General features: G+C 39.2%; 11 protein-coding genes, 1 long non-coding RNA gene and 4 pseudogenes across 45 annotated transcripts; 10 read left to right on the top strand and 6 right to left on the bottom strand.

Annotated features, from left to right (window-relative positions):
* Positions 1–104,104: 104,104 nt before the first annotated feature.
* On the top strand, positions 104,105–133,369 carry CPSF6 (cleavage and polyadenylation specific factor 6). Of its 4 annotated transcripts, none has more exons than XM_081249563.1 (11): positions 104,105–104,264; positions 112,082–112,291; positions 113,955–114,058; positions 118,390–118,535; positions 119,421–119,594; positions 119,724–119,834; positions 120,299–120,803; positions 122,883–122,998; positions 123,494–123,647; positions 126,133–126,325; positions 132,947–133,369. In XM_081249563.1, the coding sequence occupies exons 1-10, from the start codon at positions 104,205–104,207 to the stop codon at positions 126,320–126,322; spliced, it is 1,770 nt and encodes a 589-aa protein (XP_081105689.1). In that variant the 5' UTR covers positions 104,105–104,204; the 3' UTR covers positions 126,323–126,325; positions 132,947–133,369. The 4 variants fall into 4 exon arrangements, with proteins under 4 accessions (XP_081105689.1, XP_081105690.1, XP_081105691.1 ...); XM_081249564.1 differs by having other exon boundaries at positions 104,107–104,264; positions 126,136–126,325; XM_081249565.1 differs by lacking the exon at positions 119,724–119,834 and having other exon boundaries at positions 104,111–104,264.
* Positions 133,370–170,870: 37,501 nt separating this feature from the next.
* On the bottom strand, positions 170,871–171,908 carry LOC308625393 (cytochrome b-c1 complex subunit Rieske, mitochondrial-like; annotated as a pseudogene). The gene has a single exon. The product of its transcript is annotated as a cytochrome b-c1 complex subunit Rieske, mitochondrial-like (transcript).
* Positions 171,909–183,758: 11,850 nt separating this feature from the next.
* LYZ (lysozyme) lies at positions 183,759–189,650 on the top strand. Its single transcript, XM_081248951.1, has 4 exons — positions 183,759–183,932; positions 185,167–185,331; positions 187,330–187,408; positions 188,722–189,650. Exons 1-4 carry the CDS (start codon positions 183,797–183,799, stop codon positions 188,786–188,788), a joined length of 447 nt encoding a protein of 148 aa, XP_081105077.1. The 5' UTR covers positions 183,759–183,796; the 3' UTR covers positions 188,789–189,650.
* Positions 189,651–199,320: 9,670 nt separating this feature from the next.
* YEATS4 (YEATS domain containing 4) lies at positions 199,321–220,935 on the top strand. The gene is made up of 7 exons (XM_081249507.1): positions 199,321–199,586; positions 202,705–202,824; positions 205,910–205,976; positions 206,082–206,176; positions 210,527–210,619; positions 210,708–210,795; positions 220,281–220,935. Exons 1-7 carry the CDS (start codon positions 199,536–199,538, stop codon positions 220,448–220,450), a joined length of 684 nt encoding a protein of 227 aa, XP_081105633.1. The 5' UTR covers positions 199,321–199,535; the 3' UTR covers positions 220,451–220,935.
* A 39,324-nt stretch (positions 220,936–260,259) lies between these two features.
* Positions 260,260–260,739, top strand: LOC308625137 (large ribosomal subunit protein uL23-like; annotated as a pseudogene). Its single transcript has one exon. The product of its transcript is annotated as a large ribosomal subunit protein uL23-like (transcript).
* A 56,980-nt stretch (positions 260,740–317,719) lies between these two features.
* On the bottom strand, positions 317,720–320,218 carry LOC308625531 (E3 ubiquitin-protein ligase MARCHF6-like; annotated as a pseudogene). The gene has a single exon. The product of its transcript is annotated as an E3 ubiquitin-protein ligase MARCHF6-like (transcript).
* A 19,312-nt stretch (positions 320,219–339,530) lies between these two features.
* FRS2 (fibroblast growth factor receptor substrate 2) lies at positions 339,531–409,608 on the top strand. 2 transcript variants are annotated; one of them, XM_081249810.1, is made up of 7 exons: positions 339,531–339,606; positions 393,284–393,378; positions 399,324–399,415; positions 400,935–401,121; positions 401,914–402,072; positions 402,435–402,598; positions 404,450–409,608. In XM_081249810.1, the coding sequence occupies exons 3-7, from the start codon at positions 399,350–399,352 to the stop codon at positions 405,398–405,400; spliced, it is 1,527 nt and encodes a 508-aa protein (XP_081105936.1). In that variant the 5' UTR covers positions 339,531–339,606; positions 393,284–393,378; positions 399,324–399,349; the 3' UTR covers positions 405,401–409,608. The 2 variants fall into 2 exon arrangements, with proteins under 2 accessions (XP_081105936.1, XP_081105935.1); XM_081249809.1 differs by lacking the exon at positions 339,531–339,606 and adding an exon at positions 378,507–378,973.
* A 4,458-nt stretch (positions 409,609–414,066) lies between these two features.
* Positions 414,067–432,723, top strand: CCT2 (chaperonin containing TCP1 subunit 2). Its single transcript, XM_081250111.1, has 16 exons — positions 414,067–414,169; positions 414,912–414,986; positions 415,091–415,156; positions 415,922–416,033; positions 417,070–417,146; positions 417,279–417,391; positions 418,250–418,452; positions 420,241–420,341; positions 420,636–420,763; positions 422,928–423,031; positions 425,989–426,108; positions 426,480–426,608; positions 426,806–426,909; positions 427,194–427,293; positions 428,752–428,893; positions 432,443–432,723. The coding sequence occupies exons 1-16, from the start codon at positions 414,167–414,169 to the stop codon at positions 432,471–432,473; spliced, it is 1,608 nt and encodes a 535-aa protein (XP_081106237.1). The 5' UTR covers positions 414,067–414,166; the 3' UTR covers positions 432,474–432,723.
* Positions 432,724–438,302: 5,579 nt separating this feature from the next.
* On the bottom strand, positions 438,303–440,808 carry LRRC10 (leucine rich repeat containing 10). The gene has a single exon (XM_081249147.1). The coding sequence runs from the start codon at positions 440,192–440,194 to the stop codon at positions 439,355–439,357; it is 840 nt and encodes a 279-aa protein (XP_081105273.1). The 5' UTR covers positions 440,195–440,808; the 3' UTR covers positions 438,303–439,354.
* Positions 440,809–468,707: 27,899 nt separating this feature from the next.
* BEST3 (bestrophin 3) lies at positions 468,708–514,185 on the bottom strand (the record flags this gene model as incomplete). 3 transcript variants are annotated; one of them, XM_081250106.1, is made up of 9 exons in its annotated part: positions 468,708–474,417; positions 491,860–492,011; positions 493,687–493,767; positions 496,937–497,089; positions 497,198–497,275; positions 498,467–498,621; positions 509,781–510,014; positions 510,477–510,571; positions 514,034–514,185. In XM_081250106.1, the coding sequence occupies 9 exons, from the start codon at positions 514,183–514,185 to the stop codon at positions 473,487–473,489; spliced, it is 2,031 nt and encodes a 676-aa protein (XP_081106232.1). The 3 variants fall into 3 exon arrangements, with proteins under 3 accessions (XP_081106232.1, XP_081106233.1, XP_081106234.1); XM_081250107.1 differs by lacking the exons at positions 496,937–497,089; positions 509,781–510,014; positions 510,477–510,571; positions 514,034–514,185 and having other exon boundaries at positions 498,467–498,712; XM_081250108.1 differs by lacking the exons at positions 468,708–474,417; positions 491,860–492,011; positions 493,687–493,767; ... (3 more) ...; positions 510,477–510,571; positions 514,034–514,185 and adding an exon at positions 503,041–503,096 and having other exon boundaries at positions 509,781–509,978.
* A 47,875-nt stretch (positions 514,186–562,060) lies between these two features.
* On the top strand, positions 562,061–611,049 carry RAB3IP (RAB3A interacting protein). Of its 6 annotated transcripts, none has more exons than XM_081250112.1 (11): positions 562,061–562,179; positions 574,776–575,051; positions 575,758–576,016; positions 589,855–589,950; positions 595,779–595,856; positions 596,519–596,722; positions 600,881–601,009; positions 602,259–602,371; positions 605,818–605,917; positions 606,275–606,344; positions 610,810–611,049. In XM_081250112.1, the coding sequence occupies exons 2-11, from the start codon at positions 574,801–574,803 to the stop codon at positions 610,890–610,892; spliced, it is 1,383 nt and encodes a 460-aa protein (XP_081106238.1). In that variant the 5' UTR covers positions 562,061–562,179; positions 574,776–574,800; the 3' UTR covers positions 610,893–611,049. The 6 variants fall into 6 exon arrangements, with proteins under 6 accessions (XP_081106238.1, XP_081106240.1, XP_081106239.1 ...); XM_081250113.1 differs by lacking the exon at positions 562,061–562,179 and adding an exon at positions 562,623–562,923; XM_081250114.1 differs by lacking the exon at positions 589,855–589,950.
* A 12,321-nt stretch (positions 611,050–623,370) lies between these two features.
* Positions 623,371–739,089, top strand: MYRFL (myelin regulatory factor like; the record flags this gene model as incomplete). 2 transcript variants are annotated; one of them, XM_081250098.1, is made up of 25 exons in its annotated part: positions 623,371–623,416; positions 652,718–652,808; positions 666,387–666,454; positions 666,560–666,818; positions 667,626–667,717; positions 674,351–674,501; positions 678,000–678,195; positions 680,206–680,282; positions 681,430–681,540; positions 683,456–683,546; positions 689,542–689,742; positions 695,962–696,070; positions 696,856–696,965; positions 715,641–715,804; positions 716,431–716,494; positions 721,118–721,203; positions 723,736–723,810; positions 723,894–723,946; positions 724,068–724,247; positions 732,159–732,218; positions 732,859–732,946; positions 735,163–735,237; positions 738,050–738,170; positions 738,496–738,570; positions 738,709–739,089. In XM_081250098.1, the coding sequence occupies 25 exons, from the start codon at positions 623,371–623,373 to the stop codon at positions 738,793–738,795; spliced, it is 2,730 nt and encodes a 909-aa protein (XP_081106224.1). In that variant the 3' UTR covers positions 738,796–739,089. The 2 variants fall into 2 exon arrangements, with proteins under 2 accessions (XP_081106224.1, XP_081106223.1); XM_081250097.1 differs by having other exon boundaries at positions 732,156–732,218.
* Positions 689,653–949,482, bottom strand: LOC308625645. 12 transcript variants are annotated; one of them, XR_014017130.1, is made up of 13 exons: positions 949,417–949,482; positions 948,907–948,977; positions 857,612–858,074; positions 843,864–843,996; positions 768,767–768,920; positions 764,644–764,762; positions 762,951–763,191; positions 756,445–756,561; positions 741,386–741,480; positions 707,417–707,560; positions 702,117–703,282; positions 689,954–696,919; positions 689,653–689,847 (listed from the first exon to the last, which is right to left on the bottom strand). It is a non-coding gene; the product is annotated as an uncharacterized lncRNA (long non-coding RNA). The 12 variants fall into 12 exon arrangements; XR_014017131.1 differs by lacking the exon at positions 949,417–949,482 and adding an exon at positions 757,419–757,534 and having other exon boundaries at positions 948,907–948,987; XR_014017133.1 differs by lacking the exon at positions 949,417–949,482 and having other exon boundaries at positions 689,954–692,104; positions 692,202–696,919; positions 948,907–948,987.
* Positions 948,920–1,062,966, top strand: CNOT2 (CCR4-NOT transcription complex subunit 2; the record flags this gene model as incomplete). 7 transcript variants are annotated; one of them, XM_081250099.1, is made up of 17 exons in its annotated part: positions 948,920–949,282; positions 949,400–949,551; positions 991,001–991,073; positions 1,018,130–1,018,252; positions 1,028,256–1,028,322; positions 1,038,964–1,039,111; positions 1,039,861–1,040,043; positions 1,042,278–1,042,357; positions 1,045,326–1,045,451; positions 1,047,223–1,047,347; positions 1,048,347–1,048,467; positions 1,048,561–1,048,717; positions 1,051,288–1,051,349; positions 1,051,439–1,051,488; positions 1,053,561–1,053,661; positions 1,055,482–1,055,626; positions 1,061,823–1,062,966. In XM_081250099.1, the coding sequence occupies 17 exons, from the start codon at positions 948,920–948,922 to the stop codon at positions 1,061,907–1,061,909; spliced, it is 2,163 nt and encodes a 720-aa protein (XP_081106225.1). In that variant the 3' UTR covers positions 1,061,910–1,062,966. The 7 variants fall into 7 exon arrangements, with proteins under 7 accessions (XP_081106225.1, XP_081106226.1, XP_081106227.1 ...); XM_081250102.1 differs by having other exon boundaries at positions 949,182–949,286; XM_081250104.1 differs by lacking the exon at positions 948,920–949,282 and adding an exon at positions 1,008,025–1,008,082 and having other exon boundaries at positions 949,465–949,551; positions 990,931–991,073.
* A 12,160-nt stretch (positions 1,062,967–1,075,126) lies between these two features.
* Positions 1,075,127–1,147,977, top strand: KCNMB4 (potassium calcium-activated channel subfamily M regulatory beta subunit 4). The gene is made up of 3 exons (XM_081249808.1): positions 1,075,127–1,075,739; positions 1,104,910–1,105,037; positions 1,144,630–1,147,977. Exons 1-3 carry the CDS (start codon positions 1,075,404–1,075,406, stop codon positions 1,144,796–1,144,798), a joined length of 633 nt encoding a protein of 210 aa, XP_081105934.1. The 5' UTR covers positions 1,075,127–1,075,403; the 3' UTR covers positions 1,144,799–1,147,977.
* Positions 1,086,477–1,087,342, bottom strand: LOC308624953 (hypoxanthine-guanine phosphoribosyltransferase-like; annotated as a pseudogene). The gene has a single exon. The product of its transcript is annotated as a hypoxanthine-guanine phosphoribosyltransferase-like (transcript).
* Positions 1,147,978–1,153,433: the final 5,456 nt, after the last annotated feature.

Below are 1,153,433 nucleotides of genomic sequence, written 5' to 3'. Positions count from 1 at the left end.
TGAAGACCCATATTGAAGGAAGAGAAGGCAGAATGTCTGAGTTTTTCCTAAATTCCACCTAGAAACCTTGATAACATAGAGCAAAACCTAACCTTTTGGTGGGATGGAATCATTTGAGGGTCTAATGAAAAAAAAAGTGACGGGCTTCCCTGGTGGCGCGGTGGTTGAGAGTCTGCCTGCCGATGCAGGGGACACGGGTTCGTGCCCTGGTCCGGGAAGGTCCCACATGCCGCGGAGCGGCTGGGTCCGTGAGCCATGGCTGCTGAGCCTGCGCGTCCGGAGCCTGTGCTCCGCAACGGGAGAGGCCACAACAGTGAGAGGCCCACGTACCGCAAAAAAAAAAAAAAAAAAAAAAGTGAATTCTCCTGAAATACTCCTTACCCAATAAATTCTGCCTGCAATTTCAGGAGATCCACAGACCCTCCTGATGCCCATTCTCAGGATAAAAACCTCTGCTTTCAGATGATGACCTTCCTGGTAGAGAATCTAGATAGACCCTTCTGATCCTTCAAAGAACCCTAAATCAAAGAAAGTACATCTTGTGAGTGCTGAGTGATCCTGAATTAGCTCTATCAATGACACCTATGCACACAGATTACAATTCAATGTCCAGAGCATCAGCTGAGGACAACTGGATATTCTGGGCTGCCTCAAACTATTGGAAATAAGCAGTATACATGTAAATTAAAAATAATAGTAATAGTGGTCATGCCTCTCTGTGGCTTCACTCATAGGCAAAACTCATCTAAAACTTCTGGGAGATAACAGCTGGGAGAAAGTTTGCTTTAGAAACCCGGGTAGAGAGAAGAGATGATGGGATTTCCCTCACATGTAGACAGGAAGCAGGAAGCCTTCAAGCTCTCCACTGCCCCCCAGAAATCTATCGGTGCCCCAGTCTCTGATATGAACAGCTGACACTTCCAACACTTTACATAAAGTACTAGACAAACACAATTTTGAGACAAACCCTCAGATGACTGGCTTTGAAGCCCCTCCCATATATGCATATTGGGACTGCCATTGTTACATATTGTAAGCCAAATCCACAACCCTCCACCATTGGCCTGAGACTTCTTATGAATAAGGGTCATTCTCTACTACCCCTGCCCTCAAAGGAAGAGCTGTAATGAGGCAAGCCAGTGCCCAACTCCCAGCTTCCAGCTAACAAATTCATTCCACGAGGAAAGAATTCACACAGAGGAAAACATTTTTTCCAGTAGAAACCATTGAGACCTCTCTGGCTCTCTTCACAGAACTCAGAAGAATCTAAGCTAGCAAGGCTTTCATTCTGGGACCCCAGACCTGCTTAATAAACAAGTCATCTCAATTGGAAAAGGAAGCACAGAAGAGCTGAGAAATGAGAAAATACCCTACAGAAAAGCTACCATCATTATTCTTTGTTTCTGACCTACTGATGCATGGTGCCTCCCATTGTCTCTGGTTTGTTTGAATGCTGTAACATGAAATAACCATTTGGCACTGGGTGAGCTTGACGTTTCAAAAACGAAGATATTTTAGACTTCTAAATAAGTTGCCCTACTGGTTGTAAACCACAGACTACAGTGTGTGATGGCCATCTTCCCTCTCACTTATTATTTGAAGTGTCAATTTTTGCTTCCCGTCCATGGGCCTCAAGAAAGGTAGGAACATGTGGTAAGTGGATATATCTGGGAAACACTAAGAATAAATGCTAGTTGAAAAATAGATGCCTTTTATCATGAATTCCTATCTCTGAGGCTCTGCAAGAATATGAAACTCAATGAAACTTTGTTACCCTTTAAATAAATCAGCTCTTTACATTTCCAAACAAATTTACCAATAAAAATGGACAGTTTTATGAACATTTTTAATGGTTTTCTTATACCTTCTATCTTTGGGTTTCATTGTAAATGTTAAAGTTCAGTGAATACATTGAAATATGGACAAGGAAATGGAATGGTGTCTGGGATTTGCTTTAAAATGCTGCAGAAAAGGAAAATGTGGATAAATAAAACAAGATTGACAAATTATAGATAATTGTTAAAGTTGGATGATGGGTCCATGGGAGTTCATCATACTGTTGTATTTGTTTGAAATTTCCAAATTAAAAAAAAAGTCAATGACATGGAAATTTTCCAGTGATAAAGAACTGACATAAAAACACTCCTTAGAGAGTGTGGAGAGAAGGGAACCCTCCTACATTGTTGGTGGGAATCTAAATTAGTGCTGCCACTGTGGAAAACAGTATGGAGGTTCCTTAACAAACTAAAAATAGAACTATTATATAATCCAACAATCCCACTCCTCGGCATATATCTGGAAAAGACAAAAAATTCTAATTCAAAAACATACATGCACCCCAATGGTCATAGCAGCACTAGTTACAACAGCCAAGATATGGAAGCAATTGAAGTGCCCATCAATGGACAATTGGCTTAAGGAGATGTGGCATATATATATAGACAGAGAGAATGGAATATTACTTGGCCATAAAAAAAGAATGAAATATTGCCATTTGTAGCAATATGGATGGACCTAGAGAATATTATACTTAGTGAAGTAAGTCAAAGACAAATATTATATGATATCACATATATTATGACTAAAAAGTAATACAAATGAATCTATATACAAAACAGAAACAGACTCACAGATATAGAAAATAAACTTATGATTACCGAAGGAGGAAGGGAGAGGGGAGAGATAAATTAACGGAATGGGATTAACAGATACAAAGTACTATATGTAAAATAGATAAGCAACAAGGATTTACTATATAGCACAGGAATATATACAAGATATTCAATATCTTGTAACAACCTACAATGGAAAATAATCTGAAATATATATATGTGTATATATATATAAAACTGAATCACTTTGCCATCCACCTGAAACGAACACAATATTGTAAATCAACTATACTTCAATATAAGTAATTAAACAAACAAACAAACAAACAATCCTTAAACTGGAGGGCACACAAAGGTCATCTAACAAATCTTCCTGGTGAATTTTGGTTAAAATGAAAAACAGATTGTGTGTTTCTCACAAAACATATCTTGATTTAAGTAAATGAAGGTGTCAATGTAAATGGCTCTCAAAACTCTCTGTAGTCAAACTGTGAAAGGACGCAGAGTAAAGGAGGGGAAATAAAAGAGGTGTGCAGAGTATGGGGTGGTCTGGTCTAGCTCTCCTACGAGAAAAGTGATGCCACAGGAAAGGGTGTTAGGAGATACAACTGATGGGAGAGAATCATTAGCAAGGTTCAGCTTAAAAGTAGGAAGGGTGCCTCAGAGAAAGGACACAGAGGAAATGAGCGAGAAGGCAGAGAGGGTGCAGGGAGTGGCAAACACAAGGCTGTCAAAAACAGAGAGGCGAAAACCTTCAACTTCCTCTCAAAGAGATTTCACACAAGCTTCTGCTTGATCCCATTTCAGAAATTAAAACAATCCCCCACTCTGTGGTGACTTCCAGTCCTGGGAATGGAACCCAGCACCTTGTCAACTCATATAAGGAAGATATTATGGAGTTGAGACAAATCCCTCAGAAAGCAGTTCACTCTTTCATTCTCATGGAGCTTAGATAGAGGGGCTCAAGAAGCTTAGCTATTTAACCTGTGTTGAGAAACAGGATCCAGATGCTTTGGAGATTAATTAAGAGGGCCCACCCTAAGGTTCACAAAGAAAAGCTAAATCTTGCCAGGGCCTGGAAACTCATAACAAGCGCCTGTCCAGGACATGACATGGCACGGAGGAAGGACCAAGCAGAGATGGAATGTGAGGGGAGATTATGTACCTCTGGGTGCACTTAGCTATTGCACAAACTTAGCTCCTTAGGGAAAGGCACTGAAGATGAAGAAGAGTCCTACTGGCCTCCAGGACCCCTTGATTACCTCCTTGCACAAAGCATTCTCCTGTCAAAAACCGGAGGAAGAGAAATGTAGAGATGCCAGTATAGTTCTAGCCAAGACAGGCTCTGAGCTAACTAACATGCCAACTAACTAACGCACCTGCATGCCATGTTGCCAAACACCAAAATACTACTCCCTGCCCAGTCCACCGCTCCAGACAAGACTCAAGGGACAGTCCTACTATTATCTGTTCATTTGATTTCATCAAGCCAAAATGTTTAGAAGCAGTATTTAGAAGAGAGTTATGGTATCAGATTGGTATATTTGAGTACTGCAAGGGAAAGGACCAAAATGGTTCTGGGAGCATTCTCTATGGCCCTGGAGAAATCCTACCAAGGTCTTTCTGTATGAAGAGAACAAAATGGATACTTTTAAAAATTTAAGTATACATACAGTAAAAAACAAAAAACATTTTTAAGGTGTTCAGTCCAATTAATTTTTAAAGAAGTCTACACTCAGATCGAGATATAAAATATTTCCGTCATCCCATGAGGTTCCCTCATGCCCTCATCAGTCAACAATCCCTCAAAAGTTACTATTAATCTGACATCTATAATCAATTCTTGAACCTCATATAAATAGAATCATGCACTATGTACTTATAGCATGTACTCTTTTGTCTTAGGCTTCTTTTAATCAAAGCTATAACTATGGGCTTCATCCATGTAGCAGAAGTTCATTCCTTTTCATTGCTGTGTAGTATTCCATTATATAAAATCTGCAGTTTATTTATCCACTGTACTGTGGTTAACAGTTGGATTGTTTTATAGTTTGGGGTTATTAAAAATAAAGCTTCTATGGGGAAGCGACTCTCCAGGGTCACAGCTGGAAAGTGGGTCACTGTGTGAGACACTTCTGCACTTCCCTAGTTCCCTTGCTGGTCCTTGAGCCCACAGGTCACCTGCCCCAGCCAACAACAAACTCTCCCGAGCTTGCAGTGGGAGAAATTTCATCAAATTCTTAGTTGAGTCAGTGGGTGAGTAGAAGTGCCATCAGTTAGCTTATGTGGGGTCTGAGGCTTATACAATTGGGGGAGTCTTCTTTAATAAAAAGAATATAAAATTTTGAATATATAATTAGGTATAAAAAAGAATATATATTTGAGAGAAAGAATGAGAAGGGAAATTATAATAACAAATATTATAAAGACAAGTAACAAACATAACAAAATCCAGAATAATAGTGTTAACATTTTAATTAATTAATTGTCTGACACACCTCTATAATATTTTTGATTGTCTCTTTGTGGGAGACAGAATAATGGCCCCCAAAGATATTCACATCCTAATCCCTGGAATATGTGAATATGTTTCCTTAAATGGCAAAAGGGTCTTTGTAGATATGATTAAGGGTACAAGATGGGGAGATTACCCAGAATTACCCAGGTGAACTCAATCTAATCACAGGAATCCTTAAAAATCAGAGAAACTTTCCTGGGTTTGGTCAGAGAAACAGATGTGATGATGGAAAGAAGTCAGATGCTACATTGTTGGCTTTGAAGCTGGAAGAAGTTGGTCCCATGAGCCAAAGAATGCAAGTGGCAGCTAGAAGCTGGAAAAAGTAAGGAAGCTGAATTTCCCCTAGAGCTTACTGGAGGAACTAGCCTGCCAACACTTTGATTTTAATGCAGTGATACTGATTTTGGACTCTGGACATCCAAAGCTGTAAGACAATAAATTTTGTATTGCTTAAGCCACCAAGTGTATGGTATTATTACTGCAGCAATAGAAAATGTACTATACTCCTCATATAACAATGATTTCGTAATGTCATTTTTCATATAAAGAACAGATAGAAGGAGAAGGAGAGGGAGGGGGTGGGGAGGGGTGGGGGAAGGGAAATGAAAATTTTTTTCCATTGGTTGTCAAATAACCCTTTATTAAAAATAATTTTTTGGTAGTTCTTAACTAGCTGGGCATTCCACCACACCACTGTTGATGTCATCTATTGATATGATGTCATAAGAGTGCTGGCCATCAACATTTCAGCCCACAGACTGGGCAGTCCCCAAGAGGAGGAGGAGGATGGAAAGGAGGGGGACGGGGGTAGGGAGAGGAGGGGGTAGGGAGAAGAGGAGGAGAAGGGGTAGGAGGAGAAGAAAGCTTCTATAAACATTCTTGCACGTGTCTTTCAGCAGATATAGACACCCACTTTTCTTGGGTATATACCTAGGAATGAAATTGCTATGTAACCAAAGAGTTTCTCAAGGTTGTACCATTCTACACTCCCACCAGCAACGTATGAGGGTTCCCATTTTCTCCACACTCTCACCCTCACTTAGAATTGTCCATCCTTTTCATTTTAGCCATTCTACTGGGTGTGAAATTATATTCAAGGTGGCTTTAATATGCATTTCCCTGAAGTCTAATGATGTTGAGTATGTATACATTTGTGTATGGGTACAGCAGTCACTTTGGAGTCATTTCCTAATGAGAATAATGTTAAAAGACCATTGCAAGAAAATGACTATGAAATTAAATACTATCATCCATGCTTACCACCCTTCTGCTTTTCCTCTCCTACATTACATTGTCACCTTTCTATTTTGTTCAATAAATATTTGCCAGTGTCTGGATACTTTGTGTCAGAATTTCAGTGGACAAGCCAGGACTTTCTCACTTCCTCTCTCCCCTCTAGAGTTCTCCTCAGAGCTGAAACCGTAAGTGAAAATTAAGGCATGAGAGTGTAATGGATAGCTTTTGGAAATTCTGCCGCACCAAATCCCTCTTCTCTGAGAAAGATTCCCAATGGTAAAGTCAAGTTTGTATAATGTAACCCTGCCCCTGCCACTGGCTTCAGTTGATTGGATAAGAGGGGACACCTGATCCAGAGGGAGGCCATTCACTGGTTGGCATGAGCCTAAAAGCTTTTCTATCCCCAGCATTTTTAGTCTGGGTATTGTGTTGCTAATCAGTTTACCAGGGACCTTGGAACTGAGAGAACAGGCAAAGAAAGAGAGAGGCCCAGTGCACAGAGAAGCAGAGAAAGCTAGTCTACAGAGAGAGTGAGAGGAATAAAACTGAGATGTGCAGAAACTAGAAAAAACCCACGCAGATCCCAATATACAGTAGCTGCTGTGGTCCTTGATTTCTGGTTCCATCCCTGTGAACCCTCATCAGACTTCCTGCCTTGGGTGCTGGGAGATACCTTAATCGCTATTCAAGTGAATTTCCCATTTTTGGTGAAGCTAGTTTGAATGTATTTTTGTTACGTGTCCACAGAAGTCATGGTATAAAGGAATTCATGTCCAGCTCCTGAAAGGAGGCTAACCCCATGTGGCCTGTACCTGCTCTATCCAAGCACTCTCCATCCAGGCTGTTTCTTCAAATGCTAAAAATTTTTATACCAAATCCAGCAAATATTGGGAAGAGAATCAAATTGGGGAAGTTCTAAAAATAAGAGACCATGGGATCTCCTGTTTAATTTTAGTCTCAGTTGCCTTTTTCCTTTTCCTGCTTTCTTCTCTGATCATGGCCAATGTTATCTTCTTTTGACTTTACTTTGTGCCTTCTTTTATTCCCTTGCTTCAACCTCATGCCTTTTGAAAACATGCTGTTTTTAGAACAAGAAGAGTCATAAAGTAAAAGCATTTTGGTTTGGGGATGATGTTCTCTAAACCCTGAGGTGCTGTACTTTTGTATGAGATTTAGGGACACGCACACACGCACACACACAAACTACTGACTAAAGAAAAACAGTGCCTGGGATGAGGTTTATAAATTGTGGTGATCAAGGACAAAGCAGGCCCTATGTGGGTCCAGACCAGTTTTCAGAGCTGTGTGCATTCCAACTTGATAGAGATTCCATAGACTTGCAAACTCAAAAAGACTGGAGGATCAAATCTCTTTGCTAAATAAAAGGAAGAATCTATTGATTAAAAGAGCAGGAAATGAAAGCAAAAAAAAAAAAAAGAATAATAACTTCAAATGTTAAGAAAAGTGCCCTTTCAGACTATGTAACTAGTTTTGCAATCTAGCTGTGATGCAGGTATTTATTTAGAAGACATCATAGTACTGTATTATATGAAGTCATTAATATTTTCTTCAATGGTTCCCCCTCAACATTTCTAAAATGTAAAAATATCAAATACAAAATTGCTCTGAGAAACAGCATGAAAAATTAATGAAGAGACAGCTTCCCAAAAGGTATGTGATGTGCTCAAAGACAGATGAGTAGAAAACACGAAGAAAAAAGAAAAAGCATGATGAAAATATAGCTGATAAACAGAAGCAGCATGGTCCGTTTTTCTCACATGTGTCGTATTTGCTTCCATAATTCATTTTTAATCCCTGCATGTACATACTGCTTTATGATTAGAACATTCTTTTATGCAAGGTGTAAAAAGGAGGAGAGTAAAAAGATAGCTAGAGGGCATAAGCTCATGGTTAGCCTGAGGAAAGTCTTGGAAAGTTCTAGCAACCACTAGAAGCAACCTTTTAATGGTTGAACTCAGTGAGCTCCTACTAAGGCACATTGTTTACCATGACAATTACATTGCAACCTGATCCTGTGGTTTCTACTGGGAAATTCCATCCTGTCTTTCTAAACTTTATTTTCTTTTAAAATTACAAAAGTGAAACAAGAAAAATTGCTTTTCTCACATACTCCTTTTAATCCTTAACCTACTTAGCTTTGTGTCCTTCAAATGGCAAAGAGAGTTAATAATATTGTAGGGTGTAAAAACCCAGGGCTGGGTTTTATATAAAGGGGAGGTATTAGCTCCAGGCTGAAGTCTCTTGCCTGATGCCAAAAGTGTGCGCTATTCTCCCCAGACAGGATGGCGCTGGATGCTGTGTTAGCCAGGTTATAAACACAGGGGTCTCCACTGAGATTATCCCAAAGACATGCCCAAGTATGTGACTGAGGAGGACAACTTTGTAATTGTGTAAAAGGGCCTTAAACTTTGTATGTGCCTTTGCAATATTTTTCGAAGTAATTTTCAAACTCAGGTTTTTAATATTATTACCCTTCTTAAGTAAGGCAACTTTATGTACCCAGGGGGGAACAACCTCCACAGAGTGATTTGAAATACCCTACCAGGCTTCACTTGCAGAAAAGGACGTGGTTGCCTAGCATCCTGCATCTGGCACAGCTCTTGTTTCCTCTTTCCCAGAAATTCCATACCAGAGTCTCTTCACTGGGTCAGCTAGCAGAGGACATCAGTCACTGCTGATAAGAATTTACTGAACATCCCACGACTTGGCCAGTCTTTAGATCTTAACTTAAATATCACTTTCTTAGAAACACATTCCCTGACACTCTAGATTAGTTTATGCATTATCATGTTGGTGATTGTACTGTTAGGACTATTTGATTAAGGTCAGTTTCCAACCTCCATCCCCCCAGCTTTAAGCCCCCGGAACAGTGTTTATTTTGATTATCAAAGTATTCTCAATAACCAGCACATAACCCAATCCTTTCTAGGTATTTAATAAATACCTATTGAGTGGCTGGATCAATGAATGAATGAAATACATACGTACTATTTAATGGTCTGCAACTAAAATTTTTTTTCTGTTGGCATGGCTCCAGGCCCAATCCCTGAACACTCTGCCTTTGGAATCTCATCCATAAATCATAATTTTGAATACCATCTTCTGTATATAGGTGTTGACTCCAAAGTTCACATCTTTCGCTCCAATTTCTCCCCCAACTCTAAATTCATATCATCACCTCCTTAGTAGACAACATATCTTTTTAGTTTTCCAATAAGCATCTAAAAATATGCCTAAATCAAAACTTTTGATTCCCATGAATTATCAAAACTACTTTTCTGAATTTCAACATTAAATGAATATGTGATAATATTAGGAAATTATTGTTCACTTCTTATGGATGATAACAGCATTATGGTTGTTAAAAAATGATGTGAAGTAGGGACTTCCCTGGTGGTGCAGTGGTTAAGAATACGCCTGCCAATGCAGGGGACACAGGTTCGAGCCCTGGTCCGGGAAGATCCCACATGCTGCGGAGTAACTAAGCCCGTGCGCCACAACTACTGAGCCTGTGCTCTAAAGCCTGCGAGCCACTACTGAAGCCTGCTCACCTAAAGCCAGTGCTCTGCAACAAGAGAAGTCACTTCAATAAGAAGCCAGTGCACCACAACTAAGAGTAGCCCCCGCTCGCTGCAACTAGAGAAAGCGCATGTGCAGCAACAAAGACCTAACGCAGCCAAAAATAAATAAAAATTTTAAAAAATGATGTGAAGTAAATAAGAGGAATTTTTAAAAATGTTTATCAAGTACTTACTACACTGTAGGCATTGAGCTAGGCTCTAGGAAATCTCATAAATGATTCGCCTGGGCTGGTGTTGCCCTAGGCTCTGCCTTCTGTCCTCTTCTCATCGCCTCACTCTCTCTGGGCACTTTACAGAGGCTTTAATTACCACCTTTGAATGCGAGGATCACAAAAATCCTATTTCTGATCCCAAAGACACCTCTTCTCAGATTATAGCCAGTTTATTAACCTAGAATAAGACCAATAGGGAATGTCACAATTTAGTAAACTCAATATCTGGAGGCAATCCAATGGACTCCAGCTATGTCCTGGGAGCGTCTGCCTTGGGAATTTCAAGACCAGGATTTAAGGGAAATCTTCCAGCTGCCTGGGGACCAGTTTATGGGGAATCTTATAGCCTAGAAAAAAGAGTATGTTAACACCCCAATTATATCTCATATTTATATAGGAGCTTATAGTTTTTTTTTTAAGTGCTTTTACATTATCACCATGGTACAGATAAGAAAACTAGGGTTCAAGGAAGCTAGCTAACTTACCCAACTTCTAGGGCTAATATTAATATATGGTAGAATTCTAACGATATCCCAACTCAGTATCATCCCTCCTCTGCAACAGGGCATCAAGTAGAGACATGATGCTCTAGGAAACAATGAGTCCTGAAGTTTTTAGAGTAAGTGGATAGCAGGATGGAAGAGGTATTTAAGAAAGATTAATATGGCTGTGATATGCAGGATGGATGGAGGAAGAACTGAGGTTGGGAGACCGTGTAGAAACCACTGTGTGAGTGGTGATGAGGCCCTGGTTTAGAGAGATGAAGTAGAAATACAGAGGCATCAGGGTTTGATGCTAAATGAAATTAGAGCATGAAAGAAAAGGCTGATTTTAAAATGCCTTTAAAGCTTCAAACCATGGAGGTTAGAAGCAGAGAACTGGGAATGGGAGGAGTACTGGAAGAAGCTGACGACTTTGATTTTGACATTGGGAAATGAGAGTGTGAGACCTATGAGTATATCTGAACTTCTTACCTTTGTGGGGGGGCTGGGTCAGAAATAACCCCAACTAGAGAGGTGGTCCAGGGAGAAAGATGAGAATGTCTTTTATGGAGGCTGTGGTGATGGGGCCAGGAGGGCAGGAACCATAATTTAACCCATGGGGTGTATATCTAAAATTTGAGTTGTGGTTAAAAAGTAAGAAGAAGCAGGAGCAGAGGAGGATATGGAAGAGTGGAGCAAAATAGGGGTCAGTGAAGGTAGACAGCGGTGGTTTGGAGGCAGGAAACAGAAGGTGATTTATGCAATCTTTGAAAGCAGGTCCAACAGCTGGCATTTTGCATCCATTTGGAGTGAGACAAGCTAGGACCATAGAAAGGGGTCAGTTTGGAATGGACCAAGGGTGGATGCCCTTTAGGGAGCAGGGGCAAGGGGACTAGAACTAGAGTGAGAAGTGGAGCTGGGATTTCGCTGATGGTCCAGTGGCTAAGACTCCATGCTCCCAATGCAGGGGGGCCAGGTTTGGTCCCTGGTCAGGGCACTAGATCCTGCATGCTGCACCTAAAGATACTGCATGCCACAACTAAAGATTCCTCAAGCTGCAACAAAGATCCCACATGCCGCAACTAAGACCCGGAGCAGCCAAATAAATAGATTAAAAAAATAATAAAGTGTATTTAAATTTTTTTATTAATTTATTTTTAATAAATTTATTTATTTATTTATTTTTGGCTGCATTGGGTCTCCATTGCTGCATGCAGGCTTTCTCTAGTTGCGTCAAGCTAGGGCTACTCTTCATTGTGGTGAACAGCTTCTCATTGCAGTGGCATCCCTTGTTGAGGAGCACAGGCTCTGGGTGCACGGGCTTCAGTAGTTCTGGTGCGCAGGCTCAATAGTTGTGGTACACGGGCTTAGTTGCTCCATGGCTTGTGGGATCTTCCCGGATCAGGGCTTGAACCCATGTCCCCTGCATTGGCAGGCAGATTCTTAACCACTGCACCACCAGGGAAGTCCTGAAAACTACTTTTAATTTTGATTTCTTCGTAGTACGGTCTGGGCCCGGTAACAGTCTGTGGCCCAGGGGTTGGGGACACCTGCCTCAGGAGACATTTTCAGTGTTTTTCTTTCCTTTCTTTCCTTCCTTCGACTCCTTCTCAGGAAGAGCCGTATATCATATCGTGGGCCCTAGTCAGGACAAAAGTGACTTCTACAAGTTACATTAGGATCCCTGCTGTTCTCCAGCTCAATCCTCATTCTGGGTTCTTGCACACATATGGGATGAGAGAGGGCTTGAGAAATGGGATCTTTTTGAGAAGATATTCCAAACTTCCGGATGCACATTTTCCCAGAGTCCTGTCCTCAGAATATGGGGTAGGGAAGGGGCCATTATGGTTCACTTCTTTAAAAAGCTTTGTGGCTTATCTCTCTCCTTGGGCAGTATCTGGTGTGTGTACAGACACAGCTTACATCCAGTCCCAGACTGACATGGTGATAGGAATGTTAAAAGAATCCTATGGGAAGGAACTGGCTTGCTCTTTGGTGTACTAGTTAGTGTTCACCAGAGAAATGAAACCAATGGGATCAATAGCTAGATAGATACACAGGAAAATAGGGAGATTGAGAGAGATTTATTTTAAAGAATCCGTTCATGCGGTTGTGAGGCTGACAAGTCCAAAGTGTGTCAGGCAGACGAGCAGGTTGGGAACTCAGGCAAGGTGTCTATGCTGCCTGAGGCACAATTTCTTCTTCAGTAAACCTCAGCCTTTGCTCTTAAGGTGTTCGATGGATCACATGAGGCCCATCCACATTATGGAGGGTAATCCGCTTTACTTAAAGACTACTGATTGTTAAATGTTAATCACATCTACAAAAATACCTTCACAGCAACACATAGACTAATATTTGACTAAACAACTAGGTATCATAGCCTAATGAAATCAACACATGTAATTATCCATCACACTGCATTCTCAGTAATGATCCCTCCAGAAGCTGTGACTTCCCTTCCTGAGTCAAGGAGAATGAGATATTGCCCTTTCCAGAATGCACAGAGGAAAAAACTAGCTGTGACAACCTCTAGCTAACAAAGAGGCATAGAAGGAGACAGTAGAAGATCTCAAGAAAGATTTCGTTTGGGCTAGGCCTGGAGCTTACCCATCACTTCCTACCACATTCTATTGGCCATACCTCATAGCATTGAACCTGGGGAATGTAGTTTAGCAGTGCTATGGAAAAATGAGAAATAAGTTTGTGGCCAGTGTCTGCCACAGAGTCAAAATTTCTAGCTTCAGGGACTCATTGGATGGTAGTTCTGTTAACCAAGATAAGCACACAGAAGAGAAGATGTGATGGAAAGATACTAAACCCAGTTTTCAGCATGTAGAGTCTTCAATGCCTGTGGAACATTCAGGTGAAGATGTTCTGTTGGCAGCCTGAAATGAAGGTCTGGAGATCAGGGAAGAGGTTGGCACTGGAGATCAAGATTTGGAGAGTCTTTGGCTTGTGGGTATTATAACAAGAAAGCGAGAGAGAAGAAAGAGGATGAATCTTTAAAGAGACAAGTAAAGAAAAAGGGGCTGGTGAAAGAGTGTTTTAGGTTGAGAAGAAAGCAAAAAGGACAGGATCTCAAACGTTAAGGAAGGAGAGGGTTTCAAAAAAGGGAGTGGTCAAGTGTCATATGCATAGCAAAATGAAGAGAATTTGGAAAACATTATTTGCACTTAGTTATTATTTTTTGTCTGCTACATTCAAAAATCCTCTCTCAGATTGTTCTCCTTTTGGAAAAGCAGATCAAACAGTTTACTGTAAGATATGAACATCTGGGTTCAAGATGGTAGATTAAGCACAAGTATTTATCTTCTTTCTCACCTAAGATACCATTAAAATGGCAGCAAAGGAATAAACAAAAGCATATAAATCCACAACAGAGAGAATAGGAGAGTCTTCAAATCTATTTCTAGAAAACAGAGAGTGGAGAGAGGACTGTTGATACAGAGCAAAGGAAGCCAAAACTAATACAGCCTACCTGAATCCAGAAGAGGCTCCCAGCTGGGTGAAGGAAAGGAAAGGAAGAGTGGGAGAGAGGACAGGGGCCTCAAACAGGAAGTGTGAATAAAAGACAGACAGTGGAAGAGGAAAATGTGAGTATAAAAGGTGAGTCTAAAGGAGGAGGCAGAGAATACATTTCTATTTCTTTTTATTTATCTATTTATTTATTCATTCATTTTTGGCTGCATTGGGTGTTTGCTGCTGCACACAGGCTTTCTCTAGTTGCAGCGAGTAGGGACTTCTCCTTGCAGTGGCTTCTCTTGTTGTAGAGCAAGGGCTCTAGACGCTCAGGCTTCAGTAGTTGTGGCATGCGGGCTCAGTAGTTGTGGCTCACGTGCTCTAGAGTGCAGGCTCAGTAGTTGTAGCGCACGGGCCTAGTTGCTCCGCAAAATGTGGGATCCTCCCAGACCAGGGCTTGAACCCATGTCCCCTGCGTTGGCAGGCGGATTCTTAACCACTGTGTCACCAGGGAAGCCCCAAGAGAATTCATTTCTAATTGAAGCTCCTGAGTGTCTCCTGAATGTACAGGAGCTCTGACCACAGATCTCAAGAACAGAAGTACAATGGGCAGCACTGCTGAGCTGGGCCAGGAGCCCTACTTCCCTGGGTTTTATAATACACATGCTGTTTGTTTTTTTTCAGCTTAAAACCAACCCATAGATCAATCATGGAAAATTGATTATGGTGACACAATAAAATGTAACGATATCAGTCTCAGCAAGAAAAAATTTGATGGAGGTCTGCTGTGGAAGAGGCGACAAGCTCAATTACCTTATCACTGTCCTTCAAAAGAGAAATTTGAGAGGCACAGTCTACATTGACGGAAAAAAGAGTGTAGGTTGAGTTGGTGGTTTGAAGGTACAGGTGTGAGCGGTGGAGGTAGTGGTACTATAGCTGTGTCTGGAGGGGAAGCAGGTACGTAGGGTAGTGAGAGGAAGTTAAATCCTCACCCATCATAACAGGAAGTTAACGCACAATGTTACAAGTTGTTAAATCAAGGAATATTTTTTACAGAAATAAAAGTAACTGTTAGGAGAATTTAAAGCACAAGTTTTCCAAGTGGTTTTCAAGACATGGGACCAAGAGAAAGGAGCATTAAGAAGGACGAAAGCTGCTTTTATGTCTTCTGTGTTATTTGATCTTTTCAACCACGTGTGAAATTGGTTGAATGTTTTCATATATAAAAATATCTACATTGATATAGGAAGATCTCCAAGTAAAGTTTTAAAAAGTACGTCTCCGAATGATATATTCATTACGTTATCATTTAAATAACAAGGAACACAACACAAAATAGTTCCTTGTGTTCTGTGGGTACATATCCTTGTACGCAAATGCACAGAAAAAGGTCTAGAGGATTTCTACTGAACTAATAGAAATGTTTCCCTCTAGAAGGAGGATAGAGTTGGGATAAGGGAGAGGGTGGTCCCAGAGGGGCAGGATCTCAGGGGCTGCCCTGCATAACTGGGTCTTCCCTGGTGGCGCAGTGATTAAGAATCCGCCTGCCAATGCAGGGGACATGGGTTTGAGCCCTGGTCCGGGAAGATTCCACATCCTGCGGAGCAACTAAGCCCATGCACCACAACTACTGAACCTGTGCTCTAGAGCTCGCACACCACAACTACTGAGCCCGTTGCCGCAACTACTGAAGCCCTCGTGCCTAGAGCCCGTGCTCCACAAGAAGAGAAGCCACTGCAATGAGAAGCCCGTGCACTGCAACAAAGAGTAGCCCCTGCTCGCCACAACTAAAGAAAGCCCCCGCACAGCAAGGAAGACCCAACACAGCCAAAAATAAATAAATAAATAAATAAATAAATAACGCTGCATAACCCACGTGTGAAAAGTCAGCGTGTATATCATTGTATAGCACAGGGAACGTTACTCAATACTCTGTAATGGCCTATATGGGAAAAGAATCTAAAAAAGAGTGGTTATATGTATATGTATAACAGATTCACTTTGCTGTACACCTGCAACTAACACACCATTGTAAATCAACTATACCCCAATAAAATTTTTTTTAAAAGTCAGTGTAAATTTGTGCAACACTGTGGTCCTGGTCAAGGGGTGCTTAGCCTTCTCTGCACTGTTTTTTTGTTTTGTTTTGTTTTTTAACAACAAAGCATATTGCTTTTGCAATAAAACTAAACTTAAAAAAATGATGGCTGACTGTCATTCAATGTGTTCTCTCTCCCATGAGCACTTTATTTTCATTAGGGGACAAGACCTTAACTCCAAAAAATGAATCTCTAATGAAGCTGTTTAGAGATCAGAGTAGGTTAAAGCAGAAACCATGTGGATCAGGAGGGATTCCCAGGATTCTGGAAGCTTCCCCATAAGGGCAGTTGTCAGTTCCACATGTGAATGACTGTGTGGTCAATAAGCTTTCCTGGGGCTTCCCTGGTGGCGTAGTGGTTGAAAGTCTGCCTGCCAATGCAGGGGACACGGGTTCAAGCCCTGGTCTGGGAGGATCCCACATGCCACAGAACAACTAGGCCCGTGAGTCACAACTGCTGAGCCTGCGCATCTGGAGCCTGTGCTCCGCAACAAGAGAGGCCGCGATAGTGAGAGGCCCGCGCACCGCGATGAAGAGTGGCCCCTGCTCGCCGCAACTAGAGAAAGCCCTCACACAGAAACGAAGACCCAACACAGCCAAAAAATTAATTAATTAATTAATTAATTAAAATAATAATAATAATAAGCTTTCCTGATGTCTGATGCTTTTCATAAATTAAGTTAGACAATTCCTCTGATGCAGGAGGACCAGCTCCATAATAGAATCCTTGCGACTTCCTGATTCCTTGATGATTCAAAATAAACAAACAAAATGATGGCAAATCCATCATATCCCAGTTCCCCCCAGATACTCTCTCTGGTTATCTGACTTTGTGTGTCATCTTCTAAAGAAGTTCCCTGGGTAGCCTCTTTTTGAAGTTAGGAGGGAGCATATTGTTTGGATATGAGTTGAGGGGAGGTGCTGGGAAGACGAAAGAAAAATGTAGTAAGCAATTAATTATATTCTTGGTTCAGCCCCCTCTATAGAAGCCATAGTCAAAAGCAAATGTCTCTGTTTCCAGTTTTTACCGTGAAGAGTACCAAATCTCTGGAGAGGACATACATCTCTTAGATTTACAACACACTAAAGAAACAAGGTTGTGAGTTTGGGTCGTAAGTCACAGTGGTCACTTCAAGATGTAATTCTTAAAATCCCCATCTCTCAGCATTAGCCACAGTCGAGACTTGCTACAATCCAGATTCAAAAGAAATGTATTCTGACAATTCTATGACAAATATACTATATATTTTGCTGCACTGGAAATTAAGGCAGAAAAATATTGTGATTATATTTTTAAAAAGGAATCCTTATCTTTTGAAGCATTATACTGAAATTTGAATGTATTAAATGACCTGCTATCTAGAGTTTGCTTTTAAGCAATCCAGTTTGTGGGAGAGGGTGGCAATGGAAGTAAAAATGAAACAAGCAGGTAACTGTTGAAGTTGAAAGATGGGTACATGGAGGTTAATTATTCTATTCTTTTTACTTGTGTATGCATATATATATATATTTATATACACATGTACATATATACATATATATGTATATATATATGAAATTTTCTATAATAAATGTTTTTTTAAAAAAAAAACTAAAAAAAGAAAAGAAAGAAAGAAAAAAGAAATTAAGACAGGCTCCCACAGCAGGGCTTTAAAGAAATAGGAGCCTTAAGCATACACAGACAAAATGGAGTTGGAGGGGGATATTGTTTAACACAAGCTGTCTTCATTTTACAAAGAGATTGGTATGATCACAGGCTATTACAGAATAATAGGACTAGAAGATATTTCAAGTCTTTTTCACAGCTAAGTAAACTGAAGCTCAGGCTGAAGAACTCGTTAAAATTACGTAGTTATTTCCAAGGACAGACTCGTAGCACTGACAGTATAAAGGGAGGAAAAACGTCCTTTTACCCTCTTAGGTTTTGTAGCAGGGACTAAGAATTACACCAACATAAGAGAGATTAACAGGAGGAAAGCATACAAATTTTGTTGAACATTTTTACGTGTATGCAGTCGTCTTCAGAACAAAAATAAAGACACGAAGAAGGCCAAAAACTTGTTAGGCCAAAAAGCTTATATACCATTTTATGTGAAGAACTATAAATTTTGAGAATTTGACAAGACAAAGGGGCTTGAGCTGGGAGGCAGTAAATCGTGAGACAGTGACTAGGAAACATATGGGGGAACTAATGGAAGATCAGGGTTATTTTAGTAGGTTTGTTTGTACAGGTCCTTTTAGGCACTGACTCCCAGTCTCTGGTGATAAGAATGTTCTTCTCTTCCTGGTGCATGGAGGGCATCTTTCTCATGGGAAATTTTATGACTGGCTTTTAGGTAGAAAGGGGGAGGTCATAGAGGCCTTCCTGCATCTGCCGTTTCTCAGATGCCTTCGGCTCAGAATAGTAATCAATACGCCAACGGGCATATTTTGGGTGACATGTTCTGAAGCGCCCTTTCAATGGCAAATCTTCATCGATTTATTTATTCAGTCAATAAATGCACGTAGAGCATTTACCGTGTATCCAGTACTGTGCTAGACTCTCAATAAATGCAAGCGTTAAGTGTCCATGCAGGCATTCCTAATTCATCCCCACACTTTTTTCTGTCTTAAAACTCTATTTAACACAGAGTTCCAGGCTGTCTTTGGAAATGAATCCTATTTGTGGTCCCCAGACATAGGTGTTTGCTTTAAATTGTTCTCCTCTAGGACTTCCCTGGTGGTGCAGTGGTTAAGAATCCACTTGCCAATGCAGGGGACACGGGTTTGAGCCCTGGTCTGGGAAGATCCCACATGCTGCGGAGCAACTAAGCCTGTGCACCACAGCTACTGAGCCTGTGCTCTAGAGCCCGTGAGCCACAGCTACTGAGCCCACGTGCCACAACTACTGAAGCCCGTGAGCCTAGAGCCCCTGCTCTGCAACAAGGGAAGCCACCGCAATGAGAAGCCCACACACCGCAACAAAGAGTAGCCCTCACTCACCGCAACTAAAGAAAGCCCACGCACAGCAATGAAGACCCAACACAGCTAAAAATAAAATAAATTAATTAATTTAAAAAATTGTTCTCCTCTGATTTGTTTAAAATGAAGTAAAAATTGTTGGGCCGGGCACCTTAAATATTCCAAGGGAAGTACCTCCACAATGACTCACAGCACAGATGTAGCTCTTATGGGGCTGCTGGTGCTCACATTCATGGTCCAACTGCCATGAGTGGGCAGGATGGCACCTCTTTATATAACCATCTTAGAAGTCACAATGTTTGCTCTCACATTTACTTCTCTAAGACCCCACAGCTCAGTGGGCCAGGGTGAAGGTGTGCCCACACCCCAGGTCAAAACTCTGTCCCCCTGAACCCAGACAACGGCAACTCAGCTTGCCCATTGACATGATTGTCTGGGTCATTACAAGGTTCCCTGCTCAGCTTATGGAATCAGAAATCAGGTGAACAAAGAATCAGTGTGGGCAATCAAGCATTAAAGCAGCTTACAACTCAGACAGAGAAAAGTGGCTCAGGAGGAGGTAGGGAAGGAGTGTCCAGAATTAATGACCATTTTATGGTGAACTTGCTACCAAATGTGACACTATCCTAATAGTCTGCTTGTTACCTTGGCTATGGAAATATCCCTGAGGGCTCTTTCAAGCACTCAGTCATTCAACAAACACTATCTGACTACTTATGATACGTCAGGCCTTCTTCTAAGCCCTGGAGAAAAAGATATAAGAAAGTCCATGCCCTTGGGAAACCTGCAGTCTGAAATCTGGATAGAGACACAATAAATAAAAGCACACAGAATAGGGTTTCAGACTATTAGAGAAGTAAGCCTGAAACTAGAAATTTTCAACCAAAGAAACCATATTGGAGACCAGGATAGGCTACATAATTTGCAGAGCTCAGTGCAAGATAAAAATGCTGAGTTCCTTATTTAAAAGTTGTTAAGAATTTCAAGACAGCAGCAACAGAGCATTAAACCAAGCATGGGGCCTTTCTAAGTGAAGGATCCTGTGTAACTATACAGATTGCATGCTCATCCGATTGGCCCTGTTGCAGATTCTGGTCTCAGAAAGATAAGGACCAGCCCTGAGAATACCCAGCTCAATACTTATGAAAGGATAAGTGGTCAGATAATTCAGAATAATCCTTTTGCTTTTCCTGCACTGAGGATAACTATTACTATGAGAATGAGCATCATGGTGATCTGGCAGGCAGACTGCAGAGATTCTGTGTGTCTCAATCCTATTTCTATAGCACATTTCTATAGCACATCTATAGATGTGGTGGGTCCTCACCCACATCTGCCTGCACAGCTCCTCAGGATGCACAGACAAGCATTTCCAAGACAGCTGATTCTGTGTCTGGCTTTGGAGGCTTGTTAGCTAGCTGAGATCAGTCTTTAGTGATAATTGAGTGCAGACACCCAGGGTTCCGATGCAGGTGCACCCATTTGCAGGGGAAGAAATAGGTATTTGAGAGGCAGTAAATTATCCTTCTCGCACCTGATACACACTGTACAAATAAACAATACCAGCTGGTTCCTGAAAATGCATGACTTGGTCCACTGGGAAGCCAAGAGCAGAAAATGTTCTTGAATATGCTAACACCTCTAATAAGAGTGAAGAGTGCTTAATTAAAGAAGTAATTAGCTTTGTACACAGGAAGGAACAAACGGATGAAAGTATACACAACACACATAGATATAAATAACTTTTAATTTAAGAGCTTGGAGTTTGAAAGGGAATGGTACTTGCTGGTTTGTAGGGAGAAACTCAATGTTCCCCACCTTCTTACCCACCCCAAGGGGTGTGGAGAGTTTGCTCTGGGTGAAAGTCAAGGACATAATTGGGCCATGGTGCGAAGGGGTGGAACTTTTGATATAATCAACAAAGGTTAAAAACTCTGCCTTGCCCCATCATTTAAAAGTCTAGGGATGGGACTTCCCTGGTAGTCCAGTGGTTAAGACTCTGCGCTCCCAATGCAGGGGGCCCAGGTTCGATCCCTGGTCAGGGAATTAGATCCCGCATGCCGCAACTAAAGATCCTGCATGGCACAACTAAAAATCCCGCATGCCGCAACAAAGATCTCGCACACAGCAACGAAGATCCTGCATGCCACAACTGAGACCCGGCACAGCCAAACAAACAAACAAACAAATAAATAAATTTTAAAGTCTACAAATAATAAATGCTACAGAGAGTGTGAAGAAAAGGGAACCCTCCTACACTGTTGGTGGGAATGTAATTTGGTACAGCCACTGTGGAAAACAGTATGGAGGTTCCTTTAAAAACTAAAAATAGAGCTACCATATGATCCAGCAATCCCTGGGCATACATGCAGGGAAAATTCTAATTAGAAAAAATACATGCACTGCAATGGTCATAGCAGCACTATTTACATTTGGGAAGCAACCCAAATGTCCATCAACAGATGAACAGATCAAGAAGATGCAATATAGGGACTTCCCTCGTGGTCCAGTGGTTGAGAATCCACCTTCCAATGCAGAGAACGTGAGTTCAATCCCTGGTCAGGGAACTAAGATCACACATGTTGTGGGGCAACTAAGCCCGCGCGCTGCAACTAGAGAGGAGCCCGCACACCACAACTAAGACCCAACACAGCCAAATAAATAAATATTTTGCAGCAACATGGATGAACCTAAAGATTATCAAACTAAGTGAAGTAAGTCAAACAAACACAAATATCATATGATATCACTTATATGTGAAATCTAAAATATGATATAGGGCCTCCCTGGTGGCGCAGTGGTTGAGAGTCCGCCTGCCGATGCAGGGGATACGGGTTCGTGCCCCGGTCTGGGAGGATCCCATATGCCGCGGAGCGGCTGGGCCCGTGAGCCATGGCCGCTGGGCCTGCGCATCCGGAGCCTGTGCTCCGCAACGGGAGAGGCCACAAGAGTAAGAGGCCCGCATACCGCAAAAAGAAAAAGAAAAAAAAAATAAAATAAAATAAAATAAAATATGATATAAATGAACTTATTTACAAAAACAGAAACAGACTCATAGAAAACAAACTTATGGTTACAAAAGGGAAAAGGGGGTGTGGGAGAGATACATTAGGAGTTTGGGATCAGCAGAGACAAACTACTATATATATAAACAACAAGGTTCTACTGTGTAGCACAGGGAACTATATTCAATATCTTGCAATAAACCATAATGGAAAAGGATATGGAAAACAAAACAAAAAACTCTGCCTTGCCAATGGCTGGTCTCTTGGATTTCTATCTCTTTTTATTGTTGTCTCTCTTGGATTCTTCTTCTTATCTTTGCTGCCGGTGTGGTAAAAGAGACTTGGGAGCGACCATTTGCTTGGGAGGGATGCCCACCCTGGTGAGGACCAGAGGGTGGGTGCCAAGGCCAGCTCTGCTTCAGTTCCCCTAGAGAAATGCTCTCTTTCCTTTGTTCTTTCCTTTGGGGGTGCCCTTCCGGCCTCCCCTCCTGATGGATGTGGTAATATCTAAAAGCCAGGATGCAGGGGGTAGGCCTCGTGGAAAGAAACTAAACCTGCTTTTGTTCTAGGTCTTTGCCAGAGGTATAGAAGGACAGCCTTGACCCACATGCGGTTGAGCCCAGCTAACAGGGCTAAAGGATCTGAGGTCATAAATCTGACATTTGCCTAGAAGGTCCCTTCCACATAGCTGCTTCATGATTCTCTGATTTAGCTCTCACATGGAGCAAATCCAAGATTTCTAGCACTTTCTGACTTATCTTAATTCAATTAAATCCAATGAGCACTTACGAGCCTAATATGGGCAAGACTCTCTCAAAATCAGAAACAAATTTTTTATTTTAGCTTGTGAAGAAACGAGTTTATTTTGACATGTTTATGACAGTTATTGATGACTTGGCATTGCACGTGATGTGGTCCGCACAAAGTTGGTCCCAGTCCTTTAAAAAGCAAATGTTTAGGGCTTCCCTGGTGGTGCAGTGGTTAAGAATATGCCTGCCAATGCTGGGGACACGGCTTCAAGCCCTGGTCCGGGGAGATCCCACATGCCGCGGAGCAACTAAGCCCGTGTGCCACAACTACTGAGCCTGTGCTCTAGGGCCCACAAGCCACAACTACTGAGCCCACGTGCCACAGCTACTGAAGCCCATGTGCCTAGAGCCCGTGCTCCGCAACAAGAGAAGCCACCGCAATGAGATGCCTTTGCATCGCAGTGAAGAGTAGCCCCCGCTCGCCGCAACTAGAGAAAGCCCATGCGCAGCAACAAAGACCCAATGCAGCCAAAATAAATAAATTTTTAAAAAGCAAACGTTTAATTTTGGAATGACTGAGACCACCAGAGGCAGGCAGTCTGCATGAAAACTGGCCAGCTAAGTTGAAGGGGGAGTCAAAAAGCTTTTGATTAAAACTGCTGAACAAAGTTCCCTCTCTGGCCTTCCTAGCCCTCACTCAAGGCCCTGCCTTCCTCTTCCCTGTGATTCTCAGCAACGGCCCGTGGTATGTGCACAGCATGCTACCCATGGAGGCCACAGATCCTGTAAAGCATTTTTATTCCTATTCAGTTCAGTCTTCTCCCAGGACCTGACCTCTAACTATTTACATTGTACACTTTGAAAGTCTTGATCTATTGCCAAAACTTAAAATAATCCTCTACACTCTTAACCTTTCACTCACTACCTCCTCTCCTTCCTGGCTGCAACTGAAAACTTGGATTTCCCTGGAGGACTCTTGTGTGTTGCAGCCCTCGCAAGTGGAGACAGCTCATCTGTGCACACATGCTCTATCTGATGGCCAGAGGTAGTTTCTCCTGGCTTTAGGCTTCTGCCACATTGCTCTTGCACATTTTTCAAAAGCCCTCCCTTTGAAAAATTCATATCAATCAGCTTCCCAGCTCTATTGGTTTCCTATGACTGCTGTAACAAACTACCACAAACTAAGGGGCATAAAACATCACAAATTTATTGCCTTAGCATAAACAGAACTCCAAAATGGATATCAACGGGCTGAATCAAGGTGTCAGCAGGTCTGCATTCCCTCTGGAGGCTCCAGGAGAGAATCTATTCCCTTGCCTTTTCCACCTTCTATTGGCTGCTTGCATTTCTTGGTTTGTGACCCCCTTCCTCCATCTTCAAAGCTGGCAATCGCATCACTCAAACCTCTGCTTCCACAGTCTTCACATCTCTTCTGCTGACCCCAGCCTCCTTTTTCTCTTTTAAGGACACTTGCAATTACACTGATCCTATCTGAATAATTCACGATGCTCTCCCCATCTCAAAATCCTTAACTTAATCACATCTGCAAAATCCCTTTTGCTATGTAAGGTAACAGATTGATAGGTTCTGAGGATGAGGACATGGACATGTTATTCCCCTTCTCTGCATCCCTATACTTCCCATCCCCAGAAAGCCCAGGCATTCCCCTATTCCCCTTATATCAACTCCTCTAATGCAGAGATCTCTGTCTTCAACCCTCCCATCGTCCTCAATGATGTCTAGCCTGGATCTCTTGGTTCCTCGATCTCTTTGTGCCCTTCACCTTATCCCTCTAGGTCTCCTTTTTTTGGCAACCCTGGGCCTTGTCATCACTCATATTTTTACCTCCTCAAGCGCTTCAGAAATCCTACTCAGAGGCTTCCCTGGTGGCGCAGTGGTTGAGAATCTGCCTGCCAATGCAGGGGACATGGGTTCGATCCCTGGTCCGGGAAGATCCCATATGCCGTGGAGCAACTAAGCCCGTGCACCACAACTACTGAAGCCCACATGCCTAGAGCCCATGCTCCGCAACAAGAGAAGCCACCGCAATGAGAAGCCCGCACACCGCAACGAAGAGTAGCCCCCGCTCGCCACAACTAGAGAAAGCCCACAAGCAGCAACAAAGACCCAACACAGCCAAAAATAAATAAATAAAATAAACTTTTTTTTTAAAAAGAAAGAAAACCTACTAAGACCAAGGTCTCCACTTCTTCCCTCTAAACGTGCTCTTTGACTTCACTAAGACCTGAGTCCCCAAATTCTGATCTGTAAACAACCCACTCTCTAGTTAATCCCTTCCGTGACATGTTTATCAACAACTCCATTTCCTGTGCCTCTTTGGCATCCTTTCCATCCTTCCTTAGTGACCCAGGCCCTGGCAGAATCCGACCACGAGGGTTTCAGAGTCATGTGGGAAAGAATCCTATCACTGCACTGCCTGGTGTCCCTACAAGCTGGTCCATCCAAGATGCTCCACAGGGCTTTCTCTTGCCTCTGGTGAGCTCCCTCTCACAGGCTCCATGTTGAAAATTCCAAACACAGACTTCTCCTCAAACCTCCCACACAACCTCCACATCCCTCACCCTTGGCATGGGATGTGTTCTCAGAATCCAAAGAGAAAATAGAGGCCACACAAGTCAGAGCCTCCTGCCTTTGTTGATCCACCGAAAATGCATCTCTTCTCACCTCTTTCGGTTAGAGGGAAAGAGGTCCTTCTTCCTTCAAAGTCCAAGCCCTCTCCTGTGTGCTAAATCCCCTCTCCATCAATTTCCTCCTCTGTTAGACAAACTTAGTCTTCCTCCAATCACTCTTCTTCTTCATAAACACATCCACATTTTTCTAGTCTAAACATCATCCTTCCCTTCACACTCGCCTACCCTCAAGCGACTCATCAAATCTCTCTTTCCCTACAAAGTTGGTACAGGGATAAACTGCAGGACATCACCGAGCCTGAAAAAAGCTTACTCCTTCAGTGTGAAATGAGGTGAACTCAGCCACCTCTAGAATGATCCAAAAGTAGGAGAGGATATAGGTTTGGGACCTAAACCTTATACAGGATAGTAGTGGGGTTGTCCTTGCAAAAAGAACATAAAATTCGGTACAAACAGACAAGGCCTTGGAAGGGCCAGGTAAAAGCAATGGGTCTTGAAGCTCAAATCTTATAAGTTTCACAGCAGATCTGCCCCTTCCCAGGGGACAGTGTGGAGCCACTCCGGTAATTGAGAATGTCGCTGAGAAAGCACACATCTAGCAACTGCATTATGCTCTCTGAGAAAAGGGCTTCCCAGAGGTTAGTAAGCATATCATTGCTAGTATTCAAGATCTGGGGGGATAACAGATAATCAATTTTTTTTTCAAAGCTATTATCTTTAGCTTTACAGTTGCCTTCTATTTGTGGCAAGGGATACCGGCTTTCCATTTATGCTCATAACATAACATTTTCTTTTAAAATAAATTTTTATTCTTAATTTTTAAGTAAGTTAATTTTTTGAAATTAAGCTAAAGATAGTACATACCGGAGGCACATGGATATGGCAAATATTATGAAAACAGTATGAGAATGATCATGTTTGGGAAACACTGAAGCAAAAGAAATGGGATGGTTTCTCTAAAAGTAAATTCCAGAGAAATAACATCTGTCAGTATGATTCTACTGCTGCTCAAAGGAGACAGAACCACAACCGGTAAACACGAGCACCTGTTGGCACATGTCTGGTGGAGATGGATGCACTAGGTGTGACAGATTGAGGACTCCAGTCATATTATCTAGATGAGTCCTCTCACTCTGAGTTCACCCTTCCTGGTAACATTTTGATTATAATTAGGCTTTGCCAGCAAGCTATAGCGCTCTCATCTGTAGACTATGAACATCTGGATTTCTCAGTAGTCTATTACTCAGTACCAATTAATCAATCAACATTCGGTTTTCAAACATAAGCTCTCATGGACTTGGAGCCCTGTGTTGGCAAACTCTGCTTCTGAGCCTGCCAGACTGAGGACTGGAGAGAAGTTGGTCAAGGTGATGTCACCTGTATACTTGTCTAGGTGGCCAGCCCCCACAGCTCCTTCCTCCGGTGGCAACTGACCTGCTGCATGGCTTTTACATCAAACCGCTGCCTCATTTGCTCCTCAGCATTTACAGTCAGCCTCTGGCCCTGCTGTTCACCTAGTCTGCCCTCAGGATGTACATCCATGGACTTCTTATCTGATCTGGGCTTCAATTTAGAGCGCATCTTCATTGGCCTCCTTTTGAATGCTTTTGAGTCTTCGATGTCCATCATCTACTTTCATGGTTCACTGTCAAATTTTTTAAAAACTATTTCCTTAGAGTCACAGATGTAGAAAACAAACTTATGGTCACCAGGGGGGAAAAGGGGGGGAGGGATAAATTGGGAGACTGGGATTGACATATACACACTACTATATATAAAAGAGATAACTAATAAGGCCCTACTGTATAGCACAAGGAACTCTACTCAATACTCTGTAATGACCTATATGGGAAAAGAATCTAAACGGAGTGGATATATGTATACGTATAACATTAATTTTGCTATACACCTGAAACTAACAGAATATTATAAATCAACTATACTCCAATAAAAATTTTTATTTTAAAAAATAAATTAAAAAAATAAAGACTATTTCCCACCCAGACCCCACTTTTGCTTGCCCCTTAAACATGGATATCTCCAAGGCAAAGAGCAGGGGACTGGGGTCAGACCACTTGAGCCACTTGAGTTCTAATCTACTTATCAATTATGTGAATTTAAGCAAATCACTCTAAATCTCTCTAAACTCAGATTATTCATCTGAAAAACAATAATAACAATAGTATCTTCTAAATAAAATTTGCTGTCAGCTTTTTTTTGGGGGATGCACCAGGTGGCTGGTGGAATCTTAGTTCCCCGACCAGGGATTGAACCCAGGCCCACAGCAGTGAAAGCACCAAGTCCTAATACTGGACCACCAGGGAACTCCCTGCTGTCAGCTTCAAATGAGATAATCCATGTACAGTGTAGTGCTTGGTGTGTGATGAACACTCAGGAAGTGATAGACACATTTTCTCAGCCACAACCATGGCTTCCAGCCTTGAGCTTTCTCCCAAGCACCAAATTGATATTTTAACTACCTGCTAAGTTCTTTTCCATTCTAATTTATCTTCCACAATACTATAGAGTTGTATCATTCTTTTAAAAATAATCTATGTCATCACTTGTCCAGTTACCATGTGATCACCCCCAGGCCCTTCACATCCTGGCTGCAGCTCACCTCCTCACTCCCCTGCCACCACACGGAGGGACATCGTACCTCCTGCACCGAGGCTGCGACAAATGCTTTGCTCTCTCTCAAGTGTCCTGCGCTCATCTGAGCCTTCTGTTCCCTCAGCCTACACACTCTCCTGGCAAACTCCTACCCAGCTTCAGGGCTCAGCTCAAACCTCCCTTCTGCTGTGACATCTCCTCTGGATGAGAACACTATCAATTTCCTATGACAGTGCTGATCATGTTGCACTGACACTATCTGGGTCTGTCTCCTTCACTTGAGTGTGAGCCCCCTGAGGGCGAGCATCTTACTGCTTGCATATTGTTTTCCTAGCTCCATACCTGTCATCGTAGAAACAGGAGGTAGGCAGGCACTGAGAAGGCGGCCAGCAGCAGCTACCCCTGGTGGAGGAATTGCCAAGCTCCACACACCAGGCTTAGCATCCTACAGCTATTGCTTCATTCAGTCCACCTTTATAATCATTCCTTGTTCCATCTTCTGTAACATTTGCCTGAGAAATCTCCATCTCTGGTAGTATTAGCTTGCTGGGGCTGCCGCAACAAAATTCCACAGACTTGGGGGCTTGAGCACCAGAAATTTTATTTTCCTCAGAGTTCTGAAGACCAGAAGTCCATGATCAAAGTGCCGTCAGGGCTTCCCTGGTGGCGCAGTGGTTGAGAGTCTGCCTGCCGGTGCAGGGGGCGTGGGTTCGTGCCCCGGTCCGGGAGGATCCCACGTGCCGCGGGGTGGCTGGGCCCGTGAGCCGTGGCCACTGGGCCTGCAGGTCCGGAGCCTGTGCTCCGCGGCGGGAGGGGCCGCAGCGGTGGGAGGCCCACGTACCACAAAAAAAAAAAAAAAAAAGTGCCGTCAGGGTTAGTGTCTGGTGAGAGGAGCGCTCCCTTTCTGGTTTGCAGACAGCCACCTTCTCTCTGTATCCTCACACGGCCTTTCTTCTGTGCACACGTGGAAACTGAGAGCTTTCTGGTCTCTCTTCCTCCTCTTATGAGGACATCAGCTCTATGGGATTAAGGCCCCACCCTCATGACCTTATTTAATGTGTATTACCTCCTTATAGGTTCTGTCTCCAAATACGGTTACCTTGGGGGTAAGGGCTTCAACATATAAACTTGGGAAGGACACAGTTCAGTCCATAACACTGGTTAAATCAAACTTACTCCCTATTCATGCTTACAGCCAAGCAGTCACACAGGTGAAGAAAAACCATACAACAATGCCAGTTAGGGACTTCCCTGGTGGCACAGTGGTTAAGAATCCACCTGCCAATGCAGGGGACACGGGCTTGAGCCGTGGTCTTGGAAGATCCCACATGCCACGGAGCAACTAAGCCCGTGCACCACAACTACCAAGCCTGCGCTCTAGAGCCCGTGAGCCACAACTACTGAATCCACTTGCCACAACTACTGAAGCCCGCGTGCCTAGAGCCCATGCTCCGCAACAAGAGAAGCCACCACAATGAGAAGCCCACGCACTGCAACGAAGAGTAGCCCCTGCTCACCACAGCTAGAGAAAGCCCGCAAGCAGCAACGAAGACCCAACACAGCCAAAAATAAATAAATTCAATTAATTTTAAAAAAATGCCAATTAGTCTCACTTTAAATTCAGAATCTCATACCTAGAGTGAGTCCATCTGACAAGTCTACACACATTGCTTGTCCATCCACTCACCCACTCCCTAAGAGGACTATTTCATACCTTCTCCTCTGTCTTCAAATCCAACATGTCCTCCTGTCTCCTCACCCTCCTAACCCTGCTTCCCATTTCACTGAGCAAATCAAGCATTCATCTCCCCACCTTTCTGCATTTGTTCCTGTAGGCCTGCCTTTCCTCCTACAACACTGGGTGAATCATCCTGAATGTGAAGGCCCAGGATGCCACACCGAGACCAACCTCTCAGTTGTGCATGGATTTCCTCTCCCTCAGGACCTCTGCAAGAATCCTGTTTCCTACCACATCAATGTCTCCCTTTCTATTTGATAACTTCCTTCAGCAGAAAAGTTGAAGCATATGACATAGACACAATATCTCCCAGCTGAAGACAACAGTACGAACAACGACAGAAACCTTCCTAGAGCCCTCCTTTTCTGGCTGCTGCTTCATTTTGCTTTGTAGAGAAACCCCTTGAAAGAATGATGATGGGACTTTCTGTCTCCCCTTCTTCACCACCCATTCTCTCTGGAACCCACACCAATGAGGTGGCCATCTCCCCACTTTCCCAGAAACATTCTCCTTGAGGTCCCCAATGGCCTCCCAGTTGCTAAACCAAAGAGCAGTTCTCAGTCCTCATCTTACTCAACCCATGAGCAGCCATTGACAGGGTTTATCACTCCCTCTTTCTGGAAATGCTGTCACCCTTGATTTCCAGAACAACTTGATCCTCTGCTCTTAGCGGGCCCCATTCTCAGACTCATTTGCTGGATCTCCCCTCTTTCATTCCTCTACTGTGTGAAGCCTCAGGGCTCTGGCGTCAGACCTCTTTCTTCTCTACAGTCACTCTCTAGATGCCAGGATCTTCGCATTAACTATCATCTTTATCCTAAAGACTCACCAGTTTACAGCTCTAGCCCAGACATCTCTCTCCTAACTCCTCTTGTATGTTCAACAGACCCCTCCACATCAACATATCCAGAACAGAACTCTTAGTTTTCTTTCCCAAAATTGTCCTTCCTTTAGTGCTCCCCATCGTAATAAACTGCACCATGATTCACACAGTTTTTCAGGCCCCAAAACTTGACATCATTCTTGACTCCTTAACATCTCATATCCAATCTACCAGCAAGTCATGTAGAATCGAACTAGGAAACAGATCAAAGATTTACCGGTTCCTATCCTCTCTTCTGCTGCCAACTGGGTCCTTGCCATGAGGACTTCTCTCTTGAATTATTGCAACAGACTCTTACTATACAACTTGTCTCCCTACTTCCATTCTTGCATCATTACCTTCTATTCTTCACACAGCAGCCAGGGTGAGCCTTTAAAAAGTAATCAGATCTTATCATTCCCCTGCTTAACACAGTCTGATGACTCTCATCACACAGAATAAGACCTAAAGCCCTTACAAGGCCTGGTTCCTTAGCATCTGACAGTGCCCTTCTTCTCTGACCCTATTGTCTGTCACTCCTCCTCCTCTCTTGCTGTGCTCCAAAACACTGACATGTTCAAGGAAGAGCAAAAAGGTCAAATACATGTTTGCCTCAGGGACTTTGCACTTGCTGTTTCTGCTGCCAGGAACCCTCTTTCCCCAGATAACCACATAGTTTTTCCCTTACTTCATCAGGTCTCTGCTCACATATCACCTCCTTAGAGAAATTTTCTTTGAACAGCCTCCATCCAGTCTAAATAACATACTCCATCACCCTCTGTCTCTTTAACTTGCTTTATATTTTCTCACAGCACAGATCTTGATTTGACATGTTATTTTATACCTATTTATGTTCTTGATTATTCTTTCTCATGTCAGAATGTGAGTTCCCGAAAGGCAGACACTGTCGGTTTTGTTCACTGCTATATTCCTGGCACCTAGGACAGCCTGGCACGTAGTGAGTGCTTATATTAGTTTACAAGGGCTGCCTTAACAAAGGTCCACACACTGGTGGTTTAAACAAGAGAAAATGATTTTTCTCCCAGTTCTGGAGAACAGGAGTCCAAAATTAAGGTATCTACAGGGTTGGTTCCTCCTGAAGGCCATATGGGAGGAATCTGTTCCAGGCTCTCTCCTTGGCTTGTAGATGGCCATCTTCCCCCTATGTCTCTTCACATTGTCTTCCCTCAATATGTATCTCTGTGTCCAAATTTCCCCTTTTTATAAGGACATCAGTTGTATTAGGTTAGTTCCCACCCTAATGACTTCACTTTAACTTGATTACCTCTCTAAAGATCCTATCTCAAAATAAGGTCACATTCTGAGATATTGAGGAATGTATTTCATAGCATTTCAACATATGAATTTGGGAAGGACATAATTCAATACATAAAGTGCTTAATACATTTTTGTTGAATTAATGAATGCATGAAGACTGACTGGATAAATGAATCCTCAAAAACAGTTCTTTATATACTAAGGATATTAATCCTTGCCACTCAGTACAACATTTAATTCTTTTCCCCAATTTATTGTTCATCTTTTAACTTTTGATGTCCCACTAGAACATGGTTTATTATACAAATCCAATCACATTCTCAAAAGCATACTAACTCCACATATTCCAAGGGTGATATAACTCATTCATCCTAAGAGATGGCTACTGTCAGCTTTATCAAGAGGTTCCATGCTGCATATTGTTGACAAGAGCCCTTGGACCCCTGTGTGAATTAATCAGAAGTGAGTTTTTATCCTGCAGCAACACGAATATACACTAGGGGATAAAGCATAGAGAGAAAAGATAAAGAAGCAAGGTAAAAGATGCAGATCAGTCTTTTGTTTATTAATCCTTGGATATAATGTTAAAAAGGCTACTAGATGTGTGAACTAAATTAGTTAGAAAATAATCAAATACCATCAACTTTCTCCTGCTGAACATTCCTCCTCCCTTTATTAGATTCTAAAGCATATGCAGGGCTTCCCTGGTGGTCCAGTGGTTAAGACCCTGCACTTCCACTGCAGGGGGCGTGGGTTCGATCCCTGGCCAGGGAATTAAGATCCTGCATGCCACAGGACAGTGGCAAGCAAGCAAATAAATAAATAAATAAATAAATAAATAAGTAAACAAATAAATATGTAAATAAATAAATAAAGCATAAGAAAAACAAGGTGAAAGTAAATCATTTAAGATGCTCCTGGGGAAAAAGGCAAATAACAAGCATATGGATGAGATACGGATTAAAGAAACATCAATCTGCATTTTAGGGAACTTTTGATTACATAAAGAATTACTTAAACTTGTAAGTAGACAAGACAATGAGTAGCTGAATACAGGACTCATGATGTTTAACCAATGCTCTCAACGTAGCAAAACATCACCTTGCTATGCGAACAACCCACTGGAAAGAAGAACTTACATAAATGGAGTTCAGTGCCACAGTAAATTAAACTTTAGAGTCAAGCTAATCTGACACATTTAATAATGTGCATCACTATGGTGGTGCTTGAAAATTAAGAGTAAATGGGAAATGGTTTGCTTAGTGATTTTAATTAGCACCTTCCAATCTAATCAAAATGTCTAGGTTTGGCTGGGAAGGAGGTGAGATGAAACATGGGTGACCAGTATCCTGAGCTGGGATCCTTCTGAGGAGACTTTGAATTTCAGGACCCTGATATCCACAGCGACAGACATCTTCCTTTGTCCAGTGGGGCACCCAGTGGCCTCCTGGCAGTGTGGACACTGGTGTCTGGGCTTTACTTGGCTGTTCCCTCAGTCGGAATGTCTCCAATTCCTCCTCTACATCTAGGTAAGCCCTCAGATTTCATAGGTAATGCTTCAGATTTCATCTAAGTTGTCATCTAGAGGCATATATTCATTTAATCCTCATGACACTCTCATGAGAAAGATGTACTGACACTCTGGATCAGGATTGAACTTCTAACACATATAGTCAGGATGGGAACCTGGTGACAGTGGAATCAGCCAGAGCAGGAGAAGCTGAGACACAGGTGTAATAGAGGAAGTCCAGACAGAGTGTTATCTGGAGATTTAGGTAGCAGGAGGTGGTCTAAGATGGCAGAGTGTTGGCTGGAGAGGTCCAGGATAAGAAGTTCTGACAGGTGGACAGAAGAGTGATGGAGATCTGCATCGTATGTAGATCTAGGCAGCCTGAGTCCCAAAGGCCTCCCCCCAAGACTGTTAGGACACCAGCCTCTGGAAGGATATGGGAGGACCTGGGGTCTCAAGTTAGAAACCAAGGTAGAGATCCAGTTATTGGAAAAAGAAGTACAAGCTCAGTGAAGCCTCAAGCAAGACTGACCAGATGCTATACAGCCTGGTCTGAAAACTTGGAGCTCCTTAATTCTCCCTTGACAAAGAGGACTTCCTGCACTTGAGACAAGGTTAAGGTAGCACCTGTGTGAGTACTGGGGGGCTACAAAAGTACTAGAGGGCTACATTTCATTTGTCCAACTCCTTGTTCTTGTCATTTTGATAAAGGATAGAATAGATTTCCATATCATGGAGATGCATTATATGTGTTTGACCTTCCACTTTAAATAACATTCTTTTTCTTTTATCCCAATCTTAGACCTTTCACTAAGCTTAATAATTTACTGTGAGAGAGACCTTGAGAGTCAATGCTCAGGAAATAAGTTATCGCAGGGAAGTCGCCTAGATATATTGAGTTTGTTTGGCAGTATTTGCACTAATTCTCCAGCCAACCCTTTGAATTTTGCCTTCAGTGCATTGCCTTCTCTGTTTTAGAGGAGACTAGAGTTGTAGAAATCCCAAAGAATAAGCGAAAGTGTGTTTTCTCCAGCCTAAAATGGTTTGGCCTGTTTCATCCCTCTTCAATTTTTAAGTTTCGCTACTTGTTTTATTTTATGAAAGTAGGGTATGTGGTGTGGTTGTTAAAGTAACAAAGTACAGGCCAAACAACATCAGAATACGATGGCCTAAAAAAAGACCAAAGCGATGAGTGTTTCAGGCAGCTATACCACAAAGTAAAAGCCTAATTTTTGGTGTGATTAAACTTAAGTTAAAGTGAAAGAATAGGGACTTCCCTGGTGGTCCAGTGGTTAAGACTCCGCTATCCCAATGCTGGGAGCCCAGGTTCAACCCCTGGTCAGGGAACTAGCTCCCACATACATGGCACAACTAAGAGTCTGCATGCCGCAACGAAGACCCGGCGCAGCCAAATAAATATTTTTTAAATGGAAGAATAACTTGAAAATTAAAAAAAAAAATACAAAAAAACTATCAGAAAAGAAAAGTGTTTCTTGGGAATGAAACAAGGGATATGGGAGGAGCCATCCTTACTCATTTTTGAAGCAGCCTCTGGCCTTGAAGGTGATATTAACAGTCTTAAAGTTGTTGAATGCACAAGGCGGAAGAGACCAAGTTCATACTTTGGGTTCCTGAAGGAGGGAGCCCCACGTAGCTGGGTTGACAGGTATTTAGGGATAGCAATGGATCTTGCACTTCATACGACCTATCATTTTCCGAGTAGCAGAGACTCTCCTACTCATGACCCTCCCCTACTCCACAACACACAGACACCACTTTTTAAGCCAACATTTGAGTGCTTACTCTGTGCCAGACACTGCTCTAAGCACCTTACAGTAACGCATGTAACCCTCTACAACCCTGTGAGGTAGATACATTTTGAAGATGGGGAATTCAAAACAGAGAGAAGTTAATTTGCCTAAGGTCCCAGAGAGAAGCATGCCACTGAGTTGGGAATCAACTCCAGACACTCTGGCTCCAGAGCAGAGAGCTTAACTGCATTTAAGTCTCTTTCCATTAAAAAAAAAAGAGAGAGGTATAGAAAAGGGTCAGAGACTGCTAGACCAAACTTAGAGCAGAGTTTGGGGAAAGAGGGAAAGACGGGAGTGCTTTTCCCCTAATGCAGCCCCCCGTTGCCAAATGGGGAGAATTGAAAACCTATCCCTCCAAGCCCCCCACTCCCAATTCCCCTCTTCTCATTCTTTTTTCCAATCGCACTTCTTACCTTCTAACCATACAATATATTTGTTTACCTTGCTTATGAGTGCTGTCTGTCTCCACCCCACCCACTAAGATGTAAGCACATAAAGAGTGTGTATCTTGGTCTGCTTTGTATCTTAGGTATCCAGAGTGTCTAGAACAGTGCCTGACCCATGGTAAGCACTCGGTATTTGTTAAGTAAATGAATATAATACCTGCTACCCACCCACCTAATGAGATATCTGGGAAGATTAAAATCTTCAGATTTATAACACTTCAAAATTATGTTTCATGATTGGTTAAAAGTATTAAGAGGTAAAGAAGACTCCGTCGGATGTAACCCAGTGCAGTGTGATTGTTATTGCTGTTTTTAACATCCAACGAACAGCTCAGTGTTAGAGCTGCACTGAAGCTGAGGTGATACACTTCTTGCCCAAGGGGATTATCATGTAAGACAAATAAGACTAGACAAAAAGGCACCACAGGAATGAGAGAACAGGAAGTGGGAAAAGGGAGGTTATTGGTTTCAATTTTCTTTTTCTTCCCAGGCTTATTGTTTCACTCTTTCCCCCTACTTTCTTTCTTTCTTTCATTTTTAATATCCCTTTTGATCCACTTTGTTAAATCATACACTCAGACACTTCATTCTAGTGAAGTCTTTACTTGTATAATTTTAGAAGATTGCTCCAGGATTAGCTAAAGCACCCTGTGGTGTAACTGAGTCATCCTCTGTGTGTGTGGAATAAGGGATCCCTCTATGAAATCCGACCTTAATGATAACAGAGGATGTGAGGTAACGCCATGGAGCCCAGGCTCCCAGTCCTGCAGCAGGAGGCCCTGCGCTTCACCGCTGCCCACCACCCCACCAGGCCCCTGTTGTTCACCTGATTCGGGACCCATCCTGCAAGGTGAGGTCTCCACCTTTTCACCTGGTCCTACCTGTGGATGGGGCTGACAGGGAAACAGAGCATTCTGCAGGGAGGATGTGAGGGCTGCTACCAAAAAATGTTTCTTGTGATTCTGCAACCTGCCCAAGGACCTGTGCTCGCTCCCAATGACACTTGGGATCGGGCACTCTCAGGGCACATGGTGTCACACACAGGCTTAGCCACCGTAGATAAATGGCTCCATGAAGATTCAGAATTACCCCAAAGGTGAACGAGAGAGAGAGGGCCTCACACTATTTTTATAAATAATACTAAGAGCAAAAAGTCAAGGGAGCTCATGAGGTGACCAGAATGTAATAACCACTTTACATCTATAAACTCACATGTATATCAATTCAATCCTCACAACAAGCCTACGAGGAAAGTGCTATTATCCTTACTTATAGGCGAGGAAAACTGATAAAAAGACAGTAATGACTTTGTATCAAAGAAAGTAATGTGAATGAGTCATTCAAGCAGGGAATTTAAAGAGCTATGTTCAGCTGTGCACATAATGTCTGATTGATAAAGGTCAAGGTTCCCTCTTGGCCAGTTTCCTTGAGTTAGTTAATCAAATACCAGTCTCTTAAGAAGTTGCACTGCAAAATGCATCAAAATGCACCTCTAAGTCTTGAGATTAAAACTAGTCTTTTATCATCACTGCTGTGGCACTGTTGCTTTGCATATTAAAGAACTCATACAGTTTTGATACTGCAACTTTTTGATAGCAGGTTTTCAGTGTTCTAAATTTGGGTTCATGGTGAAACTAAAGGGGAACTTTTCTATCCAAAGTAATAAAATCTAACGGAAAAAAAAACCAAAAACGTGTCCAGGGTCGCAGAACCAGAGAGCAGCAGCAGCAGGATCTGGACCCAGGCTGCAGGCTGCAGAGTCTCCTTTCTTGACCACAACCCAACTTTGCATTAAAAAATGCACATTGATAATGAAAAATACCTGCCAAATAGCGTATTTACAGATTCTATTGTTAAATCCCCACAAAAACCCTATGAGGTAATCCCAGTCCAACCCTGAAAGAAACCTAGACTGGGGAACATTCTACAGTATACCCTAGTCCTCAAGACTGTCAAGGTCATGGAAAATAAGGGAAGATCGAGAAACTGTCACAGACCAGAGGAGACTGGGGGCAAGACAACAAAATGCAACATGGCTTCCTGGATTGGATCCTGGAACATGATGAGGCCATTAATGGAAAAACTGGGCAAATCAAAATAAAGCCTGGAGTTTAATTAATAGTAATTTACCAACATCCATTTGTTAGTTTTGACAGATGTTCCATGGTAATGTAAGAAGTAAAACGGAGAAAACTGGGTGAGAAGTCTAAGGGAAAACTCCATACTGTCTTTGCAACTTTTCTGTAAATCTAAAATTCCTCTAAAATAAAAAGTTTATTAAGGAAAAATCCCTATGGGGTAGATTCTATGACTCTATTTTATAGAGAACTTCAACTTAGAGAAGATACCTTGCCCATAGTAACACAGCTGTGGGAGGATTCACATCCCAATAGGCCCCTAGAATGATTTAAACAGGATTCCATGTGATTCACTTAATCTCTTAGAAATTTTTTGTGGTATCCTAGGGGCACCGTAGTCTGATGATCCCTGAGAGGGCCTGGTCTGGCTGTGTCCCTTTTCTCTTCCCCTTAACCCAGTAGTTGTGAAATCGTACATTTATCGAATGCTTACGCACTTTATTTTCTTTAATCCTCAAAACAACCCTATGAAGTATTACTACATTTTATAGACAAGGAAAATAAAGCTTAGGGAGGTTCAGGAACTTGCCCAAGGTTACACAGCAACTAATCAGAACTGCTTGAACCCAAGTCTGTCTAAAACCAAAGTGTTGGCATAATCACTAACTACTCACTCCACCCTGCCTCTCCATGTGGTTTTTTTTTTTTTTGGCCTTAACTAGAGCAATAATTAATATGAAATACAGATAAGAAATGTCTGTTACACTGATAGAAACTTTCTTAAGCCACTTCACATAAGCTATGGCTGTCATCAGGAAACCAGTAACATTATACTCAAAGAAATTGTTCCTAGCATGTCTACAAGTTATATTTGCCACTTTACTAACAGAGCTTAGGTTTTGTTTCATTATCTTACTGTAAGAGTCAATATAGCTCTGGTGCAATGAGCTGGAGGCTCTTCTACCCTGTGCATCATAAACACCAATCGTCAAAGAAATCAAAGAAAATATATTGTTTTCATTTGTTACTGAAAGAAGCAGAAAGTATATAACTTTGTTTCCAAGTTCCAGGATGATTTTATAAAATATACAGTTGAAATACAATCTTGTAACTTTATTAGCCCTGTGTTTTGAGAAGGAAAATTCTTCGTTGTTCCACACCACTTTTTAAAGTCATGGTGCTCAGGCCCCATATAAACCTAGGCTTTTTTTCCTTTCCTTAAACACATTTGTGCTCTCTATTAAATTATTTCTAGGCAAAGTGAGCCTTCTAGAAAGTAACTTCTTTTGCTTTTCAAATTCTAATTTCTAAGGAAACTACTGAGAGAACTGTGTTTGCTTCCACATAACAGGAAATTGCAAGGTTGCAGCCATGTCATTTCTTTGCCCTTGAAGTGAAGGAAGACCTAGTGTTTCTTTCTCCAGCCACCAGGGGAGACAAACCAGTTATGTTCTTGGTCAAGAAGCAGTAAAGAGAACAAAGCAGTAACCTTCGACCTTCTCTCCCTCAGGTCTGATAGCTTGTCCCAGTACTGGGCCCACAAAGACATCTTCCATTTGGGAGCTCAGCTGGGGCTGAGGATAAGGGAGCTGTTTCACTTGACCACCAGGTGAGCAGCAAAAGGAAAGAGGCAGAAATATGCCCTGAGTTCACTGTCAAACACCAGGCCTTATACCAAAATATTTCAAGTTCTCCTTTCTTTGCAAGAAAGGTTATTTTTCAGTTGTTCTTATTGATAATAATACTAGAAGTTGCTAACAGGTATAAAATTCCCACAAATGTGCCAGACGTTGCACTACATGGTTTTTCTCAGGTGACCTAATTTAATCCCGAGTCAAGTACTACTATCTTCATTTTACAGGTGAAGAAATATAAGGCAATGATTTTGAAACTATGTCCCTTAAAGCTCCCTCAGGGGAGGAGGCAGGAACTGGGAAGGGATAGGAGCCTGATGAGTGAGAGGCCAGCCTCCAGATTCCCATTCCTAATTGAACCAAGCAGTTCTGCTTTATCTATTTTGCCTATTAGGCATAAATGGAAACTCTCCTTTAAAGAGTTTCAAGGTATGACAGGTTTTTTTTGTTTGTTTTTTTTGCAGTACTCGGGCCTCTCACTGTTGTGACCTCTCCCGTTGCGGAGCACAAGCTCCGGACGCACAGGCTCCGGACGCACAGGCTCAGCGGCCATGGCTCACGGGCCCAGCTGCTCCGTGGCATGTGGGATCTTCCCGGACCGGGGCACGAGCCCATGTCCCCTGCTTCAGCAGGCGGACTCTCAACCATTGTGCCACCAGGGAAGCCCAAGGTATGTCAGTTTTATGGGCCAACTTGGCTAGGCTGTAGTTAATCAAATACTAATCTAGGTGTGGCTGTGAAGGTATTTTGTAGATGTGATTAACATCTATAATTGGGTGGCCTTAAGTGGATTACCTTCAGTAATGTGGGTGGGCCTCATGCAACCAGCTGAAAGGCCTTAAGAGCAAAAACTGAGATTTCCTGGAGAAGAAATTCTTCCTCAAGGCTGCAGCATTAATTCCTGACTGAGTTCCCAGGCTGTCTGTCCTACAGACTTTGCGGTTGCCGGCCCCCGCAATCGCATGGGCCAATTCCTTAAAATAAATATCACTCTCTCAATACACGTGTATACAAGCACACCTCAGGGGTACCGCGGTTTCCGTTCCAGACCGCTGCAGTCAAGTGAATAACACCAGAAAGCAAGTCACGCAATTTTTTTGGTTTCCCAGTGCGTATAAAAGTTATGTTTACATTATACTGTAGTCTACTAAGTGTGCAATAGCATTATGTCTAAGAATATGTACATACCTAATCTAAAAATACTTTATTGCTGAAAAATGCTAACCATCATCTGAGCCTTCAATGAGTTTTAATCCTTTTGCGGGTGGAGGGCTTAAAATATTGTGAGAAATACCAGAATGCAACAGAGACACGAAGTGAGCAAATTCTGTAGGAAAAATGGTGCCAACAGACTTGCTCAATGCAGGGGTGCCACAAACCGTCAATTTGTAAAAAAGGCAGTATCTGTGAAGCGCAATAAAACAAACTGTAATAAAACAAGGTATGACTGGATATGTGTGTATATCTCAATCTTGTTGGTTCTGAAACCGAGTAAGGCCCTGTGGGGCTGCCGGGCACAGAGGCCCTTCTGTCATCGTTCCCCCGGCCCCAGTTCTTGTAAGGCAAGACTCCAGCCTCCCTGACCTTCCCTGAGTTCCAAAGGGCAGATTAGAACAGTTGCTAAACAAGGGAGGAGCGGTCAAGAAACCACCTGAGTCAAGATTAAAGGGACCAGAGAAACTCATCAAGATTAGGAGACCAACCACCTGAGATGTGATTAAGGTAGTGCGAGCCCTGCTCACAAGGCCCTAAACTCCTCAGAGACCTCACTTTGAACCATTGTTATAAAAACCCTCATCAGATCCTCCCAGGTTGGGACACAGTTTTTTGGAGGCAGGAGCCTGCCGTGTCCCCCTTTGCCTGGCAAAGTAATAAAGCTCTCCTTTTCTACTTCACTCAAAACTCCGTCTCCGAGATTTGATTCGGCACCAGTGTACAGAGAGGCCAAGCTTTCAGCACCAGTTCTGTCTGGAAAACCCTGACACACATGGCTTAAACAGAAGTTCTCTAGCCTTGCTACTCACAGGGTGGTCCGCAGGCCCCAGCATCAACCTCAGCTGGGAGCTTGTTAGAAATACACACTCTCAGGCCACACACCAGATCTACTCAGTCAGAAACTGCATTTTAGTAACATCCCCAGATGATCCCTAAGCACCTTAAAACCAGAGGGTTTAGTAGAATGCAAAGATAGTGAAAACCACAGTGCACTTTACCTGAATAAAATTCTCCAACATTTCAGCCTTGAGGGAGATCCACTCTGGAACTTCTGAAAAAGAATAAAAACATCAGCTTGCCTCCTTTGAACCAGATGCCCACTTGCTGCCTTGTGTCAATGTCATCAACCCAATGAACTTGCCTTTAAGCCTCCAGGCCATCAAAGTGGTCATAAGCCCAGAAGTAGGCCCATTTATTTCTATCAGATACCTTCTCAGCTCTTACTGCATTTACACCCCATTTCTCAACCTTCTTCAGGAAAAATCAAGCATTTCTTTATTTTTAACCAGTAGGAAAATAAATCCAAGGCTGAGAAAAATGTTAATTGATATTCAATTTCTTCTAAAAGAAGCTGCAAAATAACCATCTAAAAGACAAAGATCTCTTGCAGGCTCAACTTCAAAGGAAATGCATAAGATTCAATAAGATTTGGAGATTTCTTTTCTTTGACTAAATTTCTGCCTGCCTCTTATCAAGCTTTGCACTCATTTACCATGTGCTGCTGAAGAGAGAGAAGACTGTGATTTCGTTAACTGTTCTTACCTAGCCTATTTGTCAACCCAGGGATCCAACACACCCGACAATCACTTTGTCATTCTGTGTAGCTGTGTTTTACATTATCTGCAGGCAAACAAATCACTGCCTGCCCTGGATAGTATAACTCAGAATTATTTAAATCATCCCCCACTTCTGCTAGAACCATTTTCATACTTCGTTTAGTATTGTAAACAGACTTACGGGATGCCATGTCACATACCAAGAGTCAAAATGAATGACAATCTGTCAGGAGACGGTGAACACCTTCATCTTCAGGCATCACAGCAATTCTTCGTAGAAATTAGCACACCCACGATACTCCCTCTGGTGGGCAAAGGCCATCCTGCCTTGTCTTTTGTGTCCTCCCACTTGCGGTTCTGTGGGTTCCAGGAGAATAGGAGAAAATCCAAACCTAACAAGTTGAATGCTGAGTTCCCGTGGTTGGACCATCTTCCCTCAGTATCCTAGTGGCCAGATAGCAGCCCTATAACTCCATTTTAGGGTGCCCTAAACATTAATGGTGCTGAACTGCAGAGAGAGTATACAGCAACATTGCACCAGATGCTTTTTTTTTTTTTTTTTTTTGCGGTACGCGGGCCTCTCACTGTTGTGGCCTCTCCCGCTGCGGAGCACAGGTTCCGGATGCACAGGCTCAGCAGCCACGGCTCGCAGGCCCAGCCGCTCCGCAGCATGTGGGATCTTCCTGGACCGGGGCACAAACCCCTGTCCCCTGCATCGGCAGGCGGACTCTCAACCACTGCGCCATCAGGGAAGCCCCCAGATGCTTTTTGAAATTGCAGCCACACCTGGAGATTTTGGTTCAGTTGACCTGGGCTGAGCACAGAAATGGTGGGAAACTCTCCACAGGTGGTTCTGATAAAGCCCTCACCTTGGCTGGGTCCCCAACTTTATATAAAGGTGCTGTCTTGACTACTAAAGTTTCCACACCTAATGCCCATGGAGGGGGCGGGAAGACTCCTCACGCAATGAGTAATTCTTCAATGCCAGTTGGGGGTGTCCTACAATTCAACTCAATTCTGACACTATCTACCTGGAGAGAGCGTCAGGTCCCACAGGGTAAGGGCTCCGCCCTACAAGACTGCACTCCACCCCCAAGGCCAGATGCCAGTCAAAAGTCCTGATTGTTACCTGCATTACTGACTCACTAGCTATAAATTACAGTCCTACAACCCCCTTCCCATGTTCAATTAATTTGCTAGAGCAGCTCACAGAACTCAGAGAAACGTTTTACTTACCGTGTTACTAGTTTATTATAAAAGAATATAATTCAGGAACAGCCAGATGGAAGAGAAGCACAGGGCAAAGTATGTGGGAAGGGGCTCAAAGCTCACACTCCAAGCAATGCCACTCTCCCCACATCTCCACACATTCACCAACCCAGCAGCTCTCCAAACCTTCTCTTTTTGGGTTTTCATGGAGGCTTCATTACATAGGCATAATTGATTAAATCTTTGACCGCTGGAGATTGATTCAACCTCCAGCGCCTCTCCCCTTCCTTTGGAAGTCAGGGAGGTCAGAGGAGGGACTGAAATTTCCAACCCTCTAATCAAATGGTTGGTTCTCCTGGCAAAGAGCCCCCATCCTCAGATGGGTTCCAAAAGTCACCACATTAACATAAGCCCAATTGTGGTGGAATGGGGCTTGTGACAAATAACACCCAAGCCACCTTTATGGCTCTGAAGCAATTTCAGGAACTGAGGCCAGGAGGCCAAATAGTAAAACAAAAGATGCTCCCATTGCTCAGGAAATTCTAGGAGTTTTGGGAGCTGTGAGCCAGGAACCATGGACAAGGACCAAATATATATTTCTTATAAATCACAGTATTGCAGCTACACATTAGAATCATTTGAGGTGGAGGTAAGGGGATGTTAAAAAATATTAATGTCTGTAGAAAACAAACTTATGGTAACCAAAGGGGAAACGGGGTGGGGGAGGGATAAATTAGGAGTTTGGGATTAGCAGAGACAAACTACCATATATAAAATAGATAAACAACAAGGTCCTACTGTATAGCACAGAGAACTATATTCAACACCCTGTGATAAACCATAATGCAAAAGAATATAAAAAAGAATACATTTATAACTGAATCACTTTGTAGTACACCAGAAACTAACACAACATTGTAAATCAAGTATACTTCAATAAAATATTAATGTCTGGATTGTGCCTCAGATCAACTAAATCGATGCTCTGGGAGTGAGCCCTGGCAGACATATTTTTTAAAGCTTCCAAGTGATTCCAATGTGCAACCACAGTTGAAAACCATCAAGTCAGGAATTCTTTATATCAGGACTTCTCAAATGTTAACATGTGAACACTTCACCTGGAGATCTTGATACAAGGCAGACTGACTCAGCAGGTCTGCAGGTAGAACCTGAGATTCTGCACTTCTAGTAAACTTCCAGGTAATGGTAATGGTTCATGGGTCACACTTTGAGTAGAAAGGCATTTCTCATAGTGTGTTCCACAGCCCCAGTGTTAATAAATTTTAGTTAACTAAGGCTGCGAGATAAAATACAGGATGCTCAGTTTATTTTAATTTCAGATAAGCAACAAATAACTTTAGCATTAGGATGTCCCAGATACTGCATCCTTATACTAAAAAACTGTCCACTGTTGATCTGAAATTACTAAAATTTAACTGGACATCCTATTTGCTTTGTTTTTGCTAAATATGGCAACAGATTTCTTGCTCTTTCTGCTTTGTTTTGATGGCAAAGTGTGGCTTAGGCAAAAGTGATGGATGTTGAGAAGCTGATTTTACTTTATGTCTGTGGTCCTTTATCTTTTCAGGATGTGGATGCCTGAGAATATAATGAGTATGGACCCTCTCTCCAGGAAGAAAGTACAAATATGTATGTACATACATAAGTATGTACATACTCAATATTGTGCATATAGTTTCCAGGGTTTGTGGCCCATAGTTTCCAGGGTTTGTGGCCCCTGCCTGAAGCCCATCCTTGGACCCTCAAGTGATCCATGGACCCTGGGTGAGAAAGCCATGTCTTCCTCTTGCTCAGCAAAAGAAAATCTTTCCCTATCACCTATGTTTCCCAGAAAGATATTCTGTGGGTCACTAGCTTCACAAAATATTTATAGATTTTGCATGAAAAACATGATTTATGGGAAAATATGGAAAAATGCTGGATTAAACAAAGTTAAGCAGGTTTCTCTGTTGCAGGATCTTGCAAGCGTTCAATATACTATATGTTTGGGACTCTCCCCAAAAGAGATAGTGTCTAGTATTTCCCAAATGTATTTGGTCAGGTACCTTATTTCTTGCAGGATATCTCCTAGGATTAGTATTATCTAAAATAAAATATTCTTGGGACTTCCCTCATGGCACAGTGGTTAAGAATTCGCCTGCCAATGAGGGGACACGGGTTCAAGCCCTGGTCCAGGAAGATCCCACATGCCGCGGAGCAACTAAGCCTGTGTGCCACAACTACTGAGCCAATGCTCTAGAGCCCACAAGCCACAACTACAGAGCCCACATGCCGCAACTACTAAAGCCAGCACACCACAACTACTGAGCCCGTGTGCTGCAACTACTGAAGCCCGCGAGCCTAGAGCCCGTGCCCCGCAACGAGAAGCCACTGCAGTGAGAAGCCCCTGCTCGCCGCAACTAGAGAAAGACCACACACAGCAACGAAGACCCAACGCAGCCAAAAAAAAATTAAATGAAATAAAATACTCTTTGAGTAATGCTGCCTAAATCAATCTGCTTCCTTGTTTTTCTTCTTAATATGAAAAAAATAAATGCTCATTATGGATAATTTGGTAGGTACAGAAAAATATAATGAGAAAATGTTACAATCTTATGCTCTAGAGATAACCACTGTTAACATTTTAGCCTATTTCCTTCTAAACCATGAAGCTGATGGCTCAAGAAATAAGTTTTCATGAGGAAAATAGGATTTTTGAATGTGAGAAGGAAGTCTTAACGGGCTGGAAGAGAAAGAGTGGAGTAGGAAAAGATTTAACTATTTGAATGGTAATGGAATAAGTAGGAAGGATCAGGAGATAATTTTCCAATTTAGCTCTCTTACTGTAGCTAAGAGACCTTATAATTAATTTCTAGGTATCTATCCCAGTTGCTCCATTTCTGATAAACACACTGCTGAGATCTGGCCCAGTGAGCACAGCAATGACTCCATAACTTCAGCTTCTACTCTGTCATTATTTCTTGCATTTACCACTTCATTTGCTCTTGAAGGCAAACAGTATTGCTAGTTCTGGCAGTTGAATGTTTCGCTATAACCACTGAAAAAGAATTATATTCTCCACCAGTCACAAAGTCATAATATCACATCTGTGAAAGGATCTCAATCTAAAATGGAACTGGAGGATATGAAATGGAGACTCTCATGCATTCGCCCTCAGAAGAACTGAACTTAAGAATCGAAAGCCTGATCTACAGAAGGCTGAGACTCACCTCCTGACCAATGAATACCTGCCAAGAATCTATCCCCATCCTCAAGCCAGTCAACTTACGGCTGTAGCTGGACCTCCCCTCTTTGTATGCCTTTCCCTTAAGTACAACCCACCCCAAACTCTCAACAGATTCACCTGAGCTTCCTACAACATGCATTTCCCATTGCCATTTTTTCTGCTATTCCCGAATAAACACAATTTCTGGTCATTTGAGCTTGCCTCAGTTTACCTCTTTATTTAGGTTGACACATCCTTTCATCATCAATGTAAAAAAATAGTTACTATCCTTACAACCCTTAATATTTAGCACTAAAACTCAGCCCTTTCACATAGCTTATATCCCTGGAATGTAACAGCCACCCTGGGAAGGGCAAGAATGTTGGTGGGTGTTATTGCCTTTTGAATTTTTGAACAGATATAAAGTGACTTACTCAAGCTAGTGAGTGGCAGAGTTTGAATCAGAACTAACATCTTTGATTTCACCTTCTGTGCTGTTGCATAAAGCAGCCAAGAGGACAAATTATGTGCAATGTTTGATTTTAAAGACTTTTTAATAGCTTTATGTTTTCATGGGAGACAGAAGAAAATATTTTTTGAGGTTAGTAAGTATAGGCATTCTTTAAGCATGGAATTTATTTTTTTTAAATCTCACCTCTCATTCTTCTGCTGCATTCTGGGCCCCACTGCCTGAGTGTTTCAAAATAAATAGTGTGTTCTTAATGTTGTGAGCACAAACTTGAACTAAATCCTGAAACATTCACTCCATAGATCTTTAGTGGGTGCTTTTCCGGCTTCTACAAGAGACAGATCCAGGTATGCTGACTGTTCTGTGCCGTTAACCCCTCTGCTATGGAGACTCTCCAGTCATTCTTTTGAGGCAAATCCTGAACAGAGTGAATTTTTTTTCTGACAGTTTTTCCATCTTGAAAAATGGTTTTAATCTCCAATGAGCCATGCAAAATATTCATCCCGTTAGTCAATAAATATTTACTGAACATCTCCTGCTGCCAAGGAGCTGGGGCACAGTGGGAAATAAGACAAAGAGAATGCCCATACTTAAGGACATGCTACAGAAAACAAATAAATAAACAAGATAATTTCAGATGATATGTGCTGTGAAAAAAATTAAACAGGGCAATATGATGAGATAGAGTGACTGAGAACCAGGAGGCTGCTTTATTTCAGGTGATCAGAGAAAGCCCTCGGAGGAGTGGTCTTTGAGCTGAGGATCTTAAACTTCCATAAAGCTCATGGATGCCCCGGCTTGTTTCCAATTAACACTCAAGCCAAATGTTTCTACTTCATGCAGTTTCATTGCTTTGGTTGAATATTTCCAAAGATTTGATATTTCCTCCCTTTGGCAAAGTTGCTTTATGAACAGTTCCATACTAATCTGATGCCTGAAAGACAGGTTGCTAAGATTTATTTTGATGTGCATCAACAAGTTGGCCTTAAAAACATGCTTATTCTTAGTGCATGAGACTTTGGGTGTGTATGGTTTTCTTGCCTGGTGAGAAGGAGAGCAGGCATTCAGAGAAGGGCATGTTTTTCTTCCTCTCTCTGCCCCTTTGCAGGCTTGCACAGTGGGAAAAAAAAAAATCTGTCTTCGGACTTCCCTGGTGGCACAGTGGTTAAGAATCCGCCTGCCAATTCAGGGCACACGGGTTCAAGCCCTGGTCCGGGAAGATACCACATGCCGCAGAGCAACTAAGCCCGTGCGCCACAACTACTGAGCTTGCACTCTGGAGCCCGCAAGCCACAACTACTGAAGCCCACGCACCTAGAGCCTGTGTTCCACAACAAGAGAAGCCACCATTGCCACAACTAGAGAAAGCCCACACACAGCAACAAAGACCCAACACAGCCAAAAATAAATAAATACAATAAAATAAAATAATCTGTCTCCACTCCAACCCAACTCATTTGTGCTGCCTTGAGTGTCCCCTCCAGCAGCCTAGGAAATACACAGCCCAGAGCCCGCCGTAGGAGGCTGGGAAATGTGCAACTTTTTTTTTTTTTTTTTTTTTGCGGTACGCGGGCCTCTCAGTGTTGTGGCCTCTCCCGTTGCGGAGCACAGGCTCCGGACGCACACGCTCAGCGGCCACAGCTCACGGGTCCAGTCGCTCCGCGGCGTGTGGGATCTTCCCAGACCGAGACACGAACCCGTGTCCCCCGCATCGGCAGGCGGACTCTCAACCACTGCGCCACCAGGGAAGCCCGGAAATGTGCAACTTTTGAGTGTGTTTTTCTTCCCTCCGGAAGATAGGGAACATGTATATTATAATCATCTGGGAAGCCTTTTCGAACTACATCCCTTCCATCACCACTAGGCGTGTGAACCGGGAGGGAGGAGGACATGGAGAAGACTTCCAGGTGAACCTCATGAATCCCAGACGACTGTGCTCTTCTTAACACAATGCACGAAGAAGGTATGAATCAAGTCTGAAGTGTAACTATGGATGGACGGTGACGAGTTAATTATCTTTTATTCAAAATACAACTATTGAGTCAGAATACTATACTCAGCAGTAGGGAATAGAAAGATAAATAAAATATGGTTTCTACCTACAAGGGGCTCACAATTTAGTAGGCAGGGCAGATTTTAAAACAGAGAAGTTATAATGAAGTGAACTAGGTGATTATGTAACGACTTAGGTTCCACTGAGTATCATATTTCCTTAAAATGCAGTAAGATCTAAATGATTATCTAAGGTTATGAGACTATTTAATAAATGTTTTATTTAAAGTTATAATGAATAACTTTAAGGATCCTCCAAAAATGTTTCAAATCCTCAGGAGTTCTCCACAAATGTTTCTTTTAAGGAGCTAGGTATATATTTGTCAAGGCTCAGTTTAGCAAATGTAGAAACATCTTCATTGCTAGACAAGGCGAAATGACGTGGGGAAATCTTCCAAACAGAAATCATCCATTGTAGACACGTTTGCCACCATAACTGAATTTCCATCCTTTACCAAGTTTCATGAATGGCCATTGAAATACGACACATGGACAGGCACAGAAAACCCCAAATGAATTTTATAGGAAAGTCAGCCCTGTAAATTTCAGCATTGACAAGGACCTTAGAAATCATCCTTTGATCAATCCGCTCCTTTTACCGACAACACATCTGAAGCCCAGAGAGTTTAAATGACTTACTCAGGGTCACACAGCTAGTTAGTGGCAGAGGCAGAAAGTCTGCTGTCTCCTGATTTCTCTAGTGCTATTTTGCAGCTGCATCTCTGAAATAGCTGGAGATATTTCTGTAGGAGGAAATAGATATCAAAAAATCCTTCTCAGCCCACCCATAGAATAAGATCTAATCAAGAACAACAGGCTGTTTAAAAAGAGAAAAGTGACAGGTTAAAAGAGATGTAATAGAAGTCTTTGGCACCATGTCCTATTTTCCCTGCATCACCCCTCACCCCGCCAACACACACATTCCATGACCCTTGGCTTCAAGGGTACCCTTACAGGCTGGGTATGCTTCCTCAGGATAGATGTGCTATTAGTGACCCTCTGAGACCAGCCTGGACTGATACTGAGTCCTTATTCATGGTTGCTTTTTCTATGTGGGAAGTTGTAACTTGAACTTGATAGATGTCACTACAAAAAAACCTCCTTCCAACTTGTTTAAGGCTTAACACACCAACACACACACACACACACACACTCTCTCTCTCTCTCTCTCTCTCTCTCTCTCCCCTGTGTGGTCCAGTTTCTCATGAATCCCCCTCCCCTAACTGGTATTGGCTCAACAGTCCATGTGGCCAGGTCTTGCTCACAAATGCCAAATTATCCCCGATTGATCCCCCATTCCAAACTAAACATTAAGTATCTCTTTTCCTTCTTCTTCTACTCAGGATAACATAATCATAAACAATTCTCTGTAAAATACCCCACAGGCTGACATCTGCTTTCCTTTCCTCACCTCCCAAAAGGAGGTGATCATAAACAGAGCTTCAAGAAATTTCTTCTACAGCTGTTTCCATTACACCACTACTTCTCCAGTTTCAGTCCTTCAGGTGTTTCCTACCATCTGTTTATATTTGTGTTACCCAAGAAATAAATCCTCTTAATTGAAAAACAAACAATGTGTGATGGCAAAGTCCTAGGCATGACAAAAAATCTCACCAAATTAATCCTGTTCACAAAGATCTTCGAAAAATGGCTTCAACCTCGACCATTCTGCTTATATTATAGAGCCATCTGGAAACAGCCACTAACATTAAAGGATTTGCATTCCCTTTTTTCAAGCGTCCATGTTGAAAACAGAATTCTCTGCATTGGCTCAACAAAAGGGGTCTTTCTAAGGAAAGCTTCTTTAAAAATCCAGACAAAAGAAATCCTTTCTACTCATGAAAGGGATTTGTGATTCTGGAGATGTGCCTGATAGTTCCACAAACCATAGCTCAGTTACTGAGAAAGAAAAAAGAAAGTCAACCTGTCACATGCAACTCAAGCCGCTGGGAAATGCTGACCAATGGGAGCCAATAATGCAAGCTGTTCAGAAAGCAATGCATCAACATCATAACATCATGACTGCATTGCTGCCTATGGGGCAAGCTCATAAACTGGTGAAAACACTGGTTCTGGATTCACACAGATCTGGATCTCAATCTAGGTGCACCAAATATAGTCTTGTGAGCAAGAAATTTTTTTTCTAACGATAAAATAGGGTTAATTATATTTCCTTCTTCATAGGGTCACAGTTAGGATTAACTGAGATGATTCAGGTAAAATGCCTAGCCCTGACCCTGACAAACAGCCGGTGTGCAATAAACATTGGTTAATAAGTAAATGAGTTGACCTGGCAGCAGAAGTAGTGGTGAAGCAGGCCAGTGGGCTACTTTTGGAGATGAATGAAAGTAATCCTTCTGCTAGGGGAACCTAAGCCAGAATTCATGCCCCAGACATGTAAAAAAGCAGGACATGCCTCACTCATCCAATACGGCCAAAAAGGTTCGTGACTAATTTTGAGTTGCTCAATCAATTACAGACTTAAGGGATAGTTGAGCATCCTTTGTTTCTCTTGGCAAAATCATGATTTGCAAAATCCTATTTGGTAAGAGAAATGTTCCAAAACTCTTTATTTTTAAAGAAAATCATTTTAATAGCAAAAAGTGGATTACATGGATAACTTCCAAGGTGTGTTTCAGGTCAAAGCCTTCCATGTCTCTAACAGTCTAGAGTACGTGGTAAAAGGAACGTGCTTGGGCTTTGGTGCCACGTAGACCTGAGGGTAAGCCTGGGCTCCACCTCCTACTGTATGTAACCTGGTCAAGGTCCATCATCTCTCTTTCATCTGTGCACAGAGGGATAGTGAAACCTACTTTACAGTGTGGTTGTGAGAACTAAATGAGAGTATTATATGTGAAAGTGTTACATGGTAGATAATGAATAAATGGGAGTACCTCTACCTTTCTTTTCCAAATCACCCAGAGAGCGACCTGAGTCTCTCTGAATCCCTCCAGGAGAGCTCTTTCTTAGGGAATTGTAGCTGTGGATGAGGTTTTGCCATGTATGTATGTTCTCTATGAGACCTAGTACTTAAACAGCCCCTTGAGAATTTTGTTTTAGGAGGAAGGGGGACGAGAGAAGGAGTCAATGGCAGAAACCTATAGGTTGGAATTTTGGCACTGCTTAACTGGCTGCTCAGAGGACATCATCCTACCCTACATCCATCCAGCCACCTGCTGATTCCACAAATTTACTGAGCACCATTTCTGTGTGAGCCCTGCACTTAGGGTTAGGGAGACAACAGTGAGGAATCAATTACCCCTGTCCTTAAGAGTTCACAGTCCAGGGAATTTCCCAGTGGTCCAGTGGTTAGGACTCCACACTTTCACTCCCCAGGGCTCGGGTTCAATCCCTGGTTGGGGAACCAAGATCCCACAAGACGTGTGCCATGGCCCAAAATAAAACAAACAAGCAAAGAGTTTACAGTCCACTGGGAGAGATAGAGAAAGAGAAGCACACTTCTCAATCAAAACACAGTCTAATGTGATCAGCATCAAGCGGGGGAAGTACAAAATGCCGTGGGCATGGCAACAGCAAGACACATGCTTCCTGGGGAGGCTATTAACTGGAGACTACTTTCAAGTTATTCAGTGAGGAGTAGGGAAAAATGGATTTTAAATCCATTTTTTTAAAGAATAATACAATAAACACTGGTTTGTCCATTACACCACCTAAGACATAAAACACTACAGAGAAATAGAGAAATGGGTGAAGGTGGTCAAAAGGTACAAACTTCCAGTTACAAGATGAGTAAGTCCTAGGGATGTAATGTACAGCATGGTGACAATAGTTAACAATACTATCTTGAAAATTGCTGAGAGTAGAACTTAAAAGTTCTCTCATTATAAGAAAAGAAAATGTAACTCTGTGAGGTGATAGATGTTAACTAAACTTACTGTGGTGATCATTGCACAATATATACATAGAGCAAATCGTTATGCTGTACACCTTAAACTATACAATGTAATGCATCAACCATACCTCAATAAAACTAGGAAAAAACCCACTACAAATACGGTTGAAACCTCCTATGTTTTCCTTCCTCTCCCATACATACCTTTACACTTTTACCACATAGGTGTGTATGTATGTCATGTAATTTATAGAATTTTTTAGAGAAATAAATATTCTACTAAAAAAACATTGTTTAAGGACATTTAATTCACTTCTACTAGCTGAACATCAAAGCAAATCAAAGTTCTGAAAATTTTTGCAAAGACTTTAATTTTTCATTTTTTTATAATTATTCCCCAAGTTTGCCTTTGGGTTTCTGAACCCCACACATTCTTGGGAGCAATATTAACATTTTTACAAATTTAGACACTAGAAAAAAAAAGTCACCCATTCACTGTAAATATCACTGTACTCTATTCAGTTTCAGAATTTCTGCTGCCTTAACAGCACATGCATACCGTAAAAATACTCAACAACGATAGGTCTGCACTAAAGAAGACAGTTACTTAACTTTTTCAAAATGTTCCACTCAAGAGTACTGGTTGCTACAGTAAGCATGGGACCAATCTCCTCAGGTATGTAAGACGTTGGGTTTGCAGTGGCATTTGAGTACACTCAGGGGTGGGCACCCTCGGAAGCTTGACAAGCAGAGCACATAAGGAGGGCACCCTACCTGGACGTAGGTTTAGGGATATTTTCCCATACTGTTGGATAAAAATGTAATGGATTGGTAGAAATTACTCCTCCTCACTTCTGTTGGTCTGGTAAAGACACTGTTTCAGGCATAATGAGAGGAGAATCAGAGTGAAAAAGAACATGGCATATTTGAGACAATAAATGGCATTTACTGTTGTTGGGACATAGAATTTGAGGTGGGAAGTGACAATATATATGCTAGAGAAGCCAAGAAACACAGAAGAACCTCTATCAGAATGTCCTACACTACAGAATGCATTTATGGAAAATAAATTAAATGGAGCATGCAAAAGTGCTCAGTGGATAGAAGTAATAAATTAATGTAGAATTTAAATGTATTAAAACTCTGAGCATAATTTTCCTCTACAATGCCAAAAATGCATCATATTCTTCATTTACCCTGTTCACTTATCTTGTTCATCATTTATTCAGTAATGGAGCAAAATTATTAAACTAAAGAATAAATTGAGTGCATTATATTACATCTAATGACTCATGCAAGAATGGCACTCTCGTGTCCCATTTTATTGTGACAGGAAAATGCATGTGACCTTCTCCGTGACACTGGAGAACCATCCATGCTGTGAGATGAGGCTGCATCTGTACAGGGGTCCTAGGTCAGACTGGCTTAAAGGACAATTTGTTTTTTCTGGGACTGTACAGAGTTTGCCCCAGCAAGCGTTTGGAGTGCTCCACTTGGAATATCAGCCCAATAGCATGTCTGGAGAAGTGGGGAAAGGGAATTGGAGAGGAATAAGAAGGGACAGGGCGAGCAGGTCAGAGCCGGGCACTCTTCCCAGGACAGATGATCAAAGGCCAGACAGGGGCCAAGAGGTTCTGTCCAGTTTTCAACCTGCCACCCAAGGTGTGAACAGAAACTGGATCCCCAAGGGCAGGGCATGTGGACATGCAGCAGATAGCTAAGCACCTGTTGAGAAATCATGATGGGGATGAGCCAGGTAATTCAACTATTCCATATGAAGCAAGGAAAACAAGAACTGGAGACATCCTCTAGAGAGAAGCAGGTCTCTGGCAACCCCTGGGGTAGTTGGGTGTGGGGCTGGAAGATGACAGAGCAGAACCACATGGATGATTCAAGAGATTCAGGAAGAAGCAGGCCTGGCATGGTACAGTCTCCAATAGCCTCACAAGAGTGCTGGCCTAGCCCTACTTCCTGGACTCTTGTAACATCAGGAAGCCACATGACCTGTACGCAAGAGACATGGTAAATTGTCCCCCGAGCATTTGGGAATAAATGTTCACCTGGAGAGGTAAACACATTACATTAACTGCTCAGAGGTATGCAGTCAGCTCAGAGAGACAAAATGCTTCTGAGGCCAGCAAGACTTGACCCTAGGGAGAACATTAAGAGATCTAAACTGTGAACACAATGCAAAAAGTAGAGGCGGTCCTTGACTTTCCTGTGTCTGTTAAACAAACGACACTTTTATGTTTCACAAAGACACTCAAGCCACCATTTCACCCACCGCGTGTGCCCTTCCCCACCTCTGCTGACCAGTGGACACTTGGAACTGCCACAAGGTGGCACTGCCTGCCAGCCAATAGTTCAGTTCATCAATGTCACCCTTGCTCTACCCATTACAGAAAATCATTTATGTGTTTTATAGCTTTTGTCCTTAATACCTTATAAAATGAGAAAAAGTTGGAAGTCGCCATAAAGGAGAGAATATGCTGACAAGAAGGATCAAGTATCTAGTCCCTCTCACAGTTCCATTTCCTCTGTAAAATAATAGATTGTCATTCTTCTGTATAATTTTCAATCTCTTGCAGAGTTTCAGGAGGATCAGTCAACATCCCTAGCTACAACCAACTGACAAGATCACATGTGGTTGCCTGCAAGGTCAGACTCTGGACCGTGGGAAGCCCATCAGGCAGCTACTACTTTGTGAGTCTCTTGGCAGATTTCTGGTTTCTCCTATTTGCATGACTCTCATTTTTATTCACTGTATGCTTTTCCATTTGAATTTCTTCCAAAGAATCGAAACCACATGGATGTACAGAGTACAGCATTTTGAGGTCCTTTGTGCCTCACTCACGGGGGGTCAAGCAGGAGAGTGGCTGTCAAGTTAGTGAGGACCCCAGGGTTGACTAGGACAGGTGTGGGCAATGAATCCAAGAGAGGGCTGGGCTGTTGGCTAGGAGCCAAAAGTCAGGATCAGAAAGATTCAAAGCAAGCAGCAAGGTCAAGGAACTGGAGGATCTCAAATGAAAGATGAAGGCAAAACTGGGGAGTGGAACAGAGACAAGCATGGAGAGGAAGCAGAGGATAATATTCCACTAATGCAGTGGGATTTTGCACCTTACCTGGGTGAGTTGGCAGGTGTTTGGAGTATGTATCAAGAGGGGTTGAAGCTCTAGGATCAAGACAGACTGTTAAATTCCTGACTCATCAAGTTCTCTTGGTTGATTGGGGAGGGGGGCACATTATGCAAAAGCTGGGAACTAATGTAGAGCCTCTATCATGAGGCTAGGTTGAGGTCAGAAATTGATGGATGTCACTGCTCCTTTATTCTTGCAGGCTTGGAAAGGCCGGCTGACTTTTATTCTCCCCAAGTATATAGCCATGTGCCCTTCTCAGGTTTCCAGCCATGCAAAGGGTACAGCTGCCAGTATCATGGAGGAGGTCAAATTTGAAAGGCTGACTGAGAAACAATGAAAGGAAAACTGTTGTGAGAGTTATTGTTTTAGTCGGAATGAGACACTCCCTCCCTCTTCCTGGGATTACAGCACCACCCTCCGTTTCATTGGGGAAATGCTCTTCCCAGACTCTATGGGGTTTTGTGGGGCTGCCAACCCCAGTCCTCTGCGGAACACCCAGCTGCTTACAAGGGTGGGCATGACCAAGAATGCACCTATCATAGTTCTCACCCCCTGGCTAAGTCACTGGCCCAAGGAATGAGCATGTGATTCAAGACAGACCAGAGTCCTTCCCTGGAATTTGTTGGAGTTCAAGGAAGATCTTTCTTTTTCCTTAGATGGAAAACTATAAAAATGTGACCCTAGAATGGCTGGCAGTCACATCCCCTACGGGATGCAGGGCCAAGATCCCGCTTCAGTCAAGGACTTGGGCCAGCTGCTGGGAGTATTGTTGGCCCACAGCTTTTGGCTGTCAGCCTTCAAGGACTGCCTCAGCTACAGAGAGCTTCCTCACCCAAAGTCACCCCAGCCCTGAGCCACACACATGCAAAGACTGATTGATGCAGCAGCCAGGCCATCTCCATCCAACTTGGGACAGCTCTGAAGAGCTATTCTAACTCCACAGTTCCTGATGGGGTCAGCCTAGGCCAGCGTTGGGCCTGCATCACAGCTCAGCTTTTCCCTCTGCCCAGTCCTGCAACCAGCTTTTCCCTTCCACAGGTGTTAATCCTGAGGGTACTCCTTAATAAACATCCTGAGGGGCTTCCCTGGGGGCAGAGTGGTTGAGAATCTGCCTGCTAATGCAGGGGACAGGGGTTTGAGTCCTGGTCTGGGAAGATCCCACACGCCACGGAGCAACTAGGCCCGTGAGCCACAACTACTGAACCTGCGCGTCTGGAGCCTGTGCTCCGCAACAAGAGAGGCCGCGATAGTGAGAGGCCTGCGCACCGCGATGAAGAGTGGTCCCCACTTGCCACAACTAGAGAAAGCCCTCGCACAGAAACGAAGACCCAACACAGGCATAAGTAAGTAAATAAATAAATAAATAAATAAATTAATTTAAAAAAAGAATCCGCCTGCCAATGCAGAGGACATGGGTTTGAGCCCCGGTCCGGGAAGATCCCACATGCCACAGAGCAACTAAGCCCACGTACACCACAACTACTGAGCCTGCACTCTAGAGCCCGCAAGCCACAACTACTGAGCCTGCGTGCCACAACTACTGAAGCCAGCACGCCTAGAGCCCATGCTCCACAACGAGAAGCCACCGCAGTGAGAAGTCTGTGCACCGCAGCAAAGAGTAGTCCCCGCTTGCCGCAACTAGAGAGAGCCCGTGTGCAGCAATGAAGACCCAACACAGCCAAAAAAAATTTTTTTTAATTAATTAAATAAATAAAAACATCCTGAGCGTTAAATTCTATGTCGGGATCTTCTTTCCAGGCTGCAACACCGACCAAAAAGAGGAACTTGAAAGAATTAAGTCAACACACAAAGAGAATATGAATTAGAGAGGGAGAGACAGAGAACAAGAGAACCGGCTGTGTGCAATCACCCAGGAGCCCGCTCCAGTCTTGGCATCCTGTGGTTTGATTGTATGAGCCAATTAATCCACATTTGAGATGTTTTGTTTTAGAGCTGGTTTGAGCTGGCTTTCTGATATTTGTGTCCTAGTGAATACAGAAACCACCTGAACCAACTGCATGGAATGTTTGTTTTTTTTTAATATTTGTTAAACATAGATGATGTGTGGAGGGTACTTGTGTGATATTGTGTCATTTATTAACCTCTCTGTGCCTTGATTTTTTGCATCTGTAAAATGGATACCATGACTTATTTCATTGTACTGTTGTGAGGATTAACTGAATTAATTCAGTTAGAACAGTACTGTACCGGGCATATAACTTATCCCAAGTTGGTGCAAGAGGAGCCATTCTCTTCCTTCATTTAAAAATCAGTGGGGTACTTCCCCAGTGGTCCAGTGGTTAAGACTCCAGCAATTCCAATGCAGGGGGCCCAGGTTCGAACCCTGGTTGGGGAACTAAGATCCTGCATGCTGCAGCACAGCCAAAAAAAAAAAAAAAAAATCAATGTTACCAGGCTTGTGCCAATCTTGATCCGTGACTCTTATGTAAATTCCTTTTGTTGCTTTGTATGTTGATGGCACCATGGTATAAGACACTAAAGATTATTTAATCTGGCTTGCAAACTCCAATACATATGGGAGCAAACCAGTAGCCCAAATGAAGGAAGCAGGGAGTGGTGAGGACCGTGGCAAAATGGAAAGCATATACTTTGTCGAAAGTGGGCAGTGGCTCAAGCACAGCTGATGTTTACCATATGCAAATAAAGTCTTGTCACTGCCAAATTTTTAATTTTGGGGGGAAATTTTTTAAAACTGCACTTTTATGTAAGTTCTTATATTTTTGCAATATTGGCCATTTAAACAATACAGTGAAGGCCAAACAAAACGTATCTGTCAGCCACTGGCTTGAGGCTTCCGTTGTATAATATTTATTGAGTGGTACATATGTAGTGGATTTCTTTTCTTTTTAAAAAAATTTTATTATCTTTGGCTGTGTTGGGTCTTCCTTGCTGCGTGCGGGCTTTCTCTAGTTGCAGCGAGCAGGGGCTACTCTTCGTTGCAGTGTGTGCACTTTTCATTTGCGGTGGCTTCTCTTGTTGCGGAGCATGGGCTCTAGGCATGTGGGCTTCAGTAATTGTGGCACGTGGGCTCAGTAGTTGTGGCTCACGGGCTCGAGTGCAGGCTCAGTAGTTGTGGTGCACGGGCTTAGTTGCTCCACGGCATGTGGGATCTTCCCACACCAGGGATCAAACCTGTGTCCCCTGCATTGGCAGGCAGATTCTTAACCACTGCGCCACCAGGGAAGTCCCTTAAAATACTTTAATCAAAATAATACCTGAGCATAGGTTTTACAAAATAGTATAGAAGCGCTTAAAATTAAAATCAGCAATCCTCTGCCCCCGTTCTCTCAGGCCCCACTCCAAGAGGAAAGTTATATTTTCCTAAATAATATCACTGCCTCTTGATTTATAATCCCTTTTAGACATTATATTTTTAATTCATATCATGATACACGAAGAATGAACTCATTTACAATTAATTATATTTTTTAGATTCAAACATGGGTATCTTGAGCTTTCCCCTAGTCATGCAATTTCTTTTAACACTATTGAGAGCTGAATCAGTCAGGATTCAGCCAAAAACCATGACAATTATTTGATCAGAAGGAATTCAATATAAAGGATTGTTTATGTATAAAATTAACTGAAAAAGGCAAAAAGAAAACTCTAACAGAGTTTCTGAAGCACGACACCGTTGACATTTTGGACCGAATAAGTTTTTGCAGAGGGAGCTGTCGGTGAATTGCAGGATGTTTAGCAGCATCCCTGGCCTCTCTTCATTAGATGCCAATAGCACCCCCCCGACATACATCCTCTGAACTGTGACAATCAAAAATCTCCCCAGACCTCTGCTGGCGCTGCTCTCTGAGGGAGCACTATGAACCTGGGGCTGCAGGTGCTTGTTAGAAAAACTGCAAACTGGATTCCACTGCTTCCAGAAAAGGACCTGCAGCTGCGGCGGTGAAGCTTTGTGGGAATGAGGTTCTCTGGAACAGGAGGGACCCTGGGAGGAGTGAGTCACTTTTCCTCCTCCAGCCTTTCAGCCTCCCTCTAGTGCCCCCTAAAGGCAGAGCCTAGCAGCGAGCCAGCCGGCAAAGCAGAAATGTGGTTTGTAGAGTCCCAGCCCCAGGGTCACAGAAGGTCTATCACCTTCTGATAGAGAAGGTGGTTTGGAGCTGAAAGAGCTGGCACAAGCACCAAGCTCTGTACTAAATCTCTCATGTATTATCCTGTGTGATTCTCAAATTTCTTGTGCTTACTAACCACTGGGGATCTGAGATGAAATTGGAAAAGCAAAGACTAAAGAAACGTCATGGTAAGTGGTTTGAATTTATTCCTAAGGAAAATAGAGAGCCATTGAAGGGTTTAAGCAAAGGAGGTACACATTTATAGACAATATATTGGAAAATTTTTCCTGATGGCTAATCTTATCCATTATGAATTGATTCTTCCGGTTTTGCTCTCAGTATAACCTGATTTCCAATCCAGAGGACATTTCCCTTAAACCCCCCCAGGACTATTATCCCAATCGGAGTTAGTGGCTCCCTCCAGTTGGCGCTCAGAGCTTCCTTATGGGCCTTTTTGCCTTTGTCGTTGTTTGAATGTCTGTTTCTCCCACTAGACTGTTAATGCCTCGACAGGAATTGTGTTTTATTGATTTTTGACTGCCCGGAGTCTAATGTAATATGATCCTTAAAGGCTTAATGGAAGGGTAAACGAGCAGGAAGGCAAGAAGAAATCAACATATAAATGTACTTGCTAACCTACACCTCCTAGATGCACAATAATTTCTCAGGTGACAAATATACATAAATGACAAATGTACATAAAAATTATGGGATGTGGCCAATGTTACACTTAATTTAGCTCCTTGAAAGATGTGTCCACCCACTGACACACTCCAGGACCCACACAGAAGTAATTCTGGGTTACAGAGTAAGACTCTGAATTGCTCTACTTGTTCAATTCCTGAACTCATTCCTCCTCTCCTTTATTTCTGACTCTTCCCACCTGCAGAGTCTCAATCTAGGGCTCCCTAGTTGGGCGGAAGAGTTGATTTCTCCAGCCTCCCACCTTGACTTCCTTTCATTTCTTCCTCACAGCTCAGCAATTTTTAACACCCTCAGGACCTGAACCCTGGCACCTCCCTTTCCCCTGTTTCCACCAGAAACGGCCAGTAGGTTGAGGTGTCACAGTGAAAAGAGTATAGCTCTGAAATTAAACAGACTAGAGTCAATCACACCTTACCTCTGTGACTTTGGGAAAGTTATTCAACTTTACTAGTTTTCAGTATCCTCTTCTCTAAAGTGGTTAATAATGTCTACCTTATGGGGTTGTTAAGAAAATTAGATTACATTACATGTAAACTTCCAAGCATCATGTCTGATGTCTTAGGTAGGTTCCTAGCAACTAACTCAGAGAGGGAGATTTGCGTGCAGAGGTTTTATTAGGGAATGCCCTTAGGGTCAACATCATGGGGAAGGAAGAAATGGGAATGGGCAGAGAGGAAAGGACTGTAAAGCAGTCACAGTAGGACCTAAGGCTAGGAAGGTCCTTCAGACTAGCTCTGCCCTGCCCCCATCCCCCCCTGTAAGCCAAGGCATTGAATGCTGACTTTCCCCAGGGAGAGAACCTTCTGTAACCTTGGATGAGCTGAGGGTCCTCAACTGAGGGCAATTCCCAGAGAGCAACTCAACTGAGAGCTGTCAGCTGCCGACACTTCCCAGCAGTTGCGAGAACGAGGCTCAGATCCGCGGCGGGCGTCTCGGCAGTACATCAGAGACACTGACAAATGGTGTGGTAGGATACAAAACTATATTTCGTTCTTCGTCCCTGGTTTGGGGCACAGTGCTCCTTTAGGAACTTTTAAGCCTTGGAATTTCCTGAGTGATAGGAGTATCTTTTATTATTCCTAACAAGCCCCTTTGATCACACCTGAGTTTATGCTAATCTGGTGACTAAGGGCGGGGCCCCTAGATGACTTAGATGGAACTGGTTCCTGGAAGACCAAATAGAGCTGGAACTTTGAGCCCCACCCACCAACTCTGGGAAGGAAGAGCAAGGTGAGGGGCTGGGGGAAGGTGAGGGAGATTGAGCTCTGTAGAAACTCTTGCATGAAATTCAGAGAGCTTCTGGGTTTGGAACAACATTGATGTGCCGGGAGGCTGGCGTGCCTGGAGAGGGCATAGAAGCTCCATGTCCTCACACACACCCCGGCCACCCCCACCCCCATAAGCATCTCTTGCACTTGGCTGTTCCTGAGCTGTATCCTTCATAATAAGTGGTAAACGTAAACAAAGCATGTTCCTGAGTTCTGCAAGCCATCCAGCAAATTATGGAATCTAGGAAGAAGGTTCTGAGAACCTCTGATTTACAGCCAGTTGGTCAGATGTACAGATGGCTCAGGACTTACACCTGGTGTTTGAAGTGGGTGTTGTCTTGTGCGACTGAGCCCTTAACCTGTGGGGTCTGCACTAACTCTGAGTAGCTAGTATCAGTATTGAACTGAATTGTAGGACCCCCCATTGGGGTAGGAGAATTCACTGTGTCAAAATCACCCCAGGTGGGTACTTGATATATGTAGTAGTTCTATAAATTGAAAGAAAAATAACAATACTAACACGTAGTGGACATTTGGTAAGTATTTACTGAATAATATAATAAATGCTCACTCTGGGCACAAAAATCTTGACTACACTTGTTCGTTGCCTCTACCCAGCTGGGATTTTGTTTGTTTGTTTTTGTTTTTGCCACACCACGCAGCATGCAGGATCTTAGTTCTGGGACCAGGGATTGAACACCTTGCCCCCTACAGTGGAAGCACGGAGTCTTAACCACTGGAGTGCCAGGGAAGTCCAATTCTACCCACTTTTGATATACCTTTAACTGTACCTGAGTGGGATTAACTCACGACCTGATGAAAATATCAAAATGATGTGAAAGCCGCTGGGCCTGCGTGTCCGGAGCCTGTGCTCCGCGAGCGCGAGGTCGCGGCAGTGGGAGGCCCGCTTATCGCAGGAAAAAAAAAACAATGTGAAAGCATTCCAATCTAAAATGGAACCAGAGGCTACAGAATGGAGAACCTCACACACACGCCCTTAGAGGAACCAAACTTAAAGAACTTAGTGACTGACTTCCCCATACATGCCTGATTCACAGAAGACCAAGACTTACCTCTTGACCAATGAACACCTTCCAAGAGTCTCTCCCCTTCTTCAAGCCAGTCAACGTATTACTTGGACTCTGGCTGGACCTCCACTCTGCAGTCCTTGCCCTTAAATACAGCCCACTCCAAACTATCATCAGACTCACCTGCAGCTTATTACAGTGAGCGTTTCCTGAATTGCAATTCCTCTGCTATTGCAGAATAAATGTAATTTCTGGTAAGTTGAACTTGTCCCTTTATGTAGGTAGACAAGATTAAAGACTGAACCCTCACAATGGAATAAGAGCTATAATCTGGGAGTTTTATAAATATGAGCTAGCTTTAAAATGTTTGTGTGTGTTTTGTTGCAACTGTAAATAACCTGACTCAGGAGGCATTGGGGAGATGGTTCCGTGGGGCTGGGAAGGGAGATAGCAAGCAAACCAAGGAGCATGATTAACTCAGCTCTACACCTGAGGCCTATAAGCAGCAAACGGAAAATTTCTCAGTCCCTGTGTAGTGTGGATCCTCTTCTCTGTTCAGCTCAGCTGGGTGCCATATATTCACGCCCCGGGCCTCACTCTCTCCTTGTTGGCTTCTGGACAGCCATCTCCAGCAACAGGGATTTTATACACACAGAAGGGGATTCTCAGTGTCTGCCTGTGATTTCTCAGAGCTCACCCCTCAAGGGCATTGTCCCACTATATTTCTAAAGAGATTTGCATTACTCTCCTGGGTCTTCCTGCAAAAGCCAGCTGCTGCTGCTGTTATACAAAAGGCACAACCCCTCTTGCTTGCCTGTGAGCTCTGCCTGTGCTGGGTTGCAGAGATGCTGCAGGGCTTTACATCCATCTGGACCTTTGGCCATCAGGGTAGACCTTACCGGCGGCACATGACCTGCAAATGCTCCTGTTTAACCTAGACTCAGTCAGTGGGATCAATACAATAGGTAGGGAACAAGAGATACAGGAAATACAGCACAGTGCCAAGGGCCTGGATCGGGCAGGATATTATGGGTGAGTGGCAGATTAGATCTGCATGTTCTTCGTGTTTCTCCAGCATCACTGTGGAACCTGAGACTAGGAACAGAGACCAAGAATGTTATGGATGGACTAGTGTTGGTGTGGCTCATTGGGCATGTCAAAAGGGCAAGGGACATTCAGAATTCACATGAGTGAGAAATTCCAAATTGAAAGACTGACCATGTTATCCAACTGAATAAAGACATTAATGTAGCCAGGAAAATGTCAACATCCCAGGTGAAAGATGAAGGTTTGACTAATTGGAGGTCCTAGGGAATAGGGGATATAGTATCTGGAAGATAAATTTCAATATAAAATAATCAAATATAAAATAGTAATAATTCCATATATATATAGCATAAAAACATGCTATTAAATCTCCTCTCTAAAGAAAAACCTTCTCTACCCCATTTTCCCTCTAGCTGACACCCCAAAAGAACAGTCTTCAAAAGATCTGTCTACAGGCTGTCTCCAACTCCTCACCTGATATTTTCTGGCAACCACTCCCATCAGCCTCCCCTCTCATCACTCTGATGAGTGTCAAGGGCACCAATGACCTTCACATGGCTTAAATCAATGGCAGTTACCCTATCAGCAGCCTTTAACATCTTTGATCATTCCCTCCTCCTGGAAATGCTTTCCTCATTTGGTTTCGAAGACTCCATACTTACTTGGTTTTGCTTTTATCTCTCTGGCTCCTCCTTAGTCTTTTGCTTTTGCTGGTCCCATTTTTCTTCTCAACATCTTACTATTACAGTGTCCTAGAGCTCAGTCTGGCCTCTTCTCAGTCCCCTGGTTGTCTCACCTATTCTTGTGGCTCTAAATACCATCCATTTGACCCCCGACTTTATACCTCCAGCCTAAACTCCCCGCAAGCTCTGGACTTGTATTTCCAACTGTCTTCTCTTTCCCTATGTATTTCTTTTTTCTCCTTTTTTCTCTTTTTGGCCACACCACCCGGTATGCGGGATCTTAGTTCCCCGACCAGGGATCGAAACCGTGCCCCCTGCAGTGGAAGCTCGGAGTTTTAACCACTGAACCACCAGGGAATTCCCCTATGTATTTCTTCCTTTTTTTTTTTCATTAACTAAAAAAGTTTAATTTCAAACATATGCCCTTCTTAAACAGTTCATCTTCAAATATTTTACCACATATATATGAAACACACACACATATATTTTTCTTCTACACTGATTTTTTTTAACATCTTTATTGGAGTATAATTGCTTTACAATGTTGTGTTAGTTTCTGCTGTATAACAAAGTGAATCAGCTATGTGTATACCTATATCCCCATATCCCCATATCCCCATATCCCCATATCCCCTCCCTCTTGCATCTCCCTCCCAGCCTCCCTATCTCACCCCTCTAGGTGGTCACAAAGCACGGAGCTATTCTCCCCGTGTGATGCTTTTTTTTAAATTAATGAATTTATTTATTATTTTTGGCTGCGTTGGGTTTTCGCTGCTGCACGCGGGCTTTCTCTAGTTGCAGTGAGCAGTGGCTTTTCTTGTTGCGGAGCACGGAATCTAGGTGCTTGGGCTTCAGTAGTTGTGGCACGCGGGCTCAGTAGTTGTGGCTCGGGGGCTCAGTAGTTGTGGCTCGGGGGCTCCAGAGTGCAGGCTCAGTAGTTGTGGCACACGGGCTTAGTTGCTCTGCGGCATGTGGGATCTTCCCAGACCAGGGCTTGAACCCGTGTCCCCTGCATTGGCAGGCGGATTCTTAACCACTGCACCACCAGGGAAGTCCCCCCACCCCCCCCGTCATGTGTTTCTTATAGATAGCTCAAACTTTATTCTGCTCTCTCATTCCATGCCATCTCCACCACCAAACCCCCTCCATCCAGTTTTCCCCTTCCCAAATGATGGCAATTACATTATTCCAGTTGCTTAGTCTCCAAACCTTGTAGTCATCTTTAACCCCTCTCTTTCTTTCATACCCCATATCCAATCCATCAGGAAATCCCATTGTATCTATGTACTTTCAGAATATATCCAGAATCCAAACACTTCTCCCCACTTCCATTACTAACCCGCAGTGACCATAATTTTCCCCCTTAGTAACAATTAAGGAGGCTATTGCCTCCTAACTGGTCATGTCACCCTTCTGCTCAAAATCTTTTAGTAGCTGCCTATTTCTCCCAGAATAAAGGCCAAAAATACTTTCAGTGACCTACAAAGCCCTATACAGTCCTGCCTTCTGTTTCTACTCTGATCTCTTCTGTTACTATTCTCCCCTTTACTCCAGTTCTCTTGCTGTTCCTTGAACATGACAAGCATGCCTCTACCTCAGGGCCTTTTCACTGGCATTTCCTCTGCCTGGAATGTTCTTCCCCAAATGCCTGCATGGCTCACCCCTCAACTTTTCTGAGTCTGTTCAAATGTCATCTTCTCTATGAGACCTTCTCTGACAACCCAGTTTAAAACTGCCATACCACACTCTCACTGTCCCACACACCCCCAATCCCCCTGCCCTACTTTATTTTGTCTTTATAGTCCTTATCATATTTGAACACATCAGATACCATAAGTTATTTATATTGTTTGTCTACCCTATTTTGTTCACTGAATCCCAGTACCTACAGCAAGGTCTGGCACATACTAGGGTTTAATCAGTATTGTTGAATGAATGAAAACTAATTATAAAATTATACTTAACTATTAAATTTTAATGCAATTATTTTTACAGAGCCCATAATTCTAATATGTTTATGACATAGCTTAAAATTAATCATCGTTATTAGCTACAAATAATTATTTCCATTAACTGATCATCACTTCACTGAAGATTATATAATGCTCTTCAGCAGACTCCAAAGTACCTGTCCTTTCTAAACTTGCACAGAGGAAACTCGCTATCTGTACCCAAACATTGCCTGGATTTTATTTTATTTTTATTTATTTATTTTGTTTGTTTGTTTGTGGTTTATTTTTTGCGGTACGCGGGCCTCTCACTGCTGCGGCTTCTCCCGTTGCGGAGCACAGGCTCCAGACGCGCAGGCTCAGCGGCCATGGCTCACGGGCCCAGCCGCTCCGCGGCATGTGGGATCATCCCAGACCGGGGCACGAACCCGCGCCCCCTGCATCGGCAGGCGGACTTTCAACCACTGCGCCACCAGGGAAGCCCCATTGCCTGGATTTTAAATCACAATAACCAGCCTCTGTGACTCAAACACTGAAACAATATGGTCGCACACAGGGTCCTGGGATCAGGTTGCCATGGTAACCTCTGCTCTCATCTTCTCTGAGTTTACTTGTTCAATTCTAAAATTGCATGCTCTTGAGTTCAGCATGCTTCAACTCTGCCAGGCCTCAGCCAGCAGGAAATTAAGTGACATTGTTATTATTCATCATAATTATTTGCTAATGATAATTTATATTTAGATTTTAAGAGAATATAGAAAAAGTAAGGTATTTAAAAGGGCTTTTCAATCCACCTAATGCTGTTTTAAGTATTGGTACTGGCTTTGCATGTTGTGAGAACACTATCTTTACTTTCTCAGCCCCCCAAATGCACTCTCCTGCCCCACAATATACCTCTACCTTTCAGTCATGTTCGTGTTCCAATGTAAGATAACTGAACTTGCTTCCTTGGTCTCAAGTCCCTCAGGAGATTCAACCAAAGAAAAAAGGTGTTGGAGAATATACGATTGATATAGTTTAAGTTGTGGGGAAAAAAGGCCTAGTCATTAAAAAGAAAATGAGCTAACAAAACATTCTCCGATTTCTTGATTATTTGAGAAAAGTAAGATAATCACCACTTAAAAAATAATAAATCTGTAGTAGCTCAGGTAATTAAAATAAATGGTGACTCTCTTTGTATAACCCTTTCTATTTTCAGAAACATAATTACCTTTATAACTAGGTTAATTTTCTTAATAATGGAATAAATTTATCTCATTTTCTGGTTGTATCTGTATTTTTCAGAACAAAGAGGGCTACTGGCTCCACACTTAAGCCTTAACTCTAAGGCTTAACAGATCCTGGAAGCCTGGATCAAGCCAGTGGTAGTGGACATCAGCAGGGAAGAAGTGCAGACTTGAAAGGTATTGATGAGATGGAATCCATTCATGACTGAATACAAGGGTGGAGAGGAAAGAAAAATTAGGTTGATTCTCAGATTTCCGACATGAGTGAGTGGGCAGAGTAGTGGCTTGGAGCGGCCAACCATTGAGTTAGGGATCTAACCCAGGAAGGATGGTGCAACAAGATGGAGATCTCCCTTGGGGCATGTGGCCAGTTGGGCAGAGGTCAGTATGGTATGAGCAGGTCAGATGAGAGGCTTGAATTGCAACTGGAGATTTGGCAGTGAGCTAGGCCCACCACAGAGGCTGGTCCAGGTTCAAGGATTGGTGAGAATGACGACTGGTGACTCAGCAAAGGCTACTTTTTCTGTTTTACTTCCCAACAAACCCTGCAAAAGATATACACCAACTGAGGTTACCTGGACGTGTGAATGGACATAGGCCCCTAGGTCCAAGTTCTGGTCACAACAGTCCCTAGATAATAAGGAATCTGTAGATCAGGAGAAGCAGAATAGTGGGGCTCAGTCTGCTGTCTTTTATTCCATTTTAGGCAGGGCTTGGGGTTGGGGATGGTGAAGAGAGGGGAAAACAGGTCAGCATTCAAATGTCCAACTTGTCCCCATACAAGGAATCTCCCGCTGCACTCTAGCAACAGACTTTTGCATTTTATTTCTTGCCATACCATTGGCCTATTGGAGGTTTCAGTATATCGGGCTTCCCCCAGGGAGTTATTAGCATACAGATAGTAATTCAAGCTTTGGGCTTGGATGAAACCCCATAGGAAGAGTAGGTAGAGTGAGCAAAGAAAGGGCCAGAGGTGGAACCCTGGGCAGCCCCACCATCTAAGACCAGAAAGAGGAAATGCAAAGGGAACTAGGAAGAGTTTTCAGAGAAATAAGAAGAAAACTATGGGGAAGAAATGGTGTTCTAGAAGTCGAGGAACAAAGGTTTCAAGTAGGGAAGAGTGGTCCACTGGGCCAAAAGCTACAGAGAGCAGCTAAATAGGGGCTGAGGAGTCTGGTGAGCCTGGCAGTTAGAAGGTGACCTTGGCCAAGCCAAGTATTATTCCTTTAAGCCAGAGAGCAATGCTTGACTGAGAGGTGAGGATAGGAATCTGTGTTGAGCTGCCTGGGGGTGGATAGGGGATTGCGGGTTGTGGGGCCGTGGTCACAGAATTCAAGAATTTTTCTCAGTTCAAAAATACAATTTAGGGGCTTCCCTGGTGGCACAGTGGTTAAGAATCCGCCTGCCAATGCAGGGGACACAGGTTCGAGCCCTGGTCCGGGAAGATCCCACATCACACGGAGCAAGTAAGCCCGTGCACCACAACTACTGAGCCTGCACGTGCAGAGCCCGTGCTCCGCAACAAGAGAAGCCACCACAATGAGAAACCTGCGCGCCGCAACAAAGAGTACCCCCCACTCACTGCAACTAGAGAAAGCCTGCGTGCAGCAACGAAGACCCAACGCAGCCAAATAAACAATTTTTTTTAAAGTAAAAAAAAAAGGAACTCACTAAAGAATGCCAAGGACACCTGAATCACATTCCACAGCCTGTAAATTAAGGGACAGTTTGTCTTTATCTTCCTATAGCCACTTACTTTTTTCATTTAAGGCATTTGTCTGAGTTGCATCATTTGGTACTTATAAATTTAAAAAAAAATTAGCAAAGACATTTGAAATAAAGCTTTTAGAATTGTTCAAGAAGGGACAAAAGTATAAAAATTCATTTTTTGCATGCACATGTAGACATGAGAATTCTAAAGTACATTTTTTTTTTTTTTTTGCAGTACGCGGGCCTCTCACCGTTGTGGCCTCTCCCGTTGTGGAGCACAGGCTCCAGACGCGCAGGCTCAGTGGCCATGGCTCACGGGCCCAGCCGCTCCACGGCATGTGGGATTTTCCCGGACCGGGGCGCAAACCCGTGTCCCCTGCATTGGCAGGCGGACTCTCAACCACTGCGCCACCAGGGAAGCCCTAAAGTATATTTTTAAAAGGCAAAAAGTATTTTCTGAGACCCTAATTGCATAGAGTGTATTTTTAATGTGGAATTGAAGCAGAAACAGGATTTCATAATTTCTAACTGGCTCAAGAGAAATTACTTCCAAAATGAAAGGTTTTCTCATTAGGTGCAAATTCTGGTTTCTTGACTTAAAATCAAGGATGTGGATCAATGAAGCAAACCAAATAGGATACCAGGGCAATTCCTTTAATCAACAGTACACAATAATAGAACAAAGAGTGGGTAGGCACTAAGTTACCAATTCCTTAAAACACTGTTAGTAGGATACAGTACACACAGGAAAGCGTTCCCCCAATACCACAGATGTCCTCACTCACAAAAGGCTTTCATACTGACTGAAGCAAGTGACAAAATGGAGTGCCTTTCTTCTGCTACAGTCCACAGTCTGGGTGAGAACGTGGCTGATATTTTGCACCTGGCACACGGGATGTCATTTGACCTGTAGTTGCACATCCCGCCACTGGCGCTTCCTTCTGAGACTGCTTCTTTGCTCTGTCCAAAGCCTTTCCCAAGACAGGAACCTCCAGATTGCTTGTTTGCTGCCTGCTCTGCCACTGTGTCTGCCACCAGCCTCTCTGCAATGTGCCTGAGCTCCCACCTGGCTTCCCGAGCAGCTCCATCAGCATGCTGGCCGTGACAAGAGCCCACAGAGACCGGCAGAAGACAATCACAACAGCAAAGCTTGGAATGCAGATGTTCGGCATGCACCTCTAGGTGACATCCATCATAATCCAGTCCCCAAGCTGGATACAATTGAAGAATGCATGAGTAACAGAAATGCTGCTGTTACTTAGAGTGAGCCAGGCAGAAACAGGACAGGAGAAGTCCCAGGCAAACACCTCAGTAATTATTCATCTGTTACCTGATTGTTCTTACAAAGAAGAAAAGTAGCTCCTTGGTGTGAAAGGGGACACCTGGACGTAATGCTAGTTTGAATCTTGGGTCTTCCATTGACCAACTGTGTGATCTTGGACAAGGTATAATTTCTGCATTTGTACCTAATTTCAGGGTTGCTGGGAGAGTTTGATGAGGCCCCTCCAGAGCTGAGACAAGAGATGCTTACGCCCTCCCAGACCACCTTTCAGGAGCTATGGGTCAAACTGCTCTAATCCCACCCTTGCCCAGTTCTCATAACTAGCCTCTTGACCGGTTCATAAGCCTCAAGTCTCCAATTCTCACAACTGAACCTAGTACCTGGAGTAGTCCTGAGCTAACTCAACACATATTTAGGCTCCTATTATGTTGCAGGCACTGAGCAAAATGGGTACATTTCCTGCATATATAGAATTTACAAGTCAGATTAGAGAAACAAACATTAATCAAATAATGATACTAATGAAGGAACAACAAGATGGGGAAAGTGTTGTGAAAAAGCAGCACAGGGTTCTCAGAGTCAATATCAGGGAGACCAGGGTTTCAGGGAAGGATTTCCCACGGAAATGACCCATAAGCAGAGAGCTGAAGGATAAGAAGGAATTAGCTGGATGAAGGGTAGGCTGGGGAGGAAGCAGCAAAGAGTGTGGCATGAGGAACTGAAAGAAGCCCAAGTAGCTGGCTTGGCTTGAAGTCCATGTTTGGAAATTGGGCTATTTCCTAAGAACAATGGGAAATGACTGAAGGGCTATAAGCAGGGTGAGATTTGCATTTTAAAAACTCCACTGGATACTATGTGAATAATATATTGGACAGATGAAAGGGTAGAAGTGGGGAGACTAGTCTGGAGGCTCTCACCATGATCTAGGTAAGAGCTGCTAATGGCCCGGCCTAGAGTGTGACAGTGCACAGCACAGGGCTGAACAAGGCAGGCTGGGCCTCTGCCTTCATGGAGCTTCTGGAGAAGATGTTAAACTAGTGTTCACAGCTGAGCACTGAGTCCTATGAGTGCACGGAGCAGAGGTTCTAGAATACCCTGATGCTACTCTCTCCCTTCCTGAGCCTGGAGCCTGGCCTTGAGACAGTCCTTCCAAGAGTAAGCCCTGCTCCTTGAACCCCAAGTTGATGGCTCATGTATAAGTCAACTAGATGGTGACTTCTTGCCTGGATTTCTAACTCTTTTAAAATTTTATCTATTTGAAAAAGTGGGTACCTGCTAAGCATCAACCAGGTTCCAATCTCTGTATCTTTTTTTTGTGTGTGTGTGGTACGCGGGCCTCTCACTGTTGTGGCCTCTCCCATCGTGGAGCACAGGCTCCAGACACTCAGGCTCAGTGGCCATGGCTCACGGGCCCAGCCGCTCCGTGGCATGTGGGATCTTCCTGGACCGGGGCACAAACCCGTGTCCCCTGCATCGGCAGGCGGACTCTCAACCACTGCGCCACCAGGGAAGCCCCAATCTCTGTATCTTAGTTCTCTCTTTTCCAACCCCAAGCCCAGACTAGAGCCCTATGAACACCCAAGCTTGTCAATCAGGACATCAACCATCAGTAAGTTCATCCCCAGCACCTGACCCACCCCAGTGAGGGTTTCTGTGCCAAATGCTAGACTTTCTCCAGGTTAGACCCTTACTGAGTCCCACTGGTTCCCAAGATACAGGAGCAACTCTCCTCTAGCTATTATTGAAGAGACACTTTCATTGAAAGCCCTTAGTTCCAGTACTAGAAACTTCTGGAAAATAGGGGAATTATACATCCTCATCTTGATATATTAATGACCAGTTTTGCTGAATTATTTTTATCATGGTGAAACTGTTATAAGAGCTTTGTTAATGTACATAAAGGCAGAGAAGAGATATTGCTTTTGAAAAGCACTCATGCAAAATATTTGATATTCTTTTTAAAATAGGTCACTTTCTGAAAAGACAAACCATTGTGGCTTTCATTTTAGGTTTCAGAATGTGAAAAGAGGACTTCCCTGGTGGCACAATGGTTAAGAATCCACCTGCCATAGTAGGAGACACAGGTTTGAGCCCTGGCCCAAACGATCCCACATGCCAAGGAACAACTGAGCCCGTGCACCACAACTACTGAGCCTGCACTCTAGAGCCCGCAAGCCACAACTACTGAGCCCGAGTGCCAAAACTACTAAAGCCCATGCTCCTAGAGCCCGTGCTCCCCAACAAGAGAAGCTACCACAATGAGAAGCCCACGCACCGCAATGAAGAGTAGCCCCCCCACCTCAACTAGAGAAAGCCCGCATGCCACAAAGACCCAACGCAGCCAAAAATAAATTAATTAATTTAACAAAATAGAAAAAATATTTTTAAAAAAAGAATGTGAAAAGAAAAGGAGATCCTGACAAAAACCCTGAACTCATAAAAATTAACTATCAAGGAATGAAAACAGAATTTTAGAATAAGTGGTTAATTATGACTTTTCCACACATACCATTCCATGCAGTAGAGCACATAATGAAAACAACTGTGCATGTTTAGTAGTGTATTGCTGAATGATAATTTGCATTGACGGTGTCCTCAAATCAACCAATTCAAGCAAACTTAATAATGAGAAGCTTCAAGAGGAAAATAAGAGTCTGGCTCAGTTAGAATAATGATTAATTCACAACTGCAATACACACCTTGGAAGGTTTCAGTAGAGAAGCTGGCTGGATGTGCAGCATGATGTAATCAGCCTGTTTATGTCTGAGTTGAACTGCATCAGTGATGTGGGGCGTGGGGTACCGCCTCTATTCTTTTTTTTTTTTAACATCTTTATTGGAGTATAATTGCTTTACAATGGTGTGTTAGTTTCTGCTTTATAACAAAGTGAATCAGATATACATATATCCCCATATCTCCTCCCTCTTGTGTCTCCCTCCCACCCTCCCTATCCCACCCCTCTGCGTGGACCCAAAGCACCAAGCTGATCTCCCTGTGCTATGCGGCTGCTTCCCACTAGCTATTGGTTGAGTGGCATGGACATATATACAGTACCGCCTCTATTCTTAAAGAAAGAAAAGACTTAGGTCTTCCAGAACTGAGGTTTATAATAATTGGCTTTTATAACAGAATTTAAAAGAAATTCTTTTCCAGAAATAGGATCCCTTCCTCCCCCCTCAGATACACACTTGACCATCCCTCTTTTGATTTCTTTAGGAAACTGACACAAGATACATGGGAATTAAAAACCATAACTTCTGTTGTACTTCTGGCTCTCCTTCTGATCTTTGGTATGATTGCAGAGCAGCTCAACATCTGAATTAAAATTTGGCTTTTATTTGGTGTTCAAAAGCCATGAACGTGCAGATGTTACTGAAATGACTGGTGTGTGACCCACAGTTTTTCCACATTAGGCACGAATACAGGACTGTCCTTTGGTTTGTGATTACAGCAGCTATTCATAGGACTCCCCTGCAGTTTGCCTCTAGGAGTCAATAAGGAGAGCAGCTACCAGTCTGATCGCCTTCTCTGTCCTCACTCACATTGCCTGCCACACACTGGATTGGAATCTGTCCTCAAGACAGACATCAAAGTGGCTGACAGTTACTTAGACATTCACAGCAACTAAATTAAATCACTGTCAGGCAAGGTAATCAACTTCTCAGTAACCAACTGCCGCAGTAGCAAAATCCAGCAAATGATCAGTTTAGGGTTGATTTGGGGGAATGGCATTGGCAGCAGCCTCCTGGTTCTGGGAGGGACACTGTGTGCTGGTGGAATAAAGAGTTACTATGGAATCAGACCAAACTGGGTTGCAATTTTTACTGAGCCTCCTATCAGCTGGATGGTCTTGGACTCTTTCTTAATCTTCTTGAGCTTGAATTTCCTTATCTGCAAAATGGAGAGAGAGTTAAACCTACTTTGTAGATTGTTGCAATAATCTGAGATAATATGTATAAAATCCTATCCTAGAGCCTGGCACTTAGCAGGCACTTGGTAAAAGGTAGCTAGTTTCTGAGACTCCCCCTCCAATCCATCCTCCTGTTGCTGTCAGATGGTTCCTTCTTCAAATACCATTTTTACTTTGTCTTCTTTTGGTAGTCCAAACATATCTGCCTGGTCCAGTCACTGTCATGCAAATGATTCTTGCTTATCCTAGCTTGGGTTTCCTCCCTGGCCTGGAAAGTCCTCCTTTTTTACCTCTGTCCATCCAAATTCTTCCCATGTTTGCATTTGGTTGGTTGGTTTGTTGGTTGGTTGGGTTTTTTAAACCCAGCCCAAGCCCACTTCCTTCTTTAGAGGAAGACTTACTCACTGATCTCCCTCTCTGATTGTAAGGGCACCTACAGGTAGTTGGCACCTCACATGCCATACCAGAATTTCTTTTTTTTTTTTTTTTTCCTGCGGTATGCGGACCTCTCACTGTTGTGGCCTCTCCTGTTGCAGAGCACAGGCTCCGGACGCACAGGCTCAACGGCCATGGCTCACGGGCCCAGCCACTCCGCGGCATGTGGGATCTTCCTGGACCGGGGCACGAACCCGTGTCCCCTGCATCAGCAGGCGGACTCTCAACCACTGCGCCACCAGGGAAGCCCACGGAATTTCTTATGTGCTAATCTCCTCACCAACAGATGGTAAGTTCCCTGATGCAAGGAGAGTATCACAAACTATATCTGCGTCTACCATGGTTCTCAGTAAAATTTTGACCATGTAATAGACTCTCATATTTCTCTTTATGGACTCACAATTATAGCATTCTTTTTTTTTTAATTTAATTAATTAATTTATTTATTTTTGGCTGCGTTGGGTCTTCATTGCTGTGCGCAGGCTTTCTCTAGTTGTGGAGATCGGGGGCTACTCTTCTTTGCAGTGTGCGGCCTTCCCCTTGTGGTGGCTTCTCTTGTTGCAGAGCACGGGCTCTAGGCACACGGGCTTCAGTAGTTGTGGCATGCAGGCTCAGTAGTTGCGGCGCACGGGCTCAGTTGCTCCACCGCCTGTGGGATCTTCCCAGACCAGGGCTCGAATCTGTGTCCCCTGCATTGTCAGGCGGATCCTTAACCACTGCACCACCAGGGAAGCCCCCTCATATAGCATTCTTATCTTCATGTTGATTTTACTTAATTAGTAAGTACCTGTAATAGTCATGCTTTCGTTGGAGCCAAAATACAGCTTTCAATGAAACAGAAGTAGAATCACTTTTAAAATCAACTGCAACTGCAGTTTCTATCTGTTCCTGATAAAAATTAGATTTGTGAGGCTAAAAGTATTCCAATAGCTTTTTTGTTCCCTCTTTTTTCCTCCAGCAGAAGCACCATAAAGCCATCCAAGGCCTAAAATAAATGAATGAATGGATGTACGTATGAATGAAAGAAGTGGAGGGAATTCCAAGAAAGAATTCAGAGCTTCTTGCATACAAATGCTTGGGACATTTGCTTAACCGCACACATAAGCTTTTAGAAAGGGCTGGCAGTAAATCTTCTGCTAGGGTTCCCTTACTGTTTTAAAGGGATAAGATATTTCTATAGCAATTATTTTCAATCTAGTTTATGGCATTCTAAAGCATCTCCAAAATCTCCAAAGCAAATTAATTCTCATTTACTTTATGAGAGGGCCCCGAGCAAGAGAGAGCGCCAGACTGAAGTCAGAGTTTTAAGAGGGGTGAGCTAAGAGCTACAACATCTGTGGCTGACCGAAGTAAAGAGTAGGTGAGGGTTCCTCAGTTGTAGAGAAGAGATTTGGCTGGAGAGCACAGTTATCTGCAGTCAATAATTATCAAGTGGAATCCCAGGAATCCAAGAGTGCAAGAAAGAGTGCCATCACTGGAGAAGTGGATGGGACTCTGTGGTGAGGGACCTAGAGCAGTGACTCTCAGTTCTGGCTGTACTTCGAACCACGTGGGGAGAGTTGAAAAAAATCATATCAGGCCATCACCCCCATAGATTCTGATTTAATTGGTCTGCAGTGGAGCCTGAGCACTGTATGCATGTGTGTGTGTGTGTGTGTGTGTGTGTGTGTGTATGTTTCGCTCTGTCTTAAAGTTTCTCAGGGGAACAGACTTGAGGACACAGGAGGGGAAGGGGAAGCTGGGATGAAGTGAGCGAGTAGCACTGACGTATATACACTACCAAATGTAAAATGGATGGCTAGTGGGAAGCTGCTGCATAGCACAGGGAGATCAACTCAATGCTATGTGACCACCTAGAGGGGTGGGATAGGGAGGGTGGGAGGGAGGCTCAAGAGGGAGGGGCTACGGGGATATATGTATACGTATAGCTGATTCACTTTGTTGTATAGCAGAAACTAACACAACATTGTAAAGCAATTATACTCCAATAAAGATATTAAAAAACAAACAAACATAAAGTTTCTCAGTGGATTTTACTTGGTAACCAACACTGAGAACCACTGGTCTAGGTTAGTTGCAACGTGCTTAGTTTTCATGGCTAGGTGCATTTAACTGCCATAAGTAGGGTCATCCCTTCTCTGGACCAATCCCATTCCCATAGAGTTACTTTAGCTAAATAAGTTAATATGTAAGTGCTGTTGATTCCACTCTGACCTAAGCTAAGTACCACCCGTGGACCTGGGCAAGCAGGGCTCTGAAGCTGGGTCTGACATTTCCTCTTTCTCTGAAGCACCTTCCTCAAAATTTTCTAGTCCCCTTCTGGTGTTTGGGATCCACATCTGGACCAGTACCTGCATGGGTCCTGATCCCCATTTCTCTTCTTTGGGGCACTTTCCCACACTGTAGCCCCCAATACTCCCTACTCAAGTGGAGGGGTCAACCAGATCCCCAAAGACCTCTGGGCTCTGTGCCTTTAGAAGAGTTATCCCAGGAGCCTATGGATAGCTCCAGTCCCAGGAGGATGGACTGGTGAACAGATTTGCTCCACTGGCCATCAGGCACCTTTCTTCCCTTGCAATCACGTGAAATTGAGCCACTGGATGACACTGACACACTGATTTGGGGTGACCCAAATTGTTTATATAGACAGGAACCATATACCCAGGGCTAGTCCTGCCCAAAAGAATCTTAACTCATTCCCTTGAAATAAATCCTTGCATCTGCCCAGGTTCCCTATACTTTCTCCTTTCCCCAATTTCCCCCAAACCAAATCTCTTCCAGTACCTCATTCTCCACAGAGTCTGGATTTCTTGCCTCTAAATCCCAGTGTTCTCATGATTGAGGTGCTAATATCAGCTGATGACTCTCTTGAATGCCTCCGATATATAAAGATCGTCCAGGTACTGGTGATTTAAGTCCCATTGATTACCTGTGTCGAGTCCAGGGTACCCAAGATCCTAGATTCAGTATAAATAATTGTTTAATGATATCTCCATACTTCTTTCTCCCCTCACTCCTTCCACCTCCATCTCCCATGTAAGCTGATGTCCCAAATTCAGTCTTAAATACATGTTCCCCTGCTGTTGTTCCAATGCTCAGACTTGCAGGCTTAACCGTGAATCTGACATTCCAGTCCCGGGATCTGCTTACATTCTTCAGTCTGCACTGATTGTCCCTATCAAGGACCAGTAATCATGATAGGTGCTGTAAAATTCTTGTTACAGTAGAAACACACATCAGAGTGTAGACTGTCCTAAGTTTACAGATGTAGATAGTCGAGGAACTAAGGCTGGTTTAAAAATTAAATAACTGATATTTACTGAAGTTATGGCTCAATATAATGACAATTGCAGCTAACATTTATCAGGCATTTACTCAAAAATTATTTCCAGCACTAAAACACATAGTATTTACTGAATGTTTACCATATTCCAAATACAGCAACCGTATGAGTTGAACATTTTATCATTATCCGTATTTTTCAGATAGGAAACTAAGACACAGAGAGGCTAAGTAACTTGCCCATGGTCACATAACTAGTCAATAGTAGAGCTGACAAAAGAAATCAGGTCTGTCTGAATCAAACCCTGTCTGTTAGCCATCTCACAATACTGCCTCCCAATGAGTTTTATCTAAAAAGGCAACTTTCTTTTCTAACGTTCATGCCAAATAAATTCTGAGTATTTGATGGATGGTGTTATCCTTTTGTATTTAAATTTGCAAACCCATAAGGTCAGCAAGGATTCTCAATCAAAAGTCTAGCAATACATGCAGAAAAAGTGAGAATGAATGGTACATTGAACTAAGAAATTTCTGATGGACACTATTCCTTTTATTATTACAGAGAGACATTTAAAATATATATTAATCATCTATTATTTATTTTAAATATTAAATTCATTGTGTGTCAGATGTTTTATTCCTCTAAACTAATACCTTTTCAGAATGAGGCTCCCAGCTTCTATCCAAGCAGGCTTAGTTCTGGTAAAGAAGTTCAAGAATGATGTTCAAGGGCTTCCCTGGTGGCGCAGTGGTTGAGAGTCTGCCTGCCGATGAAGGGGACACGGGTTCGTGCCCGGTCCGGGAAGATCCCACATGCCGCGGAGCAGCTGGGCCCGTGAGCCATGGCCACGGAGCCTGCGCGTCCGGAGCCTGTGCTCCGCAACGGGAGAGGCCACAACAATGAGAGGCCCGCGTACCGCAAAAAAAAAAAAGATGTTCAAGAGGCATATTCCCACCTTCCTGCTCCCCTTACACCCACTCCCCCACATTACCCTCCCACCTCAACTTGGAATTAATCAAAATGTATCTAAATTCTAAGATCAAGTAGCAGTGGAAAAAGTGACTTACTTTCCACGTCTGAAAGCCTGACATCTACTTTTTAATCCATGTTAGGCCTTGTGGTCTAAGGCCGACTCCCTCCATGATTTATTTATGTAATTTAAGAATTCATGAGAATTCCCATTACTGAGTAGTCAATTAGGAGTTTGTTTGTTTGCTTCAATCTAAAAAATTCCATAGTGGAACCCTTAATCAGACCGAAGGAGAAGAGTTTCACTAAAGAAGAACACTCTGCGGTAGATGATATCACTTGTTTAGTAACATGAATCAGCACAAGAATTGCTTTGGGCATAATTCAGATAACAAGCAAATGAGCAGTTTTCCTCATATGGGAGCTGAATATCCACAAAACCATAATCTTATGGCTGATACCTGATGGTTAAGCAAAGTGTTTACTATGTAGCTTGATTATTTCTAAATAAGAAATATGCTGGGGGGTTTTTTCAAGTCATTTTTTGATTGATCTATCATTTGAGAAGTACGATTTTATATACTTCTGGGCTTCTGGCCAGCACTTTGATAGGCTGACAATAATTCAAATGTGACTTTGGTATGGTTTCTAAGCAAGACTTTCCGTGCTCTAAAAGCCAATGCACTGTGTATGTTACTGCCCTCTATTGGCTGGAGCAAGAAGTGCTGGAATTGGGCAGAATTGCTCATGTGCAAGGCACTTCATACAGGTTACCTTCCAGAGCAGTCTAAGATTGGACAATAGGATTAATTGACACCAGCCACACAGTCTGGAGATGTGTGAAGACCCCGAAAATATTTCGAGGAATGAACCCATAGCAAAATACCTGCAGATGCATTTTTTCATCTCACAAAAACCTCCTAACCGTGCAAATAAGTAGTAGAAGCTAAACTCCACAGATCACCACATAGCTTCTCCTTCATATAATTAAAGCAGGTGTGAGGTTTTTCTACCACCGTATTATTTCACCTGCCTACTACTCTTCCTCACTTTCCGAGGTTAAAAGAAATGTTTGGTAACGATTCATCTTTCATAGTGGAATGCCACTAAATATTTTTTAATGATGATATAAACAGAAACAGAGGAGATAATATAGAGGTAACAATCAGTAAAATACAGGCAGAAATAGTTTAAAGTGGCTACCCAATAGGAGTGGGGCTGGAAATGGGGTGAGAAGGGAGACAGGAGACTTTTACTTTGATTTTATTTTTATTTACATTTTTTAGTGATTTAATTTCTTTATTTATTTTTACTTTGATTTTAGACTCTTGTATTGTTTAATTTTTTTTACCTGTGTATGTATTAATTTTATCATTATCTTTCTAAACTTTCAAGTCTTTCATAAATAGTATAGTTCAGAGACATCGGAAGAGTCATTCTGTGCCTAGGGAGTGATAAAATGTCGTGGTGGGTAAATTAGTTAGGGTAGAATACCTGCGATAAAAAATTAATCCCCAAGTGTATAATGACCCAAACACCATAGAAGTTTACTTCTGTCTTTCAGAGCAAGGTAGTTCCACGTGGCTGAGGTGGGGCTGCAGTAATGGGAGGAGGGGGAGGAAGAGAGGCTGGGTTACACGCAGTCATTCGAGGACCCAGGTTGGCAGAGGCTCCCTGTCTTCAGCATGTGGTTTCCAAGGTCACCTGAGAATCAACATGGAGCCAGCAGAAGGGAAAAGGACATGGAGAAGTATGCATGTGAAGATTTTTAGCGGCCATTACTTCTGCTCACATTCCATTGGTTAGAACTCTGTCAGTTGGCCATCCCCAGCTGCAAGGGAGGCTGGGAAATATGGACCAGCAGAATACCCAGGAAGAAGAGGACCACGTGGAGTTCTGGTTAGCTGATAGCAGTCTGTCACAAAGGATTACCATACATACTTCTAGGGTCCCTGTTTTGGGGACTCGTAATCAGGTCTAAGGATACTAGGATAAAACCCAAAGACAGGATGTAGAAGGTGGTTTGTGGCACATCCCCTCAGCCCACCTCTGAATTCAGCTCAAGCTGAATGGTTCCCATGCTCACTACCTATGTCCCACATAGAGTGCCCCTGTAACTCTCAGCTGTTCTGCCTCTGGGGTTTTTCTGAAACCACAAGAGTTCCCTCAGCCTGTGCAGGACAGTCCAAAAGGATAGGGGAATTAATACCCTGGGGACAAACCTTACCAATGGTGGACAGAGCAGGTGGATTCTAAGGCACCTCCTACTCGGGTTTTCATAACATTTCCAGTGGAGCTGAGCCCTAGCCACCTGCAGTGGTAACCAGCCCAATAATGTACCACTTACTGACTTTTTCCTCCTGCCCTGTGTCACCCTCTGCTTGTCCTCTCCTGCTTCCTCAGGTCACCTTCCAAATGAACCACCTGAACTCAAGTCAACTCAGAGTCCCAGGCTCTGCTCTGGGGAAGAATGACCCAAATTAAGACAGGAGAGCAGTTAAATGCTTGCCCTCAGCTTCTCAAGAAAGCGAACTGCAGGAATTTAGGAACCCACTCTGAGGAAGGATTTGTTCCCTATTTTGGAATCCTAGGCTAGAATCTGCAGAAGTTATTGCTGGTGCAACTTGGAAGTGTACTAAACAGATACCTGGCTTAACTCCCAAATAGTCGATAACATTCTCTAACAGAGGGGGTTGTACACTTGAAAGAATAGGGCCCGTTGGGGACTACAAGAGCCACATAGTCAAGGTGATTTGTTTGCAAGGAACAGAAAGCCTTTCAGGGTGGCTTAAGGAAAGAGTTTTAGCATGAGAATACAGGGGATTTCCAAGGCACTCAAGTGCAATAAGCATAGTCAGGCCATATGGTAACTGGGAATCATTGGACAGCTATTCTTTGTCTTTCTCTGTCTATCTAGGACAACGTGTTCTCTCAACTCTGCTCTAGGTCCACTTTGGTCTTTGAAGTCTGGCTTCTGGGCAAGGCTCTTTGTTTCTGCTCCTCCTTAGAATTATACTTCATGTGGCTTTCCATCAAAAAATGCACTAACTGTGGCTCATACACTATGTAACCATAATTTAGTACCTACCTCTTCAACTGGAGCTTAGTGTATGTGGGGTTTGGGGAGATGGAAGACAAACTAGAAAGGGAAGATGGATGTGGCAGGAAAATTGAGGTGGATATTTTTTTGATGTGGACACTTCGGGGTAGAGTGACCTCAGCAGAAGAGATCACTTTAGTTTATTAAAGGACAAAGCAAGTTAGAATGGTAGCTGAAGAAGGCCTAAGTGTCTAAGACTTAAGGATTAAGGCAGAATTAAGGCTGGAGCTGGATGATGAAAGGAACAGAGGTGAGTTATGGCCCATGTGCTAGAGAGCAGTGGTGCCATGCTACAAAATCTATGTATCTGTGGCTACAACTAATAGAAAGCCCAAGTCTGGCTTAAACAATAAGAATATCTTATTACATCACATAAGAGACCTGGAGACAGGCTGTTCCAGAATTGGTTAATAAAAGAGCTCAAAGATGTCAAGACTCTGGGTTGGCTTCTCTGTCATTCTGTGGGTTTTACCCTAAGGGTCATAACATGACTGCTGCAACACCAAATATCACATGCTCCTATATGCAAGGCAGGGAGTTTTTCTTCATAACTGTCCCTTTCATCAAGAATCAACATCTTCCCCAGATGTTCACAGCATACTTCCCTTCAGGTTCCATTGCTCAGAACAGGGTCACATACCTAATCTTTAATCAATTACTTGCAAAGGGAAATTGCACTATAGCAGGCACTTTATCTGTCTTATTCATTGTTGTATTCTCAGAACTGAGAATATGTTTGGTACATAGTAAGCACTTAATAGATATTTGCTGAATGATTGAAAAGGACATAGAATTACCATGATTGGCTTGGATCAATCTGTGACTCATCCCCTGAGGCAGGGGCCAGAGCTCATCTTGCCTAAGCATATTGCTTCCCCATAACCATACCCCATTCAGCATTGACCATGCATACCATGCATGAAAATTATTCCAAGGGGGGTTATCAAACTAAATGAAAAAGGTAAAACAATAAAACTTTTAGAAGAAAACAAGGAAAATATGTTAATGGCTATGATTATGTTTTTTAATTGAGGTATAGTTGATGTACAATATTATATAAGTTTCAGGTGTACAGCATAGTGATTCACAATTTTTAAAGTTTATACTCCATTTACAGTTATTATAAAATATTGACTATGTTCCCTGTGTTATATAATATATCCTTGTAGCTTATTTATTTTATACATAGTAGCTTGTATCTCTCATTTTTTTTTTTTTTTTTTTTTTTTTGCGGTACGCGGGCCTCTCACTGTTGTGGCTTCTCCCGTTGTGGAGCACAGTCTCCGGACGCATAGGCTCAACGGCCGTGGCTCACGGGCCCAGCCGCTCCGCGGCATGTTGGATCCTCCCGGACTGGGGCACGAACCCGTGTCCCCTGCATCGGCAGGCAGACTCTCAACTACTGCACCACCAGGGAAGCCCCAGTAGCTTGTCTCTCTTAATCCTCTATCACTATCTTGTCCCTCCCTTCTTTCCTCTACCCACTGTTATCCACTAGTTTGTTCTCTATGTCCGTGAGTCTGTGTCTTTTTTGCTATATTTACAAGTTTCTTTTATATTTTAGATTACACATATAAGTAATATCATACTGTATTTGTCTTTCTCTGTCTGACTTATTTTGCATAGCATAATACCCTCCAAGTTTATCCATGTTGTTGCAAATGGCAAAATTTCATTCCTTTTTATGGCTGAGTATTATTCCATTGTAAATATATATATACATACCACATCTTCTTTATCCATTCTTCTATTGATGGAAACATGCTTCCATATTTTGGCAGCTGTAAATAGTGCTGCTATGAACATTGGTGTGCATGCATCTTTTTGAATTAGTGTTTTTGTTGTTTTAGGATATAACCCAGGAGAGGAATTGCTAGATCATATGGTAGTTCTATTTTTAGTTTTCTGAGAAATCTCCATGCTGTTTTGCAAGTGATGATCTTTTAATGTCTCATCTCGACTAGACTACAGTCCCCAGTCATTCAATCAGATACTAACCTAGGTGTTACAGTAAAGGCACTTTGTAGATGTGATTACAGTTCATAATCAGTTGATTTTAAGTAAGAGAGATGTCCTAGATGATCTGGGTGGACCTGATTCAATCAGTGGAAAGCCTTAAGAGCAGAGCTGAGGCTTCCCAGTTGAAGAAGAAATTCTGCCTGTGGACGTCAGCTCCAGTCCATGCCAGGAGTTCCATCCTATGCTTCCTGATAGCCTGCCCTATGGAATTTGAATTTGCCTAGTAGGCTCCCATTTCACATACGAAAATTTCTTGCAATAAATCTCTTAATATATAAATCTACTGGTTCTACTTCTCTGGTTGAAACTTAACTGATACCATTGCATTGGGGTAAACAAAGATTTTTTAACCAAGACTCAAAAAGCACTACTATAAAAGAAAAAACTTGATAATTTGGACTTCATTAAAATTCTCTCAGGAATTCCCAAAAAAGATACCATTAACATAATAAAAAGACAAATCACACTGGGAAAAGATATTTACAATACAGATTTCTGTCAAAATATTCATGTTCAGAATATGTAAATAACTCCTACAAACCAATGAAGAAAAAATAAACAACCCAACTAAAAGTGGACATGAGATTTGAACAGGCTTTTGCAAAGTAAGATATCCAAACATCCAATAAGTGTATGAAAAGATGCTCAGCATCATTACTCGTTAGGGAAATGCAATTTAAAACCACAGTGAAATACCACTAGACGCCAACCATAATGGCTAAAATTAAACGGATCAATAGTGCTAAATGACGGCAGGGTTGTGGAAGAACTGGGATTCTTAAACATTGCTGATGTAAAACAGTATAACCACTTTGTAAACCAGAAATCTGGCAGTTTCTGCTAAAACTAAATATATCTAACCACTTGACAGCAATTCCAGCTCTAGGAATTTACTGAAGAGAAGTGAGTATATATGTCCACAAAGGACATGCATAAGGAAGTTCATCCCAGCTTTATTCGTATTAGCCAAAGCAGAAACAACTCAATGCCCATCAGCAGAAGAATAGGTAAATAAATTGAGGTATATTCATAAAATAGAATATATTTTACTTAGCAATAAAAAGGAACAAACCATTGGTACATGCAAGAACATGATGAGTTGCATAGATACTGAGTGAGAGAAGCCAAGTTTAAAAGGTACATATGAGTCCACTTATACAAAGTTCAAGAATTGGCAAAACTAATCAATGATGATAGAAGTTAGATAGTGACTACCCACACTTCCTCTCCATGGAATTGGGATGCAGACTTGGAAGAAGCAAGAGGGAATCTTTTGAGGTGCTGGAAATTTTCTAGATCTCGATCTGTGTGGTAATGATACAAGTATATACAGATACAACAATTCATTGAGCTATACTCTTAGAATTGGTGCCTTTGGTGTTTAGGTATTATCCCTCTATGAAAGTAAAAAAAAAACAAAAAAACAAAAACACTGGGAGGTTCTATTCCTAAGGACTGTTGGGTACAATGAACAGTATCTGTCACAGCCACTCTAGGGGGTCTGAGAACAGAGGTTCCTGCTCTCCCTACACTACCTGACTGCATTTCCCACTGGGTCTCTGAAGGAGGAGAACCTGAGGAGCACCTTCTCAGGACATCCATCTGAGAGGCTGGTGGAAGTTGGAGTCCTGGGAGTTAAGAATTCTAGTTAATACTCCTCTAAACATTACTTGGGTTGGTGCAATGGTGTATAAAAGGAACATGAAGGATCAGACAGGATCTCCTTCAATTTAAACCTTTTGCCTAAAATTTGATTTAGTGAATGTTGTAGGGAGGCCTGGGTTTTTACTGCCTGAACCAATAATAAAGATAGATCTGGAGATGTAATAATTTACAGTAAGCATAAATAAGCACAAATCTCAGTTGACAACTGGGAGGTCACCCTTTCTTCCTGTTAGTATCATTTTAAAACTACATTGAAATTTGCTGTTCCTGAAGTCTTCACTGGTACCTAGGAATATCACCTCATGTATTTCATTTGGTTAGAAGGCTTACGTTAAATACAGCAGCAGGTGAAGACCTTCTGCTATCAAAGTTATTCAAAGCCTGTTCAAATGACATCCTCTAAAATATAGACCCATCTGTTTATAAAATGGTCCATTTAAACCTGATGCTTATTTCTTCCTTAAGATACTGAGGATTTCTGGATCAGTATTTTATACAAGTTTCAAGCATAGATACTCCACTATTACCTAACAGAAAAAATTACCAAGAATAATATAATAGACTGTTAGTAGCCTCACATTCTTGGAATTAAATGGGCACAACTTAAAATCTTAAATACAGTAAATGAATTATAGAGTTGGTTTTTCCTGTTTGCCTTTTGACTAACCTTTCCTCTGCCTTTAATCCTGAACTAGAATGATTCTACTACGTTAAGCTTCCTGAGCACAATACTAACTCCCAGCTCTTGGTTCTTATACAAAAGCTGCATTTTAACATCTTAGTAAGAGTCAGTATCTGTTTTCTGACAGATCTGTCTCCTGGCAAACCAGATAACTACATTGAAGGGTCTAAAGCAGGACTGTGTTCTTCTACCTCCCACACCTTCTTATCAGCTGCTCTTTGAATGACAGAAAACCCTTGGATGACCTGGGTACATCTCCCTCTGCTGGAGACATGAATTAGAAACGGCTTCAAAATTGCTCAGAACTGGACTTTTCATGCGCGCGTTACGCCCTTTTTTCCTATGTCTGTGGTGAGTGATTAGTAAATGCCTCTTTGAAAATCTTCCATGCTAAGTCACCTCGTCCATACTCCATGATGAAAAAAAGAAAAGAAAAGAAACTTCAGGGACTTGAATTTGTTCATTTATTGAAGGGTCAGAATAGGCTCTTAAGAATGTTCTTGTCATAGATACTCCTTTGGTGGACCTTTGAAATGAAGAGGGTGTGACAGATTGTACTTTACAAAAATGGCTACAACAATATTTTAGGTCCCACATGCTCTTCTAAACTCTACCACTTCCCCATTAATACCTCCTGGAGTCTATATCCTTTCCTCCTGAAACTGGGCAGACCTTTGTGCATGTCTCAATGGATGGAAAGTGGTAGAAGTGACAGTATATGACTTCCAAGGCTAGGTCAAGAAAGGTAACTTGACTTCTACCTGACTTTCTCTCTCTCTCTCTCCCTCTCATTCTGAGCCACCATGTAAGAAGTCCAGTTATCCTAAAGCCTTGCGCTGGACAGACTACACGCAGAGACTACATAGAGACAGACTTGCCCAAGGAGCCCAGCTGTTCCAGCTCCCAGCTGACTGAGTCTTCTCAACCTGGTACCGGACGTGTGAGTGAGCAGACCTTCAGGTGATTCCAGCCCCAGTCACTGTCTGCAACTGCATGAGAAAAGCAGAGCAAGAACTGCCTAGTTAAACCCATTCAACCCCTATAACTATGACAGATACTAATAATAACCATTGTTGTTTTAAGCCACTAAGTTTTGGGGTAGTTTGCTAGGCAGTGATAGATAACAAAAAAAGAGAACTAGACATCTATTCTGAAGAATGGTTTGGTTAGGTGTCTCAATTTTCATAAAAGCTGGTAAAAATCTCTTTGGGTAACTATAGTATGTGTTGCCATCCTAAATGAACAACATAGAACAATCACCCTTAAGGCTCTGAGAGAAGATATAAACTCCAATGATCTGCTCCCAACCCTTGTAAGAGATCTAGTTCAGAGAGGTGATCTTAATGGAGAATTGTTTGAAGGACTTGTACTCCTCTGGATTTTCTAGATATATTCTTTGATTTAGCTAAAATTTTAGAAAGTTTTGATCTCAAACCATATTTCCCTGGTCTTCCATAAAACTGCTTTCAATGAGTTACACTACGGATCATGCACCAGGTTTAGAAGCACCCTATTAAGACACAGCTTTAGAAACACCTTATCAAGGGAATTCCCTGACAGTGGTTAGGATGCTGCGCTTCCAATGCAGGGGGCATGGGTTTGATCCCTGGTGGAACTAGATTCCCCCATGCCACGTGGCACGGCCAAAAAAAACACTTGTTGAATTTCTTGTAAGAATATCATTAAGGACACTGTTTACCACATTACTCAATGTCCCAGATATAAATCTCCATACCAGAAATTTATTTTAGAGCTAAGTTCCAATAAAAGCTTGAACAACTAGAACATTTTTGCCTTTGTAGTCAAGAAAAATCACAACTGGCCTTCATTTTTCAGCAGAAAACTCAAATCCTTATCTGTGGCTCAGCTTAGATAATTATATGAAATCCTATTGCTTATATAACTCATTCCACTCCACTGACTTGTTTTTGCTTAATATATGTTTTTAATGATCCTGACTTTATTTATTATTTATATTTTCTAATGGATCATATATATTCTTGTAAGCTTTTGGAATCCCTTGTGGAAGAGGACAGAACAGAAATAAAGTGAGAGGAAAATGAATATATAAGTAAATTATTCTTCTGAGACCTCACCAAATTATAGGCCTCCCACAGGTCTGGTTTAATGATTTATTCATTTACCTCACAAATATGGATTAAACATCTACTATGAGCCAGGCATTGTATTAGGGAGGGTAGGGGCTGAAAACAGTAAAACACACCACACACACACACACACCACACACACACACACACACACACACACACACACACACACACACAGTCCTTGCCTTCAGGGGAATAGAATGCCTGAGGGTGGCCCAGAAGTTTGGGGCCTAAGAGCAGTAGGCAGCAAATTCAAATAGTGACCTCTTTGAGGTCCTGTAGTCAACATAAAGGCAGATCTCCTAATCTTTTCCACAAATAGGCCCAGGGGTGGGGGTGGGAGTGGGGGGTGAAGGTAGATCTTAGATGAATATGCACTTTAGGTTCCTGGCCAGGAGCATCCAGAGGCTACCATCTCAAAAACTCTTTCTAGTTCTGGAGAAGTTTTCTGCTAAACTTGCCCTCAGACCTGGATTGCCACGTCTGTGCTGACCAATTCCTTTGTCCCCTGCAAGACTAACACTTGTAACTCTGGTTTGTCACACCACTGCCACTTCTACTTCTTTACTGATTTTTTTTTTTTTTTTTTTTTTTTTTGTGGTACGCAGGCCTCTCACTGTTGTGGCCTCTCCCGTTGCGGAGCACAGGCTCCGGACGTGCAGGCTCAGCGGCCATGGCTCATGGGCCCAGCCGCTCCGCGGCATGTGGGATCTTCCTGGACTGGGGCATGAACCCGTGTCCCCTGCATCGGCAGGCGGACTCTCAACCACTGCGCCACCAGGGAAGCCCTCTTTACTGATTTTTTGACTCCCACTCTGGTCCTCTGCCATGTTCATTTGTACTGGTTGGGTCAACTTTTACACCTGTCTCTCAGGATACACTTGTAAACTCTCAGCTTCTCCTGCCAAGGGTGACAACAATCTTAATCTTCCTTATCAACCTTAAAACCTCATGTTCTGATCCACTTCATTATCTCTTTTTTCTTTCTCTTTTTTCTTTTGCTTATGAGTAGAAGCCCCTTTCTTTCCTTCCTCCCTCCCTCCTTCCTTTCTTTCTTTCTCTCTCTCTTCCTTCCTTCCTTCCTTCCTTCCTTTCTTTCTTTCTTTCTTCCTTTTCTCCATTATGGTTTATCCCAGAATATTGAATATTGTTCCCTGTGCTATACAGTAAGACCTTGTTGTTTATCCATTCTATGTATAATAGTTTGCCTCTGCTAATCCCAAACTCCCAATCCTTCCCTCCCCCACCCACCTCTCCCTTGGCAACCACAAGTCTGTTCTCTATGTCTCCCACTTCATTATTTCTGACAGCATTTCCAATGAATATTTCTACTCTGTTTTCTGGTCTCTGTTTTTCTTTGGTCTTTGTCTTTGCCAGCAGGGGGCTCTGTACTCTTGTCTCCAAGAGTTCCTTCTACCACTTGAGATATTTTGCTCTCTTCTAAGAGCTGACTCTCCCTACTCTAGTATTGTCAAATGTGATTACTAATCCAGTTATCCTAGTATCTACATTCCAAAGAAGATGCTTGATTGGCTAATGCAAATGTTCATAAATACTTTATAATTAAATTTTAAAGCCCTTTTGGCTTCTCCAAATGCTGGGTTCTAGGTACTTAAAACAAAAATGAAAATAAGCCTGTCCTCTGTAGGCCCTTGTCTATGGAGTTTTAAGAAACTTTAGTACTCTGAGCTAAATTTAAATAGATATGAATTGCTTTTTTGAAATATTCATATGCTGTCTTCCATTTACATAATAAGAGCTATGTGACCTCAGCTAATTTCCCTGACAAATCACTGTCAAAAAGTGTGAGTACTCTTCCTGGAAAATAGTCCTCATGGCTACCATTTTTTTCTCAATGGTGCATAAAAAGGAATAGAAATTCCCCTTTCTGCATATAGGAAAATCATTGAGGGGGTGACTTTAGTAATTGTCCACATCACTGAGCACTCTTTCCTTAATGATTACTTGAAGTGTCAGTGCTGCAGAATGAAACCACATTCAGGTAATGATGGCCCCATGAATTCAATGCAGCCTTGAAGGTTGAGGTCATCCTGCATCAATATGGTACATTTCATCTCCTGTTCTAGCCCTCCATCAATACCATCCATCCTCCTTCCCCCCAACATTTTGTCAAAGAAATATCCGCCTCTAAGAACTGCTGTGTTGGCTGCTGTTTTGAAGGATATGGTTCAAAAAGATATAGTTTTGTATCCTCCTGTCCACTTGGTTGGGTGTATTAGGTAAGTCTTAGAGCAATACTCCATGTGTGCTTCTACAAGAAGAACTAGGTCTATCCCATAACCAAAGCAGATTCTATACACAACTCACTGCATTTCACTACCCAGAACACTTTCTTTCACAACAGCTGGTTCCACATTTGCTATTTACCCATACCTTTAAGTACCACCATTACCCCCATCAACTGGCCAGTACCTGCAGAAGGTATAAGCCACTAGAGAAAGCCTGCAGGAAATCCTCCTATCTGCCAGAAAGCAATCCATGTTTATTGATACTGAACATCAAGGAAATATATTGAGTGGAGGCCATCGAATAGTTATTTTTCTTATGCAAACATATTACCGACCCATGCTAAAACTGAGATGACCAGCACTGATGTCCCTCCAGGTCTTGAAAAACATTAACCTCATGGCCTATTCTATCAGTCAGAACACTTTGCATTACAAGTGACAGAAAATCCAATTTAAAATGATTTAAACAACAAAGCAAATTGGTAAATCATAACTCAAAAGATCCAGAGGAGGGCTGGCTTTAAGAAGCTTAAACCTGCAGCACAAATTGTATCATTAAGGACTGGGTTTCTCTCTCTCTCTGCACTCAGTGTTGACTTCATCCTCAGTCTCTACAACAAGGCCCTCAGTAGTTCTAGAATCTTCTCGAGATAACAAAATGGCTGCAGCACATTCCATCACACCACACCATCCAGGCAGATGCAAGTAGTTCTTCAAGAACTGAGAGGGTTTCTTAGAAGTCTCAGCAAACATTCCTTGGGTCTCATCAGCTGTGACTAAGATATATGACCATCCCTGAACAATTAACTAGTACCTAGGAAATAAGATTGGAACTTTCTACCCTGAAGAAAATCAGGATATGGAATGGATTTGAGGTAGTGAAAATAATGTCTGTGCAAGTTTCCTACCCATGTGCATTTATCTTTCACAACTCCCCATGCTACCTGACAGCAGGTAAAGAAACCTTTGCTCATCTAAACTGGTATAATTTTTCTCTTTTCAAATCAGTGGGCCACCTTCCCTGGGTTATCTCATCTACTGCCAAGGCTTTAAATACCATCCATGAGGATACCTCTCAAAGCAGTACCTTCAGGCCAGACCTTTCTCCTGAATGTTAAAGAGATATGCCCAACTGCCTACTAGATAACTGCATTTTTTTTAACTCAAAAGCATTTGAAACTCTCCTTTAAAAAAAAAATCCTTGTCTTTTAGAGATACATGCTAAAATATCTACAGAAGAAATGATATGATATTTGGAATTTGCTTCAAAATATGTCAGTGGAAAGAGGGGGAGGTGTGGGTTTAGCTTAAATCAGATAGATGAAGTGGTAGCTGTTGAAGTTAAAGTTGAGTATGCATGAAATTATCATACTATCCTTTCTACTTTGTGTATGTTTGACACTTGTCATAAGAAATTTTAAAGGCACCTCAAACTCAACATGTATATGAAAGTCAAGATATGGTTTCAGGGCTTCCCTTGTGGCGCAGTGGTTGAGAATCCGCTTGCCAATGCAGGGGACGTGGGTTCGGGCCCTCCGGAGGATCCCACACGCCGCGGAGCTGTTGGGCTCGTGCGCCACAGCTACTAAGCCTGTGCTCTAGAGCCCACGAGCCACAACTGCTGAAGCCCGCGCGCCTAGAGCCCGTGCTCTGCAACGGGAAAGGCCGCCGCAATGAGAAGCCCGCGCACCGCAGCGAACAGCGGCCCCCCGCTCGCCCGCAGCTAGAGAGAGCCTGTGAGCAGCAACGAAGACCCAACGCAGCCAAAAATAAATAAATAAAAATAATAAATAATAAATTGTTAAAAAAAAAGATATGGTTTCAGCCACACACATAAAGACTTAAAATAATAGTGTCTTTACAGGAGAAAAGGTATTTCTCTCTCATGTAAGTCTGGTAAATCACTCCACAGCATCAGGGGCCCAAGTTCCTTCTGTGTTATTGCATCCCTATCCCTATGGTGTTCTCTTGGCCTTCATGGTCCCAGATGTGATATCGTATCACATTTCAACCAACAAGAAAGAAAAGATGAAGGGAATATGCCACTCCTTTTAAGAGTGCAACCCAGAAGTCACAAACATCACTCCCACTCAGATTCCATTTCCCTGGACTTAATTATGTGAATAATTTAGCTGTAAGCACGGCAAGGAAATATACTGTCTTCTGCAGTAGCCATGTGCCAAACTCAAGACTTCTGATACTAAGAAAGAAGAGAAGACATGTGGGAGGACAACTAACAGCCTCCCGCCCATTCTGCCCCTCTAGTCACCCAAATATCCATGTGCACCCTTCTTTCTACACATTTATTTCCTCCCTGGGGGAAGAAACCACCAAAGTCCCATCCAGTTTCTGCATCCAGCTCAAAGTTCACAATCTCTGTTTAATTCTCAGTCCTATCTAGAGCACCCATGTATAATTCCTCATGGTCTGGTAGCCTATAAACTAAAAGAAAGTCACCTGCCTCCAATCATCCTGTTATAAATTGTAGAGCACGAATAAGATTGCTCCATATATATATTTTTCCCTCCCTTTTAAACCATCTATTTGAAAAGAGGTGAATGGGAAAGACACAGCAGCCTCTGGTTCATTGCAATCATCAAATCCTGCAGATCAGTAATTGCAAAGACTCCCTTCACTGGTATTGGAGTGAGTCCCTAGGTTATCCCATATGGCAGTTGCTATTATTGCTGCTTGGGGGTGGACAGGTGGGGTAAGTGGGAACTTCTCTCCTGAATCATTGCCCTTTTCTCTCCATGACCCCAAATTTTGTCCTATGGAAGGTTCTTCCTGTCCATTCTTCTCGGTGGCCACATCTGAAATAGGCTTTGTAGAGTGTGCTCTACTTGGGGCTGGCTGCTTAGTTTTCAAAAGGGATTTCTGTGCTGCAGGCTTGGGAGATGTTGTGCAAGTAACCACACAGCAAATGTTTCCGCTAGATATTTTTTAAGGCTGAAGACTGATCTTTTATCAAAAAGGCATGGAAACATTATCTCCTAAAGCCTCCAAAAAGGAACACGGTCCTGCCAACACTTTGATTTTAGCCCAGTAAGACCCATTTCAGTCTTCTGACCTCCAGAACTCTAATTTTGGAGGTTACCTTTAATTTTTTGAGTAACATATTTAACATATATAACAATATAACGATTTAACATATATTTTTTTTCAACCTATGTCTGAAGTTATTCGATAGTTCTATCATAGTCCAGAACAGAACCTTAGCACAAGCTATTTCTATCTATTCTAGCATCATTATCACGTTGGCTTTTACATACATGTTTACTGCCTCATGGTTGCCATACCGTTGCCATAACTCCATTTGGTACCAAGTTTATGTTCAAGGAAGAAAAAAGGGGGGGGGGAGGTGAAGAGAAAGTTTATATCTATCCTATTTATTAAGAAAGCAAAACTTTTCTCATAAGCTGCTAGCAGAATTCCAACTAGCTTGCATTGGCCAGAACCAAGTCCCTAGTTGCAAAGGAAGCTAGGAAAACGAAGGCAACACAGTATTTGCTAGTAGATCAGGATTCCATTCCCACTTTACAAAACGTGATAATGGTTTATAAGAGGGAACCAAATGCATCCCTTCTAATTATGATCTGGAACAAGTCACTTTCCTCTGTTGTAACACTAGCACATTATATTAGATCATCTTTGTTGGTGATGAAGGCCTGGGGCAAAATAATAATAGCAGAATGGAAAGTATCTGAGAACTAGTTAAAGAAAATTTTAACAGGTTTGAGACTGAATGAGCTGAGGCTTTTCAACAGTTTGCTTTTTTTTTTTTCATTTCTTTCAACATTACTTGGTAAACACCTATATCTCAGTTCTAATTTCTTTTACTTGGTTATTCAAAGATTCATGTGAGATCATCACTGCTCTACCACCAACCTGTTTAGAATTAGGTTTTCTCTTCTATTAAAAAAAGGGGGGGGCTTCCCTGGTGGCGCAGTGGTTGAGAGTCCGCCTGCCGATGCAGGGGACATGGGTTCATGCCCCGGTCTGGGAAGATCCCACATGCTGCGGAGCGGCTGGGCCCGTGAGCCATGGCCACTGAGCCTGCACATGCGGAGCCTGTGCTCCACAACGGGAGAGGCCACAAGAGTGAGAGGCCCGCGTACCACAAAAAAAAAAAAAAAAAAGGGGGAACTTGGATTCATAGGTCCTTCTTAGCTCTGAAATTTCTTGATTCTTTTTTAACAAGTCAATTCAGCCATCATTCATTTAATGCCTTTTATAACTAAGGCATTCTTCAAGATGCTGTGGGAATATAGAGATGAGTAAAATGTGTTCCTTGACCCCAGGGAATTCACAGTATAATAAGTGTGACATTAGGGTTTATCATCATCATCATCATTATCATCACCATCAGGCCTGCTTTTCTTCAGGCCTGCTTGCTTCCAAACATTGTTGTTGCCTAGTACAGAGACAGTTTGTAACTTTACCCTAGGTATTTCCTTTCCTGGCTCCATGTAATTGGGATTGTTTCTTTTCTTTTATTTATTTTACTTTTGGCTGCGTTGGGTTTTCATTGCTGCACACGGGCTTTTCTCTGGTTGCAGCGAGCGGGGGCTACTCTTCGTTGTGGTGCGCAGGCTTCTCATTGTGGTGGCTTCTCTTGCTGTGGAGCACGGGCTCTAGGCGCATGGGCTTCTGTAGTTGTGGCGCACGGCATGTGGGATCTTCCCAGACCAGGGCTCGAACCCATGTCCCCTGCATTGGAAGGAGGATTCTTAACCACTGCGCCACCAGGGAAGTCCTGGGATTGTTTCTTGAAGAAGGGAGAGAGAATACAGAAAAAAAGAGTGAATGGCAGGATTAGCTTCCTTTTGGAAGGATCCATGAAAATGAGGTGGAGCTGGAGATACACTAGCTTGCTAGTCAGAACTCCATTATAGCTTCCCTAGCTCCTGAGATAAAACATTTCTTCTTGACTTGAGTGAAGAAGAGGCATTAAAAAAAAAAAAAAAAAAACTAGTACAAGTGCTCACTATTGAAGAATTAAATCACTGAACTGGCCATGTGGAAGGCTTAACCAGATTTGACTAATATACTTTAATCTCATTACTCTTGGGCTAGAATTTAGAACAATGCAGGTTGTAAAGTAAGCTTGGCCTAGAAAGATCCCTTCTAGCTTTTTGATCCCACAAGTGAATGTACATGGTAGGTAACATTTACTCATTTCTATACTTTCTATTCTACATATTCTTCTTTGCCCCTCCAGATCCACTTTCTACCCTTTTCCACCCTGCTCTCTACCTCAGTGGGTGAACTTTATGGACCATATCAGTGGTACCTCTTCCACCTTTCCAGTTGGGTTCATCCAACAGGAGGCCCTACCAGGAGATCTAAGGTCAAGAGCGGAGAAATATCAGGTATTTACTTTCCAGGTTCTCTCCACTGTGTGCCTCTACTGAAGGTTACAGCCTAGGCAAGGGGTCTTCTCTTACAGTTACAGATTTCTCTGAGTTTTAGTAACTGATTGCTCTCTTTGTCCCTTCAACCTTGCCCTACAGTGCTTCATCACCCTTTATTAGTTTCTCTTAACCCTGCCCACACGCTCGTAAATCATTGCTCTATTAAATTCTCTCTTTTCATATACAAATCAATGATCACTGCAAAGTAAAGAACTGTTACAGTGGAGGATTACTGGACTGAATGTCAATATTATGACACAGTATGAGTGTGTTTCGTGTTTGGTAATTACAATCATTGTTGCTTTTGTTGTGGTCATCCATTTACAATGCTTGGTGTCAGTTTATTTATCTCTTGTAAAAATAAAATACAGTGTGTGTGTGTGAAAAAAAAATCTCTCTTTTCCACATTGAGCGTGGCATCTCTTTCTTGCTGCGTTCTGACTGGCACGTCTTCCCAGAGAATTCCAAAAGAGTATCACTGCTTCTAAGGACTACTAGCTCCCTCACATCCCACACACCATACTGTACATATACTATATTTTTTGTTATAAATTTATTTATTTTATTTACTTTTGGCTGCATTGGGTCTTTGTTGCCACGCGGGCTTTCTCTAGTTGCAGTGCGCGGGGGCTACTCTTCGTTGCAGTGCACGGGCTTCTCATTGTGGTGGCTTCTCTTGTTGCAGAGCACGGGCTCTAGGCACGTGGGCTCAGTAGTTGTGGCTCGCAGGCTCTAGGGCGCAGACCCAGTAGTTGTGGCGCACAGGCTTAGTTGCTCCGCGGCATGTGGGATCTTCCCGGACCAGGGCTTGAACCCATGTCCCCTGCATTGGCAGGCAGATTCTTAACCACTGCGCCACCAGGGAAGCCCATACTTTCTAATTGGAGCTGATGCTTATAAAACATTCGTCTCAGGGGCTGGCACATATTACTATATGCCCAATAATTATTGGTTCTTTCCCATTTCTCTTGTCCTCATCCTAACACTCTATTTGAGGTAGATAGTATTATCCCTATTTTTTTCAACAGGTCCTATTGAGTTTAAGTAACTGTTGCCCAAAATGTCACACTTGGGTCTCAAATGACAGTGTTGAGTCTCAAACCTAGATCTGTCACATTGCATGTTACCATGCCACTTCTTACTACATCATGATGGAGTTTTATTTACATTTGTAACACTCATTACTACCTACTACAGTGGCCCCCACATAGTAGTTGCATTAAAAATATGTGTTAGGGCTTCCCTGTTGGTGCAGTGGTTGAGAGTCTGCCTGCCAATGCAGGGGACACAGGTTCGTGCCCTGGTCCGGGAAGATCCCACATGCCGCGGAGCGGCTGGGCCCATGAGCCATGGCCGCTGAGCCTGCGCGTCCGGAGCCTGTGCTCTGCAACGGGAGAGGCCACAACAGTGAGAGGCCTGCGTATCGCAAAAAAAAAAAAAAAGAAAAAAAAAATGTGTTAAAGGAATTCCCTGGCAGTCCAGTGGTTAGGACTCTGTGCTTTCACTGCTGAGGGCCCAGGTTCAATCCCTGGTCAGACCCCGCAAGCCGCGCAGTTAAAAAAATTATATATATGCGTGTTGATTAATGGAATGAATAAATTATATCATCACTTATACATTTATTTAGTTGCTGTATAAGTTGTAGGAAAAAATAAACAGTATGATTATTAATTTTGAGCCCCATTAGCTCCATAAAAATTGATTTTTGATACTAAAAAAAATACTTCCACTCATATTAATGTTATTGTGTTTTGCTGAAGTCCAGTCCTTCACATGGACTTTATATTTCCATTTCACCTCCAGTAATTTCCAGAAACAAATCGCAAAGATTTGTTTGCAAAGACAAATACATTTTACAAAGCACAAAATAAGGCCACTTGTAACAAACAACACACTTTAAAGTCATGGCAAGAACTGTTTATTTTTTTTTTTTGGTGTTTTTTTTTTGCCTTTTTTTCTTTTCTTTTCTTTTTAATATGTTGTCTTTTGCCTTTTAAAAAAATTTATTTATTTATGGCTGTGTTGGGTCTTCATTTCTGTGTGTGGGCTCTCTCTAGTTGTGGCAAGCGGGGGCCCTCTTCATCGCGGTGCGCGGGCCTCTCACTATCGCGGCCTCTCTTGTTGTGGAGCACAGGCTCCAGACGCACAGGCTCAGTAATTGTGACTCACGGGCCCAGCTGCTCCGCGGCATGTAGGATCCTCCCAGCCCAGGGCTCGAACCCGTGTCCCCGGCATTGGCAGGCAGATTCTCGACCACTGCGCCACCAGGGAAGCCCTGTTTATTTTTTAAAATATATTTTCACACAAATGTTGAAAAACAGTCTATGGCAAACTACAGTGTAGCCTTCAGATGGTTTTATTTTTTAATCAGGTGTGTCTCATTAGGATTATAATTTTCTAAATTCCAAGCTCCATCCTGAGTCCAAATGAATAGCTATACTGCACAATAAAGTCTTAATTCTATGGTTTTTTATTTTTAAAACTAAAGTTTACATTTTTCTTGATTATACAGTTAATAAATATATATCATAGCAACAATGAAAACAGAAGTGTGTAAATAAATAAGAAACTAAAAATACTCAGATCTCCACTGCCCAAAAATGATATTAACATTTGGATGTGTTTGTAGCCAGTATTTTGCCTATACATACTTGAGATGAACTTTTTATTTTGGCCAGTATCTGATCATCCTGGCACTGTGTACATGAGCCTTTGCTTAATGTTCCAGCCCTGGACTTTGAATCTTGAGGGAATGTACAAAAAAACAACACAGAGTAGGTACGAGGTGGCTTCAGCTCAGTAAAAAGTGTGTCAGTCTAGCAAGGATCAACCGTTAAGGGTGGAGTTCAGCCCAGTGATATCTAGTGGCAACAATGCTGGTGAAAGCTTCCTAGGCAGTTTCTCTCTGCAACATGATCCTGACTCTACTTTGCCTCCTCTGGTTTTTCTGCCTGTTTTCCAAACTCAGTTCTCAAGGCTTTTAGTCAATTTTGTGCGTTGACTGATACCTCACAATATATTTTCTTACTTTTAGTGTCAACTTGAGTCCTCTTTCTTTTACTCGCAGCTGAGTACATCCTAAATGATATATTAGGGCGAATTCACCAATGTTAGACCACTGTTGACCTATAAAAACTGCAATTTTAGGTGGTTCAGTCTAACAGAATTTGGTTAACAGGAAGTGCAGTGCTTGAAATATGAAACTGACTGATTCAAGGAGGGAATGCCCCACTCTTCTGGCCTTTAACAGGTCTTTCTTATTTAGCCATCACAAAATAGTTGGTTTAACCATTGTCTCTGAAATGGAGTATACAAATCTGTTCATTGGGATATAGAAAGATATTAGATCATGTACTGTTATAATTTTTATTTAAAAAATTGAAAACTTCAGCTCAACTAATATGTAATATGTGAATTGACACTAGTGTCCTCAACCAATTCATATGTCAAATGGTTTTATGTCACTAAGGTATGTAGAAGGTATGAATCGAGGTTTCCTGGGGCCCAATATGTCTATATTTGGGGAGCTTTCTTAAAGAAAAAGAACAAAAAGATTATGAATACAAAATAAGTTATGAAAGCAAATTGTTATTTAGAAGAAGAAAAGAAAAAGGAATTTCAGGTTCATGTGATTTTCTCAAAAAGAGAAAAGAATGTATGGTGAGTTGATAATTTTATATGCCTCATTATTTAGTGTATTCCTGTCAGTAGAGACTTTCATTTTGACTAGCCATTCATTAGAACCAAATCTTCCACTTATAATTTTGCATGTCTCTTTAGATTAATTTTCTAAAGAATAGTATATAATCCATACCTTTCAAACTTTGTTTCTCCTCCACTACCCACATACCTCCAGAGCCTAGCACGGTTGCACACTCCCAGATCACAGTATGACATCTGGCCTTGTGTCTTCGTACCACAGAAGTTGGGTGAGTCGGCACAGTAGCAATAAAAATATTTCTAGAGGGCTTCCCTGGTGGTGCAGTGGTTGGGGGTCCGCTTGCCGATGCAGGGGACGCGGGTTCGTTCCCCGGTCCGGGAGCATCCCACATGCCACGGAGCGGCTGGGCCCGTGAGCCATGGCCGCTGGGCCTGCGCGTCCGGAGCCTGTGCTCCTCAACGGGAGAGGCCACAACAGTGAGAAGCCCACGTACCGCAAAAAAAAAAAAAAAACAGTCATGCTAACAGCTGACTTTTCACAGGTAGCAATAGAAGTCAGAATCTTGGAGTGATTTTTAAGCGTACTGAAAGAACAAAAACTGCTTTTACCCCACTTCTCCTCTGACTCTCGTCTTGCTCTTTCACTTACAGGATTCTTGTGATTCCTTTGGACCCACCAGGAAATCCAGGATAATCTCCCTATCTCAAGATCCCTAACTTAATCATATCTGCAAAGTCTGTTTTAGAATGTAAGGTAACATATTCACAGATTCCCGGGATTGGGATGTAGAACTCTATGATGGGCCATTATTGTACCTACCACATTACCAATCTAAAAAATGCTCTTGCCCTTTATCATGAGTGGCTCTTTTTTTCTATGAAGCCCCATAGAAAAAAGGAAATCAGTGTTTCCAAGAAGCAGAAGCAGATAGGCATTTTTCATACTATGTCATTTAAACCACTATCAACCTTCAACCTTGGTGAGGTAAATATTATTACCCCAATTTTAAAGATTCTGAAACTGAACATGAGAGAGGATAGGTAACTTGAAGGAGGTCATCTAGCTGGTAAAGTGTCTGACTAGAAATTTGTATCCAGATCACCAGACTGGTCTCTAAGACTCCAACCAAGCTTTTCTACCATATCAAGTACAGTTATCACTTGGCTTATCATTGTATGAATAATTTCTGGGCAGTATGTATCTTATGAAACACACTCTAACTTGGTGGGTTTTAAAAAGGGTGAAAAAGAAATAAAGAATGGGAGAGGGTTTCAAACTGGAGAGACACCTTTGAATAAAGTGTGGTAGTCCCCACTTACCTGAGGGGATATGTGCCAAGACCCCAGTGGATGCCTGAAACTGCAGATAGTACTGAACCCTACGTATACAATGTTTTTTCCTGGACTAATAGGTATTAACGCACATATGTGGAATTTAGAGAAATGGTATAGATAAACCTATTTGCAAAGCGGAATAAGACACAGACACAGAAAACAAACGTACAGACACCAAGGGGGGAGGGGTGGTTGGATGGATTGGGAGATTGGGATTGACGTATGTACACTACTATGTGTGAAGTAGATGGCTGGTGAGTGCCTACTGTACAGCACGGGGGAAAAAAAGGTACAATCTGTTTGCAGGACATATATTAAGTTAACCTTAAAAATGCATTCCAATATACTTTAGATGCAGACAAATATTGTTTGATCCCACTTATACGAGGTACCTAGACTAGTCAAATTCATAGAGTCAGAAAGTGCATTGGTAGATGCCAGGGGGTAGGGGCGTGGGGAGGGGGAATGGGGAGTTAGTGTTTAAAGCGGACAGAGTTTCAGTTTAGGAAGGTGAAAAATTCGGGAAATGGATGATGGTGAGAATTGCACAACAATTTGAATGTACTTAGTGCCACTGAACTGTACAGTTAAATATGGTTAAAATGGTATGTTTTATATTATGTGACTTTTACCACAATATAAAAACATTTAAAAAAAGTGCTAGACAAAAAGATGATTCATTTCCAGGGCTGGTTGGAGTGGGATGGCTAAAGATTACTTGACACTACTCAGAACAGTAGCAACTTGAAACTTAGAAATTGTCTATTTCCAGAATTTTCCATTTAACATTTTTGGACTGCAGTTGACCCCAGGTAACTGAAAACCTCTTTAAGGGAGGACTGCTATACTGGTGGCAAAAGCTTTCTTTATTAACCACGTGACTCCGGTTAAACCACTTTGGTTCTTTTTTTAAAAAATAAATTTATTTATTTTATTTATTTATTTTTGGCTGCGTTGGGTCTTCGTTGCTGTGCACGGGCTTTCTCTAGTTGCGGAGAGCAGGGTCTACTGTTTGTCCCGGTACTCAGGCTTCTTGCGGTGGCGGAGCACAGACTCTAGGCACACAGGCCTCAGTAGTTGTGGCACACGGGCTCAGTAGTTGCGGCTCACAGGCTCTAGAGCGGAGGCTCAGTAGTTGTGGCGCACGGGCGTAATTGCTCCTCAGCATGTAGGATCTTCCCGGACCAGGGCTCCAACCCAGCTCCCCTGCATTGGCAGGCGGACTCCCAACCACCGTGCCACCAGGAAAATCCGATTCTTTAGGCCTCAGTTCCCTTCCTCAACTGTAAAATGTTTGGATTTAATGACACCTTTTTCAGTTCTCTGACATTCTATGAGTCTAAGAGCGAAGCCCTTGCCTGAAGATACCTCCACCTTATAGGGTGGGTCCGAGGGGCACCGCATTCAAGTTAGAGGCATTTAAACTATCCCAGAGAAAACCAACTGCAGCTCAAAGGTGGAAACAAATGAAGAGAGATGAAAGGTTTGGGGGGGGGGAGGTGGGACGCGGAGGAGATGAAAGCAGACGATGCCGAGGATACAGATGGAAAGATAAACAGCATGCAAATGACACAAGTAGCATGCAAATAACTCAAGATAATCATCAACGGGTAACTAGCATTTACAAGGCAAACGAAATTCTGCTGGTCTCTGAGGTTTTAGGGGTGAGACATCCTCTCTGGGCGCTCACAGAAAGCGGAGCTACACTTTGTATTTCATCGTGACATAAAACTTCCACCTCTCTAAAAGCCCTGGCTGTGAGAAATGTAAGGAAAACCGAGAAATGAAAATATCACAAAACGCTTGAGTCTGCCAGGGACAACGTGAAACCACAGTCTCTGGAAATGACTGGGACCACCCCCGCCCCGCCCCGCCCCGCCCCCCAAGCCTAATCCAGACACACAAAAGAAACCGATTGTGCCCTCCGAGGTGCAGTTTTGATTCTCCGCCTGCGGAACTGGCGGCAGCGGAGTAGACGCACGCCCCCTGCCGCCCCAGCCTCAGCCCTCGGAAGTGACGCAGCGCGCTCCGCCCCCGCCCCTAGATCCGCTGCTGCTGCCGCGGCGGGCGCTCCTGCAGGAGGTAGCGGCGGCGGCGGCCGAGGCCGAGGGAAGATGGCGGACGGTGTGGACCACATAGACATTTACGCGGATGTGGGCGAAGAGTTCAACCAGGTACGTGAGGGCCCTGGGCCCACGCCGCCGAAGTAGGCGGCGCTGCGGCTGGGATGCGGACCCGGGGCCCACCGTGGGCCGCGAGCCGCCGCGGCTGCAGCCCGTGCGCCCTTGGCGCCTGTGGGCCGCGCCGCCCGACCCAGGCGCGGCGCCCCCCTCACCCCTCGTTCTAGCGCGTCATTTTGCGGGCGGCGGGCGCCGCCACTCGCCGCGGGTTCCCGAGCGCGGACGCGGGCCGCCGTGCAGCTGCCGCCGACCCCTCCCTCTCCGCTGCCTCGCTCCCCATTGTTGGCGGCGGCCGGCGGGCGCTTCCCGCCGTGTTAGGCCTGAGCGGAGGGGTGGCTTGTGCGCGGGGGGAGAACGGGACACCTCTGCGCCCCCTCCCCGGCCGCCGGGGCGAGGAGGAAGCCTGGCGGGGCGCGCGCAGGCCGCCGTCTCGCCCCCGGCCCTGCCGCTCGGGCTCCGATTCTTCCGGTCGCTCCATTTTGTCTCTGTCGGCGCACGGTCGCCTCATGGAAGGCCGTATTCACGGCCCTTTGTATCCCGCGCGCTCTGCTTCCTGCGCTCCCTTGCTCGTGTTTGCGACAGGTTTCGGCGTGGCGCCTTCTTCCTCCTCCCCTCACACTCCGGGAAGGCGGCTTCGTGGCGGGCACGTTTGCAACAAGTCCTTTGACTTTCGGACCCATGGATCGTGTTTAAAAAGTGGATTCGCTGCCTCCCTGCCTCGGTGGCCCAGGGCTTGTAGTGCCTTTGAGGCCCAGTGGTTCGTGCTTGGCCTTTGTGATGAAAATACCTGTAAAGATAGGTGGCCCGAGCGAAAAGGAAGACTTGGACGCCCGAGGGTTGGATGGAACAAAAAAGGCGGTAGCTCACCAAGAGATAAGAAGTGTGATGAAAGAATCTCACCCGAAATTCACATGGTGTTAGTTTTAAAATAAAGGATTGTAGCTATGACCTGATTTCCGAAAGCAAAATGTTTACTGTCCTCCGAGGGGTTTTGAAAGGCTGGAGAAAGTGAGAGTGCAAGGTTTTTCCGGTATCTCACTGGCCACAGTAGAAGGACTAGCTGTGGAGCTGTGATGTCTGATGTTGGGCATCCTTGCGAAAGGTTGTTACTAGAGTAGTGACGTTTAAGCTGTAAGCCTACTGCTCACATCTCTACTCCCTTTTATGTAGTAACACATTTAAAAAATCAAATTGTGCCTAATTGCAGTGCACCTAATCGCTTTATCTCTTATATTTTCCAGGTCCATATGAGAAGCTTAGTAAAATTCTGGTTAATGTGTTTTTGTGGGTTTTTCCCCCTTCCATTAAGGATCTTATTTGTGACTAGGGGCTAAAGATTTTCTTATAAATAGGGAAAGCTAGAAATCCTTGCTGTTTTTTTTGAGGGATGATTGTGCCCCTGGTTTAAATATTAGGGGAAAAATGCAATTAGCTTTAAATGTTTCCTACTCCGTTAAAGACTGAATGAATATTTAAACGTAACCCACTGTAATCAAACATTAAGTTTAAAAATTTTTCTTTTTTGTTGTGCTTATATTTTGGTTATATGATGCCTGAGTTGTGTCAATGACAGTTTAGAAAATTACTTTGAGTGCTAACACAGATTCTAATCCTTTTTTAAGGTCAGTAGACAAAGACTTCTCGGAAATTTCTTTTCCTTTTATTTATCAAATGAATGTAACATTCCATCGAAAAGGGGTCCGTATCTGGAAGTAAAGGAAGAGTTAAATGTTCAAGACAGTCTTCATTAGCTTTCTTACAAGAAAATATATTTGCTTTGTCTTTCTACCCACAATAAAGGAAGAATTGGGCTACAATTTTAGAAGTTGAGCTTTCTTCAGAACCTTCTAATGAAATATTTTTTAGGCTTTTGCCTGTTTAATTTGGGATGGGCATTTCTTTAACCTGTATAGCTGGATGTAGTGATACTTGCTTATCCCTGTGCAGTAACTAGTGCTGACTGAGCAGGAGGTAAGAAGAGGTTAAAATTCTGTGGCCCTGATGAGGAACTGCTTTATAGGGTTCTTTTAAAAATGTAACTTTTTGTTGATTTGTACATACAGTATTATATTTCACACATAGTTGCATGATTTTTACTAGAAAGGTATTTATACTTTTCAATCGGTTAATGGGATTAAGTAGAGACTTTGTTTTTATTATTATTTTGCATATCACTGGCCTTTGTAATCTTCTGCTTGCTGTGGTAATTCCTGTTCAAAATATGGCCACATAAGGATAGTTGGTGGTTTTTAAGGTTCATCCTTCATTTTTAATAATGTTACTATCATTGAAATATTTATCTGAAATTTTATCAGAATTAGAGGCAACTACAAAATTATTGTTGATTGTTTTATTTTGCACTCTTATTAGCTGGTGACATTACTTCTGCTGGTTGCTGTAGTAAACTATGACTTTTTTTTGGCTGTGTTGGGTCTTCGTTGCTGCACACAGGCTTTCTCTAGTTGCAGGGAGTGTGGCTTCTCGTTGCGGAGCACAGGCTCTAGAGCGCAGGCTCAGTAGTTGTGGCACTCTAGAGCGCAGGCTCAGTAGTTGTGGCGCACGGGCTTAGTTGCTCCGCGGCATGTGGGATCTTCCTGGACCAGGGCTCTATCCCGTGTCCCCTGCACTGGCAGGCGGATTCTAAACCACTGCGCCACCAGGGAAGTCCCAACTATGACTCTTTATTTTGTTGTAGTTGAGTAAAATGTTTTGCTAAGTATAACGGGTCTTGACTTTGGCTTCTAAACTGCTGTAAACATTTGAAAAAAATCTTTGTTCTTCAATGTGAGCTGTAGTTTTAATTGCACAGTATGCTTTGAAATTCTTTGTAATTCATGTATTTTTCATTTTTTACAATTTTAAAGGGTCATACTTCTATGATACATTTTTTTCATGTGTGTTTTGGTAAAGAACAGTAAAAAACCTATTTGAAAATATGAGATATTCAGCTGTCTTAGAAGAAACTTTAATTTGGATATGGTGTGAGAAAAAGTTAGTGAAACTATAGAATAGTTCCTTTCTTCACCAGATGAATTAAGAATGGAGAATGAAATTGGAGAAAGGGAGAAGGCACAAGGGACTCAGCTATTCTTTATAGCTGCTCTTTTAGTTCTTAAGTTTAAGGTCTTTGCATGTAACCAACCAAATTGAGAACAGTTGCTCCAGTGGAAGAATTTGAACTTACAAACCTCTACCTTGGATTTGGAGTTGAGAAGAAAGTGGTTGGTTTCAGTCTCTATAGTGTGTATCAATTCAGTTTGAACTGGGATTTGTACTTGAAGGTAGTAGTTACTAGCCTAATATTTAATAATTATAGATATTTATTTTGACCAAAACTAAATTAAATTTTTTAACTCAACTGTTTAATATATATTTCTTGAGTATTTGTTATATGCCAACAAGGAAGGATACAAAGTTTAGATAGTCTGTCCTTAGAGTGCACTGTAGTGGGATTGGGAGACACATAAATATAACACTCTGACAGGTCATGTGTTATAGAAACGACTCCTTTATGTGTATCTTTATCTGTAGAATTTTTGTTGGCAGAGGAGAGGAAAGTCAGATTCTGTGAACTTCAGGAAAGCTTATGCTGGGTGCGTTGAAATAGTGTGTATTTTGCTTGTTTGGGGAGCAAAAGCTCGTAATGTGGAATTTAGTTATTGATGTACCTGGTGGTAGGTCACTGATAGCAGTGCTCACTTAGTAATCTGACCATCCAACTTTAAAATGAAAATGTATATAGGTAGTGGGAAAAAATTCATTTGGAAGCTAGAGACCTAGACATGCTTAAGTCTACTTGCCTTTATATCATGAGTCGTTATAGCTTATATTTAGTTATTGTGTATCTGCTCTAGCCAATGTCTAGCTAATTTTGGAAAATAAGTTTATTAGGCAAATATCAGTGAAATCTTATTTCTAATAAATTTATGTTGAATAGAGAACCCTCTAAGATAAGGCTTGTAAGGTGGAAACTGAGGTAGGTAGAGATTGATTCAGAAACTTGGATAGAAATGTTTAGGGGAGCTGGAACTCTTCTTACTCAGTTTTATTATTTATGAGTAGTTCATTCAGTTGCCCACTTTGTGGTTTATGTGGCATATTTTTAGTACCAAGTTGGCTTCCTTACCATTAGTTGAGCTTTTTACAGGGATTACAAACTAATTTTAATATCTACTTGAAACATAGACAAAATCAGAAAGTGAAGTATTTTAAAAAGATAAATATGTATTAGATTATCTGCTGTTGGATTTTATGTGCTGGTATATTATATTCTCTTCCATGGTATAGAATACATTTTGTAAATGCAAAATAAAACCTTTCCCCCTGCTATATTTCTCTAAATGGAAATGACTATTAAATTTCCTTTTTTTTTTTTTTTTACTATGGGGACTTTGAACAAGTGGCCTTTGCTGTGCCATTAGTGGTAGTATCATATAATGCAGGAGTGGTATTAATACAATTTTAGGACCACCAAAAGCTGTCTTGGGCCTATCAGGGAGAGTGAAAATATAGTACAACTATACCACAGTCATCCCAATAATGGTATACACTATATCTGTGACATTAAAATTTTATGGGAGGTGATTAGGGAAAGTATGTCTAAAAAATAATTCTTTGGAGGAAGGGGTTAATGATAATGAAAAAAAGGTTGAGAAACACAGCTTTTAAAAGGAGCTAATTGAATTTTGGTTATTTTACTATCCATCTTAATTTAAGCGTTTTCTCTGACTGGGCAACAGCTACTCATATATCATGAAGAACATAATCTTGAAGTGTACAATCTTGAAAGGATACCTTGCCTTTAAAATGATTATAGTAATTAGAATGTAGGGAATGAAATAACTTAGTGGATTTTTTAACAAACCTTAAGAGCTGTTGCCTACTGGAATTTATATATAATGTACAGCTCTGTTGGTGATAAGCTGCTATGAAAAGTAGGTAGTTAGAATTGGGCAGTATTTGGTATCTAAAATAATTAGAGGGGTAATGTTGATTTTTTGTTGTTGTTGTTTTTGTTGGTTTTGAATGCCAATAAAATTTCCTAATGGTAATAATAAGAAAGGCTACATAGTAGAACTTGACACTGTGGACTATCTCTCTTTGACAAAGTTTGTCCAATAGACTTTCAGAGCTCACCTTCTTTATATGTGACCTGTGATATACATTTTCCATAATTTCAGAATGTGCATGTTTTCCCCCTTTTAGAGTGGGAACAGAAAGTAGGATGTGTTCTGTGTGTGTGTATATATATATATTTTTTCCCTTAATCTGGAGGATAGGTGTGATATGCTAAAGCTGAAAAGGAAGATTGAGTATGTGTTTTGAGTTGCATTTTAGTAATGGTGGCAAATGTATTCAGATTCATTAATAATTTTTTCACCAAGTCCAAATGCATACCATTGGGGCTAGAAGTACAGGCTGTGGCCTTGGAACTGAGCGAAGCTAACTAGTCCACATGGAGATCAAACCCCAGGACCATGGTCTCAATTAGCATCATACTTCAACCAATTGGAAGCAGTCCAGCTACCAGACAAAATGGCTGATCCTAAATATTGGTAGAATCATATCAGTATGGAAAATTGGTTGGTGTCAACATAGGAATTCGTGGATGGACAAAAATAGTAAGTCATGGTGATTCACCAGGTTAGTGTAGCTGCAATTATGCTTGTAAATGATGTCTACTTATGTGAACATTTTCCTAGATGTACAACTAATGAAAAATCATAATGTGTTAACCTGTTTCATGAAAGTGTAAATCTAAATCCTTTTATTTTAGCGCTGCTATTAATAACCCTTGCATTCTCTTTTACTCTCCCTCAGACCATATAGTGTGATTATAGTCTCTGCTGAGGAGGATGGAAACACAACTCCTTTTGAATAATAGTAATAATAATTCTACTTGATGTACAGAACTGGATTGCCAAAGAGTCTAAAGTGCCCACTACCCCTTGCGGGAAGGTTTTTAGTATCTTAAGTGTGTGGAATCACTGCTGCAGCCATGCCACCTGAAGCTTCAGCTACACTGAAACTTCATAACAAAACTCACCCTTCTTTTTTCTAATTTTTGCTATCACTGCGATTTGATCATGTTGCTTGGTTTTTAAAAACTCAGTTCTCAAAGGTTATTTTGGTATTGTTGTACGAACAAAATTATGGCATTATTCAGTGACTTGTGGTCTTAGTTTCTGCCCATTGCTAATGATGGTTTTGTTCTCTGACTTACCTTGAGATTTTTGTTCCTTATTAAATGTTACAGACATTCAACCTGGTTAACAATGTTATGTAGAGATTCTGTTACATAATCAGTAAATTGGATAACTTCGTTATGCTGAAGGTTACCTGAAATGACTTTACAAATTTCAGGTCCCTTTGGCTATGTGTTATAAGTGGTGTTTCCCCTTCTAGATTTTTTTCTTCTTTTTCTGTTTCTTTTTTAAAAAATCTTTTTCTGGCTCCCTTCTGAATAACAAAACAACAGCCATGTTCCCTTGGGGCCTATAATAAAAATATTTTGTTGATATGTTCACAGTCATCACAGATATCTTCTCTGTGTCATTCTTTATCCATACAATAATCCCTAAAACTATTAGTTTTTCCTTATGTGCCATTTGTATTCATCCTTAGTGAATTGTATTAATGGAGAGGATATGAGTTATATCTGAACTCTTTAAGTTTATTGTTTTCTAAGTGTAATTGCCTCTCTTCCCTTACTATCTCAAATATTCTACCTCATAAGAATAAAATAGTTCACATCCATCTAGGTACTTAGCAGTGGAAAGGGAGGAAGATAAAAATAGAACTTTTCCTCTGATACTGGCTAGTCAAGGCTGTGGCCCAGTAACTGTTACCAAAGGCAATTTAAATGGAGTTCAGTGTTCTGCCAGTACCTGCATTTCATTTTTCTTGTGCTTATTTACAGATTGAACCCTATTTTTCCATTTTTCTCCTGTTCACGTATTTGCTTCATTTTCGTTTACCTCTTACTTGCATATCACTTGGGCATGTAAGTGGCATCTACTAGCATTGCTTTAATTCGGCTGCTGACAATGGCAAAGCTTTACTAGATCCTTGTTTGTATCCCTTTTCTCTTGGCTATGTAGATATCTTTTGCCAATTGACTAAGAAGTCAGGTAAGCATTAACTCTTTGTTGACTGAGAATAATGATACTATGAATAGATACTAATTTGGATAGTTTAACCTGTGTTTTATTTATTGTTTCTCTTTCCCCTGTTGATTTGTTGTGATGTACGGAATCATTTACATACCCACATTTCTTTATCCCTTTCTTATGGCTTAGCTCACTATGCTTTTTCTAAAACTAATAGCTTTCACAGAGTTGGAAAGCAAGATACTGAATACCAAAGAAAACAATAGTTGTATTTTTCTGTTAAATATTAAAAGATTTGTGATGGCTCTGATTTTTGTGATATTTGTGTGTCAAAAAAAATTTAAGCCCATCTGTTTGTATTCGTGTGTTGTTACTTTTAGAGTATTATTATTTCCATGGAAAGTTTTTTATTATTACTTTATTTTGTCTACATGTTATTCTATTCCTAGAGGAATGTTATTTCCTGTATTATACTAAATATCGGTGGGAAAATAGTATTGATTGTATAGAAATTCGCTTTATAGGCACTGTTCAAGAAGAATACGTCTGTGGCATAAAGTGAAAAGATTTGTACTGAGATCTTTGGCTGTTTCTATCTTCTACCAAATGTTTAAAACAAAATAGTTGAATGAATTTGCATTCAAATCTGTTTAGTAGTAGTCTGACTATTGTATAATCTAGAGCATTATTTCTGTATCTCAGGAAGCTGAATATGGTGGGCATGATCAGATAGATTTGTATGATGATGTCATCTCTCCATCTGCAAATAATGGAGATGCCCCAGAAGATCGGGATTACATGGATACTCTGCCACCAACTGTTGGTGATGATGTGGGTAAAGGAGCAGCACCAAATGTTGTCTATACATATACTGGAAAGAGAATTGCATTATATATTGGAAATCTAACATGGGTAAGTGACTTAACATATGAATTAAATCATAGGTGATTGATTTCAAACTGTTCCAGTAGTTGGTTTTCTCCAGTTTTATAAAGTAAGAATTTGAAGTTACTAGATTTGTTCTACATGCTTGCTTAATGCAACGAGGAGGGAGATACAAGTACCTTTAAAATATCGTAAATTCCAAATCTTCTAGTTCTGAATTTTGTAGACATTCAACTTGTTTTGGTAGAGATTACAGTTAAATATAGTTTGATTTTATCTTCAAATCAATTCTTTTTATTTTACTACTCCTACACTTCAGCTATCCCAGTTTTACAAAGAAAAATGCTCACATAAAGTCTCAAACCGGGATTCAGAAGTGCAGGAGAGAAACACAGTACAACTTCCGGTTTTAAGAGTTTTCATTATCTAAATCATACTACAGACATGTTGAATTTCATTTTCGCTCATAAATTTGAAATCTGATTTATGGAAATGCTGCTATATACATTGTATTTTAATTTGGGTTATTTATGAGACTGTAGGATTATTATTGGTTGGGAGTTTCATTAGCTGGATGTTCAGTGTTATCTATATTTTATTAGTATTAAATCTTAAATATTTACTAAAACAGTCCTATAGAATTTTTGCATCTCTACTTAGAAACATTTGTTACACATACTTTAAAATTTTTAAATTGTCTAGAAATCAAAACTTGTTACTGTTCCATTTCCTTAATATCATTTTATTTTTAAATGTTTATGTTTTAAAAAAACTAATTGATCTATCTCCCACTACCCAGTCTGAGGAAAATTTTTTTTTTGAAGTTTTTTGGGTTTTTTTTTTTTTTTTTTTTTTTGATGTGGACCATTTTTAAAGTCTTTATTGAATTTGTTACAATATTGCTTCTGTTTTATGTTTTGGTTTTTTGGCTCCGAGGCATATGGAATCTTAGCTCCCCAGCCAGGGATCGAACCCACACCCCCTGCATTGGAAGGCAAAGTCTTAACCACTGGACCGCCAGGGAAGTCCCTGAGCAATTTTTATAATATTGGAGACAGTAGCAATGTAGTTATGAAGAGTATGGTTGCTAAGTAAGCCTCTGAATCTTAGTTTTTACATATGTTAGTTTTATAACCTTGGAAAAGCTCTTTAACCTCTCTATAACCTCTCTATCCCATGTGTAAAATGGGAGTGATATAGGACTTTTATGTTTTAAGAATTAAATATTTGATATAAAGTACATGGTAGGTACTCAATACATGTTAGGTGTTTTGTTTTGTTTTGTTTTTTTCCATCTTACATTGAAACATAAGATGGAGTTTATTTCCCCAAATAATTTCCTTTAAGGAAAGGAAGTGACAAGTGAGATTGGTTTTATTGAAAATTTAAAGTTGTAGCAGTTGAAAGCTGGAAGAGACCAAAAACTCATTAACAGTTAAAAAAAAAAAAATCTATGTTCTCTCTAAGGGTATGTAGCTTCTGATTTCCAAAACTCTTATCAAGGGATAAAATTATGTCCTCAGGTGCTTTTGTGCTATTTAAAAATTGAAGGCTGACTGGCAGTAATTGTACTTAATTTGCACTGAGCATTTTCTCTTGTTTATCCTGAGTTTACCCTTAAAAAAATAAATGGAAACAATAAAAATCTTGGATATGTTCTGATGGTTAATGAGGGGGAAATATCTTGCAGTGGACAACAGATGAAGACTTAACTGAAGCAGTTCATTCTTTGGGAGTAAATGATATTTTGGAGATAAAATTTTTTGAAAATCGGGCAAATGGCCAGTCAAAGGGGTAAGAATTTTGTTTTAATTCTTTTTTTTCCCTAATGGAAGTTAGTAGCTAGTGATTACAATTTGGGGGGCAACCTTCCTTGAAGTTAATGCTAGCTACACATGTGTAGGATGTTTTATTTCTGCATTGTCAGGAGGTTCTTGGATAAAGATTCATACTCATTTCATGTATCCTGTGATCTACCTCACTAAAACTAGTGGAGCTGGGAGTGTGGATAGATTGGGTCTCTTTTCTAGTTTTCCTGAATTTTCTCCATCTATGGTTGAAATGATTTTTGAAATGACAGTTTGAAGAAGCATTGCTATCCCTGTAATTAAGGGATAGTGGAAGATGGGCAACTGAAGAATAATGTAACATGGATGTTTTGCTTTATTTTTTTAAACTATTAAACTACACAAATGAGGTAGGATCATTACGGGATCATTATAAAATACAGATGTCCGAACGTAAGAAAATAAAAAGCCACAATCTCACCATCCATAGATGATCGCTCTTGACATTTTAGTGAATATACTTTCAGGTTTTTAAATTTTTACTGCAAAAACAATAGGATTACAACTCACGTTTTATAATGTATTTGATACACGGAGTAAAACAAATACTTAACAATAAACATACATCTTCCCTAATGTATTAGTTCTTTCCATCGTACCTTGTATGCTACTGTAATTTATTTTACCATTCTAATTTTTGGTTATTTGGGTTTCCAGTTTTTGCCTATTATAAATAATGTTGTGGCAGGCTTCATTTTATATAAATCTTTAGGTGCAGATTTTGGACTTTTTAAAAGGTAATTTGCTAGATGCAGAATGATAAAGTAAAAAATATGCTTAATGTACTTATTTTATATTGTTTAATATGCCAGTTTTCAGTAACTAGGAATATTTTCAAAATACGTACAGAGTCTGAGTGCTTTTCATGAACTTCACTTCTACTACCTGATCCGAGCCACTGTTCTCTCTTACTTGAACTTCTGTAATAGCCTCCTACGTGGTGTTCCTGCCTTCACTCTGATTCTCTACAGTCTATATACATGACACATAGCAGAAGCTGAAAAAAAGTGACATCAATATTTGCCTGCTCAGAATCTTCTAATGGTTATCTATTTTATTCAGAGTAAAACCCAGAATCTTCCCTGTGGCCTACAAGGCACTAAGACCGGTTTCCCCACTACCTCTCTGACCTCATCTCCTACTACCCTTTGCCTTCCCTATGCTGCTTCAGCCACATTAGTCTCTGATGTTCCTCAAACACATTGCTACTTAAGACCTTTACACTGTTTCTTCTTTTTGGTTTATTTTTTCCCAAAATGTCCACATTTGGGATCTTTCACTTCATTCAGGATTTTGCTTGAGTTCCCTTCCCTGGCCACCCTGTGCAAGACCTTCTGCTCCCATCACTGTTTCCTTTTTTTAGCTTTTCTTATGGTGTATTTTACTCATTTATTGTCTTGTCTCCTACTAGGTTTAGATTGTAAGCTCCGTAAGAGCTTGGCTCACTGTTGTATCCCTAACCCTAGAATGGTGCCTGGGATATAGGAGGTGGTGCTCAATAAATGTTTGTTAAGTTAGTGAATTAATTAAATTATTTCTAAATGTTGTGACCCAGGATAATCTTGAATCAGACAGCAGGCTTTGTTGACCAAGGATCTCGTTTTTTTAAAAATATTTATTTATTAGTTTTGGCTGTGCTGGGTCTTAGTTGTGGCCTGCGGGATCTTCGTTGCAGTATGCAGACTCAGTTGCGGTAGGCAGGCTTCTTAGTTGCGGCATGGAGGCTTCTTAGTTGCGGGGTGCATGTGGGATCTAGTTCACCCACTAGGGATCGAACCCGGGCCCCCTGCATTGGGAGCACGGAGTCTTACTACTGGGCCACCAGGGGAGTCCCAAAGGACCATTTTGAATACCAGGGAGAAAAGGCTCCTAAGAGTCCTTCTGAGAATAATTTAGAATATTATATAACTGTGAATTGTTGCTCTTTCATTTTTTTTTTCTATTTTAAATTTATTTTTCCTAGTGAGTTATAATTCACATACTGTAAAATTTATCATTATAAAGTCTTCAAATCAGTGGTTTTTAGTTTCTTTATAAAGTTATACAACCATTACCACTGTCTAATTCCAGAATATTTAATCACCCCCAAAAGAAATCCCATATGCATTAGCAATCTGTCTCTGTGGATTTGCCTATTCTGAAATGGTATCATAAAGAATAGTCCCATGTGACTAACGTCTTACACTTAGCATAATATTTTCAGGGTTCATCATGTTGTAGCATGTGTCAGTACTTAATTTCTTTTTATAGCTAAATAGTATTCCAGCATGTGGATACACCACATTTTTAAAATCCCATCCATCATTTGGTGGACATTTGGGTTGTTTCCTTTTTGCTATTATGAATAAGACCCCTATGAATATTCATATACCAGTTTTTGCATGAGCATATATTTTCTTTTTTTTTTTAAGGAAATTGTTTCTTTCATCTAAATAGGTTACACTGTTGTTATATCTTCTGCCACTGCTACTACTCGATTAAATAGCTTGAATTTGGGGCTGGTTTTTGGGGGGGTTTTTTTGTTTGTTTGTTTGTTTTTTGCGGTACGCGGGCCTCTCACTGTTGTGGCCTCTCCCATTGCGGAGCACAGGCTCCGGACGCGCAGGCTAAGCGGCCATGGCTCACGGGCCCAGCCGCTCCAGGGCATGTGGGATCTTCCCAGACCGGGGCATGAACCCGTGTCCCCTGCATCGGCAGGCGGACTCTCAACCACTGTGCCACCAGGGAAACCCTGGGGCTGTTTTATAAAATGTTAATTTTGAAAAATAATTTTGTATTTTTAAACACTAGATAGATTCTCATAAGCAAAATGAGGTACTCATACTGTGAGAAGCACATGGAGATGAGATCTGACTGTGGAAACTGTGTACTAAGCATCCCATTTCTTCTTCATTCTAAGGTGCAAATTCTCTGAGAGCCAACAATAGGTTAAATTGCACTATTAACTTTTTCTGTCTTGTTTGGGGGGAAGTTTATTATTGGTCCAACACATTATACCTGATTTATGTATGTTAATTGTGTAAACAGGGAACTCTGTAATAATACTGATTAAAAAATAAACAACATCAGCATAGCATATGAAAAAAAAAGATAGGTTACACTATAGTCCCCATATGATTTTGGCACTGTTCCAGAACCACCCTTTCATATAGACAAATATTTAGTGAAAGAAATTAAATTTATAAATGTTTATAAAAATTGCCATTTTTGTTCTTATAAATAATGCCCCTGTGAATATTCATGTACCAATTTGTGTGAACATATATTTTCAATTCTGTTAGGTACACGTATACACCAGGAGATTTATTTTTCTGCCATGAGGCTTGCAGGACCTCAGTTCTCCAACCAGGGATTGAACCTGGGCCACGGCAATGAAAGCGCCAAGTCCTAACCACTAGACAGACCACCAGGGAACTCCCAAGAGAGAAGATTTATTGGATTGTATTTTTAACTCTGTATTTAACCTTTTAAGGAGCTGCTGGCATATTTGTCAAAGTGGCTGCACCACTTTACATTTCCCATCAAACAGTGTATGTGGGTTCTAGTTTTCTCCACATCCTCACCAGCACTTCTTAATTGTCTTTTTGGTTAGTGAATGTGAAATGGTATCATTGTGGTTTTAATTTACATTTCCCTGTTGGCTAATGATATTGAGCATCTTTTCATGGTGACATTATTCATAATAATGAAAAAAGTGCAAACAGCCCAAATGTCTGTCGATTTTTGGAAAATGTGGTATATCCATATAATGAAATATTATTCAGCCATGAAAAGGAATTAAGCACTGACACATGCTACAACATGCATAAACCTTGAAAACATTATGCTAAGTGGAAAAAGCCAATCACAAAGGACCACATACTGTATAATTCCATTTATATGAAGTGTTCAGAATAGGCAAATCTGTAGGGACTGAATGTGGATTAGTGATTCATTAGGGTTGGAGAGTGGGAAGAAATGGAGTGACAGCTAACAGTTATGGAGGGTTTTTTGAGTGATGAAAATTGTTCTTAAAATTGATTGTGGTGATGTTTGTAAAATTCTGAATATGCTAAAAAAAAAAGAAACCGTGAATTCTATACACTTTAAGTGAGTAGGTAGTATGATGTGTTGTTATAAAAAAAAAGTTAAAGATCAAAGTGTGAGCTTTGTATATTTCTAAGAAATATTTTCCGTTTTCTTAGGTAAAATGAAAGTCAGACCATTTCCTTTTTAATAAGAGTAATAAAAGTTAATCCCTCCTCACTTTCTACCCACACCCCTTTAAACATCTTTTAGGTTTGCCCTTGTTGGTGTTGGATCTGAAGCATCCTCAAAAAAGTTAATGGATCTTTTGCCTAAAAGAGAGCTTCATGGTCAGAATCCTGTTGTAACTCCATGCAATAAACAGTTCCTGAGTCAATTTGAAATGCAGTCCAGGAAAAGTAAGCAACCCCTCAAAGACTTTTATTAAAAGTTGTACATTTTAACTAATGTTGCTAGCATTTGTTAGATGTTATATTGGAGAAGTCATCTTAATATTTATATTTAGTATTTAGTTCATTGGCGAATCCATTTTAGAAAGTCCATGCTTTGAATTTGATTTAAATTACCGATTATGACTGGTCCCGTATACTGGGAACCTACTCCCGTTTTTCTCTAGATGTCACAGACCCAGCATTATACAACAGTGTGCAAGTTCTATAGCCCTGTCATTCCCATCATAAAGAAAGGAAGAAACTACATTCTAATCCTTAGATTGAAGGAAAGTTATGTGGGTGTCTATTGTGGTGGAGGAGGAACCATTGATAATCAAAGTATTTGTTGATTTTCCGCTTAGCACCAAGACCTTTCACCACTTGGTAAAGTGGCTATAGAGAAGATTTGCCATTATACACTTACAAATGTTATCACTTAAAGAGATAAATGGATGATCAGGCAATTAACAGAAATTCAAGTGGTTGTTTTAATGTTCTAGCACTTAACACTCAACTGACGAATGTTACAAAATTTAAATGATTTATACTTATATTTAGATTTCTGTTGGAGAATTTTGGTCTTGGCGGCCAAGTTACTTTTTGAAAGTAACTCATGTTTGCTTATTGGAAATACATTTAAGCCTGGATCTTTTGAGGCTTCAAAAGAACTTAAATAGATGTGAATGTTTTCCTAAACCAGTACTTCTCATGTAGTTTGGACAGGCCCAAGGCATCTGCAAGTTAGTATATAGTGTAAATGAACTTTGAAATAGAGTTGTTTCTAATATCTAACAGTGGTTATGTATCAGCTATTTTAATAAATGCTATTTATGAGTATTTGGATATTTGCAGCTACACAGTCAGGACAAATGTCTGGGGAAGGTAAAGCTGGTCCTCCGGGAGGCAGTTCACGTGCAGCCTTTCCACAAGGTGGTAGAGGACGGGCCCGTTTTCCAGGGGCTGTTCCTGGTGGGGACAGATTTCCTGGGCCAGCAGGACCAGGAGGGCCACCTCCACCTTTTCCAGGTAAAATTTTTCTTAAATTACCATGGATAAAATGTGTCTACCTAATACCTCTTTTCCTTTTCTCTCTTTTTCAAGTAATGCATTATTAATGTGACTTACTCTCCTTGTTATGCTATTTTTGGAATCCAGGAAATTTGATCAAGCATCTTGTTAAAGGAACTCGGCCTTTGTTCCTGGAAACTAGGATTCCATGGCATATGGGGCACAGCATAGAGGAAATACCCATTTTTGGCCTAAAAGGTCTTTATTTTTCTCCAAACTTGCTTGACTTATGTATAGAATATTTACATCCGTCTTATTTTCTTACCTCTTAAAAAATCCTTTCAAGACCATTTTTCCTTGTTTCACTTTCTAGCTTGGCATCAGAGTAGACTATAAGGTGGGTGATTTCACTGTAAGAAGTGTGTGTACGCTGAAAGATGGAAACTATCTCTAAGCAATGTAATCTATTAAAGTTTTTGTTTCAGTAGTTTTTCTTAAGCATAAATTGAGCTAGTTAAATGTGTAAGGATAAACTTCACCTTTGTAATTGTTAGTGTAGCATTTACCATATGGGTTTCATTTAAAGAGAAAGAGTCTTGGTCTATGAGTTACGCTTTAAAAGTATAATTTTGGTATGAAGATTAAACTGCCTTATTGAAGTGGGTTTTTTTTTTTTTTTTCTCTCTCTCTCTCTCTCTCTCTCCCTCCCCTTTATTCTATAGCTGGACAGACTCCACCACGTCCACCCTTAGGTCCTCCAGGCCCACCCGGTCCACCAGGTCCTCCACCTCCTGGTCAGGTTCTGCCTCCTCCTCTAGCTGGGCCTCCTAATCGAGGAGATCGCCCTCCACCACCAGTTCTTTTTCCTGGACAACCTTTTGGGCAGCCTCCGTTGGGTCCGCTTCCTCCTGGTCCTCCACCTCCAGTTCCAGGCTACGGCCCCCCTCCTGGTCCACCACCTCCACAACAGGGACCACCTCCACCTCCAGGCCCCTTTCCACCTCGCCCACCTGGCCCTCTTGGGCCACCCCTTACACTCGCTCCTCCTCCGCATCTTCCTGGACCACCTCCAGGTGCCCCACCACCAGCTCCTCATGTGAACCCCGCTTTCTTTCCTCCACCAACTAACAGCGGCATGCCTACATCAGATAGCCGGGGTCCACCACCAACGGATCCATATGGCCGGCCTCCACCATATGATAGGGGTGACTATGGGCCTCCTGGAAGGTAAGTTAGTATGTATCTATAAAAGTAGACTTGGTGTATTTGACCTGCAAAAGGTATTTTTCTCTGTCAGTGAAGTTTTAAAAAAATCATGACCTTTTCCCAAGGTACATAATTTTTTGTATTGTTTTCTCTTAGAAGAAGCAGTGTGATATGGTGAAAAACATACTGAACGGGGTTGGGAATAATCCAGCTCTGCCACTTATACAGCCATGTGATTTTAGGGCAAGTCACTTTGTTTTCATCATTTTTAAGTTAAAAGAGGTTAATCCTTAAGCTATTTTTAAGGTTTTAAAGTCAATCTCATTTACCATTGATGACATTACATAGAATGCTAAAGTTTCTTCATTGGTTTAGGAATTAGGTCAATTTATTAGATAGGTACTATTGATTATCTCATGCTTATCAGGAGTCCTGAGTAGCAGAATTACTTTTAATTAAAATGGGAACATTAGATAATTTACAAGCATATTTGGGTAGACAAAGACTTGTAAAACAGAGACGTTATGGAAATTAAAATGGTTAATGGCAATCCTTAGAAAAAAGCTACATGGAAATCACGGTGGAACTAAGTGATCCCTAAGCCCCCTTTCAAAGTACTTTTAAAGCTTTCCATACTCAAATCATAATCTAGAGATTAATCTCTAAGAACTACTTGAATTTGCCCCGTTCAGTTTCTTTTGAGTTTATCATTTGATTTTATATTCTTTAACTATTACTGTTGAATGACTTTGTATTTCGGTTTGTCTGACAGTGTTCTGCAGGGATGGATTTGAGCATCCGCCTAATTCCATACAGTTGCACAGGGCCAGGAAAATAAATTTGATGTTGTAAACAAAGTCTCCTGACAGTTATTTATCCATAGAGCTTGTGTCTTTATGTGACTGCCAAAATTGCTTCGTTTTCTTTTGAAAAACGTTATAACTAGGAAGCTAGCACAACTTTTCTCCTGTTCAGCTTAATTTCAGTGAGCAACTACCTATTAAGTGTCCACTCAGTGTATAGGGGTGGGTTCGGTGGCTTGGTTTGACAGTTTAAAATTTGAATCTCATGTCTTTTTTCTAACATAATAGAATTTCTACAGTGTCAGTTTTCCTTAATATACATTTGTGTATATATTTTTTGTTATTACTGAGTAATTTTTGATTGAAAATTGGAGAAAACTGATTCTCTTGTGTGGGGTTTTTTTTGTTTTTTTTAGGGCATCAGATGGGTATGAGTCACAGAAATTAATTGAAGTCATATATGGATTTTGAACAACTTGTGATTTGGTTGGGCTGTTTATAAAGTTTTGGGAATAACAATAATACCTTATAAACATGAAGAAGGTTATATTAGCTGTTTCCTCATTTCATTGGAATGAACTGCTACTGCTTGCCTCAATTCAACATCCTACCTAGTAACTAATAACTAAGATGACAAAAAGTTTACCTTTTCCTATACTACACATGCAGTCACAATTTTTAAAGTTGTCCAGCAGCTTTAGAAAATCTTGGGATTTTACTGTTTTTTTCCAACAAATATTTACAGGTACTGAGCGCCTTTTATTTGCCAGTTATCCTTCTAGGGATTCAGTGGCAAACAAGATAAGTCTAAAATCTTCTCCCTCCTGAAATTTTATTAGTCCAACAGACATTTTTTATCCTTCTCTTATGAATTGGGCCTTGCGCCTAGAGGATCCAAATATAAATGAAACCAAATTCTGTCCCTTGATTGTGTAGGGTTGTATTTTTTGCAGTCAGGATTTTTTGTTTAGATATACGTATGTGTCGGGGACATCAGAACAATTTATTATATCTGTTTTTGTATGACTCTGAAAAATAGTATATTATAGTTATGTAAATACATAATTTCTGGCCTCCAGAAAGATGAGGTTTCTAAGTTGCTACTTTATTTCAGCTGAAAGATAAGGGAATTTTGCTTAGACCTCTCTTTGTAGGAAAAAGATCACATTTCAATTTGAAAAAGTAACTATTAGCTCTAAGGCACTTGTCAAAAGCAATTATTTGAATTGCTTTACACTATTGTGACTAATTTAGAAAATCTTTTGACTATGATTTAAGGTTTATTTCGATTTTACAGGGAAATGGATACTGCAAGAACACCATTGAGTGAAGCTGAGTTTGAAGAAATCATGAATAGAAATAGGGCAATCTCAAGCAGTGCTATTTCAAGAGCTGTGTCTGATGCCAGTGCTGGTTTGTATATTTCTTTCTGTATTAACATTTCTTATTTATGTTATTAGGAATGACCTAAAAAGTACAGTCTTGAAGATGGGTCATCTACATGTAGTAGTTATTTTTATATTTATAAATCATTACCTATACTTTATTTAAAAGGCATTGAAGGGAACTGTGTGTCACAGTGTAGTGGAAAAACCCCTAATTTTAAAATTTTAGGTGTAAATTTAAATATTAGCTCTGACATTTAATGGCTCGGGGACCTTAAGGCAGCTCATTTATTCTCATATTTACTAAATGATTATGTGTTTCACACAGCTATAATAGTAACAAATGGTGTTAACTTCATGTACATTGAAGCCTTTCAGAATGGTGAAACTCTGAAAAAAATTAAGACATCTTCTGTAGTGATTTTAAAGTGCATTCCTTTTGTAAAATGGTTGCCCCAAATGGTTTGGTGGTATTTTGAAAACAAAATTTATTTGACTTCGGCCCCTCTCCTTCCACTCACAGGTGATTATGGGAGTGCTATTGAGACATTGGTAACTGCAATTTCTTTAATTAAACAATCCAAAGTATCTGCTGATGATCGTTGCAAAGTTCTTATTAGCTCTTTGCAAGATTGCCTTCATGGAATTGAATCCAAGTCTTATGGTTCTGGATCAAGGTAAAACTTTCCTGTCTCATGTCTATGTAAAACTGCTGCTTTGCAAATAGAAAAAATACTGTGTTTGGGACTTTATAGGACTTTGATTTTACTTATTACTGTTTACTTAGCAGCTAGTGTGATCTTGTTGTTTTTGTTTAAACCCTAAATCAAATGTTAGGTGTTTGCTTGCTTAAAACCCTTCAGTGGCTTCCAGTTATTCTTAGAATAAGACTGTAAATATTGAAGTGCTGTGTGATACAGTTCTACCTATCTTTTCAGCCTCACTGTGTACCTCTCCTCTGGCTCACTGTTCTCTAGCCACATTGGTCTCCCTTCTCTTCTTGACACATCAAGCACTTGCCCACCTCACTGTTTTGTTTTTGTTTTTTGGGTTTTTTTGCGGTACGCGGGCCTCTCCTGTTGCAGAGCACAGGCTCCGGACGCGCAGGCTCAGCGGCCATGGCTCACGGGCCCAGCCGCTCCGCGGCACGTGGGATCTTCCCAGACCGGGGCTCGAACCCGTGTCCCCTGCATCGTCAGGTGGACTCTCAACCACTGGGCCACCAGGGAAGCCCCACCTCACTGTTTTTGTACTTGGTATTTCTGCCCACCTTGCTGTTTTTGTACTTGGTATTTCTTCTGCTGAGAGTCCTTTTCCCTGGCTCTAATAGCTGGCTCTTATCCTTCATGACTCAACTCAATCTAACTTGCTAAGAGGGGTCTTCTCCCAGGTTATTCTGTCATGTTCATTCTGTTTATTTCTTTCATAATACTTACTACGGTCTATTCTTATTTGTTACTAATGCACATTTTTTTCCACTAGAACACATCGAAAGATGGAAAGGACCTTACCTGTCTTGTTCGCTACAGTATTTGTAATGATGAAACAGTGCTTGGTACAGATTGGGTGCTAAATAAATATTTCTTGAACAAAGGAGTTAATGAATAATCTATTTCTTAGTATTTTTATTTTAATTAGGCAGTTCCTTTTTTTGGCATTACCGCTAACCTTGAAATTTTACATATTTTCAAAAGGTAGATCTTTAACCTTGACATGATACTTGCAGGTCTTTAGTGTACTTTATCTAGTGGTAGAGTTGTCTTCATTAAGTTAGGAAAAGAGAGCTTGTCTTTGTCATAGTCCCCAACTTTATAATTAGTACCTTTTTGACCCAGTATAAAGATGTTTGGATCTGAACACATTTGTCATAACTAAAGATTGTATCTTATATAGTCTTCTTTTAACCATTTAAGTCCAGAATAATAACTTCTACTTTCATCACAGGCTTAGCACTTTGTAATGTTTGCTAAGTTGAGCTGTCTGGTGCAGAAATACAAAATAGAGATTAAACTAATAGCCAGTTGTTATTTCCTTGTTGTGAATTTCAGAATGTAGAATAGTAGGATTTCTAAGATACATACTTTGGTTAAAGTACCTGTTTTTGTTTGTTTGTTTGTTTGTTTTGGGGGGTATGCGGGCCTCTCACTGTTGTGGCCTCTCCCATTGCGGAGCACAGGCTCCGGACGCGCAGGCTCAGCGGCCATGGCTCACAGGCCCAGCTGCTTCGTGGCATGTGGGATCTTCCCAGACCGGGGCACGAACCCGTGTCCCCTGCATCGGCAGGCGGACTCTCAACCACTGCGCCACCAGGGAAGCCCTGTTGTTGTTTTTAAAGGCAGTTCATGAAACATTTCTCTTTATTAAATAAAAATGAGAATAGTATCTCTGTCTTTTCTAGTGGTCATAAGTTTCTTCTCTGCTTCCCACCATGCCCCTCAGCACCACTACCCCGCAAGCACACCTATATATATGTTTCATTAGAAAGTTTCTTAGTGGTAACACTCATGATGAACCATATTTTGGCTAGTTTTAAATGTAAAATTGATATTTACATATAGGTTTAGGTAACCTTTATTAATAGGTGGTAGTTTTATGTATTTAAGTCTCATTATATATTGAGCGATTTCATGAATTTTGTGTCTAAAAACTACCTTCTCTGTGTTCTTTAGCTTGAAACAAGTCCTTTGAAATTTTCTCTCCTTTACCTTTCTGCTTTTCATTCAGTAAATACTGCATGTCTGTTTTAGGCTGCTAGTTATAATATATGTAATAGATGATATGGTGTATTGCCATGGTGTGTCTGGTCCCCAATTTTTATTTATTTATTTGGCTGCGCCGGGTCTTAGTTGCAGCACATGCGATTTTTAGTTGTGGCATTCGGGATCTAGTTCCCTGACCAGGAATTGAACCCAGGACTCCCCTGCACTGGGAGCGAGGAGTCTTAACCGCTGGACCACCAGGGAAGTCCCGGGTGAATGTTTTTGAAAATGGGATTTCTAGTTCATGCTTGTATGTGAGTAAATCATTATTGGCAGTTCAGGATATTTTAGTTTAAATTAGATTTATAAGTTATTTTTTGCCTTAGGTATTTTTAAACACCAAAATATTGAATATTTTAAGCTATCTAATTATGGAGAGCATTAATCCAGTAATTTCTTTTAGAAGACGTGAACGATCAAGAGAAAGGGATCATAGTAGATCACGAGAAAAGAGTCGGCGTCATAAATCCCGCAGTAGAGATCGTCATGATGATTATTACAGAGAGAGAAGCAGAGAACGAGAGAGACACCGGGACCGGGACCGGGACCGCGATCGAGAGCGCGACCGAGAGCGCGAGTATCGTCATCGTTAGAAGGTGGGTATTCCTTGTTCCTGTTGTATTTAACATATGTATTATTAATAGTAATTATAACTCCGAGGCTATTGTTTATACAGTATATACCCACATTTTACATGGTTCAACTACTTGTTCTGAATTTAATCTTCTGGAAACATCTGAGATAAATGACAGGTGAGTAATAACAGGTAAACATTTTGACCTCTTATCCTTGAATATTGTGTTGCTTGCTTGAGTTACAGCTTTTAGGTTTCAGGTTGTTAATGGTCCTAAGAAATAATCAAGAGGACTCATTGTCTACTTCTAAAAATCTAAAAATTGGAATTCTCTTAATCACATACATAGTTTGCATATGATTTAAAATATAAAATATAGGGAGTTAATTCATACTATATATAATATGCTTGGACTTCAAAAAATAAAGTTTCTTTCCTTGAACTAACTTTATTTATCCCTAAAAATTTTAAAGAAAATCTGACAGTATAATAGTTTATAATACAGGAAGAATATAGGAGGGTGGTCTCTCAGCATTGAGAAAAACTTTTTTTTTTTTTTTTAGAAAAGACACTTTTCCTGCCATCTGGGTTTTGTTTTTAAAAGAAAAGAAACAGTATTCTTTAATTTGCAAAGAAGATAAGAAAGTTACTCAATTAAAATGGATTCAGGGTATTCCATGTAGAGAATTTTAAATTGTATCAAATCATACATCCCAGGTTAGAATAACCTTGAAATAATTTTCTTTGATGTTTCATTCATAAACCATAATCATTGTGTCTTTTTTTTCTGTATTTTAAAACTATTGTGTACATTTTTCATAAAGCGGGCAGAGTTGTCTGTTTATACTTCATTTTCACGTGTAATTTTATTTTTATATTTGTGAACAGCGTTTATTCATGTGAAAAGTGGGGAGAGGGCACTATAAGGCTTGTGCATGTGACACAAAGGTTATTCTGTAAACAGATTTTTTTTCTTCGTATGTTGGTGGCATATCCAAAATAAACTAGGCTAAAACAAACCCCTTATTGGTAATTACTCTTTACGTGATTATTTTCCGTAAAATAAAATTGGGAAATATTGAAAATTCAATTATGGTAATTGTTAGTATTTAAATTGTTATGGGCAAAATCAAAGGACTGTATGTAATTCTGTGACAAAATAAGTTTCTTTAAAGTAGCAAACGAGATCCTTTTTAAGTAATATTACTTAGAAAATAAGCATGTAAGTCTTATTTTTATGGTACACAAATAACCTATTATATTATTTACCGTTTTAAGGGCTTTTTGAAGTAAAAAGGCAAGTTTTAATACTTCTTGCATTTTGAATATGCATCTTGAATATATATCAAAACCTTAATTTTAAAATAGTTCTCCATGTACTGTATTATAGAACTTAATATAAATAATTCTCAAAACATTATTTTAATACGAGGCAAAACTTTTTATTTTTAAAACTAAGTTTATTGAAATTGATACTGTTTTTGGATGTAAGAACTGAATGTTGTATCATGTAAGACTAAATACTAAATTTTAAAGATGTAGCCCTCCGCCTCTCCCACTCCCGCCCACCCCACCCCCCAGTTGAGTAGATCTGATCCCATCTTACGAAAAAATTCTCAGTGTCCATCAGTGCTTAAGGTGAATTGTGGCCAACTTAGGGAAATGCTTAACGTATATCAGCCATTTCATTTAAAGTAAGGTACAGGTCCTTCAAGTTATATTTTTATTTAGACTGTGTCAGTTATCAACAAGCTTCTAGTTACTGAAGTCATGATAATGGAACTTGCATACATTTTCAGTCATCTCCAAGATTGGATATGCCCATCAAGGGCATTCTGAACCAGTTTATACCCAAAGTTAATTAACAAGTCTTCTTAATGGTTTTAGCATAGTTAAGTAAACTCCTTCTAGAAGGTCCATTGTTAATTTTAAATACTTTGAATTAACATTACATTCCGGTAATGGGTACACCTAACTATATCATGGTTTGAGTTTCATTACCTTCAGACATTAACTATGAATTCCTAACTTGCAAACTATTGTTGACATTTTTTCTTAATCACTGATGTGTACCATACCAAAATTCCCATGTTTTGTTTGTGCATTAATCAGAATTGAGTTGTAATATTGTTATGTGCCTTCATCCAAGCAAAATTTTACATAAGCATTTCCAGTGCAAAAAATTCTGTTATCCTGGAATATTGTACCTTTGCTATACCAAACAGTATTTATTGTGAACATAGATGTGAATAAATGGGTAGGGACTGGGATTAAATATATCTGAGTGAAATCTTTTTTGAGCAAATAAAAAATATCTGCACATTTAATCACCATCATAGTGAGGTCTATTGACCTTTTTTAGAAGTTTTAAAATATGAGTCCTTTTGAACTTTCATGTAAATCTTAAATGGACTGAATGGAATAAGAGTAACTTGGAAGCTAAAGTGAATGTCAGTAGTAAGTCTGTATGCAAATAAAACAATAATGTAATCTATTATTAAAGTGATGATGAATGGCTAAAAGGGCAAGTTCTTAATTTAACTGGAAACTTAAATGATGTTGGCAAGCTGTTAATGTCTGTCCCATCTTAATTTTTTTGTGTGTTTGAACTGTTGGTAATGTTAATTGCATTCTCTCATTTAAAAATGTATTAGTTTTTCTAAAAGCATTTAATATCTGAGTTCAAATATATAATATTTTAATGGGAATATCGGTATTGTAAATTTCAGCATGTAAATATATTGTGTTTCATATTCTGTAATTTCTGCCTCTATTCTCAGACCACTCTGAGCAAAACAAAAGTAGTTCAGTGTTTTAAGATTTTATGCTTTTTACAGAAATAATTTTGTTTTCATAGTTGTTTTCTTTTGTGTTCCTCTTATTACTTGCTGGGAACAACCCTACTCAGCAGATTTCTGTTAACAGTTCCACTTTCCTTTGTATACTGAAGAGTAATGAAACGAAATTATTTTTTTAAATACTCTTTTTTATTCATGCTTTTCCTCTCTCTGACACATGATGTTTTTACACATTCTCAAATCATTATCCATTCCTTTGATTAGATTTTAAGCATCATATACAGGGTATAAGTTAAGTAACTATAATTTCCTTTGCTGTATGATTACTTTTCTCCTATCACAAATACCATGATCTTAGATTTTGTTGTCATTGCACAGGATTTAGGGTGTTTTGCATTCCTTATTCAATTTATAGCTTTGCATTAATTTGGGGGGGGAAGCCAAAAGAATCAAAAGTTCTTGCATAAATGTTAAGATGTTTTTATCTCCTCAAGAGTTAGTGTTACTTTGAGTCTTATGTGAAAATTAAATTCTTCTAATTATCTGATGAATGATACTGGTGGTAATGAGATTTAAAAATTATTTCTGCAACTCTTAAGTCATCTGAGATCTGACTAATACTGTCCAGCCCTGTGTTTATGGTTTCCCCATATATCCTAACTGCTTCATCTGGATATGCCAGCTCTCATTTTCTTCCCTCTAATTTTCCTTGCTTTTAGTATTATTTGTAAAACCTGCCTGACTACACAGTTATGTTCATTAAAGTGAGAAGAGGGTAAGAATTGATCCTAGAATGGATGTATAGTGTGTGTTTTGCTCACTGTGGTTTAAGAATATGGTTTTGTTTACAAATGATTAATGTTCCCTGTTTAAAAAAAAAAAATCAGTGCCAATGTGAGTCACCTTGATCTCTCACCTTCATCTCAGTGTGAAATTTACTACCATTGTTTTAGTTTGTAAATTAGATTGTTTTGAATAAATAATGATTTGAATGAATAGTTAGCATTGTTTAAAGGAAATCTAATAACGAAAAAAGGAGTAAGGGTGTCATATGCTGTCCAGTTTACCTTGGTAGCATGTTTTAACTCTCATCTCACAGTGAAATCTAAATCACACAGCAGCTTATTTTGAAATGTCCATTCTGTCAAATTTTTTGGGCAAAGCTGGGTATTCTTTAACTGTGAAGTTTATTTCTACTATTTAGTGAACTGCCTAGAGCAACAATCCTGTATATGTTTTATAGTGTAATGAAATGCGTTAGTTAAAATGAGGTAAGTACTATCTGCAGAGATGCAAAGATGAAAGTACGAAATGTTTTGGTAGTAAAGGAGTTTTTTGTAAACATCTACAACCAACAGGATTTTGTGTAATATATTCTAGTCAATGCAAGAAGGGATTTTGATTTTAAAGAGTTCACTTGTATTTAGATACTTGTAGTTCTTTTGCCCACTTCATCTCCTTTCCTCTCATTAAGAAAAAAGTGAATTTTATTATACTGCATTAATAAAAGTGTATCTCTAAAATTATATTAGAATCCTTCTAATTCAGTGTATTAATGTGAAAACCTGTAAAAGATCCGTATCTAATATATATTTGAATCTTTTACTTGAAAGGTGAATTGACTGATACCAGTAAATTTGCTTGGATAAGTTTTCTAACAGAAACACTAGTAATTTGAGTTGTTAGTATTGACTTGATCTTGCATTATCTCAAAATGCAGGTGCTTCTCTGTATTGAAATTTTAACTTAGTGCTCACTTTATATACTTCATTAAAGAGCCATAGATTCCATCTCTCAGTTTTTTTAACAACTGCTTACATAGATCTTCCTTCTATAACTGATAGCTAAAGCAAGAAATTGTGTGGCTTTGACATTACAGATTTGACCACATGGTATTCTGAAAACATGACCGTTGAATGTATTTGTCACTTTAAGCTTCTTTTTGATATCTGTGTTTATGTAGATTTCTACTTAGAAACTTGAGACTATAATATGGAATTGGGTTATTGGAAATGGGTTGTATTGCCTTCAGATTTGCTTTTTCTTTCTTTTTTTTTGAGATTGTAAAATTTTGTATTTCCAAATGGATAAATGTAAAGTGTTTAGAAATAGAAATAAAAGCTGTCAGATTATCCCCCAGATTTTGTCTGTATGGTGAAAATTAGAGACTTATTAATAGTAAAGATCTATCTATAAGGCAAAAGATAAGTGCATTCATCCTAAAGATATGTGTTGTAATTTCACAAATAGGTTTCTGTACCTAAAAAGTAGTAAAAATTCTCCATTGGAGTGATATAAAATTGCAGTGTATGCCATGTTTTTTGGAAGGGTTGGGTATTTTTGTTTTGCTCACTGTGACTTAATTTTTCCCCCTTATTTAAATCCCTTCCAGCATGATAAAATAATTAGGGAGATAACATCCTTTTGCAATAAGATTTATGAATTACCCATTAATCTGTTTTTTCAGATTAGAACATATGCCTTGTCTCTCTTTAATACTTCAATACCAGTTTTTTTAAGTATATTGCAAAGTAGTAAAGATAAAATGTGTGAAAGCTACCTTTCTAGATTTTTTTCCATGAAATAATTCCACCAAAAGCTTTATCAGCATAAGATAAAATACAGTGAAAGGTAACATTAGAAATGGCTTAAGTATCTATTTGAAAAATATGGGCAAATTAAAAACTATTTAAAAGTCCAGGATTATAACATCTGCTTTTTCCTTTTGTAGTTGTAAAATTTAAGTTTTTACTGCTGGGCAATGTGAATGCGTATGTGTAGTGATGCTCTTAAGATGCTTACACCCTAATTGAGGAGGAAAGGACATAGAAGAAAATTCATAGTTGTGACAGAATATTAATTACTCTTAACTGTAGAGCAAAAAGTATTTTTCAGTTACTTTTATGGAAGACTATCACTAAGCATTGTGCCCTTTTGCCTCTTACATCATATTATTGAAACACTCTTGGAATTTATATTTTAAATATCTGGTGTTTCAAGTGATCACTTATATCCACGTTAATTGAATGTTTCTTTTGTGAACCTCTACCTGAAGTTTGCATATTTATGTATTCCTGAAATTTTAGGTTATCTCATTTATTGGGGCTTTTTTTCTTTATGTGAGTTTTCAATGAAATTTATCATTGTAGATTCGCATTTAGCTTGTTTTGGCTTAGTTTTATACTTACATTAGATATTTCAGTGTAGGTGGAATAGAGGGACAGTAATGTTATAAATTTGTATATGTCTAAAGATTTGTATGTGGATGTCATTATATTTATTTAAATGTGCATACTGAGCTTATATTTATAAATTTTGTAACGTGGAGGACCGTTTGATTTATAACATTTGCAGAAGTTCCTGTATGTCAAATAAATACAACTAATTTGTAAAATAATTTATTGCATTTATATTCAGTTCTCATTTAATTGTTTATGAGTTATATAGAATTTATGTGGGTGAATGAAAATATTTACATTAAAATCATCCAAGCGTTTTTCCATTTATTTTTGTAGTATGCATACTTTAGAAAATGACTTATAAATGTTTCCATCTTCACAGAAACAGTAGCTGCTACATTTTCATTTCTGTTTCAGTCATTAAATTTATAAGGCAATAATATTTAATAAGAATGAAATCAGAATGTCTCAGTTTTAATCATCACATAAATTTGGGAGCATTTCTCCATCACAAAGGCAGCTACTGTTTCAGTTAATTCTTATTTTGTGTTAGAATACATAACAGTGAAGTAGATGCACGACTTGTGTATGTATAGTTAAGCCAGCATTTTTCTGTGTATTATGGGGAATAGCAAAATCTACATCATAAATTTTGACACATTACAGCTGAAGGAAGAGGAACACCTTCCAAGACAAAACAGTCTTCATGGGGGAAAAATGACGCTTGTCCAGCAGTTTGCTTCTTGTGATTGAACTGAACCTGTAAGGATTCATGGATAAAATGAACAGGAATAGATCTGAATAAAGCAAATCTGCATAAATGGTAACCAGTAGTTCTACTTTTATTTTTTATGTTGCTTACCTGTTTTATTTGAAGGAAACCTGTGTGATTTAAAAAGTTATAGCTTTTGCAACTTTATTACTGGTTATATACATTTGGCCATTATAATGTGCAAGCAATTGGAAAAAAAGTCAAGTAAATGCTTGTTTTATAGTAGTTCTTGTTAAAAATGTTCATATGATAATGTCTGTAAACAGCACCACTTTGATTACAATAGATGTAGTGTTGTAATAAACTGTTTAATGGGGCTGATGTGTAAAGCTGTTCAAGTTATTTGATGTTTACACCTCAGGGAAAGTCTTGTGTTCAGCAATATCTAAAGATAATGTTACTATGACATTTATACTGTCCTTTAAAAAAACATTGCAATAGCATTTTTGGATATGCATCAATCTAATCTTGCGTTCAGTGAATTAAACATACTAATTGTCTCTTGCCCTTGATTTTGATATTAGAATAGATGATTACATGGGTATTTAATATTTCTATATTCTGCTTTTCTAGCTGTTTTTACCTAGTTAAAGCTTGTGACTTTGCTGAATGGTATGTAAACTTGTAAAAACTGAAATTTCACAACATAACAATCTAGTCATTGTGTTAGGGGTCAACAAAGATTTTGTGGTTTTATTAACATTTTAGTAAAAACCCACACATGATTTGCTACAGTAATGCAGCTTAATTACAACACAGATGTACTGAAACGCTTAATTGTAAACTGCTAGCATTGAAGATTTGATGCGGCAGTTATTTGCTATTTTATATTGATAGTGCTTATGGTTTATTTTTGAAGCCATGGGCAACGTAAATATAGGCAGCCATGCAGCAGCTAAATGTGAGTAGAGAAAGCCTTAGTTTTATTTTCCAGTTACAGGAAATAGATTTCTGAAGGGTGTGGTGTTTATTAACGTTGGGTTGTATTCTCCTATATGTGTAATAGGAGATTATAGGTGTACCGATCTCCACAGTTTAAGGAGTTCTATGTATTCATGCAACCTATTAATTCATGCTAAAGTTACCTAATCAAAGATTTTTTTCAAACCTGCCTTGCATATAAGCCCACATTAAAAGCACCTGGCTAGCATGTGTTCTTAATTGTGAAATTAGCATAGGCAGAGTGTCAATTTGATGAGACGTTTTTATAGAAAGTCCATTCTGAATCATTACTTCAGAAATCTGAGTTAAAATCCTTAAGCAAGTTAATTTGTTTTTAATGTTTTTAAAATCTGATTATCTTTGAGAGATCTTCTGATAATACACGTTCTTTTTTTTTTTTTAAACGTGTAGCCAAATTTTAGGACGTTGCTTGTTAAGGCACCCTAAATATTATGTAAGTGCAACCTTAGAAGCCCTCCAGAGAACTGCAGTTCTTTGCTTTCATGTGGTCCACCATCATACCAGTTCTTGCAGAATTAGCTGTTTTAAATTATCCATATTATTGCCAGCTTTATTTTAAAACATTTTGTGGTTAGAGTATTTGTGCATGGATCATTGGTGTTTATCAGAACTGTTTGCTCTCAGAAATGATTTTTTAAGTATTCTATCTTGTTGAAAATGCAGTTGCCTTTTTAACATTTGAGAGTTGTATCAAAATCAGTTTTCTTGCTTTGTGTATAGATGTTGTTAGTTTTTGTTATTTCTTAGATTTTTTTATATTACAATGCTGTAATGCGAAGAAGTATGGACATAAATATATTACAAGGGAATTAGTTAATAGTAAGCTTAAAAGGTAAGTAAATGTCCATGAGGATACAATTTTCTCTGAACAATTTAAAAATGGAATCATAAAAATCTTAACTGTGCTTGAACTTGAAGTGAAAACTGGAAATTTTGTACTAATTAAATCCTTCATTTACCTTTTCATTTTTTTTTTTTTTTTTTAATCAGTGGAACCCTTTAATTGCTCATACTATATCACTCTTCTCCCTGCTTGGCTGATCTCATTACATGACTTTTGTTGCAGACGTTGTGAGTGTACTAGAATTGTTTGCTGTTAGTCTATTATAAGTGTTATCAGAAGGGAATAACTTTTTGATTTGACCAATTTTTGCCAAGTCTTTCTCTATCTGATACATGAATATATAGCAGTGAAGGTGAAAATGCAAGCTATGTTTTATTCTTCATATCCCTTTTTTTTTAATGGGCTGATGTTATTTGAAAAAAATTTTTTTAATGTTTAAAAACAATCCAAAGAGATAAATCTCTACATAGACACCAAAAAAAAAAAGAGTCCCAGAGATCTTTTCATTTCTTCATAATAATAATTATAGTGGATATGAAAACAAAACTGAATTTAATTTTAAACCATAGCACTTGTTAGTGCTATGCCATCACATTCCTTTCAGCCGGTAAAGTTATGAATGAGTGATGCAGCACCTGAATGGTATTGCTTTTGAAGCAGTACTTTGAATTGAATGTGCTTCTTTTGGTTAATAGACATAGGTTTTGGAAAGGATATTCCAGTATAAATTTATAAGTGTTTATTTTGTCAATTTTTATAAGCAAGATTCGGAGTAAGTTACAGTGGCTAATGATCATAGTTTAGCCCATTTACCTAGAATATTCTTAAGCAGTTAACTACAATTTGGAGTTCACAAAAAAACTTATGGATTGTAGCTTAAGGTATTACTTTCAGTTAATTCTCCTGTGGAGAATATTGCTTTGTTTTCTACTAGTTTAAGGACAGTTCTTAAAATAAACATGGAGATTTTAATGAATGTTATATAACATTTTATAGTGAGGGGGAAAAATTGTTGGAAGGGTAAAGACTTTCTTTCCCTTATGTATTTAAATGTGCCAATAACCTAAATACATACTGTTTTATACAATGAGATGCTACTACAAGACTTTCTGTTGGCGTGCTCTGACATTTTGGTTTTCATACCTGAATGATCATTGCATTTTCTGTATCTTGTAAGATGGCTTCACTTTTGTGTTTTAAGCTTCGGCTTGTTATTTTAAGAGGAAGTTTATGTTCTATTTCTTTACTGAGAATACAGTATTGAGATCCTAGCTGTTTTACAGATAACTGCCTTTTAAATTTTATTCATTAAGTTCATTTGCATCCCATAGCCATCTGTAATATTTCCCATAGTTGTATGTACTTTAAGTGCACGCTTACTACCCATTGTACACATTAGACATTTTTGTGCTAAAATATATTAAGTGAGATTTTTGTAGCAAAGCATTTTTCTGTTTTTACAGTGTGTGTGTGTTGTTTTTTACGTTAACCTTCAGTTTAAACACTGGTGTATTTTATTTTTTAGCAACTTGACTCTTAGAAGCCTTAGACTAATTTTTAAATAAACATTCAACCAAAAATTATAAATTTATTAAGATGTGGCCTTACATATAGCATTCCTTGTGTTTGTAATGTGAGATTTTTGATTTAGAGAACTCAGAGATTCAGGATTAAAGTATCTTATTGTAAGTTGAAATAGAAAATGTGTTAAAATGTCTAAAATGTCTAGGCTTCTGGGAGGAAGTTCTTATACTCTTCTTTCTTGGTATTAGAAAGAAGCAATATGAATTTCTGTGAATATTCAAAATATTCAGGCAGTTGTATCTTGTTCAGATTGATTTAGGTTTGTCTTAACCAGTTTCTTTAAAATTTCAGGTTGTTGGCCTTCACTCTTGAGTATGCAGTTACTATGGTTTTTGTACGCGACATATAAACACTTGGTTAGGTATAGACAGATGTTAATGTTTTAAAGACTTCCTGCTATATTAATTAGCATATTGTAATGGGAGTTTTTTTAAATATTAGGTGGAGTTTAATTGAAGTCACACAAATCTTGAAATGGTATCTGCAGATAATAAATACTACGGAGAGTTTTTCCTGTGGGAGTATCCTAAAACTCTGCCATGGGTGTAAATGTTTTACATTAATTTCATAATTGGACAGACCCTGCATTTAGTGAAAACATTTCATTTTGAAGATGTGTTCTTTTTGTCTCATTGTTACTGCGTAACACTTCTCAGCATTCTGTAAGTTAAATTATTTTAAAATGGTGAATTCATGTTTATTTTTTTACTTTGAAAATTGTAGTACTCAGGTGGTATTTAATGGGAAAGGATCCTTTGGGGTAAATCATAATGTATTCTAAGGAATGCATCTATAACATTGACTTTAGCCTTAAAGAAAGGTCTATTATTCCTTCTTCCTCTTCATTCCATGGTATATTAGCAAAGTAGTTTACAGCCTTGTACAGCCTTACAAAGTTGTTTTACAATTTTTAATCGAAAGCTCTTAACAAAAAACTGTATCATATTACCAGTATACATGCATTACTGAACCATGGTTTGTAAATAATTTGACTAATACCAGAAGGCCAAAGAAAGTCTTAAAATTTTAGCTATTGACTCTATGGTGACTTCACAATAAGATTTCTGTGCAAAAGGTAAGGTGATATTCGATCAAATAAACATCTTTTTGGTGTCCCTGAGAACTAGACTTCCATATTCGCTTCTATTAAAAAGCTCATCCCATTTTATTAAAATGTTTGTAATTGCGATTTTGTGTTTAATGTTTACTTTCTGTCTTTTCTTTCTTTAGCATTTAGGTGACTGTTCAGCAGTTTGCTATATGGCCATTGTTGGCCTTTAAACTGCACTAGTAACGAGCATGGTATTTATCTTGTATTGAAAATAAAACACAGTTTTTATAATACTTTGCAGTTTGTCTTGTTTGTTTGATTTATAATTTGTTAACCATTGTGTATGGTGTGAATAATTCATATCTAATTGCAATATGCAGTATAACAGAAATTGTACTGTTTGTATTTTATCTTGAAGCCAGCCTCCTAGATACCGGTCATTTTCTTTTCTATTGGCATTTTGATGGTCTTTAAAGCAGATGATATCTGACTAAAATTAAGATTTAGAAACCTATGGGCTTCCCTGGTGGCGTAGTGGTTGAGAGTCCGCCTGCCGATGCAGGGGATGGGTTCGTGCCCCGGTCTGGGGGGATCCCATATGCCGCGGAGCGGCTGGGCCCGTGAGCCATGGCCGCTGGGCCTGCGCGTCCGGAGCCTGTGCTCCGCAACGGGAGAGGCCACAGGAGTGAGAGGCCCGCATACCGCAAAAAGAAAAAAAAAAAAAAAAAGATTTAGAAACCTAAAAGATTTCTAGGCTGCTTTATTTTTAAGTCTAAGATTCAGAAAACGTTTGTCTAATTTTAGAGGATTATTAACCTTACTAGACTTGAATCAAGTAAAAATGTTTCTAGGTTGCAGCAAAAATATTTCATACTAGCTTTGAAGTAATACAGAGTACTTTTTAAACAGTAACAAATTATGATTTCAATAAAGATTTGTGTGCCAGGTGTTAATTAAATCAGGCCCCAGATTTCTTATCTGTATGATTCAGTGTATGTTGAAGGTAGCAATTCTGAACAGTTGAAATAACGATATAAGAAATAAATGACCATTACTAGGATCTCTTTCCGCGACCCCATTAAAATTGTGCTTGAGGTTTTATTAGTTTCCCTAATACTCTTTGTTATATGTTTACATTTTAAAGAGGATTGTGTTCATTGATCCTCACTTGCATTGAGTTAATTGAGTCTCTTGAAGAGTATTTGAAAGAAAAGATTATTGGGAACATCTTTTAATCAGGTGCTACACAAAACTTAATAGGAGTCAGTTAAGGCCTGGTTTGGTGAAAGAGGGAGCTTTTAAATAAAGGATTTGTAAGGGAATTCCCTGGCGGTCCAATGCTTAAGACTCCGCACTTCCACCAGGGGTACAGGTTTAGTTCCCTGGTCAGGGAACTAAGATCCCTGCAAGCCATGTGGCGCGACCAAATAATAATAATAATAAAGGATTCGTAGACAGAATTTTCCCAGTCTTCTAGTTTTAATTCCCAAAGTAAATGATATTAGAAATAGTTTCCAATGCTGTCTTGTCTTGTATCTTTGTTTCTCTTTTATATTTCACTAACAGGAGTTCTTGAATTTTCATGTTATATCAATTCCAGTCAGTTGCTATTTTCAGTGTTAGATAAGGAATACATGTATATTTTTTAAAAACCTTTCAGAAAACCTATAGCTTACAGGAAAACTTGAGAAAATAGTTTACTTCCTTAAGTTACACTGAGTCCTGAAGAAGGAATAAGATTTAACTTGGGGGAAAGGGAAGGGGAGTACCTTCTAGGCAAAGGGAGGTTTGCACAAAAGGCCTTTTGGTATGAGGGAACATATTAGGAAGAATACTGGTTTGACTGAAGTAGGGAGTGAAGAACATGGCCTATGTGTGGGGCTCAAGAAACAGACAAGGACCAAGGCTCTGCAGGGCTTATAAATCACGCTAAAGATTGTCCTAGGAATGATGTGGCATCACTGAAGTGTGTGTAGTGTCAAAGCATCTCTGAAAGCTTCTTGGCTGCACATTAAATCAGGTAAAGAATAGATGAGGTAAACCAGTGAAACTATTGCAAGAGTCTTTGACCTGAGAGATAGTGGGAATAATAGTGGTAGAGAAAAGTTGATTTAGTGAAAGACTTGAGACAAAACTGGTAATAACTGTAAGTTTGGAAGGATGATGTTTAGAGCCTAGTGGTATGTCATTGCCTGCGATGGGAAACACTGGAAAAAGATGGAGAGACACTGAATTTAATGCCTTTGAGATCCAAGAAATAGCAAGTAGTCATGTATTCAATAGTTATATGGTTTTGGAGTTTAGGAGACGTGGATTAAAGCCATAACTTTGTAGTAACAATTAAAATAGAGAAGAAACTAAATAATGAGGAGAGTCTTCATCATTTTTCAATTTAATGGCTGTCAACCCAGCTGCAGAATAGAATCACCCGTGCTCATTGTTTTTTTTTGGGGGGGGGAGTTCCATCAGGATTCATTACATGTTTGATTTTTTATATTTGCATATAAATGATATCATAGGGTACTTGCCTGGCTTATTTTACTTAGCATATGCTCAAGGTCCATCCATGAGCATTTTTTAAAAATTGCTGTTGTACCTGTTATCTTGATAGAGTTTCTTACCCTGTTGAATACGCAAGGTGGGTTTCTCCTTTTACAAGTGAGCCAACAGTCTCTGAGGGGTTATAGCTAGCAGAATGGTGAGTTGAAGTTAGAGTAGGTTTATGACTGCAAATCCACACAGCTTGTGTGCTGAATGGTTTTCAAACTAAGCCCCCACTGCTGTTAAGTGCTAAATTAAAAAGCTTTATTGATAGCTGTAAGCATTTAGGAGTATATTACTTTAAAATGTTCATTTCTGGGACTTCCCTGGCTGTCCAGTGCTTGGGCCCGCGCTGTTCCAATGCCTGGGGAAGGAGCGGGGAGGTGCAGGGTTTAGATCCCTGGTCAGGGAGTTAAGATCCCACATGCTGTGCAGTGCGGCCAAACAAAACAAAACAAAACAAAAATGTTCATTTCCACAAATACTGAACATACCTGTTCTGCAAAATATACTGTGCTGTATAGGATGGACCATAGCAACTCAGTTGTATCTTGTTATTTTTATTTTAAAAAATATTTCATATTAATAGTTGCACAGTTTCTACTGACATAATTCCTGTAGCTGTCCTATTAGATATAAGATCAATGAGTAACATTTGTGGAAATGTTAATTTAACATTGTGGGAAATTTTGGCATTGACTCAGGAATTGGGCCGCACCCCCAGTGCAGTATAGAAACTCGAGTATCAGTGTGTACCACTTTAATTCTTTTTCCCCTGAAACTGGTAAGTCATTTTACATTACTCTTTCTTCAGCTTTTCCCAAGTAAGGGAGAAAATGAAAACAAAATGCTGGAATCTAACTAAGCATCTAACTTGACCTAAGAACATGCTCACTTTATTAGAAAGTGATTTGCAGACTGAAGACTGGAGCTAATGGTTATTTGCTGAATTTAGTGATGGCTGGCTTTTCACAGTTAATAGTATATCCATTGTAAACATTTGTTGAAATCATTTTTATGCATCTCAGAAATTGTTTCAGGATGGCTGGCAACCAACATGCTGTGTATATCTACACACCGGGAAACTGCCTACCTATAAACTTCTGTGGTAATCGGTTTTATGTTGTCCTTGGCTTTCTAAATGATCTGAGTATGTAGATGAACACTAAAGGGAGGAGGGAGATAAATGGCACAACTCCTCACCCGTGGGTGAGATAACCTGAAGGTACCTTTTAGCAGTTGTTTGGCATGCTTACGTGAATGTTGAGGATGGAACATGCCTTCTTATTAGAAGTTGATCAGTTCAACATAAATAGGCAGATAAAATGGGGTCATAAATGAAGTTTTTTTGGTTTTGTTTTGTTTTGCGGTACGCGGGCCTCTCACTGCTGTGGCGTCTCCCGTTGCGGAGCACAGGCTCCGGACGCGCAGGCTCAGCGGCCATGGCTCACGGGCCCAGCCGCTCCGCGGCATGTGGGATCTTCCCGGACCAAGGCACGAACCCGTGTCCCCTGCATCGGCAGGCGGACTCTCAACCACTGCGCCACCAGGGAAGCCACGTAAATGAAGATTTTTAATTTAAAATTTTATTATTCCTTACATCCTTCTTAGTCTTCTGTTTCTCTTCCCTAACCTTTGAATTGTGGGGTACTCCCAGGAGGCTTAGCCTCCCTGCATTCCTTGATGCTCTTTTCCTGTCTCATGGCTCTAAGTATTAATATGCTGTCAGTTTCTAAATTTATATTTCCGATTCAGACCTTTTTCTCAAACTGGAGACTTAAGTGTCTACCGACATCTCTACTTGAATATCAAACAGGCATCCCAAACAACATGCCAAGGTTGAATTCTTTCATCCTCACCCGTTCCCCACCACCTGCTCAGCCCACAGTCGTCCCTAACAGCTAACATCAACCTCATTTCAAATGCTTAGGGTCAAAACTTTGAATTATTGACTCTTCTCACACCCCATATCCAGTACATCAGGAAATCTTTTTGTCCACCACAGAAAATACCTAGAATCTGACAGCCCATTACTGCTTGCACTGCGCTCATTCTTTGCCTGTATTACTGCAATGATTCCTATCAGCTCTCTGTGCTTTCCGCTCCTGCCTCCCTGCAGTCTGTTCTTAGCACAGCTGTTAGAGCTTCTGTCGTTTCTGTTCAAAATCCTGCTATGCCTCCCCATCTGTACTAGAGTAAAACTCCAGTCCTTAAAAGGTTCCTCCATGATTTGGCTCCTATTACCTGTCTAACCAGACCTCCCAGTACCTTTCCCCATGCTCGCTGCATTCCAGCCATTCTCACCTCCTTTTTTGGCCATGCCACGTGGCTTGTGGGATCTTAGTCCCCCCACCAGGGGTTGAACCTGGGCCCTCGGCAGTGAGAACTCAAGAGTCCTAACCACCGAACTGCCGGGGAATTCCCCTGGCCTCCTTTTTCATACAGTCCAGGCATATTCCTCTCTCTTAGCCTTTGTATGGGCCGATTTCCTTGCTTGGAATGCTTTGGGTATCTGCATGACAATGTCATTTTAATGAGATTTATTTTCACCTTTCTATTGAAGAATGGAACCCAATGTCTCCCTTAGTTCTGCTTTATTTTTCTATGTGTTACCTAACATAATATATGTTGTTACCTAGCACAATATGTTATCTTTGTTGTCTGTGTGACTATAAGGCACATGAAAGCGTGGATCTTGTAAGTCCCAAGTGCCTACATAAGGGTATGGCACATAGATGTTCAGTAAATAATGAATGAATGTCCTTAAGGTTTAGGTCTACCACATTATCCTGTTAGCTTATGCTTATGGTAGTACAGTTGTCAGAGCTAATTCAGCATCTTTCAAATTGTATATAACAAAAATTGCCATTTAAACCATTTTAAATATACATTTTAGTGGCATTAAGTACATTCACAATGTGCAGCCATTACCACTATACATTTCTAGAACATCCTAAACAAATTCTGTACCCACTAAACAGTAACTCCCCATCCCTGTCCCACTTCTAGCCCCTCCCTGGCAACCTCTACTGTACTTTCTATGAATTTGTGTGTCCTAGGTACATTATATAAGTAAAATTACACAATATGTGGTCCTATGTGCTGGCTTATTTCACTTAGCATAATGTTTTCAAAATGCACATTGTAGCATGTGTTAGAATTTCATTACTTTTAAGACTGAATATTCCATTGTATGTATATACCACATTTTGTTTATCAGTTCGTCAGTGGACATTTGGGTTGTTTCCACCTTTTGGCTGTGGTGAATAATGCTGCTGTGAACATTGGTGTACAAGTATCTGTTTGAGTCTCTTCCTGAAATTCTTTTGGATATATACCTAGGAGTGGAATTGTTGGATCATATGGTAATTCTATATTTAGCTTTTTGAGGAACCCTGAAGCTTTTCCACAACAGCTGTACCATTTTATATTTCCACAAGCCATGCGTGAGAATTTCAGTTTCTCCACATTTTTACTAAACCTATTTTCCATTTTTCTTCTAATAGCCATCTTGTTGGGTGCGAAGTATGACATTGTGAACTGTGATTTTTATTTAATTAATTTTTTTCCTGGAGTTCCATCAGTTTTTGCCTCATGTAGTTTGATACTCTGTTGTTAGGCACATACACATTAAGAATTATGTCTTCTTGGAGAATGGACCCCTTTCTCATTGTGTAATGTCCCTCTTTATCAACTGTGATTTTTAAAGTGGCTCATCTTTAGCCAGTCTTTCCAAAGCATTTAACGTAGTTTTCATTGAACCAGTTGTGTTTGCACTCACATTTTATTGGTTTACATAATGTTAAGTCATGAAATCACAGGAAAAAATACTATCGATATAGTTTAGGAATACACGCACTGAATCTTAGGTATTGTAATTAGTAAGCAGAAGTTCTTGGACATGAATGTTGTGTTAAGTCAGTTTTATAGAGGGACTGTACAGATAGGTTATGTGGAGGGCATTTTAATTCTTAACATTGTGTATTCAGGTTATCTCACTAGGTTTTTGACTTGTATAAAGGATATTATAATGAGAGTCCTTACAAGTAAATCTGAATGCACATCTTTTCCAAGAAATTTCTTTTGGTTCTTGATTCAACAAGTACGAAAAATTAAGGGTTTTGACACATGAAGTTGCCCTCTGATTGAGCTTCACCACAGCTGTATGTGAAAATGCGTATTTCTCCACATCCTTTTCAATAATGGGTGCTTTAAAAAATACCGATTTTAGAGGTGAAAATTGGTATCTTAAAATATTTTGTGATTTTTTTACAGAGGCTTAATATTTTAAAATATTAGTGTGCTGCCATCTAGTGATAACTATGTAAGAAAAAGAGAGTAAGTTGTAATTTAGTAAGTTCATTTTATAATTGAGGAAACAGATAAGTGTATGCATCCAGACCCAAAGTAATAACTAATTAAGGACAAACTCAAGAACTGAAAAATCCAAGCCAGGCTCTCATCCAAGAAAGATCTGAAGGATTTTTTTCTAATCCGTTGTCCCTGTTAAGTCAGCAATGTAGTCAAACCAAAAGATCAAAGTAATGATAATATTCTGATGAAATCAGTTAATAAAACCTTTTTATTTTCATCTTTATACTGAAAATATTTGTAAATTTGCTCAGTGCACATAATAAGGGTCATTTGAAGGGAAGGAATTTTGTACCTACATATTTTGTATTTATATATAGATTATTTATATGGAGAATATATTTAACATTTCTTTGAAAAGTGTAGTATTCTAATGTCATTCTGAATAGAATTCTTGTGGTAGGCATAAGAGTGTGGGCTTACTTTTACTTGGCTATATAATACTTTTTTTGTTTTTAACCCTAGGTGAAAAAGCCTATCTTTTTTTAGCGTTTGAGTGCCCACTCTGTGCTATACATGGCATTCAGGAAGGGGACATAAGCCAAGGAATATTCTTTCTGCCCTTTGAGAGTCAGGAAATAAAGTAATATATACTCAGTGAATACTCAAAATGACTGCCACGTGCAAAATACCATGAATACACAAAGAAAGAAAACCATGTGCTGTCTGGAAGAAAGCCATTGAAGAGAGTAATATATGCTGGCCACTTTCCCAGGTGGTATTTTTAATGTAAACATCAAATCAATTCCATTGGAGTTCCTCATTTTACAGGTGAGGAAACAAATTTAGGAAGATTAAATAGCAGAGCAGTAATCCACTTTAGGGTCAGAAGAGCAAATCTAGAGAATGTGACAGTGGGATTTACTGGTCATTACTTACAGAAAATAGGAGATGGTATGAAAGATTCTACAGATAAATTATTAGAATCAAAAGGATAGAAAGCTTTGTGGACACAACATCAATGTAGAAACTAGATATAAAGCTAGTTTTAAATCTAATAAAAGATGTGCATGCCCTTTTGGAGAAAGTTTTAAACCTCTAATGGAAGGCGTTCATACAGACCCAAATCAATGGACATACCATGTTCATGAGTAGGAAGATTTAATGTAAATATGGCCATTCCCTCCAAATTAACATCAGTGCAAATCCAATTAAAATTCCAAGAGGTTTGTCAGGTCTTACTGGATATGACAATCTTGTTCTAAACTTTATGCGGAATTAAAAGCAAATGATAACCAAGAGAGAGAAGAGTTGCTTTGTCACATACCAAGGCCTGTAGTAAGATAGTGCAGGCTTTGTACAAGAATAAATAAGTAGGCCATGGAACAATATAGAGGGACCAGAAACCACATATATATGAAAGCTAGATTTTATGCTAAGATGGAAATGCTATGGATTATACTGAAATAGAAAAATGGGATCCACCTAATGTTATACGTAAATATCAATTCTAGGTGTATTAAATGTGGACTTAATGGGAGAGGCAAAGCTAGTCTATTAAGAAGAAAATATAGGAAATAATTTTATGACCTTGGATTAGAGAAGGATTTCTTAAGATACAAGTACAAATCATAAAAGGAAAGATTGATAAATGTGAATAAATTAAGAACTTCTGTTCATTAAAAGACACCACAAAGAGTGAAAAGAGAAGCCCCAAACTGGGGAAAGACACTTGAAACACATAAATCTGACAAAGGATTAATATCAAGAATATATAATAAACTACAGACCTATAAGAGAAGGACAGAAACCCAGTAGAAAAATGGGCAACAAACATGAACTGATATTTCACACAAAAACAGATTCCATAAATATATGAAATGATACCCAACTTCATTAGTAATCTAGGAAATGCATATTGAAATCACAGGTACCATTTCACACCTACTAGATTGCCCCCCCAAAAAAAAAGTTTAATCAGTTCTACATATTGGCTAGGAGATGGTGCAATGAAGGATACTGCTGGAAAGGGTGTGAATTGTTAAAACCACTTTGGAAAACAGTTTAGCATTACTTTGTAAAGTAAATGTGCATGTATACACCAGGGAAACTTGTATCTTTGTACTTGGAGGCATTTACAAGAGTGTATATAGCAACATTATTTCCAATAGCAAAAAAACTGGAAGTGGCTCAGATACCCACCAACAATAGAGTAGATAAATAGCAGGGCATCCATAACAATGAAATACTACATAGGCTGGAAAGACAAGAACTCTAGCTGCACACAACACCATAAATGAGTCTTAAAATTATATTGACTGGAAGAAGCAAGTCACAGAATTCACACAGTAGTATTCTATTTGTATAAAGTTCCAAGACAGGCAAAATTTTGAGTGTGTATTAGAGATTCCTATGTAAGGAAAACAATAGAAAAGTTCAAGGAAGTCATGAACAACATTTAGCATAATAGTTCCGGAGGCGGGGAGGTAGAGGAATACAGTCAAGGGAGCATGCCACAGGAGGCTCCTAAGGTGGCATAATGTATTTGTTAATCGGAATGGTTGGTACTCATGTGTTTTTACTCTTCGAACTGTAAATATACATTTTAGATATATTTAATACACAATAAAATTGCAGTGATAGAAATAGCCTTTTGTTGTGTTAAGTGCAACTGAATTCTAGATCAAGCTATCATCATACCTAGATAATGCTACTAACGAGTATTTAAGATAATACTTAAAGTATTTTTCCAAAAACATTACAAATGCTGCTCTAAAACAGTTGATTTCCTATTTATATCTAAAGATTTATTTGAGCACGAGTTGACTTTAAGTGGGAGATAGCACAATCCATTGAGTTCATGGTGATAGCAGATAATGTTATAACTAGCCTCCTGCTCTGTTCTCAACATGAAAGGAAGATGTGTAGTTTGGAAAAATTACCATTGCTTTGATGTGTTTTATTTCAAAATTTCAAATAGCGTCAATGTAAAGCATAAGGTTTATATTAGAAGTGAGCTTATGACACTACTTGCTCTCAGAACAGCCTTAAAATTAGTCTTAACACTGTACTGGTTAAAGGAAGCTACGTGCCTGGTCACCAGTGTCCCAGCGTACTAGAGTGGGTGTTGGGATAAGTGCAGTTGCCAACAATGGTCAGTAACAAGATAAACATTCTGAAAATTTGAGTTGCATGTCAGGCTGCACCCAAGTATATTTTGTGTATTCATTGTCTTAGATGGGATGCAGTGGTCAGTACAATCAGTGTACTTGGATGTAGACTGAACAGTCTTCCTCCCTCATCAAGCAGACTGTTCTGGAGTTCTATGCCTCCTAGAGCCACTCTGGGTGAGCCTTTGCTCTTAGTAGTATACATGTGCCAAACCATCTCTGTCCTCCTTACGGTGATGTGGTGCCTCCTTTTTTTTCAAAAACTATTTTGAAAAACAGCTGCTTGTGCTAACGGCTCCCAGATCTTGGAATGATGACCTCAGTTGGAGCCTGCTTCTTGAAGAAATTAGCTAAGATGGAGATTACCAGAACGAGTCTTCTTGGGACAGAATGGGCCCTAGCATAGTGTTGGAAGCAACTACCACTAGGTGGCAGGCCAAGATGGGTTAGGGAAGCTATCGATATTATGTGGGTGGCAGTGAAGAGTGTCTTCCAATACTTGGAAGCCTTAATTACCAATGGGTTCTGTGTATTCATTCTTTCAGGAATTACTGAGTTGCTTACTAGATGCCAGGCACTGTTCTGAGGGCCAGATTGGAAAAAAAAATTCCTTCATCTCAAGATTAGTGAAGAAATGAAAAGGTAATTTTTCTCTGAAGCAGTGGATATATTTTCATCAATGTGGGGGGCTCCCAATCTTCTATGACTGAGTTCTTTTTGGATATTATGGAGCTAACTTGGCTGAAGAAGATATAGCTCATGAACTTCAGTTTTTGAGTGCTTTTATGTGCATGCTTTTAAGGGTTAGCCCCAAAAGAGGTGGTGCTGCAGTATTCAGGATGTCTTGGAAGAGGGGTTTATGTGAAGTCATATATGATGTTCAGATCAGGACATTGTGTAGTTAGCATCTCTCTCCAGGTAGGAGAGATTCATTCATTTAACAAATGTGCTGACCACAGATCTAAGAGCTAGAAATGCAGCACTGAGTGGAACAGACAACATCCCTCTTCTCTTGGAGCTTATTTTTAATGAGGAAAGATAGACAATGGTCAAATATACCAATTGGTGTTAGTTATTAAGTGAAATAAGGCAGGATATTTTTATACAGGTTCATCAGGGAAGGCCCTTTTTTATAAGGTGCAGTTTTGAACAGAGATCCAAAGATAGTGAGGGAGTCAGCTATGTAGATATCAAGGAGAAGACCATTCTAGCAGAGGGAATGGTAAGTGGAGATGCCCTAAAGGGTAAGTGAAGCAGCAAAGGATGGTAGGATGAGGGAAGAGGAGAATGGTCAGAAATGGGTTTAGGGAAGTGTTTGGGGGCATGATTGTGGAGGGCTTTATAGGGAATGGTAAAGATTTTAGCTTTTACTCATGGTGTGACAGGAAACTTGGAAAGATATGAGTAGAGGAGTGATATAACCCTAAGTTTTATCACAGGTTGCTATCTGAAGAAGAGGCTGTTAGGGAGCAGTTGTGGTAGCAGGTAGACCAATTGGAATGATTTTGCATTAGTGTAGGTTTGAAATTAAAGTGGTTTTTTTTTAAGATTTTTCTTTTTTTTGATGTGGACCATTTTTTTTAAGTCTTTATTGAGTTTGTTACAATATTGCTTCTGTTTTATGTTTTGGTTTTTTGGCTGCGAGGCATGTGGGAATCTTAGCTCCCCGACCAGGGATCAGACCTGCACCCCCTGCAATTGAAGGTGAAGTCTTAACCACTGGACCACCAGGGAAGTCCCTAAAGTGGTTTTGATTAAGGTAATAGCAGTGGAGAAGCAGTGAGACTGAGTATATTTTAAAGGTAAAGCCAGCTACATTTGTTGATGGACAGAAGGTGAATGTGAGAGAAAGAAATCAAGGCTATCTCTATAGTTTTTGACCTAAGAAATTAAAAAATGAGATAAAGAAGACTGGAGGGTGGGGTAGAAACATTTTGTGGTGGGAGCAGGAATAAAAAGTTTCATGTTGGGTATGTTGAGTTTGAGAGAACGATTAGACTACCAAGTGGAGATATCAAGTAGTCATTTGGATGTACATATCTGGAATTCAGGGACAATTTCATGGCTAAAGATATGACTGTGCAAGGTATCAGTGTCTAAATACTATTTAAAGCAGTGGGACCAGGTGAGGTCACTGAGAGAATGATGATAGATAAAGAAAAAAAATGTCAGCAGCCTGAACCATAGAGGACTCCTATGCCTAGAAATAGGGAAAATAGAATGATGCAACCAAAAAGACAGAGGCGGCAGCCCATAAGTAGGAGAACCAAGGAAGAGGGGAAGAGAGAGAGAGGAGAGAAAGAAGGGGGTGGTGGGGGTGTGGGGGAGACAGGGAAGGAGGGTGGGAGAAAGAGAGGAAGGAAGGAAGAAAGGGAGAGAGGGAGAGAAAAGGAGGGTGTCTCAGAAGACAAGTTTCACAGAAGAGGGAGTGAGGTGTGTCACGTGCTACTGAGGGTTTCAATAAAATGAAGACTGAATTGACCTTTTGGTTTGGTATCTGGAATTCATTGGTGACTTTGAGTGGAATGATTTTAATGGAGTGGTGAGGATAAAAGGATGATTGGAGTGAATTCAGGAGAGAATGGGAGGAGAGAAAGGTGATAGTTTTTAAAAGTATTGTTGTAAAGAGCAAAGAAATGGGAAAGTAGCTGGAAGGAGGTGTTATTATTAATCAGTGGATGTCGGGGGTCTCACACAAACAGTGTCACGATGAATATTCAGGAATGGCCAAGTCACATTTGAAAGGCCATCTTCCACTTGTTGCCTTATATAAAGTTGAAGCTCCCAGGGAGCACACATTTTTACAAAATACCCACCCTCCAGTAAGCTACTAACTGGTCAGGGAAAAGTGAGAGTATATCAAAGTCTGGAACAGTGACCTCATTAAGGCCTCCACAGTCCTAACAATGGAGCTTCCCTTTTTTTCTAACAATGCAAGTACTTGACAAGGACACAAACTCACAGTAACTCAATAGCTTTATTGCAGTCACACTTCTACTATGGAGAAGTTCATTTGCCTTCATGTACGAATATATTCATTATATATATATATATTTATTTATTCAGGATAATTTGTGAGTTAGCATATGGAATTAGGACCCAGTCCTTTTTTGGGAAATCATGTAAGCAATTCTAGTAACAGAATTCTTTTGTAAAAGTAGAGAATAATAGTGGGCAGTGAACTTGATGACAGTTTAGATCCAAAGTTCTTCTACCTTCTAGAAACCAGCCAGAGCAACAAGGGGGCAGGGGAGACACCCTCTGTATTTGTTTCCTAGCGCTGCTGTAACAATGCACCAGAAAAACAATAAATGTATTGACTCACAGTTCTGAGGCCTAGAATTTGGAAATTTAGATGTAGGTAGGGCCATGTTCCCTCTGAAAACTGTATTCAATCCTTGTCTCCTCCTAAAACTATAAAACTCCTAGATGAAAACATAGGAGAAAAACTTGATGACATTGGATTTGGCAATGATTTCTTGGATATGACACCAAAAGCACAGGCAACAAAAGCAAACAGATTAGTGAGATCACATCAAACCTAAAAACTTCTACACGTTAAAGAAAATAAACAACAGAGTGAAAAGGTAACTATGGAATGGGAGAAAATTGTAAATCATATTTCTGATAAAGGGTTAATATGATATACAAAGAACTCTTTAACAGCTCAACAACAAAACAACCCAATTAAAGAATGGGCAAAGGACCTGAATAGACATTTCTTCAAAGAATGGCCAACAAGCATATGAAAAGATGCTCAACATCAGTAATCACTAGAGAAATTCAGATTAAGCTGACAATGAGATACCACCTCATACCCACTAAGATGGCCACTATCAAAGAAAAAACCCCAAAACAAAAAATGAAATAAGTGTTGGTGAGGACGTGGAGAAATTGGAATCCTTGTGTACCTTCAGCAGGAATGTAAAATGGTTCACCCACTGTGGAAATCAGCATGAAAGTTCCTTAAAAAACTGAAAATAGAACTACCAATGTGATCTGGCAACCCCTCTTCTAAGTATATATCCAAAAATATTGAAAGGCAGGATTTTAAAGAAATATTCACACACCCATGTTCATTGCGGCATTATTCACAATATCCAAGAGTGGAAGCAGCCCAAATGTCTATCAACAGATGAGTGAAGTGTGTTTCATTCATGCAATGGAATACTATTCAGTCTTAAAAAAAGAAGGAAATCCTGTCACATGCTACAACATGGATGAACCTTAAGGACATTATGCTGAGTTAAATAAGCCAGTCACAAAAGGACAAATACTGTATTATTCCACTATCACGAAACATCTAGTTTAGTCCCCAGTCAAAATTATGATTCCAAATTTCCTATTAAAATCATGGAAACAAATTTGAAGGGTGGCTGCCAGGGGCTTGGGGGAGAGAAAAATGGAGAGTTGTTTTTTGGTGGATATAGAGTTTTACTTTTTCATGAAAAAGTTCTAGAGACTTATTACACAACAATGAATGTTGTGAATACAGTTAACTCTACTGAACTGTACACTTAAAAATGGTTAAGAGGTTAGGGGCTTCCCTGGGGGCGCAGTGGTTGAGAGTCCGCCTGCCGATGCAGGGGACACGGGTTCGTGCCCTGGTCCGGGAAGATCCCACATGCCGCGGAGCGGCTGGGCCCGTGAGCCATGGCCGCTGAGCCTGCGTCTCTGGAGCCTGTGCTTCGCAACGGGACAGGCTGCAACAGTGAGAGACCCATGTACTGCAAAAAAAAAAAAAGGTTAAGAGGTTAAATTTTATATTATGTATTTTACCACCATTTTTTTAATTGCAAAAAGTGATAATAAAAGATTTTAACATATTGTAAAAATAAGTGTGAGCTTATACAGATATAAGCAAATAAATTGAAGTTATGGGTGAATTGATAAGGAATGGGATATTTGCACAGTTTCAAATATCTCCACACAAAGTACTTACTAATTATAAAGGGGAAAGCATTAATTTTACAGTGGAGGTACCTTGTAGAAACACCTTAATTGAAGTGATCAAAGTGATTATTATCAGTAATGGGACAAATGGAAACCATGTGCTATCTAATAGGATGCATTGAAAAGAACACAGCCTAGTATCTGCAATATTCCTGGCAAAGATACACAATCTGAATCTAGTCGTGAGGAAAAATCAGACAAACCAAAATTGAGGGACATTTCTACAAAGTAAATTACTATGATTTCAAAATGGTCAAGGTCATAAAAGTCAAGAAAAGACTATAAGGAACTGTTCTAGCCTAAAAGGACCATAGAGACATGACAAAGTCAATGTGTGATGGTAAACTGGATTATTTTGCTCTAAAACACATTATTGGGATAATTATCAACACTTGAATAGGGTCTGAGTTGGTAGTAAAGTATAAGTGTTAATTCTCTGATTTTGATTGTGGTTATGTAGGAGAATGTCCTTGGTTGTAAGAATACACCTAACATGATGGGTAACATGTTTTTCAGGGAAAACAGTTCTTTATAATATTATTTCAACTTTCCTATAGTCTTATGATTGTTTAAAAATTTTAATGGTTTATTTGAGCTTTATCAACTTTTAGGAAAAAACATGTTGCACCTTCTTTATTGTGAGTTTTCTCTCCAGATCTTTAAAAATTTGTTTTAGAGTCCTTAGTATGTTTTTGAACCCGTGTTGCAAAGTTTGAACAGCTTTATTATGGGCAGATCTTCTAAGTTGGCATGTATGTTTAAAAATACTTCATCTGCCAGATGAACCTGAAAAGAACACAAATAATAGTTGCAAAATGTTGAATCCAAGTCAACACAGCCTGGTAGTGAGGAAGCGACATTTTCTCCAATGAATTTAAAGAAACTAGACAGAGCACATATTGTGTACTTGTTCATGTTTTAAAAGAATGCTTTGTTCACATCTTTCATTACAGCTTTGTTATCATACAGCTGACCAGAAATGTCATTCACAAACAAATTCAAATCATCCAAAACTTGCTTCACTTTCTTGAATAAAGTCATAGCTAGTTTATAGTTGACAAGAAAGTTAAAAATCATTCATAAGGTTTTCTATAATAACCATATTACACAAAAATCAGTAATTGGTCAGGGCTGTCATATCTGAAATAAAATCTCCAATAATGGACTATTACTTGCTGTTTGACTTATTTACCAGCTAATTTTATACATATTTTCCCATTTAAAAATTTTTATTTTTTTATTTTTATTATTATTTTTTTATTTTTTTGCGGTATGTGGGCCTCTCACTGTCGTGGCCTCTCCCGCTGCGGAGCACAGGCTCCGGACGCGCAGGCTTAGCGGCCATGGCCCACGGGCCTAGCCGTTCCGCGGCATGTGGGATCCTCCCAGACCGGGGCACGAACCCATGTCCCCTGCATCGGCAGGCGGACGGACTCGCAACCACTGCGCCACCAGGGAAGCCCCTAAAATTAATTTCTAATAAAGTGTTTTGGATAAATGTTAAATGAGCTTTTCTCATTTTAGTATTTTCCCAAATGCTCATGGATTAAAAGCAGCAATTATTTTGATGATTCCTATGAAATATTTGTTTTTTAAGAATGCCACTGTTCATCCTGACCTCTGAAAAGAAATTCTCTGTTTTGCTTTAAAATTTTAAGATCCACAACTATTAGCACTTCAGAATAACACTTAACGTTCTTTCTTGTCTGCGTTTAAGACTTTGGTCTAGTGCATTTTTATTTGATTTATGTGAAAGAAGAAGAAAACATAAGACATGAAAACAAATGTAATGTGGTATCCTGTGTTGGGTCGTGGCACAGAAAAAGGACATTAGTGGAAAAACTAGAGGGATCTAAATAAAGCCTAGAATTTAGTTAATAGTAATCTACTAATGTCAACATCTTAACGTAACTCTAGTTCATTTGTCAAATCTAAGAAATTAACATTGGGGAAACTCAGTGACCGAATTGTCTGTACTACCTCTGCAACTTTTCTGTAAATATAAAAAATGTTTTAAAGTTACAAAGGCAATGTAGTGGAGAAAGGATAGCCTTTTAACAAGTGGTGCTGGGACAATTAGACATCCATATGCAAAAAAATGAACTTGAATCCATACCTCACACTACATATGGAAAATAACTTGAGGTGGATTGTAGACCTAAATGAAAAACCTGTAGAACTTCTAGAAGAAAAATAAGAGAAAATCTTGTGACTTGTATGTTAGGCAAAGATTGCTTAGGTACAACACCAAAAGCACAATCAAGAAAAGAACAAATAAATAAATTGAACTTCAACATAATTTATAAAACTTGTGCTTTTAAAAAGACTGCTGAGATAATGAAAAGACTGGGAGAAAATCTTTGTAAAGCACATATTTGATGAAGGAACAAGAGGAATCTTTTGGAGGTGAAGAATATGATCATTCTCTTGACTGTGGTGATGGCCTCACGGGTATATGCATATATAAAAACTTATCAAATTATACTTTTAAAATGTGCAGTTTATTTTATGTTACTTATACCTCAATAAAGTTGGTTTTTTTCTTAAAGAAAAGGAACCAAGGAGAAATTCAGATAAAAACTAATAGAATATGAAACAAAAATTATTTTTTGTTTTGTTTTGTTTTGTTTTGTTTTTGGGTGGTTCGCGGGACTCTCACTGTTGCAGCCTCTCCGGTTCCGGAGCACGGGCTCCGGACGTGCAGGCTCAGTGGCCATGGCTCACAGGCCCAGCCGCTCCGCGGCATGTGGGATCTTCCCGGACCGGGGCATGAACCTGTGTCCCCTGCATCGGCAGGTGGACTCTCAACCACTGTGCCACCAGGGAAGCCCCAAAAAATATTTTTTAAAAGAGCATATAAACGAATAAAAATCCTGACATTGAGTAGAAAGTTGGGTTTTTTTGTTTTTTGTTTTTTGTTTTTTGCAGTACGCGGGCCTGTCACTGTTGTGGCCTCTCCCGTTGCGGAGCACAGGCTCCGGACGCGCAGGCCCAGTGGCCATGGCTCACGGGCCCAGCCGCTCCGCGGCATGCGGGATCTTCCCGGACCCGGGCGTGAACCCGTGTCTCCTGCATCGACAGGCGGACTCTCAACCACTGCGCCACCAGGGGAGCCCTTGAGTAGCAAATTTTAACATATTTTCAGATCATACAAAAGCAGTAATTCATAAGAGAAAATTTTAATAAAAGTAGTAGACTTATGGACTGTCTGATAATACAATTAAAGAAGAGTGAATTATAAGAACACAATAGGAAATTTTAAAATTTCTTGCTGATTTGACACAAAATAGTGACATCTACAAAGATAACACAAAATTCATGTCACTATGACAAGGATATTGGTGAAAAACTGGTTACTGAGTATTTAAAATAGTCATTGCACAAGAAAATTTTGAAATGCCCTGAAATCTGACAGCTCATTTATGAAAAAAAACTTCATAGAAGTTGTGTCAAATTTGATTGCCACCCTAAACATTTACTTGAAAATATCTTTACTTTGTGATGCCAGAACTTTTAAAAATATCTTCAATAGCAAAAAATAAATTTTCATCAACCACTCTAGAACAAAGACTGAATTCTCTTTCCATTTCCCGTAGGATATATTACAAAATCGCTGTCATATAAAAAGGTAGTCACGGGCTTCCCTGGTGGCGCAGTGGTTGAGAGTCCGCCTGCCGATGCAGAGGACGTGGGTTTGTGCCCCAGTCTGGGAGGATCCCGCATGCAGCGGAGTGGCTGGGCCCGTGAGCCATGGCCGCTGAGCTTGCACGTCCGGGGCCTGTGCTCCGTGGCGGGAGAGGCCACAACAGTGAGAGGCCCGCGTAATGGGAAAAAAAAAAAAAGTAGTCACATAATATACACTATGAAATTCTAAGGAAGGAAGTATTATGAAAATTTTCAGTCAACATGTACCTATCCCCAAGTATTACCTATTCAAAAATAAAGTGAAATGCATCAATCATGTTTGCATAAGCCTTAAGGATTTTGAGTGGCTTTCTCTCCCAGTTTAATTGTGAAATAATTCACTAGTACAGCATTTTTCTTTGCCTCATTTATTATACAACTGTTCCTTTTAATGAGGATGCAGTATTTACCAGAAGCTGAAACAACCACCCTTATCCCCCTTTTATATAGTGAAAATAACCACTTGGTCGTATGATTCCTTCCTTCAAGGGCCAGTCAATTAGGATAGGTTAGGTTATGCCACAGTAACAACAACAACAACAAAATCCTGAAATCTCAGTGGCTTAAAAACAAAGATTTTTTTCCTTATTCATATTACATGTCCATGCTGGATCACTCATCCTCATTCAGGAACTCAAGTTGAATGAGACTCCATCTTTATCATCTACAAAAATTTACAATGGTGGCAAGTCAAAGGGAGTGTGGTGGTGTCTCACACTGGCAATTAAATGTCACTCTCATGTTTTATTAAAGTAAATTACATTGTATATTAGTTTCCTATTGCTGCTGTAACAAGTTACCACAAATTTACCCACCCCGGCCCAGAACAACACACTTCTATTATCTCCAGTTCTAGAGGTCAGAAGTACAAGATGGGTCTCACTTAGCTAAAATCAAGGTGTCAATAGGGCTGCATCTCTTCTGGAAGTTCCAGGGGAGAGTTTGCTTTTGGTTGGTTGTTGTTGTTTTTCCTTTTCCAGCTTCCACAGACTCCACCTTATTCCTTGGCTCATGGTCCCTTTTTATCTTCAAAGGCAGTAATGGCCAGTTGAGTCTTTCTGACGTTGCATCACTCTGACACTGACTCTTTTGCCTCCCTCTTCCATATTTAGGGACCCTTTAAACTTACATTAGGCCCATCCAGATCATCCACAATAATCTCCTTATTTTAAGATCATCTTATTAGCAACTTTAATTCCCTGTGCAACCTTAATTCTCCCTTACCATGTATCATAACATATTTACATGTTCTTGGAATTAAGACATGGGACATCTTTGGGGACCCATCATTCTGCCTACCTATGTCTAAATTCAAGGTCCATCCCTCCACCTTCTTATTGCAATGCCAGATGAGTTGGCATAGTGGATAATAAGATAATATTTCTGGAAGTTATTTCTACACCAGGTCAACTAGCAATAATTTTGCTGTATATGAAAGTGACTGCCATCCACATAACCCAAACTAAAAGTGTCTCTTTAGTCTACTTTCCCTTAACCATTTCCCCAAAATGTTTACAGCCAGATTCCCTCTTTTCCCTTCCCACACATCACACAAAAGGAGAAGTAAAGGAGGGGAATTTGGAGTGGAAAGAAACAGCAAGGTTAGCTATTGAAGTTAACACATCTCATTTTGGGGATTTTTACAAACACATATGACCACGTAAATATGTTATTAGGGCCCCTCTTGGGGCCTTATGAAGAGCCCATGCAAGTGAGGGGCCCCAAAACTTAAGCTTCATTAGCTTCATGGTAAATCTGCCTAATAATATAGCACAAGGTATAAATTCAAAAAGTACAAAAAGATAATGTAAGGTGAAGTTTCCTCCAAATATGTCCTTCAGCCACCAGTTCTCTTCCTTGGAGACAATAAATATATTGTCTCCTATGTCCTGCCTGAAATATTATGCATAGATAAGCATTTTGTGCTGAAATATTTGGTAACCTCCCTCCCTCTTTTCTGATACAATTAGCCTGTTATATACAATGTTCTGTACCCTGCTTTTTCTCTTAGACACCTTTATTGAGATATAGTTCACATACCATACAATTCACCCATTTAAAGTGTACAATTCAATGGTTTTTAATATATTCACAGAAATGTATATCATCACCAATGTTGATTTCAGAACACTTTCATCACCTCAAAAAGAAACCAGGTACCCTTGAGCTATCACCCATCTGACCCTTAACCCCAGCATAAGGCAACCACTAATCTACCTTCTGTCTCTATTTTCCTGGTCTGGGCATTTTATATGAATGGAATCACATAATATGTGGTCCTTTGTGACTGGCTTCTTTCACTTCGCGTAATTTTTCAAAGTTAGTCCTGTATCAGTACTTGTACTAATCAGCACATGTATCAGAATTTAGTAATTTGTGTCTTCTCTCTCTTATTTGCTAAGCCTAGTAGAGGTTTATCAATTTAATCATTTTTTCAAAGAACTAGATTTTGGCTTTGTTGATTTTCTCTATGTTCCTGTTTTCAATTTCATTGATTTCTGCTCTAATTTATATTATTTTCCTCTGCTTTAGGCTTGAATTGTTCTTTTTTTTGTTCCTAAGGTAGAAGCTTAGGGTTTTTTATTTTACATCTTCTTCTCTACCAATATATGTATTTAATGCTATAAATTCCTCTGTAAGCACTGTTTTCACTGCATCCCATACACTTTGATAAGCTGTATTTTTATTTTCATTTAGTTTAAACAATTTTTTCATTTCTCTTGAGACTTCTTTGATCCAAGTATTATTTAGAAGTGTGATGCTTCAACTTTATTTTTGAAAGATATTTTTCTGTGTATAGAATACTAGGTTGACAGTTTTTGCTTTTCAGTGCTTTAAAGATGTTACTCCAGTGACTTCATTGTATTATTTCTGACAATAATTCTGATGTCACCCTTTGTTTCTCCATATGTAACAAGTCTTTGTTCTTTGGCTCTTTAAAAAAAAAAACAGCTCTATTGAGATAAAATTATTTTCATCACCCATTAATAGTCACTTCTCATTTCTTCCCAATGCTCTAGGCAGTCACTAATCTACTTTCTGTCTCTATAGGATTGCCTGTCTGGACAACTCTGTACAACATACAAATAGAAGCATATAATGTGTGGCTTTCTATGATTGTCATTTTTCACTTAGCATAATGTTATCAAAATTCATCACATTGTAGCATATATCAGTACTTCATTTCTTTTTATGGCCAAATAATATTCCATTATATGCATTCTGTTAAATATATGTACCACATTTTATTTATCTGTTTATCAGTTGATGGGCATTTGAGTTGTTTCCATTTTTTGGCTGTTATGAATAATGCTGCTATGAACATTTGTTTACAAGTTTTACATGAACGTGTGTTTTCATTTCTTTTGAAATGAAACCTAGAAGTTGAATTTCTGGGTCATAAGGTAACTCTGTGTTTAAACTTTTAAGAAACTGCTAGACTATTTTCCAAAATGATTGCCCCATTTTACATTCCTGCCAGGAGTGTATGAGGGTTCCAGTTTCTTCACATCCTAACAAATGCTGGTTATTATCTGCCTTTTTGAATCTAGCCCTCCTAACCAGTACCACACTGTCTTGATTACCACTGTTTTGTAGTAAGTTCTGAAACTGGGGAGAGTGAGTCCTCCTACTTTGTTCTTCTTTTTCAAGATTGTTTTGTCTATTCTGGGTTCCTTGAATTTCATACGAATTTTAGAATCAGCTTGTCAGTTTCTACAAAGAAGTTACTGGAATTCTGATAGGTAGATCACTTTGGAGATTTTTTTGGGGGGGCGAATGTACCACTGGTTTTTTTTTTTTGTTTTTTTTAACATCTTTGTTGGAGTATAATTGCTTTACAATGGTGTGTTAGTTTCTGCTTTATAACAAAGTGAATCAGCTATACATATACATATATCCCCATATCTCCTCCCTCTTGCACCTCCCTCCTGCCCTCCCTATCCCACCCCTCTAGGTGGTCACAAAGCACCGAGCTGATCTCCCTGGGCTATGCAGCAGCTGCTTCCCACTAACTATCTATTTTACATCTGGTAGTATATATAAGTCCATGCCACTCTCTCACTGCGTCCCAGTTTACCCTTCCCCTGCCCTGTGTCCTCAAGTCCATTCTCTACATCTGTGTTTTTATTCCTGTCCTGCCCCTAGGCTCTTCAGAACCTTTTTTTTTTTTTTTAGGTTCCATATATATGTGTTAGCATATGGTATTTGTTTTTCTCTTTCTGAATAACTTCACTCTGTATGACAGACTCTAGGTCCATCCACCTCACTACAGACCACTCAATTTCATCTCTTGATGGCTGAGTAATATTCCGTTGTATATATGTGCCACATCTTTATCTATTCATCTGTCGATGGACACTTAGGTTGCTTCCATATCCTGACTATTGTACAGTTTGGAGACTATTGCTGTCCTAACAATGGTAAGTCTTCTGGTCCACGAACTTGTGGTATTTTTCAATTATTTAGATCTTCTTTAACTTCTTTCAACAATGGTTTGTTGTTTTCAGTGTATACGTTTTGCACTTTTTTTTTTTTTTGCTAAAGTTATTCCTAAGTATCTTATTCTTTTTTATGCTTTTGTAAAAGGAATTCTTTTCTTAATTTCATCTTTGGATTGTTCATTGCAAGTGTATAGAAATGAAGTTGATTTTGTATACTGATCTTGTATCCTGTAACCTTGTTGAACTTGTTTATTAGTTCTAATAGGTTTTTTTTTAAAAAAATGGATTCCTTAGGATATTCTATTGGGTTGGCCAAAAAGTTTGTTCAGGTTTTTCAGTAAACTATAACAGAAAAACCCGAACAAACGTTTTGGCCAACCCAATATATACAAGATCATGTCATCTGTGACTAGAGGTAGTTTTACTTCTTCCTTTCTAATCTGGATGCCTTTTATTTATTTGTCATAAGTAATTGGCCTGGCTAGGGCCTTCAGTATAGTGTTGAATAGAAGTGGTGAGAGTGGTCTTCTTTGTTTTGTTCCTGATCTTAAGGGGAAAGTGTCCAGTCTTTCATCATTAAGTATAACGTTATCTGTGGGTTTTTTTTTTTTTTTTTTGCTGTACACGGGCCTCTCACTGTTGTGGCCTCTCCCGTTGCGGAGCACAGGCTCCGGACGCGCAGGCTCAGCGGCCATGGCTCACGGGCCCAGCCACTCTGCGGCATGTGGGATCCTCCCGGACCGAGCACGAACCCTTGTCCCCTGCATCAGCAGGCAGACTCTCAACCACTGCGCCACCAGGGAAGCCCCCTGTGGGTTTTTTATAGATGTCCTTTATCAGATTGAATATATTCCCTTCTATTCCTAGTTTGTTGAGTAGTTTCATCATGAAAGAGTGTGGGATTTTTTCAATGCTTTTTTTCTGTGTAGTGAGATGATCATGCGATTTTTGTTTTTTATCCTGTTGATGTGATGTGTTACACTGATTTTCAGATGTTAAACCAACTAGTATTCCTGGGATAAAATCCATTAGGTCATGGTGTATAATTCTTTTTATGTGTTGCTGCATTCAGTTTGCTAGTATTTTGTCGAGGATTTTTACATCCATATTCATAAGAAATATTGGTCTGTAGTTTTCTGTTCTTGTGATGTCTTTCTCTAGTTTTGGTATCAGGGTAATATTTGCCTCATAAAATGGGTCAGGTACTGTTTCTTCCTCTTCTATTTTTTGGTAGAGTTTGTGAAGACTTGGTATTGATTCTCTTATCCATTCACATTTAACGTTATTATTGGTATCGTTGGATTTACATCTGCCATTTTACTTTTTGTTTTTTATGTCTCATGTCTTTTTTGTCCCACTATTTGTCCTTTACTGCATTTTTTTGCATTAAACGAATTTTTCTAATATAGCATTTTAATGTGTTTAATGATTTTTCACTATTTTTAGGGGTTTTGTTTGGTAGTTGCTCTAGTTTTTACCGTCTTTATCTTAAGTTATCAAAATAAGCTTCAGATTTATACCACCAAAAAATAAAACTATTCCTCTTGGTCTCTTTATTAGGATCTATTTTGATTTGTAGGCAGGGGAATTCACTTTCTTTTTAAAAACAATTCTATATTGTATATAATTTTGTAACATCTGTGTTCTTTTTACAGTCATAAAACAAAATAAAAATAAAATAAATAAAACAAAAATAAAAACAATGTTGAGGTTCAAGCAACCTGCAACAGATACAGGAAAAAATTTAAAGATAAAGGGTACACTTTCACGCCCAGCTTATTTTCTCTTTCCTAAAATGACAGAATGTCCAGATCATTTATGGACACCCAGCAGTTACACATTTCTCACTGGCCTGTTTTGTCCATACCAGCTTCTAAGTATCAAAATAATTCTGTTGAAAGGTTTTCAATAAAAGGTAAGAGACGAAAGTAGGTTTTAGATTCAGTAAAGTTGAACAAATATGAAAGTCTTTTCGGTGTATCTGACAAAATTATTTATCATAAATTATATTTTTCAAATGTTCATAGCAGCTTTAAAAAATTCTTTATTTTGAAATAATTATAAATTCATAGAAGTTTGCAAAGAAATGTACAAAAGAATCCTGTTCACTCTCCCTCCAGCCTCCTCCAATGTTAACATTTTGCACAACTATAGAACAGCATCCAAGTCAGAAAACTGACATTGATACAATCTAGAGAGCTTATTTAAATTTCACCAGTTATACATGTATGTATTTATGAGTATGTTATGTGTGGCCTTATGCTGTTTTATCACATGTGGAGCCTTAGATAATTATTGCCACAATCAATATATTCAACTGTACCCATTACCACAAGACTCCTTTCTTTCACTACTTTATAGCCGTACCCATCTCCTTCCTCCCATCCATAACCCTTGGTAACTGCTATTCTATTCTCCATCTCTTTTATTATGTTATTTCATGAATGTTAAATAAGTGGAATCTTCCAGTATGTATCCTTTCGACATTGGCTTTTTTCATTAAATATAATTTCCTTGAGGTTTCTCCAAGATGTTGTGTGTATCAATAGTTTGTTCCTTTTTTTTTTTTTATCACTGAGTAGTATTCCATGGTGTGGACACAACAGATTGTTCAACCATTCACCCATTCAAGGGAATTTGGATAGTTTACAGTTTTGGGCTATTAAGAATAAAGTTGCTTTGAACATTCATATACAAGTTCTTATGTGGGAAGAAGACATTTCTCTGGAATAAATACCCAAGAGTGGGTTGCTGGTTTGTATAATAAGTCCATTTTTAATTTTGACAGGGATTGCCAGGCTATTTTCTAGAGAGGCTGTAATATTTTACATTACCACGAGCAATGTATGAGTGATCCAGTTTCTCTGCATCCTTGCCAGCTTTTGGTGCTCTTGCTATTTTTAATTTTTTCATTCTCATGTGTATAATGATATCTTATTGTAGTTTTAATTTGCATTTCTCTAATGGATAATAATGTTAAAAATATTTTCATTTGTTTATTTGCCACCTGTGTATCTATCCTTTTTGGAGAAATGTCTGTGAATGTCTTTTCTGTGTCAATGCCCAGTTTTCTAATTAGATTATTATTTTTTTAATGTTGAAATTTGAAGGTCCTTTATGTATTCTAGATAAAGGGATTTTGTCTGATAAGTGATTTGCAAATTTTTCCCCTGATCTCTAATTTGTCTTTTCATCCTTTGAATATGGTCTTTTGCAGAGCAAAAGTTTATTTTGATGAGGTCCAATTTATCTATTTTTCCTCTTATGAATTGTGCTTTTGGTGTCAAGTCTAAGAATTCTTTACCTTGTTCTAGGTCTCAAGATTTTCTCCTATGTTCTTTTGTGTAAGTTTTATAATTTTACATTTAAGTTCAAAATTTGTTTTGAACATAACTTTGCATAAAGTGTGAGGTTTAGGTCAAGGTTCTTTTTTTTTTCTTTTTGCCAATGGATATTCAATTATTCCAGCACCATTTATTGAAAAGGCTATCCCTCCTCCATTAAGTTGCTTTTGCTCTTTTGTCAAAAATTAGCTGGGCATATTTGTATAAGTCTGTTTCTGGGCTTTCTATTCTGTTCCATTGACCTATGTGTCTATCTTTCCTTCCACATCATACTTTCTTGATTACTATGATCAATTTTTAATAGCTGTCTTTCTAGGTGGTATCTTTTTATTGTTTATTTTTCCTCAAAAATTTCTAAAATTAACTAATAAATAGATGGCATGAAGGTAATATATTTTCTCTGTTTTCTCTCATTCTTATTCCAGTATCAACTATGCTCTTATATTGTATCAGCTATGATGAAATCTTCTCATTTTATTCTTGTCTCTCTGGATTTGTGGTTTATTCAGACAGTCAGAAGAGTATTATATGTAAATGCTATGGCATGTGTTGTATTAAAATAATAAGTTGTTTTTATTGTTTAGAGAGAAAGAACTGAGGGGGGAAGAAGAGGAGCTGTCATTTCTTGATTGTTTAAAATTTGCCATAATCTTCATGGTATGATTTCAACTAAGTTACAGAGTAAACATTAGTACTCATTTTATAGAGGAAGAAATTGAGCTTCATAGAGTATGAATAATGACTATGAGCATATACTTCATAGAGTATGATTTCATGAGGATGATCCTGGTTAGGATCATAGAGATGAGTGCAGCTTTTTAATTTTTTTTTTTTTTTTTTTTTTTTTGAAGAGAGAGCAGTTACTTGGGCAAATATGTATGAGGCACCTGGAGCCAAGTTTATATCACTTACAGGAAATGTAGATTCTGATGGTGCTAATTCAGCCATGGGTAACCTCTTCATGGTAGGATGGTTGGAAAGAAAGGATATTTATCTAGTACCTGAGTTGCATAATTCTATATCCTACAAGGTGCCCTGCCTTAGTGTCCTACTTCACCATTCAGAGATGTTTTCCCAATTAAGATCCCACTTGGCCACATTAACAGAAAAGTGTGTCCTATCTTCTTTAAACACCTCTTCCTTTGAAGTTCAAAGAATCCAAGGATACTTACTCAGTCCAGAGTATCTATCCTATTTACTCTCACTTCATCTTGAAACTGGACAGCCCAGACAACTCAAGAAAATGACCTGTTCATCATAGCTGTTACCACTATTGCTAAGCCTCAGTCCTTCTCAGAGAGAGGCCAATATACTGTACCTTTCACCAGCCTGGAGACAGTTGTTGCTGAAGCATGTGGGAAGCCCTGTCAGGGAGAATAGATTTTATTCTCTGTTGCAGGATGCTGATTGCTTGGTGACCCATGATTGACCTCTCATTGGGTTTTATACTGGGACTCCCTCTCTTCCAGCCCCAGAACATGGATGTCAGTCTTCCAACGAAGAAAGCTCCTTCCAAAGTGCTCTTATTCCCTAGTCTTGCCCACCCCTGACCTCCAACAGTCCAGAAGGTCTTCCTCTTAGTGGAGCTCTCAGCCTTATCCAGGCAGGCTGCATTAAAATGTGACTATGATAGAGAGAAGGCAAGGCCTGGATCACCCAGAGAGAAAAAAAACCTGAATCATCTTTCAGAAGCTGCTGAGGTGAGAATGGGGTTGACAAAGACAAGAGGGACTACGAAAGAAACACTCATAAAGCCTGTATTAATATGCCAAAAATAATATGTATTATTCTGTTTTATCATATCAATCATGTTTTTATTCTTTGTATTTTATGACAGCATCTTGGGGACCTTGTTGGCTGGGGAGAGACTGCCCCTCGCAGGACTAGCTAATTCCTAGAGATAGTAAATAATTTGCCTGAACATACCTTTCATATGCAAACCGACCAGTTGAGAGCCCATACTTCTGACTACCTCTTTTATCTAACTCTCACACATTGAGCCAATACTTCTCCTGCCCTAAATCACCCCAGGTCCAGGGACCAAACAGCTAGAGACAACTCCTGTAGCCCAGAGCCCACTGAAATTATTCAAACTAACATAGGCAAAACATTCTCAGACATACATCATACCAGTGTTTTCTTAGGTCAGTCTCCCAAGGCAATAGAAATAAAAGCAAAAATAAACAAATGGGACCTAATCAAACTTACAAGCTTTAGCACAGCAAAGGAAACCATAAACAAAACGAAATGACAACCTACGGACTGGGAGAAAATATTTGCAAATGACGGAACCAACAAGGGCTTAATTTCCAAAATATACAAACAGCTTAGTTACAATTCAGTAACAAAAAAACAAACAACCCAGTCGAAAAATGGACAGAAGACCTAAACAGACATTTCTCCAAAGAAGACATACAGATGGCTGATGGGCACATGAAAAGATGCTCATCATCACTAACTATTAGAGAAATGCAAATCAGAACTACAGTGAAATACCACCTCACACCTGTCAGAATGCCCATCATTAAAATGTCTACAAATAATAAATGCTGGAGAGGGCGTGGAGAAAAGGGAACCCTCTTGCACTCTTGGTGGGAATGTAAATTGGTGCAGCCACTATGGAAAACAGTGTGGAGGTTCCTCAAAAAACTAAAAATAGAGTTGCCATATGATCCAGCAATCCCACTCCTGGGGATATACCAAGACAAAACTATAATTCAAAAAGATACATGCACCCCTATGTAAATAGCAGCACTATTTAAAATAGCCAAGACATGGAAAGAACCTAAATGTCCGTTGACAGATGAATGGATAAAGAACATGTGATATATATATATATCACACACACACACACAATGGAATATTAGCCCTTAAAAAGAATGAAATAATGCCATTTGCAGCAACATGGATGGACCTAGAGATTATCATACTAAGCCAAGTAAGTCAGAGAAACACAAATATATGATTCACTTATATATGGAATCTAAAAAATGATACAAATGAACTTATCTAGGAAACAGAAACGGACTCACAGACACAGGAAACAAACTTATGGTTACCAAAGGGAAAAGGTGGGAGGGGGAGGAATATATTAGGAGGTTGGGATTAACATGTACACACTACTATATATAAAAGAGATAATCAACAAGGACCTACTATATAGCACAGGAAACTCAATATTCTGTAATAACCTAAATGGGAAAAAAATAGATATATGTAGAACTGAATCAATTTGCTGTACACCTGAAACTAACACATTATAAATCAACCATACTCCACTATAAAATTTAAAATAATAAAAATTTTTTTAAAAAGAAGGAAAAACAGCAACAACAGCAACAACTAAATGGACACCTGAATTCCATGATTTAAAGAAGAAACAAAGATGAGTGGAACATAATTTCAAGAAATGAGGCAATGGAAACTTCATTCACCAAGAATTTCTTTTTTTTTTTTGGCTGCACCATGCGTCTTGCAGGATCATAGTTCCCCGACCAGGGATCAAACCTGGCCCCCTGGCAGTGGAAGGGCAGAGTCCTAACAACTGGTCCACCAGGGAATTCCCCCACCAAGAATTTCTAATCATAAAAAGTAGTTACTCTTGCTGTATCTCAGGAATTCTTAATTGCTGACTTCCCCCCTCCCTATATTTATTTCTAGATATATAATGGAATTCTTTTTAAAAATTGGAACTCCTATTTATTGTTGTAAATGTTAGAGAAGTCACACTATGATATGAATGCTTCACTTTTTTAAGTTAAGAATTTACAGCTCCAGGGCTTCCCTGGTGGCGCAGTGGTTAAGAATCCTTCTGCCAATGCAGGGCGCATGGGTTCGAGCCCTGGTCCGGGAAGATCCCACGTGCCGCGGAGGAACTAAGCCTGCGTGCCACAGCTACAGAAGCCTGCACGCCACAACTACTGAAGCCCGCGCGTCTCGAGTCCGTGCTCTGCAATGAAGAGTAGCCCCCTTTCGCCACCACTAGAGAAAGCCCACATGCAGCAATGAAGACCCAACACAGCCAAAAATAAAATAAATAAATTTATTAAAAAAAAAATTTACAGCTCCAGCCCAGACCCTTTTTTCTAAAGCTGAAAGATCACAGGACCCAGCATATTATATAACACATAATATAACACAACATATTAAAAATTGGACTTATCTCCTACCCACCCTGTCCTCCTCTAAGTTTATTCACTGTCCTGTATTCCCCATAATTGGCCTGCCAGAAACCAAAAAATCAAGGTAGCTTTCCCCCTCTACCTTGCATCTCCCCATCCAAGCAATCCAAAAATTCCCCTGGTTCTGATCCTTTGATATCTGTCTTATCTGTCTCCTGTTCTCTGTACCTCCTGACTGCTTCTATCTTGGTCTTTCATTATTTCTCTTGTAGATTGTAACAGCAATTTCTCAAAGAATTATTTGCAGTCCACGGTCCTCCTAAGAGACCATGAATTGAAAAAAAAAAAAATTAAAACTTTGCCCCCATTTTTATGGGCTAATGATGCATAACTGTATTTTCATTTGTATATACAACAAAGGATTAATTGTGAATAACCACCTACATGAGTTACTAAGGATTACTGAAATTTTGTATTAATAAACTAAAATTAGCACATGAATAGGATTTACCGATTAAACCATACCCTATAAAGTAGTCTGGCAGAATGCAATGTTATTGTACATCAGTAGTTGGAATTTGGCTTCTCTGGTGGCGCAGTGGTTGAGAGTCTGCCTGCTGGTGCAGGGGACACAGGTTTGTGCCCCGGTCCGGGAAGATCCCACATGCTGCGGAGTGGCTGGGCCCGTGAGCCATGGCCGATGGGCCTGTGCGTCCGGAGCCTGTGCTCCGCAACGGGAGAGGCCACAACAGTGAGAGGCCCACGTACCACAAAAAAAAAAAAAAAAAAAAAAAGTTGGAATTACCCTAATTTTCAGAAAGGATGCCTTGTTATCATTGTCATGGTTTTCAGTTCCTGCTTTTTGGCTTTTTAGCTATAATTTCCCATAAATGTAGATTTATATCATAGTGCTTTAGGTTTATAGCTACCCTTAAAGACATATATTTATTTTGATTCAAATATTAATCATTCACAACCCTAATGATAAAGTAGATGTATATATAATCCCATCAAACTTTGGTTTTAAAAAAATGATACTTCATCCTAAAGACTCGGTACTTGTTTCTCTGGAAAGTGGCAACAGTAGGGTAAGGTATCTTATGGGATCATTTCTTCCCCCTGCAAAGTAGACCACAATCAAAAGAGTTTGAAGAGGGCTTCCCTGGTGGCGCAGTGGTTGAGAGTCCGCCTGCCGATGCAGGGGACACGGGTTCGTGCCCCTATCCCGGAAGATCCCACATGCCGCAGAGCGGCTGGGCCCGCGAGCCATGGCCGCGGAGCCTGTGTGTCCGGAGCCTGTGCTCCACAACGGGAGAGGCCACAGCAGTGAGAGGCCCGCGTACAGCAAAAAAAAAAAAAAAAAAAAAAAAAAAGAGTTTGAAGATCATGGTCTTTATTACTATCTTGGCTTTTAACTCCTGCCTTCCTCCTCCAAACACACACACATTATCACTTTAGTCTGTACTACCAAGAAGGGATCTCTTTTGCACACAAAGTATAATTGTTTTGGACTTCCCTGGTGGTCCAGTGGTTAAGACTCCATGTTCCCAATGCAGGGGGCATGGGTTCAAATCCTGGTCAGGGAACTAAGATCCCGCATGCCACATGGCACTGTCAAAACAAACAAACAAGCAAACAAAAAAAATATAATTGTTTCATATCTCTTGCTCAGAATATTTCAGTTTCAACATTACCTTCATCAATGATTATTAACACATTCAGGTGTTTTTCCCTTTAAGAATAAGTAAATAATAATTAAAGCTTTTTGACATTCTTCTGAGAAAAATGTACATATACACGTACACACAGTAAAATCTTATACAACGTCAGAGGTTTTGCAACACCCCTGAAGCCCATCCACAGATCTTCTAGGAATTCCTCACCCAGCCTATACAATTCACAAATTGAATCTCCTTTGAATAGCATAAAAGGTCTTTTGCCTACCTAGCGAAACTCTTTACTTCCACTCCCCACTTCAAAAGGAATTTCCAGAACATACTATGTTCTCTCTTATACCTTTTTTTAAAATAATCTTTTAATTTTAGAATAGTTTGAGATTTACATAAAAATTGCTAAGATAGTACATACAGTTTTTGTATTCCCCAAACCCACTTTCCCCTATTTTTAACATCTTACCTCAGTGTAGTACATTGGTTAAAATTAATGAACCAATATCGAAAAGTTATTAGTAAATAAAGTTTATACTTTATTCAGATTTCCTTAGTTTTTACCAAATGTCCTTTTTCTGTTCTAGGATCCTATCTAGAGTACCACATTACATTTAGTTGCTAGGTTCTTTTGGCTCCTTTTAACTCTAATAGTTTCTCAGACTTCGCTTGTTTTTGATGACCTTGACAGTTTTGAGGGGCACTGATGGGGTATTTTGTAGAACGATGCTTAACTGGGATTTGTCTGATGTTTTTCTCATGACTAGACAAGGATTATGTGTTTTGGGGAGGGAGACCACAGATACCATTTTCATCACATGGTATCTAGGATACATACTATCAACATAACTTATTACTGTTGATATTAACCTTGATCCACTGGCTGAAGTAGCATTTGTCAGGTTTCTCTGCAGTAAAATTACTCTTTTTGCTCCTTTCCATGCTATATTCTTGGTAAGAAAGTCACTATGCACAGCCCACACTTAAGGAGTGGTTAGTTACACTCCACTTCCTTGAGGGCAGAGTATCTACATAAATTTTTTGGAATACTTTGGCATGGGAGATTTGTCTATTCTCCCTTTCCTTTGTTTTTTTCTTTTTTTTCTCTCCATACATCAGTCTATAATTTTTAATTAGAATTAACTATCGAAGACACTGCACCTTTGAAGTCTTTGAGCATAACAGTGTTTAACAGTGGCTTTATTAGGTGAATGCTTGAAAGTATTCAACGTGAAATTCAATTTACTTCACATGTTTGCAAACACATGATTAGCAATTCTTAAATATTTCAAATCAACTAATTTGAAGTACAGAAGGCTTGTTCTCAAATAACTCTTCTGAGGTGACACGAAGACTGAAAGAAGCCTATGACTTGAGTCCAGGTCTCTAACGAACAATCACTATATCATCACTGGTGAACTCATATGAGGGACCTTCAAGGTTGAGAGGTGCAGACCCCTTCCTGATCCTGCCAGATGCATCATAGTGTGACCCACGGCAAGGGCAATAATAACCACCAAAATCTCCTGCATTTGCAATGGGTACACAACCAAGATGAGTGCAAGCACCTATCAAGACAAACCATTCAGGTTTCTTTACTCATTCTAAATCATGCTGTGAGTCCCTCAACTGGAGTCCTTCAACAGCAGCTTTCTGGTCAATTTCCTTCTTGGTTCTGTGGTGCACAAACAGTGGTTGGCCTCTTCATTTGAAAGCCATGTTCTTGCCCTCTGGAATATCGGATAACTTGATTCCAGTTTTGGACATGGCCAACACATCAGCAGAAGCACTCATGCTGGAAACTAACTGAGAAACGACATTCTTGGCAGCATATGCGACACCCACAGTAGTTGTTGCAGTTACCAAATAGGAGGAACCTTTTGTAGCCTCACTGCTCTCTTTTGAAGACTTTTTACTATCTAACACTTGAGCGCGACGATAGTCAGAGAAGTCAGGCACTCTGATGTTCGTATGGGAATAACGAACAGAAGCAGGTACGTTGAGGCCCACGGAGGCGACAAAAAGCCGGCCTGCCCGGCCTAGCCACTCGGCGACTCCCAGCACAGGAAGGACTGCTTCACGTGCAGCACTGGCGACTCCGAGGTGGCGGGCACCGCGGCCTGCGCTAGTGGCCGACAGGACGGGCGTGAAAGGGCCCGAGCGGGCAGCGACCAACAACATGGTGACAGCAGCTCCCTCCCTTTCCTTTGTTTTTAAACTTGTTTTACCTCCATCTGAAATGATGAAATAACAAAACACTCCCGGAATTTCCATGGCTAATCACACAATTTATTTCTTGTTCATGCCACAATGTCTATCACAGTTCAGCAAGTGGTTCTGTTCCACACAGTCACTCAGGCACCTGGGCTGACAGAGGTTTTACCAACACCTTCTGACACATACAACTTCACCAGCTGCCAAGGCAGATAGAAAAGTACTGGAGTGTTTTGCACTAGCACTTAAATGTTTCAGTTTAGAAGTGACTCATCGTTTCTACCCATAGCTTATTGGCCAGAATTAGTTACATAGCTCTCCCTAAATTCAAGGGAGTAGGGAAGTATAAGTATAATCCTCCCCTGTGCCTGGAAGGAAGAGAACCAGACATGGGAATTTCCTATCACAAGTCTCCTACCCCAGTTGCCCACCAAACAAAATCCTGTTCTCCCTCCAGTTTTCATCCATCTGAAATGCTGTGAAGCCTTCACTGTCTCTTCCCCACTGACTTCAGGTCCCCTCTGTGCTCCATCAGCCCTCTGTGCAGACCAACAATAAAGCAACTATATATTGGATTGTAATTGTTGGTTTGCATGTCCTGTAGAGGAAAACAGTCATGCCTTTTCACCTTGGTATCCTCAGCATTAACATGGTGCCTCTAACATAGAAAGTATTCAATCAATCAACTTTTATTATTTATTGAATTAGTTAATGGACAAATTCCTAAACTTACAACCAAATGTACACAGAACCTTCTTCCATAATACAATTATTCATGTATAATTTCTTGACAATTGAAGTAGAAGTTTTTTTCCCTTACTATAGTGAAGCGTTGAATAATACCTTCAAAAATTTTTACATATATTGGCATGAGGAATCCTGTGTCTCAAACAGATTGTCTTATTTCTAATTTATTCCAGAGGCCTGAGTTAACTCTTTATAAAAAACAGATTCTTTCTTTAAAATTCTAGGTTACCTTTTTGTAATTGTTTTCTCATGTTGGAGAAGCACATCCTTGTGTAGTTTGTGGTTGTTTTTTATTTGTAAGTTTGTATTATTTCCTTGCACCATTTGTAATATCAAAACACTGTTTTAACACAGGTAGTCCAGAGAGAAGAATAACACCTTAATTGTAGGTGGAATGCATTTTTTATACAGGGCATTTACCAAGTTTGTTGATTGTCTGCACTGTACACATGAGTGTGCTTCTTTCTGAGACGGCAGAGGAGAAACCTTAAAGGAGCATAAGTCCTCAAAGAGCTCATCATGATGAATATGAGGACAATATGACAGCAAACCACAGAATAGACAATAAAGTCATAGATTACATGTGATTGGCATATGTGTGTTATAAACTCTGAGTCCTCTGAGTTCAGGGTTGGCATGCTCTGGATGCAAAGTAGGTTGGAAGGGAGAGAAACTGGACATAAGGAGACTACTTAGAAAGCCATGTCAGTAGTCCTGTCACAAAATTCAGATCTAAACTAGATTTCACATACCAGAGTACATTGAGGATATTTGACTTGCAGTGAATTGAATTTCTTACATGAGGAAGATATTTTAAGTGTAGTTTTTCTGAATTTAGGTTTATTTTATTCCCATTATTTTTCACAAAAATTAGTAGTCATGTGTGTATGTATATGTGTGTGTGTAAACTTTTCCATTTTAGAAGATAGTATTCTTATGAGGAAACTAAAAATTATCTTAAGTTCCTAGATGTTAAAACATCCATTCATTTTTTTTAGCAGGTTAGAGTTTACCATTCTATATTTGTATAGTATTTCTAATTTACTAAGTTACTCTTTAATTGAAAATCATTTTGAATCGGCCGTCAGAGAAACTATCTTCCAAAATAAACGTGTAAGGCACTGATAACTAGCCCTCATCATCTTTGGGTCAGGTCATTGTGAGACCTGTGTGTAAATGGTGCTATGTTTGTGAGTTCAGTTCCTTTCTGACTGAGCTGGAAATAGACCACTCCCATGCCAGCAAACCAGCCACCTCACAGAGGTATGATATTGACCTGAGATGGGGGATTGGGGTGAGAAAATGTGTGGCTGCATCTTAAACAATTTAGAGTGATGTCAAAGGGAGAACCGCACCATCTTCAGTTAAATGTGTACATATAAATTGTTGTTAATAAGAAGTTAAGCATACTATCTTATTTGCTTGCTAAGGGTAGCAATAAAATGTTTGTTTGTCGAGAGGGGGGGGAAAATACAACCCAAATACATGACCTTATTCCCCCACTTGCAAGAATTTCTTCTCTCCTCTCCCAACATTTTGTGATGTTACCAGAGCTAATGTACGGATTGAAATCATTGTTTTCTAGTTCAATGAAAGAAGTTTAATGATTATGCAGTTGCACTGGCACAAATAAAAAAATCAAACAAACCTGAAACCCAAAAGTCATACTTAATAGAGAAATGAAATCAGAATACTCTTCTGGAAAGAGGAAACTAAAGTTGGAGCGTTTCCATCTCTTTCTAAACAAGACTGTTTTAACACATGTTTGAAAAGTCAGTTACCTATTTCATTATAATTTCTCAATGATGAATGCCCAATTGTTGTGTAAACTGAGAAAGGATTTTGTAACCTGACCGATTGTGGGAAGGGAAATATTTGTTCATAACGTGAAAAGGGGCAGAAAAAAAAAAAAAGGGGGAAGTTGGGCTTCCCTGGTGGCGCAGTGGTTGAGAGTCCATCTGCCGATGCAGGGGACGCGCAGTCCGGGAAGATCCCACAGGCCGCGGAGTGGCTGGGCCCGTGAGCCATGGCCGCTGAGCCTGCGCGTCCGGAGCCTGTGCTTCGCAACGGGAGAGGCCACAACAGTGAGGAGCCCGCGTACTGCAAAAAAAAAAAAAAGGGGGGGGGGGCGGGAAGTGAAGTGAGATCCAGCCTAAGTTCTGATTGCATAATGATAACAGAAGTAATAGTACAAAGGAAGTATTCACAAAGAGATCAAAGGCTTGCCACAATTATCAGTTGTTCACATATCAAGAATATTGATTTTTAAATTGTCTGTTAACTGTTCCATGGCATTGCCTGGTGTTAGATCAACCTCTTAGAGAAAAATCACACTTTTAAAATAAATACATAAAATGGGTTTGCACAACTATATTGGGAGCTAAAATCAGACAAGAGGTAGACAAAAGAGTTATAGTGTGTCAAAGGGTGAGAACTGGGTCGCAGTAGAACTTCTTCCCATTCACTTCAACTTTTACAAGGTAATGTGGTAAACGGAAAAGACCATGGAACTGACCTGAATCCAAATCCCAGCTCTTCCACTCACTAGCTGTATGTCTTTGGGCAAGAGACTTTTCTTCTCTGGGACATATATTTTTTCATCTGTAAAATAGATATAATACCTACCTTTAAGACCCCTGTAAGAATTATAAGTAATGTTTGTTAAGTGGTTAACACTTCATAAGCATTCGATAAACAAAAGCTAGTATTATTTACCTTTCCTTTTCCCCTGTATCTCAAACTGGTCTGGATAATCTCTAATCCTGATTATTCAAACCTCCTAAATATCTCTGAAACCCTCCCAGTTCTCTCTGTTACCCACCCCCACCTTTGTCTGCCATCTGGATTCCTTGCCAGTTTTCTAGCAGCGGTCCCTGAATCCAATCTAGAGTGTTTTGTTTTGTTTTGTTTTGTTAAGATTTTGATCCAGTTACTCTCCAGTTTAATACTCATGAATAGTTTCCCATTGTCTTTGGGATTAAGTGCTGAATCTCACAGTTTGGGGGACTAAGCTTCCAGGTCTGGTCCTGCTCACCCCTCCGACTTTCTCTTTGCCACCAGATATCCTAACATTTCTTTCGTTGTCTACATAGTACACAGAGGAAACAGCAGGAATGAAGACAGAAGAGTGAGTACGTGGCAAGTATCAGGAATGGTAAAATCTCATCTATGACTAGCAGTAAAGTACATGGCAGATTACTAGGCTAGTACTACTTTTTAGGCTTAATGATCAATTGATGGGTCCGTAACTTGTGGCTCTGTGCTAGAGCACAGTAACTAGAGACTCTTACAGCACAGTATTGCTACCATAGTAGAAATAATTTCTCTTGTGTATGTTAAATAGTATTACTTTTTCTTGGTATGAACCAATTACCTCACTCAAAACACAAAAACAGCAAGACCATAGAGAAAATTAAGTACAAAAGTTAGATGATTTCTGGAGTTTGGATGGTGTCAGGGAACACAGGAAATTATCTTGTTTGATCTATTTTGCAAAGAGTGGGAACTTAAATTACAGGGATATCGAGAGCTAAAAGAAGGGAAAGTGGTCTGGATTAAGCAAACCCAAACCATTTACCATTTTTCAATGACCCATATACCTGAGGGGCCAACAAAATGCCACCTTTGGATTGGGGTCAAGCACTGCTCCTAAGTCAGGGAATGTCACCACAGGGAGCCACTCTGACCTGTGGCCAGGCTGCTGGACTTGCTGGGAGCAGCTGTGTGCTGGTCCTGTTTCACAAGGCTGTTACACACTACATTCGTTGAAGAAGAATTTACTCCACCTTAACCTTTCAACATGTGGGCTCCCCCAGAGAGCCCAGCGGTGTTCCCCACCACCGCCCTCCCAACTGCCCCACCCCTCCAGATTCTCCTAGCAGCCATGCTGCCACAGCAGAGATGAGACTAGGTCCTCTGTACCCCTGAGCCAAACTACACAAGGACGGCATCAGCTGGAGAATGCAGTGAGTGCGGCTGCCCTGACCGTGGTCTCCCAAGGTCCATAATGGCTTCAAGAAAATGGCACTGCTTCACTAACAAGTGAATATTTATACCTTTTGACAAAACTCATGCCAATGCCTCTTTTCATTAATACAGACAATTTTGATTTACCAGTGTCAGTTACTTTCTGAGGTTATCCTATTTTCATACAGTTTTTCCTGTCCCTCATATACTGACACAAATAGATTTTAATTTTGTGCTAATAGAGAAAAACAGGATTGTAGGAACCACAACAAAAAAAGTAATGGGATAGATGATAGCAAAACAAGGTTATCAAGACAAAGTGGTCTGTCCATATGGTCTGAGTCACTGAAAACTGAAACACCTAGGCTTACCTCCAGAGTTAATGGTGACCTGAATCATGGAACCAAAGACCCATTTTCAGGAAAATAGTTTCATCTCTAGGGCTCCCAAGAGCCATCTCACTTCCCACTCTCCAATCCCATTCAGAGCAGGTAAGTGTAGATCAAATGGTGCAGTGGGTATAAATTTGCTATACCATAAATGGGTGCAAGAAACACCACTTTGCTTTATTTTTCTAGATCAAACAAAATTTGTCTCTAAGCCCCACTTCCCCAAATGGTGAGTCAGTGATAGTCTTTTTAAACTTCTTTAGCTAATCCCCTGCCCAGGAGCTTCCAAGCATCTCAAGAAACTACAAAATCCAGAAAACTTGAGGAAGACCTTAGAGTTTCAGTCCATCACTGAGATGTTCATACGGTGGTTATTACCCAAGCTGATGTGGTTCATTTGCAGGCAGAAGCTCCTTTTCAAAGCTTCATCGATTCCCAAGGCAGGGCAATTTGTGTTCAATTTCCCCAGCAACTACATGCCATCCAAGAGACCTCTTGCCATTGCTCTGGGCCCCCCATGGGAGTAGGATGCAGGGCCCTGCCGCTTTTTAAGCCTGCTACCACTATCATCTTAGATCTGGCCAAACTGGCCTCCTCAATAGCCCTGGCCTCAGGGAGTCTCCTCCCCAGTTTATCCTCCTTCAATGATATAGTCTCCCAAAGAAAAAACCTGGATGGGACACAGTGTTCCAGGAGCTTGGCAACTTGTGCTTTATTCCAAGGAATATAAATTCTATTCTTGTAAGAGTATTTTTTAGCCTTTTTAAAAAATTAACTAACTATACGATAAAAATGATCCTACCAAAACAACATTGTTCCAAAATACTCTCTCACGTTTCTTTTTATATAGCTTATATGCCATTTTAATGCAGCTCATGAAGCTCAGTGAAAATTAATATTTAACTCCTTTCCATTGAAACTTAAGAGACCACTGATCTGGGTACAGAAGAGCTGTATAGGAGAAAGATAATTTTAAAGTTAAATGGCAGAATATTTCTACAAAAATGGCTGAGTTCATATACACAGAGGGATGTCGAGGACTTCAAAATAATCATCCTTTTTTTTTTTTAGTGATTCTGCACATTCCTCTGTGTGTGTAATTATTTATTATTTTGCTAATTGCAAAAGTAATATATGCTGAAAGAAGAAAACTTGGAAAATGCCAAAATATACAAATTGAGTAAAAATTCTGAAGAGTATTCATAAATAACCACTGTAAACATTCTGGTGTATGTCTTTTAGTTATTTTTCTTACATAATACATTTTTAAACTTTTTTTGTCATAAAATACATGTATATATTTTTAAAGTCAAATAAAGTGTTATAAGTTTAATGATGAAAAATAGCCCTGGGCTTCCCTGGTGGCGCAGTGGTTGAGAGTCCGCCTGCCGATGCAGGGGACGCGGGTTCGTGCCCCAGTCCAGGAGGATCACACGTGCCGCGGAGCGGCTGGGCCCGTGAGCCATGGCCGCTGAGCCTGCGCGTCCGGAGCCTGTGCTCCGCAACGGGAGAGGCCACAGCAGTGAGAAGCCCGCGTACAGCAAAAAAAAAAAAAAAAAATAGCCCTAACCTTTCTCATCCAATTCCCAACACGAGAGGTAATAATCCCTTTCAACTTATTTAGCTATTTTTATCTTCTTTAGCTATATTCTAGTATTACAGCCATATATCTCACGAGCATGATTATTCTACTCAGTTTTGATTTTCAGTCATAGACATTTTCTATTTATTTCCACCAAGGAAGATGAAGATTTAGCTCTCTCTCAGCTCCCCTTGCCTTGTTGTTCCCCTTTACAAGCATGCACAAACACTCACAGATGAGTATAATTTTATGGTATAATTTGGTTGTATTTCTATTCTTAAGTTTTTTGGTTTCCTTGGAGTTGATAATTGCCTTACTTTTCTGTTTGCTTAGTTTTCCATGTACTTATTCATGTATTAATTCATTACCCAAAATCTCAGCCAGAGTTGTCAAACTCCCTTCAATAGGTTCAGACATTCTAGGCCATCTCTTCTACTTTTCCCCAGGGAGTCCACAGGGACACTTCTCCCTTCATCTCTATAATTTCCCTTCTCCTCTTTCCTGTATTAGAACCCTGTTTCCTAGAACCCACATCTTCTATCTTATTTGCTCCTTTTACTTTTTATTTATTTATTTATATTTTGGCAGCACTGCACAGCTTGTGGGATCTTAGTTCCCCAACCAGGGATTGAACCCAGGCCCCGGCAATGAATGCACCAAGTCCTAAGCACTGGATTGCCAGGGTATTCCCAAGAATACATCATTTTGTAATTTCTAGAGACATATGCCTTTTTATAGTACAATTTTTTTAAAGTGGCAAAAAGAACATGTTATTAACAGACCCAAATATCTTTAGTTTCTCAGTAATAAGAAGTCAAAAGCAGATTACCTTAACCTATGTTTGGCAATTAATGTTTCAGTATTTTCTCTTATTTGGAAATTATCTAGATATTCAATGAATGTCCATCATTTACAGTTAAGGTTATGAAAAGATTTTGGAAACTATTTTTAAGCAGACATATTTTATAGAACATAATGATTGTTGCAAAATTCATTTACAAACTTTTCTCCCACTTACATCCATTTAATTCATGTGTTCTTAACAATTATTCTTGAGTTGCCATGAAAATTTCATGAGATATGAAAAGTTAACCATCATTTTAAGTTATTTTTGTTGTTGACAAACTAGGCAAGTAGCAAAAATCACAGAAGCAAAGAACCCAAACATTTAAACATGGCTTTTTTCCCCTACCATGTTGACATACATTAAGAAAATCGTTTTTATTGTAACTTTATTTCCTTAGGTTAAATTTATAATTTTATAATCTCAAGCATCTAGTAGAGATAACATAAACTTATTTGACTAGTCTTAATTTATATAAGTACTTGTATTTTCTTTAAGCCAATTAAATAGAGCTCTTTCACAAGTTTTTAGGAATACTATCCAGAGGGAGAAAAATATCACATATACATAACATACATATATAGATATACATAGACACATAGACAGATGCAATCAGAGATCTTATAGATTTCATTTAAAAATCTTAGCCACATATCAGGTACAGTAGTACAAAACTCACTAGCTTATAAAAGAATAGTTGGATCTAAATGGTGTTTCTGACAGATTGAACAAGTTAAGTTTACCTGCTCAGATAGCTGAAGCTTTTACCAATATTTGTGGAAAAGACTTTTAAGAATTTTACTAGTCTTTAATACATGATCTTATGGAGGCTGTGGACAAAATTTGGGGCAAGGGAGCTTATGGAAATATAAAATAGCAGTTTGTTTTTAAAACTCTCTCTCTCTCTCTCTCTCTCTCTCTCTCTCTCTCTCTCATTTTTCCAGTCCCATGGTTGCTTTAGCCAACAATTATATTTGTTATTTTTTTAATTTTTATTTTTAATCTATTTATTTATTTATTTATTTTTGGCTGCATTGGGTTTTTGTTGCTGCTAGTTGCAGCTAGCAGGGGCTACTCTTTGTTGAGGCGCGTGGGCTGCTCATTGTGGTGGCTTCTCTTGTTGCGGAGCATGGACTCTAGGCACGCAGGCTTTCGTAGTTGTGGCTCGTGGGCTCTAGACCGCAGGCTCAGTAGTTGTGGCGCACAGGCTTAGTTGCTCGTGGCATGTGGGATCTTCCCGGACCAGGGCTAGAACCTTTGTCCCCTGCATTGGCAGGTGGATTCTTAACCATTGCACCACCAGGGAAGTCCCAACAATTGTCTCTTTGGATGCTTACATTTCAAAGATATAGTAAGATCAATATTTCCAAGGGACTGAGAAAGGATTGTAGGTTTTATCTAAGAAGGAACTCGGGCATATTTGCCTATTATCAGAAATCTAGGATAATTACTGTAATGTTTCTCTTTTCTTTAACAGTAAGATAGGATAGTTCCGTGATTTTTTTTTTTTTTTTTTTTGTAGCGCCGGCCCAAAATACAGTGAACATCTGGACCTGGTGGGCGTCTGCTTACAGAGTAAGGGACAATAAATCAACTCTTCCTGTGCATTTTCTGAACCTTTATCAAAGCTATTTCCTGGCTATCAATATTTACGTAAGTTGTACACCTGCTTGAGTGCCACCTGCACTTCTTGATGTTTGTTCTCTGATCTTCCCCTCCTAATCTTGTTAAGGAAGTGGGGTTTTTTTTGTTTGTTTGTTTTTTTGTGGTACGCAGGCCTCTCACTGCCGTGGCCTCTCCCGTAGCGGAGCACAGGCTCCAGACGCACAGGCTCAGCGGCCATGGCTCACGGGCCCAGCCGCTCCGCGGCATGTGGGATCTTCCCGGACCGGGGCACGAACCTGTGTCCCCTGCATCGGCAGGCAGACTCTCAACCACTGCACCACCAGGGAAGCCCAAGGAAGTGTTTTGTTTTTTCTCACACTAGCCAAGGTATTCCTCTGTATCTCTCTTCTTTCTTCCTTCCTTTCTTCCTTCCTTTCTTTCTTTTTTTCTTTCTTTCTTCCTTGCTTCTTTTCCTTCCTTCCCTCCTTCCTTCCTTTCTTCCTTTCTTCAATCTGATCTTCCCATAGGTACCAGTAGGACATCTGTTTAAAATGAGGGCTCTCTTAAAAATCCTTTCAGATGTAAAAGTCCAAATCTTTAATATACCTATTTCAGTTGTGACTCCAAACCAGTAAGTCTTTTTATGTCTTAAAACCAATTTCAAGGCTTAACCATGGACACAAAAGGTGTCCCCTAAGAAATGTAGCCCTCTCAAGATGCAGAGCCACTCCAGAGCTAGCCTAAGAAAGCAAAGACCTTCATTGTCACAGGTGTCAAAGAAACCTCTATCTCCCACAAAGTGAGACACCTGAAGTCACTGACATACTTATCTGTGTTACCAGAAAGGGGATACTGGGATGAGAATTTTTCCCTCACAAACAAGGCAATGAAGGTAGAGGCGATAAAGGCCCCTCATGGACTGAGACCCTTTATTAAGACAAACTCCCCTGAGAGCCAGCATGGTTGGACAAAGAATGTTGCCTGTCACTTCATGTCTTAGGCTCTTAGCTGGCTGACTAGCTGCTGATGCAAGCCTGACAGACAGTCTGCAACCCCCAAGTGGCAGAAGCCAGAGGGAATATTCTCACTGGTTACAAAGCCAAGTTCTCAGTACATAAAATGAGACAAAAGGAGATTCTCATCTTACGGTTTTTCATCCTTATGACAAATGACACAAAAGACAGAGACAAAGGAAAACATGACTCACTCTGGGAGGCTAAGAATCAATACCCATAGGTGTTGATTACCAACAACAAAATCACAAAAGTCATGGTTCAAGATCTATCTTCACAAATGTTTTTCTCCTGCCACTGTGCATTTGGAAAGGAAGGGACAAGGAGAAATGTTTATCCTCCTCTCTTGACTGTGCACTACAGAGATCTGGTAGACTGACATGGTAAGAATTCTTACCTTCTGCTGGTCTGTTTTCAGTTATCCCATATCTAAACTATAGTCTCTAGGGAGAGTGGAGTGTTCCAGCCTTTTACTGTCCCATCACCAGAAACTGTACAGGAGGAAAAATTTGTTTCCTTTTACCCTTTTAGGTTTTTGGCTGGGGCTCTGGAACAAAAGACAGATTAACAAGAGAACAAGTTTATTAATATGTATATCTCATATATACTTATGAGAAATGCAGGGATGAGTAACTCAAAGAGGTGGCTAGAACTTGGACTTACATATCGTCTTAACCAAAGAACAATATATTTTTAGAGGAGCAACAAGCACTAGGCTTCCAAGGGTGGCAAATTGTGGGACGATCAATATATAAGAAACCAATGGAAGATAATAGCTAGTCAGTAAATGTTGTTTTGTAGAGTCCTCTGGTGCTGTCTTGGGGCTAAGTGTCTAGGGTTGTAGGTGATTAATTTCTGCAGAAATTTATGTTCTGCTTTCAAGAAAATAGGGGGAGGGCAGAGAACTTTTCTTGGATCTGCTTCTTTTCAATTGCCTTCAGCTCAAAATCATTCTCATGCCAAAGGGCAAGATTTTTTGGTGACATATTCTGGTATTCTTCTGTAGGTTTTGCTATAAAGTTCCTTTGCTTTATAATGACCCTTTATGTTCTAACATGGAAATGTGAAGTAAGGCATTGTCAGAAAGGAGTTAGGAATGTTGTTCACATGAGACTTATTTATAATAGTAAACATTGATTTATAAATTAAGAGTTTACAATAGTAACCAAAAAAGTTAGTATAGGAGTCTGTCTGAGCAACATGGTGTTGTGCTATATAACTATCAAAACAACAGAGTGTCGTGTTCTTTTGTGGAAATTATATAAAGTAATTTTAAGTGAAAAAGATGAAGACAGCATAGTGAAGGCACATAAAACAATTTAATGAAAATGAATATTAATCAAAGATTGGAGCTCATTTGCAGTTACGTAAAATGTTCAGTTTTTTTCCTTTATAGTTGCTGAAATTCATGATAAAATAGGAGGAAGTTCCTCTTTTGGCAATAGTGCTAATCCCAATTCTTCCTGAGCAATGTCTTTAAGCAATGTCATTTCATCATTTTCTTGCAGGTCATCCTTAGGACCTCAGAATATCCCTCTTCAAACCTAAGGAAGAAAACTTTTAAAGTCAGTGGACCAATAAATGGTTCCTGTTTTCCACCTGTCTCAAAGGGTGGAGCTGCCAGACCACTCGGAGAAGGAAGTGAAAAGATGCTAAATACCAGGGCCAGCTCGCCCTGGCCAGCCTGGAGGTCTGGCTTCTCAGTCAGCATGAAGGCTGTCCTTATTCTGGGGCTTCTCCTCCTTTCTGTCGCTGTCCAGGGCAAGATCTTTGAGAGGTGTGAGCTTGCCAGAACTTTGAAAAGACTTGGATTGGATGGCTACAGGGGAGTCAGCCTGGCAAACTGTAAGTTAACTCTTCATCTGTCCAAAAAGTTAGTCAGATATGGAACAGATACTCATAGGGGATGAAGAATAAGAAAGGGACTTTGAGTGAATGGACTTTTTTATTCCTTTGATGGTTTGTACACTTACAATGGTTAAAAACATCAACTTGTTCCTTTAGAATCAGATGTACCAGGTGAAGGACTGAGGCATGGGAGGACCAAATTCTATACCGTTTTAAGCATGCCAGGACCCGTTGTACGCTTCTAGTGCCACTAAATTTACCAGCTGGCACATGTAAGCTGACTCAAAGATTCATTTGTGCACCGAGGATATGTCTATCAAGCCCTTGGTGTTGGACTCCAGCCATTTCCAGTTTGGAACTTGGGTTCTGCAAGCCTGAGTAATGTAGTATTTTTTTCATTTTTAATCCCCCTACCATGATGTTGGGTTTTTAACAGCAAAGTTTTTTTTTAAATTACATTGAATTCTTAAAACAGGGACAGTAGGAACCTATTTCCCCTCAATCAATATCTATATAAGGATTCCTGAAATGCAGCATGAAATGACATTTTATTATTCTTACTCTAGTTGATTATTTTTCATTTTCTTCCACAGAATTCAAGATGTGCCCTAAGTAAAAGTTACTTTATATTTTAGTCCGTATCTGTCAATGTAATCACTGAATGTTTCAGATTGAATTAGACATTTCCCCTCCATAACTATTTTTGAACGAATGAGCAAATGGCTAGATGGATGGATGGATGACACAGTCTTTCCTATTCTATGACTCCTGTTGTCTGGATTCTAATTTGATATCCAAATTCACCTTTAGGTATCATAAGAAATTCTCTTTCTCCCAGAAAATCCTTATTTTTCCTAATAAAAAGCATTAGCCTATACATCTGCTGCTAATTACCAAACCCACTCAACATCTCTGTTGATTTTCCTATTCTAGGCTGAATCTTACCTGAGGGATGGGAGCAGGGGAAGGGTAATAGCAATGGAAGAAACAGCTATTTTAATATTTTTAAAAATATGTTACCTTGTTTCATTAGTATTACCAAATGATTTGCTAACAAAATAATTCTCTTAAGGGCCCTTTAACACCAAAGTGTTAAAATATTTTACAAGTAAAATACATCTTTATAAAGTCGTTAGTAAAATAGAATTAGTTAAGTAGAACTATATAATTATGCTATGAACTATAAATCATATGGTGTTGCTGTTTATTACTTAAAATACGTTTTTTTCAGGGATGTGTTTGGCCAGTTGGGAAAGCAATTATAACACACAAGCTACAAACTACAATCCTGGAAGCCGAAGCACTGATTATGGGATATTTCAAATCAATAGCCTCTACTGGTGTAATGATGGCAAAACCCCAAGAGCATTTAACTCCTGTAACATGCCCTGCAGTGGTAAGACAAGATAATGTTGAGTAATGGCACAGGATCCATCTAGTTATACTTACAAGAATAGAGATTCAATACAAATGAAAAGGTCTTGAAGGGTTCATCAGGGACCTAGAAAAACTTCATCTTAACTTCTAGAAACTCTTTATTATTCTCATAATTCCTTAAGGAAGAAATTAAAGAGCTGGTATCATAAAAGGTTGCTGTTTTCTAATATACAAAAGCTTCTGGAATGACATCACTTTATTATAACTGGACTTGTTGATGCTTTGTAAAGAGCAGTGCCAATTGGACATATGTACACTACCAAATGTAAAATAGATAGCTAGTGGGAAGCAGCCACATAGCACAGGGAGATCAACTTGGTGCTTTGTGACCACCTAGAGGGTTGGGATAGGGAGGGTGGCAGGGAGATGCAAGAGGGAGGGGATATGGGGATATATGTATATGTATAGCTGATTCACTTTTTATACAGCAGAAACTAACACACCATTGTAAAGCAATTATACTCCAGTAAAGATGTTAAAAAAATAAATAAATAAAATAAAATTTTAAAAAAAGGAAAAAAAGAACATTGCCATTCCTCCTACTTACCTTGTTTGGGGAGGTTTAGGGATAATTTGGTGTGTGGTCTTTTTTTTTTTTTTAATCTACGCTCCTTTATTGGAAAATGAAAGGATTAGTAGTTAACCAAAGAGGAGGAATATGTGTGGTCCTTTTTGAAAAATTGTTTTTACTTTTTATTTATTATGAAATGTTTTAAATATATGGAAAATTAGAAACATTAGTATATTAGTATAATAAACATCAATATGCTCATCATGTACTTTAACAGTAAGCATTTTGTCATATTTACTTTTATGTATATATTATATATATATATATTTTTTTTTTTTTGCTGAGTGACTTTAAAGTGAATTAGAAACATTATGACATTTCATTTCTAAATTCTTTAGTTTGCATCTCCGAAAAATATAGTTCTTATATAAACATTGTTATTCTAACAAGTTAATTTACAGATTTATTTAATTGGGGTGAAACAAATATTCTATTTAGTTCCTTTTAAAAGAGAGATAACGTGGAATCTTTAGTACATAAAATATTGGAGAAGTATTACAAAATTGATATTGTTAAATTTTTAAATATTAAAAGAGAAGATTCGTCTTAGAATATTCTTTTGTATCCAGTTAATTTATTTTTAAAAATATTCTGTATTATATAATAATCTGTGTTCATTGAATAAAAATTCTTACTACCCAGAGATGTATGACTACTGGAAACTTTTGGTATACATATATTCTCTGAGGATATGTATCACTTACATATATGAATGTAAAGCTATGTTATACACATATGTACACACATACAAACATGTAAGCAATGTGTGTTTCAACAAAAATGAAATTGTACTATATTTACTGCTTTACAATTTGCTCTTTATTACACAAAATTATTTTTGTCAAATACCAATCTTTATTATTTTTTAAAGATGAATAGAATTCCACTTTATAAATATTCTATAATTTATCAATCCAACTCTTAGCTGTTAAGCACTTAGGCTGTTTCCATTTTCCCCTATTATTAATTGCTATGAAACACCTTGTACATACATTTCTGGGTACATCTCTTATTATTTCTTTAGGGTGAATTTCCAGTAGTAGAATTGCTGAGCAAAAAAGTGCTAGACCGGTTTCTGCTTGTGGGTTTGTTTCTGTTTTGTTTTGTTTTTTACAGTGCCTAGTAAAAAGAGAACCTTCTATCACATTAGTGAATAATTCCAGAGCTTCCAATGACTTTGGTAAATGAGAAACAGAATGGTTTATTTCATGCCAAATGGGATGGAATGAAGAATGAGTTTTCCCCCAACATTCACAGATACATGGACTCTTAAAAAATAATTTTAGTTGTTCTTTTCTCAGCCTAAGAGAATGAAGCTGGCTGAACCTAAACTTAAAATGAAATTTCTATGAGCGTTGTTTCCATTTCTCACCACTTCTTTTTCAGCGTTGCTGAAAGATGACATCACTGAAGCTGTAACATGTGCAAAGAGGGTTGTCCGTGATCCACAAGGCATTAGAGCATGGTATGCTTTTTTTTTTCCCTTCCAGTTTTATTGAGATGTAATTGACATACAGCACTGTATAAGTTTAAGGTGTACAGCGTAATGATTTGACTTACATACATCATGAAATGATTATCACAATAAGTTTAGTGAACATCCATTATCTCATATGGATACAAAATTAAAGAAATAGAAGAAAAAATTTGTGTGTATGATGCAAAGTCTCAGGATTTATTCTCTCAACAACTTTCGTATATAACATACAGCAGTGTTAATTATATATATCATGTTGTACATTATATCTTTAGTACTTATCACTGGAAGTTTGTAGTACCTTTGACTGCCTTCATCCAATCCCCTCCCCTCACACCACCCACAACCTCCACCTCTGGTAACCACAAATCCAACCTGTTTTTCTATGAGTTTGTTTGTATGTTCGTTTCTCGGTGTTTGCAGTAAAATGGACCTACAACACTATGTTAGTTCCTGTTACAGAGCATGCAATGTGTTAATCATTAAAGGGGAGAGCTGTTTTACCCTACTGTTATGAGAGAAGTGAGGGAATATTTCCAAAGACCAACATATGCTACTGAGAACTGAAAATTGCAGCTTTAGGTATATATGCTAAACAACGTATCACATAGAAACCATCTACGTTAACTGATTCAGAATCTTATTCTTTTACTCCTCAATTTTTTTTAGGAGATTTCTAGAGTTTTTTTCTTTTTAAAAAATATTTATTTATTTATTATTTTGGGCTGCGTTGGGTCCTCGTGGCAGCTCGTGGGCTCTTCGTTGCCGTGCGCGGACTTCTCTCTAGTTTTGGCGCACAGGCTTCAGAGCACATGGGCTCTCTAGCTGTGGTGCTCGGGGTCAGTAGTTGTGCCACATGGGCTTAGTTGCCCTGCAGCATGCGGGATCTTACTTCCCTGACCAGGGTTCGAACCCACGTCCCCTGCATTAGAAGGCGGATTCTCAACCACTGTACCACCAGGGAAGTCCCAATTTCTAGAGTTTTTAAGATTTTCCACACTCTATGAACTCCTTGTCATATCTTGAAATTATTTTTGTAATTAAGTAAATGTGGAATGTAATTTGCAGTTGTGGACTACACGGGACTCAACATTCTTCTTCAGCATTCTGTGCTCTAGTGAAGGCTTGGGGGGAGACAGGAAGTACTTGGTATACATATCTCCATTTAATACTTGGATTGATCTGTAGCTTGTATTTCAGTATTGATAAACTATTTTGTTCTCCCAAAGGATTTGAAGTATGTGTATTACAATGAAGGTATGTTTTAACCTTCTTACCATGTGTTTCATCTTTCTCTGCAGGGTGGCATGGAGAAATCACTGTCAAAACCGAGATCTCAGGAAATATGTTCAGGGTTGCAGAGTGTAACTGTGGAGTTTTCTTTCTTCAGCTCATTGTCTCTTTTTCACATTAAGGAAGTAATAGTTGAGCGAAAGGTCATACTACCATTCTTTCAAACAAATAATGTTTTTACAGAAGCAGGAGCATATGGTCTTTCTTCTAAGAGGCTTAATGTTTACCTCATGTGTTTGTTGTATTATATTAGGCCTACAATATTTTTCGGTTTGCTAATAGAACTAATGCTGGTGAATATTTGTCTAAAATCTTAATTATCAAATATATGTCCAGTACATTCAGTTCTTAATCAAAGAAATAACCCAGACTTAATCTTGAATGATATAAGTACTCCCCAATATGCAATAAAAATATAACCAAAGAATATGTTTAAACAAATGGAGCTTAGGCAAAATCCCACTTGTGTAGGCATGTGACACCTTCATCTGTTCTGTCATCTCCCAAAACAGTAAACGATAACCACTCGTTGTTGGGCAATATAAAATTTTAAGGAGAGCAGAATGCCAAGTGGCTAAAACTAAAAAAAGCCTGAATTAAGAATTTTGTTTCCATAAAGTGTGACCTTTGATTTAAATGTTTTCTTAGAAATGTTGCATTTACACAGCTTTAAAAATAAACTCACAGTTTATATATCAATCTATCTTATCACTTTTAAAGAACTCATTTATGCATCTTGCTGGTCATGAAGGAATATAAAGAGGGATTAGATGACCTGTTGCTTTTCCTTAATTTTATTAAGTTAGATTCATGCATTATGACAAATTCAGAGGCAGATGAGTTTTCAAGTATTGAAGTAATTGCTAATTAACCACAGGTGTGAAATTCTGCATGCTGTAAAAACTACAAACATTTTCATTAAAAGCTTTGCAATTCATACCTTGTCTCTTTGTTTAGAGCCGTTTAGTATCTCTGAAGAAATACATATGTATATACTCGGAAAAAAATGATCTGACACTTAGTATTTCCTACATCCTCACCTGTACCGAAACAGCTGGATATTGCTGGAAAAATCCAAAAATATGCTGACAGATGTCACTTTATTTTTTTTATTTTTTATTTTTTTGGCCGTGCCGCGCGGCTTGTGGGATCTTAGTTCCCCGACCAGGGATTGAACCCGCGCACTCAGCAGTGAAAGTGCGGAGTCTTAACCACTGGACTGTCAGGGAATTCTCCTCACTTTTTCACTGTTGTGGCCTCTCCCGTTGCGGAGCACAGGCTCCGGATGCGCAGGCTCAGCGGCCATGGCTCATGGGCCCAGCCGCTCCGCGGCATGCGGGATCCTCCCGGATTGGGGCACAAACCCATGTCCCCTGCATCGGCAGGTGGACTCTCAACCACTGCGCCACCAGGGAAGCCCTTCCCTCACTTTAAATTCATAAACACAAATCTCAAATGGGCTTTCAAGTCTGCCTGGTCATCTTACTCACTTCTCTGCAATCCTTCTGTGTCGGTGTCCCCACTCTCCAAAATGACTATCACTATTTACTTCTCTCATTTCAAAGTCCCAGCACACACGCCCAACCACTGGCCTTCCACACTCTCTGCTGTCAGTAGATGACCTGGCCTCATATTACACTGAAAGAATAGACACAACCTTAGACAAAATTCTCCCCCTCCTCACCACCATTAACAGAGGTCACGTCTTTCCCTGGGCCCATCGTCTCTTCCTTCCCCTTTATTACTAGGATGAAGGGCCTCTGCTCCTGCCAGTGGCAGTGTCTCCACATGCAATCGTCATCGAAGCCCTCTCACTACTCCAATTTAGGCTGTTTCATGCATCCTGAATTTCTCCCTCTTTGCTGGATCACCCCCGTCACTGTACAAACTGCCCTGGTAACCTTCCATCTTACAGAGAACTCTCTGTATTCTTTACATAATCCTCCAACTACAGCATCATTCTCTGCTTCCTTTTACAACAACACTTGTGGGATGAGATATCTATATTTACCAACTCCACATCCTCACTTCCCTTTCTCTTTTCAACTCGTCTTCATCTGACTGCTATCCTCACTCAGCTGAAAACTGCTCCAACATGACTCATTCCATGATGCCTTGGGGCCAGTTCTAGTGATCACTTGTTTTCTGTTCATCTTACTTGATCTCTCAGCAGCATTTGTCATACTTCTAGTTTTTTTCTCAGCTTCTCCTCATTTACATCCTGCCTCATTGATGGCTCCTTCTCAGTCCTTCTTGGCTGACTGTTTCTCTGCTGTTTGATTTTTAACTGTGGGAGTACCCCGGGCTCAAGCCTATAACCATTTGAGAGACATGTTTTACTTCTTCATTTATTTGTCTCTTCTTGCTGAATTATAACTTTCAAAAGAATAAGAGTTTTTCCCACTTTTTAAAGACACTGACATCATCTCAATCTTCCCCAAAATTTGCAAGTAAAGTACAGCCTTTTATGTTTTCTGAACAGTTTGGGAATACACTGCCAACATGCTGCCCTGTGGCTCTGAATCATTCTGTGTGTAATTCCTACATAACCTCAAAACATCATCCAAATCAGGAGGTTAACACGGACAAATTAGGACCACCTAATCATCAGATCCTATTCAATTTCATCAACTGTCCCCAAAGGTCCTTCTTAATTAAAAGGTATAATTCAGAATCATGTGTTATATTTGGTTGTTATGTTTTTCAGTTTCCTTCAATCTGGATCACTTCACGTTTTTTCTTGACTTTGCTGACTTTAACCCTTTTGAAGACCACAAACCAGCTATGTTGTAAAATGACCTAAGATTTTTCTGATATTCTCTTGATTAGATTAGGTTATGCATCTTTGGCAGGGATACCACAGAAGTGATTGTGCTCTTCTCGTTGGATCCTTTCAGGTGACATGCAGTTTTTAAATATTCTGTTACTGATGGTGTTCACATTCATCATTTGAATAAGGTGATGTCTGCAAGTCACCTCCACTGTGAAGTATTTGGGAGAGGGTAAGATACTTTGAGAAATTTTGTTCCTCATCAAAATGTCCATGTATGCATTTACTTATTATATCAGTACGGACCCCTGGCTTCCTACTTTATTCAAATTATAGTGAGTCATAATCCATTACTATCACTTATTTTGATGTTCACATTGTCCCTGATTTGGCCACTAGAGCCTCTGCAAGCTAGTTCTGTGTCATTTTGACATGTCCCCATCATTCTTTGTGCACTTTTTTGTTTTCTGGCATAAGATATTCTAAGGCTCACCTTGTTCTTTTCCTGCTTCAGCCTGGAATCAGCCATTTCTCCAAAGAGCCCTTATTCCTCATAGTGGATAATGGTATTTAAAAAACAAGCTCTGGGGGCTTCCCTGGTGGCGCAGTGGTTGAGAGTCCGCCTGCCGATGCAGGGGACACGGGTTCGTGCCCCAGTCCGGGAAGATCCCACATGCCGCGGAGTGGCTGGGCCCGTGAGCCATGGCCGCTGAGCCTGCGCGTCCGGAGCCCGTGCTCCACAACGGGAGAGGCCACAGCAGTGAGAGGCCCGCGTACCGCAAAAAAAAAAAAAAAAAAAAAAAAAAAACAAGCTCTGGGCACTAGAGTGTCATTGTTCCCAGGCCCCATCAATGGCCAGGGCTAGAGGATATGTATTGACATAATATTTATCTATTTAAATTGAATTCGTATAATACCTCCAATTCCAATCCCACACCACAAGGTTAATTCTAGTTTTTTCCTTTTTCATTTGGTAACTCCCTTCTATGACAGTGAGAAACCTGGCACCCATTGTCCTTCATATCCTGAAAACGTATCCTTAGCACATGCATATATTTGATCAATTTGCCTATATGTAACCAATCTCCCAATACTGCCACACCATGGAATAGATGCTCTCCACTCAGGCTTTGATACCCCTCATTGGGCCACCCCTACTTCCACATCTGGACACCTTCTTTACTGTGTTACATGTGTTACTCTGACACACCATGCTGGGCCACTGTCCTTACAGGAGGAAGGGCAGAAATGTTTTACTCTTGTTTACACCCATATTCCAAACACCTAGAACAGTGCCTATAACATGATACATGCTCAATAAATATCCACTGATTGAATCTCTCCGATTATTTAGTATATTCCCCCATGCTGGGCATTCTGAGATTTTTCTTTTCTTTTTTAAAAATTAATTTATTTTATTTTATTTATTTTTGGCTATGTTGGGTCTTCGTTGCTGTGTGCGGGCTTTCTCTGGTTGTGGCGAGCGGGGGCTACTCTTCGTTGAGGAGCACGGGCTTCTCATTGCGGTGGCTTCTCTTGTTGCGGAGCACAGACTCTAGGCATGTGGGCTTCAGTAGTTGTGGTGCACGGGCTCAGTAGTTGTGGCTCCTGGGCTCTAGAGTGCAGGCTCAGTAGTTGTGGTGCACGGGCTTGGTTGCTCCGTGGCCTGTGGGATCTTCCCAGACCAGGGCTCGAACCCGTATCCACTGCATTGGCAGGTGGATGCTTAACCACTGCGCCACCAGGGAAGTCCCTCTGAGATTTTTCTTACTCTCTGATCCCACATGATTCCAGTACAGCAGCTTCTGGGGTTCCAAGGGTCAGGTCTCAAATCTATGTGACCAGCCATGGGAGGACAGCAGAGGGCCCCAATACAGGTTCAGCCTCAGGCTTCAAGATTCTGGGACCATTTTCATATGAATAAACAAAAAAGAATATGGGTTTATTCATATCAGGATTTCCAGAGGTGTACGAAGAATGAGTCAAGGTAGGGGAAAGAGGCTTGAAGAGTGACAGCTCAGATGCAGAGATAGGATATATCCAAGAAGCACCAGGACAGACCCATAACAATGGCTGACTGAAGAAATAATCAGAGATTAGCAAAAGTTGGCTTAAGAGGGAAAGCAATATTTTTTGGAGATTCTGCTTAGTGTTTTTGATAAATATGTCTTACTTATACCTGTTATATTAATACAATCAAGTTCACAAACCAAATTTCAACACTTATTCTGAGAATGAAGTAAAAAATCAATATCAAAGTTTGATCATTTTAAAAAGAAATTCAATTCCTATGTTGCTTAGTTTCACCTCAGGATATTATTTGAAATGCAGAGTGATATTCCAGATGATAACGGGACTCTTCATGTAGCACTAATTGTAACTAAGCCCTGAGCACATTTCTTGCACTTGTATTTAGCGGACTTATTTAAAAAATATTTTCTTAGAAGTTGCTAAAGGGAATTACTAAAAGTTACAATCATGAGTGACTAATGTCATTCATAGACATAGTGTTTTTCGATTAAATGCACGTCTTTTATGCACATTATATTTTGAATCATTTTAAATTTTAACAAGGTTATAAATTCTCAATGTTTACAGAGTCAGATAGTTCTACAAGGTTTGTTTTGAAAGATGTAACTCCCCATTTCTCCCCCTTCACATGCGCAATTTTCTACTCTTTTAGCTTAATGTTAAGAATTTTAGGGAGTTCCCTGGTGGCCTAATGGTTAGGATTTGGCACTTTCACTGCTGTGGCCCGGGTTCAAGCCCTGACTGGGGAGCTGAGATCCCACAAGCTGTGTGGCACGACCCAAAAAAAAAAAAAACAATTTTATATTTACTCCCATGCTTTTAAGTATTAGGCTTGTATTGCTCCTTCTGGATTTTTTCATTTTAAGATATTGATTCCCACTATGCAAGTTAAGGATTAAGTTCTATTTTCTCCTCCATCTCTATCACACATGGCATCTTTCCCTAAAACCCATCCTTCCAGTGTAATTACATATATGTTTTTAGATCAATACTCAGTATTTACATAGCCATAAATACAATTACTTTCTTCTCTTAAGCAAGAGTTTATTTTCCCTAGAGCTAATACCTGCATGATTTTTAAATTGGCTTAGCTTTCTTTGTATCTATTATTAGTTCAATTCCCAAACTCTAGGTCTTTTTTTTCTTTATTGAGGTATAGTTGAAGTACAATATTATATGTTTCATGTGTACACCATAGTGATTCACAATTTTTAAAGGTTATATTTCATTTATAGTTATTATAAAATATTAACTATGTTCCCTGTATTGTACAATATATCCTTGTAGCTTATTTATTTAGGCCACACGGCACGGCTTGCAGGACCTTAGTTCCCCTACCAGGGATGGAACTCGTGCCCCCTGCAGTGGAAGCACAGAGTTGGAACCACTGGACTGCCAGGGAATTCCCAGCTTATTTATTTTATACATGGTAGTTTGTACCTCTAAATCCCCACTGCTATCTAGGTCTTCTATTTAAATCTCCTCTCAGGTCTTCAGACACAGCTAGAATTTCATCAGTCTCATCTTTCTCCCAGTTTTTTCATTTCTGCTATCACAGTTTTAATTTCCAACAGCTGTTTTTCGTTCTCTGAATATATATTCTTTTTTTTCCTTGTTTTGTGTCACGTTTGCTATTTCTTATTTTATCTGGATATAGTAATAATAATAGTTTGGGTTTGTTTTGGTTTTAGTTGACTTCTCCATGTTTCCTTTAATCTGCCATTTTGCTTGTTTACTTTGGATTATATCTTTCATACTAGAGGCATTTCTCTGTTATTTGGTAATTCTTGGTTATCTACTTATATTTAGGATTGGGAAACTAAAAAAGTACTTTGAAGTTCCAAGGGCCTATGTGGATTTGACCACGTGTACTTCACTGAAGGATGACCAAGTTGGTTGAATCAGTGTCATTGGGGCTCCTTAGATCTCTCCTCTTAGACTGGTCACATTCCTCAGAGAAGCCTATCCCTATTCTCTACTAGGAAAAAAAAAAAAAAAAAGGTCTGGTTACCAGTATTTTAAGAGTTAAGTGCGGGCTTCCCTGGTGGCGCAGTGGTTGAGAATCTGCCTGCTAATGCAGGGAACACGGGTTCGAGCCCTGGTCTGGGAGGATTCCCACATGCCGCAGAGCAACTGGGCCCGTGAGCCACAACTACTGAGCCTGCGCGTCTGGAGCCTGTGCTCCGCAACAAGAGAGGCCGCGACAGTGAGAGGCCCGCGCACCGCGATGAAGAGTGGCCCCCGCTTGCCACAACTAGAGAAAGCCCTCGCACAGAAACGAAGACCCGGCACAGCCAAAAATAAATAAATTAATTAATAAACTCCTACCCCCAGCATCTAAAAAAAAAGAGTTAAGTGCGATGAAGGTCTTAGTACCCTGCACGTGTTTGGCTAATCTACCTATTTTCTGTAGGGTATTCCTCCCTCAATTCTGGCTGGTGATCCTCAATGCAGAGACCCTGCTTTACCACTGTTCTATCCCTTGGGGATAAGTAAGGGGTAATTGCTGGGCTGTAAGGACCTGAATATTTCTTAAACAGAATCTCAACCAGTCTTTTTTTGCTAGCTCTTCTCCTCCTCCTCCCTTCCCTTATTTCCAGAGATCCCTACAACCACAGATTCTTGAGATTCGGGGGGTTTCTGCAGTGTGAACTGAATAGCTTATTGTCTCTGACTACTCAGCTCTTAGGACTGCTGTATACCACTTGCCTTTTGTAATCCAAGTTTCAAGATTTTGTTTCTGCCTTCTCTCCCATTCTCCCCACCCTTTCTAAAAGGTTTATGCCTTTTTGAAAATCTACTTATTTCAAAGGAGTTTTGAAAGGAAGCAAAAGATGTGTATTCAATCCACTATCTTTCCCTCAAAGTTCCCAATGTGTTTTAATGTATTAATTTCATTTTATTAAATGTTAAAATGTTATTTTGCTTTAAAAATACTTAGGGTTGGGCTTCCCTGGTGGCGCAGTGGTTGAGAGTCCGCCTGCCGATGCAGGGGACAGGGGTTCGTGCCCCGGTCCGGGAAGATCCCACGTGCCGCGGAGCGGCTGGACCCGTCAGCCATGGCCGCTGGGCCTGCATGTCCGGAGCCTGTGCTCCGCAACGGGAGAGGCCACAACAGTGAGAGGCCCGCGTACCGCAAAAAAAAAAAAAAAAAAAAAAAAAAAAAACTTAGGGTTGGGTTTCCCTGGTGGCGCAGTGGTTAAGAATCCGCCTGCCAACGTAGGAGACACGGGTTCGAGCCCTGGTCCGGGAAGATCCCACATGCTGCGGAGCAACTAAGCCCATGTACCACAACTAGTGAACATGCGTGCCACAACTACTGAAGCCTGCACGCCTAGAGCCTATGCTCCACAACAAGAGAAGCCACGGCAATGAGAAGCCCACGCAAGAGAGAGTAGCCCCCACTCCCCACAGCTAGAGAAAGCCTGCGCACAGCAACAAAGACCTAACGCAGCCAAAAATAAACAAATAAAATGAATAAATTCATTAAAAAAATACTTAGGGTAACACTTTGAGCAAAGGATAAAAAAATTCGTTGAGAAACAGGGGAAAGCAGAAATACGAAAGCTGGAGAAATAATCACAAAGGGCAAATTTGTGCTCCAGAGATCATGTTCTGAAAGGGGAAATGGAGGAGAGGGTACAGGTGAAACGGCACCTCAGATTGGGACTTGAACCCAGCCTAAACCCAGATTAGGACTTGAACCCACGCGGCCGGGACTCAAAGTCAGCCAAAACCCTGATTGGGACTTGAACCCACACAGCCAGGACTCAAACCCGGCCAAAACACACGGTCTTCCAACTGAGATCACACACCTGGTTCTTGAGGTCTCATGGCAGAAAGAATTCAGTGAAAGACAATGCGATAGGTAAATAGGGGATTTATTTAGAGAGAAACACACTCCACAGACAGAGTGTGGGCCGTCTCAGAAGGCAAGAGTGGCACCAGGGTTTGGGCTTGTCAGTTTTTATAGGCGTGGGTAATTTCAAAGGCTAATGAGTGGGAGTAGTGTTCCAGCTCTTTTGGGAAAGGGCAGGGATTTCCAGGAATTGGGCCACTGCCCACTTTTTGATCCTTATGGTCGGCCTTGGAACAGTCATGGCGCCTGTGGGTGTGCCATTTAGCTTGCTGATGAGTTACAGTGAGTGTATACTGAGGCTCAAGGTCTAGTGGAAGTCGACTTGTCTGCCATCTTGGACCCATTTGGTTCTAATCAGTTTATGTCATGTTCTTGGTCTATGTCATTCTTTCAAAGGTTGTGCCCTGCCCCCTGCACTCCTGTTTCACAGGGGACAAACAATCCTATACTGTGGTATGAAGGATGTTATATGAGAGCGGACTTTTAACAGATCTCACTGATTTCAACCACCTTTGGAAAAAGAGCCTCAAGTCTTCTTAACTTCTCCATTTTTCATTTATTCAGTAGTCAATAAACATTGCTGACTAGAAATATTTACTAGGGCCTAAGAACGTTAAGGGGTATAAGATACGATTACTACCCTCGTGGAGTTCACAAATAACTCATATATAAACTTGTTAAGTGTTTCAATCCCTTAGGCACCATGGAAACAGAGAGGACAGTGTGACTATAAACCACCCGGAAATCAGCTGCCAGAGAGATAGGAGAAAAACCAAGAGAATGTATTTTATAAAAGAAGGCAGTAGATAGCAGCGTCACATCCTGCCAAGAAGCTAAGGGAGTTAAAAGTGGACGTTGGATTTACTGATAAAGTCAGTAACTGGTCAGAGAGGTTTCTGTGAAGGTGAAATTCAGGTTCAAATTTGACTTTGAAAGATAAAACAGAGAGTTTTGCAGGATTAGAGATGTGTTTGGTTGGTTTTTAACAGGAAAGATGAAAGTTTGTTTAACTCTTCTTAAGGGAAAAAGCCTAAGAAGAAAAGTTGGAGGTACAGGGCAGAATGGAGATGGCTGATGGGGCAAAATCCTCAAGAAAGTGAAAAAGAATGAGATCAAGAACACTGACTGAAGGACTGATTTTAAAGTGGAAGACAGACACAGTTTTGAGGGCACGAGCCCGCTGTGTCCATTTGCCTAGCAAAGCAATAAAGCTATTCTTTCCTACTTCACCCAAATAAATAAATAAATAAACTGGGAGACGATTCTCTCTTGAACAGAAGAGAAGAAAGGAAGGGAGGGTGGATATTGGGCAAACCAAAGCTTGTGTTTAGGTCTGGTGGCATGGAGGTCCGTTTTCTCTGTTGAAATAAGATGCAAAGTCACCTGATCAGAATGAGAGGGTTGGTGTCAAGGTTGGAGGTTTGAGGAGATTAGGGAAATAAAATAGCTTCCAGTTTAACACAGAAGAAAAGGAAGAGCGAACCTATTTCAATTAAATTGGAGGTCATTCATTTAGCACTGCACTAACCTGCAAAGTAGTTAGTACCACAGAAGGGCAAGGGAGGGGAGGTTTGCGTCACGTTATGGACCTGAGAATACAAAATGAGTAGAAAGGAAGGAAGGAGAGGAAGAAGGGAGTAAATAAAAAAACGAAATTAGCGGTTCAAGCCTGAAAGTCTGAGGACATCTGGATGAACAAAAAGAAAAGCTGTCGGTGGGAGAGATTTCATGAACTTAATTTCAGAACTGTCATGCTTTGGCGATGGCAAGGTATTACCTCCAAAAGACAGTTTCTCGGTCATTACGAAGCCAGGCGGTCTGGCTTGTCGACAGGCACTGGCAACCAAGACCGCTCTTCCGTTCGCCTAAAAGCAGCGGCTCGGCGCGTGCGCAGTGTGCGCGAGCTCGTCGCGCCTGCGCACAAGACGTCGCCGCTGCCATCCTTCCCATCCCGCTCTCCAACCGCGCGGGGGTGAGTGGGCTTCCGCGACGCCCTCCGCTGTGAGGCGTTGGCGATCCCTCAGCACCCCGAGCTCAGCTGACTCGTCCTCCTTCGGCCGGAAATCCTCGTCCTGGGCCCGCGCGGGGCCTCTGAGCGGAGCGGCGAGTCCGCCGGCCCCGGTCTCTTTCCCTGGCGGCGGCGGCTTCTTCCGTAGGACAATATGTTCAAGAGAATGGCCGAATTTGGGCCTGACTCCGGCGGGAGAGTGAAGGTCAGTGCCCGGCCCGCGCCTCCCCTCCGGGAGTGGCTCTCTCGCCCCGGCTACTCCTGGCGCGGCCTGGAGAGGGCCTGCCTGTTTCCTCTCGCGCCTTCTCGCCTCGGGCTGGAGCCGCGGTTTCCAGGCGGACGGCGAGTCAAAGCCCCAGAGGGAAAAATCATGATTTCATTTGGCCCCAACTTCATGTGTCACCGCCTCCCTTCCATCCCAGACAAAAAACAAACATAGTCGGTGGTGCCTGGGGGAGAGCTGGACATTGTTGCTGAGGAAAAAGCCACTTGCGGGGCTGGGAGATCCTGGCTTGCTGCTCGTCCTCAGCCAACCCAGGTCACCTGTAAAAAGGCGGTGGGGAGGGCGGTACCCACCTATTGTGAGGATAATAACAGTAGCAGATACCGTACGAAGTAAGCACAGTGGGTGGACGCTTTACCCGATTCTCTGATTCAGTCCCTACAAAGGCAGTATCACCCCCAGTATTTACAACTAGAAAAGTTCAGAAGACTTCCCCAAGTTCATGGTGTTCCTAAAGTCCCAAGGCTACAGCCAAGATACTAATCAAGGCATGCAAAGAACATAACACTGCCTGGCACATAGGGAACATTCAGTACACGATAGCTTCTTAGTTTTTAATTAAAGTGATCATAGAGCCTAACGTAATGTATGACACTGTGACACATTTCCCTCCCACTTTACTACATCCCCTGGCACATTAATTTTTTATGAGACGACCAACTGGTTCCTGATATAACACCTATTTTTACCCCTTCTGATTTTTATTTACCGCAGAAAGGAAAATTTTTTATGAAAGAAATCACCCACTTCTGCACCAATCTAGTTGATCTAGGTTTTTTTTTTTTTTGAGTCCTTCTCTATGTCATATTGTTTTCACATTTTATACTGAATATACAATTGTCATACACAGTGCTTTGAAAGTTTCAAAAGCTACTGAAATTTAATGGAAGGGGAAACAGATGCCAGGTAAAATTCATAGTACCATAAGGTTCATAAACATGTTTTCCCCCACTTTTGGGCGAGGTTTTGGAATGATAAGAAAGTACTACTGAACAAAGGATTAGAACACTAGCTTTTGGAGAAGAACTTATAGAACTCTCTCTACTTGTAATCATGTTAGGTTCTAAAAGTCTTTTAAGTCCAAAATCACTTGAGATTAGGCCTGTAGTCCTCAAATGCTTTTCCACCGAAAATGGGTCCGAGTTAGTCATGTAAAACTTTAAAATTAGGGACTTATTTCTTCTCCGTGCTGATTGTTACGTGGTCTTGTAAGCATCTTTTCCCAATTTAGATAAATTTGATCCAGGTAGAAAGTCTTTTGGCAGATGAGCCCGCTTTTCAACATTGAGGAACTCCCCAAGTTCCTAGCAACACTGTAGCATTTCAGGATCTATTATCCCTCACCATGTCAGTGCTCCTTGTACTTACTCACTCGGACCTTGAATGTGAGGCCCCATCTTTGGGTGCCACAAAAGGGCACTTGCTGTGATTTTTTTTTTTTTTTTTAAGTTTGTGTACAAACCACTTGCCTTCCTCTGAACTAACTTTAGGCTAATAGGTATTGGTTTTATTTGTGAATTATCTAGTCACAATGAAAAGTTTTTCCATTTGTTCACTGCTTTTCCTCATTTCTTATTAATTGTTGATTACATTGGCACAGCACTTCACATGTGATGATATATCTTGCTCTTTGACCTTCAGATACAGTCTTACTATTGAACAATTGGTCTCAAATTCATGTGCAACATTCAGCAATTTTCTTCACTTGGAATTTTTTCTATCTCCTTTCCATCATAATCTGCCTTTACACTTAACCGGATGTGATGAGAAACATGTATGTACATCTCAGACTGAACACAAATATAGCACACATGCCATCAGTCCAGGGTTTACTGAGCTTGAGTCATCCAAGTGCCTCTTTGCCATTATCTGAATCAAAATGTAGTATTTAACATTTTTGTTTAAATCAATTTTTTTTTTTTTTTTTTTTTTTTTTGCGGTACGCGGGCCTTTCACTGTTGTGGCCTCTCCCACTGTGGAGCACAGGCTCCAGACACACAGGCTCAGCGGCCATGGCTCACGGGCCCAGCCACTCCGCGGCATGTGGGATCTTCCCGGACCGGAGCACGAACCCATGTCCCCTGCATCGGCAGGCGGACTCTCAACCACTGCGCCACCAGGGAAGCCCTAAATCAATTTTTTAAAGTCCCTTCTTAAGCATTACTATTTTTGAAATTGTGGGTTTGAATTGCTAGTTATAGTTACGGATTAAACACAAGTAATAAAATGAAAATGTTTGCCCTTATTCTACCTAAAATCCCCTTCCAAACTGTCTTTAATTTTTGTACTGTGCTTTGGAGAACCCTGGTGTAAGCTGATAAGGACATTACCATCAGGTGATGGTAAAGTTGGTGAGCGTTATTCCAGACTGCTCTTTAAAGTTTGTAAATAGAGCTTTTTCTGTTTCTTTAAAAAAAAAAGAGAGAGAAAGAAAAAAGGAACTCTCAAAGTACTCCACATGATTTAAATACACGTTTTCAAAGTGGGAACATTGTAATTAATGTGGTGTTTAGTTATTTGTGGTATTATGAAATGAGGCTAATTGTCTGGAAACGATTTGTTGAGGGAAATCCATGTTATAAGTAAACTCTAGGTTGTTAGACTGCCTGCCATTTCTTAAAACAAGCTTTCAGAGTTCTAATTCTGTTTATTTGGGTAATAATACAATGTGGGTGTTTTTTTTTTTTTTTTAATTTATTTTCGGCTGCGTTGGGTCTTCATTGCTGCACACGGGCTTTCTCTAGTTGCGGCGAGCGGGGGCTACTCTTCGTCGTCGTGCGCAGGCTTCTCATTGCGGTGGCTTCTCTTGTTGAAGAGCACGGGCTCTAGGTGCGCGGGCTTCAGTAGTTGTGGCTCGCGGGCTCTAGAGTGCAGGCCCAGTAGTTGTGGCGCACGGGCTTAGTTGCTCCACGGCCTATGGGATCTTCCCGGACCAGGGCTCGAACCTGTGTCCCCCGCATTGGTGGGTGGATTTTTAACCACTGAGCCACCAGGGAAGCCCAATACAATGTTAACTGGTGTTGAAATTGTTTTCTTGTAGGGGGTTACAATCGTTAAACCAATAGTTTATGGTAATGTTGCTCGATATTTTGGAAAGAAAAGAGAAGAGGATGGGCACACCCATCAGTGGACAGTATATGTAAAACCATATAGAAATGAGGTAGGTAATTGTTTTTCCTAAAACTTTTTTGAAACTGTAGTTTCTTTTGCTCAGAGTTAAATTGTAATATTGTATAGTAACTGATAATAAAATTGGCCCATTGTAGAAATGTTACCAAAAAAGTTGAAAGAATAAAGTAAGAGCTGTCATCTTTCTACAATTGTTAGTAGAATCAACTTTCCAAAAATGTTTTCTAATTAAAATTATGTTACGGTAAAAAGAACTAAGCTGTGTGCACAGTACGTCTTCCAATCACCACACCTTAAGGTAGCCTAGTATATAATCAGATATTTCAGAAATAGTAAATTTAAGTGATAATTTGGTAATCAGACCATCAGAAAAGATGAAAGACAAACTGCTACATAATCTAGCTGCTGGTAATTTGGTTTTGCTACTGAATCTCTAATGCCTGGAATGCAGTAAGTACATAGTGGGTATTCAACAGATACTTACTGAATGAATAAACTATTCCTCTATTTAAAACCCTTCATTCTGTATTTCAAATATCATTGTTCCAATATAGTGGAAGCAAGAAGGCAGGTGAGAATTTATGTTATCATTGTAATCATTCGTCACCTTTTAGAAACATCTGAAAAAGCAGTTAGAGATGTCACAGAAGAGTTGTTACTTCTGAAAAGATGAAAATGGTGCCAAATAACCCAAGGGTAGATTCACAGCTTGATGGTGATAAAGGTAGTCTGCTTCAAACACTTTGAATTATATTTTACCACATGTAAGAGACTAGAATTTTGGACATACTTTTACTTTATCAAGGGGTCACATTTTTAAAATAAATTTAATAATTATTCAAAATAACTTTATAGTGTCAATTTTAAGGGTAGAAATGCTGACTTATCATTCAAAATTACTTCCAATGCTGAATACTCTTTCTTTCCATGTACCCCACAGTATGTTCAGTCACATTTAATAAATTAAGAGATGATAAATTTAGAGGTAAATCGAAAGAAGGGCAATATGCCACACATTAAACTGTCATGTAGGACAGTTTACAGTAACTGAACTCAGTGGAGCTGTAGCCTCAATTTAAAGGTGACCACTTGAATGTAGAGCTCTTGAGCTGAAGTCAAACATCTACAGGACATCAAGTAGGGATGCAACCCAAAGTTATCTTAATTTCAAGGACAAAGAATAAGGCAGTTGACTTTTGAGTTCTATTTATCTTTTCTTCATATATTCCACCAAAAGACTGAGTTAATACATGTTGAAACCAATTAAGCTTGATAATGTTGTTTTTTCTTCAGCAGTTATACTATTCTCTATTAAATAAAGTTAAAAGATGAAGGAAAAAAAAACCCTTCAAAGTCCACACAAAAACTTGTATATGAATGTTTGTAGTGACATTATTCATAATAGCCCAAATGTCTCTAAACTGATGAATGGATAAATAAAATGTAGTGTATCCATATAGTGGAATATTATTAAGGAATAAAATAAAGTATTGATACATGCTACTAACACATGGAAGAAATTAGGAAACATGGCAAGTGAAAGAAGCCAGACACAAAAGCCACATACTGTATAATTCCATTTTTATAAAATGTCCATAATAGGCAAATCCGTAGACAAAGAACCTAGATTAGTGGTTGATAGCGGGTGGGAGGAAGAATTGGTATGAGGTTTCCTTTTGTGTGATAAAATGTTCTCAAATTGATTGTGGTGATAGTTGTACAACTCTGTGAATATATTAAAAACCATTGAATGGTGAACCTTAAATGGGTGATTTGTGTAGTATGTGAATATCTCAATAGAGCTGTTAAAAACAAACAAACAAACAAACAAAAACACCTCCAGTGACTACCTATTGCCCTCATCATAAAGCTGTCATGTTTAGAAGGCCTGCCATGACCTTTCCCTATCCTATCTCTGCAGCCTTGTCCCTTGTCTGTGTTTGCCTCATTTCTTTATATCCTACATTTTACCAATACTAAATTACTCTCAGTTTCCCAAAGGAACACTCTTAAACCTCTTCCTTTCTTCCCACCCACTCCATTCTTATTGTTCCCTTAGGTCTTAGTTCAAGTGTATTTTCTTTAGATCTACTTTCTTGATCTCCAAAGACTAAAATAGCTGCCTTTCCTATGGATTTGTACCTAATGTCCTCATAACACATGACCTAATATGCACACAACAGATTACAGATTACAGCATTGAAATGCTGATTTTCTTGTCTGCCCCCCACTTTACAGTGAGACCCTGAGGACAAGATTCTGTTATTTATCATTATAGCATCTACCAATATTGGTAGTCACTCATATTTGTAGAAAAAATGAATGAAATTATTCCCCAAATAGTCTTCAAAGATGCTTATGAAAATCTGCCTCAGAAAAAATGTTCACAAAATAATGTTAAGTGATGAAGGCAGATAGTAATATATTATTACAGTAGGATCCCAGTTAAAAAAATACGTAGATAATAAGCACATAAAAATTCCTGAAAGCAAATAAAAAGATTAATGAACATTACTATTGAGTGCAACTTACTCTGTTTTGCATTTTCCTGTTTTTCTATAATGAATTATTTTTGAAAAGGCCTCCTTCGCTAGCAGAATCCCTTTTGTGTGCCGGAACTAATGAATATGCTTTTGTGCTTCAAAATATAATTAAGGGAAGGAAGAGTTTTATATCCAACAGTTTTAGGTTGCTTAGCTTAGTTGACCTTTGTATAATATAATTTTGTTTATTGAAGTTGCTTAGTTCTTAGATTTGCTTTGGTGTATATGTTTATTTCTGTAGAAAATATTGGAAAGTACTGTTGTTATATGGAAAAATCAAAATTGATTTTGAGTATTGTCTACAGAGATATATAAAAATAGGAATGCAAAACAATGAATTAGGGACATATATTTCTATATATTATGAATTTTGGAAGAATTCTGCACAGGCTTCCTTTGTTTAAAATAAAAAACAAACCTCCAGGGTATAATTCATGTTTCTTAGAAAATTGGTTTCCATAAAATTTAAGGGGAAGTGTATTTTGTAAAATTGGCACAGGTGCTCTGTGTATTTCCTTCCTAATTGTTATGTGTAGATGGCAGAACTAATTAATTAATTCCTCTGTATTTTAGGATATGTCAGCATATGTGAAGAAAATCCAATTTAAATTACATGAAAGCTATGGCAATCCTTTAAGAGGTACAGTAGTTTTTTAAAATTCATAATCTTATAAATTTTAAAAGAGCTAGGAGACTATATCAGTAATTTACAATTTATAATTGTTTTATTTTTTCTTTCTTTTAGTTGTTACTAAGCCTCCCTATGAAATTACTGAAACAGGTTGGGGTGAATTTGAAATAATCATCAAAATATTTTTCATTGATCCTAATGAAAGACCTGTGAGTAATGTTAATCTCTGCAAATATAAAATGGATTTTTTAGTAATTGTGCAAATTTTACAATATTCAATAGCTTGTTATATGTTGACATTTTCATTCAGGTATACTTTATGTAAGCTTATGGCTTGGTGTATCTTGCTATGAATTAAGGTTTTTTCATTTTTAAGTGAAGTGCCTTTCAAAACTCTTTTGTTTTTCAAGTATAAAAAGAAGGGATAGAATGTGAACAGTTATTTGAAAGGAATCATGGAAATTACATGATTACTACAGCAAAAAAATTTTAAATTCATTAGTATCGTTTGGTTATTAGTAACAAACAAGTGGAGTCCATATGCTCTCTGAAATGGGAGTGTCCAGTTTTTTATAGTTAAAAGCCCTAGAAAGTCTTTTTACATTTTCAAACTGTCATCAGTACTAGCAGCTTTATCTTATACCTGGATCCTTATTTATAACCACTGACTTTTTCATTATTTGATCTCTTCAGATTGTTGCTTGATAATGTAAAAAGTCTCTCAAAGCTTTCACTTTGACCCCTCAGCAACTTTGTGAGGCTGGTGAGATCCTCGTTTTAGAGATGAGCATATTAAGGCTCAGAGATGAAGTCATGTGCTCAAAAACAGTTAATTTTGGTGGAGCTAGTTTTTGAATCCAGGTATTTGCATTCAGACCTCACACTCCTTCCTTTACTCTTGCTTTTGACTAAAACCACTAAGCCTGTTTTATTTTTAAACCTAAAGGGTCACAACTCAGGCTCTCATTGCACATTTGTGTGGCTGGTGTTTAACTCCAGTTTCAGGGCTTTAATGTTCATCACCATTAATTTTCATCTTGTTAGATTCAGCTCGCTCCTTTAGCACCAAACATTGACACTTTAATTATCAGATTACATTTGTAAAACAATGTGCTTTTAAAGGATTTGGATGTCACCTGGGCCAGTGATACAGAGAATTAGTTCCTAACTAGTTGCATTAGAAATGCCTGAGGTGTTTTTTATAAGTTCAGACTTCTAGGCCCCATTCCATGGAGCGTGATTCACAGGTTTGGAGAGGGACCAGCACCCCAGGTAATTCTGATGTGCAGTAATATTTAGGACCCATTGAGGTAGACCATACTCTTCCTACATAGAAGTTCCTTTAGGCAGTCCAGTATAGCAAGAAGAGAATATTGACTTCCGTTATTAAGTGAAACATCCTATTCAGGTTTGGGGTAGTTCTAGTTTTAAGAAAGCTCTAGGGCTTTCCTGGTGGCGCAGTGGTTGAGAGTCCGCCTACCGATGCAGGGGACATGGGTTCGTGCCCCAGTCCGGGAAAATCGCACATGCCGCAGAGTGCCTGGGCCCGTGAGCCACGGCCACTGAGCCTGCGCATCCGGAGCCTGTGCTCCGCAACAGGAGAGGCCACAACAGTGAGAGGCCCGCGTACCGCAAAAAAAAAAAAGAAAGAAAGAAAGCTCTACTTTATGTTAAGCTTCCTTGAACTTTTTACTGATAACTATTCATACTTTAGTTTTCTTTTCTCCTGAAGAGCCATCTATAGCTCATTTAAATATCTTCCATGTGATAAGGTTTCCAGGTCTCCTACCATTCTTGTCCTTCTGGGATACTCTCACAGACATTATATTCTGTTTGACAAGAAATTATTAAATAGGAATATTTGCAAGATGTTGCCCAAGGGGTGGGATACAAAGATGAGACACTACACCTATCCTTAACCAAAGTAGTCTATTAGGGAGAATAGAGCACAGAATAGGCAGATGTTGAGAGAGAGGAAGAAGAAGTTGGTCATGTTACTAGAGCAGAGGTTCTTGTTAACTTTGTAAGATTGCTTTGAATTCATTTTATTTTGAGAATGTGCTGCCTTACCTGTCTGCCTCCTCATCTGTCTCCCCCTTCTCTCCTTCCTATCCTGCCCTCAATTGGAAAATACATCTCTGAAAGAAATCATTATATAATGTAATCTCATTATCAGACACTCTCAAAGTCTACTCTTGGGAAAGTAGGGTAATATGATCTTTTGCCTTTCTGGAGTGATTCCTTTAATGAATAGGTTTCCATATAGATCTACATAGGCCTGAGTTTTATCCCCTCCAAATTACTGTAATGTTCTTTTAGTATAATGAAACCATTATAGTTTTTGAATAGTTGGCTCTTACAGAAAATAAGTCATATGAGGTTTATTTAAAATATAAAAGAAAGATATGGGTAACTTGTGATTTACTTCTGTTATCCAGTAACCTATTACACATCAAACCACTGTAAAAGGAATGGTTGTTTCTAAAAGCAAAATGCTAATATTGGGTTTTTATTCCTAGAAATATCTCTGGCAAGTATAGGCATTTACATTGCTCTAAGAATCTTCAAACACCACTGAAAATTAGAGACATCTGTCCTGAAATTATTCATTGCCTATATCTGCATGATTGCCTCTCCAGGTCTGAATAATAAATTTGGGAATGGAAGGCTTTATGATGTAGTTTTTAATACTTCTTAAATTATAAAAGACATGCATATAGTTTTTTTAAAAGATTTAAAAAATAAAGAGTACAAGTCTCCTGTATTAGTTTCCTAGGGCTGCCATAAGAAAGTATCTCAAACTGAGTGGCTAAAAACAACAGAAATTTATTCTCCCGGTTCTGGAGACTAGAAGTCCCAGATCAAGGTGTTGGCCGTGCTCTCTCCAAAGCCTCTAGGCGAGAATCTTTTCATGCCTCCTCTAGTTCCTGGTGGCCCCAGGTGTTCCTTGGCTTGTGACAGCGTAACTCCAGTCTCTGCCTCCATTTTCACATGGGCTTCTCTCCCTCCCTATCTCTGTGTCACTTCTCTTTTTATGAGGACACCAGTCATATTGGATTAGGGTCCCCCCCTAACGTCGTCCCCCCCCAACGACTTCATCTTAACTTGATTACATCTGCAAAAGGCTCTTATTTCCAAATAAGGTTACATTTACATGTTCTGAGGTTTAGTACTTCAACATATCTTTTGGGGGATACAGTTCAACCCGTAACATCTTCTTTCCCCCATCTCTGACCCCTTCCTCAGGAAAACCACAGTTACCGTTTTCAGTTCCTCTAGAAATTATTCCCATTCATCTCGTGTATTTAAATCCCTATGGTTGGATTTTTCAATTTTAGATAGTGCCTGTCAGCTCCTAGTGATGACAGCTGATCCTTTTTCTTCATCTTTCTTGGTATCTTTTTTCATTTTGCTGCAGGACTTTATTCAGAAAGGATGCGAGAGAAGTAAAATTTCAGAGCCAATGCTCTCTGAAAACATCTTTATTTTTGTTTACCTCTCACTTGATTGGGTAAAGAATTCTAGGTCCCACAGGAGGTGCACTCTCTCGTCTGTGAGTGGGGGAAAGGAGGGAAGGTTGGCCAGCCTAGCCGCCCCACAGCCTTCTTGATTTCTGTACCTGCCAACTTTACGCTCACAGTTTCTCTGGGGCTCCACTGGGGGCAGCGGCTCCCACCTCTGATGCAGTTTTCTTCTTTAAGATTTTAGGTTATGGATTTCCCTGTTATGGTTTACCCATCTGTGTAGTCTCATCTGCTTTCTGTCTGTTCCAGAAATTTGTCAAATTATCTGCTTTAAATATGGCATATGATCCATACTCCTTACGATGATTTTAGCTAACTTTTGGGAAAATTCTTTGAGGCCTCTGAATTGGTTTCTGTACCTTCAGCATGAACTCTGATGTTTTACCAGCTAGGTTTTGTTTTGCTCAAATAATCACACATTGTGCTGCAAAGCTTTTCCTTTGATGTCTTACTGTATCTGTTTTTAAATATTTTGAAGACATATTGCTCTTGCCGAAGTGAATTATCACTGACTAACTTTGTGTTTGTTTATTATGCTACTAATGTATTAATCTTATTATTACACTAAAGAAATTAACTTGTCCTCACTGAGCATTTTAGTATTGATCATTCCTTTTGAAAGTATCAAATGTTTTTTTGCCATAGTAAGTTTGTAAACTTTAACTGTCACAGTTAATCAAATTTCACCTGTGTAAGTAAAAGAAATCATCTTAGTGACTTACCAGTTTAATTTCCATAGCTGTATCTTGTGTTATTTTTATATATAGTCACTCTAGAGATACTTTGTAACTAATGTTTGCTTACCCTCTTCAAAACATACATATTGAATAGATGTGGATAAATGGTAATATCTAATAGGAAAATAAAAGTACACACAGAATTTGGGTGACCTGCCACAGTAAGTTGTAGTTGAAACAAGATCCTGAATTTGATATGTTTACTAATTCAGTCTGTAAATCAGTTACAGAAATGATGATGTCTCATGATGATGATAAAAACCATTGCACAGATGTCATGTCTGTTTTTATTTCACAGGTAACCCTGTATCACTTATTAAAGCTGTTTCAATCAGACACCAATGCAATGCTGGGAAAAAAGACAGTGGTTTCAGAGTTCTATGATGAAATGGTAAGAAGGTTTTATAATGAGAGTTTTTAAAGCATTTTAAATTGTAGATTTTGCAGTTATTGGGCTTTTTTTCATTCTCTTCCATTAGATATTTCAAGACCCAACAGCAATGATGCAACAATTATTAACAACATCTCGTCAGCTTACCTTAGGAGCCTATAAGCATGAAACAGAATGTAAGTGCCATGAGTTCATAATTAATCCTGAGAAATAATGTATTCTGTAATGGTGAAAGGATTGATTAGCGACTATTAAATTTTTTTCCTTAGTAGATACAGGTAAAATTTTTAGGAGTTATACAATATATATATTACTAAAGAACAGGTAAGAAGGATGTTTTAAGTAGTTCTCAAAGTAGGCCTACTTTCAAAAAGGTAAAAGACAGCCTCTGACACATTCTGAAATACTGTTTGTCTTTATTCACTAATTACATTTAAGCATAGCTTTTCATTAATCTTGCTTAACCTGTCACTCAATCACTTTCTGTTTACTATCTTTGCTAACAAAATCTGTGTGAAGAACCTTGCAGAACATAATTATACTTGAGTGTAAGGTGAACTAGTTTCTCCCTTTCTCTCTTTTTAACCTGTGACCTGACATAGTTTTATATTAATGCTGGGGTGGTGAAGACCAGAATGCCTTATTGATAGTCAGTCATGCTATCTTTTCCCTTTAGCTTACGAGGCCTCAGAATCCCCTACACATCGTTTCATTCAGCTATTGCCAACCATTTGCAGTTGTCATTCAAGATGAAATCTACTTACCAAGCCTGTGTTGACATTTATGTCACCATTTATTCGGTTTTTCCTTTGATCTTTCATTTATTTGCTTACAGTATATATTGAGCAACAACAAGATGCCAGGCATTGTTCAGAGGATAGAGCAGACAAAAGCCCTACCCTCATGGAGCTTACATACTAGTGGAAAGAAGACAAATATTAAATAAACAGAACAATGAAGTGTGAAGTAGTGATTGGGTGGCATGAAGAAAACTAAAGCAGGGGAAGGAGTGCTTTTGGTGGGAGGAGATGGTTAAGAGTTTTAAATATCAGGTCAGAGAATGTTTCCTGAAATGGTGGCATTGGAGCAAATACCAGAAGGAGTGGGGAAATGAGCCATGCAGCTACATGAGAGACGAATGTTACGTGTAGAGTGGCAGCAAGGGCAGGAACCCTGAGGTAAGAGCATGCCTGGCATATCCGAGGAACAGCAAGAAGGCCAGTGTGCCTGGAGTAGAGTGAACAAGGGGACAAGGAGTGGGACATGAGGCCAAACAAGTTATTATGGGACCAGCTCGTATAGGGAGTTTAAGTTATTAAACTGAAGGAGATGGGAAGTCTTTTGTGGGTTTTGAGCAGAAGAGTGACAGTATAAGACTAATATTTTAAAAAGATCAATCACCCTGGTTGCTGTGTTGAGAGTAGACTGTAAAGCAGAAAGGGTAGAAGCAGAATAGTTAGCAGGCTATTCCAGTCATCCAGATATAGAACTGTGAGTAGTACCAGAGTGATAGCAATGGAGGTGGTGAGTAGGGGTCAGGTTCTAGTCTGAATATAGGTACAGTAGGATTTGCTGATGGTTTGATAATAAGATGTGAAAGAAGGAGATGAACAAAGAATGACTGTTAAGGTTTGGGGCCTGAGGAAACAAACAAACAAAAATTGTTGTTGCTTTTCATAGAGGTGGGAAGTCTGGGAGGGGCAGCTTTGAGGGGAAAGATTAGGAGTACAGTTTTGGACATGATGGATGTGGGATACCTGTAAGACATCTAAGTGGAGATGTTGAGAAGGGAATTGTACTCAAAGTCTGCTATTCAAGGAGAGGACTAGGCTGAAGATATAAATGTGGAAGTTAATATACACATGAATTTATAAATTGTGAGGCCAAGTGGTATCATCACAAGAGTAAGTGAAGATAGAAAAGAGGTTCAAAGATTGAGCCCTGGGCACTCCAACATTTAGAGATTAAGGAGATGACCAGCAAAGGAATTAGGAAAGAACAGTGAGTGTGGAGGGAGAAAAACTAGGTGCACATAATATTCTAGAGCCAGGTGAAGAAAGTGTACCAGGAAATAGTCATTAGCTGTGTTCAGTACCTCTGATAGGTCAAGTAAGATCAGAGCCAAGAAATAGGCTATAGCAAGGTGGAGGTCTTTGGTGACCTTAACAGGAGCAGTTGAAGGAGAATAGTAAGGACAGGAGATCAGTTGAAGTGGATCAAGAGAGAATGAGATGAGGGAGTTCCCTGGCGGTCCAGTGGTTAGGACTTGGCACTTTCACTGCCGTGGTCTGGGTTCAATCCCTGGTCAGGGAACTAAGATCCTGCAAGCTGTGCAGTGCTGCCAAAAAAAAGAGAGTGAGATGAGAAATTGGAGACAGGTGCTGTGGACAACTCTGTCTTAGAGCTTGACTATAAAGGGAAAGTAGCCCTTGAAGCAGTAGCAGGAGCAGGATTTGGGGTCAAGAGAGCAGAGTTTTGGGGGGAAATAGACCAGTATCGTTATAGGCTGGAAGAAGCAATCCAGTAAAAGAAGGGGGGTGGGGGATGAGAAAGCAGGAGAGAAAGAGGTTGCTGTTTAACCATTGTTGGTTATAGTAGTGTTTTGTTTGTATTTTCGTGAAACCCTGACCAAGAGTTAAAAGATCTGAATACTGATTATAATTGCTACTTGGTAGTCATTTAAAATTGAAAAGCACACTCATTAAAAAATTTTATGTTTCACTTTCTACATCTGAAAAAATACTTGGGCTACTTTGTTATGAACATAAAACAGATATGTATATGATCACTTTGAAAAGGTAAAAAACTAGTCATATGCTATTTTAATTTGTTACTGGTCATATTCTCTCCATTATAGATCTCCTTTCTCTCATACTATGAAATGTGCCCAATTCATAGAGGAAACTTCTCTTTTTAAATTCAAGTACCCACATTTCGACAAAAATAATATCATTAATTCATATATGTATAATAGTAGAGACAAATGTGTTTCATAAAAAGACTTTTCTACAAATTAATTTTTAACGTGAAAGTTTATGTGTGGAACTTTATAACCTTGGGAAGTTTTTATCAGTAAATTGCATGTTTTATATCATCTTCAGGTTATTTTCTCAACAGTGTCAAATCCATAAGGAAGAAAAAGATAATTCTGTAAATGATATTGACACAACTGATAACTTTTGAGAAGAAAACTTAATTTAGATCATTGCTTTATAGCACTTACCAAAACAAATTCCAGTTTTATTAACTGTTTTTTTAAAGTCAGTTAAGCTGTTTAAAAAATTAGAGAAATGACTGTCCTGGCTAGTGAAGACTTTCTAAATTTGAGGTGTTAGAAGAAATCACATTGAAAGGAAGGCAAACTTGATTTTGCAAAAAAATACTTAACTTATGCATTTCAAAAGGGCAAAAAAAGAAAGATAAATTTGTAGAAAATATGACAAAGGATTAATATCTTTAAAACCCTAAAATAAATAAAATAGAATAAAATTTTAAACTTCAGTTGACAAATGGACAAAAGACATGGACAGATGAAAGAGGACATGACTAGTAAATAGAAAGGGAAAATATTTGACCCTGCTAGTAATTTTTAAAATGCAAACCAAATAATAATGTGTGGTTATATTTGTATCAAATAAGCAAAAGGAATTTTTAATAGTTTTACCTGTTAAGGATGTGGTGAACCCTGTGTTCTATGAATTGTTTGTGTGAGTAGGCCTTTTAGGAAAACAACTTGGGAATATTAATCAAAGGTCTAAAGAAGATAGGTATACTTTTACCAGTTTGAGAGCATTATACTCAATATTTGGTAATAATATCAGTTAGCTTTATTGAGTGCTTACTGTTTCTACTCTTGTAAATCTGTACATGTATAAACTCATTTACATCTACAATAACTTTATTAGGTAATCCATTTAGAAAAGGAAACTGAGGCACAGGGAGAGTAAGAAACTTGCCCAAGTTAACATGAGTTAGTGGTAGAGCCAGGACTTTATCCTAAGCAGTCCTCAGAACTTAGGCTCTAAAAACATAGTAATATTTTTAGATAGAGTAATAACCAGGATAGAGGTTGCTCATTATAAAATTTAAAACACATTAAAAGTTTATAAAGATGTTTATACTGGTAAACCCATGGAAATTTACTTAAGTACTAATGATCTCTTTTAATAGAAATTGCTTCTACAAGGGATAATTAAAATGATAGTGAATACTTGAAGAGAGTTTACATGTACTAGATAAGTGCTTTGCATTTCTTAATTTACTGAATACCCTTAACAACCCTAGGAGGAAGGTACTACTGTTAGCCCATTTTCTAGGTAAGACCCTAGAGCATAGAGATTTGATATCTTGCCCCAAATCACTCAGCAAAGCCAGGATTTAAACTGAGACAGAGTGTGTGCTCTTAACCGATAAACTGTTTTATCTCTTTGTAAAAAAGCCTTACAGGGACTTCCCTGGTGGCACAGTGGTTAAGACTCTGCGCTCCCAATGCAGGGAGCCCAGGTTCGGTCCCTGGTCAGGGAACTAGATCCCACATGCATGTCTCAACTAAGAGTTCGCATGCCACAGCAGAGGAGCCAGCCTGCCACAACTAAGACCCGGCGCAATCAAATCAATAAATAAGTAAATATTAAGGAAAAAAAAAAACCTTACAGTCTGTTTTTCTAACCAGTAAGTTACATTGGCTTTGCAAAAATATTAATTCTTCTTTGGATTGACTTACTCTAAATTGAGGCTCTATTTGGAAATTTAAAACAGAAATTTTATCTATATTTATATGTACATGTATATATATATATATATACACACACACACACGCACACACACACATATATATATATATATATATATATATTTTTTTTTTTTTTTGTGGTACACGGACCTCTCACTGTTGTGGCCTCTCCAGTTGCGGAGCACAGGCTCCGGACGCGCAGGCTCAGCGGCCATGGCTCACGGGCCCAGCCGCTCCGCGGCATGTGGGATCTTCCCGGACCGGGGCACGAACCCGTGTCCCCTGCATCAGCAGGCGGACTCTCAACCACTGCGCCACCAGGGAAGCCCCATATATATATCTCTTAAATGTATGTATAAGCATTTAATATATTGGAAGCAGAAAACCAGAACAGGCTAAAAGAAGTTTTTAAATGTTTTCCCCTATCATCTCATTGGTAATTAACCCAGTTCTTTCAATATATGGTACCCTTTGCAGTCTCATGATTTGTCAAAAATAAAGTATAGTGACTAAATCAGACCACAAAAATCTGTATCTACAGTGCATGCTGTCCTCTGACAAATGAGTTAAATCAGGTCTTCCTGAGTAGATTTAAAACTACCTGTTACAGTCATATAGGACTCCTTGTTGTTTCCCAAATCTCTCTGTACTCTTTCCAAGGCCTACTATGTCCACTTCATCTACCTAATTCCTTTCTCATTCTTTAAAACTCAATTCAGATTTTACTACTGCCAAGAAGCCTTCTTTGATATACACACACACCCTTTTCCCTTGGTATGTCATAGCGCCCTATGATTACCTCATGACACTGTAATGCATTTTTCTTTCTTGTCTATCTCCTACTTCCGTATCCCACCATCTCACAATGTGCCTTTCACTCCATGTATGTTTTATAATTGATATGGAGAGAGAGGGGGAGAGCAAGGGGATAAAAATTTCTGCATAGTAAAAAAGCATTGTCAACAAAGTCTAAAGACAGACAAGCCATGAAAAAATATTGTACTCAAATCACAAATGACTAGCTTCTTTAATGTATAAAGAGCTTCTGCACATCATTTAAAAAGGCTGACAACCAGTAACTAAACAGCTTCTGCAGAGCAAAGGAAACCATCAACAAAGTGAAAAGGCAATGTACTGAATGGGAGAAAATATTTGCAAATCATGTATCTGATAAGGGGTTAATATCCAAATATAAAGAACTCATACAACTCAATGGCCAAAAAATGCATACAATTTAATTAAAATTGGGCAGAAGAACTGAGTAGATATTTTTCCAAAGAAGACATGCAGATGGCCAACAGGTATACGAAAAGATGTTCAATATCACACATCAGGGAAATGCAAATCAAAACCACAATGAGATATCACTTCATGTCTGTTAGAATGGCTACTATCAAAAAGACAAGAAATAACAAGTGTTGGCAAGGATGTGGAGAAAAGGAAGCCCTTGTGCAGTGTTGATTGGTGCAGCCACTATGGAAAACAGTATGTAGGGTCCTCAGAAAAATAAAAGTAGAGCTACCATATGATCCAGCAATTCCACTTCTGGATACGTATCTGAACAAAACAAAAACACTAACTTGAAAAGATATATGCAACTCCATGTTCATTACAGCATTATTTACAATAGCCAAGACAGGTAAATAACATAAGTGTCCATTAACAGGTGACTGGATAAAGAAGAGGTGTTTTATATATATATGTGTGTGTGTATGTGTGTGTGTATATATATATATATATATACACACACACACAGATGCATACACATACACATGCATATATACACAATGGAATATTACTTAGCCATAAAAAAGAAGAAATCTTGCTGTTTGCGAGAACATGGATGGACCTTGAGGGCATTATGCTAAGTGAAATAAATCAGAGAAAGACAAATACAGTATGGTCTAACTTATATGTAGAATCTTAAAAAAAAAAAAAAAAAAAAGCTCACATACGGAGAATAGATTGGTGGTTTCCAGAGGCGGGAGGTGAGGGGTGGGCAAAAAGGTACAAACTTCTACTAAAAAGTAAGTCCTGGGGATGTAATTTATAGCATGGTGACTGTAGTTAATAATACTGTATTGCATATTTGAAAGTTACTGAGAGTAGATCTTAAAATTTCTCATCACAAGAAAAATATCTGTAACTATATGTGGTGACAGATGTTAACTTCAGACGTACTGTGATGATCATTTTGCAATATATACAAGTATTGAATCATTATGTTGTACACCTGAAACTAGTATATGTCAATTATACCTCAATTTTTTAAAAAGGGTGGTGGGGAGAGCCGATAACCTAAAAGAAAAATGAGCAAAGGAAAAGCAGACAATCCATAAAAAGAAAGGGAGGAATGTCCCCTAAACATATTGAAAGATTGTCTGCCTCAGAAGTAATAGAAATGTAAATTAAAACTATTCTGAAATGCAATTTTTAATCTTTCAGATTAATAACTAAGACCAAAACGTTGATGCAGTAGGGAAATAGGTGTACAATGCTAGTGAGAGTATAAATTAAGAGGACCTCTAAGAGTCACTTGGCATTCTTCTAGATTTACAAGATCAAATGTCCTTCAATTACTGTTTACTGGAATTTAGCCCACAAGTGTACCGAAATGATTACGCGCAGCATACACGTTATAGCATTGTTTGTAATAGAGAAAACTGGAAATACTCCAAATGTACATCAGAGGGGACAGATGAATGAATTATATATGTCTATTCAATGAGGTCCTCTGCAGCCTTTGAAAGAATGAGACAGCCCTGTGATATGGAATGAGCTTTCAGATGTAGTAATGTTAAGTGAAAGAGGGTGCTGAGCAGTGTGGGTAGTGTGACACCACTTGTGTTGGGGGTGAGAAGTCACACTTAGGTGTATGCTCGTCTCTGAACCAATTATTTCTGGAAAGATACCAAGGAAACCTAACAGTGATTATCTCTGGGAAGAGCGCTGGTTGGTGGGGGGCAGGGGTAAAAGGAGGCTTTTTTTGTTTTTGTTTTTATTGGAGTATAGTTGACTTACAATGTTGTCTTAGTTTCAGGTGTACAGCAAAGTAAATCAGTCATACACATATAAAATGGAGACATTTTTTCCATTGTCTACACTTTTCAGCCTTTTAATTTTGTATCATGTGTATGTACTACCTGTCTTCAAAAATAATTTAAAAAATAAAAGCAATGAAAAATTACAAAGAAAAATATGGATTGTTTTGGCAATGTAAAAGTTTACCTGTGTTACAAAATATATCACAAAAAGAAAGCACCAGCAGTGAGGAAAATAAGGACACATTGCGTGTTTTGTTTTTGTTTTTTTATAAATTTATTTATTTTATTTATTTATCTTTGGCTGCATTGAGTCTTCGTTGCTACGTGTGGGCTTTCTCTAGTTGCAGCGAGCAGGGGCTACTCTTCGTTGCGGTGCTCGGGCTTCTCATTGCGGTGGCTTCCGTAGTTGTGGCGCACGGGCTTAGTTGCTCCGCGGTATGTGGGATCTTCCTGGACCAGGGCTCAAACCCATGTTCCCTGCCTTGGCAGGTGGATTCTTAACCACTGCGCCACCAGGGAAGTCCCACATTGCGTGTTTTTAATGCGCTAGATGCTTTAGGTATATTACTTAATCCTCATAAATCCTCTGAGAAATACGAAGTTTTAACTGTATCATATAGAAAGAAGAGATGAAGGGAGACTTAGAGATATCAGCATTCAGCTGTTAAGGGGCCAAGGGTGTATTTGAACTCAAGTCTTTCTGATTTCAATGGTTTTGGTTTTTTTTCTTCACCAAACCACACTGCTTCCAATTAGTGATCCTTTTACATTAACAAAAGTACAACTGTGCCTCAATAGTCATCAGCAGCAATTACCTGAAATGTCCACAAGGTGGAAATGTTGGATGATAGTAGTCATTTTTCTCTGTAAAACTTGATGCTACACTATCCAAGTGGAATAGTTAAATCAATAGTTAAATAGTTATAGTTTAATAGTTAAATAGTTAAATCAGTCTATTTTGCAGTAATGATATTTTTCTTTTGTAATTTGTTATGTAGCCAGCTAGAATGTTTTAAATATTCAGTAATAATAATAATAGTAGTTAATATGGCTTTCTATGTGCCAGACAGTATTCTTTTTAAATCTTTTAAACAAATAATATTATGAGGTGTTTGCTATTATAATCTTCATTTTAGCAATGAGGAATAGAGCACAGAGATAATAAATAGCTTATTCAGAGTGGCACATCTAGTAAATGATAGAGCTGGAATTCAAACCTAGACACTTACTGATATCATCTTTTTGAAAAAAGATACAGGTTTGTTTTACCAGTGTGATTATGTAAGTTTTACCTGTACATAAATTTAAGAATACTGTTTTTAGTAAACTCTTTATTTTTTTTGCGGTACGTGGGCCTCTCACTGTTGTGGCCTCTCCCGTTGTGGAACACAGGCTCAGCGGCCATGGCTCACGGGTCCAGCCGCTCCGCGGCATGTGGGATCTTCCCGAATCAGGGCACGAACCCCTGTCCCCTGCATTGGCAGGCGGACTCTCAACCACTGCGCCACCAGGGAAGCCCAGTAAACTCTTATTAGCTGGATGTTTCTTGGACTGTGTACTCCCTCATTTCCAAATCAAATTAGGAAATTAGACATAATTAGGAAATTAGACATAATTTAAGACATTATGTCTTAAAATGTTAACTGTGAATTAAAATATTAGTGGTCAGAATTTCATTCTTAGTGGTAGAAAACACCTTAGATCCTCTCTGGAGAGTTCAGACTTTCTTACCCACCCCCCTGTGTCTAAAGTTATATATCTTAAGTTGTCTGCATTTCATCATGAAAACATTGGCCTAAGGAAATGCCACATTTATTGCTCTATGAACTATCTTGTACATGTGAGAAAAATGAAATAAATCAGTAAAAGTGTATGTTTTCTTTAGTTGCAGAACTTGAAGTGAAAACCAGAGAAAAATTAGAAGCTGCAAAAAAAAAAACAAGCTTTGAAATTGCAGAGCTTAAAGAGAGATTAAAAGCAAGTCGTGAAACTATAAATTGTTTAAAAAATGAAATCAGGAAACTCGAAGAAGATGATCAGACAAAAGAAATATAAACAGTTCTGAAGAGAACTCGATAGTAAGTGAAACTAAAAATAAGGTGGAGTTTAAAGGAGAGATAGACTACAAATGCTGCGATGTTTCTTAGAGGAACTGCACATATAGTTGTCAGCCATAGATTTCTCAGCAGTGGGGTCAAAGTATTTGTACTTTACAAGCAATCTTTAATGTAAAATATATGTGTATAATGCTGTATAGGCATTTTATCAACCCATTTTCGGGGTAGTTCTGTGATACTAAGCACAATTTTAAAACATTTTTATTGCATTGTATGTATAGCTTATCCTTTTGACAGACATCAAAATTTCATTATAAAGTATAACTTGTACGAATTTTGTACTTCCCTAGTAGTTAGAATTTGTGGTAAAATTAATGTGTGTATTTAATTTCTTAAGTTCTTACCTGCCCCCATCCCAACTCTTTTGTATCTGATGTGCCCAGTGCCCAATAAGCACTCAATAAATGCAGTTTACAGATGCTGTTTCTGCCTCTTGATGTGTTTCTTCGCCTTGAAGCAATTCGAGCTCTCTCATTACAATTAATGTGTATCTCCATAATATTGTGACCATGCATCTCTTATTTGCAGTCACTGTAGCATACAGAAGCTCTCTGACAGCCAAGATCATATCTTAAGTATTGTTCTGCCTAACTCCCACAGTGTCATTAGTTTTCACATAGAACAATATTCAGTCCTTCATGCATGTTCCAAAGACATATAGTAGGGGACCCCAACCCCCCGGGGCCACAGACCGGTATCAGTTTGTGGCTATTAAGAACAGGGCCAGGGCTTCCCTGGTGGCGCAGTGGTTGAGAGTCCGCCTGCCGTTGCAGGGGACGCGTGTTCGTGCCCTGGTCCGGGAAGATCCCACATGCCGCAGAGAGGCTGGGCCCGTGAGCCATGGCTGCTGAGCCTGTGCATCCGGAGCCTGTGCTCCGCAATGGGAGAGGCCACAACAGTGAGAGGCCTGCGTACCGAAAAAAAAAAAAAAAAAAAAGAACAGGGCCACACAGAAGGAGGTGAGTAGCAGGCTGGCGAGCGAGCAAAGCTTCATCTGTATTTACAGCCGCTCCCCATCACTCACATTACCACCTGAGCTCCACCTCCTGTAGAGAGGAGGTGGCATTAGATTCTCATAGGAGTGGGGACCCTACTGTGAACTGCGCATGCAAGGGATCTAGGTTGTGCGCTCCTTATGAGAATCTAATGCCTGATGATCTGAGGTGGAGCTGAGGCAGCCCCATCACGCCCAGATGGGACCATCTAGTTGCAGGAAAACAAGCTCAGGGCTCCCACTGATTCTGCATAATGGTGAGTTGTATAATTATTTCATTATATGTTACAATGTAATAATAATAGAAATAAAGTGCACAATAAATGTAATGCGCTTGAATCATCCCAAAACCATCCCCACCCCATCCCCAGTCCATGGAAAAAGTGTCTTCCGTGAAACCGGTCCCTGGTGCCAAAAATGTTGGGGACTGCTGACATATAGGGTGCAGCTGTGCATCAATTTCACATACTACCCCTAATTTCTCTACCTTCTCCTCAGGCTGTCCTGTTCAGATCCACATGGTGAGTCCTCTACTTTTGACTCATCTAATTTGAACATTAGTGGTACTTAATTTTTAAGGCCCTGTTGGCTGACCCATCTTGGCAACCTAGGAGCAAAAATAAGTAGGAAGGTATTTTGGAAAACATGTAATATTAACATGTTACAAAGCTCCTAAAAATGGAAACCACGCATACGCCTAATGCAGATTCTATGCCTTCTACAGAGTGATAACTAGCCACTCTAGTACTTTAAGATACTTTTAATCTATCTGCCCTGGTGGATTGGTTAATTTTTCCTTTGTTGCTTTATTTTCTAGGTTGTGACATTTATAAGCATTATGGAGGTTGGACAAAGCTGTGGTCTGAGATTTCTGCCAGGGGTTCTCTGGGGGGTTGGAGATGGCACTTCTAATTGTGCTAGGCATCATTCAGCTCTCCCTTACCTCTTACCCCAATTCCCACAGTATAGGGTAGGGCTTGGGGATAGATCAGAAAAAAGAATGGGGGAAAAGTCCCATTCTATTGGGTTCGCCAAAAGGTTCATTAGGTTTTTTCCATAAGATGGCTCTAGTAGCACTTACTTGTCTTTAACTTCATTTGAAACAATTTTGTTAGATTGTATGTGACATACAGCATGCATTTAAAAGACATCAAGATTGGTGAATTTTTGTGTAGCCATTTTAATGTTGAAGATGGAAGGAAAAAAACCAACATTTTCAGCATATTATGCTCTATTATTTCAAGAAAGGTAGAGGGCTTCCCTGGTGGCGCAGTGGTTGAGAGTCCGCCTGCCGATGCAGGGGACACGGGGTCGTGCCCCGGTCTGGGAAGATCCCACATGCCACGGAGCGTCTAGGCCCGTGAGCCATGGCTGCTGAACCTGTGCGTCCAGAGCCTGTGTTCTGCAACGGGAGAGGCCACAACAGTGAGAGGCCCGCATACCGCAAAAAAAAAAAAAAAAAAAAAAAAGAAAAAGAAAGGTAGAAACGCGGGGACTTCCCTGGCAGTTTAGTGGTTAAGAATCCTCCTGGCAATGCAGGAGACACGGGTTCGAGCCCTGGTCCAGGAAGATCCCACATGCTGCAGAGCAACTAAGCCTGTGCGCCACAACTACTGAGCCTGCGCTCCAGAGCCCAAGAGCCACAACTACTGAAGCCCGTGCACCTAGAGCCTGTGCTCCGCAACAAGAGAAGCCACCGCAATGAAGAGTAGCCCCCGCTCGCTGCAACTAGAGAAAGCCTGCATGCAGCAACAAAGACCCAATGCAGCCATAAATAAATTTATTTAAAAAAACCAAATATGCAAGATATATACAAGGATGTTCACTGCACTATTGTTTACATATCAAAAAATTGGAAACAAGGTAAATGCCCATCAATAGGAGCTGCATAAATTATGCTATGATATAGTGATATGATGGACTCCTCTGTGGTTGTCAAAGTGGATAAAGCACATCTGTATGCTCTGACATGAAAAAATACCTGGATTATACTGGTTGGTGAGCAAGAAAAAGGCACTTTGCAAAATAGTGTTCATGATTCCGTTTTTTGTAAATAATATTACATTAGTGTATAGAGAGAAAGCATGACTTGGAGGAATTTTCACCCATCTTAACAATAGGAAAAGGAATTATAGGGACTGTCAGTATCTACATAATGTGTGTGAATGTTAGAATTTTTTACAGTAATAGTGCATTTCATTTGCATTAAAGAGAATTTTAAAATAGTTTAAAACTTAAATGAAAAGGAAAAACTGATGTCTTTTGATTATCAGAACATTGCCTCCGATGAACCAGACCATTATGAAGTGTCATGTGACAGTTCAGAGAAATGAAATGTGACCTGTGAATGATGTGAGAAGCTGATGGGCCAGGACTTCTGGAATTTTATTGGAGGGACTTATGGGTAAGATCCTTGCTCTTCAGTGCATCATCCAGTGACCTGGGATCATAATCCTGATGTAAAAATAGGTGGTGAAAGGTGTGGGGTTTATCTGACTTCTGTCCCAGTCTGGACTCTCTGATCTGGAATTTTAATTACTTTTGTTATTTTTAATTAAAACAATGTGTAATTAATTAACCAACTAGATTACAGTAGCCTGTGTAATATGCCCCATGACATCCCCAACTCTGGGTAACCACCCCCACCCCAATCTGATTACTTTCTCACTTTCACTGGCTACCCACCCTAGCTTACCTGCTCTCTGTCCCCTACCAGGCTTCATTGCTCTTCAGTAATTCCATAGTGAATTCCTCATCAATACTGTTTGAAAATTCCCAGTCTACTGAATCACCACTCCCCTTATTCACTAAATTAATAGAGTCGTAAAACTGAAAGGCAGCTTAGAGAACATCTAATTCAACTCTCTCATTTGATGAGGGAGTAAAGTCTTGCAGATATTAAATGACTTGCAAAGTCACACAGTCCTTTGGGGCCAGAGATAGAATTTGAACTCAGCTTTCTCTGACTGAGCAGTCATGGTATATCATTGTACAGCTCCACCAAGGCTTAGAGAAGAGCGTGTGAATTGGCAGGTTACTTGGGGAAAAGCTTCCCAAGGAGAAAGGAATCTGTAAGTTGCAGTGTGCTGTTATTGATACAGTCAAATCTCTATCATTAAAATTTTGGTTTATTCTCCTTCCAGTTTATCTGGTCAAATCATGATCTCAAAATTAATGAGAATTGTCACCCCTACTTGGTTTCATTACATGCATGAATTGAAACCACAAGTCTATTTACTCTTATTATGCACATCAGCAGATAACCTCCGTTCTCATGTCATTGAAATCACAGATGCCATTCAAACTGACCCTGTAAACTTCTAGCTGTACAAAGTTTCTCTTTGTTCTCACCAAATCCTGCTTTCTTTCATCTCCCTAATATTCTTCTCATCTGTGGTTCTGGTTTCAATTTATATGATGTATTACTGCAAATTTCTAATAAGGGTAAAATCACATTACTTTCCTGAGCCTCAGTTTGCTTCAGTGAATATGAGTATGCTACCCACCTCATGCAATTCTGTTTAAGGTAAGTGAAATAGTACATGTAAAAGCACTTTGAATGGTGGGAATAAAGGAGATAATAATGCTAGTAGCTGCTCATAAAAATCCTCAACAAAATACTAACAAACTGAATCCAGCCACATATAGAAAGGATTAAGTCATCTCATCACCAAGTGGGGTTTATTCCATAAATACAAGGTAAGCTCAACATATAAAAATTTGTGTAATACAGTTATGGGCTGAATGGTGTTCACTCAGAGTTCATATGTTGAAGTCCTAACTAACCCCCAGTACTTCAAAATGTGACTGTATTTGGAGATAAGGCCTTTGAAGGGGGTAATTAAATTAAAATGAGGTCATGAGGACGGGTCCTAATCCAATATGACTGGGTTCTTGTAGAAGAGATTAGGAAGACCATGTGAAGACACGGAGAAGATGGCCATTTGCAAACCAAGGAGAGAGGCCTCAGAAGAAACTGAGACCAACACCTTGATCTCAGACTTCTAGCCTCCAGAATTATGAGAAAAATTTCTTGTTTAAGCCACCCAGTCCATGGTACTTTGTTATGGTAGCCCTAGCAGACTAATACATATACCATTTTAATAGAATAAAAGACAAAAGCCACATGTGATCATCTCAATAGATGCAGAAAAAGCATTTGACAAAATACAATACCTTCTCAGGATAAAAACTTTCAACAAACTAGGGTTATAAGGAAACTTCCTCAACCTGATAAAGGGCATTTATGAAAAACCCACAGTTAACATCATACATGATTTTGAAAGACTGGATGCTTTCCCCCTAAGATCAGAAACAAAACAAGGATGTTTGCTTTCACCACATCTGTTCATTGAGTTACTAGAGATTCTAGCCAAGGCAATTAGGCAAGAAGAAGAAAAAGCATCCAGATCAGAAAGGAAGAGGTAAAAGTACCTCTATTTGCAGTTGACATGATCTTGTACCTAGAAAATCCTAAGAAATATACACACACACGCACACACGCACAAACTATTAGAGCTAATAAATGGGTTTAGCAAGGTTGCAGGATACAAGATCAATATACAAAAATCAGTTATATTTCTTTTTATTTTATTTTATACAGCAGGTTCCTATTAGTTATCTATTTTATACATATTAGTGTATATATGTCAAACCCAGTCTCCCAGTTCATCCCAGCACCCCCCTGCTTCCCCCCACCCCCACAAAAATCAGTTATATTTCTTTCTTTTTTTTTTTAATTAATTAATTTATTTTTGGCTGTGTTGGGTCTTCGTTGCTGTGCGCGGGCTTTCTCTAGTTGCAGCGAGCAAGGGCTACTCTTTGTCGCAGTGCGCGGGCTTCTCATTGCGGTGGCTTCTCTTGTTGCGGAGCACAAGCTCAAGGCACACAGGATTTAGTAGTTTCAGCATGCGGGCTCAGTAGTTGTGGCTCGTGGGCTGTAGTGTGCAGGCTCAGTAGTTGTGGTGCATGGGCTTAGTTGCTCTGTGGCATGTGGGATCTTCCCGGACCAGGTGGATTCTTAATCACTGCACCACCAGGGAAGCCCTATATTTCTATATACTAGCAATGAACTGGAAGTAAAATTAAGAAAACAATTCCATTTATAATAGCATCAAAAAGGATAAAATACTTAGGAATATGACACCTAAAGCTCAAGTAACTAAAGAATAATATAGATAAATTGGACTGTATCATTAAAAACTTTTATATTTCAAAGGACACTATCAAGATTGTAAAAAGACAACCCACAGAATGGGAGAAAATACTTGCAAACTATATATCTTAAAAAAGCAGCCAATTAAAAATTGGGCAAAATATTTGAATAGACATTTCGCCAAAGAAGAAATATAAATGGCCAATAAGCACATGAAAATGTGCTCAAAATCATTTGTCACTACGGAAATCAGAACCCACTAGGATCACTGTAGTAAAAGACTCAGACAACAAGTGTTTACAAGGATGTGAGGATGTGAGGAAATTGAAACTCTCTTACATTGCTGGTGAGAATGTAAAATGGTACAGCTGCTAAAGAAAACAGTTGGGAGTTCCAGAAAAGTTAAACATAGAGTTACTATATGACCTAGCAGTTCTACTCCTAGCTATATACCTAAGAGAATTATAAACGTAGGTCCACACAAAAACTTGAACCTGAATATTTATAGCAGCATGATTCATAATAACCAAGAATGGAAACAACACAAATGTTCATCAGCTGATGAATGGATAAATCAAATGTGGTATATCAATAGAATGGGTTATTATTCAGAATAAAAATGAATGAAATGCTGAAATCTTCTACAATATGGGTGAATCTTGTAAAAATTATGCTAGATGGAAGATGCCAGATACAAAAGCCACATATTGTCCACTTATGTGAAGTGTCCATAATAGGCAAATCCACAGAGGTAGAAAGTGATTAGGGGTTACCAGGGGATGGGGGTGTAGGAGGTGGGGAGTGATGGGGAAACGATTTCTTCTGGGGGTGATGAAAGTGTTCTGGCGTTAGATAGTGGTGATTGTTGCACAACCTTGTGAATATACTAAAACTTGTACGCTTTATGGTATGTGAATTATATCTCAATTTAAAAAATAATAATGCTAAGTGTTACCATTTACTGAAGACTTAATGGCCCCACACTTAGCTAAAGGTAACCCAGTGAGTGCATGTTATTATCCCTACTTAACAAATAAGAAAACCTAGGTTCAAGGAGATTAAATGATTTGCCCATAGTCACATATACAAGGAAGCACTTGAGCTGAGACTCAGGTCTAACTCCAAAGCCCCCACATTTAATCACTCCCAGCACCAAGCTTCCCCGATCAAAAATTGTTAATAGTTCCCATTACATATCTGTTAATACTCAAATACAATATTTATGTGTGTATATATAAACACTACTTCAATATATATGCTATAGTAATATATAGAAAATAAGTAGTAATATAGATGGAGTATTATATATATATGCAGTAATATGTATACTATTATATATACTATATAATATGAAGTATATAAGTAGTATATAATATAGGTTATATAATAATATATGTATTACCCATAAATCAATAAAAAAGGTTAAGTCAACGCAATAGAAAAATGGGCAAAAAAATATGATCAAGTAATTCAGAAAAGGAAAAATCAAATGGTGGTCAAACATTTGAAAATATGTGTGAAGTCAGCAGTATTCAGAGAAATGCAAATTAATACAAGACCATTTCTCATTCATTATAATGACAAAATTTAAAGATTTCTAATACACAGTGTCACAGAGAGTGAAGGGGAATCAGTACTCATACATTGTTGGTGTGCAGTAAGATTAACAGCAATTTATAAGAATTTTACGTTTATCATTTAATCAAATAATTTCACTGTTAGGAAATACTCTCATGTGTACATAAGGATATTCATTATTTTTGATAGTGAAAAATTGGATGTTAACTAAATGCCTACAGATATGTACACAATTTTATGTAAATTTTTAGAAAGGTTATTAACAGGAGTTACTTTTGAGGAAAGCACTGAAATTAGATTGGGCGTTGGGAAAGATGGGTAAAAGGTTAACAAAACCTTTCCCCTTCCTGCTTGACAATTAGACCCTTGGTTAACTTTCTAGTTCTGTTTCTCAGGCAACTTGATAAGGATAATGTGTGACATACTGCTAGGCAACACTGCACATAGGATAAATGACCCCTGTTTGGTAAAATACATCTGGAGTGAGAGAACTTCTCAGTCCCTAACAAGAAGTCCTATCTTTGGATTTCCCTGAATGCTGTGACTCTAGTCATTAGAAACCTGGAAGCTATGCCTCTGAAGTTGTTACAAGAAATATCAGCTTCTTTAGGGAGTGATGCCTGTAAACCAAGGCAGCTTCCATGCTTGCAGGATGGGCGTCTTGCTTCCCTGAGTCTAAGCTGCACTGCTCAGGGGTCTACCGCCAGGAATCCCGGAGGTGCTCGCCCTTGCCCTGGCAGACATCTGTGGTTCCTGCTCTGTACCCTTTGGAGTATCCAAGTGTGGTCTACACTTGAGTTGTGAGTCAATGTGTAGTTGAACCTAAGAAGACCGCCCCCGCCCCAACCTGTGATGGGCATGGTTGGAAGGGCCTTTATGACAAAGTGAAAATAAATCTGTAAGTTAAAAAATTACTTTATGGGCTTCCCTGGTGGCGCAGTGGTTGAGAGTCCACCTGCCGATGCAGGGGACACGGGTTCGTGCCCTGGTCCGGGAAGATCCCACATGCTGTGGAGCGGCTGGGCCCGTGAGCCATGGACGCTGAGCCAGCGCGTCCGGGGCTTATGCTCCGCAACGGGAGGGGCCACAACAGTGAGAGGCCCACTTACAGCAAAATAAATAAATAAATAAATAAATAAATAAATAAATAAATACTTTATACACACCCTCCTTTTCAACGAGTAGAATCTCCATGCTGTTCCTTAAATGTACCCTGCACTCTCCTGTTTCACACCCTCCATCTTCCTTTGTTAAAATATTTCCTTTATTCCAGGCTTAAATTTCCCTTTCCCACTCCCAAGTTAGTACATCTTCCTCTGAAGTACCATGGCATCTTGCTTCCTTCTCTTTTGTGTTGTAGTTCATTTTGTACCTCAAAAGGGTAAACTGGAGGGGCTTCCCTGGTGGCGCAGTGGTTAAGAATCCGCCTGCCAATGCAGGGGACACGGGTTCGAGCCCTGGTCCGGGAAGATCCCACATGCTGCGGAGCACCTAGGCCCGTGTGCCACAACTACTGAGCCTGCGTGCTGCAACTACTGAAGCCCGCGTGCCTAGAGCCTGTGCTCCACGAGAGAAGGCACCACAATGAGAAGCCCACACACTGCAACGAAGAGTAACCCCCGCCCGCCGCAACTGGAGGAGGCCCACGAACAGCAGCAGAGACCCAGTGCAGCCAAAAATAAATAAAAATAAATAAATAAATTTATAAAAAAAAAAAAAAAAAAAAAAAAAAAAAAAAAAAAAAAAAAAAAAAAAAAGGGTAAACTGGAATTGATGAACTCCTGGTTCCCGCTTGGAAACTATACATATATATATATAAATATATGGAAACTGATGTTAACCCTATACTTGTATTACCAGCCTTCAGACGTTTCACTCTTGGTAAAGAGCAGGGAGTTAGTTTTGTTTGTCTTGATAATAGAATGTAAAGCACTTGGCATGCCTACCATACAGGAAGTGCTCAATAAATGGTCGCTGTCATTTTATTGTTCTCTGTCACTTAACTTCCAGCACCTGCACCAGGATCTATTCCACACCAAGGCACAAGTCTAGTTGCAGATCTTGGTTTTCTCTTCATCTACTCTAGCCTGTCCCAGTGCTAGGCACAGAGTCTTACCCAGCTCTGTCTCCAGATATCACAAAGAAGCACAAATAAGTCAGGTGAAAACGCTTGGATTTGGCCTAAAATGGAGGCATTTATGTGGGTCTAATTATGCTGGGGTTGTTCCTATACTTAAGATTTTCAGAGATTAGACAGATTTATAGTTTGTTTTTTACTGAGGTTTCGTGACCAGAACTAAGCTATTTTTATATCTCTAAAAGGCAACCTAAAGTCCCAGGACCACCCTCTCCACTCTTCTAGAGTAGGGGTCCACAAATGTTTTCATAAAAGGACTAGATGGTAAATATTTTAGGCTTTTCAGGCTATACATCCTCTGTCACTGTTACTCAGCTCTGCTATTGTAGCATGAAAGTAGCCATACCGAAACAAATGAGCACTGTCTTCTAATGAAAATGTCTTTAATGACACTGAAATTTGAATGTCATATAATTTTTACATCACAGAATACTTCCTTCATTGTTTTTCATCATTGAAAAATATGAAAAACATCCTTAGTTCACAGGCCATACAAAAACAGGCAGAGGGCCAGATGCAGCCCCAGGGCCACAGTTTGCTGATCCTTTTAGTATTTGTAAGACTAGGAATATACAAGAGTTGCCAACCCCAAGAGGGAGCTCTAGGATTTGTTCTGCAAATTCGGAGTAAAAACCTGAGATTGGGCCTTAAATGTCCCCATGGCCTGTAATGTCCCCAGTTGACTAGGTTAGTCCAAGTTACTCTATACAAAGCAGATTTGCTGAAGAACTGTGAAGCAAAAGCACACAGACTTATTCCTTCCATTTAATTTCACCAAGGCTTGTCACCTTGTTGTCTCATGGGTGGCTACAAAAGCGTTAAATCATGAGGAATTCACTTCCTAACCTCCTAAACTCATTGCAGTTTTGTGTTTTCCTTCACTTTGATGCCCCTCATCAGAGACCTTGGAGCCATATCCAACTGGGTGGTTTTCAGGGTTTATCTTATTTAATAGAATTCACCACTTTCTTTTCCTTGAAATTTCTCTCTTTCCTCTTTCCATGTTTTTTTTTTTTTCTGTGTTGTTTATTTTTTTATATACCAGTCCTTTGGTCAATTTTCCTTAGTCTCTTTTAGTGTTTCCTCTTCCTCTGTTTATTCTGTATTTTTTAGTCTCTAGAATTGTATTTTGAACCAGCAATTTTTTTCTCATGTACCCATGGCTTCAAATTCAGTTTTTATGCTGACTGTCTGAAGCCTGGATTTCTAGTCCAAATTCCCATGCTGAACTCCAGACTTTACATTCATTTACTTCCTAAACAATATATTTGGATGTTCTGTGGGCATCTCAGTTGAACATGTCCAAAACTTAAGTTATCATCTTCCATCCCCATCCTCTCCCCATCATGAATTCCCTCCTTTGATAGATGGCATCAGAACCAATCCAGTTTTCCATGTTGTCAAGTGTAGACAGGCTTTTCCCAACCTAGGCTCCTCTGGTAAGAACTGCAGTCGCTACTCACAGAGGTGAGTCCTGTGGCCCTTCCCCCTGGCTAGAGATGATTGGATTTGGGTGGATGCTTAACCCAGTCTGAATCAGATTATCTCCTGGGATTATCTTCAACCATCACTGATGCTTGAACTAGAACTGGTGCAGCTATGTTCATGGAGAGGAATTAGAAAGTTGTGTACAGAGAGGAATTGAAGTTGATACACAAGCAAAAGCAGAAAGAGTAGAAGAAATGGCCTTAGGTAGAGTAATGTTGATTCTGCCCTCTCAACTCTCCACCTGCCTATGCCTTGCCTGCAGGGCTGCCTGTGTCCCTGGATCACCACCTTCTAGATATAAAATAATTAGCCTCTAAACTTTTGCAATTAATTCCTGTGTTAAATTCCCTCTTTTGCATTGTCTAACATGACTTTAGTGCTCCTGGCTGGACCTTAACTAATGTAAATGTCTTTGTAAATAAGCACATAGAGATCTATATCATTTACTTTGAGAGCTGCCTATGTTTCACTTTTTTGAATGTTCCACCATATATTTAATCATTTGGCTATTGATGAACATTTAACTTGTTTCCAAGTTTTTTGCTGCTACAGTTAGTGCTATAATGAACATCTTTGCATATATATGTATTTCTATAGGACAAAGTAATATTGCTAGGTCAAAAAAGGGTGTATGTATTTTTTTTAAATCACTTTAAAGCAATTTATTCTTTTTTATTTATTTATTTTTTGGCCACACCACACAGCATGAGGGATCTAAGTTCCCCAACCAGGGATCGAACCCATGCCCCCTGCAGTGGAAGTGCAGAATCCTAACCACTGGACCCCCAGGGAATACCCTGGGTATGTGTATTTTTGAATTTTAGTGATAGTGCCAAATTTCTCCCAAAAGTTTGTACCAATTAATACTTTCTACAACTGTGCATTAGAGTGTTTCCCTGCTCTCTGGCCAACTCTTCATCAGTCTTAGGTGAAAAATATTTCATTGTTTTGAATTGCATTTCTTTCAGTTCTGAGTGAGAATGAATACCTTTTCATATACTTATTGGCCATTTGAGTTTCATTTTTTTGTGAACTGCCATGCAACTGGTCTTATTTATTTCTTTTTTCACTTAATATTATACAGCATGAACTTTATCTAGAACAATAATAAAAAGCAACACCGTAAGTAAGGAGTGCACATTATTCCATTCTATGACTGTACCATATTCTTTTATTATTTCCAATATAAGTAAGACAAAAATTATTACATGTACCACAGAATAGTTGGAATAGGGCTGAAATATTCAGTCAAAATTAGCACTGTAGTCATAAATTAAGAAATTATAAGTTTGTTTTTAGCAATCAATAGGGGAAAAGAGACTTTGACAAAAGAGACTATGAGGGAGAGTGCTTTTTTGAGCTGCAGAAGGATTGAGACAGTCCAAGGAGGCTTTCAGTCGAACTGCTAGTGAGAAACTGTTTTTCTTTGGTGAGACCTGAACTGACAAGCTCGTCCCCAGAGCCGCTCAGGCACACCTGATAACTAATTGGGACATTTTATCAGGCCCACGTGTGCGGGGCCACGCCTAGACGGCAGAGCATCCAAACTGCCAAAGACAATGTTGAGGCTGCACAAAGATGGGGCTTTGTATCACGCCCCTTCTGTTGAAAAGATCCACTTAGATGAAATCTAGCTAAGGCATTATGTCAAAACTGCAAGTGAAGAGGTCTTTGCTTTTCTCACCTGGAAGACTTGGTCTCCTGTTAACCTTACCATCCCGTAGTAACTACAAACTAAAACTATGCATAGCTGTACATATGCATGCATATGGAACCACTTATTCAAGAATACTTATTAATTGTATGTGCCACATGGTACTGTTCTAAGCACTTGGGAATATATCAGTGAATAAACAAAGGTCCCTGTGCTTGTGGCGTTAGCATTCTAAAAGAAAAAGTCAGAAAATAAACAGTAAACATAATAATAATAAATAAATTAACTAAAGCTTCAAGTCAGAAGGTGTTAAGTTAAAGAAAATAAGAGCAAGGTAAGGGGGTTGGGATTGCTGGGGGTGAGCATAGACGAGGTTGCAATTTTATATTTTTGCTTTTGAAAAAAAACTATTGAGGTATAATTGACATACAAAAAGCTGTACATATTTAAATATAAAACTTGATGAGGAACTTCCCTGGTGGTCCAGTGGTTAAGCATCCCCCTTCCAATACAGGGGACTCGGGTTGGATCCCTGGTTGGGAACTAAGATCCCACATGCCACGAAGCAACTAAGCCTGTGTGATGCAGCTACTGAGCATGTGGGCCACAACTACAGAGCCCACATGCTCTGGAGCCCACACACCACAGCTAGAGAGAAACCCAAGCACCACAGCAAAGATCTGTGTGCCACAACTAAGACCTGACGCAGCCAAAAATAAAATAAATAAATAAATAAATATTTTTAAAAAAACAAAACTTGATGAGTTTGGAGATATGTATAGATCAGTGAAACCATCACCAATCTCGATACCATAAATGTATCTATCATCTCCAAAAGTTTCTTCCTGCCCTCTATGCTTTGCTTTGCTTTGCTTTTTATTTATTTATTTATTTATTATTTTTTGACTGTGTCAGGTCTTAGTTGTGGTACACGGGATCTTCGTTGTGGCACACGGGATATTTTGTTGCAGCACGTGGGCTTCTCTCTAGTTGTGGCGTGTAGGTTTTCTCTCTCTAGTTGTGGTGCGTGGGCTCTGTAGTTTGCAGCACGCTCTGTAGTTGAGGCGCCAGGGCTTAGTTGCCCGGGGGCGTGTGGGATCTTAGTTCCCTGACCAGGGATTGAACCTGCATCCCCTGCATTGGAAGGCAGATTCTTTACCACTGGACCACCAGGGAAGTCCCTGCTTTTCTTTTCTTTTCTCTTCTCCTCTCTTTCTTTTCTTTTCTTCTCTTCTCTTCTCTTTTCTTTTTCTTTTCTTTTCTTTATTCTTTCTTTCTTGTGATGAGGTTGCAATTTTAAATAGGTGATCTACGTAGGCCTTACTGAGAAGGTGGCCTTAGAACAAGACATGAAGGAGGGGATGACTTACCAATTATCTCTGGAAACAGTGGTAGAAGGAACAGCTATAGTAAACTCCCTAAAGAAAAAGCGTTCCTGCTGTGTTCGAGGAGTATCACAGAGGACAGTGTGGCTGGAGCCGAGTGGGCAAGGGTAGAGGGGTGGAAGATGAGCTTAGGTGGATAATAGGAAGCCAAGACATGTAGGGTCTTCATGTACCTTGCAAGGACTTTAGTTGTTATTCCAAGGAGATGGGGACCAGACGAGCAACATGATCTGATGTAAGTTTGGAAAAGACCCCTCTGGCTGGACTGGAGGGGAGGAAGGATAGAAGCAGGAACGTTGGTTGGGACCCTATTTCAGAATCCAGACAAGAGATGATGATGGTCGGGGTTGGGAGCTGGGGATGAGCTATGTTTGTGCAACTGGAGATTCATTTTACCCAGTGAATATTCATAGGCACTGTGCTATGTGCCAGGATGCTGCAGTGGCCAGCCTAGTGACACTCCCTCCCCTATCACTATAAACAGCTAATGGTAATGGTTAACATGGACAGAGGGCTTGCTGCAAGTCAGGTCAGCTCAAAGCGCTTGACAGGTATCTTCTCAGTTAATATGGACCTATCTCAAGAGCTCAGGTACCATTATAGTCCCCATTTAAAGGTGAGGAAAGTCAAACGTCAAGAGGGTTAGTGAATAGCCCAAACTTGCACAATCAGGCAAAGTCAGAATTCAGGTGCAGGGGGTTGGGCTGCAGAGCGCCTTCCTTAGAGATGGCGGGTGTGATGGGAGTTATAATAGGATGATATGGGACCGAGGAGATGACACTGAAGCTGATTCAGTTTGTTAAGGGTGGGATGCATTATAAAGTTAGGTAGATCAAGTTTTCCTATCAGTCTTCTTTTCCAGCTATTCCTGCACATTAGTAGACAAGTTATCTGTGCAGTTTCTTTTTTTTTTTTTTTTTTTTTTTTTGCGGTAGGCGGGCCTCTCACTGTTGTGGCCTCTCCCCTTGCAGGGCACAGGCTCCGGATGCGCAGGCTCAGCAGCCATGGCTCACGGGCCCAGCCGCTCCGCGGCATGTGGGATCTTCCCAGACCGGGGCACGAACCCGTGTCCCCTGCATCGGCAGGCGGACTCTCAACCACTGCGCCACCAGGGAAGCCCTGTGCAGTTTCTTTAATACCTTATCCATAGAGAAATGACAGTGCATCCAGATGTGATCCCTGCTATGCTATCTCATTTAAACTGTAGTGCTCATCCCCCATCCAGTTCACATCTGAGCATGTAGTCCTTCCCATGATTATCCCCCAAATGGAGTCACTTCACAAGTCAAAAAAATAAAAAAAAAATCTAAACAACAATGGCATATCTGATAAAGAGTGCATTTTTGATTATCCTACAAATTGGACAAATGTTTTAGTCTTAAGTGATACTGGAATAGAAAAAAGATTCAAATATTTGACATCCACAAACTCAATCCACTTCTGTCCAGAACTTTCTCTTTAGTTTACTTCAAAATAAGATGGGGGGCTTCCCTGGTGGCGCAGTGGTTGAGAGTCCGCCTGCCGATGCAGGGGACACGGGTTCGTGCCCCGGTCCGGGAGGAGCCCACATGCTGCGGAGCGGCTGGGCCCATGAGCCATGGCCACTGAGCCTGCGCGTCCGGAGCCTGTGCTCCGCAACGGGAGAGGCCACAACAGTGAGAGGCCCGCGTACCGCCAAAAAACATAAATAAATAAATAAGATGGGAATTTCTTGGCATATGATGTCTAGAAGTAGGAGAATGCACTGACTTCTTAAACAGAGAATCCCCTGGACTTCCAGGATCAGAGCCAGCTTGGCCCACTGAGAGGTGACCAGATGTTGAAGCCAACTGATTTGGGATTAACCGGGGTGATGTAGTTGATTGCTCATCAGCGGCATTGGGAATGAATTTGCACCGCCTTGCGTTTACATGACTTTCTTTCTCAGGGACATGCACCACCTTGCGTTTACGTGACTTTCTTTCTCAGGGACAATGTTGCCATAAATTGTTTTGTGAGAGATCAACAACTTGGCAAGGAAAAAAGTCTTTGACAAAGTACTGTAGCTATTGGAAGGGCAAAACTTTGGGAAATCCCACCCAAATTCCTGCAGGATGCAGACAGGTGTCCACGAAGAGCATAAGCAGAGCAATTCAAAACCCCTAGAATCATGCATGGTTCAAGCCCGTATCACGTGCACAAGGAGCAGTACTTTGCCCTCAGAGCCAGGGGCCCTGAAGGCAGTAAGAGAGGAACATGAGAACTTGTTTCCCCAGTTGGCCTTTGTACCCCTCTATTCCAGTATTTCTAACTTAAGTCACTAAGTGGACAAAAGTTCAGTGTACTCAGTGGTTCCAAACCAACATTTAGTGTCACAAAAGTATTTAGAGCTAGGAATGGACCCAGTGACAGTGACGGTTTCAAAGCAAAATTGGGAGTGAAGTGGCCTGAATGCTTGGTGAAAGTTGGTACATCTATAAAAACCAAGGCCATAGGTATGGGGGGACAGGTGGGGGAAAAGCGTGTGTGCAGGGACATGACCACAGGTGAAACGGACTGGGAGGGGAAAGATGTCTGAAAGTCAATGCAGGAAGGGAGGGGTGGGAGGAGAAGGGAGTGGGGGACTGGCTGGGGGCTCCAGGCAGGAACCGCAGCCTTTCTTTAAATGTCATGTGGGTCACTGCCCGAAGGTGGCATCTCTCACTCTGAAGGATTCCTATGAAGATTAAGAAACCTTGAAATACATTTTTGTGGAAGGTCAGTTCACATCTGTTTTCTATTTGTCATGTTCTGTCAGCACTTCTGTGAAAACAGAGCCATTACACCAGCCCTAGAAGCCAAAGGCAGCTGGATCCTCCAGGCCTGGCACCTTCCAGGCCCTCAGTCCCACCTCAGTGGAAGAAAAGTGAACCCAGCTCCATGCCCTCTTACAGACACCACCACTAACCCTCACCTGTATGCTGTGCTTCAAAGAGCAAACAGGGACAAAGATTTCAACCTGGTTCATGAGCTGTTCTCCTGCCTGTAAAACAACAAAACAGGAAACAGTTTCAAGGCTTTTCAATCCTCCGATGTGTTTAATTTGTTATCTAGCAAACAATAAAAAAGAAAAAGAAATTCTCCTGATTTTTATGTTTATAGTCCTCTAGCTAGTGAAATGGAGTTTGCCCAAGAGGCTTATTGCAAAGTGATTGGTCGCAGGGAAAGACCCAGAACTCAGTAATACTCACCGTGGCCTTGTGATGTTTATCAGAATGGTGAAGATTTCCAAATGGTGCTTATCAGTATGTGAAGGCACTTATCACAAGTAAGGAAAGATCTCCATTGATTTGGTTCAAAGGGCAGTCCAATATGCACAGTGGGTCATGTTCCCTGCCCACCTCCCTGCAACCCTCCCACCACCATCAGATGACCCAGGTTGGCTTCACCAAGGTCTGGATTTTTTTTTTTTTTTTTTTTTACGGCACGCGGGCCTCTCACTGCTGTGGCCTCTCCCGTCGCTGAGCACAGGCTCTGGACACGCAGGCTCAGCGGCCATGGCTCATGGGCCCAGCCGCTCCGCGGCATGTGGAATCCTCCCGGACCGGGGCATGAACCCGTGTCCCCCGCATTGGCAGGTGGACTCTCAACCACTGCACCACCAGGGAAGCCCAAGGTCTGGATTGGATATTACAAGGCACCTAGGACAGTCCACTTTCCTCTCAGGTCCATGTGTAGCGACCGACTTCCAAAGCTTAATTTTGATGTTGAGCATACACTCGGTGGGAGATGGATGGTTAGTTCCCAGTTTGGTCAGGGCTGAATTATAAGATCTTGGCTGAATACCTTTGAGGCTTTGGAGCAGATGAGAAAGGATGACCAACTGCTAATGCATAAGGGCTACGTGGGTGGGAGGCTAAAACTCCTGTGACTAAATCCTCTGTTTTTCAAGTCTAATTATCTGTGTTCTCCACTAGGAATTCTGTGGTGTTTTAGGACTAGCTTTAAAGTGGAGAAATATTTAATTTTATCAATCACTATCCATGTGCTGTGTTTCCAGGACTGTTTATTTATTGGTGTCTCTGTAAAAATAACAGCAACCACTTGTCATTGTGGAAAGAGTCCCAGTGGAAATCAGTAGCGCTTAGTCTGATGTTGGCACTTTTGTTGCATGCCTCCCCAGAAATGCTTTACTTAATATTTTTACAGTAGAAAAAAAAGTAATCAAAGCTTTTGAAGTCAGATGTCCCTTTAAAAAACTGCTGATAGGGTATCTTTTCTCAAATAGAAAGAGATTTCAGTTAAGATGATCAAATAAAATCAGTTATATTTAAGTTTCTGGCTTTTTTGTTTATCTTTGTCAAATAAAGCTGTGTATTCTAGCAAAGAAATCAAAGGTCATTGTTCTGACAAAGATTCTGGTGATTGTCTTGTTTTAGGGAAGCCATTTTAGCAGTGACTTCAGCCTTGGCAGGTGATAATGCTGTTCTAGTCCTGTTCGGAGGTTGGAAGAGTTCCAAAATCTAAGTCAATTTTGGACTGCAGATACTCTGCTTGAAATTTGTATAAGGCACTTTTTACCTGTTTTCTGATCTGCACCAAATCTTTTTTTTTTTTTTTTTTTTTTGCGGTACGCGGGCCTCTCACCGTTGTGGCCTCTCCCGTTGCGGAGCACAGGCTCCGGACGCGCAGGCTCAGCGGCCATGGCTCATGGGCCCAGCCGCTCCGCGGCATGTGGGATCTTCCCAGACCGGGGCACAAACCCATGTCCCCTGCATCGGCAGGCGGACTCTCAACCACTGTGCCACCAGGGAAGCCCCTGCACCAAATCTTGATTGACACCTCTCTATCCCTCTTTTTCAAAGGTCGATAATAGGGAATTCCCTGGCGGTCCAGCCGTTAGGACTCCGAGCTCTCACTGCCAAGAGCCCAGGTTCAATCCCTGGTCAGGGAACAAAGATCCTACGTGCCTCGCAGTGCAGCCAAAAAAGTAAAATAAAATAAGACGTCAATAATAAATAAATGCTGCTCTAAAACATTTACCTGTCAACAAAGTGATGTATGTGTCGGAGGGAGTAAACAACCAAGAATCAGAGTGACTTCAGTTGGTTTTTCCTCCACGTATTTCCCTTGGTAGGATCCATCCTTGTGTGATACTTAACTCTTGTTTTTTTGTTTCATATCAAAGTACAACCTACATAATCTAAATATATTTGGGCTAATCCTTCAGCCTTGCTACCTCCTCATCATCAATATTGCCATTAAGTTGTAAATATGGTTGGCCTAAGTTTCACTGCAAACCTTTCTCCTGCCCACCTCTCTAACCATTCTTTCCTTGGGACCCAATTCAAGTGTCACATCTTCTGAGGCCTCACTTTCCCATTCTCAATCATCCCTCCATGAATAGATCCTCCCTTACTTAGCATATACCTCTACTGTGCTCATCCTAGTTTATAGTCATGTGTTTATGTGTCATTCTCACTGGTTTGAATGAGAACCCCATCAGAGCCAGGGCTGTGCCTCGTCCACCTTTGTATGCCAGCACCGGGCTCAGTGTCTGCCTTTATAGAAGGCTTATCTAAATGATTATTGATCGAAAGGGTGCCACGTGCTGGGCACTCCAATGGGATGAAAGATGGAGAAGGAGTCGGTCTCTACTCCCAAGGAGCGTAGAATGTAGTGGATCACAGAAGATCTAGCTATACATACAATATAAGAATGTGTGTGGCAGGTGGCATTATCAGTGAAACATTTGAGATGGGCCTGGAAGGATGTGGGAAGAAGCTTACAAGTAATGGACCTGCATGAGCAAAGGGAGAAAACATGAGGTACCTTCATGTTGTCTGGTGAATTTCAAGTTGTCCAGGTTATATTAGGTCAGTGTCCGAAAGCAGTGGGAGATAAGGCTGGAAACCTAATTGAGCCTGGATGGCTGAAAGTCATAAGTTTTGGATTATCTTTTTCAAATAATGGAGAACTACTAAAAGTCTCTGATCTACCAAGAACAGTGTGGGGAGGATGGATTGTCATTGCTTTGAGGTTTAAATATAACTGGATTGCTGAGAAGAACATGGATAGGAACCTTGACTAACTGCCTGTTTCATTCTTTCAGCTACCGAACGTCGAGCAGTAGAAGGGCATAATCACAGCAGTGTTTTAGAAGAATGATTTTCTGAGGTATAAGGAATGAGATATGAATGATGCGTAGGAGGCAGGGAGGCCAGTTGGGAGGCCAGGAGTTTTGAGGATCTGAAAAAATGCTTTGGATGTCAAAGGAAAGGGGTGAAGTGATTTGCAAACTGCGTTGCTGTGAAATCTCTGTCAACAGTTAACTAGTCAGGCACCTGGATGGTAGTGGGGAGAGGGCGGAAGGCAAGATGATGAGTTGTGTTTCAGATGTATTAAATCTGAGGTGCTGGAAACACATCCGGGAGGATATTTCCAGCAGATCATTGGAGATATGTGAAAAGAACACGAGGAAGAGACATTAGAGACTGAGAGATATTTGGCAGCTCTTCACATAAAGGGATGGATGGCAAAAGCCACATGACTTGGTGAGCCCATGGAGGTGAATGGGAACTAGAAAGAAAATTCCAGGAATTTTAGGAAAAGCTTTCATTTAGGGAGCAGAAGTAAAACAGCCAGCAACATTGGCATTAGGATCTAATAGTACCAGGAGGATAAGGTGCTAAGGAAGCCAAGCTGGATGTGGTCTCTACAGAGGTGATAGGGAGAGGCAGAAAGTTCAAGGACAATGAGGATGGAGCACACACCTGTGTATCTCATAACTGGAAAATCACCAGGGACTTTCAAGAGGAAACTTGCAGGTGAAAGATAGGGGCAAAACCAAACACTAGCAAGGGATTGCGAACGCAAATGCTTATAAGGACCTGACAGGTGATAGAAGTGAGCAAAGAGGGTCAGAGGAGACTGTGATGACCTACTGATCACAGGCCCTACCCACAGCTGCTGTACCCAGACCACTGTTGCCACGTGGAAAGGGTGGCCCAGGGCAGCCAGCTGTCTGATCTTTACAGAGAAGACCAAAATCCTTAATTTTTAAGTGAAATTTCCCAAATGAAAAAACTCTGTGGGAGTCAAGTGAAACTCTTCTATCAATTGTATCTGATTTTTGAGCCACCAGTTCTAGCAACCTCTGCTAGTTTTGAAGGCATTGATGACAGGACAGGAATCTTTTGTATATAAGGCAGTGCAAGAGTAACCAGTCTGATGGGTGTTTTAGAGACTGGAGTGCTAGCTGGTGTCAAAGGGAAGATGAAAGATGCTGGGGCAAGAGGTCCAAGGAGCAGGTGAGAGGCATGAGATCCTTAGGGAGAAGAGACACCTTTTCCTTTCAGATGAGAGGTATGAAGAGAGTGAAAAACAGAGAAATGTTAAATGTTGGGAATGGGGGTGAGGTAAATGAGGGAAGTTTAAAGACTGTGAACTTAATGTCATCAATGGACTCTAAGAAGTAGAGATTACATGCTGAGGATGAGGGATGTGAAGACTGCACTTGGGCCTTGGGAGGGTGAGGAGTGTTTGCAACAGTCCCCAGGGTCAGGATTCACCAAGTGACAAATTAAACAAACAAAGACCTGGTTGAGATTGATAGCATACATCTACAGGGATTTTCCATTTAATCAGCACTTTTTAAGTGGCTTCTGCATTCTGGACAGTGAGCGGTTAAGCGGGTAGATGAAGAAATAAGTAATTACCACAAGGCTGTAAATGTCATGAAAGGGGTATAATCAGGGTGCTACTGAGAAAACAGGAGAAACATCCTGGAAGGCTTTCTGAGGAGGGGGCATTTAAGCCTATATTTGAAAGTTAAGTTGTAGTTGCTATGAAGACAATGGGGAAAGTCAGAGGAGGCAGTATATAGAAAACACTAGAGGTAACAACAAGCACGGTGTGCTCTGGGAATTTCAGCTAATGCCACGTGTCTGAAACACAGTGCCCTTTGCAGAGTGGGAGGGGATGAAAGTGATGAGTTAACATGAACAAATATGAATGGTCATGGAACCTGGACTTGTCCTATAGATGAGGAAAAGCCCTGGAAGGATGTCAAGCATGACAGTGACATCATCAGCTTGTTTGTTAGAAAGAGCATGCTGGCTAGAAGCAAGAAGGTCAAGAAGGAGACCAATTTCGATGTGCAAAAAATATTCAGCCACAGAGGATATATCTTGATTGATTGAAGTTAATAATGGCAATCTCAATCTCTTCATCCACTGATTGATCTAGGGTTGGGGCATGCAGCCCACTTTAGGTTAATAGGGTATAAAAGGATGTATACAAGGAGCCTCTGGGAAGCAGTTCTTTGAAAAGAAGGAAATGCTTGAGAAGAAAGTTTCTACTGTCCCTTTCCTTCCTCTGCTTCTGGATGTTGCTCTTGGAGATATAATGTTTGGAGCTGCAGCAATCATTTTGAAGTCTGTGAGATCTATTTTCATCAAAGAAAGACAGGAGCCAGCACTTCTTTCCCTTTCCCCTTCCTCCTTGATGGACCACTCTGGGCACCATGATTCCCTAGGGCTTGACCAAGCAACTCACTGTTTTCTCATGAAACCAGAGCCAATTCCCTAATGCACCACTTTACGTTTACTATTTCTCCATCCCTGACTGACTTCCTTTTTACTCACTCATGATGCTCTGGAACTGTATTCCCTTCTTTTTTTAAAATAAATAAATAAATTAGTTAATTAATTAAATTTTGGCTGTGTTGGGTCTTTGTTACTGTGCACGCACTTTCTCTAGTTGCGGCAAGTAGGAGCTACTCTTCGTTGTGCACAGGCTTCTCATTGTGGTGGCTTCTCTTGTTGCATAGCACGGGCTCTAGGCATGTGGGCGTCAGTAGTTGTGGCACGTGGGCTCAGTAGTTGTGGCTCCCGGGCTTAGTTGCTCGCGCATATGGGATCTTCCTGGACCAGGGCTCAAACCCATGTCTCCTGAATTGGGAGGCGGATTCTTAACCACTGTGCCACCAGGGAAGTCCCGGGAGGAGAATTTTAAGAAGACAGTGACTCAAATATTGCAACAAGAACGAGAGGCATAAGGAAAAGCCTTTGGAATTACTTAGAAAGCAGTCACTGGTGTTCTTTAAAAGAACAGTTTCAGACGCCCCAGCTGCTAGCCAGAGTAAAGTCATTGCAACTGGGATTAAACTTGAACAACTAGAAAACTGGACAAAATATATGAAACAACTGTTTTCAGACTTTGGACAACAGGTAGTATGGAACTGTGATCCCTGAGAAAAGGCGGCCCTAAGATGGCCCTGGCTTTCTGCCCTGAGACACACGCCTGGCCATGGAGCAGGGAAGTGGGTCCCGTGTAAACCCCAATGATTGTACTGAATTGAGGAGACAAAGATCAGAGTTCAGGACGCCTGAAGCTACTGCAAGCTGTAGGGCAGAGTTGCAGGGAGGAGGAAGCTACTTAGAAAGAGAGTTCCACAAATCTGTATGGGTTCATTTTGAGTCTTTGCTGAATACAGTGAAACTCCACAGTTTGGGTAAAGAGGCTGGGGAGTTGTGAGCTGAACAGTCCCTGAGGGTTACACAGGGCAGAATTGCTCAAGTTCTGACTAGCCAGAGAGGAGTGTCCTCAATGATCACTAGGAACATTCAATAGAGACTCGAGAAAGGCCATGCTTTAGTAGTGTTACTTAACTAGTCCTAGAATAAAGGCTACTTTATGTCTGCCCTAAAAAGGCTTAAAAACAAGCCCCCAATGGATCAAGTACCCTTTACTGCCCGTCACAACAAAACACAGCAGTCTTTAAAGAAAGGCAACAAAATCTAGACACTCAACAATGTAAAATGCAAAATGTCCAGTAAAAAATTACTAAAAATGCCAAGAAGCAGGAATATGTGACCTATAACCAGAAGAAAAATTACTCAAAAGAAACAGACTCAGGAATGATAGAGATGCATAGAATTTGCAGACAAGAATGTTAAAGCAGTACTATAACTATGTTTGACTATTTAAATGAAAACATGATCAATGAGGAGAGAAATGGAGGACATTAAAAAAAAAGTGAAGTTTCAACAGAGCGGTGGAGAGGGATACAAGACTGAAAACAGGGAAGGAATTAGGAGGGCAAAATGAAGGTAATGGGCAAACACCAATTACTTCAGAAGTAGGACTTCAGTAGGGACTTCTCTGGTGGTGCAGTGGCTAAGACTCCATGCTACCAATGCAGGCGGCCCGGGTTTGATCCCTGATCAGGGAACTAGATCCCACATGCATGCCACAACTAAGAGTTTGCATGCCACAACTAAGGAACCTGCCTGCTGCAACTAAGACCTGGCACAACCAAATAAATAAATATTTTAAAAAAGAAGAAGAATTAGGACTACAAAGACAGAAAGGGACAGCAAGGCCTATCAAAGTCTTGGGTTGTTGGTTTATCTTTTCTTTCTTTTTCCTAGAAAGAAACTGAGAAGCTAAAAATGAAAACTAAAGAGAAGGAGGCTGTTGGGAAAGAAATGTTTAATTTGGTTAGAAAGAAGAAATTATGTGCGGTTAATGGCTTTAGGAAGCTTTCGGAGAGAAAACTTTTATCTCTAAGGAGAAGAGGAATGATTTTTCCCTGAGGTAATGGAAAGAAGGTGAATATAAAATAGAGACAGAAAGTTCAAGGGAATTAAACAAGGCCAAGGTAATTAATGGAATTTCACTGAACAGTAGGCAAAATCATTCACTAAGAGGCCAATGAGAAGAGGCCAAGGGAATCCAGTGAGTGAGCAAATGAGAAGAGGGAGCCTGAACCGGTGACTGTGGGAAACAAGCCTCAGAGAAAATATAAGATGAATAAAAGGATTACAAATGTGTATCCCCAAAACAGCCCCATTTCCCCAAACACTGTGAGTTGATTGGATGCCAGAGTCAGTAAGAAGGGAACCCTAAAATGCAAAGGAGGAGGGATTTGAGTTTAAATGTTAAAAGGAAAATGATTTCCCTTTTTCTTTTAGTATACTAAATCCTAGTGAAAACTTTCTAGGAGAATAATGATGTGGAGGACGTTAGAACTGTGAAGAAACTGTGGATTGGGAAAGAAGAAGGAAAATGAGAGGTGGGAAAGAAGAAGGAAAATGAGAGGTGGGAAAAACCTCGGATGAGCTGGACAAGAGTAGAAGGGCTGTGAGCATCAGACTACTAAATTTTTTTTTTTTTTGCGGTACGCGGGCCTCTCACTGTTGTGTCCTCTCCCGTTGTGGAGCATAGGCTCCGGACGCCCAGGCTCAGCGGCCATGGCTCACAGGCCCAGCCACTCCACGGCATGTGGGATCTTCCCAGACGGGGCACGAACCCGTGTCCCCTGCATCAGCAGGCGAACTCTCAACCACTGCGCCACCAGGGAAGCCCTAAATTTTTGTTTTTGAAAGCACATTTGTAAACTTGGGTATTAACTTTGCATAAGTGACATTTGGTTGCAGTAAAAACTACAAAGTCAGTTACATTTCTGTGTTGTGTGGTGAGGTGGAAGAGTCAGGCCAAGAGTCAGAAGGCTTAATGTTGTGTCTGGTCTCTGACACTGACCATCTCTATGGGCTAGTCGTCTCATCTCTCTGCGTCTGTTTCTGCATTTGTAAAATGGGCAGAATGCCAATTATGCCTATTCCAGATGTATTTGCACAAATCAGATTTGAGTGCATGAAAACACTTTGTATGCTGTTAAATGCTATGAAATACAAGATAAGTGTAGACTATTTTGTGCTTTCTACCCAGCTCACAATGACTCATCTTTCTCTGAGGGTTGCCTTCCCATCCACTAGTATGACTCCAGGCCCCCAGCTGGATTTACTACATCACTCCACTCACCTACCCACAATTCATTGGACCAGGACTGACCACCTAATCCTAGATGGACCAATCAGGTTCTCTCTTCTGAGAATTTAGAATTGGGACCAAGACTATCCAATTTGAACTCATCATTTGAACAGAAATGTAAACTCTGGAGCAATGGATTGGCCATCTGCTGCCTGCTGAGGGCATGGAGATGCAGAGAAAGCCGGTCTAGAGAGAGAATGAAGCTGATAGATAGGAAGAGTTTGAGATGAGAGGAAGAGAGAGAGGTTAATACTTCTGATAGCTGCACAGGTCTGGGTTCTTCCTCCCGAGGCCTGACTGCTTTACTGTTTCCATAAAACACTCCTGTGTCCTATAAATAAAATCCTTTGTTGTTTTCTTTGTTTGTTTGTTGTTGCTGTTTTGCATAATATGGCTCAAGTGTTTTTCTGTAATTTTCAACTAAAGAATCTTAACTAAAGCAATATAGTGGATTGAATAGTTCCCCTCTCCAATAAAAATCATATTTACCCAGAACTTCAGAATGTGACCTTATCTCCTATTTGGAGATAGGATCTTGGCAGATATAATTAGTTAAGATGAGGTTATTATACTAGATTACAGTGGGTTTTAATCCCATGACTTATGTTCTTATGACAATATAAGAGGACACAAGAAATACACACAGAGAAGAAGTCCATTTGAGGATGAAGGTAGGCAGAAATTAGAGTTATGCTGCCACAGGCTAAGGAATGCTTGAGGCCAACAGAAGTTTGAAGAGACAAGGTAGGATTCTTCCTTAGATCCTTCAGAGGGAGCATGGCCCTGCTGACACCTTGATTTCAGACTTCTGGTCTCCAGAATAGTGAGAGAATAAATTTATGTTGTTTTAAGCCACTCAGTTTGTGGTGCTTCATTATAGCAGCCCTAGAAAACCCTACAAGTATTATAGTACAGCTTACCTCAAAATTGCTGTTTTCAAGCTCTGTTATAGAAAGGGCCAGACTCTACACTAAGGAGAAACCCTTGAAGCTCTACAGCCCCCTTCTGAGAAACAGGCCCCTTGTGGTCTGTTCTGCATAAAGCTGTTCTATTTCTTGCCATGTGAAACCAACACTACTACTCCAGCTACACTTGGTTGGATCCAGAGTCCCATGGGAATGGGCTAGTCAGAAGGAGGCCAAAAAGAGCTTGGTGTCAGACTGCCTAATAAGGACACTGTGTATTGGACAGTGACAAATGGAGTCAACCAGGAAATGTAAATACTAAATAAACAAAGAGTAGGCAATAATCCAGTCCATGCTGAGCCTTTGTTTCATTTCTCCATGGGCCTATAGATCATCCCTGTCTGGGAAGCTCTGTGACCAAGAATGGCTGCCCAGCTAGCAGAGGGCACCTCATGCTGCTCCATGAATCCCAGCAATAAACCCCCGCTATCAGAGTTCATCTGGGCATGCTTTCTGCTTCAACCTGTCTTAGTCTGCTCAGGCTGCCACAACAAAATACTATAGACTATGTGACTTAAACTTCAAAAATTTATTTCTCACAGTTCTGGAGGCTGGGAAATCCAAGCCCAAGGTGTGGGACAATTAAGTGCGTAATGAGAACTCTTGTCCTGGCTTGCAGATGACCACTTTCTTGCTGTGTCCGCACAAGGACTTCCCTTGTTGGGTGCACAGAGACATTTCTCTCCCTCTTCTTTCTTTCTTTCTTTCTTTAATTTATTTATTTAATTTATTTATTTTTGGCTGCATTGGGTCTTCATTGCTGTGCGGGCTTTCTCTAGTTGTGGCGAGCAGGGGCTACTCTTTGTTGTTGCGGTGGCTTCTCTCGTGGAGCACGGGCACTAGGCGTGCAGGATCCAGTAGTTGCGGCACACGGGCTCAGTAGTTATGGCTCGTGGGCTGTAGAGCGCAAGGTCAGTAGTTGTGGCGCACGGGCCGAGTTGCTCTGTGGCATGTGGGATCTTCCTGGGCCAGGGCTCGAACCCGTGTCCCCTGCATTGGCAGGAGGATTCTTAACCACTGCGCCACCAGGGAAGCCCTCTCCCTCTTCTTATTAGACTACAATCCTATCAGATTAGGACCCCAACCTATGACCTCATTTAACCTTAATTACCTCCCAAAAGCCCTGTCTCCAAGTGTAATCACACTGGGGGCTTAGGGCTTCAATATATGGATGGGGGTGGGACACAATTTATTTAATAGCAAACCTTAAAGGATCTAACTAATATAGGCTAAGCTTATAGTACTCAAGTATGAATATGATGATCACAAAGATTTAATATGCATTTTGGGGGATGGGGAGGAAGCAAATGAAAAACTTATCCCAAACTTTGCCACTACTTCCCCTCCTTCACACCCTGGTGATGTCACACAAAATCCCTTGTCCTCTGAGGTCTCCCTTCCAGGATGTCTGCTGGAGAGCTTATTTCACGGGATTGGCCCAGCCCTGCTGGAAGCCAAAATGCATTCTGGGAGTGTATACACAGGGTCAAATTGATTTTTCTCCTTACCATTTTGTTAGAATCTTTTCACCAAACAGCTGGTTCATTCTGATTCCAATGCAGGGGTCACACTGAAAGACAATCTTGGATAATTTCTGTCACCTTGCCAAGTCACAAAGTGCCTCTAAATTACAAAAATGAGGATATACACACACATATATGTATATGTACATATACATATATACACATATATGAATATATATTTATACTACATATTTATCTATCTATCTATCTACCTATCTATATATATATATATATATTCATACTTCCTGTGTGCCTGGTATTGTACTAAGTGATTTATATATATATATATATATATATATATATATATATATATATATATACACACATCAATTCATTTTATCCTTTCAACCTTTCATGAAGCAGGTAGTATTAGTATGCTCATTTAACATTCCAGAAAATCAAGACACAAAGAGGTTGAGTAACTTGCCCAGGCTCATACAGCTAGTGTTAATGCGAGGACTTGACCCACACAATCTGGCTTCAGAGTTCATGCCCTTAACTACTATACTTTGCTGCCAAATTAATAAACCATAGTCCCAGCTATGAGAAACTGCTAGTGTAGTGGATGAGCAAGAGATATAGATAGGAAGATTGGAATCAGAAAATTATTATAGGAAACATGCTATTTTGAATGAACCATCTCTCAGCCTACTAATTTCTATAGCCTTTGATGGCCATGTAGTAACTGCCAGTCCCAGAAGTAAACACAGCTTGCCTTGGAATAAGATTATATCAGTGGCTCTGTGTGTTAACTTGATCTGTCTCTGGACAGTGGGCAAACCATCTGGTATATGTGGAAAGAGATGTAAAGTCTTTCTCATCAGAGTCCGTGTGTCCTGAGCAAAGAGTTGGTTGTCTGAAGTCTTGTCCCCAGGACAGAAAGGAGAGAAGATTGTACTCCTTCCCATAGCTCATACTAATCAAGTGCCCCTGTGTGCTCCAACAAGAGGTTCTTCTTAGTTGGATGAATGGATGTGTAGAGAGGCAAGAGGCCAGGAATTATGGGCTCGAGAATGTGTAAGATTTATTGGAGCTGCTGGTTAGAACACTGCTGCTTTCGTGAACTGGACCAAAATGCTCTCACACCAAGCTTTCACCAATAAAATAAATAGCCTCAGGTGTCTATCGACCTAAGAGGACCTGCTTGTAGTTGATATAATTGCCAAACCACTCACTGGGAACTTGACAGATGAGTCCTTTAGATTCCAATCCAGGATGAGGATTTGCACGAAAAAAATAAGACTAATGTTTTTTAAAGAGAAATAGAAATACCCATTTTCTAAATCATTCATTCATTCATTCAGCAAATATTTATTGAGTGCCTACTGTGTGATAAGCCCTGTTCTTGGAGATTGAAATACATCAGTGAGAAAAACAGAGATTCATGCCCACATGGGACTTGTACTCTAGTGTGGGGAGATAGATGATTAGCAATGGACATAATAAATAAGTAAATTATATGGTGTATATGAGGAGGTTTTCAGTGTTATGGGGAAAAAAAGAAGTAGAGCAGAATAAGAGGGATTGAAAATGTTTGGGGATGGTTGCAATTTTAAGTAGAATAGTCAAGGTAGATGTTATTGAGAAGGTAACATTTGAGCAAAGACTTGAAGGAAGTGAAAGGATCAGCCAAGTGGACATCTGGGGAAAGGGCACACCAGGCAAAGGAAACAGCAAGGCGGGAGTGTGCCTGGTATGTTTGAGGAATAGTAGGAAGCTAGGGTGGCTAGAGCAGTGGGCGAAGGATGGCGGGGGTGGGGGACCATGGAAGATCAGGAGAGGTAGCAAGGACCTGATCATGTGCTGGCTCGTAGGCCACTGTTGGGGCTTCTACTTTTACACTGTAGGACTTTTACTCTGAATGAGATGGGATTCCGTTAGAAGAGCTTTGAACAAAGGATTGACAAGTTCTCTCTTATGTTATAACCAGACCACTTTGACTGCTGTGTTGCAAGTTGATTGCAAGAGTGGAAATGAGAAAACCAGAGAGAATGCAATTTCAGTTATCAAGAAGAGGGAGAATGCTGGCACAGACCAGATTGTAACAGTGGAGGTGGTGAGAAGTACTCAGATTTTGGGTAGAATTTGAGGGTAGGGCCAATTGGAGTTGCTGTGGATTGGATGTGGTGTGTAAGAAAGAAAGAAAGAAAAAGATGAGTCAGATGACTATAACCATCAAGATGGAGAAGACTGCATGTGGGGCAAGTTGTTGGATATACAAGTCTGGAGGTCGGAGAAAAAGTCTGGTCTGGAGATAAATGGAGGTAAATGTGGAGTTGTTGGCATACAGATGATATTTAAAGCCAAAGGCTGATTGTGACCACGAAGGAAGTGAGTATGTATAGAGAAGAGGTCCAGGTAGTATGACTTCAAGCTTAATACTCCAACATTAAGGGATTGTGAGAAAAAGAGGATTTGAAAAAGGAGACCAAGATGGAATAACCAGAGGTAGGAGGGCCACCTAAATGCTAAATTCTGGAAACCAGGTGAAGAAAGTATGTCCTGGAGGAGGTGGATATCAACTATGTCAAATGCTGTTGAAAAGCCAAGTAAGATGAGGACTGAGAATGATCATTGGATTTACCAACATGGAGATCATTGGTGATTTTGTTAACAAATGTTTTACTGGAGTGATGGGGAAAATCCAGATTGGAATATATATATATATATATATATACATATATATATATATATATATATATATATGTATGTATATGAATGAATGGGTGCATTTTATTATGTATAAATTATACCTCAATAAAGTTAACTTAAAAGCACAAGAAGAGAGGAAGTATGAAATAGGATAACCAAAACTTAGAAATACCACAAATACCCATCAATATTCGAATGGGTAGATAAATTATAGCATATTCATTCAAGGGAATACTATAGAATAAGCAGGGGTCAGCGAGCTACAGCCTGAGAGTCAAATCCAGCACAGGTCCTATTTTCAACAAGTTGCACTGGGACATAGACACAACCATTTGTTTACATAATATCCGTGGCTGCTTTAGTGGGCTACAGCAGCAGAGTTGAGTAGTTGTGCTAACGTCCTATGGCCACAAGCCTCAAATATTTATCATCTGGTTCCTTATAGAAAAAGTTTGCCCATCTCTGGACTAGAGCAATCAGAGTGAGTGGATTATTGCTATTCATAACAACATGGACTAATTTCCAAAATACAATGTTCAGGGAAAGAAGCCAGATACAAGGCAGTATGCACCGCATGATTCTATTTGTCTGAAGTTCAAGAACAGGAAAACTAATCAACGGTGCTAGAAATAAGCAGGCTGGTTACCTTGGGATTACTGACTGGGAGGGGTCAGGTGGTGAGTTTCAAGTGTGCTGATGATCTTCTAATTCTTGATCTGGGTGCTGGTTACCAGGATTGTTCACTTGGCGAAAATTAACTGAGCACTTAGGACTTTCTGCACACTTCTGAATGTCTAAAATAAAGTTTCCTAAAAATTAAAAATCGTAAGAAAGGAACTGGAAACAGGGGTTATAGCAACTCCTTCATGAAGTTTTGCTGCAAAGGGGAGGAAGGATATGAGGGGTAGTTCACAGAGGAAGGAGGGTTAAAGAAGGGTTTTTTTTTAAGCTGAGAGAAATAATAGCATGTTTATATGTTGACGGGAGGAGAAAATTGAAGATGTTAAAGAGAAAGGGGAAAATGCTAGATTGATGTCCTTGACTAGGTGAGAGGGGATGCAGTCTGGTACGTACAAGTGTAGAGGGATTGCGTTTGGACAAGCGCAGAGGGAGTTCATCTATGCTAACAGCACATTTTGGATAATTGAAGGCACCTACCCTCTGGTGCCTATCTTTATACACAGTGAATAATAAGTCTTGGTTGCCAAGGAATTCCTTTATGATTTTCCCAAAGCAGTTCCCAGTTGGCCACTTGGTAAATAATAACATCGCTAACAGTCAATACTTCACAGGTGCTTTCACACAGATCTCATTCAACACTCATCTTCTAATGAACACAGCCTATTTTCTGTCTTTCTGTTGAGATGGCACAGCCCAGCCCAGAGTAGCTGAAGTGATAGCCTAGTTGCTGTGACTAAGCCAGGAACGTAACCAAGGTCTGGGTATTCATTTGCTAGAGCTGCCATGATAAAGTACCACAAACTGAGTGACTTAACAAAACTCTATTGTCTTATAGTTCTGGAAGCGATAAGAGTTAGATTAAGATGTTGGCAGGGAGACAGAATCTGTTCCGTGCTTCTCTCCTAGCATCTGGTGGCAATCTTTGGCTTTCCCTGACTTGTAGATGCATCACCCTGATCTCTGCCTTCATGTTCACATAGTGTTTTCTCTGTGTGTTTTGTCTGTTTGGGTCTAAATTTCCCCTTCTTATAAAGACACCAGTCATATAGTGTTGGAGGCCCACCCTACTCCAGTACAACCTCCTCTTAACCAATCACATCTGTAAAGACCTTGTTTTTAAATAAGTTCGTATAAATATTTTGAGGTACTGGGGGTTAGGGCTTCAACATATAAATTTAGGGTTGAGGGGGACACAATTCAATCCATGACAGTCTCGAAATGTCACATTTAGTGTCAACCTTAATGGTAGTAGGGTAGGTAATTGCAGATGAGGTAGGACTGAGAATCAGTGGGATTGAAAAGGCCTTCTTTATGCATCTAATGCCTGCCAATCCCATCATTTGAACCTGTTGTCTTTGATATGATTCTGATGTGACTGTTTTGACCTGTTCTAGAGGGCAGAACCTTGAAAAATAAGAGGTAATGACTAGAAGGTGAAGGGAGTTGCAGGGGAGGTGTTCCTCTAAGGCAGCGACCATTTGTATTGAATACATGTTTGTGTTTTATAAAATAAAAGCAGCTTCCCCAGGCTTTACCCCTAAGATTCTGATTCTGCAGGCCTGGAGCCCAGGAATCTGCATTTTTAGCCTGCTTTAAGGTGATCTGGATGCCACAGTCTGACAAAGATTTTCTTAAAGAGCCAGTGGTTCATGGTGTGGGGAAATTGCAGCAACAAGACACTGGGCCTTGCCATCTAGAGAGAGTGGACAGAACCATAGAACCCCTGAGGTCAAGAGCTCCAAATGCCAGACGACATCCTTCAAGTTCACCTCCTTATTTTCCAGATGAGAAAATAGAGCCCAGAGATGGTGAAGCCAGGAAATTTTGAGCATTTAAGAAAAGAGAGAGACACAAAAACAGGACTTAAATATAATAAGAGGATTACAATGGATAAAATGAAAAGAGAGAAGAGAACTGTGAGGCGCTGTCCCTTAAGCCGGTGTCTAGACTAGATAATGTCTCCTTTCTCTTTGTCAGGTCACAGAAGTTGTCATGCTTCAGAGTGGGCCACCTCCATGCTTTTGAGGTAGGCCTGGGTTCCTAAAGCAGGTATTTGCCCACAGGATAAAGAATGGGTCTATTTTGAATATTTATTTGTTGGGATTCACTGCTTCTCATGGCACGGCATTATCCTTAGCATAAAATAAGAACCCAAGAAAAACACTGTAAGTGTGGGATTAAATTAATCAATAATCTTCAATTAACTATGATTAGACTTTGGTAGATAGACTTGCTGCCCAAATTCTGAGTATAATAATCTGTATCTGCAGAGTTTCTTTACTGGTCTTTCACCTTCTTGTCCTTATCTTTTTTTTTTTTTTTTTTTTTGCGGTACGTGGGCCTCTCACTGTTGTGGCCTCTCCCGTTGCGGAGCACAGGCTCCGGACGCGCAGGCTCAGCGGCCATGGCTCACGGACCCAGCCACTCCGCGGCATGTGGGATCTTCCCAGACGGGGGCACGAACCCGTGTCCCCTGCATCGGCAGGCGGACTCTCAACCACTGCGCCACCAGGGAAGCCCTTCTTGTCCTTATCTTAATGCTCACAGTAACCCTGTGGTAGGTATTACCCTCACTGGACAGATATTGTAAAGATGAAAATCTGATCATACCCTTTCCCTGCTTATAATCCTTCAGTGATTCCTCACTGTCCACCCATTGGCTCATTAATCCTTCCTTGGGGAAATGTGTTATAAGTTAATAACCTAAAAGGAAGAAAAGGGCAACTTGTACAAGGATGTATGTAGTAGCTTTATTCACAATATTAAAAAACTGGAAACAAACCAAACCCAACAATAAAGGGCAGGGCTAAGCAAGACCTGCTCTATCAATACACTGGAATACTCTGTACCTACTTTAAACGATAAGAATCTGGTCTGTGTTGAGGCATGAGCGTGTGTCTAAAGGTGGGAAATGTGAAATAAACTTAACAAACAGGATAATGAACACCCTGCTTTCAACTCTGTAAAAATACACATGTACACACTGACAAAGACTAGATAGTAATAAAAAGTAATAAAATGTTTGGTATTGTATGTGAATCAGATTTTCTGTTTAAGTGTGACATAAAAATTTAAACAGGGAAAATAATGCCCTTGGAATTTTCTTCTGGGGGCACTCACATGGGATTTTATACAATGAAGAGAAAACTAGAAGCGAAACTTAAAAACTTAAGACCCCAGTACAGCACGTTGGGCTAAGGACACGGTGACAGATTTTTTAATGTTGGGATGTCAGTGTTTGCATCAATTCAAGTCAGGTTGGGGATGGGGCAGGCAGCCCACAGCCTATGGCTGTACTTAGTGTGCTCGTAGATGCACATTACACCCTTGGCCCGTGGTCACATGAGGGACTGCTGAGCAGCAGCTCAAAACCACTGAGAAGTCACAGAGCAGGAAAAGAACTGCCCTATTAACTGAGAGGAACTGGTCAGACTTGATCAAGCAGAACATTAGTGTGTGATGTGAAACTGACCTTATGTACAAAGAGGGTCCAGGAACATTTCACCAAGTTCTCTTCTCTTTATTGGTATTTGTCACCATCAAAGGCATAGAAGCATGGTGCTGAAGGCCCACTATTAGTACACCCACATGGCTGAAGTACCCAAACTTTAGTATCTATTCGAATGTGTTCATTAGGTCTCTTCCTAGTTCTCTTTCAGGACTCTTCCCCTGACCCTAAATCTTACAGTATGTGCTGTTTGTATCTTTCATTAAACAATATTATCACTAATTGAATCTTCTTTAGGTTTATCGTTTCACTGTGTACAGATGAAGAGTGGGTTGATGGTCAAAGATGTTGCCCTTCTAGATTCTCTGGGTTTTCTGTCTTTGTAAATCTGGATCCTCAATCTTGGCTTACCCTGGATTGGTCAGGACCTAGGAAAAACTGGCTCATGCATCCCAAATTCATGTGAATCTGATTTGTATCAGAAAATCAGTTTAATCATTTACAATGAGAAATGTAGAGGCCAAGTGGGGTGATATTTACGTTGACCAGTTTGTGAGTTCTCTTCCCACAAAGGAAACCAAACAAAGACTAGAAGTCTGTTGCTGTGTAAATTATTGGTATGAGGAAGGGGGTCTCTGAGAGATTTGTTTATAAATTGATCTGCCTAGAATTCCCGGATTCCCTTTAACAGTGTCTATTCCTCTAAAGGTCCAGTTCACACCTTACCTATTCTGTGAAACTTCTTCTACCCCTGGGCCCTTGGGAAAAATTAATTACTCACCCAGCCAGCTTAGCATAACTTTTATACCTATTACAGCACCAATCACTTGTATTCTAGTAGTTCTTGAGATACCTGTCTCACCTGCTGTTTAGATAGTTGGGACAGGGACAGGGTCTCCATCCACTTTTGCTTCCTCAATGCCTAGCACATAAGTACTCAGTGCAGAGTTGCTAAATGAATGAAGGAATGAGTGAATGAATGAAGTTCTTTCTCCATCTACCCTAATGACCTTCTATATCAGGTTTTATTAAATGGATGTAGATAGATATTAAGAGCAATTGTATATCTGTGTGTGTGTGTGTGTGTGTGTGTGTGTGTGTGTGAGAGAGAGAGAGAGAGAGAGAGAGAGAGAGAGAGAAGAATGAATCCTATTCCCTAATGGGGAGAGACCTATCCAAACATTATACCATGGGGAACCCATAAAAGCCAGCCTTATGCAATACTTAATGCTTTACGTTTTCTCACAGACTGATCTACTCATTTGATCCTTCTGTTATTCTCTGGCCTCATCTTAGGCCCTGGCTCATGTATGCTTTAGCCTGCTTCCTTGTTTTATTGAACAATTTGACCCCCTCCACAAGCATATTGATTTGGACTCTCCTGACTCACCTTTTACCCATACTGCTATCAGAAAATCAGTATCTCTGCTGATCCTTTAGATCCCTACTTCTCAAAGGACTAACAGCATTAACATCACCTGTGAACCTGTTAGAACTATAGACCCTCAGGTGCCAGAACTACTGAATCAGAATCGGAATTCTAACAAGACTCTCAAGTGATTTGTGTACACATTAGAGTTGGAGAAGCTCTGCTTTACATCTTTCTGACGACCGCTGCTCGTGGCTCATGGTTTTCCTTTCTATCTTGTCTCCTGTTATCCTCAAGATATCAATACCCACTGTATTAGTTATCTATGACTGCATATAAAATCATCCCAACTTACTGGCTTAAAATAACAGACATTTACTATCTCACAGTTTCTGTGCATCAGGAATCTGGGTAAAACTTATCTGGATCTTGTAGCTCAGGGTCTCTCATAAGGCTGCAGTCGAGGTGTCAGCTGGTGCTGTAGTCATCTAAGGCTGGGCTGGGGAGGAGCCGCTCCAAGCTCACTCGTGTGACTTATGGTGGGCCTCGTGTCTTCACGGGCTGTTACTTGCCTGGTTGGTCTCTCCACTGGGCAGCTCACAATATGGCTTCATAGAGCGAACAAGTGAAAAAGTAAGAAAGGGGAGGCAAGATGGAAGCCAGAGTCTTTCTGTAATCTCAGTCCATTATTTTTGCCTTATTTTATTTGTTAGACGTAGTCACTAAATCCAATCTACGCTCAAGGGGAGGGATTACACAAGGGTGCAAGTAGCAGGAGGATGTTTGGGGGCGATCTTAGAGGCTGCCAACTACATCCAAGTGCATTTTCCTCTAATAACTTGGCTGACTAGTTTCTTTTTTTTTAATATTTATTTATTTATTTTGGCTGCATTGGGTGTTAGTTGCAGCACGTGGGATCTTTCTGTTGTGGCGTGCAGGCTCTTTGTTGCAGCGCACAAGCTTCTTTCTAGTTGTGGCGCGTGGGGTCCAGAGTAAATGAGCTCAGTAGTTGTGGTGTGCAGTTGCCCCGCGGCACGTGGGATCTTAGTTCCCTGACCAAAGATCAAACCAGCGTCCTCTGCAGTGCAAGACAGATTCTTAACCACTGGACCACCAGGGAAGTCCCTTGGCTGACTAGTTTCTACAAGTCATGAATTGGTATGGCCATACCTGGGACCTCAACACCACTTGGAATTTTGTTTTTCAAACGTTCACCCTCTCTGCTCTCTGTCATGACTACTACTTGTCATTCCCTCTACTTGTCCCACAACTTCACTCACAGCAGACATGACTTCCTAGCCTTTTCATCCCTTCTTGTGCTAGTCTATTAATATCCTTCCTGTCTTTGTGGGGACTCAAAGCCCCACACACGGTGTTTCCTATGAGCGGCTAGTTATGTACGGGCATATTAAAAACCTAGGAACACCTACACTCACCTATTTGATTTGTGGGATTGTCACCTTCCCTTCTTCCACTTTAGGAAAGATCTAGCATTCTCTGGTTTTTCTTCCATTTCCAGGTTGATGAGCATGCCTGAAGGAAATTATAAAATCATGCTGACTGGGTGCCCTATAAATAGATGCTATCTAACTTCATCTGGGTAACACCTCTCTTCAGAAGTGCATCCCTACAGAATTTACCCAGCAGCATATCCAGAACTTTCTCATTCTCCTCAGGTTCCCAAATCTACCTTCCCTATTCTTAGTCTACCTTTAGCTTTCCTCCAGTGGAAGGCCATTCCCCACTTTGGCTATCTCCGCTTGAGAATGTTCTCATCTCTTCACTCATTATTTTTTTCTTCCTCTTGTCTCCGAGGAATAGGTGTTGATCTTCCTTTCTGGGTCTAAACTCTTCACGTGTCCTTATATTCCATCCTATCCCATTTCTTCTTTGGCTTTGCTCCATCTGTTCCTCTTTCTCTCTCTGTATTGCCTCCTTCCCTTTAGCTTGCAAACATGTCCACAGTAAAAGCAACCTGGACTCAGTTATTGCCTCAAGCTACTACTTCATCACTTTCTTTTTACCACTAAGTTTATTTTAATTTTCAAACATACAGAAAAGTAGAATACCATAATAGATACCTATATTCTTACACCCAGATTTAACAATTGACCATATTCACTTCATCTTTCCTCTCCTGAAATATTAAATCAAATGATAGACATCTTGACATTTTACCCCTAAAAACTTTAGAATGCATCTCTTAAAAATATCATCATCACAATTAGCAAAACTAATAATAAAGCCTTCATTTTATATAACACATCATATTTAAATTTTCCCAGTGATCTCAAAAAATGTGTTTTACAGCTGTCTTTATCACATAAAATTCAATTAAAGACCATGCATTGCTTAGGATGGCTTAATTCTCTTTTGATTTCAACAGTGCTTCCTACCCTCTTTTTATGTCATTGAGTTGTTGAAGAGACTGGGCCCATTGTCCCTATTTAATGTCCCACTTTCTGGATTTGTGTGATTGTTTATTTTTTGGTGTCATTAGAGGTTCATCTACCCCTGTATTTTCTGTAAAATGGAGATGAGATATAAAGGCTGATTTCAAGTTAAATATTTTTGTTGGGAATATTCGTAGTTGGTGCTGTGTGCTTTATATTGCATCACATTTTATGCACATCACTTCTAACTGTCTCACTTTTAGTGATGCTAACGTTAATTACTGAGTTAAGGAGGCAACAGCCAGATCTTCCCACTGTTAAGTTATGATACACTTTTTTTCCAATCAGTAAATAACCAATGCCTGGAGTGATACTTTGGCCCCATGTAATGCCAAGAAGTTTTTAAGACTCTCATATGGCTGCCTTTTACCCTATTCCCTAATTCTTCTTCCCCCCGCCACCGAACGAAACTCTTCTGTAGAAGGTCACTAGTGACTTCCTTACCACGAAAACCAAGAGCCTTTGGCTTTTCATGAAGGTGGTGCCGAAAGCAAAGACGGAAGTCCCTGCACTTTACCCTCCTAAAGCCAAAGGCTTTGAAGGCAAGGAAGGCGGTGATGAAAGACATCCACAGCCACAGTAAAAGAGAAGAGAGGAATGTCATCCAACTTCCAACAGCCTAAGACACTGCAGCTCAAAAAGCAGCCCAAATACCCATAGATGAGCACACCCAGGAGAAACAAGCTTGACCATTACGCCATCATCAAGGTCACCCTGACCACTGAGTCAGCCATAAAGAAGATAGAAGATAACACACACTTGTGTTCATTGTGGATGTCAAGGTCAACAAGCACCAGATCAAACAGGCTGTGAAGAAGCTCTGTGACACTGACGTGGCCAAGGTCAACACTCTCATCAGGCCTAAAGGAAAGAAGAAGGCATATGTTCCACTGGCTCCTGACTATGGTGCCTTGAATATTGCCAACAAAATTGGGATCATCTAAACTGAGTCCAGATGGCTAATTCTAAATATATCTTTTCACCCATATTTAAAAAATAAAGAATAAAAAACAAAACCAAGAGACTTTGTTCATCTTCCTTGAGCTTTCTAAAATATTTTATATTATTACACCTTTTTTAAGAATGTCTTTTCCCCTTTCTTCCATAAAGTTTCCTATTTCAAGTACCTCTCCCTCTAACTGCTTATTTACATCTTTATTGAATGCTTTCATTGGACTGTAAAGAGGGTCATAGTTCTGCTCTTTGTCTTCAACTTGGTCTCTACACTGTCCACTTTAGTAATCTTACCCACGTTCACAGCTCAAGCAGATTGCTAAAAAAACGTGTACCTCTAGCTTGACATCCTATAGCTTTTTTTTTTTTTTTTTGCGGTATGCGGGCCTCTCACTGTTGTGGCCTCTCCCATTGCGGAGCACAGGCTCCGGACGCGCAGGCTCAGCGGCCATGGCTCATGGGCCCAGCCGCTCCATGGCTTGTGGGATCTTCCCGGACCGGGGCACGAACCCGTGTCCCCTGCATCGGCAGGCGGACTCTCAACCACTGCGCCACCAGGGAAGCCCTCCTATAGCTTTTTGACATTTCCACCTGGAGTCCCATCTGGTATAACTTAAACTCAACCAGCATAAAAGAGAAGTCATCTTTCTCTGTACTTCCATCCTCCCAATATAGGAGTTTTGATTATTTCAATGTTCATGTTTACATTGTTATGTTCATGTAAATATTGTTCACTGCTGAGACACAGTGTATTTTAATCACACTTACTTTTATATAATAATAACTATAATAAAAATTACCTTGTTTTTTAAAATTTTATTTATTTATTTTTGGCTGCATTGGGTCTTCGTTGTTGCACGCAGGCTTTCTCTACTTGCTGCGAGTGGGGGCTACTCTTCATTGAGGTGCTCAGTCTTCTCACTGCAGTGGCTTCTCTTGTTGCAGAGCAGGGGCTCTAGGCACATGGGCTTCAGTAGTTGTGGCACGTGGGCTCAGTTGTTGCGGTTCGCGGGCTCTAGATCACTGGCTCGGTAGTTGTGGCGCACAAGCTTAGTTGCTCTGCAGCATGTGGGATCTTCCTGGAGCAGGGGTCGAACGCGTGTCCCCTTCATTGGCAGGAGGATTCTTAACCACTGCGCCACCAGGGAAGTCCCATGAAGTAGTTAACATAATCTCTTTTTCTTAATAAACATATTTGCTTTCAGATACCCTTTCCAAGCTAATCTGCATTATTACTGCCAGTTTATTTCTCCATAACATTTTTGACCAAATTATTCCCATGTCAAAATCTGTTAATTGAATTTAAAACTCCTTAGCATCCCTTTCAAATTCTTCGATATACCGTTTCAACCTTCCTTTTTACCCTCTCTCCCTATTCTTCCCTACATTTGTGCTGTCTTTCAATCCACCCCTGTTGGATGCCCTTTTATGAACCTCCCTTATGTTCTCTACCATCATGAGTTATTATTATTCATGAGCTTTTCCCCATGTGTGCCCACAAGAACCTTAGCCATTTTCTAAAATATATCTGAAATTCGACTCTGTCCTAGAAATCTCCCTGTCTACCTCAGTCAGAAGCAATCTCTTTCTGGCCTAAGTTCCCAGGATACTTAGTATACTACCTTATGATAACTTTTTTTTTTTTGCGGTACGTGGGCCTCTCTCTGTTGTGGCCTCTCCCGTTGCGGAGCACAGGCTCCAGACGTGCAAGCTCAGCGGCCATGGCTCACGGGCCCAGCCGCTCCACGGCATGTGGGATCTTCCCGGACCGGGGCACAAACCCACGTCCCCTGCATCGGCAGGCGGACTCTCAACCACTGTGCCACCAGGGAAGCCCATGATAACTTTTTTTAATGAGCAAATGAATGTGGCACTTCAGCATCAGTATTACCTTTAAAACTAGATTCTAGGGGGAATTCCCTGGCGGTCCAGTGGTTAGGGCTCTGCACTCTCACTTCGGAGGGCCTGGGATCTAAACCTGCTCAGGGAACTAGGATCCCACAAGCTGCTCTGGCGTCCCCCCACCAAAAAAATAAAACCTAGATTCTAAACTCCCAGAGGACAGAGTTCACATCTTATACTTCCTTCTAGTCTCTATAGCACCCAATGTACTATCTGATAAATGAAGGAGTGACCGTTGGAGTGGGTGAATAGAGGGGGTAAAGAGTGGACAGGGAAATACATTGTAGAATGACAAAGTGGATAAATCAAAAATAACTCCAGGAACTTATTCTGGATTGCCTGGAAATGGGCTGACTGGACCACACACCCATCTGTCTCACCAGGAAGAGGAGCTGCACTCAAACCCAACTTCCCATGTGTGCCTGTCAGTTTCCTGTTTGCTCTCAGAACCATCTCCCATCCTTTCCCTGCTCTGTGCTGTATCACAGGGAGCTACATTGTCCAGGATGTTACACTTTGGCTTTTTGGTTGTTTCAGGTAGTTTTCATATTGTTGTTTGGCTATAGTTCACTCACTTTCATTGTTGTACAGTATTCCACTGTGTGCATGTACCAAATTTATGTATTTATTCAACTATTAATGGACATTTAAATTTCTCATTTGGGGCTATTGTTAATAATGCTAACATGAACGTTCTGTTACATGTCTCTTGTAAAAATATGTTAGCACTTATTTCTTGGGTTTATATCCAGGACTGGAATTGCTGGGTGAAGGGCATGTGTATATCTAGTATTTACTAGATATTTCAAATATCCAAAGTTGTTCCAGCAGTGCATGAGAGTTCCTGATGCTTTAGTCCTTGCCAAGGCTTAGTATTGTTAGATTTTAAAACTTTTTGCAAATCTGATGGTTATGAAAGGAGAGCTCATTCTGCTTAATTCACTGATTACTAGTGAGGTTGAGTCCCTTTTCTTAGGTTTATTGATTATGTATTTCTTCTTCGAAGTCATTATTCAAATCCTTGGCTAGTTTTTCAGTTGGTTTTATGTTTCCTTTGATGTGTAGTAGTACTTTACATATTCTGGATATTACACTTCGTTAGTTATACTGATTCTCTCAACAAATATTTATTGGCATTTACTATGCTCAAAGGATACAGCAGTGAACAATACAGACCAAAAAACCACTCTTAGTTCATGAAGCTTACATTCTAGTATAGGGAGAGGAACAATAAACACAATAAATAAGTAAAGTGAAGGTATATTAAATTTTACATACTCTATGATAAATGCTATATAGAGAAATAAAGCAGGGAAGGGGGTTAGGGAATTCTGGGGAAGGGTTTCAGTTTGAAATAAAGTGGTCAAGGGAATTCCCTGGCAGTCCAGAGGATAGGACTCTGTGCTTCCACTGCAGGGGAACCAATATCCCGCAAGCGGCGTGGTGCAGCAAATAAATAAGTTAATTAATTAAGTAAATTAAATTAAATAGTGGTCAAGGAAGGTGACTTTTGAGTATAACCCTGAAGGAGGTCAGGAAACAGGCCATAGAGGAGCTTGGGGGAAGAGCATCTTAGATAGAATAGCAAACGCAAAGGCCCTGCAGGTAGAACATAAATGGTGTGTTCAAGGAACAGCAAGGAGGCCAGTGTGGCCAAAGCTGAATGGGGAAAATGAGTCATAAGACATGAGATTTGTTTTTTGTTTTGGGTTTTTGTTTTTTGTGGTTTTTTTTGGTAAGAACACATTTAAAAAATTTTTTTTTATTGGAGTGTAGTTGATTTACAATGTTGTATTAGTTGCAGGTGTACAGCAAAGTGAGTCAGTTATACATCTACATATATCCACTCTTTTTTTTTTTTTAGATTCTTTTCCCATATAGACCATTACAGAGTACTGAGTAGAGTTCCCTGTGCTATACAGCAGGTTCTTACTAGTTATCTATTTTATGTAGGGTAATGTTTATATGTCAATCCCAATCTCCCAATTTATCCCTCCCTGCCCCCCTTATCCCCTGGTAACCATAAGTTTGTTTTCTACATCTGTGACTCTACTTCTGTTTTGTAAATAAGTTCATTTGTACTCTTTTTTTAGATTCCACATACAAGCAATATCATATGATATTTGTCTTTCTGTGTCTGACTTACTTGACTCAGTATGACAATCTCTAGACCCATCCATGTTGCTGCAAATGGCATTATTTTGTTCTTTCTTATGGCTGAGTAATATTCCATTGTCTATATGTACCACATCTTCTTTATCCATTCCTCTGTTGATGGACATTTAGGTTGCTTCCATGTCATGGCTATTGTAAATAGTGCTGCAGTGAACATAGGAGTGCATGTGTCTTTTCAAATTATGGTTTTCTCCAGGAATATGCCCAGGAGTGAGATTGCTGGGTCATATGGTAGTTCTATTTTTAGTTTTTTAGGGAACCTCCATACTGTTCTCCAAGACATGAGATTTGAACAGCAAGGTGGAGAAGGTATGTGTGCAGAATGTAAAGGATGTTTGTAGACCATTATAAGGACTTGACTTTTACTCTTGGTGAGGTGGGAAGCCTTTTGAGAAAAGGAAAGATTTGAGCAAAGGAGTGACACAATCTGACTTACTGCTTTAAAAGGCCCATTCTGGGGACAAGGGGAGGAGTAAACTGAGTGGCTTTCAGAATGATCCAGGTGGGGCTTCCCTGGTGGCACAGTGGTTAAGAATCCGCCTGCCAATGCAGGAGACATGGGTTCGAGCCCTGGTACGGGAAGATCTCACATGCCGCGGAGCAACTAAGCCCCTGCTCCACAACTACTGAGCCTGTGCTCTAGACCCCACGAGCCACAACTACTGAAGCCCGCGTGCTACAACTACTGAAGCCCGTGCGCCTAGAGCCCCTGCTCCGCAACAAGAGAAGCCACCACAATGAGAAGCCTGCCACTGCAGCGAAGAGTAGCCCCCGCTCACCACAACTAGAGAAAGCCCATGCACAGCAACGAAGAGCCAACGCAGCCAAAAATAAAAATTAAAAAAAAAAAGAATAATTCAGGTGAAAGATAATGGTGGCTTGCACTAAGGTGATACTGAGGTGGTAAAAAGTGATTAGAGACAACTAAAAGATAATCCATGAGTAACTATGACCATGTTGAGGTTGGGTAGCATTTGTTGGGTACTTATTGGTTAATTTTTGTTTTCTTATGCTAGAAGAAATTTCTCTACTAATGTTTAGGAGCTGGGACTCTGGATGGAGAAAACAAAAATGACCAAGACATTGGTGGTGACTGGTATGGCTATAACAGTAAATACACAAAAATGGTAATGGCTTGGGCTAAGGTGGTCCCAGTGAAGTTTGCAGAATCTGGATTTATTCTGAGAGTGTAACTAACAAGATTTGTTGATAAGTTGGGCATGGAATGTAAGCAAAAGTGAAAAATCAGGAGTTACTTTAGGGGTTTTTTTGTTCTAAAAGATTAGAGTTTCCATAAGTTGATAGTGAAAAAGCTTCAAGAAGACCAGATTTGGTAGAGAAGATCAGGAGCTCATTTACAGACTATTGAGTTTGAGCTGCCTTTTTGATATTCAGGAGGAGATGCCCAGCTGGCAACTGGATATATGAGCTTGGCATTCAGGAGAATTTAAAGGGAGTTTTATTAGTCACCATTTTTGATGTAATAAACAACTCCAAAATCTCAGTGGATTACAGCAACAAACATTTATTTCTTGCTCTTGTCACATGTGGGTGACAAGTTGATTACAGTTCTGCTCTAGGCTGTGGGCCAGCTATGTGTCTCGTTAGAGTGTATTCTAATTTGGGGCCTAAACTGAATAAACAGCCACTGTCCAGCACATGCCATACTCGCGGCAAAGGGCAGAATCAAGAGGGGCTAAACTAAGCAATGCAATTCAATTTAAAGCTTCTCTTTGCATGTGGCTGTATCACTTGCTTCCATTCCATTCCATTAGCTAAAGAAAGTCACATAGCCCAGCCCTGCATTGGGACAAGGATGTATATTGTGCACAGAAAAGGCACTTCAAGACAAATTCAAATGGTGTGTATGTACAATTCTCATAGAAGGGAGGGAGCAAATAGTTGTAAACCATAATTCAATCTCCTACGATGTGAGTACATTGAAGAGAAGAAATCCAAAGACAGGTATTCCAATGTTCAGAAGTCAGAAAGATAAGGAAAAACCCACAAAGGAGACTGAGAAGGAGCAAATAGTAAGGTAGGGGGAAAACCAGATTAGAAGTCAAGTAAAGAAAATGTCTCAAGAAGGTAAGAGGGATTAACTATGTCACGTGTTGCTAATAGGTCAAGCAAGGTGAGGACAGATATTGACCATTTGATTTAGTCATGTGGAAATCTTTGCTCATCTTGACAAGAGAATTAATGACATGGTGGGACCAAAACCTGATCAATGTGGATTCAAGAAAGAGTGGGAGGAGAGAAGTTAGAGATAGTGGATATAGGCAGACTACTCTTTCAAGGACTTTTGCTAAAGGGGGAAGGAAGGAAACGGATGAGTAATTGGAGGGGAAAGTGAGGCCAACAGTAGTCTTTTTTTTTAAGATGGGAGAAATAAAACCATGGTTTCATGATGATAAGAAAGATCCAGTAAAGAGGGAGAAAACTGATGGTGCCAGAGAGAAAGTAGAGAATTACTGTACTGAACAGGCTAGAGGGGATGGTCTCTAGTGCTCTGTGGAGGACTGGTCTTCATCAGGAGCATAGACAGTCGATTCAGAGTAACAGGTGAGAAGGCCGACCATATTGTCACAAGTGCAGGTAGGTGAGTAGATATGATTATGGAAGCATAGGAAAATTCTCTTCGATTGTTTCTATTTTTCAGCTAAGTAAGATGCAAGTCATCCACTGAGAGTGAAGATAGGGAGAAGTTGTGAGAGGTTTGAAACTTAGAGAAAAGTATGAGTAGTCTAGAGGAATGGGAGATTGAATGCACTAGGGAACAATATTGATTGGTAGTAGAACTAAGGGCCTATGTGAGGTTAGTGATGATTGTGTGGGTTTTTTTCTCCCACCCCAGTCAGCTGCAGAGGTGTGGGTGCAGAGTGAAATGGAGAATTGGGTGTGTCCAGGTAACAAACAGGCAGAAATTTAGATTTAATCAGAATCTGTCAAGTTAGATAATAATGGAAGTAGAACATGGCACAGATTAGGGATAATAAAATGATGGGAGAATCATGGATTATAGGTCTAGGTATATTTGACAAATTTTTGGAGACAGGAATAAGCTTAAAAAGTAGAAAGTCTTGGTCAGAGTGTGATGCTTAATACTGACACTATGGAGGAGTTGCATTTATGGGTAAATGACAAGATCTAGAGCAGCACTATTTAATAGGACTTCTTCTGATGATGGGGATGTTCTATATCCACTGTCTAATATGCCAGTGGTGGCTACCGGTCACTGGAAATGGTCTAAGGAAATAAAATTTAAATTTTATTTAAGTTTAATAAATTTAAAATTAAAAGCAACATGAAGCTAGTAGCTTCCATATTAGACAGTGCAGTTCTAGAGATTATGACCATGTTAGTGAGTAGCTAAAATGGAAGACAATTTTACTGGAGAAGAGGAGGCCAAAAACTTAGAAGCTAAGTTATTGGAAAGACCACATCAGTAAGTGGATATCAAAATCTGTAAGAATTATGACAAGAATAGTACTGAAGTGACAGTGAACCACCAGCTGAAATCTTCAAGGAAAGATAAGTGTCTCAGGATGGGAGGACAGGTACAACAAAGAGTAAAGTGAGTGCTATAGTCAGATACCATGTTAATCAAAACTGAGTGTCGGGCTTCCCTGGTGGCACAGTGGTTAAGAATCCGCCTGCCAATGCAGGGGACGCGGATTTGAGCCCTGGTGCGGCAAGGTTTCACATGCCGTGGAGCAACTAAGCCCATGCGCCACAACTACTGAGCTACTGAGCCTGCGCTCTAGAGCCCACAAGCCACAACTACTGAGCCCCTGTGCCACAACTACGGAAGCCCACGACGAAGAGTAGCCCCTGCTCACAGCAACCAGAGGAAAGCCCGCGCGCAGCAACAAAGACCCAACACAGCCAAAAATAAAATAACTAAATAAAATAACATAAATTAATTAACTAAAAAAAAAACTGAGGGTTTTAGGGAGGAAGGAAGCAGAAAAGTTTAGAACCAGCAATGCAAAGCAGACACCTACCCCTTGTCTAGGTTCAATGGCATAATATATGCTTTGAAAATATCTTCGTCCATCGCAGAAGAGAAGTTTGTGGATTGTCTTATCACTTATTTATTTATTTATTTAAATTATCAATTTATTTATATTTTATTTTTGGCCATGTTGGGTCTTCGTTGCTGCATGCGAGCTTTCTCTACTTGCGGCAAGCAGGGGTTATCACTTATTTATGATGGCTTTTGTTGAATAAAAGTTTTCCTTCTTAAATTTGAAAAATTATTCATCATTTTTATTATTCTCATTTTTATATCTTAATTAAGAAATCCTTCTGGGAATTCCCTGGCGGTCTAGTGGTTAGGACTCTGCGCTGTCACTGCTGAGGGCCTGGGTTCAGTCCCTGGTGGGGGAACTAAGATCCCACAAGCCATGCAGTGTGGCCTAAATAAATAAATAAATAAATAAATAAAAGAAATCCTTCTCTACTCCAAGGTCATAAACATATTATCTTAAGTTTTCTTTTAAAAGTTATAGGTTTGCATTTAACATTAAAATTTTACTTCCTCTTAAGTTTATTTTTATGTATGGTATGTGATAGAAAACAAATTTTATTTTTTCCGTATAATCTATTGATATTTTCTGAAGCACAGCTGTTGAAGTCTACTGTTTCTTACAGTATTACTGTCATCATATTACTTTCTCTAATAGCTTTTGAAATTAGCTCTTTATCCCAGATGATGTTCATTTTATTATAATGTACATAGTTGGAGATTTATACTGATACATTCTGCATAGTACTCAGTGTGTATGTGTGTGTCAATTCTACAATTACTTGGTTGTTATTTCTTCACATATTGTTTCTTCGCCATTCCCTCCATTCTTCTGGAATTTTTATTGAATGAATTTTTTTTTTTTTTTTTTTTTTTTTTTTTTTCTTTTTGCGGTATGCGGGCCTCTCACTGTTGTGGCCTCTCCCGTTGCGGAGCACAGGCTCCGGATGCGCAGGCCCAGCGGCCATGGCTCACGGGCCCAGCCGCTCCGCGGCATATGGGATCCTCCCAGACCGGGGCACGAACCCGTATCCCCTGCATCGGCAGGCGGACTCTCAACCACTGCGCCACGAGGGAGGCCCTCTGAATGAATTTTTTTTCAATCTGTTTTCCATATTTCCTAATTAACTACTCTTTCAAAAAATATTTTTATCTCTTTGGTTCCCTGTGCTATTTCTAGATGAATCTCTCAGCACTGTCTTCCAATGCAGTAAAGTCAGTCTTCAACTGTGTCTAGTGTAGAGTTTATCCTGTCTATTAAATTTTTAATGGTCATAAACATTTATAAATTCTAATAGTCTCTTATTGCCTCTTTTTTTATATCCAGATGTTTTGAATTTTATTTATACTTATTTTCATAAATTCTTATTAATATTAATAGAAGTTATTCCTTTATATCTTTTAGTATCCTAAATATATATATATATATATATTTTTTTTTTTTTGTGGTACGCGGGCCTCTCACTGCTGTGGCCTCTCCCATTGCAGAGCACAGGCTCCGGACGCGCAGGCTCAGCGGCCATGGCTCACGGGCCCAGCCGCTCCGCAGCATGTGGGATCCTCCCAGACCGGGGCACGAACCCATGTCCCCTGCATCGGCAGGCAGACTCTCAACCACTGTGCCACCAGGGAAGCCCCTAAATATATATTTTTTAAAATAAATTTCAGATTGATCTATACAACTGGAGTGAGTTCATGCAACGATTGTTTACTTTATGTTCTTTTTGCCCTAGTGTTAGTTTTGTTTTCACGTGTTTTGGAATTTAGGTTTTCAGACTCAAATTTAAGTAAGAGGGATTTTTGTTTGTTTGTTTTGTTGTTGTTTATTTGTTTGCTTATTTTCTTCTTCTACTTCTGTGGTCACACCCCCTTATCTAGCAGTTTTGTGGCCGCCTCCAGTCAGACTCTGTTCCCTCCATCCAAAATCACGTCCTATATTAGCCCTTCAAAGTTCTTGTAATAACTATGGGACATCAGGGATGTTGCAGATCCAATCACTGAGACAGTGGTCAACTTTGTTCAGTTCGTAGTTGCTGCGTCTTGTCTTTCTACCTCCTCAGGTTCACAGCTCTATATAATGCCATAACCTCAGGAAGAGGGTTGGCATCAGCTTTGTTTTTTAGCCTCTTCTCATAAGTGGGTGAACTGTAGATTTGGAAGAGATGGGGTGCATCAAAGCGTCATTCTGACCAGAAGTCTTCTGATAGTTTTATAATTTTATTTTTTTAACATTTAAATCTTAAATTGACCTGGAGTTTATTTTGACATAGTTTTTTTTTTTTGTTGTTGTTGTTGTTGTTTTTGTGGTACCTGGGCCTCTAACTGCTGTGGCCTCTCCCGTTGCAGAGCACAGGCTCTGGACGCACAGGCTCAGCGGCCATGGCTCACGGGCCCAGCTGCTCCGCGGCATGTGGGATCTTCCCGGACCGGGGCACGAACCTGCGTCCCCTGCATCAGCAGGCAGACTCCCAACCACTGCGCCACCAGGGAAGCCCTTGACATAGTTTTTGAAGTAAGGATCTCCTTTCCTCCAAATAACCATTTATCCCTACATCATTTATCAAATTATGTATTGAATTGCTAATTTCTGCCACTGCTACCTTTTAAATAGCCTTCAAATCTGTCTTACTCTTTATCTTTCCATTGGTACTGCCCTAGTTTAGGTCACTATCATCCTGCCAACTTTCACCTAGATTGCTTCCATAGCCTCCTGACGCTTTCTTGGTCTTCAATCCCTTATACATACTGCAGTCAAAATGACCTTTGTGTAACACAAAACTGCTTATGTTACTCCCTGCAGAAAGCCTTCCAGTGACCATCCCACTCCTTTAAGATGAAGTACAAACCATTATATCAGCTTATTTCTATAGCTTCACCTCTCACCGTTCATCCTCCTCACCCTCATCTCTACTCTCCACCCTAAGGCCCCTGAATGTACCATGCTCTGCTTCATTTCCAGGCACATGTGGTTTTGTGCCTCTGCTCTACCCCACTATATCTTTTTTTTTTTTTTTGCGGTATGCGGGCCTCTCACTGTTGTGGCCTCTCCCGTTGCGGAGCACAGGCTCCGGACGCGCAGGCTCAGCGGCCGTGGCTCACGGGGCCAGCCTCTCCGCGGCATGGGGGATCTTCCCAGACTGGGGCACGAACCCATGTCCCCTGCATTGGCAGGCGGACTCTCAACCACTGCGCCACCAGGGAAGCCCTACCCCACTATATCTTTGATGACTAACCTCGTCTATCTTGCAGGTTTCACTATGGTGTCACGTCTTTCCATAAGCCTTTTGTGATCTTCCTTGAGCCCAGATTAGGGGCTTCTCCTATATGATATTTTCCCAATTATACTTTCCTCATTATAGTACTAATCATGCAGAATGCAATTTCTTATTTACCTTCCTATTTATTACTCTTCTAGATTATAAGCCAGTTGAGGGAATTTAGTGTTCTTCTGAATCCCTAGCACCTAACATATGGTAAATTTCTGCAGATATTTTTCAAATTCATCAACTACATGGTAGATAGCAGGCACTGTGCTAGGCTATGGAAATACAAGCGAACACAAAGACAAGATTACTCCCCTCACGTAACTTACACTCTAGTGAGAGAGATAGACGGTGAACCAAACAAATAAACAAAAAAATTGCTGCTTCTGTTAGGAAGGCAGTAAACATTTGCTGTAGTAAGAAAGAATAGAGGGCCCTACTTGAATAGGATGGCCAAGGAATTCTGCTTTGAGGAATTGACATTTAAGCTAGGAACTAAAGAATGAGAAGGAGCCAACCATGTGAAAGCCAAAAGAAGGACATTATAAGCAGAAAGAAGAGAAGATGCAAAAATCCCGAAACAGAAAAAATCTTGGTGTATTCTAGGAACTTTGGCTGCAGAGGACACTTTGATTTCAGAGTTGTAACTGGTGGGATAAGGTACATGGTATAAATTTGGAGGCCTCAGGCAGGTGGCCAGTCATGCAGGGTCTTTTTGGCCATAGCCAGGGACTTGGATTTGTTCCAACAGGCTGGAAAATCACAGAAGAGTTTTAAAGAGGAGAATTGGCATGCTCCAATTACATTTTAAGTGTTCACTCCGGCTGTGTTGATAATGGAATGCAAGGAGGTTACCATGGAAGTGCAGGGACCAGTTAGAAAGCTACTGCAGTAATCCAGGAGAGGGAGAATGGTGGCTTACATAGCATAGTCACAAGTGGAGATGGGTAAAAGTGAACGACTTCAAGATGTATTTTGGCGGTAGAACAATTTAGACTTGCTGATGGATTGACTATGAAGGATAAGGGAAAGGGAGGAGACTAGAACAATTCCCAGTTTTCTGACTCCAGACTCCAGTGGCTGAGTGAATAAAGTCACTATTTATAGAAATAGGGACAATGGGGAGGAATGGCTTAGGGAAGACACAAGGAAATCAGACATTCTATTTTGACTATGTTAAGTTTGAAATGTTTGTGAGGTAACAAAGTAGAGATGTCAGATTAGTAGTTTGAATATATTAATCTGGGACTTAGATGAAAGGTCTAGCTTTGACATACTAATGTAGGTTTCCTCAGCATGAAGCCTTAGGAAATGGATGAGCTCCCCAAAGGACAAAGTCTAGGTGGCAAAGAAGGTGGTATTTAGAAACCAAGAGCTAGAATTCCCTGGCGGTCCAGTGGTTAGGACTCGGTGCTCTCACTGCTGGGGCCGGGTTCGATCTCTGGTTGGGACACTAAATTCCCACAAGCCTCGTGGCCAAAAAAAAGAAACCGAGCACTAGATCAGTTACTAGGGGTGTCCCTTCTAGGCGGTCTTACTAGACTGAGCCAGGAATATACATATATTCACACATACATTTACATCTGTGTTTGTCTCTGTATCTACCTATATTGAAAATGGTGAGTTCACACTGAGTTCATGTTCCATTTCAGTCCATTACCACAGAGCTCATTCTAGCTTTCCTCCTTCCATATTTATACCTCTCTTCTCTCACAGTGAAAAGCTTGACTGTCATTATCCTCAGTATTCTGCTAGTTTGCTTGATCACCCTGTGTGTGGCCAATCTCCTGACACCTTTAGGCTGCCACCCTGACAGAATGCTCTCTTTGTGCAGGCCTGGCCTTTGGGCAGTTCTTCTGGTCAGGAAGGAAGGAAAGTTCATTTCCCTTATTGAGGTTCTGCACATGTTTTATTATATATATTCTTTGGTATTTTGTTTGGTTGCTATTTTTAAAACTCACTTTAGAAAAAATTACATTTTCTGTTTATTGCTCATATTTGAAAAGGCTACAATATATAGTTTCATTTTTTATATTTGCCAATCTGAGGTTAGAAAGTTTTTATTTCATAGCTTTTATTGGTTACTAGTAACACTGAACATTTTTCAAATGTTTATTAGCCATATTAATTTATGTTTCTGTGAACTGTATGCATCATTTGTTTCTTCTCTGAGAATCTGTGGTTTTTAAAAAATCAACTTTCTTGAGTTCTTTATAAATTCAGGAGAATAATTGCCTGTTTGTTTCAAATATTTTCCAACTTAATTGGTTGGAATCTTTTAAATTTTCTTTTTTTTTTTAATTTACAGAATTGAAAATTTTTATATGGCCTAATTGTTTTTTGTTTTTTTTTGGTCTGCGTTGGGTTTTTGTTGCTGCGCGCGGGCTTTCTCTAGTTGCGGCGAGCGGGGGTACTCTTTATTGGGCTGCATGGGCTTCTCACTGCAGTGGCTTCTCTTGTTGTGGAGCACGGGCTCTAGGCACACAGGCTTCAGTAGTCGTGGCACATGGGCTCAGTAGTTCTGGCTTGCGGGCTCTAGAGCGCAGGCTCAGTAGTTGTGGCACACGGGCTTAGTTGTTCAGAGGCATGTGGGATCTTCCCAGACCAAGGCTTGAACCCATGTCCCCTGCATCGGCAGGCAGATTCTTAACCACTGTGCCACCAGGGAAGCCCTGGCCTAATACTTTGATTTTTTTCCTAGTTATCTTTAAGATTCGAATTTCCTTCCCTCTCCAGAGGTCAGATATTCACCTATACTTTATTTTTGTTAAAGATTTTAAGAGGGCTTCCCTGGTGGCGCAGTGGTTGAGAGTCCGCCTGCCGATGCAGGGGACATGGGTTTGTGTCCTGGTCCGGGAAGATCCCACATTCCGCGGAGCGGCTGGGCCCGTGCGCCATGGCCACTGAGCCTGCGCGTCCAGAGCCTGTGCTCCGCAACGGGAGAAGCCACATCAGTGAGAGGCCCGCATACCGCAAAGAAAAAAAGATTTTAAGAAACTTTACATTTTAAGAAATGTTAAATATTTTTGTTAAACATTTTTATTTTTGTTAAATATTTTTAGAAATTTTGTTAAACATTTCTCTACCCCTCTGGAACTTACTTTGTTATATTTTTAGCTAGTCTGTAGAAAATTCTAATATTAACAGTATTAATCCTTTACCCATCAGAGTTGTCACCAATATTTTCCCTGGCTTTTTATTTGCCATTTAAATCTTATTTTGATTTTTGACATGTAGAATTGTTCATTTTTTGTAGTTAGATTTACTAATCTTTACTCTAGTGACTTCTCTTTCTTCTAAGCTTAGAAAGAGACCTCCCCTATGCAGAGATTTAATAAATGTACACATATTTTCTTTTTTCTCTTCCTTGCTTTCCTTCTCCCTCTCTCTCTCCTCCTCTTTTTCTTCTCCTTCTTTTTTAGGGTTTGCCTCAAGTCCAGCTTTAAATAAAATGAGTCACTAAGCAAGCCCCAATCACTTTGGTCTCTTGGGGGTCTTATAGACCAAAACAAAACAAAAAAAACCCCTGTGGGATTGGGATGGATTTCTCTGCAACACAACTCCCTCCCTTCCCCTCTTACATAAAAAACAGCTCAGTGTCAAGCTCCCCAATAAGTGTATGTACATCTGACAATCCATAAACTGCTGAAGTGAAAGGTGGCCTTTAAATATTCTGTATATAAATTTAGCCATTTATACAGAGAGAATGGGAAAAAAATGGCCCGATTCTGCTCAGATGCTGCTTGTTTCTCCTTACACCATGGGGTTCTGTTCTATGTCATTTCCTTTGAAGTCAGAGGGAGCTCTGTGCAGGACGGCAACTCGAACACCGGCCTCTATACATGAAGGTGAGAACTGCCATTACGATAAACTACTCGGCGATGTGGTGGAGGGAACATTGGTCTAACACACTTGGTGGCTGCCCTGCAGATCCCACTGTCTGTAAGAGCTTTGTTCAACTGGAGCAAACAAGAACGTTTTGAATCTTGACATACAAGGGCTCATTCAGCAGAGCATCCCCCGTTATGAGAGGAAGTGCTGGGCAGACATTGCAGTTTTTAGCCCGCACACTGAGGGCATTTCTCTCACATTCTCTCCATCTGTAAAGAGACTGTTTTCAAGACCCCGAAATGTTTTCTATAGATTGGAGAGATGTATAAGCATTTTTACTTGTTTGTACTCCTATATAATGGGCAGACCACAGTCATATCAATGTAGCCCAGTCTTTTCAATACAGAAAGCAAGAATTCTTCGCATATTTTAGCTGAGGGTGTTATTTGGTGAAAAGCACAGCTTGGAGTAGAAACAATGAGAGAAACTTTGACATGGAGAAGGTATTGGAAATGAAGAATCAGGTACATTTGCTTTCTATCTCAGGAGAATTATTTTGTTAATTAGTCCACAGAGACTTTCCTACCTCTTTCACAATGAGTTATGTACCATTTTTTAGGACTCCAAATCAAATGATGGTTTCATGTTGTTATTCTGTAAACATTGGAATGAATAGAGGTGAAAGAGCAAATTGCCTAAATTTATGGGTAATTTTTCCACCCATCCCATCCCCTGACTTTGAGAAGTGATGCCCCCTTACTGATTCCTTCATCATATCCTTTTGCTCCTGTCTCCAGACTCTTGCTTAAGCTGTAGCATACAGCTTCAAGGCTCCTGACTTCCAAGGACCCCTCTCAGAGCAGAACACCAGCATTTTGTATTTATAATTTCTCCTGTTGGATAGCATTGGAGTGGAACAGGCATTTTTTACTTACAGTTTTGAATTCTTTTTCATAAAACTTGTATCCACTTCTGCATGTAGAATACCCTTTCTTTCCACAGGCCATTAGGTGGTTAGCATGTAGGCAATATTTAAATCCTTGAGACTGGATAAGATCATTAAGGGAAGAAATGTAAATGGAGAGAAAAGGACTGAGTTCTGGAGCACTCCAAGTTTAAGAAACTGGGAGAAGAGAAAATATATCTGGGAGATCACACTGAAATAATACACAGGGAGCAGCATCATTCTTTGAAATAATTGTTACATTGTAATATAATAGTCATAAACTATTCTAGTTTGTGAATATGCCTCATTTGTATAAGCAGTCCTCTACCAAAAGCTTCTTAACAGTTACTCCTGCTCTCAGTTTATCCTTACTCCAATCCATTCAACATACTGCTTAGGTTAACTTTGGATTAATTTTAGTTATTTGTGCCTGGATGAAACATAAAAAATTGGGTAAGTACCACATATTACATTTATATGATGAAATACAGTGCAGTTACAATTTTAATAAGAAAATATTTGCAAAATAATGTTGAGTGAATTAAGCATAATCTCAACTTATACACACACACACACATGCAGATATATAACCAGAAAAAAATGCTATAAGTTTATCCATCAAAAGCATAGCATATTTCTGAATGGTGGGTTTCCAGGTGACTTTTATTTTATTTTTATGCTTTTCTGTGTTTTGCAAATTTCCTTCATGAAAAAAAATTAATCGTGTACTTTAATTTTGTTGCTTCATAGTCAGGAAAACAGCTTTGATTTTTTTTTAATTGAATAAATTTGATGTGTAAGTTTAAGGTGTACAGCATGCTACTTTGATACGTTTATATATTGTAATATGATTGCCAATGTAGTGATATTTATCACATTACTTAATTACAGTGCAATATCTTTGTCTATATTCATTATACTGTGTGTTAGATCTCTATGGCTCAATTACTACTTGTTGCAAATTTGTACCCTAAAACATCATCATTCTTATCCTACCCCCAGCCCCTGGTACACAATTTTTTACTCTGTTTTTTACAGGTTTAACTTTTTTTTTTTGGCTGTGCTGTGCAGCTTGCGGGATTTTAGTTCCCCGACGAGGGATTGAACCCAGGCCCACAGCAGTGAAAATGCTGAGTCCTAACCACTGGACCACCAGGGAATTCCGAGGTTGAACTTATTTAGATTCCATTTATAAGTAATATCGTCCAGTACTTGTCTTTCTCTGACTTATCTTGCTTAGCATAAAGTGTGCAAGGTTTGTCCATGTTGTTGCCAATGGGAGGATATCTTCCTTTCTCATGGCTGAATAATATTCCATTGTGTATCTATACCACATCTTTTTTTCATCCATTCATTCATTAATGGACATTTGGGTTGTTTTCATTTCTTGGCTATTGTGAATAATGCTGTGATAAACATGGGAGTGCATACCTTGTTGAAATCCTGTTTTCATTTCCTTTGGGTATATACCCAGAAATGGAATTACAGCTTTGATTCTTTACTGCCTAAAAAGATAATATTCAAGTATCTTAATTTAGTAGTCAGACCCTTCAGATGAGAGGCCCAACCTACTTACCCAAACTCTTTTCTTCAGTTAAAAGGTCAAGGTCTTCTGGATGTGCTCTGTACTTTCCTACCTCTGTACTTTTTTGAGAGCTGAGATCCTTTTTATTTCCCTCCTTTTCCTATAAAGGACTTCTACAAGTCCTTTAAGATACTATTTAAGTTCTGCCTCTTACTTGGTCCCAAGACCATTAACGATGGAAGAGGTTTCAAAGATTAGTGGCTCCGTTATTTAGCATTTACCATAGGATGCTTGGCATTATATGGTTCTATGAGTCCATAACTTATCTCCCCAACTGGCATTTTGATTCTTAGAGGACAGGTTCTGTGACTTAGAGTTCTTGGTATCCCCTGACACCCCTGTGTCTTATTCACAGTAAATGTGTAATAAGCATTTGCAATAGCTTAGATCCAAGGTTACTTTAAATATATACATATGTATATATACACATATATTAATATGTATACAAATATATACATATACATTTTAAAATTTGAAATAACTGGATATCTCTCTTTGCATATATGTTTGTATCCTCAGAATGCATTGAGCTTATTCAACAGTTAATTTACTATAAGGGGAACATTTTAAATACTTGTAGTTTTAAACTATTGCTTAAGCATTCTTTCTTCCCTCACAGAAGGTCATTGGTCTTCTCTTCAGGGAATGTTCCCTTCTTACTGTCTACTGAAATACAATGTAGCTTTACTTTTCTTCTTTATTCCCTGGTCCCAAATATAATCTCCACATGTGCTCTATCTTTGTAGGTGAAATACGTCCTGCCTCAGTGAAATCCAGCCCCGAATGACTTTCCGTTGGTTTAGAGAGCAACTTGAGGATTCTACATTTTGGCACCATTCAATTTCCTTGGCATCTCTCCATAGTCACCATTTAGTAAACTCCTGGTGGGCAGGATTTCAATCCATCATACGCTCTGTGGAGATTAAAAAAGGATTGAATTACATTGGCTTGAAAATGTGATGGAAGATGAAATTTGCTTTACAAAGAAAGGAAGGTTTTTGAAACTCAGATTGTTCTAATAGGACCCTTATACAGAGATCGTTCTTGAAGTAAAATGGCATATATGTTGAAAGTTCCTTTTTATTTAGGTTGCCACTATGTAAATATCACAATATTTAAAATCACACAAATAGAGAAATTTGCAAAACAATATGATTATATTTATGGTCTTAAAAATATGGGAGTATAGGGCTTCCCTGGTGGCGCAGTGGTTGAGAGTCCACCTGCCGATGCAGGGGACGCGGGTTCGTGCCCCAGTCCGCGAGGGTCCCACATGCCGCGGAGCGGCTAGGCCCGTGAGCCATGGCCGCTGAGCCTGCGCGTCTGGAGCCTGTGCTCCGCAACAGGAGAGGCCACAGCAGTAAGACCCCCGTGTACCGAAAAAAATAAAAAAATATGGGAGTATATATAATTATAAAGCAAGCTTGGATTAAGATATTAAGAAAAGTCCTAAGCACTGAAGAGCTTATGATGCATATGAAATAGTATCCTATTATTTACTTTAAGATTAAAACCATCTTAAAATTAAATAAATGTAAAGGAAGTCCCAACAAGTTCTGATTTTTTTTTTTTTTTTTTTTTTTTTTTTTTTGCGGTAGGCGGGCCTCTCACTGTTGTGGCCTCTCCCCTTGCAGAGCACAGGCTCCGGACGCGCAGGCTCAGCAGCCATGGCTCACGGGCCTAGCCGCTCTGCGGCATGTGGGATCTTCCCAGACCGGGGCACGAACCCGTGTTCCCTGCATCGGCAGGCGGACTCTCAACCACTAGCGCCACCAGGGAAGCCCCCTGATTTTTTATATCTATTCATTTGTAAAGACATCAAATTCTTTTTTTTTTTTTTTTTTTTGCGGTATGCGGGCCTCTCACTGTTGTGGCCTCTCCCGTTTCGGAGCACAGGCTCCGGACGCGCAGGCTCAGCGGCCATGGCTCACGGGCCCAACCGCTCCGCGGCATGTGGGATCTTCCCAGACCGGGGCACGAACCTGTGTCCCCTGCATCGGCAGGCGGACTCTCAACCACTGCGCCACCAGGGAAGCCCAGACATCAAATTCTTTACAAAAATTTTGGGGGGGGGTTCTGGTTTGCTGGTGCCTTAGGTACATACTTCATCTGCCTCTTGGGTAATTCTGTTTATATAAATGTAAATGCACAAAAATAGGTCTGGAAAGGAGCATGCCAAATCATTAACAGTGGTTACACCTGAGGAGAGGAGTGGGCTGGGGAATGGGAAGCATTGTATTTTTTCATTTTACCCTATTTTTTCCCCCTAATCATCTATGGTCATTTACTACATGCACAGTCATTAAAAACAAACAAATTAACACACTAGGAGAGTAAAACGCCTCACCTTTTTTTTTCTATCAAAATTTCATATTAATATGCTTATATTTGATAAATGTGAATGTAATCTAGAGGGGAGCTGAAATCATCCTCCAAGTTGAGTGTATTGATTTTTCTTTCTCTTTCATCCAATAACATGGTTAGACAGCTGCTCACTATTAGTTGTTTGTTTTTTGGTTTCTTTTTCCAGATAACGCTGCTAGTCATCATCACCACTAACATCCATTGAGCTCTTCCAGTCTGCCAAGCACTGGTACAGAGCGCTCCATGTATTAATTTGTGAACTGTCACAATAATCCTGTGAGGTAGGTATTATTATTACTGTCATTTTACTGTTGAAGAAATAGAGGCTGATGAGGTTTCACTATCTTGTGCAAGCTGGGTCACACAGCTAGCAAGTGATGGAACTGAGCTATGTCTCTGGCCATCTGACTTCAGATTCTGCATAGGAAAGAGGAAGGGAGTGGAACTAGTTCATGGTTTAAGGTTTTTACTTTATTTCATAGTTGGCATATACACCTTTGTCTAATTGGAAGGTGACTAAAGACATCTGGGTCTGGTTGATGTGTTGGTTGAAAATTACTATTATTATGAGGATGATTATTATAGTATTGAGTAATTATGCAGTGCTTTATACTTCAAAGAGCTGTGCTTTATAATCATTTATTAGCTATGTCTCACAATGTCTCTACAATATAAAGATGCACTTATCATGCATTTTTGCAGATGGAGAAACTGAGGCAGAGGAAGATAGGCTATATCTTCATAAGAAAGTGTGAAGATAGTATGCAACTCAAATTCCTGAGACTCCATTCATGGTTCTTTCTCAACTGACTCAAGGATAATCGTGGAATCTTAGCTTAGGTTCTCTAGGAATCAGACCCTGAAACAAGGATGTGAATGAAAATGGTTTGTTTGGGAATTGCAGCTAACATCCTTAGGAAATGGGATAGTTGTAAAGGAAGTAAAGGCAGTCAATAAAGAATATTCTGTTGGGGCTTCCCTGGTGGCACAGTGGTTGAGAGTCCGCTTGCCGATGCAGGGGACACGGGTTCATGCCCCAGTCCGGGAAGATCCCACATGCTGTGGATCGGCTAGGCCCGTGAGCCATGGCCGCTGAGCCGGTGCTCTGCAACGGGAGAGGCCACAGCAGTGAGAGGCCCGCGTAACGCAAAAAAAAAAAAAAAAAGAGTATGCTGTTGATTTACAATGTTGTGTTAGTTTTGGGTGTACAGCAAAGTGAATCAGTTATACATATACATATATCCATTCTTTTTCAGATTCTTTTCCCATATAGGTTATTACAGAATATTGTAAATCGACCTTATTTCAATAAAAATTAAAAAAAAAATTCCTGAGACTTGCTAAACAGCTCATTTTGGACAACAATAGAAGTTTAATTCTTTAAAACTCTTAAAGGAAAATGTAAGTTCCAAAATTTCTTCCCATTTTTAATTAAAAATTAAATCTAAAATATGTTGATGACATATTTGAATGTTGATGGAATGTTGATCACCATTCCTCTATTTTTGAGCTTTTACTGCATTTGTGTCAATGTGACATTTTTGCTCAAATTCAACCTTGCTATCTCCCATTTCTCCACACAAGCATAATTTGACTACAGATATTGGTTTCCACTGTCAATATTATATTGCTTCAAAGTGCTTCCATTGTCTTTAAAAGATGCCTTTTGTTCACCAAATGCGTAAGACTCTTCATGATAATTTGCAATAAAAGCAAACTCTGTGAAAGAATTATATTGGAATTAAAGGAAGTCTTAGACATCTGGCAGTTTGTACACTTCAAAACTGAAGATTATAAACATGTCAGTATGACTTGGGTTGGGAGGGGGAGAGAGATGAGAAGGATCTGTGTGGGTTTAATATAGCAGCCTATAAAAGGCTTGGAAGAGATACATGCACTCTTCTATAAATCTGGTAGTCTCTTTGAGTTGGGAGGCAGTCATGGCCGTAGCACATGGGAGAGGCTCAATAAATATTAATTTAGTGGTTAAGACCATGTCTCTGGAGACAGACTGCCTGGGTTCTAATCCTGGCTCCATTACTTGCTTGCTACCTGAACTAGCTGTGCTTGTGTTTGTTTCTCCATCCAGGAAAAAAAAAATTACAATCCATAAAGTTAGTTTATCATGAAGCTTATTCAGCTATTTGTTATTATTTGTCGTTTCTGTTTCCAAGGCAGTTGACAAATAACATTAGCTACAATGTCTGTAAAATGTTGGTGGTAATCATATTTATAATGTGATGTCTGCACTTGCTTGGCTTGTTTAGAAATGGTACAAGATGGTACCCCACAATTTTCTACCTCAGAAAAACAATTTAAAATTACCTCAGAATACACTGAAATAAATCATTAAGAACACATGTACAATCTACAAGGCAAAATTTTATACTTGTTTCTCTAAAACATCCATATGATCCCACACACCAGTGGCTCCAAACTCAGCACTTGACATGAAGATTTCACACATGAGTGGAGCCAACTCATTGTACGACCTGAATGGAGAGCTGCACCTGAGCTAAAGATGCCAACACCTTGTGGGATGATGCGCAGTTTGCCGGTGTCTAAATTTTCAAGAGATGCCAGAAATTGGGATTTTTATTTTATGTGACATTTCTCATTTTTAAATTTTGGGCTCAGTTTATTTCTTGGTACAGAACTCTGTGGGTCAAACAGCACATTTGAGGCCATTTGTCAAATCTCTGCCAACTATACTAGTACATATCTACGAGTACACCGTGCTGTTATTCAAATTAGCAAGTGTTTATTAAGCACTTGTGCCAAGACATGAATAAAAGGTAAAGAAGACAAAATATGACAAAGCCTTCATGAAACTCACAAGTCTAGTGGGGAGATGGGCAATAATGTCACAGAAGAGAGTGAAAAATGCCATAGTAGAGTGTGGAACCCAGGACTTAAGCCTGGTGATTTAAGTATTTGATCAGTCCTATGTTAAAACAAACAAAAAACACAAAGAACCCCATTATTTGAAAGGTTGGCAAACTGGTGGACACCCAAGTAGATGGTTCTTTTGTTTAACAAAACACCTTAATGGATTTTTGGGGTGGGAGCTATGCATAGACAGGGCTACAGCCTTGCACAGTTCCAGGGGGACCATTCCTATTGTCGCCTGTGCAATTGGCACCCCCTTGAGCACCATTCAGGTTGTATTCTTTGTGAATGGTACCCCCTGGAATTGTGCAACTTGGCGACTCTGTCAACAAAGATAGGCCTGGAGTCTGGTCTGAGAGGAGGATTGAGAGCTAAATCCTTCTACATAATAAAGTGGGAGGAATTTTAAGTCTTTGCCTAGTGGGTGGAGGCAGGAGGGTGGAGGGGTGCTTGTTATGGGGGGAAGAAAGGGTTTGGAGAAAAGGTCTCTAGGATGTGGATGGGCCAGCAATTTGGCAACAAACTGGAGCCTATGAACCTCCAGGTTGAGAGATTTCTTGTAATTTTTAAGAGAAACACATATAATCCTCTGTCATCCTCTTTAACCTCCAGTAGATACTGACAAATTAAGTCAAAAGGCTTTTTCTTTGGCATCAGCTATAGTTTTTGAACCTCTTATGTATGAATCAGGAGATAACCAGGAAAGATTCAATGCTCAGGCTCACATAGTAACACTTCGCTAAACATATTAATATTATAATAACTTGTCTTTTTACTGTTTTTCTTTAAAAACTCAGAGCACTTACACTTTTATTTCTTCATTTGTTCTAACATTCCAGTGTGGGAGGGGCAGATTTATGATAACATTATTTATAGATGGAGAAATTGACATAGAGATTAAATTGCTTACTGAATGTTGCATAGTTGGGGTGGTGAAGCCCACAGTGGAATTTGGTTCTCCAAGCTCCTGCTATGAGGTGGAGCGATCATGAGTTTTGGAATTAGAGGGATCTTTGTTTGAACAACACTGATTTCTGCCCCTTAATAAGAACGTGGCCTTAAGTCAATTACTTCACCTAAGCCTCAGTTTTTCTCTTCTGTACAATTAAGGCCATGAAACCTCATGGTAGTGCAGTGAAGATCAATTTAGAAAATGCATGTTAAGCCCTGGCACAGAGAAGTTCCCAAGTGAGATTAGTTCCACCCCCAACCCAGTATTATCTGGTTAAATTTCAGTACAAATTGAAAGTAATCAAAAAAGAATCCTCCATTAATTTTTTTTCTAGCCTCCTCTCCCACTGAGAGCAAAACATGAAAAAAAATGCTTCAATACATCATTTAATTCATTGGGAAGAACTTTTGCTTCAGTAGAGTTATTTCTGTTGGGGATAATTAGAAAAAAAAAAAAGAGGGTTATGTGGAAGACAAGATAGTAGAGTACAGAGGTCCTAAAACTGGAGAATGTTTTAGAATCACTAGGAAGGCCTGTCTGAACACAGATGGCAGGACCCCACGCCAGACTTTCCGATTCACAAGTTCTGGAGTGAGGCCTAATAATTTGCATTTGTAACAAGTTCAAAGATGATGTTGATGATACTAGTCCCGGGACTACACCTCAGAGAAGCACCAGTATGGTTAAGTGAAATTCTGGGGGTGAGGTCCGGTACTCTGTGTTTTAACATGACCTTCAGGTGATTCTGATGCACTCTCAAGATTGAGAACCCTTGGCACAATGGTGAAGAGCAGCTGAGGAGAAAGACTCACATTCAAATCCTGGCTGCACCATTTACTAGTTAGACGACCAGATTCAGTAACAAACCTTTAGCACACCTGCGTCCAGCAGGGAGCCCGACAATGTCTGTGATTCAGAATTCCCTCTCCCTATCCCTCTAAGCCCTTGGTGGAAAGAGAAGTTAGTGAGTCCTGCCAACCCAGGCTCTGTTTTTTACTTCTTCACACTCCAAGGCATGAAAGGCTGGTAAATTTGGGTATTACAGAAGTATTTACAAACACTTCTGTGATCACACACACAAAAATAACACAGTGCTGTAATAAAAGCCAAAAGCAAAGGCATTGTTTGCATCTTAAATTTGTAATAATGGGTTCTGAACTATTTCTATTTCCCCTGCCTTGCTTAGTAGACAATTTTGAAAAATCTTCCTCTTCCTCCCCCTCAGTTTTTAGAGATGTTTTGCAGATAGTATGCATGCTAAACACCCCCATACCCCCCCAAAATCTGGACTCAGATACAGAAACTACCTCAGATGTTCGGTGCCTTCCTGATTTTGTGGCTGAGGAATCCCTTTTTCTTTTCCCCCCTCCTTTCCCTGCCTGGCATCTGACTCTGGGTCCTCAAACAGTCTCAGCTCACAGCGTCACAAGTATCCAGGCTGGCCCCAGGACATTCTTTGTCTCACCTACCTTCATTTTTCCCATCGCAAAAACCTCTACTCTTTCTTTATTTCCTTAACTAACCTTTTCTATTGTCTACTGCTAACCCATAGTTTTTCAAATTACCCCCTGCTAGAGTGACTCCACTGGAGGAAAAACTGTTTCTGTCAATGATGAGGCATGAGAATTGTTGATTTTTACGCAGTCGTACGTTGGTACTAGGTACACCACTGTTTATCAAGCATTTTTATTTTGAATTCCCGTAACAACCCAGAGATGATTATATGTGTGCATACACACAAACACACATTAAATATATCACATATATTACAAATGAGGAAACAGGCTTGGAGAGGTCAAGCAACTTGCCCACGCTGAAAAAGTAAAAGTATTAAATAACAGGATCCAGGTAGTAAGATTCCAGAGTCTCCCAGCTCTTGGCCTCAAGTGATGATGGAATATAGGAATATAATTTGGTTCCTGCCCTTGAAGAACTTAAAAATCGTGTTAGGGATAGGTGAAATTTATACACACAACATGAGTTAAAATAAAATCAAGAACCGAAGTTTGTGGTGTTGGGTTTGGTATCTTGACCGGTTTCCTCCTCTGCAAGACGTAGATAATAGCACCAACCTCAAGGGATTTGAGGACGATTAACTGAGTTAAGCACCGAAGCGCTTAATACAGTGTGTATCACGCAGTTAGCGGTCAATAAATGTTAACTATCATTATTTATTTTTTATTTTTTTGTGGTAGGCGGGCCTCTCACTGTTGTGGCCTCTCCCATTGAGGAACACAGGCTTCGGACGTGCAGGCTCAGCGGCCATGGCTCACGGGCCCAGCTGCTCCGCGGCATGTGGGATCTTTCCAGATCGGGGCACGAACCTGTGTCCCCTGCATCGGCTATCATTATTTTTAACGGAGGTAGATTGGAGTGGTAAGAATACTGGAAGAGTCGGAGGGCGGGTGTAGGTGCTGGATCCTTGCACCTAAATTTTCAGAGCCCCGGTTTCCTCCTCTGTACAATCAGGTGGCCTGAGTGGAACACGTCGAAGAGCGGTAAAGGATACAGCCGGAGTTTGGGGAAACGAGGGGCCACGGGGCAGAAAGGGTTAGCGACCAGCCCGGGGGCGGACTTGCGGGAGCCCTCGGAGAGGCCCCGCCCCGCCGCGCCGCGCCCCGCCCCGCCCCGCATCGGAGGCCCTGGCAGCTCCAGCCCGGGAGCAGTTCCGGTGCCAAAACCCTTCCCTCCCCCGCTCCCCCGGAAGTGCTTTTCCAGGGTTCGGGCCGGAGAGAGGCCTTGTAGGTACAGACGCTGAGGCTCGGTCGGCTCCGAGGAGGGGCTCTTTCCCGGGTGGGAGTCCGGGGTTCCGCGCCCGCCAACCCGCGCCTTGCCCCCTCCCAGCTCCCGGGCCGACGGTGAGTGGCCGACGGAGTGAACTGCGACGGCCGCGGGCCGCGTCGGGGCTGGCGCTCTCGGCCCCCCGCTGCCCGCTCCGGGCTGCGGGCTGGGCTGTCGGGGTTCGAGAAAGGGGGTTGTCGACCGCCGCGGTCTTCGCCCAGCCCGCGGGGCGGGAAGGAGCGGGCGGTGGGGCCGTGGGGTGGGCGGGGCGGAGCCGGGGAGGGGGTTCCCGGAGCTGTTGTTGCTGTTGGGACTTGAAAGTAAGAATGGGCTGGGCCTCCGTCCAGCCAACCCCCTCATTTCTGCTCCCCCAAATCGTTGCGCTGCCTCTCGGATTTGGTTTTCTCTGTCCGACCCGGGTCTGGGAATCTGGACGTCAGACCCAGTCTTGGGCTCTAGTTCCCGACTTCCGCGACCTCTGGGTCTGTCCTCGGGCTCAGTAATTAGCTGGGGTCCCAGAGGTGGTGTCTCCTTGGTCCCAGGGCGGGGCGAAGCGCGTGTCGATACCGGAGATCTTTTGCAAGGCTTTCCATCTAGACCCGCTTAGGTGTTGCCTACGGTCGATTTGGACTGCGCTTGGGACGGGTTCTGGATACGTAGGTCAGTGTGGCACCACCGTGCCTCCGATGATCTTTACAAACTCGAAAGCTTATTCAAGCTGTTGTTGAAGTCACTTCTTAAAAAAACAACTTGCTTGAGGAAAATCGGGAGCTCAGGTAAATTCCCTTATTTTCTTGGCAGACGTAAAAAATGATGCTTTCTCTAATCTACATTCCTAATTCTGTGGCTCTCAGAAGTCGCAGTTGGTTGATGAGTTTAGTCTGCGTTTGTTGCACAAATTGACTGCAGAGGGTTGGAGAATTATTATGCCCCCTCTTTCCCGAATTTTGTATACTTGGAATTGTCATTTTCCTTAACAGTTCATATTTGGAATTGTCATTTTCCTTAACTTTAAAGAAAAATTGTTCTCGGTAACTCCAAGGAGGTTCCTTAGACTGTTACAGCTGTTCCTGCAATGCAGAGGTTCGCACAGGTGGGCAGAGGTGTTTTGGTTTTTGTCTTTAGTTGTTGTTGTTTTTAATTTATAGTATGAGGTGTTTAATTCGGATAAATTGAGCATTTCCTAGAGGAGAAAGTGATGTAGGTAGTTGTTTATAGTGAACAGATTTTAGATAATAAACTACTCCTGAAAGGTTTGTAGGAAATAGGATTTTCCACATTTAATGGTGATTTTAAAATTATGATCATAAGGGGATGCAGTTACTGCAGATTTTGACTACCAGTAGATGACCATTATTTTTGCAGTGTAAAGTATATGCACACCATCTTTGTGAAACCAGTGACACTTGCCTGCACTTCTCATCTTGTGCTTATATTAGGACTTAAGCTGTAGTTTTTTGGGGGTACTTATCTCATTTTCTCACCTCTCACAACTGGAAGGGGAGGTAGTCTCATGAATTAGGGAAAATAGACTGAAGTGACAAGTTCAGGGAGCTCTCTTATGCAAAAGAAGATTTATTTCAGGGTTGTTGATCTTCAACAGGCAAAGGGTGGATGATTTTTAAAGTCCCTGGAAGAAATTGTGGAGTGAAGATTAGTTGCTCAACTTTTAGATTTAGATGAAAACTGTAGATTCTTAGCTATTTGAAATGCTCTAATTGTTTAGAGCCTATGGTTGGAATATTGGAATTGAGAGAATCTGGAAACAGAGTCAAGTTAGATACGATTGTGGATCTGTACTGAAGGTATGATAGTTAATGTGTTTTGAAGGGAGGGATTTCAAGAATTGTAAGAACAGAAAAAGGTAATTGGGGAAAATCAGATACCGTTAGTAAATTTAATTATGTTTAGTTCAACAGATACTGAACATTTACATTGGAGCTTATATCATTCAAGTCAATTCAACAGATATTGATATGTTAGGCATCAGGCTATGTTAGGCAACCATGCAGGAGCCAGTAAAGATACAGCCCTTACAGCTAAGCTTCATGTTTTTGGCAATAATTTTTTTAAGGTTTGTCAGAAATCATGAAGAGCATATTAAATATTTAAGCATATTAAAATATTTTTCCAATTGGAGGTGAGTTCTTTGTGCTTCATGAAAATCACTGCTAGGCATTATAGGATGCAAAGATTAAACCTTGGGTCTTTAGGAATTTGAAATCTAGAAGGGAATGTCAGATATTTGTATAAAAATTTACAGCATATAGAAATATACGTTAACACTACATGAGTGGTTTGATCTAAAATTTGGAGTTGTATGAAAGGAAAATGGATTCATTCTTAGCTAGAGTAAAATGGAAAGTGGTGTAGGTATAGGTATATTATAAATATATATATAATACTTACAAAGTTAGCTCTGAAGCTCTTATTTATTGAGCATTTAGTGTATACCAGGCTCTATGCTAGTTGCTTTACATACATTTTCTAAGCCTCATAACAACATCTAAGCATATTTCTTAATAATGAGGGCACTGATACTTACATAAGTTAAGTAACTTATCCGGGGTATGTAGCTAGCAGGTAACTGAGCCCCAATTTGAATCCAGGTCTGCCTGGTGCCAAAGCCTGTGTGTTTTCGCCACAGCATGCTACCTTGCAGTAAACCAGCAGCCTGAGTTCAACACTACAGAGGGTAAGACTTTTCTAAGCCAGAAGTTTAGGGGCTGGGAGTAGGTGGATGAAGAAAGCTTTTTAAATAAAGGGAATGATGTGAGCACAAATGTGGAGGTGGGAAAGTTCATTGTGTCCTCAGAGGAAAGTTAGATTACCTAGAATATAGGGTTCATTTTGGGGAATAAGAGATGAGGTTTGAAATTTAAATTGGGGCTGGATTGTGGAACATGTATAAATGCTGTATTTAGGAGTATTTGGGAAGTAATGAGAAACTACCAAAGTCTAACAGTGTAGTGTGTAGAATGATTTGTTGTAAACAGCTGACTTTCAGTAGAGTATAAATAATAGGCAAGGGCAATGGTGTTGGTATGATTTACTAGGTGGGTGGGAGGAGGGATTGTTGGGAAAGGTTTGGAGGAAGAGGAGGTTGAAGATTACACTCATTTTAAGTGCGGGTGACGGCAATCAGTGGTGGTACTATTACTAGAAATATGGACAAGAAGGTGCATAATGAGATCAGTTTTGAACATGGTGAGTTTTTTATATACTTACCAAACACTGGAAATGCTCAGAGGTTTTTGGAAATACGGGTTTGTAGTTCATGAGAGAGGTCAGTGCTAGGCATATATTAAACGTGTGTAGAGAATGATATAAACAGATGTATTAGTTGAATCTGTATATGAAGATGAAAGAGCCAAGGGAGAGTTTAGATGGAAAGAAAAAAAACCCCTTTATTTTAGACAGCATCTATTTAAAACAGAAGGAAAAGACACTAAATAGATAGTTTTATTCAGTGGGTAAAAAACTTGATAGTCTGTGTAGTGCTCGCTCACATTGCAGATTCAGATGGAGTAGAAAAGAATCCGATCATTGAAAATCTAATTGGGAAACAAAACTTTCTTGCCGTTGCTAGTAAGAATACTGTGCTATCATTACTCTATTTCAGAGAGGAAGAACTATTTCAGACTCATTTGGTTCAGGGTGTTAGTCTTTGGTTACTGTAGAGCTGTTTGGTCGTTCCTTTTGGACATTTGTTGGCAAGTGATATGGAAGCAATTCTCTGATATTGCTTTTTATTCTCTTTATTTATTCTCTTTAAGTATTCTCTTTATTTATATGTATAACTTTCAACTTTGGTTTCAATATCAAGAACTTCTGATTATTCAAAGATAATTTTTGTGCCTCCTGTTACTACTGGCTGCTAATAGTGCTTTCCATAGAAAATGGTATTTAATTACATATTTTTCTTTCAACTCTCTTTTATAAGTACTTTTGATTAACATGAGTAGTTTTGTCTCTAATGTTTGGACTATCCTAGAGAGACAGAATGATAAGACACTTTTTATCCATCATATAATGATACATATATAAAAACTATATATTTTAATTTGGAAACTATTTAAGAACTATAGATTTATAGAACTTCGTGCGGTTTTCTGTTTAGATATTTAATTTAAGGGAACCTGTGTATCAGTGTGTAAAAGATTGTAATTATTTGCAGAATGAGGCTTAGAGTTGTAACTTTTTGAGGGCAAGTTGATTATTTTTAGACTGAGTTACCATGGAAGTGTTTATTTCCTTCTTGATCATTCATACATTCCTTTTGTTTTTAGGAATATGGCTTTCACTGTGTGAAAGCCAGGCACTTGGGAACACGGAGGAGTCCTGTGTCAGTGTTGTCGGAGGCAGGGGTTTGTGTGTGCTTTGTCTGGGCTGGTTAGCTTAGTTGCTGTGAGCCTGCTATTCATGAGGCAAAGGTCAGGAGTTCCATTTAGCTTCAGTCTGAGTGATGGCCAGGGAGTACACCTCTCACTCCTGCCAGCTGTCTTGGAAATTCCTCGGTTGTCCTTGGTCACAAAGGTGACTGGATTGGGATGGATCTTTTTACCACTGGAAGAATATTAGAGGAAATTTAGCATGATGGTTAGGAGCTCTGACTCTGGAATCAGACAGACCCGTGTCAAAATTCTTGGTCTGTGACCTTGGGAGAGTCCCTAAACCCCTCAAAGCCTCGATTTCCTCATTATTGAATAGGTTAATATTTGGTTTGGGCATGTGCTACCATTGCTTTCTTTTTCCAAGTGGGAGTTAGCTGCTTGGGCCCGTGGTTCCCAAATGCGGTGTCAGTCCACGACAAAGTTTTCACTTGTCTGAAGTGAAATGAGAATGGGTGAACTTCTCATAAACCTACACTTACTTAATTTAGAAGATAATATTTTTTTTTCTAAAATTATCTCTTACCATTTTTGGTATAAGCATATTAGGTTTTTTTTAATGAAATAATGGTGATAGTAATTGTTAGTTATTTCCTTTTTAAATGTCTTTGGCAGAATAAAAGTTGGCAACTCTGTTCATTCCCCCCGCCCCCCACCTTTTTTGTCACCTAAAGATTACGACTTTGTGAAATCTGAAAATCTTGGTTTAAACAGAGCCAGGAGATTGCGGGGGGAGTACTCATCCAACATATTTATGCATATTCAAGTTAGATTTGGGGTACATTCTACCCTTCGACTACCCTACAGAGGCTGTATTGTGATTCTCACCTCCATTGCATCTAATTCTGTCAAGTTTTACATTAATACTTATGGCACATTTCAAGGAGCAGTTCAGATTGTTTTCAGTTGAGTTCAAACAAGTTGCTCCAAATTATTTGTTTAAAGCTGTGTTTCTCAACCGGAGTCCCACGAGGAGACCAGCGAACCGTGGGGGCCGCTGCTGTAAGTCATCCTCTGTTGATGAGCCAGGAAGACAAATACCTCGCCTTTGACATAGTGAAGTAGCAGAAAGTGGTTTTCCTTTTCACCTCTCCTGCAGGATCGTTGAAGCTAGAGTGAGAAAATCTTCGTTTAATATAGCAAGTAAACCTTGTACACATATTGGTATTCAGAATGCTTTCTAGAGAAAGAGAATGGTTCAGTACTTTGCATAATGGGTTATGTAAGTGGAGCCCCAGAAGTCCTCCTGGGGACACAAAACAATTATTAGCATAAGTGTTTATTGAAATTGCATTCAGCTGTTTAGATGAGAAGCTTATTGACCCCCTGGTTCACTTAGAGTTGGGGGAAAACTTAAGTTGCAAACCTAGCCTAAGTGACTTAAATTAAGGCTTAATATTTGTTTCCTTCGAATGTTTTTGGTTAGATAATTTAAAAAAATTCGAGTGCTATAGAAATACTTAATTTGTGTTAGAATGCCTAAAGCAAAATGTTCAGGTTAAGCTGAAACAGCTTAGGCCCTCTGTCCTTTAATTTTAAAGAAAGTGGAGGTTTGCTGCTTTAGATATTAAGGATGCTATTGTTTTATAGAGTTTTGTTGTACATCATTGTTTCTGTTAAATAAAAAAATCATGTAGAATTCATTTAGTTTAAGAATGCTTAAATTTTTCCTCCAAAGTGCTGCTGACGGCAGAAATGAATGGTATGTTCAGAAGTCTGGAGGTGCGGCCCAGAGTGTCCTGCTATAAGTAGAAATTTTCACTATGCCTATAGCGTTTTGTTTTTAAAAATTCATATGAATTTTGCATTTTGCTATTTTATATGTATGTAAACAGTATTTTAAAGTACTGCCAACTAAAGTTGGTGCCCCCAAGAAGGGTCATGTGTTCATCCTGTGGATTTTTGTATCCTTTTGATGTGGCTTGTATTACAATTTAGTAGCACTGTGCTTAACTATTTAATTTTGGCTCATTAAAAAAAAAATCCTGTGTTCTGATGGTTTTGGTGAGACATGGGAGATGGTGAAGAGGTCCTCACACTTTCTACATATTTCTTAACAAACAGCATACTTTTAAAATACTACTAAGTAGCTGTAGTTTCATAGAAATAAAATGACTTTGAAAGGAGATTTAATAATTATAAAAGTAAGAACATCTGAAAATTTAAGATTATTCAATTATCAGTATATTTCTAATGTTATAAAAATATAGCAGCATTGTCTAAAAAACTTACTGCAGTGATGGAAATATTCTGTATCTGCATTATTTAATATAGTGGACCTCAAATGGCTACTGAGCACTTAAAGTGTGTCCAGTGTTACAGAGGAACTGAATTTTAAATTTTATTTAATTTTAATTAACTTTAAGTGTGAACAGTCCCTTGTGGCTACTGTATTAGTGCCGCTCTCTAGGGTTAGGAAGACAAGAGGGAGAAGAGAGGTTAGGAATCTTCGTGCCACCCCTCAGCTCAGTTATAGGCAACGATTAGGCACTCAATAGGTAGTTGTTAAATAAAATAATGAATCTTTTTAAATTCTTTCAATTTTAAATACCAAGGTCTGGGACATATTCTGGATTTTTAGGGAATGATGGCTAGCCTTTCGTTTTTTTTCTTGTGTTGATTTTTAAGATTTACTTTTATTACAAAAGCATATAGGATAATAAATGTACAACTTAAATAATTATAAAATGAACTACCATGTACCACTAACTAGCTTAAACAGTAGAACACTGCCTCTTTGATGCCCCTTTGTACTTCTCACCACTTGTGTTCTCTGACATGGTTCCTAAGTAACCGCCGTCTGAATTTTGTGTTAATCATTCCCTTGCTTTTCTTTGTAATTTTGGTGAATGTATTTTAAAAAAATCCATTTTCCTGTCTCTTCACATTTGCAAGTTAAATTCTGTGTAATTTTCCTTTATCTTAGTTCTCCCTGATTCCGAACAAATTAGATATTATTGTTGTTTTAAACACTGTTGCTTTGATTTGCCTATATATTTACAAGTGTCTTTGCTCATTTCCATTTGCATCTCAGACTTCCTGTCTGGGATTTGGGATCAGATCATTTTCTCTCTGCCTGAATATCCTTTAGAGGGTCTGTTGTTGAAAAACTTTTTATTTGTTCGAAAGTGCCTTAGTCGTCTTCTTGAAGGTAGCTCTTCTGAGTGTGCATTCAATGCTAGCAGTATTTTTTTCTTTATTATAGATCTTATTCCATTCTCTTCTGGCTTTTATTGCTGTTGAAAAATTGGTAATTCATGTAATTTGTCATTCCTTTAGAGATACAGTTGGCCCTCCATATCTGCAGGTTCTGTATCCTTGGATTCAACCACCTATGGGTTGAAATATTCGGAAAAAAAATTCTAGAAAGTTCCAAAAAGCAAAACTTGAATTTGTTGCATGTTGGCAACTATATATATAGCATTTCCACTGTACTAAGTATTCGAAGAAATCTAGAGTATACACGAGGACATGCATGGGTTATATGCAAATACTCACAATTTTATATAAGGCACTTGAACATTGGAGGTGTATCCTGTGGCGTCTTGGAACCGTTCCCGTTTGGATAACTGAGAGACAACTGTATCTGTTGTTTCATTATAGCTAGTTTTAGAATCTTTTCTTTGTCCTTGGTGTTCTGCACTTTCATTTTGATATATCTAGAAGACGGTTTCTTTTATTTATTATGCTTGATATTCAGTAGGCTTTGGAATCTGAAGATTGGTGTCTTTCAACAATTTTGGAGAACTGTTGGCCATTTTCTCCTCAGATTTATTTTCTATACTTTCTATCTGAAACTTGTATTTGAAGTATGTTAGATCTTTTTACCCTATCCACCAGGCCTCTTAACCTGTTTTTTATATTTTCCATTTCTGTATTTATCTGTATTGTGTTCTCAATAATTAGTATCTTTTCTTCCAGTTAGCTAATTCTCACTTCAGCTTTGTTCACCAGTTTTATTGAATTTTTTTCACTTTGTTTTAACAATTATATCAATTTTTTTTTTATTGTGGTAAAGTATACATAAATAGAATTTACCATTTTAACCATTTTAAAGCGTACAGGTCAATGACATTAAGTATATTCACATTGTTGTGCAATTATCACCACTGTCCATCTCCAGGACTTTTTTCATCATCATAAACTTCATGAAGTTGGTACCCATTCAACGATAAGTCCCTGTTCCCTCTTCACCCAGCCCCTGGCAACAACTATTTTACTTGCATGAATTTATCTATTCTCGGTACCTCATATACGTGGATCATACAATATTTGTCCTTTTGTCTGACTCATTTCACTCAGCATAATGTCTTTAGGGTTCATCTGTGTTGTACCATGTTTACTGAGTTTCTAAAAATTTCATTTACTATGTTTTTTTATCTCTAGAAGTTCCATTCAGTTCCTTTTTAAGACTGTTTATCTATCCTTTTTTTGTAGTTATTCCTTTTTTAGTCATGTTCTCAAGATATCTTTTATTTCTTAAACATCTACTAAATATACTTATTTTATATTTGTCTGATAATTCCAGTATCTGAAGTCTTTTTTTAAAAAATTAATTAATTTATTTTTTATTTTTGGCTGCATTGGGTCTTTGTTTCCACGTGCGGGCTTTTTCTAGTTGCGGCGAGTGGGGGCTGTTCTTTGTTGCGGTGCGCAGGCTTCTCATTGTGGTGGCTTCTCGTTGCAGAGCACGGGCTCTAGGCACGCAGGCTTCTGTAGTTGTGGCACGTGGACTCAGTAGTTGTGGCTTGTGGGCTCTAGAGCACAGGCTCAGTATAGTTGTGGTGCATGGGCTTAGTTGCTATGCAGCACATGGGATCTTCCCGGCCCAGGGCTCAAACCCTTGTCCTCTGCATTGGCAGGCGGATTCTTAACCACTGTGCCACCAGGGAATACAGTATCTGAAGTCTTTGCAGATGTGATTCTGCTGTTTGTTTTGCTGGCTCTTGCTCATGGTGCTGTGTTTTCCTAATTTGTTTTGTAATTGGACTGTGAAGTTCCTTAGAACTTTCTCTCTATTAATTTTGCAGAGTGATTTTAAAAAAATGGTATATAGCTTAGAGCTTATAAGTAACCCCCTGGAGATTAGTATCCTGTGTTCTTAAACTTTTTATTTTGAAATAATTTCTAACTTATAGTAAAGTTGCAGGAGTGATATAGTAGACTCTTACACCCTTTACCCGTATTTACCAATTTTTAACATTTTGCCATATTTGTCTTATGGCACACATACACATTATTATTTATTTTTGTGAACCATTGAAGAGTATGTTGCATGCCTTTTTTACTTCTTAATATCCCAGGGTGTATTTTCTAAGGATAAGGTATTCTCTTATGTAATCACAGTACTGTTATCAAATTCCAAAGTTTAACATTGATAAATACTTTAGTCTGCATACACTTTATATTCCAATTCTGTAGATTTGATCATATCTTGTATTTGGTTGTCCTTTCTTTTTAGTCTCTTTAAAGTGGAAGAGTTCCTTAGCTTCTCTTCGTCTTTTATGCAGTTAAAGAATCTAGGTAAGTTATTTTATAGAAAGTTTTTCAATTTGGATTGGCCTGATTTGCCTCATGATTTCAGGTTATTTATTTTCAGCCAGACTACTGCAAAAGGTATGTGTCCCTCTCAGGATGTCACATGGGGATATACATATGTCTGTTTGCCCCTCATTAGCGATTTTAATTTTGGTCAGGGTGTTGACTGGTTTATTCACTATATAGTTACTGTTTTTCCCCTTACAATTAGTAAGCAACCTGCAGGGAGATCCTAGCATTGTGTTTTTCTTTTTCTTTTTCTTTTTTTTTTTAAATTAATTTATTTATTTTTGGCTGCTTTGGATCTTCGTTGCTGCACATGGGCTTTTTTTTTTTTTTTTTGTGGTACGCGGGCCTCTCACTGTTGTGGCCTCTCCCGTTGTGGAGCACAGGCTCCGGATGCGCAGGCTCAGCGGCCATGGCTCATGGGCCCAGCCGCTCCATGGCATGTGGGATCTTCCCGGACCGGGGCACGAACCCGTGTCCCCTGAATCGGCAGGTGGACTCTCAACCACTGCGCCACCAGGGAAGCCCCACGTGGGCTTTTTTTAGTTCCAGCGAGCAGGGGCTACTCTTCGTTGTGGTGCACAGGCTTCTCATTGTGGTGGCTTCTCTTGTTGCAGAGCACGGGCTCTAGGCATGTGGGCTCAGTAGTTGTGGCACATGGGCTTAGTAGCTCCGTGGCATGTGGGATCTTTCCGGACCAGGGAGCGAACCCATGTCCCCTACATTGGCAGGCGGATTCTTAACCACTGCACCACCAGGCAAGTCCCTGTTTTGCTTTTTCTTAATGAAAAGCTAAGTACAGTAATAATATATCTTTTCATTTGTATAGTGCTTTCTAGTTTGTCGAGCTTTTTTTTTTTTTGGCTGTGTTGGGTCTTCGGTGCCACGTGGGCTTTCTCTGGTTGCAGCGAGTGGGGGTTACTCTTCGTTGCGGTGCGCGGTCATTGTGGTGGCTTCTCTTGTTGCGGAGCACAGGCTCTAGGTGCACAGGCTTCAGTAGTTGTGGCATGAGGGCTCAGTAGTTGTGGTGCACAGGCTTAGTTGCTCTGTAGCATGTAGGATCTTCCCGGACCAGGGCGCGAACCTGTGTCCCTTGCCTTGGCAGGCGTATTCTTAACCACTGTGCCACCAAGGGAGCCCCTGCCAAGCATTTTTATACATACCTTGTTTATTGCTTTTTTTAAAAAAATTGCTTTTATTGTACTTCATTCTATTGTGTTTTTTGCAAATCAAAGGTTGTGGCAACCCTTTGTTGAGCAAGTCTATTGGCGCTATTTTTCCAATAGCATTTGCTTGCTTCATGTCTCTGTGTTACGTTTTGGTAATTCTCACAATATTTCAAACTTTTTCATTATTATTTTTTGTTATGGTGATTTGTAATCAGTGATTTTTTTTTTTTTTTTTTTTTTTTTTGCGGTATGCGGGCCTCTCACTGTTTGTGGCCTCTCCCGTTGCGGAGCACAGGCTCCGGACGCGCAGGCTCAGCGGCCATGGCTCATGGGCCCAGCCGCTCTGCGGCATGTGGGATCTTCCCGGACCGGGGCACGAACCCGTGTCCCCTGCATCGGCAGGTGGACTCTCAACCACTGCGCCACCAGGGAAGCCCTGTAATCAGTGATCTTTGATGTTAACTAATATGACTTCCTGAAGGCTTAGATGATGGTTAGCGTTTTTTAGCAATAAAGGTTTTTTTTTTTTAAGGCAAACAACTTTTTATTTAAATTCAGGTACGTACATCGGTTTTTTTTTGTTTTTGTTTTTAGATGTAATGCTGTTGTACACTTCATAGACTACAGGATAGCATAAACATAACTTTTACATGCACTGGGTAACCAGAAAAATTTGTGTGACTCGCTTTATTGTGATACTCACTTTATTGTGGTGATCTGGAACTGAACCTGCAGTATGTCTTAGGTATGCCTGTATTTTATGATCTTTTTTTTTTTTTTTTTTTGCGGTACGTGGGCCTCTCACTGTTGTGGCCTCTCCCGTTGCGGAGCATAGGCTCCGGACACGCAGGCTCAGCGGCCATGGCTCACGGGCCCAGCCGCTCCGCGGCATGTGGGATCTTCCCGGACCAGGGCATGAACCCGTGTCCCCTGCATCGGCAGGGGGACTCTCAACCACTGCAACACCAGGGAAGCCCCTATGATCCTATTTTAATCTTTATGGAAATAGTACCAATTTTATAGTTCTGGAAACTAAGACTCAGAAACATGGCTAGCTAATAAGAGGTAGCACTGGAATTCAAACCCTTGTTTTCTGACATTTTTTTCTTTAACTAGCTACAGTTGCCTTTTAAGTTGGTAGATAGACTGTTAACTCAGGGCATGATCTATGTCTTGTTTACTGTGTTGTCAGTACTTCAGACTGTTGAATGAATAAATAACATATAGACATGAGTTGCTATCTGACTTAAGGGTCTTATATGGTAGTAGTTCTAATGTAATTGTATTACTTATTCACATATTTTATATTTATATATAAATATAGGTATATGTATCATGTGTAAGTATATATAGGTACATGATAATATACATAATTGCTTAGAGCTTAAAGCTTGTGTAGAAGGATTTTCTGATGCTTTGCATAACTGTAGCTAAGAGTTTTTTCAGATTAAAAAGTTAATGGATTTGCACATAGCGAAGAAAATTTGGCTTTCTTTTTCTTGGCCACGCCACACGGCCTGTGGGACCTTAGTACCCTGACCAGGGATTGAACCTAGGCCTTCAGCAGTGAGAGTGTAGAGTCTTAACCACTGGACCTCCGGGGGATTCCTCCAAATTTGGCTTTCGTAAAGGCATTAGGTGGTAAAGATCAGTGAGGCAGATTTTCTGATATTAGTTCAATTCTTTTTCTAATTGTTAAACTAGTCTTGAAGATTTCGCTGATCGGAGGAAATGGCTTAAAGTTTTTCTAAGCTCAACTTTTTCACCGATACTAGAATGTAGTGTTGGTTAATGTGATCTTTTGACCTGGTGAATTGGTAGAAGCTGGGCCCTATCCACATTCACCTTTTTTTCCCTCTTACTTTCTACCTCCCGTTCTTGGTTAAAGCTGGAGGGACTTTGGCATAGAACCTTGGTTAGAACACAAATTCATCCCTTGGCTTCAGTTATTGGGAGCCTACTAGCTATCAAGAGCCATGCTGGGTGCTGAGGTTAAAATGGTGAATTCAGATAGATGTGGTTGTTGTCATGGAGCACAATCCAGAGGTGATGAGCTATTATATACCTTTGTCTGTATTAGTCATTTATATATTTAAACTGAATGTATATAAGAAAATCTTATTTATATCTGCTGAAACTTTTCTGGCAAGGGAGAAAATTCTGAGGACTCCTACTTAATGGATTATATAAGTATAGGGTTTGAGACTGAAAACTACTCAGTTAAGCGTGTTCTGAAAATTGACTGATAGCTTTAATTTAAATTGAAGCCTTTTATTAAAGCCTGACCTAAGTAAATTACGTTCAGTATAAAGACTGCCATTTGCTTCCTATGGGGTTTTATGAATAGTTACTAGGAGTAGTGTCTTGGAAGTTATATATTACATGGCTCTTTTACATTCCCTTGTCTCCCACTCCCTCAAAAAAGTTTAATGTTATACATGCAAGTACATATATATTTTTTTAACTTTTATTTTGAGGTAGAGATTTATAGAAAGTTGCAAAAATAGTATAGCCCTGTGTACTCTTCACTCAGTTTCCCCACAGTGACATCTTAGATAACTATCATACAATAGGAAAATGAGGAAATTGATTTTGGGACGTTACTGTTGAGTAGAATACAGGCCATGTACAGATATCACTTACATTTCTGTGTGTGTGTGTAGTTCTGTACAGTTTTATCCCATATACAGTTTTGTTTAACCGCTCTCACGATCAAGATACAGAACTGTTCCATCGCCACAGAACTCCTTAGTGCTACTTCTTTGTATTCACAGCCCATCCCCCCATCGCTAGTTTTGTCATTTTGAGAATGTTATAAGAATGCAATTATACAGTGTGTAACCTTTCGAGATGCATGTTTTAAAAATATAATTTGTTTTAATTGTAAATGTAAAGTAACATTGCAGAAAGGTTAGATGGTAGAAAAAACAGATTTTGAATCTACCACTCTAATACAATCATCATTCGGTGTTTTTTTTACATCCCGTTCTTATGATGTTTTATATCATATTTATAGTGTATGCTCAATTTTGTTTGCTTTTTAAAAATTTTTAAAAATTTTTTTGGCTGCACTGTGTGGCATGTGGGATCTTAGTTCCCTGACCAGGGGTCGAACCCATGCTCCCTGCAGTAGAAGTGTGGAGTCTTAACCACTGGACCACCAGGGAATTCCCTTGTTTGCTTTTTTAAAATTTTCTAATTTTTAAAAGTTTTTAAAATTTTTTTATTTATTTTGGGCTGTGTTGGGTCTTGGTTGCTGCGCATGGGCTTTCTCTAGTTGTGGCGAGCAGGGGCTACTCTTCGTTGCAGTGTGTGGGCTTCTCATTGCGGTGGCTTCTCTTGTTGCGGAGCACAGGCTCTAGGCATGCAGGCTTCAGTAGTTGCAGCACGCAGCCTCAGTAGTTGCGGCACACAGGCTCAGTAGTTGTGGCTCGCAGGCTCTAGAGCACAAGCTCAGTAATTGTGGTGCATGGGCTTAGTTTCTCTGCAGTATGTGGTATCTTCCTGGACCAGGGATCAAACCCCATGTCCCTTGCATTGGCAGGTGGATTTTTAACCACTACACCACCAGGGAAGTCCCTCCTTGTTTGCTTTTTTAAACTTAACATTATATTAAGTATTTCCTGTGTTATCATCATACTTAATTTTTGCTATTATAAGAAACGTTGCAGAAAACACCCAAGAGTATATATTTTTTTCATATTTTTAGTTATTTCCTTATAGCAGATTCCCAGGTGTGTGATACTGAGCCAAAGGATATGAAGGTTTATTAATCCTGAGACATTTAGTCAAATTGCTTTTCAAAAGGGGACAGTGTTACTAGTACTGTTTCACTGTATCTTTGTTAGATTGGTTATTAGTGTTACTTTTCGCCCCCTAACTTAATAAGGTGAAAAGGTACTTCATTGTTCTAATTTTAGAGTGCATTTCTTTATGTAACAGTTTTTCCATGAAGAGTAAAATTGATTGTAATGTCAAAATGACATGAACTTTTAAAAAGGTGATTTTGCTTTTAAGTAATTTGGAAAAGCATTTTAATATCTGTGCCAGTGTTCAGCCGTTCTGAGCAGGAAGTTGAATCACCAGATCCTTCTCTTTACCTTGCCTGTAACCTCTTCAGTTTATAGGTTTGTTACCTACAGACTGATTACCAGTTTCTGCTTTGCTTCCTCTCTGGTTTCTGCCGTTATCACCTCCTAGTTACTCTCCTCAATCTGGGTCCTTGACCTTTTCCTCTGTTTGTTCCCTCTTCAGAGAGCTCTTGCTCCCTCCACTGGCACCACACCAGCATCTCATTGACTTTTCCTACTTTCTTGTCAGCTTTAGGTGCCAGGTCACTCTGATATGTTAATATATTACCTGCATTACTGTAATGTTATCCTTACAGTGTAACCCTGGGAGCCTGCAGTCTCAGTAGTATTGGACGTCTTCACCTTTTTGATGGCCACCACAGAGTTATATGGTTAATCATGTATGGAGTATGTATAGTGTACCCAAATATAAAAATAACAGAATAACAAGGAAATTGTGCACCTTTTACTTTTCTGTTTTGGAAGAAAGCATTACTATATTCTTAGAGTAGTAGTCAGACCATCAGGGTACTAACAGAACCCTTAAAGTAAAACAGAAGTTTTAAATTGAATGTCACTAAGTGCCAGCACTGTGCTTAATTTTATTTAGTTGTCATAATATTCCTGTAAATTTTTGAGGTAGCTACATGTGAAGATCTCATATGTGATGTTGAGTAGAAAGTTGGAAAAGTTGGTTAGCAGGGAATCATAAAAAATGATATATATTTTTAATTTTAACTCGAATATACATTCATTCACCATTTTCCCCCCTATAGGCTCAGGGCTTTTTTTTTTTTTTTTTTTTTTTTTTTTTTTTTGCGGTATGCGGGCCTCTCACGGTTGTGGCCTCTCCCGTTGTGGAGCACAGGCTCCGGACGCGCAGGCTCAGCGACCATGGCTCACGGGCTCAGCCGCTCCGCGGCATGTGGGATCCTCCCCGACCGGGACACGAACCCGTGTCCCCTGCATCGGCAGGTGGACTCTCAACCACTGCGCCACCAGGGAAGCCCCAGGGCTTTTCTTTATGGATGGGTCCTTTCATTAGAGTTCTGAGTTGTCTTTTTAGCATAATCCACACCCATGAGGCATTTATCTATTAAGTATTGCTGTCTAATAGAACAGAGAATTTATTTTATTTTATTTTATCTTTTTAGTTTTTTTTTATTGGAGTATAGTTGCTTTACAATATTGTGTTAGTTTATACTGTACAGCATAGTGAATCAGCTATACGTATACATATATCCCCCCTTTTTTGGATTTCCTTCCCATTTAGGTCACCACAGAGCATTGAGTAGAGTTCCCTGTGCTATACAGTAGATTCTCATTAGTTATCTATTTTATACATAGTATCAATAATGTATATATGTCATTCCCAATCTCCCAATTCATTCCCCCCCTGCCCCCCTGCCCGGTATCCATACATTTTTGGATAGAGAATTTAAAGGCACTTTTAATGTATTAAATAAAATCCTTCTACAGTTTTATGCTTTTTCCGCTATTCTCTTAAAGCTGTTTTACATACATATAACTCTATAATAACTTCCAAAAAATAAGTAGCCTTTGAATCTTTTTGAATTTTTCAACATAATTTTCGGAGAAACAACCCCTTTCACGCTAATTCATCAGTTTACATAATCTTAAATTACATAATTACAATAACAAGTGCAGTTGGCATACATGGGTTTGGGAACAAACAGCTGGCTCTCGTTAAGCCTCCAGCTCATTTGGTGAGAGTAGAAGGGTGAGGACACAGTAAGAAAGTGGTTGACTTAGAGGACTACCAGGTGCAAGTGGTCAGCCTACGATGGACATCAGGAAGTGATTTATGGAGGAATTTAAGCTCTTTATTTCTCTAAGTTGATAAAGTAGAGGTCCTGTTAGATGAGTTTCTATTGAATTATTATTCTCATTTCTGTTTTATAGAGGAGAGCACTGAGGTTTCAGAGTTAAGTAAGATTCCCAAGGTCAGGCAGGTAATAAACGATGGAGCCCTAGGACTTACGAACAAATTGGACTTAGGAACGTGCTCTCAGAACGGAACTCGTTCGTATGTAGGGGACTTACTGTACTGTAATAGGTTTATGATACTTTTTCCAAATTAATACATAAAAAACAAACAAAAAATAAAGAAAACATTTTTAATCTTACAGTATACTACCTTGAAAAGTACAGTAGTACAGTACAACAGCTGGCATACAGGGGCTGGCATCGAGTGAACAGATAAAAAAGAGTTACTGACTGGAGAGGGAGATGAGGAGGGAGATGGTAGAGCTGAAGGATGTCAGCAATAGGAGACAGAGGGTAAGCTGCAATTTCACTCACATCCTGGACTTGAAATAAAGATACTGTACTACTGTACTCTGTACAGTAAAGTATACAAAAACACAACCACTTGTAGAGGATGCACGTACGTGACAGTGTACACACATGACAGTGTACGCCAGATACATGATTAACTTATGTGATTGGACGTGTGAACGCATGTTCATGTCTTTGAACGTTTACAGCTTGAAGGTTTGTATGTAGGGGACTTACTGGATTTGTATCTAGATCTGTATAAGGCTCAAATATAGCATGTCCTTTTGCCTCCTGTGCAGGTGCTAGATGCCTTTTAGGTCATCTTATTTACCCAGCCATTAAGTACTCTCGAGTGGTCTTTAGGTATGTTTGGGGTTGTGTTTTTGCAGTTATCCCACATCTTGGGCCCTACTTTCATTTTCCTCCTTAGTGTTTCTTTTGTACTAACTATGTGAAGAATGAGGGTGCATCCCAAGGTGAAAATTAGGCTTACAATCATTTGTTTTTATTTTGTATTGGCTATGTATATGTGAGAACAAGACTAAGATCTTGCAGTGTTGTAACTGCTAAGGTAATTGTGAAATAAAAGAATGTAAAGGGGAAAAATGGAGTGGGGAACAGACATAAACTTTGCTCTTCCTTCTGTTAAATTTCCTTCTTAGTTTGGAATCTGATCAGTCTTTATCTGTCCATTACTTGTTATTTCATGAAGCATCAGTTGAGCCGTTAGGATCTAAAGAAACAGATATGTATATAGTTAGTGTAAAAAGTTACATCTCAGACAGTATGTGAGGCTTTTAGGCTATTTAAATCTTGAAAATAGCTTAAAGAACTCTCAGTTCTACCTTAGGTGGTACTCGACTCAGGATTGAAAACCGTTGATATGAATTTAAATGTTCATTTGTGTGGTTGTTAGTCCGTAACTTTGGTATGATTATAATTAATATTATGATTAGTATTACTTGTTAGTTAAGTTTATCAGGTACCTCGGACACTCTTGAGCCATAGTAAATGGTTTACTAGCAAATATAAAATAAAATAGAATAAAAATGAAACTTATCAGTTGATAACATTCTTCTCCTTTCCCTTTGTAAATGTCAAGATATATGAACTCCACATATTCTAAGGCACTTTTTCCTCCTTTTTTAAAAAAAAAATAAATTTATTTATTTATTTTTGGCTGAGTTGGGTCTTTGTTGCTGCGCGTGGGCTTTCTCTAGTTGTGCCGAGCGGGGGCGACTGTTCGTTGCGGTGCGCGGGCTTCTCATTGAGGTGGCTTCTCTTGTTGCAGAGCATGGGCTCCAGGTGCGCGGGCTTCAGTAGTTGTGGCTCACGGGCTGTGTAGATCGCAGACTCAGTAGTTGTGGCGCCCGGGTTTAGTTGCTCCGTGGGTGGGATCTTCCTGGACTAGGGCTCAAACCTGTGTCCCCTGCATTGGCAGGCGGATTTTTAAGCACTGTGCCACCAGGGAAGCCCTCCTCCTGCTTTCTTAAGTGTAATTTTATTTCGTGATTTTTATTTCTTTTTCTTTTTTGACATTAGTCCAGGTGAATGTGGCAAATGAATATACGAATTTGTTTTTGATATGCCAGCTAGCATCTTTCACTTACTGAGATATATTCTAGCCTTCAGAATACTGTAATCGGTTATGACAACAAACCTTTGAGCTACATTTTTTAAACACGTCATTAAGTCTGTAAAATTTAAATTGTACATAGTGATATAGCTGTGTGATTAGATGGCTAAGTCATAAATGTCATAGTGTTGTTAACAAGAGACCCCAAAAATAGTATTGTTTTTCACAAAAAATAAATATGATCCTCTTCCTAAATGTTACCATGTTATGTACCCCCCGTCAAGATTTCTTTTCCCCGTTTTCCTGGTTTTATAATTGGACTCGAATCAGCGGAAGAGGGAACCAGATTAGTATTAGCTGATGTTATATTAATTGTTCTCTTTAGCATCAAAACCAAAAATCATATGAAATAGTAACATTTAAAAATAAGCTTGAGGGCTTCCCTGGTGGTGCAGTGGTTGAGAGTCTGCCTGCCGATGCAGGGGACACGGGTTCGTGCCCCGGTCCGGGAAGATCCCACATGCCGTGGAGCGGCTGGGCCCGTGAGCCATGGCCGCTGAGCCTGCGTGTCCGGAGCCTGTGCTCCGCAACGGGAGAGGCCACAACAGTGAGAGGCCCGCGTACGGCAAAAAAATAATAATAATAAATAAATAAAAATAAGCTTGAAAAAGAGTTTGAATTGTTTCTTTCAATTGCTTGAGTTTTAATTACTGAGGGACTGCTACGTTCAATCTTACTTGGAATTTAAGAGATCAAGAGAAAAATTCTGATAGAAAAATATCTTAAACGTTCTTTTGACATTTGAAACATTGCCCATGACTTTGTCCTCCGCCTTCCCCTTGTTTTCTAGCCTTTTGCATTTGAATGATTTTGGCCCTTCTTAGGTTCTTTACACAATATTTCTGGTGCATGTACCCATTTGAGATCTAGACCCTAACCAGAATTTCCAGCCAGATAGTTTTTTTTTTCCTTTTGGCGAAGCACGGTTTTCAGAGTGCTGACAAAATTATACCGCATCCAGTTTTATTTCTGTAATAAAGGTTGCTTTGGGTAAGATAAATTCTTCACCTCTTTCTTCCCCTATTATACTTTGTTTTGATTGATGCAGAGTTGCCATAGTTGTACCTCTTCTTACTAAAGAGGAAATGAGCCCTGTATCCTGTATATTGGTTATTGTTAACCTCTAGTAGCCCAGATTCTCAGTCCTGATTAACATTGCCTACAGATGAGGAAAGTAGAACTGTTTATGCATCAGAGGATTGGAGAGAATTGTCTAAGTTCTTTAACAAATTTTTAGCTTACTCATTTTTTTTTTTTTTTTTTTTTGCGGTACGTGGGCCTCTCACTGTTGTGGCCTCTCCGGTTGTGGAGCACAGGCTCCGGATGCGCAGGCTCAGCGGCCATGGCTCACGGGCCCAGCCGCTGCGTGGCATGTGGGATCTTCCCGGACCGGGGCACGAACCCGTGTCCCCTGCATCGGCAGGCGGACTCTCAACCACTGCGCCACCAGGGAAGCCCCTAGCTTACTCATTTTTAATAAAAGGGTAATATGTGTACATGTTTCAAAATTCAAAGGTGCAAAAGGGTATATTGTGAAAACAAGTCTCATTTCCCATCTCCCTGTCTACTAGGTCCTCTCCCCTGAGGCAACTGCTGTTTGTAGCAAGTTTCTTCCTACATTTACAACCATATCCACTCTTTTTATTGGTTACATAGTATTCATTGTATTGAATATACTATACATTCCATTTTTGGTTGATATGTAAGTTTTTTCTTATCTTTTCCTTTTATAAATAATGCAGCAGTGAGTATTGTATACATATATCACACCTGTGTAAATATATCAGTACTTTGAATTTTAGAAGTGGAATCTCTGTGCCAATAGACATATGCATTAAACATTTTAATAGGTATTACCAAATTATTCTTCATGGTATATTCATTTCTAAAGTTAGAATATTGGTTTTGTAATATATTCTTTGCAAAAGTGTGATCACTGGTTGGTAATATGCTGTTTATAACCAGATTTATTTTCTTTCCTTTAATGAATTATGTGGTGGTAAGCACGGTTCACTCATGTTGCACAAGCTACTGGCATTCACTTGTTTACTTTGTCAAAAATCTATTGTTTTAATCACTAGCAGTCACTGTAATTTGACTCTTTTATATAGGTAGCCTCTATCTTGTAAATGAATTTTTTTTTTTTTTTCTGTGGTGCGTGGGCCTCTCACTGTCGTGGCCTCTCCCGTTGTGGAGCACAGGCTCCGGACGCGCAGGCTCAGCGGCCATGGCTCACGGGCCCAGCCGCTCCGCGGCATATGGGATCCTCCCAGACCGGGGCACGAACCCGCATCCCCTGCATCGGCAGGCGGACTCTCAACCACTGCGCCACCAGGGAGGCCCGAGAATTTTTTTTTTTTAATGAATTGTTTTAAAAAAGATTGTGGCTAGAGGCTTGGGATGGGGGAAATGGGGAATTAACAAAAAGGAATTTGGGATTAGGAGCCTGTTTTTCCAGTTAGTCATAAAAATGGTATTTAGCTTATCACTAGGTCAGGCAATAAAAAATGTTGTAACTCATTATATCACAGTATATTCGAATCACCCTTTATAAGACTGGTGGAAATTCATTCATCTTGTTGCATTCCTCTCTTAGGGAACTGGGTCTACCCAAAATCTAGGCCCTTGTTTGTGACTTCCATTACCTGGGACAGGAGAGTAGGGGTTAGATAGGGTGATGCTTGGGGAGCAGTGAATGAGTTAGGGATAAAAGAAGGAGAAATAGCAATAGAATGAGCTTAAGGTGCTTTTATTCCTTCCATTTGTTGCTACTCTGCAGTGCTGGGCCAGGATAAGGGAGGGAGCCAGGAAATGGGAAAGATGGGATTTTTTCCCATCTGTATCAGTATCAGTACTTTCAAGTATCAGTACTTTCCTCCTTTACTAGTCCCATTCACAGGATCCTGATACCTGGGATTCAGGTGAGTTGAGATGAATTATGATTTGACGGAGGTGATGGAGAGGGATAAAAGTGAAAATACCTGTACTTGTCAGGAAGTTTTATAGAGTCTGAGAATAGGGATACAGAATGGAAAAGAAGATTTCTAGTGATAAGACAAAGAACCATCTGTATGTCAAGTATTTATAGCTTGTTCTTTTCTTTCTTTTTTTTTTTTTGGAGGCAAGTGGGTGGGCAGTGTTGAGGGCATTTTAAGCATTGTTTTTGGGGGAGAGGCTCGTAACATCTTGGCTCCATGTGTATTTTTTTTAAAGAGTATTCTAACCATTTTTCCTCTAAAGTGAAAACATACACAAAGGCTCTGATTTAAAGGGAATGTTCTATTATATCTCAGTTGGTTTAAAGGTATCTGTGCTGGTCTCACTTGAAGTGGTAGCAATAATTCTCTTTCTATTCAGTTCCATGGTGGGACAAACCAGAGTTGACTATACAGCTGTTGTCCTTAAGACATGTCTAAATTTCTCAGTCTATTTATGAGCATTAACAAACACTTTGTGCATACTTTGTGCCATGGGTTGAATGGGTTTATTTTTCTTTAATTTAGCTTAAAACTAGTAATGGAATTCCTGAGGTTTTGAGAGGAACAGTGTTAGCAAACTTAGTTTTGAAACTAAAGGCAAATTAAGATACCAAGCAAAACAGAAGGAGACTATTGCTTTAGAAAGGGATCTTAAAACTCTGCTGACACTTGCAAACCCAGTGTCTTATATTTATATAAGCTTTAGATAGGAACTGCTATTTTTCTAAAATTGTTGGTTTAAAAATAATTGTTACATTAGTGCATTTAAAAAGTTGCTTCTAACACACTTTTGGTATGCTTGAGCTCAGCCTTTTCAGCAGTGTATTTCAGACATTTGAGCATCAGCCTTTTTGGTCTTATTCTGTCTCAGACTATTTAAAATAATTAAGATGGATTGTGGATGTCAGGAATTTGATAAGCTTCCATTAAAATCTAATGTGTTTTTAAAAATTGCTTAAAATGGCCTTTGAACCTGTTAAAATATGCTACCATCATCTGAATTATGAAATTTAGCTGAGTACTGCTAAAATGACAAATGATAGCACTTGACATTTTGATATTTGTTCTTTAAATGTACTGTTTCATTGCCTTTGGAAGATATTAGCAGCATGTACTCTGAAGGATTATAGTATTAAAAATAGGACTTTCCCTGATTAACTCTATTTAATTCTAACTTTTTTTGTGCATCCCACTAATATTCATTTGTGACGTCAGCTATTCATGTGAATTTTACCCATGAGATTTTTTTGAGTGCCTACTATGTGTTAAATCTCTCTACATATTTTGTTTTGTTGTTAGATATCTCTATTTTAAAATTTCTCCAAGACAAGAGTTATGTTTTCTTACATTCTTTGGTAATTCTGTACTGTGTAATGCGATGACTGCTTTGTTATGGTGGGTAGATACTTAGAGCTTATTTGCTCGTTTGGCCATTTAACAGATGGTATCCTCAGCCTCTACACCTCAGTGCTTCCTTTGTTGTAGAGGCTGAGGATACCAAGTCCAATAAGAACTCTGCCTTCAAGTTGCTTAGACTTTGATAGGAGATTCAGAAAATAAATCAGAGTACCATGTGTCATTCATAGTTTGAAGTTATCTTTGAGAGGTCCACAGCTCTACCTCTGATAGAGAAGATTTTTGTACTCACTCTGAAGAATGGAAACTAACATTTGTAAAGTGTCTAAAGGTTTCTGTATCAATTTATCCTCCTAAATCCTTCAACATGAGCATGCTATCCATTTTAAACATGAGGAAACTTAGAGAAGTTGCATAATTTGTTGAAGGTCATTTAGATAATAAGTTGTAAAGGTGGGATTCTAACTTAGTGTTCTTTCTTTTATACCAGGGTTTCTTAACTTTAGCACTATTGACATTTTGGGCCAGGTTATTCTTTGTTGTGGGGGACTGTCCTATGCACTATAGGATGTTCAGCAGTATTCCTGGCTGAACTCCGGGCCGGGAGTAGGGTAAAGAAAGGAGGCATCTGGAGCACAAAATTTAATGAATCACTCACTCTCGGGATCTTTTAAGTGCTGACTCAGCATTTAATCCTCACAACATTTGAGAAAGTTCTCCCATACCAGCCTGTTGATTCTAGGTTTTCATTCAGTATTCTCTGGTAAGGACATGAGGACTAAATGGCATTTAGATGTTCCTTGGGAGGTGAAGAGCAGTGATGAGCAGGGGCTTTTTGCCTAATTTGTCTCTCTCATCCCAGAACATATACTCTTGGGCAAAAGTGACTAATAAGAAATGGCATTCATAAGTGCTAAGTAAACACCTTCTAAGTAGTACAGAGCTTAGAATCTTTAGGTGATATGTTACAGAACAAAGAAACTAGTTGCTTCAAACTAATGAAAACTTAGAACAAAAATTGTACATTGAATATACTCAGTCTAATTAATTTGGTCCTGGTGGTCTAGCACTTACCTGCTGGTATTGATTTTATACCTTTAGAAATTGTGTTAATTATTTTCTTATGCCTCTGCTTCAGTATAAGTATATTCTTATTGTATGGATACATCCATTAATACCTTTTGATTAACTGGACTGTAGCTTGCATGCTAAACACAATCTTGGTAGTTTGTGTAGTTCTCTAGAATGGAGTCTTTCAAAAATGAAGGATGTAATAAAAACTTGAATTTTAGGAGAACTGAGCAATAGTGCCTAACAGAATTATTAATAGTATCTAGATTTGGAGTCTTAAGTAGTTAGTTTTAACTTATATTTAACTTTACGTTAAGCATGACTATTTGACCCATGATAATACTATTTTTTTCTTTTCTGTTTTTTTTTTTTGTCTGCGTTGGGTCTTCGTTGCTGTGCATGGGCTCTCTCTAGTTGCGGCGAGTGGGGGGCTACTCTTCGTGTGGTGCACGGTTTTCTCATTGCGGTGGCTTCTCTTGTTACGGAGCACGGGCTCTAGGTGCATGGGCCTAAGTAGTTGTGGCACGCGGGCTCAGTAGATGGGGTGTGCGGGCTCTAGAGCACAGGCTCAGTAGTTGTGGCACGTGGGCTTAGTCGCTCCGTGGCATGTGGGATCTTCCCAGACCAGGGCTCGAACCCGTGTCCCCTGCATTGGCAGGCGGATTCTTAACCACTGTGCCACCAGGGAAGCCCATCTTTTCTTTTTATATTGGTAAGACTGGGGCTAGATTACAGAAGTCCTTAAAAAGCTGGTAGAGTAGGCAGCTCTTGCTATTGGATTGGCCAGAAAGTTCGTTCAGGTATTTTGGTGCAAGGTTAGGAACTTTTTGGCCAACCCAGTGTTATAGGCAATAGAGAGCCATTAAAAATTGTCTCTTGGGGGCTTCCCTGGTGGCGCAGTGGTTGAGGGTCTGCCTGCCGATGCAGGGGACACGGGTTCGTGCCCCAGTCTGGGAAGATCCCACATGTCGCGGAGCGGCTGGGCCCATGAGCCATGGCCGCTGAGCCTGTGCGTCCGGAGCACATCCGTAGCCTGTGCTCCGCAACGGGAGAGGCCACAACGGTGAGAGGCCCGCGTAACGCAAAAAAAAAAAAAAAAAAAAAAAAAAAAATTGTCTCTTATTTCTAGACCCAAATTTAAAGGGTTTATGTGGTTAGTTCAGGCCCACTTGGATAATTCCCCATCATAAGTCAACTTTCTTAAAGTTAACCTAATCATGGGAGTGAAATCCCATCATATTTGCAGTCCCAAGGATTATGCAGGGTAATACACCAGGGAGCAGGGATCTTGCGTCTTTGAATTCTGCCTACCGCCGACAGTCCTCATTGTATAGCTGACAGTAAGTATTGCAGTTGCCTCTGTTGTGTCAGTCCTCCTTAATACATTTATCAGTGGCCACAGATGGTGAGCTTCTGCAGCAGTGGTAATAGATTTCCCTTTAGGCTCCTAAGAGGAGTTTGGGCAGGTGTAGTTAGCAGGAAGTAGCCAAGTGGTGGAGCAGTGTTTCTACATTTTCCTTTTCAGTGCTAGGAGGGAGATGGGTAATGGTGGCTCAGATGCATTATATCAGTCAATGAGCAATGTATCCCATAAGTTTTTATTTATATTTTAAAATACACAGGTAGTCTTAGTTACATCTAAACAAGAATACCACTTAAAAAACTTGTAGTGGAGCATAAAAGTTATTAGACATGGAGCTATGTTTCTGCCAATAACTCGACATTTTGAGGACAGATAGCATCCCATTTCCAATTTGAGATTGGGTACAAAAATATCCTAGGGCTGGGAATAGGCATAGTAAATTGCACCAACAAAAACCTTTTGTGAATTTACGGTGGAGGAAAAGTCTTCATTGAGTGTGCATGGAAAAATGTGATATAAACTCTTCATGCTTTAGTATAGTATGTGGGACCTCATATTTTATATTAATTACTCTGTATAATTAATTTTCAATGCAGATTCCAAAAGTGTTTTTGCACATGAGTTACTTATCTTTTTTTTTTTTTCCTGTTATCTTCATCTTTGGTTACTTAGAATCCTCCTCCCCCTTCTGTTCCAGAAGTGTTGCATTAGTTTTTCTTCTCTTATTTTTATCTTCATATTTACTTTGATTAATGCTTTTACTTTAACCTTAAATTTTCTCCTAGTGCTTTAAAAAAAATTATGAGACAGTAAAGTTATCTTCAGATGTCTCTTATTTTCACTCTAGCACTGTTTAAGTTGGCCTTTAAGACATGCTTATTTTGCATAAGTTTCTCTTCATGGAGAAGAGTCACTTATAGCATTAACATTTCTAGGAATTGTTTCAAAATTTAGTTTATTGTCTTAATGTTAATAAGACTTCCAGAAGTCTGTTTTTTGTCCTGTATCCCCAAAGAATTATTTGATTTTGTTGTTTTACTTGGGTTCTGTAGCATTTGGTTTGATCCCAGATGTTTCAAAAAATTATAATTAACTTTTAGTCTTCTTTCTAGTTTATCCAGTAATTTAGAATAGTACTGCAATCGCTTCTCGGCCTTTTGGCTAAGATCAAGTGTAGAATAGTACTGCAAATACAATTATGCTGATAAATTGGGAAAGTACTGATATGTATTCTTCAATGGAAATAATTTTAATAAGATATTAATACTGTTAACTACTAAATATATTTAAGGAGATTGCTTAAAAATGTTAATACGGTATTCAGCTACTAGATAAAACTTTGTGGTGGAAGCAATAAAACATTGTATGAGTTAATTTTTGGTAAGTTATAGAAATTTGTATAGCCTTTTATACAGTTACCAGTGAATTGTAACTGAAGTTAATTAGTGTCTAACCCTGACTATTAGAGTATACAATTTTGTTGGTCAAATATTTAACTAGTGTGATCTATAATCATTGAAACAAACTAATAATACATAAAAGTCGATGTTCTGTGTGTGTATGAGCTGATACATTTTCACAGAATTAAAAATAATAGATTCCTGAATGGCTAATAAAGTACTTTAGTGATTGTTACTATTCATTATTGATTTTCTGAATATTATTGATAAAACACTGATCCCAATTTCTGTTTTGCTCTTGATATCCACTACAATTATTTCCTTGGTGATAGGCTTGTATAATTAAATGTTAATCTAAGGCATAATTGAAGATGTGTGCTAAAGATCACATAACATATCCAAAGGTAAGTAGAAATAGTGATCCATCTACAAATACGTGGCTGCTTAGTGGAGTGGTTTAAGAGCATGGATATTATCAAAGACTCTACTGAGCTGGACATGGCAGGCTGAATTGCTAAGTGAAAGAGGTCATTCAACTAAGAAATGGTTAAATGGCAGAGCTGGGCTTAAGATCCTGATCCTCCACCTCAGGTACATTGCTTTTGTACTGTGCCACAGCTGCCTTAGAGGGCTGAAGGTGGTTTTTGGCTCTTTCGTGCCTCCATTTAGAACTCCTTTTCCCTCCTCCTCTCGGTCACACATGAAAACACAGGAAAAAATATTGAAAGAAAACTTGGTTACACCCTTCTGTATACTGGATAAATTGGATCAATTAAGTAGTGGATCCTCATGGAAGGGGGAGGGAGTGCCTGGCTACTGCTCAGGGGTTTTAGGTGGGAGTGTAATGGGAGAGCATTAGAGTGTTCTGTCTTTGGGTGTGAGAAAAGAGAAAGAAGTGAGAGAGGATGTAAGGAACCATGACTCTCAGGTGCTGGACCAATGAGTGTTTTTCAATTTGTGATGAATATTAATTTAGATTGGGGTACACTAGTGAACATAGATACCATTTGTAGATGTATAAAAACTAATAGGATCTTACCAATTTAGAGAAGGAAAATTTTAGGTTAGGTGTAAAAAGTAATATTATAATTCCTGAGAAAGCTTATAATAAGTTTGTGACTAATAACTGTATAGCATAATAACTTGTGCATTCCATGATTGTGTTTATTTTATAGTGTTTCATTTAGATATATTATTTTTCTTTGATTTTCCATCTCTATTTAGGTAGCTATCAGCATACAATCAAAATAATTTAGATAAAATAATGAAAAAGTTCTATATATGAATTACTTGGAGCCGTGACTTTAGCTCTGAAGTTTGTTGCTTGGGCAGTACCCTCCCATTAGAATGGCCTGTTGGCTAAAGGAATAGTCCTGGAATAGTAACGTATCTCAGTTTAATGGGAAGGCCATGGTTCTGGCTGTAAAAGTTTTGTGGTCTTAACTGAGACCCATTTGGCCGTTGTGTATTATAGCATACTTACTTTAAGATGGGCATCTTTTTTTATAGCATCCTAATGTTTTTGGTTATAGGAAATTGAGATTGATAATGAAGTCCAGTGGAAAATACTTAATACATAAAATAGTGTGTAGTGTAGTAATGCATAGATTAGAGGACTGGGAATCAGAAAGTCTCAGCTGTCCTAACGTGGTTTATGTCCTTATGTAGTTTAAGTATACAGCAAAATTGAGAGAGAGAACAAGAGAGAGACAGACAGAGACAGAGACATTGATCTTTCTCCTTTATTTCTTCAACTGTTTTCTACTTCTTTGAGACCCAGTTCAATACCTTCTTCCTCTCTCAAGGCAACTGTTATCTTCCTCTTCTCTAAATTTACCTTTTATATTTTGTAGTTTAGTACTTAGTCATTTAGTTTTTTATATTGTTCATGAATTGTTTTCATGTCTTGGTCTTGGCAACCCCACCACACACACTGCTTACCTCTCCTTGTGCACTGCTAAATCTCAAACTCTTGAGTGCAGGAGTCTTGTCGCATAGGAATTTCTCCGTCATGTTCTCTGACACGTGGGCACTCAGTGACAAATACTTGAGGTTTTCTTTGGTTGCTCTATCTCTGACTCTATTTCTTGTTTGATTATATGAGTGTGCAGTATAAACAGTATAACACATATGATTTTAGCTCTTAAACCTTTGTGATAGTTATTTAAGTATTTGTAAATTTGTTATGTAGTTGATACATGAAAATGAACAACTATATGTTGTAGATCAGCATAGGCCATTAGTACTGCTGGAAAAACAAACCAAGGCTCATAGTTTTTATATGAAAAGAACTTTATTAATTAAAGAAAAAATTCAGTAGATTCTGATGTAGTTGCTCATGGTTTTAATCTTGTGCTTTGAAGTATTTTCTTTTTCTGGAATGAAGTTCTTGGTTGCGACTGTGTAGAAGTATGTTAATTAGATTATATTTAGTTGGTGAATTTGTGCCCACAAGAATGTGACTTTTAAAAAGTTGTAAGTTGTGCTCGGTTTGGCAGCACATATACTAAAAAGTTGCAAGTTGTACAGTTCTTGCAGATAAGATTGTTTCCTGTTTTCTTTTGCATGTTTAGTACTTTTATATATTTTTCCATGAGTAGCCTTTCAGTTTGTCCATTTGTATCATTTGACACTCAGACTTTATTTAAGTTCAGCTCTACCATCACTGGGGCTTATAAATGTTAGTCATTTGGAATGTCAAAATTTGGATTTGATCCAAGAGTTACAAATAATATAAGCCTTTATATAAATAAATCCAAATATATATTCTTAGGGGGAAAGGAATAAATAAAATACTGTGTTTATAGAGTGGTTTTAAACAGTTAGGCTTTAGAATTGCTACATGCCCAAAGTATTTCTCCAGTGAATTGCATACTGTAATCAGTTCATGAATTGTGCTATAAGAAAGGTGTTTTTTTTTAAAGTGACAACTAGATTTAATAAATTAATATATGTTTTGTTTAAAGATGTACAGTGCACATTCTGTTTAATCCAAGGTTTTAGGGTATCCAGAAACTTCTGTTTACACGTATACAGACCTCCGACAGCAGTGATGTCAGAGATGCAGGAAGGGCAGCAGAGCCTCGCACTGCTGCTCTCTGAATGCTGAGAACGCAAGTCAGATACATTTAACTTAAAAACAATACTGAGAGATCACTGGGGAAAACCTCCGAAGAGAGAAGTCCACAAAAAAGGACACATAAAGGCAAGGGGAAGCTCAAGGTAGCTGATACAACCACTTTATTCTTGGGATGAATGTAGAGGTGGTGGAGACGTGCTTTGTTTGCCAGATTTCCATTCATAGTTCACGAGGCGTTGGCCCACAGGGTACTTGTCATTTTTAATATGTTCATAATGGGACTTAAACTGGCAGACCTGGAAGGACAAGATTCCCATCAATACCACGACTATCAGTAAAAGTGGAAAACCTCGCCAGTGGACCAAGTTTTGCATTTCCGCAGTTAACACCTTGTAAGGAATGATGCCGGATGTGATGATGTAAGGTACACATTAGGGAAGCAAGAGCACAGAGATCACTGGCGCTGCCAGTTTCCGAATGATATAGTGAAGGTCAGTGTTCCAGATGCCATCTGCCTAAACCTGCTCAATTACAGTTTTAAACCACCACTGAGGATCCATCAGTGTTATATAGCTGCAGATTCTCACATACAGGATTCCAGGTGCCCAGCCCTGTGATGGGAAAAAAAGAGGAGTTTGATCCAAGGGAACCCTCAGAGGAGCAACAATAACCAGCTCAAACAGGAGCCCCAGAAGAAGCAGGACGCCTCCAGCCAACAGCACTGCAACTATCGAAGCCTGCATTATCATGCGGGACTACCCTTTAACCTTCTGAAGATCACTCTGCATCCCTGTGGCATCCATGTCACCAGCACCGTCCCTGCCTTTATGGTTAGCCAGCAAACGTAGAAACCATAAGCAGCTGTGTAGAGCTCATGGATTTTGGCAGTCCCTGTCCAAAATGACATTAACCGACAGCTGGCAAATACTGGTAGAATAAGGCAGATGAGGCTGGCCATCAGTAAGGTTCTTGCACGTGAAGAAAATCAACAAAAATATCCTGAGTGGGGAAATTAAAGGCCGACGGTAAGGCTGAAAGCCAGCAGGCCCTCCCTGCTGAAGTATGGCTTGGTGGGCTGCATACACACCTTGCCCCACCACAGGAATAGAATTATTATTTCAAACAGGCTGGTTATTGTTCACTGGTTGGTTTGCACTGTTCTCATTTTCTTCCTGGTCTTCCACCAAATAGGAATGAAGATCCAGCAAGTTTCCAGCAGTAACAGTCCCTGCTCACACAAGCTCCTTCAGCCACTGCTGTGTGTATCCCTGTTCAAGTAACACTGGTAAGATAACCTGAAGCAGAAGCAGCTCAAGGGACAATTCACTCAGTGGAGCATCACTGCGGAGCGTGACGCTGTATGGAAGAAAATTAGGCAGCAGACTCTTAATGACACGAATAGGTAGACAAAGCACCAGGAGCACGATGGAGTCAAAGAGAACCACTGACAAAATAAATCTTGGGAGATGCTTATAAATAGTCAAGTGAATCATTTTTTATACTGGATTTTTAAAAATCTGGATCATTCAGATTCCTTAGAAACCAAAATACATCAGGTTGAAGTACCTGTCTCAGCAACAGAATGAAGGAGGCAAAGTAGAAAACAGATACCATTCCTACCAGTTAATGCAGAAACATGATCTTTCAGAGAAGCAACAGACATTTCCAGGGAACAGATATCCAGTCACCGGCCACAAACGAGAGGGAACACTTATTTCTACCACCACTAACAAAGAGACCTTTAACAACAATATAGCAGACCCCCAGCTAGTGACGAGACCTATGAAATTTAACAAGAGTTGCCACGCCATCATAAATTATCAGTGTTATTGCTAAATAAGTACATACCCTACTATGGTTGTGATTAGGCCTTCAAAATGAGATGCTTGGAGGTGTTCTTCAAATCCCAAATGAACGAGGGAGAAATGACCAGTGTGGTCAGGGTAAAATGCAAAACCAAGAAAGAACAGTGTGTATAAAGACACCACCCAGATGACATGCTCTGGAAACACTAGTCATCCATGAAGTCCTAGCATTCTTCCCCATGTAAACTCTTTGTAGCTCCATCCCGTTCTAAAGCATTGCAGTTCATGTGACACATCAGCTGCATTTTCCCCGCCTGTGTTGTCGTCCTCCTTGTTCTCCTCTTCCTCCTCTTCCAACTGGTCATCCTGGGCATCAGGGTTTTCCGGCACCAGTGTGTTCTTGGCTGGTGGCTTAGCATGCTGGTCGGGGGCAACATTTTCAGCACCATTTCCTCCCGCTGGAGCCTCATTTTGGTGATGCCTAACAGCACTGAAGGGCAGAGCAGCAAGTAGCATGTTGACCTCAGTACTACTGAAAATCCTGAGAATTACAGAAAGCTAACACAATAGTTGGAAAAAAAAAAAGGCGTATACTCAGTTTAGACAATTTCAGATCGTTTTAACATTTTGCCAATTTTCTGTTTTACCTCTGTACATTTTTATTTATTTAAAATTAAAGTGATACTTGTACATATGTAGTTTTGAAAATCAAATAATATTCAAGGCTTATAAAAATATCAGGCACCGTCTCTTCTCATGTCCAATTCCCAGCCTTTAGGGGCAGTCAGTTTCAATTCCTTCAGCTGTTTGTTCTGATGTGTCTTTATTTTTCTAAGTCAGTTCTGCTTTTTGTTGGCTTTTCATTTTAGACAGTAGCTACTCACTTTCCTTCTAAGAAAAATGAGGATTAGTCATCTTAATCTCTCTGCCGCCTGCAAACATTTATACATATTTCCCTTTCTCTCATCTTCCTTTTATAGGATATCAGGTCTGGGGGGTAAATTCTTTATTTAGTATTTAAATTATTATGACTATGCAAATATCTTCACAGCCTTGTCACAAAATTCACTGTGATTGTATTTCCCTTCTTGTCCAACTTAATGTTTTCTCGAATAATTATCTGAGTTTGAGATTTTATGTACTTTGTGCCTATTAATTAATTTGCAGTTCTCTGACGAATATAACATATAATATGGTTGGACACGTGAGATAATCTGTCAGTTCCTTTTTCTTCTGGAGACAGCCTTCTGCCTCCTATTTAGAATGCAGACTTTCAAATAATTCTCCTGTGTTTCAGTAATCATTTTGTCTTGCTTTCAGTGTTGACCTGTGTTCCAAAGATCAGGGTCTGTGGTACACCCTCTCCAGGGATGGGGAGAAGATTGGTTCTGGGGTGAGGCCACTTAAATGAACTTTCAACCAGTCATCTCGTTTCCAGCCGCACCCTGCATTTTTGTCTTCATCATGCTACCAATACCTGAATCTCTCCAGCATGAGTCAGCTTGCTGCTTTTTTTTTTTAATTGTGGTAATGTGGTAAAATATACATAACTCAAAATTTACCATTGTAACCATTTTAAAGTGTACAGTTCAGTGGCATTAAGTGTATTTACATTGTTGTGTAACCATTACCACTGTCCATCAATCTCCAGAACTTTTACATCATCCCTAACTGAAACTCTGTACTTATTAAACAGTAACTGCTTATTTATCCCAGCCCTTGGCCACCATTATTCTACTTTCTGTGTTTATCAGCTTGATGGCGTCTTCCTTTCAGGTTTAGGTTTCGGCTTTCTTGGTCTAGTTAGTTTAGTTACCTCTTTTTTTTCCTAGCTTCCAAAATAATTGTGCCTTCTCTTATTTGCTGTTGTCTTTCCCCATTCCCTTATCCTTATGGATTTTATACTCCTAAAAATTCCTTTAACTTTTTTTTTTTTTTTTTTTGCGGTACGCGGGCCTCTCACTGTTGTGGCCTCTCCCGTTGTGGAGCACAGGCTCCAGACACGCAGGCTCAGCGGCCATGGCTCATGGGCCCAGCCGCTCCGCGGCATGTGAGATCTTCCCAGACTGGGGCACGAACCTGTGTCCCCTGCATTGGCAGGCGAACTCTCAACCACTGCGCCACCAGGGAAGCCCTTCCTTTAACTTTTTAAGGTGAGGTTCCAGGAAGGGGTCAGGGCCAGTCATGATTAACCGAAGGTCTACTACTCCCCACCTCCATTCCTTATTATTAGTTTTAAAATTTAGGTTTTTCTAAATTAGAAATTTAAGTGCAGGTATGTCGAACAAATAAAGGCAGTTTTGTAGCTATACTGGCTGTAAAATTAAGCTGGATAGATAGTCTGCTTCTTATTGCTGGTTCCCATTGTATTGACAGGGGTTTGATCACTCAGACCTATTGCAGCCCCATACTCTTCCTCCAGCAAACCTAAGATGGTTCCGCTGTGCTGAGACATGTTTTGTGCTACTGCAGCAGTTTCACAGCAGTGACCCTTCTGTGGGGAGGTAGACTGTTAGCTACAAATTTCTGTACAAGCCTGTTATTCAAGGTGTAATTGAGGTATTTCCTCCTCTGTGCAGCTTCTCTGACTGCCCTAGACAGAGTTAATAATGCCTTCTGTGCCATAGCACTTGTAAAAATTCTATTTTATTCTAGCGAGGTTAGATCTGTCTATTTACACTAGATATCTACCTTATGATGGTCTGTCTCCATCTTTCTTAGACCTAGTATTTCTCAAGGTTAGGAGAATACTCCCAATTTTGATACAGTTTTTGATCCATAATAAATAATTATTTACCTAATGAGTAAATAATCCACCTGGTTTGGTTGAATTTCCTATTTTCTGGGACGCATACTCTCATTGTGCCCTGAGTCACCAATGTCCACGGAAAGCTGTTCAGTGCTTTTTGCTTGATACTGCGAGTCAGTTCTGTGTAGCGATTAGAAGTGTGGCTGCCAGAATACCTAGGTTCAAAAAAAACAAGTTTCTTTTTTTTTTTGGCTGCACTCGCGTGGCATGCGGGATCTTAGTTTCCGACCAGGGATCGAACCTGTGTCGCCTGCAGTGGAAGCACAGAGTCTAAACCACTGGACCGCCAGGGAAGTCCCAAAACAAGCAGGTTTCTAATCTCTCTCTGTTTCAGTTTCTTTACCTATAAAATAGAGAGATTAATAATCGTAATATCATGTAATGTCATAAAGATTAAGTTAATACATCTAAAGTGCTGGATCAGTGCCTGCTGGTACAATGTTTTTTTTTTTTTTTTTTTTTTTTTTATTTATTTATTTTTTTTTGCGGTATGCGGGCCTCTCACTGTTGTGGCCTCTCCCGTTGCGGAGCACAGGCTCCGGATGCGCAGGCTCAGCGGCCATGGCTCACGGGCCCAGCCGCTCCGCGGCATATGGGATCCTCCCGGACCGGGGCACGAACCCGTATCCCCTGCATCGGCAGGCGGACTCTCAACCACTGCGCCACCAGGGAGGCCCTGGTACAATGTTTTGTAGTCAATCTTTTTCATCTTTATGGGGACATTGCCTGCTATGATATCATTAGAACTTGATGGAAATAGCTGATATAGGAAATCAAAGTAAAATAGCAACTCTAGTTACTATCAAAATATTTAGCTCTGAATTTTCTATATGAACATGTTCTGAAATGATTTCCGTGGACAATAGCAGATTAAGGCATATAGATAATAAACTGGGAGAAGTAAGGTCTTCAGTGTGTTATATACCTACTGAAATACTGTATTCTTTAAATGTATTATAAAATAACCAAACACATGGAAATACATTTTAAACACATGGAAATACATTGAATGGCAATGTTAACGTTCATGTTCTTCTCTCCCTAAGAAGAGTTTTATGCAGCCCACTAATGAATTCGATATGTGGCATAACTGTTGTCTTCTAATTTGTGAGCCTGCTCTGTTTATTTTTCTCTTCAGAGACTGTGTGCTAAGGGGAGAGAACCCTCCTCCATTCATTCAGCAGTCATGAGAAGACTTGCTCATGTGCCTAGGCATTGTGGGTAAGGGAGAATAAGGCACAGTTTTTCTTAAGAAACCATAATCTCTTCATCAATTCAGTAATATTAAAATCAGATGTTCTGGCAGAATATATTCACACTGTTTGACCAGAATTCCATTTATAATATTTTATAAATGGAATAAAAATGTGCACAGAGATTTATGTACAAGGTGTTCATTAAAATACTAATTATAAAAGCAATAAAAAAGATAGGACTTTTGGTACATCCATTATATTTTCCAGACTTTCAATTAGAAACATGCTAATACTTAAATAATTAAACTTTTACTTAAAAAAATCTGTCCTGGTGGATTTACATGGGAGGATGGATAGAGGGTTAGGTCAGTCGAATTGCCCGATCCATTAAAAGAAGTGGTAAAGTGCTCAGGTCCATGTTAGAGCTCCAGTACCACCACTAGTGTATGTATGACTCTGGCAAGTTGGTTTTTTAAAATTCTGTAAACCTCGGTGCTTTTCCTGTCTGTATAGTGGGTGTAATAGTAGTTTTGAAGTTTGTCGTGAGGACTAAATGAAACAGTGTATGTAACCTTAAAAATAAAACAAATAGTTCAGTAAATATTTGTGGCTTGCTGTTATTGTTTTTCCTTACACTCCTTTCCTCCTTAATAGTTTTTCTGAGTAACCTTCCTCCAGTCAATCTAAACAAGGAATGGCAATATTTTGCTTGGTCTGATAATTCCCATTGCTTTGTAATATCCATCTAGAGGCTTTTGAGGCCTTTGCTAACCTCTACAGAGCTGTCACCTGTTACTTGCGTCGGCCAGTTTTGAAGAAGGGGAAATAGCAGTACATGTGTCTTGGGTTTGCTATTTTTGCTGTAAACCTTCTTTGTCTCTTTATACACATATTTACTCCCTGTTCTCTCCTGGGTATCATGTACTTTTTGTTCTTGCACCTTATTTTGATGGAGAGTCTGTTAGCTTCCTTTTTTTTTTTTTTTTTTTAATGTTTTGGCTGTTAACTGTAGTTTCATAGCGTAAGTTACTCTTCATAACAGGGTAGTCATCCAAAGCTAGCCTTAGTTCTTTTTTAGCCCTGCTTGTCCTAGGCCTCTCATGAAACGTAAATATAGCTAGTTTGTTAGGCTGACTTGGACATGCCTCATTTAAAGAAGAGTTTGATTTTTTGTGAACTTTTTCTTCTTACTCTCCTGAGTACAGAGCTCCTTCTGTGTTTAATATAATGTAACCAAATACAAAGGAACTTTTCCATGAGGGCTTATGGTGTCTTTTTAGAGCAGGTAGATTATGACCAGAAAAAAAATTTTTTTTTTGTTAAATGGCATAAATTTAAACACGTGGTGTTTAGTATAAGTTATGTTCTGACAGAATCCGGGAAATAACAGCCAATAAATTATGACTAGTGATTAATGGAATAGCCCTCAGCACCTAGGCAAAAATGATTTTACACACCTTGGGAGTTATGGATACTATGAAAAGTTTTTACTTTTCTTGATGATTTTTTCTACATTGATAAGTCCAGGGTATTTATAAATTATCATAAGTCAGAACTTTATATTAAAAAGAGTATTAACAGTTGAGTTTTGAAATTACTTGCCTTGGATTTAGTATTTTTTGTCATTTTAAATCCAGGAATTAATGCCATATGGTGTGCAATTAACTTTATTTTGAATCTATTTGAAGAACAAGCTGAAGGTGTTTTAATGATATCACTCAGCTAAATCAGAAGATAGGTTCCTTGGGTAAGTTGCTTAACTCTCAAGGTCTCAACAGCTTCTGTCCTGTAACATAGCTCTAACGTATTATTGTCATGAGCCCTACAATTTTGTGGCCTTTTTTATTTTCTTTCACAAATCTCTGTCGAAATTCATTTTTTTTTCTACTGAGTTTTTAATATGATAGCTATAGATTAGATGTCAATATACATTTCTAAATGCTTGATTCTTTTTTTTTTAATTTTAATCTGAAAAGACTATCACTTTTTAAAGATTGCTCTTTTGTTTAGATTGCTCTTTTATTCATTAAAACATTCAACTCTATATGGTAACTGGCTCCTGGGGTTAAAAACATAGATATTTAACCCGCCATTTTCACACTCCCCACAAACCTTATATTACATTTATATTGACAAGTAATAAAATTAACAGATTTGAGCTTTAACATTCTAAACAGTGGAAAAAGCATTACTGAACTATAAAATGGCCATGCAGAGAAATCTGGCAGAGGGAGAGGAGTGTATTTTACATACTGAAAAATCAGCCTGTGGCAATCAGGCACTGACTTGCTCTGCACTGTTTTAACAGAGAATTGAATGGTTTTGTTATACAAATATTTTACTGAATTATTTGCTAAAACAAAATAGGAATGTTTAAGGCCTTTTGATGATAATTTAAAATTTTTTGACCTTAAAATAACCCTTAAGAGGAGGAGGGACTCCTTGGTTATAGAACCCCAAGTGAAAAGCTCCTGCTGGGAAGAAGGTGCTTGGGAATACAGCGAGGTTGATTTCAGACATGTTGGGATAATTTTTCTTACCTTAATGATACTTACTCCTTGCACATACGTATTTTCTTGTGTCATCACTTCTCCTTGTCTGTGTTCCTTTGAAATAAATCTAAAACTGATTAGACATTTCTCATATTCCAAATGAGGAAAATTATTATCCAAAATTTATAGAAATCAGGTTTCCAAAACTTCACAGGATAAATCCGTTGGTTAAAAGTGAACATTACTTTTGTGTTTCTTTGGAGAGATTAAAAACAGAATCTTTTTCCCCTGTGGGGGTGGGGTAGGTGAGAATGGATGTTCCCCCTGCCTGATTGTTTCCGTCACAATTCTTGGTGGCAGTAAAAACCAGTAAAAGCATATCGTGTATTTTAAAAAGATATTGGATAGAGCTCAGTGGCTCATCAAATTGTTCTGAGAGTTAGAGAACCAGATTCAGGGCTGAGCAGCCAGAAACAGTGCCCAAAATCACATTGCACAACGATTCCCATGAGGTTGCCAGTGCCATCTAGAGACAGACTGACAGACGCCACAGCCTGCCCCAGTGACACGGCTAGCACTGGTTGACTGTAAGTGCTGCCACCTCTGCCCCAGACTTGACCTTCCTGCAGTTGCTCCACCATTAGTGTGAGAGAGAGTTCTTTCTGGTCTCTTCTTGTCCTGCTTGTTAGTTGCCCATTTCTACTCTGGGCTGGGCATATGTGTTTGGCATAGCCCGTGTCCTGGCCGTGTAGGACATGCAGAAAAGTGTCTCACCTTCTCACATCATGAGATGGTGTGAAGTTCTTAAATTTAAGATGTGGAAAACTCTTTGATCTTCTGAAAACATAAGGTGGGGAAGTTCCCAAACTTAAGAAGGGAAGTTCAGATGCTAGGCAGACAAAAAGAGTGATAAACGTTGACTGCATGTTTTAGATGTAAAGTGTGCTGAGCCCTCACTATGTGCTAGGTACCATGCAAACTGTCTTACAGGTGTTATCACAGGCCATCCTCACAACATTAGAAATGAGGTAATAGGCTGAGAGAGTAAGTAACCTGCCCAAGATCATACAGTTAGTCAGTGTCAAGCTAGGACACGAACTCAAAGCTGATTCCAAAGCCTGTGCTCATAACTGTTGTATTAAACTAACTCTTTTAATACCCCCTCTCCCCATATATTTAGCTGAAAATCCTGTAAATAAATCTGTTAGATTAACTCTACTAAGTTTATTAAAGTCATATGTATGGTATATCTATGTATTTAGGCATTTTAAAGGAAATGAAAATTTGTGGCTTTAATTTTATCTGTTTTCAACTAATTGAATGATTTTTTTTCTTTTTTTCATTTTGTGGCTATTTTTCTAATTCACTTTGCCACAGGCTACAATCTGATAAAATGCTTTCTTTCTGAATATCAGTGCTTAGAAGCCAGTTATAGAGTGTAATAGAGGTCAGCAAGAAGGAGAGGGGACATAGAGTGACCAAAATAGAGGCAGGGAGGAAGAAACATCACACGCATATACACACACACAGCCCCGGGAGAGGGAGAGATAGAGACAAATATATATGGAAGGATTGGGGGGATACATGCATGTTATTCTACAAGCAGCATCCTTTATAGCCTTTTTTATTTGCATTGGTAGGTTGAAAAACGATGAAACTCCTCCTCTGCTTTAGGAAAGTCATTAAGGCCTTTTTTTTTTTTAAAGTTAGAATCAGTGCTTTCTTTAAACAATAAGTTTTAAGCCTTTATACCAGTTTGCATTTTAAATTGACTTATGTACTTCTATTTTAAAGCTAAAAAAAAGTGATATCTAGGAGTGAAACAGGAGCTGTTATTTAACTTGGGACATATCCAACTTGGTTTGGGGGGAAAATCATAAAGGCAAACTCTCGTAGTTACCATGATGTCACCCAAGCTAGAGTATTTCTTCATGAACCACAGCTCTTGTTAATTATTCCTTTAGTACGAGTCCGTCTGTTCTGCATATTTTTCTTTGCTACCAAAACAGCACTTTATAATAATGTTATTTTGTTCACTTGTACCTTTGGGACTAAATGGGAGGCTGTAATTTTTGTGAAATTGAGTAGATCAAATGCCCTTCCACACACATACTGTTGTAAACAGTCTAAATGTGAGTTGGATGATAGAGAAATACTTAATTTAAGGTAAATGTCCATGAAGTTGAAAGTGATTTTTATTCTCTTTAGGTATTACATTTTTAATATTGAATATACTATGCTTTTTGTCCTTATCCTAATCTGATCTTTCCTAGAATATAAATTTAAATTTGAGAACTCTTATTTCTCTTATTTCTCTGTGAATTTTTTGTTTTTGGTCCAGTGCAGGCTGTATACAATGGGTTTTTGTATAAATGCAATTGATGTTATATATATACTCTGCTATTCCACTACTTAACTTTGAGATTTATTCCTCTTTTATGAACTGGTTTAGTGGACCAGCAATCTTCAAATGGGCAGTAGTCCTTTTATTAAGCTACCAGGTTGAAAACAGGATATTGGCATATACACAGTTTCTTATCTTTATGAACATTAGCTAATGGTGCATTTAATTAGTCATCTAAGTAAGAAATGCCATACTGGGCCAGAGCAGTGATCCATCCGGCACAGACTGTCCTAAAAAGCTGCACCAAGGAATCAGGTTACTTATTGGAATTCTGTCATCACTGAAGGATACATAGACCATTTCTAATTTCCCTTAATTTATATACTGTACTCAGAATTCATGCATTCATTTAAACTCTTCAACATTGCAGTCCGTTCTGATTACATATGCTATGTATGTATTAAGCTAAAACACCTATTTTAGATCTGTTGGAATTGGTAATTCTAGGGTAAAATACCATTTATAATATGAACTTCAGTTCTTTCCTTGCTCCTATGCTTCTTCAAGTTTCTTCACCTATAAAGTAGAAAATGATTTCAGTTTTTTCCCCCCAGTCTCAAAATCTATTCTGTTATTTCTAATATGGCCAATTTATGAGGTTTTCTTTCTCACCCTCCTTCTTACCATTTTTTGTTTCTACATGCAATTTAAATATAGAATATTAGGCAAGTTCTTTATGTATAATGAAGGAGGACCAAGTTATAGAGGGCCACTGAATTCCTTTGAATTATCTGATGGCCATAACTGAAAGTTCTGTGGATTTTAGGAGAAACAATATTTCATAGTTGTAGTTCAGAGAAAACAGGTATAGCTTATATTGATTGCTTTGTGATACGGATTTACTGAAGATTCTTTCATGAGACATGAATTCTACTTTTCATTTTGCTGGAAACTGATTGCCAGTTTGAAGGCATTGGTCATTCTTTCTTTCATTGTTCTTTGTGCAGTGCTTACCATGAGAAATTAGAGTTTGAGTGTGGTGAAAAATTGTGTCTGTTACATTGCTGAAAAATATTTAGAGTCTACCAGAACTACTAAAGGATGAAGATAGTATTTTCCTCCTAGCAGATAAAGGAGGAATTTAGGAAAAAAATTGTAGCTCTTCTAGGTTGACTTCTATTTTTGAAGTTATTGGTTATCCCCTAGAAAATAAAAGGGCTGAACTTTATAAACAACTTTATCAAAGTTGTTTCCACTTTTGAGGAAGTTAATGCAGTTGGGTAACAGTTTGTGGGGCACATACATATTACAGCATCTTCAAGAAGAGACTATCAAATGCTGAAGTCTTTTGGTATTCAAGTAACTCAACCCCCTGGAATAGAGTCAAAGTAAATCTGCTTTAATACCAAGTTCCTCTCCATAGTGAATATTTTATTGTGTGTGGTATTAAAATTCATGAAAAACAGTAAAGCCACAGGCTCTGTGATATTTATTTGTATATATCTCTTCATTACATATAATGTTGAACACATAGAAGAAAACTAACCCAGGAGATATTTACCTTAATGTTCTACATAGACTCATATGTTAAGAGGTCTTTTTTTTTTTAAACTAAGAAATATATTTTATTGTCATAGCCAGAATGTGAGTAGCATGTTTGTATATAAAACAAAAGTTTAAAAAAGTAACAGTTATTCATATTGTGTGCAAGAGGAAGGAAGGGAAGGAGAGAGAGAAAGAGACAGACACTAACTCTAGGGAGAGAAGGTGTGTATGATAAAGTTTCAAGAAACAATACATACTCCATATGCTGTGTACTTCCATTTTGTTAAAATGCAAAACAAAACAGCAAACACCATAGGTGAAGGTTGCATTACTTATAATTGGTATCCTGGAAGAGTGTGTCCTTACCTTCCCTCCCCTTCCTTTCATCATTCTTTTTTTTTTTTTTTTTTTGCGGTACGTGGGCCTCTCACTGTTGTGGCCTCTCCCGTTGCGGGGCATAGGCTCCAGACGCGCAGGCCCAGCGGCCCCAGCCACTGTGCAGCATGTGGGATCTTCCCGGACCGGGGCACGAACCTGTGTCCCCTGCATCGCCAGGCGGACTCTCAACCACTGCGCCACCAGGGAAGCCCTCCTTCATCATTCTTAACCATTAGTGCAATGATTTGAGATTGTGAAGGAGGTTTTTTGTGTGTGTGTTAATTTATGCTGAAAATTCCCAGGACACAATCAAGTATTTAGAAGTCTAGCATAATGTATTTAGGTCTTTGGGGAACTTTTAATCATGAATCTGTTGAGTCTCTGCTCTGTGTAAAGCAGTAAATTATTTAAATGTTGTGTCTTTTAGTCAATAGGGATAATTTGTTCCAAGCAGTCTTCACTTTCTCCAAATAACTGAGGACATTAGTATAGTAAGGCCACAGTTCCTGGGTAATGTGTCTTTAAAAAAAAATTTTTTTTTATTTAGGCTGTGCCGGGTCTTAGTTGTGGCACGTGGGATCTTCATTGCAGCATGGGGGATCTTTAGTTGTGGCATGTGGGATCTTTAGTTGCAGCATATGAACACTTAGTTGTGGCATGCATGCGGGATCCAGTTCCCTGACCAGGGATCGAACCCGGGCCCCCTGCATTGGGAGCACAGAGTCTTACCCACTGGACCACCAGGGAAGTCCCGGGGTAATGCGTCTTGATAGTTAAGTAATCACCTTGATTTTTTATTTTAGAATAGGTATGTTACTTTCATTGTATGATAAGCAGTGGGTGCATCTAGTAACAAATTAAATGTACAGTTTAGAAAGGAAATATTCCTACAAAATATTTTCTGATTAATGACATGTTAAAAAATCAGATTCTGTTGAGTATAAAGAACCAAAGCCAATAAGTGTTATCTCACATTGTCAGGAACTAAGGTGTTCCACATGAGAGAATTTTCCGGAAAAGGAAAATTAGGAATTATAACTAATAATTTTATTGTAAATTTTAAGAAGTTAATGAAAAACTTTAATGTATGTATGTGTATGTATATATCTGTACATCAGGAGAGAAAGAGAGAGAAGTATTTCAAACATCCAGAAAACTACAGAAACTATTTTGGTAAATATCTGTGTTACCCACTATATTAAGTCTTAACATTTCTTCCCTGACTTCTCAGCGCATATGGAATAGCCATCAGTCACTTAAGAGTTGAGTCAGGTTAATCATTATGAATGAATACTAATTAGTGAGCTGTGCTGTGCCCCACTTACTCTTACTCAGTTCCCTTAGAGCTAAATGTAGCATATTCTTCTGATTCATCCCTAATGCTACATGTTTCTTATTAATGTACAATAGTGAACCTTCCTCTTTTGTCCTCTTATTTAAAACAGCTGTGGAAGAATGGAACAAATTTCTCAAATGAGCAGCCTGGATTTACATGTTACTCCTATGGGGCAAATGTGGTATTTGTGACTAATAGTTTTATTCCAGTTTACTGCAGATTATAACAGTGAAAAAGAAAGACTGAGATTTTGCATTTTGGAGCCGTCTTTTTCTGGTTTGGACAAGTTATTTAACCACTCTTGTTTTGTTAATACCTTTCCCATAGGGAAGCTCTGAGAATTAAGCAAGCTAATGTAAATTTCTGGCACACAGAAGTTGCTCAGTAAAAGGTTGCTTTAATATCACTAGCCTTTCTTCACGTGGTTGAACTTGCTGAAAGTCTGATTTCCAGATGAATGGGGGCATTTCTGCACAACAATATTCAAGAGTTCTCTTCACGTCCCTCCCCCAAAAAGCAGATTTTAACATTAGATTCATCATCTAACTCTTAGAACCCCAGCTGATTGTTTTCATAATACTTTTGGTTTATTTTTGTATGTAAGGTCTGATAGGCACATAACAAATGCTTTGTGAGCCTTAAAAATAGATTGTTCAGATGAAAGGTATGTGGATAAGTCAGTTTTGGGGCAATTCTAGAGAACTCTTGCCAGAACTGGTATCTTTGTTTTGGTCTTCAGAGACTATTAAATATGATCACTGAGTCATACTTGCTGTTTTCACTGTCCCCTGGCTATTTCTCTTAAGACCCTGAAGCTTGGCCACCACACGCAGGATGTTTAAAAGGCAGCGTAGGCCTTAGCCCAGGAGGAGTTTGTTTATTTAAAGAAAAATAATTAAGTTCAAACATCCCTACCATGGCATAGCTAGTCTAGTCATGTTAGAGTTAGTGAGTTCTTTTGATTCTTTCTGGTGGTCATGGTGCCTAAAAGGTAACAGATAAATGTGGAAGTAGTTAAACTTTTCCTGAAATTACTTGGAATTTTATAATGTAATCTCAAACAAATCCCTAAAGGAGTGGGAGGAAAGGGAATGCCATTTATTTTGCTAGTTGTTTTTTAATGGGACTCATATAATTCAAATCTTTCACCACTTCTTTCTAGGGTTATGATACAGATGATTTAAAAACAAAACAAAAACTGAAAAGAAAAAAAAAGCCACGCACACTATGGTAGCTATATCTTCATTAATTCTTTGAAGTTTGGACCATAAGAATCTTTTAAAAGAGACAGTATAACTTCATAGATGTTTAGATACAAAGATACGAAAATTGATTACATTTGTGTTTCAAATGATTATCGTCTCCAAAATTTATGACTGACTTCTCCTTACATATTCTCTGCCAGATGAGGAAATCTGAGGCAGATATTTTGGGCTTGCCTGGGGAACCAGGGTGTATCTCTTTAATTAGATAACTTTTAAAAACCAAGTCCTAGAGGAAGTGAAGGAGGAATTAGTACAAGTCCTGAGGCACTGAAGTGAGAACATGCTTGATGTGTTTAAGGAAAGAGGCCAATGTGCCTAAAATGGAGTGAACAAGAGGGAGAGTGGTAGGAGATAAGGTTAGAGAGTTGGGGAAGGGAAAATCAGATCGTGGTCCTTATGGTCTTTGTAAGGATTTTGGCTTTGAAACTGGTGAGATGGACTCAATTAGAGGGTTTGAGCAGAAGAATGACATGATCTGATTTTCTTTTGAAAAGGACTAATCTGACTGATTTGTTGAGGTGAGCAAGGGAAGAAGCTAGGAGATCAGATGGAGAACTATTACAGTAATGCAGATGAGAAATAAGGTGGCTTGGACCATCCTAAGAGTGGAGGTGGTAAAAGTGGTCATATTATGGATATCTTTTGAAATTGGAGCTCCCAGGATAAATACCTAATGAATAGTGATGAATACTTCTGCACATAAAGTCTGGTTGATCCCTTTGTAATGATGTTAAGGTTAATCACTGGGTTCAGGTTTTGTAGCCTGATTTATCCATTATAAAGTTTCCCATCAACCTTTTATCTAATGGTTTTAGCAACCATTGATCAATTTTTAGATTTATTATTTCATTAACTATTACAAAATGAGTATTCTCTAATTCTGTCATTCCTTCTACATTTATTTTTTGCAATCCTATAAAAGAGGGCTTTCACTTACTGACTGTCTGGTTACTCTGGGGTACCTTTCATATAAGAAAGGCAGGATAAATACTTGATTCTTTTCCATTATCAATTTTCAGGATAATTAGTTCTTGCTTTAGTGACTACCAAAGACGATGGATTTTTTAAAAAATACATTTAATGTTCCAGTCAATGGTAGTCGTTATTTTGATGTTCAAAATGTCATTATCGTTTGATGTTCATTTGACTTTAAAACATGTCTTCAAGGTAAAAACTATGAAACAAGATACATTCTGAGGGGTCTAACTTCCATGCCTGTCCTTTCCAACTTGCTTTCTCTTTTCTCTGTAGACAACCATTTAAAAATGATTTTGGTTTATTCTTCCACCAGTTGTTGAAAGGAAGAAAAGCAATTCTGTAATAATATTTGTATTCCCCCCAATTTTTTTTACTAAAAGAGCAGCATTTTGTGGAATATTAATTCAGTTACAGGATGGGAAGTAGGGGGTACTACTGGGTTCCTTGAGGGTTATTGTTGAGATCAACTTTTCACTCCTTATAAAAGATTTTTTTCTTATATTCCTAGCTGTCTCCTCAAAGAACATACATGTTTGCAAAAGAAAAAGACCCTCATCCACACTATTTGGCAATATTTAGGAAGATCACACGTCCAGCAATTCCCCTTCTAGGAGTCTTTCCCAGAGGTTGCACTAATAAAATTACAAAATGATAGATGCCTTTATTCTGTTCCTTGAAGTTCGGGGACCATGTCTTGATTATCTTAATTATGGGCTTTGTTGGCAAAAAGAAACAATACTGATGATGTAGTTGGCATTAACATTAATGGTGTATGTGCGGAAGAAATGGCATTTTGAGACTGCCGTTTTGACATACTGTCAGGTTAAATATTTCATCAGTTAACATTAAATCATTCATAAAGTTATTCATTCTTTCGATGAATATATACTGAACACCTACAGCATGGCAGTCATTGTCTTAGGTGCTTGAGAGATACCAGCAAATAAGACAGAAAAAAATCTCCTTTGGAGCTTAGATTTCTTATAGATGTGAGGGAGAAACAGACAAGCATAATAAATAAGCAATTAACTTACTGTTTTCAAATGTGCAATTTTAGGGAATTCCCTGTCAGTCCAGTGGTTAGGACTCGGCGCTTTCACTACCTGGGCCTGGGTTCCATCCCTGGTTGGGGAACTAAGATCCTGAAAGCTGCACGGTGCAGCCCAAAAAACAAAAAACAAAAACAAGAAGCCAAATGTGCAATTTTAGGGTTCCTTTTCTACGTCTCCCTTTCCTCTTTTTCCGGTTTGTAAGTGGCATCCTTAGGAATTGCAAGAGTCTGATGGGTGAAAGGGATTGAGGACTGAAGCGGTTGTAGATTTTTATAACGAGTATGTGTAGCATAACTGTATAATTCTGGTCCCTCCCACCTCATTCTCAGCCCAGTTAATGTTTTTTACTAGAAGGTTGCTTAAGAACTGTTTTGATAGTTCCCTCTAGTCACTAATATTTAGATAATTGTCCTTAAAGATTTTATATTTTTGTTATAATATGTTGTTAATTACATCTTTATTTCAGAAATGACCATTAAGAAGTAGATGTCCAGATGCCAAAGTAATGAAACAGTCAATTTGTCATAAAGTAAGATGCAGCTGTGGCTTTTCAACCAGATTAGTAAGTGTGGCCAAATTTTTTTTTTAACTTTATACTTACTTTATCTACTTTGAAAAACATTTAATAAAAAAATATAGTGGACTTTTAAAGAAGTGTCAACTTGTATTTCTGTTTTTCCTTTGGGTTGTGGAACAAATTCTAGCATATATCTCTAGAAAATGTATGTCTTTGCTTTACTTTTTTAAGAACTATAAAGTTAATATTATAAAATTTTAGTTTTGAGGAAATACATGAAAAAGAGTCACTATAATAACGCTCTCCAAATACAGCCACTCTTAAACAATTTTTGGATATTTGTTTTCCCTTCTGGTCTGTGTTCTACACATTTAAAAAAAAAACAAATTATGGTCATAGTGTTATAAAGAGTATGCTTCTTGTATATCTTTTAAAATTAAATTTGTTAAGATGTTTCTTCCTGGGAATAAAAATACCCTTCAGAACAGTGTTTCTTATTGGAGTGATGAAAATGTTCTAGAATTAGGTGGTGGTCATGGTTGTGTAACTGAATTTTACACATTAAAGGGATGACTTCTATGACATGTACAATAGCTAAAAAAAAAAAGGTACCCTTCGGAATATCAAATCTTGGCACGAGTAAAACCCAATTAAGTACTAATGTCTTAGAATATGAAAATGTGCCCCTCATTATTATGTACTTAGCAAAAATGATTTGATAGTAGAGTATTTTTATAATACAATAATAAATTTTATAATAACTATTTTAATGAAGATAATAACATTTACTTGAGGCTTAATATTTCTTAAGCTTTGTTAATACCAAATGCCATTATAATCTAAATGTACTATGCTAGCATTTTGTAACTTTTCATTTTCAAAAGACTTTCTATTTGAAACTAACATTTCAACTTTTCTACCTGAAATTTTTTTAGGGACAAAATTGTATCTATTTTTCTCAGAAGAGAATTCCACAAGGTAAGACATTGTTAATATACTAATAAAACAAATATGGTTGAGTATAGGCTTAATTGCTCTGGCTTTTTATCCTTTTCCCATACTTATTTCATATCTTTTCTGGATTATTACAAGATTCTCACAAATTTGTTAGCTATTCCTTTACTACCTCAGAATTTGCTAGCAAGACACAAGTCATCTTATTTGAAGTTAGGATTAAAAGGGTGTGATTAAAGTAGTCACCTTGAAACTCAAATACTGCTTTTCATAGTCACAGCTTATTCCTAGCATACTTAGGAGTGGGTTTGTCCATTTTGAGAAAAAAGTTCTTTTCTTTCATTGGGGCCCATTTACCTTTTACTTCAATGGATAGTACTATCTAAGTGACATTAGGGAGTAGTGGGTTCATAGAAGCTCTCTTAGAGGCTTTAAGTTAAAGGAGATTATTTAGCAATGCTTCCACCTATGGAAATTGTGTAACTGCTATATTTCGTTTAAAAAGTGGAATGCTTCCTACCAGCTAGATAATAAAAGATTGAGTAACAGGTAGTATTAAAGAAAAAAATCCTAATGATCACCTTGACAATGGATTTTAAATCATCATTGATATACATTATTATTCTCTTTAGACTTCTGAAGGATGAAATTGTTCAAGTGAGTAGATAGTAAGATTTCCTTATCAGTGTGCCTACCCTATGCCAGACACTTAAAATCAATTGCTTGGCAGCATTAAGCACTTACTTTGGTTAAGTTTTCTCAGGAACTTTTGGCATAGGTAGTAGTGGTCCTTGCAGAGTAATTCAATCTGTCAACTGGAAATGCTTATAAAGTGAATTATTCAGATCAATAACTTTCTCATTTTTTCTCTTTTTTCAGTATCCTATGTCCTGAGGGTAACATTCACCCTCAAACACAATTTTTCCACCTGCTTTTGAAACTGCCACAGATTTAGTTAATCAAGTCAGTTTTTATCCTGATAACTGAAAATAAAGCGTTAAAATAAAGGGGACCCACTAGCTGATAAGGAGGAAGAGAGAGTAAATTTCCAAGTTTTCATTTATAAGTTTCTTGTGAAACTCTTTTGCCCTATTTTTTTCTTCTACTTAACAGGAGGTTAAGGGAGGGGATCCTAGAACCTGTGTATAGCACTATCTGATCTTCCAGGGCACTACTCAAAGGCATTACTTCAGGAGAAGTCCAGATCCTTCTTTTCCTGGACCACAATGCTTAAAGTAAAAACAAAAACTTCAAAAATTTTAATCTTAGTGAACTTGATCTGTTACATCTTTGTCACTGTTCTTTTGGCAAATAAAATGTAAATCTCAGACATCAGTACAATGTATGATACAATGATGATGAATTATATTGTCTGTACCCTTAGGGTTCCCCTGTACCTGTTCAATAAATATATATTTTTGTACATACCAGGTGCTTTCATAATTTTTTTAGAGTAGAAAATAATCTAAAAAAGATTATTCACCTTTATATAGTATTACCCTGCTACACAGTTAAAGGTATTAAAGGGACAATGACAACTTAAATTATTGTTAACCCTACACTTAAAAATGGTTGAAATGGTAAATTTTATGTTATGTATATTTTATCACAATTTTAAAAATTACTGTTTAAAATTTTGGGCAACTTTGTTTATTATGAAAGAGGATGGCTTTGTCTGAAGTACCAGTTTGTTGTTGTTTTTGCCTCTGTCAAGAGGCCCTCTCCTGCCACTACTCTCCTAGGTCCTAGTAGCCACACTTCGCTTTACCCTTTGGACTGAGAGGTGGTAACAGCTCTAGCTCTCCACTGTTGCTAAGCTGGGGGAATTCCACCTTAACCTTACCATAGTTGTGTAATACAGGTTTAACTTCTGGTATCCACTATTGACAGTTCAAAGACAAAGGAGTAAAGAAATGCAGAGAATTTCATGTTAACTAGTCCAAAATTGTATCTCAAAACATGTTGCTGCTTATGAGACGCAATGTAATTTAGACGCATGCAGAATTTAAAATGCAGAAAAATTTGCATCTTTTTATACTAGCTATTGTACCTTGTTTTGGAGTGCCATTTAAAAAGGAAAGTACCAAGCTGAGAGTTGAAGAAAAAGTAATCCTTACAAAATAATACTATAATCAAATGGGAACATGGCCTGAAGTGCCAGGGTGATAATGACCCACAGACAACCATGGATTTAAATAAAGCAGTAAGAATTCCATAGACGGGAGAAAGGCCAGGTATCTAAACAGTCACATGATTATCTTCTCCAATATTGAAGTACCAGTTTTTAACCTCAAGTACAGGAGTATTGAGTTAATGATATTCTTCAGTTTGTGTCATACCCATTTATCACTGGTTCGTTAAAGGATTGTTCTTCCATTTTCTTTCATAACAAATGACCTTTAAGTGTGTTTGGTGTGTATCGTTTTGTTTATATCTTATAAAAGCTTTATTATTTTATGTGCCTGTGTTTTAATTATACATTAGGTCTTAATCTTATTCTTATAGTCCCCTCCACCCTCCTGTCTTATTTTTTTCTAAGATCTGGCCATGTTGCTGAGTGTTCTTCTAATTTGTTTTGTCCAACTGGTACATTGTATTCCAGGTTGTTTATTAAAATGAAGCTATTAAATGTAAAGTTTCTTAAATGTGTAAGGCACATAAAATGAGCATTTAAGAAAAGGTCAGTTCATGCTTATTTCTTTATATTAGAATTGAAGTTGAAGAATGCGAATTAGATCCTGTGGAAGATTAGAGGAAATATAAACATCTGTTTAGAAGGCTGTCTATCTAGGAGTCTGTTAGAACAAAGAAAACTGTAGGGCCTAACAAAAACGTATATTTTTTGTCTAGAAACAGTATATTAAAATGCTTAGGTCTCAGTGTTAGCTGGTGAAAAGCCTTATGGTTGAAAGATAATACCAGTAATGTTATAGAACCTCCCCATTATCTATTGCTTGTTAATTTCTCCATTAAATTATATATGAACGTTCATCTTATTTCTATTACTTCACTGAAGCAGAATCATGTTCTGTGAATTTCCATCACTGAATCTAACACAGAGTAAGAACAGTACAAATGCAAGATTCTAAATTTGGGATGCAGAAAGACAATTTCACCTATGGTAAGCACAGTATCAGCAGAAGTAACTTCTCTTGGATCCCCTAACTAGAAATTGTCAGAAAGTGGGAACTTTAGAATCTCCAAGTCTGTGGTGATGATATGCCTTGTAGTCGAGAAGAGGGGAGAGGGGAAAACTCCTAGAAGAGGATAAAGTGGGCCCTGACATTCCATTAAGGAGGATAATGACAGCACTGATCAGATCAGGGAGGGGCTTCTATCAGGTCGAAAAAGCTAACAAGGTACCTTCTGGGAGCAGTTTCTTTTTATGGAAAGAGGATCTTAGGGGCACTTAGTTCTGGAGGCCAGGCGGAAATGTGGAACTGATTCAGTAGTAGTGGAATGGAAAAGGGTAAGGGAATTCACATTTGCTAAAAGCCAGTGTTGAGGCTTTTTGAAAGAAGTAGTTATTTACATGTCAGCACTTAAGTATTTGTAAAATCTTTGGCGGGAAGACTGGACCCTCTTGATATTGATTTGGTATCCCATGCATTGTTGAATACTCCCCATTCTTTTTAAAAATAACGGTTCAGGTAACATAGTCCCTTTCTCTGATTTCTTAACTTTTTGAGTATTTCGTATGGCATAATAATTTCATGTGTTAACATAACAAATGCCGTAAGTAGGACAGAGTATTATCATTTTACAAATGAGGAAACCAGTAGCAGAATTAGCTTTAGATTCTTTTTACTAATCTACACTGCCACCCTATCAATGTGTATTTTGCTCTATATAGAAGATGTAATTACAAGGATAGTTTTAACATGGAAGAAATGTTTCTAACCATAAAAAACCTCATAGCCTGAGAAGTTTAAAAAACACACATATACAAACAAAAATAAAACCAATAAGTAATGTAGATGGTATTCACTTAACCTTAACATTCACTGAAACAGCACTTAATAAATTAATATGGATTTTGTCCATCAGTTGTATAGAAAATTATTTCATAAACTTTCCAACTTAGAACAAATACTATAAATGTTTTAGTTTTGAACATGCCTGTTAACTATACTTAAAAATAAGGTGTTTAATTTTAACAAGTGGGGATTAGAATCCTTTTGTGGGTATGGAATGAGCAGTTTGATCTCACATTATTTCAGAATACGGTAATCCCTCCCCCGCAAATAATTTGTTTGCAGTATGAAAATCAGGCAAACTGTATTATAAACCTGTATCTTTTATCCTGAGAGACTTACTTTGGTTCAGACCCAGCTTTAGTGGTACAAGCACAGATCAAGATTGGTTTTGAGTAATCCAGTGCTATCCTAGGTCATTCTAGGTCTGGAGGGTCCTCATATATACTCATCATTTGATCTCAATACCTAGTTTACTTTTGAGCCTGTGGAAAGATTTCACATGTAGATGGTGGGATAAAGGGATGCAGATCAACTCATAATCTATTAAATAGATGGGAGTCATAGCACTTCAAAGCTTAGCAATGTTTTTGTTGTTCAAAAATAGGCTATGACAGGTCTTCTGACTGATTTCTTATTGTATATTAAGGCTTCAGATGTTACAGTTCAATTTAAGTAAATTTTAACTTTCAAAAATATGGATAGCTTCATCATTTTATAAAAGAATACAGTTATTTCAGATACATTTTTGTTTCATGTTCCATTCTTCCTTAGAATTCCATATGAGCTGCCTTGATTTTATTTTTTAGCCATTTGCTTTTAGATTAAAAAAAAATAAAAGAAAGAAAACCTCAAAATAGGTTGAAACTCGACACAAATTGCTGCCGCAGAACAAAAGTGCTGATCAAGTTAAATCAACCCCTGCAATGTGTATTGAAAGGAAAACCTCTCCTCTCTCCCCCAATGTGAAGAACAAGCATATTCCCTGCCAAGAAGGGCTGACTTTAAATGGAGCAGCTGTCCATATTAGGAGCATAGGGTTGCTAAGGTGACCATGGCTGTTTGGAGAAGAATGCAGCTGAGAGGGCAAGTTCTTGATGTGTGAGCTGAGGGAAGGAATGTGGTGTGATTGTGCATCATTCCTCCTAATCACATGCTCACAAAGTGCTGTGTGGGCAGCATGTAGAAACTACAAGTCTGAGTGCTGGAGCTTGTGTGTGGTTAAAATCATTTTGTTTTCATGTGAGCCAGAGGCTTACAGTTTAGGTTGAAAACATTTATCTTGTATATATATGTGTGTGTTTTGGGTAAAGGGAAGGATGTTTTTGATGGTGGATGAAATGGGAATGGATTTATTTTCCTTGGTGGACATATACCTTCATATTGTTAAAAAAATTTATCTTGGGATAAATGTTCTTTCCAACTCATTCCTTTCAGTCATATATACAGTGTTAATAGTTTCCCAAGTGCATGAGGTGTTCCTTGTAATTGTGTTTATTTCTTTTCCATTTTTAATTTCAGAATTATTTGGAAGTCCTAAGAATATGTTGTCTATTTGCTCCATTTCTTCTTTTTGAAAAGTCCTTAGTATTTCTCCAAGGGAGATCTTATCTTAACATATTAAATATTTCTCCCCTAAAGCATCCAAAGATAGGTTCTGGATTTTGGTAAAAAATATGGTTCAAGGAGCAGTGGGAAAGGTCAAAGTAACATCCCACTTATCTGAAACACTATTTAGATTTTACCATGGGTATCATTGCTAATATTTGCAATGAGATACAGACAAAAATGTTGATGCAGACACTTACTGAACCATGAGAGTGTTGTTTTTTTTAATTCTTGTTTCCAAGTCCCTACAATATCATGTTGATTAAAAGCATTTGATCTTTGAATTCAGTTGGTTAGTTGACATATTTCATGTATACCTTGATAACTTTTGATGACATTATCTATAAGCTGCACCCTTTCCTCCCAAACACAATAGAATATAATTGGTTTACATATATACCTCATAATAGTCCTTAACTTTAATATAGTTAAATATATGGGTTTTTTTTCTTTATAGTTTACCTTAATCTTTTCCTATTCAGAGGTCATAAAGATATTCTTCTTTATCAACTAAAAGCTTTATGGTTATACTTTTTACATTTAATCCTTTAATCTCTCAATAATTGATTTTTGTGAGAGGTATGGATTATGAATTGATTCTTTCTGTATGGATAATTGGTTATTCCAGCACTGTTTATTGAAATAGTTCTTCATTTCCTTCCTGATATGCAAAATTCTCTTTCATAAATCAAGTTTTCATATATGGGTGGTTTCCTTTCTGTACTCTTTCTTCTATGTCTTTGGTCTGTTTGTCTACCTCTGAATTATTACTGTACTTTCTTAGATATCTTCAGATACTCATGGTTTTGTTTCCTGTCTTGTTTCTGATCTCAAAGGAAATGCTTTCAAATGTTACCATTTAAAATTACACTTGTAGATTCAATAACCAAAAACCAACCCAATCGAAAAATGGGCAAAAGACCTAAATAGACATTTCTCCAAAGAAGACATGCACATGGCCAGTAGGCACATGAAAAGATGCTCAGCATTGCTAATTATTAGAAAAATGCAAATCAAAACTACAATGAGGTACCACCTCACACCAGTCAGAATGGCCACCATTAAAAAGTCTACGAATAACAAATACTGGAGAGGATGTGGAGAAAAGGGAACCCTCTTACAGTGTTGGTGGGAATGTAAATTGGTATAGCCACTGTAGAAAACAGTATGGAGGTTCCTCAGAAAATGAAAAATAGAGTTGCCAGATGATCCAGCAATCCCACTCCTGGGCGTATGCCCAGACAAAGCTATAATTCGAAAAGATACATGAACCTCTATGTTCATAGCACTGTTTACGGTAGCCAAGACATGAAAACAACCTAAATGTCCAACAGATGAATGGATAAGAAGTGGTATGTATATATACACAATGGAATACTACTCAGCCATACAAAAGAATGAAATAATGCCATTTGCAGCAGCATGGATGGAACTAATGATTATCATACTAAGTGGAGTAAGTCAAAAAAAGAAAGACAAATACTACAGGATATCACTTATATGTGGAATCTAAAATATTACATAGATGAACTCATCTACGAAACAGAAACAGACTCAGATACAGAGGACAGACTTGTGGTTGCCAGCAGGGAGAGCGGGTGGGAGAGGGAAGGAGTGGGAGTTTGGGATTAACAGATGCAAACTATTATATATAGGATGGATAAACAGCAAGGTCCTACTGTATATATCGCACAGGGAACTATATTCAATATCCTGGGATAAACCATAATGGAAGAAAATATAAAAAAGAATATAACTGAGTCACTTTGCTGTATAGCAGAAATTAACAGAACGTTGTAAGTTGACTATATTTCAATAAAATTACACTTGTAGGTTTTTTTTTTTAAGAGAAAAATCCCTCCTTTATCAAGTTAAGGAGGTTTCATTGTGTTCTTACCTTGTTAAGGGTTGTATTTTGATTGTTTTAAATCATGAATAGATGTTAAGCTGTATTGATAGGCTTTTCTGTAACTCAAAATGATCAAATGTTTTTCCCTTTAACCTGTTAATGTGGTCAAGTTACCTTGATTTTCAAATTAGGCTAACTAAGCATTCCTGGGATAAACCCAATTTAGTCACGCTGGATTATCTTTTTCATAAATCACTGGATTGATTTGCTTATGCTTTGTATAGGATTGTTTTTTACATCAGTGTACATGAGTCTAGCCTGTAATTTTCTTTTTTCATATTGTCCTGGTTGGGTTTTTAAAAAAATTTTTTAAATTGTAGTAAAATACACCTAACATAAAATTTACATTCTTAATCATTTTAAAGTAGTTAGTGTTAAGTATATTCACATTGTTGTTCAACCAGTCTGCAGAACTTTTTGCAAAACTGAAACTCTGTGCCCAGTGAAAAACTCTTCCACATTTCCCCCTCCCCATGTCCCCTGACAGACACCAGTCTACTTTTTTTTTTATGCGTCTGGCTGCTCTAGGTACCTCTTATACGTGAAACCATACAGTATTTTTATTATCTTTTTGTGCCTGGCTTATTTCACTTAGTTCATCCAAGTTCATCCATGTTGTAGCATGTGTCCAAAATTTCCTTTTTAAGGCTGAATAATATACCACTGTATGTATAAAACATTTTGTTATCCATTCTTCTGTCAATGGAAAGTTATGTTGCTTTCACCTTTTGACTATTCTGAATAATGCTACTACAAACTTGGACGTGCAAATATCTCTTTGAGACTCTGCTTCAGTTCTTCTGGATATATACCCAGAAGCAGTCTTGCTGGATCAAATGGTAATTTTATTTTTAATTTTTTGAGGAACCATCTTCCTGTTTTTCACAGCAGCTGTACCATTTACCTTACACCAGCAATGCACAAGGGTTCCAATTTCTCCACATCCTTGCCAACACTTACTTTGTTTTTTTTCCCCCCAATTTCCTGTTTTTTTTGATAGTAGCCATCCTAAGGGTGAGGAGTAATAGCTCATTGTAGTTTTGATTTGCATTTCCCTAGGGACTAGTGATGTCGAATATCTTTTCATGTTCTTGTTGGCCATTTATACATTTCCTTTGGAGAAATGTCTAATCAAGTCCCTTGCCCATTTTTAAATTGGGTTATTTGTTTTTGTTGTTATACTGAGTTGTAGGAGTTCTTTATGTAGTCTGGATATTAACCCCTTATCAGAGATACAATTTGCAAGGATTTTCTCCCATTCCATAGGCTACCTTTTCATTCTGTTGTTTCCTTTGATGCACAGAAGCTTTTAATTTTGATGTAGTCCAATTTATCTGTTTTTACTTTTGTTGTCTGTGGCTTTGATGTTATGTCCAGGAAATCCTTGCCAAATGCAATGTCATGAAGCTTTTTTTCTGTTTTCTTCAAAAATTTTTATAGTTTTAGGTCTTATGTTTAGGTCTTTAATCCATTTTGAGTTAATTTCTATATATGGTGGAAGGTAAGGGTCCAAGTTTATATTTATTTTTCTATTTCTTTATTTTATTTTATTTTATTTCTTTATTTATTTTTGGCTGTGTTGGGTCCTCGCTGCTGCGTGCGGGCTTTCTCTAGCTGTGGCGAGCGGGGGCCACTCTTTGTTGTGGAGCGTGGGCTTCTCATTGCGGTGGCTTCTCTTGTTGTGGAGCACGGGCTCTAGGCGCACAGGCTTCAGCAATTGCAGCACGCAGGTTCAGTAGTTGTGGCTTGTGGGCTCCAGAGCGCAGACTCAGCAGTTGTGGCGCACGGGCTTAGTTGCTCTGCAGCGTGTGGGATCCTACCAGACCAGGGCATGAACCCGAGTCCCCTGCATTGGCAGGCTGATTCCCAACCACTGCGCCACCAGGGAAGCCCAGGTTCTCTCTTTTAAATGGTCAGTTGATTTGTCTTTTAAAGACTGATATATAATTCACATACCGTAAAATTCACCTCTTTAAAGTGTAAAATTCAGTTTTTTTTCCCTAAAGAATAATCACAAAGTTTTATAACTGTCACCACTATTTCCAGAACATTTCCATCATCCCAAAAAGAAACCCCATACCCATTAGCAGTCACTCCCCATTCTCCCTTCCCTCATCCCCTGACAGCCAGTAATCTGCTTTCTGTCTCTGTAGAGTTTTCTGTTCTGGGCATTTCCTATAAATGGAGTCATATATGGCCTTTTTTGCCTGGTGTCTTTCACTTAGTGTGATGTTTTCAAAGTTCATACATGTTGTCGCTAGTGTTAGCACTTCATTCCTTTTTATGATGGAATACAATTCCATTGTGTGGATATACCACATTTTGTTTATACATTAATCAGTTGATGCATATATGTATTGTTTCCATTTTTTGGCTATTACGAATAATGCTGTTGTGAACCTCCATGTACAAGTTCTGTGTGCACATATGTTTTCCAGTTTTGGGGGTGTATACATAGGAGTGGGCCTCCTGGGTCATATGGTAGTGCTATTATGTTTAACCTTTTTAGGATCTACCTAACTGTTTTCCAGCTCAGATACACCATGTTATAGTCCCACAAGCAGTGTATGAGGGTGTTTCTCCACATCCTTGCCAACATTTACTGTTGTCTGTGTTTTTGATTATAGCCATCTTAGAGGGTGTGAAGTGGAATCTTATTGTGGTTTTGATTTGCATTTTCCTAATGACTAGTGATGTTGAGCATCTTTTCAGTTCTTTTGGCCATTTGTTTATCTTCTTTGGAGAAATGTCTATTCAAATCTTTTGTCCATTTTAAAATTGTATTTTTTTTTTTTTTTTAATTTTTGGCTGCGTTGGGTCTTCATTGCTGCGTGTGGGCTTTCTCTAGTTGCGGCGAGCAGGGGCTACTCTTCATTGCGGTGTGTGGGCTTTTCACTGTGGTGGCTTCTCTTGTTGCAGAGCATGGGCTCTAGGTGCATGGGCTTCAGTAGTTGTGGCTCGCGGGCTCTAGAGTGCAGGCTCGGTAGTTGTGGCACACGGGCTTAGTTGCTCCACAGTGTGTGGGATATTCCCAGACCAGGGCTCGAACCCGTGTCCCCTGCATTGGCAGGCGGATTCTTAACCACTGCGCCACCAGGGAAGTCCCTGTATATACCTTTTATTTGACTGTTTTCAAGCCTTCTTGCCCCCCTTTGGTGTTCTGCAGTTTTATATAATGTATTGAGATGTTCTTTTCTTCTACTTCATTATTTTATTTCATTATTTATAATCCTACATGGGATTCTTTGGGCTTCCTGGATCTGAGGATGTCTTCGAATAATTATGTTAAATTCTTGACCTTTATCTCTTTGAGTAATGCCTATTGTTTTCTTTATTTTTGCCTTCTACAACTGTTTTAAAAGGTATAATTTTCTCTTTTTTTCCCCCAAAGGACAGGTTTTCTTCAGTCCTTAAGGATTCAGCTCCTTACATGGGCTTTGGCAGAGGTCATGAGGCAGCATCTGTAAGTCTAAATCAGGATGGGGTGTATGGTTTTTCTGGGATTCATGAGAATGACTCTTGACTTCCCTGCTGTCAGTTATACAACTCACACAGCAGTGTAGTTTCACATACAGTTTGGAAACCACATAGGTATTAAAGACTCTCACTTCAGAAATGTCTCTCATGCCTCTTCTTTTTTTTTTTTAATGTTTCATTTTATTTATTTTAAAAAATTTATTCATTTATTTATTTTTATTTTTGGCTGCATTGTATCTTTGTTGCTACATGCGGGCTTTCTCTAGTTACGGCGAGCGGGAGCTATTCTTTGTTGTGGTGTGTGGGCTTCTTATTGCGGTTGGCTCTCTTGTTGTGGAGCACGAGCTGTAGGCATGCAGGCTTCAGTAGTTGTGGCGCATGGGCTCAGTAATTGTGGCTCCAGAGTGCGGCCTCAGTAGTTGTGGCGCACAAGCTTAGTTGCTCAACGGCATGTGAGGTCTTCCTGGACCAGGTCTCGAACCTGTGTCCCCTGCATTGACAGGTGATTCTTAACCACTGTGCCACCAGGGAAGCCCCTCGCATGCCTCTTCTATATTTCCAATGATCAGCTTCTTAATGGCCTTGTCCTTGGGTACATATCTGGTGCAGTTAGTACAGTGAATGTGCTGCAAGAGGCAGCAGCCCTTTTTGGCATGACCATTGTTCCTTCTTTCCTTGGTCATTGGAGATGAGGAGTTTATAATTCCAGTTAGACATACATTAGACCTTTAATCTGTTTTCCATGTTTCTCACCCCTTTTTATCTTTTTCCTTCTCCACAGACTCATATAAGAACTGGCTTGTAGTTATAAATTCACACAGGAGATTTTTTTTCTTCCTTTGACCAGCACTAAGATTAAAGAAGGCAAGTTTGCTTGCTGTCACCTTCTGCCAGATAGGTTTACTGCTCATTCAGTTGTACGCATTTCGGATTTTCAGCTATATGCAAGGTTCTTTGATTACATCTCCATATTGGGAGTCTCAGAATATGTATCCTGTCTCCAGCACTCTGTCGTTTTCAAAGCATTGCTGTGAGGTAACATTAAAGTCAAGAGCCACCTTCCATAGTGTCTGTATGTTTGTGCCAAATTAAGAAGTTTAAAAATATTTTAAAAAATTTATACAGCATTTTTTAAAAATTTATTTATTTATTTATTTTTGGCTGTGTTCAGTTTTCGTTTCTGTGCGCAGGCTTTCTCTAGTTGCAGCGAGCAGGGGCTACTTTTCATCGCGGTACACGGGCTTCTCACTGTCGTGGCTTCTCTTGTTGCGGAGCACAGGCTCTAGATGTGCAGGCGCAGTAGTTGTGCCTCATGGGCTTAGTTGCTCTGCGGCATGTGGGATCTTCCCAGACCAGGGCTCGAACCCGTGTCCCCTGCATTGGCAGGCAGATGCTTAACCACTGCGCCACCAGGGAAGCCCTATACAGCATTTTAGATTCAGACAGTCCGGGCACCTAATATACCATGTTGCCAGAAATGGAAATCCTTGATCCATTTGAAATAAATATACATTTTAGATAAGGTTTATGTAAGAAATATGGCACAGAGTTCCAGTCATCAGGCCCCCATTTAAAAAAAAATCCTTGGCGCTAAGTTTGGATAATTCATCCCCTTTTACTTGCTCAAGCTAAAATAAAATGTTTAAGGTGTGTGTGTGTGTGTGTGTGTGTGTGTGTGTGTGTGTGTAAGTAATAGTCATATATATGGTACTTAACATACTTATTTTTAACATCTTTACTGGAGTATAATTGCTTTACAGTGGTGTGTTAGTTTCTGCTTTATAACAAAGTGAATTAGTTATACATATACATATGTTCCCATCTCTTCCCTCTTGCGTCTCCCTCCCTCCCACCGTCCCTATCCCACCACTCTAGGTGGTCACAAAGCACTGAGCTGATCTCCCTGTGCTATGCAGCTGCTTCCCACTAGCTATCTATTTTACATTTGGTAGTGTATATATGTCCATGCTGCCACTCTCTCGCTTCGTCCCAGTTTACCCTTCCCCCTCCCCATGTCCTCAAGTCCATTCTCTATGTCTGCGTCTTTATTCCTGTCCTGCCCCTAGGTTCTTCTAGGTTTTGTTTTTTTTTTAAGATTCCATATATATGTGATAGCATACAGTGTTTGTTTTTCTCTTTCTGACTTCACTCTGTATGACAGACTCTAGGTCCATCCACCTCGCCATAATATATAATGTATTTATATTATATAATAATGTAAAATATAAAATAATGTGTATATTTGATTTCCTGATTTAACCAACTACAGCTAACCTCAGGTCTGTTTTGATTTAGATAAGATGGTTTCTGCTAGACTTGCTTAATAACTGTGCCAGTGGGAACAGTAGTGCTTCTTTTAAGTTGGGAACCCTGCTCAGGTAGTAGTGAGGTAGGGGAAAAGGTAATTATACCCAGGTATTCTGAATAATGATAAAAGAATAGTTTTTCCATTCATCTCCTTTTTAATGCAAATAATTAAGTGGTGGGGAGGGGGAGGGGGGTTGGGGGGTGGGCAGGGCAGCATTATAGGCCACCTTTGTCTTACAGATTGATTTTACAAGAAGCTTGTTAGTGGACTGTCAGAACAGCTGTGTGAGGAAACATCAACCATGACTGCATTTGATATGAAACATAAAAACTTGGTTAGGATTTTTGACCTTAAGTTTTTTCTTTTGGGAAAGGTGATACTGGTAGCACCTTTGTCTTACAGAGGCTTCTGCTTTCCTTGAGTATTGCAGCTTGCTTTTTCCTTGAATCCACAGAGCTGAGTCTCCCAAAACAGCCTTATAGCTTTCCTTTTCTGTTGAGAAAAACCTCTGAAAAGATTCCTCTTCTCTGAATCTGTTAACAACGATATAATTTTTTTCTTCTTTTGTTTATTAATATGGAGAATTACTTCATTTTTCCTAACATTAGACCAACCTTTGATACCTTATATGTTACCAGACTCAGTTTGCTAATATTTTAAGAATTTCATGCTAATATTCATGAAGGATATCAGCCTATAAATTTTTTTTTATAGGCTGTGCTCTTTTTTGGATTTTAGTGTCAAGGTTATACTAGTCTCAGAATGAGTCAGAGAGGGTATCTTCTTTAACTGTTCTTTGGAATACATCATGGAAAATTATTTTTCTTGCACATTTGACAGAATTCATCTGTTAAAGCCATCCAGGCCTAGAATTTCTTTACGGGAGTTTTTTTTTTTTTTTTTTTTTTTTTTGCGTTACGTGGGCCTCTCACTGCTGTGGCCTCTCCCGCTGCGGAGCACAGGCTCCGGACGTGCAGGCTCAGCAGCCATGGCTCACGGGCCCAGCTGCTCCGCGGACGGGAGGATTTTTTGATTCCTGGTTTTTTTTTAAGATTATAATACTATTCATATTTTTATTTCTTCTTGAATCATATTTTGTAAGTTATTTTTTTCTAGGAATTTAACATGTTACAATTTTGCTTGTAATATTTTCTTATCTTTAGAATCTAATTTAGAGCAGTTTTCAAAGTATGTTCTGTAGACTTTTGTGGGTCCCTGTGACTGGGTAGTCTGGGAGGTCAAAACTATTTTCATAATACAGATTTTTTTTGTATTTTTTCAGTTTGTTGACATTTGCAGTGATGCTGCAAAAGCAGTGGTGAATAAAACTGGTAACACCTTAGCACATATTAAGGCAGTGGTACCAAAGTGAACAATTATATTCTTCATTGCCATGTATTCATAGTTTGTTGTTGTTTTTTTTAATCCGGTTTCATTTAAGAATGTCTTTGATGAAGCAGTAAAAATATTAACTTCATTTCATTTTGCCTTTGAGTACACGTCTTTTTAATATTATGTGTGATGAAAGGGGAAGAATTCATAAAGTACTTCTACTCCATACTGAAGCAAGATAGTCATCTTCAGAAGAAGTTCCTGTTCAGTTGAGTTTTGAACTTAACTACCTACTTTTTTCTGTAACACCCCTTTTGTTCTTGAAAGAACAGAATAGGAAAACTTCGGTTATTCGAACTTAGTATTTGACATTTGTTTTTCTCAAAAATGAACTTAAGTGAGCCTAACACTTCAAGAAAAATAGCTGTATTTGTAGCCAATGGTTAAAAAAACAATCAAACTTTCAAATGGAATTTGCAAGTATGGAAAACTTGTATCTAACACCATGAGCTTGACAGCTTCCCGATACTTAAAGACCTTCTGGTGAGATGGGTAATGATATTAAAGAGTGTGGTTTTTTTTTTTTTTTGCCTTGATGTTGTATTCTGACTTGCGTCAAAAATCTGCAAACCAGTTATTTTCCAAATGACCAATGTATGATGATACAAAGTCACATATGCGTAAAAGATCCATTAAAAGTGCAAGATAAGCCAGTGGATTTTAATGTAACAGAGTGCGAAAAGTTCATTTATATGGTTTTAGAAACCACATTGTAATTAACTTTTAAGAAGGTTATTTGTTGAGTTTAGGTATAATATCAAAAATATCAACAGTTGGGCTTCCCTGGTGGCGCAGTGGTTGAGAGTCCGCCTGCCAATGCAGGGGACACGGGTTCATGCCCCGGTCCGGGAGGATCCCACATGCCGTGGAGCGGCTGGGCCCGTGAGCCATGGCTGCTGAGCCTGCGCGTCCAGAGCCTGTGCTCCGCAATGGGAGAGGCCACAACAGTGAGAGGCCCACGTACCACACGCACACACACACAAATGAAGTTATGTGATTTTTAAAACAGTTATTAAAATATTCTTTTTTCTGATTATATACCTGTGTGAGGCTAGATTTTCTTTATATGCTTATATACCTTAACCACAACAGCATATCACAGAATCAGTCATAGGAATCCACCTGTCTTCTCTAAAGCCAGACATTAAAAATATTTGCAAAAATATAAAATAACGTCACTTTCCCTACTAAATTTCTTGGAAAATAGGTTTTTTAAAGTTATTTTTTCATAAAATATTTTTGTTAATGTGTAATAGGCTTATTCTTTTAAATAAACCAATATTTTAAACATTTTCATATTTAATTTCTAATTTGGTAAATATTAATAGATATAACACAGCTAAACAAAACCTCTTTTTGAAAAATCCTCAAATAATTTTTAAAACTGTAAACGGTCCACAGACCAAAAAGCTGGTGAACTGCTTGATGACCTACAGAAAATGTAATGATGTCTCTTTTTTATTTCTGATATTTTACATTTGTCTCTCTTTCCTTAAAATAAAAAGAAAACAAAAGAAGATGGCATGTCCCAATTGTGTATTTAAAAAAAACTGTCTCCCTTACCTTTTTCAGATTGTTTTTCAAAACATCTGTAAAAAGTGATGATAAATACATCTACCATCGTGTTGATTAATTTTAAAATATTATAGGCCTACTCCAGTCTCTGCATGAATTTATTTCTATATTTTGTTATGCAAATCCCTACAAAATAACATATAAATTTATTTTAAAAACTAAGGCCCTCTTGGGACTTCGCTCGTGGCGCAGTGGTTAAGAACCCACCTTCCAGTGCAGGGAACACGGGTTCAAGCCCTGGTCTGGGAACATCCGACATGCCGCAGAGCAACTAAGCCCGTGCGCCACAACTACTGAGCCTGTGCTCTAGAGCTTGCGAGCCACAACTGCTGAGCCCATGTGCCACAACTACTGAAGCCTGCGGGCCCTGAGCCTGTGCTCCGCAACAAGAGAAGCCACTGCAATGAGAAGCCCGCGCACCGCAACGAAGAGCAAGCCCCCTTTCGCCACAACTAGAGAAAGCCCGCACGCAGCAATGAAGACCCGATGCAGACAAAAATTAATTAATTAATTAATAAAAAAACTAAGGTCCTCTTAGAAACAATGGCAGCCCAATAAGGAGCACACCTGATGCCCAGATTTTTGTTTCTAATACAGTTCTCCAGTGAAGGGAACCAGGGTTTCTTGGGGAAATGGCTGATTCTACGACTGGGGCAAGAAATATGTAAGATCAGGCTGGGGACTTCCCTGGCAGTCCAATGGTTAAGACTCTTTGCTTCCAATGTGGGGGGCGTGAGTTCAATCCCTAGTTGGGGAACTAAGATCCCACATGCTGCTTGGCCAAAAAAAGAAAAAAAAAAAATCAGCTTGGAGCATCTTGTAGTGCCAAAAAGTAAGAAGGTGCTTCAACAAACAAACTCATGGTAATGGGAACATGACAAAGGGCTGAAAGAGCTCTCAGTGGCCAAAGTTGGACTAATTTGAGCAAGAAAATAAATTAAGTATAAAGTAGTAGTGGATTATAACCTAAAGTATAAAGTAAATATCCTTGGTTCCATACTAATATAAATAAATGATTGAATAAAGAAGTGGAGAAGAGAAAGTCTGTGCAGAAGACCTCTAAATAATTTAGGTTGATCGTTTATCTTCAACAGGATAGAAAATAACTCCCCACTCCTTAAGTGTGGGCTAATGACTTTCAAATAGTACACTAATGAAAGGATCTTGGGAGAAGTAATTTTATAGTTGAGAAACTTGGCAAACACTACCTCAGTCAGGTGATCTGGATCAGTATCAATAGTGATAAGTCATAGTGATAGGATACTTCCAGGAATATGATGTGATGAAAATAGTACTTTATCTCTGTGTTCTTCTCCCCTAAACCCCATAACTCTCATCTAATCATGAGAAAAACATTAGACAAATCCCAGTAGAGGGCCCTTCTACAAAATACTTGACCAGTATTCCCCAAAACTGTCAAGGTCTTGCCATAAACCCTACCCTCAGTGTGACATTCTACAAGTGGGAGGGAACTCAAAAACCAGAGCCTCGCCCTGAGGAGTGAAGGTTTCAAATCCAACATCAGGCATCCCAGCTTTTAAGAGATACATTTGAGAGATGAGCCCCAAAAACGTCTAACTTTGAAAACCAAGAGGGCTCGTGTCCTGAGACCCACAAGACTGTAGCAGTCTGAGAAACGCTGTTAAAGAGCTTGTGCACTCGGACTCACCTACTTCAGGAGCCAACTCAGAGGCAGCTGACTTGTGCCCAGACTTGCTAATATTAAAGCGCTGGCCTGAGAGACAGGCATCTAATTTAATGCACACACCTAGGAGCCTGCTGGACCGTCCTCTGGGGACAGAGGCTGGCAGGTGCCATCTTCATGCTCTCCCTTTGTTGTGCTGTAGAGCACCAGTATTTCCCAGAAAGGAGCTTTCACATGCTGATGCCTCGATTTTTGTGGCCACTGCCTTGGGGATTCCTCTTGATTGCCTGGCTCTAGAGGACAGGGGAGCTTGTGTCCCTGGTCCCATGAGACTGTAATAATGTGTCTCCCAGAAACCCCTGTCTGTTACTCAAAGTTTTGTAGCTGCTGCCAGGGGACACCTCTACATTATGTGGCTCTGGTGGCCAGTGGGGCTTATGTTCATGAGTCTCACAGGACTGTAACCAATGGAGAAAGAGTTCTTAAACAGTTCCAGGGCACCACAAGAATTCAGAGCATAGCAAGAGGCAACAGACCCAGGAGCTCATCAGTCTTTCTGTGAAGGAGACCTATTAGCTAGTCATCATGACTGTGGCCTGAAGGGTGGGTTTCTAATTAAACACACATCTTGGGACTGGCTGTAATCCTTTCCAGACACCTCGGAGGGTGGATACTACCTTTGAGCTCATCCTCTGCCATATTCCAGAGCACCAGTGTCTCTTGGAGGAGAGCTTTACACACGTCTGGTGCCCTGGTTTTCGCAGCTGCTGCCCAGAGGACACCTTTTGATCACCTGGCTCTGGTAGCTGGGGGATGGGATGGGGAGGCTTTCATTTCTGGGTCCCACAGGACTGTGGTATTAGGAAAGATGGTTTTTGGCAGGCTACCACTCCCAGAGCACTGCACAAACAGTGGATTGAGACACATACACACCCCTCTCCCTGACCCTGGCTTTCTGTGAAGGAAGCCTCTTGTCCTGGAGCTTTGGCCTGAGGGACAGGCTTCAGATTTGGCACACATTTAGTGGCCTGTGGAGTGGCCTATGGCCTGTACTCTCAAGGAACGTATGCTGTAGTTGCCATCTTTGTGCTCTTTCTCTGCCTTGCTCCAGCTCACTAGTATCACTGAGAAAAGAGCATCTACCCTCTCCTGGAGCCTGGATTTCTGCAACTGTAGCCCAGCAGACACCTCCAGATCGCCTGGCTCTGGTGGCCAGCAGGTCTTATGTTTGTAGTCCCACAGGATTGCATAGGTATTCATACTTTTGAAAGCTGATGCCCAAGTTTCTGACTTCAAGTCAGCCTGAGTCTAGGTGCTGAAATCCTCCCCTTTGGGATGCTTACAGGTCTTGGTACATCTTCTACTACTAGGAGCTATTAAAAATATGTTAGGCTTCTTAGAGAAGCACAGAGGTTTGAGGGACAACCAAGAGCCGAGGCACAGTTGAACAACAAGTTTCATCTCCTACACAGGATCATTCCTTCAAGACTGGGAGAAGTTATTTCATCTACTGTACAGAAACCAACACAGAGAGTCAAGCAAAATGAAGAAACAGGAATTTGTTCTAAATGGAAGAATAAGATAAAACCTCAGGAAAAAACCTTAATGAAATGAAGATAAGTAATTTACTTGATAAATTATTCAAAGTAATGATTACAAAGATGCTTACTGACCTGGGGATAAGAATGGATGAACACAGTGAGAACGTTAAAGAGATGGAAAATATAAGAAAGTACCAAATAGAAGTCACAGAGCTGAAGAATACAGTAATCAAAGTGAAAGGATTAGTTTGGGGTTCAACAGCAGACTAGATGAAGTAGAAGAAAGGATCAACTAACTCAAGGCAATAGAACTCACCCAGTCGGAGCAGCAAGAAGAAAAAGAGAATGAAAAGAAGCGAGGATGACTTAAGGGACTGATGAGACAACATCAAATGGACTAATATTCACATCACAGGGCTCACAGAAGGAGAAGAGAGAGAAAGGGGCAGAAGTCTTATTTGAAGAAACAATGGCTATAAACTTCCCTAATCTGGAGAAGGAAACAGACATCCAGATCTAGGATACTCAAAGAATTATTAAAAAAAAAAAAAAAAGGAGCCCAAGGAGACAGACCCTAAGACATTATAATTAAAATGTCAAAAAGTTAGAGGGAATTCCCTGGCAGTCCAGTGGTTAGGACTCCACACTTCCACTGCAGGGGGCATGGCGTTTGATCCCTGTTCAGGGTACTAAGATCCCCCATGCTGCAAGGCATGACCAAAACAAAAAAAAAGACTCTTAAAAACAGGAGGAGAAAAATAACTTGTATGCAGGGGAACCCCAATAAGACTACCAACAGATTTTTCAGCATAAACTTTGCAGGCCAGAAGGGAGTGGCATATATTCAAAGTGCTGAAAGAAAAAAAAAATCTCCCAACCAAGAATACTCTACCCAGTTATCATTCAGAAGTAAAGGAGAGATAAGAGAGTTTTCCAGATAAGCAAAAGCTAAAGGAGTTCATCACCATTGAACCAGCCTTACAAGAAATGTTAAAGGACTTCTTTAAGCTGAAAAGGGGCACCAATTAGTAGCAAAAAAAGAAAGAATGAAAGAAAGGTAAACATACAGGAGAGTTAGTAGATTAATCATTCACAAAGGTAGTGTAAAGTTTAAAAGACAAAAGTAATAAAAATAACTGATTACAATAATTAAGGGATATATAAGATAAAAAGATGTTAAATGTGACATCAAAAGCATAAAATGGGGTGGGGGTAATAATACTGAGCTTTACAATGGGATCAAATTTAACCATCTTAAAGTTGATTGCTATAGATATGTTGTTACATGTAAGCCTCATGTTAACCACAAACCAAAAATCTATGGTAAATACTCAAGAAAAAGAGAAATAAGTATACCGCTAAAGAAAGTCACCCAACCACAAAGGAACAGAGCAATAGAAGAAAGGAATAGAGAGGAACCACAAAAACAGCTGGAAAACAATTAACAACATAGCATTAAATCACACATTTATCAAGAATTACTTTAAATGTAAATGAACTAAATTCTCCAATCAAAAGACGCACAGTGGCTGGAACAAGACCCCTCTCTATATGCTGCCTACAAGAGATTCACTTTAGGTGTAAGGATGTACACAGGCTGAAAGTGAAAGGATGGAAAAAGACATCCCATGCAAATGGAAACCAAAAGAAAGCTGTAGTAGCTCTACATATATCAGAAAAAATAGACTTTAAAACGGAAGACTAGTAAGAGACAAAAAGGGAAAAGGACGTTACATAATCATAAAGGGGTCAATCCAATAAGAATAGTAACGTTTGTAAATATTTATGCACCCAACATAGGAGCACCTAAATATATAAAGCTAATATTAACAAACCTAAAGGGAGAAATAGACAGCAATACAATGATAGTTGGAAACTTTAATATCCCACTGAAACCAGTGTATAGATCATCCACACAGAAAATCAGTAAGGAAACATCAGCCTTAAAATACATATTAGACCAGATGAACTTAAATGTTATTTAAAGAACACTCTATCCAGAAGCTATAAAGTACACATTCTTCTCAAATGCATATGGAATATTTTTCAAGATAGATCATATGTTAGGTCACAAGCTAGTCTTAATAAATTTAAGAGGATTGAAATACTAAGCATCTTTTCTGACCCCAGTGGTATGAAACTGGAAATTAATTACACTAAGAAAACTGGAAAAATCACAAATAATGTGGGGATTAAGCAACATGCTACTGAACAACGAATGGGTGAAAGAAGAAATCAAAAGAAAAGTCAAAAATACCTTGAGACAAATGAAAATGTAACATACCAACATTTATGGGATGTAGCAAAAGCAGTTCTAAGAGGGAAGTTTGTAGTGATAAATGCCTACTTCAAGAAGTGAGAAAAGTCTCAAACAACCTAACTTTACACCTCAAGGAACTAGGAAAAGAACAAATGAAGCCTAAAGTTAAAAGGGAGGAAATAACAAAGGTTAGAGCAGAGATAAATTAGAGACTAAAAAGACAATAGAAAGGATCCATGAAAGCAAGAGCTGGTTCTTTGAAAAGATAAAATTCACAAACCTATAGTTAGACTCACCAAGAAAAAAAGAGAGGACTGAAGAAAATAAAATCAAATGAAAGAGGAGATGTTACAACTGATAACTACAGTAATACAAAGGATCATAATAGACTACTTTGAATATCACTAACAAACTGGACAACTTAAAAGAAATGGATAAATCCTTAGAAACATACAGTTTGCCAAGACTGAATCATGATGACATAGAAAATCTGAACAGACTGATTACGAGTAAGGAGATTAAATCAGTAATCAAAAACTTCACAACAGACAAAAGTTTAGGACCAGGCAGCCTCACTAGTGAATTGTACCAAAGAGTCAAAGAAGAAATAATACTAATCCCTCTCAAACTCTTCCATACTCATTTTATGAGGCTAGCATTAGCCTGATACCAAAACCAGACAAGGATGCCTCAATAAAAGAAAATTACAGGCTAGTATTCCTGATGAAAATAGATGTAAAAATCCTGAACAAGATATTAGCAAAACAAATTCAACAACATACAGACCATGATCAAGTGAGATTTATTTCAGGGATTCAAGGATGGCTCAACATCTGCAAATCAGTCAGTGAGATACACCACATTAACAAAATGAGGGATAAAAATCATATGAGTGGGGCTTCCCTGGTGGCGCAGTGGTTGAGAGTCTGCCTGCTGATGCAGGAGACACAGGTTCGTGCCCTGGTCCGGGAAGATCCCACGTGCCGCGGAGCGGCTGGGCCCGTGAGCCATGGCCACTGGGCCTGCGCGTCCGGAGCCTGTGCTCCGCATCGGGAGAGGCCACAACAGTGAGAGGCCCGTGTACCACAAAAAAAAAAAAAAAAAAATCATATGATCATCTCAATAGATGCAGGAAAAGCATTTGACAATATTTAACATCCATTTAGGATAAAAACTATCAAAGCAGGTATAGTGGGAACATACCTCAACATAATGCCATATATGACAAGCCCACAGCTAACATCATACTCAACCATGGAAAGTTGAAAGCTTTACCTCTGAGATCAGGAATAAGATGAGGATGTCCATTCTTACTACTTTTATTGAACATAGTATTAGAAGTCCTTGCCAGAGCAGTTAGGGAAGAAAAAGAAAGAAAAGCATCCTAATTGGAAAGGAAGAAGTAAAACTGTCACTATTTGCAGATGACATGATATTATATGTAGAAAACCCATAAGACTCCATCAGACTTAGTAAAACAACAAAAGTAGAATTCAGTAAAGTTGCAGAATATGGAATCAGTACACAAAAATCATTGTTTCTGTACACAAGTAATGAACTATCAAAAAGAGATAAAGGAAACAGTCCTATTTACAACTGCATAAAAAAGAATACCTAGGAATAAATTTAACAATGGAGATAAAATATCTTCATACTGAAAATTAAAAGAGATTAATGAAAGAAACTGAAGACGACACAAATAAATGGGGGGATATTTAGTGCTCATGGATTGGAAGAATTAATATTGTTAAAATGTTCATATTATCCAATATACATGTTCAGTGCAATTCCTATCAAAATTCCAGTGGCATTTTTTCACAGTAATAGAACAAACAATTCTAAGATTTCTGTGGAACCATAAAAAACCCCGAATAGCCAAAGCAATTTTGAGAAAGAAGAACAAAGCTGGAGGCATCATGTGCCCTTGTCTAAAACTACATTATAAAGCTATAGTAATTAAGACAGTGTGATACTGGCATAAAAACAGACACATAGATCAATGAATGGAATGGAATACAGAGCCCAGAAATAAACCCACACATATGTGGTCAATTATCTTACAACAAAGGAGCCAAGAATATACAATGGGGAAAGGACAGTCTCTTCAATAAATGGTGTTGGGAAAATTGGACAACCACATGCAAAAGAAGGAAACTGGATCGCTATCTTATGCCGTACTTGAGAAGTAACTAAAAATGGATTAAAGACTTGAACATAAGACCTGAAAGCATTAAAACTCCCAGAAGAAAACAGATGGGAATCTCCCTGACATAGGTCTTGGTGATGACTTTTTGAATCTGACACTGAAAGCAAAAGCAACAAAAGCAAAAATAAATAAGTGGGATTACATCAAACTAAAAACTTCTGCATAACGAAGCCATCAACAAAAAGAAAAGGCAACCTACTGAGTGGGAGAAAATATTTGCAAATCATGTATCTGATAAGGGGTAAATATCAAAAATATATGAACTCATGTAATTCCATAGCAAAAAAACAGGCAGGGGGCTTCCCTGGTGGCGCAGTGGTTGAGAGTCCGCCTGCCGATGCAGGGGACACGGGTTCGTGCCCCGGTCCGGGAAGATCCCACATGCCGTGGAGCGGCTGGGCCTGTGAGCCATGGCCGCTGAACCTGTGCGTCCAGAGCCTGTGCTCCGCAACGGGAGAGGCCACAACAGTGAGAGGCCCGCGTACCGCAAAAAAAAAAAAAAAAAAAAAAAAACTGGCAGAAAATCTGAATAGGCATTTTTCCAAGGAAGACATACAGGTGTCCAACAGGTACATGAAAGGATTCTCTACATCATTAATCATCAGGGAAATGCAAATTAAAACCACAGTGAGATATCACCTCACGCCTGTTAGAATGACTCTTATGAATAAGACTAGAAATAAATAATGTTGGTGAGGATGCGGAGGAAACGGGACCCTTGTGAGGTGTTGGTGGGAATGTAAATTGTTGTAGCCACTATGAAAAACAGTATGGAGGGTCCTCAGATTAAAACTAGAACTACCATATGATCCAGCAGTTTCATTTTGGGGTATTTATCTGAAGAAAATAAAAACACTAGCTCAAAAAGGTATACTCCCCCACACCCCCCATGTTCATTGCAGCATTATTTGTAATAGCCAAGATATGGAAACAATGTAAGTGTCCATCGATGGATGAGTGGTTAAAGAATAAGTGGTATTTATATACAATGGAATATTATTCAGCCACAAAAAAGGAGGAAATCTTGACATTTGTAACATGGATTGACCTGAGGGCATTATGCTAAGTAAAATAAGGCAGTAACAGACACATCAGTAAAAGATCTTTCTTATATGTGGAATCTAAAAACAAACAAACCAATCACCCCCCGCCCCCCAGCTCATAGTTAGAACAGAGTAGTGGTTGCTAGAGAAAAGGGGTGGGGTGGGAGAAATGGATGAACTGTTTTTGTTCTTTTTTTTTTTTTTTTTTTTTTTTTGAGGTACACGGGCCTCTCACTGTTCTGGCCTCTCCCGTTGTGGAGCACAGGCTCTGGACGCACAGGCGCTGTCGGCGGCCATGGCTCACGGGCCCAGCTGCTCTGCGGCATGTGGGATCTTCCCGGACTGGGGCACGAACCCATGTCCCCTGCATCGGCAGGCGGACTCTCAACCACTGCGCCACCAGGGAAGCCCTGTTTTTGTTCTTTTTAAAAGTTTAAATAAATTGAATTTTTTAAAAAGGAAAAACAGAAAAATCCTATTGGAGGGACATTCAACAAAATACTTGACCAGGATTCCCCAAGACTGTTGGGGTCATCAAAAACAAGGAAAACCTGAGAAACTGTATAGCCAAGAGGAGCCTACAAAGGATATGAAGATTAAATATAATGTGGTATCTTGGATAGGATCCTGAAACGAAAAGACATTATGTAAAAACTAAGGAAATTTAAATAAAGTATGGACTTTAGTTAATAATACTATGTTTATATTAGTTTATTACTTGTAACAGAGGTTTCATACTAATGTAAAATGTTAATAGATAACACTGGGTGTGGGATATATAGGAACCCTACTGTCTTCTCAGTTTTTCTCTGAAATGTTTATTTTTATTTTTTAACATCTTTATTGGAGTATAACTGCTTTACAGTGGTATGTTAGTTTCTGCTGTATAAGAAAGTGAATCAGCTATACGTATACCTATATCCCCATATCCCCACCCTTTTGCATCTCCCTCCCACACTCCCTATCCCACCCCTCTAGGTGGTCGCAAAGCACCGAGCTGATCTCCCTGTGCTATGTGGCTGCTTCCCACTAGCTATCTATTTTACATTTGGTAGTGTACATATGTCAGTGCCACTCTCTCACTTCGTCCCAGCTTACCCTTCCCCCTCCCCATGTCCTCAGGTCCATTCTCTACGTATGCGTCTTTATTCCTGTCCTGCCCCTAGGTTCTTCAGAACCTTTTTTTTTTTTTTTAGATTTCTTACATATGCGTTAGCATACGGTATTTATTTTTCTCTTTCCGACTTACTTCACTCTGTATGACAGACTCTGGGTCCATCCACCTCACTACAAATAACTCAATTTCGTTTCATTTATGGCTGAGTAATATTCCATTGTATATATGTGCCACATCTTCTTTATCTATTCATCTGTCGATAGACACTTAGGTTGCTCCCATGTCCTGGCTATTGTAAATAGAGCTGCAGTAAACATTGTGATACATGACTGTTTTTGAATTATGGTTTTCTCAGGGTATATATGCCCAGTAGTGGGATTACTGGGTCATATGGTAGTTCTAAATTTAGTTTTTTAAGGAACCTCCATACTGTTCTCCTTAGTGGCTGTATCAATTTACATTCCCACCAACAGTGCAAGAGGGTTCCCTTTTCTCCACACCCTCTCCAGCATTTATTGCTTGTAGGTTTTTTGATGAGGGCCATTCTGACCTGTGTGAGGTGATACCTCATTGTAGTTTTGGTTTGCATTTCTCTAATGATTACTGATGTTGAGCATCTTTTCATGTGTTTGTTGGCAATCTGTGTATCTTCTTTGGAGAAATGTCTCTTTAGGTCTTCTGCCCATTTTTGGATTGGGTTGTTTGTTTTTTTGATATTGAGCTGCATGAGCTGCTTGTATATTTTGGAGATTAATCCTTTGTCAGTTGCTTCATTTGCAAATATTTTCTCCCATTCTGAGGGTTGTCTTTTCATCTTGTTTATGGTTTCCTTTGCTGTGCAAAAGTTTTTGAGTTTCATTAGGTCCCATTTGTTTACTTTTGTTTTTATTTCTGTTACTCTAGGAGGTGGGTCAGAAAAGATCTTGCTGTGGTTTATGTCAAAGAGTGTTTTTCCGATGTTTTCCTCTGAAAGTTGTATAGTGTCTGGTCTTACATTTAAGTCTGTAATCCATTTGGAGTTTATTTTTGTGTATGGTGTTAGGTTGTGTTCTAATTTCATTCTTTTACATGTAACTGTCCAGTTTTCCCAGCACCACTTATTGAAGAGGCTGTCTTTTCTCGACTGTATGTATTTGCCTCCTTTGTCGTAAATTAGGTGCCCATATGTGCGTGGGTTTATCTCTGCGCATTCTGCCCTGTACCATTGATCTATATTTCTGTTTTTGTGCCAGTACCATGCTGTCTTGATTACTGTAGCTTTGTGGTATAGTGTGAAGTCAGGGAGCCTGATTCCTCCAACTCAGTTTTTCTTTCTCAAGATTGCTTTGGCTATTCGTGGTCTTTTGTGTTTCCATACGAATTGTGAAATTTTTTGTTCTAATTCTGTGAAGAATGCCATTGGTAGTTTGATGGGGATTTCATTGAATCTGTAGATTGCTTTGGGTAGTATAGTCATTTTCACAATACTGATTCCTCCAATCCAAGAACATGGTATATTTCTCCATCTGTTTATGTCATGTTTGATTTCTTTCAGCAGTGTTTTATTGTTTTCTGAGTACAAGTCTTTCGCCTCCTTTGGCAGGTTTATTCCTAGGTATTTTATTCTTTTTGTTGCAGTGGTAAATGGGAGTGTTTCCTTAATTTCTCCTTCTGATTTTTTGTTGTTGGTGTATAGGAATGCCAGAGATTTCTGTGCATTAATTTTGTATCCTGCACAACCTTACCAAATTCTTTGATTAGTTCTAGTAGTTTTCTGGTGGCATCTTTAGGATTTTCTATGTATAGTATCATGTAATTGGCAAATAGTGACAATTTTACTTCTTCTTTTCCCATTTGTATTCCTTTTATTTCTTTTTCTTCTCTGATTGCTGTGGCTAGGACTTCCAAAACTGTGTTGAATATGAGTGGCGAGAGTGGACATCCTTGTCTTGTTCCTGATCCTAGTGGAAATGCTTTCAGTTTTTCACCATTGAATATGTGGGTTTGTCATATGTGGCCTTTATTATGTTGAGGTAGGTTCCCTCTATGCCCATTTTCTGGAGAGTTTTTATCATAAATGGGTGTTGAATTTTGTCAAAAGGTTTTTCTGCCTCTATTGAGATGATCATATGGTTTTTATTCCTTAATTTGTTATTGTGGTGTATCATATTGATTGATTTGCATATAATGATGAAGAATCCTTGCATCCCTGGAATAAATGGTGTATGATCCTTTTAATGTGCTGTTGGATTCTGTTTGCTAGTATTTTGTTCAGGATTTTTGCATCTATGTTCATCAGTGATATTGGCCTGTAGTTTTCTTTTTTTGTGATATCTTTTTCTGGCTTTGGTATCAGGGTGATGGTGGCTTTGTAGAATGAATTTGGGAGTGTTTCTCCCTCTGCAATTTTTGGAAGAGTTTGAGAAGGATGGGTGTTAGCTCTTCTCTAAATGTTTGATAGAATTTGCCTATGAAGCCATCTGCTCCTGGACTTCAGTTTGTTGGAAGATTTTAAATTATGGTTTCAATTTCATTACTTCTGGTATGTCTATTTATATTTTCTGATTCTTCCTGGTTCAGTCTCGGAAAATTGTACCTTTCCAAGAATTTGTCCATTTCTTCGTGGTTGTCCATTTTATTGGCATATAGTTGTTTGTAGTAGTCTCTTATAATCCTTTGTATTTCTGCAGTGTCAGTTGTGATTTCTCCTTTTTCATTTCTAATTTTATTGATTTTCATCCTCTTTTTTTTGATGAGTGTGGCTAAGGGTTTATCAATTTTGTTTATCTTCTCAAAGAGCCAGCTTTTAGTTCTATTGATCTTTGCTATTGTTTTCTTCATTTCTGTTTCATTTATTTCTGCTCTGATCTTTGATTTCTTTCCTCCTACTGACTTTGGGTTTTCTTTGTTCTTCTTTCTCTAGTTCCTGTAGGTATAAGGTCACATTGTTTCTTTGAGATTTTTCTTGTTTCTTGAGGTAGGCTTGTATAGCTATAAACTTCGCTCTTAGAACTGCTTTTACTGCGTCCCATAGGTTTCGGTTCATTGTGTTTACATTGTCATTTGTTTCTATGTATTTTTTAATTTCTTCTTTGATTTCTTCAGTCATCTCTTGGTTGCTTACTAGCGTGCTGTTTACCCTCCATGTATTTGTGTTTTTTACAGTTTTTATCCTGTAATTGATTTCTAGTCTCATACCACTGTGGTCAGAAAAGATGCTTGGTATGATTTCAGTTTTCTAAATTTTCCGAGGCTTGATTTGTGATCCAAGGTGTGATCTGTCATGGAGAATGTTCCATGTGCACTTGAGAAGAAAGTGTATTCTGCCACTTTTGGGTGGAATGTTCTATAAATATCAATTAGATCTCTCTGGTCTATTGTGTCATTTAAAGCTTGTGTTTCCTTATTTATTTTCTGTTTGGATGATCTGTCCATTGGTGTAAGTGGGGTGTTTAAGTCCCCTACTCTTATTATGTTACTGTTGATTTCTCCTTTCATGGCTGTTAGCATTTGCCTTATGTATTGAGGTGCTCCTATGTTGGGTGCATAAATATTTACAATTGTTATATCTTCTTCTTGGATCGATCCCTTGATCATTATGTAGTGTCCTTCTTTGTCTCTTCTAGTAGTCTTTATTTTAAAGTCTATTTTATCTGATATGAGTATTGCTACTCCAGATTTCTTTTGATTTCCATTTGCATGGAATATCTTTTTCCATCCCTTAACTTTCTGTATGTGTCCCTAGGTCACAAGTGGGTCTCCTGTAGACAACATAATATGGTCTTGTTTTTATATCCATTCAGCCAGTCTGTGTCTTTTGGTTGGGGCATTTAATCCATTTACATTCAAGGTTAGTATCGATATGTATGTTCCCATTACCAGTTTCTTAATTGTTTTGGGTTTGTTTTTGTAGGCCCTTTTCTTCTCTTGTGTTTCCCACTTAAAGAAGTTTCTTTAGCATTTGTTGTAAAGCTGGTTTGGTGATGCTGAATTCTCTTAGCTTTTGCTTGTCTGAAAAGCTTTTGACTTCTCCATCGAATCTGAATGAGATCCTTGCCAGGTAGAGTAATCTTGGTTGTAGGTTTTTCTCCTTCATCACTTGAAGCATATGCTGCCACTTCATTCTGGCCTGCAGAGTGTCTATGGAAAAATCAGCTGATAACCTTATGGGGATTCCTTTGTATGTTATTTTTTGTTTTTCCCTTGCTGCTTTTAGTACTTTTTCTTTGAATTTAATTTTTGTTTGTTTGATTAATATGTGTCTTGGTATCTTTTTCCTAGGGTTTATCCTGTATGGGACTCTCTGTACTTCCTGTACTTGGGTGACTATTTCCTCTCCCATGTTGGGGAAGTTTTCCACTCTAATCTCTTCAGATATTTTCTCAGACCCTTTCTTTTTCTCTTCTTCTTCTGGGACCCGTATAATTCGAATGTTGGTGTGGTTAGTGTTGTCCCAGAGGTCTCTGAGATTGTCTTCACCTCTTTTCATTCTTTTTTTTTTATTCTGCTCCTTGGCAGTTACTTCCTCGATTTTGCCTTCCAGCTCACTTATTCGTTCTTTTGCCTCCATTATTCTGTTATTGATTCCTTCTAGTGTGTTTTTCATTTCAGTTATTGTGTTGTTCATCTCTGTTTGTTTGTTCTTTAGTTCTTCTAGATCCTTCTTAAACATTCCTTGCAGTTTCTCAATCCGTGCTTCCAGTCTTTCCAAGATTCTGGATCATCTTTACTATCATTACTCTGAATTCTTTTTCCGGTAGATTGCCTATTTCCTCTTCATTTATTTGCTTGTTGGTTTTTACCTTGCTCCTTCATCTGTGACATATTTTTTTCCGTCTCTGTTTTTTTTTTTTTAATGAGTGGGATTGTGTTCCTGTTTTACTGGTTGTTCGGCCTGAGGCTTCCAACACTGGAGTTTGTAGTCTGTTGGGTAGAGCTGGGTTTTGGCGCTGAGATGAGGAACTCTGTGAGACCTTACTCCGCTGAATATTCCCTGAGGTCTGAGTTTCTCTGTTAGTCCAGTGGTTTGGATTCGGAGCTCCCACCGCAGGCGCTTCTGCCCGACCCCGTGCTTGCAAGTTAAGATCCCATAAGCTGCGTGGGGTGGTTAAAAAAAAACAATAACAAAGTAAAAAATAAAATTAGACTAGGAAACTAACAGATATGTTAGAAAGAACTTAAAACTAAAAATATAGATGACTCAACAACCAGAAGGTAAGTCAGTACCACAGTAGTAAAAAGAGGAGGAGAGAAAAGAAAAAAATAAGGAAGAAAAAAGGAGTGGGGGAAAGACCTTGTCTGTGGAGAGCGGGACCTAAGCAAGGGTGAGGTTTAGGCTTAGGCTCAAGGAACAGAAGGGGCCCTGGTGTGCCCCCCACCCCTGGTCTCAGAGGGCAGGGGACCTCCTCACTTGGGAGCCCAACAGACTTCCTGGGTTTGAGTGGGTGGGGCAAACGCCCTCCTCTCCTCTCCTGTTCCTCCGGTCTGCAGTCTGGGAGCGCCTCTCCCGCCTGCCTCTCCTGATCTCCCGGCCTCCCTCCTGTGCCCCCAGGACCAGTGCAGGGGTCGGGGGTCTTTGGAGGGCAGGGAACCAGCCTGGGAGCTCAACAGGCTCCCTGTGTCCGAATGGGTGGGGCAGTCACCCTCTGCTCCTCTCCTGCTCCTCCCAGAGGGCCCCTCTCCTATTCTCCCCTTGGCCTCCTTCCTATGCCCTGAAGGACCCATGTGACCTGGAGGGGGCTTTGTAGGGCAGGGGACCGGCCTGAGAGCTCAGCAGGCTTCCTGAACCCAAGTGGGCGGGGCAGGCACCCTCCGTTCCTCTCCCACTCCTCCTGGATGGCCTCTCCCGTCTGCCACTCCTGATCTCCCTGGCCTCCCTCCTATGCCCCCAGGACCCATGCAGCCTGGATGGGGCTTTGGAGTGGGGGGAACCAGCTTGGGAATTTAGCAGGCTCCCCAGCCCCAGTGGGCCAGGCGATTGCCCTCCATTCCTCTTCCTCTCTTCCTGGAGAGTCCCTCCCCACTGCCTCTCCTGATCTCCCCCACCTCAGGGACGCTGATCTTGCCTGGCCTCCACTTCTCCTCCACCCTCAGTCCCCCAGCATCCTACCAGTTTACTCTGGGGTTCCTCCCATCTCCTTGGGGGTTAGAGTCCCCCACCAGCGGCCTGCAGGTGCCCTAGTTGTGGGGAGACGCTAACTGCATCTTCCCACACCACCATCTTTCTTAACACATTTTTAGTAATTTAAATAGAGATGTTGATTTCAAATAAGTATTTTTTTTCTATTTTTCTATTTTCAGAACAATTTTGCCTTGGACACTTGAATGCTTATTTGGTTATCTTTTTTATTACTAAAGCAAGTGTCACTGGGGCCATATATTAGGAAAACAGCATTTATTGCCTCCAATCCAGATATTTTCTTGGCTGGCAACAAGGAGGGGTAATATGTTATGAATACCTTCCCTTACTAACAGTCATACTTAGTTGTGACAAATAAACATATTATTTTGTAGCAATTTAATTAAAGTGAAAAATGTGTATGGTAGCAAACCCAATCTTAAACAATTTCAGCCTTATCAATAGGAGGAATTTAAAGCCTTACTTTTTTAGCTTTATTTTTGGCTTATTTATAGATGAAGGGAAAAAATGAGCTCTTTATTCTTTGAATTTTTAGACAGATTTTTGGATGAATTAGTGTAAAGAAAGAAAATATTTGGAGAAACTGATGTGTTGTTAATAGCTAAACCATTATTTCAGTAGCCTGTGATTTTCCAAACTTGTGTTTTCCACTTATGTAACCACATTCCTCTTTTAGCTGAAATAACTCCCAAGTAACTAAATCATAGAAATGTCAAATAATTAGACCAAAGATGTTGGTTTTGGAATTGCACACGGCAGGTAGTTCAAGTGATAGTCAAAGATAATACTAGTTAATATTAGGAACCTTTTAAGGTTAAAAATTAATAGCTTAGGGAGGGGTTTAGGATCAGAAACTCAATATAAACAGTAATCTTGGTCCTCAAGTATTCTCCTTCAAGTAGGCCCATACCAAGACTGCAGGAACTTCAAGGAGTGACCTAGCTTGGGGGAATTGATACAGCTTGGATGGTGACTTTCAGGCAATTGACTTGCCCAGATAGACTCTTTTGGCATCACATCTATAATAACTACAATCTAGATGGCAGTCTTTGAACCTTTGTAGGATGAAAAGGAAGACATCTGATGCCACGTAAATCTTGTGAGTATATTTGCCCACTTTGACAGCCACATGATAGCATTGCTTCTCAGAGAAATCTTCTGGTATTATATGCTAAAATTCAAAGCGTTTTTCCTGAAATAGCTGTCAGTGTTTACGCAAATCTAAGTGATAATCTTAAGCTCTATTTTAAAGGATGAAGGTAGCCAAAATGTACAAACTTTCAGTTAGAAGATAAGTACTAGGGATGTAATGTACAATGTGATAAATATAATTAACACTGCTGAATGTCATACGTGAAAGTTAAAGAGAGTAAATCCTAAGAATTCTCACTTCAAGGAGAAAAATATTTTTTTTCCTTCTATTTGTATCTATGTGAGAAGGTGGATGTTCACTAAATTTATTGTGGTAATCATTTCATGATATAAATCAAATCATTATGCCATACATTATTTATTTATTTATTTATTTGTGGTACGCGGGCCTCTCACTGTTGTGGCCTCTCCCTTTGCGGAGTACAGGCTCCGGAAGCACAGGCTCAGCGGCCATGGCTCACAGGCCCAGCCGCTCCACGGCATGTGGGATCTTCCTGGACCGGGGCACGCACCTGTGTCCCCTGCATCGGCAGGTGGACTCAACCACTGCGCCCCCAGGGAAGCCCTATGCCATACATTTTAAACTTATACATGCTACAGTCATTTATATCTCAATAAAACTGGTAGAAAAAAGACCCAAAAATCTATGAAGTAATGTATTAACTAGTGGAAATATGAGATTATTTGTAGTTTTATTGATATGTTTTAATATTGTAGCAATTCAGGGGCAAAATGTATCAGTATGTATGTTGCTAATTTGAAACATTATTGAGTAATAATGGTATTTATTCATTCAACTAAAACTATTTGAGCATTTAACATATGTATGGCACTCTCTAGACATTGGGGATACAGCAGTGAAGACAGCATAGAGTTTATAGTTTGTTCTGGCTTTGGCGTAGAGACAGGGAATCAAAGAATAAGTTAATATATAGCATGCCAGCTGGTAATAAGTCATTTGGAGAATAACATAGCAGTGTAGAGGAAAAGGGGTTACCACTGTGGGGTAAAAGTTTATGTGTTTTCTGTAGAGTGCTCAGGGAAGTCCTCTAAATATTGATTTGTGAGCAAAGACTTGAAACAAATGAGGGAGAAAGCTATGTGGGTATTTGGTAGAAGAGTTTTCCAAACAGAACAGCGATTGCAAAGGCCTTGAGGTTTAGTGTATGCAGAAACAGCCAGGGGCCAGTGTGGCTGGAGCCGAGTGTGAAGTACCTATGATCACCACTGGAGCCAGAAGGGCAGAAAACAATAACAGAGTATTTAGGACTTTGTAGGCCAGCTATTAAAAAGTCTTTAATTTTTACTTTCAGGGGAATAGGGGGAGCCATGCAAGATTTTGTCAGGAAAAATTATAAACGACTTTGAAATGGGCAAAACATGACGAGTGGGTTTCCTGTCTTGCTCATTCATTGGGTTCATCTCTGTCTCATTTTCCTTCCTTTATCTTGTCTATGTATTTTACTTAGAATTATTTGAATATGGTTTTTAAAATTTCATAGAACCATTACTTTATATTTCTAAGTATTTTAAAAACTTTTTTTCTTATGTCTTTCCCTTTGTTCTTCTTAATGCAAAGTATTTCAGATTTAGTTTAGTTCTTGAAATTTACTTCAATTGAAAAAAACTCAAGTCATCTCATCCAGCTTCTCATCCAGTTGAACATGGGTAGTTGATTGAGAACTCAGCATTTAAAGGGAAATCAATTCTTTGTTAGATAGACGGAAATCTACTTTATTCTCATAGATGTCTGTGGTTTGGTCCAGCTCAAGTCCATTATTCCATAAAACAGAAATTTTAAGACAGCTGACTTAACTCTTCCTTACTGCTAAATATTATCTTCTCCAAACTAACTTACCATGGTTTCTGCAGTCTTACCTTATTGATATTAGACTGTTCTTTGTATTCCATCTCACCTTGAATCATTGTCTTCTCTAGGCCCCTGTGATACCACACTCTTGGTGATTTTCTTCCTGTTTCTTGGACAGTACCTCTCCCGTCTCCTTTGTGGGCTTCTCTTCCTCTGCAGTTTCCTTAAATGTTGGTGTTTCTGAGTTTCTCTAGGTCTTTTCTTCTCACTGGGTAATCTCATCTTGTCCTGTGCCTTGCATCCATAAGCTGATGACTCCTAGATCCTTATCTCCAATTTTTCTTCCACCTCCATACTTGTATTTCTGTTTGTCTTTTGAGCATTTCCACTTGGATATCTGGCAGGCATCACAATACGTTCAAAATTGAGCTTATGTGCTTCTCTAAACCTTGTGTCCTTCTTATGTTTTCTAGCTCTATGAATGGACTGTTACCTAAATGGAAAATGTAGGTATGCTCCTTGACTTCTGCTTTTCTTCCCAGTCTAACCACAGTTATCAGGTGTTATTGATGCTTACTTCTGAGTATTGCTCTAATCCATCTTTCTTTCTCCATCTTCATTGCTCACTACTCTAATTCAGACCCCAGATTTCTTCAACAGCCTCCAAACCTGTAACAGTAATATGAGGTGGGTGGTGGTGTTTTTAACTTGCCTATGGGGAAACATAGATTCAGAGATGTTAAGACCTCAGCTCTGCCTGGTTCTAAAGCTCATGATATTTTTACTGTATCATGCTGCCTTGCTGGCATTATCAGAGATTGATATTGCCTTCTATTGGAGGAATTTAGAGTGCTTAAAATGAAGCATTATTTTAGATTCTAATGTGGTATTTTAAAATGCATTTATAGATAGCAGAGCTGTTGTAGGCCATCTATCCATTATATGAAGATTAAAAACTTGTCTTAGTCACATTCTACCTTCTATTTAGCAGGGTTAATAGAGAGAATTCAAATTTTGAATTTGCATATGGAAAATTAAAAATTTTAAGGCTTTAACAAGAATATGAGACTAATATTCTTTGTAGCTAACTGTTGAATTAAGTTCATTGTTTTTTGGGGGGCGCGGGTGGGAGTTTGGTTCGTTTGTGTTTTATTTTATATTTATTTATTTGGTTGTGTCAGGTCTTGGTTGCAGCTTGTTGGCTCCTTAGTTGTGGCATGCAAGCTCTTGGTTGTGGCATGCATGTGGGATCTAGTTCCCTGACCAGGGATCGAACCTGGAACCCCTGCATTGGGAGCACGAGTCTTAACCACTGCGCTGCCAGGGAAGTCCCTGCCTGTTTTTTAAAGAGAATTTAAGGTTGATAGCTTTTCAGCCAGCTTTCATGCTGATGAAGAAACATTTGAAAGTGGTACAGAGTAAAACATCTTAGAAATTCTGGCTGTTTTCTGTAGAGATTTGTTTTCTCCACATGTGTCTTAAAAAAAGAAAGGAGATATTCTCATCATTGCTTTCAAATTCTATTTCATCATATGTTTTGCTCAGAGGGAATAGCCCCAGTGACCTTAGCTGTACTTTTGAATATAGCTCTTCAGAATTTCCTTTACCATGGATGCTTGATATCCTGAGTTTAAGATCAAGGTGAATCTGAAGGAAAACAAACCATGAAACGTTTAGGGATAGAGTGCATATTGTCTTTGTTAAAGTTGTAGATAGGGACACTAAGAATTCTAAATTTGGCTTCCAGTAAGATCTTGATTCATTTTTTCCCTTAATTTCCCCATTCGAAGATGGAGAAAATAGTTCCCAGCAGTCTGCAATACAGGATTGTTCTCTAGACAAATATTTATCATGGCTCAAAAGAATATTGGGTCTTGGACACTCAAATCCTGTTACTTGATTGTAACTATCTTCTAGTGTATAGGAAGGAGCAAAGAAAAGATATTTTAAACATCCTTTCATTACTGTTACTTGTAATAAGTTGATAGTCTTCGTTGACTGTATATTTCATTGATTTTCCAATTTTATTCACTGAAATTTGGGTGTATCTTACAGTCGGTGGCATCTCGTAGTTTAATTAACCACTTCTGTTTCTTGGTGGGATATAAAATATCAAGTCTTAAAATGAGTTGTGTCTCGGTTTTGATGAAAACAGTATATATCTTCATTGGTATTAGAAGTAATAACAGTGATAATATTATAGTCTGCATTCCTGAGAATCACTTTTTTTGGTAGCCTCTACTTTCTTAAACATGACCAAGAACTGGAAAGTAAGCAGAAGAGGCTTCTGATGCTTACAGTTGCTGTTAAGAAGCTCAGGAAGTAAAGACCACGTTCTTAACGTAAAATATTCTGTGATCTCAGTAGAGGGCCTCATTTTGCACCTGTTCTTAATAGGCATGGGTATCTGATTACAGAGTCCAGGATTCAAAAGAATAAACTAAAAAAAAAAAAAGCACATACATATTTATTAAGTGACAACTCTAGGACCTGCTAACAACTGAGAATGAGGGTGACCATAAATAAAGTAAAAATTCAAATCTATCTTTAAAAAACAACACAAAACCCAGAACAGGCCACATAGCACTGTTTCAGGAGGGTTAGACAGCCTGACACACACAAATCACCCTGATTACAGCTTGGAAGAGGTTCTTTTTTTTTAAGATTTTTTTTTTTGATGTGGACCATTTTTAAAGTCTTTATTGAATTGGTTACAATATTACTTCTGTTTTATGTTTCATTTTGTTTTTCTGGCTGCAAGGCATGTGGGATCTTAGCTCCCTACCAGGGATCGAACCCACATCCCCTGCGTTGGAAGGCAAAGTCTTAACCACTGAACTGCCAGGGAAGTCCCTTGGAAGAGGTTCTTTATCAAAATTCATTCTGTCTGATTCCACTGGCACTTTCTTTAAGGGACAAATGTATTTTATTTTGATTGGGGAACATTTGTTGTTGATTAAATTTTCCCCTCTTATGGTTGAATGAGGTGGTCAGCATATTTTGCCCTGAAAGTATTGAAAAACTTTTGTGATACTCACCTGTCAGACATCTGAAATGGTATTTGATTATCTTGTTCTAATGGTCTCTACCCCTGTTGCTAAATGACATCAGAGTACCATTTTTGGTCTTTGGGCTAAAGACTGGACATGGGCATAGGTTGTAGGGAGGTGTTAGAGAAGAAAAAAGTAGAAAAATTTAGAGAACACACTGTCATCCTGATGTATTTCTAGAAGCTCTCACTGGGCAGTTGTGCATGTCTAGCTGCATTATTTTTGTTTGGAATAAACCCAGGGTACGTATCCCATAAATTCCTAGTGTTAGGGGGACTTTTGGGACACTCCCCTAAATCATGAATTCTGAGCATAACATTGCTGACTGTGAGCACCTTTAGCCTAAGAGTAGATGTTAAGTTCGTGTATTGTCAGTTTACCAGCATTTACTGATTAGGTTTTGCCTACTTAGGTTCTCCTGGCAGTTTCTCTTGGCCACTGTGTTCTTCACACTCTGCCCTAACCTGTTTTATATGTTGTCTGCCTTTGGGCTCTGCTTAGACATTTATAGCTTTTCTTTCTGAAGAAGCCTTTAATGAAGTATTGATTTGTATATTCTTTAGTTAACGATTTATTGTTGATTATAAAAGCAATTCACACTATAGAAAATATGAAGAGAAAAATGCTTTTCATCCTACTACCGAGTGAACCACTCTGTTAACATTTTAATGTGTTTTTATCTAGTCTTTTTTTTCTAGGTTTATGTATTTTGTTTAGGAGTGGGAGAGAGAAAAGTAAGTGTGTTATTTTTTAAAATGAGAATCCTCTCAAACTTGCTACTGGGCATGCAAAGTAATTTTTAAAATAATTTTTTTTTTTTCAGAACAATTTTAGAATCACAGAAAAGTTGCAAAGGTAGTACAGAGATTCTCATATATCCTTTATTCAGCTTTCCCTAATATTAATCTTACATAACTAGAGTATACTTGTCAAAACTAAGAAATTAACAATGGTATAATTTTATTAACTAACTACAGACTTTATTTGGATTTTTCCAGTTTTTCCGCTAGTGTCCTTTTCTGTTCCAGGATCCAATCCTGAATACCATATTGCATTTTAAAAGAACAGTTTTGTCTTTTTTTTCTGCTTAACTTTTTATACCATGAACATTTTTCTTTGTCATTAAATATTCTTTAAGCAGTGCTTATTAATGGCCCCAAACAGTTCATCAAATATTTACTCTGATGTAAATATTTCTGGTTAACTCTTTTTTTCTTGTACTTTGTGAGGGTGGGGAATGTTAGAAAACACACACATCAAACATTTTTATTAGTGGGGTATTTGAGTTAGTTGAGTTTAATGCTAGATTGTAGCAGTAATTTTGAATGCATTGCTCTAAAAGTAGAAAATAAATTATCAAGCTTATTTTCCTTAGAGAATTTAAGAGCATTTTAGGTTGAGACAAGTGCAGAAAGTCATGAGTGACCTATTCATGAAGCAGTTTGTTTTGAGGATTTTTTTTAGAGTTGCTTGGCATTTGACTTAGTGTATTTTGAGCAAATTGAATGTGTGTGTACATTTTATATACACACAGTCAATATTTAGACTGTTATAAGAGTCTAGTAACTAGCATGATAACCATCTGAGTTTGAAAATGCAGATTTATGGTATATTCTTCTCATACACCAGTATATTCAGTTTTGAACATTAATCTTTTTATTTACTTTTCTGTTATTCTTCATTAATATTTATTTAGCGCTAGACTAAGCGTATTATATAAAATTGAAGTTGCCTAGAGATTTTCTTGTATGTCTTGTAGTGTTTTATTGATATTTGTAGTTGGATTGATATTGAATAATTTGTATATTCATTTAACATGAAATTGAAATTCAAGTGGCTTGCATTTAGTGTTTTGTTGTTTTAAAGAATAAAGCCATAAAGTCAAATTCTTTTTAAGAACTATTAGGTGTATCATACTAAGAAAAACATTGTAAAATTCATATTTGGATTTTACCTTTTATTGTTGGTCAGGTTAGTAAAACCTCATAAGTTAAATAGTTATTATGCTAGGGTTCAGTCCCTGCTAGGGGACTAGTGTCTATTAGTAAATTTATAAACTAGAGATTTATTATGAGGGTTAAGCAATCATTGGTTTAATTTGACACAGTTTTAAGAATAATATATAGAAATAATAACCGAGTTGAAAAATACAAACATGGAATTCTGATGTATAATACTTACAGAAAACTGAATGCACTGTTTCCATAAGATCAAATATATGTATTCCAGTTTTCAGAGTTAACGATAAATGCTTTCTGGAGAATGCATATACTTTTTTACTGCTACCTTACAATCATGTGTCTTCTTTCTGTGGTGCAATCTGTGAATTTTTAGTAGAGAGAGCTACATGATCTGTCATATAGATTGTTCACCCCTTGATGTTGCTGGAGGACAGTACTTGATTTTCTTGTACATATTTTTATATTGCAACATAGAGCACTTAAACTAAGACTTTCTTTGGGAGTTCCCAAGGCTGATGATATTTTTGCCTGTGATTTAAGGTGCTGGGATTGTTGCCATTGGTGCTGATTACATTATTCAATTAGCTAAGGCAGAGTGTAACTCATCTGCTGAGTTTGCACATCTGTATGTCTGTTTTTATATTTAGGGCAGAGATGATGGGCACCCAGATTTAACTGTGTAAATTTCATCACCAGTGTTTCTGGGTATGAGTATGTTTCAAGATTATAGATGATTCCAGGATTGAATTATGACTGGTGTTATTAAAGGTAAAAGTTGTGTTTTGTATCATAAGCCATTTTAGTACCATTTTCTCAGTATTTGCTAAACACACACACACGCACACACACATACGCACACACACACACTTCTTGATTGATAGAAATATAGATAGTAGATAAAGATATACATACAGATTCTTGGATTTCTGTTCTAAAAACCCAGATGCATGATTGAAAGTGACCTTGTCAAATTCAGTGTGAAATATGAGGTTAAAGTGGGTAACATTTTCCAGAAATGAAAGAAGGGTATCCGAGGTTCCGGTCATCATCTTACAATGACACTCACTGCAGGTCTGGATACTGTTGGGAGAATGTTTATGTTTATAGATAGATGCTGTGACTTATAGGTTAGACTTTAGGCATCATAGTAAAACACCATTAATTTTATTCTTAGGAATTAGATGTTCTCCTTGTATATATTCTAGACTTTATGCTTCTATAAGAAAGTATTTTGGTAGGACATTAGTGGTGTCTTTAAGATTGTAAGGGAAAATGTGAACTGCCCTCAGCACTGCAAACTGGCGCTTCATGAAATGGCATGAGCCTACCTTCCTGTCTATCTCCTATTATTTTCCCATGCATACCATACATTCCAACTAAAAGAAACTATTTGGTTCTGGAGGCTGCCATGTTCTTTTAGGTTTCTGTGCTTTAGTATGCACTCTTCTTCATTTGGATTGCCCTTGCCCTAGAAAACTCGCATCCGTCTTTCAGGACTTGACTTAGTGGTCACCTTTCCTAGGAAGGCTCCTTGATCACTTCTCTCTTTCCTTCTGCTCTGAGTTAAATGTTCTGATGGCACTGGCACATAGATACATGGATCTGTAACTCTGCCATGTATTACTTTGCTTGTCTGCCTCCCTCACTAAACAGTAAGCTCCTTAGAATCAGGGAATGTGTATGTCCTCTTTATTTCTTTAACATTTAACTCAGTGCCTGGCAAAGAGAGTTGGTACTCAGAAAATAGTTGTTGAATGCTTTAATGTATAGATGGAGAAATGAATGAACTCATTTTTTATTCTCTCCTTAATATTGATAGCTGTTTACAATCATTTTTATTTACTAAGTAAGCTTTTGTTAGCTTAATTCAAAAACTGTGTCTAGGGCTTCCCTGGTGGCGCAGTGGTTGAGAGTCTGCCTGCCGATGCAGGGGACATGGGTTCGTGCCCCGATCCGGGAAGATCCCACATACCATGGAGCGGCTGGGCCCGTGAGCCATGGCCGCTGAGCCTGCGTGTCCGGAGCCTGTGCTCCGCAACAGGAGAGGCCACAACAGTGAGAGGCCCGCGTACTGCAAAAACAAAAACAAAAACAAAAAATAAAACTGTGTCTAAAATAAATGTTTCTTTATTAATATTTTAGATTTATCCATAGGAAAATGAATTGATGGCAGTTTAAATATACATACGCATGTACTTAATCTTTCTTGATCATCCTGGTTTTACTTGTCTCTTACAGAAAAAACAAAAATGAGAGGAATCTGGTTTAAATTGCAGTACAAGGAATTTAGATTAGACATAAAGAGTTTCCAGAAAATAAAGTACCAGATATTGAAGTGATTTGTAAGTAATGTAATTGATCTTTTTGAGAGTTAAAAAAAGGGGGAGTTCATAGAGGGTTGTGAGTTGCAAAGTGGTTCACCAACATTGCCCTTAGTAGAATAAAAAACTTAAAGGAAGAAGATCTATTTAGAGTTATGCAGATACAACCATATTCATGGATAGATGCTTAAAAATACTTGGGTACTTTTTTGGTTTACTGTGTACATATATGTTTTAAAATTTCAGCTAACCAAGGAAACTATGTTGCATGTATCCTTACTTTTTACAGAATGACTCTGGTTTAGTGACTAGCAGAATATACTGAGAATCTCCCTCCTTAGCCTTTTTTTTTAACTTCTCTTTCTTAGAGTAATATAAATAATAAAAAATCCTTAGCAGTGTTAAAAATAAACAGAAAACTAAGGTATATCAATTTAAAAAAAAGACCTACCCAAATAGTTTAAAAACAATCAACCAGACCACTTACACAAAGAACAAGGTTTTTGAATGCTATTCTCTTGATTGTCTTAATGAAATTAAATACGGCAGTTAGCTGTGCCCAAAATATAGAGTTATATTGCTATGCTTCTAACTATAGATATTCTGTCCTGGCTGTATTTGAACAGAACTACTGTAGTATAAGCCAAATTCACCCTCTGTGCTAGTGAACTGAAAGAGCAAATATACCTTCCTGAGCAACAGATTTATAATCATGCTAGTGAATAGAGTTCATTGTTCTCTTTGCTTGTCATTCTGCAAGAATCATATTGGAATAATTTAGGACAGCTTTACTAAATTTATTAATGTAACTCGTGTTATGAAGATGGTGCTTAAATTGTAGGCTTTTGTACTTACAGTGCAAAAGCCTTCTTTGTGATATAAGAGACAGGATTTTACATGTAGTGGTGATATAATAATGCCTGTCTTTCTAAACACTGTATATTTTTCTAAATGACTTTATAGCCAGAATTTATGTGGTTTTCACAATAACTGTGAAATAGGTGTCTTAATCTTATAAATGAGAAATTTTAGGCATAGAAATTTTGACTGAGTGCCAAATGCATACAGTATTGTTTTATAATAAAGTATTGTTACCATTTCAATAGCTTGCATTTACTACATGCTTACTATATGCTGAGCTCTGTTTCAAGCTTTTTACATATATTAATTAATAAGAACTTGGGCTTTGTAGTCAGATCTGGATTTAATTCTGGCATCGTGCCATTGCTGCCATTTGCAGCATCATGGCTGAACCTAGAGATAATCATACTAAGTGATACTTCCTCTTATTAACCTTGGAAAAGCTACCTAGCCTCTTCAAGCCTTGGTTTCCTCATGTGCTACAAAGAAATAATGATAGTACCTACCTCATAGGGTGGTTGTATGGATTGAGATAATCCAAGTGAATCTATGTCTGGTATAAAGAAGGGGCTTTATAATCAGTTTGCTATAAAAAATAGTGTTAGTAGACTGTATTTACTGTAATTTTTAGCTTTTTGATAATTTTCCTGGTAAAATTGTATTCTTCTTGAACATAAACTCATAGTTGATGATACATATATACATATACCTGTTTTATAGAAAAACATCCATGTTACAACAAGATTATAGCTCTATATAGTGGCTATAACTACCTCTTCCCTCTCACTACCTCCCAATCACCTTTTAGTTCTAAGGCTTCCACTACTCAGAAGAAACCAAAGTGGATATCTGAGGCATTCATGTTCCAAAGTCAAGACAAGATATCCTCAGTCCATTGTGTTGTGTTCGTTCCAGGAGTGCTGTGGTATATCAGTTGTTTGGAACTCAGAATCTGTTTTCTTACAGAAAGTATCCCTTTAAATGAGGCACATAAATTCTTGTAATTCCTGATATAACTGATATGTGTATATTTGCACTGAAAGCAGTAAAAAGCAAGCAAAAACGTCACAGCACTCTGGCACTGCTAATAAAGTAATTTAAAACAATGAAACTGAATATACACTGATCCCCAAAAACAGGCCTGGAGAGGATTCTGGGAAGATGGAGTAGGAGGCATCAGGAGTCTGCCTCCCCACCTAGATAACAAATACAGTGGCAGAATCTGATGTAACTATTTTGGAACTATGGAGCTGTTGAAGACTTGCAACTGTCAGGAAAAGGCTCAGATGTAAAATTGCAGCCATTCTCTGCTGCCACCTTTGTGCAGCTCTCACACAGCTTTTGGAGCCAGCGGAGGCAGAAAGTACCCTCTTCTCCAAATATCAAGGATCTGTACCTGGATCAGAGAGTGCTGCTTCTGATCAGAGAGGTGCAGACAGAGAGGTGGGCAGCTATTGTTGTTGCACGTACCCTATTGTTGCAAGCCCCTCCCCTACCTGCTAAAGTGACTTCCAGGAAATTTAAAAGACTGGCACCCTTATATGATCCAGCAATCTCACTCCTGGCTGTATATCCAGAGAAAACTCTAATTCAGAAAGATACATGAACCCCAATGTTCAGAGCAGCACTATTTACAATAACCAAGACCTGTAAGCAACCTAAATGTCCATCGACAGATGAATAGATAAAGAAGGTGTGGTATATATACACAATGGCATACTACTCAGCCATAAAAAAGAATGACATAATGCCATTTGCAGCATCGTGGATGAACCTAGAGATTATCATACTAAGTGAAGTAAATCAAAAAGAGAGATAAATCCCATATGATATCACTTATATGTGGATTCTAAAATATGGAACCACCTTAACATATTGAAAGCCGTATATTGTGGGAGTCCTAGAAAGAGAAGAGAGAGAGAGAGAAAGGAGCAGAGAGAGAACTTTTGAAGAAATACTGGTTAAAAACTTCTCAAATTTGATGAAAGACATGAACATAAACATCCAAGGAGCTCATTGCACTCCAAGTAAGATGAAGTCAAAGAGACATAGAGCAAGATACATTATAATCAACCTTCCAAAAGACAAAGACCAGGAATCTTGAAAGCAGCAAGAAGAAAGCTAATCATCACATACAAGGGATTCTCAGTAAGATTATTAGCATATTGCTCATCAGAAACTTCAGAGGCCAAGTGGCAGTGGGCTGCTATATTCAAAGTGCTAAAAGAAAAAAAGTCTGTCCATCAAGAATCCTATTATCTGGTAAAACTGTCCTTCAAAAGTAAGGAGAAATTAAGACATCCCTAGGTAAACAAAAGCTGAGGGAGTTCATTACCACTAGACCTGCCCTGCAAGAAATGCACAAGAGAGTTCTGCAAGGTGAAACGAAAGGACTCTAGACAGTAACTAGAAGTTGTGTGGAGAAATAAAGATCTCAATAAAGGTAAATACAAAGGGAATTATAAAAGCTAGTACTATTGTAACAAAGATTTATAACTTTTTATTTTCTACATGACTTAAAAGATTAATACATTTAAAGGAAAAAAAATTATTAGTCTAAAAGCTCACGTTATTGTAACATTTTCTGGGATAGAACATAGAACATATGTTAGGCCACAAATTAAGTCTCAAAAGATTTTAAAAGATAGATAGCATACAAAGTATCATCTCCAGCTACAAGAGGATGAAGTTAGAAATCAACAACAGAAGGAAAACTGGAAAATTCACAAAACTGTGGGAATTAAACAACATAGTTTTTTTTTTAACATCTTTATTGGAGTATATAATTGCTTTACAATGGTGTGTTAGTTTCTGCTTTATAACAAAGTGAATCAGTTATACATATACATATGTTCCCATATGTCTTCCCTTTTGCATCTCCCTCCCTCCCACCCTCCCTATCCCACCCCTCTCGGTGGTCACAAAGCACTGAGCTGATCTCCCTATGCTATGTGGCTGCTTCCCACTAGCTGTCTGTTTTACATTTGGTAGTGTTTATATGTCCATGCCACTCTCTCACTTTGTCACAGCTTACCCTTCCCCCTCCCCATATCCTCAAGTCCATTCTCTAGTAAGTCTGTAAACAACATACTTTTAAACAACTAGTCAAAGAAGAAATAACAAGGGAAATTAGAAAATACTTAGAGACCAAAGAAAATGAAAACACAGCATGCCAAAACTTATAGGACACAATGAAAGCAGTGCTAAGGGGATTTTTGTAGATATAAATGCTTATGTTAAAAAAATAAGAAAGATCTCTAGCTTTATAACTTAAGGAACTAGAAAAAGAACAAACTAAAACCAAAGCTAGCAGAAGGAAGGAAATAATAAAGGTTAAAGGAGAGAGAAAGGAAATAGAGAATAGAAAAACAGAAAGTCAGTGAACCAGAAGTTTGTTCTTCGAAAACATCAACAAAATTGACAAATTTTTGGCTAGGTGGACTAAGAAAAAAGGAGGAAAGACTCAAATTACTAAAATCAGAAGTGAAAGTGGTGACATCACTATCAAGTCTACTGAAATAAAAAGGATTATAAGAGAGTACTGTGAACAATTGTATGCCAACAAATTGAAGAACCTAGATAAAATGGACAAATTCCTAGAAATACAAAACCTACCAAGACTAAATCACAATAGACCTATAAGGTAAGGAGATTGAATCAGTAATAAAAAAATCTCTTGAGTAGAAAAGCCCTGGCTTGGGACCTCACTGGTGGTCCAGTGGCTAAGACTCCACGCTCCCAGTGCAGGGGGCCCGGGTTCAATCCCTCGTCAGGGAACTGGATCCCACATGCCACAACTAAGAGTCTCCATGTCACAACTAAGAGTTCACATGCTGCAACTAAAAAAGATCCCACGTGCCGTAACTAAAAGATCCCATGTGCTGCAGCAAAGACGCAGTACAGCCAAATAAATAAATAAATATTTTTTTTAAAAAGAAAGAAAGAAGGAAAAGAAAAGACCTGGCTTCACCAGTGAATTCTGCTAGTTAAAGAACTACTATCAGTCCCTGTCAAACTTTTCCAAAATATTGAAGAGGAGAGAACACTTCCTAATTCATTCTATGAGGCCAGCATTACCCTGATAACAAAGTCAGACAAATACATTACAAGAAAAGAAAACTACAGGGCTTCCCTGGTGGCGCAGTGGTTGAGAGTCCGCCTGCTGATGCAGGAGATGCGGGTTTGTGCCCCGGTCCAGGAGGATCCTGCATGCTGTGGAGCGGCTGGGCCCGTGGGCCATGGCCGCTGAGCCTGCGCATCCGGAGCCTGTTCTCCACAATGGAAGAGGCCACAACAGTGAGAGGCCCACGTACCGGAAAAAAAAGAAAAAAAAAAAAAAAAACTACAGACCAATATCTCTTGTAAACATTGATACAGAAATCTTCAACAAAATGCTAGCAAACTGAATTCATCCACATAATAAAGGGATTATATACCATGGTAAAGTGGGATTTCTTTTTGGAATGCAAGGATGGTACAACATGAAAATTGATCAGTGTAATACACCACATTAACAGAATGAAGGAAAAAAAAACACAATCATCTCAATTGATGCAGAAAAAGCATTTGACAAAGTTCAACACCTTTTCAAGATAAAAGCATTATAAAAAACTAGGAATAGACGGAAACCACCTCAATATAATGAAAGCTATATATGAAAAACCCACAGCAACATCATTCTCAATAGTAAAAGACTGAAAGCTTTTCCCCTAAGATCAGGAACAAGGCAAGCATGCCCACTTTCATGACTTTTATTTAACATGGTAGTGGAAGTTCTAGCTAGAGCACTTAGGTAAGAAAAAGAAATAAAAGTTATCCAAATTGAGAAGCAAGAAGTAAAATAATCTGTTTGCAGGTGAGATGACCTTATATGTGGGAAACCCTAAAGATTCCACACAAAAACTACTTTCAGAACTAATAAATGAATTCAGCTAAGTAGCAGGATACAAAGTCAAAATGTAAAAGTTAGTTGCATTTCTGTACATTCACAATGAACAATCTGAAAAGGAAATTACAAAAACAGTTCCTTTTACAGTGGCATCAAAAGGAATAGAATACTTAGGAATTAAAAAACGTATACAGGGCTTCCCTGGTGGCGCAGTGGTTGGGAGTCCGCCTGCCGATGCAGGGGACACGGGTTCGTGCCCCGGTCCGGGAAGATCCCACATGCCGCAGAGCGGCTAGGCCCGTGAGCCATGGCCGCTGAGCCTGGGCGTCTGGAGCCTGCGCATCCGGAGCCTGTGCTCTGCAACGGGAGAGGCCACAACAGTGAGAGGCCCACGTACCGCAAAACAAAACAAAACAAAACGAAAAAACAAACAAAGTATACAATGAAAAGTGCAAAATACTGCTGAAGAAATCAAAGAAGACATAAATAAACATATCCCATATTCATGGATTAGAAGATACAATGTTATTAAAATATCAGTCCTGTCCAAAGAGATTTACAGATTCATTGCAATATCTGTCAAAATCCCAATGATGTTTTTTTCAAAAACAGGAAAACCTATTGTGAAATTCATATGGAATCTCAGGACCCTGGATAGGCAAAACAGGCTTAAAACTGGATTACTCACAATTCTTGATTTCAAAACTTACTACAAAGCCACATAATCAAAACAGTGTGGTACTGGCATAAATACATATAGACCAGTGGAATAGAATAGAGAACCCAGAAATAAACCCTCACATATGTGGTCAAATAAGTTTTGAAAAGGGTACAAAGACCATTCAGTGGGTAAAGGAGTCTTCAACAGATGCTTCTGGGACAACTGGATATCTGCATGCAAAAGATGAACTTGGACCTTTACCTAACACCATATACAAACATTAACTCAAATTGGATCAAAGACCTAAGTATGAGACATAGAACAGTGAGATTCTTAGAAGAAAACATAGGGCAAAAGCTTCACAACATGGATTTGGCAATGCTTTCTTGGATGTGACACCAAAAGCACAGGCATCAAAGCAAAAGTAGACAAATTGGACTTAATGAAAAAAAATTTTTTTACTTCAAAAGATACTATCAACAGAGTGAAAAAGACAACCACAGAATGGGAGAAAATATTTGCAAATCATATATTTGATAAGGGATTAATATGCAGAATATATAGAGAATTTATACTAAAAGTCAACAGCAAAGAACAACCTGATTCAAAAATGGGCAAAGGACTTGAATAGACATTTCTCTAAAAAAGATATACTGTAGAAAACAGTATGGAAGTTTCTCAAAAAATTAATAAAATAGAACTACCATATGATTCAGCAGTACCACTTCTGGGTATGTATCCAAAATAATTGAAAGCAGGGTCTCAGAGAGATATTTGTTCATCCATGTTCATAGCAGCATTATTCCAATAGCCAGAACGTAGATAAATGTCCATTGACGGATGGAATAGCAAGTGTTGGTATGTATTCAGTGGAATATTTTTCAGTCTTATAAAGGAAAGGAATTCTGATGCATGTTACAGCATGGATGAACTGTGAAGACATTATTCTAAGTGAGATAAGACAGGCACAAACATAAGTAGTGTACAGTCTCAGTTATATGAGGTATTTAGAATAGTCAAACTCATGAAAACAGAAAGTAGAATGGTGGTTGCCAGGACTTGGGCAGAGGGGAAATGAGTTGTTATTCAATGGGTATAGAGTTTCATTTCTGCAAAATGAAAAAGTCCTTGAGATTGGTTGCACTTTGGTTGCACAATATTGAATATATTTAACACTACTAAACTGTATGCTTAAAAATGGGTAAGATGGTAAATTTTATATGTATTTTACCACAATTTTAAAAATTAGAAAAAAAAGATCTGAAGGTGAGAGAGAGTTTCTAACGGGATTTTTAATATTTTCAAGAGCCTTATAGATTGGCACACTGATTCTTTTGTATGTTTAACTTCATTTCAAATCTTTTCCTTGATATAGGGGTACAGATGGATCACTCTCAATTCTCTTAATCACATTTACTATGAATAAACTCATTTCAGGATAGGGGTTGTGGGATGCTTATGAGAGGAACAAATAAAAAGAGGAAGAGAGATTTTTCTTAGTTATTTGGCTAAAATCTCTTAAGAGAGAGAGCTAGACAAACATCATATAAGAGAAATGATTTATGGTGGAATTAGCTAGACAGTTTTATAAGCCAGAGGCAAAGCATGATGTATGTTAAGCTTCTGGAGGAAAAAAAAAGCTGTGGTAAGGAAAAGGCAGTGGGTTGCTGCCCACCATAATGTGGGGTGTAGCAGCAGCTCACAAGGGGTGTAAGCAAACACCTGGCTGAACCACTGATTTTATATACAGGTTATAAGTCCAGAACGAAAAATTTTGTTTGTGTGTGGGTTCATGGTTTTGGAAATGTTCATTTTGGGTATCAATCATATTTGTTAACTCAAGTTAAAATATAGATTAAAATGAGACTATTTGGAGGTCAGACAGCAGAAGCAAGAAGAACTACAGTCCTGCAGCCTGTGGAACAAGAACCACATTCACAGAAAGAGAGGCAAGATGAAAAGGCAGGGGGCTATGTACCAGATGAAGGAACAAGATAAAACCCTAGAAAAACAACTAAATGAAGTGGAGATAGGCAACGTTCCAGAAAAAGAATTCAGAATAATGATAGTGAAGATGATCCAGGACCTAGGAAAAACAATGGAGGCTAAGATCAAGAAGATGCAAGAAATGTTTAACAAAGACCTAGAAGAATTAAAGAACAAACAAACAGATGAGGAATACAATAACTGAAATGAAAACTACACTAGAAGGAATCAATAGCAGAATAACTGAGGCAGAAGAATGGATAAGTGACCTGGAAGACAGAATGGTGCAATTCACTGCTGCGGAACAGAATAAAGAAAAAAGAATGAAAAGAAATGAAGACAGCCTAAGAGACCTATGGGACAACATTAAACACAACAACATTCACATTATAGGGGTCCCAGAAGGAGAAGAGAGAGAGAAAGGACCCAAGAAAATATTTGAAGAGATTATAGTCAAAATCTTCCCTAACATGGAAAGGAAATAGCCACCTAAGTCCAGGAAGTGCAGGGAGTCCCATACAGGATAAACCCAAGGAGAAACACACTGAGACACATAGTAATCAAATTGGCAAAAATTAAAGACAAAGAAAAATTATTGAAAGCAGCAAGGGAAAAACGACAAATAACATACAAGGGAACTCCCATAAGGTTAACAGCTGATTTCTCAGCAGAAACTACAAGCCAGAAGGGAGTGGCATGATAGACTTAAAGTGATGAAAGGGAAGAACCTACAACCAAGATAACTCTACCCAGCAAGAATCTCATTCAGATTCTATGGAGAAATCAAAAGCTTTACAGACAAGCAAAAGCTAAGAGAATTCAGCACCACCAAACCAGCTGTACAACAAATGCTAAAGGAACTTCTCTAAGTGGGAAACACAAGAAAAGAAAAGGACCTACAAAAACAAACCCAAAACAATTAAGAAAATGGTCCTAGGAACATACGTATCGATAATTACCTTAAACGTGAATGGATTAAATGCTCCAGCCAAAAGCCACAGGCTTGCTGAATGGATACAAAAACAAGACCCATCTATATGCTGTCTACAAGAGACCCACTTCAGACCTAGGGACACATTCAGACTGAAAGTGAGGGGATGGAAAAACATATTCCATGCAAATGGAAATCAAAAGAAAGCTGGAGTAGCAATAGTCATATCAGATAAAATAGACCTTAAAGAATGTTAGAAGAGACAAAGATGGACACTACATAATGATCAAGGGATCAATCCAAGAAGAAGATATAACAATTATAAATATATATGCACCCAACATAGGAGCACCTGAATACATAAGGCAACTGCTAACAGCTATAAAAGAGGAAATTGACAGTAACACAGTAATAGTGGGAGACTTTAACACCTCACTTATACCAATGGACACATCATCCAAAATGAAAATAAATAAGGAAACACAAGCTTTAAATGACACAATAGACCAGATAGATTTAATTGATATTTATAGGACATTTCATCCAAAAACAGCAGATTACGCTTTCTTCTCAAGTGCCCATGGAACATTCTCCAGGATAGATCACATCTTGGGTCACAAATCAGGCCTCAGTAAATTTAAGAAAATTGAAATCATATCAAGCATCTTTTCTAACCACAATGCTATGAGATTAGAAATGAATTACAGGGGAAAAAACATAAAAAACACAAACACATGGAGGCTGCACAATGTGTTACTAAATAACCAAGAGATCACTGAAGAAATCAAACAGGAAACCAAAAAATACCCAGAGACAAATGACAATGAAAACACGACTATCCAAAACCTATGGGATGCAGCAAAAGCAGTTCTAAGACAGCAGTTTATAGCTATACAAGCCTACCTCAAGAAACAAGAAAAATCTCAAATAAACAATGTAACCTTACACCTCCAGGAACCAGAGAAAGAAGAACAAAGAAACCCCAAAGTCAGTAGGAGGAAAGAAATCATAAAGATGAGAGCAGAAATAAATGACATACAAGCAAAGAAAACCGTAGCAAAGATCAATAAAACTAAAAGCTGGTTCTTTGAGAAGATAAACAAAATTGATAAACTATTAGCCAGACTCACCAAGAAAAAGAGGGAGAGGACTCAAATCAATACAATTAGAAATGAAAAAGGAGAAGTTACAACAGACACCACAGAAAAACAAAGCATCCTAAGAGACTACTACAGGCAACTCTATGCCAATAAAATGGACAACCTGGAAGAAATGGACAAATTCTTAGAAAGGTATAACCTTCTAGGACTGAACCAGGAAGAAATAGAAAATATGAACAGACCAATCACAAGTAATGAAATTGAAACTGTGATTAAAAATCTTACAAGAGACAAAAGTCCAGGACCAGATAGCCTCATAGGTGAATTCTATCAAACGTTTAGAGAAGAGCTAACATCCATCCTTCTCAAACTCTTCCAAAAAATTGCAGAGGAAGGAACACTCCCAAACTCATTCTATGAGGCCACCATCACCCTGATACCAAAACCAGACAAAGATACTACAAAAAAGGAAAATTACAGAGCAATATCACTGATGAATATAGATGCAAAAATCCTCAAGAAAATACTAGCAAACAGAATCCAACAACACTTTTAAAGGATCATACACCATGATCAAGTGGGATTTATCCCAGGGATGCAAGGATTCTTCAATATACACAAATCAATTAATGTGATATAGCATATTAACAAATTGAAGAATAAAAGCCATATGATCATCTCAATAGATGCAGAAAAAGCTTTTGACAAAATTCAATACCCATTTATGATAAAAACTCTCCAGAAAGTGGACGTAGAGGGAACCTACCTCAACATTATAAAGGCCATATTCGACAAACCCACAGAAAACCTCATTCTCAATGGTGAAAAACTGAAAGCATTTCCTCTAAGATCTGGAACAAGACAAGGATGTCCAATCTCGCCACTATTATTCAACACAGTTTTGGAAGTCCTAGCCATGGCAATCAGAGAAGAAAAAGAAATAAAAGGAATACAAATTGCAAAAGAAGAAGTAAAACTGTCACTGTTTGCAGATGACATTATACTATACGTAGAGAATCCTAAAAATGCCACCAGAAAACTGCTAGAGCTAATCAAAGAATTTGTTAAAGTTGCAGGATACAATTAATGCACAGAAATCCCTTGCATTCCTATACACTGCACTAATGATGAAGAAACTGAAAGAGAAATGAAGGAAACACTCCCATTTACTATTGCAACAAAAAGAATAAAATACCTAGGAATAAACCTACCTAGGGAGACAAAAGACCTGTATGCAGAAAACTATAAGACACTGATGAAAGAAATTAAAGATGATACCAACAGACGGAGATACCATGTTCTTGGATTGGAAGAATCAATATTGTGAAAATGACTATACTACCCAAACAATCTACAGATTCAATGCAATCCCTATCAAATTACCAATGGCATTTTTTATGGAACTAGAACAAAAAATCTTAAAATTTGTATGGAGACACAAAAGAGCCCGAATAGCGAAAGCAGTCTTAAGGGGAAAAAACGGAGCTGGAGGAATCAGACTACCTGACTTCAGACTATACTATAAAGCTACAGTAATCAAGACAATGTGGTACTGGCACGAAAACAGAACCATAGATCAATGGAACAAGATAGAAAGCCCAGAAATAAACTCACACACCTATGGTCAACTAATGTATGACAAAGGAGGCAAGGATATACAATGGAGAAAAGACAGTCTCTTCAATAAGTGGTGCTGGGAAAACTGGACAGCTACACGTAAAAGAATGAAATTAGAACACTCCCTAACACCATACACAAAAATAAACTCAAAATGCTTTAGAAACCTAAATATAAGACCGGACACTATAAAACTCTTACAGGAAAGCATAGGAAGAGCACTCTTTGACGTAAATCACAGCAAGATCTTTTTTGATGAACCTCCTAGAGTAATGGAAATTAAAACAAAAATAAATAAATGAGACCTAATGAAACTTAAAAACTTTTGCAAAGCAAAGGAAACCATAAACAAGACGAAAAGATAACCCTCAGAATGGGAGAAAATATTTGCAAATGAATCAACCAGACAAAGGATTAATCTCCAAAATTTATTAACAGTTCAAGCAGCTCAATATTAAAAAAACAAACAACCCAGTCCAAAAATGGGCAGAAGACCTAAATAGACATTTTTCCAAAGAATACATACAGATGGTGAAGAAGCACATGAAAAGCTGGTCAACATCACTAATTATTAGAGAAATGCAAATCAAAACTACAATGCAGTATCACCTCAGAGCAGTTAGAATGGGCATTATCAGAAAGTCTACAAACAACAAATGCTGGAGAGGGTGTAGAGAAAAGGGAACTCTCTTGCACTGTTGGTGGGAATGTAAATTGATACAGCCACTATGGAGAACAGTGTGGAGGTTCCTTAAAAAACTAAAAATAGAATTACCGTATGATCCAGCAATCCCACTACTGGGCATATAACCAGAGGAAACCATAATTCATAAAGACACATGCACCCCAATGTTCATTGTAGCACTATTTACAATAGCCAGGTCATGGAAGCAGTGTAAATGCCCATCAACAGACAAATGGATAAAGAAGATGTGGTACATATATACATATATATATATATATATATATATATATATATATATATATATATACACACACATATATACAATGGAATATTACTTAGCCATAAAATGGAACGAAATTGGGTCATTTGTTGAGACGTGGATGTATCTCAAGACTGTCAGTGAAGTAAGTCAGAAAGAGAAAACAAATATCGTATATTAACGCATATATGTGGAACCTAGAAAAATGGTAGAGATGAACTAGTTTGCAGGGCAGGAATAGAGACACAGATGTAGAGAACAAACGTATGGACACCAAGGGGGGAAAGTGGCGGGGGATGGGGGTGGTGGTGGGATGAATTGGGTGATTGGGAGTGACATGTATACACTGATGTGTATAGAATTGATGACTATTTTTTGCTGTACAAAAAATAAAATTAAAAAATTAAAAAAAAATTCAAAAACTAAATAAATAAACTGCTCTTTCTCAGTGCTCCTTAAGTTTTTTGGTTGGCACCACTCATACAGCTTTTATTACTGTCTCTTTTTTTCTCTATAAAAGAAATTCATTTCATTAAAAAATAAAATAAAATAAAAAAATAAGACTCTTTGTAAAACCCCTAACATAATGCCTACTGTAGTATAGCTATTTAGTAAATGCTAGTGCTCGTGTTTGAGTGAATTTGATTTTTTTTTCTGTTATAAAAAGTGAATAAATTAACCAGAAATTTTTCAGAAGTATATTGAAATCTCTTAAAACTCTAGATTGTCATTTATTGCTGTAATTTATATCAGTATCCTGTGACTCTATGGCATGCTTTTTCCTACTGTTTTCTGATGACTGACTCTTCTGATTTGATTCTGGGGGTGTCTTGTGGATTTGAAGATACAGAGGGTGGATTCTAAAGAGAGTCAACTCTTCGGCAGGACGGACAGTGAGGTTTAAGAGACGTGACTGGATATGGAGAATTAGCCGCCCTTGGCTAAAATGGAGTTTTAGAGCTGGAAAGGAACCTTGGAGGTAGTTTAGTCTAACGTTTCATTTTATGGCTGTGGAGATAAGTATAGAGAATGTGTTGTCTAATGTCATAGCTGTAGTGGAGAAGCCAAAATCAATGGCTTCTAAAGGTCCTGATATCCAAACATCATGGAACGTAAGCTACCGCATTTTTACTTTTCTTTTGAAAAGGCTGTGTTGATTGTACCATGTACACATTATATTAATTTTTAGAATAGATCTTATAAATTATATATATTTTAATTAAAAATTCAGTCTTTTTAGTTTGTTTAAATAGATTAACTGAACTAACAGTGCTGCCAGAAGTCTCATAGGGAAAACTTTTTAAAGAAATAATAAATTCTTGACTTTTTCTTCCTAATTGTAGGTTAAGTCAGCAAACAAAGAAAACATGGTGTTTTGAAGTATGATTAAACTCCTGATGCTGCAGCAGAGGCTAAGAATATTAATGGCCAGATCTAGGTAAGTTGAAGTTTACTTTTAAAAAAATCATTAAGTCCACAAATTACATTTTTTAAACTATAGATTTTAATAGTGTTTTCTTGAATGCAGTTTTATTTTGCCTCTTGATATGTTGTCACCTCCCACTTCCCAAAAATAAGGACAATTGGCTTTAATTAAACATGACAGTGTTTACTAATTTAAAATACCCAACACACTTGTTGCAATATTGATCTTCCCAAACAGAAGCTACCTTTTGTTCTTGAATGTACCCTTATTACTTTCCTATGTGGCTTTCTTGAGGGCGTATAGTATGTCTTTTATGTTTTTGCTGAGTTATAAACTTGACTGGGTAAGATGATGAGATCATGTGGTTTCTCATCAAGTGTTTACAGGTATTTGTGCATATTATTGGGTGTTACATAACTCAGACGCTCTCCAGGTATTAATCTGATTGTCCTAAATGCAGACTATCTAGTGTCTTGCCTTTCTCCCTGCCTGGGAATTCATGCTTCAGGAGCAGGAGTCAGAGATGTGGGTGAAAACTTCACATTAAAAATCTCCTGTGCTGGAAGACTGACAGCTGCCTGTAGTCCCAGCTGTTTCACAGTCTCACTCGTACTAAGCCTATTCTTCAGCCTTACTGAGGCCTCCTGTTCCTTTTTGCCTCCCTCCGTTTTCTCCCATTTCATCAGCCCTCTTCTTTCTTGCTTCTTTCCTGACTAGACCTGATGGCCTATCACTTCAAAGCCCTATATTGCCAATATCCTTTAATTTCCTTGTCCTTTTACCTTCTGACCCTAGGTCAGTTGAACTGTCTACCCTCTGGACTGCTGAGTACAGCTAGAAAAATAGCATAATCTTACTCTCCAGCTTCTGCTAAGTCTCAGCATAGCCTACTTAATAATCCTGCTACCTTTCTTGGGTAGCTTCTCAGAGAATAATCCTCAAGTCCTTCATTGTGCAAACTTGGCTTCTATTTTGCCAAAGAAATTTAGGATGATAGATGTTATCTATTTCAGCTTCTCTACTGTGTTCCACCCATCCTTATTTTCTGCCCTCTCTCCTCAGAGGACAAGGCACTCCTTCTCTGGGCAGACTTCTCAGTCTGGGCCCTGGAATTCATCTTCTCTAGCCTCCCCGCTCCATCTTGATCCATCCTGTAGCCGTCTATGTCCTTTGTTTTTTCCTATATTCTTTTTTTTTTTTTTTTTTTTTTTTTTTTTTGCAGTACGCGGGCCTCTCACTGCTGTGGCCTCTCCCGTCGCGGAGCACAGGCTCTGGACGCGCAGGCCCAGCGGCCACGGCTCACAGGCCAAGCCGCTCCGCGGCATGTGGGATCCTCCCAGACCAGGGCACGAACCCGCGTCCCCTGCATCGGCAGGCGGACTCTCAACCACTGCGCCACCAGGGAAGCCCTCCTATATTCTTTAACCTTTACTGACATACTGATTACTGACTTGCATAACTCTGTGTCACCTTAAAACAATAAATAACTCAAGAAACATATTTTCTTTTGAAACCATGTCCAACCATACCTTATCACTTTAGGCTTTCCTTTCCAACTGTGTTCTTGAAAGAGCCTTTTCTATTCTTTGGAGGACTACTTCTTTATCTTCCATTTGCTCACTGCTGAATGGCTTCTGCCTCTACCTAACACTCCACTATGGATAAAACCTTCCTTCTTGACACTTTCTTTTCTTAGTTTGTACTATTCTGATTGTTTCTCTTCTCCTTCACTTGTTTTTCTCTACTCCAGTATTTGCTCATTTGTGTTCCCCAGAATTTTAACTGCAGACTGCTCTTTATACTGTCCTTGATCGGGGTCTTCTGTTTTATAGTTTCAAATACCATGTGTCCCAATATTCTACCTCTTTCCTCAAACCCATTCTGATGTACTTACCTCTCTATTGCAAGTCTTCGTTTGGTTGTTCTCTGGAATCTCAATTTAACATGTCTAAAACTGAACTAACCACCATCACTTCCTCTTGAAGACCTGAGAAAGTTTTTCCTATTTCAGGTAATGGAACCAGCACCCTTCATCTGCTGCCCTGAGAACTGCCTCTTACTTCCTGTATACCTAGCCAGACACTCAGTGCTGCAGACTTGTCTTCCTAAGGTTTTTTTTTTTTTTTTTGCGGTACGTGGGCCTCTTACTGTTGTGGCCTCTCCCGTTGCGGAGCCCAAGCTCCGGACGCGCAGGCTCAGTGGCCATGGCTCACGGGCCCAGCCGCTCCGCAGCATGTGGGATCTTCCCAGACCGGGGCACGAACCCGTGTCCCCTGCATTGGCAGGCGGACTCTCAACCACTGTGCCACCAGGGAAGCCCCCTAAGTATTTTTTAAATTCATTATTTTCATCTTTATTCCTACTATTGCTGCTCTGGTTTTAAGTCTTTGGCATATTCCATTTTTCAGTAGTCTCTCACTGGCTTCCCTTCCTCTGAGCTAAACGCCCACTTAAAATTACCCTGCAGATGAAGGTATCTAAAATGAATTCCTGACCACCTCACTTTCCTGCTTAAAATACTTCATTGGCTTTTTACCTTGTGTAGGATGAAATTCATTCTCTTTGGAGTGGCATACAAGGATTTCATGTCACATGGTAGGCTTTTCATTAACTATTTTTGTACTGAACTGAAGCATTCAATGTGAAAGAGTCCCCAAGTAGGTTGTACCACCATTCGTATATCCCTGACAAAATCGGAGGTGCTGCCTTAACAGGTAGCCTGTGAAGGTGTCAAGTGGAAGAATGCTTTTTCTACTTCTTTTGAGAAATAGTTGAAAGATATTTACTTGAGGCATTATTTTTTCAGGCAAAAGCCACACTGTAGTAATCATTTAGCTCTTTGTATTCAGTGGTGAGGCTGGATAAGCAATTTCAAGACTTTTTGTTTGTTTTTTTGTTTCTATCAATTATCTGCTTTAAAAAATTTTTTTGAAATATTCTTTTGGCCTCCTCAGCTTCTAATTTATTAGACACTTACTAATTTTTAAAAAATTAAACATGTATTGATTATCTGCTATGTCAAACAGTATGCTTAGTGCCCTAGAAAATTCAGAAGACATGTTTCCTATCTCCTTGGAGATCACAGTGAAGTGGGTGGTGAGACAGGTCAACATTACAGTAGAATGTGATAACTGCCAAGATAGAGTCATGTCCATTTGACTACAGGGACATTGGAGGTAGGCTAGCGTCAAGTTAGTTGGAGTCCCAGATCCCTAGGTTGTTGTTCAGGATGCTTTATGGTTTGGCTTATGCTTGTGTTACAGCCTATTCTGCACTCTGGTCGTACTAGATGCCTCACTTTCTCCTGAATACATTGCCACCTTTCATGACTTTATCTTTGCACCTAATTTTTTATCTTGTCTCAAGTGCCTATTTCTGTTTTTTGCCTAGCACACTGTTTGTGCTCACCTTTTAAAGTACCAGCTCAAATGGTGCTTCCTGCCCTTCCTAACCCAGAAAATTAGTTGCTTCTTTCTCTGTGCCCACGGAACTCTTCTTATATTCTAACATGAGGTTTATCATAATGCATTATTTGTTGACATCTCTGTCTTTCCCTTTAGACTCATGGCTCTTCAGAGGTACATCCCGTGACTTAGTCATCTTTATACCATGATACTTAACTGGCATATTAAGACACCAAATATGATTTCTTTTTTCTTTTACGTAACAAGATTTTTTTATCCTTATGTCATCACACATTTTCCCTATATAAATCTATTTACTTATGTTTTTAATTGAAGTATAGTTGATTTACAATGTTGTGTTAGTTTGTGGTTTACAGCAAAGTGATTCAGTTATATATGTATATATATATAATTTTTCATATTCTTTTCCATTATGTTTTATTACAAGATATTGAATATAGTTCCCTGTGTTAAACAGCAGAACCTTGTTGTTTATCTATTCTATTTATAGTAGTGTGTATCTGCTAATCCCAGACTCCTAATTTATCCCTCCCCCGCCCCTTTTCCCCTTTGGTAACCATAAGTTTGTTTTCTATGTCTGTGAGTCTGTTTCTGTCTTGTAAATAAGTTCATTTGTATCATATTTTAGATTCCACATATAAGTGATACCATGTGGTATTTATCTTTCTCTGTCTGACTTACCTCATTTAGTGTGATAATCTCTAGGTCCATCCATGTTGCTGCAAATAGCATTATTTCATTCTTTTTTATGGCTGAGCAGTATTCCATTGTGTATTTATATATACCACATCTTCTTTATACATTCATCTGTCAGTGGACATTTAGGTTGCTTCCATGTCTTGGCTGTTGTAAATAGTGCTGCTATGAACATTATGGTACATGTATCTTTTCAAATTCGAGTTTTCTCTGGATATATGCCCAGGAGTGGCATTGCTGGATCTTATGGCAATTCTCTTTTTAGTTTTTTAAGGAACTTCCATACTGTTTTCCATAGTGGCTGCACCAAGTTAGGTTCCCAACAGTGTAGTAGGGTCCCCTTTCCTCCACACCCTCTTCAGCATTTATTATTTGTAGGGTTTTTAATGATGGCCATTCTCACCAGTGTGAGGACACCACCAAATATGAGTCTTAATTTAACTTTACTATTTTACTTATCACTTCTTTTGGTTTATACACTAGTATCCTTTTTCATCTGCTTAATCCTTATACCTGCCAGCATTCTTTATCTTCCTTTAGTGCAGTTCATTCGGCTCACAAGAAACTTAGAGCACCTCCTGTGTGCTAGGTATTGTGTTAGGCACAGGGAATGCAAGAATGAATAAAGTCCATCCCTGCTGGGAAGGACCTCACAGTGGAGGGAAGTAGATAGATAAGTAAACAGTCTATCACAATTTCTGTGATGAAACACAGAACAGTGTGAAAGTTGCTGTGATACTGGGAAGCTCAGGGTGCTTTGGGGGTACACAAGGAATATAACTTGCCCAGTTGGTAGGAGTCAGAGAAGGCTTCCTGAAGGCACTGTACTCTGAAGTTGAATCTTGAGAAAGGAGCAGCGTGGAAGGGTGTGAGAGAACAAGATGCTCTGGGGAAACTGTTTAGTATGGCTGGGTAGGACTCGAAGCAGAGAGGAGGGAAGAGGTTAGACTGGATTTGTAGACAGAGACCAGATTGTGAAGGACCATGTGTCATACTGATGAGCTTTGCATTTTTTCCTGAAGGTAGTGAAGATCTGCTGAAGAATTTTAGGCAAATTTTATCAGATTTGTTTTTAATGTTTAGTGGCTTCTTACGCTTCCTTCTTTCCCCCTTTTTTCAAATACTGTCACATCCATTCTCATTCTTTCTCTTGTTTGTAAGTGAAGTTTTGAATTTTTCCTTTGCCCACTTGCAGTATTCTTCAACACTTAATGTCACTGTAACCACATGTCTCTAACCTTCTGTGGGAAAGGATTAGATAGACACACTCTTTCAGTTTGGCCAGTATTCTCTGTTAAGTTACAGCTTGAATTTTGAGTTGTCTTTCTCTCTTAATGAACTATTCCAGATTTGTTTTTGTGTCTTATTAACCAATTTTGTCTGTTGGGATACGTAAAGAATACTACAATGCATAGTATGAATCAAAATACTTGCCAAGCCAGAAGTCTAGCATCCTTTTGGAAATTTATTAATAAAGATGGACTGAAATTCCTAATAAGCCATAAAGGGTTAATTCCATGAATGACTTTATTTTAGTAGTGTTATGTATGAGAACTTAAATTGGTTTCTTTTAGATAATTTTAAAACAGGCAGACCTTTGCAAATTAAATTTGCGATTTCTGTGAAGTCTCCCTCACAGAATTATTCTTCTTGTTGCTGAGTAAAATTCTCCAGCTAGTTGTGTGAAATCTAGCTCTAGCCATTTACTTCCTTAGGCTTCATTTTCCTCATCAGAATAACGCAGGGCTTATGTTAGATGATTTCTAATGTCTTTTTCTGTTTTATGACTTTTGTATCTTACATCTAATAATTTTTTGCAAATTATCTTTCATGTAGTGCTCACATGGTCTTCTGAAGAAGCCATGGGTAGCTGTTGTAGCTGTCCAGATAAAGACACTGTCCCAGATAACCATCGGAACAAGTTTAAGGTCAGTAAAAACTGGTTGAGATGTAGCTCTCACTGCCTACCTGGATGCTTTTCTTTTACTTCACTTAATTAACATGTCTTATTATTTCCTCACTTTTGTCTTCAGATCCTTTTATTTTCCTCTTTGTCCATTCTGCCTTTTCTTGTTTTAACAAATGATGACAACATTTCTTACTGACAGTGTGAAATCCTCTTTTCCTTTTCCTTTGGTCTTCCATATCCAGTTAGAGCCACACAATTCTGATAATACTGTCTTTTTTTTTTTTTTTTTTTAACTTGGAAGACATTTACATTTATTTTTACCTTTCGACATCACCAGTCATGGATATGAGTGCCTAAATCTTGTATCTCCGTCAGGAAAACATAGCACTAATGAGTGACTGTTATATCCTCTGAAGAACTCAATCTTTGGTCACAGTGATAAGAGCCCCTGGATTTGGTCCCATCAGCCCTCTTTGAAATGACCTACTGATAATATTGTCTTTAAAATGCCACTTTATAGGTGCCTCTTCAGTCCCGTCACCAGCTCCCAATCATTGTTTAATGCCTGGACAATTTCATAACTGAACTCTATCTTCAGTCATCTCTGTGATGCATCCTGCAGTTGACATCAAATTAATCTTCCTCCTTCATCATTCTAAAACTTTAGTGGTATTCTGTTACTTAGATGCTAAGTGCTCCATTCCTTACTCATCCACAGTCATTAATCTCTCATATTCTGACCTCATTCTGCTGTAAATCATAGCCTCTGGATCACACAAACCTAGGTGTAAGTCACAGCCCTCTTGCTTCATAGCTTTATTACCTTTGGCAGGTTACATTATCACTAAGTCTTTGTTCACTTGTATGCAGTGGAGAAAATAGTATTACCTGCAGTTTAGGATCGGTATTAAATGACAAAAACACAAGTAAAGCACTTTGCCCAACCCAGGGGTATAGTAAATTCTCCCTAAGTGTTATCTGTTCTTTATAGTCTCTGGCCATTTTCTGAAACTGAGCAGTGCAAAGCCTTCCCATACATGAACTCAATGCCAGTCCTGTCCTGATCTCTCTGAAACATACCTCCTTTGTCTCTGCTGTAGCACTGCATCTTCAGGATGTGCCCCCTAACTCCTGACCCACCAGTTCTCCCTCTTTATTCCTGTCTAAATTTAATTATACCCAAGGCCCAGCTAAAGTCCCTCCTCTTCTTATGTGAAGGCTTCTCCAACAACCCTCCGCCACAGTTACTGCATTTCACAGCCTCTGTTGCAATCATTTGTTAGTTAAGCATTTACAGTTTTGTGGTGTTTTTCGTGTTTGTATATCTTATCTCCTCAGTGGGAATGTGAGTTCTTTGTGGATATGAACTGGGTATTACACTGCTACATAGTCCATGCCCTGAACACACAATCAGTTGTTGAATGTACTAACAAAGGAACCAATAAGCAATAGTACATTTTCCTGACAAATTAGTGAAATATGTGCATAACTGTCAAGTGGGAGCATTAAGTTAGCACTAATTAAACTTTCTTTTTTAGGTCATTAATGTGGATGATGATGGGAATGAGTTAGGTTCTGGCATAATGGAACTTACAGACACGGAACTGATTTTATACACTCGCAAACGTGACTCGGTAAAATGGCACTACCTCTGCCTCCGACGCTATGGCTATGATTCAAATCTCTTTTCTTTTGAAAGTGGTCGAAGATGTCAAACTGGACAAGGTAGGTAGAGCCTTTATTTTTTTTCTCCAAACATTATCATATTTGAAATATCATGCTATAATTCAGTTATTCTGTATGTAATGTTTAATGTTTTACTTTTATCCAGAATTAAAAAATTCCCAAATAAGTGGATTATTTAAAAAAGAGACATAGTACACTATGTATTCATTTATCAAGCATTTATTAAGCATGTTTTCTATGTCCAGAATTTTGGCTCATATTAACTTTAAGATTTGCAGTAAGTAAATGATTAGTCCCAGTAAATTGCCTATGTGTCTTTACTGTTATAACTCAGGGAAAAGAACCTAAACGTTGGAGTCAAACAAAACGTACTTTTATTTTTTGCTACACCTACTTCTTGAAAGTCCTTGGGCAAGTTGCATGACCTCTGTCGCATCAAATTTCTTCTGTATCAGGGGGCAACGGTAATTAAACAAGGTAATGATTGTAAACCGCAGAGCAAGGGCCTGTCAAGTGATAAAGAATTCCCTTGGTAATGGTAAGTTGGGCTCCCCCTGCTGTTAAAAAGCAAACTAGAGTAAGTTTGCAAATCTTGTTATGTCTTCCTTATTTTGAGCCATCACCCATGGACAAATGAAAATTATTCTGTGAACTTTGGGGTTTATGTTTTGAAACAGGGAATATAATTAATTTATCAGACATTTATGTTAAAGGCTTTTCTTGCTATTGGTGCATGGAATGCTTACTTTACAAGTTTATTCTTCGACAGATGCTCCTGTGTCTTTTTTAAAGATGCGGTGACCATTTTTTTCTCCCGGTTTGTATTTGTAGGAATCTTTGCCTTTAAGTGTGCTCGTGCAGAAGAATTATTTAATATGTTGCAAGAGATTATGCAGAATAATAGTATAAATGTAGTGGAGGAGCCAGTTGTTGAAAGGAATAATCATCAGACAGAATTGGAAGTCCCCAGAACACCTCGAACACCTACAAGTAAGTGTCCATTTTTCTTCTTCTATTATAAACTATAGATTACAGTTATTTAATCTATAAATTGTTAGGAATTACCATTGGCTAACGTAAGTATAGTGGTTGTGAGTTTTAAAAAACTGTTAGCTATAATTATAAACATTTTTAATATTTTAAATAGGAAAACATTAATTGTTTCATATTATTTAAAATGTGAGTGGAAAGTTAGGGTGGAGGGGGTACGCTGTTTTGCTGTGGTTTCTCATATGTCTTGCCAGAAACACCTTCCTTAAACCTCTCAGTGCTGATTGTATTCTCATTCATTTTTATTCTCTGTGCCCTACCCCTGTATCCTTTCTTAAACCAATAAACAAACAAAAACTCAGCTCCAGGGTTTGCTGCTCAGAACTTACCTAATGGATATCCCCGATACCCCTCATTTGGAGACGCTTCATCCCATCCTTCAAGCAGACATCCTTCTGTGGGAAGTGCACGCCTGCCTTCAGTAGGTGAAGAGTCTACACATCCCTTGCTTGTGGCTGAGGAACAAGTAAGCATGTCCTACTGTCTAACATATTGTGTGGGGTTAGAGTGTCATTGTGCTAACACTTGAAGGTTTTCGTTTGAATTTTAGCTGTCACTATTTGTATATGACTTTTGTAGTGAAGACTCAGAGGAAATAGCATGTATTTTCTGTCATATACCCAAATATATATAGGTGTTGAGGGAGACTTAGCATTACAGTAAGTTTGTGGGTTCACAGGAGAGGTGCATCTGTAGATAAAGATGGACATAACCAATGGCCAATTTTGTTACAATAACCTCCAATGAAAGCTTTTTATGTTACAGGTTTTTTTTTTTTTTTTTTTTTTGTGGTATGCGGGCCTCTCACTGCTGTGGCCTCTCCCGTTGCGGAGCACAGGCTCCAGACGCGCAGGCTCAGCGGCCATGGCTCACGGGCCCAGCCGCTCCGCGGCATGTGGGACCCTCCCAGACCGGGGCACGAACCCGTGTCCCCTGCATCGGCAGGTGGACTCTCAACCACTGCGCCACCAGGGAAGCCCTATGTTACAGTTTTTATAGTTAGTGGACTACTAACAATAAGACAGATTTTGTTGTCAGTGTTTTAACAGAGCAATTTAATATTCCTGACTATTATATTTTCATTTTAGGAATGAAGTTATCTGGTTGAACATTGTCTGTGTATTACTTAGTTATACTTATCTTTTGTCAACAATATGGTTGTTTATCATGAAGAAATTTTTACTGTTTTGAAATCCATTTGTTTGTGTTCTTTACTTGTTAAATGAGTTCTTATTTACTATAATTAAATTTCCCTTAGTTTTGAATTTTATTTTTTATTTATTTTTTTGTTTGTTTGTTTGTTTGCGATACGCGGGCCTCTCACTGTTGTGGCCTCTCCCGTTGCGGAGCACAGGCTCCGGATGCGCAGGCTCAGTGGCCATGGCTCATGGGCCCAGCCGCTCTGCGGCATGTGGGATCCTCCCAGACTGGGGCACGAACCCGTATCCCCTGCATCAGCAGGCAGACTCTCAACCACTGCACCACCAGGGAAGCCCTTGAATTTTATTTTTGAGTTTTTCAAATTTTATGTATAGACTTCTGAACTTTTTTTATATTGTCCCCCCTGCAAAATACCACGAACTTTTCTAAGTAGCAGAAATTTCCTGGTATCTATTTTATATCTATGCATTTTACAGAACTCTTATTGAATCTAGTAGGGTCTATCTCTTTATATAGTCAGATCATCTATAAATTATGATAAATTTCTCTCTTCCTTTTTAATACTTGTTATTTCCTATTTCTAAATCAGGTTTTAATGCATTGATGAGAATTTTAGAACAACATCAAAGTAATAATCCCCATCTGTTCCTGATTTTTTATTTTTTCTACAGAATGCTTATCATGTTTCACCATCACATGTATTTTTGTTTTGTTTTGTTTTGCTTTTTGTTTTTTTGCGGTATGTGGGCCTCTCACTGTTGTGGCCTCTCCTGTTGTGGAGCACAGGCTCCGGACGCGCAGGCTCAGCGGCCATGGCTCACGGGCCTAGCCGCTCTGCAGCATGTGGGATCTTCCCGGAACGGGGCACGAACCCATGTCCCCTGCATCGGCAGGTGGGCTCTCAACGACTGCGCCACCAGGGAAGCCCCATCACGTGTATTTTAAAGTAGTTATTCTTTTATCAAGCTAGGAAGACATTTCTACATTTCTCCCACCTCCCCCCAACCTTTTTGTTGGTAAAAAAAACAGGTACAAAAGCTTTGAAGTAAGAATATACTTAGAAAGTTAATAAAATTAATTGATATAGTCAGGCAAATTTTTTTGTTCTTTTTTTTTTTTAAAGCAAGTTTACTGATTCACTTTCCTCTTGTTTTAGGTACATACCTATGTCAACACTACAGGTGTACAAGAAGAACAGAAAAACCGCGCAAGCGTGCATGTCCCATTGGAGGCGAGGGTTTCTAATGCTGAAAGCAACACACCAAAAGAAGAACCAAGTAATATTGAGGACAGGGACCCTCAGATTCTTCTTGAACCTGAAGGAGTCAAGTTTGTCTTAGGACCAACCCCAGTTCAAAAGCAATTAATGGAAAAAGAGAAACTGGAACAACTTGGAAGAGATCAAGTCAGCGGAAGTGGCGCGAATAACACGGAATGGGACACTGGCTATGACAGTGATGAACGAAGAGATGCGCCCTCTGTTAACAAACTGGTGTATGAAAATCTAAATGGGCTATCTCTCCCCAGTGCCTCAGGGCTCAGGAGAGGTCGTCTGCCGTCCACCAGTACCTCAGATACCCAGAATATCAACAACTCAGCTCAGAGAAGAACTGCATTGTTAAACTACGAAAATCTACCATCTTTGCCTCCTGTTTGGGAAGCCCGCAAGCTAAGTAGGGATGAAGATGACAATTTAGGACCAAAGACCCCATCTCTAAATGGCTACCATAATAATCTTGATCCAATGCATAACTATGTAAATACAGAGAATGTAACAGTGCCGGCAAGTGCTCACAAAATAGAATATTCAAGGCGTCGGGACTGTACACCGACAGTCTTTAACTTTGATATCAGACGCCCAAGTTTAGAACACAGGCAGCTCAATTACATACAGGTTGACTTGGAAGGTGGCAGTGACTCTGACAACCCTCAGACTCCAAAAACGCCTACCACTCCCCTTCCACAGACCCCTACCAGACGCACAGAGCTGTATGCTGTGATAGACATCGAGAGAACTGCTGCTATGTCAAATCTGCAGAAAGCACTGCCACGAGACGATGGTACATCTAGGAAAACTAGACACAATAGTACTGATCTGCCCATGTGAGCCCGGAAACCATTACATTGTTTGCACCTTTGTGAAGTTTTAAAAAATGAAGATGCAAGTGCTTCATTTTTATTTCTAAACACTAACTCCTTTTATAGACTGATAAAAAAATTTTTTCTGACTATTTCATGTGCTTCTTTAAAGGGAAATTAAAATGTAGAGCAGGTACTCATAAAAGAACACTAATTTCATTCTATACTACTCTTTACTGTACAGCAGCATTCCCATTTTCACAGTGCCTATTTAAAATGAGAATTGAAGTGAGTGACATGCTGGTCAATTTTTATTAAGATTCTGGACTCATGCATATCATTCACGTCTAAGTCATGGTTGGCATTTAAAGCATATTATAAAGCCTCTTGATAATGTGCATTGCTAACAGATAACTCTAGGTTTTGAAAGTACTATTTGTAGATTTACTATTCATGGTATGTGACCTCCAGCATGTAACATGAGGAATCCTTTATTTCATTAATTGTAGGCTTTTTGACTTGAGCCAGGACATATGTATGGAAATAGAAGTACCACACCTCCTATGTACCAGTCAGTTCCTTAGCCTTCATCGTTTCTAGAAAGAGCCCTACGTTCATGAACATGGTTTGCTGTTGGTGTGTTGAAAGGCAGGAAATAGACGAGGTTTTCTGTTTACTCATCTCATGGTGTCATTTGAAAGGCGTGCCCAGATATCTTAGTCAGAATTACACATAGGCTCAAGAATCAGTCTCAGGTCACTTTATCCAAAAACATTTGAAAATCTGAACCATGATCTCTTGAAAGTTTCTCTCCTACAGATTATTAATAGTAACATTGTTTTCTGGAGGCATTTGTGCCATTAGATTGCCATTTACCTTCAAGTTTTTCCTTTGGTGTTTGGGATGTCTAATTTTGTTGCTTCATGTCTTTTTCAATTTAGGATGTTTGAGTTTGTATATAGTTTTGAAACATTGGATTATGTGTTCATTGTTGTTTAGTTTGCATTTTTGTCAAATTGTGGTTTTGAAGGTTCATTTGGAACTTACTGTTATTCTATAACAGGGTTGCCCTTGTCCAGTATTTATTTATATGCCGTTTACTTTTCAAGTTGATAAAAGCATTCTCACAATTTTAAATTTCACTTGTGTTCATAGGTGATCTCTTAAGCAGCTGAGAAGAAAACAAAAAGGAAGCTACTTTTAACATGCAAATTTCCCTAAAGGTACTGTGTTTTCTCTGTGGGCACTCTCCCAGCACTTTAGCAGTGATCCCCTCAGTCACACGGCTGCAGTTGTACTTTGCCCACTGTCGTGCTCCTCAGCTCTGCTGTCCTTTCATTCATAGCTGGATCGTGGGTTATCCCTTGATTTCAATAGAATGTTAAAGTTGTTGCCAGCATAGCAGGTACAGTGGAAGTCTTATAGCAATGACATTGTGTCAGAATTTAGGATTGAAAATGAATTGATGTTTATATAAATGGATGAGGTCCATATGTCTAGCTCTTGGAAAATCAAGAATTTTCCAGTTTCCCAAATCCTAGAGAAGACAAGAGCAGGTAGAGTGGAAAGAAGGTTAGATAACCTTGCAAAATACGTCACTGTCTCCTCTAAATATGAGGAAGTTTGAGATTTTGGTCTGGATCTACCAGATGTAACTAAGGTTAATTTAGCGTGAAAAACTTTCAGTCATATAGCATCCAATCTGTTCCATAAATGACCTAATTATAGGACAGTGAATGAATTAGCAAAATAATAGCGTGGGACCATTATAAAGAAAATAAATTATTAAAGATGTCTTTATCATTTTTAATGCCACTGGTTTATGTGCATAGCAGAATTTTCTTTCTTTTCTGTGAATTTGGTGCTTACCAAAGTGTTCACTGTTCTCTAAAAAGAGAGCAGTGGTATAGGTATGCAGTTTCCATTTTAATGTATTGTTCCCTTTATGCTTTATTCTGAGTAGGTTGCTAATTGTGCCAAATTTATGTGATGATTTTTGTAATGTGGAATAAGAGTTATGATGGAACCAGTGCACATGGTTTTCTCCGAAACAAGCAGTCAAGACAGAACGTTAACCTCCAAACAAAAGGGCTGACCTGTTTACTCATTTTGGAGGTTGGGTACTTTCTTTTCTTACTTTTCATCAGCCTTTTCATTTTTCCTTCCAGATTCTGATTAGTTTTTATATTTTTTAAGCAACTATAATATAACCATTGCAGTTTATTCTTTCAATACTGTGTGCTTTAAAAATGAAAATGGGACCAAGTTGTCTGCTAAGAATTTGATTTTTAGGTACTACGAGTATTAGGGAAGATGTATACAACTGGTATTAATTTCTAGATGTCTCTGGAAATCACCTGTGTTCCTATTTAATTAAAAATAATGTAGAACACTATTTGTCCTCTGCAGTAGTCTAGTAATGAGCATTAAGCTCTGTTCTGGAAGAATTGTACCAATTACTAGGTGCATTTTAGAATGAGATATTTTATTGGGATATAATTGTGGCCATATGTTTCAGATTTTCTGAGACAGACCTAATTTTACATATTCTGTTCTGTTGATAGATCATGTGATCCCACTTTTTGGTTTTGGAAATATAGTCATTGATCATATGCTTTCCCCCAATAGAATCCTGTTTTATCCATATAGATCATAACAGCTTTTATCCCAGACCAGGGCTGGAAACTAATATGGGTATTACATGTGTTTTTTCTTAGTGTGTTTTATTTCCCAGGTTCATCTTCCTTTCAAAATGAAAATATGGTGCCTTCCCTCCCTCCAGGAAGATTGGCAAATAGTTCCTTTTATTTACTGCTGCTGTGGAGTGATGAGATATGCACTTTACTTTTGAAGACTCAGCAAAAAGCTTTTCACTTCTCAGTATATCCAGAACAGATCACATTTTGGACTTAAGAAAATTTGCCAAGCAGTCTTTGTTTTTACAGATATTAATGTTGACCCCACAGTTCAGTGTTGTGAGTCAAGCTAGTGTTTGTGTATCCCCCCCCACCAAAAAAAATCTGTGGCGCAAAGTATAAAAATGTACCTCAATAATGTTCTATTAAAAATGGGACAGGGGCCTTATGTTTTCATAATTTCCCAATAATGTGCCACCATATTTTTGCCTCAAGGTAAAGGTTTTAACAAGCTAAAAAATACATCCCATTTCCCCTAACCTATAATGTCCAAGTGTTTTGTGCAATGTGTAGTGTGTGTGTATAAATATATATATGTATATTTGTATATACATATATATATATATATATCCTTGAAATAGACATACCATCAGAGACAACATTCAGAAGTAACTGATGTATTGGCATCTCTTTCTAATCTCTGATATGTGAGGTATATGGTACTAAACTACCTTTTCCCTGATGTTTGCCAAATTTGAATAAAGGCATTGGTACAAAATCACAGAATGTATAGAAAATGTTTTTTGGCTTGAAAAATTAACAAATATTTTATGACATACCACAATATACTCTGCCCAAACCAGCACCCTATCTTTCCTGTTCTTTACGTCCCTTTTCCCCATCCCTACATCCTCTTTTTTTTCTTTTTTGGTGTAACACAATTCTTTTGTAGCATCATTACAATTGCAGTTCTATGACAATTGGACAATAATAGCATGGAAACGGACTGGTATTAATAGTACAGTAGTCACCAGTGTGCCACATTTGCATTGGTAAATGCAAAATACACATTTTATAAAGGACAAATTTTGTGTTATGTTTTTATTTTCATTACATTGTATAATATTGTAAGATTATGTACGTCCTAATTTGCATTATAAATGTTTTTTTCCTACGTAAAGGCATAAATATAGCAACTTTGTATAAAGGTAGCTTATTAGATTTTTAATTTTGTCTTTTATAAAAAATTGTCTAACAGTGGGACTAAATTGTCTAACATTGCCAAATTGTATATGAAATATGAATTTTACCCCCTATAGTTAATTTCGTTTATAAGCATTCCATATTTCTCTAATAAAAGACATAAGTGATACTGTACTATGCATAAATTGTATTTTAATGCTGTTTCATTATCAGCATTTTAAATTTTGGTTTGCATTTTTAATATTGGCAAAATTTACCACTGTTGATTAAACCTTGTTGTATATGTAACAACATCTTTTGCCCTCTAGCCCTCCCCACCCTGTTCTCTATTTCTCCCTGTCAGTGCCAACTTCATACGTTTTGTAGCATGGCAATAAAATATAACTTTTACACTGAGGCCAAGTGTGGCTTTTTGGAGGATGTGGACATGGGAGGATTACCCTCTAGTTATTCTTTGCATATGACTTTTTGCCGTATAAGCCATGTTTCCAGGCATGAGGAAGTTATCTCGTATATGATGTGAACGTGCTTTTAAGGACAAGTGTGAATGTGCTTTTAAGCTTAATTTTTGTCCTAACAAATAACTAGTTTTTTATTTTTGGAAAAGTCAGAGTTCTTGAAGTACAATCAAACCTTTATTAACTGGAGTACTTAAAGAATAAGCTAATAATTGAATTTAGTTCAACAAGGGCTAAGCAACACTTTTTAAAAATCCTTATTTATTGTAGAGTATTAGTATACCATCCTAAAAATTATATATAAAATATGGTTTAATTTTAGATGATTTAGCTCCTTGCAATGACTTACTGTTGTCATTCTGGCATAAATCTCCATGACGAGGTACTCAAGTTGATACTGGAAGCTGAGCTGACTATACACTAACCTTAACATTCGTGAAAAACTGCTTTGTTGAATAAAATCTGATCGGAGTTCTTATGGTTACTTTCCCCCTTATTGCCTAAAGTAGATTGCAATAAAACCCCAATAAAAGTTTGGTTGGATACCTATTTAAAGTTTCACTGTATTTATACTTCATACATTTCTTGAAACTTTATAAGAGGTTTTATTCCTTAGTCTCATATCACTGCCTCCATTTTCAAAGTTCAAAGTGAAATGAAATTTTATGTATTTGACAGACTCTCACAGTTTTTATCTTCTTGGTCATTCAAACTATTAGTACTCAGGGCTGGGACTCCAGACCTGTTTTTTGTCACTGAGCGGCACTGCAAACCCTATTTCAGTATAGCTCAAGATGGAGATTATTTAAACAGTAAAGGGAATAGACAAGTCCACAAATGATCGGGTGCTTACTATGTACCAGACACCATGGAACACAGAAATTGGTTAAGATGTGACAGAGACCACACCTTGCAAAACTTAGGTGTTTGTTCTCAGAAATTAAAACCTTTTTTTGGATTATTGCTGTATTTTTCCTTTGAGCTCCTTTGAAGACAGTAACTATTCACATATTCTTATTTAATGAATGAGCACAAACTAGGTCCTATGCTAGTAATAAAGATAGTAATTCTTGTTCTCAAAAGAGTTTGTAGTTTAGAACAGCCCTTCTAACTGAGGGCAGTGCCCTTCCTCCCCCCAGAGGACTAAGCCCTAAGACATAAATTAGGTATAAGGAATTACCATCTCTGTGATACCTCTAGAATAGTAGTAGCTATATACTTAGGAGAATTGAAAAAAATTATTCCAATTCTTAATACGTGATAAAGGCACGTACAAAGGAAGGGCATCTAACAGCCTGAGAATGAAGATTTTCGAGAAGGGCTTACAGGAGGTAATCCCTGAGGTGTTTGATGAGGGCAGGAGGGGAGAGGATATCTTAGGGAGAAGAAATACCATGTGCAAAGGCACAGAGGTGTAGAAAGATCACGATGTTCAGTGGTGGCAAAGGTTCCATATGCCTGGAGCATAGGATGAAAAGGCAGTCTGGGGGGATAGAGAAGGGAGAAATGAGAGACATCATATAGGTACAGAATGTGAAGGAGTTTTTGTTTTACTCAAAATGAGGTGAGACAATTTGAAGGGTTTAAACATTGGAGAAACAACATTTTATAAAGATGACTGACATCAACATGGAGGATAAAATAGAGGACATGGCATTTTAATAAGGCAGGGAGACTAAAATGGAAGCAAAACTGGATAAATGCTTTTTCAAAGGCATTGTTAAAGGAGTGTTTAGGTTATCTGTTGCTGTGCAACAAGCCACCTAAAACCTTAGTGGCTTAAAACAAATCATTTTGTTATTTCTCACATTGCTATAGATCACAGTAGGCAAGCTTATGGAACCCACCCCAAATTACAAAACTAATATATGGAAGAGTTGAAATCCAAACCCACGCAGTCTGGATCCTGAAGCTGTTTAGCCTCTGGCATACAAGGGTGACACCAAATGACACAGGAAAGGAGGAAAAGTCAAAAACACACGCAATAGAGAAAGGACAAATTGCTGGGAGTTCCCTCATAGGGGGCTCCTCCTGGCTGTCTCTGGCCTCTGCTCCACAGGTGGCAGAGCCTGCCTCCCAGTTCCCATCCAAGAGCCCCTGGCTATGCTTCTCCCCACCGCCGATCCAAAGACCAGCAGGGAGGGGGGGCTGGCTTTTCCATCACCCATAGTCTCAGACTTGCCTGCCAGAGGACATAATAATATTTCCACATATGTGATTTTGCCCACAATAAAAACAGCTGTTTTCAATACTGTGCAGGTATCTTAGTGCCTTATTGTGACTTCTCATTCCACTGTGCGATTTGAGATCTGCTGGTTGAGGTACATTCCCTGAAAGAAGAGCAAGTTTTCCCGCAAAGAACACAAAACTCTTGGTAGATTTATAATAATTTGTCCAATCTGAACACCCCTTTTCATGATGGACCTTGCAAATAGTGTAAACTGGGGTCAGCAAACTTTGTCCGTAAAGGATCAGATAGTAAATATTTTAGGCTTTGTGGGCTATAGAGTCTGTCACAACTACTCAACTCTTCCATTGTATGACTCTGTATTGTATTGCCCAGTATAAAAATGAGTTTGCTTGTGTTACAACCAAGCTTCATGGATGTCAAAATATAAATTTCATATAATTTTAATGTATCACAAAAGTTTTTGTTTTCAATCACTTAAAAATATAAAAATCATTCTTAACTCTCTGGCCATACAAAATCAGGTGGCAGGTTGGATTTGGCACCTCATGGTTTGTCAATCCCTGGTGAAACTAACCCTCTTAGCATATATCTGAAGGGTAGAACAATTAAAAATTGAAAATATCAGGACTTCCCTAGTGGTCCAGTGGCTAGGACCCTGCCCTCCCAATGCAGGGGGCCCAGGTTTGATCCCTGGTCAGGGAACTAGATCCCACATGCTGCAACTAAGAGTTCGCATGCTCCAACTAAGAGTTCGCATGCTCCAACTAAAGTTCCCACATGTGGCAACAAAGATCCCGCATGCTGCAACTAAGACCAGGCGCAGCCAAATAAATATATTTTTTTAAAAATTGAAAACACCCACCAATGTTAACAATTGCCACAATCCAAGAGCTTGCTAAGAGATCAGTTAGTCAAAGGGAGAAAAAAGTATCAGATGCAAAGCTAAACAGATTTTTTTTAAGTACAAAAATTTTGCTTTAAATGTCCTAGGGGTCAACTTAGAGAAAGTAGAAAACTGTTCTTAACAAACGGAAATATTTGGGATTGATTTTGCTCTTTACAAAGACATTATGTAAGAGGATATTAGTCATCTCTACAACTGTGTGTTGGGGGGAGGGGAGAATGAGTGAAATGCAAAACCTCCTGAAAGTGAGCAAGCTGGACAAAGTAAAAGTCTCCATCAGAGCTCACAAGACCTTGTTCTGGACAGCCCAACTGAGAACAGCGTTTTACAATCCAGTAAAAGAAAGATGTCTTCCTCCATCTTAATAAATAATGTTTAAAATTAAAATAGCAATAAAATATTATTTAGGAATATAATGGTAAATGTTTTATAAAGCTCAAAAAGTTGAGAGTGGTTGCTTCTGAGGAGAGGAATTAATGCGGTTGGTGAATTATGTTTTCCATTATTAGTGTTATTGAGCCCAAGCTCGCTCTGCTTGCTGCACAACAGGCCAATAAATCTGGAGGCGAGTTGTTGGGGCAGGGAATAATGACTTTAATCGCAAAGCTAGCGGACCTTGAAAGGGGTGGGGGTGGGGTCCCCTGCGACGTCAACCAGTGGCTGAGCGGGACTGCTACCAGTGGCTCTCTAACGTGCCTGCCCCACCCCTATTACATTAGTATACAACACTTTAAACTCTGTACATGTAGTACTTTAAAGCAACTTTTTTTTTTTTTTTTGGTGGTACGCGGGCCTCTCACTGCTGTGGCCTCTCCCGTGGCGGAGCACAGGCTCTGGACGCGCAGGCTCAGCGGCCATGGCTCACGGGCCCAGCCGCTTCGCGGCATGTGGGATCTTCCCGGACCGGGGCACGAACCCGTGTCCCCTGCATCGGCAGGCGGACTCTCAACCACTGCGCCACCAGGGAAGCCCAAAGCAACATTTTTTAAAAGTTAAATATAAGAAAAAAAAATTAAACATGCGAGAAAGAACTCCGTTGCTATGGCAACACCCACAGCGCAGCGTCCCTCCCACCTTGGTGAGTTCTACGCCCAAACCTCTGGGCCTCACGCAAAATCTCCAACCTTCCCCTTCCTGGTCCCCAGCGGGTGCCTCCAAAGGGAGCGGAGCGCCAGCCGAGGCCCCGCCCCTCCAGCGGGACGAGCAGCTTTTCCGAACCGCGGGACTCCCCTCAAACGCTGTGCCCTCCCTTCCCCCAAGGGCGGTGCCAGGACGAGCGGCGCGCCGGCCGGGGCTCCGCCCCCTGCGTCAGAGCGTCTGGCGTCATTTCCGGCCTCTTTTTCCTCCGGCCTGAGGCGCGAGCTGGTGAGGGGTTGTTGTGTGTGCTGAACTCCTCGGAACCATGGTGAGTCTGGCCCTGTAGGCCCTTGCCCAAGGCCCGCCGTCCCCGGCCGTCCTCGGCCGTCCTCGGCCGTCCCCCGCCGTCTGCTGCCTCATCTGTATCCCAGCGCCGCGGGCTCCCTGTGTCTGCCCCCGGGCCCGCCGCACATGGCGCAGGCCGCGGCGTGTGGCCTGCGCCGGGCCCGCAGGGGAGGCATGGGCCTGAAGGCCAGCATCTTGTTGTGACTCGGCCTCTCCACAGCCCCAGAACCCCGAGGCTCGGAGTTCACCCCAAGCGAAGAAATTTCTAGTGCACCGGGCGGGTCGGCGAGACGGGCTTCGCCCTCCCTCTCGGGGCGGATCCTGGAGCGGCCGGAGGGCGAAGGTGGCAGCGAGGCCGCAGCGTCCCCTCGTCCTCCTGGCGGTCGTTGTCGCGCGAGTGGCCTACCACCCCTTCCTGCCTTACCCTTAGTTTAAAATCATCTTTGCCATCTTTGGTCTCGCCGTACTTACAGTCGATCTCTTTGGGGTAGAATTTTTATTCCTGAAGGGCTTAGAGATCCAAAATGCAACGTCACCTAAGTCCCTCCTTCCGCTTTAAATAAATGACTGCTCCGATGATGGAGAGCTTCATTTGTTTAAAGAAGTACCCTGTGCTGTAAATTAATTTTCTCTTAGGTATCTACTTGTAAGTCTAGTGGAAGGCATCTAAGTATATGTGTTAAAGAATACTGGTATTAAAACTGAGTCTTGATGTTCCGTTTTAGGCGTCCCTTTCCCTTGCACCTGTTAATATCTTCAAGGCTGGAGCTGATGAAGAGAGAGCAGAGACAGCTCGTCTGGTAAGACTTTATCTCATTCTTATAAAGATACGGTAGTTTTTTGGGTTTTTAAAAATTTTTAAGACTGTGAAGTTGATTTTGACCATCTCTGATTTTTATTCCAGTCTTCTTTTGTTGGTGCCATTGCAATTGGAGACTTGGTAAAGAGCACGTTGGGACCCAAGGGCATGGTAAGAAAAACAGGGAATTTTAATTTTTTAATGTTGCTTTAGAGCCGTTAGAGGTATAAAAACTTCTTTTGGATGCTTTGTTATCTTTGAAACTTAACTGTTAATTGTAAAAGTTAAGATACGGATATATACTCCTTACTAAAAATCAAAACAGTACCCATATGGCTAAAGTCCCCTTCGATCACTATCCCCAGTGCCACTCACCTCCCCAGTGACAAACACTGTTACCATTTGGATATAAATCTAACCAATGTCTTTATTTTTATGTAGATGTACAGGTATTTTATGTATTATAAGATATTATTTTATACATTCTCCCTGTAATAGATAACATTGTTTTGTTACGTGATAGATATTATTTGTATGTACTTTTTCTGTAGCTTGGCTTTTTAAATTCCTTTCAGTATAAATAGATATACTGCCTCCTCTCTGACTGTCAAATAGTATTCTGTATCTTGCTTATAGTTTGTATTTATTACTGTATTGTGAGGGACCCTTAGTTTGCGTTCATTGCTTTTGCTATTACAGTATCGGAACAGCCTTGTTCATGTCTCTCTGTTCTTCTGCTGTCTTTAGGGGTAGACAAAGGTTAGGACACCAAGGTTTGCTTTTGGGGGGGTGTATGCAGTGAAAAAATTTAAATGGATTCTGCCAAATAACCATCCAGAGTATTTACACATTAGCAGTATATGAGAGTACTGATGAATCTGTGCGTTCTTCCAGATGTACTTATATCTTAACTTGAACCAAATATGTTCCTTTTAGGACAAAATTCTCTTAAGCAGTGGACGAGATGCTTCTCTTATGGTAACCAATGATGGTGCAACTATTTTAAAAAACATTGGTGTGGACAATCCAGCTGCTAAAGTTTTAGTTGGTGAGTCTGAGGATGACATTTTGTTAACATTTGGAAACAATTTTAAATAGGCTGTGTTGACTGTCCTTTCGACTCATTGATTATTTAGTTTTTAATTGATTATTATCATTATTAAAATGCAAGCTTCTAGATGTGGTATATATACACAATGGGATATTTCTCAGCCATAAAAAAGAATGAAATAATGCCATTTGCAGCAACATGGGTGGACCTAGAGATTATCGTACAAAGTGAAGTCAGAGAAAGACAAATACCATATACTGTCACTTATATGTGGAATCAAATATGACACAAATGAACCTACCTATGAAACAGGAACAGACTCACATGCAGAACAGACTTGTGGTTGCCAAGGGCGCGGGGGGGAGGGATGGATTGGGAGTTTGGGATTAGCAGATGCAAACTATTATATATAGGAGGGATAAACAACAAGGTCCTACTATATAGCACAGAATTATATTCAGTATTCTGTGTTAAACCATAATGGAAAAGAATATGAAAAAGAATATATACGTGTGTACAACTGAACCACTTTGCTCTACAGCAAAAATTAACACAGCAGTGTAAGTCAGCTATACTTCAGTAAAATTTTTTAAAAATACCATTTTCTGGGGCTTCCCTGGTGGCGCAGTGGTTGAGAGTCTGCCTGCCGATGCAGGGGACACGGGTTCGTGCCCCAGTCCAGGAAGATCCCACATGCCGCGAAGCGGCTGGGCCCGTGAGCCATGGCCGCTGAGCCTGCGCCTCCAGAGCCCGTGCTCCGCCACGGGAGAGGCCACAGCAGTGAGAGGCCCGCGTACCACAAAAAAAAAAAAAAAAAAAAAATACAATCTTCTGGAGTGCCATGTACTTACTGATGGTAAAACTACTGTATTTCGGGCTGAAAAGTTCAAAGAATTTGTCAGGTGAGGAAACGTAGATAAGTGAGATTTAGATTGATAGTGGATATATTTGGAGAATTAGGTAAGCTACCGAGAAGTAATTTAAAAAGCAGAATTAAATGTAAGAGTTAATAACTAGCTTTTTTTTCCCCTAGATATGTCAAGGGTTCAGGATGATGAAGTTGGTGATGGCACTACCTCTGTTACTGTTTTAGCAGCAGAATTACTAAGGGTAAGAATATCTGAGCAACTTCAATTTCATCTTATTGGGGTTTTTTTGCTACTGTGGTTTTGAGTATTAGAAGTAATCAACTTCTTACTACAGATTTAGTATTCATGCTTGTCTTCCACTGTTGTTTAATAGGAAGCAGAATCTTTAATTGCAAAAAAGATTCATCCACAGACCATTATTGCGGGTTGGAGAGAAGCCACAAAGGCGGCAAGACAGGCTCTGTTGAATTCTGCAGTCGATCATGGGTCGGTATACCAAAATACTACTGTTTCAAACATTTAATGTTTAAATGTTCTTTTCGAAATATACTCAATGCAGGAAGTCTAGAGAGCAGTGAAAAGCATACACAAACATGATTCTGTTGGCTCATCCTGCCTCAATAATAACCAGAAAAACCCCACATTACCCCCCAGAGGTAGTAACTAAAGTTAAAGTTTGGGTTTCCAGGGGTTTTTTTGCACGTATAATCACAATAAACAGAATAAATAGTATCATTGTATAGAGGGTTTTTTAGCCTCTTTAACCTAGTTGAATAACTAGAACAGTTTCGAGGTGTCAGTGTTCTCTGTAATACTAGTTTTGGTAGAGGTATGCATTTGATTATGTGACTGCTATAATTCACCTATCTATAATTGGAGATTTGTGTTTCGACAATTTTTAGCTTTATAGTGTTGTGACAGACTTGTTACTTAAAAAAGTAAGTATAATTGCTGTGTCCAAAGATATGTATGTATTTAAAGGCAATTTTATTTACCTTACAAGTAGTGCTCTAGAAAAAATTCATTAATTTACAGTCCCACTAGCTGTATAACAATGCCTTGTTTCCCATGTTCTTGGAATTTTTGTTTGCTTGTGTTTCCCTTTTGGTAGTTTGCCAGCTTGGTGGGGAAAATAGTATCCTTTAATTTGTATTTCTTGATTACTGATAAGGTTTAATTTTTTTCATGTGACTTAGAGCCCTGACTGGTTGAGGTGAAAGTCTGTTGACAAACAAGTATCTGGATAAATTTTGAAAAGTAAAACAGGGTTGATAACTTCAGAGAAGCATTCTAAGAACCGGCCTGAGTTTTTTGTTCGTTTTTTGTTTTGTTTTGCTTTTTTAGTTCTGACGAAGTTAAATTCCGTCAAGATTTAATGAACATTGCAGGAACAACATTATCCTCAAAACTTCTTACTCATCACAAAGACCACTTTACTAAGTTAGCTGTGGAAGCCGTTCTCAGACTGAAAGGCTCTGGTAATCTGGAGGCAATTCATGTCATCAAGAAGCTAGGAGGAAGTCTGGCTGATTCCTATTTAGATGAAGGTATGTACATATTGAATACGGGAAAAGAAGCCTTGACCAGTTGTTGAAAGCTAAGTACTCAGTGAATCCACTTTATTTAGTCAGGACTAGTGACACTTTGCAAAGCCAGAAAACTTGTCTTTAAGGACACAAATCATATTGCAACCATTTTTGTCATCTTAATTCATTTGTTATATTGACAGTGTGCTTGATCTTCTCAAACTATCCCAGCATTTCTTTGATAACCTCTAGGTTTTACTTTTTACCATGAAGTAAGTTAGTTTCTAAAAAGAGAAGTAGTTTTTTTTTTTTTTTTTTTTTTACCAAAAGTCAGCTATTGTCAAATGGCACTTTTTCCAGGATTACATGTATTCTCTAGGAAGGGTTTGGGTAGGTCATACCAGTTAGTTGGCAGGTGTTGAGAATATAGTTTCTGGCGTTCTTGAAGAGTGATAAATGAGTTAGCAACTGCGTTTCCTTAATAATAGTATGTTTTGTTCTTAGAGTGTGGATTTTTCAAAGCATCTTCACAGTGTATTCACAAAATAAACGGTAGAAAGTGTAGGCATTCTGTTCTACAGAGAAGGAAAAAACGGGGTAAATTGTGCTTTACAGTTTCTGCTCTACCAGTTAGTGATTCGGAGTCTGGGTTTTGTTGCAGAAATGCATGTTGTTTGTCTCTGTTTCACAGGAGTAACAATTCTGAAAATATTCTTGATTGAATTTATATGTAAGGGCTGTAAAGCATTTCTAATAGGGGTTGGTGGTAGGGAAAGATAATTAAAACAAGGATAGCTACCATTGAATGTCTGCTCTGTGCCAGGCATTCTAATAGGAATTTTACTTAAAATACCATTTCTTTCTCATGATGTTGATCCAGTGAGTGAGAATTAAGTTCAGCTGAATAGAGCAGAAAACCCAAGGTGATACAGCAGGGCCCTAGGCTGGTAGCTAGCATCTCTGCCACTGGTGATATTCCTGTTTATAGGTGAGTACCTAGGGTTGAACAATTTGTCCAAGGTTGCATACATAACCCGTAAGCAGCATGAGCATGATTGGGGCCAGGTTTGTCTGCTGTCCATGGCGTTTCATTTTATCACCAGCCTCGGTGTTTAAAAAGTTCACTAATCTCTAGCAATACCCTGTGTATCTGAGTTTTCACAGCTTGTTTTCTTTTTTGTTGGTTTTAAGCTAATGAAAGTGGACTTTAACAGCTATGCATTGCAACACACACACCTGCAAATATAATATGTCTCTGAGACAAAAGATTCAAAATGCTATTGACTTTCTTTTAAAAAATTAATTTGTATTGAAATATAGGTTGCTGTACAAAAATGCTCTGTTGACTCTTAATATTTCTACTCTGCTCTTACATTTTCTGTTTCGCATATTATTATTATTATTATTTTTTTTTTTTTGCGGTATGCGGGCCTCTCACTGTTGTGGCCTCTCCCGTCGCGGAGCACAGGCTCCAGACGCGCAGGCTCAGCCGCCATGGCTCACGGGCCCAGCCGCTCTGCGGCATGTGGGATCCTCCCGGACCGGGGCACGAACCCATGTCCCCTGCATCGGCAGGCGGACTCTCAACCACTGCGCCATCAGGGAAGCCCTCGCATATTATTTTTTAAATGATCTGCTAAATTGATTCTTATGGTCACTGCTCTAGTGGAATGAGTTTTAGGTTCTAGGAGCTTGATGAATTGGACTTAAATGCATTCTTTGAAAGAGTAATTTGATAAAGCAGATTACCTTAAAAGATTTATTAACACAGCCTTGAAATATTTAATACAATACTATCTTATATTGTAGGCTTTCTGTTGGATAAAAAAATTGGAGTAAATCAACCAAAGCGAATTGAAAATGCTAAAATTCTTATTGCAAATACTGGTATGGATACAGACAAAATTAAGGTATGTTAAACTACATTTCTTGGAATTCTAATTGCTAGCTGCTGTAAACTTGGGCTGGTAATCAGTTGCACTAATAAAAACCCTTATAGGGTTTATATACGTATGAATATGTATTTATATAATATATCTTCGTAGCTTCTGATTTTATATATATGAATATATATTTATATTGTACACATGCATACACACATGCACACATAGTTTTTGGTGTATTTACATTAAAAAGTTTAAATATGCTATGAAACTTGCGAGTAAGGAAAATGATGTTATTTTTTATGCTTTCCTTTGTCTTAGATATTTGGTTCCCGGGTAAGAGTTGATTCTACAGCAAAAGTTGCTGAAATAGAACATGCAGAAAAGGAAAAAATGAAGGAGAAAGTTGAACGTATTCTTAAGCATGGGATAAATTGCTTTATTAACAGGTCTGTGTATGCTTGTGCTAACAATATTTATAATAATCCAAGAAAGGATTGTTTTCTGCAGAGATTTAGGAAAATTGTTTTATATTGAATTTAGTTATTTAGGAAGTGTTTTTTTTCCAAATGTAAATAAAATTGTACAGCAAGGCATTTGCCTTACAATGATTTTAGTGAAAATTTATGTTAATATACTTTATTAAACCTTTTTGTGTCAACAATAACAGTTTTCTGTTTTGGCAGTTATATTATTAGTTTGGGCTGTAGTATACCTGTATTTGGAAGAGAGATTTAATTCCACATTAAATGATGGGGGTTTGAAGTAGGAAAAAGCTAATGGTAGCATAGGAATAAAACAAGGATGAAGAGGTGAAAAGTATTAAGAGTTCTAGGGCTTATCTTTAATTTGTATGAAGAAAATATGTGTATACCTTCCCCATGTATTCTTAATATTCAGTATCTAAGGTTTTTATGGATTATTTTGAATGGAGAAAAATACCAAGAGAAACAGGGCATTTCAGTGAAAAGGCAGTAGTTAACTTTGAGAGAGATTTACCATTTGATGGAAAATAATTGTTTTAAGCCTAATGTATGTGGGCTTTTAGAAGTTAGTTACTAGGGACTTCCCTGGTGGTACATTGGTTGGGAATCCGCCTGCCAGTGCAGAGAACAGGGGTTCGAGCCCTGGTCTGGGAAGATCCCACATGTGGCGGAGCAACTAAGCCCGTGTGCCACAACTACTGAGCCTGCGCTCTAGAGCCTGCGAGCCACAACTACTGAGCCCACGTGCCACAACTACTGAGCCCGTGCGCCTAGAGTAGAGCCTGCGAGCCACAACTACTGAGCCCACGTGCCACAACTACTGAGCCCGTGCGCCTAGAGCACGTGCTCTGCAACAAGAGAAGCCACCACAATGAGAAGCCCGCGCACTGCAACGAAGAGTAGCTCCCGCTCGCTGCAACTAGAGAAAGCCTGCACGCAGCAACAAGACCCAACACAGCCAAAAATAAATAAATTAAAAAAAAAAAAAAGCTAGTTTCTAAACTTCTATGAGATCTATGATTCTGATAAGGCACATTTTGCTTAGCAGTGCTTTATACTAGTTATGAACATCTTTTCTTTGGCTTTTTTTAAGTTACAAACTTTTAAACAGATGTCCTTTTTACTCCTGTTGTATGAGTAATATTTGCTCATTTTGGAAGGTTTGAAAGTATAACGAAGGAACAGAATTCTCCCAGAAATTCTTTTATTAAGTTGATTCGTGGTGTGTGTGTATGTTGTTTCAATTCATTTAGTTGTGATCATATGGTATAAACTTTTATAACATGCTTTTTTTACCTAACAGTATATATATTTTACTTAAAATTACAAATTTTTCATAATTGGTAAGTTGAGATTTACACAAACACTCTCCTCACAGACATTGGAAAGTTTTGTTCTATATAAAAATTTTTACACATATCTTCATTTAATTAATATCTGAATTTTCTTGCTGTAGATTCTCAGGAGTAGAATCAAAGCATATAAACATAGATAAGGGTTTTGTTTTGGCTTTTTTAGTAAATTTATTTTTTTAATTTATTTATTTTTGGCTGCGTTGGGTCTTGTTGCTGCACGCGGGCTTTCTCTAGTTGTGGCGAGCAAGGGCTACTCTTCGTTGTGGGGCGCGGGCTTCTCATTTTGGTGGCTTCTCTTGTTGCGGAGCACAGGCTCTAGGCGTGCGGGCTTCAGTAGTTGTGGCTTGTGGGCTCTAGAGCACAGGCTCACCAGTTGTGACACATGGGCTTAGGTGCTCTGCGGCATGTGGGATCATCCTGGACCAGGGCTTGAACCCGTGTCCCCTGCATTGGCAGGTGGATTCTTAACCACTGCGCCACCAGGGGGGCCCATAGATAGGGGTTTTGATGCACTACTGCTAAATTGCTTTTCAGAATTATTGGTTCATTTTATACTGTCAATGGCAATATAAAAAACAATACCCATTTTTAGTACTAACATGGATGCACTAGTATAATTTATGAAGTATTATACAATAATAAGTAAGAAATGTTCTAATTTGCATTTCTTTGATTACTGGTGAGATAAAAATATTTTCATGTTTTTTAGTCTAATGTATTTTATCTTGTGAAGTAACCATTTTGAACGATATTTTTTCATATTTTATTTATAGGCAATTAATTTATAATTATCCTGAACAGCTCTTTGGTGCTGCTGGTGTTATGGCTATTGAGCATGCAGATTTTGCAGGTGTGGAACGTCTCGCTCTTGTTACAGGTATGGGAAAAAGGCATTAATTTCTAACATAATAATTACTCTTGGATTTACTGAGTGTTCGTGTATTTAACTCATTGCTAAGAGGACAAAGAGATTCCCGTAAGGATCCTAGAATCTAAAGTTATTCTGAAATCTGACATACTTTTTGATATCTTCACATTATTTTTAATATACCAAGTTAAATGCCAGCTTCGCCATAGGTGTAGGTTTATTTTTGCTGTGTTGTTTTAAAGATACTGTCTTTTCTCACAAACCCACAGGACCACTGTTCTAAACATAGTCTAAATAAACTGAAGCTTAAAAAAAGGAGTCTTTTTTTTGTTTTTTGTTTCTTTTGGCTGCGTCGGGTCTTAGTTGCGGCATGCTGGATCTTTGTTGCGGCACGCGGGCTTCTCTTCATTAATGGAGTGCAGTTTAGTTGCCCCGCAGCCTGTGGGATGATAGTTCCCTGACCATGGAACGAACCCGTGTCCCCTGCGTTGAAAGGCAGATTCTTAACCACTGAACCACCAGGGAAGTCCCCAAAAAAGGAGTCTTAAGTCTTACCTAGTTTATTCATTTAATTTTAGTGCTAAGTGAGTAGTTGAATGCTTTGTGCCCTGTGTGATAGTGCAGTTGGAATAGTAACCTTTATTGAACATTTAACTATATGCCAGGCAGTGGATCAAATACTTAAGCATTACTGTCATTAATTTTTTAAAATTTATGAAAGTAATAAACGTTGAATAAGTGTGAAACATTCCAGCAGTGTATGATGAAAAGTTAGTTTACTCCAGTATCCTTCAGTAGAGGTATATGAGTTTTATAATCCCAGTATAGACTAGAAAGTGTGTCTACAGGTATGTCTACATCAAAGAGACATAGAATGCAGTTGTTCACTTATTGTTTTAGTAATGGTTTTTAAAGAAACCTCTAAATAGCCCTTGAAAACTGAGTATAACAGTCTTTATCCTCTAACTTTCAGGCGCTTGGAAATGAATGAATAGGCTGGAAAGTTGGCTTGCTCTCTGGCAGTGAGAATTAAGGAGAGTTGGGTTTTAGATGTAAAGCTACTAGGAACATCAGATTCAGATCAGAACTGCCCTGTGTATTAGAAGAAATTATACTAAGTAGATGGTAGGATTGGTCTCATTTCAAAATAACTTCTTAAGCCATTTTTAATAATTTGAGAAGCATAGTGTTCTGACCTAAAAAGAGACATTTTACTTTCATTAATTATTTGGAAGTGGGTTTACCTGATTTAAAAGTTATTGCATACTTGGTGCTTAAGATAATAAAACTTATGATGCTCACGTTTACTTAATTCTTCCTTTGATGCAACAGAATTAAAGACATGACATAAGAACTGTGAATGATAGCACATTCATGGGATAAGTTGATATCATAAGGACTTGATAACATGAAATTGCCACATACACTCAGAAGAAAATTAATTGCACCAAGCACACCAAACTGTATGGCTGTGAAGTAGACTCCATGGTGGCTCCCATCCTTAGTAACATCTGTTGTCAAGATGTGTGAAATTGCTTCTTGCAAATGTCTAGAAATGTCTAGAAATATTTTGTAAGCAGATACACATGAATGAGTGTAGGATAAGTGAAAATTCTCATAAGCCAAATTCGTCTCATTTGGGGGATATGATGTCCCAAACATCTATTGTGTCTCACGTCTAGACACAAAGCAGTCTCAGGAATTTGCCAACCAAAAGTAAGAAGAGCTTCAGCTATACAGATTATGAGTATAAATTAGTAGAGTTGGGAAGACCAGAGTCCCTTTTATAAATTAATTGTAAAATAGAAATAAAGCATCAATTATTCAGCAGATTTATCAGTAAGGTGTAGGGAAAGGGGTTGGTTGATGATTGAGGGAATCTATTAAAAGAGGGTAATGAGCTAGAGAAAAGGATTTAATTTTATTTATTTATTTTTTGGCCAAGCCGCGTGGCATAAGTACCCTGATCAGGGATTGAACCCATACCCCCCTGCAGTGGAATTGCAGAGTCTTAACCACTGGACTGCCAGGGAAGTCTGAGAAAAGGATTTTAAAATTGAAACCTAACTTTTGCTTAATTAAGAACCAGGAAAGGAGGAAGTGTTTATAGCATGGAAGATGGAAAATAGGAATAAAAATAATACCGATGGAATAAAATGAATTTAGTTTTTTGACTTCTCATTAAGTTTGCTCTGGGAAATCCTCAGTATACATTTCCCCTTTTTTCTAGGCCCAAGTGCTCACTATTTTAAGCAGTTCTTAGTGTCAGTACATGTGTTGATATAATAAGATTAGTCAAATATTTTCATGTTTTGTTTTGGGATATTGGATCATAAGAGTACTGGTCTTCTAGGTTGAATTCAGAAGAGAATCTGAATTTAAATTCAGGCTTAAAGGTAAATGTCAGAATCTCAATTGAGGTGGTATTATTACACAGTGTGTCCATATAGGTCTGAAGCCAGATTGCTTGTATTTGAATTTCAGCTTCATATTTGTTCAAACTGTGTAACATTGGATGAGAAACTAAACATCTCTTTGCCTCAGTTTTACCAGTTCTAAATGGGGTGATAAATGAAGCCTGTCTTAATAGGATTGTTGTGAAGATTAAATAATTAGTTTGAGGTCTTCCCTGGTGGTGCAGTGGTTGAGCGTCCGCCTGCTGATGCAGGGGACACGGGTCTGGGAAGATCCCACATGCTGCGGAGTGGCTGGGCCCGTGAGCCGTGGCCGCTGAGCCTGCGCGGCCAGATCCTGTGCTTCGCAACGGGAGAGGCCACAACAGTGAGAGGCCCGCGTACCGCAAAAAAAAAAAAAAAAAAAAAAAATAGTTTGTATGAATTGCTTCAGAGTACTTGGCGTATAGTAAGCAGTCAACTTAAATATTGTGTTTTCTGTTCATTACTGCTTGTTAGAAAGCAAATTTTAAACCTGTTGTGCATTTAATTAATGTATATTTTTGTTCATAGGTGGTGAAATTGCGTCTACCTTTGACCACCCAGAACTAGTGAAGCTTGGAAGTTGCAAACTTATTGAGGAAGTCATGATTGGAGAAGACAAACTGATTCACTTTTCTGGGGTAGCCCTTGGTGAGGGATTATGTAGATCCTGGTCTAGGTTCCTAAATCTTTGGTAGGCTCTTTTGAAGTAAAAGAAACAGTTACTAGTTACTATAGTTACTAGAATATATGTCTTAATTCCTGAGAAATTCTAATTTCAATCTCTTGAGGGCAGCCTAATGTTAACTTTGTGTTTGTGAACAGTGCATATTCAATATAGTTGTTTTAGATAGCTTAGAACTGTTAGGAATGTGGATTGTTAGCAAAGAGAAGGTAGCAATGGAACACATGTCAGCTTTCAAAACCGAGTATAACCTATATAAGTAATAGAAGGCAAACTTTTATGTTTTATAACTAAGTGTTCACTGTGACATAAGAATATTATTATTTTTTAACTTTAGGTGAGGCTTGCACCATTGTTCTGCGTGGTGCCACTCAACAAATTTTAGATGAAGCAGAAAGATCTTTGCATGATGCTCTTTGTGTTCTTTCCCAAACTGTGAAAGATTCTAGAACAGTTTATGGAGGAGGTAAGCATTTGAAAAATATTGAACATATTTTATTTCTTGAAGTGTAGTAGTGGCTTTTGGCTTTAATGTTTCTTATAGGAACTTCATATTGTCTTTGCACTTAATTGTTAATGCTTAATATATCTTAAGGGAAGTCTAATTTAGTGTCTTGGAGACAACTAAGCATAATGATATGTTCTTGGATTTTTAATCTGTAGGCTGTTCTGAGATGCTGATGGCTCATGCTGTGACACAGCTTGCAAGTAGAACACCGGGCAAAGAAGCCGTTGCAATGGAGTCTTATGCTAAAGCACTGAGAATGGTAAGTTAATGAGAAAGAGAGCCTTGAATTTAAATTTTGTAGGTATTGATGGTTTTAAATGAATCCATTCTTCTCTCGGGCAGAAAATACTTAACTTTCTTGGCTTTAAGAATTGGTTCACACTGCTTAAATTTGATTTTGGAGTTTATCCTCTTTATGAGCAGTAGCTAAAAGGAAGCAGATTTTACATTGTTTCTAAATGTATAACTTTAGAAAGCTTTTCTTATAGTTAGTAAATTAACTTTCTTTTAGTAGAATAGTTACATGTCTTCTTTACTTCATAGTTGCCAACTATCATAGCTGACAATGCAGGCTATGACAGTGCAGATCTGGTGGCACAGCTCCGAGCAGCCCATAGTGAAGGCAATACAACTGCTGGACTGGGTAAGAAATTAATTGGGACCATGTGGTCTTTTTTTTTTTTTTTTTTTTTTTTTTTTTTGGCTGTGTTTGGTCTACATTGCTGTGCGTGGGCTTTCTCTAGTTGCAGCAAGTGAGGGCTACTCTTCGTTGAGGTGCGCAGGCTTCTCTTGTTGCGGAGCACAGGCTCTAGGCACATGGGCTCAGTAGTTGTGGCATGTGAGCTCAGTAGTTGTGGCTTGGGGGCTCAGTAGTTATGACACAGGGGCTTAGTTGCTCTGTGGCATGTGGGATTTTCCCAGACCAGGGCTCGAACCCGTGTCCCCTGCATTTTAGCAGGTGGATTCTTCACTGCGCCACCAGAGAAGCTCCTGTGGTAGTTGTTCAGAGTAACTCTTGACCAGGTTCTTTTATTTTTTTAATTTTTTAAAAATGATGAATTCTCATGATAACCATATAAAAGATTCCTGTGACCCTTGCCTTTATAGCCATTATACATTGTAGAAAAAATGTTTAACTTCATAATCTCTACACTGTCAAAATTTTATTATTCCCTAAAGGGGGGTATAACATTAGTTAGAAGATTTTTAACTTGTTATATAATGACTGTAGGATTTTAGTGTATAAAAACAGTACTTATATTCTCAAATAAGTGTAAACTTTACTGTATCTCTTGTAATCAGTATTAACTCCTAATCTCACAGTAAACTTATTCTGAGACATTCTTTTTTTTTTTTTTTTGCGGTACGGGGGCCTCCCACTGTTACGGCCTCTCCCACTGCGGAGCACAGGCTCAGCGGCCATGGCTCATGGGCCCAGCCGCTCCGCGGCATGCGGGATCCTCCCAGACCGAGGCACGAACCCGTGTCCCCTGCATCGCCAGGCGGAATCTCAACCACTGTGCCACCAGGGAAGCCGTATTCTGAGACATTCTTGAGAGTAGATCTCTGATACATAACATAAAAATGGCCAAAAAGAGGACTTAATTCAGATTAGAAAATTTCCCAACAAAATGTCTACCACATAAAAGGAACAGTTCTAGAGAGTAGATAGTCCTGCCACTGGACAAGAGAGAGGTTAATGAATAATCTGTCAGAAGATGAAGGGGGATTCTAATAAGAAAAGTGGATGACTTCTAAATTCTCTTCCAGTTCTTAAGAATCCATGGTGCGTTCAGTGATGAGCAAATTTTCTGCAGTTTTATTTGTAGATAGAGAAAGATGGGTGATACAGTGTTGTGTATAAATTTTTCATTATTTGACATAGTTACTCTCTATTGATACAGATGATCAGTAGTTGACCTTTCAGTTTTCTAAAAGGCTTTCCTTGAGTGATAGTCTGATGAGAATGCTCTAACTAAATTGAGTAGTTAGTTGTAGTAGTTTGTGTAAGTCAGGATTAATTTTATAACATCATTAGATATGTTTTGTAACATCATTAGATATGTTAAGATTAGTTGTTTATTTAGTAAATACTTTCCAGATATGAAGGAAGGTACCATTGGAGATATGGCAATGCTGGGTATAACAGAAAGTTTCCAAGTGAAGCGACAAGTTCTTTTAAGTGCAGCTGAAGCAGCAGAAGTGATTCTACGTGTGGACAACATCATCAGGGCAGCACCAAGGTATTGTAACACTTTAAAGAACATTTCTTAGGAAAACTTAACATGGAAACAAAAAAATAGGTATATTTTTGATAATTGTAGTTGATGGGAAGTGGAGCCATTTTGTTTAGATAACAGTATTTTGCAAGTTATTTAAAATATGTAATCACAACTCTTAGATTTAAGCCAGAAAAGCTTAGGTGGGGAGAAGGGTGTGGGTAACACAGGGTAGCCCTCAAGATTGAAAGGGCACATAAAGAGCCAGGCTTGGGAAGGTCAAAAACCAGATAACTTGGGGGTGGGCGTGTAGTAGTAAGAACTGATGTCTGTTTACCAGGATGAGTTGGCTTCAGTCATTTTCTGTCCTGGGTACACTTTTTCATATATACATTCTTAAGCACATAATATGCAGAGTTTCCTACATGTTCCTATTCCAGCAGCACTTTTTTTTCTTTTTTTTTTTTTTTGGCCGTGCCATGTGGCATGCGGGATCTTAGTTCCCTGAGCCCTTGCCCCCTGCAGTGGAAGCATGGAGTCTTAACCACTGGACCGCCAGGGCAGTCCCTCCAGCAGCTTTTCTAAGATAAAACTCATTCACACAAAAATGATTAAGTGGCCAGAGAAATCTTAACATTTGAAGATTCAGTTAATAATTTTAATTAATTAAATTTACTAATTGCTAATTAGTAGTTACGAAAACCATTTATTTTACCTGTTAGTGGAAGTTCAGGGAGAGGGAAGGGGATGGTGGCTTGGACCAGTAGATAGAGGTGAAGGTGGTGAGAAGGGATTGATAATAGATCTATTTGTGAAGGTAGAGCCGGCAGGATTTGATGATGGGTTGGATATAAGGTCTGTGAGGAAAGGGATTGGTTAATTCAAGGGTGTTTTGGGCGGGGGGAGTGTCTTATAAGGTTTTTATTCAGAGCGCCTTAATAATTGCTGCATTTCTCCAGTACGTTAAACACACTTCCATTTCTTCAAGGATAGAGAAGGAAAAAAGAACAATTCTAAATAAATTTCATCAGAAAAATCTGAATTGTGTTTTAACATGACAATATTAAACATTTTTAGTTCAGGAATAAAACATGGAAATTCCCAGCAAACAAAAACAACAGTTACAAACCAAAAAAATGAAAAAAAGTACTGGGGCACGTAATTCAAGGTTTTTATTGAGAAAAGTGGGTTTCTCTTAGGTGGAGGAAAGCTTTGGGAGGGAAGATGGGGGTTTTCCGTTTTGGACATTTGAAATGTCTGTTGAGAAAGCAGTTAGTTGGATAGTTGAGTCTGTAGTTCAGGGGAGAAGTTTGAGCTGTAGTTATAAATTAAGTTGTCAGCCTGTACGTGTTATATAAGGCCATGAGACTGATTGAGTCCCCAAGAGAGTGAACGTAGCTAAAGAAGGGAAAGGGTTTTTTTTAGGACTGAGTGCTTGAGAATTCCAGTAATAAGTTTGGGAAGATTCAGAGCAACCATCAAGGGTCACTAAGAAGGATTGTGAAGTATAGGTAATTATTAAACTGGATGATGGATACATGAGGATTCATTATACAACCTCTACTTTTATACATACTTTTGAAATTTCCCATAATACAAAATTCTAAGGTTGGGGGGTGTGGGGTGCCACTGAGGTAGGAGGAAAACCAAGGGAATGTGTATCCCAGAAGCCAAATTAAGGAAGTATTTGGGGAGGAGGAGTGATCAGCTGCCAAGATGATGCAAATAGGTCGAGTAAGATAAGGACTGAAAATTGGTCCTAAAAATTCGATTTAACAACAGGTCATTGGTAGTCTTAACGAGCAGTTTTAGTGGAATAGAGCGGGCAGAAGTCTGAAGTAAATTCGATAGAGGCTGGGAAAAGAGAGGAGTTGGAGGAAATGTACGTAGACTGCTTCTTTGGGGAGTGTATTATGAATGGGGGCAGAGAAGTGGGATAGTAGCTAGAGGAGGTGTGGGTCATTACTGTGATAATTCAGTGTATGTAAGTGGGAGCAGTTTCAGAGAGAGGAAATGATCGATGCAGAAGAGGGGTGCAGTCCACCAGCAGCTGCTGGATCTGGAGAACAAGAGAACAGGAGGGAAGTAGGAATGTTATTAGGAAAGTATGCCCTAAGTGGACTAAGTTCTTTGTGCAGAATCCTGCAGCACTCCTTTCATTGGCTTTCTTCTATGAATGGCAACTATCCTCTTACTATTAAAGGAAGGAAAGAGTAGAAAATAATGATTTGGATGTGGAGAGAAAAGCTGAAATGCTATTCAAATCTACTGTCGTGAGTGGAAAGGACTGGGCTGAAAAATCTAGATTCTCTGCTCCTGGTATTGGGAGGATAGGGTAATAAGGAGCACTCATATTTTGAAATGGAAAAATTGTGAGGGAAGGAAAAGTTGACACAGTTTTCCTGGAAGCAGTGCCGCCAAAGATGGTTAAATACAGTTACAGTTTCTGTTGTCTTCTAGCAGAATGATAGCAAAAGGAAACTGAGTTCTATAAGTAAAATTTTCTGACTTGGGAACAAGGTCACATAGCTGCACCCACCCTCAGAAATCTTTGTAATACCTTAATACCCTCAACCACATTTGAAATATAAACTATAGTACCTCGTTTGATCTGATATCACTGTTTTCAAAGTTTAAGTGTCTTTTAAATATATTAGAAATTCTGCGTAATTTGCAGTAAAGAAACATGAGTAATTTTGTTTAACTCAGCCTTCCCAAATGTACTGGGCTATGCACTTCTTTTCAAACTCATTATTAACCTCCAGGGAATTAATTTTTCAGATCAGTGCTTTGTGATAGCTGCTTGATAACTTTTTCTATATTGACATCCTTCGGTCATACTCCTATAAGCTACCGAGGTTGGAAGGTTTATCTCTGTGTGATCCCAGTATGCTGTACTCTCTGGATCCATTTTTATGCTTTTTCTGCTTCTCTTAAGTGTTGTGCTTGCCTCTAGAAGCAGTGTTTCCACAGTCATTATGTAAAAAACTTAGCTAGTATCCCTACCACGCCCCCTTCCTGATTCACTATGTATGGTCACCAGAGAATAAAAGTTTAACATGACAGATGTGAGAGGTACTGTTGGCATACTTTAGTGAATTACCTAACCCCATCACCAGCTTATCTATTGGCATTTGTTTTTGTTCATTTAGAATAGTGATCCAGAGGTTTTGATTTAGAAACCCCAAAGCCTTGTCATTTTACAACTTCTGATTGAGAGAACCATCTTCGACTAATTTAGTAAAATTCACTAACGTATTGGTTAAAAACATGAATTAACCATTTTCTGGAGAATACATATTTGGTAAGTAGGTTGTTTGGATGAGAAGCTGAGAACTGCTGAATACCTACAGGCCCTTACATTCCACAGATTTTTCCCGTCCTCTTACTAATACAATAATTAAGGGACGTTAATTGTGAGGTAGAAACATTGTTTATACACTTAAAATTGGTTTTAGTAAAAGTAGGATTATAGCTGTGTTTGTATTTAATATAGACCTTTGGTTACAATCATGCTTTTCATTTTCACCGTTGCCTTTGTTTTCTTAACTGTACGTTTTATGATTCTTGCAGGAAACGTGTCCCTGATCACCTCCCCTGTTAAGCATTCCCATATGCTCTTGAGCTCTGGAGCAGTTCATAGTAAAGTTGTGTTTGAAAGACTTTGACCTCCTGAAAGAAGACTATAGAATTGAAGTTTACCTGTGGCTGTTATATCCTTAAGATTGGACATTTAACTGACCTTCTATTTTAACATGGGTCTAATTTATTTGCTATTTCATTTTCCATAAAATTCAGTTGATTTAAGAGTTCATTTCTCATACTGTGCATCAAAATAAAAATTTGAACAGTTACCTAGTTCTTACCTGACTTTAGTGATTTGTATCCCGTTTTAACTCTGCTTAATGGGAGTGAATGATTATAGTTTCAGTGTAGAATTTCCAGCTTAACTAATGATTGATGTTACACAGTTTTGAAAAAAATTATCCTGATTAATGTAAGTCCAAGTGAGATGTGATAAACTTACATTAATCTTTTGATTCTCAATCATACGTAACATTTATCAACCATTTTGTTTTGTGAAAGTACCATATACTTTAGTACTCTTCTACTTTTCTGTAGTCTAAGTACTGTCTCTTATATAGGAAAAAATTTATGGTGGCTTCTGTTACTTCAAGTGTGGAAGAGTTATATTTTAAATGATGGTAGCTGCAAGCTGCTTCAGGCACCTCTGTTATTTTATAGGGTATGGATATAGTTAGACGTAAGCATTGTTGTTTGTTGTTTTGTTAGGGTTTCTTGTTTTTGTTTTTGGCAAATGGATCCTAGATAGAGTGTAAGTGTGCTGAGTTTGATGGTTTAAATGTGAATTTAGATTTGGAGGTTATTGATTTGTCAGTATACAGCAGAATGCACAAGAAATTAAACGAAAGCCCAGCAGTAGTTTTTACTGGGTATCTCTGCTAGCATCATGGAGAGACATTTTATTCGCACAGAGGAGCGAAAGTGTTTTCAAAGAAACACTGATAAACCAACCTGTTCTGTTTTTGTCCAAAAGTGTGTCTCAGCATTTTAATACTATGTAGAAGCTATGAAAACTGGAAAAAATTGGTTTTTGTTGTGATACTAGCTTATATCCTCCAATGTTCACATAAAGGAGAAACTTCTGAGATAGATCATCAGAGAATTATACAGAATTTTACTTTTTTCACTTTTAGAAACATAGCAGTATGTTTGCTATGTAATTTTTTTTTTTTTTTTTTTTTTGCGGTACGCGGGCCTCTGACTGTTGTGGCCTCTCCCGTTGCGGAGCACAGGCTCCAGACGCGCAGGCTCAGCGGCCATGGCTCACGGACCCAGCCACTCCGCGGCATGTGGGATCTTCCCAGACGGGGGCACGAACCCGTGTCCCCTGCATCGGCAGGCGGACTCTCAACCACTGCGCCACCAGGGAAGCCCTGCTATGTAATTTTTTAAAGTACTTTATCACACATCATAACATCAGTGTTCATCCCACAACTCATGTAGGTGGAACAGTTGAGCATATCATGATCTAGAAAATGTGCAGAGGTTTCAGTGGGAAAGGTAGGTGGGTTTAAACATTTATCCTGAGGGACCAGGTAACGTGGAGTAGGATTTTAATCTAAAGTGTATTTGGGCTCATTTTCTCCAAAGGTCTTAAAAAGGATACACCAGTAAGTATTAAAGTTAATCTAAAAAGAGGTAGAAATGTGGGAGCTTAATTGTATATCCAAGAATACACCCATGCTTCTTTTCCTCTGAATTCATATCCTTTGAAGCCTTTATAGATTTTTTCATCATAGGCCTAGAATATCCCGAGTTCACAGATTACAAAGTTTTTTCCATTTCAGAGGTAAAGTACCAACCTAGGGCCCTCTAATTCCTATAAGAGTTTTAAGATGGAGTGTTTTTTTTTTAACTCAGAAACAGCAGTTATGGAAGTAGTGAGTTTTTATTTTCGCAAGGCTTTTATGACATAGAAATGGAGATTTTTGTAATGTACATTAACAGTTAACTGTGTAGAAATTGTCTAAGTGCTTAGAATTTTTAACTCCATTTTAGTAGCCTTCCGTTTTTCTTTGAAGAAGGATAATATGTGTGCTGGTTTTTCTTTTACTCTCCTCAAGTCAGAATCCATTCTTTGCCTGCTTGGAGGCCATGGGACTTAGCCTTGCTAACTGCCGCACAGCTCCCTGTGGACTGGTTTCCTGTGGTTTAATTCAGGAGGCACTGGTAGGATATGGGGAGAGGGAATTGGTATTTTCTTCCTGGTTTTGCTCTTTGTCTCTGGAATTGGCTTCATCCCTGCGAGACTTACCAGTATAGCTCTCTGGGCAAGCCCTCTTTTCATGACTAAGCTCTTAACTGCATTTTGGTAACATTTCTGTTCCCACTTCACTCAGCCTCAACATGGGTGGGGCTGGCGGCTGCTGCGACTCCTGCCAAATACAATCACTTGTATTACCCTGATCTTTCTCCCCTTAATTCTGTTTAGTAACAGTTCCTTTGTGAAAAGTCTCTTTGTAAATCGTATGAGGTGAATGCATTTTCTTGTCAGGACCCTGACTCATAGAAGTCAATAGAATACTTTGTATGAAATTCTTTTCCGAAGTCTGCCTTGTCTTGTATCTACTCTGGTGTTTTAGAATACTACTAGAGCAGAAACGTAAAGAGGACTTAACCTTTTTTTAATCATAGTATTATTGTAGAACATTGTTGATTCCCAATATGAATAAAGAGTAAAGATTTTAAAATTGTGAGTGGTACATAACACCTCTTTCAAAGAGGTATTGAAAAGACTAGACTATATGAATCTACACAAGACCCTGAGGATAGTGCCTAACCTACAGTAGTGCTCCGTAGGTGTCAGTGTGTCCCCCTGTCCTGTGGCCTTGGTGCAGGATAAAATCTCCAAAATTCAGAGCTTCCCTGGTGGTGCAGTATTTGGGGGTCCGCCTGCCGAGGCGGGGGATGCGGGTTTGTGCCCTGGTCCGGGGGGATCCCAGGTGCCGCGGAGCAGCTGGGCCCGTGAGCCATGGCCGCTGGGCCTGCGCATCCGGAGCCTGTGCTCCACAACGGGAGAGGCCACAACAGAGGCCCCTGTACCACACACACACACACAAAATCTCCAAAATTCAAGTAATGTGGTCAAATTATACCAGCCACTGGGGATTCAAAGATAAATATCACCTGTTTTGTGTTCTCAGAAGTTGACAGTCCAGAAAGGGGGAAAAGCATGTAAACTTAACTTGTTTTTTAATGGCATTAATATTCAAGGGTACAAGGTATATCTTTTCTTTTTTTTTTTTTTTACAGTGACAAAGGCAGTAAATTATCTAGCAGACACACACCCATGTCTTCAGTCTCATGTCTCTTGCCCTCATGACACGAATGGGTTTAGTGCCAAGGAATAGTTTCACATTTTCATGTACTTTGGTGATTTTGCAAATTCTAGAACAACAGGCAGAGGGCAAAGTATATTCGTTTAGAAGTTTTAAAAAATGAATCCTTGGTAATCTTATCTGTGTTTTCCTGTATATGTAAACCAGTAGTGTTTGACCACTTTGCAGTTGTATTTCTTATATTCAAGACTAGAGATAATATTGAAAATTTTACTGAGAGAGAAAAAGCTTTTTTGTTCAATTGCTATTTATGTTTTTTTCCTTCAAACAAGGAGTTACACTGATTGTACGGTAAATATAAGTATTTTACTGCCATGGTATAACACTTAGTAAAAGAACATGTTAAGTAAACATTAGCCATCACCTGCCAATCACTGTTCCATGCGTTTCATACACAGTAATTTGTTTAAACCTGACAGGGCCTTGAGAGGCAGAAACTGTTACCACCTTACTGATGAGAAAACTGAGGCACACAGGTAGGTAACTGACCAGTAAATGTACAAAGGTAGAATGTGATCTCAGATAGTTTGAAGGGCCATGCTCTTAACCATCGTAGTACACTGCCTCCAGGTTACTGTGTGTAGGATATGGGATTTTAGTTAAAAGTTGAGTAGTTGATTTTTAGAGCACAAGGTGACTTTTCAAGTGTGAAATTGCAAACTTAGTATTGTTTTAGGACAAAAACAAACCTTGGGAATGTCCTTAGAATCCACATTAAAGATTTTAGTTGGCATCGTTCATATTTTTTTTAATATAAATAACTCCTTTAGGTTATTGGAGCACCTTTTTTAAAAATTTATTTATTTATTTTTGGCTGTGTTGGGTCTTCGTTTCTGTGCAAGGGCTTTCTCTAGTTGCGGAGAGTGGGGGCCACTCGTCATCGCGGTGTGCGGGCCTCTCACTGTCGCGGCCCCCCGTTGCGGACCACAGGCTCCAGACGCGCACGCTCAGTAGCTGTGGCTCACGGGCCTAGTTGCTCCGCGGCATGTGGGATCCTCCCAGACCAGGGCTCGAACCCGTGTACCCTGCATTGGCAGGCAGATTCTCAACCACTGTGCCACCAGGGAATCCCTGGCATCATTCATATTTGTGGAAGCTAAAATCCAACATAAACTTGTGGAGGAGATTTTCCTCTGATGCACTTTGGGTTTCAGGACTTTTAAAAGTAAAAATGTTGGGTATTCCCTGGTGGTCCAGTGGTTAAGACTTGGCGCTATCACTGCTATGGCCCGGGTTCAATCCCTGGTCGGGGAACTAAGATTTTCGCAGGTCGTGCGGTGCACCAAAAAAAAAAAGTAAAAAAGTTAACTTTTGGTGCTTCAGCATTTTTCCCTTTTTTTAAAAAATTTATTTTATTTTTTTTTGCGGTACGCGGGCCTCTCGCTGCTGTGGCCTCCCCCACTGCGGAGCACAGGCTCCGGACACGCAGGCCCCGCGGCCATGGCTCACGGGCCCAGCCGCTCCGCGGCATGCGGGATCCTCCCGGACCGGGGCACGAACCTGTGTCCCCGCATTGACGGGAGGACTCTCAACCACTGCGCCACCAGGGAAGCCCCATTTTTCCCTTTTTAAGTTTATAATTATGTTAGAATTTCAAGAAAACATCAGAGGGTTATGGAAATGTAAATATGCATTTACATAGTCAATTTATAAAATTGAAATCCTATAGTGAAAATTTGGACAGCAAAATTTGTGGTGAACACCTAACCATGTTGTTTAAGAAGTGTTTATTTGTTGTGTATTGATTATTTTAGAACAAAACAGTTTATGTGTCACAATGTTTATAATTTGATACCTGTTTCAGACTAGTTAGCTCATTAGATGAAAATTCTGTAGGTCATTGGCTACAGCTTATGGCTTCCTTGGAAAAGGTGGGCCCCTTAATCGTAGGAGGGGGAAGAGAGGGTCAAAAGAAAATCATAGCCATTGTGGAGGATGAGCTATGATACAGCCTAGAAGGCAGTCTTGTTGGCAGAAAGTTTCTAGTATCAACTGAGTATAGTGTAATTGCAGTGATTAGGAATGAGTAAATAGACTAAATCCTAGCTGTCTGATAGAAATCTGGACTCATTATTAAAGGAGTTAAGTATTTGACAATTTAGTGATTAAAAGGACCCTTTGGCAGTCTGATGAATGGGTTGTAGATACTCTACAGACTGGGAGGTGGTGACAGGAAGAGATTATGTGAAACCATGAAACTTTTTCTTCCTCTGGTTTAGCAAGAAATAATTGTGGTAGGAAAACATGAAAATAGTCTGCTGTATAATGTCATTTTAGAACCAGACTTTGCTGGGTTAAGATGCTTTTATGGCAAAAGTACTTTTTAATAGCTAAATTCAGTACATTTTAGTTAAGATGACACTTTTGTGTCCTTGACTACTGAAAAGGGTTCAAGAACATAAAGGATTGTGTTATTAAACTACCCACTGACAGCAGTTTGTTTAAAATTGATGTATTCATGGGGAGAAGAAAAGGTCATGATTAACAAACTTCAGAGAATACCTAGGTTTACACACTGACCATCAAAAGATTTTATCTGCAGAAATGAAAACAAATCAGAGCAAGGGCAGAGATACTGAGGCTGAAGAGGCAGACACTTCCTATATATACCACAACCTGCAATTCCAATTTCCAAATGCTTGTTGCAAGCGAACAGATTTCTCACCTACAACTTTTAACCTAATAGGATTCTGGAAATGTGGTCCCTGCATGGCAAGAGGTTCAACTCAATTCTGGTTCATGACGTGAGTAGACAGGAGGGCTCTGCTCCACAGAGGCAGCCAGTCACAGCGAGGCTTGATGTTGATGCGACCGCACTGCCAAGGAGAGGTTCTGTTTTCTAGATGACTTTCAGCATTGCCAGTGACAGTCTACAGGTGGGAGCAGACCTTTGGTCAGATCTTTCGAGGAAAATGAGTGAAATCAGCGTGAACCACTGTCGAGTTTTAAAGTGGCAGCTGGATTCCACCAGGAGGCATTCCCAGCAGGGGTGTCTTCTCAGCAGCCACTAAATTTCAAGGGAACATCTTCATCTTGAGCCTTTGCAACAACAAAGAGTCTGAATCGGACTGACTAGGTAGACATGTCATTTTTAAGTGACCTGAATCGGTAATGTCTTCTTACCATTTATGGTCATTCACAGTAAGAAAATACATCCTGCAAAGGGCTGGAGACAGGCCCCCTGAACTTTTAGATGAGCTCTGTAACAAATACCTTATTTGAGGGGCTCATTGGCCTCATGACCAGCCACTCCTGGAGACTGGGGGAGGCCAAAGGGTCCCAGCCTTTCTTGCTCTTCAGTGTTTCAAAATACCTGCTCGGAGAGGCTGATTTTCTTGCAAGAAGTTGTCACGCTACCTATAGCACACAATTCCCTCTGGGAGAGATGCTGGCCTTGAGTATTTTCTTCTTGGTGTGAGGTAGGCATTTCATCTGACTGTATTCCATTTTCCACTGGCAGAGCTGCCCCACCTGTCCCGGAGCAGTCCTTTGCATTCTAATGGAGAGGTCTCCAGAAGATGCTGGAGTTGGGTCCTTGGCATTGACCTACACCTGAAGCTTCTCAGGAGTTGGTAGACGGAAGTGGAGGAGGCAGGGCAGGCACCTGTGCCTCCTGGCTTTCCTGCCTGGCCAGTGAATAGCGCCTGGCTTTTCTGGGGTCAGGCTCTGGGGTCTCCTCCGCCCATCTTCCCACACGACGCACCCCTTTGGCCACCTTGGGTGCATTCCTGCAAGGATTGTGGTCATAGATGACCAGCTTCAGGCTTGACAGGTGCGCCAGGCTGGGGAAGTAGCGGATGCTGTTCCAGTCCACATCGATCACCTCCAGGGAAGGCATGTGAAGCAGCACAGCGGGGAAGTCTGTCAGCAGGTTGCCAGAGAGCCAGATGGTCCTCAGCTCCCGGAGGCGCCGGAGCCGGCCTGGCAGCAGACGCAGGGCGTTGGAGCCAGCATGCAGAGTCTTAAGGAGACTCAGCTCACACACCACATCTGGCAGCTGGGTGAGGTAATTGGCCTCGACCCACAGGGTCTGGAGATTCTGGAGCAGGCTCAGCTCACCGGGGAGGTCGCAGAGTTTGTTGTTGCCCAGGTAGAGGATGCAGAGCTGTTTCAAGGTACATACCACCTGGGGCAGAGCCTTGAAGTTGTTGAAATCCAGGGCCAGGATCTGCAGATTTTGCAGCTGCCCCAGCTCCGGAGGCAGGCTGTTGAGGCGATTGTCACTCAGGTAGAGCTTGGCCAGCTGCTGGAAGGAGCACACGTGCACTGGGAAGCGGTGGAGCAGGTTCCCACTCAGATCCACCGTCTTGTCCAGCGGCATCTCCCGGAGGTCTCTAACCATGTAGTTCTGGCAGCGGTCAGCCGGGATGAAGGCCGCGAGGGCCCTGATGGTGTTCCCCATGGCAAGCCGCAGCCTGCCGACCCTGGGGCTGCTGCTTCTGCCCTGAGGCCTGTCCTCCCCTCTCTTTATAACCTGGGGATTGCGTGACAGAAGCCAGTCACTACAACAGAGAGAAGTGCTCCTGATAGCGACTTGAGTGTTGGGTGACAGGCAGGGTCCTGGAGGCGGGGTCTCACATACTTGCTTTCAGTCGCCTAAGCCCCAGTCCTTTATCTACATTTTTTGTTTGTTTGTTTCAAACGGAAAATAGCTTCACTGTTTTTTCTAATGATAAAACGTTGAGACATTACATAAAGGTGGAAAAGAAGAAAGTGAGAACAACCATAGTCACACCCACCAGGGATAAACACTGTAAACATTTTATTTAACAGATGTCCTCCAGCCTTTTGCTACACATAATCAATTTGTTTAAAAAAATACACTGTTTAGGAGTCTTGTTTTATCAGAACATATGGACATATTTTTATGTTTGCAGGTGTCCATGCAATTATTTTAAACACCTGCAAAGCATTCCATTATATGGATGCACTGGAATTTAAATAGGTCTCTGTTGTTGGGCATCTAGGTTGCTTACAACGTGTCGCTATTATAAATATCCATGTACAGACAGTGTGAGCAGTTATCCACTAATTTCTTTCGGAAATGTCCTTAGAAGTGTTACTGGGTCAAACATATGTATGCTTTAAAGGCTTTTCGTTGGTAGTGTCCCCCCTAACACCACCAGATCTGAACGAGTGTATACGCTCCACAAGTGTCCGTTTTCTTATTTCTTCATTCTTACCAGTTAGTAGTTTTCTACACTTAAAAAAATTTGCCTTTGACAAAAGACAAGTAGAAAAACAGAAGAAAGAGAAGAGGAAAACCAGCCTTCTAAAGCTTAAATAAATGAGGGTGTATTCCTACAATGTGTCTGGGATGTGGCTCACTGCCCCTCAAAGGCTTGAGCTTCCTTCCATAGAGCTGAGTTACTGTGGGAAGAAGCTGTCCATCTGGGACATTTCCTAGTACTAGTCTAGGGCAGTCAGGCTAATTCTGGCCAATGGAATGTGAGCAGAAGTGGTAAAACATTTCTACGCCTGGTTCATTTAAAACAAACCTCACCTTCCTCCACTCTCTTTCCCCATCTAATACCCAGGGTGACCTTAGAAGCCACCAAGTATGTGGAAGTCACATGTTGAAGTCCTGGGTATCCTGGATCTCTGAATAAGTGCTAGGGTCAGAACACCTCCCCTCCCACACGGACTCACTACCACCAATTGGATTTAGGTAAATGAGAAACTTCAGTTGTGTTAAGCCGTGGATATCTGGGGGCTTATCTCTTAACTTATCTTAATGAATAGAGCAGTTGTTAAAAATAAGGAGATAAATCTTTATATACTGATGTGCAAAGATATTCAGGATAAATGAAGGGCAAAAAGACAAGTTTCAGAACTCTTTTTTTACCATCCCATCTGGGAAAAAATATGCATATATTCTTGCATATGCCTAAAAGTATCTGTAAGGCAAAACAGTGATTATCTCTGGGGAATCTGCCTGAAGGTTTGGGGGTGATAGGAGTACTGACTCCTCCATTTACACCCTCTGTATTGTTTGACTTTTTTTTTAAACTATATACATATATTACTTTCAAAAACTATTCCAAAAGAAATGGGTTGTTTCCATTTCTAGCAGCCTGCCTGCTGTCTGGATAGAGTGCCAGGCTGGGGGGGAAGGCTTGGTATACCATTTAACCTCCTCCAGTGCCTTTACTGCTAAATTGCTTATAGTAGACTGAACAGAGCAATACAGGAGCATTCCATGTGAATGGCCATTCTACAGAGCTATTTGGCAATGCAGCATCACTACCCACCTTCTTTCTTCTCAGTCATGACTAAAGCCAGTGTCCTTGGACTTTCTAAACATTGAATGTCAAGGGCTATTATCTTAAGCCCTCTCCTTGCTTTGCTGATTTGTACTGTAATAACTAGCCTCTCAACAGGTACTGTACTTTGGCTCTATATTTAGCATGGTCAGTGGTGACCACAAATGGTCATGCAGCTGCTGCCCTGATGTCCCTAGAAATGATAACAATAATAATGATTGACACCCATTATTATTTATAACTAAGTGCTAAGCACTGAACTGGTGCTTTACATATACTGTCTCTTCTCAGAACTCCTGCCAGGTAAATATTTTTTATCCTCAATTTTCAGATGAGAAAACTGAGGCTTAGAGAGGTTTAAGAATAACATCAAATATTTATTGAGCACCTGTTGTGTTCTAGATGCAGGGAATCTGGTGGCTAACAAGATAGATAGGATCCTGATCTCACCGAGTATACAGTTTTATCAGAGTGGAGTTAGGTCACACCTGTTGACAAACTACCCTCACACACACTTTCACTCAGCACTTTAATGCCAGCCCCTAAATATGAGCAGGTAGCTAAGGATAACCACACATGAGACAAGCCGCCTACGTGAGAGATGGAGATTGAAATAAGCAGAGTAAAAGAAATCAAGAAACAAAAACGATGGAGAGAGCAGAAGAAATTCTTAACTAATTTTACTACAGTATTTTCAGAGTTAACTCTAACACTTGTGTTCTGCTTACAGTATTATTAGCTCACTTATTTCTTACAACCCTAAAATGTAGGCACTTGTGAGATAATAGAAAATATATATATTGGTTTCTACCCCTGTTTCCTGGTACAGAGCTCCTAAAACCCTTGTGATTTCCTGTGTGATAAGACCACTAGGAGCATCTCTTGTTCTAATATTTGGTCTTTGAACCCATCCAGACACAGGGCTCCTAAAACCCTTGTAAATTCCTAAGTGATAAGAACACTAGGATCATGTTCTAATGAGCAACTCTGGGTGGGCTCCCGGGTGGCTACTGGATAGGGGCTGGTCACCGGAAAGACCAAGTCATGATTAGAAGCTTGGAATGTTCATTCCCACTCCGCCATCCTCCAGAGAAGGCACAGGGGCTGGAAATAGAGTTAATGATGGTTCATGCCTACGTGAGGGAAGTCTCATAAAATCCCAGTACTAGGGGGCTTCGGGAGCTTCCAAGTGGGTGAACACATCCACACTGGGAGGATAACACACCCCAATGCCACGGGGACAGAGGGTCCTGTGCTCAGGACCCTTCCAGACCTCGCCCAATGTTTCTTTTCATCTGATTATTCATCTATATCCTTTATCATATTCTTTAACAAACTGGTAAACCTAAGTGTTTCCCAGAGTTCTGTGAGCCGCTGGCAGGAGGGTGCATTGCTGTGCCAGGGGAGGGTGGAGGGTCCCAAAAGAACCTCCAGGAACCAGCCAGCATTTGAATATCTGCCATGACAGAAGGCAAGTTTCCGCCAAAGGAGAACTAAAACTGTGCATCTGGAGTGAAGGAAATCACCTCTCTCTCCTGCAGGACCCAACCCCCAGGGGATCTAGGGGGAGGGGAGGGGGAGGAGAGGAGGAGGTGGAGCCTAGGGAGTAAAAGAAAAGACTGTGTCTCCTACCTCCAGTGCCAACTCCTTTCTCTTTGTCGGTCCTCAAGCCACAGGCCAGGCCTCAGCTGGGCAGAAAGAAGTTTGAAATTGTATGAGATGTTAAAATGTTGAGGTAGGCTTGACTAAACGTTTAACTATCTGAAAGTGTCAAGAAAGCTGTAGGATCTGCCCAAGCTGCTCTCCGGGGCTTGGGGTAGGAATACGCAAGGAGTGTGTGTGAGAGAAAAGGTAGGAAGAATATGGCTGATCTTCACTACACTCTACTGGTTTCAGCCCCCATGATAAGCTGGTATAAAATTAGCAAAGTGGCCCCTAGAAGAACAGCCTGTATCAAAAGGAGAACACACTCTCGTGAACAGACGTACACATCCCAATGAAAAGACAATCCGGGTAGCAAGAGACATCCAGAAAACTCTTGAAAACAGAAAACATAAAGTGAATTGTGTTCCAGTAATTAGCTTTGAGGTACAGCTGTCTTTTCCTTTGTTAGAATTCATGGGGACCATGGTGCCGGATGCTGAGAAGGGTGTCCACTGCCAGAGTCCTAGGCCTTCAAGAAGAGTGATCCAGGAGCAAGCTCATCCTCCTCATGCCTGAAACCAAGCCTAGACTCCTGTCTGACCATGGGCACCTGTTGGTTTTGACTCCAGACTCCTCTACTGAGGTGTCTGCGCAAAAATTTTGTCTAGAACTAAGTGATGTTGGGTCTTCGGATGATTCCAGGTTCAGTTCTAGTATTAGGGTTCTTAATTGCAATGCAATAAAAAAAAAATCTTTGGATGATACAGTGAACAGGAATTTATAACAAGGTGTTAGGGTGCTCACAGACTCCCTAGGTGCCCTGAGGAACCTGGCTTGGATGCTGCAGCCAGGATCATGTCCTAACTCAGTGCAGAACTGGCACCCCTGGGCTCAGCCCCTCTGCTTCTCCCTTTGACTCCCTGGTGCTGAACGCTGCCCCTAAACCTGGATGTAGCCACGTTCCCCCTGACCCCCCGAAGGGATTTTTCATAGGCCCTGCTTCTTTGCATCACTGGCAGTTGAATCTGTTGGAGAGATCTCACTGGCCACATGCTCACCCTAACCTAAGGGAGGCTAAGGTTGAGGTTTTAGATTCTGTGATGGGGGGGTGGCCTTTTTCTACCACCAAGATTCCTAAGGTGAGAAATTCCCCAAACACAGGAAGGTGAGTTGTATACTGACAGCCAAAAAGAATCACAGATACCCATCACAACTAGCCTGTAGTTTTACTCCGACCCTCCCGTGGCTGTCTGACCTTGCACAGTTAATTTTTCTTCTTATATCTACAGGACTATTGGAGCAGTTTATTAAAGCAGACTTAATTAATATGGAATATATGTGGATTTCCCAGAGCTGGAACATGGCTAGTTTCCTAAACAATTGTGTAATGTTAAAAGACTGAATGGAAGGATTATAATCTTAAGGCCTTCAAAGGAATCCAGGAACATTCAGTGTGACGGCTGTATCAGCAGATGACAATACTACTTGGGGAAAATGGTATGTGAATTAAACATTAATGGGTAAGAATTATTTCCATCAGTTACTAATAAATGTTTATTGAAATGAAATGAAAGCAATCTATCAAAACAGGACTCCTACTAGGTAGCATTTTGTTAGCCTGGTTCTGTTATATACTTGAAAAAAGAAAAAATTTCATATTACTATAAGCTATAATTTAGATTTATGATTAATTCTGACTTTTACTGTCTTATTATGGTTTATGAGATGGCAGTAGAGTTTAGTATTAAAAGCAAAAAGGTTTTGGCATTAAAGAGACCTGTACAGTTTGAACCTGGACTTTGGTATTTATTAGTTTGGGGGCTTTGGACAAAGTTTCTGTGCCTTCGGCTCCTCATCTGTAAAATGGGAATCATCTTGGGCTCCACCTCATTGAGTTACTGCGAGGATTAAATGAGATAATGTACTTAAAGTAATTAGCACAGCATCTGACTTACTAACCATGAACAGGTATTATTGCTGTGCTTTCTTAAGACACTGTGCTGGGCTTATTGAAGAGTGAGTGAGCTGCAAATGTGTGCTCTGCCTACAAGATGCCTACAACCTGAGCGAGTGCGTGGCGTAGCGACCCCCTGTCGGCTGAAGTAGAGCTGGGGTTTTGGAAGACTTCTGGGAATGTTTGCCCAGCATCTAGAACAGGACAAACACACAGTTGGCACTTGGTAAGTGTATGTGAATTACCAGAATGGATAGACTTAAGTATTTGATGAGAGGCAATTGTATGCTTACACAATAAAGCCAAGGTAACCTGGGACCCTGTTTTCATGTGGTGTTGCATCAAAAAAAAAAAGTCATACAGCATCCCCAAATAATGAAACCCAATTTAAATCTTTATCATAGTCACTTGGGAAACTGACAGAGGACATCACTTTCACGATGCCCAGCATTTCTTCTTAAGACTCCCTCTGCCTGCCCTTCCCTTCTCCATCTCCCACCGAGGCGCTCTCCCGAGCACTGCCTCCCTACTGTTCCAGGGGCTCCAGGAGATGGTGCGGCCACCCTGCCCCAGCTCCCCACCGTTTTCCTGTTCCCACTCCCTGGCAGGCTGTCCTGTCTCACTTTCTCCTCCCTCTCTTTGTAGCCATTCTTTTTCTCCCCCAAACAGCTGTCAGCAGCCTTTTGAGGGCTGTCTCCAGATTGCATTTTCTCAATTTGCACAGTAAAGACCCAAAGCAGATGGGAAACCTCATTTGGGCACTTCCTGAGGGGCAGCGCAGACCGAGAATACCAGGAACATCTGAACATCCCATTGCTTGTGTGGTTCTTGTTGCTCTGCAGATGGTTCCCCTTTCCAGGAGCCCCATTCTCCTTCCCTTCTCCTTCCACTGGATTTCAACACCAGGATTCCCCAGAAAGCTGCTTTCCAAGGCAGAAAGGATCCCATCCTTCTTACTGACAGAGCAGCAGGGCAGTCCCAGAGACCCCTTCCCACTGAGGCTCCGCCTGTGGGAGTTAAAATCATTTAACTCTTTCTAGTGGATTTTATCTGCCGTCTGGATTTGTCCTGCCCTTGTTACTGAACTGAACTTTGGTCCGCTTGCCCACCCTGCAGCAAAGCCAACCTACTGACACCAAGTTGTGGTGAAGGAAAGTAAGTGCTTACTGCAGGACCAAGCAAGGAGAATGGGCAGTTCATGCTCTAAAGACCTGAACTCCCCGATAACTTTCAGGGAAGGGTTTTTAAAGATAACATTTGGGGTGAGGGCTGCAGGTTCCCTTGAACCAAAGGGTATATGTTTGTGTGTGTGTATTTGTGTATACGTGTATTTATATGTGCATATCTGCATGTGTGTGTATTTATGTGGGTATATATATATATGAATGTATTGCACATGTGTATATAGGTGTGTGTATGTGTGCATATAAATACACATACACCCTGCAAGTGTCTATGTGTATTTATATGTGTATGTGTATATGTGGTTTGCATGTATGTGGTGTGTGTGTGTGGGGGGGGTCCCTTGAAAATCTTTTCAGGCCAGCTCCTGTTCTTCACGTCTCAGCTTAATGGGCATTTTCTCAAAGAGGATCTCCCTGACCACCTTATTTGAGCTGGCTGCTTCCACTCCCCACTTTCTCTCCACTTAGCTCTTACCACAATTTGTGATTGTTTTATTTACTTCTTAGTTCTCTTGCTCTCTTGCTGCAGGAGACCTGCCTGAAGGCAGGGCTTGTGCCAATCCTATTCACTGTTGAACTCTTAGCACTAACGACAGCACCTCAAACGAAGTGGGCATTAATTTACTCAACAAATAAGGACAGAATTCCCTGCCTTCCTGGAGCATTTGAATGAAAGAATGAGTAATGTATTACTCTCAGTTTGATAGTGTAAACTCAGATTGCTGGTAGCCAGTGACTTAATATATTTATGAATCCATAGATTTTTTTCCCCTACCATCGATGATCACTGAGGTAAAAGAGAGTGGCTCTGAGAAAGACTCAGAATTTATTGAGAATAGTTAACAAGATATACACAGGGTTGGAAAAACCTGGAAAGGAGCTCATATTTGCTTGGCAACCTGTAGGATAAACTCCAATTTTGTGCCTTCCTAGAGCACAATGCTGGGATGGAGACGAAGATTTCCCCTGAGAGTTCAGCCTACCACTATGAAATGTGCCTGCTCTGTGGACTTGCCCACAGCTGGATTCCAGAGTAGTCTCCCAAAGTACTCTGTGAAGTTGATTAGATTCTCACGCAACGTCGAACTGCTGGAATCTGTTCAGTAGCATTGCTGAGCTAAGACAATTATTCTGAGAAAGGAGGCTTCAGAAGTGAGCAGTGAAGTGAAACACGAACCCTGAAGGAGTTCCATCAACTCGATTCACGACTCACGGGTGGAGAGCCAGGGGGAAATGAACAGAAGTAGGAAAGGCAGCCTTTTTATGGCCTGCGTGTGAGTGAAAGGAACCAAAGCCAGGAAGATGGACCTTGAGGGGACTCAGTCCCTAGGAACCAGCAATGAGGGATATGCTCTCTGAAGCTGCGTTTCTTGACGGCCCTGGATAACTAACGGGCCTTACTTGTGATTACAGCCGAAGGCCATTTCAGTGACCATCTGCCCCCTGCTTTATGGAGTAGGATTTGCTATCAGAACATGGCTCAGTCATTCTTACTTCATTGGCATGTTTCCTGGCTCTATAAGGTTTAGTGCAGCACTTTGAGTAAATAGGTCCTTCTAGTTTATCAGCCTTTGCCAGTGGTTTTTAACTAGTGGTGGGCTTACCCTTCAGGAGACAGTTGGCTATGTCTGAAGACAGTTCTGGTTGTCACAGCTGAGAGAGAGAGTGCTCCTGGCATCTGACAGGTAGAGGCCAAGGACCCTGCTAAACATTCTCCAATGCATAGGACAGCGCCCACAGCAAAGAGTTATCTGGCCCAAAATGTCAATAGTGCCAAGGTTACCCTGGGTTATCCTAAAGCCAGAAGTTTTCTTGCAGGGAAATGCATCACTGTAACTGGAAAATGGGTACAACAGCTAGTATTTCATCTTCTTGACTAGAATACATTTTTTTTTCAGTTGTAGGGAAGATTTTCTTTCAATTTAATAAAGAGAGGTAAGATTGACTAGAAATACCCCATATTTAACTATATTTTCAGGAATGTCCTTAGGCATTTTTGATACTCCTAGATCTTCTTGATAAGTAAAGGTTTGATAATAGGAAAGCAGCTTTGGGTTTGGACCTGTGAAATTTGAATTAACTTAAACCTTATAAAGGAATCACGAAGTCTCTTGGAAGCTGTTTTTTGTTTTCTGGGGGAGTGGGGGGTAGGGGAATAGCAGGTGTATAGATCTTTTAATGCATTTTCCAGTAGAAATTATGCTATAAATGGTGGTATCCCAGGTTAATCTCTAAGGGTTGTCTTAACCCATAGAACAGAAGTGTGCTGGTGATGCAGTGATGGCAGTCTTACTGACTATTGTGTGTAAGATGGTTTCTGAGGAAACGGATTCTGAGCTGCAGCTCAAGCGTCAGTCCAGGAGAGGTGATTTCAGAGGATGGTAGATGCTACTAAACTCTGGGGCCATCTGGAGCTGGGCACATTGCTGCCTCAATGCAACCAGGATTCTGTCAACAAGGAAGAAAGGAGAGGTTAGGTAGGAAACCAGCATTGCCTGCCATGGGGACGTCTGGTGTGTGTGGGTTGGCAGTTAGGTTTGGAATTTTAGTTCGACCATTTCCTGTCTTTCTGGCCTTGGGGAGCTTGCTGAATCTCTTTGAAAGTCTTTCTATTTTTATCAACTGGAGATGATATTAATATCATGGTGGGGATTAAATGACAGTAAATACCTGGAACACGGAAGCTTAATACATGTCAACTTTTCCCCCTCCCACTGCAAACTTTCTTATCAATACTTGGTTGATACCACCTCACATCTTTAAGGCATGTCAGTATTTGCCCAAGTTTGTGGTCAGCTCTAGCCACATGGTTAAAACTACTGCCAACGTAGAACCTCCTAGAATCAATGGAACAAGCTCATAACTTTGGGAACCAGTGAGCTATCAAAAAGCCTGGTGCATTGCAAGCAACCACTGAACAAGGACAATGAAACTGGTCCTGGTGGCTCTGGTGTCTTTAAGGTCATCATGGCATGGAGAGCTAAGGGAAGCTTGGTGCAGCTGGAGGCTGTGACATCGTCTCTCCATGACTGACACCTACCATCCTCCACACACTGCTGAGTTGATGTTGAAAGAGATGAACTGAAACAGGGTGGGACTGACACCACGAGCTCACTCCTCCTTCTCTACCTTTTCAGGATTTCTTTGATCCAAGTTAAGTCCAGCAGACATCATCTTGGAGAAGCAGGGACCTTGGAGGAGTTCATGGAAGGCCACCAGCCGTAAGTTTTTGCTTGTAGACATCTGTGATGCTTCCCTCAGGAAGTCTATTTATAGGAGAGAACGACAGAAGAGCAGTTATGTGATTACAAGACTAGATTATGTGAGTAGATTGGGGATCTGGAGATGTCTGGCTCTGAAAGACCACAAACCAACCTGGACTCCCCAGAGGCTGTGTTTTTCTCTTGTTGGAGAGTTTCTTTCTTTAATTAAAGAAGTGTTTTTTTGGCCCGACCAGGGATCGAACCCAGGCCCTCAGTGGGGAAAGTGTGGAGTCCTAACCACTGGACCACCAGGGATTTCCCTCTCCCATTTACTTTTGGAAGGAACAGTGGCATGGGCTCAATATTGCTCCATCTCAGGTGTCTTTGAGACAGGAGGGCTTAGTCTGAGTCCTGGTCAGTTAGGATCGTATTGATGGGATGGGGTTGATACTGCGGGAGGGGCTCCAGACGTGGACTCTGCAGATCTGTGTTTGCATTACTCTATGACCTTGGGCAAGTTGTTGAACTTCTTGCTCTTCTTTCCCTCATCTGGAGACAAGAGGGTTGGACCAGGTGGTCCGTAAGGTCCCCATCAAGCTTGGCAGCAGGGACTTCCCACTGCATCACTTTGGGGTCATCAGACATGTATCACTCAGCTGCAAATGCAGGGAAGTGTGGGGTAAATGGAGTGGGGACTGTGCTTAGAAAAACGTCGTTGCTTTTGCTTCAGTTTAAATTCTGGGACACTAAGTTAAAACGGCAAAGAGCTTGACCCAGTCTCCTCTTGTGTAACCCCCTCCAAGACAGTAAGGGGGGCCAGCATGACAAATGAAAAGATGTATAGGGTTTGGAGTCAGAAAAATTTGAGTTTGCATATCAGCTCTACCATTCAGTGGGCAGAAGGTAAACAAATTATCTGAGCCTTAGTTCACTTACCTGCAAAACTGGAATAATAACACCTACAGCATGGGATTGTCCCAAAGTCAATACAATAATGTGTTTAAAGTATTTTGCACACAGAAGATGCTTGAAAAGGGTTAATATTATTATCCCCTTATTATTAATGTTATTATTAGCTGTTGGGTTATATTTATTCCGAGAAGTTCTAATAGATGCCCAAGTGAGCTGAGCCCTGAGCCAGCTCTGGGGCTGTTTCTCTCAATTCCTGGGCCCTACCTGGCTTCCTGGTTTGGTGTTGGGAAAACCTAAACCTGACGGGGCCAACTCTACATCCTTTTGGTTCACTATCTACTCTCCCAACTCCTCCCACCATGATTATTGAAACATAAATTAATCCTATGGTCTCTCAAGCAGTTATTTGCTTCCTTACAGCAAAAAAAAAAAAAAAAAAAAAAAGTCCCTTTATCGGCCTTAAATGGTATTCTTTGAAATGTTGGCAAGATGCTATTGTTTGAATAGTCTTATGTCCTCCTTATATACAATGTCTTATGCCTCCCTTCCTGGGGCAGAAAGCAGTGTCACACCGGCTTCTCTCAGCTGGGGAATGAGCTGGCATTTTACAAGTCCTTTGATTAAAAGTTTTCGATGGTGGTCTACAAACCTGGAGAAAATGAGCCCTAAGGCAAACCAGTGGAAGTGGCTTGTTGTTCAGCGGCTATACCTTGGGACAGAGCTGGCTTGCTCCTTTGTCAGAAGAACAGCCCCGAAAAGAATGCCTTTCTCTAAAAATAGGACAGTTGGAGGCATAGCTGCACTAGCAGATAGTCTTCCCAGCGGCTTTGGGACAGGCCAGCTGATAAGGCTTTCTGCTCCGGGTGCCTCAGATTACTCACAGCTGTTTTCCAGACCAAAGGGCGCTGGGGATGCTGGCCTCACGCCACACGTCAGGTGCTCTTCGTCACACACTACCCGGGAGGCAGCCGTCGGCTTCATCAGCTATGGAGCCTTGCCTGCCCTCTAGAAGGGATGAGGGAGGGTTGTCAACCTGAACAGTAGGCATATTCCAAAACCCAGAAACCTCTCTGTTTTACTTTATATGTACATATTTTTTTCTTTTTTACTTCAATCAAAAGTTGGGTTTCCCTTCCATTAGAAGTTGGGAGATGGTATAATGCGGTGGTTAAAGGGGTGCACAGTGGAGCCAAACTCCTGGATTTGAAGCCTGTGTTTTATTTGGTTTTCTAATCAATACACTGTATTTTTAAGAGCCGTTTTAGGTTCACAGAAAAGTTGAGCAGAAAGTACAGAGAGTTCTTATCTACCCTACCGCCCCCAACCTCCCCCATTATGGACATCCTACACCACAGTGTATATTTGTTACAATCAATGAACTCACATTCACACATCATTCTCACCCAAAGTCCATAGTCCATTTGGGGTTCACTCTTGGTGTTGTACATTCTTTGGGTTTGGACAATGTATAATGACATGTATCTCCTGCTGTAGCATCCTACAGAATAGTTTCACTGCCCTAAAGTCCTCTGAGTTCTGCCTATTCATTTCTCCTTCTCACATAATAGGAAACCACTGATCTTTTTATTGTCTCCGTAGTTTTGCCTTTTATGTCATGTAGTTGGAATCATGCAGTATGTAGCCTTTTCAGATTGTCTTCTTTCACTTAATAATATGCTGTTAAGTTTCTTCCATGCCTTGTCACGGCTTGATAGCTCATTTCTCTTTAGCGCCGACTAATGCTCTATGGTCTGGATATACCACAATTTACCCATTCACCTACTGAAGGACATCTTGGTTACTTCCAAGTTTGGGCAGTTATTTATAAATATCTGTGTGCAGGTTTTTGTGTGTATATAGGTTTGAGTAAACGTCAGGGAACATGATTGCTGGACTACATGGGAAGAAAATGCTTAGTTTTGTCAAAAACTACCAAACTGTCTTCTAAAGTAGCAATAACATTTTGCATTCTCACTAGCAATGAATGAGAGTTCCTGTTTCTCCACATCCTTGCCAGCATTTGGTATTGTCAGTGTTGTGGATTTTTGAAGCCTTAGATGATCTGAGGCAAGTTACTAAACCTCTCTGCCTTGGTTTCCTAATTTGTGAAACCCAGAAAACAGTAGCACCTCCATTATTGGGTTTTCATGAGGATTAATTAAAGTAACCCCTTGTAAGGCACATAGGACTGGGCTAGCCTATGTAAATTCTCAATAACCATTAGCTGTGATGTTTGGATTAGGTTGGATTTCTGTTCTAAAAAGCACTTGAGATTCTTGGGCACAAAATGATGTTTAGGTTAGGGGTGGATTTCACAAAGCTATTTTAATAATAAGAGTCAACCGCATGCCATTCAGCATACTGAGGACTTCATATACTATCTCATTTGAATATTACAGTAGATACCAGCATTGCTCTCCATTTTCAGATGTGGAAATTACCACCTAGAGAGGTTGAATTAACTTAGCTAAGGTCACCCAGCTCAGAAGTAGAGTTGGGACTTGAACCTGAGCTTATGCAGTACCAAAGTCCAGCACTTAGCCCCTTGCGACACTGTCCCTAACCTGGCGTCCCTGCCACCTTGCACCTTTGGTTTGGAAATTTAGATTTACAGGGTTACAGTCTTCCCAAACCATTCTCTAGTTAAGCAAGAAGCCAAGTCCACATGTTAGAATTAATTGCACCCCAAACTTGACACATTAACATGATTATATTGAAGTCCAGGTCAACTGTTTTGTTCTACTGATGGCTCAGCCAGTCTCTGGTCTTTGCACATGCTGCTCCGTGCTCCCCCCACCTCTTCATCTGGCTAGCTTCCACTCCACCTCAGGTTTGTCTTACACATTACTTCCTGCAGTGAGACTTCTGGGTTAGGTGCACTCCTTTGCTCCCTTAGCACCCTCTCTTTTCCCTATTGTAGCTCTTATCACCCTGTATTATAGTTTTATGTTTGGCTCCACGAGTGCAGATACCCTATGGGTCGTGCTCACTGACGTATGCCCAGCCCACAGGACGTGGACTTAATGAGTATTAGTGGAATGAAAGACTGAATGAGCGTGAGGGGCTGGTGTTGGGCTGCAATATGAGTTTGGTGTATTCTTCTTACAGGCCCAGTCTCTGGGGTTGTCAGCCCTGACACCCGACTGCAGAAATTCACAATGGTGTTTGACTCAGGATCATCCAACTTCTGGGTCCCTTCGTCCTATTGCTTCATCAAGGCATACAGTAAGGAATGACATGAATAGGGGAGTTGTAGCACTTGAGTAGACTCTTGGGCAGTGAAGTCCTTTTCCCCAACTCACTTACTCTGCAACAAGGCATGGGCCCCCAGATGGTCTTAACACAGTCTCTGGTCTCTGTGTTCTTCAGGAGTGTCCCACAATGACCTTCCCAGGGTTTCACCTGGGGGTAAATCAGTTGGTACATGATGGTTTGGCCATATCGGTTGTTAAAATGTAAACTGATATTTCCATATCAGCTGGTAAAGAACCCTTTCCCAGAGGCTGCTAACTATTCTCTCCATTGCTGCAGTTTCCCTGGCCCCTCTCCTAGGACCCCTCACCTCCCCACAATCCAGCAAACATGGTGGTAACACCTGGTACAACAGGAAGCTCCCAAGACCCTGTTTCAGCTCCATGGCTGGCACCATATTGCTTCAGTCTGAGTCTTTACATAATTTGAGTATTACCCCTGGTAGGGTCCGTCTGTATTCTTGGGAAATGGCACAGGAAGGAGGGGAGAGAGGTGAGGGGGAACAAGAGAGAACTCAGGCAGTGTCTCTGCTGCCCTGGCACTTGCACAGAACTAAGAGGATGCGGGAATTTGGACATGCCAGGTGGGTGACTAGCTGTTTACATGTGGTCTCCAGCTGCCCACGGCACAGACGGCTGCTCTACACCCTCCTTCACTAGCTCTCTGTAGAAGGTTTCTAGAACAACAGCCACCATACACTGAGGTCTTTCTGTGTGCTCAGTACTCAACTAAATGGCTATTTACTTTTGCTGACAATTCTGTGAGTATGAACAATTATTATCCTCAGTTTCCAGATGAGGAGACAGGTCTGAGAGGTTAAGTTGGCACCCAGGTCACGGAGCTAGTAAGCGCCAAAGTTGGGAATCTGACTCCGGAGGCCCCACAGGGACTGCATTGGTAGGGAGTATCTTAGTTCTAAGGTAGAGGCACAGAGGCTTCTGGTGAGAGGAAGGCGCTTTTCAAGAATCAGTGCAGAAAAATGGAACAGATTCATGAGAGGGCTGCCACAGAGCCATGTCACTATGGTGGCCAGAGGAAAACTCCCCAAGAATCCTAGGTCCTGTGGATGGCTGTCCTGGGGCTCTCCATGGTCTGAGCCTCTGTGCTGACAGAAGTGAGTCAGCTACAGTCCTCAGAGTTCCCTCTGGGACACCTCCCATGAGGGCAGTGTGTTCAGATGACTGAACCTGTGACCTGTCCTGAGGTTTCATGCTACGCTCAGTCTCCATAGCAACCCTGGCTCTCTGGGTAGTGCCCCAGGGCAGGCTGGGGTATTACAGAACTCCTGGCTAGGTAGGAGCTCTAGGTCAGACCCTTGCTGGATGTCCAAGTAAATACCTGTTGCTTTGACTAAAAAATGTGAAAATCACATCTAAGAACAGAAAATTCTTGAAGGAAAAAAAATCTTAAAGAATATTCTTCAGGGAATTCCCTGGAAGTCCAGTGGTTAGGACTCAGCACTTTCACTGCAGGGGCCCAGGTTCCATGCCTTGTTGGGGAGCTGAGATCCTGCAAGCTCTGCAGCACGGCCAAAAACAAAAACAAAAACAAAAATTCACTCCTTTTGGGACTTCCCTGGTGGTGCAGTGGTTAAGAATCTGCCTGCCAGTGCAGGGGACATGGGTTTGATCCCTGGTCCAGGAAGATCCCACATGCTGTGGAGCAACTAAGCCCGTGCACCACAGTTACTGAGCTTGTGCTCTAGAGCCTGCGAGCCACAACTACTGAGCCTGTGTGCCGCAACTACTGAGGCTGCGTGCTGCAACTACTGAAGCCTGCATGCCTAGAGCCTGTGCTCCGCAACAAGAGAAGCCACTGCAATGAGAAGCCCGCGCACTGCAACGAAGAGTAGCCCCTGCTCACCGCAACTAGAGAGAAATCCCGCATGTAGCAACGAAGACCCAATGCAGCCAATAAACAAACAAACAAACAAACAAACAAATAAATGTTTAAAAACATATTCTTCAATGAAGAATTTATATTATACCTTGCTCATAATTAAGGGAACAAAAGATGAAAAGGAGAAAAAAAAGATTGAAAGAAAGCATTTTAAAAATGCTGATATGGTTTTTATAATAGGCAATTTATTTTTCTTTCCAATTTTTCCAAAATATGTAATGTGTTTACTTTTAAATGAAAAACATAGATATTTAAATTCCCCTTTAAGTTCTAGGATGGCTTATGTCTTTCTTTAGGAGTTAGAAGGTGATAGATGCCCAGGAGGAGACCAGCCAACCTCCTCCGCCCTTGGTGACTTTTAGTAAATCACCTGATTGCTTTGATCAATTTCTCCTTTGTAAAACGGGGAAAACAGTAGAATAGTAGGACTTCATAAGATTAGGATGAGCAGTGAATGGGTTAATCTGGGTAATTTTTATTAGGTCTGGCTCATGGTAAATGCTCCTGGTAAGTGTCAGTTATTCTGATCACTGGCTAACTAGCTCATGGTGTTAGTTATTCTCATAATCGTCAGTGTTATTATGACCACCAGAGGGCACTCCTGGCTCTGGGAGTCTGCCTGGGGATATGGTGTTTCATGGGACACCAGGATTCCAGTGTTGTGTGCCTGTCCTAGGTAGGTAGATGTGAGAAGAAAGCACACAGATGCCCCTTCCTCCCTTGTTGATCTCTAAGTTTCCGGCCATGTGCTGAGAAAGAAATCAGCTTTAGAGTTGGAAGGGCTGACTTTCTCTAGCAGTGGTGGAAACTGACCACGTTGTCACTCCCAGAAAGGCACGTGGCATTCAGATCTTTCCTCTGGAGTTCCCACGGGCAAGGAGGGCAGACGTTTTCCCTTCAGTACCTGACAGGGACCTCCTGGGGATGGTGAGGGTGGATGGCGGGAAGGTGAGCGGGCCTGACAGAGGAAAGTTGGGTATGGTGGACAGAGGAGAGGCCCATATTCTCTGTTTTACTGGTCGCTGGCTCTGGGAGGCCACATGGAAAGAGGGTAGAATCCCAGATTAGTTAAATTCCTAGGCAGTTTCATGCAGTAAAGTGGCTTCATTCTCTGTGAGTTGGTGACTCCATGACCTCTCTCCAGCCCTGACCTCTCTTCTAAGCTCCATACTTGTCTGTCTATCCATTTGTCTATTTGACTGTCTTCTTGGATGGGGTTTAATATACGTGAAATAAAACTGTTCCTCCTGACTGTTAACAACAACAACAACAAGTACCAACTACAACAAAAACAAAACAAAGGGGCTTCCCTGGTGGCGCAGTGGTTGAGAGTCCGCCTGCCGATGTAGGGGACACGGGTTCGTGCCCCGGTCCGGAAAGATCCCACATGCCGCGGAGCGGCTGGGCCCGTGAGCCATGGCCGCTGAGCCTGCACGTCCGGAGCCTGTGCTCCGCAACGGGAGAGGCCACAGCAGTGAGAGGCCCGCGTACCGCAAAAAAAAAAAAAACAACAACAAAGAGTGAGCCTGTATTCTCAAAATGTCATTCATTTACTAAACAAGTACTCCTTGAGTGTCCACCCAGTGCCAGACAGTGGACTCATCTCTGGGGGGGGCGATGGGCGGGTAGAGCAGTGAACACAACCGACGCAATCTCCCCATCACGGGGCTACATGAAGAGAAGCCGAGTGTCTATGACAAGGAAGCTGACTATGCTGCTCTGCTGTGCACTGGTGAAGAGCAAAACACACAAAAATAGGAGGAGTGTTGCGCTCGCTTCTGGGCACACATTTGAGTAGAGCCGTTGTGAAATTATGACACGTCCAGTAAAGAGAGATCAGGATGTGAAGGGACTCAAGATCATGAGATGCAAAGAACAATTTGGGTCTTGGTTTGGCAAGATTCGGTCTCAAGAAAACACTCTGTGTGCATGTGTGTGTGTGTGTGTGTGTGCGTGCTCTGGGAGCTTATATAGATAGATGCACCATAATGGCATTTTTCAAATGTCTGAGGCTAGTCCTGAGTGTGGAGAAGGATGGACTACTTAGGTATGGACCCAGAGGCGGATTGAGAACCAGCGGGATCTGGCTGCAGCTTTCCTTCCAGGGTGGAGAAGGCCATTTCCCGAGTGTGATGTTCCAGCGTACAGTGGCTCGCCTTGCGGAGGTGAATTGTCTTTCAGTTGAGGGATTCTGCTGGATGAATCTTGGCAGGGATACTGTAGGGAGAATTCTATCACACGATGGGGCACCGAACTAGGTGATGCCAAAATTTCCTTTCCACCCCAAGGTTCTGGGAACTGGCAGATCAATGGCATAGAGACCCAACATGAATGCATTTACTGTCACCACCTGGTGCCAGCGGGCTGTCAGCAGCCTCTGAGGTCTGTTCCTTGGTGTCCTGCAGATGAAGAGACTCTCTATTCAATAATGTCCCATTGATTCAAAAAGAGAGGAGCAGCTAGATCTGAGGGGCCCCAAGATATGATGAGGCTGAAGCCCCCAGCTCCGCTCAGACTGGGGCATTAGGCTTCATTTGCTGCAGCCTTGCCTTCTCTGTGCCCATCTGATCTACCTCCCTCACCTGGCTAGCATCCCCAGGCACCGGCTCACCCGGGACGGGAAGGAGCTTGTTCAGTCACCTCCTTGATCTCAGATAACACACTCATCTTTATTGCATTTTCCCTCCTGATAAGCCTCTTAGCTGCCTATTTCTTGGTTGTTCTCTTTGGTAAACAACTATTTGGGGCTTCCCTGGTGGAGCAGTGGTTGAGAGTCCGCCTGCCAATGCTGGGGACACAGATTTGAGCTCTGGTCTGGGAAGATCCCACATGCTGCAGAGCATCTAAGCCTGTGTGCCACAACTGGTGAGCCTGCACTCTAGAGCCCACAGGCCACAACTACTGAGCCCACATGCCACAACTACTGAAGCCCGCACGCCTAGTGCCCGTGCTCCGCAACAAGAGAAGCCACCGCAATGAGAAGCTCATGCACTGCAACAAAGTGTAGCCCCCGCTCGCCGCAAGTAGAGAAAGCCCGCATGCGGCAACGAAGACCAAACGCAGCCAATAAATAAATAAAAAACAAAAAACAAAAAACCTGACCTATTTGGAAGAGATTTTAAATGTTAACAGAGATTTTAAGAAATAAGTGTGTGAGACGGGCTGTCCTCAGCCCCAGTCTGGTGACGCCCCTGGGATTATGGGGGTGCCGGGCAGGCCTGGGAGGTTGTGTGGGACACCCTTTCCCCATTTTTGCCTTTTTCCCTTTCCTCCCATCCTACCCCATGCTTCCTTCTTTTATTTTCCTTTTTGTTACCTTAGACCCAGGGACCTTTGCCCCTAGCAAGCCTCGCTCCCATCCCCAAACCCCTCCGTGTTTTGGAATACTGTCCTCTAAAGTTTCTCATTTTCAAGTTCTTCCCCAGGGCTGGGACTGGTGGGGCCGGCAATGCCATCCAGGCAGGATAGACTGAAGCTTATAGGGGTGTCCTGTGTCCTGTGACCAGGCCCTGGTGCCAGGGGACCTGCCTAGCCGGGGGATCGTGCTTGGGACAGGTGTTTGGTTTTTTTTTTTTCCTTATTTTTTGCGTGAGATTGGGCCTTCAGAAAAAACACACTGATTTGGGGTGACTAAAATAGTTTACAGAGACAGGAGCCCTGAAACCACAGCCCTGACTATGTCCCAGACCTCCTCCCTGAGAGGCAATTTCAAGTGCATCTGAGAACCCCCAGCAGGATTCAGCATCGCTATGCCCCTCAGCTTCTGATGGCTGAACTGAGGTGTGATCAGGGTCTTTCCCAAGCTTGACATATCAAACGCTGCCCACCTGGAGACAGGCGGCGGCTGGGCTCCTAGGGAATGCCCCCGCTTTCATTCCTCTCTGTGGCCTTTGCCTTTGCAAGTGGAGTTTGCTATATGCTGTTTTATCAAATGGGCTTAAGGCAGAAAATTTAAGAAATTATGTACCTAGATCTTTGACTCAGCAAAAGAGTCATTTTTGTGCTTCGGGGAAGAAACCTTAATCATTCTCAAATCTTACTTTTGTTCTAAAGTCAAGCCCATTTCTTTAAATAATAATAAAGATAGTTAACAATTATTGGGCCATAACTTTGCATCAGACCCTGAATTAATTGCTTTAAATAAACTATTTCATTTAATTGTTAAAACAACCCGATGAGGAAGGTACTGGCGTGAATGTCATTTTACAGTTGATGAAATTAGGGCTAAGGCACATTGGGTAGCTTGACCAGGTTGCACAGTTAGTAAGTGTCTGAGCCTGACTAGAACCCGCTACCCCAGTTCTTAATCACCATGCTATTTAATAAGATGATGATATAATAATGAGAGCAAACATTCATCAAGTGCTTACTATATGATAGGTAATGTACTATGAGTTTTGTATGTACTAACTCATTTAATACTCACAATAATAGGGATTACTATTATCCCCATTTTATTTGTGAGGAAACCAAGTCACAACAAGGTTAGGTAACTTCACCGATAGTTGTGGATCTGGGATTTGAACCCATGTAATCTGAGTCCAAAAGCTCACATTCTTACTCTCTATGTTCTCTTCTTTTTTTTTTTTTTTTTTGCGGTACGCGGACCTCTCACTGTTGTGGCCTCTCCCGTTGCGGAGCACAGGCTCCAGACGCGCAGGCTCAGCGGCCATGGCTCACGGGCCCAGCCGCTCCGTGGCATGTGGGATCTTCCTGGACCGGGGCACGAACCTGTGTCCCCTGCATTGGCAGGCGGACTCTCAACCACTGCACCACCAGGGAAGCCCTATGTTCTCTTCTTAACACAGGTTGATTAGGCCACATTTGAAGTTTAGTCTTATAGGTGGAACATAAAGTAAAAACAAGAGCTCACTCTGTTTTCTGCGCCCTTGGTGTAGTGTGAACCACAAAAGATGAATGACTTACTTAACCTTTACCACTGACCAACAGAAGTGCACCCTGTCTGCTGAACACCACATCAGAAAGGCGTGAGCTTGGTACCCAGCCAGCCTCATGTTGTGGATGCAGGGTGTCTGTGATGCCCACATGATCCACGTCTGCTCTTTTTGATTCCAGGAGGCCCTGAGGGATGGGATTGTGAGTATCCGCAGCTTTCAAGTTCTAGATGTCACCACCAACTGTGGATGGCTCTGGATCTTAGGAGCTGTGTTTGTATCAGAATTGTACTACATGTTTGATGGGGTAACAACAGGGTGGGGTTTGCAAGAGCTGTGCATGGGGGTGGCATCGACCCCCTTGGCCTTGGGTAATGGGTGAGGAAGCTTCCAGAACCGCCCTGGTGGCTGTGGGGCTGACCCCCATAGAGGCTGATGGGACAGAGGGAGAGGGTCACTTCTAATCTGACGCTGGGCTTTCTACTCTTTGTTCTCAAACTCCTCGGGGCCCCTCCCGCAGACTCTCTGAGTATCCCTTAGAGTATATTCTGAGGAAAGCCACCCTGGACTTGGTGTTGGCTAAACCACAAGCCAATGCCCTTCTGGGAAAGCACTACGAACAGGGGAGTGTTCTTCTCTCTTGTATGTGGTGCTTCTCCGGACATCTGGTCTTTTATCAGTTTCCTTTATGGCTTTTAGAGGTTTTACTTCCCAGGCAGTGAGTGGGTTTGATCTACTTCCCCGCCATCACTTGCCCCCACTCCAGCAGGCTTTACCAACTATGGCTTAGCTGTTTCTTCTTCTCCCACTTACTGACTTGCCCTTTTCCTTAGGAGAGTGAAGTCGGCTTTTAAACATTCCACATCCTCTCCCCTCCCCTCCCTGTGGAGCTGCCCCTGTTATTCAGTGCTCCGTGCCACTTGCTCTGGAGCTGACCTCAGAGTGCCTGATGGGTCCTGAGGTCGATGGCTGGAAATAGCAGGAGGGCTCCAGGCTGCCTCTGCCCATAGACAGTGACAACCAGCTTGCTGGGGACCGTGACCGGCAACTGCAGCTACGCAACCCCCAGTGGAGAGGCTCGGGTTTCTCCAGTGGGAATGACGCAGAAATGACCTGCTGTTCTTGGGTCATCTAGGATGTGACAGCCCTACAAGGCCTGCTGCCAGTGGGGCCTGTCAAGCAAGGTTGGTTCGTGTCATGAGTCCCTGCATCTCGAATGATCTGCACTGTTGTTGAGCCAGGGAGAATACTGAGACTGTCCAGTTCTCCCGGAGACACAGGTCAGAAAAGAAATGAATGCAGGTTTAACATGTCTGATTGGCAGCATGGGGCTGCTGGAGTCTATAGCAATCCGTAGAAAGATGCTCTGAGATGATTGGCTTTGCATCTTCTTATTCTTTCCCTCTTTGCACAGTTTAGGAAACTCACAGTGGTTGAGGTCTCCGTGGAGCTGGTGATGCTTTAGTAAAAGAATTGCACACTCAACTTACCCACCAGGGCCAAATAGGCAACACAACTGATTCAAGTGGGCCTAGCATAGGGCAATGGGGAGTGGTGGAGACTGTGGTAAATTGGAGAATCCTGGCCAAGCAAAAGGTATCAGAAAGTCAGACCAGACCACCAACCACCACTTTCCCACTGCAGACCAAAGCCATGTGTCTAACTTTGTCTCAAAACTGCTAAGTAAAGGAACTTATTAGTAAACATTATTCCACTTAATGTAAAAAAAAAAAAAAAAAAAAGACAAAAAACCAGATTCAATAAAATTACTTTGTTTCTACTGGTGCACTTTCTCTTCATGGAAACTGGTACTTCCAGGATGCCCCAGTATAAACACTTGGGTAATGAACATGTCACAGTGAACTTACACGGAGTTTAGGCCCTAAAGTCAGCAAACAAGGAGAACACTGGTAGAGTGAAAATTACCATTGAAAATCTCTTAGGGAGGTTACACATCAGGCACTTTATTAGTACTTTTGCAGGAAGTCCACATGCCTGGATGCTAAAAATTGTTGGAAGTCTTTCTGTTGAACAGCAGATGAAATGGTTGGCTTGTGTTTCGGAGCCAGGTTGTTTGGGAAATTCTAGTGCTGTGCCTTTAAGCACCAGAATCACTCTCAGCCCATTGGAATTGGGGCTGATCTAGTGGGCTTTACATCTTGCATTTCCCACTCGCTCTGAGGGCTGTGTTCCCTGGGGAGAGGGTGAAAGTAAGGGGAGTCTTTCCTTTATGTGTGTACACAGTGCTTCTCTTTCCTTTGCCAAGCTCACTTAGTTGAATTCATATGGGTCACACACATTCAGTATAATTTCACCATTTGGAAGGATACACATATACACCTCACATGTGCACAGAGAAGAAGGAATTGGCAGTCTTGCACTGTATCCATACACCTGTTTCAGGCCTTGACTAGTGGCAAAGTACAATCCTAGATTGTAGACAAGAGTTTAAGCTTGTTGCAGTGAAGGCAGGGATCATGCAGGCAGGTTTGATTGCAGGGAAGGTGTTTACAGAGAAATAGGCCCTGGGGTTGGGCTGTTCTTTAGGGAAACAATGTATTTGCCTCATAGTTTATGTACAGACCTGATTTTGCATCCTTCCTCTGCCCATTATCAACTCTGTGACATGAGTACACTATTTCACTTCCCTGGACCTCAGTTTCCTTATCTGTAAAACGAGCATAGTGACACCTCACAGTTTGTTAAGAGAACTAGATACGATAATGTACGTACAGCATTTAAACTGTAACATTTGGCGCATAATAGGTGTCCAATAAAAGCTGGCTCCCAGGGTTCCCCACTAGTCTCTGAAGGCTGTCAGTGGGGCTGCTCGAGTGGTTATGGCAATTGACTGCTCAACTACATACAGAAATTTCTGTCCTCCCCTAGTTCATTGTTTTCTGGGTGCAGAATACGGTAGTAGAATCAGCAATGCACCTTAGAGACCTGGGTTGAAATCCCAGATTGAAATTTTAACTGTTGTGACCCCCCTGGCAAGTTACGTAACTTCTCTATTTCTTCCTACACAATGGGTAGTAGTACCTTGTGAGGGTCGATTGAAATGATGTATGTGAAACACCAGGCGCACCCCAAGTACCCAACAGGTGTCAATTCTCCTCTCGCTCACCCCACTCCCTTTTTGTTTCTTTCTGCCACTTGGGTCCATTTTCTTAATATTCATCGTGAATGCCTCTTCCTTCCTCCCTGTGTATAGAATCTTCAGAAATGTTATTGGCACCAGCCTTTGAGAGGGACCTTAAATCACTGGGTCCAACCACTTATTTCAGAGCTGAACAAGATGAAGTCCCAAGGTCTGAGTAACTTGATTGAGTCCACACAGCTAAGGTTGTGGTCGCATTTGACTGAGATTTTCAGTTTTCCTAACTTTAGATCCAGGTCTAATTTGGTTTGTTCATTCACTCATTTTTTTCTTTATTTCAAGCATTCATTCAGCTAAGGTTTTTTTGTTTGTTTGTTTGTTTGTTTGTTTTTTGAGTCCTTTCAGACACTGTTGTAAGCACGGGGATACACTGGTTGAATAAGACAGTGAATGGAGCTTACATCCCAGTGGGCAGGGCAGGGCTGGCTCCTAGGACAGGTCAGTATACGCCCCGTTTCCATTCTGCTTATGAGACTGACCTCTCACAGCTAAACCCGAACCTTCTTCCTTGGTATATAGCCTCTGAACGGGGACCAGGAGGGGCAAACTTAGTTGAAAACAGGTGAGTGTGTCATTCAGGAACTGGCCTGTGTTCTCACATTCTTTTGTGATGAAAGTAATCAAACTCCACTTTTACTAGGAAAAAATATGACTGATCCTTTGTTCGAAGGTGTTTTCTAATCTTGAAAAGTGCTTTTCCCTTTGGAGTTTGTAGGGTCCCCTGACCATGTGTATGAATAACAAGCTTATCATTAGTGTCAAGGATGCTGCCCATTTTGGGAAGCTTTGTTTCTTGAGGAATAATGAGAAGGTGAGATTAGTTCTTTTCTGAAACCATCTGCAATTGTCTCAAGCATGGCAGCTGATTCCTAAGGACAGGGCCTGGGTAGCAGTAAATACCTGACATCCACCATCTTTGAGCACAGCCTGTTACAGGAGAGTAAAGACAGACTGTGGGGAAGTCCCAAAGGCCCAGGGCAGTCTCAGCCAGTGAGACAAGTGACGCTGGCCTCCTAGCATAGCACCTCCTCCTCTCCGATCCCGGGCCCTAAATATAGTTTGGTCGTGGACTCCGCCACTCTGGATTCGATCCTGCCTCCTTCTGAGTGTTGAAGGGTTCCAGACTATCCCTGTGATACCATCACCTTTTCTTCTTTAGCAAGAGCACCTTATGTATCAAGCTTTACTCTTGCAGTTTAATCTCAGCCTGATCAAGGAGATGGCCTATTTTTAGTGGGCTTTTGTGCAGAGGTGTGTAGGAAGAGTTTACACACTGCAGGCACCAAAGGGGAAAAATCACCAGTTGAAAGATAACAAGAGGGGGATGCATTTTGGAGAAAGCTTTATTTAGTGGGGAGGAGCATGAGTTTTATGAGGTTAAGGGTCGGCTTTCTTTTTTTCCATTCATACCACTCTATCTTTCAGTTCTCTCCGTTGCTATTTCGTTTCAAACCAGTGCCACTGATTTACAAGAAATATGTAGAACTTATTATATGTGATTGTTTAGTAGGGAGTATTGGGGGGAAATTGGCTCACTCTATGGAGAAAAATAAACCAGATCCCTACCTAACATTATAAAGATAACAGAGGGCTTCCCTGGTGGCGCAGTGGTTGAGAGTCCGCCTGCCAATGCAGGGGACACGGGTTCGTGCCCCGGTCTGGGAAGATCCCACATGCCGCAGAGCGGCTGGGCCCGTGAGCCATGGCTGCTGAGCCTGCGCGTCCAGAGCCTGTGCTCTGCAACGGGAGAGGCCACAACAGTGAGAGGCCTGTGTACCGCAAAAAAAAAAAAAAAGATAACAGAAAAAAGGGTGGGAGAATATTGTGACATGATGTGGAGAAAGATTTCAAAAAAACTTTCAAAAACGTAAAACAAAAAAATGGATGAACTTGATTATATCAAAGTTAAGGATTTCACAGCAAACGATACCATGGACGCTTTTAACAGACACGCAAAAAACTGGAAAAGACTATTGCAACGTCCAAAATTAACAAGGGTCTGCTGTCATTCTGGAATATAAAAGGGCCTCCCAAAAACAAACAAGAAAGATATAGAATCCCCGTTAGATAAAAGGGCAAAGAATTTGAAAAGGCAGTTTTCAGCAGAGGAGTCCCCAAAGAATGAACAAGTATATGAAGAGATACTTGATGTCATTAATAAATCAGATAACTGTCATGCAGTAACCAGTAGTGTATAATTGGCAGGTAAATGTCAGTTAGACCGCAAGTAGGTGCCACTTTACACTTGTTAGACTGGAAAAATTAGAAACCTAGGTGATGCCAGGCATGTGGCAGGGAAGGGGCAGTGGAGATACGATGTGCAGTTGGTGGGGGGCTGCCAATCGGTGCCGTTATCCTGGAGCGCCATCTGGCAATAGCAGTCAGGTTAAATATATTCCCACCCTGTGACCCAGTGACTCTGCTCATGGGTTTACACCCCAAAGAAACTCCTACAGGGCCATAAAGGAACGCCTCTGAGGTGCTTACTGTGGGGGGTGGTGGTGGAGGCAACCTGGGGAGTGGATAAGTCAGCTCCCAGACATCTTAGACTGTGCCGGGCTTAGAAGCAATGGATGAGACGTACACAGGGAACTTGGGAGGATCTTAAAACATGGTATGGAGTGAAAAACAAACCAACAAAGAAACAGATGAAGCCTACAGTATAAACATTTACAGAAGTTAAGAACACTTGCACACAAAACAGTAACACACCTTTTGTAAGACTGCTAAAAAGGGCTTTACATTAAACAAACTAAAATGGTTGGGAGGGGGAACAAGATTGGGGATGAAAGGAAGCAAACAAACAGACATACAAACAAGCAAACCAGCTGAACTTCAGAGGGCATTTTGCTATTTACCTAGACCTGCAGAAGAGAGTGACAGATGGGTGAGGAGGGTGAGAGGGACGGATCTCCCACCCACCCAGTTTTAGCTAAAACTGTAGTTGCTAATGTTTCATGAATGATTATGAATAAAAGTCCAACTGGTGACATCATCCAGAACTGCACTAGTCCTCTGATGTTAGCCTCCTGGAAGTGCTGGAGAATGCATGAGGTGGAGGAATCCGTGAGTTTGCTTGGCCCATGGGGAGGAGGTATACTGATCCTACCCATTTTAACTATTTTCTACTGAAAAATAAAGTACCAGATTATCCGTCTAGAAGATAAGCATTTATTTGTTTGGTCCTAAGTAAGACATACATAAAGGCCAAAGCTGGATCAGGTGTCTGTTCATGGTCTAGCAGTTTATTGGCACAAACCTTTGCATAATATTTGGCAAAATCTATTGTCGTCACCCTTTATATAAGCTACATTCTCAGAAAATTATAGTCATGGTAGCAATGGTGTTTAATTAATCTTACTGGTAAGAGCCATCCAAGGAATTCTCTAAGGGTGAAACTCAGGGTTTCCATCCAGTTTTTCTGGATTTGACATATCAGATCCTTTAGCATCGAGGGAGGAATGGTGATTAGTTCATAGCTTGTACACAGAATAAGAATTTCGCCAGTTGCTGGGTTCATCTGTTCTCTTCTAGTTCTATTTCTTTCTCTGGATTCTCTCTCTTCATTAATCTCCTTGGTGGTTGTCTCATTTTCACCTTCCTGTTGGCCTAAGTCAGATTTCCCAATCTGATTATTTTTGGGCTCCATAGTTGTTGTGCCTATCTGTCCTGTGCATTGCAGGATGTTTAGAAACATCCCTGGCTTCTTTCCACTAGATGCCAGTAACGCTCCCCAGTGTGACAACCCAGAATGTCTCCAGACATTGCCAAATGTTTCCTGTGTACAAAATTGCCTCAGGATGGGGCTTCCCTGGTGGCGCAGTGGTTAAGAGTCCGCCTGCCGATGCAGGGGACACAGGTTTGTGCCCCGGTCTGGGAAGATCCCACGTGCCGCGGAGCGGCTAGGCCCGTGAGCCATGGCCGCTAAGCCTGTGCGTCCAGAGCCTGTGCTCCGCAACGGGAGAGGCCACAACAGTGAGAGGCCCCCATACCGCAAAAACAAAAACAAAATTGCCTCAGGTTAATAATCATTAGCTAGACAAAGAACTTGGGACACATCAGCATTTCTGTACAAAAGGTATTTTAGAAATGTTCTTATCCGCTTTCAGGAGACAAGATACAGCATTCCTTTTGCTGCTTCTGTTAGGTAAATATCTAAAACTAGAAGTTCAGAGAAGATGGTTCCAGGTAACCATCTGGCCAAATCTACTTGTGGTGAAAGGAAGAGTTGGGCCCATTTTCTGAACTAATTCAGAAACAAAACACAAAAACTGACTCTCCACACAGAGTTAACAGGGTACTTAGGGCAAATGTGTTTTTTGTGCCTCTGTTTTCCAGGGTAATTGCTTCCGTTTTCTTTTTGCCACATCTAGGGTTCTCTAAGATTTGCAGTAAGAGAACAATCCTGGTATTCTTGAATTGGTTCCTTTGACTCAATAGTCACTACCGTAAATACTCTCCTAAAAATTAGGGTTCACAGAACTAAGAAACACAGAAAGCATGCGAGGGGACTTCCCTGGTGGCACAGTGGTTAAGAATCCACCTGCCAATGCAGGGGACATGGGTTCGAACCCTGGTCTGGGAAGATCCCACATGCCGCGGAGCAACTAAGCCCGTGCACCACAACTACTGAGCCTGCTCTCTAGAGCCTGTGAGCCACAACTACTGAGCCCACGTGCCACAACTACTGAAGCCCGGGCGCCTAGAGCCTGTGCTCCGCAACAAGAGAAGCCACCGCAGTTAGAAGCCCACACACTGTAATGAAGAGTAGCCCCCGCTCGCTGCAACTAGAGAAAGCCCACGTGTAGCAATGAAGACACAACACAGCCAAAAATGAAGAAATAAATAAATTTATGAAAAAAAGAAAGAAAGCATGTGAAAGGATTGAGGATCTGCCTGAGAGTATTCCATAAGATAAAATGAGGAAGATCCTTGCTTATTCCTATTGATAACACAGCCCTTCAGAAAATGACTGATGTTGATCATATAGATGATGATTGTGAAGAGGAAAAGGAATTAGATTCTAATCTGGCTCCTGCTTAGGAATTTTTTACAGTTGTAGTTATTATTCCCCCTTAACTGACATAGGACCAGGTTTAGGGAGGTTAGATGCCCTAAGAGGGTCCTCCAACTGCAAACCAGAGGTGCTAAATCCTCTAGAATTATAGTGGAAAGACCAAAGACAATTGATTTTTTTTCTAGTTCCATATTTTGATTGAGGAGATTGATACGTAAAATGAGTTAGGAGCAGAATTGACCACCATGATGATGAAGCTGGCTATTGAGAGGAGTGAAGGTTTGAGAAAAACGCTGGAGAAAAGAAAGATGTGGTAGACATTGGGAAACATATGAAACAAAACAGAAAAAGAAGCCCAAAGAGAAATGGCAAGCTTTCTGAGTGAAAGAGTTCAGCATCCTGGAGAACAGGGGATCCCGATAAGCAAATGACTAAAGTGGAAAGGGAGAAGTCGTTTTGTCTGCAGTTCGTGGTGAATCCACGGGGGCATCAATTCCCAGTCGGGCCAGTCACCCACACAGTGCTGCCTGGGGCTCCCCGCCTTTTCACATAAACTCCCTCAGCTCCTTACGGCGGCCAGTGAGGTGGGGCAGAGAAGAGCCCATTTCACAGATGAGAATATGAGAGATAGAGGAGGGGGCCTCGTTCAAGTTCACAAAGCCACTCAGAGGGAAGTCACACACCGGGTTTCTCATCCTCATTCCATCACACCACATGGCTGCCTGGGCTCAGCAGACTTTATGATAAGAAGGTCTCAGAACAATGATTGAGGATTGAGTCAATTTCTCTGGAGAAGGAGGAAGCTAGAGGGGGAACACTAAATAAGAGGGGTGTATAGTTAAGTGAGTCTTTTCTTTAAACTAATGGTAAATTATATATTTCTCCATTCTATTGAAAATATGTTTTCCAAAGCTTAGCTGAACTGGGCTGCAATGGATGCCTGGAGCTGTGGAGGCAATGCCCCAAGAAATAGACGGTACCATTAAAGAGAGGAGAGAGTAGCCTTCTTTGTTCTGGAGGGGCAGTCATCCCTAAATTCTTGGATGACAGAGAAAAAGCTCCTGGGCTTTTATCTTTACTGACCTGTGGATCCTGGCATCAGGGCAGAGTCATCATCTCTGGAGAACAGAGGGGGAATGCAGTAAGTAGGGCTTGGCCTCATTGCACCTCTGGCTTGTGGATTACGTTTAATGCAGAGCAGAGCTGAGCCTGTTCTTGGAATGGATAAGCCCAAACGACTAAGCTGCTGGACATTGTGACCATTCATCCAGCGGGTGGAAGTTTCCAGAGCTCAGGAGAAGATGGGCTAGGCAGGCAATACAATTAGGCACAGGAGAAGAAATCATTTTGTTTTTGCAACTTCAGTCTGTTTGGGTAAAAACTCATTTAAGAGTGAAGAGAGAATTTCTTCATCTGATCTGGGCAACTGCTGGCTTGAATTTATAGCTGAATTCAACCACCTGGGCTCATTGAATGAGCCATTATTCAGTTTTCAGTGCAAGGAGGAAATAGAGGCCACCTCAAATTTTGATGAAATATTGAGGAAATTAAATAATTCTTTGGACAAAGGTGCATAAGGGATGGAGGGAAGCAGAGATAAATGAACTCTCCTGGTCCTCCACAAAATGTATGACTCTATTTGTGTATAATATATCACTTTGGATTTAGGAACACAAATTGATTATATTTCAAAAGCAGCTAAGTAGAAACTTATTTGAATTTGAGCAATAGCTAAAGCCAAAGAGAAGAGAAGAGAAGATTTGAGTTGAAACATCCAAGAAAATAGCGTTAGGAGGCTGGGAGAAGGTTAGGGCTCCTGCATTTTAGCAGCGTTGCATTGGGGCCTGATTGCATAGTCCATATATAATGCTTCAGGAACATGGGTGCCTTTCCCAGGTGCTAACACTATTGACCAACGCAGAGAACCATCAACGTAGAGCATTTCTTCCAACATTATTACCTTTTAGTCCTTTGAGAAAAATTCGTTCAAGAAAACGTCATTGCTGTCATGTAGCTGGCATGGCCCAGTTGGATGCAATGTCTTGTAAAAATGTGCTAATGTTATAGCGCATGATAACATTGCATAATGAGAGGAGCTGGGGAAGGAAGGAGAGGGTCCTGCTAACTTTCATCTGTCAGAAAAATGAAGAGGACCATGGCTAGGCTTCACGTTGGAGCACTGCCCTCCTGTACACATGCATATAAGGTCCAGGTGGACTTAAGCAGGGAGGACCCAGAAAGGCCTCCAAGGCTGGAGAGACTTAGGTCTGGCTCCCGTGGGGCATCCTCCGGAATTCTGGGCAAATTGCTGGTAGATTCAGGGCCCTACAGAGAGCACAGCACAGTGTCAAAGTGCACTGAACAAGAGGGTGGGCTCTTGAGTCAGTTAACCTGGGCTTGAACCCAAGGCCTGCCACTTCCTAGCTATGTGATTTTCATCAAATTACTTCTCTAAAGCCTCTGTTTTCTTCATCTTAAAATGGAGATGGGGGGGGCTTCCCTGGTGGCACAGTGGTTGAGAGTCTGCCTGCCGATGCAGAGGACACGGGTTCGTGCCCCGGTCTGGGAAGATCCCACATGCCGCGGAGCGGCTGGGCCTGTGAGCCATGGCCGTTGAGCCTGTGCGTCCGGAGCCTGTGCTCCGCAACGGGAGAGGCCACAACAGTGAGAGGCCTGCTATACCGCAAAAAAAAAAAATAAAAATAAAAATAAAAAATAAATAAATAAAATAAAATGGAGATAGGGACTTCCCTGGTGGTCCAGTGGTTAAGACTCTGCGCTTCCACTGCAGGGGCTGTGGGTTCGATCCCGGTCGGGGAACTAAGATCCCACCTGTCGCGCGGCCAAAAAAATAATAATAATAATAAAGAAAGCACTGGTCTGCTAAGGTATATTATTTGGATAAAAGAATAACAACTAACATTGAGAAATGAAAGACTCCTTTAAAAAATAATAAAGTAAAATAGAGATAATAGTATATCAATTCATAGGATTCCTGTGAGGATTAGTGGGATTATCTGTTTTTACATGCTATTGTGAACACTCAATAAGTGGTAGCAATTAGGGCTATTTTGTTTTTGAGCTTGTAGTCAAGCTTCATCATATGACAGAAATAGTGAGAGCAGCACTCATTAGCATGGCCTTCCAGTTAAAGTTGGGACTCCCAACAAACAGCCACCCAAGAACTCCTTGGAGGAAGTTAGTCAATGTCCCATACCCATCATACAGTCCTGGACCCCCTTAACCTCCCAGCTCCAATACCCTACTTCATCCCAAACAACCTGGCAGACACAGTAACTGGTCCCATGTCATGACACGATGGGGATTTTTCTTTAAGAGTCTGAGTGAAACAGTTTGAAACCTTGTTATCTGGTTCCATAGCATTTGGTTATGCAGGTCTCATGCCCTCATGGCTTCTCCGGTGTTCAAGACCTAAGAGTGGACGCGGAGAGAGATGGCCACGGCTGAGAGGTCATGGGGGACACAGCAGGTCCCATGCCCCTTCCCGCGAGGCTGGGAGGAGCCCGGCTGCATTTACTGACACTTTGATCGCTCTGTAGGAGGCTTTGCCAATGCCTAGTGCTTTTAAAACTGTGGCAAGAAGTAAGCAACAGAGTTGGCAGGAGAAAATGTTACAGCCTGAAAGGTGGGACGGATGAGAATCACCGGAGAAGGAGCAAGACTAGGGGGACAAGAAGAACAATAGGATGAGGGAATAAAGGGGGAAGAGAGAAAAATGAAGTCCCGGAGGTCGAAAAGGAAATTGAAGGGAGATGGAGCTTTCTGATGCTGATGAGGTTTAAGAATTAGGAAATGATAAGAGTTATAGAAAGTGGAGTGAGATGGTTAGAAAGCCTGAAACAAGGAATCAGCTTAGGAAGGGGCTTCTGAGGCATCGTATGATCCATCTGCCTGTCTTTATAACTGAAGAAAAGAAGAAAAGGAAAAAAAAAAAAGGGAAGAGAGAATCCTTTGTTTCTCTATTGGCAAAACTAGGGGATTGGACCATGATCTATAAAGCCCTTCGCAAAGCTAACAATCTATGAATTTATAAGGCATATATATTTATATATTTAAGGTTCCTTATTTGGTTAAGATAAGTCACTGTCGTCTGCATAACTTCCATGAAAGTCACTTTGTATTGGGTGGCGTGAATGTGTTTGATTTTCTCAGGTCTCAAAAAGTCAGGATCATAATGCCCTTCAAAGTTTTAAGTAGCTTATACAGTATGATCATTTAAAAAAAAATTGACCAGCCCCCAGGTATGTTCTGGAACTAATACTTGAACTTTTGGGAAAGTAATAATCTAGGCTAGAACCAGGTCCTAGAACTTTCTGGCCTTCCTTTTGGTGACTCCTCTGTTTGCTCGTGGTTAGACTCTATGATATCCGTTTCCTTGGAGTCCAGGTTTTCCATTAAATACAGCACATCAGGAGAGACTCGAGAACCAGCCACAATGTTGATTCCACCGGTCTCTGAGGATGTTTCTGTGTCAAGTAAAGGAACCGGCTCAGGGCTCACGGGATCCAGACTTAGGCCTGCCAGGGAGGTGCGGCTGGACTCCACGAACCTCGGGAGGCTCCACCTTTCTGGAGACTTGTCACTCTCATGAGGGTCCTCCTCAGAAGCAAACTGGAGGAGGTTTATCTCAGCTTTGGCTGGAACAGTCTGGGAACTGGGGTCCCTAGAAGGTGCCCCTTTCTCTGAGGGGAACGGGACTGACCCCACAGAGTCCTCCTGCTGCCCAGTCCTGCTCGGCTGAACCTCAATGAAGTCACAGCTCTGGATAGAGGCAGTGGAGTCATGGTGGTCATCCTCTGCCCTGGGCACTGCCGCTTCGGCTGCTGTGACCAGTACCTCAGGGACCCGCGGCGTTTTGGTGGGGTAGCCCCTCACACTGGACGGTGGAGTCAGGCTGGCCTGTCGGATGGTGGGCAGCTCTCCCAGGCTGGCATGCAGCTTGGGGCTCCCCTCTGGGGTGCAGGGGTGCTTCCAGGTGGCTGAGGCATGGTGGGGACTTCTCGAGGGCACGTGCTGCAGGTCCCTGGCTGGGCTGAGGTCGCCTGGGGGTAAGAACGTGGAGCTGTCGCTGGCCTGTCTCCCATAGCTTTTCCTCCTGGGGCTGGAGGCGCGTTCGTAGGTGCTCAGGAACCTCTTGACTCTTCCAATCATGGAGCGGTGATGGCCATGCTTCTCATAATCCCACAGCCAGTCCTCGCCAGACAGGTCGGACCCCGACAGCCTGAAACACACAAGGACAAAATGCAGGCAGAGCAGCTTCAAGGGGCCTAACTTTGTGTTGGGGCCAGAGGCTCAAAAGGTAAGGACTGAGTTCGGTATTTTCACATTACAGATTTTGAAAGGGAGGAGGGAGGGGGATTTTAACTGGAGATAATCTAGCAGAGGTTCTCAAACTTTTGGGTCACAGGACCCTTTTAAACTTCTAAAAAATTACTGAGTACCCTGGCGAGATTTGTTTATGTGGTTATAGCTATTGCTATTTACTGTGTGAGAAATGATGACTGAGGAATATGAAAAAGCACAAGAATGTGCAAGCACACATTCCATTAACTAAGTGATGACATCACTACATAGCCTCTGGAAAATTCTACTGTACCCTCACAAAAGGACAAGAGTGAAAAAGGTAGATAACAGTTTCATGTTATTATGAAAATAGTTTTGACCTTAAGGACTTGGGTCTTGGGGTCTTGGTTCTTGGGGATTTCCAGAGGTCCCCAGCCCATATTTTGAGAATCACTGACCTAGAGACTTAGACATTAAAAAAAAAAAAAAAAGATATAGTATGTGTTCTTTCTCCCTTGTTACAGGTGAACTAAAGTCATGTTTTCCCAGGACCCATATAACCCCCCAAAACAATGAATCACAGCTAAATTCAAGACAATCCAAACAACAGCTAACATTTACTGACTGTGCACCTTCCATGTATTAATTCATTCAATTTTCACAGTAATCGTGTATGTTAGTATCATTATTATTCACATTCTGCAGGTGAGGAAACTGAGGCCCCGAGAGATTAATTAAGGCTATGTAGCTAGTGAGGGCTAAACCCAGAAGTCTGATTCCAAAGCCTTTGTTCTTAATCTCTTCTATATAAAGTCTGCTACCTAGGTGTCAAGAGATGAGGTAGAGCCTGGGGGCAAAATAATGTGTAAAATACAGTTCTTGCCCAGAGGTCATTTGCTGACATTCCTGGTCCATGCTTTGCACTTCTGTACTTGTGGGAAAGAGTATATCCATGAAGGTGGTGTGGACTCGCAATGCACTTGGGCTCCGCTGGTGATTAAGTCTGATGGATTTGTTATTGCTAAGAATATCCTGCTGAATTTTTAACATTTGAGACATAAAACAAATAATCCTCCCATTTTTAATCTTCTCCTTCAAGGCTGAAATAAAAGGATAACTGAGAAAACAGTAAGGGAAATTTGTTAGTAAGGCAGGCTCCTGCCTCAGATTCTGTGGTTATTTGTCTCACATCTCTGTGGATATACAGTCTTAACAAAGTTCCAAGAAAAAATGCTTAAAGCCCTGCCCGTGATCAGGCCATCCTAGTCCAGTGTTCGCACTGACATCCATGGTGACAAGATGCTTTAACCAGGTGCATTTTATGGGACAGAAAGGGAAAACTTGGAACAGCATAATATTGGTGTAACCTGAAAGGGCAAAGTGAGCAGCCAAAGAAAACGTTGTTCCTCCATGTTTATGAATAAAAGATGGATGATTGAGATGATTAACTAGCTAAATGTCCTGGGATAGCATTCGATTACAACCTTGTGCTGTTATTCTAAAGCCTCGGCAGTGCCCTTGGCTACCAGATAGCCTTCTGGCCCACCTTCCACTGTTCACGGCTCGGATTCTGTTACATTGACTTGAGAAATGCAGACTCATGCTTCAGCAGCCTTGGTGACCCTGCTTGTTGCATTTCATTAGGTCAGGTCTCCAGTCACACTTCAGGAACCCATTTAGTTACGGAGAACACCAGAGCAGTTGGTCACTAAGATTGCTGTGCTGGATGTGCTCGGGGAATCCTAGGGGGAGCTGGCAATGTCTCTTTATAGGACAGGCCTCTGTCCTCCATTTGGGATCTTCACTTTTTATTTGGGATTTGTCTTCCTTAATTACTTTTTAAGCCACACAACCTTGTAAGAGTGACAAAATCTTCTAGGAAAAAAATGTTTGTATTATCGTTACTTCAAAACTTCGTGAACCCTAAGGAAAAAACTTTCTAACTATGCACTGATGTGGTGGATATGTACACTCAACTGAGGCAAAGGATTAAGGCCTTGGGTCACACACTGGAGAAAAACAAACCAGTTGCAGAGAGCAAACTGCAAAAAGGCCAGTGCTCTTGCTGATGTTCTACTGATTCACCCACCGACATCGGGCAGGACTGCCCATGAGGTCCTGTTGCACTTTCCTGCCTCTGAGACTGTGGTGTGGACGCATGAGATTTATCCACATACCCAGCTAAATGCATTGAGCATCTGCCATGAACACATTTGTTGCATTAAGTTCTGTATAACATAATTTAGAAGGAGGAAGAAGGCATGTATATAAATAGCTAAATTGGGGGCAAGGTAAGTTGTTGAGCAGGTCTTTGACACTGCAAAGGAAACGGATAAGCAGAGAAGGGACAGAATATTGCAGGTGGAAGAAGTGACTTGAGCAAATTAGACAGCAGGGAACTTCAGGTGTTTGTGAGGAATGGGAAATACTCGGATTAGTGTGCAGAATAGTGTCAGGCACAAAACTGGTAGCCTTGGACTGCGTCATGAAGAGTCTTATATACCAGGTAGAGGGATTAGGGCTTTACCCCAGAGGCAGTGGGCAGCTGTGGGTTGTCTTTGCAAGTGGAGGGCATAACTAGAATTGTGTCATTTGGTAGTTGTGTCCAAGTGGGAAAAGCTACATGGAAAGCAACCAGAAATGCTTTGGATAAGAAACATGACTTGGGAACTTTCTTTCTTTCTTTTTTTAAAATAAATAAATAAATTTATTTATTAAAAAACAAGAAAACGGGGAAAGGCAAAGGAGAGAATCAAGAGACAAGAGACAGGTCTTGGCAGGGTGAACATTTTTAAAGGGTTATTAAGAAATAAGGCAAATAAAATGAATATTGATAGGAATGAAACAAAGAGGAAAACAAGAGGAGAGAAGGACTTCCCTGGCAGTCCAGTGGCCAAGACTCCGCTGTTCCACTGCAGGGGGCATGGGCTCAATCCTTGGTCGGGATCCTGCATCCCACATCCCGCATGACATGTGGCACGGCCAATAAACAAAAAACAAAAATCGGGGCTAGCAACCTGGGGAGAAGGCGAACTCGAGTCCCAGAACCAGCTCTGGAGATTCTGCTTGGCCATGAAAGTTTTTAAAGGGGAAAAAGGGGAGGTAATCTCAATGGCTTGGGAACTTTCCACACCATTAGTCAGAAAGACCCATTAGTGGGTCTTTGGAAGAACACTTGGTGGTCTGTGATCTGGGGGGGCAGTTTTATGAATATCATGCTGTTGTGATGAAGGAAGTCCTCCAGCTCTTCACGCTATCAAAGTGCAGAAGTGAAACTCCCCAGTGTGACAGACCTAATGACCTTTCTTCCAAATGTTTCTGTGATGGAGGTTTCGTTGCCAACACACAAGACTCATCTCCTTTCTCTGGTTCCCAATATGACAGCAGAAACTGAGGTTTGAGGACAAAATGGTTTAAGGCTGAAAACATGCAGAATAGAATACATTAAAGATTATTTATTTCCCAGTTGAAAGGATGTATCTTTTAGGTCCTTTGAGACTTTCTGCTCCTCCTTATTTGATTTTTATTTTATTTTATTATATTTTAAAGGGAACTTTATTTTTTAAATTTATTTATTTTTGGCTGCGTTAGGTCTTCGTTGCTGCACGTGGGCTTTCTCTAGTTGCAGCAAGCAGGGGCTACTCTTCGTTGCGGTGCGCGGGCTTCTCATTGCAGTGGCTTCTCTTGTTGCGGAGCACAGGCTCTAGGTGTGCGGGCTTCAGTAGTTGTGGCACGAGGGCTCAGTAGTTGTGGCTCACGGGCTTAGTTGCTCCATGGCATGTGGGATCTTCCTGGGCCAGGGATTGAACCCGTGTCCCCTGCATTGGCAGGTGGATTTTTAACCACTGCGCCACCAGGGAAGCCCCTTATTTGATTTTTTTTTTTTTTTTTTGCGGTACGCAGGCCTCTCACTGCCATGGCCTCTCCCGCCGCAGAGCACAGGTCCCGGACGCGCAGGCTCAGCGGCCATGGCTCCCGGGCCCAGCCGCTCCACGGCATGCAGGACCTTCCCGGACCGGGGCACGAACCCATGTCCCCTGCATCGGCAGGCGGACTCCCAACCACTGCGCCACCAGGGAAGCCCCCCTTATTTGATTTTTAAAGACCTTTAGTATAGGATTAGTACAATCCTGAGGCCCAAATATAACACCACTTAAAATGCCCCTAAACAATTATAGCAGAAACATTGTATGATAGAATGTCAGCACCCTCATTATATTGCTATATTTCAGAGAAGATCAGCTGAAAAACCTAGGTCTGATGTTCTGGAATTCACTCAGACTGAGATAGGCAGGTAATTAGAGACCAGAGGACATACATGGAAAGTGCCATGCAGCCATTAGTGTCCAGCAGGTGGAATTTGAGAATTGCCTCTGTGGTGAGGAGAATGATTTATTTCGGGGGCTTGCAGAGCCAGGTTTACTGCTGCCTAGGCTGACCCCAGCTGTATGACCTTCGGAGAGTCACTTAACCTCCCTGTGGCTTAGCATCATACTTGAGTACAACAATACTTACTTTACCTGCTTTACAAGGGTGCTTGGAAGTTCAGAAGGAATAATATATGTGGAAAAGCTTTGAAAAGTAGACGATATGAAAAGGACTCTGTCAATGACTGGCACACTTTCAGAGATGGTTTCCAAATCATCATCAACTACGCATGGTTAGAGGAAATAATAGTGTCTGTCTGAAGGTCACTCCCTTTTCTCCTTCAAGCGTGACCTTTAAAAATGTTGCTACACCTCGAAGCTGCCACCTAACAATTAACATGTTGGAAGGGATGACTATCACAGTTGTTTATTGATGAGACTAGGGTACTGAGTAGATGGAGGGGAAATATAAGGATGGGAGGAAGCTGGGTTTTTTGAGAGAAAGAAGATAAGGCCAGTCAGGTGGTGGGACTGCCCTGACTTGCCTCCCAATATTGTTTTTTGTGCCATTTGCAGACATTGTCAAATCCTTCAGTAAACATTATGGCACAATATAAATCATCAGTGCAGAAAAAGTGGGAATGAGAAAGGTTGTGGCACGTATTGGGCTATTTGTGAAAGGGAGGAGAAGTGTACATGGTGGGAGAGAGAGTAGATTATGTTAAGCTCGGCAGGCTAGTAGGTTCTAGTTGAGTCTGGAAGGGGGGAGAGCATGCGTTATTTCTACAGGTCAAATCGATGTCAGGATTGGGATGTGTTCTGATTTCAATCTCAAGTGTTAAAAAAAGACCCCCAATTTTCAAGATACCTATTGAGCACCTACAAAACTGTCAACCCCTCAGTCTCCCTTGCCAATGACTAATGTCTGAGGGCTCCAGCAGCTGTGATTTAATTAAGGCCTCTTGAAAAGACGCTTGGATGCTCAGGGGTGCAGAAGAATACTTGTCACCTCCTGTTACCATAACAAAGAAGAGCCAGGACACAGGACTGCGGAAGATGGCAGCCGCCTTCCAGCTTCTTGGGGTGTGTCTGACATGGAAAGACCAAAACAGCCCCAGTGACTTGAAAGATGTAATGTATTTTTTTCAAAGCAAGCTTTCTGCAAAGGAAACCCCTTCTCATTAGTGTGATCAAGTAACTATAGAGCTTCAAAGACTGAAGAATAAAACTAGATGATGCTTGTCTTCCCTTCTCTGTGGCCACTTTTAAAGTGGAATTTTGACAATTTAAATTCCAATGATAGGTCATTTTAACAGAACTGAAATGAGGAATTTAGGAAAATGATACTTAATACGATGAATTCTACTTCTCACATCAGATTTATTGTTTTCAAATTGCTTGTGTACTCAAAGTCAGGCGGCTACCTTGGAGGAAGCCAGTAATTGCCTGAAAATCCATCGGGGCAGAGGCACACGTGCAGGAGCCTTTATTCACGGGCAAAGCAAAATGTACTCTTCAAACCCATTAGAGGCACACACTTAATTTTTAACTTTCTGCACTACAGAATCACCGTCAAAGCTGTAGCCAGGGATTTATAAAAGGAGTAAATAACCCTCATGCTAAGCTGGGAGGGGCGGGCTGAGTGTTGTGAGAGAAATCCAGTGGACAGAACATTGTATCCACCCAGCAACACTCCCCGCCGAGCCCCTTCCCCCAGCGCCCTGCCCCGCCAGCTAGGAGAGAGTTTCAAGCTGTGGAGCATCACTGGAGGTTGTTGAGGCCAGAGAGCTGGCCACCACCTACCTGCTGCCTTTCTATTGCCTCTCTGATAGTTTGGACCAAGGATTATGGCAAATCTGGTTAAAGAACAAGCATATCTAGCCTCACATTGCCATTCTGTTTATTCTCACCTGGCCTCCATTGGCTGTCACAAAAAGAAATTGTGGCCCAAAGTTAAAGTCTCCACCCTTCCATACTCTTGTATCCTATGAGAGTTTTGTTAGAAAAGGAAAGTAAGCCATCTATACCTCTCATTCCACTTAGAAGGTGAAAACTAAGCACCAGTGGTGACCCCATGCCGGCAAATGAAAGAATCCCTGAGCAAGTTCTAAAATTATGAACTTAATGCACATTCATCTCCTTGGGAGTTTCCGTCTCTCATTTCCTTTCTGGTACATTAAGTGAAAATCAATGTTCCAAGAATACGTTTTTGTTGAAGTTAGTGATTCAGAATTTGAGATATTTTTGGCTGTTTATGGCACAAGCATGCAATAGTGTGTGTGTGTGTGTGTGTGTGTGTGTGTGTGTTTGTATATATAATCAGACTATGTTTTTTCTTGTAAAGTTAAAATATTTGAATATAGTTGGCTAAGAAGGGATTACTGAATAAAACATCCATCTAGAAATATATTTAACCACACTTTAATAAAGTCTTTGCTTGCTTGAATATGTATTTTGATATATTTGAAGTATTATATCACTAAGAATACTTCTGACAGTACTGTAAAATCTTAAATGCTTTGTGCACATTAAATACATATACGTTTCACTGCAAAAAAGTACTGTATTATTTCTACATATTCTTAGGACCTTGGGAACGAAGATAGATATGTAAAAGTCATTATTTCTGGGTACGTGGTTGTAGTTTCACAGAACCAAATAAATCTTAACTTCCTCAACCCCTAACCAGGAGGAACTCTTACAAAAATTTGAATATTACTCCTCTTTGTTAAGTGGATCCTTAATTCACAGACCCATTCCTTAAGATCACTACCAACGTGAGGAAATTTTGACATATTTGAATCATGGCAGAAAGGCCAATACAACAGTGTTTTATGAACTGGACTGCAGTCAGCAGTTTAGGTTGCCAGACTGAGAGCCTGCCTTTAGATTAGCAGGGCAGAGTGAGCACAGGCCCACGAAGACACCCCTCCCGACACACTCAAGTGATCTATTTCACAAGCAGCTGCAGCCTCTCTCCTCCAGAATTTCGAATCCTTTAGCTGTTATGGATGGATATTTTGTTAGGGTTTTTCCAATGCCTTTAAGGAATTATTGCTGTTTGGATTTCCAAGACAGGATTTAAAGGGAGTTATGAAACTTCAGGTCTTTAATTTCCATGTGTTCCATTCCTCAGAGCCTTAAAAATCTGTGCTAATGGATAATCCCAAGTATTTAAAAAATAATAAGAATTTTGGAGTGAACTCATGATATTATAATGTGAAGACAAGCATTCTACCTCAAGCCAGCTGTGGTAGGCTGGGCCAGGACCTCATTTAAAAAAAATATTTTCAGCAATGTTGGCTTGAGTTTGAGCATTCTAGGTTTGTTTTGTTTAAGTGAGGTTTATCAAGCATCAGTGTCCACTGTTTCCCAAAGAAGACCTTTTTCATTTTAGGGCTTGTGCATGTTTTCCTGATATGCAACTTTTGGACAACTCTTCTTTTGGCTGCTTATGAGTGTTTTCTTAATCTTGGTTACTAGTGTCTCCATGGTTAAGCTAATGAAAAGCTTCCTTAATTAAAATAGCAGATCAGAAAGCATTCTGTATTATGACAAAGAACAAACTAAAGAGCTTCAACTGAAATTATCTTAGGTGTGGTAATGGGAACAGAGTCCAAATAGGAAAGATTCTTTTTCATTGTTCAGTTAATTCATAGGATGGTTTATTAAATGGAGATTAGTAGTTTATTACAATAATTAACATGGTTTATTAAATGCTTAAGACAAGTATATCTATGAAAGCATTTCTATTCTGGGTGCTCAGTTCAGATTTTCAACTGGCCTTTTTTCATTCAAAGTGGTCATTCTGAAGTTGATTTTGTCTAATTGAGTGCTTTTTATTTATTTATTTTGGCCACACCGTGCGGCATGTGGGATCTTAGTTCCCCCATCAGGGATTGAACCCATGCCAGCTGCAGTGGAAGGACGAAGTCCTAACCACTGGACCGCCAGGGAATTCCCTGAAGTTGATTTTTAACATGCCGCATACAAAGACTGGGAGATGCATTGGTTTGGTGTTAGAAATGATAAAATGCTGTTTTAAAACAGAAGCTTTTGGTCTTAGATTCAACAGAGAAAGATGGGCTTTGTTAGTTATAACTTCCTTCAGATTAAGACATGATGATGCTTGGATGTGGTGAGAACATTGGTTCCTGGTTCACTAGCTGAACAGGCACCATCTCCCCATCGCCCTTTACAACATCCATCTTCAGCTCCCTCCCTCCAGCTCAGGCTCCAAGGCCTCCTGTCTCCCTGCCGCCCGCCCCCCCATGTCTTCTCTAGGCCCTTCTCTGTCAATTCCCCTGGCTCCTGTGTCTTCCCTCTCCTCCAGGGAGCTCCTTTCACTCTGCCTGTCCTTTTTTGTTCCTTTCTCGGAGCAACAAGAGTTATCAATTTATTTCTTTATTACATCTTGCTTCATCTTATAAAGGATTGGAGGTAGCTTATACAAATAAACACAATGCAATAATATATAAAGTTAGGCTAAGATGATAGAGCTAGAATAAGGAACACTAACAAGATGAGACCAAAAGAAACATGCCAAAAAACCTCACAGACTGACTAAAGGTAGTCTACAAATTGGGTTTTCAGCTTTCAGCAGCCAAAATGAAAAGACTGTCATCAATTATAAAATTCACAGTCTGTAAGAGAAATAGTTTAAGAGTTACCCAGAAGAGGCAAAACTTTCTTTTTTTCCCACAGATGTCTGAGATAAATTTTCCCCCATAGGACCTCTGATAAAAGGGATGCTAAGTCATACAGTGGACAGTACTACAGTAAATACCATAGGGAGTCTTGATGGGTCTGTCCAGACAAGACCGGGGCATAACGGTAAAGTGAAATTCAGTAGAGATGGTTAAAGTAATTCCAAGGATTGGTGGTAGGGTGGGGAGGGCAGGTTCCTCTTTCCCTCTAAACATGCTTAAGGTGCTCCCATCCTAAAATGTTATAAAACAAATAAAAAACATGACCTTACCCTCGACTATGTCTCATTGGATATTGTCTGGTCTATTTCTTCCCGCCAATCCAGACTTCTCAAAAAAATAGTACAGGGATAGTTAATGAGTTAAGGAATTATTGTGAGTTTTTGGTCTTTTTTTTTTTTTTAGGCATGAAAATGGTATTGTGGTTATATTTGCTTCACGATGGTTCAGTGGTGGGTACCGTAAAGGCGTGTGGGAAGATGGGTGACACCAGGTTGGCCATGACTTGATAGTTGAAAGTGGGTGATGGCTACGTGAGGTTTATTATAGTTTGTTCTCTACTTCTGTGTATGTTTGAATTTTTCCATTATAAAATTATTTTGAAAATAGTTTTCATTGGCAATCGTGATCTCCTTGCCTCCCAATTTAGCTTCTGCTCAGCACTCTCACTTAAGTCTCCAATGACCTTAAAATGCAAACTCCTATGGTGTTCTACAGACTTTATGTTGAAACTTCCACCCTCGGTCTCTATGACAGGGCATTCTCTGGGTCATTCTCCTGCACCTGTAGTGATCATTCCTGCTCGCTCTCAAGGACTCCTTTTCCTCTGACCACCCTTTAAGTGACAGTGTTCTACCCTTTGTATTCTGTCCTACTCACTTGACACGGTTCCTGGCTGCTCCCACCCACTCTTTAGGTTCTAACACACCCATGTACTGGTAGCAGTCAAATGCATCCCCCTGCCTAGACTTTGTCTCTGTGCTCCCTGCCCGCTGGCCACCTCCATGTGAATTGCCCACAGATGCCTCAAAGGCAACCCATGCAAAAGGAAGCTCATCATCTTTCCCTTTCAGCAGCTCCTCCTTGCTACTCTCTGTCATCCTTGGTTCATTACCAATCACCCCATCATACTTCACTCCTCCTTTCTCGAATATGTCCCTTCTGCCATCTCCACTGTCCGCATCCCTGGAAGCGCCACCCTAGTCTGGCCCTTATCATCTCCCGTCTAAACTATTACTAACGGCCTGCTCACTGGCTCTCTGGCTCTGGTCTTATCCCCAGGCATCCACCTTTCAGCCAGCTGCTAGGACAACCTGCCTAAAACACAAGTGTGACCATGTCATTTAATAGCTTTGGAAAAAGGCTGAAACTTTTTACTCAGGCTGTAAAGTCCTCCATAATCCCCCCTTACCTCCCCCTCCAGATTCATTTCTTGGCTCTTCTGATTGCATATCAAATTGTTACTCTAATAGAAACACAGAGTAGAAAGACAGTTGCCAGGGGCTAGGAGGTTGGGGGAAATAGGGAGAAAATAGGTAAAAAGGTACAAACTTTCAGCTATAAGATGAATAGGGTTTGAGAAACTAATTAAAACATGGTGATTATAGTTGATAACACTATTGCATAATTGGAATTTGCTAAAAGAGAACTTAAGTGTTCTCACCAAAAAAAAAAAAAAAAGATAAATATGTAAGGTGATGGATGTGTTAATTAACTAGATGGGGGAATCCTTTCACAATGTATACGTATATCAAATCACCACAATGTGTACTTTAATTATCTTATAATTTCATATGTCAACTATACCTCAAAAAAGCTAAAATTTTTAAAAATTGTCACTTTGAATACACTATCATTCCTTTCTGTCTTTGCTCATATGGCCTGGAATGTACCTTCTGCTGAATCGCCTCACTCCTGTGTGCTAGCTCTAAATTCATTCTTAAAGATACACATTAGACTCCCCAACTCTAAGGGCCTTCTTTGATTCGCCAGACCCTGTGAAGTGTACCTTCACTGTGTTCCCATAAGACTCTCAGCGTTTCTCTATGGCTGCATTTACCACATTGTATTGTAACTTATCTCCTCATTATGTCTGTGAGCTTAAAAGGTGTGTTTTTTTGTTTGTTTGTTTTTGCCTGTCTGTAGCATCTGGCATAGAACCTACCATATGCTAGGCCCTAAAAGAAAATATTGCCTGAATAAATGAATGAGTACGTTCCACATGTGAAGATACAAGGAGAAACTTGATAATTTAAATTTGCACTTGAGATAAAAATGAGAGGGGGGGAATTACTTTATTTCAGTAATGCATATTTGGTAAATGTGTAGAAAATAGGGCAATATTTTGGCCATGTTCCTGAATATAGAGACCAAAGGAATTGTCTCCAAGGAATTCCCTTTTTATATGGAAATGAGTAGTGTGCTGAATGTGAAAGAATGTAGGAGGCAGCGTAATTTCTCAGGTTGCCCTTGGATAGGGCTTTTGCTCAGTTATTGAAGGGCATTGCCTCGATTTTGGAATTTCTGGGTCATGGGAATTGTGATTACAAACCTGGAATATTGATGTGAAAAGATGAGGCAAATCTGATTTCTGAATTAAATATGCTGGGAACATATGTCCTAAATAGAATAAGAAAATAAAAAAACTTATCCAGGAAAGGATTTTTTTATGTGCGTCAAGTAGCGAACACTGAAATGTTTGCATCTATACCATGTTGACACCTAATCTTCATCCTAATGCAAAGAACTCATTGGCTCAGTCATCATCAACCACCTGTGCTACAATAATCCTTACTTCTACCTTCCCTTTTCCCTGAGCCTCTTTCAGATTGTTTACTTGGTATTGATGTTGTATTTTAGTGAACAAATCAATGCTTAGGGAATTAGCTTTTAAGATTTTAGAGGACATCTATTGTTTCTGCCAGCCCAGCAAACCATTCACCCTTCTCCTGGTAATAGCACTGTGATTTTTCTTAAGGTATCATTTACTCCGTATGGCTGGTTGGGGCTGACCACACTCCTTGGCCCAAAGATGGACACACAAACCAACCTTAGCTAATCAAAATACTGTGTCTTCCTGTTGATAGTTATTGGTTCAGGAATGGGCATGTTAGCCAAGCCCAGCCAATCATAATAAATCCAGTACTTTAGTTTTAAGAGTTAGAAAGGAGATGTGCTCTTTCCATAGGATTTGCTGAGAAGATAGGTTGGACATCTGGAGCTGCTGGCTGCCATCTTGCCTTTCTGCTGTCAGGAGGGGAGAGCCTGCCTGAAGCCTGAGCCAGTGGAGAGAAAAGTAGAACTGAGGGACAGGGAGGGCAATGCGGGTCTTGGTGACATATCTGAGCCTCTGGATCCAGTCACACCCAAAGCTAGCCTACTTTTTGAATGTGACCCAAGAAACCCCTTGTTGCTTAAGTTAGTTTGAGTTGGTTTTCTGTCATAGGCAACCAGAAACATCTTGTCTAATAGCACAATCATTGAAAGAATCGACACTAATGGATCAAAGAGGGCATTCCTGTGAATGCTGGCTTCCAAAAGCCTGAATTCCTGCAGTGACCTTTCCTGGACTGTGTGGCTCCCCTTTAGGGTCCTCATTCATGCAGAAAGTCAAGATCAAGTGAGCTTTTGCCTAGTTGTTTCTTTGATCAATTGGTTCTAGCAGAGTCCAGTTAAACATCTCAGAAAAGCCTCCCCTAATAGACCCTGGCCTTTGCCTGTGCCTGGTCCATCTTGCTAGTAAATAGGCCATCTTAATTACAGGTTTCTCTCTGACAACTGGTAACTTTTTGCTCCATTCTTTTTTTTTTTTTTTAAAGTAGGTGATGAGTCTTTATTTATTTTTTAAAATCATAGACCTGTTTATTTTCACTAACATTTTGTGACTCTAGAACTAGAACATTTACTTCTTTTTTAAAAATTAATTAATTAATTTATTTTGGCTGCGTTGGGTCTTCGTTGCAGTGCGTGGGCTTTTCACTGTGGTGCCTTCTCTTGTTGCAGAGCACGGGCTCTAGGCACGCAGGCTTCAGTAGTTGTGGCACTCAGGCTCAGGAGTTGTGGCTCGCGGGCTCTAGAGCACAGGCTCAGTAGTCGTGGCACACGGGCTTAGTTGTTCCGTGGCATGTGGGATCTTTCCGGACCAGGGCTAGAACCCGTGTGCCCTACATTGGCAGGAGGATTCTTAACCACTGTGCCACCAGGAAAGTCCGTTCTTTCTTTTAAAATAATTTTTATTTTTTAGGCCGTGCCGTGTGCATGTGGGATCCTAATTCCCTGACCAGGGATCAAACCCATGTCCCCTGCATTGGAAACGCAGAGTCTCAACCACTGGCCCACCAGGGAAGTCCCTTTTGCTCCATTCTTTTTTTTTTTTTTTTTTTTTTGGTACACGGGCCTCTCACTGCTGTGGCCTCTCCCGTTGCGAAGCACAGGCTCCGGACACGCAGGCCCAGCGGCCGTGGCTCATGGGCCTAGCCGCTCCGCGGCCTGTGGGATCTTCCCGGACCAGGGCACGAACCCGTGTCCCTTGCATCAGCAGGCGGACTCTCAACCACTGCGCCACCAGGGAAGCCCACTCCATTCTTAAATACCCTACCTCCTGGTCTCCTCTCAAGCATTTTATTTTCTTGCCCAAATTTCCAAGGTTAGTTTAATATGAAAAATAGCTTAGATTTGTCTAATCTTTCTGTGCCTCAGTTTGACATCCACAAATAAGAAATCTGTAGTAGTTGACAATAATGCTCTACATTTATATCTAGAGTGTTTTTATGCTTACCATCTTGTTTAATCTTCCCAGTAATCATTTGGGTTATGTATTTTCTCCAAGGTCTTATAAATTCCTAATGCTATGTTTCTGTATTTAGAAATAGGAGAAATACGTATTTTAATACTTTCTAAACAACATGGACACTTGCAAAGGAATGTAAAATTATGATGATTAGGATGAATATGTAGATCAAGATAAAACTCTTGAGGACCAAAATAAATTATCATTTTAACCATCATGCAAAAACAATTCAATGGACATTAGAAATGGAGAACAAGTGGTACTTGCAGTCCAAATAGAGTCATCATGATGATTCCCCGGCCCTATCAATGGTGCTGGTCTCTTTTCTTTTACAAGGCAGATCTTCAAATACTTTGCATTAATTAATGACGGGAGTGGAGGGGAAGTTTAAAGCTTACTCAGTGATCTAAAAACAAACTCACAGAAAAACTTTTCCTATTAATTTTCAAAATTGAGAAGGTTGCCAGATATCCATGAAACTGCCACTGCAGAATATATTGGGTTGGTCAAAAAGTTCCTTTGGTTTTTAAGTAAAAGTAAAAGACACATTTTTCATTTTCACCAAGATCTTTATTGGACAACCTATTCACCCTTTTGTTCCACTACCTTCTGCCATTTTTCAAGTAACTTCATAATTCCATCTTCCCCAAACTTTTTATCTTTTTGAGCATAGAACTGTTCCGGGTGCCTTTTACAGTCTTCCAGGGAATTGAAATTTTTTCCATTAACAGAATTTTGTAAAGACCGAAATAAATGGAAATCCGAAGGTGCAATGTCTGGTGAATACGGTGGATGAATCAGAACTTCCCAGCCCAGCTGTAACAGTTTTTGCCTGGTCATCAAAGAAACATGCGGTCTTGCATTATCCTGATGGAAGATTATGCGTTTTCTGTTGACCAATTCCTGATGCTTTTTGTCGAGTGCCACTTTCAGTTGGTCTAATTGGGAGCCGTACTTGTTGGAATTAATCATTTGGTTTTCCGGAAGGAGCTCATAATAGAGGACTCCCTCCCAATCCCACCATATACACAACGTCACCTTCTTTGGATGAAGACCAGCCTTTGGTGTGGTTGGTGGTGGTTCATTTCGCCTGCCCCACGATGTCTTCTGTTCCACATTATTGTACAGTATCCATTTTTCATCTCCCATCACAATTTTTTTAAAAAACGGAACATTTTCATTACATTTAAGTAGAGAATCGCACACAGAAATATGGTCCAGAGGTTTTTTTCGCTTAACTTATGTGGGACCCAAACATCAAAGCGATTAACAACCAAGCTGGTGCAAATGATTTTCAACGCTTGATTTCGATATTTTGAGTATGTAGGCTATCTCCCACGTGGTATAACATTGATTGTTCTCAGTTAGTGTCTCGATTTGATTGCTATCAACTTCAACTGGTTTACCCGACCGTGGAGCATCGTCCAGTGAGAAATCTCCAGCACGAAACTTTGCAAACCACTTTTGACACGTTTGATCAGTCACAGCACCTTCTCCATACACTGCACAAATCTTTTTTTGCGTTTCAGTTACGTTTTTGCCTTTCTTGAAATAATAAAGCATAATATGCCGAAAATGCTGCTTTTTTCCTTCCATCTGCAATATTAAAATGGCTACACAAACATTCACCAATTTCGGTAAGTATTTTTTAAATGCACACTGACATGACAGCTGTCACAATACAATCTAACAAAATTGTTTTGAATGAGGGCTAAAGACAACTAAGCGCTACTAGAGCCATCTTACGGAAAAAACCGAATGAACGTTTTTGCCAACCCAATATTACAAAAGGCTGAGAAGTGCACAGCAGGAGATCGCTATTTATGGAGACTGAGCAGTCTGCTGGGGTGGGGATGAGTACCTTGGTCTGGAGGAGGTCCTGGACAGGAGGGCCCAGGCTTAGCAGGCATCTAGAAGCCACAAGGAGTAGACAACCTTCACCAAGCTGTGCTTTGAGGGCAGCAAGGTGAGCTTCCCGGCTCCTGCATCATCTCATTATTTGCCACAATTCCTGAGATTCCACTTTCAGTCATCTTTTTCTTTGGGTCTTGAAGAGGTTTCAGTCTCAGAGGTTCTTTTGGAGGAGCACCCCAAACCATTATTTTTGAGGATTAGGAGACATTGAGCTAAAAATAAAGCCTTATAGGGATAGGATTGAAGCTAGATATTCTCATAGTAGTATTAAAAATAGGCCCAGAATAGTCACTTATGCTAAGCCCCATGTCACCAAACGGAGACATAGTTTCGGTTCCTCCAGAAATCCTCCAGGAATCTTAAACCAATCAATCAGGATTTGCCTGATCAGCACTACTTAGGTAGTCTGCCTTCTAGACCCCTGCCATCTCCTATAGGAAAGTGACCTTGCAATAACCAACCCACTTTTTTGCCTGGTGTAACGGCCTTTTTCCTGCCCCCTTCTGCCTGCACAAGTCTTTCACTTGTATAGCCCCTTGATGCTCCTTTCTCTTTGCTAGATTGGATGCTGCCCAATTCGTGAGTTGTTGAATAAAGCAGTAAGATCTTTAAAATTTACTCAGTTGAATTTTGTTTTTTAACAGTAGAGAAAGAGGAGGGCTGAACTGTATGGGGGGAAGAGAAAGGAGGTCACAGGTGGCAACTTTAGACACGATCTCACTTCACAAATCTGCTTAGAACTGGCCTCAGGGAACAACGAACCATAGTTTTGCCAAAAAGTTATAAGAAAAACTCCGTATAAGCTTTTCCTTTTTCTGTAATTTTTTGGAGGGGCTCTTTTTACTTTTCTAAATTTGTCCATACTCTTCTCTTTAAGTTACTTGGAAACTGTAGCATCTGCCTTCAGCAAATATACTTAAACTTCCCCCACATTCACACATTTCTCCAAAATCAGATACATTATCAGATTTAATAAAATTATTCAAGAACTGTGCATGATTTACTGCAGGCCTCAGCCCATTTATTTAAAGCTCATAGTACATAGGGACAGATTGTTATGTTAAAACAACTGAACAGACACTGGCTTGTATACTAAACAAGTCAGTTTGATCAAAGATAATCTTAGAGAGCACTTTTGATAAAATTTATCTTAAGGCTTGCTTGTCTCAAAATAGTCTAACACAGTGCCTTATACATGGTATATACTCAACAAATACTTGTTAAGATGCATTTCATTATGATAGTCATAATTAAATGATAAACAACTGTATAATTAAAATAGTAAACTACTCTTCAAGTTGGAAGGAAAGAAAGAGGATAGTTTCACAACTACTGGAAAATCTGCTGTGGTATAAAAGCAAGGTAAAATGCAAATTACCTCAAAACACACATACACACACACCATATTTAAATCAGAAACTACAGTCTCTTTAATTTCTCACTCTCTTGGACATATTAATTATGTCTAAAAATTTGAAAAGGCTACCATTGTAAGATATTAATAATTGAGAGTTCTTATGAAAGTAACTTCAGGACCACATCACAAAAAGATCAGAACAGTGATTTCTCTTCTAAATATTGATGATTTTTAAAAATGCGCTTACCCCATTTCGACTGTTGACCCCAGAAATGAGGGTATGCAGTAGTCAGCAGCTGCCAGTGTATACGGTGGTCGAGCAGCAGAATCGTCCCAGTAAATGTCCTTCTTCATTTTGGGTAAGCTCATGTGCATTTCATCCACGGCTAAAAGGGAGACCTAAAATCATCATTACAGTGTTAGAATAATTCAGATGTGAATTGTATTTATAAAGAAAGAATAAGTTTAGTGGGTGCATGGGGTTTGGAATGGGATAGAACAGTGTGAATGAGTGAATATACAAATGTCTGTAGTTGATATTTGCTTCAACCAGTGCTGCTACAGAGTTATACATGTCGTTCACTGCATAAGAGCACTTGGCAATGGGGATAAGTGGAGCCATAAAACTGCCCAGACTAGATTCATCAAGCTACATACCCCAGAGTGGAGTGCATCTTATCTGGAGGCAGAAGAGACACCTCTTTCTTCTTTGCTCAAAGTTTTCTAATTGTCTAGTGGCTTTCCTGACAGCAACCACATAATCCCAAATATTGCAGGAAGCTGAAGATTTCAATATCCCATTTCATTGATTCCATAAACATATTTATACTTGATATCATTTCTTATGTGCCCTGAATTTTTGTTTGTTTGTTTAGAAAAATATATCAACAAGCCTATACTGTTTAGGGTTATAGTGCTCTTCTTTTGACTTTGACAAACTGATGCATGAAAAAATTATTAATCCTCTAGAAATCTAATTTTTACAAAGAGTGGTGTAGGCATTACACTTCCTCCTCAACAGGCTGACAATGTGATTGTTAGAGGTCAATACAGAGGTCATGACCTGCCAGTTGACCTGTGAGCTGGACCAGAGTAATCGGAAGCTCCTCTCCCCTGTCCTTGGAATGTACATTCTGCCCACTGTTCCCACAGTGGGAGCTGTTTCAAGGACACAACCTTGAGAGAGTAATGTGCTGTTGAGACCGTCTGGACTGAATACATGACTGAACCCCAGTAAGGCCTCTATATCAAATTTCAGGATTCTGGCAGGTAGGTGTGGAGGTCTATTCATCTTGTATCCACTGAAGACAAGCCTCTCAATTAAGTTCCTAGTTTGTTAAACCTGTCACCTACCAATCTGGAGCGGTCTTCCTTTTTCTTTGGTCTCTTCTTGCCCTCTGTGTACTGGGGCCAGTTTGTGAACCAACAGCAAAATGCTTTAACCTGTGTAAGAGCTGAGTAAGGGCTTGAAACATGAGCAAGCTGAAGCCCTTTTCTCCGCCTGTAGTTCTCAGGGGAGAGAATGGGTTGGGAAGAGTCTTGCCTAAAAGCAAAATTTTCTCATGCTGCGTCTTCATGAAAAACCTCTCTGAAATAATGCTTCAGGGTAAAGGCTCTGGGGTCCATTTGGTGTGATTGAGGGAGATTTGAGACACAGGCTGGCGTGACCCACGTTTCCAGTGTCCAGCTGCTGGACATCTGACTGCAGGGACCTACATGATGTGAGTTGGGAACTGTGTGGCTGCCACTTTATGTTATTGTTAATCTTTTTAGGTGGCAATAGGAAACAGATTAAAGAATGAATTAAAATATTGGTCTGTACTGAGATGGAAGTGGCTATGTCAAGTTAGTAAAGAAACCTACAAAGAAAACTGGCTTGAAATTGTATTTAAAAGGGACTAAATTTTACTGGAACTGAGATCCAGGATCCATGAGGTTCCAAAAGGACCTCGAAACAACATACTGAATAGCCAAACCTCTTTTGTTTGTGGCTAAAGCACTCAAGTTCAGGGGCCGGCGTTCAGAGTCTGTTTAGATTATTAATGTTTGTAAAGGAAAGAAAAACTCCTCTAACCTGCAGATTTCTGTCAATGCACCAGTTAGTTTCAAAATCATCATCATCTTCTCCAAAAGGGTTGATAAGTTGCTCAGCTACCTGCAATTGAGAACATAGAATAAGTCCACCGTGATGCTGTGAAGACTAAGAGTGAAGGTTGAAGAGGATTCCTGTTTCACTGTCTGCTTTCTTTGGTCACCTTTCATAATAGGAAGGCTAGAACGGAGTGGGTTGTTCTGCAGATGCAGATATTTATCAGCCAGTGAGAATGGACTCAGACTGTGAATCATGCACCTGCAGAGTCTGCTCTCCAAAGACTCTGTCTATTCAGCTGGTGACAATGCAGGCCCCAACTAGGAGAAGCCATGGGCTGTTTAGGAGCCAAATGACTGACTCTCAGGTACAAATCAGCCAGCAAATATCAAAAGAGCATTGTGCTAGGCATTGTGCTAGGCACTTTGAGGGATACATAGCCTGTGCTCTGAAAGAATTTACAAAGGGCCAGGTGAAGAGATAAAATGTAAGTGTGGGCAAGGTTAAACAGCAAAGAAAGACTTCACAATTAAAATAATACAAGGAGATTTCATAATTATTGGATGTAACTGCTAAATGAATGAGTCACAGAGCTAGTAAGTCATAAAGCTGGAATTTTTCTTACTTAGTTTTACCTTAAAGGATTTATGGCTATCTAGTAAGTTACTTTGAAGTTAAGTAACTTCTTATCATATATCTTCTAACAGTTGGTAAGTACTAGATGTTCTTACCATGTTCCTGAATTGAATAGCCTTCTTGATGAGAGATTTATATGCCAAATATGTCTCACCTGTTAGTCTCTATTTTCATTAATTCCCTTTGATTTTTATTACCTGGACGTACGCCTGTGTGTGTGTGTGTGTGTGTGTGTGTGTGTATGTGGTTTTACCTTGGGCCTAGATGTAAAAAACTTACAAGTGTATAAAACAAAGGCACCATTGATTAGTTGAGTTCCTAGATTCTGAGACTATTTGGTAGAAAATCTACCTACGTGTTTTTTAGGATTTAAGTCTTAACCACTACATCAAAATCACCTGGAGAGCTTTTAAAGAAAATTGATGCCTGGGTCCTCACCCCACCACCCCCGGAGATTCTGATTTAATGGGTGCGAGGTTGAGCCCAGGCATCATATTGAGTAGAGCTCCCAGGAGTTTTTAATGTGTGGCCATTGTTGAGAATGACTGACTTAGAGAAGGACATCCCCTTGTTCTAAGGGACAGCCTGTGGCAGGGCCCATGCCTCTGGATCAGTCACAGCAATATCCATTGTCAGAGTCCTTCATTGCAAGTTCCAAGGGGCTGTCTACCTTTCTTGTCTGGGGTTTTCCTTAAATTAAATGGGCCACTGGATGGGTCCTGAAAATATTTTTGTTACATCCAGAATTTCACTTATATGGGATCCATCCTGCATATAGTATTAGAGTCTACATTTAACTACCAAAATGATATCCATGTTTCTGAATTGACTATGTCACAAAAGTATCCTTTACTCACTTGGAGGCTCCATTTCCAGCAAACAACTGAATAATACACCATTCATAAGATTAAGATGGGTTTTCACACTTTGAAAAGATTTATAAATATTAGAATTGTCAAGACAAAACTGCTGTTTAGGGCTTCCCTGGTGGCGCAGTGGTTGAAAGTCCGCCTGCCGATGCAGGGGACACGGGTTCGTGCCCCGGTCTGGGAAGATCCCACATGCCGCGGAGCGGCTGGGCCTGTGAGCCATGGCCGCTGAGCCTGCACGTCCGGAGCCTGTGCTCCGCAATGGGAGAGGCCACAACAGTGAGAGGCCTGCGTACCTCAAAAAAAACAAAACAAAAAAAACTGCTGTTTAGAAACTGAGATCCAATCTACTGGGTGGGAAAACTTTCTCTTAGGGTTACCTGTCTCTTAATAGAGCTAAGATTGTCTTTTCATATTTTGCCTTCAAAATATTTTATAAAGGAAAAGACTGTTAATATATTAGAGAGCACTTCAGAAGTCAGGAACTGCTGGCTCTTCCTTCCAGGCTGGCCAAACATCTCATGTGGACGCAAAGTGAAGAATAAAAAGCTCAGCACAGCTCAGGGGAAAGGACAATAGAAGACCAGAGTGATTGAGTGCTTGGGCCAATTGTGGTGAGTTTGTGTTTATAAAAGTAGAGTCTACTTTTTTCTCTAATGGGAAATGAGAGCTATTAGTCTCTATTACTCTTTCTCTGTCTTAAATGGGTAAAAATAATTGTCACTGTCATCTGGTTAAAAATGTTTTTGCCATTTGTAAAGGAAATGCCTTTACTCTTTGGAGGATAACTTGAAGTGCCAACATATTTATTTTTCCTGGTTAAAATTCAAACCAATGAAAGTAAAGGCATCTGCAGAGAAAATGCTTCCACAACCTGGAAGGTCTCGACGGTGCACTGTGGCAGTTTGGAAGGTCAAACATTTGAAATTCTATTTTATTAAAATTATCTTCAAACTGTCTTTAGATTTCAATCAACTTAATGAAGCCATTGTCTTTGATCTTTTTCTGTCACATACAAAAGAGATGGAAGAATCAGGCCTCTGATACTTTTACATACATCTGGGGTTGGGGGGAGATGGTAGTGGGAACAAATAAAATTCTACACTGATGATTGAACTAGTTGTTTTCACTGCTCTGACCTGTTTTTAATTTCCTGGCAAACCAAATATTATCATTAATCCTGGGGTTTCTGGTTTTGATTCCGATGAATTCCTTTGAGTCTCTGTTCTGGTTTTGAAAATGGAATGCATTTAATGTCGTGGCACAGCTAGTGGGATTTCAGGGGATAGAAGCTAACTATCTACAGAGTTGAGCAGAACCAAGATCATACAATATTAATGCTTAAGTCTGAGATACAAGCCTTCTTATTTACTCTCTTTTACTCTGCTTAGTTGCTTGTTGTGGTATAAAATATCAATGCAGGTACACTTATTACTTTAATTACATTGTTGTAACCCTAATGCGAGCACACAAAGACTTAAAACCATCAGTGGCCATAAAAGAGTAGCATCTGCATAAATGAGCTGCTTCAGACCCCTACAGTACAGTACTCACCACATCCCTGCCACTTTAATGCCTGGTTGAAAAGTAATAACATTTCCGAGCTATTAAATGTTAAATCTACCTTTGACTCACTCATGAATGAGTGATTCAGTAAGGGATCAGTGTGCAGAGTTTGGAACATGACGGAGATTACAAAGCAGGTCTCAGGCACTGAGACTGTTGGCTACCTTGAGCCATCCTGCATAGAAGAAGAATTGTAGGAGAGTAAAGATCGGAATGTAAAGATCTAAGTCATGCCCTGAGTAGCCTCTGGTGGGATCCAAAAACTGGCGTCCAATCAGGCACGCAAAGAAGAAGGTGTAGACAGCTAGCGTGACAACCTGAAACAGAGAGAAACCTGAGTGAGAGCACAGCGCTGGCTGCCCGAGAGAGACAGCATGCCAAAGTGGGCAAGTAGAAAGAAAAATCACGTGCCAAGGATTTGATACCTGGGTGTAAACCAGCGGAATCCCAACCCAGTCATAACCAAATAAGAGGCTGCACCAGGAGCGAAATCGGTTCATTTCCTAAGCCAGAAACAAATTAGACACGATTTACTGAGGTGATGGGTGTGGTAATAAATATTTACTGGGATTCAGCATATGGCCATGACTTTTAGGAATACACCTGTAAAATGATGAGAGAGACTTTGACAGGCTAGAAGTTGGTTCTGAAATCCACTCCAAAAGGAAAATTTTGAAAATGACAAGCTATCAACATAATTCAACAATGTGCAAAAGGGATTGAGTACAGTTGGACATTTTAAAAAATATTAAATCAGGACTGTATAGAAATATCCCCTACTCTATTGAATTCATAATTTCCAACATATATATTGGCCCCAAGTGGTGTTAGGAAGGCAGTGGTTAATATTTTAAATAAATCATTTCTAAATTATGTGGAGAGCAGATTATTTTTTGTTTCCTCTATTGCTTTTGAAAACATACTTACTGTAGATCTTAGAAAAAAGAACTAAATACATCCTAAACCGTTCCCCCAACAAATGAAGACTTTAGAATGCTTCTATTGACAGAAAATCTATCCCTGTTTAAAGCAGGAAGGACTGGGATCCATTGATTTCTTTTTTCTCTGTTGAACACAAGTTATTATTTAAGACTGGGAGAAAGAGTATACGTTAAATTGGGAGCTATTTTTAAATCATTCACTCCTTTTAGCTTAATCGAGGCAGGAGACTGTCATGGCACAAATCTCTCTAGCCCTTCTATAAATTCGTTTCTCAAATGAATTCAGGATTATTTCATTTAATGAAAACACAGTTTTGTTTCCTGGAGCATCTGGAAAGCTGCGTTAACCTTGGGATATTCCGATTTGGGGGAGCTGACTGGAGGGTTTATTTCTACTCCAGATTTGGTCTGTCATCCTGGAGCTAGGGATGGCAAATATTCCTTGAGGGTGCCAGATCCTTCCAAGCCCTGGCAGACATTGCTGATCAATCAAAGAACATTTTCTTACAGAGCCTATTACAAAGCCTACTTCTGTTTAAAACAGAGCCTCTAAGCAACCACCTGCAATCAATCTGAGTTAAACTGTGTACTATTCTCCTCCTGCCTTTGAGGGTTCTGACACTAGCCCAGTCTTTCTGGTTCCTTTGGAACCAGGATTGAACAAATTGGACTTGTCCAGGTCCAACCTGTTGCATCCAGGTCCCTGTTGGTCTCTGATTAGCATCTTTTACTGACAGTTTACTATGTACTTACAGTCATCAATGATTGCAGATCAACACTGTCTCTGATTCTACCTTCCTTCCGGGCTTTAGCTGCAAGATTTCCAAACCAGATGAATGGAACCCAGTATTTCAGATGAGGAGATTTGAGGTGTTCAAATAATTTTCTTTCATCTGCTGTCATAAAACCTTTACACAAAATAAAAATAGCTAGATTATACAGACTTGGTTTAGCGCTAGTATATTACCGTATATATTTCAGTGTCTACTATGTGAGCAAATAATGGGGGATATTCAAGAAATATAAAATAAAGGTTCCTGTCTCAAGTAGTTTTTACTTGTATCAGAGATAAGGAATATGTACTCACGAGCACACGTACACACACGCACACACACACACACAAGTTATATATCGGTATAGGAGGCAATACATGTGAGCAATCCCTAACAGAGGCGGCCAGTAGGAAGTAAGGTGACATTAAATGTGGACTAGGACATCTGGGGAAGGTCTCTTCTTTAGGTTTTGGTTTATTCATCTAAAATTGGGAACAAGAATACTTAGAATTGTTTGGATTAAAAGAATAAAACGTGATAATGTATACAAAGCACTTAGTAGGGTGCCGAACACGTGAATCGCATAACATTTCATCCTGACCCCTCCTTTCAAACTCCTAATTTACCAGGACCTCTTCTGCGAAGCCTTCCTTGATTCCTTCCTTCTCCTTCCCCGGGGATTTCTCCCCTTCAAAGCTCCACCACGGTGCTCTCCCTTGCCTTGTATTATGATAATGTTAGACACAAATGTTTCCCCTGCTAAGGCCCTTTGGAAGGGCAAAGAGCATATTATCGTCGTGGTCCCCACAGCATTTCACATATACTTTTTAAAATTTTTATTATTTATTTTATTTTTGGCTGCATTGGGTCTTTGTTGCTGTGCGCGGGCTTTCTCTAGTTGCAGCGATCAGGGGCTACTCTTCCTTGCGGTGCACGTGCTTCTCATTGCTGTGGCTTCTCTTGTTGTGGAGCACGGGCTCTAGGTGCGCGGGCTTCAGTAGTTGTGGCTCTCGGGCTCTAGAGCACAGGCTCAGGAGTTGCATGGGCTTAGTTGCTCTGCAGCATGTGGGATCTTCCCAGACCAGGGCTTGAACCAGTGTCCCCTGCATCAGCAGGTGGATTCTTAACCACTGCGCCACCAGGGAAGCCCTCGCATATACTTTAAAAGTGCTTCTTTCATTTTTGTGTGCCTCTGTGTGTGTGTGTGTGTGTGTATAACACAGTTTGCTTAAGTTTGCAGTGACCTCTCAGAGCCTCAGTTTTCTCATGCGTAAAAGAGATGATAATACCTACTTCACAGGGGTGTTGTAGAATTACCTGAGATGAGGAACATACGTCAAGGTTAACATAATGCTTCGCACATACTTAGCACTCGGTAAGTGCCAATAGTATATTATGTGAACTTTTATTCACACCCCCACCACCTGCACACCAGAGAAAGAAGAGATTTGAATAATAGGAGAGGAGGATAAGTTAACAGGTTTATTTATTAACATTTATTGAATGTCTACTGTGTACCAGGGTTTGTTCATATAAAGATGTGCTTCAAAACACTTGACACTTTATTTTTTTAGAGTTAAAATCATGATTTAATTACCAATTAAATAAATAAAATGTCAAGTGCTTCAGGAGTTGTGGCACATGGACTTCAGTAGTTGTGGCACATGGGCTTCAGTAGTTGTGGCTCACAGGCTCTAGAGCACAGGCTCAGTAGTTGTGGCACATGGGCTTAGTTGCTCTGTGGCATGTGGGATCTTCCTGGACCAGGACTCGAACCCATGTCTCCTGCACTGGCAGGCGGATTCTTAACCACTGGGCCACCAGGGAAGTCCCATTCTTCCTAATGGCTGCATTCTATTTAACTGTGTGCAGTATTTTATATAAGTAGTCCTCTTTTGAATAGAGTTTTAAGTTGTTTTAATTTTTTTCCTACTAAAAATAATGCTGCAGTGACTATCCTTGTACTTACCACCTTGACTTTTTTTTTAAAGGATTATATAGGGGCATGAGGAACCATTTTCTTTTATTTATTTATTATTTATTTTTTTTGGCTTCATCGGGTCAGTTGCGGCACGCGGGATCTTTCATTGTGGCACACAGGCTCAGTAGTTGCGGCGCGAGAGCTTAGTTGCCCCGCGGCATGTGAGCTCTTAGTTCCCTGACCAGGGATCGGACCCATATCCCCTGCATTGGAAGGCGGATCCTTAACCACTGGACCACTAGGGAAGTCCCCACACCTTAACTTTTTAAGTGGACTTTTAAATGTTCATTATGATTTAGTATAAATGCTTTCTGAATTAAAACTTGTTTCTAAAACTGATTTTTGTTAGATATGAATTTTGAGTTACTTTTGATTCAGAAATGCAATCATTTGCTTATGAAATGCTAACACATTCAGATGAAAATCAACTTTTGCCCTAATGTGACACAGTTTGTATCCTTAACCATCTGTAATTGGTTTATGAATCTGGTTTTCCTGCTTAAAGTAATCCTCCCTCCTTACCATGCATACTGAGTTTTATTTAAGAGGTGTTGCTGTAACAGAAAATAACTCAAAGGAGAAGTGAGATGTGCCATTTTGAAAGTCACTGACCCATAGAGCTTTGGAGTTACCTAGATCCTTGATGTGATCCAGGCCAGTGTTTTGAGAATATGGTCCACAGGTCGTGGGTGTCTGAATCACTTGTGACACCTATTATATATGGAGAGGGCTAGGCTCTACCATCACCTGCTAAACCAGACTCAATAGGGCAGGAATTCTTGACCCAGTGTTGCACCTTTGCCTTATCCTGAAAGCCCTTTAGAAAATTCCAGTGCCTTCACCTTATCCCTTGAGATTCTGATTCATTTGGTCTAGAGTGAGGTCCAGGTGTAAGCATCCTTTTAATCTTCCTGGGTAATTTAATGAAATTTGGTCCGGGCATTCACATGTTTACCAAGTTCTGCAGGAAATTCTGACCTACAGCAATGTTCAAAAATCACTGCCCCACTGAATGAAGATTCTGTTTATTCAGTATTTGAAATAAACAGAGTAACAACTACAGAGCCAATATTTACCAACAAGAGACTAATTTTAGATAAAACTCAGGTTATTTATATTAGCTTTGAAGGGGTCTGCCCATGCCTGGGGAATTGGACTCTCTCTGGTGGTCAAAGAATAAGATGAATCTGAGAATTCTTGTCTTGTTTCTCAGTGCATTTCAAAGTTGTTGCATGATCTAGATAATCTGTTTGGCTTTTTTTAAGACTTGCAGAGTATGATTAAATCTGATGATAAGAAGTTAATAGATGAACTTGACCTGTCTTGGCTCTGTGCTTGAAGACCTGCAACCCTTCACCTTTCCCCTGGAAGACTATTCTCAGACATTTCATATCAATTGTCTAACAGTTATAGTCTTGGGATTTATAGTGCAGTTTCCAAAAATGCCTGCATTTATATACTGGCTGCAATCTCTGTCATTTGACCAAAGAATAACTTTACCTCTGGTTATTTTTTATTCAGGAATATGGATCAACTTATGCTGGCAAGTCCTTTCTTGGCTTCTTAGCAAAAAGCAAATATGCAGAGTGAGGGTTAATTTAATGCAAACCCTAAAGCGGGAGTTAGGTAACCTCCCCCCAGTCCCTGCCGTGTAGCACACCCAGTGATTGGAAAGGGACATGTAGAGCTAGGAAAGTGTGTGTGGGGGTTAAATGTTCAGCCCAAATTTATTGCGTACTTTACTAGGTGCTGTGAAAGATGAACTAGACATTAATGTATCCTCCAAGAGTGTACAGGCAGAATAATTTTAATTATTTCCTGCAGGGTTACACATCTTATCCAAAGTAACCCCATCTTTGGAAATTGAGTTGTTGGTCCATTGAAAGAAAAGTCTAGATTGTTAATCAAATCAATTCAAAGAGCATTTGTTATTACATGGAATGTTATCCTCATCAGTGCCTCAGGCCATTTTAACCAGAGACTGATGATATATTCAGAATGTGATCATTATCCTCGTCTGTAAGTCTATGTTAACCACAGGTATTGATTTGCTACAGTTTGGCTGCACCATCAGCTGGCTGGTCCTCACACTACCCTGTCTCCTTCACATGTCTGTCTTTATGCCACGCTCCCTCAGACCCTATCCACACCCTGACATTGCTATTTTATTCAATATCTTGCGATTACATTTGCCTTGAATTTCTCTTGCTATCTTTTTTCCTTCTGGTTTTCTGGCTAGTTCAGCTCTGCTCAGCAATTTTCATATTGCGTATCCCAAAGAACCCTTTCTAATATTTCAAATCAGAGTAAAAAAATATATATATATTTACATATATATATATATATATACACACACACACACACATATGTTTGTATTTACTTGTGTCTTGAATTGTGGCTTGATGGAGTAGGATCTGCTACTTTAAGGCAAAATTTTATTGCCTTCAAACCAAAGGACCAATTAAGTCCATTAATAAACAATATTCCGGTAATCGCAGATTCAGTTGAAGCTGAGGCAGATGTCTTTTGCCTTTAAAGCAGAGTGCGTACATGAGGCTCTATTAGGAGGAGAGCTAAAAGCTCTGCTTCTCAAAACTTTTAGGCAGGATGGGTTTATTGCCAATTCTTTCTGAAAGAGAAAGTTGTGCATTCAGCATCTGAGCCCTTCTCAGAGATGACTTTTTCAGGCACATTGCAACAAGCCTGGCTCATTTTCCTCTCTGTACTTTCCAAATGAATGGAATGAAGCCACCAGATTCAACTGCAGCCATTCTTTAAATTCAACGGTAGAAATTTAGAAATCCCTGTCAACTGGGAAAATCAAAGTGAGGCAAAATGGGATTGAGAGAGAGAGGGAATCACACTGTGAAGGCATTGTGGAGGGCAGTATTCAGATATATATATATTTTTAACCATGAACTACAGTAAGATATATTTGTGGTTCCCAAAACAATTATTGGCTCTTCTGTGTGAGGTGCTCTCTGATATTTTCTGTTCTGTTCCATTCCATTCCATAAAAAATGCTGGCTCAAAGCCATTAAAATGATTTAAGAAACCCAGTTTGAAGAGCTTGAAATAGGATATGGTTGAGTAAAATCAGTTTCTGGGTTAGCAATACTGAACGGAGACAGAGAAACTCCTCTATTTTCCTAATGAGTCAGACACGAGTGAAACAGCTCTAGTCAGCCGTATTCCTGTCTCTAAATTAGTATCCTATTTGGTAGTTCACTGCCTTCTACACATGATGCACAGAAAATATCATTCACAAAATCAGTGCTCTTAACTCCTGGCCTGTCCAGGTGGCCCAGAATTCCATTTGCTTTGGGTAAGTAGATCTGAGGCAATTTGCAGATAAAGTTGGAGGAGTTAATAGATGCGCTGTGGTGCAGTGGTTCCTAGACTTTGCTGCACATTAGGATGGTCTGGGGAGCTTAAAAACTCCTGATGCCCAGGTTGCACCGTACACCTATCGAATCCTAATGTCTGGGGGTGTGAGCCACCATCAGTATTTTTAAAAGATCCCTAGCGACTCCATCTTGTAACAAAGGTTGGGAACAACTGCACCTAGTACAGAGTCACACAGCAAGCTGGCCATTTTAGCATCCTTGTTCTGGCTCAAACATAGTGCTTCTGGGGAGCTTGTTTAGAAGTGGATTTCTGGGTCCCAAGCCCCAGAGATTCAAATTTCATAGGTTGTCTGGGAACCTGCAATTTAAATAAGCACGCTTGATAATTCAATGAATGTGGTGGTCTACGATCATCCTTTGAGAAGCATTGATTGGTGAGCCATGATTTAACTCCTAAAACAGAGCTGTGATGAACCTTCAAACATTGGGCTGAGACTGCCCATCCATGGCACTAACCAAGGAGGTGTGTACTTTCTCTCCCATTGAAGAGCCAGTGCACATAGGTGAGTCAAGTTGCACTCACAAGATGACATTCAGTCTCTTCTGGGCTCATCACGTGAGACTATAGGGGTAACTGACTCAGCCTGTAAAAGTTCAGCCAACAGAGGAAAAACTGGCACAGCCGTGAATACCACCATCCCCTTGATCATCTCTCATGTAACACAGAGCAGTGGGAGATTTCAGAGACCAGGGAACCCCAGTAGCACGGAATGCATCAGGAAAAACGTGAACAGCAGATCACAGGGCAGAAAGTCAATATTATACAAAATCCATTCGATTTTACTTAGCGAGAGAAGAATACAGATTAAATGATCTGAGTGTGGGGCTAGCCTTCCAGACAGTGCATCTAAAGTTAGAACTTTTATCTCAACAGTCACGTGACAATTGGGAGCTCGGTCGGTTGTATTTATGCCTGTTAACTGTATGTCGCTAAGAATCCTGATGGGGTCTCCACAGGCTCTCTCGTCAGGGCAGAAGCTCAAGGAACTTCATGTTAAGATTCCAGGCCTTTGAGAAAACAAAACAGTGTCCTTTCCTTAAATTTTACTGTCTTTTAACCACTCTTACAGGCTACCAAGCACAGAGGGAAACTATTTTAGAGAAATAGAAATGCAATGGAGTGATGTGAAGTTCAGCTGTAAATATATTTATGCTTGTCTCTGAAAATGATTCATAGAAGAAAACATTTGCAGTGATCTTTACTGATCCTCGAGGACAGGGACCTCGCTTTCAGCTGTGCTCCAGTGCTCAGCACAATGCCTAGCATACCATATACACTCAGTAAATCTTTGTTAAATGAGCAAAAGCATGACAGATTTAGTAACAGATTTAGTAACGTTTCTTTTAGAGGAATGCATGTAATTTCCCATTTCCTTTTTTTGTGCTTCTGGTGAAGAATTTTGAAGGGAAATATTTTCTCTCCTGATCACTGTGAAACCCCAGATAAAATGTTTTGATTCAGTCTTATACCATAACGTAAGCACCCAATTAAGGCCATCACTTAAATTGGCAAAGATCTGGAATTGTGCACGTGACTTGACTTAGAATGAGTGATATCTTCCAAGGCAGGTGATTGAAACGACTGGAATTTTTCAGGGCAGGCTTGTAGCCAAGAGGGAAAATAACAGAGACTCCTGGGTTACAGCTTCTCTGCGAAGTAACTGTTTGATAACAGACCAGTTCAGGGAATTTCCAGCATAATAGACATTATTTTGCATTCAGTTGTTACATTTCTATTTTCATGGGGGCATAAATAAAGAAATTTTAATTTTTAATTCGAGAAATGTAACCTGTAACATCAAAGCATATGTATTTCCCAGAATAATGTAAGTTGAGTGTCCAGCTTAACAGCAAGGAATGTCAGGGACCGGCGGGTAAGTGACCTAGCTCACCAGCTGTAGTCAAGCGATGGCCAGATGCTTCAGAAGGAGGTGCTGATCTTCATTCTCTCCGTCCTCTCACTGTTTTTGTCCTGCTAGTCCTGAATCTTTGTGACAGGGACCCTCCCTGAAGCAATACAAAGAGTTTGGAGGGCAACTCCCATTGCCTTAAAGCCCCCTGTTTCTCAGAGTGTGATCCAGGGACCCCCTTCCTCAAAGTGTCCAGGGGCTTGTTAAACACACTCATTCCTGGACCCCAGCCTAGACCTACTGAATCAAAATCTCTGGGGGTGGTGTCTTTGGTTCTGTGTTTTTAGCAGTATTGATTTTTTTAACACTGTCTAAAGTGCACTGAAGTTTGAGGACATGTACCTTCCCAGACAGGTGGGTTTATGTAGGGAGTCACCTGACAAGAGGTTTTTTTTTTTGCGCCCTCAGGTGGAGCAGGTGCCCTGGCTCTGGGCTCAGGGCACCTGCCAAACATTTTTTGCCATCCCTGAGCTTCCTTTTCTTCCCAGAAACGTTGGCACAGGCCAAGGACAGACAGAGAGAGGTGGAGACACGTACCCAGTTGGGAGAGCTTGGAAACTGACCCCACGTGCAGACCGAGTCAGCCTTCTCTGCTGGGAAGCAGGAAGTCTGGTAAGTCTGTGTGGCCAGCCGACACAGAGTCTGTGCCCATCCATGCGGGTGGCCGTGAGGCAGACCAGGAAGGACCCTGCCTGTGAAGCGTGGCCCCCAGCTTGGAAGGCAGTGGCTCAGAACTTTGTCCCACCACCTAGCATGCAAACCTTGCATTCCTGTTGGGCACATGCTGGTCCACTACCCCTTCTTCTGCCTTTCGAGAAAACACTTAGGGGTGAAAGAGAGTAGTAGAGACCTTTACACTGCAATCATCCGTGATGGCCCCAGAGGGCACCTGCTAAGCCTTCAGCCCCGTCCTGTCACCCTCAGCACTCTTCCTCCTTCAGACGCGGCACAAAAACTTGAAGTGAGAATGATGCTCGTTGTGTCCAGGCAGGTCTAATTCAAGTCCCCTAGATGGTAGTCTCTGAGCAGACTGCTCAGAGGCTACCATCCAGAGCAATTCTGGAGCCTCCAGCATGGTTGAAACCTTGAATTCACCCTTTTCTTAACTGTTGCAGTTTTGTTATTAGTAATGAATTATTTGACAAATGCCAAAGCCTTTTACCCCGGGGGTGAGAAAAAGGGTTAAAAAAATAAGCATCCCAGAAAAGACTCCTTACTTCTCAAACTTCAGTATATAAAAATAGCAACATAAGAGCATGTTTAAAAGCAGGTTTTCCAGGCCTTACATACAATGGTTCTGATTCAGTAGGTCTGATGTGGGGCTCAGGAGTATGCATTTTATTTAATTAATTTATTTATTTATTAATAAATTTAGTTATTTTATTTATTTATTTTTGGCTGCGTTGGGTCTTCATTGCTGTGCACGGGCTTTCTCTAGTTGTGGCGAGGAGGGGTACTCTTTGTTGCAGTGCATTGGCTTCTCATTGCGGTGGCTTAAGGTCTAGGCACTTGGGCTTCAGTAGTTGTGGCTCGGGGGCTCTAGAGTGCAGGCTCAGTAGTTGTGGCGCATGGGCTTAGTTGCTCCACGGCATGTGGGATCTTCCCAGACCAGGGCTCGAACCCGTGTCCCCTGCATTGGCAGGCGGATTCTTAACCACTGCACCACCAGGGAAGTCCCAGGAGTATGCATTTTAAATAAACCACTCAAGTTATTCAGGATGTAAGGGGCCCGTGGGTTTGTGGATCACACCCTGAGACATACTCATGTAAATGCACCTCAAGGAGCAAATGATTCCCCTATGCCCTTGGAATGGTTGCGGGTACTGGTGGTAGGGGAGAGAGAAGCACTCGAGTGTTCCAAATGCCTTGGAAAGGGGGAAAGTGTCGATGCGAGTACTGACCGGTGTTTGTGTAAGTTTGATAAGGAATGAGTGTCGGTATTATGAAAAGTGCACCTAAAGGAAATGAACTCAGATCATTCTCCCATTCATCTCGCCGTTTCTACTTGCCCCTCAGACCTGAGCACAACTCAGGCCTCGTTGAGCTCACGTCTAACCAGAGGCCCTAAAGCCCTCTCTGTCACCAGCCACCCCATGTGCTTTTAATATGAAGGTGACGCTGAGAGGATAGATTCGCTCTGAGAATCGGGCCTGGAGTCTGATTCCTGTCAGAATGCGCTTTCTTCTTTCCAAGGATGTGTCCGGACTACAGAAATGTCACCTTTATTCATCCAAGTAAACTTTAGCTGTCACTCATCCATTTGGAATGGGCCAAACGTTTCTTGTTTGTTTTTAGGACTTTTTTCATAGGTCGAAATGCTTATCACATTTGATCCTTTAGACATTAGGGTAAGAAAAATAAGTTATCAAGTGGCATTTTAAACTTGGTCATTCTGATGCAGTATCCCACTTTTAAATTTGGAGGAAGGGTGGCAGTTAATTTTTTTTAAGTTCCGACTGGTTTTACTGAATTTACTGAATTTAACTGAATCTGTAACCGACTCCTTGCTCCCCATTACTTTCTCACGTCTTGCTCTGTTGCCCTAACAACGGCCTCTACACTCCTCCTTCCTTATTTCCACCTTACCTTTCACAGTCTCCTGGTCATAGGGGATCAAGAAGACCTAGGATGTCATATCAAATGAGTCTTCTAAAGTGACCAAAGGTCTGTGTTAGGCTGTTGTACTAGATAATTTCATTATTAATAGCAAGAACTCATGTCACACCATGTGCCGGGCACTGCTCTAGACACTGCAAGTATTAACTTATTTAATCATCACAACAAGCCTATGAGGTATATGAGGTAAAAGGTATTATAAATCACTCTAAACTTACTCTATGGATGAGGAAACTGAAGCATTAGAAAGGTAAAGTAACTCAGACAAGGTCATGTAGCCAGTAAGCGATAGAGAAGGATTTGAACTCTTACTCTGTGTTCTGAGTCACTATCTATGTCGCCATCTGAGAAGACAAAACCAAATCAAACAAAAGCCCCCAAACCTCCAAAAACAAACAAACCATGCTACTCTTAAATATATATATATATATATTTTTTTTTTTTCAAGGACATTTCAGAAAAGGAGACTGGATAAAGCAACCTAATTTGAGACTGTACTCAATATAAAGGCAGAATCCTCTCATGGGTCCTATATCTGCTATATATTCATTTATACATTCCAACATACTCTCAGATGGATCAAAGACAACCCAGCGCAAAACCCCATTTTTATTCTGTACGTGCCAACAATGATCTCATTTAATCCTCATCCCCTTGAAGGCTGGTTTAACAGCTTCTTTGCTAAGTATTAACACACCAAAGAGAACCATTCTTCAAACGTGATTTGTTCTCAGCATCCTGTGTCCAGAAGCCCAGGTACAAAACTGCATCTACCCTGAGGAATAGGAGGGACAACAGACCCACACTAAAGCAGCCTTTTACTGCCACCTCTCAGGCTCTGCCTAGATGAAAAGCCGCATTTCTGGTTCCTACCAGAATCTGCTGTTTGGTAGGCGTTGGGGGGAAGGATTAAGTTAGGAGTTCTGAGCCTGAATTGAAATTTTGGCGCTCCCACTAATGAGCTATGTGATCCAGAACAGGTCATAACCTCTCTGAATCTCTCATGGTTTTTTTGAGGTCCGTATGAAATAATATTTATGAAAGTGCATAAACTGTAAAGTGCTAGAAAATGTAAGGCGATATTACAGAAGGTTTGAATAAATATGATAATTATTATATTATGGACCATGTGACTGTTTGCAACTTAATTTGAGGTTGACTGTCTGCTGTTTCCTTTGCTCTGCCCCCCAAGTAAATGTCTTGAGGGCAGGAACCATGACTTATTCATTTTTACCTCTTAAGACTGTTTCTGGCACATGATAGGTAATCAGTAAATGTTTCTTGAATGAATGAATAAATAAAAAGCATTTTCAAAGGAACTTTGAAAGCTCTGATCGAGGTCAAGAGGAGCCCCATGGAAGGAAAAGTCATTTCCAATACCTGCTTCAACCACATGGTCCATCGTTGGAAACCTTTTGTACACAGCCGTGCTCACCGAGCGGAAGATGAGCAGGGATGTGAGGTTGACGTAGCGCATCAGTGTCCTCCTTAGCAGGCGCCCATACTCGTCACTTCCATGAACACTGCTGGAGATGAGAAACATCAGCCTGTCTGGCCAGGGCAGATTCACAAACTGGTTCCACCATCGGTTCACCACCAGAGTAACATAAAACCCTGTAGAATAACAGGAAATTGTAAAGCAATTTCTTACTGTAGACATATTGTTGACACTGATGCTTTCAGCAGAATTTTAGTTTTTTTAGGGATCGGGGTGTAAAAAATATGTTGTTATCCATATCTAATGATTTTGCCCTCCAGAAAAAAATGTAATTTGTGCCTCGCAATGCTGTAGCACCCAGTAAGTGGGTATTAGAACTCAAATATTGACGGCAAAGATGGAGAGTTAGTGAAAATAAAGCTGAATTGTCCAAGAGCAGATTATTACCTCAGACTTGTTGGTTGTTAATTTAGCAAAAGCAGCCTTGAAGGTAAACCTTATGGATGATTCTGGTTCTGTTGCAAGCAGTGACTTTTCAGGCATGCCTCTCAGCTTGGAAACACTCCCATGCAGAGTCATTGGTGTTATCCTAACAGAGACAGCTGTGTGGCTGCATTCTGCATGTGACCTATACTTACCAAGCACAAAGGTTACTGGAATTTGTTCAGCATATCTGTCACAGTAAATTGATAATTTTTCAAAGTAACGTTTTTGGGCTCCTGTAAGTAACAATCTGGAGCAAAAATAAAATGCACAGCCCTTTATGATATTATACTTCTGCACCTGCTTTGCAAGTGACATTCAGTGCAAACAATTAAGCAAAAATAACCTCATTTTTTTTTTAAGGAGCAATAATTTTTTCTTTTCTACCTAAGCTGATGTATCTCAAAACCTTTTTAACTGCTGAATGTTTTAAGAACTAACGTTTTTAGTACATAAATATTGTTGGTCATTACACAGTGGGACATAATAACCATTTTATTTTTAAATACTTCATATTTTAAAATTTTTATATGATTAATGCATTGGATTTAGAGCAAACTACTTCATAAAAGAGTCCATTTTCCAATTATTCATCATATGTACTTAAAAAAAGAGTGCCTTAAGTGGATTGCACGTATTAAGTAATTATTGAATAATAACCCTGGATTCGACATCCTGATCTTACTTTTTCATGAATATGCTACTTAGTACATTCTTGATTATACATGTTGTACTTCAAGGGATGTTATAACTGTTTATTTTAAAGCCTACAGTTATTTAAGGGATTTCCCTGGCGGTCCAGTGGTTGAGATTTTGCCTTGTAATGCATGGGGTATGGGTTCGATCCCTGGTCAGGGAGCTAAGATCCCACATGCCTTGGGGCCAAAACACCAAAACATAAAACAGAAGCAATATTGTAACAAGTTCAATAACGACTTTAAAAATGGTGCACATCAAAAAAAAAATCCTTAAAAAAATTTTCAAAATAAAAGAATTTAAAATATACATTTATAATATAAAACAACACAGATTTAACAATTAGTAGTGAAATTTTTATAATTATGTTTGGTGGGTTTTTATTTCTATAGTATAAATATAAAAATTTATATTATGGATCTGACACAAACCCATTTTCTGGTATTGTTAAACATAAATCCATTTAATGAAGCTATTATTGGTATTTATGTTGCAAGGAGGAGATTCAGAATCAGAAGAACTATCTCAAGGCAGGTTAGTAATAATGATCAAAATCCAGAAAGAAAACACAGATGAATTTGAATAAATGAATGAATGCAGCTTTTCCAAGGGAGAAAGGAATCCCCTGGAAACACTCATCATAGCATGTGTCAGAGGCCTATTTGGGTCAGTAGAACTTTGAAGAAGGACGCAGAGGGATAATGAGGTGACAGTGAGCCACAGACCAGACTGCAGATGAAGATCTGGGAGCTGGTGCTGACCAAGGAGGTGTGTGGGTGCAGGGTGGGCTTGGAGTTCCTGCCTCAGCTTGGAAGAGGTGTCAGAAATTCTGAAATCGAGAAGAGCTGACAAGAGAGGCATCACCTGGTGGACAGGCCTATCAAGGTCATGCTGATGACAAGTTACAGCCAGAATGCTTTCTGGTACTCAAATAAAAATGATCAGAGAGAATTTAAATTTGGAGAGCACAGACCGTAGGGTTTAACAGAGCCAGGTTTGAATCCCAGATCTGCCACTTAACAGATTTGGATTTGGAGCATATTTTTAAATCTCTCTGAGTCCCAGTTTTCTCATTTGTAAATGGGGATATTAATACCTATTTATATGTATCAGGAATGTTATGAGGATTAAAGAATATATGATATATAAAACCACTTAGCATATGGTGTCACACTTAAGAAATAATAAAGTGGTTGTTACTATTAATAGTTGGCCAAAGGAAAAAATATTTAGCTGATAGACACATAGAAATCTTACTAGCTAGAAAGTACCACAGCGAGTATTTTGTCAAATCCATCCCAAAATAAAAAGAGATATAATCAAACTAGTGAATTCTGGTTCTGTCTTATGATTTTTTTGCTAGGTATAACTATTTGCTTATAACAGGATTAAAAAACTTAGCATCATTAGTAGACATGAGAATGAAACTATGTCTGTATTTGTCTACAGGTATGTCTGACTTTCTTGACAGATCCAACCTGTAGTTCTTGGTAGAGCTTTGATCAACATATAAGGGTCTATTTTAATAAACTTTTACGTTTGAACTTTAAAAAATGAAAAATGGCTTGAACTAATGATTATTGTTATAAATGTAAGCACTCTTTGGTCTTTAGAAAACATATGTGCATACAATTTTGTGGGGTATAAATAAGATATTGGAGTCAAAGTTAAGGCCCTATGGAGCATTTCTGGCTACAATGCAACTGTTCTAAGAGCTATTCTATTCTAAGAAGCAGTAGCAGCAATAAATTCACATTAGTAAAAATAAACTAATGAGACAATTATCCTGAAACGTCATGTGTCTTCCACCATTTCATATTCTGAAGGAGTAGGTGACACATAAATAAATCATCAAAATAATACCGTATTTAGAAGACAAATCTGAAAAATTATTAGAGATTTTTAATAAAACTTTCCTTGTAAAGATATTTTGCCAAAATGTATACCAATATATACATTTGTTTGGAACTGTAGTTTTGATATGTAGCAAAAGTAATTCTTCCTATTCTAATTTTGGTCATTATCAGCTAGCCAAATTAACATCCCTCTTCTTCACATGGTGTCCTGTGGCTGCAAGGAAGAATGTAGGTGAAAACAATGATTCACAAATTTGTCCATTGTATGCAGAAGAAAAAGAACAAACTGATGAACACAGTAAAGGTGGAAATACAGCCTCAAAAACCTTTAGCTTTTCTATTTTAAGTTTTAACTTTCCCCAGAGAAGAAATGTATGCAATCAATATTAATTTAAAAAACTAATAAAGCTTCCCTTTTATAATACTGATAAAATTTTATTAAGACTATAATTTTTAGTTATAAAAGTATTTCTTGGACATGATGTTGCTCATATTTCCTGTCAATCTGACAGGCAAAGGTTGTGAGGTTATAAAGAATAAAAGTCTTTTATGAATATAATGTGCCCTGAACTCAGAAGATATAAAGAAAATAAATTAGTTTTCAGGCCTTTTCTTTAATTGAGATATTGGTAAGGTTGGGGGCACCAACTTGGATACGATTTCGTCATTCCAGGAAAGAGGAAGGAAAGTTGCCTGATACACACTATTCACGAACATGTTAATTATGTAGGTAGTCACTGCAAACTGTCAAATCAGAAACTCAAACTATGAATAACATAGTTCAGAGAAGCACAAATAATTATTTGTCTGTGGACTTTGCCATTCAAAATCATCACTTAGTGAGGTTCTAGGTATAAATCTTTCATTTTATGCCTATAGCAAAATTCTTGAAGCACAACTAATACCTCATCATGACCAATTAAAGTGGGGCTGGAATGAGAGCCACCTGAACATGACGGTTAGGGTCTATTTAACATCCTAAAAATGGTTAGGTGTGGATTAAAATACCCAGTCCTGGGGAGAAGTAGGCAACAGAGGATCATGCAAAGGAGGAGGTCACATAATGCAAAAGCCAGTGGCAGCCAAAGGGCTTGGATTTTTGAGACTGTATTCATATATGCTATCTAATGGCCATTAAGGACACACGCAAAGGAAAGTACCTGTACATAAAACTTATTGCTGTGTAAAGTACAGCAAAAACAATAAATTCCCTGTATAGTAGTTTGTAGATGCTGCCTCTCCACTTGAAGAGTAACCTATGAAATCCAAAAAAAGTCGCATTTGCTACTTTACTGGAGTAAGTGACAGTCATCTTGGATAATTTTTCTTTTTTTTCTAGAAGAGCAAGAAGACAACACACAAGTAAAAAGCAATGTTTAAGACCGAGCATAAATCTGTATCTCAAAAGAAACCCTAACCAGCAACCAGTCAACCATCTCTACTTTTTGCCTTTCTCAGCTTGAACAATTTGGAATTTGGAGATAACCACCAACTCAGTGCTAAATCTTTTAGTAGAAAAGGGGAAGAAAGGAGTGTCTGGAAAAAGAAATATTAGAAATCTTAAGCTTGCCTTCATTTCTAAATATTTTGAGATTATATAGCTATTAATAAATATTTGAATGACTAAATGAGATGTATGAGATATGATGTATTATGATCTATCATATATTTTCTGAATCCATGGGAAGATTTAAGGTATTGATATGCTATATTAATTGACCTTTTCAAAAGCAGTGGTCAAACTTATTGTTTGGGGCTTTATTTGCTAAAATGTGTAAAGAGGTATTTATTTCACCCTTAAATTTCCTAAAAGAAAGTTATGCCTCTCTTAGAAATCAGGAGAAGCCAGCCCCTTGTGGGAATTTAATTGACGGGTTACTTTTGGTTGTTTTAATTTAACTGTCTCTCTAGTGGAGCTCTGAGTGCATAGTTAGCACTCTGTGCACTTCACAAGGTAGACAAAACGTCGGGCCACAGTGATACTAAGTAAGGTGCATTTTCCCATTGAAAAGTCCCACATAAAATGCTTTGGGATAGGGCACCTTCTGTTTGGAGCTGAAAAAATGAGGCCATTATTTAGGACTCTTTCCACCTGGACTGTTCCATGGATGTGGGTGGGATGAGAACTGGGCCCCAAAGCCTAGTTTTCAGTGGATTCTCTGGAATTCCATTGCTCTTCACCAAGACACTAAGCATTCAGGTTTTGAGAAGATGCCCCAAAGCTAATCTTTGTTTGAAAATCCTGCTCCACAGCTTTCTAACACAAAGCATACACAGAGAACATGAAATTTCTTTGAAACCTTTTGCTTTCAAAAGGATCTATGAGGAGTCTTATAGAGCTACTTAGACTGAAATGATCGAGTTTTTAGGTAGAACTGTACTAGACATAAATAATAAATCCTATAGCAGATTTCTTATACAAAGTAGCCTATAGCACACATTTTATCATAAACAAGGACATTTTCTGTCTTTATTCAGAGGTAGAGAAAAAATCCAATTCTCATTTGCCTAGTTTCCCTAAAAAAAAAAAAAAAAAAAAAAAGTGAAACTCTGGAACTATATTCTGGAGCGGTATTTTTTTTTTTCTAATCACCAGCCTAAGGCTTCAACTACTGATTTTAACAAAGAAACCAGAGATTTTTTTGGCAAAAGTAGGTATCATTACGAAAGGTTGGGACTCAGGCCACAAAAGCAGTTTCATTTTTCCATCTTCACTTTGTCTCTTTGTCTAATGTGAATACAGCCAAAACTGGGAGAGGAGCATAATAAATTAAGCCCATTTCATAATTTGTTCTTATGGACACTGGACTTTTGAATAACAGTCCTTAAATAACTCTCTTTCCTTTAACAGTTCACCCTTCTGTTACAGCTCTGTCAGAAAAACCAAGATCACATCGAGTAGAGGTCAGAGGTAAAATGCATAGGTATACTCTGTGCACTAACCTATTTGTTTGGTTTGGAGTCCCCGACAGGAAAGACAATCTCCAGGCTCCCCCTGCAGAGGTGGCTTCGGGTCGGTGTTGTACTCTCGGCTCACCCTTCACTCATGCGGAGTCTGGACAACTGTTTATGCCAATTTGTCCACTGGTGACAGTGATAGCCAGGAACAAACAGGAGCAACAGCTGCTGATGTGGCTTTTTTCTAATCTATAATTATAACTCCACCTGTCGCCCAAAGCACCACTTTGAATGAGAAGTTGGAGGTAATGTGAAGGAGCTTGGGTCACCTAAGTCTGTTATTTTCATTTTGACTCTACCCTGGGATCAAGGAAGAAAGAGCCATTTGCCCCTAAAGTGCTCTGAAGAGGCTCCGCCAGCCAAAAACAGGGAATTGGCACAGCCTGTGTGTGCTTAAAACGAGAATAAATTCTTGTGAAACCTTAAACTGGGGCAGACAAGAACATAAACAGGATTTTCACTCATTTGAGAGGTACTGAGAATGCGCTTCTATTAAAAACAATAAGCATGAGAAAAAACCCAGGCCCAATTGGAAAGGACCCAGAGAAAGGATCATTGAAGAGTCTTTTTTTTTTTTTCTTTTTTTTTTTTTGTGGTACGCAGGCCTCTCACTGTTGTGGCCTCTCCCGTTGCAGAGCACAGGCTCCGGACGCGCAGGCTCAGCAGCCATGGCTCACGGGCCCAGCCGCTCCGTGGCATGTGGGATCTTCCCAGACCCGGGCACGAACCCGTGTCCCCTGCATTGGCAGGCAGACTCTCAACCACTGCGCTACCAGGGAAGCCCCACTGAAGAGTCTTAAGGCCAGGAGAGTGCCATCGTAGTGCTGACCACGAGGGACTCACATTTCTCAGGTTCTGCCTCATTGGCTCCTTTTTAACCAGGATGGTTGAGAAGTTAGAGGCCTGCAATGTGAGTCACAAGAGAGTCTAGAATGGGCTTTCTGCTGAGATGGAAGTAGGCTCTGTGCAGCAGTCCCAGAAGACTTGCACAAGAAGAGTTTCAGACAGCGGAAAATAATCCTAAGCGATTGTGCTGTGGGTTTCCATTGAAAGTGATTTTTGCTGGATTTGGAGGATGTAAAGTTGTAAGTATTGAATCTTTGAATGAGATTCATCCATCTGAAGATGGCAGAGGAGTAAGACATGGAGATCACTTTCCTCCCCACAAGTACATCAAAAATGCATCTACACTCCTACTGAACACTGGCAGAAGACCTCAGACTTCCAAAAAGGCAAGAAACTCCCCATGTACCTGGCCGAGTGGCTGACAGGGTCTTGGTGCTCTGGCCAGGTGTCAGGCCTGAGCCTCTGAGATGGGAGAGCCAAGTTCAGGACACTGGTCCACCAGAGACCTCCCAGCTCCATGTAATATCAAACGGCAAGAGGTCTCCCAGAGATCTCCATCTCAACACTAAGAACCAGCTCCACTCAACGACCAGCAAGCCCCAGTGCTGGACACCCCATGCCAAACAACTAGCAAGACAGGAACACAACCCCACCCATTAGCAGAGAGGCTGCCTAAAATCATACTAAGTTCACAGACACCCCAAAACACAGCACTAGACATGGTCCTGCCCACCAGAAACACAAGATCCAGCCTCATCCAGCAGAACACAGGCACCAGTCCCCTCCAACAGGAAGCCTACACAACCCACTGAACCAACCTTACCCACTGGGGGCAGACACCAAAAAAAAATGGGAAGTACGAACCTGCAGGTGTGAAAAGGAGACCCCAAACACAGTAAGTTAAGCAAAATGAGAAGGCAGAGAAATATGCAGCCAATGAAGGGGCAAGGTAAAAACCCACCAGACCAAACAAATGAAGAGGAAATAGGCAGTCTACCTGAAAAAGAATTCAGAGTAATGATAGTAAGGATGATCCAAAATCTTGGAAACAGGATGGAGAAAATACAAGAAACACTTAACAAGGACCTAGAAGAACTAAAGAGCAAACAAACAGTGATGAACAACACAGTAAAAATTCTCTAGAAGGAATCAATAGCAGAATAACTGAGGCAGAAGAACGGATAAGTGACCTGGAAGATAAAATAGTGGAAATAACTACCACAGAGAAGAATAAAGAAAAAAGAATGAAATAATTGAGGACAGTCTCAGAGACCTCTGGGACAATATTAAATGCACCAACATTCGAATTATAGGGGTCCCAGAAGAAGAAGGAGAGTAAAAGAAAGAGACTGAGAAAATATTTGAAGGGATTATAGTTGAAAACTTCCCTAATATGGAAAAGGAAATAGTCAATCAAGTCCTGGTCTTCCAAAATATAACAGACGGAGGAACACTCCCAAACCCATTCTATGAGGCCACCATCACCCTAATACCAAAACCAGACAGAGGTGTCACAAAAAAAAGAAAACTACAAGTCAATATCACTGATGAACATAGATGCAAAAATCCTCAACAAAATACTAGCAAACAGAATCCACCAGCACAATAAAAGTATCATACACCATGATCAAGTAGGGTTTATCCCAGAAATGCAAGGATTCTTCAATATATGCAAATCAGTTAATGTGATACACCATATTAACAAACTGAAGGAGACAAACCATATGATCACCTCATTAGAGGCAGAAAAAGCTTTGGACAAAATTCAACACCCATTTATGATAAAAACCCTCCAGAAAGGAGGCATAGAGGAAACTTACCTCAACATAATAAAGGCCGTATATGACAAACCCACAGCCAACATTGTTCTCAGTGGTGAAAAACTGAAACCATTTCCACTAAGATCAGGAACAAGACAAGGTTGCCCAGTCTCACCACTGTTATTCAACATAGTTTTGGAAGCTTTAGCCACAGCAGTCAGAGAAGAAAAAGAAATAAAAGAAATCCAGATTGGAAAAGAAGAAGTAAAACTGTCACTCTTTGCAGATGACATGATATTATACATAGAGAATCCTAGAGATGCTACCAGAAAACTACTAGATGTAATCAATGAATTTGGTAAAGTAGCAGGATACAAAATTAATGCAGAGAAATCTCTTGCATTCCTGTACACTAATGATGAAAAATCTGAACGAGAAATTAAGGAAACACTCCCATTTACCATTGCAACAAAAAGAATAAAATACCTAGGAATAAACCTACCTAAGGAGACAAAAGACCTGTATGCAGAAAACTACAAGACACTGATGAAAGAAATTAAAGATGATACAAACAGATGGAGAGATATACCATGTTCTTGGATGGGAAGAATCAACAATGTGAAAATGACTGTACTACCCAAAGCAATCTACAGATTCAGTGGAATCCCTATCAAACTACCAATGGCATTTTTCACAGAACTAGAACAAAAACTTCACAATTTGTATGGAAACACAAAAGACGCTGAATAGCCAAAGCAATCTTGAGAAAGAAAAACAGAGCTGGAGGAATCAGGCTCCCTGACTTCAGACTATATTACAAAGTTACAGTAATCAAGACAGTATGGTACTGGCACAAAAACAGAAAGATAGATCAATGGAACAGGATAGAAAGCCCAGAGATAAACCCACACACATATGGTCACCTTATCTTTGATAAAGAAGACAAGAATATACAATGGAGAAAAGACAGCCTCTTCAACAAGTGGTGCTGGGAAAACTGGATAGCTACATGTAAAAGTATGAAATTAGAACACTTCCAAACACCATACACAAAAATAAACTCAAAATGGATTAAAGACATAAATGTAAGGCCAGACACTATAAAACTCTTAGAGGAAAACATAGGCAGAACACTCTTTGACATAAATCACAGCAAGATCCTTTTTGACCTACCTCCTAGAGAAATGGAAATAAAAACAAAAATAAACAAATGGGACCCAGTGAAACTTAAAATCTTTTGCACAGCAAAGGAAACCATAAACAAGACGAAAAGACAACCCTCAGAATGGGAGAAAATATTTGCAAATGAAGCAACTGCTAAAGGATTAATCTCCAAAATATACATGCAGCTCAATATCAAAGAAACAAACAACCTAATAAAAAATGGGCAGAAGACCTAAATAGACATTTCTCCAAAGAAGATATACAGATTGCCAACAAACACATGAAAGGATGCTCGACATCACTAATCAGTAGAGAAATGCAAATCAAAACTACAGTGAAGTATCACCTCACACCAGTCAGAATGGCCATCATCAAAAAGTCTACAGACAAATGCTGGAGAGGGTCTGGAGATAAGGGAACCCTCTTGCACTGTTGGTGGGAATGTAAATAGATACAGCCACTATGGAGAACAGTATGGAGTTTCCTTAAAAAAACTAAAAGTAGAACTACCATATGAGCCAGCAATCCCACTACTAGGCATATACCCTGAGAAAACCATAATTCAAAAAGAGTCATGTACCACAATGTTCATTGCAGCACTATTCACAGTAGCCAGAACATGGAAGCAGCCTAAGTGTCCATTGACAGATGAATGGATAAAGAAGATGTGGCACACATATACAATGGAATTTCATTTCAATTTCATTTCTCTTTATGGAAGAAAACTTTAGTTTCTTGTTTAAAACAGACATCTTTTTTTTTCCAGATTCTAAAGGTAACGTGTATAAAAAAATAAAATGTAAAACAACATATAAAGAACTGAGTGGTACTCTATCATGCCACCCTAGAGAGGTGATACTCATTTAGCATAAAGTTCATCTTTTTAGGCTTTTGTAGAAGATATTTTAAATCCTATAATTAATAGCAAACAATATAAGAGACGTGCAATGTCAGGGCTCTATGAAATAATTATACCAGCCATATTTTCTTTCGAAAGCAAGCATCAAGTTTCCCAGTCCTGACCACTATGATTTTCAACAGCCCTGATAAACACATTTGTCTTTGATTCCAGTAAACCTGCAGTGACAGGACAATTCATAAAAAAGAGTAACTGATCATTTCTAAGTGATGGAAATGCTGATATTCATCCATAGATGTCAAGATAAATCCCTCTTTGTTCCTTAAGGGAACAAAAAGCAAGTTTAGGTAGGCAACACCACTTCCTAAAGGAGAGCTAGCTATTCATTTCCATTGATGTGAAAAATCTTTTGCCAAATTTCTCTTGAGCACTTGGTTGAACATAGTCATGTGTATGTGAAACTTTGCATTCAAATAGTAACCAAATGCTAGAAATTGTTTTATTTTGGAGGTTTTAATTCTGACTCTAAGACTTTTGGACATTATTAAATGGGGAATAAGAAATCAGTAAACATTTTTGAACAGGAAAAGGGCTTGACAAAAATCTGTGTTGCAGAAAGGTGAGTCTATGAGATGGGAATGTGCTGGATTTGAGTGGGCAGAGATTATAGGAAGGGAATCAGTTTGAAGGTTATTATGGTTGTTCTGGTATGAACTGGGGTGGTTGGCAAGTGGAATGCAGAGGAAGGATGGTATGAGAGAACCCAGAGGCAAACTACCACTGGAGGAGAAGGAAAGGAGGGAGATGGGGGGAGGGAGAGGAGGAGGAGGAAAGAGAAGTCTGATATGACTCTTGCTTTGTCCTTTGAGCCCATTTGCACATGAAGAGCAAAACCTACAGAATATGATTGCAGATTTGTTCAGGTGACATGGTTCTTTGCAGGGCACCATGTAATTTTGACGTGTTTTGTTTGATCTTGCAAATAAGAACATTTTTATCAGCAAAAATGGATGGAAAGTAAAATCACAAATAGGAGCTCATGTGTCTATAAAAATCAAGTTGAATATGATTGGCTGAGCCTCAGTTTTTCTGCTATTGCTTCTGGTACTTATTCACTTTGCTATGTGCTGGATCTGTCTAGAAAAAGACAGTGGTCAATGCTAAAGATTCAAGAAAAATTCATAAAGCAAGCTTTCAATTGAGAACATTCATTCATCAATTTTTTTCAACAGCAGAATACCTTGGTTCAGTTGGCTTGAAAATCATTCACAGTGATATTTTTTCCCTAAAGCTAAATTTTTATTGGCTTAGTGGAACTGTGAGCTTCTTGAGAACTCGTGCCTTACTCTTTCTTATTTTTTTCCTATTTACTGGATACCGTGATGGATGCAATAGCTGCATAACAAGCAGCTGATTGGGATAAACCATGTGTCAATCTAGGTGTGGAGGTTTCTGATACATGTTCTTGGAGACAGAACTCTGCCAAAAAATCAAACTGAAGTGGGTTTGATTCGTTTTTCTTTTTCAATTAATTTTTTTCTCTTTGATTTCAGGGAAGAAACAGTGAACTCCTAAGACTAGAAAGACTATTGAGTTTTATTACAGATGAAGATCTAAACTCATAGACTGGTTATTTTAGGAGTCATCATTACTTTCCTTACACAGAGTAATTGCCAACTCAACAAAACAGAAATGCATTAGTTCACATTCTGAAGGTTATCTTTTCCTAATGGAAGGTACAGAAACTGTTCTATTTTAGGGATGAAAGCCTAGAGTCTAGAGAATTGTTACTACAGTGCTTAAAGTGTATCCTGTACTTTATAATCAATGATATTTCTCAAATGGATGGTACCGCTTAGCTCAGGCACATTCCAGATGGATAAAGAAAAAATTGCAAGATAAGACCAATTAAAAATCAGTTTAATTTCATAAGAAAAGGCATGCAAATCCAAGTATATTTTTTATTCCAAACAGCTGTGAAATTCTGTTACTTCGCCACCATAATGGTGGAAGATGGCCATTCTGGAAATTATATTACTGTGTAAGTAAAGGGAAGATACAGAGAAATGGGGAAAATACTATGCATAAATGCTTGAACATTTATAAAGCACCTTTGCTTGTGTGAAAAAATGCATGTGAAACTGAAAAACAACTGTTGGTTCTGGTTCTCTGATATGGCAGATGGTACGTTCTGAAGACATTTTTAGTTTCTTAACACATACTAGCTCCTTAATAATGTTACTGCTGAAAAAGGTCATAGGTTTGGAGTAAGAGAGTGAAGGAGACACTCAGCTTTTGCGCCACATAATTTTGTCTTGTTAGAACAACATCCACATTTTCATATTTAATCATACGCAATAAAACATCTTATGCGATGCCACTTCCAAATGTATACCTCCAGCCCAGGTTTTCACCCAGCTCCAGACCTATTCGTGATATTCTCCTAAACATCTTAAGCCCAACATGCCCAAAGCTAACCTCCTCATTTTTTCCCTAAAACACGCTCCTCCTGCCACCTTTTATCTCAACTGGTGAAAATTCCTTCCTTCCAAAAGGTCAAAAGCCTTGGAGTCGTCCTCAGCTCCTCCCTTTCTTCATACCACAGTCCACTCTGTCAGTAAATCCTGTTGGCTGCACCTTCCAAAACTACTCAGCATCTGTCACCTCACTCTCTCCTCTCACATCCCTGTCTCCACTCCTCTCACCTCATCGGGGCGGCAGTCATCCTTCTCCCACCTTATTCTAGCAGGAGGTCTCCTCGCCTCTCTATTTGCCCCCTTCAGTCTCTTCTGAGAAAAAGGTGGAGTGAAAGCCAAGTCAGGTGAATCATGTCACACCTCTGCTAAAACCCCTCCCTGGCTCCCTCCTTCTCTCAGCTTAAAGCCCAAGTTCTTAAGCAGTCCAAGGTCTGTCACGACTTGCTCCCATTTGCTCTCTGATCTCGTTTCCTATTACTCTCACCTCTCCTATGGACCCTCTCCAGCCACACTTGCCTCCTCTCCTTCCTTGAACACACCAGGCATGGTCCCACCTGAAAGCCTTAGTCACGGCTGGTCTTCCTCCAGGTATCTGAGGGAATGGCTCCCACACCTCTTCCAAGTCTTTGGTCAAACACCGTCTCAGGGCGCTGATCTCTCTACTGAAAGCTGCATCCCGGCCCCGCACACCTCCCTCCCTCCTGATCCCCCTTCCTACCCTGCTCAACTATTGCTTTTTATCCACACCACTTACCTCCCTTGACTATACCATATAATTCACACATTTATTGTGTTTATTGTTTATCTATCCCTACTAAACCAAAGGTTTCACGAGGGCATGAAGCTGTTTTATTTACTGATGAAAATAAAGTGCCACCAGTAGTCCTAGTTCAATTAATAATTATTGAATGAATAAATTTATTTGTTTTATTTTATTTATTAATTTTTTTAAATTTATTTAATTAATTTATTTTTGGCTATGTTGGGTCTTTGCTGCTGTGCATGGGCTTTCTCTAGTTGCGGTGAGCGGGGGCTACTCTTCATTGTGGTGCGCGGGCTTCTCATTGCGGTGGCTTGAATGAATAAATTTAAAAAGAGGCTAGACAGTATTCCACTTTTTCTCGCAACTGTAAATGTCATGAGGACAGATTCCATGACTATTTAAAAAATTTTTTTAATTGAAGCATAGTTAATTTACAATGTTGTGTCAGTTATACATATTTATATAATTCTCCAGTATGGTTTATTACAGGATACTGAATATAGTTCCCTGTGCTATAGAGTAGGACCTTATTGTTTGTCTATTTTATATATAGTAGTTTGTATCTGCTAATCCCAAACTCCTAATTTATCCCTTTGGCCCTTTGGTAACCATAAGTTTGTTTTCTATGTCTGTGAGTCTGTTTCTGTTTTGTCAATAAGTTCATTTGTATCATATTTTAGATTATACATATAAGTGATATCATATGATATTTGTCTTTCTCTTTCTGACTTACTTCACTTAATATGATAATCTCTAGGTCCATCCATGTTGCTGCAGATGGCATTATTTCATTCTTTTTTTTTAACATCTTTATGGGAATATAATTGCTTTATAATGTTATGTTAGTTTCTGCTGTATAACAAAGTGAATCAGCAATATGTATACATATATCCCCATATCCCCTCCATCTTGTGTATCCCTCCCACCCTCCCTATCCCACCCCTCTAGGTCACAAAGCACCGAGCTGATCTCCCTGTGTGATGCAGCTGCTTCCCACTAGCTGTCTATTTTACATTTGGTAGTGTATATATGTCCATGCCACTCTCTCACTTCGTCCCAGCTTACCCTTCCCCCTCCCTGTGTCCTCAAGTCCATTCTCTACATCTGCATCTTTATTTCTGTCCTACCCCTAGGTTCACCAAACCATTTTTTCTTTTTTTTTTTTAGATTCCATATATATGTGTAAGCATACGGTATTTGTTTTTCTCTTTCCGACTTACTTCACTCTGTATGACAGACTCTAGATCCATCCACCTCACTACAAATAACTCAATTTCGTTTCTATCCATGGCTGAGTAATATTCCATTGTATATATGTGCCACATCTTCTTTATCCATTCATCTGTTGCTGGACACTTAGGCTGCTTCCATGTCCTGACTATTGTAAATAGAGCTGCAATGAACATTGTGGTACATAACTATTTTTGAATTATGGTTTTCTCAGGGCATATGCCCAGTAGTGGGATTGCTGGGTCGTATGGTAGTTCTATTTTTAGTTTTTTAAGGAACCTCCATACTATTCTCCATAGTGGCTGTATCAATTTATATTCCCACCAACAGTGCAAGAGTGTTCCCTTTTCTCCACAAACTCTCCAGCATTTATTGTCTGTAGACTTTTTGATGATGGCTATTCTGACCGGTGTGATGTGATGCCTCATGGTAGTTTTGATTTGCATTTCTCTAATGATTAGTGATGTTGAGCATCCTTTCGTTTGTTTGCTGGCAATTTGTATAACTTCTTTGGAGAAATGTCTATTTAGGTCTTCTGCCCATTTTTGGATTGGATTGTTTGTTTTTCTGATGAGCTGCATGTGCTACTTGTATATTTTGAAGATTAATCCTTTGTCAGTTGCTTCATTTGCAAATATTTTCTCCCATTCTGAGGGTTGTCTTTTCGTCTTGTTTATGGTTTCCTTTGCTGTGCAAAAGATTTTAAGTTTCATTAGGTCCCATTTGTTTATTTTTGTTTTTATTTCCATTTCTCTAGGAGGTGGGTCAAAAAGGATCTTGCTGTGATTTATGTCAAAGAGTGTTTTTCCTATGTTTTCCTCTAAGAGTTTTATAGTGTCTGGCCTTACATTTATGTCTTTAATCCATTTTGAGTTTATTTTTGTGTATGGTGTTTGGAAGTGTTCTAATTTCATACTTCTACATGTAGCTGTCCAGTTTTCCCAGCACCACCTGTTGAAGAGGCTGCCTTATCTCCATTATATATTCTTGTCTCCTTTATCAAAGATAAGGTGACCATATGTGTGTGGGTTTATCTCTGGGCTTTCTATCCTGTTCCATTGATCTATATTTCTGTTTTTGTGCCAGTACCGTACTGTCTTGATTACTGTAGCTTCGTAGTATAGTCTGAAGTCAGGAAGCCTGATTCCTCCAGCTCCGTTTTTCTTTCTCAAGATTGCTTTGGTTATTCAGCGTCTTTTGTTTCCATACAAATTGTGAAGTTTTTTGTTCTAGTTCTGTGAAAAATGCCATTGGTAGTTTTTTTTTTTTTTTTTTTTTTTTTTTTTTGCTGTACGCGGGCCTCTCACTGCTGTGGCCTCTCCCGTTGCGGAGCACAGGCTCCGGACACACAGGCTCCGCGGCCATGGCTTGCGGGCCCAGCCGCTCCGCGGCATGTGGGATCTTCCGGGATAGGGGCACGAACCCGTGTCCCCTGCATCGGCAGGCGGACTCTCAACCACTGCGCCACCAGGGAAGCCCCATTGGTAGTTTGATAGGGATTCCACCAAATCTGTAGATTGCTTTGGGTAGTATAGTCATTTTCATAATGTTATTTCTTCCCTTCCAAGAACATGATATATCTCTCCATCTGTTTGTATCATCTTTAATTTCTTTCATCAGTGTCTTATAGTTTTCTGCATACAGGTCTTTTGTCTCCTTAGGTAGGTTTATTCCTAGGTATTTTATTCTTTTTGTTGCAGTGGTAAATGGGAGTGTTTCCTTAATTTCTCTTTCAGATTTTTCATCATTAGTGTATAGGAATGCAAGAGATTTCTCTGCATTAATTTTGTATCCTGCTACTTTACCAAATTCATTGGTTAGCTCTAGTAATTTTCTGGTAGCATCTTTAGGAATCTCTATGTATAGTATAATGTCATCTGCAAACAGTAACAGCTTTACTTCTTTTCCAATTTGGATTCCTTTTATTTCTTTTTCTTCTTGGACTGCTGTGGCTAAAGCTTCCAAAACTATGTTGAATAATAGTGGTGAGACTGGGCAACCTTGTCTTGTTCCTGATCTTAGTGGAAATGGTTTCAGTTTCTCACCATTGTGAACAATGTTGGCTGTGGATTTGTCATATATGGTCTTTATTAATTTGAGGTAAGTTTCCTCTATGCCTCCTTTCTGGAGGATTTTTATCATAAATGGGTGTTGAATTTTGTCCAAAGCTTTTTCTGCCTCTATTGAGGTGATCATATGGTTTTTATCCTTCAGTTTGTTAACATGGTAAATCACATTGATTGATTTGTATATATTGAAGAATCCTTGCATTCCTTGGATAAACCCCAGTTGATCATGGTGTATGATCCTTTTAATGTGCTGATGGATTCTGTTTGCTTGTATTTTGTTGAGGATTTTTGCATCTGTGTTCATCAGTGATATTGGCCTGCAGTTTTCTTTCTTTGTGACATCTTTGATTGGTTTTGGTATCAGGGTGATGTTGACCTCGTAGAATGTGTTTAGGAGTGTGCCTCCCTCTACTATATTTTGGAAGAGTTTGAGAAGGATAGGTGTTAGCTCTTCTCTAAATGTTTGATAGAATTCGCCTGTGAAGCCATCTGATCCTGGGCTTTTGTTTGTTGGAAGATTTTTAATCACAGTTTCGATTTCAGTGCTTGTGACTGGTCTTTTTATATTTTCTATTTCTTCCTAGTTCAGTCTCAGAAGGTTGTGCTTTTCTAAGAATTTGTCCATTTCTTCCAGGTTGTCCTTTTTTTTTTTTTTTTTTTTTTTTTTTGTGGTACGCGGGCCTCTCACTGTTGTGGCCTCTCCCGTTGCGGAGCATAGGCTCCGGACGTGCAGGTTCAGCGGCCATGCCTCACGGGCCCAGCCGCTCCACGGCATGTGGGATCTTCCCGGACTGGGGCATGAACCCATGTCCCCTGCATCGGCAGGCGGACTCTCAACCACTGCGCCACCAGGGAAGCCCCAGGTTGTCCATTTTATTGGCATATACTTCCTTGTAGTAATTTCTCATGATCCTTTGTATTTCTGCAGTGTCAGTTGTTACTTCTCCTTTTTCATTTCTAATTCTGTTGATTTGAGTCTTCTCCATTTTTTTCTTGATGAGTCTGGCTAATGGTTTATCAATTTTGTTTATCTTCTCAAAGAACCAGCTTTTAGTTTTATTGATCTTTGCTATTGTTTCCTTCATTTCTTTTTCATTTATTTCTGATCTGATCTTTATGATTTCTTTCCTTCTGCTAACTTTGGGGGTTTTTTTGTTCTTCTTTCTCTAATTGCTTTAGGTTTAAGGTTAGGTTGTTTGTTTGAGATGTTTCTTGCTTCTTGAGGTAGGATTGTATTGCTATATACTTCCCTCTTAGAACTACTTTTGCTACATCCCATAGGTTTTGGGTCGTCGTGTTTTCATTGTCATATGTTTCTAGGTAATTTTTGATTTCCTCTTTTATTTCTTCAGTGTTCTCTTGGTTATTTAGTAGTGTGTTGTTTAGCCTCCATGTGTTTGTATTTTTCACAGATTTTTTCCTGTAATTGATATCTACTCTCATAGCGTTGTGGTTGGAAAAGATACTTGATATGATTTCAATTTTCTTAAATATACCAAGGCTTGATTTGTGACCCAAGATATGATCTATCCTGGAGAATGTTCCATGAGCACTTGAGAAGTATGTGTATTCTGTTGTTTTTGTATGGAATGTCCTATAAATATCAATTAAGTCCACCTTGTTTAATGTATCATTTAAAGCTTGTGTTTCCTTATTTATTTTCATTTTGGATGATCTGTGCATTGGTGAAAGTGGGGTGTTAAAGTTCACTACTATGATTGTGTTACTGTCGATTTCCCCTTTTATGGCTGTTAGCATTTGCCTTATGTATTGAGGTGCTCCTATGTTGGGTGCATAAATATTTACAATTGTTATATCTCCTTCTTGGATCGATCCCTTGATCATTATGTAGTGCCCTTCTTTGTGTCTTGTTATAGTCTTTATTTTAAAGCCTATTTTGTCTGATATGAGAATTGCTACTCCAGCTTTCTTTTGATTTCCATTTGCATGGAATATCTTTTTCCATCCCCTCATTTTCAGTCCGTATGTGTCCCTAGGTCTGAAGTCTCTTGTAGACAGCACATATACGGGTCTTGTTTTTGTATCCATTCAGCCATTCTACATCTTTCGATGGGAGCATTGAATCCATTTACATTTAAGGTAATTATCGATATATATATTCCTATTACCATTTTCTTAATTGTTTTGGATTTATTTTTGTAGGTCTTTTCCTTCTGTTGTGTTTCTTGCCTAGAGAAGTTCCTTTAGCATTTGTTGTAAAGCTGGTTTGGTGGTGCTGAATTCTCTTAACTTTTGATTGTCTGTAAAGGTTTTAATTTCTCTGTCGAATCTGAAGGAGATCCTTACTGGGTAGAGTAATCTTGGTTTTAGGTTTTTGCCTTTCATCACTTTAAATATGTCCTGCCACTCCCTTCTGGCTTGCAGAGTTTCTGCTGAAAGATCAGCTGTTAACGTTATGGAGATTCCCTTGTATGTTATTTGTTGCTTTTCCCTTGCTTTTAATATTTTTTCTTTGTATTTAATTTTTGATAGTTTGATTAATATGTGTCTTGGCATGTTTCTCCTGGGATTTATCCTGTATGGGACTCTCTGTGCTTCCTGGACTGATTGACTATTTCCTTTCCCATGTTAAGGAAGGTTTCAACTATAATCTCTTCAAATATTTTCTCAAACCCTTTCTTTTTCTCTTCTTCTGGGACCCCTATAATTCGAATGTTGATGCGTTTAATGTTGTCCCAGACATCTCTGAGACTGTCCTGAATTCTTTTCATTCTTTTTTCTTTATTTTGCTCTGTGGTAGTTATTTCCACTATTTTATCTTCCAGGTCACATATCCTTTCTTCTGACTCAGTTATTCTGTTATTGATTCATTCCAGAGACTTTTTTATTTCATTGTGTTGTTCATCATTGTTTATTTGCTCTTTAGTTCTTCTGGTTCCTTGTTAAATGTTTCTTGTATTTTCTCCATTCTGTTTCCAAGATTTTGGATCATCTTTACTATCTTACTCTGAATTCTTTTTCAGGTAGACTGCCTATTTCCTCTTCATTTGTTTGGTCTGGTGAGTTTTTACCTTGCTCCTTCATCTGCTGCATATTTCTCTGTCTTCCCATTTTGCATAACTTACTGTGTTTGGGGTCTCCTTTTTGCAGGCTGCAGGTTCATAGTTCCTGTTTTTTTTGCTGTCTGCCCCCGGTGGGTAAGGTTGGTTCAGCCGCTTGTGTAAGCTTCCTGGTGGAGGAGACTGGTGCCTGTGTTCTGGTGGGTGGGGCTGGATCTTGTCTTTCTGGTGGGCAGGGCTGTGTCCGGTGGTGTGTTTTGGGGTGTCTGTGGCCTTTTTTTGATTTTAGGGAGCCTCTTTGCTAATGGATGGTGTTATGTTCCTGTCTTGCTAGTTGTTTGGCATGGGGTGTCCAGCACTGGAGCTTGCTGGGTGGAGCTGGGTCTTAGCAATGAGATGGAGATCTCTGGGAGAGCTCTCATTGATTGTTATAGATCGGGCCGGGAGGTCTCTGGTGGTCCAATGTCCTGAACTCTGCTCTCCCACCTCAGAGGCTCAGGCCTGACATCAGGCCAGAGCACCAAGACCCTGTCAGCCACATGGCTCAGAAGAAAAGGGAGAAAAAAAAAAGAAAGAAAATAAATAAATAAATAGAAATAAAATAAAATAACTGCAATTTTAAAATTATTAAAATATAATAAAATAAAAAAGTAATTAAAAAAAAGAAGAGAGCAACCCAACCAATAAACAAATCCACCAATGATAACAAGTGCTAAAAACTATACTAAGATAAACATAAAAATCAGAAAAAAGTCAGTCTCAGACAGCACACCCCAAGTCTACAGTTGCTCCCCAAATCCACTACCTCAATTTTGAGTTGATTTGTTGTCTCTTCAGGTACTCCACAGATGCAGCGTACCTCAAGTTGCTTGTGGGGATTTAAACCACTGCTCCTGAGGCTGCACGGAGAAATTTCCCCCTTTCTCTTCTTTGTTCACAGAGCTCTTGGGGTTCAGCTTTGGTTTTTGCCCCACCTCTGCCTGTAGGTTGCCTTCAGTCTTCTGTCCCCACCCAGGCAGGAGGGGGTTAAAGCAGCAGCTGGTTAGGGGGCTCTGGCTCACTCAGGCTGTGGGGAGGGAGGGGTATGGAATGTGGGGTGAGCTTGTGGTGGCACAGGCCAGCATGACGTTGCAACAGCCTGAGGCATGCCGTGCGTTCTCCCGGGGAAGTTGTCCCTGGATCATAGGACCGTGGCAGTGGCAGGCTGCACAGGCTCCCAGGGTGGGGGGTGGGGGTCACGTGTGGATAGTGACCTGTGCTTGCATACAGGATTCTTGGTGGCTGCAGCAGCAACGTTAGCGTTTCATGCCTGTCTCTGGTGTCCGAGCTGATAGCTATGGCTTGCATCTGTCTCTGGAGCTCGTTTAGGTGGTGCTCTGAATCCCCTCTCCTTGCTCACCCTGAAACAATAGTCTCTTCCCTCTTAGGCAGGTCCAGAGTTTTTCCCGGACTCCCTCCTGGCTAGCTGTGGTGCACTAGCCCCCTTCAGGCTGTGTTCACGCAGCCAACCCCAGTCCCCTCCCTGGGATCTGACCTCTGAGGCCAGAGCCCAGGTGAGCAGACAAGGCTCTCGGGCTGGTGAGTGCTGGTTGGCACCGATCCTCTGTGCAGGAATCTCTCCACTTTGCCGTCTGCACCCCTGTTGCTGCGCTCTTCTCTGTGGCTCTGAAGCTTCCGCCCCAGCCAACCCCCGTCTCCACCCGCGAAGGGGCTTCCTAGTGCGTGGAAACTTTTCCTCCCTCACAGCTCCCTCCCAGAGGTGCAGGTCCTGTCCCTATTCTTTTGTCTCTGTTTATCCTTTTTTCTTTTGCCCTACCCAGGTATGTGGGGAGTTTCTTGCCTTTTGGGAAGTCTGAGGTCTTCTGCCAGCATTCAGTAGGTGTTCTGTAGGAGTTGTTCCACATGTAGATGTATTTCTGATGTATTTGTGGGGAGGAAGGGGATCTCCACATCTTACTCTTCTGCCATCTTGAAGGTCTCTCCTGTTTCATCCTTTTTTATGGCTAATATTCCATTGTGTATATATACCACATCTTCTTTATCCATTCATTTGTCAATGGACATTTAGGTTGCTTCCATGTCTTGGCTATTGTAAATGACACTGCTATGAACATTCTGGTGCGTGTATCTTTTTGAATTAGAGTTTTCTCTGGATATATGTCCAGGAGTGGGATTGCTGGATCATATGACAACCCTATTTTTAGTTTTTTAAGGAATCTCCATACTGTTTTCCATAGTGGCTGCACCAATTTACATTCCCACCAACAGTGTAAGAGGGTTCCCTTTTCTCCACACCCTCTCCAGCATTTGTTATTTGTAGACTTTTTAATGATGGCCATTCTGACCCGTGTGAGGTGATCCTCACTGTAGTTTTGATTTGCATTTCTCTAACAATTAGTGATGTTGAGCATCTTTTCACGTTCCTGTTGGCCATCTGTATGTCTTCTTTGGAGAAATGTCAATTCAGTTGTTCTGCCCATTTTTTGATTAGGTTGTTTGTTTGTTATTGAGTTGTACAAGCTGTTGGTATATTGTGGAAACTAAGCCCTTGTCAGTCACATCATTTGCAAATATTTTCTCCAGTCTGTAGGTTGCCATGATTCTTTTGTTAATTGCTTTATATCCAATGCCCAGAAAAGTGTCTGGCATCTAGTAGGCACTTAATAAATATTTGTGGAGTGAATAAGTGAACATATATTTTTATTCAGATGTTTAGCCCATATTTTTCATATACATGGTTTTTATAGAATTTAAAAAAGACAGTATTTTTCCTGCAGAGATATAGGTTTTACAATACTCCAGAATGCTAAAGACAGATTTCATTTAGGGACTCCTGAGTACTGACTTTCATTCTCTCTATACTGTGGAATGCTACCTCTCTGCATTCTGTGTGGTCACCTGTCTTCTGAGTTTCTGTATCCTTAGCTAACTACTCAGAGCTTAGAGTAGGGATGAGAATGATATCTTCTAGGTGACCCATTTGGAACAGTGCCTCTCACCTTCTGTTTTTTTTAACTGACCTCAAGGAGATTCAGTTGAGGATACCACTGCACACTAAAAAGCAATAAGGGTAGAGGCAGCAATAACTTGATTCCTTCTACTTCCTGTTGACCACTTCATAGCATCATTTGGTCCAGGCATGGACTGAATGCTAACTTAGCTAGTGACAAGTACATTAAACACCCCTTAAGATAACAGTGAAATGAAAGGATGACTACAGTAAATGTTCTTTGATGATGATCTAGGTGGTGGTGATATCATTCTTGTGGCTCATAAGGTGCCTTGGGGTTCTTGACCTTGAAGATCCTTCTGGACTAGGAGATATGATTCCTGGTGAAGATTAAATTATAAAAGCCCTTTAGTGGAATTTTCATGATTAAATCCCAATGGTAGAGCAATAGTACATGAGCTATGTGGATATTCAGATCCACTGTTAAAGTGATATCTCAGGGAACATTCAATATTTCTGTGACATAAAAATGGAATTAAATTGAGAATTAAGTGTATCTTCTCTATTCACTCTTTACCACCCCCTACATACCCTCATAGTTTTGGGATGACTCATGATTCTTCTCATCCTGTTTTTCACACAGAGTCAAAATTAGATTAAATTAAAAACACAAAAATGGGTCGCATAAAAGCACACTCAGGACTCAGCTTCTACTAGACCTCATGGAATCCCATTTCCACCTGAAGTATGAGGAATCCACCCTGAAGAATGCCTCTAGTAATATGAAAATACATATGTACCAAGTTATTAAATGCAGAATTATTTTAAATTGCAAAATGTTGGAAAAAACCTAAATGCCCATACTTAATCAAGTGATTGAATAAACTATAGTAATCCACAAAATTCACCTATGCAGGTACAAAAGAAATAACAATCTTTGTGAATTGATATGGAGTGATTTCCAGCATGTATTGGGTAAAAAAACCAAAATACAAAAGCATTTTTATGGCAAATTAAACACATGAAAAGATGCTCAACATCATTAGTCATTAGGAAAATGTAAATCAAAACCACAATGTGGTACCACATTACACCCACTAGGATGGCTATAATTTAAAAAACAAAAAATCACACACAATAACAAACGCTGGTAGGCATGTGGAGAGCTTGGAACCCTCATACACTGCTGGTGGGAATGTAAAGTGATACAGCTACTGTGGAAAATAGTTTGGAGGTTCCTCAAAAAGTTAGAAATACCATATGATCCAGCAGTTCTACTCCTAGGTATCTATTCCAACATATTAAAATAGATATTCAAATACTTGTCCATGAATATTCACAGCAGCACTATTCACAATAGCCAAAAGGTGGAAACAACTGAAATGTTCTCAACTGATGGACAGATAAAGAAAATGTGGTATATCCACATAATGGAATATTATTCAGCCATAAAAAGAAATGAAGTACTGATACATGCTACAATGTGGATGAACCTCAAAAACGTTATGCTAAGTGAAAGAAGCCAGATACAAAAGGTCACATATATTGTATGATTCCATTTATAGTAAACATTCAGAATAGGTAAATCCCCAGAGACAGAAAACAGATTAGTCATTGCTGGGGACCATGGGGTGGGGGAAATGAGGAGTAAATTTTCAATGGTATGGGGATTCCTTTCAGGGTGATGGAAATGTTATGGAACTAAATAGAGATGGTGGTTTTACAATATGTGAATATACTGAATACCAGTGAATTTAACACTTTAAAATGATTTATTTCATATTATGAGAATTATACTTCAATAACAACATCAAAAAAAGAGTTGCTATAACGTGCCCCCTTTCATGAAAGACACAAGTAGAGGTTACAAAATATACATGTATCTGTTCATCTGTGCAAAAGAAACTAAGAAGGATTAAACCTAATGAGACTATTTACTGAGGGATGGGACTGGAGTGCAGTGCAAAGAGTAAGGAAGTGGGAATGGGGTAGTAGGGGTGGGGGAGTGACATTTACCTGGTATTCTTTTTTTGTATGGCTCTCATTCTTAGAACCAAAATACCTCCAAAATAAATAATTAAAATCAACCAGAATGGTGGGGGGGAGCCCAAATTAGAATACAAAGAGTAACAAATGGATACAATTGTATTACCAACGGACATCATGACCATACTAAAGAAGTTGGGGAAGATCCAACTAAGTTTGGAAAACAGTATTTTGACCTTACAATGTAAGACTAAAGACAGAACTGTGTACAAATATTAGACTCTAGTTAGTAAAATTTTTCCTGCAGGGATATGGGTCAGGAATTCTGAAACTACTTGACGTGTGTACTAGGATTGAGCAAATAAGTAATGGGCTTCTTGCCAAAATGATTGATTCCAAGGAAAATATAAGGTGACCCTGGAACATTTTATGGTGTCAGAAGGTCAGGAAGTACTAAAAAATTATGGGGTATATGAAAATGATACAGGAACCAATTTGAAGGAACTCCTGACATTACGATTTATGGCCTTCAGGGGCAGGATACAAACAACCCATGGTAACCAAGCAGGGGAATCAGGTGAACAAATGGTCCAATCTTACTCCCCTTCTGCCTTCCAAGCTCATGGCAGGGCCTCCCATTGGCTGCACCCAACCAGAAGCTAGAGGTCAAGGGAGCCCAGTGATGCAGTTTAAACATATCCACCTCGGGGGTCCAGAGCAGAGTGGAGAAGTTTAAGAGAATGGGAGGAAAAAAGAAAAAGTATCTAACACTGAGATCGGCTAGTTTATCCCTCTCATTTTGCAGGTGAGAAAAATAAGCCTCGACAAGGGAAAAGATTTATCCGAGATCACTCTAAAGGGCAATGTGATAGAGCTGAAACCCCATTAGTGTGCATTTTGGAAGACCTAGGTTCTAGTCTTGATTTGGCCACTGCACTGGGCTGCAGTTTACGTATCTATGAATAAAGGAGATGGACTAAAGCACTGGCCTTCAAACTGGGCTACACACATCCCTGAGCACACATGAGAGTTTCCAGGGGGTAAAGGGACATGGATAGCTTTAAGTGAATCATTTTGCAGACTCACAACTTCCTGATGTATATTCTCTCCTAAAATTACCTGCTTCCCCTTTCATAATAGTCCTCTCACTTGACAAAAGAAAAGTCTTCCTCTCACCCGTCTCAAATATTACTGTGGGGCACTACTCCAGGATGTGAAAATCCGGGGTCACCAAACATAGGAACATTTTGAAAATGCATAGCTTTTGAGGCAGATTCCTGTGACAGCAAACCAGAGAGGTTCAGTGAAGTAATACCAAAGGGGCAGCCCTTACTGTTGGTAAATGTGCATTCGTACATAGTCTTTCTGAGAAGGGTTTGAATCTCATAAATGAAGTTTCACATTTTAAACATAAGGTTGAAAGTGGGTCTTTGTCCCTGAAGGAGGAAAGTAGATTCTAATCATACTCAAATGTTGAGCAGTTTGAGCTCTTCCAGGAACTGGTCGTGCCACATACCAGGCTGACCGGTTCAACCACAGGTGATAATATGCAATTACCTCTACCTCTTACACACATCGTTTTATTCTTATTTTATTTTATTTATTTTGGCTGTGTTGGGTCTTTGTTGCTGCACACGGGCTTTCTCTAGTTGCAGCTAGCAGGGGCTACTCTTTATTGTGGTGCGTGGGCTTTTCATTGCGGTGGCTTCTCTTGTTGCGGAGCATGGGCTCTAGGCGCACGGGCTTCAGTAGTTGTGGCACGCGGGCTCAGTAGTTGTGGCTTGCAGGCTCAGTAGTTGTGGCTCGTGGGCTTAGTTGCTCCGCGGCATGTGGGATATTCTGGGACCAGAGCTCGAACCCATGTCCCCTGCATTGGCAGGCGGATTCTTAATCATTTTGCCACCAGGGACGTCCCCATCGTCTTATTCTTGTATGGCGCTCTTGTGTCTTCACAGAAAAACCAGTTCATGGTGAGCTAGATGGAACCAGGAACTTCCAAGACCACTTGTCACTTCCTTTGAATCCGCCTAAGCTTGGACACAGGAATTGCCATGGTTGGTCAGCCTTATGATTTATCTTACCCTGTTGTCTGCTTGGAGAGCATCAGTGATCTCTTTGATGCCAACTTTACAGTTAATAATTTCCAAATTTCTATTAGTTGCCAATTGTGATTCTGCCTTCCTTACATTTCTCTAAATAACTCCTCCAATTCCTGAAAACACTATTATTGTTTTGTTAAGATGGCAACATGCTCGCTATAACAATTCAAACAATTCAGAGTGTGTAAAAAGGAAGGACAAGAATATCCCAAATGCCACCAATCAACAATAACCATTAACATTTGGTCTTTCCAGAGCCATTCCATGTCTTGACACACATGCATATTATTTTCCATAAGTGAGACGATCTTATATGGTGCTGTGTGGTAATCAGCTCTTTAACTGAACAATATGCTGTGACATGTATGTTGTGTATCACATGTTTTATGTATGTGTTGACACTCCCATTTAGATCGTTTCCAGTTTTTTACTTTCACACAGTGCTGTGATGAACATCCTTGTGCATATTTCTTTTCATGTTTCCATAAATTGTTCTTTCCATTATTTTTGGATCATAGGACCTTTGAGAATCTAATGAGAGCTATGCATCACCTCCCTCGCAAAATGCATATATTCATATACCTCATTTTGACTTTGATTTTTTTTGTGGTTCATAGATAAGCCCCCTGAAGTCCATCCTTGGCCTTGCTAAGGCTCCATGGACCCCAAATTAAGGATACCTACTTTAGGGTTAATTCCAAGATGTGAATTTTTAATAGCCTTTAAATTTATTTATATTAATGTATCACTTGCTGTGCAAAGTACTTGTGTGTCTCTCTGTCTCTTTTAATTGGGTCCACCCTCCAGTCTGTGTCCAACTCTGGAGGTTTGGTGACATTATAAATAATCAGATCACATAAATTTCCATTGACTGCCATAGGGGCTGAAGGGATTTTGAGCACAAAACAACACATTCCACCTTATTTTATAGGCTTTAAGGAAGTTTCATAAATAAAAGCGTTTCACAGGTTAAAAAAGGGAAAAAAATATATCTGAGTATTTGACTCCTTCATTCAAGAAGTAGATATTGAGTAGCAGCCATGCACCGAGCTTGGTGCTAGGCGCTAGGGATACAAATATGAATAAGACTCCATCTCTGCCTTTAAGGGATTCACTGTCTAGATGGGGAGACAGACAGATAGAAAAACCATTGTCAGGCAGGGAGAGCTTACATTCTATATATACAAAGGTGTGAAATATCACAGACCCAGGGGACTTTGGGGGTCAGTGTTCAGAGGGTCTCGGTCAGGAGAAATGATCCATCCTCTCTGATGTGTATTAGCAAACCTGATCCCTTCCCATGGCCCATTCTCCAGCCCCACCCGTCTGAATCTTCTTCCCTTCTCTCTACACAAGATTTATTTCCCTTCTCAGGGAGACTCAATACTACCTTGAAACTCAGTGAGCTCTAGGATGGCTGAAATGAATCTAGGAAGCCAAATGGTACAAGAAAAACTCACGTTACATCCAGGCGGTTTGATGATAACATTCACTTCAGCAAATTTGCAAATATAGATGTCCTAGCAATTAAATCACTCCAGCAGATGAAAAGCTGGAGAAACCACAGGTCAAGTTTACATATATAGATAAGTCGATTGCTTGCTGTCCAGTGGAGTGTGTACTTATTGTAAACACAAAGCAACAGGCTACCTAAGAAGCTTATTTTTGTGTTTTTAGCCATACTTTATACCTCTCAGTTCAGACTTAACAGTTCAGTACCCTTAGAAATAAACTATTTCATTTGTCTCCTCTACAGCCCAGGGATCTCTTGAGCAGCTTGATTTCCTTTTGAGATAGGTGAACTTACCTATCTGCTGGCTTTCATGCCATTTTAGTCCTCTATCTATATCCCTTCCTCTCATTTCCCCCCATGTCTGTATTTTTCCTCTTTCCTCGCTGACCACCATCTCCTCTTTCTCTAGGCTTCCACACGTGGATTGCCCCTCACTGGCAGTTCTTCTAGATCTCCACATTTGCAGCCATCTCCAGTCCCTGCTCACTTGTCTCCCTGAGTCAGGCCGGGATTCCTAGGAGCCGGCAGGAGACCATCCCTCTGCTAAGGTCTTCCCCTACATTTGGAAAATAGGAGGAAGAAGATGAGTGTAATTGCTTCCCTTAATTTCATATTTCTTAAGGACAGTGCTTATAAAAATATTGAAGTTATATTGACTTTGCCTAGGGTTTTGCTGTATGGTTGTTCTCAGGATAAAGATTGATTTGTTAAAAAAAAGTGTATGAGACTGACGCGCTGGAGGGGTGGGATGGGGAGGGTGGGAGGGAGGGAGATGCATGAGGGAAGGGATGTGGGAACAGATGTATATGTATGACTGATTCACTTTGTTATAAAGCAGAAACTAATAAAAAAAAAGTGTATGCATGTGCACTTTTCATTCAAAATGAAAGTGTATGTTGATGCACAAAATATGTGTTTCATACATTTATTATTTACAAATATGAGTCACAGGCATCTGAATCAAGCATTTAAGCCTATTGAGAAGAGGGATAAGTGGTATTTAAATAGCACAAAGGAGGATGACTGCAACATCTGTCAGTATCCCTGTCGATCCTGTAGGTTAGTGACCGTCTCTTTTCCAGGATTTCATGGTAAAAAGAAAACTATTTAAAAATCTCTGCAATGTTTCTTGCCCATTCAGTGTTCACAAAAAACTTTATGTGTTAGTGTCTAATGTTACTCAATTTTGGTTTTGGTGCAAAATATAACTTACTTCCCTTAACTTTCTGTATTTCACCGATGTGAAAACACTTTGTACTGTGTTTCTCAAACCTGGTTCACACCTAGAGCCAGGGATCCTCTTAAGGTTTGAACAGCATCTTTTGTTATGCTTTCATAATTTGTATAAAGTCTCTGTTTTCTCATCAGTAAAAGGGGGATCACAGTAGGGTTGTCACGGGTCACAGGGTTCTAATGAGTTTAAATGAATTAATACATATAATGACAGCAACAACTCTCATTACTCAAATATTTTCCATGCACCAGGCACCACTTAAAGTGCTTTACATGCATTACCTCATTTACTCTTCCGCATAACTCTGTGTGGTCAGTACTGTTGTCATCACCGCCCTGTTTTTTGCTTTTATTTTTAACACATGAAGAAACTGAGATCACTGAGTAATTTGAGTAATGTTCCCAGGCTACAAGGTGGCAAATGGCAAAGCTGGGATTAAAACGCAGGCAGATGGATTTCAGAGGCTGTACTCTTATTCACTGTGCTATACTAACTTTCAGATAAAATAGTACCTAAAAGAACTAGGCTGAAGATAGGTAGAAATTTTTATAAAAATTGAAAACTATAATGAAGAGCGTATGAATATTTTTGTTACTGATGCTCAGTATAGTCTGGCTAAGACATCTCTAATACTTGATAGATGCTATTTCAGTAAATTTTTTAGGTCCTTGGCTTCCTCGTTTTCCTGAATGCTTTTAAACATGTGACTTCAGGTTAAAGGCACGTTAATGGAAAGAACATGAGGCTTTGAATCAGAAAGGGTTCGACTCCTTACCAGCTGTGTGGTCTTGAGCAAGTTACCTGTCTGTCTGAACCCCTGTTTTCTTATCTGCAAGGATGGCAATAACGTCTGCTTCAGTTTCTATTGCAGGAGGCAGAAAGGATTAAATATTCAAACACAGAGAGGACAATCAGGAAACTAAGACTGTGAATACAGAATATGACACACTGACCAGGGCTGAGAGCAGTGCCTTAGCTGCCTCCCTGGCTCAGAATTTTATCAATTCTCAATGTGGTTGGAAATTAATATCAAGATCTCACTGAATTTCACAATTTTGTTGCTTCAATACTTATGTTTAAAATTTTCTATATAGAAAATTGTATGTTATTCTCATTCCATAACCCATGAAATAATTCTTAGTGGATCTTTTTGTTATTTTTATTAAGTCTGAACATAAAGAAGTTTTTAAAGGTATGCTATACATATTTCTAATTTGTGATTTTAGTAAAAATTCTGGTGAACAAATGATGTGAACAAACAATTCATGGAATAGAATATACAATTAGTTATCCAGGATAAGAGAAACAGCTAAGCCTCTCTAGAAAGCAAAGAAATGCAAAACACAAAACGTATATCGTGTTTTACATATGAAAATATTCTATGCTGCTGAGGGTCATATTCATTTTTGAATATGGATAAATATTTATAAACTGGATAAAAACCTGTTGGACAGCATTTTGAAATATGTAACAAGAATCTTAAATATGTTCATATATTTTAAGATAATTTCAGTTTCTGGAATCTAGCTTCAAGAAATAACATGAAGTACAGAAAAATCTTTTAGTACAAAGTGTTCATTGTGGCATTATTTATAAGAAGAAGAAGTTGGAAACAACCTAAATGCCCTACAAGCTGGGAATAGTTAAGGAAACAAGATGTTCTCCACATAATAGATTAACGTACAGTTTCTTAAAGTTATGCTTATAAGTAATTTTTAATGACACGGAAATACATGGAATATAATTTAAGTGAAAAGCAGGATACATTTTATATGTATAATAGTATGATCACAACTAGGTAAAAAAAGTCATATAGATATAAATATTTGGAAATAAATATACCAGAATGCTAATCATAGCCACCTGAGAGGTGGTGATTGTGGGTGATTTGTTTTCCGGCTTTTAACTTTTCTATATTTTCACTTTTTTTCACAACGAGTATATGTTATTTTACAATATTAAAATATGAGTAAGGATTTCGTTGCTGGGGAGGGCAGCAGTATCTGATCCAGGATGATGCCTGACAAGGCAGAGTCCCGTCTGATGTGATCCGTATTACGCTGCTCCACAGGGTTTGTGTGGGATTTAAATGTTCTACTACATGTAACTGGCCGGTGTAGATTACTATCTAGTAAGAAACTGTTTTAGAAAATTTAAATTTTACACTTTTACATAAGAGATGGGAAGGTGCATCATGAAAGGGTTTTTATTTACATTTCCAAAGCATTCACAAATTTCCCTAACTCGCTAGCCTTCCTATGCATCCTATAGCATGCAACTTCTCAGGAATATTTTCTTTTCGTGTGACATAGGATACATTTGTAGATACTGGCACCTTTATCAGATGCAGACCAAGAAAGAGCAGCAAACATTAATTCAGTCAGTTGTTTTTTTTAAAAAAAGTTTTCACCTTTTATTGGGGGGTGATAAGTAGTGTCCTGGTTTATACCTGTTGTCCTGGCATAATTATTAATACGCAGTGCCCTCTTTTTCTCTCCAAATTGCTCTGGTTCAGACAATAAGTTATATGGTCACCCTAGTAATATCAGATATAGGGGGGAAGGGAAGAGTACTCCTGTCTGGATGCTGACTCTTGGAGTGGAGGGGTGTGTGGGAGAGGGACAGCTGGCTCTCGACAGCCAGCACACAGGAGGAGCCAGAAGCCGTACTCGAAGGGACAGAATGTAGCCCATTGCCAATGAACACTGGCCCACGGGCCGTATTACTTAGTCTAATTAGTCGTATATCTATTACTTGATACTGATTCTGACAGCATTGGTTCTACCTGAAGGTGGAACAGAAAATCTATCTAGTTGATTTAAGATAGCAAAGACACGTGCCTTAGAATCTTTTTCCATCAGCCCACTCTGGTGCCTGGCATTTCTACCATTAGAGTTGTAATGAAATGTTATCAAAATAATTCAAATTTGCATCTGGAGAGAACAGCACAAAGGAGAGGGACGCAGCATGGTTCAGGGGATGGAAGGATTCCCATACCATCTGCTCTTCCCAGCTGCATGACCCTGGGCAAACAATTCACTTTTCTGAGGTTTAGTCTAAAAAGAGGGAGACAAAACCTGCCCTGCCCTATCTCTGGCGGTAGTAGGGTGAACAAAATGGTCACTGTATGTGAAAATGCTCTGTTAATACAAAAGCACTCTGCAAATCTCAGAGACCCTTAGTATTATGAACTTAGTAAATGAGGTAACACATTAGTTTGAGCTAATAGCACCACCTTGGAATGCAGTAAGCATATTTTGGGGAAAAAGACACAAATTGGGTAAATTGTGATGGGTGGTTACAAGGAGGAGAGAGAGAACTGGAGCAGGCTGGCTGATCATCTGAGCCATCTGGAGAGCTTTTTAGAAACAAAACAAAACAAAACAGCAACAGATTAGCGGACTCCATCTCAAGACCTTGAGATTCAGCTGACCAGACACACAGCCCCAAGTAAGTAGTTAGGGTTTTGGGGTGGGGAAGCTGCGAAGCATGGTGCAAAAGGGGCCAGATGGGGCCAGAAAGAGAGTGATGGAGGAAGAAAACAACAGAACTCTGCTGCTTTAACAAGTTTTTTTCAGAGCTAGCCTTGCTAAGAAACTAAGGGCTAAAATGAATTTCTGAAATTTTTGGTTACTGTCCTTCCAACCCACTTCCCCCCAGTTCTAGAATATAAACACCATGTGGGTGGGGATTTTTGTCCCTTTGCTTCACTGCTGAATCTCAAGCACTTAGAATATTTCCTGGCACATTGTACCAGGATAATAAAAATTGCATATATGAATATCATTTGCCTGTATCGACTGTTTTTCCCACTTGTGTCTGTAATTTAAAGTTGACTAAGTTTTGTTATTGCAGTTCTGGAGCTACTAAAGGGAAGGGTTGTCAGACTGGGTTTAGGAGAAGGGCCTTGATCTAGGTCACGAAATGATAGCTCTCACTTGGGGTAACTGCTGCTTCCACCACCCACCTGAACTCTTTGTTGGTGACTCGTCTATTTCCGTTGTCTTAATATCTTATTTATACTCTTCTTTTCAAGTATTTACTATGATTACTGTGCCAAAACCTGAATTCTTTTAAAGTTGTTTGTAATTGGTTATATCTAGAAATAATATGGAAACAGGAGTCTGATCTTTTAATTTTCACTGCAGTTTGCTGCTCTCCTTTAGACAGTGCAATATGATATGATTTAAGTAATGCAGCTTGATGATTATTGTTAACTTTACTGAGAGCCTTAAGCTTTTGGATGAGAAATGATTTGGATTTTCTTGTGTGTACCTTACCTTCTCTGTTATTTTATAACCTCCCACTGGATGTATAATATGTAAATTACAGATTGAGGTGCATGGAGTTTGTCAGTTCAATTCAAGAAATGTTTGTTGACCTCCTACAATGTGTAGGTGCCATGTTAGGAGCTGAGGATATGAAGATAAATAAGACAAATATAACCTCTCATGATACCCTGTAATGGTAATATATATAGTATATTACATATTATTATGTATATAAAGTCAGATATACACACATGCACATACATATACATACAAACAGTCACCCCAAGATGGTTTGAAGGCAACTAACAGAATATCCAATTTAAAGTGTCTTAAACACTGAGCACATTTATTATCTCACAAACCAAGAATTTTGGAGGTGGGAGTCTTCACTGTTGCTTCATACATGACCTTCATGATATCATGGCTCTGATCTGCTTTTCTGCACTTTTTTTGGCTTGTCCCTCATGCTCCCAAGGTGACAAGGGGAACAACTGGAAGGGTGAGTACAAATAGAACTGGAGTCTGCCAGCAGGGAGGAAGTGTGTGTATTTGTGTGTGTCGGGGGTGGCTGTGTGTGAGTGTGTGAGTGGGGGGAGGGTGTGATCAACTGTCACACAGATTAAAATTTTTAAGAATATTGTAGACTGATTTTGCCTGAGAAATACAATGATTTATTGCCTGCAAAGGAGTAAAGCAGGGGAGCATATGCTAGGCTTGTTAATATGGCATGATCTTATGGTATTAACTTACTGTTTAGATAAATACATAAAGGTAATACATATTTATTAAAAAATGTAAGCAAAGGCGAACTACTGTTTAAGGTCTGAGGTGTATCCTTCTCAAATTTCTATGCATTTACAAGCAAAGAGTTAGGTCTACGCATGTGTAATACATTCACTACAAATGTATATAGAGCCTCAATATCTAGTTTGCTCATGGTTTTGGCTTGGGTCCTCTAGACTGGAGAAGCAGAGGCAAGGATTAACATGTGGCCTCTTTACTTGGGAAATGCAAGCTGAAGATGGTGAGGGTGAGGAAACAGTGGAAGTGAGATAAGAAAGATGCAAAGCAGTGTGATGTGATGTGTCACTGCTCTGGCCACATTTCACAATAGGCCTGGTAAAGACATGGCAGGTGAGCAGCAGGTGTGTCTGGAAGGGCTGCAAGAAGAAATCACACTTCAGAGTGGTCCACTGCAGAGATGAAGGGGAGGGAATTTTTCTGCTCAAATGCCTCCTGCCTTTCACTTCTGATTGGCCAAGTTTCACCTCATAGCAGAGTAACTCTCCATATTTTCAGCCCTTGGCAGCCACCCAAGAAGCCAATTTCCATGCTTCACAGTGTGGCATTTCAAGTGATGACTTGATGTTGATAGGACTCAAGTGTGTGGGAAGCAAGGGCTACACAGGCCCAAAGTTCCAACTTGAACTGCAGCCATCTCAGGGAGCTCAGCAAAGGCAATGATTGTGGTCAGGGTGTAATAAGGGTGTTGGGGTTCCCTTCAGAAAAAAGAGGCAGTAGAGGAAATCTGAGAAGGTGCACAAAGATTGCATCCAGTAACTTGCTTTGCAAAATGGAAATGTTGCAAAAATGGAAAATCTGTAAAAATGGAATCGTATACACATTGTTCTGATATTTGTTTTGTTAAAAAAAAAAAATAGCCATTTTTCCCTGCCAGGATTTTGAGACGGAACTCATTCTTTTAAACAAATGCCTAAGATTCCAGAGAATGGATATGCCATAATTTATTTTGCCGTTTCCTTATGAGGGACATTCAAGCTATCCCCAGTTTCCCACATGATAGTAATTATCTTTAAGGAACATGTACAGTCTTTCTGCAGGACAAATCTAAAGTGTTAAAAATAATTTGAAAAGAAAGATCTTATTTAAAATCAGTCTCCACACTTGTCTGGAGCTTTACTGATCTGATCCTTGTGGCTGCATTAATTATGTCCCATTGCATTTTGCACAGGGTCTGGCAGTTCTGGGCTTATGCCCCTGACTGGGATTTGCTGGGTTTTCAAATGGAGGTCTACAACACTGATAAGGCATGCTACTCTACAGGTGACTCCTAGCCCTGAGCGGAGATTACTTTCCATTTTTGCATATGCCCAAAGCCTTTCCATTTGAGTTATCTTGTCAGTGAATAAATGTCTTGAATGAATACAGAAATGAAATCTATGCATTCTGACTTTGCCCAGCCTGGGTTTCCCTACCTCTATTATTTAGGCAGATATAACTAGTCAGGCAATAGCCTAGGGGTGAGAACATGAGGAGGATATTGTGCATTCCCTAACATTGGGCTTGAAGTGTTCATTGATAAGAAAAACACCACCTCATGGGAAATTTTACATATCTCCTACATCAGAAAACACCTTGGGTTTTAGGTATGTTTTAGAGGAAAACTGTTTTACCTTATATATATTTTTTTTATCTTGTAAATGCTTTGACATCTTGACAGTTTTGAAGGTAATGACCCCTTATGGGAAGCAACAGGGACTCCATCTGCTTTTCCTCTTTTCTAGGACAGCTCATCCTCTTCACTGTCCAGCACACTGCTACAGCCTCTGATCTCTCTGGTACCCTTCCCCCACTTTCCCTTAAATGGTTAACTAGGGCATTTCTGAAATCTTCAATTTTCTTGACTTTAATAAACACATCACTTTAAGAGTCAGCTAACACCTTTAAACAGTGGATTTTATTGTGTTATAGAATATGAAATATTCTTTATTCTTGGGCCCTTTTGATTTCTTTCTCAGAGAAGCTTAACATAGACCTGCTATAAAATAAAAATCAAAATCTGCCTGAAACTATGTAAAATAATGATCAGACAAAATAGGAAAGACAAAATTATTATTATTTTAAAATATTTATTTATTATCTTTTTATTGATGTATAGTTGATCTAATATAATAGAATATTATATCCGTTTCTGATATACAGCATACTGATACAGTGTTTTTATAGATGATACTGCTTTAAAGGTTATTACAAAATAATGGCTATAATTCCCTGTGCGGTACAATATATCTTTGTTGCTTATCTATTTTATACGTAGTAGTTTGTTTCTCTTAATCCCATACCCGTACATGCTCCTTCCCCCCTTCCCTCTCCCCACGGGTAACCACTAGTTTTGTTTTCTGTATCTGTGAGTCTGCTTCTGTTTTGCTATATACATTCATTTGTATTATTTTTTAGATTACATGTATAAGTGATATCACTTTCTCTGTCTGACTTATTTCACTAAACATAATATTCTCTAGGTCCATCCACATTGCTGCAGATGGCAGAATTTCATTCTTTTTTATCGCTGAGTAATATTCCATTGTATATATGTAACACATCTTCTTTATCCATTCATCCGTTGATGGATACTTGAGTTGCTTCCATATCTTGGCTATTGTAAATAGCGCTTCTATGAACACACGAGTGCTTGTATCTTTTCAAATTAGTGTTTTTATTTTTTTACAGATATATACTTAGGAGTAGAGTTGCTGGATCATATGGTAGTTCTATTTTTAGTTTTTTGCGGAACCTCCATCCTGTTTTCCAGAGTGGCTGCACCAATTTACATTCCTACCAACAGTGTACCAGGGTTCCCTTTTCTCCACATCCTTGCCAACATTTGTTATTTGTAGACTTTCTGATGATAGCCATTCTTACAGGTGTGAGGTGATATCTCATTTTTTAATTTGTATTTCTCTAACAATTAGTGACGTTGAGCATCTTTCCATGTGTCTGTTAGCCTCTGTATGTCTCCTTTGGAATATGTCAATTCAAGTCTTTTGCCCAATTTCTGATAGGGTTGTTTTTTTTATATTGAGTTGTATGAGCTGTTTATATATTTTGGATATTAACCCCTTGTTGGTCATAGAATTTGCAAATATTTTCTTCCATTCAGTAGGTTGACTTTTCATTTTGTTGATGGTTTCCTTTGCTGCACAAAAGCTTTTAAGTTTAATTAGGTCCTATTTGTTTATTTTTGCTTTTATTTTTATTTATTTTTGCTTTTATTTATTTTTTGCCTTAGGTAACAGATCCAAAAAAATATGGCTATCATTTATGTCAAAGAGTGTTCTTCTAGGAGTTTTATGGTTTGGGGTCTTGCATTTGGGTCTTACATTTAGGTCTTTAATCCATTTCTAGTTTATTTTTGTATATCGTGTGACAAAATGTTCTAATCTCATTCTTTTACATGTAGTTGTTCATCACCATCTATTGAAGAGACTGTCTTTTCTCCATTGTATATTCTTGCCCTCTTTGTTATATTAATTGACCTTAGTGAATGGGTTTATTTCTGGGCCCTCTATTTTGTTCCATTGATCTATGTGTCTGTTTTTGTGCCAGCACCATGCTGTCAGGATTACTGTGGCTTTGTAGTATAGTCTGAAGTCAGGAAGGGTGATACCTCCAGCTTTGTTCTTGTTTTCTCAAGATTTCTTTGGCAATTCAGGCTCTTTTGTGGTTCTGTATAAACTTTAGGATTATTTGTTCCAGTTCTGTGAACAATATCATGGGTATTTTGATAGGGATTGCATTAAATCTATAAATTTCTTTGGGTAGTATGGCCATTTTAATATTAATTCTTCAAATCCAAGAGCGTGGGGTGTCTTTCCATTTCTTTGTATCCTCTTCAATTTTGTACATCAGGTTTTATAGTTTTCAGAGTATAGGTCTTACACCTCCTTGGTTAAGTTTATTCCTAGGTATTTTATTCTTTTTGATGTGATTTTTAAATGGGAATATTTTTGCCTTCTCTTTCCGATAGTTAATTTCTTGTGTATACAAAACCATAGATTTCTGTATACTAATATTGTATCCTGCAACTTTAATGAATTAATTTATTAGTTCTAATAGTTATTTGGTGGAGACTTTAGGGTTTTCTATGTGTAGTATCATGTTATCTGCAAATAGTGACAGTTTTACTTCTTCCCTTCCAATTTGGATACCTTTTATTTCTTTCTCTTGTCAGATTGCTATGGCTAGGACTTCCAATGCTATGTTAAATAGAAGTGGTGAGATTGGGCATCCTTGTCTTCTTCCTGAATTTAGAGGAAGACTGTCAACTTTTCACCACTGACTATGAGGTAAGCTGTGGGTTTGTTGTAAGTGGCCTTTGTTATGTTGAGATATGTTCCATCTATACCAATTTTGATGAGAGTTTTTATAATTGATTGGTGTTGAATTTTGTCAAATGCTTCTTCTGTATCTGTTGAGATGATCATTGAACCACCCTGGCATCCCTGGAATAATTCATGGTGTATGATCCTTTTTATATATTGTTGGATTTGATTTGCCAATATTTTGTTGAGGATTTTGGCATCTATATTCATAGAAGATATTGGTCTGTAGTTTTCTTTCTTTGTAGTGTCTTTGTCTGGCTTTGGTATCAGGGTAATAGTACTCTTGTAGAATGCATTTTGGAGTTCCATCCTCTTCAATTTTTTGGGATAGTTTGAGAAATATATGTATTAAACTCTTTTTATATGCTTGGTAGAATTCCCCTGTGAAACTGTCCAGTCCTGAAATTTTGTTTGCTAGGAGTTTGTTTGTTTGTTTTTTTAATTACAACTTCAATTTCACTACTAGTGATTGGTCTGTTCAAATTGTCTTTTTCTCCTTGATTCAGTCATGGCACCTTGTATGTTTCTAGAAATTTGTCCATTTCTTCTAAGTTGCCCAATTTGTTAGCTGTACATAGTATTCTCTTGTGATTTTTTTCTTTGTGTACAGACCTTATTTGTTAAAATACCATTAGATTATGCCTCAGGACACCCTCTGCAGAAACTTAGGAATTATGTACAGAACTTTACAGGACAGAGGACAACACTTTAGCTGAAGCCTGTCTGCTGACCAGAGAAGGGTGTTCTGAGTGGACTCAGCAAAGAAAGGAAATCAGGCAGGGCAGGGAAGGTAAGGTGCCCATCTGAATCAAATTTCAGCTGCCATCAGAGCAAGTCTTGTGATGGTCACAGATTGGAGGCTTCGTTTTTGGAAGGTTTGAGTACAGCACAAGAGTTCCACGTGTCTTTATGGCTACACCCCAGGCTGAGGTCAATGTCACTCAAATTCCTGGCCAGCCAAACTCTGGCAGCAAAGAGTCCCAAACTGAGGATCAAGTTCCTCCGGAAGTCATTCCTATTGGTAGCGAAGTGGTAGACGCCCTGAAGCCAATCTCCCACATTGTCTGGAATTTCAGGAGCTTCATTTGCCATGCCTCGCAGCGGTCACGCTGACCCCACTGGAAGCCATAGTAGCACCTCTGCTCTCTTATGATTTTTTGTATCTCTGTGTTATTGGTTGTTACTTCTCCTCTTTCATTTCTTGTTCTGTTTATGCAGGTCCTCTCTCTTTTCTTCTTGGTAAGCCTGGCTAAAGGTTTATCAATTTTGTTTATCTTTTTTAAAAAAAAGCTCTTGGTTTCATGGATCTTTTCTGTTGTATTTTGGTCTCTATTTTATTTATTTCCTCTCTAATGTTTATGATTTCCTTCCATCTGCAGACTTTGCGCTTTGTTAATTCTTCTTTTTCTAATTCCTTTGGGTGGTAGTTTAAGTTGTTTATTTGAGATTTTTCTTGTTTCTTGAGGAAGGCCTGTATTGCCATAAACTTCCCTCTTAGAACTGCTTTTACTGCATTCCACAGATTTTGGAAAGTTGTGTTTCCATTTTCATTCGTCTCAAGGTATTTTTCGATTTCCTCTTTGCTTTTTCGTTGACCCACTGGGTTTTAGTAGCGTGTTGTTTAGTTTCCACATGTTTGTGCTTTTCCCATTTTTCTTTCTGCCTTATATAATTTCTATCCTTTTAAATTTTTTGTGACTTGTTTTGTGACCTAGTATGTGATGCATCATGGGGAATGTTCCAGGTGTACCTGAAAGGAATGTGTATTCTGCTGGTTTTGGATGTAATGTCCTGTAGATATCTACTAAGTTTAACTGGTCTATTGTGTCATTTAATATAATACCACTGTTGCCTTATTGAATTTCTGACTGGATGATATATCTATTGTTGTAAGTGGGATGTTAAAGTCCTCTCCTATTATTGTTAGCATCTCCCTTTATGTCTGTTAATATTTGCTTTATATATTTAGGTGCTCCTGTATTTGGTGCATATATGTTAATGAGTGTAATATCCTCTTCTTTTATTGATGCCTTTATCATTATGTAATGCCCTTCTTTGTCTTTTGGTACAGTCTTTGTTTTAAAGTCTATTTTGTCTGATATGAGTATTGCTACCTCTGCTTTCTTGTTGTTTCCATTTGCGTGAAATATCTTTTCCCATCCTTTCACTTTCAGTCTGTGTGTGTCTTTAAGTCTGAAGTGAGTATCTTGTAGGCAGCATACAGATGGGTCTTTTTTTATCCAATCAGCCATCCTATGTTTTTTGATTGGACCAATTAGTCCATTGACATTTAAAGTAATTATTGATAGTTATGTACTAATTGCCATTTTATTACTTGTTTTCTGGTTGTTTTTGTAGTTCTTCTCTGTTATTTCTTCCTTTTGTTTCTCCCCTTGTGAATTGATGATTTTCTTTTGCAATATGCTTGAGTAACTTCCTTTTTGTTTTTTGTGTATCTGTGTAGGTTCTCACCAGACGTCCTCTTTATTTCTTTGGAATAGTGATGTTCATATTTTACGGATAATGAGGAACTCATATGAGTGTGGCCTGAATTCTCTCCTGATAATATTCAAAATTACCAATTTTTTAGGATAATATAAAAAGAGTCCTTCAAAATTATTTAGTCACTATTAATAAAACTGCACATCTAGCCTACTAAAACTAGGGATGACTCACAACTTTTGGCTAGGCCTTACTCAAAGCCTCATAATCACAATATGATGGAAATTTCAAGACCCCCAAGAGACAGACTAATTAAGAGTTTGTATTGTTCACTTACTCTTTATAAAGTATTATGGTAAGCAATACTCAGATATTTCCTACACTGCTCCCACATCATTGCCTCAAGGTCAGATTCTATAATTATCTGAGTCATCTGGGCCTTGAGCTGGCATTGCTGGCTCAAGCAATTGGTGACAGATGCCCATTCCTTGCAGCCAAAAGTGTCTGCCTGTCTGGCAACATTTATCTCACATGGGAATGATGTCAGAGTATTTCTGGTCCTGAAAGATATTTACCTAAAGCAAAAACTCGTTGATTAATTTTGATTATGTTAGTGACAATACTGTTATGTATGCAGCTGAACAATTCCTCAGATGTCTGGACTGTATTCAAAAAGTGTATCCTGAATTTCTATTCCAAATTTATGTTACTGATAGCTGCTATCAGCCTGGATTTCAGCAGTTTCATGAAAGGAAGCCATGTGGACAGAAATTTAGGACAATTTTGTGATTCATAGGCCACTTCTCAAATTCTAATTGTGCCTTTTTTGATAACACAGTTTCCTTTTGGGTCTGTGAAATTAAATTCCTTTTATAACCAAGCTGCACAGATAGGAGAGATGCTTGGTAATCCAAACACATCTTGAGGTTTGCACATCAAAAGCAGCTGCAGAAACTTAAAGTATGGTTCATATTCATCAAAATATGTGTATTCTGAAATTTGGACTTTATTTCTACCAAAATAGTACAGCAACTCATCAAATCTATAATTCCATTAAGCTCAGAGAAGTTGCCATGAGCTCAACTTACATGGCTGGTTTGAGCCAGAGATCTTCACTTCCTGAAACAAAATTTTGCCCTTCCTTTCCCCTGTGGTTTCAAGCTCAGTATATTCAGATGTTTCATCAGACCAGAAAGAAGGCACAATCTCTTGGGTCCCTGCATGTTGAGCAAGTTGGGCCTCTGAGAGCCCTTACATTCACCAAAGTCCTTGACCTCAAAACAAGTCTTTAACAAGTTCCCATGACCTAGCTTTCTGATTTCATTAAAATAAACCCAAACTGTACACACTGCTTTGTCTTTGTCCAGTCTGGTGATGGTTAAGAACACAGGCACAAAACATATTGACAACCATGGTAACTTCCTTTTTTACACCAGGAAAAGAATATTTCTTGTACAGCTCAAGTCACAAATTTGCCTGATGAATGACGCAAGGAACATCAGACTTCTCCTTTGTCTTGAATTAGTAGAATTAGTATCAAAGCATCCCTACCCCCTCTTTCATTTACAGGTACCCCACCTATAAAAGACATCCATGTTTATACCAGACTTCTCAAATTCCTTAGTGGCAGAGACAGCCCTTGAAAAGGTCTGTGTTCTAGCTAATCAGGGTCAGTTAGGTCACCTACTTTATAGGATTCCAGTCCATATATTTGGCACGTGGACCGTACATTTTAAATTTAAAATAAAATAAATATCTTTACATTGTTGTTTAAGTGTGTGTGTGTGTGTGTGTGTGTGTGTGTGACAGTGGTTTTCAAACTTTTTTTTGTTTAATACATCTGGAAGTTCAATATGTAAAGGAAATAAGAGAAGCCAGTTGTACTAAAAGGGGGCTGAGACACAAAATCCCAAGGCCTGTTTGAAGCCCATTTGGATGCATAGTCAATTTTTGTGACTAGTCCCTGGGTAAATGAAGAGAAGATATATTATTATTTGCATATATATCTATATATATCTATATATATATATATATACACCTCTATATAAATGTATATAAATATATACATATATATGTATGTATATAACCTACCATATTAATTATGTTACTTAGGTCTTCTCTATCCTTACTTATTTTGTTATTTTTAATGATGTGATTAGTCATGATTTCTGTGGATTTATTCTTGAATTTCTTGTAATTCTTGCTTTATGAATTTGAATGCTGTTATTTGGTACATGGATGTTCCTATGTGTGACATCTTAATTTTTCAGCTCACACTTTATTGTTATAAACAAGTAATCTTTGTCTTTGTCTCATTTATTGCTTTTTCCCTGAATTAAGCTTTGTTTGAGATATAATTTTGATCTTGGTTTCATTTGCTTGGTATCCCTTTGTCTATTTTATTTTTGTTTTAAATCACTTTGTTTTCATTATCTTACGTATATAGCACATAGTTGGGGCTTGGTTTGATATTCCATCTGAGAAAAGTTTTCAATGAATTGGTGAATTTAATCTTTTTATATTTATTGAAATAAAAATTATGTTTTATTTTAGTCTACTTGTCATTTTTTGTTATGATTTTGTTTTATATAACTCATTTAATTTTTTGTCAGTATACTGCCTGTGTATTCTCTGTATATGCATGTTCTTTGAACTTGAAAGGCATGTATTTTTGCTCAGTGGATAGCTTAATAACTTTATAACTATTACTATTTTTAGATATTATTCAAAGCAGAGAGCAGTATATTTCCTGTTCCTCCCCTCCCCATTCACTAACTATACATTTTTTTGTAATGTTTACCTTATTTCTTTTCTCTTTCATCTTCTTTTGGTTGTTTCATTGCTATATTGTCAGGATTTAAAAAAATTTACTCTCTGTTCTCTGACCATAATTCTCACATTTGCTTTAGACTTAATTCTGCAGATAAATGGATTCGAGGATCACTGCCAGCTTTTTAAATTTTTTTCTAAATTCATAGTTGGCTACATTTCATTCTCTACTAATGTCCTATAGAAGGGCCCATGAAAACCATATTGCTTGCATTTTCAAAAATGTTGTCTATTACGTTTATACTTGAACAAGTTTCTCTGGTATGAAATTCTTGGATATAAAATCCTTTGGTTCAGATTTTGATTTTTCCCCCCCTTATAGAGATCTTGATCATTTTTAACTAGCTATCCAAAAGATTTTCATTAGCTTTGAAATCCATTAACTTTACTAGATTATGTCTAGTTTGACTATTCTCTGCCATTTTTTTCTTTGGGATGCTATATGCCCCTTCTATCTATAGATTTAGGTCTTCTTATATTTCTGGAAAGTCACTCAAAATATTTATGTAAGCTTTTTTTTTCTGTCTCAATATCTAGATTATTTTCTTGGTTTTCTTTCTTAATGATGCATATATTGAATTTCTTTTGTCTCTCTAACATTTACATAATTTTCTTTCTAATCCTTTAAAACTGTTTATTTCCATTTCATATTACTTGCTTTTCTCAATATGGTATTCCATGACTCTTTAAAAATATTTTATTTTGTCTTTGTTGTTTTCCTTAATAAGTGTTTATTCTCCTTTGTGCTATTTCTAAGTCTGCCTTCATTTTTGAGATAGTTTAATTTTGTTTCCTCCCACTTCTTTCAATTCATATTTGAATTCCTTTTGTGGTTTTGCTTTATTTTTAAAAATTTCAAGTGAAGAGAGTTAGGAAAGTTGAGTTAATCATAATTGTCAGTGCTTGCTACATTAACAGTTGACTAATGCAAGTTCAGTCTTATTTATTTCTTCCTTTTTATTCATATTCCTATACCCCCATAGGCAATCGTTTGCATATGTTAAGTGTGCATCTTTCAATGTGTTTTTGTTAAATGTGTATTGTTTTTATGTATATACTTTTTTAATGAACATACATGGTAATGATCATATATCTTTATTTTTCACTTAGCATTATGTTTTTAAGATCCATCCATGTTGTTTTGTGGCCCTCTAATCAGTTGCTTCTAATGTGGCATAAAACTCCATGATGTGCATTTACTACTTTTTACTTACTCACTCTCCTGGTGATAGTTACCAGAGTGCTTCCAACTCCCCACCACCACAAATAACCCTGTCTTATTCTCTGTCATATTCTCAGCATCTAAATGAGCATTTGGCATGTAAGGGACACTCAGTAAATAAGGGAATGAATGCATAAAAGAATTACTGCAAAGATATAAGGATTATTAGATATTACGGGACATGTGGCTTCCCAGTATTCCTATAATGAGGATGACTAATAGGCCTCATAAAGGATAGTTTATTCTGCTTTGGGTTACCAGTTGAGCTTGAATAATCACTCTCCCTGTGTACACTTATTTTCAAATTCATATTTTCAAAGAGAAGGGAATTGACTGGGTTTATCTCATTCAACAGAATGAAGGATCCCTGATGTGGATCCCTGTTGTTGAAGGTTGACCTTCCTCATATCCATTCTAAACACACAGGGTTGCTTTTGGCTCAGGTAACTATACAGGTCCAGTTATAAATGGTCAACACAGCGTGGTTGGTTTCTCTTAATTGTATACTGGCATGAGTCACAGCAACCTTGTGCAGAAAGACCATCTATCCTCACAAGAACGTGGTGAATATTACTGGCACTTCCAGGCTTTAAAATGTTGCTTCATGGGAAGTTGTTTGTGCTGTATTACATGTGTTTCAAATGTATTTGAAAGCATTTTTTAGTTGTCCTGTTCTGAAGTGTCAGAATGATACAATGAAAATATACAGACTACTATTCCAAAGACCTGGGTTCAAGAACAGCACATATTAGCTCTGTGACTTTGAATAAATCACCTCATCTTTCTGAGTCTCAGCTTCCTCATTTGTGAAAACAGGTGATGAGGTGAGATGACTTAAAGGTCTCCTCCAGCTCCAATATTTTATGACTCTGTAAGTACTTTTAGATATTTCATAGCATAATTGTGAACATTCCCAACTATATCAAACATCCTCTCTTTGAATGTAGATTTGATTTTTTGGAACAGATAAAATTTATCAGAACCAAGTCTTTTAACACTATGTAAGACAAAGGTAGATGGTAATGTTTTTAAGGCTTGGAATTATCATGCTTGCCTTTATTTCCTGTATATTCATTTGCAAGTGGCAGAAAATGCAACACAAATTGGCTTAAGCTAAGAGATAATTACTGGTTCATATAACTAAAAAGTTCAGGGTCTCCAGCTTCAGTCACAGCTTGATCCAGGAAGTGAAATAATGTCCTCAGGACCCACACTTGGTTTCCTTATCTCTCAGTTCTGCCTTCTCCGTTAGTTCCATTCTCAGGCATGTTCTCCATTGGGTGGCAAGATCACTGCCAGCAGCCTCAGGCTTACATTTAATCTTCTCAGCAATCCTCATAGAAAGAGAGAGTCACTTTTCCCAACAATTTCCCATAAGTCCCAGAACTGATTTTTATCAGCCATGCTTGAGTCATTTGCTTATCATGAACTAATCACAGAGACCAGGAGGATTCTCTGACTGGTTAAGCCTGGGTCATATGCTCACCCCTGAAGTGGCGGGAATTCAGTTCTACTTGAATCATGTACTGAACATGGTAGGAGGGTACTTCCCCAAATAAAATCACTGTGCTGATCTCAAAAAGGTAGAATGATGCTGAACATCAGAGAAGGAGGGTGGGGGGAGAAAAAGAGGGGAAGACATCTACTCAGTTGTTGCATTTGACAAATTCATCCTTTGAAATGTTTCCCCTTTCCTGTTTTGTTTGCAGTATAGGCACTCATTATCTCGTAGTAGCTTCCTATCTAATTTCCTTGCCTTGAGTCATCCCCCGCCCTCCCCTGCCCCCGCCATCCCAAGTACATTCTAGGCATTGCCACCATGTTATTCTTCCTAAAGCATTGGTTCGATCATTTCACTCTCCAGCTCAAAATCTTTCAGGAACTCTTCTGACTACTGTACCAGATTCCATATTCTTCAGTCTGGCATTTAAATCTTCCACAATCTGGCTCCCACATATTTCCAGACTTATCTATCTACCTATGCTTGTGTGTCCCAGGTGCACTGTTCACCATCATGTTTTCCTTACAATGCCTTTGCTCTATTTGTACGTTCTACCCTATCACCATTTCTTCCATCCTAAGTCTGATATCAGATGATGAGCCAGGTACTACAGGTTGTTTCCAATATCTGTTCTCCCCTTTTTCTTTAGTATTAGAACCATTGATTTCTAGCTGGACACCTGGCCACTCAATAGAGACTATATGTTTCAACATCACTTATAGTTAAGTGTTGATCAATGTGGTGTAAGTCCAGCGATGTATACAACTTCTGCAAGTGTTGTTAAATAGAGGGATGTTCTTTTCTGCCCCTATCACCTTTCTGCTGCCTGGAATAAGGATGTGATGGCTGGAGCTTGAGCAGCCTGCTTGATGGTAGAAGCTGCATCTTCAGGATGGTGAAGCCACAAGATAGAAGGAGCCTGTGTCCATGATGATCAGAGAGCCACCATATCAATCCTACACTGCCTACACTTACATGAGAGGGATACACTTTATTTTGTTTAAGTTAGTGTTATTTTGAGTTTTTAACTGCAACAGAAACCAATCTTTCCATGAAAATATGTTACTTAGGAAAACTTTCTGGTGGCCAATAACAGGAATCCATTCAAAGCAGAATGGGGGAATTATTTTAAGGATATAGGATTGTTTTCAGAACCCATGGGCAGGGATGAAAGAAGATCCAGGAATAGACCAGAACCTGGGACTGAAACATTGTGGGGAAGCTAGGAGGTCTTCTCATTGTGTCTCATCTCTCCTTCTCTTCCCTCTTACTGCAGACTATTTATGTACCTGGCAGAGAGAAGCAGTAAATAAACATTTGTTTAATGGATGGCAATTTGTGTGTCTGTGAAATAAACTGGATCCAAAGCCAATTCTCAAACCATTTCCTTATAAATATGTAGCTTGTTAAAGTGAGTCATTTGTAGGGGATCATACATTTTAGAGTCTAAGCTCTTCTGTCAGCCCTTTCTCTCAGCCCTCTGATTTTTTCAGTTGCCTATTCTGACATCAGAAAAAGGGCGTGAAATGCAGAGTTGTGCACAACTGATCTCATGAAAGATACATTAAAGACAACTCTGCTTTGTACAGGAGTTGCAAAAGCAAATTTTTATGTGACACAAGCACTGGCCCACAAGTAAGCATTTTGCCAGACAAGGAAATGAGAGGTTATTTTTGGTACATTTTTTCCCTAACCAGCTTTTTTGTTTGTTTGTTTGTTTCATTTTGCATTGTTATTATTTACTGTCTAGGTTCTTGCTTTTACCTAGTTTTTGCCCTTGAAGGCTTCTTATGTTCTTGTCAGCTTATTGATATGTTTCATAAGATGTTTTATATATTTAATCTAGCATTTGGTGGGAGAATCAGCCAATCTCTAGTCTGCCATACTGCTGGACACGAAGCCCAGTGTGCTTTTTAAAAGCATTTTTTGGGCTTCCCTGGTGGCGCAGTGGTTGAGAATCTGCCTGCCAATGCAAGGGACACGGGTTCGAGCCCTGGTCTGGGAAGGTCCCACATGCCGCGGAGCAACTGGGCCCGTGAGCCACAATTACTGAGCCTGCGCGTCTGGAGCCTGTGCTCCGCAACAAGAGAGGCCGCGATAGTGAGAGGTCCGCGCACCGCGATGAAGAGTGGCCCCCGCTTGCCACAACTAGAGAAAGCCCTCGCACAGAAATGAAGACCCAACACAGCCATTAATTAATTAATTAATTAATTATTTTAAAAAAAGATCTTTTCAAAAAAAATAAATAAAATTAAATAAATAAAAGCGTTTTTTAAAAAGTTCATTTGTTTGTAGATACTACCCTGAGTTCTGAAGACCAGGGCCCTAACTCTGGTGGTCCAAGCTCCCGATCTGTAAAGATGAACTACCTTTACACCTACATCAAATTGCTTTTTATAAAAGGCTTATGAGATAATTAATCTGAAGTCAGTTTGAAACCAGGAAGTACCATGTAAACATACAACACTTTCTGAACTTTGAAAATAAAACAGAGGCAAATGAGCAATAAAAGTTGTAACTAAGAATAACAACCTTAGAATGATTTGTTCAATTAAAATTTTTTAGATATTTGCAGTCCTTTGTTTTCTGGCCCTAGATATGGATGGGAAAGTCTGAAGGTTAAAAAAATATTATTTTACTTGACATTAATTAAATAACTTATATTTTAGTGAAAGAAAAAGAAGGCAAACTTGAGCACACTATAAAATCCATCATCATGTTTTTAAAGTTTGTGAGGAGTCTGTTACTTTAGTATATGGCTGAGCAATCTAACTTAGGATGCTTACAACACTTTATGTATTTTGCAGGCTGAGATTCTGAGTGTATAACATTCTGTAATGCATCTTGGTCTCTGTGCTGCAAGGACACTACAGTCCTACTACAGGTAACTACTCAGATAGCTCTTCTTATTCTCAAACTGTGCTAGCAGGTGAAGTATGTGAGAGGAAACACCTCTAAGTCCATTCTAAAGAGCCTTGTGGATGACAGGTAGACCAACATGGGACTCAGGCACATGGCTATTGCTCACTATTTCCTGTAGATGCACGATATCTTAGGTCCTGTGTAGAACACAGCATAGGGCCTGTCCTCTAAACATTTATATACCAGGACAGTATATCTACATGTATATCATTAACTCATTCTGCATTTTCTGAGCCAGTCCTCCTACATGTCAGGCTTTGTTCCTGTTCTCAAAAAGTTCATAAGGAAATAGACAAAACTACAATTACCGTTCTATGTGATAAGTGCTAGAAAGAGATGAAGTGCTATAAGAGTACAGTAAAGGGCACCTAGCCCTGGGGTGGGATAAGGCTGGGTGGCAAGGAACAGGGAAGGGTTCACAATGGAATTGATGCCTGGGCAGAATAATGAAGGATAAGCAAGAATTAGCTAGGTAAGGAAAAGATGGAGGGTCAGGGCATAACAAGAAAAAGGAGCAGCATATGTAAAGACAGCATGTACGAAGGAGTATGGCAAGACTGGAGAATCCAAGTAGTTTGCTGTATGATGAGTTTATTTATTTCACGTAGTTATTGACACATTTGTTTTCTTCACTATGAGTGCTTGGATGATGGAGATTGTGTGTAATGGTTTCTCTGTTCCCATGTCTAGCAGTAGGCACATAGATCGAGCATAAAAAATGTTTGATGAATGAATGACATGGTGTAAGGGAGAACAGTTAGAAGTCCATTAATGAGTAGGATCATATCTAGTCCCAGTGAATAACAGATGGGGTAGATTTAAGAATTATTTGCAAAATAGGATGGATAGGACTTGATATATTGGAGATGGAGTATAAAAGAGTAAGTAATGGCTTTCTAGGTTTCTGTTTTTATTATAGGTGGATGATAATAATGATGTTATTAATAATAGCTAATATTCATTAGGCACTTTGTGTCATGAAGTACACTAAGTATTTCACATATATTAAGCCATTTAATTTCTTAACGACTTAGTTACGTAGGTAATCTTATTATCCCCATTTACTGAGGCTATTAGAGATCAACTAGCCCAAGGTCACTGACACAGCTAGTGGGTGCCAAGCTCAAACCCAGGAATTCTGATTCCTATAGCCATCCACATAACCTACTCTTCTTTACTGCCTCTAATAAATGTGATCAATATACAGAGCGGGGGTCCTACCCAATACATATATCACAAAAATTGCATGTAACTCTTTTACTAAACATAGAGACACATACTATGATGTGACTGCCTCTTTTGGATCAGATTTTTGGAAGCCTGGTTTGTATTTTCACGTTTCCTCTCTGGAGGACCTAAAGTGGGGTGGAAGTTATCAAAGAGTTGACACAAAAGATGAGAGAAGGCAGGTGCAGAAACGACATTTTCGAATGCTCTAGCAGCTGCTAGAATGCTGGGATCTAGGTCCTATCAGACTCCCCCTCCTCCCATCCACCCCCCAGAGACAACAGACACGCACGAGCGCGCACACACACACACACACACACACACTTTGTAAGGTACATATGCACGCCGAGTGTCAGGTTGGTTCTAGCTGTCCTCAACTCACATCGAAGGTTCATTTTCCGACTCCTGGAGAGCCCAACACACTCGAAGTGAACCCGAGACCGCCTGTCGAGCCCAGGGCAACAAGGCTTAGCGCCAGCTCGCCCTGTTCCCAAGGAAACCGCCCGCGGAGGCACCTGGGGCCCGCGCCGGGCACCTGCGAAAGCCCCGGCTGTCGCCAGGGGGCGCGGGAGCGCGTCGGCCCCACCAGCCCCACGCCCGCCCCGCCCCCATCCCCGCCTTCGCTCCGCGGGGCCGGACCGCTCCCGGCTGTCAGCCCCGCTCCCGGCGCAGGCGCAGTCCCGCGCTCCCTCGGCGGCTCCCCCCGGTAGTGCACCCGCCGCGGCTGAGTGTAGCGGCGTCGGCCCGCCGTTCTCCTCCGCCTGTGACTCCTTCGGGGCGCGTTGTGTGCGGTTCTGCACGCGCCCCTGAGCGCCGGCCGCGGCCGCGGTGGGTTGGTCAGGTGAGTGCGTCCGCGGGAAGGAGAGGCCCGGGGCGCGGAGCACCGCCCCCCTCCGTGCCCGCGCGCCCGCCGCCCGCGAGCCGGCCTGGAGGGGCGGCCGCGGCAGGTGCAGGTGAGGGCGCGGCGCGCGGGGACCCGGCCGACTGTCCTGGCCCAGCGAGCGCGCTCCCCCGCCTGGGCTCGCGGGCTCCGGGACCCCGGCGGAGGCGGCGGCGGGGGCTCGGCGCCTCGGGGCATCTGGGCGCCCCCTGGGGCCGCTGGTGGCGGCGGGCGGCGGCGGCTCCTCCCCGGGCCCCGGCGCGTTACTCATTAACTGCGCGGTCCCGAGCGCTGAGGCTGGGAGCCCGGCGCCCGGTTACCTGTCGGCTGGGCGCGCGCAGCCGGGAGCTGGGGGCCCGGGGTTGCGGAGGGGGCTGTAAGGAGAGTTCGCGAACAAGTCTGGAGGCCGGCGCTGGACGGGGCGAGGCAGTAGGCGTGGACCGGGGGTCTTAGGAGACGGCGAGCGGGGCACCGAGTTGAAGCGTAGAGGTAGGTCACCCTCGGGAGGTTTCGGCGAAACCTGGTGGGCAAGAGCCAGCACCCAGGATCGCGCCTTAGGAGGCAGCTCAGTTCAGCCTGACTTTTGTTTCGGGGAGTTGAGGCGAGCTGCACAGATGTAATTGTAATTACACAGCCCTTCCAGCGTGTATGACTCGCTCCGACCGCCCGGGGAAAAGAGAGCTTAATGGACTCGAAGTGATGGTGGTAGGTGGACTCTGCAGCACGTGAAGAGTTGTCAGTTGTTATGGGATTTAAAAAAGAAAAAAAATCTGTAATGGCTAAAGGGTAAGGTCTTGAAAATTAAGAGCGCTCAGTTAATACTGATTCCGAAGAAGCAGTTTAGTTTCGTGGAAATGTAGCATATTCTGAGGATACCTGTTTCCTACTCTTCTGTTTCCCCCTCCAACTTATTCCTTGCAGCGTAGGGAAACAGCCATGTAATCTTTTGCCGTGGAATGATTACATAATTGGAGGAGAGGCCGATAAGAGGATTAAAAACAAAACCGTTCTATTGTAAATCTATTGAAAGACCTGGTTTCTGTTCATTATCCTCATTCCTATTTTGTTGTTCATGCCCTTTTAAAGAAGAAAAAAATGGTGAATGGCACTTCAAGGAGAAAAGAGGCAGAACAGATTTGTAGACCAATCATAGTAAATATTTGATACTGGTAAATATTCCACCACTTTTATGGCGCCTTGTTCTGTTAACATTTGCTATTTATTTACTAGTGCCGTGCATTTTGATAGGACACTTCATGTTTGGACAGACATGTATCCTAAATATGGTTTATGTGATATAATCCTAAAGCCCTTGTGGAATGTATAGAAACAAACTTAGCAGTTATACAGTTGTACTACAGTAGTGTATGTCTTACTATTAGAAGAAAAGCCTTTTCATTTTTTTCTTTTTCCATTTCAGTAATATTATATGTTGGTACATACCTTTGTGAACCAAAGTGGATACATTTAGTGTAACTCTTCCTTGGGTGTTTGGCGAACACCTCATCTGTGGTATGGAATATCTCTGACTTTTCACCAGGGTGGATATTTGATGTTCAGCTGCTTTGTGAATTTGTTAATTCGTGGAGTTTCTAATTAGATCCAGCTGTGCTTTTTGAATTGGCGTAGTTATGCATGTGCTTTCTTGATGATATTATTTTCCTTTAATTTTCACTAAACCCTCAACCTCTGCAACACACGCATAGACACTCTACAAATAATTTTTTAAATTGAAAGAGTCTTAGAAGACAATCTACATCATCATTTTGTTTTCTGATATGGCAGAACAAAAACTTGTAGGTTACAGTAGTTTCACATGTATTATTGTAGTTAGTTTACCTTTTTCCCCCTCGCTTTCTGAACAGGACTCGCTGAACCAATTTTAATGAAAAACTTTCTATTTTTAAAGTTTTAGCTCCATTACTTACCATGCATATGACCTTGAGTAAAGCATTTAACCTCTGAGCTTGTTTTCTCCATTTGTAAATGGATGTAGTGTTAGGTTGAACCATATGAATTTGCCAGTATTCAGCTGTTTTTAATATGGCTCAACCTAATATGAACTTCATAATGGTGGGATGAGAATTAAATGAGATACTCCACGTGGGAGGTGGAGGAGAGGAACAGATGTTAACGCAACAGTGTGCCATGCATCCTGCTTGTTACTTCAAGTACCTTGACTCCTCTAGGCCTCAGCACATTCCTGGAGTATAGGTGGTGGTGTTGCATGTTACAAACCAGGAAACTGAGGGTCAGAGAAGTGAAATAACTTGCCTCTGGTTACTTAGTTGTCGGTGGTCCTATAGCTGCCTAATGGCAGAGCCAGGATTAAACACTGAGAGGGACTGCCCCAAATGGAACTCATACCAGTTTTGCTCCTTCCATTCCTGAACTACCCCTTCTGTAAAAGAGCTTTGTGACTATAAGAAGACACATAGATGAAAAGTGTTATTATTATTTTTATTTCTGGTTAAAAAATATCCAAGTTTTCTAATGATGGTGACAACCAGCACTGCTGCTGCTACTACGGAGTCTAGAGCTTATGGTGTATCAGGTTCTGGTGTAAACACTATGCCAACTCATTTATTCTCACAGTGACCTAGGAGTTAGGTAATACTTTATCCCATTTTACAGTTGGGAAGGTTGAGGCACTGAGCGGTTATGGAGCTTAAGGTAATGGATGCTTAAGGTCAAAGCTAATTAAGTGAGGGCACTAAATTAGGAGTCTGGTAGTTCGTCTTTGATGTCCATGATCTTAACCACTACACTCTACTATTTCTTCATGCATAGGTTGTAATACTGAAGAATTGGTTTTAATTTAGCTTTTATGAGATACTTAATATTGGTGTAATAAGTAATTCTTAATGTATCGCTGGAGATTTTTAAATCAAATATCCATTGAGTATCTACTCTGCAAGTCACAGTGGGGCTTAAAGGAAAGACTTTTTAAGGCATCTGGAAGGTGGGCTGTGTGATCATTCCCATATCTTTTGTAAGTTCCTCAAAATTTAGAAAGCACTTTCACATATGTTGTTCTTGTAATTTTAATGAGTGCCAGATAAGACACAGTGCTAGAATAGTTGGAGAGTGGGGAGGAAGGAAGGATGAGTTGGTAGAGGTACTTGTGTGTTGAGGGAAGTCTTTGAGGCTATTCTGAGGGGAGTGCACCTTTTCAAACTAAACCTTTGCCCTATATAGTGCTAGTCAAGATGTAGTTCAACAAAGCATAGTAAATTGGTTACTAAATGAATTACCTAAATACACCTGATATCCTAAAATAAAATATCTGAGTTTTTGAAAACTCCTTTCTAGCTAGTTTCTTTTTTTTTTCTGTACTGCTGTCCTTACCTTTGCCATGTAGTACGTATCTTTTTTTTCTTTTATGCTTCCAAAGCATGGAGTATATGCCTCTATTTTGGTATTTATTTTGATATTTACATTGTGTTTGTAAACGTTTGTTAACAATGAGGTGTCTTTTTCTAGTGTACACATGCTTTGGGGGCAGGGCTTTAATTTATCTTACCCCATTTTATGGCTTTAGCATTGGGCCTGGAACCCAGTAGGTGCTGTGCTGTTTGGTGATGGATGGTCAGTGAGAAAAAAATGTTAGGATGTATTGAAATTGATCTAGCAGTAGAAATGGAAATGAGTGTTCAAAGTGGGAATTGAGGGGACTAAGGGAAGGGGAGGGGTTACTTACAACAGGTAACATTAACTTGCCATCTCTGTTTCCCTTCTGCTTTCCCTTTCAACTTCAAGCTAAATGAGGTAGTTTCATAAGCTTCAACTGTATATAGAAAAAAGTGAAAAAGTACTATTGATTTATCTTAGGATATCAACAACACGAAATTCCATAGCTATAACCATAAGCTAAGATTACTTAGAGGGAAAAGAATGGAAATTATTGAAATAGTTCAAGTTTGAGAGGTTTGTTGCTTATAGTTAACAGCTGTAAAGGAGCATACTGATGATAGCTTAGAACCAATTAAATAAGTGAATTGTCATTTGATGTGTCCAGATAATAGTATTGAGTATTTGTTTGTGGACATCTGATTGACAGATCAGGATAAAGTATAAAAGAACAACTAAAGTAAGTTAGAAAAACAGTAAGTAAATGTGCATTAATTAATTTCCTGTTTGGAAGAGAATTATATTTGAACACTATACCTCAGAAGGACTTGATTTCCCCTTCCTTCTCCTTTATCTAGGATAAACAAGGATCCCTTCTGTTTTGTAAGACAGACTCCTTTCTGTGCTCTTGTTATTTTCCCCATCATTTATTCCTTCTTAGGTCTTTATAGATATTATACATTTGTGTTATGCTTTACAATCTTCAGAACATTTTTACATTGACAGTTAAGCCATTTGATTTTCTCAAATGTAGGCAGGGGAGATAACACCACTGTTATAGATGTTGAAACTGAAGCTCAGAGAAATTAAGTGACTTGCCCAAGTTCACACAGCCAGTTAATAACAGAATCTGAGCTAGAAAGAAGGTTTTCTGAAGCTCGTTTGATCAAATGCTCAGGTTTCCCCAAACTTTAAAAATTCAGTTTCATCAATCTTGCTGCAGGGTACTTGCTGTTTTATCTCTAATTTTTAAAGGTGGCCGGGAGTCACTATCTCTACTCTTCGCTGCTCTGCTATTTATTCCCTCTCTAAAGAATCTTACTGTTTATTTATCCAGTCAATATATACTTCAGTGCCTATTGAATATTTAGTTGACATATTCTTACATACATAAGATAAAGAGGCTTACACTTTTAAGAAGAAGAAACCTGGAAAACAATTATTTTTTACATTTTTGTTCCAAGAATTTGTAATTAAATACAGTAACCCAGTAAGTTCTGAGAATTTTCTGAAAACCTTTAATTTTAAAAATCTGCAATAACTAACATCTCTCAATATGTTAGGTTGTACATTTAAATCCTGTGGAATTAGTAAATGGAAATTAATTTGTGGTCTGTTTTAATAAGAGTGGGAAGATTGTGAGCTTGACAGACCATCTGACTAATATTTCCCTTGGGTTATGAATTAAATTCACACTTATAAACATAGACTGCTTCCTAAAATGTAAATGTGGGATTTTTTTTTTTGCTACAACCAAAATGTTAGTTTGGAAAACCAACTTTATAATTATAGGGAAAGTTAATGAGAAAATTATTTTTTATATATACACCTTTTTGTTTTGTTTTTTCTTCCTTTATACAGTATTTGAATAAATCTCAAAACTTTCTGATTATTGAGAATTAAAAATACAATAAGTAGATGCAAAAGTATGATGAACCTCAAATTTCCCATCATCTAGCCCATCAGCAACCGTCAGTCCTGCCCCATATACTTCCCTGTATTATTCCCCCTCCTGTACTATTTTGAGCAAATTCCAGGAATTATATAATTTCATCTGTAAATATTTCAGTATGTATCTCTAAAAGATAAGGGCAGTTAGCTACAATACTATGGCACACTTTAAAAAATGAACACTAATTCCTTAGTATCAAATACCCACACTGTTTTTGAATACATCATGAGGCCACTATAGTAAAATCAGGCTTTTGTTGATTTTTATTTATATGCTATTCCTCCCCTCCCCATCAAGAACTATAAGGGGGGCTTCCCTGGTGGCGCAGTGGTTGAGAGTTCGCATGCCGATGCAGGGGACACGGGTTCGTGCCCCGGCCCGGGAAGATCCCATATGCCTCAGAGCAGCTGGGCCCGTGAGCCATGGCCGCTGAGCCTGCGCGTCCGGAGCCTGTGCTCCGCAACGGGAGAGGCCACAGCAGTGAGAGGCCCGCATACCGAAAAAAAAAAAAAAAAAAAGAAAAGAAAAAAAAAGAACTATAAGGGGCTGAATAAGTATTTATTTTAAACCCCAGCAAGGCAGCAAAATAGATAAGGAAATGATGATAACAAAGAGAATATAGGAAAAAACCCAGAAAGAACACAAAATAATAGCAAATGCTCATTCAATAGCAGTGCATTAGAGAAACTTTAGTTTTTTTCTTTCTGAAATTAAACAAGCGTTCAGAGATTAAATAGGATTCTTCTATTTGGATTGTTCTCTTCTTATGGTTGGTTGGGTAAGACTGCCTTAGAGATCCTCTGTCTTGATGTAACCTTTATCTGAGTCTTACCCCTGACCTCCAATCAGTTTTACCTTTTAAGTGATTCTTAGATGTAGTGGAGTCAGGTGTTGGAGTCAGACGCACCAGGGCTTGAATCCTAGCTCTGTTGTTTATTGACTGTTTGACCTCGACAAAATTAATCTCTCTGATCCTCAGTTTCTATACCTGTAAAATAGACATAAGAATCATTTCAAAGGGATGCTGTGAGGAATAACAGAATAATGTACATAATGTAAATGTGTATATGTCACACATATAGAATGTAATGTAATGCATATGTGTGTATATGTAGAAATATAAATGAATTGTTCTGAATGTTTTTCATATATATAGATAAATATGCCTCCGTCTCCTCATTTGCAATGCGTGATGTTGGCATTAGATCAGACCTTCATAATCTCTTGCCTAGCCTGTTGCAATAACCTCTTAACCAGTTGCCTCTAGTCTCCTCTCTCTAGTTAAAGTCCTCGGGAGTCATTTTTCTAATGACATCACAGTACATCTGTACTTCCTAAAACGTAGATCTGAGAATCTCTTGGATAAACTCCAAGCAGCAGTTTCCACGTTAAATGAAGCTTTTAATTATCTGTCGCATATCTGCCTCTCCAGCCTGATTTTCTGTCACTCTTTGTTTTTTTTGGTTAGTTTCATTAGTGCCAAACCCTTATTCCTTGACTGTCCTGTCGTATTTCCTTGCCTAGCCCACCTACAGACTCTTATTCAGCATTTCAAATCTAACTTATATTTTACTTCTCCTTGAAACATTCTCTTCCTCCTCTCCCCGCCAACCCACAGGGTAATCATTTAGTGGTTCATGATAGGCTGTGCACCTTCTTTTTTTTTTTTTTTTTTTTTTTTTGCGGTATGCGGGCCTCTCACTGTTGTGGCCTCTCCCGTTGCGGAGCACAGGCTCCGGACGCGCAGGCTCAGCGGCCGTGGCTCACGGGCCCAGCCGCTCCGCATCATGTGGGATCTTCCCGGACCGGGGCACGAACCCGTGTCCCCTGCATCGGCAGGCGGACTCTCAACCGCTGCGCCACCAGGGAAGCCCTGCACCTTCTTTTTAGTCCATTTTCATATCTGTGTTCTCAGAACTTAGTACCAGCATTTGCCCTGAGGAGTTGAAGCTGGCAGACATCTTCCATTCCAACTAGAATAAATATAATTGATAAAAATTATTAAGTACACTTATCTTATACTAAAATAATATACGTATAAAATATATTTAATACGTATATAAAGCATTAAGAGTTTTTCTAGGCGTTCATTAAATGAGTTAATACACGTGAAGTTCTTAACAACACATAGTTAACTGTCCGTACATACTGACTGCTGTTTTTGCTGTGGTAGTGCTGACTTCTGCAAAGAAGAAATAGCGTGAAATGCACACTAGAAATCAGAAGCAAATGGTTTTGATCAACGTTTTTAAAATTGGAAATCAGCTTTAGTACTTAAAGCTGAGTAATAGTAAAGCCATCCAAGCTGTGTTGGTAAGTCACCCATAAGAATTCAATGCTCTTGTCCTTTTTACTCATTTTTAGTGATCCTTGACAAGTTTAGTTTATGAATTGGGATAATCTCCACTTGAAATTAGTTTTTTTAATTACTTATTACTTAACGCAAAGAGTACTACTGCTTAAAAGTAGTTTATGTTATTCATATAAGAACTCTGAATACAAAATAAATCTTAAAGCTTCCATGTACCATTTGAAAGAGCAAAAGAGTTTCAGATTAGTCTGATTGGCAGCTCATTACCAGCTAAGCTAAACATTTTATGGAAATTTCACATGCTTGATAAAGGGACTACATTTAATCTTAAAATAATCTCCTTTTCGGGAGTGACTGGAATTTAAACAGTGTGTTGTGGGTAGAGGCACTGCTCAGAGGCGCTCTCCTCTACGAAATACTACTTGCATTTCTCTTTTAATTCTCACCCTGTGAGGAAGAAGACCGAGCTACAGATTTCTAGATGAGAGAACCTAGGCACACATTGACCCAGTAACTTGATAGAAGCAGAAACCTGCCTTTCTTTGAGGTTTGGGTCTTATGTTCCTAGCCTGTGCTCCAGTTTATGCAACATTTGTGTTTTCCATAAATACTCTGCTTTCATACTTTAGACATGCCTGGAAAGTCCTTCCAGGGGGTTTATCTTTCTCATTATTTCCTCCTCTTCTTTGGGTCTTTTCTTTGGCTTCACTTTTTCTGGGAGTCCTTTCCTTCTGATTTATTTGCCCCTCCTGTGTGGTCTCTTAGTAGCCTTTGCATATTCTATAGCATTTATCACACTATCATTGCCACTGTCAGTGTCTCCTACTATATTGATACTCTTTGGGAGCAGAGATGATGTATCATCTTCTTTCCCCAGAGCCTGGCACATAGTAGACTCTCAATGAATATTTGTTGAAAGAATAGTTGAGTGTTTATAGGAAAAATAGGGTGGATGTTGCAGGAATGATGGATTTTAATTCAGCTTAAGGAGAAACATTTTTACATGAACCATCTAACAGTGGAAAGGCAAAGCAATTCTAGTAGTACTAGTGTGGTGTGGTGGTGAAGAGCTAGGACTCTGGAGTCCAACAGACATAGGTTTTATTTATTTATTTTTATTTATTTATTGTTAAAGTCTTTTATTGAATTTGTTGCAATATTGCTTCTGTTTTATGTTTTGGTTCTTTGGCTGTGAGGTATGTGGGATTTTAGCTTCTGGACCAGGGATTGAACCTGCACCCCCTGCATTGGAAGGCAAAATCTTAACCACTGGAACATCAGGGAAGTCCCAGACGTAGGTTTTAATACTGGCTACCCTAAGCTGCAGCTTCCTCAACTGTACATGTACTGGAACTATACCTGATATTTAGTAAATGCTCAGTAAATATTAGCTGTTATTATGAGAGAAACCACCCTATAATCCTGTGTGACTGGGGGGAACTGGAAGTTTCATGGCCCAGCTTCCCATACCCTCCTTCTCCCCCTGGATTATTTTGAAGCAAATCCAGGTAATTTTATTTCATCTATAAATACTTCCGTGTGTATCTCTAAAAGGTAAGAATTTTTTTTTATGTAACCATCATACCATTATCTCTAAAAATGGACAAAAATTCATAATCATAACAGTAATATCCAGTGTTCAAGTTCCCTTTATTATCTTATAATATGATTTACAGTTGGTTAATTCAAATAAGAATTCAAACAAGTTCCATACATTATATTTCATTATGTCTCCTTAAGTCTCTTTATAAATTCCCTCTTTTTTTCCACTTTTATTTATTGAAAAAACCAGGTGGTTTATGCTGTAAGTTTCCCAAAGTCTAGATTTTGCTGTTTTTGTCCATATGGTATTATTTTTAATATGTTCCTCTAGGCTCTGTATTTCCTATAAACTGATGAAGACGTTATTTTTAGTATGTTCCTCTAGCCTCTTTCCTATAAACTGATAAAGACCTAAAGGCTTGATTGGATTGGGATCTTTTTTTCTTATTGGGGGGCAAGAATGCTTCATGGATGGTGGTAGTGTTCATTTCCTGTTTTACCACATAATTCTCATAATGTCTGATTTTCTCCCTTTTTGTGATAATGTCATCAGTGAGTTCAGGTACTGTCATTCTGATCCATTAATTATAAAGTGCCCCAGATTTTACCTTAGGGTTTTAATAGTTATTGATAAGTGTTGCCTAGACTCATTATTTCATTAAGATTGCAAAGTTATATTTATTAAATGGGATTCTTTTAAAAGAAGAATTTTTCCTCATAAACTATTTAGTTCTTTAATGTATAGGAAAGTCAGGGTAAATACTGGATTCTTTGCTTTATTTTACCAGTTTTCAAAATAGTGAATTTGTTCCATAGCACTGATCAAAAGGGACCACTGAGAGGCTTCCCTGGTGGCGCAGTGGTTGAGCGTCCGCCTGCCGATGCAGGGGACACGGGTTCGTGCCCCGGTCCGGGAAGATTCCACATGCCGCGGAGCGGCTGGGCCCGTGAGCCACGGCCGCTGAGCCTGCGCGTCCGGAGCCTGTGCTCTGCAACGGGAGAGGCCACAGCAGTGAGAGGCCCGCATACCGCAAAAAAAAAAAAAAAAAAAAAAAAGGACCCGTGAGATTGTTTTGTTTTGTCTTATTTTTAGTATAATCATGAACTCATGGGTTTAGAATTATTTTTTGTTCTTTACAGGTATTATCCTTTTTGATGTTCAGATTGTCCCATCTTTGGTTAGTGGGAGTCCTTTTGATACCACTCCAGTAGTCTTTGATAGCTTTCTTGCTTCCTGGTAAAACAAGATGTTGCAAGGTCTTTTTGTACATTACTGCCCCGGGCTTGGAATCAGCCATTTCTCTGAGGAGTCCTTGTTCTTTTTTCGTAGGAAATGGTATTACTCTGGGCACAAGGGGTACTCATTGCTCCTGAGTTGGTTGCTGTTGTTATACCTTTTCAATGGATAAAGGTAGACATCTTTTTAAATAGAAAAAAATTTCCTGATATTTCTGATTCAAATTTAGGACTTCAGAGTTTCAAATTCCTTGATTTTGTATTTGTATCTCTTTTCTCATATGTTGAAACTCTTAGTTCTGAATGATATTAATATAATTTGTTTTATCTTTTATAATAGTTTCAGAATAACAGTATCAACATTACTTACTAATATGATTACTAAAAATAGTGTATGATTTTTTTAACTTTCTTTTGACCTTAGAATATATTCCACTAGGGATATACAGTTTTATTACTATGTTTTAAAATCATTTGAAATAGTTCTTTTTGATGTTGGTTAAAACTACCATGTTAGTACACAGCTAGATTCATTTGTTTTATTTTTAGATATTTTTTAAAATCTAATTTTGTTTTTATCATTTACGTGGTTCCAAGTTCAAATTCAAATCTACAAAGCAGGGTACATTTGGAAAAGTATAGCTTTTATGCCTGTCTCCTCTTCCTGTTCTCGCCCTTTCCTAAAGGTAACTGTTTTTTTTTTTAATTAGCTTTTGGTGTATCATTTCATTTCTAAAATATAAGTACATATGAAAAAGTATATATAATTATATATATTTATAAATAAATTTGTATTTTCTCCTTTCTTAGATAAAAAGTAGCTTACTACTTTTACTTGTCTTATTTTCAACGCTTTTTTTTATTGAGTGTGAGAGTAAAATTTTTCAGTTTAATGAATGAGGTGGAGTTTTTTTGTATTTTATGATGAAATTATATGGTATATTGGTGCTTGTGTTTGGGAATTTTTCGAAGTTCTGGGAAAGTATTAGTCATGATTATCAAAGTACTATTGTAGGAAAGAAAAAAATTGGGAAGAGAGATTGGATTCAGATCGTAAAAGACCTTGATTTTCTGGATAACAAGTTTGGAATTTATTCTATAGACAGTGGGAAATCAGTAAAGGTTTATAAGATTTCTTTATATTTTTCAAGTGAAAAACTTGAGTGGTACACTTTTTAGTTTTCATGTAAATTTTTTATATAATTGTGTAGTTGCATGAAATATTTTTTACTGATGGAGAAACTGAAGCATACATGTTATTACTAACAGCTGACTGATAACAGATGTTTATTTGTACTCTGTGCCAGTTACATAGTACACTACTAAATACTTTATGTGGATTGTCTGACTTAATCCTCACAGCAACCTGGAGAAGGGAGGGAATATTATTATTCCCATTCTCATCCCATTAGAGGAGAAATTTAAGGCTTAGAGAAATGTAATGCATTATCCTGGATTGGATCTTGGGCCTATCCAGAACATTATTAGGATAATCAGTGAACTTTGATTGGGGTCCGTTGTTTAGATGGTAATAGTGATCAGTGTTAACATTCTGATTTTGGTGATGGTTTACTTAGGATATATACACCGAGATATTAAGGGGTAATGGGCATCATGCTTAAAACCTATTCTCAAATGGTTTGAAAATGTTAATAGTTTCATAATCTGGGTGAAATATGTACAGGAGCTCTGCAACTCTTATGTAAATTTGAAATTATTTCAGAATAAGAGAAAAAAACACTGACTCATCCAAAGTCAGAGCCAGTATGAGGCAGAACAGAACAGTTAGTTGAACGACACACATGTGTCTCTATCTTTACTGCCTCTTCTCCTTATTCTAACCAAAGTCACATATGATAGCAAAGTTTAAAATATCAAGCAAATTTTTATTCATTCCTCATTGTTAAATATTTATTAATTACTCACTGTAACAGTGTTAGCCAGCACTTTCAAGTTTATTCTGGATCAGATTGTTTGCTTTCTGTAGTGTTTATAGTCTGAGATCACTTAATAAATTTTAAATGATTGTAGTTTCTTTCCTTTGCTGTCTCTTTTCGTTGTAAGTTTATAGTTTATAATGGACTGTTAAACACATTTTATAAATATACATCTTAACTTAATTTTAAATGTCACTATCTCAAAATAATTTCCTGCTTTTTAACATAGGTTATCCTATGATGAGGCATTTGCTATGGCTAATGACCCCTTGGAAGGCTTCCATGAAGTAAACCTCGCTTCACCTACTTCTCCAGACCTTCTTGGTGTGTATGAACCGGGAACTCAAGAGCAGACTACCTCACCAAGTGTCATCTACCGGCCACATCCTTCAGCTTTATGCTCCGCCCCTATCCAGGCTAATGCCTTAGATGTTTCCGACCTTCCTACACAACCTGTGTATTCATCCCCCAGACGTTTAAATTGTGCAGAAATATCTAGTGTCAGGTAGGAGATCATCAAAATGCTTGTTTTAGAGTATTGTATTAAACAAACAAAGTTTGCTTGGTTAACTTATTTTAAGTTTTATTGTTTTAGAAAATTTGAATAATATAAGGTTGTTTATGAAGAGCAATACATGTTAATACCCAAGAGCAGGGGTCACAAACTTTTTATGTAAAGAGCCAAATAGTAAATATTTTAGGCTTTGTGGGCTACACAGTCTCTGTTGCAACTGTTGGACTCTGCTGTTAAAGTGTGAAAGCAGCCGTAGACAGTATGTAAATGAATACGCTCCAATAAGACTTTATATATAGACACTGAAGTTTGAATTTTATATAATTTTCTTGTGCCACAAAATATTATTGTTTTTTTTCAACCATTGAAAATATAAAAATCATTCTTGGCTTGTAGGCCTTAAAAAACAGGTGGCAGGCTGGATTTATCCTTCATTTAGTTTGCAGACCCCTGTTCTAGAGTAGCACTATCCAATAGAACTTTCTGGGATGATGAAAATGTTCTGTTTCTGTGCTGTTTAATTTGATAGCCATTAGACATGTGTGGCTATGAAGGACTTGAAATGTGGTTGCTTTGGCTCAGGACATGCTATTAATTAGATATAGTGGTGAACAGATTGGATGATGCAGTTATAGACGTGTGTTTATGCCAGTTATATTTAAGCACATGCTGATGTTTTTTGAACTCTCCTTTACAGCATCCATGTTACAGACCCAGCACCTTGTTCTACCTCTGGAGTCACAGCTGGGTTAACTAAATTAACTACAAGGAAGGACAACTGTAATGCAGAGAGGGAGTTTTTACAGGGTGCTACCATAACAGAGGCTTGTGATGGCAGTGATGATATTTTTGGGTTGAGTACTGATAGTCTGTCCCGCTTACGAAGCCCATCTGTTTTGGAAGTTAGAGAAAAGGGCTATGAAAGATTAAAAGAAGAACTTGCAAAAGCTCAGAGGGTAAGCGAAAAGATATTTTATTCTTCCATATGTTATATTCAAAATTAATATTTATCCATGGGGGGCAACTCAAGTGAAATCATTACAGTTCTACACTTATTTTTTGCATATGCACAGTCTCAGCTCCTGTTGGGCAGCATTTAGGAATCTGTGAAATTGAGTAGTAAAGAAGCTCATCTAAGAGTACAAACTAGAAAAAAGAGATTCTTAAATTCTTTTTGTGCCCCCCCTACATTGCCTGTTCCCTGTCTTGCATTATCTGTAATGCAAATTTGGTGAGTTATGTTCCATGTGTGGGTTTTTTCCTCTCTGTATGTAATTGACTTTGTGATTATTTACTTGAAGCCATTCAGTCCAAGTCATTATGTTTTGAGGAACTGTTTTAGTGATAGTGCCTTGCCATTCAGCTGGGTTTGAATATATTCTGTACCTTACCTTGGAGAATTTTCTTCTCCTAGTAATTTGTTCTGTTTCTCACTTGCTCACCTTTTAAATTTCTGTTTATTCCACAATTTGTGACTATATCTCATTCTTTTTCTGCATCTGTAATTAAATTTTTAAAGGAAAATATGTAGCACTAAATATTCATACATTAGAAAAAAGGAAAAGTTTCAAATCAACAATCTAGTCTCCCACTTAAAGAAACTAGAAGAACAGCAAAATAAAACCAGGAGCAAGCAGAAGGAAGGAAATAGTAAAGAGCAGAAAGCAATGAAATTGACAACAGAAAAACCAGAGAAAATGAATGAAACAAAGTGCTGGTTCTTTAAAAAGATCAGTAAAATTGACAAACCTCTAATAAGACTGATAAAAAGGAACAGAAGACACATTATCAATAGCAGGAATGAAACAGAGGGTATCACTACAGACCCTGCAGACATGGAAAGTATAATAAAGGAATAATATGAACAACTCTACGTATATAAATTTCACAACTTAGGTGAAATGGACCAGTGCACATTTAGAAAATTGAAGCAATGGGGAAAACATTCTGTGACATGATTTCCAGCATATTATGACATTTTACAAACATTTATTCCCATCTTCTCCCCACCAGACTTTTCTCTCAAGAGCATAACATTGATTTTTGTATCCCCAGTGCCTAGAATAATACAGAATGATGCTTGGCATATATGTCTCTTTATAATGCTTCAATGAATGGCTAATGGTTAAGCATCCATGAAGATATGCTAAAACATTTTTGGTTGAATGTATATTTATCAGAAGGAAAAATCAGTAGCCTTTTTAATCTTTTCTGAAAGGTAGGGGGTGTGGTGAGATGTGGCTATATTTGGCATCTGTCATTTGGCTCAGACTCTCATCTTAATACAGAGTATTAAGTGAAATAACAATTTATATAGAGGTAAACTATTGAACATATATATCCATCTTTGGGAATACATTGTGGTTACTGATTGATCAGAATACATTGCTAATTTCTTAGCTCAAGTTTGTAGTTATTTTTGAAATATTTAGTTTGTTGTATTTAGAAGTACTGTCGAGGTAATTGAAATGATAATGATGTGTGAACACATGCATATGGTGAATTTTATTATGAAGAGTACAAGATAGTATTACTACTTACTTAGAGCTCAAGACTTGGAAAGGACTGTTGAATATGAAAATACTTCCTGAATTCATGGCAACTCGTGAATCAAAATTATGTCAATAGTCATTCTGTTTATTCTGATTATTCTTTTAAGAGTGGCCAGAAAGTTACCATTTTTCCATCCTTTTACTCTTAACCTATTTTTGTCTCCCTATTTAAAGTGGGCTTTCTTTTTTTCTTTTTTTTTTTTTGCGGTTCGCGGGCCTGTCACCGTTGTGGCCCCTCCCGCTGCGGAGCAAGGCTCCGGACGCGCAGGCTCAGCGGCCATGGCTCACGGGCCCAGCCGCTCTGTGGCATGTGGGATCTTCCCGGACCGGGGCACGAACCCGTGTCCCCTGCATGGGCAGGCGGACTCTCAACCACTGCGCCACCAGGGAAGCCCTAAAGTGGGCTTTCTTGAAGGCAGGATATTATTAGATCTTGTTTTTTTATCCTTTCTGATAATCTCTGCCTTTTAATTGGTGTGTTTGTGTTAGACTATTTACATTTAATGTGATACAGTTTGGTTTAAATCTGCCATCTTACTATTTTTTTTCTGTTTGTCTCTTCTGTTTCTTTTTCCCTTTTTTCTCCTTTTATGCCTTCTTTTGGATTAATTCCATATGTTTTTGTGATTTCATCTTACCTCCTTTGGCTTATTGGCTGTATATCTTCGTTTTGCTAATATAGTGATTGCTTTAGGGTTTGTAGTATACAACTTTAACTTATCACTCTCTACGTTCTGATAATATTATACTATCTCACATACAGTATAAGAACTTTACAAAAGTATGCAGTTGACCCTTGGACAGAGTGGGGTTAGGGGCATTGACCCCTGTGCAATTGAAAATCTGCATATGACTTTATGTGGTTCTGTATCCGTGGATTCAGCCAACCATGGATTCTGTGCTACTGTAGTATGTATTTATTTTTAAAAATCCACATAGAAGTGGACACATGCAGTTCAAACCCATGTTGTTCAGGGCTCAACTGTACTTCTGTTTTCACCTTTCAGTTTTTGTGCTGTGATTGCCATAATTTTACTTCTTTATATGTTTTATTTAAATTCCACAATACATTTAAATTCTTCTTTCATTAAACAGCTGGTTATTTTTTAAAGGGATTTAAACATAAGAATCCTCATATTTACCCGTATAGTTACTATTTCCAGTGCTCTTCATTCCTTCATGTGGATACAGATTTCCATCTGATACCATTTTCCTTCTGCTTGGAGGACATCCTTTAACATATTTGTTATGTGTGTGCTGCTGATAAATTATTTTCAGCTGTTGTATATTTTAAAAGGATTTTTTTCACCTTTGCTTTTGAAATATAGTTTCACTGGGTAAAGAATTTTAGGTTGATAGTTTTTTTCTTTTAGTACTTTAAAGATGTTGCTCTAGTGTCTTCTAGCTTGCACTGTCTCTCACGAGAAGTCAGCTGTTATCCTTACCTTTGTTTTTCTGCATGTGATGTGATATTCCTTTTTATCACTGGCTGTAAGCTATTTGGTTATGGTGTGCCTTGGTGCAGTTCTCTTCGGGTTTCTTGAACTTGGAATTTGTTGAGCTACTTGAATTTGTGGGTTGTTTGTTTTCATAGAAATTGGGAAATTTGGGCTATTATTTCTTCAAAAACATTTACTTACCTCCCCTACGTCTCCTCTCCTTCAGGACTCCTATTATGTGTACATTAAACTGCTTAAAGTTGTCCCATAGCTCACTGGTGCTCTATTCATTTATTTTTAAAATCTTTTTTCTCTCTGTGTTTCATTGTGTGTAATTTCTGTTGCTGTGTCTTCAATGTCCCTACTCTTCATTTTTCTCCCTGTAGTATCTAATATGTTAATTCTATACGATGTATTTTTTATCATAGACATGTTAGTCTTCATCCCTGAAAGTTTGATTGGGTCTTTTAAGTATTTCATTTGTTTTGTTTAACATGCTTAGTCTGTCTTCTAGCTTCTTGAACATATGAAATACAGTTTAATAACATTTAATCCTTGTCTAATAATGCTTTTATCTCTTCAGGTGAAATGCTGGAACAAATCATAGGCCTCACTTTATTGTTTCCTGTTTCTGGAGGATGACTGTCTTTTTTGCCTGATGTCTAATGTCTTAAAAATCATTTCACAATTTTTTTCTGTTTTTTTTTTAGTTCTGTCAGGCAAGATGGTACATATGATCCCTGGTACTCTATCTTGGTTGAGAGTGAAAGTTCTGTTTCTTGATTTGTATTGTTTGCTCTGCCCCATCCCAGTTAACCCCAACACAGAAGTCTACACTAAAACATACACTTCAATAATTGTGAGCTTCATGAGGATAAGGATTACATGTGTTTTTGCTCATGATTATATCTTGAGTACATAATGGCTTCTCAACACATTCTCTTGATTAAATGAATATATACATGTGTATGCAGTTACACTGTTGTGTAAGTAGACACACGTGCATAATATATTAGTTAGGGATGTGCTAGTTTCTTGTACCCCTAAATTTTAGTGACTTAATAGAAGTTCATTTGTATTCATTTAACACTTTAAAGCAAATGTTCATAGTTCACAGGTAATTCTTTGTGAAATAATTCAGAGATCTATGTTTCTTCTGTCTTGGACCTTTGTAATCTTTTAGAGTTTTATTATCGTATCTAACCAGTGAAGTGAAGGGAAAAGAAAACTTGGAGAAAGCACACGTGCTTCTAAAAAGCTTTGACTTAGAAGTGATACACATAACTTTTACTTACATTCCATTGGTGTGAACCAGTTTCATGCTGATACTTAAATGTGTGATGGGCTGGGAAATGTAGTCTTTGGTGGAGTAACTACTTACCAGCAACAAATCCATACTGTGTGTAGGGGGAGCAACCATGTGGTTATTGATTTTCAGGTGCGGGGATGCCAGAGGTGGTGATGTAGTCCTTCACTTGTTTGGCCTTCTACAGGTCATTGCTGAAGAACAACTTTTGGTGGAATCCTGAGGCAGAAGTTGGGTTTTAGTACATCACTTTTAAAATGTAGATTCCTGGAGTCTATCCCAGATTCTCTTGAAACACAATTATTGTATTGAGGCTTGAGGATATGCATTTTCAATAAACTACGCTATTGATTCTTTTTTTTTTTTTTTTTTGCGGTACACGGGCCTCTCACTGTTGTGGCCTCTCTCGTTGCGGAGCTCAGGCTCCGGACACGCAGGCTCAGCGGCCATGGCTCACGGGCCCAGCCGCTCCGCGGCATGTGGGATCTTCCCGGACCGGGGCATGAACCCGTGTCCCATGCATCGGCAGGCGGACTCTCAACCACTGTGCCACCAGGGAAGCCCTGATTCTTTTTTTTATATATATAAATTTATTTATTTATTTTTGGCTGTGTTGGGTCTTCGTTGCTGCTAGCAGGCTTACTCTACTTGCAGTGAGTGGGGGCTACTCTTTGTTGCGGTGTGTGGGCCTCCCATTGTGGTGGCTTCTCTTGTTGTGGAGCATGGGCTCTAGGTGCACGGGCTTTAGTAGTTGTGGCATGCGGGCTCAGTAGTGGTGGCTTGCGGACTCTAAAACACAGACTCAGTAGTTGTGGCTCACAGGCTCAGTTGCTCCACGGCATGTGGGATCTTTCCAGACCAGGGTTCGAACCCATGTCCCCTGCATTGGCAGGTGGATTCTTAACCACTGTGCCACCAGGGAAGCCCTCCTTTTTGTTTTTTAATTGAAGTATAATTGATTTACAATGTTGTGTTAGTTTCTGGTGTACAGCACCCTATTGATTCTTATATTCACTAAAGTGTGAGACCTACTGATATAAGGTGTTACTTTCAACTTTTAATTTTTCTTCCTTAAAAGAGAATGAAAATGACTTAGAAAATAAAATCCGGTGGAATAGCTTGCAGCCAGAGAAAGTCATTCAAAACACATACTCGTACAGATCCATGTGTAGCATGATCCTACTAACTGTGACCAAGGATGCTTATAAACATTTATTGTGTTCTTTTATGAACAAACATTTCTTGAGTAACCAAAGTTCTCACAGCTTGTATTAGGCCCTGTAGAGGGAAAAATAACTTAGACTTTACCCTACTCTTAAGGTGCTTACTAGTTGGGGAGAAAAGACATGTATGCGTGGTGATGTTTCGTTGATCCTTAGTTGTACGTTGTCCCTCATTTTAACGTCTCTGAAATCAGTATGAGTTTTAAAATTGCTCCCAGCTAGGCAACAGTCATAAGAGTTGTCATTGCCTGATTGTGTGCTAACTTGCCTGTAGCCGTACATGTTGTTATTAAATCAGTTGAATTACGTGAGCTGGGTGCTGAATTACCGGGTTATATGTCCTAAAAGGATCTCACTATGATAGGACATCAAAACAAAGAGAAAGGTACAAAAGAGAATGACATACGATAAATATTTGTGTCTCCATCAGTTTGAAAGTGTTCTTCCTATAAAGTACAAAATGAAAATTCTAAGTGAAAAAAAAAACCCCATCAGATCATAGTTTCATTGCCAGCATTTTTTCTTTCTTGATGTATAAAATGTTTATCGTAAAATTAATGAGTCTTAAATTTGATGGAATATACTTGATCATAGAGTCCTGATTTTCTGTGTTTGAAATATCCCTCAAATTTCTTTTCTCTAGTACTACTACTCTTAAGTCTGTGTCTCTTGCCTGAAATACTTCAGTAATCAACTGTCTTCCCTGTCTCCAGTTTTTTTTTTTTTTTAACCTAACCACAGTGACTTCCCATTGCCTTTGGGATGATTTCCCCTTTTCTTTGCAGTAAGTTCCACTTTGTTAGCCAAGGCTTTTCAGGACTCACCATAAACCTAACTTTCTGATATTATCTGTGGCATCCACCCCTCCCCATCTTTAGCCACCGTGGAATACACTGTTTTACTCTTTACGTTTGGCAGGCTCCTACTTTTTCTAATATGTGCACATCACTACAATAGCCCTTATCAGTTTTCCTTGTGAATCTGTTTAAAGATTTGCTGCCCTCAGTAGGCTATGGCTTTGTGAAAAGCATGGACTGGGCCTCATTCCTTTTCTCTTTCTAGCACCTAGATGAATGCCTGATGCATTGTTAGCACTAAATTAATGTTTGTTGAAGGAGTGAATTTCGAATAGCTATTTTACAGTATAAGGTACTGATAATGAAAAGTACAAATGACATTCTAAAAAGTATTCACATGAAATACAAATTTGAGTTCATATGGGTAGATTGATTTAGACCTAGAAGCATAAAGATAAAGAGTCAGAGATTTATGCCCAGTCCAGGTGGATGAGATTAAATTGGGGAATGAAACAGGAATGAATCAGACCAGTTTAACTCTAGTTTTAGAGTATAGATCAAGGGTAATAACTCTGAAAAGGGAAACTGAGCACATATTGTAGAGGGTCTTTAGAATCAGGGTGAGGTTTACTTTGGTAAATGGTAGAGAATGATTCAAGAATTTGCCTTTGTGAATGACATATGTATTGCTCTGAGGATTGGAAGCTTCTCAAGGGGGCAGTATCTTACTTGGTTTTGTATCCTGAGGGATACATTTCAGGAAATGTTGAATGAATTGACTTAGATTTCATATATAATTATAAAATTGTGAAATTTTAGAGTTCAGAAGGATCTGGAATTAAACTTATGCATTTACAGAGTTCTAAATTAACTCAGGGAGAATTGGCATCTTTATGATGACTTTCTATTCAAGAACATAATATGTCTTTCTTCCTATTTATTTAGGTCTACTTTTTCATTTTGCATTTGAGAGTATTCCAATTTGTGTTGTAGTCTTTAGCATTATGAAGTTTCCTTTATCTACTTTAAGGACTTTTGCCCTGCTTAGTCTGATATCAATATTGAGGTCTCTGTTTTGTTTTTATTTGTATTATATTTTTTAGTGCACTTCTATCCATCCTTTTATTTTTAATCTGTCTGAATCACTTAGTTTTAGGTGTGTCTCTTGTATAGAGAATAGAGATGGATTTTGCTCTTTTAGCCGATCTGAAAATCATTTTCTTTTAATAAGTGAGTTGCACACATTTGTATTTATTGATAAGTATTCTTCATTGGGGCTTGTTTCTGTCACATAGCTTTCAAATGTCTACTCTATGAATACAATTCTTTTCACTATGTGCTCTGTTTTCTTTGTGCCTTCTTCCTTTTTTTCCTATTTGGTATTTTGGAAGGTTTGATTTCCATTCTAGTTGTTACCTTTAATCAAAGAATTTCTCTTAGCCTTTCTTTAGGTACTGACTTTGTTCCCTACTATAAGCAATACCATAAAATTATCTAGTAACTATTTCTTTCCTTCTCCTCTATCATTTAATTTTAGTTAAAGGTATTATCTTAATGTTAATCTCTATGGTGTTAAATATGTTTAGGTTTATACTAATTGATTTGTGAGCCTCAAGTTATATCCCTTTATTCCCAGTTTATATTTAAGAAGTTAGTGAATTTAGTTTCATCTTTCTCCTATTTTATTGGGTTTTTTTTGTTGTTGTTTTTTTGTGTGTTATTTTTACGTTTCTAAAACTAATAACATTTATGTAACTGTTTTCTTAACTTTATCCCCATTTAAAAAAACAGACTTTTTTTAGAGCAATTTTAAGCTCAGAGCAGAAATTGAGAGGAAAGTACAGAGTTGCTATATATCCCCTTTCCCCACATATGCATAGCCACTCCCACTATCAACATCTCACCCCAGAATGGTACATTTGTTACTGTTGGTGAACCTATATTGACATGTTATTATCCCCCATTTACTTTAGTGTTTACATTAGGGTTCACTCTTGGTGTTGTACATTCTGTGGATTTTGACAACAATATAATAATGTGTATCTATCACTATAGTATCACATGGAACAGTTTCACTGTCCTGAAAATCCTCTGTGCTCTACCTGTTCATCCCTCCCTTCCCCTCAGTCCCTGGCCGCCCACTGATCTTTTTACCATCTCCATAGTTTTCCCTTTTTCAGAATGTCACGTAGTTGGAGTCATACAGTATGTAGCCTTTTCAGATTGAATTCTTTTATTTAGTCATGGATTTATTTTCTCCATGTCTTTTCATGGCTTGATAGCTCATTTCCACTTAATGCTGAGTAATGGTTCATTACTTGGATGTACAAAAGTTTAATTATTCATTTAATTACTGAAAGATATTTGGTTGCTTCCAAGTTTTGGCAGTTATGAATGTGTAAACATCTATGTGCAGGCTTTTGTGTAGATACAAGTTTTCATATCCTTTGGGGAAATACCAAGGTGTATGATTGCTGGATCGTGTGGTAAGAGTATGTTTGGTTTTGTAAAAAAATTGCAAGCTGTCTTCCAAAGTGGCTGTACCATTTGTATTCCCACCAGCAATGCATGAGAATTCGTGTTGCTCTCCATCCTTCTCAGTGTATACTGTTCTCAGTGTTTTGGTTTTTGGCCATTCTGATAGGTGTATGGTGATATCTCGTTGTTGTCGTTTGCATTTCCCTGATGACATGTAATATGGAATGTCTTTTCATATGCTCATTTGCCATTTGTATATCTTTGGTGAGGTGTCTGTTCAGATCTTTTGCACATTTTGTAATCAGATTGTTTTCTTACTAAGAATTCTTTGTATATTTTGCTTAACAGTCCTTTATCAGATGTCTTCTGCAAATATTTTCTCCCAGTCTGTGCCTAGTCTTTTCATTCTTGTGTATTCCCGTCTTCTAGTTGTAGTTCTACAGTTAAATTCATTTGCTTCTCACCCCCAGTTCTTAATGTTAAAGCTTCTCCAGTTTTTTTCTTGATTACATGAAACTCATTTGCTGCTTGATAACTCAGGCAGGCTTATGGGGGATATATTTTCTAAAGTTTTACAGTTTTATAATTTTCTGCGTCTGGTCTGACATTTGAAGGATACTTTGGCTGGATATAAAATCCTCAACTCACATTTTTTTCCCTTGAATATCTTAAAAATGTGATTCCATTGTTTTCTAGCATAAAATGCTGTTGAAATTTGATACCTATCTGATTTTCTTTCCCTTGTATCAATAGTTGACTTGGCTTTATGTTTAACTTTTTTATTATGGTAACTTCACATATCTTCTGTTTGTTTGTTTTTCATGTTTAAATGAATTGGATTTCCCAGGATTATTAGGAAGAGGTTCCTGTGAAGGAGTAGGATAAACCGGGATAGCTCTCTCAGTCTCATGTTCCAGGGCTTTCCCTTCTGTTGTTGGTGGTGTATCTGTGTAGCCACTTCTGTCTCTCAGAGGTAAGCCTTGTTCAAGGTTTTCTTGAGAAGGTGGTTCAAGATGATGGTGTTGGAAGATCCTGAACCCACCTCCTCCCATGAACACACCAGATCTACAGCCACATATGGAATAATTCCCTCTGAAAAAGAACTAGTTGAACAGCTTCTCCACACAAAGGATAAAAAGGCCACTTAGAGACAGGTAGGAGAGGCAGACATGCAGTCTCACCAGGAATCCCACCCCTGGTGCGGCTGACCCACAATCAGGAAGGGTCTCACAAACACAGAGCTTCTCCCTAAGAAGCAAGGGGTTTGTGTCCCACATCAGGCACCTTAATCCTTGGGACCTGCACTGGAGAGATGAGCCCCCAAAACGTTTGGCTTTGAAAACCAATGGGGCTTACGTCCAAGAGACCCAAAAGGCTGTAGGGAACTGAGATTTCACTCTTAAAGGCTCACACGCAGACTCTCTTACCCTGGGACCCAGCACAAAAGCAACAGTTTGAAAAGTGCCTAGACCATAAGTGAGGAGATTCATCTGCTAATCTTAAAGCATCCACCAGAGTGGGAGGGGCTTATTGGGACTCTCTCTGGGGATGGAAGTGCTGGCAGGCTCTGTTTTTGCATTCTCTATCTTGCAAGCACTGGCAGGTGCCATTTTTGCACTCTCCCTCTACCTTGCTAGTGTTCTCCATCCCTGTGCTCTCCCACAGCCTCAGGAAAGCCAGTGGGCACACGCCACCCACCTTGCTCTCCTGCAGCCCTGCTAAAGCCAGTGGGTGCACACAGTCCACACAGAGCCTTGAATGCCTGGCTCTAGAGGCCAGAGGGGGGCTTGTGTTTTGGGGGCCCCACGAGACTGAAACAGTTGGAGAGACAGTTCTTGGCAGACTACCATCCCCAGGGTATGGCATAGATAGCTGACTGAAACACACTCCCAGTCTTCCTGTGAAAAATCCTATTTACTTGTCCTGGAGCTTCAGCCTGTTCCGAAGGGCATGGCATGTTCTCAGGGAATGTAGGCCAGGGGATGCCATCTTTGCTGTCTCCCTTGGCCTTGCTACAGCTCACAGGTACCTCCCAGAAAGGAGCTTGAACACTTGTCTGGAGCCCTGATTTTTGCAACTGTTGCCAAGAAGACACCTCAGGATCACCTGGTCTGGTGGCTGGTGAGGTTTTCAATTGTGGTCCTGTGGGCCTGTATATATTTTCATACTTTAAAAGCTGCTGCCTAAGGGTTTGGCTTCTCATCAGCTTGAAACTAGATGCTGATTAAGGTCCCGCCCTTTGGAACACTGACAGGTCTTGGCAAACCCACAACTGGGACCTGTCAAGAATAAATCAGGCTGCCTAGATAGTCACAAAGGTTCAAGAGGCAGCCAAGAGCTAGGACTTGAACAATAAAGTTCATTTTTTATTTTTTATTTATTTTTTTTGTGGTATGCGGGCCTCTCACTGTTGCGGCCTCTCCCATTGCGGAGCACAGGCTGTGAACGCGCAGGCTCAGCGGCCATGGCCCACGGGCCCAGCCGCTCTGCGGCATGTGGGATCTTCCCGGACCAGGGCACAAACCCGTGTCCCCTGCATCGGCAGGCAGACTCTCAACCACTGCGCCACCAGGGAAGCCCAAGTTCATTTTTTAAATGAGGCCACTCCTCCAAGACTGGGAAAGGGAGCTATTTTGCATAATATATGGAAACAAACACAGAGAGTCAAAATTAGGAAACAGAGAAATATATTCCAAATGAAAGAACAAGAAAATAATCTTATGATAAATAAGATAAATAATAAATATAAATAAATAATGAAACAGAAACGTAATTTACCTGATAAAGAGTTCAAAATAATGGTCTCATCAAACCTGGGAGAAGAATGGATGAACATGGTGGGAACTTCAACAGAGAGATAGAAAATATAAGAAAGTACCAAACATAGGTCACAGAGCCAAAGAATCTAATAATAGAACTGAAAAATACGCTAGAGGGGTTCAACAAGAGGATAGATGATGAAGAAGAAGAAAGCATCAGTGATCTGGAAGACAGAGCAGTAGAACTCAGCCAAATAGAGCAGCAAAAAGAAAAAAGAATGAAAAAAAGTGAAGGTAGCTTAAGGGGCCTATGGAACACTATCTAGTGGAACAACATTCACTTTATAGGGGTCCCAGAGGAGAAGGGAGACAGGAGGGGGCAGAGAATTTTTTGAAGAAATAATGGCTGAAAACGTCCTCAACCTGGGGAAGGAAACAGGTATCCAGGTCCAGGAAACACAGAGAGTTCCAAAAAAGAACTCAAAGAGACACCAAGACATATTATAATCAAAATGTCAGAAGTTAAAGAGAATATCAAAATCAGCAAGTGAAAACTAGCTTGTTACATACAAGGGAACTCCCAAAAGACTTATCAGCAGATATTTCAGCAGAAACTTTGCAGCCAGAAGGGACTGGCATGATACATTCAAAGTGCTGAAAGGAAAAAACTTTCAGCCAAGAATACTCTACCCAGCAAGATTATCATTCACAATTGAAGGAGAGATCAACAGGTTTCCAGACAAGTAAAAGCTAAAGGAGTTCACCATTATACCAGCCTTATAAGAAATGTAAAAGGACTTCTTTAAGCTGAAAAGAAAGGGCACTAATTAATAACAAGAAAACCATGAAAGTGAAAGAGGGTTTTCTCCATCAGCCTAGTGTCTCTGTGCTTAGCATTACATCCTAAGATTTTTTTTTTCTAATAATACTTCCAGTGATCTGTCTCCTTTGGAACCTTGCCACTCCTTCCTCCTTTAATATCTGAACCTTCTCTCTTGCTATCTCCGTTATTCCCGTCCTGCAATTTGGTTTTATATTCCAAGAGTTCTCCCCTTATGGTGGGGCTCTGTCCTTCTGGAAAGGTCTCTTTGCTGGATGCTTTGAGATTCCTGAGTGTTTAGAGCTTCACTGTACTGTTTGCTGCCTCTGTAGTGCGTATGATTTTTGCACTCATCTCTAACTTGGAGCCTGTGAAAACCCTTCCCTTTTTCTCCATTTGTTCTCACATTTTTTTTCTTCCAGTTTTTACCAAGGGTATAGTCCTCTGCTTTTGGGGCATTTGTAATGATTTTTGGGTTCTGAGGCTTTATATAGTATCTCTGTAGTCCCTTTCACTTCCTGCTGCTCCCTTCCACACAGTGACTGATCCTGTGGTCTGGGCAGTGTAGCCACATTTTCTCATGGTCTGAGATATGTGGGGATTTTCTTTCACCTAGTTTTGTTGACGATGTAGTCATTTGGTTCTTCTGATATCCCAGTTGGAATATTTGGTTGTCAGGAATTGTCAGGGGATTCAAAAACTATGCTGCCACCACAATTACAGAATGACTGTATTTGTGGCTGATATATAGAGAGTTCGGATTTTTTTTTAATCTCTAAGTTTGAAAGATAAATTTAGGGTAACATAAAATTGCATATTTAACATCTTAATAAAGGAATTTTTAGCATCTATTTATGACCTATTGAGGAGTTACGTATAAATGTAGGATTTTTGTCATTAATCTTCTTAATTTTAAATGTAATATACATTGTTTGCCTCTGGTTGCAGTGTTAAATGGGTATAGTCTAATGGAAATTTTAGACTAATTGCAATATGGTACATGGAATTATAGGTAAACAGTTTTTAAAGTAAACGTGAAAAAACTTCACTGAACATTTATTGAAATGACTCAGCATAATTGAAGAAATTCCTTGGTTGATAGAAATAAATATGTTCAGAGAAAAGTTAAGGAAAAAAGAATGAAGTTATTTAATTGTTTATTTTCACATGTAATGAATAATTATACTTAATCTTTGGATATTTTATGAAAAAACATGAAAATTTAATATGTGAGTTAGAATTATTTGTAATTTTAGACTTGCCTGATTGTTTCCACATAGCAAGTGCTAAATAAACACTTTCAGTGCGAATGTTGTAGGAGGGGGCAGTATTTCATAATTTTATTAGTAAAAATTGTATAGTCTGCTGAATCGAACTTCGAACTTTGGAAATAAAAAATAAAATGATCAATTTCTCATAGGAACTGAAGTTAAAAGATGAAGAGTGTGAGAGGCTTTCTAAAGTACGAGATCAACTTGGACAGGAATTGGAGGAACTCACAGCTAGTCTATTTGAGGTTGGTCTGTTTACATCTTGGCCAAGAGCAACGTCATGGTTTTTATATATTGATAGATTTGTCTTATGAGGGAATCTTGAAAAAGATATGCTTAGCTTCATGCATATTTATAAGTCCTCTAAAAAGATAAAATCTTTAAGAAATGTAAAGTCTACAACTTAAAATGATATGAAAAGAAAAAAACACTATGGGTTACCAGAATCAGGTGGTTTAAAAATGTGTACGTGGAAAGAAAGGAGGTAAATTTTAATTTTGATTTTACCAACTATTTAGGGGCTGCTTTAGAGTATCTTTATACGATTCCGTAACAAAGATGGCAAACCTTTGAGGTAGTCTTCTGATAGGGGATGATTTGAGGAAGGTTAGAAGGCACACATCTTTATTTCCAGCCTGCCACAGGATCAAAATTCCTACCCAGTTCAATTAGTGTTTCTCAGTAGGGGGGCCATTGACATTGTTGGACATTTAGAATCCTTGGTGTATTAGGATTTTCCAAGAAACAGAACCAATAGGATGTGTGTATATACATATATACATTTACATGTATGTAGAAAGAGACTTATGTAAGGAATTGACTCATGCAGTTATGGAGGTTGGCAAGTCCCAAAATCTGGAGGATGAGTTGGTAGGCTGGAGACCCAGGAGAGATGATGGTGTAGTTCCAGTCTTGAGTCCAAAGGCCAGAGAACCAGGAGAGCTAATTGTGTAGTTCTAGTTTCTAGTCCAAAGGCTGACAGACTTGAGACCAAGGAAGAGCTAATGTTTCAATTTGAGTCTGAAGGCAGGAAGAATTCTCTTACTCTTTGGGGATGAGCCTTTTTGTTCTAACAGGCCTTCAGCTGATTGGATGAGCCTCACCCACATTATGGAGGGCAGTCTGCTTTACTCAGTTTACCAATTCAGATGTTAGTCTCATCTAGAAGCATCTTCACAGAAACATCCAGAATGTTTGACTAAAGTATGTGGACACCTGTGGCCCAGTCAAGTTGGACACACAAAGTTAACCATCACACTTAACCCAAATTCTAGTAATACTCCCTCATCATTTTGACAACTTTTAAATATCCTTGTGGAGGATGGGGAGAGGGTATTATTTCCTTGGTTAAGAACCACTACCTTTAGGTTATAAGACCTTTAGCCTTCAGAAGTTCCTTATTAAAAACATTGATGTGTTACTAGAATGACTACTGTCATTATCACTTTACCAATATTTTCTTTTTTTCCCTAAAAATTTGTTCTTAAAAATTTTAATGTAAAAAAAGATTTTGCCACCTGCCGATGCAGGGGACATGGGTTCATGCCCCGGTCCGGGAAGATCCCACATGCCGTGGAGCAGCTAGACCCGTGAGCCATGGCCACTGAGCCTGCGCATCTGGAGCCTGTGCTCCGCAACAGGAGAGGCCACAACAGTGAGAGGCCTGCGTACCGCAAAAAAAAAAAAAAAGATTTTGGAGGAAAAATTTCTTTACCTTTTGTTATTTTTTTATATGCAGAATCTTTTTTAGTTTTAGCTATATGTATTTGCTTACCTAGTTGTAATCCTAATATATTTTGTACTTTAAATAACATCTTTTCATGTTACTACATAGTGAATGTAATGATAATCATAATCTATCAAGTGTACATTTCACAGTTTCTATCACTACAAGTAATATTGCAGAAGATATTTTCAGACACGTGGGCTTTCCGTGCCCCCTCTACTCCACAACCCTTTGCCCTCTCCCCTGTCTTTTTGGGGGTCATTTGCTTTCATGGACGTTTAAAAACTAACTTATTTTCTTGTTATCAGAGATGAGAGGAAGATAAATGTAAGCATAGAGGTAGTGGGAAGTTAAAGATCTGGAGCAGGAACTGTGTAACTTGTTACATTTTTATATGTAGAAGGACTCAGAAACATAAGACTTTTCTTCCAGCAATGTCTGGTTAGAAGAAATGTTTATAATATATGGATAGTAGATAAGCAAACAAATATATTATGCTACTTATGTTAATTTTGATTTCCTATCTGCCTGCCCTTAATTTTAACCCTGCTTATTTCCATCCATCTGCACTTACATGTGCATTTTGTTAGATGAAGTAGGGGGAGAACAAACAGACTTTGCCCTCTCTATAGTAGGATGTGAAGTACCAGAAATGCAGTTCATGCAGTGAATGAAAAAGTTATCTAAAAAACATTGTTCTGGGATCCCTAACTTATCCCCAACCTAACAATGGCTAATAGCCTTAACTGTGTATACTTTCTGGGAAAGAAACTACACTGATTAAAGATGATTTCAGTAATGAAGAAAGTTGTATTCAAACCAATATGAATTTAGAAAAAAAGGGCAAAAAGTTTTTCTGTTTAAAAAATTTTTTCTGTTTAAAAAGTTTTTTTAATCTTGAATATAATTATACTTTGTATTTAACAAATTTGAGTCTTAAATGTATCAAATACAAGACTCTAAAATTATATATATGTGTGTGTGTATATATGTATATATATATTTTTTTCTTCTAGTATTTTAGATTTTGAGATAATGTAAAATATAAAATGAAGTCGGTTGAAAGAATGCTTTACAAAGTAGTCTACATTTAACATGGAAAAAAAAGATATGTAGCCTTAAGATGTTTTTATATTTTTTTAGCCAGTTTTAATAAATGTCTATAATATGCTTAGTTTTCTCTCAACAATGCTATATGGCACATATAGTATAAATTGTTATTTTGTCTGTGAAGAAAATGAGGCATAATTAGAGTAAGGAGCAAAGTTGGGACTCAAATTCATGACCTTGATCTTGCTTTAAGTGCTATGAAAGTCATAAATGGAACTTCCATTTGTCTCAAGCCACAGAGACAAATTTGAGCATGGACCTTCATTATGATAAAGATACCTACTATTTATTGAGAGTTTCCTATGTACTAGACACTGTTCTGAGAGCATATGTACTTACTTACAAATTATGCACATACACTAACACACATATAATGTGTTACATACAGTATAAAACACAAAAGTTTTAAAAAGAGTGAGATAATAAAAATGCTTAAATTTTTTATAATAGTACAAAAGTATTTTATTCTCACTAAAACATATTGTGAGTGTATATATTTATTTAGTGAGAGCAGTGTGATTGAATATGTTACCTTGTTTTGAAATCTTGTTTTAAATTTATGATCCAGATGAAGGTCTGGTCTAAATTCAATTTTTAAAATTTAGATGTAATGCTGCTGCTGACTCACAGATATACTGATCCAAAAGGAACAAGTACTTCTTTTCCTGTAATAAGTCATTATACTGAATTTTCAGTCCCATTGCCAGTTATGTGAAGGCTTTTCCAGAACATTCTCTAGTGAATTTTTGTCTTCTCTAATACCAACAAATTAATTTTTTGCAAATTAATCAGAAGATGTTGAATAAACACTTTTTTTTAAAAAGAGAAGAAAATCCCCTTCATTTGAATCACTGCTAACCAGATAGGAAAAAAATTCTGTTTTCAAAGTTTGTAAATATACAGACATGAATATTTGTATAGATCAGAGGTCTGCAACCTACAGCCTGCAGGGCAAAACTGGCCTATATATACTTTTGTATAGCCTAATGAGACAAGATTGGTTTTTACATTTCCAAATGGTAAGAGGTGGGGAAAAAAATCAAAAGAGGAATATTTTGTGACATATGAAAACTATATGAAGCTCATATTTCAGTGCCCATGAATTTTTATTGGAATGGCCACACTCATTGTTTTACTGTCTGTGGCTGCTTTCACACTGCAGCAGCGGAGTTGAGTAGTTACAGTAGAGACCATATGGCTTACAAAGCTCAAACTACTGACTATCTGGCCTTTCTAGAAAGTTTGTTGACTTCCCATATAGATGATACTTATATCATTTTTCAGTTTAAGAATGACAGTGATAGAAAATTTTTCAAACTTTTTTGAATATATCCTTTGATGTCTTTTGTCAACTTGCTAAAACCTATGAATTATTTTAGATACTGCTCCTGCCTCATTCTAGCTCTTTTCTCTTTCCTTTTTGGACTCCAATAACATGTATGTTATACCTTTTCAATGTATCCCTTATATCTCTAAGGGACAAGTCACCCCAAATCCTAGCCCACTTTCCTGGGTTTACCTGTTCTCCTGGATCTTGGTCCTCTGATTCTTCACTATTTTGTTAGCTCTCTAATGTCTTCAAACACATTTTAAAAAAATGTCCCACTTTTAAAAATTGTTCTCTGTAGGAAGTTTGTTTCAAGTTGCATAGTCCGCTATTTATGAAACCAGAGTCCATTTCCAAACATTTAAACAAATATTCTCTCCTTAGCACGAGTTACTTCTGCATTCATAGTTTAAATGTCACTTATGTTGGTGGGTCAGATAGATATGTTTATTATTTTGAAACTACCTGTCAAGTAGTGTTTTATGGACAGCGACATCACAGAAAAATCTAGCACAGCTGAAACATTTGTTATTTTTAAAAGAAAAATGCTCACCTCATTATTAAATTTGATAGCTCTTACAGACTTTGACACAAGATAACCAGCATAATTGTGCATGGCATATTCTCACAGTTAATCTCATTATAAAGCATTGATAGTAAAGCTTCTCTTATTTAGAATAATATAATCTGTAAACTCACATTCATGGGTACATACAAGCTGCAGTTCATTACAGTCCTCTAAGAGCAAATGGACAAATGGGAGTGCCACCGTGGAATTCTGGTGTGGAGAACTTCTAGTCTCCCCTGAACAGTCAACAGACCTAGTGAGGGTTCTGTTGTCAAATGATTAAATGTCTTTGAAGTTGATTTCCTTCCTTCCTTCCTCCTTCCCTCACTTCCTTCCTTCTCATGAACTGTAAACTGAAGTTCTAAAATACATGTTCTTAAATCCTGGGGGATTATCTTGAGCACCCTGTATACTGTTCCAATCTATTCTTATTCTTTATAGGGATTATTCCATACAGGAGAGTAAGCTTTTTAAAGTACAAGTAAGATCATGTCACTCTCTTCCTTAAAAAACCATAAGGCTTCATAGTGGATTTAGAATAAAATCCAGAATTTGTACTCAGATATTTTATTTGATTATTAGAATGTAATCAGAATGTAAGCTCCTTAAGAGCAGGGACCTTGTCTCTTTTCCCAGTGTATTATCAGCACCTGGAACAGTACCTCATGAAGAGGTGTCATGAATAAGTGTTTGATGAATAAATGATATATGAATAAAGGGGAATTAAATACCTAGAGTTTCGTATTTGTGGTACTAAAAAGTTAAGATCTTATTAAAGGGTTAACTCTGATTTGCCTTTTTAGATTGCTCTGCACAAAATTGTAATTTAATATCATTTTGTGAATATTTTTATTGGAAGCTCTAAGGTTTCTCAACTGTTACTCCTATAAACTGCAACATTATTGATGTGTTAATATTTTTACTTGTCCCTTCTGTATGTCTTTGCCGTGAGTAGTAATATGAATGAATAGTGTGTGTGTGTGTTTGTTTGTGTGTATACCAAATTATAAAAACCTAACTGCAAAGAAGTTGGGTTTGACATGTGGGTCATGTGTTTTCCTTCATCACATTTGCAGTCCTTACACAGGGATTGATCAGAATGATCAAACTCAACTTGGCTGCCTCAGTGGTAATAGATACTAAAAGAAGGTGCCTATTCCTTATTCCTAATAGTTGGTCTGGCTGATGACAACTGCTATTTCAGCAGTTTATGCTGGATACTTAATTTTAGGCAAAATTTTGTTAGTGTATCTTTGCCTCAATCATAGACACATGTTGAAAGATTTTTGAAAACAAATGCTAAATACTTTGTTTCCAAAATTTGAGATGTTAACTTTTTCAGGAAGCTCATAAGATGGTGAGAGAAGCAAATGTCAAGCAGGCAACAGCAGAAAAACAGCTAAAAGAAGCACAAGGAAAAGTAAGTTGTTGCTGCTGTTAATACTATAAAATGTAAAGAAATTAGTGATTACTATTTTTAAAATACTTTAACATTTATTGGATTTGTTCTGATTATAAAAGCAGTGCTTACTTTAGAAGATTTTTAAAACTACAGGAAACTATAAAGAAGAAAATAGCTACTACATATATATAATTAATAATGAATATTTGGTGTCCATTTATATTAGAAGCAAATGATTTAAAGGCTTGTGAATCGCATGTATTATCAAAAGGTTATATAATCACATTTTAAAGTTAATATTTATTTTCTTAATTCACTAAAAAAAAGCCAACTGAAATGATATTAGATTTTACTATTTTAGGAATGAACAACTAATCATAAGCTATTTTTAAATATATTTTGAAGATTTTGAAAATTCACATAAGTGAAATGTTAGACATTTTGATAATTTAAAAAATTTCAGCTGATGTGAATAGCAGCTGAATCCAGACTGTATGGAAACATCAAAAAACTTGGTTTAAAAAAAAAAAAACATTTGGTTTTACTTTCCTTTTATTAATCCATAGGAAATACAGATTAAACTTATATTTCATCTTTGAAAGTAACCAAATTGCTAACATTTAGCTGCATCTGTCATAAAACATATTCAGTGTATGTGACTGTGTTGATTTCTTTTCAAGATTGATGTACTTCAGGCTGAAGTAGCTGCATTGAAGACACTTGTATTGTCCAGTTCTCCAACATCACCTACACAAGAGCCTCTGCCAAGTGGAAAGACACATTTTAAAAAGGGGCATACAAGAAATAAAAGTACAAGCAGTGCTATGAGTGGCAGTCATCAGGACCTCAGTGTGATACAGCCAATTGTAAAAGACTGCAAAGAGGTAACTCATCCAGGACTGTCCCCTCTGACTCTGTTGATACTTATTAATTCTCATCACTGAGGTGTTATGATTTTTGCCAGTAAAATTTTTAGTACAAAATATTCAATATTAAGATGGGGGAGGCTTTATCTAGAGCTGGCTGCTTTCAGGGATTCTTCATTTCCCTTCTCTACCTGACTGACTTTGGAGTACCCGCTGGAAACTTGGTAAGTTTCTTAATCTCGATATTTCATTTAGGGAGCAAACTGTCATGTGTTGTATAAAGGAGAGTGGGTGGCTTTAATGATATGACTAGTCAAAATTTATTGCTAGGGTGCTGTAGCAAAATATGAATATAAGAATGTGTGAAAATATTTAGGTGATTTTCTTGAAGAATGGCACATTGCTTTTACTTAAATTCTGGGAGAAGCAGAATTTTATATCAGTAAGGTAGTCCTAGAGTTCAGATAATTAAGCAACAAAAAATAGAACTAATGGTAGCCTTATCATTTTAAAAGATATGTTATAAAGATAACTGAGATAATAACTGGAAATATTTTGAGGTGTTTTGAGTAAAATAGTTTTTACTTACATATGATGAGAAAACATTTCCAAGGGGATTGATCACTAATTAATGAGCAGCCTTCTCCCATTTTTTTCTTAAAAGCTGTATTTTACATTGTGAATTCAAGTCCATCATTATTCATTAAGAAGCTGTGTGTGCTTGTTTTGATTTTTGCATGGAAGCCAGGAGTTTATCAAATTGAATAACCAAGGTTGTTACTTATTTTAATTGAATTGCATTTTTAGTTATTAATAAAAAAGATGCTAGTGAGAGAGAAGTTCAGTACTTGGTCAAATCTGAATGTGACAAAACCTAAAATTCACATTGGTTTCTATTAAATATTTAAGAAATTTTTTTAGTCATAACTTTAATTCTGATTTCTTTCAATTTAGATAGCATTTTTTTTTTTTTGGCTGCATTGGGTCTTTGTTTCTGTGCGCGGGCTTTCTCTAGTTGCAGCGAGCAGGGGCTGCTCTTCATCGTGGTGCTCAGGCTTCTCATTGCGGTGACTTCTCTTGTTGTGGAGCACAGGCTCTAGGCGTGCGGGCTTCAGTAGTTGTAGCATGTGGGCTCAGTAGTTGTGGCTCGTGGGCTCTAGAGCGCAGGCCCAGTAGTTGTGGTGCATGGGCTTAGTTGCTCCATGGCATGTGGGATCTTCCCAGGCCAGGGATTGAACCTGTGTCCCCTGCATTGGCAGGCGGATTCTTAACCACTGCGCCACCAGGGAAGCCCTAGATAGCATTTTTCATTGCTTGGTACAACTTGTATTTTTGCTGTGGTTTCTCAGTGTGTGTAATTATGTACCTTTTTCCCCTATTGTCTACACTAAGAAAATTTAAATATTTTCTCATGGAAAATTTTAAAGTTTTGTTTTTAATTTACAAAATTCCTTAAAATATGAATAGGCAGTATATAACTTTTTGCTTTCCACATATATCCTGTTTTCTAATACATGTGAAAAACTTGTCAAATATTTTTATTAGACAGCGGAGACACATAAATTTGACTTGTGTAAGTTTTAGAAAAAGATCTAACAATTGGAAGGAAAATGAAACATGTCCATGTTTCTGCAGAGAATGTGATGGGGGCATTTGGTCATAACGTATCTTCTGAAGGCATTTAAAACACACGTGCATGCATGCACACACATGTAATGAGGCAAGGCTTTGAGATCAAGTCACTCAGATGTCAACTTTTATTGGTTTCTTGCTCTGTAACCTTGGTCAAGTTATTTTATTTCTCTAAACCCTAGTTTCCTTATCAATAAGTGGAGATTATAATATTTATCTTGCTCAGCTTTTAGGATTAAATGTTTGTGAAGTGCTTACCATAGTTCCTGACACAGAGTCAGCTCTTAATAAATAAATTACTGCCATTAAACTAGAATCTTTCCTTAGAACACTACTTACCTACTTTGAGCTTTATATCCATCAAAGGGTAGACTTTACAAAGAAAGTGAATTTGAAAATGTAAGTATTACTTATCTGCTAATATTTTTATCCTTTCACCTTTAGCTTTGATTCAAGGAATTTACGGATTGGGACGAAAAATATTCACATTGAGATTGCCATTATACACCTTAAAGGAAAGTCTGTAGGAAAGCTGGGGTACAGTCAGCCTTTTGTTACTTTTGTGTAGACTACCTGCACATCTGATTGAGCTGTGCTAGAGGCCATAGCTGCAGTCAGTGCTTCATTTATAGTGCTTCTGGCTTAGAGTGCCGGGCGAGTGAGAGACATACTCTGTTTGGGTGGCTGTGGGTGGATGTAGCTTTTGTATGTTGACAAGTAGTGTTGAGCTGGGCTGAGGGAATCTGTAGAGAAGAATTCTTGGGAAAATTTATTAAATTGGATGGGTAGAGAAGGGACAACTGGAAGAGTGAATAGGAAGGTGGGTGCCAGCTTGGATTATTACTGATAATTCATATGGTAGATACTGGATGTTGAAATGCCAAAACAATCTAAATAAATGTTATATTTTAGGATAGTCAATTTAGGAGGCTATGTGTGTGCTGCTTTTAGTCTTGCAGCTTATACAGTAAATATTTTGGAAATTCTTTTGGAAATGCCTTAAGGTAATAGCAGAAGAATTGGTGTCACTTTTGACCCCAAATGAAGTTTCACGGTTTAGTCAGTCTCTGTTTATTCAAACATGTTATTTTTAAATTCTTTTTTTAAATTATTTATTTTTATTTATTTATTTTTGTCTGTGTTGGGTCTTGGTTGCTGCACGCGGGCTTTCTAGAGTTGCAGCGAGAGGAGGCTACTCTTCGTTGTGGCACGCAGGCTTCTCATTGCAGTGGCTTCTCTTGTTGCGAAGCATGGGCTCTAGGCGCGCAGGCTCAGTAGTTGTGGCACATGGGCTTAGTTGCTCCACGGCATGTGGGGTCATCTCGGACCAGGGCTTGAACCCATGTCCCCTGCATTGGCAGGTGGATTCTTAACCACTGCGCCACCAGGGAAGCCCCTCAAACACTTTATTTAATTAACTTGGCTCCAAATTACTTCTGGTTATTTTCACAAAAGACTTATCATCTTTTATATTCAGAACAGTGTGCACTTGTATCTTTTTTTTTTTTTTTTTTTGCGGTACGCGGGCCTCTCACTGTTGTGGCCTCTCCCATTGCAGAACACAGGCTCCAGATGCACAGGCTCAGTGGCCATGGCTCATGGGCCCAGCCGCTCCGCGGCATGTGGGATCTTCCCGGACCAGGGAATGAACCTGTGTCCCCTGCATCGGCAGGCAGACTCTCAACCACTGCGCCACCAGGGAAGCCCTGCACTTGTATCTTAAGGGGAGCTCCAACATTACTATTAGTTTTTTTGGCGAGGTGGATAATAGTAGTGTCCTTGGACACCATAGTGAATACATTGAAAAGCACCAGCTAGTCATTTGGGAGTTTGGATTGTTTTTTTAAAAGAAAAATTGCTGCAATGGAATATTACTCAGCCATAAAAAAGAATGAAATATTGCCATTTGTAGCAACATGGATGGACCTAGAGATTATCATACTAAGTGAAGTAAGTTAGAAAGAGAAAGACAAATATGATATCACTTATATGTGGAATCTAAAAAAAGATGCAAATGAATTTATTTACAAAACAGAAACAGACTCACAGACATAGAAAACAAACTTATGGTTACCAAAGGGGAAAGGACGGGGGAGGGATAAACTAGGAGTATGGGATTAACAGACATACATTACTATATATAAAAACAACAACAAGAATTTACTGTATAGTACAGGGAGCTATATTCAGTATCTTGTAATAACCTATCATAGAAAAGAACCTGAAAAATATATGTATAACGGAATCACTTTGCTTAACACAATATTGTAAATCAACTATACTTCAGTTAAAAAAAAAAAAGAAAAATTACTACCATGTATTAGTTAATCAAGAATGGTTCAATTGGGATGTGGGAACAGATGTATATGTATGACTGATTCACTTTGTTATAAAGCAGAAACTAATAAAAAAAAAGAATGGTTCAATTATTATTTTAAATAAAGAGTATTTCTTTTTCAGTAATATTTAAATTAGGTTTCAGTTTTATAAAGTTATTTTATGTTTGTACTTTTAAAAAAGTTATTTTGTGTTTTCTTTTGTCAGGCTGACTTATCCCTGTATAATGAATTCAAATCTTGGAAGGATGAGCCCATAATGGACAGAACGTGTCCTTTCTTAGACAAAATCTATCAGGAAGATATTTTTCCATGTTTAACCTTCTCAAAAAGTGAGGTAATTAAAAACAAATCTTAACAGAAATGCATTAGAGTTGTTCCTATACCTTTTACTAAGTCATGTTGCATATTTTAACATCTCTTACATAAATAAGTTATAAAGTGTCATATTTTACCATTTTCTCCATTCCATATTAGGATCATAATAACTTCTTGGCATTCACTTACTGAACCTCTTTCCTTATTTGAGCAGAGGATCACTTATGCTGCAGTGTGTTGCACTGGAGTGAAGTATTAAATATGTAAGGGGGTAGGACTTAATTTTTAGTCCAGGGTTCAGTGCAAGGGAAGTTATGTACACTCTAAAGTGTTTGTTGGTTTTATCTGTATGTGATTAAAAAGAAGTCCTATTTAGTTTCTTCATCTTTAAAACAGGGGGAAAAAATGCCTTCCTTGCCTGTGTCACAGGATTGTTAAGATAAAATGAAGTGAATTAAGTAGATAGAAAAACTTAAAAAAAAATACTACAAGGCAGTATACAACTGTAAGGTCATAATTTTAATTTGTTCTTACATGTGGAAAGTTTGTCTACAAATATCCTGTTAATCAGTGTTTAAGAAAGTTAATCCTAAGAGTCTTATGTTAAGTCTTTAGAGGATTTAATTATATAACACTGCTTGTAAGGAAAAGTTAAGATGAACAGTAAAATGCTTTTGATATGTAGATATGTTAGTCATTGTGGCTCTGGTTTTAGGTAGGCTGTTCAGTATGAGTAATCTTGCCAGAATGAAATTTGTCTATTTCATCAATTGTTTATCAGTTACTGCCGTCTCCATCTGGGCATTTAATATTTGATAACTCAGTTAATTCTTTGTAGACTCTTGTGCACATAAATACATGATCAGTAAATATATAGCTAGAATTAACACATATTGCTGTGTTATGAATGACCAATAGGAAAAAATAATGCATAAATTTAGCAAAATAAAGCATTTGGATATTCATTTTGAAGTGACGTTACCAGTGGATGTTAATTGTGGGTAAGGGGTGGTGTGGAATTAATGTCTTTAATTTCCTTCTAGATAGTAAGAAAAGTTATTTAACTATAACTGAATTGCCTTTCATAACAATGTTTGAATTATAAAAGAATTTAAACCAAGATTATGTGGTTTCTTTCTTTTTCATTAGCTAAGGCAAATCTAGTGGACCTTGGGAAAAATAATTTTTAAAAACCAGTTTATTATAGAATAGAATTTTTATATTTCCCTTCCAGCATAGCATCTAATACTTCTTTGTTTTTTTTGAAGTTGGCTTCGGCTGTTCTGGAAGCTGTGGAAAACAATACTCTAAGCATTGAACCAGTGGGACTACAACCTATTCGATTTGTGAAAGCATCTGCAGTTGAATGTGGAGGACCAAAGTATGTTTTCAAAACCATGTCTTAGGGAAGATACTGAGTTTTTAAAATTTTATGTGTTGTAGTTATTTAATATTTTCTGGTTTTAAATGTTAAATCTCTTGTCAGTTTTCTGTTTAAAGTCTGTGCAGCCCAAAGACCAATCCCCGGGCAGTGTGGGGAATTCAAATTTAGCATCAGTGGAGAGCCCTTTTAATAACAAACGTATACGTGGGATCCAGGTAGATCAGGTGTTAGAAACTTCTTTAAAAACCGCATGTTATAATCCATTAGTTGATTATGAAATCTCTTTAGTGGGTCATAAGCAAAATTTTTGTTTATGTACAGCTATGTGTTCTGGGCTTTTGTGTAAATTATTTCTTTCTGAGGCTTGCCATCAAAAATAGTTTGAGAAGACAGTGAATTAGACCAAGTCTTACCAAGCATGAAAACAGGGTACCAGAAGGCTTGGTTAGTCCTCTCCTTTACTACTCTGATTATAAAACTTTCTCACTTTGGTAAATAAACAGCTCTGTCTCCCATATGTGAGAGAGATTCGGCAGTTGTATACCTTCAGGGGTGACTCCCACATTTCGTAGCAGGGCAAGCTGTCTTCCAACTGGTCCTGCTAGGAGGAAAGACTGAAACCAACAGTACATAAAACGTTTGCCACAGCTGTTTAAAAAGTGACTTCAAAAGATTTTGAGGAAGCTGCTTAGTTGGTGGTGAAGAACTAGATCAGTATAGGGGACCGAAGAGCCCGAGAGAGCTCACAGCAAGCAATAATTGAATCCCATCAGGCCATTTTGAAGGCAGAGGAGGAAATAGCTGGTTGAGATTAACTACTAGGTCTGTTAAAGCCAGTCGTAGGAGTTGTATAGTTCTTGTTTCCTGTTATACACGTTACACTCTCAGCAGCATCACACAGTGTTGGTATTTGGGTAACTTAATCCTGTATTTGCTCTGTGAGCCACACGTCTACCTAGAGTTATGTCCTGTTTTACACTCCCCCATGCCACACCTGTAGTATGGTGGCCTCTGAATTTTGGGGAAGAGATTTGCATTCCTAAATTCTATCCTTCAACAAACACCTGGGTATTTTTATCCTGGTCATTAATACTTTTTGTACTTTTAGTTTCTATGTTATACCTTATTTTAAATATAACAGTTTTTACTGTAGGATTTTAAATTTGTACTTGCATTATATATCACACATTAAACATGTGCAAATATCAAATGATAACAAATCAGAATCTCAGTTAAAGTAGATTTTTACAGTATTTTAGTAAAATAATTATACAGATTAGGTTTAGAGAATAATTTACATCATTAAGAATATTGTTGTCCTTGTGGGAATGGGGCCAGAAACCAAGGTGTTTGCGGTGCATATTGTGTGGAGAATACTAAAGAAGACGTTGTCATCGTTTATGAAACGTGAAGTATGGCTCTTGTGGATGAGGTTATCAAGATAATCACTAAACGAATGGCACAGTGCTCGGGGAGTTTTGTGGAAGGCAAGATCATTCTACTGGTGGTGATCAGGGACTGTTCTTGGGATTTGATTTGATCTGGGCTTTTGAAGCATGGGTGGAATTGGGGAGATAAGGAACAGTACATATGACTGAATAAAGGAACAAGAAAACAGTGTGTTCAGAGGATGGTGAGTGTATGGAGAGGGAAGATGTGGAAAAAAGGAATTAGAGGTGACTGATTAGAGGGATGCTGTGAACTTTTGGAAATCAATAGGAAGGGCTCTGGTTTTGGAAACAAGATGATAGGTCTAGATTTAGACATGTTGACATCCCTAAGTGAAAATGGCAAGCAAGGATTTGAAATCTTGGGACTAGAGCTGTTAAGGGATACTGAGGTAGTGTGGCATGTTAAAAAAAACATTGCAATTAGAGGTCAGAAGACTTAGTGTTGAATCCTAGCTCAAATAAAAATATATTGACTTTAGAAATGAGATAACTTAAACACTTTATTATTTTAAAAGTTGATACTTAAAACCACTTTACCTGAGTCCTTTCAAAATTAGAAAAATAGTAGACAAATAGGTATGTCTGCTTCCAAAAGGTGATTTTTATCAGTTTGATGGTTACTTTTTTCTCTTGTGTAAATTGTACTTAAAATAGTATATAGTTCCAAGGACTTTGAACACTTGTCCCTTAAATTTCTTGATTGTCTATCCTCCCCAAGCTAGTAGTTAGTGCTTTTAAATATTGTTATAGATCATTAAAGGAATTTTCTAATAAAGGAAAAATGAGGCTAAATCTCTTTGAAAAGGTAAGAATTCTTTTATGATTTGAATGGCCACTTCCAAAATTACCCTCTTTTAAATACACATTCTCCATGTGTTTGCTTAATATGGAGGCACAGTTGTATCATATTTCTGGTAAGTATAGCTGAAAATTAACGTTCATTTAATATATTTTTCTTACATAATTTATGATGTATAAAATGCTGTTGGCCACTTTATTTTACTTAGAGCTACACTAATTTTGCATTGACAAGGAATGATAGCTATCTTCAGTCAAGCTTCTAATTTAGGAGGTTGACAACTGGGCTGCTGTGAGTCCAGCCTGATCCTGTTGAGCAGTGGAGTGACAGGTGGCCTGTCACTTAACCAACAGTCATTGAATGTCTGCTGTGTGCCAGGCACATGCTTGGTGCCAGGCATTTAAAGATGAATAAAATACATTCACTACTCTCAAGAGGCTTTCAGGGGGACTTTCCTGGCAGTCCAGTGGTTAAGACCCCACACTTCCAGTGCAGGGAGCACAGGTTCAATCCCTGGTCGGGGAACTGAGATTCCACATGCCAAGTGGTGTGGCAAAAAAAAAAAAAAAGAGAGACTTTCAGCCTAATCCCAGCCAGAAAGCCCTCATACCAAATTTTACATGTTGTAGTATGCAAAGAGAAAGGTTGGTATGTCTAAATGTAGTGTACCCTTTGTGTAATTGTTAAGATTCAGTGTATTTGTACAGTAGCTTATTCCTTTATACTTCTTAGGCCTAGGTGCCATGTTAAATGCATATATACCAACCCAACACACCAAAAAGTATCCCATCTGGAAGCTGTTCTCCTGCAAGCTGTCAATAACATGTTCTGAGACTTAAACAGTCACTTTTAACTTTTTTTCAACTGAGAGAGAAGTTGAAGTCCCAGTGGAAAGCTGAGAGCTGCCCTGCAGCTGATTACTCATTTGTAAATTTGCCCCAGGACATATATTAACACATTTAGCTTCTATTTCTAGAACCATGTCTAAAGCTATGCCTGTAAGCTTACACTAGAATGTAAGCCCCAAAGGGCAGGGATTTTGTCTTTTTCATCATTATAGTCCAGCATCACAAAGTGCCTGATACATGGTCGGTTCTCAGATATTAGTTGTCTTAATGAATATACAACTTGTCTAGAAGGAAGGGGCAAAATGCTTTTAATTAAAAAAACTAAAATGTATCCTTATTTTACAGAAAATGTGCTCTCACAGGTCAGAGTAAGTCCTGTAAACACAGAATTAAATTAGGGGACTCAAGCAATTATTACTATATTTCTCCTTTTTGCAGATACAGGGTAAGTAACTTAACCACAAATTTTTTTTAATTAATTAATTTATTTTTGGCTGCGTTGGGTCTTCATTGCTGCGCGTGGGCTTTCTCTAGTTGCGGCGAGTGGGGGCTACTCTTCATTGTGCTGCGTGGGCTTCTAGTTGTGGTGGCTTCTCTTGTTGCAGAGCACGGGCTCAGGGCGCGCAGGCTGCAGTAGTTGTTGCTCGGGGGCTCAGTAGTTGTGGCTCGAGGGCTCTAGAGCGCAGGCTCAGTAGTTGTGGCACACGGGCTTAGTTGCTTCTCATTAACCACAAATTTTAATAAAGCTTGCTTTGATGTGAGATACTTGACTGTTTAACATTTTTTTTTCTTTTTGGCCTAGATCACTTCTGTATGTAACTTTTTCACGTATATTCGATATATTCAACAGGGACTTGTGAAACAGCAGGATGGTGAGTGTTCTTAATTCATTATAAAATATTTGCATGAAAGTTCAGTAAAATGTATGGAACATAATAGTAAGCGCGAGTAAACTTTATTATTGGTACATTTGTATTGAATCTCTTTTGTAGGTCTAATAAAATATGTGAAGAATTTGGGAACAAATGCGTCTTTTAAACATGTTGTATTTAATCCTTATATTTGCCTCATTTTACTCTAATTTTGAGTTTTAAGCAGGATCAGTTTTAACTTTTAAGGGGTATATGATAAACCAGATGGTAAGTGTGGGAGGAGCATATAAAGCCCATTGAATTTACTCCTTAAGAAATAAAAATGAACAAGCTCTAGACATGGTCTGATTTATTTTATTTTATTTTATTTTATTTTATTTTATTTTTTAATAGATTTTTTATTTTTGGCCATGCCACGTGGCATGTGGGATCTTAGCTCCCTGGCCAGGGATCAAATCTGTGTCCCCTGCAGTGGAAGTGCAGAGTCCTAACCACTGGACCGCCAGGGAATTCCCCAGATTTATTTTAATTACTGGAACCCACAAGGTACTAACAATAAATTTTTTTCTGTATTTTCTACTTTCATGTGTGAGTTAATAAAGCAGTCCTGAGCGTAATTCTGAGTGGAATAAAGATTACTGTGTTCTAAATCAGCTGAGACATGCAGATGATATATCCAGGATAGTCAGCCCAGGATTCTCCTGGATTTTGTGTGTGTGTGTGTGCAGTATGCAGGCCTCTCACTGCTGTGGCCTCTCCCATTGCGGAGCACAGGCTCCGGACACGCAGGCTCAGCGGCCATGGCTCACGGGCCCAGCCGCTCCGCGGCATGTGGGATCTTCCCGGACCGGGGCACGAACCTGTGTCCCCTGCATTGGCAGGCGGACTCTCAACCACTGCGCCAACAGGGAAGCCCTGGATATTTTTTAATGTAGTCTTCCATGACATTTTTAATGTAGTCTTTCATGATTACTTATGATTTTATAGCCGAATGTCTTAAATACCATGCATAGAAACTAATATGGCCTGACAGCTCAAAGACAGTGTTTTGTTTTGTGTTTTTGTTTTTGTTTTTCTTTTTAATATGTATGATTGTTTTAAAACAGAATGTTTTAAAACAGAACAGATACTAGGCTAGGGACAAGTCCATGCCAATTTTGTATTTGAAGTTGTGGGAAATTTTCCTGTTTATATTTTTCTAAACACTGAAAATTTTCTTATACTTAAAAACTAGTAGATGCCTACTATCTTTCTGTCATGTAAACCAGTGAATCTTAATTCTTTGGAAAAATCAGTCGTGTTGATAAAAACTTAGTTGAGCATTTTCAAGCTCTAGTACGTTGAAAACAGTCATTTATTTATAATCCCATATAATTAGGTTTTAATGCATAAAAGAAAAGGGGTGAAACCTGTCTCTAATTAACGTTGAATTTCAAAAGGCCACAGAGCATAAAAGCAGTCTTTAAACTGTACAGTACTTTTTATGACTTTAATAAAATTTAAACCTTTTTGAATACCTATTGGTAGATAATATGATTTAAGCTGAAGAACAGATGATTTGTGTTAAGTTGTCAAGCCTATGTTTTCTCCTTGTTAAAAAAAGAAGTTTTATGTAAAAGAATGAAATTAGAACACTCCCTAACACCATACACAAAAATAAACTCAAAATGGATTTGAGACCTAAATGTAGGACCGGACACTATAAAACTCTTAGAGGAAAACATAGGAAGAACACTCTTTGACATAAATCACAGCAAGATCTTTTATGATCCACCTCCTAGAGTAATGGAAATAAAAACAAAAATAAACAAATGGGACCTAATGTAACTTCAAAGCTTTTACACAGCAAAGGAAACCATAAACAAGACGAAAAGACAACCCTCAGGATGGGAGAAAATATTTGCAAACGAATTAACGGACAAAGGATTAATCTCCAAAATATATAAACAACTCATGCAGCCCAATATTAAAGAAACAAACAACCCAATCCAAAAATGAGCAGAAGACCTAAATAGACATTTCTCCAAAGAAGACATACAAATAGCCAAGAAGCACATGAAAAGCTGCTCAACATCACTAATTATTAGAGAAATACAAATCAAAACTACAATGACGTATCACCTCACACCAGTTAGAATGGGCATCATCAGAAAATCTACAAACAACAAATGCTGGAGAGGGTGTGGAGAAAAGGGAACCCTCTTGCACTGTTGGTGGGAATGTAAATTGACACAGCCACTATGGAGAACAGTATGGAGGTTCCTTAAAAAACTAAAAACAGAATTACCATATGATCCAGCAATCCCACTACTGGGCGTATACCCAGAGGAAACCATTATTCAAAAAGACACATGCACCCCAATGTTCATTGCAGCACTAATTACAGTAGCCAAGTCATGGAAGCAACCTAAATGCCCCTCGACAGACGAATGGATGAAGCAGTTGTGGTACATATGTACAGTGGAATATTACTCAGCCATAAAAAGGAACGAAATTGAGTCATTTGTTGAGACGTGGATGGATCTAGAGACTGTCATACAGAGTGAAGTAAGTCAGAAAGAGAAAAACAAATATTGTATATTAACGCATGTATGTGGAACCTAGAAAAATGATACAGATGAACCGGTTTGCGGGAAGAATTTGAGACACAGATGTAGAGAACAAATGTATGGACACCAAGGGGGGAAAACCACGGTGGGGTGGGGATGGTGGTGTGCTGAATTGGGCGATTGGGATTGACATGTATACACTGATGTGTATAAAATTGATGACTAATAAGAACCTGCAGTATAAACAAACAAATAAACAAAAAAACAACTAATACTGAACTTTTTGGGGGTTATTTGTATGGAAATAGGTTAATATAAATGTTTCAGACATTACATGAAATTTCTAAAAATCTTATATGTTCTGGTATAACGTTATAAGTCATAATTCTAGTTATTACTTTAAAATGTATATCTCAGAAACAACTAAATTTCCTTGTCAGTTGCATTATTATGAACTTTCATCAGATCTTTAACCATGGTCATTTTTAAGTCTTCTGTCATTTACAGACAGTTTTGGGTGTACTCTGATGCTTTTGCAAAAATGTTCCTATAAAAGGGTTTCATCTTCAAGGAATTCATGGAAAAGACTCTGACAAGTACAGGTTTTTGGTAACTGACTATACTGCTGAACTGAATGAATAAGCATTTTCAGAACTCTAATGGAAAACTGAGGAATTCATAAAAGTGCTAACAAAAGATCAAGATGGAAAAATAATTAATTACATGGGACTGAGTGAACTGATGAGGATGATTATAATTTTTGTAACTTTCTGTTTGAATAAAAAAAAAGAAAAGAAAAGAAGTTTTTGTAGGGAAGAATGAAAGGTACCCTACTTTGTGAAAACAGGAAGAAGAGATCATGAGTGGTTGTGGTGATGGTGATAAAAGTGATATCTTGTCTGGTTCCTCTTACTCTTTCACTTCACAGCATTTGTTACACATTGTATACTGAGTGGGTTTGTAGTAAATTATTGTTAATTTTACAATCTGTTTATTATCTGTGCCTTGTGCTAAAAAGGATTTAAGGCAGTTAAATATAAAGCAGGGTTTCTCAGCCTTGGTACTATTATTATTTTAAACTGGTTAATTCTTTGTTGTGGGAGGCTGTCTTGTGCATTGTAGGATGTTTAATAGCATCCGTGGGCTTTACTCACTAGATGCTAGTAATGAAAAATGTATCCAGACATTGCCAAATGCACACCTGGGGACACATTCTCCCAGGTTGAGAACCACTGATCTAAACAATCTAATCTGATCATATGTCAGAGAGAGACCTTTTATTATCTAAAACATAGAGCAAATTTCTTCCCACTTATAGAGGGGACTTTCAGAAGCACAGATAATTGAAATTTACAGTTCATCCTCTGCATTTATTTTTATTTCTAACTGAGCCATACACAAAATCTTTCCCTATTATTACTCACAAAGAATGTTACTAAGTTCTCTGGACTGTCTCTTGTTTTCCTTTTTTTCTGTTTACTCTGTTAGTTTTAATGAAAAGTGAAAAATGGCCAAGATACAGCAAACTACAGCAAGAAGATGCATAAGTTAGATAATAACTCTTGTGTAATTGAGCACTGAGTGTAGTTACTCAAGAAAGCAGCAGCATTGCCAGTTACTCAGGACACTGAGATGCCTACCTTCTTTTGGGCTAAAATGGTAGTCAGTCATTGATGTATCTAACAAATCGTTGTAGAAAAATTGGTAAATACTGCTTATTTATTCATAAAGTTGGGATGCTCACAAGTACATGGAGAATTTAGTGTGAAGCAGTGATAGCATGTCTACGCATTAGGTACATCATTAGGAGATGCCCAACTGGCATTTCAGCTAATCTTAAATTTTCAGTGAAACAGATTAAAAATAATTAAGATAATAGTTTATGATTTATGTGTTTCTCTTTTCTGTTTGTATAGTTGATCAAATGTTTTGGGAAGTTATGCAGTTGAGAAAAGAGATGTCATTGGCAAAGCTGGGATATTTCAAAGAGGAACTGTGATGCTCTGCCTGGGACCATGCACGAACCTCCCTGAAGACCTGGAAAATGACTGAATATTTTTATGGTTACTTGATATTTATTTCCTTCCAAGGAGTGGGTCCAAGACTTTTTCCCTCTTTTGCAAATTACACTGAGAAGTACTGTGATTTCTTTTAAACTGACCTATGCTGTGTCTGCTTATTCTTTAGTTGAACACACTATAAAGAATTACAGGTGTACTAGTGATTGTAATTTATAGTTGCAAAAAAAAGCGAAATAAATAAATATTAGATTGAGTGTGTTTTTGCTTTCTCTTCTAGCTCTGACATGATATATAGGGTCAGCTGAATATATTGAATTGTAGTTTTCAAACTTCATAGCAGCCTGCAAAAGACAAGAAAGGTAAGTGAACAGGATTGGCTTCCTTCCCCCCCACTAGAATGACTCTATTTTTGTCTGTTTTGTATGTTAGGATTGAAAAAAAAAAGATTTTATTTAAAGAAAGACTTCTTCTGAAAAGAAAGTTACTTTTATTCATTCTGTTCTCTGTAACTTAAAGAATCCCTTTATTATGGTGATTAATAGAGCACAGCCACATTTTATTCTAGAGATGCATTCTTAAACATCTTGATATAGTGTATTTATACTTTACATACATTGAGCACTGTAGTAATCATTGAAAGGGTATAAAGATAAATTAGGAGTTTGGTGTGTGCTCAGGGGGGTTGGAAGGGGTGTGGGTTGAAAGAGTGATACTTGGAAAGGATACACTGATCACAGAGCCACTCGATGTGTCAGTTTCAAATTGTAAAACAAATTGTATGGAAAAGCAAAAAGAAGAAATGAGAAACCACTTTAGTCCCTCCATCTAGAGAAAGCTACTCAATATTTTTGAAGAATAGACTTTCAGATATTTTCTACCTATGTGTGTACATTTCTGAAACAAAAAGTAGACTTTCTTTTTTTTTACTTAAAAATTCTACAAATCTGGATCAATGTAAGGTTTTGATTATAGGATGTTAACTAATTGTGTTTGGAGATTAGTTTGTTTTAAATTTCTTTTTCATGTCATAATGCTGTGGTGAGGATCCTTATGTATACTTCTTGGAACATTGTTGGCTTATTTCCTTCATATAGATGCCTAGAAGTAAAATTGTTGGGTCAAGCAAGGTACATGTGTATTTTAAAATATTTGATCTGCATTGCCAAATTGCCATCTAGAAAAGATGAACCAATTTATATTCATAGCAGATGTGTATGAGAGAACTGGTGTTCTGAAGGTGGTATTACTTTCAGTCCCATCTCAAAGGTTTGGTCAACCTTACGTATAGAAGACTCAGTCACCAGGATGGATGGAAGCGCACAGACAAAAGGATATTTGAGAATGGTATGGTAGAAACCATCATTACCGTGCCCAGCTCAAGAATATGAAATTGAACATGAAAAGAAATTTGAAACTAGAATTTTATGTCTTGATAGTTCATGTGAGGGCATAATAAACATGCGCTCAGACTTTCAAAGCTTCAGAAGATTTTCCACACAAAGATGCAAATTAAAAACACTTTGGGGGGACTTCCCTGGTGGCACACTGGTGAAGAATCTGCCTGCCAATACAGGGGACTCGGGTTCGAGCCCTGGCCTGGGAAGATCCCACATGCCGCGGAGCAGCTAAGACCGTGCACCACAACTACCGAGCCTGTGCTCTAGAATCCGTGAGCCACAACTACTGAGCCCACGCGCCACAACTACTGAAGCCTGCATGCCCTAGAGCCTGCATGCCGCAACTACTGAGCCTGCGTGATGCAACTACTGAAGCCCATGCACCTAGAGCCTGTGCTCCACAACAAGAGAAGCCACTGCAATGAGAAGCCCGTGTGCACCGCAACGAAGAGTAGTCCCTGCTCACTGCAACTAGAGAAAGCCTGTGCACAGCAACAGAGACCCAACACAGCCGGAAAAAAATTGGGGGAGCTTCCCTGGTGGTCCAGTGGTTAAGACTCCACGCTCCCAATGCAGGGGACACAGGTTCGATCCCTGGTTGGGGAACTAGGATCCTACATGCCGCATGGCATGGCCAATATATAAATAAATTTTTTTAAAAAAAGACACTTGTGGAGAAAATACTAAAACTAAAAGAGAAACAAATCCAGGAGATACTTTGAGATTTGGGAAGAAAGTGACCAGATACGTAGAGAAAGTTTGTTGATAACTTTAAAAGAATAAAAAAGTAAGGCTAAAGAAAATTTTAAAACTTCAAGTATATCCATAACAATCTAGAACTAAAATTCTTTACAATATCAACACAATGGGAATGGGAGAAGACCAGAGAGCATGGGGATATATTAAATTTCTTGTTAGATGAAAAATGGAGATAATCAGTTAAAAGTGAAGAGACCAAGTAGAGAAACAAAAGAGTATGATATGGAAATAAAAAGTAAGTAAAAAGATAGTCAAGTTGGATTAAAGTATATGATAACAAAGCATAAGGACATGGAAACGTTGGAATAAAAGAATGGAAAAAAGATGCCAGGAAAATACCAAAAGAAAGCTAGAGTGGTTATACTGTTAACAGAAAAGAACATGATAGGACAAAAATATTATTAGACATAGAGATGGGCTTTACATAATACTAAAAATTGAGTGCACCAAGAAGTCTTAATGGAAAAATAGAAATAATAAAAATGGAGAAATTTAAAAATACTAAGAGCTGACTAATAATATCAGAACTTACAAGGATACAGAGAAAGTGCTTCAGGGAAAAGTTTATAGCTTTAAATCCTTATTTATATATATATATATATATTTTTTTTTTGGAGAGTGGGAAAGGATAATTTATTTGATATCAGATCCAGATTTTCAATAATTTCCCATTTCTTCTGATACCCTGCTAGGAAAGGTCTGAAGTTTTTTTTTTTTTTTAATTTTTTGCTTTATAACAAATTTAATCAGTTATACATATACATATGTTCCCATATCCCCTCCCTTTTGCGTCTCCCTCCCACCCTCCCTATCCCACCCCTCCAGGCGGTCACAAAGCACCGAGCTAATCTCCCTGTGCTATGAGGCTGCTTCCCACTAGCTATCTACCTTACGTTTGGTAGTGTATATATGTCCATGCCGCTCTTTCACTTTGTCACAGCTTACCCTTCCCCCTCCCCATATCCTCAAGTCCATTCTCTAGTAGGTCTGTGTCTTTATTCCTGTCTTACCCCTATGTTCTTCATGACATTTTTTTTCTTAAATTCCATATATATGTGTCAGCATACAGTATTTGTCTTTCTCTTTCTGACTTACTTCACTCTGTATGACAGACTCTAGGTCCATCCACCTCATTACAAATAGCTCAATTTCATTTCTTTTTATGGCTGAGTAATATTCCATTGTATATATGTGCCACATCTTCTTTACCCATTCATCCGATGATGGACACTTAGGTTGTTTCCATCTCTGGGCTATTGTAAATAGGGCTACTATGAACATTTTGGTACATGTCTCTTTTTGAATTATGGTTTTCTCAGGGTATATGCCCAGTAGTGGGATTGCTGGGTCATATGGTAGTTCTATTTGTAGTTTTTTAAGGAACCTCCATACCGTTCTCCATAGTGGCTGTACCAATTCACATTCCCACCAGCAGTGCAAGAGTGTTCCTTTTTTTCCACACCCTCTCCAGCATTTATTGTTTCTAGATTTTTTGATGGTGGCCATTCTGACTGGTGTGAGATGATATCTCATTGTAGTTTTGATTTGCATTTCTCTAATGAGCAAAGATGTTGAGCATCCTTTCATGTGTTTGTTGGCAGTCTGTATATCTTCTGTGGAGAAATGTCTATTTAGGTCTTCTGCCCATTTTTGGATTGGGTTGTTTGTTTTTTTGTTATTGAGCTGCATGAGCTGCTTATAAATTTTGGAGATTAATCCTTTGTCAGTTGCTTCATTTACAAATATTTTCTCCCATTCTGAGGGTTGTCTTTTGGTCTTGTTTATGGTTTCCTTTGCTGTGCAAAAGCTTTTAAGTTTCATTAGGTCCCATGTGTTTATTTTTGTCTTTATTTCCATTTCTCTAGGAGGTGGGTCAAAAAGGATCTTGCTGTGATCTTATTTATATTTTTAAAATGAGCTGAGTGTCCAATTAAAGAAGTTATAGGAGAACGAGATGAAGGAGGTAAGAGCAGAAACAGAAAACAAGAATGCAGTAGAAGATCATCAGAGCTATTGAGTCTTTGAAAAGATGAACAAAATAGACAAAAATTTCTGGCAAGTTTATCCTGGAGAAAGAGAAAATGCACAAATAACCCATATTGGGAATGAAAAGGCATATGTCACTGCACATACTAACGGATGTTATGAACAACATGGCAATAAGTTTCCAAATTTAGGCAAAAGGGAAAATGCCTAGAAAAAATGTGTTATATTTTGGTTAAGAAGAAGTCAGAAGCCTGAGCAGTACTAATACTATTAAAGGAAAGGAAGTAGTTAGAAATCCTCCTGTAAAGAAAACTCTAGGCATAGGTGGTTTTACCAAACTTTAAAGAATGGGTATTCTAATCTTCGATATATTCTGGAGAACAGAATGTCTCCTACATCAAAAACCAATATAACTGATAGTAAAACCAGATGGGGGCAATACAAAAAAGGAAGATTATAGTCCCATTTTGTCGTGAATATATATGCAAAGGTAAACTGAATTTAATATACTGAGCAAGTGGAGTTTACTCCAGGAATACAAAGATGGTATATTAGAAAATTTATAAATATTTGCTGCATTTACAGAATAAAAGTGAAAAACCATCTGATCAGTAGATGGAGAAAAACATTTGATAAAAATGCTCATTAATAACTTTTAGTAATCTGTAGATGAAAGGGTACTTCTCAGCTTGGTAAAAAGTATCTTCAAGCATCCTATAATAAACATCACCCTAAGAGAGGAAACATTAGAAACATTCTCTTTGAAATGAACAATAAAATAAAGATGACCACTGTCTTCACTTTTATTCAGAATTGTACTATAAATGTTAGCCAGTGCAGCACCATGAGGAAGATAAAGATATACTGATTGGAAAGGAGAAAGTAAACTGTCATTATTTGCTTATGATGTGATTATCTACATAGGAAATAAAAAAATCTTTCATCAAATTATTAGGTGGCTAAATAAGGGATCAGTGTATAATTGTGAATTATACTTACATACACCAACCTCAAACAATTAGAAAATGGACTTTTAAGACCAAACAATTGCAAACATAATTCTAAAGTGCTAAGTAATCTAACCAAAGATTAGATTTGGTTAGATTACTGTGTAATCTGTACACAGACCTGTGTACAGAAAGTTATACAACTTCACTAAAAGACAATAAGGAGGACTAGATTGATCCTATGTTCATGGATAAAAAGACAATATGAAAGATGTTAATTCTCTCCAAGTTGATATATAGATTTAGTGCATCTCCAAACTAAATCCCAACATTTCTCCTTGAATTGACAAAATGAAATTTATGTGACGCGGTGAAGGATGAAGAATAACCAAGGCACTTTTGAAGAAAAAGAAAGGAGGGATAATTTGTCCTGTGAGAAGGACTTCTTATAAGGCTGAAGTACTTAAGAGTGTGATGTGAGTGCAGAAACAGGAAAAGTGGCCAGTGGAATAGAATAGAGAGCCCCAATGGAGACCCATGCATATGTGTAAATTTCAGATTGACAGAGAAGGCATGGTAGATCAGTGATAGGACTATTAAGTAGAGCTGACAAAAAGGAATATACAGAATTGGATCTCTTCTTCACACTATACATAAAAACAACTGTTTTAAGTGTCCTGAAACCTTAGAAATTTTGATGTAGAAAATATAGTTAAAACTATAGGTGAAACATATTTAAAAAATGTAAGTAAGGGCTTCCCTGGCGGCACAGTGGTTGAGAGTCTGCCTGCCAATGCAGGGGACACGAGTTTGTGCCCCGGTCCGGGAAGGTCCCACATGCCGCGGAGTGCCTGGGCCCGTGGGCCATGGCCACTGAGCCTGCGCGTCCGGAGCCTGTGTTCCGCAACGGGAGAGGCCACAACAGTGAGAGGCCTGTGTACCGCAAAAAAAAAAAAAAAAAAAAAAATGTAGGTGAATATCTTCCTGATCCTGCTTTAAGAAGGACTTCTTAAACTGGAAGCAAAAGAGACCATGAAAGATAAATAAATGTAAAAGAAAATAGTGCTTTGTTATAAATTGTTAATTTAGACATATTAAAGCCAAACTGTAAACTGTAAGAAATTTGCAAAACTCATAACCAATAATCGATTAATATTAAGAATATATACAGAAATTCTACAAATCCATAAGAAAAAAACAACAGAAAAATGGACAAAAGACTGAAACAGGTCCTTCGCAGAATTGCAAGTGCATATGGGCCAATACGCATATTAAGAGGTTTTCATTTCTGTTAATAATCAGATAAACTAAGTCAAGACCGCAGTGATATGTTTAAATTTATCCAACTAGCAAAAGTTAAAAAGCACAACACAGTCAAGTTTTGAAGAGAATTTCAATCAATAGGATTACTCATATATTGCTAATGGGAATGTCAATGCGTATCTACTACTGAAAAACCATTCATTTGAAAAGTTGAACATTAGTTGCCCATAGCCTAGCAATTCCACTTTTAGGCACATACTCGAGAAATACTTGCACAAAGTGTCCCAGAATACATACATAATAATGTCCTGGGAAAAACCCAAATGTCCATCTACAGGAGGGTAAAGTATTGTGTGCTCACATGGAACATAGCAACATAAATTGAATGAAAAAGTAAAACACTCAGAAGGCTACACGTGGCATAATACTTTTCTCATGAAGTTTAAAAACTACTAAAACAGAATTGTTTAGGCATCTCTGTATATGAGACAAAACTATTAATAAAAAACACAAGATAGTAATAAAGTTCAGGATAGGGTTACCTTTGGATGAGGGGGAGATAAGGAGAGAGAACTGGGAGCAGCAAATATGTGAGTAAATCATTGTTAATGTTCTAGTCCCTGGATTGGATGATGGGTTCATTTGTCATTTAAAGTAAATGCATGAACAAATGAATTAATAGAATCATGCACAGACCATGATGGTGGGGTGTTACAAACCAAGGATTATGATTAGTCCAATTATATAAACCTGAATTCCAAAAACTAAAAGGGATAACAGGACCTGTTGATGAATTGGAAGAAGGAAATGAAAGAGAAATTGGTTCTGAATCCTAGGCTTTTGGCTTTAGCTATTGCTGCAGTTTACTGAGATGAGGAAATCTGGGATGGGGCATATTACACATGGTGGAATAGAGACAAGAATTTAGTGTCTGACACATTGTTTGAGCTGCCCGTTAAGCATCAAAGTGGAAATGTTAAGTAGGCATTGGATATACAAGTCTAAATTCAATGATATGATCAGGCCAGCAGATAAGTTTGGGAGTAGTTATCCATGAGATCAGACGAGAGCTTTAGGGCTACTTTGGAGTCAGAGAAGTACGGCACCAGGCCCTGAGCTACTATGACAGAGAGAGGAAAAGCCTACGAAAAAGACTGACTATAGAGGAGCTAGTTGGAATGACAAGGCGGAGGAGAGGGTAGAGTTGGGGTGCTGACTAACAATTTAGATTCTTGAGAGTACTTTTATACAGGATTTAATCGCCCTGATTATCAATTCTGAAAAAAAAGGGAAAGACTTTGATACATTTCTATAAGTAAGTTCAGAGCTGGGGAGAGAGCCTGGCCCAGTGGAGAGAACTCTGGATTGGGAGTTGCTCAGAAGACATACATTCTGGTCCAGGCTTGGTTCCCCAAAACCTGAGAGGTTAGGCAGGTGGCCACTCCTCTCTGACCTCCTCCATAACGCTGGATCAGACATTCTCCAAGCATCTCTCCCAGCTCTGAAAACCCACAGCCTTTGACTAAGCATCTACACTGAAAGAACAAAGGTTTGTTCAGTCCTGGAAAGAAGTTGCAACCACCAACCTACCCACTTCCACCACCACCATGTAAATCCTGTGTTTTTTTGTTTTGTGCACTCAGAGTCTAAAACGGGTCTGCTTTTATTCAGAAGCTTTTATTTTCAAAGATTTTCTTCATTGTTTTTCCCTGCATAGATTTTTTTTCCCTATAAGGCACAATGTTTAAAACAGTCCAAATCAGTATGAATATGTATTTGTATTTAACGTTTGTGCTAGAAAATACTTTTTTGTTTTCCTCATGGGATGCAGTACCATCTTAAGAGATGCTAAGTTTCTTATCTTTGATATGTGGGCAAATAAAGACCCAGTAATATCTATAATTTGTAGAACTTCTAGAATGAGAATTCTCCACACTAAATCCATTCATTCTTTCATTCATTCACACATATTTGAGAGTCTTATATGTGTCAGGAGCTGTTGTAGGTGTTACAGGAGCAGCAGTGAGCAAGACAGGCAAGGTCCGAATTCTCATGGAGCTCCCAGTGTAGTGAGAAATGGACAAAAAGACAAATGTTAAAAGATGGGACACGTTCTCTCTATATAATTAAAATGGGATAATGGCTAGAGGGAATGAATGACTACTTCAGATTAGGTGGTGAGGAAAGGCCACATTTAGGACTTGACATTTTTAGGCGGGGCTCTGAGGAGATCCAATCTTGAGAAGGGAGGAGAGTAGAGTTGGCCTATAGTCAACTCTCTCCAAAACATATCTCGGATCCATCCACTCCTCTCCGTGTCCACTACTTCCACTCATCGTCCAAGCCATCATCATCTTTCACCTGGACTCCTGCAATTATCTCTTACTTGGTGTCCTTGCTTCCACTCCTGCCCTTCTATAATCACTGACAGCACCCAACATGATCCTTTTAAAAACAAAAATCAGAATGTCACTTCCTACTTAATGTCCTCTCATGGCTTCTTAGAAAAATAAATCCAGGGACTTCCCTGGTGGTCCAGTGATTAAGGCTCTGCACTTCCACTGCAGGGGGTGCATGTTTGATCCCTGGTCAGGGAACTAAGATCCTGCATGCTGCATGGTGTGGCCAAAAAAATAATAATAATAAATCCATAAACCCAAAGTCAACCCAAACTCATTAAGTTTCCACAGTGGTTATTGTTAACAGAGAAATAATAAAAATCAGCTTGGAAAACAATGCATCAACCTTTTTAAAGTGAAACAAATATCAGAGAAGAGGTGCAAGCTTGCTAAAGAATAGAAACCCTTGCCAAAGGCAGCTGTCAAGGAAGTACAAGCCCACAAACACTCTTGAGTTCAAGAGGAAGGACTGTGATATGAATACGAGAATTCTGGAGCTATCAGTCTCAGGGACAGTCTTAAGAGAGACAAGGCTCCCATCATTACATCCCCAGATTTAACCACCACTGCACAGCTTTGATCTATTTAGCTATTGATGTTCTTAGGAAAAGTCAATACCAAAACATCCAAATGACAACTACGTTAGATTGCTATTCAAGAGAATGAGTCTCCATTGAATTTGTGCAAAATGGGATGCCCAATAGAACTGGAAAATCTTAGACCATTGGAGATGTAAAGACCAGAATCAAGGAAATATGGGTAATATTTGTTATTTACTGTGAGAGAGAAACTTCCGCTTAAATCCCAGCTGCCTCCAGCTGCATTGTCCTCAGCTGTGTGCTCTGGACTCATTAATTAATACAGAAGTATTTTCTAGCCCTTCCAACATCTTTCTTCCAAATTCTCTTTGCTTTCCTCAAACCCTGTTGGTTGTTATAATTTAGCCTCCAACCCAGATGTTGCAAACTGAAGGCTGAATTGCCCTTTCACACGTGTGCTATTTGTCCTTAACAATGTTTTGGTGTATTGTTCTGTTTGTTTTGTTTTTAAACATATTCGTTGCAACATTTTAAAATGAGATTTAAAATTAAAATCTGTATTTCCAGCTTCTCTTTTAAAGTTGGCCCTTTCAAGAACCCTGAGTCCATATCCTTGAGTGGCAGCATGTGGAGGGAGCCGAGTGACGCCACCTGTTGGGCGGCTCTACCCTTAGGGCAGGTACTCTCTGGTTTGCTCTCTGCTCCACCACCCCTAAGTGTCTCCCTGATGGAGACACAGCTAAGGGTCAGTTGTCGGTTATAAATATGCTCTCATGGTTGTTTTTTTGCTTATTTTGACCCATTTTACTCACTTACCTGCCTGGTCCTATAATTATTTGAGATTGAGACTCCAATTCTAACCTTTGTCTCTCAGCTTATTAAATGGAATCTAATTTCTTTCCTGTCACTCATTACTCTGCTGCTGACTATGTGAAGTCTCTGGGTGAACTGTTGGTTAGAATCCAGAATCATCATTTGGCAGAGGATATAGTATAGTGACTTAACTTTCAACGGCCTCCAGAAAACTTGGCTGGGAGCTTCCAGCTAAAACATAGACTACATGTTTTAGACATCTTAATTCATACTCCACCTAAAGGCATAGAAGTCCTTTTAAAAAATCACATTTGATTTCTCCCTTGCTCCCCACATCCAGTTGGTAGCCAACTCATCTTGGTTCTATAGCATCTTCAGGCTTTGTTACTGCCTATCTGGATTCGCAGTAGCTTCTCAGCTGGTGTAAATTTAGTTACTGCCCCAATCAACACACTCTAACACAGCTTCTTTCTAAATTAGACTTAATTATATCATTCACCACAACTACCCAAATAGAAAATATCAGTAGATATGCTTAGAATGAATATGCATGGAATCAAATTCAGATTTAGCCTAACATTCAAAATCTACCCAAACCCTTCTTCAGCCTACTTCTCATCTTTTTTTCTCACTCCACCATCCATACACTGTAACTCCAGTCGCTGTACCTGGGCTTTCTCCCCTCCAAGCCATTGCTCATGTTTTTAAAGACATGTCCATTGTTTAAGTCTCTTCAAATCCCAGCTCTTTATGACACCTTTCCACATCCTCTCAGATGAAATTAATCTTTCCTTCCTCTGTTCTCTTGGGATGTTTTCCCCAGCTCTTATCAGAGTCTGCCTTGAGTTATAGTTCCTTGTATTTTTCTCGTGCCCTACATTTGAGCCTGTGGAGGGAAGGGACCATAATTTACACATCTTTTTATTTCCTGCACCCAGCAGAGAGTTTAGCACAAGTTGAACTGAAACAAATAGAAAATCTATTTCTTGAAGCAACTTAATGACTTGTCCTTAAATATCTGGGACCCAATATAACTTTCAAAATAGGATTCTAAGCCTCTTTTTTCCCCCAGGATAAAATTATTTTTTTTGTTTAAACAGTTTATATGTGTGAAGTTTTAAAATACTTATTGGGAAGTATACCACATCACCCATACCAGTTCTAACAAAAGTGAAATAATCTGACAAATGCAGAATGTGGGACATTATATAAGACAATGCTCCAGGACTGTTAAACAAGTATCAATGTTATAAAAACCAACCAATCAAAAATGACAAGGATATATATATATATATATATATATATATATATAGAGAGAGAGAGAGAGAGAGAGAGAGAGAGAGAGAGGGAGAGGGAGAGAGACAAAAAGCAAAAGTGGGAAAATATTAGCAATTAGTAAATCTAGACGAAGAGTTTAGGGTATTTCATGGTACTATTCTTTCAGTTCTTCTATAGGTTAAAAACTTTCAAAATAAAAAGTTGGGGGAAAAGGAAACAGGAAGGAGCTGAAAGGACTAGTTTAATTTCCTAATTGTATTCCTTTTAGTCTATTATTAGATAAGTTAATAGCTAAATAGTGAAAACAAAACATTTATTTGGGTATACCTTTATATTTAGGAGTAAAACCAGCTAGGAGTGAACCATATACTTGGTTGTAAGAATTACTAAATCAGAAACGCAGTTTTATTGCTCATTAGAGGGACTTCTCATACTTTATGGTTTCTACTTTCAAAGAAAATAAACTGGAGGAAATGGATGAGGTGCGTATCAAGGAATTTTTTTCACTGCGAGTAGAATTGGAAATATTTAACAAATCCTAACTTTTCATTATCACAAGCCTCGGTATCTATGAAAGTGATTATATTGATTTGCCCTCTTTCTCTACGTGAAAAAAAACCCCTATATCTTTGCTAGGCTGTAGCTAAATCGATCTGGTTGATAGAGGCAGAGAAATAAATATATTGGTGTAAAAGGACAAATAGGAGATAAGGCTATGTATTTATTGCCCATTTATGTAATTACATGTGTCACTAAGGACAAAGGTCCTTAAAACAAAGACGAAAGGCAGAGTAGAAACAGTTCCCTATAGAAAGAGAGATGGATTTTCTACCACTTCCCTCTTCGTGAATTTTCCTTTTGCGTGGTTACATATCCTTCTGGTTTTATGATCACATTTGAAAACCTAACCATCTTTTTGGGCACAGTTTGATGGCTGAAGATATGCTTCACTCCAATAAAAAGAAAATGAACATTTTTCAAGAGCATTCGTAGGCGTTGAGCTGCGAGGACAGCACTTATTTCCTGAGGTCTGATAATCATTCTCTGCGGAAGTAACTACCAGGACCACGGCACCATGGATGTGGTAGGCGAAAACGAGGCCCTACAGCAGTTCTTCGAAGGTAAGAAGCCCGTTTCCAACATCTGAGAAATGGTACTGCTTACTATCACTGTCTCACCTTTTTGGAATTCACTTCGGCTTTGAAAGAAATACTATTGTACTAACTGTCCTGAAGTCAGAAGTGCAGGTTTATTTGCTGTGTTTGTAGCAAAAAATCAGTGGTATAGGCAGTGATTTTTAAAAATTCAGGATTTCCATCTTACAGCTTAGTTATTAAAAGAATCAAGAGGTCAGCATACCTGTGTTATTAGAATTTGTCCCTGTCCTGTGCTAGATTTTTTTTCTAATCCCTATGTTTCATAAGACTAGATTTTTCTTCTCTCTAAAATTATTGAATACAGCACAGAAGAAATGTAAGAGTTTACTTAAGATGGTTTTTCTGTTAATATAATTAAATACAAAACAGCCTAACAGTAAAGGAACACCTCTTCCCCCATTACGTTCTTTGTTTTTCACAACACTTTAAAAATGTGTAACTATTGAATGGTGATTTTTTTTGAGGTTAAATATATTTTTCCCCAAGCGAAGGCTTACTATAGGACATGGTTACAAAGATTTCTTTTTCTAAAAACCTGAAATAGTGGTACCACTTCTCATATTTAGTTCGGTTGAGATTCTCATGGTGGGTCTGCTGAAAATGTCAGGAAAGGCTTGCCTTCTTGTGACACCTTTAAGGGAGCCATTGGGAGACTGCATGTTAGTGCAGCTGCAGTTCCTTATCAGTTAGTCATGCTCAGACTTCATGGGAAGAGAAATGTTGCCAGAGCTTTTTGCACATTTCCAGGTATTTTCCAGGAGGGAGTATGAGAATAATTGAGGGCAGACCAGCTCACTCACAGAATCCAGAGGGCAGTTAGCAGCATATTGAGAAAGTGCTTTTGGCATTTCTTGTGATTAATAAAGTGCCTGACAAATACTAGACGTTTAAAGATTGAATGGAATTGACCCAACACCATATTGTATCGAACACTAAAGAGTGTTTATATCAAAGAAACAGTGAGGTCACTATCAGAAGGTATTAGTACAATACAGTAGGTGGCTTGGATTTTGCCACATGAGATAAGAAGGAATATGAGACCTAGAGAATTATTATGTTTTTTCAGCCCTATGATCCATCCCATCATGTTCTGTCTCTGACAGCGCCCAAGTCAGTGTGTCCACTTGGGTCACACAGTAGGCACACTAATGTTGCTTGATTGTTGTTGCCTGATTTTATATCCTATGTAACTTTCATTTGAGCAGTAGGTAGCAAGCTCCAAGCTACAGTTATATCTGCTTTATTTTAGAGAAACCACCAACTGATTTTATAAATATACAAAATCTACTTGATTTCTTTCCAGAGCTAGAGAAGACCTGAAAAGTTCCTCTGGTCTACCTTCTGTTTTTTGGAAGTGCTGTTATACTTATAGGGTCACTATACTGTCCTGTTTATACTATTTTCAGAAGTCTTTGGGGATATAGTTTCCACAAGTCCTCTGTATAGCTGATTACAAAATCTGATTTATTATTATTATTATTATTATAGTATCTTTCTTAGCCCAAACTAAACTCTGGCTCCTTTTGAAGCCTTTTTAACTAGGGAGGAGTAATTTTTCCATGGAAAGAGAATAAAATAGTGAGTGTTTTTCTTACATTATCTTTGAGTGAATAAATGGAAAAGATAGTAAACTTTGGAATTAAAAAATGGAAGCACTAGCTTAAGTTATTCCCCTCCCCCCGAAAGTCACACAGCTGGTTGTCAATTTTTTATTATCTGTTTAGCAAATATCGATCACTGACTGTGTGCCAAGTCCAACAACCACATCTTTTAAATGATAGCCTGGAGGGCTTTGAGACATTTCCTTTAGATTATGATTTCCTTTCTCAAATATTCCTTAGAATGAGGACAGCAAGGCTGGATCTGATATTCTCATGAGGAGGGCCAGTTGTTCTATCTTGTGCTCCTTTCGATATGTCAGCTTCTAATTAAATGCAAACTCATATAAAAAATCAAGGTCTGAAAAGCAAGAAAAATTTTTGTAGTTTATTACCCACCTGAAAGCTATTTTTTCTTTGCTTTCTCAGACTCTTCATTCTAAGAATCTGGATCCTAAATAATATATGTTTTTCTTATGAACACTTTTGTATTAAAAACTATCTGTACTGACAGTATCATCACGAATTAAATGGCCTTGGACATCAGATCTCATGCTGATCATGCTGAATCTTTGTGGTGTGTCTCAGGAAGATGATAAGAACAAAGTGTGGTTCCAGGTAGCTGGCAAACTTCATTCTATTGCCTGCCACTGATGCAGTAGGTAGGCCCATTAGCTAAAGCAGAAGAGGTGGATCAGGTTCTCTAGGGATCCCAACATCCACTGGAAACTCAGATACCATGTGAAATGTTTGGCTTTTTCAGCAAAGCTGATACCACTGCAAGAGAAAGGTTGTCAGAGAAGAGGCACATTATTTTATTTCTAATAACTAAAAATTGGTTACAACTTAAAATTCTAATAGTGGTAGATTAGTTAAATAGATTATGGTTCTTTCATATAATGGAATATTTTGTAGCTATTAAAAATGACGATGGGGCTTCCCTGGTGGCACAGTGGTTGAGAGTCTGCCTGCCGAAGCAGGGGACACGGGTTCGTGCCCCGGTCCAGGAAGATCCCACATGCTGCGGAGCGGCTAGGCCCATGAGCCATGGCTGCTGAGCCTGCATGTCCAGGGCCTGTGCTCCGCAACTGGAGAGGCCACAGCAGTGAGAGGCCCGCGTACCGCTAAAAAAAAAAAAAAAAAAATGATGATGATAAGGAAAAGTGTTTATGATATAAAGGGGAAAAGCAGATTACAAATTGATATATATAATAGAATTGAGTATACATGTATTTTTCTAGAACAAAGTTTATTAAAACTGATCTGAAAACAGTTGCTACATATACATACATGCACACCTATATATGTAGAAACAATTGGATGAATACACTACAAGTATTAACAGTAGTTATTTCTTAGTGGTAGGAATATGGGGATTTTTATTTTCTTCTTTATTATCTCAGTGCTTCAAAGTTGGAATGCATGATGTCATAGTCAGTTTTTCTTAAATAAAGGAGACTGGGTTTAATTCCACAAAACTCCTCTGTTTAAGAGTTTCTTTTCTGTGTAAAGAAAAATTGTATGAATTGGATGAAAAAAAAAGATTATTAGGTGTCTTCCATAGAAAACTATGCCTGGATCATGTCCTTTGGGCTATCAGATTCTATGGGATTTTCACCTTTTATTGTCTTAGAGCTATTTTGAAACTCTGTAAATTGTAGATAATTGATATCAATGCAATGAATTTTGTCTATAGGTATGTAAATGAATTATCTCCTTTTGGGGATCAGTAGTTTCAGTAAAACCCAGTTTTCCATTTATTTGTAAATTCATTCCATGGCATAGCCAGATTTAGATTATCTATCTGCTTACCTATCTCTATCTATATAGATCTATTGATCTATCTCTATTTATCTATCTAGGTACCTAGATCTAGATCTGCTGTTTGAATTCTCCTTGAACCACTTGTAACATCTTCCTGCTTCCTTCATGAAGTAAATTATATTACCTTTGCACCAGATTAATAACGTTTGCTGAGCATTTACCATGCATGAAGTACTGTTCCATTCACTTTACATTCATTACCTCATTTACTTCTTACAGCAACCCCCCAGGTAAAAAAGGAATAGAAAATGAAGTATGGAAAATCCCACTCCTCAGTTTACCTCACTTGTTTTCCATAGCTGTGACCTTACATTCTTAATTTGGTTCCTTATGGGTATTTCTTTGGGGCTACTGTGATATCAAGATTCATCTTTTATTTCCCAGCTTTTTAGAACAGATTATAAAAACTAATTTGAGAATATTTTATTGTTCATTATATTTAATCTTTAAAAAGAAATTTTCTAAATTGGTGAGCAACTGTTTAGCTCATCCTCTTCATAAAGTCCTGAAGTAGGTTCTCAAATGCTTTTTGGCTTATCACGAAAGCAAAAGAGGAGATGCCTGCCCTGACTCAGCAGAGTGGGAGAAACTACATACAGTTGTCCCTTGGAATCCGGGAGGAGATTGGTTCTAGGATCCCCTCTGATACCAAAACCCCCAAATGCTCAAGTCCCTCACATAAAATGGCAGTAGTATCTGCATATTAACCTATGTACATCCTCTAGTACATGTTAAATAATCTCTAGATTATTTATAGAGATAATCTAGATATCTACCTAGATATCTATCTAGATAATCTACCCAATACAATGTAAATGCTACGTGGGTAGTTGTTGCATGTGACAAAATCAAGTTTTGCTTTTTGGAACTTTCTGGGATCTTTTTTCCCAAATATTTTCCATCCTCGGTTGGTTGACATCTGCAAATGTGGAACCTGCAGACACAGGGCTGACTCTCCTGAAGAGATCACATGAAAGCAGAAGAGAGAAACTAGCTGAAGAAACTCCCACTCACCCACTGAAGTTTGGGAGGTGAGGGGTAGCTCCTAAAACCAGAAGCTGTGGATGGGCAGGAACCACTGGATAGCTCCTGAGATCTAAGAGGAAGAACAGTCCCTTCAGGAAGCTGCTGTCAAACAAGCTTCAAAGTATTTTCTGCCCTCCTCTCTCTGCCTGAGATTTAAATTTCTAGTTAGCTATTATTAAAGTAGGGTGGTAGGGATGCAGGTTAGGCAAAAACATCTGCTACCCATGAGCTGTACAGGAATATTATGGAGGTGTCAAGTTTTTGGGAAAATGAAAATGCTGAAGATTCTGGAGCAGAAAAGCAGAGACTCAAGGGACTGACCCAGATGGAATGGATCTAGAGAGGCTTCAAGGGAGGGTTGGTAGAATTGTTGAGCACACGAGAGATGTAGCTTGGAAAAGTGCCCAAATGGTGCCGGCACATAGTAGACAGTAATCTTTATAGAATAAATGAATGAAGAACAGTGCACAGACTCTTCTATTCAACAGTTTGAACTCTAGGTTCGGAGCACCTAGCAAGCTCAAATATGGGGAGAAGAAAAACTTGCCCAGTAAGCAGAGCAGAAAGTTTCAGTGAATGAAACAAACAGAGGCCACTGAGACAAGTGCTGCCAGTTTGTGGGAAGCCTCAGATTCCATTATTACCAGAGGTAAAGTCGTAAATGTCTTATGTGGTTCCTGTATATTACTTCTCCAGAAGTGAAACCAACTCTGATTGGTTGATGTTTCTGAATTCCTGTGATTGGAATCAGAAGCTCTGAGTAGCTGAATGCAGCGTAGAGGGCTGGCCCTGGGCAAGACTGTATTGCAGGTAAAGGGTATCTTTGGCCTCCGGCCAGTCTCTCAATCTTTGTCTTTCTTTCACTTTAAGACACCAGTGTTTCACCCTCTCACATAACCAGCATCTTTATGCCCTCTTCCTTCTGTCCCAATAAAACCTGAGTTTGCACAGAAGGTACAGGTGGCAAAGGATCTGATGACACCTTACATCTCTATAGAGTTTTGTATTCAATGTGCTTTCACAGAACACAAAGTCGTTTTGATCATACAAGTCGAAAAGATTACCTTCTCGGGCTTCCCTGGTGGCGCAGTGGTTGAGAGTCCGCCTGCCGATGCAGGGGACCCGGGTTCATGCCCCGGTCCGGGAAGATCCCACGTGCCATGGAGCGGCTGGGCTCGTGGGCCATGGCCGCTGAGCCTGTGCGTCCGGAGCCTGTGCTCTGCAACGGGAGAGGCCACAACAGTGAGAGGCCCGTGTACCGCAAAAAAAAAAAAAAAAAAAAAAAAAAAAGATTACCTTCTCTAAGAGTAGGTTTAGTTGATCTCTAATGGTGGAATTTTAGATATCATGTTGCATCCTAGAAACGCTGAAATTATTCCACAGAGGCAGGTTCTCCTTGTTTATTGATGAGGCCACCTCTGTTTCTGTTTTTGGAGACACTATGGACTTTCTAGGGGACTGGGAATGAGAATACGTCAAGGACAAGAAGAACAACCCAAATCATGCAAGCTGCTTATAATTATTTGAACACTTCTATCTAATGTTGGCAGGTGATTAGAAATTGTGTTGCCTTGTCATGAAGCATCCAGAACACAGAGGCGTGGGCTTGGTGCCATTAAGAAAAAAAATCCCTTTTCTTCTTTCACTCTGGGATCCCCAAGGTGAAGCCGATTGCATTAGAATTTAAAATGTGCTGTAACTAGGTCAGAGCTAACTTCTGTCACCTGCACACACCCTACATTTGAGAACTGCCAACGTCATCAGCAACTGTAGGGAATCCGGGAACAAAATCACTCAGACAAACGCTTCTGAGAGGAGACTACACCACCTTCTTTGGTGTTGTTACTGATGTTGTCATCTTTTCAGCTTGGGAGTTAGAAGTCAGCTTCTGGAAGACTCCACAATATCTTGGAAGCTAAACATTGAATACATGGACAATTGTGGAAAAAATAGATAACAAAACAAGAAATAGTTATCACCAGTAACCTCACCACTTAGTGATAACAGCTGTTCACATTTTGGTGTTGATATTGTATATATTATTTAATGGGATCATACTCTTTATATTCTTTAATAGTGGAGTTTTTCATGGAGTATAGAGGGAAACATCTCTTCTTATCATTACTTATTCATTTATTACAGGAGTCTGAAAGTCATGGCCCACAGGGTAAATCTGGCCTGCAGCCTGATTTTGTAAATGAAGTTTTATTCACTCATTCATTTAAATATTATCTGTGGGACTTCCCCAGTGGCACAGTGGTTAAGAATCTGCCTGCCAATGCAGGGGACACGGGTTTGACCCTTGGTACAGGAAGATCCCACATGCCACAGAGCAACTAAGCCTGTGCGCCACAACTACTGAGCCTGCACTCTAGAGGCCACGAGCCACAACTACTGAAGCCCGCACGTCCTAGAGCCCATGCTCCGCAACAAGGGAAGCCACTGCAACGAGAAACCTTCGCACCGCAACAAAGGGTAGCCCCTGCTCGCCGCAACTGGAGAAAGCCCGTGTACAGCAACGAAGACCCAACGCAGCCAAAAATAAATAATAATAAATAAGTAAATTTTAAAAAATAAATATTATCTGTGGCTGCTTGGATGCTGTGATGGCAGAGTTGAGTGGTGGCAACAGAGACCTTATGGCCCTCAAAATCTAAAATACTATCTGGCTCTTTATAGAAAATGTTTGCTAACCCTTGATCTACAACCTAATTAATAATAACTATTATTTATTGAGCACCTACTATGTACTGGGTATAGAATCATAATCCTCCATAAGAACATTCCAGGAAAAGGGAATACCAGTGTGAAGTCCCTAAGCTTGGAGTGATTAGGGGCGGGGTGGAGTGGGAAGGGGCAGGGCACAGTGTTGAATGACAATGGGGTGGGCGGTCGAAGATGATGTCAGAGTTTGGATTTTTATTCTCAGTGTGATAGGAAACCAGTGGAGGATTTTAAGCAGGAGAACAGGCAGAACTTGCAGATGTATGGGATGTGGGGTGAGGAAGGCAGAGGAATCAAGGGTGATGCCTAGGTGTTGGTGTCAATAATTGGTGGATTTAGTACAATGTATTCAGCTGTGGAATAATGGGTGGAAGTGCACTTTTGTGTGTGTGTGTGTGTTCATGTGCATATGTGTGAAATCAAGAATTCATTTGGGACACTTTACGTTTTAGCTACCTTTTAGAGAACCAGGCAGAAGTGATGAGGAGGCAGTTGGATGTTTGAATTTGGAACCCAAGGGAGGGATCTGGGCTATAGATATCAATTTGGGAGTTATCAGCGTATGGTTGGTGTTTAAAGCCCTGAGACTAGATGAGGTCACCAAGAAGGGAGACAGACAAGAGGGCCCCACAGTAACATTTAGGGACCCAAGTGAGAGCAGCCAGCTAAGGATGTTAAATGAGGTGGGAGGAAAGCCAGGAGAGTGTGGTGTTAAGCTAGGAAAGAATAGTGTTTCAAAGAGGGTGTGGTCAAATGTGCCCAGTTTGATAGGAGGAAGCCCCTGGCAGTGGATCAACATCTGTTGGTTATCTGCTTCTAAAAAGATTCTGGAATTAGGTTACATTAAAAGATACCTTAAAAAATTGATGTATATAAGGGAAGGGAGAGAGTAACAGAACTTCCTCAGGGGAACAGTAGTGAAATGAAGTTCTCTGTGGGTCAGCAAGAGATTCACATCTCTTTCCTTAACTCCACCTCTCCTTCCAGATATTCACCAATCTTTCTCCTCCCTTTCATCACCAAACTCTGAAAAATACCCACTCCCTTCACTCTTCACATCCCATTCACTTTTCAACCCAATCTTCTCTGGCTTCTGCTCCAACTTACCCTTCTGAAGTTTCTCCTAATTGCTAGATCGTATTAAAGATCATCGGCCCTCATCCTTCTGGTGTCCTGTCTTCATCGGGGTTTGCTCACAGAAACTCTCCTGTTTGATCCCATGGCATCTTCGCCTCTGATTCTCATCCAGTGTCTCTGTTACCTCTCAGGAGCGCTCGCTAGTACATCCTCCTCCTTCTCTGCCCCAGGGTCCTGTTTTGGAAACTCTTTTATTTGAGCACCAAAAACTCACCCTGAGTGGTTTCATTTACTTCCATGGATCAGCATTTCCCAAACCCTATTGCCACATTCCAGACCTATAGTTACAGATGTTTAGTGTACACTCGTATGTGCCGAGTGTCCCTTAGTTTCGCCAAAGCAGTACATTCAAAGTGGAACCCATTATCCTTCCCCTCCCTGATTCCAGTCTTCGCTGCTTCCTATACCCCCTTCGGTCTTCACCAAACCTCCCAAACTAGAAACCAGGGTGTCACCCTTACGGGCTCCTCCCATGCTCTACAGCTAATTGTTTACCAAACTGTTGCTAAATGTTTTCAACTGCAGCCTCCCCTTTGGATCTCCACCTCTTGCAAGAGCCTCCTCGAATCTGTTTCCCTGAGCTGACCACCTTCCACTTCATCATTGGCTCACGTGAGCGCCATTAAACGTTTCTGTTGACTCTCCATTGCCTGAGCTTAGCATATGGTCCCAAGGTAACATTTCAGTGTCCTTATCTCTGAGACTCCCCCATCCTCACAGTTGTGAGAGGCAGTTTGATATAGTGGATAGGAGCTTGTTCCAAGGCCAGAGTTCTAATCCTGACTCTGCCCCTTGCTAGCTGTGTGATCTTGGGCAAGTTACTTAATCTCTCTGTGCCTCAGTTCTGTATCTATAAAATTAGATACTACTAATACCTATCTAATAAGATTATTGTGAAGGTTCAGTGATTCAATATGCATGAGGTTCAGAACAGTACCTCAATTACTATGTTTATCACCATCATCATCATCAGTATTGTTATTAACGTTTCTATACCCCAGCTATGCTGAGCTTTTCATGGTTTCTTAAAAACACCTTTTTATAACACTGGGTGTTTGTGCTGTTTGCCCCGAATGCACTTTCCTACTTCTTCATCCTGTGAAGCAAAATTCTCCATGCTTCTCCAGCACTTTCTTTGTCCGTACCTTTGGATGTACATGTTTCGCGCTGAGGTTTAGTTTATAGGTCTACTTGTCTATCTCCCCAGAAGACAGTGAGTACCTCCAGGTGAGGACCTAACTTTGTCTCATTATCTATGCAGGCTTATTGTCTTGAATGTAGCTGTTACAAAAAAAAAGAAATATTTGTTAAATATGTGTTAAGTCAATGAGATTCTTGACCAAAACTTCTGATAGAAAGGCAGGCACCTTTATTGCATTGTACAAAGGTTGTGCTCCTTTTCTTTTTTTTTTTTTTTAATTAATTAATTTATTTATTTTTGCTGTGTTGGGTCTTTGTTTCTGTGCTAGGGCTTCCTGTAGTCGTGGCAAGTGGGGGGTCACTCTTCATCGCGGTGCGCGGGCCTCTCTTGTGGCGGAGCACAGGCTCCAGACGCACAGGCTCAGTAATTGTGGCTCACGGGCCCAGTTGCTCCGCGGCATGTGGGATCTTCCCAGACCAGCGCTCGAACCCGTGTCCCCTGCATTAGCAGGCAGATTCTCAACCACTGCGCCACCAGGGAAGCCCTCCTTTTCTTAGGTATATTTTAATATCAGAATCAACTCTCCTGGGGGGGAAATCGCAGCTCCTCAAAAACATTTTTTTATGTAGATTACTCTTAGATCTGTGACCCATGGCAGATATCTTCCCCTAGGTGTGATAACTCTGTTTCCCCTAAAAAGAATTCTTTATTAGCAGGAAGGGAGTGGAGGTGGTGTGGTGTTCAGTAGGAAACATGGCAGAGATGCTCACCGGGGATGGAGAGAATTCAAAAACCAAGTCCCTCCGTGAGAGGTTCAGGCTATAACTCAAAATGGGTTATAGCTGAGATTCAGAATCATTACCTGGGAGTCACTGGGAGACACTAGGAGACAAACAGAAGAGTAGACGCTCTAGTTTTGACAAAAGTAGAGATCTAGGCACTAGGAAACCAGTCAAGGTAATGGACCCTGGGTTGCAGGAATGATCTTGGAGTTTATCTGATCACAGCATCTTTCCTATTTCTGAGGTTGCATTTCACAGGCCAGCCATATCAGCTCTGGAAACTGGGCACCAATGCACATCACGCACACTGTCTCTGAGCTCCTGACACCAGCCTGCATGTGTGGTGATAAGCAACGTAGTAGTTAGAGCATAGGCTTTGTATACAGATTTCCCTGGGCTCAAATCCCTCCTCTGCCATGCACTCGAGATGCTGCTTTAGCAAATGACTGGGTCTCTCTGAGACTGTTTCCTCATCTATTAAATGAAGCAGGTATTACTTCATAGGAGAAAAATGAGAATTAAGTAAAATGATATACGTGAAGTACTTTGAATAGTGCCTGACCTACAGTTATTGCCCAATGAAATAGTATTATCAGTCCTCTGTAATTAAGAAAAATGTTTATTCTTTTAATGGAGCTCCCAGAAGCCATCTGTGATCAGTAGGGAAACCTCTACCATTTAATGAATGCTTGACTTTATGCTAGACCTTGTACAAAGGCCTTTAGCTGTATGTATTCTTCATTTGTACAACAAAATGAACAGGCAGATAATGTTATCATCATTTTAGTGATGAGGAAACAGAGATTCAGAAAAGGTTTGTACCTTGCCCAAGGTAACACAGCTATCATGTATCAGAGCTTAGAGATGGACAGATGTCTGTCTTTCTCCAAAGGCCTGTGCTCCTTGCCACTCTGCAGTGTCCTCCAAACAGGTTGCAGGGGAACATCTGCAAAGTTAGCTGGAACTTATGGCTCCTCTTAAAATAACCAGAGCTTTTGTGTGTGTGTGTGTGACCATGTGCATGTAATTCCATTCTGTAGATGAAATTATTCTGGAATGTGAGCTGTTGGAACTTAATTGCCATCAGGCATTTTTTGGCAAAGCCCAGCTCTGGCACCATAAGATGCAGTGCTAGCAGTAAAAAGGCAATGGTTTCTGTTCATGGAGCAGGCAGCTACAGAAACTCAGAAGATAAGGCTACTAATAAGAATGCAAAGGTACAAGAACACTAACCCTGACCTGTAGTACTGCTTGATGCAAAACAAGAATCCATAGAGGGAATTTAGGAAGCTGGGTTTGCTCAGAAGTGTAGTAGAAAATATTAACTCTCCATATTGTCCTTTTTGGTACCCAGACTCAAGACAAAAAGTCCAGTAAGATGGTACCCCAATATTTGACACCTTGGTATTAGCAATATAAGAAACCATTGTCATGTAAAGCAACGAGGAGTAAGGTGTTCTAAGGCTAACATCATATGACTTGATAATTGGAAATAGTATCGCTCTCATGGGATTAAAGTGATCAGTATCCTCAAGTATTAGAAGCCGAGAAATATGCTTCCTAGAAATCTCTATGGTATACACTTGATGGCAGAAGCCTTAGTTCAGGCAGACCTGGGTTCAAATCCTGATTCCTCTGCTTCTTAATTTTGTGACCTTGGGCCAGTAGCATAACATTTTAAAGTTTTAGCTTTCTCCACCTGTAAAATGGAGATAATAGCACCTACCTCTTGGCGTTGTGAGCATGAATGATAAAATATTGAAATGATGAAATAAATGATAGTTATTTATTTTTATTATAACATTTACAAGTATGGAGAAAAAATTGCTTGCTCTATTTATTTTGAAACAAGAATGAGTAAAAGCTACATATATATATTCATACTTCTTTTTCAAAGAAACACTCCTGTCCCCAGGGAGTTATTACAACTTTTACATGTTCACATTAATTCCAGAGCCTTTATAATCATAAAATCCATTTATAGCCTTTAGTTGCCAAGCAACAAAGGACAAAGTACTGCGTATTTCTTTTTATTGCAAAAGGTTCAGCTTTTCCATGTTGGTCTTGAAATCAACATTTTTCAGAAAAAAAACAGAACAGTGAAACTTAATACCATATCTTTAAGGTTTAGTGGGAATTCCTTGTTTGGAGGCTGAATCAAAGCTGAAAGGAATAAGTTGTTACCATTGTCTGTTCTTGAATAGTCTAAAGCATTTGTCCTAATTTTATAGTAAATCTGTAAGAGGTTCTGAAGTTGGGACACTGCAAACTCAGTTTAAGGAGAGAACTTGTTTCATTTTACCTCTATTCTGTGATACTCTACCTGTAAGAAAACTAGTTCTTTGATCTGTCAGTTGTCTTTCGGAAAAGGCTAGGGTGGTGTAAAGTACATATGAAAAATGTTATCTGCTGACCTTGGTAACCGCTGACCTCAAACAGGTTATTCAGCCGTGCATTGGCAGGGTTTGAGAAGTTGGCTTTGAGGCACATAACTAAACTAAATTCCCTAATTCTTTGAAAGGTATGAAAGCTTTTAATTACTTCTATTATTTCTGCCTGTGGATAATCAGTAAGTAAAGGTTGGGAACCCCAAAAGAATTGAAAGAATATATTACTATTTAACATCCTATAAAATATCCTAGTTGAACTAATATTTTTAAAAGCTTATAAAAGCATGTATGGAAACAGTTTTTAAATTTGCATAGCTGTTTCTTTATTCGTGCATATTAAAACAATACAAAAGCAGATTGGAGTGTCTTGATGGGAATTTTACTCTCCTGGCCCATATGAATTCTGTGTGTGCAGTGGGATTCTGTGGATGCAAAGTGTGGAGACAATGATCCTCGTTTTTTTCTTCCCGTGTAGGTTAGAGAAGCTTGCTGCTTTGAAACAAATTTGTTAAGTCACATAAGATGTTTATATGCAGGAAGAGGCAGAAATGGCACCTACAAACTATTTCTTATAAATTCTACAAGGTAACAACTAGTCAAGCTTCTTCTGCTGAGAGTAATGTCCTTTGGGACGATTTTTGTGCCCAAATATAAAAGAGTAAGAGCTAGCTGTTAGCGTGACTAGGCTAATTCCGATGGACCAGAAGAGGGACACTTTATTATCCACACATCTCAAGAAGTGCTGTGCCTTAAGAAGCATTTGGAGTACTGCTGTTTCTTCTTTTTATTTACATGGGCATAAGACAGACACACACACATATCTCTCCCTTCCCCTGGGAGAAGCAGGCTTCTGTGTGAAGATCTGAATGGACCTTTCATGGTGGTGAGGCCGACAGGGCTGTAAACCATGCTCAGGACCTGGTTCTCCCTTTACTGGCTGTTTATGGAAATGTTTGGAAAAAAACCAAAAAAATCCATACCCAGCCACCAATTTTTACAGTTCCTTATTTTGCCAGTTCTTTCCTAACCCATCTTGGAAGTTTCTTTCTCACTCCTCCATTTGTATTATGCTTGTTTATAGAGTCTGATATTTTACAAACTCTTCCACTTCCTTCAACTCACTGGTCCCTCATGCAACCCTGAGAGGAAGACTTTTTATGGTGAAAGAAACGGATCCTTAAAGAAGTTGACAGATGTGTCTAAAATCACAGGGCTGGTGGCCAAAGCTTTGTCTTTTCCTCCCAAGCCCAAAGCTCTTTCCATCTACATACCACTTTGCCTTCCCAAAGGAAAAAGTGGGTAAGGACATGTATTGGCTTATTGGCTTCCATATTCTAGGGCTCGATGTCAGAAAAATACTTAAGTCAACATGGTAGATCTTTGGAGAAAACTCCTCTTTTTTTATCCTCTCCCTCACTTAACTCTAGTTACTACATACTCTACTGGCCACTGGCTACCCAACCCCTCTCCAGAGCAGAGCCAGCAAGTGCCTATATTTTAGGCTTTCCCCTAACCTCCTTCTTTGATGAAACTGATCTTCCCTGAGTTTAGCAATTGGTTTACTCTTCTGACCCCTGTGTTTGGGGGTGGGGATGAGGAACAGAGAAGGACTAGGAAGGAATGAACACTTACTATGTACCAAGCACTAGTAGTATTAAAGGAAAAATTCAATGACTCTTATTAAAGCATGATAAGGAGGACTTTATTCAAGGGAGGGACTGTCATAGTAGGCAATAACCACTGGGATGGAATTTTGCAGTGGGGGAGAGAGATTGGGCTCAACTCCAAATACAGCAAGTGGGAAATTATAGCCAAGGAGCAGGGTAAGGGGGAGATTCTTCATAAACTGGCTTAACAAGATTCTTCCTGAAAGTAGGCTCGGTGATCTGACACCACCTGGGGGCTGGTGGAGGATGAGGAACTCGATTGATATCGAGCGTGATCAGATATGAAGGACGAGGGATTCTGGTTAAACTGATTTATCATGATTCTTGCTAAAACTGGAAAATGAAGACAGAAACATGGAAATAGACCTCATTGAAAAGTTCAGGGGAGCCTGAATACAGTCCGGTCAGGGAGAGAATCTGTTAGTAGTGGGATTATAGATATATGTTATCACTTTTAGTTTGCAAGCAATGCTTTAAGGTGGTAAAACCCACCTCCTTTTTTTGATAAGGAAACAGTCCCAGAGAGTTTCAAGACCTGGAATTTAACCCAAGTCTGCCTGACTTGCAATTTCCCAAAGCTCCTGCTTTTCTTGCCTCCAGGTTACACGGGGCTCCCTCCTTCCAGAACACCCTCGCCCCCTGCCTTGTTCACCTGGCTAACTGCCTTTCACTCTCGGGGTCTCTGCTTTGGCACCCTCCCTTCAGGGCTAGCACATATTCCATAGAACTTTGCATTTCACCCTTCGAAGCATGTATTGCCTGTGTTCGTTTCCTGTGGACAGCTAGAAGGAAGGAACTATGTCTGATTCATTCCTGTAGCCTCAGCAGCTAGGGACTGGCACATAGTGGGCACTCAACCATATTTGCCGAGTCAATAAATAAAAAAACTCCAAGCCTGGTCTCTTTTCAGGATCCCAAGTCTTCTGGATTTCCCTCCTTTATTTCTTGCATCGGAGAGGACATGAGCCTGTCCTACACCTGGCTGAAGACTCAGCCCTCAGCCAGTGCTCTGCTGGGCTGTCCCCTCCCTATGAGGGTTGGTAGGAAGGAAAGCATTGCCGAGGCAGGCAGGAACCCTGAAAGCCACACGGTGAGCAGCTTCCCTGTCCTATTTTCCTGAATTTGTGCAGGGTCTGCCCATGGGGCATTGATTTAATATTCAACACTGCCAGTTGCAGATGAGCCAACTCCCCTGTAAAGCCTGTGTGTGGTGTCTCCTTTTGGCTTCCCTTCCTTTGGGATGTCTTCCTCCTCATCCTTCTCTTTCTCCTCTTCCTTCTTCCTCTTCCTCCTCCATTTTGGTCTTTGGCAAAATTAGACTTTCTAATAGAACAAATCACAACAATAATTCTTCAAACCCTGGGCATAAAATAAATGAGAGTCCTTGATGAATTCCTATACCATTTAAAAGTAATGTGCTGGTTTCAGTTTCCCATATTTGTCTTCCATGGTTAAAAATTAATATTGGTTAACATGCAGTTGATTATGTTTTATTTCTCTTCTTTTGTTTTATTATTCCTGTATGTATTAACATTAGTATGTGCTTTTGAAGAGAAAATGGACAAAGCGTAAAAGTTTAACCTTCATGTTGAAGGGCTGAGAGGAGGCTTAGTTGTAAGGCTCCAAAACTCCTAGAAAAATGAATCACCAGGCTCCCAGAAAGGCCAGAGGATCTTGCTTAATTTATATTTCAAATAATTAATTTAAAAGGAGAATAAGTATGAACTTGATAATCAGTTAGTGAAGACACTGAAATACTTCCATGAAAATTGAGAAACCTAATGCAGTAGACAGACCGTCTCCCTCTCCTACCTTAAATCCTACCAATTGTTAGATTATTCACCGAGAAGCTGTGCCACAAGGGCAGATCTTAAAAGGTACCGAGCCAACCAGCCGTCATGTATTATTTACGCTGAGCGACCCTAGGTTTGTGAAAAAGCAGTACAGGACACAGTCACGGTGGAATTGTAATCATGTTAATGCTGAAAGATCTTAGATCTATATTTCTAAGTTATAAATGGCAGGCACCATCAGCTGTTCCACCTTCTTTCCTCCTAACTGAAGCTTAATCTGTTCAGACAGAGGAGAGTCCTTGAGCCCAGGAAGGATAGGTTCTAATGTAATTGATCTAAACCAGTTATCCTAATCTCAGTGGCCTCCTCCCACTTCCCTTGCCCTCATAATTCAGCAACCATAACTCTCCCAACAACCTTTTCATAAAGGGTAAATTCCTATATTTTCTGAAGTACTTAACAATATTATAGTTTGATGTGTCCTTTAAATTTCTATTAGGAATGTTATTGTTTTTATTCGTTTTTGACTGGTTTGCTCCAACCCAACTTTCTTTCATTATTTTGCATGGTTTTGCAGAAGGCAAGGTGGTTCAGGAATATGTATGTTATGTTACTGTAGAAAACACTACAATAAGAACCCCTGCAATAACAACTGTGTTATTGCAACTTGAGCAAGTTCCTTAAGCTTGCTGAGGCTGTTTGCTCTTCTGAAAAATGGGAGTAGTACTAGACCTATCTGACAATAAAATTATTGTTCGGATTAAGAGAGAAAGTAAATGTAAAATTCTTAGCAAGGTCTTGGTACATAAAATGTGCTCAACAAATTTACCAAGTATTATTATTATTATTCTCCATTGACCATCTCTCATGTGGCTTGACTTCTGATTCTTTCCCGCTTTGTTGGATCTCCGCCAGACACCCTACTATTTGTCGACATTCCTCTTAAGGTATGAGGCCCAGGTCATCAAGATGGGACCTGTGCCTAGAGGAACAGGGACCTTACCCTCCCAGTTCTGTCCTCAGTGCTTTCATTATTATCAGCCTACATTAGTTTCTTTGTCTCCCCAGTACTTCTTCATGATGACAAAATTAAACTGATGTCTTTATCACTTATTTACGCAAAAGCCAAGTTTCCCCATCTCATATTTACATAATGGAAAAAAATCAGTGGAAAGCTGAATGCTTAATCTACTAAATTTCATCGTGTCAGAGTCAGCCATCAATCCAGTCGCCAAGATTTGACCTGACTCTTTTTTTTTTAATTGGCGTACAGTTGATTTACAACGTTGTGTTGGTTTCTGCTGTACAGCAAAATGAGTCAGTTATACATATAAATATATCCACTATTTTTTAAATTGTATTCCCATGTGGGTCATCACAGAGTAGTAAATAGAGTTCCTTGTGCTATAGGTTCTTACGAGTTAACTATTTTATGTATAGTACTATGTCTATGTCAGTCCCAATCTCCCAATTTAGCTCTCTCCCCCGCTTCCGCCTTGGTAACAAATAAGTTTGTTTTCTACACCTGTGACTCAATTTCTGTTTTGTAAATAGGTTCATTTGTACCACTTTTTTAGATTCCACACATAAGCGATATCATATGATATTCGTCTCTCTCTGTCTGACTTACTTCACTCAGTGTGACCATCTCTAGTGACCTGACTCTTATACTGTATTTTTACCTTGTTCATCTCCTTCAGGCCATCTGCATATGTGGCAGGTTTGCCTTTTCTATACTTGTCCAAATCACAAATAGCATTATTGAGAAGGATGAGAGCAGAGTCATTTTATAGTACATTTTAGGATTTTCTCTGGGTTAGCATGTTAGGGTTCAGTTGTTCTCCCAGATACAAATTCACCTAACTCTAGTGTAATTTCTTTTACCTTTCTCCGTCTTAGCTACAAGTATAGCCATCCTTGACTGCCCTTCCCCCAGTTGGATTGGAAGGCCCTCTTACGTGTCTCCTGGGACTGACGTACCACACTGTGTTAGTCCTGCCTTTTTACTGTCTGTGCTCCCGTCCCCTGGCTTGAGGGTAAGATTGAGTGTTGCTCACTGTTGTATCCCAGTGCCTAGCACATGCACTTCATTAAATATTTATTATTGGATGAGTGAATTAACAATATTGTTAAGTGTCTAGTTGAAATCAAGATATACATTTTCATGCACAGGCTCCGAATCTGCTGGTCAGGAAAGCAGATGAAGTCTATCCACAGCACTAGTTCTCGGTGGGCAGTTGCAGGCTCCTGGATGTCTTTTGCTGTTCTCAGAGGCCAGCAGCCAAGTGTTCAGCAATCCTTTCTAGAATTTTGCATCTGTGACAGTTATTGAAAAGCCATGTGGGTGTTGCCATCTTGTTACACAGTGTGCTTGAACCATTTATTTACTCAAGTTGAATAAAGGTTAATTTTCATTTTATCTTGTGAGTATCGGGCGTGTAAATTTCAGGTGATTCATATCATGTTAAAGTCCAGAGACAGTCTTTTGATTTGGTCACTGTTTCCAACAATGGGTCATGTTAACTCTGCTTGAAAGAACTGATTAGCTTCTTCCTGGATCAATGCAGGACTACTTGTACAAGGAAGACTGGGGAGACTCCTGGGATTCCAGGTCATTAGGTGGAGGTTTTCTTGAGGGTGGTGCCCTGCAGTTCACTTCTCTCTCCAGGAGTGCAAAAACAGGATTGATATGACATGACCTGGAGCAGATGAACTCCTCCAGCTCCTTCCAGGCTCCTCAGCCAACTCTCTCCTGTTTCCTATCTCAGGGCACCAACACCACTTCCTACGCGGCCACCAAAACAGAGATGGGAGAATCCAATCAGTAACAAAGTCCAGTAGGATTCTCCTCTCAAATACTACTCACAGCCAGGGGTATGCTGGTAAACGTTTAACAACCAAATCTTTGGAAAGAAATTCTCAATTTGTAATATTTACCAGTTTCCATGGTGTAAATCTTCCCACTATTGCCGATTTCAAGTTACTAATGTGAAGACTCTAAATATGGAGTTGGGAAGAGATGTGTCCAAGCTTGTACGAGCTGGCTCCAGCACACCACTGCACACTCTTCCACCTTCCTGACCCCACTTCCACTGCACCAGATCAGAATTTCATGGCATTCAAGGCCCCAGGGTCTGCCCCTGAGGACAGTTCAATCCTCATGGACGCCTGTTCCTGGAAGCTTTACCTGGCACTCTTTTGCTCCTGTTGAGTCATTTAGGTGACCTGTAATGCTCTGTGTACACTCAGTTGTCACATCGAGCACTATGGTATGCTTTTATGTCAGTCTTTCTCACTGGTTTATGAACCTCTTGAGCACAGCAACTGATGGTTATGACAAAGGGTAGTATTTATTGAGCTGGGAACTGTGCTAAGCACCTTATATGCATTATCTCATTTAATCCTCACAACTCCATGAAGGAAATGCTCTTATCATCCTTATTCTATAGATAAGGAAACTAAAGCACAGAGAGGGTAGGTAATTTGCCAAAGGTTGCACAGCTGGGAAATGTTTGGGCCAGAATTGACCTAAGGCCTGATTGTAGAACCAGGACCCTTAACCTCTAAGGCACCCTTGTCTTTGTGTCTCTAGCACTTGGCACTGTGCCTGGTCCATAGCAGGTGCCCGTTGATTGTGTGTTGGGTGATTTAGTGAGGGAAGGCTAATGCTGGCAGTGTACTTGACTAGTCTCTTTGCTCTCAGCTTCACTCCCAAGAGCAGGTAGAAAGGCCTTTCAGAAATATAAACCTGATCATGTCTGATGAAAAATTGCAATGTCTTCATAACCTGTAAGGCAAATTCCTTACCTTGATACCTATGAACCTTCATGATCAGGTTTCTGAGATATGCCAGTTTCTCCAGATACACCTTCCACCATTCATAATCACATTTATTCATTCAAATGTTATTACTCATCTGAGAAATTCAATATTTATTGAATAACTACCACATTCCAGGCCTTGTTCTGAGTGTGTAGGATCTATATAAAAAGAGGCAGTTTCTACCCTGGAGGGGCTTAAAGGTGAGTGGAGAAGCAGACGCACAACATGTAGTTTCTACAGTGGCTGAAATAAAAGTACACAGAGCTCGCAGTGGGGTCCGGGAAGGGTGCTCTTCTGTCTGTGCCACGTTCTTCACCTGCCTTCCAGCTCTGGCCAGACTGCACACTCAATCCACGGGAGTCCTGCTGCTGATCCCATGAATTCATTGGCACATACTCTTTTCAGTTCCTGGAATGTTTTTTTAAATCACCTTCTGCTTATCCTTAAAAATTCCCCTCGGGGCTTCCCTGGTGGCGCAGTGGTTGAGAGTCCGCCTGCTGATGCAGGGGACGCGGGTTCGTGCCCCGGTCTGGGAAAATCCCACGTGCCGAGGAGCGGCTGGGCCTGTGAGCCATGGCCGCTGAGCCTGTGCATCCGGAGCCTGTGCTCCGCAGTGGGAGAGGCCACAACAGTGAGAGGCCCACGTACTGCAAAAAAAAAAAAAAAATTCCTCTCAAGTGTCACCTGCAGGAAGCCCTTGCCCCAGCCCGGCCAGCCTAACAGAAAGGCTCCTGCAGTAGGATGCCCACCGCCATCCCGGCACTTATCACCCTCTGCTGCTGTGGCCGATCTTCCTGTCCCTTTTGCTGGACTGTGAGCTCGTCCCCAATTTTATTCCTGGACACATGGTGAACACTAAGTTAATGTTGAATAAATGAGTGAAACAGTCTTTTAATGATTGGAAATGTCTCTGGGAAAATGTTATCTTCACTAGCTGACTGAATGGGCTGTGGCTCTCACCACTGACATTAGATTTTAAATCCAGTTTTATTTTCAGTGGATTTTCAAGACAAAAGTAACCTTAGCAAATGAGGGTCTAGTTTCTCCTCTGCTTCCCCCCCCCCGCCTTCTTCTTTGGAATAGCCGTGAACATTTCTGCTCCAGTTCCTCATGAGCCCTGGCACATCAGAGGGAAACTATCTTTATGTTTAACTTTAAAGGGCAATCAAGGGGGGAAGGGGGAGACACTCATTGTGGCTTTTTAGAATCTTTAAAAAACCTAGAGCTGCTGTAACAGACAAATTTTGTCATCTTGCCTGTCATGTGAATACTCTGGCCAGCGCTGTTTTGGGACAAAGGGCAAAAGAGTAGATCAAGAAGGGAGGGGGGTGTCTGGGTTTGGGGAAGTGGTGTGGGAAGGGAGTCCCTAGGGTGGAAACAAGAAGTGTCCTTACACAGGACTGGGGGGTGGTGGCAGCTGGGCAGGTGGGTGGGAAGCAGAAAGGGAGGTCCTTGCTGGGCACACCCTATCCATACCTTTGGAGAAGCCCTGTTTCCCCAAAGGCATGTGTATGTCTATTAGCGGATCTTGCAGATGCAACTTAGATTTGTCTGTGGTGTCTCTGGTGGATTGATCCTCATAACCACGCACTTTTTTCTTGTCTGCCTTGTAAGGCCAAGGGCAACAGCACAGGTGACCATTCTGCAGCTGTTGCGTGCCTGGAAGGGAAGGCAGAGAACTAGGGTGAAGAAGGGGGGCCCTTGTTTCCTAGAGCAGTTCTCCGGCACTCCCCGGAGGCCTGGGTAGCTTCTGCTTTTGTGAGCAAGACTGTGACAGCCCTTCCTGGCCACAGAGAGAAATGTAGAAAAGGGTGGAATCGAGGTCTGAAACTGAGCCTCCATGACGGGGCGGGATGCCTGAGGAAACACTCTTTGCAGGTTTGGGTGTTATAAACCAGCGTTTAAGACATTTAGAGCAAAGTGATTATTTTTAAAAGCATGTGATTTATTTTAAGAGGCTTTTGAGAGTTGCCCTATGTGTGCAGAGCCTCCTGAAAACTGTTTTATCTGACACTGTGGATTTATCTTGTTGAGGAATTTCCTTAGGGTCTGGAAAGCACAGCTGTGACTGGAGTCCTAGAGAAAGTCGGCTACTCCAGGGCTCATCTCTCCTTGTTCATTAAGAGGTTTGCACAAGCCGCACAGGCAGGTCCTGGATGCTGTGGACCATCTCTTATTTCTACCTGGGGATGGAGGTTGGAGAGGGTGAGTGATGTAAAGCAAGTGGCACAAAGGTCAGGTCTGAGAATCTATGGGCCACTTCCTACTTCTATGTGGGGAATTGTGTGTATGTGTTTGTTGGGCGGGGGCGGTGCTATATAAAGCAGATGGGACACCAGCAGGGGCTTCAGTGGGAAACTAAACAGATCTTTTCCTCCATCTGCTTCTCTTAGCAATTGGCTTGACCAAAGCCCAGTGAAGTAGTAGAGTCAAGTTGCTTTTCTGCAGTTGGCTGGCATTGTTGGGGAAGGAAGAGGAACACGGGGCGAGGGGGGGTAGTAATGGGGCTGGGGGTGAGAACACCCTCAAGAATCAGGGTAGGTCTCGTTGGCTTCCCTGCAGGTCACTTACTAGCTGTGTGACCCTGGGCAAGCTAGTTAACCTGTGTAATCACTTTGCCTTCTCTGTACACTGGGAATAATATTAATGTCCACCCCCTAGGGCTGTCATGAGGATTGACGAGGTCGGGCAAAGTGCTTCTCCTTTTGCTTGGTCCAGAGTAAGAACTCCAGACTCCCTCTGAAAGTCCCTGAACAACCGCGATAGTGTGCAAGTTGACCTCCCTTCTTCCGTTCTTATTCCCTTATAGTCCTTTCCCGCAAAGCAACCAGAGTGACCTTTTATTAAAGCATATTATTTCACTTTCCAAAGGCTTCTCGTTGCTCTGGCCACCTCCTCTCCCCGCCCTACCCCGCCCCGTGCTCCTGTGCTCTGGCCACACTGGAATGATTTGTTTCTCAAACACGCAAGCACAGTCCAGCCCTGGGCTCTTGCGGTGCTGTTCCCTCTACCTGGCATGCTCTGCCCTTGGTCTTTGCATGGCTGGCTCCTTCCTGAGAAAGGCCTCCACACTGAAAGGAGCTCCTTCCCCCACCATCTATCATGCCACTCTGTTCTGTTTTCATCACCACCGGAAAAGATCCTGTTATTTATTGTTTCTCATATGTCATGTAAGTCCTTCCCCACTGTTGCTACCTTTCCCTCCATTAGAATCCAAGCCTCCTGAGGGGATCGTGTTAATTTTTTTCATGGCTGTGTCCTCAGAACCTTGTACAGTGCTTGGCACATAGTAGGTGCTTAATAAAGAATGAATGAGCTTGTCTTGCTCTTTCTTCCTTCAAAGTCTAGCTCAAGACAAAACTCCACTATGAGGTCATTTCTGACCATCTCAACTTTTAAAAATGTCTTCCATCCATTTCCCTCTGAGTTCATGTCACTGAATGGAGTTGGCAATCACTCTTCTCTTCCCTTTCCCTTCTCTTTTTTTCTCCCTCCCTTCCACCTGTCTCTGGCACCCATCAATTTTTACCATTTGGGAGGTGTTCAAGATTTTTAAAATTTTGTTTTAATGCCCTTGGATGAATTAGCAAGCCCCAAAATAAAGATGAAATGGCCCTCCTATACCTCCTGTAACCAGTGCAGGGATCTAATGCAAAGGTACCTTACCCATGGGAAGAATTCAAGGCTCTGGATTACATGAGGGATATGGGTGTGCAGGATAGACAGCTGAAGTATTGCATATTTAAATTATACCTGGAAAAAAAGTCCACAAAGTTTAACAAAGTTCTCATTAAATTATCGATAATCTATTTCAGATTTCATTACGATGAAAGAAAAAACTTTTGGTTTACCGCTGTTGGCAAAAGCCAAAAAAATACCAGTTGTTTCAGATCCTATTCTGTTTTATTTTCCTGGGCATTTTTACATTATTACACTTTAGAATCATTTTGTTATTTTAAGACATTTTTTATTGTGGATGTTTTAAATGTATAGATTAATTTAGGGGTGTTGACACATTGTGTAATAGCAAGGTAATGAAAATACATATTTCTAATATTAACAGAAATAGTTCTAATTTTTAACCATTGAATGTGATGCTGTTATTTAATGTAGGTTTTCTATCACATATATGTATACGGGAGATATAGATATGTGTATATGTATGTGTATAAATATATATAATCTTAAGGATGTATTCATTGGAATCAATATTGAATGTTTAATGCCTTCTTGGCATCAGTTGAGAAGGTCAAATACTATTTTACCTTTGATATATGAATCCCAATATTGAATTATCTTTTTGTTCCTTGATGAATTTTTCTCTTAATGGAAATGTTAAATTCTATTTGATGGCATTTTATTTAGGATTTTGGTATATTCACAAATGATATTAGTCTGTAGTTTTCTTTATGCATCTCATCTCTTTCAGCTTTTGGCATCAGTTTTATGCTGGCTTCATAAAAAAATTTGGGTACTTTTCTTTTTTGTCTATGTTCCAGAATTGTGAAAATGGCAGAGGAATTATCATCTTGTTAAAGTTTTAGAAGCATGACCCATGATGCCATTGGGACTTTTATCTTTTATGCAAGGGTGGGGGGATTGTCATGAGTGGAAATATTCTCTATTTACTCCAGGGTTTGTCAGTTTAGACTTTTTCTATATTTTTTTGTTTATTTTAGCAATTTGATTTCCTACTTTTTAAGAAAATCATTTTATTCAAAATTGTGCAAAATAATTTTCCAAAGTATATAATAGGGATTTTTTAAAAAAAGATAACTCATTCCAAATTCTACCATCTAACTAGTGTCAACTATGGTGGAATATTATTTCATCATCTTTCTATGAATAGCTACAGATAGAAGGATGGATAATTAGATAGATAGTAGAAATAACTTTGTAAGAAATGGATCTTAGCTCACATGCACTATTTAAAGAAAATATTAAATATAATATAAAATATTAATTTTAGTTGAATTTAATAGGATAAAAAGAAGAGAAACTGAAGGAATTACAGAATTTAAATAATTATTTCTTTACTGTTAAAGATATCAGTTTTAAAGGAGTCTTCCAAGATTAAGAAAGGGGATTTAAAAGTTCCTACAAAGTTGGAATAGTTATTTTTTTACTAAATGGTTCAGGTTTATAGGGTAATGAAGATGAACTCTGAGATATGAATAATAAGGTGATTATTACCACATCTCTTCCCATTTTCCCTCGCCCTACTTTCTAATTTTTGTTGCTGATATTTTTTCTTTTTTAAGGGTTTATCACTTTTACATTTTGATCTGCAACCATAATTCCCTCAGATATTCAGTTTAAATCCTATATTTATATGAATTCACTGTTCATCATAGTTTTTCCTCTTTGATTTCTATATTTCTGAGTTCTTTCTTTTGATTCATTTTTTGCTTGGCTGAATTTCACTGTCAAGGAGTTATTTTCAAGAGGAAGTCATGGGGGCTTTATACCCTGAACTTTTAAATTTTGGAATTGTCTGTTGCCTTTACGTTTGAAAACAAATTGGGCGGATATAAGATTTTGCAAGCCACCTTCTGTTGAAATGCTGTAGAATTTATTAAATGGCTGCAGAGTATTGATATTTCATTGAATGAATGTCAATTAATGGTCATTTATTCTCAAAGACACAGATGTAGAGAATGGACTTGAGGATACGAGGAGGGGAAAGGGTAAGCTGGGATGAAGTGGGAGAGTGGCATTGACATATATACACTACCAAATGTAAAATAGATAGCTAGTGGGAAGCAGCTGCATAGCACAGGGAGATCAGCTCTGTGCTTTGTGTCCCCCTAGAAGGGTGGGATAGGGAGGGTGGGAGGGAGACACAAGAGGGAGGGGATATGGGGATATATGTATACATATAGCTGATTCACTTTGTTATACAGCACAAACTAACACACCATTGTAAAGCAGTTATACTCCAATAAAGATGTTAAAAAAAAGGGTCATTCTCAATTTTCTGTTATTAAGTGTATTATTGTAAGTGTATTAAGTGGAATTTCTGGATCAAAATATATATGCACATTCATTTTTTTTTGGAAACATGCTAAACACTTTTCAGACAGATTATTTAATATATACTCCTATCAGCAGTGCATAAGAGGGTTATCTTATTTCCATCAGCATTAACAGTGGATTTTATTAATTCCCTGAATATATGCCAATTTGGTAGGCAAAAAGAAAATTTTCTCATATTTTAAATTCTGTTTCTTACTAATGTTTAATGTGTTTTGTGCATTTATTAACCAATTTGATTTTTTATTTTATGAACTGCCCTTTAAAGCCCTTTACTATTTTCTATTGGGGTGTAGCTGTTACCTTATTGATTTGAAAGAACATTTTGGATATTATGGATATTTACTCTTTTTCATGTATATTGAAAATATTCCTCAGTTTGTCTTTAACTTTTTTCATGGATTAAAATGCTTATGATCACCAATGTATACTAAAACTATTAGATAAAAATTTAATGTGGAACAAAATATTTGCACAATCTCAAAGTATCTTGCCACAAATTACAAAAAGAATAGTAGTAACTTTATAGTGGAGAAAGTTGGCAGATAGTACCTTAACCAAGGGGTGAAAATTAACATCAATAATGAGACACTGTGATCCTCCTGTTATAAGGCACTAAGAGAGACATAATATCATTTGTGTAATATTCTTGCCAAACATACAAAACTTGAATTTAACCTTGAGAAAATATGAGGCAAACCAATTGAGAGACGTTCTGTAAAACAGTTAGCCTACACACTTCAAAAAAAATCTAAAGAGGCATGACAGCTACATGTACTATGTTATACTGGATTAAATTCTGGACCGGAAAAAATGCTATAAATGACATTATTGAGACAATTGGCAAAATTTGAATACGGAATGTAGATTGTACAGTAAAACTGTCAATGTTAAGTTTTTGGATTTTGATAATTGTGGTTGTGAAGATAATGTTTTTGTACCTAGGAATATATACTGAAGTATTCACAGATAAAGGTACTTGTTCTCAAATGGTTCAGAATGGTATGTATAAGTGGGTGTGTATCATTGTGTTTTGTGTGTGTGTGTGTGAGAGAGAGAAAGAGAAAGAGAGACAGACAAGATAGAGACAGAGAGAATAATGCAAATGTAGTACAATGTTAATAATGATGAATATGAGTGAAGGATATATGTGACTTCCTTTGTATTCTTGTAGCTTCTCTTTAAGATAGAAATTATTTCAAAGTAAAATGTGAAACATTCTTCTCCCCTCAAAAAAAGGATAAAGTAAAATTTTATCAATCTTTTTTTAAAAATAGTGTTTGGCTTTCATGCCATGCTTGGGAAAACCTTCTTTATGTCAAGATCATAAGAATAGTCACTGATGTTTTCTTTCTATGGTTTCATTTACTTATGTTGAAATCTTTGATCTATCTGCAGTTTTGGTGTGGAAGCAGGAAAATGATCCAGGTTTTTTTTCTCCCAAATATATAATCAATTTTCCCCACAACATTTATTGAATAATGAATCTTTCCTCACTAGTGTCAAAGGATATGCTTATCATGCATCTATCGTGTGTGTGTATATATATATATAATATTTATATAAGTATAAAATATATATATTCCATATATATGTAATATTTCTTGATATATCCTGGACTCGTTTGTGTTCCTTTGATTTGTTCACTTGCGTGTTTCTCAGTACTTATTTACCCCCTTCCTCCCTAATTTTTCTGGTCATTTTTATGTATTTATTTTTCCAGATGAACTTCAGAACATTTTCCTTGAGGATTATTTGATTTCAGATAACATACAAACAAATTCAAAAGGGTTTATTGGATGTATACAGGACTTTGTCATGTAATTAGAGTAGAAGGGGAACAACCAGCCTTATTAAGGGTAAAAAATCATGAAGGACCTGGGTAAAGGACCTGGCAGAAATATTTAGACTATCACTCCAGTCCTCTGCCATAGCTATTAGGTGACTTAATCTCAACCACCAGCTTTAAAGTCTATTAGTTTAAATTTTGGGAGAAATAACTGAAGTGGTCACTGGCCAACAAATGGATTTTTTCTTTCTGATTCAGGTGCCTGTAAAGGTTGCAGGAGACTGTTTTTATAAGGGGAAAGTTCTCAGAAAATGACTGTGTATTTGACAGACATCATAAATAATGTCTAGTAAAAGCTTTGCAATATTCAATCTTTCAGTCTAAGAACAATGAAGTTCTTTCCATTTATTGAAATTTCTTCTTATGACCCTTCATAGAGTTTATTAGCTTTTTAAAAAAATATGTTGTCCCTAAATATATGTTTAGATATTTTAGGCTTTTTGTTATTTTGAATGGAATCTTCTTTTTTTTTCATTATATTTATCTGAATTTTTGACTGGTTATTTTTTGTACATACAAAAGTAATTAGTTTTTATATTTAACCATTTACTTTATTGACTTTTCTGATCATTTCTACTCGTCAGTTGTTTCTCTTGAATTTTCTAGGTATAGAGTCATGTTATCTGCAAAGAAAGATTGTTTTGTCTTCTTTATAACATATTTTTATATTTTATATTCTTTTTTTGTTATTTATTTATTTATTTATTTGGCTGCGCCAGGTCTTAGTTGCAGCATGCAGGATCTTTAGTTGCAGCATGTGAACTCTTAGTTGCGGCATGTGGGATCTAGTTCCCTGACCAGGGATCGAACCTGCGCCCCCTGCATTGGGAGTGCAGAGTCTTAGCCACTGGACCACCAGGGAAGTCCCTAAATATTTTATATTCTTTAAAAATTCTAGTGTCTTTGTTATGGTCAGAAAGAAGCCAATAAGCTTATTTTCATTTTGTAAATCAAGAAAAAGGACAGAACTATTGTGTTGCATTTGGGGAAGTCTAACAAAAATGTGAAGCAAGATACTGACCTTCTTGTTGAACTTAACTGGAAGTTATCTATCAGACCAACATGCCAATCATCAGTCTGTCCATTCATCCAGCCAGCCAGCCAGCTAGCCAATAAATGTTAATTGCTGCCTTTTTCATAACATAGATCCTTGTGGATACAATAAGAAAGACACAGTCCTCGCCCTTAAAGACTTTAGATAGAGGAATAAACACAAAAGCAAGCAATTATAATCGTGTATAAGGCAAAGTACATGGTGTCAATGAATGCACATAAAAAAGCACCTAAACCAGCCTTGGACAGTCAGGGAAGGCTGCTCGAGGAGGGTAACATCTAAAAAGATTTCTGAAGGAAATATTTGAATGGAAGAAAGACCACACTGTCAATAAATGCATTATACCACTTAGTTGCTTTGAAATTTTAGCGATTAGCCATTCTGAAAAATTCATGAATCTCAAGATTTTCAATTTGTCTTTGCAGCTCAAGGGGCCAGTGGCACTCTGGGGAACCCGACGCTGGATACAAGTCTGCTGGAGGAGTTCTTGGGCAATGATTTTGATTTGGCGGCCTTGTAAGTAATGAAGGCACTGCTCTCCATTTGGTCGTTTTTTTTTTTTTTTTAATGTTTGACTTTGTTTTCATATAAATTTATTTATTTATTATTTATGTTTGGCTGCATTGCGTTGGGTCTTCGCTGCTGCACGCGGGCTTTCTCTAGTAGCGGCGAGCGGGGGCTACTCTTCTTTGCGGTGTGGTGGCTTCTCTTGCTGTGGAGCATGGGCTCTAGGCACACGGGCTTCAGTAGTTGTGGTTCATGGGCTCTAGAGCACAGGCTCCGTAGTTGTGGCTCATGGGCTTAGTTGCTCCGTGGCATGTGGGATCTTCCCAGACCAGGGATTGAACCCATGTTCCCTGCATTGGCAGGTGGATTCTTAACCACTGCACCACCAGGGAAGTCCCTCCATTTGGTGTTTTTAAAATTATGAAATAATTAAATGAACTGGGAAGTGCTTCCTTCTTTTCTGTTTTCCAGAAAAGCTTGGGTAGAGTTGGTCTTATTTCTTTTATAAATCTTTGGCAGATTTCACCAGTGAAGCCAGCTAAGCCTGGAGTTTTTTGTTTGTTTGTTTTTGTTTTTGTTTTATTTAGTTTTAATCTGAAAGCCCTCACCTTCCAATTCAATATCATTAATAGATATGGGGCTATTCAGGTTATCAATTAGTAGTTATCAACTTAGGCAGTTTATATCTTTCAATGAATTTGTATATTTCTGAATTTACTGGCATAAAGTTGTTCATCATATTTCCTTTTTATACTTTTAATGTCTATAGAATCTATAGTGAACAGCAACTGTTGTTGTTGATGTCAGTAATTCATGTCTTTTTTTTTCTTGATCAATCTAGCAAGAGGTTTATCAGTTTTCCTAACCTTTTAAAGAACCGGCTTTTGGTTAAATTTATATTCTTAATTGTTTTTCTGTTTTCCATGTTATTGATTTATGCTCTTATTTTCTAATATTAATATAGCCATGCCAGCTTTCTCTTAAAAAACTTACATGCAATAAAATTCCATTTTTGTCTTGTGTATGGTTTTGTGAGTTTTGACAAATTCATAGAGTTGTACAACTACTGCCATGATTACCACACACAACAGTTCCCTCACCTGAAACGTTCCCCCTACATTTCCACTTTGTGGTCAAACCCAACACACACCCCTAACCTCTGGTGACCACTGATCTTTTCTCTGTCCTTATAGTTTTGCTTTTTCCAGAATGTCCCATAAATGAAGCCATATGGTATATATAATTATGAGTCCAGTTTCTCTCACTAAGCATAATGTCTTTGCTCATTCTTTTTTATTGCTGAGAAAAACTCTGTTGGATTGTTGTAACAGAGTTTGTTTATCCAGTCACTCATTCAAGGACATTTTGATTATTTCCAGTTTTTGGCAATTATGAATAACTTCTATAAATATTCATGCACAGGTGTTTGTGTGATCAAGAGTTTTAATTTCTCTAGGGTAATACCTTGGATAGTCTGCTGGTTCATGTTGTAAGTGGAAGCTTAACTTTATAAAAACTGCCATATTTTCTAGAGTGGCCATACCATTTTACATTACCACTAGCTATATATTCTAATAGGCTTATAGTGGTATCTCATTTTGTTTTAATTTGCATTTTCCTATCAACAAATGATGTTGAGACTTATTTCATGTGGTTGTTTGCCATTCATACGTTTTCTTTGGTGAAGTCTTTTTTCAAATTTTTTGCCCATTTTATTTTATTTTATTTTATTTTATTTATTTATTTATTTTTGCCCATTTTAAAAAATTAAAGTTTTCTTATTTTTGAGTTTAGAAAATTCCTTAAGTATTCCAGATGTAAGAACTTTATTGGGTATGTGATTTATGAATACTTTCTCCAAGTCTATAACTTATGTTTTCATTCTCTTAACAATGTCTTTCCCAGAGCAGAAGTTTTAAATTTTGATGATGTCCAATAGATCAAATTTTTCTTATGTGGTTTGTTCTTTATATCTAAGAAATATAGATATTGCCTAATTTAAGTGCCCAAGGATTTTCTCCTGTTTCCTTCTAAAAGCATAGTTTTACATTTAGGTCTGTGATCCATTTTGAATTAATTTCCATATAAGTTTTGAGATATAAGTTGAGATTCATTTCTTTGTGTATAGATGTCCAGTTACTTTCAGAATCCCTTGCTGGATAACCTTTCTTTATTGAATGGTCTTTACACTGTTGTAAAAAATCAGACGACCATATTTGTGTGGCTCTATATCTAAACTCTTTATTCTGTTCCACTGATCTATATATCTGTTATTTTGTCAGTACCACGTTATCTTGACTACTGTACTTTTATCATAAGTCTTAAAACCATATAGTGTAAGTTCTCCAAATTTGTCTTCTTTTGTAAAATTGTTTTGGTTATTCTAATTCCTTTGACTTCTCACATAAATATTAAAATCAGCTTGTTTATATCTGTACAGTGCTGCTGAGGTATAGATTAGGATTGTATTAAGTATAGAGACCCATTTGGGGAAAATCGACATGTTTACAAAATTGAGTCTTCCATAGTATACCTCTCCATTTATTTAGGCCTTCTTTGCTTTTTTTCATCAGCATTTTACAATTTTAGCATACAAATCTTGTATATATTTTGTTTAGATCTACACCTAAATGTTTCATGTTTTTCTTTGAGTTATTGTAAGTAATAGTGGTTTTTAAATTTTTTTCAAATTTAATTCCCAATTATTCATTGCCAGTATACAGAACTATTACTGGTTTTTATATTTTGGGCTTAGGTCCTACAATCTTTTTTTTTTAATTAAAAAATATGTATTTTTAATTTGGTCTGGCCACATGGCTTGAGGGATTTTAGTTCCCCGACCAGGGATCAAACCCGGGCCCCGGCAGTGAAAGTGCCGAGTCCTAACCACTGGCCTGCTAGGGAATTCCCAGGCCCTGAAATCTTAATGAAGCCATTTACTAATTTAAGAGCTTTTTGTAGATTTCTTGGCTTTTTATATCTTGACAATCATGTCTTCTGCAAATTGGAACAGTTGTATGTCCTTCTTTCAAAACTGTATGCCTTTGAATATTGTTTCTTGCCTTACTGAACTGGGTAGAACTTTGGCTATGATGCTGAATAGGGAAATAGAGAGATCAGACATCCTTGTCTTGTCCCTGATCTTAGAGGGCAATCACTCAAGTTTTTATTATTATGTATGATTTAGCTGTAAGATTTTTTTGTAATGCCCTTTATTAGATCAAGGAGATTCTCTTCTACTCCTAGTTTGCTGAGAATTATTTTATCATGAATGGCTCTTGCATTTTGTCAAATGTTATTTCTGTATTTATTAATATGATCATATGTTTGTTTCCCCTGTCTGTTATTATGGTGGATTACTTTGCTAATTTTTGAATATTGAACCAACCTTGTATTCCTGGGATAAACCTCAGTTAGTTTTAAAGTATTATCTTTTTATGTATAGCCGGATTCAATTTGCTAAAATTACTTTGAGGATTTTGCATCTATTGGTCTCCAGTTTTCTTATACTGTATTTTTATGGCTTTGACACCAGGATATTGATAGACTTCTAAAATTAGTTGGGAAGTGTTTTCCCCTTTTAAATTCTCTGGGTGAATTGTGTGGAATTGGATTTATTTTTTCCTTAAATGTTTGATAGAATTCACCATGAAATCTGTGCCTGTAGCTTTCTTTGTTGGAAGACCCTACTATGAATTAAGTTTATCCAATAAATTCAGGACTATTTATGTTATCTCTTTCTGCTTAAATAAATTTTGGTAGCTTGTTTTCTTTTTTCCCCAGGGAATTGATCGATTTCATTGTCAAACTTATAGGCAAAGAGTTGTTCATAGTATTTATTATGCTTTTATAGGCTTTTACAGGCTCTAAGGAGTCTGTACTGATATTCTCTTCTGTTTCTTATATTGGTAATCACTTTCCGCTCTCTCTCTCTCTCTTTTAATTAGTCTCTTTAGAAAGGTTTAAGTTTTGTTGACCTTTTCAAATAAGTGTCCGTTGGTTTCATTGATCTCCTCTATTGTGTTTGTTTTCAATTTCACTGATTTCTACTCATTATTTCCTTCTGATTGCTTTGGGTTTAGTTCGCTCCTCTTTGTTTAGTTTCTTAAGGTGGAAGCTTAGTTCTTGATTTAAAGTCATCCTTTGCTTTCTAATTTGCATTTCTAATCTAATGATTAATTCAATGCTCTACATTTCTCTCTCCATATGGCTTTAGCTGCCTTCCTCAATTTTTGATATGCTATATTTTGATTTTCTTTCAGCTCAAAATGTTTCCTAATTTTCCTTGAGACATCCTCTTTAACTCTAGGTGGCTGGAATTGGGTTAATTTCCAAATATTCGGGAACTTTCTATGTATTTTTCTGTCACTGACTTGTAGTTTAATTCCATTATGGACAGAGAACATACTCTATATAATTCTAATTCTTTTAGATTTGTTAAGGTTTGCTTTATGACCCAGGATATGGCCTATCTTGGTGAATGTTCCATGTGCACTTGAAAAGAATGTGTGTTCTGCTGTTGTTGGGTCAAGTGTTCTATAAATGCTAATTAGGTCAAGTTGGTTGACATTGTTTTTCCGGTCTTCTATAGCCTTGCTGATTTTTGTCTACTTCTTTTATCTATTACTGTGTAAGGAATGCCAACGTCCTCAGGAATGATTGTGGATTCAGAGTCCTCGGTTAAGTTCTTTTTTTCTCAGCACTGTCTTCTGTCTTCCAACCTCTATGGTTTCTGATGAGAAATAGGCAGTTATTTGAATCATTGTTCCCTTGTATGTAATATATCATTTTTCTCCACTTGCAAGATATTGTTTTATCTTTGGTTTTCAGCAATTTTATTATAACATGGCTGGATATGGGCATGGTTTTCTTTGAGATTATACTGTTTGGGATTTGCTCAGTTTTTTAATCTGTAAATTTTGGGGTTTTTTTTACTACCTCTAGGAAGTTTTTAGCCATTATTTCTTCACATTTATGTTTCTGTACCAACGTCTTTCTTTCCTCTGTCTAGGACTCCAATGATACAACTGTTAGATCTTTGATATGGTAGACAGGTCCCAGAGGCTCAGTTAATTTTTTCAATCTTTTTTTCCCTCTCTGTTGTTTATACTGGATAATTTCTATTGATTTGTCTTTAAGTTCACTGACCCTCTTCTGTCATCTCCATTCTGTTATTGAGCCTACCTTGACATTTCTGTAAATGCCCTTCCTTCTCTGCCTCATGAAAGACAGAGAGTGGAACAAGATGTGAATCTCAGTAGTAATGGGGAAACCTATTTGCAGGTATTTTGGTACCTGGCTCTTGCTGCTCTTTGCCAACAAAAGCATCCTTGCCAAAATGACCGTGGGGAAGAAGGGAGGCTCAACGTTTTGCAAGCTAGTTAAACACACACACACACACACACACACACACACACACACAACTGGTGGGTTGCCACATGTCTGAGCCCACGCTCTGAGCTGGCTCTTCTGCTCCAGGCACTGCGTGGGCTGAACCCAGGCACTAATCGCCCTTGTGCCTGCCTTCATCTTCCTCTCAATCCATCCACGCAGCTGCCATGAATTCCTGTGAGAAGGGTGGGCAATGGGTGTATCCTTACCATTTCTGCCTACAAAAAACCTGCCAGAAGTTGTCAGTTTCTGTCCCCTACAAGACTTTTCCTCAAAAGAAGGTAGACCTGATTCCATCAGGGTTCTGTTTAATCATCTGGAGCACTTTCATAACTGGCATAAAGTACTTTAGCTGTTTGCAGGGAAAAGCGAACAAGTCTTAAGTCTTATTCGAAGAGCTGTCCTTCTACCTGGGAGTTCAGAAATCTATCATATGATCTTAGTCTCCGTGATAATAATGGTCCTTCCAGCAAGACCAGAGGTATCTCCCTATAGGCGATTGCTACTGAGATTCTGACATGGTTTGCCCAATCAGATTCACTCTCTACCCTTGGGAGTGGGTGTGTGGCATTTGTAAGTGAGGTAGAGGAAGGAATTAATACTGTTGAGTATTTACCAAGTATTAGGCATTGTTCTTTGCATTTTACATATTTACTCATTTAATTGCATATTTGATTTTACACATTTCATTCTCTTATCAACTCTTCCAAATAGGCACAGTATTATCCACATTTTACACATGAAGAGGCTGCAGTGCAAAGAGGTTAAGTAACTCTTCATATGTCAGTAAGTGGCAAAGCTGGGATTAAAATGTGCCTGGCTCTAGAACACCTGCCCTTTCTTCTACATTTGTCTTTTGGATTAATTGATGTTTTAGGGGACGTTTTAGGCTCCGTGACTCTCAGGGTGGGTCTACATTTATCTGCCAAAAGGTGTGACTCAGAATGGATCCTGAGCCATAGTTTGCAAAGATTGTCAGAGTTCAAGCCCGTTAAAGAAAAGTCCTATGATCAGATAAGCTGCTATTGCCTGATAAAAATGGCTCAGGCGCATGCAGTTAAGTGGAGCTGCAATAGAAATCCAAGAGAGAACAAGTGGAAACAGTCCCAGTCCGTGACCATGGATTTGTTGGGCTGGTCCAATGATCATTGCATCTGTACAATGTATTCAAATACCCCAAGTGTTGAGTATTTCTAAATATCAGGCTCTCTTTGTGCAGGTTAGTTGCATTCCTCACAACAGCGCTGGGATGCAGGTTTTCTTGCCAGGGCTCCCAGCTAATAAATAGCAGAGTTGGGATTCAAAAATGAATTTACTACAAAGCCTGAGTTACTTCCTCTCTACTATATTGCCCGTGAATTGTGCCTTTTAAAAGTATCAATGACAACCCTTTAAGCAATTTAAGAGAACATTAGGCTGTAAAATTTCTAGGAGCAAATTTGAATCTCATAGGCAGATTTTCAAATCTCAAAGATATTAAAAAATGGAATTATTGGCTCTGTGAAACAGATGTCCCTAAATGCTCTATGGAAAACTGGTCCCCCGAGATGCTGTGGGAAAAAAAGTTCCATGATCAGTAATAAATAAGTATGTGACTCACTGGCTTAAACAAAATTAAATGTACTTCTTTACTGCAGGACTTCTCAGGGCCTTTGATGTGCTAATATGCAACTGGGAAAGGGAAACGTTAGGCAGTGTTCTCAAACTTATGTGGCCATGGGCCCCTTTTGGGAACATGTACCCACGTATGAGCACTGGGATGTGCTGCTCAGGACATTCTCATCCTTCCGTGTGAATCTAATTGGTCTGTTGAACTGGGGGCAGTTCCGTCAGGACGGGAAGATTTCTGACAGTTGCTCTTAACCTGTATTTCCTTGTGTGGTGGAGTCCAGGGCAGCTGTCTGCCCAGGGGGAGTAGGAGCAAGCAGAAGTTCTCTCTGATCCCCTAGCTTAGCCAGCCTGTTACCTACTAGGCACACAGGTGAGCTGTGGGGGCTGGACACACCGGGAAATGTCCAGGTATGGAGTGCTGCCTGGAGGGCGGGAGGCTAGAGATTTAGGGGAAAGCATAAATTCCTGGAGGTTGTGGTAAAAAAAGGACAAGAAGTGTGTGTGTGTGTGTGTGTGTGTGTGTGTCTGTGTCTGTGTGTGTTTGTGTGTGTGTCTGTGTGTGTGTGTCTGTGTGTGTCAGTGTGTGTCCGTGTGTGCGTGTAGAAGGAAGGCTCTGGAAAAGTCACCAGTGAATCTTCAAGACAGGTTTGTTTCATTCAAAAATGCCCAGAGATTCACCTGTTTCCTTCCTTTACTCAAAGTGCAGGCCAGGTTGTAGCAGCAGCAGCAGCAGCATCGCCTGGGAGCTAGGACTGTAGCACCTCAGGCCCCGCCCCCAAAATGCTGAATCAGAATCTGCATTTTTAACAGGATCCCCATGGGATTCACAGGCATATTACAGTTTGAGAAGCCCTACTTTAGGTCACGTGCATATGCCTCCTTCCCGACCACCTCCCAAGACCCGGACCAAGTCATACCGTTTGGTTTGAGTGTGTTCAGTGCGGGTAGACAGTATACCGAGCTTTAGGCTGGCCTTGAGGTGCTGCAGATGGGGAAAGAGGGAGCTAGCTGAAGACACTGAGGGGACAGCTAATCACAAGTTCGAATGGGTGACTTCATAGGAGGGGAACCTAGAGACATATTAGGTCCGTGAGGAATCAACTCTGGGTTTCATTTCATTTCATTCTAATGGTTGAGCTTAAGCACCTAATATTCTGGGTTTCACTTAGGACATACCTTACTGAGGTTGGAAGGAAAAATGAGTTAGGCGTCAATGACCAGCTGCATGTTTTACTTCTGCCACCAGTAGAGTGGGGCTGATAAACTCTTTACCGTGATGTTGCGAAAGGGAGTGAGGTAATCCACCTAATTGTAGGAGATGAGCTTGTTAAAGGCTGAGTTCATTGACCGGTTTGATTTCTGGGTTCAAACGGATGCAGCAGGAGAAAAGGTAAACAGAATCCTGGGCGAAAACATTACCAGTGACTTCTAGATTCTAAAGATTTTGTAGAAAATGAAATAACTTACAGTAATTAATTTGATTAGGATATTTAAATATCTGTATTGAAAACATTGTGTTCTTTAGAGCATAAACTGTGGTGATAGATCACTTTACTCCAGTTTGACTAGATGCCAGATGAATAATCTCGGGTATGTTACTTAACCTCATCAAGCCTCAGTTTCATTGCCTGTGGTGTAGGGGCAGTAATAGTACCTTTTCACATGGTGGTAGCAGAGATTAGATGAAGCAACACCTGCAAGAGTTAGCTCAGTGCCTAGACCAGAGTAGGTCCACCATAAAGGTTGTCTATTTCTAAAGCAGCAGGGGAGAGTGGTGAGAGGGTCAGGGTTCTTGCAGTTTGCCAAGATAGAGTCGAAGGGGAGGGATGGCAACTTGCTTTTCTTGCTTCCACTGCCCTGTCATGAAATGATTTTCTTGGGCTACTTTATTCACTGATGACATTTCTGCCAAGGCCCTTTCCCATCCCAACTTCCGGGTAGTGGGTACAAACCCTATGCAAGCTTGGTCAAGTATTTATCAAGTGCCTACTACGTGCTCACCAGTGGGCACTATGCAGGAGATACACACACACACACACACACACACACACACAGTATTAAGACATGCTCTTAAGTTAATGCGTGGGAGGACATGAATCATACACATGAAAAACTGGAGAAAATACTTTCAGAAACAATTATTTTTATGCTGTAATTGGGTGATGGGGTACAACACTGAACAAAACAGATGAAGTTCCTGCTAATAGTTTACCAAGGGCAATATGGTGGAAAGCAGCCTGCCCTGCAGGGCACCCAGGCATTTTTCTTTGAGTTGGTGGTGTGTGGTAATAATGATAAATAGCAGATTGACTTTCTGTGGATTTAAGTATTGTTTTTAAGTTCTCAGCAGGCAATGCATTTCCTTATCACCTGCTCCTGGGGAGAGCCATTCCCATCCCTTCACTCTTGGTGCTCCGTTGTTGTGGTGTGACTCCAGTGGGAAGAGAAAGACAATGGCGTATAGTATAAAGTCATTCAGTAAGATGAAGAAAAATAAATGTAAGGCAGGGGAGTAGAAAGTGAGGGGTGGGAGAAGGCTACCATGTTAGATGGGTAGTCAGGAATGCCCTCTCTTGATATATGAATTTATATAAACAACATATTTATGGCCATATGTCAGGTAAAAAGCAGTAATTCATACTTATTAAGTAATAACTCTGTACCAGGCAATGTGCTGAGTTGATATCACTGTGCAATAGAGCTTTAGAGGAGGTGTAATTTGTATGTGAAGACCCCGGGGGAGTCATTGGAGAAAACTGAGGATTGAACAGTTGAGTTGTGAATAGTCCCAGATGGGTGTTCACGGGAAGCCCTGTGTCTAAATACTGTGAGTCCTGCAGTCCTGCCTAGTGTTTAGTAGAGTTATGAGCATGTACTAGGCACTCAATAAATCCTTGATCAAGCCTGGCTGCAATCTGAAAGAAATCCTGGCTGCTTTGGTTGCAGCATGCAGATGTCATGGATGTGCTAACCTCAACCAGCTGGAGAGAAAAGTCTATTTTGCACTCCTTTTGGTTTGCATGGCATTCAACCCCCAGGAGACCACAGTTTGCCATTCATCCTCCAAAAAACAAAAGCAAGTTATGTGTCTGAGAGGAAGGGATTTAGAAAGCAAATTATTCATTTTATAAAATCATTTTATAAGAATTTCTTGATTTTTATAACCATTTCCTGTAGAAGGTAGAGATAGAGACAGCCCCTCAAGGAGTGACCAATGGTTCTGTCAATTTCTAGGTCCCTTCATGGAAATCCCTTCAGCATAATAGGAAAATTCAGAGCACTGAAGGCCCAAAACAGTCTAATGTGCCTTGCCGACATCATGATTGTGAGTCGGGAGGAGTTAACTGCTTAGAAACAGTCTCAGACAACAGTGCTTTTCTTAAAGTTAATCATAGCCCTTGTTTTAAACAATTTGCTTAGTTTTTTTTTTTCTTATTAGTCTCTGCTTTACAACAAAGTGAATTAGTCATACATATACATCTGTTCCCACATCACCTCCCTCCTGCGTCTCCCTCCCTCACACCCTCCCCATCCCACCCCTCCAGGCGGTCACAAAGCACCGAGCCGATGCCCCCCGCGCCACGCGGCCACCCCCCACCATCCATCCACCCCACGCCCGGCAGTGTATACACGTCCATGCCTCTCCCCCGCCCCATCACAGCCCACCCCCCAATTTGCTTAGTTTTGAAGGTAGCTATCATTAAATCTTACGTGAAATTTTCTGAAAAGGAATGCAACATTTCGCCCAATACAGTAAAATGCATTGAACATGAAATGCAATGAAATAAAGGAGTAGCCAGAGTGAGTTTGGGAAGGGAGAGTAAACTGTAAGGAAAGTATTAAAACTTTTAAATTCTCATTTTAAAACCACCAACACATGTTGCTGCCACTCAACACAGGAACCTTTGGTTCTCCACAAGGACCTGCTGGGTGAAGCATGCATTCCAGTCTGTGATGTGCCATGCCATATTTCTCGAGTGTATTGATAATTTGCTTGTGATTTTCAGTTTTCATTAACATTATTGAATTCAGTGGTGCCGCAAATGTAAAGGAAAGTAAACAACTGCCTTGAACCTTGAATGTAGAATTGTGAGATCACAGAGTCAATCACAAAATTTAATTTTTAAATTAAAAAAAAATTAATTTATTTTTGGCTGCGTTGGGTCTTCGTTGCTGCGTGCAGGCTTTCTCTAGTTGCGGCAAGCAGGGGCTACTCTTCGTTGCGGTGCGCAGACTTCTCATTGCGGTGGCTTCTCTTGTTGCGGAGCACGGGCTCTAGGCATGCGGGCTTTAGTAGTTGTGGTGCACAGGCTCAGTAGTTGTGGCTCGTGGGCTCTAGAGTGCAGGCTCAGTAGTTGTGCACGAGCTTAGTTGCTCCACAGCATGTGGGATCTTCCTGGACCAGGGATCGAACCCATGTCCCCTGCATTGGCAGGCGGATTCTTAACCACTGTGCCGTGGGAAGTCCTCATTTGTAGATTTATACATGTAGAGTGATACGAAGTTGAATGGTGCCATATATACGGCTTACAATGAAAACCAGTAATCCTTTGCCCCACTCCTCCCCATGTCCCCAAGTTTGGCTCTCCCAGAGGCAGATACTTTCCAACTCTTTTAGATGTTTCAACTACCTTTTATCTGAATAATATTTTATATTGCTGTTCTTGCTTTATACATCTTAAGAACTTAATCATCTTCCAGGAGGATTTAACTTTCTTATATCATATCCGACACCCACTTCTATCCCCAGCCTCCCAATATCATGAAATTGTATAAGAATTTTTGGTTAGGTTTATAGTCAGGGATTACATTACTATCACTGTGTGTTCACATATAATTTACTACGATTATATTTTCTTTCTTGAGTTTTTTTTTTTCTCTGCTTTTGTTTGCATTTATTTTTTTGCAGCATTTATTCCCGGGCCCTAAGTTTTCATTTCTTCAGTCTCTTCTAGGATGTCTTTTCTTCTGGGCAACATCTTCTGGTTTAGGAACAATCTGTTCTTTTTCAGTAAGGATCATCTCAAGGTGGAAGGGAGAGCTCATGTATGGATTGATCCAACCATGAGCTCTGTAAATCCTGCACCGCATCTTGGGAGTTTTGTTCACCTGGATGTGCTCAATGGGTCCTTCCATTTTTTGCCCAATAGCTCTACAATCTCCCTGGATCTGTTTCTCCAGAGAATAAAACTTTCCAATTTCTGTTGGGATGATAGAGGTAGTTGCCTGACTATACAGGTGGGAGAAGTTGATCTAAGGGTCCAGCTGTTCTTTAATTAAACTGTCAATCAATTCTTTCACTTTTAGCTCTACCTTACCCCTGAATTCAGAAACTGCTGGTGATGCCAATGTCTTGGGCTTTTCTGGAGTTGTTTTCACATTGGACAATGTCTTGTTGGTTCCTACATCCCCTTTGCCATCCCCAGGCAGCTTTCCCCTTCTGTTAATTCAGTTACCATCCATCCTATTTCTGTCTGCCATACTGTTACTGAAATACAGTCTGTTGTAGTCTCTATTCATGTACTCTATGTCTTTTTTTGTTTGTTTATGCCTCTTTATTCCTTTACTTTTCTTTCGGTGGAGTTTTTGGAGTTTCATTTAGGCGGAGTTTTTTCGGTGGAGTTTTTTGGAGGAAGGGAAATGTATGTTTTCTATTCCCTTATTAATAAAAAGTGAATAAACTATAAAGGACCAATTTGAGGAGAAAACATAAGTTTTCTAGTAAATAATAAAAAACAGATTTCTCTTTTCATTGCATGATGTTGAAATCTTAATGAACCAAGAAAAATAATGATAGCTTACTCTCTAGCAAGAGAATCAAGTGGAGGATGGTGGTCATTATATATAACTTAGAACCACAGAGTTTCTGAGCCATAAGAAACTTTTTGAACAGAAAAGGTAGGGGTTTTTTGAACAGACATTTTCACACTTTTCTTAGTGATGGTACTCATTTTTTAAAATGAAATTTTACTTGCACCTCAATATATAAAACAGAAAAAAGTTGTAAAATATTTCCCCTAGGCATTTAAAATTTTTCTTTTGTGAAACACCTGAGCTCCTTCCAAGAGCTTGGAGATTCCCCAGAGCACAGATGGAAAACCATTGCTTTAGTGGTGACAATTTATACTGCTTTAGCCCAACCATCTCTCTGGCGTAAGTGCTTTGAGAATGTTAAGAAGCCACAGTAATGTTAATTAAGCTTTGTTGAGCACTCACTGTGTTTGGGGATGTATGTTATGGGCTTTATACACAGTATCTCATGTAATTTTCATTATGATGCTATGAGGAAGGCATAATGATTATTCCCATTTTATAGGTGAGGAAACGGAGGCCTGGAGAGGTTAAGTACTTGTTCATGGATACACAGCTAGGAAGTGGAAGAGCTGGGACTCAAACCCAGGTCTCTTTGACTCAGAGCTCACTCAACACGACACTGGGAATGTTCTGGTGGGCTTTGGCCCCCAGGAGCACCTGGAACCCTCCCTAGGGGTGCTGTACACGGAGGGCTGCTACCAGTTTGTGAAAAAAAATATATAATGATGGAATAAGTTACAAACAAAAGGAATGCATGTCTCTAATCCTCAGGCAACGCCAGCTCCCAGATACCCCACCCTATTCTGCGTCAGACTCCTGCTCTCCTCCACAGGTCAAAGGTGAGTGGGACCCACCTCCCTCCCGCACGTCTGGCACTTGCTTCTCTTCTTTTGGACTCTGCATGGTGAGAAAGAGGGGCCTTTCTCACTTGTGTGTTTCCCCAGGTGCGTGCTGCCCGACTCTGACACCTGCCGCCGGGGGGACGCCAGCTGCTTTCCTCCACTCGGCAGCTGCTCCTGGGATGCTGCCTGCACACCTGCCGCAGGGCTTGTCTGAAATGAGTGACTCTGTGCATTCCCACAGTGCCTTTCACAACTGCTACCCAGACGCCCGTCATCTCAGGACCCCTCTGGACCAGTCTGTGTCCTCCCATCTGGGAACTGATTGTTCTTACCATCCGCAGCCTCTGTGCCACAGTCCTGGGTAAAGGGCAAGATATTTAGTTATGAGAGACCAGCCAGCCAGCCCCTCTACCCCACAGTGCTGGTAAAGAGTGAACTGTGGAGTCCTCTCCAGGAGATGGCAGTGTTGAGACGTATATCAGACCCCCAGTGCCCTTGGCTTCAAACCAACTTTTAATCAACAGTCCACTGAACCCAAGGTCCTCATTCAGTGGAAAGCTAAAATGTCAGAAATGTATAGGGAGATTCTGGGTGCTGGGGAAAGCACTGTTTGCATTTGCAGCCTCAGCTAGACCACTCAAGTGATTTGTGAATGAGCTCCCTGAAAAATATCTGTCAACTGTCTTAATTAATATTCTTTTCTTCTCTTTCCCTTCCTCTCCGCCTTCCCTCTCTTCCGTTCCTCCTTCTGGATCTAGAGGATGGCAAAAAGAGTAAAGGCCATCAAAAACTGTGATAAAATTCTATGTGAAAAACATTTTCAGGTATAAAATATACCCTTAAATTTTAAGTATCTTCTGCCTTTGTCTCAATGAGTCCTGTGCCTTTGGAAATGTTGTCAGTTTATTTTTCAAATAGGTGAATCCCAGATCCACTGGATAGTGAAAAACTAAGTTTCAGGCTAGTAGGGCTCATAGAATAGGAGCTTGCTCTGTCCACTGCATGTATCCACCTGGTGTTGCAGACTAGTAGGGCTCAAGGAACCTTAACTAACTAGAATTAGTCTTAGGAAAAGGCCCAGAGCAGAGTCCTGGGAAATTAAAGTAGACTAACTATGATGTGGAGAGAAAAGAAGAATCCTAACCTTATTTTGCGTTCTTAATTTTAGACCCTCATTGCCACCGACCAAGAAGAGAAAGTGCACACAGGCGCTGGAAGACTCCGGGGACTGTCACGTGTGGGCCCACCACTCCAGACCAAGTGAGCCAGTTCGGGGCCTGTCGCTGCCATTAAATCATGGATTTTTCCCAGCCTTGCAGTAGCCCTACAAAATTAGTTTCTCTCTCATAGAAGGGCAATGATAGGCTCTGGGAATTTATTTCTTCCCTCTTGACATAATGTTTCATGCAGTGTTAGGTAGGGTCATACAGGTGCTGCTGGGAAAAGATGCCATTGTCTCTCTGGTGGAGATGAGATGCTGGTCCCTTCAGTTTTAGGGGCAATTGTGTCTCAGAGGACCAAGGCTCCAGGCCTGGGGAAGCCGTGCCGTGTGGCAGCACCTACAAGAGCCCGCTGGTGTGCTCATTGCTTCGTTCAGCTCAATCCTTCTCAACTCAGGTGTGCACACATGTAACATGGGGATCTTGGTAAAGTGCAGATTCTGGTTCAGTACGCCTGAGGTAGGGGCTGAGATTCCGCATCCCTAACAAGCTCCCAGGGGATGCCGATGCTGCTGGCTCATGGGAGGGACTCGGAGAAGCAGGGCTTTAGAGCAGCGCTCCCCAACCCTTCTGGCATCAGGGACCGGTTTCGTGGAAGACAGTTTTTACATGCATGGCAGGTGGGGAGGGTGGTTTAGGTGCTCATGCGAGCGATGGGGAGCGATGGGGAGCCGCAGATGAGGCTTTGATTGCATGCCTGCCACTCACCTCCTGCTGTGCGGCCTGGTCCCTGACAGGCCGTGGACCTTACCGGTCCGCAGCTCGGGGTTTGGGGACCCCTGCTTTAGAGGATTTCTCCAGGGCAGCAGGAAGGTAGAAAGTTGAGCTTCCCTAGCACTTGCTTCCAATTAGCAAGTTCCCAGTAGATCTTTGAAATTCAGGAAAATCATTTTAGAAGTCTTTCGGCAGCATTATACGATGCCCAACTGGTCAGCCCCCCTCATTCTTTGTCTTACATATCATGGGACATATCATGTTTTGAGCTTAGAGACCTGATCAAGTTGAGAACAAGCTGAGGCTTCTGAGCCTGAAGGCCTGAACTTCTGAATCTCCGGAGTAAACGCTGTGACACTTACTCGGGGAAAGGAGAATCCTCCATGCCAGTGCTATTAGCCACTATAAATACTTAATGTAGGCAGTGAGAATAGTGCCCCAAATACAGGGTACCAAGTCATATCTCTTTTACTCACAGGCATCAGCTTGGCAAGGATCCAAGATTTCCCTCTCGAGGCTCCCCTCCCTCTATTGTCCCTACACTCCAGGGGTTTATGCTGCCCGGACAGGAGGCGCCTGTGGCTTTCTCCCCTGCTCCGTTGCTGCCTTTGCCTTTCACAGCCACACGATGAGAGCTGGTCCTCTGTGTCCCGTGGAGCCTGCTGGTCCTTTCAGGGACATCTGGCCTCAGCTCCGTCATGGGCTGTGAGGGTCCTTCAGTGGACGATGACGTCACTTGGCCGTGTCCCACAGATCGTAACCCCCTGGGCATGCTGCGGTAGCACCGCACCGGGCATGCAGCCATCGTATAAACCAAACCTCTACTGCCTTCTTATCTTTTGCATGGATCCACCATGGCCGGCAGCTGCTTGATTTTTCTTATTCAAACTTAGAAACGCAAAATGCTAATTCAAGCCTTGTTTCTGGATAATGTAGAGCTCTCCATCCACCTTCCTAGGCATGGTTACTCTAATTTCTTCAGGTATCCTTGCATCCTGCCTGCAGCTTCTTTATGCTTCTCAAATACAGAAAGCTGGGTAAATTTCTAGCCAGATGAGGGGCCCATCTGTTCACTCTCCCACAGATGCAACAGCTCCCTGAGAGTACTGGGCAAGTCACCCAAACCTTCCAGGAGTTTTCTCATCAAACCAGATTGCTCCTCAAATTCTCCTGGCTATTTCAGAGTTAAGCTCCATCCTGTGATGATGTTCTGTGGCCTGTCCCTAGAGAGGGCATCGATTTTTCACCGTCTCCAGAGAACAGCCATAGAAAAGTAACTGAAATGTTCCAACAGATAGGAAATCTTGCATCCCTTGTTTAAATCCTATTCAAAGGTCACTGAAAAGCCACCTAAAGATAGCTGGCTCCAGACAACAGTTCCAGAATGAAAAATGAGCAGGTTCCCAGGGTAATTAAAAAAAAAAACAAAACCCCAATCCAAATGCCATGTTTTCAGTAGAAGTTTTCCAGTGGAGAACTCCTATTTGATGTTGCAGAGGCCAAGGGTTTTATAAAGGTCCTGGGGAAACGGCATACGGGTAGTGGAAGGAGGGGCTAGTCTTATGGGCAGGATTTTGATGGGGGAAGATGTTCTAAATCAATGAGTAAGACTTTTCCGGTGACCTTTTCCCCAGCAGTTCACTTTGGCCAAGGATGCCAAGAACCCCGTTTATAGGGATCACAATGTAGAATTACTGGGTTGCTGGGGGCAAATGTAAAATCTGGCCTAGACAGAATGTAGCTGCTGGGCAGGCTCCTGCCAGCTGGTTCCTGCCCCACATGGTCTGGACCCCAGATACAAGAGGGTTCCTGGTCCCACCTGATCCAAACTCTAAATAAAAGAGGGCTCATAGCCTCGTATGGTTTGAACTTCAAATGCATGAGGATTTTTCAGCCCCAGAGTCGTAGCTTTTGGTTCACAGTGAGAGGTGCATGGGCTGAAGTCACACTGTAGAGTCAGGAAAAGTACCTGTCTCATGTCTCCAGTAATCGGGGACTTTTCAAGCCTGACTTTTCTTGATTATCAAATGAGAATCACAATTTCTACTTCACCCATTTCCAAGACTTTTTAAAAAAGTAATGTATAAGAAAATATTTTGAAAGACATTCAAATGCAAGCTGTGAATTTTCTCTGAAAAGTTGGGACTTGGGCAGTTTGCTACCTTCATACTTCTTCTCTCTTCTGTTACATTTTCTCAAGAAATCCTCAGTGTAGCATGGAGAGAAGAGAAGATTTGAATCCCATCTCTTCCACATAACAGCTGTGACACTGGACTAGTTATTTCAGGTCTTTGAACCCCAGTTTCCACATTTGTTAAATGGGATTAAGAATCCTTACCTTGGGGCTTACCTGGTGGCGCAGTGGTTGAGAGTCCGCCTGCCGATGCAGGGGACACGGGTTCGTGCCCCGGCCTGGGAAGATCCCACGTGCCACGGAGTGGCTGGGCCCGTGAGCCATGGCCACTGAGCCTGCGTGTCCGGAGCCTGTGCTCCGCAATGGGAGAGGCCACAGCAGTGAGAGGCCCGTGTACCGCAAAAAAAAAAAAAAAAAAAAAAAAGAATCCTTACCTTGTAACCACTTTATTAATCTGTTTGGCTGCATCTACTAAAACATATCCAATGACCCAGTGATTCCCCACCTAGGAATATACCTAACAGAAGTGTATACACGTGCCCACTAAAATACATCTCCCCAAATATTCATAGCAGCACTAGTTGTAATAACCATAAACTTAAAATAACCTAAATGGCCATCAATGATCAACTGTGGTATATTCATGTAGTGGAGTACTATACAGCAATGAAAATGAACAAACTACTACCATTTGCACCAACAATGAGTGAATCTCATAAACATGATGTTGGGCAAAAGAAGCCAACACATAAGAGTACGTATCATATTATACCATTTCTATAAACTCCTCTATGGTGTTGGATTTCAGAATAGTGATTATTCCTGGGCAGGAGAAAGTAGTAATCAGAAAAGGGCATGAGCGTGTCTTCTAGAGTGCTGGAAGTGTCCTATTTCTTGATCTAGTGGTAGTTACCTAGTATAATTCATTTTATTAAAAAGTATCAAATTGTGTACTAATGATCTGTGTACTCTCCTTCGTATATATTATACTTAAATAATGAATGTTTATTGAAAACAAAGGGATCCTTACCTTGAAGATGAGTTAACGAGTTGATGAGAAACTATACCAAGTGTCTGGGACAGCATCTGCAGCACAGAAAGCACACAGGACCAGTAGATATCATTATTATTATTATTATCATTAATCTTGTGGTCCCAGATTGCCATCCCTGGGGCTCACCAGCTGAGAGTTAGCTCCCAGGGAAGCTAGGACTGTGTCAGTCCTATGGAGTGGCTGCCCCGAAAATCTTGCTGCTGTGATGGGAAAGGTCTGGAAATACCTTTTTCCTTGAGGACAATGTCCCCTACCCACTGCCCACCCTCCCTACCAGCACTTGGAGGAGTGGCGCTGACCTTTGGTTGATTCCCCTGGCACCTTACTGCCATACTTGAGTAGGAAAGGGTCCCAGTTAAGCTGGTATTCACTCAGGCCCATGACATTAATTATTTCACATCAGATAGAGTTACTGTGGAGGCCAAGAACAGAAGTACTTGCCAAGGCTTGTTAGGGATAACTGAGTCACCTGAGTTGAAATAGACGTGTGATAATGACAGTGCCGCTAATACTAACCAAAGGCACCATTGTTTAAACTCTTACTGGTGGCAGACGCTGTGCTAAGCACTTACCGACATGACTCACTGAATTCCTTCAACAGTCCTGGGAGGCATCATATTGTTACTCACGTTTTGCATGTGAAGAAACTGAAGCCTAGAGACATTAGACCATTTTCCTAATTGTGTAGCCAGTAAATGTAGAGTTGTGATTCAAACCCAGTTCCATCTGATTCCAAACTCCAAGCTCCTGAACTTCCTTTTTCCTCTCTCCGTTGGAGGAGGGAGGAAGGAAAGATGGAAGAACTAGTTTCTCCCTTTCTCTGAACTTGGTATAAGCAGGCAAACCATGGAAGGTTTTTTGTTTGTTTGTTTTAAAAAGCTTTTGAGCCAGGTAACTTTAGGAGGAGTGAGGGCATGAAGAGCTACTTGCATTGCTGACCTCCTGTATCCTTTTTATTTTATTTTGGCTGCTCCGGGTCTTAGTAGCCGCACGCAGGATCTTTTTTTAGTTGCGGCACGCGGGCTTCTTAGTTGTGGCATGCATGTGGGATCTAGTTCCCTGACCAGGGATTGAACCCAGGCCCCCTGCATTGGGAGCACAGAATCTTACCCACTGGACCACCAGGGAAGTCCCTGACCTCCTGTATTCTTAGCTGGGAAAACGTTTTTCAGGATTTTGAGAAAATCCTTTTCCAAAATGGTTGTTTACAAAACCCCCAAAACAGATGTTCTGCTTAGGTGACAGGTAATAGTGACACCCCAAGAAAAACACAATTTCTGTGACCTTTGGAATCCAAAGTAACCTGAAGCAGCTCTGCTATTTACTTAAGAAGTCCTCAGTAAAAGTATAAAGAAAGAAAGCTAGATGAGTGAAGGAAAGACCAGCCACATGCCCCTGCATTTTCCAAGCTGTGGGCTAAGTGCACACGCTGTATAGAAGCTGGTGTCATATCCCGTGTTGTTGCTTACAGCTGACACCTGATCTTATGTACACACACTATTTCCCTTTCACTCCTGATATCAGGCATGAGTGAAGGTAGGGGAACTCACAGAAAAGGGAAACAGCAAACATCCTAATGGAATTTACATAAACTTCTTCTGCAGTTGAATTGTACCATTTGGTACAATTAGACAAACTCAAATTAGACAAACAACTTGCAAGGATTATGCAAAAATAGTGGCTTGCACATGTGAAATTGCTGTTATTGGACCATTTTTGAATACAAAAATAGCAATTTCATATAGTTAATACTACCTTATAACAAGATATTCTGTGTTACTTTATCTTGGTATTAGCTTTGAAAGTCCTTTCACTTGTATTATGATATTCTCTCTGCTTGTGTGATGTTGCAAGATGGGCAGGACACCTGTTTCAATTTCCGTTTTGCCGTTGAGGGAATTAAGACACTAAGTGAATAAATAACTCATCTAAGTTCAAAAAGCTAGAGACCACAGAATCTTGGTGCTGCAAGGGACCTATAATAGATTAGAGTGTATTGGTTGCAATTAACAAAAACAAAGAAACAAAGGACAAAACCAAAAAACAAACAAACAAAAACAAACTGCCTTAAGCAAAAACAAACAAAAAATCAAAATGAGGGGCTTTACTGGCTCCTATAACCCAAGGTTTAAGAGTGGATCCCAGAACTCAAATCATGCCATCAGGACTGGGGGCCCTTCATTCTCTCAACTCTGCCTTCCGCTGTGCTGGCTTCATTTCCAGACAGGCTTTTCCCTCATGTCCCAAAATGGTGCCAGCAGCTCTTGGGGATGTGACTTACAGGTTCAAACCTCATGGAAAAGAATCAGCATCTTTGAACCCGTCTTCCCTAAAATGCTGAGATCCACTTTGCTTGGATTGAATTAGGCCATGTGTCTACCTGGTGCAATTACTGATGCAAATAGTGAATGCTGGTAGTTTGATTGATCAATCCTGCGTCCCCTGCCCTCCTCGGGCTGGGAGTGGACTTCACCTGAATCACACAAACTGGGAGTGAGGAGATGCCATGACAGAAATAGGGTAGATAGATACTGAGGGAAAAATTTCTAACAAGTGCTTGCCATGGCACCATAGAATCACTGACCCCAAGCTGCTCATTTTACAGATGAGGAAACAAGGCCAGCTACATGCCCCCTGCCTCCCAACACTTGTCACTCCCCACACGGTCCCTCTGCCTCATACATGGCCTATGCATTAGCTCCATGCAGCTGTCTGTGAGTCTAGGAAAAACAGCCTTGGAGGGAAGACTTAATGCACTGATTTCTTTGCAGTGACAAGTAGGAGTCACAGCAGCGAAGTGCAAGACCACGACAGTGAGAGACAGAACATGATGCCTGTGGACCAGTGCTCTCCTGCTTTGAAGTGGCAGCCATACCGAAGCGTTCCTTGGCATAGTTTATTAAACAGTCAATATGAAAAACTGTAAGTGGCCTTAGGAACCCTGTGCTTGGCTGGAGAATGAGGGGAGAAAGGCAGTGCTGACTCTCAAAACTAAAGCCAAGTATTCGAGCTTTGATGCCACCCCTGATCAAATGGGATGCATCAGTCAGAAAGTGTGTCTTACTCCTTATATTTTGCATTTTAACAATAAATAGTTGGGACGTGGGTAGTTCTGGCCTTCAGGAATCCAGATCTGTAATTCTAACTCAGAATTTACCCACTAAATGATGGAGGAAGAGGGAATCTTTCTGAGATCACATGCCCAGTTTAAACTAAAAGCTGGAAAATGGAGATTTCCCAAATCATTAACATTTAATCCTGCAGTTAGTTAAAAATTCCATAGAATAGTTTTGGGGGGCCACATTAAATTGTTAGCTGCCCCAACATCCGTGCTGCAAATCAGTATTGTCAATTTATTGTCAATACAGCCTGCAGCGATCATAGTTGATGGTGGCTTTATATTAAGAGACTGAAATCAAACCATACAAAATATCCTTAAACTGGAAAATTTTCATCCTATTCTTATGCCATTATAGTTTCAAGAAATAAATGTGGACTTATGCATTATTGCTCTTAAACATCCTTCAAGCCTTCTCTTTATTCCTTAGGATATAATTTACCTACCCAACTCTTCTGGAATTTTCATTGATTACAAATGCCTTCTTGAAACACTGAAGCATGTTAATGGTTAAAGAATAGGATTTTCAATTAATAAACATAATATGAAATGAGAAACTCTGGGCTACAAACTTGAGGGTCTTCAGGGTATTTTCCAAACTCAAATATAGCTTCATTAAGAGCAAAACTTATCACTAGGACTTTTATGTTGGATGAACTAGATGGAAGAAATCTTTTCCCTAAAATCTAAGGAGTTAAACAGACTTTGGGAGTTGGTATGTTTAATAGGAGACAAAAAGAAGCAAGTTGCTACTTGTTTCATTGAAATGTCACAACTTGTATCTTTACCACTGTGTGCAATAGAAAAAGGAAGGATCCATAGATCTTGGTTTTGAGTCAGGCTTCATTTGATGATTTTTTGGCAATTCTTCCATATTCTATCCTAAGTACGAGTACCAAGGTATGGAACTGTCACACATATGCACGGTATTTTAATTGAAGCCTATAATGCTTCCTAGTCTGTAAGTATTTGAGTTGATCAAGTTTTCAAGGTAACATTTATTTCTCTTCGTACTTGAGTAGGTTTTTTAAGTTTATTTGGACAGCCAATCTGTGCTCCACTTATCTGGAAAAAAAGGAGAACACAAGTAGTATCAACTCAAAGGTGCAGAGGCAGATTTATTTTAAAGACTTAGCCGTAATTCACTTTTCTTAAGCAAAAAAGGAAGGCAATATTCTTCTGGATTAGAACTCAGGCCATCTTGAATTCACTACTCAAATCACTGAGACAGAAAATCACTTGTCTCTTCTTAGATTATTATGTCTAACTTGTTACAAAAATATCATTTTCCTAAATAACCTAAAAGCAATAAAGTTAGGGGATTGAAATTTTATTACATCTTTTTTTTTGGGGGGAATGATATTTATAACGTGTTAAAAAGAGCTTTAAAAAGGCCAGTTTAGTTGACTTTATAGTTAACTTTTGATATCAAAAACAGAATTGCGGGCTTCCCTGGTGGCACAGTGGTTGAGAGTCCGCCTGCCGATGCAGGGGACACAGGTTCGTGCCCCGGTCCAGGAAGATCCCACATGCCGCGGAGCGGCTGGGCCCGTGAGCCATGGCCGCTGAGCCTGCGCGTCCGGAACCTGTGCTCCGCAACGGCAGAGGCCACAACAGTGAGAGGCTCGTGTACTGCAAAAAAACAAAAAACAAAACAAAACAAAACAAAAAACAGAATTGCTACTCTTAGGTAGGTAGACTAGTTTCTATAACCAGAGATTTGTGTTTAAGATTCAGAATACTCTTCAACTGTATGGGTTGATTCAGTTTCTACTTACAGCTGTCCCTCAATTTCGGGCTAATGCTCATACATGAGCTGCAAATCTTACCTTCTTTCCTTAGAGTTTTTGACAGTGAAACGTGGAAGATCACACAAAGATATTTCCTTTTATTTTTCTCAACCAAGATAGTTCTTGCTACCCTCTGTAGTAAAATGTATACAATTTAATCCATCCAGCCTTTCCACAAGCAAATTACAGATTAGTTCTAGAAACCTGAGTCAGTATGAAGTTCCCAGATGGCATAAGACATGTGGTCTTTATCAAATCCTTCATTCAGTGGTCTTTCCCTTTGCTGCTGGCGGGCACTGTGGTTGTCGGGCCTTTGATCAGCTTCTTGAGGGTAATCAGTGACCTAGTGAGTTGATCCATTGGTGAGGTGCTTAACTTGCAAAGAACACAAACACTCTTTTCCCAGGAGACCCATCCATATTTTCTGCCTCTGAAATTAGAGGAAAATTTAGAAACTCTATGTTGTTCATTAAATGGCAGCCATCCAAATTGAGATCCCAGGAAGCAAAGATCCACAGAGTGACAGAGAGCTAGCAAAGCAGTTAAGTACTGCCCTCCTCTGTGTGTTATCTGAGGAAGGAGCTCCCTTCCTGAGGAACATTTAGGAAACTTGATGCATTAAAAATCATGTTCCATATCTACAACGTATATGGAAAAAATTACCAAAGGAGTTTTCAACTTTTATATTTTCTTCTCTACTTGATAATGTTACATGTTTAATAGGTTTTATTTTTACTAACATTTAAAAGTATTTAAACAAACATACAATACACAAAGCGTTGCTATTGAAAATGATTTGATAAATAAAGCAAGAGTCTGATCAGCCACCCCACCATCATCCCATTTTTTTTTCTTGCAGAAGTAAATAGCATAGTAGGTATTCAGTGCTATTATCAGATCGGGAAGATAAAAAGGAAATGACCATACTTTAGTGAAAACATGTTTTCAATCAGTAGTCTGACTGGCTCTGGTTACTCTGGTTTAAAGCTATTGATGGTAGTTCTGACCAGTCTGCTTTTTTCATATGACTGCCAGAGGCTGAACATTCATTCGTCTGAGTGATATGCATTCATTCATTCGTTTGAGTGTGGTGTTGCTGATGAAATTAGAGATTTTATTTTTAAGGAGGAAAGAGATGAATTCTATCCCAGATATTTCATATGTCTGATTAATGTACTAACTTCTCAACTTCTAGCCTACGTCTTTCTGTTGTACAGTGGAGTCAAATTAGAAGTCTAGGGAGCACAAAGGGAAAAGGCAGGCTGAGGAAACAATGCTTCCATTTGGCAGGAATTGTGCTTCTTCCTCGTGAACATAAAAAGCTGGGAGCCAGCTGTACTCTGAAATACTATTTTCATTTCCTTGGTGAAAATTAATGAAATTGATTAAATATAGCAACAGGTACTTTCCACAATATATTTTCCTGAAATGTTTGTATAATTAATATTGTTCATGAAAGAAAATGTGTAGAAAATATTTGTGAAACTGGTTTCTTGCTTCCACTTTTCACAGACCTGATATAGGCTATCGAGTTGTTACAGACAAAGGATTTAATTTTTCACCAGCAGATGAAGCTTTTGTTTGCCAAAAGAAGAACCACTTTCAGATCACCATCCACATCCAAGTTGGGGGAAGCCCCAAATTTGTCAAAACCCAAATGGGTCCAAAGCCAATAGAAATGTTTTACTTGAAAGCTTTTGGGATTAAGGTAAGTCTTTTATTTAGTTCAGTTTAATTCAGCCAACATTTACTAAGTGTTCCAGTTGTCTGTTGCTGCATAACAATCTATCCCCAAACTTGGCAACTGAAAATAGTAACAGTAATTGATTTGGGTCACACATCTGTAACTTGGTCAGGGCTTGGCTCTGACAGCTCATCTCTGCTCAGGAGTCATCAGCTGGGGCAGTTCACCTGGGCCTGGATCCAGTTTCCAAGATGGCTCACTCAGGTGTCTGTCAAGTCTGTGCTGGCCATCAGCCAGGAGCTCACAGGGGGCTGTAGCTGGGAGGCCTTGGCTCTTCTCCATGTAGATTTCTCTGTGGGACAGCTTGTGCTTCCTCACAGCATGGCGGACGGCTTCTAAGAATAAATGCTTCAAGACACAGGAAATGGAAGCTGCCAATTTCTTAAGCCTGGGCTCAGAATCTGGCAGAACCTCACTTCAAACTACAGTTTTAGAGTTTTTTAGTGTATAAATCTTATACTTCTTTTGCTGAGTGTAATTATTTTATTATTTTTGATGCTGGTGCATTTTCACATGCAGTAAGTGCATAGTTTTCACCGAAATCTCAAAGAGGTCTCTAACTTAAAAAAGCCAAGCTAATCTAGTCAATGCCCCCTCTTTTCCAGTTCAACAGAGGGGAAAACCAGGCCCAGTAAAGTCACACAGTTCATCCAAAATATTAAATGATAGAGCTGGGATTAGAATGCAGGTAGGATGACTTCTGAGTGATCAACGAGTATTTATTACATTATTACCTGAGATCCAGCTCCTTAGGGTGAGGAACATCCATTATCTGCATGTTGTTTTTCTGACTTGGGCACAGGCACTGAGTCTCCCAAAGTTGGGCTTGACTGCTGAACACATCAGCTGATCTTGCTCCAAACCAAGCTCTTAAAGAAAACTAATCCAAACCAAACCAAAATAAAACAAACAACAAACAAACAATAATGAAGTATATTTTTCTGATTATGGAATTAATATGAGTCCATTGTGAACATTATGGAACATAATAGAAAAGTATGAAGAAGAGTAAAATTCATTCGTATTTGGGATCCACCACTTGGTAGTCTAATTTTTCCTCATATTTTTCTATTATTAAAATTAATCTCATATTGATAATATTATACTGTGAAAATGGCATTATATAATATTAAAGTCTATAAAATATTATTTACAAAGATGATATGGTTTTCCATTATAGCGAGATACTACCGTATTAATTCCTGTATTATTGTAAATTTTGTTTATTGCCAATTTTTTATTGTCATTGATAAAACTGCAGTGAATATCCAGGTACATCCATCCTTGTATGAGGATAAATTCCAAAAGAGGGGTTACACATTGAACATATGATCAGTATTAAAACACTTGATGTTGGTGGCCCAGTTGCTTTCCAGAAAGACTGTTACTATTGCAAATACCTACAAGCCATATATGATAGGGCAGATCTCACCAGGCCCTTGCCACTCTCTTCACTAATAACAAGAGTTTGTAGCAACTACTGAATAAATGTCATTCCTATATTTTATTTATTTTATTGTTTTTTGTTGTTTCTTCTTATTAGAATGCAAGCTCTGCAAGGGCTGGGATTTCTGTTAGTCTCATCTTCTCATCTGTAATGCCTAGAGCAATGCCTGCTGCACAGCAGGTGCTCAACAAGTATTTATAAAATGAATGAATGAATGAATGAGTACATGTATCCTTTGAGCTGCCTTGCTCCTGTGTTTTACTAGTCCACTCTATATTCCCTGTTTACCTGAAATCCTCTGTTGTCTTGTGTTTTCTTTGTTTAGTTCTGCAGGTATTTGTTTCTTTTCTCCCCAACAGCACACTGCTTTAAGGTGCCCTACATCCCTTCAGTGACTTGCCCCTCCTGCAAAGTGCCTAACATGATGCCTTGGGAAACTTTAAGTACTTGAAAATTATTTACTAATGAACTTTTTAATTAATAAAGAAATTAATTATTAAGTAATTACTTTTTGTTGTTCTACACAGGTAGAGGCCACCAATCAAATAATTGCTATTGAACAGTCCCAAGCAGATAGAAGCAAAAAGATTTTCAATCCTGTTAAGTAAGAATTTCTTTTCTGAATTCCCTTGTGAATGTTTTGGGAAGAAGGCCTATTGCCAAATTTATTTTGTTTAAAATGAATTCTGCTGTAGGAACTAAATTAGTAATAATATGTTAATATTATGAACACATGCTTATCAACAAAAGTAGGTAAAATCCATTGAAATAATTGCAAAAAAAGTCTTATAAAAAGCTCCACTTTAAGGTCATCCTTATTTATATGATCATTTATTACTGACAACCTTGCTAACAACTTTGGTTCCTGGAGATAGATTATGATTAGATCTTTCTTTTAATTTTTCATGTAAATCAGCGTGATGCTGATTGAATTGATTTCAAGGTTCTGGATCCATGCTGTGCTTACAATTCATTTTTTCTTGTTTTTTTTTTTAAAGCAGTGTTGATAGATTGCCTAATGGGTTCCAAAATAGAAAGCATACAGGACTGGGATTATTCAAAACAATGTGGTGGTCTAAACAATATGGCAGTAAAGCAAGAGGTTGCCCTATAGAATGAATGGGATTTGCTTTTCGACTGATTTGGTTGGGATGATTTGACCCTGAGTCAATCCTATCTGGGGGAAGAAGATGGTCTTACAGCCTGGACAGGCCAGCGGGAGCTCAACCTGAAGCTCAAGCAGGAGCCGCAGTACAGACAGCGCTGCTCTTGCCTGGTGCATCTGGGTCTCCCTCGCTGCGAGGCTGTGTGCGCTCTTCCTTAGGAGCACGCTGCCTTCCACAGCCAGGTCAGGAGAGGGCAAATACGTGAAGGAGATGCGAAGGAGTTCATGGGGAACCTAGAGGAACCGCTTCAGTCAGGAAGCTAGAGCTCTAGCAACCGTGGCACAGGTGAAACAGCTTTTCTCCTGTTGTCGTGGTCAAAGAACCCATCTGTGGGAGTGTGCGACCCTTATGAGTCCGAAACTCCGGGCTTGAGCTGCTGCTGGATGAACGTTTCTAACTATTCAAGAATTACTCCCTGGTAGCCATTCCTGACCAGGCTGTGGGTACTTTACTAAAAATCAGTGTCCTGCACAGTGTGATGAGAGCGGGGGACTGAACATACCTGAGAAGCTAAGAATGAGTCCTTTATGATCAAAGACTCTGTGTTCTCTTACAGTCTCTCGGTATTTTTGTTGTTTGCTTTAGAATCGACCTGTTGGCCGACCAGGTAACCAAAGTAACGCTGGGCCGGTTACACTTCAGCGAAACCACGGCAAATAACATGAGAAAGAAGGGAAAGCCAAACCCTGACCAGAGGTACTGGCGTGGTGTGTATGCCTCAGGCTGGCTGGTTACTTTACCTGACAGCCCAGGGCCCTCCAGCGGCCCCTCTGATCCTGTTGGTCCTACCAGCCGGCAGGCCGGGCCTCCCTCAGTCGCTTCCCTCCCTTCTCTGACTCTTTCCGTGTGTTGACCCATCTCATTTACCCTTAGACATCTTTCTTCTTCCATCCTCACTCCCCACAATGCCTCCTCTCCTGCCCAGCGCCCGGTCATCTTGTCTTGATTCTCTCCATGATCCTCTAGAGGGACCATATGTTCGTGTCTCAAAGCTGGCCGAGGGTTGAGGATTGACTGCATTTCTTGAATTCTGTGTGCTGGCCACTAGTTTAGTGACCCGAGCCCTGCAGCTCTGCTGTAGCATTTTTTTGAAAAGAAAATAAATTTGCATTAATGATTTATACCTGTGGTTCTCATAATGTGGTCCCAGGACTAGCAGAGATGGCATCACCTGGACACTTATTAGAAATGCAAGTTGTCAGGCCTCACCGAGAACCTACGGGATCAACAACTCGGGGTGGGGTCCAGCAATCTATATTTTAACAAGCCCCCAGGTGATTTGATGCATGCAAGTTTAAGAACCACTGGTTTTAGAACATAGGTTTTGGAGTTGGAGGGGATTGAGTTTGAATATTTCATACTGCCATTTAGTAGCTGGGTGACCCTGAGCATGGAACTTAACCTCTCTGAGGTTTCCTATTCTGTAAAATGGGGACAATATCCATATTTTACTCCAGTAAGGTTGTTTCGGGGTTCTAAATGAAATAATGTAGATAAACTGCTTAGCCCAGTGCATGGCACATTTTGAGCACCCAGTAGATGATGGCTAATCATCATCATCATCATAACAATTACTACTATTACTGACTTACTTTAGATAAAGGGGAGAACTCTTGCTCTCCAGGGATTAGAGACTTTAGAGTGTTACAGAAGTTGGTGAAGTGTTTTTTTTTTTTTATGCAGTTTTTAAAGCAAAAGCTTTTCTGATAGGGATAGTTTTTATTTTGACTTTCAAGAAATGGTCTAATAAGGGCCTAACTGTATAGCACAGGGAACTCTACTCAGTACGCTGTAATGACCTACATGGGAAAAGAATCTAAAAAAGAGTGGACATATGTGTATGTAGAACTGATTCACTTTGCTGTACACCTGAAACTAACACAATATTGTAAATCAACTATACTCTGATAAAAATTTTTTTAATGCATCATGCTTTATAAAAAAACAAAAAGAAATAGTCTAATCTTAAAAATGTCTCATCAGTGGTACACATGAAGAAGCAATTAAAGTCACAGTGAGGAAGGTTGCCTTGATAACAATCGGAAGGGAGGGTTCTGGTCTTTGACTAAAGTCATGGCCAGAGAATGTGAAAGGTGCAGTTCCCATGACCAACAGCAGATCAGGGTGGAAGGAGCCTGTGTGGCTGGGCAATCCCTGCTGGGTCACCATCCATTATGGCCTAGGATGTGTGGCTTGGATGGCTGTGAACAAGGGGACCTGGAAAGGTGGCTTTTTGTTGTGCAAGTGCACGGCAGCAGTGCTGTGTTGAGGGCCCAGGAATGCAGCAGAGTAAGGTCTGCACCAGGCCAGCGCAGATGGGCTGAACCCAGGCCCCCAGCAGGATGTCTGCTCAGTGAAGGCTGCTTTGGGCCTGCAAAACAGCTCACACATCCCTCAAGCCGGGCAAAGGGCAGACCCAGAACAACAGCGAGTGAATCAACTTCTCTCTGGTTTTGCAGGAGGGGCAACTTAGAGCAGCAGAGAAACTCTTTAAATACGCGAACCCATCTGGGTAAATTCACTCTTGATTAACTGTTGGGTGGCATTTGATTGCACAAATTATGTCTCTGTTTCCTGATGTGTTGGCATTGGTCTGCTATTTCTGAACTAGATACTTCATGTTGGTGGTCGGACTGTACGCTGCTAACCAAGACCAGTTCTACCTGTTGTCTGCTCACGTCTCTGAACGGATCATTGTAAGGGTAAGCTCAGTTCTTTGACTTTTCTGGATCCCACATGCTTTTTCACCTGTAAGTAGACTTTGCCTTCAGTGGAATGCATGAAGTATGCAGTTTCTCAATTGCCAATGATGAAAAGATAATGACAGCAATAGCAGATACTGTTATTTTTAGTTTTTACGCAGTGGTTCTCAACCAGAACTTTTGTCTCCCAAGGGTCATTTGGCAATGTCTGCAAACATTTTTGGTTGTCACAACTGGGGGTGCTCCTGGCATCTGGTGGATAAAGGCCAGGGATGCTGCTCAACACCTTATGATGCACAGGACAGCCCCCACAACAAAGAGTTATCCCTCCCCAAACGTCAGTAGTGCGGCAGTTGAGAAACCCTGGTTTTTACAGTATGTTCTAGGCACTGGGCTAAATAATTTCTATATGACATCATTTTACATTGTTTCATTTTTACATTACATTCTTTATACCCAGAGGAGCTAAGGCTTAGGAGGAAGAGAAAGTCATCCATGAGCACAAAGCTGATAAATGATGGAGCCCAGGTTATAATCCAGTTCCTCTGACCCCAAAGCCCACAGGCTAGGGAAAGAGGTAGGAAGGCATTCCATGCCCCAAAGTGATTGGTGACCCCAGGGACACCTGGGCCACTGCACAGCACATAGTAATGGCTCAGCACGTTTTGCTGAATGAATGATTGGTCACAGCTGTGGACGGGAGTCTTGGCAGCCACAAAAACATAAAGCTGTTGGCAGCTGTAGCTGCATCTGTGAGGGGCCAGGCCGGCCAGCACAGAGAATGCCAGGGGCATGAGGTAACAGGTAACCATAGGCCTGGCAGCCCTGGGAGGGACTGCTTTGTTATACGTCTTTGAAGTGGCACAGGGGGACATGCACACTCCAGTAGGGAAAATGGTTTACGATAGGCACGTCCACTTACATGGCTGTTAAACTTTGGCGTGGGGACAAGATCTGCCCATCTGGGGAAGTGAGTCTTCCCCTGCTTGCCTTGAGCTATTCTGAAACAAAGGACCCTCTGTGTAATTCTTCTAGTCAATAAAAAATAAGGCATCTATTAGTGGAACTCTTGACACTGCATCTCAGAATTTCAATGGAAGTAAAGTAATGATGGAAATGAGGTAAAACACTGATGGTGAGGGCCGGCTATGTGCCTGCCAGCATGCACGCCCTGGGCTGTGTTTTTATGGGGCCTGATCTAAGCTGTGGCAAAACAACCTCCTTTGCGGCAAAGGCAGGTGGAGTCCCCTCCTTTGGTCATGAGCCAAGGGCAGAGGTTCCTGCCCTTCCCTCAGAAGGGGTCAGAGGGGTCTTTGACGCCTTGCCTGATGTAATCTGGGATTGCTTTGCTGCGCTAACAAATATGATTTAAGTCAAGTCTGGAAACCTAGGTTGCTTACTTTTTCTGATTCCTCACAGGAAGGAATAAAGACAGACAACGCCTTTCTTTTCAGAGTTAGGGTAGATTGGATATCATGAAAGTGCCTCTCTGAGCTGGAATTCATGCTTGAGTCAGGCAGTCTGCTAGTCACCTGCATACTTTAAATAATTTACCTGGTGTTGAGGTTTCTCCATTTCCTGCTGACAGCCCCTGCAAAGCTATACTTTGGCTGCCTTGTGAGTCTACACAGCAGCATCGTGAGAGGGGCCACACCCCTGTACATTCTGTTACCGGAACTCTCTGTTAACAGGCACCTTCTCGCATCCAAAGCACAATCATTTTACTCATAATGATGACTTTGAGAAGTTGAAAGTTTCTGCAATTTATGTTAAGTATGAATACTAAAAAAATAAATAAATTAGTATAGATTTGATGTCATATTATTCACTACATTTTTATTTTTTAAAAATGATTGTATTCCAGATTCAATGGCTTTCTTCCAGCCATAATTTTTGGTTAAAGGGAATACCCTATTCTATATGTATGCTGGGTAACACAAGGGTTACCTTAACAACAATGAGGAAAAAATGATAGTAATAATATCTTCCCCTCAAACTGGGAGTATCTTATTGATATTATTTCATTCTAACCCCAAAAAGCTGAGTGAAAATGAATGCAGACTTTTGAATTTGTTTAATCATATAATGTTTAAACCAACCAAGAGAAAAACTGAATTTAAGAAATGGCATTATTGGTTGAATCAGTGAGTTTTAGAAATGTCCCCAGAGCACACGTCTTGCCCCTGAGATTCTAGAGGGCACTAAACAGGTATATGTATCATGGGTTGAGCAGAGGGCAGGCCAGTCTACATTCTATAAAAAAGCTAGATGTGCCCTCTTGGGTCATGGTCTGGGTCTGTTAGTTTGAGTTCTAGAATGAAGGAAGAAAAATGTGACAATTAAGACATTACAAGACCTGACCACATTACATGGAGACCTGCAAATTGCATTCAGCAGATCCAGATTCATTTTGAGATCCAAGAGTCATTTCTCCCCATAGCAGAAATTAACATAAGGGCAATTGTATGAAGGCTGGAGTAGATGAATTTCAGGGCTCCAGGAGGGGTTCAGGAGACCAGGCTGGTCAGAATTCTCCTTGGAGAGAGAATGGTGGGCAGGACCCAGCAATTATTCATCCGGGTTGTCAATCAAAACAGCTTTGGAAATATATTTTGGTCCCATACTGTAAACTGACCAATTTAATGGAAATTAAAATTTACTCCAAAGAACAGATTTATTTCCCAGGTCTTTGTTTTGGGGAGCATTCCCCAGCAGGATTCCTTTAGATTCTCCTTGTTAATGACTAGGCTTCCCTTCAGCTCTACTTTTCTTCTAAAACACATAATTAAACCTGGTTTGAAGTGCTGCAAGCAGGAGGGATGATTATTTTTGTCTGCCTTTCAAAGACACGCCAGGGTTTCCTAGTTTTGAACACTAATAAATTATTCTCGTTATTTTCCAGATTAATAGAAATGGGCACGTCCCCCAAAAGTCCTCCTTTATTGCTCTGCAACCGCAGGGTCATGAAGGTGGGAAACCAACACCAAGGGCCAGGAGAGACAAGGGAAGCAACGCAGTTGCAGGGATGGCAAGGTATGGGGGGAGAGCAGAGACATTTCAGGTGCCATCTCAGTTTTCACTGGCTCTTGCCCATTTCTGACCACAAATCTCCCTTCCCTCTCCCAACACACTAGAGCTACACACACACACACACACACACACACACATGCACACCTCTTCTGGAGTTCAGTTGAATTTTTATTTACCCAAAGGAATCAGTGTGTGGAGCAATGTCTGTTTCACTCTGCAGTTGGGATTCAACTGAACCGTCTACTAACTATGGAAGGGGTAACTCATGACCCCTTTCATAGTAGTAGCATGGAAGTAGTGTATGACATACAGAAGTCCTTCTTAAACTTTATGGAGAATAAGAATACCCTGGAGAGCTTGTGAAAACACAGATACCTGGGCCCCACCTCCACAATTTTTGATTCAGTAGGTTGGAGATGTCTGAGAATATGCATTTCTAACAAGCTTCCTGGAGACGCTGATACTGCTGGCCTGTGGGACCACACTTAGAGTAGCATCAGTAGATAGCATTTCGAGGCCCATTTTCGATAGTCTTTTCACAAGGTACAAGAATGAATTTCTTATGAACTGCCTTCCTCAGCTCAAGCTTTCCTATTATGCTCTTCGACTCCTCTTTAGAAGCCCAAACAATGGTAAAGCAAAAAAATTCCAGCTTTCCATTCCAAACTGGAATGGCCTCAAATTACTACTAGTGTTTCCTATTCCAAGCATCTGCAGGGGGCACCATTTACATTGTATTCTTTGTGAACAGAGTTCCCTCGGAATTGTGCAGCTCTGCAGATGCGTTACTGAGGAGAGCAGCTTCATTGACTGTAGGTTGAATGGTTGTTACTCTGCACAGCAGTGTGTGGAGGATGAACTTGAGACTATGCATCCTCCTTTTTATGAAGTGTTCATGCATAGTGATTTCATTTAATTCCCACAGCCCCGTGAGATAGGTAAAGAAGACACTATTATCTTTATTCTTCAGGGGAGAAAACTGGTACAGAAAGGTTAAGTAACTGTCCCAAAGTCACACAGCTAGTTTGTGTCACAACATAGACTAGAATGTTCGGGTCTTCCCTAAATATATGAGGCTGTGTGATAAATAATAAAAGTATTTTAGAAACTTTAATTCATTCTGATGTTTGATAGCAATCAACCACTATTAGGCCACATCTGAACACAACTTCATGACTCCAGAATGTTTTTCTGTGATTCCATTTCTGTTTTCTTTGACCCATTAACATTCTGGATACCAGAGAAGGGAAATAAGTTTACACATTTTATCATAACATTTCCCATTACTGATAAGGACTCCTCCTTAGGGCTCTATATTTAAACCATTGTAGATCTGTGACCCTTTCCAAAACGATTTGAACATGTTTTAGGGATTTGAGTTTTCATTTGATGAAATTCAAATGAGATGGTTGTAATTGTTCCCCCAAATTGAATCTACTTATATCTGCCGTTCCAGTACTGTCAGGTTACAAACAGGATAATAATTATCCCAAAGCTCATTAAGAAGAAGAAAATCCATCACTGTCCTATTCTGTTTCCTTGAAGTGGCTCATTATGTTCAGAGCAGAGGAAAATGCAGCAACATTTTATATGGCATACCTTTGGATTTAGTTGATTGCTCGTTATAAAAGGATTTGAGTCAAAGCCAATTTGCCATTCACAACCAAGGAGGCTCTAGGGATCTTGCGGAAAAGCTCTTTGTTCAAGTGAATTCACACAAAATAATGTTCAAAGTTGTTACTTTATATTCTTTCCCTGCTTTTGTCTATCCAGTGTCAATAGTTGAGTCTTCCAAGCAGCTCAGGGTTCAGACAGGTAGGAATGAAACAGGAAGTTGCACACACCTAAGTTTTTAAACAGAACCCAAACTTAGATCTAAACTTTGAGATTTCTTTTAATTATTATTTGTAAATTGGTAACACATGCCTATAGTAAAAACATTCAAATAATACCAAGAGAGTAAGAGAAGGATAGGTCATAATTTAAAAAACAAGTTAATTTCGTTGTGAGGATTTTGGTGGATTCATAGATCCCTACTTAAAGATATGTGGAAATATATTCAGTGGCAACAGGGAAATGGAGAGTAGGGAAGGCAGTACAGTGGAAAATTCTTTGGCAAAAAAACTTATTTAACAGTAAAATCTCCAGAACTTTCTCTAGTCTAATAGATTCACTTGGATTTTCTTTGAAGACTGCATTCGGCCAGGGCTTTTTTAGGCAATACCACAAAACTCAAAGTTAGAATCATTATTTAATAATCAAAGGAAGCATAATCGCAGCTCTAGAACTTATTAACTTTGTGGCCTTGGGCAATTTGTTTATTCTTTCAGAGTCTCAGCGTCAGTAAAAGGAATAAAATGGTCCTATCTCATAGAATTGGGGTGTGGATTGCACACAACAAATGCAGCTGTTATAGTTCTTCTGTCAGAATCATCTGTGTTTAGGGAATAGCTGAGGTGTATTAAATATATTTGTATTGTCATTTGCTTGTCAATTGTGTGTGAAATCATAAACATGAAGGTGTTTTGAAACTATGGAAGGGCTAGCTAAATGCAAGGGTTTTTTTGAGATTATCTGAGCTTTAATAAACTTGTAATATTTTCTGATGTAATATTCTGGTTTTAAATCATTATTATTATTCTCCCTGAAAAAATACTCATTTTGAGTTTTCTTCTTCTTCCTTATCATCCACCTACTATAACTGACACATTCTCAATTCCATATAGAGATTGGACATTGCAAACCATGACACGCTGAGCTTCTGCTGTCGGGGGCAGAACAGTTAGGAGAGCCTCCCTGGCTCTCCTGGGGTCACAGTTACTCGGATATGTCAGAGTGTCCCATCCAACATGTGATTCTCAAGTGAAAGACTTGGCTAACATTCTGTTTTCCTTTGAGCAATAAAGCGATCATCTAGTCCTGCATCTATAACTTTAATTGTAACATACTTATGTATTTTCTCCAGGCCTCCAACCCTGGGCAATTTGAAAATGACATTGATGCATTATGGCAGCGAGGACAAGTTCCAGAATCTGTGGTTTGTCACGGTCGAGTGGGCATCAACACAGATGCACCGGATGAAGCCCTGGTTGTCTGTGGCAACATGAAAGTGATGGGGACAATTATGCATCCCTCTGACAGCCGGGCGAAGCAGAATATCCAGGAGGTGAGCACAGGGCAGGCCTCGGACACCTCCTCTGACACCCGAGTCAGGAGTTCTGGGCCCTCCTGGCCCCTGACACGCCTGGCACAAGGCATCTCTCCATGTCACCTGTTGGTGTGAGATGAACATGCTGCTTAACAGTTACGAGTGTTGGAGTCATTAGGCATCTCTGCTGAAATTGTAAAGCAGTTCCTACCCAAGAGAATGGACTTACCTGCCAGGAGCAGTGGGCCAGGACAGCATAGCACTGGCTTCACAAGCAGGATTATTTCCCACAGGCCGTTGCCTTTCCATTGTCAACTGATGGAGCTTGCCTTTTCCTTTCCATCTCCAACCTTCCATCTCCCTGTTCGTCTTTCAAACGCTGTCTCAGTCCAGTTCCTGCCCACGTTTCTCCTGGACCTCTCCAGCCCCTTCCTCCCGGAGCCCCTGGCACCAAGCCTGCCAGCCATTGTCTACCCCACTCAGCATCCTTCTCTGAGGAGCAGTTAGAGAAACTCCACCTCCTCACGCCTCACTCGGGCAAACCCATTTCCCCAGGTTACGGGTCAAGACTTTCTCCTTCTGAGTGAGGCGCCTAGTGGCAATCAGAAATCAGGCCTCGAAATCAGGAGGCTGCTCATCCACTTCGGATTTGCCTGCATAAAACGCCTAACCTCTCCGAAACTCAGTGTCTTTATCTATAAGATGGAAATGGTGCCTCTGCCTGAACCCACCGAGTCTTTTATCATTTTTAACCCATTGAGATAATAAGTACTGAATCATCTCGGAAAGTCACAACTGCTATGAAGACCTAAGGGATCCCGATGACGATGCCAGGTCACTCCTGGTTCCACCATTCAATTCTGTGTCCCATTCAGTGCTTCTGCCACCTCCCCACCTTGTCACTCACACTGCTTCTCCTGTAAACATTTTTGAGGCGGGGTGGCAGAATGGTTTTTAAACCTCCTTTCCTTATTCTTTCTTAGTTAATAGGAGACTTAATCTGTAAATCATTGGCCATTCTTCCAGACTGCATTCCTTTCCCAGTGCAAATCTGCACTGGTTTTTCTAAGCCAGCCAAGGAATGTCCTCGTTGGCTGAGAGGATTCCAAAGAATGGTTGTAATTGTAGACTTTTATACTGATCACGAAGCTGCGGTTCATGTTAGAAGAGCTGTGACCTCCTAGCCTGATGGGAACTCTCAGGGCTAGAAGGTTCTCACATATATTTCAAGATACCAGTCTTAGATACCGTGCGTCTGCCTTTTAGAAAGAAATGAACTGGCTGTGTTTCAGATCACACCAACTCAAACTTATCCTTGCAACTGGCTATACAGTTCTCCACCAGGCCTTATCTAAATGTAAATGGAAGATGACAAGTGGAGAAAGTCCTCCACCACCACTCCTGCTACCACTGGGCTTTCCCCAGAACTTCATTTACTAAACGTCCTCAAATGGTGTTCCTTGGTTTGAAGAAAACATATTGTCTCAAAATAACAAGGTTCCTTAGAACTTCTCAAATCCCTCTAGGAAGACTTCTCCATGAAGTGAAATGTCACTTAATCCAGGCTCTCGACATGAAGTTCCTGTATCGCCTTCCTGCTCACAGCAGCAGGAGGGAATAAAGAGGAGGTGGTCTCTGGTTAGAAGGCAGAGTTTTAGTCCTGATTCTGGCACCCACTCGCCCAGGAACTTTGGCCCAGACACGCTCTATGACTCTATTATTCTCTGAACAGGGAATGCCTGTATTTACTCACATTAAGAGCCTTTTCTAAGCTCATATGCGGGAAACATTTTTTAGCTGTATAAGGCTAAGCAAATAGATATTACTCTTATTTACTTGCAAAAAATGCAAATTACATGTAATTCATTTATTAAGTTATTTCACATTAATATATTTGTCCTTAATAATTTGTCCACATTTATGAAATACATGTTTCTAGAAATCTTGTCTATCCCATTCACCATTTATTACAGACAAGAGACATGATGGTAATGTTGATGATGGTGCTGACAGATGTGTGAACTTCATCTTCACCTCTCTCTGACTCAGTTTTTCCAACTTTTATAAGAAGGCCATTCTTCCAGATGTGCTGGGAAGTGAACCTTTGGTTGACCTGATTGCAAGCGTAGGACTGGAGGCATTTCCCATTAAGGACGCACGGTAGCCAGAGCTGGCTTCTGAATTAGCTGCTGTGAGACAACTGTAGCGGCCAAACACGTTGCCTGATACCGTGTTGGGAGGATGAACATCCGTTGCTGCTGTGCCTGACTCTGCGTCTCCTCGCTCAAGGTAGCGAAGGTGGCTTTGCGGATATTAAGCACACAAGCACTCAGCGTGGAGGGGCCTAGAGGAGATCTCTGGGGCTCATCTGGACACACATCTAAGACACAGAGACAATAAAGCAGATATGACTGAAACCTGTGAAACGGAGGCACTGGGAAATGAGGTCAGCCTCGGGGAAGAGCAGTTTCACTTACCCAGACTTGGTGTTTACAGAGGTGATGATAGACTGGAGAGGAAATGCAGCTTTTACAGTGGAGCAAAATTAGGGTGAAAAGGGTATGCTGCAAACCAAAGGGGCGTGAAGAACAGCAATGTCAATGCAAAAAAAAGGAAGTTGAACGTTGAATGCACCAGTCAAATTCTGTGGTGAAGGCTAAAAATAAGGCAGCAAACAGCTAAAAAGAAAAGCCAGGGGAAAAAAGATCGGTTAAGGTAAAATGCTCAAAGGTAATTTCTCCCAAGCGCACCAGCAGTATACTAGTTAAAGACAAATGTGTGAAGAGCTCAAGAAAGTCAAACATGCAAAGTCTCCCCTCAGGGCCATGAGCCAAATGCAGAAGTTCAGGGTGAGCCAGTGCCATTCAAGCTGCTTCTGATGGGAGACTGATAGTCCGGGCTGTGGGCCATGGGTAATGAGATCTCCCTCCTTGAACGGACTGGAGTTCACGGTCTGCAATGTCTTCTCTGCGGTGAAAGGCTTGAATTAAGATATAGAAACCTTGGGTGTGAGGCAGCATGGCAGAGATGGCCCTTTGCATCCATGGTCAAAACTTTCCAAAATTGCTGTGGGCAAGATCAGGTTAGACACCCAAATTCACTACCCTCTTACTCAACACACATTGATGAGCAAGGCATGGTGTTGAGTCGTGGCCTTTGTACAGTTGTTAGTAGAGGATTCCAAGGAGACACAGTCCTTGCCTCAAGTGTTTTTCCTGGGCCAAGAGTACAAGCCATAGGGAGCATGCAATACAAGCAGTTTATATTTAGCTTTGGAAAGTCTACAACATAGCATTAGAAATCACAAGAGCATTTTCTTAGAAAAAGATTGTTACAGAAGGTGTTTAGGTCCCCAAGCCAACCCTCGAAATTTTGTTTGGCCAAAAATCTGTCTGAAATACAGTGGTGGTAGTACTAGCGAACCTAACTGCTATGTCTAGGAATATGTCTTCGGGGAAAATGCAGTCAAGGATCCACCTTAGACAGTGGGGGTCATTTTCCCTCTGTGTAGCCTGGACAGTTGGAGTGAAGGGCACATCCTCCTCTGCTTTCCCCTTGCGGCAAAGGAACTGACACTGCCTCTGCTTTGGTCTCTGATGGGGCCTCATGCAGGAAGCAAGGGGATAATGAGAAGCAGGCAAGTGGGCACGGGACCCCCAGAGTGCAGGGAGTGGGGAACAGGGAAGGGCCTGGCTAGTGCAAGGCCAGACTAGCCGGCTCCTGACTGACCCCCTGCCTTCAATTCTGTTAGCATCGGGAATTGTTCTGCCTTTTCACTACCTCCATTCTTTCATTCCTTCTTTCCTTCATTCAAAGTTTGGGTTGCCTGTTACCTGTCAGACACTGTGCTAGGCACTATGCAGGTCCTAAGACAAACAAAACACAGGCCTCATCCTCAGGAAAGAAACTTTCATTAAAATTTAAGCTCCAAATAAGAAAAACTCATTGAATCTCCAGGGCCTGGCATAGTATCTGGCACATAGTAGCTACTCATTAAATATTTGTTGAATGAATGTAGGAGCTCAGAGTGACAGGTGTATGCACAGGGCAATATGAGATTGTGACTGTTCCTTCCTAGCATGGCCTGCAAGGCCCTCCCTGCTCTGACCTTGATCTTTACAGTGTAGTCACGCCAAGCCCTGCCTTGGTTGTGCAGGCATAATTCAGGGGATTTGCTGCCTCAGGACTTGGCTTATGGTGTTCTTTCTGCCCAGCATCTCTATCTTAGTCTTAACCCTTTCCACCCTCTTCCCCACCCTTATCTTTCCCTGACTAACTCCTATCTTAAAGTTATTAATTTATAAATATTAGTTAAGCACCTACTACATGAAAGGAATGGTACTAGAAACCAGCGATGTGGTGACGAACAGAAAATCATGGCCTCAAATATGTCCTTGCCCTCATGGGGTGTTTATTTTGTAGGAGAAGACAGATAATAAAAGTGACTCACTAGTTGTCTGGTGATAACTTTGATTAATGCTATGGAGGAAAAGAACGGGTGCCATTAGCACATAAGGCAGAGGGAAACTTCCTAGTCTTGGAGGTCAAGCAGTCCTTCTCTGGTGAAGAGGTGTTTTAAATGGGGGGAGGCGGAGGTAGAGGAGTGGAAGGGAAGAGCTTCTGAGGCAGGGAATGTCCTGAGCAAGGGCCTTGTAGTGAAAGGGGCAGAGTGTGTTTGAGAACTGAAACAAGCCAAGATCTCGGTTGGGCTTCACCATCTCTGGGAAGCCTTCTTTTATGGTCCCCTGATAATCTTTTAGGTGCTTCCTTGGAGTTGCCATGATTCTCTGTTCATAACTCCATCATCACCCTGCCTTTCTCACATTGTAATATAATCTTATGGGATGAGTCTGTTTTCCTGTCTAGACCATGAACTTTAAAAAGGCAATCATTTTGAAGTTCCAACACTCAGGGTAGTGCCTGGTATGTTGAAGGTGATTGGTAAGTATTAGTCAAATGAAGCAATGAATGAAAGAACTGAACCAAGCTTTTGATAACAGCAATGATCAAAACAGCAGTGAGCTCAAAATTAGACTCCCCAACAAGTACCTGAAGTAAAGTTAGTCCATTTATCCAGTTAAGCACAAAGTCACAACATTTGATAACCCACCAAACTGGTGAAGGAAAGAGAACCTTTATGATATTGGAGGAACTTTCCTGCTCACTTGACAGAGTGGGTCCAGGGAGGGGTTCAGGGCCAAAGCAGGGGTTTCTTAAAACAACAGAAAAGCATTTCTGGTTGCTCCAACATATGGATGAATGTTCAGGCAGTATATTTGTAATTGCCAAGAGACCACTGGTTTCATAATCCAGTTATGTTATCTAAAAGAAAATTTAAGGACCCACATAGGACTGCCAACTTTTTACTTGTGGAATAAGGTCATTAAAAAAAATCAATCATGCTATTACCGTGAATTCATTAAAAAAAACAAACTCAAAAGGGAAGCCTTTGAATCAGCACATTTAGCTTTAGGAAAAATCCACTATATTGTCTTTATTGTTATCATTTTGCTGGGACCCAGTGAAATTTTTTTTGAGGAACTTGCAGTGACAGTTGGGAGTGCTTTTAACTACCTGTAAGAGTGCTTGGCTCCAAGGAGGACACCATCACTGACCAGGGTGGTCTGGGGGAGAAGCCATCTGTAGGAATGTAGCCTGGATTTTGAGGGACCAGCAGATGGGTAATCCGGGCTAGCAAACTGCCACTTGAAACAATTTTCTCCAGCAAGATGTCCATAAGCAATTCAATGATATACGATATACCCATTCTTAATAGATTGTTACTTAAACTAAGCACTGCATTTTTAATTTATAAATACAAGGTCAGCCTGTATTTGTTAGCTGCTTATATTGTGTGCTCATTTGGAAATGGTACCTTGCCATCCTGGACAGAAATTGTTTCTCTCTGAGGTGATCAACCCCCATTCTCAGAAGGACGGTTCAACTCTCAGTGGACAGAAGTGAGGCCAGAGTAGTGAATGAGAAAGGTTTTGCCCTGTAATTTAGCCATATAAACTCTGGCTCAGTTTATAAGTCAGTGGATGGAAGTCGCCGACATGAACCTTGAAACTTTTGCTTCATGGAGGAGAAAAACATAAATTTCTCTTAAAATAGTTTGGGCAAGAGGAAAGGACAATCCCATTCCCAACATTCTTCATCTCTCTGGGTCACTCTGGACCTTGATTCGAATAGCAAATATCTAAGCGGGTGAAATCTGATCTTCTTTAATTAAATTAGGTTGACACAAATGAACAGCTGAGAAGAATAGCCCAAATGAGGATTGTTGAATACGACTACAAGCCTGAATTCGCATCTGCGATGGGAATAAACACTGCCCATCAAACAGGTACACACACAGCTCCTTTCTTAATTTTATATTGTCAACTATTAAAGTTCTAATTCCCTCTTCATCTGGAGGCTGTATGCTATGGCACTTGACAACATCCTGTCGGTCTCACTTGTCCTCTGTGAAAGCCATAATCACCGGAACAGGAAAAGTTAAAGAAATTTCTGTCATCTTTCCTCAACACCCCCATCCCCACTCCTGCCCCCTAAGGTACTGGTGGAGGATTTTGAACACATTGTCTCCTTTCACTGGAGGCCTCTTGCTCATGGGATGAGGGCCGAGGGGCGGATGGCAGCGCAAACTGTATGACAGGCGGCACTGGGCAGCATCAGGATAGAGAGGGAAGGTGGCGGGACAGGCAGGTCCAGGTCAGAGAAGTGCAGAGTGATGTTCATACTCCAGTCCAGGAATTCTAAAGAAAAAAGGACCATTTAGAGGGCAGGGCCCTCCTGCAGAAAAAGAAAGAAAATCAAGCCGATGCCCTGGTCTCATGTCTATGTACAGGGATCTGAAGGTACTTAACCCCTTCCAACATTCGGCTCAGAGTCTCAAGAAAGAGTGGAGAAAACACTCCCACTTTTAATCCTCTAGTGGTCCTTGGCTCCAAATTCCTCCTTTGCTTTTTAAATGCCTCGTAGATCAAAGCAAATGCTGAGGGGGGATAAGCATCTATTTGCAGAGACATCCTGTGTAGTTGTCAGTGTTCCCATTCTGAGGTAGGCCTGGGAGGATTTTCTCCAGAAAGGTCTTTTCCTGACGAAACCTGTTGGAGTGTTTGTATCTAGGGATGATCGCCCAGGAGGTGCGAGAGATCCTGCCCAGAGCCGTGAGGGAGGTTGGCCATGTCACCTGTGAAAACGGAGAGACGCTGGAGAACTTCCTCATGGTGGATAAGGTAACCCTGAACAGATACCTACCCTAGAGCTCTAACCCCACGGGCGAACCCCCTTCTGTGGTATCACAATGCACGGAACATCCAACCGGGAAACGGGACAGTAAAAAAGAATTCTTCACTGAGGTGTGGAGTAAGTAGGTATCAGTTATCCCACAATGGTCATAGGTAACAAAAAGAAGTCTCATAAGGGAAAAGGAAAAAGGACTATGCAACAGTAAGCACTGGAGTCCAGTGGGTCTTGTTGGAGGAACACTGGCCCTGGGACAGTCCACTGAGCAGAAGTGCCCTTCAAACAAGGACCAAACATCAGGAGAAATAGTGACAGCAAGTTCTGATTAGACTTTGTCTTGAAAAATGGAACTAAAACTTACAAAAGTGTCATTTCTCTCACATAATATCATTTAAGTTATAATTAAAACAATGTGCTCCTCCTTAGAATGATTGAAGACTGACTGAAGTGTTGAATTTTTTTTTTTTTTTTTTGGAGCATAGTTTTTTAAGAAAACTATATGTTTGACTTTCGCAGCACAATCATAAAGTGGGTCATTTTTACAAAGATATTCATGAGCCTCATTGTTTTTCCTCAGGGGCCTGTCAGAATTCTTTGATATTCAAATCATTCTCTTTTGAAGGAATGTCACCATCCTTGTAGATTATTTCCTCTTCGCTTGTTAAGGAGTCTAAGCCTGCCATTTCCTCGCTTGCCAATGCTTTGGTTGTGATTTGAGTGGTTCTCCGAGGTCACGTCTATTAATTCTGTGAAACCCTGCATCTTTTGTGAGGTTTGCAAATTCAGTCTGCGGCTGATTTGCTTTATATCACATTATTATATTTGATGCTGGAGGGAAGGCTGATAGGCATGGGGATTTCAGGGCAGTAGGTAGAGATGTTTGAGTGGAGACTAATTCGTAATTTGTCAGTTCCTCGGGGCAGTGCTTCCCAAACTTCAAAGTGTACACGAATCAGTAAGGGAGTTATTAAAATGCAGATTCTGGTTAAGCAAGAATGGAGTGAGACCTGAGATCCTGAATTTCTAACCAGTCTCCAGGTGAAGCCAATTTTGCCAGTCCTGCTGGTCAGCAAGGCACACTTGGAGTAGCAAGGTAGAGGGTATGTCTTCATGTTGGGCCCTTCCACAGTCTTCTACCTACAAGCTCTTGGACAACAAATACTTTGATAACAGCACCGGATGGCCTGCTCACTGGGCCGCAAGGGCCGAGTGGTGGAAGTCAAGTTACTTCCTCCTGTCTCCCAGGACCACGTCCTCCACAGAAGAAATTCGTTGGTCCCTCACACCGAGGCTATCACTTCAGTTGAGAGGTGTTACCATCAGAAATTTATCTTTTTTTAACTAAAAAAATTGTTTTGGCTATGCCATGCAGCGGGTGGGATCTTAGTTCCCTGACCAGGGATCGAACCTGGGCCCCGGCACTAAGCACGCTGTGTCCTAACCACCGGACCACCAGGAAATTCCCCAGAAATTTACTTTTAATAATAAAACACTAAAGTTTTTTATGTAATTTGCTTAAAATATAAACTATTTTATATATACTAAAATATAAAATATATTCAGAGGTATTTGTAAAATAAAGTCACCCTCACTCTCTTGCATTTTCATAAGCTTCCTAGGTTGAGAGAAAAGAGCAGAGGCACAGTTGTCAGCCTTAGGGTACGGCCTTGGGAGTGTGTCACCAGGCGGCCAAGGTGGGGCTCTTGGGGTTTCATCTGGTAGCAGCTGTATCACTTCTGGGTGTGGCCCTTCCCTAGAACACTCAGGAAAGAGATTTCTATGTTTCCTGTGTAGGTAACGCCTGCCCGGGGCCTTAGGACTGTCACTGTTCAGCAAAATAATTAGTTCTCCCCTGGCCCAGTGTTTTCCTGTTCCCAGGTGAGTTGAAGGGAGACAGTCAAGATGATTAGCAACAGGAGTTCCGAGGGCCAACCCCTCACTTTCCCAGGGGAGGTTACACCCCAAGTTCATTCCTAGGAAGCCAAGTGCAGAGACCTGGGAAAGTGGGGGGTGGCATTCCCATTCCACGCAGCCAGGTACATTCATCACCAGAGGAGCAATCCATGCCAAGGGGGCACTGAGTTTATAAATAAGTAAAACTGACAGGAGTCCAGAATAGAAAAGGGGTGATTCTCTTAGTAACAGGATCTTGTAGTGATACAATCTATGGTGATGTCACTAAGGCCACACCTCCATACTCCGAAGGCTGGCTTTCTTCTTTGGCTCACTTCTGTGGATAGAGTTCAATAGCTGGTTTAATCCTCAACATTGTGGAATATCCCTCTTCTACATTAGAAGTACTTCCCAGAATACCCTTTATTCTCTGATTAAGAACGCAGGGTATGTGGCTCCTGTTGTCCCATGCTCTTTGTTAACTGATAAGAAGGATGTTACAGATAACCTCTTGCTTTCCTGGACTCTTCCTTATTCACGTGGGCACCGTGGCCACCTTGATTGCCGCACCCAGGGCTGTTGGTTTTCAAGACCTTCGCTAGGATTTCCCGGGCTTTGTGTGCTGTAGTAACAGGTGGAGATCCAATTAAGATACAGTCTCTCCCTCTGCACTCCAGTTCTCTTCCCCCAAATGTCTCTTTTTTATAAGGAAATTCTCATTGAAGCTAAAATGCAAACTAGAACATGGAAATGTTAAAATGTTATGCTCCGTGACTGCTGTATCATTTCCACATGTACTTTGCAACGTGGTGCCGAAATAGGAAAGAGAATGGCTGGATCTTTACAGACTGTCCATACAACCAGCGAACGCTGGAGATCAGCGATGTCAGCCAAAGTTGGTACAAGCCACTTTTTTCTCTTAACAGGAGAAATGACCTTGCAAGATAAACTTCTCTTATACGGGGTGATTTACTGCTTCTCATAAATTTCTCATGGTTCGTGTGGCCCAGTGAAAGCTCAGCCGTGGGAGGTAGAGTGAAAGGACTTGGGGCTGATGCTGAGAGCAAGGGGGCCTTAGAGTGGACCCCATCGTCTCCTCCTGCATTCGACCACTGGGGCTCTGCTTTTTGGCGTGTTCATCTCTCTCTTTACTTGGCAGCTTTTAAAATTTGTTTCTGTGATTATTTGGGAACAGGTGGTTACATTTCCTGAGCATTATTATTAGGTGTACTTGGTGTAAGAAAAATGCACACAATAAATGTAAGAACTACCTTAAACAAATTCACAACCGAGTCTATGTAAAGATGAGGTTCATCTTATGATCCACTGGCGTTGAATAATCTGTATGTGCATGTTTTTAAGACTGCATGTCACAAGCCGCCCTGCCATAACTTCGTATGTGGCTACTTTTTACTCATTGATTCTATTTTTCCTGCAACCATAATGTGGCAGGAATTGTCTATTTGAGTCATGAAAGGGTAAATAACACTTGGTTCCTGTCTTCAAGTAGCTGACAGTCTAAGCAGGATGATGTGACAGGTACACAAGAAATAATGCTCTGCGTTACAACGTGATATGGAATAAATCTGTGGGATGCATAAAGTGCCACGTCAGTTCAGAGGAAGGGGAGAGGCTATCTGGAGACTAGGCAAGTGTTCTCAGATGGAAAGGGAGGGGGGAGACTGAGAGACAAGGGAAGGAAGACAGTGGTGGACTGTGGGGACTGGGGGTGTGGCTGGTGGCAGTGGGGAGAGCATCACAAGAGGCCTCCCAAGCCTTCCTTTTTCTCATCCACGGGGTCCAGTTAGACAAGTCCTGCTGTTCTTACTTAGGTACTGTCTCTTGTATATCACATTCCTTCTTTATTCTCTTTATTTTCTCCATTTTTATCCCTAGCTATTATAACAACCTCCTAACTGACCTGCTAGCTACCAGTAGAATCATTTTCCTTAAAAACAAAACAAAGCAAAACGAATCTCTGATCCTATAATCTCCCTTTCCCAGTTTTGGCTCTTCATTGGCTTATTATTATAACCCTCCACAATCTGGATGGAATCTTCTCTTCCTGACTCATTTTCTAACACTCATAACCCCCAACCCCCAGACACCTTCAGAATATGATGTGTCTGCACACACACACGCACGGTCTTGTTCCTAGCTCCTCCTCCGCCAGCCTTTTTTCTGTTCCTCACACTCCAAGTTTGTTTCTGCCTCGAGCTGTCCTGTTGATGTTCTCTGCCATGAAGACTCTCCCTTCAGATGATCTCATCATTTGGATTGCAAAGCAAGACCTTCCCTGACCACCTTGTCTAAAAGAGTCTCCATGGCACTCGATTTCACTTTGTAAGACCCAGGGCCACTGCGAGGGTGTGGAGTGCCTTTGCAGTCGTTAGAAACAGGAGCTCCCTCTGGCTGGCGCAGCCCTCATCCTCCCCCTCAGCTGGGTCTCTGTGCAGGAGATACACTGCAAACTTGCTCACAGCAGCCTGGAGACTTCTGTCCCTAACTGAAATGATCTTGTTTATTTGCCTACTTGTTTTTTGCCAGTCTCCCCGGGTAGTTGTATGAGAACAAAAAAATCTTCTATATTTTTCAAAACTGTACCTCCAATACTTTATATGAGGTGTTAACCCCAGGGCTTAGAGTACTGGAGAATTGAATTCAACATATCTTGGTTGATTGAGTTAATGAATTCCGTGATACCTTGATTGCTCCTGTCCTCATACTGCCTTAGGCCTCTGGATAGACAGCTTCTAGAGTATCCATCACATTGTGTTGTCATTCTCTATTTGGTATCTCCTCTACTGGACTGTGAGCTTCTTGAGGTCAGAGAATGTGCCTCGTCAATCCTATGTTGTTTAGAACAGTATCTGATACCTCGTGGGTTCTCAGTAAGACTTTATGTTAATGCATGAGTTTTTGAATCTCAGTGAAAGGAAGAGATGTGGTTCTATCAACATAAGGGAGTTTGAAGGAGAAGTGGTTTTCTAGGGGAAAAGATGGGTTCAGTTTCGAGTTTGAGATGTCAGCTGAACATTCAGATGAAAACATCCAGAGGTGGTGACTGGGAGTGTGGAACATGAGAGAGAAGTTGGGGGTCAAGGGGGAGCTACAGACAGGGGTGAAGATATTAATTCATAAGGAAAAGGTCATGGACGCAGGTCACAGATGGGAAGCCTGTGGCCCAGTCTGGCTTGCAGACTTTTTTCCCTCATGGTGTTTTAAAAATTTTCAAATGTGTTGCTTACCTTTAAAAAGTAGATCTTCACACAAATTTTGGATTTCCGGTTCTCTTGAAATATCAGATCTGGTAATGTGGTGCTGAGAAGCGACTCCCCCAGAGGGGCTTCGGCAGCCTCACATCTCTGCTTCCTGTTACCTGCCTGGCCCAGCAGGCGCTCGAGTTCATATAGGATGAGAAAACAAAGAGGGCTAAAGACAGCAGAACACTTCCAGGATGGTCTATAGGAGAAGGAGAGGCCCTGGGAAGGCTGAAGGATTGGGTGAAGGTAGGAGGAGAACATGGGGCAAACACAGTGTCAAAAAGCCAAGTGGGCAGAGAGGATCGATAAGGAAATTGGGAGGAGATGGAGGAGATGAGAGGAAAATGAACCTTACCAAAATCTCTTTGATTTTGATGATTAAAAATTCCCTGATGGTATATGGCACACCAGTTTAAGAGCATGAATTTCAGCCTCAGATAAAAGTTTGTCCAGAACTTGGCTTAGCCAGTTTGGGGGATTATAAGGTCATCTTTAAAGCTATTCAAAACAAATTATTTTATTCTTTACAGTTCTACAGTAAACTAACTTTCGTATGGTGAGTTGAAATTCTACCTTAATCACTTTTTCCCCCAATGAAGCAGTTGCTTTCATAAATGAATTTTTTTTAATGCAAATCTTCTTAGGACCACAACTTTTAGGTCCACAACATAGTATAACTGATAAATGGTTAATCGTTAATAAATTTTTTTCAGGTGCCGCTCAAAGATACCACCACTTTGGGTGTCTCTGAAATGACTTATTTTTTTTATAGAGTGACAAATACTATTTTTCATTTTTAAATACAGAAAAACTGAGTTATAAAAAATTATATTAGTTTAAGTTCATATAGCCAGCCCAGAATCAAAACGGGTTTTTTTTTAAAGGTCCTACTCAGCAGTTAGTTTAAAAGTCCCTTCTTTTCTCATCAAGAGAGGAAATAAAATTCATTCATTAGTTGCAGTGATATTCCCCACAGGAGGTTAGTATTCCCCGTTGCACTCACTGATTGATTTGACTCCAAGCTGAATTATTAGAGTTAATATGCCATTAAAACCAACCCTGGATATTTTAACAACTGATCACCTGTTTGTAGATCATCTTCTTTCCCAGGAACTTCTTACACTGGCAGCAGGGAGAAAATTCTCTTGTTTCTAAATTTTAGAGAGAAATATGCCATTTATTGTTTTCTTGGAAAATTTCTTTCTGTAGTTATGTCTTCTTAAAAAGTAATTGCTATTTATTTTTTTCCATGCATTTAAACAAGATGGGTTGATGGATGGACAGATGGACAGACGTGTGATAAAGGAAATAGAGCACTATGCTAATTGTGGAATTTACGTGGGGGGGTATATGGGCATTTACTCTACAATTTTTAAAAAACTTTTCTGTATGCTTGGAAATTTTAGTAATAAAATGTTGGGAAAAGAATCATTGTTCCGGACATCTAAGACTGCAATTTAAATATTGTGTCAGAGGGTGGTGGCAATGCTTTGAAAATCAGATAGCCCCGTTTATTCAGGCCTTCACTGATTTAGTACCTGGAATTTCACATGTTATTTACCAAAGTGGAATTTAGTTAAAATGGCTGAACTTATGCTAGAGTTTTCAAAGAGACTATTTTTTAGTAATTTCTTATAAAATCTTTAAGGATACTTCAATCCCTTTCTGATGATGCTGACTTTTCTTCATCTGTGAAATCTGGCCACTAGGTCAGAACTGCTTCCTCCCTGTAGGTATAGTTTAGTTCCCTTGGGCTTCATCCATGAAGTTCCCAGTCTACTGAGCTCGGTCTCAGATATTCAGAGTCTGTCACTGCCTTCAAGCTACTCAAAGTGAGTAAGAGCACTGAGAGTAAGTAAATAAACTTTGGACTAGAGTGGTAGCCCTCAAGATGTGAAATCCCTTTCATTTTTTTTTTTCTCCAATAGATTTTCCTCTTTCATCTTTATTATTGGAACTTTGAGTGGAGGTACTACCCTCTTCTTTGTACTGCTCTTTTTCTTTATTACATTTTTTCTTCTCTGCATTCTCATTTCCTCTTCCATCCAACTCCTCACAACGATGGCACGCTAATGTGTTTCATATATATCCTTGGATAGTCAGGCTTTCTGGAACATTATTAGTGTTGTTTTTGAATCTGTTTTAAATTTCTTTGAATTATATACATCTGCTCAGAGTCTGATACGTGGAATTCCTTGGCATATGTCCTTATGTTCTCCTCCTCGAGTGATGGCCTCTTCCAACTCTGCTGACCACAACTGTGCAGTGATGAACGTTCTCACACAGGCCTCCTTGTGAATCTGTGGGAGGTTTTCTCTGGCACGCATACTGGAGGGTGGGGTATAGGATACACACAGCCTTAGTTCTGTGAGATGCTGTCAGACTGTTGGTCAGCTCCAACTCATAACAGCAGCACATGAGGCTTACTGCTTCTCTGTAGCCTCATCAACACCTGACATTATCAGACTTTCTAAATTTTTCAATTCTAATTGGGGTAAAGTGGTATCTTACTGTTTTAATTTGTCTTTCTCTGATGAGTAACAAAGTTGTGCATGTCTTTCTTATGTTAGCTATTTAGGTTTCTCCTTATATGAATTGTTTGGCCCAGTTTTCCATTGGGTTACCTGTCTTTTTCAGGATGAGAATATACTTTTCCACTTGATGCTGTTATTTTATTTTTTCCCAGTGCTCTCAAAGATAAAATAGACCAAATCTATACCAATGGCTTAAGATAGTAACAATTATTTTCTATTTCAATGGTTTCCTTCCTGGTGCTAATTACAACTTAAAACTATATCATATACTTCTGGTTTACTTGCTCTTGGCCAATCTCCCCACTAGGAAACATGCTCTATGAGGGCAGAGATCCTGTCTACCTTATCTAATTGTTTTCTCCCTGTACTTAAGACAGTGGTTAGCACATCAAAGGTGTTTGATAAAGAACTATTGATTCTGTTCATTAGCTGAATATTGAGCTACATGTGCCAGGTACTGAGTTGGCCCTAAGACACTGCCCTCAGAAGGAGCTCATTGGTCACCCAGAAAGAGAAGAAATCAAAGAATTACAATAAACGGTGCCATGTGTTAGTTCAACTGGAAACTTGCCTCGGTCAAAGGACTCAAGCCCTTCCACAGAAAATTACATTTAAACTGAGATAACAAAATTAAGCAAGAGTTCTAAAGCAAACAAAGGGCAACAATTAAAACACATAATTTGAAACAGTTTTATGAACTTGTGCTCTCCCCATTTAAGGCAGAGGTCAAAATACAACATCCAGGGAAATGAGCCCAGGAGTTGTCCTCTTTGCAAGAGAACTCTGCATAGGAGGGAAAGCTCACCTCCAGGGATCTGTGGAAAGTTCAGCTGAAGTCTGAGCTCCTACACCATCTCAGCAGCCTGCTTTTCTGGTTTGAGGATTCTAGTTTTTTTTTAAATCCATGTCAAGGCCTGGTGAGCTGTCTACAAATAAACTCTTGGACAAAGATCTAAAGCTGAGTTTATCCAAAGCCTAAACAATTGCCAGGCACACCCATTGGCTAAAAGACTTTTTCTCCCTTTGACAATCACTTTCATAATACTCAATTACAGGCTGTTTTAGTCCCATGATTTTATCATAAAAACATCAGTCCATGCAACATCAGATGCCACGAGAGATTTTCAAGTCTGTGACTCTCACTGGAAAAGAAAGAAGAGCCTATTTCAACTTCTCAAAGCATTCTTTGCTCTCAGGCTTTGTTACCCTTACTCAGTGTTTTTGGACAGAGGACAAGCTGTAGTTCCCAAAGAGAGGAGAAATCAAGTCCACTGCCTGGCTGCTCCCCAGCATTGGGGCTCATTTATCGTCAGTCCTGCAAGGGACCCAAGGGACCCTGCAAGGAGCTTGCAAACTGCCTTCTACAGAGTCTAAGTGTTTCCTAGGGGATGAAGGGGAACTGAAGGGACCGTCATCTGTTTCCATCAGTGGAGGCCACGTGGCTGGTTACAAGAGAGTCACTAGCCCATCGCACTGAGGATGTTGAACACTAGTGTTTCTTTCCTTAATTCACCTGCATTTCCTAACGTGGAAAGGGAATTTGGAATATAGACTTTGCTTTTCTGAGAAAAACCTCAGGTAAAAAAATAAAGTGGATGTTTGGCCACTCTCTTCAATTTCACCAGAAAGCAAGGTTATGAGTGCCTCAGGGCATGCATCACCACTGTAAGAATATTCACTCATTTAATCTTCAAGTCTGTCCTGTGTTACTGCCCTGTGCTGGAGAATCCGCTGTGGACGAGAGGCCGGCCCTGCCTCCAGGGGTTTATAACACTGGTAAACATGACACTAAGTGAAAGGGAGGTGGGCGGAGAGGGATGACAGCTGGTTTAGGCAGAGGGAGCAGCCAGAGACGAGGGATACATGATCCATGTTCTGTGACCGGCACAAGGTTCAATATGATTAGAGCACAGCGTGTGGAGGGGGCTATGTGAAAGGAGAGGCTTCAACAGAGACACACTCTAAGCTAAATAATGTCTCTGATTTCACAAACACCTCCCTGTTGTTTTCCTGTGCACTTATACTTGCCAAACTGCCCTACGTGTCCTTTCAAAAAATATGCTCACGCTGTCCGTAAGTCCCCTCACCCCAAAGCAAGTCTTTTAAACAGTGGGTGAAAATTCTCATGTGATTTGAAGCAGTTGCCACTGCCCCCAAACCCAATCTCATGAGCAATTTTTGGTGGCAAGCTGGTTTAATCATTTTTACGTCACAATTATAAAGCTACATTTTAGTTGAGGTAGTGGATTCCATTTGAAGTGGTTAATAATAACTGGACAGAGTTGATTAATTAAATTAGATTCAATTATAAAATAGTTCTTAACCAACAGTGGGTATCAGATGGGGAAGCTTTTCAAAATGCCCCAGCCTTATGCCCTTCTCTGTCCTAATGAATACGAACCTCTATCTGTGAGTTGGACACTTAGAAAAAGTTCCTCAGGCATCTAGGTGCACATTCATGGTTAAAATGAACCCATGGAGACCTTACCACTTGCACTGAAAAGGTTATTTTCAGAAAACTCTAGATTATGTTTTTGAACATATTTGTACTGACTTTACTGTGATGATAGAGGGCAAGAAATCAGAAGTCTTTTAATAAGAAGCAATCCCAATAACATGTCCTAGAAGTTAACTTTTTTGGTAACCTCCGACTGGATCCATAAAGTCAGGGCCATCGTTACTATCAGGAAGGTAGTAGTAAATTCCCTCTCCACCTCTATTTCCTCTTAGATAGGAAAACACATGAATTACCTTCTTGCCCATTGAATCTACCTGGAAGATGTATGGTGTTGGCATATTTGAGTTGCAGAAATCAGAGCTGGTTTCTCATCATTATTGACACATAACTGGACAATTGCAGCCATCGCTTATATGCCAGTAGCAACATTAAAAGTCCTGTGCGGAGACATGGCAGAAAAGAACTGACTGTGGTTTAGAGGGGACGTTAATATCATTCTCCACTGTCTGCTTTGGTTTGAGCTAAATCACAAATGACTGTATCAAGCAAACATTTTTTTTTTTTTTTTTGCGGAACCCGGGCCTCTCACTGCTGCGGCCTCTCCCGTTGCGGAGCACAGGCTCCAGACGCGCAGGCTCAGCAGCCATGGCTCACGGGCCCAGCCGCTCCGCGGCATGTGGGATCTTCCTGGACCGGGGCACAAACCCGTGTCCCCTGCATCGACAGGCAGACTCTCAACCATTGCGCCACCAGGGAAGCCCCAAGCAAACAGTTTTTTAAAAGGAGGAAAAAAGGAAGCCAGTTGCCAAGAAAAATTAAAAATATTATTAGGTATGGTAGTGCCAGTGAGGATGGAGAGAAGTAGGTAGATTCAGGAGATTTAGGATGTTGAACTGACAGCACTGTGTCAAGGATTTCCTGTGGAGGAAGGAGTCAGAGGTGATGGCTGGGAACCTGTGCTGGACTGCTGGGTGGACATCGACTGACCATGTGACTGACTCTAAATATTACAGTTATAATTCTATTATAAGGCTTTCTACTAAACACAGTAAATAGTCATATGACATTTACCATGGAAAGTCATTCTTATCTTCACGACTTCTGCCTTATTTTTATAAAACAAATTTAGAAGTAAAGGAAAATCTATACCAGAATTAGAAAATTTAAAACAGCTTTTGTCAAGAGATTTTTTTTTGCTTTGTTTTTGTTTTGTGATTTAATTTTTTTAACATTTTTAATGAAAAATTTCAAACATATACAAAATGAGAGAGAATAGTAATGAAACACATTTATACATTTCACTCAGATTCCACAGTTATTAATTCACGTCCAATCTTGTTTTATTTAAATAAACTCTCCTCCCATACAGCTGCATTTTTTTAGCTTTGTTGAGATAAAATTGACATACAGCACAGGGTAAGTTTAAGGTGTACAACATGATGATTTGATAAACTTATATATTGCAAAATGAGTACCACAATAAGGTTAGTTGACATACACATCACCTCATATAATTACATTTTGTGTGTGTGTGGTGAGAACATTTAAGATTTACTTCCTTACCAACTTTCAAGTATATAATATAGTATTGTTAATTATAGTCACAATGCTGCACATTAGATCCCCAGAATTTATTCATCCTAAACCGAGTTTGTACATTTTCACCAACATTTCCTCATTTCCCCCACTATCCCAGCCTTTGACAACCACCCATCTATTCTCTGTTTCCACATATAAGTGATATTATACAGTACTTATATTTTTGTGTCTCACTTATTTCACTTAGTATGACACCTTCGAGGTCCATCCATGCTGTCACAAATGGCAGAATGTCCTTCTTTATCATAGCTGAATAATACATATGTATATATATATATACACACACACACACATTCTTCATCCATCCACTGATGGACACTTAGGTTGTTTCCATATCTTGGTTATTGTGAATAATGCTGTAATGAACATGGGGGTGCAGATATTTCTTTGAGATAGTGATATATCCTTTGGACATTTACCCAGATATGGGATTGCTGGATCATATTCATATGGTAGTTCTATTTTTAATTTTTGTATAACTGCCAAGCTGTTTGCCATGGTGCCTATACCAATTTACATTCCCACCAACAGAAGGATTCCCTTTTTTCCAGATCCTTGTTATCTCTTGTCTTTTTGATAATAGCCATCCTAACAGGTGTGAGGTGATATCTCATTGTGGTTTTTATTTGCATTTCCCTGATGATTAGTAATGTTGAGTGTCTTTTCTTGTACATGTTGCCCATTTGTATGTCTTCTTTGGAAAATATTTATTCAGGTTTTCTGCCCATTTTTATTTTTTTATTTTTTTTGTTATTTTTTTGACAGTTATCTTATGAGATTTTTAAATTAGTTTCTGCTTTACAACAAAGTAAATCAGCTACACACATACATCTGTTCCCATATCCCCTCCCTCTTGCGTCTCCCTCCCTCCCACCCTCCCCATCCCACCCCTCCAGGCAGTCACAAAGGACAGAGCTGATCTCCCCGTGCTACGTGGCTGCCCCCCACCATCTATCTACCTTACGTTTGGTAGTGTATATATGTCCATGCCTCTCTCTCGCTTTGTCACAGCTTACCCTTCCCCCTCCCCATATCCTCAAGTCCATTCTCAAGTAGGTCTGTGTCTTTCTCCCTGTTTTACCCCTAGGTTCTTCATGACATATTTTTTTCCTTAAATTCCATATATATGTGTTAGCATACGGTACTTGTCTTTCTCTTTCTGACTTACTTCACTCTGTATGACAGACTCTAGGTCTATCCACCTCATTACAAATAGCTCAATTTCGTTTCTTTTTATGGCTGAGTAATATTCCATTGTATATATGTGCCACATCTTCTTTATCCATTCATCCGACGATGGACACTTAGGTTGTTTCCATCTCCAGGCTATTGTGAATAGAGCTGCAATGAACATTTTGGTACATGTCTCTTTTTGAATTATGGTTTTCTCAGGGTATATGCCTAGTAGTGGGATTGCTGGGTCATATGGTAGTTCTATTTGTAGTTTTTTAAGGAACCTCCATAATGTTCTCCATAGTGGCTGTACCAATTCCCACCAGCAGTGCAAGAGTGTTCCCTTTTCTCCACACCCTCTCCAGCATTTATTGTTTCTAGATTTTTTGATGATGGCCATTCTGACTGGTGTGAGATGATATCTCATTGTGGTTTTGATTTGCATTTCTCTAATGATTAATAATGTTGAGCATTCTTTCATGTGTTTGTTGGCAATCTGTATATCTTCTTTGGAGAAATGTGTATTTAGGTCTTCTGCCCATTTTTGGATTGGGTTGTTTGTTTTTTTGCCATTGAGCTGCATGAGCTGCTTATAAATTTTGGAGATTAATCCTTTGTCAGTTGCTTCATTTGCGAATATTTTCTCCCATTCTGAGGGTTGTCTTTTGGTCTTGTTTATGATTTCCTTTGCTGTGCAAAAGCTTTGAAGTTCCATTAGGTCCCATTTGTTTATTTTTGTTTTTATTTCCATTTCTCTAGGAGGTGGGTCCAAAAGGATCTTGCTGTGATTTATGTCATAGAGTGTTCTGCCTATGTTTTCCTCTAAGAGTTTGATAGTTTCTGGCCTTACATTTAGGTCTTTAATTCATTTTGAGCTTATTTTTGTGTATGGTGTTAGGGAGTGATCTAATCTCATACTTTTACATGTCCCTGTCCAGTTTTCCCAGCACCACTTATTGAAGAGGCTGTCCTTTCTCCACTGTACATTCCTGCGTCCTTTATCAAAGATAAGGTGACCATATGTGTGTGGGTTTATCTCTGGGCTTTTTATCTCGTTCCACTGATCTATCTTTCTGTTTTTGTGCCAGTATCACACTGTCTTGATTACTGTAGCTTTGTAGTAGAGTCTGAAGTCAGGGAGCCTGATTCCTCCAGCTCTGTTTTTTGTTCTCAAGATTGCTTTGGCTATTTGGGTCTTTTGTTTTTCCAAACAAATTTTGAAATTTTTTGTTCTAGTTCTGTGAAAAATGCCAGTGGTAGTTTGATAGGGATTGCATTGAATCTGTAGATTGCTTTGGGTAGTAGAGTCATTGTCACAATATTGATTCTTCCATTCCAGGAATATGGTATATCTCTCCATCTATTTGTATCATCTTTAATTTCTTTCATCAGTATCTTATAATTTTCTGCATACAGGTGTTTTGTCTCCTTAGGTAGGTTTATTCCTAGATATTTTATTCTTTTTGTTGCAATGGTAAATGGGAGTGTTTTCTTGATTTCACTTTCAGATTTTTCATCATTAGTGTACAGGAATGCCAGAGATTTCTGTGCATTAATTTTGTACCTGCTACTTTACCAAATTCATTGATTAGCTCTAGTAGTTTTCTGGTAGCATCTTTAGGATTCTCTATGTATAGTATCATGTCATCTACAAAGAGTGACAGTTTTACTTCTTCTTTTCCAATTTGTATTCCTTTTATTTCTTTTTCTTCTCTGATTGCTGTGGCTAAAACTTCCAAAACTATGTTGAATAATAGGGTGAGTGTGGGCAACTTTGTCTCGTTCCTGATCTTAGTGGAAATGGTTTCAGTTTTTCACCATTGAGATTGATGTTGGCTGTGGGTTTGTCATATATGGCCTTTATTATGTTGAGGTAAGTTCCCTCTATGCCTACTTTTGGAGAGTTTTCTATCATAAATGGGTGTTGAATTTTGTCAAAAGCTTTTTCTGCATCTATTGAGATGATCATATGGTTTTTATCCTTCAGTTTGTTAATGTGGTGTATCACATTGATTGATTTGCATATATTGAAAACTCCTTGCATTCCTGGGATAAACCCCACTTGATCATGGGGTTTTTTAATGTGCTGTTGGATTCTGTTTGCTACTATCTTGTTGGATTCTGTTTGCTAGTATTTTGTTGAGGATTTTTGCATCTATGTTCATCAGTGATATTGGCCTGTAGTTTTCTTTCTTTGTGACATCTTTGTCTGGTTTTGGTATCAAGGTGATGGTGGCCTCGTAGAATGAGTTTGGGAGTGTTCCTCCCTCTGCTATATTTTGGAAGAGTTTGAGAAGGATAGGTGTTAGCTCTTCTCTAAATGTTTGATAGAATTCGCCTGTGAAGCCATCTGGTCCTGGTCTGCCCATTTTTAAATTGGAATATTTGTTCATTTATTGCTATTAAGTTGTATGTGTTCCTTATATATTTTGAATATTAAACCCTTATCAGATATATGGCTTGCAAGTATTTTCTCCCATTCAGTAGGTTGCCTTTTAATTTTGTTGGTTATTTCTTTTGCTATACAGAAGTTTTGGTTTGATGTAGTCCCACTTTTGTTTGTTTGTTTGCTTTCATGGATTGTACTTTTGGTCTTGTCCAAAATATGGTTGCCAAGAGAAAGAGATTTTTCCCTGTTTTCTTCTAGGAGTTTTACAATTTTAGGTTTTACATTTAAGTCTTTAACACATTTTGAGTTAATTTTTGTAAGTGGTATAAGATAGAGGTCCAATTTCTTACTTTTGCATGTAAATATCAGATTTTCCCAACACCATTTATTGAGGAAAATATCTTTTCCCCATTGAGTATTCTTGACTTCCTTGTCAAATATTAATTGACCGTATGTGTGTGTTTATTTCTGGGCTCTCAGTTTTGTTCCATTGGTCTGTGTATCTATTTTTATGCCAGCACCATACTGTTTTGATTATGATAGCTTTGTATTATAGTTTGAACTGAGGAAGTGTGATGCCTCCAGCCTTGTTCTTTCTCAGAATTGCTTTGAATATTTGGGATCTTCTGTGGTTCTGTACCAATTTTATGATTAGTTTTTCTATTTCTGTGAAAAATGCCATTGGAATTTTGACAGGGATTGTATTGGATCTATAGATGGCTTTGAGTAGGATGGACATGCTAACAATGTTAATTCTTCCAATCCAAGAGCACAGGATATTTTTCCATTTATTTGTGTCTTCATCATTTCTTTCATCAATGTCTAATAATTTTCAGTGTACAGATGTTTCACCTCATTGGTTAAATTTATCTCTAAGTATTTTCATTGTTTTTAATGCTATTGTAAATGGGATTCTTTATTTCTTTTTCAAATTGTTCATTATTAGTGTATGGAAACATAGCTTATTTCTGTAAGTTGATTTTTCATCCTACAACTTTACTGAATTCACTTATTAGTTCTATTTTTTGATGGAGTCTTTAGGATTTTCTGTATCCAAGATCATACCAATTTCAACAGAAACAGTCTTACTTTTTCCTTCCCAAATTGGATGCCTTTAATTTCTTTTTGTTGTCTAGTTGCTCTGTCTAGGACTTCCAGTACTGTGCTGAATAGAAACAGGGAGAAACAGGGCATGTCTTGTCTTGTCCTTGACCTTAGAGGAAAAGCTTTCAGCTTTTCATCATTAAGTGTACATGTTAGCTGTGGTCTTGTCATTATGGCTTCTGTTATGTTGAGGTATATTTTATCTATACTTAATTTGTTGAGTTTTCATCATGAAAGGATGTTGAATTTTTTCAAAATCTTTTTCTCCATCTATTGAAATGACCATATAATTTTTATCCTTCATTTTGTTAGTGGAGTGTATCACATTGATTGATTTGCATATATTGAACCATTCTTGTATCCTAGGAATAAATCCTTCTTGATCATGACATATGATTCTTTTAATGTATTGTTGAATTCAGTTTGCTAATATTTTGTTGAAGACTTTTGCATGTATGTTCATCAGGGATATTGACCTGTAATTGTCTTTTCTTGTAGTGTTCTTATCTTGCCTTGGTATCAGGGTAATGATGGCCTTTTAAAATGAGTTTGTAGTGGATGGAGTTTCCATTTTTTGGAGGAGTTTGAGAAAGATTTGTATTAATTCTTCTTTAAATGCTCATCTTATTAATTGTTTTCTAGCTGTTTTGTAGTTCATTTGTTCTTTTTTTCCTTCTTTGCTGTCTTCGTTTGTGAATCAATGATTTTCTGTAGTGGTATACTTTGATTCTCTTCTCTTTACCTTTTGTGTATCTATTGTAGGTTTTGCTTTGTGATTACCATGAGGCTTACGTAAAATATTTTATAGATTTAACAGTCTATTTTAGGCCAATAACAATTTAACTTTGATCACATACAAAACTCTTCCCTTTTACTACCCCCCCACCCCACGTTTTATGCTTTTGGTGTCATAATTTACCTCTTTTTATGTGTTTACCATTAACAGATTATTGGAGCTATAGTTATATTTAATGCTTTTGTCCTTTAACCTTTATGCTAGAGTTAAGTGATTTATATACACCATTATATAACAGTATTATTCTTAAACTGACTATATACTTACCTTTACCAGTGTGTTTTATACCAGTATGTATGCCTTTAAACTCTATGAAATAAGCCTTAAATCTATAATGTTCAGCTTTTGAATCTTTTCCGAGTGGTTGCTTTACAGTATTTGAAACCCAGAAAACTTCGGTTTGCATGATGAGAATCTCAAAGACACACAGCCCTGAGTTTGATCCCCAGCCACAAAATAGTCTTTCTATTTTGGCCTTGAGCTCATCACTTTACAACAGTGGACCAGCCTCTATGAGCCCCAAAGAGCACCATGACATTCTAAACTTGTAAACAGAGGAGGGTGGGGAAGAGGAGTGGTCATGGGATTGGGGTGTGAGTTGATGAGAGCTTTCCAGGATTTTTGTATGGCTAAGAGACAGACACACGATCCCAAGACAACTGACGTGTGTGGGTGAGGGAAGGGGTGTCTGGATCCCTGTGATTTTGGTTGATCTCTCCTTTCTTGCTCTTTCTGACATGTCAGTAACTTTCTTTGAATAGGAAGAATTAAGTGCTGTTGTTTTAAATTTTGTTTAAGCTAAAATGTAAATTGCATGTAATAGCTTATGGGATATTAAGACAGAAATCAACACCTCAAGAATCATCCTCTCATTTATAAATGAAGAAATTGAAGCTCAGAGAAGTTGTTACATTTTACCCAGGATCTCACATCTAGCAGGTGGCAGAACTCAGAGAAAAGCCCAGGTCTTCTTTCCTCCCTCCTTCACCTGAGCAATTTGATGCACATTTTACCAGGGAGAACTGGAGTCATTCCTTATGATTTAGTGATGCAAACACAAATCAACATTCAGAAGCCTGTTCTGAATTTCTTTACATGAGTTTTAAATAGAGCATAATGGCCACTGAAAATAAATCTTTGGATTGGCAACTTGACAGTGTCCTTCAGCTCTGTTCTCTCTCTTGGAATACAAGGACATATTTCCATTTTATTGCAAATTGAACATAAGCAGTTTTACTACATAGCCAGAAGTTTGGCAAGACCACTTTAAATTTCAAGCCTCCAGATTTATCTTGAATGAACTTGAGGCTGGGTGTGTATGTGTGTGTGTGTGTGTGTGTGTGTGTGTGTGTGTGTAACCATTTTCAATGGAGTTTTCCAACTGTCTTTGGATGGGCTGTGGACAGTTGTCTAGTGGTCTCAAACTGAATGTGCTCTGAATTATTTTCATTTTTAGGACCAGATCTTTATGGAAAATGTGGGTGCAGTGAAGCAGCTTTGCAAACTAACCAACAACCTTGAAGAAAGAATAGAAGAGTTAGAAATATGGAACAGAAGGCTGGCCAGGCTAAAGCGGCTCAGTAGTTGGAAGTCCTCTGCCAGTGAAGTGAGCTCAATCAGGTACTTCCAGGATTGCCATAGAAATTTGGAGAAAGGAGAGAATGGGGTCTTTCCATAACTAGATCAATCTGAATGGTTTGTTCTACCAAGCAGCAACCATTACTTTCTTTTAATTAAGTCCCTATTCTTCTTTCAGAATGTTTTGGAACACAGTTGTTTTATGTGATAATTTTCTTATTTTTTCTGTTGCTACTTTTAAAATAAAACAAAATATAATGCATCTGTTTAAGAGCAGTGATTATAGGAAGTGCTACATTTTAACAAAAGGGTGGCGTTCCCTTTAAGGAGGAGAGGTGGCCATTTCTAAATTTAGAAAACCATGTTTGGTCCTCAGGGAAAAAACTTTTATTCTATTTTTTTTTTATTACTTAAGGAGGTACGTGCACATTTTCTGGGATATATTTTGAGAAAAAGGGAAATGTAACTTTTAATGCATTTATTTATACTTACTAAGTTTCTTGTACACAAAAAGAACTCTCAATTGCCTTGACTCTTCCTTTTTTAAATTACCACTGAATAAAAAAAAAAAAAGCATACTGCTGTGTTAGTGACAGCCTGGGCCTTTGTCATATAACTCTTGGAGAGGCATTTGAATCAAAACTAATTTTCTCTTTCTCTTTTTAAAGCAAATTTAGCAGAGCTCTTAGTGCATCTTCTCCAAAAAGGACCATTCCCAAAAAAACCAGCAAGGTAAATAGAGTTAAATTTATAATGAACAGAGGTGATATTTTCTATTCAAATAGTCTTTAGAAAAATTGATCAGGAATTTTTTTCTTCATTTATTTGTTGATGGGTTCCCTAGGCATCCTTATGCACTTAAGGCATTTAAATATTATCCTTTTAATAGATATTAACTGGTTTTTCAAAGAGAAGTTTAGAGATATGAGTATAGAACCTGTTCATTTCAGAAATATTGTTCTGCTGCTTTTTGTGTATATAGTCCCCATCAGGTGAAATTCATCAGCAGATGACCCTGGGCTGCAAGATCTGTGTGGATGCCTTGACTCGACTCAGGCCCTTTGTCTCCAGAAGATCTCAAAGGGATGTCAGTTAATCCACAAATCCCTCTTTTCCCTTTGATATTTAGTACTATATATGCAAATGGAGACTAGGTATTAACTTGCTTGCAAAGGTTAAAATGTGATAGCTTTATTAATGAATAGAGCATTTCATCAAATAGGATAACATTTACATTAAAGGTGAAGGTTAATCATTTATTAACTTAAAGGACACCCTCTCCATTGCAGAGAAGTGTCAGTGAGGGAGAAGCTGCAATACTGTCTTCCTAGCTGCCATTCATAGATAGCTGTGAACCTCAGCTCGCTCCCTCAGATCCACTAGTTTTCCAAAGGTGGCCTTTACCGGAGGAAGATATTTATGACCTTAACCTATATCCTGTTACGGGCTGACCTGATGTCTGGGCCATTGTCCCAATTTACTCTCTACTCCTCATGTTATATGTCACTGAACTATTCTAAGAGGGTTTAGAAAGTTTAATATTCTACTAAAAACTACTAAAATGTTATGCTGTGGACAAGCTTCTTGGTACACCAATAGGCATAAATACATGGATAAATGTATATGTAGAAGTGTTTTGGGGCAAGTTTACTTAATTGCATTGGGAAACAGAGGTAATAATAATGTCTATCTTACAAAGAGTATTGATAGGATTAAATGAGCGAAAGCCCTTAGCACAATACCCAGCACATAGCAGATTGCTCAATAAACACAAAATACTAAAAATATTGTGTTGAGAAGGTGCTCTTTGTACTAACCAGTTTGCAAGGGGATAGAGGGAATTGTATCTACATCCATGGAGGCCCTGATTGGTACAATTTGGTTCCTGTGCAACCTCTGTAGCGCCCATCTTGCACACAAAGAATCTTTTTATTTTGCAGTTTTCTCAGAATATTAACTAGAACATACGGTCCATGAGAACAGGCTCTGTGTCAGCCTTCCTCACTCTGTGTCCCCAGGGACAGATACAGAGCAGGTACTCAAGAAATATTTGTTGAATGAATGGAGAGCCCAGTCTGAAAATATTCCCTGAAGGTTCACAATCTAAATTTAAAGCATTAAGAGATTCAGTGTCTTGGGTGTATGGGTGGTGGGGGAGTTGGGGTGTGGACACAGGCTCAGGGACTTATATGGACATCCAGACATTAAAGAGCACCCATTCAATTCAGAGACTTCATGCAGTCACTGTCCTATGCCCCTGTGCATGCAAAAGTGAGTAAGATGTGGCCCCTTCTAAAGAATTTTAAGGTAGCCAGGGAAGATCAGAAGAGAATACAAAGAACAGTTGTACCCGGATGTGATAAATATTGCAGAGGCTCAGAGCACTGTGGGAATATCATGGGACCCGGGCCTTCAAGGGGGCGTAAGCTTTGGCTAGAAAGTGACAGGTGCTGCTGGAGAGGTTTCAGATGGAATGGCACAAGCCAAGGTCTGGGAGCTGACACCAGCTTCCTTGAAGGACTAGGTGGGAGTTTGTTAAAGAGGAGAGTAGAAGTTAAGGCTGAAAATATGTTAGGCTCAGTTTCTGGATCACCAGTTAAGGAGTTCATTTGGCAGTCATGAAGACTTTTTGAATAATAACAATAATATCTAAGTTGTATAGTGTATCCTTCTTTACAGACAGAAAAGGGAGGCAGCATGGCATTGGGGTTAAGAGCACAGATTCCGGAACCAAGTGTTTTTTGGTTCAAATCCTGGCTCTGTGACTTACTAGCAGTGTGATCTTGAGTGAGGAACTTAGCCTTCCTGGGACTCATGTTTCCACATCTCTAAAATACGGATGATAACAGTACTTGCGTTATAGAATAGTTGAGGATTACTGTGAGGTTAATAAATTAGTATACATAAAGCACTCAAAAGAGTGTGTGGCACGTAAGTGCTATGTAAGTGTCCTCCGCTATTTAGTATTTTCAAACCCACTATTTCAGTGGTTCTCATACTTTGGCATATATCACAGTCTTCCAGGGAGCTTGATAAAATACAAGTAATGGTGTTTTGCTCTCCCTGTACTATCTTTCTAGGAGGTTTTGGCTATTTCTCCGAGGTTAACTATCGCTTCCATATACCAACCCCCTAGGTAACCTTTATTCCTCAAAGCCTCCAAGATCCTTGGAGCATTGAAACACAAGTGTATGGGTGGAGAGTGGTCCTCCTGGGTTGGGTGGGGGCATTAATGAGCAAAGTGCTGGCTATGAGCAGTTGGTGGGCTTTACCTGATGGTGAGAAGCCTGGCTGGGCCAATGCTGGCCAAGATGATGCTCCTTCTGGAGGAAGATCAAGGTCTCATCCAATTCAAAGGGTTCCTCTCCTTTCCTTCTCTTTCTTTACTTCCAAGAGGTAGGTGGGTGATTCCTGCTGTGTGTTGATGATTGGGGCGAGGTGAGAAAGACCTCAGGATTCAAGTAAAAACTCACTCAGTATGTGGAGGAGAAGGGAGAGAGGGAAGGAACAAACACAGGCTTCTTCTGAGAGCCCACCTCCCCCCACAATTCAGGGTATTATGAAAATTAGTAACATAGAGGTCAAATGGATAATACTGAGTAAATGATGAGTCATCTCAATGAGTACGTTTATTTTTAAATTTATTTATTTATTTATTTATTGTTTTAATCGGGGTATAGTTGTCTTACAATGTTGTGTTAGTTTCTACTGTACGGCGAAGTGCAGTTCCCTGTGCTATACAGCAGGTTCTTATTAGTTATCTATTCTAAACATATTAGTAAACACAGATACTTTTCATTATCTCACTTCTTACAGATTCACGGCCCCCCACCTCACGCTACATGGAAACTTACTGAATCAGAATTTTTTAGGGCGGTTAGATTTTTTAACAAACTCCATAGTAATTCTCATGCGGACTTGAACTTGAGAAACACTTCTCTGTTAATCAGGTCCACCCAATAACTCTGAAAGGTAGGCAGGTATGATTTTATCCTTTCTATTTTATTGATGAGGAAAATAAGGATCAATGACACTTAGATGACTTGTTCAGGGCTTGACTCCAGGTCTGACCCCAGGTCTTAGGCCATTTTCCTATACAAGGTCAAAGGCTTTTGAGCAAAAGCATGGAGACTTAAAATAATCTGGCAGCTTTGGGGAGTAGGTTGGAAGGGGAAACTCTTATTCTGAGATTAATACTATTTAATTCCAATCAATTCAACAAATTTCATTGCATTGAGTTCTTTCTTTGCACAGCACACTATTAGGATGTCCTCAAAACCGTTCCAGTGGGATGTAGGAATGGTATAAACCATCCACTTCTTGGTATTCAAAGTGGCTTCCTACTGCACTTATGGATGACTCAGTTATGATAGCCCTAAAATTTGGGTACTTGTTAAAAAGGGTGTGGTTAATTCCCCCCCCGACCCCCAATATTACATTGAAGAACATTTTCTTTATGCAGATAACCTGCCCAAGAAATTCAAAGACCAATTTTAAACTATTTCTTAACTACCACCATCCTCCAATTCCCTTCCAATCCTGTACCCCCAGAAGGAAGCAAACATAATACTTTCTATTGCATTAGTAGGAACCTCATATTTAAGGAGCACCATATTTAACTGGGCAGAAAGCCTCTCGTATCTCCAGCGAGACTCCTCACCAGTTGCACAGCTGTCTCTCCTATGGTTCTTGGCTCATTCCTTATGTGAAAGTTTTTAATGCCAGTATGTACCAGTCCTAAAGGTTAATCTCACTCACTTCCTAGAGAGTGTAATTTACTTATTTTCATATCCCCCTATAACGTTGTTCATAGTAGTGCTTAATGAATATTTGTTGAATGGATATAAGAATAAATAAGACATAGGCCCAGAACAGTCCTCAAAAATAGGTGGCAGCATTGGAAAAAATTGTATATGATTTAAGGAGTAATTAATAGTATTTCATGCCACAAAAATCTTTTCTGCAATTTGTCATGCTGCCTGAAGTTCTTCCATTGGGATTTATTCTATTATGTCTTGAAGACTTTTTGTTTTTCAAAAGTATCCTATTAAAAGAAATGGACCTCTGGGTTCTGACAGTATATTGTCTGGTAGGTCTTCTCTCATAAAACTTCAAGAAAAAGCACTAAATGAATGGCACAGACAATTGTCCTGCAGGGAAGAGAGAGTGTAGCCTGGGGTGCCAAGAAAAGGAAAGAACTTGGCTTTGAAAGGACTTCGTTTTCAGAGGCAGAGAGGAGGAGGGAGATGTAGACTGAAGGGAGCAGCGAAGATCCCCTGGGGGGTGAGTCTTCAGGCATCCTTCTCAAAGTTGGCATCACTGATTTTTCATTTCTCATTGCTGAATTTTTTATAGGTTTCTTTTTCAGGAAAAAAACAGTCGTGTCCTAACTGGGTTTTCCAGACCTTGGTTATAACTCTCATTGCTGTGATGGCATTTTGGTAAGAAAAACATCAGTGTTGTGCTATGTCAAGCTCTTTTTCTCTTCCCATCTTCCTTTTCTCACACATGAACTGGGGACTGACTTTCTATTTACTTTGAAGACAAGGAGCCCTTTAAACCAGGCATTGGCCTTTGATTTAGCTTAGAGATACAGGAGCCCTTTATAAACTCATACTTTGAAGAAAAGAAGCACAGGCTTTCTGCTCTTAAATATGAGATGAAGGATGATCTTTTTTTTTAATCAACTGATATTTCTTACCAGCTCCCTGTGCCTTTCGTGTGTGTGTGTGTGTATGTATCTTTTTTAGTCTTGCAAATAACTTTCTCAGAATCTTTGCTCTCCTTCCTATCTACTTAGGCGAAAAGAGTGAGTACGTAATCAGGTACAATCCACTCTCCCATGGATATTCGTATTATTAGAATTCTTCTGGATTTTATACCAAAAGAGACTGAGATTACCCCAAGATATGCAATATGATGAAATTGTAGCCAAATGTACTAAGCAGTTAAAGCAAACAAATACATTTGCTATGCAAGCATCGTGTGCCTTTTGACTGCCATCCCTCCTTCGCAGGGAGGAGGGGTCATCCTTTACTGGGATGAGGAGTCTTTATCAGGTCTCTGGTCTTCAGGCTCATGCTGCTGCTATGATGGCTCCTCAGCCTTTGAGCCCTGGTCATCTTTCCTGTGTCCTCCTCGCCTTCTATTTACATGGTGGAAGGGGTATTTATCTATCCCTCCAAAAATGCTTTGTTAGTGTGGAAAAGGACTAGCTTCTGGGCCTTGTCTCAGAGGAGACAATTATCCTCAGAGGCTAAGTAAGGGATGGTCCCAAGGATGCTTCCAGTTTCTTGATCCAAAGCAGCTTCTCAGTTATAGGAGACATTGTGGGTCTCTCTGTACCCTTCTCTCCCCTCAGCATTTTAACTTTTCACTTGCTACTGCCCACTGCAGGAAGCATCCCCAAGTATTTGACACCACTACATAGAATTCCCAGTAGAAGTTGATGTACTTTTCTCACTCTCCAGTGAACTTGTCTCCTTCTGGGATTCCCAACTCAGGAGAGTGTGAGCATCTACTTTTCACAGACATGCTTAACATTCTCTAGAGACACATTCCCATGAAAATCCAATGCAAAGCTTATAGGAAGTCTAATTTTGGTATGAAGAGACTGCTTTTTAAATGTGCTTATCAGATCTTACAAATACCAATGTTGTTTACCTCTAAGACCAGAAATGGGAGGTACTGGGCTTATTGTCTTGTTTCTGGCCTGTGGTGTACCTGAGAAAGGGTCAAAACCCTAAAGAAAGAAGCAGATGTCCATTTCATTCTATGATCCTAGAAGTTGCCCGGGCCATGCAATGACGCAGATGGCAAACAAATCAGAAAGAGTATTTAAGGATTAGTAATAGGGAGATAGAAAATGGGGAATGTGGGAGAACAAAGTCAGGGAGACTGGACCACAGCAAGTAGTTGCCAGGGTGACGCCACAGATTCTGTATAACGGCATCTTTGGAGCTCAGCACCACTTTTCCCAGGCAGGGCTGTGCCCACTGGGCAGTAACCAGCTGCTGCTGAGAACACTCTGGGGATCCTTTCTTCATCAGCAGAATTCAAATGTGTGGCACATTTCTTTGTGTATATTTAATGATGGTAAATCCACTACCTTTGGTGGGGAGCAAGATATCAATACTAATGAGATGAGTCTAGAGAACCAGATGCGACATCAAGCCGGCAAGAGGTCAAGTAAGGTCCCCTGTGTCAGGCCCAGCACACGGCGGGATTGTAGAGAGAGTTCTAGAGACACCCTCGAAAGAGGAGAATGCTGAGTGTTTGGATGTGTGAGCAATATTGGGAAGAGCTTCCCAAAGCTCAGGACCTTTAAGGTAAGCTTCCTTTTGGCTATATAAATGCTGATAATTGGGGGGAAAGATACACTCATTATTTTGAAGTCACGTAGTGTGGAAATGGATGCTTCATTGTACTTTTTTCCTTCCTCTGTCCAATTTGGTGTATTGTGCTCTGAAAAGACAGGCAGCAGGAAGATGTCAGAAGCGGCCAAAGGGTTTGGCACCTACTGCTGACTAAACCTGTGTGGCCTTTCATTTCCCAACACCACAGTGTGGACGCCCTCCACCAGGGGGATATGAACTTTGCTCTGAGTTTTTCCTGCAAGGAACAGAGGGCTGCCTCCAGTGGTTTACATGCTTCCTCTTGTAATCTTCCACTAGTGACAGCCGTTTCTCAGACAGCTTGCCAGGGCCAGGGGGCTGCTTTGTGGAAAAATCCGTCAGCCTGGAGTAGCCAGGGAGCCTCTGAGCTCTGGGAAGATTGGGGGCTTTTTCTCACCAGGGCTGAGAGGAAGAACTGTGCTGGCTTCCATGGCGCTTCTGTCAGCCCTGGCTGCCCGCCCCTCCTCTCCCATCTGTGTGGCCTGGGAGAGGACATCTCTGGCCAGATGGTTGTGTGAGATATATCTGGAATCAAATCTGCCACGTAACTCTTTCTTTCTTTCTTTTTTTTTTTAACAGTGGCTTGACAATAGTCTCCCTTTACATACTTAGCTTAAAAGATCAAGACCAATGTACCTCAAGTCTCCCTTCGAGGTGAGAGTTCCAGTCTTGTTTTCCTTTGGGGAGAAGGATTCTTGAAGTCCTCTTTCATTAATTATTTTGTTCTCCTCCTCCAGCAACCTCACCAGCTCCCAGGATCCGGCTCTGCCACCCACAGCTTCCCCCTTGGGTAAGATCGTCACATTCCTCACCCTCAAACCCAGTCTGGGTTTCATGTGAATTGTCAAGAGAAGAACCAGCCTTTCAGGTTAACCTTGTCACTTTCCTTCCCTCTGTCCAATGCCTTGCAGCACCTAATACCTCTCTGGCAACCACACAACCCCCCTTCCAAGTACCAGAGATCACTTTCTGTGAGATCCTGCCATGTTCGGAGACTTACTGCTGTCCCATCTGGGGAACAAGAAGAGTCTTCTCAAGCCCTGTGCAAAGACAGCCCAAGGAGAAGGAGCCCCATCAGAGGCCATGGGCAGGTAAAGAATGTTCAAAGAGTAACAACTAGTGCTTTGAACCTGAGGTTTTTCCCTTCTCACTATTTACTTGGATAGTCTGTTAATGGTTCCACTCTTCTATTTGGGGTGGCAAGATCTGTGAAAACACAAATACACAAACTTGTAATCACTTATAATATTGAGTTCCCCACCCAGGGATGAAATTTTGGTTGATTCAAGTGAAAGGGTCTCATTTGTTCATTGCCAACCAAGATAGTAATAGTAGCACAAGAGAAGTAATTATGTGAAGATGGGTAGATCTTTTGGCTCACTTAGAACTTATAAAATGATGTGGCATCTGGGCTCTCTGCCCAAACCAAGTAGGGCAAAATGTAAAAGGCTATGAAGATTCTAATGAGTTCAGGGTAAGCTTTAAGTCCCTGAAAAAGGCTTCCACTTTCAGATTATCTTCTTCCTCCTCCTTGGGGGACACACACACACACACACACACACACTCTTTAAGTAACAGAATTCTCATGTTAAAAAATTTGGGACTTCCCTGGCGGTCCAGTGGTTAGGACTCTGTGCTTCCACTGAAGGGGGCACGGGTTTGATCCCTGGTCTGGGAACTAAGATCTCACATGCCACGTGGCCAATAAATAAATAAATAAATAAAAATAAATAAACAAATAAATAAAATAAATTATGGAAACTTGATCAAGGACTAAAAGTATAATTATCTCTGTAAGATCAAATACTATACATCCCAATGTATACTAAGTTATTATTGTTTCTAGAAATCTCCTTCTGTATACACACATTTTAACAAGTGTCTAAAATAATGATGATGATGATGCTAATAATAACAATACATACATATCAGTGTGACTTATCAATTAAGATGCTGTGGTAACAGCAACTCCCAAATCACTGTGGCTTAATGTGACAAAAATTTATTTGACTCTCTGTATATGTTAAATGTCGATCAAAAGAGGGATCTTGTTCATCATGCCATTCAGGACTCAGCTGATAGAGACTCCTTCTCAGTACATATTTCCACAGCCTCTACAGAGGTGGTAAGAGAATGGGGCAAATTGTGCACTGGCTCTTACAGCTTCCATGTGGGTGTAACACAAGTCACTTCTGCTTACATGTTACTGGCCAAAGCAAGTGACACTGGTCATGTCTAATTTAAAAACAGTTGGTGAAGTGCAGACCTAACACATGCCTGGAAGAAGATGAGCCAGAATATTTTTTTTTTTTGCGGTACACGGGCCTCTCACTGTCGTGGCCTCTCCCGTTGCGGAGCACAGGCTCCGGACGCGCAGGCTCAGCAGCCATGGCTCACGGGCCCAGCCGCTCCCCGGCATGTGGGATCCTCCTGGACCGGGGCACGAACCCATGTCCCCTGCATCAGCAGGCGGACTCTCAACCACTGCGCCACCAGGGAAGCCCAAGCCAGAATATTTTTGAGTAGACCTAATGACTAATGACATGTAGACTATGGTCAGTGGTTGAAGTTTGGGGGCAGAAATGTAATTTCCTTTGATATTATTTCAATTTGAGGCTTGAATAAATAACTTCTACAAATCATCATCATCACCATCATCAGTAACACCACATAATGAGGTATTACTATTGTATGCAAGGCACTGTCATACGTAGGCTACACAAGTAAGTCCTTTAGTCCTCACAAGCTTGAAAGATAGGCACTGTTATTATCCCCTTTTTTTTTCCAGTGAGGAAGCTAAGGCACAGAGAGTTTTCCCCCGCACCTATAGGAGGCAATGCTTGTAGTGTTTTTCTCATGAAAGCAATTTTTCATTGAACTTGGGAACAGGAAGAAATTTGCAGTTTCAGAGATCATACCCTCAATAGTTTTAAATATGGAAAAATCCATTACTGTCTCAGAAATGCCCCAGAACCTTCCTTCCCTTTTAAAGCACATGGAACCTTGTGGCTGGTAACACTTTTCCTCACCTTGGGAGTCCACCTTGAGGATACTGGGTGTCATTTTCTGAGAGCAGTGCTCAAATGAGACCATCTGACCCATGTGAGGTGGATAACAATGAATCCTGAACAGGAAGAGGTTGGGAACTGGCCCAATCTTCATTTTCAGAAAGTTTTTTGACCCTTGAGCAAATTCACTCCTATAGCAACCAGCTCTTCACATCAAGGGGATATTGGGAAGAGTAGCCCTTATCAAACCACATGAAGGTTTATGGCCATCTTCTCTGGGACAATGAGTGTCTGCTCATCTTATGTTTCCATAATGATGAGAGACACTGAAGAGACTCCTGAAGAAAGATTTGCTCCAAGGTGTCTGGCTGTGTCCTCCTAGACACAACTATCATCAGCTTCTCTGGCTAAAAATGGAGTTTAAATTCTGCTTTATCAGGCTCTCCTACACACTGGGAAAGTTGTTTCCCTCTTCCCTCTTTCAACTTGAGAAAAAAAACGGAAAGGATTTAAATGTTCTATTTACTATAACCTTCAGGAAACTTGAAAACTCTGGGGGATTTAGAGTCATAGAAGGTCAGAGAGCAGCTACACCAGTGGCTCCCTGACTTTTTGACCCAGAGATTATGAATCCATTATGCTTTTATAATTATTTGACTGAGAAAGTACGTAGAGGGCAAATGTAACTATAAATTCTGTTAAGCTTTTAATCGAATTATTTTTGTTAATTCAATAGCAACATTTGAAAAGTGGTACAAATCTATGGGAGAGATTGTTACTTTTCAAGTCCATAGCCAACACCACAGACCCCTTTATGTAATCATCTGGGATTCTAAAGTCCCCAGGTCAGGAGAATCTCTGATTTTTACCAATTTACCCATTTTATGACTGATGAAATAGAGGCTGAGGACTTTGCTTAAGGTTCTGCAGTGAATTATGAGCAAAGTAGAAATCGAAATCTGGGTCCACTGTCCCCACCATTCTGCCTCCACTTATTTGGGCTTGGTGTGTGCACGTACCTGGGATCAACTCTAGAAGATGCAGAAAGTGTCTACTCTATGGCTCTAGAAAGCCCTTTCAGCACCCTCTGCCCCCTCCCCTTTGCCTACAGCCATTAAAAAAAAATGTTATGGAAATATCGTTGATTTACAATGTTGTGTTAGTTTCAGGTGTACAGCAAAGTGAGATAAAAATATATATAAGAGGGGGCTTCCCTGGTGGCGCAGTGGTTGGGAGTCCGCCTGCCGATGCAGGGGAGACGGGTTCGTGCCCCGGTCCGGGAAGATCCCACATGCCATGGAGCGGCTGGGCCCGTGAGCCATGGCCGCTGGGCCTGCGCGTCCGGAGCCTGCGCTCCGCAACGGGAGAGGCCACAACAGTGAGAGGTCCACATACCACAAAAAAAAAAAAAAAAAAAAAAAATATATATATATATATATATATATATAAGATTCTTTTCCATTATTTGTTATTACAAGATATTGAGCATAGTTCCCTGTGCTATACAGTAGGTCCTTGTTGGTTATCTATTTTATATATAGTCGTGTGTATATTTTAATCCCAACCTCCTAATTTATCCCTCCTCCCCTTTCCCCTTTGGTGCTATAAGTTTGCTTTCTATGTCTGTGAGTCTCTGTTTTGTAAATAAGTTCATTTGTATCATCTTTTTAGATTCCACATATAAGTGATATCATATGATATTTGTCTTTGTCTGACTCACTTCACTTAGTATGATAATCTCTAGGTCCATCCATGTTGCTGCAAATGGCATTATTTCACTCTTTTTATGGCTGAGTAATATTCCGTTGTGTGCCTATAGCCACTGAGATGTTGTCCCCAGTGTGGGGTATTTCTGGGGGCCTGAAGAAAAGCATTTCTCCTCTGCTGCTGCTCCATCTTTTGCCTCTGTCCAGGGCAACATAAAACATCAGGGTTCCTAAATCCAAAAGAAGAGAAAACCAGGCAAATTTTCTTTTCAACAAGATGTTTCTGAGGCATTTAAGACCAATTACAAATTTAAGAATAAAAATTTTTTAATTAAAAAAAACTTAGACTAACTCTCAGTGAGATGTGGAGTAATATCTAATAGTTTACCAAGCCCCAGAACACATTTATGAGCCTCCTTCCTGAGGAGTAAGACTACTAGTAAAATAAGTACAGGGAAATCAGCATTTTTATGACATGCTGAGCTCAAGCCATTATTCTTCCTTCGGGCCTAAGCTGGTTGTTTAAAATGTCTTTCAGAAAGGTTATCCCCTCTTCTCACACTTAATAAAAGGTTTGCATAAGACTAATAGGAAGTGGAAAGTGGGTGTTTCAAAATATTCAGCTTCTACTCTGAGGAACTGAGTGTGATGCATCAGATTTTAATCTATGGAACGAATAAGGATTTAAATAGGCAGCAGAGTTAGATATTAAAAACTTAAGAGCCTGTGGGAAAAAGCATCAGTGGAGTTCTACAGATTTTAAGAGATTTGGTAAAGACTTTTAAAATCCCACAAAGCAAAAGGCATCTGTAATTCATGCTTATTTTGATTTGGAGACCAGACCTCTAAGAAGAGTCAATGATTGAAAGAAAATGTTTCCCTGTGTTAAAGTACTCAGTCATCGATTGGTTGGGCTCATGACTTTTTCTTGGCCTGAGCCTGTTTCAATCATGAAAGAAAAAGGTATCCAGGATGTACTGGGACTCAGCCATCAGCACAGTTTTACAAGTAGTGCAATACACATATTCTACCACGACAGGATATACTTTGGTTGGACACCATCTTAAGTCTCTCCTCTCCAGAAGTTTCTAATTTAGTTTATGGGGAGATCTCATCTGCTGATTGTGAAATATATCTCCAACTTTACGATGGAAACCATTGGGAATGTATATTAACTTTATAGGGAATATTGCTGGAAGGAACTTGTAAAATGAGAGCCACCCCTGTATGACTACAGGAGAATTTATGGTTTTCCAATAACCAGCCTTTCGGAATTGAATAGTCTTGCCTCAGATAAGTGACAAAGTGGAGGTGTTTTACATGAGACTCAAAATTTATTTCCAATCCTGCTTTTGAAAAGCCATTTTCATAATTCTAAGCTATAAGATTATCTCTCCTCAACTTCACCTTATTACTGTTAAAAAACACTTTATCCCATTAGATGCTAAATCTTATCACAGGAACCCAGAAATACACTTCTGTGGAAGTAAGGCAACTCTGTAGTTCTACTGCCAGACTTTACAATGACCTTTTTCCTGAAAATTCAGCAGGAGAATAGAACAAAAGGTAGGGAAAGAAAACAGACAGGATAGAGAAGTCGGGTTTCCCCTTCTCTTTATGCCTCATTTGCCTTGTAAATGAGCCTTCTATGGAAGCAGTCATAAGCAAAACTCACAGCAGGAGACATGTGCTCGAAAATTACTATTTGGATAGCTGGAATCCAAGAAATCTGGAGGCCTTTTAGACAGTACATAAATTTTTAGGTAAAGGGAAATATTCAATTTTCTAGAAAATCACCATATATCAAGGTCCATTTCTTCTTAAAGGGAAGCATCACGCTGGGGAGGAATTTCAGGAAACTTGCCTCACCTTCAAGTTGTCTCACTCCCATTTGCTAACAGGATGAAGAAGCCCAGCTCCCCGAGTCCATTCCTAGGGGTGTCTAGGAATGCACCCATCCCCTAAGGGTGTCTCCTTTGAGTGTGGAAGAGGAAACATTTTTCTAGAAGATACATGATTGGCTTTCCCTCCTCTCTTCCTTCTTCTTTCCCTGACTCTCCTCCTTCCATCCTTCCACAGATATGTAGTGAGCCCCACAGTTAAGCCTGGCATTGCCTTATGTGGGGATACAATAGTGAACAAGATGCAGTCTTCCAAAAGCTCACAGTTAGCTTTTTAGACAAGAAAACCAGCCCTTCCACTTAGTGTGAGAAGTACTAACCCGGACAGATACTTAGGAGCGACTAACCCCCAGAAGTCTGCACTGTTGCTTTGCTTTCTACCCTGAAATTCCATACAGAAACTTGTTTTAGCTCTTGTCTCTTTTTCTTTCCCATGAAAGCAGCACATATTGTTTTAACTTATGTCTCTTCTTAAATAAGGTTAACGTCTTTGTGTTTTGCCCAAAATTATATTGGAAAACATAGATATTGTTTAATGAAAATGAAGGACTGCAATAAAGAGTACATATACTTGAGAAAACATCTGCAGATTTAAAAACTGACTGCAAAAACTTTAAAATCCTTTTGTTAGGTTTGCTTAACAACTCACTAAATGGTTGCTTTTACCATCCACTTTAAAAAGATACATTTTTTTCCCATAGCCTTAACAACAGTCATCTGGGTGGTTACCTTTTCAATATGCTTTTAAAATGCCTTTTCGGCTCTGACGCTTCATAACCACTCCCCTGGCTTCCTTCCCCACAAGCAAGCTCTGGCCCCATACCAGTGATTTGAGTCCTCTCCTCAGCTGGCTGCAGCTCAGTTTTTAACTTAAGCTCGCTTTTTTCCTGAGTGGATCACATTATGCTTGGAGTTACAGGTTATTCAAAGAATGTTAGTAGAGGTTCCCTATTCTGGAGTTTTTGAGAAAGGGCAAAGATACGAGAAAAGTAACAATCCAGAGATAATGTGCCCTTTGGTACAGTCATAGAGAAGGTATCACTGATTGATCACCACTTAGAGGATTTGGTAATAATACATGCTATGGCAGTGGAAGTGGGGAAGCTGTGAGCTGCAGTGATCTAATCCGGGATGGTCTCTTAGTCGGCTGGGGTTGCCATAACGAAATGCCACAGACTAGGTGACTTAAGCAACAGAAATTTATTTTCTTACAATTCTAGAGGCTAGAAGTCCAAATTAAGGTGCTACCAGGTCTGATTTCTTGAGGCCTCACTCCTTGGCAAAGATGGCCGCTTTCCCTCTGTGTCCTTACAAGGTCTCTGCTCCATGCAAGCAGGCCTCTTCGTGTCCTAATCTCCTCTTCTTATAAGAATGCCACTCGGGGGGCTTCCCTGGTGGCACGGTGGTTGAGAGTCCGTCTGCCGATGCAGGGGACACGGGTTCATGCCCTGGTCCGGGAAGATCCCACATGCCGCGGAGCGGCTGGGCCCGTGAGCCATGGCTGCTGAGCCTGCGCGTCCGGAGCGTGTGCTCCGCAACGGGAGAGGCCACAACAGTGAGAAGCCCGCGTATCGCAAAAAAAAAAAAAAAAAAAAAGAATGCCACTCGGATTGGATTAGGGCCCACACTAACAGCCTCATTTTAATTTAATTATCACTTTAAAGGCCCATCTCCAAACACAGTCATATTCTGAGTTACCAGGGGTTAGGGCTGTAAGGTCAGATCTTAACAAACGGCACCGCGAAACAGAGGAAAGCTTCAAGTGAGCTTTATTAGGGGGCGCTCCCGGGCGAGGTTCACTGGTCCGAGAGAAAGGGGCCAGAGAAGTCGCACCCGGGAGAGGGTTGGGCAAGATTTTATAGGGGAAGAAGGGAAAGGGGTGTGGTGAATCTGGGAGGGCGCAGGGTATTCCTTATTTAGTGGTCTCTTCGGGTATCGTGGCAATATCTGGTGCCGGTTACATCAGTCTTGGGACCGCTAGTCCCGCCCCTCGAAAGGCGGGAAGGCTGGGCTGGGTGGAAAGTCCCCAGGTCAGTTCCTGGAACTGGGTGGTCCGGAATGTCTCCAGGTCAGTTTCTGGAACTGGGTAGTCCGGAGAGTTTCAGTCTGATGCAACCTGTGAATCTGATTGCGTTCCCCTGCCTCGGGCCAGTTGGCCTTACAAGGGCTTCATGCGTAAGAACTTGGGAGGACATAATTCAGTCCAAAACAGGTGGCTTTTTGGAGAAGGGTGACAGTAAACTAGCTCTGTAAGAAATGGCATAGGGATGTGATGGGTTGAAAGGTGGGGGAAACATTCAACTGACAGAGACAAACTAGGTACACACTGGGTTTCTTCTCATCCTGAACAAGCTTCAAGACTGACAGACTTTTTTCCTCTTCAGGAGACAGAAGCACATCATTCTTGGCAGGACAGGTGCTAACCAACCTTGACTGGGGGAGCGACTGTAAGTTTATATTTAAATGACTCTCTTCTTTGGTTTTGTGGAGCCAGGCAGAATACTAACAAGCTGTGAAAGCATTACTGGAGTAAGGCACAGGGACGGAGGCTGCACTCGGCCACAAACACCCGTGGGATTACGTTTCGATAATCGACGCCTGCCTAACCATTAAGGAGGCATTAGAAATGGTTGCATACCGCTAGGCCTTTTGGTTGATCTTCATGGATTTTAATAATTTATTTGAACTTCCTGCTCTCTTCTTCTATTTTTCTGCTAAATTTTTAGTTGGTTTTCTGATTTTTATTGAATCTTTCTTTATTGGCCAGATTGCATATCACATTGCGCTCTCCATTTTCAATAAATTTCAATTTAGTAGGACTTCCACGATCCAGGCATTCTTTTGGATATTATGAGGCTGTCTATTGGAGCTTGTTTTTTTTTTTTTTTTTTTGGTTTTCTTAAAATTTACTGTAACAACAACAAAAGCCTTCTCCCCTTTCTTCTCCTTTTTTTCCCCCATTTGAATGCAAATGGAATCCATTTATCTAGGAAACTCTTATTTCACATTCTGCAATTTGGAGCCTGTGCTGGAGCACAATGCTCTTTTTCTCTGCAGAAAAGTTTACTTTATTTCTTCTCAATTCAGGGATTGATACAACCATCAGTTCTATTCAGATTATGGAAATCCAGCAAATAATAGATCGTCGGTATTGCAGTAGAAGCCTCCAGTGCGGGTGGGTAAGCCTCCCCATTATCCCCTGATTGTTTCTGGAATTTACTCAGGGCTCTGGGTTTTTGAGACTGGAATGAAAGCTAATGCTACCCGGTAAAACCGATGTGTGCTTACATTGCTCCTTAAGTGAAAACACATTTGTTGCATGGTGGAAGAGGGAATCATAAAATGGTTGGTATTAGCAAATATCAATAAACCACGGCTCCAAAGATTACAGTCTCCTGGTTTAATGGGTAAGTCCAAAGCTAAAAGCTTAGCGGGCAGCTCTGTGGCTGACTCTCTGAGGCCACATACCACAGGCACAGAGCTGTTAGTTAATTTTATAGAAAAGAAAGACATTATTACTGATGGCTCCAAGTTATGAGTGAGCTGACATTTGTATATTTTAATAACAAGGGATATCATTATTTTAATTGCTGAAAATATAGCTTATCCTAACCTTTTCAGTTAAGAGAAAAAAATCTGGGTACTGCAAAAGTTATCAGCAATGTTCATCTCTAGTGTATCGCCTGCATCTAGGTAACAATGCATCTAGACGCATAGAGGGCAAGCATAGAAGCTTCAGCAAATACAATATGCAAGTTGTAGGCATTAAGAATAAGGAGTTATTTTTCTTTATTTGATCAGTATTTACTGGTTTAGTTAAGCCTGCTAATATTTAAGCCTGCTAGGTTAAAGGCAAGGCTGTGTATTTTGAATTGGTGTCACAAATCCTATGGATTCTCAGCCTTATTTCTTTTTCAGCCTAATGTACCTTAGGCTTCAGGCTGATGGTCCTGACTTTTGAAAATAACCTGTATGGTGCTTTATGATTTGTTTATGACCTTTACATTCATTATCTCATTGAATTCTCACAAAATCACATGAGGTTGGTATTATCCCCATTTTGCTGTTACAAAACTTGAGGCTCAGTGAGCTTGAAAAAGTCAGAGACAGACATAATTGGTTTGGTAGAATGACGTGATGAAGAGTGAGATGATTTGGGTTCAAATTCCAGCACTTTGACAAGATGTTTATTCTCCCTGCGTACCCGTTTCTCATCTGTAAGATGAGGATACTTATTAGCTAAGGAGTTGGGTTCCTGGAAAGCACACAGATGTTGGGAGGCACATAGTAGGAAAAGAATTCTATTTACCTAAGCTTCCTCCAGGAGGACAAAGCCCTCCTGATCCCAGTTCAGATCTATTGCTTTTATTTTTGCTTTCTTATTTTTAACAACCCAGTTTAATATTCATTAAAGGAAATTTAAAATGATTGGCTCTTTCCCCCATTTATCTGGTTTTAAGTTATTTCTCCATATAATTCAAGGGATAGCCTGTCATAAGAACTTGTGTTAGATACAATAAGCCTTTTTGCTAGAGTTTTCATTACGATATAGATCAATGGAACTCCCCCCTTTCCCTAAGCATCCCTCGTCAAGGGCGGGAGGAATGTCTGTATAAGCATTTCTGTCTTGCAGTTTTCTCCATTACTAAATGGTAATTAGGACTATAATAATTTTAGTTGATTCCAGTTTTGAAAGTACATGATATTTCCTGCTAATGTTGCCTAAAAGGGAGTGGTTTACTGTAAAAAAGCTGGTATTTATTATTTCCAATTTTCCTTTCCAGAGGGACTGTTAGTTTGAGGACTTTGCCTCATTTGTCTTCTGAAATCTGTATCTCCTTAAGGGGAACTGAAGTCATTTCCTATTTGTTTAGTTTTGTGCATATGGTCTGGGATTTGACTTTCTGTCATTTCTTCTGTGTATTTTAACAAACCATAAATCTTTGTGGTATATTTCATATATAGTAAGATCCGAAAGAGATCACTTTGAAATTTGACAGGTATGTCTTTGAAAAACATGAAACTGGGCTTCCCTGGTGGCGCAGTGGTTGGGAGTCCGCCTGCCGATGCAGGGGACGTGGGTTTGTGCCCCGGTCTGGGAAGATCCCACATGCTGCTGAGCAGCTGGGCCCGTGAGCCATGGCCGCTGAGCCTGCACGTCTGGAGCCTGTGCTCCGCAACGGGAGAGGCCACAACAGTGAGAGGCCCGCGTACCGCAAAAAAAAAAAAAAAAAAAGAAAAACATGAAACTATGCCATGTTAAACTTGCTTTTCTGTATCTGTTACGTATTATAGAATATTTCACAGTTTACATCGTATACAAAAAGTAGAAAAAAGCCTTTTGAACCCTTTCCTGAGTATTTTGATTTGTGGTTTTTTTTCCATAATTAGGTCTGGAAATTACAATTACCATATTCCTGTTAATAAGTACACACCCACCAATGTCAGATTCTCTCTGGAAATCAAGTAAGTGCATAGCTGTAAAAGACAATTCTGTTTTTATCATTATTTGAATAACAGTACTGAATTTCCTTCACAATTTGATCTGTAAGTTAGGAGGTGGAAAGTTATCAGTTAAAGAATAATGGTTGGGTTGGGAGTTAGGCCAGCTTGAGGGAGGCGTTTACAAAATGAAGGTTGGGGCCTTCCAGGCTCCCTCCAGTGGAATGGAAAGGCTCTGTGCTGTATACTCATACCTACAAAGTGACAGTGACCCTGGGTTTGATGCTCTCAGACTGCCCCTGGCTGTGTCCCTTTGAATTGGGGTGGGAACTAGAGTAATAGTGTGGCCCTGGCCCCTGGATGTGGGGGGATGCATATTTTTGTGAGCTTCTGGGAGCAATGCTAATGCAGACACCATCCCCTTCCCCCAAGGGAGTTGAAAAAAAGAAGTCAGAGTTTGGAGGTGGGCAGACCAGTGTTCAGATTTTGTCTCTGTCACTTACTAATTCTGTAATCTTGGGGAAACCACTTATCCTCTCTGAGCTACTGTTTATTCAGTTATAAGATGTGTTTGACATTATACCATAACAAGGAGAGCTGCTGTGAGAATCACAGATAATAACAGTGAAATTAATAACTACCATTTGCTGAGCACAGACTATATGCCAGATACTCTACACTTTACTACTGGGTCATATAATCCTCTCAACAACCCGCTGAGGTTGGTATTTTTTTTTCTAGTTTATATTTTTCAGATGGGAACACTTAGTTTAGAGAGGTCAAAAAGCCTGTCCCGAAACTCATAGCGAGTAAGTGGTGGAGCTGGGCTTCAAATCATCCTTTCCTTTCAACCATCACTTTCCTGCCTCCCCAGTGACATGAGATATTTAAGAACATTGCCCCTTCCTGGCACATAGCAGGCACTTCATATTATGACTGCCTTTCCTCCAAAAATCACAAAACTCTAATTTAATCTATTTTATCAGCTATTTAAAATAATTATGGTACTTTAAGACTTTTGCAGAAATTATGCAGTGAGATACCATGCAGATAGATGGTGTTTATTTTGTGTCTCTTGATGTTAGTTTCTCCTTTGTCCCTTCCACATTTCCTCTCTTCTCCCTTTCCTTTCTCCCTTTCCTCTGTCCTCCCCACTTTCCCTCTGCTTCCCCAGCTCTGTTACTCTTCCTCCATCAGTTCCTCCCCCGTCTCCACCCCATCTCTTCCTCTGTTTCACTCAGACTTCATACTCCTTCTTTCATCCACTTTGCTTCTACAATGAGCTAATGACACAAGCCAACTGCTTGCCTTGGAAAGGTTTGTTTCAAGCAGCTAAAATTCCATGACTTAGGAACCCACCATATTTACAGGCAGAGCAAAAGCTCAATGTACTATTCTCTAGCACTCCCTGAGCAACCTGGAACGTCGTGTCCTCATTCGTTCCTAGCTTCAATGGAGGGAAATAAGTGAAGTGGTATACCCCTTGAAGTGGCAGAAGGTCATCTTGAACCACTAAATCAAGCTTTCTTTTTTTTTTTTTTAAATAAATTTATTTATTTATTTATTGGCCGTGTTGGGTCTTTGTTGCTGCTTGCGGGCTTTCTCTAGTTGAGGTGAGCGGGGGCTACTCTTCGTTGTGGTGTGCAGACTTCTCATTGCAGTGGCTTCTCTTGTTGCAGAGCACGAGCTCTAGGCATGTGGGATCTTCCCGGACCAGGGCTCGAACCATGTCCCCTGCATTGGCAGGCAGATTCTTAACCACTGTGCCACCAGGAAAGCCCCTAAATCAGGCTTTTTAGATTAAGAACCATTTTTTTCTAACATGGGTGATCTTAAAATAACATACACTCAACCGAGATTGTAGGTTGTCCCACTTGTGCAAAAATATTGTTTCCAAAGACAGATGGATCTCATCCTCTTGATGATGATTCTTGGGCCAGCCTCCAGAGAAGAGCCATTCTTTCTGACAGGTCTTCCACCCCGATAGCTTGAAGGGCTTATAATTCCTAATGGGGTTCACCTGCGCATCCCTACCCGTGTTGTTTGCCTCTCTGATTCAAACAATACCTACCCAGAGCAGGAGTCTGCAGAATCTGAAATCCTGGAAACTTCAGATGGAAGCAAATTCAGCTGTCAGTGAAAAGAGATGGAATACATCCAAAAATTATTTAAAAATCTAGGGAGATAAGAAGTTCTGATGTTGAGGTGATTTAAGTCATGAGATTAGGTTTTAGAGACTGTCATATGTTATCTCAGTTTTAGTTTTAGTCAGTTCCAGGCTACTATAACAAGAATCCCATAGACTGGGTGGCTTAAACCACAAACATTCACTTCTCACAGTTCTGGAGATTGGGAAGTCCAAGATCAAGGCACTAGGAGATTCGGTGTCTGGTGAGAGTCCACTTCCTGGTTGATTGATAGGTAGCTGTCTTCTCTCTGTGTCCTCACATGGCAGAAGGGGCGAGAGACCTGGGCTCCTTTTTATAAGGGCACTATTCCCACTCATGAGGGCTCCGCCATCATGACCTAGTCACTTTCTAAAGGCTCTACCTCCTAACACCATCACATTAGAGGTTAAGATTTAAACATACGAATTTTGGAGAGGACACAAACATTCAGTCCCTAACAGTAGTCATCTGAGATTGAGTTTCTGTTATAATGAGATGTGAACTAGTATATTGGCATCCGTGAGCTTTGTGTAATAACATGCCTATTTGGAACTTTGAATGGATTTCCAAGTTATGTTCCCATTAGTCCTTCTTCTTATCAAGATGTAGCCTAGTGGGAGCTGGTAATTTCTTTTCCATTTGCCCTTTCTCTTCTTTGTCTCTTGAAGCACAACAGAGCCATTGATAGTCTTCCAGTGCAAGTTCACCCTTGGAAATATGTGTTTCCATAGTAAAAGGGAAGCCAAAGGCATGCAAAGCCACCAAGAAGTCTCCCAGGAGATGACACAGGTAACGTTTTCCAGCTCCTCGGCATTCTGTCCCCATTCTAGAAGAAGTATGTCTACAGTTGTGGCACAGCCTCTGTTCCTCACTGAGAGAGATGCCATGAGCCACAGGCCAATGTTTCCCTTTGCTGACTCTGATCACAGGGCTTTGTTCAGCATCTTCTTTGCATCCTTCAGAAGCTGCAGACTTTTCCAGCAACACCATCAAAAGCTGTTGTCACAAATACCTCTCCTACATCAGTCAAGGGAATGCTTTTTCAGCCTATGTTCTTTCCAACTGAGTGTAAAATGCAGGTATGAAATAGATCTCTCTTTCATTCATTATTTAGGGATATCAGCACATTTGGAGCCTCCCTGCAGCCCCGTTCTTTGACAGCGCATACCATTTCCGGGTAGCTGCGCCGGTAAGCTCTCTTTTTTTTTCTTTTCAGTGAGAAAGAAATGGGCCATTAAATAAATAAATAGATAAATAAATAAACTTTAGCTACAATTAATTCTTACATTAATCATTCTCTCTTTTCTTTTCCCCCTTGTTCTGACAGGATTTAGCTGACTGTTCAACGGATCCTTATTTTGCTGGGATATTCTTTACAGACTACTTCTTTTACTTCTATCGACACTGTTTCTAATTTATTCAAGTTTGTTTGCGGACTTTACCAAAGAAAAATACTCAAATACAGTTAACGGAAACTTACAACCTCTTGCAACTTCTTTCTTCTCTTTGTAAAACATTCACATTTATTGCCAAAGGGCTTTTTCCAGGCTTTGGCTTCCAACAGTTTTGAGACATTAATGAGGAGAATAAAGTGTTTGCTGAAACTTGAGATAATGTGGTGTTTGATTTTGCCATGACTATGAGGAAAACGTTTCCTGGAGTAAACAGCACTGTTGGATTTGAAAATACTGCTTCTGTTATTAAGGAAGCTGTGAAGTCAAAATGGGTAGGTTTAACTTTACTTTGTCTTAATGTATCTCAATGCTTTTGAGAAAAACAAAAAGGCCTATTTCAGCCATGTCAACTTGGACCCACTAAACACAGACTCTTGAGAATTTGTGATAACCATGTGTGTTGGGGGGAGGAGTGGGTGGTGTCTGTTGCTGAGCTCACATTTAGGCAAACTATTGCTATGTGTAGGTATGTGTGTGCACGTGCATGCACACTACATACACTAGCGTAGAGAATGTAGCTTGCTAATAAATTGGGTTTAAGAAAAATAATTGCAGTTCTACTTTGTAAGGTTTGATGGATGCTAACTTTCTGTATCCTCTTGGGAAGCACTAGCTTGTGACAAGTCCTTTAAGGTAACCCAGACAGTCTAGGCTCAGATAGTTGCGTTTGATCTTCCAGTTGTCATTGATTTGTTTTGTTGTTCTTCCTCTACTTATAAGGGGTTCTCTTAGAGGGCATTAAGCCCATTTCCATTGTTTATAGCTGAATTAGCTTTGGATATTTCTACCTGGTTTATCGGTAGATTTGTATGCCCTTCCCAACTTAGAAGAGCCGGAAATCCTCTAGCTGGAGTGTTATCAACTATATCTTTTATTTTCTGTATTCTGATGTTTTGACGTCTTGGGGTCTTGCTGACCCTCATGGAACACCACCTCCCAGGGTTAGCCAGTTCCTAGAGATAGTAAACAACTTGCCCACCTGCGATTTTTTCAAATACAAACCAGCCAATCCGGAGCTCACACTCCAACCACCTCCTTTATCAAGTTCTCATACTGGGGGCCACTATCCACCTGCCCTAATCACTCCAGGGCCATGTACCAGACAACTATGGACAGCCCCTATAGCCCAGCGCCTGCTACAATTACTCAACTAGCCAGTCCTAAGCCTGTTTCCCTTGCCTCACCTGTTCCTTCCATGGAAACCACAATAATGACTTGCCCAAGGTTGCTCCCTCTCCCCCTGCCTCCTGACTGACCCTGCTGCTTCCCAGTGTGGTCCCCCAAGGCGTGGCATGTCCTCTCCTCTTGGGAACTGTAACAAACTACCTTTTCAATGGTGATCATCTTCTGATCTGTTGATCTTCCTATACGTTAAAATTTTCATTAATACACTATATTTTAGGACATGGCGATTCAAGGCACTCTAGCTCTAGCTTCAGGTAGCAGGGCTGCTGAATGGCTTATCTTATTGTTGGCATGTGTGATACTGTAATTTACAATAAGAAATGTATATTTGATTTTGTCCCCCGTTCCTGGCACAGAGCTCCTAAAACCTTTGGAATTCCCTAAGTGCTGAGAGAGATAAAGGTGTCTTTTGTTTTGTCAGTGAGGTGACATTTGGATGGCACAAAAGGACGGGGGCTGGTTGCCAGGACAACCAATCATGTGATTAGAGGGTTTGAACTTCCAGTCCCACCCGTGATTTCTGGGGAGGGACAAGGAGCTGAAGGTTGAGTTCAATCAATTAATCAATCATAATTAATCAAATTAATCATAATTTAATTAATCATGCCTATGTAATGAATCCAGAGTTCGGAGAGCTTATGGGTTGGTGAACACGTGGAGATTTGGGAAGACTGGCAGCCTTGGAGAGGGCATGGATGTTCTTCATCCTTTCTCTGCCCCAACCCTGTCTACCTCTTCCATCTGGCTGTTCCTGAGTTATATTCTTTTATAATAAACACAGAATCTAGTAAGTAAAATGTTTCTCTGAGTTCTGTGAGCCACTTTAGCAAATTAATCAAACCCAAAGCAGGAGATGGGGTCAACTCTAATCTATAGCTGGTAGGTCAGAAGCAAACATGATAACCTGGGCTTGCATCTGGCATCTGAAGTGGGCGGGGTGGGGGGGGCGTCCTGTAGGACTGAGCCCTCGGCCGGTGGTATCTGCAGCTGTGCCCCGAGAGACAGTACGAGAACCGAGCTGAGTTGCTGGACACCTCGCTAGTGTCTGAGAATGGTTTGGTGCTGTGCGGGTGAGACTCCTCCATACAGTGGAGTTGGGTACCAGAACCGTGTTTAGCCTATGAGTCAAGTAGGATGAGGCAGATGGATATTTTTTCACCCATGACAGTGGTAATCAATAGGAATAAGTCCCCATTTGCTTATTTTCAAATGTGATTAAACACATGCCATGTGGATGGAAATTACAAGAGCTATTAAGAAAAGACATGTTCCTTACTGACACAAAAGGCATTTCGAAATAACTTAGGGACACAAAGGTAGTTTAACCCAGTAGGAGCTGAGACTTTGGAGCCAAACAGTCCTTACCTTAGTCCTGAATCCTGACTTTGTGTATCCTTGAGCGAGTTACTTAACTTCTCTAAGCCTCAATTTCCTCATTTATAGAAGAGGACAGTGAGTATCTGCAATAGATAGGATTAAATGAGATAAAATACGTAAAGCACAGATAGGCTGTAAATAAATATAAGCTGTTATTGTTATACGGAACAGAACAGTTATAAAGATTACAGTGGGATAATAAAGGGACTGAGTAACTGAACACACACACACACACACGGAGGCATTCCATCAATTGTAAAAACCAAACTGCAGATATAGAGCATATGCATGTGTATTACATAACGTTTACATATTTTTTATATTTGGAAAATTGTTTTCCCTTTTACTAACAGCACAGCCTTTTTTTTTTTTTTTTTGGCACGCAGGCCTCTCACTATTGTGGTCCCTCCCACTGCGGAGCACAGGCTCCGGACGCACAGGCCCAGCGGCCATGGCTCACGGGCCCAGCCGCTCCGCAGCACGTGGGATCTTCCTGGACCAGGGCACGAACCCGTGTCCCCTGCATCGGCAGGCGGACTCTCAACCACTGCGCCACCAGGGAAGCCCAGCACAGCCTTTTTTAAAAATAAATTTATGTGTTTATTTTTCGCTACGTTGGGTCTTTGTCGCTGCGTGCCGCTTTCTCTAGTTGGCGGCGAGCGGGGGTTACTCTTCATTGCAGTGCGTGGGCTTCTCATTGCGGTGGCTTCTCTTGTTGCGGAGCACGGGCTCTAGGCATGAGGGCTTCAGTAGTTGTGGCTCACGGGCTCTAGAGCGCAGGCTCAGTAGTTGTGGCGCATGGGCTTAGTTGCTCCGCAGTATGTGGGATCTCCCCGGACCAGGGCTCGAACCTGTGTCCCCTGCATCGGCAGGTAGATTCTTAACCACTGCGCCACCAGGGAAGCCCAACAGCACAGGCTTTGTAGAAACTTAAATAAGGTAGTTAATTCTTGGGAGTTCAGGATTCCTCCAGTTTCTTAGATTCAAACTCAAACTTGGTTCTCCTGAATTGTAGTATCAGCCTGTCCCAGCAGGACCTCAGTCTAGATACTGGAGTTGCCACTCCATTTTTAAAATAACATCCCAGGGGCTTGGTGTAGGAGAGACTCCATTAATTTGACTCTTCTACTGTTAAATACTGGTCAGTAGCCAAGTTACAGGAGTTCTTTTCGGCACATAAATCCCATGTTCTTATTCACTCACATATGTTCAGGATAATGTGGGGGTTTCAGATATCTAGTTGAGTAATGTTGCCTATAAGGAGATTTCTGTAAAATGAATACTGTTTTCCCACTAATCCATAAAAAACTGAAAGTCTTTTCCCCACAGAAAACTTACTACAGGAGATGTGTTGAAAGACTTCAGAATGAAAGGATTTAAGATAGTGAACAGACCTGTGGCAATCTGTGGCTTCTTGGAATCAGTTAGGACGAGAATAGACTTTGCTGTACGTTTCTTTTTGTATTTACAGCACTTCTCCAGTTGTTAGACGTCCACTGTGGACCGGGCTGCTTCAGGCCAAAAAATTTTCCTTGTGCCAGAGAATTTTCTGAATTTCTACTGGAGTATTCCCAAATTCACAGGATTAAAATGTCTATAAGAGTATTCCTCTCAAAAGCCCATAACCCCAGTCTAGTCATGAGCAGAACATCAGACCAATCCCAGACAAGAGGCATTCTACAAAATACCTGACCAGCACTACTCAAAATTCTGGAGGTTACCAAAAACAAAGGAAGTCTGGGAAATGGTCATAGCCAAGAGGAGCTTTTTTATGTTTTTAAAAATTTTGGCCATGCCGCGTGGCTTGCGGGATCTTAGTTCCTGGACCAGGGATCGAACCTGGGCCCACAGCAGTGAAAGTACAGAGTCCTAACCACTGGACCGCCAAGGAATTCCCAAGAGGAGTTTAAAAAGACATGGTAACTAAATGTGGTGTTCTAGAGGGCACCCTGGAACCAAAAAAGGAGATTAGATACAAACTAAGCAATTAAGTGTGGACTTAATAATGTACAGTATCAATATTGGTTCATTTTCTGTGACAGATATACCATACTAATGTTAAGATGTTAATAATGGGGGAAACTAGGTGTTGGGTTTATGGGAACTCTGTGTACCAGCTTCATAATTTTTCAAAATAAATCTAAATTTGTTCTAAAATAAAAAAATTATTTAAAAAAAGTAAGAGGGCTTCCCTGGTGGCGCAGTGGTTGAGAGTCTGCCTGCTGATGCAGGGGACACGGGTTCGTGCCCCGGTCCGGGAGGATCCCATATGCCGTGGAGCGACTGGGCCCGTGAGCCATGGCCGCTGAGCCTGTGCGTCCAGAGCCTGTGCTCTGCAACGGGAGAGGCCACAACAGTGAGAAGCCCACATACCACACAAAACAAATAAGAATAAAAAAAGTAAGAAATGAAATCCATAACAGCTGGGCTGAAATATCACGTGCTGCCACAAGGTATCATTTGTGATAACATGAGTTCAATTCTGCACATTAATTTAATTAGCTTCCAAATACCATAAAGAATACTATATGATATAAAATATAATATAAAATATACAACAACACATAACAAATAAGATTACAATGATTTTTCTTGAGTTCTAATACAGGAACTCAAGGTCTGTCAGATTTTTTTTTTAAACTACCACACCATAAAAATTCACTTAAAACAATTAGCATGTATGGGTTCAGACCTCCAGCATTTAAAAATAAAAGCATTTTGTAGAGCTCTTAACCCTACCTCTTCTTCCATTTTTATTTTTATTTACTTTTCCTACACAATTTTTCAATTTCAACCTTAGTGGCAGATTCCCAACAACATGTTATTTGAGTCATGAAACTAAAAATCCTCAAGAGGAGAGCAACAAAGGAATTCTGTTGGCAGTTTACAAACCTCTTCTTACTGGATTCTCACAAGAACCTTGTGATGTTGGGAATGAGGGGAGTTACTCACAGTTCCCCATTCTACAGATAAGGAGACTGAGGCAGAAATAGGTTAAGCAAGGATAAGAGGTGAGCCAGATTTTCTGGTGTTAAATTAATCCACTTCCACTACATACATATCTTATTCAGCGTGGGCTGTCATACAAAATTGAAGATTGGGTGGCTTAAACAACAGGAATTTATTTCTCACTGTTCTGGAGACTGGGAAGTCTAAGATCAAGCTGCCAGCAGGCTCAGTGTCTGGTAAGGGCTGTATTCTCGAGCTGAGACAGTCGCCTTCTCACTGTGTCCTCACATGATCTGTCCTTAATGCATGCATATGGAGGGAGGGAGAGATAGAGAGGTGGAGAAATCAAGTTCTTTGGTCTCTCTTTTTACAAGGGCATGAATCCCATCATGAGGGCCCTATCTTCATGACCTTGTCTTAACCTAATTACCTTCCCCAAATCAGATCTCCAGATACCATCACACTGGGGACCAGACTTCAACATAAAACCGAGCAGAACCTTGAAGGGGCCTTTCCAGGGACAGACCACCCCCATATCCCTCACTTCTTGTTTATAGAAAAGCTTTAGCCTCCTAGGCCTTCTCCGAGTTCCAAAGAGCAAATTTAATCAGAGAAGTGAGAAAATGAAGAAACAAAGGAAAACGGTCAAGCAGACAAAAATAATAGTTTAGCCATAAAACAAAGTCAAGGACCTTTAGTTTCTCCTCAAGGGCTATTAATAATATCCTGAGCCATATTCTTGAATTGCTTTGCAGATACTAAAACCCCCATCAGGTGGAAGAAGTTAATTGCACGCTGACCACCAGCACGTAAACCCCAGACTGGTTGGAACCAGAAGGTTGATGGTTGAGATTCCCGAAACATCACCCTGCTACCTCATCATCAACCAGTCAGAGAACTGTGGGCAAGCCGATCAAGCACCCTGCGACCCTCTCCCTCACACTGTCTTTTTTTTTTTTTTTTAATTAGTTTCTGCTTTATAACAAAGTGAATCAGTCATACATATACATCTGTTCCCACATCCCTTCCCTCATGCATCTCCCTCCCTCCCACCCTCCCCATCCCACCCCTCCAGGCGGTCACAAAGCACCGAGCTGATCTCCCTGTGCTCTGCGGCTGCTTCCCACTATCTATCTACCTTACGTTTGGTAGTGTATATATGTCCATGCCTCTCTTTCGCTTTGTCACAGCTTACCCTTCCCCCTCCCCATATCCTCAAGTCCATTCTCAAGTAGGTCTGTGTCTTTATTCCCGTTTTGCCCCTAGGTGCTTCATGACTTTTTTTTTTTTTTTTTTTAATTCCGTATATATGTGTTAGCATACGGTATTTGTCTTTCTCTTTCTGACTAACTTCACTCTGTATGACAGACTCTAGGTCTATCCACCTCATTACAAATAGCTCAGTTTCGTTTCTTTTTATGGCTGAGTAATATTCCATTGTATATATGTGCCACATCTTCTTTATCCATTCATCCGATGATGGACACTTAGGTTGTTTCCAGCTCCGGGCTATTGTGAATAGAGCTGCAATGAACATTTTGGTACATGTCTCTTTTGGAATTATGGTTTTCTCAGGGTATATGCCCAGTAGTGGGATTGCTGGGTCATATGGTAGTTCTATTTGTAGTTTTTTAAGGAACCTCCATACCGTTCTCCATAGTGGCTGTACCAATTCACATTCCCACCAGCAGTGCAAGAGTGTTCCCTTTTCTCCACACCCTCTCCAGCATTTATTGTTTCTAGATTTCTTTTTTTTTTTTTTTTTAAGTTTATTTATTTATTTTTTTAATTAGTTTCTGCTTTATAACAAAGTGAATCAGTCATACATATACATCTGTTCCCACATCCCTTCCCTCATGCATCTCCCTCCCTCCCACCCTCCCCATCCCACCCCTCCAGGCGGTCACAAAGCACCGAGCTGATCTCCCTGTGCTCTGCGGCTGCTTCCCACTATCTATCTACCTTACGTTTGGTAGTGTATACACGTCCATGCCTCTCTTTCGCCTTGTCACAGCCCACCCTTCCCCCTCCCCATATCCTCAAGTCCATTCTCAAGTAGGTCTGCGTCTTCATTCCCGTTTTGCCCCTAGGTTCTTCATGACATTTTTTTTTTAAATTCCGTATATATGTGTTAGCATATGGTATTTGTCTTTCTCTTTCTGACTAACTTCACTCTGTATGACAGACTCTAGGTCTATCCACCTCATTACAAATAGCTCAGTTTCGTTTCTTTTTATGGCTGAGTAATATTCCATTGTATATATGTGCCACATCTTCTTTATCCATTCATCCGATGATGGACACTTAGGTTGTTTCCAGCTCCGGGCTATTGTGAATAGAGCTGCAATGAACATTTTGGTACATGTCTCTTTTGGAATTATGGTTTTCTCAGGGTATATGCCCAGTAGTGGGATTGCTGGGTCATATGGTAGTTCTATTTGTAGTTTTTTAAGGAACCTCCATACCGTTCTCCATAGTGGCTGTACCAATTCACATTCCCACCAGCAGTGCAAGAGTGTTCCCTTTTCTCCACACCCTCTCCAGCATTTGTTTCTAGATTCCTTGATGATGGCCATTCTGACTGGTGTGAGATGATATCTCATTGTAGTTTTGATTTGCATTTCTCTAATGATTAATGATGTTGAGCATTCTTTCATGTGTTTGTTGGCAGTCTGTATATCTTCTTTGGAGAAATGCCTATTTAAGTCTTCTGCCCATTTTTGGATTGGGTTGTCTGTTTTTTTGCTATTGAGCTGCATGAGCTGTTTATAAATTTTGGAGATTAATCCTTTGTCAGTTGCTTCATTTGCAAATATTTTCTCCCATTCTGAGGGTTGTCTTTTGGTCTTGTTTATGGTTTCCTTTGCTGTGCAAAAGCTTTGAAGTTTCATTAGGTCCCATTTGTTTATCTTTGTTTTTATTTCCATTTCTCTAGGAGGTGGGTCCAAAAGGATCTTGCTGTGATTTATGTCATAGAGTGTTCTACCTATGTTTTCCTCTAAGAGTTTGATAGTTTCTGGCCTTACATTTAAGTCTTTAATCCATTTTGAGCTTATTTTTGTGTATGGTGCTAGGGAATGATCTAATCTCAAAGTTTTACATGTCCCTGTCCAGTTTTCCCAGCACCACTTATTGAAGAGGCTGTCCTTTCTCCACTGTACATTCCTGGCTCCTTTATCAAAGATAAGTTGGCCATATGTGCGTGGGTTTATCTCTGGGCTTTCTATCCTGATCCACTGATCTATCTTTCTGTTTTTATGCCAGTACCAGACTGTCTTAATTACTGTAGCTTTGTAGTATAGTCTGAAGTCAGGGAGCCTGATTCCTCCAGCTCCGTTTTTCGTTCTCAAGATTGCTTTAGCTATTCGGGGCCTTTTGTTTTTCCAAACAAATTTTGAAATTTTTTGTTCTAGTTCTGTGAAAAATGCCATTGGTAGTTTGATAGGGATTGCATTGAATCTGTAGATTGCTTTGGGTAGTAGAGTCATTTTCACAATATTGATTCTTCCAATCCAGGAGCATGGTATATCTCTCCATCTATTTGTATCATCTTTAATTTCTTTCATCAGTGTCTTATAGTTTTCTGCATACAGGTCTTTTGTCTCCTTAGGTAGGTTTATTCCTAGATATTTTATTCTTTTTGTTGCAATGGTAAATGGGAGTGTTTTCTTGATTTCATTTTCAGATTTTTCATCATTAGTGTACAGGAATGCCAGAGATTTCTGTACATTAATTTTATATCCTGCTACTTTACCAAATTCATTGGTAGTAGTTTTTCGGTAGCATCTTTAGGATTCTCTATGTATAGTATCATGTCATCTGCAAACAATGACAGCTTTACTTCTTCTTTTCCAATTTGGATTCCTTTTATTTCCTTTTCTTCTCTGATTGCTGTGGCTAAAACTTCCAAAACTATGTTGAATAAGAGTGGTGAGAGTGGGCAGCCTTGTCTTGTTCCTGATCTTAGTGGAAATGGTTTCAGTTTTTCACCATTGAGGACAATGTTGGCTGTGGGTTTGTCATATATGGCCTTTATTATGTTGAGGAAAGATCCCTCTATACCTACTTTCTGCAGGGTTTTTATCATAAATGGGTGTTGAATTTTGTCGAAAGCTTTCTCTGCATCTATTGAGATGATCATATGGTTTTTCTCCTTCAACTTGTTAATATGGTGTATTACATTGATTGATTTGTGTATATTGAAGAATCCTTGCATTCCTGGGATAAACCCCACTTGATCATGGTGTATGATCCTTTTAATGTGCTGTTGGATTCTGTTTGCTAGTATTTTGTTGAGGATTTTTGCATCTATGTTCATCAGTGATATTGGCCTGTAGTTTTCTTTCTTTGTGACATCCTTGCCTGGTTTTGGTATCAAGGTGATGTCGGCCTCGTAGAATGAGTTTGGGAGTGTTCCTCCCTCTGCTATATTTTGGAAGAGTTTGAGAAGGATAGGTGTTAGCTCTTCTCTAAATGTTTGATAGAATTCACCTGTGAAGCCATCTGGTCCTGGGCTTTTGTTTGATGGAAGATTTTTAATCACAGTTTCAATTTCAGTGCTTGTGATTGGTCTATTCATATTTTCTATTTCTTCCTGAGTCAGTCTTGGCAGGTTGTGCATTTCTAAGAATGTGTCCATTTCTTCCAGGTTGTCCATTTTATTGGAATAGAGTTGCTTATAGTAATCTCTCATAATCTTTTGTATTTCTGCAGTGTCAGTTGTTACTTCTCCTTTTTCATTTCTAATTCTATTGATTTGAGTCTTCTCCCTTTTTTTCTTGATGAGTCTGGCTAATGGTTTATCAATTTTGTTTATCTTCTCAAACAACCAGCTTTTAGTTTTATTGATCTTTGCTATCGTTTCCTTGATTTCTTTTTCATTTATTTCTGATCTGATCTTTATGATTTCTTTCCTTCTGCTAGCTTTGGGGTATTTTTGTTCTTCTTTCTCTAATTGCTTTAGGTGCAGGGTCAGGTTGTTTACTCGAAATGCTTCCTGTTTCTTAAGGTGGGATTGTATTGCTATAAACTTCCCCCTTAGAACTGCTTTTGCTGCGTCCCATAGGTTTTGGGTCGTCGTGTCTCCATTGTCATTTGTTTCTAGGTATTTTTTAATTTCCTCTTTGATTTCTTCAGTGATCACTTCGTTATTGAGTAGTGTATTGTTTAGCCTCCATGTGTTTGTATTTTTTACACATCTTTTCCTGTAATTGATGTCTAGTCTCATAGCATTGTGGTCGGAGAAGATACTTGATACAATTTCAATTTTCTTAAAATTACCGAGGCTTGATTTGTGACCCAAGATATGATCTATCCTGGAGAATGTTCCATGAGCACTTGAGAAAAATGTGTATTCTGTTGTTTTTGGATGGAATGTCCTATAAATATCAACTAAGTCCATCTCGTTTAATGTATCATTTAAAGCTTGTGTTTCCTTATTTATTTTCATTTTGGATGATCTGTCCATTGGTGAAAGTGGGGTGTTAAAGTCCCCTACTATGATTGTGTTACTGTCGATTTCCCCTTTTATGGCTGTTAGTATTTGCCTTATGTATTGAGGTGCTCCTATGTTGGGTGCATAAATATTTACAATTGTTATATCTTCTTCTTGGATCGATCCCTTTATCGTTATGTAGTGTCCTTCTTTGTCTCTTCTAATAGTCTTTATTTTAAAGTCTATTTTGTCTGATATAAGAATTGCTACTCCAGCTTTCTTTTGATTTCCATTTGCATGGAATATCTTTTTCCATCCCTTTACTTTCAATCTGTATGTCTCTAGGTCTGAAGTGTGTCTCTTGTAGACAGCATATATATGGGTCTTGTTTTTGTATCCATTCAGCCACTCTGTGTCTTTTGGTGGGAGCATTTAGTCCATTTACATTTAAGGTAATTATTGATATGTATGTTCCTATTCTCATTTCCTTAATTGCTTTGGGTTTGTTATTGTAGGTATATTCCTTCTGTTGTGTTTCTTGCCTAGAGAAGTTCCTTTAGCATTTGTTGTAAAGCTGGTTTGGTGGTGCTGAACTCTCTCAGCTTTTGCTTGTCTGTAAAGGTTTTAATTTCTCCATCAAATCTGAATGAGATCCTTGCTGGGTAGAGTAATCTAGGTTGCAGGTTTCTCTCCTTCATCACTTTAATTATGTCCTGCCACTCCCTTCTGGCTTGTAGGGTTTCTGCTGAGAGATCAGCTGTTAACCTGATGGGGATTCCCTTGTGTGTTATTTGTTGTTTTTGCCTTGCTGCTTTTAATATGATTTCTTTGTGTTTAATTTTTGACAGTTTGATTAATATGTGTCTTGGTGTATTTCTCCTTGGATTTATTCTGTATGGGACTCTCTGTGCCTCCTGGACTTGATTAACTATTTCCTTTCCCATATTGGGGAAGTTTTCAACTATAATCTCTTCAAATATTTTCTCAGTCCCTTTCTTTTTCTCTTCTTCTTCTGGAACCCCTATAATTCGAATGTTGGTGCGTTTAATGTTGTCCCAGAGGTCTCTGAGACTGTCCTCTGTTCTTTTCATTCTTTTTTCTTTATTTTGCTCTGCATCAGTTATTTCCACTATTTTATCTTCCACCTCACTTATCCGTTCTTCTGCCTCAGTTATTCTGCTATTGATCCCATCTAGAGTATTTTTCATTTCATTTATTGTGTTTTTAATCGATGCTTGATTCATCTTTAGTTCTTCTACGTCCTTGTTAACTGTTTCTTGCATGTTGTCTATTCTATTTCCAAGATTATGGATCTTGGAAATAGAATCTTGGATCAGCTTTACTATCATTATTCTGAATTCTTTTTCAGGTAGACTGCCTATTACCTCTTCATTTGTTAGGTCTGGTAGGTGTTTATCTTGCTCCTTCACCTGCTGTGTGTTTTTTTGCCTTCTCATTTTGCTTATGTTACTGTGTTTGGGGTCTCCTTTTTGCCGGCTGCAGATTCGTAGTTCCCGTTGTTTTTGGTGTCTGACCCCAGTGGCTAAGGTTGTTTCAGTAGGTTGTGTAGGCTTCCTGGTGGGGGGGACTAATTCCTGTGCTCTGGTTGTTGAGGCTCGATCTTGTCTTTCTGGTGGACAGGTCCACGTCTGGTGGTGTGTTTTGGGGTGCCTATGGCCTTATTATGTTTTTAGGTAGCCTCTCTGCTAATGGGTGGGGTTGTGTTCCTGCCTTGCTAGTTGCTTGGCATAGGGTGACCCGCACTGTAGCTTGCTGGTCGTTGACTGAAGCTGGGTGCTGGTGTTGGGATGGAGATCTCTGGGAGATTTTCACTGCTTGATATTCTGTGGAGCTGGGAGGTCTCTTGTGGACCCGTGTCCTGAAGTTGGCTCTCCCACTTCAGAGGCACAGCACTGGCTCCTGGCTGCAGCACCAAGAGCCTTTCATCCACCCGGCTCAGAATAACAGGGAGAAAAAGTAGAAAGAAAGAATTAGTAGAAGAAAGAAAGAGAGAGGGAAAGAAAGGAAGAAGGGAAGAAAGGAAGGAAGGAAGGAAGGAAGAAAGAAAGGAGGGAGGGAGGGAGGAAGGATGGAAAGAAAGAAGGAAAGAAAGGAGGGAGGGAGGGAGGAAGGAAAGGAAGAAAGACAGGAGGGAGGGAGGAAGGAAAGAAAAAGAAAGTGGAAAGAAGAAGGGTGGGAGGGAGGAAAGAAAAAGAAAGAAGGAAAGGAGGAGCGGAGGGAGGGAGGGAGGAAGGGAGAGTAGGAAAAAAAGAAAGAGCAGGTAAAGTAAAATAGAATAAAGTATGAAATATAGTAGCGTTATTAAAATTAGAAAGTAATTATTGAAAAAAAAAAAAAACCGGACCGATAGAACCCTGGGACATATGGTGGAAGCAAAGCTATACAGAGAGAATCTTACACAGATTACACATACACATTCACAAAAAGAGAGCAGGGGGAAAAATCAAAAATCTTGCTCTCCAAGTCCACCTCCTCAATTTGGGATAATTCGTTGTAAAAAGAGGAAAAGGGCGAGAAGTCTGAAATCTTGCTCTCTAAGTCCACCTCCTTAATTTGGAATAATTCGTTGTAAAAAGAGGAAAAGGGGGGAAAGTCTTAAATCTTGTCCTCAAAGTCCACTTCCTCAATTTGGGATGATTCGCTGTCCATTCATGCACTCCACAGACGCAGGGCACATCAAATGGACCGTGGAGCTTTAATCCGCTGCCTCCGAGGCTGCACAGAGAGATTTCCCTGCCTCTGCTCTCACAGCTCCCGGGTCTCAGCCTTGCACCTGGCCCCGCCTCTGCGCGTAGGTCGCCGGAGGGCGTCCGTTCTTCGCTCAGACAGGACGGGTTTAAAGGAGCCGCTGATTCGGGGGCTCTGGCTCACTCAGGCAGAGGGGAGGGAGGGGCGCGCAGTGTGGGGCGGGCCTGCGGCGGCAGAGGCCGGCGTGACGTTGCAGCAGCCCGTGGCGCTCCGTGCGCTTTCCCGGGAAAGCCGTCCCCGGGTCTCGGGGACCCCGGCAGTGGCGGGGTGCACAGGCCCCCCGGAAGGCGGGGCGGACAGTGACCCGCGCTCGCACACAGGCCCCGCGGCGGCGGCGGCAGCAGCGGCGGCGGCGGCGGGCTGCGGCGGGCGGCGGTGGCGGCGGCCCACGCCCGTCTCCGAGGTCCGTGCCTTACCCGCGGCTCGTGCCTGTCTCCGGCGCTTCCCCAAGCAGCCCTCTTAATGCCCTCTCCTCGCGCACCAGGAAACAAAAGGGAAAAAAGTCTCTTGCCTCTTCAGCAGCTGCAGACCCTTTCTCCGGACTCCCTCCGGGCTAGCTGTGGTGCACTAACCCCTTCAGGCTCTCTTCCTGCCGCCAGCCCCAGTCCTCTCCCTGCGCTCCGACTGAAAGCCGATACCCGAACCTCAGCTCCCAGCCCCGCCCGCCACGGCGGCCGAGCAGACAAGCCTCTCGGGCTGGTGTGTGCCTGAGGGCACCGGTCCTCTGTGCCAGAATCTCTCCGCTTTGCCCTCCGCACCCCTGTTGCTGTGCTCTCCTCCGCTACTCCGAAGCTTTCCCCCTCCGCCACCTGCAGTCTCCGCCCGCGAAGGGGCTTGTAGTGTGTAGAAACCTTCCCCCCTTCACGGCTCCCTCCCACTGGTGCAGGTCCCGTCCCTATCCTATTGTCTCTGTTTATTCTTTTTTTCTTTTGCCCTACCCAGGTATGTGGGGAGCTTCTTGCCTTTTGGGGGGTCTGAGGTCTTCTGTCAGCGTTCAGTAGGTGTTCTGTAGGAGTTGTTCCACGTGTAGATGAATTTCTGATGTATCTGTGGGGAGGAAGGTGATCTCCGCGTCTTACTCTTCCGCCATCTTCCTCCGGGCCCCCTCACACTGTCTTTAAATACCCTTCTCTAAAAATTCACTGGGGAGTTTGGATCTTTGAGCATAAGCTGTCCATTCTCCTTGATTGGAGATAAATCCTGCAGTAAATGCTGTACTTTCCTTCACCACAACTGTTGTCAGTCGATTGGCTTTGCTTCAGGTGAATGGACCCAAGTTTGGTTCAGTAACAAGCATATGAATTCAACAGTGAGACAATTCAGTCAACAGCATTACATCACTTTACCCTTTGGAAATTTTTTCCTTTCTTCACAACTCTTTGAAGTTTGCAAAAGACCATCAACACAGATAATGACCCACCAAAAAGGCACTAACATGTTAATGGCTCTGGTAAGTGATACACTTACCAGGTCCTATGAGCTGATAGGATTTATTAGAGTCCATTTAGTCATAATACAGAATAGAGGGCAGAGGGACAGACATGAGGGCAATCTCCTGTCACCAGCCAGTAAGTTACATCTATTTATATTGCACCAGGGCTTAACAGCTCACTTAAGAATGCTAAACATCAACCTCACTCTGAGGAACACTTCAGGAAAAACTTCACTTGGCAAAACTAAAAGTGTTTTGGTTTTCATTGCTTCAAGGACATATGTGATTGATTTTTGTGTCTGATTCTAAAGAGCCAGTTGAGCTCTTAAGAAGCATCCAAGGATTTAAAATCTAGTGCGTTTTTGGGCTTCCCTGGTGGCGCAGTGATTGAGAGTCCGCCTGCCGATGCAGGGGACACGGGTTCATGCCCCGGTCCGGGAAGATCCCACATGCCGTGGAGCGGCTGGGCCCATGAGCCATGGCCGCTGAGCCTGCGCGTCTGGAGCCTGTGCTCCACAACGGGAGAGGCCACAACAGTGAGAGGCCCACGTACTGCAAAAATAATAATAATAATAATAATAAAATAAAATAAAATCTAGTGCATTTTTGATGAGTGGTTGTTTAAAGCTTGCAGAAGCACAGCTTCAGAAACCTCCAGTTTACCAACAGTGTTCCATATACGGCCCCCTCTTTTCTTGGCTGGATTCTGTGAATGGAGAAAGTCTTTGTCAATTCTTAGGATGTATTATTGGAGGAAGGGATGGATGCCAAAGATCACAATCTCAATCCTTCAATTTCTTCATGGCCCCATACAAATATAAACAAGATCACATTTTAGAAAGACTCTTGATAACATGTCTTTGCCAGAGTTGAATTCTCAAGCCATTTTTAGCTGCATCAGTCTGACCTCCGGTTTAAATGCAGAATAACTGAGAAAAGAACTAGACTCAGAGCCAGAAAACTTGGTCCTGGTCCTGGCTCGATAACTCGCCATTGGTGTCATCTTGGATACTTTATTTCACTTCCCCAGTTGCAAAATTGGATCCATAATAGTCCTGCCTACACTAAGGATTACTGTGGACCCTACATGAGATATTTAAGTAAAACTCTTTGTAAAGTGGAAAGTGTACAAGAATCATTAACGATGGTCCCTGGGAAGACATTATTTTGAAAAAGTAAGAAGTTAGAAATTCTCACTTCCTTTAATGAGCTTCAGTCCATCATACTTAGAGTAAGTTACTTACATTTCCATCCACCATCTTCTTCAACTGGAAAACATGTAGCACACAATGGATGCTCAGTCAACATTTGTTAAATGAAAGGTGAGTAAATAGAAACATTGCCTCTCATTTACCAGGGAGTATGGCAAGATGACATACTGAAACAGATCTGAATTCCTCTCACTCTTTCATCGTGATATTTTTTGCTATCATTTGGAATAACATAATGTTATTATTTTCTTCTCCCAGCACATCTAAAACATCCCTAAATGACTTCCAATAGAAACTAGAAAGTCAAATGGTCTATTGTCTGTCAGAGGATTCCAGACCCTAATAGTCCATTATGGCTTATTATTCATCATTTATATTTATACTTCTGCATTTTATTCTGTACAGCACAACTATGTAAGTATCTAAATTAATTGCAGATTAACTGTAAAGTCTTTAACGAGTGTTTCATACTGTATCCAAACATTGAATGAATTATGACAGTAATTAAACTGCTGTAGTCTTCCCCTGAAGTGAGTTGTAAGATCTCAAGCTTCTCATCCTATAGAATTATGGAAAAACATTTCCTTTTAGTGTAGGTATCTTGGCTCTTAGGAGCAGTCTCTGGAATTATCTACTGTAGAGAATCTACTCAAGATTATGTTAAGAAGAAAAAGGTTCTTAGTCCCTTCATGGAGGGCCATTTACCTCTAAGGAAACACTCCAGTACAGATGAGCTTCTACATATTCAGCCCCCGAGCTCTGTAACAGTTTGCTCATTTTCACTCTCACTCTCCCACTCACTTTAACATCTGTGGAGGACTTTCTATTGCCAGACTCTGAGTACAGTGCTGAGGCACAAGAGAAGCCTGGCATCCTTCCTGACCTTTCTGAGGCATCCACTGTCTGGGGGACTAGCCAGACAGCCATCACACAATATGAAAAGCGCTGTAACTGTGACATTGACATTGTGCTGTGAGAGTACAGGGAAGGGGTGATACATCCTGCCTCTCAGGTAAATGAGAAAGTGGATTAAAGGGAGGAAAAGGAGAGGCTTCAAGCAGGAAGAGATATCTGACCTATTTGGATTTAAAAGGATGATAAGTATTCTGTGTGTGTGTGTGTGTGTGTGTGTGTGTTTAAAGAGAGCAATGGAAAAAGGTAGCAGTTACACAGGAATCAATTTTTTCTAAGAAAGAAGCTGCTTTTAAATGCACCAGGAACTGCTAAGTGAATAATTAACGCCTCCACCCACCTGAGCCAGCTCTTCTGCTAGCTTTGCTTACGGGAGAGGCACTCCTTTTTCTGAAAGACACCCCTTCTCTTTTTCGGCTCCAAGAGCTGGTCATCTGTCCCAGAAGATTCAAGGAAACTGTGGGAAAGGCAAAACAAGTTGGGTGGGGCACTGGATGACTCAGGAAACTGGCGATGAGACTTTGGATGAGGAGGAGGCTGAGCCTCAGGACAGTGACTGACTCATCCACAGGTACCGCTTGCGCTCTCTGTGGTGGAGGCTTGATAAACATTTGTGCAGTGGGCAAGGGCCAGCCGTATGTAACAAATGCCCACAAGTCTTTTGGTCACTCTGCCCATTTTAAAATAAAGAGGTTTTCCTTTCTAAAGAAAGCTTACTTCTCATTTTTAAGTCTCAGGTGCTCATGGTATCTCCCGGAATGCCTTCCTCCTTATTTTGGTTGTAGCACCCACCGATTTTCTTTTTGCAATTACCTTGCCCAGCTTTCAGTCCCTGTGAATCAGGTGAGGTTGACACCATTCCCTCACTCCAGAGAAGAACCCAAGCCTGAGCAAAGAAAATATTGCATTCCCTTGGCAACCTCGATTGGTTTAGCGGTAAGCATGTGACCCAAATCAGGCCCATCAGAACCATCCCTGGGAGTCTGACTGGAACTCTGAGCAAAGAGGTATTCTCCATGGGAGTTGTTAAGCTGGTAGGAGTAAGCCTGGAGCCGCTGGGGCCTCCCAGCATCATGGTGGATTGATCGCCTGAGAATGAAGCTAACACAAAGGAAAGTGGAGCTGAGATAGGAGGACAGATTTCCAAGCCCGGTATCTGCTCCCCTTCCCTCTGCCCCCTTCCATGGATGTAGCACTTAGGTGGTCTAACACACTGCCACTTTGCTTTAGTAGATTAAATTTGGATTCTGCCACATAGCCAAAAGAATTGTGATGAATCTCAGCCCTAATCAAGATGACTCCAGATCCTGATACCTTATTTATGAGCATGTCGGTCACTTTCAGGGTTTGGAAGGTGGTACCTGGAGCTGCTCTTGCCTGGAAGGCCAGGCTGCTTATCCATTCCTCCTTTCCCTAATGGCTGCTATGTCCTAGGTGACAATCAAAGACAAAATTAATCTCATATTTGTATGGTGCTTTCCATGTTACGATCTTACAATTATTTCTCTTCTTTTTTTTGCAAGCAACAAAAACTTAAAGGAACTAAACTAAAACAGTGGGTTTATTATATTAGAATATAGAAGAATTACACACCAAATTTGGGAGTAAATTTGAGCTGAGCTTTATGGGAACTAGAGAGTTACTAGAAGTTTCTCCCACCATCTCTCCTCTTTTGGGGAACACACAGCGTCTTGCCTGTTTCTCTCTGAAAGGCCACTTCATTCTTTTTTCTACAGGCCAGCTTCTCTGTCCATTCATTTGCTTGCACCCATTATAGCTACTCCTAAATGTAATCTCAGACCCCAAGTCTCCATCAACTTCCAACTTGGCTCTCCAGGGCTAAATGACTCAGTCTCTCAAATTTCAAATTCCTGTGAAAGAGACTCTGACTGGTCCAGCCTGGCTCAGCTGCCCACCGGCATCTAATCAGCTGAGGCCAGGTAAGAGGGTCGTGTGGCATGTAGGGCTGCCCCTTTTAGGCTGGAGGTAGTGGTGGATAGATTCTCTAAGTAGGGAATGTGGGAGGGAAGCAAATTATATCTTCAGTTAAACGTCTTTGTCTCATTTGATCCCCATATTTCTGACAGATAGAAATGATTCTCATCCCCCATTTAACCTAACTATGGATCTTGAAGAATGCACTGTTATCCATTAATGATGAAGTGAGCACGAATGAGAATTCTATTAGGAAAAGTTCAACAGAAAACACTGTTGGAGAATGGTGGACCCCTGTGCTCCTGGCATCCGTGTGGCTTATCAGCCGCTGCGCTGGTTTTAGCAGTAGTTGAGGTGGCTGAAAATCTGATTTTTTTCTTCAAGTGACAGTATTATAGTACTATCATTTTTCATACGATGCATTTTATTTATTATTTTATTATCATTTTTTAATTGTGCTAAAATTGGCATATAATATTTTACTGGAGATAAGCAATGCCAATCTGTCCGGATGAGAAGAGAGAATCAAAAATAAAATTGAATCTGACAAAAAACTTTATAAGTTTGAGTAGTAAATGCTGCCAACTGAATAGTGGTATTTTGTTAAAAGTTCCCCATTTGGGCCTTCTGTGAGCACGGATGGCTGAATCTCAGATTTATAGCTCATTCTTCCACAAACTTGGACTATTCTGTCCTTTGTTTCCCATATCCCACCAGTCTTGGGCTGGGGAGAGGGAAGCAAAAGTTCACTCTATTTCTTTGTCTCTGATGTGACCGCTGTGCAGGACTCACCCCCCATCCCCAATCTCACCCCTCTTAAATTCAATCTTAAATAGTGCTCAGAGTCCCTGAGGGTATGGCATTCATGCAAAGTGGTCATCCTTAGTTGTGGTGTGACAGCTGCCGTTCTCCTTTTCTCTTTTGTGGTACCTTGGTGAGTTATCTTCGTCACTACCACTGCCAAATTTAATGGCTCGCCCACTGATACCACAGACGGCCACCGAAGGTTCTGCTGTTACTGGCCATCAGTGTCTGCACCTCGATAGCCTCTGCCAAGTCTGTGTTGAGAGCTCTGTCTGCCACCACTGCCACCGGAGTGCTTGTCTTCCATAGAACCTGTGCTGAGGTAGCTTTTTTGGGGCAGCCTCCTCTTCTGAGAACTCAGCCTTGATTGAATCACATGGCTCAGAGGATGATCTGAAAGATGGATTTTATTAAAAACACTTCCTAGGAGGCTACTTTTTGTCCTAGAACCAAACTTGTGGATCTCTACTTGCTTTCCCTGGGATGAGCCCCTTTGTGTCTCATTTAAAAGACCCTGGGCACTCATCCCATGGCCAGAGATGCTTGAATCGTAGGTGAATGTAGATTTCAGAACAGAATGTAAATAAATATATGCGAATGTATGGGCACCTTCTGACAGACTTTCATAAGTCTGTTATTGAATAGTGCTATATATATATATAATCCTACCTCTAAGGTAGAGTAAAAGCAACTCATGTAGAAGGTTTTTTGGAAGTGCAAATGTGTCCCGGAAGATACACAGCTCTCCCATGTTCTGGGCCCGGGAGGATCTCGTTGGCCAAGTCCTCCCAGGCAAACTCTCCATGCCTTACACCAGATAATCGCTGCACAAGGAGAGGGCGCTCCTGGCCCTGCCAATGTGCTTGCTTCCATTTTCTTTTGTGGTAAGAGCTAGAACAAACAATTTGGAATTGTATAACTCCTGAGGAGCACATAATCCCAACTGGGATATTCTACAGTTGAGACTTTCTCCAACTGGGAGATTTTTCCCTCCCCTGATCCACTTCTATTCAGCAGAGATCTCCAGCCTTTGAAGTTTTAGAACAATGCAGAATTATTTAAGTCTGTGCACGAATACTTCATTAATGCATTTTAGTTTGTCATTCAGGTTTTAGTCATAGACTTTCTGGAAAAGACTGTTTCTTAAACCAAATTTAGGACATCTAAATTTTGCACTTTTGAAACGCAAAAAAAAAAAAAAAATTGTCAATAGTGATTTACAAGTGGAATCATTCCACTTCCATTATGACATTTTGATGGATTATTAAAATTTGTGTGCTCACTTGGTTAATCTTTGACCAGGGAAATGGAAGATGGAGAAGATGATAACAGTGATGATTAAAGAAGTAACAGTGATGCCTGTGTGCATCTATACATATAAAATGGAGTTAAGCTAGTGCAAGGGAGGAAAAAAAGTTTTTCTTGATGCTTTTAGGGTCCCTGGCCGAGTGTGAAAATTAAACCGACAAAGACAGATAAAGAGGAGAAAAGCATACAAATGTATTTAGTATACATTTTACATGATATGGGAGCCTTCATAAGGAAATGACCTGAAGAAATAGTTAAACCTGAGTATTTTTATGCTGGGTTTGATGAAGAGTGAACAGTTGAAGAGAAATATTTTAGGTCAAAGAACATGAGGTAATTGTAGTAAACTGGGGGAAACTTAGCGAGACCTGTTTGTTCAGATTCTTCTGGTGGTGTCACTTTGTTTTCAGAGATAAGGACGCTCCTTTTCTTAGAGTGTAGGGAGGGCGCCTCACATGGGGTTCTTGTGCCAGTGTTTCAGAGGAGAAAGAAGGACAGTGGCGGAGTGGGGAGAAGTCCCGTTTTCTCAAACTCCTTCAGCTTAAAATATTCAATACCCCAAAGTGCTATGTTTTGGGGTAGCATATCCTGAACCCCCTAACTAGTCAAACATCAGGGAGTCCTTACATTCTATTTATCCAACCCCCGGTGTCCTAGCAGTTTCACAATTAAAGATCTCTTAACAGGTAGGGAGCTGATAGAGTTTTCAACCCAGTTTAACATGTTCAACCCTGTTACATGTCTCCCATACACAACAGGGATCTAATAAAAGACAAATTTATGACAAGAAGCCCTCCCACTCCGAGCTGCTTCCTTTAGCTGCTGCTCTCCGGGGCTCTGAGCAGGAAAGATTAGCACCCACTTCAACTCCACTTTGGCTGCTACTCCCCTTCAGTCTCATATTTAACAACCTTTCCCAGGGCTGAGACAGTTATGAATACGTGGGTTTGCATTTTATTGGTTCTCCTAACTCAAAAATGGCCAAGGATTTTACAACGCAATGCCTCTCTCAGGTGGCCCTTTCCTGAGCAAATGGAACTGCTCTCTAGGAATAACCTGCTTGGTCATACGGGTGGCAACTGTAGCCCCACACCGGGCACACTCATCAGGGCCCAGGAAAGGAGGATGTAGAAGCCTCTGAGAAGACCCAGTCCTTGAAATTTGGCCGTATTATATTTCATTGGTGGTATATGTAAGGAAAACAGAGCCCCAAGTTGCAACAGGCTACATTTATTTGGTGCCTTAGAGCAGAGCTTCTCCAATTTAATGTGCTTATGACTAAGCTGGGGAGCCTGTTGAAGTACAGATTCTGACTCAGTAGATCTGGGGTCGGGGCCTGAGATCTGCCTTTCTAACAAACTCCTGAGTGATGCTGAAGCTGCCGGTCTGTGGCACCACTTTGAGTAGCAAGTCTTTAAAGTTTGCCACGTATTCTCCTTGTCATCCCATTCAATCCCCATGACAAGCCTGTGAGGTACTTGACACATCCCCATTTTACAGAAGTGGAGGTAGGTTCAATGAGGTAAACAGACTTGCCCAGGGCTGTACAGCCATTCAGTCATCGAAAGCCAAGTCCTGTGCTTTTCTTCCCACATGACTGGGGCTCCTCTGCATACCTCAGCCCTTGGCCCGTAAGGTTGCTTAGGGAAATTACATATCAAGTCTTCCCATTTCAGAGAGCTGGTTGAGCAGTACACAGCTATGTATAATCCCAGTCCTTGTATCCTGTTAGATCTGCTCCTTTATGTTGCCTGTTAGCATGTTTTGGTTGGTGATTCTGTCATCCAACATACTTGCTAACCCTGTTCACTTTATACTATATCCACAGGTAGGTACAAAATTCCTGATTTCTCATATTTGAATTATAAATAGGCTTTTCAGCGATGTTTGGAGGCTCAAGTATTGATGGGTACATGGAGGCTCAATCTATGGAAGTAATAACAGGCAGTATACATAGAATTGCAAGAAGAGATTAAACATCTTCCCATTGATGATAACAATTGACAAAATGAGAATAATAATAATAATATAAGCTAGAAGTTGACGAAAGCAAAGTGGGTAAGCACATGGGCTTTGAAGTTTTGATTCTTGCTTCTGCCTCTTAACCAAATGAATAAATTTGGACCAGTTACTTAGCCTCTCTGTGCTTTGATTTCCTTGTATGTTAAAAGGAGATATGGTTTTTGTGACAACTAAAGGACTTAATTAATTCACAACAGTGCTGAGCACACAGTAATTGCTCCGTAAATAACAGTAGGCATCATTATTACCAACATACCAACCTCCTTATTTTTACTATAGAGCAGAAGAGGCCCAAAAAGCTTAAGTGACTTCAACATTTACTGACAAACAATTATGGAGATTTTGCTTTGTAGCAGATATTTACTAGTTGGTAACTAGACTAATGTTATAAGTTGGGAAGTAGTGGAGCTGATAACTGAACACAGACCCTTTGATTTCTAGCCCATTATGATGAGTGTATGTTCAACACACTTGCTGCCACTCTGGGTTTGTAATGGTTCTTTGATATTTCAAACAGTTCCACAGGCAGCAGTGACAGCAGTAGCCACCAAACTGTATCTTCTGTCCCCATTTATCTTCTTGAGACAGAGGAGCCTGGGAGCATGGACTGAAAGGCAGGGGGCCTGGAGCTGAGCCACAGGCGCTGCAGAGCTGGCGGATGGGGTGCCTGGCATGCAGGTTGGGAGTGCTCAAGCCCAGTGCCTGGTATTGTTCGCTCCAGGAATAACTTTCCAACCCCACCCAGAGATTGTTGGGTTTAGAATTGGCATCGTTTACCTGGCTGAAGGTAGTGCTCCTGGTGTCTCTCCCCAAGTACGGCAGGGAATCTGGTTACCCTGTGCTGAGCGGCAGGGCACCTCTTGCAGCTAACCCTTCTTCTGCTTTATGCAGTCCTCCGTTTTTGACTGGATTTAAAAGCCTTTGTCACCAGGGAATCTCTGGCTCTGAGCTTTGGTAGTTTTGTTTGGAACAGCCTCTCCCCAGTGTTCAAGTTTCAGGTAAGGCCTCTGGTGTGTAACTAAAAGATAAGCACAAAGAGAAATAAAAATCTTTTATTACTTCTGTGAAACCAGGTATGTGCAAATAAACAACGAAGAAGTGCAACTGAATTCAAGAGAAGAATTGTGTGAACTCCCAAGGGGCTATTACCCTTCTCTTCAAACCAGGAGTTGCTATTTCACTACTTTGTTTTCCTCTTCCTTTAGAATGTAAGTTTATGGTCACCAGTGGCAACTGGAAGGGTACGTTCCTTTAACAACAGCCTCTTACTGCCAATATTTATCACATTGCAAATTATTTCAATGTTAGCAAATAATTCCTTCAACAAAACTACCGATAATATCTCCTGTATATGAAGGCTGTGTGTGCAGAAAACCCAGGAATGTTGAAAACAGACCTTCATAGAGACTCTAGCCCAGGGGAATTCACTGTCCCAGTTACAGTGTTTTTGGATTGTAAGGCATAGAGGGCTCCGAATTGTGGAGTGTGCAAGCTGGGAGATGCTGTGGTCCTTTGCCTTTACACAGGGAATGAGAAGTTAGTAATGCTGACTTCCCAATGCATTTGTGATTTATGGAGTTGGACAAAGTTCAATTATTTTAAATGTTGTTTTATCACAGTAATACATGAATGTGATTTCAGAAGTTGAATGGGACTAGTAAGCTTACTGCTGGAGCTACATTTCTCTCATGCATACACATTTCACTGTCCAAAGGCAACTATTTTCTATTCTTTAAGCTCTTTATTCTTGAACTGGGTCCATTTTTCTAAATAATACACACACGCTGCTATCGTTCATCAATTTAGACACTAAAGTGCAGGAGGATTCTAGCTCTCTTACCTTCTACCCCATCCTGCAATACATTTATATCAAAGTTTTATAGCAATTCAGATTCTGGGTTTTCATTATTTTGTATGGAAATATCATTCATTGCCAAGCCTAGAAGTATGATCATATTTTCCATAAATGTTGTTACTGTTGTTATTTTCTGGGCTCAGTTTTCTGCAGCTATTGGGACATTTTCCATCAAACACACTCTCCCCCTTCAACGACCAGAATTTGCTGGGTTTTTGGTCGATAGACCTCTCCACTGCCAGCATCTCTTCTGTCAGCACATTTATCTAGATTAATTCCCTCTGGCTTCCGCCCAACCTCCCTGAAGAGCAAGATGTGAGGCCCCACAATGGCCTAAGATTCGTAAGTAGGCAAGAAGAGAGGACAATGTAAATAAAGCGAGGAGGCAATCTTGAGCATGCAACTGTCTAGAAAGAGTTTTCTGAGCTCTTTAGATGCTGCGAGCTATAAAATCTTACCATAGTGTAAATGTGGATACTGGGTCAGGGGACAGCTTTAGAATCAAGTGGGGGTTGTCTGTTCTCTTCATAAATATGCCATGTACATTTGGACAGCCTGAAAATCGATTCCATTCAGAAACACGTCATCTGGCTCACAAAACTCGGACTCACTCACCCCATGTTTAACCATCAGGTCCCCTTTGACTGCGTCTTCCTACTCCTCCTTTTCTCATCACTAGTTGAGGAAACTCAAGCATCTGCCAGCACTTACATTCCAGCCTCTATCACAGATCCCTAGAAGTACCAAGCACAAAGGCAATCAGTGCCTGTGCAACCACACACAGGCATGCACATACATACACACATCCCCAGATGTAACAAAGGGATCAAAACGTGTGCACGTATGCATGCACACATGTGCACGCACATATACACACACATATTGATCTGCTCTGGGCTTTTAATTCTCTGTGATTCTTATAAGACCCTGAACACAGAAATCAGAACACCTTTTAAACTTTGAGATGGAGATATCATGTGACATATTTGCCAGACTTTATGTGTATTCCTGTCTATGAGGATGAGAACCACTCCGGAATGTCTGTTTCTTTCTGGGAAAAGGTAATAATGGATGGAGGCATTGGCAGGGAAGGGATGATGGAAAGCTTGAAGACCAATTCTGTTGCATTTTTGCTTTCAAACCCAGGATACAGGAAAACATCATTTACAATAACCAATGCAAGTTATTCCAGATTATAAACCAAGGACATGACAAGAAAAATTCTGGTAAGTAATTTTAATAAAAACTGAAAATTTCCCATGTCCTTGCTAGGTATGGAAATAACTCTCAAAAGATTTATATAGTTGTCAGTCTTCTCATGGCCAAGGGAGACTCCTACACTTTCTTCCAGGCTTGTTACTGGTATTTAGTCCACTACAGCATCAACTGAGATTTTCTTTCTGAAAATTTCACATTAAAAGGCATAAATTCCAAGTGGGAAAAACAAAGCCTAAAAGTGCATTCAAATCTTGTCTAAAAGGAAAAGAAATGTTTGACTAATCGTTGGAATTAATATATGCGAAGGTAGGATTTGTGGTCCATAAACCAAACGGGGTGATCTGCAGATGATCCAAAGACAGAAAAATTGTCAGTGAGTCTTTAGCACTGTTCTTAGGAGAAGCTTCTAAGAAGCTGGCATTGTAAGAATTGGGGCCACGTAGCAGGTGTATCCCCAAACCCGGAGATGGATCTCAGAGGATATTAACCTGAAGCCCGGGCCTTGCTCTTGACTCCCGTTCCTTTGACTCCACATTTGATAAGAACACATTTGATTATAATCTGGCTTTCCGTATAGAGTATAGGGAATGAATACTTGATCAAATGGCATGAACATCCCAGTTGGCCTGCCAACTTTGGCTCTTGTTGCAAAAAAACTGGCCATCGGTTTGTGCACCACTTGCTTGAGAGGTGGGTTTTTTTTTTTAATATATCTTCACTGGAGTATAATTGCTTTACAATGGTGTGTTAGTTTCTGTTGTACAACAAAGTGAATCAGCTGTAAGTACACATATATCCCCACATCACCTCCCTCCCATCCTCCCTATCTCAACCCTCTAGGTCGTCACGAGTGGTGGGTTTTGCATTAGCCTGACTTCTAGAGAGCTAGCATGTTATGGTATAAAATCAGATTCATTAACCTGCAAATTTGAGGTGATCCAACTAATTCACTCCTCTCTCCCCCTACAGTCCTGTTCCTGCCATTTGCAGAGCCCCGGGCAAAAGTACAAATGGAGGACTCAAGCCTGCCTTACCCCCCTTTTCTTCCCACCATCAGCTCTAACCATCACAACAGGGGGGTGGGGGGTAGTTAGGGGGCCTATGTGAGCATCCATAGGGACACCCGAGTCATCAAGTCCAAGATCTGTCCCTGTCCCTGCCTACCCAGTAGCCACTCCTTGGCCATTTCTGGAGCCCAGGGGTGTGGATATGGCAATGGCTATCTTTGGGAGAACAGACTCAAGGAAGAGGCTGGCATTTGCTATAGGCCATTTGGCGAGGATGTTCTGGGGCTGAGGGTTGACCTCAGGGCAGACACATCTCCTTGGCTTCACGGACACCCTCACTATGTGGAGAGGGGTTTGCCCAGAGGAAGACCAGAGTGGGGCCCAGGCCATCGGACAGAGTTGCCCAGTTCTAAGGGTGACACTGCCCACATGACCAACCTTTCTCTACTTTTAGGACATTCAGGAGTGACCATATTACCTCTTGGGAGGACCTCTCTACCTCAGCCCTCTAAAACTGCAAGACTTCTCAATAGAATGTTATTTGCCAACTTGTGATCCAAGGGGTATCTGACACAAGTCTGTGGGCCATAAGCAAAGCCGTATACTGTTTGAAATTGCTCTTCAGAGAACTGGAAGTAACTTTGGGGTTCTCTATTAACATTTATAGAGGTTCCTCAGGCAATTAGACTGAATTCTGACCTATGAAGAAATGAAGGCCAGGGTCACAGCCTCACCTCTCTTAATTACAGGTTCAAGGACAGGAGACTTAACTGCTAATGGAAATCCTTAATCTGAATGAACCCGAAATGCTTGGCCCAGGGGAATTAGCACATAGTGTTAGCAAATGACATTCAAATTGCTTTAAAATAATCTAATCTTCCAGAGCTCTGTGCTTGGCTGATGGAAACAAAAATTTGAAAGGAACAACCTGGAACTTACTGGCTTATAAATGTGCTTTGGGGCGGGATGATTGCAAAAGCGATCACATTTTGTTCCAAGAGATTTCACTGCTTTTTCACAAACACTCTATCCAATCTTGCTTATAGAACAAAACCACAGAACTGCATTAAGAGTGGAGCAGAAAAGGATTTTAACCTACTCAGCCAGCTGGTCTATCACCTAGATTACATGGGGTGAGGAGGAAGAGAAAGATGTAAACATAATGTGACACACAGAGCAATCTCATGTGATTACCTGATACAAGATGCCTTAAAGATAAATGGATGGGAAATCAATGTTTACAAAGTTCAGGGTGGGATGACCAGTTGGTCGTTTCTGATAATATTGATATAGCTAAAGAGCTGTGGCCAGGAGAAGACTGGCCTCATTGGCTGTTCATATAATTTTATTTTTATTTTATTTTTTTATTTCATGTCAATCATTCATCCAGCAAATATTTAAGTACCGACCAAATGCAAGGCATTGTTCAACAAGAGAGCATTTCTATAGATTCTTTTCCTTTGCTTCCTTTCTTATGTTTTCTTCTACTTTCCATCTTTATTCCTTCACTAGGGAGGTAGTATAACAAAATAATTAGTCATGCAGGCCACGTAACCTACAGGAAGTTATTTCACATCTCTGAGTCTTGTCTTCCTCATCTGTAAAATAGGGATAGTGAAAATGCTGAGCTTACTTTGGTGGCTCAGCACACACTAAGCTCCCAATAAAAGTTAAATATGAAAAAAGGTTAGGAAAGAGATCATGATAATTTGCTTTATAGGCTGCTGAAGCTAACTTAGAGGCCACTTTTAGGAAAGAGTAGCATTAGCCAGAAATGAATCAAGGATGATATTTGTGACTTCCAATGTTTTATATTTCTTGAGCATGAAGAAACCACCAACATTAACTGAGCATATACCTTTTCAGGATATAAACAAAACTTTTTGAATATGTGATATTGGTTGGGGAGAAAACCAAAAACTTTTCCTCTACCCTCTTAGGTTTGGTGGCTGAGGCCCTGAAAAAGAAACTGACAAGAGACAGATTATCAGGAGAAAAAGGTTTATTTCATATCAGTAGGGGAGGTCTCACAGAAATGAAGCGAAAACTCCAAAGAGGCAGATAGACCTGGAGGCTTATGTACCATTTTAACAAAGAGTGATAAATGTGGAGACATGACAAAAGAAAAAGGATCTGAGCTTCCAGGAGTAGTAAATTGTGGGAAGGTAAATATAGGAGAAAGCTAATGGAAGACAAGGGTTGTTCATTTTTGTAAGGTTTGTAAGGCAGATTCCTCTCAGTGCCATCTCTGGGCTAAGGGTCTAGAGTTGTCTCCAGTGACTAAGAATCACTCTACCCCTCCTGGTACAAGAGTGTTGGGTAGGGAGGACATCTTCATGAAGGGAAATTTATGTCCTTCTTTTAGGCAAATAGGACGGAAGCTAGAGAGCTTTGTTCTGTGTCTATTTCTCAGTTGCCTTCAGCTCAAAATAATCCTTATGCCAAAGTGGCATATTTGGGGTGGCGTAGTCTTATCCCCTTTATATTATAAGGGGACAAGCCCCTGTACTTACTCTCAGCTGTGATTCCATAGTGACCAATCATTCCTTCCTCCTTGGTTTGCCCACTGGAGATCAGAAACTGTGTTCGGCACTTGGCAGAGTCCTTGTGCATTTAGTGGCTCCCTCTTGGTGGAATGAGAAAATTTTGGTAGATTGGTTCTCCTCTCTGTAGATGAAACAAAAAATACCACACAACTGGATAAAAACAATTTGGGCCATTAAAAAATCTTTAGGGTGGGCTAATCTGGCTTTATTAGATAATCAGTGTGTATGAAATAAGCAAAGAGAAACTAGTTACAGAATCCTGCCATGCACAGGGTTTCTTTGGTTGCTGCTGTTGTTGTTGTTGTTGTTTTAACTCAACAAATGTAAATTCTCAAAGCCTAACTTCAACTCATCAAATTCAGTTCTCAAGCAATTGGTTCTATTGTTTTGCCTGCAAATTTATCACAAGTCTTGATTACTTAGTCTGCCTTGCTACTAGAGGACCTCCAGAATTCATTGACAGGTCCTTTGGTTTCCCACTGAATGGCTCTGAATGTGTCTCCTCTTGGGGCGGGGATGGAATTCTGGAACCATTTTGAGTTGGGAAACCATTTGTCAGTTGATGCCTGGTCAAACAGGTTCAGTCCCCACCCAACCCCATACCCATGTAGGCCAAAGTAGCTTGAGGCTAGAGCAAGTATGAAGGTAAATTCAGGCTACTGAATACATATACTCTAATACTGGGATACAGAAACATATCGATTGATTATTTATTTATTTAATATATAATTTATTATAATATATGTTATTATTTACTTATTTATTATTTCCACACCAAACTCTCTCTCCTGTGGATAAAGTCTAGGCTCCTTTACACAAGAGGAAGTCTGGTGTAGTGGTTAAGAATGCGGTCCTGGAGACGGTCTACCCAGCCATTGGTCTACTACAGCCATCTTGCTACTAGGAGAAGGGGGTCTGCCTGAGGGTGAGGCCAACATGGCCAAAAGCAAAGCTAAGACAGAGTGAGAAACCAGGTCCTGGAAATGCTGTGGGGGAAAAACTATGTCACCCCCAAATATGCCATTTTGGCATAAGGATTATTTTGAGCTGGAGGAAAATGAGAATCAACAGATGCCAAAAGAAGCCTTCCTGGAGCTTCCCTTATCTAAAAGCAGAAACTTCTGAGAAATGAAGACTGCCATAAATCTCCTCTTCTGGGGAAGTTTTATGGCCATGAAGAGATGGAAAGTTGGCTCCGAGATGGACCTACACAAACAAACCTTCCTCCATTAGTTTTCCTATATTTACCTTCCCAGAGTTTGCTGCCCTTGGAAGCCTAAAACCTTTCCATTGTCTTGTCACTTCTCTACAAATGTATTGTTCTTTGTTAAGATGCTATGTAAGCCCCAAGTTCTAATCACTCCTTTGAGTTACTCATCACTGAGTCTTTTTCACAAAGTATATGCACACTGCACATATTAATAAACTCTGTTTTTCTCTCGTTAATCTTTCGTCAGTGAAATTTGCAGGGCTCCAGCTGGAGAACATAGGAGGGTAGAGGAAAAAGTTTTCTTTTCCTCCCCTACAATGCTATTAAAGAGCCCTGATCAAGCTGAGCTCAAAGCCAGAACTATCCCTAGATTTTTCAAACATGTAAGCCAAAAACATTTTTGTTTTGCCTAAACTATTTTAGGTGGGGTTTTTCCATCATTCACATTCTCTTCTCCATCTATCAAAATTTTCCCAGGTATCCAAGCCCAGTTCAAATGCACGCTCTATGAAGCCTTCCTTGTTCCCTCCAGGCAGAATGGCGTCTGCCTGCCTCTCTCCCTCTTTTCTGTTCCTGTGTAATACTCAATGAACACTTCTCTTAATGCCCTTACCAATTATGCCATGGGCCGTTAAGTGCCTGAGAACTCTAAAGCTAGATTGCTTATGTTGCAGTCCTGGCTATAACACCTGCTAGCTGTGTCATATCTTCCCTAATAGAATATAAGGGGCTCAAGACAGAGATCTTGGCTTAAGCCGTTTTCCTGTTGTGCCACCCACCTTGTTGTCCTATTCCCTTGAACAAGGCCTGATTATAGACCTACCTATGAATCCTTGCATTGCCCTCCACCCGCTCTCTCAATTAGAAGACTGATATTCCCTTGGTCTTCCTACTATGCTCAGACTCCAGGTCTTTGCCAGGCCCTGAAAACATGTTAGAATCCAGGACTTCCTAAACCTTTTCCATTCTGTTGATGCCTGATCAAGGTTATGACATAAACATACAGTCTCAGTGACTGACTGTTCCTTTCTGGATTCTGGAAATGGCTGGTGCTTAAAGACAGATAAATGTTGCTTCAGTGGTCTATCTTGCCTGCAGTTGACTCATTCCCAGAAATACAAAGTAATTTCTATTCCCTGGCTACTAATAAATGTCAGTTCCAGATCCATACTGTCTTGCCTTTGCTTTCCTGAAAGGCAATCCGAAGGGTTAACTGTTGACATAAACCCTTTACTCAAATGAACAGACTCCAAAGAGTTCGTGGAAAGAATATTAAATCCAGATGTTCTAAGATGTTGCCCTTGAGCTAATGGGAAAATAAAAACAACGTAATTTAATAGAGTCAAATGCATATAAACACATAACAGAAAGGATTGAAGGCTTTTAGACAATGACCTATGTTATGGTCCCATTTCTGTCACTTAATAAATAGATGACAGTGGGCAAATCACATAATTTCTGTGTTCCCTTCAGCAAAATGGGATTAATAATAAGCTATTTTATCTCTATTACACTGAGTTGAGATGATGACCAAATTGGCTGGTGTATAGTTGCTTTGCTACACATATAAGGTATTGTTGTTATTATTACTATTACCAAGTGATCCAGGGTGTGAAATCTAATTTCCTAGTGAGACTTTTACAAAACAACATTTGGTAATGGTTGAAATCCAACATCCTTGTGAAAAGCAAGTTTGACTCTTTATGAATTGGTCCCATTTATTTTGTGGGTAAATAAAGTAATGTATGAGTTTCTGAAGTCTGTTCCTGCTACTTTCATGTTTAGAGCTGACAACTATAATCAGATTAGGAAACAATAATGTAATATAACTACATAATTATAATTCTTATGACAGATCAATGAAATGGAGCAGAAAAGCAAGTGGGAGTATTGAACTGGAGGAATCCAAGTCTGGGTGCTGGGTAAAAGGTTCTTTAGGCTCCTTGTTCATGCTGGGCTTGAGCTTACCCCATTCCAATCGGCATTGGTTTTCCTGCTTTAACATTATACAGGTTATACTCAGACTTCTTCTCACCATGGTGTGAACTTAGATTCTTAGGAGCTATGAAATTTGTCTCCCTAAAGTACTCCTTGGCAAGATTAATTTAGCTGATGTCTGCCTGTAGAGTTACCATGTTGACATTGCAAAAGCAATCTGGGTAAAACTGATGGTGCCTTAGCACTAATCAAAGCAGTGACACCAAACCTTACTAATAGTCACTGATTGTATTCCTTAACACCAGCAACTCCCAACCTCGACTCCCTGAACACCTCTACACAGACAAGGTCTCCTCATAGGTTGGCCACGCAGCGTCTTTGGGAGGCTGGACTACTGAGGCATTGAGCACAGGCAAAGATGCCCTGTGCATGACAGGGAAGCTGACAGCATCTGGACTTTGGTTTGAGCAACGAGGAACTCAGGAGGAACTGGGATATACTAGAGATTAGAAGACCTTCTCTCAGTTCTGGGTCCTAAGAATTCTCCTGCTTTCTTGTCTTATATAGGAAGCAGTTTCAGGCTTCAATAATGTCTAATGAAACTTTGCACCAGACAGGTAGGATAAGCACTCAGAGGAAAAAATGAAACTGATTTAAAGGAAATGAGAAAATGCAAAGGGAATAATTCTGGCACACACTCCAGTGTGTAGATCAAGATAAATATCTGCTACTACGATAAAGGTACTGCATTTGTATTCTCCCTGTTTAGGGGACTGCTTATTTTATGAAAGATATGTCATTGAAGTGTATATCTGTTTGACATTTGTCCTAAAGCCAAGATGAAGTTTATTACGCTCTGCTGAGCCATTAATGTCTTGCAGAGTGGAAGTGTTTTTAAGGCAATTGATGACACCACAGAAAGGGCAAGATCAGAATTTGGAAAACCTTTGGTATATCCTTTGGAAAATGGACAAACATAAGCAGAAAGGAATCTAACAGGGAGAAAAGCAATTCACTAAAAGAGGAAAAATAAATGGGGTAGAGAAGATTGACTTTGTACACACATCTTCCACTTAGTCATTGGATCAGAGGACAAACACAAATCAACAGTTCCAGTCAACTCCCTGAATTCTCATTTTCTCTAAATAACACCACTTCTCATTTTTTCTTATTGCAGTATAGCTGATGTACAATATTATATAAGTTACAGGTGTACAATATAGTGGTTCACAATTCTTAAAGGTTATACTGCATTTGTAGTTATTATAAAATATCAGCTATATTCCCCATTTGTACAATATATCCTTGTAGCTTATTTTATACATAATACACCCTCTCATTTTAAATCTACCCAGATCAGAACTTTTCTTTTGCTGCAGGAATGCAATTAACCCCTCCTCATTTATTTTCTTCATTTGGGAAATATTTACTGAATACTTCCTAGGTGCCAGTCATCACATATACAAAGAAAATGCCACATGATCTTTGCTGTAATAACAAAGATGAGCCCAGTGCAGCAGCAAACCCTGTTTTTTTTTTTTTTCTAGGCACACAGATAGATGGAAATAGGCTGAGAGAAGGCTAAATAAGTTGCCTAAGGTCATACAGCTAGTAAAGTTGCAGAGCAGGATTTAAACTTAGGGTAGAGCAAATTTCAAATGTAGGTGACAGGCTCAAAACCAGACCATTCACTGACCATTGCCTGTATTTAAATCTCATGCTTATCCGAATTTCAGAAAGGACTTCACTAGAAGGTAAAGTTCACGTGAGCTGCCAACTTGCCCTGCAGTTAAGTAGCACCATGTGACTGAGTCTAGACCAGTAGAATGTAGGTGGAAACGGTAAGAAAATATTATATACCCCCAAATGTCTTGACAATTAGAGCTAGAAAGGGCCACTTAGGGACATCTAGGTGATATCTCCCACAAGAGAACTATGGCTTCAATGGACAAATTTACTTGTAGACAGTTATCATTTAGCCAGTAAGGTTTTTAACTTTTTTGGAATGGATGTGCCATTTTCTAGTTTGGCCCCATTTCCCATGACACCCACTGTCTCACATTTGACTACTGTCACATACTTGCTCACACTCATGCATGTAAACACCTGGCCCTTCCAGGCCTGACCCCTAAACACTTCTCTCACATTCCTTCAGGGGTGCTATCTTCCCCACCTGCCAGCCAAATGCTGATAAGCTAGTGGAAGATTCTGAGGACGCAGAGGATAAAGAAATCACAAGATGGAAGAATCTGGGATCCTGAATGACTGTGTGGAGTAAATCATGCCCCACTGGACTATGACATGAGTGCAAAAAAACCCCAAATCAAACACACTACTGTGTTAAGCCATTGAATGTTGAGGCTGATTTGTTTTAGCAGTTAGACTACCATGGCTAAACTGTGTCCTAGAAAAAAAAAGTGCATAGTCCAGTATTTTTATATTTATAGAAATATAAAAATATCACATCCATAATAATTACTCCTCTCAGAGACTTCATGGTATTTATAAACTCTCTTTGGTAACATATTCATAAAATTTCAGCCCTAAAAGGGAACATGGCAGCTCTTTCTACATGTGATATTGGAAATAGGAATAAAACACACAAACGTTTCAGGGGCCAGGCTTCACATGCAAGACTGTGAGAGAATATGTGAAAGCAATCAAATGTGAGACAGTGGGTGTCATGGGAAATGGATCCAAACTAGAAAATGGCACACCCATTCCAAAAAGCAATCAAACTGACTTTAAAACTTTATTGGGTAAATAATAAATGTTTACAAGTAAATTCGTCCATTGAAGCCACAGTTGTCATATGGGAGATGTCACCTAGATGTCTCTGAGTGGCCCCTTCTAGCTGAGATTGTCAAGAAGTTCTTGGGTGTATATTTCTTATCCATTTTCCTTGAAAATATCATACAAAGGAGAACTTCCTAGTCCAAGATGCCACTGTTTCCGGATCTTAGTGCTTTATTCCATTCATCTCTAAGAGTCCAAATCATTAACCTAATACATAATTATTGACAGGACTAGCTACATAATTTGTGGGGCACTTTGCAAAATGAAAATGTGTGGCCCCATGCAAAAAGCAGGAAAACAATGGCATTAAAGGTACTAAAACAAACTTTTCCTTCTTTTGTGGTTTCTCTCTTGATCTGTCATGGTGTTTTTTTACTTAATGTTTACTTAATTTAATTTTGCTACTTCATGTGTGCTCCCTCAGGTACAGGGATGCTCTTGGGGAAATGCAGATCCTCACAGGCAGGTAGGGCCCCACTCTAAGACTTGCTGCGCAGCACCGTGCCTGATGCGCCGGGCCCTGGGTGGGACAGGTACGTCCTCTGAGGCACTGCAACCTCCATACCAGCGTGCACTTGGCACCTGGATCAGGTGTGAATGAGAGCCTTGCCGCCTCGGTCGCCCTCTGAATGCATGGTGGTGTCGCGGGTCCAGGGTAGGATGGCTGCTGCCCAAGCCCCTCCTGGAGAAACCACGGCCACTCGCATCCAGGCTTCACACCACGTCCAGACCCCTGCCTGAGTCACAGTCCCCCTCACCCCCACCACGTAACCGAGGTCCCACCCAAGGCACAGAGAGTGGAGAGTGGGCAGCCAAGAACCCAGGGAAGCGAGGAGGTGCAGAGGTGGCCGGAAGTAGGACTACACGTGAGCTGAGCCGAGACTCCCAGTGCCCTGCCCAAGTGTCATTGTCCCATCAGACTTCACCCATAAAATACAAATTCAAAGGTAAAATTATTAAGAATTTCAAGATGGCGACCACAGAGCGTTAACCCCAAGTGTGGAGCTCTTCTGAGAGGGGCCCTGATTATGGAGCACCTACTAGCTGCTTAGCACCAGGGATGCAGTTATGATCAAAACAGACCAAGTCCCTACCCCGATGGAGTTTACATTCTAATTAAGTCTTTATTGAAGAGCAGATAAGCGTGGGAGGGGTCATACTTTGATGAACAGTTTAATTATAAGAAAGAGTTAGCAAATGGTCAGTTTTTAAGCCTACCAAAGAGACCTGAACTTTGCACAGCCCTGGGTTTGGACACTGCGCTTCCACATTTACTAGCCTGTGACATTGTGCAACTTACTTAACACTCTCTAAGCCTATTTCCTCATCTGTAAAGTGGGAATGGTAGTAATACCCATTTCTATAGGCAAAGAGCCTAGATGGGCACATCCTCATGGTTCCCTGTTACTACTTTTTTCTCTTTTTAATTGAGGTATAGTTAGTTGATGTACAATTATTATATGTTACAGGTGTACAACATAATGATTCACAATTTTTAAAGGTTATACTCTGTTTAAAGTTATTATAAAATATTGGCCATGTTTCCTGTGCTGTACAGTATACCCTTGTAGCTTATTTATTTTATACATAGTAGTTTGTACCTCTTAGTCCTCTACCCCTATCTTGCCTCTCCCCCCTTCCCTCTCTCCACTGGTAACCACCAGTTTGTTCTCTGAGTCTGTTTCTTTTTTGTTATATTTACTAGTTTGTTTTATTTTTTGATTCCACATATAAGTGATATCATACAGTATTTGTCTTTCTCTGCCTGACTTATATCACTCAGCATAATACCCTATAAGTTCATCCATGTTGTTGCAAATGGCAAAATGTCATTCTTTTTTATGGCTGAATAGTATTCATATATATATATATATATATATATATATATATATGTATGTATATGTATACACACACACACACACACACATATAACTTCTTTATCCATTCATCTGTTGATGGATACTTAGGCTGCTTCCACATCTTGACAACTGTAAATAACGCTGCTATGAATACTGGGTGCATATATCTTTTCAAATTAGTGTTTTCATTTTTTTTGGATGTATACCCAGGAGTGGAATTTCTGGGTCATATGGTAGCTCTATTTTTAGTTTTTTGAGAAATCTCCATACTGTTTTCCCCAGTGGTTGTACCAGTTTACATTCCTATCAACACTGTACTAGGATTCACTTTTCTCCACATCCTCACCAACATGTTCTTTTTGATGACAGCCATTCTGACAGGTGTGAGGTGATATCTCATTGCGGTTTTAATTTGCATTTCCCTAATGATTAACAATACTGAACATTTTTTCATGTGCCTGTTAGTCATCTGTATGCCTTCTTTGGAAAAATGTCTTATCAGGTCTTCTGCCTTTTTTTTTTTTTTTTTTTTTACTATTTTTGCTGTTACTATTTTTTAGTAGTAGTTCATAGTATTAATATCCATTAGCTTTAGCTTAAATGAACAGAAATAAAATGCATGGAATTGGAGAAGTGACTGTGGGAGAGAACAAGAGTATTCAGGTGGAGGAAGCACTTTTTTATCTCGTTGCAGCTAACTAACCCAAATTTAGGTTATTTTTACTTATTTAATGCCAGCTGAACGAGATTGTATCTTTTTTACTTTACTGAATTGACTGAATGATTTGATGCTGTATGAAAAAGGAATCTAATAGTATAGCTTCCTTTTATTTTTGTAAAAGAAAATTAAGTTTTAAAGTTAAATGAAGCACAGTTATTTCTGATTTCTAGAGGCAAGAAAACGATCATATGTCATGGATTTCTCACTAAACTATGAGTAATGAAATTTGGTGTTTATATTCACTTCCACCACTGACCTGTTAAGTGCATTCTTTCTAATCTATGGAGAACTGTAGTGGTAACACTTGTCACATTTCCTACTGAGGTATTTTGAGGATTAGGTCAAATTCTTAAAATACTAGCAGTTTAATGAAAGGCACTTAACTTGAAGAGGTGAAAAAGTAATGCAGGGGCACTGTTTCCTGATTTTTAAAAAGAATATAAGAATTGTTTGAAATACAGTTGGATTTCTACACACTTGACTGTGACCTTCCAGAAAAGCATTCATAAGTCTGGAATTTCCCAGAATGCTTTGCCAGGAATTAGTGTTGAACTACCAGAAAATCAGTATGACATGTAGCACACATTTTTCTAGATAGTAATTCACACACACACACACACTCACTCACAAACACCTTTCACTGTGGAGCTCCAGTTCAGGAGAAAAAGGAGTGTCCTAATCAGAGATGGAAAGGATTTGTTTACAATTTGTTCTAAAGAATCATTCCCAGCTGGAAATATACTTTAACTCATGAGGAAATACAACCTCTTTAGTTTTTATACCTTCCCTGAAAAATAGATTTTCTTTCAGATTTATTTTAGATTTTATTTTCATAACTTGTCATACAATTCCGTCAAGTCCTGCCTAGCATCTCATTAATATAAACTGCACCTAATCTAATATAAGTCATCTACATTTTCCCCTAAAACTTCTTTCCTCCCATTTCGTGTGTGTGTGTGTGTGTGTGTTTTCAGCAATTTTCCTTTAGCATAATGATGCTATGAATCTTTGTTAGAATTCAGCCATAGCCCTTTTCCTGAGAGCATGGGTGAAGCCTCCACAAATCTGGTCAGGAATTGCTCCTTATTGTGTCTGAGGATTTCTTTTCCACCCCTGGGTCTTCACGTTTCCATACTGCCAGAAGTCCTTTCTGTGCCTGGCTGAAAGCCCAAGATATTTAGACTCTCTTGAAAAATAAATCCTTTTCGTCTCTGGTTAGTATGCTTCTTGAAAATCTGTGTGCTCGGCGGGATCATAGGGTTAAAAACTTGAAGAACTGGGGGGTGGGGGGCAGAGAAAGAGAAGGGAGCCTGGGAAAAGAAGATAGAAAACTTTTGGCTTTTCATCTGGACTGAGTTACTTAATCACTGTACCTTCAACTAGATTCTCAAGAGACCCCAAGAGAGTTCCTCAACTCTCTCAGGAAACAGATTACTCCATCTGAGTGAAATCTTCCTTGGAAAATAAACTGCACAAAGACGGAAAAGATAATGTAAAGAGCTCAGCAAATGTGTTCAGTAGTAGTTAGCCGTTATCATTATAATAATATATCATTATTATATATCTTATAACATATCTTATTTAATTTTCTCAAAGCCCCCATAAAGTTGGTGTCATCATCTCTATTTTTTACTCATGAGGAAACAATAGGAGGTTAGGTAACGTACACGTTTGCTTAGCTGCTAAGAGATAGAGCAGGAATATTTAAATTCAGGTCTTTCTTGATTCCAAACTTGTTCTCTTTTCAGTATGTTGCAAAAAAATTCACCAATTTATTGTATAGAAACGCTGGCTTCTGCTCTGTGGCTGCAGGGTTTCTTATTGCCTACGACCCTGCTCACAGGTCAGAACTTCGTCCCAACAGCTTTGCTGAGAAGAGGGATGGGCATTCCAGAACACGTGTCTGGAATGTGAGGGTATTTCCACAGATGGGTTCAGTTGTTGCTGTCATTATGTACCCTTCCCCAACTCTCTACCTGGGAGAGGTCCTGGTACTACCACCACTACCACCACCACCATCACCTTGCTCTGACTAACCCTTGCTCACCTTCCAAGGCTTGGTTCAAACATTATGTTCTTAGGAAGGCCTTACCCGAACCTTGACCTTCTATTCTTTTAGTCATTTATTCAGCAAATATTTAATGAGGGCCAACCAGTGTCAAGTACTCTTCTGGAAGCTAAGGCACAGTATTGAAAACTCCCTCCGTCATGGCACTTTCATTCTTGTTTAGGTAAGGTTCTCCACAGCATCCTGACATTCTCATTCCTAACACTGCATGCTTGTGGTTATTTATTTGTTGGAATTTGAATTAATGTCATTCTTTCCCACAAATTCCTAAATCCAAAAAAAGGCACAGACCCCATGAGATTTTATTCATTAGCATGGAGCTTTGTACTTAGTAGTCACTCAATAAATGACTGAACAGCAGTGAGGCACATTAATCCACCTTTCTTCTAGGGCGCTTGAGCAACGAGTATTCTCAGTACCAACTCCCAGGAGTTCCTCAAGTGCTGTGCTCAGGCATTCAGTCTGGGAGCAAGACACAAAAAGTCCATAATCTAAAAGGGAAGGGCTCCATATGGAAACCTACCTCTTGTAAATGGTTCCTGCCCTGGGGATGTAGAGAGAGGAATTTTTACACAGTGCTAATGCAAGTAGAGGTTGGTGCAGCCATTCTGATAAGCAATCTTGCAGAATTTAGTCAAATTAAGTATGCATACATTCAGAATTCCAACAATATAACTCCTGGGTATATGTGCCAGGGATATTCTCACATAGGTCCATAAGAGGACATATACAATGGTGTTAACTGCAATATTATTTGTGAGTGTCTGTCTATCCCTGGGAAAGCAGATGGGTAAAACGTTGTGGAGGCACATGACTGGGCATGAGATGGCAGTTAGGAAAAGTGGATTATATATTCATACAGCAATAGATATACATACAGCAATAGGGAATATAGCAACATATAGCTAATATTAATAGACTAATATTTGGTGATTTAGAGGAAGAGGTAGAAAACAGAATGAGATGTTTAACATAACCATTTATGTAATTTAAAAACCCATGGCGGGGCTTCCCTGGTGGAGCAGTGGTTGAGAGTCTGCCTGCCGACGCAGGGGACATGAGTTTGTGCCCCGGTCTGGGAGGATCCCACATGCCGCAGAGCGGCTAGGCCCATGAGCCATGGCCTCTGAGCCTGCGCGTCCGGAGCCTGTGCTCCGTGCGGGAGAGGCCACAACAGTGAGAGGCCCGCATACCGCAAAACAAAACAAAACAAAAACAAACCCACGGGGAATTCCCTGGTGGTACAGTGGTTAGGACTCTTCACTTTCACTGCTAAGGGCGTGGGTTCAATCCCTAATCAGGGAGTTAAGATCCCGCAAGCCACATGGCACAGCCAAAAAAAAAAAAAAAAATCCATGAACACAAAACATTATGCATTCTGCAAAAACACCTGCAAATAAAAATATCTACCCTAAACACATTAAAATGACTGCCTATGGTGAAAGGAGCATGAGGATGGTGGTGAGAATAAATGGAAATTAATTTATGTAACAATTATTTAACAACATAATTTATTACATAAATTAATTTATAAGTAAAATAAGGGAGAAGCCTTGCATGACACTGATGTCACTGAACAGAATGTTCAAAAGTAAACAAACAAAATTGTCTTCCAGAGCATTTGCCCTGTCTGTGGCACCACTTGCCAGACTTGTCTGCATGTTGTGCCCATTCCTGATGCCACCTATAGATCACATGTCTTGCAGAGGTGCTTTGGAGTATCTTAAATTTGTTTCTTCTTTCGTGATGGTCACCCTTGCTCAGTTGCCCACGGTAACTGCTTGAGTACTCTGAGTTCCCAGTGTCTGCTCCTGTCCAGCTTACAGGGGAATTAGGCAAAACAAGGAATGTTGTTGCGGTTGGCTCAGCTGGTTCTGCCCCAGGAAATCACTGTGAGTGATCCATCTCTGTCTTGCTGAGAACGCTGAAGCCTTGCCTGCTCAATCATTCAAATGTGGCATCTGGGCAGGGCCTAGTCTCTCAGTTATGCAGAAAAGTTGACATAACTCCTGTTTTCAGTTTGGAGCTTGATGCCACATTAGTGCAGGTGTGATCTTGGTCTATATTTGTTTTTGTATGTTTCTCTGAACATAGGCAAGTGTCTAATGCTCCTTGATCCACCTCTAGCCCTGTGGTTCCCCATCATTGACATTGTCTTCTTGTCACAGCTCCCAAATCACTATTTCTAGAACTTTGGTTCTTCAGGCAACAGAGAAACCACAGCACCATGATGTGGTATTGGGCCCTTACTAGGTTGCATATATATATGCTAAGGGACTAAAACAATGGAAATGGCCTGAACATCTCAACCTCTGAGAAACCTGAGGTAGAGGTCCAACTAGCAGATGTCATGAAAAAAGCAGGATCAGAATTAATTTTAACTAGAGGGTTAAAACTAAAGGAAGAGGACAACCAGAAATCACTAGTTAGTTCTTAGGGAATTTTTTCTTATGTAATTTTTTTTTCTAAAAAAAATAATACATGCTCATTCCTGAAAATTCAGAAAGTACAGAAAAATATAAAGCTTAAAATTAGGCTGTGAAATAATTGCTGTAAAAATTGTGCTGTTCAGATTTTTTCTCTGTGCGCACACCCCCCCCCACATAGAATCAGAGGACACATAGTTTTTTCCCCACTGAGCAACATATAAACATCTATATTTTCATGTCTATAAATATATATCCATATCATTCTAGTTAATGGCTTCATGGTTTTCATTGAGTAGATATGTCAAATTATTTAACCAAATTCTTAAATGACTACATTTGTGTCATTTCAAATTTGTCAGTACCGTAAAGTCGCCAGCAGTTAACATCCTGTTTGTTCATCCTCACACATTTATCCAACTATTGGCTTAGGGTAAATTTCTAGGGGTGGAACTTCTAAGTCAAAGACTTCAAAAAGGCTTTTCTGCATGTCGCCAAATTTTCCCCTGGGAAGGTTGCACCAATTTACACTCCCACCCAAAGTGCATGCTTGTACCTGTTTCCCCAAATTCTCAGCAGCACTAGATACCATCCGTCTTCTTGATCATTACCATTCTGACATCTGGTTCTTTATTTGAAGCCTGGACTCCATCACCGGTAGCTTGACCTTTTTCAAGGTTAAGCAGACATGGCATTTTATTATCTAAAGAGCTCGCTTCTCAAGGAGACAAATCAGCTTTCCCCATAAACCAGTGAGTGTTTAGCCTGGTCTTCATGGTTGAACCAAAGTTTCCTTTAACTGTGTGCCTGGATTTCTGAGTTTTATTGGCAAGGACAGATTGGGCTTATTTCAAAGCTGAGTAAAATTAATGGCCAAGTGAAGGATCATCAGTGGTCAGGGCTGACCTAAACTGGAAAATCATTGTCAGGACACCACTCAATTGTACCCAGGTCACCATCCCTCTGATTTATCTTAGAACTCAAGCTAAACAGTTATTTATGTTCTACATAAAAATCTGTTATTCAGTCATACTATCTGTTTTAGGCATTTAAAAATGTTTTGTTAACAGTGAAACATTTCACTTAGATCTAAGAATATTAACATTTTAGGACTTTCCTGGTGGCGCAGTGGTTAAGAATCCTCCTGCCAATGCAGGACACATGGGTTCAAGCCCTGGTCTGGGAAGATCCCACATGCCGCAGGATCACAACTAAGCCCGTGCGTCACAACTACTGAGCCCACGCTCTAGAGCCCACGAGCCACAACTACTGAAGCCCATGCGCCTAGAGCCCATGCTCCGCAATGACAAGCCACCGCAATGAGAAGCCCGCGCACCGCAATGAAGAGCAGCCCCTGCTCACCGCAACTAGAGAAAGCCCGCGTGTAGCAACAAAGACCCAACACAGCCAAAAAAATTAAATAAAAAAATAAAAAATTAACATTTTAAATTTGCTTCACCTGAATTCTTTTTTACTAAAGTAGTGGTAAGATAATTACAGAAATTATGACATTTAATCTCCTAGGAATAATTTATAACCTTATAATTTATGTTTTCTTCCTATTTATGAATATTACTTCTATAAATACACACGCATACACACATACAATAATTTTTTTCCCACCAGGAGTCACTGTCCTCTCAAGAATTAGTTTTCTTTCCCTTCTTTGAAATGGTGTGAAGCAAAACTCCTAGCTTTGTCCTCCCAGTCAAGGGCAAAGTCCAGCCAGGGTCTCTGCTTCCATCCTCACACGACCCAGATGCCTCTTTTTAGCTTGATTTTTGGAAAATATATTGCAAGCGCTACTCAACCTATTTCCATATTTTACGGAGTTCTTAAAAAAAGATAAAGTTGCAAGTGACTTTGTTCATCTTATTGTTCTTCTGGGATAAGTTTGCTGGATGGCTTCTAGGGCCTGTGACTGGGGAGAAAAGAATGAAAGAGGGAGTAGCTGCAAGCGACTGGCTGAAGGAGGGTAAATATATGAATTCGTGGTAAGTACTCCAGATTATTTCCTGCACACAAGACCCTGGATTTCAAACAGGGGTGGCATAGGCTAAAAGTACAAGTTTCAAATTAGGGAAAAATGGGTCGAAACCCCAGCCATCTCTGCCATGTTCCCACTGTGTGACTTTGGTCATGGTATTTTTCTTCCCTAAACCTCAATAATAGTGTTTATTTTTGGATCATTTTAAGGATTAAATGAGTGAATGTATACAAATCTCTTAGGATAGCACTTGGTACATACACTACGCAATAATAACCGTTGTTACGTCTATTCATTGAGACCTGGCGATCATCTTTTCCTTCTTCAACACTATTATATTATACAATGTTATACTTCAAGGCAAAGTATAGAACCTGGGCTATACTTTGTATAATTAGGCAAACTACAGCCCATGGGCCAAATCCAAACCACTACCTGATTTTGTATAACTGGTGAGATAAGAATGGAGTTTACAATTATAAATGATTGAAAAGAGATCAAAAGAAGAATAATATTTTGTGACACATGAAAATGATATGAAATTCAAATTTCAGTGTCCATAAATAAAATTCTGTTGGAACACAGCCATACCCAACATTTACACATTGTCTTTGGTTGTATTTGTGCTACAAAGGCAGAGTTGAATAGTAGCAATAGTGACCAGATGACCTGCAAAGCTGAAAATATTGAATATCTGGCCCTTTACAAAGTTTGCCAACCTCTGCTTCAGGCAGTTGTTGAGCATGGAGCACGTGAGGGCTTTCGTCCTTGCTCAGGATCAAGAAGGATACTGCTCTCTGTCCCCTTTTACAAGTTTTGTCTTGTTTTTGCTAAAGGAACCATTTGGTCAAAGCTGTTCCCTGCAAGCAGCCGCATAGCACAGGGAGATCAGCTCGGTGCTTTGTGACCGCCTGGAGGGGTGGGATAGGGAGGGCGGGAGGGAGACGCAAAAGGGAGGGGATGTGGGAACATGTGTATACACGTATAACTGATTAAATTTGTTTAAAAAAAAAAAAAAACTGTTCCCTGCAATTTAAAAGGATCATCCTTGGCAATGGTATGCTAGTAAATACATAACAACCAAGGAAAAGAAGACCTGATGTGTACAGTTGGCTAATTTCTATGGTTTCAATACTCCCACCATGGCTGATTTCAAGCTATAAAATGTGTCATCAACTGGTTTACAAAATTCTTAAAACTTCAACCTTTGGTTCCTGTGAGCCATGCCAGCCAACATCAGCATGTCACTGTCCTTCATTTCCAGTGAGAGCCTCACTACTGAACTGCAGCCTGGAGCTCCGGGGGCCAAGTCTTACTGCACAGAGGGGCCATGATTGTTATTGAGTCACCAAGGAGAGGACTCACTTAGTTTCTGTTAGGGCCTTACATCAGAATACATGATCAGAAATACTGATCACCTATGAGAGATTTAGCACAGAGGAAAGCTGACACACACGTGGGGAAAGTAAGTGCTGTGAGCAAAGAAGTTGTTGATTAATATGGTAAGAGATTTGGTACATTTGGTCTTTGATCAGAAGATCTTAGGGATGCCACAGACCCTATAGATTCACCCATCTTATCCTTGTCTCCCTGATGCTGGCCCTTTTCTGAGCATGGCTGAAAGGGTAAGCCATGAAGATGTCTCAGGAGAGAGCATCCAACCAGAGAGAATTACAAGTGCAAAGGTCCTGGGTTGACTGCCTCTTAATTAACTTCCTCCTCTGTTATTCTTGTGGGTCCTGACTCATCAATTCTGCTTTTATTTTTGGAAAGTATTGGGTTGACTGTTTACACATTGATTAGATTGTGAGCTCCTAGAGGCTAGAATTCTCTTATTGGCCTTTGCATCTCCAGTGTCCACCACAATGCTAGTTACATAGTAAATATGCAATACACAGGACACATCATAGAACACCTGATTAATCTACCTCCCTCTCCGTGCCTCTTCTCGGTGTTCTTCCAGCAATTTGTTTAGGCTTTCTGAGAGAGAAGCTTATCTCCATGAAACAAGCACTTCCACACTGGCCCACTAGGTCCCCTTCTTCCCCCTTTTGCAGCCCACACTTTCCTCTTTCCAATATTCATACATGTTGGGGATGAATTTTCTTCTTTACACATCCTAGGAAAAAAATTTGAAAGTTGAGGCAGAGAGGCATAGCAAGGATTTGTAAACAAGGGTTGCCCACAGAGTGAACAGAGCTGTAGAAGAGGCTAAGGCTCCACCCCGATTTTCCACTTTCAGATCAAGTCAGAGGCTGGAGGCAGAGAAAGACATGAATTGCAGTCCCCCGTTTGACCAGTGTGTGAAAAAAAAAGAAAATGAACCCCGGTCAATGAAAACTGTCTGAAGAGCTTTCATTTAGTCATCTTTCTTCTTCAAATCAAGTGCCAATCAGTTTCACACTCATCCTTCTCTTTTGCTTCCTCACACCTTCCCTATGTTCCATCAATTCATCACTTTTTTGTGGTCCATGATTTTATATGGAGACAGGTGGTCTTGAATCTGCGTGATGTGGAGGCAATTCCAGGCTGTTTCCCAATGTGATCAGGGCTGTGCAGTGCCAGCTAGAGTAAGAACTTATTTGTGGCAGGAAATCCATTGACTCATAAGGTGTTATTTTTGCATTCCTTGTTTTTCTGATTATAACTATACTCTAGAAACATACTTGGACTGAAGCTTAAGCATGATGCATAAAAGCCCACAGAGTGTTCTGAACAGAGGATAATTTTAGTTCAAACCATTGGTCATGCTAATAAGCAAGGACACTTTCCATTTTAGGTTCTCATTCCTTCTCAGTTTGAACGGAAAACAAACTTCTGATTTGTCTGTGGTTTGTGTGCTAGGTTATTTTGCTCTTAAAACTGCAAGGCTTTGCTGGGTGACGTAGGTAAGCCCTTGGTTAAAACAGGCAGACTAAAGATGGCGGTGTGGGAAGACACGGAATTAGCATCTCCCCACACTAGGGCACCTGCCAGCTGCCAGAGGGGGCCTCTGACGCCCAAGGAGACGGGAGGAACCCCAAAGTGAACTGGTAGGACATAGGGGGACTGAGGGGGGAGGAGAAATGGAGGCCAGACAGGATCAGCGCCCCTGAGGCCAGGGAGATCGAAGAGGCAGGCAGGAGGGGCCCTCTGGGAGGAGCAAGAGAGGAGCGGAGGGCGATCGCCTGGCCCACTCAGGCATGGGGTGCCTCCTGAGCTCCCAGACTGATCTGCCTTCCAAAGCCCCCTCCAGGCCACGTGGGTCCTGGGGGCATAGGAGGGAGGCCAGGGAGATCAGGAGAGGTGGGTGGGAGGGGCCCTCCCAGACCAGAGGAGCAGGAGGGGAGAGGAGGGCATTTGCCCCACCCACTGGAGCCCAGGAAGCCTGCTGGGGTGCCAGGTGAAGTCCCCTGCCCTCTGAGATAGAGGAGCATGGGGGGCATGCCTGGGCCCCTTCTGTTCCTTGAGCCTAAGCCCCACCCCCCACTGCCCCCAGGGCCTTTTCCAGCCCTGGGGGTCCTGAGCATTGGCTCTGCCCACTGCCCAAACCTCACCCTTGCTTAGGTCCCACCCTCCACATCCAAGGCCTTTCCCCCTCTGCTTTTTTATTTCTTTTCCCTCTCCTCTTTTATACTCTCGTGGTACTGATGTACCTTCCAGTTGTTGGTTCATCTATATTTTTATTTCTATATTCTTCCTAACATATCTGTTAGTTTCCTAGTCTAATTTTATTTTTTACTTTGTTGTTGTTGTTTGTTTGTTTTTTTGCCACCCCAGGGCTTGTGGGATCTTGGTTCATGAGCCTGGAGTCGGGCCAAAGCTCCTGCAGTGGGAGCTCTGAGTCTGAACCACTGGACTAAGAGAGAACCTCAGACCCCAGGGAATATTCACCAGAGTGAGGTCTCACTGAGTTCCTCATCTCAGCACCAAGACCCAGCTCTACCCAATAGCCTAGAAAGCCCAGTGTTGGAAGCCTCAGGCCAAACAATCAATAAGACAGAAACAAAATCCCACTCATGAAAAAAAAAAAAATGAGATGGCAAAAAAACACATCACAGAAGAAGGAGCAAGGTAAAAACCTTCAAGACCAAATAAATGAAGAGGAAACAGGCAATCTACCTGAAAAAGAATTCAGAGTAATGATAGTAAAGATGATCCAGAATCTTGGAAATAGAATGGAGGCATGGATTGAGAAAATACAAGAAAGGTTTAACAAAGATCTAGAAGAACTAAACAAACAAACCAGAGATGAACAACACAATAACTGAAATGAAAAATACATTAGAAGGAATCAGTAACAGAATAACTGAGGCAGAAGGACGAATAAGTGACCTGGAAGACAAAATGGTGGAAATAACTGCTGAATAAAGAAAAAAGAATGAAAAGAATTGAAGACAATCTCAGAGACCTCTGGGACAACACTAAATGCACCAACATTCGAATTATATGGGTCCCAGAAGAAGAAGAGAAAAAGAAAGGGTCTGAGAAAATATTTGAAGAGATTATAGTGGAAAACTTCCCTAACATGGGAAAGGAAATAGTCACCCAAGTCCAGGAAGCACAGAGTCCTTTACAGGACAAACCCTAGGAAAAACAAAGACACATATGAATCACTCTAACAAAAATTAAATTCAAAGAAAAAATATTAAAAGCAGCAAGGGAGAAACAAAAAATAACATACAAAGGAATCCCCATAAGGTTATCAGCTGACTTTTCAGCGGAAACTCTACAGGCCAGAAGGGAGTGGCAGGATATACTTAAAGTGATGAAAGAGAAAAACCTACAACCAAGATTACTCTACCCAGCAAGGATCTCATTCAGATTCGATGGAGAAGTAAAAAGCTTTTCAGATAAGCAAAAGCTAAGAGAATTCAGCACCAACAAACCAGCTTTACAACAAATGCTAAAGAAACTTCTCTAGGTGGGAAACACAAGAGAAGGAAAAAGACCCCCCCCAAAACCCCCAAAACAGTTAATAAAATGGTAATAGGAACATACATATCGATAATAACCTGAAATGTAAATGGATTAAATGCCCCAACCAAAAGACACAGACTGGCTGAATGGATACAAAAACAAGACCCATATATATGCTGTCTACAAGAGACCCATTTCAGACCTAGGGACACATACAGACTGAAAGTGAGGGGATAGAAAAAGATATTCCATGCAAATGGAAATCAAAAGAAAGCTGGGGTAGCAATACTTGTATCAGATAAAATAGACTTTAAAATACAGACTGTTATAAGAGATAAGGAAGGACACTACATAATGATCAAAGGATCAATCCAAGAAGAAGATATAACAATTATAAATGTTTATGCACCCAACATGGGAGCACCTCAATACATAAGGCAAATGCTAACAACCATGAAAGGAGAAATCAACAGTAACACAATAATAGTAGGGGACTTTAACACCCCACTTACACCAATGGACAGATCATCCAAACAGAAAACAAATAAGGAAACACAAGCTTCAAATGACACAACAGACCAGATAGATCTAATTGATATTTATAGAACATTCCACCCCAAAGTGGCAGAATACACTTTCTTCTCAGTTGCACATAGAACATTCTCCAGGATAGATCACATCTTGGGTCACAAATCAAGCCTTGGAAACTTTAAGAAAATTGAAATCGTATCAAGCATCTTTTCTGACCACAACACTATGAGATTGGAAATCAATTACAGGAAAAAACTGTAGAAAACACAAATACATGGAGGCTAAACAGTGCGCTAATAAATGACCAAGAGACCACTACAGAAATCAAAGAAGAAATAAAAATTACATAGAAACAAATGACAATGAAAACCCGACGACCCCAAACCTATGGGATGCAGCAAAAGCAGTTCTAAGAGGGACGTTTATAGCAATACAATCTCACCTCAAGAAACAAGAAAAATCTCAAATAAACAATCTAACCCTACACTTAAAACAACCAGAGAAAGAAGAACAAAGAAAACCCAAAGTCAGTAGAAGGAAAGAAATCATAAAGAGCAGAGCAGAAATAAATGAAATAGAAACAAAGAAAACAATAGCAAAGGTCAAGAAAACTAAAAGCTGGTCCTTTGAGAAGGTAAACAAAATGGATAAACCCTTAGCCAAACTCATCAAGAAAAAAAGGGAGAGGACACAAATCAATAAAATTGGAAATGAAAAAGAAGAAATCACAACTGACACTGCAGAAATGCAAAGGATATTAACAGACTACTACAAACAACTATATGCCAGTAAAATGGACAACCATGAAGAAATGGACAAATTCTTGGAAACGTACAATTTTCCAAGACTGAACCAGGAAGAATTAGAAAATATAAATAGACCTATCACAAGTAATGAAATTGAAACCACAGTTAAAAATCTTCCAACAAGCAAAAGCCCAGGACCAGATGGCTTCACAGGCAAATTCTATCAAACGTTTTAGAGAAGAGCTAACACCAATCCTTCTCAAACTCTTCCAAAAAACTGCAGAGGGAAAAACACTCCCAAATGCATTCTACAGAGCCACCATCACCCTCATACAAAAACCAGAAAAAGATATCACAAAAAAAGAAAATTACAGACCAATATCACTGATGAACATAGATGCAAAAATCCTGAACAAAGTACTAGCAAACAGAATCCAACAACACATTAAAAGGATCATACATCATGATCAAGTGGGATTTATCCCAGGGATGCAAGGATTCTTCAGTATACACAAATCAATCAATGTGATATACCACATTAACAAATTAAGCAATAAAAACCATATGATCATATCAATAGATGCAGAAAAAGCTTTTGACAAAACTCAACACCAATTTATGATAAAAACTCTCCAGAAAATGGGCATAGAGGGAACCTACCTCAACATAATAAAGGCCATATATAACAAAACCACAGCAAGCATCATACTCAATAGTGAAAAACTGAAAGCATTTCCAGTAAGATCAGGAACAAGACAAGGATGTCCACTCTTGCCACTCTTATTCAACATAATTTTGGAAGTCCTAGCCATAGCAATCAGAGAAGAAAAATAAATAAAAGGAATAAAAATTGGAAAAGAAGAAGTAAAACTGTCACTGTTTGCAGATGACATGATACTATACATAGAAAATCCTAAAGATGTCACCACAAAACTACTAGAACTAATCAATGAATTTGGTAAGGTTGCAGGATACAAAATTAATGCACAGAAATCTCTGGCATTCCTGTACACCAACAACAAAAAATCAGAAAGAGAAATTAAGGAAACACTCCCATTTACCATTGTAACAAAAGAATAAAACACCTAGGAATAAACCTGACTAAGGAAGTGAAAGACTTGTACTCAGAAAACTATAAAACACTGATGAAGGAAATCAAAGATGACATAAACAGATGGAGAAATATACCACGTTCTTGGATTGGAAGAATCAATATTGTGAAAATGAGTATACTACCCACAGCAATCTACAGATTCAATGCAATCCCTATCAAACTACCAATGGCATTCTTCACAGAATTAGAACAAAAAATTTTACAATTCATATGGAAACACAAAAGACCCTGAATAGGCAAAGCAATCTTGAGAAAGAAAAATGGAGCTGGAGGAGTCAGGCTCCCTGACTTCAAACTATACCACAAAGCTACAGTAATCAAGACAGTATGGTACTGGCACAAAAACAGAAATATAGATCAATGGTGCAAGAGAGAATGCCCAGAGATAAACCCACACACATATGGACACCTAATTTACCACAAAGGAGGCAAGAACATACAATGGAGAAAAGACAACCTCTTCAATAAGTGGTGCTGGGAAAACTGGACAGCTACATGTAAAAGAATGAAATTAGAACACTCCCTAACACCATACACAAAAATAAGCTCAAAATGGATTAAAGACTTAAATGTAAGACCAGACACTATAAAACTCTTAGAGGAAAACATAGGAAAAACACTCTTTGACATAAACCACAGCAAGATCTTTTATGACCCACCACCTAGAGTAACGGAAGTAAAAACAAAAATAAACAAATGGGACTTAATTAAAGTTAAAAGCTTTTGCACAGCAAAGGAAACCATAAACAAGACAAAAAGACAACTCTCAGAATGGGAAAAATATTTGTAAATGAAACAACAGATAAAGGATTAATCTCCAAAATATACAAACAGCTCACGGAGCTCAATATCAAAAAACAAACAATCCAGTTAAATGGGCAGAAGACCTAAATAGACATTTCACTAAGGAAGACATACAGATGGTCAAGAGGCACATGAAAAGCTGCTCAACATCACTAATTATTAGAGAAATGCAAATCAAAACTACAATGAGGTATCACCTCACACCAGTCAGAATGGCCATTATCAAAAAATCTAGAAACAATAAGTGCTGGAAAGGTTGTGGTGAAAAGGGAACCCTCCTGCACTATTGGTGGGAATGTAAATTGATACAACCACTATGGAAAACAGTATGGAGGTTCCTTAAAAAACTAAAAATAGAACTACCATATGACTCAGCAATCCCACTACTGGGCATATACCCTAAGAAAACCATAATTCAGAAAGAGACATGTACCACAATGTTCACTGGAGCACTATTTACAATAGAAAGGACATGGAACCAACCTAAATGTCCACTGACAGATGAATGGATAAAGAAGATGTGGCACATACATACAATGGAATATTACTCAGACATAAAAAGAAACGTAACTGAGTTATTTGCAGTGAGGTGGATGTACCTAGAGTCTGTCATACGGAGTGAAGTAAGTCAGAAAGAGAAAAACAAATACCATATGCTAACGCATATATATGGAATCTAAAAAAAAAAAAAACAAATGGTACTGATGAACCTAGTTGCAGGGCAGGAATAAAGAGGTAGACATAGAAAATGGACTTGAGGACATGGGGTGGGAGGGCGAAGCTGGGGTGAAGTGAGAGCAGCATCAACATATATACACGACCGAATATAAAACAGTTGGCTGGTGGGAAGCAGCAGCATAGCACAGGGAGATCAGCTCGGTGTTTTGTGATGACCTAGAGGGGTGGGATAGGGAGGATGGGAGTGAGGCTCAAGAGGGAGGGTATATGGGGACATGTGTATGCATATGGCTGATTTGCTTTGTTATGCAACAGAAACTAACACAGTATTGTGAAGCAATTGTACCCCAATAAAGATGAATTAAAAACCAAACGAAAACAAAACACAAACACGCAGACTAAACCAAAGGAAAGATCTATTTTGTTGGGGCCAATTTCCAATTGTTGGCTTCCTCAGGGACCCTCGAATAAGGATCCATGCAGGGCCAGGACATGCTTTCCTTCTTCTTCTTCACCTTTCCTAATTGCGTGTGTGTGTGTGTGTGTATATGTATGTATTTTTAATGTTGGCATAGAGGTAGAAATAAAGAATGACTATAGATCCATTCGAGGGTTACCTAAAGTTCACCATAGTTTAATGTAAATACAGTTGTCCCTTGTTATCCACAGGGGATTTGTTCCAAAACCTTCCATGGAGACCAAAATCCATGGATTCTCAAGTCCTTTGTATAAAATGGTGTAGTGTTTGCATATAACCTATGCACATCCTCTCATATACTTTAGGTCATCTCTAAATTACTTATAGTAACACAATGTAAATGCTATGTAAATAGTTACCTGCACACAGCAAATTAAAGTTCTGCTTTTTGGATCTTTCTGGAATTAAAAAAAATTTTTTTTGATCCACAGTTGACTGAATCCATGGTTGTGGTACCCGCAGATACAGAGGGCTGACTATACCGTGTTTCATCAATTCTAAGGCACACATTTTTTTTCACATTTTAATATTTCTAATACCAGAATGAACCTCACAAACTATAATATACCATAGCTTAATTGGTAGTGATTTTTTATTTCCTTAGTGATACACAGAATTAATGGTGTGTTTGACAATCAGTGGTGTCTTAGATTCAATGACATATGATATTTGACTTGGTTACTTTATCTGTGCCTGGAGCTGTAAAGGCAGAGCACACCTGTCAAAGTCTTCAAAGGTCATAAAGGTAAGGTATTGCTCCATGAAAGCCCATCTGTGTCACCTTCAGTATTACTGTCCAAATGTGCTGCTGTGTCTCTATGTATTATATAGCTCACAGTTATTGGGTTGTTAATACAGCCAGGCCATATTCTAAGTGCTTTCTACACCTAGCCTCACAATTCCATGAAGTCGGTGTTACCCTGTTTCAGTCAGGATCCAGGCAGGAGACAGAAAATGTATTAGTCATTTAAAAAGGAACAGGAAGCAGGCAGGAGGAACAAATCCCTTCTTCCTTCTCAGCCAGTTGGCAAAACCAGAATGTGGTCTGCAGAGTCACAGCCCCAGAGACACAAAGCAGAGCATGCAAGGGTGGTTTGGATATAGGAAAAAAATAGCGAAATATCTGGAACATAGTTTGTTTTGACATATTAAGATATCGAGATGCAAAACTATTAAAAGTAATGAGTACATTACCCCAAATCACAAAAATCTGAAGATACAAAGCCAAGATCTGAACCCAGGTCCACCGGTGCTTAATGACTACACAGACTTCCATCTGTTGCCTTCTATGTGTTTCTTTGTCTCACTTTTTCAATTATTCAGTCAACAACTATTTATTGTCTATCTACTCTATGTCAGGTACTGTGCTTGGCTCTGGAGAAAAGAGCAGCAAACAGACACAGTACCTGTCCTCAGGGAACTGCTCTACTTCTGTGGACAGTATTTTGTTTTTCTGTGGCTTTCTCTCTCTCTCTCTCTCTCTCTCTCTGACTCTCTTTTCATCAGCATGTCTAGTCTGCAGGTGTATGGTCCTTTCTTTTTCAATTATTTAATGTGTGCTCTTCTCTGCCTTGCCGTCTTAATCTCTTTACGTCTATTTAATCTGTCCTGACCCCTTTCTCTTCTTCTGTTACCTTCTTTTTCCTTCCTCGTATTTTTCTTCATAACAATGGCCAAAATGTAGACCCAAATGTAGGTTCTGTTTCTGTTTTCTTCCCACAAGTCTCACAAAGTTTGTCCTTAAAATTTTTTAAGTGAATGAGTGAAACAGTTTATAGTTCTGTCTTAAAACACAGACAAATAAATCGAATTCAGTGGGCTTTTGCAGCGCTCTGCAGTGCACAGACCTCTGGCAAAGGAGAGAGGGTGGATTTGCTGGGGAGGATGAGGCTGGATTCCTCTGCGAGGGGCCAAGCACTGAGAAACTGGGCAGAACCCAAAGACTCTGTCAACGCCCCAATTTCCCTGGTGGGGCTCTGAGAGCTGAGCGGGAGCCGGTGAACCAGCTAGCAGGAATGGCTGGGCTGGGGGCAGCAGCGTGGAATCCTTGAAAGCTGGAAGCCCTGGACCCCAGAGTCAGGGAGTTCTGGATAAGACCTCTGGCCAAAGGAATTAGGAACTCGGTGGCCAGGACAGCTGTTTCCAAGCTCTGAAAACTTAGGCATGGCCAAGGACTTCATGGTGTGCCGAGCTGGAAATGCAGGCAGAGGCCCACTGAGACCCCGTGAAGCTGTTTGGATGACCTGCTCTGCGGCCAAGTGTTGGTGCTTCTGTATCTGTTACCCCAGTGACTCCCAGGTGTTTACTTCCTGTGCCGGTGGAGACTAACAAAGGCTGCTTGTACCCAGAATATCATCCTTTGGGAAGTCGGGAGGCCGGGAGCTAGTGGTGTAGGAAGAGGACTGAGGGCTGGAAAGCCTTTTTTTCTGACCTGCCTCTACTATGCAGGCGGCTGCAGTGTTTCCAGACTGGGTGTGTGTGGGAGGAGGGGAAGGAGGTGGCCCATCTCTTTCATCCCTTCTCAGGGAGGTTGCAAAGGTGCCTGAGGGAAGTCGTGTTTCATTTCTGACAAAACTTGGTCGAGGGCCACAAAAGTAATTCATTGTTTTGTGGGATCTTTCTGGAAGGGAGAAATACAAAACGTTCTAATTCATCTGCTTTAAAATTAAAAGCAGGAACCACAGTACGGAGGTTCCTTAAAAAACTGAAAATAGAGCTACCATATGATCCTGCAATCCCAATCCTGGGCATATATCCAGAGGAAAACATAATTGGAAGAGATACATGAACCCCAGTGTTCACTGTAGCATTATTTACAATAACCAGGACATGGAAGCAACTTAAGTGTCCATCAACAGATGAATGGATAAAGAAGATGTGGTATGTGTGTGTGTGTATATATATATACACACACACACACACACACACATATATACACACACATATATATAAATATACACACAATGGAATATTACTCAGCCATAAAAGAGAATGAAGTAATGCCATTTGCAGCAACATGGATGGACCTAGAGATTATCATACTAAGTGAAGTAAGCCAAAGACAAATATATCACTTATATGTGGAATCTAAACAAATGATACTAATGAACTTATTTACAAAACAGAAATAGACTCATAGACATAGAAAACAAACTTATGGTCACCAAAGGGGAGGGGAGGAGGGATAAATTAGGAATTTGGGATTAAAATATACACTACTATATGTAAAATAGAGAACCAACAAGGACCTACGGTGTAGCACAGGGAACCATACTCAATATCTTGTAATACTCTATAATGGAAAAGAATGTAAAAAAAGAATATTTATATATATGTATAACTAAAACTAACACAACATTGTAAATTAACTATATTTCAATAAAATTTTTTTAAAAAGAAAAAAAAAAACAGGAACCACCTGAGGGTTCAGTAAAAACAAGTAATAAAAAGCACATATAGGGCTTCCCTGGTGGCGCAGTGGTTGAGAGTCCGCCTGCCGATGCAGGGGACACAGGTTCATGCCGCGGAGTGGCTGGGCCCGTGAGCCATGGCCGCTGAGCCTGCGTGTCCGGAGCCTGTGCTCCGCAACGGGAGAGGCCACAACAGTGAGAGGCCCGCGTAACGCGAAAAAAAAAAAAAAAAGCACATATAGCTGTTGTCCATCTATTAAACTTTGGACAGGGATGACATGTCCAAAAAAAACCTCCCACAATTTAAATGTTGTATAACATTTTTCTTTTGACTTTTAAAAACATTATATATTTTGCTGCCTGCTAAACCAGAGTATATGGAGTACAATCTAATCATCTTTTGGTGAATCAGCACTGTCCTTATAGACATAAATTACAGCAAGTATCTCCAGAATCATACTTTTCCTAGTTTTCTTTCTCTCATCTCTGTTAGGGTTTTACTTATTGCTGCTGTGAATGTTCTCTTCTAGAAGCAGACTACATACGCTCTTTTTTTGTTCCAATTTTTTGTCCTACTGTAGGGCACGAAACTAGACGCACTTATTAGAATTCTACCTAAACCCCGACTTTTAGATATAGACAGAGACACACATAAGTGCACATGGACATGCTTTTTTAAAAAAAAGAAATTTAGATTAATTCACTAAATGTTTATAGACCTCCATCTGAATGCCAGGCACTAGGTTAGATAATGGAGATCAAAGGAAATGTCTCAGTGTCTTTCCTTGGAACACACATAGTTCATGGGGTAGACAGACACCCATGATGGTCCCTGACAAGATGATCAAATGTTTTAAGTAAGTGCCAGAGAAGCACTGCTGGACTACCAAGGAGGGGTCTTAGCCAGGTCTGGCCTCGTGGAGAAATATTCCTCAGGGTAAGCCACAGAAGATTATATTTACAGGACTTGGCTTACCTCCCCTGCCTTACCACAGCCATTTAATTTATGATTTTGTAATGGGATTTTCTTTCCTTTACCCCTAAAATAGTTGAAGTCTGTAGGCTTTAAATTAAAAGCAAACGAATGCATTTTTAGCATAAACTTAACAGTTTGAATTTAGGCACAAATGTCATGTTTGAAAACTAAGAGTGTAATTGGCACTTAATGAGGTAAAATGTAGTCATAGCCCTTATAGAGAGCAGTTAATGATTAAAGGGCCAGGGGGTTCATACCAAAGAAACCACCAAATCTTTAACAAATGACATTATCAAATGCTAGTTCTTTCTTCCTCCAGCCTGGTTGTTCCAATTCTTTCCTTAGTTCCATGATCTAATCAATATGCAGGCAATAAATTCCATTAAAAAAACAAATAAAAACAAATTGAAATCAATCTAGTCATACCATACCCTCATTTTTAAATTGCCCAAAGATAACAATAGGATATTCATAAAAGAATTACAGGTAATCTGTAGTTATGTTAGAGGTGATCAGTCTTACGAATAATGAAAGAAATGTTTCTCCTAAAAGCAAGGATATTTTCCTTCATAATCATAATGACTAAGATTAAATTCAGGAAATTTGAGGTTGGTTTAATACTATCATCTGAAATGCATTGTGCTTCATTTTGACAGGTGTCCCAGTAGCATTTTTATAACATTCTCCCCTGCCAGTGTAACACGTTGTGTTTAGCTGTCACATCTCTTTAGCCTCCTTTTATTTGGAACATTTCCCCAGGTTTTGTCTTTCATGACATTGATATTTTTGAAGAGTACATTTCACTTGTTTTGAAGGATGTCCCTCAGTTTGGCTTGTTTTCTCTTGATTAGATTCAGGTTACCATTTTTGGCAGGAATGAGTTCTGTGTATTTTTTTGAGGGTGAAAATCTGTGTCATCTCTCTTCATGTAACACCATGGGCTCTGGAGCCCCATGAGATTTGGTTTGAAATGCTGCCTGTGCCATTTCTTGGATGTGTCATCTTGGCCAGGTTACTTACTTCAGCCCAGCATCCACAGCCTGAGGATATATTATCTCACAGCCTCAGGATATATTATCTATCTCTATGAGCTACAGTAAAGATTAAGAGGATTAATGAACTAAAAGAAGCTAAAACAATGCCTACCCACTAAAAAGTGCTTCACCATTTTTATTTTAAATATCAAAGGACTAGGACTATTAAATAGGCTAAACTGAGTGGTTTTGAAGAATTATTTTGGGCAACGGTACTGTTTTGGGGTAGTGGTATAGCCTCTACCCCAACTGTGCTCTGGGATATATAATTTCTAAATTTTGAAATTTATGTTAAGAAACATAAATGACAGAGAGATTTTTGTCAATGCACTCTCCTAATGTGGGAGACTAACCATGATACCACCAGATAATCCCTTCCTGAGAATTCCTTATATTTCTTACCAGATAGGTCCACTGGACTCTTCCCAATACACAATTTCAAGCTGATAGGCACAAGGCCCTAGTAAAGATGTTGATAGACTTCATATAGGCAGAGACTGCCTAAATGGGGTAACCTTGTCATTTGAAAGAAATGGAAGTAATTGGGAAATATCTTGATGCAGTACTTGAGTGTGTGATGCAAACTTGCTTTTCATTTTGTTTTGCTGTGTTGAGTACATAAACAATACTTGAAAACATTCTTTTTGTAAAAAATACAAGAAAAAGTGTACAGAGTAAAAGACACAAGTCTACACTTATTTCTCCCACTCCTTTCCCCAGAGGTGGCCACTATTATCATTTGCGTTTGTAGTCTCTCAGAAGTTCTCTACACATTTACAAATGTATACATACACGAAGAAATGTGCCATTTTGTTTGGTGATACTGCATTTTGCTTTTATCACATAATAATGGTTTGGGGATTCCATGTCAGTGTGTATAACCTATCAAGTTCTTTTTAACTGCTACAGAGCAACCCACAGACTGTAGGTAAGGGACTAGGCTTGGTTTAAATAAGAAAGGAACATATTAAAGGACATTAGCCAGTTCACAGAATTTGTGGAAGGGCAGCAGGACAGAGCCTGAAGCCATGCAATCAGGAATGCCCACCCACACTATATGTGTGTTTGGAGGGGGGGTTCTGTAGTGGACACCCCACTGCCACCACTTCCCAGTCCAGTGGTGCTCAGGGCTGCACTCTCAGAGCTCCTCAAATGCCGTGCTGAAGGACCCAGATGTCTCTACCCAACACTTGCTGGAAAATTTCTTTCCCCTCAGCAGTCTCCTCCTCTATCACCATCATGGTCACCTTTCCACCCTCAAGGGGACTGAGCAATAAAGTGATCTTTAAGAGAAGATCAAATCTTGGGTTGCCAAAATGAGCCATGAAAATATAATGGTATATGTTAGCCATAACCAGTTAACCATTAAATAGAAAAATAGATCCCATACTCAATAGGAGCAAAAGCATGAAATATGTAGGAACAAAGCATACAATTTAATTAGATCCCGGCTTCTGGTATCTAGGTTCCACGTGGAAGCAAGGGGGATAGAGTCAGTGACTGCACAGTTCGTCCTCTTTCATTACTCTGCCAGGGAAGATGAAATGTAATTTCACTTCAGCACCTCTCATAGGCACTAAAATTTATTAACAGAATCATAATTAAAATGACAGGTGTGCTCTAGAATTAATTAAGTCCTCACTTTTATGAAGGATATACTGCAACATGGAGCTTATTTGACCGTCTACTCATGCTGAGTATCCCTCTACTAACCTCCACCACACACACAGAAAGTGAGGAGGAGAGAGAGAGACTGGCACATGGCTTCCAATGTAACAGCATGAATAAAATCTCAGTTTTAAGAAGCATTTTTGATGATTTCCTATTATCATGTTACACTTACATTGGTCATACTTTCTGAACCATAACTCAGCTGCCTGCTTTTAGTAAAAATTTTTGCTGAGTTTTCTCTTGGTTTCATTGGTTCTCCCCTCCCATGGCCCCAAGTTCAGTAATGTCGTAAGGATTATTTGTAATGAATGTATTGTGCTGTGATATACATAGCTTTGAGTCATGTTCACTTAAAAATATCTGTTCCACGTTGGGTGTGGACCTTGGGCAAGTCATTTGGAATCTCCTGGTCTCTTGGAAACTAAGAAGATTACACATACCTGGCAAAAAATAAGAGTTAAGTGAGGTAATATGTAAGACAACATTTTTGGGGAGAGCGAACTAAGCTGTCCAAATGCAAATGATCTCTCCTTAGGTTGAGCTCCTGGGGGTTCTGGAGAATGATTCTGTTATTGTATTTGGTGGTCTCCCCATTGCCTGGCCCAGTGCCCGGTGCAGAGGCAGAGTTGAATAATTGAAGCCATAGCAGCAGCAGCAGCAGTAGCAGCAGACACTTATGAATCACTTGCTTTTGTATGTGGCACAGGGCTAGACATATGCACTTTCTCACTTTATACCTCAAAAATTCTTTTGTACAGATACTATTATTGTAATCTGCGTTTTACAGATAGGAAATGGTGATTTATTTATTAAGTTAAAATTCTAAACACCAATAAGGTCTCTCCCTGCAAACTTCTCCAAAGAGAGTCTTTCCACTGATGCCTAAAACTATACAATTAGAGATTGCTTCGTTTGACAAGAAGCTTTGTTGCCTCTTAAAATGCAAACACTTTGGGACTGTGCCTCCTCAGTGCAAGCCAGGTTATCAGGTCTTCTGGGACCAGGTTTCATAAGAAGGACAGAGACAATCAGAGGAATTTTGGGGGTTGATGAATAAAAAAATGGATTTTTCTCAGAGCTCTTTAATCAAATATCCACGCCCACTAACAGAAACAAGATGGGAGAGCAGGAAGGGGGCTGGAAAGCAAACTTAGCTGGGCAGCAGCCAGACATTAAGATGCCCCGTGGAACAGAGGCAAGAAGCTGAAGGCACAAGGACAGAGACACACAGACAGGTACAGTGCTAGCCTATAAACATACTGCACGCACACAACTGCACATCTATCTCTGAGGCACAGGCCCAGCAGAGCAACCCATCAGTCTACAGATCAGAGGCTTCATTCTCTCAACTTATTAGGGACTTAGGCCCTCACTTCCTCCTCCCAGGAAAATATTTTCTTCTCCACCCATTCCTACTGCCTTTCCATCACCTGTCATGTAGTCCACCTGAAAACAGATTTAAGGTTCTAGGCCAAGTCCTACATAGTAGTTTTATTTCCTCATGCACTCAGCCCCAACAGGCCACTGGTCTGCCTAAAGAGGGGAGCACAGTTAAAACAAGTTCCTGCTTGAATAACAGGGAAGAGCAGGCTCACCTTGCTCAACACACTGCTTACCAGACCAGCTGGATAGGAGGAGGCCCTCTCTGGCACAAGTTTCCCATGTAAAAGGCCTACCGTTTCCTATTAAGGTTACACATTCAAATCCAAAGACTCCACTGTCAGGTCTGAAAGAATGGAATGCTCATCATACACTTTAAAATGAGAAGACTACATCCTGGGTATGAATTTTTTTTTAATATCAATAAAATCTAGAATTTTTTCTTAAAGGACACAATCATGTTATTCATTTTTATGTTAAAAGCATTAATGTGTTAAATGCAAACAATTATAACATGCCATACTATTAAAAATCTTGTTTGGACATTTTTTCATTTTTTAATACAAAGAGGCTCTCTGAGAAGCCATACTTTGGCTAACTTCACTGTTCACTTTAAAATTAGGAAAGCGAGGAGACTGTCCATTTGCTTATTATTCCTATCACTGAATTTTTAACATCTTTTTTTCAAGTTCTACGATTGTTTAACTATTTTTCTTTTCCCACCTACAGTTGTCCCAGGCCATTTTCACATTCCACCTAGTCCTAGCTGGGTTCAGTTGTTGATTAGAATATATGTATTTAACTAACTTTTTAATATCCCCCCAACCTTTCTGAGGTGTGGAGCCTTCCAGGGGTCTTTGGGCTCTCACTCCATGGACAGTCTGGAGTTCTGAGTCTCTCTCCCTGCCCTCTCTTCCAGTAGCCCTACTGGCCTTCCTTCTCTAGAGTCTAGAGCCTAGGTGTACGTGAGAAAGTGATTTAACTCTGATTTTACTGCTTGCTTTGCCAGTCGAGTAATTTCACAATGCTCAAAAGTAGAAGTTCTGTCCAATATTTAGAAGCCATTACATCACTCTTCTAGAAGAAGCCATCTGAATAAGTTAACTAGCAACAGCTGTTGCTAAACTGAGTGTGGGTACAAATATCCTCTTTGGAAGGCAGTTGAGGGACTCTAGAGGAGGAAGGATGGTGGGGCTACGGGAAAGAACTGACTGGGAAGGGAAGTTAGAATCCCAGGCTGAGAGCTTAGGGTGAAGGAGCCTAAAGGCCCGTGCAAGATTTCATATCTCAGAAAGATTTGAGGAGTATTAAAAAGCCAAATACCTATATTCTAATTAGCTGCTGAGAACATAGCTGGATTAGGTGGGACAGATTAAAATGGCCTGGGTCAACCCTTAGTGGGAGAAGATAAATAATAAAATATTTATAGATCTTAAAAGAAGAGATGTTAAAAGTTAAGAGCAGTAAACAAAAAATTATAAAGTGGACAGTGAAGGTGGCCAAAGTATGCAAGGGCTTCTCAGAAAGGGTCTTTGTATGAAAAAGTGAAATGCCAAAACAGCGTTTCAAAAAGTGTAGTATATTGTAATTGTCCATATTTAACAAATGCAAACATAAACAGGACAACTACCTGCACAAAAGAAGATTAAAGAGGAAACAGAGTAATCTCCAGGATAGAAATGAAATCACTTGTCCTACAAAGAAACAGGAAAATCTCAACTTGAATTAGAAAAGACAATCAACAAATGTCAACAAGGAAATGACACAGACTTTGGAGTTGTCTGACAGGATTTTAAAACAGCCATCATGAAAATACTTTAACAAGCAATTGTGAACATAAGTGAAACAAATCAAATCTTTTTAAAAATAGAAAGTCTAGGGATAGAAACAGAAGATACAAGAAAGAATAAAATGGAAACTTTAGAACTGAAAAGCACAACTGTTTTGTGTGTATGTCTGTACGTGTGTGACTATCAAGCCTATTTTTTTTTTTTACCGGGGACATGGAGAATTCATGAATACACAAACTACTAAGAGATAATGGGAAAACAACAAGATATACCAAGGCAATTCAAAGAATTATAAGGGAATGCTTTGGCTTGCCCCCAAACTGGATAAAATAGATTAGTTACTAGGAAAATAAAAAGTTACCAAAATTTTCTTTGAAAAAGAGATAGAAATTAGACCAATAACCTCAGAAAAAGTTGACAATTGTTTCAGATCCAAAAAAATTTCAGATATCAAGAAAAAATTGACATGTGAAAAAATGTTTCACAGGTGAGTTTTTTTTAACCTTTAAGGAACAGATGCCACTTTAATCCCCGCATCATTTTAACTATTCCAAAATATAAGGAATGCTATAAATACTTCCAAACATTTTTTATTGTGGTAAAATATGCAAAATGAAATTTACCATTTTTAAGTGTACAATTCAATGGCATTAAGTACATTCACATTGTTGCACAATTATCACCACCATCCATTTCCAGAACTTGTTCATCTTCTCAAACAGACACTGTACCTATTAAACAATAACTTCTCACTTACCCCTCCTCCTAGCCCCTGGTAATCCCTATTTTGCTTTCTGTTTCTATGCATTTGACTATTCTACATACTTCATATAAGTGGAATCACACAATATTTGTCTTTTTATGTTTACTTATTTCACTTAGCATAATGCCTTTGAGATTCATACACCTTGTACCATGTGTAAGTTTTTCAATGTTAAAAACTATAGTGATATAAACTCTATTAAATGGTTAAAGAAGAAATAACATGATTATCTCAATAAATAATTTAACCAAATCTTATATTCTAAATCAAAATCTTAATAATAGGATTTTGGGGCTTCCCTGGTGGTGCAGTGGTTGAGAGTCCGCCTGCCGATGCAGGGGACACGGGTTCGTGACCCGGTCCGGAAAGATCCCACATGCCGCGGAGCGGCTAGGCCCATGAGCCATCGCCGCTGAGCCTGCGCGTCCGGAGCCTGTGCTCCGCAACGGAAGAGGCCACAACAGTGAGAGGTCCGCGTACCGAAAAAAAAAAAAAAAGGATTTTGTATACCTAATCTTCCTTAACATATTTTTAAAAATCTCTATCTCATACCAACAAATGACATTATGCTTAATGGTGAAACTCCATAAACTTTCCTAATTGTGCAAATGTGATTTACTATAACTATTTTATTGTATTCTATAACTAAGAACAGACATGAGAAATATGGGAAAGATAAAAATATATCAAGAACCTACTATGTTTCAAGTACTCCATTAAGATGTTTTTATGTATTATTCATTTAATCTTCACAACTTTATGAGGTAGGTACTACTGCAATACCAAATTACTGATAAAAAAGGAAACTGAGGCTAAGGAAATTTAACTCAGAGACGTAGTAACATATCCAATGATGGCAAATTGAAATTATAATGGAGTAATCACAGTTAAGGCATACAAAAATGGAGTTGGGTAGCCATTGAGAATCTGGTCTCAGACATGTCCCTGCACCACTGAGAACCTGAATTTCTTTGAACTGTACCAGACCCAAGGACACCATCAGGCATATTCAGAAGAACACCTGCCAGCTGCAACTTTATGGTCTTAAGGTCTCCCCTTGTAACTATGCAACCATTTCAAACCTCAACCAATCCCTGCTTAATAAGCACTGTCACTTCTTGCCAGCTCCAATTATAATTCTTGACAAACAACTTATGTAACTAACTGTGGCCCTGCAGCTTTTTGCCTTTATATGCTTCTTCCATTTTGTAGGCCAGCAGAACACAATTCAAGTGCTTATTGAATCTGTGTTTCCAAGGTGCAGTTCTAATAAACCCCAAATAAATACCTTTGTATTTCAATCATGTCTCCATTTCTGAAATTTTGATTAACACCAGTGAGTAGTAGAGCTAGGATTCAAACCCAAGCACTTTGACTCCAGCTCTTAATTACTGTACTATATTAATTTTAATTGAAAAACGTGTATTGAGTGTCTATCATGTGTCAGGCCTATGGGCACTAGAGATGTAGCAGTACATAAAGGAGACAAAAATCCCTGCCCTCATTCAGCTTACAATACAGAAATAAAACCAAAAAAGATTGATTTTGGAAAGAAAGGCAAAATTATGATTTTATGTGGATGATATAATTGTATACATAGAAAACCTGAAAATTTCAGATGCATAATTATGAGAAACAGGAACTCTCAGCCATTGAATAGTTTCTAATTAATATACAAATCAATGTTTTCTATATTTAAGCAATAATAAACTGGAAAATTATAGAATATTAGTTTCTATTTATGATAGCAAAAATGATAAGATATTTGTGTGAAAATTTCCAAGAAGATGTAGAGGGCTTATATATAAAAAAAATTTTAAACCAATGAGGTTCATAAAAGAAGATAAATAAATGAAAATTTTCTCTAAATTTCATGTTAATTTTTTCTAAATTTAGATTGAAGTGTAATTTAGTCCCAAACAAAATACTAACAGTAAACTTTTTGTTACCTGTCAAAATTATATAAAATCTCATCTGAAAATGCACAAATTAGCAGAGGCATCCTCAAAAATAAGAGAGATGAGAGAGCACTGGCTTTACCAGATAGTAAATATGTCATAAAACTATATAATGAACCACTTTGGAACTGGTAAAGGAATAATAAAGAGAAGATCATTGAAACATAATAGAAAATTGAGAAATAAATAGGCCTACAAAAGAAAATTTAATATTTGATAAAGGCGACAATTCAAATGAATAGAAAAAAAGATAAACAAAAATCTTGTTGGGACAACTGGAAAACTGTTACATAACAAATTACCCTAAAACTAGTGGCTACAACAACACTATTTGATCATATCTTGTGATTTTGGGGTCAGGAATGTGGGTAGGATGTGGCTAGGTGATTATTTTGCTCCATATGGTGGTGACTATGTCACTTAGTGATATTCAGCTAGCAGCTGAACTAGTCTAGAGTGTCCAAGAGAGGATCACTCATATGCCTGGAACTTTGGCAGAAACAGCTAGAAGACTGAGCTCTTCTTGGCTCCCCTCTCTCTCCAGGTAGCCCAGGGCCTCGCCATACAACTTCTCCAGCAGGGTGATCAATCCTCTGACATGGCAACTTAGGGCTCTAAGAAACTAAGGTAGAAATTATCACTGCTATCAAATGCTAAGCCCAGAACTGGCAAGCATCACCTCTGCTGTTTTCTACTGGCCATGGACATCACTAAGACAGATCAGATTCAAGGAGAGGGGAAATAGAATCCACCTCTCATTGGGTCCACAAATTTATGAATGTCTTTAATCTTCTACTCTAGTTAGCTGAAAACAACAACAACAACAAAAACCTGTATACTACCTTCACTCCTTACATCAAAATAAATCCAGAGAAATCAAAGATTTAAATGTAAAAAAGTAAACCAATTACTAAAAGAAAATGGATGAAATTTTTATTTATTTATTTATTTTTAAATTTTGTGGTACGTGGGCCTCTCACTGTTGTGGCTTCTCCTGCTGCGGAGCACAGGCTCAGTGGCCATCGCTCACGGACCCAGCCGCTCCGCGGCATGTGGGATCTTCCTGGACCAGGGCACGAACCCGTGTCCCCTGCATCGGCAGGCGGACTCTCAACCACTGCACCACCAGGGAAGCCCTGGATGAAATTTTAATAGTAATTTATTAGAAAAGGTCTTTTATAGCATTAAAGGAAACTAAAAAGGTTGCTAAATTTGACTTTTTATAAAATTCTTAAACTTCTAGACAGCAAAGAAAGAAAACCACCAGAAAATTGAAAAGACAAAACATGGATTTCTGCTTCTGTCCATGATGGAGTAAATAGTACTGCACTATCACTACCAAAATAAACAACTGTCTTCAGACATTGGACAACAGGCAGCCCAGAACTGGAATCCCTAGCAGAAGGAAAACAAATGAAATGAGCCCTACAATTCTGCTGGCTTTTTACTTGGGCACACTTTCTGGACTGAGGTAAAGAGTGAGGGCGCCCAAATAGAGCACAGTCTTCTTAGTGAGTTGAAGACACAGAGATTGGAATCTGGGGAGGCTAAGGCAGAATTTGTAGGACATTGTACTGTAGATGAAAAATTACCTAGAGAACTACATCTCCACAAATCTGCAGAGGGGTTCGAGCTCTTGATTAAACTCTAAGTTAAGCGTATATAGGGTAAGATTCCACAAGGATGGGCAAAACCCAAATATTGATAGACCTGCCAGATTTAACAAATATAAACATAGAATGCCCAGTTAAAATTGAATTTTAACAAACAACAAGTAATTGTTGAGCATCAGCATGTACCTGTTGTATTTCATCTGGCAACCCTAATTACTAGAGAATAAACTGAACAATTACCAGATCTTGCACTTGGCGGGGAGATGTTCAAGTTCCAATTAACCTAGGTGGAGAGGCAGAGTAGACACCTGGAGAATTCAGTCAAGACTCCTTTTTAGGGACTAAACAAGCCTTAGAGTGTAAGTCAACCCAGACCCATGCTGACAAAGCTTACAGAGACTGGATGAGATCACCAGGGTAGTAAATGTAGATAGAAAAGAGAAGAGCCCCAAAGACTGAACTCTGTTAATAACCAATGTTAAGAAGTCTGGGAAAAAAAGATGGAATCAGTGGAGGAAAATGAGAAGTTACCAGTGAAGTGTGAAGAAAACCACGATTATGTAGTGTCTTGGAAGTTAAGTGAAGAATATATATTAGAGAGAATAAGAATATGGTAAATGCTCCTGAGACTGACCATGGAAGTTAATCATGTAAAAATCATTGGTGAAGTTGATAAGAGCAATTACAATGGAACCATGGGGGCAACAGCTTGACTGCAGTGGGTTATTCAAGACACAAGGGGAGGAGAGGAATTGGAGAGAAGAGGTATAAACAATTTTTTGAGGAACTTTGCTGTTAAAAGTAACAGAGAAGGGCCTCCCTGGTGGCGCAGTGGTTGAGAGTCCGCCTGCCGATGCAGGGGACACGGGTTCGTGCCCCGGTCTGGGAGGATCCCATATGCCGCGGAGCGGCTGGGCCCGTGAGCCATGGCCGCTGGGCCTGCGCATCCGGAGCCTGTGCTCCGCAACGGGAGAGGCCACAACAGTGAGAGGCCCGCATACCGCAAAAAGAAAAAAAAAAAAAAAAAAAAAGTAACAGAGAAATGGGACAGTAGCTGTAGGAGGGACTGGGACCAAGACATTTATTTGTTTGTTTTCAATGAAAGAAATAATATAATGTTTAGCAGCTTATGGGAATAATCCAGAGAGGAAGAAAAATACAATGCTGCAGGAGAAGGAGAAGAAATTTACTGGAAGAAATATACTGGAGTAATATCTTTGCATATATGTGAAAGCGACTGGAGGTTCTGGCCTTAGCTAGGTGCATGGATAGTTCATCTCTGGGAAGAGGCAGAAAGGTAATGTATATGGTACAGATGCTGCTACAGGGCAGGGTAAATGTGTAGCAAGGGTCTGAAAAAGTACTCTTCTCAGTGCTTCAGTTTTCTTAAGGCAGCAGGCAGGAAGGTTATCATCTGAGGGCAAAGATGGAGGAGGGAGTCTGTTAAGAGTTTGAGGAAAAGATGGCAAATAGTTGTTTAAGAAAGTTGAATGACAAATGGACCAGGGAAATACAGTGATATTGCCAGGCAGCATTAGGTCCATTTGATGTTTGTAGTTATGAATTTAAAATGGGGCTAATCAAAAGGAAGTGTGGCTGCCTTCAGCCATATATTGTACATAGTAGGTGGAGAGTTAGATTTAATCAGGTTTGTGTTTTTCCAAGTTAATATGAGGGAGAGGCATTTCTGTACATGCACAGAAATGATGATAGTGGTTGTCACAGACTTTAAGATGGTAAAGGAGGGGTGTGAAAGTGGGGTGAGGGACAGGAAAAAGGTAACAGGACTAATACACTAGAAGTCCTGATGAGGTCAAAGGATGGTTAAAGTTGAAATTTAAAGGGAGTGAACTGGAAAGATAAGAGATGGGGATGTGAAACTGAGAAAATAAAGGAGCCGCAGTTATTGGTAATAACAAGATTTACAGTATGAACATGGGAATGAGTGGCTGGGGTAGGTAGGGTGGAGGACAAAATCACCAGAGTAAAGGAAGTCAAAGGAACAGATGGATCAGGCTATTGGAAAAATCATATTTGCTTATAATGAAGTGACTAAGAATTTAGACAGAAGTGTCGGAGAGAATGACTCTAAGCATGAAACGAATGCTGTTGATTTGATCGATTTCTTTTGACCAATAGGATGACAATGCAAGTACTATAGGCTAAGACAATTGATGTGGTGGTAAAGACCCAACGAAACATTCTAACAAGGTGTTCTCAATTCTACCTGGTCCTCAGAGGGCTTCAGGTTTATGCTTCAGCGAGAGGTAAAGGTTAATTTTTCTGGACTACCCCCTGGCAGCCCTCCCAGAGTGAGAGTTGTCTTCCTGCAGGGTGGGACCATTTGGCAAATGTCCTGAGAGAATACTGAGGTGGAAGCACAGGATTGGAGGCCAAGGTTCCACACACAGACATCTGAGACTGCAAGACTTGTACCTGACCTCTTGTTCACTCCGACCTAGTGCTGCCCCAGCCATCAATGCTGAGATGGGAGAACAGGGGAAGCCCAACAAGGCTTGGACCCCAGGCCCTCGTTGCATCAGAGTCGATGCTGGCGCTTCCTTAAGCATGCAGCTTATCAGCCCAAAGTTTAGACTGCAGTCCTGGTGCTCGCTTTGTACTATCCCAGAGAGCAACTGGCAAACAAGGAGCTGCACATCTGCTCCTCTTCCTGCCTCTGTAAGTTTCTCTGAATAAATGCTATTCCAGGTCTAGTGTGTGTGGTGTCAGGTCATTCACCCTGTGTGTGGTCTATCAGCAAACATTATCAAACTCCCCTCTTTTCTTCTTCTTAGCTTTATATTTCGAGAACACAAAGGAAAAAAAAAGATATATTTTTCCTTAACCATACATCCAGTATCACGTATTATAATGACTTGTTTTGAAAGGGTTTGAGGAACTGGCCTGGGAAGTCCTGTAGAAGGAGGAAACTCAAAGCATTAAGGCATTTTTTCAGTACCAGCAATGGGTTGCTAAGGTAGAAATGGCAAGTATAATTTCCCTACGCATCCACTGTACTCCAAAGTACTCCATAGATGTCAAGGCCTTCTTTTCTGCTGATTCACTCCTAGAGGGATTTTTGCACAGTACTCCAGAGAACCACTGCAGTTAGTTGGAGTTAGCACCAAACATCCTCATATGTGCCTTCTGTGATAAAGACGGCATTGATCGTAATACTCAAAGGGTATCCAAGGTATCCAAGACTGGCTGGGAGCCAGTGCAACACATCTGAAAATTTTTATTTAAAACAACAATTACAACAAAAAGCTTTTGAAGATCTATTCACTTCCTCAATAAATGCATAGACCAATAGGATCTAACAGCCTTTTTGCTTCTACCTCATTGCCACCAATTCACATATTAGCAGTCTTGGCTCAATTACTGGTTGTATTTAAAGCTGATTATAAGTCAAACCACAGTTTTTTAATGCTTAATTCTACCACGAAACTGAGCTATTGTGAGATTACTGACAAAAAGGAGATACTATACTGTAATACAGTATTGTGGATTTTAAAGTCAAACAGATATGAATTTGTATAAAATTACCATCTCTTTCACCTTAAGTAAGCGTCCTAATATTCTCAAACTTCAGTTTCTCTTCTACAGAATGGAGATAATAATACTAACAATCTTGAGGGTAATTTTGATCTATCATGAAAACTTAATATTATATGCAAAGTATCTAGTATAGATGCTAGAACAGAATCATTGCCCAATTTATGATAACGACTACTATAAATGTATAAGTAACATACTCAACTCACTCTGGGTCACATGCAATTTTCCTATGCAAGGGTAGACTTCTCCACTCACTACCATTAGCCAAAAGGGAAAAAAAAATTCAGACAGCTGTTTCCATGTGGATTTCTGATCATGTGAGTCACTGTTAAAAACCTTGGCTGCACTGACCAAAACTTTGATAGTTTTGCAAGCTGTTCCAGAAATGGGTCACAGTATTTTTTTCTCTCTTTTAGTGGGAAAATAGAAGGATGGGGTTTTAATGTGTGAATGCTGCAATTTGTTAGTCTTTTTGTTTCTTATAAACTTATTACCTTCTAGAAGGAAGCAACTAGGTGATTTTAACCACAACTATACCTCTGTGCACAAGGAGGTACAGTTAAACTGCAAGGATTGTGTCCCCAGTCAATTATTCTAATCCCAAAACAAAGGACAGGGGTTATCATCATGTTTTCCCCAAAGCCAAAAAACTCTGAAGCCGTAGAGGAGACATCACCATTGCTGGAGAGGGTTTCCTGAGCCAGAAAAAAGAGATAGAAATATCCTAGTTTCTCCCTTTTGCTCACCTTCCAATCTCCTACCAGTCTCTTCTGTTGACTCTGTTCAGCAGAGCCATCTGACAAGACAGCCTTAAACAACCTGCAGAGTCAGGTCCCTGTTATGCCAGCACTCCAGGGCCTGGGGCAGGGGCAGGAATTGCTCTGAGAACCAACAAGAAAACAACTGATAGACAGCCTTCTTTCAGTTCCTTGGAAAGGCCAAGCTCTTCCCAATGTCAAGATATTTACATATTCTTTAGCCTCTGCTACAATTGTTTTCCCTCAACTCTTTACCTGGCTGACTCTTTCTTCATGTCCCAGCTAAAATATCATTTCCTCAAAGTGGTTCCCCTGATTATTAATATAGAGTAGTCTCCCCTATTATTCTTTCTTTAAACTCTCTTCTTACTAAACTTTATAATTATATATACATATATGTGTAATTATCTGTTTAATATCTACTTATCCAGGGGCAAGACATATCTGTTTTGCTTCCTACTGCATTGCCAGAATTTAGCACAGTGCCTAGCATATAGTCAGCACTCAGTAAAAGGTAGCCATAATTATTACTACCTATTATTTTTAATGATAAGTGAATAATCAGGCAGAGATGTCAACCCTTTCTGATTCCACTTTCTATTTTTTCTTCCTAATGTTTAGTTAACACAAGTTGTAAGTTCCAGTTCCATTAATACTTTTTAAACATTGTCTAGAATACCAAATTTCTACATCTCGGGGCTTCAAAGGCCATTAGAGAAAGTTGATACATTCCTTGAACTGTCAAAACAAAAACTGTGTTGGCAAACTTGGACTAAACAAATTCTTTTCATCAGATGATCTGTAACTGAAATGAGAAAAATGTGTACAGGGGAGCAATTTATCATCTGCAAAATCTGTTTATGTTTCACACATTCTGGTTTGGATCTTTTGATTTTTGTTCTTTAAAACTACTGAATGATATATTTTCCTTGACATTTCCCAGGGGATCTTCATTATTTTTTTTTCTACACTCAATTCATTTTTTTTCCCCAATAAAATCCAGCTCCCTTTTCTTTCTTCATGTAGAGTAGAGGAATGCACCATCTTTTGTAGATAAAATAAATCTGGACTCCACATAAGGAAGGGCTGTTTTCTCTTTAGAGACTTTGTCTCTAAGGTTCCCAGGCTTTCATAACCCTAGGCTTCCTGACCCCATCTGTCAAATCTTCCCACGTTATCATACGCAGAAAAAAAAATCCTGCAAGCTCAGGAAGTGAGGTGTTAGGAAGGTCAACAGGCTGGCACTGGGGAGACTAAGGTGACCGTCTTGGGGCAATCAGCACATATGGAGTTAAAGAGTCCACTTCCAGGTTCATTTTTGTCATCACTCTAAGATTTCATCTTCAAACATTTATTGAATGCCTACCGTATATTGTACACTATGCTAGAGTTAGAGATTTAATTATGAATAAGCTGTGGTTTCTGTTCTCAAGGCGCTCACTTTGTGGTATAGGGAGACAGGCAGGTAACAGATATTTATAATTCATTATGTCAAGTGCTCTAAGAAAAGTAAACACAAAGCACAGATCCTAGAAACCTAGGAACCTGGGAGAAGGTCCCTAAAACCTAATCTTGGGCAAGTGTGAGGTGGGGATGCTACAGCGAATGCTTCCTGGAGGAAGCGATGTTTGAGCTGAAAGATAAGTAGGAGTTGCCTGGACAAAGAGTAAGAAATAGTAGAAATAGTATGTGTAGAAATAGTATGTGTTGAAGTTCATAGCAATGTGTTTGGGGGAACTCTAAGCAACTTAGGGCCAGGGCCAGGGCAGGGGAGGGAGCGGGAGATGAGCTGAGGAGGTAAGCGCAGGACAGGGTGTTGACAGCCTTTACAGCAGGTGAGAACCCATTCTTTTTTTGTTTTTTAACATCTTTATTGGAGGATAATTTCTTTACAATGGTGTGTTAGTTTCTGCTGTATAACTAAGTGAATCAGCTATACATATACAGATATCCCCATATCTCCTCCCTCTTGTATCTCCCTCCCACTCTCCCTATCCCACCCCTCTAGGTGGACACAAGGCACAGAGCTGATCTCCCTGTGCTATGCAGCTGCTTCCCACTAGCTATCTATTTTACATTTGGAGAACCCATTCTTTACGAGCAGGTCTTTCTGAACTAACTCTGGTTAAAAGGAATTGATGATAGACAGTGGAAAGAAGGCAGACTTTTGGAGTCCAGAAATTTGGGTTTGAAACTTGGTCCTGTCACTAGTTTGTGACCTTGGGCAAAATTACTTAGCCTCTCTATGCCTCAGTGGTTTCATCAATAAAATGGAGATAATTATATCTTCTCTAAAGGATAATTATTAGGATTAAAAATATAATATCTGTACTATCCAGTATATTGCATGGTATCATGTTAAGCCTCAACTATCATGGAATAAACTGCTATAATCAAGATTATCCATGCAAAGCCTTGAGTCACACAGTTAAGTGAAAACAAAGTAGACTCTGGTTTGTCTCTAGTTACCAAAGAGACATTATCCTTGCTTGGACCTGTTTGGATCCTTTTGTTTGGTCTCTTTTGCTCTTTTATTTTAATGGTAACATATATATCTCACAATTTGGTGTTAATTCACTGCCTAATAAATGAGTTGTTTGGAAGTGAATTATTATGTCCTCAGACTCATACTCATTTCATTTCCTTCATGCCACAGAATTTTTGAGCTAAAAGAGTCTGTAGAACTCATCTACAGAAGCTGGAAATAGAAACGTGGGCTACCAGCAAACAAACTAAACATCCACCAGTTGGGAAATGGATAAATAAACTTGTTATCTCTATGCTGTGAAATACTATGCAGGAGTTAACAGGAATGAGATAGCTCTCTATGTACTTATTTACCTAGATCTCCAAGATCTACTGTTAAATGAAACAATAAGCTGCACAAAGATACTTGCAGAATGATACCATAATTTTTTGTAGCAAAGTATACACACAAACATATATATATAAACACTATTATATGCTTTCTATGGTTACATGCATAGAAAAACTGTGGTAGGATATACACTAAAATGATAAGAAGGTTATATATGGTGACATGAGAAGGGTGGAGGGCTAGTAGCCTAAGGAGACTTATTGTAAAGACTGAAAATAAAACTCCTTGTACATGATCAGTACTCCCATGTGTTAGTTTTCTTTCCCCTATCCCAAGTCCAATGGCTTTTCTTTCTTTGTTTTCTTTAAAAAAAATTTTTTTTTAAAAACAGATTAGGAAATCAAAGTAATTAAGTCACTTCCTCAAGGTCACACAGCTGGTTGATGTGACAGCAAGAGCTGTAACCCAGGCTTCCTGTATCACAATAAATCAGCCTTAACTCTACTTGGGAGTTGGATTACTATGTGTGACATGGTTGTTTCTGCTAGTGGTTCCAATATTCAGATTCCATGTGGCAGGTTTTGCAGATGTGTAATGCAGAGCAATATATTCTGGGCTTGGGCAGCTGTTGGACCAACCAAACCAAGGAAGGCCAGGCAGGGAGTATTATGTAGACCTGCAGGGTTATGTCTGGCATGATTTTGTTCTTTTGACTTTGCTAGCTATCAAGGAAGTCTAGCAGGAAGTATCAGGGACCTAGCTACAAGGAGAACATTGGAATCAGGAAAAGAATCAGTTAACAGGAAAAGGAATGGGGGCAAAAACGTACAGACATCTGACATTCTTTTTGGCTACCTAGAATCTGAACCCCCTTCCTATGTTCGGGTAATTTTTCTAATTTGTGAGGCGAAGATTGACACCCACTATATTAGTTGAAAATGACAGATACTTTCCCAGTTGCCCTTGTAGCTTGGGTATAATCAGGTGGCTTAGGCTCTAGCAAGCAGAAGTAACTCCCTCATCAGGGTCCACTTTCCTCCAGAACTATGGGGATTGGTTTCAGGTCTGTGGACAGTTATCCACCAAGGGCTTTTTACCATTAATTTTAATGGAAGCCCTAAATTTTAATTTTAACTAAAACTAATTTTAACTGTCACAGACCCCTGCTGGGCTTATGGCTGTTATTATCTTGCTGAGTTCAAAACAAAGGGGATTTTGTTTTCTGAAGCCATTGCATAGGAGCAAGACACTCTACCAGACTCGAGGTCAGGGAACTGCACAATGGTATTCCAAGTAGTTCAATGGTCTTAACCTAGATGGTCCAACCCAGGTGAAACCACACCATACTTGGTTGCACTTCCCACTCCAGGAAAGAGGGTGCACTTCTTGAGAACCTCCATGAACTTTTTGGATCCCACTGGTTAATTTTCTGGGAAGAATTAATGACTAAGTGACTATTCTTATATTCCTCTTCTCTAATTTTGACCCTTTTTGTGCTTTGTTAGCTACTGTTTGTACAAGGTGCCCCAAGGCTCTGCTTTCTGGACTAGAGCATGAGAATTTGCTTCAATGTCTTTGTGAGGTTACAAACTAGCTTCCTGTGTTTTAGTCATTAATAGGCATCCCAACTACTTGTAACATTCTAAAACTGAGTTGCTTCTTTCTAACCTGCAGAAGAGAAGGACACATATGTCTCAGACACCTCTGAGGTCTCAGATCCTCTCAGCTTTATCTGTCTCTTGTTTTAATACCAGCAGTTCTCTATGGGCTCCTGCTGACAGTGCCTCACATCAGGCTGCACCATGGGCCTCTCATCTCCAACCCCAGGGAGGTGTTAATGCCAAGATAAAGAATGCCACAGGATTCTGCTTGTGGCACACATATGTAAAACACTGAAGTGCATGGAGTTAGTGTCCCATGAGGCAAACTTTTGCAAAAGGAGACAGCTAGTAAGTATATTCTTCTCTCTTTCTCCCTCTTGATGGACTGTTTTGAGATGCTGTTTATGTGACTTCCTGGAGGATGAGCCTGTGGATTTGAACAATCAGTCTCACTTGACAGCTACCAACTTGATAATGTAGTCTTATATTGGCTCCTCCTTTTCTGCTTCACTTTCCTTGTCCTTCACAGCTGGAAATGCACTCCCTAATCATGTAGAAGTACTACAAGCTCCTTGCCTCAGGCTCTGCTGTCTGGGTTACACAAGCTAAGACAACACCACAGGATTCATAGACAAAATCATGCCAATTTCACCATCATTAGTAGCTTTCCTTACTTCGGGATAATTTCTGGCTTTTCACTCAGTTCTATCCTAAATGTGAGACTTTGGAAAAATTACTTAATCTCTCTGAGCCTCCTATTCTTCAAGGTAATATGGAGATAATAATAATGCTTATCATGGACTTCCCTGGTGGCGCAGTGGTTGAGAGTCCGCCTGCCAATGCAGGGGACGTGGGTTCGTGCCCCGGTCCGGGAAGATCCCAAATGCCGCAGAGAGGCTGGGCCCATGAGCCATGGCTGCTGAGCCTGCACGTCCGGAGCCTGTGCTCTGCAACGGGAGAGGCCACAACAGTGAGAAGCCCACGTACCGCAAAAAAAAAAAAAAAAAAAAAAATGCTTATCTTGTGAAGACTTGGAGGCATTAAAATTTAAAAACGATTGTAATCACTGAGTATAATGCTTGGCATATAGTGAATGCTCAGTAAATGTCAGTTGTTGTTGCTGTTATTATTATAAAAATCAGTCCTATTTGCAACATGATGGAGCTCTAGGGGAGATGGAAAAAGGAAAGGCGTTTCATTTATAGATACTTTAGGGAGGTTGGAAAGATATGTTGGCATACCTTTGAGTACATATGATAATGTTACACAATAAACCATCAAGGTTCTATTCCATTATCCAAAGAAAAAATGATTTAGAAATGGGGCTAAAACTCCTTCCAGAATTAGACTTTTGTGGCCATAACGAAAGTGATCATTTTGAGCATTTGAGCATTTTGAAGGGATTAGTAAGTTTAAACAATTAGGACCACAGTTGTTCCAGGCTTTGTTTGACATTTTCATCTGTGGCTTCCCTCCCAAGAGGCCGGCACAGCCAATGGATGGCCAGGCTTCTCTCATCTGAAGCTCTGTTCCTCAGTTCTGAGCTATGCCTGGGGTTCCTGACAGTAGATGGCTTGCCTCTCACATCTTGCCATCGTTTGATCCCAGAGTTCCAGTTGTATTGTTTTTGGCTTTTACTTGCTGATGAAGAGATTTATGTGGATTTAATTTTCTTTAGTCTCTGGCTGCCAAAGATTTTGGTGTTTGTAATGTTCGTAGGCAACTGGATCCACTACAACAATTTTTTTTGCTGGGTGTAGGTTTTCACAGTAGTGGGAAGTCAGAAGTGATTTGTAGGTTACTAAATCTTGGGCTTTGTTTAACATAAATGAGTGAGAATGAGTAAGGTCCTAATATTTCAGAACTTCATATAGGAAGTAAGCCAGGATGAAAAATCACACTGTTCACCCACCAAACCTAGCAATTGCATAACGTATCTTCTCAGAAAACATAATCTTGACCCCTCTTCCAATCTCATTTTTGTCCTCCAAGTCTGGAATGAACTTTTGGTTCTTGTTTTTCTTTGGTAATGCAGTAAATACAAAATGTCCCTCATACCACACACGAATGTGCAGAGCAGATGTGGTTTCTTTGAGTGCCTCTTAACTGATGTTTTCTCCCTGATGATCCCTCAGCCTGCTAGATAATGGAAAATTAAAAACCAAGTTTTAGTCTAAATATGGAACCTTAGTCTGGTCCAATCATTTTAAATCTCTTTAGGGAATTCAATTTCTGGTCAGTTAACTCCAGTAAATGCTAAATGCTTCACTGCTTCTTTTGCTCCACTCTAAGGTGGTGTCTGGGTGTGGGGAGTAATATAGGTGTGGTTTAGGTGGTAAGATGGGGGTCCTCAAATCTATACTGGTCTCAGAATCCTCCTGGTCTTAGATGTACAGTGGCTGGAAAGGGATGCTCCCTCAAACAGCACTCACCAAGGGGCTACGGGCCCTATTTGTCTGCAAATCTACTCAGCAGTCTCTTCATCGTAACCTCAGGGCTTTATTGGGTCACCCACCCTCTTAGTACTCAGAACATGCCCCTTTGGGACTAACATGTATTTCAGAGTCCTTCAGGAAAGGGGAATTGGGAACTTTGTCTCCAACCCAATTGTGGTTGACATAAGGATCACTGCTCAGATTCCCCTTCAAGGAAAGACTTGCTGCCTTGGCAACTGAGAGAGTGGTCAGCAGATAGCATCTGACTTACAGCTCCTTCAGGATCTGCTTCAGCTATAGAAAGGCATCTCATCCAAGGTCATACCCTTCCCAGGGCAACCCTAAGTGAGGCGGGGTATAAAGACCTGGCCAGTTCAGCAGACTACAAAACAATGTTAATGGGCAGTTCTCACTCTAGAGTTTCCCTTTGGGTTGGCTGAGGCTTTGTTGAGTCTCATCACAATCTCATCAATTTCTCCTTCTGTCCAATCCTGCTTCCATCCCCCTTTTTCACAGGTACTGATCCCTAATGAACATCTTGCACCCCAAACTCTGTCTCAGCATCTATTTCTGGAGAAGCCAACTTACAACACTAATCCTTTCATCTGTTTTCTGTCACTACCTTCAATGTCATCCCTTTCCAACATGGGAATTAGCTTTGTGTAGGCTGTTTCCAAAGGCTTTCTTTAAAAGACTGACTTTCAAATTCACTGCCTTGTTGCATATCCAAAAAGCCTATTTTGAATGCCAGAAACTACACACTAGGTCTTTCTTTCTCTCTGCATTTCTGTATGACAGTCTGAATTCCTCTCCTGTTTTTCTCAGAGGTTCATGGCCCTGCCCTCAAGGCAACTTTTCATTCTAATTTTAGTAGGGGTTGTAACCAGTCCTTGGTGTAAATACATGCTATACATTGATTTCTAAGTATCTCTCACAGGCTCTTACATGAGGCAAGATGTGCAAAGGAACTGTACTTCATATTGCCTACATCTTATCTAACCCAGGAGACCCACCCACCAGGTAGGAGAAGAAAATACACTATATTTTGGTACAATCCAGTGATATCAGTCTGACCTATGGTTTAATCTCTACAATCTCTGCCTGGATGCCTCAGGAAAATTCTCAGTCGTTCAGAGTTTTGCTCTTTTCTCCTGCCCCTCTCCAAGCAGGTATTAAGAGAAAAGGGGAGGGGAGGTCTACAGGCTAACGTTTAGCTGTGAGGAAAGACAGCTGGAAAGCCCTTGCTGGTTGCTGCTGTGCAGTTGCTGATTTGGATTGCTCCTGGGCCCAGTGGTCACTGAGGTGTAGCTAGAACTATCACAATTTGTAAGGAGACATGCCAGCACCCACTACTGGAATCTATATTTTCTGTTACCAATTCCTAGAATGGGAGTCTTTGCTCTTCACTCTAACCCTAGGCCTCTGCTGATTTCTGGCCTCTTTAGAGCTTCTGCTTACTGTCTTGCACATGTTTGCCACCTCTGGGATCCAGGGAAACAGGAGCGCTGCTGAGGATCATTGATGTGGTCTTCTCTTACCACCACCTCCATGCTCTTCTTCCCACACCACGTGGATGTAACAATTAGCCCCAAACTGGGCTTCTCCCAGAGGCCTACAACCTCTCCACATTATACCCCAACCAGAGGAGCTGCCCATAAACTTTGATGTTTCTGGATGCTTCTTAACCTCTCTGGGTGTTTCTGAAAGTGTCTCCTTCTACCAGCTTTCTTGAGGTGCTTTCTGGTGCTCCCAGTCCTAAGGAGAAAGGGCTGCTCCAAGGACTCTGCTAGTTGACTTCCTTCATCTACTTGTGCAATGCTTCTTACTATAATTTCTACTTCCTCTACGTTATGTTCTCATTACAGTCTAGACAGAGAGCCAGGCAAGAAAGACTTCAGAAGTCTTTTCCCTACTCAAGGGAATAAATTTACATTTTAGACATTCAGGCCCAATTTTCAGTATGCTAATAAAGGTAAAAGAAATTTAAAAATTACTTCTTTCTTAGCAAAACTTGCCTTTTGAGACTAATGTCTTGCTTCAATCTCAAGCAAATCGATAAGCAACAATCTCTTTGTTTAAATAGGTATCTATCCTTCTCCTGAAGCATATGAACTCCTTTAAAGGGTGATAAGTTATCAGTTAACAAGATTTATAAGACATAGGATGACACGGGTCAAAGGACAAATAGAAAAAGGACAAATAACATAAAGGGAACTTCCATAGGTTAACAGCTGATTTCTCAGCAGAAACTCTAAAAGCCAGAAGGGAGGGGCATGATATACTTAAAGTGATGAAAGGGAACCACCTACAACCAAGATTACTCTACCCAGCAAGGATCTCATTCAGATTCGATGGAGAAATCAAAAGCTTTACAGATAAGCAAAAGCTAAGAGAATTCAGCACCACCAAACCAGCTCTACAACAAATGCTAAAGGAACTTCTCTAAGTAGGAAACACAAGAGAAGAAAAGGACCTACAAAAACAAACCCAAAACAATTAAGAAAATGGTCAGAGGAACATACATAATTACCTTAAACATGAATGGATTAAAAGCTCCAATCAAAAGACACAGGCTTGCTGAATGGATACAAAAACAAGACCCATATATATGATGTCTATAAGAGACCCACTTCACACCTAGGGAAACATACAGACTGTAAGTGAGGAGATGGAAAAAGATATTCCATGCAAATGGAAATCAAAAGAAAGCTGGAGTAGCAATACTCATATCAGATAAAATAGACTTTAAAATAAAGAATGTTACAAGAGACAAGGAAGGACACTGCACAATGATCAAGGGATCAATCCAAAAAGAAGATATAACAATTATAAATATATATGCACCCAACATAGGAGCACCTCAATACATAAGGCAACTGCTAACAGCTGTAAAAGAGGAAATTGACAGTAACACAATAATACAGGGGGACTTTAACACCTCACTTACACCAATGGACAGATAATCCAAAATGAAAATAAATAAGGAAACAGAAACTTTAAATGACAGAACAGAACAGATAGATCTAATTGATATTTATAGGACATTCCATCCAAAAACAGCAGATTACACTTTCTTTTCAAGTGCGCATGGAACACTCTCCAGGATAGATCACATCTTGGGTCACAAATCAAGCCTCAGTAAATTTAAGAAAATTGAAATCACATCAAGCATCTTTTCTGACCACAAAGCTATGAGATTAGAAATGAATTACAGGGGAAAAAACATAAAAAACACAAACGCATGGAGGTTAAACACTACATTACTATATAACCAAGAGATAACTGAAGAAATCAAAGAGGAAATTAAAAAACACCTAGGACAAATGACAATGAAAACACGATGATCCAAAACCTATGGGATGCAGCAAAAACAGTTCTAAGAGGGAAGTTTATAGCTATACAGGCCTACATCAAGAAACAAGAAAAATCTCAAATAAACAATCTAACATTACACCTAAAGGAACTAGAGAAAGAAGAACACACAAAACCCAAAGTTAGCAGAAGGAAAGAAATCATAAAGATCAGAGCAGAAATAAATAAAATAGAAACAAAGAAAACAATAGCAAAGATCAATAAAACTAAAAGCTGGTTCTTTGAGAAGATAAACAAAATTGATAAACCATTAGCCAGACTCATCAAGAAAAAGAGGGAGAGGACTCAAATCAATAAAATTAGAAATGAAAAAGGAGAAGTTACAACAGACACCGCAGAAATACAAGGCATCCTAAAAGACTACTACAAGAAACTCTATGCCAATAAAATGGACAACCTGGAAGAAATGGACAAATTCTTAGAAAGGTATAACCTTAAAAGACTGAACCAGGAAGAAATAGAAAATATGAACAGACCAATCACAAGTAATGAAATTGAAACTGTGATTTAAAAACTTCCAAAAAACAGAAGTTCAGGACCAGATGGCTTCACAGGTGAATTCTATCAAACATTTAGAGAAGAGCTAACACCCATCCTTCTCAAACTCTTCCAAAAAATTGAGAAGGAACACTCCCAAACTCATTCCATGAGGCCACCATCACCCTGATACCAAAACCAGACAAAGATACTACAAAAAAAGAAAATTACAGACCAATATCACTGATGAATATAGATGCAAAAATCCTCAGCAAACTACTAGCAAACAGAATCCAGCAACACATTAAAAGGATCATACACCATGATCAAGTGGGATTTATCCCAGGGATGCAAGGATTCTTCAATATACGCAAATCAATCAATGTGATACACCATATTAACAAATTGAAGGAGAAAAACCATATGATCATCTCAATAGATGCAGAAAAAGCTTTTGACAAGGGCTTCCCTGGTAGCGCAGTTGTTGAGAGTCTGCCTGCTGATGCAGGGGACACGGGTTTGTGCCCCAGTCCGGGAAGATCCCACATGCCATGGAGCGGCTAGGCCCGTGAGCCATGGCCGCTGAGCCTGCGCGTCTGGAGCCTGTGCTCTGCAAACGGGAGAGGCCACAACAGTGAGAGGTCCATGTACCGCAAAAAATAAAATACAATGAAATAAAAGCTTCTGACAAAGTTCAACACCCATTTATGATAAAAACTCTCCAGAAAGTGGGCATAGAGGGAACCTACTTCAACATAATAAAGGCCATATACAACAAACCCACAGCAAACATCATTCTCAATGGTGAAAAAATGAAAGCATTTCCTCTAAGATCAGGAAGAAGACAAGGATGTCCACTCTCACCACTATTATTCAACATAGTTTTGGAAGTCCTAGCCATGGCAATCAGAGAAGAAAAATAAATAAAAGGAATACAAATCGGAAAAGAAGAAGTAAAGCTGTCACTGTTTATAGATGACATGATACTATACATAGAGAATCCTAAAGTTGCTACCAGAAAACTACTAGAGCTAATCAATGAATTTGGTAAAGTCACAGGATACAAAATTAATGCACAGAAATCGCTTGCATTCCTGTATACTAATGATGAAAAATCTGAAAGAGAAATTAAGGAAATACTCCCAATTACCACTGCAACAAAAAGAATAAAATACCTAGGAATAAACCTACCTAGGGAGACAAAAGACCTGTATGCAGAAAACTATAAGACACTGATGAAAGAAATTAAAGATGATACAAACAGATGGAGAGATACACCATGTTCTTGGATTGGAAGAATCAACCTTGGGAAAATGACTATACTACCCAAAGCAATCTACAGATTCAATGCAATCCCTATCAAATTACCAATGGCATTTTTTACAGAACTAGAACAAAAAAATCTTAAAATTTGTATGTAGATACAAAAGACCCAGAATAGCCAAAGTAGGCTTGAGGGAAGAAAGTGGAGCTGGAGGAATCAGACTCCCTGACTTCAGACTATACTAGAAAGCTATAGTAATCAAGACAATATGGTACTGGCACAAAAACAGAAATATAGATCCATGGAGCAATATAGAAAGCCCAGAGATAAACCCACACACCTATGGTCAACTAATCTATGACAAAAGAGGCAAGAATATACAATGGAGAAAAGACAGTCTCTTCAATAAGTGGTGCTGGGAAAACTGGACAGCTACATGTAAAAGAATGAAATTAGAACACTTCCTAACACCATACACAAAAATAAACTCAAAATGGATTAGAAACCTAAATGTAAGACCAGACACTATAAAACTCTTAGAGGAAAACATAGGAAGAACACACTTTGACATAAATCACAGCAAGATCTTTTTTGATCCACCTCCTAGAGTAATGGAAATAAAAAGAAAAATAAACAAATGGGACCTAATGAAACCTCAAAGCTTTTGCACAGCAAAGGAAACCATAAACAAGATGAAAAGACAACCCTCAGGATGGGAGAAAATATTTGCAAACGAATCAACGGACAAAGGATTAATCTCCAAAACATATAAACAGCTCATGCAACTCAATATTAAAAAAAAAAAACCCAATCCCAAAATGGGCAGAAGACCTAAATAGACATTTCTCCAAAGAAGACATACAGATGGCCAAGAAGCACATGAAAAGCTGCTCAACATCACTAATTATTAGAGAAATGCAAATCAAAACTACAATGAGGTATCACCTGACACCAGTTAGAATGGGCATCATCAGACAATCTACAAACAAGTGCTGGAGAGGGTGTGGAGAAAAGGGAACCCTCTTGCACTCTTGGTGGGAATGTAAATTGATACAGCCACTATGGAGAACAGTATCGAAGTTCCCTAAAAATCTAAAAATAGAATTACCATAAGATCCAGCAATCCCACTATTGGGCATATACCTAGAGAAAACTATAATTCAAAATGACACAAGCACCCCAATGTTCATTGCAGCACTATTTACAATAGCCAGGTCATGGAAGCAACCTAAATGCTCATTGAAAGACAAATGGATAAAGAAGTTGTGGTACATATATACAATGGAATATTACTCAGCCATAAAAATGAACGAAATTGGGTCATTTGTTGAGATGTGGACGGATCTAGAGACTGTCATACAGAGTGAAGTAAGTCAGAAAGAGAAAAACAAATATCGTATATTAATGCATATATGTGGAACCTAGAAAAATGGTACAGATGAACTGGTTTGCAGGGCAGAATTTGAGACACAGATGTAGAGAACCAACATATGGACACCAAATGGGGAAACCATGGTAGGGTGGGGATGGTGGTGTGCTGAATTGGGCGATTGGGATTGACATGTATACTGATGTGTATAAAATTGATGACTAATTAGAACCTGCAGTATTAAAAAACAAACAAAAAAAACCAATTAATACTAAACTTTCTTTGGGTTATTTGTATGGAAATTTGTTAATATAAATGTTTCAGACATTACATGAAATTTCTAAAAATCTTATATGTTCTGGTATAATGTTATAAGTCATAATTCTAGTTATTACTTTAAAATGTATATCTCAGAAATAACTAAATTTCCTTGTCAATTGCATTATTATGAACTTTCATCAAATCTTTAACCATGGTCATTTTTAAGTCTTCTGTCATTTACAGACAGTTCTGGGTGTACTCTGATGCTTTTGCAAAAATGTTCCTATAAAGGGTTTCATTTTCAAGGAATTCATGGAAAAGACTCTGACAAGTACAGGTTTCTGGTAACTGACTATACTGTTGAACTGAATGAATAAGCATTTTCAGAACTCTAATGGAAAACTGATGAATTCATAAAAGTGCTAACAAAAGATCAAGATGAAAAAAAAATAATTACGTGGGACTGAGTGAACTGATGAGGATTATTACAATTTTTGTGACTTTCTGTTTGAATAAAAAAAAAATCCCACAAGGACTCAGAGGCAAAAAATATACAAATCAATTTTCACTGCAAAGTAAAGGAGCTGTTATAGTGGAGGATTACTGGACTGCATGTCAATATTATGACATAGTATGAGTGTGTTTCGTGTTTGGTAATTGCAATCATTGTTTATTTCATTGTGGACATCCATTTACAATGCTTGGTGTCAGTTTATTTATCTCTTGTAAAAATAAAATACAGTGTGTGTGTGGGGAAAAAAAAGAGCAAAATAAACCCAAAGCAAGTAAAAAAGGGAAGTAATTAATAATAGAAATAATGATATTAAAAATAAAAAAGCAATAGAGAAAAATCAATGAAAAAAATAAAACTGAATTTGCAACTGCAATTTGTACACTTGAATAAAAAGATGGAATATAGTTAGGTTAAACCTAAAATTAAATTTCTGGTCTCCTAAGCACTCTAACAAAAATGAAGAGATGTGGATAACAGAAGTATCACTGGCACTGCCCTTGGGAGATTAGATGAATCAATTAAGAAAGTGTTTGTGCTGTTAGTGTTCTGTCAGTGTGATACTACCAGAACACAATTTATCAAAATCTCTGGATCTCTAGTGACTCACTCTAATACTTAATTCTAATGGTCCCCGACTAGGATACTCTCAGAAATCAACATGTCTGTAGTAAGAAATGTGAGAATGGCAGAGGAGGGGTATTATAGGAAAGAAGCATCTGATCTTGGCTTAAAGAATAGGTAAGATCTGGATAAGGTGATTGGGGGTGGGCTACGAAGGGAAAGGGAGGATAAAGTGATCCAGGCTGTAAGAAAAATCTGAGTGAAAAACAAGAGTGAACAAATATGGGAGCCTGTATAGGAAACAGTGAACAATTCAATTTGGCTGAACATTAGGCTCACTGCCTAATGAAATTAGGTTAATTGGTGCTATGTCATGAGGGGAGTTAAACAATAAGCTGAGGAATATGAATTTCACTCCAAGTATGGTGGGAGCAAATGAAGATTGTATGGCATGATTAAGACTATGAGAGACATAGTTTAGAAAGATTTATGTGGTGCATAGGCAAAACAGATATGGGAAAGGCAAAGCTGGTGATAGGGTGGGGTACAGTTAAAAAGCTAGATTTCTCTGAATGTACCTTGTTTTGCAGATATGATTTTGGAAGCATGTAAGTGTTTTATGTGGTTATATTAAAATCAAATTAAATCAGAACGGGAAAAAACCCTCTAAATGTAAAAAGTAAAATGAAAGAAGCCCAACAATATCAAGTTGGTAGGTTAACAACACAGAAAATAAAATTATTTCAAGTGATTTAAAAAATAAATAAATAAAATAAAATTTAAAAATTCAAAAAAAAATTTATGGCTGTATGATACTACACTTTATGTTTGTATCACAGTTTATTTAAACAATTTCCTATACTTAAGCATTTAGATTGTTTGCAGTATTTTTCAATTTCAGATAATGTTGCCAACAATAACCTTTTGCAAATGGATTTTCATATTCTTGGAGATCATCTTCAGGGTCAACTCCTAGAAGTGGATTAGCTGAGTCAAAGCATAAAGGCATATGAAGTATTGTTAGATATTATCATATCCTCTTTGGGGTGTTTTCTGGCACCAACAACGAATTCTCTGATTCTCCAGACACCACCTGGGTATCCAACAATTCATTTCAATTCTGACTCTAACTACCTGCAGTTGGCTCAGACCTTGGTACAGGCTAAAGATTCAGTCCCATAAGACTGCTCCCATTTCAGATGCTAGCTGCAAGCCCCTGGCCACTTTCTGACCTATGGCCATAAATTGGGGGTTCCCACGACCACCTCCTAGGTTTGATAATTTGCCAGAATGGCTCACAAACACAGGGAAGCACTTCATTTGCACCTACCAGTTTATTATAAAGGATACAACTCAGGAACAGCCAGATGGAAGAGATCATAGGGCAAGGTATGGGGAGAGGGGTGCAGAACTGCCAAGTCCTCTCCAGGGCAACACCCTCCCAGCACTTGGATGTGTTCAACCCAGAAGCTCATCACATGTTGTTGTTCATGAGTTTTTATAGAACTTACTCTCCAGCCCTTCCTCCCGCCCCTCCCCAAAGGTCAGGAATGGGGCTAAAAGTTCCAACCTTCTAATAACTTGGTCTTTTGGGTGACCAGCCCCATCCTGAGACTATCTAGGGGCCCCTCTCCTTTTTTTTTTTTTTTTGCTGTACGCGGGCCTCTCACTGCTGTGGCCTCTCCCGTTGCAGAGCACAGGCTCCGGATGCGCAGGCTCAGCGGCCATGGCTCACGGGCCCAGGCGCTCCGCGGGATATGGGATCTTCCCGGACCGGGGCACGAACCCGTGTCCCCTGCATCGGCAGGCGGACTCTCAACCACTGCGCCACCAGGGAAGCCCGGGGCCCCTCTCTTCATTAGCATAAACTCAGGTGTGCTCTCAAGGGACTTGTGAATAAAAAAACACTCCAATCACTCAGGAAATTCCAAGGGTTTTAGGGGCTCTGTATCAGAAATCTGGGACAAAAAACAAATTTATTTATTATTATACCACACCCTTCCATTGGGATTGCACCATTTTGCATTCTCACTAACATTGTTCCAGTGCCCAGTTCCTTCTCATCCTTGTTAAGCTTTTAAATTTTTGTAAATCTGATGTTCGGATGTAGTATTTCAGTTTCCTTTAGATTTGAATTTCTCTTATAAATAAAATTGGACATTTCTTCATACATTTAATGGAAATATATATATATATATATATATATATATATATACATATATACATGTATTCAATACAAATGTATAAATAAACATTTTTGTTTATATCTCATGTCCATTTTTTTCTATAGGACTTTTGGTCTTTTTTTTCCTTCAATCTTTATAAGTTTTACATATTGGGAAAATTAGTACTTTATCTGTGATATATGTTGCAAATATTTATTCTCAATTTGTTGTTTGTCCTTTGACTTTACTCATGGTGCTTTTTTGCCATGCAAAAGTTTTTTGTTTTTATGGAGTCAAATTTATCAATTCTTTTTATTGCACCTGAATTTAAAGTCACCTAGGCTATAGAGAAAATCATTTATGTTTTCTTCTAGCATTGTACAGATCAGTTTTTTTATGATTATTTATTTTATTTTAAATATGTTTAAATGAATACAACATTTCTAACCATTAGTGATATACTAAAGGTTACTGAGATGGTTTTGAATATATCTATAATTTTTTAACACCATAGGGTGAGATTATATATTTAGCTACAAAAATTCTGTTGGGAGAGATAACACCTATCCTTCTCAAACTCTTCCAAAATATAGCAGAGGCAGGAACACTCCCAAACTCATTCTACGAGGCCAACATCACCCTGATACCAAAACCAGACAAAGATGTCGCAAAGAAAGAAAACTACAGGTCAATATCACTGATGAACATAGATGCAAAAATCCTCAACAAAATACTAGCAAGCAGAATCCAACGGCACATTAAAAGGATCATACACCATGATCAAGTGGGGTTTATCCCAGGAATGCAAGGATTCTTCAATCTATGCAAATCAATCAATGTGATACACCATATTAACAAACTGAAGGAGAAAAACCATATGATCATCTTAATAGATGCAGAAAAAGCTTTCAACAAAATTCAACACCCATTTATGATAAAAACTCCCCAGAAAGTAGGCATAGAGGGAACTTTCCGCAACATAATAAAGGCCATATATGACAAACCCACAGCCAACATCGTCCTCAATGGTGAAAAACTAAAACCATTTCCACTAAGATCAGGAACAAGACAAGGCTGCCCACTCTCACCACTATTATTCAACATAGTTTTGGAAGTTTTAGCCACAGCAATCAGAGAAGAAAAAGAAATAAAAGGAATACAAATTGGAAAAGAAGAAGTAAAGCTGTCACTGTTTGCAGATGACATGATACTATACATAGAGAATCCTAAAGATGCTACCAGAAAACTACTAAAGCTAATCAATGAATTTGGTAAAGTAGCAGAATACAAAATTAATGCACAGAAATCTCTAGCATTCCTATACACTAGTGATGAAAAATCTGAAAGTGAAATTAAGAAAACACTCCCACTTACCACTGCAACAAAAAGAATAAAATATCTAGGAATAAACCTACCTAAGGACACAAAAGACCTGTATGCAGAAAACTATAAGACACTGATGAAAGAAATTAAAGATGATACAAATAGATGGAGAGATATACCATGTTCTTGGATTGGAAGAATCAACATTGTGAAAATGACTCTACTACCCAAAGCAATCTACAGATTCAATGCAATCCCTATCAAACTACCACTGGCATTTTTCACAGAACTAGAACAAAAAATTTCACAATTTGTATGGAAACACAAAAGACCCCGAATAGCCAAAGCAATCTTGAGAAAGAAAAACGGAGCTGGAGGAATCAGGTTCCCTAACTTCAGACTATACTACAAAGCTACAGTAATCAAGACAGTGTGGTACTGGCACAAAAACAGAAATACAGATCAATGGAACAGGATAGAAAGCCCAGAGATAAACCCACACACCTATGGTCATGTAATCTATGACAAAGGAGGCAAGAATATACAATGGAGAAAAGACAGCCTCTTCAATAAGTGGTCCTGGGAAAACTGGACACTTACATGTAAAAAAGAATGAAATTAGAACATTCCCTAACACCATACACAAAAATAAACTCAAAGTGGATTAAAGACCTAAATGTAAGGCCAGACACTATCAAACTCTTAGAGGAAAACATAGGCAGAACACTCTATGACAGAAATCACAGCAAGACCCTTTTTGACCCACTTCGTAGAGAAATGGAAATAAAAACAAAAGTAAACAAATGGGACCTAATTAAACTTAAAAGCTTTTGCATAGCAAAGGAAACCATAAACAAGACTAAAAGACAACCCTCAGAATGGGAGAAAATATTTGCAAATGAAGCAACTGACAAAGGATTAATCTCCAAAATTTATAAGCAGCTCATGCAGCTCAATATCAAAAAAAACAAACAACACAATCCAAAAATGGGCAGAAGATCGAAACAGACATTTCTCCAGAGAAGATATACAGATTGCCAACAAACACATGAAAGAATGCTCAACATCATTAATCATTAGAGAAATGCAAAACAAAACTACAGTGAGATATCATCTCACAGTGGTCAGAATGGCCATCATCAAAAAATCTACAAACAATAAATGCTGGAGAGGGTGTGGAGAAAAGGGAACCCTCTTGCACTGTTGGTGGGAATGTAAATTGATACAGCCACTATGGAGAACAGTATGGAGATTCCTTAAAAAACTAAAAACAGAACTACCATACGACCCAGCAATCCCACTACTGGGCATATACCCTGAGAAAACGAGTCATGTACCAAAATGTTCATTGCATCTCTATTTACAATAGCCAGGACATGGAAGCAACCTAAGTGTCCATCAACATATGAATGGATAAAGAAGATGTGGCACATATATACAATGGAATATTACTTAGCTATAAAAAGAAACAAAATTGAGTTATTTGTAGTGAGGTGGATGTACCTAGAGTCTGTCATACAGAGTGAAGTGAGTCAGAAAGAGAAAAACAAATACCGTATGCTAACACATATATATGGAATCTAAAAAAAAAAAAGGTCCTGAAGAACCTAGGGGCAAGACGGGAATAAAGACACAGACCTACTAGAGAATGGACTTGAGGATATGGGGATGGGGAAGGGTAAGCTGTGACAAAGTGAGAGAGTGGCATGGACATATATACACTACGAAACGTAAAATAGATAGCTAGTGGGAAGCAGCCACATAGCACAGGGAGATCAGCTCTGTGCTTTGTGACCACCTAGAGGGGTGGGATAGGGAGGGTGGGAGGGAGGGAGACGTAAGAGGGAAGAGATATGGGAACATATGTATATGTATAACTGATTCACTTTGTTATAAAGCAGAAACTAACACACCATTGTAAAGCAATTATGCTCCAATAAAGATGTTAAAAAAAAATTCTGTTGGGGAATGGGTTCATTTTACCAACTAAACATGGGAACTGTCAAATAAATACCAGCTTGATGTACAGATCAGTTTTTAAACATTTAGATCTCTGATTCAGTTAGTGTTTATTCTTGTGTGTGGAATGATTAATTGATCACATTTTATCTTTAAAAGAATTTTCAATGATGTGGAAAAATGCACCTAATAACTCAAAAAACTTAAAAAAGAAAAGATACAAAATTAAATGTTTAATATGACCCTCACAAATATACAAAGAAAACGTATTAGAAAGGAAATGCACCCAAATGTAATACATGTTTACAACTGGTTAATAGCATTATGGGAAACAATTATTTTCAATATGCTTTTTATATTTTCTATAATGAATATTTATAACCAGAAAGAAAAGCAGTATATGTCTTTAATTAAAAAAATAAAACTTGGGTCTGCTTTTTTTTTGGTAGTCTGAAAAAGAGACTTAGAAAATATTAATATATACTTAGTTGAAGTGAAGAAGAATAGGATCAATATATACTTCTTCCTTTTCCTCTTTGCACATCTCTCTCTGCCTCTCCTCATGCTTTTTCTCTCCCATTTCCTCACTCCCCATGTCTTACATAGCAGTAAAATATATGCAGAAAATGAACAAGCCAACTTGTACAGAATATTATTTTATTGCTTCCAAAGCTACTTGGGGTTATTAATTCTTTCAAAAAAATACCATGTTATGACAAGAACTCAAAGAGACCACAATGTTAATGGATAATGGAAAGCCTTCTAGCATACAAAATATCCCTTCCGCCTTAGCTAACAGTCTTGAAATCAGCAACATGGTAACCTATTACAAGACTTTCTCTGTGTTATACTAGAGGGTGTAAAATTCCAGGTCCCTTCAATATGCAGCTTGTCCCCAGGAGTTTTCAGTGATGTGCAGCTGAAAAATCAATGTCAGATGGCTCAGTAGGAGACAGGTCTAATGGTTCTATGTTGTTCTCAATCTCCCCAAGAGGACAGCTCTGCAGTGGGGGTACTCAGGATTGTCACATCCGGTGGTTAATAATAACATTTGTTGAGTGTTCACAGTGTGCTGAAGTCTGTTTTACATGCGCGTCTCCTGAAATCATCACAGTCTGTAAGGTAGGCACTATTATTATGTCGTATATATATATATATATATATATATATATATATATATATATATATATATATATATATATATCAAACATGTCACGTGTGTGGATAAATATATTTCCTTATATCGACAGCCTGGGGATGGCAGAACTAGAATTTGAAACCATGCCTGTTAGACTCTAAAGTCAGTACTTTAAAGGCTATTTTAATGCCATTGGGTGAAGTGTCAGTACCAAGAAACAATAGTTTAACAACTCTGAATATATCAGTGAAACCTATGACACATCCAGATGGGACAAGGCCTCCTCTGAAAACATTTTCTAGCAGGCTTTCTCAATGCAGCTTCCACAAAAAAATTAAACTCTACCAAAAAATGATTTGAATATTATATTCTCATTTCTTCCAAGGATGGTGGCACAGAACAACTAGTAACATTCTAGATGCAAGGGAGGGAAGTTATTCATTACATACAATGGATACCTTAGGGCATTAGGGCTTATTTCTCAACCTCTCTCTTTCTCTCTCCCTTTTTTGTCACTCTGTTTTCCTCTGTGTTTCTTTTCCTTTCTCTCCCGAGAAAGTTGTATGGGTAACAAGCCTGCACTGCAATTATCACTTGAATCCTCCACAGTTCTGTTAGCAATGCCTGAAGTAGGTATTTTACTCAGGAGTTTATATTGATGATAAAAGGATAAATGTTATATTACATATTGCTACACCGCTACCCATCTAAGCAACCATTATAACACAACAGACTACAAATGCTTCTGGTATTTGCTCTAATCCTTCCTTGTTAAGGGATAGGTAAATCCAGAGCTGTGAGGACCAAAGTGGGAGTCCCTACCCTCTCTTGTCTAGATGTTCTTCTTTATTTATTTTATTCTTCTTTGCTTGGTGGCTCTCTTTGGAACTTCCCATTCCCTACTGCAGTATGGTTTCCACACTATTACTTATGTTATTGTAATTGCTTAGAATTCAAATTTTAATGACAAAATCTTTATCAATGCTATTTTATACCTCTAAGCACTGCTACTTCTAATTTGTTTTTCATGAAACGAAGGCACTTGGAGTACTTTGTTTCACTAATTTATGTTCTTTATATACCCAATAACCAGAACTTCCTTTTCTCTTTCTTTTTCTCACTGTCCCTCAACCTTGCCATTTTTTTCCAAAAGAGATTAACATTCAGGTTAAGTACTAGCTGAAAAATTCTTTCCCTTTGATACTGATGTCCCCATAACTTAATGTGTCTTGTGGCTTTTGGGTAGATGCAACAATTTGGTTGCTTCATGTTGGCTTTCATTTAAGCAAAACCAGCACTGTTAGCTATCAATGATTGTTTGATGTTCCAGAAAATATCCTCATGCTACATAGTTCAGTGCCAAAGAACATCTTTTTTCCAAACAAAAATGAAATGTTTCAGTTATGTTGGCCTTTTTGTGGAAAAGAAAGAAAGCATGACATTCTTGAAGTGTTTTCAGGGAAGTCTGTGGGATGTCTTGTAGACTGCAATTTGGATTGAGTGGTCTAAATATCAGCAACATTGGTGACAACATGAGAAATGTCACGAGGCATCCTAAGTTCTCTTATTTTTCACTCTTGGATACCTGATATAGTAGAATGATGCCAGAATTTCTGAACTCTTTCTTTGATTCATCCTCTCTTAAACCTCCAGTCACAGGGAGATGGTGATTAAGAATATGAGCTTTAGAGTCAGAGGGTTCAAGCATGGCTCCACCGTTCCTAGGTAATAATACTACCACCTGAGAAGGTGGGAAAATAGAGGAAACAAGGGAACACTTAGCACAGTACCTGCACAAAGACATGATAATAATCATTCTAATTGTAATCAAAATTGACATTTACTGAGTGCTCAATAAGTGCCAGACATTATACTAATAACTTCTATGTGCTGGCTCATTTACTCCCCACAACTACCCCATGAAGTAGATACTATTATAATTATTTTCATTTTATAGGTAAGAAAATTATTGTGAAGAGAGGTTAAGTCACTTGTCCAAAGTCACACAGCCTGTGCAATGGAGCCTAGATTCAAACTCAGGCAATCTGACTACTCTGTACTACAGTGTTCTGTTAAATAAATAATAACTATTAGCAAAATATTAGCCACCAGTAATATTAGCTACTGCTAATATTTTGCAAGCAGCTTAAAGTACTGAATGTTCAAGCAGAAATTCCTCACTCAAAGAACTAAGCTCAGAAGCCTTTTAATGGTGCTAAATTCTGAGACTAAGCAGATAAAGGAGCATCATCCATAATCACTTGCCACTATCCTTGGGAAGTTAAAGTGTGACCAAAAAAAAATTTCCACCAAGAATAGCAATGAGTTTATTTTCTGTGAGATTAGGATGTGTGAACAGCTTAAATCCCCATTTAAAGACTCTAATCCTCTCCCTCTTCTTCAATTTCTTCCTTCTTGGAATGGCATCTGGTTGCAAGGGAACTTTACACATTCTAATGGCATTGGGTACACAGACCTATGTTCTATATGTGGCCCTTTGTGTTGCATGGCACTCTGCAGGGCCACACAGGTCAGGAGTCAGAGGGAGTGAGGGAAAAGTTTGGGCAAGCGCCTTCATTGTATATTTTTGGGGGAAAGAATGGGCAAGGCAGGCTAAACAGGGTAGACAGACCTAGGACTGACTAGTTTGGTGGGCTCTGGGGCTTAGGAACTGCCCCTGGCTATCTGATGCCTGGCTCTGGGATGATTAAGGCAGGGGTACAGTGGCTCCCAGTAAAGGAAGTAGTTGAGGATATGGGTTCTGGATTGGTTGATTTGCATCTGAAGATTGTGCTCTCAGGCAAGTGTTTACTATCTCTAGGAATTAGCTAACCCTGGAAGGGACAGTCTCCCCGCAGTGGGTGAGGCCCCAAGAGGTCAAAACATCATAAGATACAAAAAATTAAAAATATGATGAATACATTCTAGTCGAAGTATCTCATCCCTCTGTCTAATTGTCCTTGGTCCTTACTACTTCTACTACTGAAGTGTCTGTAACTCATGGCACCTTGGCCTTACACAAGCAAGCAGGTTGCTTCAGGAGAGCTCAGCTTTCTCTCTGACTGACTTGACCCAATGCACTCAATTGCAGTAGAGTCAAAATGGCAGTATGGTGTGTTTAGGCAGAGAGAGAGAGACTGGGCTAGAACTACCAAATTTTTATCAGCTTCTGTTTGACATGCAAGAGATCCAGAAGTTTACTAGTACACTGCATGAGGGTAAGAAGGAGGATGTTCCCTGGGGTAAAGAAATATGTGACTTTTTTGCATATCTAAGATGTGGTGTATAAACTGTCGATTCCAATATACAGAGAATATTTGGTCATAATAGTATGGAGAATAATAACAAAATAGATAAATTTCTAGGTAGACTGATCAAAACAAAAAGTGACAAAAAGCAATATTAGGAATTGCAAATGCAATAGTTTTTTAAATAATTAAGTATTATAAGTAATTCTATGCCAATAAATTTGAAAATTTCACTGAAATAGGTAATTTTCTAGAAAAATAAATACCAAATTATTTTTCAAACATGTCAGAAATGTTCCTACTTGAAGTAACTTCTGCTTCCTCTGCTTAGAATATTCTTCATCCAGCTAGTTGCATAGCTAGATCCTCTCACTTCCTACAGCCCTATCCTCAAATTTACATTTTTGTGAAGACTTCCCTGGACATTCAATTTAAAGTCCAACACTTCTCACAGATTTCACATCCTTTTTCTCTCCTTGTTCTCTTCTTTAATGGCAATCAATATCTAACATACTATGTATTTTACTTATTAATCTTGCTTTTGACTGCTTCCTTAAGTGTAATCTATAAGGGCAAAGATATTTAAAAAATTTATTTTGTTCACTGTTGTACTTCTATTGCCTAAGGTCCTGGAACAAATGAAGTACTCAATGACTATGTTAAATGATATAATTAATTAATTAAAAAGTCCCAAAGTTACCATAATGAGTATATATATGTGTGTGTGTGTATATGTGGGTGTATATATATACACATATATATGCAACATATATATACACACACACACATATATATGCCATATATATATATGGATCCTGACCAAATGGATTAAGACTAGGAAGGCAAGGACGATTTAACATTAGAAAATCCTATGAATTTAAATCACTACATTTACTGCTTTAAGAGATCAATAGAGAAATGCCATATATTCCTCTCAATAAAGCAGAAAAACATAAACTAAAAAAAGTGCAAGAAGACAAATTCTCCTAACTAATCAAGAGAATCTACCAGACAGTAACAACAAACATTAGTCTAAATGGTAAAACTTTAGAAGCATTTCCAGTAACAAGGAGACAAGGATGCCTGCAAAATTAAACTGGAGTTCCTAATCAAAGGAATAGGAAAAAAGAGGTATCAGGATTGGAAAGGAAGATGCAAAATTTTAATTTGTAGACCATATAATTACCTTCCTAAAATATTCAAAAGAACCTTCAGATAAGATAAGTGAAATTAAGAGAATTCAGATTATCTAACTTGAGATTGATAGAGAAAAAACAATAACATACTTAAATACTAGCAATAACAAATAGGAAATACAATTAAAAATTTTTAATTGGGTAAGACATTTATGGAGAATATTATAAAACTATGTTAAAGAACATAAAATTAATATAGTACAAAAATATAATTGGGATACATATACCAGATGATGTTGACCTTTGGAAAGAGAAGAGAATGGGCCAAAGAAAACATAGAGATTTTAATGTTTTATTTAAAAAAGAAAAAAATCTGAAGGGAATAAAAGTTAGTATTTGTTCAGTTTGGAGGTGAATATTTATCATAGATGTTTATTACATTTTCTATATATTGAGACTTCTTCCCAAATATAAATAAATGCAGAGAGGGATCTCACTGATCAGAAAGAAGGATCTCAGGGAAAAACATTAAGAAAGATGTCTTGATTGATAACTGAATCAATTACCATCTAGTGCACATGGCCATTTATAATATTTTTAGAAATACTACAATATCCTTAAATACCCTATCCTGGGCATTTTAGGTATGATCCACTTCCTGGGTTTCAAAAGTATTTGAGACCAGATGACATAAACTGCTGCAATGATTTCTGGGCTTTATTACAGTAGCTTTAAAAAGTCTATTTGCAAGTGGGCTTTTGGCAGAATCTGCACCCTGGTCTTTGAAAGTACAAGTAGAGTATGAGTATTAAATAGCTGAGAAGGGGGGCTTCCCCGGTGGCACAGTGGTTGAGAGTCCGCCTGCCGATGCAGGGGACAAGGGTTCGTGCCCCGGTCCGGGAAGATCCCACATGCCGCGGAGCGGCTGGGCCCGTGAGCCATGTCCGCTGAGCCTGCACGTCCGGAGCCTGTGCTCCACAACGGGAGAGGCCACAACAGTGAGAGGCCCGCGTACGGCAAAAAAAAAATCTGAGAAGGACATGTAGGAAGATCTTCCAAAGCTTGCTTTTTCTACCGTTTGCTGACCTGTTTGGCAAGAGATCTATGCCCAAACATTAAATAAAGCCTTTTATTGGAAGTGATTCAAAATTCTATGGCACAGTGAGGCAGTCTCACATGTTTTTAGAATCTTGAGTTATTTTTCCATTTTGAACTATGGGAAATTCTAGTGTGTGGAGGGAGACTGTCTGAGGCTGGTTTTATTTTATCTAATTGTTCCAGAATTTATGCACTGTTCAAAATATTCTTTAAAAGTTAATTTATATGTTAATAAGAACCACCCAAAGGGCAAAATTGATATATAAATTATTAAATCAGTCTGTCTGCATATTCTCTCTTTTTTAGACAATTACTTTTTCCAAATAATACCAGCCAATCAGACAATATAATTACTTTGTGCTCTGCTAATAGAGGTTTGGTAGAGAGCTAGCAGTCAAGGAAATCCTTTATCTGTAGCTACAAGGAAGACTGCTCCTTGGAATGTCTTATAGACATACATTCCATTTAAATAATGAGAAAATTACTACGTGTCTTCATCAGAGCAGTATAAATGTTTTGACCTAAAATGCGAACATTTGGGCTTATTTTTTATTCACTGATCTGCTTTGTAACAACTCTCAGCATGAAACTGCTTCTGTGCATGTAGAAGTCAGGAACTCAGATGTGACCACAAAGAAAAAAACATTCAAAACAAGCATCAAAGTGGGGAGGAGAATAAACTCAAAGTGTTTGTTACTCCCTAACCCTTTACTAAAGGGTTAGCTCTGAAACAGAGCCACCATTTGGCAAAACTGAGACAGAAAAACTTATCTGAATTCTGTGCCCTTCTGCTTCTTTTCTGTGCCTTTCTCCTCTCTCCTATTCCCTTGCAAGCCAGATTTCCATAGCATCCAGCACTGCCCTTCATAGTTTTCTATATAGACTTGGGCAACACCCAGGGCCTATTTCTCCAGTGCTGAGCTCTCAGGTGATAGCTCTGGAATAAAGCAATCCCCCACTAAATTGCTAATGATTAGGTATGACTCCATATAAGCATGCGTATGGAGGGTAATTCTGTAAGAGCAGTCTAGAGTTCCTCTGCTTGCTCCATGGGCCTGCTCACACACCCCATCTCTCCTGGTAAGCAGATCAATTCAGGGACCTGAGAGGCTGCAGGGTTACGAAGCAACTTCAGAACTAAACTCAGAGCAAAGACCCAGCTCTATCAAACCTAGTGTGACGGTTACCCTGCTAATACACCTGGATATCCCATATATCCCCCCAATACTGGGAATTGGGTACACATTGCTGTGAGAGTAACGAAGGATCCAGCTAAGCTATGCATATCTAAAGCCATCAATCCCACTGGTGGAAAAAAAATGATACTTTCCACTTTCAAAGTGGAAACTATGAATGTACCATTATCTACCTCTCAAATTCAAAAATTTTCTTCCTAGAACAAAACAAAAAGTACTCAAGAACAAGCCATGTTGAATTTGTCTTCCTGAGTATTTTAGAAGATGTGGCAGTAAAAAGATCACAGATAGGGCTTCCCTGGTGGCGCAGTGGTTGGGAGTCCGCCTGCCGGTGCAGGGGACACGGGTTTGTGCCCCGGTCCGGGAGGATCCCGCATGCCGTGGAGCGGCTGGGCCCGTGAGCCATGGCCGCTGAGCCTGCGCGTCCGGAGCCTGTGCTCCGCAACGGGAGAGGCCACAACAGTGGGAGGCCAGCGTACCGAAAAAAAAGAAAAAAAAAAGATCACAGATAAATTATAATATTGGAAAAATACTTTGTGTGGCTCAGAGTTCTGATAGCACTCTGAATGTCATAATAATTCTATAAAGTCTATCAGACCTTCAGAGGGGATTATCCTGGGATTTGGGGGAGGGAAACACAGTATAGTTACTGAACGTCCCAAGAAGTCACTCTTTTGCAAATAACATTAGACAAACCATTCTAATATTTTGTAAGCAGGTAACAGTTAGAAAGAGTGTGGAAAATATTTTTTAAAGTGGATATTGGAAGATGAGATGGTTCTTGTTAAAATTTAAAACAGTGAGGAGGCATCTCCCTACAATTCAGAAGAGAGCCCGGGTAACTAAAATCTATTTTTTAAAACTTCAGTTAAAGACTTTAGAGTCCATCTTTGAGAACTAAATCCAAAGTAAATATACAGATGTTTCGGATGAGATTTTTTTTTTTTGGTCCTTAGAAGTAATTAGGCACATGAAAGAGGATTGACCAGTAAAAGGACATAGATGTAACTTTACTATTAAAACACTGTGCGGAGTATTTTAGTTTATTTCTGTAGCGTGTGTGTGTGTGTGTGTGTGTGTGTGTGTAAGAAGTAAAAACTAATGTACTGTGAAGTAAATGGGAATTTTAAAGAACTTAAGTGACTTTGTTTTCCTCTGTTAGAAAGTCATAGTCACTCAATTCCCACTACAAACTTTTATTCTGAGAAGTGAGTAAATAAACATCTAACAGAAATTACCATTAGGGAACAATATTCTGTGTTTTCTACTGCTACTTTTGAGAAAAGAGAATGTAGATGGCAAATATAAGAGATTTAGATGAGAGTTTCAAGTTATCTCAGGGGAATTTTCAAATGAGTAAAGTATTGATACATATTTCTATCCCCACAAATTTCTTACCTAAATAGCTATTTTTAACTTGTGAGGAAAACTAAGACTACTAGAAGGGGCCAAGATGGAGGAGTAGAAACACCCTGAACTTACCTCCTCTGACAGATGAAAATTCTAACTACTTACAGGGCAACTATCTATGAGAATGACCTGAAGACTAGTAGAAAAGATGGCCCACGACTAAAGATATGAAGAAGGAACCACAAGTAGATTGACAGGAAGGGTAGAGAAGAAGCACAGTCAGGACCCACATCCTTGGGTTAATGACCCACAAATGGGAGGAATATCACAACTGTACAGGTCCTCCCCAGAGAGTGAGGTGTCTGAAATCCACACTGGGTTCCCCAATCAGAGGTCCTGACCTGGAAAATAAACCCCTAGGACATTTGGCTTTGAAAACCAGCAGGGCTTATATCCGGGAGAGGTTGAGGGCTATAGGAAACACAAGCTCTGCTCCTAAAGGGCACGCACAAAGTCTCACATGTTCTAATCCCAGCACAGAGGCAGTAGTTTGAAAGAAGCCTGGATCAGACCCACATACTGATTTTTGCAGGGGCTAACTGGGACCTCCTTGGGAAGACAGACACTGGCAGCAGCTATTGTTAGAAGCTTCTTCTACCATGATGACACAGTGCAGGCAAGCAACATTTTTAAGTCCTCCTTATAGCCTATTAGCACTGCGACATGGTCCCGTGCACCAGCAGGTAAAGACAAACATACAGTAAAGGTAATAGATGAATCACTTATAAAGCTAGCAAGAAGGTTAAAATACAAAAGTAGTAAATCATCTATATCTACAAGAAGTAGTTAAGGGATACACAAAACAAAAAGATGTGAAATATGACATCAAAAATGTTAAACAGGGCTTCCCTGGTGGCACAGTGGTTGAGAGTCCGCCTGCCGATGTGGGGGACACGGGTTCGTGCCCTGGTCCGGGAGGATCCCACATGCCGCGGAGCGGCTGGGCCCGTGAGCCATGGCCGCTGAGCCTGTGCGTCCGGAGCCTGTGCTCCGCAAAGGGAGAGGCCACAACAGTGAGAGGCCCGCATACCGCAAAAAAAAAAAAAAAAAATGTTAAACATTGCTGGGACTATGAATGTGGTTAAATGCATCTGAACTTAAGAGCTCATCAACTTTAAATACATACATATATATGTATATATACATATATGTATATATATATACACATATACATACATATATATGTATATATATATAGATATATAGATATATAGATATATATAGATGCAGAAAAAGCTTTGGACAAAATTCAACATCCATTTATGTTAAAAATGCTCATCAAAGTAGGTACAGAGAGAACGTACCTCAACATAATAAAGGCCATACATGGCAAACCCATGCCAACATCATAATCAATGGTGAAGAGATGAAAGCATTTCCTCTAAGATCAGGAACAATACAAGGATGCCCACTTTTGCCACTTTTATTCAACACAGTGTTGGAAATCCTAACCACAACAATTAGACAAGAAAAAGAAATAAAAGGAATCCAAGATGGAAAGAATGAAGTAGAACTACCACTGTCTGCAGAGGACATGATACCATACATAGAAAATCCTAAAGATGCTACCCCCAAATTATTATAACTAATAAATGAATTCAGTAAAGTTGTATGTTATACCATTAATATACAGAAATCTGTTGCATTTCTATACACTAGCAATGAACTATCAGAAAGAGAAATTAAGGAAACAATACCAATTACAGTTGCCTCAAAAGGAATAAAATACCTAGCAATAAATCTAATGAAGGAGGTAGATGGCCAGTACTTGAAAAACTGTAAGACACCAATGAAAGGAATTAAAGACGACACAAACAGATAGAAAGATACAGCATGTTCATGGACTGGAAGAATTAATATGTTAAAAATGACCATACTACTCAAAGCAATCTATAGATTTAATGCAATCCCTATCTAAATACCAATAGCATTTTTCACAGAAATAGAACGAATAATTTTAAAATTTGTATGGAAACACAAAAGACCCTGAATAACAAAAAACAATCTTGAGAAAAAAGAACAAAGCTGGAGGTATCATGCACCCTGATTTCAAACTGTAGCTACAAAGCTACAGTAATCAAAACAGTATGGTACTGGCACAACAACAGACACTAGATCAGTGGAACAGAATAGAGAGCCCAGAAATGAATGATCTTATGGGATCAATTAATCTGTGACAAAGAAGGCAAGAATATACAATGGGGAGAAGACAGCCTCCTTAATAAACTGGAAAACTGGACAGCTACATGCAAAAGATTCAAACTGGACTACTTTCCCATATCATATACAAAAATAAACTCAAAATGGATTAAATATTTAAATGTAAGACTGGACACCATAAACCTCCTAGAAGACAACACAGGCATTACATTCTTTGACAATTGTCTTAGCAATATTATTTTTGGATATGTCTCCTCAGGCAAAGGAAACAAAAGCAAAAATAAACAAATGGGACTACATCAAACTAAAAAGCTTTTGTGCAGCATAGGAAACTATCAACAAAATGAAAAGGCCACCTACTTACTGGGAAAATATAGTTGTCATTGGACTCACCATCTCTCTGTCTTTCCAACTCATAGCTCTACTTTTTCTCTTTGTTGGTTTTTCTTTCAGGTAGACTCTCTCCTTATGATACCAAGATGGCTACCAGCAGCTCCAAACTGACATCTCTACCAGTATGAAAACCCTAAAGAAAAAAACAATTCTATTTTCAATTGTCCGTATAAAATCCCAGGATTAAGTCTCATTAAACCATCATAGAACCATGATATTCATCATTACACCCAACACGGAATTAGCACAGTGACCAGGTGTATGACATACACTGAGTGGCTTTTGCATGTAGCTAAAAAGTCAAGTGCTAGTCTTTATTACGTGGTGGCACACAGCTAGTTAATTGTCTGCTGATTCTTGGGTTTCAGACAGTATACTTAATAAGAATGCAACATTCAGAGCCTTGGAAGGACAAACCTGGATGTTATAATGCATTGACTATTCTTTGAGGCTTCAGGTAGGTCTCTCCAAGAAATTGACAACTTTCAGTTGAACTAGAAATGGGAAAAGAAGCATATACATCTTTGTTCAAAAGGCTTTTTCTGCCTAATATCCAAGATGGATGACAGTCTAGTAATCTTGAGATGTATAAGACTGGAAAATATAAATTCCTGTTCTATACTAAGGTTAGTGCCAGGAAAAGCATGGAGGAAAAAACTAACTGGGAAATAATTGTGGAGAAAATTTGATTCCCCAGGATACTCCTAAGCGTTTATTTTTTTGCTGAAGTAAAGTATGATTGAGAAGTTGCAAAATATGGTACATATGACTATGGCTCCCCAAGGATGTCCACATCCTAGTCCCCAGAACCTGTGAATATGTTACTTTACATGGCAATAGGGACTCTGCAGATGTGATTAAATTAAGAATCTTGAAATGAGAGCACTATCCTGGATTAGCCAGGTAGATCCAATGTAATCATAAGAGTCCTTAGTAAGAAGAAGGAGACAGGGGATCAGAGTGAGAGAAGGAGGTGTTACAATAGAAACAGAAGTTGGAGTAATGCAGGATCAGGAGGACACAAATGTGGATGTAGTCTCTAGAAACTGGAAAAGGCAAGAAAACAAATTCTCTCCTAGAACATCCAGAAGGAATGCAGCCCTACCAACCCATTTTAAACTTCTTAACTACTGAACTGTAAGATAATAAATGTGCATTGTTATAGGGCACCAAGTTTATGGTAATTTGTTATAGCAGCAAAAGGAAACTAATACATGACAGAGGCAAATAATGCAAGCAGAAAAGAAATGTAAACAGAAACCCAGGAAAAACAAAATAAAATAAAAATACATGAAACACATGGTCTAAGAAAAAAATTAAAATGAAGCTACTGGTTAATAAAAGTGTAACAAAGAGTATACAGTTGACCTTAATACTAGTAACATTTTCCTTCAAAAAGGCGAGAAGTTTTACTTTGACTCTATAAAGAAGAAAATATAATCTTGGCATAGTAAATTAGGCTGGCGTTGAATAAATTTTACTGTCATAATAATATAAAGACCCTCTAGTGCTTTTCAACTTTAAGAGTTAACTTATGGCAAAATATAGAAGACTTAGTTGTGTTTGTAAGACAAAATGCAAATTTCAACATCCTTGACAGCAAAAATTTAACGTTTAGTTGACAGGAGGTAGGATATGGAAAGAGGATGAAAAGTAAAAAATAAAATAGATGCATTCATACTATGAACTTAAAAAATGGGAGTTAAATGAGATTGTTGAAAGTTAATGGAACAAGAAATAGAGGGTTATGAATATACACTAGAGCTATAAAGATGTACAGTAGAAGAAATAAAAATAAAAATATCAAACATACGGAGGAAAGGAGAAAAGACAGGAATAATGTTAAGTGAGCTAAACTCTCATTTTTCTTATCAAGTTATGACTAGTTTTTAACTATCAGTCTCAGGCAGTATCTATTTATCAGCAAATACTCTTTGGTTAAGTAATTAATATCCAGAATAGTTCAAGTCAGAAATTGTTAGAAAAGACTAACTGTGATAATAGGACAAAAGGGGCAATCAGAAGGCGAGAAGCTTCACTGATGAATTCTATCATGCATTTAAGGAAGGAAAAGTGGTAATCCCACACAATATAGAAAGTAAACAAGGGAACACTTCACAACTTTTTTTATGAGGCCACACTATCCTGATACCAAAATCAGATAGGCATTACAAGAAGAAAAAAGTTAAAAATTTGAAATAAAATATTATGAATTCAAATCTAGCAACATATTAAAAAGTTAATATATCTAGACAATGAGATTTGTCCTAGAAATGCAAAGTTGGTTTAATATTCAAAAATTAATCAATGTAATTCACCAAATTAAAGTAGCAAAAGCACATGATCATCATAATAGATGCTGAATAAGCATTTGACAAACTTCAGGAGCTGTCATGATAAAAAAAATAATCATTGGTGATACACATGGAAAATCGAAAGCTAACATCACACTTAATGGTGAAAGATTGAACACTTTTCCCTTGTAATTGAGAATAAAGAAGGATGTTCACTCACACAACCAACCTATATTCAATACAGCCAGTGTAAAATAAGTCAAGAAAAAGAAATAAGGAGCATACACATTGGAAATATAAAACACTTTTTTTCCCTCATAAACATGATTGTTTACACAGAAAATCCAAAATAATCTACAAAAATAGCTATTAAAATAAATATGAGTATAGCAAGGCCACAGGATACTATGTCAATATACAAATATATATATATATATATATATATATATATATATATTTCTAGAAGAAAACAGAAGAAAGTATTCATGGACTTGGGGTATATAAATGTTTCATAGAAAGTAGAAAAAATAAAATTAATCATCAAAGAAAAAAATTGATAAATTGGACTAAGTCAATCTTAAAATCTTACTCTTCAAATAGATTCTCTTAAAAAATAAAAAGAGCAAGCCAAAGATTGGGTAGAAAATATTCACTATACATACATCAGACAAAAGACTTGTATCCAAAAAATATAAAGCATCCTTACAGCAAAAAATAAGAAGAAAAAAAAATTTTTAATGGGCAAAAGATTTAAATAAGTACCTCACAAAATATATTAATAACCAATAGGCACACGAAAAAACCTTCAACATCATTAGTCATCATAGGTATGTAAAATGAAACCACAATGAGATGCCACTTCACACCTACTAGAATGGCTTAAATTAGAAAGACTGATAATATAAAGTGTTGGTGAAAATACAGAGCAATTGGAACACTCGTATATTGCTTGTGGGAATTTTAAATGGCACAACCACTTTGGAAAAGAATTTGGCAGTTTCCCATAATGTTAAACACATACAACCTAGTAACCCTACTTCTAGATATTTACCAAAGAGAAATGAAAAGAGATCCACACAGAGCCTTTACATGAGTATTCATAGCAGCTTTGTTAACAAAAGCCCACAACTAGAAACCATCCAAATGTCCATCAACAGGTGACTAGATAAACAAATTGCTCTAAATCCATGCCATGGAATACTACTCAGCAATAAAACGAAAACAAACTTCAGATGCATGCAACAATATAGATGAATCTTGAAAACATGCTGAGTAAAAAAAAAAAAAAAAAAAAAAAAAACTCAAGAATTTCACACCCGGGCTTCCCTGGTGGCACAGTGGTTGAGAGTCCGCCTGCCGATGCAGGGGACACGGGTTCGTACCCCGATCCGGGAAGATCCCACATGCCTCAGAGCGGCTGGCCCCTGAGCCATGGCCACTGAGCCTGCACGTCCAGAGCCTGTGCTCCATAACGGGAGAGGCCGCAACAGTGAGAGGCATGCGTACCACAAAAAAATAAATAAATAAAATAAATTAAAAAAAAAAAAAAGAATTTCACACTGTATGCTTCCATTTATATAAAATTTATTAGAACAGGCAAACTGATCTATAGTGACAGAAAACAGATTAGTAGTTGCCTGGGATTAAGTGTGGAAAGGATTAAAAGGGAAAGGACACAAAGGATGATAGAAATGTTCTATATTTGTTTGTGGTACTTACTACATAGTTGTATTCATTTCTCAAAATGCATTGAACTGTATGCATATAATAGGTGCATTTTATTGTAGGTAAAGTATACTTCAATAAAGATTACCTTTAAATTTGGGAAAAAATGTTACTTTCAAAAAAATGAATTGTTACAGAATTGTGATTTAAAGACTGGATTATAAAAAAGGATGAATAAGTACCACAGATGCATGATACTAAATTATGAAGTAGGTTAAACTTCTTTTTTTATGCTCTTTAACATTTTCTGTAATCTGCTCCTTTCTCCCTCCCAACCTCTGAAAATGCCTGGAACATTATTTTCAAAGAGAAACATGAGAGTAACAGTAGAAGTAATAATACCTCACTTTTGATTAGTCACTATAGTTTACTAACCCCATATACTATCTCATTCTATTTTTAACAACCCCATAGGTAGACCTTTATTATTTTTCATTTTACAGTGAGAAAACTAAAGCTCAGAAACTACTAAAATTCCCTAAAGCAATATCTTTGCTTCATTTAAGTCTCAGCTCAAATGACACCTTCTCAGAGACATCTTTCCTGAACTCGCTTTCTAAAATAGTACTTGTCTATTCTCTTATGGGCTTTATTTCCTCAAATATGTACCACTAAACTGACATGAGGACAGGAACTTTGTCTATGATGTTCACTACCATATACACCTAGTTCAGTGTTTGACTCATAGTCAGTTTCCAATAAATGTGCTGAACATTGAAGTAGTTTGCCTGAAGTTATAGAGCAAGGCCAAGGTTCTAACCCAGATTTTTCAACTCAGAAAATCTATTTCAGATTCTATTTCATTCTAGAGTCTGAAGCAAAACCCTGTCTCCTGACCCCAAACACTTCAAGTTCCTTTTGTCCCTTTCTCCTGATCCTATGACCCTTTTTATTATTTCTTCTGAATCATCCAAGCAGAAATTGTAGTTTTGGTTAGTGATACCAATGAGGGATGAGCTAGTTCTAGGTCTGAACATCATTATCACTTGAAATTCTTTTTTTTAAAGCAAATTTTATTTTCTATAGGCTACAATGAAGAAAACCCAAGGAATAAACCTATAGTAACTCGAATTAAAAAGCAAAGGCAAAATACCAGGTACATGAAGCCTGTGTCTTATTTATCTTTGTATCCCTGTTGCCAGGTATACAGGCATACTTCGGGGATACTGTAGGTTCGGTTCCAGACCACCTCAACAAAGTGAATATTGCTATAAAGAGAGTCACACTAATTTTTTGGTTTTCCAGTGCATATAAAAGTTATGTTTACACTATATTGTAATCTATTAAGTGTGTGATAGCATTAGATCTAAAAAAATGGACATATATAAAAAATACTTTATTGCCAAAAAATGCTAACCATCATCTGAGGCTTCAGTGAGTCCTAATCTTTTTACTGGTGGAGGGTCTTGCCTCGAAGTTGACGGCAGCTGACTGATCAGGGTGGTGGTTGCTGAAGGCTGGGGAGGTTGTGGCAGTTTCTTAAAATAAGACGGCAATGACATCTGCCACATTGGTTGATTCTTCCTTTCACCAACATTTTGTCTGTAGCATACCATGCTGTTTGGTAAAATTTTACCCACAATAGAACTTCTTTCAAAATTGAGGTCAATCCTCTCAAATCCTGCTGCTGCTTTATCAACTAAATTGATGTAATATTCTAAATCCTTTACTGTCATTTCAACAATCTTCACAGCATTTTCACCAGGAGTAGATTCCATCTCAAGAAATCACTTTTCTTTGTTCATCCTTAAGAAGCAACTCTTCATCCGTCCAAGATTTAGCATGAGATTGCGGCAATTCAGTCACATCTTCAGGTTCCACTTCTAATTCTAGTTCTCCTGCTATTTCCACCACATCTGCAGTTACTTCCTCCACCGAAGTCTTGAACCCCTCAGTCATCCAAAAGGGTTGAAATCAACTTATTCCAAACTCCTGTTCGTGCTGATATTTTGACCTCTTCCCATGAATCACGAATGTTCTTAATGGTATCTAGAATGGTGAATGCTTTGCAGAAAGTTTTCAAGTTACTTTGCCCAAATCCATCAGAGGAATCACTATCTGTGAAGGCAGCTATAGCCTTACGAAATGCTATTTCTTAAATCATAAGACTTGAAAGTCGAAATGACTCCTTGATCCATAGGCCGCAAGATGGATGTTGTGTTAGCAGGCATGAAAACAACATAAATCTCATTGTACATCTCCATCAGAGCTCTTGGGTGACGAGGTGCACTGTCAATGAGCAGTCATATTTTAAAAGAAATTTTTTTTTTCTGAGCAGTAGGTCTCAACAGTGAGCTGAGAATATTTAGTAAACTGTGTCATAAACGGATGTGCTGTCATCCAGGCTCTGTTATTCCATTGATAGAGCACAGGCAAAGCAGATTTTGCATAATTCTTAAGGTTCCTAGGATTTTCAGAATGACAAATGAGCACTGGCTTCAACTTCAAGTCACCAGCTGCATTAGCCTGTCCTTTGACGCTTTGAAGAAAGGCATTGACTTCTCTATGAAAGTCTGAGATGGCACTGTCCTCAATGGAAGGCTGTTTCCTCTACACTGAAAATCTGTTGCTTAGTGTAGCTACCTTCATTAATTATCTTAACTAGATCCTCTGGATAACTTGCTGCTGCTTCTACAACAGCACTATCTGCTTTACCTTGCATTTTTATGTTATGGAGATGACTTCTTTCCTTAAACCTCATGAACAAATCTCTGCTAGCTTCTTCAGTTTCCTCACCTCTCTCAGCCTTCATAGACTTGAAGGGAGTTAGGGCCTTGCTTGCTCTGGATTAGGCTTTGGCTTAAGGGGAATGCTGTGATTGGTCTGATCTTCTATACAGAACGCTAAAACTTTCTCCATATGGGCAATAAGGCTGTTTCACTTTCTTATCATTCATGTGTTCACTGGAGTAGCAGTTTTAATTTCCTTCGAAAACATCTCCTTTGCATTTACAACTTGGCTAACTGTTTGGTACAAGAGGCCTAGTTTTTGGCCTATCTCAGCTTTCAACATGCCTTTCCCACTAAGCTTAATCATTTCTAGCTTCTGATTTAAAGTGAAAGGTGTATAACTCTTCCTTTCATTTGAACACTTAGAGGATATTGTAGGATTATTAATTGGTCTAATTTCAATACTGATGTGTCTCAGGGAATAGGGAGGCCCGAAGCGGGAGAGGGAGAGAGATTGAAACATGAGGGAACAGTCAGTCAATGGAGCGGACAGAACACACAACATCTATGGATTAAGTTCTCTGTCTTATATGGTCATGGTTCATGGGGCGCCAAAACAATTACAATAGTAACATCAAAGATCACTGATCGAGGCTTCGCTGGTGGCGCAGTGGTTAAGAATCCGCCTGCCAATGCAGGGGACGTGAGTTTGATCCTTGGTCCAGGAAGATTTCCACATGTCTCGGGGCAACTAAGCCCATGTGCCACAACTACTGAGCCTGTACTCTAGAGCCTGCAAGCCACAACTACTGAGCCCACGTGCCAAAACTACTGAAGCCCGTGTGCTGCAACTGCTGAAGCCCACACGCCTAGAGTCCATGCTCTGCGACAAGAGAAGCTACTGCAATGAGAAGCCCGCGCACCACAATGAAGAGTAGCCCCCGCTTGCCACACCCAGAGAAAGCCCACATGCAGCAATGAAGACCCAACGCAGCCCAAAAAAAAAAAAAAAAAAAGATCACTGATCATAGATCACCATAACAAATATAATAAAAATGAAAAAGTTTGGAATGGTGTAAGAATTACCAAAATGTGACACAGGGACACAAAGTGAGCAAATGCTGTTGGAAAAATGGAGCTGATAGACTTCCTTGACACAGGTTGCCACAAATCTTTGACTTGTAAAAAACACAATATCTGTGAAGCACGATAAAGTGCAATAAAATGAGGTATGCCTGCAGTGCCTGACAATTAGTGAACTCAAGTATTTGTTATTTATATGACTTAGACCACATCCTCTCTCCCAATACCACACACTCACAACTGTCTCCTGAAGATATTGGTGTGTTTTTAATCTTCTCCTGAAGATATTCATGTGTTTTTAATCTCAGTACTTCCTGCTTTTCAATCGTAAAGTAACACTTTGCTAGAGTTCAGTTCTACCTAACTCATACCCTTCCTGCTACTGAGGCTTCCCCAGATAAAAAAAAAGCAATACTGTATACCGACCACTATGTTGCTCATGAAAGTAGAGACTATACTTATATCTACTGATGACATTCTCCTGTAATTAAAAAATATATACAAGCAATAAGAATCTTATATAGTTGAAAGGTTAATTCTTCTAATAGTCTCAGAGCTTCCCTTCAGTTATATATCAGAAAAGGAAACATCACAGAAAATGACTCCTTGGGTACACAGAGTTATAACCTCATTAATAATGTTACAAGAAGAAGCTGCAGATAGAATCAAAGGGGTAAACAAGATAACTGGAAATGGCCCATCCCACTTGTTTTATTACCTTTAATAATAATGTGTATTAAACTCTCTGCTTTTTCTTGATGAAGAAAGTGCGACACGGGGAGGGGAATGTTTTACTATCTGCAACTGACATTTCTACAAGGCCACACTAGCAGAGGAAACAAAAATCCTGGAAGGCTCAGTAGCAAAATGTGGGAGATACAGCAAGGACTATGTAGTCAAACAACCCTGAATCTGAATCCTTGTGTCGTTTAGTAGCTATGGAATCTTGAGTACGTTGCTTAACTTGTCTGAACCTCAATTTAGCAACCTATAAATTAGGGATATTAGTATTGTCTTGAGAGTGTAGTCAAGAGAACTGAGTGAGATAATATGTACAAATGCTTAGAGCATTGGTACCTAATGCCTGGTACAAAGCAGTCCTCAACAAATGGGTGAATTAGAGTATAGGCTACACCATTATAATAAAAAGACCCCAAAAACAGTGGGTTAAAAAGTAGTTGTTTTTCTCTCACTTAACAGTCCCAAATTGGTGGGTGGGCTCAATTTGGTGAGATCATCCTGGGACCCAGATTGCTATTTCTGCCACTCTTCACATCAAGGACACTGCTGCAGTTGTAGCCATTATCCAGCCAGTGGAAAGAAGGAAAGTAGGAGTCCCAAGCAAGCAGCTTTATTCTTAAGGAAATGATGCTGAAGCTGCACACATCATTTCCAGTCACATCACACTGGCAAAACTTAGTCTTCTATAGGCCACATCTTGCTGCCTGGGATGCTGAGAAATAAAGCTGGGCAGTCATGTGATCAGCCAAATTCAGGTGTTCTCTTCCTAACAGGAAGAAGGGTTAGCAACTTCTGCCATAGCAAACTGGCTTTATTGCAGGAAACATCATAAAGGATGCTCTATAAGGGAAGTATACCACAAAGTAGATGAGTACCTGAAAAAGTGATTAACTTTCAGCAATGAATAACTGCAGAGCTAACAATATTCACAGATTTATGCATTTAAGCAAATTCGATCAGTTGTAGATTCTGATATCTTCAACCTGTGGACTCAGCCGCACTTGGTCCCTGAGCCACTTCTGAGCAATATGAGGAAGCATCAGCAGCTGGTTGGATCTAAAAATAGTCATGGTGTTGTGTTGACCATGATTTGAGGGGAGTCCAGGGATCTCAGCCTTCTCTTAAGGCCTTCTAAGATGTATTCTGCATTGGCTTCCTTATTTGATCTTTATTAATATCTGAGCATCTATATACTTGACTGTCATACCTCCTCCCTACTTCTTCCAGCACTTTCCACTAGGTAGGCCTTGTTTCCTTATAGTCCCAGCTACTAGCTAAGGATCTTGCTACAAAATAAATCCAGGACTTAAAACCACAATGTTGCTACCCATCTGAGTTTTACTACTCCCTGATGCCTTGCACTCCCACTTCCTATCAGATAAGACTAACTTGGATATTAATGACAGCTGGAAGCAAGCTTACTATGCCCTTTGGACTTGCCATATTAGGCTGCCAACTATCAGTTTGTTGGGACTGAGTGTGCTTGAAGTGGGGCAATAAAGGAACCTTCAGCCTGGCAAATCTACAAATCTTATTACTGGCTTCTTTTCCCTACCAGTCTCTGCCCCTAAGGTCCCAGGTATGCCTTTCAGTTACACTTGCCCAAATTATGACTAGAGCAGACAGGAAGCTTCAGGATAGAAGGGTCATGACAAAATGCCAGTTCCTGGAGAAAGAACTGAACAAGGCAGTAACTCTAGGACTGGGGTAAACTTGGCTTGACACTATGTTCCATGACAAAGAACTAAATCTGTCTTGTTCACTGAGTGTTTTCAGTGCCTAGCACAGAATAGTGCCTATTAGGAGCCAATATTTTCTGTTAAGATGAATGAGGCACTAAGCAGGGATGTGAGTTCAAAGAAGGGAGAAGCCTAGTTTTGAAAATTAAGACTCTAAATACACCAAATTTTCCTATCGCCAGTATCTCCTTATAAGAGAATCTACTCACACCACCAAATCTTGCCCCACAGCTGAGCCCAGCGACAGAACTGGCTACATCATTTATGGGGCCCTCATTTGAAAATTAAGAATTTCATGATAGTGACAGTGGAACATTAAAGTGAGTGTGGAGAGCCCTTCTGAGCCCAGGACCCCGTGTGACTGCACAGGTCACACACCTATGAAGCTGCTTGCCCAGCAGCCATGTTTACACAAGTAACCTTGCTCCCCAGACACAGGTGACCCAAGCTGGCTCAATGATATCCTCTCCAAAGAACTAAATCTAAGAGACATAGAGATTAAGTCAGTTAGATGGTGGTGGGCACTGAGTGATTAGTTAATGTGGACTTTTAAGGTGGTGGCCATTTGTAACCATGTGCATGCAGTTTCATAAGCAGAAAAGCCAGGTGTAGGAAAAACTGGAGAATATAGCAGCATTTGGTGAGATAACCAAGACACCATGTGACCACAGAGAGTATGAGAAGAGAGAGAGAAGCTACCTGATGAGTTATCAGGAGGCCAGATTATAGAGACTACTTTCCTGTTCCCATGAGGCCCAGCTGTACTTGAAATCCCCTATGCCCTCTTAGACAGAACTAGGATATTGTGTGTACTAACCACATACAGATCTATAATTGTTTCTGTATCTATCCATTTGTGTATGTATTAAGGGGATGCATAAGATGTCTCAGACTCTAATCCAGTATCACAGAAGGCTAGTTCATTCTAGCCTTCTCTTCTTGCTCATCTGTAACTTCCCTCTTCAACAGAGAGAAACCTGGCTCTTAACATCCACCATCCATTACTTACCTGTTCAACCCTTTCCATCGTTTTTAAATTGGGCTGTTTATTATTTTTCTTACATATAATAAATATTGAATAATCTTATTGAATTGTAAGAGTTCTTATTCTTTATTATTGTGGATACGTCTTTTATCAAGCATATGTGTTGCAAATATTTTCTCCCAGTTCAAGCTTTTCTTTTCATCTTCTTTCAAAGATCAAAATGTGGGGCTTCCCTGGTGGCGCAGTGGTTGAGAGTCCACCTGCCGATGCAGGGGACACGGGTTCGTGCCCTGGTCCGGGAAGATCCCACATGCTGCGGAGCGGCTGGGCCTGTGAGCCATGGCCGCTGAGCCTGCGTGTCCGGAGCCTGTGCTCTGCCATGGGAGAGGCCACAACAGTGAGAGGCCCATGTACCACAAAAAAAAAAAAAAAAAAAAAGATCAAAATGTTTTCATTTCAATGAAGTTCAATGTATTTTTTTTTCTTTTATAGTTTGTGCTTTTTGTGTTCCATCTAAGAAATTTTAGCTTAAGCCAAGGTTTCAAAGATTGTCTCCTATGTTTTCTTCTAGATGTTTTATAGTTTTAGCTTTAGGTCAAATGATCCATTTTGAGTTAATTTTTGTCAACACAGTTCTCAAAAGATAGCGTTTTTTTTTTGTTTTTTTTTGTTTTTTTTAATAAATTTATTTATTTATTTATTTTTGGCTGTGTTGGGTCTTCGTTTCTGTGCGAGGGCTTTCTCTAGTTGTGGCAAGCGGGGGCCACTCTTCATCGCGGTGCGCGGGCCTCTCACTGTTGCGGCCTCTCTTGTTGAGGAGCACAGGCTCCAGACGCGCAGGCTCAGTAGTTGTGGCTCACGGGCCTAGTTGCTCCGTGGCATGTGGGATCTTCCCAGACCAGGGCTCAAACCCGTGTCCCCTGCATTAGCAGGCAGATTCTCAACCACTGCGCCACCAGGGAAGCCCAAAAGATAGCGTTTTTATTTTTGCATTTACATTTCTTTGGTTATATAATATTCAAATTACATTATGGCAGTAACAAGTCCAGCTATTATGAACAGCTTAGAAAAGCACAACCAAGTCTTGGTAAGTGTACTACTCAACTGCGAGAGGGACATGCAGAGTATACTAGAGAATAGCCTCCCTAGCCTTGAGTCTTCAGCACTATGGGCCTCAATGGGCAAGTTTTACTGACAGAATGGAAAATTTTGGTTAATCTGGTATATAGGTAAACAGGAGATGGGTTAAAGAACATCTACCAGATATAAACAAGTGAGTTGACAGATCATTTTTGTGCCTGCCAAACTAGCCCCAAATTATGTCCTTATTTTCGGATGTCACAATTTTTAAAAAACTGGCAGACTTGAGTGCATTACAAACTGCTCTTCAGAGTTCTGTGACTCCATGGCAGTTAACTCAGTAATTCAAGTGAAAGAAGTTGCTTTTTTTGTTTTTCTACTTTGCATGGATTTCTTTTTTATTTTCTAGCAGCTCCATAGCTTAAAAGAAAGGGAGTAAAAGTTGGAAATAATGATTGAACAGATACTTACTCAGAGGAAATCAATCAGATATGTGTGCTGGATAGTACGTGTGGAAGACAGTGTTTGTTCCCTAACCAACAGCCATTTCCTCCTCTTCGCTGCACAGAACCCTGATTTTGTACCAGTAACAATGTACCCAATATAGTAGACACTAACAAAGCAGCAAAAGGTTGCCAGCTGCAGAGACCCAGTGCTTAGCCCCGATCCTGCTTGATCCTACCTCAAGAAAATTTTACAGTCCTCAGGCATGTCTCTGAGTTTTCACTTCTTAGTTAGCTGGCCTTTATAACATCCAAATAAGGTTGACAGGTAAATGAATAAATGGTGACAAGGTGATATTATAAAGAGGTCTTGATTCATTTTAGTTATTTAAGGTTGATTCATGAATTGCCTCACCAGGTTGATTCACATTTACATGTCTCAAGGGAGACCACTTTCTCTAGTTTCCTTGAAGACAGTTTACCAGCCTTACCAGTCTTAATGTCAAAATGTAAATATACTGGTTTAGTTCTCCTGAGAAGAATTTCTCTCATAAAAATGAGCTTAGAATATTGTTTTACTTACCTTCAAAATATTTTTAAGCTTGAGTGATAATGTGCTATGGAAGAAAAACCTTATTTGATCTGATTTAATAAAATCAGAAGTCCCATTTTATGATTTAAGTATATATAATCTTATATTACAATTATTTTGTTTTATTAATTTGGACTATGTTGAGAAAATCATTTTTGCTGTTAAAAGAGCCTGCCTAATTTATTCTCTGAATTGTGAACAGATAAATTTAATTATTAGTCTCTTTAAATTTCCTTTGGAAACATCTTCTCCAAACTTCAAATCATAAAAGCCAAGACTGATGTTTTGACTAACCTAAAATACAATGATTGGTAGGCACAAAATAAAGAACAGTTTAAAATGCCATTCCAGATAAATCTGAGAAGACATAGAAATATAACAAAAAGAAAATACCTACCTCAGCTCCATCACTTGAAGGCATGGCTGGAAGAGGAATCAGCAATGATGCCAAATAAGAAACATGAAAGTCATTTACTCCCAACCACAATTTCACAGAAGTGGAAACTAGGGCTCAGAAAGATTGAGTGATTAACTTTAGATCATATTCTTTGTCATTGGCAGGAGTCTAAATCCAGGTTTCCTTACTTCCAATCGTGTGTTATTAGTGGTTGTTGTTTTCCATTAAATTATCTCTAGTGGGGATGATCACATCTGTTATGGCCATCTTTATGCTGGATATCAATGACTAGTCTAATTGGTCAGTCATCATTATCCTGGTGATCAAAATGATTAGGGAGGTTGACCCTTCTGTTTCATTCACTTCTGATGGATGAACTTCAACCTTGTCGTAGCTGCCCTGGCTTTTCGACTTGGTTTTATGAGCATAAATTCATCAACTTTTCCAGTTTTCCATTTCAATCCTGGGGAAAAAGAATTAAGAGATCTAAATCTAGCATGTACAGTTGTATAAGTTAATCAAAGATCTAAATCTAGCATGTAGAGTTGTATAAGTTAATCACAGATGATGAAGTGCTATACATCACAACTCTGTGAGATATTATTCCCACTTTACAGGTAAGAGATATGACTTGTCCAGCTGAGTTGCAGAACCAGACTAGAAACAAGTTCCTCTATCTCCAAATCCTGCGCTCTTTCCACATTTTACCTATGGCAAATCACTTAAGAAAATATTTACCTTCTATTATAATGGACACGATTAACTCATTTCCGTTAAAAAAATGGGAAAGGCCAAATGTTTTTCTCATCTATTATTATTCTAATACTTGGAAAAACACAAACCTGAACAAGGAAGGTTTAAACATTTGTAGTAGAATGAATTAATTAATTCACAACAAACATGTATACTGAGCACTTACTATGCACCACAAGCTGTTAGTTATGAAGGGACAAACCTGCTTCTGGGAGTAATATGTAAACTGTAAACACTAATGTAGAGTGAAATTATTTTAAAAGAAAATTCACAAATTAGTTATAGCCTGTAAATCTCTGGATATCATTAGACAAAGGCCCAAATTAAAGACTCAGAAATGCTTACTAAAAAGAAATCTTCCCAGTCACCTACTTCAATAGCCACCCCTTCAAGATAAGGAAACCTAGAAGGTAGAGGTTAACTGACTTGCCAAACATCACTTCACCAGTTACTGTCAAAGCAAGATAATTGCTTTAGAAAAGTTTAAAGTTTCAGGACACAATGAGAAGTCTTGAGACTTATTTGAAACTTTAACATCCAGGACCTAACAATGGTTTAACTTGTCTACAGCAAGTAAACATAAAACACAAAGGAAGCTTCTAGTTTCTTTTTCAGTAATGTGGCAATTCCCTGGTCCCTAATTGTGGAGAGATGACTAACTGGTTTATACATAACAGCTATCGGTAATGATCAGGCAAAGTTGGAGCCATTTACATTTCAACTACTTTGCTGTTTTTACAAAACTGAAAAGTACTGTTGGTGTTGATACAGTACCCGCTTCCCTCAAAGCTCAAGTTTTCACTTTCAACTGTTATGTAGGATACTTTGAGCTGGAAAATTTTAAAGGTGTTATTTCCACAGCACATTAGCATAACAAACACAAAACACCTGAAGTCAATGAGCATGGCACTATATAGAATTAATGGAATGTAGACAAATGAGATGTGATCAGTAAGTGAATGCTTCGTTTTCAGTCCACTTTATTCATATCAAAGAGTTTCCTCAAAATTCAAAGCAATCTTAACTGTCATTAACTTCCACTGAAAGAAATGGAAAAATCCATTAATGGACACTGCTTGTCAAATTGGAATCTACATTCTTTTAAATCAGTGGAACACTGTAGGCATAGAACCTAAGCATAAATAATGCTGTTAGCAATTGGGTATCCATTCACCTTACTGAATGGCAAATAAAAAAGGCATGCAAACAGATATGAAGTACTGGCCAACTTAACTGCTCTTTAAAATACCTGTCTCAACATACCTTGCAAAGTATATACCGGAGGATAAAAGGAGAATGAGGCAAAGGAGGAAATCAGGTACAGAAGGATCTATGATGATGTTAACTTAATTTTAGCTGTAGCACCAAATTGGCCTCTGCTTACTTTGTTTATTCTGGGCATTAGGGTCCTGACTGCCAATGTTAATTGGGTCCATCAAATTTGGATATTTCACCTAATTGAAAATCTTTGAGGATTTCCTTGTAAAAGCACTAATTTAAAAGAATAAAACCTCCTCTATGGAGGTTTAACAGACATAAATGAATACAGTGAATTATAAATCAAGTAATAGGAATAAGTACTCATAGCAAATTACAAATAATCCCACTTTACCGAGCATCAATAAAACACAATAAAACTGAGTAATGAAGATAGACTCTTTATCCTCCATGTTAAAGTATAATTTTAAAAAAATAAAATCATGACTCTCAAGCAAATATAAAATTAACACATGTAAAAGATTTTCTTTAACTCATTAACCCTAATGAGAGAGCCAGATAGATGTTATGATAAATTCAAAAAGAATTTAAGAAGCTGGACTATTTACAGGAAATTTAACAAAGAAATATTAAAATAAGATTGCTGGGTTAAGATATAAGCTGGTGATGACCAATAGGCCATAAATCTCTGGGGTTATCTGTTTGGAAGATAAGGAGTGTGATTAAATGAAACTATAACTCCATCTGAAATCCCTCCTCATCCCCCAAATCAAAGACTAGTGGGAAACTGAAAAACAATGAGTTGAGAGAATCATCCTTTTACCTAAATTTGTATTTGAATCTCTAGTTATTCCTTTATGATAGTTTTCCTGGAAATGGAATTAGAGTTTCAAAGGCTATGAACTCTGGAGTCAGACCCATGATTATGTCTCCCTGCCCCTTCCCCTTATTACTAGCTTTGTGACCTTGGTAACTAAGGCCTAGGTTTGCTCATCTGTAATGTGGACATCATATTATAGAGATGCTAGATAATATATTTAAAAATTTAGCTCAGACCTATAGCTCAAATAGATGGTAGCAACCAAAAGCAACACCTCACTCCTACCCCACTTTATCATGCATTCCATTTAAATGTCATCTCTTCATAGAGGTCTTCCTCGTCCATCTCTTTCACCCCAGATATTCCCTACCAGAGTTCCTTTTCTTTTATAACCTTTTTACAGTTGGTAATTATTTACCTTGTCTGTCTTGACCATGGGACTAGAAGCTTCAGGAAGCAGGGTAATGTATATCTCATTCACCACTGTGTATCCAGAATCAAGCCCAGTGCTTGGCATATAGTAGACATTTAGAAAATATTTGATAATAAATGAATCTAAGCCCCGAATAGGACAGCATTACCCAGCATCATAGAATAGGGCTTATCATAAAAAATGTGGAAACCTGTATTTTTTCCTTCAGGCTTTGCCACTGTCAGGGAATTGAGAAAAGGATTTCTGGATGCATAAATTTTCTTTTAGTCATGTGCCGAAGGATACAGGATATAAGGATATAGGATATTTTTGAATACTGTATAATTGTGAATATTAAAATGTACAAACTCATACAACTCAATAACAAAAAACCAAACAATTCAATTAAAAAATGGGCAGAAGAACTAAACAGACATTTTCCCAAAGACATCCAAATGGCCAACAGGTACCTGAAAAGATGCTCAATATCACTAATCATCAGGGAAATGCAAATCAAAGCCACAGTGAGATATTACCTCACACCTGTTAAATGGTTATCATTAAGAAGACAATTGATAACAACTGTTGGCAAGGATGTGGAAAAAAGGGAAACCTTGTACACTCTTAGTGGGAATATAAATTGGTTCAGCCACTATGGAAAACAATATGGAAATTCCTCAAAATATTAAAAATAAATCTACCATATGACCCATCAATGCTACTTCTGGGTATATACCTAAAGGAAATGAAAACAGGATATTGAGAGATATATGCACTCCCATGTTTATTGCAGCATTATTCACAATAGCCAGGATATGGAAACAAGCTAAGGCCCACCAACAGATGAATTGTTAGGAAGCTGTGGTATAATATACACAAATGGAATATTATTAAGTCATGACAAAGAAGGACATCTTGTCATTTGTGATAACCTGGATGAATCTTGAGGACATTATGCTAAGTGAGGTAAGTCAGACAGAGAAAGATAAGTACTATATGATTCACTCATATGTGGAATCTAAAAAAGCCAAATTCGTAGAAACAGAGTAAAATGGTGGTTACCAGGGGATGGGGGCGGGGGAGGAATGGGATAGAACATATGTTGTTTAAGGGTACAAACTTGCAACAAGTAGTAAATAAGCCTTAGAGATAAGAACTTAGTTATTCTAACCACTCAAACGATGAGAAATGATAATTAAGTAAAGTGATAGAGGTGTTAATTATTGATAAAATGACAATCATACTACAATATATAAATGTATCAAAATCAGTATGTTGTATCCCTTAAATTTACACAATGTTATATGCCAAATATATTTCTATTTATTTTTAAAATATTATTTATTATTTTTTATTTTTGGCTGCGTTGGGTTTTCATTGCTGAATGCGGGCTTCCTCTAGTTGCGGCGAGCGGGGGCTACTCTTCATCGTGGTGAGTGGGCTTCTCGTTGCAGAAGCTTCTCTCATTGCGGAGCATGGGCTCTAGGCATGCAGGCTTCAGTAATTGCGGCACTTCGGCTCAGTAATTGTGGTGCGCGGGCCCTAGAGTGCAGGCTCCAGTAGTTATGGCGCATGGGCTTAGCTGCTCCATGGAATGTGGGATCTTCCAGCACCAGCGCTCGAACCTGTGTCCCCTGCATTGGCAGGAGGATTCTTAACCACTGAGCCACCAGGGAAGTACAATATACTTCTACTTAAAATGTACAAATATTCATTTTGTATTACATACCTAAATATAAATGAAACTAAATTTGTTTAACTTATGAGAATTCCAAAATGTAAGAGATTTATAAAGGTAGCCAATCCTTAACCGTATAAAATGCTGTTCTTCCCAAAGTAATGATAGATTAGATTTCTAGATGTATAAATTATAGGCATCCATCACCCTCATTTGTCACCCAGCATTTAGATATCCTTCTCTACTTCTCTGTTTCATTTAACATAACTCAAGCCTTTAGCAAACTCAAAGAAAAAGCATCAATATAGAAAATCCGTATGTGGACCTCTCTGCTGACGTAGTGGTTAAGAATCTACCTGCCAATGCAGGGGACACGGGTTCAAATCCTGGTCTGGGAAGATCCCACATGCCGCAGAGCAACTAAGCCCGTGTGCCACAACTACTGAGCCTGCACTCCAGAGCCTGTGAGCCACAACAACTGAAGCCTGCGTGCCTAGAGCCAGTGCTCCGCAACAAGAGAAGCCACCACAACGAGAAGCCTGCTACCGCAATGAAGAGTAGGCCCCTCTCGCCGCAACAAGAGAAAGACCGTGCACAGCAACAAAGACCCAATACAGCCAAAAATAAATAAATTAATTAATTAAAAAAAAAAAAGAAAATCCATACGTGTTTATTTGAAATGCATACTATAGTAAATGTCCTGGGTGTGGTGCTGACAGAGCTTAGTTTTGTAAAGCATATACTTATTCAAATGACATTTCACAGAATTATTTCATAAGTTTACAAATCTGAAAACATCTGCCCTTACTATCTATTCTTATTCAGTCTTCTGGGAATTTCAGCTCACTTTATCGGAAGAAAAGTAAATAGACATTCTGTTCTCATCATTTCTATCTAAGGAGAAATGTTCTTGTTATTTCTGCAACCTAATTATTTTAAATAGTCAAACTCAGAGGCTGAAGATCAAGCTTAAGGTCAAAACCAATGGGAAAGAAAGTACCTTCTAAACTAAAGGTAAAGTGGCTTCAGTAATGGCCTTGAGTTCTGGATTGAAGAGAAGGACTGAATTTCATGATGGAAAAATTCAGAATGAACTCTTCCAAGGCAAGCAGACTTGAGACCAATCATAAGAATTCAAACAGAAATAGATCTATATGCATCAATTTATCCTTTTATTTTCTAAACTACTTTTTCTGTTAAACTACACAAAGGGACTGTGTTTTATATTTTTGTTTCATTTGGTTACTCTTTGTGTTTGACATGTTTTTCCATTAAAAAAATTATAACAAAGAGCCAAAAAGAGAAAAAGAACACGCATTACAACATGAAACCATTTCAGACATATAACTTCTGCCTTATGTGGTTCCATATAAATTGAAACAACACATAGGATAGATGGTACAGAAAATGTTTCACATGGGCATTTTAAAACTTAGGAATATGAACTGGTTGAATCTCAAGTGATTCTGTTGATAAAATCAGAAAGACACAAAGCCTTGAAAGTAAATATTAGCCACTGTGTGCCTTGGCCTAAAAAATTTGAACCTAGAGAAAATCATCTAGCAGGTAGAAAAACAACACTCTTCAAAGTCCATTCAAAATCATTTTGTTTCATCAGATTCATCTACATTATGAAACAAAGAAGCCTCGGTGTGACCAGAAAGTTCTAGATTGAGAGAATCAAGAGACAGATTCTAGGCCATACTCTATTATTGCCAAGAAATTATAATCTCACCTCTCTAGGCTTCCATTTTTTATCTGTAAATTGAAGGAATTAGATCGTACTTAGTATAGCTAGATAACTTAGTAGAACTCTAGATGCCAGATGTAATGTTCTAGAGGTCAATGCTCCCTATGAACATCATAATGTTCAAAGTATCTCACCCACCTTAATACAGAAAGCCCTTAATGAATACCCTTCTTCCCATCAAAGACTATTTTTTAAAAAGGACTCCTACTGGATGGGAATTAAGAGCACTAAACACAGACTTTTGCCTTCACAATTTTGTCTAGGCATGGCTTTTCTTTGCCCTTACATGCTACAGTAGCATAGTGGCTTTGAGATCAGGCTGACCTGAGAGTAAATGTCAGCTTTGCCACTAACTAGTTTATGACCATCTTAAGCAAGTCATTTACTTTCCCTGAGATTTATTTTCCTCATCAGTAAAATGAGCATATTAATAGTATCTTTATCATAAGGCTTTGTGAGGATTAAATGAGATAAAACACAAAAAGTCATTGGTAAGGTACCTGCCACATGTGTTCAATTATTATTATTGACTATCTCTTCCTATTTTGACATGTCCTGTGGATTCATGTGGTTGTGGGTGGGGACTTTTGGCTTACACTTGAAGGTGAGCAAAGATTGGTACAATGGAGTGAGTGAAAGGGATTGGGATGGGGGAGAGGCAAATGTAAACCACCAAATTTAAGCTTCAAAAATAAAATCTGCTGGATAATTATTTTTAAAGAATATTTTTAAAGCTAAATTAAGGGCTGCTAAGGGAACTCTTGTCTAACAAATTGGTAACTAAATGCATGTTTAGAATTAGAAGAATTCCCAAACTAGGCTCAGTAAAGTCCAAATTTGGATTATTTCATTAAAAAACATTTTCTGCAAATAAAATACATCAAGATACTAATAGTGGATATATCTGGATGGTAAAAGTATAGATAATATTTATTTGCTCCTTTATATACACTTCATTTATTTTCCAAGTTATTGTTTTCTAAAGTAAACGTTTTATTTTATAATCAGAAAATTAATCATTGTAAGATATGTAATAACTAGAGAAGAAAACGATATGGATCTTTTATGGATCTGTTTTTAACGTAGCTTAGATTCTCCTGCAGCTGTTTAATACTTGCACTTTTTTTTCTTGTTAATGATGTAATTATTTAATCTTCCTCTGAGTCTGTAGCATTAAAGTCACTGTCTCAAAGACTGAAATTCTAAGATGATTTCAGAACATCAAACACTCTCACTGGAACACAGTAGAAAGATTCAAGTTAGGAATGAGGGGGCAAAGCAGGCAGAAGAAATAAGATTTTTAAAAAGTGTTTACACTTTTTAAAAATCTTATTAAATCTTATTAAATTTCTTTAAAAAAGAAATTTTAAAAAATTTCTTACACAGATATATATATACACACACATACATGTACATAAATACATACATATTCATACACATACATATACACATTGCCCCCATCTCACTTCCTGTTGCTTTTTATCTTAGATAAGGTTTGATTATTGCTAATGATACCCAGCTGTGCCAATTCCTTGGGCTCTTTACCCATGTTTTCCTTTCTCTCGGATGTAATTTCTCTTGCCATTTAAATAGTCCTTCAAAATGAGGCCATTCTGACCGGCCCTGATCTAGCATATGGTTGGCAAATATCCTATGAGTTCAGGATGCTTAGCCAGATAATTCAGATACCGCAGATGTGGCCTCTGCTTAAATGACCTTAAATGGACTTCAGGGCCTAGAGGCTGAAGGCATGCTAAGAGACCAAATAAGAAGTCGCAGTTAATGGGAAAGTGCATTATCCCTGAATCTATTCATCTAGGAATAGGCATATGTTCAGAATTATTAAAGACTTCTAAGGAGGGCAACCTTACACATTTATTTCTTTTTATAATTAGAGAAGAAATTAGAAACCATGTAGTTCGACCACTTCCTTTTCACACATGAGAAAAATAAAACCAGATATGCTAAGTATTTCACGCAGAGCCATCACGTCTCCTGATACCTTGAGTCTGACGTCAGTCTTTGGTTGTAAGCAACAGAAACCCCCCTGGCTATCCTAAGAAAGAAGGAATGTGCTAGAAGATAACGGAGTTCTCACAGAAGTAAAGCAAAGCCTCAAGTGCCAAGATCAGAAAGTACAAAACCAGGTAGCTACAGTGGGCTCAGGAATAGGAACTGTTCAATGTTTTGACACAGAGCAATCATAGAACATGAGGAACCAATAGTTGTCTTTATTCCTGGATCATTCCATTAACAAGTCCAAGGACCAGGAAGAAAAAGTCAGATTGACTCTTGGGTCATCCACCCACCCTTAGTCAGTGAGGCATGTACCTTGCTTTATGGTCTCAGAAAGTTTTCACTTAATAGGGGAGAGGTAATTCCACAAAAGGAAATTGTAATACTATTATGCTATTGCTCAAAAAGGGAGAATGGATGAAAAAACCTCCTATGCTCACTACGCTTGTCCAGTGTTCATTTTACCACATAAACTGTCTTATTTAGGTGTAAAAATCCGTGAGTTCATTAAACATATTCCTTATACTGCTTACAGAACCATATATTTCTCAAATTGACTATATATTCCTCTGACTTTGTCCTGCCTCCTTATTGACCAGAAAATACCCTTGAGGGAGGTAATACACTTACAAATTAGAGTTAATTTAACAGAACCTCCAATAAAGGAGAAAGGGGAAAGCACTGGAGAGCTCTGTATACCCAAGATGGAGGAGTGAAAGGAGAGATCAGGAACACCAAAGACAAACACTGTCTTCTTCACATTTTTGTCTAGTCTTCACCCAACTATAGGGCTCATAAAACTTTGCATTTTTGTCCTATTGCCTTTTACATAAATCTTCTAACTTGTAGGAATTTACTAAGCAGCTGAAAATTAGTTCTTTTCTATGGGAGCCTTAGTCAGGTGAGCCAATTTTTTTCTCTTCATGATGATTGTGGAAAGATCATAGAAAAATTCAGTTACAGAAAAAAGAAAATCTGTACCAATGAGCTCCTTTTCCCTCAGATAGCTCTTTGGAATAGGAGAAATAAAAATTAATTAATATTTTTCAATTTACCAAGAACAAGGCTTGCATTCCAAAACTTTTGCACATGCCAAAAATTTGTAGCAATACTAACGTTCAGGATAGAAATTGTGCAGATTCAGAGGTTTTCATTGTCAGATAGTCCTAAAGTAATTGGAAGCAGTCTATTTTATTTTCCTCTCTTTCCTCTGGAAAGAGGAAAGAACTGACATTGTTTGAAGACCACACATTAACCCTGAACAGTAAGTATGTTATTGCCATTTTCTTTAGAGAGGAAGAAACAAGGCTCAAATTTATTCTGTAACTTGCCAAGGTTTAAATTTCAGAATGAGTCCTGCTCTGGAATTTAAATATATCTGTTTAATCACAACATGTATATTTTTTTCCATTATGTCATTGTCCTATCCATTAAACCCAAACACACACAAAAATCTTTAGTGCAGGAGTTGAAAATTAAAAGAGAATTTTCTTATCACATAATGCTGAAAACATATAGCATGGGAGTCTTTTAATCTGACAAAATATTCAACTGTCATGCAAGATCTGTGTGTGTGTGTTTTAGATGTATAATATTTAATTAATCCACTATATTTTAGGCTCCTTGTTGTGGGGAGGGTGGAACATCTGTTTGATTTACCTTTATATCACCAGTGCCTAGTATGGGAACTGGCACATAGTAAGAGCCCAATAAATTCTGGTTGAATGCAAGTTGTTGGGTGCTAAAATTAGCTCATTATCTCACAGATTATTAAGACTTTTATTGATTCCTAATCTACAAGTTTCTTCTTTAATCAGTTTGCTAATTCATTCAGCTTCTGATACACAGAAATGAACAAAATCTAATAACCCATGATGCCATTGTAGAATGTACGTTGCTGCTGTTGCTGTATGCTACCATGCTGATCCTGTTAGACACAACATATTTATGAACCACTTTTACAGTGGATGCGGTTGGTGCCTCAACAAGATCCACCTTATAGGGTGCCAATACAGCTACCCTATTCTCCAGAGAATTGCCCTAAGCTGACAGGAACTGCCAGGCCTGCAAGGTTTTGCTCCCCACCCTTCACAAACTGCCTTCCACCATCCCTTCCAGGGTTTCCCACAAGTAATAACTGATTGACATGTAGGTATCAGAAGTCAGTCTGCTCAGCGTATAAGATTAATTCTATGGTATAATTTGTGTTTCAGAACTTCCTGTGAAATCAGACTGAATGTAAACAAAATAGTAGGAGGGGTGGACAGTCAGTAGAAGCTTGCTAAGCATGGAGGAAAGTCTGAATGCAAAGGTCCTGAGGCAAGAGCTCATGGTATCTTCAGAGAATGGCAAGAAAAACGTAAGACTTGAGCAGAGATTTCATGGGGGAGAATAGTGGAGAGGAAGTTGTAAGTTAATACAAGGATACACACTATAAATGTTTAGATGTTTATGGGCAGCCTTTGAAAACTTCTGCCTGCAAAGTAATTCTCTAATGGCAGTATGGAATGTTTATTTTATTTTCTCAGGGATATATTCACAATTTTCCTTTAAAATGGTTACTTTAAAGGATTTGCTGCTTTCCTAAGAGTGATTTTACTATTTCTGGGGGCCAACATATTTTCTGTAGACACATCTGTCTGTTAAAGGAAGCAATAGAAAACTGGATTTAAAATCTTTACATGAAACCCTTAAAACACACATTTATTCCTCATATAGACTAGTATCTGTTCTCACATGCAGCCAGGGTCATATGGTATGAATTCAGTGATTATTCTGAACACTTCGACTTACAGCTCAAGCGATGCGAAACAAGGACAAAAGTGAGAAGTGATAGTTAAAAAAATAACCTATAAAAATCATATTTTTAGACAAAGCTTTACCTTGGTGATATTTTTTCCCATATGGATTAAATCCAAATATACAAAATAACTGTTGTACAACATACTGCAGTGACTGGCTACAGTCAATCTAACTGTATGCTTTGCGATCAGTCATGAAAATATCCAGTATGAACACACAGGCATGCTTCAGTTCTCATCCCACTAACACAGTCATGGCATATGGGCAACTGTGGCATTCAAGCCTATATAAGTTCATAGTCTTGATTATGTACAATAGTAAACAGAAAATAATGTAATGCTAAATAATAATACCATAGCCAAATCAAGGCACGTTGCTGAAAATCACTTTAATGCTGTACTCAAGTGTTCCCTATTGGAAAATTACAAGATCCCCCAAATTATAGCATTCACTATTATCAAACTGCTATTTTATAACTGTTACAACATCCAAAAACAGAGACAAAAATCAAAGAATAAGAACTAAAGCTATCTTAGCCAGCACATTCAATCCCATCTCAATTCTTACTAACCTTTCATCTCTCTTGTACATCATATTAAAGTAGCTGCAGTAATAAATATCTCAGGCATCTAGATATGGATTTAACTCTGGGAGAAAGCTAAGGTTTTCTTGTGGACTTACTTTACTTTGTGAAGAGGATTGTGTTATTTGTAGGTCTTATTAATTCTCCTTCATACCAAGCTTCATAGGAAATACAAAGATAAAAAACATTAGTGTCTTGCCTTAAATAGAACTTGAACCCCACTCTTAGATCTTTCTGGCAATCATTCACTCTGGATTCTACCATCACAAGGGATCCTACCATATCTAATAGTCCAACCAGTCTGACCAGATTGCTCTTCTCTAAAGATTGGATACATTTGCATATGCAATTCCTTCCTCACCACAATCCTCACTCTTCAGCATAATCACTTGGCAAAATACTTGTCACTGATCAAGAGCCAGCTCAAGTGTCTGCTTCTTGCCACACCATGCCTGCCTTAGTCAGTTTGGACTTCTTTAAAATAATAACATAGATTGGGTGGCTTATAAACAATAGAAATTTATTTCTCACAGTTCTGGAGGCTGGTAAGTCCAATATTAAGGCGCTGGCAGATTTTGTGTCTGGTAATAGCCCACTTCCTGGTTCATGTATGGTCGTCTTCTCACTGTGTCTTCATATGGAAGAAGGGGTGGAGAGCTCTCTGGGGTCCCTTTTATAAGGTACTAATCCCATCCATGAGGATGCCACCTTCATTACCTAAAAAACTTCCTAGGGTCCCGCCTCCTAATACCATCACATTAGGGGTTAGGATCTCAACATATGAATTTGGTGGGGGCAGGGGGAATACAAAGATTCAACCCATAACAATGACATAACAATTAACAAAAATTGTCTCCCTTACCTGGCTATAGACATTTATCTTTATAATCTTGATACCTGGTAAAATGTCTGCCTCAAGGTAGGTGCTTAAAAATATTTTCGTTTATTTGCGACTTGCTTTCTTTCAAAAAACATTTGAGTATGGCTTACAGGGAAAAAATATTTGTTTAATTTAACAGACTGTGTGAATACAGATCTGAAAAAAAATTTTATGTTCAGGAATTTAGGGGTGGTACATTATTCCAATTTTAGAATCAATCAAGGAAAAAGATTAGAATTCCAAAAAATACCTTCCTGGAAACTTTAAGCCTGTATATTTTATGTGGAATATAAAAAGTCTATTTAAACTTTGAATCCCTGGAAGAAATAAAGGAAATTCTTTGATTATTGTAAAAGGTCATTCTATGCTTAATTAACCGGTCTCCATTTTGGCTTGTCACATCTAAGCTTCAACATTTTAATTAAATCATATGCCACTGAATCACATGTCTATTAACACCAAAAAACTATTCTCTACAGCTATGAAAAAAGTCATTGGTCAACACAGGGACAGTCCTGGCCAGAAGTACAGAAGTAGACACAATTTGTTCTGGAGTTCCCCTCTCTTCCATATCAGGTACTCTTTCAGACCGTCAATAAGTAAGCAAAAATAATTTTTTTAAAGACAACTTAAACAAGAGAAAAACAAAAACAAATAAATAAGAAGGAAATTTAAAAAAAGGATAATATAATTATATCAGAAAAACAAGTCTCAAAAGAGGCTACCACAATTAAATACAAAACTAAGGGCTTCCCTGTGGCGCAGTGGTTAAGAATCCGCCTGCCAATGCAGGAGACACGGGTTCGATCCCTGGTCTGGAAGACCCCACATGCCACGAAGCAACTAAGCCCGTGCACCACAACTACTGAGCCTGTGCTCTAGAGCCAGAGAGCCACAACTACTGAGCCCGTGCACCACAACTACTAAAGCCTGCGTACCTAGAGCCCGTGCTCTGCAACAAGAGAAGCCACCACAATGAGAAGCCTGCGAACCACAACGAAGAGTAGCCCCCATTCGGTGCAACTAGAGAAAAGTCCACGCACAGCAACAAAGACCCAATGCAGGCAAAAATAAATATATAAATAAATAAATTTATTAAAAAAAAAATACAAAACTAAGCACTAAGCTTCCTGGTAGCCATGGTAAAAAAGAAAAACATAGGGAGAAGAGGTATGTGAATCCCGTAAGATAATTAAAGTACAAGATCATCAAAACAAATACAGATCTCTGAGAAGAATTTACCTCTTCATAATATTAATGATATTTTCCATTGGCCATTTTATATGCCATTTTAATTCCCTCATTCAGTTTCACACACCCATGTTCTTTCAACCTTTCATATTTTTTAATACGCTATTTCCTCTGAATTTAATGCCCTTTCCTCTTCATCTTAACCTGGATTACTTCTTATTGATCCTAAGGTGTCAATCACTGCAGGAAAACTTTTTTCACCCATCTCCTGAGAACTCTTTCTCTCTCTGCCTCTCTGCATTTCTCTCTCTCCTTCTCTCACTCTTTCTCTCTCTCTCACACACACACACACACACACACACACACACACACACACACACACACACACACACACACACACACACACACACACACACACACACACACACACACACACACACACACACACACCCTCAGCTAAGTATTCCTCCTCATACTATCACAGCACCTTGGTCATACTTCTGTCCTAACTCTTAGAGATGCTAAATGGTGAAGTGGTTTTGAACTGAACAGGGGAAAGGTGATTGTTGCTTGTGGTATTTAGTCCTTGTCATGTTGCTCCTAGTTTCTTTATCTCTACAATGAAGGGAATTGATTGGGCTTGAGGATCCTTAATGATCCTTTCAAGTTCAATCATTTTATGATGGCCTGTGTTTTTTTTTGTTTGTTTGTTTCAAGGACTTAAGATCATTGAAGTAGCAGTAAGGAAACTAACAGGAATAATAACATCCAGACAAAAGCAGACACAAACAAAACAATAACCAAGACCTATTTCACCTATGGCCAGAAGAGTCACAGACACCTGACTTATCAAATAACAAGAGTTTTCCATGCTCTAAGATTAAATGAGATCATTATCTAAAGGGCCTGGCACAGTGCTTTTTTAGTTCCTTACCCCTTTCTTATTCTCTGCCTGGTAGGGTTGGCCAAGAGAGAAAGAAATGGAATTAGAGATCAAATGCAAGGCACAAAGAAGCCCTACTAAACAGGAGAAAAGACACTAGGAAAATTAAGATTAAAAATACAAAAGTTGGGCTTCCCTGGTGGTGCAGTGGTTGAGAGTCCGCCTGCCGATGCAGGGGACACGGGTGCGTGCCCCGGTCCGGGAAGATCCCACGTGCCACAGAGCGGCTGGGCCCATGAGCCATGGCCGCTGAGCCTGCATGTCCGGAGCCTGTGCTCCGTGGAGGGAGAGGCCACAACAGTGAGAGGCCTGCGTACCGCAAAAAAATAAATAAATAAATAAATAAACAAAAGTTATTATTATTTTACATTTGCACAGCACTCCATATTTTTCAAAGTACTTTGATATAAATTATATGCTTTTGTTTTAACCATGAAATATGGATACCTTTTAATTGTTAATTCCTTTAATTGCTGTATTTCCTAAGGAATATTCCATTGACATGTTGTCAAAAGATAAATAGGTAGATCATATTTTCTAAGAATAATTTATTTTGTAGCCTTGGGAATTAATTAACATACCATGCTATGCAACTATCAACATGAGAGTTAGTAACAGAAAGAAAGCCAAAGCAAACAGCAAGATGTCGTTATTTTCTACTAAAAACATAAAAATTTCTGAGCTTTCATTTAATCTTTAATTAGAATATAGAGTAGATCAATTATAAAAATTTGTTTATTAATTTTTATTTTCATAATAGAAAACTTTCTCATTTAGGTATCTTCTTTTACCAAAACAAACTTTCAGATGAAAAATTTTACAATATCTTTTCAGCTTTGAGGCTTTTGTTTTTGTTTTTAACAAGTACATACTTGCAAACAGGCTTGAATTTTTTTTTTTTTTTTTTCTGTACGTGGTCCTCTCACTGTTGTGGCCTCTCCCGTTGCGGAGCACAGGCTCCAGACGTGCAGGCTCAGTGGCCATGGCTCATGGGCCTAGCCGCTCCGCGGCATGTGGGATCTTCCCAGACCAGGGCATGAAACCGTGTCCCCTGCATCGGCAGGTGGACTCTCAACCACTGCGCCACCAGGGAAGCCCTTGAATTTTTAATGTATACAAAATGGCATAAATAATCCCATCATCAATTCTATTCCAGTTGATAAAAATGGTGGCAAGAACAGGGAAGATGTAAAGTCTTTCAAAATACAATTTTCAAGAATTAAAATAAGATACTGCATCTTGGTTTTAGGTAACTTTTGGTAGTAAACTAGAGGTATATTTGTTTACATTTAAATTGTTCTGTCTTCCACTGAGATTTATTTAATGGTGTAACAATGATGAATTTTCTGCGGTTTATAATCTTGGAGCACATAATTTTTTAGAAATTTCATGAAAGTATACGCATATCATATTAAAGGAAACAGCAAATTAGTTGTAGTTTTAGATGCAGTTCATTAGCAGAAGACCCTCAATACAGGCATACCTCATTTTATTGCAGTTTGATTTACTGTGATTCACAGATACTGTGTTATTTACAAATTGTGAGTTTGTGTCGAGCAAGTCTACTAGTGACCCTTTTCCAATAGCATTTGCTTACTCTGTGTCTCTGTGTCACATTTTGGTAATTCTTGCAATATTTCAAGGTTTTTCACTATTATATTTGTTATGGTGATTATGATCAGGGATCTTTGATGTAACTATTGTAATTGTTTTGAGGTGCCATGACGGCACCTATGTAAGACAGCAAACTTAATCCATAAATGTTTTGTGTGTACTGACTGCTCCACCAACCAGCCATTCCCCTGTCTCTCTACCCCTCCTCAGGCTTACCCATTCCCTGAGACACATCAATATTAAAATTAGACCAATTAATAACCCTAAATGTCCTCTAAGTGTTCAAGTGAAAGGAAGAGTCACATGTCTCTCACTTTAAATCAAAAGCTAGACATGATTAAGCTTAGTGAGAAAGGCATGTTGAAAGCTGAGATAGGCCAAAGCTAGGTCTCTTGGGCCAAGCAGTTAGCCAAGTTGTAAATGCAAAGGAGATGTTTTTGAAGGAAATAAAAAAATGCTACTCCAGTGAACACATGAATGGTAAGAAAGTGAAATAGCCTTATTGCTGATATGGAGAAAGTTTTAGCAGTCTGGATAGAAGATCAAACCAACCACAATATTCCCTTAAGTGAAAGCTTAAACCAGAGCAAAGCCCTAACCCCTTTCAAGTCTATGAAGGCTGAGAGAGATGAGGAAATGGCAGAAGAAAAGCTTGAAGCTAGCAGAGATTGGTTCATGAGGTTTAAGGAAAGAAGTCATCTCCATAACACAAGGTGAAGCAGCAAGGGCTGACGTAGAAGCTGCAGCAAGTTATCCAGAAGATCTAGCTAAGACTTCAGACAATAGTACAAAGCAACAGTAATCAAGTAATCAGTGTCATAAAGATACTGGCACAAAAACAGAAATATAGGTCAATGAAACAGGATAGAAAGCCCAGAGATAAACCCACACACCTATGGTCATGTAATCTATGACAAAGGAGGCAAGAATATACAATGGAGAAAAGACAGCCTCTTCAATAAGTGGTCCTGGGAAAACTGGACACTTACATGTAAAAAAGAATGAAATTAGAACATTCCCTAACACCATACACAAAAATAAACGCAAAATGGATTAAAGACCTAAATGTAAGGCCAGACACTTATCAAACTCTTAGAGGAAAACATAGGCAGAACACTCTTTGACATACATCGCAGCAAGATCTTTTTTGACCCACCTCCTAGAGTAATGAAAATAAAAACAAAAATAAACAAATGGGACCTAATTAAGCTTAAAAGCTTTTGCACAGCAAAGGAAACCATAAACAAGATGAAAAGACAACCCTCAGGATGGGAGAAAATATTTGCAAATGAAGCAACTGACAAAGGATTCATCTCTAAAATATACAAGCAGCTCAGGCAGCTCAATATCAAGAAAACAAACAACCCAATCAAAAAATGGGCGGAAAACCTAAATAGACATTTCTCTAAAGAAGACACACAGATGGCCAACAAACACATGAAAAGATGCGCAACATCACTAATTATTAGAGAAATGCAAATCAAAACTACAATGAGCTATCACCTCACACCAGTCAGAATGGCCATCATCAAAAAGTCTACAAGCAATAAATGCTGGAGAGGATGTGGAGAAAAGGGAACCCTCTTACACTATTGGTGGGAATGTAAACTGGTACAACCATTATGGAGAACAGTATGGAGTTTCCTTAAAAAACTAAAAATAGAACCACCATATGACCTAGCAATCCCACTACTAGGCATATACCCAGAGAAAGCCATAATTCAAAAAAACATATACACCCCAATGTTCATAGCAGCACTATTTGCAATAGCCAGGACATGGAAGCAAGCTAAATGTCCATCAACAGAGGAATGGGTAAAGCAGATGCGGTACATATATACAATGGAATATTACTCAGCCATAAAAAGGAACAAAATTGTGTCATTTGTAGATACACGGATGGAGCTAGAGAGTGTCATATAGAGTGAAGTAAGACAGAAAGAGAAAAATAAATACTGTATATTAACGCATATATGTGGAATCTAGACAAATGGTATAGATGACCTTACTTGCAAAGCAGAAATAGAGACACAGACGTAGAGAACAAATGTACGGATACCAAGGGGGAAAGGGGTGGGGTGGGATGAATTGGGAGATCGGGATTGACACATATACACTATTGATACTATGTATAAAATAGACAACTGAGGGGAACATACTGTATAGCACAGTGAACTCTACTTAATGCACTGTGGTGTCCTAAATGGGAGGGAAATCCAAAAGCAATGGGGTATATGTATATGTACGGCTGATTCATTTTGCTGTGGAGTAGAAGCTAACACAACATTGTAAAGCAACTATACTCCAATAAAAACTAATTTAAGAAAAAGATATTAATGAAGGTGGCTGCACTAAACAACCAACTTTCAGTGTAGAGGAAACAGCCTTCTATTGAAGACAATGCCATCTTGGACTTTCCTAGAGAAGTCAATGCCTTGCTTCAGAGCTTCAGAGGACAGGCTAATGCAGCTGGTGACTTGAAGTTGAAGCCAATGTTCATTTACCATTCTGAAAATTCTAGAGACCTTAAGAAGTATGCAAAATCTGCTCTGCCTGTGCTCTATGAATGGAACAACAGAGCCTGGATGACTGTACATCTGTTTACAACATGGTTTACTAAATGTTTTCAGCCCACGGTTGAGACCTACTGCTCAAAAAAAAAAAAAAGTTTCTTTAAAAATATGACTGTTAATGAATATATGTATCTGTGTAACTGAATTCCTTTGCTGTACCCTTGAAACTAACACAACACTATAAATCAACTATACTCCAACAACATTTTTAAAAAATAAAATAAAAATATGACTGCTCATTGACAATGCCTCTAGTAACCCAAGAGCTCTGATGGAGATGTATAATGAGATTTGTGTTTTTTTCATGCCTGCTAACACAATATCCATCCTGCAGCCCATGGGTCAAGGAATCATTTTAACTTTCAAGTCTTATGGATTAAGAAATACATTTCGTAAGGCTATAGCTGCCACAGATAGTGATTCCTCTGATGGATTTGGGCAAAGTATCTTGAAAGCCTTCTGCAAAGGCTTCACCATTTGAGATACCATTAAGAACATCCGTGATTCATGGGAAGAGGTCAAAATATCAGCACGAACAGGAGTTTGGAAGAAGTTGATTTCAACCCTCATGGATGACTCTGAGGGGCTCAAGACTTCAGTGGAGGAAGTAACTGCAGATGTGGTGGAAACAGCAGGAGAACTAGAATTAGAAGTGGAGCCTGAAGATATGACTGAATTGCTGCAGTCTCATGCTAAATCTTGAACAGATGAGGAGTTGCTTCTTATGGATGAACAAAGAAAGTGATTTCTTGAGATGGAATCTACTCCTGGTGCAGACTGTTGAAATGACAACATAGGATTTAGAATATGATCTAAACTTAGTTGATAAAGCAAGTGGCAGAGTTTGAAATCCAATTATGAAAGAAGTTCTATTTTGGGTAAAATTTTATCAAACAGAATTGAATGCTACAGAGAAATGCTGGTGAAAGGAAGAGTCAGCCGATGTGGTAGATGTCATTGCTGTCTTATTTTAGAAATTGCCACAGTCACCTCAACCTTCAACAACCACCACCCTGATCAGTCAGCAGCCATCAACACTGAGGCAAGACCCTCCACTAGCAAAAAGATTAGGACTTGCTGAAAGCTCAGATGATGGTTAGCATTTTTTGGCAATAAAGTAATTATTTAAATTAAGGTATATATACTGCTTTTTAAGACATAATGCTATTGCACACTTAATAGACTACAGTATAGTGTAAACATTAATTTTATGTGCACTGGGAAATGAAAAAATTCATGTGACTCACTTTATTGCAATGTTTGCTTATTGAGGTGGTCTGCCACTGAACTTGCAGTATCTCTGAGATGTGCTTGTAGTGAGAATATCTGACTATCTAAATCTAGCAGAGAGGTTAAACAGAGAACAAATATGTTTACTTTTAATGTTGAACATTATAACCTAATTTAAAAAATATATATGTAGTGCAATAAGCTTCATAGCTAATATTCCACATTCTTTTTTACCTCTGAATCACTTAAATCACAGCAGTAATTTTATCCACAGATAAAGTAACATTTTGCAAAATGCAAATGTTTGCACCTTCTCTGTCTCCTCATATTTTTACCTCAGAACATAGGCAGTTAAAATTCTGCTCAGGATTGGGATGAGAGCACTGTGAGTCTTAATAAGAAACACTTGATTATCTCTGGGCTCACCCTGACCACTGAGATGAGGACTTGTTCATCCTATCAGTCAGAATCTGAGTTTTACGGAGCCATATTTTGCTGGCAGACAGGGACACCATGTTAAAGGTAGGTGTTCATGCACACCATGCCCGCCTGGCCTCTCTTCCACTTCCTGGTTTAATACCAGTCTAGTAAGAAAGCCAAGGCGTGGTCCTTTTTCCCACATGTGGAAGGAGGCTGGTCCTTCCCTCTCTGTTCTCTTCTTGATGACAGTTGTGTAATATATTTAAAAATCTTGTTTGTATTCAAAATTAAAATTTTATTTCTTTATTTCATTTCCTAAATTAGGAGTTATCTATTTATGGGTGAAAAACATTTTAAAAACCATGGACATTAAAATATGCTCACACATTTTGCTTTATCATTTATATAGAGTAAATCTTTTTGTAGCAACTGAGCGTTATAAAACCATCGTTTATTATATTGGAAGACACCACAACATATATTGTTGCTTTAAAAGTCTCCTGGAATAATGGAAAAAGCGTCTATAGTTTTCCAGAAAATTAATGTTATCTCATGTGCCATAAAAATTGCTATGTGATATTAATTCCAGGAAAAAAGTAAAACCCCACTTCACTTATAAACAAATATTTATTGTATTTTTTTAAAATAAAAAATGTAGTTAACTAAAAATAATGGTAATATTACCTTGACCTCTTACTTTGACCACTACAAAAAATAGGAAAGTGATTTATATATTTAGCTTGTGCCACTTCCCTTTTATAAGTTCCTTGAAACCAGATATTACATCTTTCTTATTTTTTAATTTCTAGTGCCAATCACAGTGTTAAAAATCACACATTAAGGACTTCCCTGGTGGCGCAGTGGTTAAGAACCCGCCTGCCAATGCAGGGGACACTGGTTTGAGCCCTGGTCCGGGAAGATCCCACATGCTGCGGAGCAACTAAGCCCGTGAGCCACAACTACTGAGCCTGAGCTCTAGAGCCCATGTGCCACAACTACTGAGCCCGTACGCCACAGCTACTGAAGCCCGCATGCCTAGAGCCCGTGCTCTGCAACAACAGAAGCCACCACAATGAGAAGCCCGTGCACCGCAACATAGCGTATCCCCAGCTCACGGCAACTAGAGAAAGCCCGCATGCAGCAACGAAGACTGAATGCAATCAAAAAAAAAAAAGGGAAATCACATATTAAGTGCTTTCTGGATAGATGGATGGATGAATGGGACAGACAGAATGGAGAGATAGGATGGACAGACAGCATGACAGAATAGATGAACAGATGAATAAAATTGATGGGGTGGATAGATGGGATGTATGGAATAGAGAGATGGATGGAATGGGTGGATGGGATGGATAAATGAATGAGTGGGATAAATGGAAGGCCAAATAGTTCAGAAGCTTAGGGGTTAGGTAAGTCAAGGTACAAGAACACTGCATTGTAAGTGTCAGTTAACACACATTTACTAGAGGCAAAATGTGTGATAGGTAGTGAGGCTCACAATGATGTAAGGGACGTAGAGGACAATTAAAAGTAATAATACAATGTAATACATACTAGAACAGAAGTAAGTAATGTCACTAAAAGACTAGAAAGAGCTTTACAAAAAGCAAAGTAATTGATTTGGATCTGATGAAGATGATCCTTAACAGTATGGCCTGAAACACTGCATGAGGAAAGCACACATATAATGTACTGGCTCACTGGGAAGAGTCCACTAAATGGACAAAAGTGGTAGAAAAAAAGGGAATTCCAGGAAGATGAAACAATATGTGTCAAGGTACAGAGATATAAAAATGCATAGTATGGCCAAGAAAGTGTAAGTAATTTAGGATGGCTTGAATTTATAGCAAAAGAACACATTGAGTCATTTATTTCAATGCTACAAATTCACTTATGTCTTAGGACTTGTATTTCCAATTTCTGCCTCACTCAGTATGACTTATTACTTTTATTCCTCAACTCTATATTTTGAAAGAAATATTCTCTTGTGACCCACACCAGAGAAAAAATAAAAATTACTTGGCTTCTTTTTTTATGGCTGCACCCACGGCTTGTGGGATCTCAGTTCCCCAACCAGCAAATTGAACCCAGGCTACAGCAGTGAAAGTGCCAAATCCTAACCACAAGATCACCAGAGAACTCCCCCCAAAATTACTTGACTTTTTAATGTGTGAACTCCTACTGATATCAATACTCATATCTCTCCTATAGTTAAGAGTAAAAAGTCTTAATAAAAAACTTGGAACCAGTGAGATTCTGATTAGAATACTAGAAGGAAGTGGATAGTGTTGTAGAATCAATTACAGAATTCATTATTTCTCCAAGATTTTATATTTTACTTTTACTGGATCAACTCAAATTAAAATTTTTAATGCATTAAAATGCAAACCACTTTTTAAAGTAAGTAAACGGTACTACGGTAAAAATTCTGAGCTTGCATGAATCTAGGTTTTTGATGTTTCTAGCATTTTCTTTAATATTCATTAGTATTTACTACAGTTTTTTTTTTTTTTTTAATTCTAGCCGTATTTGAGCCAAAATGTTAAAGGTGGGAAAGGGTATCCCAAGGGACCAGTGTGTGGTGGTAGTAGTGGAAATTAGATTGAGAGATCCCAAAATGTAAGTAACATCTAGTTACAACAAAAACATAAAGACTTGTCTTTAATCTCCAGGAATAAGGGATGAGAGAAAGAGCAGCTTACTAAGCTTTTCCTGTACAAACATGCCTGCTTGGAACTTTCCATTTACGTTAACAGATTCTAGTCTTTGAAACACATCTAATTAACCTCAATTTCTTTCATTTGTAAACAAGAGAAAATACTAATCTCATTTATTATGTAAATTAAATGAGGTTCCATTTGTAAAATTCATAGTACAGTACCTGGTATAAGGTATATAATAAATTGTAGTTACTATTATTATCCACATTTCATTTGTGACTAACTGGACTTCCACATATCTCAAGCTCATCAACAGTCCATTCACTTTTTGTTTTCAATTACCAGTTCCAGTCTTCTATTTCTGAAGGATTCTCTGACTCCTCAGAAGGTACTAGAAAAACTCTGATCATTGATGTTTACAATTTACAATGTCAAAAACAGAAATGCAACACTACTAGCATTCATAGAATCAAAATAACACATAGGATATCAGCTAAGACGTCCTTGCATATGTGGCCATTGGTGTTATTGCCTGCTGAGCAGTCTCTCCAGGTTTCTTAATCTTCTGATATTCTAGCCATGCCTTTCCCCTTCTTCACAAAACCCAGGGACTCTTTCACTTAAGCTTAAGCCACTCCTCCAGGTGGTGATCTCTCCACTTTCTCTAGTCCTTACAACTCCATATTACAGCAGTGGGTAACTGCTCTTAGTAATGGCTTTCTTAAGACTATTCATGCCTCAGACATTTTATCATCTTACTTTTTTTTTTTTTTTTTTTTTGCGCGCTATGTGGGCCTCTCACTGTTGTGGCCTCTCCCTTTGCGGAGCACAGGCTCCGGACGCGCAGGCTCAACGGCCATGGCTCACAGGCCCAACCGCTCCGCGGCATGTGGGATCTTCCCAGACCGGGGCACGAACCCGTGTCCCCTGCATCGGCAGGCGGACTCTCAACCACTGCGCCACCAGGGAAGCCTCTATCATCTTACTTTTATTCATGTTATTATAATAATTCCTAGTCACATTTTGTAGTCACAGTGTGAAATCTTTTTCATTAAGCTAAAATTGCATTAATGTAACAGCTGAACCACCCTGAATCTGAAAAGCCTGCTGTGTTTATCCTAAGAGGGTGCTTTCCTCAGAAATGAGAACATTAGTTTGCTCAAATTACAGATTCCTTTTCAGCCACCTGTTAAATACTTCCTGTTTATTCTTGTTGGTATGTTACATACCATCCCATTGGGGAAGACAGCATGTAATTATGTCCTTGTCATCTTCCTCCCTTTTGGATCTCTAGAGCGCCATCTTGGACTCACTGGGCCATTTCACTGCACTCATGTCTTATAAAAAAAATTTTACTTTACATTTCTCAACTGTTCTCAAATAGTCCCCTTTTCTTCTTTATTCATCCCTGTGAGAGGGATTTAATGAACAATTAGTTTCAGTTATGTCACTTAGCTGACATAAACAGCTAGTGGCTGGTTTAATGACAGAAGCCCAGCCTTCTTGACTCCCCACACAGGGCTCAAAAAACTACCCTCAGGAAAAGAAATAGGACCTTGTCAGCTCTATCAGAGGAAAGCTCCATTAACCTAAGAAAAATGGGGTATAGCTGTTACCAAAGTAAATTCTGGTTTTTTTTTCTCTTGGTAAAGAGGATTAGTAAATCCAATATAGGGATTTTAAAGAATATGTAAAGATGGTGTACCATGATGGTCAATTAGAGAGACCCTTATCAATGATATCACAGTTTAAATTAAAACACTTAAGAAATTATGTGATTTTGGTGCCTTAGTGAAAAATTTGGTCTGTTTTGAAAACTTGAGATGTTTTTTAGATTGTGACAGTTATACAAAAGGGAATATGAAGTTGGCTAGAGACTAATGTGAGGGATGCAAAAATGATTCCTAAAGAAGGCCCATTTGCTCTGTGAGCATTTTACTGGCCTTGGATAGGCCTAGATGTATCTCAAGCTGAGTTTGGCAGTAAGGGGCATAGACAGCTAAATTACTCTATCACTAAAGAGTTGGAGAAATTGAAGTTGTGTTCCTTAGAGGAGAGGACAAGAAAAGTTAGAAGAGTAAGAAAAATACAGGAGGCTGACATCAAGTTGAGTTGTTTTCAGTTACTGTGATATGATGAGAATCCCTGCACATTACCACCTTCAGCAAAGTCATCTCTATATATAAACGTCTCTGAATGTTTTTAATGGCCATTAGGGGAAAAGGCCAAAATCTACAGCTGGGTTAACATGATATGAAACAGATAACATGAGCAGGATGATGCATAATTTGTAAACTAGACTAAGTTAACGGAAGCAGGAGCTCAGAGCCAGATATTATTATGAGATCTCAAGACTTCAGGGAACACACATAAATCTTTAGGAAAATGGACATCTACAATCCACAGGATGATGATGGATTGAGCTAATATCATCCATGTCTTAGGTGGCCCCAGAGAACCAAGATGACCTCTGAGTTATACAAGTTATGTTTGACCATTTTATAAAAGAAAAAAATATTAAGTATTGCTTATGGTCTGAAATACTACTCTTAAATTGAGTTCTGAAAATAATATCCATACACATAGCATCAACTTACCTTCTTTATCTTTTTATCTCTGAAGTTAAGTAACTATTGGAAAACACTTAAAGAAAGTGTGCCCAAGAAAACTTCAAAATATTAAACATTTAGGGGCTTCCCTGGTGGCGCAGTGGTTGAGAGTCCGCCTGCCGATGCAGGGGACACGGGTTCGTGCCCCGGTCCGGGAAGATCCCACATGCCACAGAGCGGCTGGGCCCGTGAGCCATGGCCGCTAAGCCTGCGCGTCTGGAGCCTGTGCTCCACAACGGGAGAGACCACAGCAGTGAGAGGCCTGCGTACCGCAAAAAAAAAAAAAAAAAAAAAAAAATTAAACATTTAGGCACATTTATGAATAATTTTATCCGTTACAGCTGAAACTTCAACATGCCTTGGCAATCCTTTTTCCTTTCCTTGACAAGTTTATATTCCACTCCTTATAGCTGTTTCCAAACCTTCACTGCTATCTTCAAGTCCCCATCTTTTGGTTTTTTTGGCCATGTCGGGTCTTAGTTGCAGCATACGGGGTCTTTTTGCTTGTTTTTGTTTTATTTATTTATTTATTTTGGCTACATTGGGTCTTCATTGCTGAGCGTGGGCTTTCTCTAGTTGCAGTGAGTGGGGGCTACTCTTCGTTGCGGCACGCAGGCTTCTCATTGCAGTGGCTTCTCTTGTTGCAGAGCACGGGCTCTAGGCATGTGGGCTTCAGTAGCTGTAGCTCGTGGACTCTAGAGCGTAGGCTCAGTAGTTGTGACACACGGGCTTAGTTGCTCTGTGGCATGTGGGATCTTCCCAGACCAGGGATCGAACCTGCATCGTCCCCTGCATTGGCAGGCGGACTTTTAACCACTGCGCCTCCAGGGAAGTCCTGGCACACAGGGTCTTTGTTGAGGCACGCAGGATCTTTTTTGTTATGGCGGGCGGTCTGCTCGGGTTTCTCTCTAGTTGTGTGCATGGGCTTCTCTCTAGTTGTGGCACATGGGTTCCAGAGTATGTGGCCTCTAGTTTGCAGAACGCAGGCTCTCTAATTGAGGAGCACTAGCTCAACAGTTGTGGCATGTGGGCTTGGTTGCCCTGCAGCATGTGGGATCTTAGTTCCCTGACCAGGGATTGAACCCGCATCCCCTGCATTGGAAGGTGGATTCTTTACCACTGGACCACCAAGGAAGTCCCAATGTGTGATTTTTTCTTGTCTGGTTTCTTTTACTATGGCTGAATATTATACTATTGTATGAATATATCACATTTTGTTTATCTATTCATCAGGTGATGCACATTTGGGTTCTTTCCACTTTGGGGGCTATTATGAAACTGCTGCTATGAACATTTACATATAAGGTTTAGTGTGGACATGTGTTCTCCATTCTTTTGGGTATATGTCAAAGAGTGGAATTTCTGGGTCACATGGTAATTCTACGTTTAACATTCTGAGGAACTGCCAAAATGTTTTCGCAAAGTGGCTGAACCATTTTTACAGTTTCACCAACAATTAATGAGGGTTCCAATTTCTCCACATCCTCACTAACACTTGTTATTGTCTGTCTTTTTTATGTTAGCCATCCTAGTATGTGTGAAATGGTATCTCGTTGTGGTTTTAATTTGCATTTATCTAACAGTTAATGATGTTAAGCATTTTCTCATGTGCTACTGGCCACTTACATAGCCCATAAATATTTTATGAATGATTGCATACAATCAGAGACACTAAGGCAGGCTCTCAAGCATGCCATCCATAGTTATTCAGATAGTTACTATTAGACAGTAATAGCAATGAATGATGAGCAGAGGTAGGGAGTACATTATGGCACTAATGATTGCATACCCAACCACCTTACTTAGTCAATATAGCTTATGTCTAAACTTGGTTTGTTCTGTTAAATACTGACATGTGATTTTGATATTATCAAAGATGATCAGTGCTTCTCGTTCTGATTCCAAATTCTTTCAAGCAAATATAAAAAGAAGAAAAAGTCAAGGAGTTATAAGAAAAACCAACTGTCAGAGGGGATGACTGGCTTACACCATTTGGGGGACCAAGAGTCAGGAGTTATCTTGTCTCTAATCTATCTTGATTTCCCTGTTCAAATGCTAATAAGCAATATGTGTAAGGAATCATTTTTGAGGTAACTGTACTGTAATTTTATAGAAAGGTAGTGGGCTTAGGCTGCCTAGCTTCTATTGCCCCATCCTGACAGCAACTCTATTGCCTTTTGGGGAATAGCTTCTAATCCAATGAATATAGTATGATGGGACTGTAATTCCCCTAACCAACAGATATCCTTGTCCCTCACACTAGGCCAGTTGGAAACTTCTTTTCTAGAATGTTATTTTTCTAAATGTTAGTCTTTTTATTATTAAATAAAGCACAGGTACAGAAAACCACACAAAATAAATGTATAAAAGTGAATTATTAAAAGCAAACACCCCTGAAACCATCATCCACATTATGAAAAAGAACTTTTCCAATTACTCCAGAAGTCCCTTCGTGTTGCCCATCCCAAAGGCTATTCCCTTCCTACAAAATAATCATCCTACTGACTCTTACAGCAATCTCTTCTTAAGTTTCTTTATGATTTAATCATTTAAAGTATCTCTAGATATTGTAGTTTAGTCTTGCCCCATTTTTAAAAAATCTGATGTCTTTTAAGTATCTTTTAACCTACATACACTCTCTCCACCATTTATCTTCCCTAAAATACATTTTTTGAAGAACCTAGAACCATTTGACCTATAGAGTACTCCAAAGCCTGGATTTTGCTGGTTACATACTCATGGTGCCGTTAAAATGCTCCTCTTTCCTATTTCCTATAAAGTAGCAGTTGAATCCAGAGACCTAATCAAATTTGTCAGGAAACACATAATGTGTTTTCCCACTTTTTTGATGTTAGCAGCTATTGATGCTCAAGGCTTAGATCCATGAATTCACTGAAGATTGCAAAAATGCTGATATTTTAATTTTATCATTTCATTTTCATTTATTAGCTGAAATAATTTTACATTACTTGGCTACTCTATGGTACAGTTCATATAGGAAAGGCAGGTTAAATATATGATTCTTTTCTATTCTTTCCCTAGTTTTCAAGATAATGAACTGGTTCTCTGTTATCCACAAAAGGTAACCAATTGTTTTTTCCCCCCAATGTCATTATGATAATTCATTATCACATATTTAAACTTATCTAATGCACTTTGATCCATTGTAATTCTTATCCTCATTGAAGCTTAAATTATCTCATGTTTGGTCAGTGGGAGCTTACTCCAGTTGCTCCCTGTATTCTATTGGCATAAATTTTTTGTTTTCTAGAAAGAAGATATTTTATTTTCAGTATGTAAGTTGTATATTTTATGGTTTAGTGTATGTTTTTACTTTGAGCTACTCCTTGAGGGAGAAGCATCATATTTTCTGTGATTAGATGTTAATGGTCATAACTCAGTCAGAACCACAGCACAACAAAAAAACAGAGTTGGGAAAATCTGCAGAGTTCACACAGTCCATACTATTCCACTCAATCCCACTCCTGGAATTACTGTAGATTGATAAAGCCAGGCCAATTCAGAGGCTATCATCAATTTATGTGTCTGATTTTTTCTTCTGATTAGATTCAGGTTATGCATTTTTGGCAGAAACACCACAAAAGTGGTAAAAATGTTAAAAAATGGTATTTACAATCAAAACCTAGGCTCATATATGCTCACTGCTACTAGAACTCATTGTTTTTAGACCCACTCAGTGGAAATCAAAGATTACTAGAATGAGTTGCTTTCAGTAATAACAGAGTAGCATGTATCAGACAAACCCTCCTGCAGATGATAAATTTAAAACCTGGACAACATATATTAAAAAAAATGTTTTTTAAACCAACCAGTTGAAGGCTCTGGAGAACAAAAAAGGCAGGCAAAATCTAAAGGATGTTGACTCTTGAAATAAGGGATGTACTGTGTGATATCTCTATTCCTATGGCTTTCTGCTTGAGAGAAATCCCGAGTCTGTGAGGCATGGGGTAGCTAGAACTCAAGTAGAAAGCTGCAGTCTTAGTGGCATGAGGAATCATAAGACAGAGTGTGGAGCTGCCATAAAGCCTGGAATGGGGAACACTGAGAATTAGGAATTCTGAAAATCTGCATAAAAATTCCATCCAAATCTTTGGCTGATCACAGAACTATACACATATAAGGGGAAACTCTAAAGAACTCAGTAGAAAACAACAGCTGAAAGAGTGAAGGAATTTAGCACATTTCAGCTACTGTCCATCACAAGGGAGACAGAGTTCTGAGTTTGTATCTAGTCAGGTTAACTTCTGCTGAAAAAACAACCAACATGCTTCAGAGGAAGATAACAAAATCCAGTGTCCCTATAATTGTCCAGTATACAATAAAAATAATTAATATGCAAAGAAAGAGAAGACTATGACCCATGGACCAGCGGAAAAACAATCAATAGAAAGCAAGCCTGAATGGCCTAAATGTTGGAATTAGCAGAAAAGGATTTTAAAACAGCTATTAAAATTTAGTCATAATGGATTAACTAAAGGAAGATTTCAGCAGAGAAATGAAAACTATTTTTTTTAATCCAAATGGAAATTTCTGGGTATTATTCTGTTCTTAGGTCTGTCAGATGCCTTAGTGCTTCTCCCAGGTTTCTTCCAGCAAGACAGTGATAACACACAGGCCTGTGGATACTAGTGTTTTGGGGCTTGGAGGGACATCTTAATCATCCAATCCTGTTACAAATGCTCTCCAGAGGTTTTTGCTATCTAGTTGTTTGCTCTATTTTACATAAGGATTCAAGGAAATTCTGCTGCCACGCCTGCCACCTTCTTCCCAGAATTCCTGAAATTTGAATCTTGATTAGACTAATAAAGATACTAAAAATAGTTGAAATACATTCATCTCAGTGGAGATGTCCTAACTAAAATTTTGCTAATAAAACTTTTCCTATTGTTCTTGTTAACTGATGCCCAGAGCTGCTTTGGCTCTCAATATCCTTCTGATAAATATCTTTTTACTTAAGTTAGTGAAGGCTAGCTTTTTTTGTCTGAAAACAAAGAACCCAAACCACAATGAAAATTTAAAAGTCAGTAGTGAAACTTCTAATTCAGCTCTGACATATAGAGCTTGGAAGTTTGTCACTGCCACCCTTACAACAAGAGAAATCTGGACAAACTGAAAAATCATTTACTTTTCTTGGACCCAAGTGGCAATTCTGATGAATTGCTAAAGGTTAAGTGTGGACTAATGTGAGCATGAGAAACTCCTGGGGACTATAGTCTTGAAGGGCTCCTACACTTTCATGGGCTTTCTCTCTCAGAACTCCACCAAGTGCTTATGGTGAGGGTCCCAGAAAAATTCTCTCTTGGTTCTAAGAGGGAGAGGGGAGGAGTAACAATTGCAAACCACACCCTGAGTTTTCTCCATAACAAAAAGCTACTCTCCAGGGGAAAAGTTGTTGCCAGAGTACAATTTTGAAAACTTATCCCAGGAAAGGAAAGGGAATTCCTTCCCATTCCAGTCCCCTTTTGCATTCCTATCTCACATAAAAGAAAAAACAAAAACCAAAAAACCTCACTTAACAGGGGACAAAGCTTCAAGGAAATAGGGTGAGAACACTGCAGCCAGAGAATATGGAGTAGGGGGTAAAAACTATTCAACTGAAGATGGGATAAAAACTTTTGTGAAGGCCACAGCCCCAAGGCAAAGGCCCACTAAAAGACAAAGACTCAATTAAAAGATTATAAAATGTTCTTCCTCCCACACACTCTACTACCATACCAGCAAGGCTCTAGTGTAGCAATACATTACAGCTGCAAAGCTGCAAAACACAGACTGATATCTCCTCAAGAGGGAAAACAAACAAACAAAAAATAAGAACACTAGAGAAATTTGAAGCTTTGGCACTTATAGCTACAATAAGCATTGAACAGCACACCTTCTAGACAGGTTAACATCCATCCTCTAAAGGCCTATTTGCCTCAGTTTCAATTACCTGATACAACATGTCTGCTTTTAACATAAAACTACAAGGCACGCTAAAAGACAATAAAAAACACAGTCTGAAAAGATAAAGCAACCATCAGAACCAGAGTCAGATATGTTGCGGATGTTGAAATTATAAGACAGGGAATTTAAAATATATGTTAAGGACTCTAAAGGAAAAAGTAGACAACATGCAAGAACAAATGGGTGACATAAGCAGAAAGATGAGAACTTTCAGAAAGAATCAAAAGGAAATGCTAGAAATAAAATCACAGTAACAGAAATGAAGAATGCCTTCAGTGGACTCAACATAGCTGAGGAAACAATCAGTGAACTTGAAGATAGGGCCATAGAAACATCCCAGCTGAAATGCAAAGAGAAAAAGGAATGAAAAACATAACAGAACATCCAAGAACTGTAGGACAATAGCAAAAGGTCTAACATAACTATAATTATAATAACAGAAGGAGAAGAAAAACAGAGCAGGAGAAATATTTGAAGTAATAATAACCAATACTCTTCCTAGATTAATGATAAGACACTAAACCACAGATCCAGGAAGCTCAGAGAACACCAAGCAGTATAAATACAAAAATAAAAACAAAAAAATCTACACCTAGGCATATAATATTTAAATTTCAGGAAATCAAAGGCAAAGAGAAAATACTGAAAGAAGACAGAGGGGGGAACAAAAACACTTTACCTATAGAGGAAGAGGAATTTCAGCAGGTTTCTCATTAGAAACTATGCAAGCAAGAAGAGAGTAAAGTATTTAAAATGTTGAAAGAAAAAAAAACAACAACCTAGAATTCTATATCCAGTGAAATTATCCTTCAAAAGTGAAAGAGAAATAAAAATGTTAGTAGATTAAAGATCTTAAAATCTTCCTACCACACAGTATCTAAAATGTTCTAGAAAATTGAAGATAATTTATTTTAAATTATTGAATGAGCCTAAAACACAGTAATGGAAATCCAATGAAGATAGGACTGAACAGTAAGATATATGAACTTTGAAGCCACCAAATTCTTGGTCAACTATATGAGTCATGGTAGCTTAGAACAACAATACTGAAGAGAATGTGGGAACAATCTTGAGTAAACCAGAAATCATGCTGTATAAAGGTGGAATCCTTTAAGAGCTATATATAATCTCAGGAAAAGAGTTGAATAGAAAAACAAGAAACTTGACCCTGTTAATAATAAAATAGATGACCAGTCTCAGAATTGGCTCCGGGAAGAAGTTAAAAGAAGTCTCTCCACAAAATTTTGGAGCGCTTATTCAATCTTCACAAGCACTTGGGTCCTAAATCTACCCTAATGGAGTGTTGAAATTGAAGTGGCTTTGGTATGTTGTGTTTCTAGGCCCCCGGAAGAAGAAACTAAACCCTCCCTGGAAGAGTATACTCTTATGTTAGCCTTAATTTCTACAGATAGAGTTCCAAGTATTATTTAATAATTAAAAAATCATAAACACAAAAGGAAACAAACCACCAGAAACAAGAATAAATAATATACTAGAGAACCAGACCTTAACAGACTTCAGATATTGAAATTATCAGATAAAAACACAAAATTACTATGTTTAATATATTTTCAGGAATATAACAAGAGATTGAAATATCTGAGTATTTAGAAAAAGGTAATAGGGAATGATCAGGAAGGTTTGAAAACTAACACATTGAACTCATAAAAATGAAAATGTAATAAGTTTAAAACTCAACCAAAGGATTAAAAAGCAGATTAGATACAGTTGATTAGAATGAATGAATTGTAGAACTGAAAACACATGCAGATTGCAGCTTGAAGAGACAAATTGGTGTAAAACACTAAAGTGAGTTTTGGAGACATAGAGTATAGAGTGAGAGGGCTAATTAGAATTCCTGGAAAAGGCAATTCAAATAAGGAAAGGCAATATATGAAGAAATAATGGCTAAGGAAATTCCCTGGTGGTCCAGTGGTTAGGACTCTGCGCTTCCACTGCCAGGGGCCCAGGTTCAGTCTCTGGTCAGGGAACTAAGATCCTGCAAGTCATGTGGTGTAGCCAAATAAATAAATAAATAAATAAATAAATAAATAAATAAGAAAGAATGGCTAAGAATTTTCTAAAATTGAGAAAGACATAATCATATTCAGGAAGCCCAACAAATGCCAAACAGTATAAATAAAAAGAAATCCGTACCTATACACAGAATAAAGCTGCAAAATAACAAAGACAGGAAGATGATCTTAAATGTAACTAGAAAGAAAAAATAGATTACCCACAAGGGAGACAGTTAAACTGGCAGCTAATTTCTTAATAATAATAATGGGAACCAGAAGATAGTGAAATAATATATAATTGGAATGATCTTCTGAAAATGAAAATGAAACATACTATCAAAAAAACCACAAAAAACAAACAGAGGATTTACCACTAAAAGATTCTCATTGAGGGAACAACTCAAGAATGTACTTCAAGGTGAGTGATTCCAGTAGGATGTCCTGACATGCATTTCTCAAGAAGGAAAAGTTGAAACTACTTAAACAGGACACTAGTAAACCTCAAAGCCATGTCTAAGGAAAACTGTTTATTTCTTCCAAACATGGTTTTAGATTTACTTATATTTGATTTTGCCAACAGGTTCAAAAGCTTCTGTCATTAAGACCTTGAATGTTTTCCAGGCATTATACTTAAAAAAACAAACAAACAAACTCAATGGTTTTCTTGAACATTAGTAGGTGGGGTGAATTTTATATTTCTGTAGTCCAAGGGACTTGCTTTTGGCTAACAAAAACATTCCAGGTACAGCTTGCTCCACATGAATCATGAAGCAGAGAAAAGAAGCAGTCAGATCAGCAGGAAGAACAAATGTTGCAAATGGAAGAAAACACAGACAGATGGTTGAATCTGTGTTAGACCACACTGAACCATTGTGAAGGCAAGTAAGGACATTAATTGTTCAGAGCACGCACATAGTGAAATGGGGGGAAATTATTCAATATATTGCATGTGAATTTCCTGATACTCTATAGAGAAGGATCACTAATACACATGCATGATGTTTTCCTGAAAGAAATGAAAATTTGGGCATTTCCCCTCAAATCCCAGCTTAGTTTTACATTTCCAGAGAAAGGGTCTTCACTAGATTATTTATCCTTATGGTTGTTTTGTTTGATGGCTTTTCCACTGGTCCAAAGCAGGGAGATATTAGAAAACTTTGGAGATATTTGCTTACTAAAAGAAGTCAGGTTTTAAGTCCTCATTACTTCAATTGTTGCCAGATGTCCTTAAATTACTGTCATCAAAAACTGTGAGAATTTTCCCTGTGAAAGGCAAAATTGTGAAGAATTCAATAGTTTTTGTTTTGTTTTGTTTTTATTATAAATATGTATGTTTATAAAGTCATGGAACTGATTTTTTTTAAACATCTTTATAGGAGTATAATTGCTTTACAATGGTGTTAGTTTCTCCTGTATAACAAAGTGAGTCAGCTGTACGTATACATATATCCCCATATTCCCTCCCTCTTGCATCTCCCTCCCACCCTCCCTATCCCACCCCTCTAGGTGGACACAAAGCACTGAGCTGATGTTCCTGTGCTATGCGGTTGAAGAAGGCAATAGTTTCTCCCACCATATCCTAAATTAAAAATTAACTTTTTTTCTTTCTTCCTCATGAAGATTTGACATCCATAGCCAAAATTACTGTTCTTGGCTACATTTATCTCAGCTGTGTATTAAGGATCCAATATTATCTAACTAACTTACACTACAGTATTTCTAATTGGTAACCCTTCCAGGGCTGCATTTTTAAAAGAATTCTTTTTAACCAGAATGAAACACTACTTGGTAGACTGTCTAGTAATTTAGCAAATTTCTGAACATCTACTATATCAAGATGGGATGTCAACTCATTAAGGAAAAGACATATTTTGGAGACAACTGGCTAGCCATTTGGGGGAAAAGTGAAATTAGATCCCTACCTCATACAATAAAAGATTCAAGATTAATTATCATAAAGTTAAAAATAAAAATCATAAAAATTCAGAATAAAATAAATTTTTTATTATTCTTCATATTAAGCCTTCCTTAGTATGAAACAAAACAGAGCAAAATTTTTTTAAATACTAAAAATTTCACTACGTAAAAATTTAAATGTCTATACATTGAAGGACACCATACACAAAGTTAAGATGCTAAATGAAAAATGGAGAATATATTTGCAACACATATAATAGACAAATAAAGCCAGCATAGGTGGTGTTTAAGAGCACAGGCTCAGGAATGAGATTGCCATAGGTTCAAATACTAGCTACAACACATTCTAGTCTTTTGACCTTGGGCAAGTTACTTAACACCCTTTGGGTCTCAAATTTATTCATCTATAAAATGGAGATAATGATAAAATCTACTTTCTTGGGATAGCTGAGAGCTATTATTATTGCTCATAGTATACAAAGAGTTAATTAAATCAATAAGAAAAAGGCAACCAATCCACTAGATGTGCATCAATTAATATCTATCTACCCTTTCATCTTATTTTCTGATACTCCCCGACACAATTTTGATATATCAAAGTGTCTTAGTTCATATTCTCTTTAAATTGGCTTTAGACTTGTTTGCTTCATACTCTGCTGTCACTGTTCCCTCAGTCTAAAAATTCTCCATCCAGTCTTTGCAGGAGAAAATATTATCCATATTCTATAATAAATCCTAACTGAAATCCTGACTTCTCTAGAGTGTTTCTGATTAGAGAATGGTGCATTCTCTCTCTTTCTCTGAATTTCTAAGGTGCTTATATAATAATAGTTTCTACATATAATCAAACTTTGTTTTTTCCTTTCAGTGTAATATATGTACATGTTTTACCTCCTATAGGAATTTGTAAATTTTCACAGGATAGAATCACATATTCTACTTCTATATCCTCACAGTGCATAGTAAGTATTCATTGTATAAATGTTTAATTTTTTTTAATTTCCCATAACTTGATCTACTACAAAGCAATCAGTGAGGAGATATATGAAATTTTCACACCCATAATTGCCCACCCCACACATCCCACCCACCCACACACAGAGAGAAAAAACCAAACATTTTCCAAACAGCACATAGCTCCTTTCTTTATTTACACTTCACTATAAATACATGAGACATGATCTGAGCTATGTTGTTAAAGGCTACAGTGTGGAGTGCAGGCCAAATTGGGGGGGGGGCGTTGGGTGGAAGGATTAAGGAGATGCTTTCAGTCGTTTGGGTGAGAGCCGATGGTAGCTTGGGCACGATGGTAGCAGAGGAGGTTGAGAGAGGGGATCAGATTCTGGATACATTCTGAAGGTAGAGGCAGTAGATTTGTCTGCGGACTGGATGTAGTGTGAAAGAAAGTAGTCAAGGATGACACCATGTTCTAGGATATCAGCTGTATAGCAGACCTCAGAGAATAACCAGCCCAGATCACAGCAGGAGGATGGAGATGTGAAGGGCATCGGTTTCCAAATGGGTTGAACATTTGGAATATCTCAGAGTTCTATATTTGAAAATTATATTAGGAGGTATGTAACAGATATAGTGGAGTGTGTAAAAAATTTAGATACATGGAAAGCAAACCAATAAACAAACCAGGCAATTACTGATCAAAAAAACCCAGTAAGTATGTAAGAAAGGTATAAACTTAGCTTTGCAGGAAACAATATTTTTATGGTATTAATAATGTAAACACAGACTGCTTGATTTAGAAAAAAACTGAGATATAACTCTACTGGAAGGATGAGGGGAGGAGAAAAGGTACAAAGAACTAAATAAATCCTTATTTACCATAACAGCTAGTCAACAGATGAAGTAGAAAATTGTCAGATCAAGAAATAGGATTATGAACACATTAATCAGGCGTGGAGGCAAACAGAGAGGAAATTACTAAAAATAATCGAAAATGGTAGCCTATAGGGTAAGGATTCTCAAATCCTTACTTTTAACATGAGTAAGAATCACAGTTTCCTGGGCCCCATCCTCAGATATTCTGATTCAACAGGTTGGGGTGGACCCCATGAATATGTTTTTTTTTTTTAATTGGAGTAAAATTGCTTTACAATGTTGTGTTAGTTTCTGCTGTACAATGAAGTGAATCAGCTATATGTATACCTATATCCCCTCCCTCTTGGACCTCCCTCCCTCACTGGTGGTGCCAATGCTGTTTACCCTAGGTCCAAACTTTGAGAACAACTGCTACAGGAAGTAGAACTAAGGAGTTAGAAAGAAAGGCAAAGGACACCTGTTTTTCATTATAATTATTTTAGTACAGTGATTCTCAAACTTGGCTGCTCATTGGAATCACTTGGGGAGCTTTGAAAACTAGTGATGCTGGGTCCCATCCCCAGGTGTTGTAATGTAATTGATCTGGGATGTAGTCTGGTATTGGTAGTTTAAACAGCAATCCAGGTGATTTTAATGTGTCTAAAATGAGGGACCACTTTTTTAGTATAATTTTATTTTTAACTATATGCATAAATTTAAGTTTTAATATAGAAGTAAATATCTGTGTGCACGGGAGACAGAAGAATACAAAACTAAAAGTCAGAAGATGCGGGATCATGTCTGGTATGATCTTCTGACATGAGCCAGCTCTCTGTCCTTGGGAAGGTCACCTAATCTATATGGGCTTTAGTTTTCTTATATGTAAAATTGGGATGCTGGACTAATCATTCTCAAATGTTCTTTCCAACTTCACATTTTTTTGGGTAATAGCTATAATGTCCTATGCTATAAAATCTGAAATTTTAAAAAGTATGCAGCAACAGAAATTCTCCATATGATGTTATGAGTGATTATTATCATTCTTTATTTAGTGATTATCATAAATATTTTCCTTGTCTTTTAAACTAATATTATTTTGCGTACATACATATCATGATTTTCCCCAGTACCTATTTACTGTACTCAGTACAATAATCGGCTCACCCAGGGAAATAAAGATCAAAACAGTTGAGATGAATTTATACTTGATGGCAGAGCAGGACATCATTTCATTTCTCCAAAACATTTGCTAAATTGCATCCAAGAAAATGATAAAAAGCCCACTCTTGGGTTACTGTGAGTTACTTTCCCAGTAGTGATGATGTGGAGATCCTGATCCTTCTACTGGCTCCATACCTCTTTCTACCAGCAGCACCTACTTGTCTGCCCTCGGCTAATTTTTTTTTTTTTTTTTTTTTTTTGCGGTACGCGGGCCTCTCACTGTTGTGGCCTCACCCGTTGCGGAGCACAGGCTCCGGACGTGCAGGCTCAGCGGCCATGGCTCACGGGCTCAGCAGCTCTGCGGCATGTGGGATCTTCCCGGACCGGGGCACGAACCCGTGTCCCCTGCATCGGCAGGCGGACTCTCAACCACTGCGCCACCAGGGAAGCCCTGACCTCGGCTAATTTTAAGGGAACAATACGTGGTCATAAATTCAGGTAAAACAAAGCAATTGATTAGAGTGGTGGCTAAGCTCCTAGTGACTCCTCATTACTGAAAAGCCTTACCCTGATTATCCTAGAGGATTAGGATAATGGCTGGCAATTCTCAATCACGAATACTAACAAAGGGAGACTTGGGGAATGAGGACTGATATAGATAATTCAAGGAATTTTATATTGAGTTTAGAATGCACTATATACAGAGAACTTTCAATACGTCTTTGTAATTACGTTTTCTTTAAAATAATTTAAAATCAGCTTTCATTTCTTGAGTCAATAGAGGTAACTGCTGCTATCATGTAGGTAGAGAAGAAAACCTGGTCTGAAACAAAAAATCAGTTGTCCATAATTACAGATGAAGAATGAAGATTAAGCTATTTATAAAACTAAATATATTTGTGTGCACATGTGTTTGCCTGTGACTTTGACCTCCTGCCTTTTAAGGAACTTTTTTGCCCAGATGGAAACCAGAAGCTATAGTAATCTAGTGCTGAAACAAAAGGTGAACTCTAAAATGAAAGGTCAGAGGCATGTGTCATGATTTTGCAGGTAGTTAAAAATGAACTGAGAAGTCACCATCCTGTGGGAGGCATCTTAGGGAAGCAGCTACCTTCTGTTGGGCATAAATAGAATGAAACTTGTTGAGCTATTTATTCTTAGATAGTTGTGATCATGTGTTGCTCCTCCACTGAAATGTGCCCATCTTACTATCTTACTTTTAGAATGGATATTTTTAGCTAATTCTGGGTTAATCTAATCAATTGATTTGTGCTAACCGAAGTTCAAAAGATAGTCTCCTCTTCAACCCCTAAGTTAGCCTTAGCTTTCCAGGTAAAATATGAACGTGTTATCAGAAGTTAGACCCTTCTTGTCTATCCTACTAGAAACACTAACTGAGAAATTTCAGTTAAAGAAGGAAAGCAGCTCAGCACCAAGGAGAAGAAAGATCAGTGGGCTAGTGGAACCTTACAACACATCTGCAATCACAGCATCTATGTATAAGGTCTAGAAAATATACATCTACTTTTAGAAAGTAGTTTATATGTGAGTGGAGGTTTCAGCTCTGTTTTCTGGCAGAAAAACATGGAGTGTTGTTCTAAGTAACTTGAGAGAGAATTATAAATAACATAAAAAAGTAACCTGCACAATAAATAATAATGCTAGCTCATATTTGTATAGTATTTTACAAGTGCTTCAACAATAACGATCTTATTCCTCATAAAAACCTTGTGAGGTAGGTAAAATATGTAAAATCTCAGTTTTACACATGAAGAAATTGAGATTCAAAGGACTCAAAGAGATTAAATGGAATACCAGCAATGGTATATAGTGAGTCAATACATGGTGGGAAGAGAGAGAGGTGAAAGGGCTTGCATTCAAGTGACTATAATAACAACTACCATTTATTGAATACTTACTATGTCCAGTCATTATGTTAAGCATTTGTAAGGATATTATTGCATTATAAAGTATTATTACTTCTTGGACTTCCCTGGTGGCACGATGGTTAAGAATCTGCCTGCCAATGCAGGGGACATGGGTTCAAGCCCTGGTCTGGGAAGATCCCACATGCCACGGACTAACTAAGCCCATGCGCCACAATTACTGAGCCTGTGCTCTAAAGCCCATGCACCACAACTACTGAGCCCACGTGCCACAACTACTGAAGCCTGCGTGCCTAGAGTCCATGCTCCACAACAGAAGCCACTGCCATGAGAAGCCCGCGCACCGCAAAGAAGAGTAGCTCCCACTTGCCGCAACTAGAGAAAGCCCGCACACAGCAACGAAGACCCAACGCAGCCAAAAATAAATAAATAAATAAATTAATTAAAAAATATATTATTACTCCTTAAAGCCCACAGATGAGTATCTACTAACAAAAGGGAAATAAAAAACAGACTTGCAAAAACTTTTAATTCAGCAAAATAATTTAAGGCGGATAATGATAACTATCATTTGCTGAATAGTTACTATTTGTCAGACACTGTGCTAATAAGCACTTAACTTATATTTATCTAATTCTCACTACCCAATAAGGCATATAATATTTATCTCATTTACACATGAAAAATTTGAGGCATAGAGTGATTAAGTGACTTGCCTAAGATCACACAGCTGGTAAGTGATGGAACATTCTAATATATGTCAAGTATTGAATAGTACCCAATATCTGGTTACACATGATTTTCTGTCATGAAAACTCACATATCATAGATTTACCTGTATTTCTGGTATTTAAAACAATTTATTTGTGTTTATCACTTTTTAAGCTTTTCAATGTGAGTTCTTTCTCCTATCCTTGGGTTAAAACTCGGGCAGGCCCCGTATTTTTGTGGCCACCCTTAGGTAAAGTCCTATAATCACACAGTCTGAGTACAGTTATTATAAATGTCCAAATAACAGATAATAATCAAAATGCCAAAATTGTTTTAACATTGGAATCTTCCTGCCTCTCCCAACAAGGGCCTGCTGCAGGCTGGACACATGCAAGTTGGGAGTGAGTACAGTCCTTTCTTTCCTTGGTCCTCTTCCCCTAGTTTATTAACTATGGTTTCTGATTTTTCTGTTTCCACCAGTTGAAGTTGAGATGGGGACAGAAGAAGATATAAAAGAAATGAGAAAGTTCTTATATGGCTACTATTATTGTAAGGTGGCTTTGTGTTCTCTGGGACTGGAAGATAAGTAACCTTGACTTTTCTTCCCATGGGATATATTTATTGGCTCTTTGGAAATCTCCAACCCCATTAAGTGCCTCTCAACTTTAGTTCCCTTGATCCACATGGATGGATGTTATTCTGGAGAGAGTTAGTTACTCTCTCCTAGCTCCTAGAATCCTATAGCACACTTTTACTTCCGTCCCTCATCACCCCTCCAAGTAACACTATTGAACAGAATCTAGTTCGAATGTTAATGCTGGCTGAGGCAGATTGCCTTTAAAGCTAGTTTTAATATTTGCCCTTCATCCCATTTCATTTTTGCAATGAGAGTTTTACACTCCTCCTATGAAGAACTGGAGTCTATTTTCCTTCCTCTTGAAAATAGGATGGTCCCAATAAGATGTGGCAAAAGTGATGCTATGTGACTTCCAGGCCTAGACTTTAAGAGATGTTGCAGCTTCTGGGGGTTTTTTTGTTCGTTTGTTTTTGTTTTTGTTTTTAACCTTTTGGAGTCTGTCATCATGTAAAACAGTTCAATTTTTCAGCTGGAGAGATAGGCTTAGCCAGACCCCAGGTGTTCCAGCCATGCCAGATGAAAGGTATGGGAGTAATGACAATTTAGATCTTTCAGCAACACAGAGCAGAGACAGCCCAGCCAACATAACACAGACAAGCCAGCCCTGAGCCCTGCTCACATCACAGAATTGTAAGCAAATAAATTATTGTTTTTATTTCAAGCTTCTGTATTTTGGGGTACGTTTTATTTATTTATTTTTTTAAGCAGTACTATATAACTGATACAAAGGCTATCTGGTTTACAGTAAGCACACATGTATTCCTTACCCCAGCATACTCTGAGAGAACAGACAGCTTTCCTTCATTCTGCTGCTAAAGCTGTTGATCAACCCATCTTGCAGATTTCCCAAGCAGAGTAAAACAGCAATCCAATAAAGTTAAACATACACTAAACATATTGCCCCAGAAACCCCACTCCTAGCTCAAGAGAAATGAGGGCATGTTTACAAAAGAGATCTATAAGCAAACGCTTAAAACAGCTTTATTCATAATTGCCAAAGACTGGGAGCAACCCCCAAATTTATCAACTGGGGAATAGAACAAATTCATGTATGAAACAACATGAATTAATCTCAAAAGTAATATGTTAATTGAAGAAGGAAGATGAGAAAAGCTACATACTATATGATTCTATTTATATGACATTCTGTAAAAGACAAAACTATAGGGACACAAATCAAATCAGTGTGTGTTAGTGGCTACGAGTATGGGGAGAGAACTGACTACAAAGCAGCACCAGGGAAGTCTGGGGGATAATGATGTGGTGTTATTAACATGACTGTATACGTTTGTCAAAGCTCATAGGACTGTTCACCTAAAAAAAGGTGAATAGTACTGTATATAAATCTCAATAAACATTAATCAATCAATTAATTAAAATAAATCCACTATGCCCTTCAATCACATAAAGCCATCTAAATGGTTGGTCCCACTGAAGCCCTTTTCATTGGACATTAGTGCCAGAACCCCTACCCCAATCCCTTTGGATGATAGAGGTTGGTAATCACAGCACAGCATAGCTCTAAGTTAATCATCCTCAAAAATCTCTTCGACTGTCCAAAAATTCAAACCTTTTACATTCTTAACATGGGTGAATCATCTAATTTATTATTAGCGATTTCCTTTGAAAACTTGCATCTGGATTACCATATCCTTTGGAATGTGCACTTTCTAAGACACTTTGTATCTTGGTGTCTAATTGAAACTTTTGATCTAATATTCTTTCACATATATTTATACACATTATTGTAAAGTAACGCTATATAGAGAAACCATTATTTTCATGTCAATTGCTAGGAAATACTTATCTACCCACATATTTACCATTTGAAAAGCTCGTCATTCTTTCCTAAAGATCTGAATTTCCACCTGTTATCATTTTCCACCTTCCTGAAGAACTTCCTTCTGCACTTCTTGCAGCGTGGGTCTACAGGCAATGAATTCTCTTGGTTTTCTTTTATCTGAAAACGTGCTTGTATTGCCTTCATACTGAAGGATTTTTTTTTTTTTTTTTGCTGAGTATAGAATTCTGGGTTTTCTGGTTTTTCTTTTAGCACTTTAAATATATTGTTCCTCTGCTTTCTAGTCTCATTGTTACTGAGGAGTCAGGAGTCATTTAAATTGTTCTCCTGTACAGAATGTGTCATTGTCTCAGCCCTCTTTCAACATTTTCTCTTCACCTTTGGTTTACAACACTTTGACTGTGATGTGACTAGATGTGGCTTTTCTTTGGACTTGTCCTGCTTGAGGCTTCCTGAAATTTCAGATGCTGTAAATTTCTTTCTTTCACCAAATAGAGAAAATTTCAGGCATTATTTTTTCACATATCTTGCTCTGTCCATTTTCTCTCTTCTCTCCTTCTGGGATTCCATTTACAGAATGTTAGACCTTTGGATATTATTCCTCAAGCCCTTGAGGCAGTTAATTTTTTTCAGTCTTTTCTCTCTGGTCTCCAAGTTGTATACTTTCTATTGATCTATATTTGAGTTCATTAATTTTTTCTTTTATCATATTCATTTTGTGACAATCCCATTCAGTGAATATTTTTATTTCAGATACTGTATTTTTTAGTTCTAGAATTTTTGTTTTTTACAGTTTCTAGTTCCCTGTTGAGATTTCTTATCTTTTCATTCATTACCAGCATATTTTTCCTTACATCCTTGAGCAGAGTTATAATAGCTGCTTTCAAATCCTTGTCTGATACTTCCAACATCAGTGTTTTTTAGAGCTCAGGCTTTGATAACTGTCTTTTCTCTTTAAAATTGTTCATGTTTCCTGTTTTTTTCATTAAGTAACTATGGGTTGTATTTTAGACATTGTGAATGATGTGTTGTAGAGAATGAATTCTTTTATATTTCTCTGAAAAACGTCAATTGTTTTAACAGACACTTAACTTGGCTGGACTCAAGCTACTAACTCTCTCTTGCAATAGGCAGAAGCTTAAATCACAGTATTTGTTCATTGAAGTTTCATTGGCCTGCTTGAGTCTGCCGCAAGCAGCTGTGTTTCAGGGGTCAGCCAAGAATTTGGGAGGAGTTTATACATACAATTTGAGGCTCTCTCTTTCCGGAACTCTCCTTTCTTGGATTTCTTACCTCAATTTCTAGTGGCTGTAGTTGCCCTAAATTCTGTCCTCTGGTTCTTCAGTAAGTAAGACTGCAGGTTTTCTTTTGGATTTTTTAACCTCCCTATCTGGTGAAGACTTGGGTCTGCCCTCAGTGTAAAAGCAAAAATGAGAAATTCACCGTGTGCTGTTCCCTTCATCCAAGTGTTAACTCTCCTCCAGTATCTGCCGGCTTTGGGCCATTATCCAATTCCATCAGACAGTTGATTTAATATTTTGTCAGGAGTTCACAGTTGTTATCTATATATAGGAGATTTGATTCAACAGGCACTACTCAGCTATACCAGAGCTGGAAAATGTGTGCTAAATATGAATTCAAATGTTAGAGCCCTCTCACACTCCATGATATCCACATATATAATCTCCTTACAAAAAAAAATATGAGGGAGGTATCATTTTCCTCATTTTATAAATAAAGAGATGTGGCTCAAAGAAGTTAAAGAGACTGGCTTTATCAACCAGGGTCCAGGAGGGAAACAGAATTTAACTCAGGTAGTTCAAAAGAAGATTATAATAGACTACCTATAGAGATATAGGCAAAGTTAGGGAAACCAAAAAGAATGCTGAGGCATCCAGAGATTAGCAACAAAGAGAAGCTGTTGCTACTCCCAAGGCAGAAAGATCGATGGGAGGAAAAAAAATGTGACCAGAGTCCCAGGAGAGCTGAAGTCTCGTAGGAGGAACTGTCATGCATGAGTTGTAGTTATAGAGGAATACTGCCACCACCAGAGAAGTTTTGCTGAGGCATAGAAGAAGCAAGGAAGAAGACCTGGCGCCTCTCTCCTCCTACTGTCTACTCTCCTCCCAGTTCCTCCCACTGACTGAATTCAACAAGAAGCCAACTGGCATGGAAATACAGGAAATAAGAGGTCAAGGAGTAAGCCTCCAGGAGGGACACAGAGTAGGGCAGAAGAGGGTGGATGCGTTTTGGCAGACTATAAATAACCAGCACACTTGCCTAAAATAGGTTTGCCAGACTTAGGAAATAATAACACAGTATGCCCTGTTAAATTGGAATTTCATAGTTTTAAAAAAAGTAATTTTTTTAGTGTAAGTATGTTCCACATGATGGGGTATACTTAAAATGAAAGATTATTCCTTGTTTACTTAAAATCCAAATTTAACTGGGTGTCAACTTAGTCTAGACCAGTAAGAAAGAGAACCTTATTTTGCCTTTTTTTTTGCGGTACTCGGGCCTCTCACTGTTGTGGCCTCTCCCGTTGCGGAGCACAGGTTCCGGACGCGCAGGCTCAGCGGCCATGGCTCACGGGCCCAGCCGCTCTGCGGCAGGTGGGATCTTCCCGGACCAGGGCACGAACCCGTGTCCCCTGCATCGGCAGGTGGACTCTCAACCACTGCGCCACGAGGGAAGCCCCGAGAACCTTATTTTGAATCCACACCTAAGATACAATCCTAGTAGTCTTCTTTTTACCATCCCACAGCTTTTTTATATTTTACATGCTTACTTTGTACAAGTATTATCTCTCTTACCAGACTGGAAGTTCCCTGGGGAGAAAGACCGTGTCTTATTCATCTGTATATCTTATTATTTTTCATCTCCTCCAACCTCATTCCCAGAATTTTGCAATGTCTTATACATAGAAGGTGCTTAATACATTTTTGCTTAGCATGTTGAGCCCTTTTTGAGTATTTCATTGAATCTGATTTTTCATTATCTGTTTCTTTAAAATACTTTTCTGCTGAAGTCACATATTGACCGAAATGAAAGTCTGATGTCAGGTCAATTTTCATCAGTATTCAGAGTCCATTTTCTGCCTTTTCATCACTTCCTCTTACAACTACACAGTGACCATATAAGAAAACTATTATCCAGGCATCTTGCTACTCAGGTTTGAGGTTACTCTGAATCAAGTGACTGAGCACTGGGTCAACACAGACTAAACTGAAAAACAAAACAAAACAAAAAACCTTTAAAAATGTATTCTATCATCAAAGCTTTAGGGGGGAAAAAAACCTGCTCTACTATAGAAGACTGAAAAAGACTTCCAAATCCCAATAAGACTACATTCCTGAGAATAAAAGCTTACTTTCTCACTGATTTTTTAAAATTCCATTGTTTATTCTCTAATTCTGGAGCAAGTTATTAATAGATAATTTCTTTCAGGATAATTTGCTGGGTTCTAGTATTTATTATTAATGAGCTTTTGCTCATTGTATATATATATATACACAAGTTTAATGAACAATAATTTTTGAGTAGGTAAATAGTTATCAATTACTTAATTTTGGCTCTTTACAAAAAATTCCTCTAATGGGATAAGTTTTGCATTAATATTGAAAATCATCAAACCTCAAATATAAAAAATATGAAAAGAACCCTGTTGCCTTCAGAGCTCCTAGAATTATATATACTTAGACACTCAATTTCTATCTGCATTGAGTGAATAAATATTTTTTTTAAATGGGACTAAAAAGAATACTGTGTACAACTCAGGACATCATGTGCTTAGCTCACTGGTCCCAGAAAAGTGATTTTATGGTCTATGATCTTTAAAACATGAGCAGATTTGTCTGAATAATATGTGATAATTGAAATTTCTCAGACCATAATGAAACTCTAATCAGTGTCTTTCAGTGAAAGAAAAACTTTTGAGTTAAGGGCTATTTTTCCAAAGGTTTCCACATGATCCTTCCACATGACATTTTCCAGTCATACAAGTACATAACCTTTTTTACTGTAAACTATATACTAAGTGCTTTACATTCATCATTAAATTTACTCTTCAAGTAATCCTATGAGGTAGGTCTTATATGATTATTACCATTCCACAGGTGAGGGCATTGAGGCATAGAGAGGTTATATAACTTGCCTAAGAACATATAGCTAGTAAGTGCTGAAGGTAATAAGAATCAAATCTAAGTCTATCAGACTACTAAACAAGTGTTCTTAATCTTTACACTTCTGATTTCCTAACTTCTCTGACCTTACACCCCAGGAGTAAAAAAAAATTTTACTGGTATACACATGTTCTAGTAGACTAACATATTATGAAAATATTATGTACATTCTGAAACATGCAAAGATTGAAATTTTAAGAGGATAAGAAACCATAAATAGAAATAGAAGCCCCATAGTTTTATCACATGCTCCATGTGATATCATATCACAACATATCACATCATCTTGCACAAACCCTGTGTGCTGAATGTTCATTCTAGAGAATGTTGCTCTAAATTAGATTCTCTAGAAATTGTTTGATTTTTTTTAATGAAAATATTATTCACAGCTTTTGCCAAGTCTAGTATACTAGTATCATACTATGTTCAAACACAGTATACTATGTTTGAACTCATGATTTCTTAGGCAAGGCCATTCCCACATGATTCAGCAGGAACAGGAAAACACAGAGTAAGAATAGCAGTCGGAAGAGATGGCTACAGAGAGAGCAGGAAAAGATAAACAGAGATGGAAGGACATTTGTTGGCATTCAGAAAAATCAGGCTAATTAACATTTTAAAAATTAACAGCTTAGAGTCCTTTTTATAATAAGAACAAATAGTAATTATGAATACAAACATTCCTTATATATAAATAATAAATGAGTACATATAATTATATAAAGAACAGAAAGCAAACCACATTATGACTAAAAACAGCCATTACTTAAAATTGAAAATATGGTTAGAAATAACATGGGTATATAAATGTTATTCCTAAAATCAACCAATACTAAATCTATAAGTTACTATAGATTTCCTATATATTAAGTGAAAGCACATATTTAAACTCAGAAACTCTATCAAGATTGTTTCACAAACATCTGCCTGGGGAATTCCCAGGAGGTCCAGTGGTTAGGACTTGGCACTTTCACTGCTGTGGCCCACGTTCGATCCCTGGTCAGGGAACTAAGGTCCCACAAGCCGTGTAGCACGGCCAAACAAACAAACATCTGCCTGGATTTCTCGGTCATTTATGTGGTCTGGTTTTCGAAAGGTGACACAAATAAAACCTGCATATAAGATAAATAAAGACTCAAGAAAATTATTACATATATCTGAATGGAAAATGTTTAGATCTTTCCCTTACTAACATTATTTTGCTATTCTTTGACTCTCAATTATATTTTCCTTGGTCTTTTTTGGATTGTTTATGTTCTGGAAATGGGGCAGGGAAAGAGTTGGGTTTGGAAATGGCACCTTTAAACACCTCAGGATCTTGCAATTTTCTTTCGCCTTTCTATTCAGACTTTTCCCTTTTAGTCATCCTTAAACTCTAGATTCACACCTTGTGAGGCTCCTTTTCAATTTGAAGCCAGAAAACTCAGACCAAGAAAAGGCTTGACATTTCTCTGTAGGGGAGATAGGCTCTCATAAACATTATATTATGCATCAGTAATAGCAGACTTTATGAAAATTTCCCAAGAAATTCCTAAGAAATACTAGCTAAATTTCCTAAGAAATACCAGCTAATATAATCATCTATCCCATTAACTAAAATTTCAGCTTTAATGCCTAAACTCTAATCTCTTATGACAAGGAATAAGATATGAGCTATCTTTTCTCCAAACCTGTCTTATTATATGTCTTTCTTCTTATTCCATGTTCTTGCTATATGTCTTTCTTCTTCCTAAATAATAAGTTTTTAAAAGGACCAGCTTTGAGCTCCTATGAGATGCAATTTGCTATCTCTGCTCTAAATTTGCAAAGACTCTATTGATATAAAATGCCCTTTCTTTGGCATTCTTTGAAAGAAAACAGTCTTTGGAAATATTAAGTGTTGCTATTGCTTTATTCCTTTAACTAAACATCATCTCTTGCACTAATGTGCAGGCCATGCATTAACCATTCTCAGCACATCACAATAAACATTGTTTTGATCAGGAACCTGGGCATTAAAAACCACATTGACTTCATTAAGCTTCAACTTAATTGTACCCATTGCAAGGATTCCAGACAAACCTGCCCTCTGCAAAGCTGTATTTGGAGTAAGTATATACACCAGAGATACTGCCTCCGCTTTTTCCAAAGTTACAATAACTACATGACAAGGCAAATTTTTTTAATGCCTACATTACTCTTGGGAAGAAAACTCTGTGCCAAAGAAACTAATTGTTTTAATTCTTCAAATCAATGAAGTATAATCTATTGAACTACTCTGTTAACTGATACACACACAGAATATGTCATTATTTTATTTTTAAGTTTGTTCTGTTTTCCTTAATACTCTTTCACGTTCAGATAACATAAACTTGCAACACACAAACACCAAAGTATGTCATTTACAACCTAAGAGTGAATTAGATAAATAATTTATTTTATTATTCAGAATCAGTATACTTACTTACTAATTTTTATTTATACTCTGACTCCACAAAGGATTTAGATGGTTATATAAAAATTTTAACATCTACAATATAAAGTCTGAGAGCCAACAGTGTATCAAGCAAAGCTATGTTTTGCCATGGATGACTGTATTTTAAAGTTCTACCACAGTGCTCTTAAAAAGCAACTTCACCAGAAAACAACTAGAGCTCATCAGTGAATTCGGTAAAGTTGGAGGATACAAAATTAATACACAAAAATCTCTTGCATTCCTATACACTAACAACAAAAGATCAGAAAGAGAAATCAAGGAAACAATCCCATTCACCATCGTATCAAAAAGAATAAAATACCTAGGAAGAAACCTACCTAAAGAGACAAAAGACCTCTTTTCTTAAAACTATAAGATGCTGATGAAAGAAATCAGAGATGACACAAACAGATGGAAGGATATACTATGTTTCTTGGATTGGAAGAATCAATATTGTCAAAATGAATATACTACCCAAGGCAATCTACAGAGTCAAAGCAATCCCTATCAAATTACCGATGGGATTTTTCATAGAACTAGAACAAAAAATTCTAAAATTTAAATGGAAACACAAAAGACCCTGAATAGCCAAAGCAATCCTGAGAAAGGAAAACAGAGCTGGAGGAATCAGACTCCCTGACTTCAGACTATACAACAGAGCTACAGTAATCAAAACAGTATGGTACTGGCACAAAAACAGAAATATAAATCAATGGAACAGAATAGAAAGCCCAGAAGTAAACTCATGCACCTATGGTCAACTAGTCTATGACAAAGGAGGCAAGAATATACAATGGAGAAAGACAGTCTCTTCAATAAGTGGTGCTGGGGGCTTCCCTGGTGGTACAGTAGTTAAGAGTCCATCTGCAGATGCAGGGGACACAGGTTCGTGCCCCGGTCCAGAAAGATCCACATGCCGTGGAGCGGCTAGGCCCACGAGCCATGGCCGCTGAGCCTGCGCGTCTGGAGCCTGTGCTCCACAATGGGAGAGGCCACAACAGTGAGAGGCCCGCGTACCGCAAAAAAAAAAAAAAAAGTGGTGCTGGGAAAACTGGACAGCTACATGTAAAAAAAATGAAATTAGAACACTCTCTAGCACCACACACAAGAGTAAACTTGAAATGGATTAAAGGCCTAAATGTAAGGCCAGACACTATAAAACTCTTAGAGGAAAACATAGGCAGAACACCCTTTGACATAAATTGCAGCAATATCTTTTTGGATCTACCTTCTAGAGTAATGAAAATAAAAACAAAAATAAACAAATGGGACCTAATTAAACTTAAAAACATCTGCACAGCAAAGGAAAACATAAAAAAATGAAAAACAACACAGAATGGGAGAATATTTGCAAATGAAGCAATTGACAAGGGACTAATCTCCAAAATATACAAACAGCTCATACAGCTCTCTGTCCAAAAAACAAACAACCTAATCAAAAAATGGGCAGATCTAAATAGACATATCTCCAAAGAAGACATACAGATGGCCAAAATGCACATGAAAAGATGCTCAACATCACTAATTATCAGAGAAATGCAAATCAAAACTACAATGAGGTAGCATCTCACACCAGTCAGAAAGACCATCATCAAAAAGTCTACAAACAATAAATGCTGGAGAGGGTGTGGAGGAAAGGGAACCCTCCTAGACTGTTAGTGGGAATGTAAAGTGGTATAACCATTATGGAGAACAGTATGGAGTTTCCTTAAAAAACTAAAAATAGAACTACCACATAATCCAGCAATCCCACTCCTGGGCATATATCTGGAGAAAACTCTAATTCGAGAAGACACATGTACCCCGATGTTCATAGCAGCACTATTTACAATAGCCAAGACATGGAAGCAACCTAAATGTCCATTGACAGATGAATGGATAAAGAAGATGTGGCACTTATATACAATGGAATATTACTCAGCCATAAAAAAGAATGAAATATTAATATTTGCAGCAACATGGATGGACCTAGATTACCGTACTAAGTGAAGTAAGACAGAGAAAGACAATTATCATATCACTTATATGTGGAATCTAAAAAAAAGGATACAGGGGCTTCCCTGGTGGCACAGTGGTTGAGAGTCCACCTACCGATACAGGGGACACGGGTTAGTGCCCTGGTCCGGGAAGATCCCACATGCCGCGGAGCACCTAGGCCCGTGAGCCATGGCCGCTGAGCCTGTGCATCTGGAGCCTGTGCTCCGCAACGGGAGAGGCCACAACAGTGAGAGGCCCGCATACTGCAAAAAAAAAAAAAAGGATAGAAATGATCCTATTTACAAAAGAAATAGAGTCACAGATGTAGAAAACAAACTTATGGTTACCAGGGGGAAGGGGGAGGAGGGATAAATTGGGAGATTGGGATTGATACATACATACTACTGTATATAAAATAGATAACTAATAAGGACCTACTGTATAGCACAGGGAACTCTACTCAATACTCTGTAGTGACCTATATGGGAAAAGAATCTAAAGAAGAGTAGATATACGTATATATATAACTGATTCACTTTGCTGTATAACAGAAACTAACACAACATTGTAAATCAGCTATACTCCAATAAAAATTTTTTTAAAAAGCAACTTCAATGTACTAAAGAACAGAATGCTAATAGGTAATTTAATCAAAAATATAAATTAGGTTAATAAATATATGACAAAGATGTGGTGTAGAACAATTTAGTTGTAGAAGACATTTTTCAGATTGACATATTGTTAGTTACTTAGAGGGTTAATTTTAATATCAACTGGCAATTTTAATTACCACACATTTAATTATGTGAAAGAGCAGTCATGGGGCCAAGTGGAGGCTCTATGGAAAATTTAGCTCCCTTCACTCCATGCATAATTTTTCATCGACCCCCAATATCCCCAAATAATGCTTAATCTTAGTTTAAAAAATGTCCTACATAAGCCTTGCCTTAGCACCTTCTTTCAACCAGATGGCCTCCCCAAACCCTTGTTGAAATTTTGGAGCCACCACTAGCAATCTGCAAAATCAAAGGTTTGAATATGACAGCCTCAGTTTAAACCTCTACTTGCTACTGAATCTCTATTTTCAAAGAGTAACTAAAAGGGAGAAAGCACTTCTAAGTTTAAAAAAATTAAAATTCTGGTAATTTAATTGGAGTGGGAATGGAGAATGCTTCTTAAAATATTTGATATAAATCAATATAAAGTCTAAGAAAGAAAAGAGATGAACTAAATGTAGATCCCAAATCATCACTGAAATAGGCCTAATATTGTGTTGTTGGTGTTTTAAATAGCAACGTGTGTTTATGGTTTGAATTGACTCAAGGTTTTGAAGTTGTTATGTATGTAAACAAATTCCCCCTGGCTCCCATCCTTTGTCCATATTTCCCCTAATACTACTTGATTTCTAATACTTTCATAATTTTAACTACACCTATATGCTGTTGACTACCAAATCTGGGTATTTAACAGGAGTTTCACTCTCATATCCATTTATCTCCTAAAATCTCTACCAGATATGACATAGACTTCCTCAATCTGAACTTGCCCAAAACTAAACTCATAGTATCTTCCCTACCCCAAACCCTCCTCTTATAATTACTTAATTGTTGGTATCCCATCCACTCGACCACCCATATTAGAAACTTTGAATACTTCCTATCCCTCACTCTCTTTACATTTAATCAGTGATCAAGTTCTGTCACTCTAACCTCCTAAACATTTTTAAAATCCTTATCTTCCTTCTACTACCTAAGTGCAGACCCTCATTTTCGCTCCCCTGGAACAATGGTCTCCTTACTTATTTCTCTGCCATCAATTTTGTCCTCCTACAATTGTCTCCTATACTGTTGCTGGAGAGGTCTGAAATGCTCAGTGTGTTCTAAAATGCAAACCTATCCATATCATTGATCTATTTAAAATTCTTAATGATCCCCCAAAGATTTGTACATTACTTCCCAAGTGTGCTTCTCAGAACTCTAGTCCCCAAAGATAATCTTTCATAAGTGTTTCATGGTCAGAAACTGTATAGTATACCCTTGTTTTGGAGAGTCACAATACATATTAGCATATTTAAGTTTCTAAGAGACTCTACATTAAAGAAGTCTTTTTGATCCAATGTTTTCCAAAGTTCTTTTCCCATAGAATTCTCCGGCTAGGAATAAAATATTCTATCAAGTATTTGCTAGGAAAGCTCCTTAACGTGTCACACGAGGCCTTGAATGACCTGGACTCTGCCCGATCTTCAGCCATCATTCCCAACCCCCAACCCCCCCCCCCCCAACATCTTGCTCTGTTCTCTAGCACCACTCAAGCATTTGTTCTCAGCCCTTGGCCCTAGCTCAAGCTGCTGCTTCTCCCCAGTCTTTTTCACGACTCGTTTCAAAAGTCACTTCTGCAGAAAACCTTGCCCAACGCCTCCTATGTGCTTCCACAGCCCTCCACGCTTGCTTCTCTCCTTACACTTACCATATTGTTGCTGAATGTAACTATCTATTTGGAATTTCTCTCCCCTACTAGACTGTGAGCCTCTTGAAGGCAATGAGTACATTTTATTCACTTTGTGTCCCCAGCGTAAGTGCAATACTTGGCGTTTAGTGAGACTGAAATGAAATAAATAGTGCCTGGCCCATGTAGCAGGTACCCATAAATAAATCTCAAAAATATTAGTTGTATCAGAAACAGGTTTCTCTCGGCCATAAAGCACTTATTTGAAGGTCTCTGAATATAAATCGGTTCTTTCAATGATGATTTTTATCTGATGCATTCAATAAATTCTTTATAATCACCACTGTGCCATCACAGACATTGGAGTGCCTTTTAGTGCTCTGACAGGACATACAATACCGTTCCAGAAATCTGAAGAATTATGGCCTTTCCTTGAGTTTCTTTTTAAGCTAAATGTTTCAGACACACAGAACCGAGTAGGCAAAAGAAGGAGGATGTTGTTTCGGAGTCCCTGGATTGGTTCATGAAAGGATATAGTGAGGTAAAGTAATGTTGACACAGTGCCCTCTATCAAAATAGTGTGCTGGTCTAAGAAAATGATCACAAGCAGCATATGTGCTGGTTGAGGAAAAGTAGTGCATTTCTGATGTTATGTTACATCTGAAATTTTTAAGCAGGCAGACTTTCAGAATAGAGATAGGAAAAATCTGGTATCCAGGTAATTCCTAACTCTTCTCCTGGGAGATCATCTGAAGTTGTTTTTAAGCTCCCACCAATCCTGACTGGTAAATAATAACTACTTCGTTGTAAGGCAGATGGTCCTCTTAGAACTGAAGGCTGGATGGATGTTTACTAAAAATCATGCTAAAGTATCTTTTCTTATAATTCTGTTCCTTTTTTACTTATCATACATCACACCTATCGTTTCTCTTATACTTCTGCAGAACAATTAAATCCCTACATACCTGCAGCTTAGTGAGAATTTGTGTATTTGGATCCTTTAATATTTCTGGGTAAGTGAGCCTTCAATTTAAACATCTCTTGCAATCTTTAATGGGTTCCTTCCACCATGGACTAGAAGTATGTGCCAAAAGGGCACACCTCCATCCAGCTGTGTAGGGAAGATCCACCTCTGGTCCAGTGGCATATGATTTCTGAAAGAATCTCATTACATAGCAATCACATGTGTTGAATTTCATTATGACGTCACTTATACAGCAGAGAACAGACTGCTATATTCTCTGATAAGGAACTTTGAAAGGATTCTAACCCTACAAATTCCAAAAATGTGAGAGGATGATAAAAATTGAACACTACTGGCTCTGGTTCCCTGAGACATCAAGAATGCTCCTAGGATTATAGAGGGAGCCTCAGCTTCACCACCTTGCCATGTGTTATAACAGCAACCTGGCTACTCTTTTCCAGACCTAGAAATTGGCAAGGATAAGGAAGAAAATTCTGTTTATTTTTTTCTCAATGAAGCAGCAGAGAAAAATGCATAATAGAAAAGAGAAGGCAGAAACAGCAATTTCCTTCTTTTTCTCTCTCTTTTCAATTCTTCCTCTTTTGTCTTTAATTTACACGGGATCCTGAGGATATTACCAACACCTTCACATTGCACTCACAGTCCCTTTTATGTGCAACTCATCTCTTTACTTGGATATTTTGATACCATCTCCACTTCCACACCAAAAATGTTTATATCTCCAATATAATAACAGAAATATTTTTATTCATAGGTTTTGAGATGAAAGGTTTATATAAATGTATTTAAGTGCATAGTTGCACCTTTTTGTTTGGGGTATTTTTTTCTCTATTCCGTATTATAACCTTCTATCATTTTGCAAACAGTTATAAGTCCCCTTTTCTTTTTTAGTCATTATCATTTTCTATGACTTTCCTATCCTTAGAATTTCTGGAACATATTTCCATCCCAAGCTGTTGTTAGGTTTCTTCTGAAGTCCTGCTGTATCTTCCCTGGTATATATGTCTAAACTGTATTTACTTATTTTACTTTTCTTTCCTAATTCACATTGACAATGCCTCCCAATTTAGGTTACCAATGTACTTCATTATCATGCTCTTTGCCTTCTTAGAGTCTAGATAAGGAATAAAATGTCCAATAGAATAAACATGACCTTATTCTGACTCCTTTGGCACTCAGCCAGGCATCTTGACACAATAGCCTCATTCTTACTCTTTGTCTATGGCTAATAACTATTGCCCAAATTAGCTGAAGCCAGATTTCAAATGATGTACATCATATCATATCAAAAAATGTCTCAGGGCCCAAATAAGTAGCAACCTATATTCCCTTGTAGGAAACAATCATTTAATACAGTTGACATAATCTACTTTTTATAAAAGGCAACATGGCTTGAGATTCTATTCCACCTAATGTTTACACATTTTCTCCCCCGTGTTTGATGTCAGACTTGCAGGATCTCGCTTTTGGCTTTTTGACTTGCTTTGTTTGGTGTTTTTGTGGGCTTTGAAGGTGTGTATCTAATACCTAGACTTGAGGCAACTTGATACTGTGGGAAACCCATTAGATTTGCAGCTAAGAGACCTGGGTTCTAATCCTAGCTCTGCTATTAATTAGTGATAATCTTGGGTAAGACAATCAAGTTGTCAAGACTTGAATTTTTTCATCTGTACAATGGAACAGTTAGATTTAAATTTATCACATTTCTACATATTCTGAATCTCTGACTTTCTGTATGTTTTTAAAACTTCTTTCCTTTGGACTGATCCTATAGAAGACTGAACAGAGGCTGCCAATACAACTTGATTTAAAAGCCTCTGAAAGGTCCATCTAGCACAAACATCCACAAACATCTGGCTTTCGATTCCATCGTAAAGAGTTGTCAGCATGTGTGACAGCCAAGGAAGAAGAGGTACAGTCTCCAAAAGGCCTTGATTAATTAGTATATACATTTTTCCTGGGTATGGTTCACTCACTATGTCCTTTTAGTGGGTAGGTATTAATTTCTTTAATTACTGAGGCAACTCTTTGGAATTTGAAGGTGTGAAAGGCAAAATAATAAACATATGTTGCTTAGGTAAAGGACTTTGATGTCTATCTCAAAGAAGGAGCAAGCAGCAAGGGACCATGGGAGTAAATGGTCACTGATAAATGCCACTTAAAGGAGAATACAAGCTTAATAACTAAATACAAGCCCACTAAATAAATACATTTTGAATGATTCTTGCATCCACATTTTGTATTCTCTCTCCTTTTTCTCTCCCTTCTATCTACCTACTAACCTTCAAAGTACTCACTACACTGAACTGTCCAGGATATCCTACCACAGAATCCTGCCTAGAATTGCCCTGCTCTTGTCATCTCTATAGATGTAGGTCTTTACCAAAACTGCCAAAATATTCTTCATCAGAATGCCCTGAGTCTCATACAGTAACCGACGCTTATGTGTCAATGGGGGCTAACTTTCTATATGAAATAAGGTAGGTTTCATAGGAAGAAAGACAAAAGAACTTTAAACAAAAGAGGATGCTTCATAGGAATTTTAAGGGCTGATGCAACCAGTGAGGGAGATAGTTTGAGACACTTAGGGACCTGTAGCAATCTTTAAGTCACACCTTTAAAGAAAGCCTACCAATGGAATAAGCTTTAATACACTGAATAATATATAAATTCATATGCCTCTTGCCACAATTTGCCTTCTTACATTCTATGCCATACTAAAGACATACATTAACCTGAATTCAAGTTGATAAATATATTTATGAAAATTATTTATTATTAATACTATGATTAATTAGTTTCAACAATCCTGACCAGTGTTTATAATATGACCTCCCTACTCTTGAATTCTCATTGTACTTTTTTTCTGATTAAAAAAAACATAGATTTGTTGTAAAGAGTTAGAAAAAACAGAAAAGTATAAATAAGCAAAAGGTAGTAATCCAAACAAATAATCTATGAGCCAGAGAGAACCACTGTTAATAAGCAGGTATATTTCTTTTCAGTCATTTTTTCCCTAAAAACTATAACAATGTTATATATTAATTATATACATATGTGTCTCAGTTAACCAATATCCTGAAAAAAGGTGCTTATCCATCCTATGTATATAGCATAGTTTATGTAATGATTTTCCTATGTTTAGACATTTAAATTATTTCAAATTTTATTTATAAGAAACAGTGAGAAAAAAATGATTATAAAAAATTATCCCCGGGCTTCCCTGGTGGCGCAGTGGTTGAGAGTCCGCCTGCCGATGCAGGGGACACGGGTTCGTGCCCCGGTCTGGGAAGATCCCACATGCCGCGGAGCAGCTAGGCCCGTGAGCCATGGCCGCTGAGCCTGCGCGTCCGGAGCCTGTGCTCCGCAACGGGAGAGGCCACAACAGTGAGAGGCCCGCGTACCGCAAAAAAAAAAAAAAAAAAAGGTATCCCCATCTCTAATTATTGCCATAAAAATTCCTATGCAATTACTGGTTTAAAAATATAAATTATTTCAAGATTCTTGATAGTATAGTGAAGTTATGCTTAAATAGCAGAAACAGTAAATATATGTGTAAGTATAAAAAATATAATTTTTTCTCTTCTTCTCTTATTTAAAAGATGTATGACTTTTTCAAGCAAAGAATTATGACACTATATCGATGAATTTACAACAAATATAAATGTAATATATATGACAGTAATAGCACTAAAGAAAAGAGATAAATGGAATTATACTACAGCAAGTTTTCTATATTTTATCTGGAGTAATTCAATATAGCTCTAAGCAGATTAGGATAAGTTAAAGATGCATTTTTTAAACCCTAGAGAAACTAAAAGATAATGAAAAGAATAGTAGTTAGAAAGTCAACAGCGGAATTAAAATGAAATATTTTACAACAGTCAACACAAAAGAAGGAAGGAAATGAGGAACAGAAGAACAAAAACAAATCAATGAAATAAATAGAAAACAGCAAAATGGCAGACCTAAATACAGCCAAATGAGCAACTATATTAAAGCAAACTAAACACTCCAATCAGAAGGCAGAGATTACAAGAATGGTAAAAATCAAGTACTAACTATATACTGTCTACATGAGATGCACTTTAAATACAAAGACAAATAGATTTAAAGTAAAAAAGGTAAAGGTACCCCATGCAAACAGTAAACACAAGAAAGCAGGAGTTGTTAATTAATATCAGACAAAATAGACTTCAAGAAAAGAAGTGTTACTAGGGACAAAAAGAGATACTTCAATAATGATAAAGGATCAATATATTAGGAAGATACAACAGTTATGAATATGTATGTAGTCTATGATGGATGGTAAATTCTCAATGAAATCTCCATTTCTAGAGAAGGAGGAGCATGAATTCTGGGTAGACAGCTAGCCATTTCTTACACAGGCAGATTACTTACCCTCTCTGTAAAATAGGATAATACTTTATAGGGTTGTGAGAATTGACTGCCCATAGTGAGCACTTAATCAAGTGGGTTGTTGTTGATCTTAATGTTACTATCATCTTGTGGCAGACTGCACAATACTCAAAGTATTCACTGAGCAAAGGCTCAGGTAAAACAGTTGTCCCTCTTCACAGGTAAAAAACCCCTGAAGAAGGGCTGAAGCAAGAATACCCACCCAAGTGTCATTATAGGATAAGAGATATGGAAGTGGGACTCCAAGAAAGGAAAAAAAAAATATTACAGGTGGTTCGGGTGGGGGGAGAGGGTCTAAAGAGAATTTGGGTTTGGGAAGAGACTAGAGAGAGAACTTGTATAATGAAAAGATTAAGTTTGTTGTGTGGTGTGAAATGTTGCCTTCTCCTCCACCCATCATGAAAACAAAATCTACATTACTCACCAAACTGGTTAGGATAAAGTTCAGCAGAGAGTAACTCTGAAGAGCAATATCATAAACAAAATAGATGCTTCTTTCTTGCTCATGAAGGAGAAGTCAAGAGACAGTCAGCCCAAGGCTGGTATGGTAGCTCTACACCATACAAAGATCCTTCCAGTTTTCTGCTGTATAGCCTTAGGTATAGCCCTTAGGTATAGCTGTTGAACTCTTGATCCAATACCAGTTTTGGAGCACCAGTCACCACAACTGTATTCCAAGCAGCAAGATGGAAGAAGGGAAAGAATAGATACACATTCCTTCTTTCAAGATTTTCTGTAAATATCACAAATACTTCTTAAATCTCACTGGCAAATATTCATCATATGGCCACTCTTAGCAGAGCTCTAGGCTAGGAAATGTAGCCTTTTAGCCGGACCATAATGCATCCAACTAAAATTCAGCGTTCTCTTATTGAAAAAGGAGACATCAATACTTATAGATTGTATTTGTAGACATGTTATTTGTATATGTTTATGTGTGGAAAAAAGATATGCACGATAGATGGGTCTACTGAATGAAAAGCAAAAGGCTGTCAATGGGAGCCAGTTTCACAAGAGTTAGGTCATAAAACAGATGTTTCCCTTACTTCTCATTAAATTCTTATCACAGTTATAAGCTAGAACTTAATTATTCCATGTAAGCTTGCTTCTTACTCTTAGCTCTCCAATTAGCTTTAACTTCACTTGAAGGTTTGGTAGGCCTACAGGTCTAGCGTAGGGTAGATGATGCAGCAGGAAACAAACATAAAGATATTGCTGTAGGGTAAAAATAAATTTTTATGGTAGTGGAATAGATCCTTAAGTATGACCCCTTACCCAGTCTAATGTTACAAAGGTCTGCAGTTCTGAAACTCTTTGATCTGATTCCTCACGGGCGGCCTCAGTTACTGAACTTGGGCATTTATGAAGTACAAGGAAGGCATTAGGGAGTGGCATCTACACATTTGTATCCTTATTTGTATCCCTAGCACTGCTTGTTTGGTAGTTTAGCAGTAAACTGAAGTGAAAGTAGCCTTGAACTGAGGTGCCATTCTCATCAATCTTCGAACCTGAATTGGATTTTATCAACTGGCCCAGCTCAAAGTGAAAAAGATTATGCTATATACATTTTCAGTAGTTTTTCTGCGCTCTCTTTCCTACCACGTTTTTGTATCATTAGGCCAGCCTGACCCATGTACCTATGACCAGAACAAAAAGAAAAGCTAATGATGTTTCAGCTCTGTTCAAGGTTATCATACTGCGTCATCTATCCTTTTATTCAACAAACATTCATTACACACTGACTATGTACCAGGCATTGTGTTCAGCTCTGGGAATGTAGCAAAGAACAAGTGCTTAAAGGTCTTATCAGAAATGCCTTTCCTCAAAGTCTCATCCAAAGTTGCTTCCCTCGACTACCCAATATTCTCTCTCTCTCTCTCCTCCTTGTTTTTATTCATAGCCTTTTAGCAATCTGTTTGTCATTTTATTTCTTTTTTAGTCTTAACTCTAAGTTCCATGAAGGGAGATTCTATCTGCTTCTTTTACCACTGCATCCCATCTATAGCACAGTATGATACTTAAACACTTAAATATTTGGCTAATGAACTAACATAATGGACCTTCAATACATATTTTTGGTTTTTCTGATTAGAGTTCAGTATTTAGAATAAAGAAATTCCCCCCCAAAAAGCTTTGAGAAAAATCTCTTTAATAATTGAATTATTCAGTTACTAAATCAAATCATTTTCTACAATGATTAAAATAACTATATCTGCTTTATATAAAACAAGTTGATTGTTCTAATCTCCCAACATAATTCTTATTTTTGTTTGCCAAACACTACTGGACTTAATTTACCAGCAGGTGGCACTCCAAAGTAAAGCTGAACCGGCTATTACTACCCACTCTCTCCTACCCAACCGCTCCCCACAACTTTTTTTCCATTGGTTATAGAGTAATTAGTAAGTGGATATTGGTGAGAAAAGCCTTCCACATTTTTCTTTCTAATAAATTCCTTACACTTTAACATGGCATTTAGATAATTCTTGTTAAAGGAGAATCCCTAGATATGTGACATGTAAGAAATTCTAAGGAAAGAGCTAAAAATAAAAAATTTAGAACTGAGGAGAGGTAAATTATAAAAACAAGATCAGTTTGGGGGAGAATGGGTACATGCATATGTATAGCCGAGTCCCTTTGCTGTGCATCTGAAACTATCACAACATTGTTAATCGGCTATACTCCAATATAAAATAAAAAGTAAAAAAAAAAAACTTTCCCCTAAAAAAAAAAAAAAAAAAAAAAAAAAAAAAAAAAAACAAGATCAAAGAAAATAAAAAAACAAATAGTTGTTACGTTTTCCCAAATCAATTCATGTAGAGATCTGACAAACTTGAACCAGGTAATTTGCAGTCTGGGTTATTAAAACTTCTTCAAAAACAATTTCCCTATGACTTCCTATTACATCAGATGGTCCAAATATTCCATTTTATATATACCCATTATGTTTTATGGAAGTGTGATTGTAAAGTTTTTATATATATATATGGCAAGTATCATATATGAGACTTTACAAAGCACTCTAATATATATTAGCTTATTTCATATTTGATCTTCACACCAATTCTGCAGGCATGGCAAATGTTTTTATACTGACTCAGAAAGATTCGGTGATTTAAGTGAGCTGGTAAATTGCAGAGCAGGGAACAGAACCCCAAATTTTTGACAACTTCAATGCTCATTTTTCTATATCATATTAACTTTTGGGGAACACATTCAACCCAATACAAATAACTTTTACCAATAAGACAAAAATAAAGTAGTCCAATAGACCATAACCATTCTTTATTAAAAGTATGTATTTTCTTTACAGCACAAATTGATTTTTCTCATTTCTTTATTATCTGTCTCTCTCAAATAGAATCTAAGCTTCCTGAAGGTAGGAACCAGCTTAGTGTCTAGCATTCAGTTGAGGTTCAAAAAACATTTCAAAGATGAATTAGTTGATTCTGACTGGGAGAAATAAAAAAAGAAAATTCTGTATAAAATTAAAAGTTCTTAGCCATTGCTGCAGGAAATTTCCCATCACTTTCAAGTCACATTTTTATTGTAATCAGTAGATAACCAAAATAAATCAGTTAAATATTGAAAAAGTAAGCCAATTAACCAAGTGTTCCAGCCACAACATGGGCTTTAAATGTCATTCTAAGTCCTGTGATTTATAAGTATTCCATTAGAGGTTACAAGGGGAAATGGGAGAGGAAAATGTGCAGGGAGCAAACAGCCTCTACCTCCCACTTGCACCCTTGCTTCAACCCTTCTCATTTGTTTTACATAGCTTAGTTTGGGGAAGAGAAATAGCTATTCTAAATTTTTTTTTTTAAGTTTGGAAATCATTGATCTACAGACAAGCAAACAGATCATCAGATTATTTTTTTCTCTTAAATATTTTGTCTAAGTATTCTCTTAACAGCAAAAATAACTAATTGTTTTTTGGTATTGCCCCCCTGATAATGAGAGCTAATTTACATCCTCATACTTACCTTGGAATATTTAGTTGAGTTTTAAGAGTAAAGCAATAATTTGTTTGGTTGGTTATTTTTTTAACTTCTAAAAACCATCTTCAATCAACATCACAGATGTGTAAATCTGCCCTAATATTTAGATTCCAACCATTTACATAGTGTGAGCTGAGAAAACATGAGTTTAGGAGTCAGATAGAACTGGCTTGAAATGAACTTGGTATTTCCTATGTGTGATCTTAGGTAGGTCATTTCTTTCAGTTTCTTATCTGCAAAATAGGGATAATGATCCCTATTCCACAGGATTATTATGAGAGTTATATAAACAAATTATGTAAAAGCACCTTGCACATAACATGTACCAAGTAAATGTTAGTTTCTCTCCCTCAAATAGTATATTGAAAACTTTTTTCAGGGATTTGTTATAACGCTTTTTCTAATTTCAACTTTTTCATGCTGAAGAAGCCTAGTATTCCTTAGCAAAGTTAAATTTTTGCTTATATTTTGCTTTCTACACATGCCTAATTAAAGTTATCTCAAATCAGTAAGTGTCTAAATTCTTTCTAAAAACATAACTCAGAGATTAAATAGATGATTTATATCTCAAAAATATACATTTCCAGGACTTCCCTGGTGGCGCAGTGGTTAAGAATCCACCTGCCAACGCAGGAGACACGGGTTAGATCCCTGGTCCAGGAAGATCCCACATGCCACAGAGCAACTAAGCCCATGCACCACAACTACTGAACCAGCACTTTAGAGCCCCCAAGCCACAACTATTTAGCCTGCGCGCCACTACTACCAAAGCCCACACACCACAACAACTGAAGCCTGTGTGCTCTAGGGCCCGCATGCTGCAACTACTGAGCCTGCACGCTGCAACTGCTGAAGCCTGCGCACCTAGAGCCCATGCTCTGCAATAAGAGAAGCCACCGCAATGAGAAGCCCACACACCACAACCAAGAGTAGCCCCCCGCTCACCACTAGACAAAGCCCGTGCGCAGCAACAAAGACCCAATGCAGCCAAAAAAAATTTTTTTTAATTAAAAAAAATATATACATTGCCTATCTTGATTTACACATGACTTTTTGAAACTGTCATAAATCTCATGAATGGGCATAGTGCCCTATAAACAGATGGATGTGAATGCTCAGGTGCCAGAAATCCATCCTGGTCACAGTTCATGTAGAATGTTAAAATGGTGACAGTTCTTGTAACTGGTCATCTGTTCCTAGTAATAATTAAGGTTATCAGAAATAGAAAACAAATTCCAAAATACAAGCGTATTTATTCAATCTTGAGCAAGAATTTATAAATATTTCATATTCAAATATTTTTGGTGTCATTTAAACTATCAATGTGCATCTGATGTAGATAATCTTTCTATGGTTATGGCTGAAAAAATACCAATCTAGGTTGCTGGCTTATAGTAATCGCTCTGCTTTTCTAGTTTCTGCCTTTGTAGTTTCTCCTTTCTAGTTCTCCTTAAGCAGAGTCATTCCTAAAATCAACAGAGATTCCTAAATTATGTAGTAATTATATTAGCAAAGATAGAAAAATGAAGATGTTCATTTTAGTGGTATTTATGATAGAGGAAAACTGGGAAGTGCTTAGACAGTTACCAACAGAGGACGGTTAAATAAATTGTTCTAAACACACAATGGCTAAATTGTGCTATATCCAAACTGTACTATGCAGCCAATAACATTATGTGGTAGGAGAATAAAGAAATGAGAAATGATCATAGTATTTTACCATGGAAATGTATAACACAAATGATTATTAAAAAAACAATCAGGGCCTCCCTGGTGGTGCAGTGGTTGAGAGTCCGCCTGTCGATGCAGGGGATACGGGTTCGTGCCCCGGTCTGGGAGGATCCCATATGCCGCGGAGCGGCTGGGCCCGTGAGCCATGGCCGCTGAGCCTGCGCGTCCGGAGCCTGTGCTCCGCAACGGGAGAGGCCACAACAGTGAGGCCCGCGTACCGCAAAAAAAAAAAAAAAAAAAAAAAAACCATCAATGATAAGCTAAATACATTCAGGAGCTCTTTATTCTATATTCAGAATCTGACCATTTATCACCTCCTCTGCTACTGCTCTTGTCCAAGTCATCATGTTCTTTTACCTGAACTATTGCTATTGCATCGTATCTGGCCTTCCTGCTTCTGCTTCTTGCCCCACTTCTGTCAGAACTTCATAAGAGATCACGTCACCCCTCTGCTCCATATCCTCCAATAGATTGTTAGCTCACTTACAGTAAAAGTTACCAAAAGAGCTTACAGTGACCTATGTGATTGAAACCTGTACCCTTCTCCTCAGGACTCTCTCCACCCTCACCTCATTCTTTCTCTTACCTTGTCTCCTATTGTACTCCCACCTGCTCACTCCTTTCTAGTCTTCTAATTTTCTTGCGAAACCTTGAACACACCAGGACTTTGCATTTGCAGTTCCCTCTTGCCTGGAATGCTCTTCCCCTGGTATTCAATGGCTCATACTCTTTCTCTTTCTCCAGGTTTCTCTTTAGTCACCTTTTCAGAGAGGACTTCCTTTCATCCTGTTTAGCATTACAATCCTCCTCTATCCCCAATCCTACTCTGGACTTCCTATATTTCTTCTCTGCTTTCTCTTTTCCCCTTGTACTTAACCACACCTAACATACCAAAATTTTACTAACATATTTTTGTCTATTGCCTGCCTCATTCTCTCTACTGTTTGTTTCATGAGGCAAGGATTTTGGTCTGCTTTGCTGTGTTATCTCCATCTGGCACACAGAAGATTGCTAGAGAGAGGGTAGTGTGAGAAGAGATTTTGTTAACAGGGAAGAGCCAATTTTGACTCCACAATGGATGTTTCTTTGACTTTAGCCTTTGCTTTTCGCTGCTTTTGTTATTACAATCATACATAATGGCTTGCCTCAGGGAACCCTACCCACCTGTGAATGGCTGCAAGAAAGAATTAACGCATCCCCTCCCTGAGGCTGGCCATTCCAGATGTTTTGCAAGACTGAGGCCCTTTTTACTTTACTTCCTCCCTGCCTCTCCCTCTCTATTCTGCCTTTTTACTTTATTTCCCCTCTGATTCTATAAAAGAAACTGGCATCCAGACCCCCGAAGGATGGTTTTTGTGGGAACTCTAGTCCGCCATCTTTTCTGTCTGCTGGCTTTCCAAATAAAGCCGTATTCCTTGCCTCAACACCTCATCTCCCGATTTATTGACCTGTTGTACAGTGAGCAGAGCGAGCTCGGACTCAGTAACAAATTCATTCAGTGATCCAATTTCTCAAGGCCAAGAATAAGTTGTAAAATTTAAGAGAGTAATTTAGAGAGGTTGAAACTTAAGTTCTGTATTTATATAACCATTAATTTGTTTTACAAATAACTGTAGAGTGAGAATTAATAATGCCTGTTCATCAACTTCATCCACTAATCAGGTAGCCATTCGAAAAATCCCAGCCAGAAATTGAAAAAAAATAAAGTTAGACTTTCTACACTGTTGTAAAGTTTTTAAGGAGAGAAAGGGTATTAAATCTGTTGTAACAGAATAGGTTGTGACAGATGGAATATTTATAAATGGAATGGAATATTTATAAATGGAATATTTCCTGCCATATCAATAAACAAAGGATGTCACAGTCATCAAGGATTGAAGCCCTCCAACATAAGCCTGTGAGCCCTCAGGAAACTCAGGGCTGAAAAGAATACCTGCCATCTAGCAGCCATCAGACTGCAGCCACTCCCTGCGGTGAGCCCTGAGGAAACTCAGGATGTGAAAATACAGGATACTGGCCCCAGATAGCTGAGGTGCATATCAAAGGAATGAATTCAGTGAGCCCAGACTCTTGCATCTTCCCATACACAGAAGAGTGCTAAGTTCCTTAAATTGAGATATCTCGGTTTTTTTTAATTAGCAATAATCTTTTGACGTTCCGGACTACCTGCCCTTTGTTGCAAAACTATATATCCTGGCTCCTCTCCTCGCCTCCACGGGCTGCAGTCCTCACTTTGCCCCAAGTAAAACTTAACTCGCAACTCTCACGTTGTGCATTTTTTCAGCTCAACAATTGAAAGGTTCTTGGTCAAAGTCCACTTTCCACAATATAAGAATAGGTAAACTTAGTAAGCTTGATTAAGCACACTGCAATTTAACTACTGTACTTTTTAAGTTCTAAAGTCATAAGCTTGTCTGATAAATGTGAATTTTTACCCCCTATTTGTCTATTGATTATTGATGATCAAGCTAATGAAGCAGTTATTTGGCATAATACTAGGGTTCCTTCACTAAAACATAACTTTTTATTAATGAAGCCAAAAGATTGTTCTATTGAAACTATGATAATTCAAGCTAATGTCATTAACTTGCAGAAAATAAGACCTAAGACTTATTAAAATTTTATCCTTTTATCAGAACTGAAAAATAACTTTTTTCTCCTTAGAAAATCAGAATTTTTATCTGTTTAGAAAAATAACAAAAATAACAAAAATTATGGTTTAACCAATACTGATTTCTGAATTTTTAACATTACTAAACATTTTAATTTGGACTGAGAAAATATGCTAATGACAACTCTTTACAATTATGATATCAAATAATTTTCCAAATAAAACCTTAATAAGCACAGGTACTCTTAAATAAATTTATTTATTTTTGGCTGCATTGCGTCTTCGTTGCTGTACATGGGCTTTCTCTAGTTGCAGCGAGTGGGAGCTACTCTTCGTTGCAGTGTGTGGGCTTCTCATTGTGGTGGCTTCTCTTGTTGCAGAGCACTGGCTTCTCTTGTTGCAGAGCACGGGCTCTAGGTGCACGGGCTTCAGTAGTTGGGCTCGCAGGCTCTAGAGCGCAGGCTCAGTAGTTATGGCGCACAGGCTTAGTTGCTCTGCGGCATGTGGGATCTTCCTGGACCAGGGATTGAGAACCCATGTCCCCTGCATTGGCAGGCGGATTCTCAACCACTGTGCCACCAGGGAAGCCCTAAGCACAGGTATTCTTAAGAGCTCTTACAGAAGACAGGATTAGAAGTTGTGTTAGTTGCAGCAGACTTCTAGGATTTTCATTATATATCTTGTACTGATGCAGAGGGTCAGCTTCATGGGCACGCATTCTGTGCAGGAGCATAGGGTTCTGTGCTTGGTTGTATTATCAGATTAACTACTTGATACCCTTTTAAAAGCAGAGATCCTTTCACTGAGAAGATCATACATAGATCAAGTAGATTTCCATGGAGAATGTGTATAGGTAGAGGGAAGGTAGGGTGAGGAGAAATATGGCAGCAAAAAGTTCTGGGAAACGAAGTCAGTGTGGACTGCTCAATCTTTCCGCTACCTATGGATGTGAACTTAAAAGTTCACATGAAGCTTCAGCTTTGCCCAAAGCTAACAGGTCAATGTTGTCCTTTGTTAGGAAAAACTTAGGGCCCATAATGTCCATAGGTCATTTTACCCTGCATCAGGTTAATTGGCTAATCGTTCTCCAACTTTCCAGTAAAAGTAGTTGGGTTCCCTCCAACTTTCTAGTAAAAGTAATTGGGCTCCTAGGCCTTGATAACTTGTGCAGTACCCGATTTTTCTAAGATTGGAGTCTGTCTTCCCCTACTCCCAATCTACTCTGGAATTGGAGCACTCCTGTGGGGAAAAAAGTACTCATTAGGGATAAGGATCTAATGTGAGTAAGAGCTAGGTGTCAAAGATTAACTTGTTTTCCTAAGGACATCTCAGACAAAACTGATTCTGTCACATGATGTAGTTTAGCATCAGTAGCTGAGGACATGTATAGTTGGGTAGAACCAGGGAACATGTCACCTTAGTTATTCAAAGATTAAGTCTATCCGACGGCAGGATTCTCATGGCTGGTTTTAAAATACAATGCTCACATTTTAATGGCCTGAATGTTTCCACTGCTATATTTAACATTTGTGCAGATTAGAAGGGGAAAATAATGGAACTCTGCCCTTCCATTTGCTTATCTTTTAAATCTTCACAGTGTTGATATAAAAGAAAAACACTGTGGTGTCACTATAAAACAAAAACATTTGGGGGCTAAACTTTATTTCTACCTAATACTGCTCATGACCAACTTTTTATATCTAAAAGCTGGTGACTGCCAGTTTGGCTACACAATTTTTTTTTTTTTTTTTTTTAAGGTACGCGGGCCTCTCACTGTTGTGGCCTCTCCCGTTGCGGAGCACAGGCTCCGGACGCGCAGGCTCAGTGGCCATGGCTCACGGACCCAGCCGCTCCGAGGCATGTGGGATCTTCCCGGACCAGGGCACGAACCCGCGTCCCCTGCATGGCAGGCGGACTCTCAACCACTGCACCACCAGGGAAGCCCCCTACACAATTTTTTTGATAATAGAATTCTAACTGCCACAGAGAAAGGAGGAATGGTGGAAAGCCTGACCCCTTTCCTAACTCAGGGAGGCATACTATATAAATACTTTCAAACTCAAAGAGATTCCAATTTGGGTATAACTTTGTATACTACAGTATGTCATATATTTTCACTCACAGTTCATTTCTGACAATTCTACTCACCAAATGTGTGTGTTTTCCCCCCACACAAAGCAGTTCTCCAACTCTCTCCAAACACAAGCTGGGTATCCTACAATTCAATTCAATTCTGACACTATCTACCTGGACACAACATCAGATCCCACAGGTTAAGGCCTCAGTCCCATAAGACTGTCCTACTTTAGATGCCAATAAGAAGCCCAGGTTGTTAAAAACTGGCTATAGGGCTTCCCTGGTGGCGCAATGGTTGAGAGTCCGCCTGCCAATGGGTGGGGCGCGGGTTCGTGCCCTGGTCCGGGAGGATCCCACGTGCCGCGGAGCGGCTGGGCCCGTGAGCCATGGCCGCTGAGCCTGCACATCCGGAGCCTGTGCTCCACAACGGGAGGGGCCGCAGCAGTGAGAGGCCCGCGTAACGCAAAAAAAAAAAAAAAAAAAAAAAAAAAAAAAAAAAAAAAAAATGGCTATAAATTAGAGGTCACCAAAAGCCCTTCCTCAGGTTCAATTAATATGCTAGAATGGCTCACAGCACTCAGGAAAACAGTTTACTTAATAGATTACTGGTTTGTCATAGAAGAATACATGACTCAAGAACAGCACGATAGAAGAGATACATAGGGCAAGGTATGGGGGAAGAAGCATGGAGCTTCCATGCCTCTCCAGGTGTACCAGCCTCCCAGCACATGTTTACCAACCAGAAAGCTCTTCAAATCCCATCTTTTGAGTTTTATGGAGGTTTCATTATAGTAGGTGTGATTGATTGGTGATTGATTCAACCTCCAGCCCCTCTCCCCTCCCTGGAGGCTGGGTGGTGGGGCTGAAAACTTCAATCCTCTAATAATGTGGTTGGTTCTCTTGGCAACCAGCCTCCACCCTTAGTGGCTTTCCAAAAGTCATGTAATTAACATAAACTCAGGTATGGTTGACTGGAGCTTGTTATGAATTACATCTTTTTATCTCTCTTATCACTCAGGGAAATCTAAGGTTTTAAAAAATCTGTGCCAGTAATGGAGATTGAAACCAAATTATATTTCTGATTAGAAACCACGATATCACAAAAGTATAGTATAACTTTGAGTTATATAAGTTATACTTGTATCTACTGAACAAAAAATGTTAGTGAAACAGTTACTTTTTGAAAAATCATTATGCTAACTGATAAGAACTGGATCTTTGTCCTTGGAAAATGTATAGTCTATTTCTGGAAGCTAAAACAGACACAAGACATCTTGTATTTGGTGTTAAATAAGTGGTACAGAAAAATCAGTTCTGAAGAGTGAGAGGAACACTGTAGACGGGACTGGAAGGGAAGAATTTTATGAAAATTGTTTTTAGCAAATCAAACATATTATTTCATATTAGTAAAAGAAGTATATAAAATGTTTACATTTATAAAGCATTTGTGACCTTTTCAATAAGATACTGTATCTAAGGTTATAAAAAGTTGCCCATTGGGAATTCCCTGGTGGTCCAGTGGTTAGGACGCTGCACTTTCACTGCTGAGGGTGCGGGTTCCATTCCTGGTCGGGGAACAAAGATCCCAAAAGCTGCACAGTTCAGCCAAAAATAAAAAATAAAAATAATAAAAACAAAAAGTTGCCTGTTATTCAATATTGATTCAAAGGTACAAACCAAGGAGGTGAAATGTAATTTTGTCCTTACAAAATTAAAACAGAAAGCAATTTTAAAATGGAAAAGAGCTGTAATTGTCTAGTTACTTTTTCAAAAAGTTATGTCTTAAAAACATAAAAATTATAAGATTTTATTTAACTCTGAAGAATAACAGATACTACATGTAAATTTAGGGTTGACTTTAAACAAATTTATAATAAAGTTAGCAATAAATGGAAAACACAGAATGAAGCAGAAATAAAAGAATCTAAATTATTCTAATTTCACTGAAAGAACTCATAAAAGTCCATTTTTCTAGCTACTCATACTGACAAATCATTTTGCTTGTTAGACCTGCACTCAATTTACAGCATGAAGTTAGTAATCTATCATGTTTTCCAATTTATTTTAAATTTTTTGTATTTCTAATATAACTTTGAGAACACCATTACCCTCGAACAAGAGAGAAAGAATATAGTAGTGTTGCCACTATTAAAAACAGTATGGAAGTTCTTCAAAAAATTAAAAACAGAACTAGCATACCATCCAGCAATTCCACTTCTGGGTATTTACCCTAAGAAAACAAAAACACTAATTTGAAAAGATATTTGCACTCCTATGTTTATTGCAGCATTATTTACAATAGCCAAGATACAGAAACAATCTTAGTGTCCATAGATAGATAAATGGATAAAGAATGTGGAATGCATATATATATATGTGCACATATACATATATATATATATTTGGCATGTATATATACATGTATACGTATATAAACATATACGTATACATGTATGGAATATTACATGTAAAATGTAATATTCCATTTTCCACACAATAGAATATTACTTAGCCACAAAAAAGAATGAAGTCTTGCCATTAGTGACAGCATGGATGGATCTAGAGGGTATTAACCTAAGTGAAATAAGTCAGACAGAGAAAGACAAATACTGTATCATCTCAGTTATATGTGGAATCTAAAAAACAAATGAACAAACAAAAAAATGAAAATAGATTGACATATACAGAGAACAGGTAGTTGCCAGAGGGGAGGTGGGTGGGAGCTTGGGCAAAATAGGTGAAGGGGATTAAGAAGTATAAATTTCCGGTCATAAAATAAATAAGTCACAGGGATATATTATATAGTATAAGGAATATGGTCAATAGTACTGTAATAACTTTGTATGAAAACAGATTACCAGACTTATTGATCATTTTGTAATGTATTTAAACATTGAATAACTATTTGTATACCTAAAGCAAATACTGTATATCAACTATACTTCAATTAACAAAATAAAAATGATATAGTATATTTGCTGCGTGACCTACACATGCCAGTTCATAAAAATATATACTTTTTTTCTTTTTGGCCGTGCCACGCGGCATGTGGGCTCTTAGTTCCCTGAACAGGGATCGAACCCTCGTCCCCTGCATTGGAAGCACAGAGTCTTAACCACTGTACTGACAAGGAAGTCCAAAAATATATACATTTTTAATCATGCTATTTTTCAGTGCTTTTAAAAATGGTAGACTCGGGCTTCCCTGGTGGCGCAGTGGTTGAGAATCTGCGTGCCAATGCAGGGGACACGGGTTCGAGCCCTGGTCCAGGAAGATCCCACGTGCCGCGGAGCAACTGGGCCCGTGAGCCACAACTACTGAGCCTGCGTGCCTGGAGCCTGTGCTCCGCAACAAGAGAGGCCGCGACAGCGAGAGGCCCGCACACGGCGATGAAGAGTGGCCCCCACTTGCCACAACTAGAGAAAGCCCTCGCACAGAAACGAAGACCCAACACAGCCATAAATAAATAAATAAATAAATAAAGCAAACTGTCAACAAGTAAAAATAAAAAAAACAAACACTATAAAAAAAAAAAAATGGTAGACTCATAATCTGATGACAAAAACCCCCATGTATCTATTGATAATAGTGGCTAACTTTTAAGTAAGTAAAAGATAACATTCACACCTTTAAGTAGTTAAATATAGCTATTCTATTTTTATAAGCTAAAAAAATAAGTCTTGAAGACAGTAACTTCCTTGAAGGCAAAAGCAGATGTATGTGTGTCACGTGTGTATGTTATGTATGTATGTATGTGTGTGTCAATGAGAGCTGTTCCCTCAGATAGGCACTTAGCTAACTCCCTCATCTCTTCAGATGTTTGCTCTGGTCTTAACTCATTGAGACCCACTCTGACTAGCCTATTTACTAATGAAACCTATCCTCCCAGTACTTATAATCTCCCTGTCTCTGGTTTACTTTTTCTTCTATATCACAAATCACCTTCTATTACAGTATATAATTTGTTATGTTTATTATTTATTGTCTGTCTCTTCCTGCTAGAATGTAATCTCCACATAGTCAGGGATCTTTATGTGTTTTATTCACTGGCATATTGTAAGAGCCTAGAATGAAGCCTGAAACATAGTAATCATGCAATAAAGATCTGCTGAATTAAAGTGAAATGAAATGAATGAGACCAGAAGCAACAACAAACAAAAAGCAGTTTCTATGAAAATATAACTGTACATGGCAACATGCCACTTTTTGTATTTTTTGTGTTTTGGCCCTGCCGAATGGCATGTGGGATCTTAGGAAACCGTGGAGTCTTAACCACTGGACTGCCAGGGAAGTCCCTATGCTATTTTTTGTAAAGACAAGTTAACTGTGTTTCTTGGATGGGGTTGTTGATAATAATAATAAAAAATCTGTCTCTAAGGGATATTAAATTCATAGCCTGACATCTAAATCACATCTACCACATAAACTTGATGGAACTTCATTTCCTGCAGATATTTTGCTCTAATGTTATCCTCCTTAGTCGTCAACTGACCACCTTATCTAAAAGAGCATCCCATCCCCTTGTCATTCTCTAGCTCTTATCTTGCTTCATTTCCTTCATAATTCTTATCATTGCATAATATTATGTTGAATATTTATTTGTTTATTGTCTATCTCCTCCAGGAAAACAGGGACCTTATCTGCCTTCTTACTGCTCTATATTTCCCTGCTGTTTGGATCACTGCCTAGCACATAGTAAATACTTGTCAGCATTGAAGGCACTGGGAATTTGCATGCATTCATATTGTTCTTCATATGAGAATGATCCAATTGTTTATCTCCAGATCTAATGCTGCCCAGCAATCACTTGTATTATTACCTCACTAATAAACAAACAAACAGCAATTGTTCTTCATGCTTTATACCACATCAAGTAAGATGGTTAAAAGGTTTGAGTAGATATATGCTAGATATTATTCCACCAAATACTAATGAAATTTAATATTGACCTGGAACATTAAAGCTTAAATCATATTAGATAGAAGTTTTAGATTTACTCTCTGCTCTTTTCTGGATGAAACTATAATTTTATTGAATTAGAAGTAAAGACATCTAAAATTCTGTGAAATTTGTTTGATCTAAATACTTAAGCAAGACAAAATGTGAAAGTAGAGGTAGTTCATACTCCTTTGCTCTTAAATTCTGCTTTTATGTTTAAAATCTGGACTGGATGACAATATCAGGATTGAATGACAGCGCTGCTTGTCATTGTGATGGGTGGCAAATGTAAAAAGGAGGACTTGTAAAAAATACTATTCTGTAAAGGGTGTTGCTTACTTTGTCTGGGCCCCAAAATCTTCACAACTGTCAGTTACAGATATACCTCTAAAATAACTGCAAGGATGTTTTAAATTTCAGAACTGTATAAAGTTCACAAAAGAAACTGATGAATTATGAAACCACACTTTTAAATGAACTAGAGAGGGAGTTCCCTGGTAGTCTAGTGGTTAGGATTCAGTGCTTTCACTGCTGTGGCCCTGGTCAATCCCTGGTCAGGGAACTGAGATCCCATAAGCCATGCGGCCCAGCCAAAATTAAAAAAAAGAAAAACTAATAAATGAACTAGATAATTTAAGCATATATGTTTTAAAGTATTTCTGTCTTCTTTACTAAAATGTTTCAAACTGTTGAGAGACAAGAAACATCCTTATGTTTTTTCAATAACTATCCCCAATAACATCAGGTAGAACTTCCTAATTTTCAGAACAGTGGCTCCTTTAACGACTTCTTACATATACTCTATGATTTAGTCACTTTATTAGAACAGTAACAATCTAAGATTAAAGAATCAGCCTTTAAAAAAAGAAAAAAGGGCTTCCCTGGTGGCGCAGTGGTTGAGAGTCCGCCTGCCGATGCTAGGGGACATGGGTTCGTGCCCCGGTCTGGGAAGATCCCACATGCCGCGGAGCGGCTGGGCCCGTGAGCCATGGCTGCTGAGCCTGCGCATCCGGAGCCTGTGCTTCACAACGGGAGAGGCCACAACGAGAGGCCCACATACCGGGAAAAAAAAAAAAAATTAGTCAACTTGGAAGCTGCGGTCTCTAGCTCAGTTCAAAAGTCTTTTCCCCTGCTCCTCCCACCTACCCATCCCCAGTACAGGTAAAGCTCTAGCACTTGGAGGTGGGGCAAAATCTGGCTCTCAGACAACTCCTTTTCCTCCCACTTTCAGGCTCAGTGCCCATGGCTTGTGGCAGAGGGAAGGGAGAGAAAAAATGGTAAACACCTCCTTACTCGAAAGAGAAAAGGGCAAATGTTTCCTTATTTGACTGGGTGAGGATGCAATCTTCATTGACTGGATACTGATACCTTTATGTGACTGTGTCCAGTAGCTGGATCTTCAGTGAGGCTTCTGTGAGGGAGCCTGCAGAGGTTTACCACTATCTACTTTCCTGATGGTGGTTATCTGGCTCCAGCTTACTGAACCTCTTCCATTCCTCTCCTTGCAACACTTCCCTCTTTTTGTTGTCAGTCCTCATAGGACAAAATGGCTCAAGCCCACTTACCTTCCCTGGTATTCACACCACCCATGGGAACTCCATTATTCTTGCCACATTAAATGATGGGCATGATGGCTATTTCCCTGTGGTCCTGGCCTCTCTCAGTCTCTCATCGTTCAAATTCTCTTTCCCCTGCTCAGCTTCAGGAGATAAGCAAGTTCCGTGGCCAAGCAAACATCCAACAGAGAAATGTCTCTCTTCATTATAAATTCCATCTTCTAAAATGAGTCTCTTTGAGCACTCTACACCCCAATTGCATATTTGAAATAGCTTGTCTATGAAGACTGCTTTCTTTAACATGCCTCCTTTCAATCTCTCATTTTTTTGACTAAGAGTGGACAGGAGTGACGGTGGTGGTGGTGATAGGGCTGGTTGTGAGGCTACTCATTTAATATTATGAGATTAAAGTTATTTTAATTTACAGTGTGGAGAATTCATGCATTTCATTTTCATTTTGGGGGCATAATCACAATTATAGGGCAATGGGAAAACTCCCATTCAATATGCTATAAATGTGTCTATAAAAATATTCAGCTATAAGCATAGTATTGCTGTGATGTTAAATGTTGCCAGTCCTTGCTTAAGGTACTGGTAAGCCTTACTCCTAGGTGGATAAAAGAAATATCTCTTGTTTGATTCTGTTCGAAACATCTATGACAGCCCATTCAAATCCCATGCCAATTCCTTATAACAAAGTTCATGGTAGAGAATCCTCTATCTCTGTTTACAGGAACTCAAAATTCAGCCTTTCAGGTACAGTATTTTCTTAAATGTAGTTAGATGGTTCATGGTTTTGTGCGGTATTAACTGAAGTCTTCAATTAAAAAAAAACTAAGGCACTTAGAACACATATATTTGCATATTAAAAATTCCAACAAGGGGCTTCCCTGGTGGCGCAGTGGTTGAAAGTCCGCCTGCCGATGCAGGGGACACGAGTTCGTGCCCCTATCCCGGAGGATCCCACATGCCGCGGAGCGGCTGGGCCCGCGAGCCATGGCCGCGGAGCCTGTGTGTCCGGAGCCTGTGCTCCGCAACGGGAGAGGCCACAGCAGTGAGAGGCCCACGTACAGCAAAAAAAAAAAAAAAAAAAAAAAAAAAAAAAAATCCCAACAAACATTGCAATAATGCAACTTCTTTTACTTGGTTTAACTCTTACGCTTACTTTACAGTGGAATCCTTTTTTTCACAGAATATTTACCAATATCTCACAGGACTAGTCTGAGAAACCTAGTTTGGATCCTCCCTACCTCCCTTCTTTCTCTTTTTTGTAATTTTTGTTTCCATAAGGAATGACATAGCTACATGTAAGTTCTTCAGCTTAAAGTATAATAATATGTGTGGTGTTGGTTCATTCAAAATAGAGGCCTTCTCTTCCCTCTGCTACTATAGTTAAGAAGTTTTTGTTTTGTTTTTTAAAAATAAGATTCCTTGGCTTTTAGCAGGAAAAACTAGCTATTGGGATAAGCCTACCAGAAAAGGTCTTCCTATTAGAAGTGTTGTTTTATGATTTCTTTTTGTGATACACTATTAAACATCTCCTCAGGGGCAGCTGCTGAGTTTGTAAGTGATCAATTGGCTGTTTTTCTGGGTTTTGCCATTTAACTGTTCTATGCCCACTTACGTAGGTTATGCTTATGAAGAGTTATTTCCTAATTGTAGGCTGCTTCATTAAAAGGGTAAGAGAATGGGCCTCCCTGGTGGCGCAGTGGTTGAGAGTCCGCCTGCCGATGCAGGGGATACGGGTTCGTGCCCCGGTCTGGGAGGATCCCATATGCCGCGGAGCGGCTGGGCCCGTGAGCCGTGGCCGCTGGGCCTGCGCGTCCGGAGCCTGTGCTCCGCAACGGGAGAGGCCACAACAGTGAGAGGCCCGCATACCACAAAAAGAAAAAAAAAAAAAAAAAAAAAAAAAAAGGGTAAGAGAAGGTTTTGAGGATAATATTCCTTCAGGACCACCTTTACCAGTCAAAGGTATAGCAGATGTAGCAACTTTTAAAATCTAGAAGCCAAGAGGAACTAACTTTACTCATACCAAAATGCAAGTGTTTTATGAAATACTGTGGTTACCTCTATTTTAGGTAGTGTTTTTAAAACACCTTAATTGATTATGACTAACGGTTCTAGCTACTTCATTTAGAATTGGACACCACAGTAAAAATGTAAAGTTATTTGAGAATTATTGTAAATATTTATCTTCTTGTAAACTATCTTTTAAAAGCGATGGTTCCTTTAAAATTCTGTAACTGTGGAAGGAATATATATCCAATATCACAAGAACTGAAAAAGATTAGCTAACGATTTACTTTTAAAAACCCACTATTAAAAAATATTCTTACGGGCTTCCCTGGTGGCGCAGTGGTTGAGAGTCCGCCTGCCGATGCAGGGGACACGGGTTCGTGCCCCGGTCCGGGAGGGTCCCGCGTGCCGCGGAGCGGCTGGGCCCGTGAGCCATGGCCGCTGAGCCTGCGCGTCTGGAGCCTGTGCTCCGCAATGGGAGAGGCCACAACAGCGAGAGGCCCGCGTACCACACACACACACACACAAAAAAATATATATATATATATTCTTACAAGAACAAAATAAAACATAACTAGTTGATGCTATGAAATGTAATCATTTAAGAATGTTTCACTTTCTTACTTTACCTAATTTATTTTTATTTCTTAACAGAAAATGTCAGTCAGCTAGCACATTTATGTTTGTGTTGTTTTTTTAAATGGTCTTTAAAAAAATTTTTTTAACTGAAGTATAATTTACAAGGCTGTACCACTCTCTGCTGTACAGCAAAGTGACTCAGTTATACAGAGACATTTTTAAAGTCTTTTCCATTATGGTTTATCCCAGGAGATTGGATATGGTTCCCTTGCGATACAGTAGGACCTTGTTGTTTATCCATTCTAAATGTAATAGTTTGCATCCACCAACCCCAAACTCCCAGTCTGCCCCCTCCCCGACCCCCCAGGCAACCACAAGTCTGATCTCTGTGTCTGTGAGGCTATTTCTGTTTTGTAGGGTCATTTGTACCTTATTTATTTTTTATTTGGCAGCACCACTCGGCATGTGGGATCTTAGTTCCTTGACCAAGGAACAAACCCGTACCACCTGCAGTGGGAGCACAGATTTTTAACCACTGGACCACCAGGGATGTCCCTGTGCCATATTTTAGATTCCACATATAAGTGATATCATATGGTATTTGTCTTTCTCTTTCTGACTTTTAGTATTAGAATCTCTAGTTGCATCCATGTTGCTGCAAATGTAAGTGGCCATTTTTACAGTCTATCATTTTCTTGCATTTTCCCTTTCAGATGTTCCCTTAATAATTATGCTTCTCTATTTAAAATTCTTAGATTATATATGGTATTTCACATAAAAATATTATCATTATCATCATAGCAACTACTATTTTTTGAGTGTTTGGGTCATTCTATATATCATGCTAAGCATTTACATAGATCATCTCATACAAATTTTAACTCTGGAAGGCATGATAATATTTCTGCATACAATTTTCAGGTAACAAAACTGAGGCTTGGGGAGGTTAAGCATCTTGCCTAAGGGCACTCAGCTTGCCTGTGTTTCAGTTGGATATAACTCCAGGTCTGAGCTATTCTGAAATCCTAAGCTCTTAACCTTTGCTTCTCAAATCCCTGGTGATTCACTAACATATTCTTGAACAGCTCTGATTTCTCATCAAATATCTCTGATTTCTCATCTTTAGTTTTGAAATTTCATTTCAAAAATAATTAAAAAATTAAAAACTATACTTTGGATCACAGGGAAGACCACTATATAAAATACTTTTGCCTGATCTGAATGCCATCTTCTTGTTTGTTTTTATAAATTGGAGCCAAGCTATAAAACTTAAATTGACCTGAGCTACAGTAAAGAAGAGAAACAAACAAATGAAGGATGCATACATGCCAGGTAAAGGCCAAAAGCTGTGACCGCTTGCTTCTGGAACAAAGGCTTTAAAAAAATTATAACAGAGAAAACTGGCGGGAAAATTGAGTTACCATATAGCAATATAGGTATCCTGAAATAAAACAAATCTGTGCTGTATTGATTTCCAGTGATGATTTAGGCTCAGCAAAACAATATTCTTTGTTACATTAAAATTAATGTAATTAATTGAAAATATTTTAGTTTAATTTCGATTTTTTCCAGATTAATAGTTAAAAAGAGCTATCAGCATAGGCTTAAACCAAGTTTTCTCCTGTATAATAAAAATAATTTGTCACATTGGGTATACACAATTCTTACAAGGTGTTCCTATATATTCAAGATTGAGAAACAGTACTGTATAATCCGTATGGCTGATGCAAAATAGAAACTCAATGTTAGCTGAGCCAGAATTTTAATAATTTACCTAGCTTCTCCACATTTATTCATTTGAATGACTCAGCCGAACTATCTCAGCATTACTTTCTTCCTCACAATAATGGCACTGAACTCACAATGAGTTTTAGTGGTTCTCAGACTTATTTTTTAGTAGGGACCCCTCAGAGAATCTTATGAAATCTATGAACCCTCACTCCATGAAAACGTATATATAAAAACATTATACACAATATTAAAAAAATTACATACACTAACAAAAAAAAGAGAACAGGCTCTGAAATTAGAAACAATCTGTGTAATCTAAGGCCTCTCTTAAAGCCTCTTAAAGCTTCCATTTCTCCATCTGTAAAGTGCAAATACTACCTACCTCATGTTATGCAGATTGAGTGAAATTATGTAACTATGGTGCTTGCAATTTAGTAGATGCCAAATTAAGTCGTAGTTGTTAATTATTATCAGGCCAATATTGACCACCTATTTTACGTCGAACTGCTGTTGTTGAGGTTTTCTTGTGCTGATTGGTTTGTGGCAGCCACTCTATGGTTACCAAGGGTCTCATATTCTTCTCACTGGTTGCCTCATTAATTTGGCTTTTACTTTCAGGCTACCTATTTTTTAGGTGATAGTGACCCATGAAAGCACTAGAGAGTAATAACATCTTTAATGTTCGGTTGAGAATTTTAAGTGGCTTTAATACTGCTGTTATCAATTCCAAAGGTGATGAGAAATAAAATGAGAGCAATTCTCTACAAGAACTGGATACCTGAAGGGCAAGATATGGCCCACAAGTTTAAACTGGGGATCTGCCACATACATATGGCATACAAGAATATGGGGGGAAGTTATATTATTATACTTACATCACGTAGCTTTCTTGAGAACTAAATAAAAAGACACAATGTGGGGCACAAAATTGAGAATCAGTCACATTTGAATAACGAATGAGAAATGAATACCAAGTCAGAATAGAACATCATATTAAGATGAGGAGGCATTTATTCTATTCTCAAAACTGGTTATATTAAAAACATACTTTTATGTTCATATATGAAAAACAACTCAAAAAGGATATAGAAAATTTACAAAGAGTTCAGGAAAAATGCCATGAAAATAATGCAAAGCTTTGGAAACTCATTATAGGAGAAATCCTTATATGACAAACTCTAAGGAACTGTCCAGATTTTCTTATTTTACTTTCATTGTCATTGTGGTATTTTTAAGCAACAAATATTGCATGAAATGTATAGGTGACAGGTTGAAGATAAGAATATTTTGGTCATGTGTTTGATACAGTGTCACTGTCATTATGAGATAAAAACAAAATGAAGTTTAATAAAGATTCTCTAGCATTATAAAATGCTTTTCTAAAAGTAAACAGTAACCTCAATGTGTGTGGAAGATCATAAAAAGTGATCTTAAGAAGAATATGTACCATGGAACATGTCCCCCTCCCCAAAATGATAGCATTCTTAGAGATGCTGGTCATTTACCGTCATAATAACTCTCATTTTAGAATGGTGAATGCTTCATGTAAACAGTATGCTGTTTTTAAAAAAATTTTGTTTTAGATCTTATGCTCTTATGATTCTATGCAATTTCTAAAAATATACATAGAAACTGAGCCTGTGATCCGGTAACATTTTTTATTAGTCCTACTGAATTTGTCAGACTGGGAAGGCAAGCTAAAGGCTTTATTTCCTTCATATTTTGAAAGATTTCAGAGTTGAACACTAGTATATTTAACATGTTGCTGACTCTTCTTAAACCTTGGCAACTTTAAGGCATCTTGGTATATGTACTACTGAAATATTCGTCACTCTTACTGCACAGACTTATTTGTGGTAACTGTTTTGTTTAAATGAAACTGGTATCATGTGTCCTCAGATTATTACCAATGCAGTCTTTGTGGACTAAATTAACTATTCATGTTTAACCAGATAATCAACAGAGGGTTCCTTTTTGAAACAAATGCTTACTCCTGATTTCAAAGCTGCTGTTTCTAGAGTGCATTGAACAAACGTGTATAGTTTTTGTGCCAGACTTTTGACTGTTATCAAACGCTGTAATGTGAAATGGATGGTTAGAAACAATGTTAAAATTTATATTTAACCCTTTCAGGGCCGAACTGTATCTGAAGGGCCAACTGCGTTTTGTTGATTCTTCTGGGGAAACATCCTGCAAAAGAATCAATTTTTATTTTATGATATTCATTTGAACAGGTAAAAACATATCTCATTAGTTTTGAGATGATTCACAGATAATTTAATTATCTTGGTAAGATAAGAGCAGTGATGTTAGGTGATCACAGTGGATATGATAAAAACAAGTACTATAAAGGATTCTATAATATTTAACTTTTTTTTTTAAAGTGCTGACTAAACCTTGGGAATGGACTGATTAGCAATGACTTAGCGAAAGTCATCCATATCAACTCTTTCCGCCTGACATTTAAAATACTCCCAAATCCTGCAACTTTATTCTATTGATACATAAATTCCACTAGCCCCCTCTGCTTATCTTAGGCCGCTTCTAGTCTCTGGCCTTTGCTCATTTCTGCTTCTGAGTTAGCCTGAATTGTCCCCCGGCTCCCAAATTTATGAGGTACTTATCCCCAGTAGCTCACAATATGACTGTATTTGGAGACAGGACATCTAAAAAGGTAATTAAGGTTAAACGAGGTCATACGGGTATGCTCTAATCAAATATGACTGGTGTTTTTATAAAAAAGGGAAATTTGGAGACAGACTCACTTACAGGGAAAACACCACATGAACATGAAACAGACATCTATAAGTCAAGGACAGAGGCCCTTGGAAGAAACCAAACCTTTCTTGGACTTCTGGCCTCCAGAACTGTGAGGAAATAAATTTGTTTGTTTAAGTCATCCAGTTGGTGGTACTCTGTTATGGCAGCCCTGGCAAACTAATACAAGCTGCCTTACCTCATGTTATTCCCCTCACTGAAAACGTCTCTTCCTTTCATCCACATCTATCCAAACTATGTCACTGAACATGGAACTTAAACAGCCACGTGGTGAAATTATCCCTGACACACCAGTCCGATATCCCTTCCCTTGTCTGATCTAGCAGAGAATTTATAGTCCACAGATTTTTAGCAATTTCTAGCACATAAAAGTAGACATAAGGATTTCATGAGTTAATACAGGAAAAATGCTTAAAACAGTGCCTGGTATGTGGTGGGTCTAAGTGTTTGCTTTATCTGTTGCTGCTATTACTATTTCCTAATTATATTTTTCTCTAATCAACTCATGTTGCTCACAACTCTTTTTAGTGCAATGCTGCACATATCAGTGCTAAAAACACTTGTTGATGTATAAAACACTTAGGTCTAACCTTATTTATCACATAGATCTCTCTGGAGCATCTGCTTATCTTCTTTCCTATTCTGTGGAAAGGAAGATAAAATGATAAAAATACAGGGTCTCTACCCTCAAGTTGCTTACAATTGGTCAAAGAATTTTTCACTTCCTTCTGGCAAAATATTTCTGAGGACTTAACATCTGTCAGTACTGTGCTAGAAATGGGGAAAAAAGATAAAGACATAGCTTTTTTTTTTTTTTGCGGTACGCGGGTCTCTCACTGTTGTGGCCTCTCTCGTTGCGGAGCACAGGCTCCGGACACGCAGGCTCAGTGGCCATGGCTCACGGGCCTAGCTGCTCCGCAGCATGTGGGATCTTCCCAGACCGGGGCACGAACCCGTGTCCCCTGCATCGGCAGGCAGACTCTCAACCACTGCGCCACCAGGAAAGCCCAGAAGACATAGCTCTTGCCTGTAAGCAGCTCATTGTCTTGTTGGGCAAAACCCAATTCCATAAGAAGTGAAGAAAAAAGTGGGTTCAGAAAAATTTCACACGAGTCCCGAAGTAAGATGTTTTGGTTCTATTACTGAATAACAAATTAACCCAAACCATAGCAGCTTCAGGCAAATTTTATCAGATTCAGGAAGGGCTTAGCTAGGTGGTTCTGGTTCAGGGTCTCTTATGAAGTTGCAGTCAAGCTGTTGGCTGGGGCTGGAGGCATCTCAAGGAGGCCCAAGGATTTGCTTCTAAGTTCACTCACACAGTTGTTGGCAGGCTTTGGTTCCTTGTCAGCTATTAGATTTCATTTCCTTGGCACATAGGCTTCTCTATAGGCTGCCTGAGTGTCCTATGACATGGCAGCTGGCTTCCCTTGGAGTGATTCAAGAGAATATGCAAGAGGAAGAAGTCTCAATGCCTCTTATGACCTAGTCTCAGAGTCATGGTCACTTCTTATTCTATTTACTAGAAGAAAGTCACAAAGTTCAATGTGCACTCAGAAGGAGGTGAATTAAGTAGTTCCACTTCTTGAAGAATGAAATATCAAAGATTTTGCGGACATTTTTTTTTTGGCTACGCCGCATGGCTTGCGGGATCTTAGTACCCCACCAGGGATCAAACCCACGCCCTCGGCAGTGAGGGTGTGGAGTCCTAACTACTGGACCGACAGGGAATTCCCTTGTGGACATATTTTTAAAACCAGCATAGGAGACTGTGCTGGTTTAAGACATTTTGTGGGGAGGAGGAGGTTACTCAAAGCAGAGGGAAGAAAACTGCAAGGTTTGAAGTATGAAGCAGCATCGAGTATTAGGCTAGAACCCCAAGTAGTACCTAAGGCTACAAATGTAGGAAGGTGTTATAACATGAAGGGCTTTCTACCTCATGGAAAGGAGTTTGCACTTTTATCCTGTAGTGGATGAGGCATCATTATAAAGATTTTATGCGGGGGGTGGAGGGGGCAGGGGTCTCCAAAGATGTGTACTGTAAAATCTGGTGGTAGTCTTGAAGACTGGAGAGACATAAAACTTCATGAAGAAAGACCAGTTTAAAAAAAAAAATCTCTTTCAAAGTTCAGATGAGACATTATGAGGGAATGATTACGAGAATGGGTGAAGGAATGGAGATGTACGGGAGGATCCTAGAAGTATTTAGAACGTAAAACAAGAAATGGTAATTAGTTGTGGGGCATGGGAAGAAGAAAGGACAAAAGACATCAGGCTTGGCAACTGAGTATATGATACTATTTCCCCAAATTACCCACTTTTTTCTTTAAAGTAAAGGTAGAATTTGAATCAGTATAAAAATTTATTCTATGAAAAATTTTAAAAAACTATGAAATAGAAATAATGAAACAAAAATAACTGCAACAGTTACTTCTGCAGTTTTGAATTAATAACTTGCACATATCCTGTTAGACCTTTGTGACACAAACTTTTTCACAAAATTGGAATTATATTTTAAACCTTTCCCTTTGCACTTAATATATCATGCCAATAAAACTTCTTCCATATCATTTTTAATGGCTGAATATTGTTCTGTTGTATGGATGTAGAGTGATTTATTTAACCAGTATCCTAACAAACAATGCAATAACAAACACTCTTGTAATCAGATTGTTACACATATCCTTACTTCTTATGACACATTTCTAGAAGAGGAATTGCCGGGTCAAATGTATATGCTCAAGGCTTTTGATACATATTGCCAAACTGCATACTGGAAATGTGCCAATTTTATACTCTGAGCAATATAAGAAGCCCTGTTTCTTTGAATCCTTGCCAGTATTATCAAGACATAATCACCCGTTAAAATAATACCTGAAGAACAAATTAATGTTTAACATGTTAGATCACTCATAAGTTGGACTTACTATTAAACTTTTATAACACTACCATTCAAAGTTTAAGAGTCTTACGTATATTTTAGGTGAAGAATCTGAGATCCAGTAAGTTACATAATCACTCCCTCTACGTAGTGGGAGTTTCTGCCCTAGGTATTATTTTGCAGTGCTTTTTGATTTGCCAGTTTGCTTCACCAATTAAGCTTTTTTTCTGTAATAACCTTCATATTATGTATACCAGAAAAAGGTAGACATCTTCATCATCAAGGGCTGGAAGTTAGGCATATACCATTAGTTTAGCACTATTTCTTCTAGCTGATTCCTACCCTGGATTTTATACATTATGTGTTGAAGGAAAACTTAAGACATTTATTTTTAAAAAGTCTACCTAATCTTGGATAAGGATCTACTTCATTCATTCAATGGTTCATTTATTCACTGTCTCATTCATTCGACAGTACTTATCTAATGTATACTATGTGTGGGGATAAATCAGTGAACAAAACAGATGTAGTCTCTGCTCCCATGGAACTTTCATTTTTAGTAGGGAAACAATCAACAATAAAGAAGATAATGATATAATTACAAATGCTATTCAGAAAACAGAGGGTCATGTAAGAGAGAGTAAATGGGAAAAGGAGCTACTTTAGATATGGTTGCCAGGGAAGGCTAGTCAGAAATGATATCTGAATTAAGAACTGAAGGATGAGAATGAGTTAGCCATACAGACATAGAGAAACCACATCCCAGGCAGAAAAAAAATTGGAGTGCAAAGGTCCTGAGATGGAGTATCAGTTAAGTTCAACTGAGAATAAGATGCCCTAAAAATAGTGGCTTTAGCAAGACAGAAGTTTACATTTTCCTCACACCAAAATCTGTATGTAAGGAGTGCGAGGCTGATATGGTACTCTAGAAAAGTCAAGGACCCATATTTTCACCAGGTTGAGGTTTTGCCACCCCTAGGATGGGGGAGCTTGCATATGACCCAAATTGGCAGCTAGAGTCCTAGGCCATCACATCTATATTCCAGGGTGCAGGATATAAGAAGAAAAGAAGCAAAGGACTGAAGGTGTGCACCGGCTACCTTTTAAGGATGGTTCTGGAAGGGAGTCACATATCTGCTTATAACGCATTGGCCAGAACTACCACATGGCTACAGGGAGGCTAGAAAATACAGTCTTTATTCTGGACAGCCGTATGTCCATGTCTATTACTATGCAAAAAATGGAGAAATTTTAGGGGACAACTAACAGTCGCTGTTTGCTACAGACTGGAAAAAGCTTAGTACGTGACAGAAACAGAAAGGAGGCAATGAGAAGGGTGAGAGTAAGATGAGGTTGGAGAGGAAGGCAGGAGTCAGATTATGCAGTTTTAAAAGGCCATGGTAAGGAAATTGGATTTTATTCTATTTCAAGGAAACCATTGCAGGCTTTTAAACAAGTAACATAACCTCATCAAGTTTTTTAAATGATCACCCTGGCTGGTATAGAGAGAATGGTTTAAAAGGGGTGCAGGGAAAAGTGGAAGCAGAGATAGTATGGATATTGCTGTGCAAGTGATGATGGTGGCTTGGACAGGGTGGTAGCATCAGAGGGGATGAGAAGTGGTTGAATGCAGAATAAACACAAGGAAGAGCTGATGGCACTGGCTGATGAATTGGACCGAAGAGTATGAGGAATCACAGAAGATTCCTACTTTTTTGCCTGAGCAAGTGAGTGAACTGTTGGCAGTACTGTTTACGGAAATCAGGAAGACTACAGGAAGACAATTTGGATTCAAATGTTCTGTTTCAGCATATGCTAATTTTGAGATGCCTCTTTTTTATTCCTTGGCATGGTAAGATTTTCAGGATTGTCTATACCTTTTAAAAAATGGGAGGCCTCCCTTTTCTACAACTAGTTATGTACAAAGTCATTCTTCCCTTAATAAGGAATTTTTTTCTCAATCTAAATCGGTAATTTTTCTATAAGATGCATCTTACATTTCAAAAACACACAAAACACATACTCAGTATGGCCTATTTTTCAAGTAAGACAATCTATCCAAGTGAATAGTTTAAAGGAAAAAGTCACAACCTACCAAATGGCCAAATTTTATCAATATTAGCAATAAAGACGAACTTTTAGATGCAATAGGACAATATTAAAAATGTACTACTTAGAGTGCTTGTGAGAAAGCCATAAATATAAGAAATGTTGGTTTATTTACTTATGAAAGATTGGGCACCACTAATAGAACAATTTCAAACTTGTTCTCAACAAGGCTTAAAGTAAGTTTATCCTAAACAAATAGCGTTCTCAAGAAAACAATTGTATCAGTGTATTTTTCCCCCAACACTGCTATGCTACACATTTACCATGAAAATGTTTGCTGCTCTATCTTTTCCAGTAAAATACCCAAGGGAACAAAACCCTCAAATTGGACCTGTCTCCTTTTGGAAGTGATTTCTCCAATTTTACCGAAGTTTATACTACTTAAAACTTGTGGGACTTCCCTGGCAGTCCAGTGGTTAAGACTCCGCGCTCCCAATGCAAGGGGCACAGGTTCGATCCCTGGTCAGGGAACTAGATCCCACATGCCATGTGGTGTGGCCAAAAAATAAAAAAATAAAATAAAATTCACAGAATTGGGTGTTGAGAGATCCGAGGCACCATTAAAAAAAAAAAAAAAAAACCAAAATGTGTGCTCTGAGTAAACATGGGGATGATAAAAATAAGGGTCATCTTTTGGCTTTAACAAAGTCCTATGCTCTATATAAGTCAAACTAATAGATTAGAATGGTAAGTAATACTTGATGTTACTATATACAGAGACGCATACCCCGCTTTTATCATTTTATCTTACAATTCCAAATATTAATAGTTAAACTTTCAAGTTATTAATAGATTAAAATGCTCAATACACAGATATATGTATTAATATACCTATATGTATGACATATACTTAGAGGTATAGTCAACATTTTAACACACCATCTTACATAGTAGAAGAGAAAGCTGAAGAGGCAGGAACTGTTGGGGGAAGGGGAAGAAAAAGGGAAGGAAGAACATAATGTTGCTCCTCCCTGAATTTTCCTGAGGTAAGAAAACACAATGAAGCAGAATGTTTAATGAAATGAATAACCAGGCAAAACATTTTCTACTGGCTACATCAGCTAATTTACCAAAATACCTTGTACTCTGTAAACACAACAAAGTCACCTATTATTTTACAGTATGCTTATTTTTCTTGCTATTTATGACTGACAGATGCCTCTTGCCCTTCAGTGATAAATTTTAAATTGAATCACGGTAAATTTTTGGAAGGAAAGGATGATTTTATAAAAGAAACAAAACAAGGGAAGTAGAAATTTTACTTACTCCAAATGAATTGTACTTTACAGTAGTGAATTCTATTACTCAAGTAGAAAGGAATTAACAATTTTCACTTTATGAAACTACACAATTCCTAAACACGCATGCAGAGGCTCTTTTTAGGTCCAAAAATGTCAAGTAAAAAGGGAAGAGTTGATCAATACACAAAAGAATAGAGAGAGATTCATTATTTCAAAGAACATAAAATTAATTTCACTTTGACAATTCTTTTTCTGGGAAGCAGAGACTTCACTCTCCTGAAGTTTCCCCCAAAGCCACCGTAATTTCAAACGGTCTTGGTGACAGCGCAGGCAGTCACTCCAGCTTACGTGGGGACTGGGGAGTGGGAGCGAGAAAAGTGCTATAAATCTAACTCAGCAAAGCTCACCCGACAGTATTTTAAAAACCTGCTCCCCAATATGCTCCCTCCCGACAAGTTAAAAAACAACAACAACAAAAAAGGAAGGGGGGTGAGTAGAAAATACCAAGGGTTTTTGGCTGAGGGGAACTCACTTCTCTAGAGGTGATGGTGACGGGCTGCCGGTTCCTGGAAGTGCGTGAACAAGCACCGGAGGTTTCGGGGGCTGAGGGAAGAAAAGGGGATAGCGATCAGATCAGTTCCAGGTGGCGGGAGCGAGGTGGGGCCTGGACGAGGCGGACGTGGAGGGGGGCGGGGTGTCCGACACGAACACAAACACAAACACGTTCCGCGTCTCCGGGGAGGGCGGACCGACGCCACCTCACCATTCCACGCCCCTGGAGCCCGCGGTCCTCCTCGGGCCTAGGGCCCGTGGTCCTTGCGAAGCAACCCCGCCCCAGGGGAGCCGTAGCGGCCGCAGAGGCCCTGCTCGCTGTAACGACTGCGGAGAAGTTACGAGCCTCCCCGCAAGTAGGTGAGAGAGACGGTGGAGGCCGCGGGGAGGAAGGTGAGGGTGTGAAGCGCTCTTCCCCAACCCGTCTCGAACGCGCGGGAAGCGGTCTACCCACCCCCAACTCTGTCCCGTAGGCAATCGCCGCTCCCACCTTCCGCCGCCGCCTCGAGGGAAGTCGGAACGACGGGGGTCACGGCGGGGGTCAGAGGGTAAAGGTCTTGCTCCCAGCAGCCTCCGCGGTGGATACGTCGCCATCTTGGATCCGCGGGACAAGAAAATTCATGCGGTGAGTTTTTGGCAAATTTTCGGAAGTCTGGTAGTGGGGCGCGCGGCGGGGGCGGCGGATTCGGGGCCCCCGCAAGGCGGGGGAATGCCTCGGGGCCGGGCCGGTCGCGCCCGGGGTCCGCGGGCAGCGTCCCGGCCCGCCGCTTCCCGTTGCTTTTGTCTCGGCTCCAATCGAGAGAGGGAGAGCGGAGCGGGCGGGGAGGGGGGGTGGCGGTGGAGGGAGGGAGGGGGTGTGTATGGGGAGGGTGGTGGACGGGACGTAAAGCGTCGCTGTAGTCGGGTCGCTGCAGCGGCAGTTCTGGATCCTAGGCCCGGTCCCTTCAGCTGGCGCTGGGGTTTCCCCCAGACTCCTCTCCCCCGGGCTCCCTCCAGCGCGGAGGAGCCTCCGCCGCGCTGCTTCCTGGGGAAGAAGAGAAGGCGGCAGCGGCGGTGGCCAAGGACCCCGGGCCCGCTTTAGACGGCGCTGCCGCCTTCCTGGCAGCTGCCGCGGTCTCTGGCTCTTCACATTCTCTCAATACACGCACATCATCTGCAACTTATGTGTGTTTCTGTGTATGTACACGTAAAAGGTGGGGGACACTGGACTGGCTAACGGGCCTCAGGAGCTGCCAGGCCCTTGGGTACAGAAGGCTATGGGTGGTGGAAGAGAAAGAGTGCAACTGGGATGCTTCCTCTGCTTCCATACCCGGAGGGTGAAGCTTCCGTGGTGTGGTAGAGACTGAGTCCGGAGAATCCTGGGGCGGCGGAGGAACCCGAGGCGCCTCTGTGAAGTTGCTAGCCCTAGGTTTCTACTTCCGCCGGGGCCTCTCCACCTTTTGCTGTCTTGGGTCTAACTTAAAAGTTTCGCGGAGCAAGTGACTGGGGTTAAAAGAGGCGCTCCTAGTTCTTAGTTTAGGCTCTGTGGTCCGTCTAGGAGAGACAGCCTCTAACTCTTGGTAACTATGGGCCTTGGCGAATAGGAGTTTTTTCCTTTTATGAGAACATTTCCAAGGTCTTAGAATTTGCGTTTATTCCAGGCACTGTGGGTATGATATTACAACTACAAAAGTCTTATATACGGGTACCACCCTCTTGGAAGGAACCTAAACATCAGCTTCCTTTGAATCCTAGGAGATGCCTTCACTTTTTAACATCCAGAAGATCGAATGCAACACATTTTGTTTCAAAACTCTTGGTCAAAGAATCCTACTCCTTTCTTAATCTTCTGGACGGTTTCTAATAATTAAGTACAGTGATATCAACCCTTAGATTCTTGGCGAAATGGTAGGAAGTACTTAGTTAGAATCTGTTCACGAGGGAGGCCATGCTTGAATTTAGAGTTCAAAGTTGAACAGATTTTCTGTCATGCTTGATTTTAGGAATTTCTAGACCTCTAGAATCATAAGTACAGCGTTATTTGCCTCTTAAAACAACATAAGTGGAAGTAATAAAGTAGGGGGGCGGGGCTTAGAAATTTGAAAATATCTCTTTACATACCGGGCTTATGTTGTTGTTTGGGAATACTTGGTATATTTGACAAGTTATTTCCCAAACGCCAGTGAAGACATCTCTTTTGCAATTTTGGAAGATAACTTTATCCCAGATTTAAAGGGTTGCTTAAGAATCACAGTGGACTGAAATGGCTAAATGGCTACGTTCAGGTGGTTTGATGTGTACATTCAGATCTCTTTTCATTGAAATACTTCTTAATGGACCAAGATCTTTAGTTAACTTTGTATGTTGAACTCCGCTTCAGTTTGTAGTTCTCTTGTAATATTAAATCTAAAGGAAAAATACAAAGTGCATGTAAAAAAAAAAGAGACAAAACCTCTCCACTTCTTTCTTGACTTTGTAAGATCCTCATTTAATTTTAAAGAGGTTCTTTACTCTGTTTTTTTTTTTTTACCTGAGGGCTTGAATTGCAGTGACTTCTGTGATTACTTTGTATTGTATTTTAGATAGGAATTGAGAAACTTTCACATTTTTTGGCATTCTAATTAATGTAAGCATCATTTGTTGGCAGAACCCTTTTATTCTAAGTATACTGTATAGCGATATCTGTAGCCTAATCTGATACTCTTGGGGAATTAGAATTGCCTGTACATTTAACCAAGCAAGAAATACAACCTTTTAAAGATTTTTAGTTTCTACAATACTTTAGTTTTAAAGTAAATTTATATGGCAGAAAAATGAGGACAAAATGCATGAGTGATTTATATTCCCTTCCATTTCGAAGTACTACTTGATCTTGGAAGATAAACCTCAGAATGATATTCCTCCCCCAGAGAGCTAGTTACCTGTGTTTTTACTTAATAACCTTGGATATTTAATTTACTTTTTGATTTTTCATAGGTACTTCACAGTTAGTTATAATCTGAAATTTCTCTTTGTTCAAAAGTAAATAAATACTTAGATTTATGAGTAGATTTCATTAGAAGTGCTTCTAACCCAGTTGTTTTGGTTCTTATCTCTTCAGTAGATACTGGTATTAAAAGTATTTGTATTTTGAAAGACCTTTACAGAATTTTTTGCAACCTGTGGGAAGTTAAAGTTTTACCCTTTTTACTCACAAATATGCTTCATAAGATTTTCTAATAATACAGAAAAATAAAGAAAAGGTATGCTTCACACCTAAATATGAAATAATGACTAGACATTACTAGATTGGTAAAAATAAGTTAACTATTCTTTGCTCTTTAAAAAGCAGAGTTAAACAGTATTTTTTAATTGTCAACATTTTTAACTGTAGGAAGTTCATTTGTGATGATTACATATTTAAAGGCAAACTTTCCATGTGCTTGCTTAATAGGCATTTGAGTACAATTTATGCAAACAGTGATACAATCTTCAGAAAAGTTACTACTAAATAAGATTTTGTTACCTAGACTTCTAGTGGATTTCGTAGCACAAAGAAGCAAAAGAAACCAAGGTACCAGGTAGGGCAGTTTTAGAGGCAGAGTTAATCTGAGTTGCACTGTAATGTTTGAATAGAATTACATGCAATATTGGTATCACAATATTGATATCAAAGGATCTAGTGCTGTGACAGGAATCATTCTGGTTGATGATACATGTGACTGTTCTTCCTTACTATGGATGATTTCTACCCATAATACTTAGAAGAGTTGAATTTCATTGTGACTTTTACTAGGTATCTTTGTAAAGATCTATACTAAAATTGGTGTCTGTTGTAGAACATCTACCTTCGAAAACAAATAGAATGAACACTAGGGTTTTAAGGTTTTAAAATTATTTTGTAATTTTTACCTTGGTTTTGTGCATTGAACTTTTCGTTCTTCAACTTAAATACTATATATATATATTTTTTTCTTGTTGCTTTAATTTTTCTGTTTGACATCCTTTTTTAAACTCTTAAAGCTCCTCTTATGACAAGTCATGCTGATATGGCTTGTTTATTTATTTACTTTGTCTGTACTATTAGAAATGACTTGGAAAAAAGAATTTGTAATATTTTTTTCTGACATCTTGTTCTCTGAAATACAAATGATAATCTCTTGGTATTATCACTTGGGGGTACGCTACATTATGCATTAATAAAATGGTTTACAATGTTTATTTTTTGGTAAGGCCACATAGCTTATATAATCATGAAATGCAAAATGAATTATCTAAGAGGAAAAAAACATAATTTTCCTTTTCTGGACACACTTTAATATTTTGTATATGTTTACACCAGGGACCTAAGTCTATTTAGATATAGCTAGATATTTTGGACATATTCTGCCACTTACCCTGAAAGTTTTCCCTTTTTTTGCTTTCATGCATATGTTTTTATGCGGGGCTTGGAGGGGATGGTGGTGGTATTTTTAGTACCACTCCTCTGTTGTTTGACAAATTTCTTATCATTCAGAACTACTCTGGTGTCACTTTCTTAAAGAAACCTTTCCTGATTTCCCACATCCTTCTGCTGTACTGCTTTTACTCTTCAAATTTCTATTATTGAATGTGTCACATGGTATTGTAATTTACTGTCCATCCCCACTGTCCACCTTAACCTCCACTGGATTGTAAGCACCTGAGAGGTAGGGCTTTGTCATATATATTTACATTTCTGGTACCTTCTAAGTGCATAATACATAGTAGGTTATCAATAAATATGCAATAAACTGAACTGGTGCCAAATTGTCATTTGACAGTGCTGTCACGTGTTATTTCCCAATCCACGGGTCGGAAACAACAGATTGGAAAAGGGTATGGGAAGAAGGGCATCCTGCATTCCTTTACTTCCTTGAATCGTTTCTTACAGTTCTGCTTCTTAATTACCTATGGGAAACTAGATAACCAGCTTCTTAGAAAAATGTGTGTGGAGTGAGTACAGGACTGAGGGAAGGATGTAAGTAACAAAGCGTTTCTGGCAGTGTTTAGGTCTGTATTTCTTGCTGTGTTTTGTATGGCTAAGGTCATTGGTTGAAGGAGATACTTTGTGTTTACCCCATAATATATTTACAGTTGCTTAACTGTGAGCTTCTGTTAGATTTGGGCTTTTTGACGTTAGATTCTATGTCCTCCCCCTTGGCCCCCACCTTTTTACTCCCAGTGCCTGACCTAGTGCCTAGTACGAAGTAGGAGTTCTCTAGGTTTTGAATACCATTCTCCTTATGAAAACTGGATGAGATGATTTAATGTATTTTTATTGGCTGTCCAGATTTCCAAAAGCTCTAAAAACTGACTTTTAAAAAAAGCAGTTGTGAAGGCAAATTCCAACTGAAATTGGTAGCCTAATCATGGTCTATCTGTGTTAACCTGATTTTCTGTTTTGATGCAGAAATATTAATGTATTTGATGGCAAGTGCTGTCTAGGCCACCCTGGGAGGTGTTAGGTCATACATAATATATATGCTATCTTTCTAAAATCTGACAAATTCCGATTCTGAGAAATACGTGGCCTTTAAGGGCTTGAATAAGAGATTGTGCACCAGTTTTGTGTCCCTTTTTTGAACTATAGAAATCAAAACAGTAAATGACTTACAGAATTGCATTTAGTGGAAATGCTAACATTTTTTAAATTTTACTTATTTATTTATGGCTGCGTTGTGTCTTCCTTGCTGCTCTATTTGCAGCGGTGGAAGGGGGCTACTCTTCCTTTCAGTGTTCCAGCTTCTCTTTGTTCTCTTTGCCTTTGCTTCTCTTTGTTGTGGAGCATGGGCTCTAGGTTCGTGGGCTTCAGTAGTTGTGGCTCGCGGGCTGTAGAGCGCAGGCTCAGTAGCTGTGGCACAAGGGCTTAGTTGCTCCGTGGCATGTGGGATCTTCCCGGACCAGGGATCGAACCCGTGTCCCCTGCATTGGCAGGCGGATTCTTAACCACTGCGCCGCCAGGGAAGTCCCAAGATGCTAAACATTTGACTTAAGATGTTAGAAATGTCTCATTTGCCTACGTATTTTTCGTTGACTTTTTTTTTCGTTGACTTTTTAATGACTAAAAGCTACTGAAGATACAGAGAGTATATTATTTTAAAAGAGTTCTAGTACTGGGAACATCAGTTTTTTCTCTTTTAGTGAATTGAAAGGTCTCCTTATGTGAAAGTAGATGAGAATGCACGCACAGTATATATTTACTTTGCCAAGGAATGATAAAATAAGCAAGAGGAACTTTTGTGTTCTGGCACTATAGGTAACAATGAGTACACTTGCATTTTTTCAAACTTACTGATGTACCATTTTTACATTTATAATTTGGATGTTGAAACATTACGCCATCTTGTATCAGCATCTGGACAAAATGTAATGACAGATTATGTAATACAATGTGTTTCCGAGAGGAACATTTGGTTTTGTGTCATATCTGGCAGGAATGTGTTTTTGTGTTACTTTTTACATTGCAAATTACGATGCTTACTCGTTTTTTCTTTTTCTTTTTTTTTTTTTTTTGCGGTACTTGGGCCTCTCACTGTTGCGGCCTCTCCCTTTGCGGAGCACAGGCTCCGGACGCGCAGGCTCAGTGGCCATGGCTCACGGGCCCAGCCGCTCCGCGGCATGTGGGATCTTCCCAGACCGGGGCACGAACCCGTGTTCTCTGCATCGGCAGGCGGACTCTCAAGCACTGCGCCACCAGGGAAGCCCTGTGGTTGTCATTTTGATGTTAAGTTTTAAGATAAGGTTAAATTTTAACATTAACATGAAGATAGAACAATCAAACTGTTTTGATTAGTATGAATATTAGTAAATGGGAATTTTGAAGGCCATTTTATCCTTGGATTGGACTCAGCATCTAGTGTCTTTCTCACTTAATTTAATGCTACTCTATAGGGAAAATCCTGATTTATCAAATTAAGTAGATTAAGTAGAAGGTTTGTTTTTTGTTTTTAATTGATCATCCTGAAGATTCAGGATCATTTAATTAAATTAATATGGAAATTTGAAAGAGAAGTATTAGGAAATTTGTGTTTCAAGCTTGACTTTCTGGAAGAATGCAACAGCTGCTCACATTTTAAAAATGATAAATATATTCATCAAGAAACACCAGAAGGGCTTCCCTGGTGGCGCAGTGGTTGAGAGTCTGCCTGCCGATACAGGGGACACTGGTTCGTGCCCCGGTCCAGGAGGATCCCACATGCCGCGGAGCGGCTGGGCCCGTGAGCCATGGCCGCGGAGCCTGTGCTCCGCAGCGGGAGAGGCCGCGGCAGTGAGAGGCCCGCGTACCGCAAAAAAAAAAAAAAAAAAAAGAAAAAGAAACACCAAAACTTTTAGTAATAATCGTGTGTTATAGTGAGAGTAAGTAATAATATTATATTTACAGATACTACGTTTTACACATTTACTTGTTGCACAATTATACTTTGAGGTCATGTGCTAACTTTGTCTGGATTTAGTAGTGCATGGAATAGTGCTTTTGGGGTGTCGTTTTTATAATTTTATGTGAGTGAGCTTGTCTGGCCTTAGATTAGAAAAAATTCAGAGCTATAGAAACTTTCTGATCTATGCACACTTAGGAGAAATTGTACATATATTCATAGACATGTCAGGCCAAACTTTGAGGTCTGTAGCAAAACTATTTAACCTGATGGAAGAGATAGCAGTCTCCAAATTTTAAATTTGATATATGATGCACTTTTGTGTTATGTATGATTGTGAATCACACATCTAAAATAGATATGTATGTATAAAACAATTATATATAGTCCAGTGCTTCAGGGAATTTGACCTCTGACAGCTATTAAGATGTTTCACAGCACAGTTTGAAAGTGAAGACTTTTTCTTCTCTCTACAGATGGAAAGTTCATAGAACTTGCTTGTTTTTGAGTAGACACTTTCAACTAAATCCTTTAATAATTTGAGTGTTTATTTTCTTCTAGACATTGCTGTAAGTGCTGGGTATATGTGATGGTGAACAAGACAAGTTTCCGCCTTCATGGAGCTAACGTCTTAGAGGGGGAGACAGATAATAAACAAGTAAACACAATTTCAGAGGGTGGCAACTATGATAAAGAAAATAAAGGGGGATACGGGTACAGCACTTGGTTAGGGATGGAAGGAGGAGACTATTTAAGTAGGGTGATGAGGGCAAGACCTCTCTGGAGGTGGCTTTTGATCAGAAACTGAGAAAGGAGAAAGCCATGCAGAAATCTGGGTCAGTGTTTTTCCAGGCAGAAAGAATAGAAGACCCTGAGATGGAGTCAAGTTTTTCATGTTTGATGAAAACAGGAATTTCATCAGTAGTTACTTAGTGCTTTCTGCATAAATAGGGGTAAACTCTAAAGGGAAAAAGAAAAAGAGATGATTAAGATGTAAGTCTTTGTCTTTCAACTGCTGAAAATGTTGTGATGGACCCAGTAATTTATAACACATTTTATGAAGAGCTATAGGGAGGAGGAATTATTTTTCATTTAAGAGGCCATGATGTTTTCTGGATCAGGTGGGGGGGGTATCTCTGTATTAGTGGAAAATTATAAAGGAGAGTAAACTTAAAATTTTCTTTGTGTTTGCATAGAATTATCAAAACCTCTAAAAGATTTTGTTTTTGCAGTATTTTAGATAGATTTTTCTAAGAAATTAATCAGTAATGATTTTCATGTTTACTTAGATTTTCTTGTACAGTTCAATAAATATTACTATGTGCCATACACTGTTAGAGATGCAGTGAATAATTCTTTAAGTTCACTTTTTGTGGTGCATGTTATGGGTACATGCTAGAGTAGAACAACCTTGTTTGAGGGAGTTAAAGAGTTGGTTTCAGGTCAGTGATGTTTGAACTGGGTTCTGAAGGGTGATTTGGAGTTCACTTCGGTAGGGGAGGATACGGAATCAGCATTGCAAATACAAAAAGCCTGGAAGACTAGGCTGGATTTAGAGAATGGCACAGTAATCTATCGTTCTTGATGCAGTTCTGCGACCTCATGAGAAGTTGACTGAGGGAATGAATTTGCCATAGTATGAGAGACTTTTTTTTACATGATGAGGAATAATTAACCAATTTCTTTTTGACAATGCGAGTGAAAATCAGATTTGTGCCTCAGGAGGAAATTTTAGATTCCACAGACGATTTATAATTAAATTTAAAGCTTGATGCTTTAGTGTATTTCTAAAGTTTTTGAAGGATTTTTTTTCTCTCTGGTAGACAAATTATAGAGTTATTCTGTATTCATATTGGCAGGATTTTTTAATTATTAAGAACTTTGAAATTCTGTAGTTTGTTATCTTCCAGAGAACTTGTTATATAAACCAATGTCCATAATGAAAAGTTTTATATTAATGAATGGAATTTGTTAGTAAGTTTTAGGGCAGGCAGAGTTTGAATATTGTTATTTGACATTATTTGCAGGCATGAGATTTAACATTACTTCAGTAAATTAGAGCAATACCAAAAAAATCTAAATTAGCAATATAATCATTCATAGGAGCTTATACCTATAATATATTGCTAGCAGTGCATATTTTGCAACGCTGAGGTCTGTGTGTTCTTCAAAATACTGTACATAACAGCTGTGCATTTATTTTAGGTTGCTAGCATTATTTATTCTGACATTGAAAAATAAAAGAGCCCAAATGAATGTTTTTAAATAAAAAGAATTGATTCCCTAAGAATGCAGTTTGAGCAAATTACTACTTTGATAGTATGCATTATATACCACTTTTTCATAGCAAAAGTTAATGATTCTACGTGATGACTTGGAGCTGCCCAAGTTGCCTAATTGTTTAGTTCATTTTTGACTGAATAAAATGGAGCTCATTATAACTATTTCCTATTAAAGGGAGTTATATTTTGCTGGAATTTTACACGATTTTGTTAAAGTCTCTGGTACTAACCAGCCTGAATTGGAATCACCAATTATGCTTTTAATTAGCTGTGTAACTGAATCCTCTCTAAACTTCACTTTTCTCACTCGAAAAATGTGGATAGGTAACTGTATCTACCTCATAAGGTTGATATTAGGAATAAAGGCTCTTGTGGGTGTTTTTGTTTGTTTTTTGCTTTTGTTTTTGGAGTGGGACTTGCCACTTAAATATGAGCTTCTGAGGCAAATGAGAATTAGCTACAATTTGTTTCATATAGTACACCATGCTTTTTTTTGGTACCAAATTCATAAATGTAAACAAGAAGAGTGCAGTTTTGTTCTTACAGTCTAGACATGTTTTTCCTACGAGGAATTTTGTTTAGATGGTGTTGTGTTAAGTATTATGTGTAATATTTTGGGTAGCATAGATACATTTTAGCATTGCTCTATCTGAAGCATTTGGCATGGTGCATGGCACCTAATAGGCATTTAATAATTCCTTGTTAAATGGGATAAATCTAATGGGAGAGCATTGACTTAGGACTCGGACTCTGTCTACCACTTACAGCCTGAGTTAGGTTATCTATAGCAAGTTACTTCTCTATGCCTTAGTTTCCATTTCCTTAAAATTAATAAAATATCTTCTCTTAGGCTTATTTAGTGGATTAAATACGGTGCAAAACACCTGACAATAGGTTCTTAGCAATGTTGGTTCCTCTTTTCCTTTATACAGAGTAAATATTTCAGAATTCTGGAGGAAGTTCAGAGGAAATACTTAATATAGCACCTATGATTTACTTTTTGGAAGTTGAGAAAGGTCACTTATTTACCTTTGAGCATGTGCTCATCTTTAATGGAGGGATAATATATTATTTTGGAAGACTACCACACTTGGATTCAGAAGATGGGTTCTAGTCTGGGCTCCATAAATTTATTAGCTATGTGTCTGGGCAGGTTAGTATCGGAGAACCTCAGCTTTTTAGTCATTTATACCTCCTAATGTTGCTGATGAGAACTGAGATATTGAAAGCAAAAATGTTTGGCTAACTGTAAAGCATGTGAAAGTATTATGGTAATGAGTCCTGATTATTAATAGTTGTAATGAAACTAGTTGTTTCTTAAGTTGTGTGGTTCATGTATTCATTCACTCATTCAGTTTACCTTGTACTGCTGCATTCATGTGGTTTGCCCTTCATTTTTATTTAATTAAATATTTGGCTATTGGAGTGGGGAGCGTGGAAGAGTGTGGGAAAAAATGATTCTGCTGTGTCTCAGAGTAGGCAGTTAATACTTGCGTATTTTTTTGTATGATGAAGTCCTGATACTTTCTGTGTAAGTGTATATAACAGGAGGTGTACCTTGTCTTCATTCCCTCTTCATTAAGGGTGAAAGATTTTCAATATTCTGGTTTATTCCTCATTTTTGTAACCTGTTTATTGTTGTTATCCTTATTATTGTTAGCCAAACATATTTTTGTGAACATCATGCATGCCTTTTTTCCCCTACAAGTGAAATTCATTTGTAATTTATAATTAGAGCACTGAGAAGTCAGTGCAGTCGTTTGAAACTGTTGTATATTCTTTGCATTATTTAACGTGTATGAATAATTTTAAAGATCTTTTGGGTCTGAGCCTTTTGAAGCATTAAAATAAATACCATATAAGGAAAGTAGAATAGTACTAAGTAGCTGCAGTAGCAAAGTAAGGAAAGTGAATCACAGAGTAATGAATTTGGAAAATGATTGTGTATTGAAGGGAAAGGCATTGCTTTTCATGTCACCCTTCTAAAATTCTAGTTAGTGATGGTATGTGCTGTGAGTTCTGCTGATTGTGATTAATCTCGTACTGTTATTTTTAAAAGTTGCTTTCAAGTAAAATATGTTTTCCTTCTAAAAACATATACTAAAACTCTAGAAACTGGAAACTTGCCACCCCCGATTCTCAGGTTGCTCCTCCATTTTTTCATATATCTAAGGTAAATAATTTTAAATGGAGCAAAGACAACTCACTCCTATCTAAAACTTACATATAAAACTTATAAAATAAACTCCTCCATATCTTCAGATCCTGATCAAGATACGCCCCTTTATAATTTTTGATGGTTGTAATAATGAATAATGATTGTCAGGTACAGCAGTATGCTCAGGCATCAAATATTGATTTATGTCCACTGTGTTTATTATTCTAAGAAGAAGATGATTTGTTAGCACATTTTAGAAAAGTTTACAAAGCCAAAGGCTTTTTACTTAATTTGCTGCAATTAACTAGAAGTCATTAGAGAATTCATTCTTCAGAATAGTCTACATCTTGAACTACATGGTTAAATAGATTTTATTTTTATTGTATATGCCAGCCTTGGGCAAATAATGTACATGCCAAAATCCCAAGGCATGGTAAAGATATGTATTTTTGCTTTTGCAAAATTAGACTGTCAGTTTTAACAGTATTTCAGAAATAGTGTTTATTTCTGATTTATCAGTTGGCACAGAAAAAGGACAGTTACGTTCCTTTGATTTCTAACATTATTCAAATTAATGTATGGAGATTTGAATTTTTTAAAGGGAAGACTCTTGTAATAGAAATGATGTTTGGTTTTTTTTTTTTTTTTTTTTTGCGGTACGTGGGCCTCTCACCGTTGTGGCCTCTCCCGTTGTGGAGCACAGGCTCTGGACGCGCAGGCTCAGCGGCCATGGCTCAGAGGCCCAGCCGCTCCGCGGCATGTGGGATCTTCCCGGACCGGGGCATGAACCCGTGTCCCCTGCATTAGCAGGCGGACTCTCAACCACTGCGCCACCAGGGAAGCCCGATGTTCTTTTTTTAGTATAAATTTATTTATTTATTTTTGGCTGCATTGGGTCTTTGTTGCTGTGCACAGGCTTTCTCTAGTTGCTGCGAGTGGGGGCTACTCTTCGTTGCGGTGCACAGGCTTGTCATTGCCGTGACTTCTCTTGTGGAGCACTGGCTCTAGGCGCACGGGCTTCAGTAGTTGTGGCTCGCGGGCTCAGTAGTTGTGGCACATGGGCTTAGTTGCTCCGGGGCATGTGGGATCTTCCTGGACCTGGGCTCAAACCCGTGTTCCCTGCATTGGCAGGCGGATTCTTAACCACTGCACCACCAGGGAAGTCCCAGAAATGATTTTCTTATAAACTACCTATTTTGTAGTTTGGATTCTTGAATACAGATATATATTATTGCAGCATACCAAGGAAGTAATACTGTTATTGAGTGGCTGAAGCAAATGTGACGTTATGTGCTGAAGGAGCCTGTGGTTAAAAAAAAGTAGTAATAATGGCATATACTTATTACAGAAAAAGTGGAAAATAAAGATGAGGAAAAGAAGAAAACAAAAATGACTTGCAGTCCTGCAAACTAGAAGACTGTTGACCTGGGCAAACATTATTTGTTGTTTCCACTGTTTGTGTGTGTGTATGTATGTTTAAAAGCACTCCAGTCTCTTTTGGTTTTTCTCCCTGATTATTAAAGTAACAAAATGAATGTGGAAAATTTGGAAAATTAAGAGAAGTATAAAATAAGAGGAGGGATTTCCCTGTTGGCACAGTGGTTAAGAATCTGCCTGCCAATGCAGGGGACACGGGTTCGAGCCCTGGTCCAGGAAGATCCCACATGCCCCGGAGCAACTAAGCCCTTGTGCCATAGCTACTGAGCCTGTGCTCTAGAGCCCACGAGCCACAGATACTGAAGACCGCGCGCCTAGAGCCTGTGGTCTGCAACAAGAGAAGCCACTGAAATGAGAAGTGCGTGCACTGCAATGAAGAGTAGCCCCCGCCCACCGCAACTAGAGAAAGCCCACGCGCAGCAATGATGACCCAGCACAGCCAAAAATAAAATAAATAAATTTATTTTAAAAAATAAAAGAGATAAAACATCCACAGACAACCACTCTTTTCATTTCTGTAATAGGGAAATTGGGCTATACTTACTGATTTATCATCTCTGTGTTTTTTTAAAATTTACATCATAAGCATTTTCCAGTGTCATTTAATGTTTACCCAAAACATGATTCTTAATGGCCAGAGCATAACTGACCAAATGATTCCTTATTATTGAACATTTAATTTTATTTTGATTTTCCACTTATATAAGTAGCACTGTGATGAACAGTTTTGTACCTGAATTTTTGTTTACATATTTGGTTATTTCTTTAGAAAACATTTCTGTAAGTATAATTATTATTTTGAAGTATTGGAGGTACTTTCAATGCTTATTATGTAATGCTGTGTCCTTAGTCAAATTACTTTTCAAACTTTAGTGTCCTCTCCTGTAAAATAGGTATAATAATGATATTTATCTCGGGATTGTTAGGAGTGAATGACAGTATATGCACAGCGTTTAGCTCGGCCTGTAGCATAAAGGATACCTCTTAGAGAGGCTTTCCTCAACTGCCCTTTCTTAAGTAGGCCCCTCCTCCTGTAACATCTATTACAATTAATCATTATTTAACAGTTTGTCTATTATTCCACCACTAGAGCATGAGAAGGGATCAAGTCAGTTTTATTTACTAATGTGTATTTGAAGCCTCATATAGGGCCTGACAAATATTTGTTGAATGTGTGAAAAGTTATTTTCCAAAGCTTTTAATATTTACTTGCCTTACAGCAAGGCTGTGCTAGTTTACATTCTCACCAGCTATGTGTGAATTATCTTTTTTACTTTATTGTCAGTGAAACTGAGTGTAGTATAGTTGTGTAAAAAAAAATTGTTCTAAATTTTGAAGGTGTAAGCTTATAATTTAAAAAAAGTTGAATTGTTTTGTTTTTCTGAAGAGTGAATCTTTTTATTGTGTAATTTGTGTTTTACCTGTTTTCTGTTCATATTCTTTACTGTCAGTAATAATAAGAATAAGAGTAAAATAATTATAATCCTGTCGGTGGTCCCTTCCTAAACATCCTGTGGGGAAAAGTAAGTAATATTTCCTGTGGGAAAAAGTAACTAATAATTAATATTACACAAATAAATGAAGTTAGCAAACATAGTGGTACTGTACCAAAATTAACCACGAAGTGGTTTAAACAGGTTAAAGTGACAGTGTGAAAGTTTAAGGAGATTTTTGTCTAATATACTGTAGCAACACTAAAAATGTAGCTAAGATGTTACGTTAATGCAAAAGTTAGATATTTTTACTGTTTTCTTAAGCTTATGCTGTCAGGAGGGCAATTTGATATCCATGGATGAATTTGAAAAGAGTAAGTGGTTTGCTAGTGGAGAGTATGCAAAGTAAGATTTAGGTACTTTATTAGATACTTTGTGTGTTATTCATTCATTTGACAAATGTTTAACTCCTATTATGTGTCAGGCACTGTTCTAAGGGAATTATAGTGTACAAAATAAAAAATAAAACATAGTTTGGCAGATGGTGGTAAGGGTATGGAGAGAAAGAGACCAAAGGAGTATGATGTATGTATGGGATTCAGATTTAAATTGGTCATGGAAGTCCTCCCCTAGAAAGTGATTGAGTGAGCCTGTGGAGCAGTCCTGTGCATATTCAGGAGAAAGGGGTTCCAGAAAGGGACAAAAACAAGAGCAAATGCCCTGGGAGAGGATGTTTTATGATTTGATGTCTTATGATTGAAAAATTGCCGGAAGTCTATGTGGCTGGAGTGTGCTGGGAAAGGAGGAGAATGGTAGATGGGTGAAGAAAAGGTAGGGACTAGTGGTAAGTTAGGAGGAAAGATTTTGTAAAGCCATCATAAGGTCTTTGGCTTTTACTTTATGTAAAATGATCTTATATATACTCTTCACAGTTGTTATGCAAAGTTTGTTGAATGCTTCTCATTTTACAGTTGATTAAATAAAGGTTCTGTAGGACAGCCTATAATTAACTTCTCCAAGTTCATATAGCTAATGAGTGGCAGAACTAAGATAAAAACTTAGGTTTTTGACTTCAAAGCTTATGACTTTTCTTTACACTGTTATTCTTCTTGCCCTAGCATATTTCTGGAGGCATTCACTTTTTTTTTTACCCCCCCTTAAACCAGGATCCATAGCGTGGATTCAGGTTGAGTGTTGATGCACACGTGTGTGACTGAAAGAAGAAGAAAAAAAAAAAAACCTCAGAAAACAGTTTCCTTACTGCAAGATGCATTCAGATGTTTTCTATTATATATCATGGTAGTTTTGACTCACTTGATTTCATGGCCCACTGTTGGAGTCTATAAAATCACTGCACTGTTTCTTTTGGAATACCAGAAGTTCCGTATTTATCTATGGCTCTGAATTATGCTAAGTGTGGCTTCTATGTTTACTTAAAAAGCATTTCTTATATCTATAGAACTAGCTCTTAAATTGGGAAGCAAGTGTAATGCAATTAGTAGATTACAAAAATATATATGTAACATTTGAAGATTCATACATGATTTAAATTCCTTGAAGAAAAACTGTAACTTAGTAAGGAAACTTTAGTTGGCTGAATTAAATCTTGTAGTAAGAGGACAGGCCAGTTAAGAACAAGGAAGCTAATGCTGCTAGTATTACTATTACTGACTTCTGTCAAATGTTTATTATACTAAGATTTTTTTAAAGCACACTAATAGCTACTTAAATATTTTAGGAAGATTTAAAATATATTTACATGTATCTCCTATTAAGATTTTGCTTTCTCAGGGCAGGACCCATTTTCATTTTGATATCTATAGGAACTAATGCCATTCTTTTTCTTTTTTTCAAGGTTTTTTCTTACCATTCTTTTTTTTTTTTTTTTTTTGCGGTACGTGGGCCTCTCACTGTTGTGGCCTCTCCTGTTGCGGAGCACAGGCTCCGGACGCGCAGGCTCAGTGGCCATGACTCATGGGCCCAACCGCTCCGCGGCATGTGGGATCTTCCCGGACCGGGGCACGAACCCATGTCCCCTGCATCGGCAGGCGGACTCTAAACCACTGCGCCACCAGGGAAGCCCTTACCATTCTTATTTTTAAATCAACTTGGTCAAGGAAGTTTACATATAATACAAAACAGCCATTTAAAGTTTTTTAACAAGAGTTTTTTGACAAATTTATGTACCTCTGTAACCATCACCACAATCCAGATAGAAACATTCCCATCACACCCAGAGTTCTTATTCCAGGCAGTCTTCATTTGTAGCCACAGGCAAACCTCTGATTTGCTTTCTGTCACTGTAGATTAGAATTTTTTTAGAGGTTTGAACAAATGGAATTATACAGTATGCATTTTTTTGTGCCTGACATCTTTTGCTCAACATATTAGTTTTGCTTCCTCAAGGTTGTTTCATGTATCAATCACTCATTTCTTTTGGATAGTTTTTTGTTGTGCTGTTCTAACTGGGCCTAAAAACATGTTGGTTGAATGAATGCGTATTTGGTACAGTGAGTATCCCTCCCAAAACAGTTTTGCTGCATTTCTTCCTCTATCATGAGGATGCCAAATCCTCTTCCAGATTGTGTGTTGCTAGACTTAAATTTCTTTATCGATTATGTGAAGGTGTGATTTAATAGTAAAAAAAATACAAGGCTTAGAGCTAAATGATCTTGACATGAAACCTTGTCCTTGTTCTACCATCCTATACATATAGGCAAGTTACTTAACCTTTCTGAAGCTTAGTTTCCTTTTTTCTAAATTGGAGGTAATTATACTTAACTTGAATATGGTTGAAGTATTAAAGGTGTTGTATATAAACATTGTATGTAAAGCAAACATACTAGGCTCTTGTAAAAATGGGAGTGTAATTCAATGGTGTTTTTTGGGTGGTGGTGTCTAGCATCTCCTTTTTACCTACTTAACAAAATTGTGCCTACCCATGTAGCTGCAGTTTTGTATTTTTTATTAGTATTCATTAGTAGTTTGAAGAAACACATGTTTATGCTTACTAAAAGTTTCATCTAATGAAAGTGATTAAGGTCTTGATTAGTTTACTTTAGGTCTGGGGTCCCCAAGCCCTGGGCTGCGGACTGGTACTGGTCCTCTGCCTGTTAGGAACCAGGCCGCACAGCAGGAGGTGAGCGACAGGTGAGTGAGCGAAAGCTTCATCTGCCGCTCCCCATTGCTCGCATTACTTCCTGAACCATCTCCCCGCGCGCCCCCCCGCCCCCCGCCAGTCCATGGGAAAATTATCTTCCACCAACTGGTCGGGGGTGCCAGAAAGGTTGGGGACTGCTGCTTTAGGTAACAAAATTTCTGCTAATTAAAGTTCTAATAAAAATAATAAGCCATAAAACTTTTTTAACAGCTTGGAAGGCTTAGTAAAATATAAAGAAGGGGGGAAAAGACCAATAATATCAACTCTTCGTTATTGGTGGATAATTATTTCAAAGAATAATATGCTAGTGGGGAGTAAGCAACCAGGAAACTAACGTTTTTTTCAGTTACGTTCTGTAGTAGATGCTTTTCACATACCGTTCATTCATTCAGCAGATTTTAATTAATGCCTACTAGGTAGCAGATACTTTTCTAGGCCATACTCTTCCACCTCACTTTTGTGGACTTTTGAGACATGATGATGATGATGATGATGATGATGATTATGATTATTTTAAATCCCCTGTATATTTGTTGAGTGCAGTAATATTTTTATTTGGCCTTGGAACTGAGGAGAGTTAATGTGGGTTTTAGCAGATTAAATCAGTAGTGTGTGCTTGTGGCCAGAAAATAGTTTTAAACTTATCTAAATAAATAAAAGGTTATTAAATTTTATATCTTGACCATAAACATTGATTGTGCTTGTATCAAATTGGGCTTGACCTTTGGAAAGAACAAATTAAAATGTTAGGGGAATAATAGTAGGTTTTGCTGCTTGTATATGGTATGTAGAAAATTGAGAATAAGGACACCAAATTTTGAAGGATATCTTTTAGTGGTTTTTTCACTACAAAATTTTAGTTTGCCAATATGTCACATTTTTTAAAACAGTTTTTACAGGATAAGTCTAATTGATTTGTTGTCTTATTGATAACTGTTTAAACCAAATATTGTTAACTGTTTAACTGCACAATCAGTAGGAAAAAGTTATTAGATGAAAACAGGACGAAGGATGGTTCAGTCTGACAATGTGTAATGTAGAAGAAAAGTTAATAGCACAAGTACAAAGTGGAAATTAAGTGGGGTTATACGTGGTAATTAAAGTGGGACAGATAATAGAGTAAATTTTGCCTTTGAAGATAGAAAAAAAATGAGTTAAGTTTCTTAAAAACCTAGTATTCAGTTTTTATGCATTCAGATAGACCAGAAATATCTTCATTTAGGTTTGTGGTTCTTAATCCTGAGTGCATACCCCAAGGGATCAATGAAGATAGGAGTGTGTTCGTTATTTCAGTATTTCAAAAATCAAACCTAATTAAAATTAGTGTTCTTGGCTTTTTGTAAACAGTATATCAGTTTATGGTGATAGTGGTCATTTTCTGTAGATTAAAATCCCTTGGTTAGTTACATGTGTTTAATAAAGAGAGAAAAACCATTTTATTTAATAAGATGATAAATAGGAGAAAATACTTTTGAGTCCTTATTTAACAGGTGAGCCTTTTTATACATACACACACACACACCTCATCCTTTGAATGATGACTTATCAATTGTAATCTCAGAAAGTAATTCCTATTACTTTTATCCAGTGTGCCTTTTGCAGTATCACAATACTCTCTGTTTGGCTTAACATTTAGCACTATCAAAAATCATTTTTGTTCATTATTTGCTAGTTACATGAAGATTCCATGAGAGCAGGTATCTTTCTTGTCTTATTTTTACTTAGTATCTTGACTGTATCTCCAGCACCTAGAGCAATGTTACATCCCACCAGCAATGTATGAAGGATCCAGTTTTTCCATTTCCTAATACTTGTCTATTTTTGTGAATGTAGCCATTCTTGTGTGTTTGATCTCATTGTGGTTTTTATTTGGATTTCCCTAATGACTAATGGAAATCTGTTTATCTATTTAAAAAATCCTGTTGGGATTTTGATTGGCATTATATTTAATTGATCTATAGATCAAGTAGAAGAGAGTTGACATCTTAATTATATTGCTTTCTAATTCTTAGACATAGTATGTCTTTTATCTCATCAATGTTTCGTTGTTTTCAGCATACAGAACCTGCACATGTTTTGTTAGATTTATAACTATGTATCTCATATTTATGCCTGAATGTCTAATTTTGAGGAAACTATTTGGAGCTGTACTAGCTATTACTCGCATATAGAAGTAGGATTTTGTTCATATCTTGATCTTGCTTTTGACCTTGCAAAACTTACATTGTAGTTCTAGGAGTTTTTTTGTAGATTGTTTGGCATATTTTACTCAGGCAGTCCATACCATCTGCAGATAGGGAAGATTTATTTTTTCTGTTTTTCCGATCTATGTTTTTTTGTTTGTTCATTTCTTTTTCTTGCATAATTGTACTGCCTGGGACATCCTTGCCTGATTTGCAGTCTTAAAGTGTTAACAGCTTTATTAAGTTATAATTCACATACCACGTTTTAACTCACCCATCTAAGATGTGCAGTTCAGTGGTTTTTAGTATTTTCACAGAGCTTTGCAAACACCACCACAGTTAATTTTAGAACATTTTTCTCACCTCAGGAAGAACTCTTATACCCTTTAGCAGGCCCTCCCCTTTTCTTTCAACTCCTGCCTCTGCCCAGCTTCAGGCAACCACAGATCTACTTTCTGTCTCTACGCACTTCCCTATCCTACACATTTCATGTAAGTGGAATACATGGTCTTTTGAGACTGGCTTCTTTCACTTGGCATAATGTTTTCAAAGATCATATATGTTGAAGCATTTAGCAATATCTTAATCCTTTTATAGCTGAAGAGTATGCTGCAGTATGGATATATCCCATTTATTCATTTATCAGTTGATGGACATTTCCGTTTCTACTTTTTGACTATTATGAATAATGGTGTTATGGATATTGTGTACAAGTTTTTGTGTAGGTTTTCATTTTGTGTATGTTTTCATCTCTCTTGGTTGCGTACATAGTAGAATTGTTTGGTCAAATGATGATACTGTGTTTAACCTTTTCAGCTGCCAGACTGTTATCCAAAGCAGCTGTAGAATTTTTATTTCCACCAGCAGTATGTTAGAGTTTCAGTTTCTCCAAATCCTGGCTAATGCTTGTTATTATTTGTCATTTTTATTGTTGTCATCCTCCTGTGTATGTTGTAGATACCTGATTTACATTACCCTGGTGGTTAATGACATGAACATTTTTTTGTATACATATTTGACTACAAATATGTGTTATCTTCTTTGGAAAAATGTCTGTTCGGATCCAGATCCTTTGTTTAGTTTTAAACTAAACTAGCTTGTCTTTTTATTAACCAGTTGTAAGAGTTCCTTGTATACTCTAGGTACAGATTCCTAACTAGATATGTAATTTTCAAATATTTTCTCCCATTCTCTGGGTTTTATTTTTACTTTTTTTTTTTTTTTTTGCTGTACGCGGGCCTCTCACTGTTGTGGCCTCTCCCACTGCGGAGCACAGGCTCCAGACACGCAGGCTCAGCGGCCATGGCTCACGGGCCTAGCCGCTCCGCGGCACGTGGGATCCTCCCGGACTGGGGCACGAACCCGCGTCCCCTGCATCTGCAGGCGGACTCTCAACCACTGCGCCATCAGGGAAGCCCTATTTTTACTTTTTTAATGGTATATTTTCATCACAAAAGTTTTTAATTTTGATGAAATCCAGCATATTATCTTGTTGTTACTCATGCCGTCATGTTGAAGAACCTAAGGTCACGAAGATTTATCCCTCTGTTTTCTAAGAGTGTTATAGTTTTAGCTCATGCATTTATGTTTACAGCCCATGTGAATTAATTTTTGTATGTGATGTGAGAAAGGGGTCCAGCTTGATTCTTCTGCATGTGGGTATTAAGTTGTCCCAGCACCATTTGTTTAAAAGACTATACTTTCGCCCATGGAATTATCTTGGCATCCTGTCTAAAATGAAATGACCATAAAATGTCAGGGCTTATTTCTAGACTTTCAATTCTTTTTTGTTGCTATATCTATTTTCAAGTCTGGAAGAATGAATCCTTCAACTTTGTTCTTTTTCAAGATTGTTTTTATTAGTCTGAGTCCCTTGAATTTTTGGAATAACTTGTCAGTTTCTTCAAAGAAGCCAGATTGTTTTGAGTCAGTAGATCAGTTTGGGGAGTATTGCCATCTATGTATTCTGGTCTTTGTACTGTCTTTTCCATTTATATGGTTGATCTTTAGGTTTTTCAACAATGTTTTATAGTTTTCAGAAGATAAATTTGGTAGTTCTTTTGTTAAATGCATTCCCAAGTATTTCATTCTCTTTGATGCTTCATAACTGGAATTGTTTCTTAATTTCATCTTCAGGTTGTTCATTGTTAGTATATAGAAATGCAGTTGACTTTTGCATGTTTGTTTTATACTCTGCAAACTTGCTGAACTCTTTTTTTAAAATAAATTTATTTATTTATTATTTTTGGCTGTGTTGGGTCTTTGTTGCTGTGCGTGGGCTTTCTCTAGTTGCAGCGAGTGGGGGGCTACTCTTCGTTGCAGTGCGCGGGCTTCTCATTGCGGTGGCTTCTCTTGTTGTGGAGCACCGGCTGCAGAGCGCACGGGCTTCAGTAGATGCAGCACATGGGCTCAGTAGTTGTGGCTCACGGGTTTAGATGCTCCGCAGCATGTGGGATCTTCCCGGACCAGGGCTTGAACCCATGTCCCCTGCGTTAGCAGGAGGATTCTTAACCACTGCGCCACCAGGGAAGCCCTGCTGAACTCTTTTATTAAACTATTATAAAATCTATTACAGATGGTCCCCAACTTATGATTGTTTGACTTGAATTTTCAACTTTACAGTGGTACAAAAGTGATATGCATTAAGTAGAAACTGTACTTACAATTTTGCATTTTGATCTTTTCCCAGGCAAGCGATATATGGTAGGAAACTCTCTAGTGATGCTAGGCAGCAGCAGCAGCAAGCCACAAGCTCCCAGTCAGCCACGTGATCATGAGGGGAAACAACCAATACAGGCATACCTTTTTTTATTGTGCTTCAAAGATATTTTGTTTTTTTACAAATTGAAGGTTTGTTGCAACTCTGCTTCGAGCAAATCTGTTGGTGCCAGTTTTTCCAACAGCATTTGCTCACTTTGTGTCTCTGTGTCACATTTTGTTAATTCTTGCAATATTTTAAACCTTTTCATTATTATTTTGTCTGTGATCAGTGATCTTTTTTTTTTTAATTTTATTTATTTATTTTTGCTGTGTTGGGTCTTCGTTTCTGTGCGGGGGCTATCTCCAGTTGTGGCAAGCGGGGGCCACTCTTCATCACGGTGCGCGGGCCTCTCGCTATCGCAGCCTCTCTTGTTGAGTAACACAGGCTCCAGACGCGCAGGCTCAGTACTTGTGGCTCACAGGCCTCGTTGCTCCACGGCATGTGGGATCCTCCCAGACCAGGGCTCGAACCCGTGTCCCCTGCATTAGCAGGCAGATTCTCAACCACTGCGCCACCAGGGAAGCCCGATCAGTGATCTTTGATGTTACTGTTGCAAAAAGATTATGATTTGCTGAAGGCTCTGATGATGATGATGGTTAGCCTTTTTTAGCAAGAAAGTATTTCTTAATTTATTATTATTTTAATTGAAGTAGAGTTGATTTACAATGTATTAATTTCTGGTATACAGCAAAGTGATTCAGGTAGGGGGTGTGTGTGTGTGTGTGTGTGTGTGTGTGTGTGTGTGTGTGTGTGTGTGTGTGTGTGTGTGTGTGTGTGTGTGTGTGTGTGTGTGTGTGTGTGTGTGTGTGTGTGTGTGTGTGTGTGTGTGTGTGTGTGTGTGTGTGTGTGTGTGTGTGTGTGTGTGTGTGTGTGTGTGTGTGTGTGTGTGTGTGTGTGTGTGTGTGTGTCGTTTTTCAGATTCTGTTCCATTATAGGTTATTACAAGATACTGAAGATAGTTCCCTGTGCTATACAGTAGGTCCTTATTTATCTATTTTATTTTTTTGTAGTGTGTATCTGTTAATCCCAAACTCCTAATTTATCCCCCCTTCCCCTTTGGTAATCAAAGGGTAAGTTTGTTTTCTATGTCTGTGAGTCTATTTCTGTTTTGTAAGTAAGTTTATTTGTATCATTTTTTTAGATTCCACATATAAGTGATATCATATGATATTTGTCTTTGTCAGGCTTACTTCACTTAGTATGATAATCTCTGGGTCCATCCATGTTGCTGCAAATGGCATTATTTCATTCTTTTTTATGGCTGAGTAATATTCATATATATATATATATTCCTATATATATGTAGGAATACATATACCCACACACCCATATATATGTATGTATGTATATACACCACATTGTCTATCCATTCATCTGTTGATGGACATTTAGTTTGTGTTATTTTTATTTTTGCAGTCTGACACTCTGCATTTTGATTGGATTCTTTAATCATTTATTGATACACTTAATATTGGTATTGATGTAGTGGAATATATGTCTGCCATATTGCTATATTTTCTGTATGTTTTCATGTCTTGCTTGTTTTGTTCCTCCTTTACTGCTTTCTTTTGCATCAAGTGGTGTTTTTCTACTATAACATTTTAGTTCCTTTAATGTTATTTACACTATATTATTTTATATTATTTTTTTAGTTGTTGCACTAGGGCTTACTATATTCTTCTTATTAGGATTTACTTCAGATGTACTAATTTAATTCCAGTGAGATACAGAAATTTTATTCCTGTATAGCTCTATTCCCTCTTCCTCCTTTTTGTGCTGTTATTGTTGTACATATTGCAGCTGAATATTTTATAAACCCAACAATATGTTGTTATTATTTCATATGATTTTATCTTATTTAAAGAAACTGAGAAAAGAAGGGAGAGCAAGTATATTCCCAGAATAAGGCTTATTCATTCGTCATTTATTAATCTTTGGATATTTTGTTGAATTTGATTTGCTAATATTTTGTTGAGGATTTTTGCAAAAAATGAGGAAGATTGGTCTTTAAGATTTTTTTTCTTGTATTCTCTTTGGTTTTGGTATCAATGTAATGTTAACTTCATAAAAGTGACTTACAAAATAATCCCTCCCATTCTATTTTCTGGAAGACATTGTGTCAGATTGGCACTATTTCTTCTTTAGAAATGTTTGGAAGAATTCACTAGTGAAACTATCTTGACCTGGAGGATAACTGTGTGAATTCAATTTTTTCAACAGATTTAAGACTATTCATGTTGTGTCTTCATTTCGGAGGTTAGAAGTCTGAAATCAAGGTACCAGCTGGGCCATGCTTCTTTTCGAGGCTCTGGGGAAGAATCCTTTATTGCTTTTTCTGCCTTCTGGTTGTTGTCAGCAGTCCTTGATGTTCCTTGGCTTACAGCTGCATCACTTCTATTTCTGCCTTCATTTTCACTTGGTTATCTTTCCTCTGTGTATGTCTCTATTTCCTTTTTTCTTTTTTTAAAATAAATTTATTTATTTATTTTTTGGCTGCGTTGGGTCTTCATTGCTGCATGCGGGCTTTCTCTAGTTGCAGCGAGCAGGGGCTACTGTTTGTGGTGCGCGGGCTTCTCATTGTGGTGGCTTCTCTTATTGCAGAGCATGGGCTCTAGGCGTGCGGGCTTTGTTAGTTGTGGCGCACGGGCTCAGTAGTTGTGGCTCACAGGCTCTAGAGTACAGGCTCAGTAGTTGTGGCACACAGGCTTAGTTGCTCCACGGCATGTGGGATCTTCCCGGACCAGGGCTAGAACCTGTGTCCCCTGCATTGGCTGGCGGATTCTTAACCACTGTGCCACCAGGGAAGTTCTCCTTTTTTCATAGAAAGATATAGTCGTCATTAGATTTGGGCCCACGCAAATTGAGTATTACCTCCTCTTTATTTGGCCGCATCTGCAAAGACTTTATTTCCAAATATTGTTACATTCAGAGATACCAGGGATTAGAACCTGAATATATCTTTATTGGTACACAATTCAACGCACTACAGTTATTACAATTTATAATCTTGTCACCATGTAGTTCCCGTTCCTCACATCATCTACACTGTAATTGTCATATTATATCTACATGGTTCATATACCCCTTCAGACAGTGATGTAAATTTTCCTTTAAATTATCACACATATTTTAAAGAATTTAAGAAGGAAAGAATAGGGATTGGCAAACTGACTATTGGCTAAATACAGCGTGCCACCTGCTTTTATAAATAAAATTTTATTGGAATACAGCCACAGCTCTTAGTTTATGTATTGTCTGTGGGTTCTCTTGTGCTGTAAGTGCAGAATTGATTAATCACAACAGAGACTTTTGGGCCTGCAAAGCCTTAAGTATTTACCATCAGGCTGGCCCTTTACAGAAAAGTTTGCTGTTTCCTGGTCTAGTATACATTCCCACATATTTGCCATTTTTATTGTTTTTCATTCAGGAAATTCTAAGCTTCATTATTTACCTTTGTACAAAGAAACTTCCTGTTTTTAGAGCAGGTTGGCTCATGATGATTTATGTTAGTTTTCTTTCTTCTGAAAATATATTTATTTCACCTTTATTTTTTGAAGGATACTTTTGTTCCATCTACAATTCTGAGTTGACGGTTCTTTTCTTGATAGCATTTAGCTAGAGTTGAATAGTAGCAGCTACCTTCTTTAGGTGGTTCACAGACTCTCCAGTTTGTCACAGTCTCTGCTTTCTATTCTTTCCTTGATATTGATACTAGCGGTTATTTGATATCTACTGTTGTGCTTATGCTCTTGTACTTATCATAGATCAGGAGGGAAGTAAAAATTTCACTTTACCCATGTCTCTCTATAAAGTGGGAAAATAGACCAAGAAGTAGATGTTTCAGGAAAAGTGGGAGAAACAATATATTTTAGTAACATTTGGAATATTCAGGTATTTGGCTATTTCTATGCATTCAGTGCAAGGAATTGTGTCTTGTGCAGAGTTGTCTTTGCCCTATCTTGTTTTGTTATAGCCAAGTCACATCAAAGTTCATTTAGCCTTGGATCCTGAGCCAGAAAACCTGGATTCTGTTTTCTCTGGCTCTGTCACTAATTAGCTGTGTGTGTGACCTTCAACACTCCCACTAGACCACAATTTCTTTATCTTTAAAACAAGAAGTTTCGACTGAATATGCTCTGAGGCCTTTTCTTTTTCTTGATTTGCTGTGCTTTCTGTTATCCTCTGCAAACAACCTTATTCTTCTTGCCCTGAAATTCTGACCCAGGTGTTCTTATACTTTTTTGGGCCATGAACCCCTGTGGCTCTCTGGTGACACATGTCGACCCTTTTTCAATATTTTAGGTGTGCAAAATTAAATATACATGCTTATGAGGACACCAGTTATATTAGAATATGGTTTTTAAAATATCAAATAAATAAATTCAGTAATGTGCATATCAACAATGTCCAATGGTGTATAGTAATTTTTAGGCTAGTAATGAACATAAATGAAAATTTGAGATTTGAAGCAACTGAAGTGTTTTGAAAATATCTGTAGTTTCTAACGGTAACAAAATCACAGGTAATACCACTGTGGCTTGTTGGTTACTTTTTTTTTTAACACTTTTTAAAATTGGGGTATAGTTGATTTATAATATATTAGTTTCAGTTGTACAACATAGTGATTCCAAGTTTTTGTAGATTATACTTCATTTAAAGATACTCTAAAATATTGGTTATATTTCCTATGCTGTACAATATATCCTTGTAGCTTATTTATTTTATACCTACTAGTTTGTACCTTTTAATTCCCTATCCTTTTCTTGTTCTCTCCTCTTCCCTCTCCCCATAGAATGACATGGTATCCACTAGTTTCTTCTGTGTCTGTTTCTGTTTTATTATATTCATTCCTTTGTTTTATTTTTAGATTCCACAATAAGTGATAACATATAGCATTTGTCTTTCTCTGACTTATTTCACTAAGCATAATATCCTCCAGGTTCATTTTTCATGTTGTTGCCAGTGGCAACATTTCATCCTTTTTTATGACTGAGTAGTATTCTAGTGTGTGTGTGTGTGTGTGTGTGTGTGTACACACACCACTTCTACTTTATCCATTCATCTGTTGATGGACACTTTGGTTGCTTCCTTATCTTGGCTATTGTAAGTAATGCTGCTGTTAAAATAGGGGGGGTGTATCTATTCAAATTAGTTTTTATTTTCTTCAGATAAATACCCAGGAATGGAATTGCTGGATCATTGGTAGTTCTATTTTTAGTTTTCTGAGGAACCTCCATACTGTTTTCCACAGTGGCTGTCCAATTTACGTTCCCACCAACAGACTACAAGGTTTCCCTTTTCTCCATATCCTTTATTTGTGGTCTTTTTGATGATTATCACTTACTTTTTTTGTTGTTGAATGTTTGAATTTTATTTTATTTATTTTTTATACAGCAGGTTCTTGTTAGTTATCTATTTCATACATATTAGTGTATACATATGTCAATCCCAACCTCCCAATTCATCCCACCACCATCCCCCCATATTACTTACATTTTTAATTAAAGATATACCAAATTTCAATTAGAGGTTAGAAGAATAAAGATGTAACTTTTTTCCATCCAAGTTCATACCTTCTGCATTCAATCAACAAACTCTGAATTTTTTATTTTTATTTTTTTTGGCCGCACCGCATGGCTTGCAGGATCTTAGTTCTCCCACCAGAGATTGAAACTGGGCCACGGCAGTGAAAGTGCCGAGTCCTAACCACTGGACTGCCAGGGAATTCCCAACAAACTGAATATTTTTAGAACCCAGGTTAAAAACTCCTGTTCTTATCAGTCTGGCAAGACATTTTCTTTTTTTTATCAATTTATTTATTTATGGCTGCATTGGGTCTTCGTTGCTGCCCGTGGGCTTTCTCTAGTTGCGGAGAGTGGGGGCTACTCTTGGTTGCGGTGCGCGGGCTTCTCATTGCAGTAGCTTCTCTTGTTGCAGAGCACGGGCTCTAGGTGCACGTGCTTCAGTAGTTGTGGCTCACGGGCTCTAGAGCACAGGCTCAGTAGTTGTGGCACACAGGCTTAGTTGCTCCGTGGCATGTGGGATCTTTCCGGACCAGGGCTCAAACCCGCGTCCCCTGCATTGGCAGGCAGATTCTTAACCACTGCACCCCCAGGGAAGTCCCAGTCTGCGAAGACATTTAATTGAGTGTCTACTGTGTGTTAGGTAAACGTAAATTGTGCTTAATAAATATTAAATACATTTCTCAATGAATGAATATTACTATTAAAGATGTGAATGTTACTGTAACTTTGTGTTATTCATTGCTTTATAACTGTGGAGAATAACTTGGAAACATGAACCACTGAACAACTATGGCAGTCACAGGGAGAAGGACTGGACTGTTAGGGAGTCAACCAGGAGTGTCTGCTGTAGAGAGGCAATTTAAAAAGTAGAAAACATATGCAAAAATTCAGAAGGATGTAGAAACTGGACTTCTTTAAGGCATTTTGAAGCTTCCTTCTTAGAGAATTGTATAAAGAATAAAGATAAGGTACATTGCATTTATTCATTTCTGTGACTGGGATAGACACAGAGACCTCGGTTGACGATAGTAATCTGGTAGCCCTAAAACTTTAACAAAACAATTTAGCTGTTTGCCTTGTGACACAGTGCCTGTTTTTTCTCTGCTTAGGGTCTAAAGCTCAGTGTGAAAGGATATTGTGGGTACTTTATTTCCTGATAGGGGTCTTTCTGAACTTTGAATCTCCAGCTGATTAATGTCTGTTACTTGTCACCCCATTGCTGATTTCCTTCTTATAGAAGAATAGTGAGACTTCTGAATAGATGTATTATTTGACAGCTGGAATTTCCAGAAATGATTTCATTTTTTTTGAAACCATAATTGGTATGATATATGTATATGATGTATCTATGATATTTATATGGTATCATACCAATTACGATTTCATGAAGAAATATATATATCACATTTTCTTCATGAAACCATAATTGGTATGAGATACATGTGTGTGCATGTGTATATGTATATATACATATACATATATGTATGTAAAGATTGAATTCAAGTTAAGTGAACAAGAGCTCAAATTCTGGCCCTGTTACTTCCAGCTTAGTTAACTACCTCTTGACCTTGTGTTATTTCCTTATTGTTAGAGTTTGTTTTCTCATCTGTAAAAAGGAGACAGCAATATCTACCTTATAGAATTATTTTGAGGGTTGAAAGAAATTATATATAAAGTATTTACTGCAAAGTGCCTAATGCTTGGCAAATGATAGTTAATATTACATTTCTAGGAAGAAATGTTAAGATAGTGGACATTTTTAAAACCTAAGTATTGAATATATTAGAGGAACTTTTTTATTAGAAATTTCTTGTAATAAGGAAGTTTTACTGTAATCTACTTCTTCTGATTATTTGCTTCTGCACTTACAATGTATGTATTTCAACAAAAGAAATCTTGTGCTTAAAAAACAGTGTAGGGCCTCCCTGGTGGCGCAGTGGTTGAGAGTCCGCCTGCCGATGCAGGGGATGCGGGTTCGTGCCCCGGTCTGGGAGGATCCCATGTGCCGTGGAGCGGCTGGGCCCGTGAGCCATGGCCGCTGGGCCTGCGCATCCGGAGCCTGTGCTCCGCAACGGGAGAGGCCACAACAGTGAGAGGCCCGCATACCGCAAAAAGAAAAAAAAAAAAAAAAAAAAAACAGTGTAAAAATTACTGTTGAAGGCCCAGCATTATTTCTCAGAGGTAGAGTGAGTAAGAGGCAGGGAAAGGGTGCATTGGCGTGCATAGGAACTGTACAGTCTCTTATATACTACCTTCAATTTATATGTTTCTTTTTGCTTAGTACTTACACTGAGATGAAAACATTTTTGAATTTCACTTTCTTATAAAGTCTTAACCCGACAGCCTTAACCTTGGCTGTACATTCGAATCACCTGGAGCACTTTAAAAAGCACCCGCTGACCAGGTTCCATCCCTGACAAATTAATTAAAGTAGGGGCAAGGGAGGGGACATTAACATTTCTTAAAAAAAAAAACCTTCGGTGATTCTGATGTGCATCCTGTGATTAAAAACAGTGTAAATCCTTTAGCCTATTTCTATCCTCTATAAATATGCCTATTGTCTCTTCCCCTCTGTGTTAGTGCCCTAGACATTCATGTATCAGTGCTTTGCAGAGTATCTGTGGCTATTCCCTTGACTTTCATGCCAGAAACTGTACCAGAAGTTGCCCCTTTGTGTTTTACAAAAAATAAACTTTGAGGAGTTGGGAGAATGTCTACTTAGTTAGTGTTCACTATGTTATCTTCTTTAAATGGAGTGGTGTAATTATTCGTTTCTGCTTTTTACTTAAGCTCTATTATTTTTTTTAATTTTATTTATTTTTGGCTGTGTTGGGTCTTCGTTGCAGTGTGCAGGCTTCTCATTGCGGTGGCTTCTCTTGTTGCGGAGCATAGGCTCTAGGCACCTGGGCTTCAGTAGTTGTGGCACACGGACTCAGTAGTTGTGGCTTGCGGGCTCTAGAGTACAGGCTCAGTAGTTGTGGTGCATGGGCTTAGTTGCTCCGCGGCATGTGGGATCTTCCTGGACTGGGGCTCGAACCCATGTCCTCTAAATTGGCAGGTGGATTCTTAACCACTACACCATCAGGGAACTCCTTAAGCTTTATTTTATTATTTATTTATTTATTTATTTTTTGCCGTACACGGGCCTCTCTGTTGTGGCCTCTCCCGTTGCGGAGCACAGGCTCCGGACGCGCAGGCTTAGCGGCCATGGCTCATGTGCCCAGCTGCTCCACAGCATGTGGGATCTTCCCAGACCGGGGCACGAACGCATGTCCCCTGAATCGGCAGGCAGACTCTCAACCACTGCGCCACCAGGGAAGCCCTTAAGCTTTATTTTAATACTCTTATGAAAACTGGAAAAAATTAGTTTTGCGATTTAAAAAATTTATTTTAATATATAACTGACTTATTAGATTTATGTTAAGAGCAACTTTTTAATGAGGTAGTTTGGTGAGCTTAATTGTCATGAATTTAGTAATTAAGTCTAAATACTTGATATGAACTAGTCAGTTTTTAATATTACCCTATCAGTAGAATGAACAACTTAGATAAATTATGAGAAAAAATATGTATGTATTACGTATAAAAATTGTTAGCATTAAAGTTTTCAGATTTCTGGTTCCATGTGCTATATTCAATTGCTGATGTAAAATAACAATATTTAATGAACTTATAGCCATTTTACAAGGAAGAGTAAGAAAGGACCTGTTATATATTTTAAGGAATTCGACTTATAGATTATAACTTACACAAGTTCCTTTGTTGAATTAATAGAACCAGTATGTCCCTTCTAATAGACTGTGAGACTAATTTTTTTTTTTTTAATTTTTTTGGCTGTGCCACGTGACATGTGGGATTTAGTTCTCCCACCAGGGATTGAAGCTGTGCCCCCTGCATTGGAAGTGTGGAGTCTTAACCACTGCGCCACCAGGGAAGCCCTGTATTTCATTTTATTTGGAACTTTTTAGACTTGGTAGTAGAAAATTTCTGTCTTGAGATGCTGGGCCTTTTATTTATTATTTTTTTCTTTTTCTTTTTTAAACATCTTTATTGGAGTATAATTGCTTTACAATGGTGTGTTAGTTTCTGCTTTATAACAAAGTGAATCAGTTACACATATGTTCCCATATCTCTTCCCTCTTGCGCTTCCCTCCCTCCCACCCTCCCTATCCCACCCCTCTAGGTGGTCACAAACCACCTAGATGATCTCCCTGTGCTATGCGGCTGCTTCCCACTAGCTATCTATTTTACGTTTGGTAGTGTACACATGTCCATGCCACTATCTCACTTTGTCCCAACTTACACCTCCCCTTTGCCGTATCCTCAAGTCCATTCTCTAGTAGGTCTGTGTATTTATTCCCGTCTTGCCCCTAGGTTCTTCATGACCTTTCTTTCTTTTTTTTTTCTTAGATTCCATATATATGTGTTAGCATACAGTATTTATTTTTCTCTTTCTGACTTACTTCACTCTGTATGACAGACTCTGGGTCCATCCACCTCACTACAAATAACTCAATTTCGTTTCTTTTTATGGCTGAGTAATATTCCATTGTATGTATGTGCCACAGCTTCTTTATCCATTCATCCGATGATGGACACTTAGATTGCTTCCAAGTCCTGGCTATTGTAAATAGAGCTTCAATGAACATTTTGGTACATGACTCTTTTTGAATTATGATTCGAGATGCTGCGCCTTTTAGACAGATAGATCTACTGTCTATTACTCACAGTAAATTCCATGTGTCAGGTACCTAGAAGCCTCCTTGAAATACATGTGACAGAACTACACAGATATGTAAGAAATAGTGCATCAGGAACGCTACCAGTACAGAAAATAGAAGACACACAAAATTAAGTTACAAAACATTAAGTTATGACAACCAGAGAGTAAATTGATTTCAAAAGAATAGTGTTGATTTATTTTTATTTGTTTTCATTTGTAAATGTAGGCAACTTTTCATTTTACATGTTAGTCATAGACTCTTGAAACATGTATTATTAAAACATTCAGAAAAACTATTTTTAGTTGATGTGGCATTTTTCCCAGACTAAGTTTGGTATAAAACAGAAATGCCTGAGTTTTATTTATTTTTATTTTGTCTGCCCACGTTTCTTATATGTAACACAAGTCATCAACTCAGAATTTTGAAAACATTTATCTATATGATCGAACCAAAAATTAGTTCAGAAAATAGTTCATAAAATATTTGTAACTGCAGCCTACCTACTAACAAGAAAATGTTGCTTAACATAGTTCTGGAATTTGAGAAATCCTAAGATTTTAAAGATAATGCTAAGTGCATTTACTTCAGCTTTTATTGAGCTCCAGTGAAATTGGTCACATCTGGTAGTGTGTTTAATAGCCAACTTGGAATATAACATCCTCTATATCAGAAAATAAAACCTGCCCAACAACGGGTTCAACTCTCTTAACCTAACCAAATTCACATTGTAGCTTAAAGTTGAGTTTGGTAAAGACTACCAAATTAAAATCTTTTTTTTTTTAAGTCTTTATTGAATTTGTTACAATATTGTTTCTGTTCTATGTTTTGGTTTTTTGGCCCTGAGGCATGTGGGATCTTAGCTCCCTGACCAGGGATCGAACCTGCACCCCCTGCATTAGAAGGTGAAGTCTTAACCACTGGACCACCAGGGAAGTCCCTAAAATCGTTTATTTAGATACCATTCCCAGCCTCCAAAATATTTGGGCCGTGTTGTAAAGTACTATTGAGCAATAAAGTGGGAGGAAAAAAGAAAACATGGAAAAAAATCAACTGTAATTGTCCACTTTCCTAAATGGATTACTTTGACACAGAACATTTAAAATACAAGATTTTGGAGCTGCACACATTAAAAAAAAATCATCTAAATTGATGACTTTATTTTACAGATTAAGAAACTGAAGCCAGAGAGGAGAAACTGATCAGGCTAATACTAACTAGAATTCAGATTTTCTGGTTATTGTTCCATTCAAGGTGTATATTTTTGTATGATGATGACATCCAAAATTTAATAGAATTTGGAGAATAAAGTTAATTATTTTTTCTCTCCAATTAAGTATTTTCTAGAAATTTTACTCATTAATTGATTTCTTATTTTGAGAAATCTTTTTTTGAAAGAAAAATTGGGGTTCAGTTACCATTTATTTAGATAATATTAGGTGCTGAATTTTTATTAGCCTCTGATTTAAGGAAACACCTAGGATGAATAAGCCTGCTTATCTTATATTAATTAAGATTTGGTTTATATTTTCCCTCTTACTGGCTTCTTGTCAGATTTTAAGCTGATAGCATGACTAAATCTATTTCATGGGCTTTCAACAGAAAAGAAGGTGTAAAATGTTTATTCTTTTATCATTTATACTGGTATATTCAGTAACTTTATTCTAAAAGTATCTTGAATTTGAGAGAAGTTATTGCATGAGTAGACACTAGTGATACATGTGTTACATGAATTACTTTGCGTTCTTGAAATTTAATTCTGTTACCAGTCTGTTAAAAAGATTAGTTTTTTGACTTAGTTATTTGCAAATATTCAATACAATTTGGAGGCTTTAAAAAATTAGCTTTGTTTACATTGTTTAAAAATCTTTTAAATATTGCTTCATCAAGCCTGTCTTTTAAAATACAATTTTGACATACCTGTTAATCACCTAGCATTTTATAAATTTTTGTTTTCAAGCAACATACAACATACCAGTGAAATGATCCATTCTCTAATAATCTGAATGGTTACCATATTTAAAGTGTTTTGTAGTTGAGAACAAACTGATAGCAATAGAGGTACTACATAGTTCGTTCTAGCCTTTTCTCCTTGCTTACCTGTAACTTTCCTGAAGTGGGAAATCTGGCTCCCACCAACCACCATCCATTTTACTTATTGTTTATCTTCAGTAGACATGTATAGTTGTTTCAGCATTACTAATCCATAGCCTTGTAAGGAATCACTTTACCAACCAGAACACAGTGTTTATATAGAGTTCTTTTTTTTTTCTGTTACAGTTACCAGTCACAATACCATCTTCCAAAGTTATTTAGGCCAGCACCATTTTCCATACCCCCTTCAGTGTGGCTGTGTCATACATTTGTAATACAGTTACTCTTTTGCCAGTTCTGTATTTCTAACCTAGTTGATTTTTAAGATTTGCATACATTCAGCTTTACTCTTCATGTTGTGAAGTTCTATGGATTTCAGGACATGCATAGCATCTGTGTCCACTCCAGTACCATATAGAATAATTCAATCTCTTTAAAAGTTCCCTCTGTGTCCCCTTTGTAGTCAGTCACTCCTCCAGTTCCCTGGCAACCATTGATCTATTTTCTATCTCTATAGTCTTGCCTTTCCAGAATGTCATGAATAGAAACACTATATGGCCTTTTTGGTCTGGATTCTTTGCCTTAGCAAGTGAATTTAAGATTCATCCTTGTTGCATAAATTAATAGCTTTTTAAAAAATTGTTGAATAGAATTCTGTTGTGTAGATGTGTTTTTATTTATCCATTCACCTATTGAAGAACATCTTACATGGTATAAACATTCACGTATAGGTGTTGGTATGAGCATAAGTTTTCAGTACATTTTGGTAAATACCTAGGGGCACAATTACTGGGTTGTATGTTAAGTCTATGTTTAACTTTATAAAAAACTGCCAAACCCTTCCAAATGTATTTGCTTTCATTTTTGAAAGATATTTTAGCTAGATTTAGAATTCTTGGTTGATAGTTTTTTATATTTTTTTTCTATAGTTTAAAAATGTTGAGGGGAGGGCTTCCCTGGTGGCGCAGTGGTTGAGAGTCCGCCTGCCGATGTAGGGGACACGGGTTCATGCCCCGGTCCGGGAAGATCCCACATGCCACGGAGCCTGCGCGTCCGGAGCCTGTGCTCTGCAACGGGAGAGGCCACAACAGTGAGAGGCCCGCGTACCAAAAAAAAAAAAAAATGTTGAGGGGAGTTCCCTGATGGCCTACAGGTTAGTATTCTGGGCTTTCACTGCCATGGCCCGGGTTCAGTCCCTCCTGGTTTGGGAACTGAGATCCCACACCCCTCAAGGCAAGAAAAAACTTGATTACCTCTCCCCTGATTTGCATTGTTTTTGGTGACAAGTTTGCCATCATTTCTATCTCTGTTTCTCTATGTATTCTTTTTTCCCCTTCTGGCTGCTTTATGATTTCTCTATCACTGTTTTTCAGTAGTTTGACTGTCAAATGATGAAGTGTGTTTTTTTGCTCTCCTTAGAGGTCTTTGAAGTTATTGGATCTGAGTTTATAGTTCTCAACAAATTTAGGGAAAGTTTGGCCTTTTTTTTCTGTCCTCCTGTTCTTCTACTCTTTCTGGGATACTAATTACATTAATTTTAGACTGCTTGATATTGCCCAACAGTTCACTGTCCCTAGTGATATCTCACTGTTCATTGTCCCATGGTTCCTTTTTTTTTTTTTCTAGCCTCTTTTCTCACAGTGTTTAATTTTGGATTTTTTTCTATTGCTATGTCTTCAATTCATTAAACTTTTCTTTTGGAGTATCTAATCTGCTATTAATCCTATCCAATGCATGTTTAATTAGAGATATTGAATTTTTATCTCTAGATGAACAGTTTGAGCCTTTAAAAAATCTTTTAACTTTCAAATTATAAATTCATAAGATGCAAAAATAGTACAAGGAGGTCCCATATGCCCATCACCTATCTTCCTCCAGTGATGTCATCTTACATAACTGTAGTGCATTATCCAAACCAGAAATCGGTATAACTTACTAGACTGCAAATTAATTCGCTTTACCCTTTTCTGCATGCATTCACTTTTTTGTATGTTTTTATCATTCTGTGGTATTTTTCACATGTGTACAGTCGTATAACCACTACCACCAAAAGCAAGATACAGAACCTTTCTGTCACCATAAAAAAAAATTCCTCTTTCTGCCAACTTAGGTATTTTTGATACCTTGAATTTCTTTTTTCTTTTAATTTTTTAAAAAATTTATTTATTTATTTGTTTTTGGCTGAGTTGGGTCTTTGTTGCTGCTCAGGGCTTTCTCTAGTTGCAGCGAGAGGGGGCTACTCTTCATTGCAGTGCGTGGGCTTCTTATTGCGGTGGCTTCTCTTGTTGCGGAGCATGGGCTCTAGGTGCACGGGCTTCAGTAGTTGTGGCACGTGGGCTCAGTAGTTGTGGCTCACGGGCTCTTAGAGCATAGGCTAAGTAGTTGCGGCGCACAGGCTTAGTTGCTCCACGGCACGTGGGATCTTCCCAGACCAGGACTGGAACCTGTGTCCCCTGCATTGGCAGGCGGATTCTTAACCACTGTGCCACCAGGGAAGCCCTGATACCTTGCCTTTCTGGTATTATGTTCATAGTTTTCTTTATTTGTTTGAATGTATGGAATACATTTACAGTACCTCTTTAAGCCACTAATTCTATCATCTGTATAATTGCTGGTTTATTTCCATTTATTATATTTCACCTTGTTATGGGTTGTATTTCGTGCTTCTTTGCATGGCTAGTGTTTCTGATTAGATGCCAAACATTTAATTTTACATTATTTAATGATGCTTTTTGTTGTATTGTTTTAAATATTGTTGGGCTTTGTTTAGGGGTTCAGTTATGGTACTTAGAATTCTTTTGATCTTTTTGAGGCTTGGTTTTAAGCTCTCTTAGTGCTGGTCAAGAACATACTTTAGTTTAAAGCTTATTTGGTTTCATTACTGAGGTTTTCATTACCTTCTGAACTTTATTCAGTATCCTGTGTGTTAAGAGGTCCTACTCTCATTGATGGGAACATGAGCTCTGGGGATTGTTCTGACTACTCCTTTTCAGAGGCTTTTTCTTCAGATTCAGTAGTTTTTTCACATGCATGCACAGATCATTACTTAGCTAAAACCTTGAGGGGAATCTCTCTCCATATCTTTGGAGCTCTTTGCAGCTTCCTTCTCTCCATTTGCCCTGCGAATTCTAGCTGTCTTGGTGTTTCCCCTAACTCTGAACTCTTTTTCCTTAACTCAGTGAGACTGTTGTGCCAGTTGGGTTCCAACGCCTAACCCCCTCCCTGTGTTTCAGCCTTGTAACTCTACAGGCAATAGAGCTTACTTTTGTTTTGTTCTCTTGATGATCTCTGTCCTGAGATGGTGTTCAGTGTCTGAAAAATCATTGTTTCATACATTTTTTTCTAGTTTTCTAGTTGTCTAAGGTAGGAAGGTAGTTTTCTGTCTTGGAAGGTATCCCTGCCTTATAGAAAATTTCATTTTAGTTTTATAAATATTTGTCTTTTCTGACTTTTTAAATATTTATAGGACTTTGTGGGAAAAGCAGTGCATAAACTTTAACAAATTTAGGTACCTAGGGTGCATGTTCTCATGTTTTCTTCTTTTCACATATTCTCTGTGTCACACATATATTCACATCCTTTTTTATCTATTCACTGTCCTTTCATTCCTAATATGATGAGTATCAACACAATCTGTTATTGAGCATCTTTGTTTAATATAAGATAGTGGTGACAAATGTTAGCTTTTCATGTTTACCCAGAAGAAAATAGAGTGCCTTCATTTCTTTTTCCTTTTGTTTATTGAAAGGAGATAATGATTTTTAGTTATTGTTCAGTATAGAATGTTGATTCCTATATTGGTTAGAACACATACAGGCATACATCTTGTCTCATTGTGTTGCAGGAAGGGGGACCCCTTCCCTTCCAGGGCCCGAGAGTGGGCTCTTGTCTAACACTCGGAAATGAATTGTCCGAGGAGACACATGTGCTGACAAAGCAAGAGACTTTATTGGGAAGGGGCGCCCATGTGGAGAGCAGCAGGGTAAGGGAACCCAGGAGAACTGCTCTACCACGTGGCTCGCAGTCTCTGGGTTTTATGGTGATGGGGTTAGCTTCCAGGTTGTCTCTGGCCAATCATTCTGACTCAGGGTTCTTCCTGGTGGTGCACCCGTCGTTCAGCCAAGATGGATTCCAGCAAGAAGGATTCTGGGAGGTTGGTAGGACATATGGACTGGTGTTTCCTCTCCTTTTGACCTTTCCCGAATTCTTCCGGTTGGTGGTAGCTTGTTAGTTCTGTGTTCTTTACCAGGACCTCCTGTTGTAAGATAACTCAAGCAAGTGGTTACTGTCGTGTCTGGCCAGGGCAGGAGGTTTCTGTCGGTGGTTCCCTTAACAACTGCACTTTGCTTTATTGTGCTTTATTATTCTATTGTGTTTTTACAAATGGAAGGTTTATGGTAATCCTGCATCAAACAGGTCTGTGGGTGTTGTTTTTCCAACAGCATTTGCTCACTTCACATCTCCATCACATTTTGGAACTCTTGAAATATTACAGACTTTTTCATTATTCTTATATTTGTTTTGGTGATCTGTGATCGGTGATCTTTGATGTTAGTATTGCAATAGATGATGACTCACGGGAGGTTCCAGGGACAGTTAACATTTTTTAACAATAAAGTGTTTCTTAGTTAAGGGATATACATTGTTTTTTTAGACGTAATGCCATTGTATACTTAATAGACTACAGTATAGTGTAAACATAACTTACATGCATTGGGAAACGAAAATGTTTGTATGACTTGCTTTATTGTGGTATTTGCTTTACTACTGTGATCTGGAACTGAACCTGCAATATCTTGGAGGTATGCCTATAGTGGCTGTTGTTTGAAACCCTAAGCCATGAAATACTTGAAGTTATCCCAAGATGAGGAAACAAAACAAGCTTTACTTTTGTACTAAATCCATAGTATTCCAAAGTTAATATTTTTTAATCTGGTAAATGTACAGATTAAATATTTTTAATTATATTATTTAGCATATAAAGTCCTAATTATCTCATATATATATATAATGTTATGCTGTTGAAAATAGAATAGCTTTGCTTGATTTTAGATTTCTAACATATCTTTTGATGAAACTGGTACAAATGGAAGATAGTGCATGGACTTTAAACTTATTCTTAAACTTATTTAAGAAGGAAAACATGCTTATTTTCTAAGAAAAAACTGAAATTTTACACTTATTGTCCATTGAATTCAGACTTGTCATGAACATGTTAATAGTAAAGCAAGTACTGTTTTAAACTCTCTTAATATTATAAAATACATTAAAACAGGGTTAATGTTGTTTAGAGGATGCATAATAAATAGGTTTGTTCTCATTTTGTGACAGTCATGAACATTTAAGTTGGAGCTAAATGTATGTCACTTAACGATTCTTGAACATCCAATTCAGTAGATAGATTTTCTTTATGAATAACCTAATTCCTTGCTAGGATTATATTTATAGCAGTAAATATACTTATGCTTTAAAAAACCTTTCTCCTTTGTTACTTTTGAGAGAGACATTTAATTCCAGTAGTACATATAAATTTGGTAATGCACATTTACATTTTTGCCATAGAGCCAGGCATCTCTGAAGTATTTCAGCCAAACATTTACAATGCAAGATGGTCAAAATTAGGTAAAAGTATATAGCACCCACTAACTTGTGATCAGGCATAAGAGAGGAGGTGGAGTGTAGGTTTTCAGTACATGAATTCTTTTTAAAACTTAAATCTAATAATATTAATTTTTAATGTTTTCCTTGAAAAATTTTCTGACTTTCTTACTAGATTGCTTTTTAGACGTAATCCATGTGTACGTGTATGTGCATGTTTATTGGTTTTAGTAAAATTGATTCATAACTCCTTATAAGATTAAATTAGATGTTTTTATTATCCTCTCTGAAAGTAAATTTTGTCTAATATTAAATAATTGCTCTAAATTTGAATATAATTTTTAGTGGTTAGCAACTATTGTTCAGTAGGTGTACTAACTTACTACTTTCCTGGGGTAAACATTTTACTAAAAGTTAGGTAAAAGTAAAAGTAAGACTTTAGTCTTAAAAACAACTATTTACAAATTCTTTGTAGATACCACTTTTGAATTTTTGGTCTTTCATTTTCAGTTTACGTTTTTGAGTTAGCATCTCTAGAGACTATTACCTCTGCTTCGGTGATTGATTTTTTTTTTTTTTGTAACTGGGGTTTACAGTGCCTAGTCATTTTGGACTTATTTAGCTCTGTCCAGGTTAAGAAATAAGCCCCATTATTTTTCTACCCTAATGTAAAAAAGCAAATTCTATTAGCGTATGCATGAAATTGGAGGACTGAAGAACAGAGGCTTCCAGAAAGTTGACATGTGTTACTACTCTTCATTGGAGTAAATTTTAATAGAATATTAAGTTAGGTTTGCATCTGGATTAATCATCCTAACATTATAGGATGAATTCCCGTCTTATGGCATAGGAAAAAACCTCATAAACTGAATGAATAGCGGCTGTATAACTAAGCATTTTGAGGAGAGGGATTTGAAATTAAATGACTGAATCTGAATTAATTGAACATTTCTGAGACTAAGAGGAGGATGTTTATTTAAAAGAAAAAAATGTGTCAATTCAGGGCTGAACTTTTTTGTCCACTCCATTTTTATTCACTGTAAGTTTCTTTCTATGTGTGAGGTCTGGCAGACAGTTTTAATTGGAAGGGAAAGGTTTTCATATTTAATAACTTCTATCTCAAATAAAATACGTCTGCCAGTCTAGCCCTCCCTAGATGGTTAAGAGGAAGATCAATTAGGATATAAAAAGAGTACTTTTTGGTTTTGTTTTCTATGTATCATATTGGATATTTTTGCTGCTGTTCATATGTTTACATGTTAGTAATTTTGACGGCTTTTGGATAATTCCACTCTAGAGGGAGAACTGGTGGGCGGTCCTTCCTGTGACACGACCCTTGAGTGACAGTTCTATTTGATTGCCTCCAGTACTGTGAGGAAAGGACACGACTCTATGGTGAGGACTGATGGACATACATTATCTGAGAAAAGAAACTACCAGGTAAGATCAAAACTTTTTTTCCTTTTTTCTGTTGGTCATATAGTTACATGAACTGTTTAACATGTTGTATTTAATTGGAATCAGGTTGGATACACCTGAGTTTGAAAAATTGGGGTTATAATTTTAAAAATACGTATGTTGGGTTTGACAGTTGAAATAGTGGGAACATTTTTCAGAATAAAGCATGCTTATAATAAATGTATATTTATTCTTATAAATAATGTATATATATTCTTATAATAAATGTATATATATTCTTTTAGTGTCAGAACATAAATTTTCTGGTGTGTATATCTGTGTCAAAACTTAGATTATCTAAAACACAATTTATGACTTCATGGCTGGATTCAGAGCTAGTATTCCATAAAACAAAATGTTGATTGCTTTTATACATATTATTTCTGGAAGACTAAATCTGAAGTCTTAGGCTCTATTCGGGGTACTAGAGCATCACAGGAATGTAGACAAAGTTGGTTAGAGTATAGAAGAAATAGAAATGAAAATCCCAGGGTACTCAGAGACCCCAATTCTATTGAATTTGTCATTAGCTTGCTGTCCTTATAATGCTAGATCCTTGTTTGCTCATTTATTAAGTTAGTTAATAATATCCATCCCCTATGAAATATAAGGATGCTGAAAGGATGGTTGAAGTATAATATTCCTGTTTTCTTTCTGAACTTTTAAAAGAAGGTGAATTTTAAAGATAGTGCTATATTAAATAGTGATTTTAAAAACTCTGACATTTGAATTTAATTTTTTCAAAGAAAATCTGCTTTATTCATTTGTTAATAATTTAATATCAAATTATGTAATGACTCAGAATACACAGTAGTCCATAGTTAAGTAGGAGTAAGCTTTAGGCTTCTTTCACAAATACATATCCAGGCTCCCTCTCTCCCTTCCACCCACAAGTTTTGTTCCCTCCAGGCTGTGAAGGCAACTAGTGTGATAGCAGCAGCTTTTGTTAACTAACCATTTATCTTCTAATCATTTATTTTAGCCCAGTTAGTCTTTTCTTCCCTCAGATTGGAACAGTGAACATTGGAGAAAATTGTAAATGGGTCTTCATGGTGAGATAACAAAGAGGCTTTGAACACAAGACTTAGGTTCTGGTTTGGGCACTGTCCATAATGAAAAGTAGTGTCATATTTAACCTTTCTAGAATTTGACCTAATTTTATGTCTGAAGTTTCTTGCCAGATTTTTATAATTTTAATAAGCCAGAGTAAGCTGTGGCTATGCAGAATCAGTTCTCCCTGTAACCTTTTCTGTTCTGAATTGTTTTTATAGAATTGATCAACATGGCCTCTGTTCATTACTTATACTTGCTGTAACTCCTCCTGCCTCACAACCACTTCCAACTACCTTGACTCATAAGATTTTAATTGGTTACACTACTTGGGTTGTTGTATCTTTTGATAGATTCTGCTAAATTATTTTAAGAATGTCGTGATTCTAGATTGTGTGGCTTTTCAGTGTTTATAATCCAGTTTGTAAAACGTAAGTAGAACTTTTGTATGATCACACAGTATGATTAATTTACTTTATGGAATCATATTAATAAAGAATTCCAAATTTTACACTTAAGAAAGGAATAAAAGGAGATTATATTTTATACATGAAGAGATTTTCTAATTCCTGTTCATTCTACTCTTAAAAAATGGTTTAGAGTCACACTGTTTCAGTCACATTATTTACAAATAATCCAGGTTTTTTAGCTTACCTGAAAATGCATTTTTGGTTAGGGTTCTTCTGCCTGAAAGTATTTTCCCTTTTCTCTTTTCTTGTTACTTAGTGACAATTAATGCATGTTGAAATATTCTTGGAAACACTTGTTTAAATTGCCATTGTAAAATTACTTGTAAAAGCCTCTTTTGAAAAATACATGTATAGAAATATAATTTCCTGTCTGATAATTATGATGAGTATATCAAGAGCATATGGGAAATTCAAAGGAATAGTAGATAAATTACTAATATTTATATTGGTAGCACTAAGAGTTTGTATATGCTGAGATGAAATGATCTGGATTTTTAACAATTCCATTTCGGAGGAATTTTATTTGTTGTTTTTCATGGATAAAGTAGGATTTCTTTGTAGCCGTGTTTATACTCATTAATTTATTGTTGAGGCCTTTTGTTTTTGGAGGGTACTTGATGTCTTACAGTGTTATTTAAGCATTCTGATAATAATAAGCTAATAGTCCAGAGTTTAATAAAAAGGATAATATTTCCCCAGTTCTCCTTTCGTTGTGGACTTGATTAAAGACTTAGGAACTCATTTGGGAAGGTGCATTCCCTCAGCTTTGTGCTAAAACCTAATGACTTTTAAATGGGTGTTGGTTGAAGTATTGAGTTTTCTATTGGTATCTACTTTGTGTGTTTCATTTCTCACTACGAATTTAAGCCCAGTTAAAAGTTTTTTGAGTATGACTAGAGTAGTTGAAGTTTATTTGCATAGACAGACTGGTATATTAGTTCAGGTGAGATAATTTAATTAGTAAATGGTTTATAGTTTATTCTTTTAGAAAGATTGTCAAGCTTCTTCCAAGGAAATATAACTCCAGTTTTTAGCTAGAATTTTCTTTTCTTTCTCTAATTTACACTAATTTATTCCAACTATGAGCATGCACAAATCTAACCATATTAATTACCAGGTTAACTTACCAGTGCCTTCTTCCCCTCTCTTATATAATGCAGACGAGCTCCTAAACATTACTTATAATCTTTACACATTCTGACCCCGCATACTTTTATTTCCATTGTCTCCTCTGTTTGCTTATTGAGTAATATAAATGGAAAAGTTTTTCCATTGAGTAATATAAAACTGCTTTTTAATCTCCATGCTATGCACTTTTACACTTTAAACCTTTACTTGTTTGGGTTCCTCTTCATGTAATGCCTCACCTTTCTTCCATGATTCAAGAATCAGGTATCAATACTTTCAGAAGCCATTCTGTGATGGGCTTCAGCATTCCTTCTCCTTGCTTTTGTAGCTTTTGTGCATACTTCTAGTTTAGTGTGTACCATGATACAATGTAATTATGTTTATTTTTCCCTGTCTTGCTGTAGCCCCGTGCTGTCCAGTACCGTAGGCACTAGCCATAAGTGGTATTTAAATTCATTTAAACAAAATAAAATAATTTAATTTCTCAGTCACATCGACCACATTTCAAATGCTCAATAGTTACATGCTGTTGGTGGCCACCATATTGAACAGTGCAGATATAGAACTTTTCCATTATTGCACAGAGTTGTATTAGACAGTGCTACTGTATGTTACGAGCATCTTGAAAACTGGAGCCATATTTATTTTGGTACTGCCTGTACCTAGCATGGTTTCAGTTACATAATGGGTGTTCAAATGCATGTTGTTTCAATAAAATTAAATAAAACAAAGAAAGAGGTGACAGGAAGAAACTGCAAAGCGTGCTGGGGGAAATGCCACTTACATATATATCTCTCCAAGATTTTTAGAATGCTACTTTGAGGTCATTGATCACATCATATGCTAGCTAGTTCAGTGTATGTTGTTTATAAACTAGATCTAATGCATCCTAGTCTGTATGTTCCTTAAGAATACCTCATTATCTAGAATACCACACTAACGTTGTGGAATGTATCCTGTCAGAGAATGATGGCAGTGATGGTATTGCTATTTCCTCCTCTCTCCCCCTGCCATTAACTATTTTATTTCCTTTCTATTAGTTTTTTAAATTACAGAGCTATAGAATGTGAAAGTTTACCTTCACAGTTTTACTTTTAACAGTTTAGTTTGTATCTTTTCTAGTGATTATATAGGTGCAAATGTGATTTGTTGTCTTTGTTTTTAACAAATATGCGTTTTTCTACAGCTTGCGTATTGTACTTAATGGAGATATTTCCATGTCCCACCCTTCCACTGCCTCCTTTCCCAGAAGTACTCCGTTGTTTGAATTTTGTTTTATTCTTTTTGTTTTTATATTTTTATTACATATATATGTATATAATCTTTATGTATTATGTGGCAATTTTTTGAAAAGTGGTACCCTATATTCTGTTATTTTTTTTAATTTTATTATTTATTTATTTATTTATTTATTTATCTATCTATGGTCTTCGTTTCTGTGCGAGGGCTTCCTCTAGTTGCGGCAAGTGGGGGCCACTCTTCATCGCGGTGCGCGGGCCTCTCACTCTCGCAGCCTCTCTTGTTGCGGAGCACAGGATCCAGACGCGCAGGCTCAGTAGTTGTGGCTCACGGGCCTAGTTGCTCCGTGGCATGTGGGATCTTCCCAGACCAGGGCTCGAACCCATGTCCCCTGCATTGGCAGGCAGATTCTCAACCACTGCGCCACCAGGGAAGCCCCTATTCTGTTATTTTGAATAGGAAAAAATATAATGACTTTCCAGCCCACCCCAAACCGTAAACAATTTCCCAGATATTGCTAAAACACTCAACACCTATCTGACATTTCAGATATCTGACAATTCTGCATAATGTAAAGCATTTAAAACACAAGTTTCCAAATTATTTAACCATTAATGGTGCACATACAAACTCATCTGGTAGGTGTGCTTCCATTCAGTATGCAAGAGTATTGTACAATAATGTATACAAATTACATTTTTTTCTTTTGCACTGCAGTAAAAATTTAATGTAAACAAGCAATGAAGTACCCCATTTCTTTTATTATAAGTGATAACACATTATTGAAAATTTTTATCTCTGCTATCAGGATGTATTTTACAACTGATGGTATCTTAGAGTCATGGTTGTAACATAGTAGCTTATAACCTTTTCTTGATAACTTCTAGTATGATTGAAAACAGCACCAGCATCAAAGCACTTGGAATCTGATATATTACGTATGTTAAAGATGCATAATATAAAGAACACTTAAAATGGAAAAGAATTTTTGAAAAATGAATACTTAGCAATTCGAGAGTTATCAGAATAGGTCTAGCGCGTAGAGCAGAAAGACGGGAGGCTTTAGACATCCTTGCTGTTTGGCACTGGGTTAAGGTGAGCAAGAGTGAGCTGAGGAAGGAATTTGTTCAAAAATAAGTACCTGAAATCAGTGAACTGGTTCACAGTTCATTGCTCTTGAAACTCTTGGAAACAAATGGCTGTAGCCACAGGATGAAGGAAGGGGAATAAAAAAACTCAAATTGGTGACTGTTAAGTTGTCTTCACTTGCAGTTATACAATTCCTGCTAAAATGAGATCACTTTTGTAATTGCACTTTAAATGTGATGCTTCTGCTCATGTCACGATCATATTATCAGCAGCAAAAGTTATTTTGGCTCCATGACCTAAATATTTGTTTCAAATAAATTCTGACATTTATTTGTCATTCATGGCTCATCTTTTTCTTCTTCCTCTGGCCAACCAAAAACATCACATTAAATGAATTCCCAAGTTCCTCATTGGTTGGTTTATTACGTGATGCTAACAATGTTGGTCTTTCTTTGAATGCATTATATGTTCTGATACTTTTTTACTCATCTTCTGAAATCATCAAATGAGGTGACATTTGTTTTCCAAAAAGCAGGTTTCACTAAGATACATGGTTCTATGGCACCCTTAGTATCTTAGTAATTTTTTCACAGTGCCCCTGGGCCAACAGAAATGTTAACAGTTTTGTTAAATTAAGTAATTAGGTCTAAAACACTTACGTAGTTCAGGTGGTATCTGATATCTGACAGGTATCTGATATCTGACGTGTTTCCTGAGAAGATTTAAAATATCTGGCGGAATCCTTTTGTGTTCACTGTGGTGCTCCTTTGGGAACTTAGCTCTAGGCTTTTAAACATGAAATATTGTGTTCTCTTTCAGAAACACATTTTATATTTAAGTAATTTGCCCCAATCATGAATATGGCATGTGTTCATCATTAAATAGAAAGTTAAAACACTAGTGTAGATACTTCTGTCAATCAGAAAATATAGAAGCAAAGTTACTGTATTTTTAATTGAAGTATAGTTGATTACAATGTTGTGTTAATTACTGCTGCACAGCAAAGTGATTCAGTTATACATATATATACTTTTTAAAAAATATTCTGTTAGTTTATCATATGATATTGAATATTGTTCTCTGTGCTGTACAGTAGGACCTTGTTGTTTATCCATCCTATTGGATATATACCTATATATCAATGTATATGTAGATATATATAAAAGCTTACATCTACTAACCCCAACCTCCCACTCCATCCCTCCCCCAACCCCTGCCCCCTTGGTAACCACCAGTCTGTTCTCTGTGTCTGTGATTCTTTTTCATAGATAGGTTCATTTCTGTCATATTTTAGATTCCACATTTAAGTGATATCATATGGTATTTGTCTTTCTCTTTCTGCCTGACTTAGTATGATGATCTCTAGTTGCATCTATGTTGCCTGCAAATGGCATTATTTCAGTCTTTTTATGGCTGAGTAGTATTCCATTGCATATATGTACCACATCTTCTTTATCCGTTCATCTGTTGATGGACAGATGTTTCCATGTCATGGCTATTGTAAATAGTGCTACTATGAACATGGGGGTGCATGTATCTTCTTGAATTACAGTTTTGTCAGGGTATATGCCCAGGAGTAGGATTCCTGGATCATATGGCAACTCTGTTTTTAGTTTTTTGAGGAAGCTCCATAGTGTTTTCCATAGTGGCTGCACCAATTTATATTCCCACCACAGTGTGAGAGTGTTCCCTTTTCTCCACACCCTCTCCAGCATTTATTATTTGTAGACTTTTTAATGATGGCTATTCTGATTGGTATGAAGTAGTACCTCATTGTAGTTTTGATTTGCATTACTCTAGTAATCAGCAATGATGAGTATCTTTTCATGTGCGTATTGGCCATCTGTATGTCTTCTTCGGAGAAATGTCTATTTAGGCCTTCTGCCCATTCTTCGATTTGATTTTGTTGTTGTTGTTATTGAATTGTATGAGCTGTTTGTATATTTTGGAAATTAAGCCCTTGTCCGTTTCATCATTTACAAATATTTTCTTACAGTCCCTAGGTTGTCTTTTCATTTTGTTTATGGTTTCCTTTGCTGTGCAAAAGCTTATAAACTTGATGAGGTCCCATTTGTTTATTTTTGCTTTTATTTCTATTGCTTTGGGAGACTGACCTAAGAAAACACTGGTGCATAGTTACCTTTTAAAATATAATCTCAGGCCTTACTTAGATTCTGGGATGATTGCACTGATGGTGACAGCTTAGTTTTTGTTTTTTTAATCTTTCTAAATTCCCATATAAAAATAGAACAACTAGATAGAAAACCAAAACCCATGAAAACATTTGTAACAAAAACTGGGGATGAAATATCTCCATGAACCTCAAAATATAAGCAGGTGAAAGAAAGTCTAACAGAAGACCTAAATTATCAGTTTTTATGCATAAGAACATAGAAGCATTGGAGTGTCTGGACCTGAGCATAGAAGCACCTCAAAGTGGTGAAGAGCCATTTTGAAAGTGGTAAGTGTGATTAGCCAATTTGAAATTGGGGAGGTTTTGCCCACTTTATTAGATCAGGGTTAAGGGACCTGTGGTGAGGCCTAAAGTGACTTCAGCTGCCTAGCTCTGAACTCTCCAGACTGACCCACCAGTGCTCCCTTCCAGGACCCTGTTGAGAAGTTTCTGGGAGTGGAATCAAAATTGAGCAGGATAGGGACAACAGGGACAGAGGAAAGAGAAGGAGCAGATTAAAGTGGGAGAGGGGAACAGAGCCAAGAAAACCTCAAAAAACTTGCCATTGTACTTTTAGAGACTGCATGAAAACAACAGAAGAGGGAGCTTTATGAAGTTAGAGAAGTTTTCTGAACCATGTCGTAGTCTCAAATTTTATGAAAATTAAATTCACAAAAGGTCTTCTAGGAATATGTTTAGGTGTGTTTATACCAATTTTGAGTCCCATCAACAGTGTTCATATTAATCTGACATTTAATAATGTCAAATTAAAATTTTTTCAAATTTATTGAGGTTGTTTGAGACATATTTCCCTATTGAAATTAAGTAAAAGATATTCTCATGTCTTTTGAAAGATTTTTAATTTTGTCTTTCATGTTTAAATCCTTCTGAGATTGATTTTTGTATATGGTTTGAGGAGGCCAAATTCCTTTTCTTGGCATAAAGATAATCAATTATATTAGCATCATGTATTGATTTTGTTCTTTCTTCCTCCTAATCAGCAGTGCTCTGTTATAAATCAGTTTGTTTATATTTGTGGGTCTGTTTCTTATATCTCTATTTTATTACTTAGATGTGTTTGTCTCTGCCTGCACCAGTGTCCCACTTCCTTAACTACTATAGCTTTGTGTTAAACCTTCGTGTCTGTCTCTCCACCTTGGTCTTTATTATTGTCTTGACTTTCTTGGCCTTTTGTTCAGTGACAAATTTAGAATTTGAAAAAAAAAAAAAGGCATTGTGTTTACAAGTGGAATTTTATTGACTTCATTTTCATTTGGGGAAGAAATGATATGTTTATGTTATTCTTCCTCTCCCTGAATTCATACACTGAGGTCTTCTGGATTTTCTCTCAATAAAGTTGTATTTTTTTTAATAATAGAATTATAAATCTTTAGTCAGAGTTATACATAAGTACTTTTTGTTGCTTTTTTTGGTAAATTATATTTTTAAAATTATATTTTATAGATGTTACTGTTATATTGACATACAGTTGACTTTTAAACTTGATTACTGTTTTTTTTGGCTGCGTCGGGTCTTAGTTGCGGCACACGGGGTCTTCGTTGAGGCATGCAGGATCTTCCGTTGTGGTGTGGGCTTCTCTCTAGTTGTGGTGCGCGGGCTCCAGGGCTCGCGGGCTCCAGAGTATGTAAGCTCTGTAGTTTGTGGTTCGCAGGCTCTCTGGTTGAGGAGCATGAGCTCAGTAGTTGTGCTCGGGCTTAGTTGCCTCACGGCATGTGGGATCTTAGTTCCCCAACCAGGGATCAGACCTGCGTCCCCTTCATTGGAACGCGGATTCTTTACCACTGGACCACCAGGGAAGTCCCTAAATTTTTATTCTTATAATTTATCTGTAGGTTCTTTGTGGGGTAGATTCTTTCATGTAAATAAATATATCATCTGGAAATTCCAGTTTTGATACTTTACAATTTTTATAACTTGCATTTCTTTTCAGAACTCACTCATATTTCTGATACAAGGTTGAGTAGAAGTGTTAGTAGTAGGAATCTTTCTCTTGTTACTTGTCTTACAAACTTTGTCACCAGTAAATATGATGTTTGATGCAGGTTTGGGGGTTTTTTTGTAGATATTCTTTATCAGGATTAAGAAATTATTCATAATGCTACCATCTTAAATATTTTTTTTCTTTTTAGCACCTTTTTTCATCCATAAGATTGTTGACTGTGTGCCTTTTCATCTTATTTGTCACCCTTGCTTTAAATTTATTTTTTGTTCTATATTCATCAATTTATACTCTTTAAGTTATTGATATTTCCTTTTATTCCTTAGGGTTTGTTTTACTGTTCTTTAATCTTAAGTGTTCTTAATTTTCCAAACTTATGAGGCTTTTCTAATTATCTTCGTATTGCTGATTTCTCACATATTCCGCTGTAGCTAGAGAATGTGGTCAGTATGATATCAATTATTTGTTTACTTACTTGAACAAAATGCATATTGACCAGTTGGCAGGTGTATTGCTCTGTTTCCATTAGATCAAGTTCGTTAATCTTGTCTATATCTTCTATACCCACATATTTATCATTATTTTTCACATTTTTACCATTATTTTTTTGTTTAGAGTTTGGCTCTAATATATTTTCTTTTATTTATTTAATCATTTTATACATGCTTATGTTTAATATGTGATAAATCCAGCAGCTGAAAGTTGCCACAGATCATTCTCATGTCTTTTGTTTCTTCTGGTTCTCACTTATGATACCTTGATTCCTTGTAGGTGTGTAAGTTACCATTTTATGTTTCTTAGAAATCTGTGTGACTTCTTTGAGGACTAGATGGAAAGACATTTTTCCCAAGGGGATTTGTGTTTGCTTCTGCCAGTGCCTAAGACACTACCAATCCAGGAGGTTGTTTTTTTTTTCCTTCCTTCCCTTCTTTCTTTATAGTATCATTTTCCTTCTACTTGAAGGACTTTAAATTTTTTAAAAGTTTTTAAGTTATGTGTAACATAGACAACATTAAAGTCATTAAATTTTTATTTAAGAATTTTGTGTTTTGTGATTCCTTTCACTGCCTGTCACCTTACCTTAGTTCCTCGAAAGTTTGAGTCATGATCTTCAAGATAGCCCGTTTAAAAAGAAAGTTTACCTAACCCACAATTGTCATGTCAATCCACAGTTCTTTTTTTTTTTTTTTTTGGCCGTGCTGCGTGGCACGTGGGATCCCAGTTGCCCAGCCAGGGATCAAACCTGCACCCCCCGCAGTGGAAGCATGGAGTCTTAACCACTGGACCGCCAGGGAAGTCCCAGTCCACAGTTCTTTTAGTTGAGCTTCTTTTATCTCTGCTTGAATATGGACATACTGATGACATACTTCAAAAATTCCCCACCTATAATCTTTAGGATCTAGTTTCTTCAAGCAGTTTATTTTAGGGCCACTTTTAGGGTTAGAGTAGATGAATCTATCTGGTTCTCAATTTCACACGCCCTCTAAACGTAAGTTCAAGTCATATTCACCCTAAGCTATCACGTCCTAGAATAGGACAGGCCTTTGGGATATTCCAATACCTAAGATAAAAAAATATGACCATTAGATCTTTCACACTTTTAGTGGCATCTCTGTCTTATAGTTCTTTCCTAGAAATCAGTAAAGCAAACCACGTATTATTCTGTGAGGAGTTTCCAGCAACGTGGGTCTACAGAAAAAGCCCCATCAGGATAGACTTCGACCAAAAAAACATTTTTGTAATACATTTCTGATTGTGATGAATTCTTTTAGATTTTGGATGTCTGAAAGAGTCTTTATTTCACTTTTATTTTTGATAAATTTTCTGCTGGACGTGGAAATCATAGTTGACAGATTTTTTAGTGCTTTGAATATTTTGCTCTGTTTTCTGACTTAGACCTTTTCCAACAAAAAGTCTTCTGTCATTCTGTCTTTGTCCTCTTTACATAATGTAACTTTTTCTCTCTGGCTACTATTAACATTTTTTGGTCATTGGTTTTACACATTTTAATTATGATGTATCTTGGTATAGTTTTTTTCGTGTCTGTTATGCTTGAGATTTATTGAGCCTCTTAAATTTATGTATTTGTAAGTATTTTTAAATCAAATTTGGATTTTATTTTATTTTTATTTTTTTATAATTTTTGTTGACGTATAGTTGATTTACAATGTTGTGTTAGTTTCAGGTATACAGCAAAGTGAGTCAGTTGGAATTTTTAATCTATTATTTCTGTAAATATTTACTCTATTCCCATTCTACCTTGGGGACTCCAATTACAAATCTATTAGATCACTTGAAGTTCTCCCAACTTACTGTTGCCCTGTTCAGTTTTTAAAATCTTTTTTCTCTCCATGTATTTAGGGTAGTTTTTTATAGCTGTGTTTTTAAGTTCACCAGTCTTTTCTTCATCATGCCAGTTATTCTTCCCTTTACATTCAAAAAGTAGTTGTAATAACAGTTTTATAACGTTATTATCTATTAATTCTATCATCTGTGTCATTTCTGGGTCTGTTTCTATTGTTGGTTTCCCATTATGTATTTTATTTTATTGCTTCTTTGCATGCCTGGAAACTTTTGCTTGGGTACCAGTTCTTGGAATTTTTACCTGTTCAGTGCTATACATGTTTTCGTACTTTTGTAAATATTCTTGAGCTTTCTTAGGGGCACAGTTACTTAGAAGCTGTTGGAGCCCTTTGAGACATTTCCCCACCCCACCCCACCCCCCTTTTTAACTGTAAGTTTTGTTACAAAGAACCACAGTAGCCTTTAGCCTAGGGCTAATTTTTCCCAACTACTGAGGCTGTACTCTTCTGAGTACTCTATGTGACGCCCTGTGAATTATAATATTTTTCTACTCTGGCTTAGGGCACAGTTGTGTGAGCCCTAGAGATTGTTTTTGCTCTCTCTTTTCCCAGCCTCTGGTCAGTTCCTCACATGCATATGCTGATCAGTACTTAGCTGGAAGACTCAGGAACCCTTTCCAGATCTCTAGAACACTTTCTCTTTCTCTTTACAGCTCTCTCTTATTTGGTGCTCTAGCCTTCTCACTCTATAGATACCTTAGCCTACTCAGACTCTCAGCTACACTTCCTCAATTCACAGAGATTTCTGGCCTTCACCAGGGCTCCCTCTCCTTGTATTGCAGCCTGCACCTGGAAACTCCTCCATTCAGTAAGCATGGGCAGTTGTAGGGCTCACATCAGTTCTTTCTCTTCTCTCAAGGGTTATTATCTTGTACTGCCTTAGGTCCTATGTCTGAAAACCATTGTTTAACATATTTTATCCATTTTTAAAGTTGTTTCAGGTGACGCGGGAATGAGAGGATTCCTACTTCTCCATCTTGGTTGGAAGTAGAAGTCCTAAGATTTCATTTTAAAAAAATTATATTTTGGTTGAGAAGATAGATGAAAAATCATTCCTGAGAGAGAGAATAAGCTTCTATATCAGTGTTCAGTCAAGACTCGAATACTTTCTATTGTGTAAGACAATATGTGGTATGCAATACAAAGAAATATCAGACCTATTCTCACCACTTAAGGTCATTTGGAAAGAAACATCGAACAGTACAAGTCAGTAAATAACTTCCAATTCATATATGGAGTCATCATAGCTGTGATTCTGTTTTACCTGAAGCAAAAAGTTGAACAATTTCCCTTGAATTCCCTCCCTTAAGATTCCCTAGAATCTAATAGACCCATACATACATTGGCCCTTTGTCTTATCAGCTGAGGTAATAATTTTACTAATTTGTATTCCTTACTCCAAAAATTTGTGTTCTGTCAGATCGAATATTAAATCATCACTTCATTGTTTAACCCAACCCAGTAAATTAAAGACATTGTAGTACATGTGCTAATGACAATAGGAAGATATTGTTTCTAGGAAAAAGAAAAAAAAAGGTCTCTCTTATTTAGGACCAGAAGTACCGAGAGAGGCTTCTTGGGGCATATGAAATTTTAAACCTGTTCTTTTCTACTGGGATGAAAGCAGTGTAATAAAACAGAAAGAATATGATGGTTACAGAGTGAAGGACTCTGGTTTTGAGATGTTATTCTTCACTTTCTACCTATATCACTTTGGGTCAGTTAGGTAAAGTCTTTGACACTTTATTCATATTTGAGAGTGAGATCTTTAAAAGATGATTTGTCTACTTGTAGAAACATTTTGATGAACAAATATAGTGTAAAAGAAATGAAGAAAATAGAAAATCATCATTAGACCATCACAGTAATAGGTGCTGTAGGCAATATCCATGGATGAATGTCATAATTAGTGAGCAAAAATTTAAGGACAAACAGGTATTTGCGTGCTCTCAAAGTACTTCTTTCAGAACATTTATTGTTTTAAAGAGGAAAATAGTAATTTACAATGGAGAAAACGGGCAGATATACCATCTTAACCAAGATCAAGTTTAGTATCACCTGTAATAAGACATATTATCATCACGTGCACGCAAATATTGGAATATGTCCATCGTATTTGATGCACTTGAGAAGGACACATTACTTCTGTGGTGATGTGGCTTTTAAAATGCAAGACCTCAATCCAGTCATAAGAAACATCAGACGTACCCAAATTGCAGGACATTGTGCAGTGTAGTTACATTGGTATAAATGAAGACATCAATGTTGTGAAAGACTGAAGTAAAGTCTGAGGTTGCAGAAGACTAAGGAAGCATAAAACTAAATATAATATGCATCCTGGAACAGAAAAAGGACATTAGTGGAAAATTGGTGAAATCCGTGTGAAGTTGTTAGATAATAGCTAATTTCTTGGTTTTGATACTTGTGCTAATAAGATGTTACCACTAGGGAAAAATGGGACATATGGGAACTCTGTCCTATTCTTGCAGCTCTTCTGTGAATCTAAAATTATTTCCAAATAAGTTTTTAAGAAGTGGTAACAGTGTTTGTGGACATTGTGTTAACATGTAGTTGAGTTAACCTTTCACTGGGGAGAAGCTCATTTTGATAGTGTGTGACATTTGTTTCTCCGGAGCAATTCAGTTTTTCCACAGGTGGAGAGGTGGGGTAGAGGGGTGGTTCTTAAGGCTGACTGACAGTGTTCTGTAGCAGGTTAAGGAAAGAAAGTGGAGGATCCCACAGTTCAGAATGCAGGTCTTCATCTCTCAGTTTTCAAGCCCATGCCTCACCCTCACCTACGCTTCGGCTAACTTCCAAAATTTGGAGTCTGTCCACTTGGGTTTTTGTGGAGATTAAATCTTTAGTATCTTACTGGGGTTGCAGGGGCTGGGTATGCTTCATGATAACTGTGATAGAGAAATATTTTCAATCTAATGAGAGTCCATAGGCCCTACCCTTCTGTGCCTCAATTTGAGGTAAAAGTACATCTTATAGGGGTTTTGTTATGATTGTGAGGTAATATATATAAAGTGCTTTGAGTAATACCCATCATTTGATAAACTCTCAACACATATTAGTGCTTATTTGTACCAGGCCCACTGTGTTAGGCTGCTCTAGCAGTACACTGTTCTCAAGGAGTGCATATTCCCATGGACTGCAGTGCAACCCAGTGGCTCTAAGTAGTATAATTCTTCTAGTGGGATTTTTTGATAGAAAAGAGACGTGTGTTGTCTCATCATATTAAACTGTTAAGGCTGAAATGCTCGTGAAATAACTTTTTTTAAAAAGGTAATCTAACTTGAGAAAAAGTTTGGGAAATAGAAAAAAAATTTTTTCATCTCCAAATCCTTATTTGGTATTTCTCATGGCATGGCATTCTAACCACTGAAGGTGTCTGTTAGTCTATTAGGTATTTTGGAAGTGGTTGTCAATTTCAGTGGAAAAAGGCATAAAACAATTTTATTCATATGTTTCAGAAATACAAAAATTAACATTAATTTTTGACATAATTCCATTACTTTTTAAAATAATTGTTATGCTCATAAAATTTTCACATGTGCTGTAAGCACTGCAGTGATGGGTTACTGTCAAATAACGCTCAAGTAACAGCATGTGTGGAGTAAGAGGAGGACACGTTCATGTTATGGGCCTACTCAGTGCCAGGCACTGTTCCAGATTCTGTGGAGACAGAAGTGAACAAAAAGACAAAATAAATAAATAAATTCTGTTTTCGTGCAGCTGATGTTTTAGAGTATAGGAAGACATTAAACAAAATAAATAAAATGCATTGTGTATTATATTTCGATACATGCTGTGGAGGAAAAATTAAAACAGGAAAGGGGATAGAGAGTGCCTAAGGGGTTGGGGGAAAGGATAGTGTACTTTTAAATAGAATAAGCAGTGAAGTCCTCACTAGGATGGCTCAATATATGAAGTATGGTGAGGTGAAGCCATGTAGATACCTAAAAAGAAAGCATTCTTGAAGGGTACAAGAAGTACAAAGGTCTGAAGCCAGGAGTATGCCTTTTGTGTTTGAGGAATAGCAAGGGGAGTGGGGCAGTGGGGCAGGAAGACAATAAGAGAAGGAGGAAATGGTAGGAGATTGCAGGTAATGAAGGGTAAGTTCACTAAGGCCTGGAGGCCAGAGTAATGGTGCAGGAGCATTGTAAATGTGTTTTTTTCTTTACTCCCTTTGATTTGTGATGTTCTTTATTCTGAGCATCAAATGGATAAAGGACATAAGGGTATAAATGTAAATATATTTAGCACATTACATTATAGATGCTCACTGAATAATGTTTACTGAATTAATTTATATGGCAAGATGTTTAGAAGTATTTTAAAAGTCCTGTGTTCCCTTGCTAAAGGAATACTTTTTAATTGCTTCATATAACATAATTTAGGATTCTGATACTTCATTATAAATTATCTTTAAATAACTTAAATGAGCATCTATTTTTATTAGCTTTAGTAGTCATAATAATCAAAGTCTAGTTTCCTCTGAATCAGTAATTTACTTTTTATATTGTAAAATGAGGATTCACATTCTCATAAAAGTCACAGCTTAAGTCCTGTATTTAGATTTATTTCTTTAAAAGTCTATAATTTTTTATCATCTAGTTTGATTAAAGTTATTTTAGTTGAGGGGGTCCTTATTTGCTTTTATCAGAGTGGAACACTTTTAAGAAATTAGTTTCCTCCCAAGGAATATACTTTTTTTTTTTTTTTGGCCGTGCTGCACGGCTTGCAAGATCTTAGTTCCCTGACCAGGGATCAAACCCCGGCCCCCAGCAGAAGTGCGGAGTCCTATCCACTGGACTTGCCAGGAAATTCCCCCAAGGAATATCCTTATACCGACAAGTTATCCCTGGGTTTTGAAAAGCTCATTGGCCCACTTTTAGGAATTTAAATATCAATACATCCAAATAGTCCAGCTGTCATTTTGCTGGCTGGTGGTATTAATGTTAATGTGTATGAGAGCCTTAGATTTAATGTTGAGTGCTTAGGAGAGCAAGAAAGTATTCAAGGGGCAGATAGGCAGAGTATTTTAACATATTGTCTTGGTCGTTTTTATGATGGCCAGGTGAGCCCTATCCTCATTTTCTGTGTGCAAGTTTATAGAAAGCTCTACTTGTGCACTTCACCCCCCCTACCCTCTTTGTTTTGATTAGCACTTTGAATCAGTCTGAGGTGAATCTGGGGTTGGGAAATGATGAAGAGGGGAACAGGGAGTCATAACGTTGAAACTGGGCATTCAGATCTTTATAGCATGATTTCCTTATTTTTCAAAGAGCGGAAGAATCCCATCGTTTATCATGTTCTGGTTGGACTCCTTTCTTATCGTTTGCTGGAGTTTGAACTTCAGAGCTATGGTGTCAACCCTGCTGTAATATCTCAGGGGCGCTCCTAGTGCGGGGCTGGTGCCATGGCTCACCCTCCAACCTTTCCTTCTTCACTTCAGCCTCCAGCCCTGAGCTTTCCAATCCCCAGAGTAGCCAATGTTGAAAGAAGTTGCACAGGTAAGTAGGTGGTGGGAAAGGCCGGGGGAAAAATGATGCTGTCATCAGTATATTAAGGGTGGATGTTGGGCCATTTTGTCAGTGAGTCATTTTGTTAGTTTAAAAATATAGTGTTTCTTATAAATTATTTTTTTCATAAAATTATCTCATAAATTATTAAAGTCCTAGTGTTCTAAGAAATAATTTCATTTCTTATTAGTTAGATGTGAAAGAGGGAAAACCTTAAACTGAATAAGCCATTAATGTTGTAATACAAAGGAAGTTTGTTAGATTTTTTTAAACTTCATATTCTCCACAGAGTATAGCAGGACCAGAAAACTCATGTTCAGAAAAGAAGCTAAGAGAAAAAGTCAGGGAAAGCATAAATCCATAGACTAAAAATTTTGCTACGTTTAACTTGGTATCAGAAGGAGGCATATTTTAGTTTCCTTCCACTAGCTTTAGACATGCTGTTCTTCCCTTTCCCAAAGTTTCAGGCGAGTAGCTATATTTTTAAAATTTGAAAGAATAGAAACTTCAAACATCTTTTTCCTTGAAATCTAGACAGGAAGACTGGAACATTTCTACCCATCTCTAGATTTGAGGTTAACAAAGTATAGAAGCGGTGAAGGCACAATATCTGGTACACAGTTCAGCAAACATTTGTTGAGAACAAGCTCACCAAATTGTGTGTGTGTGTGTGTGTGTGTAAAATGCTAACACTCCTGTCATTTTCTGCTTGTGTTCCTTGTATCCAAAATCATGATCTAACAATATAGATTTTTTTTTCTTAATGCAGAATTTTTAGAAATAGTTCTATAGCAGTCTGTGTCTGCACTACTTTGCTCACAAATAAATACTATCATTTTAGGTTCTTCTCAGAAAGGCTTCAAAAATTGTTTCTTTAGTTCTCCCAGATCTATCCCATGTAATTCTTATTCACGTTATTTCTAGATTCTTTTGCACATAACAAGACATTCAAAATTATACCCAGGAAAAATAGAATATAGCCTGTGATGGCTAACACTTCTTCAGAGAAAGTATGTCAGGATTAAAGAGATTGGGGCACCGAGTATTTGACATTTCAAGTCTCAAAGCAGGGCCTCAAAATACAGAATCCTCAGCAGTTTCTCTCTCCTTTCCTCTAAGTTCGAGCGTTTCTTAAATTTATTGGGAGGTTTGTAGAAATCCATATCCCCCAGCAAAGCAGACCATCCATCAGTTTCTTGTGGATTCCCGCCCTCTCTCTTCTGCATTAGCGAGCGCTCCCCACCCCCACCTCTGACACTGGCATAAGATAGTCACCCTCATTAAAAACATTCCCTTCATACTTAGAGGATTTGTTTTATATTCTAAACTTATGGGCTTTCTACTGTTATATGTTCTTCCACTTATAATTTATAAATTTATATCTTAATATTTAAGGGTAAAATATTGCTTATTTTAATTTTAGGCCCTATTGTGTGAGTTCTGAAATCTAACTTACTGGTCATAAGGCATACCATTTATAGTTGGTTCTTTAGTTAATATATGATTGTGTGCTTCTTTTATGGTTAGCACTTTTTGAGTTATTAGTGTTTTGATTTTAGGATGATGCACGTGTCTTCTAAAGCTTGTATGTTGGTGGTTATAAGTTTGAATCTGTATGAGGTATATTGATACAAGCAACTTTAAGAATTTGGACATCCACAAAATCTGTTTCTTCAAGTTGAAGCATGCACAACATATTCTCCCTAGATCAAAGTCAGACTGATCAGGAGCGCTGATAGACCTTTTGTTAATACTCTTTAGAGAGTTTGTAGATTTGGTGGGGGCACACCCTAAGGTATGGTGTACATGGTTTTGGGAATGTCATCTCAGTAAAGCAGCTTCAGGTACCAAATTTCAGTAAACAGTTTTTGGATTGGGAAGAGTGATGTGTTTTCATCGCTCTCTTGGCATGCCCTCTCTATCTTTTTATCAAATGTGAGCTACCCTGTTTTGCGGGGAATGATATCTCTTCGAAGTATTCCTGTAACCCCTGTAAAGAACTCTGTGCCAAAATATTTAACTACTCTCCAAAATAATGATTGTTGATATGTTCCTGTAAGCCTCTAGTTTTCTGCTGAATCACATTTCCAGTCAGAGTTTCCTTTGCATCTACCTGTTAACTGCCTTTTCAGTGTTCATTAAGGCTTTTATTGCTCATTTATCCAGCAGTCTGCATTTACTAAAACTATGAAATGAATTGCTTTATTTCTGTATCAACTTAAGTTGATGAATTTGAAATTATCAATTTAAAATTTATCTAAATCTTCACTTTTTTTAGATCCATCCTAAGTAGATTAGTAAACTATTCATTATACATTTATTTATATTATAGATATCAAACCACAGTATTCTAGAACTAGTAGGACTTCAAGAGTAATATGTTTTTTAATAGGAGGAAAGATCATTTGTTCTTTTCCTAAAGACTTCCAGATATTAAATTCTTTGTTCTTTGAGGAGCTAGATTTTTTTTCTAATGTAAGTGCCTTTCTCTCCTTTATTTAATCCCATTTCTTTTCTTTTCTTTTTTTTTTTAGTGTTTTCTGGAACAAAATAAAATTAGGATTATTTATAACAGTTGTGAAGTAGGATTGGTAGCTCAGAATCCTATTACCAAAAAATACCACTAAAACAAAAGTTCCTTGGGTTATAAATATTTCTAGGTGGTAGTATATCATATTTGATATAGGTGTACAGTATTCTAGTTCCATAGAATTTGGGCAGTGTCTCAGTGGATTTGACCTATCAGCTTTTCCCTCTAAAAGCCAGTAATAAAGATAACCGATTATCTTCAGATATTATGGCTTCTCATGATTGGTTTCAATTTTGATTGACTACATCTTGATAAAGGCAGATAAATGTTAATGACAATTGACTGTGATTTTTATTAATTTTCTGCCTGCTTGATAAACAACAGAGAACTTGTATGTATATGTATGGGTGTGAAGAGTTTGCTGATAGTGAATATGAAATTGGGAGGGAAAAGTAAGAAGTCAAATTTTGTATTCAGCAATCAGAGTGAAGTAGTAAAGTCTCCATTAGGGAAACAGGAGTAAAAGAGCAGTCCTGTCACCCCCAACCCCCACCTACATTTGGCTCTCTTTACCCTTTATAATACAAGGTGGATGCATACTCCGTTGCTAAAGATGAAAAGTTGCTGGCTGTAAAAAAGTCTTCGTACTTCAGTGTTGTGAAAGAGTTGATTTTATGATGGGACACGTGTATCAGCATGTTAACAGTAAAACTCCTGGCTACTTTAGAAATAGAATCACAAGAAAAGGTTGCCATTAGGGATTTGGTCTTGTTTTAACCCAATTGGTAAACATATTCTACTCGTTTAATGCTACAGTGTCTATTTCAGTAGCTTATAATAAAAATTTAGAGTTTTGTAATAACCATTCTAATTCCTTGAATGATTAAATTATGTTCACTATATTTTGAAAGTAAAAATATTAGTTAATTGGAATATGGAAATAGTAATTACTTTTTAATTGGTGTAGTGGTGGTGTTCTTTCATTTAAGCATAATTTTTTTCTAAAATTAATGTTGCTTTCTCTAAAATAGATATGATCAGTCTGGTAGAGACTGGCTTTTGTTTCACATACCTCTCTCTAGGCAGTTCATTCTCATTCTTCTGCTAAAGAGATCTTTTTTTTGACATGCACAAATATTTGATGTGGCACCCTCTACTTACCATTGTTTACTGCAAAGTAAGCCCCGCACCCCTTTTTGCCCTTTACTGCTTCTCCCGTCATGAAGCTTACAGTTTGGGGAGAGTACAAACATTAAACTATTAGTTGTATGTCTGAGGGTCAGTGTACTATCGTGGTTAAAAGGGGGGACTCTAGCAGATTGTCTGGGATCATATCCCGTCTCTGTCACTTATCAGATGTGGAATCTTGGGCACATCAGATATGTGACCTTGGGCAAGTTACCCAACTTCTCCAGTTCTCAGTTTTCTCATCTAAAAATGAAGACTAAATAAGTAAATACATAAGGATTACATACATGTTTATATAGTTATTACTAAGTAAATTATGAAGATTATATAAATACATTTTGGAGCATTTGGAGTATATTGCCTGGCATAGTAAGTGGTCAATAAAAGTTATTTCTTATTATTGTATAATTATAGTTAATGATAAAGTATTTTCAATGACTGCAAGCCAGGGGTCCTGATTTAGTATGAAAGTTTCAAAGAATGGGAGAGCATTCTAAGTAGAGGTATCAGCCTATGCAAAGGTCTGGAGGCGGAAGAGAACTTGTGTTTGAGTAACTGAAGGTGTGTGTGGCAGCAGTTTAGTGGTGGCAGGGGACCTGTGGAGACAGTTAAGGCCAGAGAGGTTACACAGGGCCTTATAAGCCTTATTACTGATTTGGAAAGCTGTTGAGGCATTTCAGTCAGCAGGGCCATGACTGTTAAAGTTTTATTTTAAAAATTTACTTGGCTGATGTGGGAGAGTAAATTTGAGGGGAATGAGAATGGATTAATAAAGACCTGATTGAAGGATATTGGAAATGCTTGTTCTCAGAAATGACAGAGGTGGAAAGGTATGGATGATTTCAATAAATATTTAGAGTTAATCTGCTCAGCTTGAGTTTTAATTGTTGAAGATGTCAGGGGTTACAGATGGCATTTTCCAGAGATTATCATGTATAGGAACAACTGTGAATAACCCAAACTAAGCTGAGGCATAAGGTTGTTGTTGGATTTTGAGATAATTACTGCTGCAAAATTATGTTAAGGTCGTGATCTCAGGAATATTGGTCTGCATCCTTTAGGGGAAATTAACAAGAGATACGAGAGTAGGAAAGTGACAAAGTCATTGTAGTGGTTATGAATGGTTAGTGGTTAGTGGTTATGAATATGACATCATAGTAAAGTGTTAGTTGAGGGAAGTCTTCACCTAGATTTTTGTACCTGGCTTTCCCATCTATATCCTTGCCCTCTTAACCTGGCATTGAAATTTAGCCTATTTTTCCTTACCACCTATCATTGTCCTTCCAGATATCCTCCTTGTTGGCTGTATTAAAAGTTTTGTGTTTCTGGGCTTTCTCTCACTTCCGAGAACTTATTCCTGCTGCTTCTTATGCCAAAGTTTGCTTCATCTCCCACCCTACACTCTTCTCCTTTTTTTAAAATAAAAAAATTTTTTTAACAATTTTAAATATTTGTTCAAATATTACTTTACAAGATTTTTCAGTTGTTTCCCTCAGATAGAGTTAGATATTCCCTTATTTGTGTTCCCAAAACACCTGTACAGATTTTCATACTGTAATTGTTTATTTACAGGTGTTTCTCCTAGCTAAGCTGTGAGCTTGTTCAAGACTTGGGGCTGTTACTCAGCTTTTGTGTTCATTAGCACAGTTTTTGGCATAATTCATATAGGAAACCCTTAGCATGTTCACTGAAATGTGAAGGGAGATCAGTCAAAGGGCTAAAAAAAATCTAGTCCATAGCTTAAACTAAGAAGGTGATAGGTAGAATGGCAAAAAACAAATGTGAAAGCCACTGTGAAGAAAGGTTAGAATATGATGATATGCAGAACAGAACAGGAGAAAGTAACTCGGAAAGTCAGTTTTAAATATTACTGATTTAGTTTATTAAAATGCACCTCTCATACAGAAATGTCTAGTAGCACTTTAAAATATGCTGCTGGAACCTTAAGACTGGAGATAGATATCAAAATCAAACTATATTTGTTTGCTATCAGGAAAAGGACCACTCTGCCATGGGATGTGTTTCTGTTCCCTGGGAATAGGATTCCATGCCTGGCCCAGCATGCCAGCATGATAGACAATAAATGATTTTAGAGTAAGTTCCTCTCCAGAGGTCTTGCTGAAGGAAAATTGTGCAAGATTAAATACCGCCCATCCTGCCTTGGATATGATCTATTTTTCACCCACCCTTTCCTATCTGTCTACCTATCTATCTACTTATCTATCTATCTAAATTTATTTTTGAAGTTTCACTTGTAAAGTTTCTTACTTTGTTTCTTTGACCATTTAAAAAGCTCCAGGCCTTGCCTCTTATTCCTTCCCTTTTGTAATTACCGTTCATCCCACCTGGATCAGGGACCACTTTATCCGTCTTTGAAGTTGTTGGTTAAGATTATCTCAAGTTTGAGGTTTTATGAATTCTTCTGTGAGTATTCTGAGTTACTGCATTTGGCTTTGAAATATTATATTTATATATTAAGAATGTTAGACCTTAGGAACCTCATAGCTAGTCCTAATTAAGTAATGAAGGTGTTTACTGGGAAAATCCAGCCAACTTAGTGCTTCCATTCTGCTTGTCAGTTTAATTCCTCTCTACTACATTTTGAGGCCAGCTCTTTTTTTGGGGGGGGGTTGTCAGGCTGATAGAATTAGTGTAAGCTAACGTGTGTGTGTGTGTCTGTGTGTGTGTGTATCTCCTGATTAGTTCTTATGGAATCAAAGGAAATATAAAATGTCTTAGTTACATGTTTTAGATCTGTATTCAAAAAAGACTTAAGAAACATTGCTTTTGGTACAACATATTTCATGTATTTTTCTTGGTGAAATCTCAGTTTTTACTTCTCCTTTGTTAAAACATGTGATACGAGAGTTGAGAGAGAAGGTGGTCAGTTAACAGAATTGATACAAGCCCTGTATATGTTTGCTTGAAGAAGGCTGACAAATTGTATATACCAAATATTTGAACAAATTTTATATGTAATGTAGAATGAAGTATGATTTTGTTTTTAAATTAGTTTCTAAAATTTCTGTTTATCAAATTGACTTTAATATATATGATATAACCAATAATTTTAATATATTTCAGTACAGTGTTGACATATCCCCTACCACTACCACTGTAGCCTGAGCCACCATTATCTCTCACCAACCTGTTTCCCTGCTTCCACTCTTGTCCCCTCTTTTGTCCATTCCTTACAGAGTAGCTACAATCATATTAAATATATACATAAATAAGATATGCCAAATTATGTCACTTAAACTGCCCACATATTCTCTCTCTCTCTCTTTTTTTTTTTTTTTTGACCACATTGTGCAGCTTGTGGGATCTTAGTTCCCCGACCAGGTGTTGAACCTGGGCCCACGGCAGTGAAAGCACCGAGTCCTAACTACTGGACCACCAAGGAATTCCCCCAAATCCTCTCTTGACTTCTCATTTCACATAGAATAAAATCCAGAGTTCCCCAGGCCTGCAAGGCACATGATCTGCTCACACTAGTATCTTGGACTTTAGTTCCTACCATCTTCCACTGAATTCATTCTGCTTGAGCCGCACCACTGAGGACCTTGTTGTTCACTTTGCACTGACTGCTCTTCCTGTCTGTCTTAGCTAGTTAGTTCCTTTACTTCTCTGCTTCATTGTTACTTTCCTAGTTTCACCCTTCCTGGGTAGTCTAAAATACTTTCCTACTCCATTCCATCATTCTATATGGAATACAGGACACACCCTTTAAAATTAAATAAAACTATCTTTTTTTGGGGGGGTTGCTGAGTTGGGTCTTTGTTGCTGTGCGCTGGCTTTCTCTAGCTGCGGCAAGCGGGGGCCACTCTTCCTTGTGGTGTGCGGGCTTCTCATTGCGGTGGCTTCTCTTGTTGCAGAGCACGGGCTCTAGGTGCACGGGCCGTAGGCACGTGGGCTCAGTAGTTGTGGCTCACAGGCTCTAGATTGCAGTCTCAATAGTTGTGGCGCACGGGCTTAGTTGCTCCATGGCATGTGGGATCTTCCCAGACCAGGGCTCAAACCCGTGTCCCCTGCATTGGCAGGTGGATTCTTAACCACTGCACCACCAGGGAAGCCCAAAACTAGCTTTTTTGAAAAACTACTGTGTTGTCTTCCTTTTTCTTTCTGATTTTGCCATGGATCAGAGAATTCTTTGTTTCATACCAGTACCCATCCCTGGGACTGGGGCTTGCATTTGAAGGCAGAGTATTACACTCTTACCTCTTTTCTTTTTTTTTTTTTTGCTGAAGTCATGTAAAAATAATTAGTATTTTCACTGTTGTGTAATTTCTGTGTTGAAGCACACAAAACAAAAATGAAATTATACATGTTTGTGTTTTCTCTCCCTCCCTCTGGCACACACACAGTGAGCCTGGGAAAATTTGGTATTGATGAAGGAGAACATTTCTGTTTTCCTCTGTCTGAGGCATTTCACGTGTTTAGTTTTGCTTTCAAAACAGTAACCTCTTTGCACTATATTAGAATGAAGTTTTTTTATTCAGTACAATTAATTTCAATTTTAGGATTCTAAGAGTCTGTAATTGGTTTTGATGATAAATGTTACGTCACAATTGTTAAGAGTTCACTTTGCATCCATTTGACTTAACTTATGTATGTAAAACTTGATGAGAGGTGTCTTGGTACGCTCCTGAAATTCTAGTGAATTCTGCAAGTTTCATGCCATTTTCCTATGTTTATCCTTTTTTAGAATTAGAACTCAGTAGTAATTGTCCTTTAAAGAGAATTAAATGTATCCTTAACTTTTACAAAACAAACCTTTAAAATCTCATGTGTAAAGAGTCTTAATTTGCAGACTCTAAAGTGCTTTTTTCCACTGTTACTTTTCTGAAATAAAACTCACTAAAAAACCTCTCTTTCTTATTAGGGACTACTTAAGAGGTTAGAGGCTAGGCATGAGGGATCCTACCTAGTCCCTAAAATTACATTCCGAGTTATAGAAGCACTTGCCTGAGATTCACCAGGGAATCCACTGCCCAAAGAAGATAACGTATGTTCTAACAAATTAATAGATCCTTGAAAATATTTTTCTGTATTTCACACCTAAAGAGATATATAGCCTAAAAACATACAGCAAAGCAGTGGTTAAGTTCTCTTCAGACTGGTGTTCATATTTAACTGAATAGCTTTTTCTCAGACTTCAACAGGAAGAATACTTAAATATTTGAGTTTCTTACAAATTTAATAAGGAACTTAAAATATAAAGCAATTATTAAGTAACATGGGTGTTTTCAACAAACTTGCACATCAAATTTGGCCTTAAAATCTGCAATATACCAATTCACCATGTCTACTGATTAACAGCAGTAACTACAGTGTTTCATTTTGAAATGAGAAGTAAAAGAAAGTTCCTTTTTTCTTACAGTGGAAGAAAATACCCTTATTCATAATGAGTGTACCAGACGAATGTCAAATTTGATGAGTTTTCCCCATTTTTTTTGTGTGAAAAAATATAGTCACTGTGTATTCTAGTCTTTACAGATCTCTCCTATTGTGACATTTCAGTTTACTTTGAACTGCAGAGTACTATTAGGGATAAGACACATTGACCTTAATTAAATAACCTGTCAATTGATAGTTTTGGAAGCTTTATACAGGTCACCTTATGGAAAAAAAATAAAATAAAATAAAAATTAGCACAGATTTAGTAATTATCTTGATGAGGGCTCAAAATTACTAGTGTTGGATATGGTAAAGACTTAAAAAGCAAAAGAGTAAGCAGGTTATGTAGTAGAGATCATAAATTTATACCAGGATGATGAGTGAAAAAATTATCCTACTATTACATGAGTGAGAGCTTGTGGCTTGAGATAAGATTTCCAGTGTGCCATTATACATGGACTCAAAAAGTGCTATATCTCAGTAAACTTAGATTGTAAGTGAAGGTGATATGCTCTGCAAAACATAATTTAAAAAGTAGGTATAACGATGACAAAGACACTAATGTTGAAGATGCATGTGAAATTTTTGAATAATTAAACCCAAACTTAATTTTAAAAAAATCTTTGTATGGGAAAATTATATTGGGTTGCCAATTATCAAGAATAAGTAATATTTTTTCTTTTAAAATAATTGGAATCATTGCATGTGACAGACTTTAAGTTTCTCCTCTTGATTTCAGGGCCTGAAAGTAAACATTTACTACTACATTGTTATGACTTTCTCACCTGTATCATTAATTCTTAGTTGATCTGTTTCTTTATCTTAGCAATGCTCCCTTCATTTTATGTGTTCCACATAGGAGTAAGGTAAAGCCTGACATTTTCCAAAACATTATTCTTGATAAAAGTAATATTTTTGTTTAGGTGACAAACAGCATGTTTGGTGCTTCAAGAAAGAAGTTTGTAGAGGGGGTCGACAGTGACTACCATGACGAAAACATGTACTACAGCCAGTCTTCTATGTTTCCGCATCGGTCAGAAAAAGATGTAAGTTAACCAGTTAAGCTGTGTTTACTCGATAGTATATGTCTGTGTCTCTTTCTGATTCCTGAAAAGCAGTATATGAACTGTAGAGTACCACTTTTGGTTGAGTGACTATGTTTTAGGCATAGTGCTAGGCCCTGGGGATACAAAGATGATGAGCTTTCTTACATTCTTATTGGAGACAAAATGTTGTATGATTCTCAAGTTGGGATATGGTAATACTGTGGTAGGAAGTACTCAAAAGACATGGGAAAAAAAAAATCTAAGTTTCGTAACAAATGCCATCTTTTTTTTTTGCGGTACGCGGGCCTCTCACTGTTGTAGCCTCTCCCGTTGCGGAGCACAGGCTCCAGACGCGCAGGCTCAGCAGCCAAGGCTCTCGGGCCCGGCTGCTCTGCGGCACGTGGGATCTTCCCGGACCGGGGCACGAACCCGTGTCCCCTGCATCGGCAGGCGGACTCTCAACCACTGCGCCACCAGGGAAGCCCTGCCATCATTTTTCATTAAAGTTGATCATTAGTAAATTACTTCCTGTGTCTTAGAATTTCACAAATAGGCTTACTCAAGGTTTAAGTTAGAATTTGGTGGGGTTTTGTTTTGTTTTGTTTTCCTGTTTTGGTGTTATTCCCCTTTATTTTTATTTGGAAATTGTGTCATTTTGGCAGCAAACTATCAAGTGCATTATTAGGACTCTTTTCAAATTTTGTGTTTGGTGGCTTTCTTGTGCAGTTGAATAGCTGACAGAATAATGTCATCTAATTAATTTTCTGTTATCTTACCGCCTTTCTAGCTATTTGCTATTTGATATAAATTATAACTGAATTATTTTTTACATAAATTTCTAAGGTTAATATTTGATGTTATAGTTAAATAATTTGGGATGTCTTTCCGGTAGCATCACTGCAGAAACTAATCTGCATGTGTGTTACTGTGATTGTAAAGTTAAGATTGGTGCAAAAATGGTAGTGGAATATTACTTATTGATGAAAAGCATTCATTCTTATCAGGAAGATATAAAGCTTTCAAACTGAAATTCTTAAAAAAGTATGTGCAGAGAATGAATGACAGAGATGTCTGTCTTCTAGGGAACAGAAATACTGTATTATATGTCAGAATTTTTTAGTCAGAATTATTACACACAGTCATATACCTATGTTGGTTACTATTCCAGGTTAATTGTCACAGAAATAACAGAATGATTTGCTTCACAAAACTTTTTTTAAATTAATTAATAAGGTAGTAAGACATGGAGATTAAGAATTTGGGCTCTAAAACAGGACAGATATGGGTTTGGATCTTGGCTTTGCCTATTAGCAAGAACTTCTCCAAGCCTCAGTTTTCTCATCTGAAAATGGGAATAATAATATAGTAGCTACTTATAAATTTCTGTGTTGCTGATACTTTTTTCATTACAGAATAGTAAGGGGTATTGCACAAACTTTAGAAAATATGCGTGGGGTCAGGGAAGGGAAAAATTACCAATAATGCTAGTCGGGAATAATTTACGGCTAAAATTTTGATTCTATATTCCACATATTTGTATTTAAAAATATATTTGTAGTTAAATCTCTGGGCCATATTGACATGTCTTTCACTAGAAAGTTTGTACCAATTTTTACTCTCATCAGCACTCTCTGTGCCCTTGAGAATACCAGCTATTTAAGTTTTTACAGATAGACAAAAGAAACTTACTGTTTTAATGTGCAGTAAAACATTGCTTAATTTACACACACACACACACACACACACACAGGGCAATGTGTCTTTTTCGTGTAGTTGGCCATTTTTATTTCTTCCTTTATGGATTACTGTTTTTGTGCCATTTTCTATTTCTCTATTAAGATGATAAGTCTTGTTTATTTGTCAGAGCTTTCCATATATTAAGGTTAATAACCTCTTGTCATAAATAGTTTTTCAGTTTTTTGCTTTCAGGTTTTTTTAATATAAAAATATTTATCATTTTTATTGAATTTGACTCATCGGTTTTGTGTGGGTTTTTTGGTTTTAATGTTTTCAGTTTTTGAGATCATACCTAGGAAGACTTTCCCCACCTACTTTCTTCTAGCACTTTTGTGCTTAATTCTACACATATAACTTACATTCATTAGAAGTGTGTTTTGGATTAAGGTATGAATTTTGTGGTGCCAGATTACCTTCCTCGTGCCACCCCCCCACCCCCATAAGGTTATCTGGTATCCAGTTGTCCCAACACTTTTTTTATAGTTTAGATCACAGGTTAGAAGACTTTTCCATAAAGAACCAGATAGTAAATATTTTAGACTTTGTGGGCCAAGAGGCTAAATAAAGGATAATATGTAGGTATTTATATAACCATTTAAAATGTGAAAAACCATTCTTAATTTACGCACCCTACAAATATAAGCAGTGTGCTGGATTTGGCCTGCATTCAGTAAATTGCACACCCCTGAGTTAGACCATTCATTTATGGCTAATTGGAATTCTCCCTTATATATACTAATGTCTGATTTTTTTGGCCTGTTTCTTAACTCTTGCTCTGTATATCATATTGATTCTTTGGAAGAACTACAACATAGTTGAATAGCTGTAGCTTTATAGGCAATTTTCACATCTTAGTCAGGTAAGGTCTTTCACATCCTTTACAAAAATGTTTTTGACTGTTGAACATTTATACTGATGTTTACCTTCTTTCAGAAGAGTGTGTCTCTCTTCTATTTCTGTTCTTTATGCCGTTTAAGAAGTAGCGTTTTATGGTTGCCGTTTTCATTACATTTTTCTAATTGGTTTTTACTGATATATGAAATAGTTCATATGTGTATATATTTATTTTATAACCAACTACCTTACAAAACTCTTTTTATTAGTTTTTGTTGATTGGGAGTATGGGCTCTGGACATTCTATTTAATGAGTTTATATCTCAGTCACAGGGTTTACTAGCTGTGTCCTTGGGCAGGTTACTCAGTCTCTGTATGTCTCAGTTTTCTCATCTATAAAATAAGAAAAATAGTACATGTCTAATGGGTGGTGGTTTTAAGGACTGAATGATAACTGTATGCAAAACTTATAGAAGACCAAATAGTAAATATTAAATGTTGCTACTATAATGAATAATAATAACATTATGCCATTGATTCTTTTGGTTTTTTCAGTAGTTATGTATATCATCTGCAGATAATGATTATTTTGTGCTTTATAAGGCTTTTGAAGAGAAAAAATGTAAACATAATAAATAAATGACTGGGATAATTTTGTATTCTTTTTCTTCCTGGCAACAGTGAGAAAATTATTTTAAATTGTAATTTATGATAAAGGAAAACTGGCCAGTAGTTGAGTGAATCTTTAAGCCAACTATCCAAAAAAAAAAAAACCCCAAAAGCAAAAAGACCCCCAAAACCTAACCAATTCCTGATTTACCCTAACCACAGAGCATAAAACGTTAATTGTTTCTTCATCATATGCATGGTTGTAGAAGTATTTGGTAAACTGTTCTTTATAAGATTGTGTGCTGATTAAATTGCTAAGTATTTCTTTAGGGCTACTTCATATTTTCCAAGGCCTTTTACTTCAAGAGATGCCTGTACATGTATGTGTCTTTCAAAAGAATGCTGAATTTGCTGTTTTTGAGGTGTAAAAGTCATATAAATATTACAGATATATTACTTAAATGTTTTCACAAGATTAAGTAAATCATAGGCAGATGTGGGCTTGATGTCTCCCTTTCTTTCCCTTTTCCTTTTTTGAATCTTAGCGCTGTCACTTATTAGCTCTGTGGCTTTGGGCAAGTTATATGACCTCTTCCTTGGTTTCCTTATCTATATGTAAAGCTTGGATACTGATAGTTCCTGTATCATGTAGTTGTGCGATTTTTAATTATTTGTTTTTAATTATAATCTTTTTTTAGAGACATAGAAAATGAAAAACATTCATATAAGACACAATAGACAACTCTTTGGGGGCGGTATAATCTAAGCAATTTTAGGGTTTTCTTAAAAATTATATCTGTATTTTGATTGCTAACGTATTTTCTAGTCTTTTGAGCCTTTGTTGCACTCATTTGGTGATTCTTAAGCATGATTATTTTAGACACACAAACTTGTGGTAGCATCTTTTCCCTTGTTTTAATATGTGCTGTAAAGACATGAAATGTAGCACCTATCCTTACTTAAAAAAAAAAACTCATGAAACTGATTAGAGTAGACTACTTCCTTGTTTTGACAAATGGCAACCATTTTGAACTTGTACCTAACTTTCATACTTGTGTTAGCCTACAGCAATTATGGCAACTAGGATTTCTCTCAGGCCAATTTATAATAAATATTTTGTTAAAATCTAGTATAAAATAAGGATACCTTCTATCACCATTATTGTCCTCCTCATGATTAGTGTTTAACTACATAGAGAGTCATCCTGGCTGACTCTCTAGCTCGTTGAATTTGTTTCTGTCTCAGGACCTTGCGCTTAGTTTTTTCAGATCTTCACATGGTATTCTCTCTCACTACATCCAGGTATCTGTTAATCTATCTTACCGAGAAGCCTTTCTGATCACTCTTTTCCTAAGTAGCCTTGTATATACTATCAGTACTACTACTACTATATCCTAACTTCTTTCTTGCATTTTAACAGTTACAGCAACTATCTCTTCCTGAAGTATGTATTTATTAATTATGTATTCTCCTGTCTCCTCCACTAGAATTTAAGTTTAACAAAGGCAAGGACCTTGCCTCTCTAGTTTACTGCTGTGTTCTTAGAACTTATTATAAGGTGTAGGAGATAGTGGGCTCTTACTGAGTCTTTTTGTTAGAGAAAGGGAAGGAAATGAGTTGATATTGAAAGTAACAAAATTAATATTTGCAGATACGATTGTTTACCTAAAAAATTCAAAAATAACCTTTAAAACTTTTAATTTGAATGTATATAAGTATGTCAATTTTATATGGCAACAATAACCTAATAGAGTTAAATGTAAATAAATCAGACTTTAAAGAAATTAGAATTAAATGTCAAATGATTTGAAGGCAGTGTTCTAAAATTTCTTAAATTCATTGCCATTTAAATAATCTTCAAACTCTGTATTTTAAAGATAAAAGCCTATTTATAAAAGGGAGTTAAAATGATATACTTAAAAGGTATAACAAATTTTGATACATCTACATAAATAATAAAAGTTTTCATCCAGTAATAACAATCATAAAAAATCATAGTCAGAAAATACCATTTTATTCCTCTCATACTAGCAAAGAGGGTTTTTGTTGTTGTTTGGTTTTTTGGTTTTTGTTTTTAAGTGGAAGAGTAGCCATTATCTGTGAGGGAACATTGAAGTAACTGCTGTGGAAGCATAATTAATACAAACTTTGTAGACAAACAGTTTAGCAATGCATATTAAGAGCCTTTAATATGCCTTTAAATTTGTGCTTTGGCTCTAACCTAAGATTCAGACAATATAATATAGAGATCTTCCTTGCCATACTTTCTTTAGTATGTTTTGAATGTTAAATGTTCTATAGGAATTAATTACATTGACTATTTCAGCATATATTACACTTTCTGAAAATGTTATTTTTGAAAACTTAATGTTTTAATCAAAATTACTTGAAATATCTGGTAAACTCATAATTTGTTATTGATTTCTGATTCATAAGCTACCAGGTCCTATGACTTATTGACTATTTTGTTTTTCTGCCTGCTTCCTCTCTTGTCCCTTTCTTCTTTTGGTCTTTTTAATATATTATCTTCTAATAGTCTTTCTTTTTGTTTACTAGATTTCATTCTGACTTCAGTGGTTTTTTATTTTTTTAACCATACTGTTTTTAATTTTTAAATGTTTTTCAGATTCTATGTAGATTTAAAACTTTCTTTCTTTGTTTTTTCTGTTTGAGATATGATATAGTCAAAATCATATTTCTTTGTTGTTTTCATCCTGGAATAAATAACAGAATGCTAGGAATTATATTATCACCATACCTTTAAATATATTGTACAATGAATTTTTAAGGAACACTTAAAAACATATATTTCATTTTAAAATTGCTTTTGTGGTCAGGGCATTTTTATTTAATAAAACTTTGTTGCATTTTGAAGTCATTTTTTATGTAGAAAATTATTTCTTGACCATACTGATTTTAATGTTTCTTGAAATAGGTTTTGTGATTGAAGGTACATTTTATTGGTGGGAATAATTGTGAGAGGTGATCACTATTGGAAAGCGTGAGGGGGATAGAATAATTAACACTTCTTTCCTGTTATGGATTGCTGGAAGGAGCCAGATTGGCCTATTATTAAGTTTTTCAAATATACATTTTGTAAAACAATATAATTTTAGAGTTTTTTTGGTCATGGATTTCAGAATTATATCTAGTAACAGTGGAAATAATTTTAGAAATACAGTTTCTAACTTGTTGATTTCCTTGATATTCTGTATATTAAGCAAAAGGATAAAGGAGCTCTTTGTTGAGTCAGGAAAATAACTTGTATTACATTACTGTTTCTTCTAGTTGCTTCCTGGTTTGTACTGTTGTTTGAATGAAGTGTTGTATTATAGACTGTTTGAGAAATGAGGAAGAATATAGTTGTGATAATGGTTTTAGACTGGGAACACAGTAACCTGCTTATTGGTTTCAGCATTCTACTGATTGTGTGACATTTAATCTTTTTCTACTATTTTCCCCCTCTAAGAACACAAGTTCTGCTCCCTATTTTATCTAGAATTCATTTGATAAACTTCTTTCTTTAGCTTCTTAAGCAAAAATGAATATAAAATTAGGGTACTATTCAATAAATTCCCGGAAGGCTGCCCCTCTGATTGCTATTAATGAGATTCCTGAATTGGGAGGAAGTTTAGATTACTAGCAGCAGCTGCTACCATTTATTGAACACTTAATATGTGTATATCTTATTTAATCTTCACTTCAACTCTATAAGGTAGGTAGTGTTATTTCCATCTTACAGGAAGGAAACAGAGGCTCGGCTCTCCCATAGGTAAGAGGCAGAATCAGGATTCAAACTTAGATTTTTTTCTGACTCAAAGCCAGGCTCTTTCCACTTATGCTTATATTCCCTACTCTAATATGTCTCTTGATCTAAAGTTCTATATTTTTCTAAGAAATTTACCTTTATACAATTAACTTTCAGCAGTTAAAAAATTATATAAATTTTCTATCATCTGTTAATTATAGTTATTTCTGTGCCAGAGTACATTTCTTGTGTATTTTCTTTGCGCTTATAAATAGCGTTTCTACCCCATATTCCTTCATTGTATGTTAAATCCGTTTTAAAATCCATTTTTAGCACTGATATATTTCATGAAGCATGCTTTCAGAGTTTAAAAATACATACTGCTAGGATTGATTTTATAAGAAATTATATATTTGCATTTTTGACACATTTTGAAGCAGTCATTTTAACATTGGTTTGTATAGCTGATCATTGCTTATTTTACTTGGGTGTTGTGAAGATTATAAACCATTAAACAGATTGCTTTCATGTTTCTGTAAAGCATTGTTTACTAACCTTCTTTATGTACTCACACATAGAGAAAATTATAATATTTAATATGTCACACTGGTAAATGGGTCACCCTGCTGCTCTTCGACTCAAATATTTGGCCCAGGGTGCCATTCCCCCTTTACCTTCATGTTGTGTCGTCTTCTCTACTTTATCTCCCAGTGCTGAGAGGAGTGATATTTTGGCATACCTATTAACTCATTTGTGGATGTATAACCCTTGTGAGAAAGTAGACTATAAAATGTCTGTTCTTTGGAGTTATGTGCTCAATAAACATACACATTTCTAGGAAAAGTAAAATTTTTAGTGGTCCATTCTAGAATGTTCACATTATGGATCATTCTAAGTCACGGATTCATGCTGGCCAGCATCTTTTATGTGAAGCCTTTGGAAACTATACTCCTTTACTTTTGTTTATAGCTTATAATGATAACAGGAAATCATGATTGTTAAGGCATCAGAAAATCATGATTGTTAACAGAAAACCATGATTGTTAAGGCATTTTATTATAAACATTTTACCTTCTGTCACCAACTAAAGCTTCATTGTATGTTACATATGTTCTTTGATCTTGTTCTTGCAATTTAGAAATGAACCTTTAATGTGCTTAAAATATTTGTGGTTATGTGGTAATAGTAACGATAATTGTACCTAACAGAAGAACTTGGTCAGGCATAAAATGCGAATTCTTTCAGTTTAACTGTTTATATTGTATACCCTCCAGATTTCAGAAGGAATATTTATAAGGTTTGATGCTTTTTTAGAAAATTTGTTACTATATTTAAATACTGCTGTGTTTAGAGTAGTAACTTAGCCCAACCCCAGAAGAGTCTGGTGTATGTCATTAGTTTAAAGCTACTGTTGTATAAAAACTTCTGTGAATTTCAGAATAATTAAAACAATTTAGAATTTTGACATGAAAATAGCATGAAATGTGTATTGTATAAACCTCTACTGTTTAAATATTTTTCCCCCTGGCTTTCCTACTGCAGTCAATGTCAGCCCAGTTCTTCACTGGAAATCAGAGGGGCCTCTGATAGTTCCCTGTCTGGTGATTCTCCACCCATCTCTTTTCCCCTATATCTCAACCATTTCAATAGGACTCCTTCGTAGTCGCAGTTCTCCTGTTCTAGCTTAGTATCTTACCATTTCCATCCAGTTTTGCTGTTGGAATTATCTTACCAAAGCACCGTTTGATCATGTCACTTCCTGGCTTAAAATTATATTTTCTCTTTATCGCCATAGTTAGTAGCCATCTTTGCATAACATTTAAGAAGATCTTTTGCATCTGGTCCCATCACTGTTTTATTTCCCATTCTTCTATTCCCCAGTGTGCGTAGGGTAGGCCTTATCTCCCTTCCCTAATTACCCTGTTGTTCACTCACTGATGTTTCTTATTTTGTTTGTATTCTAATCATGTCACTAACTTTTATCGCACTCACTGCATATTCTCACACTGGAAAACCCCTCATCTGTACCCACATCAGATGTTACCATTCTACAAAGTATTCCTGTTACCTCACCCTTTTTTAGAAATATCTTCCTCCAGTGATACTTTATACTTCCTTAAGAGCACTTACCACACTGTGCCTTGGAACATAATTAGTTGTATAATTCATTCTGTCCTTCCACTAGATTATAACCCTTTTGATGACATAGCTCGTCTTATTTAATTATGGTGTTTTGATGGTTGCTTAATATAAGTCAGGGAATACACAGACATGCACTTACACGTACACATTTTCATTTACTCAGTTTAAGTATCTAGTTTTTTATAGCACTGCCACATACAGTGCTAGTCTCTATGAAGAAGTAAAAAATGAATATAACATGGCTTCAAAGAATTTTTATTCTAGGAAAAAAAGATGATGCAAAAAATTGAAAGGCATTGTACACAAGTGCCATGAATGTACATGCAATGTACATTATATACCATGTCTATACATATTTGTAAGTATTTTGGGTTTGTCCTTTGGTACTGTATCACCTCTCCACGTACCTGGTTGTGTGTATGTTTATTAGATTTTTCTACCCATTTGACACACATTTCTATATAAAAATCAGTAACTATTAACAAAATACAAAACTTTTCTATTTAGGTAATTTTATTTTCAACTTTAATAAACTGAAGTTAGAATTTAGCTTAATATATTATTTAAGAATCAAGTAATTTTACTTAAATTTAGACTTTTTGAAGTACTGTCTCCATGTATTTGTTAGCCCAGTTTGCTTTTTGTTAAAGTGAGGTAATGATGCTGTCATAGTTTCATTTAGAGTAACTGGGGGAAAAAAAACTTTGCAGTGATCAAAAATTAATTTTATTTGCATAGTTTGATGTCATGCCATTGTGATACGTGCTTAAGTAACATGAAATTGATTATGCAGTGTTTGTTTTTGTTTTTCTGAAGATTGGGAAATATGGATTTGATTCTCACATATTATGATATGTTGTACAGATTTGTAAAATGTCAGTGCAATGTTCTGTGTACTTTCTTTATGCTCTAATATAATTAATTTGTTTCTAGATGCTGGCATCACCATCTACATCAGGTCAGCTGTCTCAGTTTGGGGCAAGTTTATACGGGCAACAAAGTAAGAATTTTGTATTTATTCTGGGATACTTTATTTAAAGAAAAAAATAACTACCAAATAAAGAATAATGCTGCCCTTGTGGGTTTATTCTAGGGTTTAAAAGGAAAGATATTTAATTTTCAGTTTTTCTTATTTTACTTAGCAGAAAACCTCATTATTTCAGACCTTTCTAATTCAAAATTATTTGGATACAGGGTAGATCAAAATTTATTTCTTCATCTTTTGTATGTGTATGTTCCTTTGCAGTATTTTTGAAGAAGATATGCTAAACTAATTAAAAATAGACATTCTCTATGTTTTCAGTTGGAGGAAGTTAAAGGTTTTTGATTGGTCAGTTAAGTAGGTTGTTTTGTTTGTGTTTTTTGGTCTTATTAATGTAAGCCCATTACCTAGCAGTTTGTGAAATGTTCTCTTTGTTTAGCAAATACTTCTTTTACTTTGGCTCAGTCTGGGTATACAATCTCTGTTTTTGACTAACAGTTCAAAGCTTTTTCCATATACGAGATTTTATTTCTTTTATGTGTTGTAATACTTTTATAGCTCTCAGCACAGTGCCTGGCGCATAGTAAGCGCTCAATAAATGTTAACTATTATTATGACATAATTTTTATAAAACTAAATTATAAAATTTTCCCTTTTTTAAATTAATTTTCCAAACTTTTATATATTAATAAGATTTGTCATATCTTTTAATGTCAGAGACTGCTGATCTCTCATCTCTGTAGTGGGAGGGAAGTGTTAAAAGGGATGTAAATTCCCATCAAAGATTACAGAATAATAGGGTAACTGAAGCAGACAATCTGATGACCAAATAATTTAACCAGCTTCAAATAAAAATCAGTTATGTGATTTGTAAGTCTTTCCCAGTATAATAAAAGGCAAAGTTTTGATAGATACAAGAGTAGTTTGTCATACCACTTTACCCTTCAATTTTATTTTGAAATTTAGTAAGGGGAAAAAACTTACTTTGTTAGACAAATATAGTTTCCATCTATTTCTTTTCTCTACCTCTTGTGGCATTCTTTTTGCTATGAAACACAATTTTGTTAGTACAGAATTAGTAAGGAAAATTATTAATTACAGATACTAGTTTTCCTCTAGTTAAGTAGAAAACATTTTTAAGCCTTTTATTACACAAAAAAGATGTTGCTTATTTATCAGCAAATGTTCATTCTAGTTATTGAGGGAATATTATTAGCTAGCAGTTTGTTTCGTTTGGACTGTTTTTGTTTGAAGCCTACTACTTTCACCTTTCTGGTAACCCTTACATTCGAAATATCTAGTTAAATTTTAAAGCTACCCTTTATTTCTATAGAGAAACTGCAAAGAACTTACATTGCTTTCTTTTTAAAGCCCACAATTTATCACAGCAGAAAGTAGATAATGGAATAGAGAAAAGTTATATCTGAGAATCCAAGGTTATTTAATGAAGGAGAATAGCAATTATTTTACAATATAATCAGCTATATGGTCTTTGAAAATCTGATCTAATTTTTTTAACCTACAAATGTGAAGTTATAATTGGGCTAAGTTATAGAATGGATTAGGTTTGGAATATGGTTATTTCATTGGTAAGGTAGACATTTATTGATTTAATTTGTGTACATGATTGTGCTGATGGTTAAGGATATACAAAGATTAATAAATGAGCAAAGTTATTTTCATTAGGAAAAGTATTTTAAGGTACTTAGTAATTTAAAAAGAAGTTACATATGACAAATATTTCCTGTTGAAGTTTAGTATAATAAATGGCTTTATTATTGTAGCATTGATGAACCAGCATTTTCAATTCATGGCTCACTCTTTTAACTGACATTGTAGGTATTATTTTTTTTAATGAACCTTAGATCAACTGAAACTGAAATGTCTCAAGTCAGGGTACAATTATTCCTTTCTAGTGCACAGATCTAGAAGCTACAACTAGTAAAATAAAATAAAATAAAACAGAGCCTGAATTCCTAGTCTCTGTCTGTTAGGATAGACCTGACAGGGCCAGATAAGTCTTTCAGCTTGTAAGTAGTCTGAACACACACCTTCTCAGAGAGGAGAACACCAGCTACCATGTAGGACTTGAGGGTCAGGGCTTTGGTAGTATAAGTAAGTCAGAAAGATAAAACTTGAGGGGCTGACCTTATTTAATAAAGGATGGGGAGATAGAATAAGTAGGTGGGAATAGATTCATGATGGTATTCTTATGGCAGCTAACTTTAATTGTGCATTGGGCTTGATATTACAAAGTTCTTTTGCCCCGCAAGTGTATTGAGTACCACCATTAACTCTGTATTCAGATTGGCAAAGTTCAGTAGGAATTTGAGCCATTAAAATGGAGGTTTACTATCTGTTTTGTGTTCTTGATGATCAGAGAGATTAGAGGTGGAGAAGGAAGAGTGCCCTCTTCAAAACTGAGACTCACTGAGTTTAAAACAAGGGAAGGAATTCCTCTTGGAATGGATACAGAGCTGCTTAAAGTGACTTTTCGCCGGATTTGGGTGGAAGTGATTGTATAGTACACAAGGGTACCCAGAAAATGCTGGATTAGGAGCTTGTGTGATCATGGGTTCTAGTACAGTATAGTTGTATCCAAATATGTAACTTTTCATCCAAGGGTTTATGTGACTACTGTGCATCAAGTGGTAACTGTAGAAGCTGGTGAATGGAATCTTGTATTCAAGTTGCATGATGTTCTCTACTTGTTCTCTACTTGTGCGTAAGATCTTAAGTACACTGTCTAGGTTTAAAGACCCCTGGGCTCCCTGAAGTGTGTACTAGATGGGAATGAACAGGGAGCCAGGAATTAATTTCCCCTGGATAGTCAATGCATTGAAATTAAGTGGTAGTATCGTTGGTGTGACTTTTTCTTTCTTACCAACAGGATTTAGGGCCTTGGAGGATTTGAGAAAAAGGAGTACTTCTTATATGCCTATAATCTAGCCACATAGGTTAACTAGCTGTCTGCATGAATCCATTATATACATTTGTGTCTGAATTCTCAGAGGACCCAGACCACTAGCTGGGAAAGGAAATAAACTTCTCTTTCTGGTATCCGGACTCCTGGCTTTAAAGCAGTGGCATAGCCTTATGCTTTCAACAACATCCCTTTGACCTCCTATTTTAAGAATACATATATGAAAGCTACTTGTTTTGTGGAGAGCCAGAGCACAGGTGGAATGGTTCAGAAATAATACTGTTGACAGTATAGTTAGGCATATGACACATTTTGGTAGCTTTTAGGAAATAGGATTATTTAACAGATACTTGAATTAATAATGAATGCCCTGGGAGTTCTTGCTCTCTAGAAGCATTTTATAGTTGGGGAGGTCAAGACATATTTATATGCAAAGTGTTAAATACCATAGAGTAAAAGGCATCATGTTGAATGATATGGACAGACTTGCAGATTGGAGAGAAAAGCACAGTAAGCTACAGTGGTATGGGAAAGGTTCAAAAAGGAGGTAGGAATTGAGTTTAACAGATATTTTTGAGTGCCTACCATATATATTACATCATGCTAGAGACTGCAGATGTGTTGTAGAAGAGAGCATTCTCTTTTATGCCATCTCTGTACAGTGTATATATGCCTTCGGTGTTGCTGCGTTTATTTATTGCACATCTTCATTGCCTTTGTATCCTCAATACTCTGTACACGATAGGCACTCACTGAATGTTTGTTGAATGCATGATGAACAAGATATGGTCCTTATATATAATCTAGTAGGATAAATACACAAGTTATTTTCCTACAAAATAGAGGCAGAAGTACAGAGTTTTCTGGATACTTGAAAGGTAGGAGTAATCACATACCTTAAATGATCAGGACAGGATTTACAGATGAGGTCATGTTTGACATTGCCCTTGAAGAGACCATGAGTAAGGTTGTTTCAGTAGTGGGAACAAAATCTACAGCATGGGATAAATTTTTGAGTGGTTTGCTTTATCAAGACAAGGGAAATCTATTAGGCTGTTACATTGGTTTCAGCCAAGAAATACAAATCTTCACAATTTTATGGAATCTATCTCAAGATATTTGCTACTTTTTAAGTTCAAGAACGCAGCTATAACATACTCTTTTCCCCCAGAAAACAACTATTTATAGGTGAAAACCATTATTACTTCATTGGACTATCTCATTTTATCTTACCTTTAGGACCACCTGTTGATTTTCTTTTCATAGGCACGTTTCATCCCTCCACCCGACCCTCACTCCCCAAAAGCTAATAGTTATTCCGTATTTTCTATGTGTCAGGTGCTATGTTAAGTACTTGATATAAATATAAACTCATTTAATCTTCACAACAACCCGATTAAAGGTTAAGGGACTTGCCTAGGGAGTAAGTAGTAGAGCCAGGATTGCCTTACTTTGTAAGTTTTACTATGTGAACATGAGTTGAGAACAGCAGTTTCTTTGAAACCTGGATGCTACATATTACTTACTGAATGTCATGACCCTAGGAAGCAATTTGCACACAGTAGAAACTGCATATGTTAAATCCACAGATTCCAAGAGTCTGCTGACTAAGGCATTATGATAGGATTTATTCATTTATTGTGTTATTTATCTAGTACCTACCATGAGTGAAGAATTATTCCAGGATTGAAGAGTATGGCAAATAACAAAGTTCCTGCTTTCATGGAGCTTATATTTTAATGAAGAAGGTCAGAGAATAAGCATACAAATAAATTTATTTACTTAGTAAATAATATGATTCTGATAATAAGTACTATAAAAAATTGTCAGGTTAATGGATGAGTGGATGGGATCAGTAGTTTTCGAGCAGGCAAAGAGGCTGTCTCTGAGGCGGTAGTATTTGAATGGAAACCAGTCTGTTGAGAAGTGGAAACGCTTGGAAAGATCTGGGGAAGAGCTTTTCAGGTACAGACAACAGCAAATGCAAATGGTCTTACTCATGAGAATATAAGAATGAACTTCGTGTGTTAAAAGATGAATGAGAGGGCCAGTATAATGAACAAAGAAAGTGGAAGGTTAATGGGTAGCAGGTGCCAGGTCATGGAGTCTTGTAAAGATTTGGTAAAGCATTTGGATTTATTCTAAGTTTAATGGGAAGGATTTTCAGATACAGTTTCATTTTTAAAAGATCACCTTGCTGTGTAGAAAATGGACTGAGTGGAGGAGGGACAGTGACAAGAAAAAGAGAAAGACAATTAGTGCAGTAGTCCAGGCGGGAAAGTAGGGTGGCTTTGGACTAGTGCTGGAGGTGTTGAGAAATGGTTAGGTTTGGGATATTTTGGACATAGAGCTAATATGATTTGGGGATGTGGGATATGAAAGAGAGGGATCAAAGATGATCTCTAAGGTTAGAGACCTGCGTTACTTTGTGAAAGGGTGCTGCTAATGTATCATGCAAATTTAGGTTGAGGAGGAGGAGTACAAAGTATATATAGGAGATTCACACAGCTGTTCCACAGATGGAGTGCCACCTGCTGTAAAGATCCAGCCAGATGTTTGGGACTCCCGGCTGGTTCTAACACAGCAGCAACTTCTCATAGTTGAGGATTTTGAAGCCAGGTTAGCTCCATCCATGCTTGTCTCATACATCCTTACTACCCAGAAGGTAAGCCCACTCTTCCTCCAGGCATATCACTTGTCCTCATTTTCATATATCTTGCAGTTTTCTCAGACCGAACTGGTGTGACATTTTTATTCCCCTGACTCCTCATCACCACCACCAAATGCCTGGCTAGGTCTCTCATTATTCAGTTCATGTACAGTATTGTCTAGGAAACATGTTCTGATCCCACATTCATTCTGCTTTCATGTCTGAGTGTTGCCCCCATATACACTAAGTACACTGTACATGTACTGCATGTAAACATCTTGATCATAGCAGTTTGTTTTTGCGGGGGGGGTTTGTTTTCTTTTGTAAGTAGTCTTGTATATCTCTGTAGAACAAGAGGAGGGAAAGTATTCTAGGTGGGGAGAAGGATATGAGTAAAGATACTGAGGCATATTTTGGGGAGGGGACTAGGGAAATTACAAAGAAGATTGTAAGTCAAGTATGTGGTATCTAAAAAGAGTTTGTATCGGGGTGAGTAAAGTATTAAAATTGATTAGAAGAGTATATTATGTCAGTTATTTCTCAATAAAGCTGGGAAAAATAAAGATTAGAAGAATCTTTTGGGTCTTGACAGAGCATTTTAAAGACTACACTGTGATTGGATTTAACTTTAGAACAGTGATTCTCAACCCTGACTGCCCTTCTAGAAACACCTAAAGAGTTAAAAAAAAAATCCCACTGCCCATGAATTTCCCAGACCCAGACTAAGTCACAGTTTCTGGGTGTGGGACCCAGATATTAAAGTTTCCCACGTGATGTGAAGGATAGCAACTACTTCAAGAAGCAGAAAGTGTGATTCGTTGAAAAAAGGTATTGAAATTAGAGTCAAGAAATTGGATCACGGGTTTTTTTGTTTGTTTGTTTGTTTGTTTGTTTTTGTGTGTGTGGTTTTTTGCTTTGTATTTTTTGTTTTTTGGGGGGTTTTGCTGCATCGGCAGCATGCAGGATCTTAGTTCCCTGACCAGGGATCAATCCCATGCCCCCTGCAGTGGAAGCGCAGAGTCTTAACCACTGGACCACCAGGGAAGTCCCTGGATCATGGTTTTTATTCTTCATTTTTTGTGATCTTGGGTAAGTCACTTAATGCCTGATGTTAGTTCATTTATAATTAAGTTGAAATGATCTTCATCTGTAACTTAGTTAGATACTCTCTGGAGACTTTTCTATCCCTAAAATACTTTGATTTTAATGAAGGAAATTGTATAATGAAATGGTGTTACAGGGAAGATTAACCAGCTAGGTTCAGGACAAGTTGGAGGTAAGAAGACATGGGGACAGGTTGGAGGTAAGAAGATGGTTGCCCTTTATGTGTGGGCAAGACAGTGAGTTTAGGGAAGGTAGTTGCTTTGGGAATGGAATGGGGGATACTTTAAGCCCTCTTGCATCATTTAAAAATTGTCTCCCTTCTCCTTAAAGATTTCAGGAGACTTCATTTAAGTATGAGTATTCAAGGATTTGGTTGCTGTTTTTTTTTTTCTTATAACTTGTATTATTACTAATATTGTTAATCTTTAGCAAAAGATTGAATAAAGCATGGCATATCATGCCATAACTATTTAAGGAATGTGCTGTTAATCAGTTTGTGCAATGGAAATAATTCATGGAAACATTTCTTAGGTCATATTCTTTTGGATTTCTGAAAAATGATCAATAAAGAATTCAATTCATTCTTTGTTTAGCACCCTGCCAAATAGGAAGTAGGAATCTACTTAGAATATGTTCATGTATTCCTTCTAATATGGTATTATCCTTTATTATCACTTTGTCAAATAGAAAGAAAACTTTGCTTCAAAACTAACCTTTTAAACTGCCTTATAACTTTTTTTATCATTCTTTTATTCCTTGTCTATAAAAAGGGGATAAATACCTTCTCTATAATTTTTATAAGGAGATGAAGTAGCATAGTGCTTCACATATTTCTTAGGTGCTTGATAAAATTTAATTCTACTTGTGCCCTTCCAGTGCACAAGCTCAGGCATACATATTTATGTTTTCTTACTTGTAGTTATTTCGTGTCAAATTTTTTTTTAAGCTAATTTTTTTATTCCCCCTCTTCACCCTTTCAGCTTACATGTCTTCTTCTTGGTATAACATTTTAGATAATTTTCTATCATCTTTCTAATTATACTAGTAAAAGTAAAATTTTCCCTCCCTTGACCCGTACCCAGCTGTAATAGTTTGACTCAACTCAAATTTAATGACCGTGTATTTTTGTTTGCTAGAAATAAATCTTTCTCTGTTCCTACTCAGTGGTATTAATTCTATATGTTTTAAAGGAATTCAGTTTTAAATTGAATTTAAAATAACTCAATTATAAAGTATTCAAGGTTTGATGATCCAGTTTGAAATTGATGCATTCCTCTCTACTCACCAGGTTCAATAAAATGCAACTCAGAACTTTTGAATTTATTAGCTGTTTTTATGAAATCAAGTGTTTTTTAAAGGAAAAATAAAAGTAAATGCTAATCTTTGAGTTCTTTATTCCATATTGTCTTCCTCTACTCTCCTCACTATAAATTAAGTGTGCCAATCCTTAAATGACTAAATATATTACCTTATGCATTCTTGTTTCCTTCTCCAAAATTTTTTTTTGCTAATGTTCAGATAATCTCCTCTAAAATATTTCTGAAGTTACGTATTTTCATAATACAGCATAGAATAATAAGTATATGAAGAGTTGAAGTAAACACATCTCATGAGTCTTTAGAAGGGCTTATTGAAGAGCCAAAGGGTGCAATTTTTTGGAACATGTATGTTTATAATGTTGAAGGTGTAGAGAGTGAAATGGGAAGGAAAAGTAAATGTGGAGGAAAAGAAAACTTGACAGTTATAGAGAAGAAGAGAAAGAAAATGGAAGAGTTAAGAGATGTTGGTTTAGAAAAAGTTTGAAGTAAACATATTCAGAAAAAGAAAGCAAGAGAAAAAAATAGATAAAAGGTGTTACAAGTCAGTAGGTACTCACAAGGGTGCTCATTTAGTGTTTTATTGGGCTCCCATAGGTCTGCCATTAAGAACACTAGGAGTCTTGGTTCTTTGTGTCACCTTGGAGAAATCAGTTAACTTATCTGAAGCTCAGGCATCTGTAAAATGTGAACATTGGATTAGGTTTCTTGGTTGTCAGTAACTGTGAGAAACACATTCCTGTGGGAAATTCACAGGTATAGCTGACTTTAGACCAGCATATTTAGGGAAAAGGATGTAAGCTCCCTGAGGGTAGGAGCTTTTTCTATCTTGTTCACTGTTGTATCCCCAGCAGCTAACACGGTGCTTGACACATAGTAGGCACACAATAAATGTTTGTTGAGTAAGTGATGTGAAAAGTGTCATGTTGGTGGTTCATTACGGGAGCATCTAGAGGGCCAAGAGGAAAACTAGTGTGCTTGAGAAAAGGAAAAGACTAGTATCTTCTGAAGAAATCTTACATAGGCTGGTTTTTAATCTCTTGTTCTTCCTTATCTTGTCCCAGATCCAGAGAAAGTGGCTGTAGCTAGCGGTATACTCATGGTCACAAAACTTGTAGTGACCAGACATACATATAATGACTAAACCAACATATGATCTAGATCAGTTCCCTTTGTGTGACTTAAAGAAATGCAGAACCAAGCTCAGGTCTTCATGGAATATGAGTACACATAGACTATAACAGCTATATTGAGTTGGATTTATTGGCTTCGTTCAGTTGAGAAGCAGTTAGGCTGCAAGCTGAGTACTGAAGCTGGCAGATTCCAGTGAAATCTTTGGGATTCACTGGTATCCCTAGGTTACAAAGCGTTACTGTTACAAACAGGTTACTGTTATGCAAAAAGATAAATTTGCAGAGATATTTGAAGAAAAATATTCAGAACATAATATATATATTCCAATTTTTGGAAGTCATAGTTTCAAAATATTCAGGTCTTTGAAATTCTTGGACCCAAAACTAGACCAAAAAGTAGGGAGGGAGTCACTTTAAATCCCTATTGCTAAAGTCCTCTACTTATTCACTAACTCTCATTCTATCTTACCACTTTTATTTAACCTCCAGTTCAGAATGTTTGGTTGACTGATGTGCCATTCCACAACAGACTAGTAACAGAAGGCACCAAAATGTGTGAGTAAGGAAGATGGAGGCAAGGAGGCATATTGACATCCATAGGCAGGTGTGATGACAAAATAAGTGATAGCTGAACAAACTTGCTTTGAGGGATAAAAGGGGGAAAAATCCATAACATTAAATATCCACAATAATTATTCTGAATCATTAACAAAATAATAATTTATATTTCATATTAACACAAGGCAGGAAACAGTAAGTTTATCCCAGATGGTTAATTTTTCTTTTTAATGTTTTGTTTCTGAATCGTAAACTCCTCAAGTAGGTTTTGAAAAATACACATATTGGAACACATCCATTCCCACATCTGGCCCCAGAAATACTAGACAAATAAAGGTCATTGTACTTTGAAATCTTTTAAAATGTTATATTCTTGTCTCTTATAGCTATATCAGGTTGAGTTTTTAACAGTTGCTGACATTTTATGTTGGGTTTGTAAAAAATTGTAATGTTGAGAAGTATGTATGTGTAAATAGTAATAGAGACTTTTTCTTAAATGCATTTGAAAAGGATCATATAAAAATTAAAGCTACTTCAGCAAAGTGGGGATTAAATGTCTGCGTACCTCAGTTATGATTTAAAACATAAAAACACACAAGATTGCAAATTTCTTAAAGGCATATTTGTACAAAATGTTTTTATTTTGAAACATAAGTCATCTAATTTGTCATAGTCATTGGCAGACAGTATTGTAAAATAGAAATATGCAAAGAAGATAGAAATATGAAAGCAAAGAAAAAATATGAAAGATAGAATAATGGAAGCAATATGAAAATTCATAATATTAAATTTCAGACATACATTTTTGTTAAAATCAGAGTCCATTTGGAGTGAAATGAATATTTCCATTTAAAATTTGCATATTATAATAACGTTAGGTCATTTTAAAATGTTTTAAATTACCAACTCCAGAAGATGGATAACAATTTCATTCCTGATGGCAATGAATTTCCTTCTTCTGAATTTTTTTAATAGGTGCACTAGGCCTTCCAATGAGGGGGATGAGCAACAATACCCCTCAGTTAAATCGCAGCTTATCACAAGGCACTCAGTTACCGAGCCACGTCACGCCAACAACAGGGGTACCAACAATGTCACTTCACACGCCTCCATCTCCAAGCAGGTATTTATTGATGGACCAGAATATTTCTCAAAATGTATCTTTGTAGATTAAGCAAGCTTTTTAGTTTTTTAATAAGGTAACTAATTATTTGATTTTCTGGTTCAGTGCCTTTCACTGAGGAAAAGAAAGTTGATACCCTATGCTCATTTTATTTCATTGCAAATTGATAAGTATAGTGTAAGATGCTTTTATCTTGCAGCTAGTGTACTGGTTATTAGCTGGGGTGGGTATCAAGGATTAATCACCACCTGGGGGGCTTTTTTCAAAAGCAAGCTCTCTTCCTCAAAGGAGGATGTGCAATTTCAGATCACCCCTCAGATAAATCTGTTTATTGCTCCCTCACCACACATCCATTGCTCTAGTGAGAATAAAATAAAACAGATTTACAAAAATGGTGCATATTAGTATGAAGAAGATAGAATGACATACATTTGGAATGAAATTATTCTGAATATATATGTGAAATACATTTGTATTTTATGTCATAGTCACACCAATACTTCTCTCATCTTCGATATCACCATATATTCTTCTGTGATTTGCCCTTTCTTGTTGGTTTGTTTACTTTGGCTTTTCAAAGAGCTTTTTTTCTTTTCAAATGACCAGACAAAAGAGTTAAATGAATAAAAATTAGCAATGCAATTTGAAAGTATATTTGAGATTCTAGGGTTAGGCCAATTGATTATTTACAGAGAATTTTAATGAGTGATTGTAGAGAGCTTATTTAGTGTAATGGACTTCTTTTTCAGGGGTATTTTGCCTATGAATCCTAGGAATATGATGAACCACTCCCAGGTTGGTCAGGGCATTGGAATTCCTAGCAGGACAAATAGCATGAGCAGTTCAGGGTTAGGTAGCCCCAACAGAAGCTCGCCAAGCATAATATGTATGCCAAAGCAGCAGCCTTCTCGACAGCCTTTTACTGTGAACAGGTAAGATGTTTATTGATACTGTGTATAATTGTTCTTTCTGGGTGTTTTCAAATTTGCCTTTTCATATTCAACGTTCTGTTCTTGAGTCTTGACTTCTGTTTTATAAGTGTGTTTCATCATATATTTTGACCAAAGCTTCTCTTTCTGTTACACATCACAACTTTAACCTCCCAAACTAAAGACATGTTCTTTTGAAAATCAGTTTGCTTTTTTGTTACTGTTGTTAGAAAAGGATTGTTCTTAGGTTGCCAACCGGCAAATTTTTGTTGATATGTCCTTCCTCTATTAAATGAGGCTGGTCACCTGTGTGGTAAGAGCTTCATACCTATGAATAGGACTGGAGACATGTTTGACTATTACTGCCTTGCTTCTTTATGCTTTGGTTAAGTTCCTTTTCAACTGAATTTCAGTTTTGTTCTTTGGAGACTTCATGACAAAGACTTTTTGAAGACTACATCTGTAGTATTTGAAAATAGTGTCATGTCCTGGGATTTAAAACAAAAAGATGAATTTTTGCTTTTCACTCCTTTTTGCACTGGTACTGCTATGCAAATAATAGTTAACAATATGAAAAACAGTTACCCTTTTTGTTAGGATTTTAAAGCTATTCAGGTAATTTATATGAGAGTTATGTCTACAATAGGGCTTTCTTTACTGTAAAAAAAAAGCATTTTAGTTTGATTGTTCATTTTTTTAAATGGGGAATATGGGGGGAAAGGATGTTGCTATCATCAAAGCCATTTAATTCACTTTCTTTTATCTAGTACTCGTAAATTCTGAATTAAAATAGGTTATTAGCACATTTCCTTTTTAATCTTCATCCCATAACCTCCAATTCTTACTTTTATTTAGACTTATGAGTACTTTTATAATTTGACTGCTCTTTTAATTTTTACAGAAGTTATTTTTGTAAAGGGTTATCAAAATTCTCATCTCCTTGACAGTTTCCTAATGATATAATACTTCTTGGGCTTTAACACATCTCTCTGCATTCTTGTAGTATCGTTCATTGAATGTATGTTTAAATTTTTGTCTTTCCATATTTTTTCACATTCTAGTTTTTAAAAAATACTTTGCTTATAAATTGTCAATGAAGTATGGGTCTCTAAAGCCCTGCTTATTACTGTTGATAAGTTGTATGTGTTATGGAATGTTTTCATCTCTTACTACTTATTCAGTGTTTGAGGGTACCTGTATCATCAGCAGTTCTAACATGCTATTAACCAGAACTTCTATTGACTTTTCTACTCTTCTCTAGAGTGTTTCACCAGCTGCATTATTTTATGAAAATATTGTTTGGCCATAGTTAGTTTTATAAATCTAGGCAAAAAATTAAAAACCCAGTCATCTTCAAACAGTTTAACCTTACTCATAACAGTAATACACCATCTTTTATCAGATTACTTGATGTTAAAGATGCATACTTTCATTTTAGAATTTGCATTAACGATTCTTGTTGACATGCTTAATTACTCTGGCCTTGCTTTAAATTCAGCCTTATTTTTTGTTTGTTTGTTTTCCCATGTTTAGGCTTGTGCAAAAAAGGGAAGCTCTTACTTTAGAAGTAAGAGCACTATGGAGAGATTTTTATTTTTAAGTAGCTAAAAGATAAACTAGATGATGTGTTTTAGAACACTGAATTCAGTTAAAGAAAAGCACCATTTAATTCACGTCAGCTGAACATTTACTGAGTGCCTTTTGTAGCCTCCTGAATGCTAAGGGCAGGAGATGCAGAGGAGTATATGACATGAACCCTGTCCATGAGGAGTTTATGTTCTACTTGGGAAAGACAGACTGTATGAAAGAAGATCTTTTATGAAAAGTAATAATAGCACATTTTACCAGTAGTGGAAGAAAAACAAGTATTCAGGAACAGTAGTCCTAAACTAAATTGCCTATTTTTGAGGTTTATTACTTCTTCCATTATATCCAGTAAGTTGGCTCTCCAAGTATACAAAACTATACCCTTAATCTCTATTTTCCTCAAGGCGTATATAAATTCTTTGCTTTTTGTTTTTTAATTCATCTGTTTAAGATGTTGTGGTTCTCAGTTGTTCGTGGAAAGACTTTAGGGAAGCTTTAAATAACAATAAAGATTGAACTCAAAAAAAATTAGTATTTGTTTTTAAACATGTTGTTTTATATGAGGAGATCAAAAGTAAACACTTTTGTTTTTCTTCATCTGAAAGTTAGTGTTCTTACTGTATATCTAAAATTATTTTCTATGTACCCAGTATGTCTGGATTTGGAATGAACAGGAATCAGGCATTTGGAATGAATAACTCCTTATCAAGTAACATTTTTAATGGAACAGGTAAGCTTATTCTGGAGCTAGTACCCTATAAAAATACGATAGATCTTGAAATATAAAGCAATTCAACCTACTAGTCAAAATATTAAAGGAATTTTTGTGTTAAGATGATAGAACTTAATTTAGGGAGAATTTGACAGGAAATAGGATTTAATTCAGTGAACAGTTGAAAGATAGTTAAATATATTTTTTTCACTTGGCATGTTAATAGCATGGTGTTATAACATCAGATTTATTTCCTTAACACCTGGAGAAAGCATAAACATTTACTTAGTCTGTACTTGTGCCTCAGAATCTTTTTCGCTTCAAGAGCTTTTCCTATCAGTCCTGTCACTACAGTCTAAACTAGGTTGAGTGGTATGGCATTCTGGCTATAGAGACCCAGATTGAAGAAACCTTTAAAATTATATGGAGCACTTACAATTTTTTCTTAATAGTTTTGATAATACTAATTTTGGCATTTAACTCTTACAGATTTTTAATCCAGTTTTATGTGTAAAATTCAGAATTTAATTACATGGAAAACCAATTCTGATTTTGACAGTAAAGAATTCTTGCAGTCTGTTGGTTTATTTCTTTTATCAGCTGCTTCAGACAGAAGAGAACTGGAGGCTTTGTTGCTATTCTGCTTCAGGTTTCACCTTCTTCCACCTTTGCCTCCAAACCCTTTCCTGAGAAAGGAAATAAAGGATGTTTTATGGTCATAGGACCAAAAATGAATATGATTGTTGAGAGAGAAATACACGTGAAGGAAGTGGAAGGTGAAAGAATGATCAATGAAATGGGGCGTATGTGAAAGCACGAGAAGATTTAGTATTTGAAATGACATTTCTGGCTATCGGCTTTTAATTTTTCAGTGTTATTGTATGTTTAGTAGCATAGATTGACCAACTGAGACTTTAAAATGTCAAATTTTAGCATTTAAAGTTTTGCGTTCTAATAGGAAATACCCTATTTCATTGTTCCTCAAATGCAGATTTTTTCATATTTTAATATCTCTGAAATTAGGTGGCATATCATAGTTTAATTAGCGAGGTTTTTTTTCCCTAAATGAACCATAAAGTAACAGTGTGTCTCACAGTATCATCTTATATTCTGAATTATGGTTTATACACTTCTGTAAATTTTAGAATTATTTTTAAAAGTCATTTTTAACTAAGTATATTTTACACTAGGAAAATTGTTTCCAAGTCTTACCCTAAAAATAAAAACTTGTGAGTTAATACTATTTTTAGGTTAAAATTATTCTCAAATAACTAAGTATATTTTAACTAAGTATATTTTACACTAGGAAAATTGTTTCCAAGTCTTACCCTAAAAATAAAAATTTGTGAGTTAATACTATTTTTAGGTTAAAATTATTCTCAAATAACATATGGCAGTTTTAAACTCCATCTTAGAGGACCTGAAGAAGTGTATTAAAAGTTAATACTTGGGGCTTCCCTGGTGGCGCAGTGGTTAAGAGTCCGCCTGCCGATGCGGGGGACACGGGTTCGTGCCCCGTTCTGGGAGGATCCCACATGCCCCGGAGCGGCTGGGCCGGTGAGCCATGGCGCGGAGCCTGTGCTCCGCAGTGGGAGAGGCCACAACAGTGAGGGGCCTGCGTACCGCAAAAAAAAGTTAATACTTATTGAAAGTTTTTAGTTAATTTGTAATCAAGTAATTCAAAAGAGATTGCTTTTTAAATTAAAGCACTGTATAAATTGTTAATGTCTATTGTTGTCCTTTTATATAGTAGTATCTTCTTAAAATTCAGAATTCATGAACTGCAATTTCTTTAAAAACAATGGGTATGAATGAGTTTATCTTTTACCCTTCATAAATTTATATTGTCGCCTGACTTGGAATGTAACTGTTTTCTATCAACAAAGTAATCTTGAGTTAATAGTTTCTTTCTGAGATTCTTCTAATTATGAAACTTAGAGAAAAATTAAAATTAACTGGAAAAGGGGGCAAAATAAATTGAAAATGGTTATAATACACTAGATGAAACAGATTAAAGACAAAGTATAGTGCAGGGTAAAGCTAAGCTAGAAAATAAATTCTTCAAAAATTAAGACTATAAGATTGTAAGAATAATAGAATAATAAATGTTGAGAAGAGATCAAGATGACGATTAAAATAAGCAAAGTAGAAATGTTGGCTTAAATTTATTTTTTAAAAGGAAAGAAACTGATTTTTTTAAATTCAAAATGAACAAAAATAAATTTTATTCATTCCTTGTATATTTATTGAGCGCCTACTGTGTAATAGGTAATATAAACTTCTGGGCTTTGTATCATATTCTCATACAATTCACTCACTAGACATGGGAACCCTACATTTACCTACGTTCTCCACCCTACTTTATACCCTCAGCTGCAAAACACACGTGCACGCACACATGCGCACGCGCACACACACACACACTTTCACTCACTCACATGCATACACATTTGTGTATGGGACTAATAGGCCACAGGAAAAAAGAAGTCCTTAGGGCTTCTGTTTCCATTGCCTATGCCTCAAATATGATTCAGGCTCTTTGCAGGAGGCAGTGTCATTATCACACCTATGTTATAAATGAAGCTCCAAGCATTCCAGATACAACCTCTGCTTTTGGATATAATGAAAGAGTAGTTTTATCACAACAGTCTCCCCTCTTGCTGACTAACAACCTATAACTTGAGTACCCTCTTTCACAGGGGAAATAATGTATCACCTTACTCCTTATTCTCTATGTTAAGTCTCTAGGGTTTGGGATTTTTATTATGCTAGTAAGTACATATTGCTTTGCTGAATTGTTCATAAAATTCTTTCACATGAAGTCAATCCACAAATATTTATCGTACATTTACATATGCCAAGTACAGTGCTGTACATTGTTGAGGAAGAAAGCACTGTTATTTCAAACTTTATTATAGTTGGTCTTTGATAACCTCTTTAAAATGTTTGTAGAATCAGTAACTAGTGTTTTTTTCTTATTATTTAGATGGAAGTGAAAATGTGACAGGATTGGACCTTTCAGATTTTCCAGCATTAGCAGACCGAAATAGAAGGGAAGGAAGTGGTAACCCAACTCCATTAATAAACCCCTTGGCTGGAAGAGCTCCTTATGGTAATTACTTAAGCTTTTTAATTATGGCCAGTGAAAACTTTCTATTGCACGCACATACATATATATATATATATGTACCTATATGCACGTGTGTGTACACACATGTATTTATGTGTTTTCTAATCAGAGTAGTGTAATTTTGTCAGAGTTCATAAATGCAAAGTGCTTTTTTCTCCCAGAATACCATGATAGCAAAGTTAAATGGGAAAACTTAATTTGTATAGAAATCCCAAAAGGAAGTCTTCACTGGTATTCAGAATTTATTTTCTTCTGGCATTTCTGCCTTAATTCGCCTTAATAATGATTCTATGGTCTGCCTCTTCTCAATTCATCACACATTTTTTAAAAGAATACATTCCCACATTCCTAGTGATTAATAATGACTAACCATACATTAACAATTTTTTCTAAGCCAGTTTCTCAACCTCCACACTACTGACATTCGAGTAGGTAGTTTCTTGTAAATGAGGGGCTGTCCTGTGCATTGTAGAATATTTAGCAACATCCCTGGCCTCTACCTACTCGCTGCCAGTAGCACCACCCACCCACCCCCGCATTGTGACAACCACAGATCTCTCCAGATTTTGACAAATGTCTCATGGGGAAAAAAATTACCTCCTGTTGAGAACTGCTGTGGGTCATGTATAGTTTATGTAGACTCTTGGTCACCATTAATACCCTTTTTCACTGTCTTTAATAAATAAGAGATTTGGCTAATAGATGCTAAATGAGCTAGACAAGAAAATTATATAACAGGAATGTAACCATATTCTTTTTATCCTTTGCACATACTTGTTTCCTTTTGGTAGAATCTGATACAGACCAGTAGCAGAAACAATGAACTTGGAGGGATCATTTCATCCCTTTTCTAAGATAACTATTTTTCCCGTTTTCAACCAAGAGGGATTTCTATGGCTTTCAAAATATGAATACAAATAACAACATGTGAAGAAGGGAAAAATTTATTATTATACACATTAAGAGTTTTCTAATTAGCCTTCCACCCCAGAAAAAAACAAAAATGATCTGCCCTGGAAGTTGAGTACCCAGCTACTTGATTCCCAGTTCAGACTCTAATATTTTTAACCTTTCCTCATAGGTCCATTTTTTCATCCCTTTAATCATTCCCGTTGCTCTCCTTGGACCATCTCTAGTTTCTCCATATCGTTCTTGAATTGTGGAGCCCCAAACTGGATATTGTTCTCCAATAAGGGCCTGACTAGTGCCAAGTATAGTGGGAGGATTACTTCCCAGTTCTTGCATGTTTTACATCTATTACATGGAGTCCAAGAAAATCTGAAATAATGTGGAGTTGTTTTATAATTGATTGCAATTTGCTCACCCTGTAAGTCACTTTCAAGTAGAATACTGACATGTTCTTTAAAATTTATTTTGTTCATTTGTATTTGACAATTAAGTGGTATTTATAATAACTAGTCAAATATTTAAAGCAAGTTTTTAAACCAAAAATTTTCATAATTATTACCAATATCAAATTATGTTTTTTCAGCATCTGTATATGACATTAGATTAGAATTATAGGATTACCACTTATTTCCCTTGTATTATTTTATATATTTAGTTATTTATCAGTATATAAGAATTTAGTTATTCATTGTTACCCAGAACACCAATTTTTTGAAGTGTGCTTTCATAGCGTAATTTAAAAATCCTTTTGGTATATTATTGTGAGAAAAGTTAACTTTTTATAATTTGTAGCAAAATATCATAAATATCAATTGCAATTCTCTGGATTATTTTCATTACATAGTTGGAATGGTAACAAAACCAGCAAATGAGCAATCCCAGGACTTCTCAATACACAATGAAGATTTTCCAGCGTTACCTGGTTCCAGTTATAAAGATCCAACATCAAGTAATGATGACAGTAAATCTGTAAGTAACTGAGAATTATGTATGTGAATTATATAGTTTTTTCCCTTCAGATTTGTTATATTAACAGTTTTATACTATATATTAAGGACTTATTAAGTACTACTATGAAATTGTTTATCTTGAATATCTGTAATAATCTAACTTCTGAAGAATGTGGAAAACCTTTATAACTTAGAAGATAGCCTATTTTTTTCCCTATTTCATATAGGTTTGCAAATTTCTGTTGAACTTCTCAGAGTTAATTTAGACTTTTATTGTAGTCCCTGTCAGCTGGATCCCATGAAGTTTGATATTATAGCCTTCTAAGGAGCTGTGTTTTTCTTGAGTAAGTTTTCTCCTTGAAGAATCTTTATACACATTTTTATTCCTGTGTTGATTCAGCCAACCCAGCTTCCTCTTTCTGACTTAACGAGTGTGTTTATTTCTTCCACATTTCACTGAAAATAGCTTTTTGTGTGTGTGTGATGGTTGTATATTGTTAAAATAATTGATAAAAGAAGATTATTGGGTAAGAATTAAATATGAATTTTAAAAGTTCATAATTTAAAAAATAAAAAGTTTATATTTTCTAACTTATCTTGGAGGTTTTTATGGTGATATTTTAGGTAATGTACTATTTAGTTTGTCTTCTAAATATACTTCTAAAATATACTTCTAAAAATACTAATATTGAGGAGTGTAACTTCAAGTGTATCCCAAAACGAAAAGTTCTGAGATAGAGAGGGTTTTTTTGTCTGTGACTGAAGATCTGAGATAAATAAGTATATTTTCCATATATTTCTTGTCCTTTAAGTACTCAAATATGTACAATGCAGGATTTATTTGTATACCATGGCACAGTTGTGGAAACAAAAAATTTCATGTAGAACTTGAAAAACAGGTAATAATTTACTACCAACTTAAATGTAATAAAAAATGAATAGAAAAGTACTAGTATATGAACTTGAAATTTTTACACATAACAAATTTTAATGTCACATTTAATTTTTTTCATGTTAGAATTTGAATACATCTGGCAAGACAACTTCAAGTACAGATGGGCCCAAATTCCCCGGAGATAAAAGTTCAACAACACAAAATAATAACCAGCAGAAAAAAGGGATCCAGGTGTTACCTGATGGTGGGACTCTATAAAATATATCAAAGATATTATAGAATTCACTTTTTTTACTTTTTCCTCGAAGATAAAAATGACTATGTTTTTCTTATCCAGGTCGGGTTACTAACATTCCCCAAGGGATGGTGACAGACCAGTTTGGAATGATTGGCCTGTTAACATTTATCAGGGCAGCAGAGACAGACCCAGGAATGGTACATCTTGCATTAGGAAGTGACTTAACAACATTAGGCCTCAATCTGAACTCTCCTGAGTAAGTTTCTTTCTTTTGTCCCTACATTTGTGTGTAGTACCTCCCTGCAGCTTTTAATTTCATGTCTGCAAATTATATCATCTGCTGCCACTCATTGTTGCTGGTATTTGCTGACTCTTTGGGTCATTCCCTCTTATATTAGTTCCTGGATCACTCTCACTTTATAGTAATATTCCTCTTATAATTTAGCAGTTTCAGTATACACATATATGGTCTTTCCTAAATCCTGAAATCCCAGCTTCTTGAATTTCTCTCCTCCAAAAATCTTACCCTTCATCATACCTCAGCTGCTCACTTCTTTAGTCATCCCTTTGACTTCGTCATTTTTGGTAACCTCAGTTTCTCTGTAAGATTGTGCTGCGATGCCACTTCCTGTTTTCATTTCTCTCCCTCTTCTACGGGCTCCTGTAATCATTAGATTCCATTGGGACCTTCATCCCACTGATTCTTGTACCTTTTTACTGTTCCTCAACATCCCTGTCTCTCTTCCCCTTAGATGAATTCACTTCCTTCTTCTCCAGTTAAATTCTGTGGTCAGTCATGATTTGCTTGTTTACATATACCCCTGACTGCTTTGCCCCTCTCTTGCTTTGTCATACTTGCTTGGCAAAAACTACAACCCTGGTTATATCTACCTATTCCACTCTTAACCTGTGCTACTAAGCCTGGCTAGAGAAAAATACACAACTTCACTGCCTGGTCTCACTTCAGATTCATGGCCAGGAACCTCAAGAATGAGCCCTTAATTCTGCCAGCCATAATCAAGCTGGCATGCTTACTCCATTCATTCTTTTGTTCTCTTGTGCAGCTGTTTTACACTTGCCTCTTCAAACCCCTAATACCTTTTCCCCTGTGCTTAGTGTCAGATGGTGACCTTGCTTTTTATTTCTACTTTACTAAGAATGAAGGAAGCAATCAGAAGAGTGTCAGTGTAGTCCTGCCATGAAATCAGTCACCTACAACCATCTGCACCTACCTTACTCTTGTCTTCCACCCTGTTGCCATAGCTGATCCATGCTTTCTACCTAAAACCTTTGAAAACTCAAAGATATGGATCTAACAATTTTTTGCACTTTGTTGCATCATTTCCATCAGCATACAAATACGCTGTTACTTCTTCCATGTTAACAGATACCTTCTCTTGATCCAGCTTATTCTATAAGTTATTGCCCCCCCCCATTTCTTTATTCTCCTTTGGAGCAAAACTCCTCAGGAGAGCCATCTTTGTATCTCCTATTTGTCCTATTCTCTGTTAAACCCATTTCATTTAGGATTTTGCCCTCACCACTTTACTAAAACTGCTTTTGTGTCATTAAATTCAGCAGTTACTTTTGGGAACTTCTTAACCAGTCAGTAACGTCTGACATAGTGGAATCATTGCTACATTATTTCTCACCTTTTTTTTTTTTTTTTTGGCTGTACTTTGCAGCTTGTGGAATCTTAGTTCCCCACCAAGGATCCTGAGGGCCCTGGCAGTGAGAGCACCAAATCCTAACTAACCACTGGACTGCCAGGGAATTCCCTGTTTCTCACTACCTTTAACTGCTCCCACCCTGGTTTGAATCACCATCTTCTCTTGCCTGGATTACTCCATTAGCCAATCACCAGGTGTCCCTGATTCTCCCTTTGCCCCTTATAATCTTCTGTTCATATGACAGCCAGGACAATCCTTTTTGAATAAGTTCATTCTCTGCTCAATACACAGTAAGGTTTTGCAGTTTTATTATGATTAAAAACCCAAAATCTTGATAGTCCTACTAATCTGTACAGGCATGATATCTGTGTCTCTCCTCTACCTACACCTTAACATCTTCTCCCTTTGTTCACCCTGTTCCAGTTTCACTAGCCTTCTTGCTGTACGTCAGACATGTCAATCATAACTCTGCATTAGTTGCTCTAGCAGTTCCCTCTGACTACAGTAGTTTTCTACCAGATAACAGATACGGTTATCTCCCTCATATCCTTCAAATCTTTGTTCAAACGTGACCTTCTAAATGTGCCCTAACCTGACTACCCTATTTAATTATGCAACTAATCTTCCCTCCCTACCCCACCACTAATATGGAATATTATTTATGTATTATGTAAATTGTTTTTGTCTGCCTCCCTCCCAATCCACCATCTTCAACCAGAAAGTAAGTTTCACGTTGTCAGTGATCTTTGTTATGTTTGCTGATGTATAAGCATGCTAGTGCCAGGCATATAATAATAGATGCTCAGTAAATGTTTGCTGAATTTGAGCTTTGGTTTTTAATAATTGCTGATATTTTTTCTCTGGCCATAATTGGGAAAGTAATAGTACTTTAATTCATTGTATCAATGAATTTAAAGCATTCTGAGTTGAAGTAATAATTCATATACAGATATGTGTGTGTATGTATGTATGTTTTTTTAACCTTGTTTCGGTTTCCTGCTGTATAAGTCATAGTAAAAACCAAGAAAAGATATTAGAAATTTAAAGATGCTCATTTTACATTTGAAGTCATTGTTTTTCCTAATTTGCTGAAATAAAATTAGAAATCTCTTTTTCTACTTTGGACTTCAGAATGGTTTTTTTCTCCCTTATTCAGAAATCTCTACCCCAAATTTGCATCACCCTGGGCATCTTCACCTTGTCGACCTCAAGACATAGGTAGGAGAATCTATTTTTGTTCAGACCTTTAAAAAATATATTTGTAACTGAGAATCAGTTAATAAGGCTTTTTTCATTTTATTATCCAGACTTCCATGTTCCATCTGAGTACTTAACGAACATTCACATTAGGGATAAGGTGAGTGTAGTTTATTATTCTACTCAGCATGAACTTATCTATTTTCAGGTGCTGTTTTGCAGTTCAGACAGCATAATATTTTTGAAATATTTAGCAGTGGTCTCAGGGGTATGTCCATTCAGTTATATGTAACAGTTTAATTTCTATTTTTGTTTATAATCCTGTGTTTTGATGAGGTCTGGGTTATATTTTTTAAATATTTTAAAAACAATGTTAGGACCAGTAAAATCTTTCTTACAGTTATTAGTGATAGGGTACAATCATAACCACAGTTGATGGGAATAAAGTAACTTGGAAAATTTGATGAATTTCCTTCTGATATTCTCATTTTATGTTTACAGATAAAATGTTCTTTTTTGTTTTTTTTTGGGGGGGGGGTTTGCCGTACACGGGCCTCTCACTCTTGTGGCCTCTCCGTTGCGGAGCACAGGCTCCAGACGCGCAGGCTCTGCTGCCATGGCTCACGGGCCCAGCCGCTCCACGGCATGTGGGATCTTCCCGGACCGGGGCACGAACCCGTGTCCCCTGCATCGGCAGGTGGACTCTCAACCGCTGTGCCACCAGGGAAGCCCAGATAAAATGTTTTTAATGAAAAAATATATATTTTAAAACTGTAATCTTTGGCTTTTTTATGTAATCTTTTTCTATGTTTTAATTACCTGAATTTCTACTTACAAAGTAATATTAACAGATTAGAACTTTAATCTTTTTTTTTTTTTTTCCTGAGAAAGAAAACAACACTTTTGCTTTAGGGGAAAGCACTGAGAGTTCAATTTTGTTAGAATGGTATCTAGATTTTGTTTATGTGAAAGGATAGATACAGTTTGTTAAAAATGATATATTTGTGTTATACTTACGTGCATAAATATGTATAATATAAATATATATAAATGACAGCGTTCTGCGTCTGTGCCATGCAGTTGTGTAGCCAAACGGTTGTTGATGTTGTGGACAGGCAACTAAAGAGATAAACACGTATTTCTCGACATGTCTTTTAATGCTTGAGTAGATGGAAGACAAGAAGTACGAGATAGAGCTAGTTTTTTCTGTCTGTGGACTATATGATTTGCTACCACCTCCACCATAGCACTCATTTTTTGCTCCAATTATCTGAGGGTTCCAGAACCTTTTCTTATGCCAGCTTAAGAAATAATAATTTAGGAGAATTTGTCACATTCAAGACTGCTGCCTGAATGGGGATAATATGAATGGAGAGAAAAATAACATTCAGAGAGTGTGTAACAACAGTTAAACATTTAGATACAAGACTAGGTAAAGAGAAGAATGTTTTCATTTCAGTGAGCTTTTAATAAAGATTTGTCTTACTGTGAGAATTTGAGACTGTTGAACTTGTGTTTGATAGTTTGGTAGGCAGTTATGTTTCTGCTTTGTGGAGAGACATGTAAAGCAGTCATCTTTTCGTCATCCATTTAAACAAAGAACTATCCCTTTATGATTTTTGTACCTAACTGTGATTTGCTAAAAATACGTGATCGATTTGTGAATCACTGTCAGATGTAGATTTCAGTTACTATTTCTTTTAAGTCTTCTGTGAGGCACTCTACAGAAGGTGCATTCACATTGTCACTTAATTTCATTTACATTTTTAGTAATCCTTATAGGTATCATTGGCTACATTTTATAACTGAAAGTTCAGAGACATTAAATAACTTGGATATGGTCATATTAGTAAGTAATGAAACTAAGACTTGAATGTTAAGTCCTGCATTTCTGAGCAGCACAGTGTTCCACTATTGCCACATTGAGTATTAAAAAACACCTCGAGTAAGACAGCGTTAGGTCTTGCTTAGAAGTTTTTATTTAGCTTTTTTTCCCCTATTAGTACCTAAAATAAATGTATCAGAACTAACTATTAAATGACTTTAGTCATTTAAATGATGAAACTTCCCTTTAGAATTATATAACTGTACCTCTGTAATCATGTAATAACAGTTGTCTGCTACAAAGAGGGGTTTCTGTTTTATCTTTCCATTTTTACATTAGTGCAATCAATTATATGTTAGGATTTTCAAGCTCATTTTACATTTCAGAATAATTTATTTCTTTTCCAGCTGGCTGCAATAAAACTTGGTCGATACGGAGAAGACCTTCTCTTCTATCTCTATTACATGAATGGAGGAGACGTATTACAACTTTTAGCTGCAGTAGAGCTGTATGTTCAAAGTATTTTTTAAAACTTTTGTATTATAGTGGATATTGTTTATTCTAAAAACTTCTTTTTTAAAATGATGGTGGCTATAGTTTTTGTCTTTGTTTTTAAAGTGGAAATATTTCTTCATCAAGAAATCTAAGTTTTTTATATTTAGTAAAAATTAATTTAGATTGAAACCTTATTACCATATCTTCATAATCACTGTATACATAAAAACAATTTCAAACTTAAATAACTGTAAATGTATAAGAAGACAGAATCAACTTGATTCTTGGGTGTGATGAATCTAATTTTTATAAAAATGAAGTATACGGTATGGTTCATAACTGTGGTTCATCTTACTCCTTGTGGAACCACATATGTTAATGCCAGTGAATTTCATCATTTAAGAAATATTTATTGAGCATTATATGGGCAAGGCACTGCATATTTGTTGTGTATTTTGAAATATTGATAAAGTCCACATTTCATTATCAGAAGCCTATTGGCCAACTTAAATAAATTAGTCTTAAGAAATTGGTCCATTGAATACATTGTTTTTCTGAGCATTTTTGTTTTTACCTGATGCTCTGAGAATAAAAATTTTGTGTCATTTTTTTATATGTCCAGGTGGTAACATTTTGTTACCAATAGACTATTCTATTAATCATGTTTACTGTGGAGTGAATTGTTACTAAAAACTTACGATGTAATGATTGGGAGACCTTTTGATAGATTTAATAAGTATTTTATAATATTCCTAATAACATTTCTATAAATGGCCTTGGATCAGATACTTTAAAATGTAAAATTCACTGTGTTGATAATAAATTGTTTTTTATTTCTCAATTGAGAATGTTTTTTTCCATGTTTTCCCTCATTTTTTGTAAGATAGGAATTGTTACCTGTTCCTTTTAATTTATTCATAAGTAAATAAACTCATCAGTCATCATTCATTCATCACTGGCAGTTCTGTCTCATATCTTATTTATGACTAAAAATATATAAATATATATAAAATATGTGACTAAAATAAAATATGTGTCTAAAATAACCCCTCATTGTATTGATAGGAAGGTATTTGTTTGCATGGAGGTTTTTCAGCATAGTTACAAATTTTATGTGAATTTATGTAGTTAATTCAAATAGGCTTTGTATTTAGTTTCTTACAAAATAATACAAATAGTTGGGGGTTTTGTTTGTTTTAATAGGTATCTTAATTTCTATTGAATATTAAGAAGAACGAGAAAGGAGTGAAGTTTCTGGAACACAGTGATCTTTGGTCTGCCAAAGTTTTTATCACATTGCTCATAGAGCTTTTAAGATCTCGTTTTTTTTGTTTGTTTTTTTGTTTTGTTTTGTTTTGTTTTTTGCGGTACGCGGGCCTCTCACTGCTGTGGCCTCTCCCGTTGCGGAGCATAGGCTCCGGACGCACAGGCCCAGCGGCCATGGCTCACGGGCCCAGCCGCTCCGCGGCATGTGGGATCCTCCCAGTCCGGGGCACGAACCCGTGTCCCCTGCATCGGCAGGCGGACTCTCAACCACTGCGCCACCAGGGAAGCCCATAAGATCTCGTTTTGTTTGCATAAAAAATTTCTTCAGTAAAATAAAGATGTGTGTGTTAATTAAAGAGTGTGGTTTTTGGGCAAATTAAGAAAATCTTTTCCTATATTTATTTTACTAGGTTGTATTTAATAACAATAAAAATTAGGGAAAAGAAGCATCAATATTTATGTATTTTATGTGTGCCTATTTTCTGAAAAATGTTTTACAAAACGTAGAAAATGTTTGATGTGAGCCACAGGAAAAAATTAATTGTCTTTTTCTCTTAAAAATTGAAGTTTTAACCGTGATTGGAGATACCACAAAGAAGAACGAGTATGGATTACCAGGGCACCAGGCATGGAGCCAACAATGAAAACCAATACATATGAGAGGGGAACATATTACTTCTTTGACTGTCTTAACTGGAGGAAAGTAGCTAAGGTATATTTTTTTCCATGTGCAAATGTGTTAACTATAAATCTAGATTTTAAAAAGAAGTGTCCTCTTTTATCTGTTTCTATGTACCAGTACATCCATTCCAATAATGTGCCAGATATTTGCTGAGTCTTTTAAAAGGTCTCCACCCCCTTGGCTTGATTGAAACTCTAGGAGAGTATCTGGAAACAGTTCATTTTACTTGTAGTTCAGGAAAATGATTGAATTTGGTAAGAAATTTTGTAATTTTTCACAAGCCTTGGTAGCACTTGAAATATTTTTGTGTCTACTCAGTTGTAAAATAAAGATACCCTCTTGCAATCCCGTTCATGTATTCTTATATTATTATTACTTTAAACAAATATGAGATTTTTCCTAAAACCAGTATAAATATATTTTTATATATATATATATATATATATATATATTTTTTTTTTTTTTTTTTTTTTTTTTTTTTACGGGTACACGGGCCTCCCACTGTTGTGGCCTCTCCCGCTGCGGAGCACAGGCTCCGGACGCGCAGGCCCAGCAGCCATGGCTCACGGGCCCAGCCACTCCGCGGCACGTGGGATCCTCCCGGACCGGGGCACGAACCCGTGTCCCCTGCATCGGCAGGCGGACTCTCAACCACTGCGCCACCAGGGAAGCCCCTATATTTTTTATATAATATATTTTTTTTTCATATAAAACCAGTACATAGGCTTTTTAAACACTTGCACTCTTTCCAGGAAATGTGCTTGAGTTTTTATTTGCAAGTGATATAAAGAAAGAAAATCACAAGCATTAATCATGATTGTTCCTTTGACTAGTATGCTGAATATTTGGAGGAAGAGGCCAGTGGAAAAAGTTGCTTTGGTTTGCAACTTTTCCTCACAAAAACACCTTTCTAACTGTCCCATGTGAACAGTTTGCATCAGTGTCATAGCATATTACACATTTGTGTTTAGTTCCTTATGTATGTACTTAGTCTACCTAGAAGAAAATATAACTCACGTCATCTGATTTCATAACTCCAGTATTTCTCTGAATGCCTTTTCCATTGATGAGTCTTAGGATTAAAAACTAAAGAGTTAGTTTTGTTGGTTTTATTAAATTTAAACAGAAAAAAAATATTTCTTCACAGTTCATTGGTAATTTTTTAGTTGTTGGCTTGGGGGTTTTTTTTTGTTTTTTTTTTTAATCAGCTTTACTAAACTGATAAAAGAGTAAAACATTTTTAAAAGATAGTGTAAAATGCTTACCAGATAATTATTACAAAATTTTATATCACAAGAGGACTTCATATAAAACATGAAAAAGAAATAGAAAGGATGAGCCCAACAAAAACGCCCAAAAGAAGACACATACAAAAGGTTAAATCTTTTTTTATTATTACTTTTGCGTGTTTCTCTAATGGTAAATGTCATTGCTTCTCAGACCAAGTCTGTGTACCACCCTACATTGTATTTGAGTTATTTTAACAATTCTAATTAATATGCATGTCTTGACTTTAAAAGGTAGATCCATGAAATAAGTAATAAGTAATTAATTACAAATAGTATACAGGACATTTTGTATGTTATGTTACCTGTTCTTTAAGAAATGTAGTGAAGTAGAAAATCTTAGTTTTTTGTATCAGGATTTGAAATTAACTCCTGTTTCTTCTACTCATACTTTGACCTTGTATAAGTTTCCTTTCCATGTCTGCTTCCTTATCTTTTAAATCAAAATGATTTTTGCCTCCTGATTTATCACGTAGCTTAATTGATATTACACAGGCACACATATACACTGAGTACAGTGCTTGGCATATATTGGGTATTTGATATAGGAGAGTAGTTGTGGTAGTTTGTTGCTGTTGTTTTTATCATCATTATTATTACAGCTTGTTACTGTTCTTCCAAGATGGAAAAATTCTGATTATTGTTAGGTTAGGTCAGTGGTTCTCAAACTTTAGCTTGCATCAGAATTACCTGGAGGCCATGTTAAAACACAAATTGCTGGGTCATACCTCCATTGTTTCTGGTTCAGCAAGTCTGTGGATGGGACCTGAGGATTTGCATTGCTAGCAACTTCCCAAGTGATGCCAGTGATCATGCTGGTCTTTGGCTTCATAGTTTGAGAACCTGGTTCTTCAGGAGAGAATGAGTATCTTTGGAAGGGAAAAATTCTAATAGTAAATAACTGAAGTTTTCTCTATTCAGTTGAAGCTTTTTGCTCAATATCATCATAAATTATTCCAAACATATGTACAAAAAGAAATAGGTATTTGCAATAACAGATAGATGTGTAATTTTAGTTCAGTTTTAGTTTGGTATCTGTGAAGAAATCAACTTAAGTGAAAAAAATCAGTTTCCCAGAACTAAGTTCTCCCCATAAAATTAAATATTCAGAAACAACTTGAACATTAATAAGGCCCCTAATTTCCCACAAAAGCAATTCCTCAGTCAGGTAAATGTCATGTTAAAGAAAATTGTGTGTGTGTGTGTGTGTGTGCGTGCGTGTGCATGCGTGCGTGCATAAAGTAATAATTTTACCTAATTTTATCTGATCTCCTATGTACAGTTGAGCTTTTGTCTTAACTTTTACCTTTAAAATTTTTAGCTGTGAAGTTGGAAAATAAAAATTGAGAAATATTATTATTAAACTATTTTTGAAAAATCTTAAGGTAACTTACTGGCCACTTGTGCTGATACTCTTCAACAAAATTATTTTCATAGTGATGAAAGCAAACATTTCATAGTGATGAAAGCAAGCAGAAATATTGGTTTCTATCAAGTATTAATATGCAGCTCACTTCTTTTGATCATATTTAAAGAATTCATGGACTTAAAACTTTTAAGTTGTGTTATATTCACAGAATAAACTTTTCACAAAGGCTTCTGAGTTTTTGTTTGTTTTGTTTTTTAAGGATGTTTTCAGTGTTTTTCCAGAAATTGGATTAAGAATTAAGAAATTTAGTTCCATAGTATATTTATTAACAGACTTCATCACACTACAGAAAATCCATTGACGTGCCATGTCCCAAGTCAAAGTCCCCATCTGTAAAGTGGTTGTGGTTTATTATTCACAGGTAAAGAACATGCATTTAATAGCTTCAACTCATAAGAAGCCTTCAGTATGAATTAGTATTATAAGTAATAGTTAGATGTTATCATGATATCACTGAAAAGTATTGACCTGATCTAGACCATAATCAGGTCTTTAATCTCACTTTTATGAGGTTCTTAAATTTCACTTTTGCTAATAACTTAATATTTTCAGAGAATTGAAGAAGTGTAATTTTAAGTAAGGGACTAGATTATTTAAATCAGAAGGATTCCTTATCCCCTAAAAATTCTGTGAGTTCTAGGATTCATCCCATTATTTATATAAAGAATTTCCTGTATGTCAATAATGTATGTACATAAAAATTTTGACACTGTATTTGCTTATTCTCTTTTAGATAATCTTGATTTGTCAGAAGACTTTGTGGTCTATCCTATATGAAATTTAGCTAGAATAATTCACTATCCCATTAATTTAAAAATTTGTTACAGTATATATAGTCTCAATGAGTAAGATTTTTAAAATAATTTTATCCACAGAGAATTTTTAGGTGATAGAAGTTCCCCCCCCCCATTATCAGTAGCTTTCTCAAACTAAAGACTTAAAAGTTTCAGAACTCTTTCAGTCTGACTTCACCTTGTGGGTCCAACACTGAATAGGATTTTTAATGCTTAGGATTCTTTATCATATCATAACCTGCTATAAATGTGATTTTTTATACGTAGAACTCTTTCTAGCCTTTAAACCATTAAACTGTAATCTAAAAATCTTTTCTCCATTAAAGCAAATATATACATAGAACTTCTAATACCTGATCTTTGAATATTTAAAAAATTTAAGTGTTCTGTTTCTAAAACAAATGAAGAAAAACTTGTGTTCATTGATTCATCAGCTATTAATTACACACCCTCTGGGAGCCTGGCAGCTCAGTAGTATTCTCAGTAGTAGGTAGTGATAAACAAAACAGACACACTTCTTGCCCCTACAGATTATACAAAGGTGTGTGTTTGTGGTATGTGTTGTGTGTGTACATATAACATAAACATGTAAAAAAGATACTATCAGTAACCAGAGTTAGGGAACAAAGATTGTAAGCTTTATGTCTTTCAAGAAGAATGAAAATACATAGAAGAGAAAAAAATGATTTAAATGGGAGACAAAATTTGATTCTGAATCTGATATATAAGGTCTTTGAGATTTTCTTAATTATCATATTAAAATATTTATGCTCCCTAAGTTTAAACTGATTTTTTTTTTTTAATATTTAGCCGGGGGGAATGTGTGCATTGATGAAGTTACTCTAGGTTAAATTCTGATTATACAGTGTAGTTTACCAGTGCACAATGATGAGGATAAGACAATTGAAGAAAATTTTAATTTATATAAATATGTTAGTGGAGTATATGATTTGTCAGTTACAAATAGACGTTTTACCCAATAACTACACATATTTTAGAACTAAAATTAGCCAATTTTAATAAAAGAATGCTACAGCAAGAAGATACTTCCTCTACTAATATAGATATTTATCTTCAGCCAGGCAATAAAATTATTTTAAAGCCTGGACAGAGTAGGGAAAGAGGGAGAGGTGCCTACACAATGCATTAAGGAGGCTATGGTGATTGTGACGGTGATTCTGGTGTTTGCTAGTTTTTACTGATAAGCAAAGAAGCTCTGTGCCTTAGTTAACTCTAAAGTGAACTTTTTAAAAGTCATCACAGGGTGCCTTCTTTATCAACATTTGTTAGTGGACTGAATTTTTTCAACATTATTTAGGGATAGGGGTGTAATTAAGTAGTTCTGGTTTTGGACCTTGGGCTAAAAATATTAAAAATAACGTGTTATACTAGAAAAATCTTGTGCTTCGGTGTACTACAGACCTGGATCCTAATCCTAGATCTGCCATTTATTGTATGACTTGGGCAAGTTACTTGTGAGCCTCATTTTCCTCCAATGCAAAAATGAAGATAACGATATCTACTTTACAGACTTAGAAAGATGAGAATAAACTTAGCTTTGTCTCTAGTTTTGACGCATATTAGGCTTCTGATAAATTACACCTGCTATTTCTGTAATTGTTATTGTAATATCCTTAAATTCTAAATACTTGGTTTTATATCTCAAAATTTAATCATGACCTAGGTTTTAATTTAATAATGGAATTTTCACTTAATAATGGAAACATCTACTGTGGGATTAATTTGAAATAAGACAGATAAGGTGAAATACGTTAAGCCACGGTACTAACATTACTTGTTGGCTTTCTTTAGTACATAATACATATTATGGTTCATAGTGTTTTAAATGGGATTAAAACTGAGATAGTTTGTGCTACTTGAATTCAGGTTGTAGAATTAGTAATTTTCGAACCTCTAGGTTTTGGATTTAAAAAGGTATGTTTTGGGGTTGCTTTTTTTTAATATACAGAGTCATATTCTGCACTCTTGATCTTGGGGGAATATCATGAAGAATTTGCTTCACCATTCTTAAATTTTAAAATTCATGTAGTGTTTTGAAAGTTTAATTAAAATGAGCTATATAGTTCATCTTCAGATGTGCCTACAGCAAAACCACTGTCTAGTTTGGGGTGTCAGTTACATCTTTTCAGGGTTTTGGGTTTGTGAAATGGGAAGTCTGGAGATGTGTGAGTTTTAAGTTCATTGTTTTCCCGAGGTAACAAGTTTAGAATAACTTTGTTTGCTTTTTTTAAAAAAACATGTGATAAGACAAATTGGAAAAGCCTTTATTTCTAAACTTTTTTCATGGAAAAAAAAAGTAAAGTTTTAAGTTTTATACTTCATTGAAGGTAGCTTTACTTTAAATATCCTATAATTTTCAATGCTTTTTATTAGTGATATAGTAATTGCTCCCTTCAAACTTTTATTTTTGAGCAAACTAAAATGCATAGAATTTCTGTGTCATAAAATAAATGTTCATGACTAGTCTCTGGCTTTTATGCAGAAAGTCTGCATTTTTATACTTATCAGATAGAAACTACAGCATATTATTTTTCTTCAAGCTATATTTTACTTAGCGGGAAAAAGAGTTAATATCTCTGTTCATTCTCATACCTGTAGTTATTTTATTTGTTCATATAGTAAATAAAATATATTTTGACAAAAATGTGAGGTCAAACGAAAGGAAATCATCTAAATTTTTAAATTTGGTTTTATAGGAGTTCCATCTGGAATATGACAAATTAGAAGAACGGCCTCACCTGCCATCCACCTTCAACTACAACCCTGCTCAGCAAGCCTTCTAAAAAAAGACTTCCCTTTTCTTGGGGTATGGCTGTCTCAGCACAATACTCAACGTAACTGCAGAACTGATGTGGCTCAGGCACCCTGGTTTTAATTCCTTGAGGATCTGGCAATTGGCTTACGCAAAGGGTCACCATTTGAGGTCCTGCCTTACTAATTACGTGCTGCCCAACAACTAAATTTGTAATTTGTTTTTCTCTAGTTCAAGCAGGGTCTGAATTTTTTCATTTATTTTCTTTTTTGCCAGCAGACAGACTTGGGTCTGTAAAGACAAGCAAGTACACTGACAAAAGTTTACCGTTTAGTTTCTAAAATGTAAAAAAGAAAACCCACAAAAGACTCAGCAGAATTAGACCACAAAATTTGCATTGTTCATTGTAGCACTATTGGTAATAAAATAACAAATGTTTGTGCATTTTTATGTGAAGATCCTTCTCGTATTTCATTTGGAAAGATGAGCAAGGTCTGCTTCCTTCATTTTACTTCCCCTTCTGTTTTTGAAAGGCAGTTTCGCCAAGCTTAACGCAAGAATATATGACTGTTTAGAAGAAAGATATTGCCACAATCTCTGGATGGTTTCCAGGGTTGTGTTATTACTGAGCTTCATCTTTCCAGAATGAGCAAAACACTGTCCAGTCTTTGTTACGATTTTGTAATAAATGTGTACATTTTTTTTAAATTTTTGGACATCACATGAATAAAGGTATGTATGTACGAATGTGTATATATTATATATATGACATCTATTTTGGAAAATGTTTGCCCTGCTGTACCTCATTTTTAGGAGGTGTGCATGGATGCAATATATGAAAATGGGACATTCTGGAACTGCTGGTCAGGGGACTTTGTCGCCCTGTGCACTAAAGGGCCAGATTTTCAGCAGCCAAGGACATCCATACCCAAGTGAATGTGATGGGACTTAAAGAAGTGAACTGAGACAATTCACTCTGGCTGTTTGAACAGCAGCGTTTCATAGGAAGAGAAAAAAAGATCAATCTTGTATTTTCTGACCACATAAAGGCTTCTTCTCTTTGTAATAAAGTAGAAAAGCTCTCCTCACTGCAGTGTTGACTTTGATTTGAAATTGTGAAATTATTTCTTCAACATGAGAAACAGAGGAAAATCAACCTAAAGTTTTACAACTGAATGGTGTGACTAAACAATTTAAAACATAGTCTTTTTTTTCCAGCTTTTGACAGCTTATTTAATGGAACCATATACCGTTTCACTTCTAGGTTAAAAATGTAGACATTCTTAGTATTAACCAAGTTCAGAACAGAGAAAACTATTTTTTAAATGAATAATGGCAGCATTAGAAATAAAACTTGCTGAACACTCTTGAGACCCAATCAAAATACTCTGCTTTTGTGAGAAGTGTATAAGATATTTCTTGTTAGACCTTTGAGATATATCTTAAAGAAGTAATGTGCAAATTAAGGTAAGCCAAAGAGGAGGAGTGGGGTAGACTTCCCCTTCAATATGATCGCCTGGTTATTTCACATGCAAGTTGATGGATTCTTTTCCATCTACAGATATTATATTTAAAAATGTTTGAAGACAAGCTATGAAAGCAGAACTAGAGATAGAAGTAAAAAAACAAAAAAGTTCATTCTTTAAATTTTCATTTTTAATGTATTTTTCTATGAAGAGTGGAAGTTTGGGGCTTCCCTGGTGGCGCAGTGGTTAAGAGTCCACCTGCCGATGCAGGGGACGTGGGTTCGTGCCCCGGTCTGGGAGGATCCCACATGCCGCAGAGCGGCTGGTCCCGTGAGCCATGGCTGCTGAGCCTGCGCGTCTGGAGCCTGTGCTCCGCGATGGGAGAGGCCACAACAGTGAGAGGCCCGCTGTACCACACACACACAAAAAAAGGAAGTTTATTGACATGTACCAAATCATGTTTGAAAATGAAACATTTATGACCTTGCTGTATTTGTATATCAGGAATATAAAATGACTTAAGATTTACCTTTTTCTATATTTTGAGATACGAGAAACTGACATAAAAATATCAGGATTTTTTAATCTTTAGATTTAAACCAAAGCATCTCTTCTGTAGGAAAATGGAATTTATGTATTCTAGTTTTTTTGTGCAAAAAAACTTCACAGAACACATACATAAGTTGATATCTGTTAAATCCAGAAATCGATTTCTTAAAAAGAGGTTACATTTTTTCATCATAATTTATTCGTAAAATATAACTTTTCCTACATAATCATAAGAAACAGCTGGAAAGAAAAAATAGAAGGGGATCTTTATTCTTATGAATATAAACACAACAGTATAAAGTGTCGCCACCATCATGACTGGTAGGTACTGTGTGAATGACTCAAAAACAAAATAGCTCAAGTGGTTTGTTGTCTGGCCTCTAGCTGTTTGCTTTAACTGCCATATGCAAAGTTTTAAGTGCACACTTTTCCAGTTTTCTGAATTCTATTTACCCTGAATCATCAAAATGAGAAAACTCTTAAATGTAAACCAACTTTTTATAACTTGTTAATAAAATTGTCAGAACTTGTCAGAAATTACCATGTTCTTGACTCCAAATCCAAGTTTTAAAATTCTATTTGAAATCTTTAAAATATGATATTAAACTCTTTAATATAACACTGTTATATTCCTTGGTTTTATAACTTGTGGTTATAATGTACATGTACAGAAGTTGACATAAACTAATATTTCAAATTTTCTTTCTTAGATTTAATCTTAATTTTTCCCTATATAACTAGTGTCATGTACATTATGTTAAATAATTTTTGTGATTATACTATAATTGGCTTTCTGGAAACAAGCTATTTAGTTGCAAAGGAAAGGCCTTTCAGCTATTTAGTTTCAAATATATTTTATGCTTCTTGTGGTGATACTATAACAAACTCCATCTTCAGGGATTTTTCATTGCACAGATAGTTTTCCTTAGATACAACAAATTTTAATTAAGAACTGAAAATTTATTTAAATTCTTACAGTATATAAACCATTTAACTGGTCTTTTCCTTTTTGCCACTGAACTAGGGACACAGTAGGTGCTTGGTAAATACATGTTGATTGAATGGTATAAATTGATAATTTGAAAATGTACAGATTAAAGCAGTTGGCTTTGAAATAACTTTTTTGCTGTAGTTCCATTTTCAAGAGAATCTTTTTTAAGTATTTTCAATTAATTTTCAAAACTTTCAAATTTTTCCCACTCTACCCTTTCTAACTGATCCTTCCTCTGAATCCTCCTTCATTCCAAAACCATAGATCTTCCATTCTTTGGCATCTGAGCATGGCTGCACTTATTTTAACTTAAATTTGGTTAATAGCATCAATTTTGCAAAAAAGTTGCTGAAAACCTAAATGTGCATGTGTGTAAAGAAAGGGAATGTCTGTCTTTAACGTTCTCTCTTAACCATGGCTTGTGTAGTTAACAAAGAAGATACAGGAATACTTGGTAACTGGTTCTGTTAAAACAAGTCTCTGGAAAATAAGCCAGACATATCTCAATTGTCTTTAAAACCTAGATCCTAATGGCATGTCACAAGGTTCTCTCCTTGCTGCTAGTAGTGTTACCGATGAATTATATCATACCATGAATAAATGACAGATCTAGGAGATGAAGCAAATAAACACATTGAAAGTCAAAATTGGAATCTAAATCTAACCCAGTAATTTTTTTTTTAAGTTACATCAAATAGGACATATTGCACCAGGATAATTACTTAGTTTTACACTTTGGTTTCTAAAAGGATGGTGGAATATACCATGGCTTAAGAGTGGTTCATATGTAGATCAATGTAAATTGTGATTTTATTGCCAAAAATACTAAAGTAATCTTCAACTACATTAACAAAAGTAGTGCTCAGAACAAGGTAGGAAGTCAGCTGTGTTTTAAGAGCTGCCATGACTGGGGAAGGCAGAAGAAGAGAATGTGGCATGCCTTCTAGCCACCAAACAACATACTAAGTGTTTTACATGCATTAATACATCTGTCTTAAGCATAGCATCATGAGGTAGGCTTTTGAGTATCCCCAAAATATCATTAAAAAAAAAAACAGGAAGAAGGAATGTTTAGCATTAGAGAGTAAACTTTGGAAACAGTACTGACTTCAAGTATCAAACTCGAGCTGTCAGTGAAAGACACACTTCATTTGTGTAACTGAAGGGCAGAACTATGACCCATAAGAAAGATTTCAGCACAATATTAAAATGTAACTGAGGTAATTGAGATTTTGAAATGAGTTGGTTTGTAAGGCATTAAATTCAACCTCATCCAACATAACCGAGGAGAGACGGGCTGGACAGTGTTCTGTATAGAAGGTAAGGAGTTGAACTGGGTGACCTCAAGAGTTCCTGTCATTGACTGAAAAAATGTTTAAGTGGGATTACTGTATTTCAGCAAACCTATTTGCCAAGAATTTTAAGGTACACCATTATTTTGTATATCACTAAGGAAAAAGTTCAATTGAAGTATGAGAAATCAACTACAAAATGCATAGCAGTTTCAAAGATGTCATGCATGGGAAGAATTGAGTTGATGAGATGTAGCCTTTGAAGAGGAGACAGTGGACAACTAAGGAGAGACATAACAGCTGTCTTCAAATATAAGAAGGTCTTAGATGAAGAAGAGGGCGAGTCTCAAACCAGCAGGTGGAAGTTGAGACATTTTGGTTCTCTATTAACGTGCTATCCCACGGTATTAAATGCTTCATGAAGTGAGGATTCCATCAACAAAAACGTCCAAGCAGAAACTAGATGACTATCACTTGCTATTCAGAGGACTGAGAATAACGTTGGATTTGACAACTTCAGCTCTTTTAAGATGTTGATACTCTTCTTCACCTGAAGTTGAAGAAGGTGTCATCAGGGCTAAAAATTATATACTTAAAACACTGACCTAGTCTAAAATGCGCTCTTCTCTGAGTCATAGGTAAGGTTTATTTTAAATTACTGCAATATCTTTGGAAAGGAATTTAATCAAAAAAGTTAAGACAACTTCCCTCAACTTTTTTTAAAATTTTGGAATAGGAACATGAAACATTAAAGCACAACAAATAGTAAATTATATGTATGTGTATATTTACCAGATTTATTTATGTATGTAGTTCTACATTCAAATAAGTGAAGAGATAGTTATTAAATTTTGAGGTGAATTTCAGCCTGCAATTATACATTGCATTAGTGTGCAATCTCCTGTTTTTTGCCACAGTAGTGATCACAAAAATTAAGTAATAATCCTCTTACTCATAAAGAAAACTGATCATTAAATTTGATTATAAGAAGCTCAGTTTGGATTTAGACCACTGCAGGAGCTCACCAGAGTCAAAGTTACCCTCTAGTTAGGTAACTCTCAAACAATGTGCATAAGAATCAACTGCAAAACATATTAAAATACATATTTTAGTCCTCATGTTTACATACTCTGATTTTTGAATGTCTAGGGAGAGTCCAAGAATACAAAATTTAGTTAAGTATCACAAGTCATTTCTGAAGTTAGTGAACTACCAATTACACTTAAACTATACTTTGCCTACTGTGTATTAACTAGAATAAAATAAAATTCTGGTGAAACCCAACGAAGTTGACCTTGGGATAATGCATTCCTGTGTATCGGGGGCATTTTTACTTGATACTTTCTACTGTATCAACTAGTGTTCTAGTGCAGAAATTACATTATTACAGTAGCATTTATTAGAGCAGAATATGAGAGCTAAATCCATTTCCAAGTATAACAAAACAAAGATGCTCCCCCCCCTCAAATCTTAGCTATTTCCTAGGGATATTTTTGCTAGATTTCCACTTCAATTTGTATGCATAAAAACTGGTAAGGGCAGCTATGTGCATTATCAACTCTATGTCCATCAACAAACTTTTTTAAAAATCCAGTCATCCTGTTGTATAAATACTACGACCTGACAAGATTTTAATATGTTTATCGTAAGAATTCAATATTCAGTTTAAAAAGCTAAATATTTTCCGTTGTCTGCCACAGTTTTCCCTCGGTCATTTAAATGACTTTTTTTTTTAAAAAAAAAAAACTTATTTTTGGCTGCATTGGGTCTTCGTTGCTACGCGCGGGCTTCCTCTAGTTGTGTCGAGCGGGGGCTACTCTTCATTGCAGTGCGCGGGCTTCTCATTGCGGCTGCTTCTCTTGTTGCGGAACACAGGCTCTAGGCTCACAGACTTCAGTAGTTGTGGCTCGCGGGCTCTAGAGCACAGACTCAGTAGTTGTGGCGCAGGGCCTTAGTTGCTCCGAGGCATGTCGGATCTTCCCGGACCAGGGCTCGAGCCTGTGTCCCCTGCATTGGCAGGCGGATTCTTAACCACTGTGCCACCAGGGAAGTCCCTAAATGAATGACTTTTTGAAAATTCACAATGATAAGTCTTCATTGTCATAATTTCCTATCTCTGTTGAAAACCCAAATTATTGCATAGTCTAATAGCTTATGACCACCACTTGACACTTGCCAAAATACTTTAGCTAATAAGCTACTTACCTTCTCTATAGCAAAACTAAGTTTTCATTTCCAAGGCCTGATAGGCTTTTACCACACCACAAATATATTTCGACATTTTTGTTAGAGAAGGTGAAATAAAACGCCCTATGCCCCAAGTGGTAGTTCCTTTAAGCAATAATTGAGGATATTAGGTGAGGAAAACAGAAATTTTCACTATGAATCAGAGCTAGTCTCTTATTAATTTTCATAAGCATATCCTGAAACATAATGTTCTGCTAACATGCATTTGTATTTAGCCTAAGTAACGTTTTGACCACATAATTTAATTTTTAAAACTTTCAACAAGTGATGTTTTTCTTCCAAACTAATCTATTCTCTAGTATATACTGAAGATAATTTTAGGAATAACACATGAGAGTTCTTTAAACATTTTGGAAGAAATGCATCAAATTTCAAGTGTTATGATGTCAACAAGTGGCTGGGTGAACTTGATTATTTCTCGGACCAGCTCAATGGATACTCATTTTTAATGAAAAAACTTTGAACTTTGAAATTGATGATTATTCAAAAATATACAGCTCAATGAGGAAAAAAATACATGCAGGAATGACATAAATAGTTTCATCCTTTGTACAAAAATAAAGATTTGGGGCAGCCAGAATGCTTTGAAGCTACCTTTAAATCTGTTACATACTGAACATTTATTTTAAGATGTAGTTTTAATTACCATATGTAACAGTTGCATGAAAAATAGTCTGTCTTAAGAGAAAATTTGAGCTGTTAAATATTTCTCCCCTTAGGAGTCAGACATGTTTGATTTTTTATTGTCAATGTTTTAAGTAATTTATTATCTTCAAATGGTTAATATTCTTGAAATATAAAACAAGTTATGTCCCTTTATTGAGTGAAAATTATACCTGTTTTTAAAAATTGTTTTTTTAGCTTATTCTAAATGATTTAATATTTGAATATTAAATTAGTTGACTTGCACATCACTTTTTTGAATCCCAATTCTGTCTAATAAATATGAGCCCAAATCATTTTGCAATGATAATGTTAATTAGTGAACAACAAAACCCACCATCCTAGAAGTGTTTGTAGACTAGATAACATGGAAAAGAAAGGTGCAGACTCTAGTTTTAGGGAATGTTTCCAACTTCAAATTATCTATTTTTCTTAGCATTTTGGGGTAAGGATATGACCGTTGTTTTCTAAACCATATCAAAAGAGAATACTGAAGAAATTTAAGATGAGCATAAGAAGAAAGGGCCTAAGGACATGACAGTTATCTTCCCACATCTGAAGTTTGTAAGGCAGATTATCATTTGTAAGGCAGACTATCTTTAACCTGTGTAACACCAGAGGGCAGAATAAGGATATTTACATGGATGTTATGGCAAGGCAGATTTCAATTTACAAGAAAGTAAATTGTACATCATACATTTTTAAAAGGTCCAAAAATCAGATGAGTAGCATTAGGAGTTAATGAATTTTTCTTTCTTTTTTTTTTTAATAAATTTATTTTTGGCTGCATTGGGTCTTTGGCTGCGTGGGCTTTCTCTAGTTGTGGAGAGCAGGGGCTACTCTTCCTTGTGGTGCGCGGGCTTCTCCTTGCAGTGGCTTCTTTTGTTGTGGAGCACGGCTCTAGGTGCGTGGGCTTCAGTAGTTGTGGCATGAGGGCTCAGTAGTTGTGGCTCGTGGGCTCTCGAGCGCAGGCTCAGTAGTTGTGGCGCACGGGCTTGCTTGCTCCGCGGCATGTGGGATCTTCCCGGACCAGGGATCGAAGCCGTGTCCCCTGCATTGGCAGGTGGATTCTTAACCACTGCACCACCAGGGGAGTCCCAGGAGTTAATGAATTTTTCATCACTGGAAGTGTCCAAGCAAAAGCAAGGAAACTGTTATTAAAAGTATTAGGTGAATCCGTGCATTAAGAGGATAGGCTTTTCTTCTACCCTAGAACTATTTAATGACTTGTATTAACATCTAGTTGTTCCCTGTGTTTACTTCTACTTTGAATAGCTTGAATTTCTAACAAGTCTCTCTGAAACCTAAATACTACACTTAATCTCCCTCTCCTGCATAAAACAGTACTACTTATATTTGCTATGCATCTAAAAAAGAGCTATTTTCAACACAAGTGTTTCAGAGTAAAATTAAACAGGAGGATTAGATTAAATCATCAGCTCCTTGATTCTCTACCCACTGCCCCCCCCTTCATAGTCAGGTTTCACAATATGGATGTTGATCAAGCCTAACCATACTTGAATATAAGTATATAAGCACATTTAAAATCTACTTGTATTACCTACATTTCTTTTTTATTAAATACAGAAATTCCTTAGAGATGGCATAGTACAGTAGAAAAAGAATGGGTCTTGTAATCTGCCATAGTCAATACATGTGCAATCTTGGAAAGTTACTTAATCTTGTTCCTCTTCATCTCACGGTAAGATTAAATTAGAGCATTTGCTTATAGTAGGTGTTCAGTAGGTGTCGGTCCATTTCTCCAAAGACAAACACTCTCCCTTTTAGTCACTGTACTAGGAGGTGCTCTCCATATTTGGGAATTATTAAAAGACCCTTTAACAGGACTAGGTGCCCTTAGAGTGTAATACCCAAGTTTTTGAAGAACATGGGAAGAACAAAATCAACTTGGAATAAAAATCATGAAATGTTAAAACTATCTTCTAGTCCAAAACCTTTTGTATGAGGAGGAGGAAACAATCTAAGAACATCAGTTATAAACTATTTACTCAATGTTGAGACCAGAATTTCTTAGCTTCTTGCTTTCCAATTTCAAAGCTGATTTCCCTTTTACTACATATGTGTATATATACCTCCCATAGAAGTTCACTTCCATTAACATGATAGGTAGCAAGAATTTAGGAAATCCAGCCAGCACTTCCAGTACAGTATTATGAATTTACTAATATGAAGTGATTATCTGTGCTTTTTGCTTTTCTTTTTCAATTGCAAAAATAAAGGCTGTATGCAAACAAATTTGAACTTTGAAAAAATATTTTTTAATAATCATTCTTTACTATTTCAAACAAAATGCAAAGTCTTTGGAAGCTCTCCTGCTTAATATGTAGCTAGGTAATATTTAAGATCCCTTCCTGCTGTAATATGATTATCAATATTTAGAAATAGTAAGTAGTGTCCTCAAAAATTATATGCTCAATATAATAGGTAAAGTTTATGGATAGGAAAAAAATAAATGTAATTAGAAAAGATAGTGGCCACATAGGAAATTTATTTCAAATGTAAAATTCTCAAGCTAATAACAAATATTTATTCACAATGAAGCATGGCAAGAAAGTTAATATCAGCAAGCTGGAAACGATTTAGTACAACTGTAAGCATTTTTTAAGTTAAGACCAAATAAAAAGGAAACTTAATTTTCTGTGACAATAACAAAATCTAAAGTTATATAAGCTAAATGGAAAGGATAAATTCTCTCTATATATTTTTTGTTGTTGGATCACTCATGCTTTCATTCATATTTATTCTTACCTAGTTATTCTAGTTGCAAATGTCTAAAACCTATCCAGCATGTGAATTTTAATGAGAAAAGGTGATGATACAGTATTAATTTTCTCCCCTATATATTTTAGCTATCCAAGTGTACAGTAGCAGTTTGTTATTGAAAAACTTCACAATGTACCAATTTTTAAAACCATGTATAAACATTTTCCCAACATATTCCAAATTCCCTTCTATTCCTAGGATACCAAAGCCCTACTTATGATCATTCTTTTTAGAATCTTTCAATAAAAGTATATATACATATGAAATTGTATATTGCAACTTTAACATCAGTCACAGAACTTCTTGAAGAATACTGATCATGAGAACAAACTATAAATAACAATGGTTTTAATGTCCTTGTTTAGATAGATTTTATTTTTCTCTTAAAAAGAACTTCATCAAGGCTTGGCCATGATTCTCCTGAAAACATTGTTGTAGACCATGAAGTACATCAAATAAGTCAGTCTGGTTCTGAGTATTGCAGTTTTAATCTTAATTTTAACTGGTGGACAACTATGCAAAGAAAGGAATCACTTTTCTTTTTCTTTTTTCCTGTGCCTCTGCCCTCCACGGGAAACAAGATGCTCAGTGACCTCAGAGCTTAGCATCTCTGACGTCCCAGGGGGGGTCTTACTACTATTCTAACTTAACAGAGTCAATGATGACCTGTTTTCAGAAACTGAGAAGCTGACATACCCAACCTTCCTTGGAAATGTGAAAAGGCAGCCCCACCTCAAATAAATGAAACTGATAACAAACACAGTGTTCCATTAAGGATAAAACAGAAATTTGGAAAGTCTTTTGATATGTTTGACTTTCAATAAGAAACACATGAAATAATGAAAAGTTCAGAAGAGAAGCAAGCTAATTTAAAAATAGGAAATAAGAGGAGAAAAGTAAATGTTTAAAGAACAGAAGGCTAGATGGCAACAGTTTCTTCAAATACTTTTAGAATAATTATAAAGAAGGACAGTGACTAAATGCAGAACTTGAAAAAATGGATTTAAAAGCCTTTAAGAATTTAAGTTAAATTAAGACAGAATTTTCTGTTTGTTCTCTAGATTTACTTGGAAGACCATCTTGCTTCAGTTTTGAGGCAAAGGGTTCATTCACAGAACTCTTTGAGCTCTGGAATCATTGAAAAATGAATCATTAAATTATTTTTAGACACCCCCATCCCTGTGTTTTATGAACGCTATAGGAATTAATTCTGCCTCAAGGTCAAGTTGCTCAGCATATCAGAGCTATGAGATCTTATAACAGGATCTTATTTGCTAACCACTGCCTCAGATCTTAGATTGGCTTTAGCCTTCTTGAAAAGGAAGATAATTATAACCTGCCGTAGGAAAAAGATTCACGCTGAAAATCTGTGATCTTAGGTTAAGCTGCTTCAACTATTAAACTCACTTTTCCTTTCAGGTAGTGTGTGTAACCACTAACAATTGTCTTTATGCCAACAGAAAGGAAGAAAATAATATAATTCCTAGGTAAAGAAGGAAAGAAATCTAGTCTCTTAAAACCTGAAAGGTATTAAAGTACAAAGTGTCTTCTCCAAACCCTGCACCTTCTTAATTTATTCAGAAAAACACTTAGGGTCTTCCTGTAATTAAACTTGCTTTACCCCTTGCTTGGAAATACTGTTACCTGCCACATCAAGGAGTACTTCAAAGTAGCAGATCGGGACTTCAGCTGAAAAGTACTACACCAGTAAAGTAACATTTGAAATCCAAGAAAGAGAAGTCAAGAATTCCATGACTTGGTGTTTCCATATTCATCAGGAACATAACTGAATTTAATTAAGAGTATATTCATTTGGGACTTGCAAGTCAAGAAAAATATATCTTTATATATTTTGCAAAGTGAACATTCTGAGTCTTCAAAATGTAGGTCGAAATAGTTCTCCAAGTTTGATGTTTTGATAGAAGTGTGGTTTGGAAAAAGATCATCTTAACTTTTTTTTTAAAGGTCACGAAAAGTATAGAGGCTGAAGGTATGCGCGGGCGAGGTGGGGAGGTGGGTGTGGAGGGAAGAATTAAGAGAGCAGGACGCAGCTCTAGGAACAGTACCTGTCCCAACGTGAGTCTGCACGCCGCTATCGCCTTGCACAGCGCTCCTGGAAAGCTCATCTACAAATTCCGGGATGGGCCAAGGGTGGCAAGACTCCTAAGGACAGAACAGAGAAGATCCTGTTCTCGGGAGGCCGGGAGCGAGGGGACGGTCCTGATGGGGAAAGTGGTGTCTCCTTCCAGGGCTGCAAACCTCTGCACCTGTTTCCTCCGGTCCCTACTCAGTCAGCCCCAGCCGTAGGGCAAATTGAGTTGGGGTCGACCCGGCAGCCGGAGACCTCAGTTGCCGCGAGGTCCACCCAGGACCCAGGAAGCGACTTTCCCGGGTCTTGCCGGTCGCAGGTTCCTGCCCCCACGTGCGTTGCCTCCACTGCAAACTCCGTCTGACTCAGCCTGTTTGACTCCTCTCCTGCTGCCCTCCGGGCCGGGCTGGGGCTGGGGGAGCGCCGGCTGCGCTGGGGCGGTTGGCAGCGCCGGGACCCTGAGGCCCGACCGTTACAGCGCTCGCTGGCGGGGAGGGGGCGGTAGCGTGTCACGCCTCCCGCCCCAAGCGTGCGCTCCCGCCCCAAGCGTGGGAACTGGCGCCAGGGTTTCCCCGGGGGCGCCCCCCAGCGCACGCCGCTCGCCCAGGGGTTTCCAACCGAGTCTTGCTGGTCCCGGCGGCCGGTTTCCCCGGAGCGCCCGCCGCCTGGCCGCTGCCTCACTCTCCCCGCTGGCTGACCAATCCCCGTTTGGAGTTCAAAATTCCCGCCGCTTCACTTGCGCTACACCCTCTCCCTCGTTTGTTTTTTGTTTTGTATTTTAAACTTTCACTCCGGTTAAATTATATTGACCCTAAGCTTTTATCTCGGATGTCCCTCCAAAGGGATTTAACGAGAATCCCGAGCGCCAGCCGCCGCTACCCCGGAGCTCGCCCGCCCCTCGCCCACGGGAAACGCCCCGGGGCGGGGCGGGAGGACTCCGGTCGGCGGCGGGTGGGGCCGGGCGGAGCTGCCTCCCTCGCGGGGGAGCCCCCGGGCTCGCCTCAGCCCTGCGGCTCCTGCCCTCGGGGCAGCTGCCCGGCGAGTCCGCGGAGCAGCGGCTGGCGGGCGATGGAGACTGGGAGACACTGGGCGAGAGGAGGCGGGGTGGGGGAGGCGGGGAAAGCGCGGGGGCGGAGGCTGGCAGGGGGCGCTGGAGGCAGGAGCCGCCCGAGCGCTCCGAGCGCCCGAGGGTGCAGGAGGCTCTGAAACCGCGGCAGCGCCGCGAGCCTCCGAGGCCCGGGCGGCGACTGGGCGGGGAGGTGGGGGGCGCTGCCGCCGCCGGGGGCGTCGCCGGCCTCTGCCCCTTTGTTCTCGCGCGCTCCCCCTGGCCGCCCACTCCCCTGCTGTTGCGCGGCGGCGGCTCCTCCCGCCCGAGGCAGTCGGGCTCTGCGCCGGGGGCGGGAGGGGGCGGGGGGAGCGTGCCTGCCGCCGGGAGTGGGGGGCGATGGCGAAGCTCCGGGTGGCTTACGAGTACACGGAAGCCGAGGACAAGAGCATCCGGCTCGGCTTGTTTCTCATCATCTCCGGCGTCGTGTCGCTCTTTATCTTCGGTTTCTGCTGGCTCAGTCCCGCGCTGCAGGATCTGCAAGCCACGGCGGCCAACTGCACGGTGCTGTCGGTGCAGCAGATCGGCGAGGTGTTCGAGTGCACCTTCACCTGTGGCGCCGACTGCAGGGGCACCTCGCAGTACCCCTGCGTCCAGGTCTACGTGAACAACTCCGAGTCCAACTCCAGGGCGCTACTGCACAGCGACGAGCACCAGCTCCTGACCAACCCCAAGGTAAGGACGCCCCGTGAGGGATGCCTCGCTCCTGCGGAGATCTTGAGGTTTGGGGGGAGCATCAGTGTTAGACCCTTCGCGGGGTGGCTCGGAGTATGCTCGCGTTACCAGGAGGCGACGAGGCTTCGCAGGTTATACTCAAACCAGGAGTAAGTACATGGGGGAGCCCCGGGCCCCCCGGTCCTTCAGGCGGATTTGTGCACGGCGACCCGTGCGTGGTGCCCGGAGGCTTTCTTTACACACCTGTCTTGCCTGGTCCCAGATTTTGAGGCCTTGGCCCAGCTTAGGTTAGGGCCCTAGAGGATTGACTTTGGAGAAATGCAAGGAGCCGAAAGTTAACTTTTCCTCCGGTTAAAGCCAGTGCTTAGCGGGGATACACCTACTCCGTCGCATGGTCAAGGTCCGAGCTCCCAATGGCCGCGTCCAGAACTCGTCTTGGGAGGTGCAGGGAGTCTTTTAGCCCCTTGAAAGATGCTAGAGGTTTCCTTGCCTTTTAACTCTAGACAGACGTTTTTAACTTGAGGTCCAAAGATGAACTTTCGTGGGTCGACAAACGACGTGGAATCAAACGCGAAATTCTCCGTAGATCCATTTTGGGCGGGCACGGCGGACTCCTAGATTTCATGAAATAGATTCTCAGAAGGGTCTAGAGGGAGCCTAGTGACTCCCAGACTCTGTGTGTCTAGAAACAATTGGGAGCCACCTGGGAAACGGTAAAACTTTCTGAAAATAGAAAACCGTCCGTGAAATGTACCGAATATTCCTTCCTTTGCAACTTTTTTCGTTCTCACAAGCAAAAACGAAAAAACCTGGTTAAGACTCGAGGGATGGAGAGCAGAGAGAGGGACGCTCAGAAAACTGTTCCCAGTGGAGAATAAAACTTATAAAAAGCAGTGTCCTCAGTCTGTGAACTAATTGAGCTTTGTAGTACACCTGATTTTGCAAGAAGGATTTTCTTTCGTTTTTTCTTTCTTCTCTTGGCCTTTTTTGTTCTTCTTGTTGCTTAACTATCAAAGTAAAGATGTGTATCTTCTTTAAAGTTACTGGCATTTTCCCTCTTTGTGAGAGCAGTGCTTGAAGATCAAGCAAGAAAGCTGTCCAGAAGGGAATGAGTCTTGTGTACACAGGAACAACTTTAAGTGTGACAGGATATAATTATATCAATCCAAAAAAAGAATTCTATCTCAATATTTTACAAGTATTTAAAATAAGCTTATCATTTCTCTACAGTAAACCTCTTGTTCTTGTCTCCTAAACAGTAAATTCTTGAATTGGGGAAATTTTAAAAAGGGAATTCCTTTAAAGAAAAATATATGACTTCTCTTAAAAAAGATGCTCTTGCTAACAAAGGAAGAGGACTTTAAAAATGAAGATAATATATAAGCAGTAAATATAGAAGTACAGGATTTAGATAGAGTATAATGTTCAAAGTCTTGAAGAAGCAATAATGTTTCAAAGACAAATGTTGTAAATTAATCTGCTCAACGTTCAGGAATTTTAAAACAAATTGCAGGGTTTTAGAAACATCACTTTTTTCAGGATTAAATCATTAATATAAAAGAAAGGTGTCAAAAAGAAATAGTGATTTAGAAATTATATGGTAGTTCATCATTTTAAAGGTGTTATAATTGGTGAAACATTGCTAATTAGTTTAAGATTGTGGTTCAGGCACTAATAAATTACATACACGTTTTTCAGTCAGTGGCTAATATCTAATCAAGACATTGAGAAGATAGAATTTACTACCTAAAGGCTGCTTCACAATTTCCAGGTAATTTTGAAGGATCTGACAAAAAAAAATAAATTGAGATTTAGGACATAGATTTTTAAATTGCTTGGAAGGAGTGGTAATGCTTTATATGTAATCCTAGGATTTGATATTTCTCTCTTTTTGTTGCAAATAATCAGTTTTCTTCCAGTGCCAGTTTGGATCCTGGCAACAATCGTTTTGAAGAAGTATCTGAACAAAATAAGATTTTATAAAGTAAAGTATACAAGAAATGACAGAACTGCAGAAAGATATGTTAATGTTACAGAAAATGATGAACAAAATCCCATTCAATTTAGTCAAGGTTTCCTCGGCCAAAGCAGTATATATCTCTTTATCCAAATTATGATTGCACTGTACCATTTATAGAACATAAGTATGTTCTTTTGCAGCCACTTTTTGACTTTTGAGCAGTGAAGTGCTCAATTTGGAAATTCTCGTAAGCAATTAGTGATGGAAAAATTCAGCTCAACCAAAATATTGTGCCCAAGTCCAGTATGTAAGCAGAATGTTTCCACAGTGCCTTTGCAATTAGGCAATACCCATGGCCCGTTGCTGTTGCATCTCGGCTACCCAGACCTTACCTTTTTATTGAAGGCCTGGGTGCCCCACCCATTCTCTTTGTAGAATGTCTAGCTTCCCCACAGTGTCATGGATCCTAATCACCTTCAACTTTCTCTTCTTCATGGCCCACTACCACAAGAAGCCATTTGGGAAATCTCTTTTTAGAAAAAGAGAACAAGGACTTTCTCCCCTCCCTTGAGCTTGCTGCATTAGATACAGTAAAAAGCAGGGAAGGGGAAAGACTATTGCACATATCTAACATCTTAAGCCATAGACTACTAAAGAAGACAGTGTGAATAAATTTGACCTTTGACTAATAATTTCTTTAAAATATCTTTAAGTCCTATTCAACTTATGTTTTGGATCATATCCTTGTTTCTAAAGCAATCACCGTATTCAGCCATGTAATATAGTACTCAAGTCAGTTATCCTAATTATCAAGTCAAGTCCTAATTATCCACAGGGCAAGGATCTGCTCTTTGAATTGACCATACCAAAATCTAAATTTGGGGTCAGCTTCCTCTGGTTACTGTTCTCATCACTGCCTTATCTCTTTGTGACTCGCAGTTGTGTGTGCTAAGAGGTTTGGTTCTCATCCATGGCCATACATTAGAATCACTGGGGGAACTTTAAAAAGAAATTCTCGGGGGACTTCCCTGGTGGCGCAGTGGTTGAGAGTCCGCCTGCCGATACAGGGTACATGGGTTCGTGCCCCGGTCCGGGAAGATCCCACATGCCGCGGAACGGCTAGGCCTTTGAGCCATGGCCGCTGAGCCTGCGCATCCGGAGCCTGTGCTCCGCAACGGGAGAGGCCACAACAGTGAGAGGACCGCGTACCGCAAAAAAATAATAATAAAAATAAAATAAATTCTGGGGAGTTCCCTGGCAATCCAGTGGTTAGGACTCCATGCTTTCACTGCCGAGAGCCCGGTTCAATCCCTGGTCGGGGAACTAAGATTCCACAAGCTGCGTGTCACGGCAAAAAAAAAAAAAAAGATAAAAAGAAATTCTGATGCCTGGGTCCAGCCTTCACAGATTCAGACTTGGTCTTTGGTGGGTCCTGGGCATTGGTGTTTTTTAAAAAGTTCTACAAGTAATTCTAGTCTGTAGACAGAGTAAAAATAAACACTGGCTTAGAAAATGTCCTCATCTGTTGTGCAAGAAAAGTAAAATAAGAACTGAAAAGGTTCATTATGATTAATATTTGTGTGTATGGGTTAAAAGATGTTACTGATGCTACTGAATATAGGGAGTTGGTTTGAAAGCGGGACTCCAATTCTGCAGGAAAAGAAGAGAATCATTTAAAATTAGTTTAATGTAAATGAAACGAACTTATGCAGTTCCAAACATTTAAAATTGGTTTAATGTAAATGAAATGCACTTGTGCAGTTCCAAACATTTGCTTTTGCCTCATTGATTACATTGGATTGCAAAGAAAAGACAAATTTTTTAAACCAGCCTCTTGTATATGGAACAAGAGAGAGCAGGTGATTAGAGGCAATATGTTTTATTTTTGAGTTTTTTTCTTTCTCTGATATGAAAAACCTAGAAAGAGAGGACAAACGTCTATTTCTAAGAAACCAGTACTACTATAAAAGTAAGAGAAACGCATTCAAGAGAATAAAAACTTAGGTAAGAACTAGAAGAGTCTTCAGGCTTTAAGTATATACCCTGAAATTGGATGTGATGAACGACAGGGAATTGTGGCTTAGTTACCTTCTTGGTTTCCTACACATCCATACTAGTGTGCCTCTCCCCGCCAGCACACACACACCTCCTGTGTAGATGGTGTGGTCTGCTAGGGTTAATTTCTGAACTCCATCCTTGAATTAAATGTGCAATACTTTGTGCTCTAGGGAAGTCCATCATATCAAAACTAAGTAATAAGAGGCTCATCTGAATTGTGACAGCTTGTCTATAGTCTTTATTTCTCCATGAAAAACTGGCTTACTATGGTTGTTTTTCCTCTGGTGATGATATGAAGTAATATTGGGGATGTACATAAAATTTAATCCACAAATACTTTTTCAGCATCTATTATGATCAGAGAACTGGGCAAAAAATGGGAGGACATACAAAGATGAGTTCATTCATTTAACAAATATTTATTAATTGCCACTTTGTGCTGTGAGTGTGTTTCCAGGTTCTAGGACTGGAATAGAGATCAGAACAAAGTCTCTGCCCACATGGAGCTTACATTTTAGTGGAGAGTGACAGACAAGAAATAGATTTATAATGTAGTATCATGTAACAATATGTGTGCAAAGAAAATTCAAGCAGCATAAAAGTATAGACAGTGATAGAAGGAATGAAGGCTCCTCTTTTGCATAGGATGGTCAGGGAGGGTGGCTCTGATGAAGTGATATTTCCAGAGACCCAAAGAACATGAAAAGATGATCAGTGGCTTAATGATCAGGGACCTAAGGGAATGAATCATGTGGCTATCTGGAGAAAGAGTGTTCCACAACAGCAAGTGCAAAGGCTCTGAGGCAAGTGACTGCCAGGCCTGTGTGAGGAACAGTGAGGATGACAGTGAGTAGGCAGAGAACAGTGGGAGATGAGGCTAGGGCCTTATAGAACATTATAAGGACTTTGGATTCTAGGCTAAGCATGATGGTAAGCTATCTGACATTAAGCAGGACTGAAATAGAATCAGACTCAGACTTTTAAAAAATTTAAATGATCCCTCTGGCTGCTGAGATGAGAACAGAATGTGTGTGTGTGTGCGCACACACACACACACACACACACACGTGCACACACACACACATACTGACTTGTGCAAAGGCGAGAGGATCAAAGGCAAGATTGGAAATAGGGAGTCCAATAGGACCAGCGAAAGGTGATGGTGACTTAGATCAGGGAGTAGCATTGATAAGGTCCACTGATGGGTTGGATGTGACGAATGGGAGAAAAAGGAATCGAGGATGACTACAACGTTTGTGGCAAGCACAGCTGGGGATGGAGGATTATTTTATTAGATAGGAAAACTGGAGGAAGAGTGATTTTGGAGGAGTCTGCATGAAAAGCAAGGGTTCAGTTTTAGATATACCTAACTGACATACAAGTGAGGATGAATTCTTGAGTTTCTTCCCTCAGGGAGATCATTATCTAACAGAGGAGATAAGATATCAAACAAGGCAAAACCTCAAGTTCTGCTGGGAGGTACAAACAATATGACAGAAACATCTAGAGTGGAATGATTAGGGGAAAAGCTTCCTGGAGAATGAAGCATTTGCCATGAAATTTTGAGAATGAATAGAATTTTTGTCTTGGGAGGAAAGGCGAGGAGGAATGAAGAGAACATCAAGGAAGAGAAAAATGCCAGGAGCAAAGCTGTGGAGCTGTGGAGTATGGGCTGTATTGGAGGATCAGCAGGTGAACTGGTGTGGCTGGAACCCAGGGCATAAAGATCAGAGCCCTGGGGGTAAGACAGGAGAGTAAATTGGGACCAGTAATGCAGAGGTCCTTGACAGATAGGATGGGTTTGGTGGACGTTGGGAAGCCATGGTAGGAAGAATAATGCCCCCTACCAAGGATGTCCACACCCTAACCCCCAGAAACTGTGAATATCTTATGTTACACAGCAGAGGGGAACTACGTTTGCAGATGAGTGAAGTTTGCTAATCAGCTGACCTTAAGATAGGGAGATATCCTGGTGGGCCAAGTATAATCACAAGGGTCCTTAAATGTGGAGGAGGAGGTCAGAGGGATGCAATTTGAAGAAGACTCAACTGACTGTTGCCAGCTTTGAATACAGAAGGAGGACACAAGCCAAAGAATGCAGGCAGTCCCCTTTTCCAAGGGAGTGGGAAAAGGCAAGAAAATGGATTCTTTCTTAGAGCCTTCAGAAAGGAGTATAGCCCAGCTGGTGTCTTGATATTAGTTCAGTGAGACCCATTTTGGAATTGTGACCTTCAGAATTGTAAGGTAATACATTTGTGTTGTTTTGAGCCACTAAATTTATGCTATAGCAGCAATAGGAAGCTAATACAGAAATCAAGGAAGGCTTTTGAGTAGGTGACTACTAATGATAAGATATTTGAAAACTTGGTCAGATAATATCCACTTATATTATAGCTCTTTAGAAACAATCTAATCTGCAGGCTGCTAGGATTTTCCTGTCTGAGATTACTTACCATAATCCTTCCCTGACATCCATTTGTGGGTGCTTTTATGAAGATCTCAATTATTTGTAAGAAATCCCAGAATTATGTATCTCAAACTCTAGAAACTTTTTACTTTTATAAGAGAGATTTGTGATGTTACAATATATTTCAGTTAAAGTTTGGAGGAAAAATGCATATATTTTAACACAGACTTGCCTCAGAATTATAAAGATTTTTACCAGTTGTCAGTTTTGTTTATCTAAAATGTATTTGGTACTCATTTATGAATGAAGATGTCAAGTTTTATTTACCTTGGGTTTAAAATTTTTTTTCCCATCTTTAGCAGAATTTCATATTGAGTTCCTAGATAAACAGTACATTTATATTACAATTATCATAAATATTCACAGTAAAATACTGAACAGAATGGTTTTTTTTAAAATTAATTATTTATTTATTTTTGGGTGTGTTGGGTCTTCGTTTCTGTGCGAGGGCTTTCTCTAGTTGCAGCGAGCGGGGGCCACTCTTCACTGCGGTGCGTGGGCCTCTCACTATCGCGGCCGCTCTTGTTGTGGAGCACAGGCTCCAGATGCGCAGGCTCAATAGTTGTGGCTCACAGGCCTAGATGCTCCATGGCATGTGGGATCTTCCCAGACCAGGGCTTGAACCCGTGTCCCCTGCATTGGCAGGCAGATTCTCAACCACTGCGCCACCAGGGAAGCCCCCCAGAATGGTTTTTTTTTTTTTTTTTTTTTTTTTTTTTTTTCTTTTTGCGGTATGCGGGCCTCTCACTGTTGTGGCCTCTCCCGTTGCGGAGCACAGGCTCCGGATGCGCAGGCCCAGCGGCCATGGCTCACGGGCCCAGCCGCTCCGCGGCATATGGGATCCTCCCAGACCGGGGCACGAACCCGTATCCCCTGCATCGGCAGGCGGACTCTCAACCACTGCGCCACCAGGGAGGCCCTCCCCAGAATGGTTTTTAATATTACATATGTTTCTTACTATTCCTCATGCTGTGTCTTTGGTATTCTCTAGGTCACATAAATCAATGTGTAAAAATTTGTACTTTTGAGTTTTAGTAATATCCTCTTTTCTTTTAAAATAAACACTGTTATAAAATTGAAAACTGAAATTCCCTGGTGGTCAAGTGGTTAGGACTCGGTGCTTCCACTGCAGGAGGTTCAATCCCTGGTTCAATCCCTGGTCGGGGAACTAAGATCCCACAAGCCATGTGGCATGGCCAAAAGAAAAGGTGGAGGAAACTATGTGCTTATTAAAATATTTAAATTTATGATCATTTTTGTAAATAAACTAATCAAGCAAACTTGTTTCATGTATTTGCTTGGTTGAGTAGCAGAGTCCAGCAGATTGGATCACTAGAAATTCTCTGTATACTGAAGCACATGTGAAGAAATATCCATTCATCTAAATTCTTCTGTGCCATTCATCTAACTGATGCAGTAGACCAAATGGACTTTGAAACCTTATCCAATGTCCAATTTGCTAGTTGTAATCTAACAATACTGCAGCAGTGTATATTGATGTTGTATCTCATTAGCAGAAATTAAATCCTAGAAAATTACATTGTAAATCTTAGGAGTTTAATCCAGTTTTTCCTGTGTAATAAATATATTTATACAATTGTCTTTATTGACACAACTTTATTTTAAGATAGTTCTTAAGAATGGAAAACCAGACAATAATACTGCTTAGTGAGAGTAAGATCTATTCTGATTATAATTACCTCTGTTTCCTCTGTTACAAGGAGAAAAATGGCAAAAGAAAATCATCTTTATCTCTCTAACACCAGCTTCTATTCTGGAATCTTTTGTTTCTATCAATGGTATCATTATTCTCTGGTATTAATACTTTTTCAATTTTCACTGCCACTATCCTGGTCAAAGATATTATCATTTGCTTTGATTATTATAGTATCTTTTTACTAATCTCCTTATATCTAGTCAATTTCTTCCTCCCAACCAGTGGTTCTCAAAGTGTGAGCAGTGGATGAGAAGCATCAGCATCATCTGTGAACTTGTTAGAAATGCACATTCTCAAGTCCCATCCTAGACCCACTGAATCAGAAATTTCACCCTAATTTCTTATTTAGTGGTTCTGTGTTGAATTCAAGAATTTATACAGTAAAAAAGTATATAACTACCAAGCTAATAAGTGGGGAAAATGAAATAATAGAAAGCAAGCCATTTTAAAAAATGCAATAAAAGAGAGTAAAAAGAATGTAGACAGGTAGAATAAATTTTTTTTAGAAAAGATAGTAGATTTAAACCCAAATTTATAATTATATTAAATATAAATGGACTAACTCTTCCAATTAAAAGGTAGAGATCATAGACTGGAAAACATACAACATACCAACATGAACCCCCAAAAAAATGAAGAAAGAAAAGCTAGAGTACTTGTATTATATGAAATACAGTAGACTTGGAAGCAAAAAAATGTTACTAGAGATAAAAAGGGACATTTTATAATTATAAAAGTTAATTCAACAAAATATAACAATTCTATATTGGGAAGTATCTAAAAATATAACCTTGAAATAATAAAAACAAAAAAAATTAAAACAGAAATATGTAGAAATATCTCAAGGGAGAAATATACAAGTCTATCATGATGAGAGATTTTTAACACACCTCTGTTTGTAACTGAGAAACAATCAGACAAAAGCAATATCAACACACATCCAGCAGATTTGAATAACATGTTTAACAACTGACCCAACTGACATATATAAAATAGTATATCCGGTAGCAGCAGAGTGCACATCATTTCAAGTGCCTGTATAACATTTCCCCAAACTGATCACATTCTGGGCCATAAAGAAAGCCTTAACAAATTTCATAGCAGTGAAATAATAAAGATTATATCCTCGGTGAAATTAAGCTAGAAATGATTAAATTTTACTGAGAGAATAGAAGATGTGGGAAATTCATCAGGGAAAGAGTGACCTTATGAATAAATGGTGCTTGAGCAATTAGCTCTACGTAAAAAAGAAATAAAATGTGATACATACTTCACACCCATAACAAAAAATTCCAAGTGGAATAAAACCTAAATGTGAAAAGAAAACTATAAAACTTTCAACAGTTGGAATAGGAAAATATCTTTATGACATAAGCCTAAGAAATATTTTCTCAAATAAGGCTTAAATAACAAATAAAAGGAAAAGATTGATACATTTGAACATGTTAAAATGATAATTTCCATATGACTAAAATTATTGTAAACAAAGTAAAAATGTAAGCCACAGACTAGTAGAAGATAATGGTAAAACAAGTAACAACAAAGGACTATCCAGCCTTTATGAAAATGTCTACAAATCATTAAGAAAATGACATATGACATAATGGGAAAATCAGTGAAGTACAGTCAATTCATGAAAAAACTCAAATGGTCAGTAAATGTGAAACAATGCTGTATTCCAATAATCTCAGGGAAATTCAAATGACAACAATAATGGAATACCGTTTCACACCCATCAGATTGGCAAAACTTAATGTTTCATAAGACCAGGTGTTGGTGAGGTTTTGAGAAAATGTTAAATCCTACTGATTGCTGGAAAATTGGTTCAACCACTCAGAAAAATAATCAAACATATCAATAGTATGTGTAACTGAAGTTGTGCATACCTGACAACCACTGTGACAATCAAGTGAAGTGACAACAATTTCACTTCAAGGAGTTTACCCTAATAAAACTATAACACGTAGTCAAGGAAGTATATGTGAGGATTTTCATTGCAGAATTGTTTGTAGTAGTGAAAAAGTAGAAACAATCTAATTGAATTTATTAGGATATTGGATGCGGTACTTTATTTATTTTTCTTTTAAAGAGACAGCCTTTATTTTAAGGATTTTTACATTGAAGACTTCAAAAAGTGGTAGGTTTTTAGAACTTATTGACCTGTATTTAAAAGGAACTGTTGACAGAATTTCACCAGAAATAATATGAACAAGTGGGAAAATACAGTTAATACTACTGAAACCTACTAAAATAATTCCAGGACATATGGCTTATCTGACATAATGATACCTCTAAATACTGCCACTGATATGAAACTGACTGCTTCTTACTTTTCTAAACACACAGTGGTATAATTAACAATATTCAATCACTTCTGTTCTTTCCTGAATATATAAAAATTAAAATACCAATTAAAAAGCTAATTATTCTTCTCTTTAAATGCTTCTTACAGATACAATTTCAATATTTTCATTCAATAGTGGGGTGGTTTAAGAGATTTTTCATTCACAAGTCAAACAATCCACCCAAAGGGAACTGATTGTCTGTAGGTTCATAGTGCAAATAAAGAGTTTGGGAATGCAGCAACTGACTTTTCTAAAGTACAAAACGGATAAAATTCTTAGAAGATACATTCAATAAGCTCTACTAAGCAGCTGGCCACAGAACTAGAACATTTGATAATTTTCCTGGTGAATTCAGTGGGACTCCAGATGTTTCCAAACTCAACTTGAACTCTCATCTTCAGCTTTGTATTTTGCTTTTCCAGTTTTGCTAATGACACAAACATGATTCAAATCCCTGAAGTATTCATTATAGTCAAGGGCATATCCTACAACAAACTTGTCTGGAATTTCAAGTCTAACAAAATCTGTTCTATATCCAACACCTCAAGGGATCCTTTTCACCGGCAAGCTTGCAAACTTGACCGTCTTTGGATTATGCTGCTTGACCAAGGAAAGCAAGGTTTGCATTGTTTAGTGTCAATTATATCTTCAACTGTCATGACATTCTTTCCAGTTAAGGTTGAGAGATCATCTCATCTCCACCAATTACTTTTATGTCACCTGTTGACTGGTCATTAGAGTAGCTCTTCAGTCTGATAAAATCTACAGTCATAGGTGTAGATCTATCACTATTTCTGTTTCAGTGCTTTGATGTAATCCAGCAGGTCAGCAAAGAATTTAGAGCCCCCCCTTGAGCACACAGAGGGCCACGATGTGATAGCCTTCCATCTCCTTCATCACATCTTGAGCCAGCTGTTCGGTCCTATCCATAATTAGTCCATGAGGAATAAACACCTTTTCCAAATCCTCAGCATAACGATTAGGTCTACAACATAAATCTAGGTCATAACCTGGTGCATCATCACTAATCACAACGCTGGGGCTGCGAGTCACCATAACGGAGCTGGCTGGCGCGGGCTGACGGCAGTCTGCTATTTTTTAAAATTAATTTTTATTGGAGTATAGTTGATTTACAATGTTGTGTTAGTTTCTGCTGTACAGCAAAGTGTGGGCTACTTTAATAGGAACCTCATAACAGTAACCTAAACAAAGGAACTACTAGGTTTTTTTCTTTTGTAAATGTATGAGCTTGTAAGCAGTCTGTGGGGCTGTGCCATTCTGACCTGGAAGGTCATTCAAACACCCAGTTTCTTACTGTCTTGTTACTCTACCGTCCCTTAACATGGTTTTCCTAACTTCATCACGTCTGCCTTTTAGGCAGTGAGAAGAGTGAAAGAGAAAAATAAAAGGCAGGCAGCTTCCTTTAAAATATATATATATATATATATATTTCAAATATTGTAATATTTGCCCTTTTAACGTGTACAGGTTTTTGGTGTATTCACAAAGTTTTGCAACCATCATTGCTAATTCCAGAATATTTCCATTCCTCCCAAAAGAAATCTCATGCACATTACTACGCATTCCCAATTCCTCCAGCTTGGTCATGATATATAATCCTTTTTATATGTTCCAAGATTTAGTTTGCTAGCATTTTGTTGAAGATTTTTGCATCTATATTCATAAGGTATATTGTTGTGTAGTTTTCTTGTGATATCTTTGTCTGCTTTTGGTATCATAATAGCAGAATGAGCTGGGATGTATTACCTCCTCTTCTTTTTTTGGCAGAAGAGTTTATGACTTTGCACCATGGTCAAGTGGGATTTATTTTAGGAATGCAAGGTTGGTTAAACATAATAAAATCAATATAATACAACATATTAATAGACTAAATGACAAAAATCACACGCATGTGTATGCAGGAAAAACGTTTGACAAAATCCTTCCTTGACTTAAAAAATCAACAAACTAGGTGTAGAAGAGAACTTCGTCAACCTGATAAAGGGAAACTATGAAAAGCCCACAACCAATACCATACTTAATGATGAGAGACTGAAAGTTTTCCCCCTAAGATCAGGAACAAGACAAGGATGTCCGCTCCTGCCACTCGTGTTCGACATTGTACTGTAGGTTTTAGTCAGATCAACTAGGCAAGAAGAAGAAACAAAAGACGGCCAGATTGGAAAGGAAGAAATAAAAGTATCTCTATTCACAAATCACATGATCTTGTATATAGAAACTCCTGGAGAATCCCCTAAAAAAAAAAAAAAAGCTACTGGACCTAGTAAATTCAGCAAGATTGCAGGATACAAAGTCAATATACAAAAATCAATTATATTTTTGTACACTAGCAATGAACAATCCAAAAGTAAAATTAAGAACACAATTCTATTTACAGTAGCATCAAAATAATCAAATACTTAGGAATACATTTGACAAATTTAACAAAAGAATGTAAGACTTGTACCCTGAAAACTACAAAACACTATTGAAAGAAATTAAAGAAAAACTAAATAAAGATATCCTTTGTTCATAGATTGGAAGACTGAATATTGTAATGATGGCAACACTCCCCAAATTGATCTATAGATTCATTACAATTCCTATCAAAAACTCAGCTGGATTTTCTTTGTCAGAAATTGACCAGCTAATCCTGAAATTCAGATGAAAGTACAAGGGACCCAGGGTAACCAAAACGATCTTGAAAAAGGAGAACAAAATTGGAAGACTCACACTTTCCAATTTTAAAACTTACTAGAAAGCTATAGTAATCAAGACTGTGTGGTACTGGCATAAGGAATAGATTCCAAATCTATGGAATCTATAGGTGTCAAGAGCATTCAACAGAAAAAAAAGTCTTTTTAACCAATGGTGCTGGAACAACTGTTTATACACATGCAAAGGAGTGAAGTTGGACTTCTACTTCACACCATATACAAAAATTAATTCAAGTTGATGAGAGACCTAAATATAAGAGCTAAAACTATAAAGCTCTTAGAAGAGAGCATAGGTGTACATCTTTATGCCTTTGAATTAGGCACAGTTTCTTAACATGAGACAAAAAGCACAAGCAAAGGAAAAATAGGTAATTGGACATAATCAAAATTTTAAAATATTTGTGCTTTGAAGAATACCATCAAGGGGCTTCCCTCGTGGCGCAGTGGTTGAGAGTCCGCCTGCCGATGCAGGGGACACAGGTTCGTGCCCCGGTCCGGGAGGATCCCATATGCCGCGGAGTGGCTGGGCCCATGAGCCATGGCCGCTGAGCCTGCGCATCCGAAGCCTGTGCTCCGCAACAGGAGAGGCCACAACAGTGAGAGGCCCGCGTACCGCCAAAAAAACAAAAAACAAAAAAACAATACCATCAAGAAAGTGAAAAGACAAACACAGAATGAGAGGAAATATTTGCACATCTGATGAGGGTTGAATATCCAGGATATATAAAGAACCTTACAACTCAATAATAACAATAACAAAAAGACAAATAACCCAATTTATAAATAGGCAAAAGTTGGGAACAGATATTTTTCCAAAGAAGGTATACAAGTGGCCAACAAGCACATAAAAATATGTTCAACATCATTAGTCAGTAGGGAAATGCAAATCAAAACCACAGTAAGATACCACTTTCAACCCACTAAAGACTATTAAAAAATAAAAGACAATAACAAGTTTTGGTGAGGGTGTGGAGAAATTAGAATCCTCATACATTGTTGGTAAGAATGTAACAGATCTGCAGCTGCTTTGGAAAACAGTTGACTGTTCCTCAAAAAGTTAAACAGAATTACATATGACCCAGCAACTCCATTCCTAGGTATATACCCGAAAGAAATGAAAACACATGTCCACACAAAAACTTGTACATAACTATTTGTGGTAGCATTAGTTATAATAGCCAAAATGTGGAAATAAATCAAACGTCCATCAACTGACAAATGGACAAATAAAATGTGCTATATCCATGCAAGGAATTTTATTTGGCTATAAGAAAGAATGAAGTGTTGATACATGCTACAACATGATTGAAAAAACGCCAAGTGTGAGAAGTCAGCCACAGAAGATCACATATTATACAATTCCATTTACATGAAATGTCTAGAGTAGGGAAATCTATAGGATGATTGGGAATGATAGCTAAAGGGTATATATATGGTGTTTTCTTGGGGTGACAAAAACATTCTAAAATTGATTGTGGCAGTGGTACACCTCTGTGAATCCACTTAAAAACATTGAATTATACACTTTAAAGGGGTGAATTGAATGGCATGTCAGTTATATTTCAGTAAAGCTCTTACCAAAAAATAATGTTGATGGGAGATTTACTTTGCAAATTTGGCATTTCAAATAACTTGTAAAGAGGTTAAAACTTCCCTACTATTTGGAAAAATATGTACTTTAAAATATTAATTTTCCAAATAAAATTTATTTGCAAAATACTCAAAAATTATTTAGAAAATATTTAGTTAAAAGAAAATTATAATTTTGATGGACTACATTTTTTTTTTTTTTTTTTTTTTTTTTTTTGCGGTACGCGGGCCTCTCACTGTTGTGGCCTCTCCCGTTGTGGGGCACAGGAGCCGGATGCGCAGGCTCAGCGGCCATGGCTCACGGGCCCAGCCACCCCGCGGCATGTGGGATCCTCCCGGACCCGGGCACGAACCCGTGTCCCCTGCATCGGCAGGCGGACTCTCAACCACTGCACCACCAGGGAAGCCCCTGGACTACATTTTTAATGTACAAAAATAAACTATGAAAGTACTAAAAATATAGATGAATATTTATATAATTTGGGCAGTGGGCAAAGCCTTTCTAAGGCTAACAAGAGCAAAAATCATAAAAGAATACACTCATTTATTTAATGACATAGTAAGAAAAAACTTAACATATATGTGTGTGTATATATATATATATATATATATATATATATATATATTTTTTTTTTTTTTTTTTTTTTTTTTTTTTGCGGTACGCAGGCCTGTCACTGTTGTGGCCTCTCCCATTGTGGAGCACAGGCTCCGGACGCGCAGGCTCAGCGGCCATGGCTCACGGGCCCAGCCACTCCACGGCATGTGGGATCTTCCCGGGCCGGGGCACGAACCCGTGTCCCCTGCATCGGCAGGTGGACTCTCAACCACTGCGCCACCAGGGAAGCCCTTAATGTATATTTTTAAAAAAACATTAAAATTGAAAGAAAAATGACAAATTTGGGAGAATATTTGCACCATGGTAGAGCAATAATTCAAAACATGTGAAGCTGTCTTAGCAATAAATGATCATCTCTTCTGTATAAGACTAGGTGTGATGGTTAATTTTCTGTGTCAATTTGACTGGAGCTAAGGGATGCCCAGATAGCTGGTAAAACGTTATTTCTGTAATGAGAGAAATCCCAGAAATGTTACTTTAAAATAAATGCTCTGTGGAGCACACAGGGCACGACTGGAGAATACAGCTGAGAGGATCTAGAGGAAGCTACCGACTTGAGAAAACCACAGTGTGTTGTACTTTTATACCTGCCTCACCCATACCAGTTTACGTTGCCACAGTACTGAAGGAATGGAAAGCCTCTTCTACGGTTTGTGTTCCAGGGACCACCTTAGGTTTCACTAATTGTGTTCAGGGCAGAGCTGCACACATAGCAGACCTTTAGAAGCTGCCTGGTAGAGTGGGAAAGGCTGCAGTGTTGAAATCGAGGTACCTACACCTGAATCTAGGTGCGCACCTTTGGGCCAATCACTCAGCCTTTTTTCTTAAACAATCCCTCAATTTTCTTTTTCTTTTTTTTTTAAATTTATTTATTTTATTTTTGACTGCATTGGGTCTTCGTTGCTGCGAGCGGGCTTTCTCTAGTTGCAGCGAGCAGGGGCTACTCTTTGTTGCAGTGCGTGGGCTTCTCATCGCGGTGGCTTCTCTTGTTATGGAGCACGGACTCTAGGCGCACGGGCTTCAGCAGTTGTGGCACGCAGGCTCAGTAGTTGTGGCGCATGGGCTTAGTTGCTCTGCAGCATGTGGGATCTTCCTGGACCAGGGCTCGAACCCGTATCCCCTGCATTGGCAGGCAGATTCCCAACCACTGCGCCACCAGGTAAGCCCCCAATCACTCAACCTCTTGATCCTCAGTTTCTTCACAGACTGAGGATTATTGATAATACAGGTTATAGATAATATATGGATAAATGTGATCCAAGAAGGTATAATTGATTAATACTTGTGGAACAAATAAACCTTGGCATTTGCATTTTTAAATAATTACTGAGGCATCAAGTAGGGAAAATTTCATGGACAAGGAAAGAGTTTAGGGACTTTGTCACAAACTTTGTAATATGGAGACAACAGCTTAGTTTCTGGTATCTCACTATTTCCAACTCTCCATTCCTTAATCTTCATAGCTAGTAGGAAAATATCTACTTGTACAAATCTTCTACAGGTTGCATTATTTTAAAATATCTGTAGAATCATTAATTCAACAGATGTTTATGGAGGACCTGCATGTGGCAGGCACACTATTCTAGGTTCTGGGGATGCAGTGGTAAAAGAAATCCCTGCTGGGTTGGAGCTTACTTTCTGTGTAGTTGTCGGAGGGCTTTATACAGTACTGGGGGCGGGTGTGTGTGTGTGTGTGTGTGTGTGTGTGTGTGTGTGTGTGTGAGCATGTGCATGCACTTACTGCTTAGTTCCGAGGTGACATCCACCTCCTCCATCCATTGAGCTTTCTTTCTCCCATGCCCATGTGAGGTACTGAATGTCTGTTTTCTTCTGGTTGATGTCAAGCACCTTGCCCTTCAGTGTTTTTCAAAAGATACTTATTTGATTTTGCAGAGCCGCTAGGTGGAAAATTAACAACACAAATTTATGGCATTAAAATTTTGCAGAGCTTCAAAATTTCCATTGGAGGGAGTTCCCTGGTGGCCTAGTGGTTAGGATTCTGGACTTTCGCTGCCATGGCCCCGGTTCAATCCCTGGTCAGTGAGCTGATATTGAGATCCCACAAGCTGAGCAGCACGGCAAAAAAATTTTTTAAATAAATTCCCATTGGAGATTTATTAAGCATGTTCAGGGAATGCAGAATTCTTTTTCAGAAAGATAAGTTCAGATATGAATACTCAGCAAGTTTAGTTACCAAAGAAATGCTCTCCAAAAACACAAAATTAGAAACAAGAATGAGGGAATAACTGTAAATATAGGAAAAGTTAAAATAAGTCCAAGTGAATACTTCGATCAAATACAATGCCAGTAAATTTGAAACCATAGGATGATATGGTAATTCTCTAGGATAATACAAACTTCCAAACTAAAACAATCTAATAGTGATTAAAAAAAAAAAAAAAAGACGAATTACCATAGAGGAAATGGAGAAAGTTCTCAATAGAACCACTATTGGGAGTTCTCTGTCCCAATCCCTTTTGGCATCCAGAAACAACCGTATTTAACTATTTTTGTTTTCTGTTTTTCCTAGTATTTACCTCCAAGTTTCTAAACAGTAAGCTCTGTGATGTATATATTTTATTTTTTTGTTTTTTGTTTGTTTTTATTGGAGTATAGTTGCTTTACACTGCTGTGTCAGTTTGATATATATTTTTTAGACACAATTGCCTGCCTATGATTGAATCTGAGGATTTAGCTTTCTTACACCATCTCATTTTTCCTCCCTTCATCCTTTAAAAATCATAATTTTTGGCTAAATTAGCATTGAGGGCTTAACTTATTTTAACTATGTATTGTTCGTTTTTATTGCAACTTTTTTTTTTTTTTTTTTTTTTTTTTGCGGCACGCAGGACTCCCACTGCTGTGGCCTCTCCCGCTGTGGAGCACAAACTCCGGATGCACAGGCTCAGCGGCCATGGCTCACGGGCCTAGCCGCTCCGCGGCATGTGGGATTCTCCCAGACCGGGGCACGAACCCGTGTCCCCTGCATCGGCAGGCGGACTCTTAACCACTGCGCCACCAGGGAAGCCCTATTGCAACTTTTTATGTTCTTTGAGCTGATAATCATCCCCTTATAATATTTTCTTACTTCCTTGTATACCTTTCTCTTACTTTAACAAAATTCTCCCACAGAATTGTAAAACTCCTTTGCACTGTTTTTCATATACTTATTCATTATTTGTAACTGTTTCATTCTACTTTTTTCTCTCTTAAAAAAACTTTCCAGGGCTTCCCTGGTGGCGCAGTGGTTGAGAGTCCGTCTGCCGATTCAGGGGACGTGGGTTCGTGCCCTGGTCGGGGAGGATCATGCATGCCGCGGAGCGGCTGGGCCCGTGAGCCATGGCCGCTGAGTCTGCGCATTCAGATCCTGTGCTCCGCAACGGGAGAGGCCACAACAGTGAGAGGCCCGTGTAACGCAAAAAAAAAAAAAAAAAACAACTTTCCAGGCATAACTTTTCTGAACTCCTTCAGGCTACTGCCCCAAATCGAACTGGTTGCACCTTAAGCCTGCTCTGTCTCTCCTCTGTTAGGTACTCTGTTTCCTTGACCCCATGCCTTCCTCTTTATACCTTTGCTTTGGTGGAGTACATCCTCAAGTAGCTTCCTGAGAAAGGGTACATGGGAAGTATACCTTTTGGATCTTATGTATTGTTCAGAGTTCTGTTTCTGAGGCTTTAACATACTCTAATCTGTTTACTCAAGGTGCAATTTATTATTTGTAATCTAGTGCCCATAAATCAGTGTAGGTCTATACCTCCAACATCATGCCTTTCAAGAGAAATAAACAATCAGGAGTTCTGCTCAAAGTTATGCTCAAACTGAGCTCAAATTTTTTCATCCATCGAAACTGGTCATAGGCTTCAGGTACTCCCTAGCACACGGCAGAGTACTCCTGGAGGTATGTATGTCTTGGTATGAGAAAAGCAAGCCCACGTTAACAACTGCACATTAGGACAAGTTGGGGAAAGCCACAGTACAAAAGAGAAGGTGCGTTGGGAATGCGAGCCGTTTTCTTGTGAATCTTATTTGCCTGCAGGACCTGCTTTAGCCCTGAAAACCCCACCTATATGTCTCAGTGGGTCAAATAGCCCAGTATACAATGGATAACATGGTGACTGGGTGTCCCATGTTCAGGAGTTCAGTAACAAACCAAGGGTTTCTCAGAAGGAGGATAGTGATTTGTCAAAGAAAGCATGAGTTTGATCTATGCTATCAGAGCTCTCTACAGGCTCCATCTATCCCTCCAATCTGGCACAGACCCCTTGGATACCACTGGAGGCCCTGGGCCACAGAAGTCAATCAAGAGAGCTTTCTGTAGCCTGGAGTGCCTGGAGGGGGTTCTCCTGCTCTGGCTGCCACTGAAAGCTGGCAGGTAAATGGGTTACTCAGTAAGGGGTCAGAGGAGCAATCCCAAATGTGGGTAAATGTTTCCTCCAAAGTATAAAGGATCCATCAAGCATTGTGCCTCTTTTTTAGTTTTAAGGAATGAAAGGTACAGCAATCTGTCTTTCACTTTGAAGGGGATATCCAGAAATTCCCTGTGCCACGAGACCCCCAGAAGCATCACTGAAATAACAGGCCGCTGCATTTCCCACCCTCTGGCACACCTGTACTTTACCAAGGAATCTAGGGCAGTTTGTACTCCCTGATTTCTGATCAGCGTGATCTCATCAATGTACAGACAGTATGATGTTTTGTGAGAGGGCAACGGGTCAAGGTCCCTGCACACTAGAGCATGACGTCCAGAGAGAGTTGAGGTAGACCTGAGTAAGACAGTAGTCTACACTGTCTCTGCCAGATAAAAGCAAACTCTCTCTGGTGCTTTCTGTCAAGGATGGAGAAGATAGCATTTGTCAGATCAGTCACCATAGAAGAGGCTCTGGAGGTAAGTTTCATTGCTCCAATAAAGAGACTGTATCTGAAACAGCAACTGAAGGTACAGTTACCACTGATTCTATTAACAATACAGTCATTCTCCAAGACTTGTAAGTCTTCTTCAAGAGCCAAATAGGCAAGTTAAACATTCATGTGGTAGGAATCCCCGCTCCTGTAATCTCTGTGACTTCCCTAGGGATGCAGTAGTGGTTTACTATTTGAGGAGGAAGGAGGTAGTTTCAGTCATCCACCATAATAGCCTTATCTCCATGGGTAAAGGAAGTCAAGGTAGAAATTATGACCAGTATACGACCAGACCAAGCATGTGTACTGCCTCTGTACATTTAGAATATCAACCACAGGAGAGTTCATGGACTCACTGGACCCTCTTTTTTTTTAAATTAATTTATTTTATTTATTTATTTTTGGCTGCGTTGGGACTTCATTGCTGCGTGTGGGCTTTCACTAGTTGCAGCGAGCGGGGGCTACTCTTCGTTGCGGTGCGCGGGCTTCTCACTGCAGTGGCTTCTCTTGTTGCGGAGCATGGGCTCTAGACGCGTGGGCTTCAGTAGTTGTGGCACACAGGCTCAGTAGTTGTGGCTCATGGGCTCTAGAGTGCAGGCTCAGTAGTTGTGGCACACAGGCTTAGTTGCTCCGCAGCATGTGGGGTCTTCCTGGACCAGGGCTTGAACCCGTGTCGCCTGCATTGGTGGGCAGATTCTTAACCACTGCGCCACCAGGGAAGCCCCACTGGACCCATTGTGGCATCAACTTAGGTCAAAACTCCGTTTTCCCCTGACCCCATGAGCTCACATTCTGAGCACAGTCATACTTAGTGTCCCCAGGGATTAGGGTTAGCACAGAGCCAGTATCTAATAATACTCTAAATGGCTGCCCTTTCCCCACTGCACAGCTACTCTTGTAAATGTTTGCATGTTCTCTTGGGAAAGGGTAGGAGAAGATTTTTTTTTTTTTTTTTTTTTTGTGGTATGCGGGCCTCTCACTGCTGTGGCCTCTCCCGTTGCGGAGCACAGGCTCCGGATGCACAGGCTCAATGGCCATGGCTCACGGGCACAGCCGCTCCGCGGCACGTAGGATCCTCCTGGACCGGGGCACGAACCCGTGTCCCCTGCATCGGCAGGCAGACTCTCAACCACTGCACCACCAGGGAAGCCCCAGGAAAAGATTTTTAATAGGCATTACTTTAGGTGCTGCCACAGGTCTTTTTCAAGGATAAGCAGCCTTGCCTTCATTCAAGGAGCTTTAGCTCTGGGGACTGGGTAAGGAGTCCTATCTTATATCATGGTGACTCATTGGACTCCACTTCATCAAACCTCAGGTTTTTTCCGGTATGTAGATCAAGGAGAACCTTAAAGGTTTTCCACATTTTTAGTCCTAGGGGTCCTATGATCTCTTAGTCACTGTCAAAAATTATCATTGATGGATGAAATCATTTTTATTATGCTCACAAATTCTGCGGGTCATAAATACAGACAGGGCACAATGGGGACAGTTTATCTCTGCCCTATGATGTCTGAGGTCCTTGTAGAATACTCAAAGGCTGGAGGCTAGAATCATCTGAAGGCTCATTTACTCTCATATCAGAGAGTTGATGTTGGCTGTTGACTGGGGGACCTTGGTTCCTCTCCACACAGGCCTTTCCATGTGATCTCTCTGCATTGGCTACTTTGGGCTTCCTTACAGCATAGTGTCAGAATTCCAAGGGCACGCATTCCCAAGAGAGAGATTCAAGCGGAAGCTATGTCCTCTTTTCTGATTTAGCCTTAGAAGTCACATAGCATCACATTCTCTGTAATCACAGGCTCATCCATGTTCTAGGGAAGGGAAACCCACACCCCTGAATAGAGGAGTGTCAATGTCACATTGTAAGAGCATGTAAAGTAGGATGGATATTGGTGTAGCCATCTTTGGAAAATACATTCTGCCACAAATAGGAAACATCAATTTTTCATCACCCCCATCTATCAATCCTGGTTCTAGGGACTATGGACAGGGCTTGCTGGTTTCATTCATGCAGAAATGATGTTGTAATATTTCATTAAAAAAATATATATATACACATATACACACATTATGAACCTATCTGAAGGCATGCATGAACATTTAAGATGTTTTGTTTCATTTCTGTGTTCTGTGTGGTTGTAAGAAGATTGGCCATCTCCTCAAGGATTTTAAATTTTCATCATAAGCCATTGAACAAATTTTTACATGTACTGCCATGCTTAATAACTATTGAGCTTCTTCCAGATTAAAACTTCTAGTTTTGGTCTGACTTCTATTTAGATTAGACCTCTATTTTTGGCAAAGACACTGTATTTTTATTTTCCAACTCTAGAGCTGAATGAACTACTTTCTCTTGAAAGTGGAATGTTGTTCCAAACTTTTCTCAGTTTTAATAATATCACCAACTTTAGCAGTCTACTTGAATCCAGAAGTTAAATGAATAATGTTACATTACAAAAGTGCAGATGTAATACCAACACATAGTAATACATTCTAACTAAAGGAGCGTTGGGGGTGGGTGGGAATACTCTGCTGGAGGTATTGAGCAGCTTTTCACAGGAGCATGCAAGGACAGAGGAACAATTCTTCATGAGTAGTAGTTCAGATAATTTGGGCATTTTCCAATGCCATCTCCCATGCCCCTCTCCTTCAAGCACATTAGATGATTCAGTCTTTCTGGAACATCCATCACATTCCATTTATTCTTGGACTGTCACCTTCCCAACCCATTCTCTGAGAAGCAAAGTCCTGTTCAGCCTTAAAGACACAATCATGACACCTCTTTTGTGAAGCCTTCTCTTATTCCACCCCTACCCTCCTGAAGCCAAAATGTTTGCTTCCTCTTTTGCAGTCACAAAGCACTTTGTGCATATGCTACTATTACTGCGCTACATGCTCCTGGGAGGGGAGGAAGAAGAGGGGTCGGGAGTAACATCTAATCTTTGTATCCTGTACTCAGCAATCGAGAATGCTTTATTGGGGCTTCCCTGGTGGCGCAGTGGTTAAGAATCCGCCTGCCAGTGCAGGGGACATGGGTTCGAGCCCTGGTCCGGGAAGATCCCACATGCTGCGGAGCAGCTAAGCCTGTGTGCCACAACTACTGAGCCTGCTCTCTAGAGCCCATGAGCCACAACTACTGAGCCCACGTACCACAACTACTGAAGCCCGTGTGCCTAGAGCCCATGCCCTGCAACCAGAGAAGCCACTGCAATGAGAAGCCCGTGAACCTCAACGAAGAGTAGCCCCTGCTCGCCACAACTAGAGAAAGCCCACGCGCAGTAACGGAGAGCCAGCATAGCCATAAATAAATAAATGCAGGTTCCTAGTCCTACTGAATCAGTCTCAGGAGGGTGGGTCTTTTTGACACAGTCAGTGGTCTGTGGACCATACTTTGATGAACACTGTTTTAGGCTGGGCACCTCTCTGTACCTGCCCAGCCTGCTCTCTGAAGAGCTAATTTAGCATCTCCTATTCTTAGTTAGCCTTACTTTTCACATTTTCTAAGCCATGTATTTGACCTTCAAATTCTTCCATAAGAGTATTTCCATTTAGCTTTCAGATATGGGTGTACATTCTGGAACCAACTGCCCTAGAATTTTTTAGCCGACATATAATTTCATGTTTGTTCAATTAACCTACATTCATAAGGAATGCATGTGTGTGTGTGCGCGCATGCATGTTTGCACACAATTAATGAAGTCATGAGGCATGTGAAATAGTGTGTGGTTTATAAATGATTCAGTTATACTTTTTATTCCACAGTGCTTTTCTCTTTTTCTTTCTTTTTGGCTGTGCGGCTTGCAGGATCTTAGTTCCCCAACCAGGGATTAAACCCGGGCCCTGGCAGTGAAATTGCCAAATCCTAACCACTAGACCACCAGGGTACTCCCCTTTTTTCTTTTTCTTTTTTTAGTGCTTTTCTGATTATATGTTTATATTGTCAGAAATGTCACTAATATTATAAATCATAGCTGACACAGAGATGTCTTACAGGATTTCAGAAAATGGAGGATTATGGTATAAAATACAATCAATCCTGTGTTCCAGTATATAATGTTTTAAGAATTCATTTTCTATAAGTGGAACCAATTATCTAGTTAATTACAGGGCCAATGCTGGTCCAAAAAAAAAAAAAGAAAGAAAAGAATTCATTTTCTAACCAATAATTTACTTTGGAAAGTATCGAATCCACTAAACCCATTCCAGTATTATATCTTTCAATACTACCCTCCCTAACCAAGTCAAGTCAAGAAAGAAACTGGAACCAAAAAGTTTCTTCATTTCTCTTTCTTAGGTAATGCCTATCATAGAATCTGGCCCCCAGTGTTTAAATAGGCCACGTGTCTTGTGCAATGGTTTTTTAAAATGACTCAGTAAAGGAAGAAAGTGAATTTTGCCTACTCTGCCCACATGATTGAAATGCAATCCTCAAGACACATCACAAAGAACCCACTCAAGTAGTGTTCTATTAAAATGTAAATTCATTGTGGTAGGCTGAAAAAGAATACTGTTACAAATCTTGATAAACCCTAAAATGAGATAATGGAAAATAAGTGATAATACATATGTAATCAAATATTCCACATCAAGTGATGATAGTTTTTCCTTTAATAAACTCACTGGAAGTCTTTATGTTAATATACTCAGAATAGCCCACTGGATCCCCTCAACTTCCTTCATGAATGCAAAAGTCAAATTTTCTTTCTAAAAGGTAGGCACTAAACATATTTTTTCACATGCTTCTTTTTCTCCTGACTTTTTAAAGAAAGTGATTTCATGCAAGTTTAGGCAGCAAATGACACAGCCTCTAGTGAAGGTTATTTGGGCGATAATGATATTAGAAGTTGGGAAATGCTGCCTTTGCAAATGAAAAAAAAGAAAGGTCAGAACTGTATGAAAAAGTTTCGCCAAGGGAATGCTCATTGTCCTCCATGACCAAACACATTGTGTCTATAAATTCACCTAAGTGAAATTACATCTGTGGCACCAAAAACCAACCCTGAAGCCAAATTGAGACAGAAGGGAACAAGCAAGGACTTAACAGTGCATTTCTCTGGGAGTATATTGGAAAAACAAAGGGCTGCAACAGATGGCCTCAGCCCACCAGTCCTCAGGAAAACTACACCAATTCCATTCCCAAAGAAACGTTATACTATTTCTCCAAGAGAGGGGTGCAGAAGTCGGGACACCTCCCTTACCTCCAAACCAGGGGGCTCCAAAGAGAGAAAACTGGGATGCCCTAAAGGGAGGTAGTGTGGTGTAGTGGTTTAAGAATCCTGAAGTTGGAATCCCAGCTATTCCATTTGCCATTGTAACCGAAGGAAAATTTCTTAAACCCCTCTGTCCCTCAGTTTCCTCATCTGTAAAAAGGGGGTGATTATAATATTTGCTCATTTGAATTAAATGAGATTTGGATTAATGAGACGCTTGACATATAGTGAATAAATGTTAGCCAAGTGATGATAGTAATGATGATGATGATGTGATGATATGACATACATTGTTATTTGTGCCCCTCCCCCAAAGGAGAGAGATTCATGAAGGAGCATTTTGGTGCATGGAAAACCATCAGACTTGAACAACTTAGAAAGGAAGGTTTCTATGACTGATTTTCGAATTCTTTTTTCTAGAACGCTGCTTTGAATTTTCATTTATAGCTTATTTTAAAATTCTAACAATCTACACTGATCCACTAAGTAAAATTGAGAAGGAATCTAGGGAGGATCTGAGTTAGGCTTCACAGCAATTTTAAAGACCGACTAAACGGACAATCATGGTATAACAAAATAAACAGTAATGATTTTTAAGAGCCTAAAGTTTAGCCTTTTAACAATTTTCCTTTCAAAACGATGTGAGCTTTAGAAGTTGCTGGAGTACTGTAAGCTCATTATTTAATCTATGATACTCTTTGGAAAGAATGCAGTCCATGGAAAAAATACTTGAATTTTGATCACAGGTTATTTTCCCCAACGTGAAAGAGTACTGTGCTTCCAAAAATCCATCCATACCAGCTCAAAGTTTCCTAAAGGCAGGAAACATTTCTTTTATCCCACATAAAATCACAACATACCTAATACAAAATTTTACACACTCAGTGAAAGTTTTTGTTTGACTTTTTCAGAAACACATAGGTGGGAGTCTCCTGGTCAGATCATAGAGTGTCGTTCAGTAGAGACGTTTCTTTTAAATCCATTTCTTCCTTCCACCCCCACCAAAACTGAATAGTAAAGAATTCAGGCTGAGTTAACTTGCAAAATTGTAAAACCTCCTTTACATTTGGTTATTCGTTGTTATTCCCTAAAATGTCTAGTATACCTCTTGTGTTGAGTATGCCCGTTGCAAAAATAGCTCTGATGAATTTTTTGGGCTTCATATCTCACGGCTTCTGCCTCCAAATCTAGAAATTTCTCCTTTCTACAAAGAGCACAGTCATTTGGTGCCTACTCTCACTTTACAAACTAGTTGACCATGATATAGAAAAATAATTTTTTTTTAATTAATTAATTTATTTATTTATTTTGGGCTGTGCTGGGTCTTCGTTTCTGTGCGAGGGCTTTCTCCAGTTGTGGCAAGCGGGGGCCACTCTTCATCGCGGTGTGCGGGCCTCTCACTATCGCAAGCTCTCTTGTTGCGGAGCACAGGCTCCAGACACGCAGGCTCAGTAGTTGTGGCTCATGGGCCTAGTTGCTCCGTGGCATGTGGAATCCTCCCAGACCAGGGCTCGAACCCGTGTCCCCTGCATTAGCAGGCAGATTCTCAACCACTGCACCACCAGGAAAGCCCCAGAAAAAGAATTTTTAACAGAAGGAAAGGAAATGTCCAGCACATTATAGGAAATAAACAATAGGAAAATCAGAGGCCCCTTATGAACATTTTCCTAATGCAAAATACAGGTCCCCAAGTAAAGACCTGCCACACTTGTCCTTCTTGCTGGCTGGAATGGTGGCTTCATCAAGCTTCCCAGCCATCTCCCCAGTGGGCAGGATCTCTTTCAGGAAAAACACTGCAACGGTGTTTGTAGTCCTGCCTTCTGCTGGGTCCTTTCTTGCTTGTATCTCCAAGAAGAGAATCATAGAGATGTAGAGATCGAAATTATTTTGGGGATTTAACAGATTAGAAAAAATGAAATCCAGAAAAAGAAAGTGATTTACTCAGTCTAAACATGTAACAAATAATAGGACTGGAGCCCTATCTAACGGTCTCCATTGTTTCTAAGCCCAACTATTGCTTTGAAGAACTCAGAATTCATAATTTCACAGAACTTTTTAGCTTTATACTATTGTTATTAGTAGAAGTGAAACTATATATGCAGAAGATAACTGTGCAGTGATTCAAGCATTGAGATGATATTTGCATAATATGTTGTGAATTTGTTACATATAACAAAAATAAACAAATTTACCAAAATTTAAAATGTTTATATATATTTTTAAAAGGTTTAACCACTGTGAAAATAGCTTCACCATCTTGAATAAGATGTATCTAAGTGTGTTATTATTAATTAATTTTACCAACATTTTTGAAACTTCACTGTTATCAGGTATAGTCCTAAGTTTAAAGACAGAAGAGAAAAAAATAACCCTTGTCCTAACTTGCCAACAAATTGGAGAGGCTGACATAAAACAGACAAGTACGATACTGTGTGATTCCATGTGGCAGATTTGGGAGCAAGTGCTTCTGTACGTCTGCATCCCAGGCTCAAGTGAGGACGAGGACAGGGCAGGGACCTCATGGAGAGCTTTATACATCGTACAAAAAGTTTGTATTTTACTAGAAAATAGTGATAAGGCATTGACAAATTATATGCTCTATAATAATGCAACTCAAATTATACTCTAGAGCTAATGGATTTTTCCCTGCTTCTTAATACTGAACACCTTTGTAAAAACATCTGAGAGTAAAATGTGATGAATCACCAGACTCTAGTTCTAGCTGTAGAGCTGACAGAAATCTCAGTTTCCTCATCTGTAGGATGAGCATCAGCAGAGGATTGTTGTAGGAAGTACAGGAAGTCAGGCCTGTTAAGCACTTATTACAGTATCTTGCATAAAACACTCAACAACTGTAAGCTGACATCATCTTCATCTTGATCATCATCATGATGAAAGACTGAAGTGGAGAAAATGGATTAGAATGCTAAGGGTTAATTTTAACATCTAAGGTTAAGAGCAATTTTCTAATTCTGCTGAGTCTGTATTGCTAGAGTAATAAAGTCCCTTCTGAGAGAACTACTTTGTCAGAGGCATGGCTAGAAAAAGGCATCAGTTAGCAAAATGCATTGGTCATATACTTGAGAGGAACTTTTCTGTTGATTTTGTTGTCCAAGAAAATATAAGAAAAGAAAACTGGAGTTTCAGCAGTTGAGAGCAGTATCTGTGGAGAGCTATGTGCTTGATTTGTTAGTTAAAAATGGAAGAAGAAAATATCAAGGTCTATTAGAGATTGGGGATAAAAATTAAGTTTTGTGTTACCTCCCTTTGTTGATTGGCAGGCCCTCAAAGACAGAGTATATTACGCTTTAAATTCACTAATAAATTGTAACTAATTGTTTATAAAGTATCTTTATACTGTACTGACTGAAAGTTATTTTTGGCTGTACTTTTGTTATCGGAATACTTTCTGTAATTGCACCAAATTCAAAACTTGAAATATAGTTTCGGAATTTCAATTTGGTTAAATTAAAAATTAAGTAGGTCAGAATTAGATTTACCATCAGCATAATGCCATCTGTCTATTAAAAAGGACTATATTTCAATATTCTATAGAATAATAGGTTTACTTTCTGTGTTCTGTTTTGTTAGTGCTCCTATATCCCTCCCTGTAAGAGAGAAAATCAGAAGAACTTGGAAAGTGTCATGAATTGGCAACAGTACTGGAAAGATGAGATTGGTTCCCAGCCATTTACTTGCTATTTTAATCAATTTCAAAGGTAAGCCAATATTTACATGTGCATATTAAAGTTGTTTGTAGCCTCTGTAGTTTATTATATTAGTAAATCATAGAGTGGGCTCATTTGGCAAAATATACAACGTGGAGATAGTCTCAACTCTTTCTAGCATGTAGTTAGGGAAGCCCCTTCTTATTCTACAGGTTGGGCGGCATGTAAAGAATCTGCCAGCCAAAAAAAAGAGAGAACCTGTATCATAGAGTTTACCCTCTGGATACACTAAGAAAGTGCCTTTAGGTAAGAACATTGTATACTAGGAATGTTCCCTGAGAATTATACATTAATGCACACAAACTGAACAATGTGCAGATTTATCAGCATTTTGGGCTACATCAAATCTTATCTTTCTTTTTCCTTTCTGTTCTGACCAAGTATCCATAAAATGAGTTCACACCCTTATAACTTTACTTGTCTTAGAGTGAACTCAAGTTATGCCATATAGCAATGAATACTTCAGTTCCCAACCAGATTAACCATAGTAATTTGTTCATCAAACATTTACTGCGTATTGAGTATTCTCAACTCCTTGCTGTACATCTCCACTTGGGTGTTCCAAAGTTAGGTCAGACTTTCTCTTCCTCCCATAGTTCCCTCTCTTAGTGAATGGCACTATCGTCCCCTCGTTTGCAGAGTCCAGAAACTTTGAGTAATTCTTAACTCATTTTCTCCTTTACACTCTATAACCTGTATTCACCATCCTGTTGATTTTACCCCTATATTAACTCTTCTCTGCCTTCCCTCTGCCACTGTTTTAGTTCAGATTCATATTATTTCTCGGCCCTATTAACACAATAGTCTTCTAACCAGTCCTCTACCTCTGCCCTGCACCCCCCTCCAAGACATTCTCCACATTGCTGCCAAGGCGATCTTTCTAAAACATGAGTCTGATCAGGTTACTCCTCACAGTTTTCAGAGTAAAGTCCAAACATCTTGGCATGGCCTACGTATCAGGTATCTGTTGTTGTGTAACAAGCCACCCCAAATTTAGTGGCCTATTGCGACGGTGATTTATTATTTCTTAGATCCTGTGGGTTGGCTGGGAAGTTCATCTGCTGGTTCTTCACATGATGGCTGGACTAGCCGCATGGTCCACGGTGGCATGGACCCTCCCTCACATGCCCAGCACTTGGTGCTGGCTCAGCTGAGGCACCTCCGTTCTCCACCTGGCCTCTCATCTGCCTGCAGGCTAGATTGCCTTCCTTCCAATATGGCAGCCTCAGGACAGCGTTTAAAGAGAGCCAGGCCTTGGCTCTGGAACTCACGTCACATCCCTTTTGACATGTTCTATTGGTCGAAGCAAGTCATGAAGCCAGCCAGATTCATGGGGTTTTGAAATAGACTCTGCTTCTTGATAGAAGAAGTGGCAACGGTTTTGTGGCCATATTTAATCTAGTTCACAGCATACAGGCCTCCTCAAGTTCTTGCCCCAGACTCCCTCCTCTCCATACTCATCTCCATACTCATATTATTTGCGGTAGCCATTCTGAACTATAGGGAACTATCCATCCCTATTTATTTGCTTCTGCTTCTTTGACTGCCTTGCTGAAGACTCTCCTCTGATTATCACCTTCTCTGGACTGCTTTCCTTGATCTTCAAGCTTGGTTTACTTGTATATCAGTTAGGATACCATCTGCTGCAAATCAACAGAAAACTGACTCAAAATAGCATAAACAATTAGGAAATTTATTACTTCACACATCCAAAAATGCACAGGTGGGCTGATAGCAGGGTAGTTTGATACAATGAGTTGACAGTGTCATCAAGAATGCTGCTCCTTTCTAGATCTCAGTTTTACCTCCTGGTGGCTCCCCTCATGGATACAGTATGGTTGCTGTGGTTCCAGATGTCACAGCCAGGCACAGCAGTGTCCAAAGGCAGAAAGAAACCTATCTCTCCGGTATATTTTTCTTAAGATTAGGAAACCATTTCCCAGCTTCCCACAGCCAGCCTCCCCTCAGGTGTCCTTGCCTACACCTAGTCACAAGAAAGAGCAATTAGAATCTACCTCTGAGATGGGGATAAGGCAATGTCTCCTAAATCATGTGAAGGAAGGTTGTACAGAAGGGGGCAGAATTTGTGGAACAACCAAAGGTGCCAGCTATAAGGTATATCTCCCATGTTGTGTATAGAGCTCTTTCTCAGAGGTTTGCAACCCTCACTATCGTAACTATACCAGAAGAGCTTTTCAAAAAACGCATCACAGACCAATTAAATTAGAATTTTTGGTGGTTGAACCTAGGCATTATCATTCTTTTAAATTGATTAAAAAATTGATTCCAGGGATTCTAATATATGACCAGGATCGAGAGCCACTGCTCTATCCTCTCACCTGTCACCCTCTACTGGAATTGTTTGTATGCCCATCTTCCCAACCAGACTGTCTACTGGTTAATGGTGTGGGCTATATCTTCTTTGGCTTTGGATCCCTAGCACTTCGCACAGTGCCTGGTTCTCAGTTTAAAAATGTTTGGTGAATGAATGTATCAATGAATGCAATGTGTCAGAATAATAAGGCAGGTTCTTTGCTTCCAAGGAATTAGACTTTATTGGGGGAAACAGATGTTTATGCAAATATAAGTATGACTTCATCAGCTAGAGATGAAAGGGAGGAAGACCTTGAAGATAGGGTGACTGCGATAAAGAAACCAAGCTTGACAATGTAAGGTAAGTTAGGTAATAGTTTATATAATAAGGAGTGGTGAATCTGTAAGCTGGAAAGGTAGCTTGGGGTTAGATTTCTAAAGGGTCAAAAATGCCAAACTAAGGACATGGTCTTTGTCATATGGGCAATGAAAATTTGTGAAAAGTTTTTTTTTTTTTTGAATCAAAGACTGACATGAGTAGATCTCTGATTTAGAAAGTAATTGATGTGAGAGTTGAATGTGTGGAGAGGGGAGATGGGTTAAAGGCAGGAGCTCCAGCTCAGAGACGGGAGGAAGTAAGGAGAGTACTGAGTGAAAAACATAACATTTTTGAGTGGCTACCATGGGCCAACCATTGTGAATAACATTTTGGTTAGATCACCAAATTTCTTATAATAGTTCTAAATTCTGGCCCCACTTGACAAGTGAGAAAACTGAGTCTTAAAGACTCCATCTGAAGTCTTTAAGTGAAAAAACCCAGCATCCAGCTAGTCTGATTCCCAAAGCTCCTTCTATTAACCATCTTCTTGTCCCGTTAAAGCAGTTTGAGGGCCTAGACGAGAGTAGAGGTAATGGAAGTAGCTCACAGAGGGGTACATCAGAAAGACATTTGCAATTACAATCACCAGAACTTGATGACCACGTGATGAGCAAAAGGCAGGTACCACATTTGACTGAGCATGAGGAGAGTCTAGCTCCGACTGTTGAATTTGGGGGTCTCGTAAGATATCCAAAAGAAAGACGTAGAAGTACAGACTTTTAGTTCAGGAGCAAGAGGTCAGGGTGAGTGTTATACGAGTCTGGGAATCACTGGCACACAAGCTGGAGCTGAAGCAAGGAGAAAGAGTGCATACTGGAGTGAGGGGAGAAATGCTGACAGAATCGTGGGATCCTCTGTGTTGACGGTATGAGGGGAAGAGATGGAGAAAGAGTGGCCAGATGTGGAGAGGAAAGTGAAAAGACTTGGAAGGGGGAATGTTTTAAGGGGAAAGGGGTAATCAAGACAGACTACTGGGAAGTCATCAGCTGTGGCAATTAGGAGCGTGTGAGTGATCTTTGTGAACACGGTTTAGGTACTGTCTTAAAGCACAGGGTTTGAAATCATTTTGTATTAGCCTGAGGTGAGACTGTGAAGGCTTTACAAAGTGCAGACTCCTTTTTCAAGAAGTTTGCCATGACTGGAAAAAGACTTTGGGGGAGGAGATGAGTAACCGAGAGGGAAACAGGAATGGATACAGAGAAATGAGACAGGTATGGACTAAAACTGCTGAGGAAGAAGGAAACATTGACTGCAGATGGTAAATAAGGCAAAAAGGGAACACGCCCTGAAGAAAACAAGATAAGATGAAATAAAAAGGCTAAGTGGGGATATGTTTTTCTGTGAGGTGGGAACACAGCAACAGGAAATAGGCACCAGCAGTCAAGACAGTTTGATACTGAACCCACCACTGTCTGAACCAGGTGAGCCTTTAAGCTTCCAAGTGCTGGACCAGAAGCTGGGTTCCGAGCATCCGTGACCTTAGCTTGCAGGTGGAAGCAGACAGAAGCCCCCTCCCACGGGCTGTCCTGCCCAGCTGCTGGACATCTTCTTAACTTCCCCTCACTCCCCACTCAGGCACCGAGTTTTCTAAAGGCTAGCAACCCCATTTGGCCTCCTGTTAGGGCGTGAACTCTGACTACCTTCAGAGCCCAACCAAGCAGGACCATTCCCTGGAATAGTGAGAACTCCCTGAAAAGAGCTCACCCTGCATGATGTATCAATTGTATTAACTTTAGTAGCAGTACATTTAAGCCCCCCATTCCTCCTTCAGAACGGATACCCATTCCTTATCCATCATCTGGCAGTCCCATTTTCAGACTGTCGGGGTGTAGATAGAAGTGAGGGTGGTCTGTCACAACTCAAAAGCACTCAAGACATAATTTTTTTTTTTTTTTTTGGCGATACGCCGGCCTCTCACTGTTGTGGCCTCTCCCGTTGCGGAGCACAGGCTCCAGACGCGCAGGCTCAGCGGCCATGGCTCACGGGCCCAGCCACTCCGCGGCGTGTGGGATCTTCCCGGACCGGGGCACGAACCCGTGTCCCCCGCATTGGCAGGCGGACTCTCAACCACTGCACCATCAGGGAAGCCCAGGACATAATTTTTAAGTGACTTTGGGAAAACAGAACTTTGGAGTTTTGGCTCTTTTACCGTGACATTTGCAAGAGGAAACAAGAATGCTGGTTGTAGGTGTGAAAAATGGCAGCTCCTTGGTGCTATCTACTCTTAGTACACTTTTTACTACTGCTAAGTATGAAATAAAAATAGACTTACTGTAGAGACTCCCAGATGCTCTTGATCAGATGAACTTTATATTTAAAGTAACCTTTAGATTTCACTCGAATTCGGGAAATTAGGGAGAAGAGGTACCAAGAAGTTTCCATTTTCAAGAAAAGGGTGTTATTTTAAAAATCTAAGACAAAGATGATTGAAGTCTTAGCTTTCCATTGTTGAAGCCTTATTTAGGTGAGATATACTCAGGAATAGAATCTGCGGTGGCCAGAGCAGCCACCAGCAGCCATGCCTGCCACGGCAGGACAGTCCCCATGCAGTCGCTCCCTCCTTCTGCACCCAAGAAGGACAAGGAGCACCAAGGAGGTGCTGCTGGGTGACCTCACGCCCAGGGCTCAGTGGAAGCTGTCCCGGGCTGCCTCCATTCGTGATCTTCCTCTACAACCTTTCGGCTCGTTCTCTCCTTCAACCTCAAGGCTCACAATCTCCATACAATGTGTAGATTTTTATTTTACACTTTTTTCTAAGGTCACACTTTAGGTAAGGTCACACTTACCCTCCCTATACCATTTTTTTCTCTTCTTAGCCTTTTCTTGGCTTATCCTTTCTCAGCAAAACCTGAGTGATGCCCCCTTACCAAGTTGTTTTTTTTTTTTTTTTGCGGTACGCGGGCTTCTCACTGCTGCGGCCTCTCCCGCTGCGGAGCACAGGCTCCAGACGCGCAGGCTCAGCGGCCATGGCTCACGGGCCCAGCCACTCCGCGGTACGCGGGACCCTCCCGGACCGGGGCACGAACCCTTGTGCCCCGCATCGGCAGGCGGACTCCCAACCACTGTGCCACCAGGGAAACCCACCAAGTTTGTTTTGAAAGCCCCATTCCATTGCTAGAAAGTGTCTCTGTAGTCTCAGTCTGTCTATACAGTTCTCCTCCCTCATCTTTGCCTTCACCAGCTTCCCCTCGAAGAGGGCGTGTCCCTGGAAAATGGTTACTCATTCCTTAATTCCCTTTGGATCCAAGGACAAGGAAGAGTGATCGGTCTTTATTTTTTGCACTTTTCCTCTTATGGAGAGCATCGTGTTTTTCTATACAGGTCTGCTTTTTAATACTTTATTTTATTGTCCTGAGTGGATAATAGTTCACAGAGGGCACAGATCAGGCTTACACACACACACACACACACCCCGTCAAATGAACCAATCCAGTCACACCACCTGTGAGGTCTTGAATTCATTCCCTTGGTTGAGGCCCTCACTGTTTCTCATCTAGATAGTTGAAGTGACCCTCAACTGGTCTTTTAGGCTTGGCCTTTCTCTCATCCATCACCTACACTACACTAGGTTTCGTTGTACTTTATTTAAGCCTGTATTTGATTTTGTCACGATCCTTGATTACGTTTTTCTGCCTTCTTATTGTTCATTGGATAAAGACTGTGCCCTTCCAATTCTAGGTGCAACTTCTGCTGTTTAATCATGTGTCCATCAGGTGAAAAAAAAGAAACAAACCAGACGTGATCCATGCCTTTATGGAGCTTACAGTCTGTCGTAATACCATTACACAGAGAATTACGAAGTGGGGTAAATGCTATGAAGGAAAAGCCAGCGGTGCTGCTATGAGATATTATATATAACAAGGTGGGGAATTTTGAAGGCCTGTATGAGTAAATCATAATTAGTTAGAGACCAGAAGATGGTCAAGAGTTAGCTAGGTGAAAAGTGAGGGGAACAGTATTTCAGAATGAGACACCACCATGTGCAAAGGTTCTGAGGCAAGAAAGAGGTTGGTGAGTTTTAGGAACTGAAAGGCCCATGTGACAGAGGAGCTGTAAGAGAGAAGGAGAGTGGTAAGTGTTGACTCTGGAGAGAGTAGGCAGGGTTTACATATCTCTTAAACTCAGTGAGCAGCCAGTGATGGGGAGTGGTGACATGGCCTGATTTAAATGTTTTCAGTTTTCTATCAGCTGCTCCAGTCACCTCAGATTACTCTGTGTTTCTCATGCACATCCATGCCTTTGCCCTGTCTCCTCTTCCTTCACCTTTTCCCACTTCTAGGAATTAGCACACTATGGTGGTTCTAGAAGGAATGCTGAAACTAGCCACTTCCTAGCATGGGTAGTCTTGGGTATGTTACTCTGACCTACCTGTGCCTCCATTCCCTTTGTAGAGGGAGAAATAATAAGGTTATTGTGAGGTTATCAATGAGATGACATGTGCCTACCCATACTAATTCCTATAAAAGTTTTTGCTATTATTATTTTTATTACTCTTTTTTTTAACATCTTTATTGGAGTATAATTGCTGTACATTGTTGTGTTAGTTTCTACTGTATAACAAAGTGAATCAGCTATACATATATATATATATCCCCATATCTCTTCCCTCTTGCATCTCCCTCCCACCCTCCCTATCCCACCCCTCTAGGTAGTCACAAAGCACCAATCTGATCTCCCTGTGCTATGCAGCTCCTTCCCACTAGCTATCTATTTTACATTTGGTAGTATATATATGTCCATGCCACTCTCTCACTTCGTCCCAGCTTACCCTTCCCCTCCCCATCCTTAAGTCCATTCTCTACGTCTGCGTCTTTATTTCTGTCCTACCCCTAGGTTCATCAAACCATTTTTTCTTTTTTTTCTTAATTTCATATATATGTGTTAGCATACTGTATTTGTTTTTCTCTTTCTGACTTACTTCACTCTGTATGACAGACTCTATGTCCATCCACCTCACTACAAATAACTCAATTTCGTTTCTTTTTATGGCTGAGTAATATCCCATTGTATATATGTGCCACATCTTCTTTATCCATTCATCTGTCAGTGGACACTTAGGTTGCTTCCATGTCCTGGCTATTGTAAATAATGCTGCAATGAACATTGTGGTACATGTCTCTTTTTGAATTATGGTTTTCTCAGGGTATATGCCCAGTAGTGGGATTGCTGGGTCATATGGTAGTTCTGTTTTTAGTTTTTTAAGGAACCTCCATACTGCTCTCCATAGTGGCTGTATCAATTTACATTCCCACCAACAGTGTAGGAGGGTTCCTTTTTCTCCACACCCTCTCCAGCATTTATTGTTTGTAGATTTTTTGATGATGGCCATTCTGAACGGTGTGAGGTAATACCTCATTGTAGTTTTGATTTGCAATTCTCTAATAATTAATGATGTTGAGCATCCTTTCATGTGTTTGTTGGCAATCTGTATTTCTTCTTTGGAAAAATGTCTATATAGGTGTTCTACCCATTTTTGGATTGGGTTGTTTGTTTTCTTGATATTCAGCTGCTTGAGTGGCTTGTATATTTTGGAGATTAATCCTTTGTCAGTTGCTCCTTTTGCAAATATTTCCTCCCATTCTAAGGGTTGTCTTTTTGCCTTATGTTTTCCTTTGCTGTGCAAAAGCTTTTAAGTTTCATTGGGTCCCCTTTGTTTATTTTTGTTTTTATTTCCATTTCTCTAGGAGATGGGTCAAAAAGGATCTTGCTGTGATTTATGTCATAGAGTGTTCTGCCTATGTTTTCCTCTATGAGTTTTATAGTGTCTGGCCTTACATTTAGGTCTTTAATCCATTTTGAGTTTATTTTTGTGTATGGTGTTAGGGAGTGTTCTAATTTCATTCTTTTCCATGTAGCTGTCCCGTTTTCCCAGCACCACTTATTGAAGAGGTTGTCTTTTCTCCATTGTATATTCTTGCCTCCTTTATCAAAGATAGGGTGACCATATGTGCATGGGTTTATCTCTGGGCTTTCTATCCTGTTCCATTAATCTGTATTTCTGTTTTTCTGCCAATACCATACTGTTTGGATTCCTGTACTTTTGTAGTATAGTCTGAAATCAGGGAGCCTGATTCCTCCAGCTCCGTTTTTCTTTCTCAAGATTGCCTTGGCTATTCGGGGTCTTTTGTGTTTCCATACAAATTGTGAAATTTTTTGTTCTAGTTCTGTGAAAAATGCCAGTGGTGGTTTGATAGGGATTGCACGGAATCTGTAGATTGCTTTCGGTAGTATAGTCATTTTCACAATCTTGATTCTTCCAATCCAAGAACATGGTATATCTCTCCATCTGTTTGTATCATCTTTAATTTCTTTCATCAAGGTCTTAATAGTTTTCTGCATGCAGGTCTTTTGTCTCCTTAGGTAGGTTTATTCCTAGATATTTTATTCTTTTTATTGCAATGGTAAATGGGAGTGTTTCCTTAATTTCTGTTTCAGATTTTTCATCATTAGTGTATAGGAATGCAAGAGATTTCTGTGCATTAATTTTGTATCTGCTACTTTACCAAATTCACTGATTAGCTCTAGTAGTTTTCTGGTAGCATCTTTAGGATTCTCTATGTATAGTATCATGTCATCTGCAAAGAGTGACAGTTTTACTTCTTCTTTTCCAATTTGTATTCCTATTATTTCTTTTTCTTCTCTGATTGCTGTGGCTAAAGCTTCCAAAACTATGTTGAATAATAAGGGTGAGTGTGGGCAACTTTGTCTTGTTCCTGATCTTAGTGGAAATGGTTTCAGTTTTTCACCATTGAGATTGATGTTGGCTGTGGGTTTGTCATATATGGCCTTTATTATGTTGAGGTAAGTTCCCTCTATGCCTACTTTCTGGAGAGTTTTTTTTATCATAAATGGGTGTTGAATTTTGTCAAAAGCTTTTTCTGCATCTATTGAGATGATCATATGGTTTTTCTCCTTCAATTTGTTAATGTGGTGTATCACATTGATTGATTTGCATATATTGAAAACTCCTTGCATTCCTGGGGTAAACCCCACTTGATCATGGGGTATGATCCTTTTAATGTGCTGTGGGATTCTGTTTGCTAGTATTTTGTTGAGGATTTTTGCATCTATGTTCATCAGTGATATTGGCCTGTAGTTTTCTTTCTTTGTGACATCTTTGTCTGGTTTTGGTATCAAGGTGATGGTGGCCTCGTAGAATGAGTTTGGGAGTGTTCCTCCCTCTGCTATATTTTGGAAGAGTTTGAGAAGGATAGGTGTTAGCTCTTCTCTAAATGTTTGATAGAATTTGCCTGTTAAGCCATCTGGTCCTGGGCTTTTGTTTGTTGTAAGATTTTTCATCACAGTTTCAATTTCAGTGCTTGTGATTGGTCTGTTCATATTTTCTATTTCTTCCTGATTCAGTCTTGGCAGGTTGTGCATTTCTAAGAATTTGTCCATTTCTTCCAGGTTGTCCATTTTATTGGCATAGAGTTGCTTGTACTAATCTCTCATGATCTTTTGTATTTCTGCAGTGTCAGTTGTTTCTTCTCCTTTTTCATTTCTAATTCTATTGATTTGAGTGTTCTCCCTTTTTTCTTGATGAGTCTGGCTAATGGTTTATCAATTTTGTTTATCTTCTCAAAGAACCAGCTTTTAGTTTTATTGATCTTTGCTATCGTTTCCTTCATTTCTTTTTCATTTATTTCTTATCTTTATGATTTCTTTCCTTCTGCTAACTTTGGGGTTTTTTGTTCTTCTTTCTCTTATTGCTTTAGGTGTAATGTTAGGTTGTTTATTTGAGATGTTTCTTGCTTCTTGAGGTAGGATTGTATTGCTATAAACTTCCCTCTTAGAGCTGCTTTTGCTGCATCCCATAGGTTTTGGGTCATCGTGTTTTCATTGTCATTTGTTTCCAGGTATTTTTTGATTTCCTCTTTGATTTCTTCAGTGACCTCTTGGTTATTTAGTAGTGTATTGTTTAGCCTCCATGTGTTTGTATTTTTTACAGTTTTTTTCCTGTAATTGATATCTAGTCTCATAGCATTGTGGTCGGAAAAGATACTTGATACGATTTCAATTTTCTTAAATTTACCAAGGCTTGATTTGTGACCCAAGATATGATCTATCCTGGAGAATGTTCCATGATAAATGTCCTATAAATATCAATTAAATCCATCTTGTTTAATGTGTCATTTAAAGCTTGTGTTTCCTTATTTACTTTCATTTTGGTTGATCTATACATTGGTGAAAGTGGGGTGTTAAAGTCCCCTACTATGATTGTGGTGCTGTCGATTTCCCCTTATGGCTGTTAATATTTGCCTTATGTATTGAGGTGCTCGTCTGTTGGGTGCATAAGTATTTACAATTGTTATATCTTCTTCTTGGATTGATCCCTTGATCATTATGTAGTGTCCTCCTTTGTCTCTTGTAATAGTCTTTATTTTAAAGTCTATTTTGTCTGATATGAGAATTACTACTCCAGCTTTCTTTTGATTTCCATTTGCATGGAATATCTTTTCCATCCCCTCACTTTCAGTCTGTATGTGTCCCTAGGTCTGAAGTGGGTCTCTTGTAGACAGCATATACACGGGTCTTGTTTATATGTCCGTTCAGGCAGTCTATGTCTTTTGTTTGGAGCATTTAATCCATTTACATTTAAGGTAATTATCAATTTGTATGTTCCTATTACCATTTTCTTAATTGTTTTGGGCTTGTTATTGTAGGTCTTTTCCTTCTCTTGTGTCTCCTGCCTAGAGAAGTTCCTTTAGCATTTGTTGTAAAGCTGGTTTGCTTGTGCTGAATTCTCTTAGCTTTTGCTTGTCTGTAAAGGTTTTAATTTCTCCGTCAAATCTGAATGAGATCCTTGCTGGGTAGAGCAATCTTGGTTGTAGGTTTTTCCCTTTCATCACTTTAAATATGTCCTGCCACTCCCTTCTGGCTTGCAGAGTTTCTGCTGAAAGATCAGCTGTTAACCTTACAAGGGGATTCCCTTGTATGTTATTTGTTGCTTTTCCCTTGCTACTTTCAATATTTTTTCTTTGTATTTAATTTTTGATAGTTTGAGTAATATGTGTCTTGACGTGTTTCTCCTTGGATTTATCCTGTATGGGACTCTGTGTGCTTCCTGGACTTTCCCCATGTTAGGGAAGTTTTCCACTATAATCTCTTCAAATATTTTCTTAGTCCCTTTCTTTTTCTCTTCTCCTTCTGGGACCCCTATAATTCGAATGTTGATGCATTTAATGTTGTCCCAGAGGCCTCTGAGACTGTCCTCAATTCCTTTCATTCTTTTTTCTTTATTCTGCTCTGTGGTAGTTATTTCCACAGTTTTATCTTCCAGGTCACTTATCTGTTCTTCTGTCTCAGTTATTCTGCTATTGATTCCTTCTAGAGAATTTTTAATTTCATCTGTTGTGTTGTTCATCATTGTATGCTTGCTCTTTAGTTCTTTTAGGTCCTTGTTAAACATTTCTTGTATTTTCTCCATTCTATTTCCAAGATTTTGGATCATCTTTACTATCATTACTCTGAATTCTTTTTCAGGTAGACTGCCTATTTCCTCTTCATTTGTTTGGCCTGGTGAGTTTTTACCTTGCTCCTTCATCTGCTATGTATTTTTCTGTCTTCTCATTTTGCTTAACTTACTGTGTTTGGGGTCTCCTTTTTGCAGGCTGCACATTCATAGTTCCTGTTGTTTTTAGTGTCTGCCCCCAGTGGGTATGGTCGGTTCAGTGGGTTGTGTAGGCTTCCTGGTGGAGGGGACTGGTGCCTGTGTTGTGGTGGATGAGGCTGGATCTTGTCTTTCTGTTGGGCAGGACCATGTCCGGTGGTGTGTTTTGGAGTGTCTGTGAACTTATTATGATTTTTGGCAGCCTCTCTGCTAATGGGTGGGGTTGTGTTTCTGTCTTGCTACTTTTTTGGCATGGGGTGTCCAGCACTGGAGCTTGCTGGTCGTTGAGTGGATCTGGGTCTTAGCGTTGAGATGGAGATCTCTGGGAGAGCTCTTACTGATTGATATTACGTGGGGCCGGGAGGTCTCGGTGGACCAGTGTCCTGAACTCGGCTCTCCCATCAGGCCAGAGCACCAAGACCCTGTCAGCCACACAGCCAGGTGCATGGGGAATTTCTTGCCTTTTGGGAAGTCTGAGGTCTTCTGCCAGCATTCAGTAGGTGTTCTGTGGGAGTTTTTCCACGTGTAGATGTATTTCTGATGTATTTTGGGGGCGGAAGGTGATCTCCACATATTACTCCTCTGTCATCTTGAAGGTCCGCCTAGGAGTAATTTTAATAGTAAGACTTGTAAAGCATCTGTAGGTTGAACTCTTACCTGAAGATGAGCAAGAGGTCCTGATATCACAGCTTCTGATGTCAATGGAGATCCCTTCCATGTCTCCCTTGGTCTATTCCAAACCACATAGCTGGCAAGATGTCTTTCCGATTCAATTTCCCCTTGGTGGATGGATTATTTCACTGGAAAAAAATGAGTTGTTGTGATCCTGCTTGCCTGTTGCCAGCAGAGGGTCTCGCTCAACGTGCCACATCCCCGGCTGCTGAGGAGGGAGGGATGGGGAAGTGCACCGGAGACACGGGTGAGCTCCACGCAGAGTGGTGGGCTCTGGGCTCCAGGCTCCGGGGTGGAGGTGGGGATGGGGGCAACAGCAGCACCTCCTCCACTCAGGCGTCTGCCTATTTTTATTACTATTAATAAGATTTGCCTCAAAGGCCACTGTGTAACCTTTTCTCACCTTTTCAGGTATAATCAGTCAGTTCCTCTTCTGAGCTCCTACAGGGCTAGGGTTGCTTTTTTCACACTGTTATAGAGTTGGTTGAATATGTATCTTTCTCCTTTTATAGATTATGAATTCCTTAATGCAGCAACTGTGTGGCAGTAGGCATCTGTGTTTACATCTACCACTTACTAACTGTGTGACCTAGGGGAAATTGTGGAACTTCTTGCTCTTGGTTTCCTCATCTATACAATGAGGATAATGTTATCTGTCTTAAGGGTTTTGTTTGTTTGTTTGTTTTGTTTTGGAAAAGATCATATCTGCACAAGAGTGAGTACTTAGTAAATGTATGTGCTTTTCTTTCCTTGCTCTGTAAATTTCTAACAACTGGGGTAGAAAAGCTAATCAGTGAATAGCCCTGTTATTCACTGATTGGAGACTGAGTGAGTGAATAAATAATAGAGATTTGATTGATGAGTAAAGCAGTGGAACACACGAAAATAACAAAAAAGAATGGATTCTATTGTGAAATAAAATAAATACATTGTACTTCTGACATTGAACAGTTATATCCTAATTTTTAAGTTCCTTCAGATTATGTGGGTCCTATAGTATATATTTTCAACTTAAACTTGCCCTTAGCATTTTAGAGAAAGATGAACATAATGGCCCCAGCTAAAGTTGAGTAGAATGCTCTTTAGAACACTGTTTGAAAGCCATTAAAATAGAAGGTTAAAAGCAATCAATCAGAAAAAGAATGCTCACTTACATAGGGCTTAGTTTTCGTATCTACAAAATTTGATAGATTGATAGATTAAATGATCTCTAAGAGTCCTCTAAGTTCTCAAGTTGTACGATTTTGTGATTCCCTGATTCTGAAGGCTTGTACAATTACAACAGCTTAAGACGCTAGATCACATCCTAATGGCGAGAGAGAAAGAAGATTAGCAAAGAACCAAATGGTTAACAGTCTGGAGCCATTTAGTGGAGGAGCAGACAGTCCTCCTACCTCAACAGTAACTGAGTTTCATAATGATGACACTGAGTCATCAAAAAAGTTAAATTTGGTTCAATATACTCTCCTTAAAAGGCAAGGAAATGTGTAATGCATTTTTAGAAAGATGTTACCAATTATATTTTAATATTTGTATTAGTTTTTATTCAACTTCAATTATTTGGAAAATTCACTTATGTGAATACCTAGCTCCTCTCCTTGAAATAAACAATACTGTTTTAGGGGCTGCAAAAGCTTCCTGCCACAAATAGATTATCAGTCTTCTATCATGTGTTACCCTTTTCAGTGTCCTAGATTTCATCCATAAAATTACCACCATTTCAGTCATTTACTCTTTCATTTATTCAACAAGCATATATTAATCACCTGTCTTATACCAAACAGCAGTGATCAAAGATCAAAGATAATAAGACTTGGTTTCTGTCTTCAAGGAACTCACTGACTACTATGAAAGACCAACATGTACATAAACAATTGGAATGTAACTTAGTAAGTGCCATAATTACACACACACACACACACACACACACACAGTATAGTGCCTGGACCTACTTGAATGGAGATAAGGAGTGGAGAGAGAAAAGCCTTCATAGAGAAAAGTTTGAGCTGTTGTTGTTGTTTTGTTTGTTTTTTTTTAATGAGTAGGAATTTCCCAGGTAAATGAAGGCTAGGGAAAGGGATTTCAGGGAAAATAAGGCATTAAGATTTGGAATGTTATAGGCAACTGAAAGAAATGTAAGGAGCTATGTATTCTTGGAGAGTGAATTTAGGGGAAAAGTGATAGATGAACCGGCAGAGGTTGAATGAGATAATACTGTGCTCTTATGGCATGCTAAGGTTTTAGACTTTATTCAGTAGCAAGTCACATTTGTACTTGAGGGAGACCAGTCTTGTGGCTGCATGGAAGACAGACTGGATATAAGCCGAAAATGGAGGAAGGTTAAACAAATTGAAAAGTATCACATCAGTCTAAACAAAGGATGAAAAGAGCTTGGGCAAAGGCAGAATTAGTGGAGAAGGGAAGGAGGGAATGGACATGAGATTGTACAGAAGTGAGATTAAGCATGTAAGTGAGATTGTACTTACATGTTTATATACCTGTCTCTGAATACATTTATAACCAATACAGTGAAAAATGGTTGGTCAATTGTAATTGATTTTGGCTATGTCTTTGCATTTGTTTTCGAATTATGAAGCTCTAGAACCAGACTTCTTTTAATATATTTATAGGTTGAATTTAATTGTTCCATTGGCTTCTAAGCTTTCCTTTTATTTTTTTATAAGACAAATTACTAAAGAAAAAAACCTCATCTTTACTTGCAGACCTCTTAGGATACAAATGGGGGAAAATGTGCATATAAATATGGGAAGTGATATTTTGAATAAATTCCATAGGGAAATTTTATTGACCTTTGAATGAATTACTAAATACTAGACTTGTTATTTGATAAAAATTTAATTTTTAATAGAGCTGTTTACTTTTGTTTTCCGTTTACTCTGAAAAATATTTCTTATAATCTTTCATTAACTAAGAGACTGGTTCTATAGTTGTTTTTTAAAGGAATATATTGGTTTTCTTTTTAGGCATTAAGTCCAATGATATATCTTGAGTCTTAAAAAAGAAAACAGTGAATCTGGAATCTTACCAAAATTGAGTCTTTTCTGTATACATTTGTGTCTGGTTCCATATTAAGAGAGATTACATCAGAATTGAAAGCTCTCGTTGGTCTCAAAGTCTGTACTTTAAAAAAAAAAAAAAAAACAGTGATGGCTGTTCCCTCTCCAGTATGCTATAGAATATGTATGGAATTCACTTTAGTGTTCTTTCAAAGTCTGACACCCAAATGGCTTTACATTACTTAGGATGTAAATTTGAGAGTCTGTTTTCTGATTGTTATTCAAAGTGTTTTTATGCTTGCAAATTCACCTTCTAACAGCTTTTATCATTGTGGCAGTAAAGTTAAGAATTTGATGTTATTAAATCACTTTTCACTTAGGATAGTTTATGTAGCTATTAAACAAAGCTGCGAGGGTATTTGGGAGGAAAACTACAGGAGCTGTAGGACAAGTAGGTCACAGAGTGCAGCACCGTCAGATGGTGGAATGCAGGGCAGGGCTGTGCGTCAGGAGACTTGAGTTCTATCCATAGCTCTCTTCCTGACTTGGTGTATGACCTTGGTCTACTTACTGAAGAGCTCTTGCCTCAGTTTCATCTTGGATGAAATGGGCCAGAATTAGCCTCTAACACATGTAGAGGGTATCAAATCTGGGAGACATCTTCTAGTCATTTATTCCAACCCGAAGTGAATCCTGCCACTTTTTTTTTTTTTAATAAATTTATTTTATTTATTTATTTATTTATTTTTGGCTGCGTTGGGTTTTCGTTGCTACTCGTGGACTTCCTCTAGTTGCAGCGAGCAGGGGCTACTCTTCGTTGCGGTGCATGGGCTTCTCACTCCGGTGGTTTCTCTTGTTGTGGAGCACAGGCTCTAGGCACGTGGGCTCAGTAGTTGTGGCTTGTGGGCTCTAGAGCGCAGCCTCAGTAGTTGTGGTGCACGGGCTTAGTTGCTCCGCGGCATGTGAGATCTTCCCAGCAGGGCTCGAACCCATGTCCCCTGCATTGGCAGGCGGACTCTTAACCACTGCACCACCAGGGAAGTCCCCTGCCACCTTTTTTTTTTTTTTGCGGTACATGGGCCTCTCACTATTGTGGCCTCTCCCGTTGCAGAGCACAGGCTCCGGACGCGCAGGCTCAGCGGCCATGGCTCACGGGCCCAGCCGCTCCGCAGCATGTGGGATCTTCCCGGACCGGGGCACGAACCCGTGTCTCCTGCATCGGCAGGCGGACTCTCAACCACTGCGCCACCAGGGAAGCCCCCCTGCCACGTTTTTTGAAAGTATCTTCCATTCTCTATTTCAACAACTTTGGTGACAATGGATGTCATTTCTCCTGAAGCATCCTACTCCATTTCCAAACATTTTTAGTTGTCAGTAATTCATCTGAGGAAATACCTAGAATAGGCACATTCATAGAGATGGAGGTAGATTAGAGGTTATCAGGGACTGGGGGAAGAGGGAAAAGGGAGTCATTGCTTAATGGTTACGGAGCTTCCATTTGGGGTGATGGAAAAGTTTTGGAAACATAATGGTGCTGGTTGCACAACACTGTCAATTTAATTAACGCCACTAAATTGTATACTTAAAATGGCAAATTTTATTGTGTGTGTGTGTGTGTACATATATATGTGTATATATATGTGTGTGTGTGTATATATATATATATTTTTTTAAACCACAGTAAAAATAGAAAAACTTCATCTTGATTAGCCCTATGGTCTCAGTAGGAAGGTAGACCATATTATCTGAATTTTACAGAAGAACAAACAGCCTTTAAGGTCACATGACCAGGGAGGAGCAGAGTAAGTATCTGAACCCAAGTCCTTGACCCTCAAACCAAAGGTGTCCTCCAGTCCACTGCTGCCATTGCTGTTGGGAATAGACTTGTTCTCACTGCTTGTGATGCTCTTCTTCTTCTTTTTTTTTTTAATTTACTAACTTATTTTGGCTGCACCAGGTCTTAGTTGCAGCACGTGGGATGTTCGTTACAGCACGTGGACTTCTTAGTTGCGGCACGTGGACTCTTAGTTCTGGCATGTGAACTCCTCGTTGCAGCATGCATGTGGGATCTCGTTCCGAGATCAAGGATCGAACCCGGGCCCCCTGCATTGGGAACGTGGAGTCTTACCCACTGGACCACCAGGGAAGTCCCTATACATGCTATTCTTAGAGTCTGCCCCTCTCCCCATTTCTAACATTTCACTGTGAGAATGATGTTCTGGATTTAAATGAAAGAATTTAAAATTTATCCCTATATAAATACATACTGTTACTTTTTTACCGATTGTTCCATTCTCATGATTACTTTGAATCTTGATTCTGGCACGCATCATATTTGTTATTTTTTCCATTGTAAAATGTTATCCTAATTGCAAGTCACAATGACTTTAATCTCCTTATCTAAATTATTGATAAAAATCCTGGAAAGGGCTGATTCATAGGCAGAGACTTGAATATTTCCCTGGTAATCTTCCTCTGGCCTTATCCAATAATAGCCAATGCCTTCATACCATGCTTACTCTGTTCCAGAAACAGTGCTTTATACACTGAATCTCATTAAATCTGCACAATATCCCTGCAAGGCATTATTGTCATAATTCTCATTTTATACATAAGGGAATGAAGCACAGAGAGGTTAAACAAGTTGCACAGATCACACAGCTGACAAGTAGCATAAGCAGGATTCAAACCTGTGCATTCTGCCTCCATAGCCCAGGCTCTCAAGCACTCTGCTTGTACTGCTGCTGACATCAGCCAGGATTCCAGGCCATCCTGGGATTGGATAACATCAGGGGCTCTATGAAATCTGATCAATGAGATTGCAACTATAACATTCTTTAATTGTACCATTGGTGGCAAAATAATCTGAAATGACAGATGAAGGGACTTGTGCATTTGTATGTGCTATGTCTTCTCCCAAGAAACTTGGACTCTATAATCCTCTTCTTTTTTTTTTTTTTTTTTTAATAAATTTACTTATTTATTTTTGGCTGCGCTGGGTCCTCGTTGCTGCGCACAGGCTCTCTCCAGTTGCGGCGAGCGGGGGCTACTCTCCATCGCGGTGCGCAGGCTTCCCATTGCAGTGGCCTCTCCTGTTGTGGAGCATAGGCTCTAGGCATGCAGGCTTTGGTAGTTGTGGCATACGGGCTCAGTAGTTGTGGCTCATGGGCTCTAGAGCACAGGCTCAGCAGTTGTGGCACACGGGCTTAGCTGCTCCGCGGCATGTGGGATCTTCCCGGACCAAGGCACGAACCCATGTCCCCTGCATTGGCAGGCGGACTCCCAACCACTGCACCACCAGAGAAGCCCCCAATCCTCTTCTTTCATGTTTGCTCAAAAGATATTTCCTTTTTATTTCCCCAGGCACACAGAAGTACTTCTCTTGTATTGCCTCTTCATTTGTACAAATGCATTTTGAAATGTATCTCAACAGTAAACAAACAACAAACATTTACAGAGTACCTGGGGCAAGTGCCTGGCATTGTGCGGGGTGATGGGAATACAGATAGGAGCAGACAGTGTTCTGCCCGCAAGTTTACCGCTGGCTCGTGAGAACCAACACACCAGCACCGCCCTGGTGCCTGCCACACTGTAGGTGCTGCAGGTGTTGTTGAATGGCTGAATGGAAGGGAACTGAGTACTAGGAAAGTCTTTTAATATAGTCAGATGTGCACCTGCAAACTGTTTTTGTGCTTTAGATTGAGAGAGGACTGGCTGTTCACTTGGTGAAACTGTAGGATTCCCGACCCTATATCTGGGTGATTCAGTCAGCTTCGGCTACATTGTGCTGGGATAACAACCTGAAAATCTCAGTAGCTCATAACAATGAAAGTTTATTTCCTGCTTACAGTACCTGTCTGTCTTGGGTCATGTGCAGCTTTGCCCTGTGCTTTTATCACTGGGGGACCCTGGTTAAAGGAGTGGCCCCTCTCTGGGACATCAATATTAGTCTTGTGTCAGAGGAAAACAGATTTCCCTAGGAATACTTGTGCCAAAAATTTTTTAGTGATTTTCAAACTTTCATCATGTTTAGTCCAACAGTCTGATGGCTATGTATGTGTATTTTCTTGAATTTTGAATAGCACATGCTACCAGGGTAAGGTTAAGTTACTGGCACAGCCAAGAGAAACTTTATGATTGACTGATGGGGTCTTTTTAATTACTCAAGTTTAAAAAATTCTATTATTGTACCATAAGTCATCACTTTCATTGTTATGCACACTTCTCTATAAAACTTTTGTTCTCCAAACATATACGTATAAGCAATTTATCAGTTAGGAAAAGAGCTTGACAATTAATTTAGCTAATTTTTCTGGGCTGAAGTACTTCAATATTCGTTCAGTGTACTTTTACCTAGAGAAATAACTACATTACAGACTATAACGAAACAGAACGTAAAGCTATTATTCATGTACTCTTCACTGTATAATTTAGGGGTTAGGTTGAAGGGTTCACTGCTAGCCTTGATAGAAATGCTAACCTGTTTCTATCTTCCTACATGCAGCAACAAAATATGTATACTCTGCTAATTATTTAATTAAAAAAAATAACTGCTTGGTGCGTAATACATTTTAATGAGATGGGTTTTTAACAATTGGGAAACGTCTAGAATGACAAAATTATGATAGAAGTAGCTCTGTTTCCTTCGAGCTTTCATAATAATCAAAAAGGTATGCAATTCACTTTTTCCCCACCCAGGATACATTTTCAGATCCTCTCTTCAGAGCTGCCAAAATAATGGAGCCATGCTGATGGGAGAGGTATAGATAGGAGAAGAAATTGTGGCGACTGGCTGATTTTTCTTCATTGAGGATCTAATCACAGGGAATTGAACTTCACCTAATCAGACATTAATAGTGATTTCCTGAGATTAAGTTGTGGAACGAGCTAAGGATCTTTTTCAGAGGTCTGGAAAAACTAGAATGTCTCTCACCTGCTTGGGCACATTGGTATTGGCCTTACCAGGTGCTGGCAGCATTTCCTAGCATGCTAGGTCCGAAACAGTGCCATGGGTAGGAACAGCAGTGTTGGAAGGCTTCTCGGGGAGGTAAAGCACCCAAGCAGGGCTGGGGCAGGTGAGTCGAAGGAACAGGAACCATCAGTGACAGTAGTTACGCGCACATGGGTTGGTTGGACAGGCTAGAGATAGATTTTTAAATAACCAAGCAGGAAGGGAAGAAAAGAAATTTTGTAATGGCAAAAAGCATAGTAAACACGATCGCTTTCTCTTGGAAATTATCTGAAAATAGTTGGCACAGTCGGTGAAAACACAAGCAAATACACATGACTGTTTATGCAACTGCATCTATGGTATTTACGATCCCAAACAAATACATGTGGCCCTTGAAAGAACACCCATGAAGTCTAGGATCCTGCCCCCACTCCCACCTCCCCTGTCCCCCCAGATCTGCTTCACTGAAACTCTGTGTTTGCTGGATTTTCATTCCTTTCTTATTCCACTGACATTTACTGAGCTCTCGTTTCGAGCTTAGTACAGTGTCCTGCTCTTCTAGGTGTGGGAACCACTGGAAAAAATCCAGGCTTTGTTGAGTTGGGCAGACCCACTGAGATCACTGTTCTTCGTGGGGGGGCATTTGCATTCGAACCATGGGTGGGGGGGTGAGCCCGCATTGCTCTGCCCCTCCTTCAATTTTGCTAGTTAGGGAACTCCTGTCATCTTGATTTTATATCAAAAATCATGGGGGAAATGTTTCTTCGCCTCCCTTTAAATGCCACGTTCCAACCGTATACAATATGCCTAACATTGTTCAGATGGTAAGAAGATACATTGACATTTGGGGGGATTCCTTACCCGCCTCATTTCCTTGAGAACCAAATTCTGAAGCTCTTGCCAGCCTTACAAATGCCCAATGGAATCCCTGCTCATATGCATATTTCGGGTGCATCAGTATGTTTGTCATCTTCTCCCTGGAAACGGTTTCTCACACCCACGTTGCAAGTGTGTGATCTGTGATTATATCTCCTGCTACTTTTCCATGTCCTCTCTGCCTGGAGGGAGGGATGAGAACATGATTCGGCTTAGGGAAATGATACCAAATGTGGCTATTAAAGTGATCTTTCAAAAGAGTCCTTTTCTATGTGTGCAGTTACTATGCTGGGTGCATCGCAGGTTTTCCTTCACCTGAAACAATGGAGTAGGTTTGAATCATGGGATCTCAGAATCACGATATTAGACAACCTGGAAGACACCAGCTCAACTGTAAGCCTGTGGCTACCATCTTATTTAATTTCAAAGGGGAACCTCTACCCTGTTTGTGGAAATTTTGAGAAAAAGGCACTTAATAACTTCTCTCAGTGATTATTTTTTTTCAGTGTTTGCAGCCTTTTCTGTAAAGAGAGCTTCTCCTTCTGCTTTGGTATTGGCTTCACAAAGTGACTCAGGGGCCCCATTATCTTATCTTAATCAGCAAGGGGAGTATTGGGATGTCCTGGTTAATCAGTACTGTTGTTTTCTGTCCCTCCCAGCCCCTGGCTTGTTAGGAAGTTCCGTTTGCATCACTGAATTCTCAGACATGCTAGATCACAACAAGCATCTTTTGATGTTTAAGAATTAGTTCCTCTGAGGAATTGAAAAGCCAAAGGGCATTTTGAGCATTAGCATCATAAACCAACATTTCTAATTTCTGAGGCTGTTTCTCCAGGAGTTAGCATTGCTGAGGTGGAAGACGGGCTCTGAGAGACTTCCTTTGGGAACATAATGACCCACCCTTAAACGTCCACATTTCTGGTTAAGATCTGATTTAATATGAGATTAAATCATTAAATATGAGAGAAATAATGGTATGGAAGCATGCACATTTGTGAATAGTAGAAGAGGTTGGATAGAAATTATAAAACTTTTTTTTTATAAACTAGAGGTAAAAGGATCAGAAATCAACAGTATTAAAATGACACTATCAAACTACACTTACTACCTCTGAATTTCCCTGTGTAGAAATTCTTCCTCATTTTTGAAGGAAAGATAAAGGGGAAAACAATTCATGAAGGTCAAATTTACGATGTGGTGTAAGCTTGTGGTTAAAATTAATATGGAGAATCACTAGTGCCATATCATTTCATGAAAGATGGAGTAAAGAACAATCAAGAATCTTTGGACACATTTGATAAGGAGTAAAGTTGAAAAGGAAATAGCAAAGATGTATTACGAAGACAAAAGAAATTTTATAGAAAATAAGGAGACAGTTGCTTAGGGAGGATTAGAATGGAGGATTGTTTTAAAATTTTCGGAGTTCCATTAATGATGTGGTTAGGAGCAGTGGGTACTGGGGGATGTGGTGGAACACTAAGTAGGAGAAAGCTCAATGTAGGAAAGTGGTGTGGATGAAGGGAAGAGAACTGTTTTGTATTACCTTCAGGCACGTGTGTTTGTATGTAAATGCCTTTGTCAAAAGAGAGCAAAAGTTGAAAAAAGAATGAAAAAGTAAATATTTTTTATAACTCAAGTTGGGACATTAGAAAAGAGTTTATTTTCTAGGTTTTTTTTTGTTTTTTGTTTTTTGTTTTAGTTGCTTTTGTTGATGATTTAGTTCTGAATGACTGACTGGGAAAAGGGATAGAAAACTTGCGTTAGTAAGGAACTGATTATAGGATAGCAGCACATGGCAGTGTGGTTGTCTAAATAATGGCTCCCAAAGATGTCCACATCCTAATCCCGATGTATTTTTGGTACCTTACCTTGTTACCTTATGTTACCTTGTATGGCAAAAGGGACTTTGCAGATGTGTTTAAGGATCTTGAGATGAAAGGCTTATCCTGGATTAACTGGGTAGGCCCTCAATGTATGGGTCTAAAGAGGGAAATAGTAGATCTGAGGAGTAGCATAAGATGTGACAATGGAAGCAAGAGATAGGAATGATGCAGAGAAGGGGCCAGGAACCAAGGAATGCAGAGAACCTCTAGAAGCTGGAAAAGGCAAGGAAACAGATTCTCCCCTACAGCCTCCAATAAGGAACAACCCTGTTAACTAACACCTTCATTTTAGCACAGTGTATCAGAGTTCAGACTTCTAACCTTCAGAACAATAAGAGAGTAAATTTGCATTGTTTTAAGCTGTTAAATTTGTTAGAGCAGCAATAGGAAACATACTGGTAGTAATTTGTAGATAGTATTAAGTGTAATTATCTTTTACAATGAATGTCTATGAGGCTTTCTTCAATTCTAAGCTTTAAAATTGCCACAAATTTCTAAAGATTTCGGTTCTGTGTTGGTACGTTCTATGGATTGACAAATTCAATTCTCTAAGTTTGGAAACGTGGATAAGTACTTGGTTTGAGGCTTTAGTGGAAAATCTCAGTTCAGTCTCCTTCTTGTGTGTCTCCTTTATTCCTCAAACAAAACACTTCACTTCTGGTAACCAAATATGTGTGAGTTTTTCCCCACACCAGGGAGTTCTCCACGATACCATCTAGGTGTCCTACAATTTAACTCAATTCTGACACTATATACCTGGAGATAGGGCTCAAGCCCACAGGTTAAGGGTTTTGTCTCATAAGATTGCTCCCACCCCACTTCAGATCCCAACTACAAGTAGTAGGTTCCCAGGTTACCCACAATTTCTGTCTGACTTGGCTACAGATGGGAGGTTCTCATGACCCCCTCCTCAGGTTTGATTTGCTGGAGTGGCTCACAGAACTCAGGGAAATACTTACTTGGGTTTACCAGGCAATATCTCGTGGTGGTTTTGGTTTGCATTTCCCTGATGATTAGTGATATTGAGCATCTTTTCATGTGCCTGTTGGCCATCTGTGTGTCATCTTTGGAAAAATGTCTATTCAGGTCCTCTGCCCATTTTAAATCATAATCAGGTTGTTTGTTCTTTTGATGTTGAGTTATATGAGTTCTTTGTATATTTTGGATATTAACCCCTTGTCAGATGTACTATTAACAAATATCTTCTCCCATTCAGTAGACTGTCTTTTGTTTTGTTGTGCAAAAGCTTTTTAGTTTGATGTAGTCCCATTTGTTTAGTTTTGCTTTCATTTCCCTTGCCTGAGGAGCCATATCCAAACAAAGTACTGCTAAGGTCGATGTCAAAGAGCGTACTGCCTATGTTTTCTTCTAGGAGTTTTAAGGTTTCAGGTCTTACATTTAAGTCTTTCATACATTTTAAGTTCATTTTTGTATATGGTGTGGGAGAGTTGTCTTTTTTCCATTTTAATTTCAATGTCTCTCAGTGTGGACTTCTTTGGATTCATCTTGTTCAGGACTCTCTGTGCTTCCTGGACTTGGATATCTGTTTCCTTTTATAGGTTAAGGACGTTTTCAGCTATTATTTCTTCAAATAAATGCTCTGCCCCTTTCTCTCTCTCTTCTCCTTCTGGGACCCCTATAATGCAAATGTTAGTATGCTTGATGTTGTCTCAGAAGTCCCTTAAACTATCCTCATTTTTAAAAATCCTTTTTTCTTTTTTCTGTTCAGCTTGGGTGATTTTTACTACTCTGTCTTCCAGGTCACTGATCTGTTCCTCTGTATCATCTACTGCTGATTCCTTCTAGTGTACTTTTTCTTTCAGCTATTGTATTCTTCAGCTTTGTTTGGTTCTTTATATTTTCTAACCCTTTGTTAAAATTCTCACTGTGTTCATCCATTCTTCTCTTGAGTTTATTGATCTCATGATCATTACCTTTAACTCTTTATTTGGTAGCTTGCTTTTGCCCCTTTTTAAAGTTTTTGTTTTCTGAGGTTATGTCTTGTTCCTGCATTTGGAACACATTCCTCTGTTGCCTCATTTTACCTAATTCTCTGTGTTTATGTCTATGTATTAGGTAGATTAGTTGTTTCCTGATCTTGGAAAAATGGCATTATGTAAGAGACATCCTATGAGGTCCAATAGCACACTCCCCTCTTGTCACTGGAGCTATTTACTCTATGGGTGCCCTCTATGTGGGCTGCATGCACCCTTCTGTTGTGACAGGCCAACTACTGTGGATGTACTGGTAGGTGGGCCTAGCCCCAGCACAATTGGCTGCCAGACCCTGCCTTTGTAAGATGGCTGTTGGCCTGCCCAGGAGGACCCAGCACTTGTGCTGTCCTGCTGGTGGGCACATACTCCCCTAGCACTAATAGGCTAGAGAGAGGACTCCAGAATGGCACCTGCCAGCACCAATGTCCTCATGGTAGAACAAACCCCCCAAAATGGCTCCTGCCAGTGTCTGTGTCCCCAGGGGGAGTCCCAGTTGCCTCCTTCCTCTCCAGGAGGCTCTCCATGACCAACAAATGGGCTTTCCCAGGCTGCATTCAAATTACTGCATCTTTGCTGGCACTCAGAGCAAATGATATTTCATGTGCACCCTTTAAGCACAGAGTCTATGTTTCCTGTGTTGCACCAACTCTCCTGTACTCAAGTCCCACTGGTCTTCAATGCCAGACATTCTGGAGGCTTGTCTTCTCAGTGCAGGACCCCCAAGCTGGGAAGCTCAATGTGGTGCTCAGACCTCTCACTCTTTGGGAAGAACCTCTGAAACTGTGATTATCCTCCTGTTTGTGGGTCATCTACCTGAGGATATGGATTTTGACTATATGTCATCTCCATCCCTCCTACCCATCTTGTGGTTCCTTCTTTTTTTTCTTTTTAATATTATTTATTTTTTGGCTGCTTCGGGTCTTCGTTGCTGCGCGTGGGCTTTCTCTAGTTGCAGCGAGCATGAGCTACTCTTCGTTGCAGTGAGCGGGCTTCTCATTGTGGTGGCTTCTTTTGTTGTGGAGCACAGGCTCTAGGCATGCGGGCTTCAGTAGTTGTGGCGCATGGGCTCAGTAAGTTGTGGCTCGCAGGCTCTAGAGCGCAAGCTCAGTAGTTGTGGCCCACGGGCTTAGTTGCTCTGTGGCATGTGGGATCTTCCCAGACTAGGGATTGAACCTGTGTCCCTTGCATGGGCAGGTGAATTCTTAACCACTGTGCCACCAGGGAAGTGCCATGGTTCCTTCTTTATATCTTTAGTTATGGAAAAACTTTTGTGCTAGTCTTTAAGTTGTTCTCATAGATTGTTGCTCTGTAAATAGTTGTAATTTTGGTGTGCTTTTGGGAGGAGGTGAGTTCAGGTTCTTCCTACTCCACCATCTTGACTACTGACACTACCCTGCTCTTCTTTTATTAAAGAAAAGAATTGAGTATCTTTTCGTATGAATATTAGCTATTTGTTTTTATTTTTGCCTCTGGGTCTTTGTGGAGTTTTTTTGGCTATACAAAAATGTATAAATTTCTATAATTGGATCATCCATATTTTCTTAATAGTTTCTACATTTCATGGTTTAGAAATTAAGGTTGCTAAATTTAGCAAACTAAAATACAAGAAACCCAGTTAAACTTTAATTTCTGATAAACAATGAATAATTTCTTAGTATAAGTAAGTCCAGTAGAATATTTGGGACATACTTATATCAAAAAACCTCATTACAAAGACCTTTTTTTTTTCTCATTCCAAGGTTTTTGTTTGTTTGTTTGTTTGTTTTTGCAGTATGCGGGCCTCTCACTGTTGTGGCCTCTCCCTTTGTGGAGCACAGGCTCCGGACGCGCAGGCTCAATGGCCATGGCTCACGGGCCTAGCCGCTCCACAGCATGTGGAATCTTCCCAGACCGGGGCACAAACCCGTGTCCCCTGCATCAGCAGGCGGACTCTCAACCACTGTGCCACCAGGGAAGCCCCCCAAGGTTATTTTTAAACATTCAGGTGTTCTTCTAGAACATTCACTGTTTGTATTTTACAATTAAGTTTCTGATCCATCTGGATATTTTCCTTTTTTTTTTTTTTGGTGGAAAGAATAAGATAGGGAACGAATACTTCTTCCCCAAATGATTAGTATTGTCCCAACACAATTTATTGAACAACCCATCTTTCCCATTGATTTAAAATGGTATTAGATTTTCACTTTAAAAACTAAGTAGGGGGGCTTCCCTGGTGGCGCAGTGGTTGAGAGTCCACCTGCCGATGCAGGGGACGCAGGTTCATGCCCCGGTCCGGGAGGATCCCACATACCGCGGAGCGGCTGGGCCCGTGAGCCATGGCCGCTGAGCCTACGCGTCCGGAGCCTGTGCTCCGCAATGGGAGAGGCCACAACAGTGAGAGGCCCGCGTACCACAAAAAAAAAAAAAAAAAAAAAAAAAAAAAAACTAAGTAGGGTACACAAGGTGAGAACTATTATGGAATAATCTGTCTCAAATAGAATGTAGATGTCTTCTTTTCTCTAGTTTATTTCTGTTTAAACCTTAAACTTAAGCATTTTGCCCAGAAAACACTTACAACCCTATGTGAAATAAGTAACTTACCTGGTAACTCAGAGACCCACAAGCCAAATTACCCCAAAGAACAGCTTTTCTTAAGAAAAACTCAGAGGAATTGCTGGGTCAAAACAGTCATCCGGGCCTCCCTGGTGGCGCAGTGGTTGAGAGTCCGCCTGCCGATGCAGGGGATACGGGTTCGTGCCCCGGTCTGGGAGGATCCCATATGCCGCGGAGCGGCTGGGCCCGTGAGCCATGGCCGCTGGGCCTGCGCATCCGGAGCCTGTGCTCCGCAACGGGAGAGGCCACAACAGTGAGAGGCCCGCATACCGCAAAAAAAAAAAAAAAAAAAAAAAAAAAAAAAACAGTCATCCACTTTACAAAATCCTCCTCTTCTTTGATGCCACCGGGGAGCTGAAAGTCATGCTCTCCAGCAGTCACAGTCACGGATACAGGTGACTCTTCCTGAGCAGCTCACAGAGGTGGGTGGAAGAGGAAAGGATTTCATGCAAATTTAATGCAGTCTTAGGTCTGCCTTAGAAACTAGCTAGATAGTTTAAATTTCTTTTTCCATTTGTTTTAATGGAACAAAAACAGGATTTATAATTATGCCAGGCTGAATATAGGATAAAATTGATTCATTGATTTGCCTTTTTTAAAGACAAAAAGTCATAAGCATACTCCTGGTTTTCAGGTCTTGGCAATAATCCCTCTTTTTTTCCTGAAAACTCAGGAGAGATTTTCTCAGGCAGGGATTATCCGTAATGGGCCCATTACCTCAGGGTTCTTAGACTCAGGCTGGGGAAACAGACAGATGTATAGAAAGTAATTACTACACAGTGTGGATAAGAACTTAAAAGAAGTTTTTTACTCTGGGAGCACAAAGCTGCCATCGTTTTCCCAGGCCTCTGTTTTAGAAGAGCTGGGTTGAGACAGTTGCTTGCCTAGGCTGCATCTGTAGAGACAACCATCCTAATCAGTAGGAAAATGTTTGTTAAATAAACCCAACCACTATAATAATTTAATGTTGTTAAACGATGGCTTGGGATAAATTTAGGGGATATTTGTGTTCCTAGCCAAAGGACTAGTGTTATTGATTTTTTTTCCCTTGCTTGTCTGTATCCGAGGTGCATATGTTAGAACTGAAAGTACAGTTGACCCTTAAACAACACATGTTTGAACTGCACAGGTCCACTTATACATGGGCTTTTCTTCGTTAAATACTATGGTACCATAGTATTGAGGTTGGTTGAATCCATGGATGCAGAACTTGGGATACGAATGGCTAACTGTAAAGTTATATGCAGATTTTTGACTGTGTGGAGATCAGTCTGGTCCCCCTAACCCCCAACTTGTTCAGGGGCAACTGTAATCGTTAGCTTGTTAAACCTTTTCTCTTTCTTAACACTGTTACCTTTAAGCCCGCCCGCATAGGACTGGAATGATGGCTACAAGGGGCAAAGGAGGCTGAGGGGAATGAGGATATCTATACCAAAAGGAACTTTAATTTGATCAAAAGAATTTCCTATGACTTCAGCCTGGCAGTCTTAGACTGAAGAAGACATTTGTAGGAGATATGTTACTGCCAACATTTTAAAATCATTTTCTGAGTTGTGAGCCCCAAATTTGTAATGACAGTCATCAACATTACCACTCCTTATGGAATATTGAATACTCACTATTAGGCAGCCATCTGCCTACACACCTTGCATGCATTATCTCATTTACTCCTCAGGAGAACCCTATAACGTAGGTATTATTATCCCCATTTTACAGATGAAAGATTAGGACTCAGGAATTAAATACTTTTCTTTAGATCATGTAGTTAGCAAGTTGTAAAGCCCATATTTAAACCCAGGTTCGTCTAACTCAAGTTCATGTTCTGAAATACTGTCCTACACTTCCAAGACTTAGAACTTTCCATCAGGGTGGACTTAAAGTATAATCTTTCCTATTTATAATTAATTTAACCTTTTATTGCTCCAAATATCATACCTGCCAGTTTTGCTCAATGCAAATTTCTCTTTCTGGAAACTGCAAGTTTGGGGCTCGATTTAATTTCCTCCATGAAGAACAGGCAAGCTTGAGGAACAACTCTTACACAATAAAACATTACTACTCTGAGTTCACCTAATTGGAGAAAATAGTTAAGAAAATGTAAGGATGTTTATAACATTTATAGACCTATAATCAGCCTTACATCCACAGATAGGTGCCATGTATGGAGCAAAGCCATGATATTGATAGAATACCTCCTAAGCTTTTTTTTTTTTAATTTATTTATTTTTGGCTGTGTTGGGTCTTCGTTTCTGTACGAGGGCTTTCTCTAGTTGCAGCGAGCGGGGGCCGCTCTTCATCGCGGTGCGCGGGCCTCTCACTGTCGCGGCCTCTCTTGTTGTGGAGCACAAGCTCCAGACATGCAGGCTCAGTAGTTGTGGCTCACGGGCCTAGTTGCTCCGCGGCATGTGGGATCTTCCCAGACCAGGGCTCGAAACCGTGTCCCCTGCATTGTCAGGCAGATTCTCAACCACTGCGCCACCCGGGAAGCCCCCTCCCAAGCTTTTAAAAGCCCTTATCACAATATCATTGTTGAAGTCACGTGGACAAAAATGGGCTCACCGTAGAGCAAATCACCATAAAGAATACTGCAAAGGGTCTCTGTGTTCTGGTCCCTGTTTCCTACTGTAATTCATAGAAATAACTTGATAACTAGATTAGCTGTTAGGTGATTTCCTGTGATCGTATAAGAAGATAAACAGACTTTTCTCCTCTCTTGGCAAGTTCTTATGATTGCTTCAAACAGCAACTAAACAAACACATTAGTTAATTACTCTCAGTAAGGACAGCTCAATTATGCCAAAACCAAATTCAATGTTTTTATCAGCTAATCTTCAGCATCTATCGGTAGAAAAAAAATCTTTTAAAAACCATGACAGAAGATCAAGTCAGTTTCTTCATGGGGTGCATTTTAATTCAGTCTCCTTCTAGAAAGTGCGTAGCATAGAGTCTTGCTGAAAACTTTCTGCGTGAGGTATCATTCTGTCACTTCCACGTCAGAATCAAACCTGACAGAAGACTCTCCTTTCAACCAATAACAGAGACTGCTCCTCAGTGATTTCAGTCTTGAACGATTTGCTCTTCAGTTATTGTGAAAAACTGGGCTGATACATTTGATATTTAAAAAGCATTGTTGGTAGGGTTGCGGGCATGAGTGACTGAGAGGGATTACAAGGGAGTACAAAGAAACTTTTGGGGTGATGGACATGTCTACTGTCTTCATTATGATGATGGTTTCACAAGTGTATACATGTGTCAAACTCATCAAATTGTATACTTTAAGTGCATGCAGTTTGTTGTATATCAATTGTAGCTCAGTAAAGCTGGGAAAAAAATAAAAAGCATTGTTTAGGTCAGGTATTCCCAGATGTGAGTAATCGTCAGCCTTGCCTGAAAACTTACTTAAAACCTCAGTAGAACTGAGACCTTGGAATCAGTATTTGAAAACCCCTCACATGGTTTCATTAACCAGCTTTGTAAAACTGCTATTAAGGCCCTTTAAATGTGTTATACAGATTTCTTTATGTAAAAACACATACAACCTAATTTATGGAGTTTAGCCCTAGCAAAAAGTTCGATCTGGTGAATTGGCATGCTTCCTTTTTTTATATGGCAGCTGTGTAACTCATCTCTGTTCTTTTTTTCCTTGGGCACTGGGATGCTCAGAGGTAAGTTGCACTTATGCTTAAGGTAGGAGCTTTTCTTAGCCCGGGATTTCTATATTATCCCCATCCTAATTACATTGTACTTATTCTTTACTGTCAGTTTAAGGATTTTATTGTACTTAAGTTTTTTGTTTTAATTTTTTTAATTTTTTTATTTTTATTTTTATTTTTTTATTTTTTTTATTTTTTTTTCGGTATGTGGGCCTCTCACTGTTGTGGCCTCTCCCGTTGCGGAACACAGGCTCCGGACACGCAGGCTCAACGGCCATGGCTCATGGGCCAAGCCGCTCCGCGGCATGTGGGATCTTCCCAGACCGGGGCACGAACCCGTGTCCCCTGCATCGGCAGGCGGACTCTCAACCACTGCGCCACCAGGGAAGCCCTTTGTTTTTATTTTTATCTATTTCGGATTCTTTTTAAAAGTAGGTCATGTTACAAATAATAAGCAAGATTTAGAGCAGGAATAGCACCTATTCAGAAGGTTCAGAGGATGAAATCATTACCTTTTTTATGTCATTTGGCTATGCTGCTATACCAGAGGCCTGGCATATTGGACTGATATTATGCCTGCAGAATTACTTTATGATTGTGATAATGACGAGGCATTTATAGACTTTAAAATGAGATTTCATCAAAACACATAAGTGCAATTTCTGGTAATGATACAGCATATTCTTTCTCATAGAAATATGGGTAAAGCTTGACAATTTAAAAAGTTTCCAGTGTTTATTGTATACCTGACGTGTAAATGTACATAATTGACACACACCTCTCCTAAAAGGGTTTAATGAGTGCTCTAAAGATCGACAGAATTTTGCAAGATGAAATAAATTAGAAATGTGTGAAGAAAATAAGACAAACCATGAGGGGTCTGGTTGGCACAAAAAAGTCATTATAGTCTTGCTAGAGATGGGCCAAAATTTTAACTTTCTAGCATGAAAAGGAAATTTCTCTGCTCAGATAAGAAGTACCTGTGATAATAAATCTAGAAAGATTTCTGTTTCCTATAGGATCTTTGAAGGAGATCATCTTGTCTTTTGATGGGTACAATTACCATCATGCGATACTGGTAAATTATAATGCAGTTCAGATTTTTACACGAACTGGTTAAGATGAGTTTAAGAAATTTTCCAGTCCATTAAAAAAAATAGGTCGCCATTTCCTCTTCCTGTTAGCCATCAGAACAAGCATTGTGAGGTAGAAGAAATCTCCTTTGGTAAGACAAAGTCAAAGGGAATCTTTTTTTTTTTTTTTTTTTGCGGTACGCGGGCCTCTCACTGTTGCGGCCTCTCCCGTTGCAGAGCACAGGCTCTGGACACGCAGGCTCAGCGGCCATGGCTCACGGGCCCAGCCGCTCCGCGGCATGTGGGATCTTCCCGGACTGGGGCACGAACCCGTGTCCCCTGCATCGACAGGTGGACTCTCAACCACTGCGCCACCAGGGAAGCCCGGGAACCTATTTTTTATATTGAGGATGATACACACCAAATCTTTGTCTTCTCGTCTGGTATAGCTAGGTCTGCTGCTAGCCTATGGGGTGCCTTTTTACCATTTAGGACAAAGGTCCCCCTCCCCGGGCAAATCTAGCGTTGAGGTCTGTATTTCCATCCCCTATCCCTGCTTCCATTACCAGCCCCGCTGCTGCCCTCCTGTCTTATCCCAGGGCACTTTCATGCAGTGCACATTTTTTTAACTACTTGAATTTTTCACAGTGCTTACTAAACTTTATTATGTTTTAGAGTCACCCAAGAGCTTCTCAAAAATGTAGGTTTCTGGATACCACAACCTCCAATTCTTATATAGTGAACTAGAGGTTGAAACCCAGGTGGTTGCATTACAGCAAACAGCAGAGGTGATTCAAATTTGAGAAAAGCTGTCTGAGGAGTAAATAGTACAGGTTTAAAAATCATACTCATAGGGTTTCAGATCATTATTTTAAGTTGTGTAATCTTGGGAAAACTAATCTCTCTTTGCCTCAGTTCCTTTGATTATAAAATGACAAACATTCTTCCAGCACAGGGTTATTTTAAGGATCAAGAGAGATTAAATGTTCTACCAGAGTACCTGGAGGGTAGTAAGCACTTTAAAATGCTGGCTACTGTTATCACAATATACTTTCTTTTTTTTTAAATAAATTTATTTATTTTATTTATTTATTTTTGTCTACGTTGGGTCTTCGTTGCTGTGTGCAGGGTTTCTCTAGTTGCAGCAAGCATGGGCTACTCTTCGTTGCAGTGCACAGGCTTCTCATTGCAGTGGCTTCTCTTGTTGTGGACCAGGGGCTCTAGGCACGCAGGCTTCAATAGTTGTGGCACGCGGACTCAGTAATTGTGGCTCGCAGGCTCTAGAGTGCAGGCTCAGTAGTTGTGGTGCATGGGCTTAGTTGCTCTGTGGCATGTGGGATCCTCCCGGACCAGCGCTTGAACCTGTGTCCCCAGCATTGGCAGGCAGATTCTTAACCACTGCGCCACTCGGGAAGTCCACAATATACTTTCAAAGCTCAACTCAGGTTAAGTCCAACCCTTAGGAAAGTATTTTTAAGGGAACCCACAGACAGCACTTACTCTTGTTTTATGATATTTGTATGCATCCCTCCTCAGGGCTTAAAAGTGTTTCTAAACAACCCCAAACAAATCTCTTGCTTACTTCTTTGAGTCCTCAGATACAAAGTAATCATCCTTTTTTGTTTGTTTGTTGCTTATTGCCTACATCCTCATCACCATCCTGATTTTAAAACATAATATTCAGATCTCATCAGGCCATTTATCTAGTTTGCCAAATGCTGAAAACAGTGATTCTTTTTTTTAAAGTTTCTCTTTAGTCCCAGCATTATGGAATTATGGAAAACAGCATTCTAAGTCTAAACCCCTTTGGAAATAATTTTTGCTTACCCATGTGAAATCTGCCTGGTAAGGTAAAACTGCAGGAAGCTGAGGCAGAGGAGGGACATTCCCTTCAACTATGGCACTAAAGTCCCAGTTTGAAAGAGCCAGATTTTAATTATATCACAAGGACAATTTAGAGATTATCTCAGTAAATCCTATGACTGAATGATGGACCTAAGCATTACTCTGCAGAGAAATAGTTTCTCCTGTAGGGGAGGAAAAACTGTTTTTCCTTCTACCCCTCTTAGGTTCATTGCCCTGAGCCCTGTAAATTAGATTGACAACAAACTGATTAACAAGAGAAAAACAGAGCAGATGATTAACATGTGCACTGTGCATACGCATGAGAGCACTCAGTGATGAGCAACTCAAAGAGGTGGTTAGAACTTGGGCTTATGCCATCTTATTTTTTTTAAAAAAAGCAATAAATTGTTAGAGAAGTGACAAGATGAAGGAAAAAGACCTTGAGTTTCTAGGGCAACATATTGTAGGAAGGTAAATATATGCGGAACTAATGGAAGGTAAGTGCTGAGTTAATAAAGTTTGTTTTTCCACTGGTGCCATCTCTGGGCTATTAGGGTATAGAGTTGTCTACAGTGATTAACTTCTCTCCTTCCAGGAAGAGAAAGGAGGAGGACTATCTTTACAAATTTATGTCCTGCTTTTAGGCAAATAGGGAAAGTGTGAAGAGCTCTCTTTGAAGCTGCTTCTTCTCAGTTGCCTTCAGTTCAAAATAATCCTTATGCCAAAGTGGCGTATTCTGTGCCCTTCATTCCCATCGAAGGAGACTGTGGGGCATCTTAGAACCGTATGAAATGGAAACAGACACTAGTTATTTTTAAAGAAACCATGTACATTTTTATATAATATTTTTACCTCAAAGAAGGCTTTTGAAGCGATTACAAATTCAACATGGCTAACTAAAGTGAATGATGTTGTTTTGTCATTTGAAATATTAAAATCAAATTTTGCCCCAAGGGCTTTTTTGAGTGTGGAATGCTAAGCAGTTTCTAAATAAAATAAATATCTGGGTCCACCATTTTCCAGTTATTATTTTCTCTCCTCCTTTCACTCACATTCTTTTTTAGTAAATGTTCTTCAAACTGTGTTTCAGAAAATATGTATAATGGTTCCAACCACCCTCATCTGTGGCAATTTTCCTGGCTCAGTTGTACAACACAGTAGTGCCCCCCCCCTCTGCAGATGGGGGATATGTTCCAAGACCCCCAGTGGATGGATGCTTCAAACCATGAATAGTACCGAGCCCTATATATGCTATGTTTTTTCCTCTACATACATACCTGTGACAAACTTTAATTTATAAATTAGGCACAGTAAGAGAATATGTGAATTGCCAGGATCACTGCTCTTGTGCTTTGGGGTCAATATTAAGTAAAATAAGGGTGACTTGAACACAAGCACTGCAATATCATGACGGTAAATCTGATAACCATGACAGCTACTACGTGACTAACAGACAGGATACACTGGACAAAGGGATGATTCACATCCTCGGTGGGACAGAGCAGACGACAACAGATTCCATCATGATGCTCAAAATGGCACACAATTTAAAACTGATGAATTGTTTACTTCTGGAATTTTCCATTCAATATTTTCAGACCTCAGTTGACTCGAGGTAACTGAAACCACGGAAAGCAAAACCACAGATAAGGGGAGGGACTACAGTATTGTGGTAAAGGATTCAGCTTCAACAATAGTGACTAGAGAAGAAAGGTAAAAGATGCTCACTGAAGCATTTTACTAGAAAATTAGCTGTAAAACATGTTAGTATAGAAATCACATGCAAATTCATTAAAAGAGTGTTAAAAATTCAAGTCCCCCTCTGCCAACCCCCCTCCTTTTTTTAAACCATTTTAACCGCATATATGTATATAGTCCGTGGTATTAAGTACATTCACATTATTGTACCCTCTCACCCTTTGATGAAGAATCTAGTTCATCTTTGTACAAATCAATTCTGCAGGAGTAGAACAATCCAAGAAAGAAGGGGAGGGGAGGAGAGGGGAAAGAAAAGTAAGAAGGAAGGTAGGTAGGAATAAAGGTAAGAAGGAAGGGAGGGAGGAAAGTCACGCTGAGAAGTTTTCACCTTCCCTTGCCCATGTAGGTAGAGGGTCTGAGAGCAGTGAGCTCTCATAGCTGGAAAAAGAGCCATGACAGTGCTGCAGGTAGGATTTCAAAGACTGGAAAATATGACTAGAACTGTATTGTGCCCTGACTATTTTTGGACCCAGGCCCCTGCTTTTTCACATTCAAGGCTTGAAGTTTGTTGAAATTTTCATGGCTAACAAGGCTGCAATTGGGATGGTTTCCCCTTCACCAGTAGCAAGCCATTACTTAGCACCATCTATGTGCAGAATAAACAGGCAATGACAAAGTCAAGGGTCTTATAAAAGCAAAGGATATGCACGTTAATATATATCACAAATTAATGGTAGCACAAGTTTTGAAGACAATGTGTTGCTATAGGAATTCATAAAAAGGAGTAACTTCTGCAAGCTAGGATGATTTTCGCTTAATTGTTACAATGACTCTGCATTCACTTAGTTCAAATTTTAATTGAAATCAAATGTCAATAAAAATCTCACTTTATGTGCAGGATTTGAAATGATATTATGCACAAAAAAGGGCAAGGATTACGTAATTTCAAAGCCAGTCTGCAAAACCATTTTTATTAATGCTACATGATGGCTGCATTACAGGTAGAAGAGACATATCCAACATTCTTTGTCAGTCTTCTGGGAAAATAGGTCTTGAATTATGAGAGCTGTGGTTAGTGAGAGCGCCTTAGGAATACATTCTGCTGTTAAATGCACTGCTCTTGTACTCTAAAGCCTCTGATGTTCTTGAGGGTAATTGGACTGACTATTCCGCATTATTTTATTTTCTGGTGGAAGCATTGCTACTCTAGCATAATGGAACAGACTTTCCTGTGGCTGAAATGGAAATATCTTGCAAAATGTAAACCTCTTGTATGAAAGCTAAATTCCCAGGTTCTCTCTCTAGTGGCCAAAGATGACAGATCATGGCTTGTGGAATGTATCTCATCTTCACTTCCCGTGAATGAGACCAATGTTGGAATTGCAAATAGAAGCCCCACATTGATAAGATTGAGATATATTGCTAAGACTTTGCAAAATATATCACTAAAGTGGTCAGTGGTTTAAAATGATGGCTAACCCTACTCAGAAGCATGGAAAAATGCATTAAATCCGACCATTCACTAGTCTGTTCATTATTAAAAACCTTCACATGAGAAAATTAAAAAAAAATAAATAAATAAACCTTCACATGGTGAAGCTGAGTCGATCTGAAGACTACACCATAGGTCTTTCTGTCTAAATTCAAATAGTGACTTTAACTGACTGTTTTTGTAAATTAAGATCATTTGGCAGGTACATGAAAAAATGCTCAACATCACTAATCATCAGGGAAATGCAAATCAAAACCGCAATGAGATATAACCTCATACCTGTCAGAATGGCTATTATCAAAAAGACAAAAATAGTGTTGATGAAGATGTGGAGAAAAGGGAACCTTTGTGTACTGTTGGGGGAAATGTAAATTGGTGCAGCCACTATGGAAACAGTATGAAGCTTCCTCAAAAAATTAAAATTAAAACTACCATATGATCCAACAATTTCACTTCTGGGTATTTATCTGAACAAAATGAAGACACTAATTTGAAAAGATATATGCACCCACATGTTTATTGCAGCATTACTTACAATAGCCAAGACATGACAACAACCTGTGTCCAACAATGGATGAATGGCTAAAGAAAATGTGATTTTACATATAAATTATATATTATATATATAATGGAATATTATTCAACCATAAAAAAGAACAAAATCTTGCCATTTGTGACAACACGGATGGACCTTGAGAGTATTATGTTAAGTGAAATAAGTCAGATAGAGAAAGACAAATGTCATATGATTTCACTTATATGTGTCATATGATTTTACTTACATGTGGAATCACATATAAATATATAAATACATATAAACAACAACAACAAACAGCTGGGCTTATAGATACAGAGATTGGATTGGTGGTTGCCAGAAGTGGAGGGTTGGGGAAGTGGGCAAAATGGGTGAAAGGGGTAAAAAACAAAACAAGGGGCTTCCCTGGTGGCACAGTGGTTGAGAGTCCGCCTGCTGATGCAGAGGACATGGGTTCGTGCCCCGGTCCGGGAAGATCCCACATGCCGTGGAGTGGCTAGGCCCGTGAGCCATGGCCGCTGAGCCTGCACGTCCGGAGCCTGTGTTCCGCAATGGGAGAGGCCACAACAGTGAGAGGCCCACGTACTGCAAAAAAAAACAAAAAACCATCATTTGGGTTTGGGTTTGTTTGACAGTGCCAACCCGTAAGCAATTTTTAGACTGATTCAGCAGACATTAAAAGATGCGTGAGAAAGTGGAATATGTTAAGCAACTTAGAATGGAGGAAAATAATACTGTAAGAGATTGCTATACTTTTGACATTTTACATATAAATCACATTATAAATAATATGCATCAATTACTTGATTCAAGACCTCAGAACTTTTCATAATGGATCTGAAGCACAAAGTACAGTATTTATAGTCAGCGTGAAGTCTTTGCTTTCAATGATGGTTATGACCTTTGGTCTAGAAAGCAAGTTGAGCTCCACTCTGTGAAGAGTTATGTCATGGCAAGGCAGTTGACCACTCTTTCTTTCCTATTCTCCGCTGTCTTGCAGACCAGATGACGTGCTCCTGCATCGCACGCATGATGAGATTGTCCTCCTGCATTGCTTCCTCTGGCCCCTGGTGACATTTGTGGTGGGCGTTCTCATTGTGGTCCTGACCATCTGTGCCAAGAGCCTGGCAGTCAAGGCAGAAGCCATGAAGAAGCGCAAGTTCTCTTAAAGGGGAGTTGGCTTATGGGAAGCAAAGCACAGAAGCTGCACTCATCTGCACACATCTACCTGCAGAGCCTGCTTCCTGGCGCAGGAGATGGAAGGGGCTGTGAGAGGTGTCTGAGAGGCTCCCCCTCAATGATAGCAGAAACAGGCACAACCGGAAGACTTGGAACCTCATAGATTGTTTTCCATGTGTTGTAGCGATGGCTAAAGGGTCAAGCTGTACGGAGTATCTGTTTCAGAAAATCCAATAGAAGTTAATTTTCTTCGGGAAGTAACAGTATATAATTGTACAGTGTAGAATACAAGCCATTATGATTTATGCTACTTAAAAATATTAAAAGAGAGTGGTCTGTGTTCTTTTCTATTTTCTTTTTTATGCTTAGAACACCAGGGTTTTAAAAAAAAGGGTCTTACGGGTTTCATTTGATTTTGCTAGATTAAACTTTTACTTGGAGACAGGAATTCCTGCACAAGTCTTGACCTCACAATGTAACCCCCAGTTTCCACTATTAAAGAGTACCTTTTGATTTCTGCTTGAAAAAGGAAAACTGCACTGTTAACTCAGACTCCAGTCACTCCTGTGACTCTTCAGCAAGGAACCCTCAAAGATTGGGAAAACATTCTCCACACTGGCCTTTGCCTCTGCATTGTTTTTCACCAGATTATTTCTTAAGAGAGTGAGATGATTCTGAACAAGGCCTGTCCTAGCTCTAAGAGGACTGTGCCTCTTTATTCATCTGTTCAGGTTATTTTTGATGGATTTTATCTCTGTGCAGTAGAATGTACATGATGTGAAGGACACTTTTCAGCTTAGTTAAATGCTATTTTCATTTCTTTTTTCTTTTAGGTCAGAAAAAAAAATAATCAAAATCAGTTAAACATTTTATTATATTTTCTTTGTCCTTCCTTTGATGTTTTCAGTATTAAAACGAAAATATTGTTGCAGTTGTTTTGTTTGCTTGGACACACCTGGAGATGCAAGCCAGCTCACATCACTCTGCTGATGAGCTCTCTGTGCCTTTATCAAAAGTTCATTGAGGAGACCATACTTCTTTGCACCTGTTCATAAACTCAGATTGCAAATATCAATCACAGGTCTCAGTGAATATCAAACCTACCCTATTTATTTACCATGTGGAATCAAACCTTTGTTTAGATGAGATGTACATTTTTGGTCAAGGAAAAACTGACAACATAATCTCTTTTTTGCTTTCTTCTAATATTCTTCAGACATGCTTCTATTAGAATAAAGGCAAATTGGAATTTAAGGGCAAGCTTCCCTCAGTTATTTGTGCAGCATTCTAAGAAAGATATGTATTAGTGGAATGATGATTTCCTGACTTTTAGTCCACATACCAGTGTTTTCTTAATTTTAGAACACAAGAAATTGAGTGAGCCATTGTCTTCTGTGGAAGACTAGGGTGTTGGATGATATTTTTCTTCCAATTCAAGTGTTACAGATTTCACTGTGAAAAAGGCCTTGAACACACTATTTATGACATCCTTTGAGGCAGCTACAGTGCCTTGACTTCAATCCCAGTTTTCTGTTGCAGTATCCCTGTTGTCTTAGCAACACAGTGAACCATTCTGAAGCACAGAGTAACATGAAACTGGGAATCAGAGAAAGTCACCTTTGCATCACATTGTGAGAGATAAAGTCTACTTTATCCATTTTTATCTTAACCCAATAATCTGTGATTAAGTGAGTGCAGGGAGTAGATAAAAATAGTACATCAACATTTGTGTTGGTAAAAAGAGAAGGTGATATATATTGATGAGTTTTTATTTACCAGTTTTTTACTCATCCATTTATATTAACTAAATGCTTCCATTTAGGCTCAAAGAGTATACCTGATTATATTCTGTAGTCTGATTTTTTGGAAAAAAGGAGAAGCATGCTGAATGACTGAGGTCACATATAGTTTTAAGGTCTTCCTTGCTTGTAGCCAGTTAAATTTGAGGTTCTTTATTATACTTATCAGTAAAGATAGAATTTGAAGGAACAAGAAGACATTTTTAAGATCATAGAAGGTAAAGAAGTTTAACTTCTTAATATTTTAATTTTCTTTTTTATATAAGCAAGGAAATGGTATAAGCTGCTAGAACAGAAACCCCAAAATATGATGACTCATGTAAGATAGGAGTTGATTTCTTTCTCATATAGCAATCCAGAGGTAGTTGAGAAGTCCAGGACAGGGAGGGCAGCCTCTGTTTCATAAGGTAATCAAGGGATCCAGAATTTGATTACCTTGTTGTCCTCTCATTGCCAAATGTGTTATTCTTCCCATAGTCAAAGCTGGCTCAAAGAAGCACAGCCAATTTGTAGCCTGTGAAAAGAGAGGAATTTGGGAGCTAGCGATTTCCTTTTAAGGAAGTTCCACCCATCACTGTGCTCCTAGTCCATTCATGAATACTGACTACATAACTATACCTAGCTTCAAGGACTGCTGGAACATGTTATCTCCAGCTAGATGGACATATGTCCTACTAAAACTCTGGGGGAAAAAAAAAAGGAGAGAGTGAATACTACAGTAAAAGACAGGAATGATGGGCTGCTGTCCATGGCCGGCGCCATGATGAAAATCTGAGCAGGGATGACAAAGATCTCTTGCCCTGGCAGGATATACAGTCCTTGGTTAGACTTGGCTCTCTGGGAGGAACTCCCTTGTCCACTGCCTTCTGTGGCCTCTAATTGACTTCCAGGAAATTCTTGCTCTTCAGATTACATAGCCACGTATGAAACTTTTGGGAGGCATCACAGCTTTTGCAGGCCCCTGCCTGCTGGTGGAGATTTGTAGACCTAGATTTCTTTAGAGACTGAACAATTGTAGATTTTTATAGTTTATAGGATTGTTGTTTAATTGACTGTTGTACGGAGTCTGACTCCATTTTCGATGTTTGACTGATAACAGCTTTTCCTTTCTGCTCCCCATTCCCGTTCCCCTTCTGTTCCACATCTGGGCAAGCTGATTAGAGAGCCTGGGTACCCCCTGCTTTGGACTGGCTGGGAAGTTCAAACCACACAAGCCCTGGCCTGCTCGCAGGAAACCTCTCCCTGCCCCACACCCTAAGAATAATAAAAGCCAAGCCAGTCAAGTCATTTTTGGATCTACTCGGGAACTGCCCCACTCTCCCAGAAAGTGTCATTCATTATGTGAATAATAAACCTTTTCATACCCTCTTGATGTGTGTGTGGTTATTAGTCTCAATATCCAAACCAAATTTTGGGTAACAGGGTCCATCTGGCCTCTGAGGGGTGCTTACAACATTGGTGATAAAATTTCATCAAAACATGGTTTTTGGTCTTTTTGCTTTCAGTTTTGTTAGTTCAGATGAAAGTATCCACAGCCAAAGGGCTACTCTCATTATATCAGTAGTTCTTAAGGTAGCAGCATCTTATTTACTGTGTCTGTGCTTGGCCCATATCTCCAGCCCTTAATCGAGTGGCAGCCACTTTGAAGCCTTCTAGAAAAGTGGGTTTAAGTAAGAATGCAGTGCCCTTTAGCTTGTCTTTTCTGCTCAACTGACTTCCATTGTCCAGCCAGTAATACTTAATGGAGACTTTTAAGAAAGACTGCATAATAATCTGCTGTTTGGAGTATAGAAGCCGTAGGGCTACAGGATATGGGCCCAGCTCTTGTAACAAAGCTGAGTTACCTAGTTGTAACTAGTTTTTCTTGTTTCACTATTTTTCATGGTTCCTCACTATAAAAAACATCATAGCTCTGCTTTTTTCTAACTACTTTCCCCATAGCTACATGTCTGCCTTTCAAGTTGCTAGTGCCAGTTTTACCTAATGGTTAGTCAAAGCATAACAAGGGTCTCTCGTTTTCCATCTTGCAGTATCTATTTCCTTGCTGCCTGGCAACAATGCAAAGCCACATATTTTAGACTTTTGTTAAGATGGGGATATAATTTACATTGCCTTTTTCTGAATGGTCTCATCTGATGATCTCAGCTGGTGATTCCCAGATCTATTATCTCCTGCCCTTACCTGTTTTTTTTTTTTTTTTTTTTTTTTTTTTTTGCGGTAGGCGGGCCTCTCACTGTTGTGGCCTCTCCCCCTGCAGAGCACAGGCTCCGGACGCGCAGGCTCAGCAGCCATGGCTCACGGGCCCAGCCGCTCTGCGGCATGTGGGATCCTCCCAGACCGGGGCACGAACCCGTGTCCCCTGCATCGGCAGGCGGACTCCCAACCACTGCGCCACCAGGGAAGCCCCCCTTACCTGTTTTGAGCTCTGAATGTATTTGCAATAGCTCTGAGGCATTCTTTTTTTTTTTTTTTTAAACATCTTTATTGGAGCATAATTGCCTCACAATGGTGTGCTAGTTTCTGTTCTACAACAAAGTGAATCAGTTATACATATACACATGCCCCCACATCTCTTCTCTCTTGCGTCTCCCTCCCACCCTCCCTATCCCACCCCTCCAGGTGGTCACAAACCACCTAGCTGATCTCCCTGTGCTATGTGGTTACTTCCCACCAGCCATCCATTTTACGTTTGGTAGTGTATACATGTCCATGCCACCCTCCCACTCCATCACAGCTCACCGTTTCCCCTCTCCACATCCCCAAGTCCATGCTCTAGCAGGTCTGTCTTCACTCCCGTCAGACGCATTTTTAGGTCTCTTTCTCAAGTGTAGTGATGGGCAGACAATGTAATGACAACAAGTAATAGGACAAAATATTACCAAACAACATGGGTAAGGAACCGTTTACCTGGCTCAGATAATTTGTCCTTTTGAAAAATTACTGAAATATATCAATCCATTATAACAACATTTTCCTAATATCTCAACATTCCTGATACATGCTGTACAGTTCAGAGGCACTGTACTCTCCATGGTCCTGTCCCATGGCTTGGGCCTCTCCTTTCACCATATTTGTAAATCTGGTTCTTATTCATCAGGTCTGAGCTTAAATATTGACTTTTCCTAGAAGCCTTCCCTAAATCCTATACAAGTAGATTTCTCCTGTCATCCTCTTCCTCTTCATCCTTCTTTCTTTCTTCCTTTGTAGTACCTACTGCTGCTTATACTTATTTGTTTACTTGTCTATTATTTACCTCACTCATTAGATGATAAGATCCATAAGAACAATGTTGATGGAATTTTTTCCCCACAACTGGCATAGTGCCTGACACATTAAGGTGCTAAATAAATGGATAATCCCCGGATCCATTATGTCCTTTGTACATACTGTTTCCATGTCCTTTCCAACAAGAAACTTATTGATCTTTTTATCCATAATGTCCACGATAATAATAACCCCCAATTAACTCTTATTAAGTGGTTTCCATGTGCATCTAAATGCCTTGTCAAACAGCTTTCTAAGTTCTTCACCAAAGCTGGGCAGAGTAAGACACTTAGCGTAGTACCCAGGGCATAATTAACCCTGGAAAAAATTAAAATTAATGAATAAACAAATATATATTGCAATTTTAGCCTTAAAATGAAAAAGTTATAAAACAGATAAGTTTATGTTTTTGTATTTAAATATCATATGCTATCCTTTAAACAAGTGAACAGTAGAATAATCATTCTACTGTTATCAAATTATTCTAAAAGTTAAGCAGCTTAATACAACAAACATTTATTTTCTCATATCATTTCTGAAAGTTAGGAATCGGGAAGTAGCTTAACTGTAATTCTAAATTATTCTTGGTGAAATTTTGCCACTTAGAAAGATAAGTGCATGGGTTAGGGTTATAGTGGAATAAATGTAAGAAGCAGGGCTTCAGCAGAATGATAGTGGGGAACTTTTTTTTTTTTTTTTTTTTTTTTGCAGTACGCGGGCCTCTCACTGTCGTGGTCTCTCCCATTGCGGAGCACAGGCTCCGGACGCGCAGCCTCAGCGGCCATGGCTCACGGGCCCAGCCTCTCCATGGCATGTGGGATCTTCCCGGACTGGGGCACGAAGAACCCGTATCCCCTGCATCGGCAGGCGGACTCCCAACCACTGCGCCACCAGGGAAGCCCTCTGGGGAATTTTTGATAAGACACAATTGTCCATTAGCCAGGCACCTTAGAACAAAAAGTGAGCAAAGTTCAGTTGTCTGCATTTTTTGATTAATGTGAAGAAGCTTCCAAAGAAGCTATTGGAGACTTCAGGAATAGACTTTTCAATAGCATAGATAGCTTTCAAAAGTAGATACTGAAGCATATGTAACCCTTGCTCTTTTCTCACTTTTTGTGAATAATCTTAAGCCAGAAAAAGGGGGTTTCGCATGTAAACAAAGACTGAAATTGGAAATAGCCCCATTGCCAGATCTTAACACCTCCTCAGGGAAAATTTTCAAAGAGCCCCGGATACCTAAGACTTAGAATAAACCAGTATTCTTACATATAAGACTACTATATGCTTCAAGGGAGGGAAACACTAGATAAAGATGTCTGTAGATGTTGTAAACAGAAAAGATACTGGAAAAGCAACTGTGATAGTTAACAAGCTGAAGAAAGGAAAAATAAAGTGAGTGAATAATAAAGGTGCTCTGAGGGGGGGAACCAAGTACCCACTTAGCCCTTTACTCTTAAATTTCACAGGTTGAAATTTCTTTAAATATTAAATGACAGTTGTGCAAATGTTTTTTTGATAATGGACTGCAGGAGAGAAAAAAGTTTTCCTCAACACTATTAGGGTCCCTGGGTCTAAAAATTAAACTGACAAGACAGATTAACAGGAGAAATACATACAAATGTTATCAAATTTTTACATGTACCTGGGAGCCTTCACAAGAGAATGAAGACCTGAAGAAGTGACCAGGGCAGGAAGCTTTTATACCTTTTAGACAAAGAAACAATAGATTTGTGAAGAATTGACAAGATAAGGGGATTTGGGCTAGGGGTAGTAAATGGTAAAGAATAACTAGGAAGATAAGGGTTAGTTTAACAAGGCTTGCTGGTTCAGATTTCTCAGCCCCAAATGTCTTCCTTCTTCCTGGTACAGGGAGGGTACCTTTTACAAGGGAAATTTATCTCCTGCTTTTAGGGAAGAAGGACAAGTGAGGGGGGAGGTCACAGTGACCTTCTTGCTTCTGCTGTTTTCTCAAACTCCTTCAGCTTAAGATACTTAATATGCCAAGGTGCCATTCTGGGGGATACCGTGTTCTGAACCCCATCAGCATGCTACAGTACCAACCTGAAACTCAGTGGGTGAGGGTATAGACTTGTTTAGGACCTCAGGATCATAAATAAAATAGCCATTTTTACTTCCCTGTGATACTAAACCCAAATGCTATTTTATCAGGGGGTTACATATTCTAGACTCATAAATCTGTGCTATGCTTTCTTTAGTAGTTCCTTAGTTTAGATTGAAATGGTTAATCCTGCTCACCCTTTCCTGGAAAGCTCAGCAGTGTGCCTTGACAGTTATGCTTCAGTGATTTATTTAATGAGGTGCCCTCCTGCTTTTTTTTTCATAAGACCCTGACTAAGACCTTATAGACCTTAACTTTCCTTGCAATTCTATTCTTACCCAGTATATGGATGACCTCTTGACCTTTTATTAGATTCTGAAGATGAGTTGAGCTCTCTCAATTAATTTCATTAATCTTCTTAACAGTTTTAACTCAGAAAGGACGTTAAGTTAGAAGGAATGTTATAATTTTGTCAAAATAAAATGTATCACCTATGAAAAGATTTATCCCAAGGAGGAAAATCCATCACTTTGGACAGACTAAAAGCCATTCAAAAATTTTCCAGGCCAGTTATTCAGACTTAATTCAGAGTAAATTAAGAGGGTTTCCTGGGTTTGATAGCTATTGTAGGCAGTTTCCAACTGTTCTAAAATCACTAGGTCTCTTCGTGATTTAATCAAGTTATCAGTAATCAAAATTCTTCCTTGGGAATGTAAACATGAGCTGGCATTTTGTGATTTAAAATTAGCTTTTCAGATGCAAACTATTATATATAGATTGGATAAACAAGGTCTTATTGTATAGCACAGGGGACTACATTCAATATCCTGTGATAAACCATAATGGAAAAGTATATGAAAAAGAATGTATATATATATGTGTATAACTGAATCACTTTGCTGTACAGCAGAAATTAACACAACATTGTAAATCAACTATACTTCAATAAAATAAATTTAAAAAAATAAAATAAAATGAGCTTTTTAACATCTTTCTACTCTGGGTCAACTTAAGTATCTTAAGCCTCTCTACCGATTCATGCATAAACAATCTGGACAAACCCTTAATGTTTTGACTCAGCTTCATGTTATTTATTAGAGAAAAGTTTGCTATAGCTTTTTTCTTGACCCTATGTTAAAAGTTCCACTTCCTGGTTGCAGGTTAAAATAGTCACTAATGCTAAATTAGTGGAGGCTATTGCTAACTAGTAACTCCTTCAGACTTGCACCCTCATGATATACAGTCTTTGTTGCCTACTGAAAAGGCACTCTATTTCTTAGCAGGTAGCCTTACCTCACATGAAATTCTATTATTTTCTCCCTTACGCATTTCCTTCCCTGGTAGTAATACTTTAAATCCTGCTACTTTCCTTCTTTTACCGGAAGGAGTAGCTAATGACTATCTAACCTCTGTCCAAGAACAGTCCATGCCCTCAACAAATATATTAGAAACTCTTCTAGAAAACTCAGAGTTAACCTTGTTTGTTCACAGGTCATACCTTAA

Source organism: Mesoplodon bidens (genome assembly GCF_964165515.1).
Source record: "Mesoplodon bidens genome assembly, chromosome: 11".
NCBI classification, from domain to species: domain Eukaryota; kingdom Metazoa; phylum Chordata; class Mammalia; order Artiodactyla; family Ziphiidae; genus Mesoplodon; species Mesoplodon bidens.
The sequence above is the reverse complement of the archived record's forward strand: the minus strand, read 5'-3'. Positions and strand labels throughout refer to the sequence as shown.

Bases quoted from the DNA above. Each gene is read 5' to 3' on its own strand.
- CPSF6 (XM_081249563.1), top strand. From the start codon at position 104,205: ATGGCGGACGGTGTGGACCACATAGACATTTACGCGGATGTGGGCGAA. The intron at 118,536-119,420 runs GTAAGCAACCCC...GGATATTTGCAG, and splicing joins TGAAATGCAGTCCAGGAAAA to CTACACAGTCAGGACAAATG. The intron at 119,595-119,723 runs GTAAAATTTTTC...TTTGGAATCCAG, and splicing joins GCCACCTCCACCTTTTCCAG to GAAATTTGATCAAGCATCTT.
- KCNMB4 (XM_081249808.1), top strand. From the start codon at position 1,075,404: ATGGCGAAGCTCCGGGTGGCTTACGAGTACACGGAAGCCGAGGACAAG. The intron at 1,075,740-1,104,909 runs GTAAGGACGCCC...CTGTTTTGTTAG, and splicing joins AGCTCCTGACCAACCCCAAG to TGCTCCTATATCCCTCCCTG. The intron at 1,105,038-1,144,629 runs GTAAGCCAATAT...GCTGTCTTGCAG, and splicing joins TATTTTAATCAATTTCAAAG to ACCAGATGACGTGCTCCTGC.
- LYZ (XM_081248951.1), top strand. From the start codon at position 183,797: ATGAAGGCTGTCCTTATTCTGGGGCTTCTCCTCCTTTCTGTCGCTGTC. The intron at 185,332-187,329 runs GTAAGACAAGAT...CTTCTTTTTCAG, and splicing joins CTGTAACATGCCCTGCAGTG to CGTTGCTGAAAGATGACATC. The intron at 187,409-188,721 runs GTATGCTTTTTT...CTTTCTCTGCAG, and splicing joins CCACAAGGCATTAGAGCATG to GGTGGCATGGAGAAATCACT.
- YEATS4 (XM_081249507.1), top strand. From the start codon at position 199,536: ATGTTCAAGAGAATGGCCGAATTTGGGCCTGACTCCGGCGGGAGAGTG. The intron at 206,177-210,526 runs GTGAGTAATGTT...TTTATTTCACAG, and splicing joins TTGATCCTAATGAAAGACCT to GTAACCCTGTATCACTTATT. The intron at 210,796-220,280 runs GTAAGTGCCATG...TGTTTTCTTTAG, and splicing joins CTATAAGCATGAAACAGAAT to TTGCAGAACTTGAAGTGAAA.
- LRRC10 (XM_081249147.1), bottom strand. From the start codon at position 440,194: ATGGGGAACACCATCAGGGCCCTCGCGGCCTTCATCCCGGCTGACCGC.
- RAB3IP (XM_081250112.1), top strand. From the start codon at position 574,801: ATGGCTAATGACCCCTTGGAAGGCTTCCATGAAGTAAACCTCGCTTCA. The intron at 595,857-596,518 runs GTAAGTTGTTGC...TTTCTTTTCAAG, and splicing joins TAAAAGAAGCACAAGGAAAA to ATTGATGTACTTCAGGCTGA. The intron at 602,372-605,817 runs GTATGTTTTCAA...CTTATTTTACAG, and splicing joins GTTGAATGTGGAGGACCAAA to AAAATGTGCTCTCACAGGTC.
- CCT2 (XM_081250111.1), top strand. The intron at 426,609-426,805 runs GTAAGCATTTGA...TTTAATCTGTAG, and splicing joins TAGAACAGTTTATGGAGGAG to GCTGTTCTGAGATGCTGATG. The intron at 426,910-427,193 runs GTAAGTTAATGA...TTTACTTCATAG, and splicing joins ATGCTAAAGCACTGAGAATG to TTGCCAACTATCATAGCTGA.
- FRS2 (XM_081249810.1), top strand. From the start codon at position 399,350: ATGGGTAGCTGTTGTAGCTGTCCAGATAAAGACACTGTCCCAGATAAC. The intron at 399,416-400,934 runs GTCAGTAAAAAC...TTTCTTTTTTAG, and splicing joins ACCATCGGAACAAGTTTAAG to GTCATTAATGTGGATGATGA. The intron at 401,122-401,913 runs GTAGGTAGAGCC...TTGTATTTGTAG, and splicing joins AAGATGTCAAACTGGACAAG to GAATCTTTGCCTTTAAGTGT.